Source organism: Equus przewalskii, chromosome 15 (assembly GCF_037783145.1).
Source record: "Equus przewalskii isolate Varuska chromosome 15, EquPr2, whole genome shotgun sequence".
NCBI classification, from domain to species: Eukaryota; Metazoa; Chordata; class Mammalia; order Perissodactyla; family Equidae; genus Equus; species Equus przewalskii.
In genome coordinates this window covers 22,697,987-23,851,419 of record NC_091845.1, presented here as the reverse complement: position 1 = coordinate 23,851,419, position 1,153,433 = coordinate 22,697,987, and the positions used below count along the sequence as shown (strand labels likewise).

Here is a 1,153,433-nt window from a genome sequence, read left to right as displayed (position 1 = left end):
CACACTAAAATCTAGTAATAGTGACCTAAAGGAAAGGTTTATGTGACTTTTCATTTGTCAAGCTGGACCAATCTGGTGTCGCATCATTGAACCACTGTGATTTGTGTAAAATGAAATCTTTTCCCCCTCTCTTCTCATCTGTCCCTCCACAGAGGCATTTTACTTGATTTTGTTAACTCTTTTGACCAGAAATTGAACATATGATGAAATTGTCTTGGTTTATAAAGGTGGTCAATGCTAAATCAGAGATTATGGTTCTATTCCCTCCCTGTTATTTTCACCTTTAAAACAAAATCATGGCTAGTTTGACACAGCAGCCTTGACACCATCCCCTAAAAACTACTTCAAAATCCCCTAATTATTCCCAACACTGGTCAGAGACTCAAAGATGAGTCAAGCATGATAATACTGTACTGATCTAAGGAGCTACAGGACTAATGGAACAAACTGCATTTTCTAGAAAACTTTCAGTGCTGCAGCCTGATTTTTCTGAATTTTAGATTATGCATGGCTGAAGGAGATCATAAATTATGCTAAAATAAGGACCAATCAGTTCTTTTCAACTCAAATAGAGATCTCAAATGTTCAGTTGCATTTTCTCCATAACTATCAAACTGTGGGAGAAATTCAGTATTTCCATCTAGGCCTTTCTCTTGCATGTGAAAAAAGCATCATGATCTTTGGTCAGATTATACGAACTGATTTTTAGTTTATAACCTGGCAAATGTATTTATATCCCATGTAAATGCCCTTCATCCTTCTGCAAGACTAGCCCAGGAATTTTAAAACTCAAAAGCTCCTTGTCATATTTGATTTGCTTAAATTTCACCCACTATAATGCTTTTAATTCCTAACCTCTATCTTTACTTTTTGGGGTTTGAGCTACATGTCTTTCGAAAGGCAGACCTTCTCAGCCACTGTAAGTAGATAGTTGTCATATTTTGTTTTGGAATCACAGGAAAACCAAATATATTCAGTGGAAAAGGCACAAGATCTGATGTCAGAAGACCTATATTTGATTCCTGGCCCTCTCCTTTACTGCCCATTCATGAAATATACTCAAATTTCTTAGCCTTTCTTTCCTGAACTGTCAAATGAGTATAACAACAATAATGCCTATCTATTAAGATTGATTTGAAGATTAAGTATGCATATATAAGAAAGTGTATCAACCATAAAATTAGATTCACTTTTTATTTATTGTTATTATTAGGCCAAAGTTGTTTTCTGAAACATAGAAAGTCACAGTGATAGCAGGAAATATTATGGAATGGTTACCATGTGTCAGGCATTCTGCTAAACACTTTAAATATATGAACTCATTTGAACCTCACAGCAATCCTAATGTGGTGTTATTATTATTCCTATTTTTCCAGATGAGGAACCTGAGGTACAAAGAGGATAATAAACTTGTCCAAGGTCATACAGTCAGTAAATGTCATAGCTGGGATTCAAACCCCAACACTGAGTGCATAGGCTCTTAATTATTTTACTGTGTGTCCTGAGCCCATGACTGTAGTAAGAGTTCTGTATTGGGGATACTAATAAATGTTATACAAAAAGGACTCCATCATCAAATAAGTTTAGTAAACATTAGGTTAAACAAAGTTAAATCGATTTCTTGACCGCAGAACTCAGATCCCTTAACACACATTGTGAATCTCTAAGAATAAGGTATGACGGGCAGCACTTCCCAAGACCAAATTGAACCAAACCTGTTCTTCATGAGCACCTCAAAGGACCAGTGTTCCATGGAACACATTTTGACAAGTGCTGATATATGAGGTGTGATAAATAGATAGAAATGACACACCACTTGAGGGCTTACAAAGCAATCCTTTGAGGTAGGGGAGACAAGAATACACTAACTCCATTTATACGTGATTTCCATTTTATATGTGACCTAACATATTAAGTAGGTTACTCAAAGTAAAAAAGGTAAGCATTGCAACTAGCTTTTAAAAATGCGTGTGTAAAAAAAAAGTGTTTGTTTTAAAGGAGCTTCTTTTCCTCCCCAGGATGGTTCTCTGAAGCTGACATTTGGAGAAGAAAGATGCCCAAGGAGGAGTTGAACTTTCACACACTTTGTTGCCAGGACATGCTATAGATCACTCTAGGGCAAGACTGAGGGAGCTCTAGGAACCACTTGTCCGCAAGTGATTAATGACAGCAAGATGACCTGTTCACCCCTCCCAGGCACTTCTCTACCTGGGCATCTGGAATTATCTCCAGGACATGTGGAGAAAGGGGAATGAGAGTGGTTCCAAATCACTTAGAGTCTATGATCACCTTCATAGAGACCCGGCCCCCTCTGCCGCCACCACCAAGTAAATGAATCTTTGCTTATTGAATTCTTCACTTTCTGTTACTAATACCAACTTACCATCACTCTTTCCCCTGCTCCCCCAACCCCCCTACACACCCTACTCCCAGTCAGGGAGGAATCACAGTCCAGCTATGACTAGCTTAACACAGAGACTAAAATAAAATAGCTTAAAGATGTATGGATCTGGTCAGCCTCATCAACTTGTGAATCAAAGGAAAACGGTGTGGTGAACAAATATTTGACCCACTTTTTAGAACCCGATGAGGCCTTATAAACCACGTTGGATGTGGCCCACCAGGCCATCAGCACTAGCCCTAGACCAGTACTCAACCCCATTCCATAATATGTGCATATGCTGCATATTCACGGTAAATCCACTATTGTGTTAGGATATTACTATTGGGGTGAGTCTAGAATTTCAAAAGCCTGTGAGTTCATATAAAATAAATGGCGAGAGCATCCTTATCTGCAGTTTGGCTACAGGATGCCACTCCTCAGAATGATTCAGGTAATCACGGGACAGATTTTACTGTTTTAACCTCATTTCTTCCTTCAGTCTTCTTAGCAATCCAAGTAGCTCTTGCCTAGAATCCACTTCACTTCCCTCTTTGACCCTCTCCCTGCCCGAGCACAGTTGACTAACCCTCCTCTCATATTCTAACCTTTTTTTAAGAACAGTAAGGGTATAGATGGAGACTAAACTCGCAAAACAAACACTTCCCGTTTAGAATTGAAACTACCAAAAAAACTGTTGCTCCCTGCACGCTCTCTCTTCACATGCATGCAGATTGGCACGTCTGCATGGAATCAAGGAATTGTTTCCTTGTAGTACCTTGTAGGAGATCAGTGGTGTCTGTAATATAACCTTTGTACCTAGATGCTATTGAGTTTACTTAGGCAACATGCCTTGAGACTGAACAAGAGTTATGAGTACTATGAACCAGTGGTTTCCTGAACCTGTTGATGGATCTGTTGGGCACATTCTTTCACAGGTTGAAATAAAAACTGATTCCAATGTTGAAACAAAATCTCTAATCTTTCTAGAAGGATTACAGAAGCAGCATGGAGAGAAAGCAAAAGAACTGGGTTGGAATAGATATTTCTGGTTAACTGATGTCATCTGGGTCCTCCGGAAAGCAGATGCTAAGACTGAGTTAGGGGTGCAGAAGGTTTACTGGAAAGTAACATTTGTGCAAGGAAAAGGGAGGAAGCAGAATTGGGCAGGGAGGGTCTTCAGACTGTGTATAGATCTGGCGGCCCAACAGGACGCTGCAGAGCGTAGACTGCTCTTTAGAGGAGTCTTCATTGAGCAGAAAAGGTTAAGCACTTGTACCACCGTGCTGCTCAGTCATTGGTTAGGGCTACCCCAGAAAGAGCATGACCTTGGCTCAAAAGCTAGGGTTGACTGAAGGAAGTAACAGTTGGATGCTATCAGCTAACCACACATCTTACAGCTGAGCAAGGAGTTCGTTCTTCAAGGGACATCTGAATTACACGTCTGCTATGACTCTCAACATGCATTCCACCTTTACCTCAGAGGGGAGCAGATATATGATTTGAGTTAATACAGAAGAGCCTCTCATTACACAGTCAACATTGGAACTCTCATTGATGCAAGCTGCTATAAATATAAGCAAAGATACAGGACAGATCAAAAGTACATTAAATATGGCCGCAAAAGTCATTAGTGGTCTCTTTGACTTAGGAATAGAGTCTTTCAGAACTGGACCTACTTGTAAGTAGAGGGACTTTCTAGATACAGCGTATGGATTCTGACAACATATTAATTCATTACCAATCAATAATGATTTAGGGTAAACTAACTGAAAGATAACTGTCACCCTGGAGAATTGAGATCAGGAAATGGTATACATGATAAGTTATATTGTTATATTTATGTTGATGAAGTTATATTGATGAAGAAAAGACATTTTAGGCAGAATTTGACAAACACAATCATAATGAGAAATTTTATCACATCTCTTTTAGTCACTAGTAAATCAAGCAGACAAAATGATTACAAATATAACAAAGATTTGAGTATAATTAAAAGTTTAATATATGTTGATGTCTCTTATTAGACTCAAGCCTTACAGAAACAGCTTCAAAAGCAAAGAGCAAGAGAAAAAGAAACGTAGAGATCCCTGAGTTGTTCACCTTTCTCCTCTCTTCATGGGTTTCTTTAACATGTCTGTCCTGTCCTCATGAGCTCCCTATAGCCGTTGCACACATGTGCCTTGCGTTCCACACACCAGACACTCTCAACCTCTCCATGCCGCACACATGTGCATGGACACCAATGCTCTCTGTCCTTAGGCCGCTGTGACTGCCTGCATCACAGCTGTTGTGCGCCTTGGCCAGTGGCACAGGCAACTAGATTCACAGGACACAGGGCACTTGGTATTCATGGATTTGACGCCTGCAGGTCTGATTACACTTGAGTGCTGTGACGTCTTTGGAATGAAGCCGTGTGTGGTTTCCTGAAGCCTGAAGTTCTGAGGGTCTGACTCAGGTGACCTGAGCTTGTACGTGAACTTAGCAGACATACCAGCACCCACCTGTCCACTGGCCTCGTTTTCTACTCATCAGAGCCTGTAATGTCTCTCTCTTTAGGAGCTTGGGGGGTTGATTACATTTTTTCAATCACCCGTTAGTACATTTTATGGAAGAAAATTCATGGTCTAGGAGCTTCAAATTTGGATAGTTTCAAAGCTCTCTCCTATGAATGTTGGTAAGTTTCATTTTTTTTAGAAAAAATTTAATACAATGAATCTATGTAAGACACTGCTTCCCACTTAAAGAGTATGACTTCTGGGCCTGCCCAGTGGCATAGTGGTTAAGTTCACATGCTCTACTTCTGTGGCCTGGGGTTCTCCAGTTCAAACCTCAGGTGTGGACCTATGCACCACTTATCAAGCCATGCTGTGACAGGTGTCCCACATATAAAATAGAGGAAGATGGGCACAAATGTTAGCTCAGGGACAATCTTCCTCAGCAAAAAGAGGAGGATTGGTGGCAGATGTTAGCTCAGGGCTAATCTTCCTCAAAAAGCAAACAACCCCCTGAAAAAACAATATGACTTCTTTTTAAACATTCATGGATCATTTATAAAAATGGACCACATCTAGCTCACAAATCACAAAAACCAAAATAAAGGAAACCACAAAGAATTAGAATTAGAATTTGTACTCCACAGAGCACATGCTCTTTACAATTAAAATAGATATCAATGAGGGGCTGGCCCCATGGCATAGTGGTTAAGTTCAGTGCATTCCACTTCAGTGGCCCAGGTTCACGGGTGCAGACCTACCCAACTTGTTAGCCACACTGTGGCAGTGACCCACATATAAAGTAGAGGCAGATTGGCGCAGATGTTAGCTCAGGGCTAATCTTCCTCAGCAAAAAAAAAAAAAAGAAAAAGAAAAAAGAAAAGATATCAATGACAAATATTTAACTAAAATATCCCCCCAAAACATTAGTAAGAATATCAGTCAGCATCCCAATAGGAAAAATATGCTTCATTCAAATTAGGATAATCCAAGGAGGGCTTAATGATGGGGATATTTAAAAGATGTGGGCAGATGTAGGGGAATCACAAGGAATAGTGGAGTACCTCAAGGTTAGTAAGAGTGGAATGGTTACTATCCCTAGGTCTAAGTGGCAAGATGCAGAAAAAGCAATCTGTGCTTAGAAGAAAGAAGTCATGTGAGAGGGCCACTTTGAGAAGAGAAGTGACCTTAGGTTGAGGGTATAGCCATTCGGAGGCCCTAGAGAGGCAGCAACATTGACTCTATTCCTAGCGCATTTGTAGCCACTTGTTCTGCACCACAACACAGCATAGACAATATCAACTCTTTACTAGGCTGGAAAGTGGTATGTCTCTTTATTGTCTTCTCAGGAGGCCCAAGCAGACAATGTAGAAGTGACCTCAGCTATTTTTTCTCTTTCTTTTCAGCAGAAAGAGAGGCCCCTTCAGGGCCAGCCATCTGGTGCAGCAGATAAGGACGGCCCAAGAGAACAGTGCCTATATCAAGATGTCACCATGAGTCTGCTAGCCAGCTGCATTTGGGGCGGGCAGTTGGCCTCAGGGTTTAGGGGAAATGCTTGGCTTAGGAATCTTCTCCACTGAGATTGGACAGTCCAAACCGTGATCTGAAAACTTTCCCTCTTTACCCTGGAAAAATCTCTCCCAGGCCTTTTCTGTGATATCACTAAACTCAAGCTATGCCATCAAACGATCACCTTTGTTTTCAAATCTTTGAACCCATCTAGGTTTGATTAAATCCTGACTTTTAGGGCAGTGGTTTTTTAGATAAGCCACTCAGATGCCTATACTCATCTTCTACCAGGAACACAGAGCTTGCTTCAAAATCACAATAAACTTTTGTAACAAGTCATCTCCAAACATTCTTATGACACCACTGCTCCCACTTCATCCTGTCATCAGTTACACCCAGCATCTACAGAGGCAGCCCCCCATAATTCCTGGAGCATGGCAGCTTGGAACTCTCAGTACTAATTCATTTTGCATTAGTGTTTAACAGCAAAAAATCTTGACTCCCGGCACAGGGAAGTAAATTATTCTTGGAGTACTATACTTAGATGCTTTGAGTTTAATTACCTTGTAATTTCCAGGTCATGTTATTACCATGAAGTTACATGATTTTGGAAATTTATTTACAGCCTCTAAAAAGAAAATGACTTTGGAAGTGAATGTTGCTAAATCGGTCCCTTGTAAATAGCTCTTCTGTTGTCGTTTAAAAAAAACATAAGAAGTTTTCCTACTGGAAAATGTGGGCGGCTCAAATCCTTACTCTTTTAAAAGTCAAGAATCAGAATCTTGAGTTAAAGATGTGAGGTCACTTAAAGAGAAGTCGAGGGTCTTTGAATGGTCAGGCAGGCAGGCAGCATTCAGAAATGTAAAGGGATCTGAGAGAAGAATGGTCATATCAGGGCCAGGAGTTTGGTCAAAGTCTGAAATACTGGTAAAATTTAGGATCCAAGGGTCAGAGGTTTATAAACAATTAAGTTCTGTTCATCGGAAATTCACAGAGGTTTGGAATGACCGAATATTGTACTTGGTAGATAATCTTCTATTCTGTCCATGTATATTTATACAACATAAGAAAAATAACAACGTAAGGAAATAAAATGAGGCATTATTGGTCTCTAGGGGGATTCAAGACTCTTTCCTTCCTTTCTCACCCCTAACCTGATTCCTACCTCCCCAGGATCAGTAGCAAGAAACTTGGCCTCCCAAGAATGGAAGAATTGCTGAAATTTAAGGATATCAATGGGCCGAACTCTCAGAGGGCATAAAAGGCCTGTCATATGTGGGCATGGCCTCTCTTCTCTTTCTTCCTTCTTCCTCAAAGGGATGGTAAGAACCTAGGGCCGTTCTTGCAGGGCCTGGCATCTCTCAGTCTCTCCTTAGATGCAATCTTTCCTTCCTGTTGGGTTGCTTTGGAAGGGAACCTAGGCCAGCTTCATCCAGTTCCATTGCTCATTGTTGGTAGACATTGTATGTCTCTTATCTCGCGATGATTGAACCAGAGTTTTGTGTTTGAGCATTTGGGGACATAGGGGTACAGTCAGAATCATCTTTACAACCTGCTTTATCTGAGGCTGATTGGACCTAACTTACTTTGGAGAAAGGAAACTTCCATTTGGTCAAGCTATCTTCCTAGAACTCTGCTTTGGTGTTTAGGTTCAACCACAATGATACCTAGTCACCCAGTCACTGATTACTCTTTCTAGGCATGTATCTCTCATAAGGATCTTGTGCAGAAAATAGGTGGCTGGCCCAAGGCAGAATCTGTATATTCCTGGGACCCTTGGCCATGAAACAACATGCAGCACATTAAACATCCTAAAGTCCAACAGCCATTCACTGAGGGTCCAGCATATAGGTGGATGGTCTATTCCTATGAGTATATGGCTTATTTTTGTCAATCTGTATTCTCTCTCTGGTGACATTTTCCCCCTTCCTTTGCCTCTAAATGCTGGCCCTTCCCTTTTCTCTACTTATTCCTTCAGAAACTTATCCAATACTTTTCCGCAACTACCTCCTGGCTATTCCACATTATTTCCCCTCTATCACCCATGACTTCCAGCCTCTACACTAGTACTGCTAACCATCCTACAAGTTTCTTACCTCCCAAGCAATATCAAGAACACTCAAACAGAATATTTTACTGCACATCTGAGAGCAAAGAAAAAAGATGTGCTAATTAAGAATAAAATAAGTTCATCATCAATCAACAATTGATTATTCTCTGACCGACATTGACCATTCTCTTACAGAAATGCCTAAAGGAGGCATTTTCAAATTTCCAATGAGCTTTTAAGAGTGCAAATCCCACTTCTAAATGACATTAGGTGCTAAAAAAAATCTTCCTAAATGCTTTTTTAAAAATGACATTATGGATCCAAATGTTGTCAAATAATAATTTTAAATAAATAAATATTTTACACATATTGCTCTATTTACTTTTTGCTTGCATTCCCAAAAACTGTAGGCAATCAGTACAAATAAAAAGTGCTGGAACCAAAAAGGCATGACATATTTAGCAGCTTGATGTTTTATTAAAGTTAGACCAGCTGGTGGTGGTTCGGAAACTGAAGCTATATCCCAGCTTGCTAAAAAGTCTATAATGTTGCCCTGCACTGGAAGCAAAAATGTCATCATGTGAATTTAGCCTACAGGCAGTAGCTTTCTAATTCTTGTTAACCTTCAGCCTAGAATTTTATTTGGGGGGCTATATTTTATCCATGGCTGCCTATGGATTTTGTACTTTCTGCACTTCTGAAAACTAATTTCTAATAAAAATAAGATTATGTTCTGCAAAAGAAAAACGTAAATTAATCTTTTGACTCTCTATTTTGTAGTAATTTTTGTTACTGAGGACCTCAGATATTAATGCCAAAGACAAATCTAAACACGGAATGATAGAAATTACAATGAGACAGTGTCTCTCAAGGACTGCGGAGGTAGCCTCCCCGCATCAAGACAAGCTATCATGCTATCATGATAGTGAATAGGCCATGATCTCTTCCACCAAGTTGAGCCCCTTCAAAGGGAGATATCCATGTCGTCACTACATTCTATTAGTTTGATATGTTTATATAAGTTAGAGGAGAAGCAACTAACTTAGCCTAGTTAGGTGAATGGCAGGCATGAGATAATGTTAATGGTTCATGAAAGCCTTCACAGAGTTGGTGATATTTAGGCTGAGTCTTAAAATATGGGTTGAAGATTGCCAGATAAAGAGGAGGGAAAAGCAGCAGCAGTACATGGACAACACAAGGGGATTGGAAAGTGTCTATACAAAACGTTGGAGTCAGAAAAGTCTGTGAGCATTCCCTGCTCGTGGCCCCTTCTAGAGATCCTATCCCACCCTCAGCCCCTGGAAGTGGCAATCCCAATGTACCTGCTACCTGCTCGGCTGATGCTGATTGGAGCAAAGAGGGATGCCTTACCCAATATATTGGTTGTTAAGTAACCAATTGGATGGTCTTTAGAGAACTTGAAATAATAGACTAGAGGCACTTAACCTGAAAAGTTGAGACAATTCTGTTCAAATTGTGACCCTCCAGGAGCACTTCTCATGTTTCTTAATTTCTTAAGTGCTAAGTGGATAACATTTCTAGGATTCTACCCCGCAAGCTACCATTTTGAAATGAGTTATGGCACATAGCAGAGTCTATATCTGATTTATTTCTTCAACTCATACTGACTATTAGGCCCTCAGTTGCTTGTCATGAAACTAAGAATGTCAAAATGGAAGAAGTTGACTTTGCAGCAGTTTAGCTCAGATTTTTCTCTCTGGGATAAGTTGGAGATAGAGTTTAAGGTTCAACAGTAGCTAATTAAATAACAATGTATATGAGGCAGATGGAAACATAGAGGATTGTTTTAAAAACAGATTGGACACAGTTCTTTGGGATATGCTAAAGATGCAGGTTTATGCAATGAAAATCAGAGGCACAAATCATGGGAGGCAACAGATCTCAGATGCCTGCGTAGGGATTAATGAAATGCATTAATGTACCATTATTGTGGCAATTTTCATAGTGCGTTGAACTACGTATTACTAATGAGGGTCAAAACATTGAACATGTCATTGGACATATGTACTATAATGTAATAGCAATAAGCCATGTATTGTATATACTCTTTTGTGTTTCCAGACTTTGTGGCCCCGCTGTTTGTAAGCTGTAATAATTGTGATGTCACTCAGTTGTCATTTTCCTTTAGTACATATACTGATCATTTGCCTGGTTGTTCTCAGATCCACTCCTACACTTTCTCTGTTCTACTATGCATCAGAGGAAGTGGAATGCTGAAAACTACAATTCCCAGGCTCCTCTGCTAAGTGGTTTCTGGGAAGCAATGTTGAAAGAGCCATCAGGATATTTCTCCCCTCTCACTGCTTCAGGTAGCATCTTGTCAGTGGCTGCATCTCCTGCGTGCTCCCAGTTCCTGCTGGATACACTTTTCCCTCTGTGCTCCTCACTCCCTCTGGGAAACTCCTGCCTTAGCACCAGCTCGCTTTGAGCAGCTACTTCAGAATTCCAGCTTTCAGCTGACAGTCCCAGCCATATAGTCCCCTGGGCCAGCTCCTCCTCCAAGTTTCCAGATCCCTCCAGGCATCCCTGGCTCCTGGATTCTGATAACACCATCTCCTCTCCTAGTCCCCCCAGTTCTAAGAGTGGCAGCACCTTCTTGCAGTTGTTACACTCTGGGCTGGCTCCCCTTCCTGATTATTCTCAGCTCTCCCAACACCTCTGCAACTAGATCCCTGTATTTATGTTTTTTTGGCTTGTTGATGTATAACTGACAAATAAAATTGTAATATATTTAAATCGTAATTTATGCAAATAAAGCTGTACTATATTTAAAGTGTACAGAGTGATGAAGTGAAGGATTCCCACAATAGAGTTAATTAGCACTAGATCCATATACTAAACTCCTTCTATTGAGTATCTGGCAAAGGTTCTCTATAGAGTCCCGGAAGATGGACCAGGGGACATGAGGCTAGGTCAGTGACACAGGCATAAAGGGACAAGATTCTCAAGCCAGGATGTGGTGGGAAGGAAAGCCCATAGTTCAGAGGATCTTTTGCTGAATGGATATTTCAGAAGAAAGATGAGACAAGGCCCTGGGTGGGCTCCTTTTCTTCTTCCTGCTCAGCCCCTCCCCCAGCTCTTGATATTCTCAGGGTGCAATTCTCAAGCAATAATGGAAAATCCATTAACAACCTATTCTCCACATCCTCACACTAAAACACACCCTAAGAGAATACTTGGCTGCTTCCTCTGAGAATAAAATTGAAAAACGGAGAGACATTAATAGATTAATAAATTATTGAGAGCTAAATCAGTGTGTAAACAGCATTCTTTTTTTTAAATTTTTTATTGAGATTATGATAGTTTAAAACCTTGTGAAATTTCAGTCGTACATTATTGTTGGCCAGTCATGTTGTAAGTTTACCACTTCACCCTCTGTGCCCACCTCCCACCTTCCCTTTCCCCTGGTAACCACTAATCTGTTCTCTTTGTCTACATGTTTAACTTCCACATATGAGTGGAGTCATACAAAGATTGTCTTTCTCTATCTGGCTTATTTCACTTAACATAATACCCTCAAGGTCCATCTGTGTTGTAAATAGCATTCTTTAAAAGCAATCTTTTGACGACTTCTGTAAGACTGAAAAATTAGCTTATCTAACCTTGGTTAAGTTGCCCAACTCTGGCTATGTTTGATTTTTTTTTTTCTCCAGACAGGAGAGAGACAACATATTTTGCTAGAATCGAAGGGCTTAGAATACCCAGGCAACATGATAGCATAACATGAACAGGGGCAGTAGAGCCTAAAAGTCAACCTTATAGGCTCATGAGTCCATCAGGCCTGGACTCTAGCTCTTCCGCCCTCCAGCTGTGTGACTTTGGGCAAGTTATTTAATGTCTGTGCCTCAGTTTTCCCAACTGTGAAATGGGGATAACAGCACCCACCTCTGTGGATAATTGTGAAGATTAAATGAGACAAATTTTGTAAGGTATTATCAAAGCACCTTGTCTGGTTCTCAGCAAGATCTTAGAAAGAAAAGAGCTGAAGGAACATGAAGGCTTTATATTTTTGACTCCTAACCACTGTAGTGAGTAAGAACCACTGAGAGAGTCCATCAAAAATGTAGAACGTTGGGCCCCAACTGTTGAAATTTTGATTCAAAAGGTCTGAGGGTAAATTCTAAAAATCTGAATTTTTAATAGAATAATATCCAGGAGATTTGAATGCATATTGCCATAAGGTCTTACTATGAGAAATACTCTCATTTTTACTTCATTTGTTATCACCCCAGGTTCGTTCTTGCCCACCACCCAGAAAGCCAAACATCAAGATGACGAGATTGCAGCAGAGAGAGAGAGTTTAATCACAAGGCAGCCATGTGAGGAAGGGAGAGCATGAGTCTCAAATTCGCTTCCCTGAAAATCGGGACTCAGGGATATTTATGGGATGGGGGGCAAGGTGGTCTGAAATGTGGAGAGAGGTGATAGGAGGTGAGGAGAGGTGAGGTAAGTGATGATCTGTGCAAGCATAGTCAGACTCCACGCCTCTTCATAGGACGCATGCTCACCAAATGGCAGTATTAGCATGATCTGAGGGTAGAGTTTTTAGCCTCTTGACAGCAAAAGGCTGCCTATTGGACTTCTGCGCAGGCCCAGTTGATGAGTTGGTGGTCTCAATCGGCCTGGAGTGGACAAAGGGGTTCTAATTCCTGAAAAACAGCTCACACACCCATTACCATGGTGACCCAGGTTCTAGGGAGATGTTATCTACGGGAATCTAGTGGGAGTCAGATAGCATATTGCCTAAGCAGCACAGTTAACAATGGGTGGGTTCAACAGCTAAAAGCTATAATCAGTAATTGCAAAAAGGAAAAAAAAAACTTTAAAAACTTTAGTTCCTAGCTACTTAATCATCAATGGCTGTTTGCTGGTTTCACATTCTCTATGTATTTGCAAAATTTCCTTCGACTCTACTATTTCCTTTACATTAGTGTTGTATCTGAATTCTTACATTGTTTTCTTAATACATCACGTTAGTCAGGAGAAGAGAAAGGAAATCAGACAGCCTGGACCTTAGTAGTAATTAAGCCACATACTGACCACGTAGTTTTGGACAAGTCACTTCATCATTGTAACCTTAGTTTCCTCATCTAAAAAATGGGATACTAATATTTGTCCTAAATACCTCTCAGGTCTGGTAAAAGGATCCATGGGAAAAAACGATATGAAAGCAGTTTTTAAACTAGAAGGCACTATACCAATGTGAGTCATGATTACATGGAGCCAGTTTGATTACAGTCTCAAGTTACTGAGGCATAAACATGGAGGAGTTTCATTTTTCCTTTATTTGCTACTAACCATGTGTTGCCAAAGCTCCCCTTTCTCATTCTAGAGCAAACTCTTAATATCTCTCATTTCAAGTCCATCACTTTTCAGTCATTTTGCTCATTCAGTCAATCTCATTTAGGTGAAGACTAGTCTTTCCCATCTTCAAACTCATATTCTATTCAGTGCAAAGAGTTTTTCCTCTCCCCCCATCACAGGGCTACATTTATGGTACCAGGAGTCTGGAGTGAAGTGGGTATGTGCTCCACGCCTCACAGTCCATCCCAAACTCTGCTCTTGCTCCTCCACCTCAGAACAGGGAGGGAGAAAACTAATGTTTCCTTACATGTTTTGATGGCAGCACGATGATCACAGGCTGCTCCCCTTGTGGGAGGTAACAACCACTTCCTAACGTGAACTACCCTAGGCGACATTGGCGAGATTGGAATTTCCTTTCTCTGTGTCATGAAAGCTGATAGCTCATAGTCTAAGAGTCATTGTCTGCCTCTGCAGGCCCCAAAAGGCCAACCAGGTGAGGGACTCAATGCCAGCCAGCTTCCCTAGTATTGATTATTACTCACAGGATTTGCCCATATTTTCCTGCTGGTAGCATCAAGCCATGTCCCTTTGATACAGGCCCATTTGTCCCATACATAGGTGGTCTCCAACAAACCTGAGGCTCTCACTCTCATCTTTTCTCCACACCTCAGTTCAGGTGGCCTGTGGGCGTAGATTGGCTCCATCTTAGTGATGTACCACCACTCTCTCCAGTAATGCGTTTCTCCCACGTGGGGAGCACAAGCATAAGCAGTGATCTGACTGCTCCAGGAGACAAGAAAGTGGTGAATATGATGCTTCTCTTTCCTTCTTGCAAAACATAAGTTTTTGAAATTATTTTTTCGTTCACCACTCTCCCCCTATGCTTTGGCTTTGGGAAGGGAAAATAAATGAGTCCTACCCTACCCTTATTCCCCAAAAAGAAGAGAAGGTACAGTCAAGCGACATTTCATTAAACTGGATTTTTTCAGCAGATCCTATAAAAGATGATTGTCATTTGGCTGAATGTGAGGATATAGGGTGTGTTTTGACCTCAGATAGGGGTTATTATCAATCCCTCAAAAACTGGAAAAATCTGCAGAGGATCCTGCAGTACGTGATCAATGATAATTATCAATAATAGCTGAATGTCTGAGGATTCCCCAGACGTGGGGCTACAGCAGTTATTAAGGCTGTTCATTGATACGTCTGGACTCTTCCATTGGGTATAAGGTAGGATTGTACTTCTTTGCCCCTTTCTAGTTTGATGTGGTCATGTTACTTGATATAGTCCATGAAATTGTGTCAGCTCTGGGCAGAAAATTTTAGGACCCAGTGGGCCATCCCCACATTCCCATTTTCCTTGTCATAGCAACCAGCTATGTTACCAATCGTCCAGCTTCCATCAGCCTGCATCACTGAAGATGACCCTAGATGCACCTGAAGTGGACATGTAAGTTTTGAACCTCTGAGACTTTTGGACTGCCATTGCAGCATAATCTAGCCTAGGCTGACTAATACAAGGAAGTGGGTGGAAGTCAAAACAACCGAGGATAAATTCCCAAAGATAACCCAGCTAGTTCAGTTTAGGGAATACATAATGAACAAGCAGGGTGTCACAGATCTGCCTCATCTTGGAAGACCTAAGAATAACTGCGAACACAGATCACATCACATTTGGCTACAGAGGATAAGGAACAATCCTAATGACTACTTTTATTAGCAGTACCCAAACTTCTCATTTATTTGCAAGACTGCACCACATGGTCCCATACTGTGGATGCTCTGGTGATAACGGAGTGAGTGCCGGTGGTGGAAGTGCTCACATGTTTGGAAACTCACTATCACTTCAAGTGGATATGAATAATGGAAAATATTCACTTTCTTCATTGAAGGGTTTTGTGTTTTGTTTGCTTCAACTGACAACATTTGGTAACATTGTAGAATGTGGAAATTTCCAAATTTTAATAATTTCTAAAGACCCACTTAAAAAGCAATAAGACTTCAGAGAATGAAAAGATAAGCTGCAGATGGAGAAAATATTTACAAAGCATATCTGATACAGGAATTTTCTTTACAATACACAAAGAACTCATAAAACTCAACAATAAGAAAGTAAACAACCCAATTTAAAAATGAGCAAAAGATTTAAAAACAGATACCTCACCAAAGAAGATACATGAATGGCAAATAAGCATGTGAAAAGATGTCTAACATCACATGTCATTAGGGAATTGCAAATTAAAACAATGTTTAGATATCTCTATATACCTATTAGAATGGTGAAAACTTTTTTTAAAGGCTGACAATACCAAATGCTGACAAGGATATGGAGCAAAAGGAAGTCTCATTCATTGCTGAAGAAATGCAGAATAGTACACCCACTTTGGAAAATAGTTTGGCAGTTTCTAATAAACCTACACATAATCTTACTATATGATCCAGCAATCATGCTCCAAAGTATTCGCCCAAAAGAGTTGAAAACTTACATCCATACCCGCACATGACTATTTATAGCAGCTTTATTCATTGCCAAAACCCAGAAGCAACTGATATGTTCTTCAATAGGTAAATGGATAAACAGACTGTGGTACATCCATACAATGAAATATTATTCAGAAGTAAAAAGAAATGGGCTATCAAGTTATAAAAAGACATGGAGAAATCTTAAATTTATATTGCTAAGTGAAAGAAACTAGTCTGAAAAGGCGAAGTCTATTAATTTTCTTAAAAAAGCAATAAGCCAATCGTGATCAACTAGTCATTATTTTTATACAGCAATTCTGGAAAAGTGTTGCTTCACGTGTTTTAGAAGAAAAAAGTCAACTACTAGCGCTAGTGATTGAGTTGAAAAATAAATGAAGCACTTGCATGTTTTGGGAGAAATATTTTGGAATCAGAAAATCCTAGCTCTGCCATCTTGCAGGCCGAGGGATCTGAGACATGTTAATTAATCATGCTGAGTTTATATTTTCCTACCTCTAAATTGAAGCTAATAATATGAGACTCAGAGAGTTATCATGAAAATTAAATGAGAGAATATATGAAAATTCTAAGCATTATGACTGGCTCAAAAAATGGCAGAGATTAAGGTCACAAAAACGCTTAGAGAAAGAGAAGGTGAAAGAAGAGAAGGAAGAAATAACTGATGATTTAAGAGGACTTCAGAATATTGCGGGTTTATAATATTCAATTACTATCATTACTGTCAGTAACCTAAGACTCTAGATTCAAATATACCCTACAGGTTAGGAAAAATGAATAGAAAAAATGTAGAATCCTTAAAAATAATTTCAAATTGTGTATGAATCATATTGAAACTCCTCCTTGTTACAGCAGAGAGGAAAAAAATTCATCTAACTAATCCTAAGTAAAAAGAAAAAGAAATTCTATGAACGTTTTCCTGAATGAAACTATAAGTTTTTGGGGGAAAGTTGATGTTTTGCCTCAGTTTCCACCTTTACTTTCATTTTAAATATCTCTGAAGAAGAGGTAAAATCTAATCAGGACATATCAGAGTTTGCGTGTTTTTTAAAAGAATTCTACCTGATTCTTTTACAACTTATTTTCCTCCCTGATGTGAATGATATGCCAAACAGAAGCCAAGGAGCCTGTGGAATGCCCCAGTTTCCACAGTAAGGGCTGAAAAGCTTTAATTGCCTTAAAGGAAGAGTCCTATGCCCTGGATTTGCTGGAGAACCTCTATTTTAAGCAACTTCTTTTATTATTCTGTTTCAAGGACTCTATTTTTCAAAGCCCTGATTTTGCCCGGATGCCAAACCGTAGGAAGTCATATGATTTGGGGCTGCATTGGGTCTAGTACTTAAAACCCTAGAGAAGACTTCGCATGTTAATAGAGAAGACTTGGAAACTCATTACCTCATTTGACTGGGGGTAAACTGAGGCTCAAAGAAGGTGGATAATTAGTCCCCAGCCCACAGCTAGTCCTGCATAAGCCAAGATTTACATCCAGATCTGTGTGACTTCAGAGGTAAACACATACTTCATTTCTGGGTTCTTGAACCCCGACAGCCAAGTGGTTCAGTCTTTGGGATGAATCCCATTCCAAAAGCACAACTCGGTGGGCAAAATGATTTATAGAGAATCCCATTCTTTGCTCAAATCTATCAAGAATACTAAAGAGCAGCAAAAGCAGAGTCCAGACATGTGAAACCCTCTTTCTTCTCCGACCCTCAAAGCTAACAACTGCCCTGTGAGGACCCTCAGACTACACTCCCGCCTCTTCCTTCACCCCAGGCCAAAGGGCTTTCTTTTCTTCTTCTCGCTCACTTTAGTGAAGTAGATCAGCTCACTACAGTAGGCCTCAATCCTTTCTCTTTTCCTTCCTTCTCCCCATTTCACTCTCCACTCCAACCCCATTCTCCCAACTCTGCATCCCCAAAGCCCAAAGAACCTGTGGTATGAAGTCAGAGCTTCCCTAAGCAAAGACTATCTCAAAACCCTTTATTTTAAGCAAATGTGGGGAGAAAACAAGAGTTGAGCGTTCTTAAATTGTAAATGCTAATATTTTGCCTTTCTTCACTCTTATGAGATCTCCCAAATCAGATCGTAAATCTCATTTCTGAATCTCTCATATACAGTTTCTGGTTGCTGTCCTTGATTACATTGCAAGGGACAACTCTACTCTCTAAGAGTATATATCCAGGCTGTTGTGGTAAGGCTTTGTACCCTCAGAAATTTAGGAAACTCTCATTTACAACAATTACCTCTAGGACACTCACTAAATTTTTATCAGCCATTATGGCAGATTATATTTCCAAAAAAATGGCTGCAATAATATATATCCCGTCTCACATGCTCTTCTTACGATGTGACTTTGACACTCCTTCATCAAGAGGTAGGGTTGATGTTCTCTCCCCTAGAACCTAGGCAGACTTGTAAGTAGTTCGGCCAATAGAATAGAGTAGAACGGCAGTGACTTCCAAGGTTAGAACATAAAAGGCATTGCAATTTCCACCTTTCTCTTGGATTGCTTATACTGGGAAAGCCAGCTGCCATGCTTTGAAAATACTCAAGCAGCTCTGAGGAGAGGAACTGGAGCCTCCAACCAACATCCAGTACCAAATTGCTGGGCATGTGAATGAGTCATCTTGGAAAGTGCGGGTTTATAATATTCAATTACTATCATTACTGTCAGTAACCTAAGACTCTAGATTCAAATATACCCTACAGGTTAGGAAAAATGAATGTTCAGCCACAGTCAAGACTTCAGGTGACTGTAGCCCCATCTAACAAATGACTGCAACTATATGAGAGACTCAAGCAAGAACTACCTACCTTATGCCTTTCCAAATATCTGACCAATAGAAACTGGGAGAGAGAATATATCAATAGAGTGACTAAATTTGCAGTTGATTTTACGCAGCAATAAATAAATAAAGCAGTCATTAATGCCTAATATTAAATTTGTCCCAGCATTGAGTAAGTCAACCCAGGCTAATTTTAACATGCCTTTCAGGAAGAAAGAGTTTTGAAAGAGTTAAGGCCTGGATGGGGGGTGGGTTCTCTTGTTGTCTGAAAGAAATAGAGGGCATTGTGACCAGAGAAAGGTGCCCCACGAAGATGAGTGAATTCAGAAAATAGACTACTTCGCAGCCTTGTCTAAGAGGCTGCCTGATTGATACAGTTGCTGTGGCCAAATCCTAATTGTCTGGATTAGGAAGAGCATCTGATGATGGAGTTGAGGATTGAAACTTTCCCCTTACAGCCCTGAGTGGACTCTATTATTCAGGGATCATAATAGCCACACTCTGTGACCTCCTTCCCGCATTGGAAGAAAAATCCATCCACCAAGAATGGGCAAACAGGAGCTTCTGGAAGCCTTCTGTTAAAGAATTCTGGGAGTCCAGCAATAACCTGACGGTGACTTCAAGCTAAGGGAGGTATTGATGTTTCTTTGGGGGACACAGGCTGGGCTGGCAACCATCAAGACCTGCAAATATCACTGAAGGAGTGATGTGGTTTGCTGTCCAGAAGGTGAAGAGAGGCTATGAGAAAATGCATGATTTTCCAGATAAGCCATTTTCTTGGCAGGAAGGATAGAAGAAAATACCTTATATATGTGGAAACACAATTGTTGCTTTCTCTATTTTCCTCCCTTCTCCTGAGGATCCACCTGTCCTTTCTTTGGCGCAGGTTCCCACTCTGCACTGTTCAGAATATTTCATTAAACACAGGAAAGGGGGCCTGCCAGATACCATTAGAAGGAAAGAAGTGGGGCTGGTAATTCATTTTATGAGATACTTACTTCCCTGTGAAACTGGGTAATTTCTCCACTTTGACCTGAAACAGCAAACAGCTGTTTGGGGGAAACTCATTCTGAACTATGTTTTTGAGTTGGTTTGGCCCCTCTTATCTGCAAGATACAAAGGATCACTCAGGTTTCCTCAAGCCATGGGGGTTATTATAAGAATAAGTATGGAAATAAGCAAGACAGCATAATAGATAGACCTTTGCTTCTTGACACACAGACACAAGAAACATCACATTCCTTAGTTTTTCTAAATCAAACCAAATCTAGTTCCACTTTCCCCATTCCCCACCACCACATTGGTGGAAAATCCTAAACATTTTGGAGAAATGGATGAATAAGAACCCTGGAATCTATAGAAGTCCAGGAAGCTTCAGAAAGATCCTCTAAAGTCATAGTCCATTGTGGGTAGCAGCTGGGATGTTCATTGACTAAATTCCTGAAATTCATTCAGAGATGGTCATGTATCCACTCCCTTTAGAATTTTATCTCACAAGGCCATAGCATGTAGTGCTCACTCCCCAGACATGCACATGCAATCACTATCACAGGTCTGCCTCTCCTAGTGCTATGTGGGAGGGGATGCTCCTTCCTTTATCATCTCAAGGAAGAAGGGCCCAGCTCTCACTCATTAACCCCAGCCCTCAACCCCTTGATGCCTATCCTTTAGACAGTGGCATACCAAGGGTTGCTGGTGAGCATGCCCAGTCCCAGGCCCTGTACTAAGAAGGTGACTTGTCTATAAAAATTGTGAAAATAATAATAAAATCCATAAGCTTGCTTTTTTATTACACTCAGCAGGCTATTTAAAAATACTCATCTCTGCCTAGGGGAAGACCTACCCCAGTTCTCATCCTTGGGATGCCACTGCCGTTTGAACGATTAAGTGTTATGTCCCTATGAGCCTAGATTTGGAACACCAGCTCTCTTAACTCTCTCCTGCTGCAATAGAAATGTCAATCTTTTGAATATGAAAAGCATTATAACCTGGTGTCACAGGATGAACAAGACCTACAATACATCTGGCCTCATGAGAATTAGCTTTAAAGTAATCCAGTTAATCCTCATTATTCTTGTTGCATGGAGCTTTCCCACTGGGCTGCCTTTAAGTCAGGTACCCAGCTCTGGCTCAGTCAGTGGCGGGGTAGGGTTATAGGATACACTAGTGTTGATTTATGCGGAAGGAACCTCATATAAGTGGGGTGTAGGCATGGCAGATATTGTGAGGTTTAGCCTATGCAATATAATTTCAGTTTGTTGGGTGCCTTTCAAAGTGGGCGTGGCAGGGAAAAGTGATAGGGACATGCTGGAGTGGCACACTGCATGAGCTCTCTGAAGTGCCTTTGCATGTGGTCCAGACAGTTGAATAAGACCAAGTGAGGTCAGCCTCCAGGGCCAAACACCTGCCGCTTCCTGGGGGGAACATTTTTCTGCCCCTTAATTTCCCTACTTGGAAAGGAGGATTAACACCATCAAGATGAGTCCCCAGAGGATGTCTCAAGACTTAATAAAAAAGAATGAGTGACTTCAGGCATAGAGGATACTTATCTATTTCACAGCTTAAGGTACACAGCTTATTCCATAGCAAAACTAGTTTAAGGTACCGTTTAGTAAAGAGGAAAGAATGATTTTAAAGCAGTGCTACTCAAAGTGTGGTCCATGAACCAGCATCATCAGCATCTACTGAGAACCTGTTAGAAACAACCTTTGTTGTTTTAACTAAATGAGAATTTGGAACTGTTTATTACCACAGCAGATCTAAACTATCCTGACTGATACAACTGCAAATCAAGACTTGTGACATGGACCAAACTAGTACTTCAAGGAAATGTGTAGCTCTAGATGCTTATGTAAGAAAAAGGGAGAGACTGAAAACTAATGAGTTAAGCAACTAGTTAATGGAATTATCAAGAGAACCACCACACAGACTTAATGAAAGTAGAAGGAAATTTTTTGAGTGAATAAGAAAAACACAATGTTTAAATAGAGGTGATACATTAAGTCAAAGTCTCTTCTTTGAAAAGACTAATAAAGTCAACAAATCTCTGGTGAGACTGATTGAGAAACAATCAGAGAAGGCACAAATCTGAAAAATGTCACTTGGAGTGGAAAGTGGCTGTACTGATCAGGATAACTAAATAACAACTCAAATCTCTGTGGCCTCAAAACAATCCCAGTCCATTGCAGGTCAGCTGGCTCTACTTGGTGGCTCTCCTCCACTGGTGACACAGATTGCAGAACTGTCTCCACTGATACTCAATAGGAGCAGACAACTGCCACCAGGAAGAGTCAAGACCAAGATGGATTCGAACTGTGCATTTGGACTTCCAGAATTCTAGCCAACTAGCTTTTCAGGCTTGCTCTCATCATTTCATGAATCTGGAAGAAATGTGACCCCACAGTTTATGTGCTTGAATATTCTGGTCATCTTGGGGTTATCTTGGGGTTGGTTATCTTGGGGTTGTATCACACTAGCGAGAAAAAGTAAGTCACAGAATTACTTACAGTATGCTACCATTTTAGAGAGCTTAAAAACAAAATCAAATAATATATTGTTCAGAAATGTATACAAATGTAGTAATACTATTTTGTAAAAAGCAGAAAAATAATAAATGCAAAATTTAGGATAGTAGTTAGCGCTGGGGCTATCTACAGGTGGATTCAATGGTATTAGTATTGTTCTAGTTCTTGAGTTGGATGGGGTATTCTCAGCATTCATTTTGTTATGTATTTTATGTCTCACTGTGTCACATATATTCTTTTGTATATATTAAATACTCTCTAATTACCCTCAGTTTCCACTTGAATTTTTAGATCTTAGGTTCTCAATTACTTAGCTTTTCAGTCTATGAAATGGGGATTGTAAGACTAGCTTCTGCTTCCCTCATTAGGAGAGTATAAGAGCAAATGAATAATTTGAAATCTTAGTGCAAAAGTTTCTATCCCTTCCAATTTCTTTGGCTTCTCCAAAAAGAGGTAGACTTAGGACAATGGAGAGAGGCAAAAGAAACTTGAGAGATGTTGTGTTCCTGTTTTAATGTGGCTGCCTACTTAATAATCTTATTGTCCTCACACAGAACAGGCATTCCATCTTCCGGTTCCATTTTGTGGAGATGGGACACCCTGGGCTTTGCCACATGTGAAAATCCATTAAATAAGTTTCTTGCATTCACCTGAGAAGATAGCTGTGCAAGAAGAGAAAAAGAAGGAAAGAAACAGGGAGAAGATAGAAGAGAGGTCTGGGCCAAAGATGAGAAGAAGAGCAACACCAAGTAGCTTTAATGACAATTTTCCACCTATCAGCTCCAGAGGGCCTATGAAATGCTGAAGGACATCCCACTTTCTAAGTCTGCTTGCCCACCCAAGAACTGCTGATTCCTTTAAATGACAAATGGGTCCTCTGTAGCAATGACCTGAAGTCACTAACTCGTGTCCAAAGATCTGTCTCTCCACTCCCAAGAATATACTTCACAGGTCCCAGAGAAAGAAATTATTTTTTTATATTAATACACAGAAACAGGAAACAACTCCAGTGCATATTTTCCAGCTAATTCTAGCACAGAGAGTTAATGAGTAATAATAGTTTTATTAAGCTAGAGCAGTTGGGGCAATATTTATTCATCTGAAACAGCCCAAGAAATGTAAATGATAAAACAAAAGGCACTGCAGATTGGGGAAAATAAACAAGCAGGCAGTGAGGCAGCATGGAGCTTTTCCAAGGAGCCGTAAAATGTACCCAAACGCATTGGAGGAAAAATTAAAGATCAAAAGGAAATTATCATATTCAAGCAGTTCTGCCGTACACAGACTCACCTCTCCTGGTCTTTGAGAGGAAAGCAGTCAGTGGTAATAATTAAGAAAGCTTGCACTTGTTTTTTTAATAAATATTTCATGATATGTCATCTGCTTCCAAGAGGAGCCATAACACACCACAGCCACTGCATACTTAGCAGTTCTGGAATGACAAAAACTCGACTAATTATGCTAAGATCATACAAATTTAGAACGGAAGGCAGTGGAAGCTGACAGGCCATGTCAAGGGCTATGAATTTGGGTTATACAAAGAACTCCAGGAGTTAGCAGTGTCAGCTTGTTATGCACCAGGCACCCTGGCAGGTCTTACTCAATGAGGCATGCTTGCCGAGAATTCTACAAAGACGCTTTTTTGGCAAGAACATCAGGGGCTTTCAGAAATGAGTGGACCAAAACCAGAAGGGTCTGAATCCTGCCTTTTTCCCCATTTCTGAGAGACCTGAAGCCTCAGACTGCAAATACTACTACTTGTTTCAATCTTTTTGAGTGTGGGAAATTTCTAAATCTTCGTGAGGTTTGGTTTCCTTTTTCATTAATTCCAAGTCTATGTACTGAGCATCTACAAGTGTCATGTGCTATCTGGACACTAGGAACACAGAACACAGCTGTGAACAAAACAGGCATGTTTGCCCTTGTAGAGTTCTCATTCGAGAAAAAAGATGGACTATAAACAAAGGAACTATGTTATGTTTTAGGCAATGATACGTGCTAAGGAGAAAGATAAATTAGGGAAGGGGATCAGACGTGTTTGAGTGGGGGGTTTTAGGGTGGGTGTTCTAGAAGAGGGGCCAGGAGAGGCCTCACTGAGGATGTTTGAAACAAGCCTGAAAGGGGCGCTGGCCTGGTGGTGTAGTGTTTAAGTATGCACACTCCACTTTGGTAGCCCAGGGATCGCAGGTTCAAATCCCTGGCAGCATCCTACATATAATAAAGGAAGACTGGCACAGATGTTAGCCCAGTGACAATCTTCCTCAAGCAAAAAGAGAGGAAGATTGGCAACGGATGTTAGCTCAGGACCAATCTTCCTCACACACAAACAAAGAAACAAGCCTGAAGGAAGTGAGGGAGGGAGCCGTGTGAATATCTGGGAGCAGAGGATTCCAGGCAGAGGGAGCAGCAAGCACAAAGGTTCTGAGGAAGAAATGTGCCTGGTGTGTTGGAGAAACAGCCAGGCTGCAAGAAGGCTGAAGAAGGTTCAAGGAGGCCAAGGTTGATGGCAGATGAGGTCAGGGACCTTGAGGAGGCAGCATATCACATCAGTCCTTGTAGATCTCTCAAGGACTTAGCTTTTACTCTGATGAGAAGGGCAGCCATCAGAGGGCACAGAGCAGAGGGGACCCACCATCTAACCTAACCTTCCAAAAGCATTTCCCTGGCTGTTGTGTGAGAACAGCCCATCATGGGACAAGGCCAGAAGTAGGGAGACCAGTCAGGAGGCTCTTGCAATAATCCAAGTGAGAAACGAGGGTGGGTTAGATGAGGGGGAGGCAGTAGAAGCCCAGACAAGAGGAGTCCAGAGATGGAGCTGAAAAGATTTTTTCATGGCTCAGATGAGGGAGGTCAGACTAAGAGGGGCTTCAAGGATGAGTCCAAGGTATTTGGCCTGAGCAATTGAAAGACCAAAGTTAACACTTACCAAGAAGTTGTAACTGGAAAACAAGTACATTTAAGAGGAATATCAGAAGCTTGGCTTAGGTCATGTTCAAATGCCTATTAGACATTAAGTAGGCAGTTGGGTATGTGGGTCCAAGGTTCAAGAGAGTGGTCTGGGCTTTATATATTAAGTTTGAGGTCCTTGGCATCTACATGGTGTTTAAAGCCACGAGGCCAGATGACATCACCTAGGGAGTAAGTCCAAATAGAAAGGAGTAGAGAACGACCAAGGACTGAGTCTCAGGGCATTCTATGTTTCTGTAAAATGGCAAATCACTGTATCTGCAAAATGGACGTCATAATATTGTACCTCATTAGCTGTGAAGCTTCACGAGTGAACACATACAAAGCACCAAGCACACACGTCCTAACCAACCTTCCTGAGATGGAATTTAAGATGAACTCATATGATCCTGATATTTTCGCTACAGCAAAAATCCCATAGTTTTGAAGTTCTAGTATTTCATAAAGATTAGGTTTCAGTGGCCATATACATTCCCTAAAACCAAGAAATACTTATCTACATGATCCTACAGTATCTTTCTCAAAAGGGTTGATCAGCTTATGGATTTTTTTTTCACCAAATTGAAGCAGTTGTTGATTTGGCATTATTAAATGCCAACTAAATGCCTACACGTTTAATTCCTGCATCTGTAGTCCACCCCAGATAAAAGTTCTCAAATGTCAGCAGTCACCCACATGCTATTCAAAACCCTAAATCCACACTGGTCCCACACTTTCGTGACTGCCTCCCTCACTCCCCATGTAAACACTCATTGTTTTCTAAATGTCCTTGTTATGCTAGCCAAAAATAAGTCTCTACTCATTCCAACCCACTCAGATAAAGTTTTCCCTTCAATTTTGCTTCCAAATGTGCAAAAGGAGAATGCATATCACAGAATTTGAGACCCAGCAACTGGTTTTTTATAAAGCCCATCTGATTTCTTTTTCTGCTTCTAGATAATTAGGGAAGAAATATAAGCATAGCCCTAACTAAAAACCTGGGCAAGATTACTTAGTACATTTCAAGTACAGTTTGTTCCATGGAGAAAGAATCTTTCTGGGCACTGTGGAATTTGACTTTTTTTTTCAGGGGAGAGGGCAGAAATTGATGGGAAATTTACAACATGAGGTCAACTCCCATATCCAGCTGGTCACTCTGTGCTTTAATATACACTGAGGACAGTAGGGGAAACCAGCATTCTCTCAATTAGTTCTTTGCTGGCAACCCTCTACCATTATACAAATGGGCCAGAAAGTAGTTTTGAGCTGAAAAAGCTGAAGCTCTGCAAAGATACAACAGTTATTCAATGTCTACCCACTAACTTCCCAGCCTCGGAATATCCATCTAATGAGATGAAGAAATAATATGGCACTGAAGATGCTGTTCAACCTGCTGGTGAAGATCCTTCCTCCTCATTTGTGGTGGAAAAGGAAAAACATCGAAATTACCTCTCTAGGTCCTTTTGTCTGAAGAAATGTGGTTGTAGAGGAGCAAGGAAGACTATCTTCTGTTTCCTTGCCCAACTCCCACCACACCAGCAAGGTAAGCACTCCTGACACCAATGCCATAACCACTGTCATCACCTACAAAGGCTCCTGTCCTTCCCTATTGTTTATCCTGACTCCTTCCTTGCTTCCTTATGTTCATGAGCAAATTTAGCATTTAAACATTAATCAGCTCTTAAAATTCTCATTTTATACTTTAAGAAGGTTATTTATGGAATTGGAAAAAATTCATAACAGACCATTAGTGAAAATAGGTTTTAAAATAGTAGGTAATGCATAATCCCAATTTTATAGTGGAAAATAAAGAATATCTAGAAGAATACCAAAATATTAACAGTGATCTTCTCAGACATCCTGTAATCATGAGTGATTTTAATATACTTCTTTTTGTTTTAACTAAATCATTCTCAATTTTATAAAAGAAACATGTTACTTAAAAATTACACATGGGGCCTGCCCAGTGGCGTAGTGGTTAAATTCACACTCTCTGCTTTGGCAGCCCAGGGTTTGTGGGTTCAGCTCCTGGGCATGGACCTACACACCACTCATCAAGCCACACTGTGGTGGCATCCCACATAGAGGAACTAGAAGGACTTACAACTAGGATATACAACTATGTACTGGGGCTTTGGGGAGAAAAAATAAAAGAAGATTGGCAACAGATGTTAGCTCAGGGCCAATCTTCCCCACCAAAAGAAGCATAACTTAAAACAATTTAAAAAGTAAAAAGATTTTTAAAAATTACACATTATGAGGGTTGGCTCTGTGGTGTAGTGAAGTTTGGCGTGCTCCACTTCAGTGGCCCAGGTTCATGGGTTTGGATCCCAGGCGTGAACCTACAATACTCCTCAGCCATGCTGTGTCGGTGACCCACATATAAATAGAGGAAGATTGGCACAGATGTTAGCTCAGGGCTAATCTTCCTCAGGAAAAAAAATTACACATCATCAGGCCATTGCAATAAATTTAAGAAACATAGTGGGACCTTATAGTACATGCTAAAACAAGATAAAGGGAAAGAAGCTTCCTTGTCTCTAAAGAACTTACAGTCTAGTTAACTGGCTGGAAGACAAACAATATGGAGGTGACCAAAATACTATGAGAAGGACTTCTATTTTTTAAGTAAACTTTTTATTTTAGAATGCTTTTAGATTTTTAGAAAAATTGAGTGGATAGTCAGAGATTTCCCATATACTCCACACCTAGTTTTCCCTATTAACATTTTATATTATTATGGTAAATTTGTCACAATGGGTGAACTAATTTTGATACATTACTATTAGCTAAATCTCAGACTTTATTCAGATTTCCTTATTTTTGACTTATTGTCATTTTTCTGTTCAAGGATCCCGCCCAGGATACCACATTACATTCAGTTGTCATGCGTCCTTATGCACCTCTGGACTGTGACAGTTTCTCAGATTTCCTTGTTTTTGATGACCTTGACAGTTTCAAGGAGGACTGGTGAGGTATTTTGTAGAATGTCGCTCAACCAGAATTTGTCTGATTTCCTCATGCTTAGTCTGGACTTTTGGTTTTTTAGGAGGAAGATCACAGAGGTAAAGTGCCATTTGCATCATATTATTTCAAGAGTATATACTATCAACAAGACTTATCATTGCTGATGTTAACGTTGACCACCTGGCTGGCTGAGGTATTGTTTGTCAGGTTTCTCCACTGTAAAGTTACTCCTTTTTCCCCGTCCACACTGTAAACACTCATTGGAAGAAAGTCACTCTGCATAGCTCACACTTAAGAAGTGGGGATTTAAGCTCCACCTCCTTGAGGGCAAAGTACATACATAAATTATTTGGGGTTCTTCTGCATAGGAGGTTTCTCTCATTTCTTTCTTTGTTCCATTTATTTGTTTATTCAATCATTTATATATACCAGTATGGAAACGTAAATATTGATTTTATACTTCAAGTTATAATCTAATACTACTTTATTTTCTTGCTCAAATTTTCTCAGCGTTGGCCACTGGGAGCTCTTTCAGTGAGCCTTTGACGTACCTCCATCACTGTGGGGGTTTTATATGTGTTTTTGTGTGCGTGCACTTCCTTACTTTCTGGCACTATAAGATGCTCTAGGCTCATCTTGTGTATTTCCTGCCCTTGTCCTAAAAACAGCCATTCCTCCAAAGATCTTTGGTTCCTTTTATTGGAGAGAGGTATTAAAAACCAAGATCTGGGCTCTAGTTGTACTCATTGCTACTAGGGTAGCATTGCTTCTAGGCCCTCTCAGCTGACAGAGCAAGGAGATATATTTGAACATACTAACTCATGTATATATATATATATTTCTATAAATATTTCTACATGTAGCCATCTGTATCTCTACTAAGCCAAACATGAGTTTAAACTGATGCTTCTGAGTCTGGCTGATTACCACATGGATCATTCTAGTTTATTCCTCTGGCTTATTTGTAACCTCGCACTCCAATAGTGAAAAAACAGTAAAATCAGAATCTCTGGGAATATGTCCAAGGCATCAACATATTTTCAAGCTCCCCACCTCTGCCCTCCCTCACCCTCCAGTGATTCTAATCTGCTGCCAGGGTTGAGATCCACTGTCCTGGTCAGATTACACTCATCTTCGAGCCTAAGTCCCCAGGCCTAGTGCTTGGTACACAATAGGTGTTCAAAAATACTTGTTGCTTACATGACACTGAGACTGAGGTTTGAGGTGATGAGGACATGCTGAAGGTGTGGGAAGGAAAGAAGGGGTATCTGAGAGTTAAGGCAGAAGATACTGCATGAAAAATAAGGGATGCTCAAAAAAGTTGGAGGATAAAGGAGGGTTGAAGCAACTGTCCTCATGCACAGGAACAAAGTGTGTGCAAAGGCCTCTGCTCTGTGTTTTCCCTTCTACGCAGAGGCAAGAGGAGAGAAAGCAGGCCAAAATTCCAGCAAGTATGCTCAGCTATAAGGAATAATTTCTTCACTGTAAGGATGTAAAAATAGAGAGCCAGGCTGTGAAACACTAGCCCCTGTGAATCTATTAAAAACTGCTGTAGACGTTGCTACTGATTTAGGTGAGCTGAGAAACGCAGTTTGGAAAAGCAGTTAGAACTGTTAAGAACATGTCTTTCAGCCTTTCTTCTGCCAGGAAACAATGAATTCCTGACTGAATCAAGACCCCCACCCCATGCCAGCAGCGTGGTCACTCATTATGGGTTGCATTTGGTAAGAAGGGCTGGTTATGCCAAGTCCCCTATCAAGCCTTACCGCTTTCTCTCCCACTTACCATACACATGCAAGTCCCGCAGTCACATATTATTCTTCTGTGAGAACTCAGGGCATTGCCTAGCACCTGGACAGGCTCACCCTAGCATCTGGATGCTTCCTGCCTTGTCTGCAGCTCCTGGCATCACTCCTCCACTCTTTCCTCAATCCACACTGACCTTCTGTCAGTTCTTTGGTCTTGCTCACCATGAGGCCTTTGCATAAGCTCTTTCCTGGCCCTCTTTCATATAGTTAACTTTTTTTCATCTTTCAATCTCAGTGCAAACATCACTTCTCTGGGGAAGCCCTCTCTGACTGCACAGCCTAAATCAGAGGCTCCTTTGTTTGAAAGCCATTGTCCCAGCTATTTATTGCTACATAACAAACTACCCCAAAATTTAGTGGCTTAAAACAACCACCACCATAGTTTTGTTCATGATGAGGACAGGTCATTTCTGTTCCACATGGCCTCAGGTCTACTGGCACTGGAGGATACACTTCTGAGAATGCTCACTCACATGGCCGGCAGGTGGCATTGGCTATCATTTCATCTGCACACGAGCCTTTCCAGGGTGGCATGGTAACTGAGTTTCAATAGCAAAAGACAGGAAGTGGAGGTTGCAAATTTCTTAAGGCCTGAGACTAGAAACTGGCACAGCATCATTTCTGCCATATTTTATCAGTCAACAATCACAAAACCCAGATTCAAGATGAGGAGACATAGATTCCCCCACTCCCTCAATGGGAGGAATGTCAAAGAATTTTGGGGCCATACCTTAAAAATTCCACAAGCATGACTTTTGTCTCAGTTTCTTTCTCATTGACCCCTGAGGATCTAGCACAAAGCCTGGCCCAAAAGAGGCTCTCAGTTGAATAAGGAAATTCATTCTTTAGCTCTTTTTCTGGGTACCAGGGAGCCTGTGGTTGGCCACCGTATTTCTGAGCTGATTCGTAGCTTTGTGATTATGTGATCTTTGCCTACAAGCCAATCTGTTTGCCCAAACCAGTACCTGGGTATCTCACACGGGAGGAAGCCAATTCATTCAAGCCACTCCTTGATTCCCATCTCACTTTCTTACAGTTGTGAGAGAAGACAGCAAACAAGTCACTCTCACAATTAGCAAAAATGGCAATTACAGACACTTGCCTGAAAACACAGTGTACTTGAAATTAGTTACATATGACTAAGGCAAGTCATACCCACCTACAGCTGACATTCAACACCACCCACGGCAGAGCTCGCAGGCCCTGATCTAAAACCACTGGGGAAATCAGCCCTGCACAAAGCTTGCTTAGAAAGAATCTACCCAGTTATGCATCCTGAATGTAGCCTCATTCATTCATGCACTCCGATCCAGCCTCCATCTCCACACACATTGGCCTAATCAGAAATGGAAAGCACTTCTTGAGCACTCACTATGCGCCAGGCACTATTCCAAATGCTTTCTATGTGTGAATTCAGTTAATCCTCACAACAACCCATGAGATGGTTTCTATCATTATCATCCCCCTTGTGGAGCTCAGGTACTAAGGTGGTCCCGTGACACCCACCTCCTGGTATTCACGCCTCTGTGTGATCTCTTCCCCTCAAGGCTGGGCAGGATCTGTGACTTGCTTCTCACCGACATCTTACGGCCAAGGTGATAGGCTGTGTGTGATCATGCTCTCTCTCTACACTGTTGAGTTTGAAGAAGGAGCGAGTGGCCACAAGTCTCACAGCCGCAGGAGATGAATTCTGCCAACAACCTGAGTGAGCTTGGGAGCGGATGGTCCCTGGAGAAGTCTCCCGATGAGGTCTCAGCCGTGGCTGACGTCTTGATTGCAGCCCTGCAGAGGAGCCAGCTAAGCCATTTCCAGACTCCTGACCCATGGAAACTGTGAGATAATAAATGTGTGTTGTTTGAAGCCACTAAGTTTGTGGTACTCTGTTAGGGATAGTAAACATGTTTCCCATGGGCTCCCTAGGCTTGAAATTGGTCCCTCCACCATATTTTGAAATAATAAAAGCTACCATTTTGAGCACTTACAATATCCCAGGCATTGTGCCAGTTGCTTCAAATGTGTCATTTCCTTTAATTCTCAGGAAAACCCCTGTGCAATAGGTACTACTATGATCTTATTCTATAGCTAAAAAAACCTCCAAGGTCACAAAGGTTAATTTGCCCAAACTCACAGCTGTTTAAGTGTTGGAACCAGAATATGAACACAGACAGCTTGACTCCAGAGCTCATGTTTACTCTTAAATCTGTACTATATTGCTTCCTGGAATGATACAAAGTAACTGCAGGTGTGTCCTGATAAAATGGGAAGGCTCAGGCGTCTGATCTAGGCTGGGGTTCCCAGAGCTGAAGCTGGACTAAGAAACCAAACATGAAGGTGAAAATTGTCTCTCAAATTGCAGAGCATAGAGAGACAATGAAGAAGTCTCAGAGAACAAGACAGTCTGAGAAAATTGTTATCCTGAGGGTTCTGGGAAGGGGGCTTCAAAGATTGTGAGTGGGGGAAGAATTGGAGATAGCATCATCAGGGATGCGTGCATTTGTGGTTACTAGATCTGAGAAAGAGGGGCATATTCGGCCTTTTGTAAGCTCAGCTACCTCCCTCAACCTGGCAGGCTCAGCCTTATGGGTATAAGTGTAGAGCAATTTGGCAGGTAAACTAGACAAGCCCACGGAAACTTGTCTCTCAGCCAGGAGCACCCTGTCAATCATGGAGTTATGAAACAGACCGTGTAACACTGGAGCTCAGGACAATACCTTCAGACTTGCTAGATTGGCCTTAGGCCAGCTCTAAGGTGGAACCTGCCACCATCCTATGGCCTGGCCATTTCAAAAACATTGAGGAAAGCTGAAGGGAGAGGGCCAAGTAGAAATGGGGTCCAGGGGCTACTTTTCTCAATTTACCTTGACCTAGATTCTGTTTGTTCTGACAATGCAACAGGCTCTATGCCCAAAGATGAATAAGACACAGTCCCTCCCCTCGAGGAACTCCTATTTGAGCAGAAGAACTCATAGAAATCAGCAAACAACCAGCACATGAGAGGGTTGATATACGCTACAACAGAGGTCCACGTGGAATGCAATAGGAACAATAAAGCAGGAAAGACTGATTCCCCACAGCAAGACTGGGGAAGGCTTCGTGGAAGGTGGCATTCAGCATGATCTGGAAAAATGGTTAAGTCCTAAATAAGTAGAAGTAAGGGCACAGGTTGTTCCAGAAAGAGGAAGCATTGTATTCAAAGATAGAGGGGTGAGAGAGATACAAAGAGTATACAGAAAGCAACAAGAAATAAATTTGACTAGAGTGTGAGGGGTGATGTCATAAAGGAAGAAAATAGGCTGGGGCCAAATCATCTGGGATTTTCCATGGTAAAGTAAAGACATTTGATCATTATTCTATAGAATGGGACTTTCCAAAAAGATTTTTGAAAAGGCAAATATTTAAACTTGCCTAACATTTAAAGAAGCATCATTTCTTCTTGTATGATAGAGTCCTAGATAAAGAAGGGCAATATTTCCCAGAATCTTCTAAGAAACGCTGACCACAGGCAAGTTTCCATAAAATAAAGAGTCCTGTGTTCAAATAAAATGCAGACATTCCCCTCCTCAAGATTGAAATGTCTGTTAGGATACTAGGAGCACTGGGGAGGGCTGCAGTAGGAAAACTTATTTAATGGCTCCACTCAGTGTTTTCCCAAGTATTTAATTACTGACTTTTTTCTTTGAATAAACACACGTTAATATCTCTTGTCACTATAGGATGTATTGTTGCAGGGGGTGCATGGTCTGTATTTTTCCATTTTTGTGCTAAAAAAAAGACGTTTCTCAAGGGAATGTCCAAGTCTTTATTATTCCTTACGAGTGGGTTAAGAGGACCATCTCTCTCCTCTGTTTAATGAGCGAGTTTGGCTAAAAGCAGTAAACTGAGAAGGACTCCACCAAGTGGGCTGTCCTCTAAGAAAACACTGTATTGAGTCAGTCTCTTCTGCTTCAAGGAACAGAAAATTTGCAGCATTCACCATAGTCTCAGGTATTTGAAGGCCCCACATGGACTTGTCTTGATACAAGTATCAGAGCATTCTACACTAATTACAAGTGTCCCCTAGAAGGCCCAGGAGTGGTTGTTCCAGCAAATAACTGGGGCGGGACAGATCTGTAAAAGCAGAGAGCCTAATATATATCAGAACAAAACTGCCAGGGGGTCTTCATTGGGATCAGGAGCGAGATTCAGTCATAAAATGATTCATAGCTGCTGCTTCTCTCTTCTTCCATATAAACATTTCATGCCTCGTGGAAGGATTCTTTACCATCTATTCCAGGCAACAGATGCAAAGATACAGCACAGAAAGGGAGCATGATTTGGCTATAAAAATGTTGTAATAAGTGATTTTATGTAACTGAAATGCCAGTTCCTTTACTATATCCTCCCACTCATTTTACAACCAGTTAATATTTTTCTGAACTTTCGTGTTGTATTCCACTCAGCCGCCTCTGCAATCTTTTTTGCCTATTTTTCTGCCAGAGCCACAAGAATAAAGCTGTCATATGGTCTGCGAAGCCATTTTTCTTGTCTGGCAAATTGTCTAGAGACAACGCTAACCTCCTACCTGCTCCACTGTATAATAGAAGTAGCCCGTCTTAACTAAATAGAATTTACATATTCTTTCGATCTGCATTGTCTACAGGCCTCTAGGGTGGAATGAGTGAAAACATATTTCCCCGACATTTGTTGACCTTGTTCCAATGGGAATGGAGGAGACATTCCTGTTAACCATGCCCTCGTACTGACATGCTTACAGAGATGCTATATAGCTCTCCAACAGGGATATCTCAAGGGATTTGAACTGTAATAATAAATGTGACTGCTCCTAGGGGAAGAAGAATACAGCAAGAAAGTGCCCCAGAAGAAGAAGATTAAGAACCGAAGTGAGCTAATGGTATACAGTGGTTAGGCTTTGAATGTGATGAGGATTTATGGTTTCAATTAGTGCCGGAGAGCAATTTTAGAAAGTTATTAGCAGGCGACTGGCATTCTCAAAGATGGCTCATTTGTGTATCGCTCAGGATTAGCTGGGTCTTTTAGTTGTTTACAAACACACATGGTGGCTTGCACTGAATGTGCGGAAGTGACTGCAATGGTACGTGTTTGCAGGTCTTTAGCAGAGAGGAAGCCTGGTGCTCTGGTTTCTTAGTATTCCTGTGTGGGCAAAGCAAATACAATTTTGCAACATTTTCTTCCCTTAAAAAAAAAAAAAAGTTGAGTTTCCCCAAATGTTCTAAACTCCGATCCACTATTTCCAATGAATTGCTTCCCCATTCAGCACACTCTCGAATATTTAAAATTCTTAAATGCCTCAAATACTCCATGTTGTGCTGCCTCGAATACAAATTAATTTTTTAAATCTCCCCACTGGAAAGTTTTGCACTGCAGTCCATAAATCTTTACATTGGAGTGTGCATATTTTTCTCTTTTAAAGCCTTTGGGGTGTTATTCACACGGTGCGAAAATTCTCAAATAGATTAGAATCCTGGTTGAGGCATCTGCAAACACAACATAAAGCGCTCCATCCCAGGGCATGGAAAGCTATGCCTGATGCCCCTCACATCAAATGCCAGGGAAAGTGTTACATCTCCTTAAGCCAGCAAAGCTTGACCTCAGCGTCCCGTCGACCCCTGAACAGTTTCCCCAGTCCGTTCCTCTGGGAAATACAAGGTAACACTTGCCACACACAGTTGCATTTGGATGGCCTAGCAGGTGGTCCAGGGCTCACTAAAGGAGAACAGCCACTGTTTCTGGTGAGCCTCTTCTGTGCGGCTATTGAGGGTATGGTTCTTTGATCCCAAAATTCAAGTGGGTAAGAAATATCCATTTCCTCACTTTCCCTATTTATTTATATCCTAACTAAGGATATTTCCTTATTTGAAAAGTATGCATTTTAAACAAAATATATATATATATATATATCTCCCTAAATCAGATTAATGGATCCAAAGCTCTATTCCTTTAGCTGAGGGAAACTAGTGTGTGACCTGGAATCTAGGACATTTATCTGATAAAAAACAGGAGCAGGGCCTGCTGACATTGACCTGCCCCATTCCATTATGGACCCTTGAAGTTGAGCATGCTTCTACTTCTCTGCCAAGGGACGTACTGCTATGCATCTTTCCCTTCTGAGGTCCTTCTCCGTGTTGCCTGACCCTTCTATGCATCAATAAATTCAATAAATTGAGGTACTTACACAAGGTGCTGGGAGCAGAAATATCAAAAAGATTTTGTTTTTACTCTTGCAAAAATCCAAAGGCAGAGTCAAAGGATCTGGCTCGCTGTTTGGAATGGAGAAGATAAGAGAACCCACACAGGCTGATATCTCTAAAAACTTATCCTGTCTTCAACTTTGTTGCAGGTGTATAAGGAGGTAAGAGTCCTACTCTTCATCTTTCCTTTCCTACCCAGGAAATGAGTCTCCTTTTCTCAATTTCGATTATCTTGGGCCTTAGCTGGGGGAGACAAGAATGTTCTCTGAGCATGGACCTGGATTCTGAGCCATGGGGAGATGAGGACATGGTTTTGATGGTGGGTGTGAGTAGATAGCTATGATGCTGACTTCAGCTTTAAGAGATTATAACATGTGCATTGACCAATCAGAGTGGACACCAATAAAATGGATGCTGGCTGTAGAAAGGATATGGCTGTGCTGGTAAATATTGGCTGAATATCAGCTCTGGAATTTTATAAATATTGGGTGATTTTATTGAACTAATTAGAACAGCATTCTATGATCAAGCCAGGAAAGGAACTAAAAAATAAACCCCCCAAGTCAGAGATCTATAACATTATAAAACAATATAAAATATTGTGAACAATGTAAAAATAATATGAATTTTATGTGTATTTGTATGAATATTCATGTATATGCCCACATGTATACATATATATTTATACAAACATATATAAATATTTGTATATATGCACACATATATATCCATGTAAAAGTAAATAACAAATACTAGCTTGACATTGAAAATTCAAGTGCATACTTCATTGATTTGCCAATCAAGGGGAGAGGGAGCTGGGGTTTTGATCCACAATTCCCATCAGTCACTGATGGAAAGCTGCTCTGGAAACATTAATTCTCTGGCACTTGCAGCCTTTCCTGTGAATATGCCAGCTGAGTGGGCTGACTGCACGGCCAAAGAAAGCCCATAGACAAAGAGATATAGTAGCTTGCAGTTGGAAGCCACTGCGTCTACTAACATGGAAACAATGAGAGCTTAGGGGCTATGGGCAGGCTAACATTGCCTGCTTTGCAGCCGGCTGCTCCAGGCTGACAACTGCCCAACTTCAAGTCCAATGAATGATAGAAGGCCCTCCCTTTCTAATAATTCAAATTATTTTGACAAAATTTCTGGAATATAAATCTTACAGCCTCTGGAGGTTCAAGTTTAATGCTGCAGTTGGTTAAGCCTGGGCCATGTGACACCAGCCAAATAACATGAAGAAATGAGAAAAGTAGAAAAGGTTGAGTCTTCTTAGAAATTCAGGTATTGGTATCTTGAGAGGAGGGAAGAATAGGGCCACCCAGTGGCGCAGCGGTGAAGTGCGCACGTTCCGCTTCGGTGGCCCGGGGTTTGACGGTTCAGATCCCACTGTGGACATGGCACCGCTTGGCAAGCCATGTTGTGGTAGGCTTCCCACATATAAAGTAGAGGAAGATGGGCATGGATGTTAGCTCAGGGCCAGTCTTCCTTAGGGAAAAGAGGAGGATTGGCAGCAGTTAGCTCAGGGCTAATCTTCCTCAAAAAAAAAAAAAAAGAGTAGGAAAGAATAGATATGAGGCAGAAAAAAAATGAATCCAAGAAAAGGGAACTCAAGGATGTTATAAATATCGAAATACAGTCTTCTCATTGTCACTCAGCCAAGAGTGTGAAGTCACTAGGAACCCATGACTGTGTCTTAATCTCTAAAATTCCAATGGCAGGGGTCGTAATTCATCTAAACTCTACCTGGTGTAATTTCTTTTCTGCACTGGATTTTGATTGTATGGGTTGGGAGGCTCTGGAAAAAAGAAATTCAGGTACAAGGGGCCCAGAAATAAACCACAGAAGCAAACATCAGCCTAGTTGTTCTTTCATACCACAGAAAGATGGAGGGGTTTTAGGAAATGACTAAGTTAGTCAGTGGGCAGCTTAGGATGGTCTCTATATAAAACTATCCACTCTATACTTTGCAATATGAAGGCCAAAACAATTATAGACTTGATCTCCCTACGGACATAAAAATAAAGAGAGAGACCTAGAAGCAATGACCGCCAGCATTGAAAGACATCTTAACCAACACCATATTTTATTATTTCCCTATCTGATCAATCATAGAATGGCTATTTCATTTAAAGTTCTTTGTAGGAATTGTATAATTGTAAATTAAGAAAAATGCAAATTATATTCTTATATACTAAATAAAAATTACCTCCTTATCACTCTAAGAAAGAATCTCCCTCCCCAACAGTTCTGATACAAGTATTGACCTCAGAAGCTCTGATTGAGACAAATATCTACTTCTGAACCAACTGTAGTGGCCAGGGGCCAAGCGATCCTTTGTAGGCAGAGACCTCTAATTTCCAGGCCACTTAGAGAAACTTCAGTCAAGTCAGAGACATCAGTGTGAACTCGTACTAGTATTCCCAGGCTTGCTTTGATATGTGTCTGCCTGGTTCGTCTTGTAAGTGGGGGTGGGGGAGGGAAAAATGGTACTTAACCTGAAAAATTTTGTATTTGTCTTCACTACATTTATCACTATTTGATAAATGATATTTCCCGATGGAGACAGCATCACTAATTTGTGCAGTCTTGTGTTGCTCTGTGATATGTGTAGAGAAATATACCTCACATGTGGATACTAACAAGTTTTCGTATGAGTACACAAATTTGAGAGTACTGTAATATTGTGTGGCATCTACAAAGAAGCTAAACAAAGCTGAAATTGGCTTTATGTACTGTGAATTTTAACATGCAGGGAATAGCAGGCTGTCGATCTATACAAATTGGCTTTAAAATTCAGGCTGTTGATCTCAAGGCAAATAATCTGTTATTTTAATAATTAATTCAACTCCTTAAAAAAGACGGTTAAGAAATCAGTTACCAAGAGGTTTAAAATATAGTTATTTTATTGGATTCAACTTTAAATGAAAGTTTAATGTTTAGACATAGACAAGTGAGGATATAAATATTTTAGTAATAGGCTTAGATTATTTTGGTAATGAACTTAAAAGACCATCAATGAGAAGTTTGCAGCAATTGGTAAAATAATCAAGGAAAGGGAAGATTCAGAATGGTAGATGCAGAGGATGCTCAGAAAAGATGAGAGAGAATAACATGGAAAGGAAATGGTCAGGATACAATATTTATTTCCCTTGGTTTTGTGTCAAGGTTTCATTCCATTTTTGTCATGATTAGAGTGTCATAAGGCTTGCGAAAATAATTTAACAAAATAGATTTCCCAGTGAACTTTTAGTGAGGGAACTTTTTTGTTTAAATAAAAAAGTTTAAAATAGAATACGTAGAGAATACCAGTACCAGAGGGGAGGAACTAGGAAGAGTTCATAAGGTCTAGGTTCTAGATTCGGTTCTGACTCTACAAATAGCTTTGGACAAGTCTTAACCTCAGCCCGTGCCAGTTAAATGAAGGGGATAAACTGCATCATCCCGCAGATCCCACTGAGCCTTAAATTGTGTGATTTTATACACCACTTTTTAAAAAATTTAATGCATTAGAATTCTAAGAGAAATTCTAAATCAGAGATCAGTAGCAATTGTGAATATTGAAATATATTCATATGAGAAATAAAATCAAGTTGTAAACATAATTGAACATTCTCTCAAGCTAGTTTCATATTCTCCCACAGCCTGCATAGTGTTACTTGAGTGATGTTATTGAATAGAAATTAAAAGGCAATAACAAACATTTTTAGGAGTCATATTATTTCCTTTGATAAATGTAACGTGTGTTTGGAGGCAAGAAAACAGCATTGCGACTCTGCTTTCTTTCTTCCCTTTTTCTTCTTCTAAAGTCTATTGAGTTTTTCCTTTGCCTTTTTAGAGAAGATAAAATGAACAAAATCATGTCTAATCAGCATAAAGCATCTCCTTTTCACAGGTCTCTGCTTATGTGCTGGTTCTATCCTTACAAGTTAGCAGTTTAGGGAATAGTATTTATTTGTTAACTCCCAGTGCTAAACTGGTCCAGTCACAAAGTACTTTATTAAAGAACCTGTAGTCTATAAAAATAATCTTGCTTTTCTTTTATATTCCTGTCTTTATAGATGTAAGGAACCTTGGAACTACATTAAGAATGCTTTAACTCTATACTATGAAGAAAGAAGTCACTAAAGACTGGAAAATTGACATTCAGGTTTCTGGTTTGTTCAGATGAGTGATGATGCCATTCCTGAGCTGGAGAATATTAGAAAAGAACCAGATTTGGAGGGAAAGATGATGAGTTCAGAATGTTTGTGTGCATTTAAGGTGCCTTGGAGAAGGCCAAATGGAGATGTTCTAGGAACATGGAATATATGAGTCTAGAGCTTAGTAAAAAGGTCTAGGATGGAGTCATAATGTGGAAGCCACTAGCATGTCCCCTGGTTAGTTAAAACAATGGATCCATGGACAAGAGTCTCTGAGGAGAAAGTACCATGACATAGATCTCTCCCACGTCTCACCTCGTTTACACCCTACCACAACCCCGTGAGTAAATATCTCATTTTACAGATAAGAAATCAAGGCTCAGAGCAAGCAGACAAGATCTTCTCCTTTGGTAAAACATTACTTTTTTCCTTCATCCTCTACTTTTTCTTAAGTCAAAATGATAAAATGCAGCTATTCCTTCCGCTGCCTCCTTTCTAATCAGAATAAGCACTGATAAAATAGCGGTCACGGGTAGAAATCAGTCAAGGAGGAGATTTTTGCCTATGGTTTCTCAATGAAGACCTGTGTGATTTCTACTCTGGAGGATGGATGGTATCAGACAACGAGAGATCAAATTTAAGAGCAGAAAATCTACAAGCCATCCTCTTTGAGAAATCAGCTACACGGCGAAAAAAGTTTGATATTTGCAGCATTAGTTCTCATTATAATTTGGGTCTTGCCAGCCCAAGTGTTTAATTTTCTTGCAAACCCTTTTCTATTATTATCTTTCCGTTTTTATTTGCTGTCTGTCACTGGGTTTCTCTGCGGTTGGAATTCCAATGCCTCACATAGTTTTCAATGTCAGCTCGGAATTCCGAATTCCATTGTGAGTTTTTTTGTTATTCACCTGTCCAGCGCTCTGCTTCCTGTCATGTCAACCTTGACACTGGAGGCCTGGCAGCTAGTCACAGACACATATACTGGTATTTACTACTGGAAACATAGGGTGAGAGGTTGAAGTCAGCTGAGGTTGAGGAGGGTGGAGCTATGCAAGTCAGATACTGTAGGGCAAATACCATAGTAGCTTGAAGTTTATGTTAACAAACGTTTCCAAGACCCAGACAATCCCCATGGAAACAGAGCTTTGCTGTTGCAGTTAGTTACATTAGAATTCTCTTCAGTAAATAATCAGGGATAGCACATACTTTCTTCCTTTATTGTCCTCGTAACAATGGTGAATTTTCAACTGGAAAGAGAACAAAAGGAGAGGGATGTTATTGATTCCTGAATGATAGGGTGAAACGCCTTCTAGAAAACCCCACCAACAAGTAAGACAGGCAGCAATGGGAGTTTAAAGCTGAAGGGTTTTTTTAAAAACCAGACAACAATGGATAAGCACATTTCTCTTCAGGCTGGATGGCAACTCTCTGAAGATGCTATGGTCCTGGGTAGCTTACTGCCACTGGTGAATAGTCACTGTGTCCCAAATATAAAGGCTTTATACTAGCGCCTGACTGGGGGTGGGTCTACGTTCTGTAGGGCCTCATGATGGGGAGAGGAAGCAGAGTGTGGAGGGGAGAGTCCTTTAAGACCATAATGTAAAATCTTGAATACAGAATCAGGTACAAAGCATTGAAAGGGCCCCAAGCAAAACGAGGAGCCCTGAAGTTTAGGCTTCACTGGCTTCTTGGTAAATCCACCTCTGATCTTAGAAGTAGAGTAATAAATAATGATAAGAACAATAACAACAGTAACAGCAGCAATAGAAGCTCTGTGTGCTGGGCCGGCCCAGTGGCGCAGTGGTTAAGTTTGCACGTTCCGCTTCTCGGAGGCCCGGGGTTTGCTGGTTCGATCTGGGGTGCGGACATGGCACTGCTTGGTAAAAGCCATGCTGTGGTAGGTGTCCCACGTATAAAGTAGAGGAAGATTGGCATGGATGTTAGCTCAGGGCCAGTCTTCCTCAGCAAAAAGAGCAGAATTGGCAGTAGTTAGCTTGGGCTAATCTTCCCCAAAATAAACCAAAAACAAAAACAAAGAGAAAAAGAAGCTACTGTGTGCTGAGTGCCTAGCATTGTGCTAAGTACTTCATGTGCATTACCTCATTCAATTCTCATCACAACTCCACGAACTATATATCATTTTTTTCAGATGAGAAAACAGATGCTCAGTGACTTGCCAAAGGCACATAATAGTGGGCTTAAAATCAAAATAAGAGATTTTCACTCTAAAGCCCAAGCTATTAATCACCAAAGTATACACTTCTTAAGAAGTTCTTGATAGTATTATGGCAACATTAAGAGAGGTACCTGAGGTAGCCTTGGAAAGTTCAGAAAAAGATTTTTTTCTGGAGGAGACAACACTCAAAGTATGTCTCAACCTCGGCACTATTGACATTTTTGGGCTGAATAAATCTTTGTTGCAGGGGGCTGTTCTGTGAATTATAGGATGTTTAGCAACATCCCTGGCCATCCACTAGATGCCAGTAGTATCGTCTCCTCAGTTAGGATAACTTTAAAAGTCCAGACATTCCCTAATGTCTCCTGCCTGGGGATGGAGGGAATCACCCTAGTTGAGAACCAATGACCTAAAGAATGAATAAGAGGTAGATAGGTGAGGAAGTAGGGGGAGGGGCATGCTGAAAGAGGTCACAGAAAGAACAAAGGCAGAGGAGGGGGGAAACAGCATGACATATCCAAGGAATGGCAGGCAATTTCATGCTACTTGAGGCTAAATGGCAAGGCTGAGGACTAGACGGTGGTGAAGTAGGAAGGGGTCAAATTACAGAAGTCATTAGAGGCCACACTAAGGAGTTAGAGTTTTATCCTATGAGATGGGATAAGATACATAAAACTATCACGATGTCTGGTAACAACACGATAAGAGGTACACTTTTCAATAGTCACTCTGGTCTCTTTGCATATAATTTATTGATGGGGACAAGTCTAGTTCAGTTAATCTTGCCCTTTTCTATTTTAGACATGGGTTATGCCCTCCGAGATGTCTAAAATTTATCCAAAAGTCCCAGAGAAAGTAGAGAATGGGTGGCTTACTGACAACCCACTTCCATCTCTGGAAAACAGAAATCTCAATATAACCCGACAGGGTGATGGCCCAGCAATGCCATTTTCTGATATGATATGCTGGGAAAGTCATTCTTGCTAAGAACATCAGTCTTATAAGGGAAACAGGGCAAGGAAAAAAGGCAGCTATGGAAAATCTGTATGAAATATCTCCTCTCTCTTTACCTGTGCTTAAAATAGAGAAGAAAAAGTAAAGAACCACAAAGCTATGTCCATGAGCATCAACCACCTGATTTACTTCCACGCTGAACCCTTAGATGATAAGAGTAGCATTTTGATAATATGGCAGACATTGCTCATTGCCTATCCAATAACCATTCTCTACTTTGTCCTTATTAACAACATCCTGATTTTATGCAGGCAATAATTTTATGTCCCAAGCTAAAATTACTTACATCCTCAGACTCCTATGCATCTAGAAGTGGCCAAGTGACCCAGGCAAATAAGATATATGCAGGTACTCTTGGGTGGGACTTCCCCCGCAAACTCACTGGTAAAGGTACACATACAGTTAAATTCAGAATATACTAATATTGTAATGGGGGTAGGTAAATCACTTATAACTCTAGTATAAAGGTTAAAAGACAAAATATTAAAAATAACTATAACTATAATCATTTGTTAATGGATATACAAGGTAAAAAAAAGTGTGAATGGTGGCATCAAAAGTATAAAATGAAGTGAGAGGAAAGTAGAAATGTAGAGTTTTTTTTATGCCTTCAAAGTTAAGTAGTTATTAACTAAAAATAAACTGTTATAACTATAAGATGTTTTCTGTAAGCCTTCTGGTAACCACAAAGCAAAAATCTACAGTAGATACACAAAAGATAAAGAGAAAGGAATCAAAGCATACTGCTACAGAAAATCATCAAATCACAAAGAAAGAGAGCAAGAGAAAAAGAAAGGAATAGAGAAACTACAAAACAATGGGAAAACAATTAACAAAATGGCAATAGTAAATCCATATTTATCAATAATTACTTTAAATGTAAATGGATTAAATTCTCCAATCAAAGGACACAGAGTGCAGAACAGATTAAAAAAGACACAATTATGCTGATTAAAAGAGATTCATTTTGGTTTTAAAGACACACACTTTCAAAGGGAAGGAAGGGAAATAGATATTCCATGCAAATGAAAACCAAAACAGATCAGGGGTGGCTATACTTATATTAGACAAAATAGACTTTAAGCCAAAAACTGTAACAAGAAACAAAGAAGGTCATTGTGTTATTATATAAAGGGATCAATTCACCAAGAGAATGTAATGATTATAAATATTTATTCACCCAACATTGGATCATCTAAATATATAAAGCAAATATTAAGAGATGTGAAAGAAGAAATAGACAGCAATATGATAATAGTAGAAGACTTGACTACCCCACTTTCAACAATGGATAGATCATCCAGACAGAAAATCAATAAGGAAATGTTGGACTTACACTATACATTACACCAGATGAACCTAGAAGGCACATACAGAACATTATATCCAACAGCAGCAGAATGCATATTCTCTAGGATAGATCATATGTTAAACCACAAAACAAATCTTAATACATTTAAGATTGAAATCATATCAAGCATCTTTTCCAACCACAATGGTATGAAATTAGAAATTAACTGCAAGAAGAAAACTGGAAAACCCAAAATTACGTGAAGATTAAACAACATACTCCTGAACAACAAAGAGATCAAAGAAGAAATAAAAAGGGAAATCAAAAAATATCTTGAGACAAATGAAAATGGAAATGTGCCATACCAAAGCTACGGGATAGAGCAAAAGAGTCCTAAGAGGAAAGTTTATAGCGATAAATGCATACATTGAGAAAAAAAAGAAAGATTTCAAATAAACAGCCTAACTTTAGACCTCAAAGAACTACAAACAAAAGAAAAAACTAATTTCAACATCACTAGAAGGAAGGAAATAAAGATCAGAGCAGAAATAAATGAAATAGACACTGAAAGGACAATGAAAAAAATCAATGAAACTAAGAGCTGATTTTTTGACAAGATACACAAAATTGACAAACCTTCAGCTAGACTAAGAAAAAAAGAGAGAAGACTCAAATAAAATCAGAAATGAAAGAGGAAACATTACAACTGATAATACAGAAATATATGGATCATAAGAAACTACTATGAACAGTTATATGCCAACAAATTAGATAACCTAGAAGAAATGGATAAATTCCTAGAAACATACAACCAACCAAGACTGAATCATGAAGAAGTAGAAAATGTGAACAGACCAATTACTAGTGAGGAGATTGAATTAGTAATCAAAAACCTCTTAACAAAGAAAAGTCCAGGACCAGATGGCTTCACCAGTGAATTCTGCTAAACATTCAAAGAAGAATTAATACCAATCTTTCTCAAATTATTCCGTAAACTAGAAGAGGGGGGAACACTTCCAAGCCAATTTTATGAGGCTAGTATCACCTTGATACCAAAACCAGACAAGGACACTACAAGAAAAGAATATTACAGGCCAATATCCCTAATGAACATAGATGCAAAAATCCTTAACAAAATATTACCAAATTAAGTTCAAAAATACATTAAAAGGCTCATACACCACAATCAAGTGGGATTTATTCCAGGGATGAGAGGATGGTTCGACACCCACAAATAAATTAATGTGATACACCACCTTAACAAAATGAAGCATAAAAATCATATGATCATCTCCATAGATGCAGAAAAAGTATTTGATAAAATTCAACATCCATTTATGATAAAAACTCAACAAAGTGGGCATAGGGGGAATGTACCTCAACATAATAAAGGCCATATAAGACAAGCCCACAGCTAACATCATACTCAAAGGTGAAAAGCTGAAAGCTTTTCCTCTAAGATCAGGAAGAAGACAAGGATACCAACTTTTGTCACTTTACTCAATACAGTATTAGAAGTCCTAGCCAGAGCAATAAGGCAAGAAAATAAAAAAATGGCATTCAAATCAAAAAGAAATAAAACTGTCTCTATTTGCAGATGACATGACATTACATATAGAAAACCCTAAAGACTCCATCAAAAAACTCTTAGAACTAGAAAATAAAATTTAAGCTTGTAGGATACAAAATCAATATACAAAAATAAATTGCATTTCTATACACTTATAATGAACTATCAGAAAGAGAATTAAGAAAACAATCCTGTTTACAGCTACATCAAAAAAGAATACGATATGTAGGAATAAATTTAACCAAGGACGTGAAAGATATATACACTGAAAACTATGACATTGATGAAAGAAATCAAAGAAAACACAAATAAATGGAAAGATATTCTGAGCTCATTGATTGGAAGAATTAATATTGTTAAAATGTCCATACTACTCAAAGCAATCTATACATGGGATCTCTATGAAAATCCCAAAGGCATATTTCAGAGAAATAGAACAAACAATACTAAAATTTGTATCGAACCACAAAAGCCCTTGAGTAGCCAAACCAATTTTGAGAAAGAAGAACAAAGCTGGAGGCATCACACTTCCTGATTTCAAACTATATTACAAAGCTATAGTAATCAAAATGGAATGGTTTCAGAATAAAAAAACAGATGCAGAGATCAATGGAAAAGAATAAAGATTCCAGAAATAAACCCATGCATAAATGATTGACTAATTTATGACAAAGGAGCCAAGAATATACAATGAGAAAAGGACAGTCCCTTCAATGAATGGTGTAGGGAAAACTGCCACATGCAAACGAATGAAACTAGACCCCTATCTTCCATCATACACAAAAATTAACTCAAAATGGATTAAAGACTTGAACATAAGATCTGAAACCATAAAACTTCTAGAAGAAAACAGAGCAGGTAACATCCTTGATTTGGGTCTTGGCGATGATTTTTTGGATTTGACGCCTCAAACTAGAAAAGCTTTTGCACAGCAAAGGAAATCATCAACAAAATAAAAAGGCAACCTATATTATAGAATGGGAGTAAATATTTGCAAGTCAAAACCTGATCAGGAGTTAATATCCCAAACACATAAAGAACTCATACAACTCAATAGCAAAGAATACCCCACTTCAAACAAAACAAAAAACAGGCAGAGGATCTGAATAGACAATTTCCAAAGAAGACATAAAGGTGGCCAAAACATACATGTAAAGTTGCTCAACATCACTAATCACCAGGGAAATGCAAATCAAAACCACAATGAGATATCACCTCACACCTGTTAGAATGGCCATTATCAAAAAGACAAGAAATAACAAATGCTGGCAAGGATGTGGGTAAAAAGGGAACCCTTGTGCATTGCTGGTGGGAATGTAAACTAGTATAACCACTATGGAGAAAAGTATGGAGGTTCCTCAAAGATTAAAAACAGAATTAGCATATGATCAGCAATTTCACTTCTGGGTATTTAGCCAAAGGAAATGAAAACACTCACTCAAAAAGATATCTGCAGCCCCAGGTTCATTGTAGCATTATTTACAATAGCCAAGATATGGAAATAACCTGAGCGTCCGTTGATGGATAAATGAGTAAAGAAAATGTGGTGTATTACATACAATGGTATACTATTCAGCTATATAAAAGAAGGAAATTCTGCCATTTGCGATAACATGGATGAACCTCAAGGACATTATGCTAAGTGAAATAAGTCAGAGAAAGACAAATATCATATGATCTCACTTATATGGGGAACTAAAATAAAACCAAGGTCACAGATACAGAGAACAGACCGGTTGGTTGCCAGAGGTGGGAGGTGGGGGTGAGCGAAATGGGTGAAGGTAGTCAAAAGGTACAAACTTCCAGTTATAAAATAAATAAGTCCTCGGGATGTAAGGTGACCATCATTGGTGATTATTATAGTTAATAATACTGTATTGTATATGTGAAAGCTGCTAAGAGAGTAGATCTTAAAAATTCTCATCACAAGAAACAAATGTATGACCATGCGTGGGAACGAATGTGAACTAGAATTACTGTGCGATATATACATATATTGAATCATTGTGTTGTCCATGTGAAACTAATATAATGTTATATATCATTTAATCTCAATCTTTTAAAAAGTCATATCAACATACACTCCCCGTAAAAGTATTTGAAAGCACATACTCTCCACATTTTTACCAGCATTGAATAATATCAGATCTTGAATTCCTACTAATCTGAGAGGTAAAAATAAATAAGTAAATAAATAAGTAAATAAATAAATAAATGTAATGTTGTTTTGAGTTAATTATGAGCAAGGTTCAATATCTTTTTATATTTTTTATTCATTCTTTTAATTTGCATTTCTTTCATTATTGTTAGGTGGGTGGTTTATCATATGCTTGCTGGCCATTTACACTGGGATTAGCTGTGTTTTCTGACGGCCCTCATAAGAGCCAAGGAATTAATATTAAGGTACATCTCAGTGAAGGGCTATCTTCAGGGTGCCAAACAGTTATGAACTAGTTTGTAATTTATCAGTTTTATTTGATCCAAGTTTACTGAGGATGCAGCATGTGTTTTAGATTCTTTACCCTAAATATGAGATGCCTCAGGCATCCTTTTCATAAAGCACGGTGAGTAGACAATTTGGGATGTTTTTTCTGTGATGAGATCTTTATTCTCTGATGGAGTCTACGTCAATGGTGGTGAGATGATTCGTATATTAGAGTTGATAGTCTTTGACTATGAAACATAATAAACTTCTTTTTATACCTTTTTTTTTTGTAACTTGGAGGCCACAGGGGTAAAGTGTTGGGTCAGAGAGCAATCAGATGAACAGCGGAAATTGGGTAAGATCAGCTAATGGGAGGGGCTCCTCCCTTGCGGTGTCTATTTCCCCTCTCTTTCTGCTACACCCAAAATCCAAAGGGTCTGTTCATCCTGCTCTCCCTGTCACTCACTAAGCTGCAAGCTCAGTCTTCTGAGAATACCTACAAAAGCCAAACTCTCTCCTGCCTCAGGAACTTGCATCTGCTGTTCCTACTTCTAGGGCTCTCCACAAGGCTGGCTTCTTATCTTCCTCCAAGTCTCTATCAGAGGTCACCTTCTCTGAGGAGCCTCCCCTGATGCCGAGCAAAGGTGGCCACAATTATCTTTTATCACAAGACTCTTGGTTTCCTTCCTGGTACTTATCACAATTTTTTAACCGTGTGATTTTTTTTTTAAATGTAAAAATATAAAGAAATTATTTTGCCTATTTGTTTATTTTATAATTTCTCCCACTTGAAAATCAGCTCCATCAGAAGAAGCAGGATCTTGTTTATCTACTTTGCAGTGAAGTTGCAAAATATGGCCTTGTCTTGTGCTTGGGCTATGGAAACATTCCCAGGCCTCCAGGGGAATCGAATGATGGAAATTTGCTTCCCTGGGCTCAAGTGGGATGGATTACAAAAGCCAAGGCTTCTTTCTAGGATGTTATGGAACAGAAGAAAATTTGCAATAATTCACCCCTCCCCCCCCAAAAAAACTCCTGCAATTATAAGCACTATTGAGACTATGTTTCAGGTTAAAAGTATACTTGCTATCAATTTAGCTTGCGTTTAACCAGAGCTATAATTAGGCTCATGCTATGAGAAGTTCTATCAGTTTACACAGACACTTGATTGCTCAGCTCATCATTACCAAATGTCTATAAAAATAAACTAGAAGCTGTAGCATATCTTTGACTCACTCTCCTGCTTAATTACATTTATGGAAATAGGCAATTGGGTACATATATTATTCACGGTTTAGGAATTGCCATTTAACAATATTTGCTAACAAATAGCTCCCACAAAAGGAAAGAATAAAATGAATAATATGCTTTCATTGTGTGTATATATATAAATATAAGTGTATATTCATATATAAACGATGTAATTTTATTTATTGTATTTACATATAAATTTATATTTATATAAAATAAATATCTATATACATATAAAGAACAATTTGCCTGATTCATTAAGTGCAAAGAGCCCAAGGGAGCGACTGTTCATGTATAACTAGATATCATTTTTCATAAATTACACAGTCACTGCATTACCAATATTCCTCTTTATTTGTTATCTTGCAGGTAGTTGCCAAGTTTCAACTGAACGGACTCTTTATAACTCATAAGAAAGTCTGCATCCTTTAAGGGACAACTCAAATTTGCATCTTAATCTCTTCTCATATTCTCTCTACTTGTGTGTTTCATTTCTTCTTAAAATCCTCAGATATTTTCACACGTTATAAAATAAACTCCATCTCTCCTCCAAAGTTGAGAAGGTGCTTGCTATTTAGAAAAGGTCAAGAAATGTTCTTTCCTGAAAAGTATTCTTACTGTCTGATGACAACTCGTTTGCTCTAGGCCTTCAGTTTGAGGAGTACGTATGACAGACGGTTAGTGTTCATAACCGCCCTATTACAACTACTGAGTTACATCAGAGTGGAAGAGGAGAGATGCAAGTGGCCATTGTTTAACTAACATATTTCTTCCCAGAGCAAGTCTTTGGAATTCCAACAAAGGCCTCCAACAAGTTGGGCTTTAAGATCAGTGCATACAGCAATAATAGCCAGACACACCTACAGACCCTTTCCCACAGTGCCTTCATTAGAATGGATTAGATACACAGCCATGACCTCACCTCTGTTGGAGCAGAGAAAATCCGAGAGACAGAAAGTAAGCATCTTTTATAACCTGTTAGAAACCTCTGAGTTTGACATGCATCCCGGAAGCATGTGGAGGTTTAGCGTAACAAAATAGGAAACGAAAGAGAACCCTTAAAAATCACCCCCAAGGCATGCAACAACAGCCAGCAGCTGAATTTGACCATCTCCACAGACAGAGCTAGTGGGATTACCTCCTATCATCAATTCTTCAGGATTACCTGGGCAAGGAGAACTGGATGACCAACCTTTCCATAGCCTGACCCTATACCCTCATTATCTGCCTCTAAGCCTTTGGGTAAAAAGGACTGTGACTCCAAGGAAAGCTTCCCAGCCACTCTTCCTTTCCAAAGTGACTGCTGTGATGTTGATAAGAACGAGGAAATGACAGTGCCCACTGGCATCTCAGGGCAGACAAGGTGAGAGGGAAGCCCTAGCAGACAACAGAGAAGCTGTCTGCAGCTACTTTCAAAGCACAAAAGACACCTTCCCAAAGATTCAAAACCACTTTTCAGAACGCTCATTTCTGTCCAAACCTACTCTATTCATCTTTACTGAGTAACAAAACATGTCTTCCTTTGCACAGTACTAGGCACTTGTTGGAAAATCATCTTAGTCATGAAATAACAACCATGATGTGATACAGAAATTAAACTAGAAGTTTCTCAAGACTACAAAGAGTTGAAAAGTGCTTCCTCCTTCCAAGGCCCACTCCCCAGCTATTGTAAAATGTGGTGTTTCAGTATATTCTGACGAGACGTGCTGACTCTCATTCGTATTAATTTGGCCCTCTATATGAATATAAGTATGGGTGCAAATTTCAGTATATTGAACGAGAGAAATAAGCCACATCAATTCCCCAACATTCTTTCCAATCCATATGTATCTTTTCCGTGACTGGAGTCAAGAAAGTCCTTTTGTTTGTTTACTGAAACATAAATCTGCCAGGTGAGCCTAACTCTAAATTACTGTTGCATTTCTGATGGAAAGCTGCCACATAATTTAAATTTCAACAGCTCTACAGGGTCCCATATTTCTTATTTGTGACTTGCCACCTCACAGGCGAAGTGCATTGTACTATCATTTTAATAAATAGTTTTTGAGTGAAGGTCGTTTTTCTTTGTGTCCAAATTCCATCTGTTTATTTTTTCTTTCTTTTTACTGACACATCCTGAGATCCAATAAAGGACTTTGAAAGTCATTTCATGTCAAAGGTAGCCATCCTGTTTCAAATGCCAAGAAACCAAATGACCAAATAAAACGACGTCTTCAAACTGCCTAAGAGGTGGCGAGTGAGTGACAATTCTGGTTTGTCAGTTCATCTGAAGGGAAAGGATACTGTTGATTCCTCTTGTCCAGCCACTTAGTTGTGAGTAAACATTATCTTTTAGCAAATCAGTTTTCTTGAGTTTTCTCATCAACGAAGTATTTTCCCCAGAATGGTAGATAATTACCTAGTATATTTGGGAAAATGGAGTCCATCTTCACGAAAGAGACGGTACTTAGATACGGATTGAGTCCAATTGGATTCAGCGTCCAAGCTATGAAGAAATGGATATCAAGCGATTTTTAATCTTGTATGAAACAAAAAGATTAAACTGTCAATATTAGGTGAACTGCCGTGACGAGCACTGTGATAGAACCGCACGCTCAGAGCTGCTTCTAATGATATGTATGCAAGGAATAGATTTTTCCTGATAACGCATGTAATTAGAGAACAAAATGTTCTGTTCAAATTCACGACATGCCCAACTAATAAAGGAAGAGAGGATAAGGCCCTTGCTATTTATTTGCATGAAAAAGCTTCAATATAGGATATACTTTAGTGAAATTAGTTTTTAATCTAGGTGACTAGATGAGATTTTGACCCTGAACTGTTTTTTTGAGTTGACCTATGAGAATTTATGCAGAAATAAGGCTGTGATGCTTACAAACCGGACAGGCATTGCTTTTTTCATTAATTCCTAAATGTCTCATATAGTCAGGAGAAGCAGAAAATTGGTCCTTTAAAAAGCCCACCGTACGAGAATTTGCTTTTATGAAACATAATCAGCAAGAGTTGATAGGAACCTTAGTAGGAATGTATTCTTTTTAAATTTAGACATTCAAGAAGTTAGACGCATTGATTCAGAGTGACGGTTCTCCACTGACCTGTACAAAACAAATCTGTGGTTGTATATTGTTATGAATATATTTGAGAGGCCTCTTGCTATCATAGCACCAGTTCTTTAGGGTGAATTATGGACCACACAATAGGAACTTGAAAGAAGACTTTACATCAATTCTTGTACTTATTTTTCCATGATAAAGGTTAGTGTCACATCCACTGAATACACGCAAGAAATTGCTTTTAAGAGTAGAAGTCTTTTCCTTGTTTTTAAAACAACTGATATCAACATTATTCATGTAATGTATCATATAACTGCAGAAGTCCACACTTCTGATCCAATAAAAAATAGCTAAGCATGAGATAAAAGGCAAATGTCTCATGTTGCATGGTTAACATCACTTGAAACAGTAACAAGTATGAATAACTATCATGTCCTTCATGCAGACACAAAATGTAAAAGTAGTCTGGCTCATGTTGGTGAAAGGCACCCAGATGCACTGGAACACCCAAGCCGGAAACAGAGAAGTCATCTTTGCTTCCTCCCTTTACCCTCCCTCCCACTTCCAAGCCATCAACAACTTCTGTCAATTCTCTCTTCTAACATGTATCACCAAGTTGTCAATTCTTTCTTGCTCCATCCTGGCTCACGCCATCATCCCTGGTTGCCTGGTCTCCTTACAAAGTTTTTGTTTCTTTTCGTGATCTCCCTACTTGGCCTCCTCTAGTCCATCTTCCACAAAATAGTGAGAATAATCATATTACATTGATCTAGCTTAAAATCTTCATTGGCTTCTCCTTGCATTTAGAATAAATACAAACACATTAAACACAGAGCCTCTGGAATCTAGTCTCTGTTTCTCTAACCTCATTTCCCGTGGAGCCAAGAGCATGATAGCCACATCCCTCAGCCATCCTCAAGTTCTTTCCTATTTCAAGGCCTGCTGTTCTCTTTGCCTGGATCAGTCGTCATCCTGCTTGTTTCCTCATATCTCAGCTAAAACAGCTGCTCCTTGGAGAGACCTTTCTTCATTGCAATATCTGGAGTAGATCTTGTCCTATTCAGCAATTTCTTTGTTGTACTTAGCAATATTTGCAATGATTTTGTTCACTGACCTTTTTCTTTGTCCTTCTCCCCATGAAGATGTCAGTGTCATGAAGGAAGAGACATCTACTCGTAGTTACTGTCATATCTACATCGTAAATCCTCCATCAACATTTATTGAATGAATCTATGAACTTATGACAACTCTCCTTTCATAGATAGAGGCTACAAAAATGCAGAGATGCAGATAAATTTCAGAGGAAAAAACTGTCCTTGATTTGTTTTCCTGTTTAGGGAGCACAGGTTTTCTTTTCTCCCCACCCTAACATGAATGTTCAATTATATCTAATGTTCATAAAGGGAAAGTAAAAGGAATAGATATTCTCACATATTGCAATCATAAAGCTGACTCAAAGTATCTATTTTTTTATTTGTGAGTGAGTGAGCCATATTTTTCTTTGGAAGTGAGCTAGATTCTTTTGGAAGCTTTGCTATCTCTTTTGGGCCACTTAAGTAACAAGAAGATACTAGAGTTGTTAACACATCCCCAAATGTCACATTTATTGCCAAAGAACATGTAGGCTGATTATATCCACTTGTGTGTATTCACTGTACAGAACAAGGACAACAGTCTTGTAAAAAGCAAAAAAGTTCTTGGCTGACATTATTGAAATCTCTTACAAATCAAGCTACAATAAGGGAGCTGAAGAAACTATTTTATAACAATATATAAGGAAAAAAGATTTTGTGGACACGTATGTTTTAAGTGGGGCAAACATTTTGCAGTGTCCTTCTATTTAACTTGGAGTACCATTTTCTTCTTATTATTCATTGTTCAAAGAAAAATTCGAAGGCAAGTAAAAAAGTAGTTAGCGAACAAACTGCCACTATACTTAATAAACCAGTATAATTGACAAAGGCAAAAATTTTATTCCATGTAACTTGAAACTTAAAAGCATAGCAAACATGGACATATTAAGGGTTATAATGCAAATTTCATGTAAATTTTAAATACAAAATGGTTGATTTTGAAGAAATATGTCTAATGACAAGGGTTATGAGTATAGTAATTTCTGCAGTTAGGGTTAATTTAATGACAAGCTTTATAAACATGGCTAAAATATAAGTGAATGGAACATACTTTCCTATAAACCAGAGACAGATACTGTCAAATCTAATTCATCCAGTCAAATATATCTGTCTATCCAGTCAAGGTTAAGGCACTGGAGAGATTCTGAACTCTGATTTTCTTTTTTAAGGCAGAATTTACTTCTATTTAAAAATGTTTAGAGACTTTAAACAGGCCCAAAGAGGGCCTCAGTGGCATAGTGGTTAAGTTTGCGTGCTCCGGTTCAGTGGCTCAGGGTTTGTGGGTTAGGATCTCAGGCACAGACATACACACCACTCATCAAGCCATACTGTGGCAGTGTCCCACATACAAAATAGAGGAAGATAGGCACAGATGTTAGCTCCGGGCCAATCTTCCTCACCAAAAAAAAGGGCTAGGATGGTGTCTGTTGGTTCCTCCATTGCTAAAGCCTCAATTTGATCCTGGTTAATTATATGCCCTGATAATTCTTCTAATTAGGTAATGGTGATTTCCTCTGACTCCCAGCAACTTTCATAAATGGCCATCAGTCCATGAACAGTGAAAAAAGCAGTATCAGCAGAGTCATGCAGGGACTGAAGGGTCAGAAGGGATCATCCCCCTAGAAAACATTGCCCACCCCTCATTGAAGAAATACTGACCACTCGGATGTAGTGTAGCACAGCTGGGCACAGAGGCATTGGTAGAACCTCTATGGTTCATCCACTGATCTACTTCCCTGGCTTTGACACAGTTATGCAGACACACACGCGAGCCCATGAACTTATGGGTCCATATGTGCATGCGAATATATTTTGCCATAACCAATGTAATAGTTATAGAATAGTACTGCACAATTCTGGGCTTTTAGAGCAAATGGGAGAAGGACATCACCAAGTCTGTGTTTCTAGAATCAGAAAGATCCTTACTGCTTGGTCTTAATCAGCTTGTCCCTCCAAAGGAATGGGGTTTGAAAGTCATTCTATATCTGCAGCTCAGGCGAAATAGATAAAAAACATGTATGGGTGAGAGACAGAAAGCTACAGGACCAGCCAATCTGAAGGAGAAACCCTTCTGCAGAGGAGCCAGTAAAGCACCTTCCTTTAAATATCACGGGGAAAATCCCCCTCTTTAAAAGCCAATCTGCATCTGAAGCTAAAGTTCTTCTGGTGAAGTAACGAGTTCCCTGTTTGGAGCAATTGGACACCCTAGCACATCCCAGGGTGGACAAGAACGACAGACACTTAAGGAGAAGTTTTAAACTCCTCTCCAAAGATTTTCAGCAGCTGCTAAGAAAAAAGAGGAAAAGTGAAATACTAAAGCCTCGTTGTAACCACGTATGTACGCAGTCCAGTCCACTTTGCTGGCCCCTGTAGGAACTTGAATCGAGCAGATTCTGAGACAGGGATTTCGGAACATGTGATTGATTGAGAAGACTCATGGAGAAATGGAGCCAGGGAGCAGCCGGGCAGCACAGGGCAGGGGAAAAAGCTAAGCAAGGCCGTGGTCTCAAATGGAACCCAGCTCTAGCCTGACCCCAAGAGGAGCTGTAAAGCACAAATTGAGCCACAAAGGTGGTTCCACTTTGAAGCAAGGGGGCCAGCCTTTTGTACCCAGTGTTAGGCATTTACTGTGGGCAGCTCCCAGAGCTAGGAATAGCATTCCAAGTGAGAATAACCTTCTCTGCTGAGAATTCTCTGGTGAAGAAGGTAAATGTCAGCCATTAGCAACAACACTCATTGCAGATGGGAGATGAGTGAACCTTCCTAGTAAAGACGATCTTGGCATCAACAACATCCACTATATATATATCCTCGTTGAAAGTAGCCAGTTGGGCTACATAGACTATCCTTCCATATGTAAAATTCTCTCATGGTTTTGATGTTCTACAAAGGCAGCATTTTTTATTAAACTCTGCCTTGGCAAGACTTATTCTGTTTGGATTCATTATATACCACAAACATAGCCACGGTAATACCTCATATTGTACACCTCTTACTAGTATACACATGATCTTTATCTATGATTCAACCCAATGAAATTCAGCAAGTAGTTCCTGAGCACTTCCTATGTGCAAATCATGGTAATGTATCACTTGGTCTCCCCAAGCACTCTGTGGGCATAAGCAGGCTAGACCTCCTTAACTGCATGCATAACACGTTAGAGAACACAAAGTCTACCAAATGAGACTCCTTTAAATATCGTTGAGAGCCTCATAGGGGTTAATTTCCTTTTCCAAAGTCACAAAGGTGTAACGTGGGTAAGCCAAAACTTAAAAACAGGTTTTCTGATGTTTCGTTTGCTTTTGAATAAGTATTCAGACCGCAGTATTCATAAGTGGGCACTTGTAAATAATAAATATGCATGGCCCTAGAAGCATAAAAAGAAATCATCTCGCAAATTTTCCTTAAAACTATTTATTTTGAAATAATTATAGAATTCACAGGAAGTTGCAAAGATAGTACAGAGAGGTCCCTACACCCAATTTCCCCAACGGTTATGTCTTATATAATTATAACATAACATCAAAGAACAAAACCAACATTGGTAAAATGTGTATATATAGTTCAATGCCATTTTATCACACGTGTAGATTCGTGTAATCACTATCACAGTCAGGAAACAGAACTATTCCATCACCATAAAGGACTCCCTTCTGCTACCCCTTTATAATCCACACCTTCCACCATCCCTAACACCTGGCAAACACTAACCTGTTTTCCATCTCTATAATTTTGCCATTTCAAGAACCTTATCTAAATGGAATCATACAATATGTGACCTGTTGAGATGAACCTTTCCACTCAGCATAATGTCCTTGAGTTCTAGCCAACGTGTTACATTTATCAATAGTTCATTCCTTTTCATTGCTGAGTGGTATTCTGTGATATGGTTGCATAACATTTTGTTTAACCATTTACCTGCTAAAGGACATTTTAGTTGTTTCATTGATTTTATCTATTGTTTTCAATATTATTAATTTCTGTGCTTACATTTATTTTTTCCTTCCCTGTGTTCTCTTTGGGTTTACTTTACTCTTGTTTGTCTAGTTTCCTAATGTGGAAGACTAGATAATTGATTTGAGTCTTTTCATCTTTTCTAATCCCATGAGTTATTTAGAAATGCATTATTTAGTTTCCAAGTGTTTGGAGATTTTCCTGTTTTCTTTGTGTTTTTCATTTCCAGCTTGAGAACACACTCTGTATGATTTCAATTCTTTTAAATTTGTTGAGGTTTATTTTATGGTCCAAGTTATGGTCTATGTTGGTATATGATCTGTGAATGCTTCAACAGAATGTGTATTCTGCTGTAGTTGGGAGGAGCGTTTTATATGCCTTGATTAGATCCTTTTGGTTGATGGTATTGATGATATATCCTTGCCAATTTCTGTACAGTTGTTCTATCAATAACTGAGAGAGAGATACGGAAGTCTCCAACTATATAATTGTGATTTTGCCTATTTCTCCTTTCAGTTCTATCAGTTTTTGCTTCATGTATTTTGTGACTGTGTTGTTTGGTGCACAGCCATTCAGGATAACTATGTGTTCTTGTTGGATTGACACTTTTATCATATGTATTGCCCCTCTCTGGCCTGGGTAATTTTCTTTGGTCCAAAGTCTACTTTATCTGATATTAATGTAACCACTCCTTCTTTGTGTTTCTTTTTACTTTATAAATAACAGCTTTATTTGTATTTAATTCAGATACCGTAAAATTCCTTCTTTTAAAGTGAACAATTCAGTGGTTTTTCATATAATCATAGAGTTGTACATCCATCATTAATATCTAATATTGCACATTTTTGTCACCAAAACAAGTCTCAATACCATTTTTTCCTCCATCTAGCCCCTGGCAACAATGACCTACTTTCTGACTCTATGGATTTGCCTAGTCTGGATATTTCACATAAATGGAATCTCACAATCTGTGGTCTTTTGTGACCACTTCTTTCACTTAGCACAATGTTTTCAAAGTTCCTCCATGTAGTAGCATGCATCAGTATTTCATTACTTTTTATGGCTAAATTATATTCTATTATATAGATCCACCACATTTTATTTGTACATTCATCAGTTGTTGGACATTTGCATGGTTTGACCTTTTGGGCTATTATGAATAATGCTACTATGAACATCAATGTATAAGTTTTTGTGTAGACTTACGTATTTGTTTCTCTCGGGTATACCTAGGTTTGGAATTACTGGGCATATGGCAATTCTATGTTTAACATTTTGAGGAACTGCCAAACTGTTTTCCAAAGTGGCTTTACCATTGTACAATCTCACCAGTCACGGGTGAGAATTCTCATATTCCACATCCTCACTAAAACTTGTTATTGTCTATCTTTTTGATTTGGCTACCCTAGTGAGTGTGAAATAGTATCTCATTGTGGATTTGATTTGCATTTTTCTCATGAGTAATAATGTTCAATATCTTTCTGTGTGTTTATTGGCAAATGGCATATCTTGTTTGGAGAAATGTTTATTCAAACCCTTTGCCAATTTTTAAATTGGGCTATTTGTTGGGTTGTAAGAGTCCTTTATGTATTCTGGATAAAAGTCCCTTATCATACACATGATTTGCAAATATTTCTCCCATTCCGTGGATTGTCTTTTCTCTTTCTTGATGGTATCCTTTGAAGCAAAAATGTTTTAAATTTTGATGAAACCCAACTTATCTACTTTTTCTTTTATTGCTTTTGCTTTTGGTGTCATACTTAAGAAACCGTTGCCTAGGTCTCAAAGACTTACTCTTATGTTGCCTCCTGAGAGTTTTAAATAGTTTTATTTCTTTCATTTAGGATGAAGATCTATTTTGAGGTAATTTGTGTATGGTATGATTAATGTTTGCATGGTAAATCTCTATTCATCCTTTTACTTCCAACTTACCTGTACCATAATAATTAAAGTGAGTGTTTTTGTAAACAGAATATAGTCAGGTCATGTTTTTTAATCTACTCTGCCAATCTCTGTGTTTTAATTGGTGTACTTAGACCATTTAAATTTAATGTAATTATTGATACATTGCTGCTTAAGCCTGCCATTTCATGTTTTGTTTCCTGCAATTTTTCTTTCTTTTATTTAAAAATTATTTCTCTGTTTTCTTTTTCCTGTACACCTATGAGTTACTTGAAAATTTTTTAGAATTCCATTTTGATTTATCTACACTGTTTTTTAGTGTCCCTCTTTATATGTATAGCTCTTTTAGTGGTTGTTCTAGATATTACATTGTATATAAGTTATTACATAACTTATCAGTCTACTGGTGTCATCATTTTACCAGTTTGAATAAAGTGTAGAAATCTTACTTCCCTTGACATCTCATCACCCTCCCCCATTTAGAATATAATTGTCTTAAATATGTCTGTCCTCTATACACTTTGGGATCCACATTAGATACGGTTATAATTTTTCCTTCAACTGTCAAGCATAATTTAGAAAATGCAAGAAGAGAAGGAAAATCTATTATGTTTTTCTCGTTCCATTGTTCTCTTTTCCTTTTTGATATTCCAAGATTCCTGCTTTTATCCTTCCCTATCTGTTTAGAGAATTTCCTTTAGCCTTCTATTAGGGTAGGTCTGCTGGCAACAAATTCTCTTAGTTTTCCTTTATTTGAGAATGTCTTGATTTCCTCTTCATTTTTGAAGGATATTTTAATTGGATATAAGATATAGAATTCTGGATTGACATTTCTTTCAGCACTTGATAAATGTGTGCCACTTCCTTCTGGCTTCCATGATTTCTGATGAGAAATCTGCTGTCATTTGAAATTTTCTTCTTAAGTTAATGTATCTTTTTATTTACTGTCTTCAAATTTTTAATTTGTCTTTAGTTTTCTGAAGTTATGATGTATTTTGACTTGGATATCTTTGGGTTTATCCTGTTTGGGATTTGCTCATCTTCTTGACTGTAGGTGAATATCTTTTACCAAATTTGGGAACTTTTCAGCTATTAGTTCTCTGAATATTCCCCCCCTCCCATTCTCTTTCACCTCTCATCTTGGATTCCATGGACATGATTGTTAGATCTTTTTTTTTAATAGTCCCCCAGGTCCCTGAGTTATATAGATATAGATAAAAATTCCCTCTCTGTGTTGTTCAAATTGGGTGTTCCTATTACTCTATCTTCAAGTTCATTGATTCCTTTCTCTGTCCTCTCCATTCTGTTGTTGAGCCTCTTCACTTAGTTTTATATTTCTGTTCTAGAATTTCCATTTTGTTCTTCTTTATATCCTCTATTTCTTTGCTAAGACTTTCTATTTTTTCATATATTCCAGGTGAGTTCCTAAGTGCTTAATGAAGCATTTTTATAATGGCTGCTTTAAAATCTGTCAGATAATTTTCACATCTTTGTCATCTTGGTGTTGGTGTCTATTGTCTTTTCTCATTGAAGTTGGGATCTTCCTGGTTCCTGATATGACGCCATTTTTTTAATTGAAACCTTGACATTTTGGATATTATATTATGAGGACTGTATCTTATTTATGTCTTCTGTTTTGGTAGGCCTCTTATGGCACTGCTCTGCTAGGAGAAGGGGATGCCACATCAATACCACCAGGTAGGGGTAGAAGTTCAGGCTCTTGACTAGCCTTCTGTTGACACTTGGCCTTGAGGGCCTCCTCACTACCCCAAGGGGAAAGGGAGGGGCATCTCTTTATCACCAAATGAAGGTGAGGATGCAGTTTCTCTGTGATGTGTGGCTAACATACAGCAGTTATTTTCTAAAAGTATTTTTGTCTTGTACAGCTTCCCCTTTCCTAGTCCTTCAACTAGAGAGAGCAGGCTTTTCTGGGGCTTGTGTTGTTTCACGCATTGGCATATCTGGGTTGCTAGCTTCTTCATCTCCAAATCTGGGATATATGAAGCTAAAAAGAAAACTCTTGGAACTCATCACTATGTCATTCATGGGTTCCAAGGTCCCTAGCTGGTTTTCCTTCTTTTCTTCATCTTTCAGAGTCTTCTTATATTTGTTTAACCTGTAATATGCAGGATGTTTAGCTGTAATTATTGGGAAGAACAGGGAAAGATACATCTATTTTCATCTTTCTAGAAGCAGAAGTTCCCATTTAGAAAATTTTCCAAAACGCTGTTGCTCAAATCCACACTGGCCAGATTTGAGTGGGATTTATGATTCTTCTATGATCTCATTAGGTGCCCACTTCCCTTGCTCTAAATTCCCCTTCTGCTGTGGTTAAAGTCATTTCACTATGATGTCTTATAATAAGAAATGTTAATCTTTTTTGGAGAGATCCAAACCCAGCCTTTGCCTCAAGATTCTTGCCAAAATTAGGAGCCAATTACGAAGTTTTTGGAAGTCTTGTTTTTTGTTCTCAAATTCCTTCAAGCTTTTCCTTATCTCTCAGTTAAGGTTAGTCGAGTATTTTATGGTTGGCCTGTTATTAAATTATTCTCAAAGTGACAAAACTATGCTAACCTTTTACAAAATCTACATTACTAAGATGACTATTTTTAATGATATTAAATCTAAGCCATATACAACACCCAATAATAAGCACAAGTCTATGATTGGTGAGTTGGTGTGTCAATCAGTTCTGACAGGAAACATAGAGCATACTCAAATTAAGATAGAGAAGAGTTCATTTTGCAAAACTATTTACAGAAAACTGTTTATAGAAAAATACTTAAAAAAGTGATATTGCAAGAATAAAGTGCTTATGGCAGCATGGCTGTAACCATACCCAGGTCTGCAAGGATGGAAAGAGCAGTTACCACCACATGGAAGGAAAGAGTCATGAAAAGTCTACTTTGAAAGTAATTTAGAGAAAATGTAGGCCAAGGAAACCTCAGAGGGAGGAATAATAAATATCCAGACCTCTCTTTCTTCTCCCTCTCCAATTTCCTCTTAGAGCTCCTAATGGTTACACTCAAAAGTAAGCCAAAGGACAAGGAAGCTCAGATCAGCCTCTTGGGACAGAAAACCAGGTGAAAAAAAGGTACATAGGGGATCTGTAGGGGCCAATGGAAAATATTCATCCTAGGTGGTTTGTTTATTAGTATCCAGGTACAAATAAGATAGGTTGGCTAGGTGGGTGCTGAGAGAAGGTTGAGAATCAATTCTTGAATCCTATGAAATCTTCAGATGAATATTACCAATTTGAGTAAGTGGAAAGTCACAATTTGAACAAAAGCTAGTGCATATGAAATACTGGTGATGCTTTTAGCTAGTGTCCTTATAATCAGAATATAAAGAAACCTGGGCTCAGGGTTTCAGGCTACCCTCTGATGAATTTACTTGGAAAGTTAATCATGATTGTCAGGCAGAAACTATTGAATAACTTTCCCATCTTCCAGTTTCTCCTCTCCAGCTTCTGCCATGGTTTCTGGTACTTAAGATCCATCCCATATTCACCTCTTAATACAGAAAAGGCTGAAAAAGTAGGTGAAGAAGGTGGCATATAATTGCTTTTGTATTCCTACCTCCTCACAAATTTCAGCTGAGTAATTGGGTGCAGCGTTCTCCAGCATTAACACTGTAATATTATTTTTAATCACCTACTATAGGACACAATTAGAAGATCCTTTTTATTTCCCGCTACCTTGAGCTCACATGGAAGGTGATTTCAAAGGAATCGCCTTTGGAAGCAGCATGGCTACATCTTTAGTATTCAGATGGTATCGCATCTACAATTACCTCGAGCTTTGAGATAGAGGAAGCATCTCAAACCCATGACTGATATTAATGCCAATATCTTCCTGTGGAATAGGAGGACACAGAACAAATAGGGATGGGAAAAGAAGGTGGACTGGTGATTACAAAAAAGGCAATAGACTACAGAACCTCTATCTTCTTAGAAGATATACCGAAGCCAACATACTTCATGAGATAATGTGTTCCAGAGTGAAAGGGAGGAGGGCAGTGGGAAGAAACAATAGCCCAGGGAACCGATGTTAAAGGAAATGAAACTTCCAGAGACGGAAAGTCAGGGGGATGCCATTCAATCCCGTCTGTCACCATGTCGACAATGGAGAGGGAGCAGAGAAAGGGAAAAATCTTTTTGGAAGAGTATTGGACAACCTATTGAGAAAATGCACTTAGCTACTAAAAACTACTGATTTGAGACAATTTAGTACTTTACTGAGGAGGATATAGAAACTAATACCTTTTAGTAGATATGAGACCATACTGTAGCATACCAAATCAACTTTGCCGTAATTAGCTCTGGTTAAATTATTTCATTTCCAGTGTTAGCTTTTTCTCATTAGGGCAATTATTTTATGTAATAAAAGATAGATGGTACTTCACCCTTATGTTCACTTATTCTAGTTTTTGGTATTGTTTAATTTGTCTCTTTATTGGTGGATAAAGTACACTACCATATGTTTTTATATTGAAAAAATACATATTTTTAGTGAGACATAGCAGTGGAAATTCCTGAAGGTTTTATGGTTTCCTGTGAGTTTGTGGTTCCTCTAACAACTTGTGGCAGAAGATTCAGGTAAAGTATGAAACAAACCAATCTGGGGCTTTCCTTAATAGTGAATCATGAATAAGAGAGTTAATAAGAGAGGTTTAGGCTAGGTATTCTTTTCTTCGTTTCATGTTCCTCACTCATTTTCAGTGAATAGTTTATGGATTAACATAAAATTCAAAAATATTGACTCTTAAGCACCTGTTATTTACCTAACTCTTGTCAACGAAAATAATCCATAACCAATCTATAAATGAAAATTTGGGTGAGTTTATTCTGAGCTTAAATCTGAGGATTATAACCTGGGGCCTTTCTTTCCGAAGGAAGAAAGGGCACCAAAGAAGTGGGGTGCACAGAGTGGTTATATACCCCCAGAGAGGATGTTTCACATAGGATTGAAATGTCCCTTTTACAATAGTGGTGAGACTGCTCTGTCTGCACAGCAATTGATGAACACAGCAGGTAGGTCTTCTGTCTCAGTGAACACAGGAGGGTGGCAGTCTGTTGTCTCCAGCTGAGTGGTGACAGGTGAGCTGGGTGGTCAAAAGTGAGTGCAGCAATCAGTTCCTAGCTTAAGGAAAAATGCTTATCCCTAAGGAAATGCTAATGTGGGGGGAAGTTGCACCTTTATCTCAAGGGCCTTTGTTCTGGCCATAGGAAATGTCTAAGCAGATATACAATGCGTGCTCAATAGCCACAGTCAGGCCCTTTTGGAAAAAACAAAGTCAGGCCGAATTAGGTTTATACCAAATGGCTTCCTCATATACTCCAATAGATCCTATTGCTTGCCATTTTTATTTGTCACCCTGAATGTCATAGATTTATTTATCTAAAAAGAGAAAACCTATCCACTTACCAAATGGGAATTTACACGAAGTGACAAACACCAAATAGTTTGGGATTATACTTTACATCTTGAAGGGGTCCCTGAGACTTCTATACTCAACATGAAATAAATATTTACCTAAAAATAGTTCTACTCACCTAGAAAATATCAGTCTCAGGGATGATAATGAGAATAATCTTTTGTTTTTTGGTGATGAAGATGGTTCTGAGCTAATATCTGTGCCAACCTTCCTCTCCTTTGTATGTGGATCACCACCACAGCATGGCTTGATGAGTAGTGCAGGTCCACGCCCAGGATCCGAACCTGTGAACCCCAGGCACAGAAGTGGAGTGCACATAACTTAACCACTACGCCACTGGTGGCCCCAAGAATAATGTTTTAATATAGCTACTAATAATCATTTAATATAATATCTTTGGAAAGCTAATAGAAAAGATACTCATTGGAAATAATTAAAAGATTAAAAATATTTTCTTCTTTGCTCTTTGCTATGTGAAATTGATCCATAAACTCAATGTTAATAGAGGGGGGTGGTCCTAGCCAGAACTTCCTAACCAGTGTGCCCTGAAGGGATTAAAAATATGCAGTGATATTAGTCCCTACAAACTCCAGGGCTGCTGGTTGGGGGCCCCCAGACCACAGACATCCTCTGGTATCTTGAATATTTATTCTACATATGTTTTGACAAGAAAATATCTAGAAAGCACTTGTCCTAGTTAAAAACTCTTACATCAAAAAAATACATGAACTGTTATGTATATGAAGCTTGACCAGGACAATATGAAGTCAAGTCTGCTTATAAAAGTTCTCTTTGTAGTGATATACTCCATTTGAAGGGGAAAATATATTTTCCTCTCAAAATTTGCTCCCAAGTTTAAAAGGCTAGAGTTCACTTTCAGCTTAAGGGTGAAACTTCATATTTGGCAGAATGGAATGAGGGTTTATAAATGATTCCAGTACAGTCACGATGTCTTCAATTTGGCGATGATCTAATTACTACGCAGCTTCATGTTTAGAGCCTGAATACCAGCAAAGATGGTTGGTAAAACTATCCCTCATGATACATGATCTCTTTATGCCACACGGGTTTTCCCAGGGGAGGAGCTTGAAAGATGCCAGGAAATCTAACCCTGGATGAAAGGCATTTGATGTTGATAGCATTTGACATCAGTAGTTTAGATATGTTTTTTCATTCTAAGCAACGGCAAAAAGGGGAGAAATAATACACAGCTTTTGTAAAAACTAAAGCCAAAAGATGCATGAGATCTACACCTCTCTTCATAAAATTATGATTTAGACTGGTGAGGATATTTCATTCCCAAGAGAACACTCACTGGATTGAGCACAGAGCCAAATCCACCCCTTTTCACGAGGGTATTCAAAAATCTATGCAATGTTTCTGAAAGCATGCTATATACTGTTCATATAGTTTCCATGGCGGCCTTATCTGTTCCACTGCGTAATCACCCCCTGATTTCCCTTCCATTTATTGTCTTCAGCACTTGTTCTACACAGCTTTTTAGTAACTGCATACGTAATTAGCAGTCATAATAGGAACAGGGGCTGAAATGACTGATGAATTCCACAGAAACAGAAACACATTTTTTTCCGGTGCAACTTGTCTTCAAGCAATGTTTTATGTCCATGAAAAAATAATTTCCCATTAAGAAAACAACACTACTCATTTTAATTAATGCATTTTCTCTAAGTAATCATTAAAAAGGCCAGATGAGCTCGTGTTTATAAATTCATATTTTTAGTAGGAGTGTTTGACTACTCCATAGATCTTTTCCTCTGCCTAATTGTTCCTTTAAAATATCCTGATTTATTATGATTAAGTGAAAACTAGGGTGGACGATTAATTGATTAAATTTGAGTTAAACCAAGACATTAATAATGACATTAGAAATAAATGTCTTGGGTCTACATGCTAAACAGAGAGCCTCTGATGTGAAATTTTACCTTCTTTGAAGCTGACTCTACCAGGAATTAAAACAGGCAGCCCCTGGGTTGAATTCAGCCTACATTTTATTTTCTTTGGACTGCATAGTATTTTTAAACAAATTGGAATTAGTGACTAACATTTGAAAATCAAGAGATTTTACATTAGACAAAGGTTGTCTTTGATTTCAGTTAAAACATGGAAAGTTCCAGCAATGCTAGTCTCATGTCACCTCTTAGCCACACTGAGCCTGCGATCTGCAGAGACTCCTTAAGTCCCTGCAGCTGCCCCTTTAAGCTGGTGTGAACTATCTATTTTGTTAAGTTTTCCACTCAGTCCAATTCACTCATTCATCCAGATATTCATTCAATAAATATTTGCCGAGTAAGTACCATGTGCCAGAAGACATTATGCTAGATTCTGCCGTCCTAGAACGTACAGTCTTAGGGGATATGGACAGTAAACGGTTCTATGAAATGGCAAATTTAAAAGAGGGCCATGTTGAAAAATGTAGAGGGTGCTATGAGAGTATTTGCTAGGGGGTCCTGAAGTATTCTGAGGGAAGAGGAAGAGTAAGAGACAGTTTCTCTGAAGGAGTTGAACTCTGGGCTGAGATGTGAAAGACAAGGAGAGGTCAACTATGCCCCGTGTGTTCTAGAGGGAGGGAACAATAGGAGGGGAGGGGAGGGGAGGATCGATTGTTCAAAGACTTGAAAGATGTGCACAAGATGATGGATAAGATACAATGACGCTGGGGCAGGGCTACACAGGATCAGACCAAGAATCTTATGGGTCATATTAAAATGATTGCCCTTTGTCTTTAAGAGCAGTGGGTAGATATTGAGGACTTTCCCAGCAAGTATATAGCAGGAGAATTTGTTTTAAAAATAACATTCTGATTACTGGTGGAAAAGGGTTTGTGGGAGGCAAGTATGGAAGCAATTGAGGATGATATGCACTAGAGCTGACCCCATGTAAAAGGCTTCAACAATTTACTTGCATGTTAAAAACTTGAATGACACTGAAAATGGCACAAGGCCACAAAGGGAGACCTTCAATTTGCTACTCCAAATCTACTTTACCCTTCTATGTACCCAAGAACCAGACCCACAGGGACTTCATCCACAGGCTCACTCACTCACTGCCTTCTGGTTGTGTTCAGCCAATGGGTGGCACCAGCAGATCGGAGGGTGGCAGAAGAGTGAGGCCAGGACATTTATTTACTCAGCTCTCTCCCTGCTGGATTGTTAGTGGTTGGATTCCTCTTCCAAAGGGCATGGGTCTTGTCAGACTATCCTCTCTCCAATTTCCTCAGCCTCTCCCTCTCCTGGCCCTTCAAGCTTAAGGGCAGTGATGGCTTTCCACTGTTGCCCAAACAAGGTTGTCATCACTCACTGTTAGTTTCCCTTAACTTTGTCCATACATTCTAAATAGTCCCTTCATTAAACTCTCCTTGGTTACCCCATTTGAGTGTGCCATTTGTTTCCTGTCAGGATCTTTGGCCCTAACCCCAATGTTGAGCATTAGTTGAAAAAAGTCTAGCTAGGTGCTAAAACTCCCAATCCTAGTATCTTTAAAGGTAAAGAGACAAAAGAAATGATAATAAAATCACTATGACAAATCCAAAAGAAAAGCATTCAAGAGCCATCATTCTGCCTGTCATGTCTCCTACAATGAGGTCAAGAAAGCATCAAGGACTGATGAGCACGTGGGACAGATGCGAAAAGGGAATTGTAGTGGATTGTGTTTTGTGGCAGATGCTGTGGTGTGTTGCATAGATATCCCCTTCAGGCCTGCGCCTCATTCCTCACTCTCAGTTGCTGGGAGTGTTGGTGGCTGATGGGTCTCAGCTTAGTTTCTCTCAAGGACATGCCTTTAGTTGGAGAGCTTGGTTGATGAGGACATAGAAAGGCCCATGTACGCCATCTCTGAATGGGCATTCCAGCTTTAGGCTGAGGTTCTGCTGCAGCCACAACATCCTCTTTCTGCCCAATCCTGCCTCCCTTGCCCCTCGCAGACACTGATCTCGGGGCACTCCCCAATAAACTTTCTACACGCTAATCTCTATTTCAGAGTCTGCTTCCTGAGCAACATGACTTAAGACAGGTATTATGAATCATTTTCTTCTACAAACATAAAAGTCTCAAAGATCAGAATTTCATGCTAAAGCATGATAATCAAAAGGCATAGGGAATTTTATAAAAGTCCATGCAGTGTTGATACTTTTAATGTGGATGTCTATGCTAGGAACCAGAGGTAGCCAACTTGTTCTTTTGCGAAAGTTATTGACACACAAATCCTGTGTTAAAAGCACAACACGCATGTGGTTTTGGAAAGTAGTATTATTTTAAGGCTGATTAAGATGAATGACCTTCTGAGGAACGTGCCCCATGGAAACACATCTCCCTCAGTAGGCTGGGGACAGGGACAGACAAAAGCATCTGGTATGATATGGATTTCACCTAGAACCTTTGTAAGTTTAGCTGCTGTTTTCTCAGCTCGTACTATATCCCAGGCCCTGTGCTAAGTGCTCCATGTGCATTGCATAAGGCAATCCTCAAAATAACCATTTGAGGTAGACGATTTTATTATCCCCGCAAGTGTAGTAGAAGAACACCAAGCCAAATGGAAGACAACATGGATTCAAGTCACTGAAACTCCCTGGGCATCAACTTCTTCAGCTGAAAATGGGTATGAGAATTACCTACAGAAGTGGGGTGGAGACTAAATGAGATGCAATAGGCTTATGGAAATGCTGTCTGAGGTCAGTTGTTATGCAAATATTACAAATGATAATCAATGTAGTTTATGCGGGTACGCATGAGTGAGGGAGTGTGTGGGTTTGAGAGAGAGAGAATTGGTATTCAAAAGACCAGCAAATTGGCACCTTCATTTTATCCATGAACAACAGTGATATAGGAATTAAATTTTCTATTTCAAGTTATTTATCCGACACCAACAAGATGATCATATGCCAGTAGGAAGAAAAAAGTAGGGTATAATATCAGAAAGAAGACAGAATTGAAAGACAGTTTTAAAATACACGACACACTTTTTGCTGCCCCCTTTTCCTTTCTAAAAACAGTATTGATAACTATACTTGCTATTATTCAAGGTAGAATGGTACCCTTTCTACATTCTACTGAGTGCCCAGGTCCCTCTGCTCCCTGCCGGTCAAGAATACATTCACTTGAAAATAGTCCGCCCACCCTCTTTAAAAAGTTACCTGATCAGAGCATTTTTAAATCTTGCCAGTTCATTTTGGAGTGATAAAACACTCCTCGCAAAGCCAAGAGCAGTTTCCTAGCCGTGTGTCGTGGTGATTGGTAGGATTCCTGTCAGAGTTTTGTAAGAAATACAATAAGTTTCATTTCTATCAACTGGAGTGCTGGTTCACTGGGAAACATTTATAACTAAAGGTGTTGTTCATATGCAGGCTATGGAAGAAGAATGCAGCTCCAAATGGAAAATATGCTGAAAACCTACCCGCATAAATTGAACTTAATAGTACTAACTTGAGCCGATAGATCATTGCTCACAGGCCTGGGTGAGAAAAACCAGTGTCTTAGAGCCTGAATTATAGGGAGAGGAACATTGGCTTATAGGGCAGACTTCAAATGCAAATGCAACACAGAAATTTCCATAGATTCTGTTCTGATATAAAAAGAGGTGTTTTTTTGGAGAGCCTTGGAGAAGGCACTTGCATGAAGTCGTGACTTGGCTGTAACGTCTGCACGTCTACGACAGCAAGAAGGAGACAATCTCGAGAATGATTTTTCAGGAACCTCGGGGAGTGTTAAAAAATTTGGCATGGTTAGCTCCATAGTACTGTCTATATCTAGACAAAAAAAAAAAAAAAGGGAAGAACCTTCTAGTCTTCTAGGCTTCCTCCGGGAATGACCTAAATCCTCATTCATTTATTCATTCCTTCATTCAATATGCAATGTTTGAGCAACTACTATATTCCAGGTTCTGTAGATAGCTGACCATAAAAAAAAGAATAAGGCATAATTTTTTGTCCTCAAAGTGCACACAGACTTGGGAATCATAGTGTGAAGTGAGGTAGATCCTCTTTCTCTTTTCTGGACAGTAGGTATTTCTTCACTTTCGATTGTGTGTTTGTCATGAGTTACAATGGGAGAATGAAAGGAATTTGGGAAGGATGGAGAGAGGAAGGGAAGAAGGGAAAGAAGAAAAAAAATAAAACAAGTAGAAAATCAAAGGCAATGTCATCATGGCTGCTTCAGGGAAGACAAATCTTGATGCAGAATTGAGCTACAGTTGCCCCAGAACTGATCAGCTCAAAAACACTCTTGGATCTCTGTTTTATTTTCCCTTACCTCTAATCCTCTTCCTTGGGATAATTTCTAAAAACAAATGACTACATGCAAGCCCCTCTCAAACACTGTATTTAGGGGGAATTTAGCTTAAGACAAGGCCCATTTAGACAAAGTTTAGCTGAGGTTGGGTCCACATCCACTGATCTCTGGCTAATTTAAACACACAGATATGTAACAGGTACTGTGGCCCAAATAGCTGTTATCTATGAGACCAGGTCCAGCCTTCTCTGAAAGTAGTTATAATCTTATTTATTTTATTATTCAGCATGGGACAGTGGACCAAGTTCTGAGCTGGCAAATAAGCAGATGAAAAAATGCTCAACACCATATATCATTAGGGAAATTTAAATTAAAACTCCAATGAGATACTACTATGCATCTATTAGAATGGCTAAAAAAAAATCTGACAATACCAAGTGCTGGTGAGGACTCAGAGCAATTGCAATTCTCATATGTTGCTGGTGGTTATGCAAAATGGTACAGCTGCTTTGGAAAGCAGCCTGGTGGTTTCTTATAAAGTTAAACATACATTTACCATATAATCCAACAATCCACTTAATCTAAATATCCTTCAGTTGATGAATGGATAAAAAAAATTATGGTACATCCATGCTGTGAAATACCACTCAGCAATAAAAAGGAATGAACTGATACATGCAACAACATACATGACCATGAAATGAATTATGTAAGTGAAATAAGCCAGACTCAAAAGGCTACAAACTGTATGATTCCAGTTATATGACTTTATTATGAAGGCACACAATAGAGGCAAAAAACAGATTAGTGATTTTCTGTGCCTGGTGGTGGGGAGAAGGGTTGATGACAAAGATGAATTGTGGAATTTATAGAAGCTATAAATGTTCTGTATCTTGATTATAGTGGGGGATGCAGCACTATATTTGCTTGTCAAAATCCATTGAAATTTGCAATAAAAATGATCCATTTTATTCTATGTAAAATATATTTCAACAAACCAGACTCAAATGAGGAGGTTAGGTAGCAACCATCAAAAACATTCCTCAGAGTTTCATCTATTTTTAATTTATCTGACCTCTAAAGATACAGTTAATTCTTTTCAGACAAATATAGAAGTTCACTTTCTTCTAGATTTATTAATATAGACTTCACTGTTAATCACAGCCAAAAAGCTCACCCAATGGAGAGCAATAAATATCATCCTCACTGAACGGGAAAAAAAAAGAAGTGAATATGTGGATAAATGATATAAAGACATCAAGTTGAGAAAGTTAATGGCAAATTGTCTTAATTTTCTTACTGAAGCGGTATTGTTATGAGAAGAAGGAGTGAATTAAAAAGTAGGAAAAAATATTCATAACAATTGATAAAGAAAGAGGGAAAAGACATTAGTTAGGAATGAATAAAGGTCTAGAAGAAGATGCAGCACGAAGAGTTTAGAAACATTAGCAGTAGTTATAGGCGGAAGCAAATACACACAAGCCAGGAACATTCTATTAACTCCACTTCGTCTGATTATCTACTTATGCAAAACTATTGTATGCCATGTATCTTCTCCCAGCTGTAGCTTCTAAGTCTAAGAAGAAAATCCATCTTATTTTCCATAGCGGCTGTGCCAATTTACATTCCCACCAACAGCGCACAAAGCTTCTTTTTTCTCCACATCCTCGCCAACACTTACTATCTCTTATCTTTTTGATAATAGCCATTCTAACAAGTGTGAGGTGACAAACTGCAATATATAACTGTTTCAAATCAGAATGCTATACACCTTAAACACACACAATGTTATATGTTGATTCTCCCTCAGTGAAGCTGGAAAAAAATAAAGCCTAAGAAGAATCCAGACTAGTCTTAACAGTGATGCGCTTATGAGCAAGCATCCTATGGATGTACTTGCAACAACTTCAGCTTCACAGTTCTCAGAAAGGCTGCTTTTGCCAAGGTCTCTAAGTCATAAAGACCAGGATAGTAATTTCCAGGAAGCAAGTATATGCTTGAGATAGATAAATAGAAAAATAAATATAAATGTGTGCATGTCTGCTCCTGTATACTGAAAACACCTTTCTGTTATCAGTTTGTTCTTTAGAAACAACAGTACTAAAACTCTCTTTTTATACAGTAGAAAAGGCGTGATGATAAGCCCAGATCTTGCTCCAGAATTAATGTGATTGATATAACAATCCTCAAGACAACACACAAAAGTATTTAGCAGGTCTCAATATATAAATTAAAAGAAGCCTTCAACCATATAGCCATACTCTGTTCCAATTAAACTGAGCACATTTCCTAAATTAGCTGCATAGAAAATTAAACTATATTACAAGTAAATGGAAACTGGAACTCACATTTCAGTAATAGGCAATCCACACAGTTGTAGGAAAAATCACTCCCACACAAGGAGTGATTTAAAATAGCATTCCTAGAAGAAAAAGTGAGTCTTTATCCTTGTGGAGAATGAAAGGTATAGAGGAGAAAGTAATGTCCTATAATCCACTGATATTCAAATACATCTCTTAAACTCACTTTTAAAACAAAGCAAGTGTTGCTTTGCATGATTTAAGAAAAAATATCCACCTTTGTTCTTTCTATTACAAAAGTAGAAATTTTAGTTTCAATTTCAAAACAAGAAAAAAAATCAACAATTTGAATTTCTAGGTAAAAATCTTCCCACAAAGAAAACCACAGTGTTCACTAGTGAATTCTACCAAACATTTAAAGAAAAATACAATACTAATCCAGATAAACTCAGTCAAGAAATAGAAAATAAGTAAACACATTTCATAAGGCCATCCAACCCTTGATACTAAAACCGAAGACATTACAAGAAGTCGTAATTCCAAACCAACATCCCTTATGAGCATAGATATAAAAATCCTTAACAAAACATTCGTGAATTTAATCTAGCCATTTATAAAAAGGATAAAACATCATGGCCAAGTGAGATTCATCATAGGTTGGCAAGTTGGTTTAGCATTCAAAAATTAGTGTAATTTATCATATTAATAGACTTAAAAAAGTCATATGGTCATCTCAATAGATGCAGAGAAAGCACTTGACAAAATTCAACACCCAGTCAAGATAAAAACTCTCAGTAAATTAGGAATAGGAAAGAAAGGATCTTCCTAAATGTGATAAAAAGGCATCTACAAAATAGTCTATAGCTAATATTCATATATATTTTGTTTCCTCTAAAACAAAGAACAACTCAAGATGTCCCGCTCACCATTTTTGTCTAATACTATATTGTATTTCATTGTAGCTAATGCAATAAAGCAAAAAAAAAAAAAAAAAAAAAGATAATAAAAGCATACAAACTGGGAAGAAACGACTAACTCTCTTTATTCATAGCTGGCATGATTGTCTTTGTAGAAAATCCTAAGAAATCTACAAAAATACCACAAAACAAATAAATGAGAAACTTTTAGAAGAAAACATAAGATAAAAACCTTTGTAAGTTTGGGTTAGGCAAAGATTTCCTAGGAGAGAAAGAACATAAATCATAAAAGAGGATTTTGATAAATTGAATGGCATCAAAATTAAAATATTACAGGACAGTGTAACAAAACGAAAAGAAAGTCACAGACTTGAAAAAATATTTGCAAGAAATACATCTGATAAAAAATAATTTTATCTAGGATACAAGACAAACTCTTACAATGCATTAATAAGAATATGGAAAATATAGGGGCTGGCCTGGTGGCGTAGCAGTTAAGTTTGCTTGCTCTGCTTCAGCAGGCCAGGGTTCGCCAGTTTGGATCCCAGGTTTGGACCTACTCATTGCTTATCAAGCCATGCTATAGCAGGCATCCCACATATAAAGTAGAGGAAGATGGTCATGGATATTAGCTCAGGGCTAATCTTCCTAAAAACATTTTTTTGAAAAGTTAAGAATATGAAATATATAATTTAAAAAACAGGCAAAAGAGTTTAACATTTAATCAAAGAAGATACTCTAAGGCAAATAAGTATATGAAACAATAATCAACATCATATTCATTTCAGAAATGCAAACTAAAAGCACAATTAGATACTGTAACATCCACTAGAATGGTTAAATTAAAATGCCTAACAACACCAAGTGTTGACAAGGATGTTGAGCAACTGTAATCTCATATATTTACTAGTGGGAATGCAAATGATACAGACATTTTGGTAAAAGAGTTTGGCAGTATCTTATAAAGTTAAATATACATGTATCCTATAATCCTGGAATCCCTCTTCTGGCTATTTTCTCAGGAGAAATAAAAATATATTTCCACAGAAAGTCTTATATGCAAATGCTTATATCAGATTTATTCATAATATTCAATAATTTGATACAAACCAAATATCCATCAACTAGATAATAGATAAGCAAATTGTGGCATACCTATACAACGGAATATTATTCAGCATTAAAAATGGAACTAGTGATGAATGCAACACCATGGATGAATCCTGAAGCATTATGCTAAATGAAAGGAGCCAGAAACAAAAAAGTAGCTATTTTCAGTACAGAACACATGTTAAGCCATATAGCAAATCTCAATAAATTTAAAAGGATAGAAATACTACACAGTATGTTTTCTGACCATAATGAAATGAAATTAGAAATCAATAGCAGGAAAATCTCTAAATATGTTGAAATTAAACAACAGACTCCTAAATAACCAATGGATCAAAGAATAAATCAAAAGGGAAAACAGAAAAATACTCTAAGGTGAATGAAAATAAAGACATAACATACCAAAACTTATGTGACAGTGCTAAAGCAGTGCTTAGAGGAAAACTTATAGTTGTAAATTCCTATATTAAGAAAGAAGAACAATCTTAAATCCATAACCTAATGTACTACTGTAAACACTTGAAAAAGAAAAGAAAACTAAATCTAGACCAAGCAGAAGGAAGGAAATAATAAAGATTATAACAGAAATTGATAAAATAGACATTAGAAAAATAATAGAGAAAATCAATAAAACCAAAACTTGGTTTTCTGAAAAGATAAACAAAATGTATAAACCTTTAGCTACATTGACCAAAAAACAAAACAAAAACAAAAACAAAAGAGAGAGAAAAGACTTAAATTACTAGAGCTAGAAATAAGAGGGGATGTTACCACTGACCTTACAAAACTAAAAAGGGTTATAAAGGAATCCTATGAAAAATTGTATGCCAACAAATTAGATAATTTAGATGAAATTGATAAATTCCTAGAAAGACACAAATTACCAAAGCTGACTCAAGACAAAATAGACAATTTTAATAAATCCATAATAATTGAGGAGATTGAACAGTAACCAAAGACTACCAACAAAGAAAAGACCAGACTCAGATGATACTACTGCTGAATTCTACCAAACATTTAAAGAAGAATATCAACTCATCACACACTCTTCCAAAAAACTGCAGAGAAGGAAACACATCTCAACTCATTTTATGAGGCCAGTATTATCCTAATACCAAAACCAGATAAAGACATCACAAGAAAAGAAAACTACAATCCAATATCTTTTATGAATATGAATGCAAAAATCTTTAACAACATACTAGCAAGCTGAATCCAGCAACATATAAAAAGAATCATACACCACAACCAAATGGGATTTATTCCTATAATACAAGCTTGGATTACTATCTGAAAATCAGTTAGTGCGATACATCATCTCGATAGAATTTTTTAAAGTTATATGATTATCTCAGTAAATGTAGAAAAAGCATTTGACAAAATCCAACACTCTTTCATGTGAAAAACACTCAACAAACTAGCAATAAAAGGAAATTTCTTCAACTTGATAAAGGGCATCTATGAAAAACCCACAACTAACATACTTAATAGTAAAAGAGTAAATGCTTCTCCCCAAGAACAAGGACAAAGCAGACAAAGTCCTATTCAACATTGTACTAGAGGGCCTAGCAAGGGCAATTAGGCCAGAAAAAGAAATAAAAGGCATCTGGATTGAAAAGAAAGAAGTAAAACCACCTCTATTTGCAGATGACATGGTCTTGTACATAGAAAATCCTAAGAAATTAACTCAAACTATTAGAACTAATAAATGAGTTCAGCAAGGTTACAGGATACAAGATCAAACACAAAAGTCAGTTATATTTCTATAAACTTACAATGAACTAGTGAATCAAATTACTAATGAAAATAATTAAGAAAAATTTCATTTACTGTAGCATCAAAAGCAATAAAATATTTAAAAATTAACAAAAGACCTGCAAAATGTATATTCTGAAAACTACAAGAAATTGTTGAAAGAAATTTTAAAAGATCACAATAGTTGATCACATCCATGAACATGGATGGGAAGACGTAACATAGTTAAGATGGCAATACTTCCCAAACTGATCTATAGATTCAATTCAATCCCCATCAGAATCTCAGCTGACTTTTTTATAGAAATTGACAAGCTGATTCTAAATTCACATGGAATTGAACAGAAACCAGAATAGCCAAAACAATCTTTAAAAAGAAAAACAAAGTAGGAGGACTCACACTTTCTGATTTCAATATTTACTATAAAGCAATGGTAATAAAGACAGTATGGTATAAGCACAAGGGTAGACACTTGGGTCAATGGAATAGAATTGAGAGCCCCAAAATAAACCCATACATCTCTGACCAATGGATTTCAATAAGGCTGCCAAGACCATCCAATGGGGAAAGAATTGTCTTTACAACAAATAGTGCTGGGACAACTGTATAACCTTGCACAAAAGAACAAAGTTGGACCTTAACCTTAAACCTCCTTGACACAAAAATTAACTCAAAATAGATTAAAGTCCTGAATAGAAGAGCAAAAAATAAAAAATCCTTAGAATAAAGAAGGTGTAAACATTTATCGCCTTGGGGTTAGCAAAGGATTCTTGGATATGGCACCAAAAGCATGAGTAACATCCGGGAAAATAGGTACATGGACTTCATCACAATTAAAAATGTTGTGCTTTAAAGGACACCATCAAAAAAGTAAAAAAACAGCCTACAGAATGGGATAAAAATTTTTCAAATTCTATATCTGATTTGTATCTACAAATTTGTATCTAATCTAACACAAGGAACTTGTATCTATTATACATGAAAACTCCTACAACTCAATAATAAAAAGACACACAACTCAATTTAAAAATGGGCAAAGGATTTAAATAGACATTTCTCCAAGAAAGACATACAAATGGCCAGTAAGCACATGAAAAGTTGCTAAACATCGTTAGTTATCAGGGAGATGCAAACCAAAACCACAAGATACCACTTCACACCCACTACAATGACTAGAATTAAAAAAATCAGATAATAACAAGTGTAGGAAAGAATGTGTATAAATTAGAATCCTCATATACTGCAGGCTGGGATGAAATATAGTACAGATGCTTTGGAAAACATTCTGGCATTTTCTCAATTGATTAAACATAGAGTTAACACATGACCCAGCAGTTTCACTCTACCCTGGAGAAATGAAAGCATATGTTCACACAAAAACTTGAACATGAATGTTCATAGTAGTATATTCAAAATAGCCAAAAGGAGGACACAATTCAAATGTCCGTCAACTGGTGAATGGATAAACAAAATTATAGTGACAATAAGTAGATCAGTCATCACCAGGGACCAGGAGTGGGGAGAGGGAGTTGTCTGCTGAGGGGCCCAAGGGGAATTTTTGAAGTGATGGAAATATTCTATATCATGATTGTGGTGGTGGTTACCTTACTGTATACATTTGTCAAAACTCATCATTTGTACATTTAAAACTGAAGACTTTTAAGGTATGTAAATTATGCCACAAAGCTGATTTTAAAAAGGTAATGTTAAAAAAAGAAATACCAAGTGGTCTAGGAATTTGCTAGGCCATAATTCTTCTAGATAGAATCAATGCCAAGTGGTGGCACAAACATTTTGATAGCCTTGGTAAACACTAAATACTTTATCTGTTTCTTTTAAAAAGCAGAGTTTATATACCATTGCAAAGTATTCCTCCATTAGGCAGGCAAACAGACATTGCAACATTTGGTCATAAATAGACCCAAAAATGCAAATCTATTTTTTGGATAAAGACTCTTGGTTATATGATGGAAGATATAAGGGGGAAATTGCATTTGTATATAAGGAATTTTCTTCCCTAGACTAGTTCTTCAGAAACAGGGAGTTTTGTTGTATTCAAGTCTTGATATATTCTCTCATTACAGGGTGCTTTCTCAAATGCTTTGTTTTGAACCTGATACAATTGGTTCTTTAAAAAAAGAGAGAGAAGAAAAAATCTAATGCATTTAGTATTTTTTAGTTTTTCTGAGAGGAATGATCTCACCATGGCAAAACTGGATATTACTATAAACAAGCTTTTAAAAAAGCAATCCAGAAAGTGATTACATTGTGGAGATCAGGAACATAAACCTACAGACAAATGATGACCCTCACTTACTCATATGCTCTAGCAAAATTAATCTATCAAAGACAAATGGGATTGAATTTTAATAATCTAACATTTGAGGTCCACGCGCGGTGACCGTAGTTGTCATTGCTATTAGGCAAATTCACAGTCATGCTCTCTGAGCGTAACTTACTGGTTCCCGCTCTGCCTCAGGAGAGAGACTCAACAGACCAATGAATATGCCAGAACTAAATAGGAAGCTACATCTGGCTTTGCGTCTCTGACTTGAGACCAAGACATCTGCTCATCAAAATTGTTGCCAATTTCACTGTTAGTGGATGTGCAATTTTCACCAGGGACACTTTGAAAAGTCAAAAACAGACCATTAGTTTCCCAGAGAATGAACAATAAGAATAATACAGCACAATTTTAAAGGTGGTAGTTTCACACATTGAAATATTATTTTCCACAATAGAGGCCAAATAGCATAATGGTTGTGAAGCAAGGCTTTGCATCTTGGATCCATGATTTATAAATCATTAATCTCTTTGTACCTCAGTTTCTTCTTGTATGAAACGAGGCTATTAGCAGTATCCATCTAGAGGATTGTTGTGGGGCTTAAGTGAGTTAGTAAATGTAAAGTGCTTAGAACAATGCCAGGCACTATTTAAGTGTCATTTATCACTTGAGGTAGGTTAGGCAGACGTTATTATCCCCATTTTACAGATGGGGAAACTGAGGCTTAGAAAGAGTGAGTGTGTCACACAGCCAGTCAGTGGCTGAGCCAGAACTAACATCTCTAACTTCTTACTCTAGGGTTCTACCCCCTCCGTAATACATCCTTCAGTTCAGAGTCAAGAAAGATGGGCTCCTCTTACCCAACTGTAAGAAAAGAATTATCAACCCATTCACTTTCTGACTGTGACACTCTAGAAACTGCAAGAAATTGCTTAGGCTATTAGAACACTGCTTTTCAAAATGCTAGTAGTAACCCATTAGTGGGCCGAATATTCAATTTAGTGAGTTGCAACCAGTATTTAAGAAAAACAAAAAGCAACAACACAATAGCAAATATCAGAATGTATCAAACACAGTAAGAGTAATTACTATTCTGTGAAATTTGGGTTCAATTACATATGTACTCATGTATGCATACATGTACTGGACTGTATTATTTTCCACAAATATTTCCCTTCCTGTCTCCCCTACTCCCCACCATTCCTCCTTGAAGGAGTATTCAGCCCTCCTTGTTACCAGTTGACTTGCAGGGCTCCTGTGAGAGGGGTGTGCTTTTGCGCTGGTGTCTGGGAGGGGCCGTGGGACCTACTAGAGTCCATGGAAGCTGCGCATGTGAGGTAGGCCAAGCATGAGCAGTAACTTTCAGAGCAATTATATAATTTGGCTCAGAGTTTTACTCTTTCCCTCTGCCATGAGCACATCTCAGGATGGGGCTGCTCCTTTAGCCTGAGTCCTGGAATGACCAACTACTTGGAGCAGAGTCACAGCTTCCCTATAGCCTGGGAGAGAGAGCTACAGCCCAGAGCAGAGCCACTGTGGATGCACAGTCTACACGTAACATAATGAGCCAGAGACCTTTGGTTTGAAGCCACAGAGATTTTGACTTGTTTGTTACCAAAGCATAACCCAGCCAAAGACGACTAATAAAGATGTACAGGTATATTGGGTTGATAAGATGCAATGTATTTCTTACTGAGGACAGTGGTCAAAACATTTATAAATCACTTCATGGAATGACATTTGGGAACTTGACTCTTTAAAATAGTAGTTTGGCTCACTTGATTCTTAGGAACACTTAGCTGTTTCTGTGGATTTCCCATCGATTTACGCTTCACTTTTATTTTTGGCTGCTTTCCATTGGACAGACTTAGACATATTCTATCCCTTAAAACTTAGATCAGTATTTCTCAAATTATGGCATTCATAGATCAACTAATAGATTTTCAGACATGCACATCACCATATTTAGTCAATTAAAATATGTAAGAACGCAACAGCATTTACTATTTAATGGTAATAAAAGTCAACATCAATGAAAGAGATGGTTTTTATAACACACTAATAATATAAGCTAATATCATAGGCTAAGTAAGGTATACATAGCCACTTACATTATCTGTAAGAAAGCTGCCTCACCCCCTCAGTTTATTTTTGTATCCTTTATTTCTATAAAATTATAGTATCTAGGCCAACTACAGACCCAGATTACAAGGAAATTCCTCATTGAAGACCATGTCGGCTCACAGTCTGATACTGAAGATAATAACTATATCACATATCACACTCAAATGCTGGGAGGCTGAGTGTTTAACTTGAAGGATCATAGTGAATGGAATCCTAATCCACTCTGGTTGTCTTCAGCTCTAGGAAGTATTTTTCCTCTTGTTGCAGCCTTTGGATGGGTTTTGAAGCATGCCCAATAATATGTCAATGATTTCCTTCATAGACAAGCGAGAGGGAAAACACATTAAGCATTTGAAAAGAATTAAATATGCAAAGACTGTAGTGTTTGCACCAAAATTTGTTGTTCTTAAGAAATCCTGATGTCTTATCTCCAACAACAAAAAATGATAATGTTTCCTTGAAGCGATGGGTGCATGCATTCAAGGTTCTGAATGCATCGCTAAAATCTGCCGCTTGAACAAACCATCTGAAATCATAGAAACAGTCTTTACTGGCATCATCAGTGTAATGAAGAAATGTATTTTTTCTCATCTCTCATTTTAGAGTTACGCAAGCATCTTATTCCTCAACATCAATGTGGAAAAGCAGAGTTTTGAAATTGCTATATATGCACCGTATTCTGTAAAGAGTTAAAATCAATTGCCATGATTTAATCTTTTTTTTTTTTTTTACTATTTCTTCAATACTAAATACAGAGACATATTATCGAGTACCATTTATTCTCTGTAAATAAAGTGGTGTTGGATTGATAAGCAGGCACAACCGTTTTAATTCAGTCCTTCATTGTGTCACATGTCGTTGGTGCTCTTGGGTACTGATTACAACATACGTTTTCTATTCTACCTCATAGCTTTAGAATGATCATCGACCACACAAAATCTCTCTTCTTTAGAACGGATGCTCATTGGTAAGGGGAACAGAGAATCATCAAGCCCTTCTCTCTCTTAGATATACTATGCATATACCGAGAACACTTAGCCTGTTATCCAGTTGTGATGCACAGCACCTGCCAACTCCCACAATACGGCTTTATATTACCCAGTGTGTGCCACTTGCATTCAATAATGGCCATCAGCGTCACTTGATAAAGAAATTGTGCTGGAAGTACACTCAGCTCTCTTTCCAAGTATGTATGTCACTAACTCTGCTGCTTTTTGCCATGAAGCCTTTGCATGATGCCTCTAGTTTTGTTCCCTTCTCTGTCGTTATCAGCACGATTCATCCATTTTTGTACTGGAAACTTTATTTTGCATTCCTTTTTCTGAGAAACACTTAGTTTACCAGCATCCTATTTGAAAACGATAAAAGTGTAAAATACATTATGGCATCATCATAAAAATTGATAATGCAGTGAGCATTGGGCTACCTATTTGTCCAATAAATTCTAACTTTTGGATGTTCATCACTGTACTTCTTAGACCTATTTTGCTGTTTGGGCTGCCTGGGTAATCTCCTCATGCCTGTAAGTTTGCTTGTCTCAGCAAACACAGATTCAGATTCCGTATTACATCCTAAGCTTTACAACTTCATCTTAAGCTGCAGTAAATAAGAAAAGGTAAATAATTTTACTTTTCCTATTACTCCTTTTAAGCTTAAACTATTTCTAGTCATTTATTCATTTTAGTGAATTGGTGGAATAAGATAACAAAATAACAGCAAAAATGCATACAATAATTATAAATAATAGCACCAAAGTCATAAAAGTACTATAGCTGAGATGAAATAAACCCTGCTGTCTACTTGGAAAAGCATTTTGAAAAATGTTTTTATAAGGCCTATTAAATGAAATCTAAGCTGATGCCTGAATAGGGGGATTGTTGGCCAGTATTCTCATCTACTTCTCCATTTTCCAATTTTAGACCTCCTTTAGAAAGTCACCCAAGGTACCTTCACACAGCCTGATACTCCATGTTATCATTCTTCTCATTTGAAAAATTGATGAATACTAAGAGATAAGTTTCTCCTATCAAAAGGGCCAGCTTTTACTTTTCTTTTTAATGGTTTATGTGTTCAGTGTCTTATAATCAATATTTTTAAAAGTTATTGATGGATATTCTGAATACTGCAATTTTTATCATCTGTAAAGAGGTAATTTTGTAAAATGAAAGAACCACAAAGGGATACCTTTGCATATTCTATGATGCAGAAAATCAGAGGTACTGTTTTTAGAGAAAAAAATAAAACAATGTTGAGAAAAATCCCATACAAAGATCTCTGATGCCTTGGCAGGTAGTCATCACACCAGCTGCAATCTTTCTAATGGGGACCATTTTGCTTAATCCTTCTTAATGTTTAATAGAATGATGATTCAGCCAAATGGAAATGTATGTGAAAATAAAAAACTTGCCATCAAATATTTTCACCATAAAACACTGTTGTGTGAGATATTTTAATCTGCTACTGATGTTTGACACAGGTTGATATTTTTATATTTAGATAGCTATCTGGTGTATTCATAAAGTGGAATTTAAGATACTTATCATTACTAAAAATAAAATGAATAGTGGTCAAAACTTAGGCTTTGATGTCAGATTGAACTGGGTTAAAACACTGGGTTTTTGCAAATGGTGTGATCTTGATCAAGGAAATCAACTTTTCTAAATTCAACTCAAGCTGCATAAGTGTCAGGACATTATCTACCGACCTCATAATTATATCTACAAAATTTAATACATTACCTGGTACATTCAAAGACTGAAATAACGAATTTAATAATGGGGATAGTCACGTACTTTACCTCGTGGGGTAGGTGTGAGAATGAAATATGATTAAGGATGTAAGTGTTGAGCACAGATCTGGAATTTAAATATTAATAATTAGTTATTATTAGGGTGACCATGTAATTCATCATACAAATCTAGATGCTTTTGAGAATGAGAAGGATGCTATTATTAATAACTACATAGGGACAAAAGCTGTAAACTAGGACCATCCCAGTTGAACTGGGATATGTAGACACCCTAGCTCTTGCTATTATTATAGGAAACCAAGAGTAGAGAAAAATACGTAATTATAGGTCTTCTTTGAAAACATCTGCAAAAGAAACAAATAGGAACACAGTAACAGTGTCTAATCTGACAAACAGTCCCCCATCTACTTGCCCAAGGCATTAGAGAGAGGAAACACTTAAAAATAACTTCCTGGGTCCAAATTTTCACATTTTTTATTTTGGTTCCTTTAATTTACCAAATCCAATTAGATTAAAAATTCTCTTTTCAGATTCTTTATCAAATCTCTCATAGTGATTGTTTTATACCTTCACCCGTTGTAGACCCATTCCTGGCCCTGCCTTCTCTAAGTAGAAAATCTCGCTTTCTAATCTAATAACAGCTTACTTATTAACCTAGGCTTCTCAGTCAACATTTTATCTTCCTCAGGATCTTTCTGTAACATTATCTTTCCTTTTTGCACATCTCCTGTCTCCAAGGAACACAGATCCTTCCTTAGGCCATGACCCAACCCTCCCATGGGCTATTCATCTCATAGGCTCTATGGTGTTCCCCCATCAATTATTCACTTCCATCTTATTTGCATCTTCAATAGCTCCATCTTGTCAAGATTCAGAAGTTCAGATTTTATGCTCCAGAATCAAAAATTTAGGCTCATATTTTGGCTTTCCAATGTACTATTCTTGTGATCTTGAGAAAACTGTTTAACATCATTGAGCCTCAGTTTCTTCATAGATAAAATGGCAATGGTAGTATCTACTTCAAAGCATAGGGATGAGGATTAAATGAGATGATGCAAACAAAATATTCAGGCAATCTCTGGGCAAGATGGCACCTTAGATTTAAGCATTGGTACACTTCCTCTGCTCTAACAAATAACAGTGACGGGCAGAATATGAAAAGAGAAAAGCAGTAAGATATGCTGTGGCTCAAAAACAAGATAAGTATACCCTGAACCAAAATAAAACAGAAATACAAAATGGTAGATGGAGCTGAAATTGCAGGCCTGCTGGAATCTGTTTCTGAAAGTGGGCAGTGGCTGTCAAGAGCTAGGCTCCTATGTGTTAAAAGGCACCAAAAGACATGCACAAAAGAGAGACAGTTGGAGTCAGGTTCACTGCTAGAAGCTAGGGATAGGGTAGCTGGGGAGAAAAGTTGCACACAACTTCATGGGACTAAGGCTTTTAGCAAGTCGTAAGCCTCAAGGGGCAGGATGATAAATACAGAGCTGTGTGAATGGAAATTTAGTCAATATCCCTGATATCACAGCCTCAAAGTGACATTATAAAGACTCCAGGTCCAGCTCCAAATGTCAGCAACTGAATGAGGGAGAGAGAGAAAGGAAAAGAAGGAGGGAGAGGGGCCGGCCCGGTGGCGCAGTGGTTAAGTTCGCACGTTCCGCTTCTCGGCGGCCCGGGGTTCGCTGGTTCAGATCCCGGGTGCGGACATGGCACTGCTCGGCAGCCATGCTGTGGTAGGCGTCCCACGTATAAACTAGAGGAAGATGGGCACGGATGTTAGCTCAGAGCCAGGCTTCTAGAGGAAGATGGGCACGGATGTTAGCTCAGAGCCAGGCTTCCTCAGCAAAAAGAGGAGGACTGGCAGTAGTTAGCTGAGGGCTAATTTTCCTCCAAAAAAAAACAAGAAGGAGGGAGAGAGGCAAAAACAAAAATTGAAATACTGGGTTTTTTTGTTGGCAAAATTCATTTTCTTTTCTTTTTTTTTTTTTTGAGGAAGATTAGCCTTGAGCTAACTGCTGCCAATCCTCCTCTTTTTGCTGAGGAAGACTGGCCCTGAGCTAACATCCATGCTCATCTTCCTCTACTTTATATGTGGGATGCCTACCACAGCATGGATTTTGCCAAGTAGTGCCATATCCACACCTGGGATCTGAACTGGTGAACGGCCCCCGAGAAGGGGAATGTGCGAACTTAACCTCTGTGCCACCTGGCCGGCCCCATCAAAATTCATTTTCAAAGAAATTTATTTTATAGAACAGCTGACAACAACTTTAAAATAAATGTTTAGGATATTTAAAGACAAAAATAAAGGACTAAAAGCCATTAAAGTAACAGATTATGACGCATAGACTTAGAAGACAAACGACGACTAAAGAAACTTATGAAATATATCAGTAAATTTAAGTATTGACTATTTGGGGCATGTGTTAAAATTGTGTTTAGATGAAAACAACAAGATAGGAGAAGAGAGAAGTTTGGTTAGAAGAAGGAGGATAGAAATATTTTTAAAACTTTAGAATTGTTTAAAATATTTACATTTAAGTAGGTATGTGTGAAAAAATTAAGGGTTGCTACTAAAACTAAAGAGTACAATGAATGCCTTCCATATGTGTTTCTTACTGCCGTACAGCAAATTACCACAAGTTTAGCTGCTTAAAAATAATATGTTCAATATCTCAGAGTTTTTGTGGTTAGGAGTCTGGGCACAGGTTACCTGGGTCTCTACTCAGAGTCTCACAAGTCTGCAATCAAAATTTTGGCTGAGCTGCATCCTCATCTGGAGCTCAGTAGGGAACGATTGACTTCCAGTCTCCTTCAGGTTGTTCGCAGAATTCATGTTTTTGCAGCTGTATGACTGAAATCCTGGTATTCTTGCTAGCTATTGGCTGAGGACCGGTCTCAGCTCCCAGAGGGTGTTCTCAGGTCCTTGCCATGTGGCCCCCTCCATAGTCAGTTCACACCGTGACTATTTGCTTCATCAAAACCAGTAGGAGAACCTCTCTGACTTGTTTTTGACCTCTAGACCTTTATTTGAAAGGCAAACATGATTAGATAAGGCCCATCCAGGATACCTTCCGTCTGGATTAGCTTAAAGTCAATTGATTAGAGATCTTAATTATATCTTCAAAATCTTCTCACCTTTCCCATATAATACACCTTAATCACTGGAGTGCTGTCCCATCATATTCACCAGTCCTGCCCATACTCAAGAGGAGAAGATTATATAGGGTGTGTTCATCAGAAGGTGGGAATCTGAGAGGCCATCTTAGAATGCTGCCTACCACAGGTTGCTCTTTGATCCCCAACAACTCACCTCCCTCCCCAAGACAACATTCATTTATCCTCCCAAGGTTCCCACAAGTTTCATCAGCTCACAGTTCAGCAATAGGGAAAAAAAAAAATAAAAGATTACAGTAAATTTTATCAACTGAAAAGGACAAATAAAACATAAACAGAATAAGATGTAGAAAGAAATACAAATAACACAATTATCACAATAAATATAAAGAAATTAAATTCACCTTTAAAAATATATAGATTTTCAAAATGGCTAAAATCCAGCCATATGTTTCTTACAATGGAAACACTAAAACAAACATGAAAAGATTAAAAGCAAAGAAATGAAAGAGATATGCCAGTAAAATGGTAACACTCCAAATCTGATGTTATATTATAACATCAGAACCTAAAAGAAAACCTAAGTCCAAAGCATTACTGGAGATAAAGAATACTACTAACAATGGTAACACAAGGAATAGCTCCCCCAAAGATATAATAATCATTCACTTACACACATCTAACAATGTTATCTAAAATATATATAAGGACAAATTGAAACTGGGAACTTTCAACATAACTCTATTAAAAATGAATAGAACAAGCTAATAGAAACTTAATGAGGATAGAGAGGATTTGAAAATGGAATTATTATGTTTGATTTAATAGCAAAATATCGAATTCTGTACCAATACATTCTTTTCAAATACAAATGTGTCATTTACAATAATTCAATATTTCATAAAGAAATGTCAACAAACTTCAAAGTTTCACTATCATACAGAGTATGTTCTCTGATAGTAATTAAATTAAACTAGAAACCAACAATTAAAAAATAGTTACAAAGACCACATATTTAGACGCTTAAAATTTTCACTGCTGTACAATTCCTAAGCCAAAAAGAAAATTACAGTGAGAGAATTATAAAATATTTAGGGCAGAACATCAATGAAAAGGCAATATAACACACCAATGGGATGTAGATCAAAAAATACTTGGAGGTGAGTTTAAATGCATATGTTCAATATCAAGAAAGACTAAATATAAATGAGTTAAGTATTTAAACTGAGGATGTATAAAAATATTTTAGAAAAATTAAACCCCAAATATCAGATGAAAAAATAATAAACATTATCAAGAAACAAATAAAATAGAAAACAAAAATACAATAGGAAGGGTTACCAAAACCAAAAATTAGTTCTCTGAAAACAGACAAATCTCTAGAAAGACTAACACAAAATAAGAGAATGCATAAATAAACAATAACAGGAACAAAAGGGAGTCAGAAACACCACAGATATTAAAAATTTGTTTATCTGAGATTCAAGGTAATTCTATTTCTCTTGTCTGTGTTTGAAGTAGGAAGAGACATATGACAATTCCTGTGAAAAGGACAAGACAAAATGGAAACTTTGGTAGAACTCTTCTAGGAAAGTTTTTCTTTTTACTCTTAGGAGATATCACAAGACAAGGAACTTCTTCTTCCTGTCTTTGGATGTTGTTGTCTGAAGAAGTGATGCTTGGTGTTGTGGCAGCCATATTGGATCATGAGGACAAAACTAAGGGAATCCGAGAAGCTAACAAGGATATTGCTGAGCCCCCAGAGTAATCAATCTGAGAACTATCCTACCTTCAGATTCCTGTTATGTGAGATAATACATCCCTTATTGCTTAATTAACTCTCAGAAGAGTATTCTATGAGTTGGAGCCAAAAGCATCCTAATGGACATAGCATTCTGTAAGCTGTTTCTTAATTTTATTTTAAAAAGAGGGATACAATGTAAAATCCATGGCTTTTCTTCCAAACAGAACAGAATAATCTGAGTTGCCTTCTTTCTTGGATAGTAAATTTGATCTAGGAGCCAGGAATGGAGAGAAGATGTTACAGGATGACAGCTGTAGAATCTTCTGAACTCTACCTCTTTCTCATCAAAGCAGTGAACAATGAATGGGATTCACAAGTGATGTCACATAAGACGTCCAAAGAGAGAGGATCAATGGCCCATTCTCCACCTAATTAAGAAGCCAAGACTCTTGGCAAATCTGATCATAGTCCTTGATTACAAATTCCCTTCTTTCCCATGGCTCTTCAAATGCCTTAATCAAACAAGTACATTTCTTCCACAAATTTCCTACCTAGACACAATCCTAAAATATTCTTGGGGATTGCCCAGGTAGAATCACGTCCTTCAATTTTCTAATTACATTACCAAGTAGCTAAACTTTAATGTAAAAAAGAATAACTTTGTGACAGTACTCATTAATTTGTGAAAGCAATTTTAGCAAATGTATCTTAACAAAATCAACCTTTAACATAAAAAGATGTCAATGGCACACTTATTCAGAGTTTGGAAGGTGACATGCTCTTAAAGACCAGTTATATTCCCATTTGAGTTCTCTGTTTCTTGCATAAGTACATACAACTTCCTTATTTTTCATGAGTACTTGAAATTAGAGTCATGATTTTTCTTCTTGCAATATATTTAGATATTCAAGATTACAGGATCTATAACGTCCTGTTAATACTCCCATTCATTGACGGAAAATAATGGATCACTGGTTCTTCTCTCACTGGAGGAGTATGCCATGAAAACTACACTTTTTTTTCTGTCTTTCCCTCATTTGTTAGGGAAACAACTCCATAGTCCCATCAGATTGCTGACATTTGGATAAGGCAGAATGTAACAGGTGAATTTTCTTGTCTCCAGACAGAAATAGACAGTACACATAGGATTTTCTTATAAAACAGAGAATGGAGTGACTATAATATAGCCCAGACTAGAAGTCAGGAATTTTGGGTCCAAGTGTTCAGTGTTAGACTTTTTCTAAGATACTGGGGAAAAAGATCATTCAAGAACCTCTTGGCACCTCTCTGGGCTGCACCTATAAATGGTAATTATACTTACCTATTATAGAGTTCTCTACCATCTATTGTGATATGTAACTATCTCAAAGGAGTAGTTGACAGCTTAGTTAACGCATGGAGTATAAATCACTTTGAGCTTCTCATAAGAACGCAAAATGTACATTAAATCCAAAGTCTAGAGGTACAGGAAGGGAAACAGAAACTGTGAATCACGAACACGGCACTAACAGATGTCTTAGGACAGGGGTTATGTGGAGTACAACTGCAGCCTGTAGTTGAAAAAGGAAATTGATGCAACTGATGGGATGGGTTAATCTCTAAGGCAAGGCTGAGTAGATGAGGCAGACTTCTGCCACAGACTTGCAAATGGGCAATTGTGTGCACCATGGTAACTCTGGTAGAGCCCATGAGGTCCAAAGTGGTATGACCTTTGCCCACTTCTCTGTTACTAGATTAATTACATTAATGGCCAATTCTTCATCCTTTCCTGCATTCATGCCTTCTATTGTGGGATTTTAAGCAACTCTTATGTAGAGGCAGAAGCAGAGTATACTTACGGTATCTTGATTCTGAATTTTGGTCATGTGACTTGCTTTGGCTCATGGGATGTTAGTAGTTATGATGCAAACAGATGCCTAAAAAGTGCTTGCATGTTTTTGCTCTTCTGTGATCGTGAGGAGAACCCACCCTGGCTAGGATGCTGAAGGATGAGATGTGGGGAAGAGAGCCAAGTTGCCCAGGTGTCCCAGCCAAAGTCAACCTAGATCAAGTATCAGCCAGTTGCTTTGCAGACATGTGAATGAGCCTAAGCAACAAGGGCCCAGACTAAATCACAACTTAGAATCAAGAGCAGAATAAATGTTTATTGTTGTAAGCCACTGAGGTTTGGAGATGATTTGTTATACAGCATTCTTTTGGCAAGTGATTGGATATACTCTCCGACACTTCCCCCTTGCTTTCTGTACAATTTAAGAGAATGTGCTGTGTTGCCTGCACAGGATCTTTGTACATGCTATTCCCCCTCTACCTGGAACTGTCTCTTATGCTTCTCCCCCTAGTCACTTACGTTAGTCAGTGTCTTAGTTGAGTATATTTATTCATCAGTTCCCAGCTCAAAAGTAGCTACCTTAGGCAAGCCTTTCCTTTCATCCCTAAGTCAAATTTCTTTACCATATATTCACATTACTTTATATCAGAGCACTTTTTACTGACATCTCTGCTAATAATTATACTCTCATTTTTGTGATATTGCTTTTTAAGTCAGTCTCCTACACTAGATTGCAAAGTCCAAGAGTTTAGAGGACACAACTCTTATCTGGTTGTCCATTGTGCCTTAATGCAGTGGACAATACCTAGTAGAATGACTAGTGCCAGTTTTTATTGAAGAAAGAAAGAAGTTGTAGCAGATGGATCTATCCTCCACCTTCTGTGGGTGATGACAGTTAACAAGTTCAACCTGTAGCCTTCTCCAGAGACGTGCCTTTAAGTGACAGAAGCTGCCTTATTCAGAAACAGGTTATCCAAATCAGCCTTCTCCTCCAGGGGGAGCCCATAACCAATGACTGAGGGATGCACGTATTGAATAGTCCCGACTGCTCCCCTCTGGGTGGGACAACCTCTGTGGTGCAATGTATGCTCTAGAGCTCGCATGGGATCAGGCTTAGGCTAGACTTCTCCTGAAATCACCTCTCTTCTAGTCCCTTCCCTTGCATTGTGCTAGTCTCCTCATCCTCTTTATGCTTCTCCAGAGAACTTAACCCCAATAAATCACTTGCACGAGAATCTTTGTTTCAGGTTTTGCTTTCAACCAAACACAACCAAAGACATGAGTTCAACTTGAGAATTTCTTGTTCATTCAAGAATGAAAACTAGGTTAGAACCCTGAAATATTATCTATTTGGATAAATCTTTAGATAGAGGGAAAAAAGAGCTCACTTTTCTCAAAGGGCCCAGAAATTCACAGACATCTAATAATTTCAGAGTTGGTTAGAGCGGCTATGGTTATTAATACTAACTGTTTCAAATATAAGATTTTTAGGGAGCAAATAAAACGCAGGAGCATATAGCAAAGTTTTATTCCTTCCTGGAAATGTGCGCTCCCATAACTGAACCACTCCACGATAATGCGTTTCTCAACAGAATTGCGCAGGTAGAGAGCATGTTTGATATCTGACTACCAGGATTTTTGTCTCACCCCTATATGTGGGTTGCTGCTTTCAGGAGATAATTAAAGAGGTGGTGGTGGCTGCAAAAATACCCATCATATACTGTTAAAAGAAAAGTGATACAAAGCTAAACACAGTGCAATCCTAAATAGCACAACAAATCTCTCTCTCTATCTGGGCATTGAAAAATGAGAGAAAGGAAGCATACCAAGAGGTCAACAGTAGCAGTGGAATTATGAGATGTTAATTTTCTTCTTTACATTTTTTTTTAATTTCAAAAGTTCTAACAAAAAGCATGATTGTATTATTTTTAAACGGTAAAAAAAAAATAAAAATGAGAAACTTAGCAAAAAGATCACAGAGAACAATGGCATTTTTCTTCTCCTAAATGAACTCAGTTCAAGTCTAAGAAGGGAGGTTTCCACTTCCGGGGAGGTGGAAGAGATGTACTTCCCTCTTTTCCTCCCAATAAGTACAACTCAAAATCTCGCACATTATGTATTAAATAAACATAAGACAACTCTGAAAGGTGAAGGAAAGAATATCTCCTAGGGACCCCAGGAAACAAGGAATAATAAGCTGGTGAGTTTCTTGGGTTTTCTTTTTGCCCCATGCATTCCAGAGCTGGAGCTGGAGAAGCTGCCAACCTGGAAACGCCGAAGGGGACAGCCAAGAAAGGACCCAACAAAAGCCTGTTGTCTTTGCCCAAAGGACAAGAAAAGGAGCAGCCTAGCAAGACATTAAAGATCTAGACTCTCACTTCTCTACTTCAGTCAGACACCACAGAAATGACCTGTGACCCACCCCTAGCCAAGCCAGCAAAGGCCGAGTGGGGAGCCTAGACTTCCACCGTCACCAGGCTGTAAGGTGGTGTCCCACCCTCCAATGTCCAGGCCAAAGTGACTAGCTATTACAGCTTCAGCTAGCCCAGGAAGATTCAGAGCTAAGCAGAGAAATGTTTACGATACCCCAATGCTCTATTTGAGTGGTAAAATGATATTTTGGCACTTGTTATGCCTAAGAAATATTTAGACTAACAGGTCAGCATCATGTTTCCATTCTAACATGTGTGACTGAGCACTTGATAAAGACTTGGGATTTTCAATTGAAATCTTACTAAGGATGCAAACAATATCAGCACATTTAAGATAATTTAAGAATGACTATTTTAAACTTAAATTTAATTTATTTGATTTATGAGAATTACGTAAGTGCTTGGGATGGCTTGTCATAAAATTGAGAACACTCAAAAAGAAAATGGAATATATTAAATTTGTACAGACAGTTTGAATGTTTAAAGGAATTTCACTAAGTTTAAAAACAGATCGAAATATAAATCAAAGGCCCCTTAAAAGTGATTTGCTACAATTGGATAGATTTTATATAGACTAAGAAGATCTATAAATTTAGGAAATAGGCTTTAAAATTTATAACTTAATCAATTATTAACGTTTTAACCAATTTAAATCTCTGAAAAATCTTTTCAATGCACAAAATCTGCCCCCAAAGGCATAAAATCCCTCACACTGACATAAACATTACGTGAACACGTGGTATGATTATTGTCAATGGGAAATTCTTGTTAGGTTTTTCTAGTGTTTCATTCTCCATCACTTCTCCAAGTCCTGTCAAGTTCCGGTGAGTTGTTCTACGCATATCTGGATTATCCACTCCTTGAGGAGACAGTTTTTCTTTATTTAATGTTTTCTCGTAGCAGTTGCCATGTTGCCGGGGAAGAGCAGATGTTAGACAAACATTTGTTTGAAGTAAACTTAATTAGCTACATTTTCAAGCTCTATTTTAAAATGGGCGTATGTTGGGACAGTGATCTTGAAGAGGTTTTGTGTTTGTGGCACACTTTCAAATACTAATTTTAGATATCACGCTTCAAAGGAGGGAAAGACTCAGAAGAACCTGAAACACACCAGCCGTATTTGCAACTTGAGCACTGAGGTGATGACAACTTTGAGCAGCATTTGGTCCTCTCCTGAACTCCGGGGCAGTTTGGGAAAATCTGTTGACTGTTTTGAACATGCTTTGTTATGTACTCAGGAGGCAAAGTTCTGCAATGTTCCCTTAGCCAGTCATGTTTCTGAGGTGCTAGCTTGTCCTTACACCACGCTTCTTCCTAAACAGCAAGTTTTACTCCCACTAAATGCCGCAACATAGATTCACATACTGTTGGACACTCATCGCTGGATCACAATGTGGCTCAATTTCAAATACTAGAATTTTAGGCACCACACTTTAAAGGTTTAATGGACTCCAAACAACATGGAACACACCATTAATACATCGCAACTCATACTGTAGAAAAAGTAATTTCTATGTATTGAACAATATTGGGGGCATATCCATGAAACATATGCTAGTTGAGAATCACTAACTATTCCAATCATAGGCCTAAGACTAAAATTAGCATTTATCCTGAGGCACTACAATGTAACGTGAGTGAGGAGGTTTTTAAAAGTTATTTAAATACACCAGTTTAAAAACAAAATTTACTTCTGTCTGTGTTGACCATATTTTATTTTCTTTTACAATATTTATTCTTCCAAAACAGAATATTACTTAAAAGAACAGTATAACTTACATGTTTTTACTCTTATAGAAGATTTGCATTGCAAATTAATCCAAGACCCCTAACACGGGACTGTATAAATGAATTTATATTGTTTTAAGTTGAATGCATTCACCTGCTAAGGAAATTCTTCCCCAGTTTCACTTTATGTAGTATTTTTCTGTTGGTAACTTCATTTTTATTATATCAGTAACCCATATTTACCATAGTAAACTAGTAAATACAATTAAATCAGGGTTTCTCAATCTTGGCACTATTGATTTTGGGCTGATCGATTTTTTGTGGAGGGCTGTCCTATGTGTGAGGATATTTAGCAGCATCCTGAATGCTATTAGAAGTGAGTGCCATTCTCCCACTTGTGACAAAAAAAAAAAAAGTCTCCAGATATTGCCAGATGTCCCTGGGGTAGCAAAATTGCCCCCAGTTGAGAACCGCTAAGTTAAATGAAAAGAAAACAAAATTGCCTATTTTTCTCCCAACTTTAATTAGTGTATAACCTTATGATTACTTTTCTATGTATACATATATAAATATATGGATAAATTTTTACTTTTCCATAAATAAGCCTATGTCAGCCTCATTATTTTAATTGTTACCAGGTATTCCACCGCTTGGACAGAATATAATTTATTTGCTCAATTCACTACTTTTAGATATTGAAGTAGTTCCCAATCTTTCTTTCTCACAGACAATAGTGTGATAAAGGTGTTCATTTGGTTGGTTAACATATGCTTGGCTAATACTTTCTTTTCCTAAGAATTTTACAGATTCTGTTTCATTGTCTTCCAGTGTTAAAAGTGGTTGAAGAGAAGTATAACTTCAGTACAATTGCTTCTCTCTTGTATTTTCTCATTTGCATGTTCAGTCAGGACACCTGAAGGATTCTGTCTTTATCCATGCAGTTGAGAAATCCTGTCTTTAAAATATCTATTTTTGTCATTGATATTTCCTGGAATACAGCGTTCTTTTTGAATACTTAGGCACAATACGACATTCTTTTCAATGAAATTTTCTTCTATTATATCTTTAAAATAACTTTCATTTTCAGTTATTGGTTTTCCTAATTCAGGGACACCAATTATCCTCATGTTGGATTATCCCTGTCTTTCTTATTTTTTTTGAATTGCCTTAATTTCTTCATTTTCCCCTCTGCATTTATTATGAATCATACAATCCTTCATTTCATGTCAGTGTTTCTTTTCATTCTTCATGTCTGGTGATTCTCTCTCTCTTTCACCTCTGCTGGGTAGCACAGACACCGTGCTCTTTTTCTCCTCCTTATGATTAACATAATCCACTCCATCTACCTTCTCTTTGTTCTGATACAGTGTGTGCAAATTCTCTTTGATTCCCTGCCCACCTTATCTGAAATTAATTGTCTACTTCTCTGAGGGCTGAGAAGTACATATTCCAACTCCTCTCCTGAGTCTGTGTGCCAGTGGTGGGAATACTAGGGGGTTGATGGAAACTGTTCAGCTAGGCCTGTCTATAGTCTTGGAAGAACTACGCCATGCTCCCTCCTCTGTGACTTTGCTAAATGTCCTGGGACAGGGTTGCCTCAAGCTAGTTAGGAGAGTATGCTGTTACCATTCACATGACCTTGATGGTGGTAAGGAGAGAGACCCTCTGGCATCTGATCATTCCTGCTTTCAGCACAGACCTTCCAGCCTTTGCTTCAGCCAGACAGATCATCCCAAGTGTTCCCTCTTCCTGTTTTTCCTGTAGTCAACCAGCAGCCATTTCCAAACTCTGAAAGAGGTGTAACTATGAATATTTTTAAGGCTGTTAATCCGTAGCAAAAAACTGCCCTCCAGAAAGGTTTTAGTGATTATATAGCAACTGCCAAATTGAAGAGGTGTATCTATTTCTCTAAACTCTTACCAACCTTACTTATTAGCATTCTTATTGTTAATACAACTGGATTTTGTTAAAAAATTAAAATAAAACTATAAGAAAACATAGTTTAATGCATTTTAAGGTATTCAAATATTTTACATATATTCCTTTTTTGAAATCTACATGCAATATTCTGAAAGCTTACAAACGTCATCGTGCCCAAAGTGTTCAATATTCTAAACAATTAACAGAAATTTAATCTTGACATTCATATATTATAAATCAATGTTACTTTAATAAAATTAATTAAATTAAAAAAGAATTTAAGGGTTCTTATTTAATTAATGTACAGAAAATCCAGTGAAAGGCATCTTTCAAAGGCAATCTTTAAAGCAACTATTTAAAAGTAGAGTTTATTTTAAAAAGAACAACATACTTAAATGCTTCAAGACATAGAGTTGAAGGTGGGAAACAATGACTTGTAAAATAGAGGTCTAAATGTTTTTCAAAAAGTAATAGATTTTTTTCATTGGAATCCAGAAACTACTCTTTCCATGAACACATACAAAATTAACATCAACTGGTAAGGTCACCTGATTGTATCCATTGAGATCATATAAATGAAGAGCAGGAAATAAACTCAACCTAACCTATGCTTTTATTAACACATGCAACTCCTAATCCAAGGCCTGCTATCTATCTATCTATCATCTATCTAAAACAGCTTTATTGAGAATAATTCACATACTACAAAATTCATCCTTTAAAAGTATACAGGTCAGTGGTTTTTAGTACATTTGAAGAGTTGTACGACCACCACCACTATCTAATTTCAGAACATTTTCATCAGCCCAAAAGAAAACCTATATCCATTAGCAGTCACTCTACATTCTCCCCTCCCTCCAGTCCTGGCAACCACTAATCAACCTTCTGTCTGTATAGATTTTTTTTATTCTGGATATTCATATAAAATGGAGTCATACAATATGTGGCCTTTGTAAGTGGATTCTATCACTCAGTATAATGCTTTCAGGGCTCATCCAAATTGTAACATTCCTATACTTCATTCCTTTTTACGGAAAAATATTATTCCATTTTATGGATATACCTGGTTTGTTTATCCATTCATAGGTTGACGGACATTTGGATTGTTTCCAATTTCTAGAAAATTCTTCTGGAAACTTTTATTTCAATGAAGTCCAGTTTATGTAGTCTTTGTCAATGTGCTTTTAATACAAAGTCTTTTAAAACTGTTCCCCGCCCCCTTTTTTTGCTCAGGGCAAATAATTTTAAGGATAGAGCACATGAATATTCAACATTAAAAGATAAATGAAAACAAACTCCAAATAAGAACCTTGAATTCTTCCAGTCCCACGTAGTCTGTCTGATCTCAGAGAATAGATCTCTAAATGACTGCTACATAGACTTGACTTCATTTCTTTCTCCCTTAGGAAAAGAGTTAGAAGAGCTCCCAGTCAGAGAAGGTTAGACCATGCCTCCATGCACTGCCTCTGCAAATACATGACAGGAACAAGAGAAACAGAATATTTCCCATAGCTGGCATATAAAACTTACTTAATTTTGGATTTATGAAGTTTGGCATAAGACATGTAGGAATTGCAATTGGCCTATTTTGAATATTAAAATGACACAAGATTATTGGACCTAAAGTTCTCCAGAAGAAGGGTGACGTTGCCAACTAAATTCTCTCCTACTGCTGTGAAAACAGTCTCCAATCTTCACCTCTCCTGTACCTCTGCCTTGTGTCTTGGAGGTGGTCACGGTTTTGTATATCAGAAAAGGCAGTGAATGAATGAGAAGGCATTTGGAATTAGGTCCCTAGAAAACAGCCCCTGCCTTTTGCACTGTGGGAGAAGGGGAAGGTGCCATTCCCACTGTAGTCTATACAACATGCCCAGGTGCATAAGGCGATCTTTCAGCTTTTCAGTTTTCCTTCCCATGGTATGGGGCGCACTAAAAAGGCAACACATTCAAGAACCCAGCCTGCTAAAGGTCTTTGCCTCCAACATTCTTTCAAGTTATCCACGACCATGAGGAGCACAACTATGGTGAATTTGGGTCTTTACAAGTTTAAAACAAAGAGAAGTGGCTTTGGATTCAGAAGATCAGAGCTTTAATCTTGATCAGCCACATGTTAATTGTGTGTTCTTGGTCATGTTCTTACCTTGCCTGAGATAGTGTTCTCATCTGTAAAACAGGAATGATAGATTCACAGAATTGCTAAGGTGATTAATTAAGGTAACATAGGTAAAGTTCCTAGCATACAGTAAGCACTTAATCAATGTGAGCTCCTCTAAATGAAAATAATACATCCTAAAACCCATTAGATTTAGACTATGGAGCTGCACTGTCCAATATGGTAGCTACTAGCAAAATGTGGCTATTAATTAATTGAAATTACCTAGACTTTAAAATTCAGTTCTCAAAGTTCAATAATCACGTGACTAGTGACTACATATTGAACAGCATCAATATTTTATCATTGCCATGATCACAGAAAACTCTGTTGGGCAGTGATGCAATAGAAGTGATAGAAATACATAAGAAACAGAAGTCCAGAGGCCTAAATTTTTGACACTAACTATATAACTTTAGTGGAGCACTTTTATCCCACTATGTCACAATTTCCTCAATGGTAAAATGGAATAATGCCTTTGCAGCAATGTTATTGGGATCAGGTGCACTGAAATCACTTTTTTCCTTGATTTCTCATCATCTTCCCAGGACCCCAAGATTAAATTATGCACAACACAGTCTCCAGCAAGGACCACTTTGAGGACGACTTGATAGGTACAGCTCTTTGGGAGTTTAATATTCATAGCCATGATTTGGTATTACTCCAACACACCTGTAAGTAGTTAAGAATAGCATATGTTTAGAAGCTCACCAAGCTACCTGCAGGCAGTTCTCGTGACGGAGAGACACAAATGAACATAAGTGAATAAGTTTTCATTGGCAAATGGCCTTTTGTAGACTAGTAAGTTCTCACAGGGTTTAAAATGGAAAGATCAAAGATATTTCCTAACTTATTCATTTGTTTCACTTTAATGCCTAAATCTGCCTTTTCCAGGTTTGGAAACCATAATCTCTTGATGTCATTTTGGGGGTAACGTATTTTTTAAATTTATCTACAGAAGGGGTTGGCAAACCTTTGCTGTAAAGAGCCAAATAGTAAATATTTTAGGGCCATAAGGTCTCTATCACACTACTTAACTCTGCTCTTGAAGCATGAAAGCAACCATAGGCAATATGTAAATAATGGGCATGGCTGTGCCAATAAACTTCATTTACTTAAATGGTCCTGCTGGCCTTGGTTCACCAACTCCAGATCCAGAAGGATATACAGAACATACCTTTCCCAACTCTCCCATATTATTTTTCACCACTGTTATATTTTTTTAATTTATTTTAATTTTTGAACATACCGCATCCTGCAAATGATCACAAACATTTAAATGTTTAACTTAGAAATGTCCAAACATAATTTTTCTTCTAATTTTATTAAGGCCTTGAATAAAAAACAATGTAATTCTTTAGGATAACGTTTTTTCCCTCAAGAAATTGAGCGGAATGGACATAGCATATAAATTGCAAAAGAACTAATTAAAAGTGATTCACAGATCTAGTCGGGTCATTTAAAGTTTCCTGGCTACTTTACTAATTCATGAATTGAATTACAACTTAAATAGAAAACTAAAATTGAGCTAAGTGCTTAAATGCCATTGTTTCTTATGTGGACATTACTGCTTGAGACAAACAAATCAAGGTCAATATTTAGATAATTCAAGCAGCATCTATACAAAAAACCCAGTAACTTGTATGCATGGGTAAAAATGGACTCCAAAGAACCGGTGAGAAATTGATAGAATAGAATCATGAAATTTTAGAGTTGGAATTGTCCTTATGGAATAATTTGTTCAACCTCCTTGCTTTACGGTTGATGGGTGTGGTTGACATCTCTTATTTTTCCTTCCCAGAAATATACCATTTCTTCTGATTAGAGCACCAATTTTCCTTACAGAACCACCTCCTCCCTCCCTTACTCCCAGCTTGGTAGTCTGGGTGAGGCTGGTCTCATCCTCAGGCCAACAGGTGTACTCATCAGAGCCCCGAAAACTCCTGGCCAGAAGGACTGGTTCAGGAGAAGGTTCCTGACCCAAAATTGGTCACTCAATTCTGGGATGTCTCTTGGAACTACCAGGAGAGAAAAGCCTCCTTGTTTCCTCTTTCCTTTCTCCCATTCTCACTCTTTTTCTTTCTTTTATTATCTATCCTTCCCCACCCCCCCACTCTCCTTCTCTCTTAGGGATGCTAAGCTTGAGAATACGTACTTGGGATGGCCAGCAGCCTCCTTTCCACATTGTAGAAATGACTGCTGAGAACGAAACCAGCACAGAGACAAGCTGGTCCGACATGCAGAGTCCAAGTTCTGACGGCTTTGAGTCTCTGGATCCACCCTTCACTGTGACCAGAAACCTCAGTCTTTTATAAATCGCCAGAGCACAACAGTTCTCCCCCTTTTTTCTTAAGCTTGAGTTGGGTTTTTGTCACTACGAGAGAGCCTGGACAAATACAATAGGCTAATCAACTCAAATAAGTGAATGTTGATAAGTGGGAAGGTCGAGACTTTAGTCTCCTCTAAATCTGACGCTTGTTCTAGGAGACTGACACGGTAGGCTAGCAAGTCTGTTAAAATCTTGCATGCAAAGCAGTTTACATCAAAAGTGTGTACTACTCTGTAAGCTCCTTGGACACCGGGTACCATGTTTAGATTGTCACCTCCTTTCATGAATACTCTTGCTTAGGATGAGGCCAAGGTTAAAAAATATTGATCAGATATAAAGGAAACTATTTTTCATATTTACACGTAGTACAAGTGAGACAAAGACTTGAAGGGGATGCTGAAGGTCAGAAATAGAGGGCACGCTGGTGTAGGTAATCTAGGGAGGACTTCAGATCTACCACTGACGCAAACTGCCTGGATTCTGCTCTGTGCCATCAGTCAGGAGAGCTGGGTCTACACACACACACCAGTAAGTCATTCTACAAATACTGATGGAATCTATACTGTGCTCAGCACCACGGATAGCATTTGAGTAACATGAACTCAGACACTTGGAGCTTCCAGGAAAAGAAAAGCTTAATTCTAACAACCACTTATTTGAAAATAAAGGGCTCTTTGCTTGTTATAACCCTTTTACAAAATAATGATGTGAATGATTTAATTCCTTTATCCCTTCCTCCAAATTAGATTGATTAGAAACATCGATATATACAGCGAGTGAACACAGGCCTTTACAAAGGACAAAAAATTCAAATATGCTGGTTTTTGTCTAATTGACAAAATATATATTATTTCTATTACCATACTAACTAGCTATTAAGCTGTCAAAAACAAAAACACACCTAAAGAGACATCATTAATATTTTTCATTCATTACATAACATATAGGAAAGGACATAAGACACACCTATCAAACAGTTTCTTTCTCCATAGCAAATATGAATGTATAAGATAATGACTTTGTAACTTTTGTCCACATGTGAAATTTATGAGAACAATGTAAACTGGTAAAAAACAAACAAAAATTTTGGTCTGCTACACATTTGCATTTTGAGAGGAAAACTGTTCATGATGGCGGCTGAGATCATTAAATGGGAAGAGTTCACGGCAGTATATTTCCTTTAGCATGAGGCAGACTGAAGTCACATTTTAACTGTGAGAGATCTGTGACACTTACCTGGGCTTCTGGTTTGTATATAACTTATATTCTTTCATTGAATAATCTCCTAACAGAAATGGTTGCTGATAAAGTTGAGTGGAACTGAAACAATCCTGGGACAACCCTAAGACACCAAGGCTAGTGTCTTAGTAAAATAAAAATTGTCTGAGGAATAAAATTGACTAAAGTGAGAAATACACAGATCTTAGAGCTTATAAAACAGGATTTTATTTAAATTTGTGTACAGATAAAAATTTACCAAAATTTCAACAAAAATCTAATTCAAATTCTTCCCCATCACAAAAATGGACATTATGTAAAAAAGTCATATTCTCTCAATTACATTTTCCAAGCTGGTAGATTCTGGGCAGGAAGGGAAGGGGAGAGAAGATCCTGACACTCACAACATAATTTGATCTTCAGTGATGTCTCATCTTGAAATGACTTAATTGCAGAGATTTCCATAAAAATCAGCATTCTTTAGTTTTGACACTAAAACAGATCGTTCTGCTCCAAAATCACAAATAAGGCTTCTGGCTTGATTTTTAGTGTGAGGTAAACAGTATATTCAACATTAAGGCAAATGGGAGAATACATGTCTAAGACATCCGTGTGGACCTTCCACTGTGATATATATTTTGGAATATTCATGAATTTTCTAAACATGTGTTGGAATTAGAACATTGTAAAAACTGTTGCGGTGTGTAACAGCTCTTTGTTTGAATATCTTCACTCTGCCCTTCTGATAGTGAATATGTTAAATGTAATCTTTTCTGAGTTTTTTAAGGCTTGCGATTTTTTTATTATATAGGACTAAATGTCCACCAAAATTGTAAATGAACTAGGGCCTGATTTCAAATTCTCTCTCTCTAGATACATACTCTGTTTGGCCACAGAGGCTCCCTAAAGTCAGCAAAACAATGCTTACTGAGCAGGCTTACCATGACAGAAGACTATGAGGACACAGGACATTAATTTAATAAAGACTATAAGTGAAATCAGATTATTTAGGCTGTCTAGAAATCTTATTCAAGAAAATAGAGATTTAAAATTTTTCATACAGTGATTCTCACTTATCCCCTCCCCCTGTTTTTTCCCAATGGGATAACCATTTTCTTCACAGTGATGAGAAAAACATCCCTTTTTATGGGAAAGTGGACTTCTTCCTCCAAGGGATCAGGACGAAGGCATCACTTCTTAGTCACACTGGCCACAGCTTTCTTGGCTGCATCCTCCAGGTCGACGGCCGAAGTAATGGGGAGCCCGCTGTTATTGAGTATGTTCTGGGCCTCATGAACATTGGTTCCTAGAAGGGTGGGATGATGGACAGTCACTGAAATGAAACAAGGTGGTACCCTGGGAAGTTTCGTACAACCTGAGATTACGGGATACCCGGTTGGGTCTCACTAACACAATTTAATTACAACTCAGTTTTAGCTTTTTATGATCCAGATTCGGTGATTTAGATAGATCCAGATGAAAAATTTATTTTTTTCCTCTTTTCACCTCAAATGTCTAGCATTACAAAGATACTGCATAAATTTTCTCTGGCATTTAAAAAATGGAAATAATGAGGTGTTTATTAACACTGTGAACAAAGAAAGGTAACCACTTGTTCAACTAGTCTGAAAGAGGAAAATCTTCTGAAATGGATTTCTCTTGATTGAAGAGTCTAAATACTGAATCTAAAGAAAAAGCCTCCTGTAAAAGATGAGCAAGAGAAAGGTAAATCAGGGTGTTGGGATGGTACGGAAGACTGGGAATAACACAGCAGGATGCATGGACTCATCTGTTTATAGCTGTATTCCTTTTCACCAGGAAGTGAATTAAATACAGGTTCTAATCAATGTCATTTACAGGAAAGATTATGTGACAAGATCTATATCAAGGGGTGGTCCTGCTAGAAAAGAAAATGAAAGACAGGACTTGCAAGAGACTAATAGACATTTTTTACTGATAAAAGCTAAAGTTTCTGCTGATAATCCACAGTCAAGCAGACTGAATGTGGCTTGGGCCCATACCAGAAGTCATTTGTCTTCAAGACTTCTTGAAATGAAGGGTCCAGATGGGGACCTAACCGAGATCATAAGTTCAGAGAAACTGCCCACCTATGGCCACGAATCCACTGCTTTGGAGACAATGACAATATCTGACACATGCATTTCTGCTTCCTCCTCACCTACACAACAAAAAGGGTAGAGGCCCTAAAAATGAGCATTGCAGCCTCTGATGATGTCTCCTTGCTGGCCAACTCACCCCACTCAAAGGTGTGCTTTGGCGCCTGACTATTTAACATGCAAACTGCTTTTCTGTTCCTTCAGAGTGAATAAGCTCCTAGGAGAAATGTGATAAAATTTAAGGGTCTAATGAAACATCCTTACATCATTTTCTGTGCTTTTATTTAGTTAGCAAGACAGGGCCTATCTATAAACAAAGACCTTGAAAAAGAGGCCTCAGAGGACCTAAGAGTGCAAATAAAAAGGAAGTGCTCGGTCAGAAAGTTTCATACAAAAAGGCAAAGGCTAAGTTAAAGATGAACAGTTGGACTGAAAAGGTGATGGAGCGACTGTCCCAGGACCCTGGGTCCACCAAAGCAGTGCTGAAGGCGACACTTGGCACTGGGTCGTTGGTTCAAGTCTTCTTGCTGCTGCTTGCCACAGGAATCTGAGGAATGGCCTCTCTGGAGAGCAACAACTCAAAGGGCAGGGCAGTTGTTAACTGAAATCCCTAGCGTCTCATCCTGGCTCTGCCGTGTACTAGTTGTGTAGTTTTGGGTAAATCATTTACTCCTTTGAGCCTCAACTTTATCTCCAGACATAACATTATCATCATCTGCCTTATAACTAATATTCATGAAGCATTTACATATGCCAGACGTAATGCTACATGACTTACACGCAGCCTGTGAAATCTTTACAATGACTACGCCTAGGTCCTATTGTCCCTATTTCACAGATGAGATAACTGAGGCACAGAGAGGTTAAATAACTTTTCCACAGTCATACAGGCTGTAAGTGTCAGAGATGGGACTTGAACCCTGTTCTCTCTAATTACACAACCTTAAATGTTCTAAAGATATGCTGGTCTGTTTCCCTGTCTGTGAAACAAGGATAATAATGCTGATAGGATGGGTTGCAATGAGAAGCAAATGAAATAATACATGTGAACATTTCGTAAACGGCAAGGTATCCGCGGCAGACCTGGCTGGCTGTCCACCCCAGATTCACGCTCCTTTTCTACAGAGGAGAGCCGTTACTGGGAGGAAGCTGCCAGACTAGGAACTGCGTTTTCCAGGCCCCCTTTCATCTAGGTGGGGCCGCGTGACTGAGTTCTGGCCAGTGGAGTGTGAGTGGATACTGACACGCCCATAAAAATCTCCAGTGGGACCCTCCATACTGTCTGTTTTCCCTGTCTGCTTTCTGGAATGTTGCCAACTAGAACAACACTGGAAGGCACCTTTTTAAAGATGGCAATGCCTCCATCAGCATGAATGACTGTAGAGCAGAGCACCCCACTCACTCACCCTCTCAGACTTTATATGAATAAGAAAGAACCTTCTATTATGTTAAGTCTCTGACATTTCAGCATTTATCTGCTGTTACTGGAGTTAACATTGCTTTAACACAGTACTTTGTAAATGTGGTAGGCAGCTTCTAAAACGGCTCTTAAATGACTGTTCTCCACCTCCTGGTGTTCACGTCATTGTATAATCCTCTCCCCTTGAGTGTGGGATGGATCCACCAACTTGCTTCTAATGAATAAGATATAGCAAAAGTGATGAGATGTCATTTCTGAGACTAGGTTACAAAAGCCCGTGACTTCTGTCTGGCTCCCTCTGACTGTCCGTTTGTTCTCTCTGATGAAGCAACCCACCATGCTGTGGGCTGTCCTACGGAGAGGCTCACGAGGCAAGGAACTCAAGGCAGCCTCCAGCCAAAGGTCAATGAGGACTCAGGTCTTTGGTCCAACAACCACCTGAGTGTGCCTGGGAGTGACTCCTTGGTCGAGCCAGGACTTGACAGGAGCCCTGGCCCACCCCTTGACTGCAGCCTTGGTAAGAGACTGAGCCAGAGGACTCAGCAAAGCCACACCCAGATTCCTCATCACAGAAACTGTGAGATAATCAATGTTCCTTGTGTTAAGCTGCTAAATTTCAGAGCAATTTGTTACACATTGCTACTTAACTAACACAGATACAAAGATCCATTATTCCATTAACATAACCTCAGTGTGCATTTTGATTCATTCGGTAAAGTTTCAGCCAAGCTCCCAGAGGCTGAAAAGTAGGACAGAGGGTAGGGGTGCGTCAGGTGTTGGACACCAGGCTAAGGAATTCAGACATTAATCTGAAGGCAGGCCTTTCCTGTTGTAACGACACAGTATGGAGCAAAGCCCTGACTGACACAGAAGTGAATTGGTCTTTGGACCAGAAGGTGAATGGAAGTTAAATTAAATTTCTCTCTCCGTCACCAGAGACACAGACTAGAATTCCCTCCCCAACTGTCCTCTAATCTGCCAGGGAAGAAATCTAAGTTAGGGTACAAAAGGCTCCTCTCCATCTTCCTTTCTCTTCAGAGTGCCCTCCAATCTCACACACAGCTCCCAAGACCCCCAGGCATCACCCCAAGAGGCAGACTCATGGGCCCGAACATTCCTCATCTTCTGACTCTATCCGTGCTCAGTGCGAGTCCTCCTGTGGGCACAGATCTTACCCAGCCCTGTCAAGCTCTCTGTAACTGGAGTGATAAAGGCATTGGTAGTGCTAGTAGCAGTAACAGCAGCTATCACTTAGCATGTGTCACACATCGATGTGGGGTCCTAAGTGCATTAGCTCATTTCTTCCCCAATCACAACCCCAAGATAGCTACTATTACTATATTCCCTCTACAGATGAGAAGACTGAGGCACCAACTAGTTAAAGGGTAAAGTCTAGCTAGTATGGCTAGTAATGGCTAGGACTTAGTGGAATGATCATTCAAGGTGATCTCTCACTGGTTTGAATAATTTCTGGAACTAATGCTTGAAACATTCTTTCTGAACCTTGAATAACTCCTTCTCATGATTTTGTAAATATAGGTCATGATAATAATGTTGACAATAATACAAAATCTCTACATTTTTGCGGTTTATGAAGTCCACCGACATTACTTGATTTGACCTGTACAATGACCTTGTGAGCTGGCTGTTTATAAATCAGCTCTTTTTCTTTTAGCCGAGAGCACTGAGGTTTAGTGACTGACAGGATTCAGTCTCAAAATCCTTTGCTCTTCCCACACTATTTTGATTTTCTGGAGACTCTTGTTTGGCATTTAAAATCTGTAGCACTTTCCCATGCATGAGATCATCTGAATCTCAAGGATGCTATAAATTATTTAAGAGCAAGGATCACGTACAACTAGGGTGTCTGCTCTTTCCAATTTCCCCTTCTAATTAAACCTACCCTACCCACTGTCTCTTGCTCCAGGAGGCACCAGAGAGTGCTCTCTGAAGACATCCATTGTGGCCAAGACATCGACTGCTCCTGATCTGAGGGTGGTCCAAATACAGACGTTGGTCATTAGCTTGTCCGGTTAGCTTCACTCTCCTGAGAACCTGACGGGGTAGGTACACCTGAAACAGAAAGCAGGAGCAGGAAAAGGGCTTACCAGCCACACATAAGCAGGCAAGAGAAAGGCAGCCCAAATGTGCTGAGAGCAGTGGAGTGAAGGGAACAAGAGCCAGAGGGCTGCTCCTGAGGTCAGCCTCCGACTCACATCCTGCTCCTTCACTGTGGATCCTGCCCACTCTGAGAACTGTCTGTCCAGTTTTGCCTGAGTTCCCTTCCATGTGTATGGATGAAATAAGCTTTTGACCATTTAATTTTTTTGAGACAACTTAAATGCAACTCTTCCTTGCAACCAAGTAGCCTACTACATCAGTTCCTTAATTAACACCCTCTTCAGCACCCAACTAAGTACCAAATATTCCCAAGGGGAAAAAAGGACTGATTTAGAAATCCATTAACCTCCAGACATGCTGGGCCTTTGGCCTTGCGGTACCCTCCACTGGGAGCTCTGCTGTCCTCTCCGCTTGGCTGATACGCATACCTTCAGGAGCTATCTCTTTAAATGGCATTTCTTTTAGGATGCCCTCTTGTCACCACCTCCCAACCGCCAAACTAGAGCAGGGGCTTGTAAAATGAGCTTCCAGAGTACCTTGGACTTCTAGAATCATAGCACTATTGGGATTGCTTACTGACGTTTCTCTCGTCCCCCCTAAACATAAGCTTCCTGAGGGCTGACTTCTGTCAGGATTGCTGACCAGGAGATCTCGGCGCTTGGCACAGTATCCGTCTGTCACATCAAATGTACTTGTTGATGGACTGAATAACCGTGGATGGACTCATACATACAAAGTGTGCCTGAGGAGGTGAAGTGGGGGGTGGGTACTTTTCTGGTCACCTAGCTGGCCCAACACCCCAAAGTAACCTTTTATAGGGTTGAAACAGAAACCCCAACTGGCCTGAGGGAAAATAAGGAGGGACCATCCCTGAGCTTTCTCAGGGTTCTCCAGGGGCTTTAGCGATGACTTCTTTCTCTAAAAGGGGCCACGTGGCAGCTGGCTGTGTTCAGTGCCCTTGAGTGAGGGCTTGAAGCTGCTGCCATGTCTCTCCGCCCAGCAGCTCCACGTGCCCCAGACAAGTGAGGCCTTGCTCACAGTTAACAACCAGCAGGCGGGGCCAGGATAAGAGAGGACAGGGAGCAGCTCTCCAGAAAAACATAGCCCTTCTCTCCTTCCAGCTGCTCCTGTAGGGCCATATCAAAACGCCTAATTGCTTCATAATTCTAGGATCCACTAAAGTGAATTTTAATTATACTCCCAGTTACACTTTAATTACAGCCTTAATTATTAAGCATATAGTAGGCATGCTCAGAACCAAGCAGTTTTGGAAGGGGTCCTCACATTGAAATAGGAAGCTCAGGCATAGGGCTATGAGGAGAAATGGAGCACAGACAGAGGGACTGTGGCCAGATGAAAGTCTGTCAAACAGGGAGGGCGGGGGTGAGAAACAGAGGCAAGGAAGAGACAGAGAGAGAGACATACACACATGCACAGAATGAGACGAGACAGAGGCAGCAGAGTCAAAAAGAAAGAGACAAAAAGAGAGCCAGGAGAGAGACACAGAGAAAGAGCGACAAGAGATACACAGAAGGAGAAGGGGAAAGAGAAAGGATGAGAGAGGGAGACGAGACTCAAACAGACAAGAGATGGGGAGCGTGAGGCAGAGTGAGGGGTAGAAGAAGAAAAGGAAGAGGAGAGAGAGAGCAGAGACACAAGAAAAGAGAGAGAGAGCCATGAGGAAAACCCAGAGAGGGACAGATGCATGAAAAGAAAGAGACAGGAATTGACAAAGAGTTAAACACCGAGACTGAGGAAAAAAAATGAGCTTGCCAAGTCCCTTCACACCAGCCCCTACCCTGACCCTGCCAGCATCTCCCTCCCTGCACCCCAGCTGGCTCCTCCCAGGATGGCAGGGCTGTGGACAGGTCGGGGAGAAGCAAAGCCAGGGCCAGCCCTGCTGCCCACCGACCCTGCTAGGTTAGAAACTATGACTTGCTTCCAGGTTCCTGTTGAGAGAGCAGCTGGAAGGGGAAGTGGGAACTCACAGAGAAGAGGGTTAAAACAGAAAACAGCAGCCACGGAAACGAGGTCACCGGAAAAGAGAAGGAGAACAGAGGAAGCCCTGGGCAAATGCTTGCTAGTTTGTGGATTCCTTTTGTTAACAATATTAGGTGAGTAATTAGGTGAGTATTTGAGGTTAGTTTCTTCTTGATTCACCAAGTGGCTGACATCGACTCCCTATCCCCTTCCCCGACTTCATTTCTAAATAGAAACCATCATAGGTACTTTAAACTCCGACATGGAATTAAGAGTTCCAAAGAGAGTGTTTACGCCTGTGTACCCAATTACAAAGGAAATTGATCTCTTCCCCACATTTAAATAGCACTGCTGACATGCTCTAATATTTATTAACTGCTGCATCGCTTTTTAATGAGGCTGCAGGACAACACTTTTAATAACCACCTGTACAGATAACTGATCAACTCACGCTGGGCGAACTTCAGGCACTTCTGAATATCTGCCTGTTGACAGCCACTCAGCTAAATGCTTATCTACCACGGCAGGCCTTCAAAACGGCAACGCACAGAGAATCAAAGGCAAGCAATTTTAAAATGAAATTTGCTCTGCTGGTAGAGAATATTATTAAAAATATAATAATTATTATTAAAATCTCAAAAATTCATCACCTCTTCCGTATGTTTTACCACTGACTTCCTGCCACTGGGTGGAGTGAGAGAGCTGTAAACAGAGATACAAGGGTAATTTATCAACATTTGTTCTTTGCTTTCATTACCTGTGAGAGTAGATAATGGTAGTGGACGCAAATTACAGGGTTTTGTTCAAAAGGTACAGCCCCTCCCCGCCCCCTAGGCCAGCCTTTTAGCTCAGGGCTGTCAAGAAAACCACTCTCTATTCTGGAAGTGTATAGAAGCTGTCTTTTTTTTTTTTTTTAAGATTTTATTTTTTTCCTTTTTCTCCCCAAAGCCCCCCGGTACATAGTTGTGTATTCTTCGTTGTGGGTTCTTCTAGTTGTGGCATGTGGGACGCTGCCTCAGCGTGGTCTGATGAGCAGTGCCATGTCCGTGCCCAGGATTCGAACCAACGAAACACTGGGCCGCCTGCAGCGGAGCGCGCGAACTTAACCACTCGGCCACGGGGCCAGCCCCGAGAAGCTGTCTTTTTAAAGTTGTTATTTTAATATGAATTCAAGTTGTTTTTTAAAGAACACAACAGTTAGGACTTAGTATATACTAGGTACAATAAATGTTTGCTGGATATATGAGTTAAGGGGTTCTCAAACATCATATCACCTTCATCTTCAGAGCAACCCAAAAGTCGACATCATTTTTACCCTCATTTTACAGATGACACAACTGAGGCACTGAGAAAGCTGAGGAACCTGCCCAACATCCCCCAACAAGTCAAAGGGTGAGCCACGACTAGAGCCCAGAACATAACACCATGCAGCCTGGCCTCTTAGTGCTAGAAGGAATCCTGGGGATCCTTTAGAGAAGGTGAAAACTCAGTACAGAGCACAAGTTGGGGAATGTGCAAAGAGGCCAGGGGCTGTTAACAGACACAGAGCCAGACCCCTGGTCCTGCTGGGCGTCTGCATTCGCTCCGCCCAGGATCATTCCACCACTCGGCTGGGAGTCCCTTATGCTCTGTTGACTCTGGGTGTACGCAGCCAACACAGGGTTCAAACATGCTGAATGAAAACTTTCCCAAGCTACTCAGCCACAGTCAATCTGCCAAGGCTGCCTCTTTGATGGGAGTCAAAGGAGTAATTACTGCTCTCCTCTCTTGGTCTCAGACCCCGGCATAACTGAAGACCTGCAGAATGGACAGCTGCCAAGTATATGGACGCAGCTGAGAGCTCTGTGGCGGTCTTTTTTTTTTTTTTTAATATTTTATTTTTTCCTTTTTCTCCCCAAAGCCCCCCAGTACATAGTTGTATATTCTTCGTTGTGGATCCTTCTAGTTGTGGCATGTGGGACGCTGCCTCAGCGTGGTCTGATGAGCAGTGCCATGTCCGCGCCCAGGATTCGAACTAACGAAACACTGGGCCACCTGCAGCGGAGCGCGCGAACTTAACCACTCGGCCACGGGGCCAGCCCCTATGTGGTGGTCTTTTAACTTTAATACTTGGACATTTCTTTTCCACTGTAGCAGACCAAAGCATCATGTTCGCAATTTTACTGTGTCCATGCTAAGAAGGCCATTTGATTTGCACTCCTCTGGTTGTGGCTCTAATTTGTCAGTATTTCAGAGAGCAAGGATACGGAAGTGTTCACACAGAAGGGGTGCTGGTGCCTTGGTCAACAAAATAAAAGAATCAGAATACAAAGTTTTGGACTTAGAGACGCTTACATTCTCAACAACTTTAGAGAGAGTTTATGGAATGTTAGAGAGACTGGTAAGGATAAAGAGGGGGACCAGAGGGGACCCTTGTTTCTAAAGATATTTGACAAAAAGGGAAGCAAAATATGTATGTTGCTGAAACAAACCGTTTCCTATTAGATGGAAAAATCAAAATGAGAAGATCTGGCTAAGAGAAACAGGATCCAATCTAAAAACTATCTAGGCTCATTATTATTTTTTTATGAATTCATCATGGAATCACAATGAGCACCTAAGAGAAAATCAAATTCCTCTTTGGGCACATTTGAGGCATAGAAATTCGGAGCATATTTGCCGCAAATTTAAGTAGGAGAATAACAAAGAAAGAGGAATTCTAAAAAAGAAGTTCCATGAAGACGTTGGCAGATTCTGATCTAGAACTGTAAAACCACTCATACAAAATCCAAAGCTTGGGCTAAAACCCATTTGCACACTGAATGCACTAAGCTGTCAATAAATGTCTGTACACTTCTCAACAGTACTATGAGTTGGGCTGAATTAACCATCTAGGTCATTTTTGTGTCAAGTATGTATACATTTCAGAAAGGAAAAAAATAAAGCTCATTTCAGATGATTTGTTCTTTATTCATGCCAGAAATAACTGCCTACAAAGGCTAAACTCCCTCCCAAAATGCGGTTGTTCAATTTACCCAGGAATCTTTTAAATAAAAATAATCCTGTGTCTCAGCTGGTAGGTTCTATTCTGATAAGGCAAGTAAATACATGTAATTATAAAGTTACCATTTTCAAAGAGGAGAGTAATCCTTTCCTTATCCACTGGTAAAACAGCTTGTAATTATTATACAGCTGAGAACAAAGATTTGTCCACAAAATCCCACTAAATCAAGTCTGATTTGATTGATTAAAACTTTTCTCATCAGGACATTTCTAATACACCGTGTGTGGCAACAGAGTCTTTAAAATGTGGGTCACAAATTGTTGAAAGTTATGGCATGGATCCTGGATCTTCCAAATGGTCACATAACAACCAAGAGGGACCATCTTCTTTATTTATAGGAAAGAGATATTACTAACAAAACATATTGTTGGGCTTTTGAAATGTCTGTTATCTCGGCCATTAAAAATCTCACATTTGTTCAGACTATATAGCCATGCGTCAAAGTGCTTGAATCTTAGAAAGCATTCAATAAATGTTAGAAATAATAATTATTTATTATTGTAATTGAAACTCTGGTAAAATTTTTCTATCACACTCAGTTTTTATGTGTCACTCGGCTTTATCATGGATGCTGGGATAAGGGACACCTCTTTCTCATCTCATTTTCATTAGATAAACCATGGTGTATGTTCTGGAATGTGAACCAATTTTAATATGAATATGAGTAAAGATAATTGAGAAGCTCATCAGCTAAAAAAGAAAGTATGGTGTTATGTCAAGGCAAATAGAAACTACCACCAGAATTGTCCGAAATGTTCCTGCCTCTTTGTACCGCTTTGTCTTTCTCTGTCACCAAAGACAATGAAGAGTTACTCTGTTTAGAAGAACAGAAGAAACCAAATCATACTCTAAGGCTGGGTAAAATATAACTGAATGTGGAGAGATCCGTAGGAAGAGCAGAATTTATGTTCCAACCCAGAGGAAAGCAAACGAAAAATTCAGATTGAGTATAAGAGAAATTCCTCAAAGGGCCCTGTAGTTAGCAACTTTTTCCCCACTGGAAGCACCGAGAACCAGACTTTCTGTGATGAGAGATTTTTGTTTTGAGTCAGTTTCTCATTTTAACTGAGCTACTGCAGGGGAACAATTTCCAGAGCAGCAAGCCCTGAGTGCGGCTTACTGGGGGCCTTCGGAGTGGGGGTGACATCATTTGTCTTTCACACCTCTCCTTGGGCTGTCCCCTGAATTCCCACTTCCTACCTCCACACACATTGTGTCTGATATTATAGCTTCATCTCAAACTAAGGATGACTACGCCCTAATGTAACACTCTCCCACGCTGGGGAGTGCCCACTTCTGACTTTCCCAAGTCCACTAACTATGCCATCGTTCTCCTGGTCGTTAGATTTAAAATTCTAGGTCCCCCTTTTTCTCTCATCTCTTTTTCTATCTCTGCTCTTGTCTCTAACGCCACTGTTACTTCTATATGGCAATCCTGCTTGGGTTTTAGATTCTATCCAATGTCATAGACTCGGGCTGCTAGCTTGATTTTCCCACTGTGTTCTTTTAGCCATAACATGTTGCTGGGAAGCCATTACCCATGCGAGAACAGCCTTCTGATCTAACCTGTTCCTGCGTTTCAGTCTTTACCACTGTCATGATCCCACTACCAACTCTCAAATATGAAACAGATCTGATGACTTGCTTTTGATCCTCTACCAAATTTCCTCCTCCTTTTCAATGAATCAAATCTTACTTATTTCCATGCTCAACTTGGAAATTCTCCTTTTATAATATTTCTTTGCTAACTCACATCTCCAAATGTACTATAATTATAGTAGTCAATAATGAGTAAGCTTTAAAAGGGGGGTATGCCAATGAAAGAGGGCTGAGCTACAAAAGGCACTCAGCTTAAGGGACACGTACATTTCCTAGTGTAAAGAACACTGGCTTGGTTTGTGTTAGTTCCCTTCCATAGGGTCTTTAAGGATAATGTCTCCAAATTTCTGCATTTTGTCACCTATGATCAGCGCCAAAAGTAGAGTTGGAGCAGAATACTTCATCTTTCCCTAGTTTATTATGCAAGACCAATACAATTTTGGGGAGGGCTGTTGGTTTCCCAGAAATTACACATATAGATATTAATGAGTGTTCTTGATATCACCACATTGAGTGTGAGAACCTGTATCTATCTAAGGACATTTATCACACAAGATGCCAATTCCCACAAGAGGAAGAAAAAAACACCAGCTAAGACTCCAGAAATGCCAAAAGCCCTCCTGCTTCTTCTCTCTTGATGAAGGTCCTAGGTGCTTATTATACGATAGGGGCTATGATGGTGAAAGGAGGGTAGTGGCAAAGAAGGTCACCCTGGGTATTTTTAACGTACATAAATTTGGGGGACAGTATCCTCTCTGAGCTCGTCTTGAGTTGTCACATTCAATTCTCCACAATATAGTGGATACTGTAAAGATCAACATTTCTGAATATTCCATAAGCCATGCTGGTGACTGTGTGGGACGCCCCAGTGGCTATTGCTACTAAGAGAGAAGTAGATCCTATTAGGGCAAACACTGGTTAACACTTTATATATATTATCTTGTATTGTTAATGTTTCTATTTTTCTTTTTTGCCCTGGTTATCTAGTAACTGCGATCATTTCTTATATTTCTATACATCTTCCTTAATGTCTAAAGCTCAGTGACTTGCACATAGTATTTATTATATTAATTAACTAATTAAAAAGCCACAGGCATACACTTTGGAAGTGCATTAACTTAAAAGATGCAAATCTGATTATCTAATAAAGTTACATTCAAAGCTTCTTCCTGATAGCTCAGACCTCTGATACAGCCAGCAGAGATTATAAAGGAGATTATCTTGCACATGGTATTTTGCATATTTCAGCAAGTGTATCATCCAGATAGACATGATAGGGATATGTTACATGAGAGGGATCATTTAATGCTTTTGGAATACTAAGTGTGAAAACAAGAGAAGTGTTGCTTTTAATCTTTTGGGAAAAATTAAAAGGGTAACCTTCATTTCTAGGAATGTACCAATAACTAATAATTATGGACCTCTGCTGATGACACAGACACAGGAAGGATCACTAGACAGAATCAGTCCACCATAGCATGCACTCATTTCTAGTCATTTCCAAGTGACAGACAGACTAGTATGATTTGCTTATAGAGCCCTGCTCTCCTCTAAGAACACAAGAAGAAGAGCTGACTTTTAGAATCTGAGGGTCTCTGGTCACTTTGACGCTGAAAACATCTAACATCAACATTTTCATCAAAATTTTATACCCACACTGATGAACCCATTAACTCCTTGATCAATTTTCTTTTCATTACAGCTTTGCAAATCATTTTCCTTTTATAGAAATTGTTTTTATTGGGATCAATTATGGTGCATTTACATTTTTAAGAAGATTTAATTCATTCAGATGTTTTAATATCCATCTTAAACCTTGCCAAATGGGGATTCTGCTATTTCCATTTTTCTTTTGCGATTATTATTTCTATCAAGTCCATATGGCGCCGATCTAAGTTTGTGAGGCAGTGAGTCTCAGGGAGAAAGAAAGGAGAGAGGCAGAGAGTGAGAGAAGAAAGCAGAGAAAAACGGGCTGCAGCTCATTCAGAGGCTTGACTTCAAAGGACGGGGATACAGAGCAGGGTGGAAATATCCCTGGGCTTCATCTTGAGGAGAAGAAGGTCTCTAAGGAATTACGGCACCAACGTAGAACTTGGGGAAACTGAGCTGTCACAAGAACGATGCTGTCGAAACCCACTCAAGGGCGCTGCTTGCTCCCTGTAATCTGAATTTGCTGATGATGTGAACAGGACTTTTGCATAGTTCTCACATTAGAGTGTCTGCTTTTGCTTCTCTCCTACAGTGGTTCTCAAAGTGTGGTCTACAGAACCCTGGGGGACGTCCCTGACATAAAAAACTACTTTTACACAAATATTAAAATAATAATAATTTAAGAAATAATAATACTCTGTTGGCATTTGCGCTGATGAAGGAAAGGTAATGGCACGCTACCCCGGAATCCAAGCAGCGGCACCAAACTGTACAAGTAGCCAGTGTTTTTCACCACCACACATTCACAGTAAAAAGTTGCCACTTGCAAGTAAGAATGTCCTTAATGAAGAGTGAAAAATATTAATTTTATTAAATCTCAACCCTTGAGGACCCGTCTTCCTAATACTCTGTGAGACCAAGCACTCCGCTGCACACTGAATGACAACTGCTGTTCTGACGAAAAGCAATTGTGCAAGTGTTTGAGCAGCAGGCTAAACCGCTCACTTTTCCACGGAATGCTATTTTTTCTGGAAAGAATGAAGGCCACACTATGGTTATTCAGACTTAGTTATCTGGCAGACATTTTCCTGAAAATGAGTGAAGTGAGTTTGTTACTTCAAGGAAAACAAGTGAATGTTTTGTGGCTGCTGACTTTTTAGTCAAAATTAGAATTATGGAAAACTTGCTTCTACCACCTTGACAGCTTCCCAATACTCAGAAACCACTCTGATGAGAATGATACCATATTAACAAATGTGAATTTTTTGATATGTATGTTGGAAGATCTGCATAATCCAAAATTTTCCATACGATCAATGTATGACATTACAAATCAGGCATGCGTAAAATTCATTTAATGTGAAAGACAGATCAACGAATGTTAATATAACAGAGTAGAAAAAGTTCATTGAAATAGTTTCAGATTCCTCATTAAAACTAATCAAATCTTTAATGAAGAAACTATTACTTGCAGACTTTAGTGGAGTACCAAAGAAAATATTCAAAATTATACGAAATGATTATTAAAAACTCCTGCCTTTACCAAATACATAGCTCTATGAGGCCAGACTTTCTTCACATACTTCAACTAAAGCAACATACAGCAACAGATCTAATGCAGAAGCAAATATTAAGCTAGATATTAAAGGGATTTGCAAAAATGTAAAACAGTGCTGCTATTTTAATTAACATTTTTAAAAGATAGTTATTTTTCATAAAGTAGATAGTACATATATTTATATATAAAATATATAATATAAAAAACTAAAATTTTATTATTTAAAAAGATGGCTATCTAAAAAGTTCCAAGTAGTTATTCCTATTACCAAATTAATCAATTAAGTTAATTAATAAATACCAACAGATATAACCCAGAATAAACAAGAAGTCTTTGGGGTTCTCAATTTTAACAAGTAAAGAAGTCTTGAGACCAAGATTGAGAGCCATTGCTCTCCCATGACGAATAATTCTTGGAGCAGCATTTCTCAGAGTGTTTTTCCCAGAACATAATCTCATGAAATGATTCAGAATGAAAGGGCTCTACTCTGGAATAAGTTTGGAAAATTTGGAGAATCATAACATATGCCATTCTTGGAGAGCTGCGAACTGTATTAGCCTGTGAGGGGCTCAGAGAAGTGCTGCTGTACCGCACTTATTTCATCTCATTTAATCCAGTGCTTCCTTTTGTTGTCTCAGGAAGTTTCTGAGTGCAGACCACGCTGGTCACCTGGTCTTGAGGAAAGAGCGCTGGCGCTGTGGAAATCTACCATAACTTACCTTCAAGCCGGACCACCAGGGGCACCTTGAGCTCCAGCTCCCGGCAGGCTTTGGTAATCCCATTGGCAATGATGGCACAATTGACGATTCCACCAAAAATATTGACGAGGATGGCTTCAACCTGAAGTTGAAAATAGGAAGGCACTCATCAAAATGTTGACAGCTAACATTCTCAAAAATAATTGGCTAAACAAAAGAGCCAGTTAAAATAAGACTCCATTCTTCTTTAACACAGAACATAAAATATAAAAGTCCCAGAAAATGTTAGGGAAGTTAAAATTTAGTACTGAGTTAATAAATATCAATATATTACATTACCATGTTACCCATATTATCCCATCAATCACTTCTCTAAACTCAAAATGAATTCAATACCCACTCATTTATTATATACTGTCTTCTGCTTTTTCTTCTATTGTTGTCCGGAACTGTTCTTTTATGAGTAGTCTCACTTAAAATTTCATGCACTTATGTCTTTTCTCCCCACGGTTTATACTTAAATTTTTATCTGTCATGGTGCCTCATGGAATATTTCAAAACTAGGAACTTACTAATTATTTGTTGTTTTGTATTAGTAGGTAAAGTTTCAAAATTTTCCATGCTTCCTTAATACCTCTTTGATATACTAGATGCATATACTCAAAAGTCAGAGATAGTTTAATTATCTTAGATAACAACATTTTTTATTAAAACACAAGACACCCCCAAAGAAAGAGACACAAGCTCATATCACAAACAAGGACGTAAGAAAAGTCAAGCCAGTGATGGGAATTTTTCAGAAATGTAAATTTAAAACCCTCATGTTAACCTGCTTATACATATTCCATATTCAAAGGCATGTGGGCCCCCCCAAATTGCACTTGTCCTGATTTGATAAATAGGCATAAGAAAATCCTGTGTAATTAACATGAAGAACGAGATAATGAAGAGAATTCATTACCTAGATTAATTGATAAGACCCACAGAAAATGGCTATTCATCAAGCTGGAGGCATCAAAATTCCAACAATGGAGTCACAATTAAATTATGCTACACTAATTGCAAAGCATATACATGTGTTGCTTCATGCCAGTTTTAAAGCCCGTTATTTCAATAGGCTAAACTACCTACACAAAACATATGAGAACAGAACACCTTGCATTTGTTCAGCACTTAACTGTTTTAGAAAATGCCTTCACATGACCTTCACTTTTCATTTTGACCCTTGCCAGAAGACTGTGCAGTAAAGCCATTCAGAGATTTCACAGGACGTGTCCCAAGGTTACACAGCTACCATGTAGCAGTGGTGAGGCTCAAAGTCAGCTCTCTAGATTGCCTATTCATTCTCCATTCACGCCAGCTGCTAGAGCTGGGACCTTGGGCAAGGTAGATACTCATCTTGAACATGATTTCCTCATCTATAAAATGGGAATAGTACCAGGTCCACAAGATTGTTGAAAGGCCTAATCGAGCTAATACATGTGAAATGCTTCGCACATGTGTGTAAAGTACTTAATAGATATTTACACATACATTTATTTCAATAAGCAATTATGAAAGCGGGCAGGTTACATAGCAAGTAAGAAATAAGGAAATCTCTTTCAGTAGTCTGCAGCTATGTTGAATTTGAATTTAATAGAAATACAAACTTATTAAAGTTCAATACAAAGGTAATATCTTAAGAATAAAATAAATGAGCAATATTTTCAAACGAATGAGAGATTGGGGCTATTCCCAAAAAAGAAGTCTGTCATTACCATTCACAGCAGGCCAACTGGTAAGCAGAAGCTTGCTTTCTAATGACAGATATTAAACACCATTAGCATTGAGACGTGGTACAGCAGTAGTTTCCAAATAACTGTGGGATGGAGAGGAACTTGCCAGAACAATGGAAGAAAAAAACACTCAAGAGCAATAATGGCTCCATGGGGTCCAAGAGACAAACTCAGGAACTGCGAGCCTCACTCAGCTTTGTGTAGAAGAACCAGGCTTTCTTGTGAAGTACACAGGCAGGCACCTGTACGCCTCTGCCACGTTCCAACCTGCGCATTCTTTAAGGGTGAGTTCAGATGTCAACAACTTCTCAGTGAAGCTTTCTTATTTCATTAAATTAGAGTGAATTATTCTGTTTATCCATCTAAAACAGTATGATAATTCTATAGAGTAGCCATATCATACACAACAAATTCATGTGAATTCATCTACATAGGCAGGAGTGGGGGCAAGAAGCAGGGAAGATGACCACGACCCTGGCTACTCAGTGAGTGTTGCCCTGGAGTGAATGTCAACTATGAGCTATGGATCTGGTGTGGCCTCAGTTGGTATCAGTTCTCATCAGTCTCTCCTACATCAGTATCTCATTGGGTTTAATGAGCATCTGACATTAAAAATAGATACTCTTCAGAAAACAATTTGTACCTAAATGGAAGCCAACCACTTCAATTGGCAGAGAACCCAAGGAAAAGCCCTCTTTTCCAACAGTGGGTGAATAATTGGCTTTGTTAGACTTACTGAGAAACAGACAGTTTTTCTCCAATGTAGTTTATTAGCCTTTCACCTTGCATCCCCATCCCCAAGAGGCAACTCCCTTGTGTGGGTCACCTTTGTGCTCCTCTGCAACAGGACTATGTATTGTTTCCATCAGCAGCTAGCGTAATCCATGACATGGTGTAATCATCTAATAAATAATGGTTTCAAGAGTAAATGAATTAAATTAATTTCAACAGACACTTAGTGATCATCTCCCTTGTACAGGCACAGAGTTAAGTGCCTGGGATATGGAGATGAATAAGATATCATCACTGTCCTCAAGGAATTCAAAGACTAGTTTGCAATCCAGACCAGTAAACTGACAATTACAATCCTGGGTCTACGAATGTCTCACAGAGCTAAGGCCAGGGCAGGACCCATGATGCAGACTGCTGTGATGAGAGAGGCTTTTTGGAAGAGGCAATGTTCCAACTGAAAAAGAGAAGGAAAGAGCAGGAACTCAGGTGGAAGGGAGCAGTCAGGATAAAGGCAGAGCTGTCACCAACTTGGTTGATTCAGGATCTACATGTTGAACAGGGAAGTAATGTGAGATGATACAGGGGAGGCAGAGAGTGGCAGGCGCCAGAGGCCAGGGATGGGAACTTGGTTCTTTCGGCTTATTCCTTCCTTTTCCAGAGCTGGGTAAAGGTAACTCTTAAGAAAGTCGCCTCCCTGGGGGGGTAGATGGGAAGTGACAGGAGAGGGAGAGAGAAACAGAGAGGTGTGAGTACATGAGTGAACATCAGATGAGAACTATAGACAACCAAGAGGGAGAGTGAGAGAAGACACGAAGTGAGAAAGGGAGAAAGAGATGTTGACCAACATTAACAAAGCAGTTAGCATTTTCACAAGAATAGCAATAAGGCAGAGGTACAGGCTGCTTAGGTCAGGGAAAGGGCTTGTTCAGGGTACCACAGAGCACGAAGAGGAAAATGACCACCAGGGGTGGTGGGAAAACCCCACGCCACCAGAGATGATGCCATTCTCTCTCACCATAAAGTAATTTGCTGCAGTCACGCACTTTAATGGAAATCTGATTTAAGGTTTCACTCTGGGCCAATTTCTATAATTAACTACCTTAATCTGCAATCTCAAACTGAGAATGAAATTAAGACAGTTTGCAAATGAAAGCCTTGTGACATCATTATTATTATTTAGCATTTATAAAGCATGTCAAATTTTCAATGTGTGCCTTATGTGTTCATTCATGATTACAACCACTAATTGCTGTTCCATGACAATACCAATAGCAACTTTTAGTAGTCTTTTTTTCTTTTTTTTCCCCTGGCAAAGAGAATGTTAAAAAAAAAAAAAAAAAAAAAGTCAGTGCTTGCTCTATTTAAGTACCCAGAGACTTTCCCAGAAGATCCCTAAGTGCTTTCACAAACTGAAAAATTTTTCCAAATTCTTGGGTGAGAATTATGAGGGTTGCTATTTACTGTGTCATAAAAGTAAAGATTATCTAGTGAGGCAGTTATGGTGCCAGATACACTATACAGGTCCCCAGACCTGAAACAACTAATCCCAAGGTAAGGTCTGTGGCAGCTGTCGGCAGCTGTGCAGGTGGTCAGCAGTCCAAATGCAGGTTTTCCAAATGTCTGTGTTTGGCTTTGCAAAATACACTCCGGCTGCAGATGTTAGTCCACAATTAAAAGTAAAGAATGAACTTCGAAACAAGAAAAGCTACAGCCTTTGGCATTTATCAAGTTCCTCTCAACCCCACTTAAACAAACCAACAAAACTCACTACTAAAACCATTTTTTGGGAACATAATCCTTTTGAGTATCTGATAAATATTAAGGAACCCCAGTCAGATAAAACCACACACACAATTTTTTTGGATAATTTTAGATAAGTCCTATCACTAAACTGCTCCCATAGGATTTGGCCTTAAAGGCAGATAATGGCAAAGGGTAACATACAGCATATGCATATTGGACAGGGTATGAGTTTGAGGGGAATTGTGAATTCTTTGCAACTATTTGCAAAATTTTGTTTAAATGCGTACTTTTCTAGGAAAAGAGTCTATAATCTTTAAGAATCAAGATATTAATAATCATCACAAACACGACACTAGCTAACGTTTACTAGGCATTTAGCAGGTGGGAGGCAGTAGTCTAACTATTTTATGTGTATTAACATGTTTAACCCATGAGTAGCACATGAGGTGGGTGTAATTATTATCCTCATTTTACAGACAACAAAACTGAGGGTACCGAAGATCTGGAGAATCACTGGGCTACAGCTTTATCTACTGTCAGATGGCTTTCAGAACCAGCAAACCTACTGAAGACCTACAATGTGTACTGTGCTTAGTATTTTCTCATTCATTACCACAGGAGATTCTGCCACAAACATGTGAGGTAGATATTATCGATACCCTATTACGCATGAGAAAATCGAGGCTCAGAGAGGTTAAAAAAAACTTGCACGAAATCATACAGCCAGGATATTGTCAGGATCCAAAGTTCAGCTCTTTATCTTCTTCAACACTATCCTGACTCTTTTTAATGAAATACAAATATTACCAGATTGCTCAATGAAACGTAAATCACTTATTCCAATATATTCGTGAGGCCTATTCTGTGCTAGGCACACTTTTACCCATTGAGTGTGGTCAGTAGTTAAGCTGGCAAGAAAGATTTTTTAAAAATAGAAAAAAATGTTCTGTATTGAAAATTGCAAACCGTGATAATGGTTATGAAGGGGAGGGGAAAACTGGGTACTCATAGTCAGGTCTCATGTTACCCTGGGTGGTCAGGGAGGCCTCTTGTGGGCAGTGACATTGAACCCACAATCTGAAGGAGAGTCAGGAAGAGGCTGGGTAGATTAAGAGAACAGAAAGTAAATACCTCACTACAAGAGAACAGAATGGGCAAAGGCTGAGGGCAGAAGAGAACTTGGTGGGTTTGAGAAACTAAATAGAACCTGGAGTTCAGGTAACTGGGGCTTGGGAAGTGGGGTGGTGGGAAATGACATGGCCCACCCTGGCAGGGACCAAATCACGCAGAGTCTTACAGCACAAATGTCATGAGAAGGAGTTTGAGAAGCCTTTGGTTTCAAGATACCTACACAGACTTCAGGGAGGACAGGAAGAGAACTATCATTTATTCAGCATCCACAATGTATTTACATTAGGTTTGTAAGATAGGTTTTATGACCTCTATTTTATGGATAGACTGAGGCTCAGAGAGTGTAGGGTCTCATAGCTATTAAGTAGTTACAGTTCAAACCAGGTCTGTTTCACCATACAACACACAGGGCCGTCTGGAACAGCTGGGCAATCTTAGGGGTGCCACTGACATACACCAGGGGCTGGCAAACTTTTTCTGTTGAGGCCTGATCAGTAAATAGTTTAGGCTTTGTGGGCCAGTCTGTTCCCCAACTATTCAACTCAGCATGAAAGCAGTCATACATAATATGTAAATGAATAAGCATAGTTGTGTTCCAATAAAACTTTATTTACAAGCACAAGTGGTGGACCAGATTTGGCCCAAAGGTCAGCTCCTGACACAGACATGATTTGGTTCACGGTTACCCGCAAATTCACTGCAACCACCACTCCTCCTTCTTTGCATCATTTGATATTACTTTGAGAGCACTTTTCAGATTTTAAGCTTTCTTCCCTTGTTGCACCATTTTCTTGCCATCACTGACAACATTAAGCCACTCAGGCTGTAGTGGTGGCCGATTAAACAAATGTGTCCAGGTCAATTTTAATATCATTCCTTTGCAACAAAACCTGTACCTTCAATAAGTTCAAAACATGACTTGAATGCCTTTGCTTTATTCTCTTTCTCTCCCTGACATTGGCTGGAAGGGAACAAAGAACGACTTCAGCAATTAGTCAGCCATTTTGCAACAGTTACTGCAAATGGTTAAGTACTGTACTATTTAAAACATACTGAAGCATATACATTAAGCACAGTAAGCGCAACTACCGGGTTTTGTCACTGTTTATTCCAATTCAGCCTGCTAATTTAGTCCCATTGCTGTGGGCAGTGCAGATAAAAATCAAGCAAGCATGTTTATATAAGGCAAGATAAGGATTTTTAATCACAAGTTATTTTAATTCTTGTTTAAGTATCTGTTTTTGTGGAAGTGTTTTTCTTTTTTCTTATTGTTTTTATTTTCCTGCTGAATTCTAACCATGTCTTCTAATCCACTGGCAGCCAATGAAGGAAAATAAATGGTGAAGGAAATTAGATGCAGCTTGGATAATTGATGTTTGCATGTCTGGCTTTAATAAAAATACTCTACTAAATTAGAGGGGATTCTAAATGGATTCAGTCAATAAGGAAGTGATTCAGGTGAGGAATTCAATCTTGCGCTTGGTTATAATCTTACAAACAAGCTGATTGATCAGTTCAATTGGGACCAGACTTGCCTTCTGCCGAACTCAGGGTGAGCTGCTCTGGCTTGCTTTTCCACCTTTGGTTTGTTCTTCAAGTTTGAAATTATTTTCTTTCATATGAATTCAAGCACTAGGATCCTTGGGTTAAAGCAAATGATGTACCCCCAATATGGCTACAAATGACATGAGAACAACTGTACTTCTTAAAAACACTCTCTTACTCTGCCCTTTTAATTTCTTCCAAGGAAAAAATACTTTTAGTGAGTTCACAATCTGGCCTGAAAATCTTAGAATCAAATGGAAATATCTTAAACATCGTCCTCAATACCAAACCACATTCTGGCAATTTTAATTACTCAGTCAAGACAAACCCATTTATTTCAACTTTGGAATCAGTTATTCCAAAACTGATAACGTAGAATAACATCTGGTGGATGAACAATATTTGGATAGAGAGCCAAGTTTCCATTAAGCTTGATCTCTGAGAATAGCCAGGGGGAACCGAGGGAAATGTGTCTAATTTGTCTTTGATTTATCTATTCTCTTCTTCCTGAATTCTTCACCCTACTTATATCCTGCAATCTTCTCCTCACTCGAATAAGTGAAATGGTTTGGAGGATTAACATTTATTGCACGTTAATTTTCCCAGGTTCTAGGAATTATGTACTACAACTTTCTCTGATAAGTAAACTGAGACTCAAAAACTTGTTCAACAGAATTGAAAGCCCAGAAACAAAACCACACATCTATGGACAGCTAATCCTCGACAAAGAAGCTGAGGGCATACAATGGAGAAAAGAAAGTCTCTTCAACAAATGGTGCTGTGAAAACTGGACAGGCACATGTAAAAGAATGAAAATTGACCATTCTTTTTCACCATTCACAAAAATAAACTCAAAATGGATCAAAGACCTAAAGGTAAGACCTGAAACCATAAGGCTTCTAGAAGAAAAAATAGGTAATACACTCTTTGACATCAGTATTAAAAGGACCTTTTCAGACACTGTCTTCTCAGACAAGGGAAACAATAGAAAGAATAAAAAAATGGGACTTCATCAGACTAAAGAGCTTCTTCAAGGCAAGGGAAAACAGGATTGAAACAAAAAAAACAACCCACTAACTGGGAAAAAATATTTGCAAGTCATATATCTGTCAAAGGGTTAATCTCCGTAATATATAAAGAACTCACACAACTCAACAACAAAAAATTAAACAACCTGATCAAAAAATGGGCAGGGGACATGAACAGACATTTTTCCAAAGAAGATATACGGATGGCCAACAGACACATGAAAAGATGTTCATCATCACTGATCATCAGGGAAATGCAAATCAAAACCACACTAAGATATCACCTTACACCCATTAGAATGGCAAAAATAACCAAAACAAAAAGTAACAAATGTTGGAGAGGTTGTGGAGAAAAAGGAACCCTCATACGCTGCTGGTGGGAATGCAAACTGGTGCAGCCACTATGGAAAACAGTATGGAGATTTCTCAAAAAATTAAAAATAGAAATACCATATGACTCAGCCATCCCACTACTGGGTATCTATCCAAAGAACTTGAAATCAGCAATTCCAAAAGTCCCATGCACCCCTATGTTCATTGCAGCATTATTTACAATAGCCAGGATGTGGAAGCAACCTAAGTGCCCATCAACTGATAATTAGATAAAGAAGATATGGTATATATATACAATGGAATACTACTCAGCCATAAAAAAGGATGAAACCGTCCCATTCACAACAACATGGATGGACCTTGAGGGTATTATGTTAATTGAAATAAGCCAGATAGAGAAAGACAATCTCTGTATGACTCCACACACATGTGGAAGTAAAACATGTAGACAAAGAGAACAGATTAGTGGCTACCAGGGGAAAGGGGGGTTGGGGGTGGGCACAAAGGGTGGGGTGGAGGACCTACAACATGACTGACAATAATGTATAACTGAAATTTCACAAGGTTTTTAACTATCATAATCTCAATAAAAAGTTAAAAAAAAAAAAAAACTTGTTCAAGGGTATATAGCTACTAAGCTATGCAGCGAGGATTTAGACTAAGTCTGTTCATTTTAAAGTCCATGCTTTTTCTCCTCCCTCTGGCTGGCTCTCTATAACCAGTGACTTCTGATTAGTCAATAGCCCCAGCTCTACATGGTCCTATTTCTAAGCTTCAAGGGCATACTCCTGAGTCCTATATTCTGGTGCCCAACTATTTCTTGTTTTCACATGTCACTGCTCAATTAAAATGTATCAGAAGTAAGATATCTTTTGTAGTTTTGTGGAGTAGTGGGTTTTGGTTCTTCACAACCCAATATGTTTCCTGTTTCCTGATAAAAGAGTTGTCCAGAGCTTATGGTCTGCAACCCCTACTTAGATGGGATGGCTGAGTGGTGATGATGGGGTAAGAGTGGGTCCTGGCCTTCAAAACCTAGAGTCTGTCCTGAACTGGGATAGAGGTCCCTACTAGACCCCCTCTACAGATTGCTAAGCCCCTTTTCTCTTTTCTGACACGCTGAAATTTATCCCTTTGCCACTGTTATTATTTCTAATTATGACGAGGAAAATTCCAAAGGAGAATGATGCTGTTTGAGACACCATGTCATCGATACAGATTTTAAATATCAGGCGATGAAATGGCCACTGGAAGGTATGGTAATTCTATGAGAGTGGCTGTTTCGAGCGCTGGTTCTGGGGGAGAGATCTGTGACATATTAACAATGCCTGCCACAGCAGTGGAGGAAAGAGTCACCTCAAGTGTATTATATATCTGTCTCCCTAACTTTGGAATTACATAAACACATAGTTTGATAACTAGAACTTAAAAATTTAGCTTGTCAACACTACTCCTCCTTTAATGACCTTTACAAAGAAAACACCAGACAGTCAGGAGACCCAATTCACATCCAGCATCATCACAACACTCCCATTAATTATGTATATTTAAGTATATGAAAACCAAAAAAATTGAATATAGACTTCCAGCACTAGATAGGACCAAGCAACTTCCATTACAAATACTGGTTTAACAGGTTAAAAAATACTATGAATACTGTACCATATAAATTATAAAGCCATACTTCCTCTCAAGATGAGTGCCTGTTTCCTGAAGTCAAAGCTTTCTAAAGCTTTGTGTTCTATGAAGCATTAGGCCTATGTAATGCTCCACGAAAAAATCACCTGATCAAATCATATGGATTCTAGCTTATGAGTGCTTTAGCAGATGATCTGTGTTCTCACTTATATTATTTTAGTCATATTTTGCAAAAGAGTCAAAAGACTGGGAAGTTGATCCCCAAGGAGCTGGCAAAAAAGGTATTTAGGAGCTGGTGTATTGGGTGGTTAGGTGGCACAAGGATCTAGGGTCCCTCTCCCCAAAGATGCCAATCATTTCACCATTTGGATCATGTGTATAGGTACTGGCAAAACTGGAAGGCTTTCATAACCAAGAAGAGCAACCATGGATGCCTCGGCCAGTCCACGGGTGGGATACAAATGCTTCCCCAATTGCCAGCAAACACAGTGGTAGCGGTTAAGTCAGCTATTAACAGAATTTTTGGGAGAAGGAAAAATCTAAAGATGGAAATATTGGTTGGCATTATAAGCAGGCACAGGAGACAAGGAGTTAAAAGGACTGAAGAACACAGAGATGTGAGGGAATAGCACAGACAGGTTTTTTATCTTTTACAGAGACACTTCCCATATCCTTTTGAACTGAGAATCAGAACCATTGCCAGGATTACAAAAACCACTTGGACATTTAGAATGGCAAATACAAGGTTCTTTTTGAGTGTCGTGTGTTTAAAATAGCTCTTGCAAAAGCTACTATGATGTGTAATTTGGCCACAGAGCCATTTGAAGCTAAAAGAAAAAAAAAAGAGCAAAGAGATTTTGGTCTTACCTTTTTACCAGGAAGCATCAAAAGGCTTAAAAAAAAGGAGGGGGGCATACAATTCTCACTTAAGAAATGAGCTATTAGAATTGACTTAAGAAACATTTTGGTTACAAAACTGCCTTCCTAGCTTAACAGATAATTGCTTTCAAGACAAGATACTGCTCCCAACGCACTATCTATATTTTATTTGTAATGCGAGCTACATTGGTGAAGGTTAAGAATATTTATTGGCACATTCTTTCTGAGGAGTATTTTGTCCAATCATCTCAGACTTATGTCGTCTTGATGAATGTGAATGCGTACACTCCATCATCTTTAGTTAGAGAGTTAATACAGAGAACACCCATTAACTCGGCAACTTGGTGAGGGACCCATTTATTATTCTATAAACAGGATGTCTATCCGTCTATCGTTGCAAAGTAATAGTCTCCATAGGGTAACTGTTCCTACAGGAAAGGAAAAAAATGCTTCTCTGGGTGATTTCTTCACCTTTATTCATGACTGACATCAATTAAAAAAAAATTAGCTAAGCAGACAGAGCCAAAACTTAGGACCACACAGATTCACACTTCACACCACAGAGAAATGAAGATAAATTTAGTTAACAGCAAAACCCACTGTTCCTGTAAATAACAAGTCTAATGTAAGATGAAGGTGGCATATAATGATTCTGTGATGCTTCATACATCTGTTCAAATAAACCTATTTGATCATTTAGTTTTCTGGGAAAAAAAGGGTGGACGAAGATTCATATCAAAACCCCTAACAGATAAGTATCTGGGAAAACTAAAAATATAAGCTTCCAGCTAAGATTGCAATAAATTATAAGCTATTTATTATACACCGAAATTTATATTAGAATTGTTTTAAGTAAAATAATTTTAAAAACACATGTTTCTTCTCTTAACAGACCTTACTGGTATATTTGTGAAAATCAGTTTACTGCCAAATTCTTTGTAAGTTTCCAATTTATTTCCTAAAGTCTCACCCTTTGTTCATCACAGTAAAATGACCTCCAACCCCAAACCTCACACCCAGAATCTTAAACTCCAAAACTGTCATTGAAGATCATATGCTTTAGCATCAAAAATTTAAATTCAGGTATTTTAAACAAAACCAAAAAAAAAAAAACTTCAAGAAAGTCACCCACTAAAACATCTGTAATTATAAAAATCAACATCCGTTTTGAATTAGGGCTCCCCTAAAATGCTCAGGCAGGACTGGTGTCTGCTCATATTTAATATTAAGAGGAGAAGAATCTATAGAATTTATTCTGCCTCTACTAGCAACATCAGATGTCACTATTGCCCAAAAACAACCTCAGCTGTAGACCATATTCCAAAATTACTGATATCACTGTCTGACCTTGCTGTAATCTGTTGTGTGGAAGTCTGATCTATTTATTTAGCTGTTCAGCAAATGTCAGAATGCCACGTCTAGAGCGAAATAAAAACTACAGTGGCAAAATGCCCCCTACAGCCTGCGAGGAATGAAATTTAACAAAACTCTTTCCACCTCAAACTGTCTCAATCATTGGTTAGCTACACCCTCTTCTACCCATGGGTAACTTTTTGTGGACCTCCGTAGAGTTCTCGAGCTGTTAGACTCCCTTTATAAAAGGATTCCAGAATATTCTATCCTTTGAGGCACACGTTCAATAGACAATCAAAAGGATGTCATTGGGACCTATCTGTGCTGTAGATCACCTGTGTGCCTCTCCAGGTCCATTCCACCCTTTGCCACCTTGTTTCCTTTGATTCTGAAGGGCTGACTCTAGGCGCTACATCAATGGCTCCTCTCCTATCTGGCATTTGGGAAGCTTTGGCAAGAGGAGAGGGAAGTCAGGGTGTGTATATTCTTCCAGGTCCCTCCCAGTGAGTTTGCCTTGAGTGGCTGTGCCCCTCCACAAAAGGTCTCTGATCATCTCAAGAAAGCCTTCATTACAGACTTTTTATTCTGGTCAAGTAACCACCCCCTTCTCTCCTCCTTTTGGTTTAGGTTGTTAGCTCCAGGCTCCTCTACTTCCTCTTATGGTTCCTGTACCCCCTACCCACACACTCTTATTATCAACCCCTTTGGAAATAAACTCGGCCATATACCATGAGTGAGTGAGTCATCATTTCCTGGTGAGACTGGTAACAACATCCTATTTTGACCAAGTCAGCTTGTATTTGAGAAAATCCATTCATTTGAATCTTCTATAAGTAGAAGGTTAACTTTTTGTTTAGTTTCCCCCCTCTCTACAACATACCCACGGTCATGAGTTAAACAGTAAAAGTAAAAAAAAAAAAAAAGGTGAACACTCTCAACTCAAGCCATTTAATGCATATTATCAAACACTTCTTTCTCTGGTTCTTTTTGGGAGATGGCTAACACCTAAGAATTTGAAATTGTTGCTCATTAACAGTCTGGATCTTCACCCAAGGGAAAGGCAGAAAAAGAAAAACAAGCCAAATGCTTTATTATCTTGGGTCCTGTCCATTATAAGTGACAAATAATAGCTTGTCAGGTGAAAACGAGCTTCTCAGCACTGAAATGGCTTCATTTGGTTTATTAGCTGCAAACGAAAACTAAACAAGGCCCATCTAGACGGTGACTTGCAATCCTTATTTTCAGAATAATGAAAGATAGGCTCAATAAGTCCAAATCCCCACATGGCCTCTCAGTGTGTCTAAAGGAGGAACACAAGTAACACAGAGACAAACCTGAAAAGATGGTTAACAAGTAAAAATCCAGGACTGCAGCCTTGGACAAAGGATGATGTTTAACTTCCACAAAACTCCAATGATCCAGCTGCAAATAGTGGCCTCACATTTATCTCAAAAGTCATGTTATTCTATCAAGTAAATAAACTGTGTCATTGAGCTGTTAATAGTCAATAATAAAATACACCTCAAGGGAATCCATAGAGGATGGCTTAACAACCAAAAAAACATGTAAGGGAGGAAAAAGAAGCTCTCAGATTACATTCAGACACACCCAGCTTCTCCGGGAAGGGAGTAGAACCTCGTAAGGCCAGATATGCACACACACACTACTGGAATCCACATGGTTTAGACAAGCACTTGCTTTTCTGATATGTTAGAGGTTCCTTTTCTCTCCCCTATAACTTTAATTGTCCTTTAGTCTCTGATACACTTGGACAAAAATCCTTTTATGTGCAGAAGCCCACCTCACCCACGTCCTTCAGCGTGGGTTAATTTCATGAGTGTGTATTTTACTATGTGTTAGATCTAAAAGGTAGTCTTAAATCTATTTAATGCTTGTTCATGTCCTACCAAAGCAGAAGCTCCTTGGATTGACAGATATATTTTTATAAATGCCTCGAAGTGCCTCCTTTATTTCTTTTTCTTTTTAAGATTATCCTGAATATCATGTCCAAGTTTTCACTCTAGAAACCTTGGGATAGTCTTCTGAGTTGCTCAAGGCTAGTTAAAGTCATCTCCCATTTCTTGTTCGCCCTGTCTAGTTGACACCTCCCATAATGCCCATTCCTGCCACACAGCGTGATCTATAAAGTTTCTTCTCACGCCACATCAACTGCTGCACTCCACAGTTCTGCCTGCCTGGCTTGCAGGACTGTAATCTCTGCCCAGGCAGGTCTGAGAACAGGAATTCCTGCTCGCTTTCATGCTGTAGTTCTAAATGGCTGTCTTTATAGATACATGGTGTACCTTGAAGGTGGAGGTATTTCTAATGGGAGACTATATTGACTGACTAAACTGCAGTCTTAATTAGAGAGAGGAGTTGCAAACTCAGTGGCCTCAAGGGCCACGCAGGTGAGTAAATGAGTAAAGAGAGCCTGGATTAAGACAAGAGGAAATACTCTGGCACACTGGAGAAGACATGCTTTTCTAAAGGGGCTGTTGCTACCTAATCTATCCAATTGTTGCCATGGGAATGTGGGCCTTGTGTGCCCAGACCTTTCCATTTTTTTAAAAGCCAGAAATCTGGATTTTTAAAAACACTGAGCTTACTAGACAAAACGTATCTGAGGGCTGCATCTGTCCTCAGTACTTTCATGGTAGCTGCCTCACTAACTAGACGGTTCAGCATCCGGGACGGTGCTTTCCAAACCAGTATGCTTCTTTTCTGCTGCTGTCACCACCCTCTCCACAGTGTTATGAAGTTTCCTCCCTCCCAAAGGATTTAAAAATTTCTGCATGTAATGAAATATTCTGGTGGAACACTGTTGCATGTGTGAAAGAAGGGATGTAGAATAAAGCTATAAAGGGAGAAGAAAATTAAGCAAGTTTGAAAGGAGATCCCAGTAGGTCTTCTCAGGCTAAATCAGAGGGAAATGAAGAGTTAGAGCATGAATCTACATATAGGAAGAATAACATTAATGCCAGAAGTAACTGCTGACACTTACTGATCCCTCTTTAGATGCCAGGCACTTTTTTAAGTATTTCAGATGTGCTAACTTTCTTATATCTCACTAAAATCCTATGAGAAAAGCGAATATTTTCCTATTTTACAGATGGCACACAGCACAGAGAGGTTAGCAGCCTTCCCCAAGATGACACATGTGGAGAGTGAAAGACGCTAGCCTGGCTCCAGAGCTACTATGTCATATTGCCTGCTCTACACTCTTTCACCACAATATCTTCAGTTACCCCATTGGAGTGACTTCGTTCAAGTCCTGGGCATAGCCTGAAATATCTTTTCTACACATATAAATCCAACACAAAGGGACAAATCTTTCCATGAAATCATCTTCTGTGTTGGTTTTAAAACATGTTCACAAATTCCTCAATGCTCCTTCCTTCAACATGTAGAACTTAACTTTCCTTCCCTTGGGTGTGGTTTGGACTTAGTGATTCACTTTGAATGAAGAGAATATGGTGGAAGTGACCATGTGTGACTTCTGAGACCAGGTTATAAAAGGCACTGGTGCTTCTTCCTCTTTGTTCTCTCTCTCAGATCACTCACTCATGCCATAAGGACACTCAAGCAGCCTGCAAAGAACTGAGGTCTCCTGACAATGTCCATGTGAGCGAGCCATCATGGAAGTGGATCCTCCAGCTTTATTCAATCAAGTCTTCAGATGACAGTAAACTTGGCTTACCTCTTGACTGCAACCTCATGAGAGACCCTGAGGCAGAACCACCCTATAAATAAAACCCAGGTATAATTTACCAAATAATCAGATGTTCAACTGCTGGTTCATTGGTTGGCAAGCATGGACTTTAGCAAGGGTTTAACTGGCTTTATTGAAAATATGATGAAATTGAGTTCTTTCAGCAGATCAGAGAATAAACATGGATATAATTTTACTATTTACTGACTACATACAAGACTTAAGACTGTAATCCTTTGTCATATTGAGATATACTAAACTGCAAGTACTAGGAAGTGACGTGGATTTATACTTTGTAACAGGATGATTTTCTTAAATTTTATATGTGGAAAAATTCCAGTATGATAATGCTGCTTTGGAACATGCTAGCTATTTTATGTTTTATGAAGACAATATACAGAGAATATAAGAGAATTTGATATCACATTGATACCTTATTTCTCTGAAAAAAGTAAGTTGGGTTGTTTACTAAAAAGATCTGCTACGTATGCCTTAAGTACAGTATGTGTTTAATGAGAACTACTATGGAATTAACATTACAATTCCATCTTTAAAAAATTCCAGGACATAATCTAAATTTAAGTACATTGATAATACACTAACTGTGCAGGCCTATCCACATACAGTTTAATCAATTTCATGATGAAATCTACTTCCAACCCTTGACAGTTCTGATTGTGCTGCTTAATATTGATTCTCAAAAATTATTAAATATGTGATATAGTGTTACAATAAGTGAGTTACGGCAAGACCAATAAGAAACATAATTGTGACAGGTATCCACTAGAGGCCAGTGTAATTCGGAGGAGGAATTTATGATCAATCCCTGCAGAAAAACGAACATTATTTCTTCCACTTAAAAGTGGAGCTCTTGTGAATTGGAGGGAAAAAATGATGAAGAAAGCTTTTTTGAGTTTCTGAAGTTTTAAAGAATAAGAAAGATAAGTTAAGGAAGGATGAGTCATGAAAAATAGGGGCAAAGAGAAATCTTGTCTCCAGAAAAAAAATAGTACTACCATTTAATGTTTGATGTTTCACGAATGTAAGCATAAATTTTCAACATACTTGGTTTAACTGTAAGCTTTTTCATAAATGTTTCATTTGGCAATGGCATTAGAAATAATTAAAGATCTTGAATACCTAGAAAGTGCCACGGTGATCTCATTTTTAGGGCAGTCATCATTGCTAGCCACCCAGACAATGCCAAGGGTTTTGAAAAGGAGTGGAAAACTGTGCATTTGCAATTTCCTTCCTTTAAACAATTTTATTCAGAACAAGTACTAAATGGTTCCTTCTTACATGGAATAATTCACATAAATTCATCTAGCACTACATTCATACTATACATTTCTTAATAATGGTGTTACACGATGCTTACAATAGTTTTTAATAAGGAACTGAACCAGCTTCTCTAAACTAAAAATAGGAGTAGAAATGAAAATCTGATTCTTTAGTAAAGCTTAGACAATAATAGTTTGTAGGATCTTGAGTAGGAGATTTTACTTTATAAAAGTGAAAGATGAACAATTTACCACATAACCCATAGATGCGTACTCTTTCCTCTCTCCTCTGGCAGAGAAAGACACCTTATGTGATGTGGACATGCCGAGGAGATTAATGAACCATAAAATCTTAGAGTCGGACAGGACCTGAGAGGTCAGCCAGCCGCAGCTTGAGCCTTGTCATAGACGGGGAGCTTCCTCCTTTGCAAGGTGGCCCATTCCACTATCAAAGCTGTAATTGTTTGAAAGGTATTCTTTAATCCTTATATTGAGGGACCTCATCTAACACACAATAAAATACTGTTCTGGTTCCTGAAGTCAAATAGAGGAGGCAAGATACAAAGATAAATACACGTGATCCTCATTTTAGGGAGCTGTAAAATTCCACCCATGTGGTTCTGATTCTGGCCTCTGAGTACTGGCTCTATCAGTTAATAGCTGTATGGATTAGTTAACTTCTTTGGGCCTCAGTTTTTTTAAACTGTAAAATGGGGATAATAATAGTAGCTACCTCTCAGGGTGGTGCCAGGATTAATGAAATAATACAAGTAAAGTACCAAGCCCAGCCCCAGGCAAATGGTAAGTACTCAGTGATTGTTAGCTATCATTGCTAGGCACTGTTTACTTGACAAATAAACCACTCAATCTTTACCAAACCCCTATGAGGTGTGATTTATTACCACTATGTTTAGAGACAAGAAAACTAGGGCTCAAAGAGGTGAAGTAGCTTGCAAGGATCAACAGCTAGTTGGTGGTCAGACTAGGGTTTCAACACAGGTTTGTCTGACTACAAAAGTTTTAACCACCACATCAACCTGCTTCGATGAAAAATAAGTTGAATTCTTATTCCATGTGACAGTGACAAGAGCTATCTTGTGTCCCCAACTTTCCCTTTCTCTGACCTAAACATGATTAGTGCCAAAAGCTAACCACGAGACCCCTTCCTTCCTATCCACAGTAGAGCCAAGAGTCCTGGAGGTGGAGGAGGTGGCAACATTTGAAATTTCAAGCCCCCCAAGCCCTGCTTCCAGTGGGCTACCTCATCTGCTATTCAGATCTCTCCTCCCGGAGTCCCTATCCTCCTGGTTCATTATCACCTCTGCAGAGATAGGGCATATTTGTGCCTTCAACTGTTCCTCACAGGATGGGCACAAATAGCCTGGATCTATCCTGGTGCTCAGGGATCATAAAGAGCAATGAGAGAGCACTCTTGTCTCAAAGAGAACTATCTAATTGGGAATAATGGCACACAGATGAACGCTATGGGAAACGTGTTCAAGTGACAGTAACTCTCCGGATTTTGCATCCTTTTAAATTGTTCTGTACCCTCTACATACATTTTAAAAAATATTTCTACACATCAAGGCCAGGGACAGGACACTGCGCCATGCCACTCAACCTTCCAGGTTACTTGGTTTCTGATACTGCAAAAGCCTATTTCAGTCAGTTAACCTCCAGAACCAAGCACTCACTATGTGTCAGGCATTGCGCTGGGCCCAGGGACTAAGAGGCTGCTGACTCGGTACTATCACGATAGGAAACTAGCATTTTATTCAAACCAGCTATTGATTTTCTATTTATAGCCTGTTTAGAGAAACAAATTAAAACAACTTTAAATCATATGTCTTTAACTTCTTGAAGAAACACCCCAACTCAGATCACCAGGTCAATGGTTTTCTCAGCCTCTCCTGATCAAGATTTTTCTACTCCTTTCAATTTACCTTTGAGAAGATGCATTTCTGCTTCTCATTAGGAAGGAGAAAAAGAACTTGGCCTCCAAGCTACGCGTGAATCAGACCATCCAATTCTCTGTCTCTGGCTCTGAGAAATGTGGCTGAGACCATGAACTGTCACTTTAATAAAAATTATGGTCCTTTAAGCCAGGAAGCTCCTCTTCCAGAGATGCTTTAATATAGCTGGTAACGCCAGAGGAAACAAATAATTTAAACTCAAATCTCAGTGATTATTCTCTTAAAGGCTCATATGGGGAATATTTTCTCCCAAAAGTTAATGAGAAGAGAAATATACGAGTTGATCCCCAACTTATGACAGTATGATATGCAATTTCCTATTGGTTGTCAAAAATAAGGCCTCTCCAAACTAGTGTCAAACTAATATGCAACCATTTAAAAACTGTTATTGATATGATTCACAGAGTAGATAAACAACAACAGGAAAACAATAGGATAATTGATGAAGTGGAAAAAAATTTAGAATGGAAAGATGCATGATCAGATGAGACAGATCAAAAGCTATTGAACCAAGCAATCATGCCACAGAGGCAAGGATATCTTTAGGATGACTAAGAAAAGGTAGCGGGAGACATCAAAGACATTGAGAAGGCAGGGATGGTTTGAGTGCTTCATAAAGACAACCAGTTAGCATATATTAGGGTTTACGGGGAAGCTGTAGGCATTGATACAGGCAGCAACCCCCAATTAGTATGGTTTATTATTATCACCACCCAGAAACCAATTCATTTGCAAGGCATGAAGTACCTGCTTGCCATCCTAAATTCAGAAGAACAACAGGAAAAATGCAGTGGGGTATAAAAAGCAAAATAGAATTGGATTTACTCCAAGGAGACTCACAAACCAATGTAAGGCCAGGCACTTGCCATAACTGGGGTATCTTGCCTAGAAGGCATGCAAGGCAATAGTCTGACCTTACTGAAATGCACTGACTTAAAAATTCTGTGAGATTTTCTTGTATAACAGTGCAATGTACCATAAATGGTAGTAAGTGAGGAAGATAATAGTCCAGAACAATGATTTTCAAAATAAATTAGACTGCCTATTGGCAAATTATTGAAAGAAATGTTTTTTATCTCTGGCTTCAGGAGAGGTGAGAGAAAGAGTAAAAAAAAAGAAAGTGGGAGGGATATTATTAAGCATGAACGCACGATAGAGTGGGAAATAGTAAAATATTTTCTTGCTATGGACTTCAAGAGGTCCATGCAGCACAAAGTAAAACTACTGGCCTCTCTCTGTTAATTTCTTCAATAGGGGGGAACTTCAAATGTACCACTCAGTTTACTATTGTGCTACAAGATGATCTAGATACATGCTAAAGAGCTCTTTTTATACTTCCCTAAACAATCCTTCTTTATAGGCAGGATGATGTAGTAAAAACCAAACAAGCAAAGAAATATACACACATACACATGCTGATTGTGTGTTCCAATTAGAGATTAATAAGAAACATGGCTATCATCTTTTCCTGTTCCACTGCAGTAAGTCTGGTTTCACCTTCAGGCACATATGGGTTTGTCAACCACAACTCAGACAAACATGTAACATTTAAGAATAGTTAACTTTTTGTTAAAGTCGTGACTCTGTGTCAGGTATTATGTTAAGCACATCAAGGTATTAGGTCATTTCATCCTCATAACAAGTTCAAGCGTTGATGCTGGAGGGCATGGAGGTGAGTAACTTGCCCAACAGCTGCTAGATGTCAGAGGTGGAATTTCAATCCAGGTCTACTTCACCATAAAGCCCAAACTCTCACCCAACATAGTACACCACCTACGGCATTCAGAGCCCCACTGTCCTGCCACCTTGAAGGTACCCCAGACTTCAGTACTATAGTACAACATGACCCCAGATACATGCTAAAACGACACCTTTTTATACTTCCCCAAACAATCCTGCTTCAGTAAAAAACATAACAGCAAAGAAGTAAGCACTTCAAACATTTCACTAGTACTCAGGTGGGAGACTTGGGTCTTTAACCCGTCCTGTATTACATACGGGACCCTGCAAAGATCTCTTCATTTCTCAGGGTATCAACTGCATCATCTGTTTCGGGAATTCTGGAGAAACTAACCTGCGCAAATGTACTCAATGTAAAATCAAGTCATATGTGCCAATCATGGTGAATGCCACCAGCACCAGGCTGTTGCTTTTATTCCACTATGATACCTTTATGTAAACTTTTTAGTACTACAAGCAAGAGAGATGATAAAGTAATATTCATTGGGAGAATGGTGATTAGAAACAATGTTTTTTCATCTACCACTACACATCTAGGTCAAATTTGGCTTTTATGGATAAATGAAGATTGAGAAAAAGAATTGCAAATTAGAGGAGTTTAATTAGAGAATAGAGATACTGTCAGGAGAACTGAATTGCATTTTTTGGAATAAACTGGACTGGAAAAATAATTAAAATGGGCTTTTATAAAGCCTATTTTGGGTTATGTTAAGGAGCTGAATATTTCAATAAGAAACATTTCCAATTCCTAGAATTAAAGCAATGAAGATCTGCACATTAATCAGTCTAAATGTATGTACATTTCCTCCAGGTAGGGGGAAGTTTACTCAAATGACGCAAATAAATGCAAAACAAGAGTGACTGTCTGTCAGCTCTACCTGACTTTCAGAGACTAAGCTTCAAAAATTGTGTTTTTTTACCCTAAATAGCCTTGAGAGCAACATAGTATGACAGGGATATTAAAGGAAAGAACATTCAATACAAATTTACTACTATCCTACAATGTATCTAGCACTGGGATGAGACATGGGGATAGAGCAAGCTGGTGACCAGAAAGTCAGTCTGCATTTACTGATTTTATAATTCAAGTGGTGAACTTAATCTAGAAAAAGCGAGAGACTTCAAAGGCAAAGCTCAACTAAGACTATATCCTTATAAATGGTAAAACTCCCATTTAATAGCTACTTCACCATCTACTTAGGATGATATCTACAAGGATATGGCCACATACTTTTTACTCTGTGCTTCGGGTAGGCAGCTGACAGAGCATCTGTTTACACTGAATAAGCCTCTTCATCTACACCAAGAGGGATGGTCAACAGTCAGAAGTTTGCAAGGTCACCCATCACATCAAGCTGAATCCTCCAGATCTGAGAATGGAAGTAGGGCGATGTGTCCAGTGCCTTTGGAGACATTTATTAGGCCGAAGATGGTGGGCTTCCTTGGACTGGCTTGCCAAGGTTGATTTGGTCTTATTTGAGGATGGCTACTGGGTGTATCCTAAGGAATGATTTCATGTAGCCTCCATTAGAGGCTAGACTAAACTGATAAGAGTATCCAACTCTAGACACTAAAATGCCCTCCTCCTTCTATCCACCAACTTAGTTTTGGCCCTTTCTATGCCTGCCCTTTGATCTGTCTTCCTCATTGTTCTTTCACCTCTTAGAGCCCAAATGCCCACAAATCACGTTGCCTTTGCCAAAACTTGTCTAGTTTTCCCTCTTTTTTTTTCTTCAAAAGATTCTGTAAAGATTGCGACAGAGCTTCCTCCCTATGTCCTCTACTCTAAAAGTCTTCAGATATTTTAACATTTCTGACATTAGATCCACCTTAGAAGGGATGCCTTCCTTTACAGAAGATTTTGTCCCTGAAACACTGTTATTTAAAACACGAGTGTATCTTATGATAGTTGGGATTCTAGAACAGAAGAAACACTGCATTTCTGTGGTTTAGGTCCTGCCCAATGACAGGACTAACACTAATACTAATCATAAATCAGTTTCTCCTCCTCTTCCTCCACTGCATGAAGTCTCCAAAGGATCGCCTACGTTTAGCTCAAATCAGTTACAGAAATTTATAGGAACCATGATTTTGTTTTCTGTGTAGTCAGTCTTTAAGGATTGTTTTAGTGGAATGTAAAAGCAAATGATATCTCATTCAAAAAGACTACTCAGTGACATCTCTTAGGATCTCTTTTAAATAGTCTCATTTATCTGGAATAATTTTGTAATTCACTTCAATATTTCTACATAATTCCTCAGTCTCTCTAATATATAATGACAAGGAAACTCAGCCCACTGGGACTGAGGAAGAGAACAAAGGTGGACATCAGGCCATATTTATCACCTTCTCTCACAAACCTGACCATCTTCTTGATGTCGCTTTTCTCTTCACAAGAATTCAAGGATTCTTTATCATCCCAATTATCCTCCTCTGGATGGACTTCAGTTACCAACGTCCCCCCTGAAATGTAGGATGCTGTCTCTGAACTGCCACTCTCTGCAGCTGCTTATCACCCAGGGGTAATACAAGGGAAGTGTTTATAGACCATGGTGTAAAATTGCCTGGGTTCAAATTCTGGCTTTACAAGATACCATCTCTGTAGTCTTGGGTGAATTATAAACCTCTTCTAAACCTCCTTTCCTTGGCTGTAAAATAGATAATAATAATGCCTTCAGGTAGAATAAACCACAAAAAGTGAAAGAGCTTGGCACATAATAAGAGCTCAACAACTGTTAGCCATTACTACCACCCCACCATCACCATCATTATCACTACTCTTGCTGACCGACGGAAAACTCCAAGTGAACACGGCTTCAGTGCAACAACAGATAGAGGGGCGAGAACAGCTGTCCTTGGCCCTCGTGATTAGGCCCCTGCTCACCCAGCTGAATATCTTACCTATCATTCAACTTTTTTCTAATCTTGACAATCTCTTTACTGCCTTCTCCTGCTTGATCCTCCAGTCTAAAAGGCCTTATTCTTTCTCTTCCATGCTTCCAACACTTCTCCAAGAATCTGCTCACTGTGCCCACCCAAGGTCTTCAATCCACAAGCACCTCTCCTTCCTCCTCACTTTTAGTCAGATAATTATTTCACATCTGATTAAGTCCTATTTTAGTTTTAAATTCCATGCTATATGAGGGTACCATGATTTAAAGCTTCCTAATTGACTCATGAATTTAACTTTTTCTAAATACAGGGTAAAGAGTTTCCTATTCTTACTTGGTATTGCCTTCCTGCAATTACCAACATTTTGGGAACACAGAATAAGTTAGAACTAGTTAGCGTAAGTGGACTGACTCACACTTATGTTTTAAGAGTATTAATTATCCCTAGAATTAATATCAGGAGCCTTGGAAAGTGAAGTAAATCTTCACAGGACACCACGGTACCGCTTAACATTAAGGCTACTGAGGTTTCCAGCAGTCTAAAATAAAAGAAATTTACTCTCACGTTGAGATCTTGTAAGATGTTACCATAAGCTCAAAAGGAGTTTAATGTACAGTCAGAGAGGAATTCTAGCCCAGGAGGATCCTGCCTTTCTGTAACCTAGAACACAACACATTTACTAATTGACTGACTTAAACTCAGTAAGACACCACTGCTATGTGAAAGGTTCTGTCCTAGAGGGTAGTGCAGAACATGAAGAAGTTCTAATCCAGAGGGTCAGACAAGAATGAAGGACTGTCAAATTTCACTATTTTTACAGTACTTTTTCCTGAGCTAAAAAATGAATAAGGAAAACAAAAGCAAGGGAACAAACAACAATGAAACCCCATCATCACTATTATTTCACTACTTATAAAACCTAGTATCGTATTTGTACCGGGGTCATCAAGGTTGGTTTGTACAATTACAAAAAAATTTGACAGCAAATCAAGAGACACCCAAGGAAGGATTTGTTGGCTGAAAGACTGCTCCAATTATTACACAAAATGCTAATAACGTCTCTTTTGCACAAACAGCTAAAACTCCTCATTTCAAATTCCATTTGTTCGGAATGTAGATGTGGACTTCTCTGAAATTTACTTTTGCATTATCTAAGAAAAAGGATTTGCTGAGTAAAAAAATATTGAAATTAGACTGCAAAGAACATACTTAACACATTTACGGAAACAAATTTTTTGCTAGTATCAAAACCTCTTAAAAATACTTGACTCCTTAATACTAAGAAAATTATTGCTATTATTTTCACTTATTTATTTACTTATTGCTGTTTGGGAAGGTTTATTTCACTGCAATAGATAAACAAAATAGGCTATTAAAGGAGGCATTAGAGATTATTTGTTTAAAAAAGGGATTGTTAAATCTGACTGTTGAGAAAGCATTACTATCACAGACACTAAATGCTTTTTAATTAGGACTTTTTTAAATTGAGGTATAATTGACATATAATATTATATTAGTTTCAGGTGTAGAATCTAATGATTCAATATTTATATACACTGTAAAATGATCAGCATGTCTAGTTAACATCCATCACCATACAATTACAAAATTTGTTTTTTCTTGTGAAGAGATCTTTTAAGATTTATTCTCTTAGCAACTTTCAAATATGCAATTCAGCATGATTAACTACAGTCACCATGCTGTACATTACATCCCCATGACTTACTTATTTTATAACTGGAAGTTTGTACCTTTTGACCACCCTCACCCATTTTTGCCCACCCCCCTCCTCCTGCCTCTGGCAACTACCAATCTATTTTTTTTTTTTTCAGATTCCACACATAAGTGAGATCATACAGTATTTGTCTTTCTTTCTCTGACTTATCTCACTTAGCAAAATCCCCTCAAGGTCCATTCATGTTGTCACAAATGGCAAGATTTCATTCTTTTTTATGGCTGAATAATATTCTATTGTATACATATACCCCATTTTCTTTATCCATTCATCCACTGATGGACACCTCTGTTGCTTCCATGTCTTGGCTATTGTAAATGATGCTGCAATGAACATAGGGGTGCATATATCTTTTGAGTTAACGTTTCCATTTTCCTTGGATAAATACCCAGAAGTAGAATAGCTAGATCACACAGTAGTTCTATCTTTAGTTTTTTGAGGAACCTCTATAGTGTTTTCCATAGTAGCTGCACCAATTCACATTCTCACCAACAGTGCATGAAGGTTCCCTTTTTCTCCACATCCTTGCCAACACTTGTAGGTTTTTTCGTCTTTTTGATAAGAGCCATTCTAATAGGTGTGAGGTGCTATATTTCATCGTAGTTTTGACTCGCATTTCCCTGATGATTAGTGATGTATAACACCTTTTCACGTACCTGTTGGCCATCTGTGTGTCTTTGGAAAAATGTCTACTCAGATCTTCTGTCCATTTTTTAATTGGATTTTTTTTTTTTTTTGCTGTTGAGTTCTATGAATTCTTTATATATTTTGGATATTAATCATTTATCAGATGTATGATTTGCAAATATTTTCTCCCATTCAGTAGGTTGCCTTTTCACTGTGTTGATGGTTTCCCTTGCTGTATAGAAGCTTTTTAGTTTGATGTAGTAGTTATTTAAAATAGGTAGCAAAAGATGTCTGCTAGACCACAGATCATCTGCCTACTTTAAACACATAAAAATAATAAAATGACACTAGGAATGTAATTCACAACAGGATCTCTTCCTGCCTATTGGCCTAATTTTAATAAGAATGAACACGAAGGTTTTGTACATTAGCAAGGAGACAGAACAGTTTTTCTCGAAATAATACTCTAATGACTGGTAATGGTTCTAGTCACCTAAATCACAGATATGTTTTTAGTGCTCTTCTCTTTTTAGCAAAAATTTATTGTCCTTTAGAAGTAGCCCACCAATTCACATGTGAAACTGAATCTATTGCTGTGAGATCTGGTTTTAAAATAACTTCAAGGAGGAGAGGTCCTTGACAGGAAAGTTAACAACAGAAACCAGGTCACCAACTCAAGACCCAGACATTCTTTATTGTTCATAGACACAAATGGTTGGTTTCAGAAGTGCATTGTTATCAAGGAAGCAATCAGCCAGCACTATTTCTTTGAGCAAATTATATCTCTGAAACTAATGCGGTCAACTGACTTTTCCTCCAACTAGGTAGGAAAAGTCAGTCCAACCTTCAAAGTGAAATTAAACATAAACAAATAATAATCATTTAGGGATCAGCAACCGGTGGCTTGGTTGGGCACTGAAGACCAAATTTGCTCTCCTTGGGTGGTACACTGAGGGCAACTGACCTTAAGAACAGCAAGAAGGGATGATGGATGCTCTGCTCAGACTCCCCTTGTCTTGACTGCATTTTTCAGCTGTCAAAATGTGCTTTGGCAGGCGCCATATTTAACAATGGGAGACCACCTGGGGGGCTAACTACCTATTCAACTATACCCTTGGCAGATGACAAGAGCATCTTTACTTTCATATCTGGCAACACTAGGTTGCTAGTCATTGCTTTGCTGGTTTATTAAACTTGTTTCAATAAACAAGCAGCAATTAACAGGCTACATGGTACACTAGGCTGAGAGTTCCTTATGGACAGTAATTGGTCTTAGTAAATGCCATATCCTGGGTGCCTAGGACAGTGTTATGGTGATAATGCTAATTTTACGAGCATCAAGGGCTCCCTTTTTAGATAAACCCTTATGCAATAGTAAAACTTGGGGCAAACAGCTGTGAAGAAAACTTTCTGTGGTCATTTGTCGATGTTCTAGCTACACAGGAGGATTTACCTATCCCAAATTTGTCTGAGGGCAGAAATGGAACATTAGTTATTTTATTTATTTATTTATTTTAAGGGAGATTGGCCCTGAACTAACATCTGCCGCCAATCCTCCTCTTTTTGCTGAGGAAGACTGGCCCTGAGCTAACATCTGTGCTCATCTTCCTCTATTTTATGTGGGACGCCTACCACAGCATGGCTTGAGAAGTGGTGCATAGGTCCGCACCTGGGATCGGAACTGGCGAACCCCAGGCCAGTTGTGGAATGTGTGCACTTAACTGCTGTGCCACTGGGCTGGCCCCGGAACATTAGTATTTTTATAACCCTTCCACCTTGAAGTCTATTCCATAACACCAACGTGAGAGTTCGAAAAGAAATGGTAGCTTGGTTCACATTTATTGAATTGAATTAACTTGCAAAGAATGTCTAACATCTCCTGAGTTGATTTATCTTCTTATCCTTTGAATGGATGAGAAATAAAATTGAGATGGAACCTTGTCATGCTGGCAAGTTCTACTCGAAGTTAGAGGGCAGTCTGGCTGTCTATTGTCTGTCCTTGTCACTGTATTTTTTGGGGGAAACTGCTGCTAGCCATTTCCTCTAGCAAAAGTTCAAAATACCATTTCTATAAAAGTTGCTCTTAGGCCAGCCCCATTGCCAAGTGGTTGAGTTCCCCCGCTCCGCTCCAATGGCCCAGGGTTTCTCTGGTTTGGATCCTGGGCGTGGACGTGGCACCGCTCATTGGGCCACAGTGAGGCGGCATCCCACATGCCACAACTGGAAGGACCCACAAGTAAAAATATACAACTACGTACTGGGGGGATTTGGGGAGAAAAAGCAAGAGAAAGAAAAAAGAAGAAAAGAAGATTGGCAAGTTGTTAGCTCAGATGCCAATCTTTAAAAAAAAACAAGTTGCTCTCATAAAATATTACTTTAGAACCATGTTAGAAATCCTAAAGTGGATATCCAATAGAAACCCCTTCATATGGCTTCCTCAAACCCTTGCTTAATGAGTTTTAAAATATCTAATTGGAATGTTAACTTGAAGTTTATTTGCTCACTCCATTTACCAGTTGTGACCTAATCTGCAGTTGAAATTGGCTGAAAATGACCAATTTTATTCAGTTAAAAGAAATTTCAGATGGGAGGCATGATGCCCTCTCAACAATAAAAAGTTGATGAGGCAGAGGGTAGGTGTCAAGGGGAGAAAATCTTTCCTAGCTCTAGAAGAGAGAGTAGCCTGGGATCAAGTTATTGAGTGACTATTCTCTTTTTAGCCACCATGTGGAGAAGAAAGGCTGTTTCCTCCTAAAGAAAACTGAGTAGTGAGTTAGAGTGAGCCTAAGACATTAGCTGCTTAAGCAAACTGCTCAAACTCCCAGAGGGACAAATAGTTCCCCAGGGAATTAATAATAAATCCAGAGATTGGGTAAATTAAATTTAAGGTCTGAAGACTAAACCAGGGTCATATTAGCCAGGAATTGTGAGGCACAGGATTTATCGAAAAGGGAACTAATTTGCAGTAAGATGTTTAGTTAAGTCTAGCTCTATTAAAACATCTGTAAAATACATCTTTTTAACTGTCTACTTGCTGGTTTAATAACTGCTGGTTTAATTTATGTTCATAAAAAACCTATAAAGAAAACAGCTTTCTATACCTCTGGGAAGTCTCTCTAATGGAGCAATGAGGGCAAATCTGAGATGCCACCACAGATCCAGAGGTTGACAAAGTACATGGGAAGACATGGGTCTCAGGAGTGCTGATCTTGCATCCTCAAATGATTAAAATGAGAACAACTGTTACATATGCAAATTGATCAAATAAAATAATCAGTTAAAAATCTCCTTGAAAAGCAAAAGACTATATACGGACATACATGCAAAGGATGATGATCATTACTGCTGTCTTACAGAATCAAGAGATGAGATAGAGCTAAAATAAGTTCAATTCAAAAGTGCATATAGGGTACTAAACAGAGACATCAAAATTATTTTTGAATGCTTGGGATGGAAGAAGGAGAAGGCCAGCAGTGATATTTTATACTCGTTGGGGAGCGGGGCGATGGTGGTCAAATCTGCATACAAAGCAAAGGCTGCTGCATTCAAAAACTGTATTTCCTTGTTTATATTTATTAATTTTTGTATATGTGTGCACACGCGTGCCATGTGGTAGGATGAGATGCAAAGGCTTCATTTCTTTCCTCTTTCCATTCATTCCAAATAAATGGGCAAGAGAACTATACTCAGGAGGAGTCAGGCCAAGTCCAAGCCCAAGCCCATACGTTACACTATTCTCAAATGTTCATTCTGCATGGGTCCCATCCCTTGTTAGGTGGGTCCATCACAAGTAACTAATAATAGTTCAACATATAAACCTGGGCATGATTTACTTGTGTTCCAAATGAAATAGAAAAGATTCAAGGTCAATCCTACAATGCCTTTTCTCTCACTCACTTGCATATCTATATATTTGCTTGAATGGGAGACTACAGTCATTGTTCTCCACCAGGTGGTGTAGCTATAGTTGATGAAGGTTCCAAGACCACTGTTATTTATAATTCTCACCAAATCACAAGTGCACTTGCATGAGTGCAGTTTGCTACCTTGTAGTATTGATTTAGAGCCAAACAATGTGCCTTCAGCATCCTTTAACAATTATTTTCCTTTTGAACAAAACATTGAGGAATTAACTTAAAAGACTGTCTACCTCAATTGTTTGCTTCAAATGCAGGTTGCTTGGAGATGAAGCAGAAAATATGGATTATTAACACCAGCAGCTGTTAATGGTAGCAACAATAATATGTTATCTCCACCACATGGCGATAATGGGATTTTTATCATTAAAGTAAGTTGTGGCCTTTATTTATAGACAGCAGCTAAATCAGAGAAAATGAAAATGCAAAATTACTACACAGCTCAAATTGAAGCAGCTCTTAAGACTCAGTGGGGAGAATGTATATCCACCATCTGATAGATTAAAAAGAATACACATTATTTTAGCCTATAACTATGTCCACACATACTATTCCTGCTATAAGGCTGCAGGAATAGGAAAGCTAGTCAAAACAAAGAAAACATTCTTTAATGACGTGATTTTTTTTAAAGGAAAATGAGTCAAAAGTAATTTTTTTTTTAACTAACCAAGTACAGACAAGAAAACATTATATGCTCTTCTCAATTATATCTTTATTCCCCTTAAATAAGCCCACTTAGGAGCAAATATGCACACAGCCAAATGGAATTTACACTGACCATTTAATACCGTTTAATGGTCTCTTCCTCTGGAATTTTAGAGTGAAGTTCTATTAATATTGTCTGAAACATGAGTGTGTGAAAAATAGTATCTCTAAAAAGTAGCCTGTGAAATTGTATTTGCTGTCAGAGAGATGCATATGTTCTAACATAGAGATATTTTTGAATACTTAGAATTCTAGTAAATTTGGTACTTTGGAGACTATTCTATTTGGTTTGTCCAATTCGGAAAATAAAATAAAATACAAAGAACGAATATTAGTTTTGAGGATCACAGAAATACACGTCATAAACTCAAATCTTAGTAATCGTTTTAGGTAATTTTAAGAATAACGGGCTCAAAAGTAGAAAAAAGAGCCTATTTTCCTAAACACAATGCCACTGCTAATAACAAATGAACAAGAAAAGGAAAAACCCTTGCTTTGTTTCAGTTCTTATAGCAGAAAAGGTGTCTGGTCCCAAATAACTGGAAAGAATGTAACGTTTCTGCTCACCACCCTTCTCTAGACACCCATATTGCAGTGATCTGTAGCCAACTCCAAAGGAGAGTCTCATCAGGGATGGAATGAGCCATCATGGAAGGCACTCACATGCTACAGAACGAACTGGAAGAAGGAAGGTAAACCAACAGTAAGAAGGCTAAACAGCAAAGCATCACTAAACGCCATTTACAAAAGTCCAATTGCCAAACAAGACCAATCACTCAAAAATCTTCATTGGTTGAAGTTCAAATCTGGGGAGAATGAACCAGCAAAGAGGTGCTAGTAAAGTCTATTGCTTAAATTACTATAGGACTCATACTAAATAGTTACTAAATTATCATCAATAATATTACTATGGCTTTACAAGGTATTTTTCATCTGCAAGTGCTAGGTAAAAATTCAATAGTATTTCTCTATAAATATCTCATTTAGTTTTTTTTTCTTATTATAATGATATAGATCAGTATACAAATTTTAAATATTACATTATTTTAAATCAATTTATATATTTTCCTTGTAGTTATTTAATTACAAACTCACAAATTCACAACTTTTTTCTCCCTAAATTATCAAATATTTATCAAATGCCACATATGTTCAAACACCTAATGTACCTTGTTCTTTTCCTTCAGTTTCTCTTATCTTTTATTTCTCTTTGTCTTTTTAAGCAATTCTCCACTGTCAAATAATATATGATCTTGATAGGAAATAGGAAAACACAGAAAAGCTGAACAAATCACACATAGTCTTAACACTCAAAGACAGAGAGTGTCATTACTTTTTATATATCCTTGTAGTATGTTTCTGGGGTGAAGAGAGTAAGATTGATGCGAGGGGTAGTTAAAATTATACCTACCGTGTGTAAAAAGAGAGAGTGGCAACCCCCAAGACAGAAGTCACAGTCTTTTTATAACCTAATCTTCCATTTCCATTTGGGAGAAGTGAGTCACCAAGTCCAGCCCACGTGCAGTGGGAGGCATTACACAAGAGCATGAGCATCAGGAGATGGGGATCAATTATTAGGGGCCATCTTGGAGGCTGCCTACTGAAAATACTATCCTATGTTAAACATCTTTTTGCATGAAAAATTTTGGCATTTTTTCTTAAGACAAAAGTGTAGAGATGGACTATGGGCCAAATGGTATGATAATTTTTAAGGTACTTGATAGAGTCACCATCCTTGTGTGTTAGAGGGATACCTTACTTGGTAATGCAACTTATTCTTTTAACAGTTGCTAAATCCTATTCAATAATACTTTATTATAAATACTCTCATCAATGATCATAATGATATCAATCTATCAGTTTATAACTTCTTTGGTTATATAGAGTCTGGTTTTATTATCAGGGTACATTTCCTTTATTAAAAAAAACTAAGAGCTTTTACAAAATGTGACAGTTTATAAAACAGAGCTTTGGTGGGGAGAATTCCACACATCAGACACTTTGGTTGAGTGTAAAGTTCCTAAGGAATGACGATGATAAGGATGATGAAAGATTAATAGATACCATTATTGAGCTCCTAACAAATCTCACTTTCCCATTTTATAGATGAGGAAAGTGATGCTAATATAGTGTGATGGTTTTAGGACATGTCCTAAACTTTTTTTATATTCCCTTCAAGGGATAGAACTTACTTCTCCACTTGAGTATGGGCTGGACTTAGTGACTCGCTTCTAGTGAATATCAATGTCACTTCTGAGATTAGGTTATAAAAAGACTGTGGCTTCCCTCTTGTGTGTGCTCTCTTGACACAAAGTAATTTGCCCCAGGTGACACAGCTAGAAGTGGTAGAGTTCAAGCTCTCAATCACTTCAATATACTTGCTGTTAGGAAAGTTGGAGAGGGCATGAAAAGAACTATGACTAACTTTCAGAATGGCTCCCTCTGCTCTCAATGAAAAGAAGAGAAACAGGGGGGCAACCACACTAGACTTCTGCTATTCTTCCCAAATCTTATATAAAAACACTTTTGCTATTTTATTCCTCAATCGTATCTTGTTCTGAAATATCTAAAATACCCGCTCAATGGAAGTCTTTTTTTAAAGGATTGATTTAAAAAACTAATACAGAAGATCAATCAGGTTGTTTACTTTCAAATTACAACTGACTTTCCCAGTACAGAGGTTCCCAAAGGATGGTCGCTGCACAGCAGCATGCCTGGAGCTCTTTAGAAAGCACCCTCCCCCAGCCCCCAGGCTACTGACTTGGGATCCCTAAAGGTGGGGCTCAAGAACCATGTTCTAACAGGCTCTCCAGGTGATTTGTATGCACTGGAGTTTGAGAAGCATTGCTCTAAATTTCAGACTCCCGTGAAAGCAACAATGGCTACCTTTGCTTTATGCCTATTATAGCTGAAAGTCTTCAAGATGAGAGCAAAGGCTTTGTGTGGCCTTCAGCCTAATTAAAATGTTTAAAGCGATTTAATTACTAAATACCAAGCCATACAAATGTAAAGATCTTTCCTACAGAGACTATGTGATGAATTGAGCGCATTTTTTAATCAACTGCTTGGCAAGCAGTATGGGTTTTCTTGTTTGTAAACAGCTATACTAATGCTAAACATATTTATTCACAACTTGACAAGAAATAATGCCCTGTAATTAATCATTTCCCAGACCTAATTCAGACAAAATAAAAACACAACTACAAAATGTGTATCCCTTTTCATTATAAAAGAGCCACATACATAAATAATAATTAGATCTATCTGGTAGGTACATATGTGCAGGTCTTTTTAGGCAAAACAATGCCAGATATTCAAAGCATGTTGGTCACCAAAAGGGCATTTCACTTTAAAAATATATATATATGCAACTAAGAAAATCATTGTTTCTTTTAACTATTTTCAATTGTGAGTTACTAAAACCAGGTTATCTATTAATCAGACTACCATTAATGGTTTTTTAATAAGATGGAAATTTTTAAAGATTCATCTATGTTTAAGAAAGAAAATGGTTAAAATCTAAATATTAACATTAGTTTTTTAAACAAGTTTTAAAAAAATCATCACTAGCAATTAGCTTGTGAAAACACATTGTTCTTTAGTTCACTAGTTTTATTTAATATGTATTCTCAAGATGCAGATGTTAACAGGAGTCACTCTCAACTGGATAACATGCTAAAATTCAAGGTCTATAAAACTGAGCTAATTTCTTAAAAATTGTTTTACTTATTCCCTTCTAGGATTTCCACCTCATTTCCCAAATGTAATAATACCAGAAGTACCATAAAATCCTGCAATTAAATACAAAACTCACTAGAAAGTTGAACCCCAACAATGAGAGGAAATGTTTTTAAGTCATTACAGAAAAGAAAATATTTGACTATAAAAAATATTATGATTTTATAAGTGTATAGGAGTGAGGTATTTCCTACCAAAAGTCATTGAGTAATTATTACATGGCAGACACTGGGACAGATGGAGTTAGTGACAAAAGTCAGTGACCCTCTGCTGTAAATGTGTTCACAATCTGGGCTGGGGAAGTGGGAAGGAATGTGGTGGAGGGCATCGCTGAGTATAATACAATGTGTAGACAGAGCAAATATGAGTAAGATACTTTAAGAGGAAACTTTGATTCCCACCATAGGAATTTTAGGTCATAAAGAAACTATATTCCAAACCAACCTATTTGCCAATGGAGAAGAAAGTTCATAAAAACTTGAGGCAATTTTTTAAAAAGTAGCTAATGTTAAAAGATTCATACATTCTTTTAGCAACTTTACTTCTAACAATTTATCAGAAATGCACACAAAAGTTCGTAAAGACATACAGTTAATAATATTCACTGGAAAAGAATAAACTATGAACAGCCTAATATCTATCAAATGGGACTTGGTAATAAATTATCAGACATTCACTTTATGGGGTGAAAAATAATGGGGTAGTTTCTTGTACAGCCATGCTCCATATAATGACATTTTGGTCAATGATGGACTGAATACACTACAGAGGTCTCAGGAAATTATTAGCATATAGCCTAGGTGTATAGTAGGTTATACCATCTAGGTTTACGTAAGTTGACAAGAGATTTAGATTTTCACATATAGAGGTATATGGAGTAACTATTTGGGTTCAAAACTGATTGGGCTTGAACTAAAGAAGCCTGACTTATGGCCTATCAACATACACTGTGCATCTGCTTTAACCATTAAAGGGAAAAATGCACTCTCTCAAGAATACAAACTTCCCCTCCTAGGCCCTATCGATAATGCCCATATTAGTCCCTTTCTGGGACATTAGGGTGAGTTGACCTGTTAATTTGCAACTAAATACCTCTGTGAAAGTTTGAAAATGTATTCTGGGTGTATTTAATGTATGTTCTTTGTTCTAAAAAGACAAGAGTGTACTGGAAACCATGCTTCTCTGGAATGCTTTCTAAGCCTTTCCTGGGTTATAATCTTCACTCTGGCTCAAGGAAAACTCACCTTATTTCTCTTATCTATAGAATTGTTATTGGTTATTTTGCATCAACAAAGTACACTCTATGATGTTCGTACAAAGACAAAATCAGCTAACAAAGCGTGTCTCAGAACATAGCCCTGTCATTAAGCGATGCATGACTGTATAGTAACATAAAAAGATCTCTAAGACCTATTATTAGTTGAAAATGCAAGTCACAGAAGAACACGTATAGGATAGGTCCACTTATTTAAGGACCAAATTAAGATACATGTATGTATGTATATGTGCACGTGTGTCAGCACATCAAAGGGTGGACTGAGAAGACTTACACCCAAATTCTGACTATAAGTGGTTTTGGGAAACAATATACTTTTAAGTTGTTTAAACTATGCATGAGGACACTGCATCTCTGTGGCATGTGTAAAAAAAAGTTCTCTCTCTCCTGGGTAAACTCTATTTATTCTGACTGCTTGTTTTTATTCCTGTTGATTCCAGTAGTGAAAAAAATCTTAAATTCCATTGAGAGAGTAATGAACATAAAACCCTACCAATGACAGATGGAAGTAATATGAAAACGCTGTCTAACTTGTTGAATAGTTCTTGGTTTTTTTGTTTTTGTTTTTGCAGAAACACATTCTTGTATATTTGCCTTGTAGAAGTGATGTACTTTATGATGTTTTCTAAATTCTGTTAAGAAAATTCTATAAAAAAAAGTGACTGAGAAGGACAGATTAACATTCAAACCACAGCCACGCCTGGCTTTGCAACTCACTCTAAGTGGCTCCTTTGAATTTCAGGAAAAATTATATATATATTTTTCCTTATTATTTCAGGGAAAAAAATACACACACACACTTTTTTTCCCCCCCAGGACATATGTCAATGTTTTCCAAAAGCAAGCAAAGAGTGCTACATCTTAAGTACTGGAAAACCAATAACCTTTACCTTGGAGCTAAGCTTTCATAGACTTTTGAAGAAAATTTGAATTTGGAGAAAGGCAGCCTTGCCAGATGTGGAAGTTTAACAGTAGCCAGAGGAAGTTTAAAAGCCAAAAACTGTATACATTCTGCAGTCACACAAAGAGCAGAAGGTGAATAATTTAATTTCTGGAAAATTAGTCAGGACACATAAAATTCTTCAATAAACGACCCTTTCCTATAGCACAGTACAGGCACACACCACCTCTACAATTATATTTTTTTGCTGCACCAATGTACCATCTGTCTATTATTTACTTAATATTTTAAAACTTAAATACATTATTTGAAAAGGGAATAGCATCACTATCAACAGTAAAAAATGTTGTATTAATTACCGTAAATTGTAGGTAACAATAAAAGAGATAAGAAAAAATACAATATTTTTATTAAATTCTAGCTAGATACATCCTACTCGTGGATCTGAGCCAAAAAGAAGTGCTAACGCCACATTACCACAAGAGACTTTCAAGAACTGAAAGAGAATTAAAGAGTGAATAAACTTTCTCATTTTTTCCAATATCGTAGTGTGAAAATTTTCGAGCAAACAGAGAAATTGAAAAAATTGAACAGAAAGCACCCACATACCCACCATCTAGAGACCACCAACTGGCATTTGGTATATTTCCTTTATCACACATCTCTCCTTCTATCCTTCCCTCTATCCAGGAATACAGTTATTTAATACTGTTATTTAACCACCTAGAGAGAGTTCTCTCAAGAATCACCAGAGGTCTCAATCCACAGTTTTGGAAACACTGTTCTAAAAGATAATATAATCATTTCATAACTCCTTTGCTTGTGGGAAGTCTTATTAACGTAACTGGCCCATCCTCATGTTTCCTCCTCATCTCTAACTAGTCCCTAACATACAAGCGCACAATTGTCTGAACAAACTATTTACAATCTCTATTACTTACAGCACTGAGCCTAAAGACCTCAGCATGACACGAAAGGCCATTCACAGCTGGGCCCTAATTCACCCCTTTGGCCTCACGGCAACTCTAGCAGCTAGGGTTTATTGAGTATTACCTATATGCTGCACCCTGTGCTAGGAATTTCACTTGCTTATCTCCTATTTCCTCAAAACAGCTCTAAGAGGAAGGTCTTCCTATTATTCTCAGTTTATAGGCAAGCAGATGGTAGCAGAGAAAATTTCAAAAACTGGCCCATATCTGCCTGATTCTAGATTCTATAATTGAACCTTTATACTCACTGTCTCATTTTTGCAGCAGCCTTCAGTCAGCTCATGTGTGTTTCTTCTAATACCTTTCATGATTCTATGCTTTTCGGTCTGTGGTTTCTGCTGCACGAACGCATTTCCTACCCTTCCTTTATCCAAACCATACTCATTCATTTAGACACAACTGAAATATCACCTCCTCAGTGACAAGTGCTCAAATATTTTAATAAGTGACAGTTAAATAAATGAATCAATACTTGCAAGGTCAAAATTCCCATCTGATAGGGCCAGCCCTGTGGCCGAGTGGCTAAAGTTTCATGTGCTCCACTTTGGTGGCCCGAGTTCGTGGGTTTGTTTCCCAGGTGCAGACCTACTCCGTTCATTAGCCATGCGGTGGAGGCATCCCACATACAAAAAATAGAGGAAGAATGGCACAGATGTTAGCTCAGGGCAGATCTTCCTCAAAAAAAAAAAAAAAAATTCTGTTTGATAAATTAAGTGAAACATTAAGTCTTCACTTTTGTAAGTAAGTCTTTAGACAACCAAGATGAAATATTTCTAAAATCTAGTTATTAGAAAGGAATGATAAAACAAAACTCCTGCAGATTCTAAGTAATCTATAAGGGAGAACCTTCAATACTGCAAGCTAGGCATTAGCAACTTCACATTATGCTTCCCTAGCAGGCATGACCTTTCTAGTATCCTTGAATTCTTCAGCTTCTTGACATCATCATCAACAGAAAGATATTCTATTAAAATGACTGTTTTGATAGATACAAATTTTCATTCTCTTCTTTAGACTTTTCATTTCTGGGGACAATTATATCATGCAGTTAATTTTAAACGATGGCTAAATCTCTCAGAATCCCTATGATGTAAGGTTACTTTCTAAGCAACAGACCATAGAATCATAGAGCCTTAAATTCTGAAAGGACTTTAACAATAGTATAATCTGTGATAGGTGGGTAAATTGGCTCTGGGTTGGGAGCATAAACCCCAATTGGTAGTGTGTGCCAATTTCCATGGTGTAAATAATCCCACCACGGCCAATTTGAAGTTACCAATTGTTTAACAACTTGCTTACAATCACTGCTGATATACTCCAACCCCGTTATGGAAAGGATGAGGAATCTGAAGAATAAGGATAAAGATAAGCAAATGAGTTGTTCAAGGTCACAGAAAAAAAAAATGTCAGTGTCTGGTCTAGAAGCCAGGCTGACTGATTCTTGGTCTAGCCCAGTTATTCTGAGCCCATTAGAACCATATGGGAACGGGCGAAAGATACTTTGGCAGCCTCACTCCAAAGCAATCAGAAAAGACTCTCTAGGGACTTCCCTCCTCCATAAAGAAAAAAGCAAAACCAAAAACTCCCCAGGAGCTTCTAATAAAATCAAGTTCAAGAACTCCTATAATTCTTTCTCCCCACTTCATGTTGCCCAGTAGGAGATCTCATTACTTTTTATTAACTTGGGGAGTGAACAAAATATACACTAAATAGCACAGATTATCATGATATTTTAAAATTGTATAAGTTTCAAACATATTCCATGTATAGCCATGAATTATATCTACCAGAATATTTTCTAAACTTTTGGGCCTGCTTTTAAGAAAAGTGTAATTAGTGTATTGATCTTATATAAATGAGTGCTTCTATCTTGCTTAACTGGATAGCAATGTTCTCTTAACAGATTAAAAATACTTTTTCTTCTATTAATTTCTTTATCAAACCCTTTCTTATATGTATAAGAGGTAACTTTCAGTTAGTCTAAAAATTAATTATGACAAGTTCCTTATCAAGTTTACTAAATAATTCCACATCCAGGGCTCAGCCCCACAGCCTAGTGGTTAAAGTTCTGCGCACTCTGCCTCGGTGGCCTGGGTTCATGGGTTCAGATCCCTGGTGTGGACCTACTCCACTCACTAACCATGCTGTGGAGGTGTCCCACCTACAAAACATAGAGGAAGATTGGCACAGATGTTAGCTCAGAGCGAATCTTCCTCAGCAACAATAAATAAATAAATAGGAAAAAAAAAAAAAACCTCTCCCTCCCTCCCTCCTTTCTTCTCATCCCTCTCTCCATTCAAATATTTATTGTCTACCAAGTACAAACTACTAAATCCAACCCAAGAAACTCCTGTGTCTCAGAGATAACATGCAATAAATTCAACTAATTGTCATTCAGCAGCTGAAATTCTACTCGGGTCTGCATTTTTAAATTATATTTCAATTAGTAGCTTTGTTTACAAGTTATGAATACCATTTTAATTTTACAGATCTTGTGGGTATGGAGAAGAGTCTACTAGCCAAATTACTTGCATTTTGCAACTACGTAATTTAATATGCTTTAAAGGAAGCCTCTAGAATTATTTCCTTTTCAAAGGGAATCACAGATTAAGGTCTATAGCAGACGGTCCTATTCTCTTTCCGTTAAGTTTCTTAAACTTACTACAATCCTGAAATCCATCATTTATTTCTTCTGCATCGCCTTTCATCCTCCACATGTTTCTCTGTCTTTACCTTGTAGCTGATCAGCAAGGAATGCCACACCAGACTTCCGATGCTATGATGTTTGAGTTACATATTTTCTTCTTTAAAGAAGGAATGTGAAGAAAATGTTTAGTGTGATGGTGTTTTGGGGGTGGGGTTGTTTCTTTTTGCCTTTCCGGTTACCCAGCAATAAATTAGAAAGTAGGAAAAAAAGCTTTCCTATTTTCAGGTAGCAGGAAACTCTTGATATTCTTTGATGTGGGATCCACATCACCACATGGCTCTTAAGACCCACATGGCCCTTGTGTGTTCACTGGTCACATGTATACCGGTTACAAATGGGACTTTCCAGTTCAAACACAATTCTTACTGTGAATGTTAGAAATATATTTAGAAATATATCTATTTCTATTAGAATGTTAGAAATGTATCTCATTTGTTATTGTCACATTCTTATGTTCCCCCACCTTACTTATCCATTACATATCCTTTACTGCCTATTGGTCTCATACAAAACTTATTAATAAAATTAGATGTTACAGGGCTGACTGACAACCTTAAATAAATATATACTGCTTTAAAAAGTTCTTAGGCATAGGCAGATGCAAATTTTTATTTTCATTCCCAAGATTTTATAAGAATTTGGCTTAGAACTGAATAAAAATAGTAAAAGAAACATACTAAATTATGAGCTCTTGAAGTAATGAGACAGAATCTTACTCATTTATACATCTCCAGTGCTTGGAACAGTACCTGGTATATACAGCGGATGTTTAATAAATGATAAACAAATGCAAGCTTTGAAACAGCATGAGCAACAGGCTGTGGTTGTGCCAGTGTTGATTAAGCAATACTTTTTCACCTTTTGAACTATAACAAACATTAAATATATAGAAAAATATAGAGAAGTTGAAATAATTGTATTGAATACTCATATATCCTCTACCTACATTTAATCTATTTAATTCATTAACATATATTTAATACATTTTAATGTTTTGCCATGTTACCTTTATTTCTCTCTCTCTCTATATATATATAGACTTATAGATATGGATACGTACTTGTTGTTGTTGTTATTGAACTATTTCAAAGCAAGTTGCCTATATAATGACAATTTGCCTTAAATACTTTGGAATGCCTCTCCTAAGAATAAGAACATTCTCCTACATAATCACAATATAACTCCCAAGAAAATGAACAATTCCATATTATCATCTAATATGCAGTCCACAGTGAAATTTCCCCAATTATTCCAAAAATATCTTACGGCCACACACACCCAAACCAGGATCCATCTAAAGTTCACACACTGCACATAGTTCTTAGGTCTACTTTATCATGTTTGGTCTTTAAGATTTACTTACTCCAAATTTTCCATTTCTATATATATCTTATTTGTCTCTCTATATATCCATTTGCCTCTGATTTATAGCAAGTATTTTTAAATCTATAACTTGAAACTGAGCTTTGTGGATTAAGATAAAAAGGACATTTTAGAGATCTCTGGCTCATCCTCCCCATCCTTTCAGTAAGGAGAGGTCATCAGGCCCATTCTACTGCAGGTCAGGCAGTAGTTCGCTCTTGACAATACACTTGAGATGTGAGGCATAAATCACCATCAGCATCTTTCATGTTTGCCTAACCAACTTGGTTTAAATCCTTTGACTAAAAAGGGAGCTTACTTTCCAGAATCAGATTGGTTAATTTCTTCCTGCTCCTAAAGATGGAATGCTCTAAGGTGATACAATATTAGAAATGGAGAATATTTTTTGGTGGGGAGAGTATAAAGAAATTAACTTTCCAGGGCTGGCCTCGTGCCTGAGTGGTTAAGTTTGCACACTCTACTTCAGTGGCCTAGGGTTTTGCTGATTTGAATCCTGGGTATGGACCCAGCACTGCTCATCAGGCCATGCTGAGGCAGCATCCCACATAGCAGAACTAGAAGGACATACAACCAGAATATACAACTATGTACTGACGGGCTTTGGGGAGAAGAAGAAGAAGAAAATAAGATTGGCAACAGACGTTAGCTCAGTGCCAATCTCAAGAAAAAAAAAAATTAACTTTCCAACTTAAACAATTTCAGTTTTATAACTCTCAATATTAGCATAATCACTATAATCAAAATACACTATAAGGTGTTCCAGGCATAGGGTGGAGGAAAACACTGACAGGACAGAGATGTTGCAGAAAAAGTGAAAAAAAATGAGGACTAAAGACTTTCAAATATGGGCACCTGAAAGGGTGAGCCTTTTCATTTTGGTTCTGCTACCCAGCGTTTTGATCTATCACAAAACATCACAACATTCCAGGTCCTCACCATACCTCTCTCACTCCACCCTGGGGATATTTGGGGTACAGGGCACTATTTTGCCCAGTGCTCTTCAAATTTAAGGTATTATTACCACTGTTATTGTTTTTAGCTATAGCATTACTACCACTGGAAGTAGTAAGACCTCAATCAGTGATGATTTGCTGTCAAGACATTAATTGGCATAATGCAGAGCTACTGGGATACCAAGCATTAATTCTTCCCTTCTTCCTTAGTAGCAGAATCTCAACAGGATGCCAATTCTATGACACTTTTCAGATTCTCTTTCAACTTGGGATCATGTGACTGCTTTCTGGCCAGTGTGATGTAAACAAAAGTATGGTGTGGGACTTCCGGTATTCAGTCTGGCCATAGGGTCACTCCTCCTCAGTATCCGAATATCTTAAACTGCATAGGACTCATTGCCCTTATTACAAATCAAATTAACAAATAGTTGGGTCAAAAATATATGGCCTATTATATGCAAGAGTTATAATATAGGCAGGTCTCAGAGAGGAAATAACAGAGAAACCACAGAAAAATAGGTTCTTCTATGAAGGAAATCAGTGCTCTGAAATGTTACTGAACAAGATGTTTGCCTACTCAGTCCCAGTATAAACCCTCAACCAAAGGTCTTTCTGGAACACTGGATTGAATACAGATAGTAGGGAAAGAGGTTGCTGATAACAGGAAGACTTGCTGTGCTGTCCATGGTATGTGAGGGCACAGGAAAAAACACACAGCTCAAACAAGAGTATAGTAATTTCAGGCTTCATTAGAAACATAGGGCGGTGAAATCAATGCAAGCTCGACAGGAAAGAATCAAAATCAGTAAGGAAAGAAAATTTAATTTCAAGCTTCTAAGGAGAGACTATAAATAATGCAAAGTTTAAAACATATTAGCAAAAATAGATCATGGTGTCTCTCTCAAGAAAAATAGCTAAACTTGAAAGTTTCTTGAAGATTCTCAGTTGTGAATATTTAAAAGCAAATGCACATATTTGCCAGAGAGGAAAAAAATGTTTGGGGGAAAATATTAAAATGAAAAGTCTGGGAAAATACACACCAAAGTATTAATGCTGACATGAATGACTCCAGTTTATTTTTCCTTTCTCCTTTATAGTTTATGTAGTCTTTGAAAATTTAAAATTGTGAATGCATAATTTTTATAATTAGAAGGATAAAGAGCTTTGCAAAAATGAAAGCATTCAAGTAGTCATACAATAACCGTGCTCAAACATCAGACATGAAAGGCTCATCAAATCCAAACATTTCTCAAATATCCTCCACAAAACAATCTAATAACTTGCTCTGAATGAAAGAATGGTGCCTCCTAATGATATCCATTTTTAGATGTTGCTAATGATTGAGACCAGGCCCTCTGAGTTGTAGACTAGAGCCTTGCTTCTCAAAGTGTGGGTCTCAAGATCAGCGGCATGAAAATCACATGGAAACAGGCGAGGAATCACATCGGAGGAAAAGTGGAGAATGTTTAATTTCTTGCTGCTCCTAAAAATGTAATGCTGTGAAGTGATATATATTGGAACTGTAAATTTTTATTTATTTATTTATTTATTTATTTTTGGTAAGGAAGATTGGCCCTGAGCTAACATCTGTGCCAATCTTCCGCTATTTTGTATGTGGGACGCCACCACAGCATGGCTGAGGAGCGGCATGTAGCTCAGCACCTGGGATCTGAACCTGTGAACCCTGGGCTGCTGAAGCAGAGCATGCAAACTTAACCACTATGTCACTGGGCTGGCCCTGTAAAATACCTTTGATGGGGAGAATATGCAGAAATTAACTTTCTCATTTGGACAATTTTAATTTTATAATTCTCAATGTCACATTGAATTAGAAACAAGGAATCTCTCTCCCAACCCAGACCTGCTTGAATTAGAGCATCGGTGAACTTACTGGAGAATTACTGAATTAGGGAATTTATTCTATGCCCTGCTGAAAAAAAAGAAAATGTTCCCATCTGTAGTTATACAGCAGATATCCCAGGTAAACTGTGGATAGTGATGTTATAGATTTAAACCAAGAGATATAGAAATAAAATTATTTAAATCTCTCAAAACTTCTGTATGAACTATTTTCCATCTATGCTTACTTCTAACAATAAAAACAACAAAACAACAAAAACAACTCTTAGTACTACTACTACATCAAGAGAGAGCAGCTGACATTTATTGGGCCTTAAGTATGTACCACATACAATGGTAGGTGCTTGTTGTGGTCTGCCTTATTGGTGTCCCACATTGAACCATGTCAACACTTAGAAATGCCTTATTGGAGTCCCCTCCTCTTGGATCTTGGCTGAGCTTGTGACCTGCTTTAGCTACCAGAATGTGGCAGAAGAGACGCTGCGCCAGTTCTAGGCCTGTGCCTTGAGAAGGCCTGGCAGTCTCGGCTTTTGTCCTCTTGGAAGCCTTGCGGTGTCATGGAACAAGTCTGACTACGCTGCTGGAAAGGCCCCAAGAACAGGTCGTGCAGAGAGATCATGTTGAGAGGGAGGGGCCCTCAAACATGAGCCCATCTGCCAGCCAAACGTAGCCATAGAGAGAATACCAAGGAGAACAGGAGAGACACCCACTGATCCCAGCCCAGATTGCTGAATTATGAGAAAATAAAATGGTTGTTTTTTTCAGCCACTAAGCTTTGGGGTGGTTTGCTACAGCAATAATAACTGAAACAGTACTTTATAGACATTTGTCTCATTTCAATCTCACAACCACCCTAAAAATGAGGTACTACTCATCTTCTTTCTACAGAAAGGCTTACCTAACTTGAATAAGTCATATATCAGTAAGTGCAGAGCTAGGGCTAGGGCTTCTGTGGATAAGAACCATTCTGTACAATATCCAATACCCAGCAGCTCAGTTTCTGATCCGAGGACAGCATTTCCAATTACTGGCTTTGAGTCTCCTCATCTGGAAGGCAAAGCGAGTGAACACACTGGGTGTCTAAGATCCTTTTCAGCTCTGCAATTCCGTGACTCTGTTTAAAGGAGTCTGTTTGCTGCTTACATAGCACGGTCTTCTTCACATCACATCTCACGCATGGGCATGCATTCTCGGCTAAGCAAAGGTCAGAAGGGCAAAAAGCACCCTGAAAACATCACATCCCAATTTCCCAGGCAATCAGAATCACAGGGACAACCCCACAAGGCTGGAAGGGATGGTCCAACGCACTCGAACGCATCCTAAACATGCTGCCCTTCTAGAATGTCTTTAAACAAGCCAGTCTGTCATACAGCCCTTTGAGTCTTTCAATTAAAAAAGAAATGACACATGTACCATCTCCTTTCTAGTCTGCTATTTGCATTTAGGAAAGTCTTCCTACATGAAAAAGACATGGTTAATCACCTTTGAGACCCAACACAACAAAGTAGCCTAGAAAGAGAAAGGGGCTTTTTTATATTTAAATTGTTATGTAGTCAATCAAATCTAATCTATTCTAATTTATTCACACGGAAGGTCAATTATCCAAATGCTCTTAATTCAGCCTGCACCTGATCTTGGTGGCCAGTGAACCATTCAAAGGGCAGCTGTTTTATGTATGTGTTTTAATATGCATTAGTTATCACATTTTTATATTCTCTTCTTTTTCTACCATTCGAGCTAACATAGCTTGCTGGACAAAGTACATTTAAGTAGAGGGGAAAAAACACTAAGCATTCTTTGTATCCTGGAATGAAAATATATTCTTTATAGCCTTTCTCTAGTCAATGTATATGAAGAACTTACCAGACTCACACTACAACCATCTGTTTGGAGGAAAACACCACAACAGCTTTAAGGAAATACCGGTACTACCTTTATAAACTCCCTATTGAACAGCAGACCACATACCACACACTTCCACAAGATGAGCAGCTGGACTGGGGGCCCATAAACTGATGGAACTCAGGGAGCAGATCTACTTCACAGGCCATCACTCCTTTCTCCATGACTATTTCGTCTTCAAAGTGAGCCTAAAATGCATGTCAAGTAACAACATACGCTGGTCTGTGCACTTACTCTGAAGGCTCTTGTTTGTTGACTTGCTCAAGGGTCCAGCTTAGAATCGAATCAACTTATTTATTTGTGTTATACTGGAAGAGAACTTTACCAGGGAAGAACAAAAATATTGGCAGTATTCCATGACAAGTGAAAGAGGGTATGCCAAAGCTCTGAGTAGCAAGATTGGAGCAGTCAAGAACAAAGAAACGTAGGGACTTAAACAAAGAAACATAGGGACTTAAACATAAAAATATGTATTCTCCCACGTAAAAGACTGGTGGTAGATAGTCGAGGGCTGGTACGTCACTGCCTGAAGTCAATCAGGGACTCAGACCCCTCTGATCGTCCTTCTCCACTATACAAGGCTACCATCCTAAGGTTATCTTTTAGTCCAAGAGTGCTCTTAGAGCTCCTGCCATTATAAAGGCATTCCAAGCAGCAGGAAAGAACAAGGAGAAGGGAAAAGGAAAAAGTCTGCCCTGCCCAGCTGCTTCAGCTTCCTAAGAACAGCCTTGCTAGAAGTCCCATCCCATACTTTGGTTTACATCTCATTGGCCAGAAGGCAATCCCTCCTCGTAGCTGAAATATCACAGAATTGATATTCCATTGAGATTCTGCTACTAAGGAAGAAATAAAGAATTAACATTGGATATCCCAATAGTCTCTGCCTTGTACCAATTCATGTCTTGGGAGTAAATAATCCCCAATTGAGGTCTTATAATTTCCAGTGGTAGAAGTATAGCTAAAAACAATGACAGTGGTAATCATACCTTAAATCTGAAGAACTTCCATGTAAAAGTTTTAATTTGGTTCACACAATAATCACATGATGGTAACAATAAAAGTGACAAAAATAACTAGTACTGATATCAGAAATTAGTAGCAGTATCTATCATTTATTGAACACTAGGTTCTTTGTGAAGTGCTATTATACCTTACTTTTTTTTTTTAAAGATTTTATTTTTTCCTTTTTCTCCCCAAAGCCCCCCAGTACATAGTTGTATATTCTTCGTTGTGGATCCTTCTAGTTGTGGCATGTGGGAGGCTGCCTCAGCGTGGTCTGATGAGCAGTGTCATGTCCGCGCCCAGGATTCGAACTAACGAAACACTGGGCCACCTGCAGCGGAGCGCGCGAACTTAACCACTCGGCCACGGGGCCAGCCCCTATTATACCTTATTTTAATCAATCTTCCTATCAACTTTGCCAGGATTTTATAACTCCGTTTTACAGAGAAGCCATTGACTTCAGAGATGGGAAGTGACTTTTCTAAGGTTATATTTCACAAGGAAGAGACAGAACTGCAATACCACCAAAGCCTCCTGATGACAGCAGCATTAATCATGACCTGGATGAGGTCGTTAACACTCCCATTTTACAGTTGAGGAAACCAAGGTTCAAATAATTGGAATGCTTTAATTACTGTAATTATAATTTTCTATAATTTTGAACCAATGGTAAGATTCTGTTTCTAAAAATTACTTTTCATCTACTGGCTTTAAGAGGCCTAGAGAAGGAGTTAGAAAATCTGGCTTCTTATCCTGGCTCTGTAGGTTAATAGGGATTCTGATTTTACTGCAAAAATAATACATGTCCACCGAGAAGGAAAAACACATATGATACAGAAAAGAAGAAAGTAAATATGACCCCCAAGATACCACCAATCTGAGAAAATACAATCAATATGAACATTTTGGTGAGCATTCTCTGGGGTTTTTATAGATGGGGAGGGAGATCTGGGGGGGAGAGGTAAGTAATTTGCCTAAAGTCTGTGCACTCAGGAGCTGGGACTCAGGTTCACTCAATGCACGTCCCCAGTACATTCTCTGACCCAGGTCAGGCATGAGTCTCGTCTTTTCTGCTGAATGACATTCCATACACACATGCATGACTGAAAATCCTATGACAAAGGACTGCCCTTTCTTTTAATGGGCTTTTAAGAAAATGCCTTTTTATGTTTCTCTTCCAAGGACCAAGATGAGAAAACTAAAACATGATCATTAACAAATTAGCCGTGCTGTACATGGGTTTCACACCCTGAACGAGACTCGGGGTTTTGAACACTAACCATACATCGAAGCCAACTCATTTCTCATTTTCTTTTGCCAACTCCATAAATCTGCTTAAAATCTTAAGTGTAGATTTTACATTTAACTGACTCTGGTATTCTGGCAAGTAAAAACATAAAATGTAATTAGGTTTCCATATAACTATAACAGGAGCAGCACAAAGCAAGATGGCATTCTGTGAAGGAAGAGGTTTGTGGATTTATTTCAATATGTTTTTCATCATACACAGCTATCAGGGACTGAGAAGACAGAGACAAATCAGAAAAAAGTACCTTCCATCTAGAAACATCAAGACTATATCTCAATCTCGGTACTACTGTCATTTTGGGCCAGACAATTCCTTGTTGCAGGGGGCTGTCCTGTGCACTGCAGGATGTTAAGCAGCATCCCTTGGCTCTTCCCATTAGATGCCAGTAGCACACCCACCCCAAACTGACAATGAACAATGTCTCCAGCTGTTGCCAGATGTCCCCTGGGGGACAACATGACCTCCAGTTGAGAACCACTGATTTGGGAGATCCCCTCCATTTTATACTATCTGGGAAGATTTCAAAGGACATAGTGATAACTAAAGCAGGCAGAGTTCAGAGGAGGAGGAAGAACATTCTAGAACAGACAGTAGATCTAGTCTACGCTAGTAAAGGAAGATAAAGTTGTCTGGGCCCAGATGATACAAGCTTCTGAATCTCTGAGTCAGGAGTTTAGAGTTTAGTCTGCAGAAAACGGGGATCAACTCAAGTTTATAAGCAATACTAAGATAAAACACATATTGGGGCCAGCCCTGTGGCCAAGTGGTTAAGTTCCTGTGCTCCACTTTGATGGCCCAGGGTTTTGCTGGTTTGGCTCCTGGGCACGGACATAGCACCACTCATCAAGCCATGCTGAGGTGGCATCCCATATAGCACAATGAGAGGGACCTACAACTAGAATATACAACTATGTACTGGGGGGCTTTGGGGAGAAGAAGAAGAAGAAGAAAGAAAAAAAAGATGGGCAATAGATTTTAGCCCAGGTGCCAATCTCTAAAAAAAAATGCACAAAAAGCAAGTCCTAAGAGGTAGGTTTGAGGGTGTGCTGTGGTGGTTTCTGCCCTTTGACTGCTTTAGCTAAAGAAAAGTGGGGGATGAAGTAATTACTACCCCTCTCTGAAACTGTGTATGTAACAAAGCGGCTAAACATCACTGAAATTTTTCCGATTTTTAAAATACAAATATTTTAATGCATATGATGTATTTTGCACATTACCTCACACACAGAACACTCCTATCAATGTTAATTCCTCATTGTTATCCTTGTTGCTGCTATGCTTATTAAAAGAAGAAACGGTAATGATGGGCAATGTCAGCATTTCTCAGATCTGTGTCAAGAAACTCTGGTATGCGGGAAGTGTTAAAAATCTGTATACACATACAGATGTGCACATAGAGAGAAATTAATTTCCTTCTAAAAAGGAAACCATTTATAACACAGGGTGTAAAATAGGACCAATTTTTACCTCCATATATTTTCTTATTAAGGCTTAAATTCCCTAACATATTTTCTTATAAAATAAGGAGAAGAGTACATAAATTATCTTTTCTTGAATTAATTAATTTGTCTATGAGGCCACACTTTTCCTGTCTTCTCTCATGAGTTCATGTTGGTGTCCCACCCTACTTGAGATATTATAAATTTGGAAAACATTGCCCTGATCAAGCTGACTGCAACTATAGGGGAAAGACCCCAGCTTTGGGATCTCGAGGTTATTCAAGGGCCAGGGGCCATCTTGAAATGAGGAGAAAGAAAGAGTCATCCCTATGTGAAGGTCAAGGAGAAAGCTGCCTCGCCAGCTGTCTGCACACATCACTCCAAGCCAAACAACCGACAGAGAGTAAAATAATCTCAGGTAGGTATTAAAATAGTCAGTGCTGGCAGGCGGCCAGGGAAACACATCTGCAAATGCCAGGCAATGGAGTGTCATTGTTTAGGAGTTGGAGGGCCATCCTTTCCCGTGCCTTTGAGGCAATTTTCTCCCATGACACACTATGTTTTGTCTTCCTGAACCTTTAAGCTCCAGATGTGGACAGCAGAGACCTGGCTCGGGCCCATTCCTTTAGAGAGTGCTCGGATGGTTACTGAAAGTGACACTTTTCTAATTATTCTGTCAAGCATCAATCTCGGAAGTTCCCAGTTCCTCAGCACTCTGACTGACAGGGCAATCAGGGCTTTACTGAAAGCATAAGCACCAACTTCTCCTGGCTTGCGAGAGCTCCCCATGCAGTGACCGAACAGAAAAAATCAAGACTGGAAGAAGGTGAGAAGTCCTCACACGAGTGAAATTTTAAGTGTGTGCACACACCCCTCTTGGGAATAGACCTTTTGTAGTTGGAATCCCTTTGAAATGGGGACATCCTCAGCTCTAAGGCATGTATTTACAAATCTCAATCATCGTGGTTAGGATTTACTCTACACTCTGGTGCCAGGACATAATAACATCTCTCAGTTATGTGAAAATTAAAAAACAGAAACCTCTTTTGAAATGGAGTCGAGAGACCAGAAGGGAGAGCTCTCATGGATGTACCACTCAACATCAATTACAGACCCCAACAGTAAGAGACATACTTTGTATCTCTGACAAGAAGTGACACTACTTTTCTACCCTACCTGGAGAGAGGAAGATTTTCTCCTTGCCTGGCAACAGCCCAGCCAATGAGAGACTGTCACAACTCAGCCGATGAAAAGCCACTACATTTCAATACCCAGCTTCCTCCAATGGATTCTCTGTTTATAAGAGCCCCTCCCAACTCCTCCTTTTCCTCTAGAAAGAACTTCCTCTCCTGTGTTCTCTGGACTTGCCTGTGGTTCACCATAGATTGCATGTCCCAAATTGCAATTCTTTGCTGTTCCCACATAAACCCATTTTGCTGGTAAAATGACTGGGTGTTATTTGTTTTAGGTTAACATTACGTGACTGCTGAAAATTTAATCCAAAGGCACAGGAAAAGAGCCAATGTCAAAGATCTCTGTAGCTCAAGGCAGACCAGTGTGCTCAGGGGTGGAGCAGGAGTCTAGACCCTCCCAATTCCAAATCAAAACTTTCTTGATACTGGGCTTCTAAGGGAAAAAGGGTGGGGGCCGCACAAGAATTGCCACAATAGGAGAAATTATTTTTATTAATCAAATTTAGCCAAATTACACTCATATGTTTTTCTCTAAAAGTTGCCTCCATATATTAACTAATGTCCTACTTCGGGTTTGCCCTTCGGAATGGTATTACACATAATTTCTGAGACAATATAGAGAAAGAGAAATGACATTGGTGGATTAGTACTTCAGCTGGTTTGAATGCAATGGTTAAGGTCTGGGAAAGCTGTCTTAAAAGGTGAGGCTGCATGCACAGCCTGGTGTTAAAAATCAAGGGGGCAGAGACTAGAGAAACAGGTCACATGATGAGTGGAAGCCACCAGGATAAATCGACAAAACAACTGGCTGAAATACATTATGGGGGGGAATGAAAACAGGGTACCAGTAGTTATTTCCCGAAATATAAGTATACTACCCACCATATTTCAGGATCCTAAAGCCTTGGAGAAAAAGTAATTCAAAAGCAGATAGTTTGGGGTTGCCTACACGAACGCTATCTAGAGTCCAAGCTGGTTTGTTGTCTCTCTTCCCTTTCTATAATACATACTCCCATCTTTGTCTCAGATTTCATCATTCTGGTGCTTAAAGCCCTTCAGAGTCTTCCCATTTTACTTAGAATAAAATTCACACGTCCTAACTCGGCCTACAAGTCCTTCCCGAGCTGGCCCCAACTCTCACCTCCTTCCCAGTTCTCCTCACTCGCTGTGCTCCTGGAATACTCTGTGTTGTTTCCTGCCTTCCAGTCTGCGCTTCCTTCCCCTGCTCTTTCCACTTCACCCCAGATCACCATAGATTAATTCCTTTATATCGTTCAGGTCTCAGCTCAAATGTCACCTCCTCACAGAGGCTCTCCCTGGTGACTCCACCTAAAGTAACTGCCTCCTTGCTGGTGAGGCCATGAGAATGCACCTCAGTCCTGCAACCACAGGAGTGCAACTGGCTGCTTTGGTGCCAAGGCCACATGTCCCCTGGTCTGCTCCCAGCCAACGACTAGGCATGGAGGGACAAGGAGACAGGCGCATTTCCAGGAGACACAGGACTTCTCTATCGGCTGACTTGGGCTCCAGGACTCCCCGACAGCCCTGCCAAACCTACCTCACTCTGCACACCAGTGTAGGATGCCTCCCTACCCAACCTTCCTTCCTTCTTTCTCACTCAGGGTCAGACCTGCATCGCAGGCTATAGCTCTCCCAGCCTCACCTGGCTCCTTCCTCATTTTCTTTCAAAGGTATTTCCTTCAGTAACATCTTTGCAAAGGAATCCTGTTTTCGAAGTGTCTGGGACCCTGATCAACATACTCACTATCATTTCATCCTGTTTTATTGTTTTAGCACTTACCACTAAAGAAAATGAGCTGGAATTGTACCCAGCAACTGGCATTTTACCAAGCCCTCCAGGTTGTTCTGACACATGCTCAAGTTTGAGAAACAATGACCTAATATTATACAGCTACTTAACAGTTAGAGTAAGAATCAGGACTCAGCCTTACAAATTCCCAGTTAGTTCACTTCTCAGCAACCAGAACTCTTAGTGGCATACACAATCCTTAGATTGGATTTCTGCTTAAGTACTGTGCTTTAACAAATGAATTTAAATGCTGATCAGTTCTTACACCTATTTCTTAAAATACAGATTTAATAAATGGACATTAACTCACCAGGTACTCTGAAGGAATTTCTAGAACATTGATTTGTTTGTGGCTGACTGCCTCCACGTATCTAACTGGCTTTGTAGCTTTTAGGCAGTAAAAATAAACTCAATTTATACCGGTCTCTTGTGAGGGAACCTTAATCTGATGTTCTGCCATTACTAACATGGAAAAGCAGTAGCACTATCAAGATGGCACCTGGCAAGATGAAATGGCACTGAAGTTTGTCACTATCGATTTCTATGTGGCAAAACCTGTGTCTTGTTTTCCTTTTTTTTCCTTTTAGATCAAGTGCTATGATCTCCAGGAAGAAATGCTAAGGTTTTGGTGAACAGTGATGGCTCAGCCACAGTGCAAGCAAGGATGATAAAGACAATTCAGATAGATTTTACAAGCAGGAAACGCATGGATGGTAAGGTATGAAATATTATCCGTCTGAGCATCCAAGATAAAAGGATATAACATGCTTTGCCACTTAGAAAAAGGAGGCAGCAAACTTTCCTTTCTAACATAAATCCTTAACCATCTTTCCCTGGGGGGAAAAAGTATATTAAATCTGGTCCATTATAACTTTAGATACAAGCCAGGGCTCTGAAAAGCAGGAATACTTAATCTGTTTTTAAGAATTGAGAAAGGGGACATCTACCATGATACACATTCAGAGATGGGGACCTTATTTACTAATTAATGACTTCTGGAGTGCAAAGTCTCTGTAGAATTTTAAAATGTTCTCCACAACTTTGCTTTTCTCTTACCTCTTGAGGTCAAGTATGTAAATACACTTAACTCTATAATTAGCCTCTGAAATCTGAGTTTTATTATCCTAGCCAGAATCTCTTAAACTTTATAAATCAAAATAATAGGTTCTTGATATATTTTTCTAATCTCAAAAACTGAGGAATGTGAAGTTTTTCAGTTTCTCACAATTTTCTTACCAAGTGCAAAGGGTTTGGTCAAAGTGCATATCACACCTGCTTGAAGCTCTAGAGAGAACAACTTTGACAGGTGAAGTGAGGAGAAAAGCAATCCACTGTCTTCCTATAATACGGAAAAAAGATAAAACAGAAAGGCCTGGGATGACAGATTTTTCAAATAGAGTTTTAGTAAAAGGATAATATCTTTGGAAACTTAAACCATAATTTTACCTTGAACATGCATAGGGTAGAATGTCCTTGAAAGGGAGTATTTGAAAACTATAAAATGCTTATTCACTTTATAAGCATCTATTGAGTGATGACTATATTAGCGTAACATAATAGTGTAAAGTTATTAGAAATGGACAGTAACAGTATGTGCTAAGAGCTTTATGTGTCTTATGTCATTTAATACTCATAACAACCCTGTCGAACTGTTTCTATTAATACACTCATTTTACTGGGAAAAAAAGATGAGTCTTAGAAGAGTTAAGTCACTTGCCAGGGTCATGTAGCTAAGAAGGAGAGAGCTGAGTATTCCAACTCAGGTTGACTTGTAAGTGGCCCAGGTTCCTAACTACCACACTGTATTGTCTAAAACGGAGCCAAGTACCCTGAAGAATCTAATGCAAGTGTCAAGAAACTTTATTGGGAAAAACAGATGGGAGAGGAAATAACTATGATACAGTTGCTCAGCCAAGTGCAAAATGAGGGGCAAATATGTGAAATAAAAGCTTACTGGGTGGTGACAAATTCTAGAAGATATAGGGGTGAGGAAGGAAGACGACAGACTTTAACCTGGGGAGAGGCAAAAGATTCGGCCCACTTCCATTTGTTTCCTGGCTTCAACTTATATTTTTCTAAGACTTTTCCATGAAGCGAATTCATTTCTTTGCTTAAAAATATTTTTCCAGCACCTACTACGTGCCAATATAGTGAAAGACATAGATCTTGAGTTCATGAAGGTCATAGTCTAGCATGGGAAATTAGATCATTTTCAAAGATGGTCACAAAATGTCTCCCCTCACACATACTCTTCTTTAATATGATTCTGCCACTCCCACATTAAGAGATGGGGTCTTTCTCCAACCCCCTTGCATCTGGGAGGGACCTGTGATTGTGCTACTAATAGAATATGGCAGAAGTGACACTCCCAGCTCTGACCTGGCAGCTTCCATTTCCTGCCTTGTGGAAGCCAGTCACTATACATGGTCATTCTGAGACCACCATGCTGTGAAAGGCTAAACCACAGAGAGTGATGACATGGGATGTAGCAAGAAAGAAAAAGAGAGAGGACAAGGAGGAATGAGGCACCAGATGCATGAGGAAGCCATCATGGACGTCCAGCCTAGTTGAACTTTCAGATGGTCCAGCTCCCCCCACCAATGACTACACCTGCATGACAGACTCTAAGTAATAACCACCTGGTGAAGCCTGGCGAACCCACAGAGCCATGAAAGATAAGAATAAACTGCTTTTAAGCCACTAAGCTTGAGGGTGGTTTGTTAGGAAGCAATGGATAATGGGAACAGAACTAAATACAAAATTACCTATTATGACTACATAATCAAACAAGAAGTAGAGTATAATTTGAGAGTCATAACTAGGAACGTACACTTGCCTTTAGAAAGCAGGTCTGAGGACTTCATGGAAGGCTCTCTGCATAATTATGTTTAGGCTGAGACCTGAACAGTGAGTAGAAGAAAGAAAAACACAAGAGGGGAAGAGTTTGGGGCAGAAAGAACAGCCCAAGCAAAGTCCTGAGGATGGGGATGTGCTCATACATTCTAGGAAGGGAGAGAAGGTCAGTGACCAAACTGAACCAAATGGATAAAGATGGGTACAAGGTGGGCTGGAGAGTTGGCAGGGGCTAGCTCATCCAGAGCCTCATACTCCATGGTGGGCATTGGGAATGTAGCCTGAAAGCAATGGCAGCTAAGTCAAAGGAGTGAGAGATTTGTGGTCACTGTGGTTGTCATAGGTGGGTCTCTGAGGAAGTCATCGGGGAATCCAACTGGACATAAGGTCTTAGAGATTCAAGTGCAAGATGCCCTGAAATGAAACCCAACCTTTACCTTAGGCCTGGTTTTAGAGTCAGTCTTAAGCTAATCTTGTAAAATTAGCTGGGAAGGCCCCCCTCTTCCATCTGTTGTCTAGCTTCTGGAACAACTGGCATAAAACAATCAAAGGCTAGAAGATTTTTAGCTTAAAAGAAAAAAATGAATACAGTGTCCAGGGAATTAACTTTCTCAATTCAAACTTTACAACTCACACCATGAGTTTAAGTGTATAGTCCATAAATAAATCTGACCTAATTCAGGGAGCAGAATGTGGCTAAATGTAACAAACTAAAGAAAATACAACAAAAAGGATAACATGGTTTGAATAAGAAACTTAAATGAATTTTTCACATTTCATGTGGTTTTCTCAGGCCAAAGATGTGCACATAATAAGCTTCTTATACTTTAGCTTCTGCTTGAGCTTTCTGTTTCTGTCGGGTCTATAACTACATTTTATTTCATTTATATGCTTTTCTCTAAAATGTCCAGCGTTTTCATGACCACCGTTTAGATGGACAGATGCCCACTGCTGTCCCCACCCGACACACCAAACACGTAAGAAAGACGAGCTGCTTTCCAAGCACAGCTGTCGCAGATGGAAGATGCTCCGTGCCTCTGTCATGAGGAGGGCTGCTGGCCGGGAGGGTGGACACACTGTGCAAAAAGGGAGACCAGCACTTTGCTGCCTGAGGTAAGAAACGACAGGATGGTAAAATACCATGATGAGAAAAACTTGGAGAATATATATGTTGCTAACAGCACTGGGATCTGAGTGGTCTTCATTCGTTTTGTTTGTTTGCTTTTATGTATTTTCTAAGATAAACAAGAATCACTCTAGCAATAATTATTAAAAATCATAGTAGCAGTGTATTACTAGGATAGTATTAAAATGGCGTTTGGCCAGAGCAGCCGGGGAAGTTTGAAGTCTCTCCACGTTGACGATGAGGCTGCCGCACGAGGCCAATGAGGGAAATGATGTGCCAACAAAGCAAGCCAAGGCACCATGACCTCTATTATTAGCTGAGGTGAGAGCCCCCAAGTCTTACTAAGATAGAATGACTGTGTGGAGGGATTCTTTACCCAAGTTAAGTTAAAGACATTAGAACATCGTCATTGCTCCCTCTACCCCCAAGCTCCAACTCCAACCGTCACTCCAAGTTTCTGAACTTACCACTCCACTGAAACCAGAAAACCTCACTTTTCTGTCGTAACAGAAAAAGTAGCCAGAGAGAAAGACAGAGAAGATATGGTCTTTACTCCATAAATGGCTACAACTTGTCCAGTCTACATGGGTCCTGCTTTTCTCTGGGGCTAGATACAAAAGAAGGAGGTGGGAGAGAAATGATGAGGATGAAAAGTAGAGAGAAAATGGATTTGCCAGCTTTAGGGAGAAGCTTGGTTTGTGTTACCCACAGGCAGGATCTCTGAAAGGGACCTTAAGTTGCGTGGGCTCTGGATCCTCTAAGTGGACACCGTGACTCCACCCACAGGACACGGGCCAACGAAAAGTGCTTTAATGAAACAAATCAGATCCACAGCTTTCCTCCTCCTCATAGCAGTTCTGAGTTAAAAGCAGACATGAGGAAAAGAGTGATTAGGCACATGTGTGGCGATGGATTGTAATTAGTCTTTGGGTGGTGAACATGATGTAATCTACACAGCAATCGAAATATAATGATGTACACCTGAAATTTATATAATGGTATAAACCAATGCTGCTGCAGGAAAAAAAAAATAACATCAGTAATGCATAGTAGACATCATCGTGTTAAGTCAAAAAGTATAGTTATTTTCCATATAGTTAAAAACCGACTATGTTGTAGATACAATTATAACGTAAAACATGAAGGTAATCCTATCAACATGTGAAAAATAGTTATTTTCATGTCAAAAAAAAGTGGACGGGAGGAACTTGTTCTCCGAAAGGCCATAATGTGATTAAAGGAAACACATTAAACATACACACACAGATATTTGCAAAATTATCCTAATTGCTACCTATAAAAAAATATTCAAACAATCTTCCATGTGTTTAGAGTGCCTGATGGTCTTGGTCTAAAACATACAAAATGAGTGAAAATAACTCAATGTTACACTATAAATTGATAATAACAGTGAAAAAACCAAGCGTCATTTCACCTCAATCATCTACTTTGTCCATCCATGAAAATCCATAAAATGAGTCCTACAAAACAGAGCAAACAAGCTCTTCCTTTGACTCTAATTTGAGGTACTTTTGAAACATTAATATCCATCACTTCAATATATGGAAAAAGTAAAGTCTAGAAAATTCACATATTCATATTTTGTTATTGACTTTTGCATTAAAAAAAGTTTTTTACAAAAGATCTTGTTTGCATTCTCGCTGGATACGAAGTTTAGAGCAACCACAAAGTGGCATATATTTAGTACCAAATCCAAAATCTGACAGGCACATTTTTATTACAAGATATACTAGATTTTTATATGATTTTTATATTTCATCACAGATTCTGTTTACTGGGTTGTTTTATAATGGAATATCCTTGATGATAATAATTTGGTTTTACGCAACTGTCACTATTACAGTAAGATTTATTTGGTTTAATTATAAACAGACCCTCTGAAGACATCTGTTAATGTCTAAGCATCTATTTGTTAATTGGTTTTTATTTAACATTTGGGATCATTTAGCAAAATGCTTTGTTTGGGGACTTTTCATGAAAGCCAACCAAGCTCAATTAAGTGAATAAGTCACCAGAGTACCATTTTAAGGAGGGACAGGAAGAATAAAATTCTTCCATGTTTAGGTCTAGGGTTAACAAAAGAAACATTTAATATAGTCCCGTGTCTCCAAAAGGGAAATAAAAACACCATAATTCCAAATCCATTTGTAAACTTACACCACAAAAATATGAAAGATGATCACATTATGGTGGCAGCAAAAAATAGGAAACCAGCTTAATGTCTTACTAACAGGAAAATGACTAAAAATATAAGTGTGTATTCACATAATGGAACACGATAAGGTTGCTAAAAATCTTGTTGCAGAAAAATATTTAATGATGTGGTAAAATGATTTCAGTATATTGTTAAGCAGAAAAAATGGTATGATTCTAACTTTAATTTAAAACATATGTGTATTTATACAGAAAGAAAAAAGAAAACACTGGAAGCAGACAGGACAAATTTTAATAATAGTTATCTATGAGCTAAGGAATTATGGGTGATTTTATTTTATTTTATATGCTTTTCTACATTCCAAATCCTCCATAGTGACGATATACTAAATTATGGCACTGAATTATTTAGGAAATGAAATAACTCTCATAGACACTTCTGAAGTTTTTTAAAAATTAGTAAAATAGAAATTAATTTGTAATTCTAAAAAGAATGAGTGTTAAGGCCTATGTTTTAGACACTTAAAAAAAAATTTCTTCTGTACCAAGCTCCCAGGTAATCATTACGACTCTTGACTACAAAGTAAAATGTGTGTAAGAATAGACATTGCATACTTCATGTTGGGCTGAGTTTTGATCCAACTTCTTCTTCTTCATCTTTTTTTTTTTTTGGTGAGGAAGACTGGCCCTGAACTAACATCTGTGCCAATCTTCCTCTATTATTTTGAGTATGTGAGATGCCGCCACAGCATGGCTTGATGAGCAGAGAGTAGGTCTGTAGCTGGGATCTGAACCCACAACCCGGGGCCACCAAAGTGGAGCATGTAAACTTAACGACTATGCCACTGGGCCAGCCCCTCATCTAACTTCATTTAAAACAAAAAGTTTCATTTGGGAAAGACATAAGGTTTTTACTACAGATAATTTCTGAGTATGAGCACTACCAGTCCTGAACTCCTCCAGGCTTGCCAAGCATAGCAACAAAGTTGGGAATGGTGTTTAATTAAAACCATGAGCTTTAAAGAAATGGAACACAGTTCACCTCTTGACTTATCAAGCCTGTGCTGCTCTTCCCTAAAAGGGGCTACTACTGGTGTCCTTAGTGATGGAAAATGGGAGAAAGTCAGCATCATCTTCTTGTGGTCATTACTTTTTAAGAATATACTGTCAAAGAAACTATGACAGACGCAGGGAAAACACTGACATACTAAATTTTCTAGAATTTATATTTCCTTTACATTGAAGAGAGGAATATTGCTGCACTGAAATGCTTCAAACTGACGCCCCAAAAGGAAGCCTATTTGCTGTGTTCTTGCTGGTCTTGTTCTGTGGATTTCTGTGGATATACCAAGTAGCTGACAGGATGAGAGAAGACTTGATTTGCTTGGTGACTATAAAAGGGTTTGGCTCCCTTTCAGAAGAACATGCCAAATCTTCCTATATTTGCTCAAATTTAACTCGCCTTATGATAATCCTTTCTTTTATATTTAGAACGTCTCACCCAATTCTAAAATACTGTTGCATATAAAATTTTAAAATAGTTTTGTTAAGGAGCTTCGCTTAAAATCAGATTTAAACACATACTTTACTGGCTTAATGTAGCCCTCCTTTAATTTATTTTTAACAGTTTGTGTTTTTTTTTAATGCCCCATACAAGCGTCCAGGTCATTCACAATTCTTACAGGCTTATATCTGGTCCTTTTCCACTCCATAGATTTCTCCCTCAGCAACAGCCCATTCTGGGCCTAAGAAAGGAAAGAGAAAAGGTGTGTGGGTTGGGACTTCATCTCTTTCCAGTTCCTGACACAGTGGTCCCCACAAACCACATATAACCAGCCTCCATCTTCTCCATCCTCAGAATTGCTCATCCATGACAAGGCAAAGACATCGATCAGCAACTGCCATTGCCTGCCCTGGTCTGAAAAGATGAGAGGAGGAAAAGGAGAGAGCGTGCTACTGAGCAATGAATAAAAGCATAAGTATCACGGACCGCTAATATGTGCACTGGTAAGCACAAGAGTCTTAACAGTCATGCCTCTTGCATCAGTGCAACATAAGTAAATGACACACGTAATCAACAAAATGTCACCAAGCACATTACACTGAGCGCCCGAGTCACAGCTTGCAACCCCTGACATGGTATGAGTGTTTAGTTAAGTCTTTACATTAGGTGTAACCTTACATAAAATGTAACCTTTACATTAAGTGATCTGCTGAGCATGGAGCACTCAAATTCTGTCACCAATCATGATATACTTTGCACAAACATTTCCCTCCATCTACTCCCCTACAGCTGATTTTTTTTTCTTTTGAAAGTCCACACAATTATGAATCTGAAATACTGTCCAGAAGGATAACTTCATTGGGATATGATATGGAAAACTCTCTTAGAACCAAGAATTTCAATATGCATTCTCTCTCTGTGCAAAGCTCATTTTGCCTCTTTGCTTAATGAAATTTCAATTGGACTCAATTTATGTGTTTATGTGCAACTAATTCATAAACATAATTGTTTTTTAAGATTTTTATTTTTTTCCTTTTTCTCCCCAAAGACCCCCAGTACATAGTTGTATATTCTTCGTTGTGGGTCCTTCTAGTTGTGGCATGTGGGACGCTGCCTCAGCGTGGTTTGATGAGCAGTGCCATGTCTGCGCCCAGGATTCGAACCAACGAAACACTGGGCCCCCTGCAGCGGAGCGCGCAAACTTAACCACTCGGCCACGGGGCCAGCCCCTCATAAACATAATTTTAACTTTGAATGTTGTATATGTTGATTCTGAGAAACCAAGAGTCAGGTCCATATTCACGGAAGATATGAACCAGGTTTACCTCATAATATTCTCCTAGCCATGGAGCCATCAAGTTAGGTTATGCACGAAGACTGATGACTTCAGGTAGCATGAGCCAATATTTCTATAAGTTAAGAGAAGGGAAAACTGAAATTCATAGATGTTTTTATTAGAGGGATCTAAATGATTTCATACTCAGCAAAATGGGGATAACTGGTTCCAGCTCTGGATTCTGGTCTTATGGAGAAGCCAAGAGCATCTTCTTGTGATTGATTTGAAGACATCTCTAAAACCAGAATAACTACTTATAATGTTCCCTGGCAACTGTCATGATTCCTGAAATCTCCAAATGCATGCAAACCCCCTTGTATCTAATTGTAGGCCCACATTCCCAGGGTAAGGCCTTCTGCATCACTCATTCTCAAACTCTCAAATGCACCGTGGCATTACCTGAAGAGCTTAAAAAATCTGGAGCCTCAGTACACCACCCCCCACCCCCACCCCACTGCCCCATCCCAAGAGACTCTGATTTAATCATCCTGGAGTATGGACTGGGGGTGCGGAGTGTTAAAAGCTCCCCAGCGGCTTCTAATCAGCAACCAAGTAAGAGAATACAAGTCCTTATAAACTATCTCTATTCGGCTGTTTTTTTGTTTTTTGGGTTTTTTTCCTGAAGGCAAAGTCTAGATCCTATGCATCTCTTTACCCCAGTGTCCTCTCCAGCACCTGCTTCACAGCATTGCTCACAGTCACTATCTGTAACTAGAAAACGGGTGAAACAGTTTTTTGAAGTCTCTCTGGCCCACGTACTGTAAGCTCCATACAAGGAGGATGGTCTCTGTTTTGTTCACTATGTCCTTGCGCCCCACAGAGTGGCAAAAACATGGCACACAATAAATAATTATTTTGTTGAATAAAAAAATTAACTGTACCAAAGTGAAAGAATAAAATAAATATTAATAACAGCAGCTAACACTTATATAGGCACTAACTATGTGCCAGGAAGTGGTCTTAGGGCTTTACAAATATTAACTCATTTATTCATTACCACAAACCTAAGGTAGGTACTAAATCATGTCCATTTTACAGATGAGGAAACCGAGGCATAAACAGATCAAGTAAGTTGCCAAAGGCCACACTCTGGTGACAGAGCCAGGATTCAAATTCAGGCATTCTGGCTCTAGAGTCCCTTTTCTTACCAACTAGATCATATAGTGCCTGGCTGGTGGGAGAGGCTGCCCAATTGCCCCTTTATATAAATGAGCACCGCAACAACCATCACCCTGAAGAGAGCCACCACTGCCACTATTTTTATGGAATGACTACCAAGTGCCAGGCATTGTGCTAAGCACTTCACGTTAATACCACAAGTTAACTCCACTTTACAGGTTAAATAAGCGATGTACAGAAAGGTGAGTCACCTTGTCCAAGGTCACATAGCTGGGAACTGGCAGAGATGGAATTCAACTAAGCTCTGTCTGTCACTGAAGTTTAAGCTCTTAACAACCATATAATGATCCTTCTGATTGGAGAGTTGCATATTTCAAAAAAAAAAACCTATATAATATACATGACAAGAATACTCTGCAACAATGTCTAAGGCCCTGGTTTTCCCTGCTCTCTTCATACCTTCACTAGCATGTTATCTAGTCTCATCTCATACATCAAAGTCACAGAATACACACATTTAATTTATATGAATCCAACTATACAGGCATAGGGACAGAACAAGCAAGTGGGCAAGAAAGAGTCAAAATTTTAGATGAGTAAAATCTAGTGGGTGACCCCACTGCCATTCCATTCAAAAGACACAAGTCCCTGAGGGAGATGAGAGGAAATGAGCACCTATTATTCATGCCCAAATGCTCAGTGGATCAGCATCTGACCACACTACTGGGACTCCAGTGTCGAAAGATATTAAAATGTATGGGGAACATAAAGGAATTTTTCAAAGCTAATTTTGGTTATAACTATTGTTTGCCTTATGAATTTTCCTTAGAGCCTCCCCCTTACGTGGGCTGCTACCCAACTGTGCAGTGGCTACAGTGAGCTAGAGAGGAACAGCAACTGCACACAGGAATGAAACCTAGCTCACATCCTGTTTCTTGGCTGGCCCAACCTCTAAGGAAGACGTGAGCACTCAATAATATGATACAACCTCAGAGGTGGAAGAAATAGCAAAAGCTCTCTGATTGATAGTGAAAATATGAGTTAAAAGAAAAGCATGCAAATCTGAATTCCCCAATGGTAGCTGACATACAGATGATCTGTCTAATAGTGAGAGAATGTTATATGCTGCTTCTCTGACCACGGAGTTATCTATAAAAGGAGCTTGGACAAAAAGCCATCAAGATAAAGAAACATTAAATTTTACTTTTAAAAAAACAGTGATTTTTCATTTCTCATGTGTACCAAAGAAAAATTCAGTGAAGACTTTATGTGACATATCATTATGACTCAATTTTCTTGACCAAATAAAAGCTGATTCAATATCTCCATCTTGAAACACTCTATTATCGTGACATTTGTCAAATACTGAACGATCTGACCACTTCCCTCTTCCCCGAATAGCATGAGGAACCCAGATAACAAATGAAGGTTGCACTTTGAAACAAGAACAGACAGGAGACGGAATCACAGCAAAACACTTACAAATCAAGAGAGGGTAAGAAGAGTACCAAGAGAGACTAAATGCACAGAGAACAATAATAGGAAAGAAATCTCTTGAGAAAAGCAGCAGCTGATGGTAACTCAATCGGGCCCAAAATGAATTAGCTCTCCTTCAGTGACTGAGCTGGAGATGAGGGAATTTCATAAAGTTGATCGAAAGTCACTTGAAAATGATACCACCTGTTGTTGTACTCTACTTCAAGAGAGAGAGGAAATAAAAGCTCTCTGTGAGGGAGCTGATCTTCAGAAAAATGCTTTTATAAACCCAGTTGATGAATTTTACTTATTAACTAGAAAATTATCCTTAATTCTCATTTGGATGGAAAAGTCACTTCAGAACCGAAAAAGTCCCTCTGAGTTTCAAGGAGAGATTTTGACATAGAAATAAGAGAATAAAACTCTTAAAACACAGGGGGATATAAAGTGTATGGGGAAAGAAATCAAAAGAAGCGTTAACAGAGTGGAGCCCAGGCAACTCCATGGCACAACAAGAGTATACTGGGGGCAAATTCTCAGTTTTGTGAGAAGAGTACAAATGGTATATTACACAGGACTTGCTGGGTTGTCAGCAACAGAAAATAAATTCTAACTTTAGAAGGGGACAGAAAAGAAGGAATTAGCTCATAGGTGGGGAGGATGCTGAAGTAGCTCACAGAAGAAGTTACAGAGCTACAGCAATCATTCTCAAATTTCAACAAACGTGAGAATCAACTGAAGGGCTTGTGAAAACAGACTGCCGGACCCCATCCCAGAGGTTTTGATTCAGTAGGTCTGAGGGGGCCAGAGATTTTGCATTTCGACAAAGGTTCCAGGTAATGCCACTTCTGCTAGCCCAACCTCCTGAGAACCTCTGAGTTACAGAAACCTGGGATATTGGAACAAAGCCCTGTGATAAGGGAGTCTCCATCACACACCTTTGCTCCTGGATCTCACTCAAGCTTTCACTAGCGGGAGGAAATACAGCCTCTTGGACCACGTTGTTTTAGTTCATGATTCTAGAGACAGGTGGCCTTTTTTTATGAGCTTCAGGAGGAAAGCCCCAGGGAAGCCTCTGACCAGACTGAGGGGCTTCTGCCAGGAGACCATGCCTGAAAGCAACCTGCTATGTCAGGGATGCAGTAAAGCAACTGGCCTGGCCTAGGTGTAAGGGTACTCTGTGGACAGGAGTGGGGAAGAGAGGATCCAAGTGGCGATACAGAGAGGGAAAGAAAGCATCACCAAGATTACAGGGAATGGGAGAAATATCCCCAAAGAAACAAGAGAAAGAGTCAAGGGAAAGCAAGATGAGCAAAAAGCAATTATCATAGCACATGATACAGTTCACTTTAGCATCAAGATGTACAATCAAATTCACTTATGATACTGTTTTTACACACAACGTATCATCTATTTATATGCATAGAGCAGTGCTTCTCACATGAGCTGTGGTGAAGGACCAATTTTTTAAAAAATTCCCTGACAGTCACTGAGTGATATTTTTGTAAAATATGATCATACAAAATGCTAGAAAATTGATCTTCCACTTGCATGTCATGGCAATGGCAATTTGCAATAAAAGTTTCTAGACACTTACTCTGTTTCTGTACTTATTAAGGACTTAAACAGCCCATGAGCTGGTGTGTCAACACAAACAGGCACGGGTCCAATACCCAACTCTGAGCATCACTACTCTGGACCACCATGGGCCAGGAGAGGAGGTCTCTGCCACAACTACTAAACTCATTAAGAAAATGAATGAGCAAAGCTGTGTTCCAATAAGACTTCATTTATAAAAACACGCATTGGGCAGGATTTGGTCATGAACTGTAGTTTGCCTACCCCTGCTCTAAGGCAGTGCTTCTCCTACTCTTAATGTGCATAGGAATCATCTGGGGATCCGGTGAAAACAAAAATTCTGACTCCCAGGGTCTGGGGTAGGTAAATTACTAACAGCCGTCAAGTTGATGTCAACACTGATGGTCCATGGCCCATATTTTGAGTAGCAAGACTCAACAGACTCCTCTCTGTGAAGCCGGATACTAGGATATGACCTCAAATATAATAGGTGCTTTATACTGGGTCTTCATTGAGCTTAAGAAAGTCTATATCTGTCAGTCAGGCACATGTCCTCCACTGCTTTAAAGGGATGATTACAATCAGAAGGAACTGATAAGGACAGCCTCATTGGAACTAATGACATCAAATATTGGATGGTTTCCCATTCTTGCAATCAGCCTAGAACTTTACACACAGTAGGTGATCAAGAAATATTCATTGACTGCTGGCTGAAAGCAGGAATAACAAGCTGTGTCCATAGGGAGAGGAAGCTAGGGTGATGGTGAGGCTCCAATTTCTGCCTGATATCTTATCTGACTAAGGTATTTTGCTCTGTTTGATAGATTGGTGCAACTTTCAATACGTAGTGGTTTTAAGGTTGTACTTGCATAGAAAAACAGAATCACAGGATTTATTCTTTCAGTAAAAGTTCTCTTTTCATGTTTCTTTACCTTTGTGTTTTGTACTTTTGCTTCTTTCACTCTTCTCATTTGAATATCCAACACCTCTCCTTTGGAATTTGGTCTGCACCGTCAGCATTGGGATTGCTATTTGGTAGTTCAGTTTAATGGACAAGAAGCTCCACTCATAAAATGTAACCACTAATCACAAATTATAAACACAGAAAAATATCAGAAATCATCTACAGTATCAGTTGGGCATTTCCCCTCAGACCTGCTACTAAAATGTCAACATTCTTGGATCCCGATGACACTGTGAAGATTCTAAGTCACTTATGTCTCCACCTCAGAGAAATGTGCTGCTTGGGATTAACGAGCAAGTGAAAGCTAGAAGGTCAAGGGTTAAAGCTCCAAATGGATTTTCTGTTCGCTGTTTACGATCCCAAGGCCTCTGAGGTTTAGAGCAGATACCTAAATGTTTGCTCAGAAATATTCTACTGGAGTTCTAATTGAGAAAAAGGGATGTGTCCAGAATGCTTACAGATAACGATTAATGAAAGAACTCACAGATAAGCAGGAAGAAAAATAATTAACTCGGATTTGTGCCAGCTGCCCCTTGGGAATGCTAACTAGTCGGTGTGTTCGAAGTGTTCCATTTCATAAGACCTCAAAGGTGGTAACAGAGCATCCCCAAGAGAGGGTCCTGGATACATAGGTAAAATAACCATGGATGTTCACAAAGGACCTCTAATTGCAAGAGAGTTGCCACCCAAATTAGAGTAAAGTTGCAGTGTAAACTATTCAAGTGGACAAAACTTTTTTTTTTTTTAAGGTACAAAATAAAGCAAGCAACAAGGCTTAGAACACTTTGGTAAAGATGTAGCGAGTAAGAACAAAGGAAAGGAGGGCAGCTCCAAATGGGAGCAGATGTCAGACAGATTCCCTCATTGGTAGCATTCATGTCATTGCCCACAAACCCGACCTCCAAACCACGTAACAGCTATGACTGTTTCTCCAAGGTAAACTTCTCAGAGAGGTCTTCTTGGACAAATCTACAAAAATAACAAACCCCTGCTATTCTCAGGCCCTCTTTCAATTTTATTTTTCAACCTAGCCATACTATCACTCAATATATTAGGTCTTTGTTTTATATGATGTATTTATTTACTCATCAGCTTTACTGTCTATCTTCCCCCTCTAAAATGGCAGCTCAGCGGGGTAAGACTCTATTTCACTCACTGCTTTCTCCTCAGTGCCTAGAAGAGTGCCTGCCATATATAGACACAATGTATTCTTGTTTGGCTGATGTTTCTGAACGGCTTTCTGTCCAGCTTAGTCATTCTGTGGTCTGGAGAAGTAGTCCTGACCTCATAAAGGGATCGTTGAGGAGCTGCCACATAACAGGCTTGGGAGCCCCCACATAAAATCATTCTTGCTGTGGGATGAACCTTGTCAACCTCATAGTTCACACATTGACTTGTACCTATGGCTGAGTTCCTGCCTTAGTTACCTGCCTGGTACTCCAGTCTCCCTAGAACCAAGCTTCTCCTTATGGGATGTTTTGTATGAATGGAATTTGGCCCCTGCACTATGACCTGGGAACTATGGCAGTGGCTACTTGTTAACAGAATTTCCTAAATACCATTTAAGAATTACCTCCCTACGTTTGCACTCTTGTTGTCTTCTATTAACACACTGCTTTCAGGTAAGATCCCTTCCCTATTCTCACAATTCCCCCTGTATAAGCAACTATTATCTGCAACTATTGTGTCTGGCTGCTGGATAGGACCTCATTCCACCCTCTTCAACGAGGTACTTCCCTGCATTGCTTACTTGACCCTGAGGGACAAGTCTAGTCCTAGAGTACGGTCCCTAACAGGCTGCCCCATCCCACTAAAATCTTACCACACACAAGGCATTGGCATCGAGCTTGGGAAATGATTGTTTCAGAAGGACAACTCATTGTTTATTATGCTTTTCTTCCTGGCTGAGAACATTGAGCTGGATGACTTACAGGGAAATAAAGAAACATGGACCATCAATATGAATTTGTTCTGAAAAGACATTTTTGGAGAACCTTCTATGTTCCGCACACTAGAGCAGCTAGAAATAATGAAGTATATAAAAACAGCTAAAACCATCGACTGAAAAACAGCTCAAGGAAAGATTATACCTATAGCTATTTTTAAAGAATATGGAGCAAATGGAAAGTTTATTGAAAAAGCAGCAAGAAGTGGGAGGAAAAAAACAGAGAGAGGATATTTCAAGGTAATTTTACAGGATTTAAAAAGAGAAATGAATGAATAAAGGAGATGATTAAGTGGTGAGAACTGTAAACGGTAAATATCACATAGAAAAGAAAAGGGAGGTGGGGACAAATTATCAAGAAGGTGGCATCTGATGAGGGTTATAGAGACTAAAAGACACTTATTTTAGAAGTTTGCCTTGAGTGCGTTGCTGCTTTACAAAGACAGAGAATGCATAGAAAAATCAATGGATTCTTATGAAGTTCTTTAGTAAAAGAATTCATTTGAGAATCCTGGCAAGAAAGAGCATGGAAATATAAAGGTGAGTTTATTTTCCTACTTCTAAGCAGGTCTCATTCTTGACTCCCTCTCACCTCACTGAACTCACACATCAGGAATATTCAGGAAGATAATGAACTCAGCAATCAGGAAGGGACATGAGGTCACCTCAGGAATTCTCAGGTATTTCTGAGTCCAGGCAAGTCAGAAGGACTGCATCAAATATTAAGGAAAAACTCACCATTAATCCCAAGATAATTAAAACAAACTCAAATTAGTAGTCCATTGAGGTAGTAAATGTACAAAACAATCAAAGGGAACCTAGCTTGGTCCTACATTACATCGATCTTCTCTGTTTTTGTTATAAAAGTCTATTTTGCATCACAAAGCTTTTCATATTAGTTACTATTGCTTTTGTTAACTACACTGTACCCTGCTTTAGCAAACCTGATTCACAAAGTTCACATACCTTTTGAAAGAGATTTTACATACTGAGCTTCTTTAAATAATCTTCTAAATAATAAGATGGCTTTAAAACACTGCCCATTACTAACACTGCTAGTAAAACTGATGGTCAGGGAGACCAGCTAACTACATGGGAAGATGTTTATCATATAACATTGGATAAAGAAAAATGAAAGGGCATTCTAATTATAACCTTATAAAGAAGATAAGCATAGATAATGCCGGAAGGAAATTTAACAAAATTCTAACAGTGGTTGTGTTATGGGAATAAAGTTAGGGATAATTTTTTTATCTCATACATTTAGCAGGAAATATAAATTTATAAAAGAGAAAAAATCAATTTTTTTAAATGTAAAGAAAACTTTCGAAAAGCATAAAGTGAAGGCATCTAAATGAGTAAGGAAATCATTCTTAACTGCAAAGTGAAAAGCTACATTAAAATTTTCTCATTTTATTCACTTAATTCATAGGTATAAAGGCAATATGTCTAAAAAGCCATTACTAACACACTCTGATGGCTGTCATAATCAAAATCTTTCCCTTTAGGAAACATACAAAAGAAAATTATGAAAAGATAAGATTTTTTACTTTACACTCAGGCTAGAGGTTCCTGACCTTTCTTAAAAAGATGAAATGGAGTGGCTCTATCATGTATCTCTGAAGAGCTGTTCATAACTATCCAAAAGATTCAGGCATTGTTCTCCTTACCCACAGTACCTACGGTCTATAAAGTTGCAGTGAATACAGAATTAGTGAATATTGAACCATGGCTCCTAGGGGAAGCAAAGGGTTAGGTTCCTGCAAGCCTTTGGCTATAACGTTTTTGTCAACCAGTCACTACATAACCTTGTTTTCTGTATGATTCTGCTTAAGGACACCTTCTTTAATCTACAGTTGAACTTAACCACTTGGCCACGGGGCCAGCCCCCTAGGACACCTTATTTAATATACAGTTGATTCATTAACAGTGAACTTACGGCCAATAAACAGCACTATAACTCATGCTTGAACAAAGCTTATCTAACATGCATTTTCCCCATAAGGCACATCACAGCATTCTTGTGCTTAGGAACACCAGATAGCACTTTAGCACTACATACGGGGCCATTTTAAACAGTGAAACCACACACCAAAAAGGACAAAAATGCAAAACATGTAGCACTAATAGATTACAAAAATAACACGTGTTTACAGTAGAAGAGCTGAAACGAGGAGCATTGCCTTGTTTGACGTTAGCTGGGAACAGCATGTCCGATAACTAAATTTTTTGCTCCTCTGCACATTTCCTCAAATGACAGTAAAAACACTATGAGTACTCATTGTGGGGTTACAAATAAATTTTAGCACATAGGTAAATTCGCAAATATGGAATTCACAAATAGTGAGGATGAACTGTACTAAGAACACTGGTTGAGAAAACACATATTAGGTGACAATGAAATTCCTTCAACACTTTGAAAAACATTCCTTGGAAGCAACTAAGGATCTTATTAATAACTAGAGGAACATGCTACTTCAAATCACAATATTCATCTTGCTTTAAATCAGATTTGGAGAACTGTCCTCTTTGTGGTAGGGCTGGGGGAATGCCATGCTTTGTCTTATTGTATCATAGTATGTTGATTCATGAAGCAATAAATTTGAAAAGTCTTACTAAAAGTTTCATGAGAAACTAAGTAAATAATAGCAAAATATAATGACAGGTGGTAAGTATTTTCAGTATGATAGTATTTTAGGTGTACATACATATAATGGGATAACAAAAACTTACATAGACCAATTCAAAGATGAGAGACAGAAACAAGAGACAACATATATAAAAGGTCCCATTCCCTTGATCTCCAACACACACATCCCTGTATTTTAAGTGAAAAAGAGTGACATATGGAAAACTGGGCAAAAGATATGAATAGCATGTCATTAAAAAAGTAATAAAAATTGCTCAATAAAAGAAAAAGACTTTAAAATCTTACCTTCATGATAGGAAAGAGTAACAGTAACGACGGCCTGATTGCATGAAAACAGGCTTTCTTCTCACTGATGACAACCCTCTACATTCTTTCAATTAGTATTGAGATAATTTGGCAAACAGTCTGAAAACCTTAAAATGTGCCCACATATTTACGCTCACATTTCTAGGAATTCATCTTATATGAATCATCTCAGCTTGATGTAAAGTTACAAGTACAAAGAGGTTCACAGCAGCATTATTTTAAGTTGAAACACCCTGAATACCAAATGACGGAGGACTGGTTAGGTAAACATATATCCACACAAGCGAACGCAATGCAGCCACTGAAGATGTGGTAGAGGACAGTACAAGGACAGGTAAAAGGTACATAGAAAGGGAAAAAAGCAGAATATGTCACAGTGTCAATTATACTAATACTAGCTTTGTCAAAAATACTATATTACATATTCATTAAAAAAGCATCTGTATATATAATTTGATTTGTTTCTGTCCTTTTCTATGTCTTATGTTAATTTAATAATTACCTTAACACAAAGAAAAAACACTACTTAGCAAGCCACTATGAGTCAAGCCAATTTCTTCAGGAAGCCCATATGGACATGTTGCTCATTTAGGAATGAAACAATCATTCTTAATTACTAATTCTCTGGCAGTGGGTGAGGGGGCAGCATGGAGGGAGAAGAAAGAGGATTCACAATGTCTTCAATCTCCTGAATCCACTGGGGTCCATCCCACCAGACTACACCTCACCATTATAGTCAAGAAATCAGAGACCTTCACAGTTCGAGGCTTCTGACCTTGTTCTACTGAATAATTTTCCTAAAATCACTCCCCACATCTAGCGATTCCTCTACCAGGCATTATTTGGAGTCTAAAGCAAAACCTCAAAAATAATAATAGTAAAACTTTCAGATGCCTTGATTACTGTACCATCATAAGATAATTCTTAAGATTCAGACATTAATCTTCTTAAGACCTGACATTAATCCTGGCCATTATCTGACCACCTTCTTAGAAAATACACTATTTTCTAATTGTCAAATTCAACTACTTCTGTTCTTAATGAAGTAACATTAAGAGAAAAAAAATCCTTAATTCTTCCAATAATTACATATTATTTACAACCTATATGACATTATAATTTGATTAGTGGTCCATTTCTCTTTAACAATTTAAAAAGGCTTCTCCATACAAGATTCATAATCAATTACTGAGCATGTTGGGACCAATGATAAAATTTACTAAAATATCCCTAAGCCTGTTAAATTCTTTAAATCACATACCATGAAACAAAATAAGGCACAATAAAATCTGAAGATCTTTGAAAAATTTTGAGAAGCAGAGCAAAGAGTAAAAATCTTATTTTTGATTTATTTCTGAGACTGTCAGCAAGGAGCATGAAAATAGATTTAGAGTGTTCCATTAGGGATGCTTTGAAAATATGGTAGCTATCAGACACACTGATCATGTGGAAGATACGGAACCAACTGCCTTTGCCAGGACTCAGCTCTTACTGGGAATTATTGGCAGGCAAAATGGAATGAGTGTAAGTTGGGCATGGAGAACCAGACATTCTTGGAAACTTGGACCAAGTGGACATCAGGAAAGGAAATGCAAAATTAACATTTATGAATTCACGACAGTACAAAAACCACAAGGAAGGGAAGAGAAATGAGCCAGGGGTGGATGGTTTTCCATTTTCTAGCTAAAGGTAGCTTAGTGTTACCTTAAACAAGGGGCTATTCTAAGTAAAAGATGAAGCCAAACCCAGGTTACAAATTCATAAGCACAAAATCATTTCCATTCTTCTCAGACTAGACGCTCAGGTAGGCTATCACCATAAAGAATGGCTGCCTGGACTTTTAATCTTTTCAACTCTATATGAAAAGTAAAAATTGTTTTCAAACAGGCCTGTAAAAACAGAGATGCAGGGTAGTCATTCCAAAAATAATGTTCATGTTGTGTAAAGTATTGGGTATTATATTTGAAAATACATCCCTATAAGAGTCCTATTACCCCAAAAAATATTTCCTTGCAGATAAGGTATTTCAGCAAACACATGTGGTATGTAATGAAATGAGTTTTGCTTCATGCCTCTGATATAAGCATGTATATATGAGAAAAAGAGGATATTGTGTTTTATATTAAAATAGACTTTAAATGTACGATAATTAACAATATGTAAGGCATTTAGCACATATTAATCTAAAAACATCTATTAAAACTTAAGGCATCTGCATAAACCTGATCCTGAAAAGACAGCATGCAGTTTTACCTCTCTGGCCTCAAATTCTAGAGACTTTTGGAGCACATACCACACAGCTCAAAGAGCTGGCCTCTTCGCAAATTTATACCAAATGGTATTTTTGTGGTTCTTTCAAACACGAATTGAATCCTCCCTTTATTAAATTGTGTTTTCTTGCTTGTCTGAACAGAGAATCATTGCAAGCTACTGAACATTTACACATGTCATCAATTTCAAAACGACACATGCAGTAACACTGGTGTCAATGAATCTGTTTCAGACACCTCCCATTTCTGTAGATAAACATTTACTCCCTACTGTTTCAATAATTCTAATCGTAAGCTTTAGAAATGATAATGGAATTGAACACAAAAAAAACCCACAAACTAAAGTTTTCGTTGTGTTTTAGAAATGTTTGCCAAGTACTTCCACATATATTATCTCAGCTGATACTTAAAACAAAGTTTGGGGGTATTACTTTCATGTCTACTTTAGAGACTAGGTGACAGAAGTTTAAAGAGTAGATCCAAATAGTTAATAAATATATGAAAAGGTGCTCAACCTCATTAGTCATGAGGGAAAGGTATTAAACCACAGTGAACACTACATCTACCAGAATGACTAGAATTGAAAAGACTGTATCAAAAGTTGATGAGGGTTTGAAGAAACTAGAACTCCCGCACACGGCTACGAGAGTGTAACCTGGTACATCTAGAAAACTGTTTGGCAGCATCAATTCAAGCTGAATGTATGCCTACCTTATGACCCAGAGATTCTAGTTCCAAGTAAATATGCCACAGAACTGTGCTCCAAAGGACATGTATGAGAATGTTCATGGCAACACTATTCATAATAGTTGAAACTGAGAATAACACAAACGTCTATCAACAGAAGAGGATAAAAAACTTCTGGTAGAGTCACACAATAGAATACCATACGGCAATATGAATGAGCGAAATACTGTGACTTAAAATATGGATGAATCTTAGAAATAAAAGTTAAGTGAAAGATGGCAAGCACAAAAGAGTATATATTGTATGGTTCCATTTATATTAAGCTCAGAACCAGGCAAAATAAATCTATGATATTAGAAGTTAAGATAGTGGTTCCCTTTGGGGAGAAAGCAGGATAGGAGAAGAAATGGAAGGGGCATAAAGGGCTTCTGGGATGGTGGTTGCCTTAGTCTGTTCAGGCTGCTGTAATAAACTACCACAGACTGGGTGGCATTTATTTCTCACAATTCTGGAGGCTGGGAAGTTCAAGATCAAGGCACCAGCAGATTCAGTGTCTGGTGAGAGCCCACTTCCTGGTACAGAGACAACCATCTTCTAGACATGTCCTTAGATTGTGGAAGGGGCAGACAGCACTAATCCCATTCATGAGAGGTCTACCCTCATTAACTAATTACCTCCCAAAGGCCCCATATCCAATTCCCATCATATTGAGGGTTAGAATTTCACCATGTGAATTTGGGGGGGATACAAACATTCAGCCCATAACGCTGGTGACGTTCTGTTTCTTGTTCTGGCTGGAGGTTACATGGGTATGTCACTTTGTGATAATTCATCAAGCTACATACTTAAACAATCTGTATACTGTTCTACATGTAAGTTATACTTTTAAAAAAATGTTTATTAAAATTTTTAAATGATACTCTCATATGAAATTATTGTCTCTCTAAATGGGAAGAAGGTGTATGTATCTCAATTCGTGTAATAAAATAACCCCTCTGAGGTAATAAATACTGTTATTATCTCCATCTTATAAATGAGGAAATAGAGCCACATAGAAGGTAAATAATATGCCCAAAGTCCCACAACCAATAGGTGGTAAAGACAGGATTGGAACCCAGGCAGCCTGGCACCACAGCCCATTAAGAATCCCTACCTTCTTGAACCAGTACTTGGTGCTTATAGAGCACAGTTCTTCCTGGACATTTAAAGGGCTCTGAAAACATGACTCTAAGTTTGATCTAGACCAGGAAGTACAAATCAAGCGAGGTGACTTCACTAATACCAATCATACGTGATGGCTTTCCAAAACAGGCCTCCAGAGGGCAGCAGATTTGCTTAACTCTGGCCCATAGAGTTGGGGTTTCTATTGAGATTCATGTCAACTGTCTTTTCCTTTTATTCATTTACGCAAAATGTTTTACACACTCCAGATGTTCTACTCATTTTCTACACCTTTAGGATCCTAAGTTTAGAATTAGAAATAAAAGCCAAAGCATGATTCAGGAAAACAAAAACCTAAGGATAACATTCTTTACGGTGTTTTTCCTTTAAATGTATTCAAATTCTTTATAGATTACTGCAAAATCCTACTTCTACTTCCTATTTTATATCATTTTACTCCCTATGATTTGAAGAATACTAGTGTTTAGAGTTCTGTAAGTTAAAAATGATGACTATCAGGTCAGATCTATTCTACCACCAGCAGAACAAACTCTATTACCTTTCTCTCATCTCAAGCCCAGCTGGAAAATAAGAGAATTATAAAATATTTAATGATACACTTCATGTGAATCCAGTTTAGTAAGTGAGCTATCTTGGAAAGACTCTTGTTTCAGACAGTTTAGCAGAGGAACTCCATTTCAAATATATTACAGACAAATAAGGAACACATTAGTCATAAAGGCACTCGTGTTAGGTCCGAATGAAAACCAGCATTTGGGCTAATAGTCAAGCAAAATAAATATCAGTTCCAGCCCTATGGCTGACATTAGGAATAGAAATATATGTCAATCCATAATGTTTTTCTTAAATGATGATGTTTATTGCTTGATCAATAGAATTAGTTTGTACAGATGACAAACAAGTAGTTGTTAGTATCAGTTGATTTAAGTTTAACAACAAAGGCCTTCTGTAATTTTGAGTTTCAGTGTAGTCAACTGACTAATCCTTATATCTAACAAGAAAATCAATACCTTTGAAATAATTAGCTTTGGGCTCTTGGGAATATCTACTTCTGGGCAGCTGGATGGGGCTCTGCTTCAAATAATTACCGCCAGAACTACAACCAGTTTCCTTGCAAAATCAAATCAATTCATCTATACTATGTTTTAGCCTCTGTTCTCTGAAATCTGTGAAACAATGCCAGGATTGAAAATACCCATTACATTTCTATGCTTTTTAACTGGCTTGGAAATTTCAAGATTTGGAAAATGTACTGTGAGATGAGCTATGCATTCATTTTCCTGATATAGCATGGGAAAAATAAAGTTACTCCCACACACCTTTATCTACCCAAGATGACGGCCAATCTCAAAAAAAGTTTAAATACGCCAAGCATTTGAAAATATTCCACAGGGTAAAGTCAAAATTTTTGAAGAGGTTGTTTAAAAAAAAAAAAAGGCTCTGCAAGTGATTTTTCATTCCCCTCTTGTACTTTTGTAAAATTAAAATTCAAGATCAGCCGCTAAGAAAAGATATTCCGAAAAAAATGCAATGATTGTCCTGGTAGATTTAATCCCTTCATGGCTCTCTACTATTCTGAGCACTGAATTTCAGCAGACACTAAAAGTTCAGTATTTTATTACAGTTGCCTGTCCTTCGGGTGCTTTGTGGTTCAAGCAGTTTAAAGAGCTGTGTCTTATATCCATGTTATTTACAGATTTCAATTAGGTTGAAAATCTCTGGGAGGAAAATGATTCTTCTCTTAGAAAATAATAGGAAGAAGAGATAAATGAATTAATAAATCATTAGGGAGCCACTGATAAGATTCCTACTTAAGCAATGAAAACAAGATACTTATGTAAACAGAAAAATCAACCCCTAAAACTTTCTTTATGGCTGGCTGTCTTTGGACTTCAATGACTTTGCTATTCCTGAACAGCACTGGAGAACTGAAGAGAAGTAGCTGATTATACCTTACCATTTATTTTGTGAATCAGAAGGAAAAGAGTTAGCAAAAGCTGACGATTACCAAATATCAAGTCATAATGAGAACAGACAAGCATACTACTAATATATAAGACGAAATTTTATGCATGTGATCCCATAAAGGCTACTGCCAATAGCCAACTTATTAATACCAACTTATTAATGGGAAGCTTCCATACTAAGTTCAGACCTCATTTGTTTAAAAAAATACCTGGTATTTTTTTATTCATGATTTTCTTAGTGATGGTTCAGATTTCCCATGTCTTCATACATGTCAGGAACCAACAGAATATATTAGATACTCTAATAATATCAAGATAATGACTCTCAAATAAAGCTCAAAATCAAATGGTTGTGGCATATACACTACCCCACAGAACTGTTAAGAGAATTCGATGATACATATCGGACATTCAAAAAATTTTAGTCTTTTCCACAAAACAAATGTCCACCTAAACCTCATTATCATAGACAACTGAGTACCTATAGGGAAACAGCATACTGATATTTAAATTGATTAACTATTTAGTGAATACTGACTATGCACCTAGCATGGCTATGACAGCTGCATTCTAGTAAAGACGCACATGAAGCAACATTATATGCACTGGGAGCATATGTTATAAACTGTAACATATGTAACTTAAAAGGCATAGAGAAGGAGGGGAGTCATTATTTTCCAGTGATATATAATAATATAATCCTATAATTTCCTTCCGTCTCCAATCGTATGATAACACTTTGAGCATCCTTACAGAAGGAAAGTGAGACTGTGTCCTCTCTAAATCATGGAAGCTTAGGATTACTTGCTTCAGTGTAAATTACCCAAATTAACGTTTCATGCCAACCAATGTTTCACTGTTTGGTGCACTATACCCTTCTTATTTCCTCTCATCTCCCAGAATTTTGTAAGCACAGCCTCCGAAATAAGATCCTGGGGGCACTTATAGGCTCTTCTCCCAATACGAGTTAAATCATAGTGTAATCCCACGTGATAGAAGGCAAGATTTGCATTTGGGGCTGCAGAGTACATGCGTTAGCTTATTAACTCTTAGTAGCAGGAACAAGGTAGCTCTTGATGGTGAGAAATCGGAACATTACACAATCTTCCTACAAAGAAAGAGGTTACCTTAGGATCAGCAGTCAGCAATTTGAATGCCTGATACACTTGAGATTCCTTTACACCGCCACCAAGATCCAAGAAGTTGGCTGGCTTCCCACCATTCAGGAAAATGATATCACAAGTAGCCATGGCGAGTCCAGCACCATTCACTGTAAAATGCAAATGGCACACAAGACAGGATCAATTTAGCAACAGGAAAAGGTGTGTGAACTTTTTCCCTCCCCCATATTGCCAAAAAAGAACTCTGTCACGATCAGGCCAATTTCTGCCATTTTGAATTCCATTCAATCAGATAAGTTCATAGATTTTTTTTTTAGGATAAAGAATCAGGAAATGTGCATACAAAGAACAAACAAAAAAGACCTGGGAATGGGTAGAAGGATTTCTTGAGAAATTAAATCATCTGAGAAACAGAAAGAAAGGAAGAGTTTAAGTAACTAATCAATTTGGGCTAGTGGTAGAGGAGGGAGTTTCAGGTTCTGGAAAGAACAGAGTTCAAGAGAATTGGGACAGAGAGAAAAATCCTATGAGAAGCTGCTAGGGCCTATAAATTACATTCTTTTTAATATCCTTTAAGAGACTCAAGTAAAGAATGATTTTTTGCTTGCTGAGAATATGTTCTTTTGAATGTGGCATCCCTCTGGGGTTGAACCACAGGGGTACCAACTTCAAAAGGGTTCCATACTTTTTTATACTTAGTGCAACCATGCACATTTATATGTTCTCTGGATAAACCTAGAAAACAAATGAACAAATAACAGCTTCCAAACAATATTCCTATCCCCCCCATTCCTCTTTCAAATTAATATAAAAAATGTTCACTAGCACCCTGATCATTAAAACTAGAACCAGAATGTGACAATATCTTAGGTGCCTTTCTTAAGAAACCAAGCAGACTTTCATCATCAAAATTTTTATTTTCCAGAGCTAAGTTGATCAATTGCACTTCTTTTGCTTTTTATACTTAATTATATGAAATTACCTTCCTGGGGTTAGAAAGCAAAAAAAAAAAATCTTCTGAACACAGCAAAACTCTCAAGGTAAAGTATCCTTCACTTTTTCTGACCCTTGGATTCCCCAGACATGCCTATAAACAGTGACCAATTTAATTAAGTCTGGGGCAACTAAAATAAAAATGGTTTATATAGGATCTTAAAACAACTTGAAATTTGTTAATCAGAGCTTTTGAGGCTACTAATTTGGTCAAATCATGCACATTCCTACAGAGGCTACAATGAATCTGTATTTAATTGGTTCTAAACACATCATTATATAGTTCTCCTTTCTAAATACTTATAATACTGAGAGCGCATTAACTTATCATGATCAAATGATGTGAGTGACCTGGTACATTACGGTTACTGCTCTAAAACAAAGCAAGTGCTTTTGGTATCACTTGTAATTGGATACCATTTTCTACTGTATTGATGAGCAAACTATTGGATGAGGTCTGTTCAGTTCTGAATATAACGATACTGTTGGTTTAATGAGCTACCAATCTTTTTTATTTTAATTCCATTAAGATTAAGACCTCAGTTTTCAATGCAACAAATTGGTTACACCAGAAACACAGAAGCGTACAAATCTCAGTACACTAAGCTATGGACAATAACAGAAATTGTATTGCCTCTAGAGACCTATTCTTATCTCAGCTGAATAAGCCATTTTCACAAATCTAGATGAGTATGATGAAATCAATTGTTTTATTAACAAACTGGCTTAATGGATGAAACATTTTATCGTTTGATTATAACAGAAGCTGAAATTTGAACATAATGATTAAAGTACATGTTCTCTTCTACTTCCTCTGAGAAAGTAATTTTATCTTAACCCCAAAGTTCAGAAAAGTTCCTGGCATATTAACATTGACTGGAGTAGCAAAGCTTCCGAGTTTTACTAAGCAAAGTTTAACTGAGATGCTTTAAAAGAGTGGTTCTCAACTGGGCTGATTCTGCCTACAGAAGACATCTGGCAACGTTTGGAGACATTTTTGGTTGTCACAAGTGCAGCTGCTAGTGGCATGTCAAAGCTGGGGATACTGCTACATATCTTACGATGAGACAGGGTTAGGCCCCTCAGCAAAGAATGATCCCACTCCAAATGTTAATAGTGCCAGAGTTGGGAAACTCTGCTTTAAGCCAGTGACCATTGACCAAAAGGAACTTTGAGAAGAAACTGGAATGGTTTCCTAAAGCTTTTGGGCTACAAATAACCTCATATGTTTACTTGCTATTGGGAAATAACATTTCAGAAATCAGGGGTGCTTAAATTCTGCAAAAATCCACAAATCATTCTTTTGATATACTGCTTTCTTACCAAAGCAGGCAATGTTCCCATCCAGTCCTATGTATTTTAGATCATATCTGGCAGCTTCATTTTCAATGGGCTCATTCTCTGATTTGTCGTCCATAGCAAATATGTCCTTTTGTCGGAATTCTGCGTTGTCATCAAAGTTTATCTTGGCATCAAAACAGACAACTAAATAAAGGGAAAAAGGGACATACATGAATATCTCTTAAGGATCTATAAATTAAGTTCTCCAGGCTGGCAGGCACAGGAGAAAGAAAAGTAAGATATTATCACTTTTTCTCATGATACAGGCAGGAGAAGCTTTTATGGCTTTCTTGACCTTAATTTAAACTTCAGGGCTACAAAGACAAATATGACATGGTCCCTGTTCTCAAAGGAATTACATACTAATAAGACCATAGTAATTTATCTCTGTTGGCTCTGTTCAATAAAATAACAAGTAAGTTGCTGCCACTCATTAAAAGCTACAGATCACCACAGTTACATACAGCTTTGATTTGCCATTTTTATTACATTTCTTATTTTCAGTATTTAACCCCTGATCATCACCTTTTTCTTCTATGCAAAGAGAGACTAGACAAAAATGCTATTCCTGTGGTCTTCCTTTGTCCTTCTTCTGACATCACAAAGTGAAATTTTCATTTAATCAGTGTCCTCACTAATATTTCTCAAAGATTTAGTGGAAAGAACACTGGGCCAGAATCAAGAGGGTTTTTAATTATTTAACTCTTAACTAACTCTGTAACCTCGATAAAGATAATCTGCTTCCTTTCTGGGCCTCAGTTTCTCATTTGGAAAATGGAAACCACAATCCCTAGACTGCTGGTATGCTTACTTTGGGGTCTGCTGAAACTAAGACCATCAACCTGACGTGAGCCAGACCATCTTAGGACATTAAGAGACCAAGACTAGTCAGTTACAAGGGAAGGTTGCCAGGCATTATCAGCACTGCTGTGTCCACCCTCTGGTGCTGGTATAGATCTCCAACTCTCCTATTGGCCAGGAGTCCTGGACACAGTGAAACTCACTTGGTGATAGGGATGGACCACAGAGCACTTTCCTATATGTACAGATCTTCGACATGTACAGAATCAGGGAGAGACTGTAGTGGGGAGAGGTGGTATGCTGGTTTCTGAGATCTGTTCCCTTTTATCACATCACTTAGGGTAGAAATCAGTTGTCTATGATGACATTTCATAATAATATTCTATTACTTTACTTGGGTTATTGATAGGTAGAGATTTTTGACCAAGAATTTAGAGATACTACCCATTCTCCTCCAACATTGCTCATAGGCACCTAATTCTTGAAAGGAAACCACCACCCCAGAATATTTCACTCACAACCAATGCCCATAGTCTGTTAATCCCATTTGCTTCCTATGAAGAGAAAATATTGTTACATTACAACATCCTAGGGTTCAGACCCTGGGTAGAGGGTTTTTTCCAATGGTCTCTCTACCACAATAGTCAAGCACTTTGATACAAATCTGTGCAGAATTGGCATATTAATATCTAAGAATACTCAGCATAAATAGAAGCCCAAACCACAAATCACTTAAAGTAGCATTGACTGACAAGAGAGAATCTTCTATGAAGTTAATGGCTGCCTGAATCCTTAGTCTTGCCACAAAACATCCAACCACTCGACCCACACACTGTGAATACGTGGAACAAATGAGTAATTACTTTCCAGAATACTGAAATCTTAATGATGGAATCCTACAATTACTGACCAGTGTTCTCTGCTCGCTACAATGGCATTTTCTCCGCAGCTAATGACCTGTATAATAATCGATAGGAAAGCAACTTCATTCTTGGCTTTCCGCTGGGTTTATAAATACATTTTAATTAATTTATTAGTAATTTTAGCTCCTCCATTACTCATTGGCAAGACTACTTTAACTGAGGCCTTCAAAATGAACGGGCAAAGGCGATCAAATTGACTTCCTAAATGAAGAGTTTCAAATAAAGTGATTCTTGGTCAAGATCAATAAATTAGTAAATCAAAATAAGTCCAGGCTGATCTTCAACCCTTACAAAGACTACAGTTATAAGCTACTTGAAAGAGAGCATAATTAATGGATATGTATGCAAAGTTCAGAAAGCAGTCCCACCTAAATGCCTGTAAAGCTAGATCTCCAAAAACCGCTTTTTCCTGAGGTATGATGCATACGCCAAGTACAGAAGTGAGTCCACTCTTTGGTGACTACCTTGACAGAACTTTAGAGTTAAACCAAGGCCTGAAGGTAGTGACTGTGGGATAAAAGAGGTATCTACAGGTGGGATAAAAGAGGTATCTACAGGTAGGACAAAAGGTGTATCTACAGGTATCACTCTTGTGGGCTAAAAGGTGTATTGACAATGGGCCCTGGCTAATTTTCTCCCTCTGTAAATCAAATAACCTAACTAGGTCCATGTATGTTATGTCCAAGTGCTTTGGGAAGTTAAAAACACTACATAAAGAGGAAGTAAGTAAAGGGTCTTAGGAGTTAAGAAGGGTGATCCAAAACTGACTTGCCACCCTCAAAGCCTAAATCGTTTGTTATTTTGGAAGGAAGAGAGGCGAATAAATGACTTTAAGGAGATACGTGGGCTCTCCTAGACACATCTTTGTTATAACTGCTCAATATTTTAAAAGTAGTCCCTAATATACAAAGTATCTTCCTGCTTTACTATCTCAGTTTATAATGTTGCATCACCTAAAATTTCTTCCTTAAACTTGACCACTTAATGTAGACTCTGACATCAAAAATACTTGGTATACACTACAGCTCTGGCACTTCCTAGCCAGGGAGCCATAACCTTTCTTAAGCCCAGTGGCCTTGTCTGTAAAATGGGGATCATAGTGTTTTCTACTGCATGGCGCTGGTGGAAGGAGAGACTATATGCAAAGCACTTGGCCTCACAAACAGCTGGCACTCACAGGTTATTCTATTACCACTGCCATCCTCTACATGCACAGTGCTTCTTACAGGTTCCCAGTGCTGCAGCCCAGGCTATAGGATTCTCCTCTCCTCCTGCCACTAAAAATGACCTGTACTTTGTCCCATTCGCTTGTAATCTCAGACGTCTGTTTAGAGTAAAGCTAAACTAATGTGTATTAGAGTTTACATATGTACTAGTTATCTATGGTTTTCAATCAAATGCCATCTTGTGAATACATAAGAATTTTCCCACAGGAAAGATTTTAAAGGTTGGCATTTCAGGCTTTGTAATTAACGGAGAAGGAGAATTCTGCATAAAGGATGAGGGTGAAAGAGATGCCTTTGGTGAATCTCAGATCACACCACATCTTTGCATAAAGCCAAGGTGGCTAAAGATTGGTATAAAACAGCCCCAAATGAGAATCTAAGTTAGGAGGTGGCAAAGTATGACCCTCAGGCCAGCTCATTGCCTATTTTTGTAAATATATTTTTACTAGATGTGGCTACACACACTCATTTACATATTTCTATGGTTGCTGTCTCTAGACAACAGCAGAGATGAGTAGCTGCAATAGAAACCACATGGTCCACAAACCGCCAAATATTTTCTAACTGCCCCTTTACAGAAAAAGGTTGCCAATCCCTGCCCAGTCACTGTTCTCATTACATTTGTATCCTGCTTTAACAAGTGATATAATAGCCACAGGTGTATTTGTTACAATGAAGGAGAAACTTAGAAAAGTGCATCCTACAATCATGAAAACAAAAAATGCTAAGAGAATACACAAAAACTTGCAACCTGCAGAAAAGGAAGAGCTTAATCCCGGATTATTGATTGATTTTTCTATGCTCATTTCCCCCTGAAGACCCCTTCAACTACACTTCTATGTCACCAGCAGAGGAATAAATTAAACTCACTTGCTCAAACTTAGGCTTTTTCATTTAATAAAACAACAAACTATGGTAAAATACAACTTTGGAGGTGCTGAGCTCGGTTCAGACATTAAGAGTTTCAATGTCACATTAATGAAACCTCAGTTCTATAGAAAATTCATCTCGAACAAAGGCCGTTCTGTGTACAAAGTGGGTGAAAAAACACACCTTTTAATATTTATAAAACAATTTTCACCATCAAAAGCAAATTGTTACATGCTTGATAGATTGTACAAATGAATTTCCCTTCTGAACAAATATCAAAGAAGGCTGCAGTACTTATATTCATAGAGTGTTTTTGTTGTTTTGTTGAGTGGTGTGAGATCTGTGAGCCACTAACAACCTCTATGAAGAACATGACTGGGCCTCTGACCCTCGAGTTTTAACAGAAGAATGTGTCACTGAATTAAACAAAAGAAAAATACATTTCAGAGGGGAGACTCACACATAAAAGAAACACAGAAACAGCAGGAAATAAAATTGTCATGATTAGTTTGAAAAATAATCTGTCTTCAAGCAACGTATTGCATTTGATTTGTGATAAATAAACATAATGCACTATTGAAACCCACCTTACCAAGATGGCCTTTAAATGCTGATACTTTCAAATTAGTCCCACTTCCCATTAAATATTGATGTTCCAAGAGTCGTATACTTTTTAGAACTTTTCTTTAGTTGCTGTGAAAAGAGAAAATAGATACGAGGAGGGAGGAGGGTTTAGGGGGAGGCAGAGAAATGAAAATGTTCTTGAAAATAGAGTCTTGTGTTTAAAGAGAGAAGCAGAGAGAAACACCCACCAACAACATGGGCACTTGCTAACACGAAGCAACAGGGTAGTTATTTAGGGAAATTAATCTGAAGCAAGAAAGGAATTTGATGTGCCAGTTAACTTTGGATCATCCAGCCTTAATTCTCATCGAATCTTGGCCAGATAGTCACTGATTTAAATTGGGTTTCACTCCTTTAGCTCAGTGAATGGATTTGGGCTCCAACTGACAAAGACGCCTTAGAACAGGAATTCTTAATCTCAGGGTTACTGACATGTTTGTGCAAGATCATTCTCTGTTGTGGGGGGCTGTGCTGTACATTATAAGATGTTTAGTGGCATCCTTGGCCTCCACCCACTAGAAGCCAGTAGCATTCTGCACCCCAAGTTGTAACAAGCAAAAATAGATATGAACTAGACTCACTGTGGTGATCATTTAGCCATAAATACATATATCCAATCATTATGTAGTATACAGCAAACTAATGTGTTACATGTCAATTTTATCTCAATTAAAAAAATGTCTCTAGACACTGTCAAATGTCACCTTGGGAGAAAAAATGTCCACTCTCCTGAGAAATATTGTTTTAAAGACACCAAAGAAACGAATCTGTGTGCAAGCAGATCTGGTTGAAAGTGGGAAAAAATAAAATAGGACATAAAATCTCACCATGGCTTGCAAAACAAATGAATAAATGGATAGGTAGATAAAGAAAACCTTTCTTCTAACTTGGCCACAGGTTTCATGAGTGAATTCCAGGACTGCAATTGGACAAGCAAAGAAAAGAGCTAATTTGTCTTTGACTTTGACTCCATTTCACTATAAGTTAGGTCATTCCGGTAGTCTTGTTTTGACTCAATATCCCTTTTTCCTTTGAGAAACTGCCTTTCTCCTACACCATGTGGTTCCACATCAGCGACTGATCTAGACATGGACATGTGACCCAAGCAGGACCACTCAGAATCATTTGAAAAGATTGCTATGGTTGCTGGAGGAAAGTGACGAGAACTGGGAGCCATCTTTGCCGACAGCTCCAGAGAGCCCAGCTGACAAAGAAGCTGAGTCAGAGGCAAGCAGAGCTGGAAGACCAGAGAATTCCTGATTCCCTTCACGCCTTAAACTTCCCTGTTATGTGAGTAAAGTCAGTACCCCCCTTCCGGGGGGAGGGGGTTAACAAAAACAAGGCTGGTATATGTTTCTGTCACTAACAACCATTATAATCCTAATAGCCACTAAACCACATCACAGACAGTAGTGCCAAATCATATTCTTTGAATCAGATTATTAATCATATTGGCAAAAATAGTTCTTGGACTGTACTTCTTTCTCCACACCAAAAACTCCCCATGCATAGATGTTATCAAGGCCATTACTCTTCATTCAACCAGATATCATCTGTTGTACAAATATATCACCACTTTGAGGAAGATTAGCCCTGAGCTAACATCTGCTGCCAATCCTCCTCTTTTTGCTGAGGAAGACTGCCCCTGAGCTAACATCCATGCCCATCTTCCTCTGCTTTATACGTGGGATGCGTACCACAGCATGGCTTGACAAGTGGTGCCATGTCTGCACCCGGGATCCGAACTGGCAAACCCCGGGCCGCCAAAGCGGAACGTGCGTACTTAACTGCTGCGCCACTGGGCCAGCCCTACCTTAAATCTTTTTAAATGTTCCTCATCAAACAATGAAAGACAGAGGAAATTCTCTCACAAAGACCCTCTGCAACGAATAAGTTTAAAGTAAAAATGTTTGGCATGATGCCATGCTCTTTAAAGTTCTTAATTAAAAGTAATTATTAAATAAAAATTTAATGTGAAAGGTTACATGTTCTGCTATTACTGATCTAAATGGAAAAATTTAAATATTCAGATTATAAATATTAAGATTATCAATACCGCTAAGATATAAATGACTGGTTTTACAGCTCCAACATAAAGGATTGCTTTAGGGGATTGTGACAATGATGAAGATCAATTTGTACATTTGGTCATTAATCACCGTTTCCTAATTGGGTTTAATTTAACTACTGTTCATTAGAGTTATAAACCAACACACTCATTTAATTGTGATTATAATTCAATAGCTGAATTTTTATGGTACAATGAACAAATTAATAGCTAAAGATAATTTTGCTCTTAAAAATATCACATAAGACTTATGTTTTAATGAACTGTATACATGGCATGTATTTTATGATGATTCTTTCCAAAAAGCTGAACAATTTTCCTTTCTCTTAATAATTACAAAGAAAACTTCAGATTTCGTGAGGTTTTACAGATACCCTCTAGGACAAGGTTCTCGCACTCCTGTTCCCTGCTGCCAGACCACAATCTGATGGACAACTTCCCCAAGGGTTGAATGAAAAGAGTGCTACAGCCTGAGTTTCATCACACTCCATGGCTGAAATTTCCTTTTTTTTTATGAATATGAAATAACCAGGGTCCTTGTGCATTCTAGTTTGAAAAGAAATATATGACCTTTAAGAACTTATATTGAACTTGCTTTTCTTTCATTTCTTGGACTTAATTTTGACTGGAGACTCAAACAAGATTCTCAGACTGGAGACTACTTCTAGATCATTCTGATGAAAGCAAATCAATCGTTTAAGAGGGACAAAAAAAGAGAGGAAGGCAAGTTACTATGGCAGTCTGGCATAACAGAATCAACATACACACTGAACTGAGAGAGACATGAGTTCAAACCCCAGCTCTAGTAACTAGCTTCCCCCGGGGGAGTCACATTAATTTTTCGATCCACTATAAAATGGGGATAACAACTCCTAATTTTGCAGAGGGCTGTAAGTAACAAAAATAATAAAAATGAATATACAGTCATCCCTTGGTATCCACAGCAGATTGGTTCCAGGACCCCCATGGATACCCAAATCCACGGATGCTCAAGACCCTTATATAAAATTTGCAATATAATGTATGCACATCCTCCCCTATACTTTTAAATCACCTCTAGATTACTTATAATACCTAATACAATATAAGTGCCATGCAAACGTTATACTGTATTATTTAGGGAATAATGACAAGGAAAAAAAAAGTCTATATCTTCAGTACAGACACAACCATCATAGGCCTTCTGATTCCCAGCTGTGGATGCAGAACCCACAAATATGGGGGCCGACTGTATGTAAAAGGTTATCACAGCGCCTGGCGTATGAGTTCCAAAAACAGTTATCTGCCCCTTCATTTCCTCTCTCTATGAAGTACTGATGATTTTACAACCAAATAGAATTTTCTTTTTTTTAAGATTGGCACCTGAGCTAACATCTGTTGCCAATCTACTTTTTTTCCCTCTTTTTCTCCCCAAAGCCCCCCAGCACATAGTTGCATATTCTAGTTGTAGGTCTTTCTGGTTGTGCTATGTGGGACGCCGCCTGAGCATGGCTGGATGAGTGGTGCCATGTCCGTGCTCAGGATTCAAACCAGCAAAACCCTGGGCCACTGAAGTGGAGTGTGCACACTTAACCACTTGGCCAGGGGTCAGTCCCCTCAAACAGAATTTTTAAAATATTTATGAATAAAGGTAGCTTGCTTATAAATGACCTATGATAGGTTTTTATCTGGTGGTCACTGTGTAAACCATGAAATATATTATTTTAAATGGCTTCCTAAATATGAGCTCTTTGCCTGTCCTAATGTAAAATCCTTAAAAAAACAACAAAAAAAGGAAAAAAATAAACAAACATGAAATCTATACCTTTCCTGGACTACTCTTTGTCCTATCTGAGATGAAGAACTACATTTTATGAATGTCAGGGACTGGCCTATTTTGTGTCTGACAGTGGATGCTTACACAAACACCAATCACCTCATTTTGACAGCCACCCTATGAGATAGTTATCATTTTTACCACTCTTTTGGATTAAAGAAATAAAAACAAAAAACAAACCCTGAGGCTTAACCCAGGTCTGTGGTCAGAACATAGCAGATCCAGAATTTGAACCCAGGCCCCTCTGTAAAACAGTGTACCATCCATCTTGGTCTACAGCTTGGTTGTTTTTGCGCATAATAGATCACCTCATTTACCAATCCAATGACAAATCCTTATTCATTGACTGCCCACAACACACTAGGAAGCATGCAAGACACTGGGGGCCAAATGTACTAAACAAACAAGGTTCCACCTGATATCCCATCCCCCAAAACATACACACACGCACAAGCTTTTGCTATCGCATTAATAAGACCTTACTAAATACTTGATGTATGCAAGACACAGTGCAATGGTGGTGGGTGCTGACGTATAAAACAGTTGTTTACACTGTATAAGTACCTGACGGATAGGAAAAACCTTCCCCACAAAAAGGTCTCCTCCTCCTACCGGAAGTGGAAGTTGGTAACCAAGTCAAGTGAGAACTGGACAATGGGGCACTGGGGGCTTCACCATGAGGATGTAAATCCAGCAGGGAATACAAGGTGAATTTATACAGATTTAGGTAAACTAAAAAACTTCGAGTTCCAATTCCATAAAAGCCGGTACATTCATTACACCCAAGTCCAGTGGCTCCTGTTTCCACCCAAATCTTCACCATAGTAACAGAGCAATGGGCCTCCAAAAATGAGGCAGTGCTGGTAGATGCATGATCCTAAATAAACCTAGAAGTAGCTTCCTCTGAGGCTTGGCATTTGGCTGCAAACTCAAGTGCTGAAATGTTCAACGGTATCACGGGAGCATTTGAAACTATGGCAGAAATTAAATTACTGAAAGAAATTAATGCAGAGCTGTTGCTACAGTCTTTTGTACAATTTAATTTATAGTTTGCATAAATAACTATATTCATTTGTTTTCTCTCTCTCTTTTTTTTTTACCTTGTCCTTCTGGAGTTTCACCAAAGGGATTCACTTCCACCTGAGTAGCATCAATTTTCAGGAAGAGATTATACAGCTTCTTAATTTGATCTGCAGCCTAAATGTGATCAAGTGAAATGAAGTTACATGAAAGCAGTAAAAGAACATTTATTTTGCTGGATTAATGAAACCTTAAAAATAGCAAGTTATGTCTTTATTTTCAGTTAAGTTTTCTGAAGGGAAAAACAGAAAAGCATAATTATTTTAATTTCCACTGCTATTCATTAGAAGGAATTGCTCAACTTTCCTCTAGACACTAGAAAAGACCATTATCAGTAAAGCAAAATATTTTCAGTACAGCCTAAAAACACTGTTAATCTTTTTGTAAATTATCATGTCCCTATTAGCTGAGCTACGCCACAATATGAGCTACAATCATTAATACAAACAAGCTCCATTTAAGTAAAAGGTAAATACGATTTTGAGAGTTTATAATGACTAGGTTTTCCTTATTATGCTAGAATAAAACAGTTATTATATTCATCAATCCAAACCTATAATCTGTGAAACAATTACTGAGTGTCTAATGGAAATTGTTGCAAGACAGGAAGATGAAAGTCCTGAACAGTACAGTTACTGAACAGCACAGTTCAAATTGAAAACAGTTTGTCCAAAGGGCATACACCACAAAGCAAGAATATCCAGTTTCCCTGATGTTACGCCCCAACTTCAGTATTCTCACTCTGCTTGAAATTCACTCACTCATTCATTCTTTTCAACCAACATTTATTAAGTGCCTATGTCACAGCATGCTGACATTGCGTGAGCTGGGGCTAGGGGAAGACATCATGAATGAGGCATGACACCACCTAGGACAGCTCACACCTACAGTGAACACAGCTTGTGATGCAACATAGCAAGACTGTGCGATCATGGCTGAATGGTGGGTATCAGTCTCATTCCAGCTCCATCTCCTTTCCCAGCCAAGGTTTTCCCTTTGCCACATTTTTGCTCATTGCTCCAGCCCTCCATTACTTGTCCTCAGATCCGTTTCCGGCTTTTCCCCATCTTTGCTCTGTATATCAGGGGAGCTGATGCTTGTAGGCTGAGTTTCCAAGGCTCCTGGGCCAGCTGGTTTCTAGCTCGGTTCAGCCAATGGGAAGCAGCAGTGGGAGACAGGAGGAGGGAGGCAGGGAAAAGCCAGGGTATTTCTATCTTTTTCTTTCTGCCTTGGGCAGCATCTCCTCGTCTGGCTCTAGCTCCCACCACAGAGGCTCACCAGGGTTCTAGCTTCTGTATCCCAAGGTCCAACAAAACCACTGCCTCATTTTGTTCCTCAAGCATGCAGGCGGCAACAGTATCCTGTTGCTGTTTAGTTCTAGATTGTCTCTCTGTCCACTATGAAACTCCTCAGCTCTGGCAGCACCTATATAACCAACTCTCTAGAATAAAGTCCCACTGTGGTCAGTACTGAGAGTGGTTTCTTTGCTCCAGAATTGACTGAAGAACTCTTAGAGATGTAATTCATATCATCTTAATTTATTTTATGTATATTGGTAAACTTCCTTAAATCCTAATTCAAAACTCAGTGGACATAAACAAATATACATAATGAGTAAGACTGAATATTGTTTAATACAATTTTTCTTTTTCTGGTTAGATAATACATGTACATGACACAAAGTTCCCAAGGTACACATGGGTCTCCTCAGAACCTTCACTATCTAGACTCCCCAGCCATGCAGCTCCCCAGTTCCCCACCTGCAGCCACCTAACCAGTTGGTGGTTCATTGAGAGAGGGTCTGTACACATGCATGTCTGCATATTCTTCATTCACCTTTTTTAAAAAACCAGACTTGGTTCTACACCCTGTTTCTATACTTAATAGATTTTGAGAGACCCGTCATTGGCAACACAAATTGAGTGATAATATTCTTTTAAATGAATGCATAATATTTTATTGTATAGATGTATCATATTTAACCTGTCTATTAAATAATGGCTATTTAGTTTCCAACAGTTTGATATTACTTAACTTGCTGCCTTACCTATCTCTGTATATACATCATACATGTGATTAAATATTTGTAGGATACATTCCATGGAGTAGAGCAAAGAGAGGTGTGGGCATTTTAAATAACAGAAGATTCTGTTCAATTGTTCTTAGTAGAAGTTGTCCCTAATTTCCCCTCTCAGAAACCAGTATCATAGAGATTGTTTTGCTACTCACAACCATCAGCCATCTGGATTTTTCACAGGGTGCTCGGTGAAAATGGGTATCTCATATATAGCTTTAATTTGAATCACTCTTACAATGAATGAGTTTGAGCATTCGTCTATGAGCTTGAGACATTTGTATCTCCTTTTTTATGAATTTTGCCCATTTTTCTGTTGAGATTTTGGTCTTTTTCTTATTAATTTATGAGTTTTTTTTTTTTTAAAGATTGGCACCTGAGCTAACAACTGTTACCAATCTTCCTTTTTTTTTTTCTGCTTTTTCTCCCCAAATCCCCCCAGCACATAGTCGTATATTTTCTAGTTGTGGGTCCTTCAGGTTGTGGCATGTGGGATGCCGCCTCAACATGGCCCAATGAGCGGTGCTATGTCCGTGCCCAGGATCCAAACCAGCAAAACCCTGGGCCACTGAAGCGGAGCGCACGAACTTAACCACTGGGTCACAGCCCCTACAGATGTTTTTACAAAAGGAATTTAGCTCTTTATCTCACATAAATTGCAAGCATTTTTCTCTCTTTCGACCATGTTTTTTGTTACTTTTGCCCCATGGAAACTGGATAACAATAATGCCACTCTTTTGTGTTATAGCTTCTGGCTTTGTGTCAGATTTCAAAAAGGCTGGTCCTACTCTGAGAGCATTAAAAAAAAAATTCTCCCATTATTTTTTCAAGTACTCTTTAAGATTTCTTTTATTTAATGTTTACTCTTTCTTCTTCTATGCAAACAAAATTTATTTGAGTTAAAGTCCAATGCTGATAAATAACTCACTGTTGAATAAATTTTATATTTTCAGAGGTTTCCTAGGTCCTTCATATGAGCTTGCAATGCGAGCTGTATGTAGAAGGCACGCTGGCTATCCTGGACACCATGGCATCACCCTGCTTCTACAGCCTCTGCACAGAGTCAATGCTCAATAACTACTGGCTGAATTCATGATGAATTTAATAAGGAAAGATTACATAATAGAAATAACTTCCAGGTGCATACATAAGATCTTATCCCAGCCACATAAAAATTTCTTTTTTTTTTGAATCATAGTAAAATACATATAACATAAAATTCACCATCTCAACCATTTTTAAGCATACAGTTCAGCAGTTTCGAATATATTCACATTGTTGTGCAATGGATCTCGAGAACTTTTTCATCTTGAAACTCTGTATCTATTAAGCCAACTCTTCATTCCCTCCTCTCTCAGCCCCTGGTAACATCCTTCTACTTTCTGTCTCTGTGAAGGTGACTACTCTAGATACCTCATATAAATGGAATCACGTAGTATGCGTCTTTTTATGACTTGCTAATTTCACTTAGCATAACATCCTCAAAGCTCATTCATGCTGCAGCACATGTCAGAATCTCCCTCCTTTTCAAGACTTAACAACCTTCTTATATGTATATACTACATTTTGTTTATCTATCCATCAGTGGACACTTGCGACACTTCAAAACTTCTTAAGCCTCTATCAACCTAGCTTACTGTGAAGCCTGAATTTTCTGCATGTTAATGCCATTGTAGTTCTACATTAACACAGCATTTTGGAGGTCTTCACTATTCTAATTTTTAATTGTTGTACAAAGATGGACTATAAACATTTTTTGAGTAGGGTTGAAGTATGGGTAGATGTGTGTTATAAGATCTATGAGGGATATGTGTTATAAACCCTGGGATGTAAGAGCTACAAGGGAGAACCAGCCTGGCTTAGAGACAGAACGTGCCTATTCCAGGGGCTATATATTAAATGACTATAAAGGCTAGGCAGGCAAAATGTGTCCATCTGATCAGGTGCAATAATAGGAAATGGCAGGGCCTGTGGCAAGTTGAAGTTAGCTCCCCTGCTTTCTAAATGGGCTCACATTTTAAAAATAAATTAAACACAAGTCAAAGAAAATATTCTGCTGGTTAACTTGCACTCAGCCAGTTTGCTACTGACAGCTACTTCCTCAAGTCGAAATCACGCTATATAGAAAATTTGTTTTCTTTCCTTTTGCCACCAGTTAATGTTATTTTAAGGTTATCTGTTAAACCCACCAATTAATGTTATTTTAAGGTTATTTGTTAAGCAATTAACTGGTGCAGGCACTATGGAAAGCAGTTTGGAGTATCCTCAGAAAATTAAGGATAGATCTACCATATGATCCAGCTATTTCACTGCTGGGTATTGATCCAAAGAACTTGAAAACACAAAGGCATAAAGATACTTGCACCCCTATGTTCATTGTGGCATTATACACAATAGCCAAGACGTGGAAGCAACCTAGGTGCCCATCAAGGGACGAATGGATAAAGAAGATGTGGTATTTATACACGATGGACTACTACTCAGCCATAAGAAATGACGAAATCCAGGCATTTGTGACAACATGGATGGACCTTGAGGGTATTATGCTGAGTGAAATAAGTCAGAGGGAGAAAGTCAAATACCATATGATCTCACTCATAAGTAGAAGATAAAAACGACAAAAAAAAAGAAAACACATAGCATTGGTGATTGGACTGGTGGTTACCATTGGGGAATGGGGGGAGGGCAAAAGGGGTGATTAGGGTCACATGTGAGTGGATGCACTATAATTAGTGTTCAGGTGGTGAACATGATGTAATGTATACAGAATTCGAAATATGATGTACCTCTGAAAAAAATAAAAATTAAAAAAAAAAAAGTTAAAATGCCTAAAATAAAAAACCCCTGGGGCCATATGCAAGAAACCCTGATAAATTTACAAATATTTTCAAAAATGTTTTAACAGGTTAAACAATTCTGAAATACTTTTCTTCATTAGTTCCAGGAACTAATATCATCAACATTCATAATTGGTTCTTAAAGCCAGCCAGAGGTCCGCAGCACTCCCAGAAGTGTTAGTGAGCCCGTATTAACTTGGCCCATCAGATCTTTTCATCAGCTTAAATCCCAGAGGTACATGTTGACAATAAATGCTGCCTATGTTTTCAGAAATCAATAGTATAGACAATAATTCAGACACACTAGAGAAGCTTGTGAATTTTTAGCCATATTCAGTATCCCCGTGGCTTTAGTCTTTTCAACCAATTCTTGCTAAAATGGATTTTCATCAGGGACACCTACCTGACAGGTTTTACGCAAGGTGATATTTATTTTTGTTAAATCTAATATTAATACATCACATTTTAGAGATAACAGGCATGAGTCAGAGGAATGATCTTAATAAATTTGCAAAATAATCATTTTATATGTTGTTCATCCATGAGTGAATTACCTCCAAATGCCTAAACCATACCCTAGATGAAAATTAAGTAACTTTTCAGAGTCACATTGACTCTAAGGGACCCCTAAGATACCATTTCTTTATCAAAGCATCAGCAATTGATAATCTTCATGATCACTTAAATGTTTTCTCTTCTCAGGTGCCACCTCCACTGGCTTTCTGGAACATTTCACCAATCCCCATGGCTTGAGGAAGCATCATAAAGCAGAGACGCCCAAATCTACAACTCCAGTGCAGTTTTTCCTGAGCTCCTGTGCCATATATTCCACTTTCTACTGCACAAAGATAACCGGAGTCCCTAGATGAACAAATTCCAACACGCCTACACCTGAGCTCGCCCCCTCTCCCCACGCTGTCCTTTGCATTCCCTCTTCCTCTCTTCACTGCCAGGAGGCTGCCTCCACTGCTCTGGGAATCCCTGAAGAACAATGGCTACCACTCATTGTCTCTCCGCCCCAGGATCCAGCAGAGTGAGCAGCACCCAGTCAGTGCTCACTCCAACACTGCTGAGCAAACGAAGAGTGAAAGCCTTTCAGTAGTCAGCAATGAAAGAATGACAAAAATAAATTTAAAAGTTTCTTTCCTTTCTCAATACATTAAATTAAAAATAGAATGACACTATTGCTACTAGTGATCCCTGAGGATCTACACATTCATCTTTCTTCCACAGGTAACTCATTTAAAACCTAGAGTGTTTAGGGCTCTGGGAAAACATGATTCAGCCATTCAACAGCTATAAATAACTCAATTCTCTCTTATAATATGTGGTGGGGAGGAAACTGTCTTATGATGCATGTAATACTATGATTGCCTTCTCTAGAACTCTCTGTCATATGCACCTCCTGAGCTTTCAAACCATGTGGTCAGTAGATTTTTCCCAATCCAGTTTATTCTCCTGCTGCTCACAGCTACCTATTGCTGACTCCCTAGGAATCTCTTCAAAGTGGACACCCCAGCTGTGTTGTTCCACTTATTCACGCATGTGACAGATGTTTCTTGGGTACCCGACATATCTGCCAAGCACTTTGCTGGCAACACAGCAGTGAGGAAGATGGACAAAGGCCCTGCTATGCTGCAGACGAGGATCCAACAAAGGTGACCACAAATGACTAAGAGGATACAGATGTGCAAAGGGATAGGGAGGACGTAAACGGGGTTACTGAGCATGTTCTGGAGCTAACTGTACAACAGTGTAGCTAGAACACAGTGACAATGTGGGAGAGTGGCTGTTGGTGACCACCACTGCTACACAAGAAGCCCTTTAATAAATGTCAAATGGATAGCTAATATAGTTAGTGGCCTCATTCTCAGGAGGGGTAACCAACCAGGGGTAACCAGCCCTTACTCAGGAATCATCTGTGTCTTCCTTTCACAGACCACTACCCTGGCATCTCTATGCCAGTCTCAGAAAGGACAATGAGTTCCTCTAACTGTTCAAGAATCCTGCCTCTTTCTATCTCCTACTGAGGGTCAGTCCCAGATGACCCTGACCCCTCTAATCTCCTGAATCTTTAGATTTTTAAGGGAGCTTTTCCTTCTATCTTCAAATAAGTGCATCCTCTCTTAATTCAAACAGATATATATTTTTAAAATTCTTATTCTGCTTTACTCTTCTATGACTTCCTTATTGTTAGCCTTAAACTTCCAGAGATAGAATCAGTCAAAAAAATAAGTAAAGGCAGAAAGAAAGGAGTTCAAAATCTCCTGTTTTATTGGAGGAATGCTACCTAACTAAAGTAAAGGAAATACTCTGTACCATCCTGGAGCCTTAGGGGAACACACACACATGCACACACACAGGATGTACGATTATTAAGGTGGCTTCTCTTAGTAATGGAGGAAGAAAAAAACAGCCAGCAAGTTCTGATTTAGCTGTGGGACAAGGAAGCCTGCCTATACAGACATACAATCAAGCTCCATGGGCCGGACCGAGGACAGTGCAGCACTGTGATGCTCAAGACAGACACTCTCCCTTAATAGCTTGGAGGATAATTTTTCTATCTTTGAAGTCAAGGGATATAATTACTAATTTGGCATATTTTAAGCTGTTTTCAGTAAAATATCACCTTAATGTTATTAATTAATATCCATCTCAAATGCTCATTAGCTATGAAAGAATAGCAATTAGGTAAGTAATGTGTATTATTAATAACAATAATAACTGACCTTTCCAGAATACTGAATAAGCACTTTCATACATTAGCGTACTCACTCCTCACAATAACCCTCTCAGTTAGGATTTCATCATCCCCATTTTACAGATGATGAAACTGATGTTCAGATGTGCTGAGTCACACACGTGCTGGGTAACAGTACAGGATTCAAACTCAGGTCCGCCTGACTCTACAGCCCGTGCTCCTAATCACAGTGCTGCCTCTTATAATTCATGGGCTGGAGCTGCAATGCCACAGAAGAAAATAAGGAGACTAACATACATAACAAAATGCATTTGTCTATGTGTGACACACACTTTCACAAACATTGATATATATATACACATATATATATACATAAACACATGTCATAAACATCCGCTTTTGGAACACCAGGAAAAAATTTTCCTTCATCATACACAGCTGGAGGAAAAAGATACAAAACAATAAATAATCCTGTTTCCTGTTAATCACAAACATTAGAGGCAATTAAGCAGGTTTCCAAATGATTTCTGAAACAGGTCAGACACAATGGTCTCCAATCACTCAGGTACCTGGTTTTTCAAAGGCCCAAGGAAGCCTAGATTTTCTGCCATCCGCTGAGCTTGGCTGTCCTTTATTCCTTCAATAATGTCAATTTGCTCCTAGTAAAAATGAATCAAATAAGCAAAATTCAGACAGTCAAATGTGAAGATTTACAACCTCAAAAGAAAATGCTTAGTATTTATTTGCAAATGAGTAATTAAAGCGTGGCACCTTTCCAGAGATCTCTGAGCACGGCATACCGCAGCTGCCTATAGGGTATGTTTTAATTAGCAGACCATCTATAAAACAGCCTTTCCAAAAACTATATAATTCTTCACGGTGGCATGCTGACAAGACAATCAGATGCCAGGTTTCACTTTTAATTACTATACAGATGGCACTGACGAATATTTAGTCAGTTAATTTTTATGACATCTTTTGGAAGGTTTCCAAAGTAAGGTTTTCCTGCCTAATATTGCTGTTAAGTTTAGAGCTTGTCATACATAGGTTAAATATCACCTTATGATTTAAACACTCTATTGATATAATTATTAATAATACCTTATCTCTACAAAGTGCCATTCTCCCCAACTCCTGAGTGCTGTTCATACACTTTATTTCATATATTCTCTTCACAAGTGGAATAGCTTGTTTTAAATCAAGTTAATTTTGCAAATGGCTAGGTATTATTGGTAAGCCAGCATGTAAAGTCTCAATTTAACTTCCAAGGCAGTTAACTGAAACATGTAACATTAGTGAAAATATTTTAAAACTAATCAACAAAGCGCCAGTACCTTATCCAAACAAAGCGGTTCAAGAAACAAAATTCCCACTTTTTGAATCACTTTCTAAAAGAAATCATGAATATTTCTGCCAGAAATTTTTAATGTGACTTTTTTGACACTAAGAATCCAGAATCAAAAACTGGACTTAAAGTTCTAACAACCTTGGCTTTTTCTTCTTATAGCCGAGGAAGGTTGAGAAGCACTTTATCCACATCTCCTCATTTAATCCTCACAATTCTGCAGGGTGGATATTACCCCCTTTTCATTTCACTGATTCAAAAAATGAAGCTTAAAGGCATTGAGAAACTTGCTGGCGAGTTAAGATGACCTCTGACCTCTTTGACTAGAAACTAATCCTAATATCAATTAAAGGACAAGATTTAAAGGATTGAAGCAACCAGAGAGAAGGTGGACCTTAGAAGGATTCTATTTTACATCAATACTATAGAGAGACATCCAGGTAGTCTCTCGTTCACATCTGGTCTCCTAGGAGAGCATTGCTGGATTAGACACACTGTTAAATGGGGCAGAGTTAACCAAGAGGAAATGGAAATATCACAATCCTGTCCCATTGCTTACTACTAGGGGCTGGTAGGATAGAAAGGAATGAGGAAGGAGGAAAAGGCAGGAAGGAGCAAAGAAGGAAGGGAGGGGAAGAGAAAAAGACCTCGAATAGTGAATACCTTGATTCTACCCAGCTTTCAACTGGATGCCCAGGAAGAGAAAAGACTGCACATTTTCTGCCTTAAATCCCAAAAACACATGTATTGCTACCAGTCTCAGACCCCACATTAAATCTTTAACAGCTTGTACAACAACAATCAGTGAACAAAGTACAGCCATGAATCTAAACATACCTTAAAAATAAGTTCTGGATTTGTAGCTGCTACCTCTTCAATGTCAACGCCCCCTTGGGGGCTGCCCACCAGTACGGGGCCATTGGAGGCCCGGTCCATCAGAATTGCCAAGTAGGTTTCTCTGGAAATGTCCAAAGCTTCAGCAACCATCACCTACCACATTAGTGGGAAAGTCAAATTAATTCAGCATCGAACTGAGTTCTACTTGGAAATCTATAAAAACTTGCTACACAAATCAAATGGCTTCATTTTCAGGCTCTTTAAACCCAGGAGCTAGCTTCTAGAGATTTGAGAGTTCTGCTCTCATGGCGCACAATGCCCATTTTCACCTCCTTAATTGATCCTGTTAACTTGTTCAAGTGACAGGTATTTGGTTTGCCTCAAGGAACCTTCCTACTTTAATCTTTTTTTTTCTTCCTTGAGAAACCCTGACACTTAAGAAAAACTCCAGGGAAGCAGCTGTTATTTTAATTTGAGACATTAACAGTACATATATATTACTACACTGATTTTTTCTCAGATTGCACTGGTGGGAAACCAAGTTTGATTGCCAAAGAAGGATTCTTTTTACAGTACGTCTGATGCTTCATATGTTTGTATACTTCTGTCTCTTGGATCACTGTATCTTTATTTCAATTTATGCTTTCTTTTAAATTACAAATATAACATTTCCTTGTTCAAAAATAATGCAAACAATAGCAAAGGAAGATAAACGAGAGAGTGAAAGCAGCCCCCCGCTGCACAAACAAACCTCCTGGGCTCCAGGAGTCAGGATGCTCTTGAGCCCATATGGAACATTTGTCATAATCAGAAAAAGTCACCCTGTCCTCGGGGAGGATGCAGTCACACGCCAGGACCATAAACGGGCAAGAGACAAGTGGGATGGAAGGGGTTCATTCCCCACTCACTGCCTCAGCCAGGTGTCCTTTTGCTCTGCACAGACTCAGAAAGAGCATGTGGCAGCCCTCCCACAAAAAACCACTGGTAATTACTTTTATCTTTTTTTCTATCCATCTGCAAGCATTACAGTCATGGAATCATCCTGCACACGGAAGCATATTATACATACTCAAAAGCCTTTCTTTCTTTCTTTCTTGTTTTTAATCTTAACACTACAACTTGGACATCTTTCCAAGGTCCTCTCTCTGCACTGTGACTATACAGTACTTATATGTCAAGATTTATTTAACCACATCCCTACTAACAGACATTTATATGGACTTCAATTTTTCTAAAATGCTACTTTGGTGATTATTTTTGCACATATCTTTGCTCGCTGTTTTAGTTTCCCTGTAGATAAGGTACTTACAAGTAAAATGGCTAGGTTTTAGACTCTTCATATTTAAAATCTGATAAATACTATAAAATTGCCCTAGAGAGGCTGTATCAACTTATACTCCCAATAAAAATGGTAAAAGATGTCTTGTATAAATTGTAAAAGAAAAAGAGAACATTCATAAACACTCAGTACTAGAAGTGGAAGTAACAAAAACACTTACACTGCTTTTCCTAAAAGTAGTTCAGTAATACATTTCACAAAAAGTTACAGATTCAACAGCATTCGATTTTAGCTACCCAGATGCCACAAAAACCTAAGTTTTAAGTCACAGGAAATGATAAATATATGATGATCTAAAAAGCTATCATGTAATGAATATAGAACTCCTTTTCAAATCTTTATGGAGTTTATCACCAGTTAAAAATAAAATACCTTATAATACCATTGATTCTTTCATCATAAATGGTAGTTCATGATTAGTAAAGAAATATTTCTTGGCACACAGTGTTGGGATTATCACAGAAACATTCTGATTTCAAGTTCACTTTCTAATACAGAGCTAGACTCGTGTATAAGATTTAATGACTTTCAGTAGTTATTCTTAGAAGCAACACAACATTGTAACTTTTTCGGATAAGTGTCATTCAAGAGTCCTATTCTTAATCTTCTAAACTGTTGACAGATGTGCTCTGCATTCCATCAAATTTCTGTTTGTAAAGACCAGCTGCTGTCTCAAACAGCTCCTGCTTGGTAGAAACTCTTTAAGAAAACATCCCCAGGAAAATGATGGTTGTCAATAGATAATTCAAGAAATTTTATATAAAAGCCAATTTTTTAACATTATTACATATGACCCAGGATGTCAGAATATTACAGGAACTATTACAGAGAGAATCTAAATGGACTCCATGAACACTCATGCCATGAAGAGCTCAGTTAGCTACATTTCACAAAAGCTTCATCTTGTGACTGACACAAACAATATCGTCAACACACCCTTTGGTGGAGTCCTCCAGCATGGAAAGCTTTTTAACTTACTTTACCCTATTTGACCACTGAACATATTTTTGTTTGTTTCTTTGCTTTCAATATTGTGCTACTCAAATTACGGGCTGTGGGTGAGTACCAGTGCACAAACTATTTGTAACAGGACTGTGATTAGATAAGAATAAAGGTAAACTGAGTTTTGGAACTTAACTCATTGCAGAGCAGTAACCATTACTGACAGTGAATCATGGAGCACATGAGGAGTAGTACTGTTTCACGTCCCCTACTACTATCCTAAGGAACATACTCAAACACACTGGCACAGATTGAGAAAAAAATATCCCATGTGTACAGATGTATTATATAGCTTCTCAAACAAATTTAGAAACCCAAAATTTCCATAATCTGGGGACTTCTTTTTTTTAATCGATTTATAACATTGCATAAATTTCAGGTGTACATCATTGTATTTTACCTTCCATATAGAATACATGTGTTCCCCACCAAAAGTCTAGCTTTTATCCACCACTGTACACACGCGCCCCTTTACTCTTTTCACCCTCCCTCCAACCCATTCCCCTCTGGTAACCATCAATCTATTCTCCTTATCTATGTGTTTGTTTCTTTACCTTCCACATTTGAGTGAAATCTTATGGTATTTGTCTTTCTCTATCTGACTTACTTCACTTAGCATAATACCCTCAAGGTCTATCCACGTTGTTGCAAATGGCAAGGTTTCATCTTTTTACGGCTGAGTAGTATTCCATTGTATACATATACCACATCTTCTCTATCCATTCATTCATCGATGGACATTTAGGTTGTTTCCAAGTCTTGGCTATTGTAAACAACGTTGCAATGAACATACGAGTGTATATATCTATTCAAATTAGTATTTTCCTGGACTTTGGATAAATACTCAGAAGTGGAATAGCTGGATCATATGGTAGTTCTATTTTTAATTTTTTGAGGAATCTCCATATTGTTTTCCATAGTGGCAACAGCAATTTACATTTCCACCAGCAGTGCACAAGGGTTTCCTTTTGTCTGTATCCTCTCCAACACTTGTTATTTCTTGTCTTTTTAATAACAGACATTTTGATGGGCATGAGGTGATATCTCACCGTAGTTTTAATTTGCATTTTCCTAATAATTAGTGATGTTGAACATCTTTTCAATCTGATTGAAAAATGGGTAGAGGATCTGAACAGACATTTTTTTCCAGAGAAGATATACAGATGGCCAACAGGCACATGAAAAGATGGGGACTTCTGATTGATGTCTAAGATCCCATAAACAAAAAATGCCCGTTCCTTAAAGTTGAATATAATGTTGTTGTTACAGAGATGTGGTAACATACATTTTACAGAGCAAAAGGACAGAAACAATATTATGTCAATTATTTCTCGGTGGTGAGAATACAAGCAACTTCTACTTTCTAATTTTTATATTTCTATACTATTGGAATTTTTTACATACGTTAATCACTTTTGCAATCAGAAAAAAAAACTACTTAAAAATAAATCACTCTAGTAGTTTCTTGGCAATGACTCAATTTACAAAAATGCACTTATCTCCCGTATTCCAGGAACCTATCTACAGACTAATTTTACGGATTATCTATATAGTGTGAATCTTCGTTGCGTATTTTCACATGCTTTTAAAAAGTATCACAAACTTTAATCTAAAAATCTATGTGTCCATATAAGACAATGAATTACTATAAAGAAAAATAGTAATCATGTGCTCTGTGGACAAATTTGAAGAAGTAACACAGGTAAAGGTTCACAACCAGATTTAAAAAGGAAATGAAAATACTGTGTGGGAAGAAGAAAAACAAATCAAAAAAACGCTTTTGAATTTTAAACAGTTTTTGCATCTACCTGAGAGGCAGCGGGAAAGGGAAATAACCATAACCTGTTTTCTTTGTTTGCTTCCGTAACATTTGGAAAGGCCCTGTGCTCTCAGAGAGAAGGAGCTGATGAGCTGCCAGTATCCCCATCTCCCACCAGCTCCGTGCCCTTTTCTGGGTCAGAATAGACCCTCCTACAGTACACTAAGCACCAGCTGGTGATTTTTTTTTCCCCATTATATCAAGAATTTTCCACGCAACTCTCTCTGAAAGTAAAAATAGAATGCACTGCCTCAGTTTCCCCAAACATGGCACACTGGTGGAGATCATCAACTGTGATGCTGTGTCAACAGAGCAGACCATTGTCTCCCCAAAATGTTGGGCCCTAATTCATTGTTACGACAGGGACTGCTAACCAACTGTGCCTCCCAGGGCTGGGGTGTGTGACCTGTGGAGATGCACAAGGCCCCATGCTCAGAAGGGTCCCACTCTTGGTCTCTTGGTTTAATGTTCTGCTGTACCTGACTTGAAACTTGAACGAGGGTCCCCACATTTAATTTTGCACGGGGTCCTGCAAATCAAGTAGCCAGTTTTGGCGTCTCCATACATGAGGAGGGTATAGCAAAGGTTAACAGATGGATAGGAGGAAGAGTTATTTCTGGCTTCAGCCCTGCCACTCACAATGTCATGACGGAAGCAGGCCACTTTGCTCTGGGCTTTATTTTCTGTGTGTGCACACACGTGCGCAAACGCACACAGCTGTGCACGCACCCTATGTACACTTGGATGCCCCAACAGACCTCACTATTACACTTACAAATTTACAATATTCAAAGCAACAACAGTGGCTCAAGATGGTAGTAATCTCAAAGTAAGGTGTAGGAACACTTAGAAAAACAACCATGACAGGTAATTGCGATACACAGGGTGAGGCTGCAGGGGAGCAGGAATGTCCCTCACTGAGTACAGGAGCTATCATACGAAGAGCTTTCCAGTTTTAAACAGACTGTTGTCTGTTCTCTGAAAGGGCAGGCTACTGCTCTGGTCATTCACCCACCCGCTTTTGCTAAATGCTGATAATAATAACAAACACTGTAACTATTATAGAACCCTCTTTATTTCTCCTCAAAGTCATACCACATTCTAAACAGATTAAATGAGGTTTAAAGAATAAAATGGCACATCGCCAGAGTGCACTGCTTCATTAGATTCTATCAAAACAGAAGTATGATTTTTTCTTTTTTTTTTTAACACATGCATGGAAAATGACCAAAAGCATTCACATTACCTTGTTAACTTTCACACCTTCTTTTGGAGTTTGTTTTGTTGCTAGATTATACCCAATCATCTGTTTAGCCAGCTGTCCCACAACTTTAGGACTAAGAGAAAAAAAGGAGAGAGAGAAAAAGAAAGGAAAATCAACGTCCACGTTGAAAACCATTTTAAAGCAGAGTCTATATTATATCCTCATGTCTATACTGCACAGGGTCCACCTCTACCCTCAAGGAATTCACGGGGCTTTCTGCTCGTCATACTATGTGCCAATGTACCAGAGGCACACTGAGAGCAAAACAGATATGAAGGAATGAGAACGACAGAGGGAGGAAGGAAGGGGAGGAAGAAAAGAAAAGCTGCTTGCTGACCTCTGCCTTCCTCCATCCCCAAATAAGTTACAGTCATAGTAAAGAGACAGTGCCAAAATAGGTAACAGATTTAGATAAGAGTTGAATGACAAAGACTAGATAGTGGGCAGTTTGGGAAGTACTGACTCATGAGAGGGAAAGGGAGGGGGTAAGGATCAAAGCAAATAATGAAAAGGTATGGGAAGGAGAGGAGAGGAAAGGGTTCAGGCCTGGGAGATACTGGAGATAAAGCTGAACAGATAGGCTCTGATAAAGGAAGGCTTGGACCATCACACGGGAGGGACAACTCACACCACTAGTGATGGGGAGCCACTGCAGGTTCTTGAACAGGGCAGTGACATTATGGAAGCAGCATTTAATTTGCAAGTGGTGTCCTTTCCAAGATTTATGGTAAACCATTGATTCTCTAGGAGAGGAGGAGTGTCAAGTTTTCACCAGTCAGTGAAGAAAAATCCCTTTATGGAAGCAGAAGGAAAACGGGCCTTGCCAGACCCCTCTACCTGTAATTTGTTTCCTCTGCTTGCTACCTCTTGCTCCTCACCCCACCCCAACCCTCTTTTTCAGTGCTCCTTTCAATCACCAGCAAGATCTTCCATATGTGCTTGGCCCAAAGACAAGGGAATTAAAACTTCCAGACTTACTCTTTTGTTAGATGAACGCCTCCTTTCAAACCACTACTGAAGACACCTTTTCCTCTTCCTCCAGCTAAGATCTGTGCTTTTAAAACAATTTCTTTTGCATCTGAAAAAGAAAATCCAGTGTTGGTAGCTGATTTAAAATCCTTTCTTTTTTAAACAACAAGGAAAGTGGTAACGATATACAACTTCCAAAGGTGGTAAAAGCTCTCTCAGACCAACTTTGAAAACGAAGGCAATAAAGAACTTCAAAAAACATCAATGTGCCTAAACACAAAGTCTGTTTATGGAGGATGTTCAAATATTTCCTACCAGTTTAATCTAATACTCTACCATCCCAAGGGTAAGCAAGGCATGTGTTCCCTTGCTCTTTGGAGTGTCAGAAGATGCTAAATAAATCCAAGCCAGAGGTACTAATTTTACTGTTAATGACACTCCCGTGTGGCAGAAGCACCAATCTGCCAGTCAGAGAAGCTAACTACCTGTCAGCCATCTGAGATGTCAAACGGAAGACTGGGTTACACGGGGGAAAGGTTTAAAGACAAGATGCAAATAGAGTATTTAATTTAATAACCGTATTCTTGGAAACCAACTGTTTTCTGAGTTGTTCTTCTCTATTTTGATAGGGTTGGATAAGGGGGGAGGAAATTGATTAAAACTAAAAGCAAGGGATATTTTTTAGACGTTGGCAGGGAAACACAACATCGTAGGAGAAAGTGGTTGTGGAATCTTCATTTCTCAACACACTCAAGGAAAGAGTGAACTGTCTGTTCATGACCTTTGAGACTAGAGTCATAAACTCAAATATGTTTATGGGCCTGGCAGGAAAGCTGGGTGTAGGAAGCAGCCCAGTGATAGAGATGGGGCCTACTGCAAACAGGAATGCTCTGCTCCCCAACTACCAGAAAAACAACAAAGAAAAAAGGCAGCCTTCAAGTCAAATATGTTTAATAAACCAAATAGGACTCATCTTCAGGCCAAGCTGGCATTGTCTGTTTGGGATTCATTTTTGTCTAAAATCAGAAAACTAAGTCAGGCAACCTTCTAGAAGGTTCTAATTGTTTTCTGGTTCAGCATACCAGGTTTAGAATTTGCATACCCAGGTTTCAATCCAGCCTTCATCCCTCACCCAGCTGTGTGACACTGGGCAACTTACTTAATGTCTCTGAGACTCGGTTTACTCAATTGTGAAACGATGAGGATTGCTTTAAGAATTAAATGAGATAATATATGCAAACACTTTATCCCAAGAGCCTGAAAACTCACATCATTAATGAAAGACTATTGCCACAATCAATTAGTCCATGTATTACCTCTGTATATTATAAAGAATGAAGAGGATTATTTCCACTGGAGCAGAGATGGTAAAAAAAAAAATTGTTGGTATCTGCCACCATTCACGTAAAGTGAGAGCCTCATAAGAGTTGGCTGTTTCAGCTATTAACTGTCGTTGTTATTACTCATAGACAGGCAGGAAAAGGTTCAAATACAAGGAGCCACAGGGGCAAAGGGGAGCTACAGAAGGATTTGACACCATGACACCTCTTTGTGGAGAAGAGGAGATTGAGATGAAGGCATTGAATAAGATAGTCACTCCAACTGATCCATTGTCTTTATTAGTTGGTCTTCCTTTCTCCCATATTTGCTTACACTCAGAAAATCAGGGTTCACCTCTTCTCAGAAGCAAACTATAGGTCTTTCTTTGCTGCCTTATGTACCTTATGACAATTGTTTCTGCCCTGGATATGAACCATTATAACGTCACTCAAATCATGTCTTATATAAACTGGTTCCCATCAAACTGAGTAGAAGGCAAGCTATGATGACTGCTCATTATCAAAAAGTCACCAGGAAAGGAACCCAGTAAAATGGATTTATTGGATATTTAGGCTACTGCAGGTAAGAACAGGAGTAAACAGGACTTTGAAGTTAAACAGACCTGAGTTAAAATCTCCCACTCCGCCTAGCACTTTCTTTGTGGAGAAGAGGAGATTGAGATTCAGAAAGATAAAAGTAGCATGCCCATCTGTAAAATGGTCATAATAAAGTAATCTAGTATTAAGATCAGGTAAAGAATAAATGATATATAGTAGGTCAAGCGCTTATCTCAATGCCCGGTGCATTAAAAAAAAAAAAAAAAAAGAGTCAAAATATGATAGCTATCATCATTATAGTTATTTCCAGCAATTAACTAAAAAAGTGGTATATAGGAAGGCATTTCCAATTTCTCTTTTCAAGACATCAAGTGGAAAAAACACTTTTTTGTTGCCTATTCAAGTTTTTAATCATGATTTCTTTCAGATCTTGAAAAGGATAACCAGCATTCGATTGCCATTACCATTTTTCAAATCCTTGTCATCCAGGAGAAAGATGCTTTCCTCTCCAAGCCTGCCAAGAGCAAAACTAGAAGGCCGGACAGCATATCTAATTGGGCATTGTTAATTGGCATTACACAGGCTTGATTAGATAAGCTTTAGGCACTAAATGTCAAGACACAGAAACAGCTGTGACCTCCATGAAGTGTTGTCAAACGTACGTATTACCATTTGACCACATGTCAAACTCCATGCCACCCAGCTTGTAGACCAAGCAACCACTTCGGAGACTGTACAGCCACATATCGGGGTAAATAGAAAAACACTATATCCAATCTAGGTACATCTTCTGCAATTTATACCCTAGGCCAAAAACAACTTCATCACTATAAACATCTCTTCTGGCTAGATTTCAAGTGCTAAATCAGTAGAGAAGGTCAGTAGCCAAAAGTAAAGGAAGTTTTCTCATCTTGAAGGAAACTCACAAATAGTAATTGAATTCATGTGGTTATTTACCCAAAGTACTGAAAATTAGGTAAAGTGACCAAATCCTACTGAACAGTAACTAGTCTCTTCATTCAGCATTTACCAAGTTGATCTACACTTAATGTCACTGTTTCCATTTTATTTAAAGATCTCATTTCTCCAAAAACTCACACAAATCTCTAGATTTCTTTTTTACATTACCTCCCCATTCCCAAACATAATTACTAAGGAATATCCCATACACAAATTCAATTTTTGTCTGCATACATAAGATGATTTAATCATACTTTAAGATAACAAGCTAAAAAGAGATGGAGGGGGAAAAAAACACTGACTCTAAAAGGTCTTGTGTGGAAATAGATGGCACCTATACATTGATAGCCATATTACTGGGTTCTGAGGCGGTAAAATCCAGGTCTATATAACTCCAAATTCCTTGCTCTTAACTGCTACTCTTATATGCAGTAGCCTAAACATGCAACACATTCACTCTCTTTTGTTCCTTTTCATGTGAGTTTCTGATAACAAGCAGGGCTCACAGCTAGGTTTCTACTCAGTCTGATGAGAACCAGTTTACTATAATTTATAAATATTTAGGAGAAAAAGCACTGTAAGAGACATATTTGATAAACTTATAGCTATGTAAGACTGTCAAATACCACACCAGTTAAGAGAACGATATTTATAGTCACTTAGAAAGCCTAAAAAAACCTCACTCCATGGTCTCGTTTCACTCTATTAGCTGCATTAAAATAATGTTGTCTCTTTTCCTCTCATTTTTTTACCACAACAAGTGTCATTCTAATTACAGTAATACTGTTTTATACCAACTTTATACCAGTTTTATACCAATTCTTATAGTCCCCCAATAGTCCCATGCTGGATAATAAACATTCTTGGAAGCATTATTAAATTTAAAAGAAAAAAAATTAAATTCATTAAGGAAAGCATAACCTAAATAGGGTAAATAAGAAACGTCTTTAATTAGGCAAGCTTTATAAAACTGGTTCACTTTGCTTTTTAGAGATGACATTCTGAAAACACATTTATGCAAAATAATGTCCACAAGATGTAGTTCAGAACCATAATGCAAATGGGCCATGGTAAATGTCTGAAAATGTTAATCAAGAATATTGGTAAGTTATTTTCAACCATCCTTTTTAAACAGTTTAGTGAGGAAGCAAATATTTGCGTTATTCAACTGGATTTTACTCAGCATTGCTCTCTTCCAAAATCTAATACTTTCCTAAGTACCAAACGTGGCACTCTACACAGCAACACTGCAGTGAGCTGATCACTCTGAGGATCCTCAGCTGGGAGTCAAAAATACGGGACTGGTTGGGGGGACTAGGATTTCTATGGTTTACTATCTGGAGCAAAATTGGAACAGCCACTTTTCAGCACAGCTGTTTGGTGTAATTTCTAGTATGACAATCACCTTTCATGAGGATTGATAGAATCCTGAATTGAGAAAGTTAAAATGTATTTCAGATTCATCTACTATAGGAAGGCAAGGAGAAGGCAGTAAGTGAGGCAAGAGAAGAGCAGAAGGGTATTATGGAAAGATAAACCTTTATGAAGAACACACAGTTACAAGGTGATAAGTTAGAGGCCTAAGCGCCAATTTCCAAAAGGAAATGAGCTAACTTCTGTGTTTTCACTATGACACCACAACCTGAACATAAAATTGGAGAATTACTCATCTTCAGTCATTAATGTAATATCTCCTATAGATTGACTCCTATTTGCTCAAGTTGTAACTAGGTTGCTAGGAATAAGATAATACTGTGGTGACTCTTTCCATATGCCCAATGACATCTCTAAGACGGAAACAATTATTTCAACTTTCAACATATCTGAGATGGGCTCACCAAAGTTGGGACAGAGAATTCCAAACATACAAGACATTAGAATATGCCACTTCCCCATTGGTCACAACCCTAGACTGAATTAGGATTAGAGACACCTGGCTCTCCACCAGACTGTTAGCCATCAAAGATGCAAACTGCACATACCTAAAACAGTGATTTATAAACATAAGTAAAAGATGGAAACAAGATCATCTCTAGGACAGGGGTTTTGTGATACAAATAGAAAACTGTCCAAGAAGACATTATTTCACATTAAGAAATCCTTTAGTGATAAAGCTTTTATGTAAGTTTTATATCTTAAATATCCTATTGAACATGGTAGCCAATTAATTCCACATTATCTAAAATAATTCCTTCATTTGGATACTGTGGGAGCATGATAATGCCACTTTGAACAACTTATTGATTATAATGAAAATAATAATATTATCTTAACACAGAACATGTTCTTGTTTTCAAGGGAGTAATTTTAATTTTAGTTCCTATAAAAATTCCTAATAAATCATTTTTTCATATTGCCATACTTTTAAAAACATTATATATTTATTACTAGATTACAGGCCTCATTAAAATCTATAATGATAAATTAGCCTACTCTTCTGATCTTGTCACTGATGTTATTAATTGCTTTCACAACCATTAATACACACTCCGTGGTGATAAAATTTTTAAAGCTAGATAAAAATTACCTCCAGAGAAGCTTGATTCAGTTGTCATAACTTACTCTTTCTGTAGTTTAATACAATAAACCAATCCTAGAGTTTGCCTATTAGATTAAAAGACATACTTCTATAAGAAAGCTTAAGGATAGAACCTCCTAAAATTGATGGCAAAAATATCCACGTGACCTTATTCAAGCACCTGTAGCTAATCAAAGAATTTCTAATACTACAAGATTGCAACCACAGGACATTAAACAAATCTTCTGCAAATTAAACCACTTTAAAAATGACGATTTTTCAGGAAAAAAGTTTCTTCCAAAGAAGAAATTGCCAGAAGAAAATTTTACTGTGGTCTTACAGATTACAAGATGGATTAATGATATACATTAATAATAAAAATACCTGTGTGACATTTGTAACCTCAACAGATCCTAGAAACGGTTATGGAAGATGAAAAGCATTCACGAAGACCAACAGTATTTCTACAGTATTTTGTGGTACATTTGAAGGGAAAGAAGGATAAAGGAGGACTAGCTATAAAAAAATCATTTTTTCTCTGATTTTCAAGGCAAATATGTGTTCATCCAGGGTTCAGTTAGGGAAGCAGAACTACTATGAGTTATGGATAAGGGATTTATTACAGGAATTAAAGATGACACAGTTCCGTGAGATGCTGAGAAAGGGTAGGTCTGAAGGTGGGGGCTGGAGGATCACAGGAGTCACCAACCTGCCAACCACAGAAACCAGCACATCCAGGAGCTGTGGAGAAGGGTATGGGACTTGTTGCCATCATCTCATGATGGGTCTGGGTCTCTGCTGATCAGCAAGGTCAGCAGTAGGGAAAATAGCCGGATACGGAGCAGAGAGGAACATGGGCCATCTTTCCAGCATGTCTATATCTGTCCATCATCCCATCAGATGGTAATGGCTGCCCTCCAAATTCTGTGCAAATTCCAAATCTGGTCAACTCTAACCTGAAATTATATAGGGAAAGAGATTCTGGGAAATGTAATTCCACCTTAACCAAGTCGACACAGTATAAATTACTACAGATGATGATAAAGACATCTGAAGGCAAAGCCCATTACTGTTGCAGGTTCAGAATTAACAGCTCTGAAATTTTTCTAAGTGGCTTCAGAACCTATCCTCGGTCAGGGCATATCAGTCCTTTAGTAGCAGACAGCGGAAGCTACTTGATAATAGAGACATAAAAGGGGATCTCCTGTTAACCTTAACCAGTGATGATAAAGAGGGGGGAAAAGGTGGCAATGCCCAGAACTAATATGGGAAAATAAACTCATGAAGGTTATTTTCAGAGTTAATTGAAAGGACTATGAAATTTAAAATGTATGTAATATACACACTGCCTGGTTGCACCCATATTTAAAGATGTTTCTTTCACTTTCACAGCAATATCATTAGTATTCTAAGATCTCCCACCATCTTGACTAGAACTCTTGCCTTTTCCCTGTTTTCTTTTCTTTAAGTCAATTCCTCTACCTGGCTGTCCATCTGGTGAGAGATGTTCTCATATGCTACTGTCTGGAGACAGCTCCACTGCCTTTCACTGGCCTCATTCTGCTGCCCACGGTCTGTTGACCACACCACCACCAGCTTCCTCTAGGCCTCTCCCTCTCGGCAACCAACGAAGATCCCTCAGCTTCTCACAAGAGGGTCCTTTCAAGAGCTTCTCAAGCAGAGTGCCTGAGCCCCCAGAGATACAGAGGGGGTGCCTCTATTTTGCTCAACAGCACAGTCTCTACCCCTGAGGACACACACTCTCCAGGGGAGACTCAAGCTCAATCAGGCACCACCTCACCCCAAACCTGAGATCTTTGTGCCCCTAGAGCTGCAGCCTCTGCTGCCCAGACATCTCCTGTCCTCACTCACATAGAGCATCTTGCAGGAACCCCTTGCCTCTCTAACCAGCTCTGCTCTTTACAGATCCTTTCTCCAGACAGGTCTGTACATGCCTGATTTCCCAGTTACAGAGTGCATTCAAAATCCTTCTCACCAATTCCTGAGCCCAGTGCAAAGCAAGGAATAGGACTAGGCATCTCTTCCACGCTCCTGAAAAATTCATGATGGGTAAGAAGCACTTGGAATGTTCTAAGACAATTAGGAGTCCATCTGCCCACTGCTCACAGAAAACCCTTTGGTAGAGAAACCCCACTTCTATGAAAATCAACTACAGAAAGAAGGATTTTCACTGCAGTGTAATTATAATGATGAAACACTAAAAAACACCAAAATGCCCATGAGCATTTGGACATTTGGGATTGGAAAAATAAATTTTATATATCCACATACTGAAGTAACACAATAATATATATCCACTAACCATGATGAAGTATATCTTTATGTATGAACATGGGAAAATGCCCCCCACATACATTATAAGCTTTAAATGGCCCTTAATGATTATTACTTAAAAAAAATAAATACTCACATTTGTGAATCATTATATAGTCATAATGAAATCTAAATGGACAACAACTGAATTATTAACAGGTTATCTTAAGCAGGTAGGGAGTGGTATTATGGGTGGAGCATTACATCTTTTCAGTACCAATTTAAATTTTTTTTTTGCAATTATCATGTGCTTTCATAAAAATAACAGTTTAAAATGTGAGATAAATGTAGGCAGTTATCCATTGTGGTTTGTCCTGAATATTTAAATGTTCTCTTCCAATCAGCCTTTACAGTTTTATGATATGGGGTCAGGGAGGCCTGTATTTGACGGGAGATCTCTTCAAGAAACATGGCTCAAGATCTTACAACACGACCGCCTAAAGTGTGATACAAGAAAATCAAGAGTGGCAGGAAGAAGTTTTGCCCTTTCAAAACCTCTGCTGAGCACTTCTCTGCGGGAATTTAAAGAAAAAGAAAAAGTCAGAATCTTAAAATCTACTGGAGGAAACAGATAAAAACAAATAACTACTGAAATATATTAATGCTATAATAAATATTAAGAATCAAATACATGAGAAGGGGAAACAGTGTCAAGTCAGGCTGAGCAGCAGAGAAGAGAGAAGAGCCATTAAGAAGAGTTGTGAGTTTTCCAGATAGACAGGGTTGGGGATGGGGGGGTGGGGGAGGTGGAGACAGGAAGGAATAAACAAATAAGAAAGCCTACATTGCTGTTCTATCTATATTTGTTTGGCTTTCTTAATTACCTATTTAAATTAGAAATCACTAGGGCCCCACTTCAAATTAAGCAGTAAAGCACGCCAGGATTCAGCACTCACATTTGTCATTTCAGATCTTCAGAAAACCTCTACGTATTGAAGTTTATTTCCCTATATTCAAGAAAAGCAGATAGATACAAAAACACAATTATGGTCTTTGTTAAATTTAGTCATTTTATCCTAAGTGCTTTTAAGATCTCCAATTTTATCATGGCGATGTGAAAATAAAGAAAGGAAAACCTCATTTAAAACAGAGTCAGGAAGCCATGAAGGGGGAGCTCTCGTGCACGTACCACTTGCTGCGGCCTGAGAACCAACAGGAAGAAGATACGAGGTCAGTTTGTATAGAATTCTTTGTACAAAATTCTCTCCGGCTCAGCTTCTCATCCGTGATGTTAAAAATGTTACTTTCTTTGGTACAAGGGAGGACATTTTTCACAAGGGAATTTCATTTCCTGCTTTTAAGAAAAGAATCGCTCCCTGCCCCAACAGCGATGCACTCACCACTGCTTACAGCCAATAAGAACTGCCACAACCTGCAACGCTTGTTCGTCTCCAATGAACTGGTACTCAAAACAACCCTCCCCAATTTCCTCCTAAAACCTAATAAAAGTTGGCTTTCCCTTTGTCTCTTCGGACTTGCCCATGGTTCACCATAGTCTGCTTGTTCCAAATTCAATTCCTCCGCTATTTCCAAACAAATTCATTATTTTCTTGAGCTTGCCTCAGTTTACCTCTTTATTTAGATTGACAGAGTTCTTTAAAAAGCCGCCAATTAGGTAAGCTAACTCTCCAAAGGGCCCCTATGAAATGTCCCCAAGAGGTTAGTGAGATTCAAACTAAGCAGCTGTTTAAAAGCAGCAATAAAGGATACGTTCAGCCCCTGCCAATCTGCACATAAACATATATTCCAGACAAAATCTGCTACAGTTCCAAATGCCGGAGATACAGAATTCCAAATAATGGCTTGGTGATGTGCCATAAAAAGGAATCCAGGACGCTTTTATTTTCCATTTTAAATTGGTAAAGTGGTTGATGACACACTGGAGGTAAGAAGAAGCCAGAAATGACCCACCCTAAGAGAGATGAACGATCTCAGAACCACAATACGCACATCTATTGAGGTCCTGCATAATTTGTTATGTCGCTTTCAAATTGCATTGAGTTTTAAATTGCACTGTCTTATTCTTTTACTGCCTATCCTGATCCATGCATTGTGCCTGAAATCGATGTCTACTGCTTGAATGTTAAACACGGAGAGGACTTTAGATTGCATCCTGGAGGATGAAACCCTGCGATTTCAGTGAACTGGGGAGAGTTAATAGTTGGCTGACTTTCAAGGGCTGTGAAGGCCTGAGAAATACTTTTCCCTTTTCTCTCTCTGTCAGCTTTCTTTGGTTTCGTTCTACCCTTCCTTCCTTCCTTTCTCCCTCCCTCCCTCCTTCCTCTTTCCCTCTCTTCAATCCTCCTTTTCTCCCTCCCTTCTTTGTAATGCTTCCAAGGTATTTAAGGGCATGTTCAACTCTATCTGAGATAACTAACTTCAGTTTCAACAGCCAGAGAGATGGGCACTGACTTCAAATTCCACCTCCTGGCACACTCTCCTCAGAACCACTCCCAAATAAGGACTTTCACACTTAATCCCTGTGAACTGGAGCACTCGTTATCAACCCCCTCTACACCCGACCTCAGAAGCCATAAAACCTGGACCTGCTTTCTTGGACTGTGTTCAGAACTACTTTTCTGATTATCTTTGAAGCATTAAAGCCAGGATGGTCTCTTCTGGGACTTTCTGCATCTTTTTTTAAAATGCCCAGTTTGAACAAAAATTCATACTGGAGGGAGTCAGGTGAAGTGTTATAAACAGGAAATTAATGCTTGAACAAGCTGGTATGCATTTTACTTCTTGGGGAAAACATAATAAAATTTTTAAGTTGAGTTTGGAATTGTAACACCCAAGACAACACAGGAAAATACTCAAGAGCTAGCTAGCATCCATATCGGTAAGACTAAAAGAAAATTCTGGCAGCTTTTAAGTAGTTCCCCAATGGTATTAGTGTGGCAGAGAAATCAAGTCCTATTTCACACATGACCAACTAAGAAGTCTTTGAAATCCCAATCATAACAAGATATTTACTCTCAAGATCCACATTTCATTAATGCTGCTGGAAAGCCAGCATATAAGTCTACCCCTCCTACCCACTGGCAGCTCACTCACCTTTCAAACTGTAGCCAATCCTTGTTCTATACTCCACACTCTCCCTCAACTCCAAAATATTTTACTCTGTTTTCCACCTTAGTTTCCAGTAGCATGATATCAGACAGCCAGAAACAAACAGCACATACACAGAATTACCTGAAATATTCTCTTTTCATCCCCCATGCTGGTGTCCTTAAACCAAGCTGCAGCCTTTTCCAGGTTCCTGACCCTTTCTCTTTGCCTCCCAGCACAAGACTGGAACAGGCTGTCATAACACATCAACATGATTTGACTGTGGGTAGGGGAGGAGAGCTTGCTACCCTAGAATTTCCCAGGACACCTGTCTATAGAGCTAAAAACAAGATAACCCCCAAACAGGAGATGACCTAGCCTTACCCAAAAGGAGCAATTTTTACAATCAACTAAATTAACATCAACTCGAGAATGCTAGAGTCTAACAAAGCAGATGCCACCTCTCCTCCGAAGCCCCTTCTTGTTCAAAGGAGACGTCATGCCAAGGAGGATCCACAGAGCCAGGGAGGGTTGCTGTCAAACTTAATAAAGCCACTCTCTGTTTTGCTAATCACACCCCTCACACCTTCTCTAGCGTTTGTTTCTACTGAAGGGCACACGCAGTGTGATATGGAGTGAGATCACCTCATCCCCCCGGAAAACGATCACATCAGAGTGCAAGGCACATGGCAGGCCCTCAGCACATGATCCTTCATTTGTACCGTGACTTCCTCATCACAGTGTTTGTTACGAGCTTACATGGAATGGGATTTGTGTTAAGTGTATTCATCATCCATATTAAGAAATAACCCAACTGACGTTGAGTTTCCCAGAGTCACACAGCTAGCAAGAAGCAGAGTCAGAATTTTTAAGCCAGAAAAATAATTCTAGAGACTATGCTTTAACCCCCTTACATAGACCCTCATTAATGGGTTCCCCCACAATATTTTATTATGAAAATTTCCAATCACATAGAAAAAAGCCGAACGATAGTAAACATCCATAGTCACCACCCAGATTCTACACCTGCCAACAGTTTACTACATTTGCTTATCATATATCTCTCCATCCATCACAGCCTGTCTTATATTTTCATGCATTTCAAAGTTAAGTTGCAGACATCAGCACAGTTACCCTTAAATTCTTCAGCCCCCCCTATCAGTAACTAAAGTTCAGTATTTATTTATGGTTCCTTTTTGGTGAGAGAGAAAATTTACATACAGTGAAATACCCAAATTTGAAGTGTGCCATTCAATAAGTTTTGATAAATGCATATATCTGAATGACCCAAATCCAATCAAGAAATATATTATTGCTTCCGAGAACACATTACAAGAGTGTCCTTAGAACAAAATATCTAAATAGAGCAGCACTGACAACGGGGATCTTGAGCCTCTTATTGAACTTCCACTGAAACTAAACATAACAAAATATTAAGTTCATACACCTCAGCACAAAATTCAATGCTTGGCCTCTAGTAGGTAGCCAACAGAGATGCAACTATTCAAGGCTATGGACAAAAGGAATCAGCATCCCCACACCCCGACTGCCTCCAAATCAGAAACCTGCTTCAACCATTCCTAAGCCAGAGTCAATGATATGCCAAGTGCTGATTTCAAAAGGAATTTCTTTTTAACCATGAGCACATGTAACTTTTTAAGAACAACAAACTACTTTAAAACATGCAATTTTACAGCAGGGATGTTTTGTAAGCTCAGGGGAAACTATCAATAATAGCTGCATCAAAGATGTTTCTTTGCACCACATCTGTCCTGGTATTTTGGAGTGGCTATTCCATTTTGAAAAGGGAAGTGAATTCTCCTGGGGATACTTGCAACCTCCAGAAAAGCCAGGATGAGGCTGGGAGCCTTGGTCTGATGCTTAAGTGATGGAGTGATGAAAATGACAATCTTTAACCCAAAGCTTTTCTATGCTTGTCAATGTCACTGCCACTTGCCTGAAGCTTAACATTGTGGGACTCTAGACTTTCAATAAGCCTGCAGAGTTTTTGAATGAAAACCACCAGAAAGTATTTAAAAGATAAAAGCCAAAACATATCTGTGTTATAAACTAGAGTACATTACCTTTTTGCAAACTTAAGAAAATACAGATATAAATGCCTAAAAAAGTCTGAAATGATATTAAACCCACATCAACAGTGGTTATCTATAGGGAGTGAAGGTTCAAATAATTTCTACTCCCTTCTTTATAGTTCTGATATTACTTGTACTTTTTTAAATCACTGCTTATGCCATTTATAATCAGAGAAAAAACATTTTCAGATTTAAATAAAATGTTTATTTGACCTGGTAAGAACAGTAACAGTATATTGCTAAATGGAGATTTAAAAAAGCTTGCTGTAATCCAAAATACATACCATTAAATATATGTACAGGCACATATATTATATTATACATATTTTATATATATATATATATATATATATATATATAACTGAGGATAAATATGGAATGAAATATACCAAAGTGTTAGCTCTGATTATTTTGGGGAGGGGGAGATTACAGGTAATTTTTTCTTCTTTTCGACTGAAAATTTGCTACAAAGAACATGTATTATTTCTGAAAATAAGGGGAAGTAACAGTTATTTTTAAATGAGCTTATCACCCATCAGATTATATGGGTGCCTGAGAAGCACACAGAACACTGCCTTTCAGCTGAACTGGGCTTACCATGTATCACTCCCTCATTTCATGGAAGATGTGGTTCCAAATGGAGGATAGTGGCAAAACCCTGCCACTTCTCAAGTCAGCAGCTCATCCTCCGGTTCAAAGCCAGCCGTGGTGTTTCTTGGGCCTGGGGCACAGACATCTGTGCCTGCCAGAATTACCTGCATCTGACATGCCACTCACATGAGGTCCATGCAACTAATATGAAGATTCACCCCTGTGAGACTTAAGATAAGTCACTGTTCCTCAAATCATCTGTCTTCTTAAGGGTGACACAAAGGGGTGAAGTACCCTCTTGAGGTACCCTTCAGCACCAATATTCTAAGATGTACAGATGTGCAGAATTATTAAAACATCTCCTTTCTACATACACCAATTTACCATCCCTCTGAAGTCTCTCCTAAAGAAGAAAACATAGTGGAGATGAGCAAGGTGCAGTGGCCAAGTTCACAAGCTGTGGGTCAGGGAGCTTAGAATTAGAACTCAGGCTCTGCCCCTTATTGCCAGCTAAGGGACCTTGGCCAGAGAAAAGAATCTCAATTTTCTCTATTCTTCATCTATAAGATATCATCTTCATCTATAAGATGAAGATGAAGATGACAAAAATAGCACTTACCTTCCAGAGTTGCTATGAGTATTAAATGAGGGGAAAAAAATATATGTATAGTATGTAAAGTACTTAACACAATGCCTGGCTTATACTTACTGATACCAGCTTATACTTATACTTACATCGTAAGATCAAGTAAATAGTAGACAATGATGATCAAGATGAATATGCTGTCCAACGGGCAAAGTAATTTTATAATAAATAATAAATCTACTATTACTGACTTTTACAAGGGTTAAGAACACATAAGATGCTGTCTTGTATTTTTTCCAACCATTCAGAAATGATAAATAAAATATGGTCATGGTTGATAAGAACATAAAGTTCACATCAGGTTAAAAAGAGTCAGATGCCTCCAAAAGCAGCCGAAATCTATAGACATTTAGCACAGCCTTAGCCCTTCCCAGAGGGACTATCGCTTTAGTAAGTAAACTGAGTAACTCTGGACCCCAGACAAGATTCCCTTGCCACAAATGCACACCATGTTTTTATTTACATGTGGACAGTTTGTTTAGTTCCAAGACCCAAGTGTTCCCTTACTTTTAGCCCATCACCCTTTTGATATCCACGACTGTGGCCTGGCACTAATGGCCCTGGCCCATCCTCCACACTTCCTGGCAGAGAACACAGCATTTGATTCCATCTGGAGCAGCTCAACTTCGGGCCTCATTAGTGGGACGAGGCTTGTACCAGCAGATGCCTCCCTCCCCCAACATTGACACTGGGACCTCTCCAGCCCTGTGGCAGCCTGCAGGGGAGGGAAATTGAGCTGGGAAGCAGGCTAGACGCTGAGCTTGGCTGGTGTTTTGTACATCAGCATTAGGACACATGGTTATCTGTCCTTTAGTGTCTTTACTGCCTTTGCTATTATTGTTACTATGGTGGTTGGGTTGTTGTTATGTGTCTTAAGGATACGACATACTCAGCACTAAGCACCCACCAAGAACTGTTCAAAGGACTTTACTTACGTCTTGTCTCATTTATCTTCACTTTAATCAGCCCTCTGCAGGAGATACTATTCCTAGAGATCAGGACACTGAAACTCAAAGAAATAAAGTCCCTTGTCCAAGAACACACAGTTAGAAATTCCAGAGCACAGGATCCAGCCAGAGCTGAAGCTCCACCCACGCCACCTGAGCATGACTGCCCATTACCCTCACCTATTCAAGTTTAGGGGAGTGAAAGAGATTTGGGGCAGGGTGAGGTGACATTGGTCAGAGAGAAGGCAAGTCATCCAGTTTCACATCTGACCAGAAGTCCTAATGATGGCTTCTGGGGTAAATGGCGGCCAACTAAAATGGAGAAAAGATGATGGCCTAGTAACAGCAGCAACAAAAACTTCTCATTGAGCTATGCATGAAAGGCTACGCCCATCAGGTAGCTCACCAGGATTAACAGCCTCAAGGACAATTTATTTTACTGTCTACGCAACCAAATGTTTTTGTGATTTCATATACCCAATCATAAAACAAAGCCCACTCCACTGGTGTACTCCCCCAGTACTTTTATTATGCACGTTAAAAAAGACAGCAGTCCAAACTGATGGCGTGCAAAAGTCACAGAGCAATTCTGCAAAGTCAAAGGCAATACTGGCCCTACCTTCTCTGAGGCACTGTTACTGCAGACAGGAATGTCTACGGCACAGGAACACAAGACTGTGGATTCAAGTCCACTGTCTACCATAGGGTTGCTGGGATTCAAATTCTGGTTCAACTTTTACTTGATTTTGTAAAAATTTAAAGTCACTTAAGCTCTCTAAACCTCAATTTTTTCATCTGTAATGTGGAGAAGATAACAGTAAATATCTCATGGGTTACAGGGAGAAGTCAAGGATGTAATTCATGTAAAGACTTTGAACAACGCCTGGCGACATAGCAGATGACTAATGAATGTGACATACTATGGGGTTTATGCCTTACACCCTCTGATCTGGCCCCAAGTAGTTCCCAAACTAATTCATCAGCCTTCACATCTTCTTCTATCAAATGCCACAGTTGTCTGAGCCCCTCCTAGGTGACAAGCAACATACTGGGTGCTTTATACCTATTACCTTTACTCTTCCCAGTATTTCCATAATTTAGAAATTATTGTCTCCAGAATACAGCTGGAAACACTGGAGTTAAAAAGACAATAAACGACTTATTGAGGGGTGTTGAACTCCAGCCCATGCTTTTTCTATTACACCTTCCATCCCAACCAAGAGGGGATGTGAATATTGTCTTGGTGCCCGGGGCAGTAGCTCATCTGCTGGGGGCCAATAGTCCCCAACCTCACCATGTTGGCATGGACAGTGTCACCAGAAATCAGCTTTGGCGATCAGCCTGGCATCCAGTCCCTGGCAGGACTGCAATCTTGTCCACCACAGTTCTTTGGTTATCGCCACTGTAGGAGGGGAACATTCCATGTGTTAATGTGTTTGGGAGATCTAGGGTGGCTTTGAGCAAAGAAGAGTCCACTTGCGGTTTTAAAATAAATATTTGCTTTAGTAAAGTGACAAATGCTTAAAAATCCATTTTTTTATAAGCCATTGAGTTCAACTTGCAATTCTTATCACTCTATTTATAAACTTAAAATTTCAACATTCACTTTCAAGGGGGCTTTTGATTAATTCAAACAACTCAGGCTCAAACACTCAAGTTGGACACACTAAACTCCCCTTCAGCAATCAGTATCATTTACAAATTCAATTTTTCTTAAACATTTTAAACTGAATTTATAAACTGAATATATCCATTTTCTTTTCTTAAGCACTTCAATTGTCTGGTCTGACAAGCAAAACCTTCTCAAGTACTAAATTGAATCAGTGCTTCCCTCACAAATTAAAATAAAAGATTCTGTGAACTTCCAAAGTATTACAATACTATTTATAACCTTTGTCAAAAAACTTATCTTTTGGGTGTGGCCTGGTGGCGTAGTACTTAAGTTCATGTGCTCCACCTTGCTGGCCTGGGGTTCACAGGTTCAGATCCCGGGCATAGCCCTTACATGTCACTCATCAAGCCATGCTGTGGCAGCATCCCATAGACAAAATAGAGGAGGATTGTCACAGATGTTAGCTCAGCAACAATCTTCCTCAAGCAAAAAGAAGAAGATTGGCAACAGACGTTAGCCCAGGGCCAATCTTCCTCACCAAAACAAAAAAACACATTTTTCATAATGTAAATAAAAATTACAACAGTAATGTCAATTATACAATTACACCTATAAAGTGGACTCAGTGCCTACTCTTTTAGTTATTTAATATGCCAAATTCTCTTAAACATTACAAAGACGTCAACTAAAAATGTATGCAGATAATAACTGATTAGGATTAATCATATGGGTTTCAGAAGTTTTATTATCTGTTTACTAAGTTCTAAACCTACCTGGGGTTAAGAGTAACATACAACTAAGGAAACACTTTTCAAATCCCTTGTCACAGATGAGGTCACAACTCTAAGGAATTGAAGTCACTCTCTCAGCCAGGGTAGGAGTGATTTTTCGTGTGCTCCTGACAAGACAGGTTGGTACCATATTTAACAGCTCCTGAGACAAATGGGGGCTCTCAAACTGGGTGACCTCATGGACTGTATAAAACCTACTTTCATTGGGTTATACCACCACCTAATTCTGCGGAATTCCATCTGATTCCAGCAGGTAGAAGCCAGCCACCCTGTGTAGGGCTTCACCTTTTACCTTTACTTACTGCGTGCATGGTTTTTTGTTTTTGTTTTGGCTTTCTTATTGCTTGATAAGGTTAATGCCATTCCATAGGATCCTTTGTATCATGTAATTCTTTTAAACTTCTATAAATTATGTCACTTCATTGAGGGAGATTAAATTCAGCACTCACTATTCCTCTATAAATTTGGTGCTGGCCTCCTTTATACATTTCTTTACAGTCTCATGGAATTCAGAATTTTTTTTGTTTCCTTCCTATCTAGCAGGGGAAGTATGAGTTAGAATTATGTTAGTTGTTGAGAGAACAAAAATTTTAAATAATTTTAAAATTTGAAATAATATAGATGTTTATTTTTCTCTCACGTAAGTCCAGAGGTGAGTTGTTAAGAACCGGTGTCACAATTCTACAACCATCACAGTCCCTCAACAAATCATCTCCACTTCATGGTCAAACTGGCTGCCGCTGGCCATAACTAAAATCACAAGTTCACAAGTAGCCACAAGGGAGATTGGGAAATACAGTCTTGACTGCAGGTAGCCATGTATTTACTGAAAAACTGAGTCTCCTGGTACCTGAGAACAAGGGGTGCTGACGGGGAGAAGGGGAAGTGGCACAAAGTTAGTGGGAGTATGCCTGCTGGTGTCCAGGCACACGGTTTCTGAGGGACATGGGGAGGTGCCTTATAGAGATACATCAATGACATATCTGACAACATCCCCAAACTGAAGATGTTGGAGGGAATGCAAGATGGCCTAAAAGCAATGACACTTCGACAATAACGAGCACAAGCACATGCCCAGACCTTGGTTTTTAAATACCACCTCTACTAAAAAGAACCAAGGCTTCATAGAGAAATGCCTGATACCAGGCGTGGAACAAGAGAAGGGCAAAGATGAGACAGGGACATATTGTACCAGAAAGTAAGAAAGTGCTCAAAGAAATGGTGAAGCCATGTCAAAAAGACTTAGAAACGATGACTATCCACTGAATAAAACAGGAATTCATAGGTCCCTGCTGATATAAACAAATAAACAAGACAGAAGGAAAAGCTCTTCCTTATAGATTACCAACTCATAAATATAGCACAAATGATGCAAATGAGCATCACCAACTGGCAACCATCATAGAGGTAAGTGATTCAGGCAGGAGTTGTCCATTGATTCTAATCAATTGCAACGAAAATATATCAAATTTTAGGTAGAGAAACCTGGAAGACACCAACATGATCAGTGGTGGGACACGTCATGTACTTCCCGATGTGACCAACTGTGAACAGCTCACCATTATTGTTATGGCATTTTTACCAAGAATGTAGGACCTGAATCTGGCCATGAGGAAACACTGGATAGACCCAGGCTGAGAGACATTCTACAGAAGAATAGCTTTAAACAAGGACTTGAAAGACAGGGAAAGACCAAGGAAATGTTCTAGAGTGGACGAGATTGAATAGACATAACAGCTAAATGCAATGTGTGTTCCTGACTTGGATCCTGGTTTAGGAAAGAAAGAGACACCACTGGGGCAGTTGATGAAATCTGAATGGGTTTTGTGAACTGGATGGTAGTGGTACATCAACATTGTTTCCTGACTTGGAGGGTTGAGGGCTGATGATGTGGAAGAGCTTCCTTGTTGAGGAGGCATCATATCTTTAGCTTGCCCTCAAATGTTAACAGCTGGAGAATCTGGATGAAAGTGTTTGTATGGTACTTGGAATTCTTCATAAGTTTGAAATTATTTCAAAATAAAGTATTAAATTAAAAAAAGAAAAAAGAAAAAACCTCAGGGCTCCATTGTTCAGGAAGAAGGGGAGTGCTGATATTGAGAGGCAGCTAGTGGTCTCTGCTGGTGAGGCCACAAATGATGCTACCATATCTGCAAGTCTTCCTCGGCTTTGTTCAGCTCGACAGTCAAAGTCCTTCTTCCCATTGTCTCTGCCTGAGCTGTTTGCCTTAACAACATTATTTCCTTCCCTCTGGTCCATAAATGAGATCCCCTGCCTTACATCCAAACCAGTCAGTTACCACAGGCAACATGTTTTGGGCCAGATAACAAGGCGTTTTCAACGTCACAGTATCTGTACAGCATTTAAGAGCTTCTCAACACTATTCTGCCTTGAGGCAGAAATAGAGCAGGAATAGAAGAATGGAAGTAACATACCCAAGGAAATTGGAAAACAAATGTAATTGTTAGGCAATGTGAGGCGCATGAAACAGTAAAACTATAGAAGATAAAACAGAAATAAGAGCAGGTTTCATAGATACAGCCTTGGGGCACCTTGATACCATGCACGAAGAGCAGCCACCACTGGCACAAACATCTACCGGGACTGGTATTTACCCAAAAAGTCTGATCAATGAGTCTCTCAACTAGAATTCTAGACACAGCTCTTACATGTATAACTTAGGTTTACAAATCTATCACTCACAGGAAAAGAACAAAGATTAGGAAAAATCTCCTTTTTAGTTTCAAATCTATGGATTCTATCCTCAATTATCTAACAGAAGGTTGGATACTTTAAGAAATACGAATAAAACAAATTGTGTAGCCATTTATAATACTGTTGTGAACATCATCTTATGAATAGAGAGTCTCTGATGCCTATAATGAAGAGAATATAGTTAATTTTAAAAATGAACACTTTTGCCCCTTTTCACATTCAGATTCACAGCCCATAAGCATTTACTGACTTCCTAGCACTCTGCCTTGAACGCCAAGATGAATACAGCAGCCGCTGCCCTCACGGAGTCCATAGTCTTGGAAGGGAGACAGAAACGTAAACTAACAAATTCCATTAAAAGCACACAGACATCACATTGTTCACTATTTCTAGGTTTACCAAATGAAGTATCAGACCATAGGTTATGTTTTTATTCTAACTTATTTTATTCTGTTTTAAAGTTTGGAACCAAATTAGGGAAACTGAACACACACTAGCTGTGGAGTTTATCATTTAAATATAGGTATCAAGCCACGCGATGATATATCATTTAAATCAGTGGTTTCCATCGTCCCTGGCTTGAGGTGTATCGGAATCGCTGATAGTGCTTCTTAATAATTCAGAAATCCAGAACTAATGAATCAAAATCCCAGGAATTAGATTCAGAGTTCAGTGTTTTTAGAGTTCCAAAGATTTTGATGCATGGTTAAGTTTGGGAACATCTAATTTAAATAACTGTCACTAATTCTACCAAGAGTGACCCTAGCTCACCACAACACTAGTTTGGCAAAATAAAAATCAGTCCCTTGGCTGTGAAATTCACAAGACTGCTGATTAATTCATTTGAATATGATTAAACTGCTTCCCTCTAGCCTGAGTTTATAGATGGTGAGGAACTGAAATGTTTGCTGCAGCATCCATTATTAATGCTATTCCTTTCCAAAGTCTGTCCCTTTGACCTCTGCTTAACCCTCCTGGTCTCCTATATGAGTTTATAGTTACTTGTTGTTATGTGCAATTACATCACGCTGAGTATGAGGACACCCCGCAAGCTGTTAGCTATATTAACTTAATAATAGATTTCAGGGTGTGATTTCCAATTAATTTCATTTTCCATATGCACATGCAGCTCCATGGGAAGCCAGAATTATAGAGTAGCCATATGGTGCCTCATAAGTAACAATTAAAACTAATTTTCTATTCTTTGATACTAAAAAAAAAAAAAAAAAAATCACACAGTTTAAATGCCACGGAGAAAATTGAAACTTCAACAGCATCTGTAGCTCTCTAGAAAGATGTCCCACTTTCCACATTTGTAGTCCTGATACTCCAGCTTCCCGCTTGGCAGAGGTTGGGTGAGGACTGAGGTCCCACCTGGCCTTTAGCATGTTTGCTCCTCAATGCTCCCACCCTGGTGGAAAGTCTTAGAGCAGGCATCAGAAAGTATTGCGCTTTCTATTTCATATCAGTGAGCTGGGTTGGAAGAATAGTTTCCTTTTGAAACAGATGATTTCTGGTAATAGAACTTTCCTACTGACCCATTTCCAAAAGGCAATGTCTGAAACAAAGCTGCAATCTGCCCAAGCCAAAGGGTAAAAGACACAGTCCCACTGGAAGCAAGCGATGTTTTTCAAGCTGTAAATGTAACTGTCCGAGGCTGGGGAGGGCTGGGGGAAGAGCGCTCCCTCTGGAAACTCCAGCTAGTGTGTTAATTGGATGGATGGTCCTTTTATACCTATCATAGGGTATAATTTTGTCAATTCCCCAGAGTCTCATTCTGGCAGATTCATCAGCTGGGAGGTGAAAAAAATAAAGCAAAACATGTCAAGATTCTATGCATGATAAACAGGCTGACAGAAAATAAAAATCCTTGATTTCAGTAGTCTTTCACAATTTTCAACTCTAAACTTGTCAAGTTTTTATGTGAGAGCAAATAATATCACAGTATAGATTGACTCTAAAGAATACTTTAACTGTTGTGCTGAAAACATGACTAAAACTCATTATTTCATATTTTATGATGTATACCCTCTCTGGCTAATATATGTGGGTAGGAGGAGCAGAAGGAACTATGGCAGGAGAAGGAAGAGACCAGAGGTCTCTTCAGATTCTCATATGAATGAGTGAGAAAATCATCTACACGTCTTTTTGTTGGGGGAAAACAGGTATCAAAGGTAAAACTTTGTGAAATCAATATCAAAAGTTTCATCAATAAAAATTATAATGGCTGCAAAAAAGAAAAACTCTGAGTCTATGTCATAGGTGGAACTGTATCCCCCCAAAATTCATATGTTGAAGTTCTAAGCCCCGCTAACTTAGAAATGTGATCTTATTTGGAGACAGAGTCATTGCAGAAGCAATTAATTAAGATGAGGTTATTAGGATAGGTCCTAATCCAATATGACAGCTGTCCTTATAAAAAGGGAAAATTTAGAGACAGACACACACAGAGGGGAACACCATGTGAAGAGGAAGGCAGAGACTGGGGTGATGCTTCTGCAAGCCAAGGGATGCCAGACTGCCAGCAAACCACCAGAAACTCGAAGAGAGGCAGGGAGCAGATTCTCCCCGACAGCCTTAGATGGAACCAAGCCTGCCCACTCCCTGATCTCAGACTTCTAGCCTCCAGGACAGGGAGACAGTTAATTTCTGTTTTTAAGCCACCCAGTCTGTGTTACTTTGTTACAGCAGCCGTAGCAAACTAATACAGTCCATGTCAGGCAGGTAAAAGACATGAGTGCTGGGTGCTAGCCCTGACTCTACCACCCGTTAGCTGTGTGACCTTGGGTAAGAGATTTCTCTAAACTGGATTTCCTCTTCCGAACGACCTTGCCAGAACAGCACCCTCCTTACAGAGTTGTGATGAGGGCAACGTGCAGCACTCGGCGTGCAGGTAAGTGCCCTGTATCCACACAGTTCTCATCACCGGCCCCAGCACCCAGAGTAAGCTCAGTCCCTGGGAGCACAGGGTAACCTCAGGTGATTTTCTCGTGTCTCCTCCCAGTAACTCCAACATGCCTGGATCTTGCACATCCTTTTCACACCCCTGGAATGACAACCTCCTCTCTTCTCTCGAGTTACTAAACAGTAAAACCTCGATATTCCTGTCTTTCTGCCCAGCCTTGAGATGTCCTAGGTGGCAGTGATCACTATTAATACTGTTAAACACACACCTTCAACTCAGGCCCCATTTTTTTCCTTCCCCTCTCACCCACATTCACAAAGTGAATATAAAAACAGACCAACAAACACAAAATCAGCAAATTAATATTAACATAGTTGTGTGCTTTGCTCATCCAGAACGTTAGGCTTCTGACCCTGCCAGATGCTTAGAGAACAGAAAAAGATCCTCTTTGCTAGCTAACTTTTTTCTCTATAAGGAGCAACACTACCCTGTCAGTCATTTGGTACTATATTCATTCGGTTTGTCTTATTCCAGAAGCTACCTGCACCTTGTTTTAATGACCCCTACAAACTCACTGAGCAAAAGCACTGTAAAAAGTACTGTTATGTTTTTATGGTAAAGATTAATAACCACTAAAGACAGCAGTTATTTCCTCCCATGCTTGTGGACACTGATAAACACCAAGAAAATGAAGTGTCTTTGATCTCTTCTGCTTTCTCCCATTAATTTTAGATTAAACATTGTCAACATTAAGACAACATTGTAAGTGGCGTTTCATGCTAAGCAAATTTAAAACCCTCAACAACTATTTTAAAAAAAACCCTCTTGTCTGACAAAATAGCACAAAACTTAGCAGCTGCACCATCCTACCTACCTTGCTAACTAACCATATAAACCAAAATGAGCTGGAAGATTACGTGTATCTTCATATTCCAGTGAAAATAAATATATGTAAAAGCAAATGTTTCATCAAACACTTCCCCCTTCAACATCCAATTATCGTTCAATCAATCATTCTCTCTCAGTTTCTCCTATTTTTTTTTTATTACTCTATTCCCATCCCCTCTATGAAAATGACTAAAGAAATTCTTGGAGAGTTTCACTTTCCAAAGGTGCCCACGAGTAATTCAGATGAAATTAAATAGCTGTGTTTATCATGTGCATCCAAGGTTTCTGGACTCCTGTCTTTTATCAGTTTAAATGCAGTCCAACAAACACATGCTGTATACGTAGGTAAATAAATTGAGTGGTTGATAGGCCGCTATCACATTACATTATAGGAGTTTCCAAAACCCAATCTATCATTTTTGTTTTGTTTTGTTTTGTTTTCCAATCTATCATTTTGAAGGTCACTCCTCTATTTATGAGTCAGTCATCCAGAAGGCCATCAGATCACAAAGTTAGACTCGAAGACAGGGCAAGACCAACATGTGGTTTCCACCAACGTTTTGGCCCCTCTTCCTACAGCCCTGCCTCCATTCTCTTTTTCATTTTTATGTGGTAATGAGAACAGGTCAGTGAGAGGATGAAAAGCTATTGCTCATTGAAAGCCACCAACTGCCCCTTCAGCACCCTTTGCTTGGGATAGATGAGTGGAATACAAACATTTTCACTGTGGACTCTTCCTTGAGTAATCTGAAGTCATGGAGGCTTTCTTCCATGCTTACCTTTTAAAATGTACCCTAAGAGCCCACGTCCCCCAATTTAGATCCTATTTGGCCAAAGATTTCTCCAATTTTATGTAATAAAAGCAGCAGTACGATGTTAATGGTCAAGAGCATGGCAAGTTATGTAAATTTTCTCAACATCAATTTCCTTGTCCGTAAGAAGATGGCAGCAGCTTTCACCTCATAAGGTTGCTAAAGAACTAAAATGACCTGATTGTTATAAACTGCCCCGGCACAAAGTAAGTGCTCAGTAGGTGGTGGTTCCTATTACTGCCATTAATATTATTCTTATTAAGACTAAAAAGTTTGATTCATGCAAACATTAGTGGGCTGTATATGTACATAAATATACAAAAAAATATATTTTAGTACTATAACTTCTAATGTATAATTATATAATTCATACTTTTTATTTTTTAAGTAAATTAATATAGTGACTGCTCAATATAATTTATAAGTTATAATGCATAGAATTTATATTTTATTTTAATTGATTTATTTTTATTATAGCTTATTTATAATATATAATATTTTGTTATATATAGTCTCTGAAAAAATCTCACAATACCACAAAAATTGACTCAAAACGCCTTGGGTTGTCCCAAAGTCGAGGTCAGAAATTACTGTCTCAGGGAATAATCTTTGGAATCCTGTTGCAAACAGGGAAGAAGAGTGTAGTGTCACAGGGAGAACCAAGCCTCTTATTCTTGTTCTGACTTTGAGCAAGTCTGGTCATCTGTAAAGTGCTCTATTCTTCCTATTTCCCTGAGTTTCAAGGTCTCAGCCACCGCAGAATAATACTTTCAGGCCTTTAACAAGAACAGCAGGGGAGATGGGGCTGGCAGTGATGCTTAAGTAAATATGGTACTTCCATAAACGGGGATACTATGAACTGTCAGAAAGGAATGAAGCGCCCTATATAACGATCTCTAAGAGATTGTTCAGTGAAAAAGTACAGAAGAAAATCTACAATACGCTACCTTTTAAGCTGACCAGGCCTCATCAAAGTACATACGGGACCTGCATTTGAACTATTAGCAGATACTAGAAAAGAAGCAAAGGACCAGTTGTCCCTGAAGTTCTCTTTAGCCAGCCAATTATGTAATAAGTGTGAAGGAATAAAGGAGGAAGAATAAAAAGAGGAAAACTTTGAGGTTATAATAATGTTTCCTTCTAGAAAAATCAAGCCTACCTGCAATCAGAATGTAATCTGACTAACCTAACATGCTCTTTCTTTTTATAAACAGAACAGGCTGCCAGCACCAGAAGTAAACAGTCTCCATTTATATGAACAGCTTTCCTCTTGGAACGTCGTATCTGAAGTGTTAGATCCCAGCATATACACTTTACTGAGCTGACTTACAGGGCTCACTGTTTTTGGTTTTTTCCTGCTAGTATTCACTCCAATATTTATTTCACATTTGGATTTAGATTTTCAGCAACTTACAAAGTAGTCTACCGAAATAGGGAAGGAAATAAGTCCAAGTGGCACGCTACATTAGCGAAACTGGGTGGAAACCAAATGCCACAATTATCATCTCTGTATTCACCAGAAGGGACAAGAGCTCCTAAATGAAATTCTCTCTTGTGGGTGCTTGGCACCCCTGTCTTAACTATCTGTTTCAGAATCTGCACAGAACAGTTAGAGCTTGAAATCTATTCCAGTAGAAGAGTGTCATAATTTTTAAAGAAATAATTGACACAAGCATATACTGCTCTTTGTAATCTTGGAGCAATTTTTCCTTTTCAGTGAAAATAAAATGTACCTTGTATTATAATAGTACTTCTTTTCTTCCCACAGGATTTTTTTAAATAATAAAACATATATTAGATTTTCAAACTGTGGCATTTGAAAATCAAAGTAATGGGCAACTCTCCGTTGCCTAACAGAATCAATCAAACCTTATCTTAATAGAATTTTGACACGAATGCATTATTAACTATGTGCTATATATGCCAGGCACCGTGGTAGGTGCTAGGGATAGAGAAGCACATAAAATAACCGAGTCCTTGATTTCACAGGGCTTATGTTTTATGTCTGGGGAAGAAAAAGTCATTCCACAAATAATTTCATAAACCATCCAATGTAGTCATATACACTCTATCATAGTTCCTGATTTATGAAAAGTTAGTAATAAAAACTCTACCAAATATAGGATAGTTTTATTTTTAACAGATGTACAGTAGCATTACAGATTGCCTTGGGAGCATCTGTTTGAAAACCATTTATTTTATGATTTCAGTCTTACTTCAACTCTGTAACCCAATATTAGCTATTAAAAAAGAAATATGCTGGGGCTGGTCCAATGGCTGATTGGTTAAGTTTGTGTGCTCTGCTTCGGCGTCCTGCAGTTCACAGGTTCGGATGCTACATGCAGACCTAACACTGCTTGTCAAGCCATGCTGTGGCGGTGTCCCACATAAGATAAAGGAAGATTGGCACAGATGTTAGTTCAGCAACAATCTTCTTCAAGCAAAAAGGAAGATTGGCAACAGATGTTAGCTCAGTGACAATCTTCCTCACAAAAAAGAAAGAAAGAAATGTGCCATATTTTTAAAAATGTAACACATTTCACTAGTCACTGGCTTGAGTCCAAACCACTTAACACTGGCAAGCAAATAAATATACCCTTCATAATCCATCAGCGTGAGAAATCCCACTGCCCCTGAGAAGCCTTCCTGACTGCCCATGTAAGGTTTGTAACCCCCCTGCTCCCACAATAATTTATCCATGCTTCTACTACTAGGTTTATCAGATGGTTCTAGAGTTATTTGTCACCTTCCATAACTTGTAAGCTCCTCATGTGCAGGAACTCTGTCTCATTCACAAGGTATCACCAGCATCCTCCCAATGCCTGACACGCTACATACACGCTTGATACAGTTTTATTGAAAGCATCTGTGACAGAGGGTGACCCAAACACTACAAGGTGGCTGTCACTCAAAGTTCCCCAAGATTCCACAAAGCATTTCTCTGCTTAAACTGGAAATGCCCTGAAATTCTTGTCCATCTCAGCTGTCTACCATATGTGAAAATCATTCCTTCCTCTTCTCATCTTGATGTATTGATGATGCGCACGCTATTCCAGTCACTGTGGTGACAATCCTGGCTCAATCAGACAGAGAGCATAGCCTAGTGGAAGGAATCACACACCTGTCCACTTCAGACACAATTTCGCATTCAAAGACAAGCATTTGCAGGGAGATGCTCGAGCATCAAGCAGCCGAGGAGCCTGTTTTATGGACCATTTTGTTCTCTGAAGACGATGAACATCCCAGTGTCTCTTTGACCTTATAAAGTTATGTCTTTACTTCTCAGGTCATAAATTTAAAGAAATCAACCTGAAAATCCTACAGGAGGAAAATGGATAAATAACTTCTGATTCATCAAGTGATGAGCTTCAACGTAATCACTACAATTACACTTGAAGGGACTATTTAACGACATGAGCAAACTTTCATATACCATGCTAACGTAAACAAAAAGCAGACTGTCATTGTATACGCAGTATGATCCCAATTTTGTGAAATACAGCTATATGAAAATGGATAAATAACTTCTGATTCATCAAGTGATGAGCTTCAACGTAATCACTACAATTACACTTGAAGGGATTATTTAACGACATGAGCAAACTTTCATATACCATGCTAACGTAAACAAAAAGCAGACTGTCATTGTATACGCAGTATGATCCCAATTTTGTGAAATACGGCTATATGAAAATAGTTAATATACATATATATTTGCACATAGAAAAATAAATTAAAGGAGGGGCCAGCCCACTGTCATAGTGGTTAGGGTTGCATGCTCCTCTTTGGTGGCCCAGGGTTTGGGGGTTCGGATCGCAGGCACGGACCTACTCACGGCTCATCAAGCCACGCTATAGTGGCATCCACTTACAAAATAGAGGAAAATTGGCAAAGACCTTAGCTCAGTGACAGTCTTCCTCAAGCAAAAAGAGGAAGATTGGCAATAGATGTTAGTTCACGGCCAATCTTCCTCACCAAAAGAAATAAAATTAATTAATTAATTAAAGGAGATGAATTAAATTATCTCTCTGGTGACAAATAGGTAAGTTTTACTTTCTTCTTTATAATTCTCTCTGGTTTCAACTTTTTCTACTATGACCATGTATTACTTATAGAAATTCTGAAAATAATATATGTTTTTTCCTAAAAGTAAAAAGCATATTTTCTCAACAGATTTTATAGTGGATTTTACAAAGTAACAATTCCTCCAGTACCTTCCACTAATACACTTCCTTTTTTTTTTTAAGATTGGCACCTGAGCTAACATCCATTGCCAATCTTTTTTTTCTTCTTTCTTCTTCTCCCCAAAGCCCCCCAGTACATAGTTGTATATTCTAGTTGTAGGTCCTTCTAGTTGTGCTATGTGGGACGCCACCTCAGTATGGCCTGATGAGTGGTGCTAGGTCTGTGTGCAGGATCCAAACCAATGAAAACTTGGGCCGCCAAAGCAGAGCATGCAAACTTAACCACTCAGCCATGGGGCCGGCCCCGTTCCTGTTTTTTAAATTAAATTGTATTTATTAAAAACACAAGGGCCCAGCCCCATGGCCAAGTGATTAAAGTTCCACGTGCCCTGCTTTGAGAGCCCAGGTTCATGGGTTCAGATCCCAGGCACAGACCTACTCCACTCATTAGCTATGCTGTGGAGGAGCCCCACATACTAAATAGAGAAAGACAGGCACAGATGCTAGTTCAGGGCTGGTCTTGCTCAGGCAAAGAAAAAAAAAAGAGGAGGGTTAGCAATGGAGGTTCGCGCAGGGCAAATCTTCCTCAGCAAAAAAAAAAAAAAAAAAAAAAGAACCACACACATAGACCAGAAGTAAAGACAAGCCAGTATGTTCCTTTCCATAGCAAATAAAATGACTTTTAAGAAATTTAAAAGATATAATTATGTAGGATTTTAAAGATTAACAGTTACCTTTATAATTAGGGATTTCTTTCATTCTACATTTTTAGTGTCTCATAACTGCAGTATGTTTAACTGCCTTTTGACAGGAGGAAAAAATATCAATGGAAATTGAGAAAATACTTTTAAATATAAGGTAATGCTGCATTTTAATATGGCAGAATGATACCTGATGTTAGGAGTTTAAAGACTAAAGCAAAGAGCAATTTGAAAAGACTGTGGCAACCTTTTCATTCAGGTCACTCCCTATTCCCATTCCCACAGAAGAAAACTTTAGTCTCTTTTTAATTTATTCCATTTGGAAAAAGACTGCTTGAAGTTCACCGAGAAATGGAGCCTTAGCCAAGCGTCCCACACCCTGCCCTCTGTTGAGACTGTTAGCTTTGCCTTTTGATCTTTCTGTGCACTTGAAGAACCTAAAATTGATTTTTTCCCAGCTGAACCAAAGTAGAGGAGGGGCAATGTTTTATTAAAAGATTCTTCATTCCCCCAGCATAAACCGTCTTCTTTATTTATATACAAAGAAAATCTGTCCTTTTGTTCTTGAGAAAATGTTTTCAGAAACTATCGCTCTGGAAAGTTAATTCAATTGTACATCACTCCGAAAAGAGAAAGAGGGGAAAGAAAGGATGATGATGACAACCCCATTAGTTGCCTCAGCAAAGAATAAAGACGCACGTTGATTAGCTCTCTCATGAATAGTTGGCACAAAGGAAACTCCACCAAAATGTAAAACATGGCATCTTGGGGACCGTCTTGCGTGACTTTTGTTGTGGCTGAGAGGGAAACCATGACAGCAAGAGAACTGTGGTATTAGAGCCATTGAACATTTTTCAATTTAAGAAAAATTCATTGTTGGGCTTAAATGTGCTAAAGAAAAGGGTGCTTGTGTTACACAAAAGGGAAGAGAATGAGAAGAATACAAACTGATCCCTTAAATGAAAAAAGAATGAAGGGCGTGGTTTGGGGCCAAATGGTGAGACCCAGCAGCTACAACTCTGAAGGAATGCATCAAATAGATTTTAAAGTAGCCAACTAAGGAAAGAATGAAAAATAAATAAAAGACTAAAAAGTAATATGATTCTTTGATCCTATATGGAATCCTGAGATTCCATAGCAGCAGAGAAAAAGACAAATGAGAGAGAAAATGTGAAAAAGTGAATGCTTTCCATCCTGGTCTTAAAGAAAACTTAAGTGACCTTTTTTTAACGATTTTATTTTTTAAGACCAGTTTTTGGTTCACAGCACAAGTGAGCAGAAGGTACAGAGATCTCCCATATACCCCCAACCCCACAGCAGCACAGCCTCCTCCACTATCCACTCCCCCCAACCAGAGGGAAGCTTTGTTACAACTGATGAACCTACACTGACATCATAATCACTCAAAGTTCAAATTTACATTAGGGTTCCCTCTTGGTGGTGCACATTCTATAGGTCTGGACAAATGTATAATGATATGCATCCACTATGATAGTATCAGAGTAGATTCACTGCCCTAAAGCCCTCTGTGCTTCACCTGTTCATCCCTCCTTCCCCTTTAACCCCTGGCAACCACTAATCTTTTCACAGTCTCCACCATTGTGCCTTTCCATAACGTCACAGAGTTGCAATCACATAGTATGTAGCCTCTCCAGAATGACTTCTTTCACTTAGTAACAGGCATTTAAGTTCCCTTCATGTCTTTTCATGGCTTGACAGCTCATTTTATTTTAGTGCTGAAAAATATTCCATTGTCTGGATGTTCTACATTTTATTTACCCACTCACCTACTGAAGGATATCTTTGTTGCTTCCAAGTTTTGGCAATTATGAATAAAGCTGCTATAAACATCTGTGGGCAAGTTTTTGTGTGAACAAGTGACATTTTTTAAAGAAAAGTCACAAATATTTTCTGAACACAAACTTTGAATCCTTAAAATTATCTTGTCTCATTCTTCCAAGAGGAGCAACCTTTTAAAAATAAATATCGAAAGCTCTCAAAACAAATTTAGAGCTATATTGGGAAAACATTCCTAAATCTAAGCTAAGATTATTTATGGAGGTTAAACCTCTATTAGAAACATATTTAGGAATGATGATCGAACTGTTGAGCTTTTCAGTTACGATCCCCAATCCCTTGTGGACTCCTGAAATTCTCAAGCTTACCCAAAGCAAAGGCACTAATTCTCTCCTTTAGTGATTCATTAATTCAATCATCTCTTAAAATGAGGCCAACAAAAATCTCAAAATATCCCTGAGAATATTCCAGATTAAAATTTCTAAAATCTTTCAACATAATCTTTCTAGTACTCACAGAATTTACTACTTATTACAACTGTTTGTTTATTACAACTAGTCTGTTAACAATTATTTGTGTAGATGCCTGTCTCCTCACCTTGACTATAAACTCTATGCACATAAGGATCAAGTAGAACTTAATGTTTCTCTTTCTCTTAGACAGATCTAACCATATTTCCTTTGGCCAGGAGTTATAGGGGTGAGGCTACTGCTCACAGCTGAGGGGACAACATTGCTGTCCCTATGAGCCTGGAAGGCAGGGCCGCCACCCCAGTGGGCTCAGAGGATAGAGCATCATTGAAACAAAGGGGATTATTCTTGAGCCTTAAAATCTAGCAGAATTTGCCCTGCTAGGTTTTGGACTTGCTTGGAACCTGTGATCCCTTTCGTCATTCTGATTTCTCCCTTTTGGAATGGGAATTGAAATCCTATGCAGGTCCCACCACTGAATTTTGGAAGCAGATAACTTGTCTGGTTTCACAAGTTCACAGCTGGAGAGGAATCCTGCCTCAAGATGAATCATACTCAGAGTCTCACCCATGGCTGATTTACATATTTAGATGAGATCCTGGAGTTGATGATGGAATAAGTTAATACGTTTGGAGCTGCCGTGATGAGGTGAGTATAGTTTGCATGCAAGAAGAACACGAATTTTGGGGGAGAGGGGAGACTAGAGGACAGAATGTCATGGGCTGAACTGTGTACCCCCCACCAGGATTCATAATGTTGAAGTCCCAACCCCTAGTAACCATATTTAGAGACAAAAAGATTTAGGTCTTTAAAGAGGTGATTAAGTTAAAGTAAGGTCATTAGGGTAGAGCCCTAATGATGACTGGTGTTCTTATAGGAAGAGAGAGACACAAGAGATGAGTGGGCACAGAGGAAAGACCATCAGAAGACATAGCAAGAAGGCAGCCACCTCCAAGCCAAGAAGAGAGTCCTCAGAAGAAAATCAATCTGTCGACACCTTGATTTTACACTTCTAGCCTCTAGAACTTGAGAAATAAATTTGTTTAAGCCACCCAGTCTGTGGTATTTTATATCACAGTCCTAGCAAATTAATATGCCTGCCATTTACATTATCCCTGGACTGCTACTGACTGAGGGTACATGCCATGCTACTTCAACTACAAATGGACATCTGCACCTTTTCTCAGGGATTGTGTAATAAGAATCTGGCCATTACCAAAGAGTGATTCGACCTTTGCTTTCAACTTCTGGGAAGTAATCTAGGTCATACCTGACAGAGCCTTTGTTTAGGGTGGAGCACTGTGAGGGTGGGCCCAGCCACACCTAATAGTCTTAGAGTAAGGGCTGGCCATGCCAGAAAGACCGACCATGTGATTTTGAGTTGGGGCTTTGGGTTACACAAAAGCTGAGATCAACCCACATGGGCAATCAATCAATCAATCAATCACACCTTTGTAATGGAGCACCAATACAAACTTTGACCGCTGAGGCTCAGGGAAGTTTACCTTGTTGGCAATACTGTGCATAATGTCACACATTAATGCTGGGAAGGTAATGTGTCCAAACTCCAAGGGGAAAGGACAAAGGAACCTCATGTATGGGACTCTTCCAAACTCCACCTTGTGCTTCTCTTCCTTTCACTGATTTTAATCTGTATCTTTTCCCTGTAATAAACTATAACCATGAGTATAACAGCTTTCAGTGAGTTCTGTAAGTCCTTTTAGCAAACTATCAAACCTGAGCGTGGTTTTAGGAACCCCTAAACTTGAAGTTGGTGTCAGAAATGAAGAGGATCTTAGAGACAGTCCTCTCTAACTTTGTAGTTTAACTAACTCCAGGCAGGGATGAAATCTCAGATATCACTGAACATTTCTTCTACCTACCCAAAGCATTTAACCCTGATTTCCTTCTCAGTGCACCACAGCACATAATCCAAATTTGCCTGGTAATTACGGTTGTTCTAAAACTCAGGGTAATTCTGCCCCTCAGAAGATATTTGGCAATATCTGGACACATTTTTTATAGTCTCAACAGAGGGTTGCTAGTGGCATATAATGTGTAGAGACCAGCGATGCTACTAAACATCCTCTAATGCACAGGACAGCCTCCACAACAAAGAATTATCCAATCCAAAGTGTCAATAGTATCAAGTTTGAGAAACTCTGCATTAGACCCTTGATAGTCATTGGGTGAACACCCAGATATGAGATGACAACTCTAGAAGTAATGAGAAGATAGCACCCTGAATTCCAAGGGCCAGTGTTCAAATGCCAACTCCACAAAAACAACTTTTGTTTGACACTGGACAAACTTCCCAACACTCGGCCCTCAATTTCCTCACTTTTAAAGTAAAATAATAATACAATTTACTCCACAGGCTTGTTTATGGAAGAAATAAAATCATATATTAAAATGACTTAGCAAAGTATCTGGACCAAAGCAAGCGCTGGCCAAATGTTGGCTCTATGTCACTTAATTTTCCTTGTATAATCAAAACCATTTTTTCAAAAAATTTTACACAGACTGGAATACTGGTAAAAGCAGGTTCACAAATCAGTTTTTCTTGATATGTTACAGAACAGATAGATGACTCTTTGGTGTCATAAATCTGAGCTGCCAGCAAATTAAATATTTCTTTCTATGCAAAATTTCTCTTCTCTGCCCATGACCATTTTTTTGTCTCTTTCTTTCCATCGTCACCACTCATGGAGGCTTTTTTGTGTGTCCATTTTCTACAAAGAAACAAAGTGTATATCACACATGAGAGTTACAATAGAGGCAACGACAAAGGAAAACAACCACGAAATTCAGAGATGACAGTGCTGGGTGGTGAGCTGAACACAACCACCTGTTAAACTCAACCACCAGGTAAGCAAACCCCTCGTATATGGCCATCTCCCAGAAAATTACAAATTGCCCCACATTGGAGATATTCAGGTCACAGACTCGTGCATGTTATATCTGAGAACTGAAAAGGTTTCTTTGTGTGTTGGTGTCTTCTACCGTCCTCCATTCTAAAGTGAATTCCTTCGAACAAGAGGCGTAACTTTTCCCTCTAAGGCCTCAAAACCTACCATAACACTTGGCATGCTATATGAGTTAATTCATATCTCTTGGAGGGATGGGAGAACAGAAGAGCAGATGGCCAAATGGATGAAAAAGTGTAAGAGTAAAGGGAGGAACAAATAAGAAAATGAATAAATGAATAACTAAAGTGAATTTTTTCTTTAGCTTATAAACAGCAGTAGTACTCATGTCTGCTTGAACTTGCACAAAATTCAGATATCAGTGTTCTTACAATATATACTCAGGACATAACTGTTCAACAACAAAACTTGGTTTACAGCCATACTCTAACAAGGGAAAAATGTATTCTCGCAGTTCTAATGAACAATACAACCCAGAGCAATAAAAACAGGTTTGATTCTTGCTGGGAGGAAGTTGCTATTCTCCATCTGGCAGCACCACACCACAAACCCCAGGTTAAAACTGCCAGGAATATGGCAAAGAACATACTTTAATGGAAATATCGTACCGAATGGGTCTCACGGGCTAAAATCCAGGTGTAAGCAGGGATGCTTTCCTTTCTAGAGGTTCTAGGGAAGGATCTGTGTCCTTGCTCATTTAGGTTATTAACAGAATTTAGTTCCTGGGATTGTAGTACTGAGATCCCTGTTTTCTTGCCGATTGTCAGCTGAGAGCTATTTCCAGGTTCTAGAAACCATCCACATTCCTTGGCTGGTGGCTGCCTTCCTCCATCTTCAAAGCCAGTAATGGTGGGTCAAGTCCCTATCATGCTCAAGTATTTCCTCCCTCTCTCATTTCACATCTCTGACCTAGCACAGAAAGTCTTGTATGATTAGATTGAGCCCACCCAGTGATCCAGAATACTCTCCATTTCACCATTCATACCATAATCACATCTGCAAAGTTCTTTGTGCCGTATTAAGCAACAGAGTCATAGGTTCTGGGGATTAGGGCGTGGACATCTTCAGAGGGTTGTTTTTCTGCCTAATACGTGGCATAAGGATAGATATATAGGTGAATGGAACAGAATTGACGGTCCAGAAATAAATCCTTATACTTACAGTCAACTGATTTTTGACAAAAGTTGTCAAGCCAATTCATCAAGGAAAGGATAATCTGTTCAAAAAATGGTGCCAGGACAATAGCAAAAAGATGAACTTAGACCCTCTCCTCACACTGTATTTATTTTTTTTTAAAGATTTTATTTTTTTCCTTTTTCTTCCCAAAGCCCCCAGTACACAGTTGTATATTCTTCGTTGTGGGTCCTTCTAGTTGTGGCATGTGGGACGCTGCCTCAGCGTGGTATGATGAGCAGTGCCATGTCCGCGCCCAGGATTTGAACCCACGAAACAGTGGGCCGCCTGCAGCGGAGCGCGCGAACTTAACCACTCGGCCACGGGGCCAGCCCCCTCACACTGTATTTAAAAAGGGGCTCAAAATGGATCATAGACTTAAACATAAGGGCTAAAAATAATAAGATATTTAGAAGATAACACAGGAGAAGATCTTTGACACCTGGGTAAGGTAAAAATTTCTTAGATACGACACCTAAAACACAGTCTAAAAAAGAAAGTTAATAAGTTGGACTTTGTTAAAATTCTAAAATTTTGCACTTCAAACAGCACCATTAGAAAAAGGAAATGACCAGCAACAGTCTAAGAGAAAATATTTGCTAACACATATTCAACAAAGAACCTGTCTCCAGAATTTATGAATACAACTCAATAACAAGAAAAAACCCAATCAAAAAATGGGCAAAAGATATGACCAGATAATTTACCAAAGAATGTAGATGAACGGCTAATAATACATGAAAAGATGCTCAACATGATGTCAGTAGCAAAACGCAAATCAAAACCACAATAAAATACCGTTCCACAGCTATTAGAATAGCTATAGTTAAAGAGACAGAAAATAACAAATGTAGGTGTGGATGTAAAGAAATAGGAAAGCTCCTGCATTGCTGATAGGAATGTAAAATACTGCTCTTCTTTGGAAAACAATTTGGTAGCTTCTCAAAAAGTAAACAGAGAGTTGCCATAAGACTCAGCAATTCCAATCCTAGGTAACTACCCAAGAGAAATGAAAACATATATCTACACAAAGACTTGCATGTGAATATTCATAGCAGCATTATTAATAATAGTTTCAAACTTGAAACAATCTAAATGCCCACCAACTGGTAAATGGACAGACAAAATGTGGTATTATCCATACAATGGAATACTGTTCAGCAATATGAAGGAAACAACTACTGACACATACTACAGGGACGAACCTTAAAATCATTACGGTAAGAAAAAGAAGTCAGACACAAAAGGCCACATATCATATGATTCCATTTATATGAAATGTCCAGAAAAGGCAAACTTAAAAAGACAGAAAGTAGATGAGGGGTTGCCTAAGGCTGGGGATGGGAAGAGGGATTAACTATAAATGGGCAACAGGGATCTTACTGGGGGGGATAAAAATGTCTACAGCTAATTTATAGTGATGGTTGTATAAGAATAAAGTCACTAAAATCCATTGAATTGGACAGTAAATGCGTAAATTTTACAATACGTAAAATGTTCTCTAAAAGTTGTTTAAAAAACAATTTATAAAAGAGAGGAAAAGAAAAACAGCCAGGAAATCCACGAAATGTATCCAAATAGAAAGCATTTGATTTTGGAAAGTAATCAAAATTATGCTACTAACACTGAACTTAAGGGTAAAAAAAACTTAACTTCAGCCAGACAGATTTGAAGAAAATGAATGACACAGAGTTGACTCTCTAGTCGATTCGGGGCAGCTGTTCTCTGGGTCCATGATGAACTGAACTAGAGGAACTGAGCACTTCCCATCAGGCCACTCTCTTCACATGAAATACAGGAACATCCATAAAGAGGGCCTGACTTGGACTCCACCTCCATGGACATCTAAGCCTTTTTACCCTGGTTTTCTGCCTAACTACAGGTGACTAGATATACTGGAAAAGATGTGTTTCCTTGCTATTTATACACCAAAGCTGTGTGTGGATGACCGTAACTATAAACAGAATCAATTTGCCCCAAGTACTAATGCCCAAGAAGAGTGAAGCCTACTCTTTTTAGTTCGCTATCAATTAACAGAGAGTGGAGAACAGAGGACACAACTCCTCAATGCAGGTGCCCTCAAGAAATCACAGATCCAGTCTTCTCTGCATGACAGTTTCATTAAGTTTGCAGAGATGTTGTTCATTCCTAGCCCAGAGACTCTCTTCAAAGGGAGAGACAAATTATGCTATGATATGGTTTGTATAAAGCAAAACACAAAAACATTTCAGGTTTTTTCATAGAAAAAAGGTAGACTTAGGAAATTTTCCTGATTCAGAATCGAACAGAGTTTTAAGAAGTATTTCCCATTTACAAGTGTGTTGAAACATTCTCCTCTTTAAATAGCAAACAGATGAATTTAGATAAACATATTTAAATTCCCAGAGCAATCATGAAGAGCTGCGACAGTTTGAGAAAATGTCAAGAACACCCTCTGCTTGAAAAAACTGCTCTGCTATGTAAGATGGAGACTATCTCAAGGAAAATAAGAACCTTCTTAAAGAAGCTTATTGAGTGCCTCATTTTTCCCAACTGTTGATTTTAGAGAATTTCAGTTGAGAGTTACCTTCACTCTGCCAACTAAATGTAAGTATCTCAAACCAACTGGGTTAGAGGGAATAAAGATGTCAGCTGGTTGAGAAGACAGAAAATACTACAGGTTCACTTGATTCATAGTTTGAACACTTCTAATTCTCACTAAGAATTGACAACTAAATTGTTCAAATGAACTTTTACTATCAATACCAAAACAGTGATAAAAAAAAAGGAAAAGCTCAAAATGGATAAGCCACCTGAGTGCAAACAACTCTACAGGTTGACCTGGCCAGCTGGATGGCATAGAAAAGAACTAAGTTCAATTAGGGCAGTTAACAGTAAAGTTCACTTTGCCATAAAAATAAGCTATGAGAAAAGAACTACAAAGTCATACAGGAGAAAATTAAAGAAGATTCATAAAAGGCCCCATGCTGAGCATAAAATAAACAAAACAAGTAGCACTTCTCTGAGATGTCCAAAGTCATGCTGAAGTCATAAAGAAAAGGACTTTTGAGAATACAAGGTATACTCTTCATCACAAAAGAATGGACGCCGAGCACAGTTTGGTTAATAAGTTTACGTTGAACCATGAGCTAGAAAAAAAGAATTAGACTAAGTGAAGGAATTACACTAAGTGAAAGAAGACATAGAAAAGAAATGACATGGGAGAAGGAAATCTGATTTAAACATTAAATCTTCATAGCTACTAAATGCTAAACAGAAGATTTCTGATTTTCATAAAGCAGAAATTTAAAACCTAGTGGCATCTCAACCAGCGAAGACTTAACAGAATTTTTTTTAAATGCTCAGGGCAAAAATCTGACAGCCAAAGCAGCTATATCAGAGCCTCTGTCTTGACTGGATCTTTCTCTTAAGTAATGGCAGGAATGGGAAGAGAGGACAGGAGCTCTTCAAAGCCTCATAAAGTGTTATACAACCAGGGCAGCCAAGTATAGCTGTACTTTAGATGGGTAGCCACATTACAGTCTAGCCAGTAGATATTTTACATGCTCTTTCTCTTTCGACTTTATCTTACTGAGTAATGGAATCAAATCTCTATTTGCTCAAAGAACTAATGGCCAAGAGTGAAGGATACTCTCCTTAGGTCTCTATCTTAGGAACAATAGGAGAAAGGGAAAGAGGTATGACCTGTCAAATTTGTATTTCAAAAAACATCATCAAGCAATTGATGAGAGCTTGATGAGAAGAGATGGGGCAGGGGAAGGCAATGGGGTTTATATTTTTTCAATCTTCCCTTCTCCGTGTGCCCTTGTGATTTGATCATAACATTTTTAAACCTTATCACTTCAAAAATCACATGTCTACTTTTCATTAAGAGGATTGGCTATATATTGCATAATGAATAAAAAGCATAAATTCAATGATATAATCAACACAGTGTAATATATATTTCATATATAATTTAAAAGGCTATTTTTGTATCCAAGAGATAAAGAAATTGTGGCACCTAATCAAGAATAAGGGCTTGTGCCTGCTGAAATTATCAAGTTACCTAATAAATATTTAGACAAAATAATGATGAAATTCACGTTTTCAAAATGTCTTGGATTGGCTTATCTGAAAAACAAGAGCATACTAAAGGAAAGTATGCCAGGGGTATTCTTTATCTGAGGGTGGAATTGCAAGGAAGCCGGGATGAGAGGGGACAGGGCAGCAAGGCAGGGAAGGAAGAAAAGGAATATTAACTGGTATGTCCCCAAGGTGGCCAGGGCTTCAGCAGAGAGCACAGCTGGTTGGTTGGTCATGGAGGGTGGGATGTCTTCAGAAAGGCCATAGGAACCACTGTGTCAGGCTTTTCTGTCTTCTATCTCCTTTATCTCACTAGTCAAGTTTGCCAAAAATTGGTGAGAGGAGCCTGAGTCTCAGAGGCTCTGGTGTGGTTCAGCTTGGGTGTCAAAGGAGAGGAAGGGTCCCACTGAGGCCCACGACATGGCAGAGGCATGGGGAGGCTGTTGCTCTGAGAGAGGACCCAGGAGTACCTGGCCTGGTAAAACTCGAGTTCCTCCAAAACATTTTCTGGGATTTTACAGTATTTTCCAAAGGTTAAAATTTATATCATGAAATCCTAAAATTTCCTTTAAAAAAAAGTAATTAGAAGTTTCAGTATATTATATGTAATATCAGACTTTATATTAAAATAAAGTTGAAAAGAAAATTGTTTTGCTCTCAGAATGAAAATTTTCCTTCCTTATTAATAGATCCTTTTGCAACTGAGTTTTCAGTAAGATAAAGGGTCCAAGTTCACAGTTTATCTATCATGGTAAAATGAGGCAATTATAAGATTAAGAGTAGAAGAATTTAGAATGTCAAGTGGCATTAATTTAAGTGAGGAATAATTCCTCTACACCTAATTTAATTAATGCTAAGTGCTCATGGAACTTTGTTTTTCTGCGATGATACCTGAAATTGGATGAGACTAACACAGTAATCATAGTCTAATACCCCACCCTTCGGAACTACAGGTTTTATTTTTCACTGTTTAAAAGAAACCTTGTCACTCACACTGTGTGTAATAGAAAATCAGAGGGGAAAACCTCCAAGTAGGTTTTAATAAGCTTACTGTAGCTAAATCACAAAGCAAGAAAGCTGCAAAGGGGGTCCTCTGGCCTGGCAGGAAAGACTGTTCTGGGAATAGAGTGACATTCCAAGCTGGATACTAATTCCCCTGGAAATAGCACTTACAGGGTTTCAAACAAATCAGGATGTTGTTAGAAAAACAAAATTTTTGTTTTTCTGGTACTGGGTATAGAGTCCATGTCAATTGTCAACCAGATTACAATGCCATCCTCTAAAATGATACTAATATGTTTTAAAAAAAAGAAACATCTTGTTTATAGGAGAACACGTGACATTGAGTTGCAAGTAAAATAATGTCTATTATTCTAAGATAAAAAGAAAGACATATTACAAATCTTTAAGTCACAGGTGTTGGCCAGTACAATACCACAAGACTTTAAAATAATCATGATGGTGAAGGAGTCAGCATAAAGGGAAAAAAAGGGAAAGAAATGAGAAACCATCAAACTAGAATATACTCTGGAAAATCTCAACAAATTTGGGATGTTTTGCAATTTTGTCCAACCTTATTTTATTTAATACTTATTTAATTCCACTATTACTAGATGAATATATTCCAAGAGTTTCTAAAAATATAAACTTTATAGAATGAAGAATACAAAGTAAACATTCCTCATTATCTTTATTTATTTCAGCATATTCAAGATGAGGAGCACAGAGAAGGCACGCATCAATACCTTTTGCTGTGTCCATGATATTTCATTCACAACACAGGCAAAGTTTGAGCACAAACCTCAACCCGAACTAGGCGCCAGGCTTTTCTAAGAGAATTACTGTATTCTTGTTCTGTATAGGCACTGGTTAAGACCACAGGCTTTGCAGTCACACAGAACTTTGTTTTATTTTCAATTAATGGGTGTTTGGTCTTGGGCAAGTGCTTTGTTTCCTCATCTCTAAAATGGATGCTGTAGAAATCTGTTTAAAAAAATCCCACCTCACAGGTGATAAGAGTTAAATGAAATAATGGAGGTAAAAACAGTACAGGATCTGGCAAGTGTAGCTGCTCTGCTCCTTTCACTAGGATGCAGCCGAGTCTGCAGTGGAAGCTTCCACCCCTACCCCAGGATACAAGGAAAAAGCACTATTTTTATATTCTAAAAATAAGATTTAAATGTCAAATCTGTAAATTATCAGGCAATTTACTTGTGGTCACTGTTTATAGTGGTTTGAATAGTGGCTCCCCAAAAGAAATGTCCACCTGGAACCTGTGAATGTGACTTTATTTGGAAAAAAAGGCCTTTGCACTGAGTTAAGGATCTTCAAATGAGATCACCCTGGATTATGCAAGTGGACTCTAAATCTAGTGACAAGCATCCTTGTAAGAGAAAGGCAGAGGGAGATTTAAGGCAGAGAGAAACAAAGGTGAAAGCAATGTGAAGACAGAGATTGGAGTCATGTCTCAACAAATCAGGGAGTGCCGTGGACTGTTGACAGCCACCAGAAGCTAGGAGACAGGCGCAGAACAGAATTTCCCTGAGAGCGTCCTGAAGGAACCAACCGAGCCAACGCCTTAATTTCAGACTTCTGGCCTCCAGAATTGTGAGAGGATCAATTTCAGGTTTTTTTAAGCCACCCATTTCATGAAAATTTGTTACAACCACCCTAGGAATTAGAATGTGCCCCAGTGTACTTATCTCCACAATGTGTTCTCTTTAGATTCCATGAACTCAAAGGAAGTTATGTTCAGGAGGTATTTAATAGGATATCTGGCACATGAAAGACCCTCAATAAAAGTGAGCTTTCTTTGTACTCTAGCTGCTCTCAGCTCAGCCAGGTTTTTCCACAATCCCAAACCATCCACTGCAGAGAAGACCAACCATTTCCCAAGAGGAGAATATATAAAATATTCTGGCCAGGGCAATACAGATCAAGCCCTTTCCGTAACCATAAGGCCACTTTGCCTTCTTTTCCTACTCACTCTCTGTCCTTTATTTCCTGCAGAGCTTCTCCAGTAACCACTGTCTGAACTTCTGCCCCCACAGCTTGACCCACCCTCTGTACTTTCAGCCTGCTGGTTGTATGCATTCCTGGATTCGGCTGCTGTTTTTTCCTTGGAAGACAATAAAAGCTTTAAGTTTTCAATTACTTTATAGTATTTTTTTAGAGTTCTTATATTCATGAAATTTCATTTCATCTTCACCACACTCTATGAAATAGATAGATTACTTTACTAATATTACATACAAGTAAAGAGCTTTAAGAAGTATTATGACTTTCCCAAGTCACAAAGGCACCAAAAGAAGCAGAGATGAACAAAAATTGTGATCATTTTATTTTGTTCTCACCTAGGTTATACAGACACACCATTTGCTCAAATAAAATCTAATAAATGTCCAATGCAAATGAATTACATGTGAACCCTTAAAGCTGAAAAAGATTAGAAAGAATCAATTCTCCAGAATAGCATAAAAAATGCTAGATAAAGACAAGAGATAGAGGAAGACAGAACAGACTCCAATACATAAAAGGAATTTGGTTAAAAATCCAGCAGAATAGCATGAAGAAGCAAGCAGAATCATGCAGGAGAGTGCTAACTCCTGATTTTTAAAAACAGACATTGGAAAAATGCCTATATATCGGGGTCAGGAGCACTGACAAGGAGAAGAAATTGTGAAGAAGCTGCCACTGGAGATCTATTTGTGTACAACGTTACACATACTGTTTTGTGTGCTGACTACAAAAAAAAGAGGCTATCCATGTCTTCAAGGAGCTTATAATCTAAACTCACAGGTACAAACTGTTTCAATATACAGCATATGGCTAGGTCTCAAATAATGTAATATAAACTCTATAACGTGATACTGCTTGATATGTTATATCTCTATCAGAATGAGTAGCAATCTCCCAAAGATAGTGGATGCTGGTAAAAACTCAAAACAGATGACAATACACACACTGAGAAAGGATGTGGGGAAGCAGGCACACTCACATTCACTTTGACTAAGAGTGATTCAGTCATTCACTCTGACTGAGAGTGCACAGAGGTACAACCCTGAAGGGGCAGTAAGTATCAAAAGACTTTCAAAAGTCATACACTCAAATACCAGCAATTCCTCTCCTACAGCACTAATCACCCAAGTAAACAAAGATACATGGACTAAGGATGTTCATGGCAGGGTTTTTTATAATAGGGAAAAAAATACATCCTAAATGTCTAAGAAAACAGGATTGGTAAAATAAGGTAAAATGTAGCTAATAATGATTTTGCATACATTTATGGCCTAGAGCTCTACTCCCTGACAAGATGGCCCTGATATCCTAAGTGAAATGGGGAGGTACATACACTATAAGCCATATTTTCTGGCTGTGTATGCACTTATCCATTCATAACATAAGTCTAGAAAACCATAAATCAATCTGACAACAGTGGTAATCTCTGGGTGGGAGGATTCCAACTGATCTTTTTTTTAATTAAGGAAATGAGCACTAAATAAGTTAATTAAAAGATAATGCAAGACACATCCTCAGAGTGGCAATATTAGTTCATTCACCCAAGACATTTGCTGAGTGTCTCCTCAGAGGATTGTGAGAGACGTACACAGGCTGGCCAAAGCTCTGAGTCCAGAAATGAGGGCTGAGACCCCAGACCACCAGCGGAGACATTCCCTTGATTAACTATTAATACTGTCTCAACTTCCAGGGTGACAATGTTATCCATGGGTCACAAAACTTGGAACTGGTGCATCTTTTAAAACTTACCATTGGTCAATTTTGAACAAAATTGAGCTGAACATTACAGAGTGTCAATCATAATTTCACAACTGAGTTGTCAGGAAGAAAAAAATATCTACTGCACTTGGAAATGTCAAGTGTAACCCAATAAATGTCAACTAAAATTGAATTGTTTGCAGGAACTTATGAGAAAGTCTGGACAAGACCCTCTGAAAATGAGACCCCATGTATTTGGCAGAGTTTGTGTTCCCGAGAACAGGTTTTTTCCCCTCCATGATACCCTGCACGGTAAACCATACTCACTTCCTCTGAAGGGTACATTATTCTTTAAATGCTTGGCTGTCCAGTTACTTTTCTTATAAACACATTTCTCACATACGTATCTCTGTGCAGTGATGCAGGGGGAGTTCCTAAGGCATGTAACCAATCCTGGTTAATACATTCTTTGACTTTCTCGTGGCAGTCTTTTCTCAAGAGCAAACTCCAAAGACACAGCCAAATTAATAAGGCACAAGATCAAAAGTGCTTAGCGCGTGGCTTTTTCCTTTATGCTGAAAAGGATCTTGGCGACCAGATGTGGCACCCACTCGTCTGTGGTGAACATAATGTACTCTCTTCTGTTTGTTAAAAGGATTGGGAGGTCTGTCAGTCACAACTGGTTTTGTCTGGACATTTATTCTTTCTCTGAGAGATTACATTGTATTTTTTTTTTTAAGAGGAGGAAATAAATGAAGTGGTGCCTGTGATTCTTTGTTTTAATTCAACCAATATTTACTGAGTACTTCCCTGTGACAAGTTGTTTGCACTAGGGATGCAACCGTGAACGCTGAGCACTGAACTTTTGGAGTCCAAAATCAAGTCAGGGAGACAAATGAGAAGCAGACAAAGACAAAACAGCATATGATGAGTACAGTGCCCAGAGTGGCAGCATCTCAAAGGGACACTTAACTTAAAAATGGAAGATCAGAGAAGTTTCTTGGAGTATTAGCCTAAGAAGTGAGGCGAGCACTAAAGTACCAAAGGGGAGAGAAGAAGAATGCATATGTAAAGACCTAAAAGTATTTAAGAAGCTTATGGGATTCAGTCAGGTCAGGATGACTTCCAGCAGTATGGTTAATTGTCAGACATGCATTTAAGATGCAGAAATCGTGAATGAGTGAGTCACCAATTCGCTTCAAAAAACCTGGAGAAGGAAACATTAACTTACAATACCTGAATTAGGAAGCCAAATTAGAAAGTCTGCTTACCTCTCAGGTCAAATCAAGCTAAGCATGTCCTTTGAAAGTTTGGTACTTAACACTTGATAGTAAGTACTGGGGGTATTTTGCAATGTGTGTGACATATCAATACACCACATGTGTATTTGTGGGGAATGACATTTCCCACCCTCAAAACCACCATTTTTTTTTTACATGACACACTATTTTTCTCCAATAAGACAACTCTCAGTCTATTCATTTTGATGTTCACTTTCCTCTGTCAAACCTCATCACCTTCACCAGTAACTAGATTGTCTCAGAGTGGTGAGTGGGGGTTTATTTACATATAATGACAAAAGGGAAAATACCCTGCAGCGCCTTTCTTTTACCACTGAGTCAATCTGTATGCCTCCCTCCTCCTCTGAGAACTCGGACTCCACCTGAGACTGACCAGTGGTCTTGGGATGTTCAATCACCAAGGGCTCTTGGATGCTACCAACACCTTCTGCCATGCCACCTCCAGGAGAAGGCCAAACCAGCTCCAGGTGCCTGTCCTCCACGACTCTGTCATCACTTGTCTTGCCTCCTGTTTTCCCTGCTTCTGTCCTTGGCCCCTCTACAGACTAGTCTCAGCATAGCCAGAGGGTTCTTTCAAAGTATCATGTCACTTCTCTGCTCAAGACCATCGGAAAGTTTCTTAAAGTGGAAATTTACCAGATGATTTAGTAATTCCATCCCAGGGATCGACTTTATTAGTTTTCTTTTGCTGTTGTACCAGATTACAACAAACTTAATTGTTTAAAACAATACTCATTTACTATCTCACAGTGTTTATAGGTCTGAGGTCTGGCACAATGTGACTGGATTCTCACTTAGGGTCTTAAGGTAGTGGCCAGGACTGTGATAATCATTTGGGGCTTAGGGTCATCTTCCAAGCTCACTGGTTACTGGCAGAATTTGGTTCCTTACAGCTGTTGGATTTAAGCCTCCATTTCCCTGACATATGGCCATTCATCTTCAAGCCAACAACAGTGCATCAAATCTTTCTCATGCTTCAAATCTCTCTGACTTCTTCTGCTACATCTCTCTGAATTCCTCTTCTGCCTTCCTCTTCTGCTTTTAAGGGCTCATGTGATCATACTGGGTCTACCCAGTTAATCCAGGATAATCTCCCTATTTTAAGGTGAACTGATTAGTAACCTTAATTGAATCTGTAAAGTCCGTTTTGTCATGTAATGACACATATTCACGGGTGCAACACCAGGGGTGAAGGTCATGGGGCCAGAATTCTGCATACCACACTACCCAAGAGAATTAAAGACATATTCCACACAAATACTTGGACATAAATGTTCACAGCAGCACTAATCACAAAAGGCAAAAATTCAAAACAACCTAAATGTCTACCAACTGTTGAGTGAACAAAGTGTGCTATATCCATACAATGGAATACTATTCAGAAACGCAAAAGACAAACTACCAATAGATTCAGTGACACGAGTGAAACTCAAAAATATCATACTAGGGGCCAGCCCAGTGGTGCAGCAGTTAAGTTCGCATGTTCTGTTTGGTGGTCTGGAGTTCACCGGTTCGGATCCTGGGTGCAGACCTACACACCATTTATCAAGCCATGCTGTAGCAGGTGTCCCACATATAAAGTAGAGGACAATGGGCATGGATGTTAGCTCAGGTCAGTCTTCCTCAGCAAAAAGAGGAGGATTGGCAGCAGATGTTAGCTCAGGGCTAATCTTCCCCCAAAAATAAATCATACTAAGTGAAAAAAGCCAGAAACTGGAGACTACCTGCTGTATGATTCCATATTCCATTTACAGAAAAAGCAAATCTATAGGGAAAGAAGAGTTGTCTGTGGCTGGAGGTGGGGATAGGATTAACAGTAAATAGGCATGAGGGATCTCGTTGGAGGATGAAAACGTCCTAAAACTGGACTATAGTGATGGTTGCATAACTTGGTACATTTATTACTCAAGGTCATTGAACTGTATACTTGAAATGTGTAAAATTTTATGATATGTAAAATATGACTCAATAAACTTGTTAAAAAATTAAAAATAAATAAAATCACTGCAAAGTGGTTTCTCTTCACACAAATTTCAAGCCAGCGTCCCTCCAATTGCTTGCGAGGTCCTACATGATGTGTATCCCTAGTTCCCCCATGTGACCTCATTTCCGACTGCATTCTCCCTTTCCCGTTAGCCTGTTCCTACCATACTGACTTCCTGACTATTACCTGACTACTTCGCACGCATTCCTGCCTCACAGCCCTTCCAATTTATCCCATCCACCCAACCCTCTGAATTAGCCTATCACTGCTTGGGATCCAGCTCTCTCTTGAATCAGTTCTGAATCAACATGGTCTTGAGCATGGAAGAACAAGAAGAGGACACTCAATGCTACCCTCTGCTCCTTTTGCTCTCCTACAGGGTAAGGGAATGAATGTATAATGAAAAGTGATCACACTGTGAAAATCAGTGCAAGTTTAACATTGTTGATACTTAGAGAGCAGGCAAAGGACATTCTTCAGAACAGGGCTACTCCATCATCCGTCCCCAGCTGCCACTGGCTGCCAATAAGCTGCTGGAATATAATAGCTGAACCACATCAGGAATGCAGAAATCACTGCCATGCTGAAATGCTTTCTCCCTGCTGCCACTCTCCCTCCCCTGTCCAACATGAGTCTTGGTTTTTTTCAATTATTTCCATGACAGAGTTTCCTCAACATTTGCAAAATAATGCCAAGATCAACCAATCTATATCCTCCACTAACAAAAAATCCCCCCCATGTTAACAGAACCACTTGTGTAGTGAAATAAACTGTAATGTACTTCCAAAAGAAATAAACCAGGCTTTTTTTCCCTTTTTGTAATGAAGATAAAGCATCCTACATGTAGCACCGGTGATTTCCACAGAGGCCTAAACTAATGACCATCAGGAGAGGCTCCTTTCTTCCTACAGCGAAATCTCCCATCACAAAATTCACAGGACAGAAACTTTAGAATTCAGAGACTGTACCAGTTAACCTCAGAAAGCTGTTGGATGGCTTCTCCACAAGCCCCTAAAACAACCTAGACTGCATGGGACAAAATTCTCTTTTTGCAAATGAAGTGCTTTATTTAAAGAAAAAAAAATTAAAGCTATTAATAATAATGAAATTCACTGATCTTGAGAGACCAGAAACAAGCAAGCATTGTAGCAGAGTCCAATACGCCAATCTCAGTCCTCAGGCAGTCAATTAATCTACCTTCCCCAATTAGTCTGATATCCATGACCCCATGGGGTATTTTTAAATTTCTTTAATGAATATTTTGAAGAAGATAAGCATGTCTCTGGCCTCTCCGGAGCATATTTTTATATGCTCTTTTAGATGACCTTTTCAAATGCTCTAGAACATGTTTTGGGGCTTTTGGGGTTTTGTTTTGTTTTTTAAAGGCAACAGTATGGTGGTTAGGAACACATGCTAAGAGAGGCGTACATTCAAATCCCAAATCTGAGCTTTACTAGGTTCAGAGATTTAAATAACTCGCCCAAGTTCACACAGCAAGTAAGTGACAGGAGGGATCTGAAGCAAGACACTCTGGCTCTGGGGTCTTTGGCTTAGTCACTACCCTAAGCTGCCTCCCATTTACTATTATCACTACTATTCTTCCACCAGCACCAACAATATCATCCTCTTCCTCCTCCTCATCACTATCAGAGAGCCATATTATAGACAATAATTAAAACCATTTTTTTTAATTAAAGTCTCAAACTCCAAAAAGGCACACTCGGCAAATGCCATCCAATAGACAGTCACCCCATTCATTCATTTTTCTAATGCTATTCCAGTGAAGTAAAGAAGAAAATGTCATAAACCTCATTTTGCAGATTTGGGAACTAAGGTAAAAATGATTAAGTCTCCTAGCATCACTTGGTGACTGAGAGGCAGAGAGAGAAATGACGAAGCTCAATGTTATTTACTCAGCATTATCACTCACCTTAAAAATGTTTAAGCTCTCCAAATGAAAATAGGTATGACTGTTTCCAGCCATCTGGTCTACCTGGAGAAAAACAAGGCCAGACTGGCTTGCTAAGCGCTTTGGAATAAATAAAGTATTAAGACATGAGTAAGGGCCTATCATAAAGAATTTCCACGTTGTGTCTGCAGTCAGCATAATAACTGTGGCATTTCTTATCGTTTCACATTCAGCCTGGGTAATTCAGTGACACCTTAAAAGTGACAGACGAATGTGAAAAAGAGCTGACATCTCTTGCAAGATTTGAGAAGATGCCAGAAGGACCCTAGCAGAGTGCAGTGACAGCTGGAAATGGAGGAGGACAGAGTTTAAAAAGCAACTTACCACTTATTTTTTAGGTTTAATTTTTGCACTAAAAAGATAACAAAAACAACATCAGATGGCACTGATAGAAACAAATGTTCAATAAACCCTTTCTGAATGGAACAGTTAATACTCCTCAGTCTGGCCAGAACCAAAATCAATGAGTGTCAGATGTGTTCCTGATGCCACAGTCCCTCTCCTATCATTTTTTGGCAAATATTTTTATCTAACTATTTCAAAACATACGAGAAAAAAAGATTCTTAAGGATTCCACCAGATCATTAGAAGGGCGCTAAAAAATTCCAAAGCTTGATAGTATTTTCCTAAAAGTCTGCAACATGCACATTTGCCAACATTTCGCTAAAACAAACCTCTTAAAATTAATAAATTACCTGTCAAATCCCATAAAAACAGATGGTCACTTGGAGACAGGAGAAGATGTTATCATTCTGTTTTACACAGCTGTTCAGACTAGGAAAGATCATTTCATTTTCCGTAACATACAATAAACCTTGTCTAAGATTTCCAGTATTATGCATAAAAATGAAAATTTCATGCAGCTGCTTCTATGTTACACATCTGGTTATTGTGAGGAGACATCTTCAATAGTAAAAAGAAAATCATTACAATAAATAAAAACTAAAATTGGCCTGTCTTTGTTCTCTCTTAACAAGCATTAAGCTACTTCTAAGTTTTTTGCTATTAAAAGATTTTCAACTGCCTAGAGTTCCTAAATTGAGGTATTCTAATATGCTATTTAACACAATTAAGAATTTATTAGCAATCTCATCAATGAGAAAGGGCACACAGATGAATATCTGATCCCACAACTGCTTCTTCCTGTTACTCCTTTCAAGAAGGTGTTTTAGGAATTTTATCAGAAATCTAACACATGAAACAATAAGTCAACACAACATTAGTGTCACATATCTGAAATGAGATTTTGATTTGTTAGTCTCCAACACATTACTTACATTACTATAAATCGCATGAAGATGAAGACATTTGGCAACTAAGAATAGTTATGAAATAACCAACACCAAGAGCATGCCTGTATTTATGTTCAGAGCTCTCTTGGTTCTATATTTTTAGCAAAAGACATGAAACTTGATAGCTAAATATATAGCCACTTTGTTCACATTACTTGCCAGGAGCATCAATGTTTAAGTCTTCAAAATGTCCACAAAATATATCCGTGACATTCAACTATTATAAGAGAGGGGGGATTTGTATGGCAGGGGGATTCATTTAATTTTGACAAAATAATTAAAATTTGACAGGCCACTTTGAGCTAACTGTTCGGTAGTGAATTACATCGGAAAGTTTTACTATCACTCCCCTGTTTAATGTCTTCCAAAAGATCCTACTGGAACAAAATCCAAATCCCTTACAGGGCCTACCATGCCCCACTGCCCTCCTAGACCCTTCCATCTCTCCAACCTCACCTCCTTCCACTACCCGACCAACTACACCCAAGCCTCCATGATCATCTTTCTGTCCCCTGAAGCTATCAAGCTCGTGGCCGTTACCCATATGTTCTATCTGCTTAGAACACTCCTCCCTTAGATCTTCTTGCAGCTGTGCAGCATTCACATCAAAAATGTCACTTCCACAGAGAAGACTTCCTTGACCATCAGCCCTTACCCTTCCATCACTAGCTCACCATCATCTTTTATTTTCTTCATAGCATTGATAACCTTTGGACATTATTTTTTAAATGTTTACATGTTTATTCTCTGTCTCCTCCCACTAGACTGTAAAGCCCTTCCCAAGAGATGTCTTATTCACAGCCACATCTCCAGCACCAAGTATAGGCACATAGCAAACGCATACTGAATGAAGGAACAGACTTTGTTTTTCACTAAACTGACAAACGATGTGACTGAAGTGGCCAAATAATCCATTTGAGTTAAACTTGTATCTTGGATACCCCACCACTGGCCTCATAATCAAACAATCACAGATGAGGTAAGGAGTCAATGAGGCCAAGGGGACATGCCCAGAGTCTATCCCTTTGAAGTCTTTGCCCAAATGGTCCAGTATGGCCCTCTTCTCAAGATCTGGCCCTCCAAGGGAAGAATAGGGTGTGCCCTGTGTACACTCAGGCTGAAGGGACGGCTGTTTGCAGAAGTGGATGGATCTGGATGATACACATGAAGCACCTCACAATACAGGACTGAAGTGAGGTGAAAAGAGGAACCACAGGTCAAGGGCCGGGAATCCCTATGCTGCATGTTCTACACATATGGTATGCAGGCCTCTACTTGTACTCTTGCCCCCATCCTACAAATGCTGGGGGTGGGCTGATCTGCTCTGGGAGGACTTGATCCAGTCCCTTGAGCTCTCTGAACCTGTTTCCTCTTTGGAAAAAGAGAAATAATTCCTGTCCTGCCAACATTCCATATTACTTGAAAAACAAATGAGATCATACAAAAAAATCTATAAAAAGTATAATTCAAAACTATTTGTATTGTGTTCTTTCCCACATGCCGCCTTACGCATTCCAGCAAGCCAGGACCATGATAATCTCCACTGCCAATCGCAAAGCTACTGCGGCTTTTGAGAAACTTCTGAGCTAGATGGGGTTTTGCCTTTCACTTCATTTTTTCAGAGTGTTAAGTATTCATAAAATTATTTCTCTATCCTGTAAAGTTTCACATGCTTCCAGAAGGAAAGGATATCAGACTGTCCAAGAGTTTAGGCATTAAAAAAGAAAGAGAACTGGGGCCGGCCCGGTGGCGCAGCGGTTAAGTTCGCACGTTCCGCTTCTCGGCGGCCCGGGGTTCGCTGGTTCGGTCCCGGGTGTGGACATGGCACTGCTTGGCAGCCATGCTGTGGTAGGCGTCCCACGTATAAACTAGAGGAAGATGGGCACGGATGTTAGCTCAGAGCCAGGCTTCCTCAGCAAAAAAGAGGAGGACTGGCAGTAGTTAGCTGAGGGCTAATCTTCCTCCAAAAAAACAAAAAAAGAAAGAGAACTTAAAAAAAAAAAACCTTCTAGAATTCTTTATAGTTATTTATAGTTATAGAGGCATGCCAACTGAAAAATGCCTCTTCTACTATTTAGCCCATTGAATACAGACTTATTTTCCAGGAAAAGCTCATAATATACACTAGCGCTGTGCATTTATTGATCTCTCATCAGTTGCTGGAATGAACTGAACATGAAGTATACCCCTGGGGCTGTTTTAGATCTCCCAGGCTGTCTGTCCAGAAGCCTTTCCTCCTATCCCGGAGAAAGGATGATCTCAGAGATTTAATAAATCAGGAGCACAAACAGAACATACAAAGAAGCTGGGACAAATAAAGAGAAACTCAAAAACTTAGGAGAGCGGAGAGGTAAGGTGGCCAGAGCACAGACAAAGTCAATACAGACTCTGACCAATACAGGACAAGGAAAACCGAAGTAAGATTTCAGTGGACTGAGAATCAAATCAAAAAGACTGCATTTTAGATGACTAAAAAGCAAAAAACCCTTTTACATAATGCAGTAAACTCATCAAATGGGGTACACTAACCACGATAGAAAAATCACAGATCACCAAAAAATAAACAATGGAAATCTGTATCAAAGTACTCTTTAGAGTTCATAGACTTTCCGATTTTCTGTATAACCAGATATTTCTGTCCCACCTCTCAGGTCTACAAATCAAGTAAATTCAGCAGGAAACTTACCTGCAAATAATAACAGCAATAGTAATAAAGCAGCTAACATGCATTTAGCAGTTATAATTTCCATGCACTGATCTATTCGTGTTAACACAATGCGTTATTACAATTAACATAATGAGGAGACTCATAGCAAATCTCTGACGCAAGAAATACCATTAGCCCATTTTTAGATGGGGAAACTAAGCCACAGAGGGGTTAAGTAACATGCCCATGATCTCATGCCAGGAAATCAGAAGAAAAACCCAGGAGGTCTGGCTTCACAGAGGCATCCAACAATCCAGAGACATAAGTGGTAGACTTGAGAACTACTAGAAACCTGACACTTTATCAGCCATGCCCTTCACAAACATGTGTTCATCCCCACCATGCACAAGGGTGCAAAGCACAGCGGATGACAAAAATTAAGCCAGTATGAATTCAGGCCTGGAAACTTATTGTTCTGGTGGAGAAGGAAGAGGGTCTTATTGATAGGACCTCACAGAGTACCCTTACATACAATCTCTCATGTGATCATCACAGCACCCCTAAATTGTTACTCCCAGCTCACAGAGGAAGAAACTAAACTCAAACGTGCTAAGCAAGTTATTCAGCATCACGAAAGTATTCAGTGGAATTTCCAACATGCAAACTGGTATTAATTCAATGTTTATTCAACCAGCATCTCCAAATGGGCTAGGGAACAGGTTCTCCTCATCATTCAACATATCAAACTAGACAGGTAGGGAAAAGAAATTGGCAATATCTAATCACAATCATACATTCTACTTCCCCCTGCCCCTAGCCCCCAGTAAGAAAAAAGGAAAAAAATGATTGAATATGAAAGCCACAGCTCAAATTCAGACCTTCCGAATCCTATTCAAACATTCTTTCGATCACACCAGGTACACGGTATAGGAAACTCAGGATGTAAATGTAAAATGTAAATCATGATGGGCTGAACCCCTGGCAAATCAAAATGAAGAGAACATACCCATTTTCCAGTATCCACAGCTTGCTTGCTCACCATAGAAGCAAAGTGTTCTGGTGAGCTAGGCTGCCCAATGCAGGTTACTAGGAAGATTTCTTTTGTTGGTGGCCATCATTTTTCTGATGCAATTTGTTTACATCATTATAGGACTGGGTCTATATACAGCAATCTCCTCATTTATTCCACTGATTTTTTGGTGTGATTTTGAAGAGAAACGCCATATTGTGTGACTATAACACAGAATGCATTTCCAAGTATTAGGTTATCATATTCTTGCAGTAATTATTAAAATTTGCTATTCTACTCTATAGGTTATTCAGATCCTCATACTCCAGCAAACAGTATATTCAATTGATCTAACACATCCTTAACTCCTTTCTTCATCCACCACATCCCATACATCAGCAAGTGCCATGGGCTCTACCTCCAAAATATACCCAAAGACATCCACTTCTCTCTAACTCCTCTGCCACCCTCATCATCCAAACCACTACCTTCTCTCACTTGGATGATCACAACAGCAGCCTACCTCTTCCCCACTTCTCCTGATGCCCTGTTAATCAACTCGCCACAGGACAATCCATAATAGAATAACCAACTCATCCTGGTTTGCCTGGGACTTTCTTGGTTTTAGCACTGAAAGTCCCATATCCCAGGAAATCCCTTATTCCTAGGCAATAACAGGATAGTTGGTCACCTTAGTCTATGATGAGTTTTTATAAAATACATAAGACCAGGTCCTTGTTTGTGGTTCAATGAATCACTGGCCCCATCCTTCACCCCTCCCTGGATCCACACCCTTTGTCATGTGCCCTTGCAGATCCCTCCACTAGAGGCCCTTGTGCTTTGACTTTAGGCTCAACCAGTGGGATGTCAGCAGATGTGTTGCAAGCAGAGGCTTCAAACATGCTTATAGTTGAGCTCACTCTCTTGCATTTTGGCCTTTTCCCTGTGAAGATATGCCCCAGCTAGCCTGCTGGTCCAAGGAAGATGAAAGACACATGGAGCACACCTGGACCCAAACAGCAGCTTGCAGCCAAGCCCAGTGAGGCCTGCCTGGCTCTGCCACTATGCAGACATTTGAGCAAGAACAAATAAATCATTGAAGTTTGGGGATGGTGTGGCATCTAGCATTGTTGAGGCCATACCAAATTCATAGGGGTTTTATCAAAATCTTTCAGTAGCTCCTTATATCACTAAGAATAAAACCTGAAATACTTACGTAGGCCTACAAAGCCCTGTATGATCTGGGCTCTCATCTACCTCTCAGACCTCACCCCACTGTCATTCCCTAAACTTCAATCTCACTAGTCTCTTTTCTGCTTCTCAAATTGACAAAGCTGTTTCCAACACAGCATCTCAGCCCTTTCGGTCACTTCTGCCTAGAACAGCTTACTCTCTGTTCTTCTCACCACTGGCTCCTTCTACCCTCACATGTCAGCGTAAAATCACCCCCTCCGAGAAGACTTCCTTGACCATCCTAAGTCCTCCATGATTCTACCCCTTCTTTATTTCTGTCACAGCACTTCTCACAATCTGTAAATCATTTGCTAACTTATTTGTTTACACACTGTATCCCCACCAAGCTCAAATCTTCAAAATATTCTCTGAATAAGTTACTGAATATCCATTGAATGGGGCCCAATGGTCCAGAAAATTTGTTAATCTCATACTCTCCTGGTCTGAAGTGTAAAAGATTTTTATTATTGAAAACAGAAAGTGAAAATCGATAAGACAGTAGAGCTGCAGATGATGTTTATCAATCATTGATATAGTTCTACATTCAAAGTTCAAAAGGGATTCAATGAAAAAAAAACATATGTTAGCTGGACACAAGCTTATAAAAACCAGAGAGAATTATACAAAACTTTTAGTTGTATCAGTCTTTCCAAATGACACAGTACCTCAATATCAGATTCCTATAACAATACCCCACCACCACCGAACTACTTTGCTTAAATTAGAGGAAGCTGAACAAATGAAAAGTTGTTTGGCCTGGTATGAAATCGCAAACCTTTTAGCTACAGAAGTTAAAACAGAGGCAATGAAAGTATCATTCTCTATCATTAGCTATAGCTCCATACTACTGTCCAAGTGGAAAATTTCAGCTATTCGCCGTCTTCAGGGACTTCAATGTTCACAAAAGACCCCTTTAAACTCCAACCACTGTGAAGTTAAAAGGCACTGAATCATGAGAGCAGATGTGTTTCTATAGTGAGAATGTCTTTGTAATGTGAAACACAACAGACCCAGTTCCTTGTTCAGCTAATGGGTGTTGCTTGCAGTATTCACAGCAGAGCAGGGGAGACCTCGGGATTCCTGAGAGTTTTGACTAATAAAATCAATCTAAGAGACAGGATGTTAGGCTTGCCTCCAGCAGGAAGGGAGGGTTTTGGTGGGGGCCTGTCCAGTCTAGGGTGTTTCAGACAAAGCTCTGGGGAAGAGGAGGGTTTGAAGAGATGGATCAGAGCCCCTTGGTGAAGGCAAGCAATCCTGTGAGCAGGGCTCTGGAGGCTAGAAGCCCTGGTCCCTTCACTTTGGGCTCAGAAGTAAAGGGCCCTTGACTCTGCTTTTCTGTCACTCAGAGGTGCTCCATCTTCCCTGGCATTTGTGAAGCCCACTAGTGTGGTTACCGAAAGTGCAACCCCAGAGTCCAGCCTATGTGGACCCCTTAGGGCCTCTTAGAGGATTCTTCTGTGAACTAGGAATAAGGATGATGACATATCTCAGAAATGTCTTAGGAGGAGCCAATGAGATACAGTAGGCAAGGCATTTAACAACATTTATTAAACATAAAAGGAGCTCTCAAGACAAAGTTAGCCATATTTCCCATCACCCTAGCACACGCACCCAATAAATATTTGCTGAGTGCGTGAGTAAAGGCAAGTCTGAGCCTCTGTTGAAGTGTGCTCCTCCACTTGAAAAGGGAAAAAAACTCAGTAAGGGTAAGACAAGACAGATTTGTCTTCTAAGACATTAAACAGGATGGCAGATAGGAACATTCCAGTCACAAGAAAAACATTTTGCTTTAGGTTTTGGTTTATATATTATTCTCATAGGTTTGACTGGTAAGTAGCCAACCTATTTAGTGTGATGAATTCAGATTGGGTACCCAAAAGTTTCCCGGCCCACGGAGGCAAGGAGCAGCCTGGGGTTTACTCAAAGTAGCATCCCTTAAGGGGTTGTCCACAGAATCCTATCTTGGAAGGTAGGCATCTTCACTTCCTTTAGGCAGCACACTTCTCTCTCTTCCACAAGCAACTAACTCGACCCACTACTAGTAAAATGATCTAAATTATGACTCCTCTCTTCAAAGCTAGTATTACCAATTTCTTACCAATCATTTCGAGAGATCATTTCGATGAGACCCAAAGAGAAAAGAAATAAGGCCAAGCTTTGTAGTCTAGGGTCAGAATAAAGTCTGTTCACTAGACGTATTAGATTTCACAGTGAGTCAAAAAGGAAATGCAATTTTCACCTCTTCCATGACGCCTTCCTTGATCACTCAACATCTACAATAAGATAAGTACCTCTTTCCCCTCTGAGTGCCCACAACGTATGGCTATGCTTCTACCATCAGAACGACCACCCTTTATTCCCATAGGTTTATACATCAGTCTCTCTATAGGCAGTGAACATCTTGGAAGCACCAACAATTCTCAGTCCTCGTTGTGCCCAACCAACCTCAGTGCCCGACTCATTTCAGGTGCTCAATAATTGTTAAATGAATTAATACCACATAGAAAAACGATTCTTAAATCCCAAGTGCATTTGAGGCCTCACTGGGTTTCCTTATAGTCCTCTCTCTTATTTTGTCAAAGGATAGCAAACACAACACGCGGGCGAGGATAGAAAGCTACTGTCTAAGACGGCAGAATATTAATTTTTTCCAAGAGTAGAGGACACAGTGATAAAAGTGGCACTGAAATGAGCATACTTGGGGTGCCTTTCAATTGAAATGAACACACACGCAAAGATTCTATAACTGAAAGGTGAGCTGGTTGATGTAAATAGAATAAAAAGCCACTGTGGACCAGGGACTTTCATTAACAGGACCTGCAAGAACTCAGAGAGAACCCGGTAGAAGGTGAAGCTGTTTTCGTCTAAGTGGGTTCATTCCTGGCAATACCAGAAGATATGATCACCCCCGCATTTTGACTGAGGCTGTTCCGTGGCATTAGACAGGAAGACCAGCCTGAGGAAAACCCTGGACTAACTTCTGCCAGAAACTGGCAGCAGGCAAAGCTGCCAAGTTGACATCTCCCTTCATGACTTCTCACCTTCCCACCATGGCCCATGGGGCTGCTGCTCCCTTAGCTGTACCTTCTCTCTAAACCAAGCTTAAGGACATGACGCAGTGGCATTGGAGAAAACCCACTGGGTGTACACAGCAGAGAAGTTCTGCCTGGCAAGTATTAACCTAGATGGAAGGCTTCTTGGGATGTTTGTTCTCTTATTAATTTTTTCCATTCAGTAACCACTTATGGAACCCGTACTATTCCATACCAGGTATGCAGAGATGAACGAGAAACAGCCCTGCCCCTGGAATGTAGAATCAAGCCTTGTTCTAACCAACTTTGCTTATATCACACTCCCAGCAGTCATGCCTAACAGTATCAGGAAGGCCCTTTCATCTCCCGTTCATCCTTCGTTTAAAAGCTGCATGAATTAATGGGATAACACTTAAAGCTATCATATTCCATTCTACAAAACAGGCTTCACGTTAAAGGCAGCTGCTACCAAGGAGTCATCCTTCAAGTGACTCTTGGAGTAAGGTAACCACACACTTAATTGTTTAAATGGAGACAGTTTGGAGAGGGAATGGGATTGCTATTAATAATAGTTCTGGAATAATAGATGTATCTAAGTCTGTCCCAGACAAACCAACAGGGATGATTATCTATGTTTAGAGACACTTAGGAAAACTTGAAATGCCAGATGCATTTTGAAACTTCCTGTCCTGATTTATAGGAACACATATAATCTATTTCCTCTGTAAAAAGCATTGTGTAAGAAGTCAGTCCACAACTACATCATAAGGAATGAACTTCCTCTCTCTGGGATACAGACGCCACAGGTTAAATTACAGCCTCTACGCCCACCCTGTGCACCCTAACATGTAAAGCGACCACTTACCGTAACAGCAAAAACCACAGCAATATAATGACCACATCCGCACTGTTGGTGGGATGTATATTGGTGCAGGCACTATGGAAAACAGTATGGAGGTTCCTCAAAAATTAAAAATAGATCTACCATACGATCCAGTAATTCCACTTCTGGATATTTAACTGAAGAAAATGAAAAACTAATTTGAAAAGACATATGCACCCTCATGTTCACTGCAGCGCTATTTACAATAGTCAAGATATGGAAACAACCTAAATGTCTATCAATGGATGAATGGATAAAGAAAATGTGGTATATATACACATGCACGCACACACACACATACATATATACATATACACACATGTAATGGAATATTATTCAGCCATAAAAAAGAAGGAAATCCTGCCATTTGTGACAACATGAATGGATGAATGGACATTGAGAACATTATGCAAGTGAAATAAGACAGAGAAAGATAAATAGCATATGATCTCACTTATATATGCAATCTAAAAAAAAAAGAACGAACTCATAGATACAGAGAATAGATTGGTGGTTGCCAGAGACAGGAGATGGGAGTTGGGCAAAATGGGTGAGAGTAGTCAAAAGATACAAACATCTAGTTATAAAGTAAATACGTCCTGGGGATGTAATGTACGGCATGATGACTATAGTTAATAACACTGTACTGCATATTCGAAAGTTTCTAAGAGAGTAGATCTTACAATGTCTCATCACAAGAAAAAGAAAATTTGTAACTATATGTGGTGGCAGATGTTAACTAGACTTATTGTGACAATCATTTCACAACATATACATACATCAAATCATTATGCTGTACATCAGAAACTAACACAGTGTTGTATATCAATTATGTCTCACTAAAAAAATCTATATAATGGCAACATCTACCCATGTTTCCTATGAGCTAGCCACTGTATTAACAGTGAGGTCACTCCTCCCACCAAACCATGGAGAGCTACTACTGACCTCCCATATGTCACAGATGAGGAATCGGAGACCTAGGGAAGTTAAAACACAGCTAATAACGGGTGGATCTAGGCTTGAAACCAAGGCCGTCTCCTCCAGAGCCCACCTTCTTAAATGCCACCAGAGTGCCTCCCAGAAGATATCACTGAAGAAGTGACAGTTAAGCTGGACCAAGATGGAGGGGTGACAATAACAATGATAATGATCCTAGCTACGCTTTATGGAGACTGTGGGATATACAACTCTGCTAAATCTTATACATACATGACCTCATTTCACTCTCCCTGGCTCCCCTAGGAAGCAAGTATTATTACTAACCTCATTTTACAGATGGGGAAACTGAGGATTCCAGACGTTAGGTCACTTGCTTAGGGTCACGGAGCTAACACGTGGCAGACACAGGATTTGAATTTAAGCCCAACTCCAGAGTGATCTCCACTGGATTAGAGGGCACTCCATGGAGGAAAGAATCTGGACAAAGGCAGGAGGGAAACCGATGTAGCCACACACAGGGAAACAAGTACAAAACGGGGACAGTTTGGGAAAGGCAGACCATGATTGTGTCATGCACAACTGGCCATGTGAGTTTAAACTGAACCTGCTAAGCAGGGAAGAGTAGTCAGGAATTCTGAGCAAGAGGAAGTCATGAAGGGATCTAGATTTGCTCACATTTATGAGGCTCGTGCGTAGATTATTTACAAAGAAAATATATATTTATGTGAAGTTGTTTTTCAGGGCTACATCTAGCACCTGAAGACTCTGGGAACAGTTTGCTTTTTGCATATCAAATACTTTTAGCACTGTTGTTTTTCCTGTTATCCACATCCCATCTGCTTCCTTTTCCCCGTACTGAACTGACTGGTATATTCACTCAAAAGCCTGAAGACAAAAAAAATTCTAATACTTGGCCCACACTTAATTTGAGAGAAATAACAGACTCACAAATCCCTTAGCTTGTTCCATGTTGAACGAAAGAAAAAAAAAATAATACATAATTGAAGTAGCTTGTTTACTCATTCAGTTTCATCCTAAGGCAGATCAAGCAATAGATTTTTTTAAACTTTCTCAATTCACTTCTTGACTTTTTGTGGGTACCCTAGAAAACTCAAATGAAGTCTGAGTACTATTCATGAACATCTGTTAAATATTGCCAACTCTGGTAACAACCACCTTGGGGGACAGTGTAGCATCTTAAAAGCTTAATTCCTTGGATAATATTTATTCTGTTGCAAAGTAAAGAAAGAACGATCTTCATTTTCTTTCAAAATTATGGAACTTTGACTTCACATACTGCCATCTCCCTAGAAAATATCAACCAACAGTATGCCAGTAATATATTCATTATCAAATCATCTGGGAGCTGTACACTAAATATAGTTTAACACTTGGGTGTTACTGCAAAAGCGCTGAGCATTTTTATTTTTTTATCTGCTGTTGATGTTTTTAATAGCTGTTATTATATTCCTTTTATGGTGGCTCGCAACATTCACTCAGCTGACATCAAAAAAGATGGAAGGAAAAAAGGAGGGTAAATTGGTGAGTGCCTTGTTGGCATGAGGCATGCACTATGTGTGTCTTTTTTTATCTGCATTCTTCCTTGAAGTATTTGTTATTATCGTCAATTTTATAGGCAAGTAAATTATGGCGTAAGTAATCAAAGCAGAGTTGAGATGGGAGCTCTGTTCTGACTGTATAGTCCACATTTGCTTTAAGCCAAGAAACAAAGAAACAAATTTCCCCCAAATTCTAAATGCTATAGATTCTGCTACGTGATCACCAAACCCATTTCCTCTCCTTCCTAAGTATGCATTGAAACTGTATTTCCCAGTCTCTCTTGCAGCTCATTATGATCATTGGATGAATTTTAGCCAACAGAATGTAAAGTGACACAGTTGGTGCAAAATCTCCACATGTAATCCTCCTCGCTCTTTCCCCTTCTAAGCAGCTGGCATGAACACAATTCCCAGGTCATCTTTGGGAGCCACGTGTTAAAGAGTGCAGAGTGAAATGATGAAAGGAGCCTGGGTCCCTGAGTCACCACTTAGAGGCAGACTAAGAGCACCATACTGCACTTTTATGTGATTCAGAAATAACTCTTTGTTGTATTAAGCTACTGAGAACTGGGCAGTTTACGAGTTATAGAAGCCAGTTTACCTAATACACCAAAATAGAAAAAAACAATCTAAGTCACAATAGGAAATAGCATAGTCAATCTAGGGATTACCATACAACCATTTCAAGTATTTAATACAGTCGGCCCTCTGTATCCACGGGTTCCACATCCACAGATTGAAAGGCCTGCAATGGCTGAATCTGTACTGAATACGTGCATACTTTTTTTCTTGTCATTATTCCCTAAACACAGTATAACAACTATTTACATAGCATTTACATTGTATTAGGTATTCTAAGTAACCTAGAGATGACTTAAAGTATACGGGAGGATGTTTGTATGTTCTATGTAAATACAGTGCCATTTTGTATAAGGAACTTGAGCATCTGTGGATTTTGACATCTGTGGGGGGTCCTGGAACCAATCCCCTTACAGATACCAAGGGATGACTGTATCTGGGTAATGCTCATGTTAAAATGCGGAATTTTAAAAGTGGGATACAAACCTGTATGCATAGTATTTTCCCAAATTTATAACCATTCTCTCTCAAGTATATTTATGTAAATACATACACAGAAATTAATATTGCTGACTGAACGAATAAATGTGTAAGAAAAATGGAGGGAAATATGTTAATAGGATTATAGGAGGTTTTCACTTCTTTGTACTTTTCTATATTTTCCAAAATCAAAATAATGAACATATTCCTTTGATAATCAGAAGGGATTTGTGCAATTATGTTTCAGATTTCTTTAAAAAGGCCAATATATTCAGACAGCTGGATAATAAGGAGCTAGCTCTTATGCTCCTTTACCCCAGGCAAAGTTTTTCTACATTTACAACCCCATAAGGTACCCTGTGGACATCCAGAACATTCAGACCCCAGGGAAAAATAATTCACAGGGAAGTCCTAGAAAATGAGACCATGCTCCTAACTTCTTTGTTAATTCACAATGAGGTAGCTTTAAAAAAACAAGTTAATAAATAACTCCATTAATGACCCACTGAACAGACAAAGTCAAATTGTGTTAGTTACCGTGGATACACAATCATGGGCCTGCCGAGATCTAGTGATATGCAGAATCAGTCCCTAAAGGAAAGCCTTCCTCTTCGGTTTCAAAGAGCATTACATGAGACTACACTTAGAAAATGTTCAGCATGATGCCAGATACATGCAAGAGGCCAAAGGTTAAATGCCACCACTGTTATCTTCATTGGTTCAAATGCAAGAAGAAGAATTAATCCTTGCTTAATTATATAGCCAAAATTCAAGGGGAGGCACTGACTTTCAAAGCGCTGTTCTCAATTGTTTCTAAGAAAACTGACAGGAAGCTACGTGTGCATTTGTGTAAGCCTGCCTGCCCACAACCTGCCTTGATCTCACCATTCACTCTGGAGGTCTCCTGTGCTTCTATTCAGTGAACACCACCGACAATTAGGAAAAGATATTCCAGCACAGAAGAATCCTAAGGAGATGACCAGAGAAGCCCATTTATATTTACAGACTTGGAAAGAAGAGAAAAGAACATTTTATAAAAGAGGGGATCTCTTTGCAAAAATATATACAGTAGGAAATGTTATGAAAGGTTACAAATTATTGCACGAGATCCTCTTTATAAACACAGTTAGAGAAAGCCTTTAATGTCAATTAAGGTGTTCCTTTAAGGAGCAAGTTTAAGGAGTAAGTTGCTTTAAGAAGCAAATGAATACTTTCTGAATAACAATAATATTTATTGAGTGTTTACGATATCTCAGGACCTAAGATAAGCACTTTCTCTCTAGATGAGTCAGGGTTCTCAGCAGTAAGCAATAGAAATTGACCATAGCTGAAATAAGCATGAAGTAAACTATAGAAAAGATATTGGGAAGCTCACATAATCTCCAAGGAGACTGGAAAGAGGGGAGGAACCAAAGGGGGCCAGTGGCAGCCAGGAACACAGTCAAATCTCACCACAGGAACCATCTATTTCATGAGGACGCCATCATTATTCATAGAAAGCAAACACTGCTTCATCATCTGATGGCCTGCCTTTGCCATTACCGTCACTTCTTTGCATTCCTGACTCCAGATTCAAAATAATGGGTGGCTGATAGGGTAGTAAAATGAAGATTTACTACACAGAAATCAACATTACTCTTGCCTGTCATTATAAGACAATAATGACCATCATCTCAACACAAAGGATGTAAGATCTTTTTGCAAGATCCTAACCACATAACGTGATATGACAAAGCCACAACAATCGAGGAGGCTTGCAATATATTTAATTTCCTACAGGATTAATAGTACATGTCAATCAGCAGTCAATGGGCAGTAGTTCCCTTTTTACATAAAATGCAATTCTTGATGTAGGTAATTCACCAGGCTTTAGGATGTGATTACATAAAATAAAAAGAATAAGTTATCATATTGATGAATGGAAACATGTTGTAGCTGAAAGCAATCCAAAGCTAGCCAAATTCAATAAAAGCTCCTTATCTCCATTTTAGGATGAATGTCATTAGCTCAGAGAAGATTAATTTCTACATTCATATTTCAATTTCTTTCCTTGCAAAGAATAAAACTGAGAGTTTTTGAAATACAATCTTCTTGCTTAATCAAATGTTGAGAGTCTCATATTAACATAAATGGAATAATTAATAAATTGTGGAGACTTCCCAAACAAAAAAGTTGTGGTCCTAGATAAGTTTCATCAATGCTTATACGTAAATCCTCCTTTAAGATAGGACGTCCGAGCCATGGGAGAGACATGTTCGTCACTCATCTTTAAAGAGAAGTGAAAAGCAACATAAAGATTAGTCATGTACACAGTAGGTATTCTATAATTATCCATTGATTGTATACATTAAATTTAATCCATAGAGGAGAAAAGGGTCTAAGTAATAAACCTCCTGAGAAAATTGTAGGCAAGGGAAACAATTCCCTCCTTAAAGTACGATTATAAAAGGCGGCTCCTACAAACTGCTGCGGAAACTAATATTAGCCACACATTAAAAACTTAATACACCAAACCCAATTTACACTCGCCATCAGACATAAGTCCATTTTCTGTGCAAGAAAATGAGGCTCTCACTCAATATCTTATCATTATGAATTGTGTTACAGAAACAGTTTTCATTACCCGTTTTAAACAAATGTTCAAATTAACAAGCTTTCCATAACTATATAGCAAAACAGTCTATTGCCCAGAGATATGACAAAATGAATCATTAAGAAAACATCTGCAGATTACAGTTTCTATAAATTGCGCCTTAGAACCGAACCTGTCAATCTAGTTTTAATTCAATCTTCTAATTTTATTAATATGCATTTTCCATCTTAAAAATGCTGACTCACACATAAAAATCTCCCAAGAATATCATCATCAAGTTAGCAAAGAGGCAAAACACTTGGGGAGGAGATCAAATCTAATCTGGCCGGGTGGAAATCCCATCTTTGTCGATTATTAGCTGTACAACCTTAGCAAGTTTTTAACCTCATCTTGCCTGTTTCCTTGCTTTGCAAAATGACAATGCTGCACTAAAAATGGCAGGATTTGGCAACCGATTGAATACGACACATATGAGAGGCATTAAAGATAGTCTGGAGGCATCTCAGCTGGTTATGTAGGGGGAGCTAAGAGGAAGAGAAGGTTTGAAGCCACTCAGGGATGACAAGTGCTATTTGAGCCAAGAGAGTCAGAGACGCCCATAAAAGGACAGTCAACAGACAACCAGGAATGTGGGTTCAGCCACAAAGAAAGAGATTTTGAGATTATCCACACAGAGATTACTGGAAATCTTAGGTATGAGTAACATCCACACTTGTTTTCAAAATATTTTATAAATATCATTATATTTCAAAACACATCCAAATAAGGATAAAGCAGAAAGGTAAGCAAATACATTTCAATCACTTACAAACTTTTCAAATTAAAATCTGAACTCTCCTAACACATGATTGATAGGATACTGATTATTACACGTCTCTGATTTGTCTATGGATTTGAATCATGAGAGCAGTTAACCCCCTGGAATTATGATGATAGCAATAAAATCTTATATAGCACTGACCGCATGTTATTATCCTTCCATGTAATTCTTCTCCATTAAAATACCTTAATTATAAGGTGACAGACCCATTTTCAGGACAATCAGAAAGATGTGTGATCCAGCTTTAACCTTAACCTCAAATCTATTTGGTAAAGCTTCAATTGTGCTCCTGGTCCTTGGCAATCTTGTAGCAACAAGAATGTGAACACTGAAGTTTTGCCAGATTCTTCTTGTTTTGCTCTTTCTAGGCAATCTCAGTGACATCTGTACTTCCTTTTATATTTACTATCAACTTGTTTCATTTCTAACGAACTAGACTTAGTACCCTCTCCTCTTCCAATACTATAAACCTCCCCTCTGATCAAAGCTTCTATCCAACAACAAAAACCAGTAGAGCACTTCCTCCTACCAAAACAACTCACCGAGTAAGAGAAGGATTACTCATCCATTCACCAAAGAAGGTGCTTGGATTAGTTCTCCAAATTCCCTTTAGCTCTCTGTTGGATCACAGAAACGCCCCCGTGTGGCCACACCACCCAAAGGATTACCACAGGTCTGCACAGGCCAGGCCACACACACAGCCACATCATTCTCAATCGTTTTACCCAGTTTCATTTTCTCAAAACCACTCCTCCAGAACCAAACGGCTGTTTAAAAAGTTTATTTTGACTTCTTACTTTTAGCTCTCCTTTATTTAAAATTGCTTTATTGTCTGTCCCTTCCCCTCCCTTCACCCCAGCCCCAGTATGTAAACGCCACCTTTGGTAATGTCTCCAGTGCAAACATTCTGTCTTACAGACACAGTATACAATCCCCTACCACAAAGCGGTGGCTAAAGAAATGCTTATAATACAAATCCATGATGAAGAAGCCAATTAGTTCAGTAAGTCCAAATCTCCACGAAAATCTGAAAGATAAGTCCTCTCAGCTGTGCTCCGGCCTGAGCAGAATAATCAGCTGGCTTCCAGAATTCCCTTAAGAAGGACCCTTAGACCTGGAATGCTAGTGTGTCAGCACATTTAAGAAAATAATGGGGAAAATGAAGACCAAAGACCAACTTGAACTTTACATTTCTTTGCTCTCATTAGCCAATCCCCAAACCACAGGAGTATAAAACAAAAATGATCCTTTCATGTAAAAAGGTTGGAATATTAACCTTTACTGAGTCTATTACCACAGATCACTGAGGAGCTCTCATCCACGTTTAGGGCTAATTTTACTAGGGTTTTTTTCACCATAAAAACCAACTTTGATAGTTTTTGAAAATGAAACCAATTTTCGTTTCTTAAACTCTAAGTCACTCTCAATTTCTACCTTTAGCATCTGAAAATTACAAATTAATTCCCTTCTAGAATGTAAGTTCTAAGAAGAAAGAGGGCTCACTTGTCTTCCACAGCTGTATCCATGGTGCCTAACACATGTGGTTGACGATCAATAAATATTTGTTGAAGGAAAGAATAAACATACATTCCAACTGACATAACATTGAAAGAATCTGGCAAATAAGCATCTGGGAGAACTTGGAAAGGAAGAGAAAAGAGGAACAATTACTAGCTCAAGTACATCATTGCTTACTCCTAAAAGAGCATAGAAAACCAAAAAATTGAAGTACTGAGCCTGCCTCTATCTTGCATGCTCAAACTTTGCCACAGCTGCCTGGGCAAGGCCAGTTAGCAGATGCTCTTTTATATTTAGCAGGAAACAGCTGCTCTCCAAGGTTGCAGGCAAAGACCACACCTGCATATCCATCTAGTGTCCAGATCTGCGCTGTCCAATATGGTAGCCCACTAGCCACATGTGTCTACTGAGCACCTGAAATGTGGCTAGCGTGAAATGAGATGTGCTGAAGGGGTGAAATACAAACTGGATTTGTGAAGGTTAGGACAAAAAAAAGAATGTAAAATATCCCATTGATAATGGTTTCATATTAATTACATGTTGAAATGAAAATACTTTGGATATACTGGGGTAAACAAAGTATATTATTAAAATTAATTTCACCCATTTCTTTTTACTTTGCTTAAGGTGACTTAGAAAATTTAAAAATATTTATTTGGCTCACATTATATTTCTAGTGGACAGTGCTAATCCAGATTGACAATAAGAGCGTCTGTATGCTACCAGAAGGAATGTTCGCTGAGTAACATGAGATCTGATTCTGAATTTCTCAGTCAATAACTAGTGAAACTGGTTAGATTTTCTACCATGTACCAATGTACAGTTTCCCTTAAAGACTCACAACAGCACTGGGAGATAAACAAATTAGTTTTGATTTACAAACCAGGAAACTGGGGCCCAAGAAGGAGAGGGACCTATGCCAAGTTACAGGGCTGGTAAACGCGAGGGCAAAACAACGAACTCAGGTCAGCTTGACTTCAAAATGTGCATTCTTCCCCTTTCTCTTTAAATGTGTGTTCTTCCCCTTTCTCTCCAACAGTCACTCAGAGGCAATTTTCCCTGTGTTCTAAGAGGCTTAAAAAAGGATGCCAACTACCTTTCCTGACTTATCCTGTGATCGGCTTCCCTTTGACACTCCATGCCCTTCAACCATATTTCTCCCAGCCACTAAACCACAGAAAAGAGAACTTGGTGAAATGGTGACTGAAAAACTCGGAAAAGTTACCATAGAGTCACATCCCATATGCTCTCTCCTAAAAGAATAAAGTTTTCCTAATTGGGCGTTTTTGCCTTTGCAATTCAAAGTTTTCCACTGTATTTGTCACTGTTAGAATAACCCACAGCATTGCAATTTACCTAGTGGGAAACTATCTGTGAATTCACTAATTTGGGCAAGCGTATGTCACCCGTTATGACTTAGCTTACTTAGTTTCTTGGCGGCCTCCAAAGCTTCATTCGCAGTGTCTGCTACAAAGAATCTTTGAACTTTCACTCCGTTGTCAGACATCAGTTTCTTGCTCTGGTATTCCTGCAGATTCAGCCATCTTCTGGGGGTTAATTGAACTGCCTAGAGAAATTGGGGAAGACAGGTACGAACACTTATAAATAACAAGAAAAATAACAGTCAACCTTATGGCCAGTCTCATAGGTACTCTCAAATGGCAATCAGCAATGCAGGTTTTGGAGGCAAGAGAAAGAAAATCTATATAAATTCTTCATGCTTAATTGTTTTGGGTTTTTTTTTTTTTGAGGAAGATTAGCCTGAGCTAACATCTGCCACCAATTCTCCTCTTTTTGCTGAGGAAGACTGGCCCTGAGCTAACATTCGTGCCCATCTTCCTCTACTTTATATGTGGGACGCCTACCGCAGCATGGCATGCCAAGCAGTGCCATGTCCACACCAGGATCTGAACTGGCAAACCCTAGGACGCCGAAGCGGAACGTGGAAACTTAACCACTGCGCCACCTCACAGGCACCCTTAATTGTTTTTTTAATCAAAAATGTTAAGGACAACTACACACACACACACGCACAAGAGTGCAGGTTTAAAAAAATGGTGAGAACTGAATAAAGTCTATAGGCTAGTTAATGGGAATGTACCAATATCAATTTCTTAGTTTTGATACTGTACTAAAACTATATAAGATGTCAAACCTAGCGTGAAGTGTGCACGGGACTGTTGAACTATTTTTGCAGCTCCCTGTGAGTTCATAAGTACTTCAAAATAAAAAAATTATTTGAAAAAATTTTAAGGACTCTATCATATAGCACTACCTCCTCCCATCCCCACCCAAAGTAAATAAAGCTCGCAGCTTTATTTTAATAACTGTATGCCCACCATTAACCATTGTAAGGTATCTCAGGAAGCTTTTTTTTTTTAACGCTTTGAGGTCAACAGGCCACAGACTAATCCATTTCTTTACCGTAGCTTTTAATGGAGTCTAGGCACAGTCATTAAGTGTTTAATGAGATTATCTCTAACCAAAGTTGAGTGCAGCAACCTGAAAGAGTCACCATTAACTAAACTAATTCTCCAAAACTGCAACTTGTGTATTAAAGTAACCTTGCTTAAGTATCATGTAGAAGTGGTTTTCCAATATGCACTATCAATTAGTTTTTATCTGTGCTGAAAGAAAATAATCAAAGGGCAGAACCACATGAACAAATAAACTCTTCTCATTTTATCCAATACGATCAACAGCATTCCATATCAAATCCATAAGCTCCATTTTATTTTTTTAATTATTTTTTTCATTTTTATTTTTTAAAGGTTTTATTTTTTTCCTTTTTCTCCCAAAGCCCCCCGGTACATAGTTGTGTATTTTTTAGTTGTGGGTCCTTCCAGCTGTGGCATGCGGCATGCTGCCCCAGCATGGCCTGATGAGCGGTGCCATGTCTGCACCCACGATTCAAGCTAGCAAAACCCTCAGCTGCCGAAGCAGAGCACGCGAACTTAACCACTCGGCCACAGGGCCAGCCCCTTTAAGCTCCATTTTAAAGGGAAGAAATGAATACACTTAATTTAAGCACGTTTCCATCCATGAGTCATGATGCAAAGGAACCAGTACTCACAGGAGGTAGAATGATGATGCCATTAATGCACAAACCAACCAAAAAAATCAGTCACACAACTGGATCACAAGACTGGTGGTGGAAGGTCACCTGGCACAACTCCTAGCGGCTTCTGTTAGTGGCCGGGGAGGACATCCAAGGCAGTATCACACAGACCATAAAGTGAGGTCCACAAGGACCCATTAGCTTTCAGGACTTCTAAAGGGTCTTTCAAGTGGCATTTTCCTCTGGAATCTCCAAGCTACCACGCCTTCATGGAGCTCTTTTGGATAAGGGGCATTTCAAAGAGGCTCCAGAACCTTACAACTAGACTGGGTTCTACTCAAGGGCAGAGTCTGTCTTCAACTTCTTTGTATCATGATGAAGAATGTGACAGTGCTTGGCATATGGAAGATACTCAAAAAATACCAATTATATGGCCAAATGAATAAACCTTGTCTTTGGTCCTATTGTCCCATGATACAGACAATTTTTCATTCCCAGAAACTGACCTTCCCTAAAAATAGAAAAGTAAAAGTCCTTCAGACTTGAAATAAACATAATATAATTTACACACACTTGTAAAAAATTGAAATTTCGACATGAGCAAGTCTAAAGATATCTCTCTGTTCCATCATTGTAAACACTGGTAACGATGTACTTAATATTGAAGTTGCCTGCAAGTCTCCTTTAGAAATAAATGATAGTGGGGTAAAAATAAATTGCCAGACAAGCAATGCTTATATCATTTACTGTATATGACTTATTAACAGTATATGATTTATTAATCTTCTGAATTTTTAAGTCTTAATGAAACATCAGTAATTTGAAAAATACAAAATTTCAAAAATGAACCAATTCTTTGTCTTAACAGTCTTACTAGCACTTCACACAAACTACAAAGAAAACTTCATGTATAAGGCATATAGTAAAAGGCCTCTGATGAAAGAAAAGAGTATATGGTAGCTATATACCATATTCTGGGACCACTTTTAAAAGGAAAATGGGAAGGATTAACAGAGTAAGTCTATGTTGACATAGCAATTTAAAGCCATTAGTAGAAAAAGGAAAAAAAAATACACTTTGGAAAAAGCATTTGGGAGAAACTAAAAACAGCCACAGTGTGGTTGTGGTTGTGGTCAATTCCTTTTCATCAGAACACTCACTGTATTAATTTTAGATATGTTAATGCAATCTGCTGCAAACTAATTGCAATTGATCCAGAGACCAACTTTGCAGACATGTAATACATATTGACTGTTTCTGCACTGACTCAAATGGAAGCCTGCTTAAAGTCTGTTGCTCTTAACCTGAAAACCAACACAGTGAACAGAGTTGCAAAGCCACTGCTGATCTCTAAGCTATCACTCCACAAAGCGATCAGCTTACAGAATAATCACCTATCTTTGTCATTCCCAAACTCGGAAGAGCAGGGTACGTGATGGGTCTAAAACTTCATTAACTCAACTTCATTTATTAGGAATTTGTGATACGTCTAGAGAGGAGCAACTTAAGTGCACATTTGCATTTTCAGGGGACAGGAAAAAGGAGAGCAGAAATTTCCTAAGCAAATGGATACTGTAAAGTATGCTGGAAATGTAATTAACTGCTGAATAATAACAACAACAATAATAATAATAATTCCATCTACTATTGACTGAGCATTTACCACGCTAGCCTTATACTAAGTACTCATGTTCTCTAACGGTCAAAACAATCATGAAAGTCAAGTATTATTTTCTTTCTATGTAGCTATCATTAAGGCAAACCAACAAATATTCCTAACCTGCCTCCTCCCAGGCACTTCCTTGCTTTAGCTGAAGTTAGGGGAGGCTGTGTAACTAGTTCCAGCTAGTAAGTTGTGAGAACATATGATGTGTGACACACCTGGGCCAACATTTGATTGCCAACCCTCCCATCCATCCAAGTTCTCTCTCTCGACTTGGGAAATGCTAATATTCAAGATGGCAGCTGATCTATCAGCCAGGGGCCAGAGGGAGGACCAACACATCCCCAGGTAACTCACCATGAAATGTGCAGTGAAAAAAAAACCTATGTGGATTTTTAGCCCCTGAGATTCTAGGCTTTATTTATTACTATTGCAGAACTGGCCTATCTATAGCACCTAGCCTGTCCTGATTAATAAACCATCTTACGAATTACAAACCCAGGGTGAAGGTTATGTCTCTGGCCCAAGATCACAGGTGGCCCTAAAACAGCAAGCTTCTCTGATCACCAGTATTGATGGACTGTGTGATATTGTTGGTTCCCCATGTTTATATTCTGGCCCCACATTCCCAGAGGCCCCCGACTGGGATGAATAAGATCACATTCCTGTCTTCAAAAGAACAAAAGTCTACTAGGAATAGGACTCTCACAAAATGTTGGCACAGCACTTGTAAGGAAAAATGTAACTGCTCCAGGCAGGCTTTGGGAGGGAGAGGTGGAGATGTGAGTAGGTGCTGTCCTAACACAAGTGAATGGTAGAAGTACCAGTTTATTTTAACTCTTAGGAAGACCTACCTATTAAAACCCTCGACTAACACCTTCATTGCGGAAGTCAGAAATCTCCCAGGGAATACCTAACTCAGGAACGTGAGCAATGGAAGGGAGGTTAAAGATCATCTGACCCAGTGCCTTTGGATTGTTCCTGTCAGTTATTTGCCTGCTTGCCTTCAGGTCAGTCCCCACGCTCTTTGCTTACTGGGCTCTGTCTGAATTTGAGACTCTGTTCAGAGAGTGGACAGCGAGAAGGAGACACCAGGCTTTGCCCTCCTCTCTTTGAGTTAGGCAGCAAGTCCAGCATGACTGCCTCTCCTCTGACACTTCAGGTCCTTCCAAACAGCCCTTTCTTCCATAATTCCAGCACCCACTATCTCCCCCACCATGACTCCTGCACCCATCAGCTGGCCTTGGACTCTGATAATACCACCTCCTTCCACTCCTCAGCCTGCTAGAAGATTCCCGCCATTGCCAATCTCTGGGCTGCCTCCCCAGTCTGTTTGCCTTCTGATGGTTCTAACACCATTGTAACTAATTGTCTTCTCTTAAATTCTATTAAACAACCTGGTATTCTACAGAGCTGAAGGACCCCTTCAAGGCACAGGAGCGGAAGTGGAATGGCAGTGGACCACTTACAAAGCCGACTTTGGGACTCTACTCTGCAGTACTTTCCCAGGCAGTTACACGTTTCATGTATTGAGGTTCTAAGGTATGAAAGGACTACAGGGGTTCAACCTCCTCATTTTAAAGTCAGGAACTTTGAGGCCTAAAGAGGGGAAGTAATGTGCCTAGGGATCCTATAGTGAGCCAGAGGGAGGAAGAGAACTGGACTCATTCTAATTTTCTTTCCTTGTTTCATACGGATTTTGGCAAAGTGGCCATATTAGGAAGAGCATCATGTTCTCAAAACAGTTGGGTGGAGGGGCACCTGGGTTTAGTTCCCGTGGAACTTGTACACTGACTGTTCCATTGCTCCCTTCCCTTGCAAGTTTCTTTGACAGAGCAACCCTTTCTAAGCTTAGGGGGGAAGGGAAAAATACAACTTAAAAGAAAAGCAGCACATAAAGAGGTAAGGGCCTATGGGATCAAGGGAGCAGAGGCAAAAGAAAAAGAATGCAAAATAAGGGGAAGGACAAAGAGAAGCAAGAGATAAAAAGACAATGACTAAGCGGGCAAAAATGCGCAAGAAAACTCAAAGCACAAAATTAGACAGATGCACAGAAGAAAATGACACGACCGAGAAATCATCCTTCGCCCCATCATTTTAAAATTAGAGGTGTAGAGACTACTGAAATAGCACCACAAGAGGAAAAACAATCAATAAAGGGAATATAGAAAGAAATGTCATTGAGCCGGGTGCCCCCCAAAGGGAGAATCTGTGAGCCACATCTGCCCACTGGCTCTTTGCACTTCCTGTCTTTCCTCAGACTGCCTTTCCACAGTAGTATGGTTTCCCTCAGCCAGGCAGCATAAAAGAATATTAGAAAGAGACAAAGACTCACTAGTAATCAGGAAAGTAGAAATTAAAACAAAACTGAGAAGCCATCTGGCCAAAAGGAATGAAGACATCATCGGACAGGGGTAAAAAAATGAAGGTTTGATAACGTCATTGGTGAAATGATGCATTCTCATACACTACCCTTGCAAATAAAACCCCAGTACAACCACCTCAATAACAATTTGACAGCATTTATGAAATTAAAACACTCCTCTCTGAACTTGAAAGTCCACTTCTTGGGTGTCTAACCTGGCAAAACCCTCACTCATGGACCGGGGATACAGACAGTGATCTGTGTACTGTTGTACATAATAAAGGGTAAAGTTGGAAGCGATCCAAATGCCCATCAAACAGGAGATGGGCTAAATAAACCACAACATATTCAAACTATATGAAGCATTTCAAATATCTGTGGCATCCTGATAGCACATGGTATCCATGTGTCCCTCTATATTCTCAGTTTCCTTGTAGCCAGTGTGCCAAAACTTTTAAGCAACCATGTGCAACCCTCCAGCACCTTTTTTGTTGGCTGCAAGGACCTGGAAGCCATATGTGAACAGGATGGAGTCACAGGGCTGAAGCAGCCTGGATTACTGAGTTACTCCAAGGAGGAGCATGGCCTTGGAGTCACCTGACCCACATGTGCACGAATGAGAAATAAACCTTAGATGTGTTTATTGCTGAGATCTTGGGAATAACTTGTAATAGCCTCATTGACTAGTCTAGCCTGATAAGTATGAATGTCTAACATTGATTGTTCTGCAAGGCACATTACTGAAAGAAAACGGCAAGTTTCTTTCAATATAGAAAGTAGAATAACATTTCTATTTCAGACACATATGTCCACACACAAAGCAACATTCTCTATCTTTTAAGGATAGATACATGTATAAGTAAATGTATAGGAAAAGGTCCAGCTGAAGTTCACCTAGCTTAATGCCAGTAAACTTGAGGAAGGCAGACCAGGAAGATGGTGATCAAAGGAAGATTTACCCTAATCTAAATTTGTTTTTAATTTTATAGAAAAATAATCATTTATTATTTGTATAATGCAAATCAATCTACTTAAAAACAACATTGAGAGAAAGTAATCAAACTTCGGCTTTAACCCAATGGCATAGCCTTGAGTCTCTACTAACTTGTCTGGAAAATGAAGAGCTTGTACCCTTACTGAAATGTAGCAGGGTTCTCCAATGCAGTGTGAAATCAAGGAGGGGAGCAAACGCTTGCATTCTGTGTTACAAAGAACTACCACCTCTAATATAAACTCCTGCTGTTGGAGAGGAAAAGGCTCTTAAACCTCATTTGGAGCTCTCAACAGCAATGACGACAGTGGAATACAAACAGGGAATTAGCTGTAAACTCAGAGGAAAATATATTTCCCTCTCGTTACAGGGATAGCAAGGAAGGCAGATGCTCAGTGGGCTGTGACAGGCCAAAAGTTGGTATGTATTTGTTATATTTTAGTTTTTGTCAATGTTATTCTGTATGCAAATTAGCACTCATAAATCTACCTTAGTCACGTTACCTAGGAAATACTGGGCTTCAAATAAACGTGTTGGTGCAAATGAAAAGACAGATATACCTCAATGTGTCTCAATATGGGTATCATAAAACAAAAGGGCTGCTTATTTAAAACAGGCTCTGATGAAGAAGCCACTTCATTGTCACCCTGTACAAGAGGTTAAGTGAAATCCCATGTGTAAGAGGAAAAATAATAGTAATAGTGTTTTCTGTTTAGCCCTTAATGTGATGATATCAGCACACCAACTCATCCTTCAGAAAGAAAACCTGCTAAAGAAACAGATAAAGAAAAGCAACATTGTGATTAGAAGCCTAAGCTTACGGAAAGGAAAGAATAAGAACCTCAGACATGAAAGAAAGAGCAGGAACATGGGTACTAACCCTTTGTTATATTTTACTCTGTGTTGAGGCTAAAGTGTGGGGCCTTCCTTTGGAGACACTTTTGAAAATGTAACATCCCTTGTGTCTAGAAGTGGAATGCTCCTGACCCCTCTCCATTTAGGTTATCCCCACTTTGCACACTGTAAGGAAGTTAATTAACAAATTAATTTGCCCCTGTGGCTGAGTTCTTACACTGCAGCAGGGGTGGGTACAGAGGGATGCTACCCACCCTATGGAGAGAGAACTGGCAGCTGAAATGAGTTTCCTCATCTACAAAATAGAGGAAACTAACAGACCCACCCTCATAGGTTGTCCTGAGGATGAAATGAGTTATATATGCAATCATTGGAACAGTGCCCAGCATATCATAAGGACTCAAAAAAAAATGTTAGCTTTTATTACTTAATGCAGAAATACAAAGGAAGAGGAAAAAGGGTAAAAAGGAGACACTTAGCAATTATTGGAATAAAAATAGTAGGTGATCATCGCATAAATGATAAAGAAGTACCCACGGGTGTCCTGTTCATTTTAAATGCTTTGGGGGAGGTATTTTGAAACTAATCCTGGAATCTCTATACTTAAATCACTCGACAATCACAGCAAGAGAGAGAACAGTAATTTACAACAGGAAGGACCAGACAAAGCTCACATTCAGTAAGCATCTTAAAATGTGCTATTTGTGCTAAGCAAATTTACCTTCCAACTCATTTGAGCCAGGATGTCCCCATCTCACAGATGAGGAAATTTAAAGATGAGAGAAGTTAAGAAACTCTAAGGCCACTCACCTAATTAAGTGAGAGTCAAGATTTGAATCCAAGTCTCTCTGCCTGAAAAACACCTCAGCTTTCTACCATTCCAGCTGACTTTTTTTTAATCTTTGGTCAGTCTGTGAAGCCTATGTCAATAAAAAGGACTGAGAACCACCACAGACAAAAACTAGTGCCATTCCTAACCTAAAAAGACAGTGTTCCATTTAAAAGAAGGGAAAATAAAGCAGCTGAGAACTTGAGAACACTAACAAAGATGGTGTGGTACCTGAAAACAATGTTGATGGCATGTGGAATTGAATCAGAGTAGATAGCTGGAGAAGAAACAGACTTTAAACTTCACCGATCAAGAGAAACAATACTTAAGTTCTTCTTTACGAGAAATCAGACCAGGATCAGACTAGGTGCCCGAGGACTTTTTTGCTCCACTTACAATGCATCTCTGATTGTACCACCTCTCTTTCTAAGGCCCCACAGTAAGCAGGGGTAGCATCTGTTAAAAAAAATAAAATAAAAATCTGTCCTACCAGGAAAAAATGGAAAGATGAGCTCTCAGACTATCCAGCAATTGGATCATAGCAGTTTCCTATTTTAGAATTAATTCCTCTTGAGGTACCTTGATAAAGTCTTTTTTTTGCCCCCTGAGGAAGACTGGCCCTGAGCTAACATCTGTTGCCAATCTTCCTTGTTTGTTTTGTTTTGTTTTGCTGAGGAAGATTAGCCCTGCACTAACATCTATGCCAATCTTCCTCCACTTTATATGTGGGTTGCCGCCACAGTGTGGTTGACAAGTGGTACGGGTCTGCACCTGGGCTCCGAATCCATGAACCCAGGCCACCAAAGAGGAACGCACCAAATTTAACCATCGGCCATGGGGCCAGCCCCTCTCATATTTTTAAACCAAACCAAATACTGGCTAACATGTAGGAGTGCTATGAAGTTACAGAAACCACACACTCGATGAGCATTAGATTACCTCATTGAATTCTCACAACAACCCTATGAGGAAGAAACTGGCAGAAGCCCATTTTACAGATAAGCCAATTAAGGTTCAGAGAAGCTAAGTGCCTGCGGAGAGCAACAGAGCTGGTGAGAGGCACTGCCATATTTCTAATCAAGGCATGCCTGATTTTAGAGTCTGTGCTCTTCAATGGGACAGTAACCGTGAATCCCCTTCCAGCCCACAAAAGCGGGTCCTGAGCGACGAAATTGACTGTGCTGGAAAAGTGGGAGGCGGTTTATAGATTTCACTGCAGGAAGGTACAGAGCTGAACACAAGAGTCAGGGGAAAAATGGGAAGCTCTGAATTGGAGAGATTCCTGGATGGGTTTGACTATGTCGAAAGAATTAGTGAACTACTGCCTCATTCTTTTTATCCTAGGTTCAGCAGAAAAGCAGCATATTTTTTAAGGCACAAAGAAATACAAAACTCTTTGTAATAAGGACAGAGCCCAAAGGAGAGATCACTCCATATTGCTGTTCTGCCAACAAGAAAGAAAGGGAGGGAAAAAAGTAAAACCTTGATAAACATTAGCATGTTAACACAACAGCAAAAACAAATGCATAAAATACTGAGTAGCATCATTGCAAAATGCCTGCCCCATTCCCCGGTGCAGAGTGTGCCAGCTCGATATGTTGCAGAGGAAAATCACCTTAACTTTACCCTATGAACAGACATGGGCAAGATATATTTATATACAGAAAACAAATTAAGGGAGCACAAACATATACTTGCATTTAACTTCCACCAAGGAAACTGACAGAACCTATACTTTGATCCTTCATTTAACCATTTTCCACTGTGTGTTTATAATGTGGCGGCCACTGTGCTTAGCATCCCAGACCTACTGGGCAACGGCACAGACAAGATCTTTGCTGTCACAGAGCTTTTGTCCTGGGAGAGAAGGCAGGGAAGAAAGACATGAACATAACTGAAGAGTGTAATTACAGAGAGTGAGAAGTGCCATGAAGGAAATAAAATATACATGATGAATTATGAGGCCAACCGTAGACTGAATGGTCACCTCTGAGGAAATAACATCCACGCGAGACCTGAAGACAGAAAGATACTCAGGAAAGAAAGAAGACACTGTGAGGAGAAGCCTAGCAGGCATGGTCCGAGGCTCTGAGGCAGGAGACGGGTAGTATGAGCAGGAACAGGGGGCCTACAATAAGAGATGAGGTGGAAAGGTGAGCAGAGACCAGACCAGGCAGTGGCTTACAAGCTTCCCGCTGGAGTTTGGATTTTATTCACTCAGAGTTTTAAGCAGGGGAGTAAGAAGATCAAATGCACATTTTAGAAAAGTCACTCTGTCTTCTCTTTAAAGAATGAAACCAGTTACGAGAGAGCGGCATTAAACCAGACCAGAGTCAACAACCTATTTCTATAAACAGCCAAACAGGGGCCGGCCCCGTGGCTGAGTGGTTAAGTTCGCGCGCTGTGCTTCAGCAGCCCAGGGTTTCACTGGTTTGAATCCTGGGCACAGACATGGTACCGCTCGTCACACCACGCTGAGATGGCGTCCCACGTATCACAACTAGAAAGACACACACCTAAAATATATACAACTATGTACTGGGGGGATTTGGAGAGAAAAAGGGAAAATAAAAAAAATAATAAATCTTTGAACAGCCAAATGGTAAATAGTTTCAGCTTTAAAGGGCAGACAGTCTCCTTTGCAGCTACAGTCATGCACTACATAATAACACACATACATACACAATGGTGGTCCCGTAAGATTAGTACCATACAGCCCAGGTGTGCAGTAGGCAATGCCATCTAGGTTTGTGTAAGGGCACTCTAGGATGTTCCCACGACAACAAAATCACCTAACAATGCATTTCTCAGAACATATCCCCATCGTTAAGTCACCATGGAACTCTGCCTTTGTAGCATAAAGCAGACATACGGAATATATAAAAGTATGGGCATGACTGTGTTCTAATAAAGCTTTATTTACAAAAACAGGATTTGGCTAGCAGGCCATAGTTTGCAGACGCCTCAACCAGACAACAGAGAAGGGTGGGAGAGTTGGAAACACAGAGAAATGAAGCGATTCTGGATTCAGTTGGGTGATGAAGCAAAGCTTACTCATGGATTAGATGTGGAGTTTAAGGTAAAAAGAAATCTAATAAAACATAGGCACACACACACTTTACCCAGTTAGTTCATATAAACCTGGTGTAGTTTATGTACCATGCAGTCATAAAAAAGCAGTTCTTTAGAAACAATCTGAACCTTGGTATTTTTGCCCAAACTGGCCTTTGTATTATTACACTTCGTGATTGAGATTCCTGTACATCATTCCACCACATCAGAGCTGCTGGGTCTTTGATCTTATGACCTTCTTTCGTTATTTAATATTAATCCCAGTGGGCAACAGGCAAACGGCCCTGCCGTAGCCCCATCCTGCTACAGTGGCCCATCTGCAGCTTCTCTCCAAAAAGAAAACAGAAGGCCCCACCTTGATGAAAGAGACACGCAAGAATAACAAAAAAGGAGAAACAAAAACTAAGAATTAATAAGCTGCGGCACATCCAACGGAATACGGTAAAATGGTTCAAATGAATGAGCCAGCTCTTGAAACATATCACTGCAGATATATTTCCAAAGCAAAACACAGAGAAGGAAAAACAAGCGAGGGACACATAAGAGTATGCACACTTAAACAGGAAAAAAAGAATATTAAACAATCTTATTGAGACAAATGAAGGGGTTCAGAGTATGCCACCCCAAAATATGCCACTCTGGCATAAGGATTATTTTGAGCTAAAGGCAACTGAAAAGAAGGAGACACAAGAAAAACTCTGCTCCCCCTACACCCACCAGGACTGGCAGGACAATTCTTAACCATGGGAGACAAATCTAGATTCCTAACCCAACGAAAGCACCAGAGGGGTCTACAAACAAACCTTATTAACTCGTCTTTATCTCCCATTAGGGTCCCCCATATATTTACTTTCCCACAACTTCCTGCGCCTGGAAGCTCAAAGTCTTTTTCCTTCGTCTTGTCACTTCTCTACAAATGTATTGTTCTTTTCTTAAGATACTACACAAGCCCAAGTTCCGATCACGCCTTTGGGTTACCCACCAGTGAGTGCTCCCACGTGTGTGCACACTGTACCTGTTAACAAACTTCTGGTTTGCTCTTGTTAATCTGTCTTTTGTCAGTCTAATTTGCAGGAGCCCAGTCAATGAACCTAAGATGGGTAGAGGGAAAAAGCTTTTTCCTCCCCTGCACATACAAGTTGACACATCAAAACCGTTTGGAACGGGACATGCCAAGTTTAGCATAGTGACTATGCTAGAGAGTCAGAGAGGGGCATTGGTTTTGGGAAGGGGCACCAAGAGACTTCGACTTCATCAGTTAAGCTTTATACCTTTTATTTTAAAATGATCTGAAACTTCTTCATATTGGACACACTGATGACTTGATATTAATCTCAATATTCTCCATTTTTTCTAAATATAGTTATAAACTGAATGTAATTACTTTAATAACTACACTTTAATTCCATGAGTTAAGATGGATTTATTAATCAATAAAATAAAAGAAGGCAAGCCAGAAAAAAATTAATTTTACTAGAAAAAATAAAATTGAAAAGAAACCTGAGACCATGCTGGGCCAACAGCTGATGTTATACACAAGTAACTGACGCCTGGAGGTGTAACTACACCTGCTGCCAAGCTGGCAGTCCCTCAACAAGACAGCAGGAAGTGTCCAGCCATGTGGTTAGGCACTGCCCTTCCAGCATGCCAACTCCACATCTTTGTAGAACCAGTGAGCTCAGAGAAGGAGGGGAGGAAGCTGGTTTTCATCCATGGACTGTCTCAGGTTTGTGCCAGGTGGCTTGGTCTTATGTCAGGTTCATGTTCATAAAAATCGAGTTTCTGCTCACTTCTGGCATGAGTGAATAACTCTGGAAATTATTTCCTGAAAATCAGGTTACAGTTTCATCTCATTAAAAATATATGCATGCGTGTGGTGTATGTGTAAGAATGTGAGTGTGTGTGTCATTTCCTCCACTCACTCAAGTGAGTCTGTGTGGTGGCAAAAGGGGGCATTAGGGTTCCAAGAACAGTCTTCACGGAAGTGCTCACTTGAAAACAAATTCAAACAGCGCAATAATACAACAGCCGTGGGCTCGATCTTGTTCTAGGGCCATTAATTGCTCAGCTAAGCCCAGCCAACCATTTTACACATTTACATGTGCCATCAGATAATATATATAATAATATATACTATGATATAATCCTCAGAGAAGGGAAAATACTAGATATTTTTCAACTACATTGCCCAAATATATCCCCTGTATGAGAAGACCTACAGGGGTGTTTTTCAAGATGTCCACTCAAATGAGCTTGTGACACTGAGCGAGTAAAGCAGAGATATTAGTAAAACAGAACACCCAACTAACCAGAGTTGCTGGGAGGATACAGATAAGGTATGTGAAGACATTCTGTCATACGTGTGTTCAGCACAGCCATTACCATGGGTCAAATGTGTCAACCCAGCAGATCAAATACAGCTCCGTCATGGAGCCCTGCCACCTCCCTCCATCCCCTTCAGTTCTGAATTTGTTAGCCCTCCTTAAATTACTCCCCACAGTCCCCTCCAATAAATTCAGTTGAAAGCTTGCAAGGGGCAGACTTTATTTCAATCAACCCACTCATGCTCTTTCTAACAATCTAGCAGCACTTAACAGTTTAGGATACATTTGAGTTTAATGGGATCTACCTGATAGAAATAGACTTCTCATCATTTCTTGATAGTGGCAGTTTTGAGTGTCCTAGCTAACTTAATCTCACAGGTCTGCCTGTCACTCGGGCATGCTGAAGAAATGACTCGGAGAGCAGTAAATGAGCAGCCTTTGTGGGGAAATTCCTGAAATCATCTCTCTGACATCTTAAAGGTCTGCTGTACAGAATGATAACTGGTGTCTGCAAAATCGGAAGTCCACTCTTTCTATTTAGAAAGAGACTTCATTCTTGTTGACGAATAAAATATTACTACTACAGTAATCTAGCTTTTAGAATTTTCTATTAAGAAAGTTGATAACATTATAGAGTGCCCCTTTTTTCACGTTTCCATTGTCAGAATCCCCCTTTATAGAGAAATTAAAATCTCAAGTATTAAATTCCATTTCCCTCCCCAATATTCTACATAAAATGTCCTAGTTATGAAAGAAAAGCACACGACAAATTTTTCGGTTCACATTAGTCATCTCTTCTCTGGCTATAATTTGAGTTTCTTTAGCCAGGGTGGGGAAGTGGGAGAATTGCTAAATCCTCCCTATATCTGTATGAATAACCCGTAGAAGTTAAATTTAAGGCAAGCTCTCAGAAAACTGGATAACGTGAAAATGAAACTTTGAAATAATCCCTGAAAAGAGAATTTATACCACAGAGTAGGATACATGACATTCACTTTCCTCCAGAAAACTTTTGAAATAACTACTGTCATGCATTTGAAAAGTCCACTGGGGTGACAGAAAAATCCAAAAAGCACACTTAGAGAAAAGGACCCTTTGTAAAATAGACAAGCTGACACAATACCTAAGCAGCAAAGAAAATAATATTCTAATCATAGTATACCCTCTTAAAACTGGGAGATTCAATAAAACCTATGAAATTTCAAGGAAGTTTAATCCTAACGATTTTTCTTCCAGGAAGCTATAGTGAAATGTTGTATGATCACTATAATTTAACAACTGGTCCAAACTAAAAGTTAACAGAGAAAATGAGACACAAAGGAGCAAAATATGATATATTGCTTGGTAATGTTAGGATGACAGGTTCAAGAGTGACAGTGAGAAACTGGCTTAAGAGGGTGAGGCTGAACACGTGGTGGGCCATCTTTGCCCTGCCTCTTATTGGCAGGTGACTTTTATTTTAACCTTGTTTACTTACATTAAATGAGAATATTAACCACCACCACATTACAAGGTTGCGGGTAAGTGAAATGAAAGATTTCTGTGAAATCCCTTTTCAATCTGGTCTGGGATCAAGAAGCAACCCCCAAGAGGCAAGAAATGTTACCACAGTGCAAATATGGTGTTCCATTACTTTCCATCTAGCCAAGTCCAGCCAGAATGCCAATGGCTATCCAAGGATAAAAAGCCTAAATAACTGCCCCCTGGAGGCCCTTACTCTCTTCTCTTGAGGACCTCATCACTTGTTTCCAGAAGGGGATAGTCATCTCAAAATTGATCTTGACATCCTGACTGATCTATAGACTTGTTATCTTTGTGCCACCTGACCTTCCCAAGGCAAAAGAAACACCTCAAGGTAGTACTACCACACTGAGGGCTGCAGAATTGACCTGAGGCCTTGAGACCAAGCCTCGTCTGAAAAGCAACCCACCAAACAGTAAGTATGACCTACTCTACAGGGTTAGACATAGTGCTAAGCAGACTAGGGACAAAGAAAGAAAGAACACAAGATTGGACCAAGATGTTTGCACAAAATATTCATAGCAGCACTGGGGAAAATAATAAAGAAGGGAGTATGCCTGGTACACGAGAAATTGAGAGGAATCCCTGAAGAAGGGCAGGCAGATAAGAACTAGACTGAAGTAGAATTCTACAGCTAAAAGAGCCCAGAACAGGACTGTACAAAAAGTGGGAGGAGCTCTGGTTATATTTTAAACTTGAAGGCTGGAGACACGGGGAGCAGAGGAGGAGCCAAGGCAACCATTAGGATGACCGGTATCAGGTAGCAGAGGACATGCTCCTAGACAAAAACAACTGTGGGGCACGTGGGCCCAAGAGTTGACACAGTGCCCCAGGCAACCTCCGATACCTGGGGAAAAGATCAGTTACTGAAACAAACCACATGGCTACACACTCTGCCCCTCTCCCACTCACGCATGGCAGGATGCTGTGAGCACAATTTCAAGAATGATTAAACAATGGAGGCCCACCAACATCATGAAAGAGAAACAAACAGAAGAACTAATACCTGAGGAAAAAAGTTCATGGAGAACAAAGCACAAAACTGCACTTTAAAAAGTACAACACCTCCAACAGATGTGAGAGGATATTATAGCCATCAAAAAAAAAATAACTAAAAATCTGGAAAAATTTAAATTGATCATTGAAAAAAAAGGCAAGAAGAAATAGTTTGAAAATAGAGGGACAATAACCAGAAAAAGAATGAGTGGCCTAGAAATTGGAGAAGGGAGGTTCATAGCCAAATATTTGTGAAATAAATAACTTTATTTTCTTCATTTAGAGATTCTCAATACACTTTATCTTACTAAAGTTTCTGAGAAGTCCAACCATTTTAAAAAATCTGTTTAACTATATTTTAGACAGTTTTCCCCAAATCCATTTTCATTTGGCAACTGTTTTAGATCCCATGGAAGTAGTAACTCCTTTGGGAAATGCCATAGACTGCAAAAAAATGACAAGTACACAACTAACTGTAACACCACACAGAAGGAAACTGGAGCCGTTCCACCTCTGTACGAAAGTAGCTTTGCTTATTCAGGTGTTTCCACTTATCTTTTCATTGCTCCACACCACCTCACTGGGACTCAGGGCCGCAGATCTACAGAAAAGGGAAGAGGGCCCTCACTTGGGCCAGATCAGTGAAGGGCCAGTTATTAAGCTATTTTCTGTGAGCTCCAAAACCTCCCTTCTAGGTGCTCACTGCTCATGGGCTGAAACTCTGCAAATTACTGTCTTCTTAGCCAGTAGGCTTCCCACTAGGTTCTGCCAACATGGGGCACCACTGGGAGACTCAAAGGCTTGAGGACGGAGAAAGTATCTGCTCCTTTGGGATGTCTGATGTTCTAGCATCAGAGCCCCCAGCCACAACTCTTCAGCCTGGCAATAGCAGCTGGTTCCAAGAGAAGTTTGTTCCCGTTTCTAGGTTCTGCCAGCACTCCCAGACCCGCCTCAGAGCCACGGGAACCAGGCAGGCGGCACCTCTTCCTTAGCACTCTGGGTCCCAGTGCTGCAGGACCCTTCCTCCAAGTTCTTGGAGAGCCGCAATCAAGTCCTTTCATTCCACAGGTGGTAGCCACTTCCTGCAATTACAATCTCTGCTTTAGTCAGAATCTCTTTTTGCCCTTCCACAACTCTTTAATCCACCATACTTCTTCAATCAATTCTCTAGGTTAAATTATCCCTGTTAAAGTAACTAGTATAGTTTCTTTATTTCTGACTAGACTCCAATGATAAAAGCAGGAATGGAAAGGAAAGCATGAAAACAGAAAAATATAGCCGACACTTCTGCCTGTTTCATCCTTTCTTACCTGTAACTAATTTTATATCCTTACACAGCCAGAACTCCATCCCCATTGAACACTTGTTTTGTTCACAAATGAATGCCCAGTGCCTAGAACACTACATGATACACGGAAGGTACTCCATTCAGTTTTTTATTGAATGGATGCATGTATGAATGTAAAAGATGGACAAAGGTCGATCTACTCCCAGATTCTCTCAGGAGGATTCCAAAATGCAGTTGGAAGGAATATTTTGATAAGCTATTTGGGGTGAATGGATGAGATACCCAGAAAGGCATGTTTAAGCAGTCAGAGATGGACACTAAACTTTCACCTAAGAGAAGGGAGTCTAGATGGCTACAGAGTTTTGTGATGATTGGATATCGCAAGTGTGGGGACAGAGTTAAACTGTTCCACATAACATCGGAGAAGCTCCTCAGTATGAGCAGAAAAGGCACATCCTACGAGAACGTTTGAGGTAGGCTGTTGTGGGTGTGACATGTCTTCACATTTCTCCTCTGAAACCTTCAGCATAACCTGGTTCACTGATGCTTTGACGTAAGAATGTTCTTTCTGCCAAATATGAAAAGATGCTGGCATTGGCAAGAACAGATATTATGTGCGGTGTTTTCTAATACAAATAGATGTCACTTTTCCATACCAATTCTCTAATTCTCTTACACCAACTAGACATCCAACAATTCAATTTAACGGGGTCACTAACCCCCGGTTAGCACAGACCACAGAGCTTAGTCCCACAAGACTACCCCAACTGCATACACCAGCCAAAAATGGGGTTCCCAGGCTACCCGAAAGTCTGCCTGGCCAACTGCAAATTCAGGGGTTCCCATAAACCCCTCCTCAGGTTCAATAATTTAAACTGACTCAGCTATCAGGAAAGTGCTTTACTTTACAATTGACAATTAACAGCTTATTATCAAGGAGACAATTCCACAATAGTCAAATGTAAGAGATGCATAGGGCAAAGTATGGGGTGCGGTGCAGAGCTTCTACGGCCGCTGGGGCACAGCACCCTGCCAGGCGGTATTTAGATGTGTTCACCACCCTGGAAGCTCCCCTAATCTTGTTTCAGAGTTCTAATCAAAGTTTCATTACACAGGAATGACTGACTCAGTGATTGGCCATCGTTGACTGATCTCAATCTCCAGGTCCCCTCCCCTACCCAGAGGAGAGAGGGAGGGGACTGGAAGCTCCAATCTTCTAAGCATGGCCATCATCTCCCTTGAAACTATCTAAAGGCCCACCAGGAGTCACCTTATTAGCATAAACTCAGGTGTGGTTAAAAGGGGCTTACTATGAACAACAAACAAATTTCCCTCCTACCGGAAATTCCGAGGGTTTCAGGAGCTCTGTGCCAGGAATCTGAGACAAAGACCATATTTTTTTATTATACCACACATCACGTGGCAGAAAGTCAACTTTATGGGGATTACGGCACTCTCTTATCCTGCCCTTTGCTTCCTTCTCATCCTGTAACCCTAAACACACAAAAGATAAATTTCGCAATACAGCCATGAAATGTATATTGTGCTTATAAAAGATAGATTCAGAGTATCATAAATATATAAGGCACTATACTCTATTTACTAGAAACGAATAAAACCAATTTTATGAAGCACACTTGAAAAATCATTAACTATCCCTTCTACATATTTCAAAAGAAATGCTAACACAAATCCTAATTGTACTGTATTGTTTATATTATTTGTAAGAAATGTAAAGGCCCTAGTCACAAATGCGTTAAGAGTAGAACTAGAGAAAATCATTTAAACTGTAGACTTTGGTGGTTCTGTTATGTAGGAAGATAAAATACTGATGGCCAAGGACATTAAACATAGAATACAATGAACTTCCTTTCTTTGGAAAACCATTAGAATAAAAAGATATTTACATTAGAGTTACAAGCATTTAGCAAGTACTTACTGTGCAGTACAAATGGTTTAAATGTGGTTTTGTAGGAAGGGATGAAGCTAAATGTCCATTCATTTGCTAAGCCTTTCTTGAACTTCTATGTATTGTACTATAAGTATCTGATGTATAAAGATAAATGGCAAAGTCTTTGTTCTCAAGGCATTCCTAGGGGCAAGGACGTAAGCTGCACAGCGCTTGGGCCAGTCCTCCCCTAATCTGAATTTATGACCGATGCCACTAATCAATCACCTCCTTTTCCCCAAAGAATGGCCTCAGCCTCAGAATCCTCATCACACAGTGCTCCACATGGATACCATAGCAAGAGTTGGAATATGAGGTAAAACCTACTTGCCTGGTGTCTTAGTCAACTATGCTGCTATCACAAATACCATAGACTGGGTGGCTTAAACAACAAACATATCTCACAGTTAGAGAGGCTGGCAAGTCCGAGATCAGGCTGCCAGGATGGTCGGACTCTGGTGAGGGATCTCCTCCTGGCTTGCAGACAACCGCCTTCTTTCTATATCCTCTCATGGCTGAAAGAGAGAGCATCTGTTTTCCTCTAGGGGCACTAATCCCACTCACGAGCGCTCCACCTTCATGAATTAATTCTCTCTCAAAGGCTCCACCTCCAAATAACATCACATTAGGGATTAGGGCTTCAACATAGGAAATTGGGGGGGGGGGGGGCGGGGAACATAAACAGTCTGCCTCACCTAGAATTTTGAGTCTTAATCAACTCTTCTGAACTAACGTTTAATACAAAGGCTTTTAACAGCAACTTTTACCACAACACAACCATGCCTGCCCATTCATGTATTGTCTACAGCTGCTTTGGCACTACAACGGCAGAGTTGAGTTGTTACAACAGAGACCCTATGGCTGCAAAGCCTAAAATATCTACTGTCTGGTCTTTCAAGGAAAAGTTTGTTGACTCCTGTCCTGTATTTAAGAGAGATGTGGATGAACCCCTTTTTATTCTAATGGTTTTCCAAAGAAAGGAAACTCACTGTATTCTATGTATTCAAATAGTATGTATAATAAATAAAATAGGATGTATAATAAAATAAATACATACATACTATTTAAATAAAATAGTATAACCAGAATCTTACCCTTTTAACTACATCCTGCTGCCTTCCTGCACCAGCACTGAGAGGACCATAAGACAGCTTTCTACCTCACTGGCTAAGTGAAGATACTGCTTTATTAAGGGAAAACAACCTATGGATTTTGATGAACCTCTCTGAGTGTCATCAGAAACACCTGCTTGCCCAAATGCCCTTTCTCATCATCCACACCATAGGAGAAGAGGATGAAGAGCTGGTCTACTTCCAGAGGCACAGGGCAAAAAGGAAGGGAGGGTAAGATTCTGGTTATACTATTTTATTTCCCAGTTGAGACAACGCAAAACAGCTCACGGATTATATTAGCATGAGATTCTACGACAGGAAACAAAGATGGAAAATTTCACCAGCAGCTATCAAATCCAAGTTTTGAGCACATTTTCAGCAGAATGCCACACACACTTGGCTTACTTGAGAATAGCTCCTTGTGTAAAATTACAAAAGCGAAAGGAGTACAAGAAGCACCAGATTGTAAATTTCATTCTTCTAAGTCATTTTATGGCAATTCCAGAGGTACTCCTTCTCCTCATGCTAATATCATTTTTGTCATCAGAAGTGTCCCAGGGGCAGACACTAATTTTCAGAAATCCTCATCTATATTAAGTACTGAAAGACTGCCTCCCATCTATTGATGGAGAAAGAAGACGAAGCAGGAGTAGAGTTCCCCAGCTTCATCCCTTCATTGAGGAGCAGCGGACCTGGAAGCAGCAGCACCAGCTTTTTTCCCATAAAAAATTTGCCTAACTCAGCTTACCAAATAAATAGCCTTTAAAAAGTTTATTCGAATTTACAGGAATGGTTTATAAAATAAACTACAGTAGTCCTCTCTTATCCACAGTGGATACATTCCAAGACCGCCAGTGGATGCCTGAAATGATGGATGGTACCAAACACTATATACTATGTTTTTTCCTATACATACATACCTATGATAAAATTTACCTTATAAATTAGGCACAGCAAGAGATTAACAACAATAACTAATCTTAAAATAGAACAATTATAACAATATACTGTAATAAAAGTTACCATAAATCTTAGCAATCTCAGCATACAATTTTTTTTCTTCCCTTAAGAACGTTCACCTTTTCACTTAAAGGAATCTCTTTACAAAGCTTCTCTTTGGCATATCTGAATTGCCAGCATCACTATTCTGGCATTTGAGGGCCATTATTAGTAAAAATAAGAGTTACTTGAACACAAGCACTGCGATACCACCACAGTCAATCTGATTATTGACATGGCTACTAACTGACTAACAGGTGGGTAGCATACACAGCATGGGTACCCAGGACAAAGGGATGGTTCATGTTCCAGGGGAGACAGTGACAATAAATTATATTAGACAAGGCCAGGCACTTTTCTGGGCTAATAGTTCAGTAGTCATGTTTTCAGAATGATACAGATTTCAGCCCATATGCCCATCATTTATCTCTGAGGCTCCAAAGCTGAGAAGTTTCTCACTGCATTCTGTCATATATTATCTACATATGGCCAAACAAGCCAGTTCAAACACAAACTCTCCAGGGAAGACGCACCTCAGAGCAACTTTATTGATCACCACTATGTGTCAGGGAGCATGCTCAGACTACAGTAAGGCAGTTAAACTCAGGGACTCCGGAGACACAGACCTGCTTTTGTGCCCTGGTCTCACTACAACAATGACCGCGGCCATTAAGGAGAGGTGACCAGGGCAGGTGGCTCTATCCCAGGGCATTGCTCTGGAGACAGCAAGGTAAGAAAACCATTATCCCCAACTGCAGATGGAAAACTGAAGCACGGGGAGACTAAGACATTTTCCCAAGGTCCTAGGGATTCAAACCAAGCTTGTGAAGCCGGTGACCTTAATCACCATACTGTCAGGTTATCATTTGTCATCAATGAGATCCTCCCTTTGAAGTATGTATCACAGTACCTAACACAAAACACTCAATAAATGCTTTCATTATGACAACTATTACATCTCCACAAGCACCTAGACAATCAAGAAAACAACTCATTTGGTTTTTTACATATTTAACAAATGCGCACAAAGATATTTCATAATCCTTCATATTGAAATACAAATCTGAGCTTGTACGATTGTGCTTTTCCACCCTCATTGCTAGAATTCACAAGTGTAGAAGGATGAATGTGCAGGTACTGCATTTTTTAATTAATGTGCTTAAGCCATAAACCAAAAGCAAGAACAAAATTAATAATGAAAAGTAAAATGTTTTAAAGGTTACACAAAAGGACATGATTATGTTTTTCTGGCTGTTTCACAGGCTGATTCACATAAAATTTCTCTAATTCTATGCTAGATGAAGTACTTACTGGCAAATGTATCCATTAAATATTTATTATATCAATATTCAAAAACATTGTAATACAATGCAATCAGTTTCTGTAGTAAAGTCATTTACACAGAGGTCAAACCTTTAAAACGCAGAAAAAGCTAATGAATTTTCCATGTTTTTGAAAACCAAGTTCTAAACCAAAATCCATAGGGTTAATATATGTTGATTCCATTCTATATTTGATTTCCTCATGTCCTATAACCCATGAAATAATGTAAGTCTCCTAGTTTATGTGAAATTAAATAAATATCCCATAATGAAATACCAGGAAAATATCTACTTGAAGTAAATATCAACTACAGAACAATGCTTCCTATCATTGCCAATAAGTTTTCCTGGCAATAGCATAGCCTACACCTCATTAGGTAAATAAGGAAAAATAGCATTTCAATGGACAGCTGTTCGATGCTCTGCGCAGGCCGGGAAGGGTGCTCAGAGGAAAAGCTATAGAAATGTGGATCTCGTTCAGTGCACTTCCCTTCCTTCAAGCATGGACTCCTCCCCAGTCTCTGCCTAATTTTGGTTACTCTCCAACAACTCCAAATATGTTAATATTTTTCAAATTTTGGCATATTTTGTCTAGAGGTTATCACATGTTATGTGTCATCTGTCAGTCCCATACAAGCTATTCCATTACTGCAATAAAATGTCCATTTTATAACTGTGGTGTTCAGAAAAGGACAAATTTCCAGATGCAGCGTGGACAATATGGAACAGAGCAGAAACAAAACATCTCCATCATGGACACTCTCTCTCTCACCTAAGCCTAATACTGTAACAGCTTTCTTTTGTATCTAGATAGACCCTGCATCGTCTAACCAGTACATTGCAGAACTCGGCATATCATTAAAAGCTCTTTGCCACAATAGGAGGGGATTTCTCTTCCCTTTGCCAATTCTTGACTAGGACCACTACCACCATCAAGGTTCCAGCCAAGAGTCTGTAGGACTCTGAGCAGATTACAAGAATTCCACTCCAAACAAATTAAACTATTAATTCTCTTAAAAGTAGAATTTATTTTCATCTTTTCTCTTTTTCTTCTTTTTTTTTTTTTTGAGGAAGATTAGTCCTGAGCTAACATCTGCTGCCAATCCTCCTCTTTTTGCTGAGGAAGACCGGCCCTGAGCTAACATCCATGCCCATCTTCCTCTACTTTATATGTGAGACGCCTACCACAGCATGGCGTGCCAAGTGGTGTGTAGGTCCACGCCCAGGATCCAAACCAGCAAACCCCAGGCCACCAGAGCAGAACGTGTGAACTTAACCGCTGTGCCACCAGGCTGGCCCCTCATCTTTTCATTCTAATTGACTATACTCAATAATTTGCTCCCTAACATGAATAAAAATGTCAGTGGTATTTTAGCCACAAGAGTCAATAAACAATTGCCTAGGCAGAATCTAACTCATCTAAGATAAGCTAACTGCTCACTCATTATCTATCCCTTTAACTAAATTAGGATTCAACCTTTGGGCCTACATTAGTATTCCTTAACCTTTTCCCTACCAAGTTCATGCCGGTAAACTTGATAGGACACAGTAGCAGGAAAATGGTATTTTTCACATCTACCTTGCTCAGGAATCTGCTGGAACTCAGTCCAGACAATACCTATCTCCCAATTCAAACCACACTTTTGAGAGTGTGCACATGAGTACAAAGCATACTAACCTATCTTCCTTTTCCTCTTGGCTCCTGGCTTTATCATTTTATAGCTGTGTATTCAACCTCTCTGGGCCTTTATTTCCTCATCCATAAAACAGGAATAATAAAACAGGATTACCATGAGAACAGAATGCATTACTACACGTGAAGTGCTTAGAACAGTGCTTGTTGCGTAATGAGAGCTCAGAAACTATTACCTATTATCGTTTGTTATTACTGTGATTTTTACAATATTCAATATTGCTTCCAACATCATTGTGAAGAGCCAAGAGAGCAACATGAGGTAACCCATGACACAAGAATGCATGAGGGGAATCCTCACAACTAGGATTTGTGCAAAAGAAGTAGGTATTGTGGCAGAACCATCATCCTTAAAATCTCCTATCAAAGTCTTGCCTTGGAAGAGGCCTTGCACTAGTTCTAAATATTTTAGGGGCCAGCCCGGCGGCACAGCGGTTAAGTTTGCACGGTCTGGTTTGGCAGCCCGGGGTTCGCCGGTTTGGATGCCGGGTGCGGACCTACACACCACTTGTCAAGCTACACTGGGTCAGGCATCCCACATATAAAGTAGAGGAAGACGGGCACGGATGTTAGCTCAGGACCAGTCTTCCTCAGCAAAAAGAGGAAGATTGGTGGCAGATGTTAGCTCAGGGCTAATCTTCCTCAAACAAAAAAAAAAAAAGAAAAGAAAATTTTAGACCTCTTGCCTGCCCCCTAAGCCCAACAACTGTGAATGAAGTATATGAAACGCAGACGGGCAACTGAACAGTGGGAAAACAGTATATTTACACTGTGTATATCAGACCTAAGTGAAGATAGCTGACTTCTCAGTGACGAGTGATTCACAGGTAATGCATATTTAGACTCAAGCTGCAAACTGTGCTCTTGGACAGCAATTCAAACCTTAATTCAGTTCTTTTTTACTTTAGCTGGGCCGCTTGCTGTCGGCCTCCTGCACTATCCTGCAGGGCATCCCCTCTGATCCGGGCAGAGTTTATACACAGAATCCAGGACTCACCCTCTCTGTCTCTCTCCTTTCCAGGATACCCCCTCTCTTTCCAGCTGCTGTGGCTACCCCAAACCCTGTCCTCTGGTTCTTCAGGGCAGAAAGACTATAGGTTTTCAATTGGAATTTTAGACATCATTGTGGCCTGCTCTCAAGAAAAAAAATGCGAGTAAAAACTAGAAACTCAGTATGCCTGTCCCTTCCAATTTTGACTCCCTTCCGGGATCTCCCTGCTTTTCTTCACTCTCTACAGCCTTTAAGGAGCTGGTTTTGGTATTTTGTCCAGAGTATATAGTCACTATGGAAAGTTTAGTCTGTTAAGAGCTTACATGGCCATATTTGAAATGGCACCTATCTAACACATAATCAGAAGGGATTCAAGCAGAGATGTTCTTTTCTATTCCAAACAGCCAGGGTACACTAACTCATTAGCAGAGAAAATGCTTTGAGAGTTTATATTATTAAACGAGGAAAGAGTTCTCACCTTAAGACAGGAAGTCACTTCTAAGAACAAACTCCAAAGGAATAAGCAAAGACTGGTCAAGGAAGAAGTCCGGTAGTTTGTTCTGAGATGCACACGCTATGTAGGCAGCTTGAGGGATCTGAGTACACATGGAAGTAAGATGATACAGAGAGGTCCAGTAAAGGGAAAGATCTTCATGCAAACAGGTAGGAAAATAGGAGTCTGAAGCAGAAATTTAGAAAAATAACCAGCTGAGAGCAAAAATTTAGAAAAACAACCAGCTGATAATGTAACTTACTCAAGAGGTCCTAAAGAGGGATCTACAAATCTAGACCTAAAACAGCCAACATCAGGACCCAGGGATAGCAAAGAGTCAACTTTGACCAACTGGGAATGGCTGGTTGGCATGCTACATGAAGAAAATCCCACAGGCTTTGTCCGGGCTCACCAGAACCATCACTGATTATTGATGTCTGCCACAGGAAGAGAGAGGAGCAGCACAGTTCCATGTATTCACAAGCCAAAAGCAAGAATAAGGTTATGGAACTTATAAAGAATAAGATAGGACAGTTTCGTCAATATCATCATTATTAATAACACTGAATATCTTCAATATGTCCAGATGATGTTTAGAGTAATTCATATTTAAGTGAAATTAAAAAGGGATATCAGACAGGCTAAAATAAAAAAGTGCCTTGAATCTTAACAAGCCCACAGTACATGAACTGCCTCTAATTAGATTCAGGAATATGACTCCTTTTGAAACCAACCAAGAGAAAACACTTATTCAGAAGATTTCAATGAAAAATTAATAACCACTTGGTTCCACTTTATCATGCACAGACCTTAACGGTGGATTTTAAAAAACGAAAGTACAGTCTGTCCCAGAGAAATTATACTCATGAGTCCTTCAAGAGCTAGGACATTTTAATCAATAAGGTCTAAGGGCAATTTACTGATTTACATAAATGGACAAAATACTTGCTATTCAAAATGAGTGGTCTGTCACTGAAATCCTTAAAGGTTTTTAGAACCATACTCCTAAATTAAAGAAAAAAGCCAAACTTGCCCTCCAATCTGATTTTCATGTTCCAGTTAACCAACTCCTTAACTAGATAATGCTGACTGAGGTTTTTAGAAACTATTTGGCCTTACGTCTCTCTTCTTTAGAGAGATGTGACTTGCCAAGGTAAATACCATTACAGAAGGGGAGCTTCTATGCTCCGATTTTTGGTTCATATAGCTTTCCTCTGTACCACATTATGATTTGCTAAAGAGGCTAATTAAGTAGAGTGAATAAGAGTACAAGTTTCACGAATGAATGAGTACCACAAAAATTAGCAGTATGGTAACCAATCAGTAGACAGAGTGAGCATGGGATTTTCTGTGCTATGGGTAACTTTCTATTTTGGTCCTGGGGAGTGATGTTCTCTTTATAATTACAAATTAAACTACACATAAGTTGAATGGATTTTTTTTTCAGTATTTTATGCTATATTTCACAATTTTAAAAAGCTTGAAATAAAAGTGTAAGCTTTGAAGTCCCATAGCCCTGAATTCAAATCTAGACTCTGTCATTTACAAGTTGGGTGAATGTAGGCAAACTGCTTAACCTCTCTAAGCTTCCGTTTCCTCTTTCGTAAAATGAGGATAATAATAATGATAATGATAGTATACACTTCCTATACATCACAGGATTACTGTGAGTGTCAAGAAGAAAACACAGTTATAGTGCTTACCTGGCACTTACTGGGCCCTGTTTGGTCTGGGCTGTCCCTATAAAGGCTCAGAAACTGCCTCCTGCATCATTTCCAAGCTGACACACCTCAACACATTTCCAGCTTGTAGTTACACTTGACGTTTCACCTCTTAGCTGACAGCGTGCAGCTGTTCAAACTGCCGTGGGGCAGCACACAGCTGAATGCAAATGCAATCCTCTTATCTTGGCCAGGAGCTCCACGGATCAGGAGATGCCCTCACAGCTGAGGGATGAGCCAGCTTGGTCCATAAAGAAAGCCAGCAAGTGGATACTTGAACATAATTTGAGATCACGGGCCATCAGTCTAATCCCAACAAGAAACCAATGAGAGAAGATACAACTAGAAGCCTTTACAGCCAGTAGACAGATATTTAGGGAGGCATACGGCATAGAAACAATCATGTTGACATTGGAGTCTGACAGATAGGGGGTTCAAATCCTAGCTCTGCCACTTACCAGCAAGACGCCTGTAATAGACACTGTGACTTTGCAGTATCTTTTTCTAAGCCATTCAGCAGTCTCAGTCAATGATGGGAATTCTGCCTCTTTGACAAGGACTGGTTCTGCAATGAGCACAGGACCTAATCTTCCCCAGTGACAAGTTAGAGGGAGGCTGATGGGACGGTTATGGGAAGAACTCCCCCATTGTAGGAGAATAATAAAAAGAGATCACCTCTATTCTTCCTCAGGATGTCTCTCACGTCCACAGCAAAGGCAAACCCAGTGCCAAAGGCTTCACAGCAGAGAGAAGCAAAGATCCTGGAATCTCAGTAACATACATGAGCCACTGAATCACCCAACCTAGGACACACTTACTGCTGGAGTCCTTGATATTTGGGATCATGAATTCTTTATTACTTTTGGTTTGAGTCAGAGTTTTTCACTTGTAGCCAAAAGCATCCAAACTGAAAATGACTTCAGATGCTACAAATTTTAGTTTCTTCATCTAGAAATTGGCTTATTAATGCTGAGTTGGCCCAGTTATGGAAGGTTTAAGTAAAAAAAAAAATTATTTAAAGCAATCAGGACAATGCCTGGTACCTATTAAGTATCCAATAAATGGTCCCTATTTTTTCAAAATATACTCTCAAAATGACTTCTCATGAAAAGGTATTAAAATATTTCTTTTTTTTTATTCAAAAATTCATAAGACAGACCCAAGTGGGTTTCTTTTCCTATGCCAGAGATAACATGGACCCTAGAGATCACTAGATCAGTAGTTCTCAAACATTAAAGCGGAAGATATTTGTTAGAATGCAGATTCCTGGGTTAACCACAGATTATATCCAAGGGGCCCAGGAATCTGCATTGTTAACGAGTAGCCTGATGATCCTGATGGAGGTGGTCTAAGAATCACACAGATGTTTCCGCTCAACTCTCCAAACAGCCTCCTAACTCTGGTCTCACTACCTCCACTTTTGCAGCTACAGTCTACTCTCCGTCCAGTAGCCAAAGTGGTCTTTTGAAAACTGAAATCTAATCACATGGTCTCTTTGCTCCAAACCCTCCATTGGTGAAACTCAATTAAAATGCTTAACTGAGCAACACGGCATGAAATAGACTTCAGTCCCCCTCCCCAATCCCAATTATTTATAATACACTAAGGCCCTGAGATACATCCATTAGGTCATGCAAATTCAACTTAATGAGGAGTTTCATTTAATAAACCTAGTTTGACTTACATGCACTTATTTGCATTTACAAGGATCATTTTCAGCACCTCATGCCTGTGAGAAGCTGGAAGCTGGGAAACAAGAAACATCATGCAAGTAGCCTTATGTTAATACATTTGATGTAAGTGTGCTCATGGTTTGCTAATTCATAATACTGATTATCTCATGTATCGCTTGCATTGTTTTCATTGATTTTTTTCTGTATGCTTTATGGTTTTCTTGAATGGGGCTTGCATTAAAGTTTCAATTACATAAACATTGAGTATCAATGAATATTTAGTAAGTGGAATATTAAGTGCACTGAATGCAAGGCTAAAAAAAGTTGAAGGAACATGGGTAAGAGACGTGTTACAGGGTAGATAATGAAACTATCTTGTTGTGTCAAGTTATCATGACTGACTAATTCCTGAAGAAAGTGTGTCCATTTCAACCGCATTAATGTTGTTTAGCATAACTTGGTGTTAATTTTAGAGGTCAGCCATGCATTCAAAAACTTCCTTTTGAAATTAACAGTAACAATATTTTTGACTCATGATCATTTAGAATTTGTCTTAGAAGATTTTCAGGAACAAATTTCTTCCAAAGACAGAGGAAGACAAGTTGGCTTTTTGACAGACGAAAAACATGCACAATCTTTGCAGTATCAGAGCAATGTAATCCGAAACAATGAGAAGTTATTTCCCACCTAATAAACAGGAAAACTGTTTTTTAATTATCCTATTTGATGTTGATCAGGGTAGGAGAAAACATATTCTCATATGCCGCATGCTGATTTCCTTATCTCTGGAAGAAGGTCAGAGTTTTGTGAGGAATAAATGAATTAGTCTACACAAAGCGCTTAGAATAGGATGTGGCATATAACATAAAATAAATCGTCAATAAACAGGAGCCAGTACTATATGTTGTTATTATTAATCAGGAGGATGATTTTGCACACCCTTTTTGGAGGGCAATCTGGCAAAACGTCTCAAGAATCCATCTGATTAGTAAACAGAAATTTATGTTCAAGAAAATTCATCACAACATTAAAAGAGTGGGACATCAGAAATAATACAAATGCCCACTAATAAGCAAATGACAAAATAAATGAGGACTTCTATGTGATGGCAGCCTCCTTTTCCTCCCAATTCTTTAGCACCAGAAATAGTATTTGGAAAAATTTTTAATGCATAGATTAGTACTCCTGATTTGATGTCAAGTGGGAGGGAGATAAACAAAATTATCTAGTGGGTATGATCCCAATTCTGTTAAAAGAAGATGCATACAGGAAAGGGCGGGACCAAGATGGCGGAGTTAGTGGTCTTTTTTGTCTCTCCCCCTTCAAATCTACAACTAATTGGACATTCGCCGATTAACAAAGGATATCCAGATAACATCTCAAGACGCCTGAGAGACTCATGCTGCTATACATCGGAAGGCGGATGGACTTCCCCCAGGGAGGAGGTGGAAATAGCTGAAAACTCTCCAATCCCTGACCCCCGGACAGCCTTGTACCTACAAGAGACTCTCTTCCAGCAGATTCCCCCATAGCATCGCCACGTCCCAAGGGCGAGAGTGTGCACTCACCAGCGGAACAACGGTGGAAACACATGACTACAGCCCTACCTAAGCCCCCCGCAATTACACCTAAGCCCAGGGGGAAACCCCAGGGTCCCAGACCTGCCGGCAGGGAAAGCCTCTGCTCGCTATTAGCAGAGAGGCTCCACCCATCATTCAGAACAAGGGGAAGCTCCCAGGGAGCAGATTCCCTGGCAGGGCACCAGCCCGCCAGCGGCTGCGAGGCCCATGGTCTCCGGCTGTGCACGGATGATGCAAGAGGCACCCAGACTTCCCGTGGACGTGACTGGGGACTGGGTGGAGATCCAGCACCCAGCTCTGTGACCCAGAGGGAAACTCCAGGGTCCCGCACCCGCCGGCAGGGAAAGCCTCTGCTCGCCATTAGTGGAGAGGCCCTCCCAGCATATGTAACACTGGGAGACTCCCAGGGAGCAGATTCCCTGGCAGGGCACCAGCCTGCCAGCCGCTGCTGGGCCCACGGTCTCCGACTTTGCATGGACGGTGCAAGAGGTGCCCAGACTTCCCGTGGACGTGCTTGGGGACTGGGTGGAGCTCCAGTGCCTAGCTCCGTGCCCCAGGAGGAAACTCCAGGGTCCCACACCCGCAGGCAGGGAAAGCATCTACTTGCCATTAGCGGGGAGGCCCCACCCAGCATTCGTAATGCCAGGAAGCTCCCAAAGAGCAGAATTCCCAGCAAGGCAGCAGCCTGCCAGATGCTGCCAGGCCCACAGACTCTGGCTGTGTCCCAGACGAGGCAAGGGGCTTCCAGGGATTCCGTGAGAGTGGTATGGGGCTGGGTGAAGCTCCAGTGGAACGGCTACATGGCCAGGGGGAACTCCAGGTTCCCACAGCAGCCTCAGTGAAAGCCTCTCCACAGCACTAGTGGAGAGGTCCCGACCAGTAATCACAAGGCTGGAAGACCCTGGGGCAAAAGTAGCGCAGCTAGGTGAGCTAACCACAAACTGCAGAAAATACCCATAGCTCTGCTGGGACCAGCAGTGGATAAGTGTGATCTTGTGGGCTCTGACAGTGACAAAGCTGCGATTTTGGGTGATCCTGCTCCCAGCTGCTGGGAAGGCCATAACACCACGGCAGACCCAAAGGAGGGAGCACATCTAGGTGGGCTGCAACAGTAGGCACCAGCAGCCTGAGGCTCCCTTGCAATTGCCCCCACAACCAACGAGGGACCCCACAGGACCACTGTGACTATGAGGAGAGGCCCAGGTCCAGTCAGTAACAGCTAACAGGGTTCCTGGTTGGTGCAGTCTAAACAGCTGCTCCCCCCCAACACCAGTTGGAACAAGTGGAAGCAGCGACTAAACTCTATCTCTCTGCAGAGGCACAAATACACGCCACCAAGCAGTATGAAAAAATATATTAAATCTCCAGAATAGAAGGAAAATGATAAGCACCCAGAAAACAATCCCAAAGACAATGAAATCTATAACCTAAATGATGATGATTTCAAAAAAGCCATTATTAAAAAACTCAATGACTTAAACGAGAATTCAGATAGACAACTCAAAGAGTTCAGGAGCTATGTCACAAAAGAGCTTGATACTATAAAGAAGAACCAATTAGAAAGACTGGAGATGAAGAACACAATGGAAGGGATTAAGAAAAATCTGGACTCTCGGAACAGTAGGGTCAATAATATGGAGGACAGAATTAGCAATTTGGAGGATAGGAATATAGAAATGATGAGACAGAGGAGGAGAGAGAACTAAGACTAAAAAGAAATGAAGAAACTCTCCGCGAATTATCCGACTCAATTAGGAGATGCAACATAAGGGTTATAGGTATACCAGAGGGAGAAGAGAAGGAGAAGGGGGCAGAAGGCCTGTTCAAAGAAATAATGGCTGAGGACTTTACAAACTTGGGAAGAGAGATGGAACTTCATGTGACAGAAGCCAGTAGATCTCCAAACTTTATGAATGCAAGAAGACCAACCCCAAGGCATACAGTAGTGAAGCTAGCAAAAGTCAATGACAAAGAGAAAATACTAAGGGCAGCCAGGCAGAAGAAAATAACTTACAAAGGAAACCCCATAAGACTATCAGCAGATTTCTCAGGAGAGACCTTACAGGCTAGAAGAGATTGGAATGAAATATTCAAAACTCTGAAGGACAAAAACCTGCAGCCAAGAATACTCTACCCAGCAAAAATATCCTTCAAATATGACGGAGAAATAAAATCTTTCCCAGATAAACAAAAGTTAAGGGAGTTCATTGCCACAAATCCTCCTCTTCAAGAAATGCTCAGGAAGAACCTCATACCTGAAAAACCCAAAAAAGGAAAAGGGTTACAAAATCCAGAACAAAGGAGGTAAGCAGAAGGACAATAACAGAAAGTAGCAGCTCTCCATCAGAACAGGTTAGCAAAAGTTAAATAAAACATTAAAGATAAACAGAACAGAAACACCAAGAATAAATATAACCTAGTCATTTTAACCACAAACTCACAACACAAAAAAGAAGAGAAAAAAAAAATCTGACAATAAGAACCTAGAAGGGTAAGAGAAAAGGGATAAAAGGGATGGAACGTTTTAATTTAAGGAAATAAGAGGCTATCAAAAAAAGGACTATCTCACCTACGAGATGTGTTATACAAACCACCTGGTAACCACTAAACAAATAACAAGAATAAAGACACAAATTGCAAATAAGAAGAAAGCCAATAAAGAAATTTACCTACTTGAATTAGGAATCCAAAAATCATGGGACGAGAAACAAAGGAAATGCAAAAGAACCAGAAAACAAGTAATAAAATGGCAGCAGTAGGCCCCCACGTATCAATAATCACTCTAAATGTAAATGGATTGAACTCTCCAATAAAAAGACAAAGAGTGGCAGGATGGATCAAAGAACAGATCCAACAATATGCTGCTTCCAGGAAACACACCTCAGACCCAAAGACAAACACAGACTCAGAGTGAAGGGGTTGAAGACAATACTCCAAGCTAATAATGAACAAAATAAGCAGGTGTTGCCATTCTTATAGCAAAGTAGACTTCAAAGCAAAACAAATAAAGAAAGACAAAGAGGAGCAGTATATAATGATAAAAGGGACATTCCACCAAGATGACATAACACTTATAAATATATACGCACCCAACACAGGAGCACCAAAATTTGTAAAGAAACTATTAACAAAGCTAAAAGGAGACACCAACAACAATACAATAATAGTATGGGACCTCAACACCCCATTAACACCAATGGATAAATCATCCAGACAGAAAATCAACAAGGAAATTATAGAATTAAATGAAAAATTAGACCAGATGGACTTAATAGATATATATAGAACACTTCATCCAAAAACAGCAGGTTACACATTCTTCTCAAGTGCACATGGAACATTCTCAAGGATAGACCATATCTTGGGAAACAAAGCAAGCATCAATAAGTTCAAAAGGGTTGAAATAATATAGAGCATCTTTTCGGATCATAATGCTATGAAACTAGAAATCAACTACAAGAATAAAGCTGGGAAAGGGGCAAAAATGTGGAGACTAAACAACATGCTACTGAACAAACAATGGATTATTGAAGAAATTAAAGAAGAAATCAAATATTATCTGGAGACAAATGAAAATGAAAACACACTGTACCAACTTATTTGGGACGCAGCAAAGGCAGTCCTAAAAGGGAAATTCACTGCAATACAGGCTCACCTCAATAAGCAAGAAAAATGTTAAAAAAACAACCTCAAATGACACCTAACAGAATTAGAAAAAGAAGAACAAACAAAGCCCAAAGTCAGTAGAAGGAGGGAAATAATAAAAATTAGAGCAGAAATAAATGATATTGAAACAAAAAAGACATTAGAAAGGATCAATGAAACGAACACTTGGTTCTTTGAAAAAATTAACAAAATCAATAAACCCTTAGCCAGACTCACTAAGGAAAAAAGAGAGAAGTTTCAAATAAATAAAACTAGAAATGAAAGAGGAGAAATCACAACAGATACTGAAGAAATACAAGGGCTAATAAGAGAATACTATGAAAAACTATATGCCAACAAATTGAAGAACCTAGAAGAAATGATAAATTCCTACACTCATACAACCTCCCCAAACTGAATCAGGAAGAAATAGAGAATCTGAATAGACCAATCACAAGTAAAGAAATAGAAACAGTAATCAAAAACCTCCCCCAAAATAAGAGTCCAGGACCAGACGGCTTCTCTGGAGAATTCTACCAAACATTCAAAGAAGATTTAATACCTATCCTTCTCAAACTATTCCAGAAACTAGAGGAAGATGGAGCACTCCCTAATACATTCTATGAAGCCAACATCACCCTGATCCCCAAACCTGACAAGGACAACACAAAGAAGGAAAACTACAGGCCAATATCACTGATGAACATAGATGCAAAAATCCTCAAAAAAATTTTGGCAAACCGAATACAGCAATACATCAAAAAGATTATACACCATGATCAAGTGGGATTTATACCAGGGACACAGGGATGGTTCAACATCCGCAAGTCAATCAACATGATTTACTACATTAACAAAATGAGAAACAAAAGCCACATGATCATCTCAATAGATGCAGAGAAAGCATTCGACAAGATCCAACATCCATTTATGATAAAAACCCTCAATAAAATAGGTATAGAAGGAAAGTACCTCAACATAATAAAGGCCATATATGACAAACCCACAGCCAACATCATACTCAACGGACGAAAACTGAAACCCATCCCTCTCAGAACAGGAACAAGACAAGTGTGCCCACTTTCACCACTCTTATTCAATGTAGTACTGGAGGTGTTGGCCAGAGCAATTCAGCAGTAAAAAGAAATAAAAGGAATCCAAATAGGCAATGAAGAAGTAAAACTCTCACTGTTTGCAGACGACATGATCTTATACATAGAAAACCCCAAAGAATCCATAGGAAAACTATTAGAAACAATCAACAGCTACAGCAAAGCTGCAGGGTATAAAATCAACATACATAAATCAGTAGCATTTCTATATGCTAACAATGAACTAACAGAAAAAGATCTCAAGAACTCAATTCCATTCACGATCACAACAAAAAGAATAAAATACCTTGGGATAAATTTAACCAAGCAAGTGAAAGATCTCTACAACGAAAACTACAAGACTTTCTTGAAAGAAATCGACAACGACATAAAGAGATGGAAAGACATTCCATGCACATGGATTGCAAGAATAAACATAGTTAAAATGTCCATACTACCTAAAGCAATCTACAGATTCAATGCTATTGCAATCAGAATGCCAATGACATTCTTTACAGAAATTGAACAAAGAATCCTAAAACTCATATGGGGCAACAAAGACCCCAAATTGCTAAAGCAATCCTGAGAAAGAAAAACAAAGCTGGAGACATCACAATCCCTGACTTCAAAACATACTACAAAGCTACAGTAATCAAAACAGCATGGTACTGGTACAAAAACAGGTGCACAGATCAATGGAACAGAATTGAAAGCCCAGAAATAAAACCACACATGTATGGACAGCTAATCTTCGACAAAGAAGCTGAGGACCTACAATGGAGAAAAGAAAGTCTCTCAACAAGTGGTGCTGGGAAAACTGGACAGCCCCATGTGAAAGAATGAAATTGACCATTCTTTTTCACCATTCACTAAAATAAACTCAAAATGGATCAAAGACCTAAAGATTAGGCCTGAAACAATAAGTCTTCTAGAAGAGAATATAGGCAGTACACTCTTTGACATCAGCCTCAAAAGAATCTTTTCGGACACCATAACCGCTCAGATGAGGGAAACAAAAGAAAGAATAAACAAATGGGACTTCATCAGACTAAAGAGCTTCTTCAAGGCAAGGGAAAACAGAATTGAAACAAAAAAACAGCCCACTAATTGGGCAAAAATATTTACAAGTTATTTATCCAACAAAGGGTTAATCTCCATAATATATAAAGAACTCACACAGCTCAACAACAAAAAATCAAACAACCCAATTACAAAATGGGCAGGGGACATGAACAGACATTTTTCCAAAGAAGATACACGGATGGCCAATAGACGCATGAAAAGATGCTCATCATCACTAATCATCAGGGAAATGCAAATCAAAACTACACTAAGATATCACCTTACACATGCTAAAATGGCAAAAATATCCAAAACCAAGAGTGGCAAATGTTGGACAGGTTGTGGAGAAAAAGGAACCCTCATACACTGTTGGTGGGAATGCAAACTGGTGCAGCCACTATGGAAAACAGTATGGAGATTTCCCAAAAAGCTAAAAATAGAAATACTTTATGACCCAGCCATCCCACTACTGGGTATCTATCCTAAGAACCTAAAATCAGCAATTCCAAAAGTCCCATGCACCCCTATGTTCATCGCAGCATTATTCACAATAGCCAAGTCATGGAACCAACCTAAGTGCCCAGCAACTGAGGATTGGATAAAGAAGATGTGGTATATATATACACTGGAATACTACTCAGCCATAAAAAAGGACAAAGTTGTCCCATTCACAACAACATGGATAGACCTTGAGGGTATTATGTTGAGTGAAATAAGCCAGACAGAGAAAGAGGAACTCTGTATGACTCCACTCATAGGTGGTAGTTAACATATAGACAAAGAGAACTGATCGGTGGTTACCAGGGGAAACGGGGTGTGGGGGGAGGGCACTAGGGGTGAAGTGGTGTACCTACAACATGACTAATAATGATGTACAACTGTAATTTCTCAAGGTTGTTAACTATCATAATCTTAATAAAAAAAGAAGATGCATACATATACATAACACGCATGTGTGCAAAATAATGAAAAGGTTCGCACCATTATTCACAATGGCTTTCTCCAGATCACAGGTGATTGCAGCACATCTTTATGGCCTTTTAATATTTTTCCGTAGTTTCCCAGTTTTTTACAGTAAGTAGAAGCTAAATTTTCTTATTCAGAAATAAAATTATAAAAGACCTAATACTACCTGGTTAGACCAGACATCCAAAATATCTGATATCCATAGGTTTTCTCCAAGACTATGCTTTTATATCAGCCATTTTATGTCACACCTTAATACTTTCAAAATATTACTTAACCTTGAAAAAAGTTTTTAAAAATCTTCTCAAATTCTTACCAGAACTTAAGTTTCAGTATAAAGCCAATTGCTACATGTCAAACTAGAAGACATCCTATTTTGAGACGGATAATAAAAACTTGAACAGACTAGTATTAGGAAAAGCCAGAGGGGCCGGCCTGGTGGTGCAGTGGTTAAATTCACGTGCTCTGCTTCTCAGCCCGGGGTTCCCAGGTTCAGATCCTGGACACGGGCCTACACACGGCTCATCAAGCCATGCTGTGGCAGCATCCCACATGCAAGGTGGAGGAAGACTGGCACAGATGTTAGCTCAGCGACAATTTTCCTCAAGCAAAAAGGGGAAGATTGGCAACAGATGTTAGCTTAGGGCCAAACTTCCTCACCCTCTCAAAAAAGAGAAAGAAAGAAAGAAAAAGCCAGAATGGTTGGGCAAAAGAGCACTAAATATCCGGATAATAACAAAACAAGAATTTTTTTTTTAAATCAAGAGGATTTCCCTGAAATAGTTTGCATACCTAAACAAATGAAATATTTTAGAAAAGATTAGATTTTGGCTTTGCTAGCACCCTCAAATAGTTTATCTTATTGAATCCTTCATTCCTTAATTTCCTACCACAAAATAAATGAAAACATCAGTAGCCACCAGGGAAACTCTGGAAACTAAATACAAAGCTAGGATGAGAACGACAACAACAATGGAAAAAAAGAGATCAAATATTCCGTCCTCCACGTAGCTGACCTCACACTAGAACCAAAACATTTTCCATCTATGCCCATGTTTATCTGCAATATTGCCATTTGGTACAATAAATTCTAACGCACTGGAAAGCACACCAACAACTGTAAATAAAACAGAAAAGAAGCACTAACTGGAGGTATAGCATAAACCTCTCCAGCCCTGAAAATTAAGAACAGATATTAAACTATCAACTCAACTTCTCCCTTACAATCTATTCCAAATCACACTGATTCAAGAGTTCCTCAGGTAAAAGGGTGAAGTAATTGGTTTTTCACGTGTGGGAGGGAAATGGCTGGAGGCAATATTCCATTATTCTCTCAATTAAATTTTTATCTGTTATTCATGGGCACTTTTTTATTAAATGAGAAGCAGAATTATTCTCTCAACTTTTCAAGTTCTGATGATGCCATCCAGATACCCAAACTTTCTCCTGGATAATTTAATGTTACTCATTATTCATCAAAAGCAGAAAACTCCTTGGCTTCAATTAACATTAAGCCTCTGTTAACCAGCAATTGGACATATTCATTCTACAGAATCTCTAGGTGCTAGATGCTGAAGAGACAAAGATGAAAGAGACTCAACCACTGGAAAGAATAGTGGGAAAACAGAAAACATTACAAGAAGGACATTTGAGCTAAATCTCGAAGACGACAAAGAGAGATGTTAGGAAAAGGCATTTCCAGCAGAGGAAACATAATATGCAAAAGCACAAGGACATCCAAGGTCAATGTTTGAAAGAAGCTCACAGTTGAGTGTGGGACAAACATGGGAGTTTGCATTTGCATGTGAGTCCACACAACGATGGAGAAATGAGAATGAGGCCCATAGTGGGTTGGAAGAGGAAATGGGAAGGTTGTCCACAGGCAATGTGGTACCCAAAGTTACTAAGATGGACTTCTGATCATCCAGAGAGAATACTATCAGAATAGATTCTTACTTTCCAAACTGGTAAGCTGTGCAGTATTTATCATAAGTTATTTAGCTTGCTATTTTAAGAAAGCATATCATATAATTCAACCTTACAGCATGCCCATATGTAAAACGATATACTAAGAAAATGTCCATCTTATTAAACACAAGACAAAATGTATTATCATTCCTATCAAAACAACCAGTACTACTAATACCATCACCATCACCACCATTTATTGAGTAGACTTTACCTTGGTTAAGTCTTCACAACCCCCTCGTTGTGTTTCCTCAATTGACACATGAGGAAAATAAAATTCTGAGAGTTTAATTAGTTATCTACCTAACACAGAGCTAGGAAGCTCATGGACAGAATTAGAACCCAAAAGTCTGCTTGAGAGACTGTGTTTTTGCTTTTGTTTTGCTTTGTTTGCTTATCTATTGCTTTTTAATTTTTTCCCAGCTTGACTGAGGTCTGTTTGACAAATAAAATGGAAAGCTATTTAAAGTATACGATGTGATGATTTGATATATGTATACACTGGGAAAGAATTCCCCCCATCAAGGTCATTAACACATCCCTCTCCATCACCTCAAATACTTACACCCTTTTTTTTTTTTGGTGACAACATTTAAGCTCTACTCTCTTTGCAAATTTCAGTTACACAATACAGTGTTATCAGCTCTAGTCACCATGCTACAATTAGATCCTCAGACCTTATTCATCTTAAAACTGAAAGTTTGTACCTTTTTACCAACCTCTCCGTATTTCCCCCAGACCCCAGCCCCTGGCCTGTTTTTTTAACCCACCAAACCATATATTATTTTCAGAGTCTTCGTTACAAGTATTTATTACTAAAGGTGAATGAAAACGAAGTCTTTAAAACACCTGTTTGATTCCATATAACAGCCATACACTAGTACAGAAGAAAAAAAAACCACACAGATTTCTGTTGCCAGGGCCATAAACAAGTTTTCATTGCCCATATAAAATGGCTTTGGTTTCTGTGTTAGGACTGAATCATCTCCAAAGTTCCTCACAGTCTAAGATTCTATAAACTACCATGGAAGTAGAATTACAATCTACAAGTGGGATTCTTTAAAGAGTCGGGAAAACTTGAGCTGCTATCAATTTTTTTCCTGAGAGAACCACAGAAAGGAAGCTGAGAGCAACAAATCTGTTATCATCAACCATCCGAACCCATTTCTGCAATTTTCATTTGACCAACATGCTGTAAATGTTACTGAGACTATCATTGATGGATACATTCTCCAAGCTCCTGTGGTCCATTACACTTCAAAACTGTAGAAACAAAGCTTCTAAACAGACAATATATAAACTGATTTCATCAAAATACCAAGTTTTGAGAGTAATATCTTTTTAATGCAGATGGATAGACCAGCTCAGCCAGGGTTTATGAGCCCAGGGTCCATGGGAATATTAAAGCAAATGTTCGATATCTCTTTCCAGAATCTCAAATGGTCCTTAATTCAGAAAAGCTTAAAAACCAAGTGATGCCATGTAGAGACACAAATCAGAGTTTGTGCGAGAGACACAAACCACATCAAAAACAAAATATATCTAAAGACCCAAATGCATTTACTTTACTGGAATTAGAAGCTGTAAATGCCCTGGATTGGGAGTCAGAAGACAAGAGTTCAAGTTCCCTATTTGACCAAGGCAGCACAACCGGTCTTCCACATTTAACTTCTCTGCAATTCAGTTACTTTATCACGTAAGAGATGTCAAGACATTTAACTGTTCTAAAATTCCAGAATTTCATCTGAAAAATTAAAAGTTTTCTAAGCAAAATCAAGTCAATGGAGGAAGGATAGCCTTTCCAACAAATAGTGCCCGAAAAACTGAATATCCATAGGCCAAAAAATGAACCCTGACCTCATCCTCAAACCCTACATAAAAATTAAGTCAAAATGGACGACAATGTAAAACTATAACAACTTTTAGAAGATAACATAGGAGAAAATCTTGTGGATATAGAGCTTGGTGAAGATTTCTTAGATATGACACCAAAAGCACGGTCCATCAAAAAAAAGAAATTGATAAATTAGACTTCACCAAAATTTACAACGTTTGCTCTGCAAAAGATAACATCAAAGGGATAAAAAGACAAGCTATACACTGGGAGAAAGTATCTACAAACCACATATCTGACAAAGGACTAGTACCTAAATATAAAGAACTTCCAAAAACAATATTAAAAACCAAACAATCCAATTAGAAAATGGGCAAAAGAAATGAAGAGACATTTCGATGAAGCGGATATGCAGATAGCAAAGAGCACATAAAAAGATGTTCAGCATTGCTGAAATGCAAATTAAGACCATAATGAGATATCACTATACACCAATTAGGACAGCTAAAATTTAAAAACAGTGAGAATATCAAATACTGGCAAGGATGCAGAGAAAATAGGTCTCTCATATATTACTGGTGGAAATGAAAACCAAAGGGCCACTCTGAAAAACAGTTTGGCAGTTTCTTAACAAACTAAACATACCCTCAAATTATGACCTGGTGATTGCACTTCTGGGCATCTATCCCAGAGAAATGAAAACTTACGTCCATCTAAAACCTGTACATGATTGTTCACAGCAGTTTTATTTATAGTAGCCAAAAACCTGAAACAACCACCATGCCCCTTAACAGGAGAATAACTAACGTAACAAATGACAAAACTATAGGATGCTGGGGATTAGGGATGGTAGGAGGAGGAAGTGGGTGTGACTATCAAGGGTTAGCGCAAGGGAGATCTTTGTTGGGATGGAATAGTTGTGTGTCTTGATTGTGGTGGTGGTTACAAAAATCCACGTGTGATAAAATAGTAGAGGACTATATACACACATTGTATCAATATCAAATTCCTGGTTTGGGTAGTCTATTTTAACTATGTAAGATGTAACTTCTAGGGGACCTCTCTGTACTATCTTTGCAACTTCCTGTGAATCTATACTTATTTTAAAATAAAATGTTTTTTAAAAAAAGCTTTCCAGGAAACTTTTCGGTGTTACATGAAATTCACAAGCAAACTCCCTCTTGCCAATTACTCAGGATTGAGTCATTCTTGAATCTTCTCTCTCCTTCTCATTCCCAACATCCAAGCCATCAGGAAATTCTCAGTCTCCTCCCAAAATGCTTCCAGAATCCAACTGCTTCTTATCATCTATACCCAACATGCTGGTCCAAGCCACCTTCATCTCTCTTCTGGATTATTGTCTGGTCTCCCTGCTCACACACACAATTTATTCTTCTTACAGAAAAGGATCTATTCTTTAGGTTTCTTTACAAGCTAGGTCAAATCTTTCAATGACTTCACTTAAAGTAAAAACTAAAGTCCTTAAAACTCCCTACAGGTCCTACAAGATGTACAACACCCTCAACTCTGACTGTAATGGGTTGGATGGTGGTCCTCTTCCGTGACATTTATATCAAAGAACTTCTGAAAATGACCTTATTTGGAAAAAGGACCTTTGCAACTGGTAATTAAAATAAGGATCTGCAGATGAGATCATCGTGGATTATCCAGGTGGGCCCCATTCCAAAGATAAATGTCCTTATAAGTGAAAAAAGATAGTACACAGCAGGAGAGAAAAAAGCCACATGAAGATGGAGCCAAAGATTGGAACTATGCCGCCACAAGCCAAGGAACACCCGACGTCATCAGGCACTGAGAGAGAAGGAAGGATTCCCCTCTGGAGCCTTCAGAGGGAGCACAGTCCTGCCAATACTTGGATTCAAGACTTTTGCTCTCCAGAACTCAGAGAGAAAAAATTTCTGCGGTCATATGTCACATAGTTTGTGGTAATTTATGGCAGCTCTAAGAAAACAATGCACTAGCCATCTCGCCAAGTTCCCTTCTCTCTCCTCTACTCATTCCTTTCCAGATACACCAGCTGCTTGTTACTTAAACAAGCCAGGCACACGCCCCCATCTCAGGGCCTCTGCGCTGCCCCACCCCCTGCCTGGAACACTCTCCCTCTGGAGATCTCCATGGCTCCCTCTTTCACCTCCTTCAGATCTTTGCTCAAATGTCACCTTACTGATGACTACTTCTGACAGCCCTAATTAAAGAAGCAACCCCATTACCCACACTCCCTTTCTCTCCTTCCTGCCTCATTTCTCTCAATAGCACCTACTGTCATCTGTCACACCATACATGTTCTTTGTTTACTGTCTCTCATTCCCCACTAGAAAGGTGGCAGAGAATTTTTGTCTGTTTTATTCTATTATATCTCTGGTGCCTAAAAATGTTCCTAAATAAAGGTAGGTTCTTGAATATTACCTGCTGAATGAATGAATGAAAGACAAATGAACTAAAGATGATACATACAGGGCTCTGCCACACATAGTTCTTCCCACACTCCAGGTCCCCCACATACCAACCTCTTTAAACTTTGCTACAGCTCCTTACCAAAAGTACAACGTTTTACTTAAACTTTTTAAGTCTGTTATCTGAGCTTTACTTAAATACCTACTTAAGCCTCATCCTAACCAATGATATTTATGAAGTTACAGGTTCAGAATGCTAGTTATACATTTGTTCCTAATGTACAATGCATAACTATTAACATTTAAAATGTTCACGAAGGTGCCCCTAAAGTCAGTCTTGGTGCCACCAGCTGTCTGTGCACCATATTGAGGCAAGTGTTGGCCTTCTTCTGCCCCCCCAGTTCACCACACCCAGTGTAACGGGGGTCACAAGGAAGCAGGGGCCCTGCAAACATGGTTAAGTTCGAGAGGAATCTGAGAGGTGAAAATGGAGGCCAAGTATGGTTGTCCCCCAACCCTAGCTGGAATGGCACAGAATCCCCTGCTTCCTCCTCTTCACAGACACAGAGTAAAAGACCGTGACAACCTCTGTCTGTGTGGAGCTCTTCACTGTCCACCCAGCCTTCCTCATCTCTATTTTCACTCTCACATCTACCCCCGAAGTCACGCTAATTATCCCCATTTTACAAATGAGGTAAACTGATTCACTCAAGGTCACAGGTGTGATTTTAGCCAAGATTTTTTGAGCTCTGTATCAGTTGATGTATGATAGCTTATGGTAACAAGCTCAAACATGAAGCGGCTCAACACAACAAAAGTGTCCTTGCTAAAGTCACAGTTCTGGCGACGTGGATCAAGCCTGTCCCAGGGAGAGGAGCCCAAGGCGTCCTTACCTACGTATGAATCTATATTATCCTCCAGGACTCACAGGACGTCCTGACCTGATTCGACCTGACTCGTACCCAAAGTTATACAACCACCCAATAACCAGACCCCTCCTGCACTGATACCATTTGAACTTTTTTAACATGATCTTTCCTTTGTCTTACAAAGAAATAACTCACATACCTATGCCTCATAAATTTAGCTCTACCCTCAACCCACTGCAGCTCTTCCGTGCCCATGGGTCCTGTCCCTACGCTATTCTCTGAATAAAGGAGCACAACTACCAGACCTTGAGAGTCCAAGAAATCTTTCTTTTGACTCCTTGGCTCGCCGAGCGCACATCACTGGGAGGGTGAGCAGGCAGGTAGGATAGTTCTCCACAGGGGTTGCTCAGGGACCCAGGTGACAGAGGCTCTGCCATTTTGACCACAAGCCTTCCAAATTACCTTGGTCATCACCATCTCAGTCAACAGGAAACCAAAAGGGCATAAAGGAGCCAAGCAGGAGTTCTTCATAAGCTAGACTGGACCACAGCACATCTAGTCATCCACTGGGCTAGAGCTCAGCCACCTGCCCATGCCCAGCTGCGAGGCAGGCTGAGAAGGACAGCAGAGCCACATGTCCAGAGAAAAGGAGAGACGCTTCAGTTAACAGATAATAGTTCTGACATGAGTGCTTTCTCTGTGTCAGGACTCCCTTCTGTGTGCTTGTTATTAATGTATGTTAGGAAAAAAGTTTATATCAATTACCTATCAAGCCCATAATTTCACGGATATTGTTGCTTAAGGTGAGGCTTAAATGGGGATTTAATGTTTTAAAAATAGTGAGTAGATTTAAAAGAAAAATATTAAATGTATAATACTGATACTTAAACATCACAAAAATCCCAGAGACAAAGCCTACTGCTACTCTAACCTAGATGAGGAAATCAAGACACGGAGGGTTAAACTAACTGTCCAACTGTCCCAGGCACAAAGCTAGTCAGGGGCTTACATATCACTTCCATATGGAAGAGACTTGCCACAGACGCTATCAGTGCTCTGCCCACATGGCCTCAGATCCCTCTGCCATTTCTGCACAGACCCCCTGAGTGCTCTCACTCCCAACAGCCAGCCCCTGTGATGGAAGGGATGAGGGTGCATAAATACCCCAAGGCCCTTACCCCTACTGGGGACAACTCTGAGGTGTAACCTACATATGCGGTCTCCAAAGCTGCCCCGGGGAATCAGTTACCCTCCCTGAGACTCAGCCTAATAACACAATCTTCTCAGCCTCCTTCTGTTACCGGTTCAACTCCCCCAATCCTCTTCCGGGAACACCTCCAAAAAAATCACTTTCACTGTAATTCTTTCCTCAGGGCCTGCTACCAGAGAACACAAACTAAGAAATCTAAGGGTTACTCTAGTTCAAAGTTCCCCAAATGACAATCACTCACACACAATTCTTGTTATATCCACAGAACACTAATACTATTGTCAATTTCTTTATGTGTCTGGTTTTAACTTTAAAAACTTATTTTAAAAGGATACTTTATACCATTACCTATGCTATTTGCATAAGTAGAAGGTAATAGCAATACAATCTAAAAATAAAAGGGTATAAATTCTGGCGAGTCCAGGTAAAAATCCTGAGCTGAAGATCTTTTTTTTTTCCTTTTAATTTTTTTGTGAAGAAGATTGGCCCTGAGCTAACATCTGTGCCAATCTTCCTCATTTTATGTAGGCTGCCAGCATAGTGTGGCTTGACGAGCCACCAAAGCAGAGCATGCAAACTCAACCCCTACGCCACTGGCCTGGTCCCCAAGCTGAAGATCTTAAAAGCACACTAGTAAAACCAAAAACTTCTCCTTGACAAAATCTTAAGGTTTCAAAGATATTTAAAAGAGAGTAACTTCCTCATATGTGATCCGCTGTTTCGCTGCTGCACCCCTGTCTGACCTAAAGTCTTGTGTAGAGGTAGGCACCCCTCTCTGGGAAGCACTGCTTAGCGGCCATTTTGCAAAGCTGTGTATGTATCTAGCACATGGCACAATTCCTGGTAGATAATCGATGTGCAATAAACGTGAAACAGTTTAATGAGAAAACTGAGTCTCAGAAGTTGAATGTCACCTAAAGCCACACAGCTGATGAGTGGGCCAGAAACAGACAGAACTGAACTTTTTCTCTCCAGGCCATCTGCAAGCATCTAGAACTGAGATGTGACTCATTCCTAAAAACCCCCCAGGACTTTTCCCAGATGACTTCATCTACGGCAGTAAATCTACACAAGCATGTACCTTTTTACTCTCCAATAATCTGTGTTTCTCCATTCTCCCCAAAACTCTTTGAGAATGCCATGGAACATCACTGCTGGCTGATTTTCATCCGCTATTAGCCTATTAGCACAACCATACCCTCCTTTTATTACTCTCCTTTTTCAACTACTGCTATTATTCCTTTTTTCTTTCATTATAACCCTCAGAATTGATTTCATTTTTCTGTTCATTACAGTTCATTTATAATCAGCTTTCGATTGCATGCTGATTATTCTTAAATTTCAACTTTATACTACTGAAGAAAAACAGTGCTTGGTGTTATCTTCTGATTACAAAATCAGCTGGATTAAGTTATGTAACTGTTTTTTAAAAGGCCTGTAACACAAGTTTCAAAATGTAATTTTTTTGTTTAACCTTGGTTGAGCTGTCTGAATAAAGAGAATGGTTAAGAACTGGGTGAGATCAAAAAACAATGAGGTTTGTTGTTTTTTTTATTTAAGCAAAATGAAAAATACCAGAATTGACACATCTGAATAACTAAGGCTCTATATTTATTCCAATTTCTTGCTACGGTTCAGAATATTTCTAAACTCCTTTTTGGGAAGTGGTTTCAAAGCCTGTTCCCCATTCCTTGGAACATTCTTCTCAATTGCAACTTTTCTTTCTTTAAATTGATTTCACTTTCAGGTATGGTCAGAGCTTCTCAAATCCAACAGTGGTGAATAAGGTAGTGGGAAACAATGTTTTGGTTCAAAAACAAGTATATGAAGCATAAAGCAAGACAATTCGTGGTCATGGTCCATGAGCTAGCTTTCCAAGCAGCTATAAAAGAGGATGTGCATATCTAGGATAAGCCCAGAGACTCCAAAAGTGTCTGGGTGGAAAGGCTCAAGATGAGCCGAGCAGCTTGCACACTGCACAGCGCCAAGTGGCACTGTATTCATTTCCCAGGGCTACCATAACAAAGTACTGCACACTGGGTGGCTTCAACAAGAGAACTTCACTGTCCCATAGTTCTGGAGGCTAGAAGTCTGAGATCAAGGTGTCTTCAGGGTGGGTTCCTTCTGAGACTGTGAGGGAGAATCTACTCCGGGCCTCTCCCCGAGCTTCTGGTGGTTTGCTAGCAATCTCTAGCATTCCCTGGCTCGTAGAAGCATCACCCTGATCTCTTTCTTCATGTTCAGATGGTGTTCTCCCTGTGTGCATTTCTGAGTCTGAATTTTCCCTTTTTATAAGGATACCAGTTATACTGGATTAGGGCCTGCCCTAATGACCTCATTTTAACTTGATTACCCCTGTAGAGTCCCTATCTCCAGTTAAGGTCACATTCTGAGGTACTGGGGGTTAAGGCTTTCAACATCTGAATTCTGGAGGGGACACAATTCAACGCTTAACAGGCACAAATGAGTAGACCCATGTGAATGGCTTCCCAAGGAGTTGTGCGGGACAACAGCTGTGACAACAGGGAAGTTGTTAAAATCTCTGAACCACAGTTTGAGCCTCTTTAAAATGGGTTTAGCAATGGCAATACGAATGCCTACCTCCTAAGGTGGCCAAGAGGACCCAATGAGATGATCCTCTTCAAGTGTACAGCACCGGGCTTGGCCCACGGAATGTGCTTGATAAATGTGCGGTGTCTACTTCTTCATGTACCCAACATCAGCTTATCCAAACAGACACTACTAACAGCCATAGTCTGAGTGAGGCCAAGAGAAATGCTATGGTTGTATTCCCAGAGAACCCCAGGAAGCGCTCTTGAGCCCCAAACACATCTCTCTGTAATTACCCAATTCTTGTCAGTCTGGGCCTAATAGTGCACGTATTTTGCATTTAACAAATACCCACTGGAAGAATAAATGAATATGAATAATTAATAGAATATTAACAGTAAAGGTATTCATAACAGACCTTTTCACCAGACATGGGAAACAGAAAATGTAGCCCAAACTATACAAAAGACAACATTTCTACTCAGTTGAATATTAACATAAAATACATATTCATTGTATACCCATGTTCATAGCAGCATTATTCATAACAGCCAGAAGGCAGAAGCAACCCAAGTGTCTATTGATGAATGAATGGATAAACAAAATGTTATGTATACACACAATGGAATATTACAGAACCTTAAAAAGGAAGGAAATTCTGACAAATGTTACAACATGGATGAAACTCTTCCATTATGCTAAGTAAAATAAGCCAGTCACAAAGGACAAATATTGTATGATTCCTCTTATATGAGGTTCCTAGAGTAGTCAGATTCATAGAGACAGAAAGTAGAATGGTAGCTTCCAGGGGCTAGGGGAAAGGGAGATGGGCAGTTAGCGTAAATGGGTACAAAGTTTCCGTTGGGGAAATTGAAGAAGTTCCGGAGATGGATGGGTGGTGACGGTTTCACAATAGTGTAAATGTATTTAATGCCACAAAAAAGCACACTTAAAAATGGTTAAAATGGTAAATCTCATGTTACATATATTTTACCACAATAAAAAACAATTAATTTTAAAATTAAAAAAATACATTCATCTTTTCAGTGCCTTTAGAAGCTTTGAAAAGCAAAACAAGGTTTCAGAGACATAAAAGGCATCTGCTGGCGCAAACTTTAAATCAAAAAAGCCATTCATCTGCCACTTCCCTCAACAGCCCAAAATTCAATCACAAAACACTGCTTTGCATTCATAATTAATTTCACTTAAATTATGACAATGGCTTATTTAAAACTTCAAAGTTCCAGGAAAGGGATTCTTTTCTGACCTATTAAAAAAGACTTTGAAGTACATTGGGGGAAATAGATTCATTGTGCAGCACAGAACAAAATATCTTCAAGAAAGGAAGACTGTAACTCTTAGATGACTGGAAACACAACATTTTTTATATACTGCCGATATTAAGGGAAATGAAATGCCACACTCGGGGCCATTTAAGGGAAAAGGAGATTCAACAATTTTCTCTGATCTTTATTTAAAGTTTAAGGGTTAAGTTTTCCCACATTAAAATTATATTTTATATAAAATAAGGTTATAAAATCTATTTTATACCACTCATAAAAGCCTCACCATAAACTTACATCAAACAAAAAGGAAAGTATCCATTGAACTCACAACACGCCCTGCTAGGAGTTTTGGATTTGGTAGTCCAACCTAAAAGCCCCCTGTGATGCTGTGATTTGTAAGAAGAAATACATATTTGGTTTTCATCCCCATTTCTGGCACAGAGCTCCTAAAACCCTTAGAATTTCTTAAGTGATGACAGTGATACAGATGTTTTTCTGTTAATGAGGTGACTTTTGGAAAGCATCTAAGGATGGGGGCTGGTTGCCAGGGGAACCAACCATGTGATTAAAAGGTTGGAACTTTCAGTCCCACCCACTGACTTCTAGGAAGGGGGGAGGGGCTGGTGATTGACTTCAATCACCAATGGACAATGACGTGTTCAACCACAACTATGTAACGAAGCCTCCAGAAAAAGCCCAAAGGGCAGAGTTCAGAGAGCTCCCTGGTTGATGCACCTGTGGCAATTCCAGGGGGGTGGTGCACTCAGAGAGCACGGATGCTCCATGCCCTTCCCCACACTTTGCTCTAAGCATCTCTTTCATCTGGCTGTTGCTGAGTTGAATCCCTTTAAAATAAACCAATAATCTAGTAAGTAAAACGTTTCTCTAAGTTCTCGGAACCACTCCAGCAAATTAATCGACTCAAGGAGGTGCTCGTGGGAACTTCCTACACACAGCTGGTTGGTCAGAAGCCCAGGTGACAGCCTTGGCTTGCACCTGGCGTCTGAAAGCGGGAGGGGCATCTTGTAGGACTAAGCCCCTAACTTGCCGGATGTGATGCTATCTCCACACAGACAGTGTCAGAACTGAGTTCAATTGTAGGACACCCGGCTGGTGTCAGAGAATTGCTTGGCAGTGTTGGAAAACCCACACATCCCAATTGGCGGCAGAATCTACAACCCTCGGCTCAGCCTCCCCAAGGACCAATCACAAAACTTCTGCTTCCATGTCAAACTAACTGATTCACCACTCAGCCGTTCAATCCTTCTTCATCATGTTTATATTAATGAGGATAATCTGTTTATAATTTCACCATCTTAAAATTTATCTAGTTTTCCTAATAAGCCAAATAGCACATTTATTTTTTCATGCTAATTATAAAAAAGTTGAAAACTGAAAAATTCATTTTTCTTTTCCCTGAATTGTTGGTTTTCAATTTTAATGATATATCACTTTAAAAAGAGTTCTGAATCTTAACAAAGAAACACTCACCATTAATAGTTTATTCCCTTAATCAAAAATAATTAATAACTCTCAGCTTTCTTTATTTTACTTATTAAAGGCCTATGGAAGCCCTAAGGCTGGAATGAGAGTGCATATTAAATGTGGTTGTCCTCCCCTTCTTTTCAAAGGTACGTTAACCCAAATAAGTCCTTCAAAGTCCAGGCAGTTGTAACACAGCATCTTGACAGCAATTAGGAGTGCCTCAGCAGAAGATGGTGACATGGAGCAAAAGATAAAGATAGTTTCCTTGTAAAAATATGAAGAGATCTCCATTGATAAGAGGAAAACTGTAATATTTTCTAATAAAGCTAATATGCTGGTTTCCACTCCCAATCGATGCTGAGTGCAAGAAAGTTCTTTACCCAAGAGATTGCATTTTATTCCTCCACTCCTGAGCACACACAAGGCTCTACGGGGAGCCTCTCTCTCCTGTCATTTCCCCTCCTTGACTTTTCTGATTCTCTACCCTACGCTTACATCGCTCATCTCCCTTGCAAGTTGAGGGAATTTAGGACGAAGCCAAGGAAAACATGGAAGTTGGCTTTTTATGAAAATAAAGCCTTTCTGTTTACAGTTAGTCATAATACCAAAACCAATATTTGACATTTATTGATCATTTAGGGCACAGTGCTAAGATGGCCTGCATGAGCTCACTTAATCCTCAGTGTAACTCTGGGAGGTGAACACTGTTACTCTCCTCATTTTACATATGAGGAAGCTGAGGCACAGGGAAATTTCACCAAATTTAAGAACCAAAAACCTCTTTGTACCACTTTTAGGTACCACTGGGAAAAACCTGCCCATCAATCTATGACACAAGCATAAACCACATCTGGATTTCAGAGATGCTGAAATGGGAAAAAGAAAAAGTATGCCTGACTATAACATACGTAAGTAATTTTCACAAGATCATAAATCTACTAAATGATGAAAGCAAGATTTGAACCCAGGCAGTCTGGTTCCAGTCCTGATTTCACTTCTTATCCTGCATAATTACTGACAGTCCTCCCTTTTACTGTCAAATTCCAGTTTTAAGGTTAAATTATAGGGTCTTCCTCCTCCCGGTTTGAGTGAAATGAACCCTGCCCCCGTACCCCAGCCAACTGCCCCAGGGGCTGATGTGGGAGGCAGCACCCTTTGCAGGTGGCTTGAAAGCAGCCCTGCCCAAGAGGGGAGCTCCTTATCGACTGCTGGCAAAAGTATCCAAACAAATCCTCTGTGGGAAGCACAAAATGGAGGTGTACCAAGAGAAAGTGGGTTCTTTCATCTCAGGATATTGTTCCAAACAAAGTTGAGGAAGCTTTCCAGGCCTGTGTGAAGCCCACTGTCTACATGTGTCTTGGAAACATTCACTTGGCTATTTGGATGCATGACCTTAACTCCCCATGACACCCCTTCTTCCCACCTAATAATTCTCTCCCAAGAATTACCTTTCATTGTGCAGCTAAGAAAATGATCTAAAACAAGGCCCACTGCCATCACCCTAAACTCTGGTAAATCAGTCCAGCTCAGACCAGAAAAGTCAATAGTAAGAGAATCTTCAGCAATCTGGGAATGTGAAAAGCGAAACAAAGCAACCGTGAACATGTGAACTTGGAGAAAAGAAGACAGACGGGTCAGCAGCAGCTCATGAAGGAGAGAAAAGATAATGGTGTTCTAAATGGACAGTCTTGAGTTTTAGTGTGTGTCCCTTCCAATAAAGCTTTTTTTTTTTCTTGTGATAAGTCAAGTAGGTCTCTTTCTTTCAACCTAAGACGCCTTCGGAAGCAACTGCATCGTCCACATTGAAAGCGCAGAAGGAAATACCGTACCTAAGCCAGACGCCATCATTCCAGCAGGGCCCAGAATGTCCTCAATGTCAGATAAGGCAGGCTTGAGGCTTGGAAATCTCCTCACTAGACTCAAGATTAGAAACCTGTGCTTTGTAAGCCTGGCACATTTATGGCTCTTTCTATTTCTCTTCTTTTATTTGCCTGTTCTTTTTCTGAGGCCTAACGACATGCCCAGAGAATACTTGGGCATAGGGACAGAGTACATGTTCCATGAGCAAAGATAAACAGGGATATTTATAACTAGAGGAGGTCCCCAACACCCTCCCTGCTCCGGTAAACAGCCTTTTATCACCTTTTTGCTGTAGGGCAGAGGACAGGAGAAACCAGCCAAGGTGACCCAGCAGGGGAATCACGAGTCCTGTCCAGTGTATTTCCTTAATAACGTCAGTCTTTCTCGCCTATCCCCACTGCTACCGTTTAATCCCTTTTAGTTAGGGTGACTGTATATTTTCCAGGGACAGTCTTGGTTTCTGTTACATCTGTTGTCCTGGTGTAATTATGCACAGTGCTCACAGCCACTCTCAAAAGTATCCTGATTTGGGCAATAAATTATGCAGTCACCCTAATTTTGGTCCAAGCCCCCATCTTCTCCCATTTTGTGTACAGTTGGAGAAAAAAAAAACCTGTCAATCAACCGATGACACAAGTATACAAACATACAGTTTTCAGAGATGTGGAAATGTGAGAAAGAAAAAAGCGAGTCTTGTAATAAAATATGTAGCTGTCACAAAGATAATCAGTGTTGAAGGCAAGATTGAAATCCAGGCAGTCTGGTCCAAGTCCTGGCGTATGCCTCTTCTGGGATAATTACTAATGGCACTGGATCAGTGCAACAGTCTCCCAGATGATCTCCATTCTTGCATTCCTCCAACCCTCTCCCCACTCTATGCAGAAAGAGAAGTCTAAAGCATAAAACTGCCTCTGACACCCCCGCCCCCGCCACGCCTAATACCCTTCAATGGCTCCCCATCACCGACAAGTACAAACCTTAATTCCACCACCAGACTCACAGGGAGCAGCAGAATTTTGCCCCCGTTTATGTGTCCAGCCCCACCTCTCACTGCTCCCCCACCTCAAACTCCACAAGGCAGCCCTCCTGAACCTCCCCAGTGCGCACAAGTCACAACCCCAGGACTAAGACAGCCCAGAAACGGAAATGGGACAAGCGGGTGGAGAGATGGATAGGGGTTGAAGGGGATGCCAGATCCCCTCCTACCTCCATTCACAGGACCCAGACCCAGACGAGGACACTGACCTATTCCTTGTCCTTTGCCACGTCTCCAATATCAATTCACACATTACACCAAATGCCTCCAATTTAAAAATAAATTTTAGAGGTAAATTTTAGAACTCTATGCCTTCATGGCTAGTGCCTATGTGCTATTCTTTTGGAATCATTTCTAGAAAGGAGCAAAAGCTGGCCACATAATCAGCTCACTGATCAAAGTCTGAACTCAGAAGACCAGGAAACTCCATCCTCCATTATCATCCCCTAAAGTCAAGCCTGCTAAGATAATGCAATTTCACAATTGCTCCAGCAGTCCTGAACCCCTAAGGCAGTGCTCACATTGGCAGACAGTGAAGGGCATGTGCCAGTTGCCATTTGGTACATGTTGTGACTACAGTCTACTTTTCAGGTGTCCCCACACCTCAAATCTTTGATGCACATGAGGTCCAGAAGCCATCGCTACTAGGTCAACACCAACACATGCAAGTATTTCTGGAATGAGCAATACCCAGGACGAGGCAACCGAGCTTCCTCTGTGACCCTCGCCACTGCCACCTTGGGCCTCACCAAACCTTCACCCGCTCTGTGAGATAACGAAGATAACGGGGCCCAGGAGGCAGGCTCTGAACTCTCTGAGTCTCAAGTTCCCCAGAAGTCAACTGAGAATAATCATCTCTGTCTCACAGGTTGTTGCCAGGATCAAGTGAAATGAAACACACGGAAAGTCCAAGCCAGTGCCTAACCCTGAGATGGCAGCAAATAAATGTTTATTGAACATGGGAAAGGAAAATTATTCTAGCTTAATAAAGCTGAAAACAAATGCGAGTCAATTTAGCTTTCTGAAACTCACTGCAAGAGAAATAACCATTTTGAGCCCACCATCTAATCATAATGCTAAATTTCTTACATATCATCTTATTTAATCTTTATAGCCATCTGTGAGAACTATCCCCCCTTTCAGAAACAATAAATTTAGGTCCAGTCAAGTTCAGTAATTTGCAGAGTAAGAGCTGGCACACCCAGAATATGAACTTGAACCCAGAGCTCATTCCTTTTTCTCCTCTGCTACTCTGTTTTGCAGACCCTGAAGCCAGGGAAGGAAGGAGTCAGCTAAGCGCCCACACAAGAGCTGGGCAGTGTTGGGTAGTATACCAGGATCAGCAGAAGCCCAAATGACCACAGGTGCCTGTCACTCAGGGGCAGAGATGGGGAAAGGTAAGCAGTCAGTCTAACTGGACAGTTCGGCCCACATATGATCCTTTGACAATACCGCTTAATGTTTTAACAGCATAAATAGCTTATCAGCGTGAGATTTTAAGCAAGTTACTACGTAACCTCTTATGCCTCCATTCAGGTAACAGAAACATGAAAACAGTACACTCTTCCTTGCCATAATGTTGTAAGGGCTAAAGAAACACTGTGCAGAAATAACTCTGCACAGGGTCTGTCACATATGAAATAAACGTCCTATTACTACGAAAGGCCTTTCAGAACTAGACTTTCTACAGCCCCTTCCTTCCCCACTTGCCTAAATCATCTGCGTCATCCCTCAACTTCTTCTGTCACTTACCTGCCTCTGCTCTCTCTGTGTACCCCACTCATGCATTCAGACCACAAACCTTCCTGAACACCTAGTCAGGCCAGCTGGGGAAGGAGTACAAGAAAAATCGTCACCCTCACAGAGCTGACATTCTTACATTTGCGGAAGAGGGAGGAACACAGACAATAAAGAAACGAACAAAAAAACCACATAATAAACCACCAGGTAAAGTTAAGTGCGATAAAGTACAATAAAGCAGGTAAGGGGTAGAGAATAATCCCTGCGGAGACAGGGAGGCAGGCTAGATAATTAAGGAAAGTCCTGTCTGAAGACTTAACCTGGAATCGGAGAGCTGAATGAAGGGTGAGAACGAGGCATGTGATCAGAGGGAACAGTGTTGCAGACAGAGGGAACAGCAAGTGCCCCTATGCAGGAACAATTACAGTGTCTCCAAAGACTAAGAATATGGCTCTACAAGAGTATTGACAGTGCAATAATTATTGGTTTACATGCCAATTTTGCCACTAGACTCTGAGCCCCCTGAGGGTAGCGGCTTCTTTCTGCATTCACTCAGTCATACAAGACTCATTTATTAAGTGCATCCGTATGCCCAGCACTGAGCATTCTCTTAAGCACTGGGCTTACAGTCAAGAACTAAATATAGTCTCTGCCTTCGGGGAGCTTACAGTGAATAGCATTGGGCACAGACCAGGTGCTCAGAAATTATTTCCTACATGAACAATACCTGCTTGACTTTTAGTTATGTAGTTCTAGGCCATGCCGGCTTCTGGGCTTGGGACTGCCTACAGCCCTGTGCTTCCTTCCTCATTGCCTAAAAGCTCACCGTCATTCCCCAACTCCTCCTGCGACTCACCTGCCTCTCCCTTCTCCACGCCACTGTTCAAACGACTCCTCTAACCTCCCCATGTTCTCTCTCTCCTCTGCCTTTGCTCGCCCTCCACTCCACCTGGGAAACCCTCCCCGCCTCTACCTTCTTCACCAGACTAACTCCCGGTGCTATTTCCCAAAATTTCATTAGTATATTGATTTTATCATTTGCTCAAACATGTACAAATCTCTCAAGTTCTTCAGGGAAAATGTTTCCATCAAGTAACAGAAAGCAATGTATCAAGTGACAATTCCAGATTGAGCAGGAAAGAGAGTTGAAGGACGAATGAGCCAAGGTAACTTATATAATTTCTTTTCTCTCCAAAATACGAGATATTTCAGCGACTTCCTGGACGTTGTGCCTGCAGAATCGGGCCAGGGTACAAGGGCAGCAAAGTTCTCCCCACTGTGGGTCTGGGCCATCCATCACTCACCCATAAAAGAAATGTTTCACTTACAGTAAACAAAACCACTGTGGCATAGGAGCCGTCACTTAAAGGTCTTCCCCACACAGAAGGTCAATCGTTTAGCATCTAAATTATTGGAGATGAATTTCCTTTTCTAATAGCAGAAATTCAGCTGTACTTCATTAAAAAAAAATCAGGTATTTATTCTTCTAGGCAAGAAGGCAGCTATCGGTAAGGACAATTTTCAGCGCGGCCTCCACAGCCTCAGTGAGCTGATAAGAACTTTCACATAACCTTTAGTCCTTCACTTCTAAGAGCCCCGCATCCATCTTTCTCCTCCCACTTCCAGAAAGAGCAGAAAATTAAGCTGGAGCCATCTGTTTGGAAGTGTACGACAGCAGGGCATAGGTTTAGGCAGTTTCCTTCGACAATACACATTCCTCTCCAAGTGCATGGACAGAAGCTCTGGGCTTCCTGGAGAACCACACAACAAGGATTCTAAAGCTGGGGGCCTGAGAGGCAGTTTCCCACAATGTCTATGCTTCTCTAAACAGGACAGCTCCATGAACATCACCCAGCCATTATGAGAGGGGAAATGTCCTAAAAGGCGACAATCCCATGCACGGAATTGCTATTAAGCATTTAAACTCAATGCCCTCAGCCAAGATTTTCCCTAAGACATGTCAGATAGGATGGGCTCATCTCTGTGCTCACTGTGGCTGTGACCTGCTGTATTACACTGCCATGTACCTGTTCTCGTGGCTGACTATTTGGACATGGCAACCTGGTCCCTGTCAGCCAGGATCTGGGTCTGTGAAAAGTCATCTAACAATGGTTAGGCCTTTACCGGAGTGCTGAATTTACTGAACAACATTCCCTCTTAAAGTTTCAAAGCCAGCCTAGATTTATAAAAGAGAGTGCACGGTACAGTAAATAAATGTCTGGTCTTCGGCAGCCAGGACTGGGACTCAGACCTAGCTGTTTTTTTCTATCTGAATAACCTTGGGCAAGTCACTTAACCACTCTAAGCTCTTAAAAACTCCTTCTCAGACCCTGAAAGTTCCCACGTGATCTGGCCCCTGCCTACCCCTGGGACCTCGGCTACCACTTTCCCCATCTTTAACTGCCTGGACATGCTGAGCTCATTCCCACCTCAGGGCCTTTGAACTTGCTGTCTGCTCTTCCCAGAGTCTCAACTGGCTGGCTACTTTTCATTACTCCGGTCTCAGCTCAAATGTCAAAAAAGTCACCTCCAGGATCTCATAAACATAATGTTCAGTATGTGAGTGCATATTGTATAACTCCACTTACATAAAGTACAAAAAAGAACAAAACCAGTGTATGCCGGTATAAGTCAGGGGACTTGTTACCCTTTTCCAGGTGAAGGTAGTGACAGGAAGGAGCACCCAGGGGCCCTCTGAGTTACGACTAAATGATTAGTTTCTGGATCTGGTTACCTGGGCATGCTCAGTTTGTGAAAATTCATCAAGCTGTTCACTTATAATATGTACCTTTTTAGTACGTGGTTATATTGCAATAAAAAATTAGACCAGAACAAAAAAAGTACCTTGTCAAATTGGCTTTCCTTGGTCATTTAATCTATACCCACCCTCCTGGCTGACCTATTCATTCTCTGTTGCATGACTCTTTTTTTTTATTTTCTTCATAGCATTTGTCACTGGCTGAAATCATCTTCATCATTGTTTATACATGTACAATCCAGCCCTCTCCCACCCTCACTACAATAAACTACCATATGGCCAAGGATTCTGCCTGCCTTGTTCACCAACCCCAAATCTTAGCGCCTGGAACAGTCCTGCGAGACAGTAGGGGCTGAATAGAAAATACATGTAAAATAAGAAATGGATAAATGGAACCCTTTAAGGATACAACCCCAATCAAAAGTCAAAATAGTCAAACTAAGAGCAGAGAAAATAGAAAACTTCAATGACATTAAGCGTTAGGAATATATGTCAAATGTTACATTTAACCACGGAGAGGACGAAAACAAAGTGTCACTCTATATATCTTTGTGAGAGTGGTTAAAGAGACTTCTCAAAGCAGAAACTGGGTCTTTTGTCTCTGTACAGCCAACAGTTTTGCACCAGGCCTGGGTCAAAGTAGGTCTGGGCCAAGAGGGGCAACAGATTTCTGAGAGGCTTGGTGAGTATTCTCAAGTCTGGTGGAAAAAGAGGGTCATGTTCAACTGTAATGTCTGCCATGGGCAAGTGGCTAGGTAGGCACAAGATCAAAGCCTACTTAGCTGGAGCAGATAACTAAGAAGCACCCCAGAACCTGAAAATACAGTTCCTTACAAGACACCAGCAATACACACCTATTTTTACTGCCAATTGTAAGATGTTTATAAAGAAAAAATTACAAAGTGTCAGTAACGCTAAGAGACTTGGATGTTACATAATTAATACTAGTATACAGACTAACTTACATGCTGACATAATGTATTTTCATGAGGAAACAGTGAGCAATAGCCTGATGTAATAGAAATTTAAAAGTAACTGGAATCAGGTCTACACAAACTCTATGACCTTGACCAAGGCATTGAAATTCTTTAGGCCTCAATTTCTCTACCTGTGAAATGAGGCGGTTGGACTAGATGTTGGCTAATGCCCATTTCCAGTTCTTGGACACTGTATACTATTCCCAACTTTTAAAAAATATTCTCATCTTCTAAGCCTTGTGTTTACAGGATAACACATCATCCACAAGTATGTAAGTCAAAGTTACCAGATGGAGCGAGGTAACATCCTTTTACCCAGTCTTCTTGCCAAACCAAGGGCATCTATCCCCAACCAGATTCTCCAATCTTGTGTTCAGGCTCCCATTTCTTGGTTAGGCAAGAAGCCTTATCATACTTCAGCTAAACACTTGGGCTTCTCTGCACAATTACTTCCTTTGCTAGAGTTCTCACTGCTCTGGGCCCCATGTTTCTCATCAATTCAAGTCTACATTTACAGTTAGCACCACAGCTCTTGCTTTGTGTAACACCTAAATAATGAATAGGACTTGATCACCTGGAGGTGTTCACCTTACTTTATTACGACAGTTATTAGTTATTTTAATTAGACAAAGCCGCCATTCCTTTTGCTATCCCACCCTACTGTCAACTGCCTATTAAGGATATTACAGTAATAAGTATTAGCACCTTTTAAATTTACATTAACAAAAACAGAGAAGTGAGAAGCCAGGAAATCAAAGGATAAAAAAAAAATGACCTTGCAGATGTCATAATTAACCAAAGCTTAGAGTAACTCAAAAAACCATTCGTAGCTATCTTATAAATTTTCTTAAAAACTATACTATGCATACCGTCAAGGGCATGCGTGATCATTTGCCTCTCATCAATTAAAAATGGGGAAAATGGACAAGGACATTGCTTTGCTGCAGGTGACCCCACACTGTCCTTTCTTTAAAAGGGGAGAGAGAATATGTGTGGAGAATAAGAAGTTGAGTGGTTGAGTGATTTCTCCAACAGTTATCATCCACTCAACTCCCCAAAGGCCTTCTGATGACTGCGACCCTTGGCATATGCAGAACGTTAAATCTACTGGGGGCCAAGTTCGAATAGCATTCAGCATCCACCACTGGCCCTCTTGGGTCTTTATTCTCCATAAACAAGGAGAAAGTGGACAGGGGCAATGGTCTGATGCGTTTTAGCGACGGATTGATTTTTCATTGAAAGAAAGGAGAGGGCTTCCCACTCCTATCGTTGACCTTCGCATTTCACCAAGTCAGGCGCCCCGGAAGTCTGCAGGAGCAGGCAGCCGGCAGAAAAGTTCGCCCCAGGCGGCTGAATTACCAACACCAGCGACTCTGGGATGGGTTTCTAGGCAGGTTCCTCTGGTGGCCTAACAAATGCGCCGGGGATAGAGACGTTTCAAAAGCAGAGCTGGCAAAGCAGATAATAAAACCTCAGGACTCCAAAACGCGGCCCAGGAACTTTGCCTGAACTTGCACGCAGCGCCTGGGACAGTGCCAGGCGCCTTCCGCGTGAGCAGAGGAGTCCGACGTCAGCGCCTCCCGAGGGGCAGCGGAGGCTGTCGTCCCCCCGGGGCTTACACCCCCGCAGGATGCGGGGGTCCCTAGTGCGCCCCGGGCGCAGCACGGCGAGGCACCGCGGAGCTGGGGCGCCCGGGCGGCCGCGCGCGGGGCCAGGAGGGGCCGGGAGGAGCCAGGAGGCCAGGCCGGCGGGCGCCCCGCGCGCGCCCTTCCCGCAGCTCTGCCACGCGCCTCGCTCACCTGGGACCTGGCCGCCAGCAGCCGGGGCCGGAGAGCCAGGTGTCGCAGAAGTTTGCCGGCCTGCGCAGCCACGGGGGACGCCATCTTAACCAGGAAACCGGGCGGGGCAGCCGGACCGAGCGCGGGCAGGGGCAGGAGAGCGAGGGGCGGAGAGGAGGCGGGCCCGGCCGGCCCCCCGGGCCGTCCCCCTGTGCTCGTCCCGCCTGGCCCGGGGGACGCGGCTGCAGGCGCGGCGCGAGCGCCTGCAGGCTCGGCTCTGGGGCGCTGTCGCTGCTGCCTGTCCCCGCCCCGACCCCAGGGTTCCCTGGAGCGCTCAGAGGCCTGCTGGCCCCGCCGCTGTGCCACCCTGCGTTACCACGGGAGCCAAAACAGCTCCCAAGCCCCGGGATCGTGGGGCTTCAGCTGTAGCGGGGAAGACAGACAGACAAGCAAGTATCAGTCATTGCAGTGAGTGCTAGAAGGACCGGCCCAGAGCTGACGCCATCTACCAGAGACCTCTGTCTATCCCCGGGTCCCAGGGGCCCGTGCAGGGAAGCGATGTTTGAGCTGAGACTTGAAGGAGTAAGGGGGAGGAAGAGGGTCTGGTGAGGTCGGAGGAGACCCTCTACACCTTAGTAAGATTGCTTTATCCTTAACCGAAGATGCATGCAAAGCTACTGAAGGATTTTAAGCCCAGCAATCACCGTAAGAGCAGACATTTATTTGGAATTTACATGACTCTAAGCACTGTACATGGAATAACAATGACAATAGCAAATCTGCTTAATATGTGCCAAGCACTTTGCAGATGTGAAGTCATTTAGTCTTCATAGCAGCCTTTCCACCATGTGCAAGTGTAAAATCCTCATTTTGCAGAAGAGGAAACTGAGGCACAGAGTAAGTAACTTGATAAGGAGTGGAAATAAGATTCAAATCCATGTGCTCTCCTCTCCCCACCCCATTAAGCACTATTTTAGAATTTTTTATCCTTACTTATTCTTGATCCTATGATCATGAGAAAAGGTACAGTGTAACAGAACTAAGCAACTACTGCTATTTCCTTCCTTCTCTCCCTCTTTTTTTAAAAATTTTATTTTGACAAATCAAATTTACAGAAAAGTTGCAGGAATATTACCCCAAAATGCCCAAATATCCTTTACCCAGATTCCCCACTTACATTTTGCCCCATTTCCCATTCTTGATAGATAGATAAAGATACATAGATTTACAGCCCATTCCTCATCACAATTTGACCTGCTTGATTTAGCATCTGTTGATGATTATTGCTTGAATCAGTTATTATTATGAAGGTTGCAAAATCATGATTGTCTGATTCTAACCTTTTCTCCATTTTTTAGCTTGCATTCTCCTCTGAGAAGAGCTTTACCTTCTCCCTCGTATCTCTGTTTATTCTTGTACGTATTCACTGGTATCCATATGGACTCATGGATTCCTTTTTATTCACTGTCAAACCTATGCTCTTTCCTATTACATACACTGTGCTGCTCTGGACCCCGGTCGTTTAATACACACAGGAACCCTGCAAGGGGCTCCTACTGTTATTTCCATTTTGCCAGAGAGAAAACTGGGCCACAGAGAGGTTAGGGAACTTGCCCAGGGTTACACAGTTTGGGATCAGACCCCAAACGTGAAATCTAACCACTCTACTCCACACCTTCCTCTTGCCATGAGTGGATCTGAGTTCCCATCTCATCCATCATTCCTCTGGCTGGGTCTGCTATCTAGCTGGGATGGAGCAAAGACTCTTATTAATGTTTGTAGACTGAATGTTTAAACTTGGTGAGAGCTATGAATATGTTGTCAGAAGGAAACAGACCACCTGTAGAATTAGTCAAAAGCTGTTTATTCAGACATTCCTCTGGTAAGGGAGTCAGCTATTATGACTTTCCCTCTGGCAGAGGCTAGAAGAGGTTTGAAAGGAGAGTGTATTTTATAAAGAGAAGGGAGAGACTCTTAAGACAGTCTTTAATTAATGAGTGTTCTACTAGGATGAAATTTTTCTATTAGGACAGGATTTTTGGAAGTGGAGTGGGAGAGGCTTTCAGATTGCCCTTCAAGTACAATTGGCAGTCTTTGATTGCTTAACTATCTACCAGCACGTACCTGGGAACTTTCCCAATTGGATAGCATGGTATGAGGTTTCTTGTTTCAATTGGAAGACTGCCTGGTCCTCAGTTTGGAGGCCCAGGTCTTGCCTTAGCAATTCCTCAATGTCTGCACTCGCATTCTCTCATTCTGCCTTCTCTGGAGCCACGAGGTTGGGGGAGATGGAGCAGAAGGACATTCATATGGTATCCCCAGTGCTAGGCACTGAGATTAGAGTAAATGTAGTAAAAACCAGGATTAGAGTAAATGCGCAACAAACACATGTAGGATGAATGACACTTACTGAGTTCCTCCTAAGACTTTTCCCTATTTTCTACCCTTTTTTCCCAAACATGAAGCTCTCTGAGGTCGGGGATTCTACCACAGAGTTCTGCACTGTGCCTTACTGAAACGAGTGCTGGATTTGCAGTAAAAATTGAATTTGAATTCGACCTCTACTAGGCCTTATAAAGCTGTGAAGTACCTACTTCAGGATGGTAGTAAGTATTCAATGAGGTGAAGTGTATAAAGACCTTGCACAGAGTAGGGACGTAATAAATGTTATTTTTTTCCTCTAATAAATTATTAAATATGTGTTTGCTATCTAATTGAAATACCAGAGCCGAGCTGAGATGTGGTTTAGAAGGTCTCTGACACTTTGTAACTTATCTTGGTAGCACTGGAGAACTATGGAGATGTGTAAATGCCAGATGAAAGTATTAAAAGATCTAAAGTGGTTAGATACTTCCTTCCAGGAAGAGAGTGGAGGATAGTGATCAGGGAACCATTATATTTTTAGAGCTTCAAAAATGCAGATTCCTAGACTCCATTCTAGACCTAGTGAATCAGAATCACTCAGGATGGAGTCTGGGATCTGCATTTTAAATAATCTTCTCAAAGAGTTCTGTAGTTTGAGAACTAAAAAAAAGCAAATAGGGGCTGGCCTGGTGGTGTAGCCGATAAGTTTGTGTGTTTTTCTTCAGTGGCTTGGGGTTCACCAGTTTGGATCCCGGGTGCAGACCTATATGCTGCTTGTCAAGCCGACGAAGATGGGCATGGATGTTGGCTCAGGGCCAGTCTTCCTCAGCAAAAAGAGGAGGATTGATGGCAGATGTTAGCTCAGGGCTAATCTTCCTCAAATAAATAAATAAATAAATAAATAAACCAAACCATAGGGCAAACTTTCAAGTTTCCTGGTGAATCAAGAGACAAGTTATTCTGCCTTCCTCCTCTGGGTTTTTAAATTTAGAATGATAAGCTGATACATTATAGATGGAGGTGATGGCCAAGAGCTGACTTTTAGAGAGCCTTGACATGTTGATACAAAACTCATCTTCTACCAGGGGTCTAGGTCAGCTGCAACATGTAGGAGCATTGGAGAAGGGTGAATAAACAGCTGTTCTAAGCTTTTCCTTGATCAAAATTGCAGTTGCCGACTGCTTGAACAGTAAGTGTGGCACAGGCAATAGCACTATCCAAAGCATTCTGTGCCATCTGGGGTCAGATTGAAGCACAGAGGTAGTCATCAGACAGACTCAGTGCAAGTCCGGACTCCGTGATTTAAAAGCTCCATGACCTTGAGCAAGTTACTTCACAGCCTCATTTCCTTTATCTGGAAAACGGGGTGATGATAATGCCTATTTTGCCAACGAGATGCGTTGTCAAATGCTTGAGCTCTCAGTGGCCAGTATCCACCATGCTTTCTTTGCTTGACTAAGAAATCCTTTTTCCTGTTTGTTTCTTTAGTATTCACATCTATGAGCCCCCATTTCCCCATTACTAAAATGAAGACCAGGCATGACAGCGTCTCACATGAACTGGGAGTTAGCAGTATAGCACTTCTCACAGACTTTGCCTGCATTGGAAGTATTAAGTTGTAAAACTCCATGCTCAAACTTTGGCTTTAGAACACCCTGCCTACCTGTTTCTCATTCAGTTAATCCTTCCAGGAAGGAAAATAAAAACATCAGTAGGCCCACACGCCTTCTCTTTCATCTCAGCAGTGCATGTTAACAGTGAAATAATGTGCTCATTTTCATATCCACACGGAGTACTCCAGGGGCCCTGATTTGCCAAAGAGGCATGTCATGAAATCAAGCACCCGGATAGTGCATCTAGCAGTTCCAATGGTTGTTTATCATTACCTTTTCATCTAAGCATAAAAACCATTTGACAAACACCAATTCATTATAACTAGCAGAGCTGAATAGAATTTTTTAAGAGACAGCCCTAATTTTCATGAATAACATATTTGAGTGCATGCTGCTGCAGGAAAGGAATGAGAATCACTATTATGATGATGAAATAAAGGGCATTTGTAGATTTTGTTTGGTTATTTCTTTTTTAATGGATAACAGATTTCTTGAATTTACAGGCAAAGAAACTTTGGCCTTTCATTAAGTATATAGGTAATATCTCTGCTTCTGTTTATGACAGCCATTTTAACCACTGCTTCAATTGTGTTATTTGTCAATGGCATGGAAAGAACTTTCATTGTGCTAAAAGTTATTTTTCCCTCTTCAATAATGCATTAAAAATTATTCATTCTGATGGCATTTCTCAGCAGCTTGTTTAAAATATAAGGTGCCCAGAAGAAAAGGGATCTAAAACTAAAAGTGTTTCCTCTGGCAAAAGTGCAGTGGGCCCAAGAGAAATTCTCGCGACAGCCTGGAGAGAATTCAGGGGAGGTAAGTTTAGAACTGTGGTAACAGGTCAAAGTCAAGATGAAAAAGAAAGAAGAGTAAGGAGCAGCATAAACCCAGAGAAGGAGCAGTCAGGGACAAGGTCAGCTGAAAAGATGAAAAGTGGAGGACCAGGTGTAATGATGGAAACAAGGGCGGTGATGTTCTATTGGCAGAGAGTTTGGAGATGGATGAAGAAGACGGTGAAAGCAGGTGAAGAACATTCACACAGAGGACCTGGAGGGGCTTAGACTGAAAGAGAAAAATGGCAAGAGATGGTGGGAAAGAAGTTCCTTTCAGAAATAAGACCTATATCCCCATTGCAATTGAGAGACATAGAATTTAGCACTTTCAATAGTATTAAAACATCCTTTTTAAAAATACTAAAATAACAATTAAGAGATCATTCCATTTCAGATGCGCTGCTTTGTTAGAAAGTAAGCAGTCACCGCAGTGGTTCTTAACAGAATCCCTTTAGCAGCTTTTTTTTTAAAAAAAGTGTCTGTAGGACTATATTCTCCAGAGGATCTGATTCAGTAGGTCAGTCTTGGGGCCCAGGCATCTGCATTTTTGTAACTTCCTCATCCCATCATCTTTATTGGAGGTGGTCCATGGTCCTTGGTTAGGGAAACACTGCCCTGGAAGGTGGGACTTTGAGAAGACTAAAGGGAAAGGACAGTAGTCATCCAGTTCCCCTCTCTGTCTCATTTTCTTTTCCGTTTCATATCCCACTTCTATCCTCCTTAGTCTTTCCCTCCAAAATCTAATTTACTACATGAGAGCAAGGAGCATGGAATGAGGCTCCAAAAGAAGTCTCCATGCTATTCCCTCTGCCTGAAACACCTTCCCCATTGTTCACCCGCCTCAAGGTCTCTCACCCCTGGAACTTCAGTCACCCCCTGCAGGAAGCCTAGCTGAAGGCAAGGCTGGGGTCATCTCAGTGGTTAGCACCAGGGCAGTTACTGCATTGGCTTCTTGTCTGCTTCTTCCTTTAGGATTTTAAAATCTGCAACCACGGGGACTGTGTCTTCTTCAGTGTTACTATCCAGCTCACAGTACAGTGCCTGGAGCTGAATGGATAAATAAATGAAGATGAAGTCAGTGCAAAAGTAATAAGACATAAGAAAATTCAAAGATTCATTAATGTCTAGAAATCTGGCGGTACCCCCCAACAAGAAAGGAAGTTGAGGCCCCTGAAGAGAAATGACGCTTCCATTATCACACACCACAGTAGTGGTTTTTGTATACTGTTCCTTGGCATTCTTAGATGCCTTGGAGATCCACCTCTCTTCCCTCTCTCCCTCTCTCTCCTCTGCATTTATTGAACATTTATTATGTGCTTCTTCAAAGCTTTACAGAAATTATCCTACTTAATCCTCACCACAGCCCCATTTTACGGATGTGCAAGCTGAGTCTTACAGCCGAGAGTAAGTTACCTGAGAGAATAAATAAGAGGAGGCCAATCCCAATCAAACTGGGATTGATTCTAGGCAAGCAGGACCCAACGGAACTTTTTGCAGTGATGGAAATATCCTATATCTGGGCTGTCCAGGGCCATAATCATTAGCCATCTATGGGTATTGAGCACTTGATATGTGGCTAGTGGAACTAAGAAAATCAATTTTTAATTTTATTTAATATCAATTAATTCATATTTAATTTTGAATAGCCACACATGGCTAGTGGCTACTGTATTGGCTAGCACAGGTCTAGGCTATCTAACTGATGGCCAGATTTGGCACCATCACAGTATTTTCTTAACTGAGTTTCTCCCAGAGTAGTTCCTAAGGCAAGGATTTGGTTACAAATAGCTTATTATAAGGGCTGATCCTAGGCGTCAGGTGAGGGACTGGGGAAGTGGGACAGAGAAGGTGGGAAGCTAATAAAGGCTGCATTAACTGGCTGTAGGCAATTGAGGGTCATTTTTTCAGGGAACAGTCCGAGAGACTGCTATAGAACACGTCTCATAATCATCCCATTGAGGCGTGAGGCAGTGGTCATGTTTGTCCACCAACTCCCACGCCTCCTTGGTTGAGAGCTGCCCCTGGGAACATTCACCCGCACCCGCATACCTCCTGCCTGCCTCTCTTCAGGGCAGACATGCCCCTGTGGCTTGATAAACTCTTAGGGCAGAAAGACACAGTGCCTGGGGCAGGGACTGTCCTGCAAAGCTGCAAGTGACTTCCAGGGAGATAAGGAGATGTGGGGTCAGGTGAAACAACATTGCCTCTCACTTTAAACTGACCAGATTAGCTCCTATTAATGTTTTATGTGGGGTCAGAAGAAGAGCACTTGAGAATGTGTTGGAAAGAAAGTTCTGCTATTTAAAAAAAAAAGTTTGTGAACTACAGTTCTAAACTGTGCCCATGGCTGTTTTCCTGCCCACCTCAATTACTGAACTGCATCCCGCTCTGTATCACTTCTAGCTCAGCGTGAATGCTCTAAGCAGTCTGAGCCACACAACGGAGCCGTAAAATAGCTGACCCTGGACTTTCTCCATGGAGATATGAAGAGACTCAAGCATTCTAGAAAGCGTTTGGTTGGTTTTTGTTTGATATATATAAAAAGATTAGAGGCAGCAAGAGAAGAGAATCAGAGAGAACCTACGCATGGATTTTTTTAAAAATACAAAATAGATTTTACAGCAGAAGTAGATAGAAGTGGTGCAAATAATGATTTCTCCTCCTCTGATATCAGGCTTTGTTGAGCTCCCGGAAAAGCAAACACATAATTATAATGGAGGTAAATGGACTGAAAGCCAAGTCAAAGAGGCAGATCGGCTTCACCAGGAGAGGCACTCACTTCTGCAAAGACAGCAGGATAAAGAGAACTAGCCTCTCGACCTGGACAAGAGGTGCCTACAACCGTGGGCTGAAAGAGTGTGGAGAACTGTTGACACTGCAGGCAAAAAGAATGTTATCAAAGTTCTGTTCAAGTCAAAGGCCTGACACGGAGGCTAAGGAGAGCTCACTGCCTCAAAGAAGAGCCTGCCTGGAGAGATTTCTTCACGCTACAAACCTCTGTAAATGTCCTTTCAACGATTCTGTTTAAAAAAAAAAGGAATAACCTTAGATCAAAGTTAGGGCAAGAGTTTCCACAACAGCGAAGCCCACAATGCCGCAAGGGGGAGATTAGAGTGAAATTTTTACGTGAAAATGTTTCAAGTATTTAGAAGCTCTTATGGAAGTAAAAAACACCACAATGGACAAATGATGTGAATAAAAATTCACAGAAGAGGTAGCAGTGGCCAATAAATAAGAAAAAGGAGGGTTAGCTTCATTGATTGCATTAAAGAAATGCAAAATAGGGGTTGACCCTGTGGCCTAGTGGTTAAGTTTGGTGTGCTCCGCTTAGGCTGCCTGGGTTCGTGGGTTCAGATCCCAGGCACAGACCTACACCACTTGTCAGCCACGCTGCGGCAGCATCCTACATATAAAGTAGAGGAAGATTGGCATAGATGTTAGCTCAGGGCTAATCTTCCTCAGCAAAAAACAGAAAGAAAGAAAGAAATACAAAATAAAACCAAAGACAATATTACCTATTAAAGTTGCATAGTTTTTAAATAAATAAAAGTTCTCAATGTGGGTAGAATGGTGGGGAAATGAGTACTCTTCTATCCTGTTGGTGGAATTGTTAGATCTTTCTAGAGGACAATTTGGCAACATATATCCAAAGCCTAAAAGAGTTTAAATCCTCTAGCCTAATAATTTTATTTCTAGGGATTATCCTAAACAAATACTTAAATTTGCATCAATGATTTTTGTTCAAAGGTATTAATTGCAGCAATATATTTAAGAATGAAAATTTGGAAAACACACAGCTGGTGAATAGTTAATAAAAAAAATACACTAGAATATTGGGTAACCAAAAAAACTTATTATAAAATTTAAATTTACTTAAAGAAGCAATGTATGCACACTATAAGATTTTTTAACTCTCTGAAGGTAATAGCCACTGTTAATAGTTTCTTTTGTTTCTTCAAGAAGTCTTTTTTAAGACATTTTTGATCTATACATTTGCTATTTACATCTATCTGTGTATATACTATCTCTATATCTATCTATCTATCTATTTATCTATCTATCTACCTGGCCCACTGCTTGTCTTTGTAAATAAAATTTTATTAGAACCCAATCACAGCCATTTGTTTATGTGCTGTCTATGGCAACATTCCAGTTGCAATGGCAGAGTTGAATAGTTGTGGCAGAGACCATAAGGCTAAAAATATGTAATATCTGACTGTTTACAGAAAGTTTGCCAACCCCTGCACAATACCCTGATTAGCATGTGAGCTCAGTGAGCTTTTTGTCTGACTTGTTTGCTGTTGTATTCCCAACGCCTAGAACAGTGCCTGGCACATTGTAGGTGCTTACTAAATATTTGTCTGATGAATGCATAGGATCAGTTGCTCCTGTTAATGTACATTCATGTGGTTTCTACATTTAGTGGGTATTTTAGTATTACAAATAATGCTGTAATGAAGACAGATCTTTGCTTACTTCTCCAATTATATCAGAAACAGTATTTTGAAAAATATTTAGTGACATGGGCAACCTATTGATAAATAAAATTTTAAAAAACAGGCTAAAAATTTTGTCACTTTAACTTTTTTTTAAAAGAGAGAGTGTGTGTGTGTGTGTGTGTGTGTGTGTGTGTGAACCATAAAAAATTTAAAGACTAGTAGGTGGGATTGGGGTGATTTTTATTTTCTTTATTGTTTTCTAAACTTTCTACAATTAACACGTATTGATAGTAAGAAAAAAACAATAACATTTATTTTTTAAACGAGTTAAAAAATCCTTTTTATTTTGTCACTTCTATGTCCTATTTAAAAACATTTAATGCTTCCCATCGCTATAAGTTAAATCTAGATTCTTCCACCTAGTGCTTAAGGCTGTTGAGCCTCTGGTTTAAATACGTGTTTCTAACGGTTTCCTCAGTGGCTGTTCTGCATGGAAGATTTACTCAGCCACACTGGGTGGGATATTACTCTTTGTCCTCAGAAAACACTTTATAAGTTTCACCTTGACATACTTAGTCATAGGTTTTATCCTGCCCCAAATGCCATCCTTTTCTCCGCCTTCCTGAGCCTGCCACTGAAGTGCCGAGCTCTTCCCAGCAGCCTTCCTAAGTCCTTCCCATCGCCACATCCTCCTGCAGCATCTATTGTCATGGGTGGCAAACCCGGATGCCTTTAGGAGACAAAGCAAGAAAACCTAGATGAATAAAGTAAGCCATACAAGGGAACGAGGAGTCGTGGGGACCATGGCAACAACTACGTGTTTCATCTAAAGGCAGTCAAATGAAAATAATAAATGTGTTTTTAAAGGCAGACACCCAACAAAGGCAAGACTGCTGATAAAATCTGCCCCATAGTTATACTGTCTGGTCACATGAACTGCTTGGAACTTTTCCTAAGACTATGGGGTTCAGGGACACAGAAAAGGTGGGGAGAAGTTTAGAGTTAACTAATATTCAAGAATACGATGGCGATATGTTGAGAATGAGGGATGAACAAGACGTTTTGGGATTAAAGAGAAGGAGAGGGTGGGATTTAAGAATGGACTAAGATGTCTGTGGTAGAAGTTACGCAGTAATTTTTTTCTTCTTTTTTTTCTTTGGAGGAGGATTAGCCCTCAGCTAACATCTGTCACCAATCCTCTCTTTTTGCTGAGGAAGATTGGCCCAGAGCTAACATCTGTGCTCATCATCCTCTATTTTATATGTGGGACGCCCGCCACAGCATGGTTTCATAAGTGGTGAGTGGGTCCACGCCCAGGGTCCCAACTGGCGAAACATGGGCCCCAAAGCAGAGACCGCGAACTTAACCACTATGCCACCAGGCAGTCTCTAAGCAGTAATTTTTTGAATGAAATTCTAGTGTTTTATCTTTTAGGCTACATCAAAATATCCATAGTGTCAAAACGGCTTCATCAAAACAGACCAAACAAAATATGTTGCTTCATCCCCCATACCTGCTGTAATGAAAACGACAATAGCTAAGTTGAGTTGGGTCTATATTACGCGCAGTTACTGTGTTAAGCACATTTACCTGGAGTAGCTACCTGATTCAGTTCTCAAAATAGCTCTATGAGGTTATTGCTGTTGTTCTGGTACAGATTAGAAGAAAGATGCACAGAGAGGGGAAGTGATTTGCCTTAGGTCACATGGCTAGGAGGCGGCAGGACTGATTTTTGAATCCAGAGTCCAATCAAGAGGTTGTATAATGAACACAGGTCTTCTGCAAGTGTTAACCACTTAACCAGTGCAGTGTACGGCTTAGAAGTGGTCAAAGAAAGGGAATGTTTGGTAGCAAGGGTATAAATTAGGTTTTCTCATGCTCAATACTATTGACATCTTGGGCTGGATAATTCTTTGTTGTAGGGGCTGTCCTGGGCATCGCAGGATGTTTGTCAGCATGTGTGTCCTCTACTCACTAGGTGTCAGTAGCAAACGCCCCCTCCACCTAGTTGTGGGAATGGAAAGTATTTCCATATATTGCCAAATGTCCATGAAATAGGGGGAAGGGAGAAGGAGCAGCACAATTCCCCCTGGTATCAATATTTATGCCACTAGTATAAATATTTGTCCTTAGAGCAGAAATTTAACACTTCATATTTTGTCATTCCCCTTTTTATGGACTTTCATAATCCTAGATATATCTCTTCCTCCACCAAAAATCCAACTAAAGAAACAGAGATTACTGCAAAAATGTTGTGCGTTTTATGTGTCTCATTGTTTAGTAGTTTAATTTCTTAAAATATAACAAGAGGGAAGCAAAAAGTTTTAAGTCATCAGGCAATCATTAAATGAATTAAAATAGTAATTCTCATGTTATTAGTCTGATTTTAGCCACACAGAGGAAGTGCTGTTCTAATATTCTGCACAAATTAGCAAATTTCAATTTGAAAATTCTCCAAGCAGTTAATGGTCCTGCAATTCATTTGATTTAGTAAAGGGTTCAGAGCATTTGTGAGCTACACTTTCTCAGGAAGTCTTTTTTATGCTATCAGCGTTAGTCTGTGCCATTAAGATCATTTTTTTCCTCAGTAAAATGAATTTTTATGTTATTGTTCTGTGTCTCAGGGAGAAGTGTAATTTTTAATGGAAGAAACCTAAGATTAGCCCTCAAATTCCCCCTATGTGATTTCTTATCATCCGCCTGTGCAAAGGGAGTTTTCTAAAGAAAATCAGTTCAAATTTTTAAAAACAATTGACATAGGAGTATGGAAAATGTTGTTAAAGTATTTGATTATGTCAAAATACAATTTGTATTTCTAAGCTAGGAAAAAAAAGTGAAATCTTTTTGAGCTACAATTCTGAATGGCAAAATTTTGAAAGTTAACACTGGCTATTTCCTGTGGCCTAATTGGATAAGAATAATTCACTTGTTTGATCCAGTTTGTTCTATCCCGTCCATCTGGCTAATTTCACATGACAAAGGCAGAAAGTCCTAGTTCCACTGCTTACCAAGGGTTTTAGTCAGGACTCCTTCTGTTGCAAATGACAGACACTGCAGCCAAACCCAGGGTATTTATTGGCTGACGTAAAACACCTCAGAAGGAAAGAGTGTCTGTTCTGAAAGGTAACTGGCCCATGGACCCAAACATCATGAAGGATCTCTCTCTTCATTGCTGGTCTGAGATTCTCTCAGTTTGACTTTCTTCTTTCAAAATAGTATTTTTTTACAAGATGAGGATCTCGGGTACTAGGAGCTCCAATTTCACATCCTTACCTCCTCTTGATTGTAGAGGAAAGAGCCCATATCCCCTAGTTCAAGTTCTAAAAATATCTAAAAGACTCTGATGAGGCCAGCTGGGGTCCCAGTTCCATTTCTGCACTAATCTCCGTTGCCAAAAATTCCTGCCACACTGTTTTAGGTTGGTTTCAAGTACAAGTGGTTTTATTAAGGAAGTTCTCCCAGTGGAAAATGGAAGAGAGGGGGGAAACAAGATAAGGAATGGAAAAACGCTGCAATTTCAGACAAAGTACTAGCCTCCATCTGGGAGCTCTGGGGCATATTTGCACATCAGAGTTTGTCCCGATCTAGAAGTGAGGGAGCTGGGATTTTGCACCTATGTACCAGCCATTGACTACAGGTTGCCCTGAGGGGATATAATCTTCTAGGCACTTTCGGCTCTGGCTCTGTGGGAGGTGAGGCAGCTCTGGTGCCCAGGGGCAAATCTGTGAAGAAGGTTGCAGGTACCAGCCTTTTGCAGCAAAGCCCAGGGAAGTTGGGGGCTGGGCACACAGCACTGCTGTCTGCTGCACATGCCCATCGCTGAGAGGCCAAAATGTTGGGTCTCTATGATTGGCAGCCCCAACCAGAACCATGATTTTGAGCCAAGGAAGAATAATTTACCAAAGAGGGAAGATTCTGTTATGTGGGGACCTGGAATTGGCCACCCCAAGATATGTCTCTTTGGCATCAGGATTATTTGAGGCTGATTGCTTTTGATAAAGTGGGACAGGGAAGGAGGCTCTGAGGAATGGAACTTGCCCTTCCTTAGGACACATTTACATTTGTAAGGTAAATCTCTATCTGTAAAAGGTGCCTCCCTCTCTGTACCAGGAAGAAGAGAGGCGATGACCTTCTCTCTAGAAACTCTTAATCAATAACAAAGGCAAGAACTTAAATCTGCATTTTATTGTGCTAGTCTGGTAACCTCCTGTAACTGACTTCCCTCCCCCTCCCAACGCTGGCATTTCTTTAAGGATTAAGCATCTTTCCTTAGTCTAGGAACTGATTGCTGCGCTCACCTGTGACCGCCCAGCTCCAGACAATCGACTTGCCTCCGGCTACGCCCTCTGAGACAGCAGACCACTACCTGCTGTGTCCATCAAGCACTGTGCCGACAGGGCAATCTTGTGACTATTGTGGGAGGGACATTTCAATCACATGTGAAACACCCTGTTTGGGGGTATATAACCACTCTGTGCACCCCACTTCTTCGGTGCCCTTTCTTCCTTCGGGAAGAAAGGCCCCGGGCCATGGTTACTCGTAAAGCTTTGTTTAATTTTTTCTTGCTATTCTGTCTCATGTGAATTTAATTCGTTCTCCGGCCAGACAAACCCCCATTTGGGAAGAGGAAATGTCTTCCTCCCCTACAGTTACATGAAGAAGAAAGAGGTGATGGGCAGACAGAATAATGAATGTCAGTTCCAAATGGCTTTGACTGATGTGGACTCACCAAATTTGACCCCAAACAGGTTGAGCCAAGGTCAGATAAACACACATTCAGAGAAGGAAAATTGCATTTACTGAGAGTCAGCTATGTCACTAACGCTGTTTTTGTTAACAGCTTCACTGAAGTTTAATTAACATATAATAAATGGCACATATTTAAAGTCTAAAGTTGATAAATTATAACATATATATACACCCATGAAACCATCACAGTGATCAAGATAATGAGCATTTCCATCACCCCAGAAGTTTCCCTTTCTACCCCATCCCGCCCACCACTCCTCATTCCTCCGTCCTCAAGCAATCAGTCATGTGCTTTCTGCTACTTATAATTATTTTGTATTTTCTAGAATTTTCTATAAATGGAATCTTACAGTATGTAGTCTTTGTTTTTTGGTCTGGTGTAATTATTTTGAGATTAATTCATGTTGTTTTGTCCATCAGTAGTTCATTCCTTTTTATTGCTGAGTAGATTCCATTGTAAAGATATATCGTAATTCATTAATCTGTTCACCTGTTGATGGGCTCTAGCGCTTTTATGTGTCATGTTACATTTATATGTTATATTCTTTTTCTTTTATATTTTATTATTACTGTTTTTTTTTTGAGGAAGACCAACCCTGAGCTAACATCTGCTGCCAATCCTCCTCTTTTTGCTGAGGAAGACTGGCCCTGAGCTAACATCCATGCCCATCTTCCTCTGTTTTATATGTGGGATGCCTACCACAGCATGGCTTGCCAAGTGGTGCCATGTCTGCACCTGGGATCCAAACCAGCGAACCCCGGGCCACCAAAGTGGAACATGTGAACTTAACTGCTGCATCACCAGGCCAACCCCTGTCATATTCTTTTCACGGTACTATGAGGTAGGTCTTATGTCCATTTTCTAAAAGAGGCATTTAGGCTCAGAGAAATGAACTAAGCTACCTAATTATGCAGCTCATAGTAATGGAGCTTAGATCTCAGGTTTTTCCCTCAAAAAGTCTGTTTTTTCCTACTCCCCCACCTTTCTAAGAACACAAATTAGATACTCACTGAGTGTTATCCACTCTAATTAGCAAAATTTACATATTCAGAAGAGGTTTTCCAATTTTGTAGTCTTACTTAAAAGCCTTATTTCAGCTTTGATGCTTTCCTCATGCCACAAGTGGGAAAAAAAAACTATTTCTTCCTCTCTTTACTCTTAAAAATAATAAAACAGAATAATTTGATAGGATGTTTCCTAGCAAGTGTCCAGTCTTTGGTCATTTTTACTCTACCGTACCAAATCATTTGTCCATTTCACTACTGAGCTACACAACTGATGATTGAAGAAGTCAGCACTAAGTGTGTGCCTTATTCAGATGCCTCGAAGTTTCCAAGTAAAATGGGAAATGATACTAGATAAAAGCATTAGCCTTTTCAGCAGATTTCTCAATGGCAAAACCTCACACCTCCCTTCTTAGAAAACTCCATTGTACCTGCCTTGGCACCTTAAATTTCCATAAAATTTAGATTTTTTACTTGTGTAGGTCTAATCTCCTCAAGTCAGTTGTAAACTATTTGAGAGCATCTACCAAACCAACCCTGTATAGAATCTGGATGTCCAAGCTCGAAATTCTAAATCCACTCAACCCGGAGGGTATATACTCAAATTCTGCCAGCCTAAAGTCTTCAGATGAGAAGATGCCTAAGATACAGTTTCTCAGATTTTACCTATATTATAATAACCTTATAAAGTAATGAGAGTTGAGGAGCCAGGGAGCCGAGGAACCTGGCACAGATCACCAGAGCCTTGGTGAGGAAGAATGCAGCAGATTCTGGTGGAGCTCCGCCCATATTCCGTAAGTGCTCACCTCTATACTCAGAAGGCCACTGCTGAAATCCCTTTGATTTTCTCTCCCTAAGGTCACTTCTCTGCCTTTGAGAACAGGCTCAGCCAACATGCAGGATAGGCCAGACATGCAGGAATGCCAGTGCCCCAGAAGCAATCCTCAACTAGTAATGGAGAGTTGGTGGATAAATGCCCCGGCTCTCTTGTCTCGTGGGTGGGATAATTCTGAAGCTGTTCTACTTTGTCCCTTAGAGTTCCCCAGTAGGATTGAGCCTCAGTTACCTGCAACAGTCACCACTCAATAAATCGTCTGTTATTGTCTTCCTTCCCTTCTCTGTCTCACTTACCAACTCTTCTACCTGTAAACCTCTTGCACCAAGATCCTTGTTTAAGAGGTTACTGTTGGGGAAAACCAAACAAAGACCGCCCTTAACTAGAAAAGTAGTAACAGCAACAACTGTTGCACATCTACAGCATTTTGGGTCACACGCTTCATATTCATTAACCCATTCAATCCCCATAATGAATGTAAGAGGTCGATATTTTTATTCCCATTGACTAACAAAGAAAACGAGTCTTTGGAAAGTTAAGAAACCTACCCAAATTTACACATTAAGTGGCAGAGTCAGGTTCCACCGAACTCTTACTGACTCCCAACTATGTTTTATATGGTATCAAAACTCTCAGGCCAGCCCCCTTGAAGTTGTGTAATGCACAATTAATACAACCTCACTTGGTGGCCCTGGGAAATGTCAACATCTTTCTCTCAAATGTTTGATAGTGCCCAGGAAAGGACTGGGTACATTGTAGCTCCCAGTAAAAACCAGTTAAATTGCAAGAATTTTTTCCTTATTTCTTGTGACTCTTGAAACCTTGACATGCAATTTAAAACGAGCATTAGCTCTCCTAGCTGTGTTTGCAGAAGCAATATCAAAACGATACCCTATTCACATTTCTGTCTGCCATTCTGGTCTCACTGATGGTGTGCTGATGAAATTACTATAAGTGAACATTCTCATTCTGTGCCTCTCATTATTGAGGAAGGAAATGCAAGCAGTTCCTAATATATTTTGTTTTTTAATGAGATAACACACACTCACCCAATTGTCCTTGTTCTTGAATATATGCACTTTATCTATGAGAGCAGGTTACATTTCTTATTCACTTGTTTTTATTCCTCTTCCATCCATATGCCAGAGAGAAGGAATTTTAATCACTGAAGGAGCATTTGTATAATAAAAGTGATCTCTGCAATTCCTTCAGCGAAGAGCATGAATAAACGATCTGTAGATTCTTAATGCATTGCTCCAAATAGGAGTTCCAATTTGCACAGAAGTTTCAATAAATTGTTTTGTGTCCCTAAAGACCTACAGATGCCTCATGGGATACGTTGCAAAGGATCTCATTTAGAAAGAATTTTGTTTATGAGTAATATATGCTCTGCACTTTTCTCCCCTCTGTTAATGGCAAATGACGTTGAATAATACAAGCATGCTGTTTTTCTTTGCTTTTCAGTAAGATATCCAATGTGAACTGCGGGCTAAAGTTTTCTGAGTTTTTCAGAATTCAGCACCAACTTTTCATTCCAGGATTTAAAAGCACAACACAACAACAATTGAGGTCAAATGATATCTTAAACTTGTACAATAATTAACTTTATGCTTAACAACACATAGTACATTTAATTTTTATCTCTTTCATCTTTAGAATTTGCCTATGATGCAGGCACTATTATTATTTCCATTTTTTAGATAAGCAAACTGAGTCTTAGAACGGGTATACTTTACTGAAGCTCAAATAATTATTACAATGTTTAAATATCACCTACAAGTTTTGTCATTTTGTACCTTTATAATAAGTCCTATGCAGACTGGCCATATAGACACTGCCTTGCAGGTTAGCCTAAATGTCAAATATTTTTGTCTCTAAACTTGGCACTTGTTCCAAAGGCCTTAATTGGTTTATGCTTTACGTTGTATGGTTGAAGTCTTTTCAGATTACTTTGCTTGATAAAAGGTGGTAGTTAACATTTTTGTGACATCTCAATCAACTTTAACCAATTCAACTTAAAGAATAAGTCAAATTTTTCATGTTTTATTGGTTAAGAAGAGCTCAGAAAATATATACATATGCTGATGATTCATTTATGGATTTATTGTGGTCTGATAGTATCGATGAAAGACTATTTAAAACAAAATAATTATCATAGGCAGAATAAATAAATATTCTTCCTCTTAAAATTTAATTTTAGATTTTTTAGCTTAAGTATATTATGAAGCTTCAAGTCTGATCTCTGAAAGCTTATACATTCTAACATCAGTAGAGTATCATTTTTGTAATTGTTTATAAAATTTCTTATGGAAAAGGAGAGAGAGGGAGCCACCATGCTTTTGTACCTGATTGGATCTCTAAACTGTGCCAGGCATGTTCCGAGGTATTATTTACTCTCATTGTGTTGTTGTAACAGCCATGAGAAGCAAGTACTGAGGTGCCACAGCATTGAACCAAGGTTCTGCAAGGTCAAGGAACTCGTCCAAGCTGAAGCCACTGGGCAGTGGCAGGGTGGGCTTCTGAATCCTGGATTGTCCAACTTCACAGTCCAGATTTCTTCTGTTCCAGTGTATCCCAAAATGTGGATGGCACAGAACACTAATTTCAAAGCTGATGACAGGTGTCACGTGCAAACAAGGTTTTCACATAGGCCAAATTAATTTGAAGAACAGTAGGTGAAACAAAGTTAATCAGATTTCTTTACTCTAGGATTTTTCAGGGCCCATAACATGTTAATTCACAAAATGCATCTGGATTGTGGCAGAAAGAATTCTAAGACAGCCCCAAGATTCCAACCCCTGGGTGTACATGTCCTATGTAATCTCCTCCCGTTGAGTGAGGGTATGTTTTGTCAAATTGTTGGGCATCACTCCTGTTAAGGTACATTACATAGCACATGTGAAGAGTCCCAAATCAGTTGACTTTAAATTCATCAAAAAGGAGATTATTCTAGGTGGTCTGGATGTAAAGGAGGGACTGGGTCATCCAGATGACATTGAAAAACAAGCAGCCACATGTGATTGCCTATGGAGAGGGGCTGCCTCTAGCTGCTAAGCACCTCAGTCCAACCTCCACAAGAAACTGAACTCTGCCAACAGCCACATGAGCTTGGAAGAGCATCTGAGCTCCAGAAAAGAGCAGAGCTCAGCCAACAGCGTGATTTCATCCCTCTGAGAATCTGAGCAGAGGGCTCAGCTAGGCCAAGCTTGGACTCCTCACCTATGGAAACTGTGAGATAATTCATGGGTGTTATTTCCAGCTGCTAAGTTTGTGGTAATATGTTACACAGCATAGAAAACTAATATAGAGGATATAACACTTAATTGTCAAGAAATCTTTTTTTTTTCTTTCTTTTTTTATTCTAGTGTATTGTATGGGACTAGTGTTCCATAAAATTAACTTTGGAAATGCTGCATTTTTAAAGACATTCTTCTCTCCTTTGGAGATGTGGTGATGGTCGGAACACAACATTTGCTCCCAGGAATAGGCAGACTTTGTTTGAATTAAGAGGAGAAGGGATGCAAGCTCCTTTAGTGCACCCGGACTCAGCATGGGATGAGGGTTTAAGCTGATGAATTAGCAAGGTCAGGCCAGGTAAGAAGGGAAATGGCAAAGTTTAGCTTGAGTGATGGTTAATTTTACATGTCAACTTGACTGGGCCATGGGATGCTCAGAATTTGGTTAAACATTATTTCTTGGTGTGTCAGTGAGGCTATTTCTAGATGAGATTAGCATTTGCATCAGTAGACTGAGTAAAGCAGATTGCTCTCCCCAGTGTGGGTGGGCCTCATCCAATCCACCGAAGGCCGGAATAGAACAAAGGTTAAGTAAGAAAGAATTGTGCATCTCTGCCTGACTCTCTTGGAGCTGAGACATCAGTCTTCTCCTACCTTCGAATTCAGACTTGAACTGGAACTTATACCATCCGTTCTTATCCTTCTCCAGCCCTTGAACTGGAACTGGAACTAATCCGTCAGCTCTCCTGGGTCTCCAACTGGCACACTGCAGATCTTGGACTTCTCAGCCCCCATAATCATGTGAGCCAATTCCTTATAATAAAAAAATAAATATTTATAAATATAATGTATGACTATATACATCTTGTTGGTTCTGTTCTCAGGAGTAGACTGATACAGCTGGGTTCACAGTGGTGGGGACCTGGAATAATGGGTGGGCTACTCAGACAGGTCTTCCCATAGTGACATTTATCCTGCGGAATGATTCCAGTTAAGGCACTTTCCTTCTCAGCCTGATCGATTCTGAAATTCAAACTTTCACTGCCCCAGAACTGATGAATAATGGTTTCCAAAAACCCTGAAAAAGGAAACCAAAATGCGAAATGATGCGGGGTCGGTGAGCCAAGGAGTCAAAAGAAAGATTTCTTGGACTCTCAAGATCTGGCAGTAGTGCTCTTTTATTTAGAGAATAGAATAGCATGGGGACAGGGCCCATGGGCAGGCAGGGCCGCTGCTGCTGCCCCCGCTGCCATGGGGACAGGACCCATGGGCAGGCAGGGCTGGTGCGTGGGGATAGGACCCACAGGCAGTCAGAGCTCCTGCTGCTCCCCGAGTTGAGGGTTAGGGCTAAATTTAAGGCATAGGTATGTGAGTCATCTCTTTACGAAGACAAAGGAAAGAACATGAAAAAAAGTTAAAATGGTATCAGTGCAGGTGGGGTCTGGTCGTTGGGTGATCGCATGACTTTTAGACAAGAATCAAATCGGACTAAGTAAAGGTCAGAAGCCACCACCCTAAATCAGTTACATGAGATTGCCAGACAGCAACCAACTTAAGTTCTTGCCTTCCCCATTAAGAGTTTCTAGGGATAAGGTCATCTCTCTACTTCTTCCTGGTACAGAGAGGGAGGCACCTTTTATGGATAGAGATTTACCTTACAAATGTCAATGTGTCCCAACAAGGGCAAGTTCCATTCCCCAGAGCCTCCTTCCCTGTCCCAGTTTATCAAAAGCAATCAGCCCAAAACAATCCCGATGCCAAAGAGACACATCCTGGGGTGGCCAATTTCAGGTCCCTACAAGTTCATCCCCCTCTTCCTTCACAAATGCAAGTGTCTCTCAAAAGGGCAAGCAAAATTCCAGTCCTCGGAGCCTGCTTCCCATCTGTAGTTTTAAAAGTAACCAGCCTAAAATCCTCATCACCAACAATTTACGAGACACACACATAGTCGGAAAGACCATTTTGAATGGGCTTGATCAGGTTGACCCCCTCTTAGAAAAGCCACATCTGTGATGGTTTACATATGGAACGTAAGAGAGAAAGGTGCTTCCTAGATTTCTGGTTTGCTAACAGGATGGCTGGTTGTAGCCATCACTGAAAAGGAGCTCAAGTTTAGTAGAGAAAGGTTGTTAGTTAAGTCATGTTGCTCTTGAAGTGCTTTGAGATATGCAAAAAAGAGATGTCAAAAAGGCAATTCAATATGTGGTCCTTACTGGGCTAGAAATATATATGTGGGCCATCTGCATAAAAGTCATCGTTGAGGCGGGAACCAGGGATGAGATTATCCATGGAGGGGGATAGAGGGAGAGGACCTAGGATTCTTGGTTAATTCCTGCAGCTAATGGGCTAGAGGAGGACAAACCTGAAAAGGTGGCAAGGAGCTTTTGTACAAGCATAAGAAGATAAAGTTCGAGCTCTTACTTGAAGGATAATTAAGCTTCTGACTAGAAATCAGTAGGAAGGACATTCAGGGATAGAGGAAACATAATGAGCTAAATCACTAAGGACAAAGCGAGCAGGGCAGATGTACAGAAGAGCAAGTTAGTTTGATTGTTGAGGCTGAGAGGGAGAGAGAACTACAAAAGGAAACGTCTGTCACATGATGAGCAGGCTAGAATGTCATTGTAAAGATTTGTCTTCATTCAGCAGACTCGTGGTTTTTAAACTTGGGAGGCTGAGTATCAGGGCTCTGGACATCCTGTCTACACCTCAACTGTAGCACCTTTGCTTTTTCTTTTCATATGTGGCTAAGACAGTATTTTGAGATATGAATCTATGTTACTTTTCTTTGCCGCACTTCCGTCCATTCCAATAGGAGTTTGCTGTGTGCTCATTGCCTATTTTGTTTTTCCATGATGGCGGCCAGGCATTGGAAACTCACAATGCCTAGAAGCATCAGGCAGGTAATGTAAACAAGTCAGCTGGCCTGGGTGCAGGAGAACCCAGGAATAGTGAGGTCTGTAGTAAACTGGAGAGCACTTTTCTCTTTTAAAGGATTCAAATTCAAACTTAAACAGACAAATACATAAACAAATAAACAAAAACACTGTGCAAGCCACACAAAGCTTGACCATGGGCTGTAGTGAGCCCAAGCGCCACCTGTTTATGACTCTGGACTAAGCTTTGAAAGAATTGGGTGAAGAAAGTGGCAGAAAATTGAAAAGAACAAAATTTACAGGTGTACTGTAGGAATAAACTTAAGCAAGGAGGTGAAAGACCTATACACTGAAAACTATGAAACATTGTTGAAAGAAATCGAAGAAGACACAAAGAAATGGAAAGATATTCTGTGCTCTCAGATTGAAAGAGTTAACATAGTTAAAATGTCCTTACCACAGATTCCATACAATCCCTATCAAAGTTCCAATGACATTTTTCACAAAAATAGAACAAAGAATCCTAAAATTTATATGGAACAACAAAAGATCCTGAATAGCCAAAGGAATCCTGAGGAGAAAGAACAAAGCTGAAGGTATCACACTCCCTGATTTCAAAATACACTACAAAGCCATAGTAACCAAAACAGCATGGTACTGGCACAAAAACAGACACACAGATCAATGGAACAGAATTGAGAGCCCAGAAATAAACCCACACATCTATGGACAGGTAATTTTCAACAAAGGAGCTGGGAACATACAATGGAGAAAGGGAAGTCTCTTCAATCAATGGTGTTGATGGGGCCAGCCCCGTGGCCAGGTGGGTAAAGTTCCCCACTCTCTGCTTCAGTGGCCCGGGTTCGCAGGTTTAGATCCTGGTGTGGACCTACTCTACTTGTCAGCCATGCTGTGGAGGCATCCCACACACAAAACAGAAGAAGATGGGCACAGATCTTAGCTCAGGGCGAATCTTCCTCACACACACACACACACACACACACACACACACACATAAAGTGTAGGGAAAGCTGGATAGCCACACACAAAAGAATGAAAGTGGACCATTATCTTACACCATACACAAAAATTAACTCAAAATGGATTGAAGACTTGAATGCAAGGCCTGAAACCATGAAACTTCTAGAATAAAACATAGGCTGTATGTTCTTCGACACCAGTCTTAGCAGCGTATTTTCAAGTACCATGTCTTACTGGGCAAGGGAAACAATAGAAAAAATAAACAAATAGAACTACATCTGCTAAAAAGCTTCTGCACAGCAAAGGAAATCATCAACAAAATGAAAAGACAACCCAACAATTGGGAGAAGATATTTGCAAATCATATAGCTGATAAGTGGCGAATATCCAAAATATATAAAGAACTCATACATATCAACAACAAAAAAACTAACAACCCAATTAAAAAATGGGCAAAAGATCTGAACAGACATTTTCCCAAAGAAGATATACAGATGGCCAACAGGCTCATGAAAAGACGTTGAACATCACAAATTATCAGGGAAATGCAAATCAAAACTACAATGAGATATCATCTCACACCCATCAGAATGGCTGTAATTAATAAGGCAGGAAATAACAAGTGTTGGAGAGGATGTGGAGAAAAGGGAACCCTCATACACTGCTGGTGGGAGTGCAAACTGGTGCAGCCACTATGGACAGCAGTATGCAGATTCCTCAAAAAATTGAGACTAGAACTACCATAGGATCCAGCTATTCCACTGCTGGGTATTTATCCAAAGAACATGAAAACACGAATTTGTAAAGATACATGCACCCCTATGCTCATTGTGGCATTATTCACAATAGCCAAGAATTGCAAGCAACCTAGGTGCCCATCAAGGGATGAATGGATTAAGATGTGGTGTATATACACAATGGAATACTACTCTGCCATAAAAAAGGATAAATATGGACATTTGTAACAAATGGATGGACCTTGAGGCTGTTATGCTAAGTGAAATAAGTCAGAGGAAGAAAGTCAAATACTTTATGATCTCACTCATAAGTAGAAGATAAAAACAATGACAAACAAACACATAGCAACAGAGATTGGATTGGTGGTTACCAGAGGGGAAGGGAAAAGCGGAGAGGGCAAAAGGAGTGATTAGGCACATGTGTGTGGTGATAGATTGTAATTAGTCTTTGGGTGGTAAACATGATATAATCTACACAGAATTCGAAATATATTACAATGTGCACCCAAAATTTATACAATGCTATAAACCAATGTTACCACAATTCAAAAAAAAATTTACAGGTATACCAGAATGTGCTAAAGAATCAAGGGGGAGACTACAATTTCCTCTTCCCACCCCCTAAGATGAAGGGATTCGTCCAGATTGGGGGTGAGGAGAGGGACCAAAGTGAGGGCTTAGAAGGCCCCTGAATTCCTCCCATCTGGAGGGTAGTAAGGCCTCAGAACAATAGCTCTTTGTAGCAGACATGACACAGAAGCAGCAGAGAGCCTCTGCCCTGGAAAGGGCCAGGTAGACAGGGACGGGGGGACTCAGCAGCTACTTCCGGGGACCCATGCATGGCTGAGGACCAGGGAAGCCCCTCTGCCTCTCAGTCTGTTGGTTCTGCATAGGATCTCAGCTCTGTGCTCAACCCTGGAAGTGTGCGGTTGGTCACAGCGTAGACTGAGGGTTTCTTTCCTTCTAGAAATATGAGGGACAGTCAGAACAATGAGAGAAGTCAAAATTAAGCTAAATTATTTTAAAAATAATAAAAATAATAAAAATAAAGTTATGACAAACTGCTCCCACCTGAGTGTGAACCCAAGCTTCCTCTCTGTTATGTACATTCTGGAGTTCCACCAAACTGTCTGGAAATAAACTGTGCTGACTGCTGTGGGTGACTCATCACCCTAGTTTGCCTGGACAGAGGTTCCCTCAGTTTTTCAGTGCTAAAACGGGGGAAGATCCAAGCAAAATGGGACAAATTGGCCACCCTATTGCTGCCAATGAATAGTTACAAATTGCTGGCCAGAACAGGGGTAGGTTTTCAAAGAGGAAGGTATATAATTAGAGCTGTGTTTGGAGAGATCGATCTACTTACCATGTGTAGGATGAGTGGGGAGAGAAAAGAGGCTCCAAGATTAGCTCAGATCATACAAGGGCTCTGATGAGAGATGGGAGGGACTTCGATTAGGAAAGAGGCTGTCAGAATACAGAAGAGGGGCAAGACTCAGATGACACCATGCCACCAGATTTGGAGATGCCGAGTCAGGATTTGGTAACTAGATAAAACTTTAGCTGTGCCAGCTTATTTAGACAATAACTCCTTAACAAGTAAGAATTAAAAACCCTAACTTAGATGATAAAATATTTTCTATTTTCAGTTCTGTCAGTTACGCCTACCTACTTTTGAAGACTTGGCAACACATTCACCATCAGGCTATGCCAGGGGTTTTCAACCTAGGATTTTGCCCCCCAGGGGACATTGGGTAATGTCTGGAGACATAGTTGGTTGTCACAACAGGGAAATGCTACTGGCATCTTGTGGGTAGAGGCCAAAGATGTAGCTAAACATCCTACAATGCCCAGGATAGCCCTCCACAACAGTTATCTAGCCTAAATGTCAGCTGAGCTGAGGTTGAGGAGCCCTGGGCTATGTGAAACAGAATGAGAAAAACATTTCCATGACTGTACGGAACATAGATTCTAAGCCTGTATAATGATGCATAGTGTTTTATAGAAAATATTTCTTAGATTAGATAGTGAACTTTTTCAAGTCAGGTGTTTTTACCTATGAACTTCTAGACCCTAGCCTATAATAGCTACCCAATAAATGTTCAATGAACAAATGATAAAGCAGTAGCTATCATTTATTGAGCTCCTACCATGTGTCAGGCATGTCTTTAATATCTCACCTAATGTTCGTAACAACCATCAGAATTAGATGCTGTTTTCATCATTTCATTTTACAGAAAGGTAAGTCACTTTCTAGCAAGAAAAGCAGCCAGTACTGGAACCTTTGCTCATCTGACGCTAATGTTCATTTTATTAACTGTCACACTGCACCATCTCTCTTTTAACATACACCCAAATTGTGTTGGCTATAATCAGATTTCCGATTACCCAAATGCTGGAATAAATGCCTTTATAAGCTTCATAAACTATCCTCTCCCCTCCTTCTTTTGTTTTGTTTATTGTCACTCTCTAAACTTGCTATTGCTATATGCTATATGCACATTGAATTTATAAAGTACCATATTAGTCAGGAACATTCTATTTTTTTATAGCACAAACATTTCCAGATGTATTCCTGGGATTTATGCATTAATATCACCATTTGGATGGTGTGTTTGATATTATTTCAGTAAATAAGAAATCCTTGAAGGGAGGTTTGATGATAACAGTGAGCAAATATTGCCACTCCTCTCCCCATTTAAACAACCTCATTCTATTATTTTGGGGTGAAATGTAACCCAGTACATTTTCATTTTATTCCCTGCTTATATTGTTCTCACAGTAACTTTATTCGTGAAGGAAAAAAAAGTTACCTGAGATGAGGAAAATTCTATAGCAATGTACAGTAGACGCTAAAGAATGTATACCGTCACTTACACCATTTGGATGTGTGATGGTTGATTGCTTTCTGCAAACGGTAAAAACAGGAGATCAATACGCTGCTAAAGTCTGTTTTAGCATTGCAGGAATTTTTACCACACTGTAATGCTGTCAGCAGGTGGCTACAATGGACTAATGCTGCAAATAATTCATAAAAAGCCTTCCACATTTCTTACCAGCTGGCCCCAATCTACCTTTCCCATCTCATCTTCTGTCCCCACCTATACTCCTGCCTCATAAGATCAAATATCATTGACTGAATGTGCCCTAAATATTCACCTCCCATGACGTTCAGATCTTTTGGTCTCAAGCGTTCTTCTCTTGCAGGTGAAGACCAGTTATTTCCTCGAAAGCAAGTTCAAACAGAAATGTCAAATGTGAGGCTTTTCCTCATCTGCTTCTTTCTAACCAGTAATCACTCACTCACTGCTTATTCACTTAAAGTTTTCTTGAGCCCTATGTCAGGGCCTGTTGAGAAAGTGGCGAACAAGACAGATGTGGTTCCAGGCCTCATGGAGCTTATGGCCTAGGGGAATACAGAAAAATTAATTACTGCATTCCCTGGTTCCCACACTGTTGCTTTTTTGTCTCTATTTGTATTATGTCTTTAAGTTTTGTTATGGGCCCACCCCCGAGCATCATGAGCAATTCAGTGCCTTATTCATCGCTGCCTTCCCACAATCCCATCCAGTCTCTCTGACATGGCAGACGCTCCATAGACTTCTGTGTAATAGGATCAGATTTTCTATGTGCCTTCTCAGAAGAATCCAATAAACAAATTAAATAATCCAAAGACTTTTAAAAACTTCCTGATACCGATCTCTCCTTTCTCTTTAACCATTGTTCCAGATTTGTAGCAGAAAAATAAGCAAACAGAATTGTCCCGTCAAAGTCAGTTGGTTTCTTCTGGTTTAAAACACCCTAAGATTTAAACTCAATTTATTCTAGATCTGTGCTGTCCAATACATATGGCTCTTGAGCCTCTGAAATGAGGCTGGCCTGAATGGACATGTGCTGTAAATGAAATCCAGTGAAATACCCACTGGATTTCAGAGATGTAAAATATCTGATTAATATCTTCATATTAATTACATATCAAAATGATAATATTTTTATCAATGGGGTTAAATAAGCTATATTATTAAAATTAATTTTATCTGTTTCCTTTTACTTTTTAAAATGTGGTTACTGGAAAGGTTTTAATTGCATATATGGCTTGCTCTGGATTCTTGTCTCCCACTTCTCTAGCCCTTTTGGGGAACTCCCATATCATTCTGGTATTTGGGGTGAAAGTCGTTAATTCTGGCTTTACCTCTATCTAGCTTGTTTCACCTGGTACCTTGGTGTCCTAAGGTGATATCTACCAGACAAGGCTGGGAAAACACAAGGGTCTGGAATCTTGCCCTCTTTTTCTTCTCTCCCCCAAGACTCCTCCTGTCGGCTCTGCAAGGGCTTCCCAGTTTCCCTCATGGAAAGCTTTGGTCTCATGTCATATTTTTCTCCTTTCCTGGGTCCATCTGCCTCAGTTTCTGACCTAATCTTCACGGTAGAAGGGCTGCAGATGGGGAAAACCAACTTCTTCCCAAGAAGCAAAATATAGTTTGATATTCGAAACTATCCTCCCCTCCATGTTTATTTATCGATTGAATGAAAACTCAAAACATTGAGCCATCGCTGGAGTTCATCATGTAGGAAATGAAACAATCTTATTCTCCTTTTCATGGCCCAAAAGCATGGAAGAAAACCACATTTTTGTTACTGTCTCTTTCACTTGCAACGCAAGAGGATTTTTCAGAGAGAGAATGTTGCAGTATGCCTTACAAGGACATAGGCTTTCTTGAAAACCACTCATTGGGTAATTACTAGTTTTGCAAACCTAGAGTGACTCACTGAGTAACCCCAGCCATTTATAATTTTCCCAGGATTTAAAATCTCAAGCCATGAAATTCTGTTTTCTCCTGTGAAAGGACAGAAAGGAGGGACTTCCTTTAGGATCACTGGTTCCACATATTTCATGTCACTTGGGGCTCCAGCTCACATTCTTAACTTAACAATTCAATGTGAAATATCTTCTTTTTCATTGCTCCACCCATCATTAGGTTGTAGCTGTACACAGGCTATCATCATCAAAGCTTCTTGAATGAATCTCTTTAAAAGTATTGCTGAGCAAAGTCTCCATTCTACTTCATAAAATGTCAAATGATTGTCCCTGGATGCTTGCCCTGCCCTTTTCATTTTAATCTGTAGTACTATCAACAAGCTGGTCCTCTTCGCCCGCCCCCACTGCCAGTGCCCCCCCACCATTGTTGTTCATCCCATTTTCCCCCTGGCAAATGTGACTGTTGTTATTTTCCTCAAATGAGTTTAAATTGTGAATTACATCTGTTCATCACAGCCAAACCTCTTTTTAATTGCAGATCCCAAATGTCCCCCCTCTAAATTAAAATGAAATGCACAAAATGCTGCCAACTGTTTCTCTAAGTCTTCCAAAATGGAGTCTATCCAAAATGCTATGGAGCGTTCTGATAGATTGAGCCACATTAAGACACATAAACATTTGAAATTACTTACGACTTCTTTGCTGTTGGGGGGAAATGTTAACATTTGAGTCATGGAGGTTACTGGCAAGGGTGAGTGTACTGTATATCTGTCGATTGCCATTCGTGTTCCTTTGAAGTTAAAAATGAGTTTTGCCAATTTTCAATAGTCTGCCACTGAGATTTCTGTCATTTGTGATCAAATATGGCCTGTGAGAAAGGACAGAGTTGTTGAGGACAGCCATTTTTAAAAAAGTATATTTTATGATTTTAGAGCAGTTTTGTTCACACCAAAATTGAGGGAAAGGTACAGAGATTTCCCATATACCCACTGTCTCCACACATGCATAGCCTCCCCCATGATCAACAGCCTCTACCAGAGTGGTATATTTGTTACAATTGATGATCCTACATTGACACATCATTATCGCCCAAGGTCCATTGTTTACATTCCGGTTAACTCTTGATGTTGTACATTCTATGGGTTTGGACAAATGTATAATGACATGTGTCTATCATTATAATATCATACGGAATATTTTCACTGCCCTAAAAATCCTGTGTGTTATACTTATTTATCTTTCTCCCCAACAGACCCTGGCAACCACTGGTGTTCTTATTGTCTCTACAGTTTTACTTTTTCCATAATCATACAGTATATAGCCTTTTCAGATTGGCTTCTTTCACTTAGTAATATGCTTTTAAGCTTCATCTATGTCTTTCTATGGCTTAGTAGCTCATTTCTTTTTAGCGCTGAAAAATATTCCATTGTATGGCTGTACCAGAGTTTATTTATCCATTTACCTACTGAAGGACATCTTATTTGCTTCCAAGTTCTGGCAATTATGAATAAAGCTGCTATAAACATCTGTGTGCAGGTTATTGTGGCTTAGGTTTTTAGCTCCTTTGGGTAAATACCAATGAGCATGATTGCTGGATTGGATGTTAAGCATATGTTTAGTTTTGTAAGAAACTGCCAAATTGTCTTCCAGAGTGGCTTATTCCATTTTGCGCTCCCACCAGCAATGAAGGAGAGTTCCTGTTGCTCCACATCCTCACCAGCATTTGGTGTTGTCAGTGGTCTGGATTTTGGCCACTCTGGTAGGTGTGTATTAGTATCTCATTGTTATTTTAATTTGTGTTTCCTTGATGTGGGACTGCCATTTTCATAACTGTTTCACCTTGGGCTGGTCCTTTAACTTCCATGAACTTCAGCATCCTCGTTTGTAAAGCATGAATGGTAATGCATGTCCTGCATGATTTGGGGGCAATTATAAATAACAAATGCAAAGTGCTTGATGCAAATAGGCCCTCAACAATGAAGCTATTATGAGGATCCACAAAGTGACAGCACCCAAGTGTCACATGACAAGTCAGAGCTCTTAGTCTTTCATGAACTCAAATCATTTCAATTTTTTTTGATGGAACTAATAGAAAGTTCACAAACTTTACTTCCATCTTGCTAAGTGAAGACAATAAAGAGGAAAGCTAAACCAACTATCCTTTGCTTTCATCATTTCATCTAAAAGAAAGGAACTTTTGCAACAACAGCAAAAGAGGAAGAACATAACCTAAGAAAATAATGCTATCCTTTAAATTAAATAAATGGAGCTTCATGAAAAAAGTGGAAAACAATTCATCTGAAGCAGGCATTGGTTGAACCGAAGAATCCTCGGGAAAGTCTGGAACCCTTTCTTTGGTGATGTCTTTGCCCAAATCCATGTTTCTCTCCTTTGGCTAGGCTTCTCTCATTTTCTAAATGATCAACATGTCAGAGCTATATCTTTTTAGGAAAATAGGATGACGTTGAGTCTTTTTTTTCTCTCCCACTGAGGTTGAATTTAAATTCTGCTCTTTCAAACATGTCCCTTCAGGCTTTGGTGCTTTCTGATGTATTTTCAGTGGCTGTTTATGTGACCTGAAAACATGCATCTGGGTGCTTGTTCACTTATGTTCCCATCTGTACAGATCTTCTTATATTCTCATATTTAACATGCGTTATTTTGTCAACTTTCAGTTTCCCTTCCTATTTTCAGAATATCACAGGTGAACTCCCTGAAAATCTTATCATATGGCTTTGTTGACAATTTCTTTAGAAATAATGACAGCCATAGGTATTCATTTCTCCTTCACATTTGGAAACAATTCTTTTCTTAATTTTTTAAGGTTGTAAATCTTACAAAGTTGGACATTTGGTTTAACATATGTATCAACAGAAGCAATGTGCATTCTGTAACTGTGGAAAAACACATGGGATTGTCCCTATCAGGGTGGAAAACTTGGAGGAAGAATGTCATGTTGATATAGAATTAGAATTTTGAATTCAAAGAGAGGATTATTGATAATATATAGACTAAGACCTTTAGTTTCAGATGCAAAAAATAACGTCCAAGGAAGGCAAAGACTTGTTAATGGTCACAGGGAGAGTTAGTTCCTGGATAACTAACTGCAAGACCATATTGCAAAGGATCGTGTTTTAGAGACTGAGCTGGTAAAGAATGTTTACTATTCTAGAATTACACTACTAGTATTGCACTCAGAGTTTTGGATTATAACCCACCTGTAACATAAGTATGACTGTCCTGAGACTTAAGGCTATTAATTGCCCTGAAACTGAGATCACAGTTATAGGACAGAGTCAAGAAGAGAAACAGTCAGTCAAGCATAAATGTTGCATTTGCGTCCTGAATCCAGTTTCTGGCTAGACATTAAACACATACTGGCTATTCAGTGCATAGGGAGCCAGTACTCAGTAATGGCTAAAGGTCTGAGCTTTGGTGCCAGAAAAACCAGTTTGAGCCTTGGTTCCGAAATTTATTATTTTCATGAACTTCAACAATTTGCTTAACTTCTTTAAGCCTTGGTTTCTAATTTTTAAAAGAATAATATTAACTTCAGGAATTTTGTTTGTCACAGTAGTTAATACTGTGATAAAAAACAAGTAGAATATATTCACTTGTCAGAGCAAGACTGTATCTGAAGGTTACTGCTCTGAACAATTTTTGAACAAACAGGATATTAGCAGAATTTTGGAAGAGCAAAGTTAGCTGATCAGATATGAGAAAATTGCAGGGAGAATTGTGTAAAAAGTCTGAATGGGATAAAATATATAATGACACCATACAGGATGGTTTATGGCATCATGTATATCGGCATATAGTATTTGATGGTATTTAACAGGAACTGGCAAACTATAACCCATGGGCCTGCTGCCTGTTTTTGTAAATAAAGTTTTATTGGAACACAGCTGTGCCCATTCATTTATATGTCATCTGTAGACATGCCATTTTTGTGCGACAATTGCAAAGTTGAACAGTCATGACAGACACTATTTGGCCCACAAAGCCTAAAATATTTACTATCTGGACCTTCACAGAAGATGTTTGCCGATCCCTGGTATATAATGATGCTGATGCTATGGGTTCATTTTCTTCTTCACTGGAAGGGCAACGAGGCATCAGGCCATCTTTATTTCCTTTACATTCACTGCAGTGCCTCGCTCAGTGTTCGGCACATATTAAGCAACCTATAAATTCTGTGGTGTGCTTTTAGTATTTATTTCCTAAAACTTTAGTAAAAACAAATAATTACATAGGATAGTAAGGTGGCTAAAATGCTTTCTAACATGACTGTTGTAAAGAGCTAATTACATTCCTAAAACTTGGTTCATAACACCTCTAGCCCAGCACAAACCTTGTTAGTTTAGCTCAGTGGTTCTCAAACTTGAGCATGCAGCAGAATCACCTGGAAGTCTGGCAAAAACACAGAAGGCTGCCCTCAAATTTCTGATTCAGAAGGGCTAGCGTGGGGCCTGAGAATTTGCATTTTTAACAAGTTCCCAGGTGATGCTCATGCTGCTAGTTCACAGACCATCCTTTGAGGACCAGATACATCTGGGCTTTCTGCACAGGTTGACTGGATTGCATTCTCCACAAGGCCCTGGATGTATGTATTTTATTCATTTAAGTGTACCCATCCTCTGTCACAGGGCCCGGGCCGTCTATACTTAGCACTCAACACAATTTGCCAAATGGATGAATAGAAAGACAGTATCTGCTCTAGAACCATTAGAAGCTCATGAATCCTGAGAAAAGACATTGAATCTGAACCAGCTCTGAAAGGGAGGCTTGGTGAGGCCTCAGTATAAGACAAGATTCCATCTTGATCGCATCAACACCTATCTGTGCATATCCCCTAATCCTTGTCAGATATATTAAAAATTTATTGTAAATGAAAATGGACATTCACTTGTAATCTTTCCACTCCATGAATGCCGGTTTGTGAGCTAGACCAGGGGTCAAGAAACTTTCTTTTGAAGACCCAGATCATAACATTTCAGGCTTGGCAGGCAAAGAAGCAAAACTGATGCCATTATATAGGTACTTATATAACCATTTACAGTACAAGTATTTAAAACAGTTCCTAGTTTGAGGACTGTTAAAAAATAGGCAGCTGGCTGGATTGGGCCCGCGGGCTGTAGTTTGCTGACCCCTAAGTTAGATACAAAACAAGATCGGAGGGAGATGAGGGAGAGAGAAGAGAAGGTGGAAGTGTAAACTCTGAGGGGTAGGCAAAAGAAGTTAGGAAGGTGAAATCTAAATAGGAACCCGTTTTATTTTCCTACTTGAGCCTGTCCTAAGACGTTGGCATCAAGTTGTTCAATGCTGTGATAAGCACAACACAATGTAGCCACTGTCTCGTTTAACTCAGAGCTCATTATCGCAGTTACTGTCTACGTAATCTGATACAGCAAGCAGCTTTGCTTCAAAGGGGGTAGGAAGAAACTACACTCTCTACTTCATTATAACAAATACAGCTGGTTGTTCGCAGCTGTTTGCAGCCTGACATCATTCAGAAAGTTGCCTGCTGCAGCCCAGAATCCACTACCACAGTTGTGTCATCCCACCTCAGAGCTGGCCCGTGCCTGAAGTGTGTAGACTCACTCAGTTCACACATCCATACTAGACTTTCTTCCATTCACTCTCTTTCCGTGTCCTGGAAACATAGTCGCGTGCTTGGCTGCCAATCTGCTGGGGGAGAAGCTTGGCTCGAAGGCTATGCTTTTGGTTGTGCCAGTTTCTGTGAATAATATCAAGAAACTCAAGAAAATCCTGCATGGAACTCCTTGTGGTGTGCCATGAAAGACAGACTCTATAATTTTGACTTAGTTATTTTTTTTTTTTGAGGAAGATTAGCTCTGAGCTAACTACTGCCAATCCTCCTCTTTTTGCTGAAGAAGCCTGGCCCTGAGCTAACATCCGTGCCCATCTTCCTCTACTTTATATGTGGGACGCCTACCACAGCATGGCTTGCCAAGTGGTGCCATATCCGCACCCGGGATCCGAACCGGCGAACCCCGAGCTGCCGAAGCAGAACATGCGCACTTAACCGCGGTGCCACGGGGCCGGCCTCTTAGTTGTTATTTTTGACATCACTGCCCGCTGGTTTCCTGGGTAAGCAGACTCTGACACAGAGATCAGCATGCAGGAAGTTTATTGGGTGCTGCTCTTGGGATCAATACCTGTTGGGAAGTGGAAGAAGCAGGATTGTCAGAGGAGAGTTCCTGGAGGGGGCCTGAGCTGTGAGCTGTCAGTAGCCAACCTTCTCAGCAGCTAAGAGAATGTCCTTCAGTCTTGGGAAGGTGGGGGTGGGGAGGGGTGTATCTGGGAGACACACCACAGCATCCACTACAGACCCAAACATTTTCCCAGTTTATTTTTTTCATAAATATTTCCATAGGTATCTCTAAGAGATAAGGACGCCTTAAAAAAAACTGTAATACTCTTATCATACCAAAATTTAATTATCAATAATTCAATTTTCAGTTGTCTGATAAATATTATATAATTATATATATATAACTGTAATTATATGTAATTATATAAAATTAATTAATTTGCAATTTGTTTGATTTGAGGTTCAGGTAAGGCCCATAAATTGCTATCGATTGATATCTCTTAAATCGCCTTTAATCTATTGATTTTCTTTCATTTTTTTTTCTTGAAATTTATTCTTTAAATAAACCTGCTAGACTTCTGGTCTACAGAGTTTCCTGCAATAAATCTTTACTTTTAAAAAATCCTTCGTGGTTACAAGAGTAATAGACACACATTATAGATAATTTAGAAAATATGGAAAAGTATAAAGAAAAAATGTTAAACATTTTGAAATCTCTCCAATAGATTAGCACTGCAAATATATTGTTACATTTCTTTACAACAGCACTTCCTAAAGTCTGCTCGTTGCTCCCATGATAGGTTCCACCAAAACAGGATGGGTTATTGTGTTGGTTTTCTATTGCTCCCGTAACAAACTGCCGCAAACCTAACAGTTTAAAACAACACCTATTTGATATCTCCTAGCCCTTTCAGAGTCTTTCTGGTCATGAGTCCAGTGGGCTTAGCTGGGTACTCTGCTTAGGGTCTCACAAGGTTGAAATCAAGATGTTGGCTGACCTGGGCTCTTAGCTGGAGTCTTGGAGGAGGTTCAGGGATGGAAAATCTACTTCCAGACTCATTCACATTGTTAGGAGAATTCAATTCTATGTGTTTATAGGATGGAGGACCCTGTTTCCTTGATGGCGGTCAGCTAGGGATCATTCTCAGCTTTTAGAGGCTACCTCTAGTCCCTGGCTTGCGGCTCCCTTCATCTTCAAAATCAGAGTCAGAGGGTCAAGTCCTTTGCATGTTTTGAATCTCTCTGATTTCTCCTTCTGCCTCACCTTTCCAACCCCCAGCTGGAGAAAGTCTTCTGCTTTTAAGAGTTCATGTGATTAGATTGGACCCATTCAGATAATCCAAAATGATTTGCCTATTTTAAGGACTGAAACCTTAATTACATCTAGAAAGTCCCTTTAGCCAAGTAAGGTAATACACTCACAGGTTCCAGGGAATCGGACGGGGACAACTTTGGGGGTTCATTCTGCCTACTACAGTGATCAATTAAGTTTAGAGAGTGTATGTTTTCTACTTCTTTTCTAGAGATTAAAAAGTCATTAATATTTTTGGAGCTCTGAGTCAGGAAACCTTTTTAACTTCCTTTAACCCAGAAGTCCTCAAGCTTGTCTGGCCATAGAGTCTATTTTTTACACATAACACTTTTAAACATTCTGCAGAACTAGAGTTTTCTAAAGGACACATTGAGGTACAGAAGTTTTCCTGTATATATTATTTTATATCTGAATACGTTTTACATATTCAGGTTCATATCATGTATTTCCTGTCGTAATCCACTTTTTTGGGTTATCATAGTGCCATGGAATATTCTTCTGAACCAGGGGTCAGCAAACTTTTTTCTGAAAAGGGTTGGACAGTAAATACCTTAGGCTTTGAGACCACATGGTCTCTATCACGAGTACTCAACTCTTCCATTGTCGTGTGAGAGCTGCCGTGGACAACATGTAATGAATGGGCATGGCCATGCTTAGATCAGGTGGCAGCTAGATTGCTGATCTCTGTTCTAGACCGTGATTTTTAATGACTACATAATGCTCCATTATGTGGACATTTGTACCGTCATTGCCTTTTTATAAATTTTATTGTATTATAATATTCATATTGAAAGGTGTACATATTGTCTATAATAGCCTGATGGGTTTTCACAAACTGGATATGCCCATGTGACCAGCACTCAGGCCATATCACCTCTGGATGGACATTTGAATTGTTTCTAATTTGGGGCTTTTCCTAACAATGCTATTATGAGCATGATGCCTGATCTACTTTTTCTTACTACAGTTGTACACTGGTCATATTAGTTTTCTATTGCTTCTGTAACAAATTATCACGCATCTGACATCTTAAACAATAGAAAATCTTACATTTCTGCAAATCAGAAATCTGACAAAGTTCTCGCTGGGATAAAATCAAGGTGTTGGCAAGTCTGTGTTCCTTTCTGGAGGCTCCCAGGGAACAATCTGTTTCTTTGCCTTTCCCAGCTTCTGGAGGCCACACATATTCCTTAGCTCATGGTTCCTTCCTCTTTCTTCAAAGCCAGCAGCCTTGCATCTCTCCCATCATTTTCCATAGTCACGTATCTCTCTCTCTGAACCATAGGAAAGATTCTTTGACTTTAAGGACTCATGTGATTAGATTTGACCCACTCGGATAATCCAGGATGTTCTACATGTCTCAAATTTCTTAATTTAATCACATCTGCCTTTTGCTAGGTAACGTATCGATGCCATGTTCTAATGAGAAAGTGAATGTTTTGGGAGGGGGAAGTTATTACTCTGCCTATCACACTGGTTCTGTGAGCCAGTCAGCAAGCATATGCCCTAATTTGTAGGAAAGCTGAGCTCTAGGATTTTGTCAACTTTGCTTTTCAATTTTTAAAAACAGTACAAGAAAACTTAGCAGCACGATCAGTTAGCTACCATGGATCATCTACACAGTAGATAGCCTTGTAGTGAGAATGAGTATTGAAGCACTGTTTTCACTTTCAGTTTGATGAAACAAACCCAGCCCACTCAGCATGTAAACTGTAAGGTCCGTAGTGCTCTAACAGAAGGCCTTCTGTATATTATTCCTCTCTTGCCCAAAGCGTGCTCTGACAAGAGTTCCTTTGCATCTTCTCCTTTCACTTGACAAGCTCTCTTGCACTCTTTGCCTTACCTTTCACACATAATTTTTCACACAATTATTTGTTGGAGGCTCGTATACAGATGCTCTGTCTGGTCTCTAATAGGATGAAAATACACAGGGCAGAAACTCAGAGCTTGGGTGTGTTTTCCACTCTGAGATCACAGGCCTGAACGACACAACCCTTGAGTTTTTTCGAACTTCTTCCCAAGGGAGGGGGCAGAGGGGAAGAGGGTAGAATTTCATTTGTAAGAACTAATTTTCAAAAAGCTCTGCAGGATCTTTAGAGAACTGTCAGAGACTCACTCCCCAGCCAAGATCACCCTAAAAGGAAAGAAAATGAATGGAAGTGCATTCAGAGAACACAGACTGACCTACCAGGGCTAGTGAGGGATCTAACAGGAGGGACAGGTGCAGAAGCTTTAACTATTCAGTCTAAGACAAAGAACACCTTGGGGTGGCTGAGAGGGAGGGGTTGGTAGAGCTGTCTTTAAGCATCCTATGGAGTGTAACATGGAGGAGGGCTTACACTGGTTTTGGAGAAGGCTAAAACAGCAATTCTTACACTTGAGGGTTCATTAGCATCACTTGGGAAGATTCTGAATGCAGATTCCTAGGCTCCACCCACTAGAGGTTCCAATTCAGTAGGTGGGGGGAGGGATATAAAGCTGACACTGCCACTGCTGATTCTGACACAGATGTTACAAGGAGCTTATTCATATATTTATTTATTCATGTATTTATTAGAGATTATTGAGTATTTACGATATACCAGGCACTGTTATAAGTGTGGGGATATAGCAGTGAATAAAACATACCAGCTCCCTGTCCTCAAGGGGCTTATATTCCAGAGAGAAAAGACAGATGATGGACAAATACGTTAGGAAAACTTATGTCAGATAGTGACAAAGAGAAAATAAAAAGCAGGAAGGGAGTTAGGGAGGGCTGGGGAGGAAGATGAGGTTGATTTTTAAATAGGTGACATGAAAGCAAATAACTGAAGGGAGAAAGGGAGAGAGCAAGTCTTGTGGCTTCAGGGAGAACAACAAGTACAAAAGAACTTAGGTAGGGTTGTGCCTGGTATGCCTAAGGAATAACAAGATGCCAGTGTCACCTTGCAGATTGAGCTGGCAGGAGAATAGCTGATGCTACGCACAAGTTGAGATACCTTGTTTATGCAACAGGGCCACGAAGGAGGGCAGGCTCCTTTGGAAAAGCAATCAATGTGTTTATTCCGAAAAGAAAGATTTTTGGGTCATCTTGGGAAGGTTATGTTGCTCTGTCTATTACAGGGAGACTTCAAATATCCGGCTGGAGGTTGAACCAAGCCATTGGTTTAAACCTGGCTGTGTCTCAGCATCACTTGGAGAGGGAGACGTGGATATGTGCTCTCTTTACCTGCCAGCATCCTTGCCCCCTTCTCTAGTAGTAGCACCTTATTTTTTGTCTTTGATCAATTACCACTCTATTATTTGCAGTTTTGTTGGAATTGACAATTGAAGTGTCTGTCCTTCCCTGGCCAAGAAGTGGGAATGTGTTCCAAGTTCAGCTAGTCATATTCTTTGTCACCAGAATTTAATCTTGAGTAGAGTGACACATGCGTGGGTGACAGTAGGGGCCAATTCTTTCTGACTAGGGCCTGTGGAGAAACCCCCCTTTAATGGTTGCTACTCAGGCCCCTGGAGCTGGCCTACTTCTTGTCATTTTCAAAGCCTGCCTGGTCAGCATCTCCTTTGATTCTGTGAGCCACGCCATAGTCTTCCAAAGTATTTATTTTTCCCTTAAGTAAGCTAGAGTCAGTTTTTGTTGCTTGCACCAAAAAAATCCCCTCTGATACAGAGATTTATAAAAATACGTATTCCCTGGCTTCACGCCCATCCCTCCAAATAAGAATATATAGGGACAAAATCCTAGGATTCAGTATTTTCAAAAGACTCTTAAGGTAATACTGATTTGGTTCTGATCCTCAACAAGTTTGGAAACCCTGGACAAAATGGTGCTCCAGACAGACCTCTGTCCCTGAACCTCAGGCCTCCCAGCTGATCTGGAGAGGGGCTGTCCAGTTTGCATGCTAGTGTGTTCCTCCTTCTCCTCCAGGAGTGATTCTCCTCTCCCCAGCTTCACTAAGTTGTGAAAACTCAAGCCAAGTGAACAAATTGTCTAGGTCCCTATGTTAAGAAGAACCGTGTGTAGACAAGACCGAGGGAATATTTGCAGTAGCTCCACTTGGCCAGGGTGTAGCTCTGTGAACTTGGGAAACTCACTTCTTTCTGCACCTCCACGTACCTGTAGAGAGGGAACATTTTCAAAGTGCCCCAGAAGGCTCTAAGTTTTCTGTGAAAGGTAGGAGGGGCCATTATGACATGTGTGGATATGTTTATTTACTTATTTATTCACTTTCAGCTCATTTATGCATCCCCCTCTCCCACTGTAAATCCTACAAAGGGAGAGACCTCCTCAGTTTTGTTTACTTCTGTATCCCCAGTTTCCAGAATAGTCTTTGGCCCATAGTAGGCTCTCAGTACTTTTAGAATGAATTAATTTTTTAAATATATTGGACCTCTGCTGAAGCTTCACCGGAAGTTCTGTTGTTAAATACCAACTTGAAAACTTTGCAACTATGACAGTATTTTCCAAACCCGAGACTACAGATGGGCCACGTCAAAATTACAGACATACCTCATTTTACAGTGCTTTGCAGATATTTTGCTTTTTACAGATTGAAAGTTTGTGGCAACCCTGCATTGAGCAAGTCTATCGGCATCATTTTTCCAATAGCATTTGCTCACTTTGTGTCTCTGTGTCACATTTTGTTAATTCTCACGATATTTTCAACTTTTTTTTTATTGTGATTGTGTTTGTTATCATGATCTGTGATTACTGATCTTTGATGTGACTGTTGTAATTGTTTTGGGGCCCCATGAACAGCACCCATATAAGACGGTGAACTTAATTGATAAATGTCGTGTGTGTTCTGACTGCTCCACCAACCAGCTGTCCCCCTGTCTCTCTCCCTCTCCTCGGGCCTCCCTATCCCCTGAGACAAAACAGTATTGAAATTAGGCCAAATAATACTCCTAAAATGGCCTCTAAGTGTGCAGGTGAAAGGAAGTGTCGCACATCTTTCACTTTAAATCAAAAGCTAGAAATAATTAAACTTACTGAGAAAGGTGTGTTGAAATTTCAGATAGACCCAAAGCTAGGCCTCTGGCACCATTTAGCCAAGTTGTGAATGCAAAGGAAAAGCTGTTGAAAGAAATTAAAAGTGCTCTTCCAGTGAACACACAAATGATTAGAAAGCAAAACAGCTTATTTCTGATGTAGTGAAAGTTTTAGTGGTCTGGATAGAAGATCAAACTAGCCACAAGATTCCCTTAAGCCAAAGCCTAATCCAGAGCAAGACCCTAATTGTCTTCAATTCTATGAAGGCTGAGAGAAGTGAGGAAGCTGCCGAAGAAAAGTTTGAAGCTAGAAGAGTGTTTAGTTCATGAGGTTTAAGGAGAGAAGACATCTCCATAACATGAAAGGACAAGGTGAAGGAGAAAATGCTGACGTAAAAGCTGCAGCAAGTTATCCAGAAGATCTAGCTAAGATAATTAATGAAACGACAGATTTTCAGTGTAGATGATACAACCTTATATTAGAAGAAGATGCCACTAGGACTTTCATAGCTAGAGAGGTGAAGTCAATGCCTGGCTTCAAAGCTTCAAAGGACAGGCTGACTCTCTTGTTAGGGGCTAATGCAGCTGTTGACTTTAAGTTGAAGCCAATGCTCATTTGCCATTCCAAAAATTCTAGAGGCTTTAGGAATTACGCTAAATCTACTCTGCCTGTGCTCTATAAATGGAACAACAAAGCCCGGATGACAGCACATGTGTTTATGACACAGTTTACCAAATATTTTAAGCCCACTGTCAAGACCTACTGCTCAGAAAAAAAAGATGCCTTTCAAAATACTACTGCTCATTAACAATGCACCTCGTCACCTGAGAGCACTGATGAAGATGTACAATGAGATGAATGCTGTTGTCATGCCTGCTAACACAGCATCCATTCTGCAGCCAATGGATCACGGAGTCATTTTGACTTTCAAGTCTTATTATTTAAGAAATACATTTCATAAGGCTATAGCTGCCATAGATTGTGATTCCTCTGATGGATATGGGCAAAGTCAATTGAAAATCTTTTGGAAAGGATTCATCACTCTAGATGCCATTAAGAACATTCATGATTCATGGGAAGAGATCAAAATATCAACATGAACAGGAGTTTGGAAGAAGCTGATTCCAATCCTCATGGATGACTGTGAGGGGTTCAAGACTTTGCTGGAGGAAGTAACTGCAGATGTGGTGGAAATAGCAACAGAATTAGAATTAGAATTGGAATCTGAAGATGTGACTGAATTGCTGCGATCTCATGATAAGACTTTAACAGATGAGGAGTTGCTTTTATGGATGAACAAAAAAAGCGGGTTCTTGAGATGGAAACTACTCCTGGTGAAGATGCTGTGAAGATTGTTGAAATGACAACAAAGGGTTTAGAATATCACACAAACTTAGTTGATAAAGCAGCAGCAGGGTTTGAGAGGATTGATTCCAATTTTGAAAGAAGTTCTACTGTGGGTAAAATGCTATCAAATGGCATCACATGCTACAGAGAAATTGTTCGTGAAAGGAAGGGTCAATTCTTGCGGAAAATTTCATTATTGTCTTATTTTACGAAATTGCTACAGCACCCCCAGCCTTCAGCAACCCCCACCCTGATCAGTCAGCAGCCATCAACATCAAGCCAGGACCCTCCACCAGCAAAAAGATTATGACTCACTGAAGGCTCAGATGATGGTTAGCATTTTTTAACAATAAATTATTTTTTAATGAAGGTATGTACATTTTTTAGACCTAAAAAATGAACATTTACTAGACTTAGTAGATTACACACTCAGTAGACTACAGTATAGTGTAAAGATAACTTTTATATCCACTAGGAAACCAAAAAATTATGTGACTTGCTTTATTGTGACATTCGCTTTCTTGTGGTGGTATGGAACTGAACCCACAATATCTCAGAGGCATGCCTGTACGTGAGGGACTTGAAATCCAGATTCTGGAGCTTGTTCCTGAAGATGTTGATTCAGTTAACCTTGGGATTTGTATGATGTATTCATTATTTCTATTATTATTGTTGTTATTATTATAGTGGAAGCTGTTTTGAATTGCACTGTTTAAAAGCCCCTTGACTAGATTGCTAATGTCCCTCCCCACTCCAACATCCTAGAAGATGGTTCTGGTGAGCAAAATAATGCTGAGAATCCACCTAAGCAACCCTAAGATTTATTCCCTTCAAAGTTTGGTTCTCTTCACAAGGAGTTGCTGTTGTTGCCCAAGAGGATTTTGCTTCCTCGCTTTAGGAGTGGGGAAAAAGCACTCCACTAAAGTAATTTCACTGCTTTGTGTTCAAAGAGAAAGGCAAGCAGAGGTGGGGGCTCCACATTCTCTCTTTCTCAGGGATGGTAGGAGTTCTTGTTTATTAAAATCTCTTAGATGTGCTCCTTCCCCGTGGCGGGCACCGTGGATTGGGCAGTGAAGAAGGTTGACAGATTTTCTGCTACCCCAGAGTTTAGAGTCTGGTGGGGGAGACAGATATTAAACAATGATGCAAATAAGGATTTAAATTGCTATCATGAATAGGTGGAGCACAGACGAGTTTTAGGGCAGTGAAACTACTCTGTATGATACTGTAATGGTGGATATATATCATTATACATTTGTCCAAACCCATAGAATGCACACCACCAAGAGTGAACCCTAAGGTAAACTTTGGACTTTGGATGATGATGATGTGTCAATGTAGGTTCATCAGTTGTGACAAATGTAACACTCTGGTGGGGGATGTTGATAGCGGGGGAAGCTATGCATGTGTGGGGGACAAGGGACATGCGAGAAATCTCTGTTCCTTCTGCTCAATTCTGCTGTGAACCTAAAGCTGCTCTCAAAAAAAAAGTCTTAAAAATTACTGTCATGACCTATTTCTTCCTTGGGAATGTTGCGATTAAAGAGGAAGAATTAAGTATTTATCCTTAGTGTTCCTTGTATGAATTGCATTTTAGGATAAGCAAAGAGCTCAAGGTGATAAGACAAAGTTGTTCTTTAGAAAGAACTCTTACTAATAAAGGGGAAAGGGGTGATGCAATCCACAAATCACCATTTTATTACCCTTAAGTAATAAATAACACAGGCCACACTCATCAGTGAATGGAACCATTAAAAGGAGAGTTCATGGAGAACTTGGCAATGAAGGGATTGAGCTGTTACATCCCTATGGTTACCTGAAATTTATCGTCTTGGAGTTCTGGAGGCTGGAAGTCTGAAACCCAGCACCGCTACGTTCCTTCCTGGGGCTCTAGGGGAGAATCCATTCTGTGTCTTTCCAGCTTCTGATTGCTGCCCTGCAGTTCTGGGAACGAGACACTCTAATCTCTGCCTTCATCTTCACACGGCCTCCGTGGAGCTGTCCAAAAACTTCCTCCGCCTCTCCCTTATAAACATATATATGATTGCATTCAGAATCCTCCTGGATAATCTAAGATAAATTTCTCTTCTTAAGATCCTTAAATTAGGTGCCGGCCCCGTGGCCAAGTGGTTAAGTTTGTATGCTCCACCTCGGCGGCTCAGGGTTTCACCGGTTCGGATCCTGGGCACGGACATGGCACCACTCATCAAGCCATACTGAGGTGGCATCCCACACGCCACAACCAGAAGGACCCACAACTAAAAATACACAACTATGTACCCAGGGGCCTTGGGGAGAAAAAGGAAAAATAAAATCTTTAAAAAAAAAAAATCCTTAAATTAATCCCAGTTTTTGCCATAGAAAGTACTATTCACAGGCTCCAGGGGTTAAGATATGGACATACCTTTTTGAGGACCACCATTCATTCCACTACAGGCATCTAATGATGGGATGCGCTATGAAGACAGGGCATCACTCACAATGTTTTCTTGCCATAAAAGTTATATCTGAATCTACTAAAGGTTGTGGAGTGTATGATCATTTACAAGAAATATTGAGGAGAGAAAAATAAGTGAAATAACTCTCTAATGAGGCAAAACTATAATGTGTAGCAGTCTCCAGGACAACCGACATGTTTTTTGTATAAATCAGTGGCATTTAAAAAGGTAGCAGAGGAATGTTCTAGAGTAAAAGAGATTTAAGGACATAATTTTAATTAATTAAGGACATGATTGGTGGACCTTGTTAGACCAGATCAGCTCTAAAAAGACATCGTTAAGGTATTTGGGGGAATTTGGGTTTGGACTGGGTGTTAGAGGATACCGAGGAATTGGAACGTATTTGGTTGGCTGTGCAATGGCATTCCAGTTGTGTTGGGCAGCTCTTGTGTCCTGGATCTGGTCCTTTCAGCCCAGCGTTCACTCCAGCTGTTGCTGTTGTACCCAGAGTTGTGCAGGTGAAATCTGATAGCACTTCCGCTAACCTCACCACAGATTTCTCACTCTCTGCTCTGGGCTTCTCTCTTGCTTCTGTAGGGATTTTTCTGGCCATTGTGTCTCATTCTGAAGCATTCCATTGCAAACCTGAGAGTGTAAGAGAGTTGCCCCTTGGAGAATCCCTGACTACAGGGTATGGAAACCAGTGGATAAATACTCCTCATTTCGGTCGCTCAATAAACAATTTGAATCAAAGTCTACAGCTCCTCAGAGGGTCCTTGACAGAATCGAGCCACAGGTGCCCACAGGACTGGTCCTCTGATAATGCATCCTTGGATTGGCATCCTTGGATTGGAGAAGCATCAGAATGCTTAGGTCTGTTTGACGCCAAGATTCAAGCCCTCCTTTCTTGTTCCACTCTGCCCGGCCCTGTATTCTTCCTGGGGATCACTCCCCAAAATAATGACTTGCATGCAAGCCCTTGTCTCAGGCTCTGCTTTTCGGGGAACCCAGGCTGAGACTGTGGTTATGAAAGAAACTGATCATTTTAAAGACATGCATATTGAAGTACTTAGTGAGGAAATGGTGTGGTGCCTGGGTTTTGCTTTCACTATTTCACCAACCTGAAAGAAGAAAGAGAAAGAAAGAGGGAGAAGGAGAAAATGCGGAAAAATAGCCACAATTGTTGGATCTGAGCGTTGAATATATGGGAGAATATTCTTGAGTATTTTTCATCTTGTTATAACAAAAAGTTGAAAGAGTTAGATTTATGTGAGGGCTGTGACGTAGAGGCACAGGGAGCCCTGAGAGAGTCTACAGAGGAACTACCCTAGGCAGAAGGTCAAAAAAGACTTTTCTGATGAAGCAGCTTTAAGCTGTGGCTGAAGGGACAAGATGGATTTTTCAGACCCTTTCTCCCAAGGCCCTTAAGGTATGTTAGTGGCTCTTCCCATAGCTTCAGGATCATGTCTGGAATCTTGCTTAGAACACTGCAGACAACGCCTGCCAACAATGTCCCAGGGCTACCATTTTTTTTTTTGGCACTTACTACTTCCACATGGCCCATTTTTCCGGTGTTGAAACTCTGCTGCCGGTGGTGAATCATTTTGTGTGAAATATATCCATTCACTCATAGCCACCAACTGTATCTGCAAGTGACTCTTTGACACCTGATTGTTTCTTTGCTGTGAATGGTAGAGAGAAAATAGGATGGCTATTTTAAGGTGGTTCAGTGTTGAATGAACGCCTGGTAAACTCGACTGAATAACTGCCTTCCTCGGCTCTTGGCGACATCAGAATGCTTAGATCTGTTTGATGCCAACAGATTCAAGCCAGGTCCTCTGTGCTGTCATTTTGTGCTGTGAATGAAGCTGCAGGGAGAGACATTTCCCTTGTTAAAGCCCGTTCATCCTCTATGCTCAACAAAGGAGGATTTCAGAGCTGTGTTGCTGACTGGGTTAGGAGAATGCATATTGCCTATAATTGCAGTAAATAACCAGTCAGGTCATTCTTTTTAATTGGCTTCGCTTTATAGTGCCTTATTTACGGTTGTTTCCTGCATTGATATTGACATTTAATTCTCAAGGCTCACTGATATGCACCAACATTATCACGTGATAGTGCCTCACACATTTAGCTTGCTGTGCGTTCGTTCGTCAGTGTGCTTGTGACTGTATCTCATTTAGACCTCAACACACCCTGTGATGTTTTCTCTCTTCCTTTTCTTTTCCTTTACTTCCTTTTTTCTCTCCTTCTTTCCTCTTTCCTATCCTTCCTTCTGTGTCCCACTCTCTCCTTTCTTTCCTTCCATCTCATCAGTCCTTATTCCTTCTCTCCCTCTCTCCTTCATTTTTTCCTCTCTTCCTACCTTTCTTTTAATTTTTTCCCTCACCAAAGCCCCAGCACACAGTTGTATATCCTAGTTGCAAGTCATTCTAGCTCTTCTATATGGGATAGCACCACAGCATGGCTTAATGAGCAGTGCCTAGGTCCGCACCCAGGATCCCAACTGGTGAACTCAGGGCCACCGAAGTAGAGTGTGTGAACTTTAACCACTTGGCCACAGGGCTGGTCCCCTACTTTTCTTAATTACAACAAATATTTTTTGTAGGTTAGCTTGCACGTTTGATAGCTGGAGTTCGAATCTCAGTTCAATCACTTCCTATTCTGTGTGATCTTAGATAAGTTACTTGAGCTCTAAGCCTAAATTTGCCCATTCATAAGATGGGCATACTCATGGTGTGCTTTAGCAGTGAGATACATGCTTATTTGTTTACTGGGCTCAGTTTCTGGCAGATGGAAAATAATCAAAACTGTTTCCATTATTGTCATTACTATTACTTATGACTCTCTTTAGATCCAGCAGTGACTGTGACCAATAGAATTACCACACCATGGAGTTTATAATGGAGCTATTGAGAAGACTGAGGCAAGCAGCTAGTAAGTGGCAGAGCCAGGGTTTAAATTCAGAGCTGATTGTTTTTAAGGTAAGAGCCTTCTTCACTATTTTGCTTGCTGTTTTAGACTAAATTATCAATCAGTCAGAATTATTTTTTGTTTTTAGAAAGGAGTCTCAGAATTCCTGATAAGTGTGTGTTATTATATCTATGTCTATGTCTATGTAAGAAGAAATTTTAATTACCTGGTATGCAGAACTCGTTACTCCATAAGTCATGTTCTTGCCCTCCAGGAGTTTGATTCCTAAGAAAAAAATAATTTAGTTACTTATATTTTGATAATTGAATATAATTTAACACTTAGCTACATGCCTATTTTCTGGAAAATCGGACTCAAAATAATATTTTTCCAAGACTGTCATTTTTTAATAAAAAGATATGTTGGAAAAAATCCATAATTTCATATGATTGCTACTTGCCTAAGTAGATACGTGAATTCCTTGCAACTTTGACAGGAAGAGTGAATGAGATAACTAAGAATTGCAGAATTTCCTGATCTTTTCATGGATAATGGCAAGTAGTTAGCATGATTCTGGCCCAAATCTCTTTTTATTCAATAACAGTATTTCCACCCCACCTGCAGCATCTCATCATAACCTATGGGTTGTGGAGTATCTGATTCTGTGAAATAATAGAAAAAATATGTATGTTGATCTCTGCCCCTGGTTCCTGGCACAGAGCTCTAAAACCCTTGGAATTTCCTAGGTGATAGGAGTCTCTCGTTCTAATGAGGTGACTGCTGTTGGGCTCCTGGATAGCTTTAGGATGGGGGCTGGTCACCAGAAAGACCAAACCATAATTAGAAGCTTAGAACTTTCAGCCCCACCCCAAACCTTTTGGGAAGGGGAGAAGGGCTGGAGATTGAGTTAACAATTGATCATGCCTGTGTGATGAAGTCTCTGTCAAAATCCCAATAATATGGGGTTCAAAGAGCTTCCCAGTTGGTGATCACATCCACATGCTGGGAGGGTGGCACACACCAACTCCACAGGGACAGAAGCGTCTGTGCTCGAGACCCTGCTGGACCTCACATTATGTATCTCTTCATCTGTGCAATGGATACAGGTTGTCCATCTGTATTCTTTATCATATCCTTCATTATATAATAGACAAGTAAATGAAAGTAAGTATCTCCTTGAGTTCCATGAGCTGTTCTATCAAATGATCCAACCCAAGAAGGGGGTCATGGAAACCTCTGATTTAGAGTCAGTCAGAAGTACAGGTGACAACCTGGAACTTGCAGCTGGCATCTGAGGTGGTGGGGGATGGTCTAGTGGAACTGAGCCCTTAACCAGTGGGATCTGACACTAACTCTGGTTAGTGTCAAACTTGAGTTGAGTTGTAGGGTACCCAGCTGGTGTCACAGAGAATCGCTTGATGTGGGGAAATCCCCACACCTCTGACGTCGGAAGTGTTGTGAGTGTGAGTAGAAAAGAAACACGTGGTGTGTCTTTCCTAGACAGATTCTCATGTCCACGTAGACATCGTGGTCACACTGTACCAATGAATATTCACACGTGCCCGTCACCATTTGCTTACTTTTTACACACTCTTCTAATAGAACATAGCAGTTAAGACTGGGGACCTTAAATCTACCATGACCTATTCTTTATCCTTTACTAGCTGTGTGACCTTTCTGAGCCTCTGTTTGTCATCTGTAAAATTAACAACGGTAATGACATTGTGGTGTGATTGTGAAGAATTAGTGAGAAAATTCACACAAAACATTTACATAGAGTTTGATGTATAGGAAAGTGTTATCATTATTATTATTTGTTAAATGTTTTTTGAATACTTACTATATACTGGACAAGTGCTGGAGATGCAAAGGGGAGCTTTGTTTAATTTACCCTCAAGGAGTTCACAAAATATTGTAAAAATATTTTTACATAGGAAGGCAGAATAACATTAAAAAATGGTGAATGCTCAAAGTCTCCTGATCCACAGAGATACAGTGGTATATGTCAATTGTATGGTCAGACGAGGCATTTAATTTGGCCCGATGTATAACAGTAGCTGATTTCAATTCTGACAGTTTCCTTTTCCGTTCAGTGTCTGAAGCTTCATTCATTTCAAAGAATTATCTTCCAAGCAACACTCTGTGAAAAGTGTATGTTAGAACCTTATCAACTAACCTAACGCAATTAGAGCCAAACGTTGCCGATGTGGTCAATTTCGAAACCTCTAGCCTTTGAGTATAACACAGAATAATTTATAGTTAAACTCCACTGGATTTTTCAAATTAGATCCGATGTTTTTTTGGCTGAGTAGGAACTTACAGAGCCTCAAGGCGTGAGGAAAATGTAACTAACTGAAAAAAGAAAAAGAACATAGACTGACAGCTTACGAAAAGTTATCAAACTTGAAATTTCACGGAAATTGAGCATTCACAAATTATTATGATACCACGTAATATCAAATCGATACTAGCCATCAACTGGGTTTGTTAATTATTACAAGCTCTTACTGTTGTGCAGAGGTCAAACAGGGAAGGGAAAAAAAGGATGGTCATAAACCAAAGACTCAGAGGGATGTATGCTAGCTTTACTGAAAAAAATATTTGCTGGCTTCAGGGCAAAGCAATGCATACCCCAGGATGAACAGCATCTTTACCTCATCAGCAATGCTGATAGAAGAAGCCACATATGCTTTAGGTTTTTTATTTTGCAAAAAGGAGAATATTGGAAAATTGTCTTGTACCTTGGATTTAAAGATCAAAACCAAAATGGCTTGACCAATCTGGGTTTATGGCTCAGGTTTCATTTAGTGAAAATATAGTTTAAATGAAATAGAACAGGAGAAATTTGAAAATCCATTCATCTGATAAGCCAAATAATTCACGGAAATAATGCGTAAAGATAATGCAGGTTAAAGAACAGAACCCATATGATACTGGAAATTTCCTGTTTTGGGGCATTAGCAATAAGAGTATCTTTCCCCAGTGTTTGTTTGCTTAACCCTCCTTGCTTCCTAACATTACCCAGGTGACCCAAATCTTTCCCTCTTCTTAAATGACTCAATCTATCTTTCTCTATTATCCAGCTAGTCTGAGTAGTCTGGCACCACGTACTTTTCCAGACTCATTTTCCTGCTGTTCCCATTGCATTCCTTCTTCCTTCTGGCTCTCTAGGATTCTGTGCTTTCCCCTACTCATATCTGGCTGTGCTCATACTTTGGCATTTACTATTCACTCTTTGTTTTTGTTTGTTGGTTTTTGTTACGTGATAAAGTCCTATTCATCCTCTAAGACCCATTTCTAATATTCCCTCCCTATGAGGCTGAGGCTGTATTCCATAGGTTACTCCTGGCTTCACTGTTTACATTATGATACAATTATTCATTTGGTTTGGGTCTGCCCAAGTGAACTGTGGACTTCAAGAGGGACAGGACTATATCTCATTTCCTTTTGTTATCTCCAGAGCCCAGCACAGTCCTGACACATAATAAGGACTTCATAGATATTTCTTGGATGCAGGGCTTCTTTCTATGTGATTGGCACCCTGCACCAAGACATCTAGCTAAGAGGCAGTGCACTAAAATCCACCTTGCCATGGTGTGTACCCTGGTGTGGGCCTGTGCCAGCCCTAAGGAGGGGCATCTATTTTGTAACTTGTCTACCCCGGAGGGCCCCTTTTTTCAACTTCCATGGGACATAGTATGTTCTAATAGCACACCTGGTTGGATGGATAGATAAACAAACAAGTCAATGAAGCTCCCCCAAATCACCTAAAGCTATTAAAAAACAAAAAAGAAGCCAAAGAAGCTTTTCACTGGTCTGAAACCACCTAGTCTAGTTATCCAAACTGATCAAATTCAATAAGTAATTGCTCTTCTTTTTATTCTATTTAACCTCTGACTAACTCTGTGAAGGATGAGTCCTGACACCTGTATCTGAGATTATGATTCCTTTGACAATGGCATCTGAATGGCATTATTCTCAATGCAAGAATTTCTTACGACGATTTTGCGTGTGTGAACTGTCTGTCTCTTTCTCTCCCAGAGATTAGGGGCACCTCTTGGACATTCTGAATGTCCAGGGATGCTTAAATGTGTCAACAAAGATCCATCAGCTGTTATGTGAGCATCTATATGCTCAGCAGAAGAGGATGATCCTCAGGCCCAGTTATATAAGAACTATTACCCCCCAAAAATCAACATTTTCTAGACAAAAGGCAGGCTGTTTGGTTGATTTAAAATAAATATTTTAGTTAGAGTGGATTTGTCCCAGCATACTGAAAATGCTAAGTCCTATGTTGTAACACCCTACTCCGTATTATAAGTAGACCAGAAGGGAATATCGGATATAATCTCATTCCTTCATTCACTTATTCATTTCTCAAAAAATATTTACATTTCTCCAATGTTTAATGTAATGCTTAACACATAGTAGTCACTCAATGAATATGACTTGACTTGAATTTATTCATGCATCTGTTCTTGCATTAATATTTTTGGGACAGCCACCTCAGGCCAGACACTGTTAAATCATAAGGATATTTTGATGATCAGTACAGATAGTCTCTGCCCTCATGGTGCTTAAAATAGCTGATCTACTTTATAGTTTCCCCTCTGAATAATAGTAGACACTATTCTTAAACATTCTAGTGAAGAAGGCATTTAACGAGTAGTTTTCATCCTGGCTGTGCTTTAGAACCACCTAAGATGCTTCTTTAAAGTACTCATGCCTGGGTCCTCACCCAGACCCATTAAATCAAAATCTGTGAGGCTTGGATCCTGGTATGGCTACTTTTCAAAGCTCCCGAGGGGATAGGGAGGCACAACCAAGATTGAGAATAGTAAGTGATTCCCTACCTTGTTGGTCTATCATTGTTACGGGTTGAATTATGTCCTCTCTCCCTCCAAATTCATATATTGGAGTCCTAACCCCTCGTACCTCAGAGTGTGACTTTATCTGGAGACAAAGTCTTTACAGAGGTCATCAAGTTAAATACGGTCATTAGGATGAGCTCTAATTCAATATGACTAATGTTCTTATAAAAAGGGGATATTTGGAGACAGACACCCACGTAGGGGAACATCATGAGAAAAGAAAGGCAGAGATCGGGGTGGTGTTTCTGTAAGCCGAGAAAGGCCACAGATTCCCAGCAAACCACCAGAAGCTGGGAGAGAGGTATGAAATAGATTCTTCCGCACAGCTTCAGAAGGATCCAATACTGCCCACATCTTGACTTGGACTTGTAGTCTCCAGAACTGTGAGACAATGAATTTCTGCTGCTTAAGCCGTCCAGTCGTGGTCCTTTGTCGTGGCAGCCTGAGCGAACAAATGCAATCATCATCTTTATAACTGCAAGGTTTTTAAAGAGCTCACTTAAAATTTTTCAGTTTCCTTTCATTTCCTTTCCCTCCTGAAAATAGGCCAGCTCCAGCCTCTGAACCCAAGTGGAACACTATGTCTCTGCTCTTTCCAAGATAGGTTATCTTTATTAAGAGTCAAAGCGTTGAAACGTAGATGACCAGCCCACCTGGAGCCAGAGCCTGATAGCCCAACTCCACGGTGGGTAATCAATGTACAATAATTCCACTTACCAAGCAAAGCTCTGGTTGACAGGAGCTGCTTCTGGCTGATCGATAAAGTCCTCGAAGACACTTGTTTCAGTGGCACTTTAAATTCCGCATCGTCGTTTGATTTGCTCTGACAACATTCAAGTCTTGCCTCTTTAAGTTATTGTTTTAGCAAATTCAATTTACAATTGCTTTCAATATGAAAAGCTTAAGAGATTCAGTTTAATGGCTTATTAGCTGTAAAATCAACCACCGTTTCAACTGCACGGTGTGAGGAGCGGTGAAAAGGCCTCTTGCTTGGCTGAATTTCCCTCTGAGTTTCTGACCAGGAGCAGCTTCTTCAGTTGCAGAGCTGTGCTCACAACACCTGCTTTCTAAGTTCCTAATCATTGGACCCAAATTCGAATTCCATTTCTCTCTAGTGTCAGGGTTTCCTGGGGAACTTTGAAGCTACAAACTACTTTGAAGACACTACTTCCAGCAGTGAATTTTTGTTCATCAAATGTGGAACCATGCCACAGACAGCTTCCAAATCTCATAATGATGCAGATTTTAATTTTAAATCAAGGGACAAAATAGCCATTACAGCAGGCTGCCCTTATTGGGTGTAGAGGGGAGAGTTCATTGCTGCATCATTTGAATTATTTACAGCAATGTGTTTTGTATCTCTGGTTAAGTAAGTGTTAAAAGTGAGGAAAATCCTCAGTGCTTGAGATAAAACAGACCTTCTGACTGTGGTGCACAAGGTCCTACAAGATCTTTTCAGCACCTGCTTCTTGGACCTCCACTTCAGCCATCCAGCCCTCATTCATTGTTGCTTCCTGCACCTGATCTTGCTGCCCCCAAAGTGTGCCAGCCTGATCACACATCACAGCCTTTACATCTATTCATAGAATGCTGTTCGCTCACATTTTTTACCTGTTTCCTTTCTTCTCATCATTCATGTTTCTGATTAAATGTCACCAAACCAGAGAAGTCTTCTCTACCATCTTCTCCCCGCCCCTGCTCACCTCGGTCGCCCATCATCCCTTCATAACCTGCTTTGTTTTTATCACAGCTCTCACCTCTTTGTATGTGAAATTATTATTTATTTCACTGTTTTTTAATTGTCGGTCTTCCCCTTCAAACACTAGAACTTAAACTGCATGGAAAAATGGATCTTTGTCAATGTTCACCTCTGTTTCTCCAGCGCCAGTGACTGGTACATAGTTCACGCGCAATAAACAGCCGTTGGATGAATAAATAACTGAAGCAGTACTTTACCTCTTGCCCTGTAACAAACCACCCCAAAACTAAGTAGCTGAAACCAAAAACCATTTCTTTTTCTGTGTGGGTTGCTGGGTGGTCAGGCAGCTCTGCCTTCTGGTCTGAGTGGGCTCAGCTGGGACAGTGGAGGGAGCTGGGTTCCCTCCACACGCTCTTTCATCTCATATTCTTTCATTTGTCAGGCATGGTGGTCTCAGGCCTTAACAGGGTAAGAGAAGAAGCTGCAAGGTCCCATAAGGCCCTGGCTTTGGAACATACACAAAGTCACTTTTGCCAGATTCTGTTGGTTAAAGAAAGTGACAAGGCTAGCCAAAATTCAAGTGAGTAGAGAAATAGACTTGGCCTCTTGATGGTGAAACCAGTAAGCAGTTAGCCATTGATGATTAGGTAGCTAGTAACTAAAGTTTTTTTTTCAAAGACTAATTATAGCTTTTAGTTGTTCTCACTCATTGTTAACTGTGCTGTTTAGGCAATATACTATCTGACTCCCACTAGATTCCTATAGATAACATCTTCCTGGTGCCTGGGTCACCATGGAGACTGATGTTTGAGCTGTTTTTCAGGAATTAGGACTCCTTGTTCAGTTCAGGCCTGTTGAGACCACAGTCTATCAACTGGGCCTGTGCAGATGTCCAATAAGTGACCTTTTAACGTCAAGAGGCTAACGACTCCACCCTCAGATCATGCTAATGCCGCCATTTTGTGAACATGCATCCTGTGAAGAGGCATGAAGTCCAACTACGCTTGTGCAGGCCATCAGTTACCTCACCTCTCCTCACCTCCAATCATCTATCTCCACACTTCAGACCACCTTGCCCCCCTACCCCATAAATATCCCTAAGTCCCCATTTTCGAGGAGGTGGATTTGAGACTTGTTCTCCTGCTTCCTCACTTGGCTGCCTTGCGATTAAACTCTCTCAGCTGCAATCTCATCCTCTCAGTGAATGGCTTTTTGGGCGATAGGGAAAAACCAACCTGGTTTGGTAACAATAGGAGGAGAAAATGGAGTATGGGTGCAAGGAACGTGGTTCATTATGGGGTCATTGTTAGAGTGATCTGACCCAAGCCTCAAATGATATATTTTTGTGCAAACTCTCCATCTGACCTATATGAGTGTAAGTTTTGGGACAAGGATTCATGTCTTACACAATCATATCTCAGACATTTGCATTTCTACTGCCTCTCATAATACCCCACACATCATAGACACTCAATAAATGCCTCATTGCTTTGCTGCTACTCCTGTATTTACAGTGCTAGATTTAGGATAAACTTTATTTTTACACTCACACAGTGGAGTGGATCTCCAAAGACCTTAGGTACATTGTTTCAAGAAAATGGAAGCAGATTCTGGAACAAATTTTATTGATTTAAATTTGGACATTTAATTTTTTTTTTATTGGTTTTGCAATTGAAGAATTGATCTCAATAAGGCAGACAGAGCAAAAATAGATTGGTTTTATTGAATTCACAGTGATCTGATTAAGAAACGTTGTTACAAAAAAATAATTTTACTTCCTATTTCATTATAGAGCCTTTTTTCCTCCAAAAATTTATTGGCTTAATATAATACGTAAAGAGGATGTTGAATTTTATTTAGCATTGATCAGAATGGTTTGGGGGCAGTTAGAAAACACATTTCTTAGAATATTTCTTTCTTATTCAGGTGATAGCAAAGCTCATTTTGATCAAGAAGGTGCCTCTTACTGTGTTGACTGAGCAATAATCCGATGGTCAATCAGACAATTCACATTAATACTGACTTAAATCTTTATTTCTGGGAAAAAAAGTCGAAATGTGAGTCACTAAAATTCTTTTCTTAAAACAGAACAAAACATTCAAATTTGATTTAGAAAATTTCTAGAAAACAGAAGGGTGTTGACGAAAATAATCCATAACCAATCTATAAATGAAAATTTGGGTGAGTTTATTCTGAGCTGAAATCTGAGGACCATGGCCTGGGACCTTTCGAAGTGGGGTGCACAGAGTGGTTATATACCCCCAAGCAGGGTGTTTCACATATGATTGAAATGTCCCTCCCACAATAGTCACAAGATTGTCCTGTCAGCACAGCACTTGATGGACACAGCAGGTAGTGGGTCTGCTATCTTGGTGGGCGTAGCAGGAGGCAAGTCTCTTGTCTCGAGCTGGGTGGTCACAGGTGAGCGCAGCAATCAGTTTCTAGCCTAAGGAAAGATGCTTAATCCTTAAGGAGACGCCAACGTTGGGAGGGGGAGGGAAGTTGCACCTTTATCTCTAGGACCTTTGTTCTTGCCATAGGGAATATCTAAAGCAGATATACAATGCATACTCAAGGGCCATGGTCAGGCCCTTTTGGAAAGACAAGGTCAGGCTGAATTAGGTTTATACCAAATGTCTTCCTCATATTCTCCAATATATCCTATTGCTTGCCATTTTTATTTGTCAAGGGAATAGAGAAGAAAGTAAAAATCACCTGACTTCCTGAAATCTCATCACATCTGTTTATGATTAAGATATGACATCCAATATTTCATTAAATCTTGAACTTTCCCTATTTGAACTCAGGAGACAGGTAGATTTGGATACACTTTCTGATAATTCCTTCACTATCCAAAGTACTGATACCAAATAGATTTTGGATAACATAGACTCCCTTTCTTTTGTGTTCTGAGACCCATTTCCACGGTGAGAGTGTGGAGGAGCTCCCTATACCTCCAACAAGCAATTTTCAGAACATCAACTGGGCATCCAAGAATTTAACTCACTTCTGGCCTGTCTATCTGGAGATAGAATCAGATTCCACAGGTGGAGGGCTCAAGCCTACAAGACTGCACGTCCGCCCCTCCTCCCCCTACTTCAGATGCCAGTTGCAAGCCCAGGCTGTTACCTGTGCTTCTGAATAACCAGCCATAGACTGGAGGTTCCAACCATCCCTCCTTGAACTTCAGATGCTAGTCACAAGTCCAGGTTGTTAACTGTACTTCTAACCAACTGGCTATAAATCAGTGGTTCCTGAGACCCCCTCTCCTCAGGTTCCATTAATTTGCTAGAGCAGCTCACAGAACTCAGAGAAACGTGTTGCTTACTAGATCACTGGTTTATTGTAAAAGGATATAACTCAGGAACAGCCAAATGGAAAAGATGCCTAGGTCGAGGTATGTAGGAATGGGTGCAGAGCTTGTATGCCCTCTCCAGGTGGGCCACTCTCCCTGCATCTCCACATCTTCACCAAGTGGGAAGCTCTCTGAACCCTGTCCTTTCAGGGAAGGCTCCATTATGTAGTCATGATTGATTAAATCCTTGGCCATTGGCAACTGGTTCAACTCCCAGCTCCTCTCCCCTCCCTGGAGGTGAGGGAAGGGCTGGGACTGCAAGTTCCAACCCTCTAATTACATAGTTGGGTATCCAGGCAACCAGCCCAAATGCTTAGGTGGGGTCCAAAAGTCACCCCATTAACATAACAAAAGACGTCTTTATGGTTCCCATCACTTAGGAAATTCCAAGGGCTTTAGGATGTCTGTGCCAGAAACAGGGACGGAAACCAAATGCGTATTTCTTATTACAGATCACAATATCACCTTGTTATCTGAATTTGCTGTGCAAACTCCCACTAACCAATAACATATTTGGATAGTAAGGCATAATTGTATGCATCATATGTCAATTAATGACAGGGATATGTTCTGAGAAATTTGTTGTTAGGCAACTTCGTTGTGCGAACATCATAGAGTGTACTTACACAACCTAGGTGGCATAGCCTGCTACACACCTAGGCTATATGGTACTAATCTTATAGGACTGCTGTCATATATATGGTCCATCATTGACCAAAACGTTGTTATGTGGTACATGATGGCATAGGTTATCTATGCTTTTCACAGAAATTGGTATCCTGCTGATCCCATGGTCTGTACTGTTGATGCAAAATAACCAATAACCATTCTATAGATAAGAGAAATGAGGTGAGTATACTTGAGCCAGAGTGAGGATTATAACCCGGGAAGGCCTTAGAAAGCGTTCTGGAGAAGCATGGTTTTCAGTACCTTCTTAAATCTTTTTACAAGAAAGAACATACATTAAACACACCCGGGATACGTTTTCATCCAAATTTCAAAGAGGTATTCGGTTGCAAAGTAGCAGGCCAGTGTGATCCTGATGTCAGGAAAGGGACTAATCCGGCATTACCAATAGGGCGAAGGAGGGGAAGTTTGCATTCTTAAGAGAGTGCCTTCTTTACTTTAATGGTTAAGCAGATGTACAAATGTATGTTTGATAGGCCATAAGTTAGACTTTTTAGTTCAAGTTGAATCAGTTTAAACCCGAATAGTTACCCGAATATGTCAAGGTGAAAATCTCTTGTCAATACAGTTTCTAAGTTACTTTTTTCACTGAAAAATGTGTTATGAAGGGAAGATTCCAACTGCGGAGCGTGATTTGTCAATCTCTCTAAATCCTCACATAAAAATAGAACAACTAGACAGCAAATCAAAGCCCTTGGACAATATTTAGCACAAAACCATGCCACATGGTCTTGATGAGGATTTTTAGGCTGCTTAATTTTAAAATGGCTTATGATGAGGATTTTTAGGCTGGTTAGTTTTAAAACTACAGATGAGATTCAGGCTCCAAGGAATGGAATTTGTTTGCCCCTTTGTTGGGAAACATTTACCTTTCTAAGGGAAACCTCTATCTGTGAAGATGCCTCCCTCTCTGTGCCAGGAAGAGGGGGGGATGGTCTTATCTCTAGAGGCTCTTGGTCAATGCCAGAGGCAAGAACTTAAGTTGGTTGCTGTCTGGCAATCTCATGTAACTGGTTTAGGGTGGTGGTGTCTAACCTTTCTAACCTTTACTTAATCCGATTTGATTCTTGTCTAAAAGTCATGGGATCACCCAATGACCAGACCCCACCCGCACTGATACCATTTTAACTTTTTTTCATGTTCTTTCCTTTGTCTTGTAAAGAGATGAATCATATACCTATGCCTTATAAAATTAGCCCTAACCCTCAACTTGGGGCAGCAGCAGGAGCTCTGACTGCCCGTGGGTCCTGTCCCCACGCACCAGCTCTGCCTGCCCATGGGTCCTGTCCCCATGCCAGCGGGGGCAGCAGCAGCAGCTCTGCCTGCCCATGGGCTCTGTCCCCATGCCAGCGGGGGCAGCAGAAGCGGCGGCAGCAGAAGCTCTGACTGCCCATGGGTCCTGTCCCCATGCTATTCCACACTATTTTCTAAATAAAAGAGCACTACTGCCAGATCTTGAGAGTCTAAGAAATCTTTCTTTCGACTCCTCAGCTCACCGACCCCGCATCATTTCTGGTGGCCCGTACGGGGAACTTGCTTCAGGGGATCTTCCGTACGGGGATCTCGCTTCATCGGCTTGTGAGCTCGAGTTCTGGTAAGTGCCCTTTTCTTCCTTGTGCCTTTCTCTTTTTCGAGGGTGGATCTAAATTCACTTCTCCATCGGGAACTTTCTTGGATGGCTGTATGAATCCACGTTTGCTGCCCATGGCTACTCTATGGGGCAAATTGTGGCATTCAGCTTGAAGAGATTCAGTACCTTAAGCCTCAGGGTGATGGAGAATGAATTAATCCATTCCTTCCTGACTCTATCTCTAATAGACAAATTTTACGTGGGCGCGGGTCGGCCACTTAAGTCATTAGGACGGCTGCCAATCTCCAAGACTCCCATGGAAGGTTTCTTTTCCTAAGGCTGGATTGGGATCCCTCCCTCTGGCACCTGAGCACGCTCTGAACTGCGAGGAAAGTCCCACTCGGGACTCCAGTTCAAGGAAAGTACCAAACTCTAACCTTTGGTGGAGTATGGGAACCCCTTCTTGGGAGAATGGCTCCAGGCTGCAATTGGGTAGAATGTCCCCCAGACTGGCGGAAAATTCCTCACTGTCTTTCTCTTTCTCACTGCCTTTGTCCTTTTCTCTCCTGGGGACCATACGCCAGGCACCTATTCCTGCCAGGCAGAATAGGGAAGATGTTCAAGGGATGCCCCCATCATCCCTTGCTACAGGAACCCCAATGGGGGGATTTTCAAGGTAATGGCTCCTTTTCTTTCTCTCTCCTTTTCTCTCGGGGACCATTCACCAGGCCTATGCTGCCAGGCAGAATAGGAAAGATGTCCACCAGGCACCTGTTACTGCCAGGCATAACAGGGAAGGTATACAAGGGATGCAATGCCGGGGGACGCCCCCATCACCCCTTGCTATAGGAACCCCACAGTAGGAACGACGGGTAGGACGCTGCCCTAGGTTCAGGGGGGATTTTTCATGGTAATGGACCCGTTTCTTTCGTCTCTCTTAGAGTTACAATGGCCATTTATGAGCGAAACTGAAACATTTATCTTTTTCTCTCTATCTGATCCCTCCAGAATTTAGAAACTTTGTGAGTGAGTATGGTTATTTTGTGGCAATATAGTTATTTGCATAAGTTCAATAAGAATCTATTCTCCTTATAACAGGACACATTGGTTATATTACCAAGGCTTTGACTGGAATGTCATTTGAAACATACAGGCTCAGATATGACAAGACAGCTTTTCAGGAACAAAGATTGGACTTTCTGGAATACAGCCACTTGGAATCATGGGCCTGGTACCTTGTTTACAGAGATTCTGGCAATCTTACCTGGTAAGTAAGGAAGCTTGCTTATCTGGCAGGTGCAAGGAACCTCAGAATATTTTGGAGGACCTCGAGGAGAGAGGAGTCCACCCAAATCTGGAGGTACTGCAGGCAAAATCTGACAGCATGTCCTTGACTTGGCTTTTCTGGCCTCGAGAGGCCTTTACAGTTCAATCTGAGATTCCTCATAAAAAATTCCAGCAAAGCAGATTTAAAAAGCCAGTATAATCAATTGCCATTCTTGCTGCACTTATGTAAATAATTGGACCAAGTTTTATTGAAACTACACTTATTTTGCAAACCAGTTTATCTTAATTTGGCTATCTTTTGTGAAAATGAGGGTGATTTTAGAGAGAAAAAATTACGTTTCAGTAGAAACTAGAGTACGCATTTATGGATATTAGATTCTAGCTCTTCTCCTCTACAAGATTCATCTGTTACTAATCATAATGTCTCCTTGTGGCCATCTGTCTCTGACACCTGGGAGAACCCTGGCCACAATCAAACCTTTTCCTTCAATACTGCTGCCCAAATACTAACTAGATTGGCCTTGTCCCGGGTGGATCATAAACAACAAGTTCCAAAGGTAAAGTCCCCAACTTATCAATACACACAGGACGGACTATATCAAATTTGGGACAAATATATTTGGCTCACTCCTACTAGTGGTCAACTCAGTCAGAAGGCCACTATATGTTGGGAACAAAGCAATCACACCTGTGATACATGGCCTAATAGCACCCGACCTATGGGAAAAATTCCCCGTTATATGTGTTCTCATATCTTAGCCTTAAGAAATACTGATTGGTTTGGGACTGACTGGGATAGACGGCCAAGCACACGTTGGTTAGCCCCTAATGGCACTCAGTGGTTATGTGGCTCCAACTTATGGGCTTGGCTGCCACCTGGATGGATTGGACGATGCACCCTAGGTTTCGTCTGGATGCAAGGTAGAACTACATTTACTATATCTCCTCCTGCTAATTTACCCAACCTGCAACAGCGCTGGACCCGCTGTCTTCCACTGGTATGACCACCTTGCCTCAGTTTTCCTTCCCCAATTAGGAATAGAAAGTGTCATCTGGCACATGGAAGTCCTAAACAAATTTACTATGAAGGCATTAAATGATACACAACATAGCCTTTCGCTGCTCGATTTAGAAGTGTCCCAAATGCGTAAGGCAGTCCTCCAAAACCGAATGGCACTGGATGTCTTGACAGCAGCGCAAGGGGGTACTTGTGCCATTATAAAAACTGAATGTTGTATTTATATTCCTGACTACCATCAAAATATCTCTGGCTTCCTATCTGATATAAGCCACCAAGTTAAGTTCATGTCTGACCCTCTCCTATCTCTAAATGATTGGTTGAACTCTTGGTCAGGTCCAGGTTTCTGGACTACTATCAAAACCTTATTCATTGGGTTAATCATCTTGCTTGTATTTCTTATTATAATTTGTTGTCTATTTCGTTGTTTGTCTTCCACATGTCAACAAAGTTTCAAACTCCTGGACCACCTCTCATCAAATGATTCTCTCGTCGCCAGAGGATCTGTACACCTTGTCAGCCTTGGACACCACGGGCGCAGCCTTCCGGTCCGCTAAGCCTCCTACCTGTACCCATGGCCCCATTTAGGGACAGCTCTACGACCTTGTACAGCCGGAAGTAGTTACAGAAGACTGACCATCGTCCATATCCCCAAAAGATTTCGGGGCCAAAATGGGTTCAGGGGGGGTTTATGATGAGGATTTTTAGGCTGCTTAATTTTAAAATGGCTTATGATGAGGATTTTTAGGCTGGTTAGTTTTAAAACTACAGATGAGATTCAGGCTCCAAGGAATGGAATTTGTTTGCCCCTTTGTTGGGAAACATTTACATTTCTAAGGGAAACCTCTATCTGTGAAGATGCCTCCCTCTCTGTGCCAGGAAGAGGGGGGGATGGTCTTATCTCTAGAGGCTCTTGGTCAATGCCAGAGGCAAGAACTTAAGTTGGTTGCTGTCTGGCAATCTCATGTAACTGGTTTAGGGTGGTGGTGTCTAACCTTTCTAACCTTTACTTAATCCGATTTGATTCTTGTCTAAAAGTCATGGGATCACCCAATGACCAGACCCCACCCGCACTGATACCATTTTAACTTTTTTTCATGTTCTTTCCTTTGTCTTGTAAAGAGATGAATCATATACCTATGCCTTATAAAATTAGCCCTAACCCTCAACTCGGGGCAGCAGCAGGAGCTCTGACTGCCCGTGGGTCCTGTCCCCACGCACCAGCTCTGCCTGCCCATGGGTCCTGTCCCCATGCCAGCGGGGGCAGCAGCAGCAGCTCTGCCTGCCCATGGGCTCTGTCCCCATGCCAGCGGGGGCAGCAGAAGCGGCGGCAGCAGAAGCTCTGACTGCCCATGGGTCCTGTCCCCATGCTATTCCACACTATTTTCTAAATAAAAGAGCACTACTGCCAGATCTTGAGAGTCTAAGAAATCTTTCTTTCGACTCCTCAGCTCACCGACCCCGCATCAGTCTCACCGCCAACTCCACATCCAGTCCAAGAGGAGAAATGTATATACACATGTAATAAACATGGTGTGATAAATGCCCTGTTCTGAGCACTTTTGGGTTGAGGTTGGGATTCAGGGGGTTCCTAGAAAGGCTTCACAAGAGCATCAATGAATATTTACAAAGAAAAATGTCGTATTGGCTACTTAGGGGCAACCTTCACACATAGAGCACTTCATTCAGTGTCACCCACATTCTTCTTATGTTTAGTTTACTCATTCAAACATATTTTCTGCTTGTCAAGCTTTGTTGATGAGAGGCTGGGCCAGCACGGTACTAGCTGTGCACATCTGACATTTTGAAATTCTAAAAGTTGTGTCGACAAAAATAATCCATAACCAATCTATAAATGAAAATTTGGGAGAGTTTATTCTGAGCTAAAATGTGAGGACCATGGCCTGGAGCCTTTCTTTCCAAAGGAAGAAAGGGCACCAAAGAAGTGAGGTATACAGAGTGGTTATATACGCCCAAACAGGATGTTTCACATATGATTGAAATGTCCCTTTTACAATAGTCGTGGCACAGCGATTGATGGACACAGCCGGTAGTGGGTCTGCTATCTTGGCGGGTGTAGCAGGAAGCAAGTCTCTTGTCTTGAGCTGGGTGGTCACAAGTGAGTGCAGCAATCAGTTTCTAGCCTAAGGAAAGATGCTTAATCTTTAAGGAAATGCCAACGTTGGGAGGGGGAGGGAAGTTGCACCTTTATCTCTAGGGCCTTTGTTCTTGCCATAGAGAATGTCTAAAGCAGATATGCAATGCATGCTAAAGGGCCATGGTCAGGCCCTTTTGGAAAGACAAGGTCAGGCCGAACTAGGTTTACACCAAATGGCTTCCTCATATCCTCCAATATCCTATTGCCTGCCATTTCTATTTGTCAGTTGCTTCCTACTTTTGTAAGACCAGTTACAGATCTTTCAAGAAAGTAGGTGATCTTGTCATTTATCTACATCAAAGTGGAGAGTAATGACTAAGTACTGAGTTTAATCCTTAATTAGAGTTGGATTTGTTGTTTGTCTACTCCCCAACTGAGGCTTTACTTTACTCTATTTTTTCCAGCTTTACTGAGATTTAATTGACATGTAACATTAGGTAAGTTAAGGTGTACAATGTGTTGATTTGTTACACTTGTATTTTGCAAAATGATTACCTCCTTAGCTAACACCTCCATCACGTTACATAAGTACGGTTTCTGTTTTGTGGTTAGAACATTTTACTCTCTTAACAACCTTCAAGTTTACAATACAGTATTGTTAAATATAAGCACCATGCTGTGTATTAGATTCCCAGAACTTACTCATCTTAAAACTAGAAGTTTGCACCCTTCAGTGGCTTTATTTTAAAACAATGTTTTTCCACAAAGAACACCATACACACAAATGAATGCAAGTTTTAGATGTTAGAATGCAAATGTAGAGGGTTGTTAAATCTGTTATTCTTGTGCTTTGGCCCTTGGTGTACTCCAACCAATGTTAAAGCTTAAGAGATTACTCAACAATTACAAACCCTTGTATGATTTCTTTATAATACAAGTAATGCATGTTAATTTCAGGACAAATTATAAAACACTTCTTAAGAAAGAGATAAAAGATTACCTGTGCTTCCAATTTTTGGCAAAGACTTCTATTTAGTATTTTGGTACATATTCTTCCAGAATTTTTTCTATGCAAAGATATTGTTTTCCCCAAATGAGATCATGATTTATATATTGTTTTGTAATCATTTTCTTTTAACAATTTCAATAAATAATTCTCAGTAGCTTTGTTTTAAATGACTCTGTAGTGTTTTATTATATGGATGCACCATAATAAATTAACTGATCGTCTATTGTTGTTAAATATTCTGATTATCTCCAATTTTTTACTTGCATAAAAATGCTGTAGTAAAAAGCTACACATTTATTTTGACTTACTTGTCCAATTGCTTAATTAAGAGTAATTCATGGATGTGGAATTTATGAAAAAAAGTATGCATTTTAATATTTTGTTTGTTTGTTTAAAGATTGCCACGGAAGCTAATATCAGCTGCCAATCTTTTTGTTTTCCCTCTTCTTCTCCCCACAGCCCCCCAGGACATAGTTGTATATTCTAGTTGTGAGTACTTCTGGTTGTGTTATGTGAGATGCCGCCTCAGCATGGCTTGAGCAGTGCCATGTCCGTGCCCAGGATCTGAATGGGCAAAACCCTGGGCCGCAGAAGTGGAGCACGTGAACTTAACCACTCGACCATGAAGGCTGGCCCTCATTTTAATATTTTTAATCAAATTACCAAATTGCCCTTCAAACTGTACCATTTTATACCTTATAAGCAATATATGATAATGCTGTTATTCACATCTTTTGCAAGTAATAGATTTTTCCCATTGTTATTTTAATTTTCATTTGTTTGGTTATTAGTATGGTTGAACATTTTTGTTACTTTACTTCCATTGGTTACTAATAGACCAAAGAAAGAATTAATAGTGAATTAAGAGTAGAGAGCTTAATTAAATTAGACCATGAAGCACTTATTGACTGGCCTCCAATCCAGTGAGTTAGTATATAAATAGAATTTTAAAATAAACTTTGGTTTATCTGTGTTGGAATAATGTGAAACTTTGAAAAAGGATTCAGTAGCCTCCTATGTATTGAAAAGGAAACAATTTATGACACCTTGTTAAGAGAGAAGAAGAATATTAAAAAGAAATCCATATAGTAAAATTCCATTAATGTAAAAACAAATCACATGATATAACTTAATATTGTTTTTCTTTTGCTGAGGAAGATTCGCCCTGAGCTAACATATGTGCCAATCCTCCTCTACTTTATATGTGAGTCACCACCACAGCGTGGCTGACAAGTAGTGTAGGTCCATGGCCGGGATCCAAACCTGTGAACCTGAGCTGCCGAAGTGGGTCATGCTAAACTTAACCACTATGCCATGGGGCCAGGCCCAGACTTAAATTTTTTTACAACTACCATTTGTTCATTAAAAAATTTAATTACCTTATAAATTTTATCTACCTACTTAAATAAAACGTATACAAAAGGTTAAGTGTGACGAGACTCCCACCTCTGCCTCAGCCACTTGCCTGCCTTTCCTGGAAGTTATCAGGTTTGTTTTTCTCTTTTTAATCCTTTCAGAGATATTTTCATGCATTTTTTAAAGTAAAATGGATGCATTAAATACACAGTGTCCTGTACTTGCTTTTTTCATTTGACAGTATAACTTTGAGACCTTGCCATATCTACACATAAAGAACTCCTGACATCTCTTAGGGCCTCAAGAATTCTCTTATATGGATGTATCACTTACTAGTCCCAGTCTTTTGCTAGTACTAAAAATGCTGCAATGAACAAATATATATATATTTATTTACTTATAAAATTTGAAAATGGATTGTAAAAAATGCCTGAAAGCTTTAAAAATAAACAAGGACTATCCCTGTGGCATGGGAGTGGGGGAGGGGTGCACCAGGGAGGCTTTTCTGTTCGCTTCATGCAATGTTTGCACCATCTCAATTTTTCATCTCAAAGTTTTACTACTTTGAATTTTTAAAAAAATGAATTTAAAAATCAATAAATTCAAGAAAAGTAATTTTGATTGAGAATTATGATTTGGAAAGATAAATACATTTGGGAAATTGGCACTGGAAAAAACTTGTCATGGAAAGTTGCTCACTTCCAACACCAATGTGGCCTCCTTTTTGGGGTGGTGGTGATGCACGTAAATATTAGCTCCCAGAGAAAAAAAAGAAGAGTTTTTGTCCTTTAGATCCTCAGTTCTGGAAAGTAATAAAACTTAGAATTTGATTCTGCTCTTTCAATTGTCAAATTCCTTAGCTAGAAGCCGAGATGACTGAAGGCTGGTGGGCCAGGATTTTTGTAGTTGAAGGACATTTAATATCTATGTAACATACTGTCAAGAGGCATATTTATAAATCAACAAGTTATTTCTGTGAAAATGAAGATGAACGCTTTTAAAATGATTTATCTCATTACATGCTGACATCCAGACTTTTCACCAAATCTTAATATTTCACGTTGTAATGCTTGATCAAATTGAATATTGAACATTAAAAAGAGTATGAACATTTATGAAAAATGACATAATTTATTTTGTGAAACCAATTCTAAATACATGAAAACACGGGACTTGAATTAATTCATCAAGAATATCAATAAGCTGATAAAGTAGGGGCATTTTCATTTCAGTCATAATCTTTAAGCTATGTTCACAGAAAAATTACTTATTAAAGCAGCCATATGTGTGATTAATGGGTAGGTAGTGGTACTAATTACTCATAAGAATGCAAGGACTAAAATACTCTAGGACTTGAAAAAACATAACGATTTTCATTGAAAGTGTTGGCTAGGATCCAAAGCCTCAATGGGTTTGTATTCTGAGCTATAAAGACATGGTTTTGATCTAAAATGAAGGGAAATTATCTTGGGAAGGTCTAAATTGATACTAAAATAATAAAACCCTTCTTTTGTATATGTTTATTTAATAAAAAGTCCCCATTTTGAGATAAATAAGCAAGTTCTCATTGGCCTATGTATATTTTAAAAGTTAAAATATTAGAATGTGTATTTTTTAAACCTATTGAATGCTTAATCATCTACACAGAAATATTCCTCCATTCCCTATGGCTAATTGCTTGGGTGCTATTTTACAATGGTGGCCCATGTGGCTGTTTAAACAATAATCAAACTTCAAAATTCATAAATTCAATTGAGCATCAGATTCATAGCATTAATCATCATTAGAAGACAAATAGTGCATGTAAGGATGACTTACATATTAAAAATATTTTCTCCATCATTACCACTGAACACTGTGGCTCAGAGTAAGGATAGATATTAGGTAGAAGAAACCCTGATGTTAAACAAAGATGAGTATTCTGAAAAAAATTTAAAAAATAAGTTGCAATCCAAATAAAACGGATTATTTTATATTTTGGATACCACAATCACGTAAAAACTCTAAGTATGGACTCTAATTTTGACACAAGTAATACCATTAATTTTCATAAGCAAAGAGTGACAACAAAAATCCCCACCCTACATGGGGCCAGTCCAGTGGCAGAGTTAAGTTCCTGTGCTCCCGCTCTGCTGCCAGGGGTTCTCCAGTTCGGATCCTGGGTGTGGACCTGCGCATCACTTATCAAGACATGCTGTGGCAGGCGTCCCGCATATAAAACAGAGGAAGATGGGTACAGATGTTAGCCCAGGGCCAATCTTCCTCAGCAAAAAGAGGAGGATTGGTGGTAGATGTTAGCTCAGGGCTAATCTTCCTTAAAAAAAAAAATGCTCACCCCACAAAATGCTTTCATTTTAAACAAGTGCCGTAGAGATCTGTGCTGTGAATCACAGTGATGTTTGCTTTTGACACTGGATACAGAAGAGAGAGCTTGATGCTTTAATTTTCATGAAAAAAAAAAAGTCAAGAAGGATTCAAAATATACTAAAGAATACCTTAAAAACATTGAAACACCAAGTTAATGTTCTGAGCTGTGAAAGAATAGTATCTTGTGAGTGATGATGGATCTAGTGAAATTTTTGCCTGTGTAGAAAAGGAGAGGTTAGCAATTCTGCAACTTCCCTTCATGAGATGGTAGAGAAGGGCGGTAAAAGCCACATCACCAATGACGAATTAAGAAATAGCAGAATGATGTGAAAAAAATATGGACGTTAATTTGGATCTTTTGCTCTCCCTAAGTCTAACTCAACGTAGGCTTTTAAGCAAGATCATTTAGTGGAGTAGTTGAATGTGTAGCAAACCACAGTACCTTCTCTTAAGTAGGTTAATTATAATTTTATTTCTTTTTATGTCAGGGGGAGTTTGACTAAACTAATCTGTCATTCTATAGTGACAATGGGTCAAGATTTCATTGGTAACAGAAAACTAAAATAATTATACTTAAGCCTGTCAACTCTTGACCGTTCAAAAGACGCACAGAGAAATGTGTTGGTCACACAAAGCTATCATTAAACCTACTGCAGTAAGAGAGAACACTACCTTTGTGAAGTCTTAGAACCGTCTGAAAATGTGAAACTAGGGGAGAACATTTATAGGTCTTCAGGGTACAGGTTGAGTGATTTTAAGGTGGATCTTGCCAGGCAGGAAACGTCGTGATTGGGCAGGGTCTATGACATAATAGCTCTACACTGGTGGGCACAGTGAGGCAAGGGTCTTGAAGCAGCTTTGATGAGCAAGATGTCAGTCTTTCTAAGGAAACGACCTTACTTTACTCTCTTGTTTTCCAAGAGCTGGTGTTTCCTAGAGCAAGCCTCTAAGTAGTATTTACTTGTTCTTAGTACTGTTTAACATAGGGAAAGTATGCCCCACCCCAGAATCATTTTGCATGGGGTTAGGAAGGAATGTAGGGGCTCAGTACTGTTTCCCATGGGAGAAGGAATTACGTTACAGGATAGGCAGCCTCTAGGATGGCCCCTGTGATCCCTGCCTGTCAGTGTTCGTGCCCTGATGGAATCCTCTCCCTTTGGCTGTGGGCTGGACTTGACTTCTAACCAATAGAATAGGAAAAGGGTGATGGGTTATCACTTCTGAGATTAGGTTACAACTCACTGTGACTTCTTTTTGCTGCTCTCTTTCTCACTCCCTTTTGCATCTCTCATTCTGGGGTAAATAAGCTGCTGTGTTGTGAGTAACCCCGTAGAAAGGCCTAGGTGGCAAGGAACCGATGTCTGCAGCCAACCAACATCAAGGACGTGAGGCCTGCCAACAGAGTGAGCTTGGTCACGGCTAAGGTGTGAGATGACTGCAGCCCCCGCTGCCACTTTGATTGCAGCCTGATGAGAGACCATGACACAGAGGCACCCAGCTGAGCCATGCCCTGATTCCAGAACTTTAGGAACTATGAGGTAATAAACACTATTTTATTTTTATTTTTATTTTTATTTTTTTAAGGAAGATTAGCCCTGAGCTAACATCTGCCTCCAATCCTCCTCTTTTTGCTGAGGAAGACTGGCCCTGAGCTAACATCTGTGCCCATCTTCCTCTACTTTATATGTGGGATGCCTGCCACAACATGGCTTGCCAAGTGGTGCCATGTCCGCACCCTGGATTTGAACCGGCGACCTCCAGCCCCTGAAGCAGATTGTGCGAACTTAACCGCTGCACCACCAGGCCGGCCCCTAGTTATTTAAATTTACTATGTTCTGGGATAATTTGTCATGCAGCAATAGATGATTAACACATGTTGTTTTCACTTTTCAGGATGCATGAGTACATTTTCTACTAAAATTTCTACTTATTTCAGAATAAGCAGATTTATCGGCTGAAATATTGGTCACATTTACTAATTCTATAAAGTGATATTTAGACTTGATATATGCATCATATATTATGTTCATTATGAACATTTCTTCATTCTGCTCTGGAGAAACTGGCCGTATTGAAGCAGGTAACGACTATCCTATGGAGAGTCAGCTGAAGGGACTGATGTGGGATTAATGTTTCCTTGATGAGCACACTGGTTTAGCACCTTGAGAAGAGCTACTCTCAAACCAAAGCATCATTTCTCTGCAGCTTTGTCTCTTTGGCACTTGGGAGGCCTGAAGTCTCCTTGAGATGAGCAGATATATGCCTTGGACCTGCTTCCCACGCAGCATTTCCCGGTTTTGGACCTCAAAGAAACATTGCTAGAGGCTATGTGGCAGTGAGTCCTGATCCCTCCCACTGTCTGTCATTGCCCTTCACACCATCCACATACCAGATGCTTGAAGGGCACAGTTTTCTTTCCTTATCACCAGCCTAGGGAAATTCAGTTCTCAGGAGGCAGACACCTTTGCAGAACTTTATCATTGTTTGAATTTAAAAGAACAACCTGTCAAGTGTGTTATTCTGAGAAGTTTTAAAAGGGACATATGGTCACTAACTGAAACAAGAAAGACTGGAGTGCAAACCCAGATAAGATATGGCTTCTAGAGTAATTTGTGAAGGGACAGTTGCCAACACTGTCCTGAAAAATTTCAAGATACCAAGTTTCTACAAGCAACTGTTAACAAGCTGATGAATTCAGCTGTTCTTGGTGGGGGTGAGAGAGAGGCAAGAGTGATGAGAGTGCATCTGTGTTCTGCATGGTACCCAGTAGACTTTGGCCTCAAATTTGAATTCAGACAGAGCAGTAGCTAAATGCCATTTCTTCCCGATATTCAACTTATTTTGGGCCATGCACATCTACTTTGATTGTTTGCTTTTTGATTTGTGGAATTTATAAGCTCTTTTCCATTTGTATTTTTCTTTACCAACTTTTGTGCCTATCAGTTACCCATCTGTCTCCCTCAATTTTGCAATGTCTGTGAACATTTTGAATGAGGAAAAATAAACTAATGACCCAAGTGACATTTGGTGACTGTCCATGGATAAATATGTATAGATCAGGTACTATGCAAATAGCCCTGCCATGCATTAGTCCATCTGTCCTTGCAATAGCTAAATCCTTCAGGATAGTATGGTCAATGATGTCATTCTTTATCAGCTGTTATTAGCCTCGGTTTTTCCACTTTCCAGGTTTTTCCACTTTCCAAGCCTCGTTTTCCTTATCTGCATTCTCTTTTGCCTACTGAAGAGCTTAACTGATACATGATTCACACTTGTAGCTTTTGCAAGTCATTGCTAACGTCTTTATTTATGAAAGCCAATGGTTCATACGGTGGGGACCCTGTTCACATTTTCTAATTTGTATTCCTTTCTCAAAAATGGGCCTCATATGTACTCAGGTGAGCTGTTGCTGAGTCTGCTGTGAAATTGTTTTCAGAAAAGCTTCAGGGCCCCAAATGTCTGTATTCCCATATTGCTCTGGGCTGAGGCATCAAAGGCCTCCATCTGAATTTTTGCATCAGAGAGGAAGGTGTTGAACCTTCATTAGCCTAAGCCCTAGTGTCCATGAGTCTCCTCGGTCATCCAGGAATTCTAACCAGTTTCTCAGGGGCCATATTCAGGATGAGGGGGTTCCACAGTGTTGGGTGTACTTAGAACCTTGGACATGGAATAGGCAGAGATGTGCAAAGGAAGGTTGGTAATGGGAGGCACCTGGGCAGCCAGAGTTTTAATCAAAAGGCCAGATAGGGGCCGGCTCCATGGCCGAGTGGTTAAGTTCTCGCGGACATGGCACCGCTTGTCAGGCCACGTTGAGGCAGTGTCCCACATCCCACAACTAGAAGGACCTGCAGCTAAGATATACAACTATGTACGGGGGCGGGGCGGGGGGGGGATTGGGAAATAAAGCAGAAAAAAAAAAAAAGATTGGCAACAGTTGTTAGCCCAGGTGCCAATCCTTAAGAAAAAATAAAAAAGGAAGATTGGCAACAGTTGTTAGCCTAGGTGCCAATCTTAAAAAAAAAAAAAGGCCAGATAATGGTGCAGTGGTTCCCAAATGGGCTGCACATTGGAATCACCTGGGGATCTTTCGGAACATACTGAAGCTGGCTTCCACTCCGGACACTCTGATTTCATTGTGTGGAGTCCGACCTGGGATCAAGATTTTTAAAAAATTCACCAGCAATTCTAATGTGTAGCCGAGTTTGAGAACCACTGGAATAATGGTTAAAGGCTTGAACTTCGAATTCAGACAGATCTTAGTTCAAATTTCAGCTTTATCACTAGACTAAATGACTTCGGCCAAGTTATTTGACCTCTCTGAATTTCAGTTTTCCTTCCTCCTTCCCATCTTCCCTCAACTTCCTTCCTCCCTTCTTTCCTTCCTTCCTCACTTTCTTTCTCCCTCTCTTCTCCTCCCTCCTTCTCTCCCTTTTTCTTTCGTAAATTGGAGATAATAATAATGTGCACACATATGGTTATTATTAACCTTCACTGTATGATTCGCACAGTGCCTAGCATGTGGTAAGTACTTAGAAGAAATTAGTTAGTGTTACTACTAAGTGTTTGCTTACTACTACCGCCAGAGTTTCAGTGTTAGGAGGCTGGGTAGTGGTGGTTAAAGGGGAGGTGTTCTTAGGAACCAAGACAGCATGGCGTGGAGAGAAATCTGGGTGCTCCGTCTCCCCGCTTCCAGAATCTGGCACCGAGAATATTTGGGAAAGCTGCCGTTATTCCCCAGAGGTCCTGCCTTGCAGGATCTCCTCCATCAACTCATTTGACTTAATACCATTATGTGTAATTTTAAGGTTTGTGTCAAAGGAACAGGTTTGTCAAGGTTGTTCTAATTACGAGGAAATCAGATAGTATATAACCTGTAGTTTTACGGCAGCTTATTTAGGAAATAGGCTTTGTTTCTAACAATTTACCAGAGGAAGAGAGGGGTGGTCTAAGGCTTAATCAAACTGTTTTAAGTGCATTGTTGAACTGATGACATGGCTGGATCCCGTATTTTAATTCTGCGCTGAGAACAGCTGAGAATGCACTCAGAACCATCAGGATTTAATTTGCAGATAGATATAGATATTTTCAATTCACACTGTCCTTTATTTCATTTTTCACTAGAGCTAAGCATACATTTTGTGGACACTCCTGTTGTTAGCAGATAGCTGCCTTCACGCTAATGGACAATGTCTTTTTCTTAAACTCTTTAGGTTGAGATAATTGTGATTATTTCAAAATGTAGATGCACAGGCAATTGTAAGAAATATCGTGTGCCCTTTACCCAGTTTCCCCCGATGGTAAAATATTGCAAAGCTGTAGTACAATATCACAGTCAGGATATTGATACTGATATAACCAAAACCAAACCATTTCCAAGGCCACAAGTTTCTTCATGTTGCCCTTTTACAGCCACACCAATCTCCTTCCTGCCCCTACTCCTTCCTTAATGTCTGGCAAACATTAATTGTTCTCCAGTTCTATAATTTTGTCATTTCCAGAATGTTAGATAACTGGAATCAGACACCATGTAACCTTTTGGGATTGACTTTTTTCACTCAGCATAGTTTGGTCTCTGGCTAATACTAGTTTCATAAAGTGAGTTGGGAAATGTTCCCTGCTCTTCTACTTTCTGGAAGAGATTGTAAAGAATTGATGTTAATTCTTCTTTAAACATTTGATAGATTTCTCCAGTGAAACAACTTGGGCCTGGAGATTTCTTGTTTGGGAGTTTTAAAATTATGAATTCAATTTCCTGGATAGCTATGGGGCTAGTCAAATGATCTATTCACATCCAGTGAGTCATGGTAGCTTGTGCTTTTTTGAGGAGTTGGTCCATCATATATAAACAGTCAAATATTTTTGTGTGGAGTTGTTCATAGCAGTCCCTTATTTTGCTTTTGATGTCTGCAGGGTCTGTAGTGCTATCTCCCATTTCATTCCCCCCGCCCTTTTTTTTTTATTGAGAGTATGATAGTTTACAATCTTGTGATCAGTTGTACATTATTATTTGTCAGTCATATTATAGGTGCACCACTTCACCCTTTGTGTCTACCCCCTGACCCTCCTGTTTCATTCTTGATATTGATAATTTGTGCCTTCTCTTTTTTCCTTTGTCAGTCTTAATGGATATATGATTTACATATATTTCTTTCATTCTGTGGGTCTTTTCACTTTGTTGATGGTGTCCTTTGAGGCACAACAATTTTTAGTTTTGGTAAATTCCAACTTACCTAATTTTTTTTTGATTGCTTGTGCCGTAAGTGTCATATCTAAGAAATCATGGCATAATCTAAAGTCAGAAAGATTTGCAACCATGTTTTCTTCTAAGACTTTTATAGTCTTTGCTCTTACATTTACATCTTGATCCATTTGAGTAATTTTTTGTAAGTGGTATGAATTACGAGACCCAATTTCATTTTTTATGTGTGAATATCTTTCTTTTGATTAATGTTTCCATGTTATATCTTTTTCCATATTTTTACTTTCAATTTGCCCATATTGTTATATTTAAAGTAAGTTTCTTGCAGACAGCATAATTTCTATCCTTTAATTAGTGTATTTAGACCATTTACATTTAATGAAATTATTGATATCTTAGGACTTGAGCCTGTCATTTTATTTTTTGTTTTCTGTTTGTTCTCCCTGGTTTTTGTTTTTGTATTGTTGCTTGGTTTTCTTTTTTCTGCCTTCCTATAGCTTATTTGAAAAATTACTAGAATTCAATTTTGATTTATCTACGGTGTTTTTGAGTGTATCTTTTTGTAGAGCTTTTTACATGTTTGCTCTAAGTATTACATTATATAGACCCAGCTTATCACTGTCTAGTGGTGTCGCCATTTTACCATCTTGAGTGAAGTATAGAAAATTTGTTTTCCTTTATGCCCGTTTACCTTTCCCCATGTATAGTTGTCTTAAATATTTCCTATTCATACATTTAAAACCACACCAGATAGTGTTATAATTTTGGCTTCAAACTTCATTTAAATTAGAAAACTGGAGAAGAAAAATTTCCTGTATTTAGCTATATTTTTGCTTACTGTGTTCCTTCTTCCTTCCTGATATTCCAGTTTAGAGAACTTCCTTAGCCCTTTTTGTAAGGGTAGAACTGCTGGAGACAAATTCTCTTAGTTTTCTTTCGTCTGAGAAATGTCTTGATTTCTTCTTCATTTATGAAGGATGTTTTCTCTTGGCTATAGGATTCTGGCTTGGTAGTTCTTTTTTTTTAGCACCTGAAAAATACTGTGAGAATTCCTTCTGGCCTCTGTTATTGTTGATGAGAAATCCACTACCGTTCAAATAGTTTTCCCTTTAGGTGTCATTTCTCTCTTACTGCCTTCAAGATGCTTTTCTCTGCCTTTAGTTTTTGGAAGTTTGACTATGATGTTTCTTAGTATTATGGACTGAATTGTGTCCCTCCAAAATTCGTATGTTGAAGCTCTGATCCTCAATGTGGCTGTACTTGGAGATAGGGACTTTGAAGAGGTAATTAAGGTTAAATGAGTTATCATAGTGGATCCCTAATCCAACAGAACTGGTGTCCTTACTTGAAGAGAAAGAGACACCAGAGATCACTCTCTCTCCACATATGCACAGAGGAAAGGCCATGTGAGGACACAGTGAGAAGGCAATTGTCTGCAAGCCAGGAATAAAGCCCTCACCAGAAACCCACCCTGCTGGCACGTTGATCTTAGACTTTTAACACAGAAGTGTGAAAAAATTAATTTGTGTTGTTTAAGCCCCCCAGTGAGTGGTATCCTATTATGGTAGCTTCAGTAGACTAATACACTTGTTGTGGATATTTTTTTACTTTATCCTATTTGGGATTTTCTCAGGTTCTTGAATCCATAGGTTTATGTTTTTAGCCAAATTAGGAAGTTTTCAGCCATTATTTCTTCAAATACTTTTTCAGTCCTGTCTTTTTCTCCTATCCTTTTGGGACTCCAGTGACATGCTCCAATGGCTAGTTTTACTCCCATGGGTTCCTTAGGCTCTGTTTATTTATTTTTAAAATCTATTTTCTTTCTGTTAAGATTGGGTAATTCATGTTCATATTGCTTTATCTCCTAGTTCAATGATTCTTTCATCTGTCTTCTCCATTCTGATTTTTAGCCCATCCATTGAGGTTTTTTATTTTGCTTACTGTGTTTTTCAAATTTAAAATTTCCATTGGTCTTCCTTTATGTCTTCTATTTCTTTGCTGAGACTTTATATTTTTTCATTTGTTTTAAGTGTGTTCTTACTTTCTCAATGAATCATTTTTGTGGTGGCTGCTTTAAAATTTTTGTCATGTGATTCTAACATCTATGTCAGCACAGTGTTGGCATCTATTGATTTTTTAATTCATTTCAGGATCTTCTTGGTTCTTAGTATGATAAGTGACTTTTTGATTGAAACTTGGACATTTTGAGTTTTATGTTATGAGACTCTGAATCTTATTTAAGCCTTGTATTTTAGCTGGCTTCCCCAACACTACTGGGGAAAGTGAGAGTTCCAGCTCCATGGTAGTCTGTTAGTGGAGGATGGAGAGTCATGTTACTGTCCTTATGGGGATAAACATCTTGGCTACCTGTTCTGCCTTTGCTTTTTTTTCTTTTTGCTGAGGAAGATTAGCCCTGAGCTAACATCTTTTGCCAATCTTCCTCATGCTTTGCTTGAGGTAAATTAGCCCTGAACTAACATCTGTGCCAATCTTCCCCTACTTTATATGTGGGTCACCACCACAGAGTGGCTGATGACTGGTGTGAGTCCATGCCCAGGATCCAAACCTACAAACCTGGACTGCCGAAGTGAAACATGCCAAACTTAACCACTATACCATGGGGCTGGCCCCCTGCTCTGCCTTTTGATACTGGCCCAGCAGAATATTTGGGGTGTTTGTTCAGCCTGGCAGGGGTGACGTCTATGTTCCTTCATCAGCCTTTGCTGCTGTGAGTTGGGAAGGGGCCACAATTATTTTGTGTGTGTTGTGTGTGGCTGGAGTAGACCAGTTATTTTCTAAAAGCTTTCTGTCTTGTTAGCCTGCCCTTTCACTGACCTTTGGCTGGAGAGAGCAGAATTTTGTTGGGACTTCTTTTGTCTGCGCCTGTTAGAATTTCTGGATTGCTGGTTTCTTCTGTCTGGAATCTATGAAGCAAAAAACCAAAAAACAAATTCCAAAATACCCAAACCAAACAAACCAGGAAACGTACCAGTTTGTTGTTCCTTGAGTTCCAAGGCCCCCCAGCTGGTCTTCTCTCCACCTTCCAGTCTCCTTAAGTTTCTTTCATATGTAATGCACAGGGATTTTAGTTGTAATTAGTAAGAGGAAAAGGAAAAAGTATGTCTACTCATCTTCCCTGCCACGGAAGTCCACTGAACTCTATCATTCTAATGGTTAATGATTTTTAATTTGTTACAATGTACATTTTGCTTTTTCTAGATTAGACACAAAACAAGCAGATTTTCTACTCATGTGTTTATCACCTGAGTCAAGAGAGCATCATAGAACACTGTCACGGAGACTTTGGCAATAAGCTTAGCACCACAGTTTCCCAAGAGGAATATACTGACAAATATATTATATCTACAATTCAGGGCTGACCTTATACTGCTGCTTTTAAATCTGTGCATATTATGTGGTTTTATATCTTAAGTAGCTTGTTAACATACTACCAGCAACCCATTCCATTTGGAATTAAAACCTTTCTTTGGCCTTTAAGTAGCTGCAGAAAAAGTAGAAATTATCACTATAACATTGGTTTGTTTTATAACCAAATGTCAACTAATTACTTCAGTGAATTGAAAATCCTTACTCATTTTAACCAGTTATGTTAATTTCTAGAGAAAAAAATCTTCTGTCATAAAATCTCTCCTCCCCTCTCACCTCCTTGTTATAAAAAGTTAAGTGTTTCCTCATGTGAGTTTTACTATAGGAGTCACATAAATCACCAGATATATTATGCATAAACTTTTTGGATGCATTCATCAAAGCGAAGATTACAGCCTGCAGTCAATGGACAACTCCTTATGAATCTGCAATACCTGTGGTGTAAGTCGCTGTCTCGGGCTGATGGTACTGCCAGTGGGCTCCCACCGGGAATCATCTGGCTCACAGTCTCTTCCCACCCACTGTCTCCCTTCACTGGAACTGTGTTGAGCCACGCCCAATTTTCCTGTCCTTCGTTGCTCCCAGCTCAGTTAATTATACCTCAGGAAATCCCTTTCTTACTGGGATTGCCTTTGTTTTAACCCTGGTCCACAATTCCTTTCAAATATCAGAATCACACTTGCTTCTTATACAAATATGGAAGATCTGGAGAGATCAGACCTGGAGAGAAAAACCTAGAAAAATTAAGTTGGTTTTGCTAGGATGTATATATCTTTTCTTAGTGGAAAGAAAGGATAAGAACTCCAGTTCTCTAACAAAAATTCTTTCTGTCTTTGTTAGATTTCAATAATTCTTTCCTTCCCTTTTTGTTATTTCAATAATCTTCCTGGAGGCAGGGAAGGGAGGAATAAAATATCACTAACAATGGGTGATTGATGGTAGGAATAGACCAAAATCAAGAAAAGGAGGGGCCGGCCCCATGTCCGAGTGTTTAAGTTTGCACGCTCTGCTTCGATGGCCCAGGATTTCGCTGGTTCGGATCCTGGGCGTGGACATGGCACCGCTTGTCAGGCCACGTTGCAGTGGCGTCCCACATTCCACAACTAGGAGGACCCACAACTAAAAATACACAACTATGTGCTGGGCGAATTTGGGGAGAGGAAAAAAAAAAAAGCAGATTGGCAACAGTTGTTAGCTCAGGTGCCAATCTTTAAAAAAAAAAGAAAAGAAAAGAACAGAAAAGCCATACATAGATAAGTGGAATATGACAAAATAATCAGTGTCCTCTAATTTAAATCCCCTTGGAAATCTCTGAAATCCAAACCATCTAATGTCAGAATCTGGACAGAGGTGGGGTGGGTCTTCCTTTGCATTCCCAAAGAAGTAGTCTAAAATGTATACTCTTAGTTGACATTGTTGTGAAATAAAACAAATTCTTTCAGTTGAAAGTGACAGCAACTCAACTAAAAATGTCTGAAACCTAGAGGGAAAATCATTGGCTCATGTCTTTAAAAAATAAGCTCGAGGCACAGGAGTTTAAAAGTTGTGGTCAGGAATTTATCTTTCTACATTGCTTGGCTCTGCCTTCCTGTATTGGATTAATTTCCAAGTAGGCTCAACTTTTTTTTTAATAAGCAGCATCAGGCTTGCATCTTACAAGCTTAGAAACTCTAGGGGAATGAAGGTCTTTTTCCCGATAGTCTTCGTAAAAGCCAGGCACATTCTCTCTGGAACTGCTAAGGTCACGTGCTCATCTCTGGACCCCTGAATGAACTGAGGACTGGAATGCTCGGATTAGCCCACCCAGGACTAAGTTCCTGGTACATTTCTTAACCTCAGTGATGGAGTTAATTCTATTTAAACTTTGTAAACTGAGAGTAAGGTGGGAATTTTTTCCCTAATGGAATTGAGATGCTATCATCAGAAGAAGGGGGAAGGGATGCTGGAAATATAGATGAACTTATATCTATTGCCCATAGAAGAGGAAATAATGTGAGTACACAATGACGTCAGGGGAGAATTAATTCCGTGAACACCAAGGCTATCTTTGCGATTGCTGGCTTAAGTATCTCTTCTGAGTTGGAGATAGACCCCTAAAGTTTCAGATTTCTCCCCCAAATCTTTCAGAATATTTCTAAAAGTCTTCATCTATCTCATTTCTTTCATTTAAAATTGATTTTTTCAAAGCATGGGCCTTCAAGATACATTTAAATAAAGAAACATTTATTATTCAATTTTATTTCTTCTGCTTTATGAACATCAAGGCAATATGAACCCATTTGCAAATAGACTTTATTCTTGCAAAGTTACAGGCTAAACAAATTTGAGGAGCTAGGCTGGAAACTGAACCACCTTTTATAACCATTTTTTTAATGGAAAAATGAATTTCATGTTCCAAGCAACTGATTTACAAATGAACTATTGGGATATAATCCATTTGCAAATGCACATTGCTAAGAAATCTAGCAGATGCATCGATGAAATTTCATTCCATGGAATCGTTTGGATTAACTTAGTCTTCCTCCTTCACTCCAAAAACCAAATATTTCCCTGAAGCTAAGTCACAGCAGATGTGATCAGACACACAAGAGTTGGGGCAATCATGTTTATGACCTTGAGATGACCAAGCCTTAAACAGAACTCACTCCCCTTCCTGGTGAGTATAGGGAGAGGTTAGGGAGATGCTCTTATGTTCAGTGAATTTATCAGGAAATCTTGTTTCCAAAAAGTTAGAAAGATTTTAATGACTCAAGATATGCAAAATCTTTGAGCTGATGGCTTTGGAGAAACTCTTTAAAAAACAGAATTCTTGGAAGAGAACTTCTCAGGGGGTGCAGAAAAGCAGTGTTTATATTGGTCAGCCTTGGGTTTCCTGACTTACAAGACTGATGGCAGTGATGTTAAAACATAGTTCAGCCTTTTGGGGTGAATTCATTAATTCATCCATCCATCCATTCATTCACTGAGTATATACAGGTATAGAACTCTGAAAGGCGGGGCCAACCAGACCATTGGGCCCCAATCCTCAAGCTTAAAAGAACCTTGACTTTTGACATCTTATCAGCTACAAATGTGCATGGGAGTAGCAAGAGGCCTCATCACAAATGCTGAACTTGCCTGAAATCTGAGGGGTCCAAGTATAACTTAGTAGGTTGAAAGGGTATCTTCAACCTGAATTTAAAAGCTGCTTGATTCCAAAGAAAGCTCTCAGAGTGTTCTAGATGTTTTGCTGGGAGAATATGGAAACAAATAAGAAATGATCCAGGCATTTACAGTCTAATGGGGGAGAATGATGTATAAAAATTCATTATAATACAAAGCAGGGAGAAACAGTTGCTATGCTAGAAGTACAAGCTCTGGGCCAAGGAAAGACTCATGAGAGCTGTAGCCCTGCCTTCTTGACCTTGTCTGTGAGCAGGATAGCCTTTGGCTCCTACTACCTGTCTTTACCTTTGTGGTGAATATCGTAATCTTTATAATTCCAAACAAGGAGAATCCCCTACCCCAGAGTTTCAAAACCTTCCTTGCTTCATGTTACCTCAAGGCCAAAAGAAATGTCTACTAGTTTTGTTTATTAAGTAGTTAGGTCCAGACGATTTAAAATGTATAATGTCTTTAGGTCCTAACCACTTAGTAGCTGTTTGGAAGAATACACATACACTGAACAACAACAATAAAGTTGTTTATTTCATTCTTAAATAACCACAGTTGTTTACTGATGGATGTGTATGCCTGTTGGGTACTGCACAACTTTTCAAACCTTGGCATCGGATAGGATGCTGCCACCCTTATTTCCTGTTGCACAGTGATTTTTGCATGATACTGTCTTTTTATCCCAGCAATCACTGAAAACCCAGCTTTGTAAAGGTGGAGAGTCATCAAAAGAAGCTGGAGCTAATGTTGAAGCTATGAACTACCACAAGCTCGTAATTCATGCAGTGTCGGCAGTTCTAGGGTATCGCTGTGTTTCTCTTACAAACTTGAAGTATCCTCCAGCACTCCCGTGTTTGCTGTGGTTCCCCATGCACAGTCTGAGAACTGGACCTTAGCTGTCTTGCCTCTATTCACTGTGATGCAAGAGTCTTCCTCCCAGTGATATCCAGTGCCTTAATCTCCAAATCTTATATTCAGATTTGGATGGGGACTGGAGTGTTCCCCTGAGTCAAAAATGTGGACTCAGAGAGTTGTCAATAAATGGAATCAATATCAGTTGAGTTGAACTACACCCGTGGGAATGAACTATCAAATCTGGAGAGGATAAGAGAATACATTTATTACTTAAATCTAGAGTCAATACAGTTTGGCATAATTCTATTTTTCATGATTCAGAAGCACTTCCAAGTCTTCAGGTTCTTACAATGATCAATTATTAGTGTAGTTCTAGTGAATTCAATGGGGCCCAGTTTATAGATTTTTGTCATCAGAATGCTGATTTTATATTAGCTGTACTGTACAATACATTGTTTCTCTAATTCGACTAATGTCAAATTAGTCTAGAGCTGCAGACAATTTTGGAATAACTTTGTTTTCTGGCGGCAGTGAAGGAGAACGAGGCGTAGGTTTGTGGGAACAAGAAATCCTGGTGAAAACGGGGACCCAATAGACTTGCCAAAGTTTTCTTTCAGGACAGGACATATATAAAGAGGTTCAGCTTTCTGAAATTTAACATAGTTCTATTTTTCATTTAAGTAAATCTTATGGCCCTGTGGTTCCCCATCCATGAAATCCACAGCGTTTGTTGGCTTAGGAGAAGGACAGGTACTATCCAGAACAAAGAGATGATTGCTGGGCTCTGAGCCTCAGAAAGAATATTCAGGAGTCCATACAGCAGCAGTTCTCCAACTTTAGTGAGCATCGGAATCACCTGGCAGGTTTGCTAAGAGACACATTCCTGGGCCCCATTACGGAAACCCATCCAGAGTTTCTGATTCAGCTAATCTGGGGCGGGACCCAAGCATTTGCATTTCTAATGATTCCCAGGTGGTCTTGATGCTGCTGGTCTTTGGACCACACTTTGAGAACCACTGACCTAGAGAAACTGTAGAAAGTTGACTGTACTGAGAGAGAAAGGCGATTTATAGCTTTCAGAGCTTCCATTCCATATCAAAGCCAAAGCCTGGAGTTATAAAACTGGGGTTTTACCATTCTTAGATGCTAGTAGGTATCACTAGATAGGATAAGTCCCTTTGACTGCTGAAGAGAGGTAACAAAGGAGCGGGGGAAGGAGAAAAGAGATACTATGTTCTCATGCCGGTTCTCTTAACACCACCTTAGAGTCTAATTTAAACAGCATGAAGTGACAATCCTTAGGTAATGTGGGGGAATCAGATATTGTCCAAAGCTGGTGCCATTTTCTTGCCTCGAAAGGTGTCAGGACTTTCATGAAAACTTCTCTGCTAGGGTGTTTCAGTGTCCCATCCTATTGCTATTAGATTTTTTTCTATGCATTAAAAAATTATTTCTACTTCAGAATCTAAGTTACAGCTTGATGAATAGTTTCGCATCCATGAGCAGTGAATTCACCAGTGACTTAAAATAAGATATCACTCTACTGCCGTAGGAATCAGTGTTTCCCAAAGCACCAAAGATCTCCCTTTTTTTGTGAACAGAAGGTAAATTCAGGACTTTAATTGTTAAGAATCTCCTTTTTGTTTCCCATTGAGGACAAAGCTATATTCTTTTTGCACTGGGCACAACTCTGCAATGGCATTCTTTCCTATTTGGATATGACAGATACCCTCTCAGGAACTAAACTCATTTCTGCACGATGTACTTGAGACTTGGAGAAGTAAACCACAATTTATCTCCTCTAAATAGCGCTCCCCAGTTCAGAGCATGAGGCAGATAACCTCCATGTGAACTTTGCCTATGGACGTTTATCTACAGCCTCCAAGTAATATGGATTTATTCTGGTAATACAGACCATTTTGAAGATAATGTCGAGAGCAAACATTTTATTACTGATTTCTTGTAAACTGCACATGGCTGTGTTTTAATGGATTCCCCTTCCAAGCCTCAGTCTCACAACATGAGTAGTCATACAGATTTTTATTATGATCTTGAATATTGACTTTTAATTACGCATTCGGTAACAAAACAAATAAGGCTGTCATTTCCATCAAGGGAGCGTTGAGGATGGGAGGTGTCTTTTGACATCCCTCCTACCTTTCCATCCCAGTACTACTTGCTTTAACATCACCCATGCCAGGCATAAAAATGTAAAAATTTCATATTACTTTAAGAAGACCCTGGAGCAGTTGTTAGTTATGTTTATTACAAAGGATACATGGCTTACTGTAATGATAGTTGAAGGGCAACTTAACAACCATATTCAAGGGTAAGAGGGCTGTTCAAAGGGGCATAGGAGGCATTATTTCCATTTCAGTAGAGGACGGAAGAAACATATTTAAACTGAAGCCAAAGAAGGTAGACAATCAAATGAACTTTCTGACCACAGGGATGTCAGAGGGAGTAAGTCATTAAAAAACCCAAGAACTAAACTCCACTCTATCTGATACATTTCAGTTCTTAAGATGGCCCTATAGAGGACTCAGCATCTGACAGCAATGGCCCAAGAATCCTGCAAATCTGGTCAGCATCCAGAAATGGTGACCCCTCTAACACCACTCCCATTCTAAGACTCAGTGATCTCATCCTTGGAGATAAGAAGAGGTGGTGAGGAACTTCTATCAGATGTGTATATTTTTAGATTCTGTTTCTAAGTATGAGGAGGGTTAAAGGCTTTTGAATTTCTTTCCTGGCCATTCAGGCAGGAAAATAGGTCAAGAGCTCAGTAAGACCAAGGAGATCAGTGTTTTATTTCTGTGTGACAGTTAGGATTCTTTTTAACCCTTTTTCCCCCAAATAACCTGAAATATATCCTTTGAGGAAGTGTTAGTGATGAAGACAAATTCAGAGTATTGAGGTCTTAACGGATGTTGGTGGTTTAATATACTTGGTAGGATGTATGAATGGACAAATGAACAAATAAAATTTTGACAATAATATAGATGGGATCAAATTAGTTTAGTGTATTTCATTTAGAACTATAAAAACTCAGAGTAGGATAGGACCTCAGAAATGAAGTCTAATTCATTTTAATTTTTTTTAACTCGTGGGGCAACAGAATAACTGCCCTTTTTCGGTCGTCTGAATAACAGTGTCAGAATTGGGAATTGAAGCCAGTACAATGGTGTCTTCATCACATTATGCTTTTCTGGGATGCCAATTCTCTCTGCAACTTGTCTTATGGAAAAACCTAGACTTTTTTGTTTGTTAGCATTTCATTCCTATGCTCAACAACAATAACAAAAAACCCCAAATCAGCTATTTAGATCGGTCTTGGCAAAATAGAAACTACTCCAATGTTTTGCACCATGTTAAGATTCTTTATTCCCTTCTGGGGTCACCACGCCAACTTTGCAAACCAAGGAGCAAAAATAAGATAGTGTTAATTACTTTAAAAAAATTGTCACTACATAAAACAATAGTTTTGTAACTATTATAAAACTTTGCAGACCCTAGCCGAAAAGCGAGAAATCTGTTGCCGCAAAACAAGTACTTGATGGGTCAGTAGGCTCTTTCCTATTTTATCAATTGACTGTTTCCTGACTTGTTGGTTGAAATGGAATGAAATCTTCACCATATTGAGGAAAATTAGTAAGTTCATGGGAAATGGTCACTTTGAATGGCGAATGCATGTATTTTGGGAGCAAAGATAAAAATGGGTCATTTTTCTAGTTCTGAATAGCTTTAAGTTTGTCTTAACACTTTGAGAGAAAGAAGCACCTAACTGATAGAATTTCAGCCACTCTGGCCAATTATCAGGAATTTTTTCTATCTTGATAATGGAATCAACTCTCAAAAAGGAACAGAAGAACACAGGCAAACTGCAACTTGAGGAAGCTATGTTGATTTCAGAGTCTCAAGGGGCCATGTGGTGTTAAACAAAATATAAAATGTGCCATAAACTTTAGGCACTAAAGGACTTTGTTGGCTATAAAATTTTATTTTACTGCTGTCCTCCTATAGCTAAACACATTCAAGATCAGTAAAGTATTAAAATATTCAAGATGACAGAACATGAAGCCTAATTCCAGAAATACAGCAGTAAGAATGAATGACAAGGGGCAGCCACAGAATGCCTATCGTGTCATCTGTATAAAGTCCATCATTTCAGTATATGTTTAATTAGAAAGGATGCAGAAAGTAGAGAGAGCATCCCGATTGATCATTTCCATTACTCTTCACACAGACACCCGTTGAAACTGAGAGTGACAACTTTGAGCCAGAATCTCCGTGTTACAGTGAGTCAAATGCAGGCATTTCCATCTGACTTAAACACACAGTCGGGATGTTGGAGAATTTTCCTGAGGCCTAAATTGTTGTTTTCATAAGACTGTGGGAGTCAGAAAAATATACGCTGTTTTAAATGTCCCTGAATGTGCCAGGAGGAAAGGATTTTTATTGTGAAATAGAAAACCCCTTATATACGGTCTAAAGAAAGCCTTTGTTACAGAAATAAGTCTTCCTGTGGAAAACTATGGTTTCCAGGGGAGCTATCCCTACTAGTTAGACTCAAGGTTGATTTGGACATTGCGAAATTGTATTATGTTCCCTCAGGATAGGAACTACTAAATAAGGGAATTAAAATCTTAAAAATGAGAGGACAATGGTGTTTTCTACTGAGCCACTTGTAAAGTAGGAGAATTAGAAAATTCTTTTGGATCTTCTATCAGACTTAAAAACATGATTAGGATGATGTCACCAAAACCCACCATCTTCATTGTTTTTGGAGTATCATAGTTACATTAGAATTTGATTTTTCAAGTTCCAGCTTTCTTGTACGCACACTTGGTTTGTTGTGATTTTTGTTGCTCTTGTCGTTCCTCTGTGTGTGTATGGTGTGTGTGTGTGTGTGTGTGTGGGAGGGGGTGTTCTCATTATTGTATCCTTAGTTTCTAAGACAGTGCCTGGCGCATAGAAGGCTCTCAACCAATACACCTTCAAGGAAAACATTTTAGAATGTTTACTTTTGTCTCCTGTTTCTAAAAGTAATGCTCATTAAAGAAAAAAAAAAGGACAATAGAAAAATAGAGAAGAAAATTCAATTCACCTATAATCTTACCATTCGCTAATAATCAATTTTGGTGTGATTCCAAGGATCTAATTTGTATTTGTATATATATACACAGGCAAGTATACCTAGAAACACAGACGCGCACATAGACACATACATATATATAGCAGACACTCACAATTGATATCAAACCAAATACTCTGCTATATATTCTTTTTTCAATTTGACTTCAATTAGTTGGGAAATATTCCATTGAATGGAAAATTGTTTGTGGAGTTCGCAATGCCCACCCACTGAAAAACTCTCAAACCACGAACTCCACAAACTGGGGTTGAAGAAGCTTCCCTATGGTTCCCGTACTGGCCAGTAGTAGCATTTATTGAGCACGTACTAAGTGTCAGAAACTCTGCTAAGTACTTGACTCGTAGTATCCTGTGTTGCTCTTCACACCAGATTTTTGAGGTAAGTGCTGTTAGGATCTCCTTTTAAAGATCTGGAGAGTGTAAGTAACTCACCCACGTTCACCCAGTGGTAGACAGGAGAGCTGAGTTTGGAACCTAGATTTGCCAAATCCAGACCCTGGGCTTTGAACCTCCGGGCCTATTACTGCCTTGACTATTACCATGACTGTTACACACTTAGACACAACTTTGAGCCTTCCACCTTTTGATCATTTGGTCCTCTTCATGCTATTTCTGAAATGTCCCGTTTTCCAATCTTCTATCCATGCCTTAACTCATTGATTCTTTTTTTTTTGAGGAAGATTAGCCCTCAGCTAACATCTGCTGCCAATCCTCCTCTTTTTGCTGAGGAAGACTGGTCCTGAGCTAACATCCATGCCCATCTTCCTTCAATTTATATGTGGGACACCTGCCACAGCATGGCTTGCCAAGCGGTGCCATGTCTGCACCCGGGATCTGAACAGGCAAACCCTGGGCCGCCGTAGCGGACGGGGCGAACTTAACTGCTGCGCCACCGGGCTGGCCCCAACTCATTGATTCCTAACGAGGCACAGTTTGCCCTCCAGGAGGACATTTGGCAATGTCTGGAGACATTTTCCTTTGTCATAACTTGAATGGAGATACTACAGGCATCTAGTGGGGAGAGGCCAAGGATGTTGCTAAACATCCTACAATATTCAGGAAACGCTCCCACAGCAGAGAATTATTTAGTCCAAAATGCTAATAGTGTCAAAGTTGAGAAACTCTGCATTAACTATTTCCCCAGTTTCTCTTGTCTAAACATAAACAGGCTCCTAATAGTTTCTCCAGCTTAAGTTTCATCCTCATCCACAGTGCTGTTATGGTTATCTCTATAAACACAAATGAAGTCATGCACTCCCTTGCTCTGTTTAGCTTTGCAGCTCTGGAGGACTTCCCGGGTCCAAATCTGGATTCGAACAGTTCTAGCCAATATGACTTTAGGCAAGTGATTTAACTTCTGTGAACAACTTCATTATCTTTACTATAAAGAAATAATAGCTGCTCCTCCCTGGATAAGGTTCTTGTGAGGATTTTATCATTTCGTGGTTGGCACAAGTTAAGCTCTCTAAATATTATCCATCATTAAAAATAAATCTTTGAGGGTTTTCTACTGCCTGCAGAAGAAGGTCCAAACTTCTCAAAATGACATTCCAGGCCCTTCACCATATCATCCCACTTAGTAGGTTCTTCTCTAGGCTGCTGCCTTGGATGACCTGTGTCCCAGTCGTGCAAGACCACCTGTCATCCTCTAGATTCACGACGACTTGGACGTCTGTGTCTTCGCTCATGTGTCTCTGCCAGCCTGGGAAGTTATCTCCAGCTCCTCCACATGGCAGCATCTGCCTTTTTAGGACTCACGTGGTCTGTCACCTTTTCTGTTTAGCCTTCCCTAATAGCTAGTCAGATTTACTTACTCCTTCCCCTACGTGATCATAGCATTTTGGTTATACCATCTCTCTTTCGAGTCCATCTATCAGTCTAGACATCCACCCACCCAGCTACCCATCCATCCATCCATTTATTGGATCACAAGCTCTGAAAACAGAATCCTTAGTTCAAAATAAGATTCCAAAATCAAATTTTTGTAATCTTGAGCAAATTGCTTGTCTTTATAATGACTTAATTTCCTGGCCTCTAAAAGAAGTATAATAATATTATACAATTGATAAAGTTATTGCGAGGATTGAACAAATGTAAAGCACTTACCATATTGCTTGTTATGCATAAGCCCTAAATAAATGTTAGCTCTCACTCAACTTGTATTTGTTGAGCATTTCCCCTGAGATAGGCCCATTCGCATTACGTCTTGCATCATAATGGGTTGTGCGCGTGCCCAAATCTCTCATTAGATAAAAAGTTTGTTGAGGAAAGGAAAATTTTTAAAATCTCCTCTTCACACTAACATTTGAAATATAAGTGACAAAAATACCACTTCTGTCAACATCTGGTCTGTGTTTCACAAAGTCCTGCTGGCCAGTCTTTCTCTCTTAAGATGCTACGTATGCATCTACTGATGTGAGAAGTATGGCCAATCAGAGGGAGCCTGCTATTCTCCTGCAGGAGTAGACTCCCCTTCATTTCCAACACACTTTTAAAGCTACCTCTCTGGGCATAACACAATCAAAAGAAATCTCTGCATGTTTATAATAATGGCCTTCAGCCTTCTCCATTCTCCTGGAGCTGGGGAGATGATGTCAGTGACATATTCCCATGGAAGGAACTCAGTGACTGTTTAATTTTACATGTGAATTTTGAATGCTTTGCATTTTGTTAAAATCCGGATTACATTATTCTCACTAAGCAAGTGGTCCAATCTGATTAATATAATACATTCTCCTCTGTTTCCCAACATTGCCAAAGGCAAGGTATTACTTAGGGAACCGCTCCCTCCCCCCAAGATACACACACATAAATGCAAAATAAATAGATCTGTACAATCATTATTGAGCTAAAATAGCACTTAGAAATGTATTTCTATTGTGAAAAATGGCCAAATAGGAGTTGCTGGCTGTTTGTAGCCCTATAATGTAAGTCAGATAAATTGGTGCCCAGAAGTCTGACATTTCAAAAGCCTGAGAATATGTTGCATTTTTTCTGATATGCCATTTTTGTAATTCTCCCAGCTATTTTCCTTGAGCAAGAAGCAATTCTTTGGCGCCCAGGCAGTTCAATTAGAGCATTGTAAAAGTTGTCAGAGTGACTTCAACGTAAGTGCCCCTGAGCAATAGGTATAATTTCGAAGAGGAGCAAGTTCTGCTCTACCACCCTGGCGCAGGCAATGGTGCTAACTAACTTGAAAAAGAACGCGCCATCTGCACCTTCTCAACTCAGAGAGCTAGAAACACACCATCTCACCCCGGAGAGGGTTATCTGGGTCAGCTCAGCCTCCTTGTGCCCTTCTTGAGCCAACAGCGCCCTCACTGTCCTCTCGCTGTGAGTGTATTAGGTGGCTCCATCTCTGGGTGGTTTAGAACATACCCACAAATTCTTCTCCCCTGGAGAATAGGTTGGCCTCAGAGGCTTACTTTTAGTGAGTAGAATGCAGTAGAAATGACACTGTGTGCCATTTGAGACTATGTCAGAGGTCAGCAAACTTTTTCTGTAAAGGGCAGGATAGTAAATATTTTTGGCTTTTCAAGCCATGACCCCTATGGTCTCTGTCACAACTACACAGCTCTGCCATTGTAACATGTAGCACAATGGGCTTGGCTGTGTTCTGAGGAAACTTTATAAAATTAGGTGGAGGGTCAGACTTGACCCACAGGCTGTAGTTTGCCACCCTATGGGTTAGGCCATAAAAGATGACATGGCTTCTGCTTGGCTCTCTCCCCCTCTTTCTCTCTCTCTTTTTTTTTTTGCTGAAGAAGATTTGCCCTGAGCTAACATCTCTGCCACTCTTCCTCTATTTTGTATGTGGTTTGCTTTCACAGCATGGCCACTGACGAGTGGTAGAGGTCTGCACTTGGGAACCCAACCTGAGAGATGGAAGCAGAGCACGCCAAACTTAACCACTAGGCCATGGGGCTGGCCCCTGGCTCTCTCCTCTTAAATAGATTTTATTTTTAGAGTGGTTTTAGGTTCATAGCACAATTGAGGGGAAGGTACAGAGATTTCCCATACACCCCTTGCCCCTAGACATGTATAGCTTTTCCCATGATCAACATCCCCCACCAGAGTGGTACATGTGTCACAACTGATGAACCTACATTGACGTGTCATTATCATCCAAAGTCCATAGTTTATATTAGAATTCACTCTTGGCATTGTACGTTCTGTTATTCTGTGCATTTGAGTAAACATATAATGACACGTGTCCACCATTACGGCATCATATAGAGTATTTTCACTGCCCTAAAAATCCTTTGTGTTTCACTTATACCTGCCTTTCTCTTCCCAAACACTGGCAACCACTGATCTTTTTACTGTCTCCACAGTTTGGCCTTTTCCAGAATGTCATGTAGTTGGACTCATACAGCATGTAGCCTTTTCAGATTGGCTTCTTTCATTTAGTAATACACATTTCAAGTTCCTCCATATCTTTTCATGGCTTGATAGCTCATTTCTTTTTAGCACCGAAAAATAATCTGTTGTCTGGATGTACCACAGTTTGTCCATTCACTTACTGAAGGACAAGTTTTGGCAATGATGAATAAAGCTGCTATAAACATTTGTGTTCAGGTTTCTATGTGGACATAAGTTTTCAAGTCATTTGAGTAAATACCTAGGAACACAATTGCTGGATTGTATACATGAGTGTGTTTAGTTTTTAAGAAACCACTAAACTATCTTCTGAAGTGGCTGCACTATTTTGCATTGCCAATAGCAATAGATTAGAGTTCCTATTGCTCCACATCCTTGCCCACATTTGGTATTATCAGTGTTCTGAATTTTGGCCATTCTAATACATGTGTAGTGTATCTCATTGCTGTTTTAATTGGCATTTCTCTGATGACATATGATGTGCAGCATCTTGTCACATACTTACTTACCCCATCTATATATCTTTATATCTTTTTTGGCATCTCATTCTCTCTTGAGGCCATCATGTCTAGCCACCCTGAAGCCATCATACTGGAAAGGCCATGAGAAAAGACTATATAGAGATAGAAGAAGACGCCCAAGGATCTCCAGCTTTCCTCACAGATATATGAGGAGGAAGTCTTCAAAACGAGTCCAGCCTAGCCACATCTATCTGACTGCAATCATATTGCAAGACTTCCTCCAAAAACAACCGAACTGAGTGAAGCCAACCTCCAGAATTGAGAGATGATGGGATGGGCATATGATCTAGTTCTGGCCTTTCACTATTTTTAACACCCTGTCCATACTGATTTGTATAGGGCTGGACATACAACTCAAATTGATCCAATAAGATTCAATTCCTTGACCTTCACAAGTAAGGAAGAGTGGAGGAGCTCTCTTTTTGCTGTGTTTCTAACTTGATAGCATGTAAGCCTGGGCCTGCTAGTGGACATTTTGACATCATACAGGAAGAGCCTGTCCAAGACAATAACCAATGGAGAAGAAAGCAGGGCAGACAGGCAGAGAGAGAGAGAGAGAGAGAAAGAGAGAGAGAGCAAGCGATCACTGACAGAAGAATTTGGGTACCTATATGGAGCTATTCCTGAGGGTAAATCCTGGGTGTTTATAAGGACCAATTGTTATAAGAGCCAATTGTTATATTATATCTATATATTCATATATCATAAGTTTACAGGTTGATGAATTTTAACAAACTGAACACAGCCATGTAACTAGCAGCAGGTCAAGAAACCAATGTTCACAGCTTTCAAAATCCTTTGCCTCTTACCTCTTTTCAACGACTCCCTAAAGGGAACCACTCCCTGGAATTTTAACAACATATATTAGTTTCTCCTCTTTTAGTGCTTTGTACAAATGTAATCATATACTATGTACTTTTTTCCTCTGACTACTTTCATCCAACATTCTGCTTATGAGATTTCTCCAATTACATAGATTTAGATTATTCATTTGCAGTGCTGTATACTTTTCAATTGTGTGACTATTAACACAATTTATTTAGCCAGTCTATGGTGCATGGACATCTCCAGTTTTTTATCTATCATGAATAGTGATGCTATGAACATTCTTGAACATATGCACACATTTCTACTGGGTATGTAGCTCACAGCAAAACTCCTGGGTTATAGGAAATGCATATATTAGGTTTTATTCAATACTACCAAATAGTTTCCCTAACACTGCCACACAATATTCCTCCAGCAATGCATGAGAGTTCTCATTACTTCACTTTCTCGTCAGCACTGAGTATGTTTCATCTTACTCATCTTAATTATTCTGGTAGATGTGGTATAATATTGCATTGTGCTTTAATTTACATTTTCCACATGACTCATGAAGTTCAGCACCTTTTATTTATGTTTACTGATCATTTCAATAGCTCCTCTGATCAAATATCCAAGTTTTTTGCCTATTTTTCTATTGGGTTACTTAGCTCTCTTTTTCTCATTGATTTTTAAGAGTTCTTTATATATTCTAAATGCGTGTCCTTTTTGAGAAAATATAAGTGTGTTAACACATTTTTAAACGTGTGTTTGAATTGGGACTTTGCCACTTGAAAGAGTGGCTGTTTAAAGGAGGGGGCTTGGCTGAAACACTCAATTTGGCCACCAGGACAGTAGTACACTTGCTGTTCCATGAATGGGAAGACCCAGGCTTTGCGGCTTTGTTGGACGACAGGTAAGAATTCCCTTGACTCTCTCCAGTAGGCCTTTGTTATTAAGTGCAACTTCATCAGTCATGAGCATGAGCGTAGAATGGCAGCTCATGCCCTCTTCTCTGCTAAAATAGGAGAGTTAGAGAGGAATGGATATTTACGTTAAAATAGGCAGCATGGATGAATTCCTTGCATTTTCTATCTTCTCTGTTTGCCTTTTAAAGTAGACTGCCCTAGAACGTACTGCACTGTCACTTGTTGGTTCTGAGTCCACCAGAATCTCTGATGATCCTCAGGTTGGTTCTTAATGATCTTTCAGAAGCCCAAAGAAACCAATGCGTCACTCATTCCAATTGTGAAAAAGGAACAGTGGGACTTCTAGGCTCTCAGATTCTTCAGAGAATTGCCTAATCTTTTCAGAAACTCTCAAATTCTTCCTTCTTTCCACTGCTACTAGCAGCAAGATGTAAATCAAATGCAACACTTATAATCAGTAGGGGAAAAATGTCTTTTCCACTCTCTTCTGAAATCTACCTTCACCTCCAGGTAAAACATGTAAATGTGGATTTTTGAGCCTTTCTCTCTCTACATAGCATTGACATTAATTCATCCTTGAAGTTCATGCTGGTAGGGGAGTCCATTATCAATTTAAAAAAATTGATAGCTAGGAGACTGGGAAGAAATAGAAATTGACAAATCAGTTAAAATGGCAAATCTAAAATAAACACACATCAATAAATAAGACCACATCCATCTCAGGTTATTAATATACTTGGCTCTTTGGAAATCAGATATACTGAAGGGCTAAGAGATCAGATAATGCACAGGAAATATTTTATTAACCACTTTGCTGACTTGCAAAGAGATTTTATACCAACAAGTTGGTGCCTACAAACAGTTAAACTTGAATTTGCTGTCCATAAAAGTAAATCAGCGAGAGACCAATGACTTTTAACACATCAAGCATGGGAACCTACTTCAATTCTCCTTTCAACACGTTGCCATTAAGTTTTAAGATCAATTAGAGTGAGTTTCACATGGGATATGACTGGTGTTCTCGAGTAAGTGAAGCTCAAAGGATTTAGAGAGAGGTATTCACTCTTCCTAACCCTTACACCCCAACAAACAGACTAGTAAACAATTACATCAATCTCTTAAGCTTGACGCATCCTAAGGAGATCAACATTGCTCATGTGGTCATGCTGATACTGTCTGTAGTCTGTCAGGTGTGGCGAAGCATCTTGCCTTTACCTTGGTAAAGAAAAACAAGATAATCAGATTGCAAAACCCATCGACTTTGATATCTGATCATGTCTAGACAGCTGATGGCCATGCCTCTTAGGACAGTAGTCAACTGCTTTTCATCAATAATTTGATATGAGGGCATTTTTGAGATGCTACACTTTCTTGTCATCCCTTGCTGTGCCAAACATCTATCTTTCCACATTCATTATGATCTGGTAACTCAGTGGACTTAGTTAACTCATTTGCTTTAATTAAAAGGTTTTCAAGAAAGAAACAAGAAGACTCATCAACTTAAAATACCATCTGTGGACAAGTTAGAAAAATGTGAAATAAATTTTAAGCATCTAAAATAGTCGCACAAGGTAGATTTGTTGTAATAGAATTTGAAAGCAATTGTGATTTAATTCAGATATGAATTTTCAAAAAACTGATATCACTCCACTTTATAATTAAGGGAAAGATTCAAGATAGCATGGTCAATACTTTTTGGGAAAATGAGAAAAAAGTGAAGAGGTGAAATAGCAATGAAAGAGTCAGAAGTTAATGATGCTGACTGAAAATGATAGTAACATTGCCACCAACATTTGTACAAACATTGATTTGTGTCAACTTTACCTCTAGACTAACTCTGTGGCATTAGATTGAGCAAACAGTATTATACCCATTATAGAAAAGGGGACGTTAGATGATTTGACTAAATTCTCTTTAACAGCAGACCTAGGCCCAGAATTGAAGTCTTTAACTTCTTGTCTATTTAAGTAGGCAACGAAAACATACAAAAATAAAAACAAAACCTCTAGAGAATTAAAACAGACTTTGGGAAACAAAGTTATTATTATCTGCTTCATTTTTAGTCAACTGATAACAACAGCATTTAGAGCTACTGTTTGTGTTCCTTTTACGCTATGCACTGTGAGAGTGACTCCAGTTTAAAATATGCAACACTCTGTGAAGTAGGAATTATTATTCCCATTTTCCAGGTAACTTGCCAAAAGTTACATATGGTGACTGCCAGAGGAAGCATTTTCAATATCCTACAAACACACATATAAACTAACAACAACAATAATGAAAAACCCTATCGAACTTAGTGCCAAGATATTGGTTTCTAACACCATTCTTCCAAAGAGAAACAAGGGTTTCCTGAAAAAATGGCTGATAATAAGACTGTGGCAGAAAATAAACAACATGAGCCTGAAGCATCTTGTAGAGTTAGGAAGTAAAGAATTTCTCTGAAAAGGAAACCCACAACAAAAAGAGTATGTCAAAGGGACACAAATCAAATAAAAGAGCTCCCAATGGCAAAAATTGGAACAATTTGAACAACAAAGTAAAGTAATATTGGATTACAACCCAATGTGCAAAACAAATTACCCATGAGTCTATACAATATAAATAAATGATTGAGTAAATAAATAAATTGGAGAGAATGGACCAATCTCCTGTGTAGAAAAATTCCAAGTATTTTATGTAGACACTCTGCCCTCAAAGAGATGGAGCATAACTCCCCACTTCTTGAGTGTGGGCTGTGCACAGTGACTTCCTGCCAAAGAGGACGGTATGGAAAGGGGGAAGGGAACTTTACAATGGAGAAAGCTGACAAGCACTACCTTAGCCAAATGATCAAGGTTATCATCATCAGTAATAAGCCGTGTTGATGGCATGTACCCGTGATACGATGCGATGAGAATGGCTCTTTATGTCTGTGGCCTTCCAAAAACCCCTAGCCACAGTCTAATTATAGAAATACATCAGATAAAGCCCAATAGGACCTTCTACAAAATACCTGACTAGTACTCCTGAAAACACTCAAGGTGATTATAAACTTGGCTGAGAAATTGTCCCAGCTAAGAGGAACATAAAGAGACATGACAACTACATATGATATGGTATGTGAGATGGAATCCTAGAACAGAAAAAGGATATTAGGTAAAAACTAAGGAAATCTGAATAAAGTATGAGATTTAGTTAATAATAACACATCAATATTGGTTTATGAATTGTGACAAACATATCATACTGCCTTAAGGCATTAACAATGGAAGAAAGAGATGAGGTATATGGGAACTTTGTTCTATCTCGTAACTTTTCTGTAAATCTAAATCTATTCTATAATAAAAAGTTTATTTAAAAAACCCTATAGCCTTGAAATAAAAAGTGAGAAAGACAAAATAGGGAAAATTTAGTTACTCACAACTTAATCAATTCATCTGTTCATTAGTTTATTTGTTCATTTATTGATATCTTTAATTATTCAACAAACATTCTTTCATGTGTACTTTGTGGCTGTATAGCTCTAGGTCTTAAGACTGCTCAGCTCTAATGGGCAACCTTCTATCCAGTGACAAGCATGTCGCTGAGAAGTTGTGGGATAGTCCGAAATTCTAGGGCAGTGCAGTAGACTGATGCCATTTGGCAGCATCCATAAAAGAAAGGAGAGAAGCATTAGACGGGGAAGTGGCTACTAGAGGATACTGTGGATGGAGAATCCTCATAACTAGATTTTGATTATAGATTTTATTGCATAGACTGGTTCATATAAAATGGCTTTGATTGCTTTTTTTTCTTTTTTGACTACAAGGTCTTCCAATGCACTATAGTGTTACTCAGAGCTTACAATGAGTACTTGTTACCAGTTGACTATGGCATTATCATTTTCTGATAGTGGCAAATAATTAAGCCACTTTAGAAAGCTCACCTTTTTTGGCCCGAAACATAATTCAACAGAAGTTAATCTCACTTCTTAAGTCTCATACTTTAAAATAAGTGATTGAATTATTCTCATGGTCATTTTGCCTTCCACCAGGAGTATACTCTGACCATCAAACTTGTTTTCCCACTGAAAAATATACTGAACACAAAAAGTCAAGTTCCTGAAGCATTTAGATACCCATTCGTTTTGTAGTGACCACGGCAATGTTGATGAAGGCTAACGTGACATGCATACTCAACTTGATGACCCTTCCCCAAAGATGCAGAGATAACACATAGCATAAATTTGTGTTTTCTGAAAATATCACATTGTGTTCTTGCAGACTTCAGAATGGAAATGATCTCCAGTGTAAAATCTATATGAGACGTATGAAACTCTCTACAAGGAATATTGGATTATTGCACTCTGTAGCTTTGAAAACCATCTTTCTTGGATGGCAGGAGAAAGCTTCAATATACTTGCATGAATTATAGATGATACCCAGTATTCTTGTTAAAGTAGCTACAGGATGCTTTTCTAAGAAAGACCCTTCAGCCTGTGGATGTTATTATGCATCTGTCACACCAAAGATTTGCCTTCAGAAATACTTTAGTATTCTAGACATTTTTCAACAAATTGAAAATAATACTCAAAGACTGATTTCCTTTTCTTTCTTTCTTTTTTTTTAAAAAAAATTCTGAGAATGGTACAGACATGTATTTAACCTGGAAATGAAGTCATGGCTTTTAAACAATTAGCCCCAAAGAGGAATTGATTTCAAAGAAAGTCTGTCTGTGAAGGGATGGGAGACAAAACCAGCATTGATTCTGGAGTACAGCTTCTTAATAGTTCAGACTTTTAGGTGCCTTAAAATGAACATCTTTACTGTCAGTAGAGAAATGGAGTAACACACAAATCAGAGGCCCCCAAATCAACTCTCCTTTTCAAAGACACACCGTTGGCTTAATTCACATTCTTTTCCACACTGTTTTTGATGTCTCTCTAAACACTGTACGCATTTCCAGCATGAACACTTATCACTTCAACAATTTTCTTTAGTGACAGACTAAATAAATAAATAGTTGGATTTTAGGAACTATCTATTGTTTAAAAGCCAATGGAATGAAATCAGACTCCTTGAGTATTTGAAGTGAAGATCATTCAACCGAAAAAAAGGAGACTTTATATTTTTAAACTTATTCATTTTTACTTGAGCCAAAAGTACTTTTTTAATACTTTTAAGTGGTTTTCTCATTAATTATAAGTTGGAGTCTCCAAGGAAGTGGACCAAATAAATGTGTGTGATATTAGATTATGTACATTTACAATGATTTTTCTTTTCAGCAAGATAAAGCATTAACAGAAAGTCCACTAGGTTTGCAGGTTTACCATCTTGTATTGTTTTGAAAGAAAATGATAGACTAAAATTATACCTTGGAAGTATGCAGAGACAGGGCCACTGGACATGAGTCCAGAGGATCCTAGAGATTCTACTCTTTCTCTGGGGTTAACCAGTTATGCAGCTGAGGGGGAGTTACTTAGCTTCTTGAACTTCAGCATTCTCATTTATAATAAGTTTTTCATAGACTTGTGCGTGATTGAATTTTAGAATAATGCTGTTAAAAGGGATCTGACTATAATTGCAGAGTCACCCTTACCAAGCCCTACTAAAGATCAACATCTTTGTGAATTAGGATCAGAAATACACAAAAAAGATTCCAGAAAGAATAGAAAATGAGTGCTCTAAAAATGTAATGCATGAAGTTCCAGTTTCAGCTCCATGATGTAAAGTGCTTAGGATCACTTACCAACCACTCCCATCCTTACAACAGCAGCAAAAGCTGAACAAACTGAAAATCAATGACTTGACTTAGACCCATCAGAGAATTGGAGTCCCAAGGCAAACCACCATCTCAAACTCCGAAGAGACAGAAGAATACAGAGAATCACAGTAAAGGTCAACTTACCTGGAGCAGAAGACTCTGGAGTCACAAACTACAGGAATGAATTGTGAAGGCTGAGTGTGGACTAACTTGAGAGTAAAAATTTTGTGGGGGCCCAGTCTTAAAGTAGTCCTCACACTCTCATGGGTTTTACCTTGAAGTAGTTCACCACATTTTCATGCTGTTTATCCCGAGGAAATAACCTCATGTTTTGGTCAGATGGAAGTGGAAATTAACTCTTTTGAAATGATCCCAGGGCATTCTTCATAACAAAGACTTAATCTGCAAGGGAAACAATTTTGCTAACCTTATTTGATCTGAAAAAGGATAATTAACCAACGCCAGCCCCTCTAGTCTTCTTGTATCACCTGAAGGAAGAAAAAAAAGGCTAAGAAGCACTTCTGAAGGTCACAGCCCAGGGACTCAGACCCACTACAAGACAGATGTTATAATAAGATTGTAGAATGCTTCCCTTCCCCCACACCTTACCATCACATCAATGGCCTCCAGAATAATAACAGAAAGAGCTGCAAGAACATTACAACAGAAAGAGCTGCAAGACAAAGACTCTATTTAAGGAGTTGTTAGGAAAATCTGATAGTTGAGGAAACAAACAAGGACAAGTGAGGAAACTGAAGCCTCTGGTATCTATAGCAACAGAAAACACTAAACATAACCCATTTCCTAGACAGATTAATGTAAAACCTCACACTAAAGGCCTATTTACCTCAATTCCCATTACCTGATATGTCATGTTGGATTTTCCACAAAAAAATGACATCAGGTTAAAAAGAAATAAAAAACACAGTCTGAAGAGACAAAGCAAGTACCAGAATTAGATTCAGGTATGACATAGAAATTGGAATAATAAGACATGGAATTTTAAATAACTACGATTGTTTATATTACAAATGCTAATGAAAAAGTAATGGATAGTATGCAAGAAAAGATGAGCAATTTAAACAGAGAGATTAAAAACTCTAAGAAGAATAAAAAGAAAATGGTAAAAGTCAAAAATACTATAACAAAAATGAGGACTACTTTGATGAGCTCATCAGTAACCTGGACACAGACAAGGAAAGAATCAGTGAACGTGAAGATACGTCAATAGAAATTTTACAAACTGAAATACAAAGAGAAAAAAGAATGAAAAATAAACACCCTAGAATATACAAGAACTGTAGGGCAATTATGAGAGGTATAACGTAAGCATAATTGGAATACTAGAAGGAGAAAAAAGAGAAAGGATCAGAAGAAATATATATAAGTAACTGTGGCCAAGAGTTTTCAAAAATTAATCACAGACACTAAACCATAGATCCAGAAATCTCAGAGAACACCAAGTACTATAAATGCCAAAAATCTACACAACATATCATATTCAAACTGGAGGAAACCCAAGACAAAGGGATAATCTTGAAAGAAGCCATGGGGGAGGTGAAAATCTTGCCTTCATATAGAGGACAAAGCTAAGAGTTACATCAGACTTCTTATCAGAAACCATATAAGTAGAGAATGGAATAAAGTATTTAAAGCATTGAAAGAAAAAACCTTTAATCTAGTATTCTATCTGCATTGAAATTATCCTTCTGACAAACAAAAATGGCAAGCAATAGCATATATTGGAGAATATGAGGAAGCCATCTGGTATAAACCTAATTTGGCCTGACCTTGTCTTTCCAAAAGGGCCTGACTGTGGCCATTGAGCATGCATTGTATATCTGCTTTAGATATTCCCTATGGCAAGAACAAAGGCCCTTAAGATAAAGGAGCAACTTCCCTCCCTCTCCCAACATTGGCATTACCTTAAGGATTAAGCATCTTTCCTTAGGCTAGGAACTGATTGCTGAACTCACCTGTGACCACCCAACTCAAGACAATAGGCTTGCCTCCTGCTACGCCCTCTGAGATAGCAGACCCACTAGCTGCTGTGTCCATTAAGCGCTGTGCCGACAGGGCAATCTTGTGACTATTGTGGGAGGGACATTTCAATCATATGTGAAACGTCCTGTATGGGGGTATATAACCACTCTGTATACCTCACTTCTTTGGTGCCCTTTCTTCCTTCGGGAAGAAAGACCCTGGGCCATGGTCCTCAGATTTCAGCTCAGAATAAACTCTCCCAAATTTTCATTTATAGATTGGTTATGGATTATTTTTGTCGACACTTCAAAAGTGAAGGAGAAATAAAGATTTTCTCAGACAAACAAACACTAAATGAAATTGTCACCAGGTGACCTACCCTGTTAGAATTGTTAAACTAAATTTTTCTGAAAAAAAGGAAAGTGATATGGGCAAAAAATTTGGATCTGCATAAAGAAAGAAAGAGTATTGCAGAAAGAACACGTACAGTAAAATCTGAATTTAGATAAGTGAAATGAATGACAGCAATGTTATACAGGACTGGAGTGAGAAAGTAAGAATACTCTGTTACAAGATACCTGCACTACCCAGGAAGCATAAAAGTGTTAATTGGATGTGATTAGTTGTAAAGGTATATTGCAAAGTATAGGGAAACCATGAAAAAATTAAAGAAAGAAGTATAACTGATATGCTGAGAGAGGAGAGAAAGTAGAATCATATAAAATATGCTCAATTAAAACCAGAGAAGGCAGAAAAAGAAAGGAAGATAGAAAAGGAAATAAAGAACATTGAAATGGAGGCCGGTCCCATGGCCAAGTGATTAAGTTCATGTGCTCTGCTTCGATGGCCCAGGGTTTCACCTGTTCGGGTCCTGGGTGCAGACCTAGCACCACTCATCAAGTCATGCTGAGGCAGCATCCCACACAGCAGAAATACAACGACTTACAACTAGAATACACAACTGTGTACTGAGGGGGCCTTGTGGAGAAGAAAACAAAAATAAAAGCTATTAAAAAAAAAGTATCTTCTTTCAGAAAAATAAAAGAACAGTGGAATGAATAGGAAATAGTGACAAACATGGTAGATGTTAATCCAACTATATCCATAATCATTTTAAATGTTAATGGTCTAAATATATCAATTAAAAGTAAAGATTGTCTAGAGTGAAATTGAAAAGAAACCCACTCTAATTATAAAGACACAGGTAGGTTAAAAGTAAAGCAAGAGAGAAGGATATACTCTGTTGACAATAATCAAAAGAAAGTTGGAGTAACTATATTAATTTCAGACAAAGAGGACCTCAGAAAAAAAAATTATCAGGGACAAAGAGGGGTATTAAATAATGGTAAAGGGGCAATTCTCCAAAAAGACAATCCTTAATACGTATGCAAGTAACAACAGAGCATCAAAATACATGAGACAAAACTTATAGAACAGCACAAAAGGGCAAATGTACTGTTCTAGTTGGAGACTTCAACACCCCCCATCAGTAATTGATATATACGGCAAGCAGAAATCAGTAAAGATATAGTTGAACTGAATAGTGCCATCAATGAACTGGATCTAATTGACATTTATAAAATAATTAATTAAATAGTAGCAAAATACACTTTCTTCTCAAGCTCACATGGAACATTCTTGGTCAAAAAACATAGCTTTGTTTTTACAAATGTAAAAGAATAGGAATCATAAAATGTATGTTCCTAGACCATGATGGAATTAACCTAGAAGTCAGTTAACAGAAAGAAAGCTGGAAAATCCCAAAATATTTAGAACCTAAACAACATATTTTTAAATAACAGATAGGTCAGAGAAGAAGTCTGAAGAGAAATTTTAAAATATTTGAACTAAATGAAATGAAATATATAACATCAAAATTTTTGGGCTGCAAGGAAATCAATGTCTAGAGGGAAATTTACTGCATCAAACACATTATTAGAAGAGAAGACATCACTAATCTAAACTTATACCTTAGGCAAGTAAAGAAAGATGAGAAATCTAAGCTTAAAATAAGCAGATGAAAAGGCATAAGAAAAAATAAAGCACAAATCAATGAAGTTGAAAAGAGGAAATAAGTAGAGAAAGTCAGTGAAACCAAAAGCTGGTTCACTGAAAAGATCAGTAAAATTAATAAACCTATAGCAATGCTAACCAGGAAAAAAGGAGGGAAGACACAAATTCCTAATGTCAGAAATAAAAGATGGAAATTATTGATCCCATGGACATTAAAAAGATAATAAAGGAATATTACAAACAAATCTACAAGGACAAATTTGATAATTTAGATAAAATGGACTAAGTCCTTGAAAGATGCAAACCATCAAAACTCATGCAAAGAAAAGTAGACTATCTGACTAGAACAATACCTACTAAGGAAATTTATAAATAATTAGTAATCTTTCAAAAATAAAGCACCAGGCCCAGATGGTTTCACTGGTGAATTTACCAAACACTTAAGGAAGAGATAATATCAGTTTTCTACAATCTCTTCCAGAAGACAAAACACAGGATGCACTTTCTATCCTAATACCAAAACCAGAGAAAGACAATACAAAAAATGGAAACTATAGCCCAATATATTTTACGAACATCGATTCAAAAATCCTCAACAACATATTAGCAAATTGAATCCAACAATGTATAAAAATAATTGTATGCTATGATCAGTGGGATTTATTTCAGGTATGCAAGACTGGTTTAACATTCAAAATTCAAAATCAATTAATCTGATCCATCACATTAACCAGCTAAAGAAAAATCATATGACTATATTAACTGATGCTGAAAAAGCATTTGACAAAATCCAACATCCATTCATGATAAAAACGTTTAGAAAACTAGGCATAGAGAGGAACATCCTACACCTGATGTAGAACATCTAAAAAAGTATGGCTGTTATCATACTTAATTGTGAGAAACTAGATGCTTTCCTTCTGTGATTAGGAACAATGGAAGGATGTTCCCTCTTGCTACTCTTCTTCAACATCCTACTGGAAGTCCTAGCTAATACAATGAGACAAGAAAAGGAAATAAAAGGTATGCAGACCGGGAAGAAAGAATAACCATGTCTTTGTTTGCCGGTGACATATGAACATGTCTATTTAGAAAATCCCAAAGAATCAACAAAAAACTCCTGGAACTAATAAATGATTATAATAAGGTTGTAGGATACAAGGTTAATATACAGAAGTCAATCGCCATTGTATATACCAGCAATGAACAATTAAAAATTGAAATTGAAAACATTAAACAATTTATATTTGCATCAAAAACCAGAAAAGAGCAAAAACAGATAGAAACTTAAAATATGTACAAGATCTATGCTATAAATGAAAAACTATAAATTTGCTGAAAGAAATCAAGCAAGATCTAAGTAAATGGAGAAATATTTCAAGTCCATGGATAGGAAGACTCAGTATTGCTGACATATCAATTCTTCACAAATTCATTAAGAGATTCAATGTAATCCCAACCAATTCCTAGCAACCAATTTTGTAGATATTGCTAAACTGATTCTAGAGTTTATATGGAAATGTAAAAGACCCAGCATAGCCAACACAATACCAAAACAAAAAAGAACAATGTTGAAGGATTGACAGCACCCAACTGCAAATAGTATTGTAAAGCTACGGTAATAAAAACAGTGTGATATTGATGAAAGAATTGGCAAACAGATCAATGGAACAGAAGAGAGAGCAAGACAGGCCCCAATAAATATAGTCAACAGATCTTTGACAAAGAGCAAAGACAATTCAATTGAGAAAGAATAGTCATTTCAACAAATGGCCGTTGAAAAATTGAATATCCATATGCAAAAAGAAAAAGAATCTAGACACAGCTCTTACAGTTTTCATAAGGACTGATTCAAAATTGATCATAATTCTAAATGTAAAAAAAAAAACTACAAAATTTCTAGAAGATAACCTATATGAAAATCGAGGGCACCTTGGGTTTGGCAATGAGGTTTTAGCTACAACATCAAAATCATCATCCATGAAAGAAAAAATGGTTAACTTGGACATTATTAAATTTAGAAACTACTTGTAAAGTAAATGAAAAGACATGCCACGGACTGAGACAAAATATTTGCGAAATGTATATCTGACAAAGGAGTTGTATCCAAAACATACAAAGGTATATGAAAAACTTTATATAATAGGCAAAAGATATGAACAAGCAACTCACCAAATAAGATGTGCAAATCACAAATAAGTATGTGAAATGATGCTCAACATCATATGTCATTAGGGAACAGTAAATTAAAACAATGAGATACCACTACACACTTTTTATAATGGTTAAATTTAAAAAACCTGGCAATACCAAATGCTGTTGAGAATGCTGAGCAATAGGAATTCTCATATTGCTAGTGGGAAGGGAAAATGGTACAACTACAATGGAAGACAGTTTGTCAGTTTCTTATAAAGCTGTACATAGTCTTACCAGATAATCTGCAATTGTGCTTCTAGGTATTTACCCAATTAAGTTGAAAATGTATGTCCACATGAAAAGCTGGACACAAATATTTATAGCAGTTTTATTCGTAGTAAGTAAACAAAAACTGAAAGCGCCTCAGATGTCCTCCAATAGATGGGTGAATGAACTATAATATATCTACATAATGGAATATTATTTGGCAATACAAAAAAATGAGCTATTAAGCCATGAAAAGATATGGAGGAAACTTAAATGCATATTGTTACTTGAAAGAAGCCAGTTCAAAAAGGCTATATGTTGTATGATTCCAATTATATGACATTGTGGAATAAACAAAATTATAGAGATAACAGAAATATCACTGGTTGCCAAAGTAATGGGGAAAGGGAAGAATAGGTTAAGCACAGGCTATTTTGGAGGCTGTGAAACTATTATGTATGATACTGTAACGATGGATGGGTGACATTACACATTTGTCAAAAACCATAGGACTTTACAACACAAAGAGTGACCATAATGTAAGTAAATTTAAAAAATAATTTAGAGGTCAAGGAATGCCAGGAACAATGCAGACTTGACAAGAGAATCTACCTGTATTACAAAGTATGAAATAACATTACTGAGATGGTGGGAGTAAAAGATGCTAATTTAAGTAACTGGAAGTGTTTGGAGTCTGTAAGATTAAAATCAATAGGACCTGCACAAAAGAACTGTACTCTAGTTGATAAAGTTGTTCCCCATGGGATTGTGGGTAATAATTCTGAACTGAACAAGTAATTCAAGGACGACAAATGGTGGGAGGGAGATTTCTCACAGTTGGAGTGGGAATTTACAGATCAACTAGAGGAGGAAGCTAGAATGATCCATGTGGTAATGGATTAGAGTTGGAGACATTTGTAAGAGTTACATAGTGTTTAACATAATATAGATACAGATGGTTACACAGAGAAATATTGACAGATACGTGAATATACATGGGTTAGTATATATATGTATGTGTATATAAATATCTGTGTATGTGTATATATATCTGTGTATATATATGTGTGTATAGATTTCTTTGCTCCACAAACTGAGATAGTCTAAAAGAAATGACATCCCAGTAGCAATGAGCACACTTAGAATACAGATCTTGGTTTCTAATATCTTCTTGCAATAAAAGTCACAAGGGCTTCTTAGAGAGATGGCTGATTATAAGCCAGGGGCAGAAAAAGTACAAGATGATCCTGGAGCACCTTGTAGAGCCAGAAAGTAAGCAAGTGCTCAAAAAAATACAGCACATTGATGACACTATGTGAAATGAACAAAGAAGACTGCTGAAAGACATCTCAATGACCAAAGCTGGAAAAAATTTGAGCGGGAAAATAAATAAAATAGCATTAGATTATAACTCAAAATATTTTTAAAAATCCATGAATATATGTATAATATAAAGGATGATTAAATAAATTAATAAATGACTGAAAATAGATAAATCTCCTAGGCAGAAGAATTCCAAAGAAATTATGTAAGTGTAAGAAACGGGACCATAGCTCCCTATTCCTTAAGTATGGGCTGTGTATAGTGACTTCCTTCCAAAATGTAGAGTATGGAAAGGTCGGAACAAAGGAGTCACTTTTCAGGGGAGAAGCCTAACAAACACTACTTCTGCCTGGTTATCAAGGTCAACACCAATAGCCAAAAATCATGTGGATAATATGCACACTAGATATAACGTAATGAAAACAGCACTTCCCATCTGTGGTCTTTCTTTCAAAAACTCATAACCTCAATGTAATCATGAGAAAAATATCAGACAAAGCCCGATAGAGGGACATTCTATAAAATACCGGACCAGTACTCCTCAAAACTGTCAAGGTCATCAAAACAAAATCTGAGAAACTGTCCCAGCCAAGAGGAGCCTAAGGAGACACGCCAACTAAATGTCATGTGCTACCTGCAATGGGATCCTGGAACAGAAAAAGGACATTAGGTAAAAATTAAGGAAATCTGAATAAAGTGTGGAGTTTAATTAACAATAATGTATCAACATTGGTATATTAATTACAACAAATGTGTCTTACTAATGTGGGCTATGAGTCATGGAGTCGCTGTATATGAGGCTGGTGAGGGGAGTAATGGGAACTGTGTACTCTCTGTTTAATCTGTCTGTAAATCTAAAGCTGTTTTAAAAAATAAAATCTGTTAATAAAAAACTTGTGTATCATTGAGAAAATTTGATACATAATATTAACTTATGGTACAGCTTAGAAGACTAATTTGCATTTCGGCTGTTACTTTATAAAACTATTAATGTAAGGGCTTCTTTAAAGATAAACTGCTCTACCCAGCACATCCACAATCTGATTTTATTGACAAATACTTTACTTGCAAATATATTATTCTACAGTATTATAACTGTGGGCAAATTGAGACATTCCTGAATGGAAATGATTGACATACACAGAACTTTTCAAGAGAATCCAGCTAGGTATCTTTTTTTTTTTATTATACTTTAGAGGACACAATTTATTCAACGTTTAAGCCTCTCTTCTAATCTTTCATACTTGTAGGGTTATCATGGTCAGTGACAAGTACACATACATTGAATTCTACACAATGTTGTAGTCATAAGATATCTTGGATGAATTGTTATGAAATGTTATTTTTTAAAGTAGTGTTACAAGTTTAAATCCTGATCTGCTAATCTACTAAAATGAATTATGCAAATTGCTTAATTTCCATATATTTTCTTACCTATAAAGTGAGTTATTAAGAATACTAACCTCTTTTTTCTTTTCAGTATAAATTAAGACAATCAGTGTAAAGCTCTTAGCACTAAGCTTAGCATATTGTATTATTAGCTGTTGATACTATTATTACCTTGTAGTGCCTAAATCATGTAAGGGATTAAAAACAGTATAAGAGATTAATAATATTTTATATTTGCATAGAACCCTAGGGCTTTTTAAATGCTTGATGCATGTGAAAGCACTTTAAAAACCTCTAATGGCCTTTTGCAAGCGTAAGAAATTAACATTTTCTTGGCCTTTTTGCAGCTCACTTCAGTTTCACAATGGTTCTACGGGGTCTGCAAGGAAAATATTTGTCTTGATTTTGTAGATGAGGAGCTGAGATACAGAGGATTTACCAGCGAGGTCCATCACCTCCACCATGCTATCTTGGACAAATTGCTTCATCTCTCTGAGCATCAGCTTCTTCATTTATGACATGGAGGTGTCTCCGTTTACGCTTAGGAAGGCTACTGAGTGAGCTAATGTACGTTATGCACTTAGCTTCATGCCTGATTTTCTAAAATTTCTATAATAATAATTATTGTTATTAAATTATAATCATTATTATTGTGTTGTATTATTGTTGTCTATTTTTATCCAGCTATCTTCACCCTCTCAAGGGCAGGCAAACAATGGATGGATAATAAGGACAGGGATCATCATTTAATTTTCATCATTCAAGACTGAGTTTGAGCAGAGAATTATGACTTCCAGATCCGAGATTTTATTTATTTGCTTAACCATTTATTGAACACTTCCCATAGCCAAGCCCTGGATGAGGTACAGTGACCTATGGAAAGATGAATACAACCTAAATTTTGCCCTCCAGGAGATCATACAGCTGTATAAATAATTTAAAGAGCATGTAGGGAGAGGATGTAAAAAGATTGTAGGAGCAGCTGCGATCACTTTATACTTGTAACAGTAAAGGCAGCATGTCGGAATAGGTGGCCTTTGAATGGAGCCTTGAACAAGGAGGGGAATTAGTGTGGCATGAATTTGTGTGCTGGAAATCCACCTTTTTTCAATTCAAAGACTGCATTTCATTCTTTCAATAATTATCAATGAAATCATTGTTTTAATAATAAAGATAAATGAGCTATAGAGTCTGTTCTGCTGCTACACATGTTACCATGAGACGAATTTGTTCACGTGCAGTTGTAAATAGGGAATGATGTCAATTTAACACGACAGTGATGTTGGAGCCATAAGTGCTTTTACTCAGGCAAGAGAAGCAGGAACAATGAAAGTAGAACTATCACTTTCAGCAGGAAAGGAAAGGCCTTCAGTTCATCTGCTCTGCATGCAGGAAACTTTTCAACTCCATTTCAAAGAAAATTAAAAATAAATGTCTGCATCCAACATCATCCCCAGAGAGAAATACCTCAGCCTGGCCGCGCTCTTATCTTGTAGCAGGTTGCACTTCCTCCCATGCCCAACTTACCGGCAGCCCCGCTGGCTCAGAACTTCCTCTCCATCAGCACTGTCTCTCCCACAAGCCAGCATTTGTATCATATTGTTTCTTGTTCATTTTCAATTCCTCCTAGGCAGTCTCACCGAGCTGCCTTCTTGAGCTGTCAAGTCCTCTTCCAAGGTACCAATTGTTGTTTTGTTAGTGACTTGCTTAAGTTGAATAGATTTGGAGCACCTTTAACTGTATTTTTTTTTTTCCACAAGTGCATTGTTTTTAATGCACAATTTTTTTCTTTTTTTGGCTGGGAAAGATTCAGCCTGAGCTAACATCTGTTGCCAATCTCTCTCTGGTTTTTTTTTTTTTTGTCTCCCCAAAGCCCCAGTGCATGGTTGTACATCCTGGTTATAAGTCCTTTTAGTTCTTCTATGTGAGCCACTGCCACAGCATGGCTACTGACAGACAAGTGGTGTGGTTCCACAACCAGGAACCGAACCTGGGCCACTGCAGTGGGAAACACGCCAGACTTTAACCACTAAGCCATCAAGGCTGACTCCCCATGTATGATTTTATAGATGACAGAAGTTTTGCTCAGAAAGTATATATCATGTTCCCCCTAGTATCACCCTTAGGTCTTGTCAAGAGGGGCCCTGGGCCCCATGATTTAGAGGCCCACCTCTGCTCTCCCCAGGGTGAGAGTTCACGTGGCATGAGTCTACATGGAGCTCGTACTCCCTTCATCTAGGACATGTTCTTGGTGCCTAGATCTAGAATTCCCTGGCCAGATGGTCCTGATTCTACTTACAGAGCCTGTTTGAGCTCATTTCTGAATCTCTCCTGCCCAGGATAGACCATGCTGCCAGTGTGGAAACGCTAGACGTGAAGGGCATTTGAGGGACAGTTATGTGCAGGGATCATTGATAGGGATTGGATGTGCAGGGCCTCACGGTGTGAGACGGAGCTGTGTGGGTGAGAGAAGGGTGAGTGGGCTTAGGGGCTGGAGGATGCCTCTTCCCCTGCAACCACTTTCTGCTTCAGAACACCAAGGACTTTGGGAATTCTAAATTCAAACCTGAGCTGCCGGGTCTTTATGAGGATATATTTGTCAGTGTAGGAAGAGAGAATATGTTCATTTAACACATAGTGTGCTATGTGAGATTTCAATATTTAGCTGTATGATCAGTGGGCCTCCATTTTTGGTCTTACTCTGGACCCTGTCAATATTAGGAGCAGGCCTTGTTAACAGCAAAATACCCATGCTAAGAAATAGGGCATTAGAGGATGAACTTTCCATCTGGTTTGAATGAACCGCCAACCTGAGTAGCAATGTATAATGGGTTTAAAGGAAATGGTGATGTAAATTAGAACAGTTCTTTCCAATGATTTTTGCAGCACTGTAAAGGATGTTGTTATTACCATTGCTATTATTATGCTGTTGATCAATATCCCTCACTTTCCTCCCTCCCCATTCTGGTGAAAACAGGGCTGCCATACCCTGACCATAGAGTTAGATGCATGACCCATTCTGGGCCAATCATTGTCTTTCTAGAACTTTCTTTCTTTTTTTTTTTGGTGAGGAAGATTGGCCCTGAGCTAACATCTGTTGTCAGTCTTCCTCTTGTTGCTTGAGGAAGATTGCTGCTGAGCTAACATCCGTGCCATTCTTCCTCTACTTTATGTGGGATGCCACCACAATGTGGCCTGACAAGCAGTGCTAGGTCCATACCCAGGTTCCAAACCTGTGAACCCCAGGCCACTGAAGCAGAGCATGCAAACTTAACCACTATGCCACCGGGCTGGCCTTGGTAGCAGAATTACTCTTTCCCATGGACACTGAGTTGTAAGGAAGTGACTCCAGGCCTGTGGAGTTATGTCTACTCTCAAATGAGGGGCCTGAGATAATAAGGCCAATAAGAGAGAACTGAAACAAAAAACAGAGCGATGGAGAGACCCTAGAAACAGCCTACTGCCAGCCAGCCTAGTCCCTGCCTTTGGTGCTTTATTCACGCAAGCCAATGGATGACCACATTGTTTACGCTGGTTTCAGATGGGCTTTTGTCATTTCAACCAGAATGCTGACCAACACAAGCATCTATTGGATCGTTGCACTGGAAATGGAAACCTCTCAATTGTTCTTGCTCATTGATCATGTGGAACAGTGGTTCGACGCCACTGTTCACTAGTGGGGAGGTGACTGCCCCCAGGGAACATTTGGCAATGTCTGGAGACATTTTTGGTTTTTACAGCTGAGTGGAGAGAGACCAGGATATTGCTAAATATCCGACAATGCACAGGACAGCTCCTCCCACCCCCACCATGACAAAGAATTATCTGGCCCCAAATATTAGTAGTGGAGACAAAAAATTTGGATCGAGCTAGAGGAGCTATGTCCTAGTTGTATTTTTGTCCTTAACCACTGTGTAACTTTGAGCAATTTATTTCTTCATTTTAGGCAGAAGCACTTGCTGCATTACATGAAGAAGCTGAAATAAATGATTTTTAGGGTTTTTCCCCCCAGCGCTTACTGTATTTTATTATCTTTTGCAAAACTGTGGTTTGTTTTTTCCTGCCTGCCCCCTTTTCCTATCAGTAGAGTCTCTTTTATGAATTTTCATTCCCTATAATTTTTCTTACTGCCCTAGTCCTTTTCTTCAAATTCAGTGCTATACAAACCAAATTTGCAATACACAAAGTTATCTCTAAGGACTCTACATAAAACAATATTCAAGAGCTTTAAACTCGGAGTGACATTTAAGGCTAGAAGCAGTCAGATAAAAAGCTAAGTTTCTGATTTGCTCTAAAACGAATTCTCTGAATCTGCATTTCTAAAGTCTAGTGGAAATGGTTGCTTCAGTCATTATGCATGGCAAGGTAAAACCCCCACAGCCAGCAGGATTTAGTCGAAGCCTTTCCTTGTTTCTGCGAGCTACAAAGTATTTCCACCTTGCCTGGTGATGAACTTCCAAAAATCTTTTTCATTTGTGAGTTACATATTCTTGGTGACAACTTTTACCTTCCAAGTCAACTCATGGCAAGAACAGGATGACTGATTTGACTGCTGGGGAATGCGACTGGGGCGGGTGGTCAAAGATTATATTCAGTCTCTTTAGTGGAAAAGTGCTGTTGGCGCTCAATTACATTTGAAAAAGAGACAATCATTAGAAGATTAAAATATATTTTAAAATAGATATCAAAGTGAGAACAATATAAGAGGGATCATGAAATCCAGGGATGAAATAAGTCAAGAAGTATTTATCTCCCAAATACCTGTAGAGTGATTCGTTCTCTGCCAGTAATGGGGGAGGATAAAAAACTAGAACGTGGCTCTTTCTCTTCAGCTTCTAATTTACTGGAGGAGACAAGCCATACCCAGAGCAATCAGAACAAGAAGGAAGCAGCGGGCATTGTGGGGGAGTTTATGAATTCGGTGAATGAGTTGTACAGTGTGGAAAGGAACATGCAAGATGGGGGAACTCTGACTTAGATTGGAAGAAAGAGAATTTTATCAAAATTTCTCAGCAAAATTTCCTATTATAGAAATACCTTAATCATTCATTTTACCTATTTATTAATTTAGTATTTTCTATAAATATAGAAGGCTTTCTGTGTCTCAGGCAATATTCTTGGTGCTGGTGACCAAAATATGTACTTAATGAGAGAGACGGATAAATCAGGTAAATATGTAAGTAATATACTGTTGGCATTAAGTTCTATGAGAAAACAACAAAAAAGTGGAGGAAAAAACATGGAGCCTGTGGTAATGTGACATTCAAGAAAACACCTAGAGGATAGGCTTAGGGAAGAACATCTATGGTAGAAGGAAAAGCCAGTGCAAAGGCCCTGAGGCAGGGGTTTGACTGGCATATTTGAACAACAGCTAAGAGACCAGGAAGGCTAGAGCTGAAGGATGGAGTAGAGTAGAAGATACAAGGTAGAGAGAAGTACAGTGGGAGTCATATCATGTAGGACACAGAAAGTGTTGCCAAGGATTTTGACTTTTTCCATGATGGTGTTTATGTTTGGAAGCCATTGAAAGGTTTTAGAGAGGAATGTCATTATCCGACTTGTTTTAAAGGGTCACTCTGGCTGCTTTGTTGAAAATAGACTGTAGAGCAACAGGGAGGTGGTAGAAGCCATTTACAAGGATGTTAGAATAATCCAGGTAAGAGGTGGTGGTAGCAGTGGAGTTGATGGAAAAGTGGTTGGATTCTGGATCTATTTTGAAGGCAAAGACAACAGAATTTGCTGACAGATTGGGCATGACGTGTAAAAGAAAGAGAACCATCAAGGAGAACTCTAAGATTTTTGGCGTGTTTGGCTATAATTTTGGAAAGCCCAAGTGTGAGGACAATGCGGTACTTTTCCAAATGCCTACTACAAACGTCCGCGCTTCCCCAGATATCCAGACACCAGAGTTCATAGGCTGATTTGTCTTTTGTATGCAGTTTGGAGCCAAGCACAAACCTCTTCAGCTTATACTCACAGATGTTAACATCTGGTTGTGATCCACCCAGAGTCGGTTGGAACCTGGGTGCTTCTTGTTTTGTTTTTACAAGTACTCAGCCTTTTATGACAGCTTAGAAGTTGAGGCAGGCTCTGCCTCCCTCTCTCGTTTTAATTAAGCTTTTAATTTTTAGATCATTGTAGATTTATATGTAGCTTTATGAAATAATGCAGAGAGATCTCATGTACCCTTTAGTCAGTTTCTCCAAATGGTAACACCTTGGGAAACTGTACAGCATCACAACTAAGATATTAACCTTCATACAGTCATGGTACAAAACAATTCTACTGCCACGAAGATCCCTAGTTCTCGGTGCCCTTTCATAACTGTACCTACTTTCTTTCCCCGACTTTCCGCCCTTGACCCGGCAACCACAGCCTCTCTACTCCCTGCTGTTTATATCACACTTACAACACTGCAATCGCTTTAAGAAAAAACTATTGACATTGGATTGTGTTCAGAAAAGACCGATTTAGGATGGGAAAAGACCAGAAAAGCATGATATGCGAGGGAAAAAACCTGAGAATATTTATCATAAAGAAAATCAAGCTCAGAGCAAAAATAAATTAAGCTTTCTTTAAGATTTTGAAGGGCTACCATGCAAATAAGGGCTTACTGCTGTTTTGCAGGATCAATGGATGCAGCTGCTTGAAAAGAGATTCCATTTTCAAATTTAGGAAGAACTTTTCAGATTGAGGAAAACTGTTACTGATCACCTCAGGAGGAGGTAAATTCTTGGTTTAAGTAAATAGAGGTTAAGCAATCGCTAGTTAATACTTCAAGAATTTTCTAGGGGTTTGAACTTGAAAATTTCCTTTCAACACTGACATTATGTGAAAGTGTCTTTTTTTTTCCTTTTTTCTTTTCTTAATGGCTTTGTTTAGTTTATTTTTTAATTGAAAAAATTATTTTTTGTGATATTGTAGACTAAGATGCAGCTGTAAGAAATAATAAAGAAAAGATTCCATGTGCATTTTTTCCCAGTTTCCACTAACGGCAACATTTTGCAAAAATTCTAGTATAATATAATAAATGGAGTATTGACAGTGACACAATTCAGCAATCTTATTTAGCTTCTCCCAGTTTTCTTTACACTCATTTGTGTGTATTAAATTTTTTTTTTCTTTTTTGTTTTTTTTAAGATTTTATTTCTTCCTTTTTCTCCCCAAAGCCCCCTGGTAGATAGTTGTATATTCCTTGTTGTGGGTCCTTCTAGTTGTCGCATGTGGGACGCCGCCTCAGCGTGGTTTGATGAGCAGTGCCATGTCCGCGCCCAGGATTTGAACCAACGAAACACTGGGCTACCTGCAGCGGAGCGTGTGAACTTAACCACTCGACCACGGGGCCAGCCCCTGTGTGTATTAAATTTTTAACAATTTTATCATGTGTATGAGTTCTTGTCTCCACCACCACAGTCAAGACACTGAACAGTTCCATTGCTACAGGGATCTCTTGTGTTGACCTTTCATAACCACCTCCACCCTCCTCTTCCCTCCTATTTCTCCACTGCCCTCCCCAACTCCACCCTGCCCTCTTCCCTGACAGCCTCTAGTCTGTCCTCCATTTAAAACTTTTGCCATTTCAAAAGTGTTACAAAAATGTCATCAACAGTAAGTACCCTTTTGGGATCAGCTTCTTTCACTAACCAGGATTTCTTGAGATTCATCTAAATTATTGTTTAGATCAATAGTTTGTCTCTTTTATTGCTGAGTCATATTCCATGGCGTGGATGTGCTATAGTTTCATTCATCTGGTGAAGGACATCTGGGCTGATTCCAGTTCTTAGCTATCACAAAGAAAATTGCTATGAATATTCACGTACAGGTTTTTTTGGTGAACGTAAATATTCCTTTCTTTTGGAAATTTCCAGAGTGCAACTGCTGGATCATATGGTGGTTGCATGGTTAGTTTTTTTAAGAAACTGCCAAACTCTTTTCCAGAGTGGCTGTACTGTTTTATATTCCCAGCCTCTTTCTTTTTTAAATATTGTGGTTTATCTTCTGTTCATAGAATTCTAATTGGGCTAAATAAACCACAATGTGGGAGGGATTTTAGAAACCTTACTGGGACAAAATAAAGTATGTTCTGTACTAATTTGGAGAAGAGAAAATCCTGTTTAAATAAACCTTTCTATATAATAAAGTCATAGAAGAGCCTACATAATAACACAGAGAGTATAGTTCTTTGGGATTTTCAGAGAAGCCTTTGATAAAATTCCATATGACTCAGTTTTACTTAAAACCAAAGCCATGGGGATTAAGGGGGAAATATAAAGAATCAAAAGTCTAATTCCCTGGAAGTTGAACAGCCCACTTTATGCCTGAATCCTTGTGTACTTTCAGGTGCCTATTGCACACTACACCTAGAGTTGCTGGATGCTCTCCTTGGGGTCTTTAGCTTTCCCAGAACTGCCTTGATGTCCTAGAACTACTAATGTGGACAGAATGCGATGGGCTGCAAGGGGAGGTGAGGATGAGAAAGAAAGTATCATACCTTCCTCATTTCCCATCAGAGGGACTCTGGAATTGAAGATAAATGTCAGTCATTGTTTTCATCCCAGGAACAATAAGCACATATTATTAATTATAACATTCATAGATATAGCCACAATTTTTGAGTGTTTGCTATGTACCAGGAGCTGTGCTACATAAATTACATATAGTCGTGCATCACATAATGACAAGAATATGCTCTGAGAAGTGCATTGTTAGGCTATTTTCTCATTATGCGAATGTCTTAGAGTGTACTTACACAACCCTAGATGGTATAGCCTACTACACACCTAGGCTATATGCTACTAATCTTAAGGGACCACCATTGTATATGTGGTCTGTCCTTGACCGAAACATCAGTTATGTGGTGCATGACTATACATTATATGAAATCTTCAAAATAAGCCTGCAAAAGAGGCATTTTTTTTTTCTAATTTATACATGTAGGACCTTAGGTCATCAGAAATTAGCTGCAGGCATTTATTAGCCTAGCCCATGAAACTGATCCAACAGGTATTGTTAATTTCCATGCTGCCATTACTCTAAGGGAACCTCAGTTCTCATTTTCACCTACTCTTAATGATGTCTCCATCCATCGTGACTCATTACAGACAGTGAAGGGCAGGAAAAGAGCTGAGGGATGAATGGTAGAGGTAGAGTGACTTAGGGTACACAAATAAAATGATCATAGTGATAACAATCTTTTTATTATGCTATTGTTATTGAGTTTCTGTTATATGTCCTTCCTTGCTATAGTATTAGCATTTTCACAAGTACAACCATGAAACCAGTTGATATTTACTCTTAATTTACATAAAATAATGGTGTTAGTTAAAGAGTGATTAAGCATGATGTTCAATAAACATTTATTTTTTTACTTGGCTCTCCATCCTTTATAACAGGAAAACAATTTCATTTTGTGAAATATCCATGAATATCTCTTATTGCACTTACAGAATGACAATGCCCTGCAAGGACTTCTATACAACAGAGAAGGCAATCAACAAATATATGTTAAACGCCAGAATAAATCCCAGAGTTATATGGTAGGGGGGATAAGAAAGAGGTTAAAATTGGGGAAAAATAAGAAAAAAATTTTGGGGTTGAATTTATCCGGCGTAAAAGAAATATGGGATGGCAAAGCATACTCCACTGTTTTATTGCCACTTCTTGGGGAAGGCCTGTGTAATTCATTTGATGCTTCCCTTCCTGTGACTTATTCTGTCATCCTAGATTCATGGTAATGTAAGTTTATAGCACTCCATATCGACATACATTCTCTCTCCACTGTGTTCGCAATCCCTCTCTACCTCAGCTGCTTTCCCAGGGGACAGGGTTAATCCTCCAAAGGCACCACATACGAGAATGTTGTAAGTGGCATTGTTCCAGATACACAATGCCAGTATTACTGTCATCCCAGTGTGCACTGCACAATGTATTTGTGCGTAGCATTTAGCTGGCAGCCTCCAGGAAAGTGTGGAGGGCCTAAGACTGGAACTACATATGCCAAAACTTTGCAAACTGAACTGCATTTTTTTTTTTAATCAAAGTACTCTCCTTCTCCCCTACTCTCATCAGAAAAAAAAATTTTTATTGATTATAGATAATATTTAGTGAATTCTTGCTCTACTGCCAGATACCATGTAACCCCTTTTTATGCATGACAAATTTAATCCATCCTAAACCCTATCACGGAGCTAATATTATTGTCTTTAGTTTTCATTTGGGGAAACTGAGTCTTAAGGAGCATAAACTATTAGTCTAAGATTGAATATCTAATAAATGTCAAAGTCTAGTTTAAATCAAATACTGTTGGACACCAACGTTTGTACCTTAATCACCATACAGCATGGCCTCCTGTATGGAAACTGTGTTGATATCTTTTCACTAACTTGGCTGATTTAAGTCATTCCTAGAAGCCAGCTACCTACGGAGTTGTGTTAACCTTATAGAGCAAACGTTGGGAATATAGTTTATAACTTGAACAAAATCTCTACATGTCAGGCAGACTGCCAGAGAAGGAAGACACTGGTTTATTTCCCTCCTTTATCCAATCTTTTATTCTGGTCTTAAAACTGCTTGGTTGTAACTAATAAATGTTATTGGGTAAATAAATGTTCATCCAATATACCATTTTTGACATAAATAATGTAACGTCCAAACAATGCAAAAACTGCCTTAAATAAAACATGTGAATGCTGGGTCTTTCTTATAATAATTTGAAAAATATCAATAATGTTGTCAGTTTAACAACAGAACATACTATCTGCTCTTTTCATCTTCTTGGCTATATGAGAAAGGGAAAAATGGGCCCCTTCATCACATAAAAAAGTCTTCTTCCCAGCACCATTGTCTCAAGAGTTGTTTTAGGAGCCCTACATTGAATTTTAGAAATGAACAAATGAATATCTGTGCCATGTTTCTAAAACCTTAAGGAAGGTGGTGTGGTTAGAGGATCAAAATGTTGGCTTTAGAATCAGATTACTTGAATTTGAATCTCAGTTGAAAACCTTTGGGCAATACATGTACCTTCTCAGAACCTCTGTTTTCCTTGTGTAAAATGGAGATAATTACTTCTACCTCAGAAAGTTGCTGTGAGGATAAAAATGAGATAATGCATTGGTATCAATTTATTAATCAACTTAAATTTCATAGAAGTACAAGCAAAAAAGAACTTTATTCTTTGTTTCTCCAAACACAATCTTCTATTCCTTGTTCCTTATGCCATCTAGTTGGAACCCATGGTGGAAGGTAACATTGAGTGATAAGAGTAATTTCCTTCCAGTAACTGTTTTAGTTTGCGTTTCTCCCCCAAAATGACCCTGAGACAAGAATTTGGGTAGAATTAGTCTATCTGAGAAGTGGTTCCAGGTAGTACAAGTGAAAAAATGGGGAAAGAGACAGGAAAGAAAGAAAAGCAATGTTATGAGCAGGTCACTACTCTGAATAACTAGGGCTCAAAGTCTCTGAAATACCATGTGGAACATAACTTAGAACCTTCCCTTTAGAGGAACGGGAGTGTAGTAGATGCTTCTGGCTCTGCAGCTGGATCCCTTTACTGGTCCAATGCACACATCCTCTAATTACCCTGAGTGTTGGATGGCTTACAGTTGCTCCTCACCGCTTCTCCTGAGAATTGTCCTTGGTTAAACCCGTTGTCTCACTTCAGTCGCTAGTAGCCATTGACTAATTGATGTAGGAATACAGAAGTCCAGCCCTGTGCCTCACAAGGGAACAATTCTGCTGGGTAGTTTATGTTACAGAGCCTTCCTCCTCCCATGGATCAGACCAAGGCGAGACTTACCTGTGACCACATCTAGCCTGACTCTTTCCACTTCCCTGTTCTCTTGCATTCTCTTCCTTACAGGTCCCTCCTGAGATGTCTCCATCACTAAATCCTGTGTATCTGAATCCTTGCCTCAATCTCTCCTTCTAGAGTACTTGATCTAAGACAGGCACAGGGGGCAATTATTCAACAATATTCATCTTGCATTGGTTGATGGTTTGGTGACACTACCAGCTGCTGCCATCTGTGGCCCACGACACAGCCTGTTTCTGATGGAGTTCCCCTGCTCCCCTCATGGAGTGATCTTGGGAATAAGCCTATCAGGATGGTTTAAGCCAGGTAACCAAGTTACTTGGTGTGTTGAAACCTTGCCATGCTGGGTAGGTGTGCAGGTTCTTCCCACTGCTGACCACTCCTCTCCCTGTTCCTGGGGTTGACTCCAGCCAGTCTCCTTTCCTATCTTCAGAAAACTTCAGACAGGAAGCAAATATCAGCTTCTTGTTTCGCATATGCTCCCAAACATATGGGACACATGTAAAACTCCTTCAAGAATCTTGTGACTGAGCTCTCTGTGAGTGTGGGGAGGAGAGGAGGGGAATGCCCAGATTTTCTGTAAACCTGAAAGCAGTCTGCCAGGGAATGAGATGTTAGTCTCCCCATCTTATAATCAGCCTCCAAACTCTTCCTGGAAACCTCATTACTTGGTTTGTGGGATGGCTGCTGGGCCATCAATCATCCTGATTCAACCAATCCCTCTTAACTCTAGTTTTCTGCTTATGTGGCCTGGGTGAGTGATGGGGTGAGTGTGAAAGGACCTGTTTGGCCACCTTTATTGAATAAGGGGTTACCTATTGCCTCTTGGGACTTTGGGACTTAGTTGATTTGCAGAAGCCACAGAAAACATTCTGTTTAAAGTTCTTTTATATATTTAAATTAATTATTAAACACTCACAGCTGTTATTTTGGTTATAAAATTAGTTTCTAGCATCTTTGAAAAGCCATCACATCTTAGCATTTATTTTAATGATGTGACTCAGCCTGTTTGATGAAAAGACCGCAGGTCTAAGAATCAGGAGACCTGGTTCATCATGGTCTCGACCCTGTGATCTTTTTCAAACCATTTCACCTTCCAGGACTGAATTCACAGCCACCAAATAGGATAATCAAACCTGCTTGATATACCCCACAGGGTTGTTGTAAGTCTGAAATAAAGGAAAACGTGAAAAACATATTTGAGAGTGTAAAATAAGGAAATGTCAGGTAATAGTAAAGTAACCCACCTTTAACAAAATCTACCAAAAGGCAGTTTCCCCTTCCCTTTAGAGACTCATGCCAATCCAGCAAGCTGCTGTGGCTGAGACCTGACTCATGTTCAGCAAACAGATGCCATGCTAAATGATGACGAAGTGATAAACATATGTAAATATTTCATATGGAAGTGAAGTCAATATGGACAAATGCAAAAGACACGGTTCCAAGACTGGGAAAGCCGGGCTACGCATAGTGACAGCAGAAAAAGACGCGGGTGTCAGAGTGGATCATAAGCTAAAAACAAACCCTGTGTTGTTATTTAAAAGCTTACCAGAAACTGTTAATAGGCAAGGACCATGCATAATTTTGCCGTTTGTCTGAGACTTCATGATATCACGCGCTGTTAATTGGGCAAGGGTGTAAGTATAGGTGAGATGTGCTGGGTTCTAAATTCCTGCTCCCAGTGACATCGGACCCACTACTCACCTCTCCAGGTTCTCTGTTGGTCAAGTTGGCATAGTTATATATATCTGTTCACAGAATGGTTACAGATGCTATGAGATCCTGTATGTGAAAGAGTTTTGAGAAGTATAGTTGTACTGTAGAGGTATAAGGTAATCATAAACAAGTGATAAAAAGAGTGAAATGTCTAGAAGAAAGCGAGAGAATAGCTTGGAGAAGAGGAAGCCAGAAGCTGTTTTATTTTATGACATCACCATGAACTGCCCAAAAGAACAAATGTCTCTGAATTTCAGAGAGAGAGAAACAGTGAGAGACAGAGAAGGAGGGAAGGAGAGGGAGAGAGAGGGAGGGAGAAGGGGAGAGGGAGAAAGAGGTTGAATGGGCACAGTGAGACAAAAACAAAGATCAAAGCCCCAGAGATGGACTAGATGACCCTGGAGTGGTCATGCAAAGCTGTGCAAGCTGCAGCTTTGAAGGCATGTTTTGTGTGGTGTGGATGTTCGTTTGTCCTGTGTGAAAGATATCACTTTTATGACATCTTACTAGTGTTGCCCTTCTAAATGGCCCATGGTCACCACATGAAATCAATCATTTCAACAAAAACCAATGAGTCAAACCATATCTGAAAAAGAAATAAGCTCCGTATTATGAAAGATTTCAAATGTATACAAGATAAACAGAATAGAATATTGATCCTCTTATATACCTGTCATCCACAGTCAAAATTATCACCATTCTGGAAAGATTATTCCTTTAAGAAACATATTCTTTATAATTTAAAGAATTTTATTGGGAAGTAATTTCAAATAATAATAGTATAGGTAGAATAATATAGAATAATGTGGTATAAAGGGAATAATTTCAAGCAAGAATAAGAATAGTGTAAAGAATATCCAAAGACCCTTTATCCAGATTCACCTATTGTTAATATTTTATTCCTTTGCCTTTATCACTGGCACATAAGCCCTCTCCCTCTCTCTTGCTCTCCCTCTTTCTCCTGCTCCTCTCTAACGTTTTGTTTTTTTGAACCATCTGAGGATAATTTATTCCTGTCATGGCCATTTACCCAAAAATATTTCACTGCGTATTTTCCAAGGATAAGAATATGCTTTTTCATAGCCATAATACAGTTAGCGATTTCATAAATTTATATTGATACAATTTTATTATATTCCAAGCATGTTGGTTTACCCAAAGATGTCTTTCATAGCATTTCTCCTCCTCCATTAGGGGACTCAGTCTAGAGTCAGGTGTTATGTTTCCTTGTCACATCTCTTTGCCTTCTTTAATATTGAACATTTCCACAGGCTTTCTTTGTTTCTTTACAATGCTGACAATTTAAAAAACTATAGTCCTATAGTTTTCAACATACAGGTCTTTCACCTCCTGGGTTGAAAGTGTTCCTAGGTATTTTATTCTTTCTGATGCAATTGTAAATGGGGTTGTCTTCTTTATTTATCTTTCTGATAGTTCGTTAATAGTGTATAGAAACACCATAGTGTTTTGTGTACTGATTTTCTATCCTGCAACTTTACTAAATTTGTTCATTAGTTCTAATGTTTTTTTGGTGGAGTCTTTAAAGTTTTCTATATATAATATCACATTATCTATAAACAATGACAGCTTTACTTCTTCCTTTCCAATTTGGGTGCCTTTTTCTCGCCTAATTGCTCTAAGACTTCCAACACTATGTTGAATAAAAGTGGTGAGATTGGGCATCCTTGTCTTATTCCTGATCTTTGAGAAAAGGCTTTCAATATTACACCATTGAATATGATGTTAGTGGTAGGCTTGTCATATGTGGCTTTATTATACTGAGATACATTCCCTCTATACCAACTTTGTTGAGAGTTTTTATCATAAATGGATGTTGAATTTTGTCAAATGCTTTTTCTTCATTTATTGAGTTGATTATATTATTTTTATCCTTCATTTTGTTAATGCGGTGTGTCACATTGACTGATTTGCAGATGTTGAACCATCCTTGCATCCCTGGAATAAATCGCACTTGATCAAGACATCAATGAAAAAAATTGAAGAAGACACTAAAAAATCGACAGAAATTTTATGCTCATGGATTGGAAGAATCAATATTGTTGAAATGTCCATACCACCCAAAGCAATCTACAGATTCAATGCAATCCCTATCAAAATTCCAATGGCATTTCTCAAAGAAATAGAACAAATAATCCTAAAATTTGTATGGAACTACAAAAAAACCTCAAACAGCCAAAGCAACCTTGAGAAGGAAGAGTAAAGCTGGAGGCATCACGCTCCTGGTTCCAAACTATACTGCAAAACTATAGTAATTGAAACAGTATGGTATTGGCATAAAAACAGACACATAGATCAATGAAACAGAAAGAGAGGCCAGAAATAAACCCATGCATATAAGGTCAATTAATTTACAACAAAAGAGCCAAGAATATACAATGGGGAAAGGACAGGCTCTTCAATAAATGGTTTTTGGAAAACTGGACAGCCACATGTAAAAGAATGAAACTTGACCCCTATCTTACACCACACAAAAATTAACACAAAAATTAACTCAAAATGGATTAAAGACTTGAATGTAAGATCTAAAACTATGGAACTCCTAGGAGAAAACACAGGTGGTAAGCCCATTGACATAGGCCTGGGCAATAATTTTTTCAATCTGACACCAAAAGCAAAAACAAAAATAAATAAGTGGGACTACATCAAACTAAACAGCTTCTGCACAGCAAAGGAAACCATCAACAAAATAGCAACCTACCAAATAGAATAAAATATTTGCAAATCATAAGTCTGATATGGAGTTAACATTCAAAATATTTAAAGAACTAATATAACTCAATAGCAAAAGAAAAAAATCCAAATAGAAAATGGGTAGAAGATCTGAATAGACATTTTTCCAAAGAAGACATACAGATGGCCAACTAGTACATGAAAAGATGCTTAACATCATTAATAATCAGAGAAATATGAATCAAAACCACAATTAGATATCACCTTACATCTGTTAGAATGGCTATTATAAAAAAGACAAGAAATAACAAGTGTTCGTAAGGAGGTGGAGAAAAGGGACTCTTGTACACTGTTCGTGGAAATGTAATTTGGTACAACCACTATGGAAAATGGTATGCAGATTCCTCCAGAAATTGAAACTAGAACTACCATGTGATCCAGCAATTCCACTTCTGGGTATTTACCCAAAGAAAATGAAAAAAGTAACTTGACATCTGCACTCCCATGTTCATTGCAGTATTAATTACAGTAGCCAAGATATGGAAACAACCTAAGTGTCCACTGATGGATGAATGGGTAAAGAAATTGTAGTATGTATGTATGTATGTATGTATCTACCTATCCATCTATCTATATATGCATATACATGCACACACACACACACACACACACAATGGAATAGTAGGCAGCCATAAAAAAGAATGAAATCTTGCCATTTATGATGACATGGGTGGATTTTGAGGGCATTATCCTAAGTGAAATAAGTCACACAGAGAACAAAAAATACCACACGAACTCTCTAATGTGTGGAATCTCAAAAAAAAAAAAAAGCTCATGGATAGAAAACAGATTGGTGGTTGCCAGAGGTGGGGGGGTGGAAGGTGTGGGAGAAATTGGTGACTGAAGGGGGTCAAAAGGTAAAAAGAAAAAAATAACAAAATTAAATTTAAAAAACCCCAAAAAACTAAAAATACTCAAAACTATGGTCCATTTGTTTTAAAAGAACACTCCTCATTTGGACTTGGTCTAATGTCTCCTCGTTTAGATTCAGGTTATGCATTCTTGGCCAGAACAATGCATGGGTGATGGCATGTTTCTCTAGGGTGCCACGTTTGGAGGCAGAACACCCATTTGCCCCTAACTAGGGGTGCTAATTTTAATCACTTAGCGAAGGTGTTGTCTGGTTTCTCCACTGTATAATCAATATTATTTCCTTTGCAACATATAAATAATCTGTGGGGAGACACTTTAAGAGCATGCACATATTCGGCTCCCTATCAAGTTTTTCCCCTAGATTTTAGCATCCAATCATAAATCTCGCCTGATTAAATCTTTACCACAATGATTGCAAAAATGCTGATTTTCTAACTCAGTACTCCTTCTACATTTATTAGGTAGCACATGGCATTCTGATATAAGCAAGAGATTTCTCCTTCTCCTGTTTATTTATTATATATTTATCTATCTATTATTCCAAAATTGTTGTTAATAGATTACTATAGTTAATTATTTTGATGCTAAAATTGTCTCATATTTGGCTAGTGGGGGCATCTTTAAGTTGGTGTCTGTGTTCTTAGACCTGCCCATCAGTTCTTTAAGCACTTACTTTATAGCATAACAAGATATTCCAGGCTTGTTTTGTACCTATTCATCCAAGCCCTGGAATCAGCCATTGCTCTGAAGACCCCTGGTTCCTTTTGGTGAAGAATGGTATTAAATACCTAGTTCTAGGCACTAGGTGTGCTCATCACTGTTGGGGTGTGGCATTTGGCCCTTTCAGTGCACAGAGCCAGGAAATATATGCATGTGCACACACATTTATATACATACACCAACATACATATATACTTAAATGTGTACACATATGCACATACGTATACGTCTTCAAAATTACTGCATCAGTATCTCCATTTCGAACCATCGCTACATGGTTTTTGCTCACCTTTCCCTTTCCATCTTTTGTGTACCTTCTTCCTCATTGAGAAAGCAGGTTCCTAAACATATTCATTTGTTCAATCTTAATCTTAAATAGTTTCACAATTGTTTTGCCCATTCTACTACAAAGAAGAAGCCTGATTAAAATCAGTTCAGAATTTGTGTACAATTCTTGCCCTCGCCCCTGCCTACCACACCCCATTCTGCCGCAAATGTGGGTATACAGTCAGTTACTTGGATTAGTCCATTCGTCCTTCCTCCTTTCCTTCTTCTCTTCCTCTCCTCCTCTCTCTCTATTTCACTGAAGGTTGGTTGTGGCATTCTTTGAAATACAATTGAATTTTTGTGGTTCAGTTTGCTTTTAGTTTTAGTCTTTTCCTCCTTCCATCCTTATTTATTTACTTAATCTATCTATTTACTTATCTATATGTAGAAGATTAAAAGCTTCAGAAAGTCAAACTTTATACAAAAAGGAATATTCAGAGGTATCACTTTCTTCCATATCCCTTCCAGTCTTTCTCCAGCCCAACATAAGAATACATGTGAATAAAAATACATGCAATAAACACAATAATGTGGTTGTCTACAGGGGAACCAGAATGGAATGGAGTTAAAGGTGAATTGGTCGATCAATCAATTGATCGAGATGGGGCCTTGCACCATGGGTCAATGATGATAAGTGCTTAAGGTTAAAACATTCTTTTCCGAAGCCCCATAGACATACAGCTGCATTTCCAAATGTATGTTCTGCAGAACACTAGTCTCATAAGATATCCAGTAGGGGAAGAAATGTTTCTGGTCAAATAAGAATGGGAAACATTACATATTTGATCCTCTTCTTGGAAGTCTTTCTGTCAAGGAACTAAGTATGTTTCTATGAGTTCGAGTTGTTCTTTTTTTTTAACTCACAGAAACAGAGAGTAGAAAATAGTTGCTAGGGGCTGGGGAGTGGGGGAAATAGGGAGATGTTGATAAAAGGCTATAAGTAAGGTCTGAGAAGCTAATGTAAAACATAGTGCCTATAGTTGATAACACAGTATTGCATAATTGAAATTTGCTAAGAAAGCAGAATTTTAATGTTCTCACACATGCACAAAAAATATAAATATGTGAGGCGATGGATGTGTTAATTAACTAGACAGGGGGAATCCTGCCACAATGTATACATATATTGAGTCACCAACATGTACACTTATCTTTTAGAATTAGTCTTCAGGGGGACAAATTTTGGGAAATTGGGATCCATTCTTTCATTCAGTTAACATTTGTTGAGCACTTTGTTCTGGGTGCTGTTTCCAGTGCTGTGGATGGACAGCCAACAAAGCAAATGAAGGACATGTACTTGTGGAATTTATATTTTAGGAGGGTTTAGAGAGGTGGTGAGGCAGACAGAAACATTATGTCCGGTAGCGACATCTGGTATCCACTATTGTATCCACTCAGGAAAGATGAATAAACCTGTCAATTTCCTTTGGGAGGACTTCAAAATGCTGATCTGAAAGGAAAAAAAAAAAATGGAGGAATAAATCTTTCAACTAACCTGGATGCTAAGTATCAGGTCAAGAGGGAACATATCAAGGGGCCTCATCCTTCTACTTCATTTGCATACATCTGAGCACAGGCCAAAAATTAAGGGTATAAAATAAAAAAAAAATCAAGGGAAAAATTCTTGAGTTTAATCACATTCCCATGTTGATAAAATATTTATGAGCTCTCCTTCAATTAATTAGAATAAACTATATAACACTGCAGGAAACAAATTGAAAATTTAATAAAGTAAGTTCACTTCCAATTTCTTTTGAAGAAAGAAGCTAATTATATTTAGGTCTGTAATTATAACTTTAATTAAAATATAATGCAAAATATTCCATAAAGTGAAAACAGTGCTGAGTAATAAAACGGGTCCTTTAAGACAATTTGCTCTTTAGATGAAAATTTATAATTTAAAATGAAGGCCTTAGTGTACCATTTTCCAAAAACTTCATCCTTTCAGTCTAAAGTTTAACAACCTTCCTATAAAGACTGATTAATGTTTATTTACTGTTTTAAACCTATTTCTTTTTGTTTGCTGTGTGCTGGAAATCTCCTTTTCCTTTGTTTTAGCCATCTCTCTTTTAGAGTTGGTTTTAAAGAGATGCTCCTATTTCCCTCTCACATATTGTAATTTACAGCACATCGCTTCTGAGTTAGAACATGGCTTGAAACTTTCAGTGACTTCAAACTTGAAAGCTCAGATGCTCTTAGAAGCCTGTTCACATATCAGTCTCCTTCACCTGGCTGGCATGGAGATGAGTTAACTGCTCCAGGCAGACATCCAGGTAGAAGGAAATTCAGATCCTCTAAAATGAAATTAGGAAGGTGATGAAATGACCTTCTGCTGATGTTTTTAAAAATCATTTGCTCTCAAACACTTGTCAGAGGAACAGAGTTGACTAATAGTTAGCCCAGACATTAGACTTGAATTCCAAAGTCTCCTGGAACTTGGGGCCATGTGCCATGATGTTAAAGTCATATCCATTTCTAAAGGCCTTTTAGACTGCTCTTCAATTTGAAAGCTACTCTGCTTTTACCCAAATCACAGAGGTTTATGGAAGAGAAATGCCAAGCTTAAAAACTCATACTTTTTCAACTCAACATCTCTTTATACTTTAGCATTCAGTGAAAGATTCACTTGGTTTCACTGAATCAATTTAAAATGACTAAAAAATATTTACTGAATGCATACTGTATAAAAAATGTTATACTTCCTGTGCAAAAATATCTCCCTGAGGAGTTATTAAAAATCAGATTTCTGCACCACCACTGTACCCTCTAACCCCCACCCGCCACTTATATTCTGATCCAGCATGACTGATGTGGATCCCAGAGATCTTTACTAAATTAGTTTGAGAGACGTGTACTAGGTGTTTCCAGGCTTTTAGAGTTGAGTAATATAGTCCTTAACTCAAAGAACTTACAACCCTAATGGCTGATGTTGGTAACTGAATGAGGGAGCATAGACAATCAGTAATCTTTTCTGCTTTCCATTGGGGAAGAGCTTTTCTTGCCCATGCAGGAGTGGAGAAGACAGCAGAAGTAAGGAAGGAGTATGCAGGGAGTAAGTAGGGAGGGAGAATAGTCAGCCCTTTGCATGTAGGGAATGAAGGTCCTCTTGCCTATGATTTGGGCCTCAGTAACTGGTGGGGTGGTTACCTTGATTACAAGTAATCAAGAAAAGACGTTTGTTGGGGAATGCTAGGATGGAAGGTAATGATACATGTGGAATTAGTTTCTTGCTAGGTGCTTTGCTTTAGGGCCCACAACCTTGTGTGCCCATTCCTAGAACACTCAAGAACATTCCTGGAACATTCTGAGAACACTCTCTTAGCTTTTCAAACCTCTTGATCTTTCCAGAAAGGATTGGTGGCTTCAGGCAGGGACTTTTTAGGTGCTTCATCTTGGTCTACATCATTGTGTCTAACTTGGGGTCTGCACGTACTGGGTGTACTAAGTTTTACTGCCTGTTTAATTGTAATCGATAAAATTATTTGAAAAAGTATTTGGAAAAGTTTTGCTCATTCTAAAGTCAAACCACAGCAGAAGCATATTTAGAAAAATCTCGTTATCTCTCTTACTCTTGCTTCAGCCCACATCCCTGATGTAATGAATGTGACCAGGTTGGTGGGTATCTTTTCATATCTTTTGCTGTAGGTAGGTTTTAATGTTTTTAGACCAAATGGTATACTAAACACAATACTCTGCGTCTTCTTTTTAGGTTTAGTAAAAGTGTGCACTGCCCTTGGGGCCAGCCTGGTGGCACAGCGGTTAAGTTCATGTGCTCTGTTTCGGCGGCCTGGGGTTCGCCGGTTCAGATCCCAGGTGTGGACCTATGCACTGCTCATCAAGCCATGCTGTGGTAGGCATCCCACAAATAAAGTAGAGGAAGATGGGCACGGATGTTAGCTCAGGGCCAGTCTTCCTCAGAAAAAGAGGAAGACTGGTGGCTGATGTTAGCTCAGGGCTAATCTTCCTCAAAATAAAAAACAAAACCAATTCTGTTATTTAAGCCACCAGATCTGTGGTACTTTGTTACAGCAGCCTGAACTAACACACTTATTTCATCACGACTTTGATACTTATAAATTGTGTACAAGTTACTCCTTTAAGCCTCAGTTTCCTTACCAGTTATGTGGACCTAATAACAGAGTCTACCTCACATGGCTACTGTAGGAATTTAAGGAGATGGTGCACATGAAAACGCATAGCACTGCGCTCAGCCATGGACAGTGCTCAATATGCATACATTGTTGCTATTGTTTGGGATTCAGAAGTTCATTGGGTAAATAGAAATCACCCTGTGTATTCCAGTATAAGGAGACTGAATTTAAGGAATTAGAGGCTTGTGCAATTTTTGGAAAGTAGGAGGGAGGAAAGGTCAAGAAAGCCACTTCTAGTCATCTCAACCTGCAGCCCTGAACTGGCTGGTCTGGATGCTCATGGAAAGCTGCTGTGACTCGCAAGAGCTCCAGAAAGCCCTGCTGACAGACCGACTCAGCCTGCCATATGGACGGGAGAGAGTCCCAGGAGACACGACCCACTACCTCAGGTGCCCACAGCACTGACACGGGTGACACGCAGAGGTGCACCCAGAAGCTGCTGCAAACCTCACATCTGTTGCAATGCCTCTTTACACTCATCGCTTGCCTTTCCCTCTGCTCCCCAAGTCTTCTACATTGATTCTCCCTCACAGAACCCAATCTGGAGATGGTTTGAGAAGGGGATTCTGGGAATTGTTGTTCTGGCTTCTTCTGTGCAATGCAGAGGACACCCCAGAAGGTGGTGGCAATGACGTCAAGGTATCAACAGACCATTCGGCATACTTTGTTATTACTCTTACCTCTGCAGCTCTTCGAAGTAGAGATTAGCCTCATGTTTTGGATGAGAAAATTGCCACTCAGACAGGTGACGTCATTCTTCTCAAAGTATAATTTGTGGCAGACCTGGACTCCAAATTCAATACTCTCTCCACTATGCCATCTCCTAGATGTAGTCCGAAAAATTAGCCACCATTTTGGAGTCATTAAAAGGAATGAAAGCCTTATTTTCATAAATATCTTTAGTATTTATTTGGGTTAAAATACTGAGTTCCTCTTTTAAAGTAATAGTAAAGTAATAGAGAGGGGCAGCCGTAAAGACGTTATTGATCATTAACACCTTCGACAAAATATCTTTTTCATCAAATTAGGGTATTATGTCGAAGAGATCCTGTTGACCCCCTGGCTGATTTCCATATGGAGCAATGTAATGGAAAGACAGTGGAGTTTGGAGTTTGACCTGGGTTTTGGGATTTGCTTTCTAAGTGACTTCAGGCAAGTTACCAGCTTCCCTGAGCTCTGGTATTCTCAGAAATAGAATGGAGATGACATCATATACTTCAGAGCTCTGAAGGTTAAATAGGATGGTATCGAGAGAGCATGGAGAAGGCATCTTATTTCTTTCCACACTTGTATGAAAAATATTTGAGGTGCTTCACTGTGTTGGGTGCTATGCTAAGCATCATGAAGTCCCAGCCCCAAGAGAACATATGATCTAGTGTGTTTGGGAGGAAGACATTATATGCAAATAAATAATATAGTAAATAAGGCAGCACAGATCTTCTAAATCATAATAAAGAAATAAACAGGGCAATAGGCTAGAAAGTAGGGGTGTGGAAGGGTATTGTGGATGGATTAACCCACACTGAAGAGGTGGGTATTTGATCTAAGACCTGAAGCATTAAATTAATTCTTTCTGCAAATATTTACTGAAAAACCTGCTATGTGCCAGGCACTGTTCTAGACACTGGAGATAAGGCAGTGAACAGAACTGACAGTATCTGCCCTCAGTTCTAGCAAGGGGAGACGGATAATAAACAAATATGTAAGTAACTACATACTGTCTCAGAGGGTGATACATTTTTTGTGTAACTGCGGGGCCTCCAGGGCCAGTTCAACTGACTCCATCTTTTATCAACAGAATGATTAAGAATTGTCTTTCAGAAAATGTGCAAAGTCACATAGCCAGAGCATGCTCAGAAGAAGAAATCTTGACCTGAAATGACCGTGGAACTAAAGGACTGGGATACAACCGGAACTTAAAAATCGGACTCTCATCAGAAGTGAGGTGTCCCTCATTCAGGAAGATCTGGTGTTAAAATTCCTTCCCCACCTCATCATAAATGTTTAGAATGCTATCATAAAAGTTTAGAACCTCCTCATAAATGTTTAAAACCTTACCATAAATGCTTGAGGCCCACCAATCAAAGCCTGTCCTACCAGCATTTCCACCTGCCAGCCTGTTCTCCCTAACCTCTTAAATTTCCCCAAATCCTGAATTGGAGAGACAGATCTGAGGGCACACGCTCCCTGTCTCCCTGCAGGGCAGTCTCGCAGAATAAAGCTGATCTCTTCCCAAAAGCTGATGCTGTAATTAATTGGCCATTTATGCACATCAGGCAAGAGAACCTCAATTTTGTGCGATAACATATGGAGAAAAGTAAAGTAGGGTACACGTCACTGCCAAGAAGACAGTTGAGCAGACTCTGAAGGGAGTCATTGATAAGCCATGAGAATATCTACAGAAGAGCACTCCAGGCATTTGGAAAAACAAACACAAAGGCCCTGAGGCAGGAGCACTCCTTTCTGTTTGAGGAAAGCTAGGAAGCCAATGGGAATGGAGTGGAGGGGAGGGGAGAAGGAAGCAGATGATAGAAGAGAATCTCTGAGAGGTAGCAGGGGTCCAGATCACGTGAGGCTTTCTAGTTTATTGTAAAAATGTTGCTTTTTTCTTTGAGTGAGATGGATGACTCTGCAGTTGTGCAGAAAATAGACTGTAGGGAGCAGGTGTGGGAGCAGAGACACCCAATAGGATGCTAGAGCAGTTATCCAAGTGAGACATGATGGTGGCTTGGGCTAGAACAGTGGTAGTAGTGTGGTGACAGGTAGTTGGAGTCTAGATATATTTTGAAGGCAAAGCCAACAGGAAGGATATACTGAAAGATTGGATGTTGGGTGACAAAGAAGGAAGACTCAACGGTGTCTTCAATATTTGGGGCCAGAGCAGTTCAGAGGATGGAGCTGTTATTTACTGAGACGGAGAAGCAAGTTTCAGGGAGAGAATCAAAAGTTCTATTGAGGTTGTATTAAGTTTAAGATGCCTATTAGACATCTAAATGAAAGCGGAAGTCTGAAGGTTAGGGAAAAGTGGAAGATAGAGATCTAAATTTAGGAGTTGAAAGCACATAGATGGTATTTAAACCCAGGAAACTAAATGAGATCACTGAGAAAATGACTGTAGATAAGGTATGAAAGAGGTCCTAGGTCTAAGCTCTGGGGCACAGCAATTTACAAGTGGTGCAGATAATGGGGAGCCAATGGATAGGATCTGTTAGTAAGGTAGTAGAAAGTCAAGAGAAGGAAGTGTCTCAAGAAGGAAGGTTGGTCAGTTGTGTCAAATGCTGTGAATAACAAGTAAGACAAAGACAGAAAACCCTTTGGATTTAGCAAAGTGAGGTCATTGGTGATTTTGGCATGTGCAGTTTTGATGTAGCAGTATAGACATAAACTTGATTGGAGTAGGATTAAGAAAGATTATGATGGGGCGGGCCCTGAGGCTGAGTGGTTAAGTTCACGCTCTCCACTTTAGCCCAGGTTTTCACTGGTTCGGATCCTGGGCACGGACATAGCACTGCTCATCAAGCCATGCTGAGGGGGCATCCCACATAGCACAATCAGAGGCACTCACAACTAGAATGTACAACTATGTACTGGGGGGCTTTGGGGAGAGAAAGAAGAAGAAAAAAAAAGATTGAGAACAGATGCTAGCACAGGGCTAATCTTTAAAAAAAAAAAGAAAACAAAAGATTGTGAGAAAAGGAATTAGACTCTTTGAGGAAGAAAGAAATGGAAAATAACTCGGAGGTGGGGTTGCAGCTGTATGGTCAAGAGAGGATAGACTGTTACTTAAGAGTCACCAGAATTTCAAGGTGCATCAGAGTTACCTGGACGGTTTGATAAAATGAGATCACAGGGCCCCACCCTATTTCAAGAGTACATCAAAATCACTTGAGGGGTGGAGGGGATGGTGCTTGTTAAAACAAGACAGTGGGACCCACCTCCAGAGTTTCTGATTTGGTAGGTCGAGGGTGGGGCCCAAGAATTCGCATTTCCATCATGATCTCAGGTGCATGTGCTGCTGGTCCACAGAACACATTTTGAGTACCACTGCTCATGGGCATCAATTCCTTTGCTGACCCTTCTGTCTAAAGCAGCCTTCCACTCTCCTGTGCCTTTCTGCCGCTCTCTCACTATGTGAATCTGCCTTATTTATTGTCCATTATTTAAATCCCCAGAGGTATAGTCTTTGTAGAAAAGCAGGTCTTTCTGCCTTGTTAACCACTGTTCTCTGCCTGTGTAACACAGACCTTGGCATACGGTCGAAAGTAAAGGAAAAAAAATGGGGGAATGGATTAATAAATGAAAAAATGAATGAATGGGGGAAAATTTCCAACAATGATATGCATTGTTTCGTACAAGCTATGGGATATCTAATGTTTCTTTGGAACTATTTGTAAAGAAAAAAAGTTATATTTTGCCAAATGGCAAGTAAAAATATTAACAATTAAATTCCAACCTGCAAGATGCACTGAGGCATCTGAGCTGGTTATTTACATTTCAAAACTCATGGTAACCGGCCCAGAGATCTCGAATGTGGCTATTAGGTGGAGTTTCAAACATGATCACATAACTTTCAAAGAAAACGCTGCTTGGAAAGCAATGGATTGCTCTGTCATTAACTATTTACATTTAGGTCCCCCAATTGTCACCATTTTAGAAACCTCCCTAGGGTAAGAAAAAACACTAAAACCATGCTTTGGCCTTCAATGCACTAATTAGCCTGAAGTTAGCCCATTTGTAGCAGAGTATCTAGATTTTTACATGAGGGATATTTAAGGCCCATCCAGTTGGAAGAATTTATCTGTCAATCCAAGTCTTTTTGAAAAAAGAAAAAAAAAAACAACAGCAAGAAAACAGGGCAGCCATGTTCCTGTTAAAATTTTTTTCAGGAGTGTTAAATGAAAACATCTCTGCTTGATATTCATCATTTGGCAATGACCGTTTCATCACTCAGACAGCATGAATAAAAGATATTACTCTTAGTCATTAGCAAATCGGTCAGGGAAAAGAGAAAAATGGGACGTTTAAGTACATTTTACTTTTCTGTCGTTTTAGACTAAATGACACTCTTAAATGATGGCTAGTCAAACCTACAGAATCTATTAGTAACTTGAAAATAAGTGTGAAGGGATGCCAAAACCCAAAGGAATCTTAAACTTGCATTTATCAGGCTTGTCACATCATTGCTACTGGTAATAAAAGCATTTTGTTTTATGTTGCAATGTCTACAGAGAATAATATTTTTTTGCACTAGAATAAAAAGTGATATTGCAACATTCATCACATTCTTTGATATAAAAATAGCCTAAAAAACTCGAAAATTGACACTCATTATTTTAGGGCTAATTTAGAAGCCTGGTGTATTTATAGGAGTTTTCCTGGTTGCTTTTTATAAAGTTCCAGTATTCAATAGTCATTCAATTTTCAAAAGCTTTTTCTACATAAATTTCATGGATTTTGTTTTGTTCGGTTCGCAGCAGTAAATGCTCAGGTTTTAATGGTGGTGGTAGTACCTGACCAATTTATTGCTGCACTTATTTTCTTATAATCTTTAAGATGCTGGTCCTGTTGCATTGCAATGACCAAAGAAACAATGAATTGTCATTTTTCAAGTTCTGTAAGATTTAACCAGAGCCCAAACTTTCTCTTCTATTTTTTTTTTCCCCAAGGTCTCTAAAGCACTGATCCAATGAAAGAAAACTCAATCTAGGAGTTGAAAGAGAAGCCAAGACTCCAAGGCATGGTTGAAATGGATTGCCACATTTATATGTACATTGATTTTTATATGACTGCATTCAGAAATGAAATACCATCCTCTGTGATCAATTCATTCAGAGTTCCCTTCTCAGATAAATTAAAAACAAAATGAATCCAAAGCAGCCACTCTCTTTTAGCTAGAGTTATGAAACAACTTTTAAGAAACAAACATATACTTACACCTTCCTCATTTGATGGACAGCTAGGCTGACAGTTAAATTCTCTGAAATGATTGGGAATTTGCACAGTAAAGTAGGTACAATTTCTAGAAAATCATATCTAAGACAAGCTGCTATACTGGAGAAGTAAGGAATTCTAATTCTGTCACTCAATCATCTTCCAAATGTTAGAGCAGGAAAAGGGAGGTATGACAAATTTTTTGAGAATACTAGGGGGTCTATGTAACCTCTGTCTATGATTGTGAGCATCACTCAAGCTATTATAGTATTTCCCAGAACGTAGCACACCTATCTTCCGGTAAAATGCAAGTTGATTTAAGGAAGTACATGAACCAATGTATTTTATTGTATTGGTCAGGGATTCATTTTTATATGTATTAAAATATTTCTAGAACCTCAACTCTTCTCATTTCGTGGATAATATTCTTAAGGCAAAGTTAAGAAAAAGAGTTAATTTAAAATAAAAAAAAATAATGGAATGGGGTATTCAAAATATGGGTGAAGAAGTGTGAATAACTGAAGTATGGGAAATACTATTGAGGCATTTTTCCTTCTCTTGAGATATCAGTGAGCTGTATTCAACATTTATAAGGTATTTGGACAATAGTGTGGGAAGAGAGAGAGGGAGGGAGGGAAAGAAATGGATCTGGCCGTTGGAGAGGTATAGCTTTTGGAAGTTCATCAAGGAGGAAGAAAAAGGACATATTAAAAACTGTATTTTGAAAAATTGAAAAACAAATACAAAAGTATAGAGAATAATATACTGAACACCAGTGTAGCCATTGCCCAGCTCAACAATGATGAATTCATGACCAATTTTGTTTCATCTGTATCCCCATTCTCTCAGGTTATTTTGAAGCATCCCAGATATCACATAATTTCATCTATAAATATTTCTAAATGTATCTTTAAAAGACAAGAACTGTTTTTAAAAACAAAGCAGACTTCCAGTCTCTGATCTGGAACTTACAAGTTGCTCTGTCCCAACAACAAGTAATAAGCTGAATAAACTGAAAAATCAATTCTTCTTACATCTCTCGGAGAAGTGAGCTCACAGGGTAAACCATTGTCCCCAGATTGAAAAAACAGACAAGTGGACACAGAGAATCATAACTTACTGGAGCAGAAACCTCCTTGGGAACCAGCTCCGCATAGGAAAAACTGAACTGTAGTTGATAAATTACTGGAGGCCCAGTGTGGACAACTCTGAGAGTTAAAAACTCCAGGGGGACCCAGTCATGTGAGGGACCACCACATTTTTGTGAGTTTTACCTCCAGGAGCTCTATTAGGTCCTCATAGTGAATATTGAAGAAAAATCCACATATGCTTCCGGCAGGAGGAAGGGAAAAGGAACTATTTTGAAATACACCAGACTATTCTGTTTTTAACAAAGCCTGCCCTCAGGAAAAACTATTTTACTAGAGCCTAACCTGCTGAGGTTTTATCAGAGCCTAAATGATCTGGGCAAAGGGAAACACCCAGCTTCAGTTGGCTCTAGCTTTCCACATGGGGGAAGGAAAATACCCAACTCCAGCCACCTCTAGCCATCCTGCCTTACCTAAATGGGGGGAAAACCCTGAGAAGTACTTGTGAACTTCATAGTCCAGAGGCACAGGCTCATCAAAAACTTGAGACCTAATCATAGGACTATAGAACATTTCCCTCCCCCACCGTGTCCTTACTAGTATATCACTAAAGGTCTATTTACTGCAATTTCTTTTACCTAGTACATCATGTATAGTCTTCAGCAAAAAGTTACAGGGCATACTAAAAGGAAAAAATGTAGTTTGAAGAGACAGAGCAAGCATCAGAACCAGAGTCAAATATGACAGGAATATTGGAATTATCAGACCAGCAATTTTAAAACTACGATTACTATGCTAAGGGCTTTAATGGAAAAAGTAGACAACATGCAAGAATAGGTGGATAATGTAAGCAGAGAAATGGAAATTCTAAGAAAGAATCCAAAAGAAATACTAAATATCGAAAACACTAACAGAAATAGAGAATGCGTTTGATGGGCTCTTTAGTACAGACACGGCTGAGAAGAGAATCTTCGAACTTGAGGAGATGACAATAGCAACTTCCAAAATGGAAAAGAAAGAGAAAAAGACTGACAACCCCCTCACTCCCCAGAATATCCAAGAACTGTGGGACAACTACAAAAGGTATAACATACGCATAATGGGAATACCAGGAGAGGAAGAAAGAAAGAAAAGAACAGAAGCAATATCTGAAGCAATAATGAGTGAGAATTTCCACCCAAATTAATGTTAGACATCCCCCTACAAACCAGAAAGTTCAGAGAATACCCAACAGGATAAATACCAAAAAACTCTATGCTTAGGCATATTATACTGAACTTTCAAAAAATGAAAGATAAAGCAAAAAATCTTGAAAGAAGCCAGATTAAAAAAAAAAATCATGTCACCTACAGAGGAGCAAAGATAAGAATTATATCCAACTTCTCCTCAGAAGCCATATAAGCAAAGAGAGTGGGGTAAAATATTTAAAGTGTTAAAGGAAAAAACTCCATTAACCTAGAACTCTGTACCCTGTGAAATTATCCTTCAAAAGTAAACGAAAAATAAAGACCTTCTCAAACAAACAAAAATTGAGGGAATTTGTTACCAGTAGACCTACCTTGTAAGAAATGTTAAAAGAAGTTCCTTAGAGAGAAGGAAAATTATATATGTCACAAACTTGGATCCACATATCAAAAGGAAGAACATTGGAGAATAGATAAGTGAAGGTAAAAAAAAAATTTTATTTTTTTATTCTTAACAGATCTAACAGATAAGAGCTTGTTCAAAATGATAGCAAAAATGTATTCAAATATATATATTTGAACTATATATAATGAACGATATATATGTATATATAGTTGTAAATGCATATTGCAAACAAATCTAGGGAAACTGCTAAAAAAAGTTTAAAAAAGTATAATTGATATACTAAGAAAGCAGAGAAAATAGAATCATATAAAATGCTCTGTTAAAACTACAAGTGGCTGAAAAAGAGTTGAAGACCAAAACAGGGACAAAGAACAAGGGCAACACATAGAAATCAGTAATAAATATGGTTGAAATTAATCCAACTATCTCAATAATTGCTTTAAATATCAATGTTCTAACTATATTAATTAAAAGACAGAGATTATCAGAGTGGATCAAAAAATAAGACCCAACTTAGATATAAAGACTCATATAGATTAAAACTAACGGGATGGAGAAAGATGTAATAGGCTAATACTAATCAAAAGAAAGTGGGAATAGCCATACTAATCTCAGATCGAGCAGACTTCAGAGCAAGGAAAGTTATCAGGGATAAAGAGGGGCATTGCATAATGATAAAAGGGTCAATATTCCAAGACAATAACAATCCTTAATGTGTATGCATCTGACAACAGAACATCAAAATACATGAAGCAGAAACTGATAGAACTGCAAGGAAAAACAGATAAATCCATTATCACAGTTGGAGACTTTAACACCTCTCTACTATAAATGGATAGATCCAGCAGGCTGCAATCAGTAAGGACATAGCTAACTCGGCAGTACCAACAGTCAACTGGATATAATGGACATCTATAGACCACTTCATCCAACAATAGCAGATTACACATTCTCCTCAAGCTCACACGAAACACTCACCAAGATAGATCACATTCTGGGCCGTACAACACGTTAAAAAATTTAAAAAATAGAAATCATACAATGTCTGCTCTCACACCACAATGGAATTAATCTAGAATCAGTAACAGAAAGATAGCTATAAAGTCTGAAATAGCTGGATATTAAATAACACACTTCTAAATAACACATGGGTCAAAGAAGTAATCTCAAGAGAAATTAAAAAATATTTTTAACTAAATGAAAATGCAATTATCAAAATTTGTGGGATGCCATGAAAGCAGTGCTTAGAGGGAACTTTCTAGTATTGAATGCATATGTTAGAAAAGAAGAAAAATCTAAAACCAATAATCTAAGCTTTCACCTTAGAATACTAGAAAAAGAGATGTAATAAAAGAAATAATAAATTAGAAGAAAAGAAATGGTAAAAATTAATAGAAATAAAAATTAGAGCAGAAATCAATAAATTTGAAAATAGGAAATAAATAGAAAAAAATTAACAAACCCAAAAACTGGTCCTTTGAAAAAATCAATAAAGTTGTTAAACTTCTAGCCAGGATAAGTAAGAAAGAAACAGAGAAGACACAAATTGCTAATATCAGAAATGAAAAAGGGCACATCACTACAGAACCTATGGACATTAAAAGGATAATAAAAGAATGCTGTGAACAATTCTATGCCCATAAATTTGATAACCTAGATGAAATGGATGAATTCCTTGAAAGACTAAAATCTGCAAAAACTCACACAAGAAGAACTAGATAATCCGAATAAGTCAACATCTATTAAGGAAATTGAATTAATAACTGATAACCTTCCAAAAAAATAAAAGAATAGACCCAGATGGGTTCATTGCTGAATTCTATCAAACATTTAATTAGGAAATTATACCAATTCTCTACAATCTCTTTGAGAAATGAAAGTAGAGTGAGTACTTCCCAATTCATTCTATGAGGGCAGGACTAACACCAGACCAAACAAAGACTTTACAAGAAAAGAAAACTACAGACTAATCTCTCTTATGAAATAGATACAGAAATCCTCAACAAAATATTAGCAGCTTGAACTTCAACAATGTGTGAAAAGATTTGTACAACGCTACCAAGTGGGATTTATCCCAGGTGTGCAAGTCTGGTTCGATATTCAAAAATCAAGTAACATAATCTATCATCTCAACAGGCTAAAGAAGAAAAATCACATGATCATATCAATAGATGCAGAAAACACATTTAACAGAATCCAACACTGATTCATGATAAAAACCCTCAACAAGCCAGGAATAGAGTGGAACTTCCTCAACTTGATAAAGAATATCTACAAAAACCTACAGCTAACATCATACTTAATGATGAGAAACTTGAAGCTTTTCTGCTAAGATCAGAAACAAGGCAAGGATGTCCTCTCTCACGACTGCTTTTCAACATGGCACTGGAAGTCCTAGCTAATGCAAAAGACAAGAAAAGGAGATACAAGGCATACAGATTGGGAAAGAAAAAACAAAACTGTCTTTGTTTGCAGGTGACAATATTGTCTATGTTGAAATCTGAAGGAATTGACAAAAAACTCTTGGAACTATTGAGTGATTATAGCAATATTAGTATACAGAAGTCAATCACTTTTTATAAAACAGCAATGAACAAGTGGAATTTGAAATTAAAAGCACAACACCTCACAAAATAAAGTACTTAGGTATAAATCTAACGAAATATGTACACACTCTATATGAGAAAATCTACAAAACTCTGATAAAAGAAATCAAAGATGAACCAAATGAGGGAAGAGATATCTCATACTCATGGACAGGAAGATTGAATACTGACAGGATATTAGTTCTTCCAAATTTAATCTATAGCTACATTCCAATCCCAAGAAAAATCCCAGTAAATAATTTTGTGGATTTCAACAAACCAATTCTAAAATTTATATGGAAAGGCAGAAGACCCAGAATAGCCAACTCAATATTGAAGAAGGACAAAGTTGGTGGACTGACACTTCCTAAATTAAGGACTTACTATAAAGGCAGAGTAATCAAATTGGTATTGGTGAAAGAATAGACAAATAGATCAACGGAACAGAACACAGAGGCCAGAAAGAGACCCACATACAATAGTCAACTGATCTTTGACAAAAGAGCAAAGGCAATACAAGGGAGCAAAGATAGTCTTTTCAACAAATGGTGCTGAAACAACTGGACATCCAAGTGCAAAAACAACAACAAAAATTGATATAGACACAGACCTTACACGCTTCACAAAATTAACTCAAAATGGACTAGAGACTTAAATGTAAAATGTAAAACTACAAAACTCCTGGAAGATAACATAGAAAACCTAGGTGGCCTTGGGTATGGTGATGACTTTTGAGATACACTACCACCAAAAGCACAATCCATGAAATAAATAATTAATAAGCTGGACTTCATTAAGATTCAAAACTGCTTCTCTGTAAAATAGAGGGTCAAGAGAAGGAGGAGACAAGCCACAGACTGGGAGAAGATATTTGCAAAAGACCCATCTGACAAAGGACTGTTATCCGAAATTTACGAAGAATCTTAAAACTCGACAATGAGAAAACAAACAATCTGATTTAAAAAATAGGCCATGGATCTTACCAGACACCTCAATAAGAAGATATATGGGGGACAAATACACATATGAAAGATGGTCCACATCACACAGCATCAGGGAAATGCAGATTAAAACAATCGTGAGATAGCACTACACACCGATTAGAATGGCTAAAATCTGAAGCACTGACAACACCAAATGCTGGTGAGGCATCAGGAACACTCATTCGTTGCTGGAGGGAATGAAAAAAGGTACAGCCACTTTGGAAGACAATTTGGCAGTTTCTTACAACACTAAACATACTCTTACCATATGATCCAGCAGGCATACTGCTTGGTATTTACCCAAATGAACTGAAAACTTATGCTCGCACAAAAGCCTGAACATGAATATTTATAGCAGCTTTATTCATAATTGTCAAAATTTAGAAGCAACAAAGATTTCCTTCATCAGGTGAATGGATAAATAAACTGCGGTACATCCAGACAATGGAACATTATTCAGTGCTAAAAAGAAATGAGCTATCAAGCCATGAAAAGACACAGGGGAACCTTAAATGCACATTGCTAAGTGAAAAGAGCCAATCTGAAAAGGCTACATATTGTATGATTCCTACTATATGACATTCTGAAAAAGGCAAAACTATTCAGAGATGGTAAAAAGCTTAGTGGTTGCCAGAGGATAGGAGGGAGGAAGAGATGAATGGGCAGAGCACAAGGGATTTTTAGGGCAGTAAAACAGTTCTGTATGATTCTACAATGGTGGATCCATGCCATTTTACATTTATCAAAACTCACAGAATGTACAATACCAAAAGTGAACCCTAATGTAAATTATGGATTTTGGATGATGATGTATCAATGTACGCTCATTGATCAGAACAGGTGACCCACTCTGGTGGGGCATGTAGATAGCAAAAGAAGTTGTATGTGTCTGGGATCAGAGAGTATGTGAGAACTCTCTGTACTTTCTGCTCAATTTGTTGAGAATCTAAAACTGTTCTAAAAGAGAAAGTTGTTTGTAAGAAAAAGTATCAGTGTGATTCTTATACAAAATAAATGACAATAAATTCCCAAATGCCATCAAACATCCACTCAATATTTAAATATCCCTCATTACCTTATGAATTTGTTTTTAATTTTTACAGCTTGCTTGAATTTCTAAATAAGGTCCATCCATTACCATTAGTTGATCAATATTGCCTCTTAATCCGTAGATTACCTCCCACTCTCTCTTACTTTTTCCTTAGTATTTATTTGTTAAATTAATGTAGTTTCCTAGGTCTAGATTTTTCTTGTTGTATTCCTATGATATCTTTTAACCAGTTACTCTGTCCCTTGTATTTTTGAGTGGGTGATGAGATTGTTAGAATTAGAGATTTGATTAGATTCAGTTTTGATTTTTTTTTGTGTGTGTGTGTGAGGAAGACTGGCCCCGAGCTAACATCTATTGCTAATCTTCCTTTTTGCTTGAGGAAGATTGTTGCTGAGCTAACATCTGTGCCAGTCTTCCTCTAGTTTGAATGTGGGACATCGCCATAGCATGGCTTGATGAGTGGTGTGTAGGTCCTCGCCCGGCATCTGAACCAGCAAACCCCAGGCCACTGAAGCGGATCATGTGAACTTAACTACTACCACTGGGCCAGCCCCAGAGTTTTCATTGTTTTGATAAGAATACTTTAAGTGGTGAGGTGTGAATCGATCAGGAGCCCATAATAACCTGGTCTTGCCTTATTTTGTAAAGTTAGTGACCACTGATGCTTATCAAAATCATTACTTCATCAAGTGCTACAAAATGATGACCTAATTCTCTCACTTCCTCTGCAATTATTGGTTGAAATATCTCTATAAAGGAAAATTTCCTCCCATCAATTATTGGTTAACTGGAAGAAGAGTTCATACAAGACATCTTTGATTTTTTCCCCCTCATTTACTAGTTTTCAAAATAACATGGCCATTTCCCTGACAAAGTTGACCAATAATGTAAGAGGTGACACAATCAAATTCTTGCTGTCAAAATAGCATCATTGAATTGTCCCTTGAGTCAATGATCAGTTGTATTATACTAACGTACTCTCGGTTTTTATTTTATTTTCTATTTTAATGAAAATAAAAGGCCATTTGCAAGCTATTGCAGAGCCTTTAATATTGGCACTTACATTTCTTCAGTTTTTAAGTGTCAGGCACCCAAATGTCTCCAGGAGGCTGGCGTGTAACATAGATGCGTGAAGTGGCTCAGGTGAAGGTTGTGGCCAGCTGGAGAGCGTAGGTTCTCTCTGAGGGTTACTCAGCCCTGGCCACCTTTACCCTGTAGGAGGTTGTATGGGAGGGGAGGGAGTACAGACAAACCCTCAAAAGAAGCTGGTAATCTGAATTTTCATATGCTGTCTCCTGACCTTTAAAGGTTGTCAGATACTGTGAAAGTTTAAAACACCACCACACAAGGCCAAAGAAAATACACGTGCAAACGCATCGAGCTTATGGCCTGCACACTATTTCTACTATAGGTAATTTAATGCACTGTTTTCATTTCTGTTGCCTTCTATAATTTCCTTTTGAAAGTTGAAAGGGCACATGCTCCCCTCCTTATTCCCCAGCCTCCCTCCCTATTCTAGGTTGTGACCATATCTTAAGAAGAGATCATCCGGGGCCGACCCTGTGGCTGCATGGTTAAATTCACATTCTCCACTTTGGTGGCCCAGGGTTTCACCAGTCTAGATCCTGGGTGCAAACCTAACACTGCTCATCAAGCCATGCTGAGGCGGCATCCTGCATAGCACAACCAGAAGGACCTACAACTAGAATACACAACTTTGTACTGGGGGGCTTTGAGGAGAAGAAGGGAGAAAACAAAAAAGATTGGCAACAGATATTAGCTCAAGTGCCAATCTTTAAACAAAAAGAGATGATCTGGCCCAAACGTTTTACTGATACGACACTGTGGCTCAGAGAGAAGTGTCTTACGTAAAGTTAATTGACTTATGGATGATCTAAACCTTGAAAGCAGATGGATGCTGGTGCAGTGCACCTTCTACTGGGTACCACAGCCTTTTATCAGCCGAGCAATAGTGCAGCACTGTCATCACCTCTCCCTGCTAGAAGCATCTACTTTCCCAGGCCTTGGCCTCCCATCCCTTACCTATTGCTTGGAAGCAGAGAAGGAAGAAGGGAACTAACATTGACCTAGAACCTGCAAGGCTCTGACCCTGTCCTAGATGCATTATATTTGTTATCTTAGTAATTAGCCATCCCACAAAATCCCCGAGATGTGAAGACTATTACCTTTTACAACATGAAAAAACTGAGGATCAGAGATTTCGGTAACTGTCTCTGGGCTACAACTACATAACAGACCCAGGACTGTGTGATCCTCAAGCCTGTGTTTATTTCATAACCTCATACTGCCTCCCATCTCCACACTCCCAATGACATCCAATGTCATTTTCTTAATTTCTGCAACACCATAACCCAAGCCAGATGGCTCCAGTAGCAGTGCTGCTTTCCTAGAGGACAGCCAAGGACCACAAACAGCATGTTGTCCTGGAGCTTTCTCTCCCGTCATCACTACTACTCTCTTTCCTCCCCTTCAGATTGCCTTTCTGGAACTCATTTACTAGCGAGAACAAATTCACTGCTTAAGTTAGGGTGCTGGCAGGAAAGAGACAAAACTTTCAAACGGAGTAATTGAGTTGAGAAGATCATTACATAGGTATGGGCAGTGTTAAGAGAAACCAGAAGAGTTGGTGAAGCGCCCTGTGGCTAGCAACAGCAGGGAGCAGTTACTGCTGCCCAACGGCAGCTGCGGCCTTGGAAGAAGAACATGGCCACTGCTGCCTTATAGCTTTGCAGGGAAGGAGCTGGGGAATAAACATGATGAACCCTCCCACTTCCATCAAAAAAAAAAAAAAAAAAAAACAAAGAAAGAAAAAGAAAAAGGCAGAGAGTGGAACTGGAGGGGCGAACAAAGAATAACTAGATTATTTCCCCTGCTTTTCTACAAGCCGCTGCCACCTAACTAGACAAGAACCCCGTTCTGAAGGGCACCTCTATTAGAAAGGATCAAAATGCCTCCCTCTCATTCCCAGCTTCACTTCTGTCTCCCTGGCTGGAGTCCCAGCCAGCTTGCATCCAGACACACCTTCAGCTCTGCACTGGCAGACGTGAGAGTCTCTACCATCTGGGTCGGGCAACTGGGGTTTTCAAGTTTATACTACAGTATCTTCTGTAGAAAAGCTGTATTCTTTCCCCAGCACATCTGCATCGTTAACATCTGTATGTTCCTGATCTTTCCAGAGGCCTGCCCTGTGTTCTCACTTCACTCTCTTGCTTTCTCTGGCCCTGCTCTTTTTCTTGAACCCCTAAAATACTTCTCCCCCAAACCCCTCTGCTTCCAGGCCCAGAGTGCCAGCGAGTCGAGTTATTTTCATTTTATGAATATGCATGTACAAAAACCCAAGATATTTTCCGAGAGAAATTGCAAATTTGATCTGCAGGAAATGTGTTGCTATTTCTGCCAATGGATAGAAGCATTGCTAAATTACACCAAGGGCAAGCTAGTTTTGTGCTCTGAGAAAGCATTTTGCCTTTTTGGGGGAGGGGACTACATTTTTAGGGTGCTGTTGTTGCTTTGAAAAATAGCTTTTCATCTTTTGGATTTTTACCCTCCTTCAAAATATTTAGGGAAGGTGACGTACAACCTTCTTCGTACAGACGCGTAAGTTAAGAACTTTGCTTCAGAGATCCTCGACCACACTAGAACAAGCATTTTTCTCCTCATGTTAAGTCTTTTGTCATGTAGTCAACAAAAATGTTGCAACTTTACACACTTTTGGGGTTCTTTACAACCTCCCCCCTTTCACTTGCTTAACACTGTACAACATCATGCACGCAAAGCAAAAGAGTATGTAGTTTATTTTTCTCCATCTGCAACATGGTACAGATAGGAGAAAATGAAAAATACAGAGTGAGCACAAAGGGTGGGAGTCTTAGGCACTGAAGCACTTCAACAATAGAAAGCTTATGCCTGTTGAGCTGTCTGGCAGTTGACTAAGGTAGATCAATGTTAAATTACTTCTGTGGCTACCATGTATGGCTTCCATTCCTCTCCTAAGCAGGAGGACACCTTTAATTGCAACTTGTCTTTGTTCTTCCCATTTCTTCATTCTGAAGCAGCATGCGCAGTGGCTAAGAGCACAGACTCTGGAGTCTGGCAGACAGATTTGGGTCTGTGTGTTGGTTCTGCCAATTGTTAGTGGCCTGGCTTCAGGTAAGCCTTTAACCTCACTGACTCTCAGATTCCTCACTTATAAAATCGGGAAAAGAATAGTCCCACTGCAGAGGAATTCTGTGATTATTAAATGAATAAATGTGTGTACAGCATTTAGCACCATGTCTGAAATATAGTAAGTGCTCAATAAGGGTCAGCTAATATTGTTAATTTCCATTTAACTCTGAAATTAGTGCCACATATAGACTTATCTTCCCTTCTCCATGTGAACTTTCTTCAAAATTTGATAGACATTTCCACTAAATTTCTGTTTTTAGTATTCTCTGCCCTAATGATTTGGTTTTGCTGCATTCACAGAATTCTCTAGGCTCTTCCTTTGTTGAGTGTCATATTCGAAAATGCTCTTCCTTCTCCTTAAAGCCACTCATACACTGAAGCGCTAGCACATCTGATGGATGGCTAGAGCTTCCTGGGTCTTCTCCATCCAAATTAGCAAAGGCCCCATCTGCTTTTGAGCATCAGCATGCCACCTTTTTTCAGTTAAGACCTAGCCCAGCATCATCATTTTACACGCATTTACAAAGTGATTGCCTCATTTTTAACCTTGAATTCTGTGTTCCCCTTTCATCTCTCATCTTGTATCTTACTGCCACCTTGTCTCTAACCACATTCTGATCAGTTTTCTGTTGTTTGACATAGTTTGTTCAGAAGCAGAATATAACTTCTATTCTTTAGCACTAAAAGCACTATTTATTTTTTATGGAGATTATTTAGCACATGTTACTGATGGGTATGGACTTTTCCTTTTCATTTCTAGTTTATTGGTGCACTGAAAATATCATTTAAAACCACACTAAAATAGAAGTTTTTTCCTTACTTTGAAAAGAAAACAAAGTATTTTCAAATTTATAAAATATGTGTACAAATTTTGTAAAGTATGTGTACGATATAAAGAGTCATGATACAATGAATGCCTGTGTACCCACCACTTAGTTTATGGGGAAAAAATATTACCTTTACCTTGAAACCTCTTTAGGTGTCCATCCCTGAAATCATCTCTCTCTCTGTCCTTCAGAAGTGATACTCTCTACTGAATTTAATTTATTATCTTTCGCTTTTGCTTCCATTCCAATGAGCAAATGAATATATCACAATTTATTTCGGCATTTTATGGTTGATGGATATTTGAGTTGCTTGCGTATTTTTAAAACTAACCTTTTTAGAAAACCCTAAAGAATTCACCAGAAAACTATTAGAAATAATCAACAACCACAGCAAAGTTGCGGAGTACAGAATCAGCATACAAAAATTATTTGCCTTTCTGTACACTAATAATGAACTAGCAGAAAGAGAAGTCAAGAATACAATCCCATTTACAGTGGTGACAAAAAGAATACAATATCTAGGAATAAATTTAACCAAGGAGGCGAAACACCTATAGACTGAAAATTATGACATTATTGAAAGAAATCGAAGAAGACGTAAAGAAATGGAAAGATATTCTATGCTCATGGATTGGAAAACTAAACAATCAAAATGTCCATATTACCTAAAGCAAGCTACAGATTCAATGCAATTCCAATCAGAATACCAACAGCATTCTTCATGGAAATAGAACAAAGTATCTTAAAATTTATGTGGAACAAAAAAAGACTCTGAATACCCAAATCAATCCTGAGAAACAAAGAACAAAGCTGGAGGTACCACAATCCCTGACTTCAAAATATACTACAAAGCTATAGTAATCAAAACAGCATGGCACTGGCAGTAAAACAGACACACAGCTCAGTGTATCAGAATTGAAAGCCTAGAAATAAAACCATACATCTATGGACAGTTAATCTTTGACAAAGGAGCCAAGAATGAACAATGGATAAAGGAAAGTATCTTCAATAAATCATGTTGGGAAAACTGGAGAGCCATGTGCAAAAGAATGAAAGTAGACTATTATCTTATATCATACAGAAAAAATAACTCAAAATGGATTAAAGACTTGAATGTAAGACCTGAAACATAAAACTTCTAGAAGAAAATATAGGCAGTACACTCTTTGACATTGGTCTTAGCAGTATCTTTTCAAATACCATGTCTACTCAGGCAAGGGAAACAAAAGAAAAAATAAACAAATGGGACTACATCAGACTAAAAACCTTCTGCAAGGCAAAGGAAACCATGAACAAAACAAAAAGACAACCCACCAACTGGGAGAAAATATTGGCACATAATATATCCAATAAGGGGTTAATTTCCAAAATATATAAAGAACTTGCACAATTCAACAACAACAATAAAACAACCTAATAAAAAAAATGGGCAGAGGATATGAACAGACATTTTTCCAAAGAAGATGTACAGATGGCCAACAGGCAAACGAAAAGATGTTCTGCATCATTAATTATTAGGGAAATGCAAGTCAAGACTACAATGAGATAACACCTCATACCGGTTAGAATGCCTATAATTAACTTGACAAGAAATAGCAAACATTGGAGAGGATGTGGAGAAAAAGGAACTCTCTACACTGCTGGTGGGAATGCAAATTGGTGCAGCCACTATGGAAAACAGTATGGAGATTTCTCAAAAAATTAAAAATAGGAGTACCATATGATCCAGCTATTCCACTCCTGGATGTTTATCCAAAGACTATGAAATCAACAATTCAAGAGATTTATGCACCCCTAGGTTCATTACAGCATTATTCACATAGCCAAGATGTGGAAGAAACCCAAGTGCCCATCAATGGATGAATGGATAAAGAAGATATGGCATATATAGTCAATGGAATACTACTCAGCTGTAAGAAAGGCAAAGTAGTGCCATTTGCAACAACATGGATGGACTTGAGGGCATTATGCTAAGTGAAATAAGCCAGACAGAGAAAGACAAACACTGTATGATTTCACTCATACATGAAAGGTAAGCAAACACATGGATAAGGAGAACAGATGAGTAGTTACCAGAGGGAAGGGGGTGGGAGGAAGGTGAAAGGGGTCCAAAGGGCACATATGTAGGGGATGGATAAAAACCAGACCAATGGTGGTGAGCATGACGCAGTCTATACAGAAACTGATATATAATAATGTACACCTGAAATCATAATGTTATAACCCAATATGACCTTCACAAAATAATTTTAAAAAATTACACCTGTTGTTTTGAAATAATTTCAGACTCACATGAAGTTATAAGAAATAATACAGAGACGTCCCACATAACCTTTACCCAGTTTTCACCAATTATAATATCTTGTAAAACTCTAGTACAATATCACAACCAGGAGATTGACATTGATGTAGTAAAGATACAGGACATATCCATCAGCCAAAGGATAGTCACATTCAGTCCCCTTAAGCCCTACTCCTGTCCTTAATCCATGGCAACCAATAACCTGGGCTCCATTTCTATGATTTTCTCTTTTCAAGAATGTTTCGTAAGTGGACTCATACAGTATATATAACCTTTGAGGACTGGCTTTATCCACTCAGCATAATTTTCTGGAAGTTTATCCAGTTTGCTGCGTATAACAATAGTTCATTTCTTTTTACTGCTGAGTTATTATATTCCATGGTATAGATGTACCATAGTTTGTTTAACTATCTACCTGTTGAACAGCATCAGATATTTCCACTTTCTGGCTATTATGAATAAAGCTGCTGTAAACATTTGGGTCCAGGTTTTGGTGTGAACTTAAGTCTTCATTTCTCTACATTAAATACCCAGGGGAGCAATCTGCTGAGTCATATGATAATTAGGCCTTTAGTTGTCTGAGAAACTGCTAGATGGTCTTCCAGAGTGGCTGTGCCATTTTACATTCCCACTAGTAATGTTTGAGTGATTCAGTTTCTCCTCATCCCTGTCAGCTTTTTCTGTTGTCATTGTGTTTTATTTTATCCACTCTGACAGGTGTAGAGTGGAATCACGTTATGGTTTTGATTTTCCCTAAAGGCTAATGATGTTGAGCATCTTTTCGTGTACTTATTTACCATCTACATATCTTCTTTGGTGAAATGTCTTTTCATGTCTTTTGCCCATGTCCTATTTGGATTGTTTGATTTTTTAATGTTGACTTTTAGGAGTTCTTTAAGTATTCTGGGTACCCGACCTTTGTTGGATATGTGGTTTGCAATATTTCCCCCAGTCCTTAGTTTATCTTTTTATCTTCTTCATAGGGTCCCTAGATCCCAGCCAGTTTGCCTTCTCTCCTCTGGGCAAAGTCATATGTATCCCTCCTCCTCATTCACCAGAATTTTAGTTATACTTAGGGAGAGGAATAGGAAAAACTACAGCTACCCTTTCTTCCCAAAAGCATCCACGGTCCAGTTTTTTTTTCCCTAGGCGTGTGCTGTCCAATACGTTAGCCACAGGCATATGTGGATATTTCAATTAACATTAAAATGAATTAAAATAAAATAAAATATTCATGTCCTTTGTTACAGTAGCCACATTTCGAATGCTCAATAGCCACATGCTGCAAGTGACTACTATGTTGGACAACCAGATTATAGAATATTTCCATCGTCATCAAAGTTCCGTTGAGCAGCACTGGCCTAGAGTATATACCTAAGAGCAGAGTTGCCGGCCTGAAGAGTCTGAGCTTTTTAATCTTTCTTAGGTAATGCTAAGATGTTTTCCAAAGTAGTTGTATTGATTTATACTTCCATTAGCAGTGGGGGAAAATTCCTATTGTTCCACATTTGTGTTAACACTGGGTACGGTCAGACTTTAAAAAATCTTGCCATATTCAACAGATGTTAGCTCAGGGCGAATCTTTCCCAGCAAAAAAAAACCCACCAAAAACCAAAACCAAAAGCTCAGTCATCAAGATAAATATTAAAAAAAAAAAATCTTGCTGTATTGATGGGGGTGAAAATGATGAGGTACCATTTTCTCATTTACTAAAGAGAATGGCTATCTTTTTATGCGGTTATTGACCATTATAAAAGAGGCTGTTCAAATCTTTTGCCCGTTGTTCTATTGGGATATTTATCTTTTTCTCATTAATTTTTATAGGAGTTTTAAATATATATTGGATACTAACCTTTTGTCAATTAGATGTACTGAAAATGTCTTCTCTAATTTGTAGCTGTCATTTTCTCTAGGGAGTTTATTAGTCAGTATAGGATAGGCTAAACTGGGGTAACAAATAAACCTTGACTCTCAGTGGAATAACAAAGTCTGATGTTAGTAGAGCGGGCTTCCATCTTGAAGCTGTGCTCTAGAAAACACATGGCCTTCAAAGTTGCCGTGGTAAGGGAAGGAGAGCTGGAAGTCTGCACGTATTACTTTTCAGTGCCAGGCCTAGAAGTGGCTATGTCACTAGTGTCTAAATTGCATCTGATCATGAGGCCCCAAAGGAGACTGAGAAGTGTAGAGAAGCACATCGATATTTGAGGGTACTCATAGTCTCTGCCACATGGTGTTTTAAATGGACAGATGCTCTTAATTTTAACGTAATTGAACTTAACTCTCTTTATGTTACTACTTCTATCATATTTAGGAAATTCTTCCTTACTGCAAGACCAACTCCAGAAAAAATGGAGCTCCTTGAATGGAATGGTAAAGACATTTTTCTATATTGCTTTCTAAAATTGTATATCTCTGTGGTTCGCATTTAGGTCTTTAATTCGTATAGAAATGTCTTGTTTTAATTAGGGGTCAATTTTATTCTTTCAGCACTATTTATAGAAAAGTCCATATTTCCCAATAATCTGGCAATCACTTCCATTTATGTGTGGATATATTTCCGGATTCTTGATACTGTTCATCAGTCTATTCCTCTATCCTTGGACCAGTACCACTATATCTTAAATATTAGATTTTTATAACTCTTCATACCTGGTAAGGCAAATATCTCCACTATGTACTTCCTGTTATGGTCTGTTGTGACTATTCTTGGTCTTTGCTCTGCTATATAAATTTCACCATCTTCTTGTCAAGTTTCAGAGTAAAACCTATGGGGACTGAATATACAGATCAATTTGGGGAGAAGTGATATCTCTACCTTATTGGATCTTCCTATCTATGAACCATGCTACATTTTTACCTTTATTTAGCTCTTATTTAATATGTTGCAATAAAGTTTCACAGGTTTTTGATACTGTTAAGGTCTTGTACATCTTTGGTTAGATAGATTTGTTGGTGCTGTTGCAAATGCTATCTTTTAAAAAATTACATTTCAACTGTTTATCATATATGGAAATTTAATTTTTTTTTGTATATGTGTGCTCTTTTCTTTTTAATTTTTAGATATTTCCTCCTGGCTTCCATCCAGAAACAAGGTTTAGATAGCTAATTTTATTTTCTCCTCCTAAGAGGTACAGTTTTATTTCTAGTTTGCTTGCTGAGGGTGTAATTTTTAGCTCAGGTATATATGTAGAATCTCCTATGAAGCTTCCCACTCTGAAAGATTTTTCCCATGTCTTCACTTCCCGTGAGTCCATGACAAGTGAAGCCTAAAGTTATTTGGGCTCAGAAGATGTCCTCAGGGCAAAAATGAGCTCTGATCCTCACTTACCATGTTGGACTCCTGTTTTCCCTTAACTTTAGGTCTCTGGAGGATCCTTACCATCTTGCCAACTTATCAATGCAGTAAAACAGATATTCATATTTATATTTATTTTTACTTAGTTGTAATCAAGAGGGTCAGTTAGATTAATTAGTCTGCCATGCCCCTAGAAACTGAAATTGAAATATATCTGATACATATATATATTTTAAACATCTTCAAAACACAATATTAATAGTAATTCTAAAAAGATATCTCTATGCTCATTTTTAAAGGCTTAACTTAATGACTTAATTTCAACTGAATTACAAATCTTGGGAGTGAAATTATTGCCATTCAACCCTTTTAACTTTTTTGTTAGCTTGATTACCTTTGTTTTACCTCATTTTTCTTCCTTATTTGGCTAAGTCAATAAAGTACTCTAAGCCTTGTGGTCAACAAAGTTAGCCTTCTTGTTAGACGGATTGACATTTAAAAAAAATCCTCTCAGCCTCTTAACACTACAGCCTTTATACTACATGGTTCTGAGACAGTGCTAGTTGATGCTAACCTTGTTAGATCTTGCAAAGTCAAGTTGTCTCTGATATAAACTCTCTTCCCTTTCCTGCCAATTAATCAACACTTGGCTATTGAGTTTTAGCCACAAATCTGTTACCATGATAATGGCAATTTTGTTCTGACAGCCATGGGTGTTAAGTCAGATTTTCCCCAGAGTGAGAATCTGACTAAACAGATCTTCTATGATTCCCCTGATCCTGCCCTTTCTTTTGCAGATTCCCCATAGGAATTTCTCAGGGAAACTACATTTTAAATGATGGTATTCTATCGATGCTAAACTTCTCAAATTTGATCACTGAATTGTGGCTATATAACGGAATGTCCTTATTCTTAGGAAATGTATCCTGAAGCACTTAGGAGTACAAGGGTATGATAGATGCAACTTTCACTCAAATGAATCAGGAAAAAAAGTAAATATATATACATGTAACTGCATATATAAAAAAATAGGCATATAAATAGAATATATGCATGCAGAGTACAGAAAAAATATATATACGTGCATATACAAAATCTGGGTGAGAGGTACATGGGAGTTCTCCGTATTATTCTTATAACCTTTCTGTAAGTTTGAAATTATTTTAAACAAAATGTTTTTGAAAATGTTATAGTGGTTACTTCTGAGTAATGAAATAAGAAATTTTTTCCTCTCTCTTTATTTCTATTTTGTTTTTCAAAAGGAAACAGGGATCAATTATGTAAAAATACAAGTATTTTTTCATGACAAGAAAAATATATCAATTAACCCTATCAATCACTCAGATGGGAAGTGTTTCAGTGATCTGGTCCAATACTAATTTCATGAGAAATGTAGTCCATATTCAAATTTTGTCAATTGTCTCAACAATGTCCCTTTTGAGATTTTTCTCTGATCCAAAGTTCAGTCAAGAATCATGTAGAATTTGTGGTCATGTCTCTTGTTTTTTTTTTCTGCTTTTTCTCCCCAAATTCCCCAAGTACCTAATTCTATATTTTAGTTGTCGGTCTTTCTAGTTGTGGCATGTGAGATGCCGCCTCAGTGTGGCCTGATGAGCAGTGCCATGTCCGCCCCCAGGATCCGAACCAGTGAAACCCTGGGTCTCCCAAACAGAACGCGTGAACTTAACCACTCAGCCACGGGGTCAGCCCCGTCTTTGGTCTCTTTTAATCTGGAACATTTCCTCTGATTTTCTTTATCTTTTATGACATTGACATTTTTGTGGAGAAGAGACCAGTTGATTTCTAGAATGTGTCTCAATTTATCTGTTATTTCTTAATTTTGAAAGGGCTTTGAAAGAGTTGTATAAACTCGCTGTCAGCCCTGCCTTCCCACTCTCTCTTGAGATCCCAGTCGACTCTGACTTTTGTCCCTATCATTCTTCCAAGATTGCTTCTGTTCAGGTCACCAGTGATCTTCATGTCACAAAATTCAATGGTCAATTCTCAGTCCTCTTAATCAACCTCTCAGCGGAATTTGGCAGAATTTATCTCATCCCTCTCTTTGAGAGAACCGTATTTCTGCACTAGGCTTCCTTCACAGAGCTCTGTCCTCTAACTCCTTCCTCAGTGATCCCTCCTTTAAGTAACCTTTACTGGACTCTCCTAATCTTCCAGACCCCTAAATGGTGGAATGCCCCGTGGCTCAGTCCTCACCTCTTTGTCTTCTATAGTCATTTTCAAGGTAATCGCACCTACCGAGAAAATGGATTTAAATACCATTCATATGTTATCCCAAATCTATGATACCAACCCAGACTTCACTCCTGAACTCTAGATTGTGTATCCAACTGTCTACCTGCCATTTGGAGCCCTAATAGGCATCTAAAACTTAACATGTTCATTTGCAAACTCTTGATTATTTTTCTAAAACCTCCCAGTCTTCTTGCTCTACTCAGAATAAAATCAAAGGCATTATAGGGCATTACATAATGTGTAATTCTCTGATCTCATTTCCTACCACTTCTCCTTTTACTCACTCTATCCCGCCACACTAAGTACACATGTACCTCAGGACCTTTACACTTGTTCCCTCTGCCCAGAATCCTCTCCCCCCAGATAATCATGAGGCTTATTCTCTTACTTCAGGTTTCTGGGGGAAATAATCCCTCATCAGAGAAATATTTCCTGACCACTTTATGGAAATCTTCTGCATAGCAGCCCTATCACTCTGTATTCAATTTTCCTGCTTTCTTTCTCTTTGTTATATTTATTATTATCTTAAGTATAGTTTTTCTTTTTATGCTTTCTCCCACTAGAATGTTAACTCCATATGCATAGAGATTTTGCTTCAGTTAATCATGCATATGCATAAATATACACATATATCCCTGGCTAATAGTAGGTGTTCAGTAAATATTTGTGAGACGGATGAATTAATATCCTTTCAGATATTTTCTATACATAGAAATATCTATTTAAAAAATCAGATAATACTCTTTATGGTTCTGTCAATTGCTTTCTTACTTAGCAATATATCCTGAACATCTTTCTACATCACCAAATATAGATCTCAATAGTTTTTAATAGTCTCAGAATATTCCATTGTGTGGAGGTGCCTTAATTGATTTATTCAAACTCAATTGATGGACAGTTGGATAGTTTTCAATTTTTTGCCATTTCAAACAGTGCTGTAATGAATAACCTTATATTGAAGTCTTTTTGTAATCTAATTCATCGAAACAGCTATTGAGTATCTGCTACAGGAAATTCACTGTTCTGGGCAATGGGATGGGAAGGCAGAGACAAATGTAATGTGGTTCTTGCATTCAGGGAGCTCATGACCTACTCCAGGAGATGGATGATGATAAATAATGATGATATATTTTAAAGAATTATGAGTTCTGCAAGGCCACTAGAGAGGTTCAATGTACTAGTAGAATTCAGAGATAGGAACTACCAAGAGAGATAGAGAAAGACATAGAAAAGCTTTCTGGAAGGTCAAAGTATTTAAACTGGGCTTGATAAAGTTGTCATTCAACTAGCAGAGGGACTGGAGTGAGAGAGAGTGCCATATATTTAGAGGACGGTGGGAACTATTCTTGGATAAGATAGCTTTCTAGTTTGGCTAGAATAGAAGGTGGGTGAATGATAAGGCCAGAAATGTAGGTTGAGGCAGGAACATGTGGCCAGTCCAAATCATTGTCAAGCCAAAGGACCTAGGGATAGAAAATAAGGTAGAAATGGATCCACTTGACTTCGCTATCACACCTTTTCCTTTTTGGGAAGAAAGTTAACCTGGGCTATGGGAAAGCAGACTCATTTCCAGATGTTGTGGTATTCCAAGAGAAGCTGAAGATCTGTATTTTTAAAATATGAAACTTCCTGACTTTTAACTGCTGGCCACCAACTCTGTTTTTTCCAAACCTGTTTTTCTGAACCACAAAGCAAAATAAAACAACAATAATAAAACTCCCAATTTACTGAATCCTCATGGGGCATAAGCATCCTGTGATTAACAGTTTGTAAACTCTGTCCCGAGGAGACCCTGTCCCCTATTATGGTGAATTTCTTTCTTTTCGGACCTTGAACCATAGCAAAAAAATTCCATTTTATGTCACAACCTAATATGCACACACAGAAACATATATACACGAAACAAAACAAAAATAATACTTAATCCTAACAATTTATTAACTGAAAGGAAAGCACTCTGATTTAGTCTAGTTCAATCTAGTCTATTCTATTCTAAAAAGAAATGTGTGTCTTGACCTACTAAATTCACTTCAGGGCTCACAATGGTTACAAAACTTATTAAAAACGGTGTCCTGACCATGAAGATTCTTTTGCCACCTAAACCTATGTTATTTTGTAATATCTCTTAATAATTGCCTTCTCAGGTGTTTAGGATTTGGGGAACCAACTAGAATGTAAATAGCTCTGGGCAGGATCTGCTCTTACTGTTAGATCCACAGTCTCGGCAAACTTCGCCGATATTCAACAATTGGGTGTTGGGACTGGGGCCTCTGAGAGTCTCCACAAGTCAGCTTTTATTTTCTGAGTCCCAACGGCCTTGGGTCGGTAACCCTGCTTCCTGGCTTAGCTGGAGGAGATGTTCAGTGGATTTCAGTTATAAACCTTTTGTGGCTAGTTCATCCAGCTCCTCTCCAACAATGTGTCCATGAACCTCAGCCAGAAACTGAGATTCTCCTAATGTTGAGGACAAACTGACTCAGCTGACCACTCCTCCAGCTCCTACCCCAACCCTAGTCCGGGTCCTGATCTGTGGATTCATTGTGAAGGACGAATCATAAAAGGCCCTACTATTTTAAGCTTTGTGTGATCAGAACCCTTTCTGGTTACTAAGAAACACAAATGATTTTAGTTACCTTGGAATTAAATGTAGCCTAGAACATTCAATATTTGTCAGGTCATGTTACAAATGAGCTACTGTATTCATAATGGATGTGTCACCATCATAAATATGACAAAAGGACATTTTCAAAAAGATGATTATCCACACTGACCGGAGAGAAATAGAACCTCAAGAATTTAACATTCTCGCCACTTTCTTGTCTCTCTTTGCTTTGCATTATTTAGGGATCTCCGGTGACTTGACTGAAGTCCTCCCTGCCCCACAAAACCCACAGTGTGCCGAGCTTTTGGAATATACACCACTCTGATATCAAAGGAGGGACCCCTGTTGGAGGAGTTGACATTTCCCCTCTCATCTCTGGGTTAATGGGAAGACCTGTATTCAAAGACACCTTCATCTCAGTGGGAGCACCGTAAGACGTCTTTGGTATTGATTTATATTGGTTGCAGGTACATGCTGGATCAAAGCAGATGAGAGTGGGAGAAAGAAGTCAGATGCAGAGTAGATCCACGGGGAGAATTGAAATACTGAAAGTTTTCTCCTTCGGTTAGCTCAGCTGTGTAATAATAATTGGCCAACATTTATTGTTTATTATTATATTATTTATATTCGTATTATATTATCTATTATAACATTTATTATTTATTCTTATAATTTATGATTGAGCACTCACCATTCACAAGACCAATGGTCCCCAACCCTCCTGTTCATTCAGATCTCCTGGGGAGCCTTTTAAAACTACCCTTGTTTTGACCTCACCTGCAAAGTCTCTTGGTTTAATTGGTCGTGGGTAGGGTTAGGCAATGATATTTTTAACAGCTCCCGGGTGATTCTAACATGCAACCAGGGTTGAGAACCACTGTGTTAGATACTGTTTAAAAGCTTTTAAATTATTAGCTCATTCAGTCCTCATAATAGGTCTATAAGGTTGCTATTTCCATTATCCTCAATTTTCAGATGAGAAAATAAAAGTAAAGAGAAGTTAAGCATCATGCCTATGGTTATACAGGCCAGTAGGGCGTGGAATCCAAATTTGAACCCAGATAGTTGGATTCCAAAATGCAAAGCAAGTTTAATACAAAGATTAAGGGAGAGAGGAACACTTCCTGCTGGGTGTTTGGGACAACAGTAGCAGAAAGATGATTGCAAAGGAAGACAAGGAGAGAAGTAGGATGTTTAAAGCAGCAGCAGGCCGGGCTGCATGGGTGTGCAACCTGTGCATGTGCTCAGAAGGGTCCTATACTTGGTTTAATGATCTGCTGTTGCTATTTTGAAATTCTTTTTTTTTTTTTTAATATTGAAGCTTTTTTTTTCCTGAGGAGTATTGGTCCTGAGCTAACATCTGTTGCCAATCTTCCTCCTTTCTTCTTCTTTTATTTTTTCTCCCCAAAGCCCCAGTACATAGTTGTATATCCTAGTTGTAAGTCCTTCTATGTGGGATGCTGCCATAGCATGGATTAATAAGCATATGTAGGTCTGCTCCCAGGATCTGAACCAGTCAACCCTGGGCTGCCGAAGCGGAGTGCGTGAACTTTAACCACTTTGCCACCGGGCTGCTCCAATTTTGAAATTCTTAATATGTTCTCAACAAGAAGCCCCACATTTTCATTTTGTACTGGGACCTACAAATTATATGGCCAGTCCTGAGTATCAGACTCGTGGAAATTGACTACCAGCTACTTTGCCTAGTTTGAATCACGAACGATGTGGTAGGCGATTGCGTCCCTGGAGTGATTTCAGTGAAGCAGAAACCACACCCCTCCCTTCTTTGAGGGTGCTTTTCCCAGAGCTGAAGAAGCAGACATCAGAGGCTCTGGCAGGGAGCATCAGAACCCTAAGTGGCAGACTGTCAGATGCAAAAGAGGGGGAGATGAAGAACAGCAATGTTCTAAAATACAAGTCTTTCCATCTTTCTAAATAATAATTGCTAACATTTACTGAGTGCTTTCTATGTTCTGAGCACTATTTTATGTGGTCTATATGCATCATTTCCTTTACTCTTTACCACTCAATGAGATAGATATTACTATTTTATCCTCTTTTTATGGATGAGGAAAATGAGATACAAAGAAGTTAAATAACTTATCCAAGGTCACAGAACCACGGAGGAGTAGGAACTGAGGTTTCAGCCAGAACTGTGCACTTTCCTGCAGCACTTAGAACAACTTTGTTAAATAATTCCTCATGTGTTTGCCCGAGCTTCTAACCATCACACTCCAGAGATGCTCTTTACCAATCTTCTGTCTCGTAATTCCTTTACATTGAAGGACTAGGGTATCATAGGTAATGTTAAAAAGAAAGACTTCTAACAAAAGAGTTAGGAGACGCAATTTCTTGTCCATTCCTGCTATCTACTAGTCAAACATCTGTAAGCAAGTCATTCTATTAACTCAATTCTTTTTATCCCATCATCACTCACACAACAGTTATTCATGTGCACTTTGAATATGCTGGGCGCTGTGCTCCTTTTTTGAATTTCAACGGCAAATAAGAACACATCTCTTCCCTCTTGCAAGATTCCTCATTCTGAAAAGGGATTTGAGGTACTTGACTACCAGTCTAGGTTTCCCTGCTGGTTAGAAAGAAGGCATTGGAGAGCTGGGCTGGAGATGTGGGTGAGGGGAGATAATAGCTACTTAAATGATAAATAGAAGGATTGCAAGGCAATGCTGTGCAAATACAATCTGTTGTTACATAGACGTCTCCTCCTATATAGTTTGGGCTATTTACTGGGTTCCCAAGTGTGACTCGTGATTACATGATCAGCTGTCTCTTTTCCTGTTTGAATCCTACACTTCCTTTAAGACTGAGATCAAATCCCATCTATTTTAATTGATTTCTTTTTCTAGAATTTTGTACAACTGAATCATAACGAGGATGGTGATTCCAAGAGTAGCTAACCTTTATAGAGCACTTGTGATATGCCAGACTCAGTGACAGCACTTATTTGCATCAGCTCATTTAACTTAACCTTTACAACAACCCAATGAGATAGGTACATTTTACAGATGAGGAAACTAAAGCTAGGAGAGGAGTAATAAGCTATTCAGCATCACCCAGACACTAACCCAAGAGGCAAGAATCAAACTCTCTTTTGCATGAGTTTAATGCCTACGCTCTCAAACACCATGGTAGTCAACCACTTACTTAGTATTTTTATTATTATGTAAATATATTACATATGCATATTTATATGACATACAAATGTTAGCATTTAACTTATATTATTATTGCATGTTGATATAACTCCACTTAGCACTTATATTGTTACTGTATGTTGGTTTAGAATATATGTCGTGTTAGCATCTAAGCTCCTAGAGGGAGCCATATTTTAGACTTAATGTCTTATGCAACATTTTAAATGGGTTCTTTCATAGTGTAGATACTAAAACACATGGATTGACCAAAATCCAATTGGAAAGTATACAATAATACCTAATCTCAGGTCAAGTAAAAAATCTACAAAATGGTTTATGTGAGACCATGATTTCTCCTAGTTTGATATAAATTCTTTGTTGCCCAAACTTGTAGAATTTTACTTAGAAAAATAGATTAGTTAGTTTTAGTCCCAACAAAAGAGCAGCTAACGTTATTGAGCATTTTTCCATATCTCAGGTATTGCCTAAGTGCTCTACCAGCCTGAAGCCATTTAATCTTCATAAATGTAGTGGATGTATCTCTCCTTCCTGCCTCATTTACCTTTGGATATTTACATTTCCTCCTTGTAGCACCAATGCTTCAGGGGAAGTGGGCCTGTCTCTAGCTCCTGAATGAATCTGATTCGTTTCCTAGCTCCTTGACAGTAATTCTTGTAGGAACTCAGGGCTAACACAGCCAACTATTCGTGGACAAAAGAATTGGTTAAGGAAATGGCATATGACTCAGTGAAAGTAGAGGAGACAGGAGGTGATGTTTGCTGGGGACATTTGGAAAAGAGAAAGCCATGGAAAAAATGGCCGCCCTTGGCTGTGGACATTGTCTTGTCAGACTATGGCAGCCTCCGCACTACCAGCTCAAGGAAGAAGCCAACAGAGAGAAAAAAGGGCGAGACAAGAGAATCATGAAGGAACAGAGCCTGGGTCCTGATTAGTCTGCACTATCTGTAGAACTTCTCAGATATGTGAGCCAATAAATTCACTTTATCGCTTAAGCTGGGTTGAGATGGGTTTTCTGTTCCCTGTTTCCAAAACCATCCTCTCACATAAATACTGTTTGTTGTGTTATATGCCAGTACTAAGAGAATACCCCAAGAATCAAAATATGATGATAATAATAAAAGACAGATGACATTTCAGAGTGCTTGATATTTTAAAAAGTGCCTAATATGCATTTTAATCCTATTGAGTTCCTAAAAACTTAATAAGTTAGGTTACACAAATATGGTTGCAGTGGTATTGTATTTTACTTAGGAAATGGGTTCTAATTATATAGGGAGAAAATTGTGTACAGTCAAAATTATCCTTAGGAATTTCATCCTTCAATAAGTATTAGCCAGCCCTTTTCTCCTTTTTCTCTCTCTTTTTCTCCTACCATTCTTTTCATCACTCAAAAATATTTATTGAGCATCTTCTATACACTGGGCACAGAGTGATAAAAAGGTCTCTGATCTTATGAAAGTTACTTTCTAGTGAATGAAAAAATTATTAAATAGATAAGATAATTAGAGGCTAAGGTAGTTTCTAGAAAGACTGGTGTTATTGAGGTGAACAAGGAGCAGGAGACTTTTAGTGAAGGTGGTCAGGGAAAGTTTTTCTGAGGAGGTGACTGAACCCAGAAGGATGAGAATGAGCTAATCTGTTGGTAAGGAGCAGGGAGCATTCTAGATGGAAGGAAGAATACTAACGGCAAAGACCTCAGTTGGGAAAATGTTTGATGTATTTGAGAAACAGAAGAACAGCCTATCTGGACAGTAGTGAGTGACGGGGGAAGGGTAGGAGATGAAGTCACAGAGGTAGGCAATTGTCAGTAGGGCATGGTACGGGAATTTGGGTCTTATATTAATAGGAATGGAAGGGAGATTGTTAAAAGGCTTTGATCAAGAGTAGTGTTATACTCTGATTTGAGATTTAAAAATAATCATTATGATAACGGCTGAGAGAGGAAAATGCCTCAGTTAGGAGGCCATTGAAATTCAAAAAAATTTATAGTGGTATGTAGTAGGGTGATGGTAGTTGGAGACCGAGAGAAGGGGTTAAAAATGAAATATATTTTGGAAGAAGAACCTACGGGGCTTGGTGATGTTTGGATGTCAGGAGCAGGTAAAGAGAAGGAGGGCATCAATGATGACTCCTAAGTTTTTGTCTTAATCACCTGGGAGTAGAGGGATGCCATATACATGGGTCGGACTGCAGTACGAGCCTTAAAGTGGGAACTGAAGAGCTCTGTTTAGGACCTATCAAGACTGAGATGCATGGTGGACATTTTACAGTTGCAGAAGAGGACGCAGAGAAGATAAATGACCTGTTCCAAGTCATACGACAAATAAGTGGTGGCCCTGAACTTGACCTTAGGTCTTCCTGAAGACACAGGTGGCCCCCTTAACCATTAGCCTGCTCTATTTTAGCAGTGACTGACCAATTGAGTTGTCATTAGATTATAAAACACCTCACAAATAGTAATTGATACATGCTTACAAGCTTAACAATGGAGGCAAAAGCTTTTAATTGTTTGTGAACATGTCTATTGACAAACCCCACAGAGCCAAGATGGGAATGTCAATAATGCTACAAGGCTAAGTTGGCTGATAGAATGAGTAGCAGATGTTTCCTTCCTTGACTAATTTTCCTGTCCTTTGGGTAGCATCATGTCCAGTAGTTCAACTGTAAAAATTCCCTTCGTCAGGTAACTGCAGAAACCGTACACAGCAGTTGTGTTATGTAAAAGAGTTCAATATAAGCAGATATACTAGTAAGTGAAGTCAGATAACGATACAAATTCTTCTCACCTGGCATTTGCATTCTACAACAGCATTCTGTATTTTAACCTTATTGAGTCCTTATATGAGCCTAGTGAGTTGGGTTATGCAAATATTGTTACAATTATTATTACAGTAAAGTTGCATCTTGGCAGTTGGGTTCTAAAGCACATAAACAGAAAATTGTGTATGGGCAGAATTATCCCTGAGAATTCTGTCTCTCAAAAAGTCCAACACAGTTTTCCCACAAGTATTGGAATGCATTGCCGCTTCTTTCACTTTCATCTAGTAAAGAGGATGGCTTCTCCTTGGGCTCATGACATACTAAAAAAATAGAGTACCGTACAGTAAGATGCTTGCAATTTCTTCCTTTTTCTCTTCCTCCCCTCCCTTCCTTCTACAAATATTTGTGACCTCCTACATGGCAGGTATTATTTTAGACACTGAAATACAGTGGTGAAGCAGAGAGATGAGTTCTTGACCTCATGAGGCTTACGGTCTAGCATATATTGTGAGAGGAACGCGGGATGCAGGAACAATGGTCCAGGCTCCCTGGAGCACACAGCCATTGCCATTAATGGCCAGCGGAACTCTTGCACTAATTAAATTGCTTCTCTTTCTCTTTGCTAAGCACTTATATTTGAATTCGCATAAGATAAATTCCCATCAGCTGTAATTCTGTATCCCTATAATACATATGAAGAAACAGACTTCAAGAGGTGAGTTCCTGATTGTAGTAGAATTAAGTTTTAAATCTAGGTGTTTTTTTTTTTAAGCTTAAAGTCCTAAATTCTCCCTCCTCTGCCCTCATAAGCATCTTTCTCTCTCCTCTGACTTAGTCAGTCTTTTGGGTCTAAAGTCTTTGCTCCCCCTTGTCTTTCCTAAATTTGACCTCTTCTATTATATTTATGTCCCAGCTCTCGCCTTTTGTTTACTGACTTTACCCTGCTCAATTATGACTTTCTATGTTTTTAGCCTGGTCTTAATCTCACCTAAAGAAAATAAAAGGCTCCTAACGTTTCCATCGGTTCATCTTTCGCGTTTGAGATCCTTGACTCGTGGTCAAGATCAGCCTAGGCATGGCTATTCAGTAGGAAGGACCTGACTTCACTTTACTGACATCTCACCTCTCCAACTTCCCTCGAGATTCCATTATATTCCTACAACCCAGGTAGGGGATTGTCATTGTTACAGAGGATAAACCTATTTAGGTGATGTCCCTCTGCAGAATCATTTATCTTCCATTTCAATTTATACTGTAGACATGGCTCTGGTCCAAAGCACAGTGATTTATTAGGGTTTCTATTTAGGACTGTGTTTAAAGACACTATGCCCTACATTGTGGGATTGTTAAAGCAAGAAATTCTCATATAATTAAGTTTACAGCAGAACAATTGGTATGGGAGAGGAAAGAGAGAGTTGCATGAAGTAAGTCAAATTCTTACTGTTGAGACTGTGGAACACTTTGACTGTGTCGTGTGAGGCTGTCCTCTTCTATTACTGGGTAAAAGTAGAAAGTTTAAGCAATGTTACTTTATTTATTTGAATGTGCTGCATTATAGAGCTACTTTGTTTTTGAGTAGCTGCCACTGTAATTTTATGATATAATGACTTGGTTTAACGTTGTGGTCATTTAGTGAAATTTTTACATTTATCTGAGGTGAGCTATGAAAGAAAACAAAAGGTTACTTATCAACAGGGAACTTTTACAAATTGGTTTTTACAAAGTAAGAGAAATCAAAGGATGGAGTTCCTTGTAAAGGAAGCAATATCTTTAGGTAGAAAGAGTACAGGATTTCTATGCCCTTAACTCACTGTGGAAATTGGGACAAGCCACGTTTCTCAGGGTAAGTAACACTAGCCGTAATAACAAATCACCTCAAAATCTCAGTGGTTTCACACAATAAAAATTTCTTTCTCACTCACCTCCATCTAAGGAGTGCGTGTAGGGTGGTGGGTTTCTGTCCTTTCCATGTTGTGACTTTACCATCTTTAGTACAGAGTCTCAAATTAATACTATTTGAAAGTTTGTTAGTGGTTAACACCACTGCCCTTATGAGGAAATCACCTTTAATGCTGAACTTGTTCTTTGTAGGATTTTTTCCCTCTTATCTTTCTCCTATCCTAGTGGAGGGTTACAATTTTAACTTGGATAATAATGGAAGAATCTTCTCTCTTTAATAGTAAATTATTAGCTTCCAAGAAAAGGCTTAGGGTAACCTACCACTAATTATGTAACACTTTAGTCTTCTTAATTATTTAAGTACTTAAAATAACAAATGTAATGACTTTTTAGTTCAATGACTCTGGAAGTTTTCTTCACAAAATCTTATCCATAAAAACAAAGATGTCTGGTTGCTTCAGAAGAAAAAAAATTTTTTTTTTCCAAAAAGCATTTTCCCAAAGCAGTTATCTCATAGAATTACAAGTTTTTTAATATCCAAATTCTTCTCTCTATCTCCTCTAAGAAAAGGAAACTCAAATGCTAAGTATTTTTTCTTTTGTTTAAATAGAATATGTATTAACATCTCAAGGAACACATTTTGGATAACACCACTGTAGGTAGTAGGGACAATTAGAAGATTCTAAAATATGGCAAAGAAATGAAGAAAATGGTATTTGGGGTGGATTAATTTGATAAGAAGTTTTAAATAAGTAATTTGATAAGTGTATGGGACAGATTGATGGGAGATGGGACAAGAGAGGCATGCAAATATGTTTGGAGTCTTTGGTTAAAAAAACAAAGTAACCAAAAAAGCAAGAAAAAAAAGTAAAAGAAAAGCAAGGGACTGTTGTGTATGCTATTTCAAAAGAAAAAAAAAATCAGAGGAAAAGAGTGAGAGATAATGCAGAGTGATGAAGGGAGAAGGCAGTGTATAAACTGCAGAAGACAGGAGACAGGATGGTTACAGGTAATGGTGTTGAGTCTAACAGATCAAGATTCATTTCTTGGCTCTACCCTATTCCCTATGGGACACAGGGAAAGTACTTCACCTCTCTGACCCTAAACTTATTCACTTGAACACACAGGTGTAATTATGGGATCTACTGCATACAGTTGTTGGGAGGATTAAAAAGCACATTGTAAGTGCACATAAAAGATCTTTTATTATTTTTCTTATTGAATTTAGATTACTTTGGGGAAATTTGGAATGAAAATGAAGTTTTTGTTATAAATAGGACATTTAGTTATTTTAAAACTTTTTCTAAGTCATGGAACCCCATTTTTCAAGCTATTATAAGTGATTCATAGATCATGATTGATATGACATTGCTATAGTTAAAGGGAGAAGCCCATCAATTTGCTCCCATTCCTTTCCCACCCTGAGGAATTACTCAAAAAAGCTGTGTAAGAATGCCACAAAATCTACAGGTTGCTTTTTGAAACCATTGGATAAAACTAAACCACCAGTGGTAATTTTTGAGATAAACTGTGAGAAAGTCGTGGCACAAGTAGAAGAGCATTGTTTCCCCATGGACCATACCTAAAGAGAAAAAAATGATATATCCTAACCAATATAAAGCATCCGGAAACCCCCAAAAAGCTTATTTCTGAGGAAAGAAAGTGAATGAGCAGTATGCCTGATTACTGATGCTAGCATTTGTGTTCATTATTCCTAATGAAAATTTAGTTCTATAATATTATTGTAACTCTGTAGGGCAGGTGCAGTCTTATTCACTGTCAGATCCCCAGGACCTCACTCAACACATGTCACTTAGCGATGCTCAATAATTATCAGAGGAACAAATGAATGATGGAGTGAGTGGATAAAGGAATGAATGTTTGCATAAAAGAGGGCAGTACAGATGGAAGTGGATAAACTGATGTGAGAAAGTAACACCTAAAAAGAAAAAGAAATACAATTTGGCTACAAGTATATGCACTGAAGGAAGGAATGAAACTTTTTCATTTATAAGAAACAAGACGGCTGAACTATATGATTCTCTTCTGGCTTAAAAAGCCAGAATCCTAATGTTTTGTGAGTTCCAATATTTTCTAAATCATTAAGCTTGGTTCCAGACTGCTTTAATAGTAGTGCATTTGCTAGAAATTTAGGATTCAGGATGGAAAGCTCATTTGGAAGGGAAGATAAAAGAATATACTGTGGGGTCCATGGTGTTTGAAGATTGGACGTTGAAGCAGAGCTATCTAGTAGACAACTGGACATATGGGATAAACTAAAATAGATAAGGAGTAAATGTTGTGGTTCTCAGGTCCCTTTCCTGAAGAGGAATGCAGAATTGTAAGGAGAGATCTACTAGCTGACCATTTTTGGTATGACCTGAGCATCAGTCATTATGTTATACACATCACGTGGAGAGTGTTGATTAATTCAGGGAATTGATTACGTGGGGGTCAGAGAATAGAAATCCTAAAATAATGATAATGATAACAGCTCATATCTACTAAGCATTTACAATGTGTCAGATACATTAGTGTTTTCTTTTCTTGTATTTTTATATTTAATCCTTCCAGCACTTCTGTGATGTAGATCAAGGATTGCCAAACTTTTTCTGCAAGGACCAGATAATAAATATTTTAGGCTTTGCAGGCCATAAAATCCCAGTTACAACTACTCAGCCCTGCCATTGTAGCAGAAAAGGGTCATAGACAATATGCAAATGAGTGGGAGTGGCTGCATTCCAATAAAACTTTGTTACACAAACAGGTGGTAGGCCAGATTTGCCAATCCCAGATGTAGATCATCACTCTCATTTAATGTCTTTTGAACCTGCAGAGCCAAGACTACGACTCAAGTCTGTCTGTGCCAGAGCCATGCTCTTAACCACTCTACTATGTTGCTTGAAATCAAGCTTCAGAAAGGTAACCTCAGCAGAGGAATGATGGCTGGATTGGAAAGGAAAAATTGGTGGTAGGAGACCAGAAAACTAGATGGCAAAAGTCCAAACACAACCCACAGACATCTAAAACTAGGAAGTCCAAACGTGACCCACCAACATCTAAAACTAGGGAGGTGAAGGTAGTAACGAATGCCAGAGAATAGGTAGAGGTTCGCTGTAGGAATAGAATCCTCATGGTTTTGCAACTGTTTGGATGCGTGATGGTGCACGAGAAGTCGGAACGTATATAGAAGGGTTACCAAAGGTTATGTGAAACCAGCTCCTGACCTTGTGCTTGTAAACTATGGCTATTAAAAAAGATAAAACATTGCTGCACAAGATAAGCCAGGCCTGCCTTTGTGAATCAAAAAGCTCTTTCTCCCCAAGCATGAAGAAAATACATGGAGTATGACCATTAGTGCAAATCTCCTGAGCCCCAACGTTGTGTCAAGTACAGGGCATCTTCCCTACTTGACCCAGCCCTGACCTTGCACTTAATCAGGACGTACTTGGGTAACTGCTGGGCACAGCTGCATGGAGGAGCTCCCTGTAAATCTGTGACAAACTGTAGTTGCTCACACAAATGCTCTTACAGCTACAAGACTGTTCGCAGGGCCTAAAAGTATTTTTTGCACATTTTCAGATTAGTGCTACGCTTTTGTTGGCCATGTCACTTATCACTTGAGAGATGTCACAGAGTCTGTAAATGACTAAATGCCCAAGCTTTTGCTGATGCTCTCAATGGAAACAAATCCTTCCTTTTCCCAATTTCCCACCTTTTGTACCTACATTATAGCATCAGCCAGAGCCCACACTAAATCCGGGTTGTTTATGCACGTGATCGTCTCCTTAACTAGATTAAAGGCAAGTTAAGGGCCAAAGACAGGGTCTCATTTGTCCTTCTAGTTCTTTGGGTTAACACAAAGTGGGTCTGCCAGTTGACTCTAACATCAGATTAAAAAAGGCCCTGGAAATCTCATGAGGCTAAGGCTGCTGAGGGACTATGAGGGTTCATAGACAGATTTTTAGAACTACAGCGAAGAGACAAAGATGATGTTTAAGTTTTTACAACATATTTACATGCCACAAGAATCTGGATCTAGATGTACTTCCTTCTGTTGCTAAAAGAAATACGGGTTAGCAGATGTTAATCTTTAGTGCAGTCATGAGGTGCATCACAGTGTTTTGGTCAACGACAGCCCACATATACGATGGTGGTCCCCGAAGATTAGTACCATGCGGCCTAGGTGTGCAGTAGGCTATACCATCTAGGTTTGTGTAAGTGCACTCTATGATGTTCACACAACGATGAAATCACCTAACTATGCATTTCTCAGAACATATCCCCGTAGCTAAGTGACGCACGGCTGTATGTGTATCTAAAAAGATTTCAGCTGCTCAGAGAATACAGAAAATAAGAACGCTACAGAGGCAGAATTGACATGATTACCCTCACTGTAGAAGCTGAACATGTCAGGCACTCAAGTTTCCAGACTGCCTACAGCTAGGGCATGGGCTAGTGATTGACTCGGTAAATCAGGCACACCCACCCTGGACTTTGTGTGGTTTCTTAGTTTGGGATCCTCCAAGAGCACACCTTGAGACATGTTTATTTGGGAAGTATACCCCAGAAGCACAAGTGAAGGAATTGGGAAAGCCAGAGAGGAGATGGAGAAAAGCCCATTAAAGAGAGTGTTGATGAATGTGTTATGCCTATAAACAGCTGAGTCTCAATCTTTCTGACCATCATCTGAAGAATCTTGCAGAAAACAGATTAGAAGTGCCTCAGTGAGAAGCTGGGCTATTTATCCACCAACTTCCATACGTCATGGGTTGAAGATTTTCCCAGTGCATGGGCTAAGTAAGCTCCTAGGGCACCAGAGAAAGTCCCAGGTGGCAAAATAAAAAGACATGAGAGTTGGGAGATGACCAGCTTGCCAGGAATTGTCTACTGTAGTGATGGGTCAACTCAGAGCTGGGCTGAGGGGATATGGGGCAGGGTGGGGCATCAGCAGCAGCTGCTCAATATTAGGGGCTAGATTTAAAAGGAATGAAACAGTAGGAGGATCTTCTGTGGTAAAGAAGCCCTGGCTGAAGCACTCAGGGTCTTGGGTCAGCATTGGTACCAGGCTAGAGTGCAGAATTAGTCAGTGATACACTCTGAGGTTATTTCATTTAGTCTTCACAATAGCTCCTTCAGATCAGGTGAGGGGGAAACAGTGCCTTAGGGAGGAAAACATAGCTTGTCCAAGATCATACAACTACTATTGCAAGAAAAGACGTTTTCATTCAAAGAGTGCATAATAGATAGTCAACAAATGGGTAGCTGTCCTTGGTATTTGGAGGAGATTAAGGATGTTATAACAATAGCAACAATAATGACAGTTCTTTGTCTTTATACAGCACGTGTGGATGTGCTTTCTCAAACATCTTGTTTATCTTGCTTCAGTCATGGAGAAGTATTTCTATTGTCTTTTTACAGATGGGGAAACTGAGGATCGGAGATGCAATAATTCGCCCAGGAAACCATGGAATTAATTGCACTCCAAGCACAAGTTGTCTGTGTCTCTTCCCAGCATGTTTTCTGCCCTGCCTCCCTGTAGGCAGCCGAGGACGAATGTGCTGTGCAAACAGTGCGGTTCCTTTCTCTTGTAGGTGTACGCCTCTCCGTATTCAATTCCCATGAAACATTTCATGAGGTTAAAGTCTGTGTTTGCAGAAGTTTTGGAAAACCTCACTGTTACAAAGGTAAACACACAACCTGAATATGTATTCCAGCCTCCCTAGATGCCGGATGGAGCTGGCAAACCCTTGACGGAAACACCTGCCATTCTCAGGAGAGAAGAAAGATCTAGAGGGGATGTGAAATCTGGAGAAATGGTCCCATAGAGAATTAAGACCTTTTTAAAAGAAGTCTCTGATTGTTATGACTGGATATGTACGCATTTTTCCTCAGGGTTTAAAAGAGAACAAAATTAGATTTTACAAAATATTTATGTAGCGACAGTTTGCTGATCTCTCCATTTGGATTTTCTGTGCTTTCTCTCATTTTGGAGAGACTAGTGGTAGGAATGAATGGCATTACAGATGAAGTGTTAGAAATTTTGACTGCACCTAGTTGTCCCCATAACCTATAGAAATGTGTCGTGCTGCCAAGGCAGGTGACGTAAGGCTGGAGGATGAAATGGGTCACTTTGAAGTCAGTTCTTTTCGTCATCAGCCCCCAAATGCACTGAGGCGCATGCAGTTTGAAATGCACATGAAACCATCTTATTAATTAGGTCATCATCTTTGTATTTGACCATTCCAATTTTTTCTGATATTCCTGTGATGAAAATGAATGTGAGAAGTAACTAAAAGCCAGGCCTAGATTATGGGACTGTCAGAATTGGATGGAAAAACAACTCCTCTTGGGTTTCTTCCTGATACAAAAATCAAACCAAAAGGAGTGAGAACAGAAGAGTAAAAGAAAACTGTTATTGGAAACTGGTAGCAAATAACGTATGTGTAATCACTCATTTGGAATCGGTATGTTTTACAAAGCACCTGAAAGTGCTTGTGCGCTGGTTAAGGCTGCATCAAGATGAATTTTTATGCAGCGTATATAAGCTGAGCAGCACCGGCTACTCTTTGAGTTAGCTCTTTTGGATATCTGCTGCTGCTTAATGAAATGCACCAAGCTCGGCGGCTTAACCAATCACCATTTTATTCATTTGCTCCCAGATGGCAGCCAGGGCTGTGCAACTGGAGCTGGAAACTCCACTTCCAAGATGGCCTCACTCACGGGGCTGGCAAGTTGGTGCTGGCTGCCGGCTGGGAACCTGACTGGGGCTCCTGGCTGGGGCCTTGGTTCTCTTTCACATGCTCCTCTCCACATGACCGGGTTGGACTTCACACAGCATGGCAGTTTTAGGGTGGTCACCTCTTACATGATAGCAGGCTTTCCCCACAGTACAAAAGCAGAAGCCTTATGCTTTCTTAAGACTTAGGCATAAAACAGGCACACCAGCATTTCTGCTCCATTCTGTTGGTCACAGATTCAAGGGGAGTAGGCTACAAAGGGGCGTGAATACCTCATTTGAATGGGAGCGGCGTTCATTAGGGGCCATTGAAGTCTACTACACCAGCTCTGTGTATTGTAATTTAGGACCAATTTATGCACTTTCCTATGGGATTCGATTTGTGTGCAAAGATGTGAAATCGATGTCCTGCAATAGTGACCTGGTACTGGGTGTGCACCCATCCTTGTAGGCCGGAGAAGGAGGTGAGGTGGGCAGAGGTGTGGGCTTGGACCCTTGTGAGATGCTGAATTCTCTGACAAACTGTTTTTAAAAATCCTCAGCATTGCTCGTTCACATGCACCAAGTGCCAGGGACAACATGAGGTCTATTAACTACTTGAAATGAATATTTGGCATAAGTTATTTGAATAATTCCCCCATTATGCCTTCGAAGGGGCAAGCAATGGAGATTTTAGGTGATTTGATTTAAACACATAGTACTACATCCTCCGTTTCTTTGGAAGAATTGTGGAAATGTGTAAAAATTTCAGCACACTGTTGTCACTCAGCGCATTCGCAGCATCCTTTCTTCTAGGTGGGGAACAACTGTGCTCTAGGAATGGAGGAAAAGGTCTTTTACTAAAGTTTAGACTTAAATATTACCGAACATACCTCCGTCAAATATAGTTATCCACTCGAGCATCATTAAACTTTGATAATTTGTTACTTAAGTCTCTGGAAATGTATCAAAGTCAGGGGCTCTAACCTTGCTAATGGAACTTTTAAAGAAAGTCTTGTAAGTTCATATCCTAAAGCAGTATACTCGTTGATGAAAGTTTCAGGACCTAGGAGTTTCATGATCATTCCTATAATTAAGATTTCTGCCTGACGTTAATTTCCCCAGGGTCTGCCCAACTTCTTAGAAGGCGTATTTCCTAATTTATGATACCTTGTTAGTGAGGGCTCTGCAGCATCAAGGAAGATTGCTAAGCACGTGTAGCCTGAGTCGTGACAAAATGAGGGTAGCCAATAATTATTGAGCATTCTCTGCCTTGGCCACACACTGTGTAAAATTATCATCACCATCTCTATTTTTTCAAAAGAAAAAATTAAAATACAAAAGAGCTAATTATGTAAATTACCAAGTGGCAGAGACAGAATTCAGGTCTGGGCAGCTTTACTTCCAGGTCTGAGGGCTTACCTCCTGTAGGACCGTCCGCAACAGCACACCCCTCAGATGGCTGGTTCTCAAGCATGGTCCATGGCCCAGGACTTGTGAGGACGCAGAATCTCGGTCCCACTCCAGAGCTACTGAACCAGAAACTCTGCGGGGGAGGCCCAGCAATGTGTGTTTTCTTCCTCCTGGTGTTTGTGACACATGCTCAAGTTAAAGATTCACTTATTTTGACTCTTGCTTCAAGAAGAATGCTATAAATCACAGGGTTCACTAATTAATGCAAGGATGCCATGCGCTTCTCAGGGCATCTACCACTCAGCAGAGACCAAGAAGAAGAGATCAGAGAAGTGATCCGCATCCAGCAAACATTCCAGCTGTAGCTTGCCTTGACGATCACGTCTTTCTCATTTGGCTTGGAGTCTAAAATTGCTCTATTTCCCATCTCTCCTGTTGGTTCTGTGCTTCAGTTTCCTCATATTAAAATATAGATAATGATGCTTGCTTTCTTCCTTCACAGAAATAGTCTCAGAATTAATGAGCTATATTAAACTCTTTCAGTTCCTGGAAGAAAGGCAATATATAAACACTATATTAATATTTTAAACAGGTTAACTTTTTCTATGTGAATCAGTCTTTTTTCTTTTGGTGATCAAACGTGTTGCCTTTTCCCAAAAGAACTTTATGATTTACAAAAAGTTTCTTCTTTAAAGGTACTAACCAGATTTCTTTCTCAACACCAAAGGGGAGCGTATCAAGATGAGAAAGCAGTTTTCTGAGAAGAGCTGAAGTTTTAGAGTTCCTAGTTTTACCAGTAATAAGAGGCAGTGTGATGTTGTAGCAGGAACCCTGGGTTAGAGATCCGGTAATGCCAAGTTTAAGCACTCCATGTTACTCTTTAACTGGGCAAATTAGGGCAGCCTCTTCCTCTTTCTGGGCTTCAGTTTAGTAAATGGTGACAATTTAACACAGAGGTAAAGAGACAGGCCCTGGCTGCAAAGAACTGGATGTGAATCTTGACTTGGTCATTCACCAGCTGTGTGACCTTAGGTTAGTTATTTACCCTCTCTGATATCATATGTACAATGAGGATAACGATAGGATTAAATAAGGCAATAAATCTAAAGTGCTCAGCTCAGTGCCTGGTACTCAAAAGAAGTGTTGGCTATTGTTATCATTAATACAAATTCAGGTATAGACTAGATGATTCCAAGGAAACTTTGTTGCTTTGGAATTTTAGGACACCTTCTGGAAGTTTCTCCCAGCATCCCAAGTTGCTTTCTTTCTTAAGGACTCAACACACATCATGTATTTATGGAGCTCCTATGAGGTGCCAGGACCATTCAAAGCACTAGGGCCACATTAAGCATAGATAAAAATCCTTGCCCTTCAGGAGTTTACATGTTAGGAGGAGCTGGCCTTTCCTGAACTATTCTGGGTACCTAGAAGTAGTCAATATATCTGGATTCCATTGAACGGAATTCCTTTTTTTTGGACTGGAATATCTTCAACACAGACAGGAAACTCTTTTTCTTAGCCTTCGCTACTCAAAGAGCTAAAGATTTCCCTTTGATGAATTCTCTGCTTATTTGTTTATTTATTTTTATGAAGTGACGGCTTTCCCCTTAGTGAATGTGTAAAGCATTGTGGGAAGGAGGTGGTTGTCTCTACTTCGTCTCACCTGCATTAAGGGAAGACTTGACAAATTAGGGTTGGTTGGGAAGGAGGGCATAGCAGCTTGATCAACGGAAAACAAAAGACATTTTGAAATCTGTCTGTGTAGTTGCCAATTCCTGTTTGTGGGTTAAGAAGAAAGGTTTTGAAATTCAGCTACCTGTCTGCATAGGGGAGTGTTAGTCTATCTGGAGGGTTTGGGAAATCTGAAATGATGCTGCTCCAACCTGTTGGCAGGAGGGTGGTGTTAAACCTTTCTGGATTCAGACAGAAAGTGTTCCTCCTGATGCTTTGTCTCCACAGCACAGGCAGAGCAGTGCCAGACCTCAGCTGATGTAAACATTTTAAGCAGGAAGGAGTGCACTTCTTTTAGTTCTCACAGCATAAATTAAACATCGCAGCAGACATCCGGCTGGGAAAAGTTACAGGAACCTAGGGTACTTCCAGCATTTTATTAATGCAGTCTGGCCAGTGGCTTCCGAGGGGCTGTGAGATCACCAGCAGGTGTGGAGCCCTGGGTGATCCCAGCCAGCCCCACAGACAGGCGGAGGCTCGGAAGGGCAATTGTTCTGGCTGCGGATGCTGAATTGCATCCAGCCCACTTAGGTCTGGAGACGGGAATTGGAAATACAGGCAGAGAGACAGGACCAAAGAGCCTTATCAGCAACTCGCAGCATCACCGAACCATGGCCAGAACAAGCTGGGAAGAGTCAAGATCAGAGACAAGGCTGGGATGGTGAGGGAAGTGGCTAAAGCAGTGCCCAGGCTACAGCAGAGGCTGTGCCAACATGCTTGTCTGCATGGAAAGTGTAGTTTGTTCCAATGAGACTTGCTGGGAAAATAAGGTTAAGTCCAGATTGTTGAGCCAAACAGGAGACCACTTTAGTGTCCAAGGAAACATCAGGCTATAGAGGATGTATTCGTTTCCTAAAGCAGCTGTAATAAATTACTACAAACTTTTTATTTATTTATTTTTATTATTTATTTATTTTTTTGCAGTAACATTGGATTATAACATTATTTAGTTTTGGATGTATATCATAATATATTTCAAATTCTGTGTAGATTATATCATGTTCACCACCTGAAAACTAATTATAGTCCATCCCCTCACATGTGAGCCTAATCACCCCTTTTGCTCTCCCCCCCTTTCCCCTATGGTAACCACCGTCATCACTCTTATTTAACATAGTATTGGAAGTCCTAGCCAGAGCAATCAGGCAAGAAAAAGAAATAAAAGGGATCCACATTGGAAAAGAAGAAGTGAAACTGTCACTCTTTGCAGAAGACATGATTTTATATCTAGAAAACCCTAAAGAAGCCACTAAGAAATTTTTAGAAATAGTAAAGGAATACGGCAAGTCACAGGATACAAAATCAATGTACAAAAATTGGTTGTGTTTCTATACACTAACAACGAAGTAGCAGAAAGAGAAATTAAGAATATAATCCCATTTACAATTGCAACAAAAAGAATAAAATGCCTAGGAATAAACTTAACCAAAGACCGAAAACTATAAAACATTGTTGACAGAAATCGAGAAGACACAAAGAAATGGAAAGATATTCTGTGCTCTTGGATTGGAAGAATTAACATCGTTAAAATGTCCGTACTTCCTAAAGCAATCTATAGATTCAACACAATCCCTATCAACATTTTTCACAGAAACAGAACAAAGAATCCTAAAATTTATATGGAACAACAAAAGACCCAAACTAGCCAAAGGATTCCTGAGAAAAAAGAAACTGGAGGTATCACACTCCCTGATTTCAAAATATACTACAAAGCCATAGTTACCAAAACAGCATGGTACTGGCACAAAAACAGGCACACACATCAATGGAACAGAATCGAGAGCCCAGAAATAAACCCACACATTTATGGATAGCTAATATTCAACAAGGGAGCCAAGAGCATATGATGGAGAAAGGAGAGTCTCTTCAATAAACGATGTTGGTAAATTACTGCAAACTTGATGACTTCCAGTATATACTCAATCTCTCATAGTTCTGGAGGCTAGAACTCTGAAATCATGGTGTTGATAGGCTCTGGAGGTGCTGAGGGAGAATCCATTCCTTGACTTTCTCCTACCTTCTGGTGGCTGTGGGGCAATCCCTTGTGTTCCTTGGCTTGTAGATGCATCACTCCAATCTCTGCCACCCTCTTCACACCATCATCTCCTCTTCTAATAAGGTCATTGAATTTAGGGCCCACCCTAAATTCGGGATGATCTTATCTTGAGATTCTTAACTTAATGAATCTATTTACCAAGTAAGATCACCTTTACCTGTCCAGGATTTAGGGCTTTAGGTCCTATCTTTTCTGGGGCCACTATTCAACCCACTACAGTAGATAGCGATATAAACTCAGAAAACTTGGGTTTCAATCCCAATTAATAATATGATAGTAGCTAGATGTAAGCTTTTACCATTTGTCAGGCACTCATTCATGATCAATAAATATTTATTGAACATCTACTATATGCCAGGTACTATTCCAGATTCTGGGACTTTGGTAAAAAAAACCTCTGTCCTCGTGGGGGCTGAACTCTAGTGAGGGTGTGTAGACACAGACAAACAAATAATAAATTTAAGTATATGGTATGTCTGGTGGTGATGAGCACTACAGAGAATGTGAATTAGGGCAGGTGGATAGGAAGTCCTGGAGTCCGAGAAGGGTTGCAATTTTAAATATGATGGTTCAGGAAAGCCTCAGTAAAAGCTACTATTTGAGCAAATTCTTCAAGGAGGGGAGGAAGTGAGCCTGGTAGACACCCAGAAAAAGTCTTCCATGTAGAGGGAACAGCAAGTGCAAAGGATCCGAGGCTGGAGGTTGGAGGATGAGTAAATAGGTCAGCCAGGCAGAAGATGCATGAGAAAGAGGGAGGGGGGGAAGTAGATGAGGTGAGAGAGATAGCAGAGGCCAGATCGTGCATGTACAGCTGGCTGTCTATGGTAAGGACTTTGGCATTTTCTTGGAACAGAAGGTGGAACCATTGGAGATTTTGAGAAGAGACATGACATGACATGATTCCATGATTGCAGGAGCACTTCTATGTTTGTATTGGAAACAGACTCCTGTGAAGGCAAAGGCACAGCAGGAAGACCATAGGAACTACTGTCCCTATCCAGGAGACAGACGACTGGGGCTTAGACCAGTGGAGACTGGGAGAAAGAATGAATATTCTGCATGTATTCTGGAACTACTAGAACATGCTGATGGTTGAATGTGAGGGATGAAGGAAGGGAGTCAAGGATATCTCCAAGGTTTTGGGCCTGAATACTGGAAGAGTTTACTGAGATGGGATAGTGCTAATTACTTCACATGGAGTAGACTACTCAGTGCTCAGCCTTATAATACTGGTAATATTGTTATAACCATTTTATAGATGAAGAAACTGAGTCTTTCAACACTTAAGTAAACTGTTAAGATCATAAATACCTGAAATAGGATTTAGACCAAGTCTCTGATGTTTATTATCTCAGACTCCTAACTTGCAAAGCCCCAGTTTTTTTCTCTGTAAAAATGATCTTATTATCTTATCTATACCCACAGGATTATGAGGGTTGTATGAGAATGAATGTAAAAATGCATTTATAAACTACAATGCACTATACAATTCTGTATATGTTATCTATTATAGCAGTGTTATCTGTTGCTATGTAACAAAATACTCCAAATTTGGTGATGTAAAATAATAATAATTTATTATTATCTCCCATAGTTCTGCAGATTGACAGGGCTCAAGTTGGTGGTTCTTGCTTGGATCTCTCCTGTAGTTGTAGTCAGATAGTGCTGGGGCCAGGGTCATCTCAGAGACTTCTGCACTCACGTGTCTGGTGGGTGATGCCGGCTATTGGTTAGGACCTCAGCTGGGACTGTCGGGTAAAACACCAACACATGGCCTCTTCATGTGACCCGGGCTTCCTCACAGCATGGTGGCTGGGTTCCAAGAGCAAGCGTCCCTACGAGAAAAAATCAGGTAGAAGCTGTATTGTCTTTTATGATCTAGCCTGGGAAGTCATATAGAATCACTTCTGCCATACTCTATTGACCAAGGCAGTCAGAGGTCCCCAGGTACAAGGGAAGGGATACAGACATCACTTCTTGGTAGAGAAGCAGCAAAGTCACGTATAGGACACATATTAAGAGAAGCATGTGGGATGAGAGATGTTTCTATGGCCATCTTTGGAAAATACATTCTACAACTAAGTGGAAGATATTACAAGGGAAGTTCATCAAGGCAAGAAGGCTTGACAAAATTAGAGTGATTGGGCCCTGGGTTTAAGCCAGGCACAAGTAAACAGAGAAATTTAGAGCAGGTGACTAGAAACAGCCTCCCAGGGTTGTGGCAGAGCAAGCCGACAGCATCACACAGCCAGATGGTGATGGATGTCCGGGCCTAGATCAGGACAATTTTGCTCATTGTTGCATTTTTTCCTATCTTTTTTTATGATTTGTTCCTAAACTTATAAGAAAGAGCCCCAGGTAATAATGTTATAGAAAAAACAAAAGCTATAGAGAAGCATAATAGAAAAACAATTACCCATCATCCCGCCACACAACCAGAATCAGGTAAATGTGCTGCTGTTGAGTCCTGTTGTCTGCCTGGGTCGAGGCCCAGTGCAGAGCGTAAGGGGTTTGGGCCTGGAAATCCCACAGATTAGCTGGATGATGTTGGGCAAGTTACTTAACTTCTCTGTGCTTAAACTTCCCAAACTAGAAAATGCTAGTAATTATGAAATAATCCTATAATGTGGCCCAGGGGCTGGGAAACAGTAAGTTCTTGATGCATATTAGCTTATAAAATCATTATTAAATAAATATAACATTCTTTTTACAAAAATGGTCTCATATACAAAAACAGCATGCATGCTGTTTTCAATCTGCTTTTTTCACACAACGATTTTATCTTGAACATCTTTCTGTACACCTCTGGAAACAGACACCTATATCATTGTGTTCATGACATGCACACCTCCCCTTGTATACATGAACTACAACTCGTTTCACAGCGTCTAATTGTTTGATATTTAGCTTTGTAAAATATTAGTTTCTACCTATCATATATAACACCACAATAATCAACTTAAATATTTGCCTAATTATTTTCTCACTGCTTGGCACATTTGTTCAATAAACAAATGAATATTGGAGAATTTCTAGAAGTGGATTTGCTGGGCCTAAACAGTCCTATTCAAGTGTTTTTTAAATTTACTTTTACAATGAAAAATTTCAAACCAACAGAAAATTAGAAAGGATTGTATAATGAACACTAATATATAGCTAGTGCCTAGATTCAACCTGCTAACATTCTGCCATATTTGCTTGATTTATGTTTTTCTTAAATATTTAAAAATAAAATACATCCGTCATGACATTTTTCCCTAACACTATAGTGTCTCATAAAAGTGAGGACATTTTCCTACATAATCATCATATTATTATCATATATAATAAAATTAAGTATAATTCCCTAATATCATCGAATACACAGTTTATTTTAAAATTTCCTAACTGTCCAAAATAACTTTTACAGTATTTTTTTCAAATCAGGACCCAATGAAGGACCTGAATTACCTTTGGCTGTTATTGTCTCTTAAGTGTCTTTTAATCTAAAGCCGTCCTTATTAATTGTTGTTTCTCCCCTTTAACACTGACTTGGTGAGGAGCCCAAACTGGTTGACTCTTTCCCCTTCTGACCATTAAAAACCTCCATTTTAAAGAAAATTCTCAGAAGCTGACAAAAGTTGGACCAAGTTTTTAGGCCATGCTGGTTGTAGGCAGCCCTCCTGGTGTGGGCACTTAGCCTCAGGATGGGCTGTTCCCAATGAGGCCCATCTTGGTAGACAGATGCCCTTGATTATAAGGGTTGGCTTTGGCAGGCTGCTGGGGAGGCCCCACTCTTCCAGCATGGATTCCGGAGTCTGTTGTTCAGTACAAAATTTCCTCAGGGTAACAGGGACCACGTAAATTAGTGCCAGAAATGACACTCTGGTTTAGTGGAAAAGGTGGTCTGAAGTCCAACACGAGAAAAGAAGATGCTTGGAGATTCCATTCCACTCCTTCTTCAGAGGCAGGTGCGTGTCTCCTGGGTACATTTCTGTTCCTGTTGGTGGGGTGGCTGAGAGCGGACCTTAACAGTCACAGATGTGCACTGAAATCCTGATTCTGCCTGTTACTAGGGTAACTTGTTATCTTGGAAAAACCACTTAAAATTCCATTCTGTTTGGCACTTTTCTATCTGCAAGGGACTGAGTCCTTTCCGATGGACACCTGTGTTACTTACTGCTGCCAGCAAAGATACTGCCACTGAGAAGTGAGCAGCTGTCTTATCCTCCAGGACAGGGCTTCTTAAACGTTTGTGTACATAAGAACCACCTGGAGGGCAAGGAAGGCGGGTAATAACCAGAGATTCCCCTGAGATTCTGATTCAGTAGATGGGATCCAAGAATCTGCTTTTCTTAACAGCCACTCTAAGAGATTTTGACTCAGGGACCAAATGTGAAAAATTTGGATCTGGGAACTGCAGTTTACTTGTCAGTGATGGGTAACACTTTATAGCAATTACTGAGTGCCAGACACCCTTCTAACTACTTTGCACACGTTGACTATCAATCCTCACAATCATCCTGTGAGCTAGATACTCTTTGTACCCACATTTTATAAGTGAGGAAATTAAGCCTCAGAAACGGTAAGTAACTTGCCCAAGGTTCACACTGTTAGTCGGTAGTACAGCCAAGATATGATGATACATGTGAAATAAAGCTTAAATTGATTTGTAAGTTCAAAAATTCTTAGAGTAAGAGGTTACTACTATTCGGTAGTGTGCAAGGACTATTTCCCATAGTGATAAAAGAGGTATGTCTGAAGTACCTTTTATTTGTGCTTCTACTGAAACTGAGGCCGACTATCCTCAGTGGATGAATGCTCGGCAAATAGATTTACTCAATGAATAAGTATGTTCTGATATATTCCAATACTCTGCAAATGTTAGTCCTTGAACCCTCTATGTGTCCTTTCTTGATTTTTCTTCCTGGTCCAGTTCTGCTATGTCTGCATAATCCCACCAATTAGAGGTCCAGTTGATGCGTCATGGTAGCCATGATTAACAAGTGACCTTGCTGTCTTTTTTTTCTCCTCTGCATCTGCCATGATGACACAGTGGGTAAATCTTCGACCTGGAGCTCTTCAATGCAGAGTCCAAATACTGATCATGTCACTGGTCATTGTAAGACTGTAGTCTGGTCACTTAGCCACTTAAGGCTTCCAATTTGCTTGCATAAAGGATGGTGTTTAAAAGCACATGTTTGGATTCAAATGTCAGCTCTGACATCAGGGAAATGGATTAAATTTTTTGACTGTGAGTTGCCTCTGTCAGGTGAGGTGATGTTCTTGGTCATTAGCAATGAGGACTCTGGAGCTATTTTGCCTGTCCCTCCCCTCAATTGTTTATCATCTCTGCAGACCTTGGAAAAATAACTTGCCTAATCTGCAAAATGGAGCAAATAATATCTACATTAGAGGATTAGTGTGAGGATGGACTGAGTAATATAGTAAAGCCCTTTAGTACAGTGCTCAGCATATAGTAAATAATCACTAACGTTAGCCATGTTATTGCTATGAAAATGGGGTCATTGCACCTAGTCTTTTGGGAGTTTGAAAGAAGGTTTGTAAATTATTCTAATGTTTTGTAACTGCTCTATAAATAGTAATTGTTTGACTACTGTCACTATACCATGAGGTTAAGCTCAGAGATTTACAGGAATTTTTCCAGTGCTAACATTCTGTGATTTGTAAAAAACTAACAAAATAAATGACCTGCCATTTTAACTTTGAGAGATACGGCACCACCACAAGAAATAACCACATGATGTTTCTGAGGCTGTTTGGCTTATGAGGAGCTCTCAACTCAGCACTGCCTTCTAGAAAACAAGCTGTCGACTTAAAGGGTGAGAATTGATAGAGATGTTTCCAGTGAGAAATTTCAGTACCTGAAGATTAGACAAGATCGTTGAGATTCGCTATTCTTTCAACTAATGGAAATGTCAGTTCTTTTGAGTGTTGTTACATTATTCAATTTGGGGATAAGAAACACACAATTCTAAAGGATGCTTTTAGAAACCGAAGTTGAGTCTTTGACTATCCTGTCCTGACACCATCCTGGTGAACCTATCCAGTTCCCCCTGTACCCTGGGAGAGAATGCTGTGGTGGGGTTTCCAAATAAAATACAAGATGCCCAGGTAAATCTGAAATTCAGGCAAACAATGAGTATATTTTAGTATAACAACGTTTACTTATGTATGTGTATATGGACAAGAATGTCTCAAACATTGCAAATGTTTATTGGCTAAATATGGTAACTCTAGGCTGTTGTGCAGGGCAGTGCTTCTCAAACTTTCTTATGCATGCAAATCAGTTGGGAATTCCATTAAAATGCAGATTCAGATTCAGTGATTGTGATGTTGAGGCTGCTGTGTTGAGGATCACATCTGAGTGGAAAGGGTAAAGGGTGGAGTTCCTCAAACGTGCTGGAGAAAAAGAATCACCTGTGGTGCTGATTGAAAATACAGCTACTGTGCTGTAATAACATACCACAGACTGGGTGGTTTAAACACCAGAAAGCCTGGAAATCCAAGATCAAAGTACCAGCAGGTTTGGTTTCTTCTGAGGCCTCTCTCCTTGGCTTGCAGACGGCCACCCTCTTGCTGTCTCTTCACATGGTCTTTTCTCCTTGCCCACATGTCCCTGGAGTCTGTGTGTGTGTCCTATTCTCCTCATCTTATAAAGATACCAATCGAATTGGACTAGGACCCACCCTAACAGCCCCATTTTAACTTAATGACCTCTGCAAAGGCCCTATCTCCAAATAAAGTCGTATTCTGAGGGACTAGGGATTAGGGCTTCAGCATAGGAATTTTTGGAGGTCACAGTTCAATCCATAGTACAATGTGAGACCAATGGAGACAGAACTTCTGTGGGAAGGGGTTTCAGAGGCTTATCGGTGTCGCCAGCTAGAATCACCAGTTGACGAATAACATCCCAGGTGAGTTTTACCAGGCAAATGTAAGAAATCTGGTCAATGAATCTTAAACTAGAGCATGAATCAGAATCACCTGAAGAACTTGTTAATCCTCTCCAAGTTTCTGATTTCAGAGGCTGGGGTGGAATTCCAGATTCTGCTTTTCTAACAAGCAGCCATTCTTAAGAACTACCACCTTAGACAAATCCCTAAACCTCTTTAAAAAGCAGGGACAGTAGTAACATGCTCCTCATGTGGCTGGAGAGTGGATTTCCTGAGATTGGGAGGCAAAAGCTCTTGGGGACTCCAGAACCCGTTATTAGATTTAGGTGAATTCCGGTGATGCATTTTCTACAAGTTCTTAAACACAGGAACCAAAGTCATTGTATTTTCATAAAGAGAAAAACATCAATTTTTTTTTTTTAAGAAACTTTTACCTCTTACTCTATTCTTGAAACAGTCAGCGAACTGTATTTCATTCTTGTCACCATAGTGGTCTTTATTAACTAGCACATTATTAGATTCCATGAGCCTGCTTTCCCAGACGCAATGGGCACTTGGAGATCAAATCTACCTACTTTTGGGATGCAAAAGAGTTAGAAGGACCCCAAATCATGTGATTGAACCTTCAGTCTTCTGAGAAAATGCTTTCTTGTTAAAACTAGAATTCCTGAGACACGAGTTACTTTGAGTGACTTAGCAAACAAAGTCATGCAGAAAGAGAAACCAATAGCTTCTTTTACGAATCTTGAAAACAGTTATGAGACTGACGCTTTCTGGCATATTAGAAATCTAGAATTTAGCAAATCCGGATATAGAGGTCTTAGGAAAATGTACTTTTCTCTAAATGGTAGTTTCCTTAGGGTCTCCTATTAAAAAACAATACTCTGTCATTTTCTCTTTTTTCTGAAATGGGATGTAAGTGATTGGCTAACCTGCAATTTTAAAGGTCTTGTTTATGATAACAGAACCATAAGTTGATGGTTTTATTGTCATAAATAGCAGGTCAGAGCATCTCTTGGAAGTCCAAGAAACCAGAGGTGGGAGATGATTTCTCCTGTTGTGTGTTCTTAAACAGGCTACTTTCAGAGCTTAGTGTCCCCTTTGATGCAATGGGTTTAAGAATGCTACCTAGTAGGACTTTGGTGAGAATTAAATATGTGCAAAGCCATTCCTATGCACATGGCTAAGTACAATAGCTACATAAATGGCAGGTGTTTTATTATTTATGATTATACATTTGAATGTGCTGTCTTTATCTTTTCAGCTCATTTTAACTTTTTCTTCCTTTCCTTGGCCTTCCTAACTGAACAAGCAAAACATTGTCTTTTTTGAGTTAGAGCACTTTGACCAGAAACATTGTGAGGTAAGCTATTTATCTTGTTTCTAATCTTTATGTGATAAGGAAACTGAGACTCAGAGTTTAAATAATTTGACCAAGGTCAGTCAGCTGGTTGCTACAGAACAATCTGAACACAGGATTCTGACTGCAACCGCCATTCTCTCAGGGTTATGCTCCTCCAGCTGGTCTTGGACTCAAGGTTGACAGTTTTGGGGTTTTAATGTTGAAAACTGATATGGGGATAAGATGTACAATTCACTGCTGTTAACTTAGAGGCAAACCATCTGGCTGATTCGGTAGTAGATTCCTTTGTCTCTTCGATAATAGTCTTTGGTTGCTGGGTTCGTTAATAATTCTGCCAGTGATTTATCAACTTTACACTTTAGAATTTCTGGTTAAGAGGTAAAGAATAGTTGAAGAGTAGAACACGTCTCCAGTTGAAAACTGAGATGTCGTATTCAAAACATCTAGTCAGACTGCATGCTGGGCTGTTAGTCTGTTTAAGCGTTAATGCTTTAGCTGCTGGATTGAAGAAGTTCTGGGCAGCTGGGGTAAGAGGTTGGATACTTCGGAGCTCAGGGCAGTGGCTATTTACCAACCAGTAAGTGTTTAAATAGTTTAACTGCTGGCATAGTAATACCAGTGTGAACAGGGTGAACATCCACCCAGGTTGAAAGCCTGGCTGTCTACATATCCCTATTCCTTTGGATAATCAATGAAAATTTACACTGGTGGTACAAAAACAAATTTGCAGCACCAAGATTTTTAATCTTTCTGGGCTAGTAGGAACTATAAAATAAAGACTAAAATTACAGTTTAAACTAAAAATGCCAGATACTCGCTTTTTTTTTTTTTTTGGCTGAGGAAGATTCGCCCTGAGCTAGCATCTGTTGTCAATCTTCTACTTTTCGCTTGAGTAAAATTCGCCCTGAGCTAACATCTGTGCCAGTCTTCCTCTATTTTGTATGTGGGTCGTCACCACAGCATGGCCACTGATGAGTGCCGTAGGTCTGCACCTGGGAATGGAACCCACAGTGCCAAAGTGGAGCACGCTGAACTTAACCACTAGGCCACAGTGCCAGCCCCCCAGATACTCTTAATCATAAGTGTGTATCATAATTGCCTATGCAGATTTCCCAAAGGTCATATGCCTATGAAATTTGCTGTGATTCTGATTCGGTAAGAGTGGAGTATGTCCCTGGAATCTGTGTTTTTGTTAGTCTTCCCTGGATGCATCTGATTCCTGTTGTATTGGATATCTTCTGTTTCACCCTCCAGATGTACACTCAACTTTTTTTTACCATGCCCTATTTTCAGGAGGCCAAGCTCTACGCACTGGACTTCCTTGGTGAACTCCCTTACTTTCTGGCTTCCTGTTGGGAACAGCCAATGGAGAGCCCTGGAAGGATATGGAAGGAGGGAAGGAGAGAGAGGCTGGGGCGTTTTAGTCCTTTGGTTCCCTCCTTAAGGGATCACTTTGCTCTGGCTGTCGCTTCCACCAAAGATCACGACCTTTGGAAGGTGATCCTTTCCATTTGTCTCTTCCTTTTCATGTTCTCATAACTGTCCTCTCTCCTTGCCCCTTCCAGCTAAGGGGTGAGCACTAACATCAGGGTGCTGTTACGGTCTTTATGGTTTTCTTACACCCTTTGTAAACAGTTCCTTTCTTAAAACTCTCCTCATTATTCTATTTGTCTGTGACACTTATTTCCTGCTGGGACCCTGACTAACAGACACTACCTTATCCAGTTCCCTAACATTTCATTGCACTTAAAGGGTTTTTAAGGAACCTCCTGTTACCAACACTCTGACTCTTTCCATTGCTCAGATAAGTCAGGATAAATTCTGCCATGGTTGGTCTCTCCAAGGTACAAAGAGAAATAGGGAAAACCAACTGGAATTCTAACATTTACCTTCTAATATCCTGCCCCCTTTGTGTGAAATCTCTGAAGAAAGTCTTGCCAATCCCAGATGGCAAAGAGCAAATAAAGTGAAGATGATCCTAGGGACAAAAAACCTAAGTGGACTTTGTAAGTTTTATTCAAATTCTACAATATGGTTAAAATATGAATGTGCTCCCAAGGAGAAATACTTTAAGAGGCCTTAACTAGGTCTGTGTTTGACAGCAGAATTTTATGCCTCTCAGTATTTGCATGGCCAATTAATTTCTTAAAGTGATGACTAGTAGGCAATTTATTTGGATGGTATAAGAGGCTAATTGGTAATATTGCTACACAAAATCTTGTGGGTAAAAATTATGCCTGTCTTTTAAAAAATGTGCCTTTGGTATTTGAAGGGAGAGCTCTAGTGCCTTAGGCCTCAGAGGAATTCAGTCTGCTGATGTCAGAATTAATGAAGAATACAGAAACTTAAGTGTAGGATGGATGGAGTGAAAAAAGCATTAAAGATTAATGACATTAGACTAGCAGGAGAGCCACATTTTCTGGTGATCAAAGACTCTGAGGCTTTCATGTGCAAGTGCCTGGGAGAATGTTGAACATCTTGGAATTTGTCATATCACCTTTGGTTAAATTTTATCAGCCTGCTATTCGGCAAGATGCTCCAAGGAAACTCCCTCTCCCCTCCAGCTCTGATCTGTTCCTTCATTCAACAAATGTTTTTTGAGTACCTACTCTATGTCAGGCACTCTTAAAAGAACTGAAAACGCTGTTGAGTCAAACACATACATTGCCTTCTCTCCTGGAGTTTACAATGTAGTGAAATGGGCAAGCTTTCTTAAATGATAGAAGTACACATTTACATTCTGAGGTACAATGATCACGTTTCTCATAATATTACATACTAGAATAACAAGAAATCCTCCAGTTTCAAAATATCCCAAGCTTTGGATGAAATATAATAAGAAACATTTCAAATGAAGGGTTGAACCCCTCCAAAAATCAGGGAAATTCTTAGAAGCCAGGAAAAAAACAAAACCCCTGAAAACGAGAGGGGAGTATGTGCTAAAATTCTGGTTGTTTTGTTTCTGGAGCAAGAGGGGAAAATTCTCACAGATAGCGCATGAAGGGGAACAGTTTGCCATGAGTGAGGATCAGCAGATGCACTGGACAGTAGAATGGAAGCCCCCTCAATGAAGGTAATATTCTGGAGGAAAGCAAGATTGTGCTCTGAGAGCCTAATAATCTGGCATAAAGTGGGCCAGGCACATGTTGTGGAAGCTTCACTGAAGACACCGTGCTGGGAGCAGGCTCTGAGGCATGCACTGGACAGACGTAGTCATGGCCAGGGTGGACATTCCTAGCAGAAAGTTGACTGTGTGAAACATAGTCTGTGCCACAGGGTTCCTGGTGTGATGGAAGGACTGAAAGGCTGCTGGGGCTAGAGAGAGTCGGGGGTGGGGTGGGGTCGGGGGGGACTATGCAGTGTCAGACTTGAAATCTAAGCTAACAGAGGGCAATCTTTATGGGCAGGATTTTTACTCACATCTGAAAAGTAATGGGCAACTATTAAGGATCTTAAGCGGTGTGATATCTATCATCAGAAATGCTATTTTAAAATCTCCTTGCCACTTTATACAGTAGGAAGTGTCGCGGAGTAAGAGTAGAAGATGATCCAGATGAGAGAACGTGTGGCTTAAACCCTGGTGGGAAGCAGAACCTCATGAACAGAACATCCTGAAATGCAGCGGGCATGGGGGAGACAGCCTCCGGAGAAGGATGGAGAACTTTACTCAGGGCTTCAGTTATAAGTCTGGTGTTTTACTCTAATATGAGCAAAAAACCTGCACTATACGCATGCGTGGATTTTCCCAGTTGAAGCATTTAAAAATAAACCGTGAAGCCCAGAACACTAAAACAAAGCACCACCACCACCAAAAATTTGTTTTTAAGGAGTAAAGAAGAAAATTTCAGTTGCATTAAGTTCTAAAGCAGAAGCAAATACAGAATATGGCTGTACATATATTTCAGGATGAATACACGGCAAAGTTTGCTCGCGTTCTCCGCCCTGCTCTAATTTCTCACCAGTGCACCTCTGGCTCCCTCTCTTCCCCTAATGACCAAATTCTTTTCCCCTCTTTCTTTTCATATCTTCATTTGACTGATTTTTCTTTCTTTCAGAGTTTAAATTAATAACAAAAACTAACACCATTGAGAGGTTATGCAACACGGCTATGCTAGCGCTTCTAGATGGACAATTTTTTAGTTCTCACAATGACTCTGTGAAGTAAGTGATTACATTTCCATTGGCAGATGAGAAGACTGAGGTTGGGTAAGCCAAATGACATGGTAAAGGGTCCAACATTTAGTAACAGTAGAACCAGGATTTAAACCCAAGCATCCCGTTAAAAAGATTGGGGCACGCTCAGACCTCTCTATACCTGTGTCTCAGACATTAAATTTAATATGTATCACCTGGGATCTTGTTAAAATACAGATTCTGCTTCTGTTGGCCCCGTGTGGGGCTGCAGTTTTGCTGGTCTGTGGACCCTAATTTGAGTAGCACTGGTGTATGGTGCGCATTCAGAGAATGTTTATTCATTGAAACAATGAAGGAAACAATTCAGGGAAGGAAAATGCAAAGATGTGTATGTTGGTGATTTCCTTCTTTGGAGATCCTATTGTTGCCTTGCACTATGGTTGTCCGAGTAGTGATTTTTTAGTTAAACCTTGATTGAGCACCTAATATAGATGGGACCCTGTGGAAGCTGCACGGGTGAGTGAAACACGACTGGTCTTCTGGGCTGGAAGCCCAGAGAGGCATTGTCAGGCGGAAGGACTCTGGCTCAGCAGCACTTCCTGGAGTGCAGTTGCCCCCAGCCTGCTTTCCCTACCACTAGTCATGCGGAGTCACCACCAGTGCCAATCTTGGTGCGAGTGGTTTACCTGCACTATTTCATTTGTTCCCTTCAACATCCCTACATTCTAGATACTATTGCTTTTCCTCTTTTACACATAGGGAAATCGTGACAGAGGGCCGTTGAGTAGCTTACCCAGGTACACAGCAAGGCTGGCATTGGATTCAAAGGGGTTCTTATTCCAGATCCACATTTCTTTGCCATTATGCTCTTCGGCCAATTGAGAGCCACAAAGTTGCAAGCATAGGGAGCATGTATTTCTTTTTGAGAAATACAGAAAATGTAAAATATAGAAAATTATATGACAAACATTTGGATTTTCACATTGATATTTACTTTTTTCAGTCTTGTTTCATACTTTTTATTGTTAAAGAAACAAAACGTAGCAGTAATATTGACATTCCCTTTACCCTTCTCCATTCTCATTTCCTCTCCTACCCTCTCTGAGTTGGTGATGTGTACTTCAGGCCATGTTTTTCTATTTATAGAAAATATTTTTCTATTTTCTAGGAAATGTTTGAATATATGTGCATATACATATATACACATGTATACAGTCATGCACTGTGTAATGATGTTTCGGTCAACAATGGACTGCATATCCAACAGTAGTCCCATTAGATGTGTATCATATAGCCTAGGTGTGTAGTAGGCTATACCATCCGGGTTTGTGTGAGTACACTCAATGACGTTTACACAACGATAAAATTGCCTAACAACACATTTCTCAGAACATATCCCCATTGTTAAGTGATGCATAACTGTAGCATTGAGTGTTTAAAATACTCAAAAATAATCATATGCTATATGAAACAATCTACAATGTACATTTTGCACTTGGAATTATGTTTTTGATATCTGTCCATGTTGTATCACATAGTATAGCTTTTTCATTCTAAATTCTACTGCATTCCATCTTAATCACCTATTCTGTTGATGGATGTTTAGGTTGTTTAGATTACAATTTCATGAATGCTGCTGTAAACATTCTCAAACAGTCTTCTGGGATACAGGTGCAAGCATTTCTATAGGCTACATACTTAGAAATGGAATGGTTGAGTGTAGACGTCCTTTTTAAAAATTACTGATACATTGCCAAATTGTTCTCAAAAGTGGTTGCAGCAGCTCAATTCCTTCCAGAAGCATACATTGTTATCAACATTTGTGAGGTCAGTCGGACATTTTTACCCCCTATTTGAGGAATATAAATTGATGTCCTATTGCTGCTTTAATTTGCAATACTTTGGTTGCTAGTCCAAGTTGAACTTTGTTTGTTTTTGGCTATTGGGTTCTATTTTGTTCGTATCTTTGGCTCATTTTTTCTAACTCATTTGTAGAAGTTCTTCTCTGTTCTGAATGCTGTTTCCTATTTGGTATGCATTATAAATAACTATTTGTATCCTGTTGCATCTTTAAATAAATCTTATGTTATCCACAAGTTGACACTTTCCATTTGAGTTGACTTTGTTTTCTCTTTTGTGAATTGTACTTTCCCTTTATGAAGGGCTCCTTCGATGAGGCAGCAGAGTGGAATGGTTAGGAGCTTTGTCTCTGGAGCCAGATTGCCTTAGATGGAAGCTGGCTTCACTTTCCCATCCTAGCCTGTCTGGTCCTCTCCATCTTATCTTATCGTATTGTATTCACGATGACCTTCAGTACAATGTGAAACAGGAGAGGTGGTTGGAAGAGGTGGGGTCAGTGGAGTTCCCTGTGAAGTAGCAACACTGTCTTGATTAGGAATTACAGAATTATTTTTGAGGCCTGCCCTGTGTGGCAGGCACTGAGAGGAGGATAGTTTTTGTTGCTAGTACTGTGGTCGAGTGATTGTTTGCAAGGAGTAGTTGTACTATATGTGAGTACAGCAAACTCAACTCAGAAATGCTGAAATCTATTGTAGGTCCACCACTAATTTACTGTTGGGCCACATATGTTTTTTAGTTGCCTTTTTATTTACTGATGTCCCTCACTTGACTTATGAGGATAATGCCCAAGTCAATATTACTGTTCCAAAAGCCTAGAATAGTATCTGGCATATTATTGGCAGATTTATTAAATGATGAAATTAATGATTTCACTTTGCCTCTCTATTCAGTAATATCTATGAAATAGTTTCAGTGGAATTTGCTCTACCTCCCATGGTGAGTTGGGAAGACGAAATCAGGTAATATTCTTTGAAAAGCTACGCACAGTTTATGACGACCATAGTTCATGCTGAATAGAAGCAGGCAAGGAAGGAAGAGTAGGTGGTACATTTGTCTGTCTCCCGCATAGAATGTGAATTCCTTGAGAACAGGAATCCTCTCTGACTTGTTTGTGGCTGTGACTCAAGTGCCTAGAATAGTGCTTGGGACTCAGATATTTGTTGGATAAATGGAGTAGAGTAGAATTTAATCAAGATCTTTATTTGACTCAGAGAAAAATAAAAGAAAACATAAAGTTGAATTCAAGGGTCTGATGTGAGAACGTATTTATTACCGAGGGTATATGAGAAGAGTGGGAAAGAAGAAAGCAGAAGAAAAAATGGAAGTGAAAACCACAAATGGGAATGAAGGAAACATTGTCTAGGACTTAAAAAAATCCTAGACTGAAAAGGTCAATTTGATATTTGGGGTTGTCTTTCCAACTGAGTAAGATTGATTAAATGATCAATTTGATTGCATAAAAGTGGTTATTAAGATAGTAAAGGAACCACAATTTAACTGTGACTTCTCAATTTAGTATTTGTAAGTCTATGAAGAGAGATGAGAGACCAGAGTCCACAGATCTCTGACCTTTTGCATTTTGCAGAAGTGCTTTGAGAGTTGGACAGTTGCTTGTGCTCTTAAAACAATAGTAATGTATCCCAAAGAATTTTGAATTTGTACTTGGGTTTTGTCCATCTTAGCATCCTTTGTATTTTCATAAAAGTAGTTTTAGTAGGCATCTGTTGTTTTTGCTTGCCCTGCATCTATTTCCCGTTTTCTTCCCTCCTAACAGCATCCCAATTTGTTTGGGGGAATAACCTTCCAGTCTCATTCATTTGATTTGTGTGGGGATGAACTACTCTTTCATTTCCAGGAGTGGCCATGTGACCCAGGCCAGGGCAATAAGCATAGACCATTTTTCTGGTCACAATGCTTGACTCAGAGATGGAGCACAAGGCCCAAGACAGGCAAAAGCACTCAATCTTGGGACTGGACTTGGGTCTAGTAGTTGTGAAAGGGAAGTCATCCTTCAGCTAGGGTTGCTGCACTGACTGTTACCCAAAGGAGAAGACCTGCCCAAGAGAAGTCAGCCCAAAAGAAGTGAAACTAACAGAGAGAAACTGAGTCTTGATGATGATGTTTGAGCATCTGAATTATTTTTTGCTTGAAGCTCTTCTATTCTAGCCATTTCAGTTAGGTCAGCTGATAAATTCGCTACTTCATTTAATTTGAGTGGAGGTTCACTTGCAATTCAAAAGAGTCTTGATGAATACACTTTGATTTTTTTTTTAAACTTTTCTATGGAATAGATTCTTTCAAGCAAAACCCTCAGACCTAGGCTGGTGAAATTCAGGAGCATATATCATACACCTTATTCTAGGTAATTAGTTATTGAAAATACGTCTTTGGAAAATTGACCTCTCATCAGTGTTTGTCTATCTATAGCTAGAGGGAGTTTGCATATCTATAGCTAGAATTAGGTGATCTCAAGGTTATTTCCAGGTCAAAAATGTAAAATTCTGGGACAGCTTTTTGTGTAATGACCTCACAGTCTCTCTTGTATTTGCTAGCAGCTTCTGATGACTAAGGCTAACTCCTACCGCGTTCCAGAGTGTACTCCTGCTATTTGTCAACTTACGAAAACAGAAGCCAGTTTAAGAGGCAAAGCATTTATTTGGGATCAATGAATCGCAATTTGGGGGATACAGATTCAGGTAGAAACCCAAATAAAGTCCCAATTACAGGAGAGGGGTTCAGGATTTTTATGGGAAAAAGGGAGGAAGATGAGGTAAGTTATAATAAAGAAGAGTCCATTGGTGCTAGATGAGGTAAGGCTAGGTTTGTACTTCATAGATTGGCTTGAGATTCGGTCATCAGGCAAAAGGCTAGACTTGTACTTCATTGATTGGTTAGCGATTCAGTCATCAGCAGAGCCCAATTTCATCAGTACTTACAAACAGGATCTTCTTGTCTTTACTGACTTCTTGGAATATTGGTGGTTTTGTCTAGTTTGGAAGATAAAGAAAACAACACAGGCAAGGCAATTCCTCTGAAATGGCTGCTCTGGCTCTATTTTAATATGGCTCCACTCATGTCATCTTCCACACATTCATCCCCCTTTCTTATTTCTGCTCATGTTTCCTAATGTCCCAATAACACAAGGAGGCACTGCAGCTATGATAAGGAGGATGAAAATTGCTACCATTTTGAATCCTCACAATACCAAGAACTTAATGTAAGTCATTTCACTTAATCTTTCCAACAACCCAATGAAATAGGAAATAATAGACAATATATAATCATTGATCCAGCATGAAAATCTTGGGTTTATTTAATTTAACTTCATCCCACCTTCCCCTCACCCTAAGTAATGTCCAGAGTCTGATTACCATTTGAGGGGCTTACAGGTTCCCTAAGGAGTAGAGGGGTGTATTCATGGGGTGTCACTGGGCTAAATCAGGTGAAATCTACAAGGTGTTTTTCCGTGAATACACGTAACTCCTGCTGGCTGTTTATAGGCGAGGTTCTGTTCTTTTGGCTTTCAAGGGAAGATTAACTGACACACTCTTCCTTCAGCCATGGCTGGACAATTAGGGATGAGGGTGGTAGCTCATCTCCTACACGACCCGCTGGTCTATGTGAACAGTGCCACTCCAAGCCATCCTTTCCTGAGTTTGCATACCTGGATCTTCCTGGGTAGACGATCTTCAATCTCTTAAGGCAGTTGTCGCCAGATTCTCACCTCCCACAGCTTTTTAAAAAATTAAAGGAATTCTCCCACTTTACTTTGATTTCTCTGCTGCCTTCTCCTTCTTATTCTTTTTGCAAACATTTTTTCTTGTTCTTTCCCAGTTGACAGGAAGGAGTCAAACTCACAACAGTAATAATAAGGAACCAAGAAAATAAAAAAAAAAAAAAATTGTCTTTTCTTCAAAATCAAGAACTTAAACTTCAAATCATACCAGGAAATGAAGGGAAGTTCTTAGAATTAATCCTGCAATTTCATAAAGAAAAAAGAAAAAGGAGTTGACTTTCTTCATTAAAACATTGTAAATGTTCTTATTCTAAAACCATGTCAATATTCATTTTAGAGATTAGGAGACAGTCTCAGGGAATTTAAGTAACAAGTCAAAGTTCACAAACTTAAGAAGCTGTAGCATTCTGGGTCAAACCTCAATGGGTCTGAGGGTAAAACTCGACTACAATCTATTGAGCTTAGAAGAAGTGGGCAGGATATGGCCCATGATGTATTCTTGGGAAAATACTCCTAGAAAAATGTCACAAATAACAGATTTTGGAAAAAACAAACATAAATCAATATTTGTCAGGTTCTCATTTCCACAGATTGTTATGGGAATGAACCAATAAAACATTTAGAAATCCATGTAAATTTCTAAAAATATATATATGTATATAAAACCCATAATAGTCCTTGATGATGTACATTTTCTCTGAAATTCATAGTTTATAAACAAACATCTAGGCATTTGTTCTGGCTCTAAGTTTTAAAAAGAACTCTGATATGTTCTATATATAACTTTACAGATTAAATTTTGCAACCAGTATCTGTTTGTAACCCATTCATAGCTTTATTTCTCAATATCTAGTGGGCTGTGTGGTTAACTGTTTTAAATAATTTTGGTCCTTATACAATAGCTATGAACATAGTCCTTCGTGATCCTGTAGAAAATGAAAACTATTCTTTTAATATAAACAACTATTGGCTTTTCACATTTCACATGAAAAGTTTTGATGAATAAAAAATTTCTTCTCACCAGTTCTTGATATATCTTCTTGTCTCATTTCTCATGTCAGGGTATAGGAAACAAAAAGGTGTGTGTTTAAAATCATAAGAGAATCTGGCTACATCCAAAGCAGAACGGTTAATTATACAAGGTTCAACTCGCACAGGAATGACTTACAAACCTGATAGTGAAATTCACTTTTGATTAGCAATTTCCATCTGCAGAAACTGAACATGACTTTATACAAAATTAGACTTTCAAATGAGGGAGTGCCTGATGACTTGTTGCTATATAACCACGTCTTTGCTAACTGGTAAAAATTGTCGCTTATAAGTTACAAGTATTTCTTCTGTTTGCATTTTCCTTCATGGCCTGAGAATTAAGGCATTGGATGGATAGTGATAGAAACGTTTTATATGACAGGTTGGTGTAGACGGGACATCAGTTGCTCCATACTGGATAATGTTAGAAATCGTATGGATGTAGTATGTCAGTTACTGGACTCCAGTTAGAAATGCTTCTCCAAGTTCTTTATATAAAGAGTGAAGAGGGTTTTTTTTTTGCTTTAAACCCCATCATGAAAGACTCTTTACAATATAGTCATATCAAAATTGGGAGGGAGAGCTAATGTGAAAAATGCCAAAATGAAAATCTGACATGACAAGCTAAAAAGATAGCAGATTTCTTTAAGATTAATTCTGATAACAATTCGGGTTCAGAGGCATCAAAAATCCAAGAATGATATCAGGATGATCTGGATTAAAATCTACTCATGAGGGGGAAAAAAATAGAGGTCTTAGGTGACAGCAAGCACTGCTTAGAGAGATGATGCTTAAATAGATGATGCGATCTTCGGTAAAGACCTTAAACCACTACTTGCAATATTGTCAGATTATATCTACAATGTGGACTACTTTCTTGAGGTAGTTTTGACAGGCAGGAAAGCCTAAAATTCTAGGATGGCTTTATGTAAGAGAGACCTGGGGACGTTGTTCAGAGACTTAAAGGTCAAGGTAGAAATCATGTTTTCTCCTCCTCTGGCCTCCTGGTACTTTATACCCAACATGCCATAAATGGAATGAACATCATTCTCCCTCAAATCTGCTTCTTCTTCAGTATTCTCTCCAAAGCGGTAAAGTGCATACCACTGTTAAGATTTAGAGAGATAATGTGCCACTTAGCTGTGAGCTTGGCATATAGTAAGAGCTCAATAAACAGTGGCTTAGAGTTATAATGATTGCTGTATGTCACTGCACTTAGTCCTTGTAAGAACTTTCTGAGGTTTGTACTACTGTTACCTACATTTTTAGATGAGAAAACCGAGGGTCATAGAAGTTAGGTGGTTGAGCCGAGACAACACAGTCTGTAGGCTTTGGAGTGGGAGGTAAACTGAGGTCTCCCTGACCTCCAAGGAAGCTTATATTGTTAACCAATAGTCTCAACCACCTCTCAAGAGTGTCTGATATGATTGGATAATGATGACGAAGTGGGAAGAGGTTATGATTTCCACATTCCTTTGAACTTGTTCTGAAAGGCTCGCTGCTTTACTTTGGGTCTTTAGAGCTTTCAGCACCACTCCTTTGTACTTTGAATGTTCTTCTCAACTAGAGAGAGAGAACTGCATTAGCTATTAAATTGGATACATGACCATATACTATTTTCTGACTGAACTTTTTAGCACTTCAAAGACTTGAAGTACAGTATAATGGTGTTTTAGCTGTCACTGGAATTAAAAGTCGAGTGCCATTGTATGCTGGTTTTTGTCCTCCCTTCGGCTGATATTTAGCGAAATAATTATTCGACTTGAGGCTTGCAAGGATGTGTGTACCATGAAACAAGCAATAAAAATAGACCTCTTGAGTAGTGCCATGGATTTTTATTTCCCCTTACTATTCCTCACTGAGAACAACTCCCTGCCTACATTTTTGACCCACTATAACTTTTTCCTTAATAGAAAGGTAAAGAGACCTTAGATCTAACTCTCCCAGATTTATATCATCATTAAATCATGCAGTAAACAACAGAAAAATCTTCTAGTCCTTAAGGTTGCCAACACAGGGGAGCAAAAGCAGAGTTAGCTATTGCCAGGCACTGATTAAACACACCCGAAGTGGTCGTTCTCCAAAGAGACTCATGGGATGGACTGAGCAGACTCATAATTTTCCAGTGAGGAATTTATATCCTTCCATTTCCCCTCTTTTGACTATACCAATGGGTAGGCATCTTTCCTCTGCTAAAATTTCCCAAGGCTTTATTGCTTATATTTTGCCAATTGAAATTTGTTGGTTGTTGACTTCATTTCTCAGTTAGAGCAACACATCCCCTTACATTCGTCCTTTTCATCACGTTTTGAGTAATCGTTATATACTAGGTTGTGTAAGGGAATGGGGATGGATAAGAGGCTCAGCTTCTGGCCTTGAGAAATGGCCCAATTAATTTTGTGTCTTCCACATTATTCAACACCACTCCTGGTTTGAGACATTCAGGAGATGCTTAATAGCTACTTGTTAACTTGATATGCTTAAGAATGAGGCAAGAAGGTGATGAAGCCCTGATTTGGTCCCAATAATAACCATGAGAAGCTTTCTGAATCAATCCCACCTGTGGCATATGGCACAGGAGCAGCAGCAGTTGTAACCCATTCTAAGTCAGGAATATTTGTTGTGTTCTGGGAGCCATGGGCCAGATAGGTAAGGGATGGATGAAGGGAACTGATCTTCAAGACAGGAAGGAGTTGTGGGGTTTGTGGGAACTGGAGGGCATGCTACATCTAAAAGTATCCAAATTTAAATCTCTGAAAACAAAAGAAAACAAGAAAGGGTCCACAGACCTGTAGGTTGATAGTTGACCAGCTCTTATTGTAGAGAAACTGGGGCAAGTTCAGAGGAAAGCATCAAGGATGTCAGGAGTTGAATCATGTCTTATGAGGAATAGTTGGAGCTGGATACTATATCATACATAAAAGAGAACTCAAATGAAGGATAATACTTTATTCATATTTCTGAAAGACTGACCAGAGTAGGATAGGACTTACACAGTGTCTGAGGCCAGTAGTTGGAATTCAGAGGGAGAGAAAGATTTTGCTTGAATAAGTTTGCTTGAGTTTTGGCATGAATTCTGATGAGTAATGAGTTCCTGTCACTGAAGGTGTTCAAGCTTAGCTTGAAGAACTTATAGCTGGCATGTTGAAGAGGGGTTGAATTTGAGGACATTTATGATCTTCTACCAATTTTGCTACTTTATGATTCCTTGAAGGTCAAGGTGCAGAGAGATATTCTGGGTGCATGGATAGGTGGGAGCAGCTTTTCACAATTTCTTGCAGATGGAGTAGGGCTACTTGTCCACAATGCCAATGTGTCCTAGAACTGGATATGTGCTGAATGGAGGTTACAAATGCCTTCAGTCTTAGAAATCTGTCAAATCCCAAGCATGAGATGCGTAGACCATTGAAAAAATATTATGGGCTTTGTATTTTAATAGTAGTCGGCATTAACGGATATTTAGAACAATATTCACTTTATTATTAAATAAATAATAGCTTTACAGTCTAGAGAATAAGGAAATTAACAGGTCATCTGTCTAGTGAATTAGTTATCTATCATTATTTAACAAATTACTCCAAAGCATAGTAGTTTGAAACAACAATAATCATTTATTTTTATATTTTTATTGAAGCATAATTGACATAACAATGTTACATTAGTTTCAGATGTGGAACATAATGATTTGACAACTTCTTTTTTGGGGGAGGAAGATTCGCCCTGAGTCAACGTCTCTTGCCAATCCTCCTCCTTTTCTTTTTGCTTGAGGGAGATTAGCTCAGAGTTAACATCTGTGCCAGTCTTCCTCTACTTTGTATGTGGGATGCCTCCACTGCATGTCTGATGACTGGAGTAGATCCACACCCAGGATGCGGACCTACCAAGCCAGGCTGTTGAAGCGGAGGGCGCAGAACTTTAGACATTCGGCCACGGGGCGGCCCCCAGATTTGACATTTTTGCATGTTAGGAAATGATCACCATGCTAAGTTTAGTTACCATCTGTCACCATACAATGTTATCACAATATTATTGACTATATTCTCTATGCTATACATTACATCCCGATGATTATTTCTTTTATAATTGGAAGTTTTTACCTCTTAGTCCCCTTTAATTATTTTGCCCATCCCCTACCACATCCCTTCTGGCAACCACTAGTTTGTTCTCTGTATCCGTGAGTCTGTTTCTGTTTTATGTCTGTTCATTTGTTTTGCTTTTTATATTTCACATATAAGTGAAATCATACAGTATTTGTCTTTCTCTGAGTTATTTCATTTAGCATAATACTCTCAAAGTCCATCTATGTTGTTGCAAATCCAAGATTTCATTCTTTTATTTGGCTTAGTAATATCTGATTGTATATGTATACTTCATCTTCTTTACTCATTCCTCTATCGATGGACGCTTAGGTTGCTTACATATCTTGACTATTGTAAATAATGCTGCAGTGAACATTGGGGTGCATATATCTTTTCAAATTAGTGTTTCCATTTTGTTTAGATATGTACCCAGAACTTGAATTGCTGGGTTACACTGTAGCTCTCTTTTTAATTTTTTGAGGATCCTCCATACTGTTTTTCATAGTGGCTGTACAAATTTACATTCCCACCCACAGTGCACAAGAGTTCCTTTTTCTCCACCCTCGCCAACACTTGTTATTTCTTGTATTTTTGATAACAGCCATTCTGAAAAGTGTGAGGTGATATCTCATTGTGGTTTTATTAGCATTTCCTTGATGATTAATGATGTTGACTACCTTTTCATGTCCCTGTTGCCCATCTGTATATCTTCTTTGGAAAAATGTCTACTCAGGTCCTCTGCCTATTTTCTAATGAGTTTTTTTTGATATTGAGCTGCATGAATTCTTTATGTATTTTGGATATCAACCCCGTATGGGATACATCATTTGTCAATATATTCTCCCATTAGAAGGTTGCCTATTTGCTTTGTTGATGGTTTCCTTCACTGTGCAAAAGTTTTTGGTCTGATGTAGTCTCACTTACTTATTTTTTCTTTAGTTTTTCTTGCTTGAGGAGACATATCCAAAAAATTATTGCTAAGGTTGATGTCAAAGAGCTTACTGCCTATGTTTTTGTCTATGTGTTTTATGGTTTTAGGTCTTACATTTAAGTCTAATCCATTTTGAGTTTATTTTTGTATATGGTGTAAGAAAATGGTCTAGTTTCATTCTTTGCATATAGCTGTCCGCTTTTCCCAGCACTATTTATTGAAGACACTGTCCTTTCCCCGTTGTTTATTCTTGTCTCCTTTGTTGTAGATTAATTGACCATGTAAGCATGGGTTTATTTCTGGGTTCTCTATTCTGTTGCATTGATCTATGTGTCTGTTTTTGTTCCAGTACTGTACTGTTTTGATTATCATAGCTTTGTAATATAGTCTGAAATCAGGGAGCGTGATACCTCTAGCTTTGTTCTTCTTTCTCAAGATTGTTTTGGCTATTCACAGTCTTTTGTGGTTCCATACAAATTTTAGGATTATTTATTCTAGTTCTGTGAAAATGCCATAGGTATTTTGATAGAGATTGCAATGAATCCATAAATTGCTTTGGGTAGTATGGACATTTTAACAATATTAATTCTTCCAATCTATGATCACAGTATATCTTTCCATTTGCTTTTGTCATCATTAATTTCATTCATCAGTGTCAGATAGTTTTCAGATTACAAGTCTTTTATCTCCTTGGTTAAATTTATTCCTAGGTATTTTATTTTTTCAACGCAATTGTAACTGAGAGGTTTAAAAAATTTCTCTTTCTGATAGTTTGTTACTAGTTTATAGAAATGCAACAGATTTCCGTATATTAATTTTGTATCTTGCAACTTTACTGTATTTGTTAATTAGTTGTAATAGTTTTTTTTTGTGGAGTCTTTAGGGTTTTCTATATATAGTATCATGTCATCTGCAAATAGTGACAGTTTTACTTCTTGCTTTCCAATTTGGATGCCTTTTTTTTTCTGTCAGATTCTTGTAGCTAGAACTTCCAGTACTGTGTTGAACAAAAGTAGTGAGAGTGGGCATCTTTATCTTGCTCCCAGTCTTTGAGGAAAAGCCTTTGGCTTTTTCCCATTGAGTATGATGTTAGCTGTGGCTTTGACATATATGGTCTTTATTATGTTGAAATATATTCCCTCTATATCCACTTTTTTGAGAGTTTTTTTATAATAAATGGATGTTGAATTTTGTCAAATCCTTTTTCTGCATCTATTGAGATAATCATATGATTTTTATCCTTCATTTTTGTTGATTTGGTATCACATTGATTGATTCATGGGTATTGAACCATCCTTGCATCCCTGGAATAAATCCTACTTGATGAAAAGTTATATAATCCTCTTAATGTATTGTTGAGTTCAATTTGGTAATACTTTGTTGAGGATTTTTGGATCTATATTCATCAGGAATATTGGTTTTGATTTTCTTTTTTTGTAGTGTCTTTGTCTGGTTTTGGTATCAGGGTAATGCTGGTCTCACAGAATAAGTTTAGAAGCATTTTTCCTTCTTTTATTTTTTGGAGTAGTTTGAGAAGGATGTGTATTAACTTTTCTCTAAATGTTTTGAAGAATTCACCTGTGAAGCCTTCTGGCCCTGGACTTTTCTTTGTTGGGAGTTTTTTGATTACTGATTCAATTTTATTACTAGTGAGTGATCTGTTCAGATTACCTATTTCTTCCTGGTTCAGTCTTGGAAGATTGTACGTTTCTAGGAATTTCCTTTTCTTCTATGTTGTCCAATTTGTTGGCATGTAATTGTTCATAGCAGTCTTTTATGATTCTTTGCATTTCTTTGATATAGCTTATAACTTCTCCCCTTTCATTTCTGATTTTATTTATTTGAGTCATCTCTCTTTTTTTCTTGATAAGTCTGTCTAAAGGTTTATCAATTTTGTTCTTTTCCAAGAACTAGCTCTTAGTTTCACTGATCTTCTCTACTGTTTTGGACTCTATTTCATTTATATCTGCTCTGATCTTTATTATTTCCATCCTTATCCTAACCTTGGGTTTTGTTTGTTCTTTTTTTTCTAGTTCCTTCAGGTGTAAAGTTAAATTCTTTATTTGAAATTTTTCTTGTTTCTTGGGTTAGGCCTATATTGTTATAAACTTTCCTCTTAAAACTGCTTTTCCTGCATCCCATAAATTTTGGAAAGTTGTGCTTTCATTTTTATATGTGTCAAGGTATTTTTTGATATCGTCTTTGGTTCCTTCATTGACCCATTTGTCGTTTAGTGCCAGGTTGTTTGGTCTCCACGTGTTTGTGTTTTTTCTAGTTTTCTTCTTATAATTGATTTCTAATTTCATACCATTGTAGTTGGAAAAGATGCTTGATATGATTTCAATTTTCTTAAATTTATTGAGACTTGTTTTGTGGGCTAAGATGTGATCTATCCTGGAGAATGTTCCATGTGCCCTTGAAAAGAATGTGTATTTTGCAGTTTTTGGATAGAATGTTCTGTATATATCTATTAAGTCTTTCTGGTCTAATACGTGTCATTTAAGTCCAATCTTCCCTCATTGATTTTATGTCTGGATGATCTATACATTGCCATAAGTGGGATATTGAAGTCCCTTACCATTGTTGTGTTGCTGTCAGTTTCTCCCTGTATGTCTGTTAAAGTTTATTTTATATATTTAGGTGCTTCTATGTTGGGTTCATAAATATTTGTGATTGTTATCTTCTTCTTGGATTGAGCTTTTTATCATTATGTAGTGTCTTTCTTTGTCTTTTGTTACCATCTTTGTTTTAACGTCTATTTTGTCAGATATGAGTATTGCCACTCCAGCTTTCTTTTTGTTTCCATTTTCGTGGAAAATCTTCCTCTATGCCTTCACTTTCAGTCTGTGTGTGTGTTTTTTTTCCTGAGGAAGATTCCTGAGCTAACTACTGCCAATCTTCCTCTTTGTGCTGAGGAAGACTGACCCTGAGCTAACATCCATGCCCATCTTCCTCTACTTTATATGTGGGATGCCTACCACAGCATGGCTTTTGCCAAGTGGTGCCATGTCCACACCTGGGATCTGAACTGGTGAACCCCGGGCTGCTGAGAGGTGGAACGTGTGAACTTAACTTCTGTACCACTGGGCTGGCCCCTTAGTCTGTGTGTTTTTAGATCTGAAGTGAGTCTCTTGTAGGCACCATATAGATGGGTCTTGTTTTTTTATCCATTTAGCCAACCTGTGTCTTTTGATTGAAGCATCTAGTCTGTTTACACTTAAGGTAATTATCAATGCATATGTACTTTTGCCATTTTGTTTGTTGTTTTCTGGTGGGTTTTTTTTTGTTTGTTTTTTACTTTTTCTCTGTTTTTTTCCTTCTTCTCTTGGTCTCTTCCTTTGTGATTTGGTGATTTTTTTTAGTGTTATGTTTAGGTTTTTTCTCTTTATTTTTGGTGTATCTATTGCATGTTTTTTGTTACCATGAGGTATATATCAATTTATTTTAAGTTGATATTCACTTGAGTTCAAACACATTCTGAAAACACTATACTTTTACTCCCCCTTTTATGCTTTTGAAGTCATATTTTACATCTTTTATTTTGTGTATCTCTATCTACTTACTATAATTATAATTGATTTAACTACTTTTGTCACTTAACTTTCATACTACTTTTTAACTGGTTGATCTACTGCTTTTACTAAATATTTGCCTTTACCAGTGAGTTTTTTTCTTTCATATGTTTTCTTATTTCTATTTATGACCTTTTCTTTTCCTCTTAGAGAAGACCCTTTAACATTTCTTGTAAGGCTGGTTTATTGGTGATTTACTCCTTTAGTTTTTGCTTGTCTGGGAAACTTTTTTTCTCTCCAATTCTAAATGATAGCCTTGCCATGCAGACTATTCTTATTTCTAAGTTTTTCCCCTTCAGCACTTTGAATATATCATGCCACTCCCTTCTGGACTGGAAGATTTCTTTAAAAAAATACACTGATGGTCTTATGGGGGTCCTCTTGTATGTGAATAGTTGTTTTTCTTTTGCTGCCTTTGAGATTCTCTCATTATCTTTAAATTTTTCCACTTTAATTACAATATGTCTTGGTGTGGATTTCTTTGAGTTCATCTTGTTTGGGATTCTCTGTGCTTCCTGGGCCTGAGTATCTGTTTCCTTTCTCAGGATGATAATGTTTTCAACCATTATTATTATTTTTAAAATTAAAAAATTTTTATTGCGGTAACATTGGTTTATAACATTATATACATTTCAGGTGTAAATCATTATATTTTGACTTCTGTATAGACTACATCATGTTCACCTAGATTTTAGTTGCCATTTGTCACCATACAAATCTATCCCATTACTCTTTACACCTTCTCCCCTCCCTGCTTCCCCTCTGGTAACCACCAATCTAGTCTCTGTATCTATATGTTTGTTTGTTGTTGTTTTTGTTTTATCTTCCACATATGAGTGAAATCATATGGTGTTTGGCTTTCTCCATGTGACTTATTTTGCTTAGCATGATACTCTCAAGGTCCATTCATGCTGTCAAAGTCTGGGGTATCTAATGTGGAGCTCAACAGCCCTGCTCCTCTGGGAAAATCTCTGTATCTTGGAGATGGCTCCTGACCATGAAGTACCTTGGCTAGGGTATGGTTTTTTCCTCAGAAGGATTGTATGTTTGCTTAGTTGTAGGTATATTGTGTCTGTGGGAGGAGGCAAGTTCAGGATCCCTCTATGTCAACATCTTCCCAGCCATTATTTGTTTAAGTTTTCTGCCCCTTTCTTGCTTTCTTTGCCTTCTGGGAGCCCTATAATACAAATGGTAATACACTTAATGTTGTCCTACAGTTCCCTTAAACTATCCTAATTTTTTAAAATTCTTTTCTCTTTTTTCTGTTCTGATTGAGTGATGTCCACTATTTTGTCTTCCAGGTCACTGATCCATTTTTACATATCATCTAATCTGCTGTTAATTCCCTTTAGTGTATTTTTCAGTTATTGCATTCTGAAGCTCTGATCAGTTTTTTCTTGTATTTTCTCTTTGTTGAAGTTCTCACTGTCTTCCTTCATTTTTCTCTTGAGTTCAGTGAGTATCTTTATGACCATTGCTTTGAATTCTTTATCAGGTAAAATTACTTACCTCTGTTACATTAGGACTTTTTTCCTGGGTTTTTTATCTTGTTCTTTTGTTTGAAACATATTCCTCATTCTCTTCATTTTGTTTGACTTTCTGTGTTTGTTTCTATAAATTAAGTGAAACAACTACCATTCCTGGTCTGAAAGAAGTAGCTTTGTGTAGGAGAGTCACCTGTGTAGGCTGCATGTACTCGGTAGCTTTGCAGGTCAGTTGAAGCTGGAGTGATCACAGTTAGGGATGTCCCAGGGTGCACTGCACTGGGGATGCCCAGGCAGGATGGCTGGATCTGAATCTGGGGTCGGTTTTGTGGCCTGTGAGGGGGGAGGGTTCCACACTAGGGCTGCCCTGGAGGGATGACTGGAGGTGGATTGGGTGTGGGCTGGGGAATCCCAGGGCACTTCGCAGTGTGGCCACCCTGGCAAGATGGCTTGGGCTGGAATGTGTGCAAGCCTGGGGTTCTGGGGCACTCCATGCTGTGGCCACCCTTGTGGGATGGCTGGAGCTGGATTGGGTATGGGATCGGGAGGTCCTGGGGCTCACAGCAACTTGGACCTCCTGGGGACGATGGCTGGAACTAGTATGGGCCAGGGGCCTGGGGCACACTAGAGCAGAATTGACAGGTCTGCAAGAGTGCCCTGGCCGTGTTGCCGCCTTCCCTGTCAAGGTGGAGGGTAAACCCCCAAAATGGCAATTGCTGGCCTCTGGTCTTGGAGAGAGTTCCAGCAGTTCCCTGCTTGTTTGGCAGATGCTCTAGAGTTTGTAAGTGGATTTTTTTTTTTTTTATGTAAGTCTAGGTGCCTTTTAAATGGGTGTTTTTTTCCTGTGCCCCAGGGTGGGCAAGTCTGAGTGTAGGCCCTTCAGTGACATCCCTCCCTGCTGTAGGTCACTAGGTCAGGGTTGGTGTTGCTGCCATTACCCTGTGTCCATTCTCCTACCCATCTCTAGGTGGTCCCTCTACTATTTAGTGTACAGAAGCTGTTCAATCAGCTCTCAGAATTGCACTGTATATGTGTGTAGATTCTGTGCGTCCCTGGGAAGAGGTGAGTTTAGAGTCTTCCTGTGCCGCATCTTGGATCCTCCAACAATAATGATTTATTATCTCATGACTTCTGTGGTCTAGAATCCGAGACTGGCTTAGCTGGCCAGTTCTGGCTCAGGTGTCTCATGAGCTCATAATCAACAGGTCAGCCAGTGCTGCAGCCATCACTAGGCTTGATGGGTCTGGAGGATCTTCTTCCAATGTGGTTTAACTCACACGGCTGGCAAGATGATGCTAGTTATAGGTGAAAAGCCTCAATTCCTCCTACTTGGTCTTCTCCAGAGGGCTGCTTTAGTGTCTTCATAGCATGGCAGTTGGCTTTCCTGAGAGTGATGGACCCAAGAGAAAGCAAGGAAAAAGCCCCAACATCTTTATTGACCTCAGAAATCACACTCCTTCATTTTTGCAATATCGTATTGGTTTTTTAGGCCTGTCTTATTCATTGTTGGAAGGGACTACACGAGGGGATAAATACCAGGAGGCAAGAATCACTGGGGACTGTCTTGGAGGCTGGCTGCCACATCTGATTGGCTCTACCCTTGTGGATCCATCCTCTCAAGTATTCCTCCAAGTTTGAATTATCTCACTCAAAGAGAGCTTCATTATAATTCTCTGTTTTAGGTTTTTTGTTTTTTACTTTGTGCTTCTTCATTCTGAAGTCACTCTTTATAAGGATGTTCTGAAAGACAGCTTAACATCTTTCCATCCTAGATCTCTCGGAGTGTAATTCCTCACAAGGTCTTTTGTACTTAACCAACACAAGGCAAATAGATTGGGAAAAACTCCTAAGACCAAATATTGAGCAATCTAACATTATTAGTCCTTTGTGTGAAATTTTTAACTAAGGGTTGAAAATTTCAGTTGTTATAATTTCTGGTGTGTAATTAATACAAACACATAAAATGCATGGAAATTCATGTTGCTCTTCACTGTTGACTGATATTTAATCTACTGCTTGAATCCTGACCAACTCTACTATTTTCTCAGTAAGAGAGCCATAAAAGAAAGGTTTTATTGAGTCCATTACATCAGCTTTGTGATGGATTTACTAAACCTATCAAAGAATTGCTGTGTCAGCATATATCACTTTTAACAAATGGGCACTTGGATGACACATTTTTGTTTTCCTGGTTACAGTTTTGCAGCATGTCAGTTGCTGTTTTTTTTCCCCGTCTACCACAGATTGTTATAGTATTTAACGTTTATGTGTTCTCTCTCAGTACCAACTGGGGCTATGGCCAAAATTCTGATTGGACGTGGGTGGTGGGGTTGGAAACTATATACATGATGGCTGAACAGCTGTGATAATCTATGTTTTTGAGGCAATAGTCATGAATAATGCAAATTTAGCTGTTAAAATAGAATGAGGGGATGACATCTTACTGGGTGAGAATTTTAAGGAAAAGTTATAGTTCTAGAGTTATAATGATAATACTGATGACTAGGCGTCAACATTATTGACTCACTGTGCTCTCAGACTGAGGATGAAAATGTAGCATCTTTAACCCCTGAAGAACAGGTGACGGAATCCATCCGATGTTATCCTCTCTGAGAAGTCTTACCCCGCCTGAGTCTTCTAAATTGGGTCAAGTGTTCCTGCTGGGTGCTTTCATAGCCCCCTGTATTTTTTCACTGTTAGTAGTTATTATGACTCATTGACTCATTGGTATCTCTCATAAGAATGTTGACTCAATGAGGCAGGGTCACTGTTGAACTCCCAGCACTGAGCATGCTGTAGGTATGTTAGTCAGTAGACTTTTAGGAGTAAGTAAGGGAAAAGTAACTCATTCAGGCTTAACCATAAAAGATAATCTGTTGCTCAACGTAACTGAAAAGTCTCTTGGTGCATGGCTTCAAGCATGACTGGATCCAAGTACTCAAAGGTATATGTGTCTTTATCTGTTGAACATTTTTTCTCAGAGCTAGTGTTAATTTTGGGCAACTTCTTCTTCTTAGGTGTCAGTATGGCCGCTAGAAATCCCCAGACTTACTGAGAAAAGGGTTTTTCTTCCTCCGTGTTTCCAGCACAAGTTGCAGGTGCTAAAGGACTTTCCTTTGATAATGCCATCTGGGGTCACATGTTCTCTTGAATGATTCACTGTCATTGGAGGGACAGAAATACAGTAATTGACATGAGCTGTCTACACACAAAGGACCTGACAATGATGTGGAACTCGGAGGCTTTGGTTAATGACTTGGCTTAGGTAAGAGGAGAGAAAGGGGGAAGCCATTCGGGCCAGGCAAACTAGAGGAGAAAAAACAAAGAAAGGCCCACAGATATGGAGAAACTAAAGAGGCAAGTAATTGGTGGAAGTAGCATTTGAACTCCAGTTTTCTGAATGTGAGTAATACTTACCTACCATTATGCCACGTTGCTCTCTTATAAATGCTATTTTATGCCATTCTTTATATCTTTATGTACTAAGACAATTTCAAACACTGAGTAGGGTAAGCCATCTGGAGGAGGCAGAAGGAGTTGATGTTTTTTGCACTCCATATATTGGTTGAACAGATTTTACTCACCTGGGTGAAAAAGTTAGGTATAGCTCTAAAGCTGTTAAAGCAACAAAAGAAATACAGCAAATGAGTCAGTGTGATTTCTGAAAATAGAAAGCAAATATATTAATCTATAAAGACAATGATTTTCCTGAAATGAATCTCAAAGCGGAAATTAACTTAAAGTTCTTACATCAAGGATATTGAGACAAAGTAGCATGTCCTTGCTTAACCCATAGTTGTTCAAAGATTCAAATGTTATTTGTTCTTTGGCTGTACAATATCCACAAATGAGGTGAATGACAGGCATTTCACATTTCATTTTAATTAAGTGATTGTATGCCTTTCAACTCCTCCCCTCCTTAGCTGGTGGTGTTCTATCTGTCCTCCCCAAGCGTACACCCATATAATGTTTATACATGTGCAAAAGCATAACACCTGATGTCCCCAGGCATGTGAAATATTACCTGATGCCTGATGTGTTTACAAAGAGCACTTCGTGTTGGTGTCTTTGCACTGAGGTCGTCTTCTCTTTGGAATTTTAGATGCATGCAAAATATCATTAAGTAGTTTGGAATATGATTTATTATTAATTGCAACTAAGATTTACTGGAAGCCTTACTATGTGTCAGGCCCTGGTACCAAGCACTTTATCAGTGTAAACTAATTTAATTGACCAGGATATGTATAGATTAATAGTGGTCTGGACAGAGTAGAGGCAATTCATTTAGCTCCTTCCTTGGAATTCACACTAGGAGAAAGGTTATTACTTCCTTATCTCCCTCTTGAATTAAAATAAGTGGCCAGGACATTGGTGTGCATTTCCTCCCAAGACCCCTATCATTCAGGATCTGTCTGCAACCATGAGCAAGGTGGCTGTGAGTTTCCATCCCAGCCAGATGTTTCAGGCCACTCTCGGAGGCAGACAAATGTGTCCAGTGGAGCAGTCACCACTTTTACTGGTGACCTTGTGTTTGGAAGAACTAAGTAGCCTCACTGGGCAGTTAGGAAATGCCTGGGCTGTTTTCTGGTCAGGATAGGGAATGGGGCCCTCTCATAACACAATGGTTTAATAAAAGCCAACTAATAAATTTTGCTCACACTTCAGTCCCAAGATAAAAAATCAAATACTCAAGATTTCTAAATCATAAATATTTAGCTTATAAGTGGTAAATTAATTCATTAATGCAATCAGAAACTGTGGTCAAACTTGGAACACTAAATTTCCACTTAGTGAATAATTCTTACGCTAAAACATAAGTTCCCATTTCCCAACTGCCACTGAGACCTCAGAACCATAATCATCCTTAATTTGTGCATCTTTTTGTGGGTTAATAGCAATAACTCTGGTCTGAGTTTTGTCTTAATGTTGACACTATAGCCTCAATTGAAATACTTTTCATCATCCTATTTGACCAGATTTATTTCTGATTATGTTACACAGATGCTAGACCTTTGAGTATAGAGAGAGAGTGTGCTCAATGTTCATGTAACAAAGGAAGTTAAAAAAAAAAAAGCCCAAAGAATTCCCAATCTGGGATTTTCACCTAGAAACATAATGATCTTTTCTACGACTTGACTCGCTCCACAGGAAGGGAAAATCACTTCTGGCCAGCTGTTGCTTCTGCAGCATCTTGGCTGTCTCTGGCAGGAGGAAATGCTTTTTCTTTCCTCAGGCAGAAAAGAATTTGGAATTTGGGAAAGCATTGAGGAAAAGGTCAAGTCTGACGGGAAAGGGCATATGAAACAGCTAGTGAATGCTACTTTTGTTCTTATGAATCATTGGCTATTTCATATTCTAGAAAATGTCTCTTAAAATCTCTGAAGTTGGCATACAAGTATTGGTCTTCTTTATTCAAGAATTTAGGGTTTAAGCTATGCACTGGTGACCTTGAAGGTGTGTAACAGTTAATAACTTTCAACTTTCTCAGATAAGGTGAAAGAATGAGTCTCTTAGCTGGTGAGTGAACCTAGCTAAATGCCCAGCATCAAGATCTCAAAAGTCTTTGATATCTTTATGTCCAATATTTAATAACATTTATCAATTGATTAATACAATAACAGCGACTTGTTTCTTTGGGAAAATGGCTACCAAGTGAAGGTGAATTTGAGTAAAAGTTGAAAAGTGGATTATTAGTATGGTGAGGTCATGCAGAAGAAATACATGTTTCTTGATGTGAAGGAAAAAGCAGCAGTCAACCTGTATTCATCAGCTTCAGCATTTGTGATGATTTCAATATGTATTTCCTTCTCCATGTCAGGACATAAATGTCATTTAATGTGTGTGCTTTAGTAGACAGTTTTATTTTAGTGTAAAATAAAGTCATGGTTAGTGACTAATCACCATTTGAGATGGGACAAAATAAATAAAAATTGACTAGCCTTCAGTGAGTCTCACTTTCTAAACAATGACCAAACCTGATGCTGGTGTCTTTACTCAACTCTGACACTGTATTTTCCAGAAGTAAAATAAGGGAGGGAATTAAAAAGGAAAAAATAGGAAGAATCAGCGTTGTAAGTCAAGTCTGCATTTATAGATCAAGCAAGGAGAACAGGTAACATCATTCAAAATGATGGAGTAGGGATTTCCAAAAGTTCTTTCCTTCATAAAAGCAATGCAGAAACTGGCAAACAGCGTCTGAATCAACTTTTTCGGAGCTTTGGAAATTAACAAGTGCTTGCAGCAATTTGGGGAATGTTTATTCAAGAAAAACAAGTGAAGGTTCATAAGATGAGTGATATTTGTTGCATTTGAACTTGCTTTGTTGCCGTCTTCCTCTCTACAGCTCCACAGCAGCGTTTAAAATAAATAGACCACAATCATGGTGAAAACCAGCAGTCTGGTAGCTGCTGGGGGCATAGAATGTGGTTGGAGCTCTTTTGAAGCCATATTCCCAGAGAATTGTCATTATTTGGCCTGCTTGGCAGCTTCTGGGAAGACTCTACTTGCAAAGCTGTCTTTGTTTGACCTAACTTACAGCTTGCCCAGTGGAAAAACTCCTAGTGAAGAAAGCCTTTTCCTGGAGAAATTTGCCAAAAATATGTAGAGGCAGGGGCTGGCCTGGTGGTGCAGCAGTTAAGTTTGCACATTCTGCTTTGGCAGCCTGTGGTTTGCTGGTTCGGATCCCAGGTGTGGACCTATACACCACTTGGCAAGCCATGCTGTGGCAGGAATCCCATATATAAAGTGGAGGAAGATGCACATGGATGTTGGCTCAGGGCCAGTCTTCCTCAGCAAAAAGAGGAGGATTGGCAGCAGATATTAGTTTAGAGCTAATCTTCCTCAAAAAAACAAAAAACGTAGAGGAAAATGTTTAACTTTGTGGCTGCCTGAGGCAATGGGCAAGAGTTGGGAAATGGGAAATTAATAGAATAACCAAAAAGCTTACAAGGAAAAGCTGGGAAATCCAGAAAAGTTTTGAAAACCTCCAACATATTTCAGGGAATTTATAAAGCTGTGTACATGTGTAGGGCTGTGAACATGCCCAGGGCTGAGTGTATGCTGAGTAAAGACCTGAGATATATGTTCTAAGCTCTCACCTCTGGCTGACCTTGAGGCTCTAAGCAGGCATGAAATAAAGAATAAGGTAAAGTTGTCAACTAGCTGGCTGAGTGTTCTGGTGTGCCCCAACAAGCACACAGGGACCCTTAGCAAAGACTGGGGCATCTACTGTTTTCAAGTACTTAAAGAAATCTCTGTTTAATAATTAGCAGCCACTAAGCCAACTGAGTAGACATTTCATCTACCAAATAAGACAAAAAATACGGATTTTACAGAATTAGTTCAGAAAAGTCACTAAAGAAATAAACAAACAGCAATCAGCAATAAAAACAAAACCTAGAAAGGGGAGGAAATTTTTTTTCATAGTTTCCACATTATGTTACTTGAGTGTCCAGTTTTCAACAAAAATTATAAGACATGAAAAGAAGCAAGAACGTATCACCTGAACGCAAGAAATAAGCAATTAATAGAAACTGTCCTTGAGGAAGCCCTGATGTTGGACTAAGTAGATAAAGACTAACTCTTTTAAATATCTTCAAAAAACTAAAGGACACTGTGTTTGTGAAACTAAAGGAAATAGGAAAACAATTTCTCACCAAATATAGACTACTGGTAAAGATATAGAAGTTAGAGAAGAGAATCAAAGAAATTCTGGAATCAAAAAGTACAATAACTGAAATAAAAAATTCATTAGAAGGGCTCAATATCAGATTTGAGCAAGTAGAAGAAAGAATTAACGAATTTGAAGACGGGTCAATTGAGATTATCCAATCTGAGGAATAGAAAGAAAAAGGGGAGAAAAATGAATAGAGCCTCAGAGACCTGTGGGACACTCAATATATTAACATACACACAATGGAAATCCCAGAGGGAGAGAAGACAGCAAAAGGAGTGCAAAGAATATTTGAAGAAATAATGGCTGATACTTCCCAATTTGATGAAAATCATTTACACATCCAAGAAGCTCAGTGATCTCTGAGTGTGATAAATTCTGAGAGATTCAATCTAGACAAACCATAATCAAACTGTTGAAAAGCAAAAACAAAGACAGAATCTTGAGAGCATTGAAAGAGATGTGACACCACTTACAAGGGATCATTAATAAGATTTACCACTGATTTCTCATTTGAAACCATGGAGGCCAGAGGCAGTGGGATGGCATATTCAATGTGTTCAGAGAAAAAGATGTCAACCAATAAATACATCAAAGCTATTCTTCAGAAATAAAGGAGAAATAAGACACTCTGATATACACAAAACTGAGAGAATGCTATATACGAACATCAACTCAACATGGATCAAGGACCTAAATGTAGGAGCTAAAACTATAAAACACTCAGAAGACATAGGTCGAAAGTTATATGACCTTGTATGAGGCAATGGTTTCTCAGATATGACACCTAAAGCACAACCGAAGAAAAAAATATGTCAAAGGGCACCATCAAGAAAGTTAAAAGCTAACTCTTAGAATGAAAGAAAATATTTACATGGACACACACACACACACACACTGGATACCATACCCTTTTCTGATATATAGGCCAAGTTAATTTTTGTATATGATGTGAGGTAATATCCAACTTCATTCTTTTGCATGTGATATTCAGTTGCCCCAGTACAATTTGTTGAAAAGACTATCTCCCAATTGAATTATCTTGGCACCCTTGTTGAAAATCAATTGGCCATACATGTATAGGCTCATTTTTGGACTCATAGTTCTATCCCATTGATCTATGCATATATCCTTACACCATTATCATGCAGTCTTGGTTACCATAGCTTTATGGTAAGTTTTGAAATTTAGCTTAGGAGGAATTTAAGATCGGAATTTGAGGGAAGTGATCATCAATTTAACAAGTGGCTGACATGAAAATACATTACAATCTTATGTTTAATGCCCCAGCTGGGGAATTTCCCAAACTGCACTTTGCGAATTGGATCCATGTCAAGATATACAGCCAGGAATGCTAGTTTGTTTGATAGGATGAGGAAAGAAACATCACGTGGGAGTGTGGCATTTCTGAAACTTGAGTCACCCAAGTACCACTGCAGTATTTTTTGCTATGGCTACTTACAAACACTTTTCTCTTTTTTTTCTGTCAGTTGATTCACCTTAAATACCTAATTGTTTTAAATGACACCACTCTATTAAGCACATGTAAGTGTTATCTGTGAAATCATGGGCTTAATGTGTTGATAATATTTCTTCTAACACATATTAAAGTAAATACATAATTATTAAAAGTAAAGATTGTCCACTTAACACCCAAAATTCTTTCAGGAGCCATAAGGCATACGAATACACTATTTTCAGAGACACTGCTATTTGGAGCTAGCCTTCCTCCTATGAGGCATTATTTGACAGGAATTCTAGTTTCCATTATATTGATTTTGTGATTCTTGGTGAGCAAGGCAAATTCAATGGCCTTATCTGAAAAATATGAGCAGAATTTGTTACCCAATATTAGCTATTATTTGAGGGCCCCCTGGAAGCCGAGATCTTGGGTTGGCTTACCAGACATTACCTGGTCTGGTTGTCCCTTACTTACTGTTGTGAGTTGAATTGTGTCCCCTAAAAAGATATGTTAAAGTCCTAACCTCTGGTACCTGTGAATGTGACTTTATTTGGAAATAAGAGTCTTTTCAGATGTATTTAAGTTAAGATGAGGTCGTGCTGGTTTAGGGTGGGCCCTAAATCCAACGACTGGTTTCCTTCTAAGATGAGGGAAATTTGGACACACCGACTCAATGGGAGAATGCCATGCGACAATGGAGGCAGAGATGGGAATGATGTGTCTACAAGTCGAGGAATGCTGAAGGCTACTGTTAACCACCAGAAGCTAAAAGAGGCAAGGAAGGATTCTTCCCTAGAACCTTCAGAAGGCACACGGCCCTTTGGACACCTTGAATTCAAACTTTCAGGCTCCAGACTCTGAGAGCATATATTTTTGTTGTTTTAAGCCACCCAGTTTGTAGTAATTTGTTACAGAGCACCAGGGAAATAATAGACCCACCTTTTCTTTTCTTTTTTTTTTTGAAGATCGGCACCCAGGCTAACAACTGTTGCCAATCTTCCTTTTTTTTTTTTTTTAAGGATTGGCACCAGGGCTAACAACTGTTGCCAATCTTTTTTTTTTTTCTGCTTTATTTCCCAACTCCCTCCCCCCCCCCCCATACATAGTTGTATATCTTAGTTGCAGGTCCTTCTAGTTGTGGGATGTGGGACACCGCCTCAACGAGGCCTGACGAGCAGTGCCATGTCCACGCCCAGGATCCGAACCCTGGGCCACCACAGTGGAGTGCGCGAACTTAACCACTCGGCCACGGAGTCGGCCCCCCACCTTTTCTTTTCAATGTAAACTAGATAAGAGCAGGAATCTCTCATTTTGTTCACTGCTGATCCTCAGATCCTGGAACCATTTCTACTTTTAGTAAATATTTAATTTATATTTGTTTGAATGAATGAATCAATAAGGCCTCTTAACAATTCTGGGAGTTACATGTTCATCGTATTACGAATAAACCAAGCCTAGGAGAGTTTGAGAAACGTTTCCAAGGTTACACAGCTAGTAAATAGTGAGCCAAGATTTAATCCTAGATACATTTAATTCCAAAATCTCTACTCTTTTCACTGCATGCTGCCTGCTGAAAAATACAGAGCTGGAATAAAATCATCTCTTGAAGTTCCTTGATGCTGAGAGCCATTGTTGTATGATAACATACAAGTCTTTCAAGGTCATTGCTAAATAAGGAGTCATTGTTTGTAAAATATTTATTGAAGTTGTGGCAAAATTGAGACCTCTAGAGAAAAAGTAATAATAACTAGTTTTCATTCAATAAATATTTAGCGAGCACTTACTATGTACCAGAACACATATATATTTTACTAGATAGGTCACTTCATAATACTTCTCACAATAGTCTTGCCAAGTTGAAACGCTTATCATTTATTTCCATTTTACACGTGAAGAAATTGAAACAAAGTCAAGTCATACAACTTGCTGAAACTCACAGCTAGGAAGAAGCCAAACCTAGATTCAATCCAGACTTTGAAACCAAATCAGACTATCTCAGGATGGGATCTTCTCAAACTCCACATATGTTGTTCCCAATGCCTGCAGTGTCTTCTCTCAGTTCAATGGCTTCATGGAAAAATCCTCTTTGTGTTTCAGGTGTTAGCTTAGACGTCCCAGTCTCTGAGAATATTTCTTCTCACCCAAGGCTAAAGGTGAGATATTCCCCCTTTGTGCTCCCACTGAGCTCTTTGGGACTTAGCACTTTGCCGTTTTTTTTAAGATTGCCACCTGAACTAACATCTGTTGCCAATCTTTTTCTTTATTTTTCCTTCTCCCCAAAGCCCCCGAGTACATAGTTGTATATTCTAGTTGTGAGTGCCTCTGGTTGTGCTATGTGGGATGCCACCTCAGCATGGCTTGATGAGTGGTGCCATGTCCGTGCCCAGGATCTGAACCAGCAAAACCCTGGGCCACAGAAGTGGAGTGAGAAAATTCAACTAGTCGGCCACGGGACCCCCCCGCCCCCCCGGCATGTTTTTAATGGTCTCGCATCTTTGCTTGTGAGGCTCCCTTTGACATCCCTGTGGGCTCCTTGGGTCCAGGGTCTTTCTGTGTCATATCCCAAGTTCTTATAACAGACCCTGGCATATAGCAGCTAGTCAATAATAAAGTAGATAAACGCACAAATAAAAACTGATAATGGAATTAAAGAGCAATTAGGAACACTTAATCTCTACTCAAATTTCTGCCAAGAACACATAGGGACAGAATGTGTCTTCTTTATTTAGTGTTAGCTTGGAGGTCACATTTTGATCCCCACACTCAGCCATTTTCTCAGTTATAGGATTCGAGCCAGAATTAATAGTCATAAGAAAGCAGAAGGAAACCGTAAGAGTTGATGGAATTGTTTGTCTTACCCATCTATTTTGAGAAGGACACAAATGCAGTAAATTTAGATGTTAATGGGACAACAGCCTTAGCCTGCTACATAGTCCCAGGCAAGCTTGTCACGGCTTCTGTGGAAATGCATGAAGAAACCAATAATGACAAACATATAATTTTGCAAATCACAGTATTTCAAACAAAACACACCCTTTCGGCAATCCAGGCTCACTACAAATTAAAGGAGCCAACATCACTTCCTCTTACAATCTAGGATGTTTTCATTTCCTGATGCCATGTAGCAGGTGCTCCACTCATTGTGTACCCACCTAGGCAATGCTTGTGGAATGGACTTAATGTGGCTAGCAGCCTTCACAATCATGTATGTGGGAAAGAAAAGGAAATGTCTTTGGGATTCCTTTCCTTTGTGGTCCACACGTTTACACAAACCTGCCTTTGGAGAGGAGAGGAAAATCTGCTTTGTTCATCCATTCAATGAGCTGGTGGTTTGTAGAAAGATTCTTGGATCATGATAGATAACATTCTTATATTTGGTCTAGAGTTTGTCTCTAACTAGCCAGGTAGCCTTAGATAAGACACTTGACTTCTATTATTTTTTTATGTCCTTACTTGTCAGAGAAGGAAAATTTCAGCCCCTTTGTTAGCTCATATTTTTATTCTGAGAATTTAATACGACAATGTGCTAATGAGGGTTTATCTTGTATATAATAAGCAGTCACTTAATAAATATCAAGAATAAATAAATAAGGAGATGAACCACTGTGTATGAAAGAGCTTTAGAGGTGTAGAATTACCCAAGAATGTGAAGCCTGTCAAAAGATCAGAAATTTCCAAGGGAAATTATTTCTGAAAGATTCAGGTTCCTTCCTACTTAGCCAAGATCAGTTAATCTCATCATCTGGGCACTGCAGTGTCAGAATAGGTCCTGAGGAAAAAGGACCACAGAATTAATTTTGAGAGAAGATAAAACAGTAAGGACTTATTGAAGGAAGGAATGACTGGAGCCCAGGTGGAATGTTCCAGGGTCGGCCCATGGATCGCCATACCTTGGGATCTGAAGCAACTATAAAATGATGATGGTGGCGAGGGAGAGCAGAGAGGAACCTAAGCTGAAAAGCCGACTTTTTGTACTACCGCTGAGAAAGTTTGCCAATTACATGCAGAGTTCTGTGCATTAGGCCTTGGGGTCGTAGGCGGTGGTGTCCTGGTTACTGCTTAATAATCAATTCTTCAGAAAAAAAATAAAGCTTTGATTGTAGCATTAGATGATTTCCATGGTATAAATACATCCACCATGGCTGATTTCAAGCCACCAATGTTTTAACAACGGGCTCATAAAATTTCTGAAACAACTCCAGCAAAGCACTGGATAAGTTAACTACGACGATATGAAAACTTATTATGGAAGATTTCAAAGACTAGAGAGAATTGACTAACAGATTCCTATGCTCCCATTACCTAGCTTTGGTAATTCTCAAACCATGCAAATTCTTGTTTCATCTATACCCCACTGCTCCTTCTATCCCCAAATGGGTTATTTTGAAGCTGGTACCGCAATATGTGTCTCTAAAAGATAAGAACTCATTCAAAGTATAACCACAATACAAAAATACTAACAATGATCCCTTAAAACCATCAACTGTCCAGTCGGGGTTCAAATCTGCCTAATTGCATATGTATATTTTAGGGTATGCAGTTGGTTTGTTTAAATCAGGCTCCAAACGAGATCTATGCATTGCATTTAGTTGATATAAATCTCTTTTAATCTGTAGGTTTCCTCTTTCTTTCCCTATCTTCTTTTTTTTCTTTGCAATTTATTTATCGGGGAAACCATATCACTTGTCATGTAGATTTCCACAGCCTGGATTTTGCTGATTGTACTTCCATGGTCTTACTAATGTGTTCTTCTGTCCCCTGTTTTTGTCTATAAAGCGGTAATTGGATTAAAGGTTTGATCTTATTTAGGTTCCGTGAGTGTGTGTGTGTGGTGTGTGTGTATGTAGGTGTGTGTGTGCGCACATGAATGCACAAGGGTCTTTCATGGGGAAGAGTATAACATTCCCACTGCTTCATATTAGGGGATACATTGTGTCTGGTTGTCTCTCTTTTGGTGATATTAAGATTGATCAGTGGGTTCAGCCTGAAATGGATGACATTCAACAGTGCCAAAAAAAAGCACCCAAAATCTGAGATAAATATTTTCTTTCTCAGTCTTGAAGATGCCTTTTACCACAAACACATAAATCAGTATACAAGTATAAACAGTTACTAAATCAACCCATCTATTTTATTCATGATCACTTCACATTTGAAAGCTCTTGCTGTGTTTATTTTCTTTGAACTGAATTTGGGGCTTTGACTGGGAAGCCATAAATCCAGTTTTTGATGAAATATGACTTCACCACTGGTGCCAGATTGGAAAGCGATCCTTGCTAATTTTTCTTCTTAGCATTGGTTTGGTAAGTAGTGAGCATTTGATTTCATTCCTTTCAGGACTAACATTCTAGAAACTTTTTTCTTTAATGTTTAATTCTTGATGGACAGTGTATTACCAGGGACAGTCAAATCCGCAGGTTGTATAGGCAGAGTTTGAAGTGTGCCTAAGGTGTGGCCAGCTGAACAAGTTCTGTCACCTGGAGTTTGGCTGCTGCGTCTAACTTTCTTTAGCCACTAGTTAGGCCTTTATACACTTAGAAGGTTGCTCTTCTAATTTGAACTGTGTGAGACTTTGGCTGGAGGGTAGTTCTGTGTCCCAGTGATAAAAGAACACATAAAACAACCCAGTGCCTGATCATTCTCCCTGGCTGTCACTGAATCATGTCTAATAGCATCTCCATGCAGTTTGCGCCAATTTGCTTGCAATGGCATCCTTTTCCGTGGGCTTGCTGCTCAGCAGGCCCTGAAGCAATCTATGAATAACTTCCCAACAGATGCTGTTTATGAATTGAAGCAAATGGCTTCCCTGTTTCTCTTTTTTCTCACTTCAATAATTTTCAGTTACATTACGATGAATATTTATAGTCCTGTAGCAGTGCATAAAAATGGAGAACAAGCAGACCTGGGCATTGTTTCATACGTGAGCACTGTCCTAATGGGTTTTGGCTGACTGGTTTTAATAATGTTCTGTTGATGGACTGAAAAGAGGATGCAAATTGTAGATCAGTCATTTTCATTCACTGTTTTAGCAGGATGGGCATTGATGGAGTGCTGGCTGTATCCGTCGCACACACATGACACCTTAACTTGCCAAAACAACCCATCGTGAGGATGTCTGTCTCCTCTTTATACTTCTTTTGAGTAATTTCAAATCCTTGACTTCAACAGAGACTGTGATGCTGATATAAGGGCTCATTAGGTTTGTTTTACCACTCTCTACAGGTATTACCATTTGTGATTCAAATGACTAACTGCATTAGAAGCTGCTGCATGACCAACATACTATTCCTAGGAATTAAAATGTAAAGTCACAAGGAATATATTGGTTTTGTTTTAGCTGGCTTCTTTTATAGAAAGGTACTGGGCCACATTTTACTCTAAAATGTCTTTTTCAAAATGTTTCATGATCCCATGTTCTCTTAAATATTACAGAAATGAGAGGACTTATTTCTAAACATAGCTCCTAAATTTGATTCTAAGGGAACTACTCTGTCTTCAGTGGCTTATGTTTCAAATAGCTGATATACCTTACTTGCATTTTCTCTTTACAATAATGAGTTAGTTAACTGGCCTATATTTTCCAAACCATTGACACTGTCATATTGGCCCACATACAAATAATTGCCTTTTTGGCTATTTGCTTATAAATAAGAGTGTTGAAAATTATATGTAAATATGTATATGCATGCACAGTGAATACATATTAAAGCCTCCCAAAATATTCAAATTGTCCCATTTTCTACTCGTGCATTATGAAATGCTCGCCAACTACTGAAATGAAACCATATTTATTATGCATGCAAACCTGCAATATCTTTACCACCTATCATTTGTATGCTGTACACAGAAGGTTGTGCTGTAACACAACAATAAAAGATAGAAAAGGCAATTTGAAGAGGAGTGTGTTTCTTGCTCTAACTGCAAAAGATGCAAAGAGTGATTTTCCTTTGAAAAGGGGAAGTATAACCCACATCCTGAAATATTCTAAAAATTAATGAAAAGCTGGAGAATTTAATATTTAATAGAGAAATGTTACTTTTAAAGAAACTAATATACAGCATAATGTCTCAATGTCATTATCCTGCCACAAAAATACAAAAATAAGAAACTCTGGAAAGATTTCCAGGCCTAGAGCAAAAGGGCTAAGAATAGACTGAGGTTGCTACTTTTACAGAACAATTCACCATAGCACTTTCCCATTTGTTTTTAATAATAATAATACATTGGAAAAGTAACAAGTGCAAACAGTATTTGAAGCTAATGTGAAAATTGTTCCCCTCACCAGGATAACAGTGATTTGCATATAATTTTAGATAGTTATATTGGATATGTAGCATTCACACAGGAATGCTTTTCTTCATATGCAATGTTTTCTCTTTCAGTATTGGAAATTTCTAAATCTTTACTTCCTTTTTGCCTCTAGTTCTGTGATCAACAACTGTTCTGATTTCTAGATAGGCAAGCTTTTTATTAAATTCCTCTTCTTCCATATTATTCTTTCACCCTAGAGTAACTTAGAGTTTCATTTTAAAGTATGATATTTAAAAAGCAGGAAGAGGCTTTGGAGAAAATCATCATTTTCTGAAAGTCCTTTCTATAGCAGCCACAGCATCAGGTAAGGAGTCTACTGCCCAGTGCATGGATGCTGCAAAAATGGTATTTGAGTATGGAGAGTTATGTGTGAGCAACTGAGACCTAGAATGTTCCAAAGCCACACTGGCCCTCTTGGGCTTTGAACCTAGGTCTTTGTGGCACCAAAGACCATCCTCTTGACCTGTTTGTTCCACCAGCCTAATGCAAGAACTCCCTCGAGGCCGGAGGTGGGAAGAGCTCATCGATAGAAGAGGTTATCCCAGAGGTAGCATGCTCCAGATTAATGAAACAATCTGGATCAACCTGTTCCTATTAATGAATTCTCCCCTATCCCTGACTGAAGGGGCTGCGAGTGTCCCCACATGAGGTGGCAATTGGGGCAGCAGGGATTGTGAAAGTCATTTGCATAAGGCTTATGTCTATGAGTGTCCAAAACATCTAGAAACATAGGCAAATATATTACTGTTATTATATAATATCATCAAAGACATCTTCAAGTTATAGGAAATAAAATATTATCTGTGTTTCCAGACTTTATGGACACCCTGTAGAGATAACGTGAAGAAACAAATAATTTTTTCTCCCTAAAATTGTGCTTTGATACATTGTAGCATTAAATATATTATTCTTTGATTCCTATATCCGAGGTGACTAAATTGCTTTGTTATGTCTTTCATGTCTATCCTTTCTTCTCCTTTCTTGTCTGTCCTGTCATGTTCCCCCAATAATTCGTTTATCCATCCATCTCTTAATTTGCTTGACAAATAATATTTGTTGAGCAGTTGCTGGCAGGAAGTATAGTAAGCACTAGAGAGTCCCTAGTAAATAAGATAGGGCTGGAACCTACCCTAAGGGAATACTACCTCTAATGGGGTTTCTGGAAAAACACAAAGCTTATTATGGCACAGTGAGATGACTGTTAGAATAAATAAGGGGAATAATATGTAAATATGCCTGGGTAGGTGGGTTTGGAGTCAGGGGGATGGTAAATAAACAGGTAAGAGTTGGCAGTAAAATGTGTAGGAATGATATAAAAATGTTCCATGCAGTGGGACCAGGAGATGGAAGGGCCAAGCTGGAGAAAAGATCATGGCCTTGTGAAGAAATGAAAGGAGGCTTGTGTGTCTGGTCTCAGAGTGTAATGGGTGACTGGGAGCCTGGGTGGAAATGGAGACTGAGGAAAGACATTATTAGAGATGAAGGCTGGAGGGGTAAGGAGAGGTAAGGAGGTATGGTTGGGCCTGATTTTAAAAAGCTGTGGAAGCTGTGGTCCCCATCGTGTTGTCCATTATTCTGAGGGTAATGGGAAATCAAGATGGGTTTTAGGCAGAATAATGACGTAAAATTTTCATTTTGGGAAGATCATTGTGAACACAGCATGGCAGATACATTGGGAAAGCAAGACTGAAGACGGAGAGAACACTTAGAATTCTGCTGCGGTCCAGTGGAGAGGTGACAGTGGGCTGAATTGAGGGTGTCCAGAGAAGAAGACAGACTAGCATCTGTAGTCAGAAACAGCTATATTTCCTACCAGCATTTTCTTCAACCTGACATTCAAGAGGCTTCCCAATATGGAGCTTGCTCCCTCAGTTAAATCTTAAAGCTCAACCCCACAACTGGGGTCAATATGAATTCTTTGTAGTCTCCTGAAAAAACTTCCTTTTCTGTTCTTCCAGCCTTTTTGTGTTGTTCTTGTCTCTCGTGTTTTTCTTATCTATATTCTCTGTAAATCTTTCATCTAAATTTGTATAAATTTATAAATTTCATATAAATTTGGTATATTTTGAAACCCTGTGGGGAAGGGTATAGGCTTTGGTGTTAGACATACATGGGTGTAAGTTCTGGCCCTGCTGCTAAATATCTTAGTGACCTAGGACAAGTTTCTTGACCTCCTGAGCCTCCATTTCCTTACTTTTAAAATAGCCATCATCATCATCATCATTATCAATCACCCATATCTATCTTCCAGCTTTAAAACCGAATGCTAATCCATCACAAAAAGCTTTACAATGTCTGGTTCATCAGGCCTGGAGAGGGGCCCAGGATTTATATCACCTCGAGGGAATTCCAACTATATGTGGAGAAATGGTGCATTAGTCCCTGTTTCTTTTTCATTTGGTATAAATACAAATTCAAACATTTTGAGACAATATAAACTAAAAATTCCATTGTTGGGAAAATCGGTTAGACTTTGTAAAACATTAATGCCAATTGGCAACTATAGGTTCTAAATTATTTTAGAAATAACAAGTAAATCTTATACTGTTTTACTCACATAAACCAGGAACTAGAGGTTAGATGTAGTTAAAAATGATTGTTGCCCCAGTAGTCATAAAAGCATGCATTTTTAAAAAGCCTATTTTAAACCGCACAGAAGTAACTAATGGCAATTTCTCATGGAAATTACCTTTTTGTCCCTGGACAAAGAGTTCAGAGCCAATCAAAAACCAATCAATATAAAGGCTAATATAAACCATAATTAAGGATGACAAATAGGTTCTTGTATGATGTTAAATAATGTATTTATGAAAACAAAAATCCAAAGTAACACTTAACAACAAAACCATCAATGTCTAGAGGATGCATTCTGGTGACAATATCAGTACAAATTTTTATGGATACCAGCAACTGACTATAAATGCCTCATGGGGTTGCAAATGCTGGACGTGTGAGCCCTGTGATATTTTAAAAGTGGTTTAGGTTTTCATGTACAGATGACTTATTTTAGCCAACTCTTCCTATTCAGTGGCCATCCAGATAGGGCCATGTTGTTCTAAGATTTTCCTGAGGGATGGGCAGGGAGACCTCTGATGTGCATGGTTCTTAGAACTGGAAGGGCCGGTGGATATCTCTCATGTGTTAGCTGAAGTCAACACCTGTAAGAAGTCACACAAAGCAAGAACATAGACACTGTCCATTTCAAAGCAAGGGTTTATAGGAAAAAACACAGACAATCAAAGCTTGGAAGAATTTTGGATAACTTGCCTAACAGGAAGCCACCATTTGGGAAACAAACAAGGTTGTCACACTGCACACCTCCAGAAGGTGCCAGTTCCACTGTGCTCCAACAAACATCATTCACACTGGGAAGTAATTATTCCCGTAGTGTAGAAAATGAAAGTGAAACACCAGTGCATCCACACCTTGTAGAGATGTCATGCAGATCAATTTGTTGGTAAAGGGGCTGAGCCTTGGAAGAAAGGTATAAATTTATTACATCTTTGTATCAGGTAGTTAACATTTAAATAGAAGCCATGTACTAAAAGTATAGCAATCTTCTAAACTTTCAGTATTTCTAATGAGTTATTCAATGTTTTGTACTTCTAATGTGCTGTCTGATCGATAAAGTACAGATAAAAGGTATCATACAAAGTTACAGGTTATATTATTAAAGAACACAAATTTAAGTGGACGACTCTAGTTTGTACTACTTAAAAGTAAATTTCTGTTTCAAGTCACCAGCTGTTTATTTTGTACTGCCCTGTTTGAAGGTAATTTTCAAAGGAATCTACGCATCTGATGTAGGCACACACAGATCCTTGTCTTCAAACTTTGGTCCATACCATATCTGCATGTCTGACTCTGAATTTGCCTGTATGAATCACTTTTGGGCTGTGGGCTCTTTGCTTTCAGTAGGCATCTGGGGAGATGGAGGAGATTTGTAAATCAGAACTTCTGAATACAAAGCATGGCAGCACCAAAACCAGCGGCAAGATTTACCTTTTCAAGAATAAGGATAAAAATACTGTTCCTCTCTACCATGTAGAGAGTTAGGTGGCAGGATCATTGGCTCAATCCAGCTAGTTCTTTGTACTCAGTCATCCTCAGATTGAGTTTGCTTTGTTCCTTGAGTTACTTGAGTTGGAAAGGGTCTCATTAAATAACGCAATTTAAATTGTAGGCTGTCTTAGGTGTACTGGAAACCCTTAGATGCAACTGCTTCTCATGGGCTTGGTAAATACACCCAGAAAAATTGACAAAGTGTTTCAAGATCTAGATTTCTTTGACTTTCTTTCTCGTTTTTTGCTGTATATGCAGAAATACCTTGATATAGTGAAATGGCTATGTAGGTTACACTTTTTTTCCAGCTCTACTCAAGCTGATAATAAGAACTATTTATTGAGTATCTACTAGTGCTGTGCCCTAGCACTTTAAGCGTATTACCTAATTTATTCTATGCAAGAACCCTACAAAAGAAGACTCTGTAATGTTTTTCCTCTTTTATAGAAGAATAAACTGAACTCAGAAAAAGTATATAATTTGCTCAAGGCCACAAATCCAGTGTTAAAATCTAGGTATGTTGGACCTCAAAACCTATGACCCCTATTGGCTAATTGTACACACTTGGCAGGTGATTTCATTTCTGTGGGTGCATTTTTATCATCTGCATAATGAAAGGTTCACGGTAAGTTACTTCTAGGGCTTCTTGCAATGATACAAAGCCTTGATTCCATTAACTCAATACTATTCTATAGAATGTAATTCGGTGTAATGAGTGTCTTTTTTGGCCTTCTCCTTATTCAAGAGGTTTAGTTAATAAATTACAAAGCATCTTACTAGGACCTGTTATGGACGGGGGTTTGCCTACTAGTTAAGCTTTCTCATAGCAAGGACCTGGGAAACAGCATTATCAAATGTTTCTGATATACTATTCTCCTCTCTAGAAGTCAAACAAAAAAAGTCCTTCCTAAAACTAAAAAGTTAGAGGCAGATTCCTTAATTGCAAGACTTTAAGTGCTCACATTTTATTCCAGGAATTGTCAGGGCAGATTTTTTTTTTAAAGTAGTATGCAGGGCCTAATTTGCAGTGAACTGTGACAATTGGCTAAAAATTTATTTTTAAATGATACCTGTTGCATCTTCTGTGGCTATGCTGGGAAGATAAAAAACAGAGCCCTTTCTTAACTCAATTAAGAACACCACAAGTGATATCTCCATTTCCCTGTGTTTTCTCCCAGCGTGAGATGACTCAGCCAGAAATAGCAAGATAATATCGCAGATGTTCCTTTGCTAGGATAACTGGTTATTGCTTATCTCAATGATATTTTAATACAAACACACAACTGTTCACCCTGTTTTATGGCTGTCAGAATTTTGCTTCATATTTAACAAATGGAAGTTTACGAGCAGATGTATCATTGACTCAGATTTACTTTTTGCCTCATTATGTTGCATGGAAAAGCTAAATGCTGGAGAGGGTATTAGCCACATCTGCACTAATAGACTGTTGGATTCAGGTCGTTCATCCGGTCTGTCAGTTCCCACCAGCTTCATAGTGCTGTGAGCGTCATTCTCCCTGGTTAAACCCACAGGATCAAAATTCGAATATAGGATTCCAAGTTATAATGTCCTCCATTCTTGACAATGGACTATGTTTAATAGCACTACATTCTCTCATTGCTCCAGGTACATTTTACAGAAATACCAAGACAGATTCCTCAACCATCATCATCTTCAAATGATTTTTTTTCCTGATATGGCTCAGTGCACCGAGCAAGGCTTTGGAACCAGGCATACCTGGCTTCGTGTTTTGACTCCCATTGCGTTAGCTATATAACCTTGGTCAGTTCACTTACAATTTGATTTGGTCCCTTTCTGTCTTCCAGCCTCATCTTGAGCTTCCATTTAATCTTGCTTTAGTCGTGTTGGCTTTTCAATTGTTTTATTGAAATAAGTCACAGGATTTGTTTTCAAGAGGGCCTGAAGCCTCAGTGTACTGGGGGGTTGATACACCTTGGAAATTCATCTTGGATGGCACTGAGCAGGGTGCTCGGCTGTTAGCAACTTCTTCCACCTGCTGGAAAGTCAGTCTCCAAAACCATAGAGATGAGACAGGTTATTAAAACCAAACAAACAAACAAAAATGAGTGAGGCTGGCAAACAGAGACCCTTCCAGATGACCAGCTGCAATTCTTACTCCAATCACAGTGTGATCAGCACCTGGGAAACTTCATGAAGACAATTTAAGGCAAAAAAATTTAGAGTTCTGCCTGCATATTGAAGAGTCTGGCTCCAGGCCAATATCCTATGTATGAGCTGTCAGACTCAACCATCGGCAATTACAAGCCTTTGCCCGACAGTCCTCATCAGGGTAGCTGCTCTCCCCACCCCAGACTTGGTGCACAGGCAGTGCATTGCAGTTTTCTGGAGGAGAACTTACCGTCAAGGATCAGCCACGTTCCTGTGCATCTCTGCTTTCCTGCCCCAGACACCTCCTCTGTGACCTCCTAATCAGGGACCAGGACTGAGGCACTTTCTCCACTCAGACTTGGTCCCTTTCTACTCCTACCCCTTTCTCCTTCTCTCTCCCCCTCCCCTGGCCCACGGGGTCAATGAAGATTCAGGAGCCTTTGTTCAGGGCTCCTCAGCCATGAGATGATTCCCCGCCTCTGCACTGCATCCACCTGACCCTTGCCAGGTACAGTTCCTCAGGGGAAAATAGAACAACAGGGAGCCAGCACCTCTCTTTTGCATCTTACTTACACTTTCATAGTAAGAGCATAAAGGCTTGATTGTTACTGTCATTTTGGCTCACTCATTGCCCTAATTAACAACCATGAAAGCTGATTGCTCATTCGATATGCCACTGTTTTCTGTTCTGTGTGTTTAATAATAATAAAAACTAAAATTTACTGAACACTCATTGTGTGCTAGGCACTTTTTTAAGTGCTTTAAAAAATTAACTCATTTAACAAAATTCTTAGGTAAGTATCGCTTCTATTTCTGGTTTGTAATTGAGATGGCTGAGACAATAAAGGGTTAAATAAATGCCTAATCTTGTACAGATAGTAAGTGGGAAAACCTGGATTCGAACCCAGGCAATGTGAGTTCAGAGCTTTTACTTTGAGTCACTAGGCGACATGACTTCTTTACTTCCCTTAAAGAACATGCTATTTTCTACCCGTGACGTCTGACATATTCCCATCAATAATGTGGCTGTGCTGCTGTGAAGTCAGGACTGAGTCATTTCCCTCCTTTTGCACATAAAGCCCACCCATACGTCCATCCTTTCATCCTTCAGTCATATCTCAGCTTAGAGATCATCATGTCAGAGAAACTTTCATGGCCTCCTCTCTGCGCTTTTTTTCATACCATCCTTTACCTCTTCTTTGAACGCTTATCACAAGTGCCATCGGATGATTATTTGTTAACTAGTCTCCTCTGCTGACCTCAGGTTCCCTGCAGGTGAAGGTCATGGCTCTGCTGGTCATATACCTCCACAGTGAGGGACAATACAATTCTCATCATTGGGCTGAATGTGAGAACTGTGGTGGGAGAAGTCAAACTTTCTGTGTGTAAGTTTCCTCATTTGTAGAGAAGAAACAAACACAACTATCTTACAGGGATTTTGTGAAGATGAGATGTAATGTGTCTATACGATGTTGAGCAATGCTTGGCATAGAGTAGTTAGTTACTCAATAAATATTATTACGATTAGGTGTGGTAGCAATAGTATTATACTTCAGAATGTTGTTTCCCTTTCCCTGTGGAATGATTATATATCCCTGACCCTTTGAAGTTATGCCAGGCCTTGTGACTTCCTTTGGCAAGTGAAATGCAAGTAGAAGTGGTATGTGTTGCTTTCAAGTTGAAACTTTAAAAGTCATTGAGTCGGGGCTGGCCCCGTGGCCGAGTGGTTAAGTTCGCGCGCTCCGCTGCAGGCGGCCCAGTGTTTCGTTGGTTCGAATCCTGGGCGCGGACATGGCACTGCTCATCAAACCACGCTGAGGCAGCGTCCCACATGCCACAACTAGAAGGACCCACAACGAAGAATACACAACTATGTACCGGGGGGGCTTTGAGGAGAAAAAGGAAAAAATAAAATCTTTAAAAAAAAAAAATTAAAAAAAAAAAAAAAGTCATTGAGTCATTCCTCGATGCTCCCTTTTCCCCTCTGCCATGAGGCCAGTCATGGGCTGCTCTCTCAAAGATGAAGCATTCATTAGATGACAAGAGGCCCAGCTTCAGTTGCACTAACATAGATGTGAAGCACTATCTAGAAATTAAACTTTGTTGTTGCAAGCCAATGAGATTTTGGGGTTGTTTTGCACAATAGTAAAAATTAGTCTAAGCTAACTGATATCTTAGCCTAATATCAGTGTCAGTAAGTTAATGTGTATATAGTGATTCTTTTTGGAAGTCATTTCTTGAGGGTAGTTTTTTTAGTATCAAGTGGTCACTTAATTTGAGACACACACCTGAGTGTATATACAACATAAAAATAAAAGTTAACATTTATTAAGCATTTATAATAATTTAAGAACTTTTATAAGTACTTTGCAAGTATTAACCCATTTCATCCTTAAAAAACTCTGTGAAACAACTAGAAACTACAAAATCTTTTTAACAGATAAGGAGACTAAAGCACAGAGCAGTGAGATTACATGCTCCAAGGCCATACAACTAGTCAGTGACAGAGCCAGAATGTGAGCCCACGTGTTCTGAATTCAGAGCCTGTACTTACTCACTGTACTACATTGTGCCACATATATAAATGCACAAATGTGCAGACACAGGTAGAAAGAAAAACACCTATAAAATGCTAAGAAGAATGTATGTAGTTGACTGAATGTGACTTAGTTTCATCATGTGGGAAATGAAAGGATGGATGGTATGGAGAGTCTTCCCTGATCTCAAGTTCTGTCATTTAACTTTATTTTCTTTTCTTCCGTAAGATGAGTGTGCTTCACCCAAGGAAAGAGTCCGTCCTGCTCATTGGAATTTTCCACCTGCTGCCCTACAGGAAAGTGTTGGTGGACCGGTGGTTGAAATTTACAGATGCTTGGAAAGCATACCTTCATCAGAGTTGTTTTCAAAGGGATTATTCAATTCTCCCCCTTCATTTATTGATTTAACAAAGATTCTAGGGTGTCCACAGTAAATATCCAAACCACCAGCCTGAAATTGGTTAGATGGCCCACAGTTTTAAGAGAGTCAACACCCAAATGAGATTTTTCGAGTTGTCTATGATAACTCCTAGAAAGATTTATGCTTTCATTTTGCTGAAAGTGTAAAAAATTAATATGAATACATTTTGAATCATTTAGGAGGTGAATGGAAAAATTGAGGAGAAGCCAAATGTTAGAGTTGTCGGAGGCAATGAGTTTTGAGTCAGTCAGATCTGGTTTTCAATCCTAGCTCTGCCTCCATGTGATGCTGAAGCACGTTGCTCATAGTCCCTAAGTTTCAGGTTCCTTATCTGTGAGTTGAGCATGATAAATTTCCAAATCATAGGGTTACTATGAAAAATAAATTTAATTTTGTCATTCCCTAGACTATAAAAATGCCCAATAAATTAATAAAGTAGCTATTATTTATAATTAATTATTAATTAAGGAACAAATCTCTTAAAAGAATAATTCCACATTGTAATGTTCTGGCTAGGTACTTATTAACCTAGATATCTCCCAAAGAACTTTTCCATGGATTGATAATATCATGAATGTTACCGCAGAAAAACTGGCTTCCTTTTAAAGATGTTAGTGCTATTTGGCAAATAGGTAAAGCCCAGCCTGCTCTAACTATCATTCAACACAGTTTCTAAGGAGAGCCTAGAAAAATGGATATCTCAAGGAAGAAACTCTTTTAGCATAACAGCAAAAAACAGGTAACGCAGAGACAATAAAATAGAGCAAAACAAATAGATTTTATAAATATAAAGTGAAAAGCAAACCACTCTGGCAATTACAGCTTTCATATGATTTACGGCTTTAATTTGTCTAAATCAGTGACCCACGGAGTATTGGCATAAAAATTTCAAATTCAGCAAAAATCTAAACCACTATAAGGAAACACTGAATTTTTATTAGTTATCAGTCTTTCATTGACTTCTCCGAAACAAAATGAATTCTTCCCTGAGTGAGGCAAAATGAAGTATTATACTTTACTGAGATATTATTGATCTGTGATTCTTCGCATCCGATACGTCACAGTAACAAAGAAACACAACTTGACTGTAAAATCGACAGTGCAGAATTACTATTCAGAGCATTTTTCCCTTTGCTTCTGTTTAAGATTAACACTAGATATCACATCAGGTAGAAATGGACCCTGGCTAACTTGGGTTTTAAAAAAAATCTCTTGGAGAGATAACATATAGCTCAAAGGGTCAAGAGAACAGGTGAATATCCAGACCTCGGAAAGGCTGCAAATCAATGCCAGGGGTCTAGGAGGCACCAGGAGGCATGGAGGAACGACTAGTCATTCCAGGTCCCCTTACATGTGATGAAATAGCTCCAATGGATTACAATCTTGAATTACTCCACTTAAAATTCAAATACTTGGGGAAAACTGTCTGATTGTCCTTCACTGGCCAGAGGAGGGCAAGTTACCTTGATTAACAGTATTCACAATAAGGAGTGGATGTTCCGCACACTGGGGATCCCCACCAGCCTCCAGAACTGATTGCATTCCTGTCAATTAAAACGTTGATTTGAGCCCAGTGAGACTTATGCTGTATTCCTATCCTACAGAGCTTTCAGATAATAAATTTGTGTTGTGTTAAGTTGCTATATTTGTGGTAATTTGTTATGATATCAATAGAAAACTAATGTAATAACACTTTTTTAGTGTAAATATGTCCCATTATTGCATGTGATGTACTTATACCAAAAAAGACCATAGATGCTAAGTACCCTCATATCATAAATGAGGAGCTAATCACCAAAGCAGGATATGCTGAGAGATTGCTTTTCTAACTGGGTTTTCTTAGATTTTGTGTTTGTCTACTTGGAATCCATGTCTACTTGGAATCCATTCATCACAGGGCCAATTAAATTAGCTATATTTCCTTATTTTCTGTATTCTTGATGCTCTGGCATCTGGGAGCTTTAAAAACCCAGGGTGTGACACCCCTCCTGGGGCTAGTGAATTCTTCAAGATAGCAAAGGTCTCAACCAGAAACACATCTCTCATACGCAAACCAACCAATCCCAAGTCTACAGCCCCAACCACCTCCTTTATCTAGCTTTCACAAGCCAAGCCAATATTTCCCTCCCCTAAATCATCCCAGGGCCAGATGCTGGATAACAAGGGACAGTGCCTATGCCCAAAGCCTGCCTGAATTATTCAAACTAGCCAATCCTAGACTGTTTACTCTGCCCTGCCTAGCTTTTCACACAGAAACCCCAGTAAAGGCTCTGGCCTAGACTTTCCCCTCACTCCTGTCTCCTGCCTCCTGACCATCCTGATGCTTCCCTTGTGGCCCTGTGTGGCATGGTGTATCCCTTCTCTTGGGAAATGTAAGTAATAAATTTTCATTCCAATGGCATTGGCATCTGTGTGTCATCACTCACTCAGGCCACTATACTTTAAGTCCTGGGTATAATTTTAGAACAATGCCAAACCTGATTCTGCCAGGTTTTGAGAATACCACCTCTGGCTTAGATAGGCAGTTCGAGTTGGATGGGTGGATGAGGAAAAGCATTAGTGTGGTGCACCTTTTAGTTTTCACACTATCCTCTCCTGGGGAAGGGGAGGGCAGTGTGTCCTTCTACTTAAACCCAGGTGAGATGTGATGCAAGGGGAACACCAAGGGTGGTGGACAGCTGTCTCTTCTTGTTTAGGCCTGTGGTGGTAGAGGAAAGAATAAGGAACTGTGTATGATTCACAGAGGCATTGCAAAAGAGATCCCACCAAAGAGAACTTCCAGGAAGAGCCAAATGAGCCAAGAAAGGGATGGATACAAGCAAGTCCAGGAAGAGGAGGGAGGTTGAAAGTGGCCAGCTGAAAGAGAAGCATTGCTGGTGGCATGGGAGCTGTAGTGAGAAGCCCCCATCCCCATGGGAGAGTGTCCCGGGTTCAGCTACTAAACCACAATGTCTTCCAAGGATAGATATTCAGGCCTCAGAGACCTATTTCATGAGAAAACTGTAGAAGGATGGGCAAGGGAACAAGAGAGGCCAACCACACCCCCTCTACTCACTGCAGACTTCTCTGCTTGAAGTGGACCTGAACTTGGATAGGAGAGCAATTGACAATGTAGAGTTATCTTGTGCTTTAGACGGGACTTTTGAGTTATTGAAAAGAGATAGTTCTTATGACTTGAAATGGACCAGAGAAACCATAGGACTTGTCCAAATTTTCAGGTAAGAATAAGAAAGGATTAGCACACAGTACAGACTGGAAGACATAGTGGGAGGAAATATATCAATTTTTTTTTATGATTGTATCCTGTTGAGTCCAGTATTTTTCATGTATCAGTTACACAAACAACAGAGTAATTTGTAGACCTAAGAAAGCAAATCTAGTCCTAAAACAATGTCATTACAGAACAGATAAAATAATTAGAAATGCTAAGTAAAAGGATCAACATTGAAAATTGAATTATTGACATAGAAGGAAAACTAGACACAGTCATAGTGAATCCTGATGAGATTAAAATAAGAATGCCAACAGATAAATATGACTAAAATTGCCAGCATAAGAATAACTGATCTCTGAGGTGGATATTCCTCCAAAAGCTGAAAAAAAAAAAAAAGATGCATTTAAAAATGTAACACAAAAGAATTTGCCTGAAATGAAGAAAGAACCACATCCGCAGATCGACGAGCACACACTGATCCAGGAGCACATTCAATCCTTCAGGGTTCCAGCAGAAAAAGATACTCATGTAGTGGGGGAAGAAATCCGGCTGGCCTCAGACCTTTCCATAGTAACGTCCAGTGCCAGAAGACAGAAAGAATGTCATTAGCGTTTTGACAGAGAGAAAGAGTACCACACGTGGAAATATGCCTGGCAAATTTGTTTTTATTTCTAATGGTTACAGAGGGACATTGTCACACATGAAAGAAATCAGGGAATGTAGAGTCTGTGAGCCCTGTTGGGGGAAAATATCTTGAAAACCAAAGCCAGTCAATTGAGAGACCAATCAGACTAAGAATTCAGGAATGACAAAGCCAGGAATGATAAGAGGTCCCATGGGGAGCACTGATTACATTTAAGTGTAAACATAATATTGTCCTTGTAGATATAGGGAAGTAATTCAGTCAGCATCCATTCTGCTCTCCTTTGATAGTGCAGCTTTTCCCAGCATCCTTTGATTTAGACTGTGCCAACTGGATGCTCTTGAGGAAGGTTCAGAAAGCAGAAATACAGTTTCTTTCTATATACACTTTCCTGACTTCTGTTCTCTTTGCCTGCAGCCTCCCTCCCCGCCACGACCCCCAGGGGAAGCCTTGAGTTTTATGTCAACATGCTCCAGTGAGTAATCATGAAATTGTGGGTCCAGGCTAGAGTGAAGGGCATCCCATTAGTTTTCTTGCCAGTGTGAATCTAGGAAGCAGGGTGTGGCTCTGAAACCACTTGTTGTGCTGGCAGTGGTTTTCTCATATCTGTGTCTGTCCTTGCCTGGAGTTGGCCCTTCCAAGTGGCTTCCCAATGTCCCACTTTCCTGAAAGTGGTAGAGGCCATAACTTTCACTTTGGACCCATTCTTTTGTATTCTAAAGAAGTGTTTCTCAACCTCAGTAATGTCGACACTTTGAGTCAAACAGTTCTGTTCTGCTGGCTGTACTGTACATTGTAGGGTGTTGAACCTTCATCCATTAGAGGCTTGTAGCACCTGTCCCCCTCCCCAGGTGTAACACCCCAAAATGCCTCTAGACATTGCCAAGTGTCTCCTGTAGAGAACTACTCATCTAAAATCCTACAGCCTGTTCTACAGCCTTTCTGATCTTCTTGTTTGGTTCTGTGTTGTGTAAGATTTGGAAAAAGGGAGAAAGTTTCAAAGTGTTCCATAGAGCATGAATTTGGAACAAGGAGCACAGCATGGCTTTCTACCCCTGAAACAGCAGGGCTCTGTTTAGGGAGACTGAATTACTTTCTTCCTGGGTGTGTGGCATGAGCAGTGGCTGGGCATATTATTCCCCCAAATCCTCAATCTATGATTCTTTGAGGAGTCTCTTCCATCCCCTTCCATCTTGTGGTACAGGTCTGGGGATGTTAGAAAACCACATGCAGAAGCATATTCTAAGCAGAGAATTACTCTGCCTCACCCTGATATGCAGGACATTATTATTATTAGTAGTAGTAGTGTCCTAGCAGGTACGATTCTTATCTTTTAATGAATTATAAAATGACTATTTCTTATTCTACTTCCTTCTCCTTTTTCCTCTATTGAATTTTGGTCTGACTTTTTATAGCATCACTTTTCAAATTATAAATTATAACACATGTTCATTTTAGAAAACCTGAAAAATATAAAAAATGCAAGAAAAATGACCTATAATTCAACTGGCTACCGATATCTATTGTTTATGTTTTGTTGCATTTTCTTTAAATGTTTTCCTTTACATCTCTCTACATGTGTGTATGCGTATGTTTGTGATTACATGCTTTTTAAAACAAAACTGCCATGTGTGTATGTATATAGTTTCCATGCTGCTTATTTACGTAGCTGCATTTTATGTACTATTCCACACAACGTTATGATGAAAAAATATGAATTTTCTTCTCACTATTCTAAGTTTGTGCTTTTTACGACCAATTTTCTCCCACTTGTCTGTGCCATTCATTTATTCAACAGATATTTATTGAGTACTTCCAACATGACAGATCCTGGCTTACGCACTGAGAATACAAAGCTAAGCAAATAATAGTTCCTGCCCTTGAGGAGCTTTTCAATCTGAGAGACATGAAGAAACAAATAATTTTAACGCCATTTTCATTGCTGCCACTACCACCAAAGCAGCTTCTTTGCCGTTATTTAAAAACAGGCATTAAGCTCTTGATTGCACAAAGGACTGATTTAGGGAGGGAGTTAGAAATCTCAGGCAGACATGTCGATAGAGACACACATTTCTAAGTCAGTGAGCTGTTCACATCAATCGGAGGTTAAGGACAGATGCATTTTAGCGGAAGAAGGCAGGGGTCAGTTCCTAATTGGGAGGAGAGCTGGAAAAGTGATCACAGGCACAGCAATCAGTTCTCTGCCCAGCCAGACCCTAGAGAGGTTTTGAAGCAAAAAAGTTGTAAGAGAAAGACCGACTAGTGGCACCAGCTGGTGGAACATATTTTATGCAGAATATTACCTATTGCTTTTGATTTCAATGTCTGCAACATTTCTTAAAAATAGAATAGTAGCAGAATCATTTGCATCCATCCTCTGCTTTCAAGCAGCATGCCCCTCAGCCATCACAAACAGAAGTGCTTGACTTGGACTCACCCACATGTGTGGAAAGCGTTCAGAGGGTCAAAAACCCTAAAAATCAAGAAGACTTGAAATCTTACTGCAATTCTCTGCAGCTAGGGTTTAAATTGGCTGAACAGTAGTGCAGTTGGCCTTTGCATACAATCATGAAATTGTGTTGCACTAGATACTTTAAAAAGCATCTTTGACCTGAGTCTTCTATCTGTGAGGAAGAACCATGTATTCTTTATAGGGATTCACAGTGGGGGCATGAGATCCAGGTTATATGTCCCTTTGTACCTGTTAAGCCTGCCTGCACCTTCTCACTGTGGGGGTCAGTTGCTTACTTGGATTCCCGTTAGAATGGCCCCTGTGGAGTCTCCTGTTTTTATGGTTGTAAAATTTTTGTGGATTTCCCACCTCTGGGGATAAAAGCGGGACTACTGTGTGAACTTCATCATGCTCACTATGGTAGAAGCCACGGTGTTTCTGGCTCTGAGTCTGGACCACAGAGCTCTGGCTTTACCAGTAGTTGCCCAGAAGGTGCAGGGAAGATAAGAACCCATAATCCAAAGGTGCAGGGAAGATAATAGGCCATGGGGAGAACTTTGGCCAATAAGTGACAGGAGAGGGAAATGAACCAGCAGATACTGTTGCTGCTGTTCCCCTAGATGGACTGTTCTTAGACATAGCCATCCCATATGGCTTCTGAGTACTGGGTGATTGTGCTGTGTTCTGCTGGGAAGTTGACACCAGCTTGGTAATATACTACCCTCACTCTTGCTTCCCTCGGATTAAACAACCCTCCATCAAGAGTGAACACATTTTTAAAAAGTATGTCCTACCAATCATGCTTAGATAGTTACAGGTAATTCTTTTTATTTAATTTATTTTTTGTTGAAGTATAACTGACATATAACACTATATCAGTTTGAAGTGTACAACATAACAATTTGATATTTGAATACACTGAAAAATGATCACCAATCCTTAATTTTGAATATTAATTAATTTCAAAGACATAAATATGACATTTATAGGCCATCTCCCTGAACCTTACTGAAAAAACAACAGATTTCACCTCAAACTAGCAGTGATACTGTAACTAACAGAACAGTCAATGGCAGCGATTAGCCTGCAAGATCACAGTGCCAGTGGTGTGGAAAGGGCTGGAATTAAAGACTATCCATCTGTGTTTGGAGTCTCTTAGAGAAGTGTGTGAGTGTGTGATAGGCTGACCATTAGGTCAGTGGGCATCACTGTTGGGGATAAGCATTATGTTTATAATGAGAGAGCTTGATACACTTAAACACAAATTCTCTCTTGGAAGTGGCCTTTGTGCATTTCCAATCTTTATCGTCTGTCCCTAAAAAATGTGTCACTGAAAAAAATGAAAAGACCAATGCATCATAGTGGTGCTTACCACCTTCCAAGCAGCCAACTGGGTGTTTCAATCAAGGTATAAAATGTACCAGTTCAACCACATTTTCCAAAATGGAAATGGCACCAAGAGGGAAAAGTCCTCAGGCGTAAACTCATCATACATACTCGATACTCAATGGGATGTTTCAAATTAAAATGAGGTCCCTAAAGCAGAAACTAACATTTTACTAGATGAAGTAGATTGAGGATATTGGCTGCTGAGAAATCTTTGAAGGACTGTCTGACGTATGTAATATCAGTATAACCATATTGCCAATTTTTGCTCCTGATGAATAACTTAAAATGCCTTTCAGAAGCAGTAAGCTAAATTCCTAACTCTCATTCCCTGTGGACTTATGAAGCAAACCAGAACTTCCACATCCAGGCCACTGCTCTATCTGTTCGGGGCAGGCTTTTCAGCAGCAATAACAAATTTTCCTCTTCCCTGATTTAGTCTCAGCCTCAAGCTGACTTTACTGTAACTTTTCTTTGGCAGCTTATTTCCTTTGAGTAGTTTTTTGTTATAAAAACTAACAGGAAATGAATAATAAATTTTGAAAACTACCCTTCTCAACTCTCTCGTTATGACCCGCTGTGTTTTTAGGAGCATATGTGTTAGTGGAGTGTTTGCAGTATTCATGACTTGAACTTCTAATTTATGAGCTCTTAAAGGTACACTAATCATCAGCACACTAATTATTAATATTGTTCTCTGAGGATTTCCTCTCCAACTCCTATTCTAAGCAAAAGAATACTTTTAAAAGTAATATTTTATGACTTCACTGAACAGGCAGGTCGGGTTGGAACATGGGCCATTGGCATTGACGTATGGATGGTAGTATTATAAGAAGTTATTTACTACATGAAATGCCAACCTTGCCAATTTTTAAATGTTAATGGCCTTATGGTGAAGACGAAAGGTTTATATGTTCCACCTAGGGATTTCAGAATTTTGTCATCTTGGTATGGGAATGGCTTGATTATCTAATAAGTCATTTTTACTTCTCTTTTAATTATAGGTGTTTATGAACTTTTATAAATTTAAAAGGATAACTTTCTGGGATATGGTATATAATAATTGAGTCTAAAAGACTGAATTTAATATGCTGGATTTACCAATTTTGGGGAAGGACAGATTTCTCTGTTGGTCGTGGGGTAAAAATGAACCAAAATAAATTTTAAATGGATTATGTGGATTTGTCTAAGCAAATCCAGGATGTTCAGCTGCATTTATAGGAAATTCTAATTGACTCACTGTAACTTGAATGTATCATCTTTAGCAAATTAAAAACAGTTGCCCAGGGTCCAGCTTATCCTAAGACACTTTGCCTAAATGTCCATAAAAGTTTTAGTTCATTACTTAATTTTTATTTATTATATGTGAAACTACTTTTAAAAATGTTCAACTCAAAATGTACCTCATATTTAGATAATGTTCCTTAGATGTGTTTTATCTTAATTAATTGCATACTAATTTCACTATTTTAGGAGGCTAGCCTTGAAGTCCTTATTTTAAGAGATGGTTAAAAATTGCTCAAATTATTCACGAGATACTACTGTAGTTAATAACATATTATGTACATGTTGTTCATATGGATGATACCATTAAATCTTTTAGGAATCACTACCTAAACACTTGCTTTATAATAGAAAAGCTATATACTCTTCTTATCTGAAGTCACTTGTGGTTTCAGGAGATTTGGAGAAATGTATTACCTTGTCAAAGTTGAGTTCAGAGAATAGGTAGAAATTCCTGTGACTATTCGTAGTACTTAAATTGGAATTTTCATTAACCTCTTTGAGAAACACATTTTCAGCAATGATTAAGTTGTAACCTAATACAAATGCTGACATAATTTAGTAATTATAGAGGATAACTTTCTAACCACACTAGTACAAAGAAATGGAAAATAGACAAAAATTACTCATGTTAGTATTCCCTAAGACAATCACTGTATCTTTTGGTATATTTATTTTTAGTCTTTTATCTACACAGAGCCTACTTTTGCTTTTAATAGTTATATGTTCAAATATATAATGAAATTCCATTCTACATTATACTTAAGCTACATATTTTTCTATGTAATTTCAATTCTGTAATGGTGGCATGAAGATGAGAGGTAATTCCTCCTGCAGAAAACAGATTAAAAAGACTCATGTCTAGAATTTACCATCTGTATATACTCTTCAGTGAAATGTTTTCTTATGTCTTTTACCTATTTTCCAATTAATTATTTCTTATCTATATATTCTAGATACAAGTCCATCAGGAAAATGCAAATTAAAACCACAATGAGATACCACTACACACCTATCAGAATTGCTAAAATAAAAAATAGTAACAACATTAAACATTGGTGAGGATACAGAGAAACTGGATCATTCATGCTGAAGGACATGAGAAATGGTACAGTTGCTCTGGAAAACAATTTGCCAGTTTCTTTTAAAACTAAATGGGCATTTGCCATATACCCCAGCAATTATACTCTTGGGCATTTATCCCAGAGACATGAAAACTTATGTTCACACACACACAAAACCAACAACCTGTACATGAATGTTCATAGTAGCTTGATTCATATTAGCTAAAAACTGGAAACATCCCAGATGTCCTTCAACAGGCCACTGGCTAAACAAACTGAGTATACATTTATTATATGGAATACTACTCAACATTGAGAAGGAAATAACTATTGATATATGCCACAATAAGGATGAATCTCTGGGGAATTATGCTAAGTGAAAAAAGTCAATCCCAGAAGATTTCGTAATGTATGATTCCATTCATATAACAATTTGGAATAACAGTATTCTATAAATGGAATGTAGATGAGAGGTTACAAGGGGTTAAGAAGGGAAAGGGGCAGAAGAGAAGTGGACATAGTCATAAAAGAGCAACAAAAGGGATCCTTGTGGTAACAGAACTGTTGAGTACTTTACTGTGGTGGTGGACGCACAAACCTACACATGTGAAAAATTTTGTAGAGTGAAATACACATATGCAAACCAATAAAATCATGGAAATGTGAATGAGATCAGTATATTGTATCAGTGTCAATGTCCTGGTTGAGTTGTTGCGTTATAGTTTTCCAAAATGTTACTATTGAGGGAAACTGAGTAAAGTATACATGGGAGCTCTCTTAATTTGTCCTTACAATTTCATAGAAATTACAATTATCTCAATAAAAACTACCCCAACCACCCTTACTAGTTGGAAGGAGCAGATGATAAAGTTCAGAGTGTAGCAAAGTTCAATCTTTAAAGAGGAAGCTTTGGAAGTAAAAGAGCTGCAGACGTACTGAAGTCCAAAATCTGAATATAAACTCTTTCCAAATCCCTAGCTGACCATAAAACTACATATGCTTGGAATAAAGGAGCCCAGCAAAAATATAAACTAGAGAGTTAGCTACCATTAAAATTCAGAACTGCTACTGGTGAGGTTTGTGAGTTTGCTGTATTTTTGACTGAATCTGTTCTCCAAATCACACACAACTCAAGTGGCAGAAATTAGAATCCTTCCTGATCTTAGGTATCAAAGGTATGAAGCTGAGACTGGAAAAACAATTGGAAATTTAGAGGAAAACCCCCAGAAACAAAAGAACCACAGAAAGAGTGAACCCTATTACCTGAGGGTAAAATATTTCAAAATCTTTGACTGACAGCTTAACTATGCAGTCACAGGGGGGACTTCCAGGGGTCAAGCCAAACAATAAGCAACTGGAAGCCAAAAAATGGATCAAATGCCAGCTGCTACATACAGCAGGAAGGACTATTTCACAGTTTGACTCTAGGCAAGTAAATCGCCTACTAGAACAACAACAACAAAAATAAACAAACCAAACAACCTCAGAATATCCCAGACTCTCTATAAGGTATTATCTACAATATGTAGTTTCAAACCAAAAATTATGAAATATGCAAAGAAGCAGGAATGTTCTTCTTTGCCTAACTATGAGTGAGAGTCAATAGAAACTGACACTGAGTGAGCCCTGATGATGTATTGAGCAGAGAAAGATTTCAAAGAGGGAGTTTAAAATACATTCAGACAATTAAAGGAAAACATGATATTAATGAGTGAACAGATAGGAAATCTCAACAGAGAAACCTAAGCTGTAAGAAAAAACCGAATGAAAATTCTAGAACAATAAAATACAATACCGGATATGAACAATTCACTAGATGAGCTCAACAGCAAATTTGAAATAGCATAAGAAAAAAAATCAGTGAAATTAAAATTAGATCAATAGAAATTACCCAATCTGAACAACATGGAGAAAAATATTTAGCAACAATAACTGAAACCCCAGACAACTCTGAGCATATTGAACAGTCTAATATATGTGTAAATGGGGTCACACAGACAAAAAGAGAGAGAAAGTGACTGAAAAAACATTTGAAAAAAGAACAGTCAACTGTTCTTAAATTTGCTAAAAAAGCCCATTGACTTAGAGATCCAAGAAGCTCAATGAAGCTTAAGTAAGATAAACACACACACTCATAGCCCCCCAACAGTCTAATCTCAGTACTCCATAGTAAAACACCTGAAAACCATGGATATAGAGAAAATCTTGAAAGCAGCAAGAGCAAAAAGATGCATTACAAGCAGAGAACCAATAATATGATCAACACCTGACTTATTACCAGTACTAATGCAGACCAGATGACATTGGACTTACATGTTCAAAATGCTGAATAAAAATATCCCCAAAACAAAAAACCCTGGCAACCAAGAAATCTATAGCTAGTGCAAGAATTCTGCTCTGCAAATATGAAAATAAAATAGAATTTCTTGACAAAACCCTAAAAATTGATTGCTTGCAGACTGGCACTACAAGAAATACTAAAGGAACTTCTTTAGAGTCAAGGGAAATGACACCAGATGGTAACATGGATATTCAGCAAGAAATGAGAAGCAGTGAAAAAGATCCATATGTGGTGAAATGTAAAAGATTAAGTAATTTTTTTCTCTTCTTAATTTTTTAAAAACGCAAATGTAAGATTTACAAGTAACATTGATAAATATGACAACAATAGCACAAAAGAGAGAGGTAAATAGAGCTATACTGTTTCAAGATTTCGATATTTTAATAAAAGTAATAATTCAATATTAAATATAAGTGGATTATCATGAATTAACAATGCATGCTGTTATTCCTATGCAACTACTAAAAAATAAAGCCAAGAAATATAATTAAAAGCTAATAGATATTAAAATGACATACTAAATATTTTCAGAAAACCAAGGAAGGTAGGAAAGGAAGAAGAGAGGAAGAAAAAGGAGGTGAGGCAAATGGGGAATAAATAGCACAATGGCAGACTAAAATCCTGTTATATAATAATCACCTTAAATATAAATAGATTAAATATTCTAATTAAAAGGCAAAGCTTGTTGTATTGGATTTAAAAAAAGATTAACTATATGCCGTCTACAAGAGATGTGTTTTAAATACAGGGACGCAAATAAATTGGAAGTAAAAAGATGGAAAATGACACAATATTTAAATAGTAAGCATAAGAAAAAGAGGATGGATATATTAATATCATATAAATTTGACTTTAAGACAAGGAGTATTAGTAAAGACAAAGAGAGAGATTTGATGCAAAAAAGATCAGTATAACAGGAAGATAGAATAATGATAGAAGTCTATGTCCCTAATAATAGCTTCATAAAACATGAAGCAAAAACTGCCAGAACTGAAAAAATAGACAATTTAACAATTAACAAGTGTAGTCAGAAGTTTCAGTGCTTTTCTCTCACTAATTGACAGAAAAATAGAACATTGGTGAGGATATAAAAGACCTGAACAACAATATGAACCAACTTGACCAAAGCGAAATTTATAAAATAGTCCAGACCTAAACAGCAGAATATACATTCTTTTCATGAACACATGGAACATTCACCAAGACACACCAAATGCAGGGTCATAAAACAAGTCTCAATAAATACAAAAATATTGAAAGCATACAGAGGATGTTCTCCAACTATAATAGAACAGACAGAAAAGGACAAATACTGCATGATTCCACTGCTATGAGGTATCTAGAGCAGTCAAACTCATAGAGGCAGAAAGTAGAATGGTGGTTTCCGAGGTCTAGGGGAAAGAAGGAATGGAGAGTTACTGTAAAATGAGTACATAGGATCGGTTTAGGAAGATGAAAAAGTTCTAGAGAGGATGGTTGTGATAGTTGCACAACAATGTAAATGTACTTAGTGCCACTGAACTGTACATTTAAAGACAGTTAAAATGGCAAATTTTATGTTATGTATAATTTATCACAGTGAAAAAAGAAAGAAATTATAAGAAAAATTAGAAAATATTTTGAATGGAATAAAAATGAAAATAAAACATATTAAATTTTGTGGAAGGTAGCTAGAGCAGTGCTCAGCATCATTTTTATAGATTTAAATGCTCATATTCAAAGGAAGAAACATCTCAAATCAAGATCTAAACTTGCACCATAGGAAGCTAACAAAAAAGAGGAAATTAAATTCAGTAAGAAGTGATGAAATAATAAAACTAAGAGCAGAAATCAATGGAAGGGAATATTATGAACAATTTTCTGCAATAAGTTTGATATTTTGGATGAAATGGACAAATATCTTGAAAAACACAATTTATCAAAACAGCCTCAAGAAGAAATAGAACACCCAAATAACACTATATCTATTAAAGGCATTGAATTCATCATTTAAAAATGTTCCAAGAAGGAAAACTGTAGGACCCTATGGCTTCACTAGTGAAACTTATCAAACATTTCAGAAATTATCTTTTGGGAAATAGAAGCATCCACTTCCCAACATATTTTATGGGGCCTGTACTACACTGATACCAAAACCAGATTAAGAATCCTAAGAAAAGAAAACTATAGACAATATCTCTCATAAATATAGATGCAAAAATCCTTAAAATAATATTAGCAAGTGAAATTCAGCATTCTATAAGAAAAATAGTTCATCACAAAGTAGAGGGTTTAACCCCAGGAATTCAAAATTTGTTTAACATTCAAATATCAATGTAATTTATCAGATTGATAGGAAAAAGGGGAAAAACTATTTGAGCATCTCAATAGTAGCAGGAAAAAATTTAGAAAAAATGTAACACCATTCATGATAAAAACTCTCATGAAACCAGCATTAGAAAAATACTTTCTCAACTTGGTAAAGAGCATCTATAAAAAATTCACAGTAAACATCATACTCAGTAAAAGACTGAGCGTATTTTGCCTAAAAATCTAGAATGAGTCATGAATGTCTGTTTTCACCACTTCTACTCAATGTGTTGCTGGAGGTCTGAATACGTGCAATAAGACAAGAAAAAGAAATGAGAGGCATGCATATTGGAAAGGAAGAAAGAAAACTGTCTTCATTTACAGATGACATTATCATGTATGTAGAATCCTAAGAAGTATATTTAAAAAGATACTAGAACTATTAAATTTAGTAACTTCATGGGGCATGAGATCAATATACAAAAATAAATTATATTTCTAATGCCAATAAGGAACAGTAGGAAAATGAAATTAAAAGTACAATCACATTTATAATTGCATTTACAACAGCAATCAAAACAAGTAAAGTACTTAGGAATAAATTTAACAAAGGTTGATGTGTAAGAACTGTGTTCTAAATATTAAAAAACATTGCTGAGATAAATTAGAGAAGATCTAAATAAATGGAGAGAAATACCATGTTCACAGATTGAAAAATTGATGTCGGTTCTCCAATTGATCTACAGACCCAATGCAATTCCCACCAAAATTCTGTGAGGACTTTTGTAGAAAGTGACAAGCTGTTTCTAAATTTACACGGAAATACAAAGGACCTGGAATTGCCAAAATGATTTTTAAAAAGGGCAAAGTTGAAGGACTTATACTACCTGATTTCAAAAGAGCATAAATCTTAGTATAAATCTACAGTGAACAACACAATGTGGTCATGTTCAAAAGATAGATAAATAGATCAGAGGAACAGAATAGAGTCCAGAAATAGATTCATATATACAGGCAACTAATTTTCAACAAAGGTGCCAAGTTAGTTAAGTGAGGGAAAGGAGAGTCTTTTCAACAAATGGTCCTGGTACAGTTGATACAGCAGGCCAAATAACAACCCCCTCTCTCTGCCAAGATGCCCACATCCTAATCCCCAGAACCTATGAATATGTTGGTTATGTGGCAAAGAGGAATTAATGTTGCAGATGAAATTAATTTTGTTAACCACCTGACCTTAACATAAGAAGATTACACCGAGTTTTCCAGGTGGGCCCAATAGAATCACAAAGATTTTTAAAAGAGCAAGAGGAAGATAGAAGAGAACCAGAGGGATGGCAGGGTGAGAAAGACTGGGCCCAATGTTGCCAGTTTTAAAATGGAGGAAGAGGGCTGTGAGCCAAGGAATGTGGATAACCTCTACAAGCTTTGTTACAAAGGACAAAGAAATGGATTCTCCCCAAGGGCCTAGAAAGGAACACAGCCCTGCCGACAACTTGGTTTTGACTCAGTGAGATCTGTGTTGGACTTCTAACCTACAGAACTAAAAGATAATAAATTTGTGCTGTTTTAAAGCAGTAAATTTGTGTTAGTTTGTGACAACCATAGAAAAGTAATACAATTGGATATCTGCGATGGGGAAGAAATCTCAATCCTTATTTTATACCCCTGACAAATTAAATGAAAATCATAAATCTCAATGTAAAACCTAAAACCATAAAACTTATGGACAAAAATGGAAAAAAAGAATCTGTGTTCTTGGTTTAACCAAAGATTTATTAAATATGATAAAAAAGCATGCACCATAAAAGAAAAAATTGATAAATTGAACTTCATCAAAATTTTAGAATAATTTCTCTTTTAATTTAGTAATTTAGAATAATTACTCTGTTAAGAAAGCAGAAAGATAATTGACAGATTGGTAGAAAATATTTGCAAAACCATGTATCTGACTAAGGACTTGTATCTACAATAGGTAAAGAACTTATAAAACACGCAACCCAAAAACAAATGGGCAAAAATTTGAACAGACACTTCACTGAGGAAGATACATGATGACAAATAAACACATTGTTTGTGCTCTATGTCACTGGTCATCAGGGAAGTGAAAATTAAATTAACAAGGAACAACCACTGGACACCCACTAGACAGCTAAAATTAAAAAGATTAATGATACTAAGTACTGGAAAGGATGCGAAGCCAATGGAACGCTAACTCATTACTGATGGAAATACAAAAATGTTACAGCCACTTTGGAAAACAGGTTGGCAGTTTCTTATAAAGTTAAACATACACTTGTTTTTGTGACCCATTAGCTTCTTTCCTGGTTATCTACCCAAGAAAAATGAAGCATAAGTCTACCCTAGGATTTATAGTATCACTATGAATATTCATAGAAACATTACTTGAAATACACAAAAATTGGAGCAAACCAAAATTATCATCACCTGGTGAATGGATAAACAAAATGTGGTTTATCTAAACAATGGAATACTATGCAGCAATAAAAAGAAACAAACTGCTTATACATGCAACAATATAGATGACTCTCAAAATCATTATGATTATTGGTAGTATTTAGATATTAAATACTACATACTTCATAGTCCCATCCATTTGAAATTATAGAAAAGGCAAAACTATAGTGACACAACATATTGATGGTTACCAGGGGCGAGGGAAGAGGACTGAGTTTAAAAGGGCTTTAAGTTTGAGTTTAAGAGGAAACACACAGAAATGGGAGAAATGTTCTCTGTCTTAGGTTGGTGGTAATTACAAGGCTGTGTATTTGGGTAAAATTCATCAGACTGTGCACTTAAAATGGGTGCATTTTATTATATACAAATTATACCTCAATGAAGCTGTTAATTAAAATATATTGACCTTATAGTATTTGTCATGTTTACGCTCTGGTGTAATTAACACTAACAATGAATAACATTTACCGAGTTCCCACTAGTGGGTTCTTACTTCCTGAGTTTACTTTTATTAATTATAAGGCTCTGTGAGTCTCAGTTGCCTTATGGAAGTACAGGAAATAACCAAGATTGGTCATTCGAAATACATCAACTTGTACACATAGAAACTAATCAGTTGAAAGGGGCATAGGCATGGTATAGGTAAATTAGTACATGATCGTATATCATTCCTGGAAATAATAACAGTAGTGTCTACCTCAAGATTGTTACAAGGATTAAATGAAGTGAGACATGTGAAATGCTTAGCACAGTGCTTAACATATAATCAGTCCTCAGTACAAAGTAGTTGTTACATTCATGAAATCTGAGTTTTTTCCATGGAGGAAAACGCATTAAGACAGTAGCAGTGAAATATTGTCCTTGCGTGTCCAACATGTCTTCTCTTTCTTCAGGTAACAAAACAGTCTATCTTTCCTTTGGGAAACTGCCCTTTACCCAGTCAGTGGGGTCCTAGTTAGGCAGTTAATCCCATATAGGTATTTAGGCAGGGCTGGTTTGGATATTTGGTCTCTATGCTGCAGTGGTTACCGGAAGAGGCCCTTGGTCCAAGCCAGGCCAATTAGAAATGTGTCTGACACTTAGCAGCTCAGTGATGATGTCGATTGTTGGGATTCCTTGTTAGTGTTTTCTATGCCTTGTAGAAAAGCCAGCCTGAGAATGCAGCCCTCATTGTGGCAGAAGATTTAAAAGCTAGGTACAGCAGAGCCTAGGGACACTGTTTGTGCTTCTAGAGTCAGCTGAACCTGTGACTTTCCAGTTCTGTGACTGAATAAAATCTGTTCTCCATGCTCTCTTTGCCTAAACTAGTTTGACATGGGTTTCTGGCATTTGCAACCAAAGGAAGCCAGTGGTTCAGACATTGCTTTTAGAGAGAACCTTTTGTCATGCACACAATTGTTTTTATTTCTTATAGTTTATATTTTCTTATTTGTTTGAAATTTTAATTCTCATGATTCATTAATGATGGTAAATTTTGAGTATTGCATGATAAGCCAGACTTAAAAGAAAATATTCTTAGGCCATTGCATACAAGGCTGTCTGATATTTCTGACCTTCAAGCCCATGGGGGAGGTTTGCATTTGGACTGGTTACAGGCAGTGCATACACTCTCGGCCAGTCCCTTGGAACAAACTGTGACAAGTTTTGGAGACTTTCAAATATTTATTTAAACTTAAACATACTATGTTGATAGTTCTGAATCTAGGATAATTGGCACTTGTGATACTTAACATACTTGATTTATATTTTAAAAATCCTTATTCATGAATATAACCAGCCCTGGTAATCTAGTATTAAAGATTCAGTGCTCTCACCACCCCAGCCCCGGTTTGTTCCCTGTCAGGGAACCACACCACCTATCTGCTGGTTGTCATACTGTGATGGCTGCATGTTGCCGTGATGTTGAAAGCTGTACCACCAGTATTTCATATATCACGGGGTCACCCTGGTGGGCAGGTTTCAGCAGAGCTTCCAGACTAAGACAGACTAGGAAGAAGGACCCGACCACCCACTTCTGAAAAAATTGGCCACAAAAACCCTATGAATAGAAATGGAGCATTCTCTGTTACAGCACTGGAAGGTGAGATGATGCCACAAAAAGACCAGGTAGGGTTGTGCTCTGCTGTACACAGGGTCCCTAAGAGTCAGAATCAGCTTGACAGTACAAATTCATGGATACGCTGATAATGTCTCTTTTAGGAAATTTAAGTATTTGAATCCTGGATCTGCTACTTACTGGCTGCCAGACCCTGAGCAAGTTTCCTAATCTCTCTGTGTCTGTTTCCTCATCTCTAAAATGAGAGACAATTGTCCCTATTTTGCAGGAAGGTTGTAAGGATTAAACGAAATAATAGAGGTAAAGGGCTTAGAACAGTGCCTGAAACTTAGCTAGTGCTATACAAGTGTTTCCTATTATTATTGTCATCCATGTTCCTTGTTGAAGCCGTGTTTTGATAGAGTGAGGAGGATTATATAAAAGAGGTTTAAGAATTTTCTAACAGCCATTATCCTTAGTGACTGGATTAATGAATTGATGAAATTGAATGGGCGATAGATTGAACTAATATGTAAAATAAGATTATTCATTCCCAAGGCATCTTCCTTAGCATGTGTCTTGCTTGGGGTAGGAGCCCAATATGGATAGAATGAAATGGATTCCTGATAGCTCATAATCGAAGCTCACATAGCACCATTGTTTACCTTACGATATTGGAAAGTCTGAGTCCTCATAGGTGACTTGCTAATTACTGTTCTCTCTTCCGTGAGTAAAACCTTAACAACAACAAATTTAGCCATAAAATGAAAGCCTGTCTACAATGAATTATAACTTTTTCTGTCATCTCAAATAGTATTTTGAACAAAATTTTTCATAGGGCAATGAAAAAACTAAAATTGTTCAAAGTATGTCTAAACTAAGAGTAAATAAGTCATTAGTAAGTACATGTTCCTAAGAGTAAAGTACGTTACTTGGTGTATTTGACACATTTTAGCGCCTCAGGGTTCTGTTTGGGGTCTTACTTACCCCAATTCCCCATCTCCACTTGAATTCCACCTATAGATTTGCTTAAAAGGGTCTCCACTTGAATGAACTATTGTCATAAAGCTCTCTGATAACTCTAGGAGCTCAACTGGTGGGACTGGATTTAATAATATTTTTTAAAACAGGTGATACGGACAGTATGACTTTTCTTTGATTATGTAACATATTAGAAGGGAAACCTTAGGATTTAAAAGGCAAAAATCCCTAAATCATTACTACCTGCATGACACTTGGATATGCAGTGGATTTTTCAATATTATAAAAATTTAGTTTTTAATCAGTGTTGTCTAGGAGTTATGGTCTTTGCCAAACATCCCATAGATGCCCAAATTTGCATTTATATCTTGGTAAATGAGCAAAATAGTTCATATTTACAGTGATTTAAACTCAGGATAGGATTTGGAATAAAATCTTCATCAGGTCCTTCTGTAAACAGCAACAAGAGATAATGAAAAAAAAAAGGAAACTATCATTTGTGGTCAACTATATACTAGCAAAGTGAATCTCCCTCATTATGAAATACAACAAGCCATCATTTAAAATAAAGCGTGAGGGGAAGTTCAGTGACAATGACAACATACAGACTTGATATAGAGCTTCTTTTAATTTTTTTCTCACTATTTGGGCTTTAGGCAACGGTAATGGGTTATAACGGCATTTTCATAAATGCTGACATGCTTTTCGGAGGAGATTTTCACAATATGGAGAAGTCACAGCTTTCACGATTAGCTTAAACTGAGGGGTCTGATCTTGCCTCCTCCAAGTCACATAATTCTCATTTTAAGTTAATAGAAGTTATGCTTAATTATCAAGGGGGGAATAGATTTCTAAATTATAGTCTGTTCTAGAAGAGTTATGATTGCAACCTCCATTAACACTGGGGAATGTTAAGAAGGCAACTCTTTGAATGTTGAGATAAAAATATGTCCCTCTAGTGGAGGGTTATATTTTATCTATGACTGAGTAATTTTGACTCAAGTGACCTATATTGAGAAGTAGATTTAATAGTGAAAAGATTGTGGACTGATGGATTCCTGTCAGGCAGGAACAGAAAGTTCAGAACATTAACAGTAACTGGAGGAATATAGGACATGATGTTATTCCCAAAATTATCAGGAAGAGAAAATATAATAGAGGGAAAAAAAATAGTGTGAACTGTTTCCCACCTCTACCTCCCCGGATACTGAAGTTAATGTTTACTTAGCTGGAGTTTTTGTATTAGGTTTTTCACTTTTGGAATGTCCAGTATTTTATAGGCTCTCCTCTAGTAAGAAATAAAGCAAAAGCTTTTGTTTATTTTTATAGCAATGACTGTGTCCTCAGTATATAATTCTCTGAAGCCCATTTCTGGTGTTCTAAGAAAATTTGCTGCTTCATCTGATAAAACCAGCATACACAGTACTCCTCCCATTTAAAGTCCAGATAAGAATGTCTTCTGGTCCTCAGAAGCAGGCTAAGGGCATCTCTCTAATAGAATTGCTTCTTCATGGAATTACTAGCTTTGAGAACCCAGGTATCTCGGCTCTCTTCCTTCCTCTCGCGCCGTCTTTCCCCTCCTCCCCACATCCTGCCCTCTTCCTCCTCTCTCTGCCTCCTTCCTCATTCTGCTCTTCTTCCTCCCATATTAGTTCCCATAACATTGCCGAAAAAGATCTGTCCCAGATTTTAAATACTTTGAAATTTTCATGATAGAAAACGCACCCAGAATTTCATATGATTATTAGAAAAAGAACTGCAAATTCAATTTCTTATAATGACTTGCTACTATTTTATTGATTTTATGTCTTCAGGGCATAGCTGGTGTCATTTGAAATAGGTGGTAAAATAAAAAAAACCAACAAACAAAAAAACCCCAAACAACCTGTATTTCTTCAATATATAATACAGACTGAAAAATGTTTCAAAAATTGAGGAACTATATCTCTGATTTTTTTTTTTTTCTGTACTGGATGCTAAAAGGAGCAAGGAGGGGAGCAAGTATACACACATACACACAGATAGACATCCATACATATGCTTTTGTGTATACATACACAGTATGTATACAAACAGATTCAATATCACTGAAAGGATGCATAAGAAATTGTCAGTGAGATTGCCTTTAGAAAGAGACAGGAGAAGAAGATAAATTTAATTTTCACTATTTGTAACTATTTAAATTTAGAAAGACGATTAAAAGTACCTCCTTCTGTATAACTATTCACAATGATAAGCTGGTATTAAAGCTGATCTCCTCAATTACATGTCTCCTAACTATATATCAAGTCTGAAATAAAGTGCTTATCCCAATACCTTGGCGGGAATCTCTTATGGATATGTTGATTAAATCATTTATTTATAATATGACACAGAAAATGACCGGATTACACTGGTAATTAGGGTCTAAGTTTTGGGTTCGTCACTGTAGGTTTATAGGAGCTCCATTGAGAAAGAAACGCAGAAGATTCTGATGTAAGTCAACGAGAGACATTCTTATAAAACCAATTATAGGTTTGTGTATATGTATGTCTCCTTGAAATCTTATAGCATGTCTGAACATATTGTATAATACAGGAATACTACACTGTATCTGAACGTCAAATTTACAACTAATGTTCTAGGGTCAAAAGAAGATTTTGAAGAACTAATGAGAAAATATATGGTCTGTATCAGTTAAGGAAGGTTGAGGGAAAAAATGCCCAAAATGTGATGACTTAAAATAACATGAATTGCATTTACTTGGCTCATGATTTTGTTGGGCACTTCTAGCATGGTCTGGTCTCCCTCACGTGTCTGTGGTTGGCTGTGAGTGACCATAAAAGAGCTACAGGCTGGCTCTGATCATTAGTCTGGGGTCTCACATATTTCTGGGACCTCAACTGGCACAATTAGGCTGAATGGCCTCTGACCCACATTGTCTCTTCCTCCTGTAGGCTAAGCTGAGGTTGTACTCATGACTGAGCCAGAGTCTCGAGTCACAAAGTAGCAGCTAACCTGGCCTCTCAAGGCCCAAGCCTGGACCAGGCGCTCTGTCCCTTTGGCTGCATCCTGTTGGCCAAGCACTCCACAAGCCAGCTCAGATCCAAGGGGCTGGGAAACAGACTCACCTCTTGATGGAGGGCCTTCAAAGCAATATTGCCAGGGGAATGGATCCTGGAAAGGAAACCCCTGTGTTCACATGGTCCTGAGATGTGGAGGAAAGATCCTGAGTTGGGTGAAATGTACATTTTTAATTTTTTTTTCTTATTTTCCAAACAGTTTGAAAAAGAATAATGAATTCTAAACTTTGTTTTGGAAATGTGTCATAATAACTGCATGTCTTTTGTTTATTTTCATGTTCTTCTACCACAATAAGAGCTGTAACTTACTGAGCACTCACAATGGATCAGATAGTCTACAACTCATAGGGTATTTTATGTATGTTTATCTCTCATTTTTACCACTATAGTGTACGATAGATATCATTCCCATTTTTCAGACAAGTAAACTAAGGTTCATCAGTAGACAATAAGTGGCAGATCCAGCCATTGATTCCAGATTTGGGTTGCTATAAAATTCAGGCCTTTTCATAATACAGTGGAGTCCCATATCTGGAACTAATTTTTGTGAATTCAACTATGAGTGCACCACATTGGGGCAAGGGAAGGGGATCAGAAGAGAATGAAAGAAAAAATAATTTAACTAACTTGTATAATCCAGCCAGTCATTTTACCCAACGAGGATGTGTCCTACAGGAACTCTGAGTTGGGCACTATAAATCCGCTGTTACCTTGGGTTATTTGCTGCTCCCAGTGGCCTCTGAGGCTGATGTGCTTCTGATATTTTTGTTTCCTCTTAATAATAATATCTCTAAATGCAAGCCAACTCCTTTATCTCATGTTTAATCAGAGAAGAAAATGATTGAATTCGGGTTAGAGGAAAAATCCCCTATCTTGTATGGACTGTGAGTTGTAATTCAGTCTCTGGTGTGTCACATTACTGAGGAATTTTCAAGGGTCATTTTCACTCTACATACTTTTCATTTTAAGAGCAAATTTCTGACCCTGAGCTTCAATAGGATGCAGATTCAGTTAACTACGTTGAGTTATCTGGAAAAACAGATTCTAATGTTTGAGTGATAAAATGCCTTTCTAAAGTGGGGTATACGGTATTTACGCTGCAATCTTCAGGTGTGTTAATCTAGTTAGGCCTATCAGAAAAACAGGTGACAAAACGATGACAGTTTTACTGCAATGCTAAAAACACTGCTCGACCCATCTTGCAGAAGATCTAGATTTTGCATCATATTTTACAAATGAACCACAAGTTAATTTATAAAAAAAAAAATTCTGCAAGGACGATGATAGTTTTGTTAATAAGTACATTTAGCTGTTAATTATCATAAAGTCAGCATGAAAAACAGTTTATAAATTGACACGAGCAAACAAAATTATCACAAGCATTTTATTTTATAATGCTCAATTTTTATTGAAATAAAACACACTGTAGACACATGTGTGAACAGAAATCACAAACAAGTACATTAGAAGCCCCTTCATGCTCCTTTCCATACATGACTCCCAGCACCCTTCAGAGAAACCAGGATTCTGATTTTGACAGTGTAGATTAATTTTGTCTGCATTGTACCTTATTCAATGGAATCATATGGTATTACTTTTCTGTGTGTCTGACTTCTTTTATTCAACACTGAGCTTATAAGTTGATCCATGAGACTGCACATCATCGCAGGTGGCTCATTCTCATTGCTGATGAGAGACTATACCACTATTAATCCATTCCATTGGAATGAGCATGTGGGTAGTTCTCAGTCTGGGGCTATTAAAAATAATGCTGCTATAAATATTCTAATGCATGTCTTTCTAATACATGAGTAATACATGAACATTTCTGTTGTGAATGTACCTAGGAGTGGAATTTTTGGTTCATGGACCATATATGTTTCCATCTTTGGTAGAAAATGTCAGCTTTCAAAAGTGGTTGCCAATTCACAATCACATCAGAAATAGATAAGGGCTCCTAACACTAGAATTTTCTATTTCTTTCATCTTAGCCAGTATGGTTACCTCTTACCTAAAATAATGTAATGATTGAAGGTTCCTATAATTAATATATATCATCTCAAGTTTCCGGGTTAGCAGTGCCAAGAAGATAATTATTAAAAGAATCCTTTGATTATTAGAGGGAAGATATTGTTCTTCTTAACAGTTACGTTGAAACTCTCCCTCATGAAAACAGAGCAGAGAATAATTATAGAGTTAACTTAAAAGTGATGATAGCTGGTTTGTGTTTATTTTTTGGCCTTCTCCTTTATCTTATCAAACTTCTGGGAATAACCAACCCATGCTTTATATTCATTTTTTAAAAAAACAAACTTTTCAATGTAAAAGTCTTTTCTTTTCCATTGTATCCAGTGACTTTGGGTTTTTTTCTAAATATGGTTAAGGTCTGATTAAAGTTAGAAAACAATCCTTTCAAAGCAGTCTTATGCATTACAATCCTAAGACCCAACTCTATGTAGAAGAAATATCTGTGGTTTCATTTTCTTACTATATGCTTAAGTTAAAGAAGCCCCTTTATACATACAAGTTCCCCTTTGGCATCTCAAAAGATAAGTATTTCTCAAAATAGTAAGTCAATAGAGATCATGTGATTTTTGGAGAAAAAAATTTCGTAAGTATTTAGTTAGGGAGCTGTGATTTATAAAGTCAGTAACAGCATTTTTGTGAATTGCTCAATAAATTGTAAATAGGTTTTAAAAGTTAAAATAGTAGAAGTTATAAGAAGATGATAGTATCACTCTACAAAGTTAATGGTGGTAGGACTTTGAAGGTTTGTATTTCTTAATTGTAAATATGCTTTCAAAGGCCTTTAAATCAAGGATACACTCATTTGCAGACGATTTTAATTATTTTGCTTTGATTGTATGAGTTGGTTCATTTCTAGTAACCTTAATGGAAAAATCACAAGAAGTACTGAGCCATGTGCAGTTTAACCACTAATTATTTTAATTATTCCTTATATGAAAAGAGGCTATTTATATTGCTATGCAGGTCATGACTTTTCTGAACAGTGTATTCTAATCAAATGGGTGAATGGCGACTGGTTTGAGCAGAGTTCAGATTAAAACAACAGAAATTCTACTTTTAACACACCTGGATGTGCAGTCAGAGGAACTTAGTGAAGGCAAACTTATCACATAGAAGAAGAAAGTGATTATGATGAAAGTATGAAGATGTCCAAGAGAAGGTGACATCAGCAAAAAACTTCACAATAAAAGAACTCTTGGAGATATTTCATGACATTGGAAGCTCAAGGATAAAATGTTGGAAGGTGATTCCTACTAGAAAGGTGTATGACAATTTGCCAAGGCATAGAAAAGATGCTAGCTCAGTATCATAAGTTCTGTGATGAAAAGAGGAAGGCAAGCACTGTTAAAACTACTCTTGATACATTTTATTTCCCGAAGAAATAAAATATCTTGTCTAATGCAGCTTGGGCTGCCATAACAAAATACCATAGACTGGGTGGTTTAACAACAGAAATTTATCTTTCACAGTTCTGGAGACTGGGAAGTCTAAGCTCAAGGTGCTGGCAAGGTAGGTTTCATTCTGATGCCTCTTTTCTTGTTTTGTAGGTGACCATCATCTCCCTGTATGCTCACATGACTTCTTGTTTGTGTGCTTGCACACAGGGAGAGGGATATCTCTCTCTCTTTCTCTTCCTATAAGGCCATCAATCCTAACAAATTAGAGCCCCACCTAAGATATCCATCTTAAGGATGGGAACACATTTATCTATCAGCTCCCAGCCCATAGTGGTCAGAAGCAGCCCCATGGATATTAACTACCTCACACTTCCAGGACTTAGGCAGTTTCTTGAAGGCACCCCATGCCATGATATCTTATATAAGTTTTGGGGAAGGAAGCAAGAAGGACATGTGACAAAAACTTCACATTAAAGGAAATCTTGGAGCTACTTAATGACATTGAAAGTGCAAAGGATAAAATGTTGGAAACTGATCCAACCTTAGAAAGGAGTGAGTCACTTTGAGGTTGCACCAGGACAAAGCTGGTCAAAACTTGAAATAAATCATCATCACATCAGTGGCTGGAGTGAAAGATGGGACAAGGAGGTTATGCACCCAACATAGAAGCACCTAAATATATAAAGCAAATATTAACAGACCTAAAGGGAGAAATAGACAACAACACAATAATAGTAGGGGAATTTAACACCTCATTTACATCAATGGATAGATCATACAGGCAGAAAATCAATAAGGAAACATCAGCTTTAAAAGACATATCAGACCAAATGGACTTAACAGATATATATGGAACATTCCATCCAAAAGCAAGAGAACACATATTCTTCTCAAGAGCACATTAAATATACTCCAGGATAGATTGTATGTTACGCCACAAAACAACTCAATAAATTTGGGAAAATTGACTCATATCAAGCATCTTTGTTTGACCACAATGGTATGAAACTAGAAATCAATTATAAGAAGAAAACTGAAAAATTCACAAATATGTGGAAATAAAACAGTATGCTACTGAACAACCAATGGGTCAGAGAAGAAATCAAAATCAAAATCAAAAAATACCTTGAGACAAATGAAAATGGAAATACAACATATCAAAACTTATGGGAAGCAGCAGAGAAGTTCTAAGAGGGAAATTCATAGTGATACTGCCTACGTCAAGAAACCAGAAAAATCTCAGATAAACAACCTAACTTTACACCTCAAGGAGCCAGTAAAAGAAGAACAAACTAAGCCCAAAGTTAATAGAAGGAAAGAAATAACAAAGATCAGAGTGGAAACAAATGAAATAGAGGCTAAAAAGACTATAAAAAAATCAATGAAACTAAGAGCTGGTTCTTTGAAAACATAAACAAAATTGACAAACCTTTAGCTAGACTTACCAGGAAAAAAAGGGAAAGGACTCACATAAAATAAGAAATGAAAGAGGAGATGTTGCAACTGATACTACAAAAATACAAAGGATCATAAGAGACTACTATGAACAATTATATGCCAACAAATTGGACAATCTAGAAGAAACGGATAAATTCCTAGGAACATAGAACCTACCAAGACTGAATCATGAAGAATAGAAAATCTCAGCTCTCAACAGACTTACAAATAGTAAGGAGATTGAATCAGTAACCAAAAACATCACAAGAAACAAAAGTCCTGGACTAGATGGCTTCACTGGTGAATTCTACCAAAAATTCAAAGAAGAGTTAATATCAATACTCCTCAAACTTTTCCAAAAAATAAAATAGAAAGGAACACTTCCAAACCCATTTTACAGGGCCAACTTTACCCTGATACCAAAATCAAACAAGGACACCACAAAAAAAGAAAATTACAGGCCAGTATCCTTGATGACCATCAATGCAAGAGTCGTCAACAAGGTATTACCAAACTGAATTCAACAATATATTAAAAGGAGCATACACCATGATTAAGTGGGATTTATTCTAGGGAGGCAAAGATGGTTCAACATCCACAAATCAATCAATGTGATGCACCGCATTAACAAAATGAAGGATAAAGATCATATGATTATCTCAATAGATGCAGAAAAGACATTTGACAAAAATCACCCATTTATGATAAAAACTCTCAACAAAGTGAGCACAGAGGGAACATACCTCAACATAATAAAGGCCATATATGGCAAGCCCACAGCAAATATACTCAATGGTGAAAAGCTGAAAGCGTTTCCTCTAAGGTTAGGAATAAGACAGAGATGTTCAGTCGTGCACCACTATCTTCAACATAGTATTGGAAGTCCTAGCCAGAGCAATTAGGCTAGCCAAAGAAGTAAGATGCGTCCATGTCACAAAAGAAGAAGTAAAACTGTCAGTATTTGCAGCTGACATGACAATATATATAAAAACCCTAAAGACTCCACCAAAAGACTGTTAGAACTAATAAACAAATTCACTAAAGTTGCAGCATACAAAATCAATATACAAAAATCTCCTTCATTTCTCTAATAATGAACTATAAAAAGAGAAATTAAGAAAACAATCCCATTTACAATTGCATCAAAGAGAATAAGATATGTAGGAATAAATTTAACTAAAGAGATGAAAGATCTGTACACTGAAACTATAAGACATTGATGAAAGAAATTGAAGATGACACAAATAAATGGAAAGATATACTGTGCTCATGGATTGGAAGAATTAAAAATTGTCAAAATGTCCACACTACCCAAAGTAATCCACAGATTTAATGCAATCTCTATCAAAATTCCAATGGCATTTTTGACTAAAATAGAATAAACAATCCTAAAATTTGTATGGAGCCACAGAAGACTTCAAATAGAGAAAGCAATCTTGGGAAAGCAGAACAGAGCTGGAGGTATCATGCTCCCCAATTTCAAATTATATTACAGAGTTATAGTAATCAAAACAGTATGGTATTGGCATAAAAACAGACATGTAGATCAAAAGAACAGAATAGAGAGCCCAGAAATAAATCCAAGCATTTATGGTCATTTAATTTATGACAGAGTTGCCAAGAATACATAAAGGAGAAAGGACAGTTTCTTCAACAAATGGTGTTGGGAAAACTGGACAGTCACATGCAAAAGAATGAAACTGAACCACTATCTTACACCATACACAAAAATTAACCTAAAATGGATTAAAGACATGAATGTAAGACCTGTAACCAGAAAACTTGTAGAAGAAAACATAGGTGGTAAGCTCCCTGACGTCAGTGTTGGTGATGATTTGTTGGATCTCACAGTAAAGACAAAGGCAACAAAAGCAATAAGAAACAAGTGGGACTACAGCACACTCAAAGCTTCTGCACCACAAAGGAAACCAACAGCAAAATGAAAAGGCAACCCAAGAAATGGAAGAAAATACTTGCAAACCATTTTTCTGATAAAGGATTATTATCCAAAAAATATAAGGAACTCTTACAATTCAAGAACAAAAACCAAATAACCCAATTAAAAAATAAACAAAGGAACTGAATAGACATTTCTCCAAAGAAGATGTATAAACGGCCAACAGGTATATGAAAAGATGTTCAACACCACTAATCATCGGGAAAATGCAAATCAAAACCACAGTGAGATCTCTCATACCTGGTAGGATGGCTATTATTTAAAAAACAAAAGATAACACATATTGGCGTGGATGTGGAGAAAAGGGAACCCTTGTACAGTTCAGGGAATGTAAATTGGTGTAGCCGCTATGGAAAAAAGTATGGAAGTTCCCCAAAAATAAAAATAGAGCTATCAAAAGATACAGTAATTCCACTTCTGGGCATATATCCAGAGGAGTTGAAATTGGGATCTTGAAAGATATTTCTACTCACACGTTGATTGCAGCATTATTCACAATAGTCAAGACATGGAAGCAGCCTAAATGTCCATCAAAAGACAAATGGATAAAGAAAATGTGGTATGCACACAGAATGGAACATTATTCAGCCTTATTAAAGAAAGATATACTGCCATTTGTGACAACATGAACGGACTTGAAGGACAGTATGCTGAGTGAAATAAGTCAGATACAGAAGGCCAAATACTACATAATACATACCACTTATATGAGGAATTTAAAATGGTCAAACCCAAAGAAGCAGAGAGTAGAATGTTGCCAGGGGCTGGGGGAAGAGGGAACCACAGAGGTATCTGTCAAAGGGTATGAGGTTTCTGTTATGCTAGATGAATAAGATCTAGAGATCTTCAGTACAGTGTAGTGCCTATACTTAACGATACTGTATTGTATACTTAAAAATTTGCTAAGAGGGTAGCTCTTACATGCAGCACTTTTACAACAAAAAATAATAATAAAGAAGAAGGGAGGAGGAAACTTTTAGAAGTGATGGATATGTGTATGGTATAGACTGCGGTGATGGTTTCTGGATGTTTCTCCAAATCCATCAAGATGCGTACATGAAATAGGCACCGCTTTTTGATTGTCAATCATAGCTCTAGAAAGTGGTTTTTAAAGAAGTGTATTCATATAATTTTCCATATTAATTTATTTAAAGATCAAAACCACATGATTTCAATAGATGTCAAATAAGCACTTGATAAATTCCACACTAATTTGTGATAAAACTTTTAGCAAATTATGAATAGAAAGGAATTTCTTTAATCTATTAAAAGTATCAAAGAAAAAAAACTACAGCAGACATAATTGGTAGCAGCAAAACAGCAGAAGCATTACCTTTAAAACTAGGAATGAAATAAGGATCCCACGTTTACTGCTTCTATACAACATGTACCGGAGGGCCCAGCCAGTGCCACAAGGAAAGAAAGAGATGCAAAGAGTATAAGGATTAGAAAGGAAAAAACCAAGCTCTCATCATTTTTTGGCATGTGATTATCCTCAGAAAACTGAGAGGTCTATATAAATTAGTTAATACAATAATAGAATTTAGCAAATTGGATGTCGTGCCAACAATCAAAATTTGCATTTATATACACCAACTTAAAATTTATAAAACACAATTTTGAAAAGATAATGTTACGTTAGCAACAAAGAATATATGGTACTGAGGAACAAATTCAACAATAAATGTGTAAGACATGTGGAGAATATTATAACACTTTATTACTTTATTTTAAAGTATAAATAAATTATATAACCAATTCTACGAATAGGAAGACTTAATATTGTAGAAATATTAATTCTTCCAAGTTGATCTATAGATTAAATGAAATTCTAATCCAAATCTCAATAGACTTTTCAGAGGAGCTTTACAAACTGATTTTAAATTTTAATGAAAGATCAAATGCCCAGGAATAACCAAGGGACTTCTGAAGAAAAAAAAAGAGGAAGAAGATGAAAGTGCTAGCTCTATGACATGGGAAGAACCATAATAAAGTTACAATAATTAGCACAGGATAGGGTGAGAGGCAAATTGACCAATGGAACAGACTCAAGAGTCCAAAAAGTAACCCACATTTATATAGCACTTTCATACATGATGGAGGCCATGCAAATTAATGCAAGAAAAGAAATGAACCTTTCGGGGCCAGCCCGGTGGCACAGTGGTTAAGTGCACATGTTTCCCTTCAGCGGTTCGCAGGTTCGGATCCTGGGTGCAGACATGGCACCACTTGGCAAGCCATGGTGTGGTAGGCGTCCCACATATAAAGTGAAGGAAGATGGGCACAGATGTTATCTCAGAGCCAGTCTTCCTCAGCAAAAAAAAGAGGAGGGTTGGCAGCAGATGTTAACTCATGGCTAATCTTCCTCCAAAAAAAAAAAAAAAATGAACCTTTCCACAAATGGTGCTGGGACAATTCATTAACCAAATAGAAGAAGACTAAACAAAACCAAAAATAAAAGAAAATAAAGTGAGATCCCTACCTCATGCTCATAAGCAAAATCAGTACTTCATGAATTAAAAACGTATGTGAAGGTAAGTATTTAAAATTGTAGAAGATGATTATAGAGGATCTTCACAGCTTTAGGATTACAACAGAGAAATTCATTCTCTCACAGTTTTGGAGGCTAGAAGTCTGAAATTACGGTGTTTGCAGGCCCACATGTCTTTTGTTTTTTTTTTCAAATTTTTTCCAAATTTTGTTGGCTGTTAACCTTAGGATTGAAGAAGCTCAATGAACCCCAAACAGAATGAAGTTCAAAACCACATAAAACCAATCACTATACTGTCTAAGAATAGATACATATATGGTAAAAACAACAGAGAGGCAAAGGCAAAATTAACCAAAATTCATGATAGCAGTTACCTCTGTGGGAAGGATGAGGGGATGTGATCAGAGAGGGCCACTCAAAGGCTTCAAATGTACTCCTATGTCTTTTTTAAGTGGCATAATGGGTAAATGAGTGGGGCTTTTTCTTACCTTCTTTTTTTTTTGGCGAGAATGATTGGCCCTGAGCTAACATCTGTGCCAATCTTCCTCTATTGTGTATGCGGGATGCTGCGACAGCCTGGCTTGATGAGCAGTGTGTAGGTCTGTGCCCAGGATTTGAACCTGCAAACCCTGGGTCACCAAAGTGGAGCACAAGAACTCAACCACTAAACCACCGGGCTGACCCCAGGTGTTTTTTTTATTATTTAAATTGTATACATACAAAATATTTTTTGCCCATATAATAAGTATCACAATAAAAAATAGAAAAATAAATTAACGAAGTTGTTCATTCTCCTGTTACTTGTAACACAAGCTATAAACCCGGGAGTCATCCTTGACCACTCCCTCACCAATCAACTCCAATTAATTATCACCAGAGTTAATTCTCTCTCCTAAATCTTTCTACTACTCTCCATCCATTTTTAAGTGTGACTAATTCTCTTTCTCTTCAGCTTGAATCTATCAATCTTGCCCCACTAGCTATCTGAAGCAAAGAGATACGTAAATTGCCCAGGGCCACAAAGGCAGGAATTGGCAGAGACAGGATTTGAAATCTACTAGTCTTACTTGAGAGCGCACAATTTCTTACCCACCCATCAGCCTGCCTTGTGTTGAACAAGATAATACTGGGAAAGCCTTAGCCCCAGCCTCCCATGGGGTAATCGCTGGATAAAGGATAGATCGATTTCTTCTCCTCCAATCACTGCCTCACCTCCTTTCTCTGCCTAACTCCTAGTTAGTCCCTACCTCTGAGCTCAAACCACACTTCCCAGCGAATGCCTTCCTAACTCCTTTGCTCTAATGCAGCAAGTCCCTGATACTTGTCCTCACAGCACTCTACATTCCTGTCATCCCTCCTCCACTAGATCGCGACCTCCACAAGGGCAGGGACCTGTTTCGACCACCACTGTAATGTACATAGCTCACCCCTGCCCTCTCTAGCTCCTCCTCCTTCCATTCCTCAGTGAAAGCGATGGGTCACCAACAGGCCTCTCTTGCATCCCAACAAGCAACCTGGCCTGCTGACCCTATCTGCAGGGCTGTGTGTGAGCCAAGTATGGGGGATGAGGAGACAGAGACCAGCCCTGGCCCACTGAGCCTGAGATGCCCTGCTCCACAAAAGGGACCTAGTGCCCAGGTGAGAATGAAAGAGACTTTGTGTACTCAAAACCTCAGTCTCTGGGATAGCTGGGTAACAAATAGCACTCCCTGTGCTTTTTTTTTTTTTTTTTTTTTAAGTCCTCTCCCATTGCTTGGAGTTTGAGTGGAAGGCACCTGGATGCCCAGCCCAGGTAAGCTGGGGCCACTAGGGGAATAGACCAAGATGACCATGCAGGTAAGGTCAGGGTGGAGGTGGGAGGGGCAGGGCAGGCACAACCAAGTCTTCCCCAGACGCCTATAAGTTTGAGTCCATAGAGGTTCGGCTCCTGTCCTTGGCAGCATTGAACACCTTCAGAATTTTTGTCTGCGATCCCTCTGCCCTGCAGCAAGGCATGGTCACACCTGAATCCTTAGTGTCCAGCACAGGGCATGACCAAGGGTAGACGTCCAGGAAATGGGAGGTCCAGCTAAGCCCCGTGAGCCCTCAGCTGTGACTCAGGCACCTCCTTGACAAGTCTTTCTTCTCTGACACATCCTCTCCTCGTCTCTGTGCCCCTCGTGAGTCCCCATAGTGGTGGTGTTCTGTGTGTTGTGGGCTCAAAGAACACTTGTCGAATGAGTGGAAGCTTTCAGGTTGACTCTCTGAGCAGCTGCCAGGTTCAGCGTTCTCTCTGCTTGGAATGCTCTTTCCTCTTCATTCACCTACTCAGTTTATTTCCACATTCAAGGGATTACTAGGTGTTACACACACTCACTCAAGGTTCACTTCCCCAGAAAGCCTGACCTTCCCCATTGGAGCACCTCTTCCGCATGGCCACCGCACCTACGTGCTCCTCTCAGCCCCTAGACCAAGGCGGTTTCTTCACCACGGGAACCAGACCTGACCACCCTTCTGTGGCCATCTCCTGGCAGTGCTTGGCACTGGACTGGGTGCAGAAAACACCTGTAAAAGGCATCCTCTCCGGAGTAGACAGAGTCTGGTTGGGACCCCAGCTCTGTCACTTGAGAGCTTGCACAAGTTCCTTTCTATTAGTTGCTGGTCAATAAAATGATTGCCTGCTAAGTCCAGAAATGAGGTTTTTAACTGGCTGGCTGATGACCAGGATAGTTATTATGCCCCTCCCCCTGGGGGAGCAGCAGGGCAGGACAGGGCCTTTAACACCTCGTATGTGGAAGTCCAGGTACCTGGACTTGGGGTTGGGGAGCAGGGGAAGTTACAGTGGGGTTCGTCCTTCTGTGCCCCAGTCTAATGTCCTCCACCCCAAAGTCACTAGGAAACAGAGCCTACAAAGAGAACAAAGTACTGATGTTTTATTTGGGTGGTGCAAACCCGAGGCATTGAGAGTGAGAAAAGGGAAGCGAGGCAGGGAAGAGCTGGGGGTAATGCAAGCTGACAGCAGGCTGGGTCCTGATTCATGACTAAAGTCCAAGAGTCACTGCAGGTGTGTCACTGGCTGCTTGGGAGGTCTCCCCATTAGCTGTACTGTTTGGAGAAATCGTGCCTTGCAGCAATTCAGGCAAGGGAGGGAAGAAGAGGGAATCTATCTGCCTGGCTCTCTCCCATCTTCACTAGTCAAACTCTACCCCAGGAGCAGTTACTCCCCCACACTTCTGGGTTGCTGGTGGCTACTTGAGATCCCAGATCCCATGCCCTGTAGTGGGGCATTCCATCCAAGTCTGGAAGTGGTGGAAAGAGACAGAAACTCTGAGCATGTGGCTGGTGAGTACCGGAGGGAATCTGATTCGGTGCATAGATGTGTCCTGAATGGTCCAATACTGTTCTTCTCATTTACCAGAAGAGGAAACACAGCATAGTGCTCAAAGACCTTTCCCAAGGTCATCTGGTTAGTAAGTGGTAAATTCAGAATCTGGACATAGCTTGGCCCTGGAAACCATGGACAACCAAGCTAAGGCACTTGGCTCTTACGTAGTAGGCAAAGGAGAATCACTAAAGGGTTTCAAGCTGGGGAGTGACATATGATAAAGAGCTTTTTAATAAAGCTCCCAATCTCTACTTTGCTCCGTCTTCCCATGTGGCTAAACCCGGCAGAAGACAGTTTTTGAGGAGTCCCTGACCGGGTCCAGAGCTCATGTGGGCTTCAACACTGCCTCATAATCTCTGTCTTCCTCTACGCCTACACCTACCAAAGAGACTAGCTGGTCAGAGGCAGGCAGGATATGGGTGGATATGCCAAAATGAGAGGAAGAGGAGATTGACCTAAAGACCAGGAGCAGGAGGACCAGGTATCTGTCCATTGCTGGCCTGTGCGTCTGAGGATCCTAGCACCTGCAGATGAGTCCTGTGGTGTTGCCTGAGATGGTCAGATCTCATGAACTGTCGGCCGCACTGATCACATCTATACGGTCGATATCTGGTGTGTATCCGCATGTGTCGTCCAAGCTCATCGGAACGAAAGAAAGACCACGTGCAGCCTTCCCACGTGCATTTATAGGGCCTCTCACCTGTGTGTTTGCGTTGGTGACTCACAAGGTGGGAGTGCTTAGTATATGCTTTTCCACAGTTCTCATACTGACAGTGGTAAGGCCTTGAAACTGGGGATCTCCTCCTGGGAGCCCTTTCCTGGGGTCTGAAATTCTGCTCTGCTCTCTACGGAGCAGGTATGGGCTGCCTGGGTAGGAAGAGGTCTTCCTGGGAGGCTGGCTGGCTCAGAAGAGTGTCCTGGGATTCTAATGCCAGCAATGTTGGGGAGCCAGCTGGGGACATCCCAAGGTCGCGGGGATCTCTAGCAGCTAACATCTGAGCCAAAGAGGGGAGTGTTGCCTGGGCCTCAGTGGAAGGCATGGTTGGGGACAATAACATTTCAGGTGTTAAAGAGTCTCTGTTAGAAGGTACTGTTGGGGGGCCAGAATAAGGCATGGTTGATGCCCTGATGTGGGACATTGTTGAGGTTCCACTAGGAGCTGGGACTAGCCCACTGTGGGGCATCCTTAGATTCCCACTGAAGGGCATGGCCACCCCTGGAATACCGGGCTCTCCTAAAGGCATCGTCTGGGGTTCCTTGAAAATCATCATTCCTGGTTGGGAGGGAGACACTCCCCAACAGTAAATCATCTGGGAAGGAGTAAGAGTCACTTGGGAGTAGTAGCTCACACCACGCTCAGGCAGCAACATACTAAACTGTGGCCCCATTTCACTCTCATTCTGCCTAGGTGCCTCTACAAAGACCAAGGGGATCCTCTCCAGCTCTGTGCACTGAGGGACGTGTTGAATGACTGGCAGGCCATGGTTCCAAGAGGTGTGCACGCCACTGCTTCCGGGAAACGGAGACATGTCCAAGATGGACATTAACTTGTCAGCATCCTCCTCCAGCTGCTGCTGAGCCACCTGCCACTGGCTCAGCCCCTCGGCCTCCTGCTCCATCTTAGCCTGGAGTCGGCTACACATCGGGACCGTGTGCGGGTCCAGACCCACATCAGTCCAGAGCTGAGACTGGCAGCTGCGGCGTGGCGGGTCAGGTGGCCCGCAGCACCACGCCCCACGTGTCTTTTGAATGCTCTGGGGAAGAACCATTCCTTGCCTGCTCCTAGCCTCTGTGACTCATGGCGCTCCTTGGTGTTCCCTGGCTTGCAGTGGCATCATTCCACTGTCTGCCTTGGTTGTCACATGGCCTTCTCCCTTGTGTCTCCTCTCTCTGTCTGTCCAAATCTCCCACTTAGAAGAATTGGGTATCGCGCCCACCCTAATCCACTGTGACCTCATCTTAACTTGATCCTATCTGCAAAGACACTACTTCCAAATAAGGTCACACTCACATGTTCTGAGTGGACGTGAATTTTGGGGGGACACTATTCAACCCAGTACAACTTGAAGGAAAAGATTGAGAAGTCTTTTCATTATTTACCATAAAGAGAAGGAAAAGACAAGAAACAAGCTGAGAGAAGATATTAGTAATACACATAATGGACAAAGTTTATATAAATCTGCTGTATATAATATATACATAACTGATATGAATCAATAAAGAAGATAAATAACCCAACAGGAAAGCTTACCAGGGTCATGAATAAGCAGTTCATAGGACAGAAAACATATGTGGTGGATTGCCTAATGACACTATGCTAAGCCTTCTTAGTAAGCAGGGAAATGCAAATTAATATCACAATAAAATATTGTTTTATGTCCCCGAAATTATGGGATGTGACAATGCCAACTCTTGGCAAGGATGTAGAACAACAGGATCCCTCACACATTACTGGTGAGATTGTCTGTAGAACCTTATTTTTAATGGCATAACATTAAAAGCAAGCCAATATTCATTGGTAGGATAATTGAGATATTTTGATATATTCACTAAATGCACTATTATATAACAATAAAAAATGAATTAACTATAGAGATTCATGTGGCAGCAGAGCTGAGGGTTCAACCAAGCAAAACTATTTGATACAGACATAAGTGATCAATCTATGCTTAAAAAATCAAGAGAATGATAAATATAAAATTTAAGATACTGGTTATCTTCAGGGAGGGGACAGAAAGTCGACACAGAGAAGGAACATGCAAGGATATTGGTAATAATCTAGTTCTTGGGTGGTGATTTCATGTCTTCATCTTATTAGGCATCATGTGGTAGATGCATGTTATATATATGCTTTGTGCCTAGCAAATATTTCATGATATAAATAAAACAAAATTCACATAATTTTTAGTGATATGGTATGGGAACCCAGATATATTCAATACTTTGAAACTAGCCCCCTTTTCTTTTGGTGAGGAAGATTAGCCCTTAGCTAACATCAACCGCCAATCCTCCATTTTTGCTGAGGAAGATTGGCCCTACTCCACCAGGCCAGCCCAAAACTAGCCCCATTTTAATTGCAGTGTTGATGGACTAAGATTTAAGCAGTCAGTAGAATGTACTGTCAAATCTTATAGTACCTGGAGTCGCACTGCCTACTCTGGAATCCTGACTCTGCTGTTTACTAGCTGCAGGATATTGCAAGGTTTCTTAATTTCTCTTTACCTCCATTTCCTTGTCTTTAAAATGAGGATACAAATGGGCCCTGCTTCACAGGATTGTCGTGAAGATTCTACGAAAGAGCGGGGATAAAGCTCTCAGTACATAGCTGCTTGGTGAGTGTGTAGTGAATATGACTGACGTGGGTAGCGTAGATCAGAGGCCTGAAATGTGCTCACACACGTGCACTTTGCACTTCTGCCATTGCCCTGAACAAGCCTTTCTCCTAGGTAGCTGCTGCCCCTTTTCCTGGGTTCCAGAACGAACACACATGAGCCCAACTCACCATGAGAAGCCAAGGCCAAGTGGGCCTGCAGACTGAGCTGCCTGTCTGAGCCCAGTCTAGATGAACCAATCCTCAGCTAATATGCAGTTAGAGAACTGAGACTAAAGAAATGTTTTTAAGCCTATGAGTCTTAGACCATTCTGTTTTCAAAAGTAGTTGACTGATACGTGAACTGCTATTATTGTTATAATAGTAATAATTATCAGGATTAAAGATTTTAAAGATAGTTGCTACTGGGCCTGCAGAGTTTATCTCACTCACACTAGTTGTATCCGGACAGGTTGGATTTAATACTTTAAAACGCTGAGAATTTTCAGTTTTTATCTTGAGCAGCTGCCACAAGCATAAACATCTTGCTTCTTTGACCTCGCCTCTCCTCTAGCTCCAGAACACATAGGCTTGTACCAGCTCTGCTTCAGCACACTGCCATTGTCAGTAAGACCTGAGGACAGAGAAGAGACGCACTAACCCCAGTTCAGTAAAGAGTCATCTTTGTAACTAGCTGTTTGACATCTCTGTTATGAATGCCTCCCTATGTCGTTAGAGCACTGCACAGTCCATAAACCACCTATGTGCAGATTGTTTTATTGATCTGCACTGCAACCTGCCTGGTAGCCAAGGTCAGGATTATGTTGCCTCTTGTGTAATGAAGAGCCCTAATCTCAGAGCGGTTATAGTGACTTGCTCAAGGCCACCGGGCTTGTAAATGATACAGTTGGACTGAAATCTGCAACTTCTGATGCCAGTTACTGGCTTTCTTTCACGGCTTCATGTCAGATGCCTTTTATTTATTTATTTTTTTGGTGAGGAAGATTGGCCCTGACCTAACATCTGTTAGCCAATCTTCCTCTTTTTGCTTGAGGAAGATTGTCACTGAACTAACATCCCTGCCAATCTTCTATTTTATACGTAGATGCTGCCATAGCATGGCTTGATGGTTGGTGTGTAGGTCCACGCCTGGGATCTGAACCCGTGAACCCTGGGCCACTGAGGCAGAGTGTGTGAACTTAACCACTATGCCACTGAGCCAGCCTGAGAGATGCCTTTTAATACCTCCAATTTTCTTGTTTGAGAATACACACTTTTCAACAGGTTGGGTCACCAACAGATTGGGTCAATCTCTTATGTCACACTGGTGGTGTGAGAAGTGTGCTAACACATAGATAACAGCAGTCTGCCACTTGATTATTTTAAATCATACATCTTATTTTTACCAAATAACATTAGAAGAGTGGCTAAAACAGTTCCTTGTTGTTGGGAGAGAGCTGGGTTCTGTGATTTAGTGTTAGGAGTGAAGGCCTGGGTATTTTAGTGCCTAAATTACAATCTCAATTCGACTAGCTGGCTGTGTGACTTCGGACAAGTTACTTTAGATCTCTAGCCTGCAGGTTCCTCATTTATGAATTGAGACAACTAATAAGGCCTTTATCACAGCTTTTCATGATGATTAAACAAGATAATTCATATACAGTGCTTAGAAAAATAACTGGCACAGGTAGGTGTTCAAACACTAGCAATTTATTACCAATTGTTCCTCAAACAGGCATTCGCTGGGTATGGCCTTTGGCAAGTGATTTCATCTTTGTCATTTCCTTCATCTGAGCAGTATATGATACTGATTGCTTTATCTCAATGTTCTGTGGTGATTGAGAGATGGGACTTGAGTCAGACTGCTTAGATTTCAGATTCCACGAGCAAGTAACAGAACATCTCTAGGCTCCAGTGGCCCCTTTTATTTAATGCTGAAAATAAGACAATCTACTTCATAGGATTGTTCAGAAGATTAAATGAGAAAATGAAGAGAAGATATTTAGAAAAATGCCTTACACATGCCAATACTTAAAAAACAGTAGTGATAATACAACAATGAGGAAGTTGGAAGAAAGAGCTAAAGTTTATTATCTTTGTCTCCATTGGTCTGGAAGTGCTGGCTCTGTAAGCCTCTAACAAGAATATTTTGGAATCAAGTCATTGCATCGTTGTGCTGTTAGTCCCCTATCTCGGGTTGTTGGTCTCTGGCTCCTGTGGGGTAGCTGGCCCTGAGCTTGGCTTTGGGCCACCACTCCCTAAGGGGCATGTTTGGGACTCAGGCAGAGTCCATACACATGCGGTGGGTCCCACAGCTCACAGCTGCTGCCAATATGTTGCTTAGAACACACTCTCCTTGAGAGATTTCCTCTGAGCTGTTGTCCCAGCGGTAGTTGGAATGGTAGATGTCCCTCAAAAGTTCCTTCTTCCTGCATTAGATTCTACATTTCTGACAATTCTGGAATTCCATTTCTGTACATCCCTTGCCCCACCCCAGTCAGGTTTTCTCATCTCTGATCCCTTATCGCTACCTGGAGTACTTCTGTCTTTCATCCCAGCCTGTAAAAATCCAGGCCTATCTACCTTTAAAGGTCTAGTTAGGAATGTTTCTTTCTTCACAGCTAATCAGAGATTCTCTTCTTCATCGAAACCTCTCAAAATACTTAAAAACAGATCTCAACTCTCTGCCATAGCCTGTAAGGCTCTATGTGATCTTGTGATCTATTCTTGTCACCTCTCTGATACCCTCTCCTACTTCTATGCTTTAGTCACACGAGCCTTCTGTCTGTTCCTTTAGGACTCCAAGTTCATTATCACCTTATTGCCTTAGGACTTACTATTCACTCTGCCTGGAAAACTTTCTTCCAAAATCATTTCCTGGTTGGCTTGCTTTTTTTTTTAAGCCCTCAAAGTCTTTCCTGACCATCCAATAATAATAAAGAAAATCCCACTCTCATTCCAGTCCTTCTTGTACAGCGGTTTCTACTGGTGATGATTTTTCCCCCAGGGGACATTTGGCAATGTCTGGAGATATTGTTGGCTGTCATAACTGAGAAGGTGCTATTGGTATCTAGTGGGTAGAAGCTGGGGATGCAACTAAACATCCTACCATGCACAGCACAGCCCCCACAGCAACAATTACCTGGCACAATCTATCAGTAGTGCTGAAGCTGCAAAACCGCACCTAGTAGACAGTCTTGTTTCATTTTCTTCAAGGAATTTGGCACTCTTTGAAACTATCTTATTCATTCATTCTTTTCTTGATTTTGCCTGTCTCCTAAATTAGGATGCAAGCTCCATGAGAGCAGAAATCTTGTCTGTCTGGGTCAGTGTTGCATCTCCAGTATCTAATATGATGCCTGACACTTGGTAGAAGCTTTAAAAATATTACTTGAATTAATAACCGATCAATGAATAAATTTCTTCAGAAACTTTTACTATACATAGTACTTAAACACACTGGGTCATCCATGGGGTGTGTGCGCGCGCGTGTGTGTATATGTTGTTATTTGTGAATGTTCTTGGATTATAAAACTTGGTGGCAGAATATGACCCCAGAGTGACTGGCATGATGAATAAACACATGATGGCTGAAATGAACTCATTAGTAGGAAATATTCATTGTAAGTGTATTTTGCTTTTCCTGTATAAGTATTCATGTAGCAATTCTCTGTATCATAGACTGGTGGTTTTCTTAACTGTGCTCTGCTGAGAGTGCTTCAGGGGGTTTTACTATAGTTAATATCTGATTTAATTAAATTAATTAATTTATTTATTTATTTTAGTTGAGGAAGATTAACCCTGAGCTAACATCTGCTGCCAATCCTCCTCTTTTTGCTGAGGAAGATTGGCCCTGAGCTAACATCCGTGCCCATCTTCCTCTATTTTATATGTGGGATGCCTGCCACAGCATGGCTTGATAAGCGGTGTGTGGGTCTGCACCTGGGATCTGAACCTGCAAACCCTGGGCTGTCCACGCAGAGCGTGTGAACTTAACCGCTACACCACCAGGCGGGCCCCTGATTTTATTTTTAACTGTCTTTTTAACTATCTAAAAAATTAATAAAACCCAACATACACTCTCATAATACCTGTGAATCAGTTTTAAACACATTGAAATGGCGAGGTTAATAACCTCCTTTTGTGTAGACTATACCCCAGCTCTCAACACATCCCCTATTTCTATGCATATGCAGTGTTTGAAAATCTTGAGAAGATACTAATGATTAGGGATTGTTTAACTCTGCACAGTGTCATTGGATTAAAATTCAGGAGTTCACTTGTCTGGTCACTTAAAACCAGGCAGCTAAGTGCTAGCTCAGTGAAATGCCAACGATGTCTCTTTGGCATAGTTCTTCTAATGGCAGAATAGCGTACAGTGCGATGACAAGGATGTGTGTAACGTGTATTGGCACTGTCCTGTTTGGGATAGTTTCGGCAATCATTTTAAGCATGATAGAATGTGGAATTGGACTTTACTTGCTGTCATGGATTTTCGGGCACTATGCACCCCTTAGTTAGAAAGGGAGCCAGCCAGGAGTATCCATGGGGCTTGTCAAGAACTGACTGTGCCTCCATCATTCCCACACTGCTCTGGCAGTCTATGTGAGCAGAAGACTAGATGTATTCGTGGAAACAGGGAGTTGTGCAGTCAGCTTTCCCCCTTCCTCTGGAAAAGAGGGCAAGGAATTCAAGAAGACCATGTAGATATTGTGTATATTAGATCAAGGTTGCTAATTGTGTTGTTTAAATGTTCTATATCCCTGCTAAGCCTTCTGCTGCTGGTATAAAAGGTACATCATCCTTCCACTCTGATGGTGAACTTGCCTATTTTTCATCTTGTAGTTGTCATTTTTTACATTATATATTTTGAAATTATGTTTTTAGCTTTATACTAGTTTAGAATTGTATACTTAGTGAATTCAATTGCTATTATGCTTAGTGTTAAACTATTACTATTTGTGTGACTTATTTTTGTCTTAAAGTCATTTTGTCTAATATTATTATTTCCATACCCATTTTCTTTTAGTTAATATTTACCTGATATGTCCTTTGTCTTTCAATTCCTCAGAGTCTTTAAATTTAGATGTACCTCCTATAAGTAGCAGACAGCTGCTGGATGTTTTAAAACCAGGACGGCAATTTCGTATAACTAACTAGACTAGAGGGTTTAGCCCATTTGCATTCACATGATTTCTAATATATGCGCATTTATTGCTGTCTTCTTATTCATGCGCTGTAGGTATTGATTTCTCTCTCTTTTTTTCCCTTCTTTCTTCTCTTACTTCAGATTAATGAAGGATTTTTCCCTCATTCCATTTTATCCCTTTATTTGTTTGGAAGTTCTACGCCATATGTCCATTGTTTTAGTAATTACTCAAGCTATTGTAACATGCCTGCCTATCTTAATGACATGTGAAGTTCATCAATATCTTGATCATGCTGCAGAATGATATAAGACCTTATAGCAGTTTACTGGGATCACCTGCCTCCCAACTTACGTATTACCGTTATCTAGTCTCCTAGTTTTAATCCCTCCCAAATCAGAAAATATTATTATATTGTATACTGAGTTATTTTTTTAATTTACCCACTTATGTGCCAGTACATTTTCTCACATTTCTTCTTGCAACACAGCCCATTGATGTGATATAATTTTCCTTCTACTTGATATACATCCTTTACAGTGTTTTTTAGTGAGAGTTGGAAGCTTGAATAAAACAGTTTTAGTTGTATGACTCCTATGATTGTGTGAGCAAATTCTTGATATTGTTAGCGATTGAATTTTGAAACAAATTTCATCATATTTTTATTTCAAGTTTCTGGATGCTGTACATTAAACGGAATGGAAAGATCACAAGCAAAGATATTTAAGAAACAAACAAACACAGTTATTACCATTAGGTTGAACTACATGATGTCATTTTTGCTGATTAAAATTGGTCAATATCAGGAATTTCATATGGTTTATCCTAATATTTATAGTTATTCATATATAAAGGTACAAACACAGAGAGAATAATACCCCAAGATTGATAATAATCTTAGACTTATTTTAAATATTTTAATTGATCAAAACTGCCTTCTTATTGACGGATATTAATAAGAAAATATAAATTATTATTTTTTTTGGTGAGGAAGATTGGCCCTGAGCTAACATCTGTCGCCAAACTTCCTCTATTTTGTATGTGGGATGCCACCACAGCATGGCTTGATGAACCTTGTGTAGGTCCAAGTCCGGGATGTGAACCTGTGAACCCCGGGCTGCCAAAGCAGAATGCAAACTTAACTACTACACCACCAGGCCAGTCCTGAATAAGAAACTATAAATATGAAAATAAAATTAAACTTACGCTAATAAAATATCACTTGAGTTTGCTTTACATATTGGGGTTCTACAAAGTATTTCATTTGAAAAGACAATTCTTCTAACTAAACCAAACCAAAGGATAAAGGATGTATTTTGTCCTTAGATACAATTCTTTACCTGTTTATTATTCTTTGATGTAGAACCTTACAATATACTGTTGTTGTTGTTGTTTTTAAAATCAAGTAAATATTCCTTGCTTTACCTTGAGTAATACACAGAGAAGTTTTGAAAAACCTTCTAAAAATGAGAGTTAATCCAGATGTTTCTCTCATGATTCTGTGCCTGACATTTCTCTCATCAAAAGTGAAGGCTAGGGGCCAGCCCGGTGGCCCAGCGGTTAAGTTCGCATGTTCTGCTTTGGTGGCCCGGGGTTCACTGGTTCGGATGCTGGTTGCCGACATGGCACCGCTTGGCAAGCCATGCTGTGGTAGACATCCCACATATAAAGTAGAGGAAGATGGGCACGGATATTAGCTCAGGGCCAGTCTTCCTCAGTAAAAACAGGAGGATTGGCAGCAGATGTTAGCTCAGGGCTAATCTTCCTCAAAAAAACAAAAAATTAAATAAATAAAAGAATTTTAAAAAAAGCAAGGCTAAATACAATTTATGTCTTTGTACACTTTTCCTAAAATTCTTTAACTACCTTCTAGCATAGAATCTTGTACTCTTACTTAAGAAGAGGATTTGATGTCTGTGATAAACTGGTTGAGAATAAATGAATTGTTTATCCAGTTAATGACAATTATTAATTAATTAAACTGTTTCTCCTTAAAATTCCCTGCTTTCTGGTAAAATATAATATCTCTCTAGTTTACCTATTTCATTGACCAAAATGTTGACATAATGATTTCTTATGATAATATAGTCAAAATGACTTTTCCCTTGCCTATAATAAACTTGCATTTCATGCAGCTCTTAGAAATATAAATCACCATTCTCATTATGTTCTTCATGCTTACCTCCTTTGGCTCTTGATGTATTTTTAGAACTAAAGATCTAATTTTGGTGAATAAATGAAATAAGGGCATCTGTTAAGCAAATTCAATAAATATGTAACTGGTCGGTAATTCTACTTTTAATAATTTTATAATTTAATGATTCAAGTATGGCTCTGTTTTTTAGAATTATTTTCCTGTGGAATGATTATTTTATATAGATTTTAGTCTAAAAAGAACAACAATGCTGACATCATCATCATCATCACCAACATTATCTCAACAACAGTCACAGTTACTATTTTTTATATCACATTTTCTTCTACAAGTTCATTGAAATTATTTCATTTAATCCTCAAAACAATGCAGGGAAGTAAAGAGAACATGTAATATTCCTCATTTAGATATGAAAAAAATGAGCTGTATGCATTTTAAGTGACTTAATCAAGCCAGACTTGATTCCAGGCCTTCTGTCTCTGCCCGGTGTTCTTTCTCCTCCCTCATGCAATCGCAATACTTGTGAAACACAAACCTGTAGCAAGCAGTGAATTCTATGTAAACTAGAAGTAGCTTATTAAAACAATTCTTGAATCTCAAAATAGAAGTAAATACATGGTTACCGTAGATTAACCTAGTGTTACACTTTAGACATTAGCCGCAGTTTAGATGAACATAAACCTGTCTTTTCCAACTTGTTAATCACTGGTTACATGTAGCTGTTGAGCACTTGAAATGTAGATGGTCTGAATTGTTGTAAGTATCAAAAATACACTGGATTTCACTGACTAAATGGGACAAAAATAGCATAAAATATTTCATTAATAATTTTTAATATTGATTTCATGTTGAAATGAAAATATTTTGGATGTAGTATGTTTAACATATTACTAAAATTAATTTCACCCATTTTCAAAAGTTCTTTTAATGTGGTTTCTAGAAAATGTAAAATAATATATGTGACTCACATGTATGCTTCAACTTATATTTTTATTGAGCAATACTGTGCTGGAGTTTTCATTTTTCTTGGACATATTTCTCTTATTTCACTCTATTTAGCATGTTTTCCCTTTCAAAATGACTGAAACTTTGTCAGCACTTGCGTCTCATATTAACATAGTCATCTGTTTAATGCCTGTATTTGTAACTCTACCCCTTAATTTAGACCCTGTTAGACTCTTTAAAAGTTGATTAAAAATTCCTAGATATTTAAAATGACTTTCAAATTAAAATTTCAGGTATGTTCTAAAACTCCAGTGTGTTCTAAAAAAAAAGTATAAAGGTAGAAAGGGAGAATTAGATCACAAATCAGTTTTGTCCTGCCAGGATAGAACTTAATGATAAAGTAAAATTTTATTGAATAATTACATCAAGAAAGTTCTGCTTGAGTTTCCTAATCTATTATATATATACATATACACTTCCTATGTTTATATATATCATATATATTAGGGTCTTATATTAATTAATTATAATTATATATTAACATATAATATAAATTATAATATATAATACATTCACGAAGATCTCATGTTAGGGATAAATATATGTATTAAATATTTTTTTATATATATAAAACTTTCCCAATGTATATGTGTGTGTATATATATGTATATATATGTATGTGTGTGTATACATATATGTTAGGATTTTTCAAAGATCAGATGAATGAATACACAGAAAACATTCAGAATAATGCCTGCCATAAACAATAAATTATAGCTTTCATTTTATTATAAATTTTGATTGAAGAAATGTCATATATAAATATAATCCCAAATGATCTATGGCACAATAGAACCTTATAGAGAATATGAAAGTGATTATTAATAAAAGATAGTTTTAGAAACAAATCTAAATACATCATTGTCCTTTCATATCCTGTTACCTAAATATCCCTTCACTTTGCAACTGTGCTATTTATATTTCTATTGTTCTTAGAATTTCACTACTGAACGGGAGATGATAGATTATTATCTAGTTAAATTCCCTTACTTCACAGATGAAGAAGGTGCCACTCAAAGACTTTAAGGAACATGTCTTGCACTCAAACAGTTACTTATGAGCTGCAAGAGTGACAGTGGCATTTTATTGAGCAATTGCTAAAGGCCGGAGCTATGTAAAAGCTTTGAAGATAGAATCTCGTTTAATCCTCATAACAAGCACCTAAAATTAACGCTGTTACTTCGCCCCTTACATAGGTGAGAAAAGGGAGCTGGAAGACATGTGGTTGTCCAAGGTCCCATGTCAGGGAGACTGAGAGCCAGTGTATAACTCCAGTTTGATTCCAAAACTTGACCGTGTATTGTGGTGCTTTTCTCGTTAGTTTGTTTTTAAAAAAGCATAGTGACAAAATAAGGGGATTACAAACAAATTATCTCTTTTTGATTAGTTTTGGATGAAGGTGAATTGAAGCCATATGTCAGATCTAGACTCTCACTGGCAGCAAATGCCAGCAAAGAAAGGAGGCAGCCCAAGTTCCATGGCTATGGAGCCCTGGGCAGAGCCCTCAGCGAGGCCCTTGATCTGTTCATCGCAGTGGGAATGAACATACAAGATGAGGAATTAACTGGGTTAAGATGGACAAAATATATAGACACACTTCCTTGAGGGACATGTAAATTGATTTAAGGAGCACACAGAGACAGAATGTGAAATGGACTGTGAAAATGATTTTTTGCTTCTTCTCTGTATAGAGACCTCAGAGCTTAACTTTTATCTCCCAATGGTATCACCAAATTATCAAACAAATCTCAGGATCTTTAGTCTGACAGACCCATTATTTATAGATTAGCTTTAAAATTGGGTAAAAGAAAATTGAATTAATTGCTTACTAATTAAATGAAAAAATCAACTTCTCCCCCATAATTAAACTGTTTTAAAATTTATCTTAAATATTTATCTAAAGTAATATGATATCTACTGGGCTTAATGATTTGAACAGCCAAATTTGATTTGCAGATGACGTAAATTCTTTGGATCCTTCTAGCTTGAAAAAAATCCTCCACAAATAAATAAATCACTTAATCCTAAATTGAGGAGGTGGAAGGAAGAACAGACGATGAAGACACTCTACTCAAACCAAAAATATTGTTTCTAATTTACTGGACCCAATGAGTATAAAGTAAGATAATTCTAGAAAATTCACACGAAAAGAGGCTACTCCTGGTAAGAATGGGTGTATATGTTTCCTACAGCTGTTGTAACAAATTACCACACATTTAGTGTCTTAAAACAATAAAGATTTGTTATTTTACAGTTCTGTACACGAAAAATCTCACTGAGCTAAGTCAAGGTGTCTGAAGGGCTAGGATGCTTCTGGATGCTTTAGAATAGAATCCATTTCCTTGCCTTTGCCAGCTTCTAGAGCCTGACTGTATTTCTTAGCTTGTGGCCCCATTCTTCCACCTCGAAGGCCAATCAGAATAGCATCTTCAGCTCTCTCTCTCTGACTTTCGCACACAGGCATTCTCTCTTCTGCCTCCCCTTTCCAAGTATCAGGACCCTGACTCAACCAGCCTTCACTGCAGAGACATAATCACCTTGTGCTGTCCCTGTCTCCTGTGTTCAGCCTTTCCCCATCCCTCTCTTCCCACCTCCTCTGTCATTAAGTTTTGGTAGCCGCAGGTCCTGCTTTAAATTAGTGTTGTTCTCATTTAGATAACTTGCCATTTTACTATACTCCATTATCACCTGAAAGACATTATCTACCAGGAAACAGATTTATCTGAGATGAGATTTGTTTGGTTATCTGTCCTCCTGGGACTTTTGGCTAGCTCATAATTTTGCAACAATGTTACTGGATCCTTTTTCTGCATAACGATTGTGTGTCACCACTGGCATTGTTCATTCCAACCTCTTCATATATTTCCCGCCATTCGTAGAGTTACCTGTCTTAATCCTAGTTCCCTACTTCTATTTTGCCATGCGTACAGTTGCTCACAATGTATGTGTACAGACACACACAATATCTGAATGTATACAGGTGCTCACAACATCTGAGAGTGTGGACAGATGTGCACAATATCTGAATGTGTATACAGACACACATATATGATTATAATTTATGGGGTAAACATTTGGCAAGAACACACTCAATTAAGAGGAGAATAATATCCAGTACTTGTACTATGTATTCCGAAAGTTTGGGAGATGAATTATGTGGAACCGGTTATGGTGAAACTATGTAGATAGTTTTCTCCAAAGACATTGATTGACAGAGGACCATTCTCTCTGTATAAATACCAAACCTTGGTCTCTGGGACCCAGACAAGTCTCACTGACAGAAGGTAAATCTTATCACAAGATCCTAGAAATATTTAATCACCAGTGAGTCAGCTCACAGAAGCAATGCACTCTTATATTAACATGGATTACTACTGGTGAATTAATGGTAGACACTAGATGTTATTTTATCACGTATTTTATACCTAATATAAACCACGCTGTGAAATAAATAAGCCTATAAGCGGTATACTCAGGTTCAATAAATGATAATTTTTCCTGTTGAAGTTTGGTAAATAATTTAATAAATCTCCCACTAGAATCCCATGGAATTCTAAATAAACCAGTAGATTTTCAGTTTAGCTGTTTACTACTTGTAATGAATCCTTAATGTTTAACAGCATCTACTGTTTACATTTGCCTGGGGTCTCTAAGACATTATGAGATGAAATGATTTTTCTGGTCCTTGGTGTATGGCTGTCACAGAATTAAAGTGCTTCATGAATTTCATATTTGAGCGAATGACTTCCATTCTTCAGTCTCCTGCGGGAAAGGAGAAATAGGTGGAGCTGCATTTAATGGTGTGCTGTCTTGTCTAGATTGAATTTGTTATGAATTGCATGGTTCTCAATTGTACTCTCATGCGTCCTTAAAACAAACCACAAATTCTGTGGGACACATATTTTGTTCTTTGCTGAACACCAAGAGTGTATAAATGATGATTTAAGGGCCATGAAACTGAAGCTGGTATAAGGCTCCAAACAGTATGTTAATTTTCTTCAGAAACATAAAAGCAAGCTTGTTTTGAATATCTTTAAAAGTTTAATAAGAGTTCCTTTCAAGGTACTACAGAAAAGCAGCTCCACAGAAAAATAAATATGTGTCCATTAGCCTTTGCTAAAATATACCCAGATTTCCAATTATAAAGTTCTTGTAAAGCCAATGATTTCCTCCTTTTAGAATCACTTAAAACAAGTGGTAAGAATTATATTGTTATTTAAATAGAGAACATTCATGTATAGAGAATGATCTCTGTCTCAACTTAGGAAACTGCAAAACTTAAATATCATTCTATTTGAATACTTTGGAGAATCCATCAGAGGAAATTGAAACAGCAGAGAGGAGTGAGTTAGCTGGCTGGGCTCTGGGGAACAACTGGTCACTAACCTTTTCTATGAACTCATAACTAAGTTCATTTGGCAAATCTCTGCTGAGGTCCTATTAGGGCTTCACTTTGTTCCAGGCACTGGGGACACAGTGCTGGACCTGTTAGGCAACGTCCCTGCCTGATGGCATTTACCTTCTATGGGAAGTGACACACAAAACTCATAAGCAAATTGATATGTAATGTACTGTCAGGGAATTATTTATAAGTGCTATGATGAAAACTAAAGCAAGGTCAGGGTCAAAAACAATAGGAGTGTGGCCTAATTGCCCCAGGTTTAACTTTCCTCACAAGGAGCTTTACTTTATGATTTCGATTTGCACAGGAATTTAAAGCAGCTTATAAAAATACACAAGGCACGGAATAATTTCATAAATATTTGAAGAAGTTGGGCATAAGGTTGGGAAAACTATTACGTTCCAGGGTTAAATTAGATCACAGAAATATAGATCTTATAGCCTGGTATTCTTGCTGCATTTGAGCCACAAACTTGGCACTAAACCTCTTGGCCAAACAAAGAGCAATATTCAAGCATTTTGTAAGACTGGCTATTTGCAAAACATGAGTACCATCCAGGAGTTCATGAGAAGAACATTTTGCTGAAATAGACTCAGAAAGATTTTCTGGTATGCAACAGACACCATGCCATGGAGCGGATGACTCTTTGATAGCTCTCAATGAAGGCCGGAAGCTCATCACGAAGACCAGTTTGACCAAAGTATTAAAGATCAAATTATCTCAGCATGATTGTTCATTTTCTCTTGGTCTTGTTTGTGTGTGAGTGTGTGTGCATACATGTGTGTGTGTGTATGATGTGGGGAAATGTTCCAGACTCCTTTGAGAATTTAATGAAACTTATAGACACTGGCCCCAGATTATGTCCGCCCATGCTTTAGCACAGAGGATCCAGGTGTCAAGGAGGTTCTGAAGATCAAGCCAAAATCTCCAGATATCTGTTTTCCCCTAATTATATATCATGAAAAAGGCAGAAATATGCTCACTGTTGCAGACTCTGATTTAAAAAAGAATTCACGTGCAAATAGTCTTTGGCCAGTTATTAACAGAACCATATGCTTTGAAAATTAAGAGCTTCTAAGAAAAATTAAGCAATGAAGCAAGACACTGGCATCTTTGACAGTATGTTAACAGGTTGGACAAGCCATCTCTCATAGTGCACCTAAGTCCACTGCCATTTGTGTCTACACTGTCTGGGTGTCTACCTTGTCTTTGTATTTCATTCACTTTTATATTTTTAAGCAACATAGAAAGGATTGCTGTGACAGTGTATATATCTGCTTGTCAGTATAATTTTGTATCCTAGGAAATTGAATTAACTAGCTAACTAATAGAATAGAATTCAATATAGTTTAACAAAATTTCTCTAGTTGAGCCAAAATTGAAACTCAAATCACAGAAAGATCTATCATAAACAGCGAAGAAAAAAGTACCAGTCTAGGCGGATAAATGTGATAGTCGCCAAGCATCACATTTTTGCAGTTTTGTTTGGCATCATTAAGAGGATTTCAAATTAGTTCACCTGCTGGGACTCATTCACCTAAGCCCACAACACTCACCCACCTGACCCGCCTAAACAAAATTACATGAATCAGAATAACAATGCTCATTGTAACATGATGTAACGTTACCCGTTATTTTCCAGTGGTTTCTTTTCCATTCTCTCTTGTTTTTCCATTTTCTTCCTCATGCTATTCAAAACCTGTATTGGAAGCCAAGAAAGCGGAGGGTGGGGGAGTCATTAGTTACCATGAAAGGGAAGTAAGTCCTCTGCGTGGGGGATACAGGTCTTTGGTGTTCAAGTGGTGGTGCCGAGTTAACGAATTGTAAATGCCTGCTTCTGTTTTAGAGCCCCCCAATGGTACTACTCAGCAGGAGAGAAAAATACTTTTATTTTAAGAACATAATTCCCTTTAGTGTGAATTTCTCTTTGGGTACACTTGCATAAGCACTTGTTTTATATGAGTGGATCTTTTGATATACAGTAGGGGTGTTTCTTGAAAGTTCAATACCCATGAGGCATTGTTAACATGAGTCCTGTTTTCCCAGAGAACTTGACTAGATCTTCAGAAAACTTTTTATTTGTGACTTGCTAGTGTGCTGATCATTGCTTAAGAGAATCAGAAATGATAATTCAATAAATATGTCCTTACAGCTACCGATTTGGGGATATTTTCTGGGCTTGCCCATGTACGAAGCAGCTTGCAGCAAATCATTGCCTGGGATTCAAGGTGTCTTTCCTTATGACTGTTGATTTGGGTGTGTATTTGAACCAAGGTTAGTGTTGTGTTCTCTTGGTATGTTAAAATGTGACTTCACCTCCCTGATCTTCAGTTTGCTTATGGTAAAATGGGATGAAAACAGTGCCTGGGGCATAGAGTTGTGGTAAGGATTAAATGAATTGATACATGTAAAACACATGGAACAGTGCTGCCCACAGACAGCACCCAACAGAGCTGGCAATCATGAGGATCATAGCTTTTCTCTCTTGATTGGCAGATTCATAGATTTCTCTTTGTACCTCAGTTCAGTTCTAGCTGCTCTGAAGGATGGTATCCCATCTTTTTGATGGGTCCCAATTTTGCATACATAGTTTTGCAGAGTTTTTCGTTTTTGTTTTTGTAATCTACCTGTAATTGCAGATGTGATGGATGGTTCCTATGATTCTGATGGCATCCTACCTAAAATGCCCCCAGGATCTCTCTGCTCTTCTGCCTCAAGACTTTTTCCAAAGCCATGAATAGCTCTTATACGCAGGGAAGATGATGCCCACGGCAAATCTCAACCAATGGAAGATAAGAGTCTCTATATAAATGTCCCAACCTCTCCAGTTTTGGGAGGGACCATTCTGAAACTCACGCTGTGTGGTTCTCAGGTGTTCCCCAGTAGGAATGGACCTAGTTGATTACATTCACCAACAGTTCAAGAATGCAGCTTAACTGGCTTTGTTTCCTTCCACCTTCCTGCTTCCTGGAATCATCTCTCAAATAAATTATCCAAGACTTTGTCTCAGGCTCTTTTGTGGAGGAATCCAACTTGAGATTCAGAATATAGCTTACATTTTCACCCAGGTCATCACAACTATACGTTGCAAAATTGGTGAAAATTCATCCAGATATCTTTTGTGTGGTGCAGTAATGAGGAGACAAACTGATAAAAATCTAATTTTATTTATATAGAAAATCCAAAGCCCAGGTACCTTTTCTTAAAATTTTTCATGGATTTCAATATACGGAATGAATTATCAGTAAATAAACACTTAGATATCCTAAAGATGCTTACTTCTTAATCCTATTAATCTTTCCATCAGAGAAAAAAATCCTATTTACAGTGTTAATTATATCCTCACTTGTCTATTTTCTAGGTTTGGGTATTGGGGCAGTTCTTGTCATTTATGACCAATGAGTCATTTAACTTAGAAGCTGAAAATGAATGGAATCTAGAGGGGAAATACAAATTAGAAGAAAAAAAGAAAATAAATTTTCATCCTCCAGTCAGGTTGATTGACCAGTCTGCCCAACCATGACATCTGCTGCTCCCCATTTGGCCAATGGAACTGACCAGTAAAAGAACATATCTCGATTTAGAAGACGACAGCTCAAATCTCAGTTGGCTAAGGCTCCTTTGAAAATTAGTTTGCGTTGTTTTGTAGGCATTTTTACAGTATCCTGTGTCCGTCTTTCTGTCAGTCTATCTTTGACTATTATAAATGCTCTATTTAACTATTTCCTTGGAGGAGCATGCATGAGATTAATAGTTATTTTTCAGAGAGAAAATTAATTAAGACAAGGACACATGCAACCTGATCTTCCCCTTAAGAAAACTTAGCATGCAACAATAATCCCTGAAGGGAGAAATCCTAACCAATACATCTTCCACCATGCAAACTAATAGCTTGTATTTGGGATTCAGCTGGAAGACATGCTGGTTTGGCCCGCACAGTGATGACAATGTTTTTAATTTGAATTACTTGTCATTTAAAGATCAAGGTGTTTTAAACAAGAATGAATATTTTGAGCTTCTGAAACCTCTGAAGCTCTAACAAACCCAGGTCTCTATTCTTACAATGCACACAGAGGCTGGAGCTCAGCATCAGATGTCCTTCAGTCAGAGGTCACCACAGTCCCCTCCGAGGCAGCCACTTTTTGGTCCTTGACTTTGCTTTCTTTGATCCTCATTTGTTTCACTCATTTATGCTACTAGCCTACCCACTATGAGATTTGAATTTGGATCTCAGTTTTTTTTGTTTTTTGTTTTTTTTTAAAGATTTTATTTTTTCCTTTTTCTCCCCAAAGCCCCCCCGGTACATAGTTGTGTATTCTTCGTTGTGGGTTCCTCTAGTTGTGGCATGTGGGACGCTGCCTCAGCGTGGTCTGACAAGCAGTGTCATGTCCGCGCCCAGGATTCGAACCGACGAAACACTGGGCCGCCTGCAGAGGAGCGCGCGAACTTAACCACTCGGCCACGGGGCCAGCCCCTGGATCTCAGTTTTAATATCAGAGAGGACTCCAATTAAAATAACTTCCCTTTTTAAAAGCCAAAACAAATCTAGGATACATGGTACAATTTAAATCAGATAGTTCTAGAGCTTACTGGGGGCTTCACGATTTGGTCCAAACTCCTTTACTGATACAGAAATGGAGGAACAGCACTCCAGCAGTGTAAATAAGGCTTTGGAGATGCTTCAGTTTTTCCCTTGGAGTAGAAAGGTCATAGGCTATGTCTTTCTCCAGGATTTTGGTTATTTAAAAATATTACACTTTTTTAAAGTCAAGGTATTTATAAAATCTAAATTACAAAATTCAGAATGTCTTTCAAACAGCTGAGAAATAAAACCATTATGTTCTGAAGCAGTCTGGGTAGCTCTTATGAGCGTATTGTCAAGAAGATAGATCAAAAAGAAGGTGAGAACACACACAGAGTGAAAAAAGAATGTGTGAATAGAAATCAAATGCTTTAAAAAGGTTGGATGTATTGTTCTCTTCAAAATATTACATTTTGGTCATTATTAACCCTAGTATTTTGTTTTATTTTTCACAGTAGAAATTTCTTCCACTGTAAGATTTAGGCTTTATATAAAAAGATAATATATATTCTAATCTATTTTAGGACCTTCTTAAAGGTCACTCTGAGAACGAGCTGAGAGCTTTAACAGGACATGCACACTAGAGTCCTCATTAGCTACTCAGACAAAAACTCTTAAAATTAAAAGAATTCTGAGTTGGTGTTAGGACGGAGTAAAGGGATCCTTTTCTCTTTCAAAAGTAATCCAAGAAATCAAAACTCCAGTGGATGGTCTACAGCGCCCATTAAAAGTTTCAGGATGTGACATGTGATTGATTGCTGAATTGGCTATGCATGGAGGTGAGTGGAGGGGAAGTTGGTGCCACTCAGAGGTAATATAACTCATATTAAATAACTGTTGTTCTCTAAGAATGCCAAGCCTTTCAAGGTACCAGGCAACTCAAATCTCTTATTTATATATTTGTTTTCTGTGAACTACTGCAAACGCTCCTCTTCCTCCAAAGAAACCCTGGGTCATATGTAACACTTACTAGTTCATATCTACTTTAAATCAGTACTTCACATTATGCACTTTTTATTCTCATAGTCTCACAACTGGTTTCTCTGCTTCCACCTGTCACCCCTTACAGTATATTCTCAACCCAACAGGCACAGTGTCCTGCCAAGAGAAAAGTCATATTGTGTCGCTCCTCTGTTCTAACCCTCTAATAGCTTTTAGCTCACTCAGAACAAAGATCTCAGTCATTATGATGCCCTACAACAATGGTTCTCAAAGTGTGGTCCCTGGACCAACAATACCAGCATTGGGAACTACTTAGACATGCACAGTCTCAGGCCCTGCCCCAGATCTACTGATCAGAAACTCTGGGGGTCTGGAGGTGAGCCCAGCAATATGTGTTTTAACAAGTCTGCCAGGTAATTACTTTGCCCAGCTAAAGCTTGAGCACTACTGTGCTACTGGACTCCAGTGTTTAGATCTCTTTACCCCTGAACTTCATCGACTACTTTCCCTCTCCTTACCCTACCCCAGCTGTTCTGGCCTCCTTGCAGCCATAAGAACTGTTAAGTCCACTCCTACTTCAGGGACTTTGTACTTGCTGTTCCCTCCTGCCTTGATAGCCATGTGGGTGGCTCCCTCACCAACTTCAGGTCTTTTCTCCGATGTCATCCTCACAGTTGAGGCCTCCTCACCTAATAACTAAACTGGCAACCAGGAATCAGAGAATGGACAGATATCAGCAATATAGTTAATCATAGCAAGACACAGTGAAAGGCTCCTACACTGAGATCTCTTATTCCTGGGTCATAAAATCTCTGTTCACTCACTCACTCACTCATTCATTCATGCAACAAATACTTGGGTATCTAAGTGCCAAGCTCTGGGCTACAAGCTTGGGATATAAGACTAGGTCTCTGAGCTTATGGAACTTGTACTGAAGTAAGGGATTAAATATAAGTGACGTATAGTTGCACCACATCCACCTTTCCCATGGGGCAAGACCTGCCTGAACTATCTTTCTATCCACCCTAAAGAAAATCAATTTTTTTTCATCCAGTCCAGGCACAAAATAACACAGGTGTTTGGTGGCCAGGTGGCAATTCACCAAAATAGAAGCCTGGATTGGAATTTCAAAAGTAAGGTTGCTGTTGCTCAGACCTTGTTCCTAAAGTCAGTATTCCAGCAGCCCCCAGAGTAATGGAATTAAAGAAGGATCAGTGAAGTAGTGGTTAGTGAAGTAGATTAGAGAATGTGGGGCTTTTAAATTGACATCCAAGTTTCCCTTTCTGCTTGGCCATTTATGAGCTGTGTAACTTTTCAAAAGGTACATAACCTATCTGAGACTCTGTTTTCTCCTCGATAAAATGGCATTAATCTTTCAGTATTGTGAGATGAACACAGATAAAGAATATAAGCATTTAATTATTCACAATAGACAAGACTGGGAAGCAACCTAGGTGCCCATCAAGGGACAAATGGATAAAGAAGATGTGGTATTTATACGAAATGGAATACTACTGAGCTATAAGAAATGATGAAATCTGGCCATTTGTGACAACATGGATGGACCTCGAGGGTATTATGCTGAGTGAAATAAGTCAGAGGGAGAAAATCAAGTACCATATGATCTCACTCATAAGTAGAAGATAAAAACAACGATAAACACATAGCAATGGAGATTGGATTGGTGGTTACACCAGGGGAAGGGGAGGGGAGGGCAAAAGGGGTGATTAGGCTCCTATGTGAGGTGACAGACTATAATTAGTTTTTGGGTGGTGAACATGATGTAATCTACACATAATTTGAAATATATTACGATGTGCATCTGAAAGCTATATAATGTTATAATCCAATGTTACTGCAATAAAAAAATTAATTAATTAAAAAAAAAGAATATGAGCATTTAGCACAGCAGCTGGTCCACAGGGAACACTTCTTAAGCTTATTAAAGGAAAATGCAAATCCAGATGTGGCATAGCTAAGAATTTGGTGGATCTTTGCTTCTCTTTAATGGCATCATAGGATAAAAGAGAAGGAGCCATGAAAACAACATGAGCCTAAGATCTGAAAATGTGAAACACCTACGCAAATAGACAGGCGGACAACTGTGTTAAGAACAGCAAAGAAAATTACAAACTTCTATTTATTTTTTAGGAGAACATCTAAATTTGATCAGTTACGAGTTTTGGAGGCCAGATTTAAGGCGAATTTCATAAAACACTGCAGAGAAGTGAACATAGTATGAAAGCTTGAGGTTTCATCCTGGTATCGTTAAAATTAGCCCGAATGGCTTTGGAGCCTTTCTCTTTTGCAGCTCGCTTAACCATTTTGCTTATAAAAGACAGCAGTGAATTGAAACTAAACAGTAAACTGTGCTCTCACCATCTGTCTTGAAAGAAGTACGACATTGGAGTGGCTGTCATTCAGATTGTTTGGGAAGGAAAACCACTTATATTTTTCCAGCTTCAGGTTCAGCACTCTGTACAGAACTGGGCCCAACCAATTAAAAATGCCTCCTAAGGTTATTTCCAGGGCTGGAAGTTCAAGAAGAAGGCTTTGAGAGCAAAGTTTAAGCTGTTCGTTCATAATTCAAATTACTTTATTAGACTGGGTTAATTAAAACACTGAAGGTAAGAAACCCTCTTCCATCCTCCCATCTCCTGTTTCTCCTTTAGTTTTCCCTCAACTGATTATTGAAATTTGGATAGGATATTGGGGTCGACTCAAACCATTGGTATTTAACAACCATGGTCTTTGCAAGCCTGATGGCTTTTAAAAATCTACATCTGCAGCCACAATCAGGTTTGAAGCTGTGAAAATAACAGCATGTTTTTTAAAACTCTGGACCTAGACAAACAAATGTCCTTTTTAGAGCAGGGATGTCGTCTGCGTTTTAGAGGCTGAGGAAGGGAATGAATGGAAAGTCCAAGCATCCTCCATCCCCTTTGCTAGGTTCTCCAGCATGCTGTCAAGATGCTGGCCCACTTAGGACTGAACATAAATATCTTTTCTTACAGGTAAAGTATTTGATATACATTTTTCTATTCTGGAAACACGAGCGGTCGCCTTTTTAGGTCAGATATATAGGTCTACATTATGGATGGTACACAGTGCCTGCTTTTATAAACTGATTGCTCTTCTGTCCTTGCTTCCCCTAGAGCAGAGAAGACGTTCCATCGATGCAGGCATCTTTCTGCTGAATGACCTTTGCTCCGCCTTACTCTTGTTATAACTTCACAACATGTCTACAGCGTTGGATTAAACTAGGCTTAGTGTCTATTCGGTAATTCCTTGAGCAGTGGAGTTTTTATTTAAAGCAATACAGAAGAACTCCGCTTTACTGCCAGTACTAGGGGGACGGTTTTATAAAGAGACATAATTTGACTTAGAATATTCCCACTTCTTGTAACAGTGTGCTGTATTTTAATAGAGTTCCCATATATTATGCAAACTACATGTTTTACAGACTTGTCACAGATGGCAGTTGGAAGTGACTATTGGATGATCACTCCATACCACCCTCTTCTTAAAAACGACGAGTTTGATTTGCCTCCCCATGATCCCTAAGTTGAGGCACATAAGCCATACAATTAATAAAAACTTCTAAAGAGGTATGCAGGGGTAGAAAAAATAGAATGTTCTTTCAAGAATGACTAGGAAAAAATGTCTTCCTATGTGGTTCACGAAAGACAGAACTTCATGCCTCCACTAAGAAGTTTTATTTTTTTTAGTATATATTGCGTATTGCGCAGGAGGAAGGTGGGAGGAGGGGGGGCTGTTTATTTCCTACAGAGTTGAACACTTCTCATTAGCAAAATTGTAGGACAAATTTTCCACTCCCAGTTGTCTCTTTTAGGTCCTCCCAGACCAATTTTGGATCATCTCCCAAACTGCATGTTTTCTGGAATCTCTTTTCTGCTTCAGACGCCATTCACATCTCCCGGTGCCAGCAGCTCATGGCCATCTGACCTCTATTGCCTGAAAGCAGAGCCTTCCCTCCATTTTCATTTATTACTCCTGTTTCCAAATCTGGTCATCATTAATATATCCATGGAGTTTAGCTTATTTATTGACTGAGCCACGTTTTGTTGTAGTGAATACAATTTGTCTGAAAGAAATCCGGTAAACCTAGTTCAAGTAGCAATGGAGGTTGTTGATGGGACGCAGCGAAATTTCATAGAAATTGGGACAACAGGAAATACTCTAATGCCAGGGCTTCATGGAAGATGAAACTGGAGAGTGAGCCTAGATCTGAACAGTTCCGGGAGCCTCAACAGTCATAGAGTCCACAGACGTCATTTGAATGCTTTGTCATCATTGTGCTTTGGCCACCTTTTATGTGTCCTTAATTTTTGGCCCTGCACCAACCCATCCAATGTCTCACCATCCCAAATCCAAATTCCTTTTCTTTTCCCCAAATCCAAATCCAAATCTATTGGCCTGACTCACCTTTTCCCTTTATTTCCCAGGTCAGTGGCCAGCCCATGGTTGATCCTTCTTTGAGTTAGGTGTTCACCTCTGCTCCAATCAGATGCAACTGTATTGGGGTGCCTGTGGGGAGAGTTTGGAGGAAGAATCACACACACTTGGAGTATCAGATGCTATGCCCAGTGACAGGTAGTTTCAGAGAGGGGTGTTTTCTCCAAGGTAAAGTAATCACATTTGTCTCCAGGGACCTGTATGGAATAGCTAATGTGATATTTCAGCGAAGCTAGAGCTTTTGGAAGAGGCTAAAGGTGGTTTTCACTTATACTGAGATCATATTGAATAAGCATTTCTTATTTTGCTCAGAGTCTATTTCTGACAACAATTAGAAATTGGAAGAAAATACACATGCTCAGTGTGTATGTGTGTGTGTGCATGCACACATGCTCATGTGCATGCACATGTAGTGGGAACAGGAGAAGAAGCAAAGTTTTAGTGCCAAAAGAGACCTTAGAGATTCTGTGGCCCAACCCATACACTTCACAGATGAAGAAATCCAGGCTCATAAAGTTCATGAGGCTAGCTTAAGGGCATACAGCCATGAAGTGGCAGAAAAGAGACTCAGCTCTCTTGAGTAATCATCCAATGAGTTTTATAACCCAGCTCTATTATAATTTTGTCTCCAGAAAGAAAGTCCTTTACTAATTGAAACAGGCCCAAATGTAAAACATACTTTGTCGTCCATGGTTTGTTTATTACCTTTCAGGTCTTAGCTCAAAGGCCCCGCCCCAAAGGGCTGCCTGACCACTGCCTAAAATCAGTGCCATTCCTAGTCCCCTGCTCATCTTTAATCACATTGTTTGTTTTCTCGTTATTCTCCTCCACTAAAATAAGAGATTCCAGGAAGGTAAAGATTGTTTCTCTTCTTCATGTCTGCATCCTCAGCTCCTGTAATTGTGCCTAGTACATAGTACGCCAGCATAAATAATTAGTCATGCCTACGTGCATTTAATAAATATAAAATATTAAAATAATAAATATTTGAGGGGAACACATAGACTCTTTTTTGATCACATATACTTCCTAATTATTGAGGTCATGCGAAATTTAATATCTCTTTGGTATTAAATTTCTCTAAAGGTCTCTATGTATTTTTATATGTCATGTTACAATTTCAGGCTGAAACAAAACCTGGAATTCATAGCAAAGGGAGCCAGCAACATCTGATTCAGACGTGACTTTACCTGCGTGGGCGTATTCCATATAAACTGTGAGTGTGTTCATGACACAGAGTAACTCAGCTTAGAGATGCTGCACCCCAAATATCCTCTTTGTTTGTGAATGTTCCTGTGACTCTCTGACAGTAAGAACTATTCATTCTTATTTCTGCCTCTTGGCAGCCTACAGATGCTTCCTGTTAGTGCTCCTGGCAGGTTACTGGTGGGGCCTGTTGTTTATTGCCCTATCTATCAAGTCCTATTTATTTTTAAAATAAACTTTAAGTATATTGTAAACTCCCTTCACAAACAGATTTTTCCTCCTCTTTTACACTTGACAAGGCTCTAAAAGGAATAGTAACTCTGTCTCATAAATATTTGAACCTGAACCTTTTAGGAAAGAATTATACTTAAGGTACTCAAGAACAGAAACAGTCTCAGTCTAAAATCTCCCTTCCAACTATTCATTCTTTCTTTCTCTCTGTCTGTCTTTCAATCCCTTCTTTTCTTTATTGCATTATTTCATTCCTACTTCTATAATGCCTTTCTCTCCTTCCAATTATCCCAGCCCAGGACCAATTCTCTAGTCAAAACTGCCATCCATATCTTGCTTAAATACTGCTTATATAATGTAAGTGTCCTTATCAAAAAGGTTAAAGGGCTTCCTGTTTTGTCCTGCATCAGGCAAACCTACTATTCCTTTCATCAGTAAACTTCACTCTTTTCCAACCCAAAGCTGATGAGAAAGTTCATTGACATGGTAGATATAAAAGAGCTTGGAATTTAGAGTCATACTGACTGGGATTCAATTCAAACACTATTACTTATTAGTTTATGGCTTTGAGGAAGTCTCCCAACTTCTCTTATTGTATTTCCACATTGGAAAGGTGAAGACTAACAATACCTATTTGGATAAACATTCTTGGTATTCTCTAAATATTTCCAGCTCTTCTCCTTCTGAGCACATGATAGTATTACATTCCAATAGCACTTTTCAATTTAGACATGGTCATATGACTTGTTTCACTAATGAAATCTGAGTGGAAGCAATGTGTTTCACTTGTGAACAGTTTTTAGAGGCAGTGTGTGATTTGCTATGATCCCTCCCCTCAATAATGCAAGTATAGAAATGTGTTGAGAAGGAGCCACCATCATTCTGAGATCTGGGCTGTCAACAATAAGCAGAGCCTTCTACTTCTACATCATGGATATGTATCATGAGATATTGGGGCTGTTTGTTACTGCAGCAAAACTTATCCTATCCTGACTGATACATTTACTGTGCAAAGTCATTTGGAGGATGAGAGACAGTATATCTAAAGTAGCAACATAATATGCAATCAATAAATAGTAGCTGCTACCATCAGTAGCATTATTATTATCATTGTTACTATTGTTATTCTGTTAGATTTTTTCTATTTTGTATTTTGTTTATTTCCCATTATCATATTGTGCCATAAATATGTATCTGCATTTCTGGCCCTTCAGTAAATTATAAGATCTTTGAAAAGGATAAGATAGTTCACGTGGTCTCATTCAGGCATTCTCAGTTAGATATGGTATCTGCTTCAACTGAATTCTACCATTGTAGCATGAAAGCAGCTATAGAAAATACAGAAACAAATGAGTGTACAGTCATGCCTTGGTATCCGCAGGGAAGATCCACGGATACTCAAGTCCCTTAGTCATTACACTGTTTTTGTGGGTTCAGCACCCATGGGTTCAGCATCTGAGGATTCAACCAACTGCAAATCAGAAACATAGGACATGATCCTCAGTTGGTTGGATCCGTAGATGCAAAACCTGGAGATAGGGAAGGCCAACTGTATTTGTGTTCCAATAAAAATTAATTTATAAAAACAGGAGACAGACCATAGTTTGCCAGCGCCTGATTTAGACCCTATTCTTACTCTCTTCCCTCCTCCTTTTCCATCATTCAGTCCATGCTTGTCTGTTTCTTTTCTGGGTGTGACTGTATTCTCTGCTGACATAGGCAGATTTTTTTCCTCATGACAGATAGAAATAGCCATCGGTAGCCCAAAATCTATGCTATAAAGGAAGTAAATCTCTTTCTCCCTAGCACTCTTCCTTGGGTAACATGCCCACACTTGGACCAATCTCTGCTGACAGGACACAGGAGTTCCTGATTGATCAGGCCTGAGTCATGTAACTCCACTTGTGATCAGAGAATGGTTGAGGCACTGTGATTGATGACCCTTCAGAACCACCAGGGGTAGGGATGGAAGAGAGAGGGATGCTTGGGAGACACAATAGGATGCTCATGATAAGCCTCCTTTCTCCTACATATGCAGAGAGGCAGGAAAGAGCCTAGTTCAGCTGGTCATCCCTAGCAGCTCTTCACTGAGTAGTAATACTCGATACTTTATAGCCAATCTCCCTGGTCATTCTTCAAAGACCTTCTGTGGGGTCTGGAAGCAAAAGTATTGGCTGGAATTTCTGATGTATTGGATGTGAGAAGCAGGAAAGAGAGCAACCAAAGAAGATTCTTGAGTTCCTGTCCTAAGCACTTGGGTGAGTAAAGGTACCCTGCATATAAATGGTTAAAAACCATTTCACAAACTGTATGTGTGAGGAGGACAGCAACGTGGACAATCCCCAAATGGCGTGTAAGTATTTTTCTAATGGTCTGAGAAAGCTCACAAAACTTTACAAAAGGTAATAAACAAAGCAATATGATGGTATATGAGTCAGGACCCTTTGGAAACTGTCCAAATTCCTTTCTGCAATATGGGAACACCTGCAAATTCCTAATATGAAAGGCCATAACAAGGGAAAAAACTTCTTCTTGTTATTTCTGGCCACATAAATTCTGCCTAAAGGGCATTACTGGCTACCACTGTTATGTGTTGGGCACTCAAAAACTGAGTCACTTTGATATACCAGTACTTCCTCTATTTTTAGCTGGCTCAGAAAATTTAATGAAATTATACAAATCCCTGAAATCTAATATTTTTATGTGATAAGATTGTGTAAGAGGAGGGGGTGGAAGAGAAGTTTGGAAAATGTGGTGACAGATGGCAAGTGGGCTCAGGCACACAGCGTTCCTATATATAGGGGAGGGGACAATCTGGTTAATCAAGGAGAGGGGGGAGCATTTTTAAATTTAGATTCAAGTATTTTATATATTCAGCAACATCATTTACTGAAACAGCCTAGCTGGATAGAACTTTTAAATATTTTTTTTAGTTGGGGGTGGGTTGTGTGATACATGTTTTCAACAGTTTTACATATTCTTTCATGACGTCTACATTTAAAAATCAAATGGTAGCTATAGGCTTTGAGTGTGTCTTGTAAGAGAGGGCTGAGAATATCTATTTCTAGAGACAGTTCCTTCCAAGGAAATTTAGTGACATTTTAAAAATTAGGGTCATCACAGCTAATTTAGCAACACTGGAAAATTAAAGTGAATTTTCACAACAAAGAGGACTATGGTTTAGTAGAATGAGCAATGGGAGGGCATTGAGGACACCTGAGATCAAGGCCCAATTCTAGGTAATATAAGGCCAGTGGAAAGTGTTACCTTGCACAAGTCACGTCAGCTGTTTGGGTCTTAATCTTTTTATTTTTAAAACGGGAGTTTGGAATAAAGAATCTTTGGGATATGCTTAGTTTTATATTTCCATTGTTGTAAGCTATCCCTTAACATTCTGTCAATTAGGATGCTTCAGATTGCAAGTAACAAAAAGCCCCACTCAAACTGCCTTAAATTGTAACAGGGAAGGTCTAACATTGGGTGGACTTTAGCGTTGGTTCGATTCAGCAAAGGACGTCTTTCCCACTTGTTCCTCTGCTTTTTTAGCCTCATACTAAAGTTGGCATCTCTTCAGATCTCCAAATGCCTATTACTGATGCCTAGTCAATGACCTGCTTCTTTGTTCAGGTCTGGATGAAAAGGGAAAATCACTTCCTGAAGCTGTTTTAGATGAATGAGGAAGAGTCTTTCCAAGAGATCTCTGCACACCTGTCCTTGAATGCCATTGGCACAAATTGGCTTTTGTGCTCACCTCTGATCATGGCCAGGGGATGGGGCTGCCCTGAGCCACAGGAGAGACTCCTAAAACCAGTGGTTGGCTCAGTAAGGGAGAGTGTGGTTAAATGAATGAAAATCAAGAGAGGGGGATACATGTAACAGAGGCACTCATGAAGTCTACTAATCATTGCTTGGAACACCCAAGGTTCACGTAATCTATGCAGTTAAGAGCTAGGAAAAAAACCCCAAATGAATGACAGAGGTTTTATATGGTTGCTATTATCATATCAAGCACGTAGTAAGCATTCAGTAAAGATGCATACTTTGGTCTAACCTTATATCTGTTAAATACAGAGGAAGTGCCTCTTAGTTGGCAGCTAATTAACAAGCAATTGCAGGTAGTTCTCGGGTTGCCATAGTGACCAGAGGCCTACAGCAGTCAGCTTTTGTTTTAGTGTAGTGGTTTTCAAACTTGGCTGCAAATTGGAACCACCTAGAGAGCTTTGAAAAATACTGTTGCCTGATTCTCACCTCCAGAGATCCTGATTTGTTTGATTTGGGTGGGGACCTGGGTGTTTAGAGTTTTAAAACCTCCCAGGTTATTGTAATTCACAGCCAAGATTGAAGACCTCTGATTTAGATTTAGGGAATTTTAGATTTAGGCAATCTAATATGGGCATGCTCAAGTGCATTCTTCTACCCACTTCAGTCATGTCCAAGGTTTCCCTTGAACTCCTTTTTATAATTCTCTTCTCCTCTACTCTAAAGTAGTATCTGCTAGATTCTCCTCTCTAAGCTGAGATCCCAGAGATACCACATGCTCTCCATTACAGTATGAAAAAATACCTAAATGTGAAGGTGGAAGCCAAGAGTGGGGAAGGCGTACTGTCAATATGGTGTGTTAGGAGATAAGGACAAAAGGGTGGATGAGAGAAAGCAAGAAGTAATGCGAAAAGCCTTTCTCTCTGGCACTGGGATGTGGTTGGAGATACACTTAGGCATTTTCAGACTCAGATTCCCACACAAACACCCATACACATACAGACACATCATCTGAAATTCTTCCCAGCCTCCTCCCTGCTCAGCCCACTGCCAACCACTTGCTTAGAATATTGCTGCAAATTCATAAAACACCTAAAACATGAATAAGTGAGAAATGGCTATGTTTATTCATTCACACACATTTATTCATCTATTCTATAAATATTGATTGAGCACCTACTATGTGCCAGGTACATTGCCAGATGGTGAGTGAACAGTGATGAATAAAACAGGAGCTTATAGCACGTATAAAGGCCCTGGGTCTGGAAAGTATTTGGAGTGTATGAGATGGGGCAATGATTATCTCATGTACCACTTTTGAGTTCTAGTCTCTGTACCTTGTTTGTTGAATGGATACTTGCTGAATGAATGAATACCTGAATGTGTTAGTAAGAGAAGACCAGAGTGACTGGAGCATGGTGAATGTGGGAGCGGGTAGGGAGGAATGGAATGATATTCAAGTTGGACGTGTGGGCAGAAATTGCTTATGCTGGCCCTTGTAGTCTACATTTAAAAAAGAATCAGACATTATATTCTGTGCATTGGAAAACCATTGCTTAATTCCAAACAAGGAATGATAAGGTCAGGGAAAGTCTCTCTGAGACCAGAGGGATAAAAAAAGCCACTTGGGAAAAGAATAGATGGAAGAATGTTCCAGAAAGAGGAAACACTGTGCAAAAGCTTTGAGTCAAGAAGGGCATATATGTTTGAAGAACCGAAAGGCACTATAGTCTAGTGAAGTGAAGTGACAAGGAAATAGACAAATATGTCGCAGAGCAGTAGATGCTGAGCAAATGCAGTTGGCACTAAATCGTATGGGAGTGTAGAGGAGGGGTGTCCAACCTAGACTTGGAAAGCCAAGAAAACCTCCACAGAGAATGATGCACCAGAACCAACTCTAGAAAAGTGGGTTGATTTAAGAGAAGGAAGGGGAAGGGGGATGGCAAGTGGAAATGCAGGGGAGGAGAGCAAGGATGTTGCAAATAGAAAAAGTTGAATCTGCAAGGACGTAGAGAAGTAAGAACGCATCTTAAAATTTAGAGCAAAATCTTAGTTATAGTATAGGAGTCAAATTTAATTTTAAAACTTTATAGAGACTTGTAATATTCTAGGCACCCTGATATGCGTCCTAACAATAATCCATTGAATTCGGTATCAGTGAGGCAACTTACGTAAAGTTACTCACATAGGATCCAACAACAGTAAGTGGTGGTGTTGAAATAAGGACCCAAGAAGTCTGACTCCAGAGTCCATTCTCTTAGCTCTTCTATTTTACTGCCTCACTGACTAAGTCAAAAAATAAAGAAATAAAAGGAGGAAGGCCCAAGGAGATATGGATTAAAATATATATTTCTATTTTTCTATATTTTTTCTATTTCTTGAAATTATCTCTTTCCCATAATTAAAATTCAAACCAGATAAAAGAGAATAGATTATCAACTACAGTAGTAATAAGACAAAGACCAGAAAAGAAATTTACTTGAAGGCAAATCAGATACAAACCTGGGAAGTCAAGAAAAGTTAATGGGATTGAAGGCCACACCAGGCAAAGGGGATTTATGTTTTTTCTGTTGTAGTTAACCACTGGTGTCATGTAGGATTCTATAGAAGAAGAAAAATGTTCCTTTTTTTGATTTTCTGTCTTACACAGTAGGAAATTTATTACCATAAATGTAAGATCAACCACAATTTACAAGCAACAAATGGATGTGGAATATTTAGAGAAACGAAAGTAGTTTAGATTGGTTAAGTAAATTAAGGTCACCATCAGAGGAATAGTTACTGACATTGGAAAACGTAGTCTTTTCAGAGGAAAAAAAAGCAAATCATAAAATATATTCTACATTAAGTATAAGTTTTAAAAAAGCAACTAAACCAAATAGGTATATTTGGACAAGTGTCCGCACACTTAAATGTGAGTACTGATAATCTTTGTGATAGACTATAGATGACTTTTAAATTTTTCTGTTTAGATGTTGACTTTTCTACCTTTCAAAAAATATGAATCTTACTTTATAAATAGAAAAAATTATAAAAATATCAAAATCCTTTAGTCACAAAAGAACATATGAAAACATTACTAGCTTTAGTGAACGTTGTGAGTATGTCTTTAATATTTATTCCTTCTCACTCACTACTGTCCTAATTTTCCTTTACTTTTCACAAGTCTCTCACTTGGTTCATTTCTTTTGGGGGAAGCTGATTTCTTTCTTGATCTGGGTGTGGGGCATGTGGTGAAGCTCTAAGCCTAAAAATGTACTCTTTTCCCCTGGCCAAGGTAAAGTGGTTCAAGGAGGGGCAGGTGACCCATGTCAAGCTAATGAGAAGTGGTTTGCTGGTGGAGGATAGGAAAGAATCTTCCTTGCTCACTGGGAGGGTTTCTCAAAACAATCCTTTCTCTTGCTATTACGTGAATGAGGAAGCACATAGCCCGGATAGCTGTGGGCAGCCATGTTTCATACATGGTGGGGAGCCTGCCTTACAGTGAATCAATGCCTTGAAAGGCAGGGAGAGAGTTGGAAATGAGCTAGGTCCTTGAAGGCTTAGTGGAGTTGCTGAATCCAACCCACCTAGAGATAAGCCCTGCCTGTGGACTGTCGACATTTAGGAAACCACACACCCTCTTTACTATTTGTTCCACTTTGAATTTTTTTTGTTTTGTTTTGTTTTGTTGTTTTTTTCCTGTTAATTGTAACCAAGCACATTTTACCTCCTTCATTCTGTGTTATCCTTGTCCTGGAAAGTTGCTATCAAGTAATTTAAAATCTTCTAATTTACTGAAAATTATTCGATGTCACAGGTTTTGTTTTCCTTGATTTAGCTGGTATATTCTAGAACCGTGCTGTCCAACACAGTACCAACTAACCATATGTGGCTATTTAAATTTAAATTAGTTAAAATTGAATAAAATTACAAATTCATTTCCTTGGCAGTACTAACCACATTTCAAATACTTAATGGCCACAGGTGGATAGTGGCTACCATCTTGGCCAGCACAGATACAGAACATTTTCTGCATCAGAGAAAGTTCTACTAGATAGTGCTGAGAGAGAGAGAGAGAACATTAGATGAGGAGACATGCATTTTATGTCACCCTTGCCAGGGAACGCCTTATATTCCTTGGGTAGGCCTCTTTCCCTTTCTTAGGGCTTTTCATTTCCTCTAGAACAGAGAGGCTGGACCAGGAGACTCTGGAAGGGAGGAGTCCTTTCTACGTTCAATATAACGAAATTCTAGGTGCTTCTTTTGATTTTTAACATTTGTAGACTTTTCTTTATTCTTTAGGGCTCAACTGTGAGCTCTCCATTGGATCATATTTGGATATCAAATATTGAGAACCAAGGCTGAAGATCTCAGAGAGTTTCATTTTTTTTCTTCTAACAAAAAAATCCAACACAGATTTAGTGGCAGGTAGGTATGGGTTTAAACAATGTATGGGCCAATTTCCTTAACTTAGTGTCATAGCAAGAGAGTAACACAGAATGAGGCAGTCATCCTGAATATGTGTCACCACTTCATAAATGCATGCTGCTGGCTACCAAAAGAACTAGCAAAGGCTATTGCAGGGAGGGAGCACAAAACCTACTTATTTCTAGAAAAACAGTTCATTATGCATGCCGTCTTGATAGTGAACTCATATTTTATTTTTAATTCATTCATTATTATTCATTTATTCATGTAAACATTTGAGTGTCCACTATCTATACCTATATGTATATCTATATACTCGATTATGAAGATACAGCAGTTAACAAGATGCTTGTTCTTCTTGCTCTCATGGTGATTCTAGTAAGAAGATAAAGCAGATATCAAGCAAATAATTCCAGAAATAGTTATTTACAATTGTACTTAAGGCTAGAGAGATGATATCCTGAGGGCTGTAATAGCATGTACCATGGAGAAACTTGATCTGGTTTGGAGCATTACAGAAGACAACTGGGGGAAAGTTTCCCTGTGCCATTCAAAGACCCAAGAGAAGAGTGTAGCAGGGGCCTAGAGTGAGAGTGATTATAAGAGATGAGGCTAGAGAAGTAGAGAGGGGCCAGATCATGCCGAGCCCTGTCAACCATGGTCATGAGTTTGGGTTTTATTTTAAGCTCAATGGAAAATCATTGAAAGATTTTTAAATAACTGAAGTGACCTGACCAACATGCATCTCAAACACATTCCCTCTGGCTGCAGAGTGGGGAAGAGATGGGTGGGAGGTGCACATGTGAAGGCAGGTGGGCTAGCTGGGAAAGTATTATCACAGTTCAGGTGAAAGATGATGCTAGCCCGGGCGAGGGTGTTTGAATGGAGAGGGAGAGAATGGACAGATTTGAGGCGTAGACAGGAAGTCAAATTAATAGAAAGTGACTGATTGGATGCAGAGTTCATGAGGGAGAGGGAGATGGCAAAGAGAGTCTTCCTTTCTGGCTTAAACCATTGAGTAAGTGAAGGGCCATTAGATCACGGTGGATTTGGTGAACAGTGATTACGAATCCAGCTATGGATCTGAGAGTTTTATAAACCAAATAAACCATGTTATTGTTTTTATTATTGTCATCAAAGCAGATATTTTCATGACCTTTATGTGCTTTTAATATATGTTCATACTCTTGTAATAAAGAGACCATTTGGTCTCTAACACGATAGTTTATTTATTACTTTGATTAGAGAGAAGGCAAAGCTGTTGTGGTTTCAACTTTCTCTCTGTTCTAAAAGGAGAATAGGGAAGTGGAAGAACAAAAGAAATGACCTTATTCTTTCTTTCTCCTCTGCCTGGAAGACAGACAAGATAAGCAATAAGGAATTATAATTGATAAAGTAATTACAGAGATAGGCTGCTGGAGGTGAAAAATGAGACTCCTACGTGAAGGTTATCTTTTCTTCCAGCCTAAGAAAAATTTTGTCTTCCATCTCCCTTTTCTTTGTTGCTGAAAATTCTGCCTGATGTATCCAGATCCAAATTAGCATTGAACATCACCAATTTTATAGAAAATGATTTAGCTTCTGCTTATTTTGTTATTAATAATGATTTTTATTCTTTCTTGAGCAGCAGCTTGGATTTTTGGTTTGTTTCTTTGTTGGCTTTTGTTAAGTTTTTTACCTTGTGGATGCTGTGTATTTTAAAGAAATAACTGGTCCTTCTTCACTTCTACTGCTAGGAAGCTTGAACAGTCAAAATAGGGTTTCCTCTGTATCACTTGACGGTTTGCATTTCATGTTCAAACTTCACATGAGGCTCATCTTACTTTGTTTACTTGGCCTTTTATATTTATGATGTAAAATTTATTGTTTCTTTCTAATATTGCTTGCCTAGAATATGATTGCTTAGAGTTTAGGCTATGAGAATCAGAGATGAGTCTGAATCATAGTTCTTCAACCTTACTAGAGGTGCAACATTAGTTCAATCACTAACTTCTTTGAAATTTGGGTTTTCACCTATAAAATAGAGATCACTGTAATATGGACCTATTAGCACTCCTATGAGTAGTGAATAAGACACAGCATGTAAAGGCTCAGCCCAGGGTTTGGCATGTAAAAAGACCCCCCTTCAAACAGCTATTAATATAGTACAGTCATGTGCTGCATAAGGATGGTTTGGTCAACGACCAACCACATATATGATGGTGGTCCCATCAGATTAGTACCATATAGCCTAAGTGTGTGGTGGGCTATACATCATCTAGGTTTGTGTAAATACACCCTAGGGTGTTTGTACAATGACAAAATCACCTAGCGATGCATTTCTCAGAATGTACCCCTGTTGTTAAATGACACATGACTGTAGGATCATCATCATCATTATTATATGATCATCAACCATCATCATTATTTTTATCAACTCCCATTCTCTTGTTATACTTCATCTACTTTCTTTTAATCATTCTGTTCCTCTTCTTAGATTAAAGGTACTTTGAAACAAGACAGGATACAGAATAGAGAAGTAAATAAGACAAGTATGTACAATTTATTAAGACCCTAAATGTAAAACTGATAAGCTAAGGATGTTGCTGTGTATCTGGTTTGGAGCACATAGTAGGACTCCATGGTAGATGGGGAAATTTCAGGTGACTTCCAGAAAAAAACTGATACAACACAAATGATCTATGCGATTGGGCTCTGGGAGAAAGACAGGGTAACATTTCTTAGCTTAGGGAAAAAGTCTATTGCTTACTCATGATCAGAGATTTAAAATAGGTGTCAGCCAACTGATGGGCAGCCCCAGTGACTACAGAAAAGAGAAACTGGGCTTCGGTGCTACAGGAGGGATATAGATTAGAGATAAGGTGCCATGACAATGATCTTTTCATCCATGCCTCCATTTTCATCAGCCAACTGAAACGGAATAAGAAAAACCCTCAGGGTTGTGAAATCACAACCAAAATGTGTTATTTCAAGAAATACTTAGAGCCGATCTAAATGGTGTATATCTAAGCCACTTTAATTTGCATTGGACTGAAACTTGGCGTGTTTCTCAGTCCAGATGTAATTTATTTAAATTCCTTTAGTTGTTTTTCAATTTAGAAATATGCATAGACATAAAATCTTGCATGTCTCAAATTTTTTTCTAGACATTTGTAAATTAAAATTAGCTAAATTATTAAGCGGATTGTTCTTAAACTGAACAGAGGATGGCTTTCATTTCTAATGCCAAGAAAAGAAAAGTGTGGTAATCAGTGGAATGAGGGATTTCCTGGTGGTGCTTTTGGCCTGAATGTGGGATTCAGCCCCTTCAATGGGTTTCTCAAGTAACTTAATAACTCAAAGTATATGTGAGGTTATTGTTTTTTAAGACTTTTATAATCATTTGGACAGACACAGTGAAGAGTTATCCTCCACAGGATACAGTTTTCCACCAAGGAATCCCCATTGACCATTTTGGTCCTCAGTCCTTCTCCTCCTGAGCCTCTAATGTGTTTCTCTCTATCCTCTGCCTCTTTGCCCCCCACCATTTGTTTCCTCCCTCCAGGTTTCCACCTCATTACATCCTCAATCCCCCTTTTCTCCCTCCCCCTGCCTCTTACTATGCAGGGCAATTTGATGAATATTCTTGGCTATTTAATCATTCTGAGCATTTCAGCTTTCATCCCAATTATTTTCACTGGGCCTTTCTTCTGTATAAATGTGGGTTTCTCCAGGGGGAGGAGTTCTGGTGAAAAGGATTTTCTCACAAATGTACATAAACTTACATACTCTATTTGAATGTGTGTCTTTAGGCATTTGGCCTGGATCATGGTTTGAACACCCAACTCCTTAGGGTATCTTGAATTCATGAAACTTGGTGGGCTAAGAGAATGGTGCTGTAGCCTTTTGCATTCTGAAATATTGTGCTGGCATAACAACATGGCTGAGCGGAACATGATCATGGGCCACATGAGAGATCAGTTTATAACTCTTGGCTTATAAGAACCCTAAGGGTTTTCAGCTGCAATAATCAATGCTTTGGATTTATCACTGCTTTGATAAAAAATCTATATCTATTGCAGGGGGTTCTGTGAAGGTAGGAACTTGGTCTGATGTGTTTACTGCTGTCTCCTCGGGCCTTAGGGCAGTACATGGAACATAAAAACTTGATGAATACATGAATAATACAAGTTAAAGTCTTCATCAATCAGGACAGACTATGTTATGCCACAATAACAAGTAGCCCCTGAGTCTCAATTGCTCTAAGAACAAACTATTGCTTATTCACTATGTGCATCCATTACGGGTTGGTAGGACTAGGGGAGAGCCTCTGCTCTGTGTAGTCACTCAAGGATCCAGCTGATAGTGCTAGTCTCTGTTCCAGAGGCAAAGAGAGATGTGGAGGGTGTCGCTTCAACAATTAAAGGCTCCAGCCTCAAAGCAATACCATCAGTTCTGCTTACACCTTATCGGTCAGAACTTTATAGCTCACACAACCAGGAAGTGCAATTCTACCGTGGGCAGAAGGTGGAAAGGACTAACTTCTTCGAAAAGTGTAAGAGTAGTTTTGTTTTGAATTGGGAGAATGGACGAAATGGTCTTAAATGTCAATATCTGTTGATGCTTCTATTATTAGGACAAATGATCATTGGCTGTTATACAATGGACTACAAGGTACTTGGAAGAAAAAATGTTGAACAGTGTTGATATCTTGTTCCAACACACACACACACACACACACACACACACACACACACACGAGTTACTTAAACCTGAAAGAGCAAGTCTTTCTTCCATTCTTTTTTTTTTTTTAAATTTTTCAGCAATGCCTGTCTCAGTGCCTTGGATGTAATCCATTAGTACATGTTTCTAGTTTACTAAATTGAACTGAATTGTAGGTAGGTAACTATGTTGGGTGTCAATTTAATCCCTAGAAATGAAGAACATAATGGTTGCAGTTTTTCAAAATGGTAACCTTAATTAGTGAATGTGAACTTCCTTTTAATTTTTATGCATTAGCATAGCAAAAACAAAACCAAAAAAATCATAAAGACTATATTCCAGACTTCTATATTTCAAATGTATGGAATGTACTTAACACATGCCTCGTGAAAGAATAAATAATTTTTTGAGATCGTCTTAATGCTAAATAAGAAAATGTAATGGTTAATTTTGGGGGCTTGTTTTTCCCATAAGGTATTTTGTCCAAGTGTTTAAGAGATAGGCTCTTGAGCCAGACCACTCGGGTGTGAAACCTGCTCTATCACTTACTATACTCCCTTAAGCAAGTTTCTTAATCTCCCTGTCCCCTCTCGGGTTCCTTATCCATGAAACGGAGATAATAATAATAATACTTATCTTATGAGGTTAGCAAAAAGGATTAAATTACACCTTACAGGCAATATACTATAAAGTAGTGCTAGCACATGGTGACGGTTTAATAAGCATTAGCTTTTGCTACTGCTCTTATTATTATTTTTGTCCTGATATTGCACAGTTGGCATGAACTTTCTGTATATACTCACCAACACAACAATAATAAACCACAGAAATGAAACATGCAATACCAACTAGAACTTTGACGTCCTTGACTTATTTTTAACTCTAAGATTAGCATTTACTGTTATCTTGAGATTTGTTTAGTGGTAAGGTTTAATAAACAGTTGTTATGTTACAAAGAGCTATTACGTGCATACTGTGCAATGTGAAAGACCCGTGGGAAAGACTGATGAGTCTGAAGGGTCCCTCATTCTCTCACTCTACGTAACAAGAGAAAAGAGAATGGCTTCCAAAGACGCATTGCAGCATGGAAACTTCTTTATAATGCTTGTGAAAGGCGCAGTATTCTGAATCATTTCCAAAGGTTTTCAGGGAAGGAAAATTATGAAAACTAGCTTTATTTGGGAAATAATATGAAAGACTAGACAGTATGATCTAGTACAGTGGAGATCAGATCGATGTTGTTCTCTGCCTTGTCCCCAAGCATTTAACACACAGTAGGTGCTTTATAAGTGATTCCTGAAATAACTGAATGAGTATTTCCGAGAATCATTGCCAGTGCAGTCTATAAGTGAAAACTAGGTCACCGTATATGCATCGTTGATGTCAGGTACCATCACACTATATTTCCAAAGAAGAAAATGTTCACGCCATGGCACTAGAAACGAAACGTTGACCTTCTGAGTTTTTCCTCTCCCCATCCCGGCATGTAATTTGAAGGAGAGGAAAATTTAAAAAAAAAGTGCCTTGGGCATATTTCTTTGTCAAAACCCAGCCTTCGATGCTGAAAATGACATATTTCTATTTATTAAACATGTTCAAAAAACTCAGAAGGTTTTTATTGGGCTTATTCATATAAACATCTATCTTGTATTCCGGGTATACCATATTCCCAGATTTAGCTGCCAAAACAATCGATAGACTTAATTTATATAAACCTAACAATATTTATGGTTAACTTACTGGCTAAAAGAACATTAAGAGGTAAGAAATGGGTTATATTTCACTTTCTCATTTACTGTTAGAAGTATAACACCTATTAACACTAGCAATATTTTGCAGAATGCTTTTTTCTTTTGTTTCTCCTTCCCTCTTTACTCTTTCGGCAAATGAATGGTATCAGTAAAATGTCTAACATAGCATGCCAGACAATATAGTGTTAAAGTGCTGCTTGAGTTGTTGAAGAGTTAGTGGGCAGGTATTACAATACACCGTGGCTGTAATAGAGGGTAATGTCACTTTAAGACATGTGATACTTTACAGAGGAGGGATGTATTGAAACAGACTACTGCTACTTACAGCACCAGCACCGTATAGCAGCCTGGCTCCTACATTTTGCTGCCTTACTCTGCCCCGAATGCACTGGAGTGGGGATGGTCCGTCATTAACTATAAACTGATTCTCATCAGGAAACTGCACATTATCTCACCATCACTTCAAAGGTCTCGTCAGGCAGAGGTGACGCCAGGAGATGATTTAAAGGTGAAAATGACAAGGTTTCCACCCCTCAAACCTTGGCTCCTTTTCTGACAATACAGTCTGAATGAACCCTATGTCTTCTTTACTGTGGAAATAGCATCGGAAGAGAAAAATATATTTTTTAATCCTGATAAAGAAGATTACTGGGAAGCTCTTTTTTAAAAATCTCGAATTGTGGCACAGATGGATTTTAGAAAGTGTTAGAGCTTTCCAATGAACACTAATAGAGTACTCTGCTCTTGGCTGGATTTTTCAGGTAAGAAGCCTCTTTAAGGATTTAAGATTCAGAAAGCAGATTTGTAACCTATTCAGTCATATCTAGGGAACTATGTAAGGCTGGATGCATTATTTGGGGGAAACACTGATTAACATAAGGACAACCTCTTGGTAAGACAGCGAGCAGTAAGAGCAAGATGCGGGAACCTTGGAAGTAAAGCTGAGAATTAAAGAAAGTTAAATGGAAAGAAGGAAAATATTGCAAACATCAAGTCACAGAAATCTTTTGAGTGCTAAGATCTATGTGGGTGAAGAAATGAGCAAGAGAAAGCAGAGTCACTGAAAAACTGTTGAGTTTTGATTGTGGTAAGCTTTTTTCAAGTTTAGATGAATTTCCAGTGCATTTTAACTGAAATTCTCAAGCAGTCAACGCATGCCACAGTCACCTCTGTTTTGTCTTTCTATAATTTGCAGGGTATTTTGAAAAGGCCCCCAAATGCATTCATTTCAGGATTCACAGGAGGGGTGTTGCTATTTATCTCTATTGAAGAGAATGTATCTATATTATGCTGATAGTTCTGAAGACAATCAGGCTAAATCTGCTGTATACAAAAGTAAACAGTGGGCAGTGAAACTAATTATAAAGTAAGTGGTCCATCTGAATCACAGACTGGTGCATGAAAGGCACCATGCTGTTGAAAATAATGTTTTCCTACTTTGCACTTAATTATGGTTGTCACCATTTGCCTATTACAGTCCCAAAACCCTTCTTAAAGTCTACGTCTCTCTCCTAAAACCCATAAATTATCCTGTATTATGCCTGTATACATATATATACAATGTATATTTTTGCCTTCTGAACATCACAGTTTTTGAAAGAATACCAATTTCCATGAATAAAGAAGCCACACTGGGAGGTCACTAGCAGCTTTTAAACGTACAGTTGAAATACCTGAAGTGTATGATTTGACAGTGGAAATTAAAAGAAGGAAGAAACAGTCTTGGTTCCAAAGCTCTCTCTGTGAAAGAGAAAAGCATATACTTAACTGGATTCTTGTATAGAAAATGCTTCCATATCACTGGCTGACTAAGGACGATGTTTCAAGTTTGATTAATTTGGCAATATGAAATGCAGCATAAGGTGTTGTTTAAAAAATTGGACTATACGTAGCACAGTTGAGCCTTTGTAGCTCCTAAGATCCTTATGGGTGCAGAGAAGACTGTGAAAGTTTCAGCGCCTAAGAGGTGTATGTTCATCCATAAATACATACACCACCTGTATATGCATATTCATCAACCCTGTACAACAAATGCCACAATGGGATCTTAGGAGGCAAAGCAATATTGTAAATTATGGCTCGCTCTAGGAAAGCAGCCTAGATCTTGCATCTGAAACTCATTCTGGCTGAAGACAATTCCTTCTGGTTTTAAGTCCAGCCCAAAAGACCGGTTCTATCAGGAGATTACAACATGCCTCTGAGAAATGATTACTTAGTTTAGAAGACAGCATACTGATTAAAAATTCATGACTGTAGAATTAAAAAAAAAAGAATCCACTCTTTCCTTTCAGGCTTATGTCAGACTTGCAATGAAGTTAGAATGAACAGGAGTATGCAGCTTTTCAATGCCTGGAATAACTATGGCTTAAAGATCATTGTGTAAAACAGGATGTTTAGTCAGGATACATGTTTCAAACTGCCTAACTGATCGTCAAAAACTTTCATTTATTTTTATATTTTGGCAATCCTTGGAGTTTGGTTTTGCAGAATTTCAAAAATGAATTCATGATCTCCTGGAGCGTGCCTTCCCTCAATCTCACTTCACGGCGTGACCTCTGCTGGGTCATTAATTCCAGCCAGCAAAGTAGCAGAGGGACATGACGTCTGAGACCCCCTTTCTCTTGCCAGTGGGACTGACTGAGCTGGGGGCTTGAAGCTGGCGGTAATCCTTCCTGTCTAATGTTCTCTTTAGAGAATGGCAATGGTCTCTGCGATGTCCTGGGTCCTGTATTTGTGGATAAGTGCTTGTGCAATGCTGCTCTGCCATGGATCCCTTCAGCACACTTTCCAGCAGCACCACCTGCACCGACCAGGTAAGTCCGGAGCTGGCTCCACTGCAGCCTCCTGTCTTACTGCTGTCTCCTTAACAGATGGTTGAAGGCAAGTGACAGAAAGTGCTACAGTGTGGGCAGCTTCCCTCTGAATTCCAAGACGTATTGTTGGTTGGATGCTTTGGGGAAATGGGGGATACTAAAATGCCTTGGAGGTGTTTCTATTAACTTCTCATAAAAGGTCATTTTCTCTGAGTCCCCTCACCACCTTGCACAGACCTTAAAAGGTTTTTTGGTTTTGGATGCTTTGGCCAATTGCAAAATATTCTGCAAAAGGTGGGATAACTTTCAAGATGAGGATTTTTTTAGGGACGCAAAATATGATCTTTGCACCTAATAAAATAATATGTGTATGTTCCTGGGAGGCATTTTTATCTAGTGTAGATCCCATAATCTCCGTGTGTATGTGGCTAAGGATTTTGTGGGGATGTTGGTGCCAAAATTAACTTTGGAGGTAGTTTGTCAGTGAAAAAGAAATTAAAAAGTAACTTACTATTTCTTGTCTGGTTTAATCTTTCTCCTTTTCCCCTTCCTTCACTCTCTGTTCTTCTAGTATGGTCGGTGGCTTTTTTTTTTCCTCTCTCTCTCTCTCTCTCTCTCTCGCCAGTATGAGGGACAAGTTCCTTTATCTTGATTTTTTTCATATTGAATTTTGAGTTCCTGACGCATTTTGCTTTCTTCGTTTTTCTGTTCAAAGTCTATTTCGTCCCCTTCCATGGCCTCACGCTTCAGTCTGGATTTTTCTTTCCTTCTTTGCCCCTCCAGCTTTCTCATTACTGTCCCCCAGCTTGATTGTCCTTACCCGCCCTGGTTCCCGGAAAGATTTCCTTCCATTTTCTGTTTAGCTTCAGCCTTTGCATCCGTTTACTCCACCCTCCACCTTCATCCACCCGACTCTCCACCTCCCCCTCCCATCCGACCGCCAAGTTCGGGCTCTGGGGACCAGTTGCGCTCCCAAGCTTCCGATCCTCGCTTCTCCAGTGCTCCCAGCCCCTCCATACCCCTCTCCAAATCCATTCCTGGCCTCCTCCCATGCGCTGGCTTCCTCCAGCTGCGCGGTCCAGCCTTTCCCTGGCTGCGCAGCCGGCCTGGGCACCGATCCTGGGCTCTTCCGCACAGTCCTCCAGAAGCACCTCCCAGGGCGCTGCTTGCTGCCTCCAGGGGTTCTGCTTCCCGGCTCGGGGCAGGATCCAAAGAGCACGGGCGCAGCCGGGGTCCTCCTGCGCGTCCGCACCAGGCTGTAGTCGAGCGCATCAGCTTGCTGCTTGCTAGAGCCTGGGTCGCCCCTGGAGGAGAGGCGTGTGGAGGGGCTGAGTTTGGGGCAGAGGCTGGGGGCTACCTCTGGACCCCTGCCACCCTCGTTCCCCACGCCCTGGGTTGGGGAGGGAAGGCGAGGGGGCGCTGGTGCCCCTGCAGGTGGGCGTGGGAACCGCTCTGCCGCTGCTGTGCATTTGTGTTTCTGCCTTGTGTGTCCTGAGCCTGGAGCGCGCACCGCCGGACTCCCCCAGGCTTCAGTGCGGGGGCGGAGGAAAAACAAACGTGGGTTCTGGAAGCCGCACGTTACCTCCAATAGGTTAATCACCAATCTGTTTGGCAAAAATGCCTTTGACATGTTAAATAATCATACAAGTAATACGGGGAATCTGCAGTCACTGTAATACTTAATAAGAAAAGATAACAAAAATAACTATTGTGAGTGTTTTAGGCACGCTCCCAAGGTTAATACACATTGTTTGGCTTAATCCTTATACAAGTAGGAGTAAACCCCCTTACCCCCATTGCCCTGAGGGATTGGGTGACTGGTTTGAGACCACGCAGCCATTATCTGCCATTGGAAGTCTGTCCCAAAGAGGACATAATGTCTCCCGGTGCACAGAATAATCGTACCAAGTAGGCTCTTTGGGGAGGTGTGAGCTCTGTCGCGTAATTCGTGAAAACTTTTAAGTTATATGAATACATGGACTCCTTTGAACTGCAAACCCATTCCGAAAGGTAGCGGCTATGGCAGCACGTGGTGATGGCAGAGCTCAGGACTGGGCATCTGCTGTCACTTAACATTAGTGATGTGACCTTGGGCAAGTCACTTTTCTTCTCTGAGCTCAATTTCCCATTTAGGGACATTGTGGGGGTAGTAAATAAAATAACCTTCGTGAAAGTGCTTTGAAAAATGTAAAGCTTTTCATAAATATCAGGAATTACTGACATCGCCACTTAATAAACTATAATCGTTCATGTCAGAGATGTTGAATGAATGAAGTTTTGCTTATACAGAGCTAATAATCCGTAGGGTCAGGACAAAAATGTTGTTTTTATTCTTGCTGTTGTTTTTTTAACTATGTGGTACTTGGCTGGAATATGCCCCCAAATGCTATGTGCCTTATTTTGTGCTCTATGCTTATAGTCATGAAAAACAGTGCAGTTTGCAATGACCTTTCACCTAGACTATCTCTATTCATCAGTTAATATATGAGATTTTTTTTGGTGGAGGATTATGGCTATGATATTAGTAATAAGTAAACTCATGTCTTTATGAGGCTTATTATCAACATATTATAGTTTTAAACTGAGAGACACATCACTAGGTTCCAACTGAAATTAGACTCAATGTTTGTTTTTTCCGTTGTCTACCTCTAGAAATTGCTTATTATCACCAATGTATGGGTGATCTCTGCGTCAGGTACCCCAAGAAACTGCAGCAATGAAACCAATTTCAACCCCAAGTGCTTATATGTTTCAAACTCATTTCAGATTCGTTGATGAAATTAAGAAACTATAAATACTCCTTTCTAGATGCAGAAAGATCAAAATGATATTAAACCAAAAGTCTAACAGTTCTATGTAATACGTTTATTCAACTTTCTTGGGTTTTCAACAATAGCTGCCAAGATTAAAGCGATAGATCTTGGACCTAGCAATATTCTAGATTCTTTCAGTCAGGAATACAATCAACTTTAATACCATCTTCTGTTTTGATTTTAAGAGTAAATATATGCTTTTTTTGATGAGAGTTGTGACGTCTCCCCTTGTGGGTCTTAAATCTTCAGGGACACTAATGAAATGTGTATGAAAACAAGAGAGAAATCAGGGCCAGTTATCTGTGACAATCCACCCCTAAATGAGCAAATAAATAAATAAATAGCTGGATAAATGAGCAAAAAGGAAAAAAAAAATCTCATTTTCTCAAATCCGTTAAAACAAGTGACATGATGAGAAAAAAATGAGACACCAGCAGACCCCGAGCTTTGCCACATTTGCCTAAGCTTGAAAAATCGCCTCTTTCATAAAGCAGGAGCAGGCAGACACTGCATGCATACCAAGTATCCAGCAAATGTGAAAAATGACAAATCTTTCACTCAGAGCCCTGAATGAAAGGAGATCGAAGGCCTTACAGCTGCCTCCTCACCTGCTTAGGAACGGCTGGCCCCCTCTCGCCAGCCTCTTACAGGCACTTCGCCATCCCCTATACAGGAAGATTGATGGTGTTCCCATCCCAAACAGCCAATTTCAGTCTCTCAAGAAATAATCCACTACACTGACAGATGAGTGGAATTTGACGCGATGTTCCCTGTGTTCGTCTGTGCCGCACCTGGATGGCACCAGTCAGCCAGGGTCCTTTAGGGGAAATGGTTAGAGATTTGGGCCAATTTCTGCTGTCAAAACATGAAATCCGGACAATGTTTTTGGGAGGCCGTGAATGTGTGAGCCGTCGTCTCAATGCAGTGGGTTTGTACACAAACAGAATGAGAATATGTTAACTAGAAAACTGACTGATTTTAATGTATTCCCCTGCAGTCCCTGAGTACTCCCTATTTTTCATATTTATAGTATTAGGAATGCACCATTTATTTTCAGTTACTCACTAGTTAAGGAAGATTAAAACAGTCAATCAAATGAAAGTGAATTTTAAAATTACACAAATGAGTAAAATGTGCTATAGATTAACAGATTTTTAATATCAATAATTTAATACTTGGCTAAATCAAGTTTTTATTTTGGGAATGATGTAGGAAATTACCAGAACAACTTGAAGAATACTTGTGCCTTTTTAAATCTATATACAGTAAAGCTATAAGGAGGACACAATTTAAAAAAGACAAACTAAACAATGAAAACTCAAAAGTGGTGTTCCATTGTTTCAGGGAATTCAAATAGACAACTTCAACACTTTATAAATCAGTTGTTGTGTAACAGGTAAAAAAGGATGAGTGATTTGCTAAATTTAACTTAGGATTAGTTTTTTTTTCCCTTCATGGATATATGAATCATGACAGCAATTTTAATTGTTACTTAATTTTGAGGGTGTGGGTGTGGGGTGGGGGTGTCCTTGAAACTTAATAAAATATGGATCATTTGAAAATACTTTAGTGAAAAAAGATCCTTGAGATTCTTTAGTAATTTAAAATTATATAGATAGATTACATGAGACAAGAAGTTATAAGTGCCTAATAAATCATTTATTCTTGAGTCACTGCTATTTTATTGACAGGGGTGTATGGAAATGATACATGAAAAGATCACTCTGAATAGAATTATCTATGTAACTTAGACTGATTTAAAGCTATATTAAGCAAACTATATATTTAGAGGTATTCATTTATGACTTTATTATTATATACTGAACATCATTATCCATTTTAAGGTGTGGTATTTTTAATTAAAATATTAAAAAGCATTCTTGTGTGCCTTATACTTACTTTTACCTTATTGTTCAATATTGCTTTATTGAAAACTACTTGAAGAATATGCATTAGAATACCAAGGTATGCTACAATAAAAGATTGTTTTATAATTGTAATATAAAAGAAATAGTGAGAACAACAGTGGTTGCGTATTGGCTTTTTAAGAATGCCTACCAGTACTAGCTTGCTAAGTGTAGTGAATTGGCCTAAGGATTAGAGCAGACAGGTTGTTATTTGGTGTAAGCTGGTGCTAGGGATAATCCATTGATCATCTGATTGATAATATTGACTTCATCCCAGAGTCAGAGCATGCTATGGACATTTGGTAAGACCCCAAAATATCAAAACCAAGTAGAGATGCAAGTAAATATTTTCCATTGATTCCATGGACTTATAAGAGAATTATTACAATGCTATATAAATACTGTTACTTATGTGAGCTCAACCCTATGGCCTCAATTTGTCGTTTGGGAAAATAGATGTTATACCATAGTGTAAGCAAATATTTAGAAGTGGCACAAGTGAACATTAGCCTTTAATTGTTGATTTCTTAAAATTCATTGAAGAGAACTTGAACTTTTAAAAACTCTTCCAATTTTACACTATATAAAAATCTCAAAGCTTGAGCGTATAAATTGGTACACCAGGTTTTGAAAGTCATTTGGCAATATCTCCCAAAATGTAAAAGTGTAAGACCTGACACAATTCCTGTTGTAGACACTTATTCTAAGAAAATGACTGGACAGGTGTGAAAAGATGTATGTTAAGATTTAGTCATTGCAACAGTAACTTTAATGGCAAAAAATTAGAAGGGAATTTCATCTCCATCAAAAGGGGACCAGTAAAAAAGATCATGGTACATCTGCACAATGGGATTCAATGTAGCTATTGCAAAGGTTGAGATATGTTCATATGTGTACTATTGTGGAAAAACGTCCCTGATACGCTGCTGAGTAAAGAAAACAAGGGATAGAATGCTCAGCTTCAAAATAATTTTGGAGAAAAAAATATTTGCACATGCATAAAAAATGTCAGAAAGGATATATGAACATTCTTTATACAGTGTTAGTTCAAACTAGTAGGAGGACTGGAATAATTTAGAGTTTTTATTTCACATAATTCTGTATTTTTTGGATTTGTTTTAGTATGGGTGTCTATTGCTTTTTAATAAAAAGCTCAAAATATTGGTTATAGGGAGTTTTATGACAAAATTAGAAATATATCAAACAACATTTCCAGTTTAAGGAAAAAGAAGGAAGTATAGGGAGGAAAATACCATGAGGCCCCTTTCTTTCTCAGAGCCTTAATCCAATAAAATGTCTAGGCTAGCATTTCCCAGCTCACAAAACACTGTCCCCTCAAGATGCTCCTTGGAAAAAAGCTATTGACTGTTGGGGTAGCACTCGCTGCATGATATGTTCGCCTCTTGGAGATCTGCAGTGCATGTAGGTGTATGAAAGTTCCAGAAAGATTTGCAGATAGGAAATCTGATTGTGTGTAATTCAAATTTTGCAAACATTTTTTTATTTGGTCGACATCTATAGTGCCTGTTCATATCACATGTGCTGAGAAGTATGGGCCAAGATAATTCTGGAATCCTGTGCTATTCATCTGTTTATCTCCCACTTCTAGTAAGGAACTTGACATATAATAGGTGTTCAGAAAATATTTGTGAAATTATTAAGGAAAGAAGGAATGACTGTTCTGGTGGAATCTTAAACTCTCCCTCATTTGTTACTATTTGTGTGTGAGTATGTGTGCGAGTGTTCGTGTGTGCGTATGAATGGATGCATGTGTGTCTGTTTGTGTGTTTAGGAGATAGTTCAAATGGAGAATAACATAAACATTAAATTGCCAGCATAACATACACATGTGAGTATTTGCGTATCTGCGCAACCTCTTTGAGCCGATGTTTGACTTTATTCTATATTTGGTAGCTATTCCATTAATCAAAACAATCCAAAGAATATACTTACAACTGTAGTAAAAAATTAAATCTCTAAAATTTTCAGTCATGGTATGAATTTTTTTTCCCTAGAGATTTAAAAAATATTATCGTTTTAGTCTTGAGGGAATGAAAAACTTCACTTAGCAAATAGGGAAAGGCCTTTTGCTTTCAAATCTTGGTATCAAAAGGCAAATTCACTTCATCTTTGTTGCAAGGAGAAAATAACACCAGATAAGCAATTTTTACTTTCTTTGGGGTAAAGACAAGATGAATTATTATGTTAACAATTTGCATAAACCAATCATGTTCTCCAAATATAATGTCCTCAAAGTACTTAGGGAACCTGTCGGTCCACTATTTCTTTTCTGTCTCTGATTTTATGTAATAGAGATCCATAGAAAGAAAAGAGAAATGATATTATCTAAGATTTTCTCTCAGAAGATGGCTAGATATTCTGAGTGATCTGCCTACTTATTAAGTGGATTCTTCCTCCATTTAGTGAAGGAGTCAAACCAAACCTCACCCTGAGTCTGGAAGGGAGGAAAGCTTCCTACACCCCCAGCCTCAATTCTGCTACTGCACCCTTACCAGATCTTCTTTTCTAGGCGTGCTTCCACTTTACCCAAGAATTAATCCAAGCTAACTGGGTCTGTATATGTCCAAAGGATTTTTCTGATTTCCCACTTGGATGAAGAGTGGGCGGATTGAGTTGCATGCTTTGAAGTGAATACAGAATGCCAGCTGCTAGATTAAGATGAGCTACCCCACAGTGAGGGGAAAAGCACTTCAATGCTCTTGAAATTGACAACACATCCTGGATCTGGGTCAGCAGACCAGCAGGTCCTCCTTCCCACTGAATAAATGCTGTGTAGGTATTCAATAATATTTTCTGATCAACTACGTCAGAACTTTATATCCTTTAATAATGCAAATACTGGTGGGAAAGCTCCATGTTAAGCCTTTTTTATATGAAATGTTGATGAGGAAAGAGCACCAGAGCACAGGTAGGACACCAGAGCTTTCAGGATCTCACTTAAGTTGTCAATTGCAAGGCCACAGATGAGAGCAGTGGAAGGAATCGATGATTTTCATATTGTGCCCAGCAGCTCCAAGGAGGCAATCCCTGCATTCCACAAACAGTTAAGTATATTCTGCCAAATAATAAAGTTTTATGCTGCCTGATGATCTGGTCATTGATTTTATCCATTTGATAGAGCAAGATTCAGTGTAGAATCACCTCTGTATATTTTTAAAAGCCTTCTGCTAAAACTATTTGCAAACTTTCCGGATGATTTCATAGATGGACAAGGCAAATGCCTTCACAGACCAGACAGTTCACAAAAATGAGTGGGCCAGCATGGGGGCCAGATATTACAAAATGCTGAAAACTGTGATGACTAAAGAGCATATGTACATCCAGAGGGCACAACACATCCTTAGCTACCCCCGAGATGGGCTCAATGTGACCAGATCATCCAATGGTACAAGGCAAGCCAGAAACCTAGAATTTTATGTGTAAGTTCATTATCCTTTAAATGTCAGATGGGCCAAGTGAAACTTGACTCAGGACTATATTCCACCTGCAGGATGTCGTGTGTGACCTCAGACAAGATTATCTCCAGCTCCAATATTTTATGATTCCTAATGAGTTTATCAAATTCTTTAATGCAAGCAAGGTAGAGAGAGGCAGAAGGCAGTGGGGCCAAAAGGGGAATTTCTATGCACATGTCCCTTGACCTGCTTTAAAATTATGCCCATGGTTTAGTTCGATCCTGGGTTATACCCAATATGCTAGAACGCTGAGTGTCTCTGAGCCTTTTGTAAGCAGCTAGCTGCTGTCACTGGAGGGCTGATAGAGAGCATTTATATAACGAAGCCAAAGGCCTGGACAGAGGTCTCATTTGAATCACAGGTAAATGTCAATTAACTTTCCTTTAGATTAACGTTAGGGAGAAAGAGTAATCTGTAAATGTAATAAAACAGAGGGCAGCATCAGGCAGCATGGTGATGCCTATATAAAACACTTAATTTAATACTTTATTGAAGTTCTCAAAATCTAGTCTGCAGTTCACTGGTGGGCTATAAATTTATCTCCAGACCCAAAAGTTTTTTTGCAACTGTTGTTCTTTTGGGCAAGTGATTTAAGATTTCGAGTGCATTCATTTTATATGTGATACTTACTAGTATACTTATTAGTCTTAGGTTGCTTATTAGTATACCAGTGAGTTATCATTCTGCTAGAATGACATGTAACTAAGGTTTACTGAGCTGCCTTGATTTAGTATTCCACTAAGAAAACAGGCTGCCAGCTCTTGGAAACATTGCGAAATGCCTGCATGCAAATAATTAGAATTCATGCAATTTTGGGAAGGGTAATTTGTTATCAGAGTATCTTGAGTGTTTTAGTTGTTAGTGATTTTCACTTGCTGTGGTCCTTGCTTTTTAATTATAAATTAGTGTTGGTTTACTTTCATCATTATCAATTAAGTTCGCTGTGGGCTGTTTCATTAACCCTATAGTCTGTAATGATGCATCTTTGCATATTTTGGATTTTAAATTTGCTAAAGACTAGACTTTAAGAGATTCCTGAGTTGTGGTCCAGAAATGATTCATCTATATCTTTATTGTAAAACATGTACATGTAGTCACCCTCAAACTTATTTGTATGGTGACACTTGTATAGTGACATCATTTATATACTGCTTGTGAACCAATGCAACATAATTCTCAAGATAGGTAACATTTTTGGTTTATTTTTACATCCATAGGGCATCACTTCATAATATATGAGCATGTTAATAGGCTCATCTTATTTTATAAAAATAATTAGTGATTCATAAATGTATTTTTCCAAGTATTTGTTACCTAAGTATTTTTCCAGTGGAAACAGGTAGGAATTGGAATTTCACCACCTCAGTGTGCTGTGGTCAGGAAAGTTTGAACACCTCTATTTTATGAAGAAATTCTAACTGGAGGCCAGCTCCTCGTAGAACTCTGAATTTGAAAATACGTGACATAGCAAAAAATAAAAATAAAGTCATTTTTTTGAAATGAAATGGTAAGACATAAGACAGGAGAATGTGCCATTTGGAATCTTTCCAGATGAGGTCTTATTTAGTTGAATTGTTTTTGTAGCTCCTTAAATCTCTTTATCTGATGAAAATGCAAGATGCCATGCACTGGACATGTGCTTGAGAAACTAGGTCACTGGGTGAACATTTGTAGGGCAACATTTTTGACAGCTACTCCCAGGATTGTTTAGAAGTAAGGGCAGATTTATGGCATACCTGCTGCCAATCTCCAGCCCTCTATCTATCACAGGCCTAGGTAATCAATCACAGTGAATGTTCCCACAGAGCCTAGATGTGATTTCAGAATCTTTTTCAATCCTTCTCCAGGCACCGCCTATCAGTTGATTGACACTGGCACGCAAGTTGAGAGTCTTTAACCATCTCTGATGCGGGGTAATTGACTGACCATCTGCAGAACACTCTCCTATCCAAAAAATGCATGCCATGAAGTAGTTCATCAAAAAAATAGAAGAGTGAACCAAAATGTAATTAAATCCAATTTAAATTTAGAAAGCCACACATATGTAGTAACTACTGTTTAAGATAGTGGAGCTTTAGACAATTCCATTGACTTCTAAGAATTGTAAAACTTTCTTTTTATTACCTCTAGGAATTTTTGATTCCTTTCCCCATTCTTCTCTAACTCTATGTCTATGATGCAAAGCTGATTGTGATATAAGCTCTAACCAGATAGGGTGCTCTGTGATCATAAAGCACAAAGCAATTCATTCTGAGCAGAGAAGATTTGGGAAGCCCTCATGAAGGGGGGCGATTTTGTGTTGGGCTTTGAATGTTGGGGAGCAAGTTAGCTAGTAGGAAAACATCAACGGTGGCCTGTTCAACCAAAGGAACAGAACAAGTAAAGATTTAGAGGCAGGTAAGGGGGATAAGGTGGAGCGATGACCCTAAACTAGTTGGAGAAACTCTGTACAGCAGTCTGCCTTATCTGCGGGGGCTGTGTTCCGAGATCCCCAGGGGATGCCTGAAACGGCAGATAGTACTGAACCCTATCTATACTATGTTTTTTCCCATATATACATACTTATGATAAAGCTTAATTTATCACTTAGGCACAGTAAGAGATTAACAACAGTAACTAATAATAAACTAGAACAATTATAACAATATACTGTAATAAAAGTTACTGTAGATCTTAGAAACCTCAGCATATGCTTTTCTTTTCTTATTAAGTCGAGGACTTTCACCTTTTCACTTAAAGGAAGCACTTTATGGCTTCTCTTTGGCGTATCCAAATTGCCAGCATCACTACTCTTGCGCTTTGAAGCCGTTAAGAAGTAAAATAAAGATTTCTCGAACACAAGCACTGCGATACCGTTCAATCTAACTACCAAGATGGCTATGAAGTGACTAATGGGTGGATGGCATATATAGCATGGATCCGCTGGACCAAGGGATGATTCAAGTTGGGGGGAGGGTGACACGGGATTGGGGACAGGATGACTGAGCAGACCAGCACGAGGTTTGCTACTCAGAATGGCAGGCAATTTAAAACTTCTGAATTGTTTATTTCTGAAATTTTCCATTTAATATTTTTCAGATCTTGGTTGACTGTGGGTAGCTGAAAAATGCGGAAAGTGAAACTGTAGATAAGGGCAGACTACTGTATTATTCTAATTAAAGAGAAAGTAAGACTTTTTTTCTTTGTTACTGTTTCATAATCTAAGGCTGCCTTATCAATGTACACTGATGATCACAGGTGGAAGGCTAGGTGAGATGGAAGAAAGGAGCCCCAGGATCCACAATTTGAGTCTCTATGGAAAGCGTGTCAGTTAATTAACAAAAATGCAGCATCTGTACTCTGGCCAGACTCTCTGAGTCCCAAGAAGCCTTTCACAACTTTGAATTATTGTTACCTTTGTGTAATAAAAGACAAAATATGACATTACTGTTGTTTTTAAAAGTCTAGTTATTATATTAGAGGCAACTGCATATATCTAAATCAAAACCTAAGGATAGTCATTTTTATTGCTAACATAGAACAAATTGAATATGTGTTATTCAACAAATGTTTATTGATCACCTACGAGGTGCAGAGAACTATACTTCCACGTTAATAATAGCGAGGTCCCTTTATTATAATCAGTGGTTTAACACTTCTTTCCCCTCCAGCTTGCAAGCTTTGTGAGGGTGGGGAACCCAGCAGTCTAGCAATGACTGAAACAGTGTCTGGCACGTGGTGGGGACCAAATAAATACTTGACGAATGAATGATCTGAAGCATTTGATGTTTCATTGAAGCCTCATGATAACCTTATGAGGTAGAACATCTTTCCATTTTACCCATAAAGAATATCTTAAAGAATAAATTAGGCGATTTGTTCAAGTTCATCCGGCTCAGGAGGACAAGTTGGGAATTTCGTTGGCCTCTGAATAAGGGCTCAGTTTATTGACTCTTTACTGTGTGTAGGCCCTGAGATGGGCTGTTCCTCATGATACGACATTTGATCTGATACCACAACCCTACATGGTCAGTTCTGTGATCCTCCTTCTACAAAACCCTGCAAAATGTGGATAACAATGATAAAGCTGAGAGGAAAACTTAGGGTGTACATCAACTCAGTCAGGTGCTCTTTCCATCAAAACCAACACTGCTTTTAGGAATATCAGCAAGCTAGTCTTCGTGAAATTAAATTACAAAACAAATTTCTATATTGAGGGGCATTGTTCTGCATTAGCAGGCAACTGTGTCTTGGACTTGGCTATATCATGCAATAATTTTGAGTACTGCGACTGAGTAACGCTTTAGTCTTAATTTCGCTGTGCAAACAGGCCTGGCTGAGAATATCTTTTCTTTGCTTATTGGATTAACAGCACCTCATTTTCCAGTATTTTTTATAGGGTTATTGTCTCCCGATAAATTCTTTTAGACTTTGGAGACCCGTTTTGTGCTTCAGGTAGGGAAGCAGCAGCATAGGATAAATCTACATTTATTAGACTTAGTCTTAGTGTAGATTTTCTGTTTTACTTAAAATGAAGTTATAAATCATTCACACTGGAAAGGAGCTCTCTAACTGCAGTTTAACTTTTTGTTAAGACTTTTTGGCATTAATCATGTTAAGACTTTATAAATTCTCTAGAATATTGTAAAGTGGGCTGACCTTTCTGGTAAGGGGTTTGCAGCAGTGTCTTTTTGCTAAAATATGGAATTTGCTATCTTTCCAATAAAATTTGCTAGACTCACAGGCCAATAACACGTCATGTAGAACTTGCTTATATAATCAGACCTGAAGTCTCCCTTTCAAATCCCTCTCATCATCAAAGTAAATACTTTCCTCTGTTCCAAAATACCCTCATGGCCAGTGATGACAAATTTGTGACACACAGCCCACTCTTTGACGATGCCATTGTAGATATTGCTAATCAATATGGAACTCTTTGTACCTGAACCTGGATTCAATCTCTGTATCTTCCCAAGTATGGTGCTCCAGTTATTGAGTTGTTAAAGGAGATAGGAATGGTTTCAAAAACAACCACAATAGCCACCTCCAGAACCATTATCATCACCACCTACACTGTCACATACTGTGTGAAGTGCCTTACATGGACTTACCCCTTTAATTTTGAGATGAAACATGTTGTCCATTCTTGACCTAGGCTGTTCTTACATGTAACTGAATTCTTTCCTCCAGGTGGGTCATGTTATTCATTTAAAAATAATGTTTTAAATGATTAAGCAAGCTAATACATGCAAAGTACTTAGATTGGTTCCTGGAACAGGCTAAGCACACACCATACGTGTAGCATATACATGCATCTTTGAGAATTAGGTGAAGGTTGACTTGCTTGCAGGTTGTTTACCTGACCTCACTCTCTTTGCCACCAGTGACTCTTGGCTAAAGTAGCTGTAGGGATAGGAGCAAGCTTAGTGGTCACACCCCAGCTCTATCATTATCATGCTATTAGCAAACCAGGAGTTCACATGCCAGTTCTATCATTATTGCGTTATTAGTTCTAAGTGTGGGCAAGCCAGTGTAATTCTCCCTGCCTCTCCCATAAAACGGGGATTCCTGTTTATAAAATCCCCACTTTGCAGGCTTTAATAAGGCATAGAGATGATGTCTGTTCTACATCTGCCATCCAGTAGGTATCCAATCATGGCATCTTGTTATATTGTTATGTAAATATATGAATGGCAAAGAAAAGATGGTATAGAAGGAATGTTTGATACTAACACATGCACCCATAATATTTTATTGTGTAAAAAAGGATGCATATAGAAATTTTACAACTTGGACTTATTTACTCACTTATCTCACTGAGGCGTCTGATAATAAAATCCATGTACTCAGCACAGGCAAAAGATAGGAATTTCATGGCTAATCTCTGCTCTGGAATACATAATGGTTAGTCATGATTCTGAGTCAATATGAACAGTCAATACTTACAGTATCCTTCCTTCCAATAGCGTGTTGTATATGTAATTACTGATGGAGGTGCTCTATTCAATGTTTGGTAGAGTCTGTATGACGTCAAATAATAGGAAAGTTTGGTTAATTAATTTAAACCTCTGGCCAATAACTTGTTAATGGGAAAGCATCCAGAAGTCAGCATTGGTGCTTTGTGGTTCTCAGAATGGATTATAACTCTATTATAACACTATTACAAGAGCCACTAGTCAACTGAAACCTTATACCATTTAGCCATACTTCCTCAGGTGTTTTTTCTTTTCATTAACTGTGCTGTCCTTACAATAACCCACCCATTGCCTTTTATCATAGGACCCAAGTACTAAAGGAAGAAACCCAGGTATATACTGATAAACACATTAGTACCTAAATGTCTGTGGGTCTCATCCCAGGGTACCATCTTTGTGTACTCTTATGTGTACCCCATATTTTCTACTCTGAATACAAAAATGATATCTTTGTGTATTAAGGATTGCCTTAGTATCACGGTGTCTGTTATTTTGAGCCTGAGCAAAAACAACAAAAAATGAGGTGCCAATGGTCAGGTTTTTATGTTTTAAGACTCTAGGGGAATTTGAGTGAGCATGAGAAAATAACCTATACAGTTAGAAGCATGGATTAAAGATATTATAAGATGGTGATAAATTTGCAATTAGTATTTCAGAGTCTCTTAAGAACCATACTCAAAAGGCAAGAGCTCTCTCCTGAAGAGGTCAAAGCCTTCTAGAAGACTTGCTGAGTTATTTGATAAAACTTTATTATCTCTTTTTTACTGTTCTCATTAACATACTTCAAAAATGTTGTTAAGTATTTCTGGCAAGCAGAGCAGCAGAGTAATTTTACAGTAGTGTAAAGATTTATTAATTATAATCTTTTCATGAGTCTATTTATATTCAGTTGTGACATTAATAGGTTGCCAAAACAAACTAGAGTTAATTGTATTTAATTAAATTGTTGAAAACAAGTAAGGGTAGTTTATTATTATTGTAAGCAAAAAGCTCTATTGATGTACTTGTTTGTGTGAATAAGATCTGGTGTAAAGTTCTTTCTACTGGGTATGGTATTATTCATCAACAGAAAGCAATATAAAAATGCTAATTCAAGAGAGTTGTCATTATAATAGAACATTTGGAGGTGGAAGCTTCACAGAGTATTTGTAATCTTATAACCAGTGTTAGGTTAATATAGTGGGGTTCCTGGTAAGACAGATGTGCCTGTCTCCCTACTATTCCCTTGAGGAGCTCCAAGTCTGTCTATCTATCCCCTCTTCCTTCCTTGGAGGGGTTATTTGGTCAGGGGAAGTGTCTAAAATATGGGTCAGGCTCCCATGAAAACAATGCTTCAAATGGGACCTGAAAAAATAAGAAAGGCCATTCTAAGAATTAAGCACGGAATTTGGGCAGCAAGGAATTCTAGGCAGAGATAACAGCATTATGAAGGTCTGGAGGCAGAAAGGAAGATACATTAGAAGAATCTGAAGATCAGAAGATCAGGAAAAAGGTCCTCCTTTATCTTGAAGACAGCAGGAGACAAAGGCTGGAAGCTGACTTTGAAAGAAAAGATTTAATTTAGTACACCTCCGCCTCCATTGTATCTTAGATTTTATATACATTAAACATGGATTTTTGAAAAAGTACTTACTATGTGCCTGGCATTGTACAAAGAATTCCATATTATTTCATTAATCCTTCCACTGACCACTGTGAGGCAGCCACTCTTGTTCTCTTCTTTCTACGAATGAGGTTCGGAGAGTTTAAATAAATTTCTCAATGGCACAGCTAATAGGTGGTAAAGCCAGGATTTGATCTAGGGTAATCTGGTTCCAGATGCCATGCTCTTAATGATTATTATACTGAAATTCTTTGCCTCTGCCAGTATCACTAGTTTTAGTTGTGATGGACAGTATTAAGATGGAAATAAATTCACTTCAGAATAGGCTAGGTGACGCTCTGGTAACCAACTGCCTCCAAATCTCAATGGTTTGAGGCAATAAAAGTTGTTTCCTGCTCATGCTACTGTCTGCTGTGGTTGGCTGGAGGCCAGGCTCCCTGTTATCTTGAATCCAGAATTAGGAGCAGCAAATATTTGAAATAGTAGTGTTCATCAAAGCAGAAAAAAGAGTTTGAAGGTAACATTAGCAAATAAATACTTCAGCTTGGAAGTGACACATGTCACTTCTGGTCATGACTCAGTGGCCATACCTGGACAAATGGCTCAACCCAATGGCAAGGGGCCACAAAGTGCAATCCTACCTTGTGCCCAGAAGGCAGATAGCGGGAGATACTTGGTGAACAGCATTCATGGCAACCATCCAATGCCTTAGTGGTTAGGAAATGAGATTTTCTTTGTTACAGTATTCTTCCACCCTCAGACACCCAAGCTTAGATATCTTAGCTTGTTTCAGTATTTGGATAAGGCTCCAGACACTTCAGTCACTTGGTCTATAAAGAAGAGGATAATCAAGCTAGTGAATCCAAAAAACCAAAGCAAAGCAAAGCAAAACAAAACACAATGTGACACCAAGTATCAGTTTTGTTTTCACATAGCTGACTTCTGAATGAATGGGTGTCACAGGCCTAACTCCTCATTTGAGTGAATGTGAAGCAAACCTTTGAGGTGGTGGGAATTCCTGCCCTTTTCTCCATTGAGTCTCTTTCCCATAAAACACATCTAAGGCTCTTGCATGCTCACTCTCTCCTTCCCTCCCTCCACCTTCTCATTTGTGTGAATCTAATCTGTGGACTGATTCTCAGCTTTAAGAAGAGTTGCTGCCTGGGAATAAAAGGTCAAAGCATTCCATGCTACACTATCTGGGATGTTGTTGTTTGCTTTAGGTGAAACTTTTATAGGGCATATTTAGTAAGTAGGTGATATTTTTATATTATCCTAGGCACTTTTTATTCTTATTTTCATTTTCAGAACTGTATCTGTTTCTAGTTGGCAGGCAGAGAAATCAGTTATGGATCAAATGCACCCATTTGTCATGGATTAATGCATATAAATGCTTTGATGACAGCAGGAGACAAAGGCTTGGAAGGGTGGATGCTGACTTTGGAAGAAAGAAATTAATGAAGCTAGGAAAGCAGTGATAGCAGAGAACATTGCAATTTTAGGTGCTAAATGACTTATTTTCAAACCCTAGGAGTATGATAATATTATTCCTCTCCCCTTTCCTTTAATTAAGTGTTCTTATAATCCATAGTGACCTCAGCTGAAGAAAAGCTGTCTTAGGGAGAGTTAGGCTTCCTGAAAGCTGTTATTTAACCAACAGGGTTTTTCCTTATTAGCTAAAAAATTCTCTGTTCTTGGGCAGGAAAAGCTGTAATTCACAACTGTGAGGCTAAAGGAAGAGAAGAAAAAAATAGGAAGACTAGCTTAGTCTGTCAACACTTCTGTCACAAATGTCATTAGCAAGTGTTGCTTTTCCATGGATGGTTCTGGAAGGCAACACTCACATATTAGGTTTGGTTTTGTGAAACTTGGCTTTAATATCTGACCTCCCACATCTTAGAGGTGAAATAAGGCTGAGGCAATTATTTTGTCAAGATTTTAAAGGGCTCTCTAGACTGCCTCTTTGGTACGTGCGTGTGCACACATGCTCCACCATACCCTGTTAAGATACTTAAAAATCATACTTAGGTAACTTAAGAGTTAGAAATTTCTTTGGAAATCATCTAGACCAAGCTTTCATCAGACGCTTACTTCATTTGCCTCAAAACATCCCCGGCCAAATGGTTGTTGATTCACCAGTTGGGTCCTCCAACATGTTGCTTTGGGGCATGCTGACATTGGACTCCTTTCTTTGGCCTAGGTAAAATTCTTTTAATGGTAAAACTGCTTTGCCCCTGCCTCCAAAACTCTTCCATCCAAAGTTTTCTTCCTCTCAGTTAATGGTTATTCTATCTTTCCCATTCTTCACATCAAAAACCTTGGCCTTGTCTGCAACTCTCTTCTTTCTCTTGCATTTCATATTTAATCTATCAGCAAAATTATTTTTTCCTAACTTTAGACTATATCCAGACTCCAATCTCTTCTCACCACCTCCACTGCTCCTTCCTTGGGCCAAGCCACGATTCCCTCTGAGTTGAATTATTGCAGAAACCTATGGGGGCCTCTCCGGCTTCCACCTTTGCCCCCTACAGTCTATTCTCCACACACCAGGCAGAATGGTACGGTGAAAAAGTCAGTCACGTCACTCATCTGTCCAAAACCCTCCACGGTTTCATATTTCTCTCAGGGTAAGGATCAAAATCCTTACAACGGCCCTGCACAATGCCTCCTCTCCTTGCCCCCATTATCTCTGTGACAGCTTCTTCTACTCCCTTCTTTGCTCACCCTTCTACATCCACACTGGCCTCCTTGCTGTCCGTTCAAAGACAGACACAATTTCATGTGTGTTGGCTCTTGCTCTGCCTAGAAAGCTCTTCTCCAGATATCTGCATCCTCAGTCCTTCAAGTCTCTGCTCAGATATTGCCTCTTCTCTGAGGGAGGTCTCACCTGACCACTTTATTGATTTTTAATTTCGCGTTCCTCCCGGCACTTCACATCTCCCCTTTACCCTGCTCTACTTTTTGCAGCAGCATTTGTTGCCTTTTAACATACTCTATCATTCACTTGTTTATTAACTTTATTATTTGTCTCTGCCCATTAGAATGTAAGTTGCACAACGGCAGAGATTTTTGCCAGTTTTGGTCTCTGATGTATCACAGGGTACAAAGAAGGGTCTTAAGGAGTATTTATTGACTAAATGAATGAATAAATAAAAGAGAAACTTTAGGACCTCATGAGATAGAGACCATTCCTTCTACTCCTCATCAAATGTTATGTAATAAATATGTAATCATATATTCCCCTCACAGAACTTCAGCCCTTGGCTGAAAATGAGATTCTTTCCTAGCTTCAGTGATCCTGGCCTCCCGCCCGAACTGGCATGACTCAGTTGACCATGGGAGTGAGCATAGGGGTTGGCCTGAAGCCCATAGCCCATGGCCAAACCTTGTGACAATAACTTGAGGAGATAAGAACTTTTATCATGCCAGTTTTTCAGATAGGGAAATAGAACCTTAGACAGGTTAAGTAATTTGCCCAGTGTCAAACAGCTAGCAATGACAGAGCTAGGGTTCAAACTATGGCAGTCTGAATCTACAGTCTATGCTCCTAACTACTGTCCCAACTCTTACTTGTGTGTACCTTGTTTCTGGAAAGGGGTACACAGTTATCTTGGGATGTCACTTTTCAGGAAAAAGAACAATATTCTCAAATCCTGTAGACGCCACTTTCCTGAGTTTCTTCTAAGACATGAGAAGTTTATTACCTTTGTGGTAGCCTATTTCAATACCGGATAGCTGAAATTATTAGATTTCTCCCCCTATGATACTTAGCAGAATCCTCGGGAAGGACATCTGGATTGTTTTTAATTTTGTGGCAGGTTACAGAGCAAGCTCAATGTGTCTTCCATAGAGGAGCCATTTAGATGTAAAGACAGTGTGTTTCTCCTAGGTCATCCCTTTTCCAGGCTAATTGATTGTTATGTGAAAAAGTGTAGCTGTGGGCCAGGACAGGACTATCACTTGCAGAACCCCGATTTTTATTTAAACAGCCCAAGGTCACAATAGCTGTTTTGGCAGCTCTGCCACCCTGCCAACTCAGATTGAGTTTATCATCAATGAAACCCCCCAGGTCTCTTTCACACATGCCACAGTGAAGGAACATCTCCTCATGTCTCTGTTTTCACAGCTGGCTATTTGGACCCAAGTGTGGACTTTAAATTCGCCCCTGTTACTTTCTATCTTGTTAGATTTCAACCTTCATTTCATCTTATTGGAGACTTTCAAATTTCTAATTCTTTCATCTAATATATTAACCAGACTTTCCAGCTTAATGTTTTTGAATGACTAGAGAAATCCAGAAGTTAACTATTAAAATATTAATTCCTAAACATGAAGTGAGCACGACCATGTGCCAGCAATGGTGGTAGCATGCCAACATTTCATCATTTTGTGAATTCAAGCAGGTTTTTGAGCTGCTTCTTACATATGTGGCTGAAGAAATAGAAATTCCAGGAAAAATATTACTTGGGAAGATAAACAATATCTGATAGTTTATTCTAGAGCAGTGAGGTACAGTTGAAATATAATGAGAGCGACATGTGTAGTTTAAATTGTTCTCGTAGCTACATTTTAAAAAGTTTAAAAAAAACAGATAAAATTAATTTTAAGAATATTGTCAACCCAACATATCCAAAATATTACTTTATTTGTTTCCTGTGGCTACTGTAACAAGTTACCACGAACTGGGTGGCTTAAAACAATAGAAATTTATTCTCTTATAGCTCTGGAGACCAGAAGTTCAAAATCAAGGTGTAAACAGGGCCACACTGCCTCTGGAGCTGGGGGCAAGTTTCTTCTCTGCCTTTTCCATCTTCTCATGGCTGTTGATGTTCTTTGACTTGTGGCCATGTCCCTCCAATCTCTGCTTCAGTAGTCGCATTTCTTCCTCCTCGTCTGTCAAATCTCTCTCGGCTTCACTCTTAAAAGGACACTTGTCATTGGAATTAGAACCCACCTGGATAATCCAGAATAAATGCCTCCTCTCAAGATTCTTAATCACATTTGTTTTGCCAGGTATATTATTCATACATAATACACAATGCTATTCACTCGTTTACCACATAAGGTAATAGTCATAGATTCTGGGGATAAGGACAGGGACATATCTTTTGGGGAACCACCATTCAGCCCCTTACAATGATCGTGCTCAAATAAATCAACATAAAGGATTGTTAATGAGATATTTTACATTCTTTTTTAGTGTACTAAGTCTTTGAAATCTGGTGTGCATTTTATACTTACAGCACATCTCAATTCAGACACTAAACTTTCATTGGAAATGCTTGATTTGTATTTAGAATTTATAAAGTTTGAAATTGAAAAAATTGATTCACATACTCAAGTTGTTCCAAACATATTTAAAGTTTTCTAATGAAAAATCAAATATTAGTTTTAAGGTTTAAATTAAATAAAGAAAATTTAAAATTCATTTCCTTGGTCTCACTAGCCACATTTTAAGTGCTCAAAAGCCACTTGTAGCTAGTGGCTACTGTATTGTACAATGCAGTCCTAGAATTTACTTTATTAAATATATATTATGATACACAATAACTGGTGTATTCTGTTATACAATGCTGACTTAACTTTAAGTAGTGTTAAGTTTTGTCATTTACTCTACAAGTATTTTTGATTACCTACTGTGTGTCAGGACCTCGTAATATTGTAAGAAACAGGATAGACAAGATCCTTGTCTCGTGGGGTTTTCTGTCTGAACTCATGTTGGTTTTCTCACCTTGCCCATGTCCCGATTGTCAGAAGTTGGGATGGGATGATAGATAAAGAAACCAATGGAAAAATACATCTGAAAATGTTTTGCTAAGAAGCCAGTTTAGTCTAAAGAGATCCTGTGCTCAGCACCTTGGTGGAACTTTGTTTTCAACTTTTCATCAAGCCTGATCTGAATGCCCTTTAAAGTTCCCCTAATTAACTTCTTTTCAGGACGTTAACTTGATGTTTTGTAAGATGAAGAAATAAGAGAATATACTTAAAATGTCAAGAGAATGAATATAACTGGAAATAAAATGGATAGCATTATTAATAACGGCAAGCAGTAATGTCACATCAGTAAAACAAGTTATAAAGATGAAACAAGTTCATGCTATTTTTTTGACCAGCAAACAACTTAATGGGGTTTTAAGCTATTTATCTTTTATATAGTGCATCTTACCTGAGAGGTTTCCCAAATAAGATGCTGATTGTTTGGTCCTAATGGCAATCCATGGTTGAAATGTACCCTTCTTAGGAAGAGAAAGGATGTCCCCTTTTTAGTGGTTTTAAAAAGACCACAAGTCAGCTCGTATATTACATTACAAGAACTTAGATTCGATACCAGACAGAATTGCATCAACAAAAGATATTGTGGCTTTTGAGTTGATCAGGCTACTAAAACATGTTGCTACCATTTGGCTGGCGTGCATCAATTCCAAACTTTGGAATTATTTCCTATCTCAACTCAGAAGTTCCTATCCAGAATCAATCCCCAGCAAATTGTAAGGAAAAAATGCTTATTTAAGAGTAGAAATGTGCAGCTGGGAATATTTTAATATAATCATTATTAGAAAAGGAGAAATATTCAGTATGGATTGGGGCCTGGAATTATCCATATTGAGAGATGAATGTTAAAGGAATTTTCCTGTGGGATGGCTGGTGATCAATTTTCTGTCCTACCTGGCTTCCGATTTCATCCCTCCAACGTTGATGTGGTGCTGTGCTAACTATTAGGTGCTGGAAGAGAAGAAGAGTAAAAGTAGATCTCATCACCAAAAGTTCTCATGCTGTAGTAGGCGATGCCTGAAGAATGAATGATCATATCAGGCTGGGAGAAGTAAGTGCTGGATAAAGGCATGAGGAGGAAGAAAGAACGATTCTAGCCTAGATTTGGGGAAGACCTCATTCGTTAAGTAGATGGCAGAGGTGTGGGCCTGGAGGAAAGATGACAGTGATCATTTCCATTTGTCAACCTGTTCCTAATTGGCAGGCTTGTCATAAATCCCAAAGCCTGGTGTAGAGTGACCAGCAATTAAAAAGGGTAGTGAATAAATGAAACAAGTGATTGAAAAAGTTTTATTTAAAAAACATTTTAGCTTCATTGTGTAGACATCCATTCCCAATAATGCAGAGCTATACTATTTTTGTCAGAGGGTTAGTTTCAATGACTTGTAGCTTCTGTTATATTTCCCATGGCCTCTATTTTCAGTTCTATTATGAATACTGCTTGAGTCATATCCCATTGTGATAAACCGAGTCAGAATCTAGGAGACACGATTTTCATAGTTAATCTCTAAATTATACCTATTTAAATCTTCTTATAGGTTTTCATTCTCTAAGCTGCAGGGTTTATTTACTTATTTACTTATTGGACACACTAAAAATTGAATCTTGGTATTTTTCTCTTCTCTGAGATTTCATCGTGTTTTTAACCTTAAGCCTCCTGCAGGTACCATCCTGTCTTTTCAGACTGTTTTTGGGTTTGAGCAGACTCATCTTTGCAGAACAAAGAGCTTATCTGGTCTGTGTCTGAGGTTTACTAGTTGAAGCTGTCAAAATACTCTTGTATTTTTATAGTGCTCTAGAGAGTAGACAAATCTTCTCTCTAGATGAGCGAGTGCACTAAAATACAGAGAGGAAACATGCAAGATGATATGCTAAAATTATAAATGACGGCATATTTAGTCTACTATTGTTTTGATCTCTTGTCCCTTATCTCCTCCTTCCCTCTGTCCCTCATCCCATATCATTTGTAGACATCTAGCTCGCATCCAAAAACCCATCTCGTCTTCTTAACACATCCAAAAGAAATACCAGCCTGATGGCAGAAGTTTTAGAAAGTAACATAGACTTTTACTGACGGTCTCTTGAAGAGGTAATACAAAGGGAATTACACCTTATAACGTGGAGTGAGACTTTGCTGAAATCCTCCTTTTCAGCCCAGTCCTCCAAGCAGATGCCTGTGTCTTTGTCCAAGTTTTTCCAAACCCCAAACAACTCCTCTCCCAGCCACCTGGCTCCGCTTCCCCCTTTACTCCTTCCTCCCTTCTCTTGCCTCTGCTCTTCCCCTTCCAGACTCCTCTGTCTGTTTCCTTCAGGGGAACTCCAAGCCATTTCTCAAGTACTGAAATCTGTTCCGCTTGAGCCTAACATTTCCGCCATCCTGCCCAGTAAAACAAAGGCTCTCCCTTAGGCCCCACATACCTAAGAACATGGGAGAATGTTAATACTTGGAAATTAATCATGTGTCATTGTTAGGCTTCCTCCTTCACCTCCTCACCTTTGCTCCTTCTCTCTTCTCCTCCCAATTCTTCATTCCCTTCCCTTCTCTTCTTATGTGTAATAGCCTTTCATTCCTCCCAAAATTAAGTCAGGGAAAAAATATTTATATAAACATACGGTTGATGAAAAATATATGTGCTTAATAGTCATTTAGGAAGGTAATGCCTAGTTGTGAAACACTTTTACAATAATGAAAAAGTGGCTAAATTGCCTTCAATTTTCAACAAAAATAGGTAACATTTCTTGTAATTTTCCACATTTTTCCGTTGACCTAGTTGCTCTTTGATTGTATGAAAGTGGAGACTCATACATTTTTCTGTGTCTGAGCTTTCATACTCACTTCCTTTTCTGCCAAGCTGCTCCACTGTTCCAATCTTCACCTTCTCTCGGTCCTCACAGTTGGGGACTGTATTTTTACTTTCAACACCTGACATATCTAGAACAATCTATCTGGCATTCATTCATCTTTATATCTTTCTTTTAGGAGTATTGGATTACTAGGGGTTTCTTTTTTAGGTTTGTGTTTTTGCATGTGTGTTCTTAAAGGCATTCACAATGCAAGTATTTAGCTTCTGACGTTGATACTGACTTTGCATTATGTGTCCGACGTTTCTTTTTGAAGCAAGAACATTCTCCATCCAAGTTTCATATCCCCTCTGATAGCATGGTACTTTCTTATGCATATAAACCAATGTGATATGACAAATATTAGCTTACGGTTTGCTGGATTAAATCTATACTGCATACCTCTTTACTAAGGCAACAAATAGAATGAAAAAGTTAACATATAAAGAATTTTTTTTAAGTAGGCAGTATTTATTCTTCTCTACAGAAAATGTAACTGGAATATGTCTCCTTGTCAAAAAATCTTTATTAGAGGACATCTTTATCAGCGTATAAAGCTGGAAGTATAGTTTACAACCTCCCTTGGGTTAGACTAGATGAACAAATAGACACACAATAGCACCTTTCAGTTTGGAGTTGGGTGTACCTTTAAGATCAGTCCTTTCACTAGCAGAATGGACAGGTGACAGTATCACTGTAAAACAAATGAAAACATGATTAGACTAAAAAGGAGCAAAGCAGTATAGTCAGGAGCAAAGAAAGTCACTGTGAAGTGACCCCTCAGCTTTCACCTACAAACCAGAGACGTGGTGTCTTTTGAAGGTGTAGCACTGCCCACTTGCTAACCCACGACCCAATTTATAGACTGAGTCAAATAAAACTTCCTTGGGCTTATAGCAAAAATAAAGCCATGTGATTTTAGCATAAAAGGAGACTTGGATTTCCTAGAATACTTCCTTCCGTTGATACGTGATGATGGTGATTATAATGATAATAATAACCAACTTAAAAGAAGTAACAGCTAATGTGCAACACTTATCATGTTTTAGGCACTATTCTAATCTGCTTACTTGTGTAAATTCATTTAATCTCCACTATAGTCTTATAGGATTCCTATTATTAACCCCGTTTTCCTTAAGAGGATCCTACAATACACTTCTTCATATCTTGCGCAGCAACGTCACACACCTGGTAGTGGGGTTTGAACCCAAGCGATCTGATTCCAAACTCCAGGCTCTTAAAGGTTACCTTGAATTGACTCTGCTCCAGCCCAACCTGCTGCGTGAAGTCTAAGAGAGTTTCTTTACAAAGTGGTACTTTCTGCCTCCAGTTCTTGTCTTCCTTGGAATGGAGAATGTCCCTGCTTAGTGAGTGAAGGCTTTCTGTTCCAGGATGTAGGATCCAAGGCTCTTCTGTCTCTGACCACATGGCAGTTTACAGGAAAGAGAGATTAGGACCACTATAGATTGGTGAGGACGAGAATGCTGAGATGAATGTTTGGCTGAACACATGGGCTGGCAAATATCTGATACTGTCTTAGAAAGGGGAAATAAAAAAACAGAAACTCCAAAGCAGGTGTATTAGGTATTCCTTATTGTTTACACATCCATCCTTATAGCAGTTGGAGGCATCTTAGGGCTTACTCTTAAATTATTTCCACTTGAAGATTATGCCTCCAAGATACCCATCCAACATTTACAAATAAGGCTGCTGATACACTGGACTTTGACATTCTTTCTCTTCCATCATGACGCTAGCTTGGCTTTTTAAAATTTTTCTTTAAGTTTTAATTGTAATTCCTTTCCCAGATCTTGCCTCATCTCAGAAAGATTTTAAGAAACCAAGCATCATTCTGATTTCTCATCTGAAATCAGATCTTTCTTTCCAGACATTTGTGGTCCAGTCCATCCTATGCTCTTATCAGCCCAATAACCGCTATATCTTACACGCAATGTTGAAGTATCTCGCACCCAGGGCAAAGCTTCTATTTCACCTCTAATCGTGCACTCCATCTTCTTAAATCTCAGACTCTCTATGTATATATATCCTTACATTTTTCCTTATATTGAATAAATATTTGTTATATTTGGTAAAAAGGACACACTCCATTGTTACTATATCATTAATACTACTAACTTATTTTATAATATTATACATAATTCCTGTTCGCTTGTTTAAAATCTCACCTTCTATTTCCAAGTATCTCATCTCAAAGATCCTGTGACTAGAACTGCAAAATCCAAAAACACCTGGCAATACCAAGTGCTGGCGAGGATGTGGAGCCACTCTATGGGAATGAAGAATGCCACAGTTTCTTCAGAAAACCATTTGGCAGTTTCTTATAAAATTAAACATACATTTTCTATATGACTCAGCAATCCCACTTCTCTGTATTTGCCCCAAAGAAATCAAACTTATGTTCACACAAAAAGCATTCATGAATATTTATAGAAGCTCTCCTTACAATTGCTAAGCACAGAAAATACTCCAAGTGTCCTTTAATGGGTGAGAGTACATAAACAAACTGTGGTGTATCTACACAAAGGAACAGCAGTGAAAGGGAGCAAACTACTAAAACATGCGACAATACGGCTGAGTCTCAACTGTATAATGGCCAGTGAAAGAAGCCAGACGCGAAAGGCGACATCCTATATGATTCCATTTATAGGACATCCTGGAAAAGGCAAAATTATAGGGACAAAAAACTGATCGGTGCTGTCCAGGGCTAGGGCCGGGAGTAGGGATTGACTAGAAAAGGGCAGCATAAGGAAATCTGGGGAGGATAATGGAAATGCTGTATATTGTGATAATAGTGGTAGTTACATGACTGTATGAATTTGTCAAAACTCGTAGAACAGTTCAGCAAAGGGAATGAATTTTACTGTAGTTAAATTTGAAAATAATGAATAAAATATAACACAAAAAGTTTCCCTGGTATCATTTATAAGTTAATTGCATATTTTGCCTAAAGTCCTGGAGCCTGTCACCTATGTTTATTTGACTTTCTATCTTTTGAATTGGCTAAAACTCTTATTTCACCAATTCCTCAGTGTGTCATTGTTTGGATGTAGGTGATCATTAGGTAGGGAGAGCATGATAAATCCCTATGGAGTCAGGCTAGGTGCACATGTGTTGATGAAGTATTGATAACTGCCTACCTTTATTCTTCTATTCATCTGTCTGCTCTGCCCCCAAATCTTACCCTTTTCTCCCTTGTAAATGTTAGAGCATGAAATCTTCTTTGTGGATACCCCAAAAGATGTTGACCTCTAGGGCAATCTCTCCCATTTCTTTGCTAGAATGGTTCCCAGAAATACAGAAAATTATATAATAAAACCATTTCTTTAAATAAGAAGAACCTAGTCTGCAGCCATTTCAAGATCAACAGGGTTTTGAATACTTTTTGACACATTGGAATCCTTTTTTTTCCCCCCCATTTGTACAATCATTCATTCATTGAGCACTTATCTAATACCACTAAGTGCCAAGTGCTGGGCCAACAACTTATGAAGTACAACCAAGTCCTGTCCTCTGAATTCCATAGTCAGGTGAAGCAGACAGACATGCAATGGTTCAATGTAGCATGATAATTGCAGGAACTGCATAGAACTATGAGGAGGCAGCAATTAATTTTTTCCTGGAGGAGGTCAGGAAAGAATTAACAGAAATGATGGTAGCTGCACTAAATCTCGAAGGATGAATACATTTTTTCTGGGCAAAGAAAGGTGGAAGAAGGGTACTCCAGATGGGGGCAGAACAAGAGGAAAGGCACTGGGGCATGAACAGTACAGTATGTTCCAGGAAATGCGAGTGTGCAGAATTGCTGGAAGGTGATGTATAAAAGGGCTTGTGTCTGGAGATGACGCCAAAGAGGTGAGCACTAGATTTGCAGGGCCTTGTATATCGCTCCGAAGAATTTGTATCTTGTAAGTCTGTGATGAGTAACTTACAAGCCACAGGTCCCATATGACTCTACCTGAGCCCACGATCTAGTTTCAGGTTGAAAGATTAGAAAGCTATGCTCTTGTTGCTGCTTTTCAAAAATGTCCAGGTATGAACTTTCGTGTGTAAATTGAAGCTTCATTTTTCCCAATGACATTCTTCTATTCAATAAAGTAGGTAATCCATTTTTGGAAGAATATGCAGTGTATGCGTGGAATTGGTAAAACTATTTTCAGTTTTAGTGGAAAAAAATTCAGCCCGTAAATATTTTAATCGTTTCCTGTGGTAGATGGAAAGGGTCTTTTTAAATGCTTTTCGATGGGGACGAGACACAGTGAGATTTGCATGGTAGAAAGATCAGTCCAGAGGTGGTGTGGAGAGGGGAGGTCTCTGCCAAGATATGTTTTACTGCTCTGGAGCCTTAATTTAAGCAAATCCTTTTTAAGCATCTTATGGCCAGATAGGACGACAGAGGAAGAAAACCTGTTCTCTCTGTACTCCATTCTATGCAGGTGGGGATGCAATCCGAATAAAATTGTGTGGCCTCTCTCTCCTTTTCTCTGAGACAGAGAAATAAGGAAAAGAAAGACAAAGAAAACCACAAAGAACCTTTCCATATAGTTGCATAAAAGCCTGATGTCATTTGAATTATTATATTCTACATGATTCTCAACTGATTGTACCATTAACAGACCACAGAAGAAGCATTAGGAAATTCCAGAGCAGTGCTGAATTTTGCCCACAGTATATTTAGCCTAATGAAGTCTTGTTTTGCCTTGTAGAATACTTTACCATATTTTATCATAATTTTAAAGACTGTCATTGTCACATTTAAGAACAATAAATCACTGAGTCTGAAAAGTCTTCCTTATGTTTTTTTAATAAGTCACTTTGGGAAGGTGAGAGGAAAGAAGGGATTTAGAAAATTGAGACAAATAATTAAAAGCTTCTGAAAATCAAGGTTTTGTGTCACAGGAATCCTTAGTCAAAGTTGCTGGGAAAGTCAACTTCAGCATAACCAGTGTAGAGTTCACTGTTGAGGTTGGTGTAGTAATTTCTGCAATGCTTTTCTTAATCAGTGTTCTTTCTTGGACTGTAAGTTCCTTGAAGCCAGGAGCCACGTCGCTCTCTGCGTATAGTTGAATTCACAGCATGTGGCATAGAGCATGGACTCTAGCAGAAACTCAGTAAATGTCAATGGCGTGAATGAATGATGGCTGAATGGTGGCAGTGTTGATCTAACCACTGAGTGGCTCAAAACAGTGATGAGATAAGGGAAGGATAAGCTAGAATCTGAGGTGGGGTAGGTTGGAGGTTGATCAAATCTTCTGAGCTACAAGTAGTTTAAGGGAGAAGCCATCTTTTTTCTTTTTCTTTTTTTTAAAAAAAACAACTGAAAACTACATAAGGGTCAGTGTTTGTAGGAAAAAAGTGTATATTCAAGGAACATACACAAACAAACAACTCGAGTTCCTTGTAGTTGTAACCAAGATGATTTTGAATGAATCTTACTACCCAGATATCATTACTGTTACCATTTCCTTATATAACCTCCTATCTTTACAGTGCATGGATGTATTTGTTTTTATGAAAATTGGATGATATTGTACCTACTGTTTAATAGCCTATTTTTTCTACTGATCTATCACAAATATCTGTATTTTAATTCATATATAACTTGTACTAAATGTGATTCTGCTTCAGTGTCTTCCTTCCTCCATAGACTGTAGACTCTAGGTGGGCAGGAACCGTTCCTCCCTGGGTCTCAGCTCTATACCCAGGCCCTGCATCAGCATTGGTTGATCGATGACCATTGTTTTGTTATTATTACTAGTTTCATGGTTTCTTATCTCCTGACTATACCATCACTCATTTGTTTGGTTTTTTATTGTTAGAATCTTAGACTTTTTATAAATGTTTTTCACAGGAGCGTCTATGAGTGATTTCACTCATAGCAATATTAGGAATTACGCATACTTTAAATTGTGTTAGTAATTATTAATTATAGAATAATACATGAATACATTCACCATATAAAAATGCAAACATTACAAATAAGGCCCAAGTACTCTTCACCCATCAGCTCTCCTTGCAGGAACGGCCGTAGTTATGACTTTGATTTGAATCTTTCTATATCACTTTCTCGGCTTTTATATAATATATATGTGTTCATGAAAATATATACTATTGTTTTGTGTGTGTGTATGTTTTATATAATTGATATAATGTTCTTATCATTCTACAAATTTCTGCCCACTCAATGATTATGTTGGATTTCATCTTATAGATATGCCGTGATGGACAATTTATTTTTCTTTCTTACTATTTTAAACACTGTTTCAGTGAACAGCTGGCTTCCCCCAGATGCAGACCTTGAAACAAGGATTGGAGTGTAGATAGTTTACTGGGAGGCAGCTGGTGATCTCAGGACAGGCCAGTAGGGGAGTGGGGAAAATGAGACAGGAAAGGGAAGGAAGCCAATGCTTGTTGCTTCCATAAGTAGATCGTTGCTCGGAACAACTGGGAGGCAGCCCCACTGGGGCCTCCTAGGGGCTTGTGCGGAACATGCCTCAGGGAAGTCCTATTTGAGGGGTGAATAAACAGATGTGAATCCACCAGCTCCAGCTTGTTATCAGCTGTGGGCTGCTCCCAGGGGTATTGCCTCCACAGCATTTCTGACCTGTCCTGTGAGTGGGCGGAGCATGCCCTTGCAGTCACGTCCATCAAAGTCCTGAGTCACGTGCTCACAGTAGAAAGCCATCGGTGTGTGGAAAGGTGACTGCTTAAAGAATTTGGGCAAAACATTGAGAACATCGGCTACAACATCCGTGTGCATGTCTTCTTGTGTGTTTATGTCCACATTTTAATAAGTATTTTGGGGAAAAAATTTAAAATTATTTTTTTAACTGGGCCCTGTGTCTTGGCCCAGTGTGTTTTCTTGTGAAAAACACTTTATTGCAAAGTGATCTTAGTCACTTGCTCCATTGTTCAGTTCCATGCAGAGCTGTTTCTATTCCTTTTGAACTTCCTCTCCTGCTGAGTCAGCTGCTCACGTTAATTGTCTTGAAACACTCTCTGGCTCTCCTGATAAATAGTCCAACTCTGTAACTTTCTCCCAGGGGAGGTTTACTGCTCCCATAGGTGGGTTTTAAGTGAATAGAATCAAGAAACCCAGTCACTGCTTTAATGACTCTGTAGCTGAATGCAACCTGTCTGTCCAAGAAAATGTCATTTTTAGTACTGACTAAGCAGAATGTAATTTTTGCTGGTGCTCCAGTGGTGGGTTAATGATTTACCCACAGCCACTAGAGCTTCTTTCTAAAAGGGTATTACGGTTTCCTCTAGTCCAGCATCTAATGCAGTGTGGCTGTCATACCAGCAGCATCAGTATCCCCTGGGAATTTGAGGTGCACATTCTTGGGCCCTCTCTCCTCCACACCTACCAAGTCAGAATCTCTGGGGTGGGACTCAGGAATCTGTTTTAACAAGCCCTTTAACAAGCCCTTTAACAAGGTTTTGATGAGCACTACAGTTTGAGAACTGCTGTTCTTTCGACAAACTTACATTCTTCCAAGTTTTTATGGCTAATGTATTTTTGTAAAAGAAAATTTCTTTTTTTGAACAAATAGCAAATTCCTTTCCATTTTAGCCACTTTTTTTTTAATAACACGTCAGTAACGAAAAGTCCACTGCCCTCAATCTCTGCACGTTTATGGGTTACGTGACTCTGTGAAAACAATGTTATTTTGAAAATCGTATTGACAAAGCCCTTGTCACTTCCAATGCATCAAAGATTAGGGAACCATACAAAATAATTATCTCATGAATTTATCTTTCAAATTGTTTTCATGGAATGACATGATAATATTTGCAAGAATTATGGCTAGTAATTATAAAGGCAAGTGCCTCACTATAAAAAAATCTATAATCCAAAACCCAAAAACTTTCATTCCGGTCCCCTTCCTCTCAGCCTATGTGGTGGTTCACATTCTGAATAGTCTCTTTGTTGATACATAAAACATATCCTTCTTTGCTTGTAAAATGGTCTGGTTAAAAAACAATGAAACTACCTGATTTGGCTTACTGAAATTCAGTTTACATGTTCTCTAAGGGTTTATACATGGATTAAAGTGAGAGAACACACGTGTATGCCTTTGAGTTGTCTAGAAACATTCCTACGGAGAACATGAAGCCACTCATATAGATTATTTCATGCCTCTTTGCTCTGTCCCTGAGAAACATACATTTCTCGTCTTCCATTTTCCTGATAGGAATAATTCAAATGTGGAGAGTTCATAAAATGAACCTGTATTGAAAGGGTTTGGGACCTGACACTTTGCTCATTACATCATTCAGTCATGGAAAAACATTTATTGAGTATCTACTATGTTAAGCATTGTGCTAGGTGCTGGGGCTGCTGGGGGAAGGAGGATAGGCACACAGTGTGCTTCTAGTCCAAAATGGGCAAAAACCATTCTCCCTAGTACTTTGCCCTCTACAGACCAAGTTTTTCCAACTTCTTATGAGTGGAACCTCTTGATTCAAATGTGTCTTATCTAGAAGTTCAGCATCTGGATGATAAAATTAGAGTTACTCTGGTGGAAGGGAGTATGGAGAACCCAAGAAGGTGTGGTTTTCTGAACACAGACATGATTCCTAGTCTCCCAACATAGCTCTTGATCTTTTCCATAGTATAGTTTGAAAACTATTGACCTACACTGGAGATTGCAAAATATCTTAGAGAGAGCTTTTGCTGAATACTATCAGTATTGTCAGAATATTCAAAAACTTTGAATTACTTGCCAATACTTTTAAAATTCAGAAAAATCCAGAGTTCCAGCTTTTCTGGAAAAATTGGCCACAATTTGCCTTCATTTTCCCACAATTGGCTGGAATTCACCAAAGGCCTCAGTTTTATGACTATGTTTCTCTTACCCTAACTTATATTTCCTGCCTCAAGCCTGTAGGTTATTCTGTTTATAGCCTTAACTTCCTATCTGGAATCCTAAACAGCATGTAATATTCAAACTTGTTTGAGATCATAATAATCCTTTACCCTTGTCTTTACACTTGATTACATTCCTGTGAGTTATGCATAGCATACATTGTTTTCAATTTTGACTAATGAAAACACTGAATTTTACATATTTATATTTAAATGGAACACTGGCTATCGCTTTGCATAACCTATATGTGTGTGTATCCTCATTTAATCCTTACAACACGTCTCTTAGAAGGGTATTATTTTTCTCTCTTTTTATAAGTGAGAGGTACAGAGGCTGGGAACTCTATTTCGAGTCCCCAAAACTTTAAGTGTACATTAATTTCCATTTCAATCCCTGTTTATATTGCACTGTTCTGAACTTATTATGTTAACAGAAGAAGAGCACAGTGTTTTATGTGAAAAACTAGCAGGTTCTGTCTTTTGCCTCACTTTTTGCTTTATGACTGTACTACTTGCTCAAAGGGGAAGGTGGTGACATTGGAGAGAGAGAAGGAATTGCTAAAATTGTTTTCTCAATGATTTCCCGTTTCTGTTCTGAGCTTCCTTGAGTTCTTCTATTTGGGGTAGGAAAAGAATTGTTTTTAAGAATTGATTGAAAGATTAACCTTCTCAAAGAACTTCCTTCAAAAGCACAGAACTAACCAGATAGAATAGACAATATTATTGTTTCAAAGAAATTACTCACAATTTTTTATTTTTGGTGAAATATGTATATACTTATTTTAATGTGTGTTTTAGGAAAGATGATTAAAAGATTAGCCATGCAAAAACATGTAAACATTTAGTCTATTTTAGGAGCTAAACTAATTTCCTTTAATATGTACCAGAATTCTTCAAAGTAGGTTGATTTTGCTTTCACTTCCAAAGAAAAAGCTGAATCCATAACATGGAAAATAAAAATGCAAGTTCATTATTCATAGAATTTTCTATGAGTTCTTTTTCTCTGGCATCTAAAAGTAAGGCTAGAGTTTTGCTTTTTTTCCTTCTGCATCCTAAAAGAAGCTGGGCCTGCTTGCAGGGTTTAAACATCTTTTTCTCTCCTTGGTTTCCTTCTTCCTGGGTCCCTCTATATGGGTTCTTGCATGCTGCTTGCCCGAGTCAAATCTGCTTACATTGTTGCTGATGGCATTTGCTTTGAAGTAAGCTATTTCTAAGGGATGCATATGGGAATTCTTCAAGAAAAACCCATTCTGATTTTCTGACCTGGAACCCCTTCCTCATCATCCCAGTCACCCTTTCTGCTCAGACATAAAGGTGAGAAAATTCATAGCCCTCAATTTTAGGATTCTACTCTTTGAAGACCCACATTGGGTACCATGTATGGCAAACATGTCATGCTCTTAGATTTGGATGGAAATCCTTTCTATTAGTTTGTTCATTCATTCATTTATTTATTCAGTCAGCTTCTTTCTACTTCAGACTTGCAAAGAATTATGTACTTCTCCTTTCTAGCACTTATGACAGTTATCTTTTTACCTTTATTTTTGGTTCTTCGGTTAATATGTTGCTCTCATCCCCTGCACTGTAAAGTCAACGATGGGAGAGACTTCTGTTCTTTTATTGCTTACCATCGAGACCCCAGTGTCTAGCAAAGTGCTTACTAAATATCTGCTGAATGAATACATGGATGAGCACATTCTATCCTCCCCATTTCATGGCCCTCTATTGTACGCAGAGTAAAATCTGAACTTTGTTCAGTGACCTGGGAGGCCCTGGATAACCCAGCCTCTGGTCATCTCCCTGACCTCATGTCCTACTGCTTTCCCCTCTGTACACTTCACTCCAGCCCTGAGCTGGGCTATTCTATGGTTAAAGAAATGTATATATTCTCTTCAGGAAAATTTCATTGTTTCACATTGATATATTGATTTGATAGCTTGGTAGGAGGTAAAAAGCAAGAGAAAGCGTGGTGTTTATGAAAGAACATGGAATTTTGGAACTGGACCAGAGTTCAAACCCAAACCAGCTACTTACTAGGTGTTAGACCTTGGGCAAGTTTTTAAAACTTCCTGGGTCTCATTTCCCAATCTCTAAAATGGAAATAATAATACTGTTGTTGCAGAAATGTTGTGAAGATTAGACATAAAATGGCAAAATGCCTGGCCTATAGAAGTTATTTTAGATAGTAATCATCATCATCATATGCATCATAGTTATATCAACCAGCTACTCCTGTGTAACAAATATCCACATAATCTCAGGGCATAAAATATTAGCCTTTTTTTCTTCCAGCTTCTGTGGGTTGACTGGAGGTACCTTATAACTGATTTAGCTGGCTCACTTATGCAACTGGGAGTCAGCTGATCTTGGCTGGGAGGTTTTGCTCCGAGCTCTGGGAGCAGCTAACTCTGATTGATTGTGTCTAGCATGGGCACTAGAGAGGGGAGTATGGCACAGATGATTTGTATTTATTATGTATTTTTATTATTCGGCTATTAGATGATCTTTTAAGTGCTTTTCAGCTCTGTCATCATTCATTTCATTATTTTTCCAAGCTTTATTCTGGTTTGAAAATGAAGTGCCAAAATTAACAAAGGGGAACATTCTTTTTTTTTTTTTTCTGTGAGGATGATTGGAGCTAACATCTGTTGCCAATCTTCTTCTTTTTGCTTGAGGAAGATGGTCCCTGTGCTAACATCTGTTCCAGTCTTCCTCTATTTTGTATGTGGGGCACCACCACAGTGTGGCTTGATGAGTGGTATGCAGGTCCATACCCGGGATCCAAACCTGCGAACCCCAGGTCACAGGGGAACATGCGAACCTAACCACTACACCACCAGGCTGGCCCCAAAGGGGAACATTCTTATGGTGAGAAGACCTGGTATCCTAGAGAAGATTTCATTCATAAATGACTATGAGGTTTAAGCAATCTGAAATAGAACTCTAGTGATATTGCCATAAATTAATTACTAAAGTTTTGGGAATTATCTTAGTGACATGTTTTAATTAACTTGCCCCATTGGCAGCATATTTTCCCTAATAGGTTTACAGTTCCTCTTAGATTTACAGTAATTCCTTCATTTTCCTCTTATCTCCATTATTTATGTGAGCCATATTCCCATCGAGGATACTCACTTTTGCAACCGCAGTGTTGGATGGTGTACAGTTATTTTGGCAGTGGTTTTCAGGATTTGAAACAAATCCATATCTTTATTTAGTTTTTGTACTACAAGAAAAATTGAAACAGGTTTAGATAATTTTTTTTGTATTGTTGCCAATAATGATAAGGTTATATTTAAGTGACTCTGATTGCAAAGTGTAAAATAATTCATCTTCAAAATAAAGAAATGGCTAAGTAGATTCTCGAAAGTATTGTAGCTTCCTTAATCCCAGAATTTGCTTGATTTCAGTTTTGTTTAAAAAAATATTTCCATTACTAAAACAGTCTCCCATAACGATTCCTGAGTTTGCAATGATACACTTTCAACTTTTTAAGCAATTGATTGGTTATAAATAAATATTCTAGAAATAAATTAGCAAAATTATCCAAGGTAGGGTCTAATTGTCTCACTGTTAAGATCAATGTTGAATATGTTGATTCTTTGATGATAGTAAATATTGACTGGTTTTTACATTGTTCAAGCATCATGATAAGTGTGGTCCATGGATTGTCTCATTTAATTCATACAGTACTCTATATAATAAGCACATCGATTGAATTTATGAGTAAAGCAAGATTCAGGGAGGTTAAGTACCTTAGGTGGTTAGACACAACAAGTAGCAGAGCTGGGACCTGACGGCAGGTAGACTGATTCTGGATCCTGAGCTGTGATTTAAATGCTGCTACCGTAGGTAGCATGACCATAATAAGGCGGTAAACCTCATGATATGAATTTATCCTTGGGAAGTAGTATCACATACGGCGTATCGACTTTTAAAAGAAAAATACATTTAAGATGCAGCACTTGCATCAGAAGTTGTTAGAAAAATTATGCAAGTGCTGTACTTAATAAAGATTTGCCTTGTTAGTCATTCTGGTGTGATAGCTATGGAAAACTGTTTTATCATTCAAAATAGTTCAATTTCTCCTCAATAGTCTGCATCCTCATGAAGGTAAGCAAGCTGTGGATTTTCCACATGCTAGCTTCATAAAGTGCTTACACTTAGAACGGTTTTCCTCTCCTTCAGATAACTCTTAAGATGTGCTATGGGGTTCTATCACACCTTTCAGCATAGGAAACTTGCGTATAGATTCAAAATGACCCTATTCAGATGGTGACATAAACCCACATACTTGGACCCAGGTATGAAACAATTCTGAAACAATCTTCCAGTTGAAATAAAATACACAGAAAACATGAGTAAAATGAGTAAATTCAAGAAAGGGCTCATCACAAAGGAATAATATAATAGCCAATCAAATTTTCATGGAAAGGCACAGGGAAATTTTATTTTATATAGGTAGCAGGTACTTTTAATGAGGACTGAAAGCCCTCATCCCTGGAAGGCACTAGAATTAGTGGATTCTATTCTTTCTTTTGGAATGCCATGTCATTTCACTGGATTCAAACTGCCGTGGGAGAAACTACCGTTTCAGGTAACAGCCAACTGAGTTGTTTAAGCAATTTGGTTACAAGGAACAGAAACTCACTTAAGTTATATTAAGCAATGGGAGGTGGGGATATATTAGAAAGATTTACATATACAGAACCAAGGAACAAAACATCCAGGCTTCAGGAAGATACCAACTATTGGGTGATTCTAGGTATGTGACAGCCATACAAACTTCAGAAACCTAAGCTTCTGACTCTATCACTGTACTACAAGAGAGGGGGACCCCATGACTGCAAGGGCCTCTCAGATTATGCAAATGGATGAGGTTGGCCAGGTGTTTATGAGGGATGATGCTTGGAGTTATGGTAGCCATCTTGTGACCAAGAGGTGGAAGCCAGGGTAATTGTAGAGAAATCAATCCAGAGCTCACGTATCATGGAATCACTAAGGTAACAAACCCTAGAACTGCCCTGTTTCCTTTCTTCCCATCTTATGAAATACAACTGCTGTTAGTTGAGTACTCTGTTACTGCCGAGTAGAAGCATTCAGATACTCTCTCTGAGAATCATTAACACTAAATAATATAATAGTTATGATTGTAAGAATGTATTGGACAAGACATACAGGGTTCATGGACCTTGGAGATGGACTTAAGGCAAGGTTGCCATGGACAGTTGGACAGATTTTTGACTGCACAATTCTAGAAGCACCAATCATGTAGTCTGCAATGTATAAGTGTTTGTATCGGCCCTGGTGTAATTCCTCATTTTCTCTTTCTAAGACCACTTATGTTCTCAGAAATTTCCTTTTTACAACACATAGGCTACTAAAAGAAAATAAACCCCAAATCTTGCCTATAGTGCCTAGGGTAGGGGCAAGTCAGGGGTGTCTATTGAAGAACTTCTCCCTTTGGGGAGCAGCTCTTACTGAGCCACCAGGCGGGATGTCTGCATGACAGGCAGCGTGATTTCAATGCTTCTCATTACATAAGAGTTGTAGGCTGTGTATGAGGAATTATGGTAGTGGTATATCAACCAAATGTGTGGTTTTCTTAATTCCTAAGAGAAAAGAGAATGATAGTCTGTTTGTTTTCCCACACTGAAGAGGGATAGAAATGCAATTTGTATTGGTGGATACACATGGATTCTGCATCTCAGGGATGAACTCTACATGGAGTCTATTATAAGGGCTACGGAAATGGTAACCCTGATTGTTTACTTGGGGCTTGAGAGAATATTCTGGGTCGGGGCTGGTAATAGAGCACAAGCAAAGGGAGTGGATAGATGCTACTTTCTAAGACTAGAGAGAGGAAAATTTGCCTCTGTCTCTGCCCCTGGCCTTTGGCATGGAAATTGAGAGTCCCTCCTAGACAGAGAGGGGAAGAAGCAGAGAGAAAGCATTCTGTGTGTGTGTTTCCCCTGAAATGACTTTCATTTCTCCCTGCATAAGCTTGGAGATAGCGCTCAAGGTTATCTGTTTTTCCTGCACAGTGGAGAAAGGAGAGCCAGCCCTGGTGCTGTAGTGGTTAAGATTTGGCACTATTGCCTTGGTGGCCTGGGTTTGTTCTCTACTCAGGGAACCACACCACCCATCTGTCAGTTGTCATACTGTGGTGGCTGCACGTTGCTGTGATGCTGAAAGCTATGCCACCAGTATTTCAAATACCATCAGCATCACTCACGAGAGACAGGTCTCAGCAGAGCTTCCAGACTAAAACGGGAAGAAGGACCTGGCCACCCAGTTCCAAAAGAACTGGACATGAAAACCCTGTGAAGAGCGCGAGCATTGCCTGATATAGTGTGGTGAGAGGATGGCACAAAAAGACCGGGCAGGGTTCCATTCTGCTGTACATAGGGTTTCTGGGAGTTAGAATCTACTGAACAGCACTAACAAGACAAAGTAAAACAGGAATATTCAGATGCCCCCATAAATGGCTATTACTTAGGAGTGGTTTGGTTAAGAGTATGGACTCTGGAGCTAGATAAAGTAGTTCAAGTCCTGACACACCAATTACCAGCTGTGTGACTTTAGGCTACATACATAACCTCTCTGGGCCTTGCCTGTAACAGTGGCAAATCTTGGTTTTAATTCCCTCAGACACAGGTTCTGATGTAAGAATTCAAGTACAGGTAGTTTATTTGGGAAATGTTTCCAGGAAACTTTGGTTGGAAAATGGGGATGTGAGAGAGGGAGGGGAGAAAGCTAATTAAGGGAAGAAAAGCCCTCAGGGTGTAGAAGTGAATGCTGCCAGAGACAGGCTGGGCACCAACAGTGTGTGCTATGCACATCATCATACCTCATTGGGTTATTCAGACGATTGAGTGAGTGTACACATGTTGAGTCCTTAGAGGAGCGCCTGGCACGTGGTAAGCTGTCGCTCTGTGCGGGTGCCATTCCTGTTGTGCTCAGCAGAGCCTGTGGGTGAGAGCCTGGGTGTGAAACTGGGCTGGGTTCAAGTCTGTCTCTACCACTTCCCTTTCAGGGACCAGCTTCTCAGCCTCTGAAGCCTTTTGTATAAAAGTCCAGATGGTCATTCTTTTCCTCCTTGACTCGATGACTCGGCTTGCCTTTCTAGAGCGAAAGCAGCCTTGGACAAACGTCAATGAATGGGCTTGGCTGTGTTCCAATAAAACTTTACTTACTAAATCAGCTGATGTGCTTGGGTTTGACCCGTGGACCATCATTTGACCCGTGAGCCAAAGTATCTTTTTCCGAAGCTCTCTAATAGGAGATAAAAATAACGTTTACTTCACAGGAGACAGCAGAGCATAGACATTAAAAGCAGGGTCTGTGTCAGCCCGCTTGGTTTTGGATCTCAGCTGGTGTACTTTCTACTTTGGTGACTTTATGCAAAGTGTTTATTCTCTCTAACCCTCAATTTTCTCATCTGTGAAATGGGCATGATAAGAATACCTGCCTCGGGGCCGGCTCCATGGCTGAGTGGTTAAGTTCACGCGCTCCGCTGCAGCGGCCCAGGGTTCAGATCCTGGGTGCAGACATGGCACCACTCCTCAGGCCACGTTGAGGTGGCGTCCCACATCCCACAACTAGAAGGACCTGCAACTAAGATATACAACTGTGTACAGGGGGGGTTTAGGGAGATAAAGCAGAAAAAAAAATATATTAAAAAAAAAAACAACAATACCTGCCTCATAAGGTTGTTATGGTGATTAGACAAGTTACTCCATGTACTAGGCTTACCATAGTATCTAGCACAAAATCAGAACTCAATAAACATTTCCATTACATTCATTTTGATTTCTACTACTACTCTGCTTTTTCATTGAAAGAATCTGGATGGGGAAATTCTGGAATTCTGTTGGGGAAAAGATAACAGCATAGTTCTTGAGATCCTTGCTAACATTTGGATTGGCGCAAATTTTTACTGGTTTAATTTGAGTAATCTATTAGAACTACACGGGCTTAGATTAGTGGTTCCTAACTTGGAGTAATTTTGCCCCACAGTGGTCATTCGGCAATGTCTGGAGATTTTTTTGGTTGTCCTAACTAGGGGATGGGGACTCCTGGCATCTTGTGGGTTGAGGCAAGGAGGGTGCTAAACATCCTAGTATACAGGATAGTTCTGTAACAAAGTCTTATCTGGCCTCAAATATCACTAGCGCTGAGGCTGAAAAACCCTGTTTAGATTGGATGTGTCACTTCTGAACTTTTACCCTCTAACATTTGGCACTGTGCATGTCACAATATTTCAGATGACTTTTAAATTGCCATCATGATTTGTCCGATTCACAGGCTTCAGAAAGATGCATGGAAATATTCTGTCGAGATAAGTCGATGTAGGTGTGAAATGTTGATGTTCTGAATGACACTATCATTTAAAAAAATACACCAGGTGCCTAGTTGACAAAACCACATACTTTATTTGCTTCTAAAACAGTTTTTTAACTGTTGAAGAATCTTTTTCACAATACAAATGATGTTCTTTACATTCCAAGTATTTCTATCAATCTCGGACAATTTGAGATGATAGAGGACAGCCTCCCAAATCCATCATCTTGGTTGTGATTTAAGGAAGCCTTTTCTTCATAAATTACTGAGGTATCTGGCAATGAGAAGTATGCAAGGCTATTATTTATTCCCGTTTAACTCTCAATATTATGACAGCACGATTTTTGAAATGGACTAACCCATTTCAGAGTGCTTTCTGTTCTGAATTTCACCACACTGGGGTGATTGTTAATAATTCTTCACTGTTGAGAAATCACCATGACCTCCTCTTCCTCTTATTTTTAAGTGTAGAGCTTTTCTCAACTTGACAGAGGAATTTGTTAGAGAATTTTCTTAAAAAATGGCTCTAAATAGGGCATTTCCATCAAAACATTCCTCCTCAGTGACAGCCTCTTTTGTTTTGGTGTTCAACTTTTGCCTAAATCTTCCCAGATGTTTACAACTACTCTGAGTCTTCCAATGTCCTCACACTGTTCTCACATCCTCCCCTAGTCTGTGTGGAACATTTGGACTAATTAAAGAAAGGCATTCTTTCTTCTGAGAAAACACATCCCCATAAACCAGGACACAGAGCCTTGATTGGGAGCTGTTGGGCAATGCACAACTTGTACGCTCTTACAGGGCATTCCTGTAGATTATGTTCTAGCTAGGCTTGTCCCCTGGCTTTCTATTCTATTGGGCCATGTCCATTCATTTTACTTGTTGATTTATTTGATCATTTATTCATCCAGCCAACAAATATTTACATGTTCCTTCGATGTACCTGGCACAACATTGAACAAGACGAAGTCCCCTTTCTGGTTCGCTTTTGAATCTTGTGTCTAGTGTTAAAGGACAACTTTCAAAAATGTAAAGCTATGACTCACACAAATACAAAATGAACACATCAAAGGTTTTATTTAACTCATTAATTAATGAAGGAACCAGTAATATTTTACGGTTGGTTCGAATGAGAATTGGATTTAGGAAGATTTATAATCTCTACTGGACAGTATTCATTTGCATTGCCACAAGTGGGAATCATTTGGCTTGCTTTCTAAAGAAAACATTTATTTCACCAGCACCATGCATAATTTGACTCTTTTTACTCGAGGTTGCAAAATAGATTGGCGAAAGATAGTCAAAGGTGCACACCTTATGCAATCAGATTATCTCTGGAGGGTCCAGCAGACATCATCAAGCATTCTACAACAGTCATCTATGGCTCATTTTGAAGTCTTCACAACTTCTCCTAAAACTAGCACAGACAATTTTCAAAGATACAAACATTTCCGATCATGATGAATGCAGTGACAGAATAAAACAGTGTGCTGTGAAAGAGGGTGGCTATGTAGGGATGGAATCTTCTTTAGATGGGAGAGCCAAGGAGAACCCCACTGATAATTGTTTAAAGTAACACTACTGGTAGCTTACCTATTTAAATTTTAAAAGATGTGGTAAAGACCTTATTCTACAGGTGAGAAATGATGACGTTTAAGGCATAAATGTAGGCTATTACTAGAGTCCATTGGTGCTTTTTCCAATAGAAACAAAAGCAGATTGACCTCCTAAGCTACTACAGGTCTCTGCATTTCTCCTCCTAAAACGTGGTGTCCATATTTTAATGTATGTGCTTATTTGACTAATATGCAGCCTATAGAATCTGTCTCTGCTATTCATTTTGTAAAATTTTATTTTACAGTAATTTATGTGGTATAGAATTATCCAAATGGTAAATTAAGCTTCCAGCAAAGCAGGGTCACTAAAAATGAGAAAATCTATCTTTTTGGAAAATAATTTTATATTTTAAAAAGTATTAACATAGCCACCAGAGAAATCAGAGCTTTTCTGGACTTCTCTTTGCTTATTTGGAATTTTGGTACCATTTTAATTTTGATATTCATCAGGGTTTGGCAAACTATGACCTGTGGGCCAAACCAGCCTGCCAATTGTTTTTGTAAATAAAGTTTTATTGGAACACATTTGTTTGTATTTTATCTACAGCTGCTTTCACTTTACAACAGCAGAGTCAGATAGTTGTGATGGAGATTGTGTGACCTGCAAAGCCTAAAATATTTACTTTCCAGCCCTTTGCAGGCAAAGTTTTGCCAACTCCTACGTTACGTAATTGGTGGGAGTTAATTTTTTCTTTTATTCATTTGTTTATTCATTTATTGAACAACTACTTAATAAGTAGCTACTATCTTCCAGATGCTGTTCTAAGATCTAGGGTTAGAACATGTTAGAACTATGAGAGATAAGTTTCTCTTTTTTTCTTTTAATTTTGGTGATGCTAGATTTAAAAATGTGCTCTAAAATTTTAGTAATGAGGTATTTGCCTTGATGTTTTGGTTTGGGTTCTTCCAGAAGCAAACTCTCAGGCAAGAATTTGGTTGCAAACATTTTATTTGGGTGGTAAAGGAAATATCCCCAGCAGTGAAAAAGTAAGAAAGGGAAGGGAAGGGAAGGGAATGTGCGTTACTAAGCCACCTGCCGTGGTGGGTGACTGGAGCTTAATCCCATGGGAAAACTCTGGGAAATGTGCAAATCACACACCTCAGAAATGGTTCACCCAAGGGGCGAGGGAGTGGGTCTATTTATGTACCACCTCTCAAGAGTCATTAATTGTGTGTGTGTGTACGTGTGTGTGAGTTGTGGGGGGCAGTTTTAATTTCTTAAAATTTTTGGCTTGCCTTGTGTGGGTCGTGCATATCTATAAACTCTCCCTTATTCAGGATTTTATTTTGCTCCCCTCCCCTACCCCAAGGTGCAACACCCTCAAGATCAACTACCAGCCGTGTTTACCCCGTTTGTGCAGGTACCTATTAGCAAGTCCTAAAGCTCTGCTGCTGAATCGTTCCTTTCTTCCTGAAGCAAAGTTAGTACTTCTCTAGTCAAAGTGGTACTCAAACTTGACACTAGGCACTGACCGGCCTGGGAAGGAAGGGGCAGATCTTGAGGAAGCAAAGTATCATCTTGCAAGGCCTTCTCCCCAGTGAAGCCTCTGCTTGGTCCCCAGACAGGGAGAGGATGTTATCCTTTGACAATGGGATGTAAGTGACTTCTGCAGTCCCAGAGGGTTCAGAGGAATCTGAGAGTTTAGGGCTCTAAAGTGCATTTACCCTGAGGGCCCTATCCCATATCTCAGGGGCCCCTGTTTTCTCTATCAGTGCCCTGACTGTAACATTGCAGGCTTGCCGAGGCTGTGACTTATTCCCCACAATTCTTCTCTTGCGTCGGGTTCTGGCCCTAATTTTCAGCCTGATCTTCCCTCAGCCTGCATAAGATGAGAGTTCCTTTAAATGCTGCCAGAGAGGCTTTCTGGCTTTCCCACTGTGCCCTGGCTTGCTGTTCAGCTTGCCTGACTTTGTCATTTTTTTTTCCAGCTCATTGACGGTACTTGACACAACCATCCAATTCCACAGTCCTTCCAATGGCCATTGCCACCGTATGTCTCAAGTGCTAGAGAGATTGCATAAGCCGGTGCATCCTCTTCCAGCTGTGTCCCATCCCAATTCAATCTCAAGAGAAAGTTGTAGTAGTTATGATAAAATAGCCCACTACTCCACCTGCTACTAGCAATGGTGACTGTGTGGTCATTTTGCCAGTTTCTAGCAGCAGAAACCAATTCCAAACATTTGTTTCCTAAGACTACTTTGGGTTCCAACTAGGGTGACTAATTCATCCTTGTTTGCCCAGAACTTTCTCAGGTTGTAACACTGAAATTTCCACATCCTGAAAAAGCTTTCAGTTCCAGGCAAATATGGAATGGTTTCCCCAAGACTATCTTGGTTTTAAAATTGAAAGTCCTATATTCTAGGAACCCCCTCAATCCTGAGCAAACCAGAATAGTTGGTTAACCTACTTCCAACTGTCTTATTACGCCAGAAGTAGATCGTGAGGTAGAGCCAGATTTATTTGGGAGGTTCAGGAAACAGTAAAATGATACAGCGAAGGGAAGACAGCCAATCAAGGCATTATTAAGCCAGATACCACAGCGAGCAAACAGATCTTAATCTCATGAGAAACTGGGAAATAGGGCAAAACCCCTGCACCTGGAATTTCCCAGTAGAGAAGCAAGGGCGCTGGGAGATTTACATACCACGTCCTGGAGGCCTTGGGAAGGGCTGTTCCTAGAGGGTGTTAAATTCCAGTTACTTCCAGCCTTTTGACCAAGGTCAGGGGGCCCTGATTGCCATTCCAGAAAAAAAGCTTTTCTGGGGTTGCAGAGATGGGCAGCTGGAATTTGACTGGACACACTAAAAGGTTTGGAAGATATGAATGGGGCGATACCACATTTGTTACCTCCCACCCCGGAAGTACTTGGATCCACTTATGACCCATGTTAAGTTGATTGCATCATAGTAAGGAGGTGGCTGGACATGACTAACAACAAGAGATTTAATGGGAAAAAGCCGTAATCCTGGCTGTTAGACTTGAGACACAGGTGAAGTCCATCATCTCTCTTCTATCTATTTTAGATTCCTATCACCCTTGGCCAGCAATTTGCTTGGTCTCAGTTTTTCCCCCAGTGAGTGTAGGGCATCATTTCCTGAGTCAGAGTTGATGTATAGTCCTCATCCCTGAATTGGGAGCCAGGGATAGAAATCTATAGTTTGCAGATTTGCCACTGTGATAACTGAAATAGTGTCTGGTGGTTTATAGCTAGAGATGCTATAGTTAGCTGTGTTATGGGACAGAATCCTATCACTCGAAGCAGAGTGTCTTTATACGTGAAAGAGGGAGGCTCCAGTCAAAGTCAGAGAAGGAGTTGTGATGACAGAAGCAGAGGTCAGAGCGATGTGGTCGCTTTGAAGATGGAGAAAGGGAGCCGTGAGCCAAGCAGTGGGGGCAGGCTGTAGCTGGAGAAGGCAAAGAATGGATTCCTCCCTGGAACCTTCAGAAAAAATGCAGAACTGCTAACACCTAGATTTTTTTTCCAAGTAATTTTATTGAGATCATAATAGTTTATAACATTGTGTAATTTCAGGTGTACATTATTATTTATTAATTTCTGAATACACTTCACTGTGCTCACCCCCAGCAGTCTAATTTTTATCCATCATTGTACATATGTGCCCCTTTATCTCGTTCTCCCACCCCCGCAACTCCCTTCCCCTCTAGTAACCACTAATCTGTTCTCTTATCCATGTATTTGCTATCTTCCACGTATGAGTGAAATCATGCAGTATTTGTCTTTCTTTGTCTAGCTTATTTCACTTAACATCGTACCCTCATGGTCCATCCATGTTGTCACATATGGGACAATTTTGTCTTTTTTATGGCTGAGTAGTGTTCCAGTGTGTGTAGATATATATATATATATACCACATCTTCTTTATCCATTCATCTGTAGAAGGGCACTTGGGTTGCTTCCACGTCTTGCCTATTGTGAATAATGCTGCAACAAACATTGGGATGCATAAATCTCTTTGGATCATTGATTTCAAGTTCTTTGGAAAATTCCCAGTATGGGATAGCTGGATCATATGGTATTTCTATTTTTAATTTTTTGAGAAATCTCCATTCTGTTTTCTATAGTGGCTGCACCAGTTTGCATTCCCACCAGCAGTGTGTGAGTGTTCCCTTACCTCCATATCTTCTCCAACATTTGTTGTTTTTCTGTCTTGGTAATTATAGCCATTCTGACTGATGTAAGGTGATATCTCATTGTAGTTTTGATTTGCATTTCCCTAATAATTAGTAATGTTGAACATTGTTTCATGTGTCTGTTGGCCGTCTGTATATCTTCTTTGGAAATATGTCTGTTCGTATCCTCTGCCTGTTTTTTGATCCAGTTGTTTGTTTTGTTGTTGTTGTTGATTTGGAGATCAACCCCTTGTCTGATAAATGATTTGAAAATATTTTCTCCCGGTTGGTGATTGCCTTTTTGTTTTGTTCATGGCTTCACTTTCTTTGCAGAAGATTTTTAGTTTGATGTAATCCCATTTCTTAACTTTTTTATTTGTTTCCCTTGCCCAAGCAGACATGGTATTCAAAAAGATGCTACTAAGAGTAATGTCAGAGTGTACTGCCTACATTTTTTTCTAGGAGTTTTATGGTTTCAGGTCTTACATTCAAATCTTTAATCTATTTTGAGTTAATTTTTGTGTATGGTGCAAGATAATACTCTACTTTCATTCTTTTGCACGTGGCTGTTCAGTTTTCCCAGCACCGTTTATTGAAGAGACTTTCCTTTCTCCATTGTATGTTCTTGGCTCCTTTGTCGAAGATTAACTGTCCATAGATGTGTGGTTTTATTTCTGTGCTTTCAATTCTGTTCCATTGATCTGTGTGTTTGTTTTTGTACCAGTACCATGCTGTTTTGATTACTATAGGTTTGTAGTATGTTTTGAAGTCAGGGATTGTGATGCCTCCAGCTTTGTTCTTTTTTCTCAGGTTGCTTTGGCTATTTGGGGTCATTTTGTTCCATATAAATTTTTGGATTCTTTGTTCTGTTTCTGTGAAGAATGTCACTGGGATTCTGATTGGGATTGCGTTGAATCTGTAGATTGCTTTAGATAGTTTGGATATTTTAACTGCATTTATTCTTCTGACCCATGAACGTGGAACATTTTTCCACCTCTTTATGTCTTCTTCAATTTCTGTCAATAATGTCTTATAGTTTTCAGTGTATGGGTCTTTCACTTCTTTGGCCAAGTTTATTCCTAGATATTTTATTCTTTTTGTTGTGATTGTAAATGAGGTGGTATTCTTGATTTCTCCTTCTGCTAGTTCACTATTAGTGTATAGAAATGCAAGAGATTTTTTAAAATTGATTTTGTACCCTGCAACTTTGTTTTTGTTATTTGTTACTTTGTACTTGTTATTTCTAACAGTTTTCTGATGGATTATTTAGGCTTTTCTATATATAGAATCATGTCATCTGCAAATAGCTAAAGTTTCACTTCTTCCTTTCCTACTTGGATTCCTTTTATTTCTTTTCTGGAGAATTCTAACAAACATTCAAAGAAGATTTAATACCTATCCTCAAACTATTCCAAAAAATTGCAGAAGATGGAAACACTTACTAACACATTCTATGAGGCCAACATTACCCTAATACCAAAACCAGACAAGGACAACACAAAGAAGGAAAACTACAGGCCAGTATTGCTGATGAACATAGATGCAAAAATCCTCAACAAAATATTGGAAAACCAAATACAGCAATACATTAAAAGGATCATACACCATGATCAAGTGAGATTTATACCAGGGACTCAGGGGTGGTTCAACATCTGCAAATCAATCAATGTGATACACCACATTAACAAAACAAGGAGTAAAAATCACATGATTATCTTAATAGATGCGGAGAAATCATTTGACAAGATCCAGCATCCATTTATGATAAAAACTCTCAATAAAATGAGTGTAGAAAGAAAGTATCTCAACATAATAAAAGCTGTATATGACAAACCCATAGCCAACATCATACTCAATGGTCAAAAACTGAAACCCATCCCTCTGAGAACAGGAACAAGAGAAGGGGCACTCTCGCCACTCCTATTTGACACAGTACTGGAGGTTTGGGCCAGAGAAATTAGGCAAGGAAAAGAAATAAAAGGAATCTAACACCTAGATTTTAACCCCATAAGACCTGTTTCAGACATCTGACCTCCAGAACTGTAAGATAATACATTTACGTTGTTTTCAACCACTAGTTTGTGATAGTTTGTTGTAGCAGCAATAGAAAACTAATACATAGGGTATAACAGATTACAGTCGTCTTTGGAGAGAAAGTGGAGGCAGTGATGTTTCTAGTTCCGGTGGAAGTATAATATAGGTGCTAAAAATCTAGTAACTGCGTTCAATTTCCATGGCTCTATTGCTTATTTGCAATGTGACCTTCAGAAAGTTGTGCAACAATTTTGAGCTATGGTTCCCTCATTTGTAAAATGGGAATAATAATGACATGTATCTTATATTGTTGTTATGAGCATTGAACAAGATAATCTATACAATTCATTTAAAAGAGTTCCTGGCACAGAGTAAGAGCTCGGAAACATTGACTATTATTGTCGTAGCATAACAATAATGATCTTTATGCTTGTGAGAGTCTTAGAGAGTTTACAGTGTTCTCACATATGTGAGTTTAAACTTAAATCAATCCCATGAGATTGTTTCCCTATTTCCTCTCTCCCTCACTCTTTCCAGATAGACAGAAAGAGATGGGAGGGGATAATGGATATTTGCCAGGTCTCCAAGTTATTCACTGGCACAGATGGGAATGGCCCCCTAACCCAGTGTTCTTTTTCACTCCTGAGTTGATGTTGAAAATATAACAAGGGCTGCATTCCAGACAGGTAAAGCAAGAAAAACGTGCTCAAACAATGTCACATGTAAAGCCGCACACAATTAGTGACATCTCTCAGGATACAGTTGGCTACTGTTTGTTGAACAGAGCTGTCTGCTGATGCCTAAGTCTTGAGATTTTGGTAAACTTTCCTGTTTGATTATTTTTAAGTGAATAAGCCGTAGAAAAGGCTCATATAATATCCTTGATGGCTCCTCTATCTTGGGGTTCAGTCGCTGACTACCTAGAGAGAAGACTCTAGTGGCAGAAAAATGTCCTAAAGGGAGAAGTTTCAGGATCAGAAGCCACCCAGGGATTGCCGAAGATAAGACCAAACTGTGGAGATGTCTGCTACTGTATATAAAAATCCCCACATGCTAGGTGAGCGATAAGTAATTGTTCCTATCACTTTCAGGATGTGAATGATACCAAAGCGCCTCCTTTCCTGCAACCTCATATTTCCTAGAGGAGCTGAGAAAAAGTATTGGAGAATATCCATGCTAATGGCTTAAAAAAGAATACCATGTGATAAGAGGAATATTGCCCTGGATGCCATTTTTAACATTAGCAATAGGCAACGCTTATGGAGTTCTTGAAAGGTGCCAGGCACTACTCTGATCACTTTGTATATATAAATGCATTTATTCCTCACAGCCACTCTGTAAGTTGGAAACTCTCAGTTGTCTCATTTTACAGATAAAGAAACTGAGCCAGAGAGGCAAAAGAACTTGCTGAGGATCACAGAGTTAGTAAGTGGCAGAAATGGGATAAGAAATCAGGTGACCCCTCCCCAGAGCCTATATTCCTACCAATAATCAGTTACCTTGGAAGGTAGGAAGCAAATCTCTGAGAGACCAGAACACAGCACAGGTGAGTTTTGAGAACAAGAAGAGAGAAAACTGTGTAGAATGCAGACGTGGGTAAGGTGCCTTCACAGGGCCCCTGCCCACTGTGGTAAGTGAGGGGCACTCGATATATGTTCGTGCGATGACAGAAGGGGCCTGGGATGTAGGGAATCAAACTGAGAGAAGATGCCCTTTGTCTATTCCACAATCTAGCCAAGGGCCAGCCCTAACTAAGTGAATTAAAGATTCAGAGGAAATAAGGTCTTTGTAAAAGTGTGCTTGTTTGATTTACCGACTCAGTTGGGAATTATTAACCCAAGTGCCATGGTGGAGTGAGAGTAATTGTTTTTACTTAGAAGAGCACCTGAGCCTAAATTACTGGGTGCAAATAAATCTATTTCTGTGAAGCAGCAAGGGTGGGGGTGGGGGGCTCCAAGTGTTTGTTCCTGGCTTCCTCATCTGGGGGCTAGATGAACCGGCTATTCACATCCCATTCAGGAGACGAAAATGAGAGAATTTGCTCCCGAATGCTTTAAGAGGGCTTGCTCCTTTGATAATCAGGGCTTACTCAAGCAAAACTGGGAAGGAAGAAAAGTTTATCTTTGATGTCTTTATATTGTCCATTAACCTACATGCTCCACTGCCTCAAAAACCCACGATTGCATCCATATCCCTCTCTCTTTCCAGATAGACACAAAGAAATGGGAGGGGATAATGGATATTATCACAGCAACACAAATTACCTCATCTTCCCTTCATTGTGGCTCTTATACCAGGTGGTTTGGAATGCACATGAGCAGATACTGGGTGTATGAATGACTTATGCAGCTTCAAGTTGTTACCCCCAGGATGGATATTTTTGTTTCAAAAGACATTGTTCAAAGCCATGACCCCTTACCTTGAAGGACTAAAGCTAGAATGGTGGAATTTCAGGCAGAGAAGCAGGCAGGTGGGGAAAGGAATATTCTGGACCAGCTAGTGAGGTTGTGAGCTCTCCATGGGAAATCTGTGCATTGTATTTTTATAGGGAACTTCTGTTTTGCTTATTAAAAACGTTACCCAGGCCCCTGTGAATGTGGAGAAACTGGCTTCCACTGCGACTGCATCCTGGGTCTGTTCTCCGTTGAGCCCTGGGTCTTTGTCATGGATGTCAGGTGCATATGCCTTAGAGGAAAGATAAAAGAGTTGGAGGGGCGGGCTTGAGAGAGGCTGTATAATTTTATTGAGCAATATTTCTTCTTTAAATGGGCTCATGGATAATTCAATTAGCTGGATTCTGATTGCTCTTCTTAGCGGGTAGGCTCTATATAATGAAAATGTGGATTCTTCAAGTCCCACTGTCACAAACAATCTTGTCAGGATGGATGATTCAACTTGATCCCATAGTGCAGTTTGACATAGGTTCAAATTTGTACTGACTGCATACTCCTCCTTAGCGTGTGCACTCTCTCTCTCTCTCTGGATGGTTTTTTTTCAGCTTTGTTTGGAGATGGAGCTAACAGCTGTAGAAAGTAAACATCTGCTTAAACTGAGTGGACAGTAGCCAGCAAGGAGACAGTGAAACTCTTCCCAGTGGAAAGCTCTGTGACATGGCATGTGTGAGTCTGTCATTCTCATCAGTGCTGTGAGCGGATGATATACATCTGGCAGCAGAATTTGAGGACATTTATTAAGTTGCGGGTTGAGAGTTAGGTTTTGCATCTTGATCATGAAAATGTCATAAGTACATTTTAAAAAAATTCTCTGTTCCTATGGACTTTCCATACCAAGAAGTCTACATTTAATTCAATTTGTGTGCCTCATGGAGAATGAGAATAGCAGGGAGAGCCCTGAGAAAGGAGACTGAATTAGTTCAATGTGATGCTGTGGTTTCTTCATGAGAACAGGCTAAAAAGACAGAGTGGGAATCAGCGTAGGGACGCTAGGTCCGAGTAGAAATTAGAAAATTAGAAAGGGGCCGAGTATGATAAATGTGTCCTTGTTTATCACATCCCTGAAAACTGAGGGTTTTGCTTAAAGTTTGAAAGTGATGATTTAAGATTAGAATAATGGATGCATTTTACGCAGGTCCTAAGCACTATTGATCATGTGCAGCAGCTTGAAAGCAAAGTAGATTCTAAAGCAAAGCAGATAAATAAGTGAAGAATAAAACTGTAGTTGACGATTAAAGGTACATTAAGAACATTCATGAAATATCTCTATTTCTGAGGATGAGGTCATCTTTCCCCAACAAAACACCCTTCAGGGAAGGAGGGGGAAGCTGAACTACTGGTACCTCACGGTTTCTCTCTTTTTATGTTCCCTGAATATTTTGCAACACAGTCACTGTTCTCAGACTCATGATAGGGGTTCCCATGCTCCCAGCAAAAATATACTAGGCATAAGAAAGTGATATTTTGGATTGGAAGCTGTCAGTTTATCTTTGGCTACTACATTTCTAACAGTCAAAACCTCTTGGCTGATTATTATTTATGTTTTTTTCCTTAAATAATTTTATCTTTGTGTAGACTAGGTGGTCTCAAACCAAGATGCTTCAGATGGGGGCAGGCAGGCAAGTAACATGGACTATTGAGGTCAATCAAGGGTACTACAATAGGGAATGGTGAGGACTGTAGCAAACTGGAGGTCGTGTTCCTATGTTAAGGCAGGCTGCTGCTACTCAGTTTCAGCCAGTAGTTGCCATGTGGGGCTGCAGGCCCAGTGCTGTGATTCTGAACAAATATTTTCAAGAGATGCCAGAAATATGGTCAAAGAAGGAATGTTTTCTGTTATTTAAAATAATGTACAGGAGGTTACTGAGTGAAATAAGTCAGAAGGAGAAAGTCAAATACCATATGATCTCACTCATAAGCAGAAGATAAAAGCAGGGGCCAGCTCCGTGGCCTAGTGGTTAAGTTTGCGCGCTCCGCTGTGGCGGCCCAGGGTTCAGATCCTGGGCATGGACATGGCACTGCTTGTCAGGCCACGTTGAGGCAGCGTCCCACATCCCACAACTAGAAGGACGTACAACTAAGATATACAACTGTGTACGGGGGGTTTTGGGGAGATAAAAGCTGAAAAAAAAAAAAAGATTGGCAACAATTGTTAGCCCAGGTGTCAATCTTTAAAAAAAATTAAAAATTAAAAAAAAAAAGAAGATAAAAACAACGACAAACAAACACATAGCACTGGAGATTGGATTGGTGGTTACCATAGGGGAAGGGGGAAGGGGGGAGGGCAAAAGGGGTGATTAGGCTCACATGTGAGGGGACGGACTATAATTAGTTTTTGGGTGGTGTACATGATGTAATCTACACAGAATTCAAAATATATTATGATGTACATCTGAAAAAAAAGAAAAATACTACTAAAATTTCAACAGCTTAAAAAATAAATAAATAAACTAAAATAATGTACAGGCCCCAAAACGCTGCATTGTGACTTCCGGAGAATAATCTGTTAAGGGGGAAATTGAAACCAAGTAAATAAACACCACCAACAAATCATCAACAAAACAAAAAAGAGGTTTTTGACTGAACTAATTTCAACCAAATCAACAAGAAATTAATGTCTTTCTATATATGTGCAGGAGCCTAGGATTTATCCACTTAAAAATCTAAACTGTAAGCCAAAAAGTGTACTCTCTGTTAGATGCACAGTGGGAATGGAGGCAAATGTTTCAGTTTGGAGTAGGATAGCAGGGTTCATAGATGAGGTGATATTTGAATTATGATTTAAAATATGAATATGACCTGGTTAAGAGCAAAAAGATAATGAAGAAGCAATCCTGTTGAGTTGAATGAAGGGAAGAAAAGCCCCATGGTAGGAGAAGCTTCCAGTTCCTTTCCTGGGATAATGGCAACAGCACTTTGATTTGAGTAAGGAGCTCATGAGGGGCCAGCCCCGTGGCCCAGTGGTTAAGTTTGCATGCTCCACTTCGGGGGCCCAGGGCTTCCTCAGTTGGGATCCTGGGTGCAGACCTAGCCCTGCTCATCAGGCCATGCTGAGGCAGCATCCCACATAGCAGAACTAGAAGAACCTACAGCTACAATATACAACTATGTACTAGGGGGCTTTGGGGAGAAGAAGAAGAAAAAGAAAGGTTGGCAACAGATGTTAGCTCAGGGCAATCTTAAAAAAAACAGTTCATGGAAACAATTAGTGGAAGGCACTGGTGGTTGAGTCTTAAATGACAGGCTAAGGAGTATGGGCTTTATTGCCTAGCAGCTGGTTGCCAACTCAAATATCCACAAGGACCAGGCAGGTAACCTGAAAACAAAAATTATTTTGCAGAGGGGGTACTTTGTCTAGATAAAAAACAGGCTCAGTTCCAGTGGATTGTGGCCATGTAGAAACGCAGCACCAGCATAGCCCACGAGAAGTTTGAAATCTGAGTTTTTATTTGGAAGTTATGGTTTTTAAATGTTGGCAGCAAATTCACATTAAAAAAGAAAAGTGTGAATCAAAGCTTATTTGGAAGCCCATCTGTAAAATAAACTTAGCGCTGCTAGCAGGCGGGGGAAGGGTGCTCATGCCCCAGTCTACATTCTTCCCCTTCTTGAGCCAATAGTGGGTCTCTCGTCTTAGAGCATGTTTTAAATATTATGCTACTTGTAATGTGAAATCACTGAGGATATAATAAATTTGGCATGCACTATAATTTCAAACATGTAAAAAAAACGTATGCACATGGACAAGAAGTATGAAATGAAAATAGTTTTTGAGGGTAAAAAGATGATTTCTTTTCAAATGTTATGTTCCATAATTGTAGTGTAACATTTCAAATTAGGAAAACATTAATTAAAAAATCTTTTTGGAGATTTAGCAAATTTGTTCCTCCAACTCAGTAGATGAAACTTAAGAAAATTCAGAGGGTATGTGGACTTGAACAAAAGCACAATTATATCTTTATTTTCATTATCCTTTCACTGAAGTGTAGCATGTCCTTCAGTTACGAAATAGTTGACAACCCACAGAAGCATAAGCCATACCCCTGTGACTTTGTCACCAATAGAAATCCCAGGTATTTTCATACTGTTGACAGGCAGATGGCTTGAAATAAGAATTAGGTTTACTACCACAGATACTGCGAAATCCCAGTGCTTAGCAGACCTGCTGTCGGATCATGTTCTCCCATGCATTAATGAAGAAGCACATATACAACTAGTCACATATCTTAAAAATATTATTTCACTATAATTAGTTCCCTTTTTAGTCCCATATTTGACATGACTTTGAGCACAGGGCCATTGGCTTCACCAAGCCTCCAAAGGGATGCGTGATTTGAGAAAAGTTCAGAAGCCCTGCTCTGAACCTGTGTAGCAGTAGGCACAAAGATTACTCACCTAGAGATGCCAAGATTGCTTCCCTTTCTGCAAGCTTTCCTACCTGGGGTAAGGACAACCTTTCCAACTGGAATTTTTCTATTGCTTATAGGAACTCGTGCATAGTTAGGGTCATTCATCACTTTGATACAGAACAAAAATGAAGATTTTTGAACAAATTAAATTAAAATATGTAAAAACAGAGTAAGGGAGAACTGACAGAATGTTGCTGTGTGGTTGTGTCTGTAGCAAACCAAAGTGGAGAGGTAAAAACACGATGAAGTGGGACCTAAAGATGGTCAAGCTGGACCATGCAAAGCCGTCTAAGAGCACATTTTCTCCAAAACGGAAGCAGGGCATCAGTATTCTGCATGGTTGGTGGGGAGTGGGGAGGAATCACTTAGCTATTTAGAAAAAGTATCTTCTGAAACATTTTTTACCTGAGTGGTGATTAAAGGACAGAGTTTCCATCTCCCTGGGAAATGTACTGACTGTGACCAAATTAGCTCTGAATTTGCTATTATTTAAATGCAATTTCTTGTATTTATTAAAATGAAGTGACTGTCATATTAAAATTGAAAACGAGCAGTTGCACATGCAAATTATTTCTAAAGTTCAACTGCTGCTAAATGAGACGCGGTGCTCCTAAACTTAGAAATGCTTCACATAAATTATGACCTAATTAACATTTGCATGGTAATCCGGACTTCCTACAGCTTACTCTGCTAATTAACACATGACAAATGAGCACACATTAATATTTTATTGTAACATAACTTGTCCAAGAAAGCTTCTTCACTCTTTGGAAAACATTTTTTGTGTTGTGTTCTTTTGTTTTTCCATTTTCTGCCTGAGAAGCATCCTATTGTGGTTTATGCCATTATATAATTTTGATGATAAAATTGTTTCATGTCATAAATTTAATAAGAGAGACCAAGATGAAAGTTCTAGCAGTGTCTTTTTTCTTCATTTGAATTCTTTTTTCCTTACTCTTTCTGGGAAATATCTGCATTTTTGAGAAAAAATTTGCCTTGCTATGTACATCTTAGCTAATTGTCACTTGCTGTGGTATGTGTACATTATACACCCACGATGTTGTCTCCTAGAGCTATGGGGTCAGGAGTAAATCCAGACCCCTCGAGGAGAGCAAAAATGTGTATAAAGCTATGGATTTTGTACTTTGCAAATGATTTCCTGTTAGTCTTATATTCAATTAATTTGTGTTATGTTTTATCCAAATTACAACAGCCCTCAAATTAATAAGGGAAGCTAGATTGCTGCCATCTCTCCCAGGGACAGAAAACACCTCCCAGTGTCCACTGTGACTCTGATTGTTGTTGGGTTGCAGTTTTTCAGTCTTGATTTAACTTCCTGGCATATTGTAGAGGTTTTTGTTTGTCTTAGTTTGTTTTACTTGGGACTTTCCAAGGATGATTGCAAAGTGGCTTCTTAACTGATCACATAAATTTGCAAGTGTGATCTTTGAGCTCTGAGAGAAGATTTTCTAAACTAGAATGAGAGCAATTGATGATGATGGGCAATGTATTGGGTGTTTTTGAAGAACATTGCAAGAGCACCTAATGCGTGATTGAGAGGGTCCATAGTATCTTGCCTTCTTTGTTTAAAGATACCATTGAGGTCACTGAGCAAGCTTTCTTGCCTAATGCTTGACTCTTACTCACGGCCTCCCAAACCTATTACTTTTGAAAGTGTTTTCACCCACACTTGTGACACTAACTTTGTAAGATATTTTTCCCCACACCAACTGATTCTCCAACTCTCTGGGCACCAACTGCTTATCCTACAATTCAATTCAATTCTGCTACTAACTACCTGAAGTTAGCATAGACCCCACAGGCTAAGGGTTTAGTCCCACGAGACTGCCTGCCACTTCAGTTGCCACTCATAAGTCCCAAACTTCCTGTACTTCTGACTGACTGGCTAGAAATGGAGGGTTCCCACAACCTCCTCCTTCGGCTTGATAATTTGCTAGTATGCCTCATAGAACTCAGGGGAACACTGTATTTACTATCACCAGTTTATTTTAAGGCCATCATAAAGGACACAAATGAACACCAGATGAAAATGTACATAGAGCGAGGTTCAGAAGGGTCCCAAGTACAAGAGTTTCTATCCCTGTGGAATTGGAATGTGCCACCCTCCTGGCACAGGCATGCATTCATCAACCCAGAACCTCTTCAAACCCTGTTGTTTAGGGATTTTTATGGAGGTTTTATTATATAGTCATGATGGATTAAATCAATGCCTCTGGGTGATTGAAGTCGACCTCCAACCCTTCTCCTCTCCTTGGAATAGGAGGGTAGGGAAGAAAGTTCCAACCCGCTAATCATGCCTTGGTTTTTCTGATGACCAGCCCCCATGCGGAAAGTATCTAGGGGCCCTGAGCCACCAGTCATCTCACTAGCACGCACACAAAAATACTCATATTCCAAGGATTTTAGAAACTCTTGTGCCAGGAATTAGAGATGAAGACCAAATAAATATTTTTTATTGTATCACAATATCACAAATGTCAACCCCCTTCTACTTAGAACTCAGAAGAGAACCAGTTAAAGTGCTGGAGAGTACAAATAGTGAGTGGAGACACAGATGTTTTCATTTAATCTATTAAGAATATGTATGTATGTGTGTGTATAGGGGTGTGTGTGTGTGTGTGTGTGTGTAGAGTCATAGATATAGATAGACAGATAGACATATGTAAATATATAGATCTATCTTTCTGTATCTTTATTTGTAGTAGCCAAAAACTGGAAACAGCCCAAATATCCATCAACAGGTGGATAGAGAAATCAACTGTTTAATATCCATATAACAGGATACTACTAAGCAATAAAAAGGGATGAACTAATGGGATATGCAACAACATTCAGGAATCTCAAAATAATTATGCCAGACAAAAAGGAGTACATATTTTATGATTTTATTTGTACAAACTTCTAGAAAATGTAAACTAATCTAAAGTGATAGAAAGCAGATCAGTGGTTACTTGGGATGGGGTTGGAGGGAAGGATTTTGAAGGAGAAGGACAAAGCTATCTTGATGGTGGTTATGGCTTTCCAGATGTGTACATATGTGAAAACTTATCAAATTATAGACTAAATATTTTCAATTTATTGTAAGTCAATAAAGTCATATATGTGTATGCAATTGCGTGTGTGTGTGTGTGTGTGTGCGTGCATGCCTGCTCCATTTTCTGCCAACAAAGAATATTAGCCCCATGAAAGCAAAGAATTTTCTCTTTCTCCCATTGCTATATTCCCAGCTCCTAGAATAGAGCCTGAAACATGGTAGGTACTCAGTAAATATGTGTTTAAGGAATAAATAAATGCAAAGAATGGGTTTATACTTCTTTTGAATGTGTTTGTACAAAAACTTATCACCATCTTTTTCTTTCTGTCAAGAGAGGAGGAATGATGTGTAAGCCAGATGGCTCTAAAAAAATATAAAAAAACCCCAAATGATAAGGAACTGAGCAGCACCCTACTCATACAGAATAAACAGGTAGAAGGATAATCCAACTGTAGGTTGAAAGACAGAAGATTAGCCAAATATTTCATGAAAGGAGCTCACTGTATAGAATTAACTCCTAGATAAAACCTCTAGGTGATTCTAGGGCTTATGGTAAGATTACAGAAAGCATCAAGAGATAACAGTAAACTGAGACAGGATAACCTGTGACCAAGATTGGATAGATTCAGGGAGAGAGGAAGAGGAGCAAAATACCAAGGGAGGAACTGGAGATGGGGCTCTGGGATGTTTACAAGCTAGATGCCTCCTATGGCTCTGCATCTCTGTCGGGGTGGGAGAGTGACAGGTGTCCTGGAGGCAAATGCTCTTAAAGGGAAAGACAGCCAACTCCACAGAGAATAACTGGGAAATCGAATTTCTGGTTAGATTTGGTTTCGGGTACATGGCATAGAGACTTATAGTAGAATTTAATTGTTTCTATAATACTGGCCAGGATTCAAGTTTGACAATCAACAGTGACATTACTTTTCCTCAAATTAACTGAAAATCTACTTTCTTGTGACATTTACATTTTGGTCCTTGTTTTGCATCCTGTAACCATCCTAAAAATGTCTAGGATTTGCCTGTTCAATTCTTCGAGAACGTTTTTATGATCTTCCTAATTTTCTCCAGGTTATACATGCCCATTCCTGATCCATTTTCCATAGAATATATTCATGTTCTCTCACCAGCTTTCCTGTCACTTGCTCCATCATTGTGGTGTACTTCCTCCCTTGCCATGAGAAATTGACATTTAATTAAAGACTGAAGCCTCCATGAGGATAAGGGATGTGGTTATCATGTTCTTGTTTATTGACAGCATTTAGCAAAGTATCTTGCATCTGCTAAGTACTCAGAAAATATTTGTCAAAAGAATAGATTGACACATTAGTTACTGTTTTCTGGACACAAAATTGGACCCACTTCTTTAGATACAGACTGTTTTTTGCAAAACACTAACATCTTTCATTTGGGATGCTATATTTCCATCAATGCATCTAAGTGTTTGCTAATTTTTTACATCACGTTTTTGAATTTATGGCCAACTTACCAACTTATCATTGACCATTTATTGCCCATTTACATCTAGAATTTGTGGCCAACTTAAGTTCTTAAATATCTTTTCAATGGGATGCTCTGAGCCATTTTTCTTGTCTTATTCTTGTGCAACTGAGTTTGGATACTAAAGCGTGTGGCTTGACAGGTAATAGAAGCGTGTAGGTTTAGGAATTAGCACGTTGCCTGGCACATGGTAGGTGTTTACATTATTTCTGGAGGGAATGGTTTTACTAAATTGTTTTTATTGTGTTGTTATTGCAAGTTTGGAATTTTCATCAATATTAGTTGTAAATTGCTAAGCATTATGACTGTCTGTTGATGAACTTTCCTTCCTTCCTTCTACCCATTCAACAAACATTTATTAACTGCCTGTTCTGTACTGGATATTATGACACAAAGTTGAATGAGACCCCGGCCCTGCTGTTGACGAACAGGCAGAAAGACAACACAGGAAATTATAATATAATTAGGAATATAATTCATCTAACAGAGGAATTAGGAAATGCTTAAACAGAAGTGTGAAGATAAGTGTGGTTACTCTTTTGTGACCACCATCACAGTTCCTGTTGCTTCCTTTGATATTTGCCATCTTCACAATTCTTCAGGTGGCAGCAATACTTCGAAACCTAAATAACTGGTTTCTATGACTGATGCACATAAAGTCTGAAATACAATGTGGAGCAAGATTTCAAGTTGTGGAATATCCTGCTCAGGATGTCATTCTGGCAATCAAGGACTTTAATGCACTCATGGCGTTAACTTTACCATAGATCTTCTCTTCCAGAATCAGACACCTATTTCTAGTTCAGACAGGTTCCTCTTGTTTATATTAGCTGGCTATTTCTGCTGTTCTGAGGCTTGAGACATCATAGTATGACACTGCTGATGGCTCTAAGCTTTTAAATCTTTAATCACTCCAATTCCTGTACTTGGGGTCATGTTACTTAAGTAGGCGCCACTGTTCTCAGGAATAGAGCCACTAAAATAAAAATGCATCTGTGTCTTCTCTTCCCCTGTGGTCTACCTAAAACAAACCCCAAAGAACATGGAACTGGAAACCACAAACTTCTTATTTCCTCCAAACGATTCTTTTTCTGATCAAGAAAGACTCCATGTGTTACAGTTTTGGTAGCATGATGTTCTGTCTCCCTTTTTCCATCTTAATTCTTAGTGAATAGAAAAGTTGTTCTTATTTACTCTTCTTGGATCAAACAATAATAAAGACAACCATAATCATAAGAGCAGCTAACATTTTGAGCATTTACTCTGTGAGAAGCCGTGGGCTAAGCGTTTTATACGCATTACCTGATTTAATCCTCAATATTCTTACACATAAGAATCTACCATGTAGGTTGCCTATAATGCAGATTCCCGGGCCCTGCCCTTGGAGATTTCAAATCAGTAGGTCTGGGGTGAGGTGCAGGACTCTACATTTTTGGGTTGGTTTTAAGAAAGAGAGTAACTTGAACTCTACAGTTTTTAACACACGTGCTGGGTCATTCTGAAGAAGGTGTTGCTAGGAATGCACCTTGCGAAACCATTGTGTATATGTACCATAATAGATAAGTCACTGGGATAGAAAATAAGAGACAGGACCTGCTAGTAACTGTCTTACCAGTGGGGTGGGTAGAGTGATATTGGTAAATGAGGGAAAGCTCACTCGAGAAGGTGAGGTGTAGTGGTTAAGAACAGAACTCTGGATCCAGGCAGACTAAATTCCCGTTTCAGCTCTGCCACTTGCTAGTTGTATGACCTTGAGTAAGTCACTTAGCTTCCTGTGCCTCAGCCTTTCCATACGTAAAATGGGGATAGTAATAACACTTGACTAGTAGGATCGTTATAGGAATTGAATGAGTTAATACCTGTAATTTGCTTAGAACACTGCTGGCATATTGTAAGTGCTGTTTAGTTCTTTGCTCTCATATTTGTGTTATTCAAGGGTGTAATCCTTGAGCTGAGGTTTAACGGATGAGGAAGAGTCTGCCAGGTAAATTACCAGATGTATTAATAGCAGGTAGCCTTCCCGACACAGCAGACATCATGTGCAAAAGCATAGAGATAAGAAACAGCCTCATGTTGCTGGAGCAGAAAGTCTGGGCTGTGAAGCTACAGAAGCAGGTGGGGGTCAGGTGGTAAAGGCCCTGGGTTTGTAATGTGGGTTTTAAAGCTATGGAGAACCTTCATAGGCATATCAGAGGTGGGTATTTTTGGTGTCATTCTGGTGGATCTGTGGAGCTTGGGTTTGAGGGAAATAAGATGACAGGCAGGGCGACAAGTCAGGAGAACCTGCAGGGATTCAGGTGACAGATGGTGAAGAGATGGAACACAGACAGTAGCGAAAGGCTGGAGAGAGGATATTTAAGAAATGCTTAGGACATAAAATAGGCAGGTCTTGATTTTATAAGGACAGGCAAGAAAAAGAGAGGAACAAAAGTCAGGTTTCTTGTCTTGATAATTGGGTGAACAACAATGCCACTAACTGAGGCGTAGCATAAGGGAGTATTTACAGGTTCAAGAATTCAGGTTTGGACTGTGGGGTTTCTGGTACCCATGGGATGTCCACTTAGAGATGTCTACAGCCAGTTGGACGTTATAGGTCTAAAGTTCGAGTCATTGATTTGGTCTGAAGTTTGAAATGCATGACCTAATATATGAAAGCTCTAGTAAACTGTAAAAATACACTACAAATACGAGGAATTCAGAGCAGCATTATCCTATTCTTGCACTTTTCAGCAATAATTAGTTTATGTTAGACTACAAAGAACTCCGATAAAATTTTTCTTAAAAGGAACAATATATTTTTACCCCAGCTCATTAGAAGAATTTCTGAAGAGAAAATACTGTGTGTAGTGACATGCATTTCAGTTCTAGATTTCCAAAGGAATTTTCCAGACAGGCCCACCTCGTTCTTGGTTAATTAGAAAATAAGTAGATAAACCAGCAGACGAGATCTCCTTTGGGTAGAATTTTCCGTTTGTTGTGGACTTCTGGGAGGATTACATATACCTATGGCTTTATTATAAAAAGAAGGCATTTTTATAGTTTTACAGCATATTAGAGTTAGAAGCAACCTGATATTATATTATATGTGAACAAAAGAGGTCCCCTGAGAATGAGGGATTTACTCCAGATTTCACAGCAAATACATGACAGGACCAGTCACTAGGAGTGACGTCCACTGGATTGGGGCAGTGGGTTTCTCCGGTGTCCCATGTGGACTCATTTTCCAGTATTGAAATATATATATCTTTGCACCTTTAATTCTTTTCTTCTCTTTTTACTACTTACCTCGCAGCTAAGGAGAACCTAAAAATATGGTTAAATATAGCAGTACCAGGGTGATATGTTGGCTTAGAAAGTTCTCCTCAGCGAAACATAGCATAGTAGTTTCAAACTGTCCGATAAGCTTTGGTTAGAAAATTCTGTTGGATTAAAATGTTTTCACATTTAAAAGACAAATGTCATATCCCCCTGCACAATCAAACTTTTCCTGAATGTGTATTATTATAGTAGTGGTAGTAGCAACAGCAATGCTACCAGTAGTAACAGGAGTGGGTGTGGTAGTAACTAGCAGAATGACAGCAGTGGAAGTAATAATGGTGACGATGGTGACAGTGGTGGTGAGGATGATGATGTATATTTATTAAGTGCTTTCTATAGGCCAGACACTGTATACAGAAGAGACTGTACTGAAGTATAATTGAAAACTTTAATGCTCAAGTTCAAATTCCTGGGATTGTTTCCCAGTGCAACCATTTCCTAGCTATATGACTTTGAGCAAATACTTAAATTCTTGAAGTCTCAATTTCCACATCAGTAAAAATAAGGAAAATAAAAGTGCCTACATGAATGGGATGTGGTGAGACTAAAAGGAAAAAGAAGTCTATAAAGCATCTGGCAAAGGTGATAACCCTAACTCTGTGAAGGAAGATTTATTATTGTCCCCATTTTACACAGTAGGACACTGAGGCTCAGGGAGGTGGAATAATGCACAAGTTTGTTATACAGTAGAGCCGGAATTCAAATCCAGGTCTGTCTGACTCCTGAGCTTGTTCAGATGCACAACATACAGTTTCTTTGGATAAATTGCTTCAATCTTGAATCTTGAAAATGGTTTCTTAAATCTTGTAAAACGTCTTTCTAGGCACCTTAGCATTTGTTATTCCAGGACAGTTTTCAACATATAGAAGGTTCCGTTTGTGAATCTTCTGCAATTGTTGGAGCGAGATGCCTCTGTTGTAAACGTTAGTTCTTTGGCTCATGGGTGATTGGCCTTTCCCAGAAAGTTGACAGTTGAAAAAGGTGCACATTTAGCATGTAAGACTGAAGACTAGACAAAGTAGACTCACAGAAGGGAGATCCAGGGTCAACAAATATTGTTATTGGAACAGTATTTAACATTGAAAATCTGACTGCTTCTTATGCGTACAATATTGCATCAAGACTGGCCACAGTTGGATCTGATTTATGTGGGCTTCACAGTTACTGCCTTCTCTACTAATTGGCACCAGCATTAAATGAGCTGCTTTTTGGCTTTCCATGGAAGTCTGGGACCCCTATGACTGACTCTTACTCCTGGGCTAATAAACTGTTAATCACCTGCAATGAGCTTTCTTCCTCTCTATTCATTTTCCATAAGCTGATTCAAAAACCAACTTGCAGTTGGTGATAAGAATATTGAAACCTGGGGCTGGCCCCGTGGCCAAGTGGTTAAGTTCGCGCGCTCCGCTGCAGGCGGCCCAGTGTTTCGTTGGTTCGAATCCTGGGCGCGGACATGGCACTGCTCATCAAACCACGCTGAGGCAGCATCCCACATGCCACAACTAGAAGGACCCACAACGAAGAATATACAACCATGTACGGGGGCGCTTTGGGGAGAAAAAGGAAAAAGAATAAAATCTTTAAAAAAGAAAAAAAAAAATAGAATATTGAAACCTAATAGGATGTTACATTCTACTCCACAAAGAAGAGATCGCTTCAGTAGAACTATCATGAATTGCTTTCATTTTGCACCATTTTAAGTCCCAAAGACTTTAACAAGGGGGTTGTTAAAATGAAATGCTGTTTTATCACACAATGTGAAGAAGCAGTTAAGATACTGTCTAAGTTAACCTTCTAACCCTTAGACATCTTCTGAGTGTCTCAAGTGCATAGAAAAGTAAAGCTGATGTCAACATTACTGCTGATGGACCAAGAACCATTATCTTTCACAGAAAAAAATCTCTCCCAATCATCTAAGAAAAATCTCCATCAGCAGAATTACACGAGCATCGTAGAAATGTTGTGAGAGTTTTTGGTTGTTATTCTACTACCGTGTAAGCACTCTTGGTGAAAGACGGATGAGAAAGATAGGACCTGAGTCCAGGTGATTTCCTTCTCATTCTAGTTGTCTTTGGGGATCAGAGCTTGATAAAAGAGAGCAAGATTCCAAAGTAGCCCCCATAAAAGTGGATAAACCATAAGGAGTCTTTGCATTATTTCCATTTCCTATTTAAATTATTCCTCATTTTTGTTCCTGAAGCAATTTATACAAATCTTAAACAGAGGAGGCATATCAACACAGCAGTTATGAGCCTGAGCTTTGTTGTCTGATAAACCTAGATTCAGGTTCTCAGGATGACATTGTCTAGCTTTCTGATATCAAGTAAGTTATTACTCTCTCAAAGTCTGGTTTCCACACCTGTAAACTGGGGCCATTGATCCTACCTAAACTGTTTTGGTTGTTTGAGGACTGAAAGATAGAATTCAAGTAAAGAAAATAAGACAGTCCTAAAGCATACTCTGTGTTGTTGATGCCGACGGTGATGATGAAGATGATGATGACTTCCTTGGTACAGTGTGTTATAATAATTTGTTTTGCCTGTTCCACTAAACAGTGAATGCCTTGGAGGTAAGAGTGAATTGTACTCATGTTCTGTTCTCAGAGACTGACACGGTTTTGGCTATCTTGGAGGCCTCTAATAAATGTAGGACTGAATTGAATGATTTGGAGTTTAAGAGCAATCAAGGCCTAGCTTGTCACTACTGATTATGCTGCTATTTGACTCTGAGGAAGTCACTGCCCCTCTTGGTTTATCCATTTTTTCATACTTAAGGAGATGCTATAAGAATGCATTTAACGTTTGATGGCAAATTGTCCCTTAATTTGTGAGAGATTAGTATTTGATATTAATGAAGTTCATAGCCTTCCATTTCACTTCTTTTTTTCGTAACTGCACAGTGCTCACGGCATAAAGGAATCCAAATGATAGAATGTGGAGGCCAAGCCTTATGTCATACACATGCCAAGTGAGCGTGCCTCTCAAATCAGAGGAGGGCTCTATCTAGGAAGAAAAAAACATTGTGAGCAGTAAGAAAACTAACTGAGCCACTTAACCCTCACCTATCAGTTCTAAATAGTTAAATATTTTAGGTGATGATCTCGTTTGTCTTTGAACTATCTGGATTTTTTTTTCATTTTTTGAGGAAGGTTAGCCATGAGCTAATATCCATGCCCATCTTCCTGTACTTCATATGTGGGATGCCTGCCACAGCACAGCTTGATAAGCAGTGCGTAGGTCTGTACCTGGGATCCGAACTGGCACACCCGGGGCCACTGAAGCAGAGTGCATGAACATAACAGCGGCACCACCAGGCCAGCCTTTGAACTGTCTGGATTTTAATTGCCTGTTTTCTATAGACTTTTATATAAAATTTAAAATAAAATTATACATCAAAAAGACTGGGGATGAATACCCTAAAATGATCATTTTGTGTGAGCAGTGAGATTATAAGTGATTTCTTTGTTTGTTCTTATGCTAAACTTGTTTTAATTTAGGCTCTTTTAGTGGCACAGAACAGACTTATTCAGACAGGCACAACTGCCTGAGTGCTTATGGCCCACAGGCCAATGTGGCTTTCTTGAGAATCTGGGAACAGACGTTGTTACACAATTGAGGGTCATGGGAGATGAAAATGAATGAAAATCATCATTGTAAACCTCAGTAGTAGTTCCCTCTTCACTCTGGCAATTACAGCCTTCAAGACTGTTGGTCTTGGCTTCTTTGGGTGTGTTTTCTTGTTTTGGTCCATTGTCAACTAGCCTTCATTCATTCTTGATTGGATATTTTTCTCTCTCAGCCTTTGTTTCCTCAGGGTCTCTGCTTTTTCATAAATTTAAACTTGCTCACCACAACAGAGTTCCTTAGTAAGTTGTCAAATATGGCTCTTGAAGGTTATCACCACTCCTGACCCTTATAAGAGACTGAAGATCAAGATAGTGCTTTCTGCAGAGCTTAGAAGTGAATTTAATTTGTTTTGAACTTTTATTCATTTCAAACAGTGTATCTACCTATTCCAAGAATGCAAGTTTCTGTCACATATTTCGAATTCATTAGAGTTACTTCAGATACTCTGTTGTTTGAGCAGGTTTTTGATAAACTCCCCCAATGTGAGGGCTTTGATATTCTCCAGAAGTGTTCTTATGGGGGCTGTTCTTTGGCCCAAATCTCTTTCCACACTTGATATAGAGAAACTGCAGCACAACGCATATCCCTGCCTGAACAGATGTGACCAACGTGGAAAGCTCTAGCCACAGATCTTCATCTTTATTGTATTTGAGGAAACCAACATCTGTTACTTGACGAAATTCACAATTCTCTCTATTGCCCTGAAGGGGTTTTCTCTGTTCACAAGAGGCACAGCCATTTGTAAATACTAGAATGGCCAGTCATTAACCAAGACATCTGGAAGTGGAGGATTACCTAATGTTCTGATTTGATTAGTAGTCCAGAAGGAAAACCTCCTAAAGTTACATCCTCTCCTTTCTCAAGGTGTTCTGTGGTCACAGACACTTCCAGAATATGGTCCAGGTTATTGAAGGCACTGATCATTGACTTCATCCAGGAGAGGCCCCCAAACAGTGTTAGATGTCAATAACTGTATGGAGTCTTGGGTATGTTTGGAGCTTCTTGGAGATGCAAGTTATGTTCTGGCTGCTCCATCACAACTTATAGAGCTTCTCATCTTTCTCTTTGCCCTTTCATTTCAGTAGTGTGAGCTTTGTATTTCATACATCTCTATTGCCTGATTGTTGTAGGTGTCTCTAATTGTTGTGTGTTAAAACAGCATTTTGCTTCTCGTTTTCATTTATTCTTAAGTCATCAGATCAACCAACTGCATAAAAAAGCATTCTGACTATAATTTCCCCTTCGGATTTCAAAATTCATATCTGAATTGTTGGTTTATTTTTTTAAAAAAAAGTCTTTATTCTGTAGTGAGAATGCAGGGAAGGGAAGACAAGATACCGTTATTTACTTCTAAGTTACCTTAAAGACTTATGGCTGCTTGTTGCCAATAATAGTGATTTTGAAGTTGTCAGACTTTGGCCATATAGGCTTTTGTGATATAAACGCATTTTCTCAGACAGTGGCCTTGTGGAGAGGAATTCTTTGATGTTATCAGATAACAAAAGGCTTTAGGTAGTGTTCTCTTAAATGATTTACAAAAAAGAATCTTTCTCCTTGATCACGACCGTTGAGGTTAGTTAACATGAGATGTTAGAGCATTATTCTCCTTGCAAGATCATCGCTTTATCAAAATAAAAAGCATCTTCAACAAGACACCCCACAAATCCCAAGACAATAATTACATTCTTGGAACTGGAAATCTTGCATGTTTGTAGACATTTTAGAGTTTGGCATTTGTGGCTTTTCGCACACTATGAAATATTTATGCATTGTTCAAATAACCCTGCTTAGTTACCATTGGATACGTACTGTAGTACAGGAATTGCATTTAGAGAGGAATTGAATCTGATGTGCAAAATCCATAAAGCTCTCATCCCCAGATGCTTCAGTAGAAATCCTTTTGAGACCATATTTGAAAATGCTGGGAAATAGATGTTCATTTGGTTTGGAAGGTATTTTGTTATTTGTGATGGTGAAAGAAAATAATTACTGTCAATATTTTGCATTTTATTTAGAGGACATGAGGTTGCCAATAAAATTTGACTCTGTGCTAGACATGTTTTAAAACAATGATTAATGTTCATACAAGTGATGCATTTTATTAAACACAAAAAATTTTAAAAACCCCAATAGATTGTTTATAATGATCATCTAGAGAAAACATTTTAGAAAATACCCTTCCAGATTTCCTTTTTTTGTTTTTCTTCCCTTTTTTCATTTCCTGCCTTCTTTTCTTCCTCCCTCCATCCATCTCTCTTTCCCTTCCTCCCTCCTGCTCATCTTTTCATCCTTGTATTTAAGACATAGTGTTATAGTAAACATAAACTTTTTTGTAACTTGCTTTTGTAATGGAACAGCATACTTTAAGTTCTTCCAAGCCAGTAAATATACTTCTACTTCATAAGAATTTTATTTCATTATGTAAATATTCCATAAATTATATATCCAATCTCTTACGCCTTGGCATTTATATTTTTTCTCATTTTTGTCTATTATAAACATTTCTGTGATAAACAGCATTCATTCATTCATTTATTCAATAACTATTTATTGAGCTGATACTATATGCCAGGTTCTGGGTCTATAATAATGTTAGACACAGCTCCTGTTTCTGTTTTCCTATGCTTCCATGATAAATAATTGAACAAGATCATTTAAATTTAGTTTGGAATAACAACTTTTGTTTTTACTGAGACAGTCCTTATCATCAGTTAGAAGGTTAATACTTCTGATTGTTATTTTCCAAGATCATTAAAAGATTTTATATAAATAACATTGTGGTGTAGACTTGGAAATAATGATGTGTACTCATGGAGCATTCATAGCCTGAATTAATTTAACTGAAAAATAACATAGCAATTGTATTATCTGACTGTCTCCACAGAGTCAACTGATAATATCAGGCAAATACACAGAATTTATCTTTCCATTGACTTTGGTTTTATTGATCATTTATGGTTTTGACATATATAGAGGTTGCCACTCATAGCCACCAGGTAAGTGGAGACGGTTTGACATCATTATTAGCTGCTTGACCTTTGGAGGTCATCAAATATTCCTGAGCTTCAGTTTCCTGCTCTGTAAAATGAGAACATATTACTAGGCAATTTGTCAGTTTCCAGCAATCTAGCAGTTCTGAGCCTGTGCGTTTTTCATTGTTTCTACTAGAAGTTACCACCTAAATGGTCTGGGACCCTGTTATGAATATTAATCCCATGTATCAGAGCTATGCTAAGAGATGGGGATGACAAAATAATAAATACAATGAGAGCTTTGAGCCAAAGAGTGATTTGATGTTTAAAATTTTGTAAGATTATGATCGCTATGTGTGTTTGAAGAGACTATAGGAAGTCAAATGTGGAAGTGGAAAGACCAGTTTGAAAGCAATTACAGTTGACAAGGTGAGAAATTATAGTGGGGTCTCTGGAGATGGTGAGGAGTAGTCACATTCTGGCCCTGTTTTGAAGGTAGAGCTGATTGGATATGCTGATGGCTAGGATGTGGGGTGAGAGGGAAAGAGAGAGTCAGGATGACTCTCCAGTTATTGCCCTGAGCAACTAGGTAGATGCTGGTTGTCAGTCACTGAGACGGAAGATACGAGGGAGCGAAGGTTTTCATGGAGGTGGCAGGAGGGTGGTCAATATTTTGGTTGTGTACATACTGTGTTTGAGGGGCTTATTAGACCTGCAGCTGGAGATGTTCGAATGCAGAATTGGATATATGAGTCTAAAATTCAAGAGAGAGGTCAGAGCTGGCAATTTAAAATTGAGAATCATCAACATTGGCTAAATGATCTTAAGGCAGGCAATTAGTCTTGCTGTGCCTCAATTTAATCATCTGTAAGATGGATATAATGCTTTTTTGGAAAGATTAAATGAGATAATATGCACTTTGTAAAGTTTTCAACATACTTTCTGTTATATAGTTAAGCAGATAATAAACATTAGCTCCTCCTCCTCCTCATGATAATGCATGGATGGATGGATTGGTGATGAATTAATTAATCAACATGAACACTTTTAAAACCCAATTTAGAGGATTTGCCTGTCTTGGAGAAGACAGAGAAAATGTGTATTCATCTGGCTTCAGTGTAGGGTATGGATGGTATAGGAGAAAAGATCCTAAAATTTATTTAGAGGTTGAATAAACATGGGTTATTAATCACACTTTCCAGGGAAACCGAGCCATGAATCCCAGGGTCCATACTATCATGGTTGACTGTGCCAACTCTAATCTTTGTGTTTGAAGTGTGGTCGTGACCCTCCTTGCCTAGATGGAAACGTTAACTGGAAAAGCCTTGTGTAGTCCTTGAGGTGCTCAGAGAGAATCCTGTTAATAATTCAGCCAACTATATTTACATGGTCCCTCGATGTCTGGGCTAGGGCTTGTTAGGAATAAAGGATAAAATATTAAAGAGAGAAATATAAACAATCCTGGCTTGAATTATAATTTCTAGTTAAAAAACATGTTCATGACTCACAGAAGCTATTATGTGCGTGATCTCTGGAAATGATCTGGCTGACTCCTAACAGCCTTTCTTAAACACTAAGTGAATGTTTCACTATAATGACCAAGACTTTGCAGTTGCAGTTAGCAGTCTAACCCTGTCTGCTCACTAAGAATTCCCTCATCCATTCAATCACCAAAGCTGTGAAGAGCCATTAATATGAGCGAGACATGATAGTCGCTGAGAATTTCAGGGTTTTTGGAGTTGTGATGGCTGTGTTGTCATTGGGTGATAACTCAAGAGTCTTCTCTCCAACACCTGAAACTAACAAAGCCTTGCAAGACATGTATTTCCTTATTTTAAAATTAAACATTTATTTTGAGATACTTGTAGATTCACACAGAGATGCTGTGTACCCTTTACCCAGTTTCCCCCAATGGCAACATCTTGCAAAACTGTAGTTCATATCACAGCCAGGATGTTGACAATTCATTTCTACATTAAGTTTTGAAATCTTAAGATTATAGTAAGATTTGAATCCTTAGAATTACAAATGTAAGATTTGAAACAACATCTCTAAAGACATGCAAAGATGTCTTAGCTAATGCTATTTTCCCTGTTTTGTTCCCTATGCTCTCCCTTCTAGCTGTGACTCTGTGGGTCTACTCAGGCCTTCTGAATGTGCACTAGTGGTCCTGTGTACCTCTCCTTTTGTAACACTCAGCTCACCAGTAATTCCTTGTTCAATGTCAGCTTTCTTTGCGACTTTAATCTCAGAGGGCAAAAATTACATCTGCTATTCACTACTATTTCTATGGTACCTGGTGAAGTATCTGGCACCAAGAGAGGCTGGATGAGTTTTATTTTGATGACAGAATCAATTAGTCTACCCAGCGGCAGGTCATAGAAAACAGGATGTTAGTGGTGATGTTCCTGAAAATCAATGTCAGTAAGATCTCTGCCTCTCTGAGCCCAAATCTGTCCTCCTTAGAAAGATTTCCATCCACCAAAACAGTTAAAATATGTGTATATTCCAACACATGGGACAAAATTGTTATTCTTCAAAACAAACCAATCTGAGTTAAATATCAATCAGCCAACCGAAATATTTTGAAATCATGTCTGAAAAAATAATCTATTCCAGAATAGCTTTCTTGATGAAAAATACTTTTTTGGTTCTCTAATGTTGTTCTAATCAGCTGGACAATCATAGCTGAATGGTTTCCCCTCTTAAATGACAATGTGAGTTAATGCTTATGGAAACTTTCACAGTAGTTACCCAAGACACCCACAGGCTTCTCGCTAGGGATAATGGAACATTGATAATTGGGCATTTTAAATAGCTTGGCAGGTTATCTGAAACAAATAGTCTAATACAGAAATATACCCTAATGGCTAGCTCTGAGAACATACGGTATATCTTAAAAACTTTGAAAACTTTTGTTTTTTGGAGTCTGGGATTACTGGCTGACTTTGTATCTGTTCTCATTTCTTCAACGCTCTGAGCCATAAGATGTAACTATCAGTGTCTGATTTGAGACCTTCCAAGATTTCTCAGTCTGCTGGGTGCTCTGTTCCTCGGCAGTGAGCAGTTACTTGGGATGAAATGATGAGCCAGTTAGACACGGTATTTATCTTCACAGAGCTTATTTTCTAGTAGAAGGAATAGACAAAACATCAAGTAAGAAAACCAATGAATTAAATAATTATCAATTTTGATAAACCACTACAAATGAGTAAGTGAATGAACAAACCAAGAAAGAAAACAATTGCCTTGAGAGGCAGGAACTGGCCTCACACACACAGTTGGGCCCCAGTTGTCTCATGCTGAACATGAAGAATTTCACAGAACATCAACATCAGGCAAGGCCTTTCTTTGACTGTAATTGATCAAGACAATGACTCTGTAATCATTTTTGAACACAGACAAAAATGTGAACATTGTCCAAACCACAAAAATGACCAAATGTTTCTCTATAATAGTTAATATGAGTGACTACGGCTTCTTTACCAGTGAGTTTTAGCCTTGCATTTTGTTCTCACCTTCTGGGTAAGAATTGTTGAGATTTCTAGTCATAGAATTATCCCAGCTTCCTGACAGTGTCCAGTGCAGAGCAAAGTCCCATTTCCTTGAACTATCTCCCAAATTACCTAATCCCAAATCCTATAATAAGCCTTTCTCATACCCTGTCCCCCAGTTACCCATGATGTTTCCCACGGTGTGAGCTCTCCCTCCTTGCAATACATCAGTAAGCCCAACATTGCTCAATTAAAAGTGTGCCTGCTGGGGTCGGCCCAGTGGCACAGTGGTTAAGTTGGCACGTTCCGCTTTGGTGGCCCGGAGTTCGCTGGTTCGGATCCCAGGTGTGGACATGGCTCCACTTGGCAAGCCATGCTGTGGTAGGTGTCCCACATATAAAATGGAGGAAGATGGGCATGGATGTTAGCTCAGGGCCTGTCTTCATCAGCAAAAAGAGGAGGATTGGTAGCAGATGTTAGCTCAGGGCTAATCTTCCTCAAAAATAAAAAAACAAAAAAAAAACCGTGCCTGCTGTTCTTTTGCTTGAAGGCATTGACAAATGAAAGACAACTTTTTTCTGATGCCTAAAAACTTCATCACTGATTGAACTGCTAGGTCAAGATTTGGAATAAAATCTACTAAAATCTAAATACATATGAAGAGGAAAATAGCTTAGTCAACAGTACCTTCTCACAGAGATAACGTCAGGAAGATCTAGAGGCCTAAGTGGTTCTCAGAGAGGAAGGCTCTGAGCAGACGGACATCAGTGTCTGATTTTGGAAGAGGTCTGCATGTGTCTCGGTGGACGCTATGAAGTTTAGAGACCAGCATCGGGGGAGATTTCAACTAACTCAGAGAAGAGTTTGAGACTGATGAGTGATCTCTTGTGACAAATGGGCAAGAAAAGAGGAAGAAAATTGAGCCCTGTTCTGCCAGTAAATTCTTCCTCCTATCTTAGGTAAATCTTTCATGGGGCTTATTAAGCAGTTTTCCTCAAAGAGTTTATAGTACATCAACAGGCAAAAGAACACTTCTCCCTTCCAAAAGACGGCTCTCAGAAATCGTAAACAGCAACTCTTAATATCTGGACACCTACCAGAATAGCAATTGCACTCCCCAAATGTGCCAAAATAAAATCAGCTGGTTCCACGTGCATACAGAATAAGGCAGGATAAATCACAACAGCAGAGTCAGCAGCCCTTTTACCCAGGGATGAAGATTTATGCACTACAACTCAGCTTTATTGTCTCTAGCTGGAAAAGGTTGGCTGGGAATAGCTGAATTTTAGATATTTCATTCACTGCTAGTTTTATCCAGTCTCTTTCATATTAACTCAATCTCTTTTGGATAAATATTCACAAATTAATGGTTAAAAGTCACTTTCATATATGTTTATTTTCTCTCAAAAGTTTTCCCTGTCCTTCCTCAAAATCCAAGATGGCGTTAGTTACAGATAAAAAGTTTTTGTATGCTCATGGTGATGGAGAAAGAAAAGCTAGAGAGAGCATGGGTAGCCAGACCATTGCCTGAGTTCTTGCTGGGCTCCATGGAGATCATTCTTGTCCAGGTTGGTGACTGAACATGTCTATTTGTATGTCTTTCAAGTTCACAGCTGGGGAAACAGTTCTTTCCATACACTGACCCCTAGTGGCTCTCCTTTCCACTTCCCATTTCCCACTCTGTATCTAGGTCTCAGGAGATCCTGAGACCTGGCTCAGGAGATCCTCTGGGGTCTCAGTTGTGATAATATTAAACTGATGTCCATCCCCCTTGTTTCAGCTGTGAGAGAGACCTTAAAAGTGACCCTAGCAGATCCATGGCAGGTTCTTGGTTCTTAAATCTCAGCTACCATTTGTTGTACCCAAGAGATTCTTTCAGGTATTTCCCATAGCATAAGCAATCCATGAAGTCCCATGGTGGGTTCTGGGGAGATGGGTCAGTCTGATGGAGTCCCTTTCTGACTAACTGTGCCATGTGGCCATTTCTATTCTGTGGCAACTGCCCCATATCTGAAGGGTGCACACTGATAGTACATATTCCCAAGTTGCAGGTGGAAAGCTGCTATGGCATCTCACATCAGTATATCTTGTATTTTTGTTATTCCCTTTGAGGATTGGTCCCCAAAGGTGGGTTGCTGAGAAATAAGAACCTTAGTTTCTGACCTCCTTGGAAGCATTCTTTATTTCCCTCCTTAGATGGGAACTTACATTATATTCTATCCTGAGTTTTCTCTACCCATGGCATATAGAAAAGCCCCGTGGATACAATCACCAGACTTGTCTCTTGACATGGAAAGGGAGCTTTGAGAATATTTTCTTTCTCTTTTGACAAGGCCCTACTGTCAGAACTATTATCTTGTTATGGACTCAAAATAAATCTAATTTGACAGTCAACATGAAGCATGGATTTTGTTATTCTCAGTGATGCTTGCCCTTTCTCTGAGGCACTGAAACCCATTAGGGTAAGGGAGGCCCAGGGTATCGTGATTTAAGATGAATGAAAAGTACATCAGTTTAATATTTTCAAAAATATTATACCTATCAAAACTCTAATTCCATCTAGTCATGATTTCCAACTTTGATGGGTTTGTGGATGTTTAAATCATTCGTCTCCTCTGAGTCAATGACTCTTTCTCTGACATTCTAAGTGATTTATTTATTTATTGTTTATTACTTATTGTCTCCCTTCCTCCTTTAGAATATAAGATCCACAAGGGCAGGGATCTTTGTTTTATTCATTGATGTGTCTCTTGAGCCTGGAACATAGTAGAGTCTTATAACTATTTGTTGAATGAATAAATAATGAATGAATCAAAGAAGCAGACTCCCCTATGCCCATTTGGCAGAAAATATTAAAAAGAAAGTCAGCTCTTGCATATAGGTGAGAAAGTAAATTGTCTTAATCACATTCGTTGAAGAATGCTTAGGAAGTGTCAGTTAGGTACAATATGGAACAAACAGACATGTGCCAGCTCTCCCAGAAGGAGAGGATGAGAGACATTAATTTTAATCCCAGCTCTGCCACTTACTAGCTATTAGGCATTGTGTGAGCTATTTAACCCCTGTGAGCCTCAGTATCCTCGTCTGAAAATGGAGACAGGGTTGTCTATCCTAAATGTTGTGCCTAACACATCTCAGGTCCTCAGTGAATGTTGGTTTCCTTTTTGTTTCACTTCCCCAGCTATCAACCTGTAGGGAGATGTGAGAAATTGGAGAAAAGAAGGGAGAAAAAAATTGAACATGGACTCGGGTCTTCAACCATAATTGGAAGTTGCTTTAGCTCTCGATGGTCATTTTTCTCTGGTTAATGAGGAGTCGTGTTGGAGAATAACTGTTGGCAGTCCCAGAGAATTGCCCCTACAGCAGAAGGTACAAGGCCACCCATCACAGGAAATGGGCTATGACCCTCTCAGAGGCCCTTCAGTGGTTTGGCCTCAGGTAAGCCTCATTCTGGTCCCTCATCTTCAAGCCAGAGGGGTCTGATTGGCTGTATTCCAAAGTGTGCTTACCGCTCCCTGGACACTTCCGTTCTGCCCACATTTGATGGAGCTCTTAGGTTCTACACTCTGCTGCTTACAGATTCTCTCATTTCTCACTTCCCATGAGGTGAAATTCCTAGATCTTGATATCAGTTCAAATGGAAATATGCCTGAATCTCTTTTAAGTGGTCTTGCCATTAAAAAGAAATAATTTTTATTAATTCAAAGAGTACTATTCAGAGAGATTTTGCAATGAGATATGTTTGTCTGCTGCTATTCAAGCATGTGGGTACTCAGACTTGAAAAGCTTTTGATATCAGTTCCAGAACTCACTGACTTTTCATATTATGGGTTTAATGTCTGATTATTTAATATCAGGGTCCTCCTTCTCTGGTGGCATGTTTTTACTCTATAGAGATTTTACCTCAAAATTCCCATGATGCCCTTCCACAAATACTGAAGAATAGTTAGCTCCCCAGGATCTGGGCTGGGGAAACATTAATAACCCATTGCCCCTGCCCGCCAGCAGATTATCAGATGATGATGGTTATGGTGATGATGATGATGATGATAGTAATAGTAATAACAGGACTAATAGGTAACATTGACCAAGTACTTACTATGTCTCAGACGCTATGTTAAATGCTATGCATGCATTAATTAATTTAATCCTGGCAAAATGGTCTATGAGTTAGGTACTCTTAGTGTCCCCATTTTACAGGTTAAAAAACTGGGCTCAAAGAGGCGAAATGACTTGCCAAAGCAGTAGAGCAGAGTTCAGAGAATTTCCTACTTATCACTGTACTAAAAATGTTTTGGCTACATTATCTTATTCTGTTCCAGCAACTCCGTGAGATAGGAGCATCAGCTACATTTTCCCACTATTGAAACTAAGGCTCAGAGAGGTTAGGAAACTTCCCCAAGGTCACAAAACTTGTAAATGACAGAGCTGGAATTTGGAACGACAAAACCCGAACTCTTACATTCTAGATTAAACTATTATAAGAGCTTGAAGTCTAACAAAAAAGACACTACCGTTAACGTGGAACATGTCTAAATATTGAGCAATTATACACATATGCCTACACCTTCAGAGAGTAGTAATGACAAAGCACTTTTATATAGTTTAGAAATGAGAGTTTGGGAAGTTTACTCTTAGAGATAATGGTGGAGAGCAATCAGATGGTTTGGAAGGTTTTGAAAACATCAAATTACCATCCAGCAGGTGTCTACCCTCTGGCACATTCAGCAGGTAAAACGGCGTCTGGGGACCTGAGTGAATAGTTCCTTTGCTAAATGTGCCTTTCTGTCTGCACTGTGCTTCTGTGAGCTGAGGGATTTGATAGCAGATGCTCTAGGATCATTCTTACTAAAGCAAAAGAATCGTGTCTTTTGTCATCATAGATGCATTTCTTGTCCTTGTGTTCACCACGAGCACATCCTAAGAGAAATGATCGTCTGACACAAGTACGGTAGAGATCACAATGGGAAGTTTAACCCAGGATTAGGTTTGTGGTGATAATAATTACAGAATCTCAGCTTCATTAACATAGACTTTTACACATGTGCTTCTTTCCCGTAATAATCCTCATTTGAAATGAGTACCTTTCAGCCTCAAGGCCGCCACAATTACGTTCAGGTTGAAGAGCAATTACTTTCTACTTATGTTTGACTAAACAAAATAAATTATTGTTTCTGTTTGTTTTTCTTCCCAATCTGGGTTTGATCCTGTGTTCACTGCACAGCACACCAAGACTAAACATTTTTTATTTGTCCTAAAAGGAGCATTGGATGAAATATCTCTTTATGTATAGTTTGGGCTTGTATTCTGTTGTCTCAGAGCAGCTATGTAGCCTACATGTAGCTTACATGACATGGCTTTAGGTAGCTCACAGTTGGGCAGAAGGACAGGGCAGGATGTCTTATCCCACTTGTTCACTGCTGTGCCCAGTGCCTGGCACTTAACAAGGGCTCAATAAATACTTGTTGTGTGAATCTATTTGCAATGAAGTGCAGTAAGGGCTATGAGAGAGGGATTAGCAGAGAGCCATGGAAATGTATAGTACCCCATTTCCCCTGGAAGAGAATAGAGCGCCTCACTGGAAGAGAACCCCCACAGCACGGTGGTCCAGAGCACGCCTCCACTGTCAGATAAACGTGCGTCCAGATCCTGCTTCCCCACTTGCTATGAGTGAAAGCTGACGTGTTATCCCTCCCAAGCCTCTGTTTTTTCATACGTAAAATGGTAAATGATTCGTGTGATGCTCTTAGGGATCAGCACAAGCTAAGCAATCAAAACCTGTAATCGCCATTGCCTCTGAAGGACTGGTTGGGTTCTCGCTGCACAAAATCATGTTATTCCTTTCACATGAGACTTTGTAGTGGATTCAGTGTCTTAATGGAAGCAGAATGGAAGTCAAAAATGGAATACATCAAGTAGGAGAAAGAAACAATCACAACCTCCCAACTCAAGACATTTTAAAATGTGACTACTTTTTAAACCTTTCTATAGTATGCATCCAAGTGACTAATGTTTTAAAAAGAGCAGAGTTTTCTATTACGCTATGCTGCTTCCTCACTTGTGACTTGAGAGTAGCCACTGGAACTCCCTGAGCTTCAGTTCCCAATGTTATAAAATGCAAAGTATAAAAATAAATTTGTAAAGGCGTTTACTTCTCTATCTCAGAGAGTTTTCAGGAGACCTATGTCTGCCTAGGGTCGCCTGCCTTGGTTCATCAATTCACCAAATATTTGTTGGCCACTAGTCATATGCAATGCATCATGCCAGTCACATGATCAGCTTTCTGCCTTGGAGGAGCACATGGTAGGGAGATGGGGGAGCCAGAAATATGCACCAACTATTACAAGGGAGGATAGTAAGTGCTAGGGTAGAGGGAGATGCCAAGTGTGATGGGCGTGTAGAAAATGGGTCTTGGCTTAGCATGGGATTGTCAGGTGCACCAGATGGAGCCTCCGCTTTCCTAATCCCAGTCCCAAATTTAGTGTTTGATACTACTTGTCAATAGGTCTGCCGTGAATGTTTAGACTGCATCCAGGTCAATTCATTTCTAAACATTCCTTCATCGGTCATCATTCATTATTCCAGCTCTCTATTTACCTAACATCAATCAATAAAGGGATATTTCCAGAGCGTGCATCATGTTTCAGATACTCTGCTTTGATATCAGGGCTAAATGAGATTCCATCCCTCTATTTAAGAAGCTCCCAGTTTATGAAATGATGTAGGAAAATGCAGATCACTGTCGCCCAAGTCAGCACATAGTAAGACCATAAGCAGAAACAAAAGGCTGGAAGCAACATATGCTCATGTTTTGACACCTGGCCAGCACCAAGTGCTTGATTCCCTGCCCAAGCCCTTCAGGCGCTGGAGGGTGAGACAGTGTTTTGGCTATAGGAGAGAAGACAGGTGAGGCCCTAAAGGGAGCTGCGATCTCAAAGGCCTTGGATGCCATGTTGTAGAGGTTATTCAGTAGGAAGAGCCTTCTACATTGTGGAGGTGGAGGGAGAAGGGGAGCACAGCAGAACTAGGAAGCAGCACTACCCAGGGCTTGCGAGAAGGCTGAGGCTGAGAAATGTGGTGGAGAAGGGGTGTCCCCGCTAAATTCTATCAGGGGCGGCTTCTCTTAGGGGACTTCACGCAGAGTGGAGGCATTTCAGATGAGTCGAAGAGTTTTCTCTGAAGACTCTGGCAACTTCCTTTACATCCAAGCAGACATTTCCTTAGCTTTGGACAGCTCCTGAAGCCTGTGTGGCCAGGTACTCCCAAAGCACATTTCCAGGGACCTGAGTTAACACAGATCTCAAAGTGGAGGACTCTGAGCTAGAGAAACTTACATGAGGGGTGCTAAATGGGTCTCGATTTTTTTCTTTGGGGGTGGGGGTAGGGCCAGACCAATTTTATAATCAGGTGCCTTGTCAGAGACAAAAATGTGTCAGAGACTGTTGTACTTTTTTACAAGAATAGAGATACAGGTGTTATAGTAGCTAGTAACTTTTTGACCTTCGGACTCTGGAAGTTATCAAGGCTTTAGATTCAGTGGAAATGCTTCCTTACTTTCCCTCTGTGCTAATTCATTTTAGGTAGAAACATCAAGGTTGGCTTGAACTGTGAGGCTGATGGGGTCTCATAAAGTTTGGAAGGTTGTAAATTCTCCCACGATGAAAGTCCTAAAACCACTTTCTGATTCTTTAACTACTCTATGCTTAGGATTTAAAAGGCTGTTATTTTACTACCATTTAATTATCTACCTCTCAGGTAACTGTGAGATTACAATTTAGCAACATCCTGTGCTCAGTCCAACCATTCAATTATGTGTGAAGTAGGATTTTTACACTACCCTAATTAATAGGGAAACTGGGTAAGGCATTAATGTCAGTTAACCAATAATAATATGCATAGAAAGCTGACTCTGAAAATTTTTCCCCATACTGAATTGCTCTATATGCACATAAAACTTTAACCGGGGCTGAGTCTTGGACTTCAATAAAAAAATCAGTCAGCTTGCTATTGTGTATTATGATTATCAAAAGTTTATTGATCAATTTCTAGGAAGACAGGAAAAAGATGCCTGGACTTGCAGGCAATCTCAGTTAGTAATCTACTTCAACTACTTGCTAGGAAGAAAGTCAAATAAACTCTCTGGTTCTTGGATTTTTTGTCAATCATTTATAGTCAATATCACCCTCAGACCCAGGCCAGCTGGCCCCACCCTAGGCCTTGGCTTTAGGGTCCAGGTCTGACCCTCTTCTGGTTGTGCCCCTCCCAATGGGAATCTTCCGACCAAAGGGCTGTGTCCATCCAGAACCCATTTCATTCCACCCACACCGCGCTTTAGATATTGGAGAGCCTAGGGTTCTTAGCACAAGTGGCCCTGAACCTGTTTTTAGGTTCTCGTTTCACTGAGTTCATTTCCTCAAGGTCAGGAAAGGATGCTGGGGGTGTGCCTACGTGAGGTGACCAAGGGATGGCTATTTCTGGGGTGGAGAGGAAGTGTTCTGATGCCCCAGATCATTTGCTTGACTCTTCACAGTGCAGGCTAGAGTCAGGGGTAAGGAGAGGCAGATGGGCTGGGGAGGAGGTCTCCAGTTGTACTCTTGCTTCAGGTGCTGTGAGCGCTGGGACAGGCTTGGTTAGACTTGTTAACGCCCGCTCTTTAGGAGGAGGGGCAGGGGAACTCGCTGCAGGAAGAGCAGCCTCACGTTTTTGAGGAGGAAATGTTGTGAAATGTGTTTAAAGGTTTCCTTGGTCTCAAATATGCTTGTTAACTATATGTCACGGTGATTCCAGCTTTAGCAAGTCATTCCTTGAGTTTAGACGTTGAATATTTGTTGAATTGTGAATAATTCCTGGGAGGTGCTAATACATCTCTAGTTTTCACCAGCAGCAATTAGCATCTTTGCATGCATTTATCCCATGAGCCCGTCACCTAGCAAGGCTCGGAGGAAAAGCACACAGGATTAATAAGTTTCATTGGTGGTGAATTAGTAAGTGTCTGGAAGAGTACCGGAATTCCCTGAATTTCTAAGCTACAAGCTTCAGAACTATAGCAATAACGACAATAATAATAAATAACACCAGTGGTTAATATTCATTGAATATTTGCTATGTACCAGGCTCTAGTCTAAGCACCCTACGTGGATCATATCATTCAATCCTCACAGAACTTATGAAGTAGGTCCTTTTATTACCCCTACTGTAAAGATGAGAAAAACTGAGACAGAAAGTATCAGTGATTGTCCCAAATCCTGGAGTTAATAAGTAGCAGGGTCAGGATTTGAACCCAGGTCTCTGACTGCTCCTTCTTGTTGGCTTAGGGTTCCCACTGTATTTGAACGTGTATTTTGTCAGCCTAACTTACTGATTGATCATTCATGCATCTCCAGGGCACTATAGGAATGTGAAGTCTAATATTAGACCATCTTGTACATAATAATTAATCTTTATGGCTCTTATTATTATAACTGTCACGCTTTGAATCAGCAGCCACTATTCTACTAGCCTCCTATCCTGGTCTTTTAGAGGCTTGGGACATTGCCAACCTTCATACCAATATGGGTCTCCTGTGTTTACTAGCTGACTACTGAAAAGAGAAATTTGCATCAGACAATTCCTTAAGAATTAATTATCATTCAATTAAGTCTTTGTTGTTTTTTTAAATGTATGGTAAAATATAGAATTTTTAAATGAGAAAAGATATGTAAAAATTGTGAAATATATTAAGAGAAAAAAATTAAGTACTTTCTATTGTGGTTAAAAATATCACATTCCTAGAATACGCAAAGTCACCTTTAAAGGAAATGAATTACTTTTACATTTCATTTATTTTTGTACAAACAGCATTGAAATGAGTTTTTTCAGTTTTGAAAGAATGGGGATGAAGAACTGTAACTGTAAATCAGGGGCAGGCAAACGACAGCCTGCAGGCCAAATCTGGCGCACAGCCTGTTTTTGTAAATAAAGTTTTATTGAAAGACAACCAAGCTCATTTATTTACATATTGTCTGTGGCTGCTTTTCTGCTACAGCATCACAGCTGAGTACTTGTGATAGAGATTGCGTGGCATGAAAAGACTAAAATATTGACTAGTTGATCCTTTATGGACAAAATCTGAGGACTCCTGCTCCAAACAGTTTGTCCAAACTGAAAAGTTGGTTGATATACATTCCAATAATAATTTAGAATCCTTTATATTGGGGACTTTCCAAATGGACAAAAACAGAGTTGTGTCAAGACAATTTTTGAACTCTAAAATGTTAGCCAGTTAAAGAAACGTGTTTTATTTTATTGTCACCAGGATTGATTTGAAAAAGCTCACAAAATCAAGGTGAGGTCACCCCAATCCTATGGTTCTTCTTTAAGAAAAAAATGTTTATCAAAATTTACTCACTAAAAGAAGGAAATAGAAGGCTACAAAAGCCATGGGAGGTTTTGTGATAAAACTCAAAATCAAGGGGGCCGGCCTGGTGATGCAGCAGTTAAGTTCGCACATTCCGCTTCTCGGCGGCCCAGGGTTCGCCGGTTCGGATCCTGGGTGCAGATGTGGCACCGCTTGGCAAAAGCCATGCTGTGGTAGGCGTCTCACATATAAAGTAGAGGAAGGTGGGCACGGATGTTAGCTCAGGGCCAGTCTTCCTCATCAAAAAGAGGAGGATTGGCAATAGTTAGCTCAGGGCTAATCTTCCTCAAAAAACAAAACTCAAAATCAAGTATTTATTTTTTTCTCTAAAGAAGAATTAAATGGGAAAAGATAAATACCAAAGTGAATGTGAGAAATAGTTTTTTTCTACTAGGTAAATTTATTTAAAGTAAAAAACAAACAAACAAACCCACTTGCACCTGCTTGCACTAAAAGGTCCATTTGTAGAGGCCCATCTCTGGACAGCAAGGGGGAAAAGTGATGCTTTCCTACCTTGATTAGATCGTTCAATAGTTTCTTCACACGAGGAAGGATTTCCCTTGCATCTGAGCTGCCTCCCTATGTAAACCAGGCCTAACCTACCTGATATTCACTGATTAATCCCTAAGGCCTAATAGACAGGATGTCAGAGGCACATCTTGGTTGAGGAGACAAAGGACAGTAGGGAATGCAATTGTCACTTGGTCATTTGGTAGGCCTAACTCTACCACAGATTTTAGTATGTAATATTGTATCCCCAGGTATGCCTTTTTAGAAAGAAATTTTAAAAAATGCCAAAGGGAAGCCCTTGTGTCTGACTTTCACCCGCAAAAATTACATGGTAATAAAAATGAAAGTAGATTTCAAAAATGCTGGGGGAACAATCTGAAATTCATGTGTGAAAACAAAAACTTTACTCATACCTCACACCATCTACAAGAACAGACTTGAAACATATCAGAGACTAAATGTGAAACCTACAACTATAAAACTTTGTAGAAAAGTGCCATCCAGAAGGAACACTGAGCAATGATGGAAATGCTCAATGGCTGCCCTGTCCGATATGATAGCCACTAGTCAATGAGGTTACTGAGCACTTGAAATGTGGTTAGTGCGAATGAGCAATTGAAGTTTTAACTTTATTTAATTTTAATTAACTTGAACTTAAACTTGAACTTCTAAAACTTAGAAGAAATTACAGGAAAAAATATTTGTAACTGGGGTTAGGCATAGATTTCTTAGGATGGAGGAGGACAAACAATAAAAGAAAAAAATGATAAATTGGACTTTGTCAAAAATAAAAATATGCTTTTTAAAAGACACTGGTCAGAAAATGAAGAGACTATTCACTGGGAGAAAATATTTATAACCAAATACCTGATAAAGGACTTGGATCCAGGATATATAAAAAATTCTCAAATGTAACAATAAGAAAAAACATGGATGAATGATTTGAACAGACACTACAACAAAAAGAGATACAAAAGGCATATAAGCACAAGAAAAGCTGTTCAACATTATTAGTTATAAGGGAAACTCAAAACTGCAGTGGTATAATATTGTGTATCTAATAGAATGGCTAAAATAAATTTTTTTAAATTCTGAACTATATGAAATTCTGGCTAGAATGTGAAGCAACTGGCTCTCATACATTGTTGGTGGGAATGCAATATGTCAGAGCCCCTTTGGAAAATAGTCTGGCACTTTCTTATGAAGTGAAATACACACTTACCATCTGACCAGTGTTGTGTTGAAGTCAGTCCTTACTCGCTCGTGAAAGCCATTCGTATATATATATTTCTAACTCCCCATATAATGATGCCATGTTGGAAGCTTGAAAGAGGCTAGGATGGGACTACTTACACAACAAGAATTGGCTAATGTCATGCATAAGAGATTTTTTTTGGAGGGGGGCAATTACTAAATATTTTTCATTATGACACTGCATGTAGCCTAGCAATTGTAGTTCTAGAGAAATGAAAACATATGTCTATCCAGATACCTATATGTTAATGTTTATAGTAGTTTTATTTATATTTTCCCCAAAATGGAAACAAAATATCTGTAAATTGGTGAATGGATAAACAAATTGTGGTATATCCATAAATGGAATACTACTCAGAAGCAAAAAGGAATGAACTACTGATAAATACAATAACATGGATGCATCTCAAAAGCATTATGCTGATTGAGAGAAGCCAGACACAAAAGATGACATGCAATATGATTCCGCTTATATAACATCCTGGAACAGGTGAAATTGTAGGAACACAAATCAAATTAGTAGTTGCAGGGGCTGAGAGTGGGAGAAGAGGATTAATTACAGAGGGGCGCAAGGAAATTTTGGGGGTAATGAAGATATACTACATATACCTCTTTCAAAATTTATAAAACTATACACTTAAAACAGGTGAATTTTATTGTATCTAAACTATACCTCACTAAGCCTCACTTTGAAAAAAACAACAGATATCCTATGGGAAAATATCTGTGTTGTACTTTTTTGATCCCTTGCAGAGAAACTGTTCTGAAAACTTATATGAGAGGGAAACCACAACGCAGAAGTCAAGAGCTGGATAAGGGGATCTCTCTTTATCTCCATCTCTTTGTCTCTGTCTCACTTTCTCTCATTTAAATATAAAACTACAAACATGAATTAAGCTATTTCCCTTGGGACCTGAATCTACAATATTTTTTTTCAAGAGGATCCACATTGCCCCAGTTCTTTAAGCATGAGAGGTGTTCCTGAATTACCAAGCAAGCTATAGCTGCTATTAATCCATCAAGTGAGTTTTCAGAGACATGTCTTATCTTACATCAGACTAAAATGCTCAGAATTCTCTCTCTTGATGAAGTTCCTAGGAATGACTTGATTTCATATGATTTCTCATACTCAGACAATAGCATCAAATAACAAAGTCCAGTTTTAAATCCAAATTCAAAGGGTTAAATTCTTTTAGCACATAATTTAATGCCTATTCCAATTTGCTACTTGTATTTTTATTGATTTAACACGAGTCATTGCATGGTTCTGCACTAGTCTTTAGGCTGCTAATTCTTAACATTTATAATTATAATTACCTATTTGTATTTAACTCTAGTGATTTGATGCTAAAATGTATGGGTGAGGAAATACAGAGATTAACATGCTGGTTGGATTTTTTTCTAATCATATTATGTTCCAATATTTCTGGCCAAATTTGTCAAGGATTTTGTGTTAGTAAAGGTCAAATCACCTTTTTGTTGTTACATGTCGTCAAGTTGCCTTCAACTCCTGGAGACCCTCTGAATGAGTGATGGCCACAATGTCCTGTCCTCAACAGCCCTCTCGGCTTCTGTAGACTCATGCCTGTGGCTTACTTTACAGAGTCAATTCATCTCATATTTGGCCTTCCTCTTTTCTTGCTACCCTCTACTTTTCTCAGCATTATTGTCTATTTCAAAGAATCCTGCCTTCTTATGATGTGCCCAACGTAGGACAGGCTCAGTTTTATCATTTTTGCCTCCAGAGATAGTTCAGGCTTATTTTGCTCTAAGACCCACTTGTTCATCTTTCGGGCAAAATCACCTTTAGTAGATAATTATTGTATAACTCTATGGGATGGGTGCATCAAATAGTGTATGATGGCTTATTATTTCTGTCCTCTAAAGTGTTAATTTCATGTCATAAGATGTAGAAAGTGGCTCGGACAAGAGCTGTGGGAGCTGTTTTTGAGTGAGGATATCACTTGTTTTAACTTGTAGTAAGTAATATAGTATGTCTTTCTAAAGCATCCATAAGTCCCAGACCAAAAAAATATTGACCAAAATATGTTCAAATTAAGTAACTTTTCTCTCTGGAATGTCCACAGTAACAAAGCCAAGATATAGTAGTGGGAAAGATGTCTGATTTGAAGATTTTTTTATGCAGTAGAGTTAAGCATTACAATAAGCTGTAACTGCTGGCAGCCACACCTACCTATTGGGCTTGGGGTATCACAGCATTGGTTAGTGAATGGTGAGTTTCCTGGAAGACCTTGCCTGACTAGACATGAAGGGAAAAAAACGAATTAATCTAGATAGCATAAGGCTTTACAAGTGCATTAGTAATTTTTCACACTTTGGGAATAGTGTCATTGCTGATTAGATGAGGACATAAAAATACAACTAAATGAAATGATTAAAATTATATGGGATTTGATTTTTATTATTTCTGCGTAGCTACCTTGGTCCTTATTATAAAAAACATAACATGTAAAATAAAATAGTAAAACAAAGATGTAGAAATGGAAAATATTAGTCTTTGCCCAATGCCAATTTCACTCTGTACACATAAATTGTATGAGTATGTGTATGTATAAATACATTTTCAAAATAAAAACTTTATCATATTATACATCTTCAGTCATGTGCCACGTAATGACATTTTGGTCAATGACAGACCACATATATGATGGTGGTCTCATCAGATTAGTACCCTATAGCCTAGATGTATGGTAGGCTATACCATCTAGGTTTGTGTAAGTGCACCCTATGGTGTTTGCACAATGATGAAATTGCCTAACGACGCATTTTTGAGACTGTATCCCTGCCCTTAAGCAATGCATGACTGTCCTTCTACAATTTCTTTTTAATGGGTAATGAACTTCTTCCATGAAAATACTTACAGGTCATCCTCAAGGCAGCATAAAATTAGGCTCTAAGATACATCATAATGTGCTTAGCCAAACTTAAAGAATATTTAGATTTTCCATTTTTTCTCTATTACAGTGCACATTTTTGCACCCAATTAATTGCTTACTTATGTGACTGTTTCTTTGGATATGTTACTAGAAGCAGATTTTTTTGGTTGAAAAACATGACGCTTTCTTGGGAAGGAAATTGGGTGATATCAAATGAGAGATTTGGAATGAAGGATAAAAGGGAAGGGAATCAGGTTGCCATGTGAAGGATGAATTCATAAGAGCATGACTGGATTAATGATTTATAAGTGATATCCAGAGCTTTGTGTTCTCAATTTCAGAAAATATACTTAAAATATCTTCTACTTATACTTAAAATATCATTGTGCCACATGCTTTTATGTGTTCTTTCTTTCTTTTTGTTGACTTAGTTTTATAATCAATTATGACATCTTCAAGCAATCTCTATATAAAAAGGAATCTTTTCATATTAATTTTGACTGAGGTGTGTTGCATGGAATAAAAAGTATAATTTTAGAGAATGGTAAATGCATGAACGGAATTAAGTGGAGCAATGCACAAGAGAGTTGCTGAGGGAAGAGAATTTTCACTAGGATGGCGGGTGAGGGCCGCTTGGAAGAGATAACATTCCAGGAAAAACTGAATGACCAAGAGGAGCCAGCCATGAGATATACCAAGAAAACTATTTTTTTCAGATAAAGGAAACTATGAGTACAAAGAAACTAAGGCAAGGATTAATTTAGATTATTCATAGAACGAAAATGATTCTAGTGTGTCTAAAGATAAAGACAGGGGCCGGAGCATGGAATGCCTCGAAGCCCAGGGTGAGAAGTTTGGGTGTTAGAAAAACAAAGCACTCCAAGTTCAGTGGGAAGCTCCTGGAGACTATTAAAGTGGGAGCATCTTAATCTGATTTATGTGATTGTGTGGCTAATTTTAAACTTTTGTTTGGTAAATGGACTAAGGAAGACAAGAGTGGAAACGAGGAGACAAGATAGAATGATACTGAGGTCATGCAGGTAAGAGGTGATGGTGGCATTGCAACCTGAGAGCAGTCATGGACAAGGATATATTTTTGGGGTATTACACAGGACTTGCTGATGAACAGAATGTGGAGTGCGATAGAAAGAGATAAATTGTGGCCAACTTCCCATCTAGAAGAGGAGGTTCTCAGAAAGAGAACTACTTCTAACAGCTCATGGTACTCAGGAGACAGAAAAGTTGGAGTTCAGAACCTACTAGGGTGGAGTCCATTATAAACCTTTTCTGCTTTGGTCTGGAATCCTGAAGCGTGGCATCCTGGGAGTAAAGATGAACCAAAAGTAAACCAGACATTCCATGGACTATATCACAGTATGAGCTGCTTAAGTCACTGCCAAAATCTCAATCCCCAATACTAGAATTAATGTGATCCTGAATTGCTAGGACCAAGATGCCAGGCTGAAACAAAGTGATTATCTTTCCTGGAGAAATATAGGATATTTCTAGGACTCAAATTTTTTCTACAAAGAACATTGTAAATAAAATTTCCAGCACACAATCAAAGATAACTAGGCACATAAGAAGACATAATACGCTGTTTCCTGGATGGCATTTTGAGTAGGAAGTATCCACTAGCAGACTTCTCAACAGAAATAATGGAAGCCAGAAGAATAATGAAGTAATATTTCCAATGCACCAAAAGAAAAAAAGGTGTCAATCATAAATTCTATGACCAATAAAAATGGCCTTCAAAAATGAAGGCAAAATAAAGATGTTAATAGACAAAGAGTGAGTGATTTTGTCACTAATACCCACACTAAAAACTAAAGGAAGCTTATGGATCAAAGAAAAATGTTCCCAGAGAGAAAGCTGGAAAATAAGAAGGAATAAATAGTGGATAAAGTGGTAAATTAAATATGAATATAAACTATATAGAGAGAGTTAAAATATTTGAAAATTATAGCATGTAGGTCAGATGGGGGCCAATTGGGCTAAAGTATTCTAAGATTCTTGAATTTCTGGGAAGAGGGTAAAAATTAAAATACCAATTAATGTTAGATTAAAATAAGTTAAAAACACATGTTTTAATTTCTAGCATAACCACTAAAAGAACCAGAAAAATATATTATAATTTTTAAAAAGAATAATAAAATAGAAAGAGGGAGGGAGGAAGGGAAAGAGAGAAAGAGGAAATATAGGACAGGATACATTTAAAGCATGTAACAAGAGAGTTGATTATTTAAGGACAAATATATCAATAATTGCATTAAGTACCCCAATTAAAAGCCAATTATTTTTCAGATGGTTATTTCACTAAAACAATGGGAAAAGATACTCCATCAAACACTAACCAAATAAAGCTGGTGTAGCATATTAATATCATATTAATATAAAACCAACTATAGGGTGACATTACCAGAGAAAAAAGAGGAAATGGTTTCATAAGAAAACACAATTCACTAGGAAGATATAACAATTCTAAATTTGTGTGCACTTATGAACATGGCTCAAAATACGTAAGGAAAAACGGTTACAACTACAAAGAGAAATAATCACAATCACAGTGAGTGAAAACTCGTTTCCAGTATATTTTATTCTTTAACAACCCTCTTTCTTTTTTGTCTGTTTTTCGTGCTGATGCTCTGTATGCCCATATTCTCTATTTGACTAACTGCTTCTTCATGATGTTGTTGACCTTATTTTTCTAGCCTTCTTTTCCCAGTAAAGAGGTAGTTGGTTCTGGAGACTTGATTTGATGCAGGTTCAGTTTATTTTAGACTAGATTTCTTCATGGATGGTGCTATACATTTCTTTATTGCAACTCTCCATGAGGCATGTGACGGATGGATCAGTGTGTTCTGGTGAACAGTGGAAAATTGTAACACCTCTTGCTCAGTAACTGATATCACAAGCAGACCAAAAATCACTAAGGGTATAGAAGATTTGAAAAACTCAGTGGATATATTTAATGCTATAGCCAATAACTGCAGGAAACACATTCTTTTCCAAGCACATATAATAGGTATAAAAATTTACATCATTTTAGAATAAGTAAGTTTCAACAAATTTCAAAAAATTAAACGTAGAGAGTGTGTGTCCTCTGACCAGAGTTAATTAATGTAGAAATTGAGGGAAAAAAAGGTAACTTGAAATTCACAAATGTTTGGAAATTAAGCAATGCACTTCTAAATAGTCCATGGGTAGTATAAAAAAATCACAATGGAAATCAGAAAATATTTTCATTCAAATTATAATGAAACTAGCATCAGAAGTTGTGGGATGCAGCTACAGCAATGGTTAGAGGATAAAAGTAGCCTTGAAGGCATATATCGGAAGAGAAGACTGCTGAGAGACCTTCTCAAAGTTAAAAATAAAGAACAGAATAAATTCAAAGAAAGCAGAAGGAAAGAAATAGTAAAGGTAAGAACAGACATTAATAAAACAGAAAACAACCATAAGAACTTTAGTGCAATCAAAAGTTAATCCTTTGAAATGATTAATAAAATTGATAAACCTCAAGTGAGGTTAATTTTAGAAAGGGGGAAGTAATTAACACCAAGAATAACATGGGGATCTCGTTATAGACCCTACAGATATATAAAACAATTTAAGGGACGTGTTATGAGCATTATGCCAATAAACTTGCCAATGTTAAGCAAAATGGATAAATTCTAATATAAATACGATTCCTTAAAACTAACACAAAATATTCATGCGAAATGTGAATGGCCCTACAGCAGTTAAAGAAATTCCCTCTGCAATAATCTTCCCAAAAGGAAGCTTGATGCCTGGATTGTTTTGTCAAATAATTCAACCAAATATTTAGGGAAGAAGTAACAATAATCTTAAACAAATTCTTCTACAGAATAAAAAAATTTGCAACAATCTGCAGCTCATATTATGAGGCCTGCATAACCACTCAAAACCCAAAAAGGGAATTAGAGGAAAGGAAAATTATGGGATGGTCTCATGTCTAAGTATAGGTGCTGAAATCCTAAAGAAATATTAGCAAACTGATTCCAGCCATATATCATGCCATGTAAAGTTTATTCAGAAATTCAAAGTTACTTGACATTGATTGATTAGTAAGTGTAATATACAGCATTAACAGAATAAAAGAGAAAAGCCATTTCAATTAATGCAGAAACAGTGACAAAAATTAAGCGCTGTTTCATAATTTAAAAAATTGTTAGGAAACAATGAAAAAGAGAATTTCTTTAAATAAATACATTATATTGACCAAAAACACAAGTAGATATTATATTTAGTGGTTAAGTGCTAAAATTTTCCCTTTGAGTTTGAATTACTAAGTTGTGGAATCAGCAACAATCAACTGATACAAAAAGCCAATAGACTTAAACAGGTACTGTACAAAAGAGCATGTATGAATGACCAATAAGCATATGAGATGATGCTCAGGCTCATTAACCATTAAGAAAATACAAAACTGCAATAAGACTCCTATAAGAATGGCTAAAATTAAAGATTAACAATGCAAATACTGATAAGCAAATGGAACAAGTTCGATTTTCACACGGTGCTGGTAGGAACGTAAATTGACACAAAACACTTTGAAAAACAGATTACCATCAGCTAACACAATTGAAAACACAAATACCTTATGGATCAACAACTTCATTTTTAGATATATATTTAAAAGAAACACGTGAATTTGTATACTGAGACATAAACAGGAATGTTAATATCAGCATTATTTATAATTGTTTTAAACTGAAAACAACCCAAATATTCATCAATTTATAAATGGGTAAATAGTGATATATTCATACAATGGAATACTATACAATTATGAAAAAGAAAAAAGCTACATTTGAAAGGAACAACATGATGAATCACACATGTTGAATATTGGCCAAAAGAAGTCCGCTACAAAGAATATATACTATATTATTTCAATTATACACAGCTCACAAGCAGACAAAACTAAACTGTAGTGTAATTTATAGTTCACAGGAGATAAAAGTACAGTCATACATCACTTAATGATGGGGGTATGTTCTGAGAAATGCATCGTTAGGCAATTTCATTGTTGTGCAAACATCATAGAGTGTACTTACACAAACCTAGATGGTATAGCCTGTTACACACCTAGATGGTATAGCCTGCTACACACCTAGATGGTATAGCCTGCTACACACCTAGGCTATATGGTACTGATCTCATGGGACTACTGTTGTATATTCAGTTCATCATTGACCAAAACATCATTATGTGGTGGATGACTGCATAAAGAAAAGCAAGGAAGTGATAAATATAAAAGTTAGAACAGTGGTTACATTTACCGGGGAGGGGGGTTGTAATTGGGAAGAGGCAGCCAGGGGCCTTCTGGAATGCTGGCAAAGTTTTATTTCTTGACCTGAGTGAAGGTTACATGAAGGTTTTCTATGTGGTAATTTATTAATTAGTGTGGTTACATTTTATGCACTTACTGTAAGAATGTTCTATCTCACAATGAAAATGTTAGAGTCAGAGAGGCATCATGGGAGTTCCAGAATAGCCATCATCTATCTGTTGCTGAAAGTCCAACCAGCCTGTTACTGTTCCCCCTGTGGCACCACAACTGCTTCATCTAGGAAGCAAAAAACTGGTTGACCAGATGGCTTGAAGTCCTCCTTTGGCATTCCACAATGTTAGGAGTTAAAGTGCTAGCACAGCAGTGTTGACACATAGTCCAAATGAGCCCTAGAATTAGTGAGAAATGACACCTGGTGGACCAGGATGTGGTTTTGATGTGATCTGGGTAGCAACCACATTAGCTAAGGGGGACTCCTTTGCTCCTTGCTCTCTGGGCGGCTCCAGTTGTGCTGAAGGTGTGTACCTGTCTCTCAGTTTACAGACTTGTCAGCAGGGAACACAGCAGGATGCAAATCACCAGGTGCCTCTACTTTATCAGTTTATTCCTGTGGGCTGCTCCCTATCTCATGTTTTGTGACAAGAAGATGGTTTATTTATCTAATTCAAAGCCTGCTCAGTGTGTCTTGGGATGATTTAGAATTGCTCGCAATACTTGTGTAACACGTCCTATTGTCACCGTAAAACATTCTGGATAAAAACAAAATTTGGGGATGAACTACCCTCTGGTATTGATATGCAAAAGTAAGCTCTAATAAAAATAGGTCAGTCTGAGAACTTCTTAAAGAATAACGTAGAATTTACATCATACACATAATACAAGTGTATTTAGCTGTCTTATATAAGGTAAATGTAAGTTCCCAATCAGCCAGGCTATTAGAATGTACACATATTGGCCTTTGGGTGTTGAGGAAGCTGATTCATTAGTAGGTCATTGATTCAACTTCACTATTGCTCTGTTTCTCTAGCAATGAAATTAGCATTAATAATCTAATTGTTCTCAATCATACTTACAGAACAAAGGTTGTTTGACCAGAGGTCTCACCTGGAGAACTTTTTAAAAAAATGATGCTCCCCAACCTTTATGCTAGATCCACTTAGTCAAAAATCTTCCCAGATGAAGCCATATAATCTGAATTTTTGACAAATCGTTATGAAAACCTATTGAATTGCCATATCTGAAAACCATTAGTTTGGAAGATTTTGGAACAATCTCTTTTTAATAGGACGTAACTTCATGTCACTTAATATCATCTGAAATTTTTATTTCATTTATTTATTTATTTCTGTTTCCCTTTGCCTCTTTGTGGAACATAAGCTTCATGAAAACAAGGCCCCTTGGCCTAATTCACCATCGTCTTCCAATATATAGAACAGAAGTTCACAGCTATGGCGTATGGGCCACATCCAGCTCACTTGCCTAATTTTATAAAGTTGTCTTGGAAAACAGCATTGCCCATCGATTCACATTTATTCACGGCTGCTTTCATGCTTCAGCAGTAGAGTTGAGTAGTTGGCGACAGAGACCCTTGGCCTGCAAAACCTGAAATATTTACTACTGCTCCTTTATAGAAACTGTGCTGACCCCTGATCCAGAAGAAGAGCTACAATCTCGTGGTTCTCCATAGTTGTTGAATATTAAATGAATGACGTAACAATTAATTAGTGTCTCTAAGCAACTCTCTCTTGCCCAAATAAGTTTCTTTTTGCGTGTTACCCTTAATCAATTGTTTTATTATACTGTGGTCTCTCTTTGGAAACTTACTCCCCTCATTGTGTTATTAAGTGCCTTTCATTTCCCTTGGAGCCAGTCTAGGGTTTTGGTTATGCTAAAGTACAACGAGATAGGAGAATATATGAATCAATTTAAGCACAACTTCTCAGGAGCACATTAATTACGTACTATGAGATTTGTTCCAGCTCTCTTTCATTCTCAGAAAAGTGGCAATAGGGTATCAGATTACGAGCTGAATGGAAAGCCAAGTTAAAAAGGATGGAATGTGCTGTATTAGAGTGGCGAGAGTGATTTGTTATCATCCCCAGTTGGACTTAGTGATAGGTTATCCGCATCCAGGGCTGAAGTACAGTATCTTTTATTAGATAGTTAACAGAAAGTACAGTGGACTGGTTTCTAGGATTGTAATTCCATTAGCTATCTGCAAACTTGGGCAGGAGGCCCCTTCTCCAGGTGGGCCTTCCGCAGTTTCTTCTTCAGTAACTAGAAAAAGCTCGGTTACTTGACCTGTCTAGTTCTCTATAATTCTACTGCTTTATAAACAGGAAATTTGATAACAAATAGCCAGAAAATATAGCAGAATCACAGGTAAATGTAAGGGTTACTTCATAATGAAAAATTTCATATAGTCAAAATTACCTTTGATTTTTCCTTAAGAGACTTACGTAGTTTTTTTAATTGTGGTAAATTATGTACCATCTAAGATTTACCATCTTAATTATTAAGTGTGCAATACAGCAGTGTTAAGTATATTCACATTGTTATGAAACCAATCTCCAGAACTTTTTCATCTTTCAAAACTGAAACTCCATACCGTCAACAACAATTCTTCTTTTCCCCCTATTCCCCAGGCCCTTGCAACCATCTTTCTACTTTCTATTTCTGTGAGTTTGACTACTCTAGGTACCTCGTATCAGTGGAGTCATACAGTATTTGTCTTTTTGTGACTGATTTATTTCTCTGAGTATAATGTCCTCAAGTTTCATTTGTGTTGTAGTATGTGTCAGAATATCCTTCCTTTTTAAGCTGAAGAATATTCCATTGTGTATATATACCACACTTTATTCATTCATATGTCAAGGGACACTTTGGTTCCTTCCACCTTTTTGCTATCGTAAATAATGCTGCTATGAACATGGGTGTACAGATGTCTCTTTGAGACCATGCTTTCAATTCTTTTGGGTATATATTCAGAAGTGGAATTGCTGGATCATATGATATTTTGTTTTTAATTTTTCAAAGAACAGCCATACTATTTTCCATAATAGCTACACTATTTTGCCTTCCAACTCACAGTGCACAAAGGTTCCAATTTCTCTCTCTAATAATTATTATTTTCTGTCCTTTTCTTTGAATATTAGCCAACCCAAGGGATGTGAAGTTGTATCTCATTATGGATTTGATTTGCACATCCCTAATGATTAGTGATATTGAGCATCTTTTCATGTGCTTCTTGGCCATTGGTACACCTTCTTTGGAGAATGTCTGTTCAAGTCTTCTGCCCATTTTCTAGTCGAGCTGTTTTTTTATCGAGTAGTAGGAGTTCTTTGTATATTCTGAATATTGACCCCTTAATCAGATATAAGATTTGTAGATATTTTCTCCCATTCTGTTGGTTGCCTTTTCACTTTGTTGATTGTGTCCTTTGATGTGCAATTTATAATTTTTATGCAGTCCAATTGATCTATTTTTACTTTTGTTTTCTGTGCTTTTGGTGTCATATCCAAGAAATCATTGCCAAATCCAATGTCAAGAAGACTTTCTCCTATGTTTTCTTCTGAGAGTTTTATATTTTTAGCTCATATATTTAGATCTGATCCATTTTGAGTTAATTTTAAATATGGTATAAGTTTAGGATAAATTTCATTCTTTTGAATGTGGATATCCAGTTTTCCCAACACTATTTGTTGAAAAGACTGTCCTTTTTGCATTGAATAATCTTGGTACCTTTGTCAAAAATCCTTTGACCATCTATGCAAGAGTTTATTACTGGGCTTTCTATTCTATTCCATTGGTCTGTATGTCTGTCTTTATGCCAACACCACACTGTTTTGATTACTGTAGTTTTGTAATAAATTTTGAAATCAGGAGGTGTGTGACCTCCAACTTTGTTCTTTTTCAATGTTGCTTTGGCTATTTGGGGCCACCTATACAGTTTAGTATGCACACTTTCTGGCAACCCTATAAAGAACATTTAGGTATACCACAGTTAGAGGACTATTGACCTAGATTAACAGAAGGGAAAAAAGGAGGTCCACATGCAAACATCTGGTAGGAGTTTTCAATCCATTTCTCCTTTAAGAGAACTATGAAATCTTTAACAGTGGGGGAGTGGGGCAAGGGGGAGAATATAAATGGCCCTTTTTGCCTGCAAGATTTTGCCAGTTTTCATAGCAAGCCTCAGTACCCTCAACATTTGTGTCTAGGTCTGTTCACCCTGGTGAGGGTTACAGAGGTGATATGGCCTCAATTCACCTGAGGTAAGTTTCATAACCTTGGGGTAGAGGACCATTTGAAGACACCACTGTCCATCTTCATGTTTCTATGCAACAGATATTTATCGTGGGCCTGCTGTTTCATGAAAGTTCATGGAGGAAGCTTGTTTTCCCATGAGTCTTTAGAGATCGTTATTCTAGAACCTTTGGTAAGAGATATTCTCAGAAGACTTAATTCTCCTAAGAGAATGAAAAGGACTGTTCGAAGTACTAAAATGGTTAATACACTTTTCCCAAGTAACTGTCCCCTTTAGGAATGTCAGGGTATGGCTCCATTTTTTTTTTGGACAAATGCCTAAAAGTTTCATTAAAGACCACTTAAGAATTTTATACGTAGCTTGAATTGAGAGTCAAGTTGCAAATTCAAGTCCCTCATGAAGTCAATCATCTCTTATTTTTTCCAGCAGCTTCCTGTTTTGTCTCAGCTAATTTCTATTACTGAGTGAGCAGTATTGGGATAACAAGCCAGGATGTAAATTTCTCCAAGTATTAATAAAGAAAAAAATTATTTTAGTTCCCTTGCTAATAATGTTTCCATGTAGGCTGATAAATGCTTTTTATAATGCATTCCTTCTTAATTATTCATAAGACATAATCTGATTTAGAATTTTAAAATATTGTACAGGAAAAAAAATATATATATATATATCCCTCACCAGAGCTGGTCCCTTATATGAGTGAACTCAGAACATTCTGGCTCAATAATTATTAAATGATAGACAGGAAATAAGAATCTTTCCCTGTTTTTAAAAAGCTTAGCAGAACTCATGATTCTGTGACACTAGATCTTTCACATGTGCAAGCTTATTTTTGGTGTTCCAAGAAATCTGAAGTTCACTAACAAGGTTTTTGAAGAACACTCTTGAACTGAATGTACGGGCTGTAATTGAATAAGAACAGTATGTGTTTAGAGCGTGAATGAACCAGCTGGGATACTGAGTTCTCCAAGGGTGTCCCTAATTCAATAATCATGTGTTTCTAATTCTTCCAAAATGAGGCAGTGTTCATGGTTGAATATAAAAATGCTAACATAAATGGACATAATTTATTATTTTGTTTAATGTCTTACCTTTGTCATCTAGATAAATTAAAATATAGCATATGCTATGATTTCTAACAACAAATGACAATGAATTCAAAAGGGAGTGTCCTTCCCTTCGGAAGTTTAAGTGTGCTTCTTGATATGAGCCTGAATTTTGCAGGGAGTCATCATTCGGAAGCATAGAGGGAAGATTATTGCAGTGTCTTTATACTGCGTCCTTTGTGTCTATTAATAATACCAGCTAACGTTCGTGGAGCACTCAGTATGTACCAAGTACTCTACTAAGCCCTTAGGTATGCTGTCCCTTTGTTCACATCTATCTCACAAGGTAGGCATTCTTTTTATCTCCATTTTACAAAGATGGAAGCTGAGCTCTGTGAATAAGTCAGATCTGGGATTCAAACTTCATTTCATCTAAGTCCAGAGTCAAATTTTCATGATGCTTCTATTATGTCTGGGCCTCTGATACAAGTATTCTTTATATTATTTAGTTCTGAGGCTTTTTATATAATTTCACTTTACTAACGATTTTGAGGATTTCCCAGTCAACCGCACAGCCAGTCTTTCATCTCCTCCGTGGCAATGACACCAACACTGGGAGGGGTGATCCTTGTAACGTATAGATTTCATAATATTTATAAACACATTGGCCCAGAGGAGATTCTGTCTTCTGTGCAATGTAAGTTATAAAAGATTAAGTAATCATGTATGTCCCAGGAGAAGCGCAGATTGGGAAAGAATCATAAATGAGATGAAGGTAATAGAAGGAAAAGATTATATGGAGCTAAACATAATGTGCAGCTTAAGCAATCCACATGACAGGAACACTGATTCCTGTATGAGGAGAGAAAATGAGTTAAATGTGAATTTAGGACCATGTTCTAATGAAAACCAATGTCAAGATAAACCTAGTCATTTGCCATTGGCATAGTTTATGTGTTTATTGTAAAATGCAAAGACTGGAAAAAAGCAAGTTGCTTAAAATTCTGTAAGCAGGACTTGAAATAATTGAGAAATTTATTTACTCTTATATTGAAATTTCAGTTGCTCTTATTCATCATATCTTATTTCATGGCATTTATATGTATGTATGTGTGTGCGTGTGTATTTTCATGACATTGAAATTTCATGACTCATTGGGTAGTGGGAGCTGACCCACTGGAAATAGCAGTAAAGAGAATAACAAAGTTTAGAACATCCTCTTTCAAAAATATTTCTGTGGATTCCTTCCTTCCTGCTTTCCTTCCTTCCCTTCCCACCCCAGGCAGCTCTTGCACAAGAGTTTCCTCTTGTATAGGAAAATGTGTTATTTCTCTCCCTTGACAACACTCCACCAAGCTCATTCTCAGATTCATCTCCTTAGATGCTAAGATGCATTTTGAGTGCAGAAAAGTTAAGAAGGTAAGAGGTACTCACTGGGGCGCAGGGTTGACGAGAAGCATAGAAAGAGTAGGCTTCTGCCTTTAGGATAACTTTTAAAGGTTTGCCAAAGGCTCCACTTCTTTTAAATATTTCCCAGAGTGCCTGAGGGGCATATTGTCTGAAAGGAAGAGATGGATGAAGGACAATGAAGAGGAAAATGAGGAGAATGGAAAACAGTCATTTCCTCTTGCACAACTTGCCTAGGCCTGGAGAGATCCTTGCCTGAGATAATGCAGAATTTCCCTATTGTTTCCCTGAGACAAAATGGTGGATAGCCATGTTTGCAGTGACTTCCAGGTCCGGCAAGACTTCTTCATTTGTCTGAAATAGACAATCTGTTGTTGACGATAGTTTTAATTAAATGATTGAATTTATTTCGTTCAGCATGAGTTCATCTCTTCCCAATTAACATAGTCTGGAGTTGGTTTAACAACAAATTCATGGTCTGGAGTTGGTTTAGCAACCAATTGGTTTAATGGTGTGTCTACTGGAAATATTTCTAAATTCATGTAGTTGTTTGGTTGTAGATTTAATAATAAAGAGTATTTATTATTATTATTATTTTTTGGTGAGGAAGATTTTCCCTGAGCTAACATTCATTGACAATTTTTCTTTTTTTTTGCTTGAGGAAGATTAGCCCTGAGCTAACACCTGTGCCAGTCTCCCTCTATTTTGCATGCGGGATGTCTCCAAAGCATGGCTGATGAGTGGAGTAGATCCACGCCTAGGATCTGAACCCACGAACCTGGACCGCTGAAGTGGAGCGTGCAGAACTTTAACCACTCAGCCACGGGGCAGCCCCAAAGAGTAGTTATTTGCATTAATGCTATGGGCTACCTCTGCTTTCTTAACCAGCTGTGCTATGAGAAAAATTTCACTGCCTTTAAACTCTGATAAAAAACAAAACTTTTTAAAAAGATGTGTTTGATTCACTAGAAACTTTAGGAATCACTGTCCTTGAGCTGTCTTGGGTTTTGTCACTATTTCCTTACATCAGACCATTGGATAAGTCAAGTGAAGGATGAGGATCTGGAGTTCTTTTAATGTTGAAATCCTTGCGATATTTGCTGATTTGCTGACGTATGTTAATCGCCATGTACAGAGGTGTTTTTTTTTTTTTTAATAAGTTAATGTTGCCTTTGGCTTAATTAATTAAAATTTTAATTGTGCTGGTTGTAAGCTTCTCCACTCAGTGGTAATAGAGGTTTTATAATTAGTAGAGGCTAAAAAATGAGAGAAGATTCTTTTTTTTCTTTCTATTTCCACTGCTCTTAGCAGTTGATGCAACCCGTGGTCATCCTGTACTTTCTGAAACACTTCCTTGGGTAAGATTTCCCATGGACTGGTTAATATGGATGATGTCTTCCCAGAGTCCACCTAGAGAATCCCTATGTGGCCCATAGGCATTCTTAGTGGGTTGAGAGGTCTCTGAGACTGTGTACAAAATTATGTGTATATGTGCATTTATGAGGGAAGCCTGTCCATAGCATCATGAACTCTTAAATGGAGCCATGACCCTCTAAGTTAAAAGGATGGGCTCCTTCCACAGTAGGTATGTGGCAGTGGAGAAAATGATAATAGCCAATGCTTTCCAGGTTTGAGACACTGTGCTATAGAATTTATACACATTGTCTAATACTTTAGGCACTGTTACAATGCCCCTATTGCAGATAAGGAAACCAATGCTTTGGAGAACTTCTGTGAGTCTGGATTTGAACCCAGGACGTCTGAGTCTAGAGCCTGAGCTCCTAGCCCCTTTACTGAACAAGGGTTCTAGAACTTACTCTAACATTACCCAGCTATGACACATCTACCCAAAAGAACAGAACTTCTGCTATCTCAGCACATCTGTAAATATGGGTAAGGAGGTAAGGATAAGGGGTTTGAGGGTTAGGGTTGGGGTCTCAATGGGTGAGCTCTGTATTTCCTTTCAGTTGTGGAATAGAAAAAAACCAACTCTGCTTCCACCAGGCCTTGACCGAGGCTCTTGTGATATCTGAACATACTGGATTGTATACTAGAAATAGATATGAAAAGGATGCAGATGATTGGCAGGAGGGAGAAATGCCTGAGTTTTCCATTATCTTAGAGAGATAGCATGACGTAGTGAGTACAGAATCTGGAAAGTGACTGTGTGGGTTTCAATCTTTGCCCTGCATCTCACTAGCTGATTCACACTGCTCTATTTTATTTACTAAGTGCTGTACCAGAAACATGGCAAGAGGTTGTCAAAATCTTCCTTGGAGAGCTCTTACATCTTGCTTGGTTACTTCCATCTTTAGTCCCGGCAAGCATTTTATTTTCCCTCGCAATCCTGAAGGGGAAAAAAAATGGTGAATTTGATGGTTCTCTGTCTTTCCAAAGAATATATATATTTCCAAAGATAAAAGTATTTCACAGGTCAGCAAATATTCATTGATCTTCTGTTACGGGCTCTGCCTCACGCTGGGATAATACATAAAGATGAACTGTTGGATGCACACCTTGTAAGAGGGAAGTGATATAGCAGAGGCATAGTCAAGGCTGCATCGTGGGGCAATATTTGGGCACTAGGAGGTTATAGCCTGAGGCGTGTCATGTTATATGAAGGCTCAGTGAACCACACACCTCACTTGCTAATGATATTAACACAACAGTCCTCCCAGGCTGGTTTGAGAATGTGGAATGCTCTCCAATGTGTGGTCACGTTCCTGCTTCATTACACAAGAACGGTTTCCACGAATTCTTCAGTACCATAGGTTCATAATTTCAACCTTTCTAAAAGGGAATGATTTGAGTTTTAGAGCATTTAATCGGTGGAATCCAAATAACTCAGTGTTTTCAGATATTGATTTAGAATAATAATATTACTATCTAGCCTGAAAATATAAAATGTGTACAACAGGGCTTCATTCTATAATTAGTACAAACTGAAAACTCATGAACAAGCTTTACTAACTGACTTTTGACTGGACCAAACCACAAGCAAAATTTACCAACAAGAATGCTGGAGGTCCTGAGCAGATCCGTGACTCACTTGGTCACTAAAGAGGAGGAGGAGGTCTTTATAGATTAATTTTAAAAAAAGAATGAGTCTTATTTAGCGACTAATAATAAAATATTAAGGCCATGACAATGTATGAGAGATAGAAAGTGGGTGAAGGGCAGAACATTTGAATTCAGCTTTCTAAAACGAAATAAAAATGGAAAGTCTTAGAGACCTCAGCTAGCTGCCCCAATGGCTTTTGCTTAATGTCTTGTTAGCTTAAAATCTTCTTTTAGTTGTAATGTGGAAAACATGAGTGTAGGTGAAACGGACTTGGGAGAAAGAAAAATGTCTGGATTCAAGAAGAAGAGAAGGAGACATTAAGTGGGTCTTAAAGAATTGGGTTAATGGGTCTGGGTGGACCATGAAATTTTTGTTGCTGCTGCTGCTACTGATAATGGTGACGGTGGTGATAACGATAGTAGTGGTGATGATAACGGTAATAATGACGATGATGGTGGTGGCGGTGAAGGTAGAAGTGATGGTGGTGATGGTGGTAATGATGATAGTGGTAGTGATGGTGGTGCTCATGGAGGTGGTGGTGGTGGTGATGGTGACAATGATAATGTTGGTGATAATGGTGATGATGATGATGGTGGTGGTATTAGTGATGATGGTAGTGGTGATGGTGGTGGTGGTGATGGTGGTGGTGATGGTGGTGACAATAATGATAGTGAGTGTTCATGGTCCAGGCACTCTGCTTCCCCTTTAATTGTGATATCCACTCACTGATGTAGGGTAGGTATTATTTTATTATTATTATTACTATTCTTTGAGTTTTAAAGCTGAAGAAATAGGAGAGGTTACACAGTTAATAGTGGAGCCAAGACTTAAACTCAGGCAGACTGACTCCAGAGGCCAGACACTTAATTCCACATAGTCTTTATACTAATCTAACATCTTGTGTTCCAATTTAAACCCATCAAGATCAGAGACCATCCAAATTCAATTTAAGCAAGACCCTATATCCCACTACTAAGGGACTTAAGAGTGTAATGAATGGAAAACTGTGCTCAGATCCTGAAGTTAATAGCTAGGAGGCAGGACTTCAACCACAACTTTATTAGCCAGGCAACAATTTCATTAAGTAGACAAGCAATTTGCAGGGGGACTGTGAACAAGATGATATTGTGTTTTAAAGGTCAAAAATTGGTTTCTGTTGATTTAACTAAGGTGAGAATAAGGTATGATTTGAAATCAGCAGCTTTATTTATAGTCAGAGCAGACCCCTCCACACACATGCACAAATGTCACTCCTGATCGCCTGCCACATTCTCATGATCCATCCTCCCTCTTTTCATCCCCACCTGATAGAATGTGGATATGCGCTCTGAAGAGGAAATCTGTGGTACCTAGAGTAGAACGTAGGGCTTGGGAGTCATTTAGAGATCAGGGGCTAAGTCCTTATCTCTCACTAGGATTCCAATTTTCCTCATATTATTCAAGGTCAGTGAGTTAACACCAAACTTAGTGCTCTCAGAAAAAAAAAACCTAGAAAACCTTTTACTCAAAGCTGATTTCTAGAAAAAGATAATTTCCCTAGATTAAGTGAAAATGTGCAGCTTTTGTCCTTTGTCATTTAAACACGGACTTTGACATCAGAATGAATCATGCTAATCAAAACCCTGAGAGGGGAGGAACTTTTCCTCATCTTTTGGTACCCAACATCCCCTCAGGAGGTCTTCGCCCCTGGAAAATCTCACATTACCAACACAGTATTGTACAAAATAATCAGCAAGCCTAAACATTTAGCAGGGGCCCCAATGTGCCAGGAGCTGGGTTAAGTACTTGACGTGTATTGTCCCATTTCGTCGTCATGACAAACCTAAGGGTGGACGGGGGCATTGTTGTCATCTGCAGATGAGATAGCCAGGCCTTGGAGTGGTTAAGCAACTTGCCTAACATCACACAGTTGGTAACTGGTCAAGCCAGGATTCAAACCCCTTGACCGCCTTGCTCTTCTTTTTGCTGCTGCTTGTGGTTAGAACAGAAGCCACACTAGCCTCATCACTGCTACATCTAATCCTGACATTTAAAAAAAGCCATCTGCTATAACAATTAGAAGGACCAGGTTGGTTACACACCAGTTGGATGAACTCATGCGGGTTACTTGACCTCCTCTCACCTGTTAAATGGGGATCACAATGGCTGCTTTACAGTTTCTTGTGTGAATCGAGGGAGACTGCATTCCCAAGATGTCTTACCTAAGCATCCTTTTTATTTCATTCTGTGACCTATGCCTTCTGTTTTTGGTGCCCAGGCAAGATGCTGGCTCCATAACCTGGTAATTCTTCTCCAAAGCATTGATAATAATAAGTGTGCAATACATTTTCACAGCTGGAAGATTTTGAATTTTAAAAGGCCACCTGGTATCTCAATAATAGTCTTTACATGTCTGTAATACGGTATCTATCTGCCAAACTGAGTTAAGTGAGAGTTGTAACCAGGTGGTCTGAAAGAAAAAAATTTCTTCTTGAGATAAATTTGAGAAATACAGTATGCTGTTGGCAGCGACCATACACATTAACTCATTAAAGGCTCTGGCAAGTCCTGCAATGTAGAAACCTATACATGCATTTCACCATGGTATGCTTATTTTCATATTTCTTTGAGCAAATGTTTCAGTTTGGGAAATATTGGCATGGAGCCTTAAAGGCTTTTGCTTTATTTATTATTAATTAATTAATTTATCACAACGATCCCACCAGGTAGCCAGGGTGGACATTGCCCTGGGATATAGAGTATATTCAATATAGACATATTGAATACCAGTTTTCCAAACTACAATCCACAGCAGAGCATATTGCTTCTCTTGTAATCCTCCGAAAGCTTCTCTTTTCTTAGAATAAATCCTCAAGCTTGTACCCCGGCCTACAAAGCTCTTCATATCTGGCTCCTGTCCACTTCAACATTCACTCACCTTGGTTTCTCTATCCAATCATAGTTCTCTTCCTCAGGGCCTTTGCACCTGTTGTTTCCTCTGCCTGAAAGGCTCTCTCCACACCAGATCTTTGTAGACATGGTTCCTTCTCCTTCTCATCCTGGATGTCTTAGCTCAATTAATATCTTCCCATAAGACCTCCCTGTCACCTCTCCAGGCCTTTTCTAGCCCATGCATTGTCTTTTTCCTTCATGACACAGTTCTTTTCTTGTCACCCATTGGTTAGCTTGTTGTCTGCCTCTCCCACATAAAAGGCAAGCGGAGGCAGGGACCTTTCCTGACAGTTTACCGTTTCATCCTTCATACCTGCATATTGCATGGCTCATAGTGGGCATTTAATAGACATTTTAGGAAACCAGTCTACATGGAATTAATGAATTGGTGAATTATGCTCTCCCAAGTTGATGATTTGCACCACGTGTGACAGGCCACACATGAAATCGTTGAAACCATCAAGTGGCGGTTCTTTTTCTTACTCATAAGTGACTCTGTTATAGCTCCTTTTAGGAGATCCTGCATTCTTCCATACTCTGGGTGATGTGTAATGTTGTCACTCTGTAGTCAACCCGGGACACACACACACATCCCAAAAAGGAGAATCTGGCCCTAAGGTGGATGTCAGAACAGTTTAAGCTAGCCAATTAGTTGACTTCTGTTCTCCCCGGAGGAAGAGCATAGGTTAATTACCTTCAAGCCTCACCCTTCCTGCATCCTTCTTTTTATTTTTAGACTTCCACCATCACGCTGCTGCCCTTCTTCAATCTGCTGCTGTATTTATTAGTGCTGCTCCAAGGTAGATTGAGCAAACTTTTAAACTGTTGCTGTGAGCTATTAAATCCACAAAGAGTAAGTACAGGTTTTAGCTCCCGAACTGGCCGAGCTGGATGGTTTGTGAGTCCTGCTGCATGGGCCTGGCCTGCACAAAACCTTCAGCATTCAGCTCATGCCTTAGAATCACTGGAGCATCAAGGCTAGAATTTAGTTTTTAGAGCCCAAGAGCCTGGATGGCAATTCTGGCTCTGCCATTTACTGGATATGGACTAGCATATGTTATTTAGTTTCTGTGCCTCAGTTTCTTCATCTGTGAAATAGGAAAAATTATAGGACTTCCCCATCTGTTGAGAGGTAATATATGTAAAACACATAACCCAGTATCTGGCATCTATAAAGCACTCACAATATGACTTAGGAAATAATAAGGACTGATATTTCTTTGGGTCATATGTGTTTCTGCTTCCTACTCACAGAAGCTGCTTTGTTCTCGATTTCAAAGAAATTAAGATCTCAAAGCAAACAATCAAATTGCCCTCATTTAATAAAAGCTTATTGGGTACTAGGCACTGTGTCAGCCAATGGGGGTCAAAGAGGCAGAAGACATGATCCTTGCTCTCAAAGATCTTAGAAATGAGCTGAGGGGACATGATATTCATATGAGAAAAGGATAATTCTAAGATGCAAGTAATTGGACAGAGAGTTAAGGAGAGAAGGAATGAAAAAAGATGGAGACATTTCTGACATCATAGTGGTAGGACTAGCTTCTTGGAGAATGTGGGATTGGGGCTGGACCTCAGAACAGGGGTGGGAATGAGTTGGAATGACCAGCACAGTGATGATAAGTAGAAGCGAAACCCTGGTTGATTGTTTGATTGCAGTTGAGGGAGAGCTAAAATGGTTGACCCTGTGGAATTGACTCTGATTGAGTCATACAACCGAGTCCACCAATATTTACTGATTGAAAACATCTCATGAAGCAGATGCTACGCCAAGCATGCTAATCTATGACCTCATCGAATCTTCCCAACAAGCAGATAAGGTTGTATTCTTGGTGTTCCCATTTACCAGTGGAGAGACTGTGGCTTTAGAGAAGATTATATTTCTGCAGAGGAAAGTCTTCTAGGATGGTGTGTGTGAAAGGGAAGAGTGACTATGCAAAGTGGGCACTGGGGTGGTGGGAAATTTAGAGATTTCAACAGCAAATAGATCTAATCGTCTGAAGGGCAACAAGAACACAGTGAGTTCTGTAGAGAAAGGAGGGGGTTAAATTAGGAGACCAACACTCAAGTTGCATTCAAATTCTTACTGGGATGAGTTTCTGCAAGGATCTCGGATGTGTGTGTATAAAAAGTTGTTTCTTTGCCAACTGTAATTTAAAGATCCATATACATCCTTTGTTAGCCACTGTCATTTAGAGAGACAAGTTTAATTCTGGGTTGTTGTTTCCTCCAGGCTGAGGAAGAGTTGGTTCTTGCTGTCAGCCAGTGTTCGTGGCCTGCTGGAATCTGTCCAGAATATATTTTCTTATAGTTAAAGTGTTTAAATGGGGTTTAGCATTATAACAAATGACATCCAGAAAGTTAGACCTTCCTCGGGACTTCTTCTAAAATATCTACTGGTTTAAGTAAACGAGTAACTACAGACTCTGTGCTGCTTATCTGGAAGAGTTCTAGGCATTGGAAGAAATATAAAAGGAGAAATGAGACGCAGGTCTGTAACCTCCAGGAGACTGGCATCTTATGGGAAGGCAAGGACATGAATCCTGACTCCCATTTCTCTCTTATTCTAACAACATATGCTTTACTTGGGACAAGTTTTGACTTTGTATAACAGGAACCCCAAATAATAGTGGCTTAAATGAGATATAGGGTAATTTTCTTTTACGTAACCTGAAGAATCGTCGTATTCAGGTATGTGAAGTTTCTTAGCATATGGTTTCTATCTTTTGAGTGGCTTCCCGATTATGACTTGTCACTCACCTTTTAGCCACTGGATGGATGTTCTGGACAGTAAGAACAAGGCAAGTGGAAAAGCAAAAAGGGCACATGTCAGCCAAATAAAACCTTTTTAAAAAGCTTTGCTGAAAACCTTACCCAACAGCCTCTGATTACATCTCACCAGGCACACATATCTGTGAGAGAGCCTGGCGAAGGCACCTGTTTAGCTGGGCACATTGCCACCTGTAAGCAAAGAGGAGGGGAGAATGGATTTCAGGTAATTGTCGAGCAATATCTGTCATAATATATTTCCAGGGTACTTACCTCTAGCCAAACAAAACCTATAATTTCTTCTCTGACATTCTCCCAGTACTCAGCGATGGGGCACGTGCTTTGCATGGCTGAGGTCCTGCATTTGGGTTTTGGCACTTCCTGATTTCTAGGGAGCCTGGAGCAAGAAGGGTAGACGCTAGAGTCTGCAAGACCCAGGTTTGAACCCTCAGATTGACTGTAGTGTGGAAGAAAAGACTTAGGCAAGTTGCTTAGCCGCTCTAAGCCTCTACTTTCTTGTTTGTAAAAACCATTGTACAGAGCTCCTTTGAGGATCAAATGTAGTTATGAAGATAAGGACATAGCCTTGTGCTTAGAACATATTAGATGTTTAAGACATGTCAGTGGTGTTTGTTGTATGCTCAAAGTTGGAGGCTGATTCTTTAGGGATTAGACCATTTGCATTTGCCAAATAGCAGTTTATTTAAAGAAGTCTTTTTGAATCAAAACCACTGTTTCCTCATTCCTTTCGATCTACCAAGATTTTTCTTTCCATTTTATATTTAAACAACAATAGGTATGGTCACAGATAAATGTTTCACACATATTTGGGGGGGGGGGTGTATATCTCATGTGCACATTGATATATTTCTTTTCATTAAAATCTGGGCAGTTATGGTGAAGTCTAACAAAAGAACCTAAATTTGCTTACATAGTTTTAAAATAATTCTCAGCCAGCAGAGGAAGGGATTGGACCTCAAAAAGATGAACTTGTATATATTCCTCTGATTTTGGCTGATGTCTCTTTTCAAGAATGAGAGAAAGTGTCACTATGGCAGCACATGATGGACATGTGTTTTCCTTCACTGGGAAACATTAGAAGTCAGAATTCTACAGTTTATCCCACTATAAGAAAAGCTAAGACATTGAAACCTATTTAGGAGGGGAAAAGGCTTTTAACAAAGGATTGCCATTAGAGTTCTATTAAATATGACACTGTGTACATGCTTTTGAAATGTGCTTTGATTTAAATCCAAATAGTCAGGATGTGGCTCTTCTGTAAAGCAAGGCACACCCACAAGAGGACAGAGCCTTTTCTGGAGACCATCAGAGAATCGTGTTGTATTTAAATTAGCGGGGGCAGAAATTATGAGCACTCTGGGGCTGCTGTAGCATTTCTGCTGACAAGTTGCATGCCACTTTCTGTAGTGACTATTCTTTACCTGGAACAGCTTCTCCATGGCAACCCCTTTCACAGGGTGCACTCATTACTTCTCTCTTTTTAAAATGAACACATTGGGAAGGAAATGGAATTTATATGTTTTGAGGCCCTAAATGGAGAAAGGGAGGGAGCAATAGCCACTAGGGAAAGGGCAGAGGATATTTTTTCTTTTTCGTAATTTGCCTCCTTCTTGGATGGATACGGGTCAAAAAGAAATGATTAAAAATCACCTGGTACCTTGGATTTTCTCTTCCATCAGTGAACGTCCTGATGAGATGTGGTTTGGATCAATTAATTTGTATCTCAGTTGATACTAAGTTTTGGCCCAGTGGCTTGTGAAAATTTCAAAGGATGCTTCAGTCTCCTTTTCACCTGTTTATTAAGGACTGTCATCAGCTTCTCAGGCCTGGAGGATTTGGCTGAGGGGAAAATCTCAGAATAGTGTTTTCAAGGATATAAGTTTTCAAAAGAGAAGAGTGAAAGCACCAGGATAATTTTTCCATTATGTGGGAGCAATATTCTTTTCTAAACTCTTCTCAAGGTCTAGAGATAGGAGTATGTTGCAGGAAAATCTCTCTGTTCACATGGAATAAGAGACTCCTGTAAACAGAAAAACAAAACAAACAAAAATCCTCAAGCATTCGGTCACTTCAAACCATTTTGTATAATTGCCCTGATGTTTTTTTCTTTCCAAATCTTCTATTTTTCATTATTCTTTCAATTTTTTGATTAAATGGAGGAGCAAGCATTGATGAGGTATTGACCTTCTTTCAATGCTATGGCTGTCTTAAATAATTTATCCCATCAGATTATATTCAGGCAAAGAGAATTTGATTTTAAATCACGAAAGTAAGTAACAGCAGCAGTAGGAGATGGGGACCATGTGATATTGCACAATAGAAATCCTAGGAACTTGATGGGTTCCTGGAATATACAAAAAGCAAAAGAAACTAAAACCAGTAAATCTATGGATGCAGAGGTTTTCTACTCTAAAATCTTGGCTCTAGATTTGAGTGAAGGATAAAGGGAAAGGATGCCTTGCACACAAGTTATTGCCCCTGACATGGATGCCCTTTGGACCTGTAGCTGTGTTGGTCTGCTGTGTGTGGTCAAAAACTGGGGGCATGGACAGAAACATGGGAGCAATGTACAGAAATGTCCAAATAGGTCATCTTCACATCTGTCTGGCACTTAAACTGGATATTTTCCCATAAAAACTATTGAGAGAAAATAGGAGCTGTGATATTTATCAAGAAATGGCAATGTTGTTGTGTTCGTAATGAGATACTAAAGATGTCCAAACCCATTGCTTGCCACCCTACAGTTAACTTTATTAAAGGTATTTTCTTGTAGCCAGATATCCTAACTGCTAACACATATGACTAATCTTCGTTACCATTTAGAGTAAAAAAATATGGATTCAATGAGCAGATATTTACCTCCCAAAAGTTAGGGCAAAGAACTTGAAAATGCCCAATAGAATGTGTGTGCAAATGCCCAATGTATAAATCTCCTCCTACTTAGGAGTCATGAAAAGAGTTTTATGGGAGAGACATTTGCTGTTCACCAAATATCCATGTGCCCACCTAACCCTGCAGTTTCCAGACTCCTTGCATTTGGGCAGAACCTTGTGACTAGTTTTGGCCAAAGGGCTAAGAGAAGAATTGATGTGTTATTTGTGGGCCAAAGCATTTAAGAGCTGGTGCAAGATCCCCCAGCTTTTACCTCCCTTGCCATGGGAATCATAGTGGAGTCACAAGGTAAAAGTATGGAATACATACTGAAAATACATACATAAAAGTATGAAATACAGAGGTCCGGGAGAGTTGCCTGTCTTGCATCAGATTTGGTGGCTTGTGTTCAGAAATTCTGGGATTAGTGTGTTATCGCAACACAGCTTCTTCTATCCTGACTAATAAATATGAAATGTTTGAATTTCTTCAGCCATTTTTTTTGGTGTAAGGGAGGTGGTAGAGCGATTGTTAAGATTGTAGACTTTGGAGTTAAACAGCTGGACTGGAATCCTGACTCAACCACTTATGAGCTGATGGACCGTGAGCAAGTTATTTAACATCTCAGTGCCTCAGTTTCCTCATGTGTCAGAGAGAAACCCCTTACCACATGAGCAGTTTATATGAAATAGCTCTTGCAAACCTTTCAGCATTTAGTGCTGAGCACATGGTGTGTGTTCAGTAATATTGGCAATTATCCTTGTTACTGTTATTATTGATATTTGGTTTCTAGAATAGTGAGGTTGTATTTAGTAGGGAACTGAACCACTGCAAATCTTTTCAGGGTGGAATTAGGATATGTCTGACATTGCTGGAAGTTGCTAGGACTGGTGGAATTGGGGCTCTAAACGCTGCCAAGAGAAGGAGAAATTCTGAATGAACCAGGATGTGACAATTCTTCTGTGGGTTCCAGCCCTTGGGTGTGGCCATATAGAATCAGATTGTTCTTGTCCTATATTTTAGATTTGCACTGATGTACCTTTAGAATTCTTGGAACTATGAGCGTATTTTAATTGTTAAGGAGTTCCATTGGGAAATGAATTTTTACTGCATTGTTACATGCATCATTGTATATAATATTTATTTATGTTAACACATGCAAACATTGACATGCCAAATACCAGGTCAATTAACCTTAGAAATTAATTGTGTATTTAAATGGCACTAAGAGGAGAAATAAGCACCATTGGAAATTAGAGTTGGGAATAGGTTCTGTAAAGTGAACACTGTTTCAATAATGTGTGGGAATGAATAATTCTCCCTGAAACACCAAAGTAATAATGTACTGTAAGCATTACTTTCCTCTGTAGAATTTGCCAGGAATTTAGTGGGAGACAAGTAACATTATGGGAAAATATTGATTCACTGTGGGCACAGTGAGTCTTGTTATGATAAAGACAGAGTCTGTGGACATTTCTTTTGTCATTTTCTTCTTTTTAAAAAACTAAATATATACAATTGCTTATTGGAATTGGGACATTTATGTTGCTTCCTTTTATAGGATGAACTTGAAAATTTCTTGGGTCTCTGCAATTTTTTCACGACCTGGATACCCTAAGGTCATGAAAAAGTTGAGCTCATGCAGTTACGGTTTTTACATTTTGACTATGCCTGGAGGCTGGTATAGGATTCTCTTCTAATCAATAGCAAGCCCATCAAAGTTATCTTCGCTCATCTCTTGCTCATCTCGCTCATCTCATCACTCTCTTAAGAGAACAGCTCTTCATCCTTACTACCTGTATGTGATTTTGGACCAAGTCCCTCAGTTAAGACTCATTTTTCTTACCTGCAAAACAGGGATAACTTAGCCCGTGGGATGGTTGTCAGGACTAAATGAAATAATGCATGTGAAATTCTAAATCAGTCTTCCATAAATACTAGGTGTCACCCACCTTGGCTTTCCTATGGTACCTTGGGCTCAGTTTCACTCTTGCACCTCAAACTTCAGCGAATAACACGTAATAGAAATGAGTGAAAGCAGTCTTGTGTTCTGGCCTGTGATACATTCTGTCTATTCACAGCTTAGATGGAAGGATAATTTGGTGATGAGTGCACTTGACATTGATCATCAAATTTCATTCAGAAGATGCAGCCAGCTTGGGGTCCAGTGACTTCTTTGCTCATTGCCTATGAAGGTGATCTGCTCCTAAAGCTTTAAAGGAAGAGGGCTGGGCCTTTATCAGAGGTAGCTTGGTATGCTGCTCTCTTACTAGAATATCAAAACAAATCTCTTCCAGATTAAACTACTGCATTTTCTAATCAAGAATCATATCCTTTTCTCCTCAGTCATAGTGAATGATATCCACTACTTTTGGATAGTACATTTCTCAATGGAGGAAGTGCATATATATCACTGACTCTTGCTCTCCGTGAGCATTTTCTGATTGCCTACTATGTGCAAGGCTCTGTGCTGAATACTTGCCTGTCACTTTCTAGAGAGGCACCTTAGTCAAGTTCCTGAAGCTCTTGTGCCACTATCTGAAAAATGGAGATGATAATGGCATCTACGTCATGGAGTTTGGTATGAGGATTCAATTCATTAAAGTACATATTTAGAGTAGTTTGGGGCACACTGAAAGTACTCAGTGGGCAGTAGCCAGTATTACCATGATCTCTATTTTATAGCAGAAGAAATGGTCTAAGGACAGTTAAACAATTTCTCAGGGTTTTGGAGCCCACTCTGCCTACCTTCAAAGCTCAGCATTTGGCCCCATTACTGCTCTGCCTTCTATCATCCACCTGCACAACTATGAAACCAGGGACTGTCATCCTTAAAAGCCACTTATTGTTGGTTAGAGTGACCCCAATGAGCTTCAGAAGAAATATACCAAACCTGTGTTGGAGAAAGACAAAGCAGAAATGTTCAAGAATAAGTTCAAATTTTTGCTTGCCTATGGGTTTATCAGACCATGGAGTTATGCTTAGAATCTGGTACCCAAGCTGAGTCTCCTCTTCTTGCTTTGTTAGGCTGAGCTCTTTGGAGTCTGAGAATGGTGACAGGGGAGCCAAAGGGCAGTGGCTGGCAGGAACTTGTGAAAGTCTATTTTTCTCGTGCAGCCAAACTGCTGCATGAGAGAAAAGCAACATGGAACATGGCACCTATTTCCAAGGTGGACATTTAAAAGTAAGGCTTAAGTAGCTCACAAGAAACTTCTTCTAGTCCAGCCATACATACTCTACTTGCATTTCAACCCTTGCTCAACTCAATTCTATACCCACCCACATAATATAGCAAGGGGAAGGAAGGAGGTAAACCCTTTATCAAGAAAGAGAACTTGGGTGGTCAGCAAGTGCAGTGGAGGCTTCTGTTTTTGCCTGACTAGCATCTATTCCACCTTTTTCTGGTTAAGCCTCTGCCCTCTCAGTCTACCTAGTTCCAGTGTGGTGCCAACTGCAGGAGTAGGCACATGACCCAGACCTGACCAAAACAGACGGAATTCTGAGACTTTCACCAGAGTGACTGGGAAAGGTATATTTTCGTCTACTGACCTTGACATTAAAGGGCATATGCCTGAAGCTCCTGGGGACCACCACTGCAGAGGGCCTTTCTGAGAATGAAGCCAACACAAAAGAAAGCAAAGCCAAGAGATGGAAAGACAGATCTCCAATGATCTCTTTTGACAACTGGATACTGCCTGGCCTGAAGTTTTCCACTGGGCTTCTCATCTACAACGAGAGTTGATAGATGTCTCTATTCCTTCAGGCAGTTTTCGTTGACTTTTAATCACCTGCCACTGAAAGAGATTAGTTCAGCAAATTTTATCCTTCTTCTGAGATATCTGCCCTCCCAGGTCACTTTTACCTTCTTGTGAGCACTTGGCATGATGTGAGACTCCATCAGTTGTCTCTGAAGAATCTGAGGTCACTGAGCTTCTTGACTTTTGGGTTCTGCCCTTCGACCTCTAGGTTAGCAGAATTACCTAGGTCCTGCATGTTGTATTGGGGAAAGGCGAAAAGTCTTCTAAGACAAGGAGAATAGAGATCACCTCCAGGATAGTTCTGTTTCATACATGAGGAAATGCTAATAATTAATAGAAAATTGCCTTATATCTCATTCAAGCTCCTCAGCATCTCAAGAAAGTTACTAATATCCATCCCTGTTATGTATGGGGAAAGTGAAACTTGGAAAAGTTAAATAAGTTACCCAAGACCAGACAGTTAACAGCTGATGTATCTGGGATTCGAAACCATATCGTCTTATTTGCAGGTGGCAGAAAGGCAAGCTGGGAAGCTGTAACCGTCTTCATGCAGGGGCACCTTTAATCCAGACCTTTCACGCTTTGGTGTAGAGCCCAGAGTTCTTCTCTCAATCCTGTTTCCATGGTGCACCTACGTTCCTTGAACGTTCTTGCATTTGCTGGGGGTGGGAAGCCTTACTCCAGACCTCAGCTTCAGTGCTGCCCACCCAGCCATCTGTGGCAACAGATTTGTGTGTTATCAATTAAAATCTAAAGGAAGTTGGCGAAACCTCCTACTCTAACAGGATGGGCTAAAGCAGTTCCTGTTAAAACAGAAATGGGTTGTGTCTGTGATATCGGTAGTTGGTAGCTTTCCAAGAGCACTTTAAATACACCCCATGCCATCAATTGCTCAGCTCTGATTCTCTTGAAGACATTCCTCCCAGAGGTGGCTCATTTCCAAGAAGTGGACCAGTGCACAACAAAATAGGGTTGCCCTTGTGGAAGGCAAAGCAATATCCACAATTTGGAGTATCTGTCCCTGTGACTTTCACTTTGGGCTCACTTTGGAAACCATAATTATTTTTTTAATCCACAAAATCTTCATGCATATGGTACGTTGTGCCCCATTTACAGTCACAAAGATTCTTCAGTTTCAACTACTCTAGAAGACTAACTATCTGTCTGGAATGCCTCACCAAGAGACCAGGCATTCGGGGTGGGGGGGACCCAAATACAAGTATACAAAATAACCTGTAACTTTAACATAGACCATCTCTAGTACATGCCCCTAATTTTGTGAAAATCTATCTTGCTGTTTCTATATAGCTAGATGATTTAAATTTTTACTTAGAGATTTGTAAAACAATTAAGCAACTACTATATTGCCATTCCCTGTGGTAGGTGGTAGGGGAATACAGATTAACCATACTCAGTTTCTGCCCTCTTGGAACTCACTGTCCAAGAGCTAAGATTAGCTGGTCAGTAGAGAATTAGGTCAGTCTGAATACAAACGAGTTATATATTGGCTTATGAAGAAATGTGTTTCTGAACATAGAAATTTAGTCCCACTATAGGTAGGTCCCTGTATTGACAAACATCATATTATCTACCCTCTCACCAACACTCTGACAGCAATATGCAAATAATGATGCGCTCCCCCATGTCTCTTCTGTGAAGTTTATCAAATTCAGCATCTTCACTTTTGGGCCAGATAATTCTTTGTTGTGTGCACTGTCCTGTGCATTGTAGGGTATTCAGCTACATCCCTGGCCTCTACCCACTAGATTCCAGTAGTAACCTCCCCTCAGTTGTGACCACAAAAACAGTCTCCAGACATTGTCAAATGTCCCCCAGGTTGGTGAGCGGTTGGGGAGGAGGGAGGGAAAAATCACTACCAATTGAGAACCAAGACCAAGAGTAGGTGTGTAAGCATGGAATTTGAGGGGGCGTTTTCAGGTGTTGATTCTTAGATCCACCTGCTTCCCATTTTTCTCCAAAACAGAATGAATTTGTTCTCTGATGGTCCAAATTAATGGAGAGAGGTGAGTCATTCCTGGAGAGAGAGGAATGGACTGACCTCTCGAGATCCCTGTTGACCCTAGAATTCTAGGACACTGTTTACCTATGACCTGGCCTAATTCTTCTATTTCTTTGTCCCTGTGGGCCTGTGATGATTGTGCCTGTCAGGATGCCCTTTATGTCGGCAGGAAGACTGGAGGAGTCTTTCTCTTTTTTAAGTTTTATTTTTTTTGAGAAAACTTGGCAGAAACATTTTTTTTTAAGAAAGAAAAAAAATCAAATTTAAGGGCTGTGGAAAAATCACTTTCTGTGCTCTTAGGTACCATAATTGACCATTTGTTAGAACCAAACGTCTGCTAAAGTATGAAAAATTCTTGGAAGGCATTTTCTAAATTTTGTTATTGTTGTTTTATCAGTTCATTTCCATGAGCCCTCTCATTTGCTGTCTGTCAGCTGTCTAGGCTGAGCTGGCCAACTGAGGTGTGTACCTATCGTGTTTGATTCGTAAGGTCTAAACATTCATCTGATGGTTGGGAAGGGGGTTATGCCACAGTGGAAGGATCTGAAAGTTTTAAGACTGTGTTTTTTAATCTTATCATCATCACCTCCAGACTTCGAGATCTCAGGAAAAAAATCCTTCAATATCCATGCCTTACCTTATCCCTAAAAACGTGGATGGTAAAACTTTCCACCGGATTGCTGTGAGGATAAAACAAGACAGCGGCTCTTTGTTGATTTCAAAATGACTATGCAAATTATTTGTCAATATGATTAGACATTGTAATCATGTAGCAAATGTCTGTTTCACCATTGTCTACTTATGCAGAGTTCTTAATTTCAAATTGGGCAAAACCAAGACCATGTCCCCTAAGAACACATTCTGGTCACACTTTTTATATTAATCTCTCTCTCTTCAAATACAATCCCTAAACTCTCCTTTATTTCTCACCTGTAGCTATCCTACAGATTTTTTAAACCCAGTTTTTCTGTTGTAAGAGCATGATCTCTGAAGCAAGATTTAGGGTCAAATCCCAAATCTACTATTTTCACGCTATTTGATCTTGAGAATGACTTTTTTCTTTTTTTTTCTGAGGAAGATTCACCCTGAGCTAACGTCGGTGCCAATCTTCCTCTATTTTGTGTGTGGGTTGCTGCCACAGTATGGCCACCAATGAGTGGTCTAGGTCTGTGCCTGGGAACCAAACCTGGGCTGCTGATGTGGGGCGCACTGAACTTAGTTTAACCACTAGGCCGTGGGGCCAGCCCTGAGAATGACATCTTTTATAAACTCATAGGAACCTCCATTTTCTCATCAGAAGTGAGGATAATAATAGATTATATCTTAGAGCATTGTCATGTTGATAACATATAATAATGACTGTAAAATGGTATCAAGATGGCTAGACCCTATTAAGTGCTCAGAAGCACTTAATCAACTATTATTGACAATTGAATTAATTAAAGCTCTTTGACAAAACTGATGTATAAAGGCTCTGTCTTCCACATGGTATAGTGTCAATTTTGCAAATATTTTTTTGGTTTACACCATTCTAGGGGACATTGTCCACTTTATGTCCTGTGGGCCTGGTGGCTCCTGAGTTGGTGAGCCACAGCCCTGGCTTTTCCTGCTTTTCAGTGGAATGTGGAAGATGTGCTACAGAGGGACCCAGTGTTGACACATCGGTAAGGGTTTCCTCAAGGCCAGAATGTTGAAACCCAGGAAGGGGTTGAAACACGTGGTGGATTAGAGCAAGGCTTCTTAAATTCTAATGCGCATTTCACTGCCTTGGGGATGTTGTCAAAATGCAGATTCTGATTCACCGGGTCTGGGATGGGACCAGAGATTCTGCATTTCTAACAATCTCCCTGGATGCAGCTGAGGCTGGTGCAGGGGCCACACTGTGTAACGAGGCTCTAGACTAGGAAGCTGGGAATTAGGGGACACTGGAGTTGACAGATTGGGGTGGAGGAAGAGCACAAGGACTCTTAAACAGCCCTTAAAACCCTCCATGCTGTTGAATGCACGTCTCTATCTATGTCTATTATAGGCTCTGACCTGAGAATTTCCTTGCAACCCTTGAAATATTTGAAAGAAAAGCATTTTTGATAACTATATTGGACATGAGTTCCACTCCTGGCTCTTTTATCTGTGTAAAGATAGACTTTGAGCAAAGACATTTAGTCGCCCCAGGTGTCATGGTCCTTGTGCATAAAGTGGGGCTCACATCTGCCCTGTCTGCTTCTCAGACCTGTTGTATAAATTAAATGTGACCCTGTGTAGAGAAATATTTAATAAACTACTGTACCAAACACATGTAAAATATTATGACATAGTCTCATTATTATGAAACAAAAATGTCATCTCCCTTTCTGAGAATTAGGTAAATTATTTTGCATCTTTGATTACATGCTGCAGAAATTTGTTTGACAAAAAGCAAGGCTGTGTTTCTGCCAGTGTTCTTGTGTTTGACTTCTGCCCAGTGCCTGGGTGCTAATTGGCTCTGTGTGGAAGAGGCAGGAGAAACTCTGTTACCTGGCATGTCTAATTAATAGCCACAGATCAATTTGCTGCTCTTATAGGTTACTTTTTGTTTCTGATTAATGGGTCGTGTCCGAAGATGGATTCATATTGTGGCACAAATTTACCTTACCACTGATAAAAATATGTCCTTTTTATGACCATCTGAAGTAACGTAGCAGTCTATACCTTGCTAGAAGACGTATGTTTTTAACCTCCATCTCCCATGTCATTTTGAAGGAGTGTTTCCTACCTGCTGGGTCCCTCATTAACAGCCAATAATTTGAGACATGTTCAGATCAGTTTGTCTAAGAAATTTTGCATTGGAGTTACTGTGTATTTGCATTGTCCTAGTCTCCTAAATTTCAGTGGTAGGAACCGAAATACTTAGCATCAAGGCACACCCTCCATTTCTCATCTGTGAAATGATGGGCACTTGAGAAAGTCGGCTCTGCAGAATGTCACAGAGATTTCAGAAAAGCATTTGGCCTGTGTCCCTGTAGCTTCTCAGCTCTGTCTCCATCACATCCCCTGCTGTGTTCAGCTCTCCTCTCAACTCTGGTAGCGTTCAGAGCAGCCTCCTGATTCATCTTCATCCACTAGCAGAGAATTCCATGCGCGCTTCTGGTCAGCTCTCTTTGGAGAAGTAGATTTAAAGGGCCTCCCAACAATGCACAGGACATCCCTTTATACAAGGGATTTTTATCAAGATTAAATATATTCAAGTCCAAGATGCTTTGTGAAAATCCAGTCCCCACTAGTATCTGCATCAAAACACCCAAATGAAAAAACTTCCTCCAAATAAGTTCTAAGGCCAAGACTTGGTATTTGTCCACAAAAGAAACTTTAAAAAAATCGGCGATTTAATTGATTTTATCTATTTGAGGTACAGCTGCTGCTATTACTATGTCTACTACTGAGTATAATATCTGGTGTTTGTGTGCCTGGAAGTAAGCCAGGCACTTTACATGCGTTATATCATTTCATCGTCCTGACAACCGTTTGAGGTGTACGATGTTTTTATCCCCATTTTATGGTTAAGGAAACTGAGGCTTGGAGAGCTTAATAAACACTCCCTTGAGCGCTTACTTGGTGCAGCCTTGACTCTAAGTTCTTTATATGCACTAATTCAATTAGTCTTAACTCAATGAAACTTAACGACCTAGGGAGGTGAGCACGATTGTTATCCTATTTAATAGAGAAGAAATTGAGGTGTAGGGTTTTAAGAAACTTACCTCAGGTTTCTAGATTTAGCTAGCAATGTTAAAATTGGATACAGCTGGTGTGTTTCTAAAGCGTGTGTGTAAGCTCACCTCTCTTTTGACAGGGAACTAGAATTTGGAGACACGGTAGATGAAACTGGCGGCTAGGTTGTCCGCAACACTTTGGTCCTTTTCCTTGAGGTCCAACTCCACCTGAAAAACTGCAATTTATTTTGTCTGAGCTGCTGCATAGGAAATGAAGCAAAATCTCTAGTGCTGAGAGGCAAATACTATAATCATCTGCATGACTTGATTCTTTATTCCAGTAATATGAAAATTGTCAATTACGGATGAATTATGGATGCTACAGATACCTGTAATTTGCAGCTGCAGTTTTGTAAACACATGCAGCTCCCTTTAATTTTATTTTGCTAGTCATGTAATTCATTAACACACACCTGCAGTTACCTAAGATACTGAAACTAATGAAGCTGGTTTTCAATTCCCACTATTTATGTTTTGTACACCTCTCTGTTTAATTAGCACATTCAGAGGTTGAGAAATTACTTAAAAACAGATGCATTCCAAGAAGACTCCTAGTGATCATCCTTTAAGAATGTACTCAAATTCCCACATCAGTCATCGACTTAAATCATTGCTTTATCAGCTGAAGCCCAGGCATTTTGGAAAAGGAGAAAGTTGTAGAATTGATGTTTTTGCAACTGTTATGGCAGCAAAGGCTAATTGTTAAAAAATGAATTTGGGGATAGCCATTGGAAACGCTTTAATGTCAGAGCCATAGTTGGTGCTGGCTGGTTCTTGCTGCCTCACCATGTGCCTGGGCAAAGGCCAATCAAAGCCTTACCTGGGAAATGAGGCCAGAAGTACTTGTTCAATTCCTTCATCTTCTTCTTTTCTCCTCACTTACTGAAATTGATGGGTTGGGTTTTTTCCGATTGTCTCTTCTCCTCACTGTCGTGTCTGTACAAATATGAAATGCTTTGTAGGTTTTTTTCTGCAAAAGCTTATCCTTATCTTGTCAGTTTTTTAAAAAGTAGGATCTCCAACAAAACAACTAATAATAATAAACAATAATATTGGCTACTTTTTAGAATGAGTTCTCAACACAACCTAGCAAGATTGGCTTCATGATTCTCAACTTATTCACTGGGAACCAGAAGCTAAGTGACTCATCAATGTGATGGCTCATCTAGTAAATAGGGCCTCTGTGATTTAAAGCCAGGAGAGTTAGCCCTCCTTTAAAGCCTGTCTTCCATATCAGGAGACCATACAGACTTATACCTTGTACAGGTATCCTCTTTATTCCCTCCACAACTTTCACCATTATCACCCTCCCTTGGATAGCTATGCCTGTTATACAAGCTGCAAAATGCTTTGTGATTTTGTACCAGTTCCATTGCCTTACTTACTTCTGTGTTTATGCCATTGTTGTTTAATGTACAAAAGTTTTCAGTGTGAGGACTTACAACTATATTGGTAAACTTAATGTCCTAAGCCGCTTTTGGCAAGATTATAGGTAAGGTAGATGGGGTTTTGTTGGTATTTTCCTATCCTTTGTACACCAGAACATTTATCAACTGAGAAGCAGAGCCTGCTTCCTCTTTTCCACACTAAAACTATATATCCTATGTCTTATTGCTACAAGGTCTCATATGCTGCTAGATTCTAATTAGTAATAATTGGTTTGTCTGAGAAGCTAATCCATGTAAATAAATTACCAATAGATACCATTTATCAGAGCCTTACTATATGATATGCTTGGTGCTAAAGTCTTTATAAACATTTTTTTTGCAAAGCCCTCTAAGATGGCTTTGTTATCATCATTTGTAAATTAGGAAGCTGAAGCACAGAAAGATTAAGCCGTTTGTCCAAGATATAGCTTATAGGCAGTAGAAACAGGATTTGAAATTCATTTGTATGTGACTTTAGTCCCTGAGTTCTGATCTGCTCATCATAGGACTACTTCTTAAATTGTGGCTGCCTGTATCAGAATCATCTCGGTTGCTTATTGAGAAGGATGATTTGTGGAATGCTCAAAAGACCTCCTAAATCAGAATCTAACCATATAGGATTTAGGAATCTGCAAATTTTACAATTTTTTCAACTCTCTCTGAAACCCATATAACTTTTACTCAGGTAAAAAGCTCATAACTTTTTGGAAAGTCCCTTAAGAAGTTACTACTGTAGTTTCACTGGTACAAGTCAGTGAGCAAGACACTTTTGGACTGTCAAAAATAAATGATGACTGAATACACTACCTCTATAAAAATCTGACCCTGATGCTATCAGTTTAATTCATGCTTTTGGAGAAACTCAGTTCAAACTGGATGAAGCATAAAAGGTCATTTATTTGCTTATGTACAATACAGCTAGATCCAGGTGCTCAAAGACAATCATCATGAATATCTTTCTCTTCAGGTTTTGCCTCACCTCTCCTATTTTGGCTTCATTCTTAAGTAGCCACTTCCAAGTAGTGATCAGGTGGCCACTACCACCTCCAGGCTTATATTCTGCCAGGTTAGAATTTCCAACAGAAAGAGCACATCTTTCAGCATAATTCCTTCAAATGTCCTAGGACTTGGACTCAGGTTACTACATAACCTTCCTGAGCCAATCAGAAGTCAAGGGGATGGCATGCTCTCAAAGTCTGGCCAAACTTGGATCCTGTCCACAGTTCTGAAGGTAGGAGGAGGAGGGAGTGAAAGATGGAATCAGCCACTCATGGACCAAATGAACTTACAGGGAGGCTTGGTCCCCAAAGGAAAGTTAGGTCTTCATACTACAAGGGGAATGAATGTTAGGCAGGTAAATCAGTGGATATCCTCACCCATGAAGAGGTAAAACTAGCTATACTCCTTGCTCATAGTTCAGCTGTCATTTTCTCCTAGCTGATTAGATGTAACATAATTTTCTTAGCAAGTATTTTTAAATGTTATCATGTCTAATGTGATCCAGTGCTCTGTCAGGTATGTCTCCATATAGATCAATAGTGAACTATTCACATCAGACCCAATTAGCATTCCACAAGAATTTATTTCCCAGATGCTTCAAATCACTGAAATGGATAAAGTGGTTTATGACAGGTTGCAGGACACTTTCAAGGACCAGTTAAAAACTGCTGCAGGCTGGGGAGAGCAGAAAGGTCATGAGTGGAAACTGAGGAGATACAGATGAGAGGCTGGAGAGAATGAGAACTTTCTTGGGAAAGCTAAAAGATACGGAGAGAGATGAGGGTATTTCTTAGGTGTAATTTGAAAAGCTCTCCTACAGCTTTGAAGGCCTTTGGAATTGAGATCTCAAAGACAAGTTTATTTTGCTTGTTCATATTTTATTTATTTCAAAGCCTCCAGGTATTTGCATCATGCATATTTGCAGAGAGGACTTCCTTCATGGGGTGGTTAAGATTCAGATGCTGGTCTAATCAATCTCTGGTGTTCTCGTGGTCAGATGGCTAGGAGATGGCCACTCCAACCTTGGACATTTTTCTTGAGTGAGAGAACCCTGTCATATGACTCCCCTGAATTAGTTAGTGGGACAACCCATGGTCTTAAGTACTTTCATTTTGTAATTCCTATTGCTCACATTTTACTTAGATTACTGGATGGAAAATCCAATTTTTGTAATAATAAAGCTATGCACAAACTTGACTATGAGGCATATATCCTTTATTTCCCTAAATCACTTTAATTCTGTTTTCTATTCTCCACCTTTTAGGGCTGATGAAAAATTCTATGTCAGGCATTTTATTAATCAGAGTAATTAACGCTAGTCATTCTAATAAATAGCATCCAATTCTTAGTGGTTTAACATCACATAAATTTATTTTTCAGTCTCATCGTAGTCTGATTCCATATTTGGGAAGTGACTTTTCATGTGGTGATTCAGGATGGAAATCCTCCCATCCATTTTCTAAGACATTCTCAGATTCCCCTACTGCATCCTATGCATTCAGTCAGCTAATGAGCAAAGAGAAAGAGCACGGCACATCTAAGCCTGACGGGGTTTAGAGACGTGGAAGTAGGGTATATGACTTTTGCCTGTATTCTATTGTCCAGATCTAGCTGCAAGCCCCACCTTAACTATAAAGAAGGCTGGTAAATGTAATCTCCCTGTGTACCCAGAAAAAGGAAATGGGTTTAATAAGTATTCAGCCACTTCCTGCTACCATCATTACTGGGGCTTCCTTTTGCTTCTAGATTATAGTAAAATCAAGGGAACTTGGTTGCAAAATAGGGCTTCTTGAGTCTATTATGACTGCAGCTGGAAATCCTTGGATCCTTTTACCCAAACCCATCCATTGCCTTGAGGCTCACGTTTTTCTTCTCTCACCCCCACGCGGGGATTCACACTGAGGCTGGAAACATGATGCCTTGGTCTACCTTCCTTAGAAGAGCCATGTAGCCATCCACTCAGTGTTCTTGCTACTGCTCTGGGTTTTGCCAAGGAACATGTGGATTTCCCTACTCTGGAGGCCCACAGACATTCTCTTTCCTGTCCTGGGGATGGTTCTCCTCAATCTCTCCTTGAAATTCTGTCGTTCTCCCCCGACTTCTCCTCCCCCAGCCTTCATCTCACACACACACACACAGACACACACACATAGACATACTTCTAGTATTATCTCTCCAATGCCCTTGAGACATTTCAAGTTCTATTTGCCCTACCAAAAGCCCTGTAGCAAGAAGCATAGAAGGGCTTGGCTACTATTGTGGAATAAAGATAGGGAGAAATATCAAGAAAAAAATATATAAATTCTAGTTCCAATGAATTATCATGACACTAGTAAATGTTAAAATATATTACTTATATTGGTTACTTAGGCTCATGCCTTATTGAATTTAATCATCAAACCAACCCTATGACCTAGGTAACATCACTCTTCATTTTAAGATGTGGAAACTGAGACTTGAAGAAATTACATTGCTGCTCTCTGGACACACACCTCATTAGGTGTAGTCTATGACAAGAACCCATGTACAACAGACTGCAAATCCTGAGTCATTAACAACTATATCACACTATAGTGCCTGGTCAATGGGGAAGCTACAAGTACGACAGTGGCTCAGTAGAAGCCTTGCTGATCCCCTGAAATGTGCAAAGGTTAGCAGAGATTGGTGGCACTTTAGCATTTATCAACCATTAACTCTGTGCCAGACAGCACGTCAATCAATTTGCATACTCGTACTTACTTTCTCCAGCATTACTATTAGCCCTATTTTACAGATGAGGAAATGGAGCTTGAGCGAGGTTATCACTTGCCCAGTTATTTGAGGGTGGAGCCAGAACTCAAACCCTAGTTCCTATGATCCCATAGTCCATGATCTATTCCACTCTCCTGTCTCTCACTAAAGATCTCACAGCGTGGCCCCGAGGAAGGAGTCATCCTCCTTCATGGTCTGTGAGAGGAATAGCCCTATTTTTCAGTTTGGGGCCACGAGTTAGAAATTAACAAAGAGAACGAGTTGGATGCACATGGTACTTAAGGATTAAGTATGATCCAACCCTGAAAAAAATACTTACAGAAACCTTATTCATAGCTATTTTCCTTTATTTGCTGCAATTTTCCATTATATCCAGCTTCATGAAGTAATTTGGGGGGGTTTTTAGCTTAAACAGCTTAAAGTTATGTAATTAATTATATTCAGCTTCAGTTACAATTACTAATTGATCCAAGCCTGCCAGCTTAGCACCTGGCAGCAGTCAGGAACACCACAGTGGTGACAGGCAGGTGGTTCCAATAATTAGGTTATTTTTTTTTCCCCCTTCAAGTACCAAGTGGTCTAAACCCGAGGGTCAGGCAGGCTGTATTTGACCCGAGGGTACCATTTCTGATGCTGGAGTTCTTTTGAAGAAACTAAGAGCTGTGGCAGAATAAGCTAGTAGATGAGGATAGGGTGAATAAAGCACAAGTACCAACTGGTTTTACTGAGGCTGAATTGGGGAAGAGGATCCAGGATCCTGAGATGAGGTCTGGAGAAGGGAGACGCTCTTAGATGAGCAGTCATTGTATCTCTGAGCTTTTGATTTTCGTGTTTGCTCCTTCTACCTGGAGTCTCTGGGAGGCAAGGAAGGATGAAGATCTAAAGGTAGGCATGCAATCTGAAGTTGTGGGCGATGTTGCTTAGTGGTGATAAGCATCGGATTTGAAATCATGTAGAGTTTGTTTGCTTGCTCTATTGTTTGTTTTAGACTTTTAGGCAAAATACATGACTTTACTAATTCTCAGCGTCCTCATCTGCTGAATGGAAATGGGTAATATGGCTTTGGTGCCCACTAAATGAGAAGATACACATGCATTGCTTAACACAATGTCTGTTATACAGTAAATTGACCCATTAATGTTAACCTGTTTTACCTGGATTGTATCCAAAACAGGAAACTGTTGCGAGACCTACATTTTGAGCTAAGACGATTGACAATGAATAAACTTTGAAGTGATAAACATTACCATCATCTTCATCTTTATAATAATGAAAGCCACAATTTATTCAGTATGAATTATGTGCCAGGGAAAACATTAAGTCCTGTGATAGCTTTAATTCATGTTGTCCTTAACCTTGAGGAAGATATTAACATCCCCATTTTATAGATGAAAAACTGAGGCACAGAGAGGTTATGTTACTTCCTGAGGTTTATACCTATTTTTAGCTGGTAAATAAGGTAGCTGAGTTAGAATTCAGATATCTTGATTCCATTCCATTAATCACTGTGCTTTTTTTTACTTTATAAAACCTGGGGAAATGTTCCTTTTTGCAATATTAACAAGCTTTTATGTTGGGGTGCCAGGTTATCCTGTCCTAGCGCTTGTATCTTAATTCCAGTTGACCTCAGTAGCAATTGGTATGCCACGGAAATCGTGTTCAGAGCATATTCAGAAAGGACCTGGGAAAATTCTTATTATTCTTTATACTTATTTACTACATTATTTTTTTTATTTATTATCTTTTCTCTATTTTAGTTTGCTGTCTTTGTGCTTTAAAACATGGTCTTGTACATCCCGCAAAATCTGTGCTGAGGTCAGTGTTCAGTGGCAGGTTGGTAACTTTGATAGGTCCGTGCTCTTAAATCAGAAAGTACAACATTACCAAGACGTATTAAAAATAACTGCAATAAAGATGATCACCACTCTTCAAGAACATCTGATAAATAAGCTTTTTTCTTTACTGGAAACTAATTTCTCCCAACTGCCGTAGTGAGGAGGGTAAAAACCCCTTGCTTGGAAGGCACACAAACAAACAGGGAAAAGTACAGTTTGTTTATTTTTAAATAGTTTTGAGTCGTTTTGGAGCTGTCTTCCAATCAATAGAAATGACTAAGAAATCCTATGGTCTCATCTCCCAGGTTTTATGTTTTCCATTTATTTAACCAAGATAATAAAAATTCACGTGGTCTCTTTAGTCATTTCCAAATAGGGCTGGCATCTTTAGTTTATCTGCAAATAGGGCTGGCTGCAAATTTCACTTTAAAACCATCTTTAGTGTCATCCACTACTAGCTGGATAGCCACACATCACCTATAGTTTCCTTAGTAACGAAAATAAGTCTCCTTGGTTTGAAAGTCTTGGGTTATGATCATAACAATTGTGTTATATTTTTGGTCCATGGGGAACCACTGTGAGAGCTGGGCAGCTTGCACATTTTGAGTCCCCTCACTCTCAGATCCATCCTCTCAACCCTAGATTTAACAAGTTCCAGAGATCAATACCTCTCGGTAAGAACCAGCCGAAATTAAAATCCATGATGGGGCTTCCCCCAACCCTTTTACAAAATCTGCCCTGAAGAGCAGCCTGACTACCCAAGGCCCAGTCAAACGGCTTTGCTGGACCTTGGTTCTCCTGACAGCCTGAGATTAATAGGAAATAGGCTTCAGATTCCAGCAAATCGTTGATGCTGGCACTCTCTGTCCTGCTGAAGTTGCTCTGCAGCATTGCCAATTCAGGAGTGCCTGCCCACGCTATTGCATCGTCCAAGCAGCTAGCTTCCCAGCGTTCCATGGGAGTCCCTACTTCTTATTCATAACTCTGCCAACATTGAATATGTGACACATACAGTATAGCGGAACGGCATCTCATGCAGGGGATGATTTCAATTCAATTTGTAATGTGTAAATTATATAGCTTGCTCATAACAGTGATGTAAATTTCTCTTGATTAAATCTTGGGTACATCGTGGCCATATTGATGCTGGGTTGGAGATGGATATGAGGGCTCATCAATCAAAAAGTGCTACCCATGGGGCCTGCCCAGTGGCATAGTGGTTAAGTTCATGTACTCCGCTTTGGCAGCCCGGGGTCCGTGAGTTTGGATCCTGGGCATGAACATACACATGGCTCATCGAGCCATGCTGTGGTGGCATCCCATACAAAAGATAGAGGAAGATTGGGGCCGGCCCAGTGGCGTAGCGGTTAAGTTTATACTCTCTGCTTTGGCAGCCCAGGGTTTGCCAGGTCAGATCCCAGGTACAGACCTATGCACCGCTTATCAAGCCATGCTGTGGCAGGTGTCCCACATATAAACTAGAGGAAGATGGGCACAGATGTTAGCTCAGGGCCAATTTTCCTCAGCAAAAAAATAAGAGAGGAGGATTGGCAGTGGATATTAGCTCAGGGCTAATCTTCCTCAAAAAAAGAAAAGAAATACAGGAAGATTGGCACAGGTGTTAGCACAGGGGAATCTTCCTTAAGCAAAAAGAGGAAGATCAGGGGGCTGGTGAGGTGGTGAAGTGGTTAGGTTCACTCACTCTGCTTCAGTGGCCCAGGGTTCACAGGTTCTGATCTCAGGTGTGGACCTACACACCACTCATTGAGCCATGCTGTGGCAGCATCCCACATACAAAATAGAGGAAGATTGGCAAAGATTTTTATCTCAGCAACAATCTTCCTGAAACAAAAACAGAAAGATTGGCAACAGATGTTAGCTCAGGGCCAATCTTCCTCACCAAAAACAAAAGAAAAGAAAAGAAAGAAAGTCCTACCCAGCTGAGTTTTCAGGCTTAGTAAAGTTTACTCTTTCTTCCGTTGTATATAAGATAAAGTCATTGGTTTGCATAGAGGGCCGTTTCGTATGAAAAATATACCATGAAACCCTGGAATCCTACTCTGAGATGAGATGGCCTAAATTTGAGAGGACCCTAGAAATTTTCAACCAAATTAAATTATTTTTTTCCTCTTTTTTTCTTTCACTCACACATTCTTTCTCTTTTACAAAGCAAGCACCTCTGATTTCATGTAATTTAAATAAATGTATGCCAAAACTTTAGATACGTGTTTTGTATCAGGAGAGGGCATTTTGCATATATTGAGGTAAGTAGAGAATCTTGTAGTTTGGGGAATATCTGTATCTTTGAAGTTAGCAAGCCAGATGCTGACTGAAGAAAGAAATTGCAAACACTGGGAAAGGGCCTGGCTTTTTGTTCAATCACCTATTCGTTCAACAAGCAATTGCTGAATGCCTCCCATACAACAGGCATTATTCAATTTGCTGGCGACAGAGATGAGAATGATACAAACTCGAGTCTCAGAGAGCTCACAGTCTTGTCTGAAGAAGGAGAGGGCTGGTAGACAGCAAGGAAGTCATGTGACTAGAAGGAACCTCGGTGAGGATTGGATAAAGGGTGAGACTGGGCAGCCTGGGGTGGTAAAGGAGCCCCTGGAGATCCATGGTTTTTAGTCCTCCAGAGCAGAAGTTAGCCAACGACAGCCCTGCTGACCAAATCTGGCCCACCACTTGTGTTTTTAAATAAAGATTTATTGGAACACAGCTGCATCATTTGTGTAAGTGTTGTTTATGAGCAGCTGCTTTTATACTACAAGAGCAGAGCTGAATAGTTGCAACCGAGGTCGTATGGTGCACAGAGCAGAAATTCTTTACTGTTTGACCTTTTCCAGAAAATGTTTGCTCATCAGTGGTCTAGAGGCAACAAATGTGTCACATTACTTTCGATTGATAAAGTAGCAGAAGAGAGAGCCATTAACTTCAGTTTCCTAACTTTAACGGTTCCTCGATTCTTCTCTGCGTGTGTTTCCAGTGGATTAGACCAATCCATTCACATTAAGGTTATAGTTTTTCCCACCCCAATGAATAAAGCTAAGTTTATTTTCTCTTTCCCCTATGGCTCAAAAGTGTGAACTCTATCAATATTCTGAATATTAAATTACCTCAATGAAGTATTTTCTAGTCATTCTCTGGAAGTCCTGTTAACTGTGTGTATACTAAGCTGACATAGTGAAATTCTGAAAACACTCCAAGAGGAATATTTTGAGCCCAGGCAAGAATCAAAAAAAGGAAATATAATACACACTTGCCTGGGTGATTATATTATCAGAAAAACCTAAAGTGCTTTATAGTGAGCTCTGTGTCCAGCCTCAGAAGGAAGAATGACAAAATTTTTAGATAAATTGGCTTGTGAAATATTTATGTGCACTTTAGTGGCACAGACAGGAGGTAATCTGTTTTGTATTGAATCAGCTCGGACAGGAAAAAAAGGCACAATGTTAATGAGATTTTTTAAAAGCCACTTTTAAATTCATGTTGGCAGAAGACAAATAGTCAAGACTTTTAATTTCTATAAACTTAGCTAGAAAACAAATAAAGCTTTATTAACTTAAATAAAAGTAGCTTTCCTTTCAAGGGCATAGCAATTCATTTTTCTTTCTGTGTAATCTTCTGAAGGACTGCTTTTGTCTATGTATTGATCAGCCTTTTTCAGCATGTTTAGTTAGATTTTAACTAAGTACTGTTGATTTTGAAAGAAAATAAAGGATGACTGCAGCTTGATACCGCGGGCAAGCCTTTGATCGGGGAGTTAGCTAGCCAACAAGCATCTTATACTAGCTATGCTAGGGTATTGCCATAGCCTACATAACCATGGGAGACCCACTTTCTTAATTACTAAAGTAAAAGTGTGAACAAAATCACTTGGAAGTAATTTTGTACCACCACTCCTGTCACTTTCACCATGGCAGACATCACTAGTCAATCCCTGCACCTTCTTTCTCCACTGAGCCAATCTCAACATTTTTCTCAGTTCAGTTTCTGAGCAGCTGATATGGAGGAATAAGAGCTACTATATAAATGTAAACTATTTGCCAATAAATAAGTAGATGATCTCTGGGTTCTATGATGGTGGTAGTATCATATTTTTTTTCCTGTGTATATTCTGTAGTTTGACCTTCTGCTAACAAACCTACATTTTAAAGACTACACATGTTAAGATGTGGATAGAACCCAGAAGAATGAAAAGCTACCCTTTAGTTGTTTGGGGGACAATAAAATTACAATGAAAATTTTAACTTTGTCTTGTCCTGAAAAAAGAAATCCTGGGAGATATGGGTATATAGCAATTATAATTGTTAAAATACATTTACCATTAATCACTATTGAAGCGTGATTCCTGAATGCAGCTCTCATTAAATGCTATATACTCTGCTTGAAATCTGGGTGCATAGTATATTAAATAGAGAACTTTGTCTAATGTTCAAAAAAGATGATGGGGATAAAGAAATTGACCCCCAGGTATATCAGTGTCTTGGTAAAGTTGTTTTTCTTATTATACAAACCTTATTTTGAGATAAATATTTATGGACTTATTGAAAATTGCCTGAATTCTTTATTTCTTTTTTCTGTTCCAAGTTTTCCGTGTTGGGAGGGAGGGGAGAAATCCCTTAAGACCATGTAATGGAAAACCACAAGCAGATGTTGACATACCGAAGGTACCCCTAGAGCTTCCTGAATTCACTAACTGCTGTGATCCAGAGGTGAAAGGCGCAGCCTCCATGTTTAAGGAACCCAGAAAATTTGTCATTTCAGTGCAAAAGCTTGAGCTGAGCTGTAATGTCGGCGCTATTCCATGAATATGGCATGCTTCTCTTTGAGGGTGTGTGTTTTTCTTTACCAGTGACCTAAATTAAGGAGCAAATTCGTGAACTAAAGAGAGAAAATTCTCTTCATCTGACGTGGTCCCCACCCATGGTAATGCTTGCTAATCCTCTTGATCCTCTCATTGTTCAGTGCGTATCTTGGAGGATTGTTGAGAGAATTCAGTGAATAATGAATGTAAAATCCTAGCAGAGTACTCAGCAATCAGTAGTACTTGATACACAATACCTATTATTTTTGTTGTTGGTATTGTCATTTCCATCTTTTAGTGTGTTTTAAATATCTCTTCTGCAACAAATCTTAGGCTAGTCTTTCAATTAAGCTCAGCTAAGATTTAATGGCTTTCTTTGACCCCTGGACCTACTGTTTTCCCTGGCCGATGACAAGCTGGCCAAGCTCGGTGATCTTGAGAAAGTTACCTCAGTTTCCTCAGATGTGAAATGGAGGGTGATAGTGGTATCTACTCTTAGGGTCATTGGAGAAATTAAATAAGGTAGTACAGGTAAAGTGTCTCAGTATGAAGTAAGTGCTCAATTAAAATTAATTAGGGTGTATCCCATTTTTTTAGATGAGAAAATAAAGACTGTTAGTAATATTCTAGTTGTCTATAAATTTGTGTTCTAACCACAGCCACTCTTTCCCTTTTACTGTCTGTTCTCATTCTTGCCTCCTTACGATGGCTTTCCCGATTACTCCACAGTAGAAGGACCCTCCACCCACAACCACTTTTGTATGAATTAATTATTTTTTAACCCTTTTAAAATAGTTTTTCTTGGCACTGACCAGGTGGCATAGTGGTTAAGTTTGCTCACTCTACTTCACTGGCCCGAGGTTCGCAAATTCGGATCCCAGGCACTGACCTACACAGTGTTCATCAAGCCATGCTGTGGCAGCCCCCTACATACAAAATAGACGAAGATGGGCACAGATGTAAGCTCAGGAACAATATTCCTCAAGCAAAAAGAGGAAGATTGGCAATGGATGTTAGCTCAGGGCCAATCTTCCTCACCAAAAAAGAAAAAAAAAGTTTTTCTTTTGTAATTGTTGCAGAAGTCTTAACTAGCCTAGAAAACACTAAAAATTTCTTTAAAATAGAAAACAGATCTTACACTCAGGTTCTGTTCTGCCTACAGTGCCCAGCATAGGGATACCCTTCAAGAAAATATATTTTATTTAATTAATACCTCAGGGCCCTTCTACAAACACATGGCTGTAAAATCAAAACTGTGGAGTCAGAGGTATAGAGCAGGGGTTCTCAATACCTGCGTTCTTAAGAATCTTCTGTTATGCTTAATAAAAATGCAAATTCTCATCATCCTTCCTGATTAACTGGGTCTGTGGTGAGATCGGGGTATCTTGATGTTTAGCAATCACCTTAGAACTGCACTGTTCAATCCGGTACCCACCAGCCGCACTGCTTTGCCTTACTCTGTTCAGGCTGCTATTCCAAAATCCCACAGACTGGGTGGCTGAATAAACAACAAACATTCATTTCTCACAGTTCTGGAGGCTGGAAGGCTGAGATCACAGTGCCAGGACGATTGGGTGAGGGCTTTCTTCTGGGCTGCAGACTCCTAAATTCATGTAGCAAAATTGGTCAGAAGTCCCCCGGGAGCCCCTTTGATAAGGCACTAATCCCATTTACGAGGACTCCACCCTCATGACTTCACCTCCCAAAGGGCCCCCCTCCTGATCCCATCATCCTCAGGGAATGGCATTTCAACATATGAATTTGGGAAAGACCCAAGCATTTAGACCATACCATGGTTATTTAAATTAATTAGAGTGAAATAAAAATAAAAATTGAATTCCTCAGTCATACTAGCCACATTTCAAGTGTTCAATAGCCACATGTGGCTAGTGACTACTATATAAATATTTTCATTACAGCAGAAAGTTCAGTAGAAAGTTATGCCCTACACTATTTTGATGAGCAGGGTCCTTCAATCCTACATTAAGGAATGTAGGAATAGATGCAGAGCCATGAAAACTCTTGCACTTAGTGACTTCAACTGGAACAACCATAATTATTTCTGTGTTAATAATATTGGTAAACTCAGCAACCACAGCAGCAGAAGGAATATTGCAGCTACCACTTTTTCTTAGGTACGTTTTTGGTGTTCTCCACCAGTTGCATCACACACATTATTTCCTTGACATCTCAGACTTGGTGAGTGGCTATTATTGTTCCTGTTCATAGGAACCCAAAGCTAAGTAACTTGCTCAAAGTCATTCAACTAGTAAATAGTGAGTCAGCTCGCAGCCCTGGTCTGATTCTAAGGCCAGTGCTTACTCTCTCCACCTCATTGGCTGGTTCTACCCATAGATAGGCACTAAACTGGTTTGAATGTCTGAAGTGGTTGCTGCACTAATCATTCTAGAAAAAGTGTGCTGAAGGCTAAGTCAACGCTATGGTCCCAAACCCAAGGCTTAAACCTTTCATTTCACTGACCTCCCCCAACCTGGATCAAGTATCTCATCTCTGTATTCCCATAGTCATCTCTACTTACTTATCGCTATAGTTGCATAATTCACTCTGGGCTGAAATTATTTGCTGTGCTGGCTGTATTCCCTTTGTAAACTATGGCGTTCTTGAGAGTAGGAGCTGCATCTTGATTATCAGGTTATCCCAAGTACCTGGTAAGGGTGGATGCTAAAGAAATTTCAGATAGACGAGCTAGTTAAAGAGACTTAATTTTTGCCAATAAACTGGACAATCTACTAGAAGGATGGGAATGACAATGTAAGCAGTGTCAAAATCTGCCAAGGGCTGTGCTGAAGAACCCTCTTCTGGAACAAGTTAGGCATAAAGAGGCTGAATCTGGAATTCCACAGCTCAAACTCTTAGGTCTGTAAACTGTATAATCCTTTTTAAATCTCCTGACCTTATCTCCCAATCTTCCCATTTATGCGGAAATTCTTTTTCTGCTCACCACTGGCAAATACTTTAGCTGGGCTGCTGAATGTTCTTATTTTTTACTTTTTAACAGATATGCTAATCTCAAGAATGATGCATTTCAGCTCTAGCATCATTAAGATAGTATTCCATTGCCATTCTGCAGTTCTCTGCTGAATTCAAAGCACCTCCTTTGTGATCTCTATTTTCTAGGTTTTCCAATTTGGCCATAAAAATTCACTCAGGGTAGAAAGTTGTCACAGGAGGTCTTGCCTCTGAATAGTATTTTTATCAAACTGAATCTCAAAGTAAGTTGTTTAATGTATGTGAACTATTGTGGACTTCACAAACATTCAAGTGGAATTCTGAAAAGGGCCTTTAAGGCATTGTAACTTATGCAGTTACCTGAAATGTTGACACTTCATCGTGGTGGTGTCGTCAGGCAAGTTCTGAATAGATCATTTTCTCCCTCCTTGGGTCATGGCCCAGGCTCCCTCATATAGAATATTCCCAGTTCTTGTAAACTCAACAAAGTCTCCTTTTTGCAGAATCCTTGCTTTCTCATTGCATTCTCTCTCCCCTTTCCATCTGCTCTTGCCCTTACTCAGCTTTTACCTCATGATTTCGTCTACCACATTCATTCTCTTTGCAACACGTGTGCATATGTAAGAGGTGTCTATGTGGGAAATTAAATTAATATCTAATGTATACAGTCAGCTCGTAAATTTTCACATATCGTTACCCACTTTGTGGATTGTCTATGATATATTTTTCCCGCAATTCTACTTTTCCCATCCATCTGGAATATAACCAAATCGGCTCCTTTCCCCCACGCTAATACACATTGAGTGACTGTAAAATCCTTTGTAGATCCTCTGAGGTATATCATTTTAGGAATGTATCTTGTCCCCAAACTCCATAAAATATGTTTAAAGTTGGTTATTTAAAACGCTGCTGTACATATATGCCACTGCTTTGTAGTATCTGGCTCCCCTTCCTTCCATATTGTGAATAAACAGGGTGGCTGTTCATATATGAACTGTTTGCATAATTGTTCATCATGGATAGCATGGAAGGTAAAGTTCAGGCTACAGTACAGCAGCCCCAAGGAGAATTTAAAAATAGATGGCTAGCCCAGGAATCTATGCTGTTTTGTGCATGCAGAACCTTCAACTGTTGGAATTTTAGAATCTCACCTTCTACTTGATGAGAGAGTGTCTGAATCAACCGACACATCTAACAGTGAAAAATATTGGTAAATTTGCAGCAGTCTCTAAGGCATAAGGTGGGAACCCCCAAAGCCCTTTCTGCCACATTGAAACTGCCTACTCAACAGCAATGAGACTCCCACCCACGCAGATTCTGTTCATTCCCACGTCTGTCTGAAGTCCTATACTTAGAATAAGACTTAGGGTAACACTGTGATCTTAAGCTGTCTCAGGATGAATAATTGTCTAACTTGGCCAGCTAACTTCTGAATATTTCGTGCATAGATGTAGCTAAAACAATAAGCTTAGATAGTTTTATTTATTCAAGAGTATCTGCTCCATGCCAGGTACTTGGCTCTGCTCTGCAGATATAAAAGGTGAAGATGTGGCCTCTACCCTTACATTGCCTGTAGTCTGTTATGCAAAACAGATACCCAACTAGCATCCTATAGTAAAATTTAGTATTAAAATAGAGGTTTATTTATTCAGCAAATATTCAGTAAGTGTTTTCTACGTGTCAGGGGCTGCTCTAGGCTACGGGCATACAGCGATGAACTAAACAGACAAGGCCCTGCTCTCCTGTCTTCCAGGATAGACAGACAATACACGAGTCACTAAGCTTGGGGGGCAAATGGCTTGGCTTTGCTCACTGCTGTATCCCCAACACCTGGCACAGTGCCTGGCACATAGCATGTGTTCAATAAATATTTGGAAACTTGAATAAAAGTAATTACAAGTAAAACAAGGGCTACAAGTGCTTTGAAATGAGGAATATTTACATGACAAAGTAAACAGGGAGGACTACGGAGGGAATGGTTCATTCTGCCTGCAGGGACTAGAGAAGTCCAGCCTGACCTCAAATTGTTTGTAGGAGGTGGAAAAATGGAGAGAGGCGAAGTGGCAATGCTGCATGGAGGAGGGAAAATCCCAATCACAGGCAGGCGTGAAACAGCATAGTGCATTCCAGATACTGAAACTCACTGTGACCCGAGCTCAGAGACTGGACAGGTGGGTTGGAATTTGATTGTGGAGGTCTTATTTGCCAGGGACAAGGTTTTGCATCCAATGGACATTGGAGACACCTAAAGATTTTTAAGCAGAGTGGCTCTTGAACCCATCTGCATTTCAGGGTTCCTCCTTTTCTGAGCCACTTTCCCCATCATCGTTGGAGGTATATTTCCTTCCTTTTAGTGATTTTGTCCTTCATCTGTCAGCTGCTCAGACAGACTATCATCCCTGTGAGGCTTTTTCAAGCCAGTCCCCTCCAATGCGCAGAGTTAAGCCCTGTGTCCCCTTACAGAGACAGTAACTAAACCACTTGCCATCTTGAGACCCCTGGCAAGGTAAAGCCACCTTTCTGGAGCAACTGAAGGGGTGCATCCCATAGAGGGTGAGAGGCCAGCAGCACAGTCAGTAACATAAAGAAAGCCGGGAGAGTCTGACTCCCCACATTAAAAATTAACAGTGTGCAGTATACAGCAAAGCTTGCCACACTCCTCCCCTGTGAAGCTCATAATGGGAGAAAGCACCCCTCCCCAGAGGATGGGAAGAGAACATTTTCATACAAAGGTGCCAATTTAATCATCAGAGGAAAGTTCTGCGTATCAAATGGAGGGCAGAACTCTCAGGAAGAGTCTGGAGGTTTAATTGCCCATTTGTGAGTCCTGAAATCCCCTTATAGGCTTGTATAAAGGCCAGGGGAAGTACATCCGCCATGAAGCCTTACGCTGAGTAGACATGCAGTAAATATCTTCTGAATGATAAATAAGCTCAAGGATGTAAACTGGCCACCTCTGGCAGATGCCTCAGCAGTAAGACTATTCTTCAGATCGTTTGCAGAGGCTTTACGGTTTATAAGGGCTTTCACGAATGCTGGCTCTTTTGTCTTCAGCATCATCCAACACATCACTGCAATTTTCACCATGATTCTGAGGGGGCCTAGGAAGGGTCAGTGAACCACCCAAAGTTACATGGCTAATTCATGCTGTGGTTGGGCCATGAACTCAGACCTGCTGATCAACATGTAGGGTGTTCTGGGACCCGCCTGGTGGTGCAGTGGTGAAGTTCACACATTCTACTTCTTGGCGGCCTGGGGTTCGTCGGTTCAGATCCTGGGTGCGGACATGGCACAGCTTAGCAAAAGCCATGCTATGGTAGGTGTCCCATGTATAAAGTAGAGGAAGATGGGCATGGATGTTAGCTCAGGGCCTGTCATCCTTGGCAAAAAAGAGGAGGATTGTCAGTAGTTAGATCAAGGCTAATCTTCCTCAAAAAAAAAAAAAATGTAGGGTGTTCTTTCTATGTTTTGAGAGCATAACTCCTATGCAGTAATACTCTAATTCTCGAAGTGTGGTCTTAGATGATTGCTTCAAAGTCACCTATTGGAGCTAAAATGCAGATTTGAGGGCCTCACCTAATCAACCTCTCTGGAAGCAGGGTGTCAGGAACCTACATTTTTAACAAGAACCCTGAGAATTCTTAGCACACGAGTCTGAGAACTGCTTCACCAAAGAATACCTAACATAGGCTGAGGTATTTAATGAAAGTTCCAGAAGTCTAAGTTATTCCCAAGATGGAGCTTAAAAACAAAGGAGAACCTACATATATATTTCTTAGGAAACTGCAAAGACAAACTTGGAGGTGGGTCTAAAGGCCACTTTCAGTGTCATTGGTCAGGGGATAGTGTCCTCTATTTTTTATTCAGTTTTTGACTACAAATTTTCTGATTTTAGGGATAACTGATTGCTGGTGTGAATTTAGAAGGTTTTGTCTATTTATTGGTCCTAATAACCTTCTTTTCAGATGCAAAAGAAAATATGCTTGATTTGTTTGGTTCAAGAGCAAATCATAGGAACCAGTATACCTTGTGTGGGATTCTATTCCTCCCAGCCTGGTGACACTTCTTGTAACTGCAAGTTCTTTAATTTCAAAATTTTATGAATATGTATGTACCTATGAGTCAAGTTCAACATACTTAGCATTGTTGGAGTAAATCATTCACTGAAGTTTCAGAATGTTCTAGCAGACGATGCAGTGACCACACATGCATTCTCTATTGCATATTTGTATATTTGCCAGTTTTCAATGCAAGTGGTTAAAAGCTATACAACTATACATTTCTTTAAAGAGCCATCATTTAGATGATGATTGGTTATAAACAATCTGGCTTATCTCTATTCCAGTCTAGGAAGATTGAAATTCAGAAGACACTGGCTTTTCTTCGAATGCTGGTGGCAGATTATAATTGTGGTCAGTAAATTCTGGTATCAATGGTTGAGTTAAAAATTATTCCCAATATTTTGAAGTTGTTTTGCCCACCATGAGGTTGAAAGTCTTTTTACAAAGTCTTAGTTCAGGAGTCTACGTCTGTTTCTGACTTAAGCAATTCGAATAAGTATATTTTCCTTTCTATCTGAAAGGGAATTTATTGGGACTAACAAATAGACAATTGTTTTCTGATTTCTCAATCATGGCCAAGAGTCCCTCTCAGTCTAAACCCCCATGGAAGCTGGATGCAATCTCTATCTTTGAATTCTCTGAGTATATAGTCTTTCTTTACCTTATGAAACATCCATTATTTGTAGTGGTAGTATTGTTATTGCGATGCATGCCTTTTCCTCTGCAAATAACTTTGCACTTCTTTAAAGGGTGGGTTATAGTTATAAAATTGTATGTCCTGCATGAGATCTAAAGCAAAATAGGTATTTTACTAGTTAGCCTCTATGATATCCTCAAATAATTCATGTCTCCATGTGCTTGTGCCCTTTCCACATTGACTCAGAGCTGGCCCGTGTGACCAACAGAATATACCAAATACACTGATGTGCAACTTCCAAAGTTAGATCATAAAAGACACTGAAGCTTTTTCCTTATTCTCTTGGGTCACTCACTCTGGAGGACACAAGCTGCCATATTATCACGACACTGAAATAACCCTTTGATAAAGTAAATGTGGTGAAGAACCTAGGCTCCTGAATAAAAGCCTACACCAAGTGGCCAGCTTTGTCATTGAATCACCTTGGAAGTAGAACTTTCAGACCCAGTCAACATCTGATTGCAACATGGTGGAACCCAAGCTTGAATCACTCAACCAAGTAGCTCCTCCTTCCTTTCCACTGAACCATGTAGCAATAGCTTCTTAATCATGTATCCCTGACCATCTGCTTAATAGATGAGATTTTATGGCTAATACATAATAATCATTGCTCTAAGCCAATACGTTTGGGGGTAATTTCTTACTCAACAATAGCTAACAAATACAGAATTTTATGATGAAAGGCAAGAATGTGACAAGTGAAACGTTCAAATTATTGGATGCATGCCAAACTCCATGGTAATCATGAGTCTATATCTCACTCTCTTGGTTATGTAAAGATTTTTAGAGAAAAGTTAGTTTTTAACTAGGTTTTAGAAGAATACATTATATGATGGTTAGGTGGAGAGAGAAACAACTTATATTTGTGGTGAATTTACAAGAGATTGAAAGCTGGCTACCTTCAGTGATTGGTCCAAAGGTTTGCAGTCCTGGTAATAACAAATTATGTTAGCTGCAAAAAAGGTAGATTTTGAAAGCTAACAAAAGCTTTCAGGAAACTCTTCCAGAACAGTAGAATAAGGACTTCCAAAATCTGCTTCTTCATAAAAGCAATGAGAACACTTGCAAAAATTCTCAAAATCAACTTTCAAAGAACTTTGGAAATAAACCAAAGATTTGTAGCAATCCAAAGAGAACTTACTGAAGAAAAGCAGCTGAATATTGGTAAGAAAAGCAAGTTTTGTGACATTTTAATTTGCCTTATTTACATCTCCTGTCCAAGATCTGTAGTAGCCTTGGAAACCAATAACCTTGCAAGCATGGTTTCTGTTAAAACCAACAGTCTAGCAGCCACTGGAGAGGGCAAAACATTTTGAGATTCCTGCAAAAGCCTCATCCCTAGAGAATTTTCACTATCTTTTCTTGTCCAGTAGCTCCTCAGAAAGTCTCAATTCTCAGGGCTTCTTTTTATAAAGCCTCACTCAGATTTCTCTGTGCAGACAGCTCTCAAATGCCCCAAAACTTAAAATGCTCAAACAAATAGCTAGAAGGCAACACACATGTGCAGGGCTGTGCTCACATTGGAAATACACTGAGAAGACCTTAAGCTTTAATCTCTGGATGATATTGAGGCTTAGTACAGAACAGGAAATGCAGGCTAAGGCAGAGTTGTAGAATACCAGTGCATTGGAGGCATGTCCCAAAAACACACACAGGCTGTTAGCAAAGACTAGGAGATTTATTGGTTCAAGTCATTTAAGGAAATCTCTGCTAATCATTAGCTGACAATTTAGCTAAGCCAACAGAGACTCCACTGGGTACACACACAGAAAAAATACAGACTTACATAATTAGCTTAGGAAACCCATTAAACCAATCAACAAGAGCAAATGCCAGGATGTGTGGTAGGCAGTATAATGCCACCTCCCCAAAGAAGTCCAAGTCCTCATCCCCAGGAATTGTGAATCTGTTGTGTTACCTAGCAAGGAGGAATTAAGGTTGCTAACAGCTACTTCAAAATAGAGAGATTATCCTAGATTATACAGGTGAGCCTGATGTAAGGGTTCTTTGAATACAGAAGAGGGAGGAAGAGCAGTTAGTGTCAGAGTGATGCAATGTGAGAGACTCAAATAGCCACTAATGACTTTGAAGATAGGATAGTGCTGTGCATGAAGTAATGCAGGCAGTATCTAGAAGCTGGAAAAGACAAGAAAACAGATTCTACCATAAAGCCTCCAGAAAGGAATGTAGTCCTGACAACACCTTGGTTTTAGCCTAAGGATATCCATTTTGGACTTATGATCTGCAGAAGTGTAGAATAATAAATTTGTATAGTTTTAAACCACTAAATTTGTGGTAATTTGTTTCAATAACAATAAGAAAGTAATATGGGGGTGGGAAACAACCTGATTTTCAGACTTGCTAGATTATATATTTAAGATATACAGTTACAAAAAAAGGAAAGTATGACCTTTACTCAGGAAAAAAGCTGGTCAATATAAACTACCCCAGAGGAAGCACAAATTTTTGACATGCTAGATAAAGGCTTTAAATAAGCTATTAAAAATATGCTTAATGAACAAAACAACATTGTATCTAAGATTTGGTAAAAAGTTTGAAAAAAAAGTCTCACCAAATGGATTTTCAATAAAGATATAACCATTATAAAAGAAAGAGTCAAATTCTTAAGTTGAAAAGTACAAAAAGTGAAATGAAGGCCAATCCCATGGCCTAATGGTTAAGTTCAGTGTGCTCTGCTTTGGTGGCCTGGGTGCAGTTCCCTGGTACGGACATACACCACTTGTCGGTGGCCATGCTGTGGCAGTGACCCACATACAGAATAGAGGAAGATTGGCACAGACATTAGCTCAGGGCAAAGCTTCCTCAAACAAAAAGAAGTAGATTGGCAAGGAACGTTAGCTCAGTGTGAATTTTCCTCAGCAAAAAGAAACCAAACAAAAAAACAATAATTCACTAAAGGGGATCAACAACAGATCTGAGCTGGCAGAAGAAAGCACAAACAAACTAGAATTTAGGTAAATTGAAATCATCCAGTTTGAGCAACATAAAGAAAAAAGAAAGAGAAAACTGAACAGAGCCTCAAAACTGTGGGACCCCATCAAATGTAACAATAAACAGATAACTGTGGCAGGACAGAAGAGGGAGAGAGAGAGGCAGAAAGAATATTGGAGGGCCAGCCCAGTGGCTCAGCGGTTAAGTTTGCACATTATGCTTTGGTAGTCCAGGGTTTACCTGTTCAGATCCTGGGTGCAGCCATGGTACCACTTGGCAAGCTATGCTTTGGCAGGCATCCCACATATAAAGTAGAGGAAGACAGGCATAGATCTTAACTCAGGGCCAGTCTTCCTCAAAAAATAAATAAATAAACTTAAAAAAAAGGAAGAATATTGGAAGAAATAATGGTTTAAATAGTCCTGAATTTGATGAAAAACAGCAGTCTTCACATTGAAGCAGTTCAGTGAACTCCAAGCAGCAAAAACTCACAGAAACCCACAGCTAGACATATGGTCAAATCATTGAAAGACAAATACAAGGAAATAAATCTTGAAATCAGCAGGGAAAAATAATTCATAATGTTCGACGCCTCAAAAAGATTAACAGATCACTTCTCATCAGAAATCATGGAGGCTGGAAAGCAGTAGGATGATATATTCAAAGTACTGAAAGAAAAGGATGATTAAGAATTTTATATCCAGCAAAGCTATCCTTCAGAAATGAAATTAAGTAAGACATTCCCAGATAAACAAAAACCTGAGAGAAACCATTGCTAGCAGACTTTTCCTACAAGAAATACTAAAAAGAGGACTTTGGGCTGAAATAAAAACACATAAACAGTAACATGAATCCACACGGAAAAATAAACACTGATAGAGGTAACTACAAAGGTAAATATAAAATACAGTATGAATGCATTTCTGTTTGTAACTTTTTTCTTCTATATAATTTAAAAGCAATTTGCAGAAAGAAATATTGTTGATAGGCTTATAATGAATAAAGATGACTTTTGTTTGACAATGGTAGAACAAAGGAGTGGAGAGGATTAGGGCTATACAGGAGCAAAACTTTTCTATATGATTAAATGAAGTTGATATTCATCAAGAATAGATTAAGTTAAGATGTCAGTTGAAATCCCAGAGTAAAGACTAAAAAACAATCCTCAAAAATGAGGTATAAGAAACAAGTGTTTAAAATGTACACTAGAAAATATCTATTTAACATAAAAGAGGGAGTCATGGAGAAATAGAGGCAACAAAATGACATGTTACTGAAAACAAACAGCAAAATGGTAGACATGAATCCCACCTTATCAGTAATTATATTAAATGAAATGAACTAAATCCTCCAATGAAAAGGCAGAGATTGGCAGAATGGATAAGAAAACATGATTCAGTTATATGCTGTTTACAAGAGATGCACTTCAGATCCAATTATAAGAATAAGTTGATGGTAAATGTATGGAAAAAGATATACCATGCAAAAGTAAAAAGAGAGACCTGGAGCTGCTATATTACTATCAGACAAAATAGGCTTCAAACAAAAATTGTTACTAGAGGCAAAGACGAATATTTTATACTGATAAAGGTGTCAATCCATTAGGAAGACAGAACAATGATAAATATATATGTTTCTAATATCAGAACCCCAAACTACATGAAGCAAAAACTGATGCAGTTGAAGGGAAAAATAGACAATCCAATAATAGCTGGAGACTTCACTACCTTGCTATCAACTATGGGTAGAACAACAAGGAAAGAGAAAACTTGAAAAATACTGTAAACCAACCAGAACACTCCACCCAACAACAACAGAACACATACTTCTGCCAAGTACATTTGGTACATTCTCCAGCATAGACCATATATTAGACCATAAAACAAGTTTTGATAAATTTAAAAAGATCGAAATAATACAAAGTATGTTCTACAACCACAAGAGAATAAAATTACAAATCAATGGTAGAAAGGAATTTGGGAAATTCACAAAAATGTGGAAATTAAACAACTAGTCCTAAGTAGTAAATGGGTCAAAAAAAGAAATCATTAGTAAAGTTAGAAAATACATTAAGATGAATGAAAATGAAAATATAACATACAAAACTTAAGGGATGCCATGAAAGCAGTTGCTAAATTTGTAGCTATAAATCCCTATATTTAAAAAGAAGAAAGATTTTTAAATCAATAACCTAAACTTCCACCTTAAAAAATAAAAAAAATAGAACAAACTAAACCTAAAGTAATCATAAGGAAGAAAATAATAAAGATTATAATGGAAATAAATGAAACAGAGATAGAAAAATAGAGAAAATTTTAAAAACCAAAAGTTATTCTTTGAAAAGGCAATGAAAACAAATCTTTACCTAGGCTGAGCAAGAGAGAGAGAAGATTCAAATGACTATAAGCAAGAGTTGAAAAAAAGGTATCACTACCCATATTATGGGGGAAAAGGAGAACAAAATAATATGAATAATTGTATGCAAACAAATTAGATAAGCTAGATGAAATGAACAAATTCCTAGAAAAATGAAAAGTACTAAAACTGACTGAAGAAAAAATAGAAAACGTGAGTATACCTATAAGAGGTCAACAAATTAGTGATCAAGTAACTTCCCATAAAGAAAATTCCAGGCCAAATGGTTTCCCTGGTAATCTACCAAACTTTTTAGAAAAAGAACACCAATCATTCACAAAGTCTTGTAAAAAAAACAGAAGAGAAGATAACACTTCCCAACTCATTCTATGAGGCCAGTATTCTCCTGATACCAAAACCAGAGAAAGTTCAATATCCCTTATGAATGTAGCTACAAATATACTCAAATTAGTAGGGACTCTAGGAACATATAAAAAGGATTATACTCAATGACAAAGTGAGATTTATCCCTAGAATGCAAGGTTGGGTTAACATATGAAAATCGATCAATGTACTATATCATATTAATAGAATGGAGGACAAAATCACATGATCATATCAATAGATACAGAAAAAATATTTGACGAAAGTCAATACCCTTTCACAACAAAAACCCTGAACAAAATATGAATAGAAAGGAGCTTCTCAACTTAATAAAGTACGTCTACAAAACCCCACAGCTAACAGCACACAAGGGCCAAAGACTAAATGCTTTCCCCTTTATGATCAGGAACAACATAAAGATGTCTATCCTAACCACTTCTATTTAGCATTGTATGGGAGATTTTAGCCAGGGAAATTAGGCAAGAAAATGAAATAACAGGCAATCAGAATGGAAAAGAACGAATAAAACTATTTCTATTTGCAGATGATATAATCTTGATATAGAAAATCCTAAGGAACCATTTAACTGTTAGAATAAATGAGTTTGGCGAAGTTGCAGGATTCAAGATCAATATTAAAAAAATCAATTTATTTCTATATATTAGTAATGAAAACTCCCAAAATGAAATTAAGAAACCAATTCCATTTACACTAGCAACAAAAGGTATAAAACACTTGGGAATAAACTTAACAAAAGACATGCAAGTCTTGTACACTGACAATTACAAAACATGATTAAAAGAAATGAAATACCTAAATTAATTTAAAAGCGTCATGTGTTCCGGATTGAAAGCCTTAATATTGTTAAGATAAAAATATTCTCCAAATTGATCTATAGATTCAATGTAATCTCTCTCAAAATTCCAGCTAACTTTTTTGCAGAATTTAACAAGTTGATTCTAAAATTCATACAGAAATGCAAGGACGCAGAATAGCCTAAACAAGATGTGTTTCTGGCGTAAGGATGAAAATTATATATATATAATATATAATATAAAATAAAAATGTACATGTAAGTATGTATATACATGTAAATACAATAGTTGCAGTAGTAATAAGAGTCCAGAAATAACTCTTATATTATGGTTAATTGATTTTAACAAGTGTGATGAAATGTTCTAAAATTAGATAGCAGTGATGGTTGTACAACTCTGTGAATATATTAAAAACCACTGAATTTTACACTTTAAAAGGATGAGGTTTATGGTATTTGAATTATATCTCAATAAAGCTTCTATTAAAAAAAACATTCCAAATTCTTAAGTAATGTCATCAAAACTATAGTAATTTGGGTTAAATGTAGCAATCTGAATTCAGGAACCAGAGCAAAGCTGTGAAATCACTGCCCTGGTATACACATTGAGAAAAATGTTTTAACTCAAACTCTCACTAGTGATATTTAACTGTCCTACCGGTTGGAACACCACCGTGTCATGGTGGAGCACTGCCATGGACCAAGAAGAAGGAGAAGCCAGCTGGAATTCTAGTTCCAGTTCTGACAGCAAGTACCTGCGTGTTATTTCAAAAATCATTTCATAGCTCTGGAGTGAAATGTGAGGCTTGAATTAGACCAGTGGTGGAACAGTCTACTTCAGGGTATCACCTTCAGGAGTTGTAGAAGGTGGCACGCCATGGGCGAAGTGGAAGAATCCAAAAGAGTAGAGGGACCCTAACCAGAGCAAATCTGATTGCATCTCGTTATCTGTTTTATGTATCATACAATATTTTGCTAGGCTAAAAAGAAAGTATAGGACTCCCAGAGAAGATGATTTCCAAAATGCTATTCAGCTGTGTCCCTCTATAGGCCCTTTCTATTTAAATCTAGTCCTTTCTGTCTTTTATTTTCCTTGAAACCCCCGCATTATCCCCTCCCCAACAAAATTGCATTGTCCCTGGAAGGTAAAGTATACATTGTCTGAATTACCACAAACTTTGAGTAGATAGATAGAATTCCAGTTAGTTTATGTGTTGCTAGATCACTAATATTTCATTTGATAGAATGTCAGCATTGTGAATCACGCAAGTCATTCAAAGCCGCTTTGCAAATATTTGAGTGGCAGTTCACACCTAGAAATATATGTGTTTTCTGACAAGTTGGAAATGTAATTCATCCAATAAATATGACAGAATGTATATTCGCTTCTACAGGGCACTTAAGTGGCCGCTTTATGTTCCCCTGCCAGTTGATTATTGAATCTCCCAATACATTTGAATAGAGATACATATCATGAGCAAATCCTCCAAGCCTAACAGCAGTATTCTGTGTTTACTGTTTTGGGGTGGTGGTGGTGGTTTTTTCAGACTAGAAATTGGAATTGGTAGTCACAGAATGTGGCCTAATATTTCCTATGTGACGCTTGTTCATGTTGAGTTTAAGGACGGCAGCTTTCGAGCCAGCCCTCCTCCTGAGACTTTCCTTCAAAGTAATGGAAAATCCTCATGTTACAGAAGAGCATAGTTAGTCATATTGCATCATCAAACTTGAAAGGAAACAAAGGGAATCAAAGAAGTAGTACATTGTGAGGTGCCATCTGTAGCTAGATTTTAAGTGTCCGAACATCCATATATTTATGCAGAGGGTATATTTTGAAAACCTTAGACACTTAAGAAACTTGAAGGATTCAAGACTCATTTTCCTATGAAAGTACATTTAAAGAATGGGGAGTTTAAGTCTACAAGTGTTTGCTTTCATGCTGCTTTTTGTCTTCTCAGCACTAACTTTGATATTTCTCAGGATCCTTGTCCTAAATTAGCAACGTGGTGTGTCATCCTGGTTGTTTGCCTTTCTTCATGGTATTTTTAAGCCACTCCCTTCATTTCCAAGATCATTGATTTTCAGAAGCCTTTTGGTTTGTTTAAACAGTGTTAGAACTACTACTTAAGGAATGTTTAGATGACAAGTTATGGGATTTTTAATTTTTTAAAAATCATATTTCCAACTTGCAAGAAAACACATATTTCTGGGTGTGACTCTGTCACCCAATGTATTTTCAAAGCGATTTTTGAATGTTATAAAAACAGTACATTGGTAACCAAAATCTCGTGTAGAAATTCCATCCCAAATTATCAATAATATGAACCAGCAGCTTGTGAGTAATGCACAATCTGAAGCCCCACTCCAGACATACGGGATCAAAATCTGCATTTAACAGGATGTGCTTCACAAGCACAGTACATTTTGAGAAGTGCTCGTTTGCATGGAACTGAAAACTCATGGCTGGTATTTCAATTTAAACTCAAATTATTGCTGTTGATGGCAGTAGAGGAAATAATGTAAATATAAATACAGTTTACAAATCATTTAGTGTCTTTTTTTTTGCGGGGAAAGATTTTCCCTGAGCTAACGTCTGTTGCCAATCTTCCTCTTTTTTTCTTCCCTGAAGCCCCAGATCATGGTTGTATATCATAGTTGTAGGTCCTTCTAGTTCTTCTACGTGAGTCTCTGCCACAGCACAGCAACTGATAGGTGGGTGGTGTGGTTCTGGGACTAGGGAACAAACCCAGGCCACTGAAGCAGGGAGAGCACTGAACTTCAACCACTAGGCCGTCATGGCTGGCTCTAGTGTCGTTTTTTAATCTTGATAAAATTTTTAAATTGGGAGAATTTATATTATTTCATGTTTTCTATAATGGCAAACACTATCACCATTTTGATGTCATACTCATTAAAATTTGCATAATTCATATTTGCACTCAAAGCTATACACATACACACAAACACCCCCACACACAAACATATTCACCAGTACTCCATTCCAAAAATATCCCACTAAACCCTGACCAGTGAGTTTGTACATTTAGACAATGCTCCTTTTGGGACACCCAGGCCACATAAAATAGCAAAGAGTTCATTAGAACCATGTCACCGGCATAGTGATAATTAAGGTGTATCAGCAACTTAGCGGTTTATAACTCTGTCGTAAAGTTGTACTCTGGGAAGAAACTCAGCACAAAAGCTCAACCAGGGAGTAGATTGTTTGCCAGATCTGGGAGGAATGTAAGGGAAAATTGATTTCGTTGTTTACGATTCACTCTACTGCTCATCTGATTCTTGGTGGCATTTGAATTAAGATGTTTTATGGACTGGGGATCATGGAGAACTGGTATTTTCACAGATATCTTCATAGACCTTACTCAAACTGTATATATTACAGTAACTCAGACGGTGCCACTGTTTATATTACATAAATTGGGACAAATATGCATAGGAATGCAATTAAAAGCAAAAGGGAGTAATTCTCATTAGGCAGAAATAGTAACGTATTTCATCGAAGTGGGATGCAGTGAATTCCTTAGTTGCCCGTATATTTCCACCAAGGAGACACCAAGGCATGCTCCTGTGAACTGCTTTGGGATATTTAATTGGTAAGTCAGTGTTAATGCTCAGAAAAGTTTAGATCCAGCTCTTTTAGAAAACTGCCTTTCACTTTGACTTCTCTTAGATGTAGCTACAGAAGTAGTGGCTAAAAGGAAAACCTCTAAGTATAAAAAAATTCTGGGATTCTATGCTCCTTCAGCTTCTTTACTATCACTTTGCTCTTTTGAAGAGAGAAACTTGCCATCCTGAGACTGCTAGCTGTAGTAATCAAGACTATAATAGGAGCGAACTCCTGTTATTGTCAGTTTGTGACTAGATACATTGTCATCCTGAGTACAAGTTTAAATGTGGTTTTAGGCAGTTATCTAAAATATAATCCCGATCTAAATAATTAGGAACTCTTGATTTTCAGCAAGGGATTTAATGTTAATGATATGCATTATAGCTACAAATGGGAACTCTTGAGTAAGATGGAACTGGGTTCAAACACTGTTCCTGTTCCCTTTACTATCTATCTGGGCTTTGGGCAATAACTTCATGCTTTTGAGCTTCGGTTTCTCTTTCTAGAATATGATGGTGATAATAGTAGCTACTTTAGAGGATTGTTACAAAATTTAAAAATGTAAACCTGTAAAGCACAGTGCCTGGTAACTGGTAGCTATTAGTATGTTAATGGTTAATTGGTATTAGTATGGTAATTGGTTATCCAGTGACCTAATCAAAATGACTTTTTGATTTGCTATTTATTTATTTATTCATTTATTCATTCACTCACTCATACACCATGTACTTACCAATTGTTTCCATTGTGCCAGACACTCTGATTAGATACTGGGTAAAATGGTGAACAGGGTAGGTAGAGTCCCTCTCTCATTTATCTAGTAATCTGGTGGAAGGAAGTAATCAGACAAATAATTATGAATTGTGATAGTTGTTAGGAAGGAAGCAAGCAAGGGGCTAAGATGAAAATTAACAATGGGGAGAGGGGCATGATAATTAATTCAGCGTGTTCAGAGAAGGCTTCCAGGAGACAGTATCTATAAAGCTGACATCCTCACGGGGATAAAGAGTGTTTGGAAGACCAACTCAGGGAAAAGCATTCCTGCTAAAGGATCAGCAGGTACATATGCCTTGAGGTAGAAAGATCTGAAAGAAAGCTGGTTAGCTAGACCACAGGGGAGGTGAAGTGAAATGATGAGATTAGCTTGGGGAAGGAAACAAGGGCAGATAGTACAGGACTTTGTTACCCATGTAAGAAGTTTAGATTCAATTTAGAATGTAGTGAGAAGTCCTAGAAGAGATGACGTCATAAGGTTGACAGTTTAAGGTCGTACATCAAGCTGCCCTAATGGGGAATGGCTTGAAGAAAATCGACAGTGTCACCCTGAGTTTTCTCCTTACTAATCAAAGGGAAAATGCCCAAACTTCCATACCTGGGGCTATTTTGTAGCTGATGAACTCTGAGATGTTAGACGTTTTCCCTATCCATGTATCAGGGAGTGGGGGAGGTGGTGCTCAGAAGGCACATATTTGGTAAGAGCAGTTTTTTACGGCTGAACCACTCAAGATTCCACTTGCTGTTGTTTTGAAACTCTCCTCATCATTCATAATTTCATTAGGTCATAACTTACTTCCAGGAAAACTATATTTTATGTCTCCCCACCTTCCCTGCATGAAAACATCACTTTTGGTATTTTTAAAATCTAAAATTCAAGGACATGTACCAGATCAGAATATTTCTCTGATTTTCTCCTCTCTCGGTGGAAAATATTTTAGGCCTGTTACAACACTGTACTACTAAATGACCTTCAGAACTCAATTTGAGTGCAGACATATCACAGAGTGAAAGTGGGACTCATTAGGATTTTTTGGTTTGCACCATGCTTTTTCTGCTTATTTGATACATCTTTCCTTTTTGCTCATTTTAGTTTGGCCTGTATCTTTAGGGAAACTGAACTTGTAAAAATTGAACTAAGGATTTTCTTGTTTTGCACTCCATGTGTTGATGAATTATTAAGTAATAACATAATAACAAGCACTTATCAAGTGCTTTATTCAAGGACTTCTTATTGGCAACTCTGCCCCTGGAGAACACTGAAAATGTTTTCTCTCTAAAGTTTCCAAAGTAACATCAGCTCATCTGCCTCTTCTTGATGTCCCCCCACAATGTTAGAATTTTCCCTTTATTTGTTATCAGATAAATGAGTTGGATGATATACCTCTGTGAGGTGGGAAATAGCTTCTCTTGAATTGTGTTTGAAGTCAGGACAACTTGAATTGAATGTATGTTCTCAAAATTTGGGAGGACAGCCTTTTCATCTACCTGACCCAGTTTATTCATTTGTGTGTTTCGTGAATGCAAATAAATTGTCAGCCATAGTTAAGTGCTATAAGCAAGTCAACCAATATACATGAAATTTTGACACTTAAATAAGATTTGCTCCTGCCTATAACTGAAGACATATATATTTTAATTATAACTGTGAGACTGATATTGAGCTGGGCAAATTGGAAGCAGAAATGACAGAGGAGCTTGTAACAAATAAGATATAAGACACTAACCAAGGATCTATAGGCATGGTTTGCTTGGCCAACCCATATTGTCCCAACATTTGAAATTCTGATGATTTGACACAGAAACCAGGATTTACAATCTCTGTTGAAAAATCAGTCAGTTGGCAACATAGCGCCCTCAATCCTGCTTGACAATATCAGCAAGAGCTGAGTAGTAGTTACCCTTTCTAAAGGAGGCACATGCCCCCTAGTCTGCCACAGTCCCTGTCACTCCTTACTTCTCTTAGCATCTGACATGCTTCAGTCATTTACAATACTTGCCAGGCCCCGGTAGCCTTTTAAGTGTGTGGTTACTAGAACAGTAACATCACCTATGTGGTAGGCAGCTTTTAAATGACCCCCCAGTGATCTTCTCCTAGTAGTCAACCCCTTGTGTTACCCTCTCCTCTTGTGTGTGGGCTGGACCTAGTGACTTTCTCCTACAAAAACAGAATGCAATAAAAGTGATGGGATCTTACTTCTGAGATTAGATTATAAAAGGCATTCTCTGTTATGCCTTTTCGGCTTGCTTGCTTTCATGAAGCAAGCTGCCATGATGGATAAGCATTCTAAGGCAGGAACCAAGGGCAACCTCTGGCCAAGACCCAGTGAAAAACTAAGGCCCTTGGTCCAACAACCCACAAGGAACTGAATCCTGCCAACAACCACGCTTGAGCACAGAAGCAGATTCTTCCCCACCAAGCTTGAGATGAGACCACAGCTCTGGCCGACACCTTGATTGCAGCCTTGTGAGAGACCCTGAAGCAGAGGATCCAGATTCCTGACCCACAGATACTCCATTGTTTTAAGCTGCTAAATTTCAGAGTAATTTGTCATGCAGCAATAGTCATGGAGCAATGCTCCGAAGAAAGATATTGCATTGACTGGTATAGACAGGAAAATCTCCTTGGGATTATATAAATCAAGGCAGTGAACTTTTCTATTCCCTTGACTGTGTTTTTGCATAATGGTTGATATTGGAGGTACTCAGTAACTATGAATTGAATAAAGGATAACTAACGGTGAGTTCACTTTTTTGTGAGAGGCTGTTATACTGAAATATTGCATGTATGGTAGTTATTACTTTTTCAGTATCTTTTAGTTTATCTTTTTTAAGTCCCTTCAGATGTGCCTTCAAATATTCTGATTATCAGAAGTATGTCTCAGACACAAAGTTGGAAACTATTGACCAAGACATGTTCCCAGAGTACCAGACTCCGATAGGAGTCTACCAGAAACTGTACAGACGTCTGGGATGGGCTCCTCTTAGTAAGCATCAGGATAAAAGTGGAGGTTGCAACTCCTTCTGCTGTAAAATAGGGTGAAATCTAAGTTACGAAAGAAGCAGAGCAGGGCTAAAACATGCTCTTCAAACATCCGCGTGAGGTTCTTTAGTGATAACATGTGTAACCCTTAGTGGGTTACGCAGGATCTCTCTCTCAGTTGGAAAACACGATACTGTTCACGTTTGTATTCAGGAAGCTTTTTAACCGCGCCCCCTCCATTGTACCAATTATTGTGGTCAGTTTGGAGAAAAAAATAAACAAGATATAGAGTGTTATACTTGGTATCGTTAGCTTCTGAAGTGGTGATTTTTAAGTCTTAAATGCTACATACGAGGCAGAGCATTTTATTCAAAACTACTCTGACAGCGTAATATATTCAAATGTCGAAATGGGAATTAGGATTTATTAGTGCTAAGTTGTTGCTTCAACCTGTACCTCTGTTATTTCTTAATTTCTCTGCTCCTATAGAATACTGAATTTTTCAGATTAACCTGAACATCCTTTTAAAGTGCTTAATGATATTCCCATACACACGTTTTAATGTGTGTTTTAATGTAATCTCTTGTAGCCCTTAAACCATTTCTTTGTATAGACCTTGCATTCCTGTAAAGCATATTGCTTTGTGGATTTTATACATGTATTAGTAATTTTGGCCAATGCAGTTTCTTGTTTAGTAATAATTTTGTATTTTATGAATGTTGTTTATATTTTACTCATATAGTGGTGATAAATGTGAGTTGGATTTAATTGAAAATAAAAAGGAATGTAATTTGTATCTAGGTTTAGGCAGTTCATAGATAAAATGTTAAAAACATAAATGATCAAAATCATGTTTCTGTCTTGTCATTTAGTTCAACAAACCCTCTCACATAATTATCCCATCATAAAATCCTTGCAATACTCCATCCATTTGACCTGGGGGGTGTTTTATCATCAGTCAATAGCATCACCTAGTTCTTGCTTCAGGTGAAAATAGTGGTTTGAAAGGGCTTTCACTCTTTAAAAAATCCGCTGGCTAGTCTTGCCCAAGTTCACCTTTTAAAGTTTCCCCAGGACCATTCATTGTCCATTAAGTATGCAAAGTAGATCAAAGGTTAATGATTCTTAATTGGACTTCATTAAGTGATAATATAAGATCTCGAGCTTCTCATTATACCCCAGGATTGGACAGCAATGTCATAACATCAGGAAATAATGAACTAGAAGGCATGCATTATCATGCATTAGAACACTCCAGCAACTTATTATGTTTCAGATGTATTGTCTCAAGTGGGGTATAAAGTGAGGTGCATATTAATAGCTTGGTCAAGTTCCCATTTTGAAAATGAACTATATTTTTGATATGAAGACTTTCTGATTTGAACTGTTATAATTTGGAAGACTTTATTGGATCCTGTTTATCTTTTATTACTGTTTATTAGCTGCCCTCAACCACTAGAGACAAGGTTATTTGATCATTGCACAGCTTGTACAGACCACTTGAAATGTAGATTTTTGCTCATGCATCACTTTTAAATTTAGGGACTGTCCATTTCTTCATTTCCTGTGATGATTTCAAACCCACTTTGGTAATACAAAGGATTAAGATAGCATATTTGCTATTAAGCACATTCTATTTAGATCAGAGTCAGTTCTGTAGTTTCCATTTTGCTCTGAGAATGGGAATCCATGTGTACAGGACAGTCGTAAGTTAACATGTCAGGGAAAATGAATACATAAGTGTGTAGTGTAATGCCATGTGCTTCGGAGATAACTGCAATGAGGGATAGTAAGCTAAGCTTGATCTTCTGTAATGCAAAGCTAATACGCTCAAAAGGATATTGCCCTTCATCACAGTTTAATGTAATTCCTCCTAATCTGTAACGTAAACAATAAACGCAAACATCTTATCCAAACACTAACATTAAGCAGCTTTTCTCCAGAATGTCTACATGACATTTTACACACATGTGCCTCACAGAGGAACTGGACAGCAAAAAGGGCCATGTACGCTGTGTTCTCCTTGAACTTTTCCATGAATTTCTTTGAATAATGAATCAAGTGACTGAACTGACACTAACATTTATAACTCAGATGATAGAGGGAGGATGAATATGGTGATGAAATAGATCACCTCCAAAAGATACAGGACAGCAAGCTCATCCTAAATCCCACACAGAAGCAAACATCAGCTTTGATGGGCCTTGCAGGGCTAGAGGCTTAGAAAATTATGAAAGTGAATTTTTGGAAACACTGTGGCTGGAAGGTATACCAACATATTTTTCACATTTAAGATGATAAGCTCTGTGTGTGTGCATGCATGTGTGCATGAGTGTGTGTGTGTGTGTGTGTGTGTGTGTGGCTGTGTCTATATAAGAAAAATGGAATGAGAGTTGGCTTTACTCTTTGTAAGTATAAAAATTATCTTTTGCCCCAAGAAAATAATCCAAAATGCTGCAAAAATATTTGGGGAATGTCTTTTCTTCTATTCCTAAATCAGGACTATTGATTAGCTCCAGTGTATACTGGGAACATGTAAGCTCCCATTTGCTAACAAAGCAGGTGGTGAATAAATATTAGGTTTGAGTAAATGAGCAAAGATTAACTACTCACTCATGTGAAATTGCTCTGGAAAAAGAAAAGATATCAAGCCCAAAGGGTGTTGACCATCGTATGTATAGACTTAATATTTCCCAAAGTGGCTCGTGGACCACCATTTTACTTGTAAAATATATTGGCTCCTGAACCCAATGACATGAAGCAGATTCTCAGGGGCAGAGGCCTGGGAAAGTGTCCTCTACACAAGCACCCAGGAAATCGTTCTGCATCCTTCCTTTGAACAATTATTGGTATAAATTCTATTTATTGCTTGGGATGCTATTTTTCCCTATTCAATTCAAATCAATAAATATTTACCTCTGCTATGTGATAGGAACTCTGCCCAGACAGTTGTCTCAAAGTTCCTATTCTCATGAAGCTCCCAGGCTGTTAGACATCTGAGTATGCTCTAAACATGCGCATGAACTAATCTGAGTCAGGACAGCAGGAAAGACAGCCCTGAAGACATGATGTTCGAAAGGCCCTTGGAAGATGAATGGGAGACAGTCAAGGGAAGGCAAGGAGGAGAAGAAAAAGGGACAAGACGTTTCCAAATAGAGAAAATCACATTGTGGGGCCAGTCAATAAAACAGGTAGATTTGAAACAGAGAAAGCCTTCATGGCTGGAAAAGGGAGTAAGAGAAGTTTGTGGCATGCAAGGGACTGGAAGGAGGTAGAAACTACAGGATCCCATAAACCTGTGTTCACCAGTCTGTGGTATTTTTATGGTTTTGCCCTACCTGAGTACCGCTTGGCCTGTTTTTTTTCCTTCATATGTTACTTTACATCTATTCACTTCTTTTCTTAAAGGAATTCATTTTTTTAAAAGGCTTCATATCACTCTGTAAACGCAACACTAGCATCATCTAACATAAATAGAAGGTCACTTTTCCAATGAACTAAACTGAAAGAAAACTAAGCTGTTAAATTCTATCTCAGTGTTGTTGCTGTCAGGAGGTGAGCAAGTGTTAGGAAGGAGGAAGGCTCTCCCAGCACCCACAAGAGACTTTCTCCCGGGAAAGAAGGCTGAAAAATGAACCTCTTTCTCGTGCAATTCATAGTTATTTAGCGCCTTAGCCATGTACCAACTCTTTGTAGTACTATCTAATACCACCTTGAGGATCTTCTATAAAACATTTCCTACTTTGGAAATAATTATTATAAATGATAAATATTTTGAGTTTTGTCCTCAGGGCAATTGTAAACTGTTGGAGGATTTTTAAACTGTTCACACTTTGCTTCCCTAACTCTTCCACAGAAGCACCCAGAACAGCCTGAAGCCAAAGCAGCAAGTTGAAAATATCTTTGAGTTCTCATGCTCTGTTTTCAAAGTCAAGTGTGATTTTGTGCTCTAAAGCATAATATAGCCACCTCTCATTATAATAATAATAGGCCATTGAATAAAACCTGTCTTACTGAGATGAGAGAGCAGAAATGAGACTTTTTTTTTGCTTTCTTTCACTGTTTTACCCCTCATCATTTGCACAGGAACAGACGTATAGCAAGTGTTCAATAAATATATGTTAATAAGTGGACAGATTCATTGTGTTTAGAGTGTGGCTTTTTGTGGCCTCCAACACATGCATTTTTAGGTTTGAAAATCATAGATTTAATGCATTTAACTCTCTCTGGTACTGAAGGAAAAGATGCTTTTGAATTGTCAATAGATTGATATTTCTCTATTTAAGATTGCTTCTAAGCAGTCTTTGGTGGCATCAGTTACTAAGGAAGCAGAGCTCTGCATTCTCATTACTCGGTTTAACCAAAGCAACTCAGCTTTTGTGTTTGATGTGTGGGATTCTGGGTCAGACTACCATTGCTGAGAATTTTTGTGTTCTCTCCACCTCGAGCTGGAAATCATTGTGGAGGCATCTGTACCTCCTTATCTACCTTCCTTCTTTATCCAGGCACCTAGCTCTACCTGGGCTATTTCCTTCCCTCTTTCCATCCTCATTCCCTGTCTCTCTCTCTTTCTCCCTGCTCCCCTCCCTGCCTCCCGTTCATTCATTCACCAAACATTAGTGTGTGCCAGACTCTTTACTAAGTGCTCAAGATGTATTGAATTACTTTAGATTGCCAACGAAATTCAAGCTTTTAGAAATGGAACACTAATTTCCCACCTTGCTAGAAGTTGGCCCCTTCAAAGCACATTTTGTGATTAGCCCACAAAATATGCCCCTAAAAATCATCTGTCCTTCTTTCCTCTGTGGGTAATTAGCAGATTTTTGAGAACTTGTGAAGACAATGAGTCAGGCTAGTTTCCTAGATATGCATTCCACCTTTAAGTCTGCATCTTTGTTTTGGGCCAAACTTTCATGGAAATTAGGAGTATCTTTGCAATAATGAAGCCCTGAGTTCCATGCTGAATGCATTCTGCTTACCATTAACTGGTGTGGATAAAGAATAAAACATGAGTGTTGCCTCCTTGTTTACTCCCCACATAATCTGACATCATTTTCTGTATATAAGCAGCCTCTCAAAGTATCTTTTAAATTTTTGTTTATGGAAGGATAACATACAGAGAAGTGTACAAGTCATAAACGTATAGCTTAATAAATTATCACAAAGGGAACACACATAGGTCCATAGACGAAACATTATCAGTGACTCAGAAGCCTTTCTGATGTCCCTCCTAATCACTCCCCTCTTGGCCAAAGCTATGATCCTAACTCTTAACTCTACCGATTAGCTTTGTCTATTCTCGAACTTTATATGATGGGTTAATACACTGTGGCTCCATTTGTTCAACAATATGTTTGTGAAATTGATTATGTTGGGTGATGTATTTCATCATTGCTTGGTATGATTACACAACAGTTTTTAGCAACCCTCTGTAATATTGACTTTGAGTTTGGTGCTGTTATAAATAACAATGCCATGAACTTTACAGTGTATGTCTTTTGGCAACATATACTCCTACTGGATACACCCTTAGGAGTGGGATTTTGGGTCATTATATGCAAAGCAGTTGCTTAGCTTTAGTAGAAAATGCCAAGCAGTTTTCCGACATGCTATGCAAGTCTATATTTATGCTAGAAGCAGAATATGATAATTGTTTTGGCTTTACATTCTTTCCACCACTTGGTTCTGTCAGTCTTTTTAATTTTTGCCATTTTAGTGAGTATTGGGGTAGCATTTTGGCTTTAATTTGCATTTTATTAAGTACTAATGAAGTTGAGCACATGTTCCTGTAGTTAATGACCATTGGGATATTCTTTTGTGAGATTTCTGTTTAAATTTCTGGTCCATTTTCTACTTGTTTGTCTAGCTTTCTCTTATTGATTTGAAGAAGTTCTTTATTATTCTGGATATTAGACCTGTATGTTATAGTCTGTGGATTAACTTTTCGTTGTCTTAAGTGTGTTTGCTTGCTTGTTTGTAAAATGAATAAAAGTTTTTAACTTTAACACAGTCAACTGTCTAAGTACTTTTTGCATCCTGTTTAAGAAATTCTAAATTAGGAAAGATTAAATTCCATGCTTCCTAATTTTCTTAGACACTGGTAAGTGTAAATTCACAATGTTGATTCCCCAAATCACTTGCTAGGTTAATTATTTTTAATAGTCATTTGGCTTAAATAAAGAATTTTTAAATGGGTTATTTTCCTTTTGCACATATTCTGCATGTTTTAAAGTTTTTTCCTGTTTTTAAGCAATCTCTCTAAATATTTTTCTATATAGCCATTTGAAACTAGTATCTCTTATATCTGTGTTAATGTTTACAGAAGTCACTCTGGCTCTTGAAAAGCAGTTTTTGTATTTCCATTAAGCATTATGCAGTTTAGAGAGAAAGGACAGTAGGTTTTCTTGACTCTGGATTCCATGCTCTTTTGGACTGAGGACAGAACCATGGATGAATAGGGAAAGATGACTTTTTGACATTGACCAACAGTTTATGTGAAGCTTCTCTTGGTTAATTTTTATTATTCAAGGTAGTTTTGGTCAAGGCTATACTTTGTGGCCTGCCATTGCTATTTCCTTAATGGATGTGGGACCAGGCGTATGCCAGGGGATGAAGAGTGTTTATGACCATACTCAAGTATTTCTAGGTCCAGTCTGCAGTCATCAGTTTTAGACAGACTCTCAAGTTGGATTACCACTAGTGACTATGTTCTCAGGGGCTGATTTAGACCAAATAAAATATTTGGAGAGTGATGTAAATTCTTGGAATGTAAAATCCTAGAATGGAAGTTCTGTGAAGGTGGGGGGTCTACATCATGTTCATCACTGTGTTCACAATGGCTAGGCACATGGTAGATGCTCAATAAAAGTTAGCTCAATGAATAGAAGAAGGAATGGTGTACTAGTTATAATAACTAGCCATGTCTGTCCCAACCTTGGCTCTTTCAATTCAGCATACTCACACACATGCCACTGTTTTCTGGCAAGAGAAATCTAGCCCCAGAGAGCAACTTTTGTTTTAAATGTTGCATTGTATAGATCTTTAATAACATTTAACCCTCCCCTTGTTCTTATTATCTCCATTTCATTAATTCCTGCCTCTGTACTCCCAGTTTAAATATCAGCCCTGGGATTGGTAACCCATTTCGGTTCGTATATGAGACATGGCTGCCCACTCAAAGCTCTGCCCAACACCGTGATTTCATGGTCTCAGTGAGAGCTTCCCACTTCCATAAACAGCCGTTTAGAAGTTCACAAACTGAGCCAATGACTAGTGCTCTGTTAGGGAAGAAGGAGCAAGATAAGAATTATAGAAGGTAAGTTCTGGATTCCGGTAAAAATAGCCTGAGTCATGACTCATCCGCTTAACTGCTATGTGACTTTCATTCAAATTATTTAATCTCTCTGACCTCAGTTTCTTCATCTCTAAAATGAGGGTAATAATTATACCTCTCTCATGGAGATGCTTTGAATATGAAATGAGATAATGCAGGATAAGGACCTGGCACAAAGGGAACTGACATTAATATTGCTCTTGTCGCTTCTGTGATTCTTTTTTTATGAGGAAGATTAGCCTTGAGCTAACATCCACTGCCAATCCTCCTCTTTTTGCTGAGGAAGATTGGCCCTGAGCTAACATCTATGCCTGTCTTCCTCTACTTTGTATCTGGGACACCTGCCACAGCATGGCTTGATAACTGGTGCACAGGTCCACACCCAGGATCTGAACTGGCGAACCCCAGACCACCAAAGTGGAGTGCTCAAACTCACCACAACCGCTATGCTGCTGGGCCAGCCCCATCACTTCTGTAATTATTATTGGCACCATTGGTGTTGTTAGTCATCTGCACTGGGGAGTGTCTCCTGGTGTATGAGTGGACTTTGAAGACCCAGTTACACAGAAGAAGCTTGCTTGTTAAGGATGAATTAGAACTAAAGAAGGTGGTGCACTCCATAGATACTTATATCTAACTGCAGTGGTTGAATGTCTTTCTCCACCTGAAGGAGATCCTGTGAAAAGAACCACTATTAGTCATGTGGAATCAGCCTGCTCTTTTCTTTGAGTGGTGTCAGAAAGAGATATTAATGCATTCTAACATTTTGTCGTTCTTTTTTTTCCCTTCAGTACTCATTGTTAGTTACCAAAAGCCTCTTTTATGGCTACATTACCCCGTAGTGGAAGAAATGATTAATTAGGTCACAGCTTATCTAGCATTCTCTACATTATAGCGTGGCAGGCTTTCTGATATGAGGAAGCTGGCTACACTTCTGAATAAGCTTTAGGTGGTACCAGCATGTCATTGGGAAAATATTTCCAAGTATTTCGTGAAGATGGTTCCACTCATCCATTTGAATTTGGTTTCCACGATTTTTGTTGTCTGAAGACAAAATACTGAGGTGGGAATAGTACCCTCTTCGAGTCTGTCACCCTACTGCTCTGTGTTTCTCAAAATATTTTCTTCAAGGGCTGGCTCCATGGCTGAGTGGTTAAGTTCCTGCGCTCCACTGCGGTGGCCCAGGGTTCGGATCCTGGGCACGGACATGGCACCACTCATCAGGCCACGTTGAAGCGGCATCCAACATCCCACAACTAGAAGGACCTGCAACTAAGATATACTACTATGTACAGGGGGTTTGGGCAGATAAAGCAAAGCAGAAAAAAAAAAAAAAAAGAAGGAAATTGGCAACAGTTGTTAGCTCAGGTGCCAATCTTTTAAAAAAAAAAAATTTTCTTCAGACCGCTTGCCTCAGGGTCATTAGGGATATGGGTAAAATATGCGGATCCCAGGCTGGGGCCCCGTCTTCCTGGTTTTGCTCTGTCTGCATATTTAGCGGACACCCATGTGATTCTGCTGCACATTAAATCTGAGAGCCACAGCCTTAACCTCTGACTGTAGTGAATGAACGTGTGTGTGTTGGGAGGAGTTTGTGAGAGCAGAATCGGAAATTCACCACATGGGCTGTTAATATTTTTCTTAATATATCTTTATGAACCAGGGAAATGTAAATTTTTCATTTATTCCTAATTGAATATGTGTGTGGGCCCTCCACAAACAAAGTAATATGGACTTCTAGTGAGACCAGAGTATAAATGAAATAAGAAAGTGTCTACCCCAAGACACAATTTTAGCAAATACTTCTCACTTCACATTGACATTCTAATAGTTTCTATATTGCCCATATTGTAGTACTCAATGTTTTAGAGATCTTAAAACTCACCTGCATAGCTGGTTGAATTAAAACATTTGGATTCAGCACATCTGGGGTGGAGACTTCAAACATGTCCTAGAGGAAATCCCTTGTGAATGGTCCTCAAACTACACTTAGAGAACGGAGTCGTGAAGCTGTTTTGTGATGAGCCTATGGCCTGTCTATCTTGTGTTAGATTTGCTTTGTTCTGTTTTTTCATTTTCAAAGTCAGTGGCAAACACATTATCATACTTTTCATCTGTATGGCGTACTTTCTCCAAGAAGAAGGCAAAGAGCTGAGTCTATACTCAGGGTAGCGTGTATCATTAACTTAGAGTTTAAATGAATTTCCCACAGGACACGTAGGACTATCATCATGGAAACACTTATGAAGCCTGTTCAAGCGGTGGAAAACCATGACTGTAGTCAGAGTGAATCACCTTCACAGGTGAATTCAAGCTGAAACTCGTGGTCTCACTAGAGATGTTAAGTTGAAGTTCCATCCAGTTACAGTCGTCCCTTGGTATCCACAGGGTGTTGGTTCCAGGATCCCCCGCAGATACCAAAATCCATGGATGCTTGAGTCCCTTATATGAAATCGTGTAGTATGATGAATACAGTTGACCCTCTGTATCCACAAGTTTCTCATCTGTGGATTCGACCAACTGCAGACACCACAGATTCAACACCTGCGGATGCAGAGGGCTGACTGTATTTTTTGCCTTTCTTTGTGTCTCTACTGGTTTGGTTTTAGTGGAGTTACCTGTAAAACTGATGGGGTGAAATATCTGAGGAAATGCTTATGGATAGGTTAATTTCCATACTAGTAAGGTGGACTTTACTAATCTTCTCAGCCTAATTTTACAGTGAGCATAGAATTTTTTATTACAGCAAAGGCAGTAGAATCAAGAAGGGGAGAGAGGACTTTTAACAATGGGGCCACTGTTTGGCTTAAGGTCCCAACATGACAGGTAAAGTTTCATGTATGTTTGCAGCAAATGCTCATGGGTCCGTAAGCCACATGATAACGGTCACTTGGTTTTCACCATGGGAAATTTAGGAAGCCTGATTCATGTAGTCATTAGCCAGGAGATGATTTGCTGGTGTTTTCATAATCTTCTCACTGTCACAATAGCTGTTGAATGAACTGTTTGCTTTCTTTGCTTCAACCATTTTTCAGGTGAATTCTCATTGTAGGGCCTCCTTCCATACTCTTGGTTTCCTTGCTTTTACTTTGATCCCTTCCTTCCCAAATCACTACCTAAATTTATCAATAACTTTAATTCCTAAGTATTTGTCTTCTGAACTATAAGAGTTCTGTTTACTCTAGCCCAATAACTATTTTTTGAGCGACTACTAAGTGCCAGACTCAAGGTCTACAGGGGAATAAGCAACACAGCTTCTGTTTTCATGGACATCACTACAATTCAAACTGCAATTGTCTTTCAGTTATAAGATGAATAAGTTTTGATCATCTAAGGTACAGCTTGGTGACTATAGTTAACAATACTGTATTGTATACTTGAAATTTCCTGAGAGAGTAGATCTTAAGCATTCTTCACAAAACAAAACAAAAAACTGTGTGACTATGTGAAGGGATGGATGTGTTATTTAAATAGGTTGTAAGAATTTTTACAATGTATACATATATAAAATCATCACATTGTGCACTTTACATATATTACAGTTTTATTTGTAAATGATACCTCAATAAAGCTGGAAAAAAGTAAACAAATGTGATTAAAATCATAATGAAGGTTTTAGTAAGGAAGTGAGGGGGCTCTGAAAGCATGTAGCAAGGGGCTTTATCTAGTCTAAGGACGTAAAAGATGCGGTCCTGGTGTTTGTGATGGATGGTCTGAGGTGCAGGATGGCTGAAAAGCAAATAGTGCAAGTAAAGTCGAGAGTATCTTGGGAGGAGCCCAGATGGTGGGCCGGGGCAGATCCTGCAGGGCTTCTTAAACATTATTAAAGATTCTGAGCTTTATCCTATTGGGGATGAAAAACCATTGAAGTATTTTAAGCATGAGAAATTAGTTACAGTACTTGACTCTTCCTTCTGAATAAAAAATAGACTTCAGGCTAATAGAAGGTTTGGAAAAGTCTTAATTCTATATGTCATGCTATTGACCATGGTGCTTAGGGGATGAGATCTGGTAAGAGAGAGATACCTTATTTTTACTTCAGGTACTTCCCTTTCATTCAAACATATAGTACTTTTGTGTTAAAAAGGGGTTATGTCAAATTAAAGAGACAGTAAAGCATTGTGCCCCAGCTTCAACATCTCACCAAAAGTATCAAGAAAGGGACCAACAAGTTAAGTAGAATTTACAGAAAGAAAACTTGCCCCAAACAGTTACCTTTGAAACTTAAAGTAAACAAACCAAGAAAACAAAAAAGCGAGACTATGTCTTCTTTCAGCGCGCCTTCTCCCTTTGGCACGTATTGATGCTCTACAGTTTCTTGCGTGGTCAAGGACAGAGACTTAGGCAAGATTTAATTGTTGAGTCTGCTGCATTCTTGAGAGTGTGGCCTTCATTATCATTTCGAAGACAATATTTTTCCCTAGGCAAAAACGTCTCTGAAATGATTATGCAAGTCAATAGGAAAATATAATTTTATTTACAGAAATTGTTTTTCCCAAGTTTCTCAGGTAACCTAGGCTTCAAAGTTGGGTTGTGAATAATGAAAAGGTCTCCACAGCATCTCTTGTGTATGGTGGCTATGTTAGTCAGGTTTCTGTTGTTCTAATGCTGTGTAACCCTCCTAATCCCAGTTTCTTACAACTGTAAATATTTATTTACAGGTTCTCAGGTTTGCAGTTCGGTTGTGGTTCAGCCCATCTTGGATGAAAATGGCTGGGCTAGGCTATATTTCAGGCTTTGTGTCAGGTTCAGATTGGCTTTCTGTGCCTTCATTCTGAGACTGAGGACAGATTAATTTCTATCTGGGGTGTCCTCTTCCTGTGGCAAAGGGCTGAAGCTCAAGAAGACTGGTGGAATCTTGCAATCCCTCTTAAAACCATAGCTTAGAACTGGTACGCTGCCCACTGGTTAAGTGAGTAAAATGGCCAAGCTCAAAGTCAACAGGACAGGGATTCATACTCTGCCCTTGAAGATTTACTACCAAGTCACATGATAAAGGGCATGTGCAAATCTATCACAAGGAGAAAGTGAGGCATTGGGAACAATAATCCAATCTACCTTGGTGGCTGAAGTATCATTAAATGGAAGTCTCCATTGTCTTCTCCGCTTAGATTATCCCAGTGTACAAATTGGAACTCTTTAACCAACATGAAAAAATTAAAAGGATTTGACTAACCAGAGAATTATCTTTCCAGACATGCTGATGGAAAACCCAATGACAATTGATTAAACAGCGAATGCTGTGTTATCATTATGGAAGATATATTCCACTAAAAGAATTTAAATCACATGATCAAGCAGCATGAATTTTTTTTGCCGCGTAATATCCACTTAAGAAAGAATGTTCTTTCAGGGATAAAGAATATTTGTGTTGAGTAAATCAGAAATGTAAAATCAGGAATGAATTATTTTCAGGGATGATGTAACATCAGGACACTGTTTCAAGGAAGAAGCCTCTCATTCTTAGCTAATGTAGTCTTTTCCTCAGGATTTAGGTTGCATTAGGAGTCCCACAGAGTAATAAAGTCAAGAGTATTATTTTCGGATGGGCAAACATAGGTAGATTTTACCAGTACTCAATAAATTTACTCTTCAAATTCTTTTTAAGAGAATGATAAGACAATGGTTTTAAAAATGATAATAGGGTGGTCAGGATAAGAGTCACCTTATGGGTTAACTGAGCTAAAAATAGCAAAAGGAATAATGTTTTGTTAGGTGTCAGTCACGTATCCATGTGCCTAGACGCTGTTTTATTGCATTTTGCATATATATTTTTTACCTGCAGTGACCTTCAATTACGTCCTAGAGATTTAAATTGTGATTTATAATTAATTGTGCAAATTGGGATGTCAAGATGGCAGAGTAGGTAAGAGTTAGACTAGGGAGATCTTAGTTAAGTTTTGTAATTCTCTGTGCCTCAGATACCTCCTGTGTAAAGTGGGGATAATGATAGCACCTGGGTCTCAAGGCTGTTAGGAGGATTAACAGCAGGAATACTTACAACACGCTTAGAAAAATGCCTATCACAGTTAGTGTTTCTTAAAGAATAAGCACTTGTTAAATAATAGGGCTTACAGGTAGAGAATGCATATGGGTCCTGAGTGGGAGTGCCAGTTCTGCACTTTTCTTGCTATAGTGGACTAAATTGTGTTCCCCAAAGAGATATCTTGAAGTTCTAACTCCCGGTACCTGTTGACGAGATCTTATTTGGAAATAGGGTCTTGGCAGTTGTAACGAAGTTAAGATGAGATCATACTGGATTAGTTGTGGGCCCTACATCTAATGACTCCAAGCAGACTGGGGTCCTTATAAGGAGATGATGATTTGGAGTTAGACACACACACCAGGAAGAAGGCCATGTGAAGAGGGAGGCAGAAATGGAAGTGTTGCAGCTACAAGCCAGGGAATGCCAAGGATTGCTGGCAACCACCAGAACCTGGGAAGACGCAAGAAGGGATTCTTCCCCAGATACTTCAGAGGGAGCATGGTCCTGCCAACAACTTGATTTCAGACTTCTAGGCTCCAAAACTATAGGAGAATACATTTCTGTTGTTGTAAGCCACACAGGTTGTGGTCATTTGTTATGGCAGTGCTAAGGCAAAGAACTTCAGTGTGTGAAGCCTTAGTTTCCTCTCCTTAAAATGGCAGTGACATCATTAGCTGTCCCACTGGGTTGGTGTAAGGTTTTGTATGTCAAGTATGTAACGTAGAGACTGGTGTATAGGAAGTATTCATTACAGGGGAGGCTTTGTCGTTGTAGTCGTCATCATCATCATCATCATCAATCAGTGATAGTTGCCTTCTCCCAGATTTCTCTGTAATAGTCAATCTTTAAGCACAACCATTTGATTTCCTATAAAGCAGTGTAAAGTGGATGTGTCCCCTGTATGCTAATCTATATCTAGGTCCTCCTGTGCTTCTTCACTGTTCTCTTGGTGGCCAAGGAGGGTGAATGTGTATTTGCAGGGGATGGGACTATAGGTGGAAATAGCCCACAACATTTAGAAGTATTCTTTCAAGCTTTTACTAAATTCGAGTTTACCCTAGTAATATATGTGCATTTGCTTAAATATAAATATGGATGTTCTGAATTACTACCTAAATTGCTTAATTTCCTTTTAAATCATTAAGGAGGAAATCCATTCCCTGGGAAGATACAACATGAGGTTTCTTGTTGCCATTCACTCTCCTACCCCAAGTACGCTGCTATAAACTCCTGAGCTTATCAACATTCTAGTTTAATAATTAGAATTTGAGAATTTCTTGAATATAGACGTTTATGATCATGTCTTATCTGGAATTCCAGGTTATGACCTTTCCATTTCTAAACACCAGTACCTCTAGCCAATGGTTCTCAACCAGGGGTGATTGACCCAGCCAGGGGACATATGACAATGTCTGGAGGCATTTTGGATAGTCATAAGTGAGAATGCTACTGGCATCTAGTGGTTAGAGGCCAGGGATGCTGTACAACATCCTACAACCTCAATGCACAAGACAGCCCCACACAGAAAATTATCTGGCCCAAGATGTCAGTAGCGCTAAAGTTGAGAAACCCTGCTCTAAGCCATGCCCAAGATGATCAAGTTGTGTTTGTACCAGGCCACAGGGATTTCTGCTTTTCATTAGGCTCATTACCATATAATGTTATGTGTTTTTTGTGTTCCCTTAGTTCCCAGCACCAGGCCTGGAAAGTAGTAGGTGTCCAGTAACTGTTTATGGATAGAATCTGTTACCATGAAAATGACCTGTACCCATGTCACTCTGCCACTCACTGATATAAAAATATTTTCTCTCTTCTTATGGTTTAAATAGCATCAGAAATGCATAGAATTTCAGAGACAGCAGTGTTCTTAGAAGGTGGGTCACACATCACAGAGCTGAGTTTTTGGGAAAAAAATCATTCTTGAGCAGGAGCAGAGTAGAAGCTGGTCAAGAATCAGGGACCTGGTTCTGTCCTTGCCATCTGTGTGTAAGCAGCTCCCAGCAGGCCCAGACATTCCTCTCTTTTATATAACTTGCTAGCTTCCCCTAAGCCCTCAAAAGGGATGCAATAGTAGTAATAATCTCATATCAATGGGTAACTTGTGTTTAGTTCATTGCTCGGTGCTCCAGTCCTTCTAGAAGCATTCCCTAATTGCTTTGGCCTCCAGGAATACTCTCATCAGATCCTTAATCCTCAAGGTACTCTACACACTGCAATTAAACCTGTCATCACATTATATTGGAATACCTTTTTAGTATGTCTGCCATTCCCTCTCCATATTGAACTCCTAGAGGGTTTGTGTATCACTTATCTTTATTTTCCCCAGTGCCTGGAATATGGTGGGTGTTCACTGACTGTTTGGATGAATGAATCTAGTAGTCAATTAATCTATGAATCAATCAGTCAATTTTGATGATACTTATGTGAAGTTTATATTTGTTCTGGCTCACCTGTTCCCCAATGTACATTCAGCATTCTTTTGACTTAGGAATTGTAGTTCAAATTAGTTTAAGGAAAAAATTTTTGAAGACCTCAAATATTTTCAAAGACCCAGAGTGTAACTGCACGTTGGGAGAAAACACATATTGTCATATTTCCGGCTGTCATTCCTCCTCCTCCTCCTCCCTTTTTTTTTCCCTATGTTACATTTCATTTATGATTGGAAAAAGGGGCTCAAACTGCTGATTCAGTGCCCCATGTCTCTGCCCATCTCATAGACAGGCTCTTTCAACTCGGTGGGCAAGATGGCCTCCATCAGTCCCTGCCGAGTAACCATGCCCCATAACTTTTTTAGAACAGTTGTAAGAAGAACTTGAGTTCATCCAGTTTGGGTCATTTACCAGCAACTGAACCAATCACTTTGGCCACGGGAATTGGATCATTTGATCAGAGCCAACCACAGGGGAGGTAAAGATAGCTTCAGCCAACTGCATGGAATAGATTTCAGAGGAGAAAGAGGTATTTCATCCCTAGGAGAAAGTGCAGAAAGAACTGCTGGACAAGAGAGCGTGGTGGATGTCCAAAGTAGCAGATATCCTATCACAGCTTTGACATGTGTCACGTCCCCTTTCTTCTACAAGAAGCATGCTGTATACTCCAGCAGTAATTGGTGAATATACATAGCTGCCAGCTGAAGAAAATGTGTAATAATTTACTATGTTAGGTATTGCCAACAATTAGTTTACTTAGGATAATTTGCCAGCACAAAGCATGAAGACTTTCTTAGCCCATACATAGAACATTTATGCTCTGCTAAAATATTTTTCCCCAGCATACTGTACCACTTTCCTTAACAATAAAATGGTGAAATTTAAGAGAACTAAGTGGGTATGGTATTATAGGGGAGCAGACTTTGCCCACCCAAAATGTATCTCTTTGGCTTGAAGATTCTTTTCAGCTGATTTTTTTAGGAACAAAAGAAACTTTGACCTTCCCCCTAATAACCTAAAACAGTTTAAGATAGAAGGCCTGTTCCAGAAATGAGCTATCACCATAGATAACTATAGTATAATATGGGCTTAGTGTGGTGGGGGAGATTGGCAGGGCCTAGAGATCAGAGTCTGTTCCATGTCCCATTGCATGGCATGGCAAACGTTTGTTTACTGAACATTTGCTTTTCTATCACCATGTGAATTGCTTTCTTCCCCTTTGAACTCTTAAACCACTACCCACAACATCCTCTTTTGTCTTTAGCTGAAGATGTATTTAAGGTGGTGGCTTTGGCCATCTTGGTGAGTTACTCAGTTTTCCTGGGTCTCTGATACATGCTATTAACCTTTGTTTGATTTTTTTCCTGCTAATCTATTTCCTGTCAATTTAATTCTTAGACCAGCCAGGAGAACCTAGAGAGTAGAGGAAAATTTCTTTCTCCCCTACAGTCTGGAGTATATGCCTTCATTGGATCAGGTGTATCTTTTGGAATTACCTGATTTTTACCTAGTAGATTTTATGATAATTCAATCAGAAGGACAAGCTTCTCTTGGGTTCGAGAAATGCAATGAGCATTGCAACAGGAAACAATTGAAATTCAGTACCATGGTGTCTTCGTTCTCCATATCAGTGGCAACATCTAATTATAAAGAAGGAAATGTCAATGCTTTATTTTTTTATTGTTGGCAGAGTAGTTGTATTAAATCTAACTTTAGCTGACAGGGACTACTCAAAATTTGTCCTACAGAAATGTAATCGGACAAGGCATGAATATATCTTTGTCAAAACAGCAAGTGGGATCTCTTTTTTAAAAACTTAGCAAATGTTGTACCTTTAGGCTCTGATGGTAAACTTGGTTCCAAATTCACAGGGGGAAGAAAAGCATTTGGAAAGCTGAAATCCGTAAGTCATATAATGTTATTTTGCATTCTGGGTTTAATTTATCCTAAATATAAGGAGATCGAACATTTCTGAGACTTGCATTATGTGTAATTAAGTATAATGTAACTCTGATCCTGCTAGAATATTAGCTCAATGGGTACAGAGATTTTTGTCTGTTTGGTTCAGTACCACATCCTCAGGGCGTACATAGCATGTAAAAGTTGTTCAATAAATACTAATGAATGAATGAATGGTGATTAGACTTTTAAAATGAAAATCTTTACATATTTCTTAACATAAATTTAAATATTGGGCATATGTATATTTCCTAGAATCACAGAGCCATTCATAGTATATATATCATTCATTCAATTTATTAACACTTATTTAATGAGAAACTACTTCACTGCAGCACAGTGCTCAGTTCTAGAGAATGAATAACATAATTTATGAATGTCTCAATCAGAACTCTATCAATAGTAAGTCACCAAAACCCAATTCAAATTATTTTAAGTAAAGGAAGGGAGCTTATTGGCTTATGTTTTGGAAAGTTCAGGGGAGGAGATATGACCTCAGGTATAGCTGAATCCAGAGTTCTTAATAATGCAAACTGGATTCCGCCTCTCTGTTTCCATTTTTCATCTCTACTTTCCTCTGGGTTGGCTTAATACTTAGACGGAACCTCTTCACCTGGTAGCACAGATGGTCTTGGGAAGGCCCATGCTTACACTGGCCTTAGAATCAGTGATCCCAGAAAAGTTAGTCCAGTCCTTCATCCCATATATCCATGAGAATTTCCAAAAGTGACTCTGTGGCCAGAGGGAGGGAGGGAGGAATACTGTGACAGGTCAGCCTGCATCATGTGCCATCACTGGTATAGGGAAGGTGTAACTGAAACTGGCAGCCCATGGGACTCTCATGGAGTAGAAAAGAGGCAGATCCCAAAAGGAAGAACAAAGTAAAAGCAACAACCGCAGATGTCCAGATGTCCACCATATTCCCTCTAACAAGCTTCCGGAATAGTTTTAATTGATTTAGGCGGTGAACTTTTCCAACTCCCTTATGAGCAATTGAAATTCTCAAGGCTGGAATGATTTGCTCAAGGTCATCCAGGAACTTAATGACTAATCTATGAGATAAGCAAGATCTACAGTTTCCTAGTCTAGAGCCTTTTCCCGCTGTATCATTTGGCCTCCCAGATGCCCTATAAACCTACTTCCTTTTATTCTTTCACTTCAAGCATAACTATTCCCATTTAGTAAATCATATCCTATTACAGGATTATAAAGTAGATTGGCCAATTGCAGTTCCATGTAGAGTATATAACTGACCTTGTATGTAATGTTTTGGAATTCCATAACCTGGATAAGCCCGAGAAAATGAACCAAGACTTAACCCTGCAGTGCAAGGCTTATGGGAAGGAGGATTTCCTTTAACTTATTCTATAAGATATAGATAATTTTTAGACATCACACTCTTCCTGAGATGATTTAAATTAGTTCAATAATAGGAAGTTTGTGCTTTATGAGCTGAAACTCTTGGTCGATAAACCCAATGGAAATGATTGCAAGGAACGAGGCTCTGGCTGTGCTCATTTCACAGCCGCTCTTAACAGTCTCTGTTGTCCGGCTGGTATCCATGGCAATATTCTAGACTTTGTCCTCAAAGTTTTATGGAGAGGTAAATTACTGTGAGGGATACGGGAGATGGAAAAGAATATAGGCCTGGGAGTCCATCAGGACTCGGTGGCTCTGGAGAAGGCACATGATCTCTGAGTCTCGCATTCTACACCTGTAAAATATGGATATTTACGGCACACGTGCGGGACAGTTCCATCAGTGTTTGGTAGCCAAATTACCACAATCACGCAAAGGTGAACTTAGCCTGACTTTAGACTCACAGAAACTGAAAAGTGTCCCCAGATAATCTTTTCTTCAAACCATCGCATTTGTTTGTAATCAATGTGAATTTCCACAGGAACAGATTATAAGTGAAATATAAATTATTACAAGCTGTGTTCCAGAAAACCAGAATTACTGTTCACCTAAGGATGGATGAAGTAAAAAGAGGAATTAGTCACAAAATTGGTCCTCTTCACACTAATAAGAAAATAAGTAGCAAAATATTAACACAGAGAAAAGGTAAAAATTAAGTATTGTGCAGATTTTCTCTTCAGTTAAATTGAGCTTTCAGGAGACATGCAAAAACATTCGGTGGTTACAATGCATTGGAATCCTTTGTGGGGGATGAAGTGGCCCGACACAGCAACCGTATCTTTAAGGACATGGTCTGAAATTTCTTCATCGTTCCACATGTCTCATGGAGATTGGAATGATTTTAAATGTTTTCATTCCTTGTTCCTTGTTTTATTTTAAAACTACAGATTGACACATAAAATAACCAGCAGCATAAAATAAAAAATTGGGGGTAAATTTTAAACTATGTCTAATATTATGACAGAAAGAGATACACTACGTGTTTATTAAGCGAGTAAGATAATGGCTAATGTGAATTTACTTCTGTATCAATGTAGAGAATATGATACTGTCAGTAAAAAAAAAGAAAATGTAATATGACAACCAGTGACAGAGAGATAATAGCTAGTTGACAGCTTTAAAATGAAATAAATGTTAAATTCTTTTCTCTTTAATATGTCTCTGATTAGTCAAGAAATGCTATAAAATATTATCAATGTGTTGATTTTAAGTTGCTCATGTTTTATTAAAAATAATTTCCAAATTATATTATTCAGGGCTCTTTCAGTTGCAGATAGAAAAATCAGCTTAAACTGGCTTAAGCAAAAAAAGAGGATTTATTGACTCATGTATATGAAAAAATATATATCATAGCTTCAGGCATAGTTGGATCCAGCCATTCAGTGTCACCATGAATCATACTCCATCTCTGAGCTCTGCTATCCTCTGAGTTGGTCATGTTGTCTGTAAACATATTTGTGTATGAAAACAAGAAAGCTGTCCCCAGCTCCTGATTTACATTCTATCTTAATTACCTTGAGCCCAAAAGAAGTGCTTTTTTCTCAGGCCATTCCAACCAAGTGCTGGTGTTGTATCTCATTGGACCAACTTAGGCTACATGCCCATACGTGAACCAGTTACTGTGGTTAGGAGAATGGATTATGCAGATGGGCCAGACCTAGGTCACATGATCTCCACAGAAGGCGGGAGTCAGTCACTCCCAAACCACATTCCAAGAGTGGAGATGACTCGCCTCCCAGAGTGATAGGGATGCTTTTTCCAAGAAGATGGGGTAATTTAACATCAATAAAATCCAGAAATTTTATGTATGTAGTAAACTAAAGGTTTAGGTCAAGGTTAATACCAAGTTGCCTGGTACGCACTACCCTGAATGTCACCACATTGTATGATTAATGGTTTTTAGAAAATAGGTATTTTTCAGCCCCAAATTAGCAAAAAATGAAGACACTGTCCCTTTTGAATAATATGGAGTGACTTCTCGGTAACCAAGACCCATACATTTACTGTTGTCTGAAATTTTCCTAATCTTGAAGCAGGGCTTGAAGATCCAACACATTATGCTTTCTATGTTTTCCAAATTAAATGATGTTAAAATGTCACCATTAATTAAAACTGGTGCTGTTCCTATAGGCCATCAGAAAAACTCATAAAAGTGAAATATATGATCACATGTTAAGAGTTTGCCTGTGCAGTAGAATATCATATGGCTACTTGGATTGACCATTTTTCTCACTCCCTTAGTGACAAATTTCAGAGTAGACAGTGGTCATGAGCATGTCACAGCAGTTCTCAGGGCCACACCCCAGACTTACTGAATCAAAAACTCTGGGAATGACTCCCAGTAGTCCGCATTTACTCAAAGCCTCCAGGTGATTCTGAGGCACACTAAGGTTTCAGAACTACCAATTAAGCATCGACAGCAATTTGTCGTCAACAATTTTATAGCAATAAAAATTCTATTGAAATGTTTATTCTGCTAGTACTAGCAGTAGAAGTAGTAGTACTTATTAATCTCTTACTACATACAAGACACTACGAATATCTCATTTCATGAGCACAACTGTAGAAGTTAGATACTCATTATTCCCATTTCACAGAAGAGGAAATTGAGGGGGGAAATGAAGTTCTTATTCAAGGTCACACAGCTAGTAAATAACAACACTTCCTTGTGTCATCCATCCCATTCTATAATTTTGGCATTTGGAAAGGTACTCTCCTCAGGTAGCAATGGAGTAACAATCCGCTCAGAGAATTTTAGACATAGGAAGGGCCTTCACTGTTTCCTTTATATTCACTTGAATGTAAACCTTGTCCATTGGTATTTTCAGTTGTATGAAAAAAGAGGTGGCGTTCTTTTTAAAGACTTTACACCCTTTTCATGGTAAGATGCAGTATGCCAATGACTGCTGTGTAGAGGATGCAGAGGTTGGGAACTCTCCCTTCCATCTGCCTGTGACCCGTGCACCAGTGCAAACTTGCTCATTTTATGTCAGTAATGAGCAGCATCAGCGGAGCGCATCATGCGTTTCCAACATGAGAGCTCACCATGGTGATTGGATCCGTGGTTTAGCCTAGTTCTCATTCCATTCAGCAAGGGTGTTATGGCAAGCAGAATCAGTACAGTACATCTGGGTGCAGCTTTTTCTCTTGGCCATGAGTCCCCTCCAGGGTACATAGTTCCAGAGACCCCTTTCTGTGCAGGTAGAGTCCTGCTAGATTTGAGGACCTGAATCCTCTCTGGACCACTGTCTTTTTGCCACCAATCGGGAGTGGCTACTCAAATGATTTGGATTCTTTCATTAAGGGAATGGCTGACTCTGGAGCTGAACTGAGCCCCAGCAAGGCCTCATTCTTGTTTTGAGAAGAAAGCAGAGTCAATTTTCCCTGAACAATATATATATTTTGTTTGTTTGTTTTGTTTTTAAAGATTTAATTTTTTTCCTTTTTCTCCCCAAAGCCCCCCGGTACATAGTTGTATATTCTTCGTTGTGGGTCCACCTAGTTGTGGCATGTGGGATGCCGCCTCAGCGTGGCTTGATGAGCAGTGCCATGTCCGCGCCCAGGATTCGAACCAACGAAACACTGGGCCGCCTGCAGCGGAGCGCGCGAACTTAACCACTCAGCCACGGGGCCAGCCCCCAACAATATATATTTTTTAAAAGATTTTATTTTTTCCTTTTTCTCCCCAAAGGCCCCCAGTACATAGTTGTGTATTTTTAGTTGTGAGTCCCTCTAGTTGTGGCACATGGGACGCCCCTCAGCGTGGCCTGATGAGCGGTGCCATGTCCGCGCCCGGGATCCGAACCGGTGAAATGCTGGGACACCGAAGCAGAGTGGGCAAACTTAACTACTCGGCCACAGGGCCAGCCCCTGATGCATAATTTTTGACAAGAATGTGTTCATGTATTCTTTGAATTTAAATGAAGATTGTCATCAGCAGGTAACTGATGTATCTGGAAGATCTTTTCTCTTTAAGTTTGCTTTGTAGCATAACATTTTTTTTATTAAGATTATGATAGTTAACAACCTTGTGAAATTACAGTTGTACATCATTATTAGTAATGTTGTAGGTACACCACTTCACCCCTAGTGCCCTCCCCCCACACCCCCTTTCCCCTGGTAACCACCAATCAGTTCCCTTTGTCTATATGTTAACTACCACCTGTGAGTGGAGTCAGACAGAGTTCATCTTTCTCTGTCTGGCTTATTTCACTCAACATAATACCCTCAAGGTCTATCCATGTTGTTGTGAATGGGACAACTTTGTCCTTTTTTATGTCTGAGTAGTATTCCATTGTGTGTATATACCATATCTTCTTTATCCAATCATCAGTTGCTGGGCACTTAGGTTGGTTCCATGATGTGGCTATTGTGAATAATGCTGCGATGAACATAGGGGTGCATGGGACTTTTGGAATTGCTGATTCCTTGAACAATATTTTAACCACCATCTTTTCAGTGTCACAGGAAGCTCATCTCTCTGGGGAAAAAAAAAGTCAGGGCTCCTGGTTGCATAGACATGCTTGCAGCGTGTGCTGCCGTCCTGTGAAAAATGCCCTCCAAAGTGTACACCTCCGTGGTAGGCATAGTTCTAAGATGGTCCCCAAGATCCCCACTCACTGGTGTGCAATCCCTTTCTCTCAAGTGTGGGTGGGCCTTGCCTAATCAGATGAGCCCTTTAAAAGAGCATCTAATGGTCAAAGACAGAAAAACCTGAGAAATTTGAAGCTTCAGAGGCACCTCCTGTTTACTTACACTATTTAGTGGATAGGGCCACATAGAAAGGACCCAAGAATAAGCTCTAGGTGCTGAAGTGCCCAACTCATAGCTGGCCAAAAAATGAGAACATACCATCATACAGCTGCAAGGATGTGAATTCTGCCAGCAACCAGAGGGAGCTTAGAAGCAGATCTTTGCCCAGTCAAGCTTCCAAAGGAGGACATAGCCAGCTGATAGCTTGATTTCATGTGTGTGAGACCTTGAGCAGAGGACCCAGCTGAAACGTGCCAGACTCCTGAGGCAGAGAAACTGTGACATGGTAACCTTGTGTTGTTTTAAAGTGCTAAGTTTATGGTAATTTGTTACACAGCAATAGAAAACTAATACAGCCTGGAACATGCTTAGCCCTGCATCCGGAATAAGGCATTATGTAGCGATAATTTCCAAGGCTCTTATGCAAAACCTGGATAATGTGGTTTCATAACAAATGGAATACAACACAGAAATACTGTGATTCTCATAGACAATTAAGTTACAAGGGTGGCATATCATATTCTTATTGTCCCTTCTTGCTTCTTAACCAGTTTACGTCCCAGCTCCCACAGGCAGTGTTATTGTATACGTCTCTTCTCTGGAGTTTCAGTTCATGATTCTCTGGCTTCCAATGTGTTTAGACATTGATTCAAAATTGCAATAATATGTTTGAATTTAATTGTTGAAATGCTATCATTCTATTGACAAATACTGCAACATCCCTAAGACTTTTTTTGTTGTTCCTGTTTGCTGTGTTAGAGAACTTAATTTTTTTATAATACAGATACAGTTATAATAAAAAAGTATAAAAGCCAAAACAATTTATATGTAATTTATTGTATCAGATTGAAATTCAAAAATACATAGTCCAAATCAACAGACAGGAAACCTGAAATTGTGGGTCTATCTTTTAAATTTGACATTATTTAAATTTTTTTCTTCAGTGTGGTCGAACATGATTGAAAAGCACCAAACTCTGTGACAAATCTATATTTTTTCTTTTTGCTGCCCTAGATTTGTAACGAGTTCGTGTTTGAGAGAAAGAGAAAGGGAGAAAATAATTGGGACTCTCTCTCCTAGTACCACCAAGTCCCATTTTTTAAGACATTTCTATTATTTAACACTTTTCATTTGTTTTACCTTAGAAGTGTGATTCAGTTATCAGAACCTGAAGAAATTGAATCTAACTTAGAAGTCTTCATCACAAATATCTCAAGTCAGGAAAGTCAAACTTGTCACAAGTCCCATTTCTTAGAGTCTTTCCTCTAAAAGGAAAGTTTGCCTAGAGAGATGTCAACTCAGGAGACCATCCTGAGAATCTAGGTATGGTCGCCATGATTATCAGCATTGATACACATTCATTAGTTGCTTTTGTGATCCGGGCTTTGCTAGCTGCTCATTTATTAGTGAAGTCTGGTGGTGGTGTCGTGGGCCTTGCTCCCCAGCTGATCATGTCCGATGGGATCACCCCACTAACAGACTGAGTTGTCTTGAAGTTCCAGTGTGTCAACTCTACCATTTGGCCTGGCATAAGGAAGGCAGGCAATTTTGATGTCCACTCCACACTGTCCCAGCCTCTCAGGGCTGACTAGGACTATAAATACCCCAACGTCCTTTTCCTTACTCCTTTGCCCATTCTTCCCCAGTCCCATTCAGGTAGCCACCCTGCTGTTGCTCCTACTACCCATGCAGCAGCTGCTGCTTGTTGCCATTTTTGTAATATTCATCGCATTCCAGACACTATGAGGTAGTATTTTGGTTAGGGATGGCTGCATAATAAATGACTTTGAAACTTGGCAGTTAAAGCAGCAACAAACGTTTATTACCTCACACAGTTTCTGTGGGTCAAAAATCCAAGACTGGCTTAGTTGGCTGATTCCAGCTCAGGGTGTCTCATGAGGTGGTGGATAAGATAGCACCCGGGCTGCAGTCATCTACAGGCTTGGTGGGGGCTAGAGGATCAAATTCTAAGCTAACTCACACCTGGCTGGCAAGTTGATGCTGGTTATCGGAAAAGGCCTTATTTTCTTATGACTCGGATCTCTCCATGGGACTGCTAGAGTCTCTTCACACCATGGCAGCTAGCTTCCCTCAAAATACATGATCCAGGACAGACCAAGGCAGTCATAGCTCTATATTTTATAACCTAGCCTTAGAAATCATGTACTACCATTTCTATAATATCTTATTGGTTATGAGTGTTAGCTCTATGCAGTGTGTGAGAGGACCATACAAGGTCATGAATACCAGTTGGTGAGAATCAATGGGGCCATCTTGGAAGATGACATCCTTATGTATATTAGGCATATCATATAATTTTTGCTCACAAATACCTTTTCTGCATGCTATTCTCAACTATTAGATAATTTTCCTGGCTTGAAGGATGTGCCTAAGAGAGCAGATTCTGAACGTACTGATTAATGCCTTCACTTTCATGGTGCTTACATCTGAATCTGCCTGAATCTGGATATGTGAAAATATTTACTGACATTCTACTATCTGTCAGTCGCCATTCTGGGCACCAAGGATACTGTGGTGATTGAGGTAGACAGAATGCCTGCCCTCATGGAGCTTACATTCTAGCGGGGAGAGACTCTAAAACAAGCAAATAGATACTATGATGAGCATGATAATGAAAACAAATAAGCGCCGAGATAGAAAATAACTGGTAAGTGTAGGATACGTAGGATAGGGTAGCCACAGATGAAGAGATGACATTTAACCTAAGCCCAAAAATATGATTAAGGAAACTGTGATGTGAATATGGGGAACAGTTGGGTGGGGGGAGGAGGGAAGCAGGTCAGAGGAAAGAGCAAAGGCAGGCGCCATTAGGGAAATAGTTTGGACTGTTTAAGAACTGAAAGAAAGATCAGTGTGGCTGAAATAGAGTGAGTAGAGAGGAGAGAGGCAGAGATGAAATTGGAAAGAGAGAAAAAGTCCAGATCACATAGGATCCTGTGGGCCACTGCTAAATGCAATGAGAGCCACTGAGGAGCTTTTAGTAGAGAAGTAACATGATGCTCTTCACGTTTTGGGTTGATCAGTCTCGCCACTAGGTAGAAAATGGATGGTCAGTTTCAGCTGCCACTATCTTTGTTCCTCTTTTTGTCTCCTTATAAGTCTGTATGTCTTTAGCTTTAGAATGAGAATGTGCAATCACCCTTCTTTCCTCCTGCTAGTAGAATATTATTAAAACCACAGATCACTCACACAATACAATAAATGTGTTTGTTTCCATTTATCCATTTCTTACATTTTTCTCAGACTCTACTCCATTTCACAATTGTGCTTTACCTGGAGTTCTTTTTCTTAGTGTTATCCGATAATACGTCAATCACTTTTTTAAAAGTATGTCTAAATGAGGCCAGCCAAAGTGAGAAGTTGAGGCAACGGTGGGGAGATTAGAGAAGGGAGATTGTTGCTATGGAGATAGTCCTCCCTTACCTAAGTAAGCATCTTGGCTTGGTTCTGCGTGTGCACACTCAGCCCTGTGGTTGATCAGACACTGAACTGCTAGATGGGATTACAGCACGCCATCCCAGCCAAAGAGGGAGCTGTCATCTTTAGAAGTTCTCAGGATATTCCACATTCTCCCTCAATAACCCTTCTCAGGGTATAGCAACCTTCACTTGTAAATGGTGATACTTATAAAAACCATTTTAGGTAGAGGAAAAATATGACCCAGACCTAGTGAGGTAGCCAGTTCCTCTGCACTTAAACAGAAATTGGTACCTGATTCTGTTGGGTGACATGATGACTTTAAATACTTTGTTCCCTGTAAAAAAGAAACCAACTCCAGCTGATACAAGCAGAAAATGAACTTATTGGATCACTAATGGGACACTTGGAAAATTGAAGGGAATGTTAGAAAAACAACTTTCAGGAAAAAAGTCAAAAACCAAAACCCAGAAATCAGCATCCATCCATGATTTAAGATGTAGCATCTTGTTCACAGTCTCTTCAAATTGTCACTTCTGGAATGAATGGACTCTACCACATTTTGTTGTTGTTGTTGTTTCCTTTTGCATCATTCTTCTTCATATCAAAAATTTCAAGAGAGAGCACATCTAGGTAGCCAGGATGTAGTTTGGAAGAGTAATATTCCAAAAGGAAATGGGGTGCTGTTACTAAAGTGATGCTTTTACTTTCCCTTTTTCTACCCCCCCCCCCAATCCCTACAGAGTCAGGAGGTAGGATATTGGGTGTATTAATAGTATTTAAATCTTAGGGAAAATGTCATCAAGGCTGTGGATTCTATCAGTCCCACACCCAGCCAGAAAGACACCCAACTTACATTTTCAAGGTAATTTGATCGGTAAACTACAAGAAGTCACAAGCCACATCTTTCTACGTAATAACCTTCAGTTTAGGAATTACACTCACAACAAATACTTGAGACCAGAGGGTGTGCCCAGCTTAAACCTTCTTACCATTGGTGCCATCTGGAAAGATCAGCTTAAATCCAAAAAAGCCTTTAGCACAGTCTTCCAATATTGAATCAATTCAACCTTGATTTTAATAAAGTTTTTGACTTTTGCCTGTCTTAACTTCAGATGGATATATTAAACATAAAACATATGACTATATAAAAAACTTCAAAGTAGGTAATATTGTTCCCAATATCAACTGTGTGTGTATGTGTCTACTGTGCTGTGCCTTTGGGTAGTATTGAAGCTGTGTTTCCATTGATTCTGACTATCCCAGTCAAACACATTAGCAGTGGTTTCTTGGATCAGCTTGTTAAAAAGAATAGATCAACTAGGCCATTGGTCTTTTCCTTGATCTACATTGACAACTTGGCATTCACCATGATCCAGATGCTTTTGTCTATCCCTCTCATTCCTTCTACTAATTTGTAGAAAACAATCATTTCCTTGACCTGTCAAGCAATTCTGGAACACTACAGCTTACTTACTAAAGGGATCAGGAACTGAGCTCTGTGTTTAGAAGCTGTGATGCTTTGTTGCTCTCCTGGCCACATGGCATAGGCAAAACTTTTTGAGTAGTCTTCTAAAATTCTCCCATCCCATCTCAGGTGCTGTGAGGTCTTTCCCTTTGCAAGAAACTTGTCGTGATGAAGTTCTGACCTTCTCACCATATGACTTCCATTGGGAAGAAGAGCACAGTGCTTCAGAACACATTTCTGGGTTCAGAGAGACTAGAATTCAAATCCTCATGCCATTTTTTTCTTGCTGTGTGACCCTGAACAAGTTACTTAATTTCTCTAGGCCTGTTTCCAGGTTTTCAAATAAATATAATAATAATAACTGAGGTTAAGTAATGTAATATGTGCTAAGTTCTTGTACCGTGTCTAGCGTGCAATAAGAGATCAAAAACTGTTTTAAGTTAGCAGCAGCAGCTTCAGTTTGCCCTTACAACATGCTTCACAGGATGTTCCTTGTCTCCTCTTGTACAAACTATCTTTGGTCATTGATTGCATTCAAAAAGAATCCATTGCCACTGCCTTTTAGATAATAAATGCCAAATGTTTTCTTTTGAAGGCGGTAAGGAAAGAAAGACCCCAGCGAGCAAGTGGGGACATTTCTACAATCTTAGCTGAAGTGTCGTTATAAGGAAGAAAGTTATAGTGTTGCTGACCTGTGAAATGAAGGGCACTCAGATTTCTGCATTATTTAATCATATCAATATAAAGTTCCATAAAACTACTTTAAATTCAGTGATGCATCATTAGTCCAGTTTGCCAAGGAGGTTTCACTATGAATTAGTGTGTTTATAGCTGAAATCAAAATCTGGGGTAATGTGCATGCCTAAGAGGAATAATACTAATAAAAACAAAACAAAACAACAACAACAGTAAATAGATAGATTGTACTCAATATGCCCAGAATACTTTCCATGCATTTTCCAGAGTACTTTCCATGCATCATCTCATTTAATCTTCACACTAAACAACATGGTTTTCAAAAGACATAAAAAAATGCTAAGAACAAAGGGCTTGGGGGTCAGAGAAACTCAGTTGAAAATCAGGCTTTGTGAGCTTGGCCCATTTATTCTTCAAACCCCAATTTTGCTGTCTGAAAAAAGGAATATATAATTTTTGAAAAATAGAGGGTTGGAGAAATCTAGGTGATGTTGGGTTTGGTAATAAGTTCTTAGATTTGATGCCAAAAGCGTGATCTACAAAAGAAAATATTGATAAACTGGACTTTATTAAAATTAAAACTTCTGCTCTGTAAAAGACTTTGTTAAAAGAATGGATAGAAAGACTACAGGCTGTGAGAAAATATGTACAAAACTAATATCCAATAAAGGACAACAAGCCATTAGAATGGCTAAAATCCTAAAAACTGACAATAGCAATTGCTGACAAGAATGTGGAGGAACCGGAACTCTCAATCATTGCTGGTGGGAATGAAAACTGGTCCAGCCACTTTGGAAGACAGTTTGGCAGTTTCTCACAAAGCTAAACATAATTTTACTATATACTCCAACAATCACAATCACACTCCTATTTACCCAACTGATTTGAAAGCTTATGTCTACACAAAAACCTGCACATAAATGCTTATAGCAGCTTTATTCATAATCACCCCAAACTGGAAGCAACCAAGATATTCTTCAGCAGGTGAATGTATAAACAAACTGTGGTATATCCACATAATGGAGTATTATTCAGCCATACAAAGCAATGAGCCATCAAATCACAAAAAGACATGGAGGAAATTTAAATGTATATTACTAAGTGCAAGAAGCTAGTTTGAAAAGGCTACATACTGCATGGTTCCAACCATATGACATCCTGGAAAAGGCAAAACTTTAGGGACAGTAACAGATCAGCGGTCACCAGAGACTCAGGAGAGGGCACAGTTGAATAGGTAAAGCCCAGAGGATTTTTTAAGGCAGCGATGCTATTCTGTATGACACTGTAGTTGACTACACATTTGTCAAAACCCATTGAACTTTACAGAAGAAAGAGTAAATTTTAATGTATGCAAGTGTAAGAAATCATTCCAGAGGTCGTAATCCCAGATGGATGCAGAATGTGACAAAAAACCGACCTAACCATATTAAAATATATGAAACCTCCTCATTGAAAAACTTGGAAGGAAACAATGCTGACAAGTAATTTTGGAAATAAGTAGAGTTTCTAAAACAAAAAGTGAAAGGAAGTGTATGTAAGCAGTGTATTCTGGTTAATAAAAGTGCATCCCACAGGAATATGGGTTAAATGTGTACACATGTGGCTTGGTATACACATTTATTTATTTAGAGTAGCAGTGAGCCCACCTCATGCCCTGGTCTTGGTTTTTAATACCATTATCTGATCAAAGGATCCAGAGCTCCTTGAAGAAATGGCTAATTCAAGAACTGGGGCAGAAAATATACCAGATGAACCTGGAGCGTCGTGTAGTGCCAGAAATTAAGGAAAACATCCCACACTGGTGGAGTCAGAAGGACACAGGTAACTGGAAGAGCTCCCAGGGAGCCAAAATAGAAAAACCTGAGCAATAAAATAAAGTAGTAGTGGGTTATAACCCAAAGTTGAAAATAAATATCCATGAGTCCATACTGATGTAAACAAATGGTTGAATACATAGATAGGTGGAATAGAATAGACAGATCTACCATGTAGAAGAATTCTTAATAATATATGTAGATACTCCACCCTAAGGAGGTGGGGTATAACTCCCCACTCATTCGGTGTGGGCTGTGCATAGTGACTCCTTCCAAAATGAACACTATGGAAAAGGGGGAAGAAAGAATAACGTTAGAGTAGAGAAACCTGACAAATGTTAGCTAGCTCAGCCAGGTGGTCAAGGTTAACATAACTGTGACGTCATGTTGATAGTAGGTACCTTTGATACATTGAAATGAAAATGATACTTGGTTTTTGTGGTCTTCCTCTTCAAAACCCATAATCTCAGTCTAATCATGAGAAAAACACGAGATAAATCCAAATTCAGGGAAGTTCTACAAATTATATGACCAGTACTCCTCAAAACTATCAAGGTTATCAAAAACAAGGAATGTCAGAAAAATTGTTGCAGCCAAGAGGAACCTAAGAAGATATGATGACTAAATATAATGTATCCTGGATGGTATCCTGGAGCAGAAAAGGACATTGGGGAAAAAAGCTAAAGAAATCTGAATAAAGTGTGGAATTCAGTTAATAATCCATCAATACTGAATCATTAATTATAGCAAGTGTACCATACTAATGTAAGATATTTATAATTGAGGATACTGGGTGTGGAGTATGTAGGAACTCTATACTATCTTTATGATTTTTCTGTAAATCTATTACTATTCATAAAAATGCAGTTACCTTTTTTTTCCTGAGGAAGATTAGCCCTGAGCTAACATCTGTGCCAATCTCCTCTATTTTGTTTGTGGGTCATCACCACAGCATGAGCACCAATGAGTGGTGTTAGGTCCATGCCCAGGAACCAAACCCAGGCCACCAAAGTAGAGCACACGGAAATTAACCATGAGGCCATGGGGCCTGCCCCAAAAATAAAGTTAAGTTTTTTAAATGGAGGGTTGTTATGATAATTAAGATAATGTATCTTCCAAAAATTTTACATTATTGATTTATTTCATTTTTACAACTAAGTGCACTTGTAATCTTCACAATAACCCTTTGCATTGCCTAATATGTGTTAGCTTTTATTATTATTATTATCATTTTTATTTTTTCCAGAGTATTTAGATTTGGAGAAAATGAATACCCCCTTCAAGGAGATGGGAGAACCTCATAAATTATATGCTAAATGCTATGTATTTGTACAGCTTTCTGGGAAGAGTGTCGAAAGCATTCACCATGTCTTCAGATCTTTATGGCAGATGGATCTCTACACAATATGTTCCTTAGAGATTTAATCTGCATCCCACATTGATGGTTCAAGATTCCAGCATTAATTCAATGTAAAAAATTCCAGCCTTTCAGATAAAAACTGTAGAAACTCAATAAAGGGTCTCAGGATTTCCATTTCTATGTATTTAAGGAGATGTAGATTTCAGATTATCTTCTCAACACTGAATGGCAATTAGCTTTAAGATATAAATGGTGTTCTAAGGTCTCAACTTATAGCATGTTTTGATGTAATAATGTGTTTAGGAGGATCAGATATGACTTAATATATGGGTTAATTAATTACAGCTTTTAAAGGGGGGAATTTTATTCTTGAAAATCCAGGTTGCTGGTTTGCTATGATTAATTCCCAAGTTACCAGATGTGGATGAGGAAGGAGCATGGCTGCCCTGTTAGATGGGGTGTTGGTCCATCAGTTCTCCATAACGCTCATCACTTCCACTGTCTTGTATCTTTATGCCTATGTTTACAGTTCATACCTGACCTATAGGGATCCAGTTTATGAAAGTTGGGAATAGTAACAGCTACCTGAACCTATTGGAGTGCATCCGTAAAGAAGAGAGATAGAACTTATTCTCTGGAGCGCCAGAGAGCAAAATGGATATAAATGTTAACATTTACATTGAGTTAAATTTCGGCTTAATTAACCCTAGGCACATGTTGCTGCGTGAGGTTATTAGATCTCTGTCTGCTATAGCTGGTGTAAAAGAGTATCTGAACTTGGGTTGGACTGAATGAATGGCCTGTGACTTTCCATCAAGCTTTGAGAGTGTACAATTTCGTTTCTCTGGTAAGTTGAGTTTCTTACTGCCCATGACCATCACAAATATAACTTCATTTCGCCTTCTTAACTCTGAATGTGAAATCCTTTTGAGTGTCCTTGATATGGCTGAAGGATTTCTAAATAGCACTACTCAATGCCAAAGCATTTTTTTTTTGAAATTATTTTAAACCAAGATGTTCTCTAAAAGGATTTATAACTTACCATTAGAAATCCTCTTCATTGCATTCTAGCTCTGTAGGATTTTGTAGGGATTACTAGGGGGATTTCTTTTTATCACCGGGGAAATATGGCTGCAGCTATTACATCTTAAAAAAATAAATCTTAGGCATAGCCTGACAGTGAGGAATGAATTTATATTCCTCTCCAGAACAGGTTTCCTTATAACCCAAAGACATTTTTTAAAGTATTTTAATTTGACAAGAACTATAGTAAAATAAAACCCAGAAGAGTTAAATTCACCTGTGAATGTAACTTACTAATATAGACATTATTGAATATCAAAATATAGTTTAGAAAGCACAGTACTTAGGAAGTTGTGATGTTGGAGCACTCTGTCACTCTTCTTGTTCAGCTCTACCAACAACAGCAATTGTACATAAATACAGGTGTCTTTATAACCTCTCCCTCTGGTCCTGCCTCTCCATCCACATCCATTCAACCAGCTTTCTTGCTGGCTGTCAGCCTGGGGTCACTCTGAGCTCTTAGGAGGCAGCCTCTTCTCACTCCTGGCTGTTTGCTTTCTTCCAGGCTTTCCAGGGAGCGTGTCTTTGATGCTTCACCTTTTAAATGGCTCACCTAATTGGTCAAGTTCATCCAGGATAATGTCTTTTGATTAACTCAAAGTCAACTGCTTAGTAACCTAATCAAGGGAATACTAACCTTTCATATTTTCTGATCCTGCTCATACCTAGGGGAGGAGATTCTGCAGGTGTACACAGGGTACAGGAACTGTGGGGGTCAGCTTCAATTCTGCCCATCACAGACATCATAGATGGGTACAAGGCTTGGCTCAGTATTGGTTGAGTCTGGGGATTATACTTTGTTACCAGAACAAATAGGAGACCTTGTACATACTGGGCAAACAGAAAGCAAGAGCCAAAGCATAAGAAGGTTTTGTCCTCTCTGATCATTTGTGGATTTAATATGATAAATCTGTTTGTAAGTTTTACATGGCCCCACTTAATTATGCAAGTCACAGTATGAACTGTAGTAGAGCACAAATTAGACCTGTGAAACAAAACATTCTTAATTAGGAATGCCATTTACCTTCTAAATTCAGTTAATGTGTTAACTCAATAAGACAAAATATTATATGATTGCTGGAATAGGTGCCCTGAAAGAGCTTATCATTTTGTGACATAAATATGTAAGGCTTGTCAGTAATACAAGACTGAATGAAGTCAGTGTTAAAGTAAAGTGAGATCTTGTGAATCTCAGAAGAGGAAGTGATTAAGTCAAATGGAGTTCATTCCCACAGCTGTGGGGGCATTTGCGCTGAGGCTGGGAGCAGAGCGGGGTGACAAATTTAATGCTCACTACAGCTTGGTGTGTATAGAGGATGTACTTTCTTTAATTCGCCTATAAATAACGTGGTCTTCTTCCCTAGTCCTTTACCCTGTCATTAGTGAAGGGAAAAAATTAACAACAGGTGAATGTCCAATCGGGTTTACATGTCTGTCTGATTCATTAGTTCAAACAGTCTCTTTAGAAAGAGCTCAGTCTCTTGTGCAAAATGATAAGGAAAAAATTGCTTAGTCTCTCAGATTTCTACCACCACCTGTGAGATACTCTCCAAGATGGTGTCTGGAAGTGCGGGTGAAGGGGTATGGCTCTCTTAATCTCTTCATGGAGAAGATGGGTTGAAGCCCTTGGCTCAAGGTATTCTCTGGCTCCTCTGTCCATTGAGTAATCTCCCTTCTTCATCTCTTTCTTGCTTGTGCTGCTGGCTTTGGGATGGCTTGACTAGGTCTCTTTCAGCTTCACTAGAATGTGGTGCTTCTGGCTGACTGAACTTTACATTGTCTCTGCTGGCACCATGGACACCTCTGCAGACTTGGATGTGATCTCCATCAAGACCCAGCTTCAATAGTTTGCTTTACAGCCCTAGTGCCAGAGTTGCCTAACTCTTGCTATGGCACCCCTGTCAGAAGCCCCCCAGTCAGATCCTTAGCATCTTCCAGTCTTGCTTCTACTGCCCAAGAATCAAATGTGGCTCAGGAATGCTAAGCCTCAGGACTTCCCTCTATCTGCTCTTGTGATACACTATGTCCTCAAACTGATGTGGCAAATGGCTCAAAAGACCATCTTGTTCCATTAACAAACACCCTTTTTCATTTGTCCATCTAGTTAACCCCACTCATTGGGCCTTGGCCTAGAGGGAAGAAAATTGGGACCCAATTTTGCTCTCCTTCTCTTCTCTTTTCTCCTTCCCATTATTTCCTAGGGCCTTAAAAAAGGGTGGGTTTATCCCTATTCCTCCTCTTGTCTAGATCTTCTTTGTATAAAACCCTAACAGAAAGAGGCTAGATTGCCTCTTGATATGTTAAATGAGAAATAAAGTAATTTCAATTATATTTTCTCAAGAAAATAGTCTGTCTTGTAAGGCAACTATTTTGTGACAACATTGATTTTTTTTTTTAAATATCAGAAGCAAAAAGTTCCATTTCTTCAGTCTTGCTCTTGTTCCTACACTCCTACTATCCCCCACTTTACCTCCAAACAGGTAGATGCACTGGAACAACTGGGGTGAAAATCAAAAAGAGTCAAAGTGAGAAGAGGGAAAGCCCATTACTGTTTTTCAAAATCATTTCAAAGGTTAAATAGTATTTCAACTAGCAGAGTATCTAGGTCGAGAGAACAGAATGAACAACCACATAGTGGGAAGTTTCTCAATGAACCTGACATACAGTAAACATGATGGGACTGTGCTACTTTGATTCTCTTAATCCCTTCAGATGCACCACTAAAACTCATAAGATTTGCAATATAATTTGAACTCAAAAATGGTTACTTATTTGTGTAGTAGAGTGAGAATTCACGATACATTTATTGACACTGAAATAGAATAGAGAATGACATCTGGAAGATGCTTTGGGGCCAACTGTGAAAGCTTATTCCTCAGATGAATAACTTGCTCCTGAGCAAGCCCAAAATCCTCTAACTTTTTCATTTTACTTTTGCCATTCTTTTGATGGGGAGAGGAGTGCAAGAGAAAGCCTGACTTATTTAAGCTTGTGGTTCTGATTTACAGGTTGAAAGGTCATACATGCAGTGCCGTGCATTTTTAGAAGAACTGCAACCTGCTTGAGGAGTAAAGGCCGATGTAGTTTATCTTGCCCTTTAGAGCAAACTTTATCTGATGTCATTGAGAAAGAAGTCTGTCTTTAGATAATTGTTCTTTTCACAAGATAAATTTCATGCCAGATAGGAAAGCACTACATTGTCCTTCGCATCTCCTCTTCTGATACATCTTTATTTGTAGAGTTTAAAGTAAGGTGATTAGAGTCACTTTCTTACCCAATTATCTCCTTCTCTGACAGGTTCTGAGTTCTTTGAAGAGTGGGCTATTTTTCTCTGTATTTCCATGCCCTCTCACCCCCACAGTTCCCAGCCTAGGTTTTTTTCTTTTGCCCCACCTAGTAGGTATTCAGTATCTATTTGATCAATTAATTTGGTTGAATTAACTTTCCAGAGTTATTTGTACAGGATCTTTCTTCCCTCTCAATATGGTAGATTAAACACTCATTCTAACGGAGGGATCATTGTTCTAAAACGTACCTTAAGAATTGTTATTTTTGAGGAGTGGGGAGTATTGTTTTTTAAAATATCGATCACATTCTATTGAACATCCTTAATTATGACCTTATTTCATTCTTTAAGTCTTGATCTCCCTTTTGGCAGAAAGCAAGTCTTTCAGAGCCAAGTTGGTGACTAAGGTAGGTGATCAGGATGGGTAATCCTCTTTCCAGCTAAAATAATCAGTGTGATTTCCTTGAGGGCCCATTAAATAATTTCTTAGGCACTTCCAAAGTACTTAAGAATGATATAGCTTACCAAGCCTCTCAATATTTCCACATACACTTGAAAGGAAATCTCTGCCAATAAGCAAGGTGGAGTTCCCACTCAAAGTGTTGTTTCCATAAATGAGCACTTAACTATGTCCCAGACACTATGCTAAGTACTTTATACATATCGTGTTACTCAATAGTATCATCCAATATTTATACCCAAGGTAGCTGAGCCATAGAAATAAACCAGACTTAAAACGATTTCTAACTTTCTTCAATATGTATGCATGTGTATGCGTGTGTATACACATCCATGCACATAAGCTTCTTATGCACATTTCTTACTGCCATGCCCTTGTAATGAAAATCTAAGTCTTCACAGAATTTTACCTACAAAGAAATGGATAATGTGCAATTCCTGAGAGACCCTCCGAGCTCCCTAAGTGATGTCCCAAACATTTAGCTACCCAATGGTTTTTTTCCTTGCCCATTGAGGGGATGTTGAAATTTAGACAAATGGTGGTGTCTTATCAATAATAGTTATTTATCTGAAGCCATTAGTGATGCTAGTCAGGGCAAATGTAATTCATGACACACCTGAATTTGTTAGCAATTTTGGGCTGAAATCTGTAATTAATCAAAGCGTTCTGGGTTTTACCCAGATTTTTTTAACTTTTGCATTTAAAATAGAATGCAACGCCATACGCCCATGTTTATGTGGATGCCTCAACATCAAATACATTAATTTGACTAAGCCTTAATCCATTGTTTTCTTTGTCCAGAATGCAGTTAATGAGAATAAAATTTATTGAGAACAAATGTTATAGCCATCAACCATGCAAGTCTTGGCAAACTGCCGGTATTTTAGGGTGTTTTATATCTCCCTCCCTGCCCAATGTTTTCTGGTTTGCTGCTCACATTCAACGTAAAATCTAAAATATTTTAGAAAGGTTTAAATGCGTGTCTGAATCGCCTTCAGTAAATAAAGGTAGATGTAGGCAAATTTAAGACTAGCTTATATAAAAGAATTAAGACTATCAGTGACACCTCCTTCAAGTGGGTGTCCTCTCTCTCAGGACTCTGACCCTCAGCTTACTTAGCTCTACTTCAAACATAAGAGATTATACAATCACCCACTCTTTAGGGTCCTGGCTCTGACAGAGGAAATCACAAAAAATTAAATTTCAATCCTCTTGTTTTTAACATTTTTGTAGTCTAAGATGGAAGGTTGCTAATTTAATTTTAGTTTCTGTGGCAAAGCTTTTTGGATTCCAGAAATCCAAGAATTAGAGGGGTATTAAGTTTGAGACGTGTGCTTGTTTCTTGAAAACTCTGTGGCCTGTGGCTTTCAATACGAGGATCTGTACACAATGTGGTAAAAAAAGCATCAGACAGAAAGACTGGCCACCAGAGTCTGCCTCCCAGCTGAAGCTCACATGCTCTCATTTTTGGCAATTCCCCTTCATTGCTCTGGGCCTCAGTTTCCCCATCTTTGAAATGAGACATTTAGCTTAAATGATTTCTGGAGGACTTTTAACTCATATTAATAATGATAAAAAAGAGGGGAATCTAGGGGGCCAGCCTAGTGGCTCAGCAGTTAAGTTTGCATGTTCCACTTCAGCGGCCCAGGGTTCACTGGTTCGGATCCCAGGTGTGGACCTATGCACACTGGTCAAGCCATGCTGTGGTAGGCGCCCCACATATAAAGTAGAGGAAGATGGGCACAGATGTTAGCTCAGACCAGTCTTCTTCAGCAAAAAGGTGAGGATTGGTGGCAGATGTTAGCTCAGGGCTAATCTTCCTCAAAATAAAAAAGAGGGGAATCTAGACTTGTAGTGAGACAGGTGGTGGAAGACACAGTTGAGTGGGCCTATGATCTCACATTTCAGAAAGCTTTGGGTTGTGGCACTTCATTAGTGGTTTGGGTGGCAGTTTATTTCGCTGGGTTTAATCTAGTGTAGTCTCACGTGCAAGAGGAGGCAGGAGTGGGAAGTTTTCAACCACCTCCAATGTCTAATCAGTATCCTGTGTCCATATATTCATAGCAACTAATACAGGGTCATCTATTTAAAATAAATTTACTCACACCAAAGGAATCCATTGAGAGCAACAGTTAATATAGATGGCCTTATAGTTCCTGCCCGGGGTGGAAATATGGTACCTCAGAAGGAGGGCCAGCTGGCGACCTTGAAGAGGTCACGTCTCCTCTAAACACGTCCGCCCTCTATGTCTCAGGGCCTGCAGACCAATAGTGATAGGAAATACACATTTCCTAAGCACTTACTCGGTACCAAGCACCCAGCCTCTGTGTAAGGGCATCATGGTAAGAGAATGGGGCATGGAGTCAGTCTCTTTGGGTTCAAGTCCTGCCCCTACTACTTATTAACTCTGAAACCTCAGGCAAGCCACTTAATTTCTCTAAGCTTGACTTCCCACACCTTAAATTCCTCTTTGCCTTTATTCTTGCTTGGCAATTTGTGGAATCTTGAGCAAGTTGTTTAATATCTCCAAGCCTGGGCCTGGCCCCGTGGCCCAGTGGTTAAGTTCGTGCGCTCCGCTTCAGCGGCCCAGGGTTTCTCTGGTTCAGATCCTGGGCGCAGACGTGGCACCGCTCATTAGGCCATGTCGAGGCAGTGTCCCACATACCACAACTAGAAAGACCCACAACTAAAAATACAACTATCTACTTGGGGGATCTGGAGAGAAAAAGCAGGAAAAAAAAAAAAAGAATGGCAACAGTTGTTAGCTCAGGTGCCAATCTTTAAAAAAATAAATAAATAAAAAATCTCCAAGCCTTAGATAACCCATCTATGAAAGGGAAGCAGTGATAATATCTGTATCTCAGAGTTGCTGTGAATACCAACTAGACACAATACATATCAAATACTTTGAAAACCATCCAGCAATATGGAGAGAGAAGATATTGTCATGTATAAATTTACAACATATAGTTGAGACATGATTGAAAAGATCATTTCACAAAAAAGAATATTTATATCAAAACACTCATTTGGCGTGCAGTCATTAGGAGAATTGAAATTCAGGTCCCATTTTCAGAGTTCAATCTACTTATGTTCAAAGAAAGACTGATGGAAAAATGTTGTGATTTTCTCAGTCCTAAGTGGTCTACTTTTCCCCACTGTTCCTTAGCTCTTCTTGATCAGACAATTAAAACCAAAGGGTCAGGCTGTAGCTCAAAATGAAATGATTCTGTGCCACGTATGAATGTTTTTCCCTTATAGGCAGGCTGACGTGCTCAGAAGTGCTTGACATACTTTCATGCCCATTAACAAAGGGAGAGGAACAGCTGTATTATCACAACCACAGGTTTTCTGTCCCTCTGTTTCATGTTCAAATGAATGACTCTCACGCTTCTTAGGGACATAATTTTATTTGGGCATATAATTATCATTTCAAAATGTTGACTTGCCCCCCTCCCCTCCACCATCTCCTTCCATCTCTACCTTTCTGTGAGGTTCCCATACAGGAGACACAAGGATTAACAAAAACAAAACTTGAGATACGTTATTCTTGACCTCAAGGACCTTGCAATCTAAATGGGAGAGGAAACTTAAGCAATTCTTCCCCTCTCCCGTGCCCTCCTCTTCCTCATATTATCTTCCACTATACAGCACATTTTACAAGATACTTTCATGTATGTTATATTACTTAAGACTCTCAACTGCCCTGAGACGTAGGCAGAGCATGAATTATTACCTTTCTTTTAAAGTCTGAAAAACAGAAGCTCAGAAGTGATTTGGCCCACATCACAGAGCCAATAATTCTCAGATTGTGGTCACTTCAGCTCAGTCTACTCCTAATGCCTGTGCTTCTTCAGTTTACCACACCCACTGTGCACATACTCGGAAAAACAATTATTTGAAAAGACAGTAACTACCAATGAGTGGCACCAACAAGCAGATAAGAAGTTCAGAGGAGCTATGGGTACCCAGCCTTGTCCTAGGGATTGGGGGACGCGTAAGAGAAGGTGATTTGGCCTGTCATTTAGAGAGCATTTCTTAAGGTGGAGGAGCAAAGAGGCACACGTATGAAACAATGAGCTGTTACAAGCCTGGAGTCAAGCGGTCATTGATACTGATGCAGCTCAATCTTTAAACATTTCAAGATTTTTTTTTTGGAACAGGAGGCAACTACTTCTAGTAGGTCTAGCTTATATGCAAATATTCATGTAGAAAATGCATATTTTTTAAACGTGGATTATCTTGTATCCTAGCAATCTCTGTTTAGGTTTTATCTAACAGGAGTAGAACTAAAAATAAATCACATGTCATTAGATAATCTCACAGTACATCCATTAATTTCCCTTCCTGCTAAAAAGCAATGAAATTGTGGTTTGCGCTGTGTTAAGAACATTACATGAAAAATGAGGAGAGGGAATAAAGACAGATTAGACCGTAATTACAGGGGCTGGAATTCAGCCAGGTCCCTCGAAGCCTTGCCAAGTCGGAGGCAGCCTCTCTCCAGGTGAACACGCAGGCCGAGTACTTCACTCTCAGATTGCCACCACCCACACAGCAGACTCCATACGGCACTATTGGGGGAAATATTGAATCATAAAAGCCACCGAATGCCAGGGGAAAAATGAAGAGAAAAGCTGAATGGAAAATGGAAGAAATAACACTGATCACTTCTGTATTACTGTAGAAGAGACTGTTGTGTTTTTTTCTAACTTAGCTCAGAGCTACCAACTTTCTCTCCAAAGATCTGGCTTAAATCCTTGGTGAATTCCCAAACAGGGTGTGAATTCATCCCTCAATATTGGGAGCATCTGGGATTTTTCATTTTATTAAAAAGGTTCTTTTCTTCCCACCACAGATGCTCCATGGAAGCAGGTTTGTATGTTATCAGTGAAAAGTGATTCCCCAAAAGGAAATCTTTTATCACTGGCTGTAACTTAGAGTGGAACATGTACTTTATTTTGGAGACTGCCTTGTGAAGAAAACAGCAAAGGGTGGAGCTTGGAGACAGGCTAAGTGCTTAAGCTTCCAGCTTGCCGCTGGGATCCAGGACGGAAAGACAGAACTCAGCCTATTTCAGCTGATGCATTTGAGGTTTGTTCATCTGTAAAACCGGAGGAAATGAAAGTAGTGACCCGACTGGGTTATTGTGAAGGTAAAATGAGATAACACCTAGAAAGCATCATCACCTCACCTGATATATTGTAAGCCCTCAACAAATATTAACTAGTAGTGTGTCAAGCCTGCCTGATAACCAGACTCAAAAATATTTCTATAGAAAATAAATGCATTGTTACTGTATATTTTTTGTTCCATATAGCAGTACCATAAGGGTTTGTCCTTTTACTTTATTCATTCACTCTGACTCAACTGGTTAGTAATTAATTTGTTCCCCTGCCCATCTCCCCTATTATATTATGACTGTCTCATGAACTAGGCGTATTCTTGTTGTTTCTGTACTCCTAGTGCCTAGCAAAGAGCTCAGTATTTACTAGTTCTCAGTGTTCACAAGTTTGCCTTAAAAGCAGCAATTCTTTTCTTCTTAGTAAAACTTGACTTGGGAAATACACCAAGACTGGAATAAAACCATCTGATCTGATGTCAAAGTTGCAAGGAAAACAGATGGGTTGGCACCCTTTCTCTACCTACACTGAGTCTTACTCAAAGATCTAATGTTAAGTGACGGTCAAAGAAAGGAGCATTGGGAGGAAGAAGAAGGCAAAGGGGGCATTGTGGGGGTTCAAGCAGAAGGATTGCCCCAAAGAGTGCATTTGGCCCAAGCAGGCTTCCCACTCATTCTCCTCCTCTAAACCCATGGCCACCCACTCCTTGTCCCCTCCAAATATGACAGCTGACTCAACTTTTGAAAAACAGGTGGCTTGATGTTCATCAAATTTGAGAAATCTTGGCTACTGACTTTAGATTTTTGAACCAAATAGGCACAATAGTCTTAGCAACATCTTGTGTTGGAGCAGATTTGGAAGTCATAATGACTGTTTCCTCACTGGTTTTCTGCACTGGCAGTCAAGCAGATAATTAAAATTTCCTATTGCTCTTTCTTATTTTTTTCAGTGTTCAAAAACAACAGTTTCACCTCTGTGAATAAACATGTATAAGATATTCTTGTATGCTAGCTGAACAAATGTAAATTCTTGCTGGGATATCTTATTCTAAAACATAAAAAGTACCTGCTGGTCTGCAGTCTAATATATCATGTCTTAAACATTCTCACTGATCTGTGGTTGAGATAGGGGAAAATACCCCGTCGTAATCAAAGTAGTAGCACAGAATGCCTATTTGTGCGTGTGTGTAAATGATGCAAAATACATTTCTAATGTAGAAAATGTAGAAACATAGGATGGAACTACAGCATGGCTAAACCAATTGTAACATAGTCAGTTGATTTTTTTCCACATTATTAAACATGCTCTTTGGTGGGTGGGGGAAGAAGTAGATTAATAAAATCGTGATTGTTGCCATGTTAGCAGCTCTCAATGTACATTCATTAGACAAGAGTATAGTTGTCAATTCTTTCAAGTCAGATTTGTTTCAGGTTGTAATTCCCCCACATACATGTGAATTTCAAACCCCATAAGCCTCAGCTTCTTCATCTGTATAATGGAGATATTTATAGTGCCTGCCTCAAGCGGCTATTTATGACAAATAAGTGTGATAATATATGTAAAGTCCTTATAACAGCACAGGAGATATGGCAGTGCTTAATAAGGTCTTAATAAGTAATCGTTTAAATGTCATTCATTCACTATTTACTGAGTGCCATCTCTAACCACAAGAATCTTACCATCTTTGGTGTATTTTTCTTAAAGACAGTAAGGTTTGTTCACATTTATGTTTATTTAAATATATGTGTATGTGTATTTACACAGAAATATAGAAAGTGAAAGGTCTAATCATTTCCACCAAGCACAGAGATATCAATGTTTGTACACGTATATTTTAACTGATATTTTATTATGAACATTTCAAAAACCCATAAAAGTGCAAAAATTGTACAGTGAACACCCATTACCAACACATAGTTTGCACAATTACCATTTTACTGTATTTGCTTTACCACATTTCAATCAATTCATCCATCCCTCAATCCATCTGATTTTTGCTAACAGCTTTATTGAGATATAACTTATATACCATAATATCCACTTGTTTTAAACGTACAATTTAATGATTTTTAGTAAATTTACAGAGTGTACAGCCATTACCACCTTCCAATTTTAGAACATTCTCATCATTCCCCAAAAGATTCCTCATGCCCATTTGTAGTCATTCTCTCTTCTCACCCCCAGCCCCAGGCAACTACTAATCTACTTTGTTTCTATAGATTTTAAAGGCCATAAATTTTAACCAATAAAACAAGCATTCATGGGGTGCTTCTATACTATAAATCCCAAGATTGAAAAGATCTTGAAGAAACTGTCGCAAACTAGAGGGACCTAATTCTTTTCATGAAGCAGAAGTTAGATGGCACAGAAACTTCTCCCTGTAATTTTTTTTACTTTATGCTCACTCTAATTCCTTATGCCTAGAGCATTAAATCATTCCCATTTCACTGATGAGAAAAAATGAGGCAAGAAAGCGGTGAAGGAAAGACTGAAAGTGACTGGAAAGCCACGATAGTGGTGGAATCATGTCAAGAGACCCCTGCTCTTTATCACTCTGCTCACTGCTCCAAGCCTGGCTTTGCTGAATATCTCTGTACCTCCATGGAACAGTGGGATGGAAGGTGGGAATATATACAGATTATCCAGTGTTGATTGCTCGAACTGATTCCCCACTATGGCATTTGAGAGAGAAATCCAAGAACAACAGTGGCAGGTATTTAGAAACTGCCTTTTGAATTGGCCTCCTACAGAAAGGAGCTAGATTCTGGCTTTGTGGGTGATGAGGGAAGTTGACGGCGTTCTCAGAGGGAAGTTGCTTCTGTGGCAGGCATCCAAGCAAACAGATTTAGATTTCTTTCACAGTAAAATCCCCTAAATATATATATATGGGGGTGGGGAGCAATAGGAGTGCCACCTTCACATGTTGAGTATCTTCTCTTTTGGAGATAAAATTGTCAATGTTAACCTAAAGGAGAGTATTTAGAATTCATCAACTCTGGGTATGATCAAAGTATAAAAAAAGCACCAGTCCTTCCAAATGCTATGCAGCCACCATTCCCATTTTGCTATTTCCATAAAGACTGGCTCCTGACTCATTCACAAGTGACACTGTTCTGGGTTCCCTTTCACGACTTCGACTTGGCCCACCAAAGCTCCACTTGGCCCTCCAAGTTGGAGTCATCACTGTCCACATTTTTCACTAACAGGTTAATTTCTCCCATATTTTTTATTTTAAGCCTTGGGAAGCTAAAAATAACGCACAAAATCAAAGAAACACACAAAACAGCATAATTGGTGTTTGCAGTAAATGTACTTAGATTTCCTCTGACTACTTGGTACCTGAAAATCACATGGTTGAGACCAACTGGCAGAGCAGGTCACTTTTAATTCAAGCCATGTAGCTTGAGTGTCTCTTTGCTGCAAGTTGCTTTGAATTCCTGGTGGTGTCCATGCTCAGTAAATACCCTTGAATGAATGAATGAGGAGTATAGAGGAATACTCTATTGTCTTGAATAAACATTTGAACGTTCCTGATTGCCTGCCCCACCTCATGTGTGCACACATGTGCGTGTGTACACACACACACACACACACACTTCCCTGGAGTTTTGAAGGTGTCACTCTTAAAGGTCAATATGCATTTTCATCTCAGCTCAAGTGGAAGGGGCTATTTGCTGCTTCTCTAAGGGTCATAAGTATTTTCCTGCCTCAAAGATGACAACTTAGTAAAAAGACTTTAAGTTCAGTTAGTTAGGTAGAAATATTTTACTCAAATCAAAATAAGTGAATTGTTTTGAGTTAAACACCTCCCCATCCCATATTGTACCACATTAATCATCAAAAGCATTTTAGAGTCATGCCGTTACAGACCGGGCTCTTCCGAAGTAATTCCTTTGTCTTTATTATGTTAATAGCACCTCTAACCTACCAGTTAGGAAATTGTGGGCATGTTATTTAATTTTTTTGGACCACCAACTCTTTCATCTGTAAATTATGTATATGATTCTAAGAAACAGGTGGTATTCTAAGGATTAAACATTGCCTTATAGATTAGTACTTAGCTAAAATAAACAGCAACTGCTGGAAATGGAGAACTTTGTTTGTGCCTATGCAATACCTAATTCCATTTTTCCCAGAGCGTGGGGAGTCTTTGTGATCTGATTGGTACAGATCCTATCCTCACGTTGTAGATCAAGCATGCCTGGCCAATCAAAGCTTCCTTTGACCCATAGTAGCCCAGTGAGACTCAGACCTGGGACCTTCGTACATATGTTGGCAAAGAGAAACTGTCTCTCAACTGGACTTAAAGCTGGGAGGGTATAAAATTGGAGTTCCCAAGAACCACCACACACATTGAAACGTCTTGAGAGTGAAGACAAAGCAGAGAAAAGTAGAGCTGAGACATGGGAAAGAGAAAGAAGGAATACTTACCACATGGGTTGAGTATATTACAGCCATCCCTAAAACTAGAACCATTCCAGGGCTTTTGCATTAACATCGCTATAAATTTCCCTTATTTGTTTAAGTTAGTTTGAGTTGGGTTTTTGGCATCTGCAACTGAGAGTCTTGATTAACATACTGCTCTAGGTATTAATAGTAAAACCACCATAACCTCACCCTCCTCTGCTAGTCTATCCTTGTTGTACAAGGTTGATGCTTGATAAAGACTGAAAGTTCATAGTTACGTAGATTAGAACCAAGGAAAGGATCACTTTATAAGAAAGGTGGGAATTCTAGAGCCACTTAGATATTCACACCTCGAACTCCTCAGGGAGTATTGGGTAATATTCTAAGCATATTATTTAAAAAAATAACAACAGAAAAATTACTTTGGCTATAGATTGATTTCAATAATTCATACTTTTAAAAAATGCATTTTAAAAAATGAACAAACCAGTTCATTCAGAGTGAAATTATAAATTACTATCATTACTGGAATTAGATATGGCATTCTTATATAGATCAAATGGCAGGCTAAGTCCAGTTAAACTCACAACCTTTCATTATTTGATAATTTGCTCTGTGACAAACTTATACCAGCAACAAGATATGCTGAAAGAAAATGTTAATGGGCCCAACCTACTCAGGAGACTGATATTAACTAACCAAGTACATGATGGGAAAAATGATATGGTGGAGTTGTCGAAAGCATCTCTGATGCATCAAATTTTTCACTTGCAGTCTTCCATATTAATTGAGTTAATATTAGTAATGGAAAAATGTACATTTTAAAGTGGATTTTAATTATTTCTGAAACTAATTGTCCATTAGCCTGTCCCTGCCTGGTTACATAAACATGGCTTCCTGCAAGGACATCATTGCTTCCTTAAACTGCTTCCTTGGACCTCGCAGCTGAGTTATGTTGGGAAAGTAGCACCTTCTCATAAGATCATGATTGTGGAATCCTTTGTGGAGGATTATTGACAGCACATCGATAAGAACTCATAAAACATGTGCTGGAATTAATGTGGGCTCAACAGGAACTTCAGAGATGAATTAGCTACTCTAGACAAAATTAGATTGTGTTCACTAAACAGTAAACCATTGAATAACAACACAAACATTTTAGCATTGTAAGATAGGATACGTAACACAGACTATTGATTCTCAAGTAGATAATAGACCCCCAGTTGGTTTGTTTGAAATGCTACTCATACATCAAGTACAAATGGGTAACTAGGCATATATTATGAATTCATGTATTCGTGAATATGACATATGACATTCCGGCAGTGACACATCTTAGAGTCAGATTACATCACAATAATAAACATATAATTGGGATCTTTATTTTTCTTACCTACCCATTTTTTTTTTTGCTTTAAAACTTTTCTTTGTTGATTTTTGTTCAATTGCAAATATATTCCTTACTCATTGTAAAAAAGTAAAAGTCTATCCAAAGATGTCAAATTAGTCAGGATCCAGCTAGAAAAGAGAAGCCATACAGTAATTGGAATAGGAAGTTTAATACAAAGATTTATAAACTCTAATAGCAGATGGTAGTATCAAGGGATTGGCTACTAGGAATAAAAGAGAACTCTAAATAATCCCGGAATAACAGATATAAGGAGCATTCACTACTCTTAGGGCTGAGATAGCACTGTAGGGGAACCTTCCTCACTCCAGCTTAGACCTTGTTGAGTTTCATGGACTGTCCTAATTTTACCAGCTGATTTTCCTTATTGGTTACACACAGTGGATAGGGGAGAAATTCAGGATTTTCTCTGAAGAGAGATTGGTGAGGCAGCAAGAGTCTAGCACTAGTTAACACGTTTCCTTCAAGTGAATTGTCCAGAAATGAAGCTTTAATTTTGTATGCGTAATACACTATATGATCCACTAATTCAGCTAATTTTTGAAAATTTCATTTTTCTGATGATGACAACTTGGTAGGGGGTTGAATAAGACTGTTTAATCAAGTGCTGGCAGAAAGTGACTAAATACCAAAGGGAAGAGTGGGATTGTTTTGTTCATCCTTTCCATTGCCAAATTTGTGGCTAATGATTAAATATTTTGTAATATCTTAACAGAAACAAGGACATATCAGACAACTATACTATTAAATCCATTTTTTTTGTCTCTCTTCTCTCCATGGACCTAATCAATACATATCTAATTTTATAAGAGAAAATTTACAACAAAGGAAAATGTTATCTTATTGAGTATTTAAATCCATAGATTAAGGTTAGTTTGACTTAGCTAGATATTTAAATTTGAAACATGTGGAAATTAATGGTCTATGGAGTTCTTTTGGGGTGAAAACTTAAAAGTATCCCACTTTTTTCTTATTTATGGGTTTATTTAGGCTAATTTCCAAGAAGGTTTTCCCAGATGGAAATACTTTAGCTAAATATTGCCTTTTGTGTATTAAATTTTTGCCAGAGAGTGATTTTAAGAGGCACAGACTTGAATCATGGTAAGGATGTGTATTTATACTTATTTAGACCAAATTAACTTTTACGGATACCTTAATCAAATGAGAAGTAAAGAATCTTCTTAGTTTTGCATCTCTCCCTTTTATCTCACTTTACATTTGTCAAGAATTTAGTATTAATAAACGGAATAAAGAAGAAAGTATGGACCCAGAATTAGTACAGTGCTGATTTAAGCTGATGTTAGAAAGTTCATCAATAAGTTACTGGAACTCAGGAGTCCTGACGCTAAACTCAAACAGTTATTTATAATCAAGGTGCTTGAGTTCCCCTTTCTCAGTTAGTTGTGCTGAATTTCCAATTTATGATTAAACAGATAACATTCTTTCTTCCCTAATACTTAGTAAGAGGATTTTTTTTCCCAATCTGCCACTGTTTACCCAGGAGAGACATCTAAAATTCTGTGTGAACAACATCCCCCACCCTGCCCCAGCCCCACGTAAAAACAGTAGCCATGATGATGATATTACTAGTATTTGGAAATGAGTCCATGCCTCTTAGACAGTTCTCAAGTCACACGCAGAAGAGTTCAAGTAGTATTTTATAACTTCTAATCTCTCAGAGGCTTAGCTGCCAAAACAATTAGCAGGTTTAGCCAGGGGGAAGGAAGCCATCCATCTGTTTCTTTTGTGCCATTTAGAGCAAACAGCCAACTGATCTCCTGAATCCCTCAGACAATTAGTCAGAACCATTTGCAGGCCCCATGTCCCAGTGACAACCTCATTGACACATTCATGGATGAGAAGACAGATGGTTTCATTGGAAATGAACTTTCCTTTTAAATACCTAATAGCACCTTATAAATAAATAGTGCTTTACCACTAAAAGGTTTTCTTATGCTTTCTGAAATCTGATACCCACAGCAGCTCTTTTGTAAAATGGGTAATTTTACAAATGAGGCAACAGAGTATTACAGAGATGAAGTGAGTGCCCAGGTTTGTACATGAGCCAGGATTAGAACATCCCATCTTTAGACTGCCGTCCCGTGCTCAGTCTACTATGCTTTTAAAGATGATGGAGGCAATGGGATGCTCTTGGATATTTTATGCCAAAAGATCTGGGAATACTCACATCCTCTCCTCAACGATCCCACCCACTTTATTGTGCCCCCTTAAGAGACAGATGGACAGGGGAAGTAGCTTAAGAACACAGTAGCATTTCATGGGCAGCTGAGCTTGTGTAAAATAGCAGGTGAGAACTCATAAATTGGGGGCAGAAGGGATTTTTCCCTTTCTCTTAAACACAGAGGCAAGTCTCAGGCTATTGTCATTGGTCAACTACATGGGAGTACAGGAAAGGAAAAGGAGAGACAGAAGATGTATGATTCAGAGCATCATATAGCCCTTCCTTTTTTATCTCTCCAGTTGCACAGAAAAAAGTGTGATGCTCACATTGTGTCTCATTTATATGACCTTGTAGCAACCCTGCCCACTGGTAAACAGGGGTCATTTTGTGACATAGACATATATGTGCCAGAATCTGAGCCATCGAGTTTTTATCACTCTTCTTTGGAAAGGAGCAAGCGAGATGGAGTAAGGAGAGCAAAAGCCTTGGTTGGATCCCTTCTTTAGAGTTCAACTTGTCTTCTGAAGCTGCTGTACATTTTCACAAAGACCCCTTTCCAAAGAACTCATGGACAGTCTCTTATTGATTTGAACTTCCAGGGAAAAAAAGCAGAGATGCCTCTATTTCTCAGCCTAGGCTTTGTTGCACAGAGACCAAGAGCAACTTAGCCATGGATACAGCATTGTAAGAAGTTTTAAATAATTCTGAGTTTTGGCCACACTTATCTCTGCCAAAGAAAGCTTTGAGGCTGTCAAATCAGCCCTAAGGGGGATATTCTCATATTTTTCTTTGATTGAGAGGGAGAAAAATATCTCCATAGATATAAACCATCTGGCTTGCCTATTTAAAACTAGAGTATGAAATTTTTATGTCTTCACAATGGTTGGGTCAATAATCAGAGGTGTAACAGAAAAGTTGGGGTTGCAAAATAGTATTTAGATTTTTCATAAAATTGCCAATTAGAACACTTATTTTATCTAAAAGCTTTGCTACTTGGTTCTATTGGCAAGAACACAAAATAAGTGAACTCTGTTTATTACAGATTTAAATAGAAGAAAAAGAATGCAGCAGTTGCTTGGTGATCTTCCCTGCTATTTTTCCAGATATCCTGAGATGGCACAATTATCTTCTGAGGATATTTTTGGACAAATAATATGATTTCCATGGGATCTTGTTTTTAAGGCTCTCTGGACTCAATGTGTAACGGAAGAAACTATATTGAGAAGTCCATCTTTTCACGGCTCTTAAAGAATTTTTTTCAGTTTACAAGTGAATTAGTGCAAAGAGAAATAGCACTTTAGAGCAAACCACAGAACAGGACCCTAGACTCCAAATAAATGTGCTTCTCCAGGGCTGTAGTAAGTCTTTCCACTCATGGCTTGGGTGGGATGTTGTTGCATCTCAATTTCCTGTGAACTGATCATCATACTTCCTTATGACTCTTTTTAGGAGAATGACCCAACTTCCGTCCTCTTTGGGGGGTGATGGCTAGGTAAACACATGAAGGGGCAGAGGAAAGAATGTGGCAGACACATGGGTATCACGCTCCATTGAACGCTTGATTCAAAGGTTTTATATCGCCCTCCCCGGCAGAAACAAAAACCCAAAAGTCCAATTAATTTTGGAGCCAATGCCCAAAGCAGGACCAACAGGAAGGATAGGGTATAAGGAAGACATAAAAAAAAAAGTGATAATTGGAAAACCCTGCAGGCTTTGCAAATTATCTGAGTAGTGCCACATAAAAATTTGGATCCGGAGTGTTTTTTTTGTCATTTTGTCACATTAATTTTGTTTTTTATCCTGTTAGCGCTGGTTTTTGGCCTGGCCAACCCCTTGCCCTGCCTGAATGTGGGGTAAGACAGCCTAAGGCCAGGTTAATAAACTGACAAGCCGGAGACGCTTTTCAGGGTAGCAGATGGGAGCTGGTAGAGGATTCCCTTGGCATGAATAGTTTAGGAGAATCTCTTGTTAAGGTTTGGTCCCTGCTCCTGCTCTATCCTAAGCCCTCCTATGACTCAAAGAACAGGTAAAGTTTCTAACAAACCCCTCCATTCTTGCACGTACACGGGCACTTCTAAAGTTCTCACTGATACTTTAAAAAGTTTGCACAGTTTAAATATTCTTCTTAAACTCTTCTTTGTCCAGTTTGCTTAGATACTAAATCCTTCTTTCCTTAAACATTAAAAATAGTGATATGTAAAGCAGCCACCTGAAGTTGTCACAAGTTCTAAATCAGCGGAGCCTAAATTACTGAGGTTTTATCGTACAGGAAGTCTGGGACATCTCTAGCACTTGTGCCTAATGAATTTTTACTCCTAGTAATTGTGTTATTTAATTACAGTTAGAATCTTTAATATTACCTAGTTTATTCACCATATCAACTATCTTGAGAGTTGAAGTGATTTGCCTAACATCACAAATTCAGTTACAGAACTGAAAATGCGGTTTCTTTTTCCTATTTCGGTGTTATTGGTGAGAATTAAGTGCAAGCATTATTGTTATATAAACTGTAATTTTGATATAGACTACATCACATATACTCTCGCTGTATGTGTTGTGTATAACACTTAGCATATGGTGACTCTTAAATAACGATGTGTGATGTGTGTGAATGTGTAATGGAAGAAGCGTGATGAAATAAACTCCATTTTCTGAATCTTCTTTCCTAGGAAGCATTTTAAGTTGACATTTACTCTTCTGAACAGCACAGACACCAGTGAGCTTTAGGTTTCACTCTGGAACTTTACATAAAGTAAACGGCTTTGAAAGTGCTTACCTAAAAATACTAAAATCAGCACATTTTTTAACTTTTTATTTTGAAGTAATTATAGATTCACAGGAATTTGTAATGAAATGTAAAGGGATGTCTCATGTACCCTTTACCCAGCCTCCCCTGGTGGTAACCTTGTGCATGATGATAGTACAACATGGGTACCAGGAAATTGCCCCTGGTACCATCCACAGAGCTTATTCAGACTTCACCAGTTATACATGCACTTATTTGTATGTGTGCGTGCATGTGTGTGTGTGTAGATCTATGCAATTTTGCACGTGGAAAGTTTCATTAGCCACCACCACAATGAAGATACTTAATTTTACCATTGTCACGTTTTCCTTGTCTATCACTTTACAGCCACACCCATCCCATTCTTCAATTCCTAGCTCTTTACAATCACTAATTTGTTCTCAATTCTATAAATATCTTATTCCACAAATATTATATAAATGGAATCATACAGTATGTAACTTTTTGAGATTGACTTTTTCTATTCAGCATAATATCCTTGAGGTTTATGCAGGGTGTTGTGTGTATCAATCATTCATTCCCTTTTATGACTGAGTAATATTCCATGGTATGGATATACCACAGTTTGTTTAACCATTTACCTATTGAAAGATATTTGGGTAGTTTCCAATTATTAGTTGTTATGAATAAAGATACTATGAACACCCTGAGGAAAACACATTTTCATTTCTCTGGGAAAAATTGTCGTATGCAATTTCCGGATCATGTGATAAGTCCATTTTTAGTTTTTTGGGGTTTTTTTTCCAAGGAAGATTAGCCCTGAGCTAACATCTGATGCCAATCCTCCTCTTTTTTCTGAGGAAGACTGACCCTGAGCTAACATCCGTGTCCATCTTCCTCTACTTTATATGTGGGATGCCTGCCACAGCATGGCCTGCCTCGTGGTGCCATGTCCGCACCCGGGATCCAAACCAGCGAACCCCAGGCCGCCGAAGCGGAACATGCACACTTAACCACTGTGCCACCTGGCCAGCCCCCATTTTTAGTTTTTTAAAGGAACTGCCAAGCTATTTTCTAGGGTGGTTGTACCATTTTACATTCCCAACAGTAATGTATGAGTGATCCAGTTTGCCTGAATCATCACCAGCATTTCTTGTGATCGGTATCTTTTATTTTAGCCATTCTCATAGGTGTGTAGTGATACCTCCTTGTGGTTTTAATTTGCATTTCCCTAGGAACAAATGATGTTGAACTTCTTTTCACGTGCTTATTTCCCTTAGGTACCTTTTCAGTGAAATATCTGTTCATGCCTTTTGCCCATTTTCTAACTAGCTTGTTTGTTTTTTTCACGTTGAGTTTTGAGAGATGTTGGTCTCTTCTAGATACAAGTCCATTGTCACATATGGGATTTGAAAATATTTTCTTCCATGCTCTAGTTTGTCTGTTCATCCTCTTAATGGAGTCTTTTGCTGAGCAAATTTTTATTATTAATAAGGTACAATTTATCAATTTTTCCTTCCATTGATTATTCTTTTGATGTCAAGTCTAAGTCCTCTTTGCCTAGTCCTAGTTCCTGAAGATTTTCTCCTTTTTTCTATAAATTTTAGTGTTTCATGTTTTAGATTAAATTCCATGATACATTTTTAGTTAATTTTCATAAAAGGTGTGAGGTTTATGTTCAGGCTCATTTGAATGCCTGTGATGTCCAATTACTACTCCACCACCATTCGTTGAAAAGATTATTCCTCCTGAATTGAATTACAGCAAGATTATTTTAAAAGATGCTGTCATGAACCACATAAGAACATTTCAGTCAACAACAGACTGCATGTAAGATGGTGGTCCCAGAGATTAGTACAATATACCCTAGGTGTGTAGTAGACTATACAATCTAGGTTTGTGTAAGTGCACTCTGTGATGTTTGCACAATGATGAAACCACCTAATGATGCATTTCTCAGAACATATTCCTGTCGTTAAATGACACATGACTGTATATAGTCCTTAAATAAATTGTGTCCACCATGATAATAATTAGAAATTTTTGAGAACTTACTCTGTACCAGGCATTTTACTTGCATTATTAACCATTTATTATTTGTAGGAAAAAAAAACCCATGTGGGCAATATTATTATCTTTATTTTAAAGAAACGGAAACTAAAGTTTGAGAAGCATTAAATGACATGCCAAGATCACAAAGGTAGTGTGATATAAAGATAGAATTACAATCCAGGTCTGTCTGACTTGAAAAAACGTGACATGCTCAATACTAAAATGTTTTCTCACCAAAGGAAGCTCGGAATCAAGGCTTTTCATTGCTCACGTCCTTACTATATTGTTCAATCAAGACTGATGACCTCTTTGGCCAACCCTTCAAAATATGTTTCTGCAGCTCAAGAATTTACCTGGAAGTTTGGAGACTGGTCATGAAATTCAACCAGGCATTTACCATATTATCTATAACCTCTTTAGAAGATGACATGGTACCTTCTTCCAGAATCACTTTTTAACAATATTCTTTGCCATCCCAATAGTTACAACCAGATAATCTAAGACATTTTTGCTCCTTTTTATTCAGTTTGTATTTAACAGAATTTCTTCCAGAGCCATGTTGATTTTTTAATAAAGGTCATGTAACTAAGGATGACTTTCCTTATTTACTGAGTCTCTAACTCCTTTTAAAAACCTTGATAGCCTATTTTCCCGGACATTAACCTATAGTAATGATTTCTTTGTGATTTACATGTTACACCCTCAATTTACATATATTTCTAGTGTGCTTCTTTTCATTTCATGGAGGCTTGCTTAGATGTTGCGCATTAAGGGAAAAGGGTCATCTAGTGCCATATGTTGCTTGGAAAGAAATTGGTTAGGGGGTTTTACCATAGTCCTACTTTCTTTCATAAACATTTGGTACTTGGTCACCTTTTGCAAATGGAAAATCTCTTGGAGAGAACAAAAATCAGAAGATGGATTGCTTTGCTTCCTCTACTGATTACTTGCTGAATGACCTTCAGCAGCCTCCAATTCTAAACCTGTCCATCTTGCGAGTGCAGATCACAGAGGAAATAAATGCTTTGCTGTTAGCTTGTATTGTTTTCTTGTTTGGGGAAATGTATAAGCTGGTCTTGTGGAAGCAAGAGTAAGTATGTGAGTCTTTTACAAGAGCCAAGAGAGGGCCCATCTAGGGCAGCAGGCAAGACATAGGCAGGTAAAAGTTAACCTGACACACAACGGTGTCCACTAGTGGGAGCTCTCTGAGGATGGGTAATCTGTGTGTTTGGTTCTCTGCTCTATCTCCAGAGCCAGCAGCAGTGTCTGGCACTCCCATCAGTTGTCTATTTTGGTTCCTGTTTCCACATCTCCACATACAGCTTTTAAGGTAGTGAAATCAGCCGCGTATGCCTTGAAACCTCACTCTCCCTCCTGAGGCAGTGCTCCCATACCCCAGGCATCTGTTGCCTTCATTGTGCCCAGAAAAACCTACCAAGGGGTCCCAATCTTCCTGGGGAAGCAAAATTGAACCAAGAAAAAAAGAGTCTTCAATAATCTGCTTTCCCTCCCTTGGTCTCAATGTTCTCTCTGTAGAATGAGGACATAACTCCAGACCTCTCGGGTCTGTTGTAAATATGAAATGAGACTCTACAGTGAAAGGATTTTCCAAATGACAAAGCACTCCCCCCAGTGCTAAGGAGGCTTGTTACTGTTGCCACAGTGAAGTGGCACCACAGCATCGCTTCTCCTCAGATTGGTTCAAATGTTAGCTTTAAGACTAGGATAAAAATACTTCGAAAATGAGCAAAGCCTCATTCTTCCAATACGTAAAATGGGAGTAAGAATGGGTAAATCTGAGGATTCAGAATGAAGATAAAAATTAGAACATAGAATTAGGCCACTTGGGTTCAAATATTGGCCCTGAGGCTTACTGAGCTCCTTGTTGCCTCAGTTTTTCTGTTGGTTAAATGCCATATGATAATGATTCTTACCTCACGGAGTTGATGGGAGAATGAAATGAAATTCCATAAAATGATTAGCAAAATGCCTGCACATAATAAATTTCAATAAATATGATTTATTACTCATTATTAAATTATTATTAACATTATTAAAACCTCCAACTATGCTGTGTACCTCTTCCTTGGTTCTCTCTTCTTCCTCCCTTTCCCTTCCCAGGATATTGAAAGAGGACAGTAATTAGAAACAGGAAACATTTTGTTGTGTATCATCTTGAAAAGTCCACTTAGAATATCCCCTCAGATACTATCTAAACCTCTTTCTTTCATATGCATCATTTGGAGAAGATTCTCTCTCTTTTTGCTAGGAATTCACTAATTTCTTCTCCTCCTCCTTTAAGGACAAAACAAAACAAAGACAAACTTGTGCGAGGGTTATTTTTTCTTGTCTCCGAATGCCACTAGAGCTAAGGCCTGTCCTGGTTCCGGCTCTGGTGAACTCCAGCAGTCCTCCTCAAATGGACACACTTCGAACCTTGTCAATTTCACAGCAATTTTTGCCTGAAGTCCCTCATGTTGCAGGATTTGCTGAGGGCTCTGGAGGTGACAGGCTGGTCAGGATCCCTGCACACGGGGCCCTGGGTTCTGCCCTGTGAGAGTGGTCATGTTTCACTCCCCAGCCCCCACCGCCATTTTATTTGCTCTTTTTGGATTCTTCCCATTTTTGTAAGTCTCTTTCAGTGATGATCTGAATGCAGCCCTGTATGGGAAAAAGGAATCTAATATCTATGGTGTTTTTTAAAAAACAACACAGCTTCTGACTCCACCACAGAATGTGAAGGAGAAAGTCTCTCCACTAGGTGATTAAATCAAGCTCTGGTGGCATCTTGGGCTCTGAGCTCTCTGCAGTGTTCTGCACTAACTGCACCCAAATCAATAACCTGATCGCTCTTTCTCTTCATTTGTGTGGAAATGAGTAGAAATTCTGTCCTTGTTAATAATGTAGTGTAACTTTGGAAAGGTGACAAATTCTCCGGCTGTGGTTTATATTCTTTATAAAGTGAAGGTGATTTGAGTATCAAACCATTATCGGCTACAGGGCAGAATTAAAGGTGACTCCATCTGGAGTACTTAGTTGCAAAACTATTAGTGAAAAAAAAATCTCCTTTTATGATCTTTTTAGGACCTAGACATTGAGAATAAGGTGAATGTGAGTCTTTAGAACATGAGTGACTTTCAAGGCATGCTTGTTGAAAAGAAAATCTAAAATGATTATAAAACACTGAAAATATTGATAATAGTAATTTCTAATAACCGTTATGCAGTGGCAATACCACATAAAGATTTATTTGTAAAGTCTGAGGGAGGGGCTACTTATTTTATAAATCAAAGAAATTCCCAGTGTGGTTAATACAAAACCATAATAAGAATCACTAAGTTGAAACATTTGATAAAGCTACGTAACTGCAGATCATTAGTAGAGAGAAGATTTCAATTTGGCTTAGGCTTGATGTTTCTAGAAGTAAAATTAAATTATTGAGAAAAGATTGAGGATGAGATAAATCTCCTGGAAAGAAAAAAATTCATAAAATGACTGAAACCAGACATCAAAGTAAATATCTTATTAAATAAAGTTGGCATGCCTAGTCAGAAGATAACCCACACACAACCCACCTGCCTTCTGAAACCCAATTCAAACTGGCTTAGGCATCAAAAGGAATGTTGTAACTTAAGCGACTAAAATAATCCGGAAAGAAAACCAGACCCAGGAACTCGATGATGTCATCAGAGCTTGATGTCTCCCAGCCTCTGACTCTGTCTTTCTTACGAGAGTTTCCCTACTAGGCAGGACCTTCCTATCTAGTCAAGATATTTCCAGAGTTCCAGGCTTCAACCCCACTGGCTCAGCAATTCTGCTTGGGAGAAAATGTCTTTCCCAGGTGTCTCAGTAATAGTGCTGAAACCGAGTCTCAGTTACCTGCTTTCGGTCAAATGACGGTCCCTGAGAGAAGCCCAATAGTCAGGGCTTGACTTCAATGCTGTTCATCCCTTGTATCAAATGGCATAAGATTAGAAGAGGAGTGCCTTTCCAGAGAAAACTGAGGTTCTTTCAACTGAAAAAGAAGAAGTGGCTGCTCAGGAGACAAAAACAAGATGGGTAGTCTCCATCACTTGTCTGCCAAAGCTGGGTTTGAAAGCTATAGGTTAGGAGAAGGTAGAACTGGGAGCAAGGAGGGCCCAGAAAGAAAAAGAAACTGAAAAGGGAAAATGAGAAAGGCCCCCTGAGGTCCATTTCAGCAACACAGACATAAAACAGTAGAATTAAATTAAGGCTGCCAAAGACCACAAAGGCACAGCATTGCCCCAACGTGAAGCCCTGACTAGGAGATTTGTTGGATATTTTGTGAGTACCCTCCAGAGCCAAATGTGGAGCATCTGCACCAGTGTGGACCACTTTAGTATGATGTATGTGTTTCAATCACATATCCTCCAAAGGTCACATATCTGAATGACACCAAACAATGAAAAATGGCTCTCTAAACATTTATTGTTCTTTCAGCTTTGTCTCCCAAATGTACATTGAGACTATTTTATTAATGCTAGAGCATACAGTAAATTCATTCTAGGGAAAAGTATTTCAGTGAATAATCATACCCTCTCATCACCTATAGTTAAATCTCTGCCTTATTTTTCAGTGTAATGATTCTAATTTAATCTTTTCCACCTGCTAACTATGTAACCCTGGGAAAAACTGGCTCTCAGTTTGCTTATCTGTCCAATGGGGATGATAACAATAATACCCTCTGCAGAGGTTTGTTATCACCATACCTGACAGAGGGTGAGCACGTATTGTCTGTAATTACCATTTTGACTTCATTTGGAAATGGTCTCAGAACTAATCAGACATCCTTGCTTATAGTATTACAAGAGGGTATAATACATCAATGCTCAAGATTAGGGGCTTGGAAACTTCACCAGGAGTGACACTACTCCTGGCTCAACCTCACCCCTGGTACATATTTTATTCCAAGAACGTCTCCCACCTTTGTTGTCCAGGTTTCCTAGGAATAACTCCTGATATTTCCTGTTCTGAAGAGACTAGCTCTCTTCACAAAACATTGGTGGACTCAGCTGCAAATTATCTTGCATATTTTAAAATTCCCATCTATTATTTCTTTTTCAGGCGACCAACCCCTGAGGCAAACTTGAAATTGCTTGAGTGGGGATTCAGACAGGGATTCAGAGAAGAAAAGGAATTTTCTAGCCAAATTGGGCAAGCCTAAGTGATCCTTTAGTGATTTTTCTAGCAATTTCCTTCTTCCCTGGAGCCTGACCCTGCAGGACAAGGATCTACTTTCAAGTCACTTACTATTCATAAAGAGCATAATTACATAAAAATCAGAAAAGGACCGCTATTTCTCTTATTATGGTAATGTAATGGTAATTTCTGAAAGAACTACAATGCATATGATAGAAACGGCATTTGTTTCCTTTTAACTTCTCATTGCTTTTAGTTTAATACCATACCATTCCCAAATCTCCAATTTATCAGCAAAGCAGTAAGTGGCAGTTTGTAGATTCTCTTCAAACAAAAAAAAAAACAAAACAAATTATTAGTTAATAACACAACATTGTGGCTAATCAGTCTCTCACTGGGTAACATTCAAAAGTCTCCCCAAGAATTCAGATGATACACCCTCGAGAGTGTGGGTGATGACAGTGGATACAGATCTAGCTGCCCAGAAGCCTGTTCAAAATTGCAGACTCCAAGCTGCAGGGCTCACCTCCAATTCCCTGCCCTCGTCTTGACATTTTCTATCCTTATCAGCTACTTAAAAAAAGAGTGTTAGGGCTGACCCCATGGCATAGTGGTTAAGTTCATGCTCAGCTTCAGCAGCCCAAGGTTTGCAGGTTCAGATCTCAGGTGCAGCCCTCGCACCACTCATCAGGCCACGCTATGGCAGCATCCCACAAAAATAGAGGAAGATTGGCACAGATGTTAGCTCAGGGCCAATCTTTCTCACCAAACAAACAAACAAAAATGCTTGCTATGGTTATATGCTAAGTCCTTTTCACACATTGTCTCATTTAATCTACATACCACTTCTCTGTTAGGAGTTCTATTATTCTCTTCTTTCGGCATTTTCATTCCATTTATTCATTCTCTTCAGTGAATATTCATCGAATGCCAGGCAGTATCCTAGGTGCTACATATATAGCAATGAGGAGAACAAAGGCTTGCATCCTAGTCAGGGAGAAAGACAATAAATGGAAGGAGGAGGAGAAAGGATCAGGGAGATGATATTTGAGCAGAGACCTAAATGAAGCAATGGTGTGGACTCAGGGGAAAATTGTTCCAGGTTTAGAGGAGGAAGAAATTTTCCTCTACCCTTCTAAGTTCTTCTGGCTGGTTTAAGGATTAAGTTGACATGAGACAGATTAACTGGAGAAAATCAAACAAAGGTTAATCACATGTATACCTCTTGTATCCTTGGCAAAGCCCCAAGAAAACTGAGTAACTTCACAAATGGTTGAAACCCTCACCTTAAATACAATCCTCTTAGCTAAAGACAAAAGAAGCTGTGGGGGTTGGGAGAGTCAGTGACTTCAAAGAGAAAGAAGATAATGCACACGTAGGTAAAAAGGAGTCAACGTTAGCAAAAACAAATGTTTGTTTTGTTGCGCAGAAACAGAAGAACACAGAGGGGAGCCAAAAAACAGGCTGTTCCAGGCTCTCTCCTGTCTATCACCTAGTTCACGTTATGCTAAGGTGATAGCTCACTTGCTGAGGCAGATTTTTTAATCTGAATTCTTTTAGGAAGTTAAGGGAAAAGCTTTTTGAGTATTTTATTTCTTAAAAGTAATCAGTCTAAAATCATCCTCATGTTAAAGAGACAAATTTTGGGGTGGCAAATTTTGTTTCCCTTTGGTCCTACCTTTGAAACTTTAAAAAGAAGTTTCACAATCCAGGAGCTAAGTTGATAGGTTGCTCTATCTCATTGAACCAGTCTCTTAGTCCTGACAATAGGTCAGTCCAGTTAAATTCATTAAGAGAGTAAGTGATGTAGGTGGGCTCCTAAAGTAGGCCTATGTTGTGTAAGCAAGCAATCAGGCATTTAATGAGACATTTGTATGGAAAGAAAAGGAAAACAAAGATTAATGGTTGGAACAAGTTATAAACCAGTTTCTGAGCCCAGGGGGCAACCAGTCAAGAAGATTTCTAGATGTCAGTGTTGAAGCTTCTTTTGCAGTTGGAAATGTCTCTGATGATGTCATCAAGTGTTCAGATAACTTTTTGAGTAGGTTACATGGCAATAGGCATGAAGATTGTCTAAACATGGGCTATTATGTTGATCTCACTTAAGTTTATATTGAGTTATTCAGCTTCAGTTTGCAGGGCTTCAGGAGAAGGACAGCTTTAGTTCTCAATGATTCCAAGTCAAAAGTGACAGAAAAATTGAAAGTGTTAGTTTGGAGAGTTTTAATCAAATATTTGAAGAAACTAGAAGAAATTAGGATCCAGTCCAGGTTACAGGTGGGAAAAAAAATCTCAAAGACAACTAACAGAGCTAGGATCTAATATCCACAAACATGTATTATAGTTTCTACTCAAATATAATTTTTCTCTGTAAAATCACCCTCATTTCTACTAAAGATAGTGAAATTAAGATTAATTTGCTTGCTAAATAAGTCTAGTTTCAACGAACTTGGCCCAATTATTTACATAAGTGCAGCAAGAAGCAATTGATCATAGAGGTCCTTTTAAATCTGCTTTGCTGGAAGTTTTCATAAAGAATCTCAGATTGGGCTTTTAAAGGTCCAGTGAGACCAGGAAAGCCATGCCAAGGACTTTCATCAGATTCTGCCTGCATTACCTAGATTTGGGAGAATATCTCCCATCTTGACATCTCCAAAATATTCTGATGTTCTTGCACCTGCCAGGAAATGACCTTCTTTATTCACCTGGTAGGAATATTGGGAAGCCTGTAAGCAAGGTACCTGGCCAATATTTCCAAGGAGCTTTATTGGCTTTGACAGAGTCAATCTTAGCTCCTTAAAGCTGTCTGGTCATATTTAAGTCTATGCATATCTCTCACTCAAATGTGACATTCCAGTGAAAGCCTTGGTAATATAACCAGTTTCAAATTGTGTCCTGTTACAAAGAGAAGAGATTCTTAGAGAATTTATGTAAATAACTATATTTCCATGAAAATATAAGAATACCCAATAAGAGTTTCTGAATGCTGGAGGGATCAGGTAGGGAGAAAAAATTAATGTTTTAATTATGCTTACAAAGGTATAATTTATCAAATTACTATAAGTCATAGTTAGCGTAAGAGAAAAAGTTTTCCTTAAATCTGGAAAGATAAAACATTAAAATAATCAAAATTTCAAACAAAAAGTCATAAAAATTATAATCATTGTCATTAGTTCATTCACTCCCATATAATTATTTCCTGATCTTTTTTTTAGCAGTTTTATGAAGCCATCAGTATCTCCATTAAAGTTATCAGAAACCTGTATGTGTCAAAGGAAAGGCAAGACTGAAAGGGGCACAGAGTCAAGGACTAAGGGTTGAGGAAATCCCAGACAGGGGCAGAGATTCATGGCATTTTAGGAATTTCTTTTAAGATGAAGCACTTTTGCAGGAATACTTTTGTAAAATAATAACTCTCTATAAATGACAAAAGACTTAAAAATGCTTCATTATAATGTAATTGACAAAGAAATTTGGTTATTTCTATAGCACACATTTTAAGATAGTGACTAGAATTATGACTGATAACATACCAGGACACATAGATTTTTAGGAAGTTCATGTAATTTTTAGAACACATATTAGTAACATTCACCCTTGCAATTTAACATAAGAAGGTTTATAAGGAGGTTTATCATCACTTCTTTGACAATGCTTCCGATGTAATTTAACATATCAAATAAGCCTAATTAGTTTAATATCTCCTTTTTTATAAGAAGAGAGAACAAATTCTTTGAGAAGTTGCAGGGGCCCTCTGGGACTTCTCAAAATTAATTTCAGGTCAAAAAATACTTCACTTAGGATTTGAATTTAGGGAAATTTGCCAAAAATACTAAAAAGTTTTAAAACACTTGGTCAAATAGGATCATAGGTCACAATGAAACAGTGCCAAATTATCCATTTAGCCAAAGTGACAAGAGGAGAAGTTACAGGCAAAAACAGAAAGTTAAACAGTTGGAGAGAAAAAAAACCTCAGCTCTGTCAATAAAGAGACCTCAGCTTTTTGAACATAGGGAATTATTTTGACAAAACATAGAATCTTTGTCTTCTAGGCAGATCACTTTAAAAAGGTCAGGAAACTTCCCTTTTATCAAATGAAAGAAAATTAAGTTCCAGTCTTATGTAAGTACACTATTGATATTAAAGCTTAATTTCAAAACTCTTATAATAATAACTCAATATTTAGCCAGCTTGGCTAGACAAGGTAAGTTTCTCTTTTTCTTTTTGTCTCTTCAACTTCTCAGATACACTTAGTTTTGTCCTCCATAACCAAAAGTTAGTTTAGACAGATTACTCTCATTCCCTTAACAAAATGTATCTTCATATTAGAATCTTTAACCTTTAAAAACCCTAATTTCTAGTGAAAAATAAAGAAGTAAGCAATTATGAACTGTCTTTGACATTAGGATTCTGTAGCTTGGCAAATTTATAACTACTTCTCATAATTTCCAGAAACATTTACTCCTTCATATGTATAATCTTTCAATAAAGTGTGAGAAGTTTTGTGCTTTACCAAAGCACAAATTTTACCAAAGAGATTTAGGAAGCTATTGTAAGTACACACACCATAAAATAGAATTATTTCTAAAAAGTTTATCTATAAACTCTTACCTCACTTGCATCTAACTAAATCATTTGTTCCCAACAACTGTGTCTCGATTACCTACAGAAACTTCATGAGACATTAGACAAAATCAGCCATCCTTCTAAGCTAATATATATATATATATATATATATATATATATTTCTAAGTTTTATAATACAGATAATATGAACTTACTTGTTTAATAACCCAGATTGAATGAAAGTTGCATGTCTCCATTATATCCAATGCCAACAACCTGGAGGACGTGCCTATAACACACTTAAACTAGTTTTTATTTACCAAAGATTATTTATATCATGCTAACTTGAAAAAACATTTGGAGTTAGCTCGATTACATTTTTGAAAACTTTAAAATGCCCAATCCTTACAAGTGCTTGACCTTTAACCCAATTAAATAGAGCTGTTAACTTTCGCAATACCATCCAGAGATAGAAAAATATGTCAAATGTACAACACATAGAGAGAGAGACATATATGAACACACAGACAGACTTAAACAGAGCCCCTATAGCTTCTGTTAAATTTTTGCTATGAATCAGGTACAATACAAAACTCACTAGTTTATAAAAGAACAGCTGGATCCAAATTTTGTTTTGGCAGTTGGAAAAAGTTAAGTTCACAGGCTAAAGCTTTTTACTAATATTTGTGGAAAGGATATTTAAGATTTTTTTATTTGCCAAATTTTCAAATACTTCCTTCTCTTAGCATGCTTAATTAACATTGCCTGAGGGGCAGGTTTACATGCCTTCTGTTTTATAACACGAGGCAGAGGAAAAGGAAACGTTTTCCGGTGAGACACAACATCCAACCCCATAATACAATCAGGCAAAAGAGATACAAACACTTCACATAAAGCCCATTCAAATACACCACAACCGCAAACTTTCATCTTAATTCCATTAACTCTTATACCTCCAGCCATAGCTATCATTCGGACCCCATCAAGTCTCAGTCTTATAATACGGGGTAAAGGAAGCATTCCTGGGCAGACATAACATCCATCCCCATAAAACTCTTGGGCAAAGTTAATATTATGTCTTGCTATAACACTCACTCAAACACTCCAATCTTTATAATCCTATCAACACTTACACTTTTATGTTTTCTCAGTCTAGCTGTAGCCTGAGTCTGGGTCCCACCAATGGGTTTTGGTATCATAGCTTGTAGGGTTCCCACATCAGAGTCCCAGAAATTTCTCCTCTCCATCTCCAGGTTGTTTTTACCCATTCTTATACAAAAGGCTTTGGGTTCCCAGTGAGAGGTCAAACAAAGGGACCCTGGCCCTGTTGTCAGTCTTTAACTTGATTAACTGACCTGTGGCCCCAAGCAATTGTTGGCTACATTTCTCATTCTCATTTTAATTTCTGCCTTTCATATTTTTAAATTCCTCCAAACTGGGGTAAATACAGTTGTGTTGTTCTTTGGGGCCCTTTAAGGTTGGGGGGACCAGCAGGGGATCGCTTTGGCCCACCCAACCTTAAGCAGTGCTGTATTAAAACCTTTGTTTTAAACCCCTCAATGTCCATTTTATTCATCCCATTTTTAATTTTTATTCATTTATTTATTTTTAGGAAGATTAGCCCTGAGCTAACATCTGCCGCCAATCCTCTTCTTTATGCTGAGGAAGATTGGTCATGAGCTAATATCTGTTCCCATCTTCCTCTATTTTATATATGGGATGTCTGCCACAGCATGGCTTGATAAGCAGTGCATAGGTCCACACCCAGGATCTGAACCAGTGAACCCTGGGCTGCCAAAGCAGAGTGCGTGAACTTAACCACTATGCCACCAGTCAGCCCATCATCCCGTTTTTTAATAACCATCTAAAGGTTTCCACCCCACTGGGATGAGTCTCGTGATTCTTGATTTTTTTATTTCTTTTTGTTTTACCTCTTTCAATATTTGCTTTATTCACCTTATTTCTCAATAACCCTTTAAAAAATTTTTAATCTTGTTGAGAAGAGTCCCTTAATTTTCCCTTTGGTTTCTTCCCAGTTTCTTGTTAATTAACCTAATGTTTTAATTAACATCTGTAAGAACCATGAGGGGACGCTGAGACTGCAAATTTAGTGAGTTTTTAAGGCTAGTCACTGTCATTGTATTTCTTTGTATCTACCCTTTTAATTTGGTCTTTTCATAGGTACCAATAAAACAATTGTTTATGATGAGAGCTCTCTAAAAAAGTTTTTTTGTGTGTTTCAAATGTAGCCAATTCAAAGGATCCATTACCTGGCTGTAGGATCTTAATAGTAACTCAAAGCAATAAGCCTTTTTGTGATTTAACCAAGGACACAATAGATGTCCCACAAAAGAGTGTAAAAATTGCAGGCCTTATTAGATCCAGAAAGTTCACTCCAAAAATAGTCCAAGAAAGCAAAGGCCTTCATTGCACAGGTGGTAAGGATGGTGTACTGAAAACAGTCTCTCTGAGCTCCCACAAAATTGTGAGACCCCTCTAGTCACAAACCCGCTGATTTGTGACACCAGGCAGGCACTACTGGAATGAGCTGTTTCAGCACTAATGAAGCAATGAAGGTTGAGACAACAAAGACCCCTTATGGACTGGGATCCATATGACAAATTCCCCTGAGTCTGGCATGACCAGACAAAAAGAGTGCTCTGTGTCTCAGAACCCCAGTCTATTTGGCTGGCTGCCAAGATTCCCCCCTGTATGTACATCCTCCAGCTGGTGGAGATCAGAGAATATTCTCCCTGGTCACAAAACCAAGCTCTCATGCCTAGTACAAGACAACACAGACAGGGACAAAAAAACAGTGACTCTCTCTGGAAGGAGAAGAATCGATAAAGCCAAGAGTACTCTACCAAATTTACCAGAGTCTCTAAAAACCCAAGGAACTAATTTCACAAATATTTTCTCCTGCTAATCTAAATTTAGAAAGAAAAGGATCAGCACTCTTGGTTCCATTGGACCCCGAAGGCAGAGATCCAGGAGACTGATGTGGTAAGAATTCTTACCTCTGCTGGCTCTTATTAGAGGTCCAGGATATCTCAGCTGCAGTAGCCCCTAAGCAAGCAGCACCCAGGCAGTTAAGTTTGTCCCTTAATCGTAGCCAACTGTAGGGGAGGAAAAAATTTTCCTCTACCCTTATAGGTTCTTTTGACTGGTCTAAGAATTAACATGACATACAGAGGAAAAAAACACAAAAGTATAATAATATGTATACATGGGAGAAACCCAGGAAAACTGAGTAATTCACCAAAATGTCCCTCACCTTAAATACCATCCTCAGTTAAAGACAAAAGATGTTGAGGGTGGCGAGAGTCAGGGACTTCAAAGGGAAGGAAAGCAATTCACAGGTAGGTGAAATGGAGCAGCCATTTGGAAAATAAGCATTTGTGTGGCTGCATAGAAACAGAAGAACACAGAGGGAAGCCAAACAAACAGGCTTTTCTAGGTTCCTCCTTGTCTACTACCTAGTTCATGTTATGCTAAGGTGATAGCTCATATGCTAAGGCATTTTTTTTTTTTTTTTGGTGAGGAAGATTGGCCCTGAGTTAACATCTGTGCCAATCTTCCTCTATTTTTTGTATGTGGGATGCCACCACAGCATGGCTTGATGAGTGGCAGGTAGGTCCACACCCAGGATCTGAACTTGTGAACCCCAGGCCACTGAAACAGAGCACGTGAACTTAATCACTACACTGAGGCATATTTTTTTAATCCAAATTCTTTTAGGCAGTTAAAGGGGAGGTAACAAGAAAAACTGTCTGAGTCTTTTGTTTCTTGAAAATAATCAGCCTAAAATAGTTCTCATGTTAAAGAGACATATTTTGGGGTAGCTAATTTTGTTTCCCTTTACAGACAATGGGCAAAGGTCCTGAGGAGGAAACTGTTTGTGAAGAACAGAGCATGGCCTCTCTGAATGAAATATGGTGAGAGGAGTAGGAGAGAAATGAGCTGGAAGAGGGGACCAGGGCCTTGTAGGCCAGGGAAAGACTTGGGATTTCTTTCTGAGGATAATGGGAAGCTACACATGGATAACAGCAAGGGAGTAACATAATTTACCTGCAAAGAAACTGAAACTAAAGGGATGTTATGTAACTCAATATCACACATGTGGGAAACCCATAGCCAGGACAGGGGTCTATACAATTCCAAAACATTAATCATCCGTAATCACAGAATAGCTTTTCAGTTACTCAGTAGAAAATCTCACGGATATGTGCTCTGTTATTGCCTTTATAAATAAGCTTAACCCTTGAAATTAACTTCTTTCTTCTACTGAGATCCCCTCACTCAAAATCTCAGATGGATTATTTCTCATTTTATTCCTTCATCTAACTTTTCCCAGTCTCACCCTCTGGTCACAGATCCAATTAATTATTCCTTATAAAATTCATGGAATGTATTCCTTCTTTTCCATTGTTCCTGCTACTATTCAAACTTCCAGCATTATATCGTTCATCTTCTCAAGATTTCCAAACTCTCAACAATCTGCTACCAGCCTCCCTTTTCAATCTCACCCCTTCTTATTTCTCGACATCTCAGACTGGTCACCTGCAGGCTGTATTTTGACCAAATACTCTTTTGTTTTTAAAAAAATTTACATAAAAAGAATTACTGGCTTCTCTTTTTAAAAATCAGACCTGATGACAGAGCTCATGTTCCCACAAAGCTGAAGCTGAGTGGTGGCTGCCCATTTTATAGGGAGCACAAGACTTCCAGTTCTCCATAGTCTCCACCACTCCCTATAGTCAAATGTCCACAGGCATCATGCATAACCTGTCTGGTCCTTGCAGACACTGACATATATTTCAGCAATAGTTAAGAATAGTGACTATACATACTTTCTGGAGCTAAACTTACTGGGGTTGAAATTCCATCTCGACCACTTACTGATCTTACGATGTTGACCAGTTACTTAAAATCTCTATGGCTGCCCTATAAAATGTAGGTTATAATGATACCTACCTCATATCCGTGGTGTGATGAGTAAATAAATTAATGCATGCAAAAATGTTTAGAACAAAGGGTGAACATAGAAAGTTCTCAATAAATGTTATCTTTTGAGGTTCTGTTTATAATTCCTGCTACTAATTTTGGTTAAGTTGGTATACTTGTCAAATTGAACATTCCTTTTACAATCCTGTCTCCCCGCCCTCCTTCCCAAGTGTATCCAGTCTTCTATGGTCACTGAATCCTACCCATCTCCTAAGGTCTACTTCAAATCTCACCCCTTTATGAAGTCTTCACTGGCCACTCTGGCCGGACATCATTTCTCACTGCTCTCCTTTCCTCCAGCTCTGATCTTGTGTGCTACCCATTGTACACTTATCTGTTCCTTCATACTGCTATTTAACTCTCGTGCTGATCTTTTATCTCTTTAAGTAGATTGGAGGATCCTAATGGAGATAAATGACAGGTGATGTTTTGGTCATGTTACAACTTGCTGGCAGATAGTTGGCACCAGTGCTGTATAGTACAAAATTTATTTTCTGAAATCTCACGAGAATTTTATCATGAGACTTTTCTTGCCCAACAATACCAAGTTAAAATGTCAGGTTTCTGTCTAATCAGTGGAATATTGAAATAGGTAGCCAGTTATAAATAATACAGTAATGGGATTGAAACAGACTTTTTTTACCTCTTCTAATATAGGTTGATTGAACCTATATGGATTGAAGGTCTTTATCATGAGACATTAGTTTCATATTGAAGGTTATTATCATGGGACAGTTGTGTTATGATTTAGTTCCTTCCTTACAGAAGCTACAAAACTAATTAGAAAATTTGTAAAAATGACCAAGGAGTCTGTTTCTTTGGAGTTCTGAAAGTTGTTCAGGAAACTGTATATATATGTTGAGAAATTAGTATGGTTCATACTGGGCCTTGCTCTTCAACGTGGATAAAAGACAGAACATGAGAATACAACATGTATTAGGTTATGCAATGGGAATGATAAAAATAGTTACTGGTAAAGTGGGAAAATCAATTACATCTAAACTGAACCATTTAAGATGATTGTTAGTGGAGGTGGAAGGTTCAAAACATGCTTTTTCATTAATGCCCGTGAATGCATGCCTCAAATTCAGTCAAATCTTAGAAGAACTTTTAAAACTTGGAAGCAAGGTAGTTGTGCCAACATTTGCATAAATATCTGAAATAAAATACCTTTCCATATGCCATCATGGTGGGGAATGGGACTGTAATTACTTAGGCCACTTTCTAAATACTTCTGCTGGAATCCATCCTTATGGGAACTAAAGAGGTTCTGTGACATAGTTATTACCTCTGGGAGGAAAGCTAGAGATACATAGGAATATTGCAAGTAACTTTAGGTTTTAGCAGTGGATCTAAGTCCCAGTTTCCTGAAATTGACCTTCTATAATGTTCATGTCTGATTCTACTCTACCAAGGGCCATGGTGTCATGCAGGCAGAAAGGAGTAATGAGATTTTTTTGATTGATCAGAGCATGCCAAATTAATTCTGCTGGCAGCAAGCCAAAACCACAGTGCCAGCCTACATAGTGCAATAAATAGAAAAGGTAATTTGATCCTCTAGCTAAAACGAGCCTTAGAAGTGGCAGCCACTTGGCTCCATTGAAAAGGTGGGGAGGAAATGAATTCTATAATGAATTTCTTGTCATTCAAAAGATATTTAGTTTTAAAATAGGAAATAATTTCTCCAAAGAGTGGCCATTTTGCCAAAAAGGAAGCAATAAATCAAATAAGTACTAGTGAAACAGATGAAGAATATTCATTCATCTTTAGGTCATCTACAACCCCGAACTATTAGATTAAAGTAGAATGATCCAATCTGACAAATGTGGCTGGGTAGAGAAGGAATAAAGAAAACTCTTTAGTTCTCAAATGACCTTCTATTAACTATTATTCTTTTTCTATTATTAAATTTGACTTAAAAACCTGTATCTTATAAATCTGGTTTGTGCCCAATTTAAAAAAGTGTAATCCATTTACATTTATTGGTTTGGTTCTGATGGCAGGTAATCATTAAATCTGAATAATCAAAAATATTTTCCAACTCTTCAGTGTACCAAAGAAGTATTGTGAACTGAGGACCTTATATCAAGTCTTGGTGAATGATCAGCAATTACCACTATTTTTCCTTAAATGTGATGTTTATTGGGAAGGAACCTATATATCCTACTTTATTTCTGGTATTACAAGCTACCTGTTGCCTATATACCTGTTCAGAGGATACCAGGATTGAGGGCCACAACATAGGAAATCACTAAAGGAAAACTAAAGCCCATGCTAGAGATCTTTATAGTTTTTTTGTTTGTTGTCTGAGGAATAATGATTTATTTGTTTAAGGGACCCAGAGCCTCTTGGATTTGCTTTTGTCAAGGTGTCTGCAGAGGGGATGGTTGGAGGCAGGCTGAGAGGAAGTGAAGGACTAGTCCCTTTTTGCTGACAGGCAGTTAAATCTGTAAAAACTGGCAATTTCAGTTTTAACATGTTTTTAATTAACAGAAAAGAGATTAATGAATCCATTTACTAGTGATTCAATTTGTTAAGGAATCTATTTACTAATAACGCTCTCTTTCAGAATACTAGCTCTAACTGCTACAATACATAGGATTTATCAAAGCCAGAAAATTGCATTAAAATATTTTCCAAATATTAGATTCTAACATCAAGCCAGATGGCTACTCCGGCTACCTGTACTTTGGCATCATAACAATCCTTTCAAGTATGGAGTAGAATAAAGGACTTTTTATTCTCACTTGGTCTTGGATGACCTCTGGCAGGAGATCCCAGTGCCTGGTTGCTAAACAGTTTCCACATTTTCGAAATATACTTCCTCATCTCAAAATGTCTTCCTTGGACCGGTCTGGTGGTTAAGTTCATACATTCCCCTTAGGCAGCCTGGGATTCACAGGTTCAGATCCAGGGCGCAGACCTAGCACTGCTTGTCAAGCCATGCTGTGGTGGCATCCCACATAAAGTAGAGGAAGATTGGCACAGATGTTAGCTCAGCAACAGTCTTCCTCAAACAAAAAGAGGAAGATTGGCAACAGATGTTAGCTCAAGGCCAATCTCCGTCATACACACACAGAAAAAGAACGTCTTCCTTTAGCCTGGGGGAAATGCCAGGGATTCTCTTAAACGAAAACTCCTTTAGCACTGAGTTATGTCGCACTGGTTCAGAGCAAATAGACTGAATGTGAGACAAAGACATTGATTATGTTAACTAACGTGTTTGTGCCTCAGTTACCACATCTGTAAAGTGGGGATGATCATTGTGCCTGTCTCCTTGCATTGTAATATAAAGTCACATTTTAAACAGTAGTTGACCCGTGATGTTATTTATGTGCTGTTACATTCTTTCTGAGAGAATAATTTCTCTATTCAAATAATTTTCAGTGCTCTTTGTTAAAAGTCTCAGAAATCTACCCTAAGAGATAAAGATGTCATTGAGAGCATTCTGTTTGTAAAATTATTTTGAATTTTTTAACATACATAATCTTATATGTAGTTTAATGCCTTGGCATTGGGAAGAAGGTTATTTGGAGACCGTGGGACAGGAGAAAGGCAAATTCCACTCTAGGTTTATAAGCCTGGAGGGTTAATTATGATATAAACCAAGTTGGCAATATAAGAAGAGAGAAGAGTGGAGGAGACGTGATGTAGGTGTATGTGTTTATCAAGTGGTACACCCACTTTTCCCTCTCTCTCTGCTGCCACCATCACTACCCTGAACCTTTGTACTAGCCACAATAGTCACATCTCCCGAATCTCTTTGTACCTCCTCCAGTCTGTTTTCCACACAGCAGCCCACCCAATTTCTTCTGAGTGTCCACAACCTCATGTCACTCTGATGCTTTGCATCACTCATTAGTTGGACTTTGGATAAATAGAAAGCAACAAGCTCCTGCCTCCTTCTCTAGTTTCATCTCCCGTCTCCTCTCACTCCAAACACTGTGACTATGCCATCCCTCTCCCTGGCCCTTGAATACAAGAAGTATTTCTAGCCTCAGTGCATGTGCACATGCTGTTCTTCTTCGTAGGACATCTTCTGTTTGCACTTTCTATCACTCCCATTTATCCTTTAAATCTTAGCTAAACATAATGTTGTTATAGACCAATTCTTTGAAGCCCAGCCACTCCACCCCAGAATTTAAATTAGCCTCCCCTGTCATTCAGCCAGCATTTTGACATATCATACTGACCTTTTCCTTTGTATCACTTCTTCCAATTTGTAGTGCTATGTTTTCCATGTTTGTTTAACATCTATCTTCCCCAGTAGACAATTAATTCCATAAGGGCAGGGGTTGTGTCTGTTGTTTTTTTTTTTGAAGATTTTATTTTTTTCCTTTTTCTCCCCAAAGCCCCCAGGACATAGTTATATCTTAGTTGTGGGTTCTTCTAGTTGTGGCATGTGGGACGCAGCCTCAGTGTGGCTTGATGAGCTGTGCCATGTCCGCACCCAGGATTCGAACTGACGAATCACTGGGCCGCCGCAGCAGAGCGCGCCAACTTAACCACTCAGCCACAGGGCCGGCCCCTTGTGTCTGATTTTTTAACACTGTATCCTGACTCCCAGGACAGTGCCTCAGACAAAGTTGGCACTCAATGACCAGATGTTGAATCAATGAATGCACGGACCAATGAACACCTACTGTATGCCAATCACTGGGCTAAGTGCGTGACACTCGTGACTTTATTTCATCCACACAATAAACTTTTGAGCTAATTATCATTAGAATCCCCATTTTACAAGTGAGGAAATGATCTGTCTTCACAGAGCGCCCATACTCTGTTAGGCACCATTTAAAAAGTGACTACCCTTCTCGCAGAGTATGGGCTGAACTTAGTGACTTGCTTCCAAAGAATAGAGTATGGAATGGAAAAAAATAGTAACTTTCCAGTGGATAAGCCTGGAAGACTCTGCCTTAACCAACTGATCTAGGTCAATATAACCAGTGCTAATGTGTTGATGTCATGCACCCCTGATATGACATGATAAGAAAGGCACTTCACCTGTATGACATTCTTCCCCCAAACTCATAACCCCAGCTTAATCATGAGGAAACATCAGATAAACTCAATTTTAGGGACATTCTACAAAATACCTCTTCCAAACTCTCAAGATCATGAAAAACAAGGAAAGACAGAGACACAGTCAGAGATCAGAGGAGACTAAGGAGACAAAGGCTTGAAATACAAGGTGTGATCCTGGAAAAGGAAAAGGACAAAAGTGAAAAAACTGGTGAAATCCAAATAAAGTCTGTAATTTAGTCAATAGTAAATGTGCCGTTGTTAATTTCTTAGTTCTGACAAATGTACTGTGGTTACATAGGATGTTAATACCAGGGCAAGCTGAGTAAAGGGTATACAAGGACTCTGTTTAGTAACTTTGTAACTGTCTGTAAATCTAAAATTATTCCAAAATTAAAGAAAAATTTCTAAAACATAGCTAAATTGGATCAGAAACCATGGCTGACCTTTAGTTGGTAGACTGGTTGTTTACAGCTGCCATGATTTAAGTTGATGTAGCATGTTGGTTCCAAGTGGTTCCTGCATGGCGTGTTGTTGACTATTTTGCAAATTACAAGTATGCTATACTGTCCTTGTCTCTTTAAAAAAAAAAACAACCTATAATAATATTTCTATTTGCTCTAGAGTATTTTCTTCAAAATATTTTTTTTTCAAAATCATAAGAAGCTGTCATGTGACTGTGGTCATTCTGTTTAACTGAGTGGCTGTCATAGTGAATAGAAGTGTTTAGTGAATATTTTCAAATCAAAATTTCACATAATGGTAATGCCACAGCATAAGAAAGACCAGGTGCTGATGGTGTGGTTTCAGAGTCATATAACAGCATGTAAATTTATGCCTATATTGGAAGCCTTCTAGTCCAACCTAATTTGGGGCATGTTTTGCTTAGGATGTCATCAAAGATATCTTAGCACCTTTCTTTCAAAAAGCAGTGTAGAGATAACCAGAGGCACCTGGGAGCTTTTTAAAACTCAAGAATCTTAGGCCCTAGCCCACACTCACTGAGTCAGAATCTGCAGTTTATCAATAAGGTCTGAGGATCTAATGTATAACATGGTGACTACAGTTGATGACACTGTATTGCATAATTGAAATTTGCTGAGAAAGTAGAATTTAAATGTTCTCGCACACACAAAAAAATGATAAAGACGTGAGATAATGGAAATGCTAACTCAATGAGGGAGAATCCTTTCACAATGTATACGTATATCAAATCATCATGTACATTTTAAATGTCTTACGATTTTATTTGTCAATTATATCCCAATAAGGCTGAAAAAAGACATTAAGATTTTATTGATAATTATTCAGATCTGCTATAATAATGTCTGTCTCTTTAAATAAAATTAATGTATTTATGTGAAAATGTACACAAAAATTGGGGCATTTTTATATAATATTGAAATTAGAAACTCATATGCTGCTTAGCCGGCAATGTAAGAAATGTGTTCAATTTAGTGTAATTTCCATCATCCCAATTTTTTTTTTACCTCATCATGGTTCTGTTTAACTTGGAATCTCTTTTTAAGAGTCTTATCAAAAACCCTTTCTGAGGCTCTGTTCACTTAGATCTCAATATCCTGTTTAATTTTCTTCAGCCATTATTAACATGTCTTGATTTCATTTTCTTTGTCTTAATCATTTCCTGCTAGGAAATCTAACCACAGCATTCTCACTGCATATTCCCAAGGGGCCCTGGCCCTGCCACCTTCAACATCAACCTAATTTGAGTGGTCCTTTCATGTGAAAATGACTCCCCATCATCAAGGGCAACCCATTCATTAATTAAAGATGATCTAGCACACTGGTCCAGCATCCTCCCAAGACCAGACTATTGACTCCTGGCAAGGTTTGGCCACATCACACTTGATGTTCCCAGTGGGAATTTCTATGAATGCTGAAGTCTCAGAAAGCTGTTTTGATCTGTCCCTCTAGGGAGAGGGACTTTTCTGGGGCATAGATGCAATGTGAAGCCTGAACTAAGTGGGTTCATCTCTGGGCCTGAGAAAGACTACTCGAAGAGAAAAGCACAGCTTTGCAGCCAGTTTGAAGGAACTGTCTTGTGAGACTTGTTACAAAACTGGCCCAAGACACCCAAGTGCCTTCATTCCCATGGTCTGTGAGTGCTGCTGAGTGCCAAAAAAAAAAAAAAAAAAAAAATTCAGCCCTCTGGAAAGGTCTGGGCTTCATGGCTGTGACACAGCTAATTAAAGTGCCAGGTCTGAGTAGCACTGGGCTGTTTCTCCAGGACACCTCACAGCGCTGGTGTGTCATCTTAACGGGCTTCTACCTGGAAGTAAAAGTTCTGAATATTTAAAAGAAGGAAATTATACAGTCATCGGAACGCTAATGTCTTGAGTTTCTAAATGGAATGGCGCTATTACATGAGGCTCCCGAGACACAGTCAGTAAGTTCTTAGTCTTTGCGCACGTGCCTGGCTGCTGCACTTTAGGACATAAAACATTTCCTTTGTAAGAAAAAGAAAGCATCCGCGATAAGGATAACATTAAAGAAAAGTGGTCAGCGTTGGGGCTGAATTGAGACAGAAGTGGACTGTCATCTTTTTCATGTAATGCAATTTAATTTATAGCAGGGATGGTCATTTAAACTTTTATACTCCATAATAAAGGTGTCCCTGCACTTGGTGGAGAGTGAAGTTTGATCTTTGGCTTAAAAGAATGAGATTGAGGCATTAAAAAATCTTTAATTGAAGAGATCTGCATCACATGTGTTGTGACGTTGAAGATTTTTGTAAGAAAGATGACTAATGTCTTTACCTAAATGAGGAGATGTGAACAGGTTGACTCTAAGTAAATATTTGCCCCCTTCAGTATTATCATTAACGATACTGACACTTGGCTCATTTTTTTATGGTTTACAAAGAACTTTCGCAAACAGAAACTCGTTTACGTCTCTATACCTCTCAGGTGTACACAGTATTGTTACTCTCCCTTAACCAAGACCTGTTTCAGGTTTGAAACTCTGCATTTCTAAGATCGTAGGGATGCAAACTATTTTAAGCAGATTGGGAGCACGGGGCATTTCAGGAGACACACAGTCAGGGGGCCGTGGCAAGAGCTGGGAAAAGCACAATACCCAGATGCTTGTGACACGCAGAGGGTGGGGAAAGGAACGCCAAAGATTCTGGCTGCCCTTGTCCAGCAGTGTCTCTGTCTTCTGCAACCCTGCTCTCTAGGGGATGCCGCCCAGTTCCAGGGATAAGTGTGTGGTCTTAATTGGCTTGTTACCATAATTTGAAGCTACGAGTCCTGCCTGACTGGTCTTTAAGGAGTCACATCCACTCAGGCTCAGTCAAGCAAAAGAGGCTTCTGTGGATTAATATGCTTGAATTTCTCCTGTGAGTATTGCCAAAGGTGAAGGGGGCTTTGAGAGCCAATAAAAACAGATTTCTCAGTGATAGACTTCCTGCCCATAAAAGATTCTCCTTCCCAGGAGATAAATTAATGAGAGAAAGCTCAGTTTCCCCTCGCAATAATACAAGTTTATTCCCACCCATTGGTGTAAACTGGTCCATTGGAATGCATCAATTAAGACTTACTGAACCCATACTTACATACTTAGCACTTAACGTGTATTATCGTATTCAAGTAAAACAGTTCTGTGTCAGGACTATGATGGGTATAATACCATCATTTTGGACAAGGAAACCAAGCTCCAAATGCTAAAGTAACTCACACAATTTACACAGAAAATCAGATGTGAAGCCAAAATTTGAAGTGCAGCTGTAGGATCCTAGAACCTGTGTCCCTTGTAGTCACTGGAATTATCCCACCCGATAGATGGAATGGTTTTCTATCACCACTGCGATTCAAGTGAATTTGTTTGTTATTTTTGTGGGGTGGGGACTTTTCATGAAAGGATAATTGACTCTCTTGAGATATCTGTGTTGACTCCTGGAAATTTTGTTCTACCTGCACAGATTTTTCTGAAGGATTTTTTAATATTTAAGAGTTGGGAGTGGGGAGATCCAAGACTTATATTACTCTTTGAGTATGTAAGTCTTTTCTTTTGAGGACTTTTTCTGTGACTCCTCTTATGTCTTCAAATAACACTCTACAATGGGAAGACTACTTTATTTGTTGTTAGTGCCATCGAGTCGATTCTGACTCCTAGCAGCCCTGTGTACAGCAGAACAGAACCCTGCCTGGCCTTTTTGTGCCATCCTCTCACATTTCTGGTGCTGTATCAGACAATGCTCCGCTGCTCGTCATAGGGTTTTCCTGGCCAATTTTTTCGGAAGTGGGAGGCCAGTTCCTTTTCCTAGTCTGTCTTAGTTTGGAAGTTCCACTGAACCCTGTCCACCATGGGTGTCCCTGCTAATATTTGAAATACCGGCGGCATAGCTTCCAGCATCACAGCAACACACAGCCACCACAGTAAGACAACTGACAGACAGGTGGCCTGGTTCCCTGACTGGGAAATGAACCTGAGCTGAGGTTGTGAGAGCACCGAATCTTAACCACTTAGACCCCCAGGGCTGGCCGGGAAGACTACTAGTGTGATAAGCCTCTACTAGACAATCGTCAGATATTATTCAGGTTTCTGGATGCTGCTATGGATATGAACCGGCAAAGATAACTTAGTTCCAAAGTTTTTCATACTCATGAACTCATTAGAAAAGCTATAGTCCCTTCTCTTGCTGTTGGCAGTCCAGACAATGCACTTTACCTGTTCTTTGTGTTGAAATTTTCTGACTCTGTTTAAGAGGTGTTAAGAGGTGAGGCATATTTTCAGAATCATTCTGTTGCTGTCTTTTATATAGCACCAGTTCCAAAAATAAAGTTCTAAAGTGTTTGACTGCCAATATGAGACTTTCTTATTCTGAGAAGATGCTGAAAGTTTTGGCTCCAAAAGATAATATACTAAAAAAGAACAGCCAGGTCAGGATATAAGAAAATAAGAGAGGAGAGAGCACCATTTCAGTTTCAATAAGGAAAGATGTATTTTAAGCTTTTGCCTAAACTTTGACATTTTGAGGTTTAGCAGATCCAAACCAGAGATGGAAAATGCCTGGCCCCCATGATTTCATGCACTGTGGGTGCTGAGAAGGGGAGGGGGCTGGGCGGGCAGTTCAATTGTCAGCTAAATATTAGAGGCCTTGAGATATTTTCTTCCTGTGCTACTTGACCTCTCTTTGACGGGCATTATCATCATTTTTTCCCCCACTGGGAGAAAATATGGTGAAGAAAATGAAAGGTGAAAGGGATATAAAGGAAAAGAATGGATGAATGGTGGATAGAGGCCAGACACCCTGACACAGGGAGAAGAGGGTCAAACACAGCTCTTGGCTTTCTTCCAGAAACCTAAAAATATCCACCTCTTGCCTGATGGACATCTCCCCTCTGCTTTCCCTACGCATGTGCTATAGGAGCTGCTGGTGTTGCTCAACTCACATGCTCCCTGCGCTTTCCTGCTGTTAGAAAGAAACCAGGCAGTTGGGTAATCACGATAATTAAAAAAGATGTGAACTTTCAGAGGGGCTGACACTAACTCATAACACTAAGCTGTCTTGCCTGACCAAACTAACATTAATTCCAATTCCCATTACATCAGGTAGGTAAGAGTTTCCAGCTAAGGTGGATATTTCTTCCTTCTCTCCATCCCTCCCTCTCTCCCTTCCTTTCTTCTCTATCTCTAATGCACTCCTATTTATGCTAATGCTGCCTGTCCGAGGACCACACTTTGATAGCATGTTCCAGACCAGTCTATTCCAAATTTGAATGTGCAAATGCATCACTTGGGGGTCTTATTAAAATGCAGAATCTGATTCAGTGAAGTCTAGGGTCAAGCTTGGAGTTCTGCTTTTCTATCAGAATTCTATGAGATGAAGCTGCTGATCGTGGGACCATACTTTGAGACGTTTCAAGACAATGGTCCACTCATTTCTAGTGCTGTTAGAGATAACCAATTTTAAACACAACCAAAGGCTCTGCTGGAATCTGTTACTTAGATTTTCACTTGGGGAAGTAATTTCCTTGCCAACCCTGGGAAGTCTATGACCCCTTTTCTCTACTGCTGAAAGGCAGGCTGCAGGGAACCACATCCGAATGTATTCTTCCCTTCTGTTGTGCTGCGGAATTGAAATGGCTAAGACCTCTAGATTCAGGAAGAAGTGAATTTGAATCTTTTCTCCATCACTTTCTTATTTAGCCTCTCTAAGTCCCTTTTAAAATGAAGATGGTGGTAGTTACCTAATGGGGCTGTGGAAGGGCCTCAATGAAGGGTTAGAAAGCATCAGAACACACTTATTTTACAAATATGAGCTGTTGGTATTTTGAGGTGGTTCTTGTCTCATTTGGGGTGTTTGTGTCCAGTAAGAAGATGAGAGAACATTCCAAGATCTCTCACATTGCAAGTATACTTGGCGTTAGAAAACGTTTAGTGTTACATTACGTGCACCAAAAGTTAGACAATTCTCAATGTATTCACAAGTCCCTTGATGTTTTTATGCAGCATTGATTCCTCTGTCAGTACAATCATTTGGAATTTGCTTCCTGTGTAGAAAAGATTTTTACAAAAGGTCCAGGTTATCTGTGGGCCAAGAATGACAGTATACACTGGGACTACACAAAGGCTTTCTCAACCAAAAGTACCCTTCCCCTTGGCCTGGAGCTTCTATCATTAGAGCCGACCTTTCGAATGAAGGCACCAGAGGAAAAGTCAAAAGTAACTTTATTTCCTGGGAGGTGTGGTAGACTAACCCATTAGCAGTTATGGAATATATTATGGATAAAACGTCGAGGAAAGTCAACTCTCACTTTAAAATTTATAAGAAGCACATGGGAGCCAATTAGCATATATGAGCTTTTTAGAAAATGAGCTTACAGGATGACGAAAAGAGAACTGAATGTATTGTTTCTATTGAAGGCTTCTTAAATAAATTGATTTTTTCATCTATATTCATCAGGAGTCTTTGTTGAAAATGATAGAAACTCGAACAAAACTGCTTAAGCCAAAAAAAAAGGAGGAGGAGGAATTCGTTGGGTTGATAACTGAGATTTGCAAGGATGTAGCCGGTTTGGGACACGGACGTGGCCGAATGCAAGGGATCAAACAGCATCATATTTCACCACCCCCTTCTTCACCAGCCCCTTCTCCTTCTCTCTCTCCCCTTTTCCATCTCTTGGTGTTGCTTTCTTCTGGATTGGGTTCAACTTCAGGAAAAATCTCTCCGTGAGGTAGCAAGGACAGCCACTAACCACTCCCGGTCTCTTTTCTACCACGTCATAAAATTCCAATGAAACCCAGAACTCCTGTTTCCCAAGTGGACCCATAGAAGTCCTGGGATTGAGTTTTGTAGGCCTGGTTTTGTTTCATGTTCATCCTTGAACCAAGATATGGTCCAGGGAATGGAATTGTCTACCTCCGATTGGCCAGGCCTGGGCCATGCAGACCACATAACAGAGAATGCAACAAAGACGATTTCCCTGGTAAAATCGGGGTCTTCTTCCAAGAAAAAGCATGAATGAATTGTGGGTAGGGAAAACAATTGATTTCTAAGATCCAGGAGGGTATAAATGTGATATATTCCTTTAAAGAAATTGAAGGAGAGATGGAGTCCAAGGTTTTGTGACAAAGAGGATGAGCAGCATTCCCTGATGTCTGTCAGAAACAAGGTGTTTTTGGAAAATACTGTACAGTTTCCAAAGAGTTAATAGCTCAGAAGATGGGGGTGAGGCAAACGTTTGGATAAGAGCTACCTGTGTTCCGTCTTTCGCTTTCCCTATCAGATTTTGCTCCCACAGTGACATGCATGAATATATACATATATATAGAGACACGTACATATGTCATTTTTCAGATGTATACAATAAGTTTATTCACCTCAGAAGCGGGGATATGATGTCAGCTAGAGGGTTTTACTCAAATGATTGAAATGTGGTTAAGTGATTTTCAAGTACATGTGATTTGCACTGTGTAACTATAAATAGATGCTCGGGGAGAATTCTCTTTCCCCAATCCTGTTGACTCATGGAGATGTATGAGGAGATCTGAGCTCTGAGCAGAGTGAAATATGACTTTGTATTGCAGTTGCTTTCTGCCAAAGATAAAAATCACTTTACATGCAAAGAGCCTTATTCTCACAGGGTGAAAAGCTGCTCTTCTGTAATAAAGCACAGAGTTCTGGAAGACCACATTAGCTCCTGTGGGCCACGGGAGCGCCACTCAAGGAGGCAGGGAGTAGCAGGCTTAAAATCACCCACTTTGGCACCAGCCTGCCCTCAGATTGTTCTCCTCCGTGGCCATCTCTCAGCGGGGCGACCTGCTTCACTTGCTAGGCCTCGGTTTCCTCATCTCTTCAATGACTATGATGAAGTTACCTAAAACACAGGGAGTTATGAGGACAAAATAACATAAAACCCGTAAAACATGAAACACAGGACCTGGCATATTACACAGGCACAAACAATTGGTGATGGGTGAGTGTGTGGCTATTTGGTATGTGGGAAGGCAGTAAATGAACTACAATAATTCAATGCAGGTTAGACAAAGTAGTACTTTCAGCCTATTTTTTGAGAAACTAAATTTGAGAAAACAGACTAGGTGTTAGGCTAAGAAAATAAGCAGTTTTTGTGATAGGTGTGGTAATTCATCTCTCTGGGCTGCAGTTTTCCCATCTATGAAACGAGATTCAAATGAGATCTTTAGGATCCTCTCAGACTTTAAAACTCTAAAGTTCTCAGTAAAACATTTTGGTAGCTTCAGTTTTTGAGCACTGTAAGAAAATCCTGAACGTTTTTGAAACAGAGCGAACTTTTATGTCAGGCTAAGCAACAATTTAGGAGAGGATTAAACCACTAAAATATTAAAAATGCATTTCTTTTAATACTTTCATCTTCATACAGTTGGATATGCATTGGATTGGAAGGTTGTAGCTTTGAACTCCATCACCTTCGTTCTTTTATTCTACAAGGATGGGCTGAGGGCCTGCTCTGTCCCTCGCTCTGTGCTAGGCACAGGAGTTGTTTTTTACCTGGGGGAAGGGGGTAAACATACGTAACAGAAAAATAGTTACAAACTACACTACATTATTTTCTATGAAGAAAAGAAAGCAAGAAAAACAAATATTATAGTGGGAGCAGCCTCATTCCCATATAGCAAGGCCTCTAAAAGGAAGTGACACTTAAGCTAAGATACAGAGTAAAAACGAATCCAACCTTGCAAAAGAGAGAAAGAAGAGCATTCCAAAGAGACAGGAGAGCAAGTGTAAACGCCCGGAGGTAAGTAAGAATGGATATATTTGAAGTACTGAACAAGTATGGCTGAAGTGTGGTGAGTGGGGGAAATATGATATGTGATTAGAGAAAGGAAGGGGCCAGGTTACACATGACCTTGGAGAGTTGTCAAGAGCTCACATTGTTTTCTTGGTGCTTTGAGACAATATTACAAGGGACTAAAGTGATATCATCTTAATTTAAAACCAGTGTTGCTACTGTAGAGAAACAAATTGGAGCGTATAAGAATGGAAACAGGGAGACCAGTTAGAAAGCTGTTAAAGAAATCCAGAGAAGAGAGAATAATGGGAAAAACTAGGTGATGATAGTATAATGCACAGGAAAAAATGCTTCCCCCTTGTCTGTGCGACTTGCTTAAATTTCTTTCCATCTCTGAAACTCAGTTGTATTGTACCATGAGCATATAGAATGCAGTCTGTAAAGACTTTCCTAGATCAACATTTTGCTCCATTTTATAGATATCTCTAAGCCAGACCAACCCTTCCATCAAATCCATTCAGCTTTGGCAGGAATGCAGTGATTTGCTCTGACCAGCTTTGCAGCCATTCCCCCAAGGCAGAGATGAGCGAGTCTAGACGGACCAAAGGAATAAGAAATTAGCGTAGCTCGTATTGAGAACTGGGAGTTGGCTGGCCTTGAGATGGTGTTATTTTCTTTATTTTACACTCAGAATGGCTTCAAAATGGTCCACTCAGGTACACAAATGAATTTCCAATTCCAACTTCAGGCTATAAATTTCCTAAATCCAGATTAAGAATATTAAACTTCACTCCATGGTGTTTAGGATGATGGATTTCCTGAAGAAATACAAAAGATTAACAAGAGCTGTGATGAAAGTTCCATTAAATGAGGGATTAGAAAGAGAAAATTCCCAAAACCTCCTCCAACAGTTTTCTTTCTGGCGTTCAGATAAAAATGGTAAATTAATAGAAGAGCAAAACAGTGTGGGATGCCAATACATTCAAGAAAAAGCCAAAGTTCATTTCTGCCTACAGATTCAAACGCTGCTGACAAATCAATGTGAGCTTCGTCCTCTGGTTTGCAAAAATCGTTCTGCAACTAATATCTTCAAGGACAAGAAATGGCTTGCTTTGGCTGCTCCAGGAGTTTGCCTGGACTGTTGTGGGAAGCGATATTTTCCACTGAGAGGAATTTGGGGGACTGTATAGTTACACCACCCATAAATCATATCATCAGGGCTTCACAAAAGTCGTGATGGTTTTGGTGTTCGCATTTTTTTTTCATGAAGAGCTCTGTGTATGGGGTCGGGGAGGCGGGTGTTTGTGTGTGTCTGTATCACCAGCCTTAGTCAGAAATTCAATTAGGTGCTTCTGCTTCAATTTAATCAGATCATGACTGTTTGTGCATGCTCTCTCTCTTTTCTCTCTTTCTCTTCTGTTTAGTCATATTTTCTAGAAATGATTCTGTTAGCAAAGGACCTTGTTCGCATTTTTGTTGTTGTTGTAAAATTAATACTTAGTCCACGTGCAATTTGCAAAAGCACAATAAAGGTGGGTCCATAAAGTTAGTATTTCGCGAGAAAAGTGGATAAGATAAAAGTGTTATTAAATATTTTATTAGATTTAATTTTTAAAAAATCAGTTTCAGGTCTGCAGGATGGAGTAAGTTAATACATATTTGTTGAGCACACACCATAAGGAAGGCACTATGCAGGCTCTGGCGTGGTTGCAGTGAACCAGAAGATGAAGGCCCTGCCTTCACAGGGCTTATAGCCAAAAGAGAAGGCTGGCAAAGGAAGCCAATAATTAAAAATGTCATAAGTAACATTGGGGAAAAAATGGAGGGCTGTCCTGATGGATAGCGGAAGAAGTCATGTTTGAAGATAACTGCTGAAGGATGAATATTTATTAGCCAGGAGGTGAAAAAGAGAATTTCAGGCAGAGAGAAGAACATCCAAAGTCTCAGAAAGCGCATGATCTGATAAATGAGCAGAGCAAGACCAGTGTAGCTGGAAAGGAGAAACAAGGAAAGAAGGATGGATTCCAGTAAGACCACCCATGTCCTCAGACATCCGATCTTCCAAGGCCCCAAAGGATTATGGGACATTTTTCCTAAAGTCATAAAAGTTATTGTTGGGGAGACAGACACTAAACAAGCTAGCAAGATAATTTCAGATAAAGTGTATGAAACAGGAAATGAGAGAGAGAAAGCTTAGAGAAGACAATGGCTAGGATGATCAGTAACATTCTCTTTGAGGAGGGGACGTACGCGCACAGACCTGAATGGCACAAAAGATCCAACAGAGAAGAGATCCGAAGAAAGGTTATTTCCAGCAGGAAAGTCCACAGTGCAAAGACCAGGAAGCAGGACTGTGTTGTTTGTTTAATGAACAGAAAGAAGGAAATGCTTAACTGCAATTTGGACCTAGGCCTCGAGTCCAAATTCACAGTTCATTTCACTGCCCCCAAATGCCATCACCTACCTGGGCTTCCTGCTTCCCAAGGTTTAGGAATGTTTTCTGTTTCACTACACGCTAAGTACCAGCGCAAAGGGACCTTGCCTGCTCTCTCATTTCTGTATACTCAATGCCTGGGGCAAAGTCTAGCACATATTAGACACTCAGTAAAAATTGGAGCATGTAGAAATCTCTGAGATAAAGTGGCCACATAGCTAGTGTTAAATTCTAAGACTAGGAAAAAGAGTTTATATGTTGTAATTCAATTAGCCAATTAGTAATCTAATAACCCAAGAAAAAAAATCCAGAACTTAAGCAGTCAAATTACTTGTAGGGGTAGATATGGCCTAAATAACAAGAAAGGGAAAAAAAATAGCATAAAGCAGAGTTTTTCAACCTCAGTACTATTAACACTTTGGACCAAAAAATTCTTTATCATGGGGACCGTCCTGTGCATTGTTCAGCAGCTTTGCTAGTCCCCCTGCCCACTAGATACTGGTACCATCCCCTCAGTTGTGACAACCTAGAATGTCTCCAGACACTGCCATATGGCCCTGTTGAGAGCACTGGTATGGAAATATTAATGCCAGGACCCTTACTAAAATGTGGCTGAAGTCTGTGTGCCACCAGAGGGGTTTCAGCTGATTTGTGTGCAGTTTTCCCTAGAGGTATGATAAACGTCCCCTGCATTGAAATACTGTCCATCATACATGTGTTCTTAGCAGCAGAAAACAAAGATGCTTAATTTTTTATTATTTTTTATGGTGTGTGTTCAGACATCCATCAATGTAAAAGAAACCACTTTCAAAATTTTTCTTTATAAATATGTAATATAATTGTAGAGTAAACCTCCTTTATCATCCTGATGGCGGATCATACTAATACTCATCTTGTATATTGAGTTTTATCAGGATTTTATTCTATTTTTTAAGTAGTTTGCAGAGGGAGAGAGGGGGAGAAAAAAGGTTTGATTTGCAATATGTTAAATCTATGGAATAACATAGTTCTAGTTTATTACTAAGCTGTACCACACAGCTGTCCTATACAGTTTTAGTAATTTTTAAAAACAGCTTTTTTTCTGATTTTAAATATTCAGAGAACACAGGCAAGTATACAAAAGGAGATTAAAATCATCCATAATCCCACAATCTAGAGGTAACTGTGTACGTTACTCTCTTATAGATTCATTTACTCCTTCATTAAATTATGTGCCAGGTACTGTGCTGAGGTTGGGAATTCGTGGTGGACCAGATGTACAATGTGCCTCTTTAGCTGAGGCCTATTTGCATATATATTAGTATATATGTCCTACCAGATGTACCTGGACACCTGGATAGTTAAGTAAAGCTTTGGCCAGGAATTGTTAAGCTGTGAGTGACAGAAACGTGAAAAATATTAACTTAAACAAATAAGTGGCTTTATCTTATTTATATAATGAGAAGTTTGAAAGAGAACCATTCAGGGCTGAATCAATGAGTCCGACTTCCATCGGGAAGCCAAGCTCCTTCTAGCTTTCTGTTTTGCCATTTCTAAGCGTGGATCCATTGGCCCAATGCTTACAAAACAACTGCTCCTTCTTCAGGTTTACATACAGGTTCTGAACTGGAAGAGAGGGCAAAGAGCAAAAGGCAGAGGCCACCTGAATCTGACACCATAAACAAGCTTTCTCAGAACTTAAAAGAGCTTTCCCAGCGACACCCATTTATCATTGGCTGGAACTGGGTCACGTGGACCAAGATGCAAATGGTAAAAAGAATAATACAAAACTGTACAAAGCTAAAAGTGACAGGCATCTTCCTAAAAGTAGACATGCTCTTTCCCCAAGGGAACCATTAGCTGTTTAGAATTAGACTTCCAGATGCTTGCCTGTGTACATACAAAGAGAGTCACACATATGAAGGGGTTTTTTTCTTCCTATTAAAAGGATATGGTGGGCATTTTCCCTTTCTCAACAATATATCATTGGCAACCTTCCAGATCAATACATTGAGATATAAGTCACTTAGAAATAATAATTGTAACAGTAGTCCACACTACGAACATATCAGAATTATTAAACTGTCCTATGTTAGTAGGTACATAAACTTTCTCCAAATTATTGTTGTTACAAATAAAGCCACAGTGTATATCGTTGTACTGTACCCATACATACACAAATGGATAACTTCCTTTGTACCTAAGCTTTCTAGAAATAGAATTACTGGGTCAATATGTGTGAAACATTTTTAAACTTTCTGATATTTACTGTCAGATTGCTTACCAAAAGGACATAATCATTTATACTCCCAACAATAGTATATGAGGGTTTCCTTTACCCATACTTTCATCAACAATGGATATTATCAATCTTTTAACGTTTTCTAACTACATTGGCAATAATATATCCCTAGGCAGATTTATTTTAAAATTTTTTATTATGAAGAATTTCATATATACTCAAAAGTAAAATGACTAGTATAATAAATTCCCATTACCCATCATGCAGCTTCAACACTTACCAATATATTGCCATGCTTATTTTATCTGCATGAGGTTTAATCATTTTCTTATTTTTCCTGCCATCCCCTCCCATTTTTTAGGTTGTTCATCTTTAATTTCTCATCCAAGCACCAATTTTGATTTCTTCCCAAGTCCTATGTATTTGGTTTTAAAGCAACATATCCATGAGTCAAGTTTTCTATCTAGAGCAGAGAGAATAAATATGTGGCATGAATCTCATCACTTTTCCCCTTCTGCACCTGGGTAGATATTATTAATTGATCAATGCATCTTTTTGCAGTAAGCCCAGGCATATCCTTACAACTCTTTTCAGCACAGTGCTTTAGACAAGTGGTTCTCAAACTTTAGCACGCCTACTTGAAGAACTTATTAGAACGTACATTCCTGGATCCCTTCCTGATAGATTCTCACTCACTAAGTCTGAGCTGGCACCTAAGATCCTGCATTTTGAACAACCTGCCAGGTGATGCTGATGTGCCTGTCCACATATCACATTTTGTTAGCATTTTTCTAGACCAGCACTTCCAAATTTTAATGAGTGCATGAATCACTGGGGATCATGTTCAAATGCAGATTTTGATTCACTAGGTCTGCTGCACAGCCTGAGATTCAGCTTTTTAACAAGCTTCCAGGTGATACTGCTGGTCCATGGACCAAATTTGAGTATCTAGGTCCTCAATGGCCAATACCAGAGATGGTTTGTGAAGTGAAATCAATTGGCTATGCCCCTCCTAAAACAAGGGCTTCCTTGATGTCAAAAATTCCTAAATATCACTGTACAGACTAGGATCAGACTGGCTGCGGAATATTCAACTGAGAAACTTTTCTTAAAATTTAGGTTCCAGGGGGGCCAGCCTGGTGGCATAGTGGTTAAGTTCGTGAGCTCCCCTTCAGTGGCCCAGGGTTCACAAACCTACACACAGCTTATCAAGCCATGCTGTGACAGTGTCCCACATACAAAATAAAGGAAGATTGGCACAGATGTTAGCTCAGGGCCAATCTTCCTCACCAAAAAGAAGAAATTTAGGTTCCAGGGCACCACAGTGAGAAATTCTGATCATTGAGTCTGGAGTAAGGCCTGGGAATCTATTTTTCAGACAACTCTTTTGTCAATTCTGGAGCACAGATAAGTGTTGGAGCCACTACTTTACATACCATAGATGACACACAGGTGTTCTTTCTTGAATTCATCTGGTCCTCCCCAAACCATCCATCTTATCAAGACACATGTATTTGCGTTGACCTTTTACACGTCTGTGCTGCATGCTGTGGACCACGCAGAGATGAATCAGGACTTGAATCAGAGATGATCCTGCTTCTCTAGACCTGATAATCTGGTGAAAGACATAGACATAAAAATACATAATTAATGCCTATAGGAAGTCAGAGAAGAAAGCAATTTTCTTCTCCTCTGTTTCCTCCTATTAGGAAGTTAAAATCAAAACATTTACTCAGTAGGAAATTGCCCATTTAAAACAGAAATCTCACAAAAGCATTGAAATAGCAAAGTGATGGTTTTCCATGTAATGTTGTCATAATGTGGGCTTTACACATGGGTTGTATTCCCAATTATTAGCTGGTTTGTAAGTATAACGCAACATGTTTATGACACAGTACACACAACAGTGGGGAAATGAACACCACCTAGAGAACCATAGCTTCATTCTTTGACTTTTGGGGAATTTCAATTTGTAGCCTTAATGACGTGCAACTGTAGTTTTTGCATTTTATGTAATGTGCCAATTGCAGTCTTGCATATCATTTTTGTTTTCCCAAATTCTCATTCTGTAGAGCTTTCTATGCAGGGTGTAAAAATCATGAGATGCTAATAATGTAAGTGATATGTTTACTGTCTGCTGGATGATGCTATTCACCGTCATTAAGATTCTCAAAGAACTACTCAAGAAAACAGAATAATGAGGAGGAAGAAGAACTGTAATCAAGCATAAAAGGACTTTTAAAAGGGGAAACAGAGACATCTTTCAATAGCGACCTTTATAACACTGATATTGGACTGGGACTGTAATTGTCCATCACTATTTTCAATGGTCAATATTCCACTCTCCACAACTCATTCTTTCAATACCATTGATCCTTTTAACAACCTTGGCTGGCAATCACTCTTTGTAGGTTACAAAGTTTGTGGCATTCCTTCTGCCCTATTTTGTGGTTCACTGTTGGGCACTCTTAGCATTCTATGTCTTGATGAATGTAGCCTGGTAAGTGAATTAAGAAATTCCTCAGGTGGTAAAGAGTGACTTTTAAGCAGGATATCACATCAGTTAAAGGGAATCATGGGTATAAACTGGCAGCCTCACATCATCACTAAAGAACTCTACCTCCGCTTTTGAAGGAGTTGACCATGCGTTGAGCAGGTCCCTGATGTGGTTGTCTTTTCCCTGCTACGTGGTTAAATATATTTTGATGCTGGTATGAAACATTTCCTATTCTTTTGGAGAATTCTTATGGAATAAGAAATCCAAACAATTTATAACACAATATTTTATAAGATGTTAGAATTTTAAAGTTTATATGTATTGTCCCCTTTGATTCTTACAACAGCCCTATAGGATAGGCATGATAAATGTTTTATTTGAGGTTTTACAGATGAGTAAATGGAGGCTTAGGGAAGTTAAAGAAAAGAATGGCTATAAACCGACAGCCTTATACATTACAAAACAAAGTTGCACAAAAAGAAATAATATTATGAGACTAAAACCCTCGTTTTCTGACTCAGTGCTTTTTTCACCACACCATTTTACCCTTGAGATTATCTTTATACCATATTATCTTTATACCATATTAAGATTTTATTTTTAGTGTTTCTCAGATCAGAAATGCTGAAAACATGCTGTGACATCAAGCCCTAGAATCAGTGATTTAAGATGTTTTGATTTTGCTGGGCACCAATTTCCTCATTAACCATTCTAATGAAACATATAGCTACTGTTGTGAAAGGAAGACCAGGAAAGTGCAATTATATATTTAATTCTATTTATTTATAGCACAATAGTGATATAGGTGAATTGCAACCAATTAGAGTTCCCATTCAGATTCTTCAACCACCTGGGCCATTGTTCACACAGAATCTGTCATCAGCTCTAACATTCAATGAAGGCGTGGGGACCTTTTATTTGATGTGGTAGCTCTGTTGGAGTAGATGAATGTATTTTTTCTTCCACAGGAAGTTTTTACATTGCTTGGGATACTTAAAACAGTGGATGCATTTGTGGCCTCATTGTTCTACTTCTTTGATTTCCATTAGAATAAATTATCAATATTATTTCTGATCCACAGAAGGGAGAGAAATCACATTGCTGGTTTCATTTCTATTTTTGATGGAGATGATCGTGAATAACAGGTATTGAGAGCTCACTGTGGACCAGGCATTGTTCTGAATACTGTGTGTATATTTGTGCATAATCCTCCCAACTACCCTATAGGGTAGTTAGAGTTATCATCCCCATTTTACAGATGAGGAAACTGAAAATAAGGGATAGTTCAGTGATTTGCCCAAGTTTACACAGCAGATTAATGGTAGAATTGGGATTCATACTCTAGTTCTCAGCGCCCATTGTCTTGGAGACTAGATTATGCTGCTTCTCCTGATATAATATAAAGCAAAGCTGTGGGCATCTCCTTGTACCTGAAGAAGAAATCTCTTCTGCCCCTAGTATCCTGTGAGGCCTTATGATCATATGTCCGAAATTACTTCGTTTCCTTCTCATCAAAATCATTCTAACCACCCTTTTGTGTATCAGGATAATAAAGACTATTTTAAGGGCCTTTTCAACGCAGAGGCTGCCTCTTTAATGCTGAAGGTAGCTGCTGCTTAATGATGTAAGATGGCAAGTTACATCCCTCTTTCTTAGTTACTCCCTTAATTGTTTTTGCCCATTCTCCATTTTCTTACTCATCACTTTTAACACTACGTGCTAAGTGCTCTAAGCATGGTATGTGTATTATTTTATTCAGTCTTCACCAGTCTCATGAAGTAGGTATGACTGTCATCTTCATTTTACAAATGAGGAAACTATGACAAAGAAGGTTTAAAGTTGTCGAATGTCTAACAAAACAGGGCTGGGATTTAAGTCTAAGAAGTCTGACTCTCTTCTCTCTTCTTTAGCTTGTGTTCAAAGGATTCATGTTTGCCTATTTAAGGTCCCTACGGGAGTATCATTGCCACAGGAATGGGTGCCACATTTTATGAAGCTAGAGACCACACTGCAAAGAAAATGCCCGAAAGCAGTCATTTCTCCGGCCTGGAATTAAAAGTGACCCCCTTTCATATTTCCTTGGGCTCTGCAGGCCGAAGTGGAGACCCTATTTGCCAAGTCTCAGCCCACAGTTAATTTACTTTTGTTTTATTTTTCCTTACTCCTGAATTGAATTATCACCTTCCTGAAGAGCCGTGTGTGTAATGGAAAAGCTGACACCAGCCAAAGTGGAGTATTGCAGCCCAAATGAGGCTCCTATTATTGCCCTGTTATGGGAGGAACGGGCTTCTGTTTGCCCTTCATTCATCACCTGCTGACTGTGAAAACCAAGTCGAGCTGCTTTGTTTTAATGGCAGTTGTTCTGCCCTGACCTATGCTGCTTGCCCACCCTGCTCCAGGAGCAAACAGATGAGTTCCATTTGGAACTGAAATTACTGTGCATGAAAATCACGGGGGCAACAAGATTTTTTCTTTGCCTTCATGCGACGGGGAGCATTAAGCACTGCATTCTGTCCCTTGAAGTCCAGAACAGGACACCTGGCTAACGGGCACCCTATGAGACCATCTTATCACACTTTTCAGACCGAAGGACCTCAGCTTTGTGCTGTCCCTCCTGCTAAGGCCTTTAAAGATCCCTCCTAAGGTTTCCATACACAAGTGTGTTAAAAATATATCCGAGGAAATGATTTTCATAGTGGATGTTTCCTGGCTTGTGTCACACACTATATATACTTCCAATTAGGACTATTTATTCCTCCCTCCACCATGCCCTGAAGCAAGGTCCATTTGTGAAATCTAATTAAACCTGCTTATTTCCTTGGAATGAAGGACATTTTTAGATCTTTCACTAGGCACGCTCCTCCTGTCTGGAAGAATTTTGTTTGGTGCGTTTTAGTCTTTCTGGGGGAGGAGGGATAGTTTTTGTTAGTTTTTCTGAGAACCCAAAATGATTGGAGACCTTTTATTTACTTATTTTTTAAACACCAGTTTCCACAGGACACTGTGAAGGAGCCAGTGCAGACTCCCTTTAGTGAAGCTCTTTCCTTGGGTTCTAAAAGCTCCTTTGTTCTCAATTCCCATTACTTTTCTCTCTGGCTGTGGATGGTCTCCCCTCTCCGCACAGAGCTGAGAGTTCATGGCTGTTTCTAATCCATAATTAGCTGAAATAGAAAAATACTCTCCTTGAGGTAATAATTCTCCTGCATTTGCCGCTCTTCGCCCATCACAATGCAAAACAGAACATTCTCAGACCATGTATGATCACTGACATTGCCACAGGCACCAAAAAATTTATTTTTTTAAGCAGCTTTGCTAAGATGGGGCTGTCCTTGGCCTCATATCTGTGGCGAATCTAAAGGAGTCGGTGAAAGCAGAAAGGAGGCAAATAAAATGCAGATTGACTCTGGGAAACATCCATTTCCTTGGCTCTGCTTACTGGAGAAGTGGCCCATGGAAGATTATGTCACCTTTTGCACCAAGTTAACGCGGCTGTTTGTCAAGTGAGACGAGAATTCTTTGTATTTATATTCTTACCTAGCTCACATTTTTAACGATGTCTCTTCTCCATTTCTCATCCAGACATTTTTCCCTATGTGCTTTCAATGCTAATGTGTCCCTGTCCTGTTTTTCAAATTAAATACCATACTTAAAATATTAATACCCCTTGCTCTTTGATTCTTTGTTTATTCATCTTATGCAAAACACAACAGTGAGCTTCCATCCGTATTAAATGCTACTGTATGGGCCAATTCAATGACTTATTAATGACTGTTCCATGATATGGAGAGCTAGGCTTTATATAATCATGCAATTCTTATTCAGAAATGCTCCGCTAGTACTACCCTGTAGGGAAAAAGAATGAAATATGTCTGTGTTTTCGAAGAAAAAATGACTTACTTTGTGAAGACCATTATAAGATGACTAAGTATTGAAACTAGGCCAAGTTACTTCAGTCTCCAAGGAAGTTAGCTCATGTCTTGAAGTATTTGGGTATGTAAATTTTTGTCACATTTTTATAACATTTATTGAAGTGGAAACCACATAGCATAAAATTATAGGTCAATGAATTAACACAAAGTATATAACTGCCATGGTCAAGAAATAGGATATTTAAGGAGCCTTATTCATGCCGCTAGCCCATATTCTGTTCGGGCTGTTTCCTCTTTTTGTACGATTTATAGGTGTTGTTTATACACATTCTTTATAAGCACTAGATATGAATCCTCTGTCTACCGTACATGTTAATAAAAGCCCACTAGGCAGGCTGTGTATTCTCTCTTTTAAAGTGTCTTTGATGAATAGAAGTTCTTAATTTTGTTGTGGTCCAATTTATCAAAGCTTTTCTGCTTTGGTTAGAGTTTTTTTGTATCCTACTTTAAAAATCTCTTCCTATCCTAAAGTCATGAAGATAGTCTCCACTATGACTTCCTAGAAAATTACTGCTTGTCCTTCATAGTTAGATTGACATGAAAATTTATTTTGGTGTTAGTGTGAGAGCCATGGAAGCCACTAGAATATTCTTAGAAGAAGCTTGGGATGGCTAGTCTATATTTTATAAAGGCCTTTCTGGATTCTATACGGAAGATGGACAAGAGTTGAAACAGGGAGAACATTTTGAATATTCTGCTACATTAGTTCAGATGAGAAACGATTATGGCCAGGATTTGCATGGTGGCAGTAAAAATGAAGAGGACTAGTTGGATCTGAGATATGTTTCAAAAGATGAGCATTCAAATTTTACAGATTGGGGTGAGAGAAGAAGAGAAATTAAGGATGCCTCCTTGGTTCTTGATTTAAGCAACTGGGTGAGTGATGGTATTATTGATTATGATTGAGTAGACAAAAAACGAAAATATCTGTAGAGCAAACTGAAGAATTATATTTTATTCAGGATAAGTTTAAGAGGACTCATCTAAGTGGAGATGCATGAATGAGTGAGTGAACCAATAGAGTTGTCCCTGATAAATAAGCAAGTTAGTGGTGGAACTAGAGCACCCAGGTCTTTTGACCCTATGCTTAAGATTTTTATTCATTATGCTAACATAACCCAGAGAATATTCCATTGAACTCTAGTTTGAAAGTATTATAGAAAGCTAAAGATCTAGTCAAGTAATTTGGGTTATTTTCTGTAGTAACTCCCTTGATGATTTATTATACACATTACTTAAGTCTCTGAGAAATTCTGCAAGAAAAAAATACTTCTTTAGGGGCCAGCCTGGTAGCACAGTGGTTAAATTCACACATTCCACTTTGGTTGCCCTGGATTCGCCGGTTCGGATCCCGGGTGCAGACATGGTGCTGCTTGGCAAACCATGCTGTGGCAGGTGTCCCATATGTAAAGTAGAGGAAGATGGGCACAGATGTTAACTCAGGGCCAGCCTTCCTCAGCAAAAAGAGGAGGATTGGCAGCAGATGTTAGCTCAGGGCTAATCTTCCTCAAAAAAAAAAAAAAAAACTTCTTTAGCTTTATTTAACCTGATATTTCTCCAATTTATTTCTCCATCAAAGTGTTCTTAGAGGAAGATCTGTTAAAATCTCACAAAACTAGTATTAGTGTTCTATAGAATAATCTTTAGGAAAAGTTGTTCTTTAATATGCAGCCACATTAACATGTTAAATACACACACACACACACCACTGGAGACTCTATTGCCTTACTGTAACACTCAAAAAAATGCAAACAGTAAACATTATTCTTGTTCAATTTTGTCTATTTCTACAATCTTATAAGAGTGATAAAATGTCTTTTAACTGCCCTTTCTCAAGGGCAGTTTCACTGTGTCATAATAATTGAAAATTAAGAAGTTACAGAGTCATAATTAAATTGTCCCCTTTAAACCTTTGTTGACTGAAGCTGCATATTAACCACATCCCATTCAGACAGGAGTAGGGAGAAATATTCTGATCACCAGCTGCTACAAGAAAACATAACAAGCTTTGACAGCTTCCTAATTACCTGACTACCCACTAGTTAAAAGCTCTTTAATATTGTAGCAATTCTCTTCTTTGCACATAAGTCAAAAGGTATATCTAATTTGCTATTTAATTGATATCTATATTGCTGCTTTAAAAAGAATGCACACTCCCTCAGTATGTTTAACTATTAATTTGTAACCTTTGATCTTCATGTGAGAAATAATTATCAAAAGAAATTACACATTTTATGAACCATAATAACGTCAACAATAGAGAAATCTAAAACCTGCAACTCAAAATGGATTGAATCCTTTTTTTAAAATAAATTCTTTTTTCTTCATGATCTAAACCACTTTCTATTTAATAGCTATATATTCTTGCACACTTTATTTCACCCTGCTAAGCTTTATTTTTCTCAAGTGTAGAACAGGGAAAATAGTAGTCTTATGGTCATCATTAACACTGAATAAAAATGATGCACGTAGAAAGATCATTACAGAATCTGGCCCATATCAAATGGGCCATCTATCCATTTCAGCTATAAAGACGTTTGGATCTGACAGCAATGTGGGCTCAATATATATTTGTTCAATTAAACTCACGTTGAAGCTTCCCTTATTACATAAATAGACTACGAGACATTTAGAACCAAAGTCATGGTCCATAAGATGTTATCTAGCCTTAGACACAAGTGGCCACAAAACTATGAACAGTTAGTGGATTTAGAAAACACTTTTGAGAACCATGGTATGGCTTCCATGTATAGAATATTTTTTCCTTGCCCTGGGCTGTGCTAAGCCTTCTACAGCTGTGATCTCAGTTAATCTCCATGACAACCCTATGAGATAGGCAGTATGATTGATCCCATTTTACAACAAGAAAAACAAAATTAGGCCTAGAGATTCCAAGTAACGTGCCCAAGACCAAAGAGCTAGTAAGTGGTGGAGGCAGATTTTGACCTAAGTCTGTGCCTGCAGAACTCATACTCTTAACCACTCTAAGTACCACTATTGAAAGACTTTCATGAAAATAAGTCATTGTACGCAAGGATTGGAAGCAAAAAAGGATCCCCACATCAAGATAGTGCAAATTGACATAACATGTCCATTCTCCACAAACAGAATCTGGATCATGTTTAAAGAAGCTTTAAATTATTATGAACCAAAAGGATGTTTATGTCCCTAAAGCCACAGATCCCACTAGACTGAATACTTCCTTCCAAATAAACACATGTTTATTTAGAAAATCCTGGGTCAGGGGCCATCCCCATGGCTGAGTGGTTAAATTTGCATGCTCTGCTTCAGTGGCTTGGGGTTCACCAGTTCAGATCCTGGGCACAGACCTATACACTGCTCATCAAGCCTTGCTGTGGCAGTGTCCCACATAGAAGAACTAGAATGACCTACAACTAGGTACTGTGGCTTTGGGGAGAGGGAAAAAAAAAAAGAAGAGGAAGATTGGCAACAGATGTTAGCTCAGGCCCATCTTCCTCACCAAAAAACCCCAAAACAAAACAAAACACAAAAAAAGAAAATCCTTGGTCTGCTCCCAAACAAGGAATAACAGAAATAAAGCATATTTCCTTGCCTCTACAAAGCTAATAGTCTAGTGGGAAGATAATACAGTGCCAGGCATATAATCTTTTCTCTATAAATATATGGGAGATGGCTGTGTGAATGATGTCATTCTAGAGCAACCCAGAAAAGAATATAACCACAAGTAAAATATGAGGCAGCAAAACCATTCTGGAGGGAAGTGAATGAGGAGAATTTGGGCATTTGTGGAAGCATTTTAGAAGAGATGGCTCTTCATCTGGGTCGGATTAGAATAGGTAAACAAATTGGACAGTCTAGCTACATTTGTCCGCAAGAAGATGAGTATGGTAGGTACTAAGCGTCTGTTCTGAAAAAACTCAAGGCAGTCAGCCTGCCTGGAGGTAGATCCACCAGGAAGTCAGAGAAAAAGTGAAGTTCCCAGGACAGGAAGTTGACACGTGATGGAAAACCAGTTCTTAGAGACTCTTTCAAAAGTTGCATGATTCCCTTGGCTCATGACTTTGTAATGATTGTAACAATGATTTCAGCAAAATTTATGAGAAAGTGACTCTTCAAAATTTTTGGAACATTATTTCTGTATTTGTACAAATATCACTTCAATTTTTGTTCATGTCCTATATTCTCTCATTATCATTTTCTCTCCCAACCAAAATCAACCTCGGCGTCATTGTAGTTTTGTCCATATACATTACATCAAATGTTATATATTCTAAATATCCAAGTAAGCATATGTAGACCACATTTAGTTTACCTATGTATATATAAATCTCAGTAGCTGAGTGCAGTTCTTCAGTCTTGCCTACCCAGAGATTTAAAGAAGGACCAGACATCTGTTCACATTGCCCATATCATCCTCTCCATGGCTTTTCTTCTTGGTCTTCTTTTGCTCATTTGCCATAAATCTTCCCAGAAATATTTCAAAACTTTTGGGATTCTCATATACATCTAGTTTAGGTTTCATGTGTTTTCATAATCTTTTGCTTCTCTCTTTTTCCCTCATCTTGTGAGAGCTCCTAAGAAAAAATAATCACTTCCACATTCTCATCCACAGGTTAGATTAAGAGGCATTTCATTGATGAATTCCCTTCCACTCCATAAATTCCGAAAAGCTACATATTCAATTTTGTGCCTTCTTTAAATTGTTAGTATAAAAGTATGACTTTCTTTTTCAAATGCCTTAGGTTTGTACTAACAACCGTGACCTGATAGCTAAAAATGTTCACTAGAAGATTCACTTCTCTGTGGACCACAGGTGCTCAACCTTTCCTAGTTGACTGGGCCCTTTAATTGTGTAACGAAAGTTATAGATCCTCTTCCCAAGGAAAAACCATCACATGCAGGCAAAATGTAGCAGCAGCATCCAGGATATTCATATACTTTCTGATATTCATCCTAGAACTCCAGATTAAGAACCCCTGTTATCAACCCCCTCAGTTATCTTGGGGACTGACAAGGGTGTACAGACACTCTAGTGTTCACAGTACATACTCAGGATCAGATGGACATAGGCTCAAACCCCATCCTTGCCTCCTTCTAGATATGTGTTCATGGGCACACGGTCCACCAGTAGTCCCATGGTTAATATTTGCATCTACATCTTTGGGACTTCCTAAGGATTAGATGAGATATTGCATATAATAGAGAATAGCATGTTGCTTGGCACATGGGCTTCAACAGTGTTGGCTATTATTCTCTTCATAAAGCATTTGAGTTTATTTAGTGTCTCAGGCTTTTCAGTGGGAATGGAAGCCAGGGCAAAGAAGCTGGTCTTTGGAGACCTTTGGGAGAACCTGAAGAGCAATTTCCAGGTCAAGAACTGCGGTGGGAAAGGCCCTTGTTATTTCATTTCAAGGCCCATCAGGGGATGCTCCCTCCAGTCCTCTTAGGAACGAGGTCAGGGAGAAAAGCAAAGCTTGTCAAAAAACACAAAGAAGCAGAACTTGATCAAAGCACAGAGAATCTTTCTGCAAAGCTATTGATTAAGATTTAGGATTTTTGTTCATTTGCAGTGAAGTACATTCAGAGAAACTTTACCGAAACATACTCTCAGCAGTCAAGAAAACTGCCTCTGGTTTGATTCCTGCTTGAGTCTTCCCCTATCGTAGTGAATGCTTTGGAATATCTGTAATTGTCAAAGTATGCAATAAATAGAAATTCAGATTTTAATATTCTACACACAATTCTCCCAGTGGTCAAGGAAGTGATAGGATAGTGTAATTCAAAGTGACATTACCCAAAACAAGTAAAATGCAAGCCACATATATAATTTTAAATTCTTATGTAGCCGCATTTTAAAAAGTTAACATGAAATTAATTGTAATATATTTTATTTAGTCCAATATATCCAAAATGTCAATTTGACATACACTCAATAAAAAAATGTTATTAATGATATATCTTACATTCTTATTTTTGTACCAAGTCTCGAAATCCAGTGTGCTGTTACACTTACAATGCATCTATATTCTGATGCTCAATTTTCAGCAGTAAAATACAGTTCTGCCAAAACAAATTGTGTTCAGAGAAAAAGATGTTTTATATTATTTCCAATTTGAAATTGAAATTAAATAAAATTTAAAATTCAGTTCCTGAGTCACACAGCCACAGTTCAAGTACACAATAGCCACAACAGCTATTGGTGGCTAGTGGCTACCATGTTAGACAGCACAAATGTCTGGGAAAGAACATCAATTTAGAGTCAGAAGCTCTTGATTTGAATCCTGTCTCTCCCGTTTACTTAATGTGTGTCTTTGTGCAACTTGCTTACCTTCTCTGAGCCTCAGTTATGTCCCATTTACCCAGCCCCTAAACTCAGAAACTTATCATGAGAGTCGAATGAGATAATATAAGAGAAAGTGCTGTAAAATGAAATGTAAACATAGGGTATTTTTAATTTAATGATATGGAGAGTTAATCCTTAGGGATTTTGAATCAGATTCCACATTTGTAAAGGCAGAAAGAAATCGCCTCCTCTATTGCCAATGATGATTATAAATCCTAAAGCCGGGATTCAATGGGTTGGTACCTTTTTAAAGTAATTCTTTTTCATACTTCCTGTTAGGGAAATCAATGCTTTCATCTTGATTAAAAATGCTCAAGGTATATTTTTTAAATAAAAAAAGACTTTTAAGTTTTTTGAAGAAGAGTTTAACTGACAACGTGGTCACAGTGGTGTGTGTGTATGTGTTGGAAAAGATGTACATCAAATTGTTAAGACTGTTTACCCAGTCAGAAAGGGATGGAAAAAAAGACAGACTTTCCTGTTTTATTTTATAGACTTATCTAGTATTTCATGTTTGAACAAAGAACTGTTTTATTTTTGTTATAAAAGTCAGTTTTATATCCCACCAAAAATTAGTACTGGTAATCTGGATCATCTGCCCTCACAACTTTTTCTTTGGGTTTATATTTGGCATACATGTTTGTCGTTCCCATCTACAGTGTTTTAAAACATGGGACATGTCTTTCCACGTGTATATCTTCTTTAATTTTAGTTTTAGCTTCTCTGGAAAATTATTACCTGTTTGGTTGAATTGCTCCCAAGAGCCCCCTAAGTGAATTTCTGTCACATATGCCTTGAAATCTCTATCTAGACCACATAATCTCAAACATTACCTTGGAATTTGATGAAAATCCATCTAGGTGTTTTCATGCTAAGCAGCCGCAGAAAGACAGACTTTATGTATCAACTTTATGTATTCAGATTATCCTTGAAAAGAATACAAAGTATCAAGTGATTTTTAAGGGCTTAGAAAGACATCTACTCAAAAATACCTCCTGCGCTGGCTTTCACCCAACTTCCTCTCAGTTCTCTCTTGAACTGACTTGTCCATCTGGAAGCACTTCCTGTTTCAATGTACAAATCGCCCACCTGTGTGCCTTTATATTAATATACCGTATAATTATTGAATGCTTACTCTTTTAGTTCGGACTGCTATAACAGAATACCATAGACTGGGTTACTTAACAAAAATTTATTTCTCCCAGTTCTGGAGGCTAGAAGTCTGAGGTCGGTACCAGCATGATCAGGTTCTTGGTGAAGGCTCCCTTCCTGGTTTGCAGATGGCTGTATTCTCATTGCATCCTCACATGGCAGAGAAGTGAGAACGATCATCTCTCTCATGTCTCTTCTAATAAGGGCACTAATCCCATTTGTAAGGGCTCCACCTTCATGACCTAATTACCTCCCAAAGGCCCCACCTCCAAATACCATCACATTGGGGATTTAGGTTTCAACAGGTGAATTTTGAGGGGACACAAACATTCAGTCCATAGCACTCACCTTGTGCAGACACTGCTAGGTGCTCAGGATACAGTAGTGAACAAGCACAGACATGGCTACTGCCTTAGGGAACTTGTTATCATTGGGGAGACCTGTGCCTCAAATGACCAAATGGACAAATTTAACCTTGGGGAGTAGCATATAAAGATGAGGAAAACTGACATTGGAGTATTAGGGAGGAAATTATCTAATTAGAGGAGTCAGGAAGGCTTCCGTGATTGAACGGAGACCCAAATTATGAAAAAGTGTTAACTGGGCCATAGGAAAGAGGAGAACAGACTTCCAGGTAGATGAAACAGCACGTGTGGAAGCTCTAAGGTAGAAAGTAGGGCACATTCAAAGAAGTCAAAGAAAGCCCATGTCGCTGGAGCTTGGAGAACAAGTAGGAGTGTAACACAGGATGATACAGAAGGGACAGGCAGCGCTAGACCCCGCATGACTTCATAGGCTCTGTCACAAATGGTGACCTGTATTCTGAGTCTTTAATCTCAACCTAATCTGACCTTTATTCTAATACCCATTCTAATAGGGTATTCCTTTTCATTAGCCAAGGTTGTTGGGACTACTTAGACCACCACTAGCCTATCTTTAATCCTGTAAGCAAGCCCCGATTTCACCAGTTTTTACATGCACTCATTTTTGTGGTATTTCACTCAATGGAATTTTATTACATGTATAGATTTGTGTAACCACCACCAAAATCTGTTGCATCTTTTTAAAAAGGTAATATATTCACAAGGTTAAAAAAATAATAATATTAAAAATATTCAGTGAAACATTTGAATTCTAACCCTCCCACACACATACTCGTCTTCTTCCCTGTGCCATAAATGGTCAGTTTTACTATTTTCTTGTGTTTTCATTCCATTCATTCTTCTGGAAAATGCAAGCAAAAGTAACATGGTTTTATTTTTATCCTCCTTACATAAAAGCTCACTTATATAAACTATTCTGCTCCTTGCTATTTTCACCTAATATATGTTGGAGATCATTTCATATCCTCATGCAAAGAGTTCCTTGTGTTTTTATAGGTGCAGAGTAGCCCATTGTATAAATCCTGAACCTTTAATTTACTTAAGCAATCTTTGGGTGGCTGTCTATGTCAAAAGACCAAGATGTGAAATCTCTTACAAAACAAGTCTCTGTAAAGCTCCAGAGAAACTGTTCAAATGTGCACAGTAAACTGGGGCAACTCTACCAGATGGTGAGGAGCAAAGTGGCCATGTGACCGGGAACAGGAAAAGTGAAGCAGAATTAAAGGCAGGAGTATACCTCTGTGCTGAAAAGATGGACTTTTTTTTTTAAATCAAAGAGAACATCACCTGAACTATTTAAGATAATGGGGTCATAACTAAGTTAAAAACTGGCATTGGGAACTCAGACAGCACTCTGAAAACGGTCAGAAGTCTGTCAGATGCCTGACAGTTGGCGCTTATGTGGGAAAGCCAGAAAGAACATCATTTAACTGTGTTGGCCAAGTTGAAAGAGAGACTACATTTCAGAATGATAGGATTAACTAAATGTACGTATTTTAGAGATAGACTTTTTTTGGTAAGTTTATTCAGCTCTATATTCTTAGTTCATTTTATCTTAGCTCACTTTTTGTAAATTACCTATTGTTATTTTATCTTTAATCTTTTGTGATAAACAAAAAGTGTTCAGAATTTATTCTATAATTTCTCTCGAGCATATATGCTTGTATATAGTTAACACAAACTAAATCCATTTAAGATACATTTGAAGGTCACTGTAAAAAATCAGATGTTTTCTTTTACCCTGATTGAAAGGAGGACATAAATACGCTTAGTTGGAATTTGAAAGGCCAATGAAATAATTACATTAAACCTCAACTCATTAACAACAGTAGTAGAAATAGAAAGGTGTTTATTCCCAGGCCAGGCCAGTAATCTCTTACTGCTTTAGAGATTCCAAGAATTCCCTAGGAAGGCAGTTAAATTCAGTGAATATTTATCGAGCATCTTTTATGTGTCAGGCACCATGCGCATATCCAAGATGGAATTTCCTACTCAAAGAATGCCCTGGTCTCTCCCACCAAAATTTACCATGACCTCTTCATGTGGAGCATTTCCAAATGACAGCTAACCACTCTGAAAAATGAGCGGAGTTAATTTACTGGTGGGTGACAATGGCAATCAGCTTTCCCAACCACTTCTTTTTCTTTTTTAATTGCAGTAACATTGGATTATAATAATATATAGTTTTCATACATACATCATAATATATTTCAAATTCTGTGTAGATTACATCATGTTCACCACCCAAAAACTAATTATAGTGCATCCCCTCACATGTGAGCCTAAGCACCCCTTTTGCCCTCCCCCTCCCCCTTCCCCTATGTTAACCACCAATCCAATCTCCATTGCTATGTGTTTGTTTGTCGTTGTTTTTATCTTCTACTTATGAGTGAGATTACATGGTATTTGACTTTCTCCCTCTGACTTATTTCACTCAGCATAATATCCTCAAGGTCCATCCATGTTGTCACAAATGGCTGGATTTCATCATTTCTTATGGCTGAGTAGTATTCCATTGTGTATAAATACCACATCTTCTTTATCCATTCGTCCCTTGATGGGCACCTAGGTTGCTTCCAAGTCTTAGCTATTGTGTATAATGCTGCAGTGAACACAGGGGTGCACGTATCTTTATGCCTTTGCGTTTTCAAGTTCTTTGAATAAATACTCAGCAGCGGGATAGCTGGATCATATGGTAGATCTATTCTTAATTTTCTGAGGAAACTCCATACTGCTTTCCATAGTGGCTGCACCAGTTTGCACTCCAACCAGCAGTGTGTGAGGGTTCCCTTCTTCCCACATCCTCTCCAACACTTGTTGTTTCCTGTCATGTTGATCATAGACATTCTGACCAGAGTGAGGTAATACCTCATTGTAGTTTTGATTTGCATTTCCCTGATAGCTAATGATGTTGAGCATCTTTTCATATGCCTGTTGGCCATCTGTATATCGAGAAATCTCTGTTCAGGTCTTTTGCCCATTTTTTAATTGGGTTGTTTTAATTTTTGTTGTTAAGATGTATGAGTTCTTTGTATATTTTGGATATTAACTCCTTATCTGACATATGGTTTGCAAATATCTTATCCAAATTGTTAGGTTGTCTTTTCGTTTTGTTAGTGGTTTCCTTTGCTGTGCAGAAGATCTTTAGTTTGATGCAGTCCCATTTGCTCATTTTTTCTTTCGTTTCCTTTCCCCAGTCAGACAAAGTACTTGAAAATATGCTGCTAAGACCAATCTCAAAGAGCGTACTGCCTGTATTTTCTTCTAGAAGTTTCATGGTTTCGGGTCTTACATTCAAGTCTTTAATCCATTTTGAGTTGATTTTTGTGCATGGTGTAAGGGAATGGTCTACTTTCATTCTTTTGCATGTGGCTGTCCAGTTTTCCCAGCACCATTTATTGAAGAGACTCTCCTTTCTCCATCGTATGCTCTTGGCTCCCTTGTCAAATATTAGCTGTCCATAAATGTGTAGGTTTATTTCTGGGCTCTCGATTCTGTTCCATTGATTTTTGTATCTGTTTTTATGCCAGTACCATGCTGTTTTGGATACTATGGCTTTGTGGTATATTTGAAATCAGGGAGTGTGATACCTCCAGCTTTGTTCTTTTTTCTCAGGAATCCTTGGCTATTCGTGGTCTTTCGTTGTTCCATATAAATTTTAGGATTCTTTGTTCTATTTCTGTGAAAAATGTTTTTGGAACTTTGATAGGGATTGCGTTGAATCTATAGATTGCTTGAGGAAGTATGGTCATTTTAACGATGTTAATTCTTCCAATCTAAGAGCACAGAATATCTTTCCATTTCTTTGTGTCTTCTTCAATTTCTTTCAACAACGTTTTATAGTTTTCAGTGTATAGGTCTTTCACCTCTTTGGTTGAATTTATTCCTAGGTATTTTATTCTTTTTGTTGCAATCATAAATGGGATTGTATCATTAATTTCTCTTTCTATTACTTTGTTGTTAGTGTTTAGAAATGCAACCAATTTTTGTATGTTGAGTTTGTATCCCGTGACTTGACTGTATTCATTTATTGTTTCTAAAAGTTTTTTAATGGATTCTTTAGGGTTTTCTATATATAAAATCATGCCATCTGCAAAGAGTGACAGTTTCACTTCTTTTCAATATGGGTCCATTTTATTTCTTTTTCTTGCCTGATTGCTCCAGCTAGGACTTCCAATACTACGTTAAATAAGAGTGGTGACAGTGGGCATCCTTGTCTGGTTCCTGTTCTTAGAGGGATAGCTTTCAGTTTTTCTCCATTGAGAATGATATTAGCTGTGGGTATGTCATATATGGCCTTTATTGTGTTGAGGTATTTTCCTTCTATACCCATTTTATTTAGAGTTTTTATCATAAATGTATGCTGTATCTTGTCAAATGCTTTCTCTGCATCTATTAAGATGAAGATGTGATTTTTATTCTTCATTTTGTTAGTGTGGTGTATCACGTTGATAGATTTGTGGATATTGAACCATTCCTGCATGCCTGGAATGAAACCCACTTGATCATGATGTATGATCTTTTCAATGTATTGTTGTACTTGATTTGCTCATATTTTGTTGAGGATTTTTGCATCGATGTTCATCAGTGATATTGGCCTGTAATTTTCTTTTTTTGTGTTGTCCTTGTCTGGTTTTGGTATCAGGATAATGTTGGCTCCATAGAATGAGATAGGAAGCCTCCCCTCCTCTTCAATTTTTTGGAAGAGTTTGAGAAGGACAGGTATTAAGTCTTCTTTGAACGTTTGGTAGAATTCACCTGGGAAGCCATCTGGTCCTGGACTTTTATTTTTTGGGAGGTTTTTGATTGCTGTTTCGATCTCCTTACTGGTGATCAGTCTATTCAAATTTTCTACTTCTTCTTGGTACAGTTTTGGAAGGTTGTATGTTTCTAAGAATTTATCCATTTCTTCTAGATTATCCAATTTGTTGACGTATAGGTTTTCAGAGTATTCTCTTATTATCTTTTGTATTTCTGAGGTGTCCGTTGTAATCTCTCCTCTTTGATTTCTGATTTTATTTATTTGAGCCTTCTCTCTTTTTTTCTTGGTGAGTCTAGCTAAGGGTTTGTCAATTTTGTTTATCTTTTCAAAGAACCAGCTCTTGGTTTCATTAATTTTTTCTATTTTTTTTTTTTTTTTTTAGTCTCTATTTCATTTATTTCTGCTCTGATTTTTATTATTTTCTTCCTTCTGCTGATTTTGGGCTTTGTTCTTCTTTTTACATTACTTTAGATGTTCTTTTAGATTGTTTACTTGGGATTTTTCTTCTTTGTTGAGGTAAGCCTGAATTGCTATAAACTTCCCTCTTAGAATTGCTTTTGCTATATCCAACAGATTTTGGCATGTTGTGTTTTCATTTTCATTCATCTCCAGGAATTTTTTTATTTCTCCTTTGATTTCTTCATTGACCCAATCATTGTTCAGTAGCATTTTGCTTAATCACCACATTTTTGTGGCTTTTCTGGTTTTCTTCCTGTAGTTGATTTCTAGCATCGTACCTTTGGGGTCAGAAAAAATGCATAGTATTATTTCGATCTTCTTAAATTTATTGAGACTTGTTTTGTGGCCTAATATGTGATCAATCCTGGAGAATGTTCCATGTGCATTTGAAAAGAATGTGTATTCTGTGGTTTTTGGATGGAACATTCTGTATCTATATCTACTAAGTCCATCTGGTCTAATATGTCCTTTAAGTCCAGTGTTTTGTTCTTGATCTTCTGTTTGGCTGATCTATCCATCGGTGTAAGTGGAGTGTTAAAGTCCCCTACTATTATTGTGTTACTGTCAATTTCTCCTTTTATGTCTGTTAATAATTGCTTTATATATTTAGGTGCTCCTATGTTAGGTACATAGATATTTACAAGTGTTATATCTTCTTGTTGGATTATTCCCTTTATCATTATGTAGTGCCCATCTTTGTCTCTTGTTACAGTTTTTGTTTTAAAGCCTATTTTGCCTGATATAAGTATTGCTACCCCAGCTTTCTTTTCTTTGTCATTTGCATGGAATATCTTTTTCCGTCCTTTCACTTTCAGTTTGTGAGTGTCTTTAGGTCTGAAGTGTGTCTCTTGTATGCAACATATGCATGGATCTTGTTTTTTTGTCCAATTGGCCACCCTATGCCTTTTGATTGGAGCATTTAGTCCATTGACATTTAAAGTAGCTTTTTTTTTTTTTTTTTGAGGAAGATTAGCTCTGAGCTAACCACTGCCAGTCCTCCTCCTTTTTTGCTGAGGAAGCCTGGCCCTGAGCTAACATCCATGCCCATCTTCCTCTACTTTATATGTGGGGTGCCTACCACAGCATGGCGTGCCAAGCAGTGCCATGTCTGCACCCAGGATCTGAACCGGCGAACCCTGGGCCGCCCAGAAGTGGAACGCGCAAACTTAACCGCTGCACCACCAGGCCAGCCCCTAAAGTAGCTATTGATAAATACGTATTTATTGTCATTTTTTTAACTTTTTTTTTCTGGGTGTTTTAGTAGTTCTTCTCTGTTCCTGTCTTTTTCTCTTGCTCTCTTCCCTTGCGGTGTAATGGCTTTCTTTACTGATATGTTGGATTTCTTTTGTCTTACTTTTTGCTTACTTATTATAGGTTTCTGATTTGTGATTACCATGAGGATTCTATATAATATTCTATGTATATAACCGTCTATAGCGAGCTGATAGACTCTTTAGCTTGACCTCTTTCTAAAAAGCTCTACTTTTTCACTCCCCTCCTCCTAAGCTATATGTTTTTGAAGTCATATATAGTCTTTTGTTTAATGTGTCTATCCATTACCCTCTTATCATTGAAATAGGTGATTTTAGTACATTTGTCTTTTAACATTCATATTATCTTCACAGGTAGTTGATCTGCTACCTTTACTATATTTTTACCTTTACAAGTGATTTTACTGCAAGGATTTTTGGTAATTGTTTTTATCTCTATTTGTGGTCATCACTTTCCCACTTAAATAAGTTCCTTCAGCATTTCTTGTAGAACTGGTTTCTTGGTGATAAACTCCTTTAATTTTTGCTTGTCTGGGAAGCTCTTTATCTCTCCTTTCATTCTGAGTGACAACCTTGATGGATAGAGTATTCTTGGCTATAGGTTTTTTCCTTTCAGCACTTTAAATACATCACGCCATTCTCTCCTCACTTTCAGGGTTTCTGCTGAGAAGTCTGCTGATAGCCTTATGGGATTTCCTTTGTGTGTCGCTTGTTGCCTTTCTCTTGCCGCTTTTAGGATTCTCTCTTTATCTTTAATTTTGGACATTTTAATTATAATGTGTCTTGGTGTGGGCCTCTTTGGGCTTATCTTGTTTGGTGCTCTCTGTGCTTCCTGTACTTGTATGTCTGTTTCCATCCTTAGGTTAGGAAAATTTTCATCTATTATTTCTTCAAATAAATTTTCCACCCCTTTTCTCTCTCTCTTCTCCTTCTGAGACACCTATAATCAGAATGTTAGCACGTTTGATATTGTCCCAGAGTTCCCTTAGACCATTCTCATTCTGTCTAATTCTTTTTTCTTTTTCCTGTTCAGCTTGGGTGATTTCCTTTACTCTTTCATCTAGCTTACTGATCCATTTTTCTGTATCCTTTACTCTGCTACTGAGTCCCTCTAGTGAATTTTTCATTTCCAGCATTGTATTCTTCATTTCTGACTGGTTCTTTTTTATATTTTCCAGTTCTTTGCTGATGAGCTCACTGTGTTCATCTAGTCTTCTCCCCATATCTGTGAGCATCCTTATGATATTTTGTTTGAACTATTTGTCAAGTAGATTGCTTATTTCTGTTTCATTTAGTCCTTTTTCTGGGGTTTTGTTCCTTTTCCTTGCTTGGAATGTATCCCTTTGCCTCCTCATTATGCCTCTTTCTCAGTGCTTATTTCTATATACTAGGTGAGTTGGTTATTTCTCCTGATCTTGGAGAAGTGGCCTTATGTATGAGATGCCTTATGAGGCCCAGCAGTGTGCTTCCCTCTTGTCAACAGTCCAGAAGATCCAGGAGTGACCCCTTTGTGGGCTACTTGTGTCTTTCTGCTGTGGCAGGGTTGCTCTTAATGCAGGTACCCAGGGAGTCTAGTCTTTCCTTCCCTGGCCAGTTGTTTGTAAATCCAGTTTGGGGAGCCTCAGTATTGGCTACAAAGTCTATCAGCACACTCCTGTTGCATTTTTCCTCTTAATTGGGTTGCTACCCAGCGTAGTTTGTTGCTAGGCTCAGGGGTTTACAGTTGCTGTAGGCCTCAGGTCTACAATGCTGTTGTCTATTCTCTTAGAAGTGCAGCTGAGTGGGGCTGGTCCTTGGCATGGGAGCACTCAATTGTTTCAGGCTCTGGAAGGTGGGGCTGATCCTTTTTATGGCTATTTGTGAAGCACAGGTCTTCTGCTGCTGATAAGCCTCACCCCCCACAGGACCACACACACCATCAACACAGTCCTGTTCCATGCACACTTCTCAACCCCCTGGAGCATACCCCAACACTGCCCTGCAGAGCCCCCCACCTCTACACCAATGCCCCCTACAGTTCACCTGGTCCTCACAGAGGCGGACACAATCACCTACCTGTAGAGGATCAAGGCACCCAGTCAATGCAGGCTGAAAAGTAGCCTGAGGGCTTGCTGTTGGGTGGGGTCAGTCCCTGGGGCAGGCTGCCTGCATTGGCTGTACTGGATTAAATCTGCACTCTAGTGGGCATGGCAGACCCCTGAGCTAACAGGCCAAGGGAAGAACCTCAATGGTGCCCACTAGAGTCTGTGTCAGCATGCCTGGACCAGGTCAGAACAATGACCCCCACCAATGTCTCAGTCTCTAGAGAGGTCCCTCCTCTCACCAAGATGCCCCCAGAGCCCACCAGGTGAGTCTTGTTTCACCAAACAACTGTCAGCCTTCTCTGTGGTGATTTTAGTTTGCTGCAATGAGTGAGTTTGAGCATGGGCCCTTTAAGACCCGGGTCTTTTTGGCTTTCAGCTGATACCTTTTCTGGGGGTATCCTCACTGCAGTTGATAGCCAGCAAATCCAGACGGTAAGACCCCATTTTCAGTTGAGCTGCGTCTGAAGGATGCTTATAGCAGTATCGCCCCCGCTCCGGACCTCACTCCTCCAGGGAGGGCTGCGTACCTTAGGGTGGCTCTCGCCTGCCCAGCTGAGAAGCTCCTCTGTTCCCAAAGGTGGCTTTTTTCCTCTCCAGCAGGAATTTCTGCCTCTTCCGCCTTAGTCAGGACTGTCCCTTGTTGTGGGGGTTCTTTTTATCCAGTTTTCAGTTTTCTCTCCAGGGTAATTTTTCCAAAAATAGTGGTAAGCTGGTTGTGTTCATGGGAGGAGATGAGTTCAGAGTCTGCTTATGCCACCATCTTGACGAGATCCCTTGCCCAACCACTTCTACATCTCCTTTTTAAATTTTATTTTTAGCTTTTTGGGATCTTTTTTGAATCTCTGTTCACTTATTTGTTTACTTACCACTTACCCTCACACATGCAAATGAAAGTTCCAAGAGTCCTTGTCTGTCTCCTCCACTGTCATGTCCCTTGCATCTAGGACAAAGGCTGGCACATAGCAGGTGGTCAATAAACACTTTTGAGTGAATGGGATAGAGGCGGCAATCTGGTCTACAGGAAAGAACCACTGGACCAGAAGCACAGGAGATTGAATTCCCATCCCTCCTTTGGCATGTGCTGACTATATAAACCGGCAGGAAAAATAATCTCTAACTTCAGTTTCTACATTTGCAACATGAGACTAAAGATTCAGGCCTAAAATGTGGGTTCTAGAGTCAGAATATCTGAGTTCTATACCAGCTCTAGTACTTATTAGCTGTGTATAATATTGGGAAAACCACTTAAATCTTTATATCTCAGTTTTCTCATTTTTAAAATGGGGAAAATATTAATAACGTACCTCATAGAATTGTTGGAGATTACGTATTGCCTGCATAGAATGTAGCAAGGTGCCTGGCACACAGTAAATGCTCAGTAAATATTGGCCACTTCCATGACCAGCATTCTTGTGAGACTCAAATGAGACACAGTGAAGGAAAGTGCTTTTACTGCAGAAAGAGCTACCCAGGTATAAGTTGTCAGATTACCATGTTACCCCTTTCAAGGACATACATTTGTCTTCCAGCAGGATGCTTCTAGAACCACAGTGCTTTTAGCCAAATTCATAGATGTAATGAAGATCCTTCCAAATACTGGCATCCTGATGGAGTGAGATTTGGGGAAAAGGGGTTCTTGATTGAACCTAACATAATTCTTCAAAGTTAGCCATTTACTCTGTCTAAAGAGGGGACAAAGAAAATGCCTTTTGGTCTAACTCTTCTGGTAGTGGCAATTCTTAAGAAGAATTCAAAATATGTCACAAAGAGGCAAAGATCTTATAGAAAGCTACTGGTTTGCTGACATGTAGTTGAAAAGTAGTTAGAAAATCACCATCCTTCCCCTTATTAAAACATTTTTTTAAGAAAAAAATAAAAGCTTTTTATTGCCTTGTGTTACCTTGGAAAGATACCCACTAGAATTTCAAATATTAGGGCTGCACCTGCAACATAGTGCTCGCTTAACAAAGGTAAACATTATATTAGTAGAAAATTGAAGTGTACGGTAATAGTTTTACCCACAAAGAGTTTCAAAATGATAGAAATTTGAAATTGGATATTTAAATATGGCAAAATGAAGGTGTCTAAAAACACGTGGAAGCTTTCTGACCATATTTTCATCCTGTTGCATGTTAAAGTAGAAAATATTCAATAGCTGTGTGATTTAAATGATACATACCAGATGCAAGCATATGTTAAGAAGAAGGTTGCATTTTGAAGAAAGTATCTGAAATTCAAATACTGTAGGGTTTTATTTGTAAAAGCCCAAGTCAATACAAGCCAATATCTAACCACAGTAAGAAACCTCTTGAAAGTTTTGTTTATATTTGAACCAAGCCAAAAGGTCTTCCTGGTTATCATTTAATGTTTCTATTATTGCTAAGTTTTTAGTTTGTAATTCTTTTCTAAATAACATGAATGAGCAGTGGGAGTTGGCTCTGAACTATGTCCTATCCCCTGCAGACATTGGCATGGCCATAAAGTTTGAGGGTAACACCTTATTCCCAGGATTTGTACTAACAACGGAGTGATAGCCATTCCTGTTGTACCCAGGAAGCGAGATAAAGCTTGTATAACATTGTCCCGGTTTATTCTTTCCAAACAACCACTGAAACATAATAGAAAAATACTTAATTACTTAAATAAGTTGAAGAGAAACTTGGCAAGGTCACAGTTTTAAAATGGAGGAGTAAGAAAATAAAATTCTTTTTGATGCTAATGAATCACTTGATCGGTTCATAAGAGGAAGTAAAAATGAACTCACTGGGGAAAAAGTTTGCCAAGGAAGGTTTATTTGGTTGTTTGGTCGCCTATTTTCATTTGTTTTGTGTGTTTTGGCTGGCCAGGCAAAAAGTCACCAGAGTAGACCCCATAAACCTACATAGTAGCTAATCCCTGGCTGAGATTTTTACCTCTCCTCATGCAAACTGGAGCAAAAATAGAATATGAAAGACTTAAATAATCCCCCAGGACTTCCAAAACAAAGTGCCATAAACTGGGTGGCTTAGCACAACAGAAATTCATTCTCCCACCGTTCTGAAGGCTAGAAATATAAAATCATTGTGTCTGCAGAGCCATGCTCCCTCTGAGACTCTGGGTAGAATTATTTCTTGTCTCTTTCTGGCTTCTAGTGGTAGCCATCAATTGTTGGCATTCCTTGGCTTGCAGCTGCTTAGCTGCAATCTCTGCCTCTGTGGTCACATGGTGTTTTTCCTGTGTGTCTGTTTCTTCTGTTGTTTTCCTATTTCTATAAGGACGCCAGTTCTGTTGGATTAGAACCCACCCTTATGGCCTCATCCTACCTTGCTTATATCTGCAAAGACCCTATTTCCAAGTAAAGTCACTTTCACAGGTACCAAAGGTTAGGACTTCAACATATCTTTTGGGGGAGGGAGCAATTCAACCCATAACAAAGACTTAGGGAAAAGGGAAATTCCTTGAAAGAATAACTTTCTAGAAGAAAGTAGTAGGCACTTTGGATCCCTGAGAATTATATGAATATACTAATACATTTCCTAGTTAGACCAAATAATCACAATGATTCTTGAGCTGGAGTGGGGTGACGACACGGAGAAAAGGTAATTTGTACTTCTAGAGGGTTTATAAGTATCACTAGGAGAAGAGCATACATAATATTATGAACATTAAGAGGCAGGAGTGGAATGGTTAAGAACACAACTAAAGAGACAAAAAAGGCTGCTTCACATCCTGCTCCACCACTTACTAGCTGTGTGAATTGGGGCATTTATGTGAGGTATCCATGCCTCACTTTCCTCATGTAAAATGGGGATAATAATAGTACAAGGCAATTGTGAGTATTAAATTAGTAAATATATCGGGGCCGGCTCTGTGGCCGAGTGGTTAAGTTCGCGTGCTCCGGTGCAGCGGCCCAGGGTTCGGATCCTGGGCGCGGACATGGCACCGTTAGTCAGGCCACGTTGAGGCGGCGTCCCACATCCCACAACTAGAAGGACCTGCAACTAAGATATACAGCTGTGTACGGGGGGGGGTTGGGGAGATAAAGCAGAAAAAAAAAGATAAATAAATTAGTAAATATAATACCTAGAATAATACCTTGTGTAAGGCATGGATTTAATGTGTTTGGAAACAATGGATTAGCATAAGTTACTCATTACAGCCCTTTGATGATTGAACGAGAGAGGAGAGAAAAGAAGAAAATGTGTGATTTCATATAGTGGCTGGAAGTCTGAAGTTGTTCTGTCAGGGAAAATATAAACTAGAGAATTTCAGATTCCCAGAGAAGACCCAACTGTTGGGAGAACACTAGATGTAGTCAAATGGTAACTGATAATTGTCTAATTAGAGACCTCATGGCTTATACCTAGGTGGTTGCATATCGTTAAAGTCATATTACATTGTATCTCATTTTTACTGGGTGGGTTACTGTTTTCAGTGGGCTTGGTGCCTAAAGGGAAATAATGAGTAACTCTTTGACTTTGATCTTCAAAATTTTAATTAAATGACAGTACTTATCAGGCTGCTATTAACTTCGAAACATCTAAGACTTGTATATTACCAAAGTTTGCCTGAGTTTAGTTTTCAAACTTGCAGGAACACTATTTTTTAATTCAGACATACACTTGTGTGTGTGTATGTGTGTGTGTATGTGTTTAAATATACATGCTGTCAAAAATATATTTTGGCTGAACAGTTTATATTTGGTCTCATGCAAATTAATTGAGTCTTCCCACTGAATAGATCCAGATCTCAGAGGAGCTACAGCTGGTCTCTGGAACCATATTATGTGAAAAGCCTTCTCAACCACAGTTATTTGTCTCCAGTGTTTGAACCGAGTTGCAGGCTTGCATGGACCAGGCTGCCTCAGATGCCACCTGGGTTACTATCCTTGGTGCTGAATCTCCACTGTACAAGAGAAGGGATCTTCCTCTAGAGTATCCACATTCCAGCACCAGCCTCACCCCATTCTTCCCCATGAGATAAATTGCGGCTTAATTCGCTTATTTTCGACGACTTTCTGCCAAATATTTGCATTCCTTTTTCAGTAAACGTTTGGTGATATTTCAAGGCAGCATTATGTAGTGGTTAAGAAAACGATCTTTGGAGCCAGCAAGGACTGGTAAGATGCCAGCTCCACCTCACGACTTTGGAAAGTCATTTAACTTCTATGGACTTCTGTTTCTTCATTTGTAAAATGCTAATAATAATAGTGTAATTTGGATAATGTATGTTAAAAGTTTAATACATTGCCCAGCACATAGCAATGTGTCTAATCAACATTGGTAACCGTACCTATCATTTCTCATCCCACATTTTCCAAGACCAAAGTCCATTTTATTACAGTGATGAAAGGAAATTACTTAAAATATTTATTTGTACCTTATTATTTAAAAATTTTGAATTATTTGAGTTAGCTTGAGTAAGAAATATTTGCCCAAACTTGAAATTTAAAATGAGAAAGAAGATGGGCAGTTTAAACAATTTTTCTAGCAACCCATTGCCAATCTAGAGTGATCTTGTAGGTAAGGTAATCTTCAGGTAACTAAATACAGAATACTTACAAATTTTACAGTTCCAGCAATATGATATTTGGATCAGTAACATCGACTACATTCAGCAGTAACATTCAACTACACGTATAAATAATATGACATTTTAATTTCTCGAATTAACTGAATGTAGGGATTTGTCCAGTTCTCATTTGTGGCTTTAGTTGGAAATTTGCCTCCACTTTTCCTTGAAACAATTTTCATATTTTTTCTCTATTATCTGATTGCTCCTTTGTTAGCTGAGCAGGGCAAGACATTTGAAAGGACTGCGGATTTGAAGTGTATCCCAGCCTCCTTTCTTGACTTAGCATATTAGTTTCATCTGGAGAGTTTAAGAATTCATGAGACAGTGGCTTCCCCAGGACTGGAAAGACATAATGAGGGGATGAACTCCATGTGACAAGGTGAGCCTGAGGTCAGTGTTGGGAATATGGAAGATGCATAAGAAATGGCTAATCACTGCACTAGAGACTCATAATTGCCCTTGTCACTTCATTGGTTTCTAATATGACAATGTTAGCCTTCTTAAATGTTTCAAAGTAATTATCTATTTTAAAGGGAAAGTTTATTTTTAATAGTGCCAAGTGTTGAATAAATATGTGTAATCATTCCTCAAAATACTAAGTATAGTACTAAATTAGGTGATGTGAATGGAAATTTCACTTCCTAATTAGAAAATAAGCCTCAAAATGATGAAACATTCAGGTACTGAAAACCTAGGATTTACAACCCAAAAAATTATGTGAATTCAGAGGCCCCAGGAAGGCTTCAAACCTAAGGTACATGCCTCACATACACTGCTTGATATATGAAATTCCACCTTCTCTGTTGCATTCTGTCTTCATCAAAATACTGCCACCCCTGGAGTTACTGGTCTTTTTTTTTTTTTTTTAAGAGAAGTGCCTTATACTCATGTTGTAATAAAATAGAAATACCTTTTTTATTTTTGTTATTTCCCTATACTCCTTCCTGCTTTTCCCAGTGAATTTGCAATCTCCTGTACAGAGCACACAAAAAGGAGAGTGTAGTAAGTAGATGCCTTTCTAATAATGAAGAAAAGAAAAGCTTCCCATTTGCCAGTTTGTTCATAAAACCTCATGATACACTCTATATTCAACAATGTTGGGTGGTTTCTATCGACCCCTACATTGGCTTGGGAAAATTGTCACTCCTATCAAATGATTTTGTCAAGAGGATAATGCTCATTTATTTTGAGCATAGGCTTATCAATGACACAGGGGGAAAAAAGTGCTATTAGAAAGTAGTAAGTATCCCAAACTATCACACAAACACATACACACACACACGCACACACGCACACTTAGCTGAAAGTAGCAGACGATTGAAAAGCATTGGTTATACTAAAGTAAAATCCAAATTTTGTATCCTAGCCTACATGGCTTTAACGATCTTCTTCCTGCACAGAGCTCTAATCTTTATCATCTTGCTTTCTCAGTATGTTAACTGCTATACCAGTCTCTTCCTATCCCTAGAATGCCAAGCCTGCTTCGGAGCCCTTGACCTTGATCTGGAATGCTTTCATCACAGATCTTCACCTGGCTAATTCTTCCTCATCGTTTATGAGGGAGCTCAAAATTCTTCCCCATTTAAGGTACTCCTTACCTCAGACACTCTGAATCCCACAACCTTGTTTTATTTTCTTTATAGTGTTTATCTCTCTTTGAAGTTTGTTGATTTGCTTTCTTATTCACTTTTTTACCCACTCTAACATAAGTTCTATGAAAGTGGAAAACATGCCTTGTCGATACTATTCACTGTGTCTTCAGTCCAGAACATACCAAGCATATAGTTGGTGCTCAGTGAATATTTGTCAAATGTAATAATGAATTTATAATTCAATAATAAAATAAGTAATCAATCATAGTATGTGCAAAGATACTTAGTATCTTGAAGAGGAAAGGAAGAATAAGCTATAATAATGACTATCATTTAATGAACACCTATTAAAACCAAGATATTATGCCTAAATTATCTCATTTAATCTCACATTGACTCTATGCCACAACACTAATAAATAACCAAGAGGGATTTGAACCCATGTCTATCTTATAGCAAAACCACGTCATTAACCACTATGCACAAATGTGGAAACAAATCCAGAATATGTACAACAGGAGACTCAAAGACAAATTTACCTACCTAACACTTTTCCCTCTGGCCACCAGAAATGGTTATTTGTGAATGAATACTCTTCATGGAATTTGTATCATTTAGATTTTTTTTGTTAGCAGTGGCAGAAATTTCCACTTAAATCTTTTGAGCAAAAATATAAAATAAGATAAATAAATGTATCAGCCCACAAAATTGAACAGATTGAAGGGATGGCTTTAAAGGAAGCTTGATCTAGTGCTCAAATTATGTCACCAGGACCCAATTTTCCTCTCAATTTTCACACTCCACTTCTTTAGTGTTAACATGGCAGGTGGATAGTTCTAGAAGCTCCAGGCATTATGCATTCTTTTTCATGTCAGTGGGAAGAAGGAAGTTTGCTTCCCCAGTATTCAAAGCTGCTGCCAGCCCATATGGCACATTTGTGCAAATTAGAAAACGGAACTCCTTTCCTAGGGAGATTTCCAAAGTTGGTGTATGATTTGTCAATAACAATTATTGGAAAATAATTCTAAAAAATATTCTAAAAAATAACACAAATCACACTATTGAAAATAATGTAGTAGAATATGTAAATTTTTCATCACGAAATTCAGAATCCAAAGACACTACCATATATTAATTGGTATAAAACAATTACGTGTCTTCCTTTCAGAAAAACAAAATATAATAGTTTCAAAGCTTATTTGTATCAACAGTCAAACCGTAGACTTCACCATCTTTCTAGTGAGAGTGGGGACTTGTAAGCAGTTTTCCTTTTATTTTTGAGAAGCCAAGCTCCTTACTAGTGACCAATATTGACTACATTAAATATAGTTTAAATGTTTTAAAATAAAAGCATTTGGAAATTTTTCTGGTGAATTATTCCCATGAAATTGTACTGAATCAGTACTGAAATCAGTACTGCAATAAGAGACATTCTAAATATTAGGAAAGTGTATCTAAGTTTAGCTCTTCATGTGCTCACGTCCCCTCGGTATCACATTCCTCACTATGTTCCTTGGTCAATTTCAAGTTTGCATTTTATTTTGTTGGAGTAATTCATGTTCACTGCAATTTTTCAAATCACATCTCATCTAACAGTATCATAAACTATTGTGAACTTGTATTTTAAAGGTAAAATATGTTAATATAAAATACAGTGTAAGAAGAAATGTATTCTAAAATTTAGTTCTGGATCATAGAAGTTATAATTAAGACATTATTGGAAATAAGTCTAATATTTTCTATGCTGAAGAAGTCATATTTAATACCAAAATATTTTACTTTTATGTACCTTCAATTTTATGTATTTTTAAAACATCGCTTCATCTTTCTTCAAAGAATTTATTTCCTCTAGTATTTTCAAGTGCTTTATGTATGCTGGATGTTTATTGCTCATTATGTTGCTTATAACATTAATTTTGTTTAAAATATTATACCAAGTTTCTACTAAACAAATACATTTAAAAGTGAATCGTTTTGGAAGTATGGTATTGTCTTGCATTCCAGAATCTATCTACTTTGTAAGCTCCTTGTTTAAATTAAAACACAATATTTTTGATGATGCTACATTGGTGCAGTCTATTAATTCCCAAACTTGCTTATTTTTCATAAGTCAGAGCATAATGATCTATATATATTTTGTTAGAACAACAGTTTTAACTTTCATCTGTTGGAAAATTGTCCTAATGTGCTGGTTTTCTTAGAACAAGACATCTGAGCACCATCTGCCAAAAAAAATTGTTAAGATAAAGATATAAATCACCTATACTGGAGTTAACAAAGTTATGATAAAATAAGAAAAAATGTCAAAATAATAAAGATGCTTCCGTATGAATAGTACCCTTGGATCTAATGCCCGTCTTCAGCGTGTGCCCTACACGACTATATGCAACTACTCTGAAAAGAGTACGAAAGAAGCCCCCCGACTCACTCTAGTTGGCCCTAAATGGCCGGACTTGGGTCACTTGCCTAAATCAATCGGTGTGCCTAGAGCACGGACTATACCTCTACTCTCAGGGCCTGGGCTCAAAGGTGGTTTCAGTAGAAGCCCTGGGCTAGGAGTGTAGGAATGGTTTCACTTTAAGAAAGGGGTGTGAATATTAGCCTGCAGAAATAAGTAATGCGCCTTGCATGATTGACTATAAAAATAAGTAGAAATGTAGGTTGGAATGCATTTTTCAACATTAAGCAAAACCACAGTTTCCACTCCATTATATCTGAGTATCCTTGCATAGGATTAAAATGACTCCACTCCTTCTTTAGAGTTTAGAGTTTTGTTTAGTTTGGTGTTTGATTGTTGTTTTTCCTATGATAGCCGTGAAAGATCTTTAGGAAGAAACTACCCTGTATATTGAACACCTGGTCCAATTAGTTAGCACTAGTTGACATGTGGGTGGGTAGGCGAGTGCACATTTCTTTACAAAATTCAAACAAGAACACCTGTTTCTCCATAGAGGAGCTGATCATATGTTCAGGGCTGAGCTTTATTTGGATACTTACTCGTAAAGGAAATTAATGTCTGTCTTTTTGCAGCAGAGTTACAGCAAAGTCATGCTATGGACACATAATCATTCCCGTCACTTCCTCAGTCCCCAACACTTGATTCTCCTGCCATTAATACTCCACAAATTGGTGTCTACAAATAATTCTTCCTATATCAAAACCACACACCATTGGATAAAATAAAAACAATTGGCAAATTTTTCTTTTGATGAGATTGATTTATGAAAGAGAGAACATTACTCTGCACACACACACACACACACACACAATCACTATTTATGATGACTGCTAGTCAATAAATGAGAATCACTTTTCACTGATATTAGTACTTCATTTGTGAATGCATTTAACAAGTACTTTTATATTTGAAATCTTAAAAGTTATTTTTAAATACATGACCTATGATGAGAGAAGGTCAGTCTGGCCCTTTCATCTTAATGAAACAGGAGAAGCTCCAGCACAGAAAAGATCACAAATGACATTTAAAGGAATACTCAGGTCCATAGTTTGAAAGAGTTGGCTAAAACTTACTCTTGATATTCTTGGATCTCAGGGTAGTTGTATAGATAGTGATGGTGACAGTGAGATATGTAGATATGTGTATATATATATACATATACATATATTGAATAAGAGAATAAAATATATTAAGAAAATCATCAGTTAGACATTAAAAAAAGGCTTTCTTCTCTGTTAAAGAGGATTTCAATAAGCAAGAAACCATGGAATATTCTTCCCTGGAAATCATGAAAGGCAGACTTTCCAACCATTTTTCTATGACAGTTTAGTTTTGCTCTTCCTGGAGGAACGAATGCCAACCTACATGTCATTTATCAGTTCCACCAAGCAATTAGATTTTATGATTTCCGATTGGAAAGTGACGGAATAGGAGAGCTGGAGAATTATCAAGTTAAATCAGTTCCACAGAAAACTGTCAGAGGCAAGTTTCAATGGTTACGGCTTGGTGAACAGATACTTGATTCTGTCATGTTCAGTGGTTGGTAAGGAAGACCATCATGTCCTCTCGCAGAGTTAGAGAATGGTGTAACTGAGCTATCCTCCTGCTCTGAGTCGTGCATGGATTTCCCTGAAGCCCTTTGGAATTAAGTTAATGATGAATTCTTATGCCCTAAAACCCTAGTGATTCCTTCTGAAGATGCATTACTCAATTCACTTTATTCTTCTATGTCATATGTGCACAACTCTCAAAATCAAAAATTTCGCCAAACTTCCTTAAGTAATTTTACTCACAGACTTTCAACTATCCTAAAATCTAACAAATCAAATCATTTTAATGAACCACGGCAAACAGCTCATGTTGAAACAGCTGTAAGCACAATATGCAAATCATGTTTACTAGTAGCTTATGCTCCAGAGAAATAATCTTTATATGACTGCTTTATTATTTACAGTAGTTTCGAAATTTAATTTTCGTCAACATTGACAGATGCCATCCATGTTAATGCTTGGACTGCTGTATATGGAAAAGGCTAAACATATGCAGACATCTCATGTTTGTGAGCTGATAATGTGGTTGACAAATGGGTTTAACAATATCCAGTCATTTCTGAGCAGTTGACGAAATTCACCTGAGGTCTGTGGTAACAGTAAGCAGGAAGGTCAGAGGAATATGAATGAAGAAAGAAGAAAGCAAGGCTCTGGAGAGCAGGGCATGTAATGAAAGCATGACAGAGGATGATTAATTATATTTCAGAGCCGGATAATTCCCAGAGAATATGTGTGGATGATAAAAAAGTTTCTAACCTTTCTAGTTGTAATTAAATGAGGGATTCACTAATCTAAGCTGAGTAAAGACTATTTTGTCCCGTTACCTTGCTAATGCACATATTGAAACGGTTTATTTTAAATATGCATTTTACTGCTTGGCTTGTAAAGTTGACAAAACTGAACAATACCTCGGGGTGGGGAGCAGGTTCATGCCACCGGAGAGAGCCCTTTCTCTTAGAAATGACTAAAATGGTTAAATAAAATTACAGTGGCTAGGAAAATTCATCTGCCCTAAAATAGCTCAGAATGTACCCTCAGGTAAAAAGGAAACAAAGTGAATCCTTTACCAATAGTGTTTCATGTTGCTTTAGATTTATATCTTCCTCTGAATAACGTGTTTTTAACGTTTGGGTTTTTCATAATGTTCTACCTTTTAGGTTGCTAACTTGCAATGGACTTTTTCTTTCTCCTTTTTCTTGGCATTTCCTTTCAGACAAGGCAAAGTTGTAAGTCTGGAAAATATATTGAAAAACATTATAGTTTTTATGAGGTTGTTTGAGTGCATACTAAATTCATTAAATTCCCACCTTTTCTTCAGCAATCTTTATTGACCACTTTGCACATGCCTCATACCACACTAGCCATTGGGGGATCAATACTACCTGGCACATAGTAGGTCTCAATAAGTATGTGTGGAATGAATCAGTGAAAGTAGAACTATGTGTCAGTATTTGGTGGCTTTTGTTAATTCTTGGTCTGCTTTTCTAAGATGTGGAGAAAAAGTAGAGAGAACACAGTTAATGAATGAACATTTCTCAAGTGTTTTGATTCATGGAAAAATAGCCTTATACCTCCATTATTTCCTTCTATATTTTTTCCATTGCAAGGTGGTGGTGGCATGTAAGCGACCCAGAGCCAAGTTAACATTTGAAATAGGTGGTACTAGATAAGAAAAAAGATTAATCAAACTAAATGCATATTAATTGAAGAGTCAATAATTTGGTAATGAGTTGTGGAAGGCGATGGCTATAAAGACGATTGATGGGGAGTTGATTATTAGGAAAAAGGATTCCAATGCTCTGTTTAAAAAATTATTGTTTTTCATATATAATAGAGACATTATGTGTTTAGAGGGCCTATCTCTCATGAGAAATCTCTGGGGATTTTATAGAGGTTCTTCTCCCCAAGTGAAATGCCATAAATTGGTGGATTAGTGAAAGTAGGTCAGATTATGCTGCATTGACAAACAACCCCTATATGTCAGTTACTTGCCACAATCAGGGTTTATTTCTCCATTAGGCTTCAGATTAGCTGCAACTTTACTCAATGTTGCTTCTTTCCTGGGACCCAGGCTAAAGGACCAACATCTATTAAGAATATTGCCAGTCACTGCAGGAGAAGGAAAACTGACCTGATGAACTACATGCTGGCTCTTAAAGCCCCTGTCTCAAAGTGACATTCAACGCTTCTGCCCACATTTCATTAGTCAACGCAAGTTGCATGGCCACTCCAGAGATCATTAGGGAGAAGAAGTATTTTTCTGCCATTAGGAAGGACACCCAGGGATGGAAAATAGAATATTTGATAAGCTAGTAATTCAATCTACTGTAATTGATTTTGCTAATTTCTCACCAGCATATAGGGAATGTCTTTATAAGGAGTCTTGATAAGGAATGTCAGGGATGGGAGGTAGAGTAATAATGTTGAAGTCGGCGAAAACTCCCCGAGGGCTGGAATGTGCTTTGTTTTGCTCACCATCAGGTCCTCTGTACCTAAAACAGTGCCTAGAACACACCAGATGTCCGGTAAATATTTGTTGATTACATAGTCAGCTACATTATTTGTGGAGCCCAGTGCAAAATGAAAATGCAGAGCCCTTTATTCAGAAAATAGGAGGGAAGTACCATTAAAGTTATGAAAATATGAAATCTTTTCTTCTCTCTCTTGCTCAATATCTCTCTTTCACAATCTCTCTTGTCCTCTGTCTCTGTCATGGTGTTTTTATTTGCTCTTTAATGTCAAGTTTGTTCAGGCAAAGGGATCCTTACTGGCAAGTGCAGACCTGCAAATGTGCCTGAGAGCCCTACCTTGTGTCCCACCAGCTGCTCATTCCCTTTCTGACAATCTTTTAATTTGACTGTCTTCTCTCACTGCTGAGGAACTGAAACCCATGGAAATAAAGTGACGTGTCTGTGGTCATACCATAGTATGTTGGTACAGACTTGACAGGAATCCAGCTCTCCTGACCGTCTTTCTAATGTTATACTGTTTTGACTTCTTGTTATGTTTCTCCTCTTGGTTTAACTTTCTTTTTGTTTCCAGTTTCCATTAGAAGTGATAAGAGAGGATAAATATTTTTCTTAAACTGTTCAAGAAATTTGTTTTATGGAAACCTAGTTCTTTCCACATCTGAAGAACATATCTTTCCTAATAATTGCTTAAAAAGATTCTAAGGTAATCTGGTCCAAATAGGTTTATTTACCTGTGAATTAATTGAATTTAAGCCTTTTGAACTACGTCCTCTTCAGTAAAGATGCACCATGTAACGCACCTACTAATAAAAGGAATGGGTTGTAATATTTAAATTCATAGCAAGAAAACAGAATTTATAACATGAGCAAATGTTCACTTTTTTAAGGAATTACTCTAATGCATCAATCTCAGAAGACAGCATTTTATTTGAAGATGAGTCTTTCTCCTCCTCCTCTTCCCTTCCTACTTTAGCATCCTCAGCAAATACATCCTTTTCACCTGAGTTATCTCGGGTCCCATTAAGCATATTGAAATCAAAATTTTGGTTCACGGTAAAGACATATAAGAGATAGTCATGAAAAGATTTAATCCCACAAAGAGATTTGATCCTTAGGTATTACTTTTACACTAGGAGAATCCAGTTCAATGTGTATGATTTTTAAAGATAAAAATTGAACTAATTCAACAAAAGTGGCCAACAGTCACAATCAACAATAACATAAGTGAAATAACTGTAGATCTCTAGAGCTGTAATTCTCAGCTGGGGGTTATTTTGCCCCATTCCCCGCCTCGTACTCCCCACAGGGGACATTTGGCAATGTCTGGAGGCATGGTTGTCATGACTGAGTAGGGAGTGCTACTGGCATCTAGTGGGTAAAAGCCAGGAATGCTGCAAAACATCTTCTTTTGGAAAGGACAGCCCCCACCTCCAACAAGTAAGTACCTGGCCCAAAATGTCAATGCCTATGAGATTAAGAAATGCTGACCTAGAGGCTCCAATCCAAGGCATCAAGGAGGGTGGGTGGCTTATCACATAGACATGCATTGCTGCTGTCTGTCATTGTTACCACTAAGGATTTTGACTAATGTATTCATTCTGGGCTTTGTCCCTCAGGTTAAAATCGTTTTTTCACATCTCAGCCTCAAAATTAATTCATCATCCTTGAAACAGAGTGAGAAGTATCTTTTTAGAAAAAGTAACTTTCTTCTTTAGAGATGCACCTTTCTTTATAGTTCTAAAGAGACATTTCCATATTACAAGGATTAAATCCTTCATTCTAGTTTAGTGTTCCAAAGATGGAAGAAACTAGCTAAGCCATGGTTTGGATCTAATTTTATCCTACTGAGCTATTTAAAGTCTTCATTATCATAAAAATAATTGGTATTTTCATAGTAACATTAGAATGGTTGTTAGCTTTGATAAAGCAAGTAACGAGAATACTATTACAACAGTGTTTCTTCTAAAATGATTTTACCTAGTATTTTATGTCCAATTTGAATGTATATGTATATATATATATACATACACGCACAATACACATATAGGCATACCATGGAGATATTGCAGGCTTGGTTCCAGACCACTGCAATAAAGCAAATATTGCAATACAGAGAGTCACACAAATTTTTTGGTTTCCCAGTGCATATAAAAATTTTGTTTACACCATACTGTAGTCTATTAAGTGTGCAATAGCATTATGTTTAAAGAAAATAATGTACACGCCTTCATTAAAAAATATTTTATTGCTAAAAAATGCTTATCATCATCTGAGCCTTCAGCAAGTTGTAATCTTTTTGCTGGTGGAAGATCTCGCCTCGATATTGACGGCTGCTGACTGATCAGGGTGGTGCTTGCTGAAGGTTAGGGTGGCTGTAGCAATTTCTTAAAATAAGATAGCGATCAAGTTTGCCACATTGATTGACTCTTCCTTTCGTGGACGATTTCTATGTATCATGCGATGCCGTTTGATAGCATTTTGCCCACAGTAAAACTTCTTTCAAAATTGGAGTCAGTACTCTCAAATCCCGCCACTGCTTTATCAACCAAGTTTATGTAATATCCTAAATCCTTTGTTGTCATTTCTACAATCTTCATAGCATCTTCACCAGGAGTTGATTCCATCTCAAGAAAACACTGTCTTTGCTCATCTGTAAGAAGCAACTCCTCATCCAGTGAAATTTTGTCATAAGATTGCAGTAATTCAGTCACAACTTCAGGCTCCACTTCTAATTCTAGCTCTCTAGCTATTTTCACCACGTCAGTTTCCTCCTCCACTGAAGTCTTCAACCCTCACAGTCATCCATGAGGGTTATAATCAACTTCTTCCAAATTCCTGTTAATGTTGATATTTTGACCTCTTTCCATGAATCATAAATGTTCTTAATGGTATCTAGAATGGTGATTCCTTTCCAGAAGGTTTTTAATTTTCTTGGCCCAGATCCATCAGAGGAATCAACATCTATGCTAGCCTTACAAAATGTATTTCTTTTTTAATGGATATTTTTTATTTGCATTTTTATTATGTTGTATTTATTGCAACAGCTTTATTGGAATCTAATTCATATCCCATACAATTCACCCACTTAAAGTGTACAGTCCAGTGATTTTTAGCATATTAACGGAGCTGTGCAAGCATCAGTGTAATTGATTTAGAACATTTTCATCACCCCAAAGAGAAACCCTGCACCCATTAGCAGTCACTCCTCATTCCCTGCACCTCTCCCAGGCCTAGGCAACCACCAATCTACTTTTTGTCTTTTATGTTGTATTTTGATGTATTTTTCATTTTTATGTCAATAGTAACATCAAAAGATCCCTGATCACAGATCATAACAAATATGATAATAATGAAAAAGTTTGAAATATTGTAAAAATTACCAAAATGTGACACAGAGACACAAAGTGAGCAAGTGCTGTTGGAAAAATAGTGTCGATAGACTGACGATGCAGGGTTGCCACAAACCTTCAATCTGAAAAGACACAACACCTGCGAAGCACAACAAAATGAGGTACGCCTGTATGTAATAGAGCAAAACAAATCCTTCAGTGCTTACAAGTTAACCATAAGCTTTGCCATTTGATTTGGGATGTAGCATAATAATTAATCAAGCCCTTTCTCTTCTCCCTCAAATTCCAAGTCAGTTGACAGATAATATGTCATACAAATGAAGATTATTATAATATTTTAAATTTATTAATGATAAAGCCAAATTGAGAACAAGGCTTAGGAATGTGGGCACAATCTGGCTTCTTTGTGTCTTTCCCTCTAAGGTGAATGCACCCACTCTGTGGGTCCCGGATCTTCCTGCCCTCAGATCCACTCATCACCATTTCCTTGCTCCACTCTGCGTAGTGAGGCTGCCCACCGCAGACTGCATTTCCCTGGCCTCTGTGCCAGCTGGGTTCAGACAGTGTGGAGCACTGATGAGAGGCTGGAAGGTGCTGGGGAAGGAGAGACTCGGGTCTTTCTCCCTCTCTGCCTCTGCAGTGTCTTCAGTAGTTCTATCCCCTCCATGGTTCCAGATGCTGCAGAAGAAACCTGCCATGGTTCCACCCCCCACGGATAGACTCTTGGACTTAGGCCCCAGTAAAACACGACCTCCCAGTCTCCTTCTGACCCAAGGCCAGAGGTGGCTCCCACTACTGCCAATCTCCATCTCCTTTTTGGCTTCACACCTCCTCTCTCACCTCCATAACCAGTTTTCCAGTGAAAACCCTGTTCTAAAAATTCTTACACTTACACTCACCCAGAACTCTAGGTTGTCCCACAGGAGCAGGAACTGGAGAAGAGAAAGTCCACATCCTTATGATAGGCTTGTCCTCAGCGGGAGCCAGAAGAAGTGGTCCTGCTCATTTCCTTCCCCTAGGTTCTCTGGTCAAATACGACACCCTCTCCCCACAGGGACAAAGAGAAAAGGTGCTGGAGAGGAGCTGAAGAAGCTCTACCCCATTTCTCTCCTACTAGAAGGTGGATTAGAAGTTTCCACTCTTTTTCCACATTGGGGACCCTAGATACAAGAATGGGCACCAAAGCCAGACTGTGTGGGTTTAAACCTCTGACCTGCCTCTTGCTGGCTGTGTTATGTAAGCAAGCCAATTAGCCTCTCTTTACTTAGATCTCTTTCTATACAATAGGGGATAATATGGCCTACTTCACAGGACTATTGTGAGGTACATGTAGGCTGATGCACAAAAGAAATTAGAACATTGCTCAACACATGGGAAACTTCCTGTAACAATAGCTACCCTGATTGTTATCCTTTTTGATCATACCCATAAAATGGGGATTATAATAGCCCCTACGTCATAGGTTAGTTATAAAATTTAATGGGATAATGCATATGCCTGGCACATAAGGAGTGCTCAGTAAATTAGCTATTATTATTGTCACCTCATATGGAGGGGTCTTAAATCAATATTCCCTTTGATGGTGGAGACAAAGAAAGAGGGAAGTAAAAGTATGTTAAGAAATAAATAAATTAAAAATGTAAATACATAAGGACCAAATATACAAGACTTTTCTTTTTACTCTTTATTCTTTGGAGGTGTAAAAAAGCAGCTCTGATTTATCTAAGAACCATTAGTAAAGAATGTCATATAATAATAAAACAAGACCAGAATAAAAAAACACTAGGGGTTTTCAGGGAGCTGCATGCCTTCTAAGTATTTGGCTAACAGGAAGCCATCGTTGCTCTTATTTATCTAGCCTATCCTCTTTTCCTGACCAGGTTCCTGCTTCTCTGACCCTGCCAACCCCCCCACCCCCCCATTATTTATCCATCCCCATCATCTCCTCCCACCTTGCCCTCTAAGTTTTATTACCTCTGTCAGCCCACTCCAGTCTCCATCTGGACTTTGAGGCTATGAAAACCACAGGAGGACTTTGTCTGCCATTTTAAAGGAAATAGCCAACTGCGACCTTCAAGGTTTTCTGAAAGGCCCTAAATATGAATAATCACTTTCTTCTCTTTCTGGTTAATGTCGTTCATAAAAGACATATTTCCGTCTTAAAATAAGTTCCCATGCATTTCAGTCATATCCATTCCAAAAGGCAGAGATCTTTTTCCACAGCCGTGTATACTTTAGGATTGTTCTGGAACCTCACAGAGTATTTTATCAATACAAAGAAATTTTATAAATTATGTCTAATGACAGAGAAGGCTACTTTTCTAATTTTATGGGCCTTGGACCATAAGCCAAAATTACCTACATAAGTACAAATTTTCTATGATCGGAATTACAGATATCTTTATTGAAATAATTCACATTTTGCTTCAAACTCCATAATAACTGTTTTAATGTAAAAATAGTTTAAAATATTTACTAATTAAATTACTGAAAGCTCAATATTTAAGTAAAACAGAATGCTTCAGTAAGATTTGCTAAGTTTGTGTGCATGTCTATCTGTTCTTCTCACAACCATCATATACCCTTAGAAAGGCACAAACTTCACTCAAGAATTCCAGAGAGTCATTATGTTAGTTAATTCTCACAATCCTAAAATGTCAGTACCATTGTGTCTACTGTATTAGACACCTCAGGTTTGAAGGAGTCACACAGCTTGTCCAATCAAAGTTGTGTAGTTAGAGACAAAAGTTTAGACACGAGTTAAGTATCTGGCTTTAAGAACCAAGTCCTTCCCATTACAACACACAGCCTCACTACCTCCAGGAAAATCAGGGCCAGTTGGGGTCTATAATCGTAATCATAAGTTCTAGGAAAAGGTGACATTGTTTATATTAAAACATGTTTTGAAAGATAAATCTTACATAAAATGCTAACGCAATTTTGCAAAGTATCATCTCACCTTAAACATTGGCTTCAGTATGACCAGAGCTGTCTACCCTGGATCCAGGTAAACTAAACATATCCCAGGGAAGGCCACTATCTCTGCCAGATGAAATGAATCAGAATTTATGCAGCCACCTGTATAATACATTAGCTGCCACCTGCAGACCTACCCAGCTGTGTAAAATTCAGTGAAATGAACAGATTCCAGTGGCCAGAACTTGGAAACAGGTTGAAGAGTCAGGAAATAGGAGCCAACACAAATGCGAAGAAAAACTGAGCGGAGTTAGAAACCAGACCAAACAAAATAAAATGTTGAGTTTTACAAAGAAAGGAAGCAAGAGCTTCCAAGTTAACTACAGGTCAGTGACTGACAATTCTCTGCTCAGAATTTATTGAATTGCTTGTCCTTGTGTGTGTAACTAGGTGATTTGGGCCATCAAAATTACCCGGTTTCAAGACTGAAACACCCATAGGTGTTGAAACTGAACGGGAAGGGGGAAGAATTGCTGTTGTCAGATAGTGAAGGTGAACCAAATGATAGAAATTATTTGCTTACTCTTTGACCTGTGAGATCAGTTTGAATTCACTTCTTGAAAAATAATTCTCAGAAGCAGCATGACATGAGGCAACGTCTGCCAAATGCCAGCACTTGGTGGATTTACTGTGAAACGAACGAAACTTCCGCTTTTGAATCCTCCGCTTGCACAGACGCTATATTGTGTTCCAGGTGAGGAGGGGAAGCCCGATTGCAATCCGCAATAATTTCTATCTAAGCATTTCTGATAAAGTGCCGAAAAGATATCAGAAGGCACCCACATCTCTAAGACCCCAGAAATTACTGCATTTCTTTTGTCAGTCTCAGTAAACGTCAACTTTCCTACCTAAATTTTGTATTTTTCTTAAAAAGCTTTCCCCACTCCCAAATAGTATAAGCCTAAGGCTTCTCAAAACCCAGCTGTCTTCCGGCAGTGCTGGTCCATGGCAAAGGTTTTGCTAGTCCAGTATGAATTAGGAAAAATAAGAACAGCATAGAGACTTTTTCGAAAAGCTGAGTTAATGATATTGCCCATAGTTTTGTGGGTGTTTTTTTGTTTGTTTTTTCAAGAAAGAGGAGAGAGTAGTTCCTCACTATATTTTGCTGATAAGTGCACTTCATTTAGGAATTATGGCCAGAGACAGTAGATGGTAATTTTTTAAAAACTGTCTTCACCTACTAAAAAATATATTTGAAAATTCTATATTGGTACAGCCAAATAGCACCAAAGAATACCAGAAACACAGCAAGAATACCAGGAACATTAACAAGGCAATAAACGTTGGGCTTCTTAGCCTGTTACAGAGAAGGAGACAGCACATCTTGGGAGAAGCAAAGCAAATTGCAGCCAGACTGTGAGAAAGGGCTTGTCATAAGATTTGCGTTGTTAGATATTTGGACGTGGTTTCAAAGTTTTGCTCTGGATTGGATGCTTCCAGAAAATGAGCAATTCTATGATTTGGTATCTTGACAATTTTTATAAGTAAGTGGGAGGAACAAAGCGGGGCTAAAGCAGCAATTAGTAAAGAAATAGCAGTAACATATTGTTTAGGCAAAGGGGAAGTTTGGTCATTTTCGTGGTTTGGATTATGTTCTTGATTTTGTCTGTGATTAGAGAGTGGTCTCTTTGTCTTGCCTTGATCGTGGTCACAGAGTAGCCTTATTTGAGGTTGGTTGCTGTTCTGTGAAATTGTTTATATTCAGCAGGAGAACATATGGTCTAACTGTCAAAGCCAGCTCTACTCCAAGCCGACAGAGAGAGAGACCCGTGACTCTCTATCTCTCTCTCATCTCTCAATATCACAACTATTTATGAAATCCCAAATTTGGGAATCACTGCAATAGAGGATCGAGGACTGGTCTTAGAAGACATGAGTTTGAGTCCACATTTGTAGGTGTGGGACCCTAGGAAAACCATTTAATGCCCCTAGACATCAGTGTCATCAGTTATAGGAGAGAGGTCGAGTTAAACATGCATCATTCACTGTAAAGCCCCACGGTTAAGAGTACAGGTAGGAACCACAGGGTTTAGTGTGAATCTTGTCCCCCACATCCTATGGGACCTTTGGGCTAGTTATTCAACCTCTTCCTCATCTCTAAACTGATGAAAATATTAGCATCTCTTTCTAAGGATTGTTTTGATGATTCAATTAGGTAATATATGTAAATATTTTAGAGCAGTGCCTAGCACTGAAGAAGTGCTCAGTGTATATTTGTATCTACTAGGATGATGGTGATCATGAAGATCACTGTCGTTATTAATTGTGCACCTGTTATGTTCCAAGTGCTGGGCTGGGCATCCTAGTGAATTCCCCTCTAGGAGCTACAATGGCAGTGAGTTTGAGATGAACCAGTTGAGGTTTTGAGATCCATAGTTGTATTAATCATATGTAATAATTGACAGGTATTGAGTTCTTCATCACTTTATTCAGTTCTCATAACTCTTTAAGGCTCCCAAGTTTCTTCTAAGCCCTCTTTTTTGAGTGGGTAAACTGAGATTCAAGAGAGGTTAAATTATCTGCCCAATGGCACATACCTTGCTAGTGATAAAGCAGGCTTGAACCCAGATCCCAAACTCTCAATCACTCCTCTGTGATTGCAGAGCTGCTACATGAAGGGCTCAATATGGAACAATAGATATAATGAGTTTTTTGGTCTTAGCTATTGAAAGAGGTCATTTGAGGGGCTGGCCCAGTGATGCAGCGGTTAAGTTTGCACGTTCCACTTCTCGGCGGCCTGGGGTTTGCCGGTTCGGATCCCAGGTGCGGACATGGTACCGCTTGGCACGCCATGCTGTGGTAGGCGTCCCACATATAAAGTAGAGGAAGATGGGCACGATGTTAGCTCAGGGCCAGGCTTCCTCGGCAAAAAGAGGACTGGCAGTAGTTAGCTCAGGGCTAATCTTCCTCAAAAAAAAAAAAAAAAAAGAAAGAAAGAGGTCATTTGAAATAGACTTGAAACAAGTTAAAATGTCTGAGAACCCAAGAAAATGGCAATTCTAAAGAAAATATAAGACTTTGGTGGAATTTACTGTACTCCCTAATCCTAAATGCTGTTTTTCTGAAGCTGCTTCTTTTTTTGGAACAAATAAGGAATTGAAATTTCCAGGCTGATAGAGAATACTGGGTTTTCCGTTTGTGATGCTAGTATTGAATAAAACCAACTTGTGAAGTGTCCCTTGTATCACGTTTGAATTTAAAAGTATCTGCAGTTGTTTTAAATGAGCTTTGGTTTCTGTAGGCTTTGTGGTCATTGACAATTACCTTTGGAAATTAACCCTGGAAAGGGGGAGGGATTATGACAGAATAGACAGAATAAGAACCACTGGGAATTTGTTGGGTTCACTAATCATATCTGTGCCACATAGGTATTTCTGGTTCAAATTATCTGTATATTCACATCAGTCTTGGGCATGTTTACCTGAGAATTAACGTTCAACACACCGTTTCTGCTGCCCTGCATAATTCTGTTCAAGCTATGCTAAAAAGCTAACTGCCCCATCTATATAGCCAGTGCATTATCAGAATCTGATACTTGAGAAGATATATAAACTTTTCATCAGAAGTGTAAAAAGAATGATCATGGCAGAAGGAAAGCAAATAGAATTTAAAGAGCTCTTATTACTGGATACATACAATACCAGAGATATTTGTGAATACTATCTCATTTCATCCTCACAACTCTGGGAAGTAGGTATTATCATCTCCTTTGAAAAGATGAAGAAACGGGGGCTGAGAGATGTTATGTGACAAACCCAAAACCTTAAAACAGAGTTTAGACATCTTCAAATATAGGGTTCCAACTTCTGGCCAAAACTTCTTCTTCTCCCAAGGGTATTTGGATATTAACAGGGAGACTATTTCAAGATGTTTTAGCCTACCATTTAGAGTTTTAGCAAGAAATAAATTTTACAAAGTTTGAAACTAAAATGGATGTATAACTGAGGAGAGACAATATGAGTTAAGTATCGGACCTCATGTTAGACCAACTGGGTGGGTCAAGTGCTAGTTTCACCACTTATTAGAAACAGTAAACAGTGGTCAAAGCATTTAACATCACTAAGCTTTAATTCTCTTAGTAAAATGCAGACATCTGTACTAATTTCGTAGGCTTATTGAGAAGATTAGATGAGTTAATTCATATAAATCCTTGGTGTAGTGCTGGGCGCAGAATAAGTGCTCAACAAAGGGTGTTAGGGTGTTATTATTGCTCTGTGTACAGTTCCACATTGTTATTATTATTATTTTTTTTTTTTGTAATTAACTAAAATGCATGAACACCGCCAATCTCTCATTAACGACGGGAATTTTCATTAAAAAATTCTTTTCAAATGGATCATATTATATAAACAAGACATAGGGCTTCCTTACTCCACTATCAGTCTCCATCAGGAGAAACACATGGACCAAGATAATCTAGACACCCTGCAAATCCTTGAGAATTACTACTATTACTAATTACCTTGAGAATTACTACTATTAGGTTTTTATAATGTGAGGAAAAATTTAAATGGAGGTATCAGGGTATTGGAAGACCTAATTGATTACAGGAGTGTTAACTTTATTAATAGGGTATCTTCAAGGGCTATTCATTGCTCATCCTGCTTAACGTAAGTAATTGACCTGTGAATCTGTTGGTATAAAAGGATATTATTCTTTGATGCTGCCTAGGATCTTATTTTTCTCATCTGGCTCAACAGGAATGCTAGACTCAATTTTTATATTTTCTACATGCCTAGTTTTTATGAATCAGCTGGTTGGTGATCAACTGAGATTTTGTGCCACTCTCAGAAATACGTTCCCCAGTGTCTGGCCTGGGCTGTGTGGAGTGTTGAAATTACCAATTTCATAAAATTGCTTTTGATGTTGGGTAAGATGCTGTTTCTATTGAACGTGGCAATTGCCGCCCCAGTTTCAGAAGGACAGTCTCTTCTTTTTGATGATCCTATTTAGTTTGAGATTTGTGTTTGGGGAAAGTAGTTATTACACAGCTTTGAAGCCCCTTGAGCTGAAATTGCTGAGGAAAGTGTCTGCTGGGCTGGGAAGTTAGTCTAAGCCTTCTGGCTGCTTTCTGAGAGGTGTTAACAAACCTGTGTGGTTGCCCTGTGCACATCTCAGCTTTGGTAGATTATCACAAATTGTTTATGGCATTTTGAAGGGACTTGCATAAACCAGCAAGCTAACATGAGGCCTGGATACATTACCCAGTTTTTATTGTGCAGTTTACTTTGGAATTCACTCTGCCTGAGCATCAACTCACAGATAACACTGCTTCTGTGCACTCTTTATTTCTTCATTCATTTCAGAGAATAAGCTCTTTATGTATAATGGATGTGTACATAGCCTTACAGTTCCAAAGAGCAGAAACAAATGAAATTGAACCAGAAATTAGAGCTCAATGGTAGGAAACAACGACACAGAAGCTAAGAAGAGTTAGTAGTAAACCAAGAGGGATGACAGAATGTAATGAAATAAAAACCAAACTAGGAAGGCAGAAACAAAATGCAGGTTGGTTCAGAGCTTTGTGTAAAATGGAAAAAATAGAACATATAACCCTGTGATGTCGCTAAACACTCTGGTACTATCTATTCCCCTAGTCACTTCTTTCAAGCTTCCGTGGAGGAATAGAACATAATCATGCTTGCGGCCACTCTTAATGACTAATCTACCCTTTTTGGTGCATCAGCTTCCAAAGTCTGCCCCTTATGGATAATCTGAGACAGCACAACCTTTCAAAGCTAGTTCTGTCACAGGATAAATCTGTACTAGGTGTTGATGGTTAATACCCCTTGGAGACTGGCTTGAAAGCTCAGAGGACACAGTTCTGGACTACCAGAGCTATTTTGCTTTATTCAAACAAAATTCCCATGTGTTCGTTCTTTGGTTTTGTTTTTAATGCCCTCAGTCTCACATGTTGACCATTGGCTTTCTACAAGCTCCAGGCACGCATCTTCAGTACTAGCTGCTGGTAAACCCTACCCTTTGGAAGAATTTTACATGTATCAAGTTGGAAACAGTAGACCCATAGTCAGCCTGCGGCAGTGCGTGAGTAACCTCTGAACTGTCGTGTTTATCATGATGCCCTGTGCAGAAAGATGGAGAAGGAGAAGGTTTCTCATGCCTCACGAATTCAGAATTATGTAAACATATTAATTTACCTAGTGCTACGTTAAATTTTGCATTAGTCTTGGCTCTTCAAGGTAAAAGTGACAGAACCCCAATTCAAGCTGGCTTAAGCAAAATAAAAAGTAAATACATACATACATGAACTCAAGTACCGAAACATTCATGAATATCTACTTGCAAGCATAGCTGGATCCAGAGGCTCAAAGGATGGCCATAGAGTCTCTCTCCGTCTTTCAGTACCACTCATATGTGTGTGTTGGCCTAGTTCTTTCTTACTGCAACTGGCTTTGTCCGTACAGTATGGGCAAATAGACAAAAGAAGCTGCAGGTTACAACCTCCTTAGGGTTCTAGATGCTAGAGAAGCCTCTCTCTGTCAGTGTCCTTATAAAAAAAAAAAATATCTCACGTTAGACTCCAGTTCAGTTTGGGTCACATGCCATTCCCTGAAGCAGTCCCTCTGGCCAGATGCTAAGAGTCCTCGGACTGGCCAAGCTGGTTCAGGTGCCCGTCTCTGTGAGTGCCTCACCAAACCACGTGAATGCATTACTTACTGAGTAGAGAATCGCAGTATTCAAGTAAGGAAGGGCCATGGAGAGAGAAATACCCCAGGCCTCCTCCATATGTTTTCACTTTACCTTATTTAAGCACCATTTTCTTCCAAATACATGTAACAATAATGACCACTTAGTAAGCTCGTATAATGCTTTATATGTATTATCACATTTAATCCCCAAAACAACCCTATGGAACAGGCTATGTTATCATTATTTCCAATTTACAAAGGAGGAAATTAAGGCTTGGAGAAATTAAGTTGTCTAGCATTGCACAGCTAGTAAGTGAGAGAACAGGGACTGGAATCAGGTTAACCAACTACTAAGCCTCCTAACCTTGCTTTGCTGGTTGGTGAGTTGGTTGGTTTTGTCTAACTTTGGGGATTTTTAGCTCTGAGACATTTTGCTAAAAGACTGCCTTGACGGTCTTACTCTAAGTGGCTCTGACATTTTCTACTTTCAATAGTTAAAAATCTTTTCCCCTTACTAGATTTAAATCGCTTGGAGACAGGGAATTTCCTCTGTTTTCCTCAGTTTAAAAATGATTCCAAGGCCAGGCCAGTGGCGCAGCGGTTAAGTTTGCAGGTTCCGCTTCGGCGGCCCTGGGTTTGCTGGTTCGGATCCCAGGTGCAGACATGGCACTGCTTGGCAAGCCATGCTGTGGTAGGCATCCCACATATAAAGCAGAAGAAGATGGGCACAGATGTTAGCTCAGGGCTAATCTTCCTCCAAAAAAATAAAATAAAATAAAGGTTCTACACCCAAAAGAATTGAAAACAGGTGTTCAAACAAAAATTTGTACAAAATGTTCACAGCAGCACTGTTCACAATAGCTAAAAGATGAAAACAATCCAAATGTTCATCAACGGATGGCTGTACAAACAAAATGTGGCATATCTATGAAATGAAATGTTGTTCAACCATAAAAAGGAATAAAGTACTGATACATGCTACGAGGGATGTACCTAAATAGCATTATGCTATGTGAAAAAAACTAAACACAAAGGCTACATATCATATGATTACCTTTATATAAAATATCCAGAATGGGCAAATCCACACAGATAGAAAGTAGATCGGTGGCTGCCAGGGGCTGGAGGGAGGGAGGAATAGAGAGTCACTGCATAAAGGGTCCAGGGATTCCTTCTGGGGTGATGCAATTGTTCTTGAACTAGATCGTGGTGACGGTTGCACAACACTGTGAAAGTGTTAAATGTCACTGAATTGAACGCTTTAAAATGGCTAAACTGGTGAATGTTATGCTGTGTGAATTTTATCACCATAAAAAAAAAATAGTCCAAGCACATAGTAGGTACTCAAAAACCCTTGTTGAATAAACAAATAAATGGATTCTAGTGAGATAACAGACTTTTTTCTAAATTGTGGGGTAATTTCGTCACTAGGACTCCGCTCACCTCCGTTGCAGAGAAATATGTTCTTTGTGATAACCTGGAGCCAAAATCACCATCTTATAGGCAGTAATTAAGAAATTTGTAAGAGTAAGACCATTTGTATGTGTTTCTTGATTCTTCAAGACAGGAACAGAAAACATTCATTCTATTAGGTATGTTTAATGCAGTGCTGATGTGCTATATTTCACTACTTCTTTGTTGTGTTTGCCAAATTCGTGAGATAGCTTCAGAACCTATTGAAGAAGATCCTTAAACAGAGAAGATATGATTATTAGGGAAAGCAAGATCTTTCTTGTACCTCCATTGGACAAATTCCTCAAGCATTGTATAAAGCAGAATAGCCACTCAGCACTTCTCAACTTTAATGTGCATATAAATCACCTGGTACTCTTATTAAAATGCAGCCTGTAACTCAGTGGTTCTGAGATGGGGCCTGAAATTCTGCCTTTTTAATCACCTACCAAGTGATACCAAAGCTGCTAGATCATACACTACACTTTGATTTTTGCTGTGGGGAGAAAGTGATTCTGAAGCCCGCTCAGGCACGTGTCTTACTCGTGTGATATGTGTGATGCAGCTTCAATGAGATACTCTGCTCTACAGAGTTACTCGGGGACGCACATCAGTAGAGCATCTTCCATCTCCTGGTTGACCTGTCTGAGGGATGGGAAAGGAGAGGCTTGGGAAATTGAGCAACAGCAGTTAAATACTTTGACCTCAAGGTGTCCCATGTCACTTTTAATCATATTTCATTAGCCAGAACTAGTCCCATGAGCATGCCTAACGTCAAGGGAGCAGAGAAATGTAATCCTGTGCATGTTCAGAAGTAGAGCAGAACCATATACCTGTGAATCTTAGCACCTTTTCACGTTAAGGGGCTGTGCATGGGATTTCGTCCTGTGAACATGTCAGTTGTTCACAAGTTTCACAAGCAATGCATTTGCCATAGACTTTAGGTACATGCTTTCTGTTTATAAAAGAGTTTGGAGTGATTTTTCTTTCTCCTTATAGGATAAGCTAATAATTCTTAGAGACTGATAAGAGTTTTAGAGCTGAAAAGAATTGTAAAAGTTATTTGCAACCCTCTTATTTAAGAAATAGTCAAATTCATAGAAAGAAGGTAATCACTTTTCTTTCTAGAAAAGGAATATCAAGTCTAGAATTCAATTATTTTGGCTTCCACTCTGAATTTGTCCGTGGCACCACTGTCCACTTCTAACTCTGACAAATGGCAAGTGATGAATGGATTATCCATACAGAGAGCAACTTTCCATACCCGTGGTTAGTACACATGATCTTACAAAGAATTTTGTGCCCTTTTAGTTTTAAAAGAGTTGAATTCGAATGAAATGTCTATGCTGAATAACTGAAATTCCCAGACCGTTCCCATGGTTTATGGGCAGAAGGGGATCAATTTTTTAAAATTGGAAGATATCCTATAAAATTTAGGACATATGGTTTTACACACACAGACGCAAACTCATAATGGCATCAAAAGACACGTGATTATATTCCAAACTTGGCAGGTCATCAGGTCCACCTATTGTAAGAATTTCCATTAATTCTAAAAATTACCGGATAAATAATGGATAATGTCAATAGCCAGAACGAACACGAAGTTGTCTTTCAATTATTTGCTCAAACAAAATGTCCTTAGAAAGGAAGACAGTCACATGATATGTGTCTGGAAATCTGGAAGGTTTAATTATAGAAAACATTTCTTAGTTGCTTTGTCAAGTTTTGATTTGTAAACCTTTTTTGCAATTCCTGAATCCCAGCCCACTGCTTTCAACATTTGTTCCACACTTCTCTTCCTCCTTAATATGCTGAGTTGGAAAAGCAATGGATCATTAAGGAAGGGGAGCCTTGGAGCCAGGCAGACCTGGGCTTGAAGCCCTGCACCACCCTTTGTCAGCTGTGTGGCCTTAGGTAAAACACTTAATCTCTCTCTCGGATCATTGGCTATCTAATCTTACAACAAAGGACATAATATCTACTTTGCAGGCTGGTTGTGAGGATTAGAAACATGTAAAGCATCTAGCAGAAAGTCCAGCTGGTTGCATGCATTCTTTAAATGCTGGCTATGATTATTACAGTGCCATGTGATCTGGGCTTTTAGTCTGAAAGCCTTAGCTCTGACATCCTCTTAACTGACCTCCCGGCCACCACTCACCTCCAGTGCATTTTTGTCATGCAGAAACCTGGCTCAAGAATTGCTATGTCTCCTTATTTTTTAAGAAAATGCAGAAATCTATTTATGTGAAATTTCCTACTGTTGGGAAACCACCAAAGAAAACAACTATGTGAGCCAAGGAAAGCACATCTTTGGCTCATGGTCCACTAGTTTGTGACCTCCGACTAAATTTATTTCAATATGCCTCAAAGTATGGTCCTCAGACTATAGGCTTGACAAGCACCTGGTACACATGGGAAAAAAAGTAGGGCAGTCCCAATCATTGCTCCAGACCACTGAATCAGGAAACCTGGATGCTGGGCAGGATATGCATCTTAAATAAGTTTTCCAGGTGATTCTCTGCTCTCTGATGGTTGATAACTTAGACTAGTTGAAGTACTGCCCTTTGGAAGTAATCAGGAAAAAGTATCTGGAAGAGAAAGGAACAGGGCACATGGTGGCCTCCAAGGGGAATCATTGCTGTGCGAATTGAGATACTTATCCACCTAGACTTTACATTTTCTACTATTTGCCTATCTTCTCTCTTCCATCTGAAAAAGAGCAGTGGGGCATGTCTAAGACAGTGAGTCCTCCACCAATTTTATTAATTCACTGAAGACCACATGGTTGAGTTTTCTAATCACTTAGTGTGTTTCTGTCAAATTAGATTAGCCTGTGTTCAAGCACAAGGCTCAAAGTTCTCTGGCTTGGAGTTCATTTAATGATGGGTGTGTTTGTTTTTCCTGTACAAGCTGATGTTGAAAACTCTCCTCCCCAGTGAGCTCTGGGCTACCTGTATGGATCTTTAGTGCCTGTGGTTAACAACACTTGGATAAGGCCATGCCTTAATTTTTACTTATGTAATGGAACTCATCCATCAAGCTTTACAGAGACTTTTTGATATGGTCAGTGCTTAGCAGTGTTCAAAAAATAAATTCCTGTTCCAAAACTGTGTTTAATTCCAAAGCAATTGCCTTTGGCTGTGTTCTGCAGTCAATATTGAATATGTTGCCTTGCAGGTGATTTGTTTCATTAGTGTTTTCTGACTCTAAACCAAAAATACGCTTTGCTGCTTCTCCTCCAGATTTGTTAGTATTAGTGCCTTTGTCAACAGAAAATGTTCAATAAATGCTGTTTAGTAAAAACAATACTTATAGCTATCAATTTTTGAGCTTTTATTATGTACCAGATTCCTTGTCAAGCCCTTTATAATGGATCTTCCTCTTTTTGCTTGAGGAAGATTGTTGCTAAGCTAACATCTGTGCCAGTCTTCCTCTACTTTGTATGTGGGATGCCGCCACAGCACGGCTTGATGAGCACTGTGTAGGTCTGCACCTGGGATGCAAACTCACGAATGCCGGGCTGCTGAAGCAGAGCGCGTGAACTTAACTACTATGCTACCAAGCCAGCCCCTATTGTCCTGTTTTTATAGATGAAAAAACTGAGGCTAGAAGAGTTGTAAATAATCAAGCCAGGCTTCAAAATTTTGCTTTCTCATTCTGAAACCTGTTCAAGGTTGATTTATATAAACTGTCGTAAAAGAAGGTTCAAATAATTTCTACTTCTGCCTAATGTCTGGTAACTATATTAGTCAGCTCTTGCTAGCACATTGCTGCATAACAAATTATGTCAAAACTCACAGGCTTAAAATAGCATTTATTGTTCACTCATGGATCAGTGAGTCACCTAGAGTTTAGTTGATCTCAGCTAGGCTTGTCTGAGTTTGGATGCAGGCTGTGGGTTGCATTCAAGTCTGTGCCCTGTTTCTCATTCTGAGGCTCAGGCTAAAGAATGGCAGCTTCCTAGGACATAGTCGTCTCATGATCAGTGGCAGGAACAGAAGAGAAACACACATGCCTCCTGATGGCTTGGACTAAGACGAGATACGCTGTAGGTTCCACCCATATTCCCAATGGCCAAGACCACCGTCACTGTGATGGGAACTAGAGTTGAGTGTGAAAACTGGGAGAGGGACAAGTGTGTAAAGAATCCCAGCAATGATAAAATATAACAAAACAACCCTTCCTTTTCTTCTCACTGTCAAAGAATTGTGATTGAATTCTAATGAGTGCCACATTAAAACATCTGTATTTGTCTACAAAGTACAGCAGGATTTTATTTTGTGACTCTTATTATTCTTTTATCATTTTATAGCATTTTTACCACAGAAAGCTTGGTCATAAGGATAAAGACAATTGTATTATTAGAAATGGGCTCAGTATACTATGATTACTATTCAAAGATGATTATGATGATATGGATGGTAATGGCCAACCAGATGTGACAGACAAAGTGAGTTTAAGATGCATTCATTCTTTGAAGATGTTATATGTACTACAAGAGAAACAGGGGAAATTTGTTTGTGTATTGAGAAGACATTTTATTAAGAGCTCTTTTGATGCTTTATTTGGTAGGGTTATGACATGGTCCTCTTGTTCCAAATAGAATCATACTTTGGCAATGTGTACAACTCTTCTTAAACGTTGTCAGTGTTTTTGAATATGTAGTCACTGATGTTGTCCTTAATGTAGATGTTTGAAGAAACAAAATATCAATAAGAATATCTCAGTTTACTTTTGTTTTTCCTCTTTTGCAAACTATAGCTATCCTAGCCTCTACCCAGTGGTATGTCGGTAAACCACTCTTCCAAAAGAAAAATAAAAAGGCTTTGATTTGTAGCATTTGCCAATTTCTGTGGTGTACATATTCCTACCATGACTTCTTTCTATTTACCAACAGCTTGACAACAGCTCACAAAATGAGCCAGCTCCTAAAAGCCTCTCCTAATATAAATAATACTATTTGTTCCATTGAGGAGTTTCTTACCCCTTTTATTTTTTTTCTAATTATTCCTCATATGTCCTGAGTTTGTTCTCATTCACCATCAAAACAATGCATCAAGGGGTTGGCCCAGTGGCATGGTGATTGAGTTCACACGCTCTGCTTCAGCAACCCGGGGTTCGTGGGTTCAGATCCCAGGCACAGACCTAAACACCACTCATCTGGCCATGCTGTGGTGGTATCCCACATGCAAAATGGAGGAGGATTAGCACAGACGTTAGCTCAGGAACAATCTTCCTCACCAAAAAAAGAGAAAAAAACCAAAAAATGCATCAAGCTTAAGTGATTTTTGAAAACTAGTATGAAAATATTGTGCTTGAAGCCTGGAAAACAAGCCACTGTGTTATTGATGTACATGCAAATTATGTGTTCTATGTTAGAAGGTAGTATAGAATTACAAGATATCACAGCATGTCATCTGTTACATGTTCCTCATCGTATAAGAAAGAAACTAATGTCCACTTTGAACTTAAATAGCCAAGATTTCAGTAGACCAGGAGGACATCTCCTTTTCTACCTGAAACTCCATCTGAGATGGGCTATGTGACATCCAGATAACTAACTCTGCTGATTACATTGGAGAATGTGGTTGTTATGAAATATATCTATACCTTCTTGCCTTTTTCATGTGAATGGATGAAATGGATTTGAATGAGGCAAAATAGTCCCTCCCTTGCCAAGTATTAAGCAAGACAATTAAACTAGGTAAAGTTTATCTTTAGTCTCCCTGTGCTGCTATCCTTCCATAGCCTCTGACCTCTGACCCCAGAGTTGAGTGATGATCTCATATCCTGTGTATTCTCCTCCTATTCTCTTTCTATGAATATTCCCTTGCATAGAAACAGGAGAGCTCAATCATTTATACCTTAGACACTTTAGAGTCTTTGAAGGATTTCTAGGGGTAACTGCATATCAATTCTTTTCTCTAATTCATTAATTCATTTACTACTCATTGATAGCAGGATATATGCCCTGTCTTATATATCGGGAAGGATGCAAAAAAGAATCTGACCTTTTAAAAAGTTGCAATCAAATGAAGAACACAGGAATCTGACCTATATCCACCTTTCCATAATATCAGGAGGAGAGTCATGGGCACGTTATGCACATTGAGATCAGCATTATGGGTCCAAATAAAGAAAAGAGAGACCTTGCAGTAGGGATGCTGTAAGTCAGAGAAGCATTCCTGGAAGAGGTAGCATTAATAATGTGTAACATGTTAACATATAGAAGTTGAGAAAGAGTGAGATAGTCTTCCAGAATTGAAGAAGTCACAGCAGTAAAGAGATAGGGGACTAGAGCATATACACCAAGAAATCCTGGTTCTTCAGTTTGACTAGTGCTTAAAATGGGCTTAAAAGAGGAGACATGGAATAAAAGTTTATCCTTGATAAAAGGGCCTTCGGTACCAAGGTGGTTTCGGGAATGAATGGCATTGACGGTACATTTTGGGAAGGAAATCTTGGTAAGGAAATTGCATCATCAGATGGTTCCCACCTTCTCCTAAGGCTGGTCACACTCACAGCCTGGCTGAGCTGTGGAAGATTGGAACGTTTCCACCCTTTAGACCAATTCTTCTGAAAGCTGGGTGGCCTCCAAAAGAAACGCCACTGACTCTGGCAAAAATAAGATAGAGGGAAAAACCCACAAAATAAGTGCTGCCTCTGTCTTCTAAGACCTCCGTAATAATATGTCAGCGGAATTTGAGATCCAAGCCAGGTTGGAAGTGAACTTAAGAAGGTGCTAGAAAACCTTAGGTTTGCCACTTCATGCAAAACAACAAAGTGGTTGCCCTTTTGGCTTTTGTTGTTTCTCTTGTCCAATCCTGCTTAGAACTGATGGGAGCTTCGGCAGAGGATCTGTAATCAGCCCAAAAAAAGCTGCGAACTTGTTTACTCCCCTATCACCGCAGCGAAATGGAGCTAGTTAAATTTAGTAAAACATTGAGTACCACTCAAATATTTTTTTTCTCTTTTCTTAACTGTACAAATCCCGTAGAAAATAAGATTTTCATGTCTTAATTGTGATACCGAAAGTGTCTTTTATCCTCAGCCTGCTTGAGATAGCAAAGTCATTTTCGAGCTGAATGTAATTGTCTCAGACAGTCATGATTCAAATATTTAATCTAAAGGGAAAATTCCCAGAGTGCTTCTCTCATCATTTCTCAGTTCTGTGCAGAATAAAAGCCTCAACTTTATATGATCTGATATTATTTCCATTATCGGCATTATGCTGTAGGCAAATATCCTTCAAGAGGCAAAGTCTGCTTCCCTTGTGCTTAGCACATTAGGCTCACAAAGGCCCAAGCTGGCCTCTACAATATGAGCCGTGCTACCTTGTAATCTGGGGAGAATTTAAGAGCAATAATTTCACTTTATGCAGTGCAGCCTTTAAGATTTAATAGAAGATTCTTCACACACTCTAAGTATCTTTTTTTCCCTTCAAGGCCTTTTTTAATTCATGGATCAAATTTCCGATAGGTTAGTTGTTTTAACAAAGCCCTATCAGGTGGCCGTGTGGGAGTGGGTGAGAATCTAGATTGATTACCTAGGGAATTGGATGAAAGAAACTTACTTAGCAAGCCCCTGGAGTCATTTTGAGCTTTCTCCTTGCCTCTTAAGAAGAAAATGTCATAGGTGAACTCTCTTCTCTAAATTGCTGGCATTTTCATGCATCTCAAATAAATAAATGTTACGTCCCAAGCAGTTTTTCTGCAAGTGTAGTCTTCAGACGACGTACACCTAAGTCTCCTGGGGAGAAGAAAAATGCAGATTTGTGGGGCACTCCCCAACGCTAGTGAGTCAGAATTTCTGGGGATAGGGAAGCGGTAATTCACATTAAAAAAAGAAGGACTCGTGATTCTCATGCACACTAAAGATTGAGACCCACTGGTTTCTGTGCTTGGCAGTTTCACTATTTAATTGTATTCTCACAAATGCTATACATATAGTAGCCTCCCCAGATTTGTAGGTAAGGATAACGAGGCTGAGAGTAGCTTCAGTCCGTGGCTCTTAAAATGTGTGCTGAGGGACCCCTGGCTGCTCCAGTGATCTCACAGAGCCCTACAGGATATTTTGCATTGCCTCGGAAGATACAGTGGTCCTCCACATCTCTTGAATACTGAGCCAACCACCTGCTCGAGGTAGTTCAGTTTCAAACTACATCTCTTTTGTACTTTTTGCTACATACTTTTGATGATGTCATATCTTTGTATAGCTGGGTTTTCAGCAGTTGCTGCAACCAAAAGCATGTGCCATGAGAAAATAAATGTGGAACAAGAAATAATCATAATTGTCTCTAATCTGGTTCCAGCTTCCAAGAAGAGGTGTGGCAATATTATTTTATAATGTTTTACAATGTTTACATATTTATATATATTTATATTGTATATATTATATGTAATATTGTATATATTCTATATATTTTGTATGTTTGTGTTATATAAATATGTAAAATATTTATATAATTTTATTATAGAGATAAATGATATATTTTATAATATTTTATCTTTCTCATTATGTATGTTATGTTTTCAAATGGTTGCTAAGCTATTAGGACATAAATATCTATTGAGTTGTTTGACGTAACTATTTAATACATGGAAATGTTAAGTATTCTTTGGGCCTAGCACGTACTGGGAAGAAACTGAGGGCACCACACAACCCGACCAAGTTTGCAAACGTCTGGCTTGAGGCATGAATTTATGGAAATAAAATATGAACTCAAGGCTGTCTCTCCATGCTATGTCTACTCAACTATGCTTCTTAGATCATCTCATCAAGGAATTCCAGAGCACAGATGAGTGTGTGAGCTCTAAGGTGACATGCTCTTCAGGTCTGAGTCATTAGCATAAGAATTTTCCTCCTGCTACAAATGGTCAGATGGAATATTGGATATCAAGTAACCTTGATCCTGGCCCTGACTTTGCTCCCAACTAGCTGTGTGACTTGGGCTAGGTCACTTAGTCTCTATGTTTCTGGGTTTTATTTGAGTCTACCCTAGCTAATAACAGAGATGAGAAAGAAGGTAGTGATAAATATCTACAGAGGCTTTCCCTGGCAGGCACTCCACTAAGCATTTTGTGTCATTATTTCTATTTAATCTCCAAATATCCCTCAGTTAGTTTCTTTTATTGTCCATATTTCACAGATGTGCAAACTCAGGTATAGGGAGGTAAAGGGAGCACAGGCTATTCAGCACCAGAACTTATGCTCTTACTCACTGACTACAAGAGTGATACATAAACTGATTTGAGTTCCTTTATACTCTTTAAAATAAAAAAGTAAAATCAAGTGCCTCGTTCATATTTAGATCTCAGGAGATTGGTATCATTTGGAGTCTGATAAAATGTTAACCTTCACTAACAGTCTATATTCAGGGCATGGAAGAGACCATCATTTTGGACCAGACCAACTATTGACTTCCTGAGACCATCTTTGGCCTGCTAAATCCCCACAGACCTGTCATCAAGGCAGGAGCTCACAATGGATTGGAACAAAGTGGGCAACCAGGCCCAGATGTAATCTCTGCCTAGTCCAGGCAAAGAGGCCAAGAAAAGAACCTGAATCCAGGAGCAGGCAGTGGCTGCTGTGTATTTCCCATCTGCCTGTATCATCACAACAGCCCTTCCTTTGACAGCGGGATGAATATAGAAGGAGAGCTGCTCTTTTGCACAGGACAATCCTCTGACTCAAGGAAACCAGAAAGGCAATTAACAGCATCCAGAGTGTAAGAAGTCAGAGAAAAACGTGAGAGATCAGCAATACATTGACATGAACAGGAGAGTGACACTTAAGCTTGACAAGGAGACCCAAGAGATCATGTTCAAGCATTTCGTTAAGGCAGAGAGATACCATCTCATTGAAGTTTTTGCTCTTGCCTAGAAAGTGTTCTTATACCTAGAAATAAAAAAAGCAGGCTTCAGCAATAAGTACCATGTTTACCAGATGATAGTGTTGGAATTTTTTAATGAAGATTCTGGAAAACCAGGGTATGCCTTTGGAAATTTGTACCGCTATTTTTTGGTGAGAGAGGGTGGAGGTAGGAAAAAGTGAGTCAGAATCTGTATTGAGGATACTTGATAATGAAATGTACATTCTCTTTCTTAAAGGCAAAGATGGGAAAGATTAGAAAGAGAGAGCAGCTTGTTAAGTTACAACTAACCAGCCAACTAAAAATCTGCTTAGAATTTTTCTAGAAGGAATAGCTTCCTAGAAGGAATAGCTTTCTAGAAGGAATGGCTGCTTAGTTGCTGTTCTTCATACACAGTTTCTCTGGGACCTCACTAGCTGCACAGAGACCAGATTTATCTAACTGAGAAGCTAAAATATTTAAAAGTACTAGAGGAATGGGTAGCCCACCAAAGCGCAAAGTGCCCCAGAATCTTGACAGCCATAGTCACAAAGGGACCTCCCAGCACAAATATCTCCAAGAGACAGTACTTAGAGAGTTCTTTGTCATGATTTTTATGAAGACAGCAGAAGACTTGACTGCAGTAGAATGATTGCTCCCACTTTTTTGAGCCTCTACTGCCTGACATTGCTGTGCACAGCACTTGATGTGCATTATCTCATTTAAATGCCAAAGCAGCCTTCAGAGGTTTCAAACCGCAAAGTAAGTTGCAGAAGTTTAAATTTTCAGACTAGACTTGTTCCATAGTCTTAAATAATGAACTATACCAGTTTCCCAACTTCTTTCTCTCACATGAGACACAGAGAAAAAATATATCTATTTATGTATATATTTCACTACATACAATATATTTATTATTTTTATTTTATTTATGGTTTTCATATTTCATTTTATATGTGAATGGTATATAATTTTTATATATTATGTAAAGAATATATATTAAAATATATAAATATAAGAAATATATCTAAATATATATAATATAAATATAACGAAATATATATGTTATTTATTATATATATTTTTTATAGCATTTTGAGGTAAAGTCATGCAAAATGTCAGAAGCAGCTGGAAGGCTGATGAGATTGGTCTCATCACATAAGATCTGTGTGATGTAACGTCCCAAGTTCTGAGTTCAGGCTCAGAAAAAAGAACTGGACACCTTTTGCTTTACAAACCCATGTACAAAAATGATTAGGCTATAGAAAATATGTAACAAGTTCCGGTAAAAATCTCCGGATCTACCCACAAGAGAACTGCTGCTGTCCCTTAACTAAGCAAGGGTCTTTGCATTGGTGCAGTCTCTTCTCCCCACTGAGTTCTGGCATCCTACTCTCATCCCATGCCACCGGCACTGAGGCATCCAGTTCTTGAGTCGTGGCTGTTATTATGCATCATATTCATCTGGAATGTTCTTAGTGCTTATACTTTTGCAGAAAGTACAATCCTCAGTGTCGAGTCTGGATGAAAGATTTTGCTTCCCTTTAACACACTCTGCAAATACTAGTTGTCTACTTTACCCATCAACAGGGGTGCCTCCAATGATGCCACAGCTCCTGCGTGCCTCCTCTCTCCTGCTCTCTCGCTCTCAATCTCCAGGCCTCCAGGGCTAGAGCAAGAGTTTTTGGTGCTGTTCCTGTTTGCAGGAAACCTCACTTCCTGCTTCAGGTCCTGGTTGGAAATGGTTCCCCTGTGGCACAGCGCCATAACACTTCCTGGATGACACGGTTAGCGTTTCTCTAGGCAAAGGCTTGGGAGCCTCATTTTGTAATGGATCAGGCAGTAAATATTTTTAGGTTTTGTAGGTCATAGAGTCTCTTGCAACTGCACAATTCTTTCATTGTAGCATGAAAGCAGCTGTAGACAATACGTAAATGAACAACAGTGGCTGTGTTCCAATCAAACTTTATTTATCGTAGCAGGTAATAGGTTGTATGTGGCCCAAGAGGATGGATTTGACCCATGGGACTACAGTTTGTTATCCCCACTCTAAAATCACTAGCTTTGGCATTATTTTGTACATGTTTGTGTAGGAGCCTTACTTGTTTGTTTTTGGTGAGGAAGACTGGCCCTGAGCTACCATCTGTACCAGTCTTCCTCTATGTTGTATGTGGGATGCTGCTGCAGTATGGTTTGATGAACCATGCACAAGCCTGTACCTGGGACCCAAACCCGCCAAACCCTGCTGCCGAAGCAGAGCACACAAACTCACCACCATGCTACTGGGCTGGCCCCAAGAGCCTTACTTTTTAATCACGTTACTTATTTTAGCAATAGTTAATCATTATCTACCTTTTGAAAGGGTCACTTTTGAGGTATCTGCTTTTTTTTTTTAAAGATTGGCACCTGAACTAACAACTGTTGCTAATCTTTTTTTTTTTCTGCTTTTCCCCCCCAAATCCCCCTAGTATATACTTATATATTTTTTAGTTGGGGGTCCTTCTAGTTGTGACATATGGGACGCGGCCTCAACATGGCCTGATGAGTGGTGCCACGTCCATGCCCAGGATCCAAACCAGCAAAGCCCTGGGCCACCGAAGTGGAGCACACGAACGGGGTGGCCCCTGAGGTCTCTACTTTTCTCTGGAACTTGTTCACTGGTAACATCTCTGAATAGCCACACTCCTGTGGGGATTCTTTCTCTGTCTCTCTCTATTTGGAATGTCTGACTGGAAGATTTTCAGGTGAGGAATGCTGTGTCATTCTGGCAAGGACTCCAAAGGCAGGAGACCTGGGTTCTGGTTCTGATGCTCCCATTTACTAACTCCATGATGTCATTCCTTAGAGCATTTACATAAAAGTATGAAGAGGGGGAGTTTTTTATTCTGGCCTCTACCTCTTGCGAGCTGTAGCTACAGCAAGTTACTTACCCTCTGTAGACTTCAGTGTCATTGCCTGTATGAGAGGTTAATACCCTGTAGGAATTAAATGAGATAATATGTGTAAAACTGCTCACTGCAGAGCTTTGTATACAGTAAGTCTCTACAAATTAGTATTCTTTCTATTTATCCATATACTTACGCTGATGGACTGCTTCATAAATTCCCAGCCAGAGTACAGATTTAGACACCATATTTGTCTGTTTTTCCTTGTCTGAACTTTCTTCTTTCTAGGGTTCTTGAAGTTGTTTATCTTGTCTTCAACCATCAAACATATCTGACTACTTGAATAACAGAGCTTATTTCATCTTACACATGTACTCTCTTGAGCTAAAAATCTCCAAGATGGAACCCCCTTGGCAAGTTACCTGAGACCTGTCTTCCTAATTTTATTCGTTGGGTACATTTGAGAGGTTAAAGGAAAGAACATTTCGGCCATGAGACCCAAGCCAGGACTTTTTTTTTCCTGAGCTATTAGTTAAATTTGAGTTTGGCTCTGGAAACACCAGTGAGCTGTAGAGGACTTCCATCTTGCTATAGTTGTGAAATATTTCAACCCGAGCTTCTTTATGACCCTTGTTTTCTACCCTCTCTCCTCTACTCCCAAAACCTCTGAAAGCAATTTTTAAAACAACGTGAAATGGAAGAATGAATTACTGCAATCCCCCAACAGCCACAGGGATCAAGTTCCTTCATGAAAAGTAGCATGGTTGGAAAAACTGCAGTAGAAAAGATCAAGGACTTTTATAAATAGAGGGTTGGGGGAAAGCAACAGAAATGGCTTTTAATAATTTTAAAACATGGTTGGTAAGAGTTCTAAAAGGCTTTTGCTTCTAAAACAAACTGGATTTCTGATGTTAAAAGGTTATTAGAAGGGTGATATCAACCTGCTTCTTGTTCCTTTATAGGGGACTGAATTTTTTTTCTTTCTGGAAAATTCTCCAGAATCATTCTCAATGTATTCAGGAAATTTTGCTAGTTTTTCTGGGGCATCATAGAATCTGAGGTAATTTCTCCCACAGGCTCTGTTATCTAGACTGTACCATTTCTTTGAAGGTTTTTTTCCCCTTAAATTAATTTGGACTTTCAGATTGAAAGTCCTTTGTGCCAGCTTTTTTTGTTTGTTTGCTTCCACAAGCAAAATGCTTTCTAATTGCCAAAAATTCCCACCGAATGTCACAGTACTTAAGTACCCATTTTTCTGGACATGATATTCTGTCGTCACAGTACTTAAGTATCCATTTTTCTGGACATGATATTCTGTCATGAAAAGGTGTTACAAAAATAAATATCTTGTCTCTGCTGTGCTTTATAGAATCATATTCCCACCCATACAGGCAAGAGGAAGGGTGAATAGTAATGATTTATTTTTTTTTTGAGGAAGATTATCCTTGAGCTAACATCTGCTGCCAATCTTCCTCTTTTTCTGCTGAGGAAAATCCGTGCCCATCTTCCTCTACTTTATATGTGGGATGCCTACCACAGCACGGCTTGCCAAGCAGTGCCATGTCCGCACCCAGGATCCGAACCGGCAAACCCTGGGGCCGCCAAAGTGGACCGTGAGCACTTAACCACTGCACCACGGGGCCAGCCCCTTAGTCCTTCAGTGTATCTGTTTTATTTGGACATGCAGTGTTTTTAGTATTTGAGCTGGCATTTTAAAATTTCACAGACAAAAATTCTAGATCGGGGATGAGCAAACTAACTGTAAAGGGCCAGAGAGTAAATATTTTAGGTTTTGAGGGCCATAGGTCTCACTTGCAAACACAACTCTGCCTTGTAGGGAGAAAGCGGCCATAGGCAATATGTAAATAAAGGAGTATGGCTGTGTTTCAATAAAACTTCATTTGCAAAGGCAAATGAGGAGTTGGATTTGGCTCTTAGGTCTTACTTTGTAAACTTTTGATGTAGATTATCACCTCCTGGGGGCAAAGACCAGAAGATCACGTCTGGGTCCATATTCCCACATCACTATAATAGCTCTGTGACACGTAACAACTGCTCTTTTTAAACACAGCTTGAGCTATAAATTTGCCACAGTCCCCACTGCTTCCTATGAGACTCCCAATCCAGTTGGCTGGATTCATTAGCACTACTTCTCTGGCCTTCGTAGGATTTGGAGTCTACGCCTGGTTTAAGGGATGTAAACCGAATCATGCATATGCAAAAATATTGGTATATAAATAGCAAACATTATTTTAAAAATCTGGTGAGCCAAAGTGTGGATGACAAGACTGCAGTTAGGAAGAAATTTATATGTACTCAGTCAGTGATTAAATTGGCTTTGTTTGATAGAGCATTACTTTAGAAGCTGTGAATATAATCTCTGATCTAGAAGAGCTAAGAGTTTAATGTTCTGCACAAATTAGGAAAACAAAATGTCGAGTGTTGTGTTATATATAATAAGAGCTAGTCGCTGTTCTCATTTAAATATTTTACACCAGTGTTTGGAATCAAATGACAGGACGGAGCTTCTCAAAGTCTGGCCACTGGACTATTTGCATCAGAATTATGGGGGGCTGGGGGGATGCATGCTTATAATTGGATAGGAACTGCACATTCCTGGGCACGCCACAGATTTCCTGAATCAGCCTTCCAGGATCTGCATTTTTAAAAGGTCCCAAGGTGTTCCTTATGTGTGGCAGAATTTGCAAAACTGCTCCTATAAAGCAAGGGCAGGTGTTATACTGTTTGCTTATTGGATGTAATTTAAACTCCATTTTCACAGAAAAGCTGCAGGAGGCCTCTTCAGAAGAGAGTCAATTACATGTAAGAACATTTATTCTGGACACAATTACACATTGATAAAGAGGTTGCTTATCTGTGGCAGAAAGAACTCTGTGCGGGGTCTTCTAATAACTAGCTGTGTGGCCTTGGACCAGGCACTTAACCTCTCTGGCCTCAGTACTCTAACCTAAGGGCAGAAATGAGGGCATTGCTAAATGACCACTGAGACTCCTTGTAGCTGAAACATTGATTTTAAAATTCTATAAAAGAATTCCCATGCTGGAGCATATAGCGCGTGTCATATTTTGCTAGTGAGTTGGAAGAAAACTATTCTCTCTTAATAGATGGCTCACCTTTATTCCAACAGAGCAGGGCTTCTGACCCTCAGCTGCATATTGACATTGTATGGGGGCTTCTAAATCCTGATGTCCATGCCATGTTCCAGATCAACTAAATTCAAATCTCTGGACCCGGGACCCAGGCATCAGCGTTTCTTGTTAAATCTCCTTGGGTGGTTCTAATGTGCAGCTAAAGTGACTGAATGTGCAGCCCAGAAGTTACTCGATTACAAGAGTCACCTGGGATGCTAGTCAAATATGCAGGATGTCAGGCCCTTCTCCGGAACATTTCAATCCATGGGAGCCTGGGGTGGGTCCTGGGAAGCTGTACTTTTAATAAGCAGTGGAGGTGATCCTTGTGATCAGGTAAATTTGGGAAAAAGCTATCCAGAGAACTGCTTAGTGTATCAAGCAGAGTTCAGTGTGGGAGGCAGGACCACCAAGAGTGTTAAGGAATAAGGGGTGTATAAGGGGAATAAGGCTACCCAATTGTGGGCGAAGCTGGAGAAGTGAGAGTCTGAGGGAGTTGGAAGATCTGAGAAAAGTCACTAACCAGCCATCACGAAGCTCTGGTGAAGGTGGACAGGGAGGAGCTTGCATGGGAATATGGGAAGGCAGTTGCCGCTGCCACTGGAGGAGAAGCCCATCGAAGGCTGTTGTCCCAGAGTCTGGTGGTCGGCCTAGGATCACTGATCAGCAGGGTCGGCAATTGGGAAGAAACACTGGAAGTGGAACAGGGGAGAGTGAGGATGACAAGGAGCCCACATCTGTCTTTGACCACCTGTAACTAGGACAGCCTTCAGAATCTCACTCAGCCTTCTCTTCTGACCAACTCTGACTCACAGTCAAAAAGCGAAGGAGAATCTGGAAAATGTCTCTCCAGGTTAGCCAAATATACACAGTAGTAAACCACCACGCTTGGAAAATGGATTCTTTGTCCTCCTAAAATTATGCCTTTTCACAAATAAGATTACTCTCTTATCACTTCTTGAGTTGTGCCCAGTGGAGACAAAAAGCACACGCCACGGTTTTGTTGCTCTCCTCCGCTGGAATAAAGTCATTTATCCCAGGCTCTTATTTTTCACTCATTTCTCTGCCACCTGCTTTGTGCAACTCACCTAAGCCTTCTGGTCCATCTTTGGACAAAAGAGAAATCTGTGGCTGTTCTTCATTAAGTTCTGTGTCTTCCCTGAGAATCATATTGTCAAGATGGACTTGCCTGCAGACGTCTTTGTTTCTCAAGTGAAGACACATATTTCCTGTTAGCCATTTATAGGTGATCCTGGCCTTATCGTTTTATGCTCGGTTGCACAAGCATATAATGTGACTAGTGTGGCATAAGCACTCTAGTAATATTTCTTATTTGGTGGTTTGAAAATTTCTTGACGCTTTAATGGAACGGGTGTTTCTGAACTAGGTTTATGGATAAGTACGTTGTTTTGTATTCATAGCCACTATTTGCCGCATAATCTGGCTTTTCATGCAACAGTGGCTACAGGGAAGTAGGGAACAATAAAAGGAAAAACGGTAAATATTCAGGAAAAGGTGGGGAAGAGAAAAATCAAGCCTGAGGCAGAGAACAGGGAAAGAATACCAGTGGGGAAGGAATAAGAGGCAGCATCTTCATCAATAGCAAGGTCGCCTAACATTGCCGCATGTGGTGAACTTCACAAGTGAAATCCATAAGGCTTGTTTTATTCCAAGGATAGACTAAAAAAGAGAAAGTTCTATTATGATTCCAGAATTAATCAGCCCTGGCCTGAGCAGCGAGAAATGGAGTTGCTAGACAAAATTCTGCAGCTAATTCGTATGACAAAGCAAAGTATTTGACTTTGGGCCTCAGCTTACTCATCATTAAATGTGGTACTTGGACTGGATTAGAGGTGGTATATTAGCAGCCCAAGCACTGCATATGTATCAACGGACCCTCAAGTTTTGGCCACAGGGTCTTTTTTTTTTTTTTTTAACTTATTTAAAAAGTAAACTCCAGATTTTATTCAGATTTCATTTGTTTTTCCACTAGGGTCCTTTCTCTATCCCAAGATCTCATCTTGGATACCACAACACATTTAGTACAGGGTGATTTTTTTAAATGAGTTGATTGTCAATATTTAAAAAGTGAAACATTTCACAAAAAAGATCTAGATTTCCCACTCCCCTTGAAAGCTCAGATGATCTGACAAGAGACCTGTGTGCACGACTCACTGAGCCACCACCTTCCCATTTTTTAGCACCTGAGCTAACATCTGTTGCCAATCTTCTTTCTTCTTTTTTTTTTTCACCTTCTCCCCAAAGCCCTCCACCACATAGGTGTATATTCTAGTTGTAGGTCCTTCTGGCTCTGCTATGTGGGATGCTGCCACAGCATGGCTTGACGAGCAGTACTAAGTCTGCGCCCAGGATCCGAACCTGTGAAACCGTGGGCCACTGAAGTGGAGAGCGTGAACTTAACCACTCGGTCATGGGGCCAGCCCCACCACTGCCCCTTTACAAGGGGCATATGCCCTCTAAATTTGCCACAGTCTCTTCTACTCTCTATTTCTTACCAGACCATGGGACAAAGTGACGGTAGCCATTAGCATCACTTGGCACCTCCAATTGTAGTATGATCAAGAGGCTTTGGAACATTCATTGTACTCATATCTCCACGAAACGTGAGAAATCAAAAAATAGGCTGACAGCATATTTCCAGAAAAATGAGCAAGAAAAAATTTAAGAAAATCAAGATACATCTAAATAACAAATTCACTTCACTCATTTACATGAGCTTCCTGGCCTCTGTAGATATTTTGGTTTGAAACCCCTGGGCAAAAGCAGCTTTTCCATTTCCTTTCATTATGGCCATTTGAGGAAGTGGTGTTTGGCAGCCAAGCCCAGGTTCTCGGGAAATATAAGATCCCTGAAAAGTGGATCTATAATGCTTTCTTTTTCAATCCTCTCTGACTGAATATAGGAGTTCTGAGCTCCAAGCCTTCAATTAATATAGTGCTATTTCATAGTCTTTCAGTTTCTCTAACTTGCATCCTGAGAAGCCAGATTGCCATGTGGTTAAGAATATGGGCTTTGAATTCAAACTACCCAGTTTCAAATTCTGCCTTCACCACTTTCAAGGGGTGTGACTTTGGTGAATTCACTTAACTTTCCTTTGTCTCAGTTTCGTTTTCTTAAAGTTGGGCTAAGATAGAACCCAGTCTATAAGGTTGTTGTAATAGATAAACGAACCAATCTATGTGAAGACTCAGAACAATATCTAGTATGTAGTAAGTACTTAGTACATGGTAATGATTATTGCCATCATTTCACCATCCCAGTAAACTGAATCCTCACAGTAGCCTCATAAAAAGACCTTGATCCCAGAATTCTTTGCAATTATGAAGATTTGTACATGGTAAAGAGTATTAAGGGATACTATTTTGTGAAATTGATTGAGCATACTTTATGTAGCTCCAGGGGAAAATTAGGACCAAGTAAGTAAAAGTTAGAGGGAAACAGATGTTGGTTCAACATAATGAAGGCATTTCTTATGTTCAGAGATAGAAAGCAGTTGAATGGGCTGCTTGTCAGGTCATGAGCAACCTTTACTTGGGTCGTTCAAGCAAAGACTAGACGATTTTTGGCCAGGGATGTTGTAGATATGCTGTTCAAATTGGTATCCATGAGCTATGTGTGAGTATTTAAATTTGTTATTTAAAATTAAATGAAATAGAAAATTCAGCTTCTCAATCACACTAGCTACACTTCAAGTGCTAAGAGCAATTGCCACGAATGGTAGTTGGACAGTGAAGACATAGAAGATTTCCATCATCCGTCGAACGCCATACTGTAGAGGGCTGTCCTGCTCTGGATTTCTGAATCTGGTTACTTGGGAAAGGTCAGTCCGGGAATCATGGAACAGGAATAAAGAAAAAACTTGAGGTATTGAGTGGTATGAAGCTTACTTACCCATGGACTCCTGGATTTCAGACCCATGTATGACTCCAAGCAAAGCACTGTTTCTCAGTCTCGTTTTCCCCAGCTATATAATTAAAACTTGGCCCAGAGGGTCGTTATGAGTGTAAAATGGACAAAATTCAGGTTCAGAGTCTGGCACAAAGCAAGACTCACAGATGCTCGGGTTCTTTCTTTAGCTGAAGGGAAGGAAGCATGTAGAGCCAGCAATCTCAAGTACAACAAAGCTGCCACTTTGTGTCAGCCTCCCAAAGAGCAAGATCTTTCCAAAATCAATAGCTATTACCAGTGAGCACTTACCCACGTACCGGGTTCCAAGCTAAACTCCTTGCCCACACTATCTCATTTGATTCCCGCTGCCACCTTGCAAGGTGCCTACTCAAACTCATACTATCCTGTTCTGAGGAAACCAAAGCTTAGAGAGATTACATGATCTGCCCAAGGTTGTAAAGGGATGGATACAAAATTCAAATGCAGATTGTTTTAACTCAGGATGAGTGCCATTTATAACTGTTAATATATAGAGATTATTACAAATGATAGATACTGTGCTAATAACATTAATGCATCATCTCGTTAAATCCTATAGCTATTTTATAGGGGAAACATTTTTGAAGATTTAAATGCCTTGTTTAACAAGTCATATGTAAGAACTGGCTCGACTGGTATTTGGATCCTAGTATGTGGATTTCTAGTACCAGGCATTTGACCACTGTGCTCCCAGCCTAACCTCCTTGTTTATAAGTGAGCAAAATATTTAAGGGTGACATCACAATCGCCTTTGTCATACAGAGAAAAGGGTGCCAAGTATATCTTTCTCCTTGCCAATGGTACTGTAAGCTCTTAGTAGACAAGAATTATATCTGTAACATTTGTTTCTTCTAGGTCTCCCAGAACATACAAGAATTAAATAACTATTAGCCTAATTAAATGGAGGTAAATCTTCCGAAAGGACAGATTGACCAAGAAATGTTTCTTATTCAGCAACTTACTTCAGTGGCATCTTGTCCATCTTCATGAAGCAAAGCAATGCTCGTTGTGTGTATATTTGTTACCACTTTAATTATTGATAGATGCCTGTTGTCAAGGTGGGAAGGTCTGTTTGTTCTCAGAAAGATCACTGGGACTAATGGAAGAAGAAAAGCACTTGGCTGATACAGGGCCCGGCAGTAATTTTTAAGTTTTATTTTATTGTTGTTGTTTAATCCCTTAAAATGCTATGATAGCATTTGTTTACTTTTAGGCAATTTCCAACCTTTCTATTGTGAAGATAGATTTCCCTACATTAGTCGATGTAAGTTTCTCTGCTAAGCCAGCCATGCAGAAAATTCCAATGAGCTAAACAATTGGTTAGTTAAAGAAGTGTTCCTGAGATGAAACACAGGGGAGGAAAATGGCTGTTGGCAATCATCCTTTCTAAGCATTCTGATCCTTGTTTGTTGTGCAAAAGGCAGCCTGAGGGTGGAAGGACCAGGCGTTTTTATGTTCCAGCTGGAGATGTAAATGTTCCTTGAGCTTGTGGATTTCCAATTACATTTGTTCTGGTTCCCAAGGAATTAGGAGGATGATGCTGCATTTTATTTTAGATTTTGAATCTTGGAAATTGGGGAGAGGATTTTTCTTTGAAAGATGATAGAATGGTATCAGATTGTGAAAGGCTTCAAGTATGACACAAAAATTCTTAGATACACTTTACATGTTGGTTTATGTGCTTTGTTGCTGTTTTTTCAAAGGTATGATGTATTAGTTAAATAGATTGTCTTATCAGCAGGTTGTTTTAGTGATAATTCAGAAAGCCAGCGTTCAACAAAGCTGTTTATTCTTACCATGGTAATAAAGCTGAAAATCAAAGATATCTGTATCCGATCCTACTCCCAGAATTATTTTTAACAATTAGGTATATGTGTGTTCAGACATTTTCCTTTTCTTATATGATATCTCTGTATACATAATTTTGAGTTGTTTTTACAGAAAAAAAAGGAATCATTCTAGTTGTCTATCTTTATTTTTCCTACTTTTATATTCTGGGTATCTTTCTATATCTTCTTATTTACCTAATAATAATATTTATAATTTTAATACCAAAAACAGCCAGTAATTACGAAGGACGTACCATATATCAGATTCTGTACTGAGAAATTTACACCAATTATCTCATTAACATTTTGATAAATCTGCGGCACTATCCCATTTTTATCATTCTCTTCATTTTACAGGAAGGGAAACTGAAGCTTAGCAAGGTCAAGAAACTTGCTCAAGGATGCACAGCTAGTAAATGATGGACTCTCTCAAACGCTGTAGTATACGGAATCATATTTTAAATGGTTGACTATTATTCCATTATACTGATGTCTCATTATTGCCCCCACAACTTAGAAGGACCCAATTCCTGTTCTGATCACCCTCATCCTCCATCCCCAAATCTCTAGTCAACTCTCTGTCCCCATCACTGCAGCCACCTAGAGCCCTCAGCTGCAGTTACTCCATATGAATGAATGCTGTCCCTCTTTTAAAATAAACCTCATAGCCTTCAGAATTACAGCCCCTGTGGCATGTGTTTGTAATATCGTTATGGTCCTTAGATATAGATGTAGAAAACTCACGATAGCATTATGGAAGAAGGCAATAATCCTTCCACAACTGTTATTTTAAGCTATTGGCACCCAATGAGTGGTCTGAATTGATTTTCTGCTTCCAGACCTCAATCTACCTCTAACGCTACCAAAGGCAGAAGTTAATTCAACTTATGGAATTAATTGGATATCCTCTTCTGCCAAGGGTATGGCTAATCCACCTCTAAAATATAGCTGCGTCTCACCACTTTAACAAAAAGTCTTTTTCTTGCATGAAGCTGGTTGACAGCATAAACTTTGTATCCAATGCACCACTGCCTACTCTTGGACCAGATACATATCTATCATGGGACCCTTCTCTACGGAGATAGCTCCCTTTTTATTGCTCACACATGGTGCATGTATGTCAAATTCTTCCTATATGTTCTGTGGCAAAAGGGAAATATTCTTAAAATCATGTTTATCAGAAATTGCCAAACAGATGCCCGTAACTCTTGGGTTGGCCACTGTGATAAACAGACTAACACCCTCCTAAAGATGTCCACCTCCTAATCTTCAGAACTTGTGAATGTGTTGCCTTAAATGGCAAAGGGAAACTAGGTTGCAGATAGAATTAAGATTGCCAATCAGCTGACTTTAAAATAGAGAGGTTATCCTGCATTATCTGGATGGGCCCAATGTCATCACAAGGGCCCTTAAAGATGGAAAAGGGAGGCCTAAGAGAGGACTAGAGTGATGTGATATGAGAAGGGCTCAATCTTTTGATACTGGTTTTGATGATAGAGGAAGGGAGTCATGAGCCAAAAGATACAGACAGCCTCTAGCAGCTGGAAAAGGCAAGGAAAGAGATTCTCCCATACAGGTTCCAGGAAGGAACACAGCCCTGCCCACCCCTTGAGTTTAGCCCAGTGAGACCCACGTCAGACTTCTGAACTAGAGAACTATAAGGGATGAATTTGTGTTGTTATAAACCTCCAAGTTTGGGGTAATTTGTTACAACAGCAATAGGAAGGTAATATAGCCACAAAATATCCCTTCATAGATTACCAAATCATGGCTGGAGCTAAATCTTATTTCACTGTCAAAGCAAAGGGCTTTTTCCATCAAATAAAACACCTTTCTATTTTCATAACGAGCCGTTTTGTAGATTCCACTAATGGGGACCTTGATATGAGGCCAATTAACAAAACATGGATAAACAACAAAAAAATTGACCTTTTTGCTCCCTTATAAAATCTTACATTAAGAGGGCTTGTAGGTTCACCATTCTGGTTGGTAGTTGTGTATGTTTTTTAGACCCCGATTTATATTTATCACTATTTAATTCATGCTACTGTATTATTCACAGCTATGATTGCAATACTGGTACAGATTTCCCCCCTTAAACAATATGAGTAAATAACCAACTTCAACGGTTCTTCAATTCCATGCCTCCTAATGCTAAATGACATGGTAATTTGGTGGAGAATGTTTATTCAACAGATTCTCATAGAGACAGGAGAATCCTGACTGCACCACTAATAGCAGCCCTTTTGAGCACCACTTTAACAAATGCAAAGCTTTTATGGTCAACAATTTAAATGCTTAGTAGAGCATAGGTGTTTATCCTCTCTGCAAGGCTGTTTGCCTAGTTACGGCCATAATACGTGACACGATATACATCGCGGCATCCCGGCACTACTATTGGTATAACTAATTCACGTTTTCCTCCCAGAGCAGGATGGCAACTCCACCTGACACCCAAGACACTTTTACAGACAAAGGGGCCATGGGTGGAAGGAAAAGGGCAAAATTCACCTTATTAGTTACACAGTGGCTATGTCATTTAGTGTAGATTTTTAAAACCACAAATGTTCACTCAGTGGGTTGAAAATTTCAAATTGGTATCACTAATATTGTCATCGTTAGTCACTTGAAATACTGTCTGTACACATAAGTATGACATATGCTACTATTTAAATTCACAGCTTGGTCTCATATGAAGACACAACAATGCTAAAATCACTGACTCATATGGAAATGCTTACATTTTACGCTAAAACAGAAGTCACTGTACTATACATTAGCATGTTGACAACATAGTGCATCCACGAAAAAAGTTTTATAGTACTATAATGAAAACTAAAACTTATTAGTATCAGTTCTTATTTATTGGATGTTAAAAAGAGCCAGTGAGAGGCTTAAATCAATAAGTTTAATGTTCACAAGAAATAAATGTTGTTTCCAGACTTTTCTATCATGATGATGGATAAACGTGTGGTACAATCTTATCCTAAAGGAGTAACAAGGCAAAATACAGTTTTGCTGAAAACTCAAATTAATTACTAATATTTGATGAATAATCTCACAATAGTCTTGAGGCATTTAAATAGTTGTACATGAGTAGCCAGTATCCACTGGCTGCCTTCAGTAAGTGTTGAGCAAGAATAAACAGGATTAAACTGTAGAACATCAGAATTGGGTAAGACAAAAGAAAGAGAGTGAAAGAAAGAACCAACATTTCATGAGCATGTACTATATGTAACCTATTGTGTTGGGTGGTTTTGCATGTTATTTCATTTATTGATGATGCAAAAATCTGCAAGGTATGTTTTATTCCCATTTTACACATGAAACTTGGTCTTCAAGAAGGTAATGAATTTAAGTTCACATAGCTAGTGAGTTGCAGAGCTCTCTAAATCCAAAATCAACTCGCACTAAATTCTATCAGGTAAATAATAATGTCGCCATTTGATAGACGAGAAAACCAATCCTCAAAGAAGCTGAGTGACATTTCTAAGGTCTCATAGCTAATACATGGAAACAAGGCACACTCTTGACCTCTAAGCTATGTGGTGCTACCAAGACCAAGGGGAAGAAATCCCTACCTGTTCTAATCATTTCCTAAGAGAAGACAATTTGGAGGAAACATAAACAAGAAAAATTTTTGTAATTTTTTTAATGCCTTCTGCCTGATTTTCTTTGGAAGACATATCTGGTTCTTGTCCTGGTTCTTTTTAAAGCATTGGCTCTTTTTCTTGCCTGGAATAACCAATGAAGTTCTCCAATGCATCTGAACAGAAAGGCAAGTTACAGCTTTTTCCTTATAACTACCCAAGCTAAGATACAGGTGGCCTCGCTGGGTTTCTCAAGCTTACAGTGATGCCAACCTAAGATTTTTACCTATTTTCCTCTTCTCTGCAGAGTCTCAGGAGTCTCATTGCTTCTGTCTTGTTCAACATGACATGAAAACTGTTTCTAGCTGATCGATTTGGGGGGCTCGCAAGCGTGAACTACTAGAGGTTAGGAATCCTGGAAATGAAGATTGCACAGTGTGTTTGAGAGTAATTGCCCACAGGAAAAAGCTGAGAAATGTACCCATTGGGGCTGGAGTGGCAGTAGGAAGTGAAATGAGAATGAAGTGTAACTGGAGCCCTTGTTGCTATCTCCCACTTCAGCTTCAAGTCAGTAGTTAGGACGGAGGGATCCAGCCATAAGAATATCCTGTAGTGTTTGTTTAAAATACAGGCCTCTGGGCTCCAACTGAGACTTGCTGAGTTTGGATTTCCCAGGGAGACGCCAGCTAGTCTGAATACTTCACAAGCACTTTCGAGGATTCCTAGCAGACGACTTTAGGAAACAGGGATGCATGGCAATTCACATACATTTCATAGCCTAAATCCTGTTTGACTCAAGTGGCACATCTCTAAAAGTTCAGAAAATAAGTTAAAAATGACAAGAAGAACACCTTAAAGAGGGACTTGGAACAAAGACTTAAAGAGGATAAGGATAATAAAGAGAAGGATGCATTTCGGGAGAAACACATTTCTATGGAAATTTATTTATTTATACCTTTTATTTTATATAAATAAAATTTGTACATTTTATTTATAAATAAATTTTTATATAAAAAGAAAATTTTTATAAATTCTTTTATATAAATAAAACTTATTTATATACCTATAAGTTTATAACCTATAAACATACAGGTTTCTAGGGAAACTTAGATACATACCTAAGAATATCATAGACTATATTCTTCAATTCACTTTTGCCTTTGTGAATTGAGGTAAAATTAACTGAAATAATAAGAAAAATAGCTAACACTGATATATGGTTTAATAGGTGCCAGGCGTTATTCTAAGGATTTCACAAATGTTAATTTTCATATTAACTTTTGAATCTTCACAACAATCCTATGATGTAGATATTATTTTTATCCTCATTTTATAGATGAGGAAACTGAGGCACAGAAGTAACTTATCAAGGGTCACACAGAAAAAGCAAGGACAGGAATTTGAACCCAGGCATCAGGCTGTGGAGTCTCTGCTGCATATACCTTTATTTTGGATGACAATCAGCTTGTCTATAAAGGAGCTTATGTCCTTAACCTTGATCATAAAGCTGAAAGACATCTTTATTCTGGGAGGGGTGGGAGATTGTAGTTATTTTCACTGTAGCAAATAACATATATTAAGCCAGCTCTATGCTTAGCTGTTCATATGCATTGTCTGGTGAATTGTTCAGGGGAGTAAGTATGCTTAGGTTCATTTTGCAGATGGGGAAACTGATGTTCTTTCCCAAGATCCTCAGCAATTTTCCTAAAATCACACAGATAGTAAATGATAGATCCGGGTTTTGAATGTAGGTCTGTCTGACTGCAAAGCCCATTTTTTCTGGACACCATACTGCTGCTTCTTATAGAGGTAACATTGGCACTCGGAAGAGTTCAGAGCCAACAGTTATACATGACTTCAAATGCAAGGACAATGGCTACCGAGGGCATGTCTATATCTGAAAGTATTTGTGAAACTTCCAAATTATGGAGCAAGGCAGGTGGTTTAGATGCTTATCAAATGGAATGTAGGAAACGTTTTGACCATGAGAGAGGTGCAGGGAGGAGAGGGGACACTGACCCAGAACATCTAGGATGTGAATTACCATGCAGGATGTTTCAAAGAAAGATGGATAAGTGTCCTTTCCAGTTTCTCTCTTGCAAGAGTAGCTGAGCCAGACAGAGAACTATTGCAGGGAGAATATGAAGTGAAAGGGCTTGAATCCTGACTTCCAGAAAGGACAAGAGGCACTATGAGCCTGGTGTAAGCACAGAAATCCTCGGCTCTCTTTAACATCCTCACACCAAGTCCCATTTTCAAACCATTATCTGATCTGCTGTGGGTTCTTCTTAAGCAGAAATGTCTAAAATGGAGATGGGGACCTCACTGTGTAGAAATGTAAAGACACAGGCAGTAGTGTAATGTAATGGATACACATGTTTTAATCCCCTCCTTATAGCAAGGCAGTATGTGGCAGAGTTTCAAAATGCAAGCTTCCAGGCCAGACAGTTCAAATTCAGCTTTGGACTTTGGACAAGCTACTTAACTTCTCTAAGCCTAAATTTTCTCTTCTGTCCATCAAGAAGAGTAATAGTACTTATCTGAATTTTGAAGATTAAATGAAATAGTGACTGTGAAGTGCTTAGTATAGTGCCTGATGAATAGCATGTGCTAAATAAATAGGACCCATTGTTATCATTGGAAGCAAGATTTAGAATAAAAAACCAGGAATCATGTCTACCTCTCTGAAGCCAGATCATATTCAAAGATGTTTATATTCTGACCTCTGTCAATTATTACACCTTGGACATTGACCATGACTCAGTCAAAGATTCCAGAACTCACTGTCTACACCTTCCACTTCTCCTAAGTTAATCTTAGTTTCCTCACCTCTTAAACAGGGATAATGATAGGGATAATCCGCTTCACAGGGCTGTTCTAAGTAGTGAGTGAATTATGACACTAAAGTACTTAGGATAATACCAGCACATAAATGGTCAGGTTGTCTACTTATTTTCTTAAGTCCCATATGAGGCTTTAAGTGGGATGTTTCTGGCTCAGAATTCCCTCAGAGTTTACTGCCTTCTGGTCCCCCCTTTGAAAATCGGAATTCTTATAAATGCCCAGTGCCTCTCTTGAGTAATCTTGGTCCATTTAGCAGCCCGTTGCTTAACTTGAAACAATTGTCTTAGAAAGAGTGCAAGATCTCTTTTGGCTTTAATAATGTTGCAATGGTGGGCTTAAAATGGAACAAAAGTAGAGAAAAGTTAGATCAAATGAACTTCTCATCCTCTGGTCTAGTTACAGCTTGCAGTGTCCATCAAAAGTCATATACCATGACTTTTCTCCATCAGGAGGCAAAGGATAAACACATCAAGGGCACCACAAGTCACCTGTAAGCAAGGAGGCAAGGATGGAAGAGCTGTGTTCATCGAGGTGATGCTCCTAAAATCTGATGAAACTCAAGCTGGGATTCCTTGGTCTACCACCTCAGATACACATTAGAATCACCTGAGAAGCTTTTCAAAGAATGCTATAGCCCAACCATACCCCAGATAAAACATACGGTTCTCTGTGGTAGGACCCATGTGTCAGTTTGTTTGTTTGTTTTCGAGTTCCCCAGATGGTTCCAATGTTAAGCCAAGGTTAAGAAATGAGATATAAAAGTTCTAATAAGGCAGATTCTAGGCTGGAGACAGAAAAACAAGGGCAACTGCTTGGATGGCGGGAGTGGTTCTATTGTCTGTAAAACTAATGTTCAGCATTAGTGGCTCACTTAGCTGCTGCCTGTGTCTGGTGGTGAAGCAAATTAACTCAAATGCAAACAGTCCATTTGTATGTTCATAGTCCCATACATTTATTTGAATCCCTAGAGATGCTCTAAAAGCTAAGTACAATGAAAAATAAGCCATCCTATGTGTAAAGATACATGCAATTCTGCCAGTTAATTGTGTGGAATTTTCCATTTGTCCACATTTCCAAGTGAAAAAGCTCAGAAATTTTTCCCCTAAGTAGCAAACAACCTGGGTAGCGTTTGAAAACACGTTCAACCTCACCATTGGCTCTTATAACCTCTTAATCAAGCTAAATTTATGAGATGAAACAAACCTAACAGATTAACATTAGATTAATGTAGCTTTCCTCTGGTCACCCATGATTCTGTCAAGAGAAGCACTGCATTACAGAATTTGGTCCAAGAAAGAGAATAGCTGTTTCTCAGTTCCCAGTGAGAGATAATATTTGGGGTCACAAATACCAATGACCTCATTACTAGACCCTGAAATCACTTCTGATGGAGCTAAAGCCCTTACTTCCCTATGTCCCATAAAGATGGCATAGTCTAAAGAAGGAGAATCCCATTCTACAGAATGTCAACGATGTGCCTCATAAGGACAGCTCGAATGTCAAGCTGACAAACAACCTGAGGCTTTCTTGAGATTTTCAGTTTTCTTTGTAATAAAAAATGGAGATTGTAGATGGTCTTCTCTACTCCCTTCTTTAATTCTTCAGCATCATTTTTAGATTTCCTTATTTGCACAGGTAAAAGGACACAAAACAAAAATCTATTTCATCTGTGCCACCAGCATCTCCCCCAACAAACCCCTCGCCAGGACCCAAGGGAAACTGGGGACAAGTCAGTAAAAAGTTACTACAATTTAGAAGCAAGACGCCACCGCACATGAATGTGTTCTGAATTCATGGCTTACACCTATTCTTCTCTCCTGTTTCCTCTGTGAGTAACTTCATATTAGACCCAGGACAAGTGTGTGATAGAGAGTGAGGAAATCACTTAAGGAAAGCATTGCATGAAAATAAAATTCGTTGTGTAGAAATATCAAAAAAATATATAAATAGCTATTGTATTGCTTGATATGGACTTCTGATATTATCAGAATATGTAGCGTGTGTTTTGTCATGGCAGAGACTTCACTTCTCTAAAGTGGGTTTTGTAACTTCAATACCACACGGCTGGTCAAGAGAAAGACGTTCTGGGACATCAGTCTGGCATGCGAATGTGCACACGACACACACATATGCCAAACAAAAGTAGGACTAGCAAGTCTAGTATATAAATTGTTTCGTAATGGAAGGCTGTTGGACCAACAACCATTGTAACCGTTGGGATGAGCTTTTGACAAATCCTTGGATCAGATCTCTTTTACGGTGGATGTGAAGAAAAAGGTGATGTATTAGCTTGCATTACATGGCAATATGCTATGATGAAGTTCAACTCAGTTGTACAAAAGTAAAGTGAATTTTTATTCTTTGCAAAGAAATCATGCCTGCAATGGAGATATATATTTAAACAAATAATTTAACTTGACAAAATATTTATGAGGTCCCAAATTAAAAATCGGTATTGTCAACCACTTTACCCCTGTGGTTATTAGTCAATAGTAGTTACAGTTCAAAGACGATTGTCCTATCTGGTTTCTGAATGATCTTTCTCCCATGGCTGATTCTATTTTTATAGCTCTTGTTCCATTTAAATCCTCAGTTTCTTAGGGATTTGCCATCACTTGCTCTCACACTGTTTTCAATCTCAGTATAAATTGGTCTGCCTCTTGCACTGTTTCTCCAAATACTCTTCTTGTTAAACAAGAGCTCCTGTTTCTAGAATTCTTACTAAGAACAAACCCAGGTTCCTTCTCAAAATATTTGCAAGTGCCACACCTTCAAAAACAGGAGAAATGCTCTCTTAAGACAATAGAAAAGAAAATAAGACCACCCATATGCTTTTAAAACACTCAAGAAATTTAATGGCTGAATAAATACTTAAGTCACAGAGCATTCATAATGAAAAAAAACACGTTTGCAGCCCGAATTGAACCAAAGCGAAAGAAACAGCTGAATTTTGCTGGCAAAAAATCTAAATAGGTTGTTGACTACTTAAGGAAAGAGATGTTACAAATGGGATAGTGGAGTTGTGTTTTTTTTGAGTATGTGGGAGAAGGAACGTGGTGTTGAAAACCTTATAAGAATTAGAAGTTATCTTCATGAAACCACATGTAAGAGCCACAAAAATACTTTTAGAAAATAGGAGATTGGCCAATCTCTTTGTTAAAACTCTTTCCTTTTTTGTGTTTTGTTTATTAATTGTTGAGACTCCGTAATCACTGAAGGGTACCAGGCAGGAGGCTGGGAGTGCTTAGAATGAATGCTTATATGATTCCCCTTACACAGTGTGTGAAGACACCTGCCAGTCAGTTCCAATTTCTAGCCAATGAGGGAACAGACTGGGCAGCCTGGTCCAGTGGAGGAGAAAAAAAATCTATCAACTTGATTGACTGTCACCTCGTCTTTGAATCGTCTGGTTTGAAGAAGATATTCTAGAGTATAATCTTCCATTACATTGCTTTTCCTTTTCCCTCCTGTAGCTATTTTTGGGTATTTTTCCCTCTAACTATGACACTGAACTAATATAACAATCTAGAAATCAGTGAAGAAAAGACATTTACAGACCAAGCAAGCCAGAAACATTTTATTTTTCTTTTTGACTCTTCTGTTAAAAGAAGATTGTGACTTTTTTCCCTCTCCCCATTGATACAATATAAATAAGCAAGAGTTCACTCTTATTAGTAAAAAAAAAAACCTCTCTGAGTCTCTGTTTCTTCGTTGGTAAACTGCGGACAATACTTATTTCTTGGGGTTTTTTTGAAGCTAATCACCTAATCCAGATGTTGCAACCTCAGATGCATACAAGATGCAGAAAATTAAAAAACAACCAAAGTGCGGGCCGCCCGGTGGCTGAGCGGTTAGGTTCATGTGCTCTGCTTCAGTGGCCTGGGGTTCACCCTTTCAGATCCTGGGTGTGGACTTAGGTACCACTTATGAAGCCATGTTGTGGCAGGGGTCCCACATATAAAATAGAGGAAGGCAGGCACAGATGTTAGCTCAGGGCCAGTCTTCCTCAGCAAAAATAGGAGGATTGGCAGCGGATGTTACCTCAGGGCTAATCTTCCTCAAAAAAAAAAAAATAATAATAACCAAAGTGGCCAAATTGGAGACAAAAGGGAGTGGTGGAGACTGTGATAAACAGGTTAGGACATACTATTTTTAATCGGGATGGGGGCTACTAGTCAGTATAAGCACCAGCTAATTATTCCCACTGGGACTTGAGGACTCATTGCTACCAAACATTCTGATACTTTTCAGAGAAACTATAAATTAGATTGTGACTAATTCAAACTTTTGAAAACCTCATGGTAGGCCACTATCTAACGAACCAATGCTTTGTAGGAAGTTTGAGATCTGTGGTCTAATACATAGAAGGTATTTAACAAATATGCCTCCTTCTTTCTCTCCCTTTTATCTAAATTATAGGATAAATATTTAGGTTATTTAAGATGCCCTTATAGCTTTAAAATAAGAGATCAACGAAGCACAGAAGTTAGGTGTCATTTGTTTGGTTCTGAAATACAACAAGGGCAGTGTTAATAATTTTGTGGTCTGGCCAACCCCAGAGGAAGAACATAGCCTTGCACTATTTGGAGCTCCTCTAGACCCTGGTGACAGCGTGATGGTTTGGTGACAAAATGTACATGTGAGTAAAATAAAGCAAGACTGTAGTGGATGCTGATCAGACTCTAACAGACAATAATCAGTCCCAGAAACTGATAGCATGGAAGCCCAAACTTTGAGTTAATGAGCACTTTGATGAAGAGAGCCAGATGGGTTTGGAGATGGACTAACCAATCTTTGATGCTCCTCTGGGCATGTGCTCAAAATGCCATTTTTACTAATTACTAATCACATGACAAATAGCTCAGTTTGGAACTGGCAGGTGATACAAAATTGCAGGGGAAAGAAATTTCAGGGCATAATACAGCATAGCCTTGTTGTCAGATAGAGGCAAACAAAAGCTGATCTGGAAAAACACAATTTGGGCAATCAACGGCAAAGACCTACATACAACAAAGGTTGAATTAATAAAATGAAATAGCACAACCAATCAGATGGAAAAAAAGTAAATCCAGCACTGAAGAAATCGGTGATTAGAAAAAAAGTGAAAGACACAAAGAAATAACCTCAAAAAGAAGTGAAACCCAGGAATTTGTGGGAAATTACAAAACTTATTTGAAAAACTGTCGAGGTTTATAAAGGAAGCCAGTGTGCCAGGCCCCCAATCTGCCCGTGGGCAAATCTCCCACTGAAGATGGAAATGGATTTGTTTGCCTTCAAATTCAGTGGAAAAAAATTGGTCCCTCTATATGTAAAGTTGACAGTTAATGTATCTTTCCAGTTTTAAATTGCAAGCTTCCACTACCATTTATTGAGCACCAGGGTGCTGCCTACAAAGAGGATAAAGAGCATAAAGATCATAGCCTTGCACACCGTGGCCAACAGAAAATTGCCCAAATGGTTAAACCCTCATACAAGTGGTTGAAGAATCAGCATAAGAGGGGAGAAAAAAGTCTGTTTATGCACACTGCATTTAAAATGATGGCAAACAGAGGCTACTGCGTGCTCAGACAGGACCTTGTAGGGTATCTCTACCTTGATGGGGTCTCCAAAGACCAAGAAGGTTGATCCTCCATTATGTTTGTTGAATGTCTTAATGCCCACTGAATTGTAAGCACCATGAAGACATGGTCATCACTTTTCTTCACAGATGCAATTTCAGCCCCTAACATGGTGCCTGGCACAACGTAGGTACAGAAACAATATTTGTGGTATGAATGACTAAGTAAGTGAATTAAATAATGCATTAAATCCAACAGCTCAATCTGGTCTAGTAACAGTAACTACTGTGTGATGAATAACTACTGTGTGCCCAGGCTTACAGTATTTCTCATTATAATTCTATAAGGGAAGATAATAGTATTATTTTCAGTTTACAGATGAGGAAACTGAGGCTCAGAAAGTGTGAGGAACTGAATTAAAGTTACATGACTAGTAAGTGACAGAAGTGAAATTCAAACTGGTGGCTAGTTAACTCTAAAAGCTCACTCCTTTCTTTATACAATTGTGTTTAGCTTCACCCAAATAAGCTTAGAAAGAGTGGCTTAAACTATTCAAAGAAAAAGAAAACTTAAATCCAGGTAATCGACTCAAACCCGTCTGCCCTTATACCACGGTCCCCATACCCGCTTTGTTTTCCTCACCAAAGCCCTGGCAGACAATACATTTTGAGCATGTTTTATGCAGCAGCCACCAGCACACCCTGGCTGTGTAATAAATGTTGATGTCAGAGATACCGTAAGAGACAGAAGTCATTTCATTTTACATCAAGACACGAGTCACCATCTGGAAGACCAGATATGCCAATCTTAATTTGAGACTAGATTTTCAAATCTAACTCCAATGTGAGGAAATACTTATCAGCATTCAAACTGAAAACTTGGGTCACTCTGCCCAGCAAACATTCATTTTGCTAGCACTCATTTTCATGAGTGAAAGTGGATGGATTCTGCAAACAGCTAGAGCCCCTTTCTGTATTAGTTCAGACTCTTGTTTGACAGGAATAGAAACCCACTTGAACAAGAATAAAACAATAGAAGGAAATTTGTTTTACGGATATACAATGTCTCCTGGAACCTGAGGGCAGACATGCATCTAAGACCCAGAAATAGACCAAAGATGGAGCCACTGTTCTCTCTGCATCTCTCTACTCCACAAACTTGCCTTCTCTGCTTCTCAACCTACATGGTGAAACATAGCCATCCATAACTTCTGTGATTAAATTCAGTTATTCAGGAGATCAACCAGATGGATGCAAGAATTCCAAATCCCCTTTGGTCCAGCTTGGGTGAGTGGTCCAGTCCTGGCCAATCAACTGAAACTATGGAGGCAGGGGTCATATTTAATGAATAGGGTTGCTTGCATGTAAACATATAGATAGAGTATAGCAGGAAGGGGCTTGTCTCTCTAAAGAGGGGAGTGAGGAAGAGTGGGTTTTTAGCAGATTAACTATTCTCAGTTGCCCTCTGTGCTGTTATCTATGTATTCTTATAAAAAGAAAGATATCCCTATTGTGTACAATCAAATACAGAGCGGAATTTGAAGTGAGAGTTTACTGATTGTAAAGGTTTTAGCAGACTAACATTTATTACAATAAATTGGCTCTTTGATCACTCTAGAATTAATGTGTCTTGATGCATAAAATGACTATTAGAAACTCCCACAACTATTCCATATTATCTAATTCCACCCCCTCTATTTCTAAAAATCACCACAACATGTCAGCATCATGTTAAGCATTCACCTTATGATTTTATATTGATGAAAGTCACTGACTTCCAGATCTCTTAGTTGTTAAGTTACTTGCTATGTTTTCTTGCGAGATCAATGTCCCCATCCTTGCTAGGAACTCCAGCTCAGCCTTTTCACGTTATCTCAAGGATCTCAGGAGCTCTGTCTCTATACAGCCTTTATGGATTGCATTACTTTCAACACCTCTTATCTCCCTGCCTGCAAAATCATCCTCCAGCGGAAAAGTAAAAGAAAAGCATTATCCGCAACCCACTTTCTGTCTTGGTGACGGCATCGTAGACCCTCCTAAGCTAATCACATTTCAGAATAATTGTATTTGGGGATAAATTTATCTGGTGCCGATCTTATCAAAACTGAATCTTTGTAGAAGATCCTCTTTTGACATAACCCTACCGGATTTTTTTTCAGTGCTCCCACCTGAACTCTAATCATCCCAAACGTAAATAGCCTTCTTGCCTCCTGTTTTTCACTCCTTTTGCTGATCAGCCATTGTCATCACAGGCAAGAGCATCCTTTTGTTCTGGACAGGCCTGGTTTCTATTGTGTGTCCTACTCCAGATAATGATGTTATTGTATGACAATGTCTATCAAGGCTTTCTATTACCGTGCAAATAATGTGTAAACCTATTCTGATTAAAATATAGTTCACTAAAATCATAAGTGCTTACTTATGTAAAGCACACTGGGAATCAACTCAGTGAATATATATTGTGTACTTCATACAAGTCACTGAGCAAAAAAGAATGCAGACGACTCAGATGTTGTCCCTGACCTTAAGGCAGTCACGATCTATGCATTCTGTATATAAATAAGCTCAATCAACTCTCATGTCTGAGAAAAGTCAATATCAGATTAACTTATAGATGATTTCCAAGGACCGCTATGAATCATTTATCCTTGTTTAACTCAATTCATTAAAATAGATATGAAATCTGCTCCATCGTTTTTTAACATTCTTGACAATAATCACTAATATTTGTGAGTGTTCTCTGTTTGTCAGGCTGTGTGCTAAGTACTTTACATAACAAGTGATTCAAGTGCATGGCTGAGTTTGAGACCCTTGCCGTAGCTCATTTTTTATACATACATATATAAATCCCCCAGATGCCTCCAATGTACAGTCAAGGGTAAAACCTCTGGTTTTGCTCCACCTCAGTCCAAAATGAGTGAGAATCTCTGGACCAGCAGCCCAGATATCATATTTATCGTATTTATAAAGCCTCACAGAGACATTGACCAGCGAGGGTTTGAGAACCACTATCTTAACTCGATGGTGTTTTCCATTGATTTTCACTCCATTCCAAATTTTATCTTTTGTCTTCTGGTCTTAAGCAGGATGTGGGTCTTTGAGCCCCAAATCCTCAATCTCTATCAATTATATGACATTCCTGAGCTGAAAAGAGACACTTTAGCAGAGTTTAAGTGCCTTAACATTTAACCTTGAAATCTAACATCTTGGGGTTGTATCCTAGCACTGTACTTTACTAACTACGTGAGCTTGGGCAAGTTAACGTCTCTGAACCTCAAGTTCCCCATCTGTGAAATGGAGATAATGATAGAGCCTACCTTACTGGATTTTTTCCCCTGAGGATTAAATGAGATAATGCATGCATCTAATCTGTTATGAAGAACATGTTGTTTCCCTTAGAAAAGAAAATCTTTGGCTTGTTATTCTGAAAACATTTCCAATGAGTGTAACAAAAGTAATATTTCTCTAGGATAAACCCTGGCCAAAGGGTAAAATCCTTGGTAAATCAAGTTATTATGCGTTTTTAAACAAATTATCAACTATCAAACATTGCTTTTGTAAGTGGGTATACCCCATAATAAATCATTCTTAAACTTTTGTTTGACCTAATAATTTGGATCAGCCCTGTGCATCTTTATCAATATCATTGTGCGTTCATTTTCCTTCAAATTATGTCATAACATTGAGGGAACTTACACAATGACTTAGACATAGAATGCATTCCCAGGAAAACTACGTAGTGATGGGAGAAATCAAAGATAAAGCTAATTGAAGTTCTCCTAAACTCGCCACCTATCTGATGCTGATCATAATTATGAATGGTACATTTTCTCAAAATTGAACTACAATAGTGTTTTGTTTGAACTTTGATTACAAACAGAATTTCACCTGGAATTTAGTTGCATTCTAATAGAGAAGTTAGTAGATAATAGTCAATGTCAAAAGGAGTGAATCAGAGGACAGACTCTGAAGCCTGGGGATCTGGGTTTGAATTCTGGTTTTTCAGCTTATTAGCTGTATAATTGTGAGTGAGTTACCTAATGTCTCTGGGCCTGTTTCATCTTGTCAAAATAGAGATAGCAATAGTTTCCACCTTAGGACAACTGAATAAGTTAATCAATGTGAAGTGCTTAGCAGGGTATGTGGCATATTGTAAACAATTTCAAATATTTGATATCATTAGGTTTATTCATAATAATATTATTAAGCATATCTATAAACCATGACACATTACAGCCTGTGATCCACATTCAGCTCACCTCCTGTTTCAGTAAATAAAGTTCAATTAGAACATATAAACAAACACTGTTTGCTTATATATTGTCTCTGGCTGCCTTTGTGCTACCATGGCAGGTCGAATAGTGGTGAGGGAGACCACGTGGCCCCTGAAGCCTAGAATATTTACCATCTGGCCTTTTATAGAAAACGGTTGCTGAGCTCTAAGCAAGTCTTTGTGCTAAATTTAATCCCCACAGCATGAAAAATACTTTCCCTCTGTCACACTAGATAGGTACTACCGTTATCTCTATTTTGCATAAGAAAAAGCAAAGACTCAGAGTTATTATGCAAAATGCCCAAAGTCACACAACTAGTAAATAACAAAGCTGGAACTTGAACCACTTTTTGATGACTTCAAAATCCACATTCCTAATCATATTTCTCAGATGTGCTTAGGTAGTTCTTTGATGATGTATAGGAACTGTAGTAGTTACTGTTTTACTTTGTCTCTAATCTCCTATAGCACAAAGATTACATATTTGAAAAGTCCACATTTGGGCTAATCAGTTCAATTTCATCTGTGTCGAGAACTCACTCAGGATGCTATGCACTTGATCTAGCCTGACAAGCATGGCTAAGACTGGCCTGGCTACACATATGTCTTCCTACCTCTATCTTTGTTGACAACAATCCTCCCCATCCTGGGAGTAAACTATTTGCTTTCACCAACAGCATTGGCTCCAGAAGGCCAGCTGTGTAGCTGATGAATTAATGTCGTAGACTGTGGCTTGCTTTCTTGTTGGCCTCTTGGATGTCTGCTCTGTAGCTGGTAAGTGTGGAGCCAGTTGAAATGCCGAGTGTCTAAAGCTTTGCCTGCCAGAAGCTAATTTTGTTTGAGAACGTACCATTTCCCTTTGACTTATTTTTGAAATATATGCATAAGAAGTAAGTCCTAGGAAAAATTTCCCATGAGATCAATTTGCAAGACCCTTTAGTTTAGAAAGAAAGATCATTCTCTAGTGTGTATGTTGATTTGATATGGAAATACATACACTTGCCCTACATCTAGAAAGCTAGTGTGCTCGGAATTTTCTTTGTAAAGTTAGAAATGAAATCCACACACTCTAGGCCTTGTGGTATCTGTATACAGACATTTTCTTAAGGCGTAAGCGCTTAAGTGCAAGAAAAGTGTGGTGGAATGAATCTCAAATCTACAGCTTCAAAAGCTATCTTTGTTTTTGGCTGAAAGCAGGACTAAAATTTCTGGTGGCTATAAATCCAGATGTTGCACTTCCAGTGATAATTAGATTTCTTAGATATCTGACATCCTCTGTGCTAGACTCAAAATGGCAGTCCATAGTTCAGTTTGCAAAAGGGACCTATTTTAAAACACTAAGAAAGACATTATTAGACTGTCAAGTGACTTTTGGAGCTTTCCATTTATACAAAAGCATCTCCTTAGGATCACTTATTAAATATAATGTTAATAAAGCCTAATTTGTATTTATTTATTTTTTATATTAAATTAAATAGTGCCATCCAGGCAACTGTTGTGTGTGGTAATTTGTGACAGTGTACCATGGAAATTTTATGTCTCAATGAAGAGTCTTGGTAGGATTTTCCCTTCTGTTCAAGCTTCAACAAACATTTACTTAGAAATAACTCTGTGCCTAACATTACGAGGATGCTGGGAAACAAAAGCATGAGCGTGTACTAGACTGATCTATTATGCCAGATTTTCTGCTTCTTTTAGCAAGTCTTCTTTCTCCTCTCGCTAAGGAAATCATTTATGAGTTCCCTGCCATAGTTAAAGATTCCTATACAGAGTCATCGGCAGTACATGCAGCTTCCGATAGTGACATAAAAAACTTTTTTTCTTTTTTTTCACTGGAGGAGCTCACAGTTGCTTTTTGAGATCACCACCTTGGAAGGTGTTTAGAATATGCACTCAATTCAGCTCTAGATTTTTACACAAAACAGTGATCATTGTATTCCTTAAAGCATCTAACCTCTTCCTGACTATATCATTAAAACTAATTCCTGAGATTCAAGGTGACATTTGCCCATTCCACCAAAGGAACTTGTGTTATTTTACGAATGAATATTAATCACATAATAAGCACATTCTATGTAATTTGAAAAGGCATGTTCAGTATTTCAATACAATGTCATTTTTAGAAATGAAATAAAATTCCTGACGCCTTAGCTCACATTACAAAAAGTTAGGGTCAAAGAAATCTTAGCTGGAAGAGATATGCAAAAGAATTCTTATTAGAAGGGGTGAGTGGGGGATATTGCCACTGAATGAATGCATATTAGAATGACTGGATTTCAACCTTACCTTTATAACGAGGTAGTATGGGTTTAAAGAAAAAAATGGTTGGAATTGCAAAACTCGGTACTAAACTTTTTGTGTGTGTGAGGAAGATTGGCAATGAGCTAACATCTGTTGCCAGTCTTCCTCTTTTTGCTTGAAGAAGATTGTCCCTGAGCTAACAACTGTGCCGATCTCCCTCTATTTTGTATGTGGGACGCCACCACAGCATGGCTTGATGAGCAGTGTGTAGGTCCACACCCGGGATCCGAACCCACAAACCCCAGGCCACTGAAGCAGAGTGAGCAAGCTTAACCACTGTGCCACTAGGCTGGCCCTGGTACTAAACTTTTATTAATGAAGCCCAAAAGCACCTTAGCAATTTTAGTAACCACATCACACAGACACCTCATTCTGAATTCACTGTCAATTTAAGATTCTTTTTTATAAGCTGTAGCTACTGCTAAACCTCTTTTCCATCTATACTTAAATGCACCTTTTTTCTAATATGTCGTATCTGACATTTATCTCTATTTCTTCCTTTTTCCTGTATTCAGCTCATTATCCTGCCAATGAATTTCTTTTTGGATCTTAACATCAGCGTCCTATTTATTTGCTCTTTCTAAAAAATCTCCATCATCTTCAGATTTAGATAGCATGCCAACTGGATCTTCTTTGTGCCAAGTTCCTTTGGACTCCTTTAGGCCTATATTCCAAAATTGTGAAAATGACAAACAACTCCACTAAACCAAACCATTCTTAATAAACACATACTCCTTTCTAAAGAGTTTGTAGCCATCTGATTCCTTCTGAATATAAATTTTAGGTGCAAAAGGGGCCTTTTGAATGGTCTTTCTAAACCTTAATAGTTAGCCAACAATTCTATCACAATGGAAAATACATCTCCATGTGATTAGTCATCAATGCTTTAGCTTTACTTCAAAAATCTGTTTTATAGAAAATTAGATTGTAATTTTTGCATTTCTAAGTGATGTTAATCTGGGGATCTGGCCCAAGAGAGTCGTTGTATATTGGTGGTTTGGAAAAGGGTTTTTTATCATGAACGTTACTGAACCATGATGCAGGTCACTTTATTTGTACTTTCTGTGTTAACTTTTTCCATGATGAAATAAGGAAATTTTTCTGACTGTGGGTCAAAGAGTACAAATAACTTTTTAATTGAAAGTAGAATTGTGGATTCTGCCAAGTAACACTTGGTCCATGTCTGTAAGGACAATTCTGTATTTTCAAAGTTTATCCTTGTAGGTAGCTATCCTGGAAAACATGGCTGGACAATCTCTACCTTGGATCAAGGAGACCTTATGTATAGTTGTAAGACTGTCCTATGTTTTGCCTTGATTTTTCAATTATTCCATCTACGCCTAAACATAGCAGGCATTTGACAGGATGTTTTAAGCTCCTATTTTTTTTTACCAGAGGAAACACATAAAAAGCTTTTGTTGTCTTGGCCTCTTTGTAACTAAAAATATTTTATTCATTTTTATATCATCCTTAATAACTCTCATTTTTCTATCTATTATAAATAAGGCTATATTGAATATCTTTGTACATACAGCTTTGTAAACTTTTGCAAGAATTTTGGTAGAAGAGACTTAGAATTGATATTGCTGGGTCAAAGAATATGTCCGTTTGAATATTGGTAAATATTACCAAATTATATTCTTTAAAAAGTTTGTAAATATTTCCCCAATTGTGTCTGAGTGTCTGTTTCTACATACTCTCGTCAACTCTGGATATTAGCCTTCTTAATCATTTTTACCAAACTGATTGGGGAAAAATATTTCTAGATTTACTTTACATTTCCGTGTTATAAATGAGGGTGTTTGTTTTCATTTATTTATTTTAGAGTAAAACCCTGTTGAGACAGAGGTTTTATAAAGTAGGAAATCTACAAGTTTCCAGTGTTTGCTTTTTAAAATAATTTATTTATTTAATTTATTTTTTATTTATTTATTTTTCTTCTTCTTCTTCTTCTTCTTCTCCCAAAAGCCCCCCAGTACATAGTTGTATATTCTAGTTGTAGGTCCTTCTGGTTGTGCTATGTGGGATCGCTCCTCAGCATGGCTTCATGAACAGTGCCAAGTCCGTGCCCAGAATCTGAACTGTTGAAACCCTGGGCCGCCAAAGTGGAGCACACGAACCCAATCACTCAGCCATGGGTCCGGCCCCTAAAATAATTTTTTAAATTGAGACATAATATACATTGAGAAAAGCACAACATCATGATTGAACAGCTCAATGAATTTTCATTAACTGAACTTACCCATGTCACCCCAACTCACATGAAGAAATAGAACATTACTAGCAATCCAGATGCATCCTGGTGACCCCTCCCAATCACTAGTCCCCTCCCAAGGTAACTACTTTCTAACTTCTAACACCATAGATTAGTCTTGTCATAAAAAAAAAGAAAGCCCTTTTCTTTGAACTCATTAATATACTGTATCCTCTTTGTGTCTGGCTGCTTTCATTGACTTCATTGCATGTAGCGGTAGATGGCTCATTCTCATTGCTGTGGAGCATTCTAATGTGGGAACACACCATGATTCAGTTCTGCTGTTGATGAACATCTGAGTTATCTCCCATTTGGGCTATAATGAATAAAGCTGCTATGAACATTCTTGAACATTTTTCGGATGGATGTGTTTATTATTCCTGGGTATATACCTAGAAGAGGAATAACAATTTTCCATACAAGTTTAAGCAATTCTATTAAAACACTGCTTTGATCATGTCATTTTACTCAATGTCCTTAGAATAAACTAAGAATATTTTAACATGGATTTTAAGGATTTTGCATCAGGTTATCTTTTCACCCCTCCCCTTATTGTCATCTCTAACAGCACCTTCCCCTATATTGACCTCAGCACTCTAACCTCCAGCCACACCAATTACTTGCCATTTTGCTTAGAGCAAAACCTCTTTGAATACTATGCTCGGAAAAGTTTTAACTCTTCTTTGCTCTGTCAAAATCTTGCTCCTCTTTCAGGTCTTAAAACATTTAGAAGCCTCCCCCTACTCACCAAACTGGAGTTAGGTTCCTTTTCAAGTGCTTATCAATATCATACCATTTATATCACTGCATTGGATTTTGTTATTTGTCTGTCTTTCCCACTAAACTGTAAATACCTTGAGGATATTTACATTGTTGTATCCTCTTGCCTAGAACAGTGATGGCAAACAGTAGATAGTCATCAAAATATTTGTTGAATGCATAAATGATTGGGTAAAGGCACAGATGAAAGTCACTTACATGCCTCAGTACCTAGAAATGCTGGCTAATAATAAGGAGCTATGAAATTTTAATTCTTCTACTTGAATTTCTAGAACTCTTCCGTGCAGCATGTCTCTTTCTGTACATTCACTTTTACTTTACTCTCCACTGCAACATGGCTTACGTACTCTGTTCTGTAACTCCCAACCCTCTCCCTACTCGAACCAAACATACCCTGCACAAAATATGTGCTAAAAATTTTAACCCAAAGTGGATGATAACTTTGCACCACTTCACTACCGTGGATGGCGGTAGATGGTACTCCTGGGTGAGAGTCCCATTTCTGAGGTTTACTAACTGTGTCCTTGGGTAAGTCTTGCTGAGTCTCAGTTTTCCCATTTACAAGACAGGTAATGACAGTAACTAAGTCTTAGAGTTGTTGTAGGATTAAAAAAACTAAGGACTGAGAGGTAAATCATTACGACTAGATCTACTAGTGCTAATGGTCGCTATTGCTCTCATAGCTTCAGCATACTCTCTGATATAAAGGAAGGGTGGGACAGACCAGGCTTTTTTCCCTTAATAGCAAAAATGCTCATTTCCCTCTGTCCATCACTCCACATAGCGTATCCAGTGCCTAAGTACAAAGTTAGAGTTTGAATTCAGCTATCCCCTTTTTCAGCTATCCAAACTTTTCCTATAAAGAGCAAGATAGAAATAGTTCAGACTTTGTGGGCTGAAAGGCAGCATTGAGTACATTGTGTAGGTATTTAAACAACGTGTTGGGAGGCCTGAGACTATTGTTTTCCACTTCCTCTTAATTCTTGTTGCCTCCTACACTGTGTGCATCTCTCCCGTCTAATGAAGGAGTTAACGGTTTTCAAAGGTAATTTTGACCTAATGTGGTTTTTACCTATTCCTCTACATGCTTCTTAAAATCAACTTCATTTAACAGATACGGAAAATGAGGATTAGAGTAATTTGTCAAGGATTCCACAGTGAAATTAATCCCAGAGCTGGAAGTGAAACTGCACCCTGAACGATCAGAATCTGTTCTCCTGACAGCTGTTTTCTCTCGCTTCTCTAAGCTTCCAAAACAGATGTGCAGAAAAAAGAAAAAGCGAAGCGATGAGTTTAGGGGTGACAGATGAGAAGGAGAGACGTGGTTGTGTACAAAAGAAAACATTCTAGGCTGAGACAAAAGTCTAAATGAAACCATGGAGGAAAAAAGGGAAAGGCATGCCTTCTATAAGACTCTTCTCATGAAGACCTGGCATTTTCGCAAATACTGTCTGGAAATAGCGTCCCTCCACATGGCTTTCATGCATTATTGACTGCAGTGGAAATTTGGTATGGGCTGAGGGGCCTCCTCAGTAGCTTCAGTTCCCATGTTGACCCCATTAACCTGAAGATAATTTTCTGTGAGAATAAAACTTCAGCCTTAGGTTGAAATTTATGTACTTTTCAGCCAGCTTTTCCTTAATGTTATCTCATTACGATCATTAACTTACATGACTATTTCTTCAGGAAACTCAACTTCAGTGACCCTATTCTGTTTTTCTGATTATTACCCATGTTTGCCAACAAACGGACATCTAACCTAAGAAGAATGGCCATTTTTTTTTACAGCCTTCTCACTGCAAGTTTACTCATTCTTTATGTCTTATCTAAAGGAATAAGTTTAATATCTTAAAGATTGCATTCTTTTACATTAGGTGGAAAAATTTCTTTCTCATTTATGTAAACAACTTAAAGTCCAGATTAATCTATTTCTACGCATTACTTCTACATTGCTCAAATGACAGTTAATCAATATTGTTTGGCCATAAAAATGTTAAGGTCTAATTTACATCACTTTAGAGTTGAACTAGTTTGCTCATGTCAGTTGATATAATTAAAACATCAAAAGTGATGATGACTGCGAAATTTTACAGTTTGAGTCAGGCTGTACTGAGCTGTTCATATTTATTACTCCATTTTCTTCACAGTTATAAAGGAGATCTTTTTTTGTGTTTTTTTTTTGTGGAGTTTTTTTTTATGAGGAAGATTGGCCCTGAGCTAACATCTGTTGCCAATCTTCCTCTACTTTGTATGTGGGATGCCGCCACAGAACATCTTGATGAGTGGTGTGTAGGTCCGCACCTGGGATCCAACCCCGCAAATCCCAGGCCGCCAAAGCAGAGTGTGTGAACTTAACCACTACACTACCAGCCTGGTCCCTGAAGGAGGTGTTCTTATAATCCCATTTTACAAAGCTGAGAGAATTTTTGAAATGTATCTATTTTACATGACTTAAAAGGGGTAGATGGGCCCGCCCACTGGCACAGTGGTTAAGTTCACACGTTCCACTTCCCAGCAGCCTGGGGTTTGCCGGTTCAGATCCCGGGTGCAGACATGGCACCGCTTGGCAAAAGCCATGCTGTGGCAGGCGTCCCATGTATAAAGTAGAGGAAGATGGTCATGGATGTTAGCTCAGGGCCCGTCTTCCTCAGCAAAAAGAAGAGGATTGGCAGTAGTTAGCTCAGGGCTAATTTTCCTCCAAAAAAAAAAAAAAGCAGCAGAGTTGGGATTTGAATCCATATTTGGTAAATTATTGAGCCCAAGAGACTTCACTATACTCTTTTGCCAATCTTTTCATGCCTCTGCTATTTGGGACCTCTTAACAACGGGGGCTCAATCATCTGGTTGACTATGAGTCAATTCAAGTGATTGTTTATCTATCAACTGCTAGGAATCAATATGTGAGGTACTTGAACTTCACTTGCTGTAGAAGTCTCGGAAAATCAGTATCTAATTGATTCTCTCTCCCAATTGCTCGCAGTAAATTAGAGATATTCAACAATTCTTACAGGCCCATACGCATATTAACACCATAAAATTCCAGTCATTTCATAATAAAGAATATGATAATGATTATTATAGTAACAATAATGGTAACAAAAATGACTACACAGTTTGAGTGCTTATTATGTTCCAGACACTGTGTTAAATTCTTTATGTGCATTTTTTAAATTCAGTCTTCACAAGGATTCTTTGAAGTACAGTGTTAGAACCCTAAAACTTAATTCCTGCGGTATCATAGAAAGATATTTGGTCTTTGTCCCAAATTCCTGCCCCACAGCTGCTAAAACCCTTGGACTCTCTGATGTAGTAAGGGTGTCTTTTGTTTGCTAATGAGATTACTGGTGGCTGGGTGCCCTTCGATAGTTTCAAGATGGCAGCTGGTCACCAGAAAGACCAAGGCAAAATTAGAGGGTTGTAACTTGCAACCTCACCCAGCCACCTCTGGAGAGGAGCGAGGCTGGACATTGAGTTAATCACAAATAGCCCACGATTTAATCAAAAAGGCCTATGTAATGAAACCTTCATAAAGTGGCAGGGTTTGGAGAGCTTCTAGGCTGGCGAACTAACTGAGGTGCTGGGAGGGTAGCAGCACCTGGAAAAGGTACGGAAGCTCCATTTATCCCACCCCTTCTCCACACACACACAACACACACACCATACCTTGTCCTATGCATCACTTCCATTTGGCTATTCCCAAGTTGTATCCTTTTAATAAACCAGTAAGCATAAGTTAACTGCCTTCCTGAGTTCTTTGAGTCATTCCAGCAAGTTATTGGACCTGAGGAGGAACCATGGGACCCCAAATTAATTGCCAAGTCAGGCAGAAGTGCAGGTGGTTTGGGCACCCCATTTACGACTGGTGTCAGAAGAAAGGTCAGTGTTGTGGGACTGAGCCCTTAAATCTGTGAGATCTGTACTAACTCCAGGTAGAGTCAGAATTGAATTGAATTGAATTGAATTGTTGGACACCAGTTGGTGTAGAAGAGTTGGAGAGTGGCGTAAGAAAAAAGCCATGGAAGTCTAAATGGCTAAAGCAAATATACTAAAAGGAAGAGAATGTATTGGCACACTTAAATGCAAAGTTCAGAGGTAGAGCCAGCAGTGTTGGATCTAGCAGCTCAAATGCATCGTGAGGGATGGGTCCCTTTCTATCAGTTCTCTCCACTGTTCTCCACCTCAGCTCAGTCTCACACAGCATCTCTCCAAAGGTCAGCTCACATCTTCAAGTCCAACAGAAAGAAAGATTTTGTCCAATATTTCAGCATAGCCCTCAGGTTTAGTCTGATCGAACCAACTTGGATCACAAGCCCATCCTCAATCTTTGTGGCTGGGGAAGGACTATGCCTTTGGCTATGTCTAGGTCACAACTCCACCCCTGCAGTCTTTGTTCACCTATACTGCATGGACTGAAAATAGGTCACTCCCCAAACGAAAGCTGACATGGTGTTATCAGAAGAAGAGGGAATGAGACATAGGCAAGAAAAAACAGTGGGTTTCAACTACAGAAAGTGATAGTCCCCATTATCCCCATTTTACAGACAAGTAAATTAAGGGTGAGGAAGTTTAACTGACATGTTGAAATTTACCAATTAGTAAGACATAAAGCCAATATTCTAGCCAAGGACTCTAAGGGTAATTACAAAACCATAGAGCATCTCTAGAAGTCTACACAAGTAAGATTTTCAAGAGAACTTCACTGCTTCTACTTCTTATTCCAGTCCTGACAAGGAACCAACAGCACTTGAACCCCAGTAGTCTGATATTCCATTATCTTATCCTCACAATTTTAAAGAGAACAAAGAGTTATATTTAGACTTAGTAAAGTAAATTTACTAAGTTCTTTCCTTCCATGAACAGTCAGATTCTTAAAGAGCAAATCTATGTTTTCGTATTTGTAGGAATCTTATAAATGCTGTTGATTCCTGAAAGATGGTCTTAGTAACTGGAATCAAATATCAAATGAAGTAGACACTTCTACCTCAAATTACCTAAATAATCCCTAACCATTTGAGGGAGTATGAACTAGGCAGGAATGAGATGACATAGACCCTCATCAGAGGAGAGACTCAATAAATAGCCACTTCCAAGTTCCCTAAGGTTGTTGGCAGAATTCATCTCCTTGTGGTTGTATGACTGCTGGCGTAGGGCCACTCTCAGTTCATCGAGGGCACCTGCAATTCCTTGCTACATGGACTTTTCCGTGGGCCCTTTCACAGTTTACTTCTTCAAAGCCAGCAATGGAGAGTCTCTCTAGTGCATAGTAAGATTTGATAGAGACAGAGATAGAGATATAAAGATAGTCATGGGACTGACATCACATCATCCTTGCCACATAACATAACCTAATCACAGGAGCAATATCCTATCACCTTTGTTATATTCTATTCTATAGTCTACATTCTAAAAGTCCCACCCTCACTGAAGGGAGGGGGACTATACAGGCATGAGCAGGGGGCCACTCTAGAGTCTGTCTCTCACAGGCCCCATCCTTGGGAATTTGCCCAATTTGTTCTCTCTACCTAAAATGCCCATTTCCCATGACCACTAGAACAAATCATCCTTGAAGTAACAAGGATCTGAATCACGTCCTTCTACTCCAGTAAGTCTGACTTAACCCATTAGGGTGAAGGTATTACCTTCTGGTTCCTCAGAAACCTCCAGAAATGATCACTACACTCTCATGATTTTTATTACTTTCTACTTTGAAAGATGGAGTTTTTTCTCTCTCTGTCTAACCTCTCTGACTAGATCTTTGAAGCCAAGGGTGCTTGCTTTCTTTCATTCATTCATACATTTTACAAATATTTATCAAAATCCTAACATGTGCCAGTGTATCAGGACTGCATTTGTTTGCATGTAATAGAAACCCCAACTAAATGGGGGGTTAAACAAATTTGCAATTTTCTTTTCACACAATAGAAAGTCTAGAGGTAGGGGTTTAGCGACATTGGCTAAGTGGCCCACTTTCAAGGTTAAAGTCTCTGTGATTCTCTTGGTCTTTTTCTTTGACTTTCTTTTCTCTCATTGGCACACAATAACTGCTGTAGTTCCAGCCATCAAGGCTGCATTTCAGGCAGTAGGAAGTAGAAAATGGTAAAGAGGAAGGATCAGTTACTATGCCAGGAAAGCAAAGTCTTCCTGGATAGCCTCAGCAGCCTTTCATTTATATCCCTTTGACAAGAACTATGACATATGTTCATCCATAGCTATAAGGAGAACAGAAAAATATTTTTGCAAGTGTGCACATATGGCCACTCTGATCAAAAGTATTGTTCTAGCTCTGTGAAAAAGAAGAGAATAAGCATTGAGTTGGCAACAGTGATTTTCTGAGTTAGGCATTGTGCTGGGCACTCAGATTAACATGATCAATGAAAACAGATATGGCCCCTGCCTCATAGAGCTTTTACTTATTTGAGGAAGCGGACAATAACAAAAAGTATTTGACAGGGGCTGGCCCAGTGGTGTAGGGGTTAAGTTCACGTGCTCTGCTTCAGCAGCCTGGGGTTCATGGGTTCAGATCCCAGGCGTGGACCTACGTAGCACTCATTAATCCATGCTGCGGTGGCATCCCACATACAAAAATAGAGGAAGATTGGTACAAATGTTAGTTCAGCAACAATCTTCCTCAAGCAAAAAGAGGAAGATTGGTAACAGATGTTAGCTCAGGGCCAAACTTCCTCATCAAAAAAAAGTATTTACAAACATATTAAAATTGCAGTTGTAATATGTGGAAGTGGGAAGGTCACAGTGCTCTGAGAGTCAAGAGTGGGAGGGAGGAGGTGTAAGTAACCTCATCAGGGAAAATAGGAAGGCTTCCCTGAGGAGGTGGCACTTAGGGTGGTATCCAATTAAACTGTGACACCTAATATAGTGTCCAGCATATAACAAAATTTATAGAAAAGAAGAGAATTGCCAAAAATCTTCTTGATGCCTTTAGAATAACTACTTCATGACTCTTTATTGCAAATGGCAAAAAATCTAATCCAAACTCAATTTTTTTTTTAAAAAAAAAGGGCATATACTAGCTAAAGTTTAGCTCCAGCTTCAGGCATGGTTGCATCAAGTAGCACTAACAATAGTGTCAAGAAGAGCTCGTCTTTTCCACTCGGCTTCCCTCTGTGTTGACTCCATTCATTTGCAGACTTTTCTATCATGGTACTAAGATAGTGGCAAGCTTCAGATTTACATCTTTTCATCAGAAATACTTGTAAAAAAAATTATATTTTCCCAAGAATAAAAGTTTTACAACTGGATCTTATTGTGTATGGCTTAAGCCAGGTACCAGCCCTATAGCAATCACTTGATCACTAGAGAATGCATGACCCACTTTGCTAGCCCTGGGTCTTGTGCCCTCTCCTGGATTGGAGGTAGAACCAGCACCTCTAAAACTCTGTGAGCTGGGAATGGGAAAGAAGGCTATTGAGCCCCCAAGGAGAATCAAGAAGCAGTTGCCAATAAAAGTGGGAATGTTTGCTGGACAGGCAGAAAGAACAGGGAGTAGAAATGACTAATGGCATTAATGACTGCCACGGCTCAATAATAATAGTAGCAATACTAATAACAAGTGTTTAATTTATAAGTGTTTCCTATTTTGCATACTCATGCAAATTCATTATACATTCCTGGCATGTTGAGAATTTATCCGGCCTGCTTCACCCAACCCAGAAGGCAAAACCAGCTCTGTGGTTTGAAATTAGGGAGTATGAGATTCTCAAAAAGCAGGGTTTCTAGTAGGACTGACACCCTTCCCTCAGCCCCTGAGTCACCACTGAATGTCCCAGTGCTCATGCTCTCATGCAAACATACCCCTGTCAGTGCTGACCTGCTCAGAGAAGGTCCCTTAAGTGAAACTCATTTCAAGTGCAGGTGGTTCCAGGTAGCTAACATCAGCCTGGTGGCCAGACTAAGTGATTTCGGATGGCCTTAGACTTCTGATCACATCCATGCAGCCAGGGAGGAAATGAAACCTTGTTTATCATCCTGATAAACACTCCCTTTCAATGCCTCCAGACACTGTATGTAACACGGTAGAGTCAAATACTATTAAATTGTCATCACTGTCAAAAAGAGAAGTAATAAGTTTTTCTACCTGACTCATAGTTAATGACTTCTACAATGTGTAACACAAATCAGAGTTTCTGTTTGCCTTCTTTTCCCCTAAATGTGTGTTTTCTGATCTCCCTGTCTGTGAATGTGAGGCACAATCTCATGATATAAATATATACTTTTATTACTACCTCTCAGCTAAACCAATAAAATACCAGGATGACAAGGACCCGATTCTTGGCTTGGATGAGGTATATGCACAGAGGAGGAAGTGAAGCGGCCATATCTCATTCTAGTTCTTCAGAGAAGGCATAGATTTGAAACAGCGTATTTCATGGGTAAAAGCCTTGGAGATGGTTCCATCCTAGTTATCATTAAACATATTTACAGAAGTTATTTAAGCACTCTTAAGGGAGTAATGTACCTCTTTTACTCTCATCTTCTTAAAGAATAATTTATTAGTCAGATTAGGCTGTGTAAAGCTGCAATAACAAATAGCCCCCCCAATCTCATTGGCTTAAAGTAATAAGGGTTTATTTCTTGATCATACAACATGCCCCCTGCGGTTCAACAGTGTGACAGTATTTGTAGGAGTCACCCAGGGACTAGAACTGCTGGAGCAGCCCCCATCTAAAATAGGAGTGGGCAAACTGTAGCCCATAGGCCGAACCTGGCTCACCATCTGTTTTGCATGGCCTGTAAGCTTTTTCAAATGGCTGGACAAAATCAAAAGGAAAATATTTTGGGACACATAAAAATTACATGAAATTCAAGTTTCAATTTCCATAAATAAATTTTATTGGTGCACAGCCACACATTTATTTTCATGTGGTTTATGGTTACTTTCATGATAAAACGGCAGAGTTTGGTAGTTGCCACAGAAACCGGATGGCCAACGAAGCCAAAAATATTTTCTATCGGGACCTTTATAGAAAAAGTTTTCTGATCCCTGATCTAAAATAGTTATGGCTGCCACGCCAATAGGAAGAGAGCCCTGGAGAGCCTTGCACAGGGAATTAGAAGCTCAGCATGGAAGTGATACGTCACTTCCATTGACACAGTAGTCACGTGGCCCCGCCTCCCACAAGGGGACTAGGAACCACCATAAGCCCAAGAGGAGGAGAGCCAGAGAGACCATTTAGCAGCCCTGATGGCTACCACAGCTAAAGCTAATAATGGCAAGAATATTCATCGCAGACACTTGCATTGTTCTTATACTCCAGGCACTATTCTAAGTGCTTTGCCAGTGTTCGCTCAGCGATCTCCACACTAACCTTATCATGAAAGTACTGTAATTTCCCCATTGTATAGATGAAGAAACTAAGAATAGAAAATGTAACTGATTTTTCTGAGGTAAATACAGCTAAAAAGGGAGGGGGAAGTATTTAAACCCAGTCAACATGGCTCCGAAATCCAATCTCTAACACTGTACTCAACTATCCTACCACAAATAGGCCTTCTGGGACTTTAAAAGTCCCAGCCATGGATGCTACAGAGACCATTTCCTCAGAAAGCTCTCAATTTTAGAATTCAGTAGATGCAAGTAAAATATTAATTTTAGTGTTTGTATAACAGATTTCCGTAATGCTTAATAATTCACTTAGGAAGTTACTAATAATTAGCCCATAGATGGAAGTAAAATCTAACCCCTATGGATTTTTATGTGGTTCTCCTATAGGTACCAAAGGAAGGACTTATAATTTAAGATCAGTTTCTGACTCAGCAAGAGGACCCACTGTTGGGCATCTGATCCTAAAGTGAGAAGGCTTCTTCCAGGGGACAGTATTGACAGCCACTTCTCCCTTCATTACCGCAATTTTATTTTGATCTTCTTGTCATTACTTCTAAGTCAACTCGGAAATGTTGTTCCATGGGCATGTTTTTGTGCTTAACTGGAAGAAAAAGTGTCGTAAAATAGTTATGATTTAGAAGTGATGGGTTTGGAGTCCATCAAATGCAGTCCATTTATTTTGTGGGCTGTACGTTTATATTTTCATAATGGAGTTAATGTGTAATCACTCCTCATGTTCCTTCTAGCATCCATTATACTTACTCATGAAGCATCATAGAAGAATCTCATTTAAGAGAATTTTTAAAAGTTCATAACTATTGTTGGGCTTTATTCTCAGAGTGTGTTCCTGCCTGTTTGCCATAAATAAATGCCATGCAGAAACATAGAGCACGAATGAATAAAGACACAAGAGCAGGTAAGGCAAGGATGCAGTGTAGAGAGCATATTTGACCGCCCACCACTGCATGAACAGCTCAGACATCTGACCGGAAGGTCATGGAGCCTGAAAGGGAAATGCTGCTTCTATTTTCCAGCCTTTCGTAATTCCATCCTTCCATCAACACTCTTGTCAAATGGAACCTCCTCCAGTGTTGTCTTTGAAATTGGGTTTCGTTTTTTATGTTAATAATAAGAAGAGTGTCAGCTCTGATTTATAGTGTACCTACTGTGTGCTGCTCAGTGTAGTAATTACTTTTTATACACAATCTCTAATGCTCACAACATGCCTTAAATTAGGCATTTTACTTATCAGGAAACAGGGCTTAGAGATTACGACTTGCTCCAAGTCATGCAGATAGTAACCCAAATGATGTTGATTATTTGAAATATTTAAATATTAATATATTCAACCTTTCATGTCAGTGTTTCACATAATTTTAGGGAAATTGATATAGCCAGAGGAGTGGACTCATATGAAATACAGTTGCCTGTCTCTTTTCTAGAAATTGTTTCTGAGCCTTGAAGGCTGGCAATGGAGAAGAAAAACCTGATCATCTATTACCTAGCTAGACCAGTGATCTTGGGGCAAGCATAGCCTTGGGGGAGATCCAGGAGGGATTTCAATGGAGAACATTGCACCATAGAGGGGAATAGTAGACATAGCTATTTTCCTGTCTTATTTCATTCCAACTCGTCCTAATTACAATAGTAGAATACAACTTATTTATTTTAGATCACAGCCTGGGGAAGCTGAAGGGCACTGACACTGTGATTCAGTTTCTAGAAACTTACATCAACATCCAGGGTAAATGCTCCACTTTGAGGTAGAAGCTTCCCCTTCAATTGTTTTAGCAGCCACCCAGCCTTCGAGTGGCTTTCCCAACTGGGCAACAACTCACTTCAAAGATTGCATTAATTTGCAATGTATTAAAGTTAAGTCCAGATCTTGCAAGTAAATTTGGGAGCAGAATATGAACAAATGGAGATATTAGGTTCTCAGCCTTATTTTAACAAAAATTCTCAGGCAGATCTAAGAATAGCACAAAGGCAGTCTGATACCTAAACCATTACTTGGGTTCCCCTCCCTAATACTACTAAGGCATCCTTACTGGAAAAGAATGCAAGTTCTGTAGTATTTAAAGAACAGTAAGGAATCAAGGATGTGCTTCTTGTAAACTCATTGATGCATCTTTGAGTAAAATTTATCTCCATGTTATGAGAGCAGTTATTTAAAATGATTTCTGAAGTAGAATTTCAACATATCCAATGTTTAAGCCATTTTCTTCTTTAAAAAAAAGAAAAAATCTAGGGGATGGGTGTTGAGTTTATCATGATATTACATTACTTTTAGCAATCTTATTTCAAGGGGATAATGAGGTCTAAAATTAGTTTCCCAGTCATTGGCCTGGGGTGAGAGTAGGAAGATGGGCATGAGGAATGGTCCATATTGATGAAAAGAGGGAAAAAATGAGAAGAGTCCATTTTTTTTCCAGTAATGATCCTGATCTAATCAAAGTTGATGATTCCAATAGTATTACCAACAGCAAAATATCTTTTAAAGACTACTCTGAACCAGGTATTATTATAATCACTTTGCCTGCACTTATTTAATTCTCATTCCTTCTTGGTCCTCAAGACAATCGTATGACGTTAAGGCTATTATTATCCACATTTCACAGATGAGAACCTGAGGCATAGAATGGAAAGTAATAGGAAGCACCAGATCCAGGATTTGAATCTTGGCAGCACGGCTGTAGAATTTGTAATCTTATTCATTACGCTACCCTGCCTCAAACATTGCTGTCCCTCCCAGAATTTCTTCCTTTTGTCTACATTTGTCTGTTCTCTGCATACCCTAGAGCCCTAAGAGGGAGGAGATGGTAATTTGTTTAATCTCAGGCATAAACAAATCAAACAGCCATTTCTCCCTCCTCAACCAAAACATGCTTAAAGTTCCCTTAGTGTCTCCCCTGTCCATGATTTACAGACAAAGACACTTGCAGCTACCTTCCATTCCAGTGGGTCAATAAAGCATTTTTAACACAGTCTTAAATATGCATTTCTGACATCCGCTACAATAGATTCTAAGAGAGCTATTCATAAGGGCTTGATCAAGAAGTCTTACAAAAGTGAGTCTCAAAAAATCTGCGCTTTGTCTTACACTTAGCTTTTAAAGAAAGGAACTAGTTGCAATAAAGTGAAAATGCTAGGATTCGAGCAATCGTGTCAGTCTTAATATTCCTTAATCACGTTTTATTCATTTCCTCTAAAAGTTATCCTTGACTATAAGCAGAGATATCCTGGCTTAACTATTAATGAGGACTAAAATTTCCTTATGGTTACTCTTAATTGCTATTTCATTTTCCAGTCATTTCGCTTAGAATAAAAAGCTTTTCCTTGGTACATTTTGGCTCTACCCCAAACCAAGTTTCCAAGTTGATTTTTCTATAGAAGTGTATTGGAAGGCCACTTCTTTGCAAAAGCTACATTTATGACTCAAGTTCATTTTCTGAAAAGACCACATCACAGATATTTAGGAAAAATTCCCCAAAGAGGATTCATTTATATTCATTCTTCTCTTCTTTTCCCTTCTCTTATCTTCTCTTTTCTTCATCTTTCTTTCTCCCCTCTCAGTCCTTCCCTTTCTTCTTTCTTCTTTCTTCCTCTGCTTCTTCCTTTTCTTCCTCTCTTCCATCATTGAGTCATTTGATCATTCAATCCTTTAGCAAGTGCATGAATGCCTACTATCACACCGGGCACTAGGGACAGAGAAGTAAACAAGATGTGGTCTCTGCCATCATAGAGTGTCTCAGCCAAACAGGATAGACAGGGACTGAACCAATCATCCCAAGAAGGAGATATGCTCCAAAAGAGAAGTTTGGCTTGCTAAGAGAGTGCACAGTGAGGGTCAAATCTAGTCTTTGGGGAAGAGGTTCATTCAACAAATATTTACAGACCAAACATGGGCCAGATTCCAAGCCTAGTTCTAGGGACAAAGTGATGAAACAGAAAAACTCCTGCCCTTACCCTTTACAAGAAAAGTGAGACATTATTTAAAAATACCAAAATAATGCATTCTGAATATTATTTTGGGATAATTACAAGAGGTTGTAGGATCATATAACAGGGGAATCTAACTTACAGTATAGTTCAAGGAGACCACCTGAAGAAGACTGAGTGATGACTACAGAGGCCAAAAACAAAATGTCCAGGGTTTAGACTTATGTTATCTTTTTATCCGTAAGATAATTCTCTTCTATTCCAACTTAACACTCTACCCTAGCATCTGTTTCCCAGAAAACCTGGTGTCGTGATAATTTTGAATTGCTTGGCTATGTTCAGTCTTGGACATGAAGCCATCAACACCAAAATATACTACTGAATGTCAAATTCTCTGGCCATAGACATTAGCAATTTCCCACAAATGCCCATTCTTAAATGTAGACCCAGTTTGTAGTCCAAAGCAATCCAGTTGGTTGGTATCTGCTATTTCTATAAGATGTCCATTCTGAGAGCAAACTCTGTTTTATGATGCCAGGCTTCAAGTTTTTAGCCATCTGCTTGCCAGTCATTCCTAACCTCATCTTCCCTTTCCATCATGGCATAGAATTGTCATCAGTAGGGACTCTTTTTAAAAGAAATGTTACCCTTAGCAATTCATCTTCTTTGTATTTCCTCGCTCGTACAGGGCAAGACAGTGATGCATTGAGCTGGGAAGGAGAGATCATTGCTAGGAGCATATTGGGATTGGCATTTTTTTAACTTCTCCAGTTCAGAGAGAGTTGCTGCTGCCAGAAATAATCTTGAAAAGCTGTCTTTTTTTCCCTTTTTGGATATTAGAAACTTTCTCTTCCTGTAAAAAATAAGATTTTGATAATGTACTCAGAGCTCCAACAAACCCAAGAGAAAGAGCAGAAGAGGAAGTGGAGAGCTGCGCGGTGGAGCGTCCCTGCAGGGGACCTTCCCATTGTCACCTTGGGGAACAAAGGGAATGAGAAGCAAGGCCACCATTTTGAAAATTTGTGGTAGTGGAAGAACTGGGAAGTGATGTCCATCTAACTTTTTCAGATTGGCCTGCATTAGCCAGATAATTACTGTGTTTACCTTATAATCCGAAAAAACAATGGGACCTCTTATGAGGCTGGATTTAGGGTATGAGACTAATTTCTAATATTTTATCTTAGATTTGTTTTCTATAGACAAAGTGAAGTGATGATAGCAGCAATAATCTAGAAAATCTGAATAGTAAATAGCACAAATAACCTCTATACTGGCTTGTTCCCTGTGCCACATTCTCTACTGTTAGCTAATGTGTTACCTCACCTGTCTTATTTGCTGGATCTATGGATGCTAACTGAAATCCAGAAAAGAAGTCATTTTCCGAATAATCCATAAGTAAAACTGGGAAGCTCAATTTTCTGAGCACTTAAATGGCTTTGCTTTAAGAGGCCATAAATCATCTTGAAATCATTTTGGCTTGGATTGAGGTAAAATTTAAGAATGGATTGGCATTGGCACCAAAGAAAAGTCTGAAAGGCATTTACAGGACAAATATTATCCTTATGGTTTTGCAGTAACCATGGCCGTTAGGTTTGAAAGGACAGTTCACTAGGTAATCCTTAACATGCAGATGAAAAAGATTTAAAGGGACAATTTTCCAGTTCCCAGAAAGGGTGGTGACAAATCTAACTCTTCCCTTTCATTGGGGACAAAATGGGAACGTTTTGCTTTCCTGTCCCCTTTTCAAGCAGCCAGCTAATGAGGACAATGGACAAAGAAGACTTTACAGTCAGTTCCAGAGGGTCTTGAAAAATTCTATCCCTGTTGTTACTACAGAAGTCCGGAATTTTATTTCTTTTCACAGAATTTGATCAACTTCTCACTGTGTCTTGGGTGGACCATGGTAAATGTGGGCTCCTCATATAGTCAAGAAGTAAAACACACGTAGAAATTGGGAGAGAGGAGTGTATCTTATAAGCTTACTATACTAAAGACATCCAAGCTTCTCAAGAAACAGTACATTCCATGTTATTTGATTGTTCAAAAATCCATGAGAGATTTGTAATTACTTTTTCATTTTGTTTAGACGTCCGTCCATCCATCCATCTGATGCAGGGTCGGTGAGCCGAGGAGTCGAAAGAAAGAGTTCTTGGACTCTCAAGATCTGGCAGTAGTGCTCTTTTATTTAGAGAATAGAATAGCATGGGGACAGGACCCATGGGCAGTCAGAGCTTCTGCTGCCGCTGCTTCTGCTGCGCCCGCTGGCATGGGGACAGGGCCCATGGGCAGGCAGAGCTGGTGTGTGGGGACAGGACCCACGGGCAGTCAGAGCTTCTGCTGCTGCCCCGAGTTGAGGGTTAGGGCTAAATTTAAGGCGTAGGTATGTGAGTCATCTCTTTACGAAGACAAAGAAAGAACATGAAAAAAAAGTTAAAATGGTATCAGTGCAGGTGGGGTCTGGTCGTTGGGTGATCGCATGACTTTTAGACAAGAATCAAATCGGACTAAGTAAAGGTCAGAAGCCACCACCCTAAATCAGTTACATGAGATTGCCAGACAGCAACCAACTTAAGTTCTTGCCTTCCCCATTAAGAGTTTCTAGGGATAAGGTCATCTCTCTTCTTCTTCCTGGTACAGAGAGGGAGGCACGTTTTACAGGTAGAGATTTACCTTACAAATGTAAATGTGTCCCAACAAGGGCAAGTTCCATTCCCCAGAGCCTCCTTCCCTGTCCCTGTTATCAAAAGCAATCAGCCCCAAACAGAGCCGATGCCAAAGAGACACATCCTGGGGTGGCCAATTTCAGGTCCCTACAAGGTCATCCCCCCTTCCTTCACAAACGCAAATGTCTCTCAAAAGGGCAAGCAAAATTCCAGTCCTTGGAGCCTGCTTCTCATCTGCAGTTTTAAAAGTAACTAGCCTAAAAATCCTCATCATAAACCGTTTTAAAATTAAGCAGCCTAAAAATCCTCATCACATCCATCCAACCAACAAATACTTGTCATTTAATATTAGCTTTAGAGAGCTGCTCATTTGCTAAGTACAGTCGTTTTTTACTTTTTCCTTAGCAGAGGAATCCTTTTGAAGAATAGATTTTTACACTCAGTGTTAAAAATAAAGTAATTAGAGTTGCTGACTACTTTCCTCCAATGGAAGTAACTGAGCTCACTCAGAAAATCCATAGAACCCCACAAAGCATAACTTGAAAACTTCTGAGCAAAGGACTACAGATGTAAGAGAGCCTTTTCCTGTCAAAGATCTAATGTTTTCACTTTGTCAACTCAAATCAGTGGACCAGGGTTCCGTGGTCAGGATAGACTGAAAGATTAAATTGCTCTGATTGACTGTGGCTAGGTCAGACACAAATATAAACCTTGGGAATCAGGAGATTTGGGTACGGCAGGGTCAATCAGACTTTCTAAATATCAGAGTCCTGTGGGCCTGCAAGACCTGATTCTGGGCTCCACATTGGTGTGCCAGAGCAGTGAGTGTAATTGAAGCCACAGTTCAACTTGTCAAGATCAGATGAACTTGTTATTTAGAGAATACCTCCCTGACTTCCAATGTGCAAATCCATCATCTGTGAGCCAGAGGAAGATATGGTTTGGGGTCATTGACTTTATATACAAGGTTTTAATGAAAATGGAGCACTTGTCAATTTCCAGTTGCCAAGTTTTCCTCTTCTTTTCAGAGAAATGGCAGCATGTGTGCAGGGCTGGGACTAAGGAAAGAGCACTGTATATGGGGTCAGAGGATCGAGGTGCTGGTCCAGATGCTGCCAGGTACTTGCTAGATAAAATATGGGCAAGCATTTAAATCTTGATCTCAGTTGCCTCCCTATAAAATGAGGGTAATCATAACCTCACTGGGTTTTTGTGAATATAAAACGAATTGAAGGTTTATAATGTATCTACCTTGGTGTCAGGCATATAGCAAATATTCAAGAAACGGTTAACTCCTATAATACTATTATTATTACTGTTAGTTAAGTGGCTATGTCATTTGACTGCTCTAAGTCTGCATCCTCACTAGCAAATGGGGATAACAGTAGTCCTATTTCTATTTTTGAACTGTTTTGAAGATTAAATGAAATATGTCTTAAAAGTACTTTTCAACCCTAATAATAACATTACAGACAATGTTTAATAAAGAAAACAATAGGAATCCCTATCCTTGAGATCATCTTCCAGGGAGAGACTCAGACAATAAGTATAATAAATGAGCACATTATATACTATATTTGAAAGTTGCAGGTCCCCTGGAGGTGGGGATGGGGGTGCATAGAACAATGTAAGGGAGATCATGAGTGCTGGCGGAAGGACTTATGATTTAAATAGGGTGGTCAAGTGGGCCTCTGATAAAATGACACGTGGCAAAGATATGGAAGAGGTGAGGGAATGAGCCAGAGACCTACCAGAAGTGTGTCCCATGTGGTGCATAATTTAGCTTGTCAAGCCTCTTATTTAGAACAACGCCTCCCTGGATTTAGAGCCATCCTCAAGAAGCATCACGCCTGCCATGTTCAGTCAACAGCCTACAAGGACACCAATGTCCCTGGAGCAGAGAGAAGGAGAGACAGGTGGTAGCAAATCAGGTCCATTTGTGGGGTAGGGGTAAATTAGATGCTTAACCTTGGTAACTATCCTAGGCCAACTGTTAGACTTCCTTTTGGAAGTTTTTCATCAACAAAGAATGACTACTTGTGACAGGATAAAAAAAAAAAATGCATGAGTTTTAGAGTCCAACAGACCTGGGTCACACTTGTGTGATTCTGGGCAAGTTATTCAACCTCTCTGAGCATGAACTTTTCATCTGTAAAGTGGGGATATTACCTTGTACAGTTGCCGGGAGTTTTATAATTAATGTAGGTAAAGTGCCGAATACAGTGCCAGCACCCAAATCAGAGCTTCCTAAATGTCAGCGGGTGCTGAGATGACGCGGAACCACTCCTTTGGCTCATCTACAACAGTGCCAGGAGGGACTGCCTTTGGGGCTCATGGCCACCTTGTTGTCTGTATTATTTAACTCAGTGCAGTAACTCAGACGATCTGGCATGTCTGTCACTGTGTCTGCTGGCTTGACTATAAATCAAATGAGATTCAAAATACGTCCTGGGAGCTTTCATATGCCTTGTGCTATTTTCAATCACAAATGTTGCTCCAGTCTTGTATTAAAGCCAAGTGGTGACTTTAACGTTAGTGGTATTTTCATGCAGCATAGAACGAGCTATTACTGGCTCGACTGAGGGTGCTTGTAGCTGACAATTTTAAGCTGAAGTGACCTGATTACAGGTGTCTGGGTTAAAGAGTATTGTGTGCAATTAGCCCTATTGTTCTATTAACTCTAATCCCAGTGATGGGCAGATGGTGAGAGTGAGAGACTCTTCTCATGATCCAAGTTCAAGCCTGCTTACTTCCAGCTCAGAATTTTGCAATGGCCTTTTCTTTTCTTCTGCTTTGCCACCTTGCGCTTCTCCAACTGCTCCTGAACCCAAAGGTCAAGGTGGTCACTCTGGAGCAATATCCACATCACATCAGTCCTTCACTTCAAAATGCCCATTTGTGCCTCCCTGCAGCATAGGATCATACTGAGCCCTCTCCAGTTAAGTCCTATCTCAGGGCCTCAGTTCCACCTAATCTAATGTGTTTTTTAAAATGCCCTGACCAGCTCCTTAGAGAAATGACTGATTCTAGGACAGGAAATGTACAAGATAAGCCTGGAGCATCTTGTAGGGCCAGAAAGTAAGAAAGTCCCCCCACTAAAAAAAAGGGGGACACAGAAGCCAATTGAAAGAGCTCACAATGGCCAAAGCTGGAACATTTTGAGCAAATAAAGAATAATAGAGTATTGGATTATAACCCAAAGTATAAAATACATATCCATGAGTCCATACTGATACAAATGATTGAATAAGTAAATAAATGGGGAAAAGGGCACAAATATGCCATGCAGAAGAATTTCCAATTATTCAAGTAGATATCCACCGTCAAGGAAGTGGAGCTTAACTCCTCGCCCCTTAAGTATGGGCTGCACATAGTGACATCCTTCCAAAGAGGACAGTGTGGAAGGGGACAGGGTCGAGGGGAGGGAAGAGTAGTGTTACAGTGAAGAAATCTGACAAGCATTACTTTGGCCAAGTGATCAAGGTCAGCATCAACAGTGATCAGTGAGGTTGATAGTATGTACCCTTGATATGATGTGATGAGACTGACACTTTACCTCTGTAGTCTTCCTCCAAAAACACATAACCTCAGTCTAATCATGAGAAAAACATCAGATAAATCTCAGTTGGGGGACATTTTACAAAATACGTGACCAACACTGCTCAAAGCTGTCAAGGTCGTGAAAATAGGAAGCAATGTCTGAGAGACTGTCATAGCCAAGAGGAGCCTAAGGAGATAAGACAACTAAATGTAATGTGGTGGTGTCCTGGATGAGATCCTGGAACCAAAAAGGACATTAGGTAAAACCTGAGGAAATCTGAATAAAGCATAGACTTTAGTTAATAATAATGTATTAATAATGGCTTATTAATTGTAATAAATGTACCATATTAATATATTGAAATTAGGGCAATAAAATAGGAAGTAATAGGGTATGACATATGTGGAGACCCTCAGCACTATCTTCACAAATTTCCTGTAAATCTAAAAGTGTTCTACAATTAAAAGATTGTTTTTTAAAAAAGGCACCAGTCTCTCACATTAGTGAAATGCTTGCCCTTCATCATTGCCCGGTGAAGCCCTACCTTTCAATGCAGAACTTAAGGAGCCTTCCTAGATCTTTGAAAACAATTGGGTCTCCCCATCCACCAAAGTCCACAAAACTTGGTTCTATATTATAGTGTTCATTTTAATTAATTCACTTATTCTTTCATTTGTTCAACCAACAATTATGGAGTCCCTACAGCAGTTGTTAATGATAGGGCTGTAAGGAAACAAGCAACAACCCTGACCCTGACCCCACTTAGAGTTTGCCTGCGGTCACAGTGTAGTTACAATTGCGAGAGGAAATGTGTGGTGTACTCAGAGAATGAACAATAGTGAAAGCTAGGGGAAGTTCTCTAAGGAACTGACCTTCGCGTTCAGTTCAAGGGAGAGTTAATTGAATGCTTTTGAGTTGGGGGTGGAGGGATGGGAGGTAGGAGAGAGTATGCCAAGAAAATCGTACTCGCAAAGTTTCTGAGGCAGAAAGGAGGGAAGCATCCTCAAAGAAATATAACATCAATATTTTTATCATAGGTAGCATATATGGACTCTTTACTTTGTGTCAGGCTCAATGCTAACCCCTATATGTGTGTTATCTTGGTTTATACTCACACAACCCTATGAGACAGGTGTTATTTTTATTCCCACTTTACAGATGAGGAAATTGAGGCACTCAGGTAGTAAGTGACAGAGCTGGGATTCAGACTAAAACAGGCTGGTTTGAAAGCCCCAACTATTTCCTCCCATTGAAGGAGGCAAAATTACTCTGCCTTAAGTCAGAGATCCGTGTGGGGGTTTCTTTCATCTGAAACCAGGGTTTCTCAACCTCAGTACTATTGACATTTTGAGTCAGTTAGTTCTTTGTTGTGGGAGCTCTCCTGTGCATTGTGCAATGTTTAGCACCATCCCCGGCCTCCACCCACTAGATGCCAGGAGCACCCACCCTCCACCAGTAATGAAACATTAAAAATGTCTGCAGACTTCGCCAAGTGTGGTGGGGAGGGAGAGCAGCAAAATCACCCCACCTCCCACGTCTGCGTTGAGAACCACTGCATTAGGCTATGTTCTCAGGACAGGTGCAGCTGTGTGTTGTCTGCCCTCCTCCCTTCTTCTCTCCCATGTTCCCTCGCTCCTCTCCTTTTTTCCGCTCTTTCCCAAATGCTCACCATGGATGGGCTGGATACATATCCCTTACAGTTTATAACACAATCACTTATATATAGCGGTTGCTTAACAAATGCTTGCTGAATCTCTGCCAACTGAATCCTAAATGCCAAGAATCCTAAATGTTCTAAGCTCATTCTTGTCAAATGAAAAACATTCTTCCTGAATGCAAAAGTTGATGTTGGGTAAGGTAATTCCTGGTTTCTAGGCACTTGGAGAATCTTTTGTGTCCCTAGAGAACTGGCTTAGCTGATGTCCTGCAGGCTGGAAAGACCCACCTGTGTGCTCACCAACCCTTAGACAGACTCGGCAGTGTGCCTGTTAGAATCTAGTGGAGAGTGACAAATGTTAGGTTGCCAATAAATGTTGATGAATGCACAGCTGACCTGTAACACTTAAGCGAAACCATATGCCCAGGTCTGTAATTTGAGATGCCATTTAAAGCACAGACCCATTTTCTCCAGCAATTGTTTCTATCATTTTTGGATGAGACCTGGATTTGGGAAATGACTCCCCAACTAGATTTTCTATTCAGCCCCCTTGAGGGTGGGCAGGCAGTGGGAGGGAATGCTAATTTCTGGGCAGTTTTCCTCTCCTCTACAGGTTCTGTATCACTGGAGTGTCAGTTGCTTGTCATTAGTGGGAGCTCAGAGAATTCTAAATGCTAAGATAACACAGGAGTGAGCTCCCAAAATATAATGCATTTAAATCAGGATTGTCTTTATTTTGTGTTAGCTCCAGGCATCCACTGCTCCACTGCCTCTGAGTACATGTGGCCTGGAATTGTTGCCTCTTAAGGGCTATTCATTGGTGTTCTCGGTTGCAGTTGAAGTATAATGCTATAATGCCTGTCTTCTCCAAAATTACGCATACCTTTTATATAATCTTATATACATGTATATGTGTATATATATCATAAATATATATACATGTGTGTATACATATATATCACATCATATATAGTGGGAGAGAACCCATTGGTAATTATACTTCATGGAAACTATTTCTATAATTTCTCTCACTTTTCCCAACACCTCCACACATATCCCCACAGGCCTGAATGGCCACTGAGTCATTTCTAATCAGTGTCCCTGTTCCTTCTCTCTTGCCAGAAGGAGGGACATGTGAAGTGATAGCGGCGCACAGATGTTGTAATAAGAATCGCATTGAGGAGCGGTCACAAACAGTAAAGTGTTCCTGTCTACCTGGGAAAGTGGCTGGAACGACAAGAAACCGACCTTCCTGTGTCGATGGTAAGTAGCTGGTTGTACATTTCTCTCTAGGCGTTCATCTAGGTGTGTACCATGCATAATATACTCTTCTATTTCATCTAAATATGGTTGAGGATAATGAACAAGGTACATGCGAATCTGGAAAGTTATACAAATGCCAGCCCTGAGCATAGAGTTCGAATTCTTGTTTCTCTGGCTTTGGGATTTTCGAATGGTTTATTCCGACATTTTTCAGAGAAGATTAAGGTAAAGAAATTTTTCCAAGTCAAGAAATTTGAGAGTCTAGCTCATTTGGGAAGTGATTTTGGATTGAGGTGACAGATCATGGGGCTGGTGATAATGGTAGTAAAGTTAACAACATCTAACATTCATTCAACACATATTTTAAGAGCATTTACCATATGCCAGGCACGGCTCTGGGTGCTTCACGTACATTCATGAACAGATAGACGTGCCCTGAATGTTCACCGTGTGCCAAGCGCTGTCTTAAACACTTCTCACGCGTGATTTTATTTACTCCTGCCAACAGTCCTATGCTAGCTTTTTAGTGATGTATAAAAAATTACAGCCCCCCCCCAACCCCGAAAAAACTTAGCAGCTTTAAGCTGCAAGTATTATCTCACAGCTTCTGTGGGTCAAGAATTTAACTTAGCTGAGTGGTTCTGGCTCAGAGTCTCTCCTGTGGGAGCAGTCAAGATCTGAAGGCTTGACTGGTGCTGGAGGATGGCTCACTCACATGGCTGTGAGCAGGTGACCTCAGTTCCCTGCCACATAGACCTCTCCATAGAAGCTTGGTGTCTTCACTTCATGACAGCCGCCTTCCCCTAGAGTGAGCGATCCAAGAGAACAATACAGAAGCCACGATGACCTTTTGTTTTATGATCTAACCTCAGAACTTACACTTCATTGCCTCCACAATATCCTATTGGTTATACCAGTAACCCTATCTATTCAACGTGGGAGTGGACCACAAGGGCTTGAGGACCATAAGACAGGGATCACTGGGGCAGATAGACTTTCCTTCCTGTTTTAAACATGAAGAAGCTTAGTCTTAGAAGACTTAAGTAATGTTTCATTGGTCCTTTGACTGGTAAGTTGTAGCTTGACTGACTCTTGAGCCCAGAGCAACAGACTCTAATATCAAGTCTTGGCCACTATCTTTAAAATAATTTTGTATGCTCCGTCCCACAGTGAGTCCAAGGTTTAAAGGGACCTAAAATATCTCTCCCCATCTTTATCTTTCATAATTTTAAAACCGCATGTGAGTTGATCTTCAGATTCTTCAGTAAGAAAATCAGAACTCAGAGAAGTAAGTCACTTGCTCAAGGTCACATAGCAGGAATTAGAACCTGATTCTCTTGGCACAGGGTCTCTTGTTCTTCCTTGAGTTATAGATGAGGAAGGACATCTTCCAGATTGGCTCGTGTTACTTTTTTTTAAATTTATTATGAATCATTAGGTGGTTAGAAAGAGAAACACACTCAAGCTAGACCAAGCAAAAGGGAAGCTACTTTTTAAGAAAATAGAGAAATCCGGCGAACCCAATTACGGGAAATTCAGCCAAACCCTATGGGATTCATAATTCTTCAGGCAGCTACCATCTTTTTTTCTTTATTTCTGATCTCTGTCTCCCTCATTCCCCTCTGTGTGGACTAGTTCCCTCTTCAAGCATTTTAGCTTTTCTCCCCCATAATTTAGGGACTCATGTGAGGCTTTTATTTGCATGGTGCCAACTCTGATCTCACTCAGCATCATGGTATAATCCAAATATATTGGAATCAATTCCTGTGTCTTAAATGCATTCTCTGAAAAGACTAAATATGATTGTTCCAGCTCAAGTCATCTGTCAACCTCTGCTTAATCAACCATAGCCAAAGGGACAAACTCATGTGGCGTGGACAGTTGCCTATTCTGTACCGTAGAAAGGTCAAGCTTTTTTTAGACAAAAAAAAAGATGTGAAAAAGCCAGGTTTGGAAATACACTGTGATCAGCAGTTGTCAATCAAGGCAAGTCTCAGGGGCCATTTGGCAATGTCTGAAGACATTTTGATCTAGACATTTGTTCCAACTAGGGGGATGCTGCTGGAATCTGGTGGATAGAAGCCAGGAATGCTGCTAAACATCCTGCAATGCACAGGATAGCCCCACAACAAAGAGTTATCCGGTGCCCCATGTCAATGGAGCTGAGGTTGGGAAAGCTGCACAATGATTATTTCCTTCTTCTAGATCACAGTCAAAACAGTAAGGCAACTCAAATGCAGGGAAGGCAGACAGCCAGACTAGAAAGCCTGTTCCATCCTCTTTCAGGAGGAAACTCTTGGCCTTAGAAGCCAATAAACATCATAAAACCATGATGGTTTCTCATGTTCTCTTGCAAACAAAGCATTGAGTCTGTAAACTATAAATCTTCATTTTGTTTCAGTTCATTTTTTTATCTCTAATGATCTAGAAATAGAATTGCCTTTAGGATTTGGATGCAAGACACAAAGAGCAATGCACTGTCTATGCTGGCAGAGGAGGAAATGGCATCTGGCCCTGAGTCTCTGGGAGAAGCTAAGCCACATATTGGTAATATTTTGTCTCTCGGAACAAGTTTGTTCGACTTTGGAAACTCTCAGCACTTTAATGTGGTAGTTTCAGGCAAGAGAGCTGTTAGTCTCCATCTTTCAAGCAAAAGTCAGTATATTGTATTCTTTAGCCTCAAGCTGATTATTCCTGGTTTCCATAGAATTCCACTCCTCCAAAATCTTTGAATCCACTGGCATTTATGAGTAAGTCTATGTGTTGCTACGACCAAGAATTTTTTTATGGCTTAGATCTCTACATGCAAATTAAATATAAAGTGTAGATACGAATTAATAATTCCAGGGTAGTTATTAACATCATGAACTGTGAAATTAGACAGACATGAGCAGAATCTCAGCTGTACCAGTTACTAATAAAATGACTTTTGGCAAGTCACATTTGCTTTCTAACCTGTTTCCTCATCTGTAAAGTGGGAATAATAATTGCTTCTACTTCATAAGGTTGTGGTGAGGATTAAGGAAATCATATGTATAATGTGCTTTGCATAGTGTCTGGTTCCAGTCAAGTGTTTACAAAAGGATGGTATATATTTCCTATTCTACTAATAAATGTGGGTAATGCTTAGAGACAGACATTGTTTTACAAAGTTTTGTTTCATGTTAATTCAATACAGTGGCACTTTAGCGACCATCTTTTCTTAGAACTGCTTCTAACTAATTATCCTGGACATCGCTAATGCTGGTAGGTCACCTTCAGGAGTGCATGTTTATTATAGGAATTGTGAAAACTACAGAAATATGTCCATACATTAAAATCACCCATGATATTGTTGCTCAGAGATTATCATTGCTTTGTAAGTAACATGTATATGTCCTTCCAGGCTTAACCCAGCATTAAATAAAACTTACGTACTATGTATTTTATTGAACCGAAATGTTGTAGTACCGTTTTGTCAACAGCTTATTTCATTTAACATATGATAAGCATTTCCCAACTTAATACATACGCTTCAAAAACATTATTCTTAATAGCAACATAGAATTTCAGGGGTGGATACAGCACCGTTTCTTTAACTATTTCCTCCACTTTGGCACATTTACAATGTTTTGCGCATTTTCCTTTCTCAACCTAAGAATGGATAGAAACCAGCTTCTCTCCATGACAGCAGTTGACAATCCATGCACCACTTTTGTCCTACACATATTCTGTTGTACATAATGCATTTCCTGTGGTAAGTGTTCCAATTGCTGTCATTTGCTTTACTCTGAAATTGCAGGTCAGTTGCCTTCTACAGTGTTTTCAAAAACAGAAAAGCAGCTATGATTTTAAAATAGCATATATTGGACTGTTTCAAGATTCAAAATCTGAGATCAGGTTATGTAAAATGAGATATAGATTTGGGGGTAAAATCTTAGCAGTTTATTCAAAAGTAAAGCATATGATATTTGGAGAAATTTCTAAGGAGCGAACTTTTATTTTAAAAATAATATTCTATTGCCTAATAACTAAAAACACCAAAATACACACCCAACAACTTAAATTATGGGATAGTCATTTATAAATATTTTAAAAAGCATTACACACTTGGATTTGTGCCTAACACTATTCTGAAGAAATATAAGTCATTCCATTCTAATTCACACCCTGTTGTGTTTTATTAATCATTATATAACCCAAAATGGGGTGGGAGAGAGCACCTACTCAATATCTGTGGTTGGGACCAGCTAAAAATACCATGTACAGCCTTTCTGTAATCTCTAATTACTTCCCATGCACTAAAAGTTAGAATCAAAGACTCATAAACAAGAAGATGATGACTCAAAACATAATTATTTATTTAAGGGAAGAATTTTTCCAAGCAGATGATGTAAAACAAACAAAAATAAATTTCTAGGGGGCTTCTTATTATTCTAACTGATCTATAATTGCATAAAAATAGTATCAGTCTCAAAGTTTTAAAAATAATGAGATATAATTAAATAATAATGATAATAATAAAAATAATGGCTTACATTTTCTTGAAGGCTTATCATGTGCCATTCTTCCAAGTCCTTCAAATCTATACTTTCATTTAATTCCAACCTGAACCCCATAACGTGTATCCTTCTATTATTTCCATTTTACCCATAAGAAAACTGAGGCGGAGATTTAATGACTTGCTCAAAATCATGCAGTCAGTAGTGGCAGAGACAGAAGGTCAGCCTAGGCTATCTGCCTCCAGGGCCTCCCATTTGTCAAGCATAGGCAAACCAGGATATAACATAAACACACATTACATTCCAAAGATTTTCTTGCAAGATACCAAAATATGTGAGTGAGAAGGGGAAGAAAGTTTAACCAGGTAGATACAGTCATGCATCACTTAACAACGGGATACGTTCTGAGAAATGCATCATTAGACGATTTTGTTATTGTGCGAACACCACAGAGTGTACTTACACAAACCTAGATGATATAGCCTACCACACACCTAGACTATGTGGTACTAATCTTATGGGACCACCATCGTATATGCGCCTGCATGGCAGTTATGCGATGCCTGGCTGTACTGATAGAAACATCCAGTACTTTGGGCAATACCTGCCCTTTCCCTGTATGTGTCATAGAGATGATTGATTGTCCTTCCTAAGGTCATTGTCATAAAGTAATTAGAAGAGTTTTTGTAAATAATTTTTTCAGTTTTATAAGATGATTGAAGATTCATTATTTAAAGCATGGGGGAATAAAATGACTGTTTTATGGGAAAATTTTCATGCAGTTTTCTCTACTTAGGGTTTTATTTTTGTGTAATTTATGTCCATTTCTAATTTGGACAAATATGTGAAAAAAAATCATTTCAATGACTGGTTAGTAAGGGAGGTCCGTTAATGCATTGCATATTTTAGTATCACTCTAATTAAGGGAAATCTCCATGACAAGCTCATAGGCCTTTCCTTCTCAATTCAGTGTAAATTATGATCATTTCGATGACTCTAATTGCTAGAAAACTTTACCTGGTGTTCTTGTCTTCTTCAACTGGATTACCAGCCGGATGGAGCAGCAGGAACAGGCCAGCTTATATCACAGAACTTTCTAACTTTTACAGCTTTGGAAACCCCAGATGTTTTGTTTTTAAATATTACTATACAGTTAATATAATGAAAAAGCCATCATATTCCTGGCTATTTCTGTGAAGAAAAAAACTCAAACTATATCAAGACACTTTGCTCCCAACTCACATACTTAGCCTCCAAGACAAGAACACAGAGGCAGAAAGAAATATACACAAAGACTCATTCCCCGGAAGACAGACAGAGTTACAGGGAAAGAGACAGACAGGAAGATAGAGGGACATACAAAGAAAGACATGAAGGAGAGATTAGAAAGAAAGTGTGATAAAGGAGAGAAATAAGTCAATAGACGCTGAGAAAGAATATTAGAACATCTGTCCATACAATGGCTTGATTCATTTTTCCAAACAATTGTTTGTATTGTCTCACAGTTTATAAATAATTTTAAAAAAATAAAATCTTTTTGTTAGATTGAGTCTTTAGATTTTTTTTCGAGTTATATTATATTAGATTCCAGATCCAGAATCTCTGCAAAAATTGCTTCTGGAGACTGCTTCTTTGGAAAATACATGATAAAATTTTCTTGATTACATACCATCATATTCTGTAGAGATAGCTGTGGTGCAGAAAGATGTCTGAGAGTTGAAGGAAATTTGAAATTTAGCACCAGTTTTCTGTAGAATAGCATGAAATATATATAAGAAGGACTGCATGTAATAGCCCCTTCTTAGCCTTCTAGAACATGATACCATATTAAAGGCTCTGAGAAGTTCTGTAGATAAGAAACTTGTTGAACTTTAACCCAGTATTTTCCAAACATTTTTGACCACAGAACCTTTTTCTATGTAACACTTATTCACATTTTTTAGACCCAATGTTCCGTGAAATGGACTTAGGGTTATGCTGGTATAAACCATATAGACTGTGCTTTTGTTTTTATTTCTAAGAATGTTTTTTAGGTTTTCCAAGACCAAATGATAATTCCTATGCCCATAGCTCAATGTTTTTCCTAAGACTGGCTGACCACACACTGTACAACAAGTCCCAGTAGTAAGGTGATTTATAATATCTCAATGACATGTCAGGCTCAACTGGAGTTTGGAAATCATCTAGGGACCTTCCAGAGAAAATGTAGTATGAAAAAAACTGAAGCCCTTATTTTATTCACAAATATTAAACATTTTAGGAGACAGGGAGGATGACCTACTTTGGTTCCACCATTTGTTACTTGTCGTCCACACACAATGCAATACCAAGATAATGAACTGCTGTGGTGGATCAGGGATGCATGCCCCAGCAGCGGTCTGTGCTCCCTTCATTACTGTCTCTGTTTGAAACTTGCCTTGTTCTTTCAAGTCAGACTCTAGCTTTTTTAATAGATGGAATGCTGAGCTCTGTTGGCTTCATCAGGAGGCATTTCTGAAAAAAGATTCCATTATTCTTTTTAGAAAAGGGTCTTCTGTGGCATCATTACTAAAACTGAGGCATTTCCAGGCAAAACTTCTAAATTATATGTAAATTTTCTTTTGCTCCCCTACTTGGCATCTAATCCTGCCCAGGTATGTGAGGATCCAAGTCTGTGTTAGTAAGAGGAATGAGAGGAGGGATGCACAAGAGCTGACAAAGCTTTTTATACTGTCTAATAAAAGGTCTGTCTCTGTATTTCTCATGAATTCAGTCTTCAGATATGCCCCTACTTCTAAGAGTAAATATCATTTTGTTTGTTTGTTTGTTTAGTTTAAAGCAGCAGTTGCCAACTGACAACCCACTGGCTGAAACCATCCTCAAACCCATTCCTTAGGTTGGAAGAGTAATGGGAAAATTGACTTTGTGTGCCTTTGGATGGGATACTCCACTTTCCCACAGGCCTCACCACTCCCTATTATAACATCTGCCTCTGGCACATAGATGTTACCTGCCTGATCTCTGAAGACAGTGCAATGTAAGGCTCCTGGCTCATAGAATTATTTCTCTACTATTCTCAAGTTAATAAGCAAATTAATTTTTTGGAAAAAAATTTGTCCTGTGATATAAAAGTAATATACATAACCTGGTGTAAATAGAAATGTATGTATACAAAAACAGCAAAGAAAGGAAAAAAGAGTAATCCTCCTTCTCCTCCCCTTTCACATCTTGAATGCCAGAAGGAACAATTTCTGCCAGATTTCTGTGCCTCCTTACAGAAAATATCAGTGTACATGCAGCCCTATGGATACACACACATAAAACTTGATAAATCAAAATGGTGTTATGTTATAAAAAATGATCTGAACCTATATTTTTTAGCAAAAGGAAATATCTTAAATAGTTCACTCTTTCAGCGAAAGCTTGGCTGGTAAACATAGGGAAAATGCTCAATATCACTCAAATGAAGGAATGTAAATTAAACACTGAAGCGTAATGTTTCATCAATCAAATAGGCAGAGATGAAAGTTTGGTAATACCCAGTATTAAGGAGGGAGGAGAGAAAAACTACATATAAATCATACTCAGTGATAAAAGGCTTACAAACTCAATTAGTTACCCACTTTTCTTTATTTTGGTTCACCAAAAGGGAAAATGATAAATAGGAAATTTTGTAAGGGGACTGGATGTTTGGGGACCATGATACAAATTACATGCATTGTAATGGCTTGCAGCATTTTTATTTAGTAATAATTCTTGGACATACAGTTCCCTGCTTTGCCTCAACAGGATCAGGTTCATGAAGCTGGGTATCATCTAAGAAATCTTCTAAGGATTTTGATGTCATTTCAGTGAGAAAACTATATACGAAAGTGTATTTAGTGCAAATACTTTGACCTAAATATGAGAAGTCCCATTGTAAAGCCTGTCTCTGCCACTTGGGAGGCACAAATTTCTCTGCACAAATATTTGTCATGGTTTGTATGTTGTGTGTGTGTAATCATGGTATAACATACTCGAAATCCTTGTCATTTATCTAGTTAGGATGTTCTTGGTTACACAGAATTCCAAATTCATCAACAAGAAAATTTCCCTAAAGTAGCTCGAAAGTGTTATTTATTTCCAAAGAGCTCAGGTGTTTTCAGAGACATTTTCTTGTCTGATATGAGAGCACTTTTAATCAATTTTTTTTTCAGAAAGGGGGAAAAATGTTGTTCTAAATCTAAGGAGTCAGCTCCTCATCCCTCTAGCTTGGCTCCAGCCTAGATAAGGCAAGATTTTAGGGTCCTGTGTTATTAAAGTGCTGTCCATACGAATAATGAGCAAGGCTTGTGAATTATTTCACACTTCTAGGAAAATCTATAATCCTGTCCTTCTGCAACAGCAATGGAAGCTGCTGAGGATATTGGTACATTTCTATGTGGAAGATTCTGATAACTTTATCTAAGGAAGTGGTAAACTATGTCCCCTTCTGAGGCTGATGTAGAAATTTATGCAGATGAATAATATTTGGAAAAATTAATGATGTGTTCCTCCATCCTCTCAAGCTCCTTGAATTTTTGAGGCCCAACCCCCAGCCCAAACAACAAGACATGAATCACCCACTAACCAGAGAACAGAGGACCAAATATTTGGTGTTTAAGTTCAAAAGCCATTCAGAGACTCAGATAGAAGATTGAAGAGTTATTTTCTTCCTGCCCCCAGACTAATATGATTGCCAAAGCCTGAGGGAGGGGGAGAAAGGGCCACATGGGTAGAAGAAATGAGGTCCACTGAGCAAAAGCTTTCTACCACTGCTACCAGAGAGCTGTGTCACCATCTATAGACCCCCCCCCCTTCTCCAGCTGCCAACCAAGAGAATACCATACATGATAGCTCAACACACTCTTTTCATGTCCTTTTGGTTGCCTTCCAGAGAAGGCTATGCATGAACAGCATCTAGCATGTTGGGCACTGATTGTCCAACAGGAGTTATAATCTCCAGTGTCCTAAGGTCTCCTTAGCCTTCTACCCTGCAGAGGTGACCTCCAGGATGTTTATAAACCCAAGGAAGCAAGAGAAGGGACCTGGGCTCCTTAATGAGCAGGGTGGACATAGAGAGGAAATTTCATGCACCAACTACACAAGACGAAATAGAGTCAAGATCTCCAATTGAGCTAAGACATTGGTAGGATACTCTCCCCTTCTCCAACCCACCTATTTCACTTCTATTCCCTGATATTGTTTGGTATTTTCAGTATTGCATCATTGAAATAATTGAATGGCAAAATTCAGTGGAGTAAAATTCAATATCAACTCATATTACTTAGGCTGGTCAAATGATTGGGTGATTAACCAGCCACTCATTCAAAGAAAAGTCACATTCCTTCAAGTTTAGAATCTCCTACATGTGCTAGCTTCAAAGTTGTCATTCATCATCTCTGTTGTTACTACATAACAATTTTTGTCTTATGCTGAGTACCTCATCCCTTAATGTTCTGCAGGGTGCAAGAAACCTAAAGCCCCTCAATAGTAGCTAAAGTGAAAAGAGAAGTTATTGTAAGAATATACTGGGGTCATGGAATCCAAGAGCAGATACTGCTCTATAGCAGGCCTCAAGGCAGCCAAAACTGAGCCCAGCTGTGTGTGTTCACCACAGCTCTGTCTTGCAGACAGTGTCATCTTTCATCTTGAGCTGTTTCTGGATATCTACCTCCTTCTCCTTTCTCTGCAAAGTAGGGTGGTTAAATCTGTCTCTGTCAGGTATCAATGGTCTTCTCAACTATATGGAACACTAGTGATAGTGCTAATTTTAAACTGCTAACTGTACTGGTTTATAATTACTGAGTCCTTACTATGTCCCAAATCTTGTGTGTTGCATGTAGTGCTTTAGATAATTCTCACAATAGCCACCTTATAAGATAGGTACTGTTATATCCCCATTTTATAAAGGAGGAACCTGACGCCTTAGAGAAGTTAAACCATTTCTTCCAGGACATGGTAGCAGTAGGTCTGGGACCCCAAATGAGGAACTGCTGGAAATGATGGGTAGGAGACAGCATCAGAAACACAGGTAGGAGAAGTTCAGAGTACCTGCTTACTTCTTGTATTCCCTTCCTCGGTGAACGACAACGCTATTCAGGCAGGCTAGACTCTTACTTAACCGTCTCCTCCAACATACACACCATCATCATTCATGTCCCATACATCTCAAATCCATCAATTTCTCTGTATTCTCTAATTTCAGTACTGCCATAATCTGTACTCTTATCTTGACTCTAATTAATCCCTCTGATTAAAATGTGCCCTCAACACTCCTTCCCCACCCCATCTGACTCTGAATTCATTATCCAAATTATATCACCAACTCCAGAGGTCCTCTCTCAAACCACCATACCCAAAGCTAGTAGATGCCCTCCTCTGCATCCCTGAAACATCCCATACCACGTTTATCATAACTTGCCATAATGTATTATAATCTTTTGTTGACTTATGATCTCCTCTCCTAGAGAGACTTGCCCATTCATTCATTCATTCAACAGTTAGTTTTGGAGTGTTGACTGTGTGTCACGAATCATGCCAAACACTTGATCATATAATGTTGAACAAGGATAGGCCCTTGCTTTCATGGAGACTGCAGTCCAGCAGGGAAGAGAGACCTTAATCTAACCAGATGTGAAAAGGTACAAGTAGAATCTTGTACCTTCAGAAAGAATAGAATTCAGTTCTTGGAAAGGTGGTACTAACAATAAATATAAAGAAGCCTGGGAAACTCAGACTTCTGTGAAGAAGTGACAAGAGGTCTGAGATGTGAGATATTACTCAAGCTCATTGGGGGAAGAGCATTCCAGGCAGAGAACAGCATGGGCCAAAGCTTTGGGTTTTGATCAAGAGCTCAAGAGAAAACCATTGTGGCTGAAACCCAGAGAACAATAAGACCCCATGCGAGAGGAGGCTGAAAAGATAGGTGGGACCAAACATTCGTGTGATAATTGAGCTGTATACCTCTAGTTCCTAATATGTTTCCTAAAACTGAGATGTGTTCATCAAACACTTAGAGAAGGCAGCAATGCAGGATGTGCTGTGGGAAACTGGATGGTAAATCAACCTGGAATTTTGTGAGGAGAGAGCATTGGAGCCCCTCTACAGAGACAAAATCTCCCTGTGTAGTGTCTGACAATAGTTTTCAAAACCTCTATGCTAACACTTCAGACAACACCAAAGCAAAGCAAATCAAATTGTCATTTTGATATCACTGCCTTCCGCTTACACCGTTATCCACACGATCACTGTCACCTGAGTGTCTCACACTGTTTCTAGTCTCAGCCACCCTCACTACTGTGAAGAATCGTCACAACCACCCCCAAATCAAACAAACAAAATCTTCTGATAGAAAATTTTAGTCACTGATTTTCAATTCTACTGTCTGACTTTAGAAAAAAAATTTTGCTAGTAGGTTCTTTATACATGGAAGGGTCTCAGGGTAAAGGGCTTATAACATGGGTATATATTTAAACATAGTGGATAACTATAGGCTCATGGCAGTTTATTTTCTTCCTGATTAACATATAGCCTCCTTGACTTCAAATCATGTCTTTATGAATCGACAAGGCCGTGTTCTATGTAGCCAAAAAAAAAGGCCTCCATAACACTAATACCAAAGAATGCCTGACCAACCCATTCCTGAAATCCGGGGTAGTGTGTAAAATTCAAACGGGTGTGCAGGCATTAGATGAGTCTATTTTGTAAAGAAGGAGATAATGGAAAAATGGTTGTTTCTCACATTACCAAGTCCTGCTCCCTTCAAAATCTTCAAGCACGTGAGTTTGAGAAGCAAAGTAGTAAAGCCACATGTACACTATATAAATTCTCTACTGTATTTAACAGCCCATGTGGAAAAATTATTATACTAACTACAGGAACTGAGAGTTGTTGAACACTATGTATCTGGTGCTCCACTGAGAATGTCACCAGCATTTTCACATCTAATCTTTACAACAACACATGAGATCGGTACTGTTATTATTATCCCCACTATACTGATAAGGAAATTGAGGCTCAAAATGAGAAAGGACTTGTTGAAGATCACCCAGCTACCAGACTGTGGAGCCAGGATTCAATCTCAGCAGTCCGATAGCAGCATCCGTGTAAGAAGTTAAGGTTGCATTTGTTTCCAAACAGACAAGTGGAAAATTTCTATGGCAGTATGGAGTCGCTGTAGCTTGGGTTTCAACTTTGGTTTTGCCACTGATTAGTCACGTGTCCTTCAGCATGTTATTCTCCCAGAGCTGCAGTTTCCTCATCTGTGAAAAGGGAATGAAAAGAGTGTGACATCAAAGAGTTGATGAGAATATTAAATGAGAAAATTGATATAAACCACAAATTTGTGATTCAACCTCCAGGCATACAGTGAGTCCTTAATTATATTAGCTATAATAAACTCATTGTTATTTTAAGAAAACAATACTAAATTTATACTTTTATTAACCAGGGCGTTTCTAGATTTTGAGATGAGAAACCCTGAGTTAGAACTGTTACAGTTTTGATTGTAACACGTAGCCCTTTATGGCTCTTCTTCATTTGATTACCTCCAACCACAAAACAAGGCTTTTAAGCTTCTAAAACTGTGTGCAGGGAAACAAAAGCAGATTGGATCATGATATAGAAGCCAGTCTCCAGTGAAGCATGAAGAGAGAGGACAATTTGAATGTGCTGTGCTTGTTCTCCATCCGTAAGTGAAGATATTGAGGACATTCTCTTCTAATCCCAAACCAAGGAAGAGAAGACACTCATTTTCTGAGTGCCTATTGGTCCATACAAGCAGCTCTGAGATTAAAGATCTCGTATGCATGATGGATTTCAGAAAGGAATATGGAGTGTGCATTTCCTCGAAGATTGGGTTCGTTAGGTGCAGACTAACTTACTCCTGGCGTTGATCTTCTCTCAGCCCTCAAACAGAGGCTGCTTTTCTCTTCTCACTATAGTGACTCTCCCCAAGTGACTTCATTCATTCATTCTCATGACTTCAGAGAGCCGTATAGTGCCTATCTAACCTAATCCATTTTTCCAAACTTTGTTCAGATAACTGTTAGATATCTCCACTTGGATTTCTTAAAGACATCCAAATTCATTATGCTCAAAATGGAAAACACGTTCCTACCCACCTGGCAACACAAGCATGGTTCCCACATCAGTAAATGGCATCTGCATTGCAATGGACTGATGTTTATGTCCCCACAAAATTCATATGTTGAAATCCTAGCTCCGAAGGTGACGGTTTTAGATGTGGGGCCTTTGGGAGTTAATTAGGTCATGAGGGTAGAGCGCTCATGAGCGGGATTAGTGCTCTTATAAAAGGGCCCCCAGAGGTCTCTCTAGCCCTCTTTCTGCCATGTGAGGATATAATGAAAAGTTGGCAGTCTGCAGCCTGGAAGAGGGCCTTCACCAGAACCTGACCACCCTGGCACCCTGATCTTGGACTTCCAGCCTCCAAAACTGTAAGAAATGAATTTCTACTGTTTATAAGACACCCAGTCTACGGTATTTCATTATAGCAGCCTGAGACATCCATCTGCTCCTGATTCAAGCCAGTCTCCTGGGAAACACCTTTTCCTTTTCTCCCTTCCTCATGGCCCACATGCATTCTATCAGCCTTCCTTGATTCTACTGCCTAACCATCTCTCCAGCTTTTCCCTTTTATCCTTTCCCACTTCCAGCAACCAAACTCAGGCCATTGTCATCCCTTGCCTTGATTACTGAAAGATCTTGCTTCTATTATCTGAAGCCTTCATTATACACGGCGTCCAGAAACTAATCTAATTCCTCCTGAGGTATGCTGCTGGCTTGTTTTGTTCTTCCCTTTTTGTAACATAATTCCTACCTTAAATTACATTTCAGTACTATTTTCACTGCTGTACAACAGATGCTACATGAAGGTCTTGTTCACGGCTGTACTCCAGTGCCCAGCACAACACCTGGCATAGATGCTCAGATAATTCATGCCTTTTGCACCCAGGTAGTGGAATCGACAGATTTACGTTCCAATCTCAGCTCTACTATGACCCTAAACCTCAGTTTCCACATCTGAAAAGAGGAATTATATAAACACAGCTTCACAATGTGATCACGAGGATTATTTGAGGAAATGCATGTAGAACGTTTAGAACAGAATTAGCTGTCAATAAACATTAGCTCTAAGAGTTGAGAGGATTGGTATGGGCTCAATATTCGGTGGACCATCTCTGGGGCTCTCTACTCTTAATATGGAGAAACACAGACAACACAGCAGCAACTCCCAGACTTACACTGAGTATGTGTTGTTCATCCATAACGGGACATTCTTGGGCCTGAGTATTCTACAAATTCAACAGAACTAGTATACTCCTGCAATTTTCCTCCGTGGAGAAAGCAGAGGAAAGATGAGGTCCTTGTACTGGGTAGGGCCCACCAAAAGCCAGGTGCTTTTTTAACTTCATAGAGGGGATAATAATCATTATCAACAAAATTAAATTAACTCTTTTAAACATTTATATAACCTGAAATAAATGAACTTGGGTTTTTATATTGTGTTACTTTTAAGTTGCTGGTGTTCTGTGCTGTGGTTGCTTGGGGCTGGTATGGACTAAGTTAGTTTTTGCAGCAATTAGAGGACTATTCTGTGGAAGGTTTGTCTGTCCTGTGCCTCTGTAGTTTATCTTAATGCAGCCTCTTCTAGCTACAAGCTTGTTACAGCAACGTTCATTAAAAGACAATGTAAATATTCTCTTGGTTGCTACTTACAAGAAATGGTGTATAAACAGATTCATCCATAGAAATTCATTAGATCCTGCACTGAAAATGGCTGTTTTAAAGTACACTAAAGAGCTTGACACTACTTACCCCTTTCCATGGGTTCATATACCAAGAACTTTTTATTCCATTTTAACGTAAACAAAAAAGAAGAGCTCAAACAGAAGTACATTCTACCCCTGACTGTTTCTGATGTTCCAGGTGGAAATAAAACATATAAAGATGAAGCTTATGCAGAACTTTTGATCAAAGGTAGAATTATTCAATATCAATGATTATTCAGATGGGTAAATACTACAAATGGCCTTGCAGCCTGCTAACTGATAGAATTTTGGTATATTTCTCAAAGTCAACATCATTTGTTTAAAACCTGTCAATTTTGAGGATTTCATCTTGCAGGATCTGTAGAATTCAAGAGAAGACTGTCTAAAACTACTTCTGTGAAAACCAAAAGTGATATATAAACTGGCCCAAAAAAATGCTCAAATCAGAAGATTCATTCCACAAATCCTGACTCATTCTGATTCCACAAATACTGACTCCGATGCTGAGCATCAGTGATAGAGTGACCAATAGGACAAAGTTCCTGCTTTAATAATTGTGAGGTCCAGGGGAGACGACAGTAAATGGGTGATTTCAAAATTGTGTGATTTGTGCTGTGATGGGGATTAGCCCAGGAAGCCCTGAGAGCAGAGGTGAAGGTGTTAATCCATGGTAGGGAAGGGCTCTGGATGGCTTCCCAGCAGAATTAACATCCAAACTGAGATCCTAAGTATCCAGATAAATGATGCGATAGAATGTTTAAAGCAGAAGAAAGAGTATATGCAAAAGTCCAGAATCAAGAAGGAGCCAGATGAATCCAAGGAACTGAAAGATGTTCAGTGTGCTTGGGGAGAGAAGAGCATGGGATAGGTCTGGAAAGAGGTGAGACCGAAGTGGTCACTTGGGTGAGCTCATACAGCACCCTGCTGGCCATGGTGAGGCATTGGAACTCTGTCCAAAAGCAAGGGAGTTAGGCACTAAAGTTGATTTCCTTCTGATACGTGACATGGTTAGATTTCTCTTAGAGTCTATCACCACCTAGCAAAAGAATTAAAGAAATTGCTTCTACTATAACTGCTATTCACTATACTTAGGTCCATACTTCTAACCCATACAGAGAACAAACCCAGGAAATGCCAGAAAGAATGCAGGTCAATTCTGATATTTAGGTCAATGCTCAGTCAGCAAAGGTATATCACAGGTTTGCTAGCAAAAACTTAAAGTGAAGATTATGCAAGAAGAAGTGCCTCCCAGAGGAAATCCTAGCATCTCATTGGCCGTATGAAGGGAAAGCCCCTCATGTGCACATTCAGGGGGTCTTGGATGAGATGCCAAAGTTCTTCAGGAAAACTTTTGGCAATGCATCAAGATCACTATGACAAGGGGAAAGTTAATTCCACTTAGGGAGAAAAAGTGAGAAGAACTGGGATTAAGATGTCTTAACCATGGAAAGAGGAATTACTTCACACCAAGAAGATTGAAGAGTACAATCAATCTCCACCTAGACACACATTAGAATCACCTAGAGAGGTCCTAAAAATGTCAATGTCTTGACCACACCCCTAGGAATTTTTACTTAATTAGGCTAGGATGAAGCCTGGCCTTTTGTATTTATCAAAAGCTTCATGAGAGATTCTAAGTGATTCAACAACCAAAGGTGTAGTGGCCAAAAGTATGGGCTGGGGAATGAGGCAGTGTGAGTTGGAATTCCAGCTCTTTCTGGAAACAGAATTACTTTTGCTCTTTTACTTTTTCATTTGTAAACATTCCATAAAGCATTAATCGTGGCTTATATGGATATATCCAACACAGCAAGATGGACATAAAATGCAATATAGACATGAAAGGAATTTAGGTCTTACTCCTCTGCCCTCAGTTCCCTCATTTGTAAAATGGGAAAAATAATAGTATCTACCTGATAGGATCAATGTAAGGATTAAAGGAGTTAACAAGTAAAGTGATTTACAAATACCTGGCAGAGAAGTGCTCCATAAATGTAAGCTATTGTTCTTAACTCAGATGCAGTTAATAGGAGAAACAAAGACAGAGAGATGGAAATCACAAAGCATGTTCGAGGGCACCAATTAGCTTGGCTGGTGCCTTGGGGAGCACAGGCATATCTTGGAAATACTGTGGGCTCAGTCGCAGACCACCAAAATAAAGCGAATATCACAGTAAAGTGAGTCACACGAGTTTTTTGGTTTCCCAGTTATGTTTATGTTTACATAAAAGTTATATTTACACTATACTGTAGTCTATTAAGTGTGCAATAGCATCATGTCTAAAAAAAGTGTGCGTAGCTTAATTTAAAAAAACTTTATTGCTAAAAAATGCTAACCATCATCTGAGCCTTCAGAGTCGTAATTTTTACTGGCGAAAGATCTCACCTCAATGTTATTGGCTGCTGACTAGTCAACGTGGCAGTTGCTGAAGGCTGAGGTGGCTGTGGCAATTTCTTAAAATAAGACAACAATACAGTTTGCCACATCGAGAGATTCTTCCTTTCATGAATGATTTCTCTGTTGAACAATGAATATCTCACGAGCGATGATGCTGTTTGATAGCATTTTACCACAGTAGAACTTATTTCAAAATTGGAGTTAATTTTCTCAAACCCTGCCACTGCTTTATCAACTAAGTTTATGTGATATTCTAAATCCTTTGTTGTCATTTCAACAATTTTGACAGCATCTCCAGCAGGAGTAGTTTCTGTATCAAGAAAACACTTTCTTTGCTCATCCATAAGAAGTAAGTCCTGATCTGGTAAAGTTTTATCATGAGATTGCAGCAATTCAGGCTCCACTTCTTAGCTATCTTCTTCCTTCCACCACATCTGCAATTACTTCCTCCACTGAAGTCTTGAACCCCTCAAAGTCATCCATGAAGGTTGGAATAAATTTCTTCCAAACTCCTGTTAACATTGATATTTTGATCTCTTCCCATAAATCACGAATGTTCTTAATGGGCATCAAGATGGTGAATCCTTTCCGGAAGCTTTTCAATTGACTTTGCCCAGATGCATCAAAGGAATCACTATCTCTGGCAGCTATAGCCTTACGAAATATATTCCTTACATAATAAAACTTGAAAGTCTAAACGACTCCTTGATCCATGGGCTGCAGAATGGGTGTTGTGTTAGCAGGCACTAAGACAACATTAATCTCATTGTAAATCTCCATCAGAGCTCTTGGATGACCAGGTGCATTGTCATGAGCAGTAATATTTTGAAAAGTATTTTTGTTTCTGAGCAGAAACTTTCAACGTTGGGCTTAAAATATTCAGTAAACCATATTGTAAACAGATGTGCTGTTATCCAGGCTTTGTTGTTCCCTTTGTAAAGCATAGACAGAATATTAGCATAATTCTTAAGGGCCCTAGGATTTTCAGAATGGTAAATGAGCACTGGCTTCAACTTAAAGTCAGCAAGTGCATTAGCCCCTAACAAGAGAGTCAGTCTGTCATTTGAAGCTTTGAAGCCAGGCATTGACTTCTCCTCTCTTGCTGTGAAAGTCCTAGATGGCATCTTATCCCAATAGAAGGCTGTCTCATCTGCATTGAAAAATCTACTGTTTAGTGTAGCTGCCTTCAGTAACGATCTTAGCTAGATCTTCTGGATAGCTTGCTGCAGCTTCTACACCAGCACTTGCTGCTTCACCTTGCCCTTTTATGTTATGGAGAAGGCTTCTTTCCTTAAAATTCATGAACCAACCTCTGCTAGCTTCAAACTTTTCTTCTGCAGCTTCCTCACCTCTCTCAGCCTTCACAGAATTGAAGAGAGTTAGGGCCTTGTTCTGGATTAGGCTTTGGCTTAAGGGAATGTTATGGCTGGTTTGATCTTCTACCCAGACCACTAAAACTTTCTTCATATCAGCAATAAGGCCATTACACATTCTTATCGTTCGTGGGTTCACTGAAGTAATACCTTTAATTTCCTTCAATAACTTTTCCTTTGCATTCACAACCCAGCTAACTGTTTGGCACAAGAGGCCTAGCTTTCAGCCTATCTCGGCTTTCAACATGCCTTCCTCAGTAAGCTTAATCATTTCTAGCTTTTGATTTAAAGTGAGAGACGTGCGACTCTTCCTTTCACTTGAACACTTAGAGGTCATTGTAGGTCATTATTAATTGGCCTAATTTTAGTATTGTTTTGTCTCAGAGAATAGGAAGGCCTGAGGAGAGGGTGAGAGATGGGAGAATGGCCTATTGGTGGAGCAGTCAGAACACACATGACATTTATCTATAAAGTTTACCATCTTATATGGGTGTGGTTCCTGGCACCTCAAACAGTTACAATAGTAACATCAAAGTTCACTGATTGCAGATCACCATAACAAATAAAATAATAACGAAAAAGTCTGAAATATTGCAAGAATTACCAAAATGTGACACAGAGACATGAAGTGAGCAAATGCTGTTGGAAAAAATGGCACTGATAGACTTGCTCAAGGCAGGGTTGTCACTAACCTTCAATTTGTAAAAAATGCAACATCTCCAAAGAACAATCAAGCGAAGTACAATAAAACAAGGTACGCCTGTAATAGGAAAAAGCATTTAGAAAGGCCACTTGGGGCCAAATTGCCTTCTTGAGTTCCAGACTAATGTTTAAATTTGAGCAAGTGTTCATTAATTGATCATCTAATAACATATACTGCAAATGTGAGGCAAGCAGATGTATATTGTACAAAATAGAATAAATTAAAGGATTGATCATGATCCATTCCAAAACTTGAGCTCTGATTTGAATTTAACACAAATGTGGAACCAACAGACGTCTCTGTGAAAAGCTGAGATTAAATCAGCACAGAGCTTCAAGAATGAACAGCGAATCACTGGGTATTAATAATCCCCGGTGCTCAGGGAGACAGATGCTCATCTTTGTGACACCTTGACTCTCTCATTCACAGATCAAGCCAACTTCGCTTCTCTTATTCAGATTTGGCCCACTTTATTAGCAACCTCTAAAGCGTGCCTAAGTTGTTTCTGTTCTTTTCATTTTTCATTTATAAATAGTCTGAAAAAGATTAAAGGTAACTTATATGGATCTATCCAAGACAGGAGGGAAGGATAAAATATAATATGGACATGAAAGAAGTCAGGATACAGGGAAAATGAGGGTAGGAGACTTAAGAGGAGGCTTAGATAGCAGTGAACATACCAAGGGAAGGCCACGTGGGCCATAAATACGCCAGCAGTGGGCCACAAATTCACTTTAAGCCTTCTAACAGGGTGGAAAGGAGGAAACAAGATTGGTTACAAGCTTCAGAAGGCTCCCAGCTTAATCCAGGCAATCGCTTAGGAGAGAAATAGCTATTCTTGGAATAGTGCTAGAGAGAAGTATCTCCAGGTTTAAGTAGAGAGGATATTGTGTAGAATAGTAATATCGTCATCGCATCCCAACACTCATGACACACAGTGGCTGCTAATACGTATTTAGAATGTGAATGGAAGAAGAAAGGAAGTGGGGAGGGGGTCCTGGACCATAGATCCCCAAATTTCTGGGATTCTTTGCTAACATTCCTCAGAGTGGGCTGATGGCCTCCTGCAATTCAATGAAAGAAATTCTAGAGCTTATATATGCAAAATGACCCCGTGCAGGTGTCAGTGCTCAGCTGATGAAACCAGATAGATTTTTAGGACCTAGAGAAGGGAATATATTAAGTATGCCACAGGTAATCTTTCCTAATGACTGTTTCTATCCACCAGGCATCTGAGAAGGATTGAGGAGCAATAATTTGATGTTATTCCCCTGTATAACTCCAGCTGCTTGATTCAGTGGCTTAATATGATAGAAATTTACTTCTCACTCACATAAAAACTGATTTGCGTGTGCCTGAACAGCACGTGGCTCTCCTCCACATGGTGATGCAGGAAGCCTCCATCCTGTATTGTGCCTCTGTCATGTACGGCTTCTGGGGGCATCACATCAAGTGGCAGGCAGCGGAGAAGGCCCACCTACTTCTCACCTACCTTGATCCAGAAATGGCCCACATTATTTCTACTCACATTGCATTGGTGAGAGTCCCGCCTTGTTTCAAGGGAGCTGGAAAATAGAGTCTCTGGCAAGGCAGCCCCGTCACATCCTTCCTCTATGAGATAAGAACGTCGAGCTCTGGAAGACAGCTGGCTGTCTCTTCCACAATACTTATCTCCTGCCATCAAATTTCTTCCCGTACACAGAGCACACCCTTCCCCTCACCGAAAGAGACAGCCCAAAGTCCAGAGTCTCCAGCTCATCATTAGTTTCTTCATCAGATCTAGATGAGATTCCTCCTCACAGTCTGGCCTCCTAGAAAGCACAACATGAGTGATCTGTCCCTCACTCCACCCCCATGCCAAGTATATAAGTGTTGGAATAGGAACAGAATCAATCAAAAAAACTCCTTTTCAGAGGAGAGAAGAAAGACAAAGAAACAGCAGTCACCATTTGCTAACAGTCTGAAATCCTGCCTGGTGGGCTTGTAGGGACCCCTGCCCTGGTAGTGGGGAGGAACTCCATGGTCCATCCCATCCATCGCCCTGCCTCTGCCCTCTGGCAGGTGTTCCTTGTCCATCATCCTCCATGGACTCACCTGAAGGGAGTGTCAGGCAATGTGCCCTTCTTGAGGCTCTACAGCTTTCATAGCATCCTTCTTATTCACACTAATGTGGGAGCCCAAGGCTTGTTTTAAACTCAAATAGGTAAATGCTTTTTTTTTAAATCTGAGCTTGTTGTTGTTGAGGCAACATAGTTCCCTCAAATGCTCAGAAGGTTTCTGATCTATTTTTTTCCCCATGACATCTACCCACCAGTGATCACTTCCAATGTTATTTCCTAGAAACAATTCTCATCTGCTCTATTTCTTTGCTTCTCACCCTCATGTGACACACATTCTTTCCACTCACATGCCATTGGCCAGGAGTAGTCATATGACCCCTCCTAAAGGAAGGGAGCCTGGGAAATGTAGTCCTTGTCTGGCCTTTCCAGTAACAATGCTACACATGGAAGAGAGTGACCATTGAACTATGTCTCCCTAAGACTCTGCAGGAATATGAGTGTTCTGCTATATATGTGTAATACAAAATGCTACTATCGCTAACTCTTCTTTTAATTAAGACAGATCTGGGTTCAAATTCCACCTTTACCATTTGCAGTCCCTAGAATCTCAAGGGTTACACTACCTCTTCTGGATATCACATTTTGTTATGCATAAAATGTTGATAGCAGCATCTATTTCACAAGGATGTTTTATTGAATGACATGTTTAAATGATGTATTTATCTAACCAATAACTATTCAGTAATTTAAAATGAGTGTGAACAGTTATCTTGATAATTATAGCCACTATCTATGTTTAGCTTTTGTAGTAATCCAATGATAATTAGATAAGACTTGGACACACTGATATTTACATCTTTAAGGCATTTCATGCTTTATAAACTTTGCATTTTGAGTATTTTATTTCTTTTATTGCAAAACTAGCTGATTTACTAAGACACTTGATTAGCAGATTATATATAATACATTGTCTATGTCTGCCATTTTTAATTTTGCATTTTGTGAAAGCGATATCAACAACTCCAATCCAGTTGGAAGAAAATCTGACTGCACACCAACCAGTGCATAATTTGATCCAAATTTGTGTGGTGGTAAGATGTGCACCTTTTTAGAATTTGGCACCAAAGGATTATCTGCTTTACAAGATTCTTATTTTAATCAGTCAACAGATGAACAAATGATCTATGCAATGAAGTATAGGCAAACAAATTTTCTCTGAGGAATTCTCCGTGGATAATTTATATTGAACAAATATATAAAAACCAATGCAGTTGCAGACATTAAAATTAGCATTCAGCATAAAAAGTTTTTGAAGTGAGTTCCTGCTGTAAACTGGGCAGGAGGGAATTTGACTTGGATCAAACATATGATCACTTAGGCTAAAGCAGTGGTGCTCATGCATCAGAATCACCTAAAGGGCTTCTTAAAACACAGATTGCTGGACTTCCTCTCCAAGGTTGCTGATTCTGTACATCTAGGCTCAAAAATGTACATTTCTAAAACAACTCCAAGTGATGTTGCTGCTGCTGCGGCTTTTGAGATCCCATTCTGAGAACCACTAGCCTAAAGCAGAGGTCAGCAAACTACATCTTGCACCCCCAGTTTGACCCACCATCTGATTTTATAAATAAAGTTTTATTGGAATTCAGCCACCATCATTTGTTTACACATTGTCTGTGGTTGCTTTCACACTGCAATGGCTGAGATGAATAGTTGCAACAGAGACCATATGGCCTGCAAAGCCAAAAATATTTAATATCTGTTCCTTTACAGAAAACTTTGCTGACCCCTGGCTAAAGAATAGGAAAGTGAGTGTGGAAGAGAACAGCAGGAGAGCTGGCCCGTTCCCTTCCATCTGTACCTCATATAAGTTCTCTTTATTGCCCTGAGTTAGGGATCAACTGTGAGCTCACCAGCAGCACAGTCAATTATAAGGACAAATCATTTATATACGCCTGTCATTAAAGAGTGAAAATTAAAGGGAATTGAATTACACACTTCAGTACCCAATTTCTACTAGATGGATAGAAGACTTACATCGAAAAAGGATTACAAAGTCAACTTTCATCTCAAACCTTTCGCTGCTGGAACAGACACAGTGGTTAGCTTTCCCTTTTCAGATGGTAAAGGGGCTCCATCAATGTGATGAATGGTTCACTGCCATGTCCAGTTAATTCGACACACATGCTCATCTGCAGGGGAAACGAGAAGTGAAACAAGGTGTCCATCGGACAGAACCAAATAATCTGAAAACAATCACTGCTTGATGAGGTCATCTTCAGTGGAGTGAAGTAGACAAAAGGGAGACTGTACCATTCTGGTGACTTCTTGGATTTGAGCACTGCAATTTACTTAGGGGCATCAAATATCTATCTGCTGCATTTCTGAGTTTGTCCAACAGTAAAGGTTGAGGAATCAGATTCTCTTTGTTAGAGTTGGGTCATTTGACATCACCATTTAGATAAGAAATTTATACAGTATTAGAATGATGTTCCATCCTTTAAAAGTGAGGTAAAGAAAAGGAAGCTGACATTTGTTGAATATCCCTAAGTGTGCCGTGTGCTGCTCTTGTATTTATGTGTATAAGCTCCAACACACATCATGGCAGCCTCATGACATTACTGGTAGCATTACTCCATCCTAAAAGAAAGGAAAACTGAGCTTTAGAGAGCTAAAAGGACTTGCTCAAGTTCACCCCACTAGTGAATGCCAGAGCCAGGCGTGAACCATGGACTAACAACCAAACTGTAGGCTGCTTTGCTCCACCCACTGCAAATTCCCTCTCCTAAATTTCCTGGTTGTGATGTTTAGATTCTCCACAATGCATCACTTGCTGTAGTTCCACTTGTTCCCCTGATAAGCCTCGTGTGTACTCTACAGAAAATGCCCTTGGCAGGGTACCTGTGACCATTGCTCCTAAACTCTAGTTTCTGGTATGATCATTCGCAAGCCAAATGTTCATTCCCAAGATATAGACAATAGGCGGACAAGTGTGGATGGCAGTTGAAAGTTAAAAAGTATAAGTTTTCAGACAGTAGTGTAACTCAAAGACAGAGAAGCATGCCGAGGCCCATAACCTGAATAATTCCAAGGCTGACAAGTAATTTCCGCCTCTCGATCACCTCTGACCAATTGTTAGTGGCTGCTGCAATGCTCCATTGAGATGGATTCTGAAGCTTTGTTCTGTGGAAGGAAAGAATGCTATAAATAGTAATCAGAAGAATCAACACATCTCACACAACTTTTCAGACACACAACTAAACTTTTTTTTTTGAGTCATCAACATTGGAATATTCATTTTTTTAAATTGAGGTAACAATGGTTTATAACAGTATATAAGTTTCAGGTGTACATCATTATATTTCAGCTTCTGTGGAGACTGAAACATGTTCACCACCCAAAGTTTAATTACTATCCATCACCTTACACATGTGCCCTTTACCCCTTTTGCCCTCCCGCCTTCCTCTCTGGTAACCACCCATCTAATCTCTCTATCTATGTGTTTGTTCTTGTTGTTTTTTAATCTTCCACATATGAGTGAAATCATACAGTATTAGGCTTTCTCCGTCTGACTTATTTCACTTAGCATAATAAGTCAAAGTCCATCCATGTTGTCACAAATGGTAAGATTTCACCATTTATTAATGGCTGAGTAGTATTCCATTGTATATCTACATAACACATCTCCTGTGTCCATTCATCCATTGATGGGCATTGAGGTTACTTCCAAGTCCTGGCTATTGTGTAATGCTGCAATGAACATAGAGGTGAGTATATCTTTTTGAGTTAGTATTTTAAATATATTAACTTGCTTAATTCTGCAACAGTCCTACAAGATGGGTACAAATGAGAGAACAAAAGCACTGAGGTTAAATGATTTGCCTAGTCCACACATTCCATATAATTAAGCAGCAGAGCTGGGACATCAGGCCAGAAAGTCTGCTGCAGAGTTGGTGGAGGGTTTGATCATTTGTCAGAGAGAGCAGGGGTGTGCGTGACACATCTTTGTCTCCCTGGGGTACTCTGCTAGTGAAGGGGCAACATAAGAAGGAAGTGTCAGGACTTCTTAGTCTTTTCTGTGCCATGGAGCCCTTAACAATCTTGTAAGACCCATGGACTCCTTCCCAGAACAATGTTTTTAATGCAAAAAAAAAAAAAAAAGGACAGAAGACATGGGGTAACTAAGAAAATCAAATATATTGTAATCCAGCTTTTAAAATATGTTTAGAAGTAAAATTGTGAAAGAGTAATATGCATGCTCCTTTATTAATGAAGTAAACAAGATCCATCAGTGAGTCTAATAGCACCCATAGTTTTGAAATAATGAAGAGCACAGACAATATTTCAAAGGATCAGCAATAACTGTGCCGTGATAGGAGAAACTTTGTGATTTCCATTTGCGGCCAAGTCACAGGTGCTGCTGATTTTGGTGTGGTTTGTTGCCTTCTGACATAATTGAAAAAGATGCTAAATTTTAGTTAAAGGTTAATAAAAGCAAAGATGCATTTTTCCCCCCACTTAAGGTCACAGACCCTCTGAATTCAATCCACTGAAACTTTGAACTGCATTAAGAGTAGCTCTGATGTTATAAAAAGAAAACTGGATATGAAAGGCAGAAGAAGTAGAATTTAATAACTTCTTTGTAATTATGTAACCTGAATAAGTCTCCTAACCTCTTTTCGCTTTCATTTTCTCACTGTAAAATGGGAATAAACCTCTCTTATAGGATTGATATAAAGAAGGAAAAAATAACATGGTTGTAAATGACTCTGTAAAGTATAAAACCCTTTATTAAATCTAGGAGGCTGTGATTATTTTTTCAGAAGCTGCTCCAAAGTAGTATAGGAATTTAAGTTACTTCTTACTTAGCTTTTATTCATACTATTAAAGAAAAAACTTTTATTGACTGCCTACTGTATGTACACAGTGGGCTAGCTTCCATACTAAGGTACAAATCTGAATGAGACAGGCCCCTGCCTTCCAGAAGGTTGGAGTCTACTATGGGAAAAGCAGACGCATCTGCACACAATCGTGAGGGAAGTGCAGCGAGAGGGAAATGCACAGAGAGAGGCAGGGCAGGCATCCCCTAGGAGAGGAGGCACCAAGCCTTAGGGTTGAATAGGAGTTAGTCAGGCAAAGAAAGAGGTATTGACGTCACAGTTAGAGGGGACAGCATAACAGGTAGCACAGAAGTAAGATGTGGGTTTACGTGCAGGAAATGAGACTCATTCTGCCATTGACAGAACACGATGTGTACTGGAGAGGAGAGAGATTTTTGAGAGAGAAAAAGGGAGAGGTAGGGGGGTCAGAACATGGAAGTCCTTGCTTGCTGTGCTAAGGATCTTGGACAGTATTCGATAGTGGATGGGAGAATCTAATGCCTTCCAGGTAGGTGATTTACATGATTAGATCTACATTTTAGAAAGAGATTGCAGATTGGTGATCCTCTGGAAAAATGTAGCCTACATATGTGTTTGACCAGTATATTGAATTTTTTATATTCTCCCAACAGTTAAAAATCAGGAGACCACAGGGACCAGCCCAGTGGCATAGTGATTGGGTTTGCATGCTCCACTTCAGCAGCCCAGAGTTCACAGGTTCACTCCCCGAGCGTGGACCTACACACTGCTCATCAAGCCATGCTGCAGCAGCATCCCACATACAAAATAGAGGAAGATTGCCACAGATGTTAGCACAGGACCAATCTTCCTCACCAAATAATAAGAATCAGGAGACTACCTTCCCTCCAAAAAAATTGAAAGATCCAACATCTCTGAGTTCAGATTCCACATGGTGTCTATTGGCCATAGCTGACTAGTGACTGTCCCACTAAGACTGGACATGGGCGCTCCAAGTGGCCTTGATCCCACCACCCTCTTTTTCCTTGCTAATGCTAAGCCCAATGAATGATAAGAGTGGTCATTTATCACCAGGCTTACAGCACATTCTTCTTATAGTAAAGAAATATTTCTCTGCACTCATGTCTGTGTGAAAAGTGGGAAAATGAAAGACAGACCAAGAGGACCATGTGTTTCTTGTTCTAGCCTGCTTCACTCACTCACAATACCTGCCTGAAGCTTGAAATTTGAGTTTGCAGCCCCTCTTGCTATGGACAGCATGGACTGATGGACTCATGGAAGACAGATTTCATGGAGCAAAACTGGAGGCAGGGAGAACAGTTGGGTGATGGCTATGATCCAGGCAAGGAATGATTAAGAGTGAGAGTTACAACCTTGGTGCCAGAGGTGGAAGGAAGGGGTGGATTCAAACAATCCATAGGTGCTGTAATCACCAGGTTCATGACTCATTGGCTTTGAGACTAAGAGAGGAAAAGGATGATTTCCCTGGGTTCTACTTTGTACTTGGAAGCTGCTGGTGGTTCAATCAACTAAGGGAATACTAAAGAAAAGGCAGATTTAGGGTGAAGAGGATGAAATTAGTTTTGGACATGTTGAGTTGGAGGTAAAGTTGGGACATGCAATAACTATGTTGAACAGAAGGTTGGATACGTGAGCGTGAAATCAGCAGAAAGATCTGGGGTAAAAGTTTGGATTTACTGAGTCAGCAGCAGATGATTGGTAAGTGAAGCCATGAGAGTGAATTCCATCAGTCAGGGAGAGCCTGAGGTTCAAGAATGGCTCACGGGAAGATGCCCAGGGAATGGCACATCTAAAGAGTAGATCCCACAAAATGGACCCAGAAAAAGAAAACAGACAAGAATGAAAAGAATCTAGAGATGAGCGTATTATGGAGGCCAAGAAAATATGATATTTGAGAGTCAAATGCAGTAAGAAGTGAAGAGAAGACAATCCTTATATTTTGGAAATTCATTGTTAAGCTTAGTGAAAGCAATTTTAGTAGAGTTATAAGGACAATGCCAAGTAACAATAATAACTATAGCACTTACCACATGCCAGCCAGAGTCGTAAGTGCTTTACATTTTAACTCATTTGAAACAATAATCTTATAAGCTAGGTACTATGGTTATCCATATGTTACAGTGAGGAAACTGAGGGACAGAGAGGTTACATAATCTTCCCAAGGAAACACAGCAAGTAAGTGATAGAGCCAGTTTCAAACTCAGGCAGTCTAGCTCAAAGTACAGGTTCTGGATTTCATTACTATTAGACTATTATTTCATACTGTAGTGGGTAATAAATAGGGTGACCTAGTTTGTGCCTGTTGTCCCAACATCCTGTCCTAGAAGTACTTCCTTTTCAGAACTGAAATGATAAATTATATCTAATCACTCCACTCATGCAATTAATGGGCAGTCAGGAAATAAACATTGTGACCCTAGACAGTTCTTTGAACCACAATGTCTCACAGTTCATAAACTCTCAAGAAAGATTAGTTAAGTGAATGCATAAGAAATGTTCATTATGAGGGGAGAAGAGAAACTGACTGATACCTAGCATAGTAAAGACTTGAATGTATCAATAAGACTTAAAGGAAGTTGTCAGTAAAGGAGAAACTTGAAGGAATACAGGAGAATGTAAATGACTGCGTCAGTGATGCCTCAAAAGAGGGAGACAGAGATGGTATTGAAGGCACTCCCACATCACAAAGAAAATAAAGACTATTAGACCTTTTTCCCTAGACTTATATTCCTGTCATTTTCTCTCTCCATTTGCACATTCATCCATACATTCAACAAATAGTTATTGAGTACTTATAATGTTCTAAGCACAGAGGACTTGGCTTTGAAAAGACGAGTAAAACTCAACCTCTAAAACAGGGAAAACAGGTGCAGGTGTACACAGGTATAAAGACACAGGAGGGAAAGTTAAGAAAGACCATCCTGATGAATTAGATTCTTTCCGTGAGACAGGGGTCAGAGCCATCTGCTAAGATAGAGTTGTGCAGGCTTGAGGAGAGACGTGAGGTTTGGAATAGTCAAAATGAGACAGAGTTGGCCGATAACAAATGAAAGGATTAAAGGGCAGTTCTGTTGGCCTGAGATTGGAAACCAGTCATTTTATGATGAAAAAATAAGTTTAATGCTGTTTCTGCCTCAAGGTTTTCCTGGACATGTGTGATGGTAAGATAGAACTGTGAAGGAATCCAGATTGCTTACGAGGGAGCGTTTCAGATGGTCACCCAAGAAAGAATGTGACGCCAAGGAGGGGATGATGGGCTGAGAGAAAATAAAGGGACCAAGTGCCTGAGTGCCTTGATGACGGTGAAGAGTAGAGATGGTGAGAGAAGAGCCTGAAGGACAAGAGGCTGTGGTCAGAGAATAGGAATTTAACTTCAAGGAGTCAAGTTGCCTTCTCTTTCACCCCACTTTTAATGGAATGTATCTACTACTATACTTACTCAGCTATGGAAGCCATACTCAACATTGAACTTTCATTCAATCCCAAAACATACCTTTTCTCTCTAAATAATGCCCCATGTTGTCGGTTGACCAGCCATGTAAATTTAAATACTGTACCAAAATGAAGACTTGAGATTGCTGTGCCCCAGTCAGAGGACATTTTTGTCTTCCATCAGGGAGACATTCCTGGGCATGTGTGAAATTGATTGTAAATCACTTGTGTTGTTTCCTAGATATTGAACATGCCCATTTAACATATTTAATGTGTCTCTGACATTTACAAAGTGTCTAGCAAGCTTTGGACAATCATTATTTAAAGCATTTTGCTGAAAGTACCCCTGAGTAGTTCCTAAACACTGCATTCTTTTTCAATCGATTCTGAATATCCCCGAAGAGGGAATTGTAAATGTTGAATACTGTAGTTGTCAATCATGGGCTCATCTACTTGCCTCTTTGAATGATAATATAAATTCATTTGAAACACTGCATGTAGCCAGATATTCATTTTTTTCCCTCACTGCTATGGCATTGCTTGATTTCACTAAGATTGAAAAATCAGATTAATCTCTAGAGACATAAGCACTTGCTAACCTTGAGAGTTAGCAGACTCAAGATTTTTAAATTCTTTCAAAGAATGATGGGGTTTGAGTGGGTCAAAGGTGGTGCCCAAAACCCTCTGTCTTGACAAGAGAGCCACTGCAGACTCCTCTCACCCTCATGTAATTTGTGCTGGGGAGTGACAGGTCCTATATTAGGATGTGAAAATGTCTCCAATCAGAAAATGCAGCATGCTTCAAAAATGAGAGAAATGGTGCACATTATAAACGCAACTCTTCTTCAAGCCACTTTTCACTCCCGTTAAGACCAAAATACAAGCTGTAGTCCTATACTCAGTGACTGGTACGTTCTGTATTCCCAACATGAGAGGCTGGGATATTAGCAGACTTGAACCAGCAGATGAGTGGAGGTGAGGGGTAGCAGAAGTCATTGTCATAGTGGAATACAAATATGAATCTCTTTGTCCTCAATTATATTTGATACATTCTCTGCATAGAATATCAATGCTATCTAATGAGAAAATGTGCAGCTAGGCCATTTGGCAATGGGCAACAGATTTTGTGTTAGCATCTGGCATAGGAATAATCTGACAAACAGCAATATGCCAAAATTGTGTTAGATAATTTTTAAAGAACTATTTGTCAAGCTGAATACTCATTATTCCTGGGATGTTATTCATCAACCCCATGATTTAAACGACAATTAGCTACAAAGTTTACATTTCAGTCAAGGCATTCACAGTCCCCATAATCCTCTGCACAGTTATTCTTTTTTAGTAAAGATGCAGAAACCTCTGCAGCTTCTCACCTTGGCACTCTGCTGGAAATCTGAATTTAACTCTCAGGTGCATTTGAGTAAATAAAGCTTAAGGAGAAGGACTGAAATGAAAAATTAATTCTTTGCACATCTCGTGGAAGTAGAATAAGGTTAACAGATGTTTGGTACCAATGGGGCACCTATACCCGCTTATAAATTGATAGCAGTGACTGCGATTGTGTTGTCAGGTGAGCATTCTGCAACTTCAAAATATGAGATCTACCGTAGTCGACCAGGGAATTGCACAAGAATAGTGGCAGCTTTTCCAGGCTTCTAGCGTTCTCTTTACAAGAAATAGGGTCGCCATATGTATTTTGTCTCAAATGTTCTTCTCTGTCTTTAAACTTTTGTTCCTTTTATCTACTCTGTTGCTTCTACTGAACTTGGTTTTACCACCACTGAGAACCCTTTGGACCCTCCTTATTTCCCTAGTCTATCAGCCCCCAGTTGGTCTTGGTATCCTTCCTCCCCAGTCTTTGATCTCAGTGTCAGCTGTTTCAAACAGCTTTGCACCAAAACTGTGAACTTGGCAGCCTATATCTACATTCCCTCACTGTATCCTATTTGCTACATCTCCCAGCTCTGGATTCATTGAGGCGTTCATTACCTTCAACGCCATTCCTGAGCTTCTAAGAAGTGCTAGAAGTCTTGGGCTGTTTGGATAATATGTAAAACCATTTCATCCACCCTCAGCTAAACTTTCAGTCACAATTCTTTGCTATTGTTGTTGCTAATCCATAGCAGTATTGTTCCAGACCTTTTTTTCCCTCCTTAAGCCCACACCTACCCCTGTTCAGGTTGCATAAGAGTTACCAAAAGTATTTACCTAAAATGCTGTATCCCTAACACCACCCCCCTAGAGAGTCTGATTCAGTAGGCTGCCAGTGGAGGTCCAAAAATTTGCATTTTTAACAAGCATCCTGGGTGATTCAGATAAAGTTTTCCTGTGGACCATGCTTTGAAATAGTTTACCCTACCACTCCTGGGTAAGGAGATGAATCCATGAAGCATTTTAATCACCCGGTCTTATTTTACTATAGCAGCGTATTGTATAAATTAGTAGATGAATATTTGATAAGCCAGAATTATAGCTTTGCTTTTCACAAGGATCACTTACTTGTTCACTGTTTTACCATTTTCAAGAGGGCTCAGGAAAGTTAAGTGGCTTGCCCAAAGACATCAACTTAATTCAACACTAGGACACAGAATTTTGATTCTAAATTTATCATTCACCCCATCTTCCTAAGAGGCTCTACAGAGTCTCAAATGGGAGTAAATAACACAATGGCAACTACTATTGTGACATTTCCACATGTCTTATGTGCAAATACTCCATAATGAGGTCACTTAGAGCTGCTTGAGTGAGATCATCTTTGGTTGGAGTAGAGACGTTTTTGAAGAATGCCTTCTACCTTTTTTAAGAACTGTATCACTCCTCCCACAGGAAAGGGTAAACCACATTGTATTTAATAATATCTTAGATGAGCTCCTTGGGAAACAGACTCTAAGACAGATTTGCTTGTATTCTCCTGAGGACATTACTCAATACACTTCCTCAGGACCAACATGTGTAGGAGAGGTGGGTGGGGCAAGGAAGCAAAGATGGCAGCGGGAGAACTTGAACTGAGATACAGTCACAGCAAAGCCCCAGCCACCCCACTGGAATAGCTCTTCAGGATTGTTCTCCCAAAAGCAAAGAACAAGGCCCTTCTCCCTTCACATTTGCCAGTCATTGAATGCAGGGTGTCCTCTGGGAGGGGGTATGACTTTGGGTAAGGAAACTCCCTTCAGCTGAGGGCAATTCCCTGTGAGCCATCAGCCAGCTCTGGAGCTGGGAAAATGAGTGTCTTGGTCCTGAGGCGAGATGCAAGTGGCACACAACGGTATCCACAACCGGTAATAAGTTCCTAATCTTTAGGACAATAAGCAACAACAACATTTAAAAAGAAAAATAATCCACCTATTTTAGAATATTAAGAGCACTGGAAATTATTGAAAAATTCGTATATTTTTATACTTTGATCTTCAGTTCAGAATCTATATCTTAGAGAGAAAGAAAAAACACTTTTAAGCAGGGACTCATTTCAAAGACATGATGTTTTGTTCTCTTTATCTTTTAATGATCTAGGAGAAGTAAGCAATGATTCAGCCTTGAATGTTCATTTTTGCAAAACACAAGTTCTGAGAATTGAATAAATATAACTAAATCCTGGTTCTGAGGACAAAATAAATGGAACTAATACTAGTTTTATGGGAGCTAAATGAAAGCGTTTGCAGTTGATAGAAAGTATTATCGCATCTTTGAAATGAGTGATAAGATCAATACAAAGAAGTCTCATCACTGCTTTTTCCCTGATTCCCTATTTGCCTGTAGAAGACTTTCACTTTAAGACGCCCCAGTCAAATGCTCGGGAAGTAAAATCATCCCCAGTGAAATAAAAGAAAATCATAAATAAAGGTAAACTTCTCAGGTGTAATTAGAGGTACCTGGAGCTCTGGAAAAGATAATGAAGCTATGTTGCACTCATTATCTTTAAACTTGGGCTGTGTTTTCAACAGTGATTTGTTCATATTTGCACAGTAATTAACCACTGCTGTATTATTTAGGTAAACAAATACACTTACGACCCTTTATTGGGACTTGAGAGAGGAACAATTGCTCCATTATCTCCGAAAGGATCACTTTAGGATCTGCCCCCAAATGTCCAAGTGGGTTTAAGAAATAACTTTTTTAGGACTCGGAAGAAAAGTGGAAATGAGGCTTTTTTTTCCAATGCCTCCTCTCCCTACAGCAAAAATTTAGCTGGAAATTGGTTAGAGGTGGCATTAGCAAAGTTAAAAAAGGGAAGAGACAAAATGTACATTTTTCAGACCTTAGAATTCCAGATTTGGAAAGAAACTTAGAGCATCCTGTCCCGTCACAGCCCATCTGATGCATCAAGGTTTTCCCTTCTCACCTCATGGAAGAAATCCATGCAAGGAGGGTAGGATGATTTTGTTTTCCCCTTCACACCCACTTGCTGGGGTCTGGTTCCTCCATACATAAAGGATTTTTATTTTTCAGTACTGTCGCTCAGGTCTAGGGAAGAGACAGACTTTTTAGCATAATAAGCTACAGAGTGGATGCCAGCAGGAGCATAGCCATCCCAATAAAAGAAGTTGAATTGTATTTTTAGATATTGCATTCAGAAGCAAGCTCTCTGTGAGAATGTCTTCCTCTTCGTGTTCCAGGTTCAAAGCACTCGCCGCCCCTTCCCAAGAGCGAAGCCCAGGCAAACAGAGAGTGAATATTGACCCACACAGATGCCAGGGACAAGAGGAGGCAGGACTTTGAGTGGCTTGTTAATACAGTTTGCTGAGCCCCACCGCCAGAGTTGCTGATTCCTTAGAGCTGGGCTGGGGGCTGAGAATTTGCATTTCCAGCAAGTTCTCAGGTGACGCTGATGCTTCCGGTCTGGGAACCACCCACTGAGAACCACTATACTTTCAAAAACTTTCAAAAAAGTTAAAAAGTACATTTAAAAAGAGGAAGATATCTTAAAAAGAAATCTTTCTCCAAAGCCCAAGATTTAAAGCAAATTAAAAAAAGAGCTGCTCTCAGGGCCTCAGGTAAGGAAGAGAAAGAGTACAAATAACCTGGCCAGAGGGTCCTGAAGTAGCCCACACCCACTGTGCTGCACCTAAGTGTACACATCCATGTGAAGATTTTCAGCTGGTTGGACCTGGCACTGTGACCCATGTGTAATTTTTTTCCCAGCAGCATCCAATCTGCCCTCAGATCCCCTGGCTCTTCTCACTGACTCCCTGAATGTTGGTAGAGGTGACAGCTTGAAGAGGGATTGAAACCTTGATCCATACACCTCCCTCTCCTTATTTCTGTACCGTTTTTGTAACATTGGCCTCTATGATTTTTGTGGAAACTCTAATGCTAGACAGAGCACAAACCTACCACAACATATCATCGTCATGCCACTCAGGATGAAAACCTAGCTCAGTCATTACGTTCTTCTGTTCTCAAGCAGGAGACAGTTATCCTTGTGGTCCCATTTGCCTTTCTTCCCTGGAATCATGGCAGGTCATTCCAGTGGTACCGTCCTGTGACTCAGGGTGGAACAGTAGATATGTCCATCTCTGCTGGTGTTCTGGGTACTCTTCCCATGACAGCCAGAGTTCTGGGGGCACCTGTGGCTGTTAATGCCTAATGGGTTAATACTTTTGGAGAAAAGAAACAGTTGCTCCTAGAGCCATTTTCTGGGTTGCAACAAAGAAGTTCAAGGTTGGAAAAGTGGCAAAATCATACCACGTAGCAGTAGGAACATGAATGATTGTGAGTCATCAATAAGACAGAATGTATTTTGGCTGTTTAAAGTTACACTTTTGAAGACTTCAAGTGGGAAAATGCTCAATACAATGGAAGGTAAAAAAGAGAGCTCAGGAGAATAGAAGATTTTCACTTTTTTCTTTACATTTTTGTTATTTTAGAATATGCATGAACATATGTACATAAATACATAAACAATTTTTTATAAAATATAATTTAAACGGAAATAAAAGTTAGGTAAACATAATACATAACAGATCCTAGATACATTTTATGGAAAGAAGACATTCTATACTAATAAGTAAGACATATCTAATTACCACTACTTTTGTTTTAAATTATATCGGAGTGAACTGTTTAAGCTTTGGGCTCATCTAATAAGCTAAAATAAGCTAATGTCTCATGATAAATGGAATAATCACCTTTGAGAGTAACCATGCATTTTTCAGATTAAATCATGGCATATACCCAGGACTTCTTTTCATTTTTTGACAAACAAATTGAAATTCTATGGCACATATACATTTTAGCTCTTATTAGCAGGGAAAGTTGACCTTTTGTTGTTAGTGTGGCTTATGTACCATTTAGTGAATTCCAAAACTGGCAAGTACTGAGATAAACAAAACAACCCAAAGGGTTTGTTATTTAAAATTTAAGTCACCTCTTTCAAAATATGGATTAAACTGTTGTAGGTAACTGTAGTCACTTTCTCACCTCTTTGTATGGTACCTGCTTCTTAGTTCTTTGCGATTATTTCCTGTGATTATTATAATTTTAGCTGAAAGCATCATAGAGTTTTCTAGTGCATGGGAGGGAGGCATAGATTTCTATCCAGGGTAACGCATTGATTGAGTCAGCCAGTAAATTAACAGCAGCAGGACACCATTAAATTAAAACTTAATTGCCTTCTCCTCTTAATTTCTGTGGATATAATCAATAGATGCCAGAGAAAAGTTAAAGGAGTTCTTTAGCAAGCATTTATTTCCTGGAGCATAATGGAAAAACCACTGTTTCATCTCGGAGTTGATGCAAACAACCTGCATTTCAAATGTAGTCACTTACAAAATTTTTATCAAGAGGTTTTATTTTAGTTGGTTTTTTGATTAGCCCTTTTTCTTGACAAGCAAATGGGAATTTTAGCTGTACAATCAGTTTGGTTTTCTCCCTGGATCTGCCCCAGATATCCTTGCCTGTTGAATTGTATTGCTTATCTTGTCCATTCTTGTCACTTGAAAACTCTTTTTCCATCTCCATGTTAAATCTGTGTCCTGTGTTCCAGATTTATAAAGAAACAAACAACTCAGTATAAAATAATGAGCATGTCCACATACCCAAGAACAAGCTCTGCCAGTTGATGTTTTGTATCGTATTGGGTGAAGTTAAAATCTGATGACATATTGTTTTTTATTTGCGGGATTGACATTCAGTTTTATTTTCCTTGAGTCATTTCTGCTGAATTATCAGCCATAGCTTATCAGGCAATTTCATAGCCTCTTGAATAGCCATCATGAATGAGACGTGTGCTGTTACCAAAAAAACAAAAGAATATTGGTTTTAAAACAAATTCAGCGAGCTATATGGATTAAAAACAGTATTACTCATTAAATGGATAGGCTTATGCTTTTCATTTTCAAAAATAACAACTATGCTTCACATGACCCTTTATAGATTTGAGTCAGCACACTCTTGATGAGATAGGATGTCATTTCACTTTTGTAGGCAAAGGAAACTTGATTTTATGTCATTTCCCTTAGCCAGGTAAGGATGATCCACGAATACCACCAGCATCACCCAATTCTTTGTTCCTTTGTTGAGCCCCTACCATGTACCAGGTACTGGTGTATTTTCTGAAGCTATTTAGGTAAAGAAAATGGACAACACCCTGGCTCTCATCCAGCTTGTAGTCTATTATGGGTAGGACAGTATATAAGAATGCAAAAAATACATAAATAAGATAATTTCCAATACTGAAATTACCATAAAGAAAACAAAACCAGGTAGAGGTGTAGAGAGTTGGAGTGGAGGGAGCTCCTTTATGCTGAATGGTCAGAAAGGGTCTCTCAGAGAAGGTACATCTGAAGTGAGACCTCAATGGACAAGGAGACAATCAGGTAAAGGTTTATGGGGCACCATGACAGCAGGTTCATATTCTCCAAAATAGGAATGAGTTCATAATGTTTGAAGAATATTCAGAAGTCCATTGTGGCTGGAGCACAATGAGAGAAGGAGAGCGTGGCATGAGATGTAAGGCTGAGGGAAGACAGGGTCACACAGTGTAGGGCCTGTAGGACACAGTCAGAGGAGTGGATGTTTTCATCCATGAAATTGGAAGTTTCCGATGGGTTTTAAGCAAGGGCAGTAACAATATATGATTTGTTTTAAAAACAGTGTAGCCATTGCCTGCCGTTTGAGAATAAGTTGAAGGTAGAGGATAGATGAACGGCAGAGCAGTGACGAGGTGTCCTTTCTCTCTACCCTGTCATGTCATAGTTCTATACATTTAGAAAAAGACATGGAGGTGTGTGACTTTCTAAGCGTGAAAGTATTGGAGAAATCAAAGAGATTCTTTGACAACCGAGGCAGACCCTTTCTTCCTTAGTCTATAGAATCCTGGTTTGGGCAACAGTCTGCTCAAGGAAGGGCAGCCCATTCCCCAGCCCTGGGAGATGAGTCATGATTCCCTAAGCCATACATAGTAATTGCAGTCCCCTTCGCTAATGATTGGTTTAGGGGAGGGCATGTGTCTTCATTCTAGATACAGAAGGAGAAGATTCCTTGTCGGTTGGGGATGGTTGGGAGGGGAAAGGAGCAGGGAGCAGTAATAAACTTCTGTAAAGGATATTGCTTCCTGATAAAAACAGAGATAACAAGAGGCTTCTCTCCTCTTTATGCCCTGAGTACTATTAGGAATAACTGGCATTGTAGCAGCCATCTCATAACCATCTAGTGAGCAAATCCAACATGCTGAGGATCACAGATCAGAAACAAAGAATCTCTGTCCATGGAGCATCACAATGTGGAACCAACCACGTCTAGAGACCTCTAGGTGTCTTTCACGTTTAAGCCAGTATTGATTTTGGTGTTTTGTTACTTGCAAAGAAATGCATTCTAATTGATATACCTGTGTGTAAATTTGCTAAGCCCTGTCCAGTTCTTCATAATTGGCAGTGAGTGGAGAAGTGAAGCCCAAGATAGCAGTGATTTAAACAACAAGTAGTCTATTTCTCAGCTAAAGTCTAGATGTAGATATTCTAGGACTGTAATGGTGGGTCTTCTCTCTTGTTCTCCTACAATTGGTGAACTCTATCCCAAAGCTAACTTGAGGGACAAGGTCGCTGCTCCAGTTTCAGCCACCAGGTCTATATTCCAACCAGCAGAAAAGAGGAAGGCAGAGAAGGATACAGCCTTTCCTTCTAAGGACAACCATTTCCACTTACATGGCCTTTGCCCTGAGTTACATGAATACCCCCAGCTGCAAAGGAGGCTGGAGGATATTGTCTTTTGGCTAGGAAGTTAAGACTTGGAGAATCAGATACTAACAGAAGAAGATAACATATTGGAGGAAGAGGGAACTAGTGGGCAGTCTCTCTGCCACAGACAGGTGTATCAAAAGACTGGCAATTATCAGTGTATTGAGACCTGATTGTGTTGTGTAATGGCTGTAGTAATAGCTACCATTTGCTGAGTGTGTCAGGCTCTGTACTTTAACTGGCTTCCAAATATTCCTCTTCTCCCTCTACTTCTGAGCACATGGTAGATTTATGCACTTCCTGGCACTCTTGAGATTAAGAAAGGCATGAGCAAAGTGACATTCTTCCCTGCTTAGCAAAGCATTATTTACTGATGTGAGGCTATACAGAGGGTTTCTACTCTGCCACAGTAGCTGGCAATGCTCCAGACAGTGGCCGTTCTGTTGGTCTAATTCCTAAAGTATGAACAACAGTGAGATGGAGCAGACACCGCAGGCCAATGTGCAGTGGACGTGAGTGAGAAAATAAACCTTTGTTTTAAGCCACTGAGATTTTGGGATGTTTGTTCTCAGGATGTGACACAGGAATCCTGACTGATACAATACATGTATTTTCTCTTGAATTACAACAATCCTGAAATGTAAATATTATCATCCCTACTTTTCGTATGGTCAGAGATGGTAGATGACATGTCAAAGACCACACCCCTTGACACATAGGATCCTGTTTAGATATGAACCCTTGAGTCCTTCCTGTTCTCCACACTCCAATCCAAATGTTGAATTACTTATTTATCCTAACAATAAATACTGTTGAACAAACTACATATTTTTCAAGTCCCACTGGACCCTCACATCCTTTGATTTCAATATTTTTGTTTTAACACTAGCTCATAAACCACGAAACAACCATACTAAGACCATGCCTATGGGTAGGTGAATAGTCCAAAAATGAGACAGGTTCATAAACTTTATATAAATATAGTAAAGATTTCATGGGTAGCCTGTGTCTTTTGAAAAGTAAAGATAGCTATATACCTTAGTGTGATGTCAAGAAATGATTATCCTGTCCCTCACAAATTCTCTTAAATTTTCTTTCCCTGCCACAGGCCACTTCTACTGTGTGATGGCCTGGATACATAAAAATGTCAAGAGATACTAAAAGAGCATTTCAAAAGTTTTGGAATAAAGATACATTTAACAATTTAAGCTTTTAATGCAAAATGAAAGTAACACAATATAATTGTGTTACTCATACCATAACAATAGGAAATCTAAAAAATACTAATTCATGGTACCTAGACTGGAGAGATGGTGATCTAGAAATAGCATAGAAATTTAAATATGCATGAAGAACATATTTTTCTTTCAATCCTACATTGCGGCTATGTGTACAAAACTTTATTTGGAGATATTTTCAAAAGTCTAAATTGAGGTTCTTTGTATTCGTGAGACATGAGCCAAATTATGCTCCCAGCCCCTCAATGATAGGCTCCGCTTCCTGCGTTTTGCATTTTGCTAGGTTGAGCACCTCTCCTGCTAGGTTGTGCCAAGACAGGAAGAAGGAGATGAAGTTCAAATCAGTCACACGGACTACTTGTTATCCATTCCTGTCAAGAGTTTGGCCCAAGAGGGCACAGCAACTATCCGATAAAATGAAGATTTTAGATTATCAGTGGATTTCAATTACAGTATTTGTGCTCTCCTGGACCCCTATTACCATCAATAGTCGAGAGTTGGCAATATTGTTGAGATTTATGATGCTTCTTCACTGGCTAGCTACATCCAGCGTGGGGCCCACATTATCAGCACTTTTCTATTATCTTCAAATTTGGTTTCTAAGAAAGACATATGTTTGCTGCCCGCATGACTTTAGAAACTGCCAACTCATCAATAGCTACACCATTTTTAGTAAGAAATGAATTCCACAAGGTGTCAAATTATTCCTTGTCGAAGTGGTTGTTTCATTGGAAAGTCACAGAAGGAAAAAAAAAAAAGAAGAAATAAGTAATATGCCACAATGGTGCCAATTGAAGCTCTTTTCCAAGCAATTGGCAAGATCAGAGCTGGAAAAGGCTTAAGGGTTCAGAGAAAAGAATGCATTTGGAGTATGTTTACACTTTGTTTTCTTTTGTTTTAGTATTATAAGATACTGGAAGAAGAAATTTTATATGGAACAGTCAGGAAACTTACTTGTTCTCCAAATGGAAAGGAGGCATGTTAACCATGGAAAAGCTTAATTCATCCATCATTTGTTGCTCATTTTTAAGGCTGGCCTTCCTATTTTCTCTTTTGAAAAGTCAAAAAGATGTTCAATGAGATACTGGGAGCTTCAGTGGCTATCTTACAGTGATAGTTCCAGTCTCCCACTGGGCCGAACCACTGGCTTTGATGTTAAATAACTTGGATTCAAATTCTGGTTCTGATACTTATTAGCTACATAACCTTGGGCCAGTGACTTACAGTGTCTAAGCCTCAGTTTTCTTATCTGGAAAATGCAGATAATCATAGCACCTAGAGGGACACTGTAAGGATTGAACCTTAAAAGTACATATACAGTCCTTATGGTGATGGAACTAACTGTTCAGTATCTTGACTGTGGTGGTGAATACACAAGCCTATAATATAACATGTGCTGAAATTGTTTAGAATTTAATACACACATACATACACACATACATATACATACATGAATACAAGTAAAACTAGGGAAATCTGAATAAAATCAATAGATTGTATCTATATCAATATCCTGATGTCATTTTGTACTATAGTTTGGCAAAATGTTACTATTAGAGGGAACTGGGTAAAGGGTACCTGGGATCTCTATATTATTTTTTACAACTGCATGTGAATATACAATGATCTCAATTAAAAGGTAATAAAATGCATATAAAGCAATTAGATCAGTGCCTGGGACATCGTAAGTCCCCAGAAATGGTAACTGCTTTGAAGCTAAGTGCTTACTTGTCTAATAAATTACTTTCACTAATAAAATTACTTCTTGTATGTGACACAATAACATAAAAAATGAGGACTGGTGTATCAGTCAAGATTTGAACAGAAAAATAGAAGCCACTCTAGATATTTTGATTAGCTAGACATTTAGTACAGGAATTACAAGGCTTACCCAAATGATATAAGGACTAAGGTGTGGGGAGTGAGGAAATGGTTAGGAGACCACTGTCAAGAAATCTAGAAGTAACTACAAACAGTTCAGAGCCAGTGATCTCATCTGCTTTCAAGACCAAAGTGGTGATTTTCAGAAGAGCCCACAGATGATAAAGCAAACCAGTGTCCTTATCTCGGCTACCTGGGAATCCTCAGTAGCCCAGGACAGCTGTTGATCTGAACCGCCTTCCTGAAACTTTTATCAGAGAATAATGGTTTCTATTTCTCTTCCACCTTCCAAAACTCACTAGAGTGTCTCTTTGTATCTAACCAGAAAACATATGGAGAATGGGATTCTAGTAAATACAGTCCTATGCTTCTTCCCAGTGACAAAGAGGAAATGTAGAAGAGGATGATTTATTTACTTGTGTGTTTGTTTACTCTTTATCTCCTCTCCACTAGTAAATAATCTCCACAAGGGACGTAATCTTTTCCACTTCTCTTTTTTTTAAGAATTTATTTTATTTTATTTATTTATTTATTTATTATTTATTTATTTTTCTTTTTCTCCCCAAAGCCCCCCAGTAGTTGTGTAGTTTTAGTTGTGGGTCCTTCTAGTTGTGGCATGTGGGATGCTGCCTCAGCATGGCTTGACGAGCAGTGCCATGTCCGCGCCCAGGATTCGAACGGGCGAAACCCTGGGCCACCAAAGCAGAGCGCGCGAACTTAACCATTTGGCCACCGGGCTGGCCCCTTTTCCACTTCTACTCTACATCTCCAGTGCCTAACAGCACCTGAAACATAGAAGGTGTGGGATAAATATTTGTTGAATGAAGAAAGACTTTGTGGAGAAGAAAGTCATCATGGGCAAAGTGTATTAGCTTACAGCCTAGTGTGAAATGGTACATTTGCAAGAAAACATATCACTCTAAATAAATAAAAGGCCAAGCTATCATTATAAATCTTTTCTACAATTTGAGTGCTAAACCATTTCTTAGGCACTTTCTGTGGGTGTTTTCTATATCAGAATGCTACTCATTAGGTATTATTGATCCCGTATATAGGCAATGAAACAAAGGCTAGGGAGATTAAGTGACTAAACCAAGGTCATTAAAATTACTCAGAATATAAGTCTATGTTTCCAGAGCCTGTATTTTCACCACTATTCCAAGCTGCTTCACTTCTATGAAGGGACTACGAACAGGGCTTGCAATAGAAATGAAGAACTTGTCCACTCATCCATTTGAGAATCTGGGTCTTTCCCTAAGGGTTGATTTCCACATCTGTGCCCCATTACTGAAAACTTTGGGGAGTAGGCTGTACCATCCATAGGATCAAGCCAGAGCTATCCAGCTGTTGGAAGTTTATACACATCCAGAAGCTTTAGAAGTTGTTTAATAGAAGCCACCAGACTTAAGCTCAGTAAGTCATGGTCTCACTGTGCAGACATGGTCTCTAGTGACCAGAAATAGTTAAATGCAGCTTCCCGAGAGCAGTGGTTGTAAAGAGAACCAAGCTTACATGACGTATTGCAGGTTTGGTGTCTTGGTTTCATAATTTAAAAATTCTTGAAAATTATTTCTGTAATTATATTCCCAAACATTTCTATTACCTTTCCATGGAAAGCAAATTTAGACAGTCATACATAGAAAGGCACACAAGAGATTAAGGCAGAGGGAGCCAAATAAATCATCACTAAGATATGGTCTCTAGCAGAGGGGAAAAAATAGCAGTAGAGAGAGAAGTAATGAAAGTGGCAAAGATAACTCTGACTCCTGGGACAAAGTTCTGATTTATCACATTAGCACGGCTTTGTCTTTTGGGGTTTTTTTTTTTTTTTTTTTTGCTTTGTTTTGGTATGTCTGTGTTTTTCCTGTTGAATATTAGAAATGTGGAGAGTTTCTCACAGCTGAGATGAGATGTGCTGAACTGATTAGCTAAGGTCCTACTTCCTTATCAAAGAGGCTGTGTTCCTTTGAGTTTACCATTGATGTTGGAATTGAAAATCCCTCTTGCTCAGGGTCAGATGTGAAAAGATTCTGGCCCCACTCTCTAGAGCAACTTTTTAAAGTTTGCCTTCTCATTTTGAAGGGCCTGACCTTCAGCTGTTGAGTCTGAGATAGCCACAGTCTTCAGAACCCAGCAGCCATTCAACACAGTGAGAAAGTGCTTAGAACCTGTCCTGTCTGGCACAAAGGTTATGAAAGGGAAGCATGCAACTCAACCAGTCTTTAAAAACACAGAGACCAGGCACTGGAGAATTTGAGGTGATATGTAAATGCGTGAAGAATTCAGGTTTAACCATCTTAAATTTTATACCTATACCCCATTCACTACATATCTCAAAGTGGGAATAAGAATAAATATTTTCTCATGATTAAGAAAACTCAGCAAATATCATTTTTCTGAATTGTCTTAGGATGGCTTCATCGTTAGACACCTGTTGCTTATTCAACAACTGAGGCTACAAGATATGGTATGACCTGGGGCCTCATCTCAATGAACCCTGAGTGGATTATTTCCTAATGTCTGTCCTTTCAGATTCATAGGACTTTTTTGGGGGGGCCAGGATCAAGTTTTTTTTAACGGAGATATAAAGCACATTTATAACCTGAAAAATGTTATACCAATGTTAGTTTTGGTTATTAGAGTCTCAATATTGCTAATACTATGAAATGAGTAAACTCTATGACCATAGTTATTTTCTTTTAATCTTTATCAATATATAACATACATCCTAAAAAGTTGCTGGAACTTACACTACGTGAACACACTCACATATCCAGCACTCTGATGAAGAAGCAGAACACTATCAGCATCCCAGAAGCCCCCTTGTGACTCCTTGCAGCTTCCACTTTCACCCAAAGATATCTACTATCCTAACTTCTGACACCATATTTTCATTTTAGCTCTTTTTGAATTTTATGTGAATGAAATTTTATGCTATATACTCCTTTATGTCTGTTCTTTAACTTATTTGTTCGTGAGACCCATCCATACTGTTACATATAATAGTTGTTTCTTCATTCTCATTGCTGTATAGTATTCCACAGGGTGAACATAACACATTTGATTGATTTATTCTACTTTTGATGGGCATTCAAATAGCTTCCAGTTTGGGGCTACTAGGAATAGTACATTTATAGACATTCTTATACACATCTTTTGGCAAGCATACATGGATATGTCTATTGGATGTAAACCTAAGAGTGGAATTTCTGGGTAAAAGAATATACATATTTTCAGTTTTGGAAGATACTGCCAGACAATTTTCCAAAGAGGTTCTACCGGCTTATACTCCTGCTGGCAGTGTACGAGAGTTTGAATTGCTCCACGTATTTGTCAACGCTTGGTATTATCAGGTTTAGGTGTTGTTTTTTTTAAAAATCATATTGCTGGATGTATAATGGTACCTCGTTGTCATTTTAATTCGAGTTTTAAAATTTGAGTTTAGAATAAGCATGGATTATCAGGGACATGGAAACAGTTCTACTAGTGGTTTGGGGATCATTCATCTATTTGTGAGAGATTTGGATCTTGTGCTATATTCACTAGAAAACAGGGGGACATTCTAAATCACAGAGTGGAATTTTAGAGCAAGAAGGACTCTCAGAGATCAAGACTGAAGTTGGTCCCAGGAGGTGTGAGCAGACACATTCCCTGCGATTCTTGAGTTCTTGTGGGTGACAGCAGCAGCATTTGCTGTCTCGTTAGGTTCTCCTAATTTTGCCGCTTTCTTTATTTAAATCAGAACATGGTGTGGCAAGGTGACAGAAAGGGTGAGGAGAATTCTCAGAGATGCTTCTAATGTGCTCAGGACGCTTGCGCATATTTATTTGGTCTGCTCATGCTATCAGCAAGAAAGTCAGTGGGCCCTTCCTAAATGAGAGAAATGCAAGACTTTCAGCAATCTATTTGAGAAAAAGCATCTAGCAGCTTCTATAACATGAAGGGGAAGTAAGAAAAAAAGACAAGTAAAAATTATTTTCAGTAAGGCTTAGAATCTGCAAAACATGAAACTCTTTCTCAATGAATATTTATTCACTTGTCATGAGATGCTAAAAGCTAAAATAACCATTCTGGAATCATCTCTGTGCCATGGTAGTTTATAAGCTATGAGAAATGATGAATAAATATAAGTTTATGTCGATTGAACCTATCAATTCTAAGACATTTTTACAAGTGGTCCTCAACTTCTGTTCCACTTTGAAGCAACCAGCATATTTTTTTCATTAACATAAAGAGAACCTGAACTATAACATGTAAGTGTATAGTAGTTAAAAATTATTAAGTGAATAAATGATTTCCTGAAAAATGTATCCAAGTGTCATGAATGCAAATACCGTCCTCTGTATTTCTATAATATGAGATTCCAGAAAGAAAATTAACTTTATGAAATTTTTAAGTGCACATTACCTTATAGTAATTACATATACATTAATATGTTGTGTGTACGTGTGGTATATATGTATATAAATATACATAAGAATATATATATTGCTATGCCCTACAAATGGTGGCTCCATACACACACATATACTTTGTGCTATGTGTATATTTATGTGAATACATATATTTCTATACCCTATATAAATGGCAGCTCTATGCACTGTGTTATATCTTGCTTATATCTTTTCACTTCATAGATCTCTTAGTTCTTTCAGTGTCTTAAGTGAGAGTTCTGCAAGATTTTCAGGAATCAATGTCAGTACATCTCTCTTATTTTTTGAAATGGCTGCATAAGATTCCATAAGAGGCATCTACCATAATTCCTCTGAACACTCTCTTCTTGATGGACCTTTTGGTTCTTTGCTGTTTTTTTCTATTAAAACAATGGTGAAATGAATATCTATACTTGATATGTTTATATAACATAAGACTATATTTTTAGGATAGATTCTGAAAAATGTACATGCTCAATCAGAGGGGTTACATAAATTTTAAAGATATTTCCAGGCTTTTTCATATGATTGTCTTTGCAGGTGGGCATGATGTCAACTCCACTCAAATCATAGGAACTAAGAGGAGGGGAGGAATTGTTATGACCAGAAGAAGGATTAATGGATGCTTCACAGGACAAAAAAAAAAAGAAAAATAAGCGTATATATCCATAGGTGTGTACATAGACATTCACACATACACACACGTACACAAACTCATACACACACATCTTGACTTTAGAGAGGAGCCCACAAATTATCATTTGCCTCATTTTCAGTTGTGATGTTAGCTAACATAGTTTAGGACAAGGCTTCACTTCTCTGGGCTTAGATTATCTCATTTGTAAAATGAGACAATTGGCCTAAATCAATAGCTCTCAGAGTATGGTCTGCATGCCAGTAGCATCAGCATCACTTGGAAACTTGTTAGAAATATGAATTCTCAAGGTCTGCTCAGGACCAACTGAATGAGAAACTCTGGACATGGGGCCCAGTAACCTATGTTTCAAAAAAGTCCTCAAGGTCATTCTGAAGCACACTGAAGTTTGAGAAGCATTGGCCTAAATGATCTGGACTATCTCTTCCATCTCCTATGTTCTATGAACCTCTCAAATCCTCAAGACCCTAGTTGTCTCTTTTCTTCCTTTTAGCTTGTAAGCTTTTTGAGAGCAAGAAGTGGGCCACAAATCCAATTAATGCTCAGTAGATATTGCTTCATGTAGTAAATAAAGAGTTCATAAGTATTATAAGAATCCCTTATAAGCTTGGCTACCTTAGAAACAATTATGTTTAAACCTGAGTGATTGATTTCTAATAGCTCTTTGGTTGCTGGGTCTGAGACTTGACCTGGTGACAACAAAGCCATGAGCTCTTTATTCAGCCCATGACCATGATCTGAATTCTGACTGCACTGGGCTCCAACAGGGAAGTCTCCTGAGACCTTACTACACCAATAGACTTTGGAGAGCCTACAACAGTCAGTGTTTTAATCTATTAATTTTCTGAAGAGTATTACCAAAAACAAGTGATGTCTTGCTCAAATTGTTAAAACTAACCTGGACCTTCAATCCAAAAGTCACTCTTTTTGGGAAGTAAAAGAGCTTTAGAAGAACTGGGTGATCTGCATACCTCTTTTGGCCTTATGATCAATGAAACCGTTGGAGGCAGATTTTCACTCAGATCTAGAATCTACCCTAATTCACTGCATAACTTTGGACAGCTTGCTTAATGTTGCTGAAACTCTTTCCTTATCTCTAAAATAGAAAGTTACTTACCTCAAGGAGTATTGAGAGACTTTAATTTGTTAATTTATATAAAGCAGATAACATAATGTCTAGGACAGAGGCAAGTATCAATAAGTAGTAGCTTTTGTAATTGGTCTAAGCTTTTGATCAATAATTTAGAAATTTGTTTCTAGATCAGTGATATGGAGAGAGAATTTCTAGACATCAAGTTCCTTCATCTCTTTTCTTCCTGCCGTTGCCCAGCCCTTCTTCTCATCCCTCTATTTCACACCAGAATATGCTAATGGCCTTCTAGCTGCAATCTTCCCAAACTTACCCAAGAAGTCACTACCGGAGTAATCCTCCTAAAATACAACTTTTGTACGGTTATTCCTTACTCAAGAAAAGAGTGGTTAAAGTACATGTTCATAAACGTTTGTTCAGCATGTATTGGCTTCCTTTGGTATACCACGCACTGTATTTGGATACTGTGCCTACAAAGAGCAAAGTCCTGTTTCAAGAAGCCAGAAGCCTCTGCAGGAGAGAGGCAAGTTAACCAATTACTACCATGTAGCATGAGCAGCGCTGAAATAGAGGGAAGCCCAGGGCCACAGGAGACCAGACTGAGTGTAGGACTCAGCTGGAATAGTGGTGAAGGGATCTGTGAAGACTCCCAAAAGAAGACGATGGCATTTCCACTAAGACTTCAAGGACAAGGTAGCAGACATCCATGATATTTGCCACACAGTTTTAGTTTGCTGCTTCTCCTCGTTACAAAGTCCAGGTTTTCCTCAGGAAGATCACCTTCCCTACTCTCCACCTTCTGGTAGAATTGTCTGCAGACCTCACTCAGCAGGTTGAAATGAACCTAGTTCTGAGCCAATTAAAACAACACATTCTTTGGCCAGGGAGATGGGTTCAGGCATGGGCCTATGGTCCAACTGGAACCAATTCAGTAACAGTCTCTCTGGGACTTCTGGAACATTACAGCTTTGGGAGCTCTGGGAAGCCTTCTTGCAAGCACAAGTGGAAAATCTGCCTGAGATCAGAGCCAGCACAGAGGAAGATCAGAGCAATGGAGAGAAAGAAACCAGATCCTGTGACATTGTTTAAGCCACTGGACCTGGCAGTCCCTAAAATTGGTGCTATCCCTGGACTGTTTAGGTAATGAAACCACTGAATTCAGCTTCTTTCTTAAACCAATCAGGGCTGTTTCTGTTGTCTTTTGCAACCAACATAGGACTTTGCTAGATGTAGGAAAGAAAGACATTTCTAGCCAAGGAAATATGTAGAAAGGTATGCCCGTGAGAGAAGATGCTGCATCCAGGCCTCCACACGTGGTCTGGCTTGGCTGCAGTATAGGATGGGAGAGACGACGTGACTTGCGAAGATATTGGTGAGACAGACAAGGCACAGCTCGAAAAGGATTTTGTTTTACTTTTACGTATATATATATATCATGGATTGACAAGCTTTTTCTGTAAATGGCCAGATACTAAATATTTTCAGCTTTGTGGGCCAAGAGGCCACATACAGTCTCTTTCACAAATATTCAACTCCACCTTCATAGCATGGAGCAACCAATAAACAGCATGTAAACAAGTGAGCGAGGCTTTGTGTGTGGGTTATACAAAATGGGGGTGGGGAGAGGGGTGTTGGGGGCAAGCTTGGCCTGTGGGCTATAGTTAGCCAACCCCTGATCTGTATAATGCTTCACAGGGCACAAAGCACATTTACAAATTGCCCATTAATCCATTCAACAGATATTTGCTGAGACTTGCTGTACTACACGCTCTGTTGCAGCCTCTAGATGTGAAGCTCCACTTAGCACACACACTGTCCAGCTGTTTGTCCCAGTTGTGGTGGGGCCGGGGAAGAAGACAGAAAACAAATGACCAGTGAGATAGTTTGAGGTTATGCTGATTGTTCTGAAGAAAGGCCAGCAGGGTGACATGATTGGAGAAGTCAGGCGGTCACTTCAGCTGGAATGGTTTGGAAAATACCTCTCTGAGAAAAGGGTCTCTGGGGCTGAGATAGGAGAATGCCTGAGAGAGAAGCCTTCCAAGCTGAAAGAACAGGAAGAGCAAAGACTTTAAGAGGAGAATGCTTTTCATATATTTAAAAACTGGGCAGAAAGCCAGTGGGGCTGGAACCTAGAGTTTATAGAAGGGCAAAGAGGGGGTGGGGGGCCAGATCACCTAGGGCTTTATAGGTCATGGAGTAAGTCTTAGATCTTATCCCATGGGACGCCATGAAAAGATTTTAAAGGAACATGATCTGACTTGTTTTATAATAGTGCTGTCCCATAGAAATATGCAAGTCACACATGTGTTTTTAAACTTTCTAGTAGACATAGCCAAGAGTAAAAGGAAACAGGTGAAATTAACTTCAATAAAATATTTTCTTTAATCCAAATGCATCTAGAATATTATGATTTTAACATGTAATCCACATAAAAATTATTAACAAGATATTTTACATTCTTTTTTCATTGTACTAAGTCTCTGAAACCCAGTGTGTATTTTACACATGCAGCATATCTAAATTGGAACTAGCCACATTTCAGGGCTTGATAGCCACTTCTATTTAATGGCTGTCGTGTTGGACAGTGTGGTTTTAGAGAGGTGACCCTGACGGCTGTGTAGGCATGAACTCTCGAGAGTAAGATGGGAAGAAAGGGGACCAGTTAGGAGGCTGTTGCAGTGGTCTAGATGGAAGGGAATAGTCCAGGGTAATAGTAGCAGAGAGACATTAATTTGGGATGTGTTGTGGAGATAAGGTCTAATGAATTGGCTCTGAGGAGTAAGGTGAAGCAAGATTCAAAGATGGTTTCTAGGGGTTGGTATGAACAACCAGGCTGTTGGTTCCATTTTCTGAGTGGCCAAAGCCTTGGAAAGACTGAAGCTAGGCGGAAGCAGAATGAGGAATTTGGGTTTAGATATATTAAGTTCGAGATGCCTATTAGGCATCCAGGAAAGCAGTTAAACAGAGTGGTTCTGTCCTAAGGATCCATCATTAATCTTATAGGCAGAAATAGTTTCTCATATTTCAAAATCTTTGAAAAAGCAAGTTTTAATCTACATCTACTTGGCCCACATTCTCCCCTTCTCCCTCTCGTCCTCCTGTTTCTAAAGAGATTGATATCACTTTGTATGAGATGCTACAGTATTTTCAATTTAAATAGAAACCTCAAATAAATGGGATTGCAAATCTTCTCAGGGGAAAAGGAAACAATCTGTTTGCTGGGGTTTAATTTCAAGGCAAGAATTGTAACCAGGACTATTTTAACCCATCCCTTGATTACCCTCCATGGCAACACACACTCTTGCAAAGATAGAGGGATTACTGAAATTTCAAGGAGGTGGGTGTGGCTGTATCTTCACAGCTGGAGAAGCCATGAAAGGGCTCATTGGTTGCAGTCCCCAGCCGCTTGGTCTCCTAATCCACCCGGAACAAATAACTGTCTTTTTTCTTCTGAACGATTTCCACAGCTACAGGCTACAAACTCTCTCTTGGTAGTCAATTCCAATACTTTATCACACACAAGCCAGCTGGGAGAGAAGGGTAAACGTTGTCAACTCGCCAGCTGGCTTTACCAGATGTTTAACTGATTCCAGCCAGTTGTTTTTGAAATATCCACTTGTTTGAGTTAAGTTACTCTATCCCAAACCACACTACACGTGTAACAGTGACCTAAATAAATCTGAATGTTTTTTCTGCTTTGCCACTGGCTTCCTTAGAGAATTAGGAAAAGTCAATCAATCCATTTTTCCCTCTACTGACAAAGTAGGGATTTAGATAATAAAACTGGGGTACCTGATGGAAATTTACTGAACCACTTCTCGTGCACTATGACACTTCAATAAATGCAGGCAAATTATAGTTATTTAAAAGGCTTTGTGTCTACCTGATAGAATTCTCTATCAAGTCGATTACCTTTGAAGGCCCAGTTATTCATTCCTTAGATGCTTCTGGCCCTCTCACTGGCCACTTGCCTAAGGGCAGTTCACCACTGAGTAGCACCTTAAACTACAATTTCTAGGAAACTTTAAATAGTAAAATGTGCATTTTACTACAGTGAAAAGCTAGTGTGAGGATTTAAGAGGAGAGCTCAAATCACTGCCTCCACTCCAGGCACTGCTTTAAAAAGTTTAACCTATATTTCCTTCAAATTTGGTAACATGGAAATCTTTCTTTCATGGCTAAGTTCTTATTGAAATATTTCAGATGCCTGAATAACTAGTGGCTAAATGAAGAAAGAAACCCATATTTATGGGATTCATGTGGGTTTTGCTTTGTTTTATCTATGTCAGATTGGCAAACTAAAGAATCGGGAAGAGCAGGTGATTACGATTTCTTTTGCCTACATAGTGCTTTTTAGAGCGTTGGACTTGAAAGCTATCAAATAAGGCATGCGATCTGCGGTTCCTTACAGGTCTGGCCGCTCCCTGTGGATTGAAACATGACCATGTCCACATGTTCAGGCCATCTGTCTGGCCCCTGGGAGCATTTCCATTTACAGCTCCTGAGCCACCATACCTCCACTACAAGCAAAGTCTGGGCTTTGAAATCAAACAGACACGAGTTCAAATCTCAGCCTTGCCATTTACCAATTCAGAGATTGGCAGAAACTTTCTTAATCTTTCTAAGGCTCAATTTTCTCACCTATCAAATGAGAATAACTCATCTTTTTGTAAGGTAGTTGTTATAAGAGATAATGCACTGTACTTACCCAATATGTGGCAGATAGCAAAGCGCTTAACAATGATGACCTCTCAAATCTGTGAAATGAATGCTTTTTTGATGTTGTCAACACAACAATAATCCTTATAAAAGATAAGCACTAAGTTAACTACCCAGATGTCCTGACATCTGGGCATTTGGACCACTGAGTTACCTATTTCTCATCTGACTGCTTGGCATTTTGTCATCATAACCAGAGCTCTACACAGCTTTTCAGAGGCAGTTTGGCATCACCCTATGTGTTGGTGGTAGGCTTATTTCTGAAACCATTAAAAACTAAGTATGAGTTTATTGTGATGCTTATTTCAGTAAGTTTTGGCAAGAAACCAAGGACAAAATGAAGTAAAATACTAGAAATTATAGCCCTTTGGGATCCAATTAACCCAAGCAAGGTCATTCTTAAAACTTATGAAAAAATGGAAGTTTTATGATGGGTCAAAGAGTGTTTGAAAACTTGAGAATTTAATTGCAAATAAGCGATAATGTCAATTGCCCAGAAATATGACCTAAATCCAAAATATTATAATGTCAAGAAAGGTTTTAGGAAACTTGATAGTACACTCCAGCAAAGCTCAGGTAGTTCTAATTACAGTCAGAAATCAGCAAGATCTTTTTTTTTAAAGATACTGTGAATTTATTTCATTATTTAAAACCTCTAGATTTTGAGAAAAGAAAAAATAACTGTGTTCACGGTTTTAATTTTTCACATCCAGTTAATTATGCTTTGTTATATGATTCACAAATTGTGGCATATTTGTGAAAGTGGAAGAGTGTGATTATTTCTATAAATGCTGAAACTTCAGTCAGTGTCAAACTGTTCTCGCTACCAAAAAGGTGATGTGATAAATTATAGAAGAATCTTGTTGAAACGTTTAGAGTCTTGTGGATGTTTCTGCTTGTTCTTTTCATTGGTGTGTATTAGAGTATTTCCACAGAAAGAAGCATCTTTGTGATTTGACATTCATAGGCTGATGTCGGTAACATGGATTTCCTCCTTGTAGATGCTTCCCGTTGGTAATTGGTGACCAGTAGACATGGTTAGAAGCATATTTCAGCTCATATTAGTATTGTATATGGAAGGCAGAACTTAGGGCTCTTAAGGACAAACTGTGGAGCCCTATCTGAGTTCAAATCCAAGCTCTACTGTTGATTTTAAGCAAATTCCTTAGATTCCCGATCCTCATTTTTTTCATCTGTATAATGGCAATAAAATACCTCCATCACAGGGATTTGTAAAGATTAACTTAGATGATGGATAGAAGATAATTAGCACAGTATCTGCAATATGGTAAGTGCTCAGTACGCAGCATTTGTTGTTGTTAGAGTGGCAATGGAATGGTTGCTGTTTATTGATTACCTTTCTGAGCCTCATTTTCCTCATGTCTAAAATGAGATCATACCTTCTAAGGTCACTGTGAAGATTAAGTGAGACAGAACTGTTATAACTGGCATCACCAGCAGAACTTACATGTATTATGCACTTATGGATTTGACAGATTCCGAAAAAAATTCTTTACTTTCATAATTTCATTTAATCTTTGTAACTTTCATATTATTATCCCCATTTGGAAGATAAGAAAACTGAGACTAAGAAAGATTGAGCTAACTTCACGAGTCACATAGCTAGTACGTAGAAAAGTTGGGGTTTTAACTCTTGCATATCCAACTTCAAAGCCTTTGCTTTTCATCATTTTGTTAGAATACCAGGATTTATAGACTCAAATTGCTTTGTACGTAGAAAGGTAAATAGAATGAATGAAATAAGCGGAGTGGGGACTTTGGCAACTAGAGAGGAGCCTGCCTCATGTAAAGGGGTGGCCAACACTCATCATCACCACCAAGGAATGAGGATCCAGGGCTATCAGGTCAAAACCTACCCAGAAAAGTCTGGAACCCAGATTTGGATATGAAATCTCCTGATTATTAAACGTTTACAGCTAATTGAATTTATTTTTAAACATGGTGGCCAAAGAAATAAAATTATGCCAATTTTACTTACGAATCCCATTAATAAAGCAGTATAAATTGTTCATTTATGGAATCTAAGCCTTTGAGCACACATCTTTTAAATAGTCCATGTGATAAAATGGTAAGTTTATATGAAGTCCTTTTCTCTAGAAGGACTAATATAATTGATCAAATGGCAAGCTGAACTAGATGCCTTTTATATGTAACACCATTTTTACTTAAAAATTTCACAAACTGTGGTTATTCAGATTTAGCATTTGGCAGACATTTTCTCAAAAAAAAAAAATGAGCCCGTCACTTCCAAGGAAAACAACTGATAATATTTTTTGCCAATGATAAAGCTCAAACTTCCAAGTGAAAAGTTAAAATTTTGGAAAACTTAAGTTTGACAGATTCCCGATACTTAAAGACTTTTCTGGTGTGATTTGTAGTTATATTAACAAATGTGCTTTTTTTTATATATAGTATAATAACATATGTCAACGTTTGGAAAGTCTGCTTAACTCAGCAAACCAACATTTTCCAATGAACAATTCATGATATTACAGAATCTTGCTTGGAGATAAGAACATTTAAAGTGAAAGATAGAGCAATGAATTCTCATGTAACTGAGTGTGAAAAGTTCATTGATATGGTTTCAGAGCTCTATTGCAATAAAACTTTAAGAAACAACTACTTTTTGAGTTTTGGGTATCAAAGAAGAATATGTACAATTATTTTAAAAAGCTCTTATGATACTATAATATTACCATCTACTATAATATTCCCCCCTTTTCCTACTATTTATCTATGGAAACCAGATTTTCTGCATATACTTCAAGCAAAACATATCACAACAGATTGAACACGGAAGCAGCCGTGAAACTCCAACTTTCTTCTATTAAGCTAGATGTTAAAGAGATTTACAAACTGAGAAACAAGCTACTCTTCTTGCTCATTATTTCATTCTGGAAAATATAGCTATTTTTCATTAAAATTGGCTATTTATGTTAACATGCAGAGTTTATTATTATTTGTTTAAGTGAATTAATAAATAAATAAATACATTTTTTAATTTCTCAGTTTTAACATCTAATTTAGTAAGTACCAACAAGTATCAATAGGTAAACAGGTATTTGGTATCCTCAACCATTTTTAAGAGTATAAAAGCAAAACATATGATAACCACTGCTTTGGAATAGGGCTATTCGAAGTGTTGTTTATGAATGAGAAGTGACACCACCACCTAGGAAATAGTTAAAAATGCAGTTTCATGGGCCTCGACCTACCAAATCAGAGTCTCTAGATGTGGGTCCCAGAAATCTGCATTTCTGAACCTTGCTAAAGATAAAGCGTTGTTCTGCATCAAACTGTGTTGATAACCTACCTCATTAGTAAAAACAATTTGAGAACATTCTCTCAATTTATGTCTGCTTGTTTATTTATTTAGTCTGTACACCAGCACTTCTGTACCAATATTTTATGAATTCTAGATTTAGAAAAAAAAGAAAAATGCACAAGAAAATAGAAACTAGAAGATGAGATGTTTTCTGTGCTGTTTATTGCACCTCTATGTAGAGACTGGTCCATGTGGGTCTCCAGTTATAATTCCATCACTCCATAAAAAGCTTTTGTAAAAACTCCCTTCTCTCTTGTGATTGAACTTTGATAAATTAAGAAGCATTGCCTCTTTCTGATCCTATTCTATTTCAACCAGTGCCCTTTTTAGCATGAAGCCTTATCTAAAACATTCAGTGCAGGCTTCTATGTCACTGAGACTCTTTTATAAAATGTAAGGCAGCAAAGCCCAGGGAAGCCAGACTACAGAGAGAATTTCTGAGTGAGCTGCTTCTCTGATAGTCTGCATTCCCTCATTTCTCCTGAGTTCATCTGATCTCTCCATGAATGAAAGAAGAAACCAATGAATGAATCAGAAAGGAGTGTTTGCTCAAGGTCTCTGTTGTTTCACTGTAGGCTTTCATTCTTGACTTTATTCATGGATGACTTTTTAATCTGAAGTTTCAAGATAAGTAACTTAGGAGTTTGAGTGATAGTTTGCTTTGATGTTTCCATATTTATTCTGCAGAGAAAATAGGAGCACATCAAAGATAAGCAACTTTTTTTCCTTTTTGTTGAAAGGAACGTCTTAAAAAAAAAAAAAAAAAAAAACTATGGTAGGAAGACATTTTAACCTTCAAGCTCTCTGTGAACTCAGCATTAAAGGAGAAAGAACTTGATTAAACCGTATAAAAGGTACACACCTTCCCACATTAGCCTGATCTTAAGGACGAGCTGCAACAGTTCCTGAAAATAGATTTCTTGGCTCTACCCCAGACCTACTGCTTATAGCCTCTAGGGAAAAGAATAGAGAATTTATTTTTTCACCAAATACTTTAGGTGATTTTTATGATCAGACAAATTTGGATACTGTGTGATTGGAAAGTTTGAAAACAGATTTAAGGATAATGAACTGTATTGCTAATTGCATATTGTAAATGTGTGATATTTTCCTGCACTGAGAAACATTCCCTGGGGGCTTCATGCACAGAGGTTTGAGATGGTATGTAGAATTTGTGTTGACTCTTCCCAAAAGTACCCAGTGGAGTCAGTAGGGTATGACGGTTTACAGCTCCCACTTTGGAATGTGATAAATCAGGATTCCATTTCAGTCTCTCATCTTATTTGCCATGTAATTGTTTGTGGGCTTAACCTCTCTAAGCTCGTTTCCTGAAAACTAGGGCTGATATCATGAACTTCACAGGGTTGATGGTAAGAGTTAAATATAACACCACACTGGTTCTAAATTTCAGACCTCTCACTGCTTTCTTGATCACCATCTTAACCTGGATAAGCCTCACTTCTCTCTTCTATAAAACAGAGATAGTAACAAGAACTATCTGGGTCCTAGTCTGCTAATTGATGCCCAATATCCATTCTTTTCCTCCATGTGGGAGAACCCAGATTTTATGCTGAGTATCAAATTGCACAGCTAAAAAATATACCCCAACCTCCCTCACAGATGAGCATGACCTTTGCACTGTAAGTTCTAGATCTTGGATAAGTCTCTCAGAGAACTTTCCTCCCTTCTACCATGTGCTGCCAGAAAACAGATGTGAAGATACCAAGTCATCTTGAATCATGCAAAAATCTTGAAAATGGAAGTCACATATGATGAATGAATTCCTAATGATACCACACAAGCCCTGGGCTATTTACCTTTTAAGTCATTTTCCTTACAAGAAACCTAACCTTCTCTTTAAGCCCCTGTTACTCCTGCACCAGCAGCTTAATGCAATTCCTAACTGATACACTCCCTCAGAGGGGGTTTGTAAGGATAAAATTAAGTACAGCATGTAAAACATATGTAACACTGCCTGGCACATAGAACATGATTTAAAAATGATAATTTTTGTATCAACTGGGCTTAGATTCCACAGGAATTTACAAAAAGATCATGCTGATTCTCCTTTCGACTGTGGATAATGTGATTTTCAATGAGGTTAAGTGACAACCAGAGTGAAAAACAAAGGAACCCAGCAGAAGATCTCATAGCTGACCTCTAACCAACACGCCAGGTGAACAGACACTCTCCGTTCCCTCTGGAAGCACCTCATTGGAGACCAACAACACAGTGAGACTCTGGCTCATGGGCCACTTTCTAGTTCTTCTGAGTACTTTCATTCTCACCAATTGAGTTCTATACTTAGCAAGATTCAGCGTTTCCAAATCTGGTTATGCCTGTTGTATTTGCTATTAAAATACATCATTGAATTGTATACAAAATACATAATTTACTGTTCAGAAAGGCTAAATAAAAGAGAAACATGATCCTTTTGCATGTGGGAAAAATCATTAAAAAACTTGGAAGTAGTCTATGCTCTGCCTTAAATTCTCATTTTACTTTAAAGAAAACAAAGCTGGGTATCAAGGGTGATGCATAACAAATGTGGCTTCTGCGTGAATGATGACTTGGAACCTCAAAATCTAGACTCTTAATCCAAGAAAAGCCCTTGACCTTACATTTAAAAATTGGCAAATAAGTAACATTTAGTTGCTTTAAGATACACTAAAATGTATATGAGGTGTATGTGTCAACTTGTCATTTATTGCTTTCACTGAATTTTTCAACTCACTTCTAACTACCATTCTCCATCATTTTGGATGAGGAGGCACATTTTCAATGCCATCCAGAGTCCACGCTGCTGCAGGCATAGCCCGAGGACACATATCTAAAGCAACTCACGGTTGATTGTGAGTGTGCAGAAAGACACATGCTCCCCCAGCTCCCACGTGGATCAAGAAAGAAAGGAAATCAAGGAAGGAATTTACATCAAAGCAAGTTAGCCATCGCCAAACTTCCTTCACAGGCTTAAAGAGAAAAGTGATCTCTGTGGACAGTGATTTAAGAGGCATCCTTTGAAGTGCTCCTGTTTGTTCTGCAGGATTTTCCCACTTGCCTCTTGAAATAGAATGATAGTGAACTCTCTTTCCCTCAAGCAAAAAAAGACAAACAACAGACCTTCTCAAATCAAATCAAATATCACTATGTCTGTGGTTTGCCTGAAGAATGCCTGAAATTGTTCTCCTATGAGACCTGGAAAGAGTGTAGCAAGGCCTACCTTCTTAACAGCATGATCAGAATTAAAGACTAGTAGTACCAAGTGTGAATAAATTAGGGGAAAAGATAGCATGTTGAGTAGATAGTTGCCAAGAGGGCCTTCAGCAATTTCTTCCCTCTGCCTGCACATATGCTGCTCCCCATGTCGAGTAGTTGAGTTTAATTCCTCTCCCCTTCAACCTGGAATACTCTTACTGTTTCCTTGACCAGTAGAATATGAGAGAAGTCATGTTCTGAACTTCCAAGGCCAAGTCACATGAAGCTTTACAGCTTCCTCTAGTATCATGGAATGTTCCTATTGGCATGATCCCTATCGAAATCTTTCTTCAATGCTATGAGAAGCCCAAGCCACATGGCGAGGTCCTATGTAGGTCCCCCAGTCAACAGTCTCAAAGAGCTCCCAAACAACACCAGCATCAGCTGCCAGCCCTGTAAGTAAGCCATCATGGATGTCCAGCCCAACCCAACCTCTAGATGACTAAAGACTCCAACTGACAACAGACTGCAATCTCATCAGAGAATCTAAGCAAGAATCACACAGCTGAGCCCAGGCAACCCACAAAATTGAGAAATCATATTCTTGTTTTCAGCTACTAAACTTTGAACAACAGACAACTGGAACAGATGTTATCAAGCACAGTGGTTAAGAATGTGCACTCTGAATGTCAAGCCTGGGTTAATGTGAATCCTGACTCTGGCCTTAGTATCTATGTAAATATAGAGTTACTTAACCTTTCTGTGTCTCAGTTTCTTCATCTCTATTATATCGGTAATAATATTACCTATCTCATGCAGTGGTCCTTAGGACCACATATGATTATCATGCATGTAAAAAACATAACATATAGTAGGACGTCACCACCAACATCATCATTATCACCCACCATTGGATAATTATCCCTGATTGGTAGCCAACTAATTGACTCTTTCCAAGGAATCCACTTGAATCTGATGCTGCTCTAGAGAGCATCCCCTATCGGTGACTCAGCTTATCTTGCTTGGTAGTAAGTACACTCTTCACCAACAGTGGCTTGAGGTTCAGTCCTTAGTATTGTGAAATAGTTTAGAGATTTTGAGTCAGAGTTTGAATCCTGGCTCAGCCCTTACTGGATGTTGTAGGACATTGGACAAATCATTTCTCTGTGCCTCTGTTTGCTCATCTGTAAAATGTGCATAAGAATCATGTCTACCTCATGCGGTTGCAGTGAGGATCGGAAGTTTGGAAAGTATTTGTAATAGCACCTAGAATGGAGACAGTCCTCAATAATAATAATTACTATTATTTTGTAATCACTCATCCCACACATACCTATTGAGTCAGGCACTGGGATTCAAAGATGAATTGGTTAATGTCCTTATTCTCAAAGATACTTACAATCTACAAGTGTTGAGTTATAAATCACAGGGATAAGTGGGTGCTGGGAGCCAAGCACAGTGCTGCAGCTGTGCAAAATATGAACAGCCATTTAGAAAAACATGTTGTGGCTAAGTCAGCCAAGTAGCTGCATCTATATAAAGCAGACAAGTTTATTATCTGAAGAAAAAAAGCCCAAGGCAACCCCTGTCTGAGAGCGTGGTAGGTGCAGAGCCCAAGATGTCACTGGAAATGCAAGACAGCTTGAGGACACAAAGATAGTTTTACTTCGAAAGCTGATTCAAGTGGAGGATTTTAAAAAGCCTATTTTGGATCATAAAAATGCCTCCAAAAGTTTTTGGTGGCTTTTTTTTTTTTTTTTTGAGAGAAAACTATTTTAGTAGCCACCATGCAGAAGGAAGCATTTGAAATAGTGCCTGTGTCTGGAGGGTCGACTGCCAGGGTGATTGACTTTGAAATGGTCTTTGGAGAGCTTCATGAGTACAGGAGATATTTTTTAACACTTCCTGGGAAATGAAGCCTTGAGAGCCTGTCTCCAGCAAACGGGATTTTTGACACATATTGGCTCAAACCTAGAAGCAGATTTTCTCTCTCCTACTTTTGCAGTAATCTTTTCCCTTTATCCTGGTAGAAGTTAAGTAGTCAACTTCATGTCACTAAAATGGAACTAGAGAAATCATCGAAGAGATGCATTGTCTCCCATCTCTCATTAAGCAGCCTGGGATTAAATATCTTTTGAGATCCATGTAGAAATTTCATTTATATTAAGCAACTCATTTTGTTCGTCAGAGCCAAACTGATAGGAATAACAAATATTTGGAGCAGTATTTTCCATGGAACTCTTTATATGTTAATTTTAAAAAGAAAACTACTGTTTATTGAAGCATTCAAATCATTCTTAGCATATTTTGGTAATGGCATGATTTAACCCAATCTTGAATTCCTGGAAGGGAGGGTATTTTTGGTTTTGGCTTTTGTTTATTGTCTTGGGGTTCTTTCTTTCTTAGAATACGCACTACAAACTAAAATTCTTGAATTCACATTTTAAATTTAGAACATAAATATCTTTCATTTAACCATAAATATGTAAGTATAATAATACATTTTAAAGTTCTAATAGAGCTAAGGTATTATTTGGTAAAGCCTCATTATTTTTGTAGTTGGGAAAAAGAGTGATTTTCCCAACATCTCACAGTTAGTTAATGGAAGCAAAAGGTAAGGAAATTTATATTTGTTAGGATTCTCTTGGTTTTAAGTGACAGAAAACCCAATTCAAACTGACTTTTTTTTTAAGGGCGGGAAGGATTTGTTGCCTTATATACAAGTAAAGTCCAATGGTAAAACTTATTGGTTGGGCAATACACAGACAAAACAAGTAAACAGTAACAAGTAAATTGCAGATTTTATAGAGGCATAGTCTCAAATGATGTCATCATGCTCGATGGCCTTCCTTCTAATATGTTGCCTTCCTTCCTACACTCTTTGGGGTGGCCCCAGACAGCTCTAGGCTCACATTTTTCTGAGTTTAAGTGCCAAGGGTGAAAATGAGTCTTTTTATGTAAGTCTTGGGATCAACTTGGTTTGGGCTGACGAGTTTGGCTTAAGTTGTGTTGTATTCTAAGCCAGTGCCTGTCAAACTCTCTATCATGAAGGACCTTTTTATTGTTTTTTTAAAATATCCATGGACCAATACTTTTGTAAAATACAATTAAGAAACAGACTTACAAAACAAATTGTTATTAGATTTCACAGACATAGAATTACTCTGTCAGATTAGTATAAAATTTTCTAAACACTTACTCTCAATTCCTGTACTTATCTTGTTGCAGACCAGTAACAAACCATCACACTGTGAGGAGCAGTGCTCTAAGCCAGGGGTCAGCAAACTATCACCCACAGACCAAGTCTGGCCCACCATCAGTTGTTAATAAAGTTTTATTGGCACACAGCCACATCATTGGTTTACACACTGTCTAGGCTGCTGTTATGATATAAAGACAGAGTTGAATAGTCGGACAGAGACTGTGTGGCCTATGAGGCTGAAATATTTACTATCTATCTGGCTCTTTACAGAAAAATGTTTGCCATCTCCTACTCTAAGTAATCACTGTGACCAGATGATATTGATTTATGATGGGCCAAGAAAAAGTCACATGCCCATTCCTGAAGCATGTGGGTGGAGAGTAGCAATGGGATGATTCTCCAAAGGAAGAATATATCTAGTAAAGAATTTAGATCTCTTTACTCCTAATTTCCTTTTTCCTTCGCTCTACTTAAAATTACTATATAAAATAAATAGTGCAAAGTCAAAACATGTCTTAAATGAATTCAGGCTGTAACCAAGACTCTATAAGATTTGTTATCTCAAATCCTTTCAGGGATGAAGAGGGATAAAATATGCAAAGGATTAAATAAATAATTTTAAAATGTTATAAAAAAGAATTCATATCTGATATCTACTATGAAAGTATATAAAATAATCATACTTATAAAATACTTATTTAACTTCTTGCGGAAATGAAAAACTATTTGGAGATTATTTAGAAAATATTGAATAAATATATACCACAAATATCTAAATATTGTGCTAGCTATCGGTCTTTTTAAGAGATTTGAAAGGACAAACAAAACCGTAATCAGTGGGTAATTAAATAAAATAATTGCAGGTTATAATTAGGCTATCATTTGACTCTAGCAAAAAGGGGTGGAAATAGAGATTAATAATCAAATATCTCTTTTAGCAAGGAAGGCGTCTACGAGAAAGTGACATTGAGGCAAAGTTCCACAAGAAGAGAAGCCACTAGCCAAGAGGGACGTAGCGTGTGAACATTCCAGCAGAGGGAAAGCAGGTGCCAGGTGCCTGTGGAGGAAATCTTGGTCTGTTCTAGCAAAGAAAGCCAGTGTGGTTGGAGCAGAGTAAGCAAGAAGAAAAATACTCCAAAATCCTCTGGAAGTTAGAGGCCGAATTATTCAAGCAGAACCTTAGTACACGCAAATTCTTTACCGAGTCGATAAAGTGCAAAGACATTGAAGGGTTTTAAGCAAGTGGGTGACATGGTTTGACTTACTTTTTAAAATATTGCTTCTGCCGCTGTGTACTGAGTGAGTAATAATAATGATGATAATGGTTGACTCATATTAAGGGCAATGTTGTAGGCAATTTAAACGTATTAAGTGACTTGATCCTCACAGTAACCCCATTTTACATATAAGTATTATAATTACCCTTTTTTTTTGTCTGCTAGGAAAAATCAATTTGGGTCTTCTTGTGCTTTAGAACACACAGAAATACAGACTGTCCTCAAACACAAAATAGTTAACAGAACCTCGGGTAAAAGTACCCAAATATCCTGATTCATGATCATTAGTCCTATTGTTTCAGACAATTGATGAATGACTAAATATTGAGTAACTGCATAGAAACAGAACGTATTCCTAGAAACGTAGATGAGTATAGACAGTCAGACTAATTATCATAGGCAAGCAGATACAATCTCAAACACTACCAATATGGCAGATTATGAGAAATTATATTTAATTCAGAGAGGACCCAGGCTCCTTTTCCTGCATGGTTCTCCCTCCCTGACTCCTCCCCATGTGCTTTCATCTGCCACATTCATCTTCATCCTCCCAAGTCAAACAGCTTCTTCTTGATGTTCTTAGAAATGCAACATGCAAAAAGCAATACTGTTGTCAAAACCAGGCTTGACCAGATCCAAAGACTCAAATGAAGCCTTAAAACATTCCAACACCAAAAAGAATCAAAGACATGGGGCCAGCCCGTTGGCACGGCAGTTAAGTTCACATGTTCCACTTTGGCAGCCGGGGGTTCCCCGCTTCAGTTCCCAGGTGTCGACCTATGCACTGCTCAGCAAGCCATGCTGTGGCAGGTGTCCCACATATAAAGTAGAGGAAGGTGGCCATGCATGTTAGCTTAGGGCCACTCTTCCTCAAAAAAGAAAAAATCAAAGGCGTATATTCAAACAAAACTCTTACACAAATGATCATAGTAGCATTATTCACAACAGCCAAAAGGCTACTATGTTCATCAATGGATGAATAGATAAGCAAAATGTGATATAGGTATACAATAGAATATTATTCAGCCATAAAAAGGAATGATGTACTGATGCATCTTACAACAAGGATGAACTTTGAAAAGATCATGCTATGTGAAAGAGCCAGATATAAAAGGCCACATATTGTATTATTCTATTTATATGAAATGTCCAGAATAGGCAAATCCTTAGAGACAGAAATAAGCCTCGTGGTTGCCAGGGCTTGTGAGGAGAGAGGAATGGGGAGTGATGTTTAATGGGTACAGGGTTTCCTTTGGGGATTGTGAAAATGTTCTGGAACTTGATAGTGGTGATAGTTGTACGTTAAGAATGCACTAAAATCCACTGCCATGTACACTTAAAATGGTGTGTTTTAGTTGTGTGAATTTTATCTTAATAATTTTTTTCTTTCTTTCTTTCTTTTTTCATGAGGAAGATTGGCCTGAGATAACATCTGTGCCAATCTTCCTCTTTTTCATGTGGGATGCCACCACAGTGTGGACTGCAGAGCGGTGCTAGATCTGCACCTGGGGTCTGAACCTGCGAACCCCAGGCCACTGAAGCGAACACACAAACCCAACCATTATGCCCCTTGGTCGGCCCACCTTAATAATTTTTTAAAAAATTGTTTCTAATAGGGAGGCCTTTCTGGCAAAAAGATAATATGTGTGCTTTGCCCAGAAAGAGTCATTATTTTCTAAGAATACGTATTTTGGAAATGAAGCTAGTGAAACAGCACTGATAGATTTGTTTGTGTATTTTAACTAAATGCTCAGTGCTGATAGAAGGATTAAGTAAGTAGTTGATGATAATGATGACCACCATGACGATGATGGCTATGGTAATCTTCATCATCATCATTATACCATCATCATCATCATTTAATCTGGATAAATGCGATCATCACAGAAAAAAATTAATCCAATATACAGCAAACTGAATTTTAGTGCACACTTAATTGCTTTATTTTTAAGGGTTATATATTTAAAGCATACATTTGCGGTGAAGGGATAAGGAAATGATGAATGACCACATTTTAGTCTCATTTATGTACAACCGAATAAAAAGCAAAGGGTAAATCTTTCCAGCCGTGGAGTCTGTCTATCCCCTTAGTCTGTTAGAGGCATTTTTCCCTCAGGATCTTTTCGATATAGCCAAGCTTCCCTTGCCTAGCTCACCAGGTTGAGCCGCAGAGAAACTGTTTGCTAGGCCTTTGTTCTGAAAACCAGCAGGGCTCCTCCTAACTTGAATTGCTCTAAGCACAAATTGTTTGCAAAGCAGATAGTAGGCATTTGCCTGCCAGGGCACGGTGAGGGACCTCTCTGGACTCAGGTTGTGTTCCTGGAGCATCTGAGCTAGGATTGTAACCTGGATCCAAGCATGACAGCCCCATTGTTCCTGCAGCGTCTGCCATTGGGACTTTCAGCTGACTAGATCATTTTCACCTGGTCCACACAAGAGCACCATCACAAGAGACCTGCATCTGTCCCTGTCATGTCACCCTGTGTCAAGCATCCTCACATCTGACTCAGTCTCTTTAAAATGAAAAGGAAATCCTCCATCAAATCTGAATTGTGATTAGCAATTCTTTTCTTATCCCTTTACTATGAATTTACCATCCAACCTCCTAACATTTAAGCTAATAAGTTTTAAAATTTCCCCCATCTGCATCAACAAAAATATTAATGGCCAGGAAAAGTGAAAGTATCTCCAAAGGTAGCAAGGCCAAGGGATGATGGTGTCAACCTGGTGCTGTGGTACTCAGGTGTATCACAACCCCTTCAAAGGATCAAATATGATCAAGAAATAAATATCACTCTTGCTAAAATGGAAGATATCCCTTACAGCCCTGGCTCTTGAAATTCCACATTCCATTTGTCCACTTGGTTAAGCTGTTATCAAGATAAAATGAAAACATTCCTACTTTTACGTGAACATAAAAGGTTCAAAATGTTATCAGTATTTCAATTTGAATCATGTAAAAATTAGATGTGCTTATGGGCAAGGACTAGTAGAGACCATGAAAAACGGAAGACATATTTTAAAAATCACTGTTGTCATCCTTATTGTTGCTAAAACCCAAAGCCCCTTGAAAGGGTAAAGCATCTAGTTATTATCAGCTATTACCACTTGAAAGTAATTTATTGGTCCCATCATTTTCAGAGAACGGATGACAGAAAAGTGCTCAAGGAAAAGCACAGGAAAGTCCTAAGAATGTGGACACTACCTGGGAAATAGAGATGGGTGATACATCAGTCGGAAATAGGATCTTGAAAGGGAGAATAAAATGAGGCTGAAAGGAACTGGACCCATTTGCTGAGGCACCTGGCTCCGGAGGAATATTACCTAGTTTATGTCCTTTCTGGACTCAAGGTGGGGGAGACCCACATTATAGGTAACTTTGAGTCCCCATTATCTCAGGATAAAGTCCAATGCCATTATTGTGCCTTCTCTGATTCTAAATGATCTGTGCCCATCTCCTTGCTCCATGCTTTCTCTCATGTTCAGGAATTTGCAAAGGTTGGTTGCTCATATCCCACTTTGTGTCACTATCTCCTGACAGAAATCTTCCTTAATCACCCTCCAAAGCTGGATCTGGTGCCCCTCACCTGTACTGCTTTAGTATCCATTGCTTAATCTGCAACAGGACTTATCACACTAAACCACAATTGCCTGTAACTTGACTGTCACCCCTACTAGACTCTGAGCAACCCAAGGAGAGAGAATGGACAGTGCTTTGGCCATCCCTGTAACCCCAGTTCTTAGCATTTTGCCTGGTACTTGAAGGCTTCGAGGTGATGAAATGATTGAGCATGTGTCATGCACACACATACACACAAACACACTCGCTCATACACAGACATATGCATATATTTAACCCTCTTTGATATTTTCCTTCCACTCAGAAAGTGGAGTTTTCCGAAGTGAGAATTCATGCCCAGTCATACCACCTTGAGCTATAGGAAGCACAGTTGAACTCTCTCATCTCCTGAAGAGTAGCTCACATCCTTGCTAACCCAGAGAGCCACCCATGCTTGACTGGGTGTAACATCACATTTCCCTGTTGCGTGTCTCAGGGCATAAGCCTCAGCCATCTGTGCTCCTAACTGCCCATAAAATATTACCAAATTTTACATTGCGTCTAGAATTTAGAGTTCACACACTTCTTAGGATAAAGAGACTGAGCCTTGAAAAAGTTGAGTAAGTCAAACCAGATGACACAGTTAATTAACAACAGATTACCGACTTACACCGGGGAATCTTGACTCACAATTCAGTGTTCTTTCTGCTGTATCATTTTGCATGGTGGAGGGAAAAAATGAATAAAACAAAAATAAAAATGCAGGAAGGTGACAGATTTATTGGGCTCTACGAAAGAGCCAAGAGAAGAAATAGCCAAGTTATTCTTCTTTGGCTATCAGGTAAATATGTTAGAAATTTGCTCCCTGATGTAAACCAGCTCATTACAGTCCTTAAGATTTTATGCCTTCTGATTTCAGTCTGTTCTTGCTTATTCAGAAGAATCAGAGGAAGGTCAGGGATCTAGTGTATTGACTTTCCAGAGAATATATTAAAAAGACTCAAATGCAAATGCGTCTCTTCACTCTGCTACCTATTCTCCTGCCCCTGAAAGGGGAAAAAATTCATTAGATCTTTTGCAATCATATTTCATTTTCTTTGCACATTCAAGATTATACCCATTGCCGTTTTTTAAATAAATATGTAGTATAAATATCTGGGTAGCAATAAATATGGAAATAAGGCTCTACCTCTTGCTATGATGAATTTAAACGTGATGTAATAGGTCTGAAAACAAATGTGAAAATAATACTATTAGCAAATGTAGTTGCCATAAATGTTATTAACGTAACTATCTTCATAGCTTCAGTAGGCTTCTGATCATATATTTCTAGTAGCAGACAAGTTGAAATAACTTATCCTTTCTAGAACTAACTTAGAAATACACTAGAAAAGGTAACCACTTTTCTTATACCAAAACAATAAAACCTAAATTAATTGAATAGAATCAATGGGGTGTGAGCTGAGTAAATATGACGAGTTTTTCATGCTGTAAAATAATTCTAAGGAATATTTTATTTACTCTAAGTAAATGTTAAGAATGATTTGGTTTAAAAAAAGTGGTTTTAAATTTTAAAAGAATATTATTAGTTAAATATAGATTAATATTCATTAGACTTAAAGTCTTTTAACCTTTTTCTGGTAGTCTTGGTTACCATAAATTTAATTTACTGAAATCATTTGTCTGTCTTTATTATAACTCTCAATATACTTTACTTATTCAAATTAAAACCAAATACATCACTTTAGGATTACAGTAAATAATAATAATGTAAGTGAAATCCAATATTTAAGTGAGCATTTGTGATATACCAGGAATGGTTCTAAGTAATGTAAGTGATGATGGGGGCCATCCTCGTCCTCGTCAATAATATATATTGCACTATATATAACAGGCCCTCTTCTAAGTTCTTTCTATATTAACAGTTTAATATATAATCATCCCAACAATTCTATGAGGTAGGAACACTATGATTATCTCTATTTGATGAAAGAAGACAGCAAGGTTTACAAAAGTTACATGACTTAATCAAGGTAACACAAATCTATAGGCCTCCCTGATTCCACAAAGTTACCAACGATTTCCCACACTGCTGCAGAGCAGCAGCTCAAAAACCAGTCCTATCAATTTGTTTACAAACTTCATTCTGTTTCTTTCATCATTTAGGACTAACATTTTTCCCACAGTATGGAACTGAGGCACTTCCAAAAACCTTACTCTTTAAAAACCATCATTGATTAACTTTTAAAAGTAGAGACTACTTTATCAGCATGAAGAATAATGAGCAGTCAGCTTAAGAAAATGTACTTTAAAAAAATCAGATACTAGTATCATTAGCTCTCTGCAATTTTCTTTACCCACCATCAGAAGCACAGATAAACTCCTAGAACCATCTTGCATATGTATTGATTGAAAACCCTGTGGTGGTCTTGTAACAAGATGGCTCAGGACTGCCAGAGAGAGGATTCCAAGGAGCTGAGTAGAAGCTGCAAGGCTTTCTATGACCTACCCTGAGAAATCCTCGAATGCCCCTTTGCTGTAATTCTGTTGGTCAAGCAAGTTACTAGGGCCATCCCAGTTACGGCAGGAGGGAAATGATGCTTTACTTCTCAAAGAGAGGAGTAGCTAATTTTTTGCACCAATCTTTAATCTTCATAGAGATGGAATGATCTGATTGAACAAGCCTGGTCATGTGCCATCTCTGTTTCCAAGGGGTAGGGTCAGCTCCATCTGGGGCATGTGGCTAACACTGTGAGACCCAAAGTTCCCCAAAGGAAAATTAGGGTATTATTGCCAGAAGACAAGGAAGCAGATGCTAAGTATGTGGAACAACAGCTAGGTTACAAATTGATGCTGGCATCACCAAACCTGTGATTCCAACAAGCATTATGGAGTAAAAATAAATCAAAATTTGGGTTTCATAAAAGTCTGAATTTGTATCCTAACTCTGTCATTCATTAACGTGGGTCAGTTACTTAAAATCTGAACCTTACCTTCATTATCTATAAAATGTGGATAATAACCTTCCCAGGGTTGCTGCAAGCATTAGATCTAGTACAGTATATAAAGAATTTAAGGTTTGCTCAACAAATGTTATTCTCATTTCTTTCTTTCCTGATGAAACCTCTTAAACTGTAGACATGAGCTACCCTTGAAACTAGCACCCCTTTGAAAGTGGCATGGAATTTAGTAGCCTGGGGTGTTTCAAAAGGTATAGAAACCAAGCGTTGTTTACAGGCTACACTGGCCATTAGTTCTCAAATGCAATTTACATTGTTCACTTTGATCAATAAAAGCAGATTCAGTTTGTTTTCTGTTCATGTGAGAGAATGCCTCTGTGCATCTTTGCAGTGACATACTATTTTCTATTTCATCTTCAAAATTCATTTCTCTCAGAATCCTAAGCATTCAAGGCCATCGGTCTTTTAAGGAATATTGGAGGTCACTCAACCCACCTTAATAATGAAATTTAAGGCTGAATTTAGCTTTCCTCTTTTATTGGTCATTACCGACAAAACTTGATTGCGTAATATTTTTTCCTGGACATTCAGGTCCTGGAAGCTGTCTTCCAAATTCAGCAATTAAATGTGTCTTAAAATATCAGACCAATGATTTCCCAGTCTGGTGCTTTTCATCGTGGAGACATGGCTGAAACTGAGCTGTCCTTCAAGACATGTTAGCCTTGGTTTATGCAGTTTTTAATGTGAATGCCAGCTGAAAAGCTTAACCTCTTATGCTGCAGCTCTTTCATATTTTACAGTTTCACTTGTTTATCTCTTCAATTAATGTGTCTAATTCTTGAATTTGATCTAAATAAAAGTGGTCTTGGGTTGAAAGCAATCAGGATGTTGTGTAGCATCTAAGTAAAGCACTAGTTGTTTCTCTCTCCTGCTACTAGAAGAGGCAATAAGAGAGATCGAGAGAGCCAGAGAGAGTTTGTTTCATTGTATTCAGTATGTCAGGGTCATAACACTGATGATAAATAAGATCATTTGGGTAATAACAGACGTGGCGCTAAATAACAATGAAGTACACGGTAAATAAGTGCTCCTCTTTCAATTTCCTTCAGTCTGTCGGTTACCTTTGATAGAAGAGGAGGAGGAGATCTCAGTTTGCTACTATCATATCTTTAACACCTCTCTAAAATATGCTTATTGCTAATTTTTAAAAACAAACAGGACTTTCTAGGAAGACAATAGTATCTAATTAGATTCAGTAACCTTGTTGGTTTTGGGGGGGTTGTTTGTTTTTTGAGATCACATTGGTTTATAACATTGTGTAAATTTCAGGCATACGTCTTTATATTTCAGCTTCTGTATAGACTGCATCCCATTCACCACCAAAAGTCTAGTTTCCATCTGTCACCATACATCTGTGCCCCTTTACACTTTTCACCCTCCCCCGACTCCCTTCCCATCCGGTAACCACCAATCTGCTCTCCTTATCTATGTGTTTGTTTGTTGTTCTTCCACATATGAGTGAAATCATACAGTATTCATCTTTCTCTATCTAATTTATTTTGCTTAGCATATTATCCTCAGGGTCCATCCATTTTGTCACAAATGGCACAATTTCATCTTTTTTAAGGCTGAGTAGTTTCCATTGTGTATGTATACCACATATTCTTTATCCAACCATCCATTGATAGACACTTCACTTGCTTCCAAGTCTTGGCTATTGTGAATAATGCTGCAATGAACATAGGGGTACATGTATCTTTTCCAATTACTAATAACCTGGTTTTTCTTTATTGTATTTATTTTTATATTGACCTTAAAATAACTGATGTCAGTTTTCCACTAACAGCAAGGAAATAAAGTTTCATTTTTATATACACTCATTTAAGTAAAAGAAACAATTCCTAAAATTGACACCCTATGTTTTAGAACTTAGGTGGAGTTCTCTACTTGGGTCATGGTCTTGTGCAGTTTCTTTTACCCTGGCTCCTTGTTTATAAACTGAGACTCCCCAGTTAGTTTTGCAGCCTGGGTAGAGGACTGTGCAGTCCTGTAGTCAAGTGGCCTGCAACAGGAAGAGTGGTACAAATGCTGAGCAAGCATCCTCCAGGCTACATCTGATGGAGATCTGCACTGAAGGAAATATTCCGTGAGGACAGACTACTTGCTTCTGTCAAATGAATTAATTCATTCCTAGTGCCATCTACTAAATTGTAGTTTCCAAATGCAGAACCTTAGCCCAGGAGGGGAAATTCATCTGACAGAGAAACGGTATTACCTGAGATGAGACAGAGCTTGCTCCAGATCAAAAGTGATCATTTCCATTATCCTCATAGCATCTTTGATTTGCCATAGCGATTGCATTTGTGTAAAGCCTACTTAAATAAGAAGACTGTGGTCAAATTCCACAGCACTCAAAATGCATCCGGCCTCACCTGCCCTCACTCTCTCACAAACACTCACGCATTTTTCTCCAGAAATGGTGAACCACTAATAGTTCCTAGGATACGGCATTCCGGCTCACAGCTCTGGGCTGTGCACAACTTTACCTCCACTGAGGTTACCCACCTCTACTTTGCAAATTGTTAATCATGCCTGATCTCTTATCTCAGACATCACTTTTCCAACCTCCAATCAGCTCTGGGAAAATTGCTTCAGCCCATTCACGATTCTGCCCCTTACCAGCTGTGTGAGCACGGGCAAGTTATGTAACCTTGCTTTGCTTCAATTCTTCCTCTCTAAAATGGGATGATAACGGTGCTTACATGCCAGGACCATTCTAGGGATTACATTATAGAATCAATGAGCACAGTGCCTGGTCCACAGTAAGTCCTCCATAAATGTTATGATTTCAAAGTATTATTTATTTTATCATTGTACTGACCACATTGATTGCAATTAAATTATAATATCTTTTATTAAACTGAGAGCTCCTTACGGGCATGGATTAAAATGTATTCAGTTTGTCCTCAGCCCCAATACAGTATCAGGAATGTAATACATTTATGTTTAATTAAATTGCATCTGGACGAGCTCAGCTGATGCTTACTTGTATAATAATAAGAGCTAAGGTTTTTGAGAATTTACTTTGCACCAGGCATTGATCTGGGGCTTTATGTGTATTAATCCCTTCAATGCTACAATCCTTAAAGCTAGGTCCTATTATTATTATTATTCGCATCTCAGAGATAAAAATACTGGGCAGAAAGAAGTTAGTGCTTTTCCCAAGATCATACAGTAGTGCCAGGTTTTAAAACAGAGGAATCTGACTTCACAGATTTCACTCTTAACAACTATGCTTTAATGATTTCCTACTCAGGACATTCATACAATAGGTATATGTCTGTGTGAGTATGTGTAACAGATTGTTGTCAATTTATTTCAGATGATAAGCTTTTAAATAAAGCTCACAATGATACCACTATTTGCATCAAAACCATGTATTACTTATATTAATCTGGATTCTTTCTATGTGTCAGGTACAGAGGCACCAGCCAAATTGACTTAAGCACAACAGGAAATTTAGTGGCTTCCTACTGAAAAATCCAAATATCAAGTTACCTTCAGGTACAGCTGGACTCAGGCCATCAAGCAGAGCTCAAGCCTTGGTCTCTTGGTCACCACCTCTTGGCTGTGATGTCCTTGTGTTGTCTTTATTCTCCAGCAGGACCACTATATGTGGCGATCCTGGACACTTCACATTTATGATTTATCAATTTAGCAACCCCATGGGAAAGAGAGCATCTATCTCCCAAAAGAGCCAATCAAAGTCCCAGGACTGACTCACTGGCTAGTTGCATTCACATCTGAACCCATCACTGAGGCAAAAGGGAAGGTCACACGACCACCTGAATTAAAAGAGAGAGAGAAGATTGTTTCCTCCAAGGTAAACCCACTGTCACTATCACAGGAAAAAGTGGGATTATTGCTGGGGAGGCCAAGTAACAGGCAAGAACAGCACTGGTTTCAGAGTAATTTTTATTTGTCCATAAAGCCTGCTTCTTGGATCTTTACATGGCAACAACTCTAGTAATGACTATAAATAAGACTTGATTTACTTCTTGAATCTCAATAATTCTGCTTCCACTCTCAAATAATATGAGTTGGGTCACGTGTCTATATGTTTCAAGATGTTGAGCTTCTTAGTCTAAACTACCTCTAGGAAGGGGCCGATTAGGAGGTTGCTGATGACTGCCTCATAGTTTTATATCAACTACATTGCAGAGCACGATGCATTTCAGAATGGATTGCTATCAGGATGTGTGTGTATAATGGATTTACATACTATACATAATTCACTTTTTTGAATCACGGGAGGACACTATTCAAGACAGGTCGCATAACAACATTCATGATTAAAAAGAAGTGATTTGGGTATATTCCTTCCTGTAGAAAGGGGCTCCTGTGACCCAAAAAAATCCCAATACAAAGCAGCAAGCCTTTCCTCAGAATTCCATGTTGAGCCATGTTGCGCTGGTGATGGTTTTTTCTTTGAGAAAAATTGTCATCTCAGAAGGTGAAATGAAAATAATTTTGGAGCTTGGCACTTGGGCTAGAGCCAACTTACAAACTCAGAGCATAAGAAAAAAGCGTTCTCTTTAGACCTGTCTTCTGCCCAAATCACATCAACTCAAAAAGATTTTCAAACTCTGTGCCCAAGGCTCACACTCAGGTATAGACAGATTTCAGCCTGCTACAGGTAGAAGAGAAAATGATTTTAAATCAACCATAAGTAAATATTAGGAACCTTTTTTTTCAGTTGCTTTTTTGCCCTTTTTCATCTGATGGCTAATTTTCAATCCTCCTCTAATTTCTTTCTTGTGCTACAGCAAGCCTCAGAAAATACTTCACCATGAGAGCAATTTCTATATGCTCTCCTCTTCTTGTCCAAATAGAACTGGAGATATCCAAATGAATCTTAATAGTTTAGTAAAATTGAATTTAGCTTCTCTAGACCATAACAATTAGTATTACTCCATTGTGAGCATATCTGGGTTGTAATTAGGAAAACTCAACATTACCTCTGACACTGAAGTGCTCTGGGAAAATGCCTAATTTACATACAGCTATGCCAGTTCTGTGACTTCGGCATCTGGTGCATTGTGAAGGACGGTGTGATTGTGCATGCAAAGTGGAGAGACATATAATAACGACAGAAAACCACTCTCAGGATTGTCTATAGGTCAATTGAATTTCTGAATTTAAATGTCAAAAATAAAAATCATTCTTAGGCCATTATGAATATTCAGTACTAAGTAGATAGAAATGGCAGTGGGCTGGCCTCAGTCTAGTCAAACATCCGGATTCATTCATTCCTTCAGTTAGTGCACAAATATTCATTGAATACCTTCAATGTTACTTAGGATTGTGTTAGGCATCAAGTAGCAGAATGCCTACCTGCCGTAGCTTGAATAATAGAAATTGATTTTTCTTGGATAACAAGAAGTCCAGAGGTATTGTTTGACGATCTTGTTTCAGTGACATAAGTGCCAGTATTGTAGCAATTTTCCTGAACTTTCTTTCATGATAGCTACCAAAGTGGCAACTGTCGTGTAATTGTTCAAGACAGCCAGTGCCAGGATTGAGGACCAGGCCACCAGTGACTTTGTGGAGTTGGGGTCTAGGCTGGCCTCAGTTACATATGTGATGGTTAGCAGGCTACTTGGTCCAGGAGGGATAGCGTCTGTCTGCTCCACGTGACCTTTCATCAAGGTCAGTTCAGGGCTCCAAGAGCAGCAAGCCCCAAGCACAAGCACGTTCGAGCCTCTTCTTGTGTTGTATTTGCTGATCGCTAATTAGGTAAATAAAGCACATGGCCAAACCCAGATAGAAGGACTGGGAAAATAGACTCCACTTCTTGATGAAACGAGAGGCAAAGTCACATTGCAAAAGGGTTGACACAGAGGGAGAGGAAGAATTTGTGGCCATTTCTACAATCGGAAAATGAAAAGTTAGTATCGCCTGACATAAAGAGTAGGTAAATACAAAAAATGAAAACTGGGGTCTGGCTCTGTGGCTGAGTGGTTAAGCACTCCACTTTGGTGGCTCAGGGTTCCCTGGTTCAGATTCTGGGCGCAGACCTAACGCCACTCATCAAGCCATGTTGTAGCGACATCCCACATAGAAGAACTAGAATGACCTACAACTAGAATATACAACTATATACTGGGGCTTTGGGGAGAAAAAAAAAAAAGAGGAAGATTGGCAACAGATGTTAGCTCTGGGCCAATCTTCCTCACACAAAAAAAAAAGAAATAAAATGGCTGACACAAAAACAATAAAAATGAATTAGCATTACTAAACCACTATTGCTATTTTAAAAAGCTTTTCAGACCAGGATGACCACCACGACCCTCCCCACCTCCTTCAGAGATCCTTAGCTCTCAGATGGGGAAGTGCTGCTCTCATTTCTAGGTTTTGCTGTTGAACTTTGTGAATGCATTACATCCTTCTTCCAATTTAGCTAAACTTACAGCCTTTCAGTTTAACAAGAAGAGGAGGAGATATGTGGCTTGAAGCAGTAGAACTATGATTCCTAACTTTTTGCAAATGGCTACATCGGAAACATTGCTGCATTTATATTTCTGGTTTCTGATTTTCTAGCTTTCCTGATACCATCATTGACATGAACAAAGTAAGTTGCAAAGTGCCAATATTGTGGATTTTCTTTTCCCGTGTATGTTGGCAGTTTCTAAAGGTTCACTCTGGTTGTTTAAATAAAGTTGCTTGATATTATTAAAATTGAGTATTTAAAAATAAGGACTTTATATCATCTCTCATTTGCTCATCTACTTTAAAACTCATATATGAAAGCTCTGGCATGCTTTTCTGGAGCTCAGACTGCCTAGATTGAGTGGTGCTAAGCATAGAGTGGATAGTCTAGAAATGTTTTCTGATAGGTAAAGCTGAACTCTTCCAAACCATCCAGACAATTCCACAAAAATAACCATGCTAATTGTGTGGCATTGTGTAGGGGAAAAGAAAGAAAGCAGTTGATTATTATTTTTCTGCTTCTCGAGGAGCTGCTGAGCAAAGGCTTATGCCGAAGAGATATTGGGAAGTTCTTGCCAAATTACAAAAATAACCAATTATCGAATTATTTTGCCATTTTAAACACATATACACAAATAAAACTAGATCCAAGGGTGCTCCATGATGAAGACTTACACGTTTCATCCTCACATGAAAGTCAGATTATATTTTCTGAAGTTAAATTATAATAAACCTGAAGCCACAAAGTCTCCCCCAGAGACTCTATGAGCATAAGAACATTACAGCGTGTTGTGCTCTTATTTCATCAAACATCTGTGAGACAGGCATATGAAGCATTGACAGTCAAAGTCTTTTCATCCAGGCTTCATGCCTCCTACGATTTCCATGTTCTCAGTTGTAATCCACTCAACCACCCATGACATCCTAACAAAATAAGAGAAACTGTGTGTCTCATTCAATTCCCCAGGATTTGGCTCCTAAGGCAGTAGGTGAGTTCAGGGTTAGAATGCTTCTCTCCGACTTGCTATCAATTTTTATAGATCTGAAGACGCCTAAGAGCTTTTTCCTGCTCTGTTCTTTCTCCGTGGTCTAAAGTCTCCCTCAGCGCCAAGAGCATCTCACTGGGAGTTTGAACTTTCCTTTAATCTAATCCATTTAGAAAATGACTCACAATTTATTGAATAAAGTAGAGAAAATTGATAACTTTTCATTAGGCTGACAAAGTCTTTTTCACTGCTGGCATCCAAAATGTGTTTTCTATTTAAATTTTATTTATATCAATCTTCTCTAGTGGGAGTGAGATTAAAATGAAAGACCTTACAATCAGTGTACAACTTTCCCATTACTGCCAAGCTTGTGAACACTAGTTTTGCAAAGGAACTTGATGCCAAAGAATTTTCTGCGAATAATTTAATATTTGAGATCGGTTTGCAAAATGGAATCAACCAAAAGTGATATTTTAATATATCAATAACTATAAAAGTGATTACACATGAAAAGAGGAAAGTGTACTTTAACGTTATTTGATTATGGTAAATCTGTAGCAATTCTAGCAAAAACTGTATTATAGAATCTAATAATAACCTCATAAAGTAGTTTTTCAAATTGAGAAAATGCTTGTATACAAATATATTCCTCCAAAGAGCCATTTCTATAGTTTTAAGATCACAGAGAACTAACATTCAAAAGATATATTTACAAGCAATTTTTAAGGCACATGTGCAAAAGATATGTGTGTATATATATATATATCTCTCTTGTAAATATTTTTTTTAATCTTATTTTCCCTTTGGTTTAAAATGTAGAGCCATTTTGGAGTTCTTCTCTCCACCCACTTCCAGGTTACACACCCCCCTCCCCATTCTGTTACCATGGATATAAATGGATCACATAGAAGTGGCAACCAAATTCCAGAAAGACAAACATAAATGCAGTTTCTATTCTGAATTAGCAAGATTCTCCACACCAAGTTGGCCAAACCTAAGACGTGTGTTGTAGGTACACCCCATTCATTAGGGACCTCCAAGAAATATCCATCTACACTAAATAATCTAATATGGTTATTTCAGGAGTTTTTTTGGCTTAGAGCCTTCACTAATCTTGACCTCTTTATTCTCTCCTCATTCTGTTACAGCCCTCTCAGTTGGATTTCTTCGAGGAAGAATTAGTCACAAAGAAATTGAGATTCTATTACTATATTAAGTCCGCTCTGTAGATAGTCACAATGGAATATGAAGACTAGCAGTGACTAGGGTCGTTAGCTAGCTAAGCAACGTGTTTCTATAACCCCAAAAGATGAGCAAAATCCATACTTCACTAAAGGCATTAAGAATCCTGAGCAGTGTCGGTGAGGCTATGCAGAGAAATGGTTACCTCTGGTGGGAAATAGCAGTTAGTACAATTTTTCTGGAGGACAATTTGATTATACATATAATCTATAGATAGATAGACAGAAAGACAGATAGAGAGAGAGAGAGAGAGAGAGAGACTCACAAGTACTAAACATCTTTTTACCCTTTGATTCAGAAATTCCACTTCTTGGAATTCACTCTGGAGAAATAATTAAATATATTAGCCAAAATACATGTGCAAGAATGTCCACATAAGCATCCTTTCTAATAGCAACCAACCAACCAACCAAAAAAAAGACAACTGAGATTTCCCACAGTGGGGGATTGGTTAAAAGATGAAGCTGCTGCCCTGCTAGGGGATATTGTACATGCATTAAAATAGTGATGCACTTCATTTATTTATAGGCATGGAAAAAATGTATGATTTGATGGTTAGGTTTCAAAGAAGGATAAAAGATAGTATATGTGGTATGATCTTACTTTTATCAAAAAAAGTATATTATATATGTGTTGGTGTACGCATTTATTCAACCACTTTAAAAATATATATTGATCACCTGCAATGTGTCAGCACTCTTCTAACCACTTGGGAATACAAAATCCAAACCTTCATGGAGCTGACAATCAAGTGGGAGGAAAAGACAAATATCCAGGTAATTAAAAATGTTGTGTGAATTACATGCTATGAAGAAAATCAAAGCAAAATATAAGGGAAAGTGGCAGGGTCAGATGGGTGTGGATTGTTTTAGATAAGTTATCAAGAAAGGCCACTCTGAAGAGGCACAATTGAATTGAGACCTAGTTAATGTCAATTCTGGGAGAACACAGCCCCAGACAGCGGGTAAGCCAAGTCAGAAGAGAGTTACAGGTTTGCAGAATAGCTAGAGGGGCAGAGAGATTGGAACCAAATGAGGGTGAGTGTGGGGATGGCAGAAAACATGGTTGGAGAGATGGGAGGAGCCAAATAACGTGGATCATTGAAGGCCGTTGTAAAGAGTTTAGAATTTATTCTATGTGATGAAAACCACTGGAGAGTTTTAAGCAGAGGGATGATTTGAAATTATTTGCATTTTAAAAGATCACTCTGGATGCTGTGTCAGGAATAATCAGAGAGAAAGTCTGGGGAAAATACACCCAAGTGTAGCAGTCTATCTCTGCCTAACGTGATTCTGTTTATTTTCCTTTTGCTAATTATCTGTATGTTTCCAATTTTAGAAAAGAATATATATTACTTTTAAAATTAGGGAGGAAAAATGTAAAGTTTTCTGTGATTGGCGAAAATAAGAATGTTAAAATGTTTGTGTCTCAACCAAATTGCAAATTACTATCTACTATAAACTTCAAGGTTACTCTCAAAACTTTTAAACGTAGAATGTTAAATTTGAGAATACGAGGAATGCACAGTAGCAAATTTGTTTAATAATCATGATTCTTTGTGTTCCTTCTTAACCATATATTTAAAATTGTGTACCTACGCAAATGCAAAAAAATATATAGCGAATTTAATTCTAAAATAAAACCGTCCATTTAGTGAAAGCAAAACTAACATCCGGTGTCTGATTTATAAGTGTATGCAAGGATAGAGTTATCCTGTATTGAAAGTGCAGAATAAGCTCGGGACTCTAGGTGTCCAGCCCATGAAGAACAATATTATTATCGACAGGAGTTAGAAGTGCTCCCTTGAATTGGCAAAAAGTCTCTGAAAATTCCCTCTCACCAGAGAAGACAACTTCTTTCAAAGCAGTAGGAACTATACCCTTGCATTCTGATAAGACAGCTTAGAACAGCCCATGACAAGTAAAAAGTTTCTTTATGTTTTGTATTTTATCTTAAAATTCATGTGAAGTTAGCCTTTTACCTCATAATATGTATAATTATTTGCTTTAATGTGAAAACCGTTTTGTTGATTACTTAGTTGTCATCAACGAAGATTTCTCCTACTGCCGTCACCCTGACAATCTGAATCAGACCCACTTATTAGTTTCTCTCTTATAGCACAGCATATCTTTTTCCATATCACAATTTGTCAATATATATTATCGTATCATGACATTTAGTGTCTTATCTCCCACAAGAGACTGTTCACCTCTTTAGGGTAGGAACTGTGTCCATTTTATGTCCACACAGCAGTTAATGAATGGCTTTTGAATGAATAAAAGATAACTTTTGTCTTCAGATACCTTCAAGGAAAATTACCACTCAAGGAAATTGTACCACACTCATCTTGTGGCTTTAAATACTGCCCATTTCACAATCCACACCCTCGCCTCTATCCTCCTAAGATGAAATTTCCTGAGTTTGAAAAGAAATACAGTCTAATCAATAAAAAATGAGTATATGCATCCCAGAATTAGTATAAGCTTCCATTAAAGATAAGGCGTTAACTCTCTATGAAAACAATTGGATGGATGCATACATAGCTGGATAGAGGACATATGGATAAATAATAGTAATAATTGCCATGTGTTGAGTATAAAGTTTATTAGGCATTATGTTAAGTACTTTATCTGATCTAAAAGTCACTACAACCAGTTGTGATTTTTTTTTTAACTCCATTCGTAACTCAGGAAACTGAGACTTGAACTAAGCAACTTTCAGAAGCCATACTACCAGTAAGTGGTGGAGTTAATATTCAAACCCAGGTCCCTCTAACACATACCCAAGAGCTTAGAGTCTTAAGCATTACCTAATGCCTCCACGTGGATCCTATCATTAAATGTGGGCTCACAGGAAAGAGGGAGTTTGGAATGACTGCAGGCAACAGTATTCAATGCCTTTAATTTTTGCTCTGCTTTAATAAAGACAATAACACATAGGGAGTCACTCTAGGTCTTTCGAAGAAAAGCAATGTAACAGCTGTTCCAGTAACCTGTGCGAAAAGGGAGGCCAGAGAGCTGTCCCAGTCCACTAACGGAGTTCCAGCCGTTGCTTTAAATTGCATGACAGGTTGCACAAAAATGAGCCTGGAAATTTGTCTTGACTGATGTATTTATAACCCACTTCTGGGAACATGAATGCAATCATATGTTCAACCATTTAATTTATGCTCAAACTCTGGTAAGTCACAGAAGCAAGCTGAGAGTTTGGCATAATATCGAAGAGCAATCGTTTACTCTCTAACTTTGTGAAGAGTTGCCTTTTCTGTTTTGGAGCAATTTTATTTTTTGAGTCATAAAAATGATGAAGCTACTGATGATAATAGTAGCTAATATTTGTTGAAATATACTGAATGCCAGACACTCTGCTAAGTGCTTTGAATGCATTTTCTCGTGTAATCCTCACAATCCTTTGATGGAGGCACTACTTTTTTCTTTCTCTTTTTGTTTCTTTTTTTATTCATTCATTCTTAAGTTGCAAACCTGTTTTGAGCTACGCTATGCCATTCAAAGTTTAATGCAAGATGATCCCTGCCTTCAAGGAGCTCACTGCCTTGTGACGAGGCAAGGGCATGACCTGATAACTACAATCCCGTGTGGTTGGGGTTACAGTTAATATGGTTGAGTTATTGGCCATAGAGTTTCCTCAGTTGCAACTCTGCCCTTATTCACAATTAGTGAGTAGGCATCCAAAATCAAGACCCTGTCCCTTCTGTGTTTGAATGTGCTTAACTGGCATTTCAGCTGCTCGCTTCTTCCTTCTTCCATTTTACACATCACTGCCAAATTCACCTTCCCCAACCAGCCCTGTAAACATATCTACCATTTGCTCACTGAATACAGAATCTTTAGTGACTTACCATTCCAAAAAAAAACAAACAAACAAACAAGCCCAAGCTCCTTGCTTTCAAGAACTTCCACAGTCTTAAGCTTTTCTCTTCATACTCCCCAGTGTGAGCCTTCTCTCCCAGCACAACGGCATATTTCCTGCTGGAGGAGTACTTCACTCCTTTATACCTTCTTACCATACTTCATGCCAAAATGCCAAGAGCGCCCATATTGAGAAACCCGGAGCTGAATGATAAGCTCTGAGGGCAAGGACTGTGCCATGTTTAGTATGCGATCCTCTCAGTAAATCAGGTAGTGGTTAGACTCCAGAAAGTGCTTGGTGAACATTTGCTCAATTGAGACTCAAACATTCTCTATTGAAATGATAAAAAGGGACTGCAATTCTTAGACAATATATGTGTATTTGCCAGATTTATTAAGCCCATTGCTTATTAGTGCCATGTTGTATTCACATGGGAAAATGCCTCAAAGTGAACAACAATAACAAGAAAAAAAGGATTTCTGCTCTTTTTAGGATTTATCTCTGAAAGATAGATGATTCTTCCTTTCCAGTCAACTTTTGCTCTACAGCAATATGACCTGGTATAAGGGCAAAATCAAGACTCATGATTAAAGTGGCTTTAGTGATTTTAAGAATCTCTCAAGGATAGATGAACATCCTTGAGAGAGCTGAAGATCAGATATTTTCCTGAGCGTGGCACGTTCATAGAGTGAATCCCGGAACCCCGGGGGTAACAGGGAGCTTTAAGACCCTCTTCCGTAATCACCACAGAGGAGAGTTGGGTTTTGCAGCTGAAAATTAACTCAGTTCTTCTAGAGGATAAAAAGTCTTTCTAACAGTTATGCACCTACCTCACAAGTTTCCTGTGGCTTCAGAAAGTGTGGAAATTTCGCTAGTGGAAATTTCTATTAAAATTCTATAACTGATGAAATCAAGTGCTGTGTAGCTCAGACTTGGAAGAAACAAGTGAGATATAAACTGGCTCTTGCTCAAATTATTTTTGTAAGCTAATTTTGCAAGAAACTAAATGTCTTTGTTATCCACAAGTGTTTGTGTTGACGTGAGATTTATTTCAATAATAATATAGCAGAGAGAATTCATTCATCCGCTTAGCAGTCAATAAATGCTTTCTTAGAGCTCTATGAATCCTGAACACAAAACTAGAATAAGTTAGCCCCATCATGATGAAAAACATGGATGTTGTGGTTAAGCAGCCCTGAATTCTAGTGTTAACTCCTGCACTTCCTACCTGAGTAAGCTTGGGAAAGTCACTTAACCTCTCTGGGCTTCAGTTTTGTCATTGATAAAAGGAGTTCATAATAATACCCGCTTTATAGGGTTGCTATGAAGATTGAGGTAACATATTTATTATTTATGTGTGTGTGCATCATAATATATTTTGCATTCTGTGTATATTACATCATGTTCACCACCCAAAGACTAATTATAATCCATCACCACACACATGGGCCTCTACACCCCTTTCGCCCTCCCCCCTCCCCTTTCCCCTCTGATAACCTCCAACCCAATCTCTGTTGCTATGTGTTTGTTTGTCGTTTTTTTCTCTTCTACTTATGAGTGAGATCATACGGTATTTGACTTTCTCCCTCTGACTTGTTTCACTTAGCATAATATCCTCAAGATCCATCTGTGTTGTCACAAATGGCTTAATTTCATCATTTCTTGTGGCTGAGTAGTATTCCATTGTGTATATATACCAGATCTTCTTCATCCATTCATTCTTTGATGGGCACCTAGGTTGCTTCCAAGTCTTAGCTGTTGTGAATAAGGCTGCGATGAACACAGGGGTGCATGTATCTTTATGCATTTGGGTTTTCAAGTTCTTTAGATAAATACCCAGCAGTGGGATAGCTGGATCATATGGTAGGTCTATTCTTAATTTTCTGAGGATACTCCATACTGCTTTCCATAGTGGCTGCACCAGTGCACCAGTTTGCACTGCCACCAGCAGTGTACAAGGGTTCCCTTCTCTTCACATCCTCTCCAACGTTTGCTGTTTCCCGTCTTGTTAATTATAGCCATACTGACCTGAGTGAGGTGATACCTCATTGTAGTTTTGATTTGCGTTTCCCTGATAGCTAATGATGTTGAGCATCTTTTCATGTCCTTGTTGGCCATCCATATATCTTCTTTGGAGAAATCTCTGTTCAGATCTTTTGCCCATTTTTTAATTGGGTTGTTGGGTTTTTTTGCTGTTGAGACATATGAGTTCTTTGCATATTTTGGATATTAACCCCTTATCTGATATACGGTTTGCAGATATCTTCTCCCAATTGTTAGGTTGTCTTTTTGTTTTATTGATGGTTTCCTTTGCTGTGCAGAAGCTTTTTAGTTTGATGTAGTCCCATTTGTTTATTTTTTTCTTTTGTTCCTCTTGCACAGTCAGACATAGTACTTGAAAATATGCTCCTAAGACCAATGTCAAAAAGCATACCACCTATGTTTTCTTCTAGAAGTTTCATGGTTTCAGGTCTTACATTCAAGTCTTTAATACATTTGAGTTGATTTTTGTGCATGGTGTAACATAACGGTCTACTTTCATTCTTTTGCATGCGGCTCTCTAGTTTTCCCAACCCAGTTATTGAAGAGACTCTCCTATGAGATAATATATTTAAACAACCTAACATAGAAACACATAAGAAGCATTCAGAAATGTCAGTTATCATTATTAATATATATCATTATTGAGCTGACCATAGTAATTCAAGTCATTTAAGAATTATTTATATTTACATTTTTCTTGTTATAAGTTTCTCCATAAAGAAATTATAAAAACAGTTAAATAGCATTCATAATAGCTAATTTTACTAAGCTATTAATTTTACTATTTATTAATCTAATTGATCATTCTTCTTCCAATAATCTGAAGGTTTTCAGTAGCTCCAAGTTTGGGAGAAGAGGATGCAGTTTTTAAATCTTCTTTTTGTGAATTTTTTTAAAGATATTGCGGGAAATATGAGTTTATGAAAAAATTAGGATGAGAGACCATAATTTGAACTGGAGCATGAAATAAAAAGTATTAAGATGACCATGTAATGCACAAATGAGAAAGAAATAAGTCTAACAGCATCCTGTGAAAAGCAGCACTGGAAGAATTGCCTAGAGTCCACAGAGGGTAGTGCCAGATCATCAAATTCTCTTTGGAAAAGACAACTATAATAAGAATGTTTAGAGACTATGGGCAGGTCTGGGACGTTCTTATTCTTAGAAAGCCTTTTCTTTTTCCTTATGAACCAACGGATCTTTACAATCTTGAATTAAAGGTCATATGTGGGTTTCGAGACATACTCTTTTTCCTACTGTCTCCATTTTCATTTAGGAGATAATGCATAAGAGAAGGAGAAACTGCTTTGTTAGCTCGCAACAAAGTAGGTCAACTCCAAGAGGACAGAGAACAGCCAAAGAAGAAGGAACAGGGTTCTTTTAGGAGACAAAGATGCTAAAGGCTGACCTCACCAGCTGTGGTTCATTATTTGCGCACCTCTGAAAGAGTAACAAACCCTAAATCAAAGTCTGTTGGGAAAGGCAGTTTCCCCTCCGAGCTAAGATCAGAGGGTTTCCACCCATGATGGTATAGATTTAGGGCAGCAATGTTGAAGTATTAGGTGGGCTTTAAGGGGATAAGTGTGGCAAATGTGACTGGCCTGTTTCTGACTGAGCACCAGCCCAAAGGGAGCTTCAGATTATAGGCTCTCAATAAACACTGCCAAACCCTGACTTTTATCTTATGTTAACAGAAGGTTTGCAATTTACTTTTGTTCCCTTTCTTTTTTTTTTTAATTAAGGTTATGAAAGTTAACATCCTTATGAAATTACAGTTGTACATCATTATTAGTCATGTTGTAGGTACACCACTTCACCCCTAGTGCCCTCCCCCCACCCCCCTTTCCCCTGGCAACCACCCATCAGTTCTCTTTGTCCATATGTTAACTACTACCTATGAGTGGAGTCATACAGAGTTCCTCTTTCTCTGTCTAGCTTATTTCACTCAACATAATACCCTCAAGGTCTATCCATGTTGTTGTGAATGGGACGACTTTGTCCTTTTTTATGGCTGAGTAGTATTCCATTGTATATATATACCACATCTTCTTTATCCAGTCCTCAGTTGCTGGGCACTTAGGTTGGTTCCATGACTTGGCTATTGTGAATAATGCTGCGATGAACATAGGGGTGCATGGAACTTTTGGAATTGCTGATTTCAGGTTCTTAGGATAGATACCCAGTAGTGGGATGGCTGGGTCATAAGGTATTTCTATTCTTAGCTTTTTGAGGAATCTCCATACTGTTTTCCATAGTGGCTGCACCAGCTTGCATTCCCACCAACAGTGTATGAGGGTTCCCTTATCTCCACAGCCTCTCCAACATTTGTCACTCTTGGTTTTGGATATTTTTGCCATTCTAACAGGTGTAAGGTGATATCTTAGTGTAGTTTTGATTTGCATTTCCCTGATGATTAGTGATGATGAGCATCTTTTCATGTGTCTATTGGCCATCCGTATATCTTCTTTGGAGAAATGTCTGTTCATGTCCCCTGCCCATTTTGTAATTGAGTTGTTTGATTTTTTATTGTTGAGTTGTGTGAGTTCTTTGTATATTATGGAGATTAACCCTTTGTCAGATAAATAACTTGTGAATATTTTTTCCCAGTTAGTGGGCTGTTTTTTTGTCTCAATCCTGTTTTCCCTTGCCTTGAAGAAGCTCTTTAGTCTGATGAAGTCCCATTTGTTTATTCTTTCTATTGTTTCCCTCATGTGAGGGGTTATGGTGTCCGAAAAGATTCTTTTGAAGCTGATGTCAAAGAGTGTACTGCCAATATTCTCTTCTAGAAGACTTAATGTTTCAGGCCTAATCTTTAGGTCTTTGATCCATTTTGAGTTTATTTTAGTAAATGGTGAAAAAGAATGGTTGATTTTCATTCTTTTACATGTGGCTGTCTGTTTTCCCAGCACCGTTTGTTAAAGAGACTTTCTTTCCTCCATTGTAGGCCCTCAGCTCCTTTGTCAAAGATTAGCTGTCCATAGATGTGTGGTTTTATTTCTAGGCTTTCAATTCCGTTCCATTGATCTGTGCATCTGTTTTTGTACCAGTACCATGCTGTTTTGATTACTGTAGCTTTGTAGTATGTTTTGAAGTCAGGGATTGTGATGCCTCCAGCTTTGTTCTTCTTTCTCAGGATTGCTTTAGCAATTCGGGGTCTTTTGTTGCCCCATATGAATTTTAGGATTCTTTGTTCATTTTCTGTAAAAAATGACATTGGAATTCTGATTGGGATAGCATTGAATCTGTAGATTGCTTTAGGTAGTATGGACATTTTAACTATGTTTATTCTTCCAATCTATGTGCATGGAATGTCTTTCCATCTCTTTATGTTGTCATCGATTTCTTTCAAGAAGGTCTTGTAGTTTTCATTGTATAGATCTTTCACTTCCTTGGTTAAATTTATCCCAAGGTATTTTATTCTTTTTGTTGCAATCCTGAATGGGATTGAGTTCTTGAGATCTTTTTCTGTTAGTTCATTGTTAGCGTATAGAAATGCTACTGATTTATGTATGTTGATTTTATACCCTGCAACTTTGCTGTAGTTGTTGATTGTTTCTAATAGTTTTTCTATGGATTCTTTGGGGTTTTCTATATATAAGATCATGTCGTCTGCAAACAGCGAGAGTTTTAATTCTTTGTTGCCTATTTGGATTCCTTTTATTTCTTTTTCCTGCCGAATTGCTCTGGCCAAAACCTCCAGTACTATGTTGAATAAGAGTGGTGAAAGTGGGCACCCTTGTCTTGTTCCTGTTCTGAGAGGGATGGGTTTCAGTTTTTGTCCGTTGAGTATGATGTTGGCTGTGGGTTTGTCATATATGGCCTTTATTATGTTGAGGTACTTTCCTTCTATACCTATTTTATTGAGGGTTTTTATCATAAATGGATGTTGCATCTTGTCAAATGCTTTCTCTGCATCTATTGAGATGATCATGTGTTTTTTGTTTCTCATTTTGTTAATGTAGTAAATCACGTTGATTGACTTGCAAATGTTGAACCATCCCTGTGTCCCTGGTATAAATCCCACTTGATCATGGTGTATAATCTTTTTGATATATTGCTGTATTCGATTTGCCAAAATTTTGTTGAGGATTTTTGCATCTATGTTCATCAGTGACATTGGCCGGTTGTTTTCCTTCTTTGTGTTGTCCTTGTCAGGTGTGGGGATCAGGGTGATGTTGGCTTCATAGAATGTATTAGGGAGTGCTCCATCTTCCTCTATTTTCTGGAATAGTTTGAGAAGGATAGGTATTAAATCTTCTTTGAATGTTTGGTAGAATTCTCCAGAGAAGCTGTCTGGTCCTGGACTATTATTTTTGGGGAGGTTTTTGGTTACTGTTTCTATTTCTTTACTTGTGATTGGTCTATTCAGATTCTCTATTTCTTCCTGATTCAGTTTGGGGAGGTTGTATGAGTCTAAGAATTTATCGTTTCTTCTAGGTTGTTCAATATTTTGGCATATAGTTTTTCATAGTATTCTCTTAAATGATCTTTTGTATTTCTTCAGTATCTGTTGTGATTTCTCCTCTCTCATTTCTAATTTTATTTATTTGAGACTTTTCTCTTTTTTTCTTAGTGAGTCTGGCTAAGGGCTTATCGATTTTGTTAATTTTTTCGAAGAACCAACTGTTCGTTTCATTGATCCTTTATACTGTCTTTTTTGTTTCAATATCGTTTATTTCTGCTCTAATTTTTATTATTTCCCTCCTTCTACTGACTTTGGGCTTTGTTTGTTCTTATTTTTCTAATTTTGTTAGGTGTCATTTGAGGTTGTTTATTCAAGATTTTTCTTGCTTATTGAGGTGAGCCTGTATTGCAATGAATTTCCCTCTTAGGACTGCCTTTGCTGTGGCTCAAATAAGTTGGTATGGTGGTTTTCATTTTCATTTGTCTCCATATAATATTTGATTTGTTCTTTAATTTCTTCAATAATCCATTTTTTGTTCAGTAGCATGTTATTTAGTCTCCACATTTTTGCCCCTTTCCCAGCTTTATTTTTGCAGTTGATTTCTAGTTTCATAGCATTATGATCCGAAAAGATGCTCTATATTATTTCAACCCTCTTGAACTTGTTGATGCTTTCTTTGTTTCCCAGGATATGGTCTATCCTTGAGAATGTTCCATGCACACTTGAGAAGAATGTGTAACCTGCTGTTTTTGGATGAAGTGTCCTATATATATCTATTAGGTCCATCTGATCTAATTTTTCATTTATTTCTATAATTTCCTTGTTGATTTTCTGTCTGGATGATCTGTCCATTGGTGTTAATGGGGTGTTGAGGTCCCCTACTATTATTGTATTGCTGTTGATGTCTCCTTTTAGTTTTGTTAATAGTTTCTTTACGAATTTTGGTGCTCCTGTGTCAGGTGCATATATATTTATAAGTGTTATGTCATCTTGGTGGAGTGTCCCTTTTATCATTATATACTGCCCCTCTGTCTTTCTTTATCTGTTTTGCTTTGAAGTCTACTTTGTCTGATATAAGTATGGCAACACCTGCTTTCTTTTGTTCATTATTAGCTTGGAGTATTGTCTTCCATCCCTTCACTTTGAGTCTGTGTTTGTCTTTGGGGCTGAGGTGTGTTTCCTGGAGGCAGCATATTGTTGGATCTTGTTCTTTGATCCATCCTGCCACTCTGTGCCTTTTGATTGGAGAGTTCAATCCATTCACGTTTAGAGTGATTATTGAAACATGGGGGCCTACTGTTGCCATTTTATCACTTGCTTTCTGGTTCTTTTGCATTTTGTCCTGATGGAGAGCTGTTACTTTGTGTTATTGTCCTTCTGCTTATCTCCTTTGTTCTGGATTTTGTAACCCCTTTCCTTTTTTTGATTTTTCAGGAATGAGGTTCTTCCTGAGCATTTCTTGAAGAGGAGGTTTTGTGGCGATGAAATCCCTTAACTTTTGTTTATCCGGGAACGTTTTTATTTCTCCATCATATTTGAAGGATATTTTCGCTGGGTAGAGTATTCTTGGCTGCAGGTTTTTGTCCTTCCGAGTTTTGAATATCTCATTCCAATCTCTTCTAGCCTGTAAGGTCTATCCTGAGAAATCTGCTGATAGCCTTATGGGGTTTCCTTTGTAAGTTATTTTCTTCTGCCTGACTGTCCTTAGTATTTTCTCTTTGTCATTGACTTTTGCTAGTTTCACCACTATATGCCTTGGGGTTGGTCTTCTTGCGTTAATAAAGTTTGGAGATCTATTGGCTTCTGTCACATGAAGTTCCATCTCTCTTCCCAAGTTTGGAAAGTTCTCAGCTATTATTTCTTTGAACAGGCCTTCTGCCCCCTTCTCCTTCTCTTCTCCCTCTGGTATACCTATAATCCTTATGTTGCATCTCCTAATTGAGTCAGATAATTCTTGGAGAGTTTCTTCATTTCTTTTTAGTCTTAGTTCTCTCTCCTCCTCTGTCTGCAGCATTTCTATATTCCTATCCTCCAAAATGCTAATTCTGTCCTCCATATTATCGACCCTACTGTTCAGTGAGTCCAGATTTTTCTTAATCTCCTCCATTGTGTTCTTCATCTCCAGTATTTCTCATTGGTTCTTCTTTATAGTGTCAAGCTCTTTTGTGACGTAGCTCCTGAACTCATTGAGTTGTCTATCTGAATTCTCTTTTAACTTGTTGAGTTTTTTAATAACGGCCGTTTTGAAATCATCGTCATTTCGGTTATAGATTTCATTGTCTTTGGGATTGTTTTCTGGGTGCTTATCATTTTCCTTCTGTTCTGGAGATTTAATATATTTTTTCATACTGCTTGATGGCGTGGATTTGTGCCCTGAGGCTGCTGTAGGAACCTGGAGTTCCCCCCTGGGCTACGTAGCCATTTCACTGGAGCTCCACTCTGCCCCACTCCACTCTCACGGCATCTCTGGGAGCCCCTTGCCTCGTCTGGGACATGGCCAGAGTCCGTGGGCCTGGTGGTGGCTTGTAAGCTGCTGCCTTGTGGGGAATTCTGCTCTAGGGAGCTTCCTGGTGTTCCAAATGCTGGGCGGGACCTCCCTGCCAATTGCGAGCAGAGGCCCTCCCTGCTGGGGGGTGCAGGACCCTGGAGCATCCCCCCGGGCTGCAGAGCCGGGTGTTGGAGCTCCACCCAGTCCCCAAGCACGTCCACGGGAGGTCCAGGCACCCCCTGCACCCACCAGTGTGCTGGAGACTGTGGGCCCAGCAGCAGCTGGCGGTCTGGTGCAGTGCCAGGGAATCTGCCCCCCCAGGGGGTTCCCTTTGTTCTGGATTCTGGGCGGGGCCTCCCTGCTAATGGTGAGCAGAGACTTTCCCTGCTGGGGAGGTGCAGAGCCCCAGAGCCTCCCGCAGGGCAGCAGAGTCAGGCACTGGACCTCCAACCATGTCCCCAAGCACGTCCATGGGAAGTCCGGACATACTTTTGTTGCCTTTCAACACTACATATGTTTTTCTTGCTGCCAAAATATGTGCTTCTTCTATTTGCTGGTAAAAACCCACGACTGCAATTTTCCTCTACTCTGGATCCTGATGCAGAGTCCTGCTATTAAAAAAAAAAAAACTCTCATAATCATTTTGTACCCTGGGGAGAATTTGTGTCTTCTGTTACTGTTCTTTGTTTTGCCAAAATATCACTTTGTCTTGCACATGGATAGAACTATGTACAGTCATGCACCGCATAACGATGTTTCAGTCATCAACGGACCACACTTATGATGGTGGCTGCTTAAGATTAGTACCATATCACCTGGATACGTAGTAGGCTATGCCATCTAGGTTTGTATAAGTACACTCTATGATGTTCGCACAATGATGAAATCACCTAACAGTGCATTTGTCAGAACATAGCCCCGTCGTTTAAGCAACGTGTGACCTTGCAAAATTCTACTTCCTATATTTGCTTGCCATATCCAATAGAGTTGCATTTTACGTGGTTTGGTCTGGTCCAATAGAGTTGCATTTTATGTGGTTTGGTCTGGTCCACTTACAAGGTATAAATCAAAAGTAGGCAAAATTACCATTGAAAAAGTCCTTAAATTGACCATATAATAGAGTAGGTATGATTTTGCATACATAATCCTGCATAGTAATTTTTACTCAAAGTGGAAAGAGGAAAAAACTGAAGAAAGAAAAGTGTAGAATGAGGGAAACCTGAGTGCAGATAGATGTCTAGATGTTTAAACCATTCTACTTTTAAGTTAGGAATCTAATGCCTCTTGTGAACAGTGAATGGATAGAGAATTTTACTGTGTTCCTGCTTACCTGCAGTGTCTACTCCATTCCATTTTAATAGGAATCCTCTGTGAGGGTAACAGATGTCATCTGGCTTCTTTGTCATTGTGAGAATTAAACATCATGGTGGGGACTCATCTTTGGGATGTGAGGGGTTGAGAGGTAAGTATCTAAAAACCTTGAGTTCCAGTCCAGCGTAAAAACAGCCAACCAGAAAGTCTTCCAAAAGAAATACTGGTAGACATTTTGAGGATTTTGAATGGAAAAGCCCAGGAGGATCTGTGAAAAACTAATGCCTTGAGGAGCTTCAGAAATGACTGATGCTCATACAGAAATAATTTTTCACTCGGGGCATTAAAGAGGGTGTGGAGTTTCTTGATTTGCATTGAATGAATCTAGTCACTAGTTTTATAAAATCTCATTTTCCAAAAATGGTGTACTGTAAGTACATCCACTAAATTCATTGCCAGCTTCCTGTTGTGGTCATCGCTGCCGTCACCCTGACAAGTAGGGCTGTTCTGTCAGAGGCTCAGCTTTTGAAAGTTCCACACACATCATATCAAACGCATTAAAAGACAACCACAGCTCATATCAAACATCATTTTGACTGAAAACAAATAGTTTCATTTATCATTACTCTTGGCTTTTATTTTGCAGGTTTTCTGTTCTACTTTTGGTCAATTCATTTTTTCTTCTGGTTGGCCTTTGAAATTCTCAAAGGTCCTAGGCTGGGGGATAAACCCTAATGCTGGGTGGATAAACTGGCCTCTGAAAAGTACAGCTCAGTCATTGTCAAGGACATTTAGCACTTTTGGCCCCTTCATTGAAAAGAAATAGTACAAGATCCTTGATCTACACAAAGTAGCAACACACAAGTTTCCTCCAAAAAGTAAGTCTCCTCATTCCATATGTTTTCATCGTGCAAGGAAATTTTGGACGAAATGTGGCTTGATGAAACCAGACATCATAATTATATCTGCATTGTAAGATTTATAAACTAAAATCTTATTCTTCGTAATAGAGTGTTCCTAGGCAGCCATGGAAGGTTAGAGAGGACCTAGTGTGCTTCGAAGAACATTAATATCTGCAGAGGGACACAGCACCAGGGCCCAGGTTGCTTGGACAAATTACAAACACACTTGTTTCCTGTTTTTGTACAGCCTCCATAGTGATTGGGAAATGGTGGTGTGAGATGGAGCCCTGTCTAGAGGGAGAAGAATGTAAGACACTCCCTGATAATTCCGGATGGATGTGCGCGACAGGCAATAAAATTAAGACCACAAGAGTAAGTTCTATTTCATCTATTTCAAATGTCTCGTGCATGTTACAAACTACTATTTGCCTTTGTGTTGTACAAACAGCACCCAGAGAAGCTCTGAACAGGAAAGAAGGAGGCCTTTCCCCTGACAGAAGCCATTCTTAACCATTCAGATCAGAGTCCATCTATCAACAAGAAGTTAGAGATTGAACTTGACTTTTCCATGCTGAGAAGTTTAGTGTTTCTGTTACTGACTCATAAGCAAAGCTAGGTTGCCAAAGGGAAGAGGAGCAGTGAGGTAATTATTCAGATAATTCATCCAACTTCTATGGTACTCAGAATAGATAATAAAATAAGGGTGTTATCTAATTCGTCCAGGTAGTTTGCTGAAAAGGTCTGCATTTAAGTATAGCCATTTTCTAAAGGTTCTTTAAAGGAATTCTTTGATTATCTCTTAGGGAAGTGAAAGGTTTTTGTGATGTGAATAATCCTTCCTTGATTTCTGTGGTTAAATCAGGAGTTGTCTTCAAAATATATAACCACGTTTTATGGTGAGGCTACCCAACCCATCAGAACTGGTGTCATGATGTTGGAGCAGGTGATAGAGGCCCAGCTCGGTCAGCCATTGACCTTATAGATACTGGACCATAGGAAGTCTGGGAGTCCTATGGGGGTGGGGAGGGAGGTTTGCTCAGGGCACTTAAGACACTGTTTATTCACTAGTACAAAAGGATGTCAATAGTTTAAAAACAGTGTGGTCATATGTGCCATGTGAATATCAGTCCTGTTATGTGTGTATGTATTTTAATGCATGGGGTATTTTTTAAAGCAAGCTCCACCAGTTACAAATCCCAATATGTTGAATTTGTGGTCTTCCAAAAGCATGACTCAAATTTAAAAGGGTATCCTCTGATTTCAACCCCTGTGTTACGAGTCTTAATTTGATCTTTCTTCTCAGCATTATCTTTTCAAAAAATAAAATTGGTTCTTGAAGGTTTATGATGCATAAAACATAAGACCCTATAAAACATTTTTTTATACGTAAAATAAGGGAGACTCTTTGTGTGTCAAATATAGTTGCCTCTATTGACCACGTTAACCAGTAAATGGCCATACCTCCTCCTTGGCTTGCAGCCAGGAGGGATTCCTGGACCATCCTAGCTTGTCAACATGCATTTGCATGCACCTGAGAAGTTCAGCGTGGATCACCATATTTCACTTCAATGAACTGCCTACAGAAGAGAGTTTTCAAAAATGAGCCTCATTCATGCCACTTACCCCCAGAAACCATCTTAATTAGCTGGTGGAGTGTAGATTTCATGTTTCTCTTTTGGTTACGTTTTGCCTGCAAATGATTTTACCAAATAATCTGAAGATGCCGTCCTAAGTTAGTTTTAAGCTACTCTGCATTCTGGCTATTATGATTGGAATCCAATCACTGTTGTTTTAAACATGTTGCTGATATATTTTCTGCCAAATCTCCATCCCTATTCCAAAAGATAACTAATTACCCTTTATTAAAGGTTAGCCTTGCTCTCCTGTTGCCTCCTGACCTGAAACTCAGTAGAGAACAATAATGCAAGTGAAATTATTTCAGGATTTAAATATGTGTACCAACAAGGAGACTCTGGATGATAGAATATAAACAAACAAACAAAAAACACACAGAAATTGCTAAGGCTACTTTTTTGTGACCTATGTAACTCTTTTATTTGGCCTCTGTACAGTATGTTTTAAAACCATCAGGCATGTTGTAAACACATCCTAGACATTTTCTGGCATCACAGAAGTACGGTGCGGAATCTGATCACGGTAATAGAGGCTGGAGCACACTGTGTTTGCCACTGCCCTGGGTGGGCTGAATGCAACCCAGACAGTTGAGTGTACAAGAGAAATAAATTGCCCTTGTACTTGGTTTGAAAGCAGAGGATGTACCTGTTCTGATGTGTGCATCCATTTCAAGCAAGGAAATAAGAGACTGCTCTACCGCCATGTGAGCGGCGCATCAGTCATCTAAGAATTCTCAAGTCTGTCTTTAGAGAAGGAAAAAGAAGACACTAGAAAAAGCTATCCTTTTAAACCTTGAGATGGCTCAGACACCACTGCTGACTTACATTTTCTTCCCCCTTCCATAACAAGAAATTTACAATGAAATAAGCACTTTTAAATACAAAAGGCACCAATTAAGTCCAGATAATATACACAGGAGCTTTTCATTCTGTATAAATGGCGTGCCAATACAAGTCCTTAGATCATGTGCCCTGAAAGTAGATTTTATATTGGTTTTTCTAGTATGCCCTGTGTCTTTTTCCCCATCAGAGTATAAATATGCCTATACACCTCAAATATTGACTTTAGCAATTTAACTTTTAAAAGAGTTTAATTCACACATGTACTTCAATTATGAATCATATGTTTTTACTATTCTGTTCTTATCTAAGAGGCAATTTTTAGGGCAAAAAATTCTTCAACTTCTTATCAAAGGAAAAGGAAAAGTATAGAAAATCATCTCTTTTGTTCTTACGTGTAAGATTTATTCGAGGAGGCTGCTCTCAGGAAAAAAAAAAAAGAAACTGAAGAAACATACCCAAATTGTTAATGGCAACTGAAAGTTTCCTCCTGGAGTTATTTTTTAAAGTAACTCCAACATAAAGATATTTGTAAGAAAGATTCCTGGGACATCATTCTTTTTCAAAACCTTCCGATGAGGTGGGTTACTTCGCAAATAATCATCCCCAAACAAAATTCTCAGTGGTCTTGAAACGTAGATAAGCAAAAGATGCTTCAAAATGTGATCTAATTTAATTTTTTATGATGTTCATTTTTAAGGAGGATGGAGAGTAGAAACTCACTCTTTCAGTTAAATAACCAAACACCCCAGAATGTGGACTAGCCAGGGTAGCAGGCTACAATTGAAAGGAAAACCTTGGGGAAATTGGATCTGGGTGACAATAAAACCCGCAGAAGGAAGGAGAAAAGATAGATAAAATTAGGGGTCGGCCCAGTGGCCTAGTAGTTAAGTTTGGCATGCTTTGCTTCGGTGGCCTAGGGTTTGTGGGCCTGGATCCTAGGCATGGACCTACACCACTCGTCAAGCCATGCTGTGGCAGTAACCCACATACAAAAACTAAAGGAAGATTGGCACAGATGTTAGCTCAGGGCCAATCTTTCTCACCACACACACACAGAAAAAAGAAAGATTGGTAGAATTAGGCAAAGGCTTTACTTTCAGGAGATTTGGAACAATAAATCTTAGGCAAAGAAGAAGCTTCCTGAATGAATTCTACCCTGTGGAGAGGAAGTAGTCACTCTTGAAAGGTTTTCCAAAACCTAGCCTGGAGTACCTGGAGGATGACAGACACCCTTCTGGGGAGAAGCTTGGCACATCTGGGTGACGTTTTATGGCTAAATTTTAACCCTGTCCATGCTTGACCATTGCTTCAATTGTTTTATTAAATTGCCTTGTTGGTAGTTTGTAGCAAGACTAATCAATCTAAATATTGATTAGAGATTTTTTCCTATGGTTTTAGATACGCATTAGTTTATTTCTTTTCTTTAAATTTATATATCAAAAGCACAAGTTTGAAAGTTAGAGAGGCTATATCTCATGCTTTCAGGAACAAATCTGTACCCTGTGTTTTCAGGAACAATGGCTTAATTTAGAAAGACAGACCTCCCCAAAGAGGAAATAACCTGTTTGACAATGCTGTAATAATTCACATGTGAAAAGCGAACATTGGTTTGTTTGGGGGAGGGAAAAGGAAGGGAATGAAATGAAGAGAAAATAAAAGTCACATGGAAAGAAAAATTAGCAGATTAAAATAGCAGAACATAACGGGGATAATACCTGGGGAAGTATCAAGCACCTTTGGATCTCCTGGAACCCCATATGTTCATGTCTTTCAGACTAGTGAGAAAATCAACAGTTAGTGCCCAACGTAGAGACGTTTCACTCCTAAACAGGCAAGTTAGCAGACCTCAGATTGTACACCTAACCACAATACCCATCTGATCAAATCAGTGTTTTATGTGACTGGCCCAACACAAATCCATCAGAATTATTTGTCCACACCCTCCTTGTCCTCGTCGCCCTAATGGCGACTCTTGACTTTGCGTGTCTCCACCCATTCTAATCACTGCTGATGTTTTTATATTACCGAAAGGTAAAGTACCAGCAGCTTCACTCAAAATTATGCAGGTCTAAAGTGTTTTGAGAACCTTGACAATCCTGATCTCCACTCCATTTTGCATGAAATGCCTTTAAAAGAGAGAGAGAGAAAGAGATTTGGAGATTGCAGGAAGGAAGAATAAACCGACTTACGTTATCACAGTTTTCCCTGGGTCCAAGTGAAATTATTCATTTCTTTAGCTAATAAATATATTTAAGTCTCTACTATCTAAAGTTAGTGTATTAAGGTCTCAGACATGTGCTGGTGGACATGACAGAGCACCTGGGCTTCCATGGAGGGTAGCACCTAAGGTTAGGTAGTGGGAGTCGGGGTGGCAGGTAGAGTCACTAGAGATAAAAGAAAGGCAATTCCAGGTCAGTTTTATAAATGTCTCTCTCTCCTTCCTTTTGCTGAAAAAGAAGACAGTGAAAAAAGAAGGTGCTAAATACCACTGAAATATAGGAAATCAAGGTTTGGAGGGATCTATTATTTATATGGAGAGAATAAAAAAATGAAAATGTGAAGATTTCTCATACATTCTGCCCCAGGCCCAGGCAACTTTTGAATGCAAACTTTTATTACTGTTCCTACCTAACCCTGAAAGTTTTAAATGGACTCCACTTCTGGACTCAGAACACTCAATTTCTAAGACCGTAAAGAATTGAGATGATGAAGAAAAATCCCTTATGTCCTGGAATTCTAAAGTAGAACCTTCAACTCAGAATCGTCATTTATGCTCTAAACCAGTGATTCTCTGTGCACACATCCTTTTGAATATTAGAGTCTTTGGGACCATATTCAAATGGCTTAAATGGCATCAATAGTTATAGGAGGATGCTCTTGATTGCCCTTGAACACTATGTAATTGTTTGAGTGGAACACTTCCTCATCTTGCAAAGGTCCTTTTGTTCCTAAACAAACTGGTCTAACCTTGGCAATGACTTCACTTTATGACACCCATTTACATCTTACAACAGGCCAACTTGACAAGGCCATGGAATAACTTACTCGGTTCAAATTCTCATCAGACAGGCACAGGACTGACTACAGAATTTGCAAGGCCCAGTGCCAAATGAAAATATGGGGTCTTGTGTTCAAAAATTACCAATAATTTCAATGGCCAGAGCAGGTTATTAAACGAAATGCAGGGCCCTTTTCACCACAGCGCTCTGTGCAACTGCGTAGGTCACGTGCCTGTAAAGCCAGTTCTGGTTAGATCTTGCTCCAAGAGTCTATCTCCTAGTTGTGGCAAAATTAATTTAATGAATTGATAAAAATATGGTGGTCTGTCAGTGTGCTTTGATCACCACTTGAGAACCAGCTCTCTAGACTTTAACATTTTTGACTTCAGATCACTTGAAAGAAGCAGCAGCCTAAAAGTTCAAGCTGTCCTCATTTTCTGCCTAATCACTTTTCTATGTGCCTTCATTTTGTACTTTTCTTCCTGAAATTTCTTTCTTTCTTTGGTTTCAGATTCACCCAAGAACCTAACGGAAGCATTTGTTGTAGTAGTAAAGGAAAACCAACTCTGCAGAAAATACATTTTAAGAATTTAAAACATCTAACACATTACAAGCCAAATGGATTTCTTATTTGCACTTTGACTGGTTACCAGATAATCACAGTACTTTTACTGCGTGTCACGAAGTATCCTACAGTGAGAAGACTCAGAGTTTTCGGCAACACCATGGAAAGTGGATTTTAAAAAAGGGTTTTCTCAGTGAAAATTTTGGGGATTACGAAGACAAATCAACTATCTTCTAATTTGGATCTATAGTTACTTTGTACCATTTGAAATATATGTATATATATATATAATATTTTGAAATATTATATATTCTCTTCAAGAAGTGAACAATACCACAGTTTGAGGCGGCTGGTGTACCTCTTTGAGTTTTGGGTGTTTTGTTTTGTTGTCGTTTCTTTTTCTATCGGCAAGGAAGACGTGCCCTTTTGAGAGTTCGACATGGCAGTCACACTGGAAGGCCAGCTACAGGTGGACTCCTGGAATCTGAGGCATCCTAACAATATTGAATCAAGAGCTTCCTTCTGTTTCTACTGGAGGGCTCCAGGAAGCACATCGTCCTGTTTATTGCTTTCTACCCTGTGCAATATTAGCATGCAAGCTTGGCTTACATAACCATACTTTATATTCAATTGATATATAATAACCGTTCTAACCTCTTCCAGGAAAATATTTTTAGAACTACTAGTTTTTCCACAGATAAGAAAACGAAGATTCTTGAGGGAGCTGCTCCACCATGCTATTAAGACTCTGGCAGAGTTATAGTAGAATATGGATCCCTGTATTAATAAGTTCTGTAAATACAATGTCTTAAGGCTTTGTATAGCTGTCCTAGACTACAGAAATGTCCTCTGAGTAAATCCAAAGTCTGGCATCATTAAGTACATAGTGCTGTAGCAAGTCTTATCATGGCACCCTTTCTATGTTTGATTTGCTTTTTCTAAGAGTATTTAGATCTCTTCTGGAGAGATAGGAAGACCATTAAAGCAATTAGGTTTCAGAATGATCTATGTGACCAAATGTTGGACAGCCCTATTAAAGTGGTAAATAAGTTCTTTCTAAACCTACTTGTCCTCTTTATTTGTCATTTATTTTTCCTGAATCAGCTTTAGCCAAATTCAGAGAACACCCTTCTTAAAGAGTTGTAGTCAGGCAGAATTTTTTCCACAAGGTCTTTGCTGCCATCACAGCCAGTATTCCCAAGCCTAATATTTTCAAAACCAGAAATTCATTACTATAACTGCAGTGTCCACAGTCAGTGAGATGAAATGTCAAATCCCGTTATTGGGCTTCTGTAGTGGTCACATATGGGGCTCACCTCCCAAAAAAGAAATTTTTGTTCATCTTCTTTTTTTGAGAATTATTCAGCTGAGGCTGATAAAAAGGAAATATCTACTTAAGTTCTGGTTTACCTGGTATATCATACTAGTACGACACATTCCTGTCACTTACCCTACCGTACTGTAAGTGTATCTGTTTTTTCTCCAAAACCATTTCTCTGGAGTACATGTTGTTAGGGCCTATTATCAGGTCAGCAGCACAGTGGGTCCTTTAGTATGAATTCTTTAAGTTAAATTAAACCTTAGGTAAAATCCAGAGGCTCTTTCATCTCTACCAATATAGCTTTCATCTCTACCAATATACCTATCTCAACATTGTAACCAGATAGATTGATTCTGCATCTTGAATGCCTATAAAAGCATCTAGAAATGGAAATGGAATCCGCATTGCAAAATCTAGGCTTCCCAAATACTTTCACAAATATTTGCCAGAAAGTAGCATAAAATTCATACCAGAAAATCAAAATTTCTTGAATTTATGGTCCATATCCATGTACCAAGTAATATATTAGAAAATGACTTTCATCCATAAACTTTGGAGTAAAAGCTGAAATCATAAACCCAAAGAATTATCTAGAACAGTACATCTCAAAATGTGGAGGAAAAAACTTCCATAATCAAATGTACTTGGGAAAAAGTTACAAACGAAATAAAATAGAAATATTTACTGAGGGAATTTTCAGAGGCTTCAATACACCAAATGACACTATGTCTTCAACAAAGACTAGAACAGGGGAAGCCAAGTAAAACGCTTCCAGAATCCAGGCATATTGAGTGGTTCCTTGACTAGCGGAGAGCATGTTCCCCGCCTAATGGGAAGCTACAAGAAATGATTTCTGTGTGAGGATATATTCATTACATTTTCATATTTTCAATTTTTCAATAGTACCAGAAATTTGGATTTTTACATAAAATCTCCTAACATTCTTAAATAAGATTAACTAAAATGTGATTGTTTCCATTTAAAAAAAACCTCTGTAAGCATCAATGTTGCCCAAAATTTCCTAGCCCTCTGGCCTTGTCTATAAGATTAGTGTTTTCTGGAACGCTCTTTTAAAAGTATTGATCCTGAATGAAAATCCAATGAGAAGAAAAAAGGACATTCTCTTTTCTGTGGCCTCATGCGTACCGACCCTTCTTATAATTCACAATATATGGAGCTTACAGCTTTTCCTATTCTGTAATCAGAGCCTGTAAGTTGATGGAGGAGCTGATATAGAGGTCCAAGTCTGCGAGTTTATTTCCTGTTGGTTGCTTAATGCCATAGCCTCCCTTGGAGAGATCTGGAAGAAGAGAGAAGGGGAAAAAAGACCACATCAGAATCTGGCAACCATCCAGTGAAACAGTGCAAATATTTGTAAATGTCGTCAAATTCAGTTTGGATTTATCCAAGTCCCTCACACAAATGTGTGAACCATCAACTTGTGTTTAAATTTAACTTGCACCAGTTTGGGGAATTCAGTAGCTACCATCTGCCTATTGAATCTGAACAGTTATGGTTTAAAAACTTATATCACATATTTCTGGTAATATAGAGCTCAGTGGGGTATGACTAATATTGATTTTGAGCTTGTGCATCAAGTATGATGAAAATGTTAAAATATAGTTAGAGCAAATACAAAGGGTTCATCCGAGCCCTTCTTTTGATAAAAAGGGAAATATGGCTTATTTCATAAGACAAAGATTTTTGAGTAAAGCAAAGCTTATTTGTTGATTTTTTGTGTGTAATTAAATTTATCTATTAATGGACTTGGCAAACGTTGAGAAGTTTTACTACTTGGCTTTTTTCCATTATAGCATGATGAAGAAGGTTTTCACCCACACACAATTCAAAGTCTTTTTCTGATCAAATCCAGTGTAACTTTCACAAAGCAATATAGTGATTTTATAGTGCTGTATATTATGCCACCTTGCCATTGTCACTGCTATCATAAGTTATGGGGGATATAAAAATTGTTTATATGAGGAGATCCACACATTCCTGACCAGCATGAGATATGCACTCCTTCCTAGAAGGTTAAATATCATGTCATAATACGAGTTTCTCTTTTAATTAAGCTTGACAGTCCCATTTCAAGACTATTAGGGTTTGCTTGACAAAGAAGTATGTCATATCTCTTTTTGTGAGCTACCTTCTGAATAAAAGATTTAGTGTCTAACAGATTCTAGGGCTCAAGCCACCTCCATCTAGATTATAAATATAAGAAAATTAGATGAAAAGTGTACTAAAGGGGGCTGGTCCCATGGCCTAGTGGTTAAGTTCAACAGCCCAGGTTTGGTTCCTGGGCGAGGACCTACACCACTTGTCAGCAGCCATGCTGTGGCAGCAACCCACATATGAAATAGAGGAAGACCGGCAACAGATGTTAGCTCAGGGCAAATCTTCCTCAGCAAAAAAAAGTATACTAAAGAAGATGAGGACTCAGGACTAGTGGCAGCAGTGATAAAATCTGATTTCCTAGCACCCATGGGCACAGTACAAAAAGGACAAAATAGAATCATGTTCACATTTCAAAGTAAATTAAATAGGAAGTCATTAATTGTACACCCACCCTCCCTCAAAAAATCCCCTGCTGTTAAAGATTTTAAAATTTTGTGTGGAATAGGCCATAATTTTTATTTCCCTGTAAAAGATCCCTGGAGCATATCAGTGCATGTTGCAGTGTGCTCACATCATTGGTCCACAAGAGGCTCTCATTTTATTTATTTAGGTAGTTTGTTTCATTTTCAAAAAATGTTAAGCCCTCATTTATTTATTTTGGTAGCTAGTTACATTATTAAAATAATACTAACTGATCACCAAACATGAAAGCCAGGACCCGAACCGTAACTGATGATATTTACAGACGAGGCAATGTTTATCCAGCTTATCTCATCTGCTTAGATAGGCTGAAACCCAAAAGCAGACTCCATCAGGAAAACCTGAGGCCAGACATTCCTTAAGACAGTGGTTCTCAACCACTAGGCCGTGGCACCTGGCTATGTGGCTGTATGTCATGGAGCAGAGTGGAAGCGATTCCTTACTATTCATCAAGTCTGCAAATACATTTTTAGAGGAATTATAGTTGGCTCAAGGGTAGTTCTCAAACAGAGCCAGAAAGGCATATACGCCTACAGGAGCTGGCCAGGTAACACAAGTTAGTTTTACCCAGGGTCACCTGTTGATGCCTAAACACACAGTGATCAGGGGAGACACCTGGCATACTGCAGGGTTCTGGCAGCCAGCATTTGGTCCCAGCCTATTGCTACCATGCAGCATTAGACAGCCAGTCTGGACCAATTTACAATTTGGGGGGGGACGGGGATTGAGGGTGGGGGGGATCCAGAAAAACTCAGATATTTATATGAAATCGCCAAATTTTATATATTTATACCCCATTGAACTTTTGTTAAAAGATATGGCTAAAGACTCTATTCTGTCTATGAGACAGCAGTTTGCAAATCTGGCCTAAAATTACCTTATTCTCACGGATTTGCGTTCTCACGCGCTTCCTCTGGTGGTAGAAAAAGTGATGGAGATAGAGCTAGTTTGTAGTCCATTGCTTATAATCTGTAGCCTGTCTTACTTTTGCCACTGAGAATTCTATGGGTACAGAATAGACATCAGTTGTTCTCAACTAGGGGCACACCAAGTTCACAAAAAACAGCCAGCCACTGTACTAGAATGCAGAAAATGGATTAAACTTTGATAGATTCCAAACTTGTGGTCACCAGGCTAACGCGGCAGCAAAGTTTAGAGATAGAAGGAGGCAGTGTAAGTTCAGCAGATCCCACCAGCTGGTGCTAAAAGACTTGTGAAGCTTGTACATTTAATTAAAAGAATGCTAGACACTGGCCGCCCAATCGAAACGGCCTTCTCTCTCTGCTTCCGTGTTCCACACACACCCTCCCATGTGCATGAATTCTCGACTGTCCCCTGTTCTGGATGCTCCTCAAGATGGCCAGGTTGCAAAGCTCTCGAGGTTTCTCACCCTCTTAGCTCTGCCATTCACCTCACCACTGCCACATGTCCTCTTCTCCCTTTTTCATTTCAGGCCTAAAAGCACTGTATACGTTGAAAAGGACCCTAGAATTATAAGCCAAAGAAGCCTCCCAGAAAGTCAAGTCCTTTCCCTTCACTTACCACCTAGCAAAGCTTATAATCGATCTCTCTGAGTTTCCATGTCTATAAAATGGAGATCACTGTACAACGTTTAAGGGTTATGGGAGAACTAGGGAAATAGAGAAAATGGAAATGTTTTATAAATGTAAAGCAGTAAGCAAGCTGTTATTATTATTATTATTATCATCATCATAGATTACTCCTACCGCATGTCACCTAGAAGCTCCCTGTGTCAGTGCTAGCACTACTCAAGGCAAACAAAACAATAAACTTGGAAAAAACAGCCAAAGTATTATTTCACACTCTCTTTCTAGAAAGCTCAAAAACTAGACTCTTGCTCCACTATGTAGAATTCCCCATTTGCTGTTACCACTGCTAATGTTTTGAAGCCATTGGAACATGCCAATATAACCCACACTTGAGCAATGCCATTGACACAAGCTAGTAATTACATCTTGGAGAAAGCACCCTGCTGGTGTCCAGAATGTTTATCCAGAACCTGAATTGCTAATGGCCTGAGCCATCTGGCATGTAAGACAATTTTCAGCAGCTATGCATCAGCAGGCCACTCTTTCCCCACACCCAGCCCTGCTGTCATTCAGGCTAAGTATCCAAGCAAATTCTCACGTAACCCTTGTTACTGCAGAGATAAGACCATTCGCACCCACTCTTACACCCACACCACTGGTAACGACTGCTTTCATTCATTCATTCACTCATTCATTCAATAAGCAAATATCTGTTGTGTGTTTACTGTGTTTCAGATACAGTACTAGATACTGAGGATGATTTCAGACCTCGCATTATTCTAGGGGAAACAGACAAAACAAAAGTGAACAAATAATCATAAATTGTGATAAAAGAAAAAAGGAGCCGGGAACATAAATAACGGGAGAGAAACATGAGCTTTAGATAGGATAGTCAGGGAACAACTCTAGGCAGAGGGGGCATTGAGTTTGAGACCTGGAGGACAGCAGGAAACAGCCACACAGAGAACCGAGGGGAAGTGGGAGTGAGGAGGTGGGGGTGTTGCAGGTAGACAGATTTGTACGTGCCAAGGCCCTAGCCAAGGAAGACTTCAAAGTGTTTGCAAAATGGAGAGAAAGTCTCTTTCAGTTTGCTGTCAAAGCAGAGTAATTAGAGCAAAGGGTCATGAGACTGGGAAAGTAACCTTGGAGTCAGATGATGGGGCCACATAGAGCATGATAAAGAGTTTGGGTTTTATCAGAATTGTAACAGGAAGCATGAAAAAAGTTTGTTAAGCAAGGAGTGACACAATCTTATTTATCCTTATATCAGAGACTATTGGTGTCCATCCATACCCTCTCCTTGGTCCCATACACATGCAGGGCACACCAGATATACCAGAGAATTAAGAGAGCAACCGTCAACCGTTGGTAGACGGGACTTGATGTATCAATTCCCCAATCTCCTTGCTCCCAAATGGGACAATCCTGAGGCGTGTTCTATACCATCACTGTCCAGTGGAACTTTCTGCAATGTAACAATGTTCTATATCTGAGATGTCTAGTATGGTAGCCACTCGCTACACATGGCTGTTGAGCACTTGAAATGTGTCAACTGTGACATAGGAAGTGATTTTTACTTCTATTTAATTTTATTAACTTAAATGACAGCCGCATGTGGCTAGTGGCTACCTTATTGGATAGTGCAGTTCTGTTCAGTCTTCAAGAGGTGTCAAGTGGCTGAGCTGTGGTTGCCCAAAAGTCACAGCCTACTCATAAACACAAATTTTATTGGCTTTCCTTCATTCTCTGTCTCACTTTCTCACTTCCTTACCACTGTTGCCTGGATTCACCTCTCAAACAAACTACTTGCATTGAAATTTCTGTCTCATTGCCTTTCTATGGAGAGACCCACCAAAGGCAATGTTTTAAGATGACCACTGTATTTCCAAAATGGAGAAGGACGGGAAGGGCACACAAGTGGAACTGAGGGGACCAGAAAGGAGATTTTTTATAGTATTTAGTAAACATATGTGGAGCACTTCCTTGTCAAAACCTGAGGTCAGAGCAGTAAATCATGCTTTTCCTTTTATAGGGGAACTGGCATCTTAGATTCAGGTCTCAGCCATATCAGTCAATTGCCATTTCGTAGACGCAGTTATCTAAGGCCATCTTGGTGAAACAGGAGTAAGGCTGTGCTGCATCTCTTAGAGGTAAGTCCTAGTGAGAAAGCTTTAGTCCCTCTTGATTCAGCTACTTCCTAGAAACCTAGCCTCATTGTAGAAGAACAAAGTTCAAATTGAATTATTAATGAGAAAATTTCAAATTTGTCTTTAATACTAGCGTTTTCTTTTACCAAATGATAAAACAAGCATGGCATCCTAGAAAATACATTGAATTAGAAGAACCCTGATTTCTAGTCCTGACTTAAGGAATCACTTAAACTTCTTGAAGTGGTTCTCAGAAACAGCATTCTGTGTAGGCAACAGCAAATCATAACAATGGGGAAAAGTGATGAACTAGTTAAAGGACCAGTTTGGGATTTTTTTTTAAAATAAAGATTGGCACCTGAGCTAACAACTGTTGCCAATCTTTTTTTTTTAATTGCTTTTTCTCCCCAAATCCCCCCAGTACATAGTTGTATATTTTAATTGTGGGTCCTTCTGGTTGTGCTATGTGGGACACCACATCAGCATGGCCTGATGAGCGGTGCCATGTCTGCACCCAGGACCCGAACCAGCGAAACCCTGGGCCACCAAAGCAGAGTTCAAAGCAAGTAGGACAAACCTACACCCTGACACCAATAATGTGTAGATAACAGAGAATTCAGGTTTTTCTCTAGCAACTATGTTGTTTCTGCTTTCTCTTTTCTATGTCAACAAAAATTATCTTCTGGCTAAAAGTTATGGAAGGAATATTGCTAAGAGAGAAATAAACTCGAGATAGGAGAAGAGATTTATAAGACAGCATGTAGCTCCCTTTGATGATTCAAGCACCTGGGTACAGTGATGGGGGAAGAAGGAAAGTCCTGATTCATATTATTTATTGATTTCTCTGGTGTAAATACTCCCATCATGGCTGACTTCCAGCTCCCAATGTGAAGCTGGGAAGAGATGTTCATGATTGGCTCTCACAAGCCATCGAGAGTCAGCGCCAGCATATCGCTACCTGCAAGAGAGAAATCACATTCCCTGTACCAAAAATAAACTATCAAAAAATTACCACAGTAGGGCCAGGGAATTCGGAGGTATCTGGGAGAGGCACCAGAAGTCTAGTGTTAGTTAAGTATAGTTACCATTGTTAAAAAGAGGAAGTGGATTCTGAAAACTGGAGACGAGTGACCCTGAGGTCAACCTGGGGCAAGATTCCGGAGTAGGTCATTTAAGGAATTTTTATGAATAATTAGGGAAACAGTAATCACCAGGAGCCCACTTGGGTTTGCTGAGAAAAAAATCATGCCAGATACTTTTTTTCATTAGCCCCACTGTTTCTTTAACTAGTCTGAAGGATTTTAGAAAATTGATGGACACTATATGTCTAGACTTTAGCAGAGTATGAATCTAGGCCAAGAATTGGCAAACCATGGCCCTTACACTAAATCTGGCCGGCTGCCTGTTTTTGTAATAAAGCTTTACTGTAACACAGCCACTTGTTTACATATTGGCTATTGCTGCTTTTAAACTACAACAACAGCTGAATAACTGCAATGAAGATATTATGACTCAGAAAGCCTAAAATATTTACTATTTGGCCCTTGATAAAGTTTGCCAACCCTTGGTCTATTTTGGAAGAGGCTGGATGATAGTAAAAGTTGTGTGGGCTCATAACCATAATGAATAACCATATTCAAATTCTAATTCATGGAATAATTGTATCCTGGAGAAAGATTTCTACTAGCAGGATACTGGGTTCTGTCCTCACCATGTCCTGTGCATTGTTTTATTATCGATTATGTGAAAGAGGGTATTGACATGCTGTGCAGACCAATTTTGCAGACAATCTACAGTCAAAGTGGTCATTGACTACCTAGTGTGCTTAAATCAAGTTCAAACATATAGACAGCAGAGGAAAGCAGTTATGATGGTTAGAGACAGTTGAAGAACGTGATATTTAGATTCACGGGAAAAGAATAAGCAGATCAAGAATGAGAAGTTGCATTTAAATATTTGAAGGTTTGTCATTTAGAAGTGGGATTAAATCAGTTTCTAAAGAGTTTGTAGAACGGAGGGGGAAGTGGTGTACCCACAACATGACTAACAAAAATGTACAACTGAAATCTCACAAGGTTGTAATCTATCATAACATTAATAAAAAAAAAAAAAAAAAGAAGGAACACCAAAAAAAAAAAAAAAAAAAAGAGTTTGTAGAAGTTATAACTAAACATATTTCAGTTTAATATAAGAACAATTGACCCAATAGACTTTCTAGAGTAGATAGTAAGTCTCTTATTATGAATGATGTTCAAACATAGACCAGACCAACTCTTTCCTAGGAGTGCTATAGAAGAGTTCATGCCTAAGCAATCTTGCACTTCTCAGAATTTGTGATTATTCAAGCCTGATTTCTTTTCATATAAGAAAATAGAATTAGAGATGCTCTGTAATGTCAGATTCTTATGACACAACAAATTCTTAAATTCTCAAGAGCGACTCTTATGGCCTATATCCCGATTGCTTGAGTCAGACATACACAGTCCCTTAAGTGCCCCATAAACACTGGTCACCAGCAAAAACAGGTCCTCCTTCCCAATTTCAGCGGCATCTGTTTCTTCAAAGTAAGTCAGCCAAACCTGGAGCATACTAATCAGGCACAGGAATAACAGGGTGATGATGTAAAGGACTTGAAGTAGGAATTTTATAATAAGCCAACAACCCTTTGTTACAAACTGGCCAAGAGATTTCAGGATGCCCACTCAGGTGCAACTACGACTGCAAGGATGAACCAGACAGAAGTTGGATAACAGGGAAGCAGACCAAAATCAAACAGTCTTAAACAAAAGGGTTGAAGGCAGAAATTGGTTCAAAAATGTAAAATCGAACAAGTCACTGAATATTTTAGCCAGAGACGTCTCCACTGCCTTTCCAATGATTTATCGGACTGTAAATATCGTCTGATTATATACTAGATTTTAAAAGGCAATAACATGTGTGAGTACTGGAATATTCAATAAATGAAAATTCATCTAGACAAAAATCTCTCAACTCTATTTCAGATTCCAGTTTTAACATGCTACTTACAATCTTAACGCTCTTTCCCGGAATGTCTAAATAAAAACCCACAGATATCCCTTTGCTCTGTTGCAAGTTTGTTTTCCTTATGTGGGAGAAATTGTTAAATGCAAACAGTCAGTGTTTAACTCAAAGGTGCCACATCCTTTGTTAATTAAGCTATCATTGTAGTAGATTACAGAGAGTCCAACAGCAAAATGCAGATTACTTGTCCCAAATACGCTAAGGTTGTTAACAATGCCTGCATGCACACAAACGCCGCCAAGGAAATGTGTGGCCTATATCAGAGGGGCATCACTCACAAGAAACTCTCTTTATAATCCTGCCCTAATACAGTGATTGGCACCCCTACAAGATCCAATGCCCCCTTTGGACATCACCTTACCCTCCTGAAATGAAATTCATGGATAATATAACCTCCCTATACATGTAATCCAAAAAAATAATATAATTCACAAACATAGTATAAAAGAGAAATGAAAGAAAATCAGTTTATAAATATTTATTTTCATTTGAAAATGCTCTGGCACATAGTGTTGGAAGATATAATGAAATACTTAAAGATTTGAGCATACTCACAATGGTTAAGTTTAGATTTAAGAGAAGTAAAATTTAGCCAGGTAGTGTTGACACATTATATTTTAAAATACAGACTAAGCAAAAGGAAAGATGTATATATATATATAATATATGTAAAATATTTTATATAAATATATTTTATATAAATATAAAAATTAAATTTATTTATATAAATATTTATATTTTATATTTATTTTAAAATTTATATTTTACATAGATTTATATTTTATATATAATATAAAATTAATAAAATTAATATAAAACAAAATTATATAAATTATATATTTGTTATTTGTTTATATTTATATATTTTTATATATGCTTATATTTATATAAATATATAAAATACCAAGAATGCAATATTTGTAAATAAAAACTGAAACAAATAGGTTTATTGCTGACTCAAGTCCATAATCCATGTTCCTATTAGTAACGTGATTTTTCTAAAATGGTGACTAATTCTTGCTAAAATTCAGAACAAAACAGGGCCATCTTTCCCCCATTTACATGGTAGTTGCACTCCTGAGTGATTTTAGCATAGATCAAAATCATGCCAGTACAGATGTCCATCAGTTGATAAATGGCTGACACAAACTGTGGCTTATCCATACAACAGAATACTACTCACCCATAAAAAGGAATGAAGTACTAATACGTGCAATAACATGAACAAACTTTGAAAACATTACACTGAGTGAATGAAACCACACAAAAAAGGTCATATATTGTGTGATTCTATTTATATGTAATGTCCAGAACAGGCAAATCCATAGGGACGGAAAGTAGATTAGTTTCCAGGGGCTGGAAAGAATGGAGAATGGGAGGCTGAGTGCTAATTGGTTGTTTGGGATTGACAAAAAATGGTGTGGAATTAGATAGTGGTGACAGTTGCACCTTGTGAATATACTAAAACCCATTGACTCGTATACTGCTTTAAAAGGTTGAATTTTATGGAATGTTAATTATGCCTCAATTTTTTTAAAAACATGCAAAAAATTATTTTTTGAATCTGAATTCAGTTCTGGGTTCAGATCACTACAAGCAGGTTTTTCACTGACATTAACATTCAGTGCAAAATTAATAATTCATTGGGACAATAATTCTCCTTTGAGCAGAAAAGTCTCATGCCCTTTGGGACATAGAGCATTTCTCCCTGCCCACCACATCGTAGTAGCAGCCCACAATCCCTGTTAACAACCAAGAAATCACTGCACGCATTTCCACAAGGCCCTGGACGATAAGATAATGCTCTTGTTGGGAACTACAGTTGTAATAGCTTGCAAAAATAAGCAAAACGTATAAGTAACTTACACTGCAACTTTCTGGATTTCCAAACTGACAATGAGCCACCACTTCCCACCACTTAGAAACCTCTTCAAGGACGATTCAAGCTGTATCAGTTGGTCTTTTCACCTGCCTCTCACTCCCATTCCAACAACTTTTAAGACAGTAGCTCAGAATACACTCTTGTCCAGTGATCCATGAAACATTTGCAGGATTCGGTTTGGGTTTTTCCCAAGTAAGTATTCTTAGGCTGTGTGGTATTTCTCAGAATTTGCAGCATCCCTTCAGCTTCAATAATAATGTGTTTCTTGAGGAGTTCGACAACTTTATAGTTGAATGGTACTTTGAGATAGAGAGTGAAAAAGCAAAAAAAAAAAAAAAGCTTCCAAGCTATTTGAGGATGTTTTTCTGTCTCTCCAAGATTTTTTGCTCTTATTTTTTCACTTAAAAAACAGCGGTTAAGAGGGCCTCAAGGCATTGGAAGTTCTTCAAATGTGAAACTGAGTAGCAGACTGCTTGCAGAGTAGAAGCACCATGGGCTGCTGGTGTCACAAAAAGGAGCAAAGAACTTTTTTAGTTTTTCTTTACATGCCTCGGCCCCTTCCAAGTGCCAAAGGCTTAAAACCCAGGGTTTCAGTCAGTGATTCCTAAACCAAGTTTTGGCACACACAAGGATGTCTCTAATGGTTTCAAGGAGAGTCTGAAATTCTCAAAATACTTCACTTTTCTTTGCAATTTTTTTCAAAACAAAATATTCCGCAGAGTAACTTAGAAGAGGTGGGCAATGCATGCAACCCAGACTCTCTCAAAGGTAGTATCCCAGCCCGCTGGGCACTAGCCGACATCACAGTGAGAAGACCGTCTACAGCCTCCTGTGAACCATTTCCGCTTGTGGGATGGGATTTTGATGAAACAATCATTCGGCTTAACAATGACTATAGTCCAAGAGAGGAGAAAAGGACCCATTTTATTAAAAAATGCCATTCTCTTCCTAAACACCATGGAGGATTTTTAAATCCCATAGCAGGATTAGAGACATGTCTTGCATTTTCCAATAATAATTCCATTTGGCCTCCTAACAAGCAGTGCAAATTCTACGACTGGAAATAAAAACTCTTTTTGTCAAATATTTTAATGTGAACATATCATTAATTATCTCTTTGAATAAAGTGAAATCTAGCTTTGAAATTGCCCCCCCAGCATTTCATATTGGGTCAAGATGATATCTGAAAAGAATAATAGATTTGGGTCAGATCAAACACACTATTAGAGAAACTCAAGATGGGCTGAACATCTATGGAGGAGAGTCTTTCAATTTGCAAGAAAATGGTCGTCATTTTGTTGGTTTCATAACTTCCGAGATGGTTAACAATTTTCAATGACATTTGAGATGTGTAAGTGTGTGAGACACAGGGATTTTACAGAGGGGGCTTTGAAGTTCTATGAATTTCAGAGTTGGCAACTCAAAACCTAATTTAAGCATTTCATAGAAAAGTGACTCTTTTAGGCCCTCCCCTTAGCCTGTCTGCTGTTAGAGCTACCAGCTCTATGGCTATAACCCCTGAACACGCATGAGGATTTCTAGTTCCATTGCTTGTTCCAGGATGGAGCTCTTTTTCCTCTTTGTTCATTTTTCAACTTTTTATTGTGGTAAACTTCAAGCATAAGCAAAAGTAGATAGAATACTATAATGAACCCTTGTTTACCCATCGCCCAGCTTTAACGAATACCAGTACAAGGCCCATCTTATTTCATCCACATCCCCACCAACCCACCCCACCCCACCCCAGATTATTTTGAAGCAAATCTTATCATCTCATCTGTAAATACATCAGACTGCAAAAAGAAGGCATCTTTTAAAAAACATATTCACAATATGATTATCAAACCTAACGAACAATCAATAATGTCATTAATATCATCGAATATCAAGTCAGTGATCTTTGCGCTTTCCTGATTGGCTCATAATTTTTCATTAAATTGCTCGAGTCAAGATTCAAGTCAGTTTCATACATGGCAATTGGTTGATATGTTTCATAAGTCTCTTTTGATTTATAGGTTTCCCTTTTGTCTTGCATTTTTTTCCTTGAAAAAAAAATTTTAAGAAGTGGATTGTCTCTGTCCTATAGAATTTTCCCCAAAACCTTCATTTTCTGGACTACATCTTCATGGTTACTCTTTAAAATGTTCCTTTGTCTCTTGAATTTCTTGTAAGTTAGTAGTTAGATTTAGAGGCTGGATCAGATTCATGTTGTGTTTTTTATTCTTTCTTTCTTTGGACAAGACTGCATAGGTGCAGATGTGTACTTCCATCAGGAGGCACATAACGTCTGGTTGTCCCTTTTTGTGATGTCGTTGAGCCATTAATTTCTCAGCAGTTACAAATAGTGATATTTTTAATCCTAGCATTCCTTCTTTGTTTATTAGCTGGAACACTTCTCTAGAGAGGAATTTTTCTTCATCAATATCTAGAAGTACAGATTTTACAAGAAGGCATGATAAATGCTTGATTCTCGTTTGTAGCTTTCAAAATATTGAGATGTTTCACCAGCATCCTCCAAAGTGACCAGTGAATTTTTTAGTATCATTACGACTTCATGGAAGTAAACATATGTGATGTGTTTTAATTCTTTGCATGTATTGTCCTTATTGAAGCTTGAATTGCTCCATCTTCGGCCAACTGAAATTTGTTGAGGTCTTACCAGGGACTTTTAAAGGCAAACCAGAAAGAAATTTCAGTAGGAATTCCAAGGGCTTTCTGAGCAGCATATTAAGAACTCCTTCCCCTTGTAGAATGCTTCACAATGTACTAACACTCTTTCATCTCATTTTGGACTCACCCAAAGTCATAGTAATTTTGGAGGTGAGCTTTCAGATGGTACATGGTGGTGTCCACGTTGAACAGTAGAGGACACACAGCCCAGATAAATGAAGCAACTCTGCCAGGATCACCAGGGCTTTGTGACGGTAGAGCTGTGAAGAGGCATCATGTCTTCTGATTTCATGGCTCTTCACACCATCTTAATAAAACTAAGCCATATTATCCTTATCATTATTATTCCCATCACAGTCTTGAGAACAATCTTAGACACCTTCTAGCTATCTGAAAACACAAATGTGCGATTGAATCAATACTGTTACCCCTTCCTACAGAAAATTTTAATGGTATGGGTTAATATGATGGATTATAGCCTGTTATATTTTCTCTTGATTAGAACCACAGTCTATGGCATTCATCAAAAAGCCCAGGCCCCAAGATGGAGGGAAATTGAGAAGGTGTTGCAGAGTAAGCACCTCATAGAGAACAGATCTTATTTTAACAAGCGCTTTTTGGTTGAGCAGAAGTAGGAAGAAGGTGGAGATAAAAGAGGAGACTTCAAAAAATTTTTTCAGGTCAGACTAGCTTTTCTTGGGAGAGGATTAAGCTATCTTACCACTGTCAAGCACTTTGCTCTAACTCAGTAAACTGGATCTTCTTCCTGCTGACTGGAGATATCAAATGAGCATAATATCTTAAGCATGTTTCAAGTAGATTAGCTGCAATTGTGGTGTTTAAAATGCTGGAATGCTCTTCAGCCATTTACTGTTTTCCTCCATCACAGTTCCTGTTACACAGTTTGGTTCAGTGAGGTAGGGAATAAGTGGGAATTTGCTGAAAAGTTAGGCAATGATTTTGTTCTCCTAGCAAAGTAACATTTACATAATAAGATGAAATAAAATGTTTCTCTTAATGACTCTTTAAAGAAACAATTGACTAAAAAATGACTGTGACTCAATGTGAAGGCAAAGGTATTTCAGTAAAAGAATAACAGCAGATGCTAGTAACATCTCTCCACATTTGTCCCCTAACAGATATGCAGGGACCTCTGGATTGCGTCATGGGCTACGTGGAAATACGTGGATGCCGCAACAATATGAAACATCTGAAGGAAAAGCTAAAAATGAAATCAGCCAAGTTTTAACAGATGTCTAGATACACAAGTTTCTTAAACCAAATAGCTAGATCATGGGTTAGCAAACTTTTTTCTGTAAAGGGCGAGAAAGGAATTATTTTAGATTTTGCAAGCAATTACTGAACTCTGTCATCACGGCATGAAAGAAGGCATAGACAATAGATAAGTGAATAGACAGGGCTATATTCCAATATAATTTACTTACAAAATTATTTACCAAACAAGCAGCAAGGCAGATTTGGTGTACGAGCCGTAATTTGCAGACCTCTCACATAGACGATGACAGAGTATGTGAGAATTTGGCACCTAGTTGCAGGTGTGAGAGGAAAAGCGCAGATTATAGGAAATTTTTCTTTTTTTTTTTCCTTAAAGATTGGCACCTGGGCTAACAACTGTTGCCAATCTTTTTTTTTTTTTTCTGCTTTATCTCCCCAAACCCCTCCTGTACATAGCTGTGTATCTTAGTTACAGGTCCTTCTAGTTGTGGGATGTGGGACGCCGCCTCAACGTTGCCTGACAAGCAGTGCC

The 1,153,433-nt window shown here is 38.9% G+C and overlaps 3 protein-coding genes and 4 long non-coding RNA genes across 11 annotated transcripts; 3 read left to right on the top strand and 4 right to left on the bottom strand.

Annotated features, from left to right (window-relative positions):
- Positions 1-103,984: 103,984 nt before the first annotated feature.
- Positions 103,985-359,345, bottom strand: SUCLG2 (succinate-CoA ligase GDP-forming subunit beta). The gene is made up of 11 exons (XM_070576862.1): positions 359,003-359,345; positions 297,384-297,525; positions 227,357-227,456; positions 226,361-226,451; positions 220,955-221,107; positions 219,342-219,431; positions 211,181-211,277; positions 201,735-201,896; positions 199,425-199,567; positions 119,987-120,107; positions 103,985-105,085 (listed from the first exon to the last, which is right to left on the bottom strand). The coding sequence occupies exons 1-11, from the start codon at positions 359,084-359,086 to the stop codon at positions 104,970-104,972; spliced, it is 1,299 nt and encodes a 432-aa protein (XP_070432963.1). The 5' UTR covers positions 359,087-359,345; the 3' UTR covers positions 103,985-104,969.
- Positions 175,981-182,731, top strand: LOC139076136 (uncharacterized). Its single transcript, XR_011527426.1, has 3 exons — positions 175,981-176,178; positions 176,924-177,125; positions 181,172-182,731. It is a non-coding gene; the product is annotated as an uncharacterized lncRNA (long non-coding RNA).
- LOC139076137 (uncharacterized) lies at positions 359,193-368,359 on the top strand. 3 transcript variants are annotated; one of them, XR_011527428.1, is made up of 5 exons: positions 359,204-359,878; positions 360,340-360,396; positions 361,447-361,587; positions 363,651-363,774; positions 366,466-368,359. It is a non-coding gene; the product is annotated as an uncharacterized lncRNA (long non-coding RNA). The 3 variants fall into 3 exon arrangements; XR_011527427.1 differs by lacking the exon at positions 360,340-360,396 and having other exon boundaries at positions 359,193-359,878; XR_011527429.1 differs by lacking the exon at positions 360,340-360,396 and having other exon boundaries at positions 359,213-359,878; positions 366,195-368,359.
- A 187,360-nt stretch (positions 368,360-555,719) lies between these two features.
- On the bottom strand, positions 555,720-560,312 carry LOC139076134 (uncharacterized). The gene is made up of 2 exons (XR_011527424.1): positions 556,749-560,312; positions 555,720-556,071 (listed from the first exon to the last, which is right to left on the bottom strand). It is a non-coding gene; the product is annotated as an uncharacterized lncRNA (long non-coding RNA).
- An 11,097-nt stretch (positions 560,313-571,409) lies between these two features.
- Positions 571,410-675,787, bottom strand: LOC139076133 (uncharacterized). Of its 2 annotated transcripts, none has more exons than XR_011527423.1 (4): positions 674,815-675,787; positions 655,403-655,504; positions 647,061-647,131; positions 571,410-571,533 (listed from the first exon to the last, which is right to left on the bottom strand). It is a non-coding gene; the product is annotated as an uncharacterized lncRNA (long non-coding RNA). The 2 variants fall into 2 exon arrangements; XR_011527422.1 differs by lacking the exon at positions 571,410-571,533 and adding an exon at positions 644,660-644,792.
- Positions 629,744-631,056, bottom strand: LOC103549369 (Krueppel-like factor 17). The gene is given in 1 exon segment (XM_008517667.2): positions 629,744-631,056. A coding segment is annotated over 1 exon segment (1,188 nt). The 3' UTR covers positions 629,744-629,868.
- Positions 671,771-1,137,516, top strand: TAFA1 (TAFA chemokine like family member 1). 2 transcript variants are annotated; one of them, XM_070576859.1, is made up of 5 exons: positions 671,771-672,251; positions 674,183-674,303; positions 1,035,697-1,035,834; positions 1,130,662-1,130,786; positions 1,136,402-1,137,516. In XM_070576859.1, exons 2-5 carry the CDS (start codon positions 674,186-674,188, stop codon positions 1,136,417-1,136,419), a joined length of 399 nt encoding a protein of 132 aa, XP_070432960.1. In that variant the 5' UTR covers positions 671,771-672,251; positions 674,183-674,185; the 3' UTR covers positions 1,136,420-1,137,516. The 2 variants fall into 2 exon arrangements, with proteins under 2 accessions (XP_070432960.1, XP_008515888.1); XM_008517666.2 differs by having other exon boundaries at positions 1,035,694-1,035,834.
- The last annotated feature ends 15,917 nt before the right edge of the window (positions 1,137,517-1,153,433 follow it).

Bases quoted from the DNA above. Each gene is read 5' to 3' on its own strand.
- SUCLG2 (XM_070576862.1), bottom strand. From the start codon at position 359,086: ATGGCGTCCCCCGTGGCTGCGCAGGCCGGCAAACTTCTGCGACACCTG. The intron at 297,526-359,002 runs GTGAGCGAGGCG...CAATTTCTCTAG, and splicing joins TGCTGGCGGCCAGGTCCCAG to GCAGTTCAATTAACCCCCAG. The intron at 201,897-211,180 runs GTAAAAAAAAAA...CCCTTTATTTAG, and splicing joins TGAAACTCCAGAAGGACAAG to TTGTCTGTTTTGATGCCAAG.
- TAFA1 (XM_008517666.2), top strand. From the start codon at position 674,186: ATGGCAATGGTCTCTGCGATGTCCTGGGTCCTGTATTTGTGGATAAGT. The intron at 674,304-1,035,693 runs GTAAGTCCGGAG...CTCTCTTGCCAG, and splicing joins GCACCACCTGCACCGACCAG to AAGGAGGGACATGTGAAGTG. The intron at 1,035,835-1,130,661 runs GTAAGTAGCTGG...GTTTTTGTACAG, and splicing joins CCGACCTTCCTGTGTCGATG to CCTCCATAGTGATTGGGAAA.